Source organism: Cynocephalus volans, chromosome 9 (genome assembly GCF_027409185.1).
Source record: "Cynocephalus volans isolate mCynVol1 chromosome 9, mCynVol1.pri, whole genome shotgun sequence".
Lineage (NCBI taxonomy): Eukaryota > Metazoa > Chordata > Mammalia > Dermoptera > Cynocephalidae > Cynocephalus > Cynocephalus volans.
The window spans coordinates 73,285,125-74,438,557 of record NC_084468.1 but is presented as its reverse complement, the minus strand read 5'-3'; the positions used below and the strand labels follow the sequence as shown (position 1 = coordinate 74,438,557).

Here is a 1,153,433-nt window from a genome sequence, read left to right as displayed (position 1 = left end):
ATCTTTCCCCTAGAAACCCTATGTTTTATTTGCCATCTCTATTGATCCCTGTGAGTCAGGCCATCTGACCTTTCTGCCCGTTATGGTAATTATACCTATATTTCCTCTGAGGGTTCAGTGCTACCCCCTGGCTTTGCTAGTCTGGGATCCTCTTATCCTAGTGAATGCAGTTCTGTAACAGTACCTTGTATCCTTGGTTCCAGACCTTAAAGGGTGATTACTTCACAATAAGCTTCCTGCATGCAACTCTCCATTTTAAAGTCTGTTTTTGGAGACTCAACCTGCAACATTGGGTTAAGCCAAATTAAATAATATTTCTTTACAGCAGCATTTAAAAAATGTCTTTTATGAGAGAATACAATGTGAGTATCTATGAACAGAATATAAAATATGGGGTAGAAACTCTATTTAACTATTTTGTCAGGTGACACCTAAACTACCAAACTAGGATTTAGTTGAGTCCTCAATGTTGCCAATATTTTAGGTGAAAAATATCTCAATGTCATTTAATTTTTAATTCTCTTATTAAAAATATCTTTTAATATGTTTATGACATTTGTATTTCTTTTTTATGAATCATGTATCATTTTTCCATTTAAAAAATTGAGTTGTCTTTTTCTTATTGATTTGTAGAAGTTCATTACATATTGAACAGATTAGCTCTTTGCCAAGCATGAGTAGAAAATATTTTTTCTTAATTGTCATTTGACTTTTGAAATTGTTTAAGGGCTTTCTTTACTTTCCTTTATTCTTTTCTTTCTCTTTCTTTCCTCCTTTCCTTGTTCCCTCCTTCTCTCTTTTAATTGCTCCTTTCTTTTTTTCCCTACCATCTTTTCTAGCCTAAGCCATTGCATTAGCCTTCTAACAGTAATAGCTTGGCTTTCATTCCTGCATCTGTCAGTTTTTTTTTCCCCCATGCAAACAGCCAGAATGATTTTTAAAGAGCACATATACGAATATTTCACACAAGCACTTCAAATGCGGTTTTTCCTTGCTCTTAGGGCAAAGGTCTGTATTGGTTTACAAGACAAGCCTTCTCTGATCTATGCCCCCCCGCCCCCAATCTACTTCTGTAGTCTCATTCAGCCACTTCCTGTATCATGACCTTTTTAAAATTTTCCTCTAATGTGCCAGGTCCTTTTTTCCTTGAGCCTTCATATATATTGTCACCTGTCCCTCTTCATTACCCTGAAAATTTGCCTGGACAATTACTTTTTCTTCAGGTCTTAGCTTAAATGGCACTTATGTAAGGACAAATTTTTTACCCCTCAGATTAGCTTCTCTGTTTTGTGCCCTTATTGCAACCTGTGATAACCTTTGGAGCCCTTGACCCACCTATACAGTATACACAATTAACCATTTGTTTAGTTAAATATCTGTATCTATTTTTAGAGTCTAAACTCTATGCTATCAGGAATTCTCTCTCTCTCTTTTATATTCCTAGCACTTAACAAAGGGCATGGCACATAGTAGATACTCAGTAAATAATTGTTTAAAAACTATTGGTTGAAGGAAAGAATGAAGTTTGAGAGTGAGGCAATAGACAAATGAGTCTTTAGTACTATGTCAATGAATTTATACCTTATGTAGAAAACGGAGAGTCATTCAAATATTTAATAACAGTGACCACTTTTATATTTGTTCTGTTCTTCTCTCTCTTCTTACAGAATGTTTGATTTTTAACCAATAATTTTTTTTTGAGTATTCTTTTTTTTTTTTATTTTTTTTATTTTTTATTTTTTATTTTTTTATTTTTATTTATTTATTTTTTTAAATTTTATTTTGTCGATATACATTGTAGCTGATTAATGCTCCCCATCACCAAAACCTCCCTCCCTTCTCCCTCCCCCCCCCCAACAATGTCCTTTCTGTTTGTTTGTTGTATCAACTTCAAATAATTGTGGTTGTTATATCTTCTTCCTCCCCGCCCCCCGGTTTGTGTGTGTATGTGTGTATGTGTGTGTGTGAATTTATATATTAATTTTTAGCTCCCTCCAATAAGTGAGAACATGTGGTATTTCTCTTTCTGTGCCTGACTTGTTTCACTTAATATAATTCTCTCAAGGTCCATCCATGTTGTTGCAAATGGCAGTATTTCATTCGTTTTTATAGCTGAGTAGTATTCCATTGTGTAGATGTACCACATTTTCCGTATCCACTCATCTGATGATGGGCATTTGGGCTGGTTCCAACTCTTGGCTATTGTAAAGAGTGCTGCGATGAACATTGGGGAACAGGTATACCTTCGACTTGATGATTTCCATTCCTCTGGGTATATTCCCAACAGTGGGATGGCTGGGTCGTATGGTAGATCTATTTGCAATTGTTTAAGGAACCTCCATACCATTTTCCATAGAGGCTGCACCATTTTGCAGTCCCACCAACAATGTATGAGAGTTCCTTTTTCTCCGCAGCCTCGCCAGCATTTATCGTTCAGAGTCTTTTGGATTTTAGCCATCCTAACTGGGGTTAGATGGTATCTCAATGTGGTTTTGATTTGCATTTCCCGGATGCTGAGTGATGTTGAGCATTTTTTCATATGTCTGTTGGCCATTTGTATATCTTCCTTAGAGAAATGCCTACTTAGCTCATTTGCCCATTTTTTAATTGGGTTGCTTGTTTTCTTCTTGTAAAGTTGTTTGAGTTCCTTATATATTCTGGATATTAATCCTTTGTCAGATGTATATTTTGCAAATATTTTCTCCCACTCTGTTGGTTGTCTTTTAACTCTTTTAATTGTTTCTTTTGCTGTGCAGAAGCTTTTTAGTTTGATATAATCCCATTTGTTTATTTTTCCTTTGGTTGCCCGTGCTTTTGGGGTCGTATTCATGAAGTCTGTGCCCAGTCCTATTTCCTGAAGTGTTTCCCCTATGTTTTCTTTAAGAAGTTTTATTGTCTCAGGGTGTATATTTAAATCCTTAATCCATTTTGAGTTGATTTTAGTATACGGTGAGAGGTATGGATCTAGTTTCATTCTCCTGCATATCGATATCCAGTTATCCCAGCACCACTTGCTGAAGAGGCAGTCCCTTCCCCAGTGAATAGGCTTGGTGCCTTTGTCAAAGATCAGATGGCAGTAAGTGTGTGGGTTGATTTCTGGATTCTCTATTCTATTCCATTGGTCAGTGTGTCTGTTTTTATGCCAGTACCATACTGTTTTGGTTATTATAGCTTTGTAGTATAGCTTAAAGTCAGGTAGTGTTATGCCTCCAGCTTTATTTTTTTTGCTGAGCATTGCTTTGGCTATTCGTGGTCTTTTATTGTTCCATATAAATGTCTGAATAGTTTTTTCCATTTCTGAGAAAAATGTCTTTGGAATTTTGATGGGGATTGCATTGAATTTGTATATCACTTTGGGTAGTATGGACATTTTCACTATGTTGATTCTTCCAATCCAAGAGCATGGAATATCTTTCCATCTTCTTGTATCCTCTCTAATTTCTCTCAGCAGTGGTTTGTAGTTCTCATCATAAAGATTTTTCACCTCCTTGGTTAACTCAATTCCTAAGTATTTTATTTTTTTGGTGGCTATTGTAAATGGGCAGGCTTTCTTGATTTCTCCTTCTGCATGTTCACTATTGGAGAAAAGAAATGCTACTGATTTTTGTGTGTTGATTTTGTATCCTGCTACTGTGCTGAAATCATTTATCAATTCCAAGAGTTTGTTTGTAGAGGTTTTAGGCTGTTCGATATATAGGATCATGTCATCTGCAAACAGGGACAGTTTGACTTCATCTTTTCCAATCTGGATGCCCTTTATTTCCTTCTCTTCTCTGATTGCTCTGGCTAGTACTTCCAACACTATGTTGAATAGGAGTGGTGAGAGTGGGCATCCTTGTCTAGTGCCTGTTCTTAAAGGAAAAGCTTTCAGCTTTTCCCCATTCAGGATGATATTGGCAGTGGGTTTGTCATATATGGCTTTAATTATGTTGAGATACTTTCCCTCTATACCTAACTTATAGAGGGTCTTTGTCATGAATGAGTGCTGAACTTTATCAAATGCTTTTTCAGCATCTATAGAGATGATCATATGGTCCTTGTGTTTGAGTTTATTAATATGGTGTATCACATTTATTGATTTGCGTATGTTGAACCAACCTTGCATCCCTGGGATGAATCCCACTTGATCGTGATGAATAATTTTTCGTATGTGTTGCTGTATTCTGTTTGCTAGTATTTTAGTGAGGATTTTTGCATCTATATTCATCAAGGATATCGGCCTGTAGTTTTCTTTTTTGGTTATATCTTTACCTGGTTTTGGTATCAGGATGATGTTTGCTTCATAGAATGAGTTTGGGAGATTTGCGTCCGTTTCAATCTTTTGGAATAGTTTGTAAAGAATCGGTGTCAATTCCTCTTTGAATGTTTGGTAAAATTCTGCTGTGAATCCATCTGGTCCTGGGCTTTTCTTTGTTGGGAGCCTTCTGATAACAGCTTCAATCTCCTTTATTGTTATTGGTCTGTTCAGATTTTCTACGTCTTCACGGTTCAGTTTTGGGAGCTTGTGTGTGTCCAGAAATTTATCCATTTCCTCCAGATTTTCAAATTTGTTGGCGTACAGTTGTTTATAGTAGTCTTGAATGATTCCTTGTATTTCAGATGAATCAGTTGTAATTTCGCCTTTTTCATTTCTAATTTTTGTTATTTGAGTCTTCTCTCTTCTTTTTTTTGTTAGCCATGCTAATGGTTTGTCAATTTTATTTATCTTTTCAAAAAACCAACTTTTTGATTCGTTGATCTTTTGAATTGTTTTTTGGTTTTCAATTTCATTCAGTTCTGCTCTGATCTTAATGATTTCTTTCCGTCTGCTAACTTTAGGATTGGATTGTTCTTGTTTTTCTAGTTCTTTAAGGTGAAGTGTTAGGTTGTTCACTTGCCATCTTTCCATTCTTCTGAAGTGAGCATTTAATGCAATAAATTTTCCCCTCAATACTGCTTTTGCAGTATCCCACAGGTTTTGGTATGATGTATCATTGTTTTCATTAGTTTCAATAAACTTTTTGATTTCCTGCTTGATTTCTTCTTGGACCCATATGTCATTAAGTAGAATGCTGTTTAATTTCCATGTGTTTGTATAGTTTCCAGAGTTTTGTTTGTTATTAATTTCTAGTTTTAATCCATTGTGGTCTGAGAAGATACATGGGATAATTCCAATTTTTTTGAATTTACTGAGACTTGATTTGTGACCTAATATGTGATCTATCCTGGAGAATGATCCATGTGCTGATGAGAAGAATGAATATTCTGAGGTTGTTGGGTGGAATGTTCTGTAGATATCTGCCAATTCCAATTGGTCTAGAGTCTTGTTTAGATCTTGTGTTTCTCTACTGATTCTTTGCCTAGATGATCTGTCTAATATTGACAGTGGAGTGTTCAGGTCCCCTGCTATTATGGTATTAGTGTCTGAGTATTCTTTTATGTGACCAGGAATCTGCATGGGTACATAGTAGCGCATCTTTGAATCCTTAATTAAAATGGAGTGTGTCCTTTCTTCACTGGTCTTGGGACTTGATTTTAAAGATATATCTATATCTACATGTGTATATATCTGACTTTTATGTTAAGCAAATAATTCTTAAAAGAGACTTGCCATTTCTGCTTAACACTTTCCCAACCAAAAGTAATTTCAGTGCTCTGAGCCATATCAGTATTTTATAAAATAGGTCAACATTGCAGAATTAGGGAATCACAGATTTCAAGGGTAACAGTATACTGAAGCTACTTTTGTAAAGGAAGAAAAATACATATGTATGTATCAGGTCTTGGGGAAAAAGTCTGCTTGTTGTTTTACTTTTTTAAAATAAACACGATTTTAATAATAACAGAATAGTAATAAACAGAAAAGATATCCCCGTGCCTTTTTGCAGAATGGCTCAGCCATTTCTGTTTTAATAATATTAGGACTTACCTTCATTTATGTAATGCTTTTCATGTTCAAATTGTTTAACTAAAATTAAGTAATTAATCCTGCTAAACCTTGCAAGGCAGATAAGAATTATCTTCATTTTACAGATTAAGTCAAATGTACCATATTCCAAATGATTAACGCTTCAAAATCTCCAATACCAAATGGTCTATGTTCCTCTGGAAGCATGTGGAAACCCAAATTTACATAATAATTATGTGTTCAATTGTGCTGAGGAAGCAAGTGGCAGGCTTAGATAATCTTCCAAAAGAAAAAAGAAAAGAAAAGAAAAGTACTGGTAATATACCAAAAAGAATGGAAACAGTTTTCTTAATCCTGGTTGAGTGATAATATTATTATTCATATATAGTGATTCTCTCCTCTCCTGTTTGTTTCATGCTAGCAGCAAAACCAAAAAAGACTGCCAAACCCTTGGTAAATGCTGTTTCATGCACAGACTAAATCCAATGGCATGGTCGGATTTGCATTTTGACAAATGAAAAAGAAGCTACAGTCTATCTGGAGATAACGATGATGTACAGCTATTCCCTTATCATTTAGCATATAAATTCTAGTATTGGGCTGCATTCTGCTTGCTACTAACATGCCTTCTATGTGAAGAAAATTTGTGTGAGGAGAATTTGCATTAAAAAAAGACAATGTGAAATGTTAATAAGAATGAAATTCATTAGCCTTACATTATGGAAGGACTCTGATAAATATGCTATATCCAGTTTGGGAAAAATATGACACTTGCCTCTTTTTTCATGGCAGAGGGACAAGTCATAATTGTCAATGAAAAAATGAGGAAATTTCTGTATCTCTCTATATATCTCTCTAATCTATAACCTCGTCAATGTACACTGTGTTCCACTGTGTTCTGAAGAAAGGCCATCTCCATACATAAATAAAAAATGGGGTTGATGGGGTTTTATTTCAGTGAGAACAGCTCCTTCAGCACTGCTTGACATTGTGCAGAGTGGCAGAAATATCATTATTTAGAGATTCAGGGTCTTTTATTTTTCATAATATGGTGGACTAGATATATGGAGTAACTTTCTTGTAAAGAATATCTAAAAATACTGAATAAAGTTTTAAAAAATGTTTAGATGAGCTATTAGGAAAATAAGGGAAATTATTGGAGAAATAACTAGAAGGCATGAATTAGAAGGGCAAAGGACAGTCACTTAAATTGCAAAAGAGGTATGAGAGATGAATCTTGGGACTTGTGCAAGGTGAAAGTTTGGACCATAAAGCTGGATCCTCCACATCCTTGGTGGGTGGACCAGAAAAATCCCTGCCTCCTGGAGGGTGATAAAGGGATTTTTCTTGCCTGTCTCATCTTGGCTCTGGGTGGCCCACTGTCACATAGATTTTGGGGGACAAGATCCATACTATAATGGATTGAAAAACCTTAAGCTGAAGACTAAAGTGCTCCCAGGCTTCTGGTGTTCCTAGGCCACTAGCAAAAATCAAAGGCAACTCTCTCTGGAAGAATTCACTATAAACTCAGGCCTCAAAGAAATCCCACAGATATAATTCCTATGCATATGAGCATACAGTAAAAAAATGATAAAATATAAGCAGAACCATGAGCAAGAGTCAATAACAACATCACACTACAGAATCAGACCAGCAAAGACTGTGGATATTATAATTTATTAGGTGCCAAATGTAAGTGTAAATATTTAATATTTTTATAGGGGATGCAGGATACTATAAAAAATACCATAAAGGGCAGCAGTCTACCCAAAATAACCAACTTAGATTTTAAAAAAGAACATGAAGGGGTTCTGAAAATGAAATATATAATACTTTGTGAGAAACCCAAAGGACTGTTTACACAGCACATTTACGTAATAGGGAAAGAATTAATGAGCTGTCACATGCCCTGAAGAATAGAAACATACAGTTTGAAAATATGAAAGAAGAGGCAATATTTGGAAAAAGTAATGGTGGGAACTATTCTAAGATGATGAAGGGTGTGAAACTCAAATTCTATAGGCCCAGTAAATCCCTAAAAGAATCTTTAAAGATAAATCCACACTGAGACATATCCTAGTAAAACTGCAGAGCCCAAAGACAAGTGAATATCTTAAAAGCTTCATGATTATTACTTACAGTTAATTTCTACATAGCCACAATAGGAGCCAGAAGACACTGTAATAACACTTTTAAAGGGCTGAGATAAAATGACTGTTAAACTAGAATTCTATGCCATGTAAAACTCTCTTCCAAGAACCATTGTATAAGAGATACTCATTAGAGGAAATTCTAGAAGATTTACTTCAAGAAGAAGCAAAACAATCTTGGAAGGAAGATCTGAGAAGAATGTGAGCAAAGAAAATGGTACATATGTAGGTAAATCTAAAAAGCTATTGAGCATGTTATAAACATCAGTAACGATATCTAATTTGTGGGGTGTGAAATGAAATTTATGGGAAGCCATTGTTTTGGACTAGTCTCCCTCACCAGGCCACAGTAGACCAGACTCAACCAGAATGGAGTCACTCATGCAATCAAACAGGAGATTCCAGTCAACCTGAGTCAGCATAATAAGTAAGTTTCTTCTGTTTTAATCCTATAAAGAAGGTAACTTTGAAATGACCAATCCGCTTTTTGTTCCCTATTTCTCCTTACTTCAGCACTTTGCTGTCCATAAAGCTGTTGCTTTGTGTTGCTTCGCTCCCCATAGATTTGTCACCTCTCTTCCCCTGGGTGATGGAGATGCAGAGGATTACTCAAAGCCCATCTCTTCTGAGCAGTGAGAGACCCCAAAGCAGTTAACTTCCCTGGAACCCTTGAGAGAGGGATCCCTTCCTCGGGAAATTAACCCCTAATTCGGGTTCTCTTCCTGCATTTATTTTCCAGACCAGGAAGTTACAGGAAGAGAACATAGGTGGGGTTATAGTTTAACAGTATAGGCTGGTAACTTTCAGCGAAACAAGCCAGATGACATTCCAGTAGAGCTATCAACAAAAGCTTGATCTTAGCAAGCATTCCTTCTTACAGCAATTTCCCAGTATCTTTACATAACAATCAGTAACTAGTCTGTCCTTGAGCCAGCAACCTTGCTGTGTCACAAATCTTTATCTTACACCAGAGGCTTATAGCCTGAGGAAAATTTCCAGTCCTCCACAAGGTCAATATTTGAAACTTCAAGACTTTGCAAAACCAGGCCCTGTGAAGTACATATGCTTTATAGTATATTCCACACAAAGCCAACCTTTACTGATCAGCTCATCGGAACATTCATTCTGTTTTATAGAATGAGTTGCTGCTGATTCTGAAATAGAGCTCCCTACACCCTCATAACATATGCTATCTGCTTCTGTAGAATTGCTTGTTTAACCTAGGTAACGCCATTTTACCCCGTCTGACCTGCAGACTACCCCCCCTTCTGCATGAGAACCATTGACCTTCTCATAGAAACAAAAACCATTGCATAGAAACAGGAGCCATACACAGTGAACTATTACATGGGAACACACACAATGAAAAGTTGTACGCTTGATTGCTCTAACGGCTCATTCTTGGCATTTGTGACCTAGCCCCCTAGCTTGCTTTGTGCACCTGGACAAACCCGTGTGCCAATGGGCTGTAGTTTTTGCCTTTAAAAACCCTACAAGACCAAGGCCTGAGGCTGCTCTTCCTCTGTTGCTCCTTGGGAGATGGACACTGGCCAGCTGGAGTGAATAAATCGCCCTTTTCTGCATGAGTGGCATGTAAGTGCATTTCTTGTGGGAGGGTGCCTCACAAGAATTCTAGAATTGCAAATAAAAGCCAGTTAGATCTTTGTTGTAATTTTGTCTTTTAAAAAAAAAATTATTTGTTATTATTATTGTTTTACATTCTAAGATGTTGTTGTGGAGCATTTGATGGGGAGAGGAGGAGGGGAAAGGAAATAGGGTGGGAGAAGTGGGGGGGCTTGATCATGGCCCATGGCACCCCATTCATTCTGGCAGAGGAGCCTGGTGGGCTTCCTGTGGTAGCTAGATGGTTGTCCCTGGGCTGGTTGTGGTTGTTGGAGGGGTGTGGCTCAGTCCCTTGGCCCCCCACTGCTGCAGCTTGGGAGCCTGGGGTGCTTCCTGCAGTGACTCAGTGGCTGTTGCTGGGCTGGCTGCAGGTATCAGGAGTGTGTGGCCAAGGCTCTTGGTCCCCCACCACCTGAGCTCAGGAGCCTGGGGCACTTCCTGTGGTGGCTTGGTGGTTGTTCCTGGGCTGGTTGTGGGTGTCGGTGGGGATAGCTGAGGCCCCCCACCCTTCCCCCTCCCTGGCTTGGGAGTCCAGGGGGCTTCTGGTCCTTCTAGTTTTTATAGGTGTTCTTTGGTGATGTGAGACCTTTACTAGTTAGTATAAAACTTTGTCTCTGGTCTGTGGGTATTTTGTTTTTTCTTTCAGCTCTGTGTTGGATTGTTTGCTGTTCCTACTACTTAAATTCTGCACTGGAACTAATTTTTTGTCCTTTGCTTACTTCTAAAATGGAGGAACTTCCCATGGGGACCAGCACTTAAGCTCTGTAGTTGAGCTAAATTGTTGCTTTGCTGCTGATTCCCTGGGGAAGGCTTTTTGGGCAGCTCAGGTTTTAATGGTTGACCTTGTATGTACTTCTGGGTCTCGTGAGGTCTGGTACAGCTGGGTTGTGTGGAAACTCTGGTCTGGGCCTGAGTCTTTTCAGCAAACCGCACCCCCTGCAATTCAAGCCAGGGCTTGAAATGGTGGGAATGGTCCTTTCTTTCTCTCATTGTGGCTTTTCCTGCCTTCGTGCACTCTGTAGGTCTCTCCTCCTCTTTCCCTGAGCTTTAGCCACCCCAGCTCTCATTGCCTTTTAATAGCTGTAAATTGGTTAATTTGTGGGAGACAGTGATGCTGGGGACTTTCTATTCTGCCATCTTGACTGGAAAGTCATAATTTTGTCTTTTGATAGAGGTAAAAAAAAGATCAGGGTAAATTAAAATACTGAAAAACAGTAGCTTCCAAGAGGAGAAGGTGTGCCCTGGGTTAAAGTATTCAAAGTCCTTATAATAATTGAGAGAAGGCAAAAATGATATCTTCTGATATTAAGATAACAATACATTTAATATTTTAGGGAAATCACTAAAAGAAGAGAAATAGAGTACAAAATTTCCAACATATTTGAGGGAGAAATAATAAATAAGTGATTTATTTATCTAAATTAGTTGAGCTCTTTTAAGCTGTCAATGTACAGTAGAATGCTTCGCGCAATCTGTTCTTCATGTCTTGGGGTGAAACATTTTAACCCTCTTCTTCCATCTTTTCCTTTCCCCTTTCCTTAAACATTCACTGGGCACCTGATATGGGATAGGACTTATATGCTGTGTATTCAAAGATAAACAAGACTGTTCATAAGCAGTTCATGGACTATCAATTCTCTTGCAGCTCTAAAGGAAGATTCTGGTGCAGACAAAGAAAAGATATTGACCCACAGGGATATGAGTGGAGTTTCAAAGGGGCAACTATGGGCAGCCAGAGAAGATTAGGAGGGCACTAGACCCTGAGTTACTGAAGGTGACAGTTGCATCTTTGAGAGGTGACACAGACAGTTTTCATTGACTTGGAAACCACGTTTGAAACTTTAATACACACTTAATATTTTCCTTGAAAAAAGTGATCAAGTTGAAAAAATAAAAAACTAGGCACTTACTTTCTGCAGATGTTTTTTCCTTTCCCTACATTTATAGAGTACGTATGTGCTAAATACTCCACATTCATTAAACCATTCCATCCTCTCAAATGACACATGAGGTAGGTACTAGCATTATCTCTATTTTAAAGATGGGGAACTGGGCAAAGTTACTTGCACAAGAGCTTTCTGATTCCAGAACACAGGTACAGAGAGGGGTTCATGCTCAAATAAGTTTGGGATATACAAGATTAAAGAAATTTAAGCATGCAACTCTCCTGATGTGTTTTTCAGATACTTTATGAATCCCTAAAAAGGATCTGCAGTTTTAACATCTTCCAAACTTGTAGAACTGGTATGTTTAACTAGCACAACCCAGGGGATGTGATCCAAATGCAAACTTATTTTTGTCTCCCACCATCCGTCTAAAATTTTTTCAGGGGAGATGTACTTCCTTACATCCTGGACAAAAATTTGACAAGGTCAGATTTTCTGGTCACTCAGTAATAAAATCTTTGATTTATTTTAAGTTGGAAACAGCATCTTAGGTGAATAATTGAATCTTCCCTCCCCCAGCGGGGAATAGCTGCAGGGTGGCATTTCTCTATTACAAGATCCTCTCTCAGTAGGAGCAGGAGGAAAAAGGAAGGGAAGAGGGGCAGGAAGTTCTTAATTTACCGTGCCATAGCATGGCTTTATGCTTTCTGGGTTTGGCAAATGTCAGATGCTGGGTTTTTCTCTCCTGGGTGCTTTGGAAGCTTCACTGCATCTTTTCTGACGCAGCCAGTGGTGCTTTATTTTTCTTACTGTAGCTTCCCTCTCAGCCTTGGTGCTCTGTTCCATGCAGACTCACTCTGTTGAGCCCTATTACTCCTCCAGATGGTCCTCATGCCAGGTTTAAATGGCTCCAGGGTACTTTCATTTTATTCTCTGACTTGTACTGTTATAGCCCCTTTCATAGATTTGAGATGAGGGGCAGCCATCTTCAGTGATGGCAGGGGTGGGGGGTTGGGCTCACAGTACTCTAAAGGGTCTCTTCAAGTAAATCCCTCAAGTCTAAGAGGCCATCTGTATTAGTTATCTATTATTGCATAACAAATTACCCCACAAATTAGCAGCTTAAAACAAACAACAAACATTTATAATCATACCCAGTTTCTGAAGGTCAGGAATCTTGGAGCAACATAAGGTTGTTTTGGCTCAGGGTCTTTCATAAGGTGGTGGTCAAGTTGTTGGCCAGGTTGCAGGCACCTGATGCGTTGATGGGGATCAGAAGGTCTCCTTCCAAGATGGCTTGCTCATGAAGCTGTTGAGAAGAGGCTTCAGGTTCTCTCCGGCTGTTAGCAAAAGACTTCAGTTCCTTTTTATGTGAGATATCCATAGGGTCATTCATGACATAGCAGCTGATTTCCACAAATGGAGTGTGTGGGGAGAGAGAGAGAGAGCAAGAAAAAAGCAGCAGTGTCTTTTACATCCTAATCTTGGAAGTGATGTACTATCACTTATGTTGTAGTCTATCGGTCACACAGACCAACCCTGGTACAATGTTGGAGACTACACAGGGTTGCAAATATTAGGAACTGGGGATCATCGGGAGGCATCTTGGATGCTGGCTACCGTACCCTCTATTGTAAAGGTGCCCCGTATTTTATGCACTAATAAGAAAGAAAAGCAAAATGTTGACAATTATGGTATGCCATCAAGGGTAAGACATTGAATTTCAGAGACTTTATTAAATGTGAATAAACTGAGTCTTAGAATTGATCAAATGCAATAAATCTACCTTGTGGTAAGGATATTTTAAAATTATAAAACTGATTCCTGAGTGTTTTTTTTTTTTTTTTTTTTTTTGGAAAATTGCATCTTGGTCTAGAATATTGCTTTGGAATTTTCTACCTATTGTATCTCTGGGACTTCAATTGAAGCCACCAATTTATCCCATCCTCCTCTCCCTCACCCTTGCCTTTTTTTCTTGAACCAATCTCATGAACTAATTTTCTGCTTAATGCTTTTTGGGAAACGTTGTAGTTTGAATGCTAGTAAGTTCTCTTTGCTTATTTTTGTGGTTGAAATTTCTTTATTATTAAATATTAACAGCGTGCCAACATCGAGCAGAACATCATGCAGATTACAGTAGGACACAGGTACTCCTTAAGCAATGGTGTAATCTCCATTTACAGAGAGTCTAAGTTATAGCAAACATAATGAAAATATCTACTCAACTGAACGGCACAGCAAGTTTTTGATTTTAAAGAAATAATTTGATAAACTAGTTCAAATATTTAAATTACATCTTAGAAGTTTTAATGAACTATACAACTTTAATACAACTATTTAGAAGTATTTACTTTGGTAGATTTAGGTTAATAATTGTTGTTTTAGTATCAGCTACCAATGTAATTTGGTACATTAAAATTACAGTAATATTTGAACATATTTACATTAGGTATTTATAATTATTTTTCAATTTTAGGATAATTTGTAGGGGAAGGAACGTATATAGCAGAGAGAACATGGGCTTTGAAGACAGGCCAAAGCTAGTTTGAATGTAGCTTTCATCAATTATTTGTGGTGTAAATGGGTACATTTTAAATCACTTTGAGTCTCAGCTACCTTTTGTGTAAAATAAGAATGATGTTACCTACTTTATTATGAAATTATGAAGATTAAGTAGAATAGCATATATAAATAAAGACCTGGTTTACTGCTTGGTATATAGTGACCACCAAAAAAAAAATGGTAGTTATTATTATTGTTTAGCAAGAGGAAGTGAAGAATTTGACTTACTGTTCTGGCTTTATGTGCGTCGGAGGCTATCAGAGCCTTTTAAACAGAAAGTGGGATTTGCATGTTGGGTCAAAGTTCACACTCTGCCTGCACTTTTACTGTGAAAAGCCCTTAAAAATTCAATACATAGTGGCAGAACAATGATCTTGAACATAATTAGCACTTTAAACATCATAATAAAAATTACATTTAAAGAAAATGGAAATTCTAGCATTGTATTTGATAAATATTACAGTTGGCATACTTGACAGTATGCACAGCATACCATTAATAGAAATAATAAAAACATAGGATATATAACCATAATCAACTTATTCCTTTAGATTAAACAATGAGAAGACAAATACTAAAAAGGAAAGAAATAGAGGGACTTTTGGAAACAAGAATTTGAAATGAGGTAATCCTGAGCATGGCATAGTTAGACTGAGTCTTGAAAAAAAGATCTCAATTTGTTTGTGACATATATTTAAAATATGGCTCTCTGTGACATTTCTGTGAGTTTAAGTGAAAAAGGGAACCCATAGGCTAAGCAAAGTGCTGAAGTCATAAAACTGGATGGTTTGAAGAAGGTATTAGAAAAATGGAAATTTCCAATAGACAAAATAGGTGTTTGTAGTAGCCTACTGAAAATACTGAAATCTAAATTTATTTTTATATGGAAAAGGAAAGATACCTGTAGTCACGTTTTATATTATATATATATATACACACATACATCATATATATATTATATGTGTTTTCAAATGTTGTAAAATAAGCTAAACTAACATATATAGCTTTAGGAGATGCACATTTCAAAATTAGAAATAATGTTGGAACTAATATTCCTTTTGTTTGAAGACTACCATTGTATTATATAATGCCAAACCAGCAAGCAATACTTTGGGAAATTAAACTCTATTAGGAAAAAAGGGGCTTTGTCAGTTCTTATTCTTGTTGGCCTCTTTGCTGTTGTCAGAGCCTCTAAGTGTTTATTTTTTCTTTCCTTGACTTTCATGACTCTAAATACATTCCTGCTTCTGTCATTTCTATATCTCCTTGCTGGTTGTGCTTCGTCCTCCTGATCTTGAACATGGGCTTAGTCCTTGACACTCTACTGTTTCTTCACAAGAATCTTTTCTTAGGCGGTTCATGTACCCAGGCCGTGACATTTTCCTCTGAGATTTATTTCCTTATCTCTATCTGCCAGCTGGATATATTTCTTAAGGTCAATTAAGCCAAATCATTGAGGTCTGCTTTAGCTTTTCTCTCTCCTTTGTCTTCATGTCAAATAAGTCACAATTCCTCTTTTCTAACTCATCCTCTCAGATTAGCAGGAGTCCAAATCTCTAGACCCAGGCTGATTTCCTAGACATGAAGGTAGGATGAGCTGCTGAGGGAGACCAAGCATGATTCAAGAGGCAGCTTCCTTGGGTGAAGCCCAATTTGAGAGCAGGCAGCCAGTCTAACCAGGACTCTTTCGCAAAGGGGCTAGACAGAGTGTGGGAACCTAAGTTGAGGCAAAGCGATGGAAACAGGGGGACATAAGATTTGAAGAAATGGGTCTGAAGTGGAGGGTGGGAAGTCAAGTGTGGTGGAATTCCATGAGCTGTCAGAACATCACCACAGTATTTGTATAATGCATATTTAGCTTTATTAAGGGAAAGATCTCTTTGAGGTGCTACCTTTAAGTGAATATTACAATAGACTCATACTTAGTTTGCGGATCTCTCAAGTCTACCTTTTCAGTACATCTTGTATACTACTTCTAGGTGACTTGCTTTAAAACAATTTCTTTATCCATGCCTCTTCCCTGCTCAAAATTATATTGCCTCTCTTTTCCCCATGGGATAAAATCCTTTGCCTGTCAATGAAAGCATCCCAAACTTATTACCCACTAATTCCTTGTATGGAGCCCTCCTCCTGGGTAAACCAGGCTACTTAGTACTCACAATACACAGTAGGTGAAGCCTCACGCCATTCCCACACTCTTCCTATAGTATGCCCCTTCGCAAAAAAACAGCATCCTCAACTTTCTTTGCAAGTGTAAGGCCTCCACATTTTCTAGGCCATGTTGAAAACTACACCTTCTTCAGTAACTTACCACATAACTGCCATAGCCATTAAGACAACCACAACAGCTACAATAGCCACTGCCACATTCGCTGAGCTTTATTAAATGCTAAGTATTTTACATACATTAACTGGTTTAATTTCTTATTTAATCCTTACTTATTATTAGTAAATTCTTTGTATCCTCAGAGTCCAAACGTAGTGTCATGTGCAAAACAGATGCTCAGTAATTATGTACTGCTGTTCACATTGATGCTCCAGCATTTCAAGAACGGGAAGGCCATTGAAGTTGACTATTTATTTATTTTTCCATCTAGTTATACCTGAATTTTTAAAATGAAAATGTTTATATAATAACAAAGAAAATTTTTAGGATAATACTTCCCAGAATGCCTTTTCTCTTTGTAATTGTTTCTGCAGGTAATACATGTTGTACGCTAAAGTATTTTGACTTCATGGTGATGCTAATGTGTAAGTAAGTATCATAAGCGGAATATAACTACCATGTTCATTTTAATTCTACGTATTTCTGAAGTGAGGGTCCAGGAAAGGAGAGAACTGATGTCTGCGAGTGGAAAAGAATGAAGCTAATGAGAAAATAAACTTTGGTTTTCAAACCTCAGAAAGTACATTAGATAATAACAACAAAGACTGTGGAAAGAATTAACATCCATTAAAAAAATCTTATTCTCTTTTTAATGTGTTTTGCTTCCTCATAAAATTCATGTTTACTAGGATTTTCCAATTTTCATTATCTTAACAGCCTGTTCTCATTTTGATAACACTCCCAGTTGAGTTTCATATGTCCTCCTGTGTATCATATACTCTTAACACTTTTCACCTTTTTGTTTGAGTGCCAGCCAGTCTGTGTTGAAACTTACTTTAGTGAGTGTTTAAAATATCCTACCTTACAGTACACTGAAGATAATCATGTCCTTGTTGGTTTATCAAGACTGCCAAGGATGTTAATATACGTAAGGTTTAAAATTGTGTAGTATTGACTTCGTACATGAGAAATAAGGTATTCTGATTTCCTATACTATTCTCATAGGCACAACAGAAAACATATATGTAGCCATTTTAAAAATTTCAATATTTAGATCCTTGGTTGGCATCAATGGAGTGAAAGGACGAGAAAGGTCCTGCTAGCCCAAAGCCCATTCCTTTTTCACAACTGTGCCTGCTAATTTAACACTAGAGAATCATTCCCATGTGTTAGGCATTGCCCTCTGCTTTTATTTCTTTAAAAACACAGGTACTCTTAGAGGTTTAATACAATCAGTATGGTCCCCAACACTTCATTTATTTGGTTAAAATTTATAAAACACCTGTACGTTGTAGGTTACCTTGCTGATAAGAACAGTATAGCTGTAAACTTGACAGATGAAGCTCTTGCCTTCAAGGGCTCATATTCTAATGTCAGAGACAGATGACTGATAAATATACAAATGATGTAAAAAAATAGTTAACTGATGGGATGGAGCTATAAGAGAAATAAATAGGGTGATGTGATAAATAATATAGTGGGGTTAGGGAGTGGGAGGACTAGTTTAGGAAGGAAAGTACCTCTCTGAGGAAGTAGTATTTGGGAAATCATGTGAAAGGCCTTCAAACTGGCCACAGAGGACAGAGTGATTCTGGAGTACAGTGAGCGTGTGGGAGGTGTGAGTGGAGGTGGTGGTGGTATGTGGCGGGGACAGAGAGGTGAACAAAAATTGATTTTGTAGGGCCTAGTAAACCATTGTAAGGAATTCAGACTTTATTCTGTGAGCAATGGGAAGCCACTGATGGGATTTCATCAGAGGAATGGCTGATCTCTTTTCTGATTTCAAAAGCTCACTCTGGCTCCAATATAGAGAATATCTGCAGTTGGTTAGTGGTGGGCTGAGATCTGCCCACAGGCATGCTGCTCCAGTGCCCAGGCCCTTACTTACTGCTCTGTACTCTATTTCCTGGCATTTTTGCTTTGTATTCCCTCTGCCTGAGCAAGCGGTCTCGTTCCTCCCTGAGCCACCCATTTTCCAGCTGGCAAACTCCTACTTCCTTTTTCAGATATCAGCTCAGATGTTACCTCCTCTATGAATAGGGTGAACCTGTACATTATCATCCTCACTGAGACATCTGTGAGTGTGCAAGTGAGTGTGCAGAGTTAAAAACTCTGCTAGATAAGTATGTGTGAAATAGACTGTCCCAACTAAGCAGGAAATGTGTGGCTACCTTTGCTCTCTAGTTGCTTTTACCTATTTTACTAATTTCTTTATTTTGTAGAGAACTTATAATTTATTGTAGTAAACATAAAAAGGTAAATGTGAATAGGAGCATGGTACCCACTAACTCAAAACATTATGAATCAGGTGCTTGGTATTGTTAGTATACCAAGAAACAAAAGAGAGAGAAATAGAACTTAATAAAATGACCCAAAAGGTTAGAATTCCTATTGCCCATTTTAATTAAACACACACATATACACACAATTTCATCCAAAAGTAGACTTTGTTACTTAAAAATTTAATTTTTTAAGACAGTTATCTTAACGTATTTTTCATTATTTCGGGCACCATCATTCCCTGGACTTGTGGGTTACTCACTCTTATATTACCTGTGGTTAATATAAGAGTTTTAACAACAGGTGATCTTGTTCCTTGGTCATCCAAAATAAACGCTTAATTGTGCACTTGGTTCATTTCTGAGTAAGCTGTTATTTGATAAGTATTGTATTCCCATATTTAGAGAAATAGACTACAGGTTGAGAGTTGGCCTTACATGTCAGTGATACAGGTCACCGCACTGGGCAGCTATTTGTTGCCACAAATTTACCTGACTCACTGCCTCTCAAGTGAAATGCAGCCCCTTGCCAAACATTTATGGTGTATTTATCATAATCCTCTTTTATGACACATATCCCTTGGTAGCCTCTAAGGTCCTTAGGAGAAGGAACCAGGGCTTATTCCTTGTTTATCTAAGTGGTTGGTGTAGCACTTGGTACGTATCCATGGATATTCAGAATATTAGTGGTTGAATGAGTGAGTGAATGAACCTCTATTGAGAACAGCATGTTAGGAGAAACAGAAGCCAGAAAAATGGCTGAGACATAGTTACAAGTTCTTCCTTCGGTCCTTATGTCTTTGTTTTTAAGACTTTAAAAAAAAAATTCAAATGCCTCTTGGAGAGGTATACCCTAATTTATTGTTATGCAGATTCCTAGGAAAGAGTATAAGAGAAAATAGACCAGAAAATGGAATGCCGAGAGGTGATTTGAAACTATATGGATTTTCCTCTTATGTCAGTGAATATGCCCATTATTTCATTTTCATTAAAAAGTCATCAGTATTGGTGAATTTGAAATTCAAGTCAAGAATATACAAAAACTACATATCAAGCAATTATTAAAGCAACTCAATTTTACTACTTATGAGTACATTAAATTTTATGGTAACAAGTGGATCTAAAATGCAAACTCCTCAAATCTGATGGTATAGTCCATTTGATTTGAGTCCCACAGTAAAATGAAGTAAGAACATGCTGTGTGATAAATTGTGTATGTAATTTTTGTGTACACAAATGTATATATACATACTGTGCTGTAGAGATAAATTGATAATTATGTATGCATAGTAATATTTTGCATATGGTATTTAATTTACAAAATTGATGTTTTAATTCTTTTACTACCCTCACAGGGAGAAGAAAAGCACAACCAAGAAAATTGATAAAAACACATAGAAATATGATAAGAAAATACTTTTTCATTTAGAAAATGACACATTTTTACAGTCGGGGCTATTCTTTTTTTTTATTTAAAAAATTTTTTAAAAATTGAAACATAGTTGCTTATATATATCTGCGGTGTTCAGAGCTGGATATCAATACCTGTGTGCAGCATGTGATGCTCAAATCGGGATAATTAGTATATTCAATATTATACAATGTAATTATTTTTTTGTGGCCCTTTACCAATCCCTCCCTTGGCCCTCACCCCCTCCCCCTTTCCCACCTCTGGTAACCTCAGTTCTGTTCTCTCCTTTTGAAAGTTCAATGTATTATTGTGGTTGTTGTATTTTTCTTTCCTTTGTTTCTTAAATTAATTTTTGTTTATTTTTTTGACTTCCACTTGTAGGTGAGGACATGCAGTATTTCTCTTTCTGTGCCTGGATTATTTCACTTAACATAATTTTTTCTAAGTTCATCCATATTGCTGTGAATGGCAGTATTTCATTCTGTTTTATGGCAGAGTAGTATTCCATTATATAAATATACCACATATTCCTCCTTATCCAGTCATCTGGTGATGGACATTTAGGTTGGTTCCAACTCTTGGCTATTGTAAATAGAGCTGTAATAAACATGAGAGTGCAGGTATCCCTTTGATATGTTGATTTCCACTCCTTTGGGTATATACCCAGCAGTGAGATTGCTGGATTACAAGGCAGTTCTTTCTGTAGTTGTTTCCATAATGGCTGCACCAATTTACAGTCCCACCAACAGGGTAGGAGGGTTCCCCTTTGTCCATATCCTCGCCAGCATTTGTTATTCTCTGTCTTTTTGATACTGGCCAGTCTAACTGGGGTAAGATAATATCTCAATGTGGTTTTGACTTGGATTTCTCTGATGCTTAGTGATGCTGAGCATTTTTTTCATGTGTTTGTTGACCATTTGTATATCTTCCTTTGAGAAATGCCCATTCAGCTCCTTTGCCCATTTTTTGACTGGGTTGTTTGTTTTTTTATTGTTAAGTTGCTTGAGTTCCTTGAGAATTCTGGATATTAACCCTTTGTGGCTGCCTGGTTTGTGAGTATTTTCTCCCACTCTGTACGTTGTCTTTTTGCTCTGTTAATTGTTTCTTTTGCTGTGCAGAAGCTTTTTAGTTTGATACAATCCCATTTGTTTATTTTTCCTTTTGTTGCCTATACTTTTGGGGTCATATTAATAAAATCTTTGCCTATTCCTACTTCTTGAAGTGTTTCCTCTATGTTTTCTTTTAGGAATTTTATAGTTTCAGGTCTTATATTTAAGTCTTTAATCCATTTTGAGTTGATTTTGGTATATGGTGAGAGATACAGGTCTAGTTTCATTCTTCTACATATAGATGTCCAGTTTTCCCAGCACCATTTATTGAAGAGGCTGTCTTTAGTTCAATGTATGTTCTTGGTGCCTTTATCAAAGATCAGTTAGCTGTAAGTATGTGGGTTGATTTCTGGGCTTTCTATTCTGTTCCATTGGTCTATGTGTCTGTTTTTATGCCAGTGCCATGATGTCTTGATTACTATGGTTTTGTAGTATAATTTGAAGTCAGGTAGTGTTATGTGTCTGGCTGTCTTTTCTTGCTCAGGATTGCTTTGGCTATTCAGGATCTTTTGCTGTTCCATATGAATGTTAGGATTGGTTTTTCCTATTTTAGTGAAAAAATTCATTAGTATTTTGATGGAGATTGCACTGGATCTGTAGATCTCTTTGGGTATTATGGAATCTTCACAATGTTAATTCTTCCAATCCAAAATCATGGAATGCCTTTCCATCTTTTTGTGTCCTCTCTAATTTCTTTCAGCAGTAATTTGTAGTTTTCATTGTAGAGATATTTCATCTCCCTGTTACTAGGTATTTTATTTTTTGGTGACTATTGTAAATGGACTAGCTTTCCTGATTTCTTTTTATGCTAGCTCATTGTTGGACCATAGAAAAGCTGCTGATTTTTGTGTGTTGATTTTGTATTCTGCAACTTTACTGATATCATTTATAAACTCTAAGAGATTTTTGTAAAGTCTTTAGGCTTTTCTATATATAAGATCAAGTCATCTACCAACCATGACAATTTGACTTTGTCTTTTCCAATCTGGAAGGCCTTAATTTCTTTCTCTGGGCTGATTACTCTGGCTAATACTTCTAATATTATGTTAAGTAGGAGTGGTGAGCGTGGGCATCCTTGTTTTCTCCCTGTTCTTAAGGGAAAAACTTTCATCTTTTTCCCATTCAGGATGATATTGGCAATGAGTTTGTTACATATGGCTTTTATTGTATTGAGATACTTTTCATCTATACCTAATTTGCTGAGAGTCTTTATCATAAAGGGATGTTGATTTTGTGAAATGCTTTTTCTGCATCTATTGAGATAATAGTATGGTTTTTGTCCTTGACCTTGTTGATGTGGTGTATCACATTTATTGACTTGTGTATGTTGAACTATCCTTGCATCCCTGGGATGAATCTCATTTGATCATTGCATATAATTTTTTTGATGTGTTTCTGTATTCTGTTTGCTAATATTTTGTTGAGGACTTTGCATCTATGTTCATCAGAGATATTGGCCTGTGGTTTTCTTTTTTTGTTGTATCTCTATCTGATTTTGGTATCAAGGTGATGCTTGCCACATGGAATGAGTCTGGAAGAATGGCCTCTGTTTCAATTTTTTGGAATAGTTTGAAAAGAATTGGTATTTATTCCTCTTTAGAGGTTTGGTGAAATTCAGCAGTAAAACCATCCAGTCCTGGGCTTTTATTATTGGGAGACTGCTGATTACTGTTTTAATATTGTTGCTTGATATTGGTCTGCTCTGGTTTTCCATGACGTTTTGATTCAGTCTGTTATTTTGTATGTGTCCAGAAAGTTATCAATATCCATGAGGTTTTTAAATTTGCTGATGTATACTTGTTTGTAATAGTCTCTAATGATTCTTTGTATTTCTGTGGTATCAGTTATAATGTCTCCTTTTTCATTTCTGATTTTTGTAATTTGGATCTTCTCTCTTCATTTTTTAGTTAGTCTAGCTAGTGGTTTGTCTATTTTTTTAATCTTCTCAGAAAAACAACTTTTTGTTTCATTGATCTTTTGTATCAGTTTTTTGTGTCTCTATTTCATTTAGTTCTGCTCTGATCTTAATTATTTCTTTCCATCTACTAATTTTGGGGTTATATTGTTCTTTTTTTTTTTTTTCTAGTTCTTTGAGGTTTAGCATTGGGTTACAAATGTTTATTTGAAAACTTTCTATTCTTTTGATGTAATAAACTTCCCTCTTCATACTGCTTTTGCAGTATCCCACAGGTTCTGGTATGATGAGTCTTCATTTTCATAAATTTCAAGACTTTTTTGATTTCTTGTTGAATTTCTCCTTAGACCCGTAGGTCTTTCAGGAGCATGATGTTTAATTTCCGTGTATTTGTAGTTTCCAGAGTTTCATATGTTATTGATTTCTAGTTTTAATACATTGTGATGAAAAGATACTTGAAATGATTTCAATTTTGAAACACTTTCTGAGACTTGATTTATGACCTAACATGTGGTTTATCTTGAAGCATGTTCCATGTACTGATGAGAAGAATGTATATTCTGCAGTTGGAAGAAATGTTCTGGAGGTATCTGGCAGGTCCTGTTGGTCTAAAGTGTAGTTTAAATCCTCTGTTTCTCTGTTGATTTGTTGCCTAGATGATCTGTCTAGTGCTGACAGAGGAGTGTTCAGGTCCCCAACTATTACCATATTGGGGTCTGTCTCCTTTTTATGTCTGACAGTTTTTGCTTTATGTATCTGGGTGCTCCAGTGTTGGGTACATATATATTTATGGTTGCTAGGTTTTCTTGTTGGATAGTACCTTTATCATTACATAATGGCCTTCATTGTCTCTTTTATGATTTTTGGTTAATGTCGGTTTTATCTGATATAAGAATAGCTACTCTTGCTTGTTTTTGGTTTCCATTTGCATGGTATATCTTTTTCAATCCCTTCATAATTAGTCTGTGTGTGTCTTTACATGTGAGTTTAGTCTCTTGAAGATAGCATATAGTTGGGTCTAGCTTTTTAGTCCAATCCATCAGTCTGTGTCTTTTGAATGGGGAATTTAATCCATTTGCATTTAGGGTTATTATCAAAAGGTATTGACTTACTCCTGGCATTTTATTGATTTTCATTTGGATGTTTTTAATATCTTTTTTTCCTTTCTTCCCCTTTTATTATTTGTTTTCCAAGTTTAATGGTTTCTTGAGGTGGTTAAATAGTTTCTTTCTCTTTCTTGTTTGTGTTTTTCTAGTGGATTTTTTTTTTCTTGTGTATTTATGGTAGTGATTATTGTATTTTGGACTCCAGATGCAGGACTCCCTTGAAGATTTCTTGTAGGGCTGGTCATGTGGTGGTGAACTCCCACAATTTTCGTCTGTCTGGGAGGTATACTAGTTCTCCAAGGATAGCCTTGCTGGGTACAGTATTCTTGGCTGGCAATTTTTTTCTTTGAGTAGTTTGAATATATCATCCCATTCTCTTCTGGCCTTTAGGATTTCTGTTGAGAAGTTTGCTGTTAGTCTGATGGGGACTCCCTTATAGGTGACATGACACTTTTCTCTTACTGTTTTTAGAATCCTCCTTTTGTCTTTGAGCTTTGCCTGTTTGATTGTAATATGTCTGAGAGAGGACCGTTTTGGATTGAATCTGTTTGGGGATCTTTGAGCTTCCTGGATCTGAAGGTATCTTTGAGCCTCTGGATCTGAAGGTCTGTGTCTCTTCCTATATTTGGGAAGTTTTCCACTATTATCTCATTGAGTAGGTTTTCAACTCCTTTCTTTTCTGCTCCCATTCTGAAACACCCATGATTTGGATGTTTGTGTGCTTCAGGTTTTCTGCTAGCTCTTGTAGATTTTCTTCATTTTTTAAAGTTCTTTTTTTTATCTGCCTGAGTTATTTCAAAAAGACCATCTTCAAAATTAAAAATTCTTTCTTCTGCTTGCTCTAACCTTATGCTTAAGTTCTCAGTTGTATTTTTTATTTAATTTAATGAATCCTTCAGCTCCAGGAGGTCTGCTACATTTTTTTAAAGGCATTAATCAATCTCTTTGTACATTTCCTCTTTCAGATCCTGGATACTTTTTCTTTTCATTGTGTTGTCTAACTGAGTCTTGTATATCATTGAGTTTCCTTAAAACTGTTGCTCAGAATTCCTTATAGGTCACTTCAAATGCTTCCTACTCTATGGGGTCTGGTACTTGAGAATTATTATATTCTTTTTGTGGTATCATTTTCTAGTTTTTTCACATTTGTATCTTTATGTTAATGTCTAGTCAGTTCATAGAGTAGTTGCTTCTTGTATTACTCTGGAGCGGGCTTTGAGGAGAGAGACTTCCTTCTACAGTGGTGTTTTAGTATTGGTTCCAGGTAAATGCAGTAGTGTAAACTCCATGTGAGTAGCTGTATTCAGTGTTGGAATTGTGTGTGCATGCCTCCATGGCCTAGTCACTGGGGCACTTAGTGATTCCTTGCTGAGGTTGATGACACTATGCTGGTTTGTCCAGGATATGGGTAAGCTCTTGAGTTCTTGGGAGAAGCACCTGGGTGACCTCTTGCTCTTTGGCCTGGGTGAGTGACCCTGGGCCAGCTGGTTGGCATCCTGGCTAGCTCCCCATGACCCTGATGGGTGCAGTGGGGTATACTAGTGCTCCTTAGTTTGAATGAATGACCCTGGGTGGGTTTTTTCTTTCCTCTTTCATATAGGCAGAGGCTCCTCCTGGGACTTTGCTTCTCCTGGTTGGGGGATGGGATGGTGACATTTGAGACTTTTCTTCCTTATGCTATTTGGATATCCTGGGTTTCTGTACTCTTGGGGTGTTCTATGTGTGTCTCTCCCTGGATCAGGGCAATCCCATGGACTGTGCACATAACTCTCACTCTGAAGTGTGCTACCATGTACAGCCGTGTAATTCCTCCTGTGGGTTGGGCCACTGGGTTGGGGATCTGCACTTGCTCACCTCTTTACCTGGGCTCCCCTGGTGACTCTCCTTCTGTGTATGCCAATGAGTGTTCAGCAGGAAGCATATAAGATGGTGGTGGCTACTAGTGTGGCAGTGAGCAGCCCTTGCAGCAGCAGTTGCTGTGGCAGTGGCTGTTGCAGACTACTTACACAGCACTGGTGTCTGCTGCCATCAGTTGGCTGGGTGGATAGGGTCACTTCCCAGCTCCAGAGAGGTTGCTGGGCCTCGATGGTGCCATCAGTTGGGTGGAATGGGGTCACTTCCTGGGGCCAGTGAGGTTGCCAGGACACACTGGTGCCATCAATCCAGTGGGGCAGGGTTGCTTTCTGGGGCCAGTAAGGTTGCTAGGGTGTGCTGGTGCTGTCAGTCGGGTTGGGTTTGTTGGTGCCATCCTTTCAGGGCCATTCTTTAAAGCTAGTGAAGAGGTATATTTTCAAATTTGTGAAGACTTCTTGAATAGGTCCTTGCAAATATTCTTCCATTACTGTTTTATGATAAATAGGTTTAATTGATCTAGCCTTTAAGAAAAACTGTTAAAAACAAAAGAAAGAGGAGCATTTTATAGTAAAATGTTTTGATTAGTCTGCAGTGGCTAATTTTTATAATTTATTAGGTCTTGTTGATAAATCTCAAGCTATTGCTTTGGTACATTTGCTAATACATGATTTTGCCAAAAGTCTTTAATAAACTTATTTTAATTCTAATTTCTCCATGATGCATAAAAGTAGAATACTTTCTATGACACTAGAAAAAATTACAAAAATTTGGGAAACATGTAAGGTTTAAAGAAAAGCAGCATTTCTGATGTGATTTAGAAATAGCGAACAAACACATAGAGGAAATAACTCCATATTTAAAAAAATACCCTCATTTGCTTTTTTCTTAGTTGTATACTCTCAATTTGCTGTTAAATCAAGTTATTCAGCAGGTGTTTATTGACTACCATGTGCCTTTAATGTTCATACTATGAATCATAATCTCCAAAAACATTTATTGAGTATGTACGGTGTATAGATTACTTACTAGAGGGAGTTATTCATTTGAGATGATTAACAGTTTATTTGCGGTAGTGACAGGTTCTGGTGTGTGTTTTGTGGCTTGATGGCATTCTTACATAGGCTGTGGAATATTCAAAGAAAAGGGTTAGTTCAGATTGTAGCAAGGTCATGTGAAGTAAGGGAATAGCTTTGAAATATTGAAAAATGTCTGCAATTTATTTTAAATAAAATTAAAAAATAAATAAAATAAAATTTTATTTTTAAAATTTCTACAAAGTTTTTCAAATTTTGGAAAAGCTATCTCATGTAGTTTTTCTAAAATTCTTTCCTCTGCCTCTTGAATGCCAACTATGTATCATATATAAACATATGCAAAGTACTATATGAGTAAAGAGATTAATAAAACATAGCATCTACATACAAAATGCATTTATTACTTACCTTCCATTAGGACAATTCATACCCTACAGTATGAATGACATTATCATTTCCCCAGGAAAGTGAAAAATTTACAGGATAAGACTCCCAAACAAGAAAAGCCTTGAAAGGAGAGAAGAGAGATTTGGGAAAGATCAATGATTAGAGGCCATTGGGGTAGAGCAGCAGACACTGCCTTAAGTGTGCTGGAAATCCAGTGGGATCTCATAAGGTATAAGTAAGTTCTCAAAGTGGATCTCCAGATTTATTTAAGTAATCTCAGAAATCACCTGTAAGTGCATATTAGATGTAATTCTTCATCAGACTACTCTCATTCAACTCCATCAGAATGCAGTTTCTGTGATTAAATGATTTGCACTGAATTAGCTAGACCTTGGGCTATAGCTTTTAACATGTTGTTCAAAGATTATCTTGAATTATAGGCAGAAAAAGAAACAAAATTTATTTCTTACAATTTTGGAGGCTGGGAAGTCCACAGTTCATGGGGTGATTCTGGTGAGGCCTTATTCTTGGTGGTAACTCTCTATAGCAATGCACAGTATCACATGGTGAGAATCGTAAGAGCTCTCTCTTGTGCTCCTTATAAAGCTATCAGTCCACATCCATGATAACTCATTATTTCAAAACAAGCCCATTTATAATAGCTACCAAAAACAAAACAAAACAAACAACACCTAGGAATAAATTAAATTAAATCAAGGAGGCATAAGATTTCTACAATGGGGAACTACAAGTTACTGTTGAAAGAAATTACAGAAGACACACAAAAATTGAAAGACTTCCTATCCTCATGGGTTGGGGGAATTAATGTTGTGAAAATGTCCATACTACCCAAGCAATCTACAGATTCAATGCAATCTCCATCAAAATACTATTGACATTCTTCACAGAAATAGAAAAAACAACCCTAACATTCATATGGAACAATAAAAGATCCCAAATAGACAAAGCAATCCTGATCTGAGCAAAAAAATTAAGCTGGAGACATTACTCTCTGTTTGAAAGGGTAACTATGCAAATTACCCCTTGACTGACTTCAAATTATACTACAAAGCTAAAGTAACCAAAACAGCATGGTACTGGCATAAAAACAGACACATGAACCAATGGAACAGAATCCAGAATCCAGAAATTAATCCACATTAAGATCATTATCCAGCTGATCTTAACAAAGGCATCAAGAACATATATGGGAGAAAAGACTACCTTTTCAATAAGTGTGCTGGGAAAAAACTGGACATCCATATGTAGATGAATGAAACTAGACCTCTACCTTTTGCCATACACTGGAATCAGCTCAAAATGGATTAAAGACTTAAATATAAGACCTGAAACTATAAAACTCCTGGAAGACAACATAGGGGAAACACTTCAGGCTGTAGGACTTGGCAAAGACTTTATGAATAAGACCTCAAAAGCACAGGCAACAAAAGAAAAAAACAAACGAACAAATGGTATTATCTGAAACTAAAATGCTTCTGCACAGCATAGGAAATGATCAACAGAATGAAAAGACAAGAATGGGAGAAAATATTTGCAAACTATATGTATTAGCCCATTTCTGTTGCTTGTAACAAAGTACCTAGAACTGGGTAATTTTTAAGAAAACAAAATTTGTTGCTTATAGTTTTGTAGGCTGGGAAGTCTAAAGTCCAAGGAACACATCTGGTGAAGGCCTCGTTGGTGGTGACAGTGATGCAGGGGTCTCACGTGGCATATGGTGGACCAGAGAGAGAGATAGTTTCTCATGCATTTCTCCTTTTAAAGCTCTTAGAACCATGCCCATTACCACCATTAAACTGTTTACCATGTCAGGGTCCTCACAATCTAATCACCTCTTTAAGGCTCCAAATTTCAATTATTGTAATAGGATTTCCTACCCTTTTAATGCTGTCACAGTGGGAATCAAGTCTTCAACACGTTAAGCTTTGGGGGGACACAAGTCAGTCACTGCACTATACATCTGACAAGGTATTAATATTTAGAATATACAAGGAACTCAAACAACTAAATAGTAAAAAGACAAGAAATCTCATTAAAAAATGGGCAGAGGAGCTGAATAGCCATTTCTCAAAGGAAGATATAAAAATGGCCAACAACAGATACATGATAAATGCTCAGTATCACTAAACATCAGGAAAATGCAAATCAAAACTACATTGAGATATCATATCACCCTGGTTAGACTGGCTATTATCAAAAAGACAGAGGATGTGAAGAAAGGGGAACTCTTCTACACTGTTGGTGGGATTATAAATTATGGAACAGTATGGAGGTTTCTCAAGCAACCATAGATAGACAGATAGAACTGCAATTTAATTCAGCAATCCTACTACTGGATATATACCCAAAGGAATGAAAATTGTCATGTTGAAAGGATACCTGCATTCCTGTGGTTATTGTAGCTCTATTTTCAATAGCCACGATATGGAACCAACCTAAATGTCCATTGATGGATGACTGGATAATGAAAATGTAGTATATATACGCAATGGAATACTACTCAGCCATAAAAAAGAATGAAATTCTGCCATTTGCAGCAACACAGTTGAGCTTGAAGAAAATTATGTTAAGTGAAATAAGCTAGGCACAGAAAGAGAAATACCATGTCTTCACTCATAAGTGGGAGCTAAAAATAATAAATAAAAAAGAAAGAAAGAAGAAAAAAGAAGGAAGAAAAAAGAAGAAACAACAATCACAATAATTCCTTGAACTTTCCAAAGGAGAGAACAGAACTGTGGTTAGTAGAGGTGGGAATGGGAGAGTGGTGCTTTGCAAGAAATTGGTTAAGTGTCACAAAGAATGATTACATTTTATAAAGATGACTATACTAATTATCTTGATTTGATCATCACATATTGTACATAAATTTTGATATTCAACTCTGTATCCCACAAATATGTATAATCAATTTTGTTTCAATAAAAAAAGAAAAAGGAGAGAAAAAAGAAAGAAAAAGAAGAAAAAGGATTTCTATGAGAAATCTTGAAACCAGAGATTTTCACCTCTCTGCTTACAGACTAGCTTTCTCTGAAATATTTTTGCTTCTTTTCTTTTTAAAAAGGGGCTTAAAAAATGGCAGGATTAGGTTGTCAGCACTAAACTTTAAAACTGAATTTCAATAGACCATAATAAGGGTTTTGAACAGATAAACTGCTTTCTCCATAGTACATAAAAATAAGAAAGCATCACACTTAATGGATGGTCGTAAATGGCATGAAACTATAGACACCAGTGAATACATTAGTATGAAAAGAATCAATGAATCAAGATTCAAGAGTAATGGATGTTTGGAGCTCAAGAAAACAGTCCTAGAATCTGAGCATTCAGCCTCATGGTATAATTTTCACAGGGAGAGTTAATTGTAAGAGGATATTTGAAAGTATTTACTAATACCAATTCCCTTGCTTTACTGCCTTAAATGTTGCACCATTATCTCCCACATCATTCAGATAAATATGTGTAGCTATTACACACCCACGTGTGAAGAACGTTTCACTAGAACAAAAAAATACTGTTCAGGCTCTGGACCTTGATTCCTAAACCTTGACTGGGAATTCAGGAGAGTCATAAAAAAATTAGTGAGTGTGGGTGCTGATTTGGGGAGCTTACAATAGATTACAACTGAAAATTACAAGTTTTAACCTGACATCATGACAACAAGACTACTACCTTTGTTTTTGGAATTAAATATGTCATAGTGATAAATTTTATCTTGGGAGGGCAAACAAACATGATCAAGAGGTTTGGAAGGGGGGAAGAAGGTGTTTGTTTAGGTTCTATCTTAAAAAGTTAGGCAAAGGCTCTAAGTTTCATAACCAATTGTCCCATACCAACCAGCACCAAGAAGTCATATGAAGCCATCCGTATCTCATTTGAATTTTCAGAAAAATAGACTTACTCAGTACCTGTCATTCTTCATCTAATTCAATATTAATCACTTGATATCATATTTTGCTGCTTGTTTAGCATTAATTGTATCTTCTGTGCTATAGGATCTTACTAGAGGTGTCTGCCACAACAATGTGGTTGAAAAATCTGCAACTACAGGAAGTTTAATTGACAGGGCCCCAGCTGCTGCACTCTGAAAACCAACAGTTGCCTTTGAGCCCAGGCCATGCTTTCCATGGGCTACTTCCAGCCCATGACTGATTGGAACAGGGATACAAAGGCAGGCCTGTTCCTGGGAGATCTGAACAAAGTTTGGGCTTGAGGCCTACCCAGTGGCCTTGCTGAACCTTTCTTAGACCACACAGCAGTCTAGGAGGCTTCCTTCCAGTCTTCCTTCCTGGTGGATCTTGGATGTGACTGGCGCCATCTTGGACATGACCAGCACCATTTTTACACACACTGAGCACAAAATGGCCACCAACCTTTCCCTTATGAGAAACTCATGGTTTCTGAGAAATAGAAACTCCTCTACTTTGCATGGGTGCAACCTTCCACCTGATCGCATCTGCCAGCCTTATCTTCCACTCCAACACCAAACCCCTCCCTGATTACGTCAGCCTTCCCTACAGTCTATATAAGCCCTCCCACCCCCAGGCCTGGTGCTGTCCTCCATTTCGCATGCAGCCCGGCAGACTTTTTTCCTTTAATAAAACTTGATTGGTACTCAGCATTTCGGCTCGCTTTCTTTCATTTTGGTGATGAAACCCAGGAAGGGTCCTGGCCAGGACCTTTGGATGGTCCCCTCTCTTGGATTGATTGGCCCCCCGGCCACCCTTCCTGGACCTGCCAAACTGGGTACCTCTGGGACTCTCTCCTTTTGCCATTTCAGACTAATGCATCCACTACTGGCCTCAATTCAGGGTGAGTAAGTGAGTCTGTCCTACTTCTAGGCGTTCCCCCAACTACTCTCTATGACTACTCTCTACTTGTTATGAAGCCCAGGCACCTGGCCAAGGGAACCCCTCTCATGCCTCCCATCTATTGGAGGACACTCTTCTAGCTGGCCGGTGGCTTCTCTCTTGAAAAGAAGGCACACACCAACAAGGACCCTTCTTCACTGGAACTGATCACCTCCTTTCTCACCCTCTAAATGGGATCCTCACAATCCAAACCTCCACGGTCTATGCCTCTGGGCTGTCTCTTGGCCAATTTACCTCTTGGATTCCAGGGAGACAGTAAACCTAAATGTCTCACTTTCTACTGTAATCTCCACACCCTCTGGGCTGTTTCCTGGTCAACCTCTTGGCCTCCAGGGAGATATTAAAACTGAACACCTCATTTTCTACTACAATCAGGTTTGTCTTAAGTACAAACTAGAAAATGGATCCCAGGGGCCAGAAGATGGCACTCTTGATTTGGATACTCTCAGAGACCTAGACAACTTTTGTCACTGAAGCAGCAAAGCTGGAGAGATTCCTTATGTTCAAGCCTTCTTCTGTCTCTTATCACATCCTTCTCTCTGTCAAAACTGTCCTATGTCTCAAATTCCCCTAGCTCATGCCTGACCTCCCCTTCCAGACTCGGATCAATCTTTTGATCTTCAGACCACTGTGCTCCCTGACCACTTCCTTATGCTCCAGATCCTTCACCAACCTCTCCACCTTTTCCTTCTCTTCCCCACACCTGGTCTCGAGATGCTCATCCTCAGTCACCCAACCCCCTCCTTCTCCTCTTTTGTCAGGTGACAACCCTGCCTCAGCTCCGGCTCCTCTATAGCCCCTCTGGGAAGTGGCTGGAATGGAGGGAATTGTCTGGGTCCATATCCCCTTTTCTCTTTCTGATCTCTCCCAAATCAAAAAATGACTGGGATCTTTCCATTCCAATCCAGACACATATCTTAAGGAATTTCAATATCTCACCCAGTCTTATGATCTCACCTGGCATGATAGTTTTGTGATTCTCACTACTACTCTGTCCCATAAGCTCTCCCACCCCCATGCCTGGTGCTGCCCTCCATTTTGAGTACAGCTCAGCAGACGTTTTTCCTTTAACAAAGCTTGATCGGTACCCAGTGTTTTGGCTCACTTTCTTTCACTTCCCTTTCTCTTTTACTCAGACTTAACATCACAGTCAAATGGCTAGCCTTGCCTGGCTCTCCATTTTCTCTCACACAGGAGTTTCTCCTAATGAAATCCTTAAATGTTTTATCTTGTCTTAGCATCTACTTCTTTTTTTTTTTTTTGTCCTTTTTGTGACCGGTAAGGGGATCGTAACCCTTGGCATGGTGTTGCCTGCACCGCGCTCAGCCAGTGAGCGCACCGGCCATCCCTATGTAGGATCCGAACCTGCGCGGCAGGAGCACCACTGCACTCCCAGCGCCGCACTCTCCCGAGTGTGCCATGTGGTCGGCCCAGTCTTAGCATCTACTTCTAAGAAAACCTGGATTAACATACTGTAGTTACAAGTGATTTTCTCTTTCAAAGCCCCAAACTTTTTGCTCATAAGTTTGGTAGCTGATTTTTAAAAATATCCTGGTCCATGAATTCTTTTATATTTTCTGTACTGATTGGACATATTTAAAAATAGTATTAGAGGATGATCAAGTAGGTTTTTGCTGTCCTGTAAATTTGCCTGAATTAAAATTGTGAATTAGAGAGGCAATGATGATAAATCATGTGATATTGTGTTTGGGATGATGACAGCTTCAGACATGGTTGAATTAAGGTACTCAGACACTGTTATCAGAATACCATTTCTGTCTCTCTCAATTCTGCTTTCCTTTGTGTTATTTTGGTTTCATTCTAAAGCATATTCTCCCTCTGAAGTGGAAAAAATTTCTCTTAGCAGCTCTAGACTTAGATCATCTCACTGTGGTCAATTTCAGTAAAATGAGAGCACCAGTTTCCCTTTTGCTCCAGTAAAATCTCAGGTATGATTTTCTTGTTCCAACTTGGGTCATGTGCCCAAATGAAATTAACCACTATGTCTGCGGGCATCAGATACTTTTTAAGCCAAGCCTTAATCATGTTTCTGCCCCTGGAGCTGACCAGTGAAGGAGGAGAAGGGATAGTTTCCCAAAAGAAAGTTTAAAGATACTTCAAAACAGTAGCAGATATCTAATACTGGGGTTACGAACCTAGTACAAATTTCAACGGTGCTCTCTTTGGGCAGGTAGTAAGCCCTGATATTTGCAAAACATTTTGAAAAACACTGTTATATAAATAATCTATTTTCAGTTTACAGCATCCTGTAAGTATTACCTTTATTTTACAAATGAGAAAATGGAAATTTAGAGAGTAAGGGACATGTTTATGTTATACCGATTAGAAATAATATGAGTATATTTATTTGTACCCCACTTTCAAGACAGGATAAAATAGCAACATATAAAAGAGTAAAAGTTAAAAAGTGAGACAGAAAAATATGTTAGACTAGAAGATGTAGAGTAGAACATGGAGAATGTAGTGTTCTGTGCAAAGAATTTGGGTCACACCTGAAGACCTTAGCTTCCAGGTAGCCAAATAAGACAAACATAACTAGAAAGAATAAAACATATCAGTTTCTACTGGAAAGTAAAGCTTTTCTAACTTTAAGACATGAAAGAAATTTATCATGTAGCACTTTGTATAGAGTTCTCAAGTGCCTAAAGGTCTCAACAACATCTTTCTAGCAACTGTAATTTTTAATGCCATTTCTTACATTGCCTTTCAAGTCAGCTATCAACAATATCCTGGTTTGGCTGCACTAATATGGGCTTTGGGACTAAAAGTTATTTTTTGTTGTGCTGTCATGTCTTTCTGGTAACTTACTATTCCCAGTATGTTAAACCTCTCCATTACATGAAGAGAGTGACAAAGAAGAGAAAAGAGAAAAAAGAAAAATTATTACTATCCCTTGCTTATTTTCCTTATACATTACTATAGTAATGTTCTCAGGGCTTGAAAGATGTCTGCTTTTTCTCAATGTGACATTTTGTCTTGAGAAATGATACCAAACACGGGTGTGAGAAAGAAATTTATTATTAGAAAAGCCATATAAATAATAATAAGTAAGAGGAAAAAAAAATCAGCAAATAATGTCAGAGAAGAAGTGAGGTTTTGTCAGAAACTTGTCTAACCCTGAGGCATATCTTAATAGTTCCAACACAATAGCAAAATAATAATAGTTTAGTGGTAACTTTGTATATGTGACTGTAAGATGTGGGGAATACAGTCATATATCTGTATGAATGAATGTATTATTTATACATGTATGTATTAGCAATGTATGCCACAAAAGTATGTTTAGCTGCATTATGTTTTCTAGGTTATGGTTCCCCATACTAATTTATATCTTATGTAAATGAATTTTTTTGTAGGAAGTGTATAATTTTGTATGTATTATGGAAAATTTAAAATAAATTTCTTTTTTAATCACTATCAGGTTTTTATTTTTTTCTAATGTTGCTAAACAGAATGAACTGTTTTCTCCTCTGTGTTCTCCTCGCACTAGGTTCATACCACTGGGACAGCATTTGTCATGTTAAATTACAGCTAAGGAGCCACTTCTAACTATAAGGATATTAAGGCCAGAGATTGTCCTGCTCACCTTACACTCCCCGGTGCCTAATGCATAGTGGGTGGTCAGTACTGAGCTTGAATGAACCAATTGATAAAACCACATTGGGTGAAGATTTCAGTTGCAATTCTTGCCTTCAAACTACTCATAATAGAAAAGTGGAGGTTGTGTATTATTTATTAAGAGCAAGGGACATTAATACTGTAAGAAAAAATATGTGCTAATTAAGAATTTTTGACATATTTGGATTCGTCCCTAAGGGAGTCAGAACAGTGCATGGACTCTGCACACATATTATTTGGATTCAGTCTCAGCTCTGCTATTTACAAGTAGCCTGACAATAGGTAAGTGGCTTAACTTTCTGAGTTTCAGTTTCATCATCTTAAAGGGGCACTGATAATACTATCTACCACACTGAGTTGTTACAAATTTAAGAGTTAGTCCCCTTAGAGTGGTGAGTACAGCATCTGGTATATAATAAATGCTCATTCATTATTAGCTGCAAGGTCTTTGGGCCTTTTTTCTTTCTTTTTCTTTTTTTTTGAGAAACTTTAGATATAATATACTATTGGCATTTTTTTTTCCAAAAATTGAGTTTCAGTGTTTCATCCTTACCTGAAGAACAACGTTTTTGTTGATCTGTCTGTTTTTCTCTCTCTCCCCACCCAGAACTGAATTAAAGACTAGTGTTAGGAGTGGGGATAGCTGGAAATATCAATAAAGAGGGGAAATCAGACAGTTAAAATGTTTCACAGAATCCCATTTTATCAGATCTCTATGCCTACTTCTTGAAAAAGAATTATATTCAGGACATGGTGGTTGATTGGAACAGGAAAAAGCTACAAATGTATTTATTTTGGCATAGCAGATTCAGAGATTACTTAATTATCTGAGAAATTCATTGGAAAACTGGAGCTGCAAACTAGTTCCATCTTTTCTTCGCTTACCATCGGATATCAGAATAAATTTGAATAGATTGTCATTGAGTGCAAGGCTAAAGATCAAATAAATGGTAATTGATAAAACAACTCTCTAAATGAAGAGGAAAAAATGCAGAAAGATAGGTGCAAGAATGAGGACATTGCTGAGAGAAGAAGTTGTAGGTGGAGTCCATCAGTGGAGAAAGAAGGTACCTCCCAGCCAGGACCCAGTGGGAGGTACACCAATGCTCCTGGACGTTCCTGGTATCTTGGGAAAGGGTGAAGATGCCAAAGACCGTTTCTCTCTTCTTCAGAATGTTTGACAATCTTTAAAGTAGAAGATTTAACCATCTGTCTTGAGTAATGAATTATTCACTTATCCTTAAAACAAAGAGTTGAAATAGTTGGCCTTGAAATACCTTCTATACCTTGGCAATTCCACATGAAATATATAGCTGTAATGTGGCCACCTTTCCTCACCATAATATTTTTACAATTGTCAGTTAAGCTCTATGGAGTAGAGCTCTCCATCTATCTGTAACAGTACTAGAAGGAGGAATTTATAAAGGTAACAACAAAAAGTTTCATTAAGAAGAACTAAATCCAATTTATAGACTATCAACCATACACAGTTAAGGTAGGCCAACCGCACAGGGTACTTCTTAATTTATAATTCCTTCTCATCGAGAAATTAATAAACATTTTAGGTATGCTTAATGGAAATGTCTCTTTTCTGATCTGTTTCCAGAGTATCTTCTCTTTCTACTACATGTTCATTTCATCTTTTTCTTCTCTCCCACACTGTTTATGCTCTAGGCTAGCACTGTCCAATTAAAATACAATGTGAGCCACATATGTAATTAAAAAATTTTTAATAGCTACATTAAGAAGTAAATAGGTGAAATTAATTTTAACAGTATATTTTACTTAACTCACAATATCCAGAATATTATAATTTTAATATGTAATCAATATAAAAATTGTTAATCAGCTACTTTATATATTTTTGGTATTAAGTCCTTAAAATACAGAATGTATTTTACACATATAGTTCATGTCAAGTTTGGTCTATTCACATTTCAAGTGCTGAATAGCCACCCACGTGGCTAGCGGCTGTGGTATTGGGTGAAAGAGCTCCAGATCTTCTATGTTGGAAACATTACTTACTTAGGTGACACTATAAAGGCCTACAATGCACAGATGTAATGGAGAATATGATGTATTCTGTGTTATGAACCAAATATTTGCATTCTCCTAAAATTTATATGTTGAAGCACTGACCCTCAAAATGATAATATTGGGAGGTGGGGTCTCTGGGATGTAATCAGGTTTAGATGAAGTCATAAGGGTAGAGCCTCCATGTTGGGACTAGTGCCCACTTAGGAAGAGGAAGAGACACCAGAGCTTCCTCTCTCCTCCATGTGACAACACAGTGAGAAGGCATTCATCTGCAAGCCAGGAAGAGAGCCCTCACCAGGACCCTTTATCTTTATCTGCTGGCATCTTTATCTTTAAGTTCCCAACCTCTAGAACTTTGAGAAATAAATGCCTTTTGTTTAAGACACCCAGTCTGTGGTATTTAGTTATGGCAGCCCAATTTAGACACTGTGTAACATCATCCCCACTCCCCTGACAACTTCCTTTCACTCTAGCCACACCTCTAAAACTGTTATTATTTGGTGATTTATTGTTCAACTATTTTATTTACAATGATTCAGTTACATCATGTATTTTTTTGTTCCTCCTTTTGGCATTTAAAAAAATATTAACACTTCTTAAATTCTTGGATGCTACATAAGAGCATGGTTTTAGAAAATGTTGACACATATTAGCTAATAATTACATTAGTCAAAATAACTAGCTAAAAAATAGGAATTACAAGGAGAAAGCATCTATTTCATAGCTAGAGATTAATTTTGGTTAATTGTCCAATGTGAGGCATTTGGATTTTTAAATACTTTGGATATTAGGCAATAAATATAGATTTTGACTTTAGCTATTATATTCATGGTACCTTTTTTTCCCTTGGTATGTTTATAAACAAAGGTAACAGCCTTTGTTTTTTGTATACAAGTCTGAATTTATAGTACCTTTTGGCCCCAAATAGCTTTTATAGAATAATGTTGCAATAACATAGTGGGTTTTTACTGACTTGTAAGTTGAATGGGTGCACTTTAAGCTGTTCTCCAAAAGTGGTGGAAGATTTACACACTATTCCATTTTGGAGAGAAAAGTTTCCTCACAGATTGTGCAAAATGGAGACAGTTTGATGGAGATACTGATCCTCTTAGGCACTAGAGACTGGGTTGTGTCTGGGGGTGGCCCAGAACCTTTGGCTGTCACTTCAGCTATGAGCAAGCTCATCCATTAAGCCAAATGGTGCAAATATCATTTTCTATGTGAGCCAAGGTTTGGTAAAGGTTGGGAAGCTCTTTAATAGTAGATTCAAACCTCATTTTTAAAATAAATGAGATCCTACTCAGTATCGAAAGCATGCTAAAATGTCAGTCAAATATAGTATTTTTCCCCAACATCCTTTTCCATAGGTAATTGTGTCTTCTTAGTTTTCAGGTTTCCAAATGAAGTTTGTTTAACTTCATCTCCTCCTTAAATCTATTAAATCAGTGTTTCCTAATTTAAAAAAATCCCAAACCATTGTTAATAATTAAAATCCTCTTTAATATTACTTCTAACAAAAAGCAAACAGTTTAGAACTTAAAAAATCCGTCTGAAAGGGTAAATAGTTATTTTACTTTCAAAGTATACTTGTCTTCTCAATTTTGATATATCCCCTGAAGATATATCCTGTCTTAAAAAAATCACTAACAAATGCTTTTGTTCTGAAATATTGATAAAGCAGGTTTGACATATTATTTGCTCAAAGAGGAATATGTTAGAATATTATCAATTCCTATTTCTTATCAGTCTTCTGATGGTTTCATTCTTTACTAACATAAGTGTTAAGCTCTTAATGTTGCAATAGTAGAGTGGGTCTTTAATACCCTTAAAGAGGTCTTTTACCTTATGTGATTTAGAGAGACATAAAAAAGGTAAGGAAGACATTCAAGGTCATGTAGAGAGTTACTGTGGAACTTATCTTTATTGTCATATCTCTATTGTTGTCCCTGGTGTCATGGAGAGCACTACAAATTTGCTTTCATTTTTCATCATTCTGCTAAAAGCCTTTGACCCACAGATTTAATGATAGTGCCTTACAGAGTTTAAGTAAAAGATACTCAGGTTAGCATCACGACATAAATTGATCCTTCTAAAAAAAGCTAAATATATCTCTTGATTCCTTAAGAAAAAAAATATGGTTTAATGGGTCAAAAACTATAGTGGCTGTATGTAAAATATTCAGCTTGTCAATGCTTGCCTGGTAGTGGTTCTGTTAGAAGCACTGCTTTATTTTTGATCACAAACACTGAGTTATAGGTAATCATGAATATTTTTCTAAATTTATAAAAGATGGTAGGACTGTCAAAGTCAATGTATATAATTATCAAGTTTCTTGATTCTTTAACAGACCTCTTTTTCTTTTTCTTTGAAAAGTTTAGTTTACTTTAAAAAAAGAAGCTAAATCATTGATTTGATATACAAGAGAAACCTGTAATAAATGAACTAAGATGGCCAAAAATTTTATTTGAATTTATTTAAGTAAATATCAACAGGCTATACTGGGAAAATAATTCAAATTATCTTGTGAAATGATCTTATGTTTCTAATCAAAGGTAGGCTTGAGGGAAAAAAGTTCCTTTTATTTTTTTCTTGATGAAAGGTCAAAATATCCTCATTTCTATCAACACATTTGAATTTGATTTCTACTTAAAGAATTTATTTATGTTTTTGTGGCTGGCTGGTATAGGGATCCAAACCTATGACCTTGGTGTTACAAGGTTGTGCTCTAACCAGCTGAGCTAACCAGACAGCCCCTACCTAAAGAATTTAGATGTATATGGGTAAGCCTCATTTAACTCAGCAAGCGTGCTCTGCCTCGGAGTCAGTCTCTGCAAGAAGTCACGTTCAAAGACATAAGTCTGACTCCAAAAGCCTTTGAAGAATAGTCTACAGAATTTCAGGTTATATTTTCTTTGTATAGGGAAATCTATATGTAACTTATCATAGAGCAAACTTCCTGACAGTTCTCTTTATATATCTCCATCTCCCCAAAGTTTCACACTCATAATAGCTGGTAGAAATCTCTCCTGGCCTCCTGTGCACTCTCCTCACCAGCCACTTCCTCCTCACACCCCTCTTCTTCTGAGGCAATCTGTGGCCCCTCCTGCTCCTTGCAGCATTAGCTCACTCATTTAGCAAGTATTTATTAAGTACCTACTATGTGTCTGACACCATCTTCAGTACTGGGGATAGGGTGGAGAACTATAATCTCATTTTACCTGCTAGTGCTCTTTTTTTCCCCTCTTTTTTCTTTTTTTTGGTGGGGGGAGAGGAGGAGGTTAGAAAAACATCCAACTCAAAATGGCTTTAACAAAAAGGACAGAAAAAAAAAAGACTTTAATGGCTTATATGTGTATAATTGAGCAGGTATGCCTTGGTTCAGAACTCAAATGACATCCGGAGTCCATTTTTCTATTTTGCATCCTCTTGATTGGCTCCGTTTTCTAACTCTGCCAGCTGGCTTTGCAGAAGCTCACAAAATGATAACACCCCATCCAGTGTAAGAGATACTCCACTTCCCTGACACTGCAGAGAGAATTCTAGAACTGAGCTTATTGGTTGTGACTGGCCTGCCTCATAGGTCTGACACTCAACCCTGAAATTGCCACTGTGGCCAGGGGATGGAATGTCCTTCTAGGCCTGTGGTGTGCTTTGATCCTGCATCCCAGAGGTGGCATTAGTTTTACTTGAAGCAATTGGCCTGAGAATGTGAAAGGGGTGATTGCCCTGGAAGGGCGTGAATGTGAATGAAGCTGGGTAGTCAAAAGACAATGTTGGGTCTTTTACTGCTTTTATTGCCTTTTCTCTACAGGACCCAACCTCCCCTCCCCATGTTAATAAATAATATCATCTATCTTGTTGGGTATGAGTTTTTAAGCTTCATCCAGTCTAATTTGACAGTCAATGCAGGAATTTCATCTTTTACATCCCCGAGAGATTCATGCCTTCAGTCATGTCATCAGAAATAGACAGCTCACTGCCTTCAGAGGTATACTGCTTGTTGTCTCTCTATGCCATAGAATGAGCCCTCTGTTCATTTTCCACTTTACACATGGCTTGATATGGATTGACAAAAAAGTTGTGAATGCTTACAGTAGATAGTTCTATTATTCTTTAGGCATAATACACTTTAAAAACTTGCATGTAGACACATGCATGATATGACTGAAGATTAAACTGCTTTGGCTTATATGACCAGAAGGTAAAAACTTTGAGTATTAATGGATTTTGCTTCTGTTTGCTCGTATCTTAAAGGATAACTTTTCAAGCAGAGCTTTTTACTATTATCAGAGTGGTAATCTATGATAATATTTATAGAGTATTGCATTCTGGTGACATGCAAATTTGAGAAATTCAAATATGATTTTATATGCTAAATCTGTGCTTAAGAAAAAAGCTGTTAAATATATAAATAGGATTGAATATAAATTATGTATCTCTAGTTTCATCTTTCTCAATTTCATGGCTGATTTGTGTGTAGCCTTTCCTATCTGAGAATGAATCCAGATGTAGAAAAAATAAAAAGATCTTTCCTAAACAATATTCTAATATTTTCAAACAATAATGCAAAAAGATAATACACTAATAATGCAAAAACATAAAATAATGAAACCTCTAAGATGGCAATTGTGTAGCATAGACTTTGACAGCCATGAGAAGACACCAGAGATAGTATCTACATGGACAGAAGATTAATAGCTTAATATTTTGTTCCTAAATGTTTTGGGAAGCACTAAATGGCAGACTGCTTGGGAGGAGCTAGAAGGGCCTGAACACATATATAAATAACACTTGCTGTTCACACACATCAAACAATGCTAGGTTGCCAGTACTCTTGGGTAATAAGGTTGGACTGTCAGAGTCACTAATTCCAGATGGTATGAAGAGAGTAGATGATTTGCCTAGGTGGAATCAAGAATAGGCTCAGGGCTAACTCCACAGGAAACAGGTTTGGTCCTTGCCTTTATACTGGAGGAAATTTATGTAAGGACACAGATAAGGTTGTTCCTGTTCATCCATAAAGCAGCTTCATGAAGGGTAGCTCACGGAAGCTGATTGTTGGAGAGAGGAAGCCTTTAAGGATATACACCTGCTTTTCTTATGATGAGCTGCTAAAGACATGCAAAAATGTATTAATTTTGTAGGATGTCAGATGAACCATTCATGCTTGTTACCGAACTCAGGTCCAGCTGACTGTCCCCCTGAGAAGGAAAGAAAAAAAGACTCAGAAGTCAAATGGTTGGTGTTAGAAAAGCAGATGTATTCAGCTGAAGGAGATGGTAGGCTATCCCATCTCAAAGACTTACATTTACTGAGGGGTTTTTAAAGGAGGGATGGGGGAATAGAATGTGGGAGGTGAAAAGCAGGAGAGCAGGAGATGTGAGTTACAAGGGGTCCGTGTCTGTGGGTCAGGCACAAGGCCTTGCCAAGGCCTCATCTGGTTTCTGTTCTCATCTTCACTGTTATCTCAGGACCCTGCAAGATTTTGATTTGAGCCGGTGTACTTGGCTGGTGCCCAAGGTCAACTTCCAGTCACTTGGCCTTGATCATTTTTCAAAACTCTACAAGTCTCAAAGAAAGAGCTGTTAGTTTTGCAAAGTACTAATTAGCTTCTCGGCCTTGTTTTCCTACTTAGTGAGCAAGATAAGAAAGAGTGGAGAGAAAACAACTGTCCTTTTTAAAATCTTCCCCTGCACCACAGCCCAGGCGGTTTTGGGTCCCAACCTGGTTCAGTCCTGCTCACTCCAACACTTCACTTTTCTGAATGGGAACCAATTGTATAAAGCAGATATGTAAAAGGGTATATTTCATTCTTGACTAACGAAGGGCACCTACTGTTTATAAAGATTCCTTCAGCTTTAAGCACCTGTCTAGGTGTTTCATGGTGAAAGCTAATGTTTGGAAATCTGGCCAGGGAAAATTTTAATATCTGAAAATCAATAGCACAGACATTATTAACACAGATATTTATCGTTTTTGGTCACTTTAAGTTGAAAAAATATTATAAAAGTATCATTTTATATTTCTTTTTTAAAAAATGCTTTTTCTCATTAACCTAATCATCACCTTCTATCCTTTCGAAAGTGTTTTAACAAAATTCAAGTATGAAATCTGGTATATGTTAAGTAAGGGGAAAATAATAAGGCATCTTGGTTTAGCCTTAAACTCCTGATGGTAGCATTTAGTCACAATGAACTAACTACAAAAAAATTGTGCCCTAGGTCAATTCTTTTCCTTATTTCCAAAGATTTTATACTTCCTTTTTCTCCCATCAGGATGTAACAGATATTACATTTAAGTTTTATCCTAGGCATCATGAGACAGTAGATTAGTAATTCTCAGTGGGAAGGGGCATGCTGCACTGACACAGGAGATGTTTTGGAATTTTTTTTGTCTTTATTGGATGTTACAATGATTGGGGTCCAACTGGCCTTTAAGAGGCTGGGACCAAGGGGGCAAGATGTTGTGCAACGTGTAGGACAGAACCATGTAATGAAGAATTGTTCTGTGCAACTTTCAAGTATCTCACAAAGTGATAAACCTTTATACTTTGTCATAGTTTTCATATACACTAAATTTTCTGGAAATACAACCATGATGTAAGTAGAGAAAACATTGTATACTACCTTCTTTTGTTTGCAGAGTTACTAGGAGTTAAGAAAGTCAAAATATGTTACTAAAGGTGGTATCACTTGTGGAAATTGAATTGCTAATATTTCAAATGGATGATTCTGCATTTATACCTTTTCAATCTATGTTGAAAAACCTCTCTCTCTCTCTCTTTCTCATCTATCCAAGTATGAATATATTTATTTAGCCCTTATTTAACAATGACAGATATTTAGAAGAAGAGTTAACAATATTCAATTGAATATTGCCTTTTCTTATATCTAAACTTATTCATTCCAAATAAGGGCAAGCATCTGGCTTCTTTTCTCTTTTAGTGGAGCCATGCCTGAGCATTTAAATACTAAAATGCATATTATTTTACTATATACATAAAATTTCTCTTTTTTCATAGTTTAGGCATGTATTGATTCTTTGAAGTTATATACGTAGGTAGTGGTATTATCTATGAATTTCACTCCCTGGTAGTAAAGGAAGGTGATAAAAAGATATTATTAAAAGAGTGTATTGAGTTGCACAGGGTTGAAAACGACTGCAATAGATCCTGCGTGTCACAGTGAGATGCCAAACAAAATGCAGAATTTTCAAAGAAAGAAAAAAATAATCTCAGCTATACTTTTGACACCTTAAGGATTTAAAAGAGATCAGAATGTGAAGATAGGAGAGAATTCATAAAAAACAAGGAAAAAAAAAAGATTTCTTTGATGAGAACTATAGTCTTTAGTTTCCTACCCCTTTTCCAAGGTGACTTGGGCAGGATGCCACACTTTGAGCCTGGGGTATGGGGCTTCCGTGAGACCAGTTTGTAAGCTTCAAATGTGTTCCCTTTGATTGAAGCCTTCAACACTTCTGAGAAAGCTAAAAGAGCTAGAGGAGACTATCAGTAGGACAGAGGAGCCTGTATATTGATTGATTTGCACTCTGAGATTTGGTGAGGATAATGTATGCATGCCCAGATACGTGCACAAGGGAGAGAGAGCCAACATGGCACTATTTTATGTCCTATTTAGCCTTCAGGATCACCAAGGAAGACAACAGGATTCCAATGCTGAGGGTCTGTGTGGAGTGGACCATAAATTCTGGTTAAGGGCTGTGGGGAGGATGGGGAGCTATGAGCCTAAAGCAATGCATTTGTCCCTGTCAAAGAAACTCCACAGAGACCACAACTGTGACCAAGAGAGAAAGCGCCAGCCTTAAAAAGATAGCAAGTGCAAGTGCATCTTAAAAAGATAGCAAGTGCAAGCTGTCCAATCAAACAGGCAATGTTCTGACCCCTCTACTTCTATATGTCCCCCCTTCTCTTCTGTAATTGGGGCTGAGAATGAGTGAGGAAGTAAGTGGGGACAGAGAAAAAAAAGCCAACCCACATTCCCTTTCCTGAAGACCAGTGACAGTCAACCACACACCTCCGTTGCAGGAGGAGGAAGAGAAATCTCACCTTGGAGTGAAGATTGAAGTGATGATAAATACATTGGGTTGGGCCCTCTAATTGTGAACTGAGACTGTCTTTGGTCGTTAAAAGTGACCATATGGACTATTTTGTAAGAGGGAGTCAATAAGCAATGAGGCCTATTGGAGACATAGATTTCACCTGGGGGCAAAGGAAAAATTCCCCCCTCTTAACCAAAAAAAGGGGACTGCCAAGGCAATGTTTAGTAACATCCCAAAGGGTGTGTAGTAAATCATGCTACACGTATAATTCTCCCCTTCACCCTTATTCTTCTGAAAGGGCTCATACTCATGTGCTATCTTTATCTCCTCTCAGAGGACGTCCTTATATTTGTCATTCTCATTACACCTTAGTAAAATTACATCAGCATATTTGTGCTTTCAGTCTCTGTAGCTGCAGAATAAAAGGCCTGCCTGTTTCTGAAGGACTTTTAGGCTCCTTTTCAGAAAGCAGAAGAGATGTTTGAAAATGTGTTTACTCCATCTGTACATAAGCAAGAGTTTAATGATGAAAATTTATCTATTCTGGATTACTAATGTATGTTTAGGATGTTTCAAAGCATTGGAAGGTAATACCTTTGAGAGATGATTCATAATGTGTTAATAATATGTCTCAGGTAATAAAGAGATCTGGCTAGCCAATGAATTTGAACTCCTATGATCTATTGAAGAGAGCACGGCCAAATACACCAGGGTCTAGGGTAATATAATTTCCATTTATAATAATTTAAAAGAATTTGCCCACAATTTAAAATTATTATCATCCACTTACTTAAGAAAGCATGCTTTTAAATAAAATTTTTAGTCTTTAAAGACACATAAGGTTAAGAGTTAAGCATCTTCTGCATGGCAGCCAGATTCATTAAAAAAGAAAGGAACTACTTTTTTCATATAAATGTATTAAATTTATATTTATAAAGATAGAGAATACCTTTATGAAAAAGAAGTTTAGAATTTGAGAGCTATAATTGTGTTGTTAAATGCAAATATATTTCTCCCATACTATTTACCTTATAAACAGTCATATGAGTGGTTTAGATTGAATTATGGTCTTCAGGTTCAGCATGGAATATTGAACACCATGTAAATGTCCACTAAACTGACCAAGAAGGATTAACGAATGACCCACAGGGATGAAGAATATATGAGAAGAGACATCAGCAGATAAGAGGTTGCAATAAGGTTTTAAAAGACGGAAAGGTGCAGGATAAGTAGTAGCTTCCTTACAGAGCAGACAAAACTGAAACCCAAGTGTCCACAGAAGGGAAAGCCAGCATGGAAGACACCAGTTATCAATGACCTCTTCTTTGAACAAAGTGCAAGCATCAGTAAATTGATTAATTAGTTATGTTTGGATTTTTGTTGTCCAGAGAACTTTGAGTGCCCACTATATGCCAGGTACACTGTTAGGAATTACATACATCAGATGGGCAAGTCACTTAATGCCTCTGGGTCTTTGGATTCTAAGCTATAAAATGAGTAAGTATGATTTGACAATTTTGGCCTTTGGACATTGTGATACATTTTGTTTCTGCCTGTTATAATTTGCTACTGTTTTCCACGGGGCCTAACAAAAGAGGGCTGCTACCCTGGTGTCTGACCTAAACTTTCTCCTCCAACCCTCTTCCTGTGAGAGGAGCACAGTTCTTGCCCACCGATGGCAGGCTTGGCCATGCGACCTACTCTGGCCATAAGAATATCAGCAGAAGTGATGTGTGTGACAGTAGTTTTAGAGATGCTGCACTCAGATCCCCTTTCAAAGATGGACTTGCTGCCCAAGTGGGGAGTGCAGTCACCACACAATCTTCAGCTGTTAGGTTCTTTAAGATCTGCTTCAGCTGCAAGGTGCCACCTCTCCTCAGGTCATGCCCTTCCCAGGACAGTCCACATCTCGTGACTGGGTAAGGAGGGAGTACAAAGACTGAGCAATTTTGGCCCCATGCTCTGATGGACAGTACTTACTCCAGAGTTCCCCTCTGGGTTGGCTGAGCCTTTGTCAAGCCTGCGTTATAGTTTTTCAACTTCTTGTTTTCACCAATCCCATTCCTCCCCCCTTACTTCATAGGCATCATATCTAATGAATATCTTGTCCGCCAAGCTCTGTTTCAGCATCTACTTCTGTGGAACACAGCGTGTGACTTATGCCGTGTTTAATCTGCAGTTTTCAAAGTTATCATGTCATTTCCCTATTGCTCTTGTCCCTCTGCCACTTAAAATGGCATGTCCTGGATAGGGGTTGCAAAGGCAGCACAGCCATAGCCAACCTGCAAAGGGCCTTTAACATGAGCGTAAAGCATAAAAACAACCTCTGTTGTTGTAAGCCATCAGGACTCTAGAGTGTTTAATCCTGTAGGATGACTTAAAGAAAGTTTGTTTTTTTGACTCCTAAATTTAATAGCAATATGCACACGTGTAAGTTTACTCACATGTCCAAATCCTATTAAAAAGAAAAATGAAGTGAGCAATATTTTAATATTTCTTTAAACATTATTTCCAGAATTAAAAACAACTCTACAGTATGGTTAGATTGATCTCTATGTTGTGTTGGATTTTAAGGAATTGGTTAATGTTTTGTCTTCTAGAACACTAAAGTCCTCATAGGCGGAAATAGGTAGCCGAAGTGTGTCCATATCCAGGTATATACAAGAATACAGGCAGTCCTTGACTTACAATGGTTTGACTTAACTTTTTGACTTTAAGATGGGTTTATTGTGGTATTAAATACATTTTTGACATGATATTTTAGACTTATGAAAATAAGTTCCTTCACTGTGAGTTGAGGAGCGTCTGTAGTGTTTACCTAAGTCTCTGCTGTTCTACCCATGATGTCTGACACATAATAAAAAACTTTAAGGCACACAAAAGTCAAGAAAACACAGTTCAGTGTCGAGAGACAAAAGACTCAACAGACTCAGACTCAGAAATGACCTGAAGGTTGAAGCTATAAGACATGAGTAAACTTTTCCTGGTGAGATAAACTGGTGAAAGAAACTTCTAAAGGTAATGATGGCATAAGTAGGCATTGGGTAACTTGAGATCATTATTAAAATTTTGTTGCTTACTTTGGCTGACATAATAAATAATATTATCTATGCCCTGGGGTCACAAAAATGTTTAAATTCCTGAGTTTTTGAAAATTGAAGGACCTTGGGGTTGTTTTGGGGGCAACTACAGAGGAATCTGAACCATTGTTAACATTTCATGTTATAGTATATTAACATTGCAGGTGAATTGAAACAATCCATATCTGTATTAGTTTTCTAAGGCTGCCATAAAAAAGTACCACAGACTGGATGGCTTAAACAACAGAAATTTTTTTCCTCATAATTCTGGAGGCTTCTAGAAGTCTGTGATCAAAGTGTTGACAGGATTGGTTTCTTCCGAGGCCTGTCTCCTTGGCTTGTAGATGGCTATCTCCTCCTCCCTGTGTCTTCATATGGTCTCCCTTCTGTGTATGCCTGTGTACTAGGACACCAATCATATTGGGATTGGGCCTACTTTAGTGATTTCAGTTTAACTTTACCACTTTACCTCTTTAAAGACCCTGTTTCCAAATACAGTCACATTCTTTTTTTTTTTTTAAAGATAATTTATTACACATATATGTGGAGTACAACATTGATTTTTCAGTAGTGGCGTACAATGTGTGATGGTGAGACCAGAATAGTTAGCCCATTCATCATTACAGTATACAATCACTTTTCGTGTCTGTTAACCAATTCCTCATTAGCACCCCCTCCCCCTGCCTCTTCCTTTCCCTTCCCTTTTCCACCTCTAGTAACCATGGTTCTTTTCTCTCTTTCTGAAAGTTCAATGTATTACTGTGATTGTTATTTCTTTCTCTCTCTCTCTCTCTGTCTCTCTTTATTGTTTATTTGTTTATTTATGGATTCAGCTCCTGGTTGAGTGAGAACATGTGGTATTTCTCTTTCTGTACCTGGTTTGTTTCACTTGGGATAATTTTCTCTAAGTTCATCCAAGTTGCTGCAAATGGTAGAATTTCATTCATCTTTATGGCTCAGTAGTATTTCATTGTGTATGTATACCACAATTTCCTTGTCCAGCCATCCACTGATGGACATTTAGGTTGGTTCCATCACCTGGCTATTATAAATAGAGCTGCAATAAACACGGAAGTGCAGGTACCCCTTTGACATGATGATTTTCAGTCCTCTGGATATATCCTCAGTAGTGGGATTGCTGGATCATATGGCAGTTCTATCTGTAGTTATTTGAGGAACCTCCGTACTGTTTTCCATAATGGCTGTGCTAATTTACAGTCCCACCAACAGTGCAGAAGGGTTCCTCTTTCTCTGCATCCTCACTAGCATTTTCTATTTTCTGTCATTTTTATAATGGCCAGTCTGATTGGGGTGAGGTGATATCTCAAAGTGGTTTTGATTTGCATTTCCCTGATGATTAGTGATGTTGTGCATTTTTTCATATACCTGTTGGACATTTGTATGTCTTCCTTTGAAAAATGTCTCTATTCAGCTCTTTTGCCCATTTTTTAATTGGATTATTATTATTACTATTATTATTGCTGTAAAGTTGTTGGAGCTTTTGTATATTCTGGATATTAATTCCTTGTCAGATGCATAGTTTGCAAATATTTTCTCCCATTCTGTAAATTGTCTTTTCACTCTGTTGATTGTTTCCTTTGTTGTGCAGAAGCTTTTTAGTTTGATATAATCCCAATTGTTTATTTATTTCTTTTTTTGCCTGTGCTTTTTGGGTCACATTCATGAAGTCTTTGCCCAGTCCTACATCCTGAAGTGCTTCCCCTACATTCTCTTCCTTGAGTTTTATAGTGTCAGGTCTTATACTTAAGTCTTTAATCCATTTTGAGTTGATTTTGGTATATGGCAAGATGTATGGATCTAGTTTCATTCTTCTACACATGGATATCCAGTTTTCCCATCACTATTTACTGAAGAGGATGTTTTCCCCCCAATGTATGTTCTTGGTGCCTTTGTCAAAGATCAGTTGGCTGTAAGTATGTGGGTTGATTTCTGGGTTCTCTATTCTGTTCCATTGGTCTATATGTCTGCTTTTATGCCAGTGCCATGCTGTTTTGGTTACTATAGCTTTGCAATATAGTTTGAAGTCAGGTTGTGTAATGCCGCTGGCTTTATTTTTTTTTGCTCAGTATTGATTTTGCTATTCAGAGTCTTTTCTTCCATATGAATGTTAGGATCATTTCTTCTATTTCTGTGAAGAAATTCATTGATATTTTGTTGGTGATTGCATTGAATCTGTAGACTGCTTTGGGCAGTATGGACATTTTTACAAACTTAATTCTTTCAATCCATGAACATGGAATGTCTTTCCATCTTTTGGTTTCCTCTTTAATTTCTTTCAGGAGGGTTTTGTAGTTCTTATTGTAGAGATCTCTCACCTCTTCAGCTAAATTTATTCCTACGTATTTTATTCTTTTGGTAGCTATTGTAAGTAGGCTTGCTTTCTTGATTTTGTTTTCTACTTGATCATTGTTGGTGCTTAAGAACACTACTGATTTTTGTGTATTAATTTCATATCCTGCAACTTTACTGAATTTATTTATCAGCTCTAGGAGTTTTTTGGTAGAAGTTACAGGTTTTTCCCTATATAGAATCATGCCATCTGTGAACAAGGACAATCTGACTTTGTTTTTTCTTATTTGTACTCCCTTTACTTTTTTCTCTTGCCTGATTATTCTGGCAAATATTTCCTATTCTATGTTGAATATGAGTGATGAGAGTAGGCATCCTTGTCTTGTTCCTGTTCTTAAAGGAAACATTTCAGCTTTTGCTCATTTGGGATGATGCTGGTGGTGAGTTTCTCACATATGGCTTTTGTTATGTTGAGATTCTTTCCTTCTTTACCTACGTTGTTTAGTCTTTATCATGAAGGGATGCTAAAAACCTATCAAATAATTTTTCTTCATCTATTGAGATAATCATGTGGTTTTTGTCCTTGATTTTGTTGATATAGTGTACCATATTTATTGATTTGCATATGTTTAACCATCCTTGCATCCCTGGGATGATTCCCACTTGATTATGGTGTATATCTTCTGATGTGCTTTGTATTCTGTATCTTTTTTTTAAGGATATGCACATTTTTGTATTCAAATAACAAATACATAAATTGATTAACAGATGAATGACAAAATACTCTGTAGAAAGCAGGGCTTCAACACACACAAGCTCCCAAAACTGAACCATGAAGATGTAGAAAATTTGAACAGACCAATAACAATAAAGGAGATTGAAGCTGTTATCAGAAGGCTCCCAACAAAGAAAAGCCCAGGACCAGATGGATTCACAGCAGAATTTTACCAAACATTCAAAGAGGAATTGACACCGATTCTTTACAAACTATTCCAAAAGATTGAAACAGATGCAAATCTCCCAAACTCATTCTATGAAGCAAACATCATCCTGATACCAAAACCAGGTAAAGATATAACCAAAAAAGAAAACTACAGGCTGATATCCTTGATGAATATAGATGCAAAAATACTCACTAAAATACTAGCAAACAAAATACAGCAACACATACGTAAAATTATTCACCACGATCAAGAGGGATTCATCCCAGGGATGGAAGGTTGGTTCAACATACACAAATCAATAAATGTGATACACCATATTAATAAAGTCAAACACAAGGACCATATGATCATCTCTATAGATGCTGAAAAAGCATTTGATAAAGTTCAGCACTCATTCATGACAAAGACTCTGTATAAGTTAGTTATAGAGGGAAAGTATCTCAACATAATTAAAGCCATATATGCCAAACCCACTGCCAATATCATCCTGAATGGGGAAAAGCTGAAAGCTTTTCCTTTAAGAACAGGAAGTAGACAAGGATGCCCACTCTCACCACTCCTATTCAACATAGTGTTGGAAGTACTAGCCAGAGCAATCAGAGAAGAGAAGGAAATAAAGGGCATTCAGATTGGAAAAGATGAAGTCAAACTGTCCCTGTTTGTGGACGACATGATCCTATATATCGAGCAGCCTAAAACCTCTACAAAAAAACTCTTGGAATTGATAAATGATTTCAGCACAGTAGCAGGATACAAAATCAACACACAAAAATCAGTAGCATTTCTTTTCTCCAATAGTGAACATGCAGAACGAGAAATCAAGAAAGCCTGCCCATTTACAATAGCCACCAAAAAAATAAAATACTTAGGAATTGAGTTAACCAAGGAGGTGAAAAATCTCTATAATGAGAACTACAAACCACTGCTGAGAGAAATTAGAGAGGATACAAGAAGAGGGAAAGATATCCCATGCTCTTGGATTGGAAGAATCAACATAGAGAAAATGTCCATACTACCCAAAGTGATATACAAATTCAATGCAATCCCCATCAAAATTATGAAGACATTTTTCTCAGAAATGGAAAGAACTATCCAGAAATTTATATGGAATAATAAAAGACCACGCATAGCCAAAGCAATGCTGAGCAAAAAAAATAAAGCTGGAGGTATAACACTACCTGACTTTAAGCTATAATAACCAAAACAGTATGGTACTGGCATAAAAACAGACACACTGATCAATGGAATAGAATAGAGAATCCAGAAATCAACCCACACACTTACTGCCATCTGATCTTTGACAAAGGCACCAAGCCTATTCACTGGGGAACGGACTGCCTCTTCAGCAAATGGTGCTGGGTATCCACATGCAGGAGAATGAAACTGGATATCCACATGCAGGAGAATGAAAGTAGACCCATACCTCTCACCATATACTAAAATCAACTCAAAATCGATTAAGGATTTAAATATACACCCTGAAACAATAAAACTTCTTAAAGAAAACAAAGGAGAAACACTTCAGGAAATAGGACTGGACACAGACTTCATGAATATGACCCCCAAAGCACGGGCAACCAAAGGAAAAATAAACAAATGGGATTATATCAAACTAAAAAGCTTCTGCACAGCAAAAGAAACAATTAACAGAGTTAAAAGACAACCAACAGAGTGGGAGAAAACATTTGCAAAATATACATCTGACAAAGGATTAATATCCAGAATATACAAGGAACTCAAACAACTTTACAAGAAAAAAACAAGCAATCCAATTAAAAAATGGGCAAAAGAGCTAAGTAGGCATTTCTCTAAGGAAGATATACAAATGGTCAACAGACATATGAAAAAATGCTCAACATCACTCAGCATCCGGGAAATGCAAATCAAAACCACACTGAGATATCATCTCACCCCAGTTAGGATGGCTAAAATCCAAAAGACTCTGAACGATAAATGCTGGCTAGGTTGCGGAGAAAAAGGAACTCTCATACATTGTTGGTGGGACTGCAAAATGGTGCAGCCTCTATGGAAAATGGTATGGAGGTTCCTCAAACAATTGCAGATAGATCTACCATATGACCCAGCTATCCCACTGCTGGGAATATACCCAGAGGAATGGAAATCATCAAGTCGAAGGTATACCTGTTCCCCAGTGTTCATCGCAGCACTCTTTACAATAGCCAAGAGTTGGAACCAGCCCAAATGTCCATCATCGGATGAGTGGATACGGAAAATGTGGTATATCTTCTACTCAGCTATAAAAACGAATGAAATACTGCCATTTGCAACAACATGGATGGACCTTGAGAGAATTATATGAAGTGAAACAAGTCAGGCACAGAAAGAGAAATACCACATGTTCTCACTTATTGGTGGGAGCTAAAAATTAATATATAAATTTACACACACACACACACACACACACACACACAAAAAAAAAAAAACCGGGGGGGGCGGTGGAAGAGGATATAACAACTACAATTACTTGAAGTTGATACGACAAGCAAACAGAAAGGACATTGTTGTGGGGGAGGGAGGAGAGGGAGGAGGGAGGGAGGTTTTGCTAAGGGGCAACAATAATCAACCACAATGTATATCAACAAAATAAAATTTAAAAAAGAGAAAAAAACAAAAGCATAGAAATATCAAATAATTTCAAAAGGGGAAAATGAATAAACTTTTCAATGGAAAATTAATTTTTAAGCATATCAAGAAGTCCACTTAATAAAATGAAATCAAGAACAGAAATTAAAATTGCTTCTTGGCCTTTTGGTTAAGATCAAGTGTATCTGTTCTTATCAGTTTACTATCTGATATGTCCTTTATCCAAGGACAATATTAAATGGATTTTTGGAGCAGGGATGTGGAACAGGAGCTTGCTCTGTCCAGTCCACACATTGGCCTGCTATTGCAGTACCTTCAGGCATGGTGCACCCCCTCGAGGACATGAGTGCTGGTCATACAAGGTCAGAAATGGTGGTGAGGGGAGGTTGCAGTTACTGCCTGGTAAGGGCTGGGCTGGGCTGGCCTCATGGTAAGAAAAAAAAAAAAAGAATGGAAATTAAATATTTAAGTTTAGGAAGATAAATTGCATTAAAAAATCAATAAAACAGATTATAAACACAAGGACACTTCAAAAAGTTCATGGAAAAATAGAATTGGAAAATAATATTTTTTATTGAACTTTCCATGAACTATTTTGTTTGTTTGTTTCCATGAACTATTTTGTTTGTTTGTTTGCTTAAATGTTAAGATCATATACTTTGTTTGTTGTTAAATTATAATTTTATTCCATTGTTGTCTGAAAATATATTTGATATGATTTCAATCTTTTAAAATTTGTTGAGACTTAATTTGTGGCCTAACGTATGAACTATCCTGAAGAATGATCCGTGTGCTGATGAGAAGAATGTATATTCTGTTGTTGGATGGAATGTTCTGTATATGTCTGTCAAGTCCATTTGGTCTAAGGTACTGTTTAAATTTAATATTTCTCTGTTAATTCTTTGTCTGGACGATCTATCCAGCGCTGAGAGCAGCGTGTTAAAATCCCCAGCTATTACTGTGTTGGGGTCTATCTACCCCCACTGATCCAGTAACAGTAGCGTTATATGTCTGGGTGCTCTGATGTAAGTATATATATACTTTGCCATCCTTATATCTTCTTGCTGCATTAATCTTTTTATCATTATATAGTGTCCTTCTTTGTCTCTTTTTGTAGTTCTTGGTTTGAAGTCTATTTTATGTGATATAAGTATGGCAACTCCTGCTCATTTTTGGTTTCCATTTGCATAGAATGTCTGTTCCATCCCTTCAGTATTAGCCTATGTTTGTCTTAATTGGTGAAGTCAGTTTCTTGTAGGCAGCATATAGTTGGGTCTAGTTTTTTAATCCCTTCAGCCATTCTATATCTTTAAAGAGGGGAATTTAATCCATTTACATTCTGGGTTGTTACTGAAAGGTATTACCTTATTCCTGCCATTTTATTAATTTTTTAATAATTGTTTTATATTTCTTTTGTTCCTTTCTTTCCCTTTTATTCTTTATCTTTGCTGTTGCTCTCATTTGCATATCTTTTCTATTAGTGGTTTTTATTCTTTCTCTTGTATTTACGGTGACATCTCTCTTTTGATTTCAGATGTAGGACTCCCTTGAGGATTTGTTGAAGGGCTGGTCTTGTGGTGGTGAATTCCTACAGTTTTTGTTTGTCTGGGAAAGGTACTATTTCACTTTCATTTCTGAAGGAAAGCTTTGCTGGACATAGTATTCTTGGTTGGCAGTTTTTTTCTTTTAGCACTTTGAATATGTCATCCCACTCTCTCCTGGCCTGTAGGGATTCTTTTGAGAAGTCTGCTGTTAGCCTGATGGGGATTTCCTTATAGGTTATTTGATGCTTTTCTCTTGCTGTTTTTAGAATTCTTTCTTTGTCTTTGACTTTTGATAATTTGACTATAATGTGTCTTGGGGAGGTCCTTTTCAGGTTGAATCTGTTTGGGGATCTTTGAGATTCTTGGATTTGTGAGACCATGTCTCTCCCAATATTTGGGAAGTTTTCAGATATTACTTCATTAAATAGGTTTTCAATGCCTTTTCCCTTTTCTTCCTCTTCTGGTACATGCATAATGTGGATGTTTGTATGCTTAATGTGATCAGAAAGATTTTTTTCATTTTTTAAAATTCTTTTTTCTTTTTGGTCCAACTCGGTTAATTCAAAAAGCCTGTCTTCTAGTTCGGAGATTCTTTCTTCCACTTGTTCTAGACTGCTGCTTATGCTCTCAGTTGTATTTTTTTATTTCATTGAATGACTTATTCAGTTCCAGGATTTCTGCTTAATTTTTTTTTAATGTTTCTATCTCTTTGTTGAATTCTCATATATGTTCTTGATTTTCTTTTTGACATCATTATGACCTCTATCTATATTTTTCATCCATCATTCCAGGTTTACTTAGTATTGCCTCTTGGGATTCCTCTTCAGGCAATTCATCAGTTTCCTGTTGTTTGGGGTCTGGTATTGGAGAGTTGTAGTCTTCTTTTGGGGTAGTCATATTTCCCTGTTTTTTCATGCTTCTCATATCTCTGCATTGATGTCTTGGCATCTGGTGGTATAGTCACTTCTTTTAATTTTAGGAGTGGATTTTGAAGGGAATGACTCTTTCCTGTAGAAGTATTCTATATTGACAATAGGGTTGGGTGTTTTAAGTTTGGATCTAGGTGAGTGTGATAGTGCAGACTTCTTGTGACTTCTTCAACTGTATTCTATTTTGGAGCTGTCTGTGGATGCCTTTGTGGCCTAGGCAGTGGGTCCCTCAGCATTTTCTTGTTGGGGTGGATGATCTGCTATCGGTCAATGAACAGATGTACACTGCTGCAGTAGGCCCTGGCAACTCTGTAGATGGCCACTGGCTCAGCTGTTGAGCCTGGAGCAAGCCTTTATGGATCCTGTAGGACCCAGTGGCTTTCAAGAGGTATGCTATAGGGAGAAACAGCTGCTGCTCAATCAGCTGTTGGTTTGGGAGTAGTTGTACAGAGCTGTCACAGGGCCTGGAAAATGTGAAGGTGGCTGCCTAATCAGCTGTTGAGCCTGATGCAAGCTTGCAAGGGTGCAGCTGAGGCCAGCAGCTTTATAGCAGCCTGCCTTGGGGTATCAGAGCCCCTACCTGGTCCGCTGTCTGGGGGCAGGTATACACTAGTGCAACAGGTCCTGGCAGCTCTGTAGAGGGCCACTGATTCAGCTTTTGTGCCTGGAGCAAGCCTTCATGGAAGCTGCAGAACCCAGCAGCTCTCTAGAACACTCTAGTGGTGTGCTATAGGGAGGAAAGGCTGCTATGCAATCAGCTGTTGGTCCAGGAGTGGGTATACACAGCTGTTGTAGGTCCTGGTAGCTCTGTAGGTGGTTGCCCGATCAGCCGTTGTGCCTGATGCAAGCCTGCAAGAGTATAGCCAAGCCCTGCAGTTCTGTAGAGGCCTGTATTGGGGTGTCAAAGCCCTTGCCCAGTCCACTGTTGGTCAGTGAGCAGGTGTATACTGTTGCAGCAGGTCCTGGAAGCTCTGCAGAAGTCCACTGGATTGGCTCTTGAATCTGGAGGAAGCCTGCAGAAATGCTGTAGGACCCAGCAGCTCCCAGGACTGTGGGGGGAAAAGAGACCACCACCAGGCTGGCTGTCAGCATGGCCACCCATGTACTCAAGCAGGACCAAGAGTTGTGCAGTGCTGGTACATGTGACATGGGAAATAACTGCTTACTAGTGGCTTCCCTACCCAGGGGGGAAGGTTACATGGACTCAGACACTGGGGTTGGGGTATCTGTCCCTCTGTCTGGTCTAAGCTGCTGGTAGGTAGGACTGTGGGCCTGCTGGCACCCAGGCAAATGTGTGTAGGGTCACAGGGGGAGGTGGGGCTACTATCATGCTGGCTGTGGGCTGTGCAGGAACTTGTCGGTTTGGGCCTTGCTGGCCATGCAGGGTGGGCTGTGAATGTGGGGAGCTGCTGTACCGTGGTGACTTTTTTGCCCAGCAAGACTGCCTGCTTGACTTTAGGGGAGGGAGTACTGTGTGTGTTCAGAAACTGGGGTCTTGGCCTTTCTGTCCATCCTAGGCTCCAGGCAGCCTGCGCGATGGTCCCGCTGATGCCTATGTGAGTGCAGTAGAATTCAGGAAGGGCCTCCAGACAAAGGGAGTTGGATTCTCTGGGTCCAGGGCAGAGTTCATACCTGCCATGGTTTCGACTCTCAGATAGTGCTGCATCTATCAGCTGCTCAGAACAGGAGGGGTTTTAATCTCTTTGAATTTCCACTATGATATTGTGCATCTACACTAACTCTTGGCTATTCCCCAGCTGAGCCTGGGTCCTGAAAAGATTGGGGGACTCTCTTGAGGCAGGGATCACTGGTGTTGTGGTGGCAGTGGGAACAGCTAGGGTCTTTTCTAGCATACCTTCTCTCTGCCTGATTCCAGGCCGGTCCCTGTGGCAGGAAAGAAGCTAGATGCCCTGCTCTGTTCTCTATGGTGCTGTTCTCTTCTTCTAACATTAATACATATATATTTTTTGTGACCGGTAAGGGGATCGCAACCCGTGGCTTGGTGTCGCCCACACCACGCTCAGCCAGTGAGTGCACCGGCCATCCCTATATAGGATCCGAACCTGTGGCCTTGGCGCTCCCAGCACCGCTGCGCTCCCAGTGCTGCACTCTCTCGAGTGAGCCACGGGTCCGGCCCCAACATTAATATTTCTAAAGTATAAGCCTAATACTTTTAATACTTGGGGGAATTGTGCTTGTGTGTGTGTGCGTGTGTTCATGGAAAAAATAGAATTAAAAGATAATATAAGCTTTCTATGAGCTTTTGGAAGTATTCTTATGTATGTATGTATGTGTGTGTATATATACACATGCACACATATATATATGGAAGTCAAACTTTCCCTCTGGTTTTGAGTCTGTCTCCTGAGATGAATTGACGATAGATTAACAAGAGAAAAGTCATACAAATTTATTAACATACACATGGACACAGGAGTCCCACGGATATGAGACTCAAAGAAGAATCAGATGGCTGAAGCCTTTATACCACAGGGAAAGAAATAGAGACTTAGAGCGTGGTGGCAGGTTATAGGAGGGAGAGGGAAGAAAAGGCATGGTGAGCAAAGGCTGTCTTTTATGTGGATGATGCCTCACAGGTAGCAGCCCTCAGAAAGAACAGATGGTTTAGCCTGTGGTAAAAGTTCCTGTGTCAGAACTTTAAAAGTGTTAGATTTAATCTCCTTTTAATTTTTCCTAGATCCGGATAAGGGAACCCCTGAGAAAAACTCTGCATCTGCTGTTTACTTCACTAATGTAGATTTTTTTCTATAGACGCAAACCTCCTCTGCTCCCCAAGAACAGCTTTTCAGAGATATTCCTCTGTTTTGCAGCCCCTCTGTATAGTGATCAAGAAATATGCCAAAGAAGTATATTTTGGGGTGGCATATTTTGTTTTCCTTCTCTCTCTCTATGTATACGTATGTATATATATATATATATGTATATACATATATATATGTATATATATATATTTCTATTTAAGTATGTGTGTGTGTGCGTATATATATATATATATATATATATATATATATATATATCATTGTCAATTTTGAAAATATTACCATTGAGGAGTAGCTTGTCCTCAGACTCCATTCATAGGGGAGCAAATATCTGTTTATGTAATGTATATTAATAACAATAACACATATAGGATTATTAATAGGTAGTTGGATGTTTATTACTAAGAGCTAGCACATTGAGTGCTATATGCCAATTTTTGCATAAAGAATGTTACATGTATTGTATCATTTTATTCACTTATTAATACTTTTGTTCATTTATTCATTTAATAAATGATAGAAATAAAATGAGCTGTTGTGTTGAGTAAATTTCATAATCAATGTTTCCTTTTAAAACAGTAATATGAATATAATTTATATTATTTATTAATATCTATGTTTATGCTTATATTAAGATTATATAATGAAAATAATTTTGGTATTGTCTTTTTTACATGGATTCAATTACCATCTTTATTAGCCCATTTCTGCTGCTTCTAACAAAATTACTTGGAACTAGGTGATTTATAAGGAAATGAAATTTATTGCTTACAGTTTTGGAGGCTGGGAAGTCCAAAGTCCAGGCAACACATTTAGTGAAGCCCTTGCTGGTGGTGACAGTGACCCAGGGGTCTCACATGGCAGAAAATGGCAGAGCAGAGAGAGAGAACTTCTCATGTGCTCTTCTTTTAAAGCCCTCAGAACTATGCCCTTGACTACCATTATTAATCCATTCACTATGGCATGGTCCTACAATCTAATCAGCCTCTCAAGGTCCTGCTTTTCAATTACCATAATAGGATTTCTCACCTTCTTTACACTGTCACAGTGGGGACTAAGTCTTGTCTCACTCAATTCTTTGTTTGAGACACCAAGAGCCTGGATTTATCCCGTGGAACCTGGAACTTTCTTTAACGCTTTGACTGGGAAAAGCTTGCTCAATTAGCGAGGATATCCTGAGAGCCAGTGTTGCCTGGGTCACATCTCAGAGGCACCACTGAAAGGCTAAAGGATTTGCCACTTGCTGGCTGCGTGGCCCAGAGTAAATACTCAACATTTCTTACGGAGCAGTTTATTGTAAAGAGTTTGTACTCTCTCAGTTTTGTAGCCAGAAAAGGAAAGGGAAATAACAGAACAAGATTTTGTGGGAAGAAAGTTTAATGTAGGCCTGAGACTACATGTATTTTATTTAACACACACTTACATAGGACTCATGCCATGCAAGATGAGTATCTTCTAAGCACTTAAAAATTATTTATTTTATTTTTAAACAGTTTGATGAGATATGTAGTATTATTATCCTTGCTTCCTTGAAGAGGAAAGTAAAATACAGAGAGGTTAAACAACTTGCTCAAGGTCACATGGCAGATCAGAAATAGAAAAAGCAAGTATTTGAGATTTGGAATTTGTTTCTGAATCCATGCCTTTGGCACTACTCTCCTCTGCCTCTCACGTTAACCTAAAACAGTGCTTCCGTAATGTTACTCAGCAGCAGAATCACCATGGTAGGAGTGTGACATGCATGGCAGGAATCAAATAGATCATACTCTCAAAGAAATGTATGCCTGGATGTTGTTTTGGTAATAACAAACCAAGGATTTTGTACTGCCACAGTTGCTGCAACTTAGCACTGTCATCCATAATTCCATCATTCACTGATATTTATTGAGCTCCAACCATATGCCAGGCTGTGGACTAGAAGCTAAGTGAACAACCTATCATGGCCCATATCCTCAAAAGGTTTTCAGTCCACAGAGGAGACAGATATTAAAGATAAACAGACACATGAAATATATAATTACAAATTGATGGATCTTGGATGTGACCGGTACCATTGTGCACACAATAAGCACAATATAGCCGCTGGCCTTGTCTTCCACTCCAGCACCAAACCCCTCCCCACTTCCCTTTACGGGAAGCCTCGTGTCTTAAACAGAAACCCTTTTGCTTCTGCAAGGGTGCAGTTCTCCACCCTGGCCACACAGTTTCCACATTAGCATAATGCTCCTCCTTGATGGTATCAGCCAGCCCTTGGTGCCCTATATAAGCTCTACCACCCCCAAACCCGGTGCTGTCCGCCATTTTGAGGGAAGCCCCAGGCTGCCCGTCACTTTGAGTGCGGCCTGGCAGATTCTTTTCCTTTAATAAAGCTTGAACAGTACCATGCGTCTTGGCTCACTTTCTTTTCACAAACTATGATAGTGTCTGAGGGTAAAGTACAGAGTACAGCATTAGAATAATAAATAAGAGCTTGATTTATCAAGAGGTGGGTGGCTGGCCAGGAAAGGGCTGTCTGAGAAGGTGCAATGTAAAACTGAGATCTGAAGAAAGCATGGGGTCAATGCCACATGTGGGAAAGCAAACTATTTCAGCCCCAAAATATATTTCTTTGACACATTTCAAGACGGCTAATTCAGAGAGACTGGAAAAATAAGATTAGCTAGAAGACTGTTTCTTTTTGAAAATAAATTTAAATCTGTAAATGCAAACAGCCAGGCTTCCTCTGAGGTGCCTCTCCTCTGGCTATTTATTTTTGAGGGCACCTGTGAGGCTACCTGAAGTATTTTCATTTGGATACTAGATGTCTCTACTTACCTTTAACTTCTGACTACCTTCTTTCACCTGTTCCCCCCAGAACTTCAGAGAAACCTGGTCTCAGGCCATTGTTCTGGGACTTCTACCTCCCCCACCTTCTCTATCATGAACACGGTATGTTAGCTTTGTTATGCCCCCTGGAATTTAGGACGTTGCTCTCTTACTATTCCTTCATGCTTTGCCTTCTTCCAGCATGTTAAATAATAATGCTTGTTATGCCTTTTCTTCCTATCGATCTAAATTTGTCAGTGATTTTTATTAATGAACCTTTAGGGGTGAAGTTTTCCTTTGGCTCCTACTGTCTGGTTCTGTGAGCAGGATACCAAAAGCTGCCCTGCCCTTCTGGAGCTGCAGACGGAGGAGACCAGAGCCTGAAATCTGGCCGAAAAGGGTAAGGCTTTCATACAAGTCAGACTTCTGCTTGCTCTCTTTCTGTGGAATCCAGTCTAGTGGGGGACAGTAAAGATCATTGTCTCTTTTTGATTGATGGCAGAAACAGATTTTCCTGACTAGTCTTTGTTGTAGTGACTCTGGTATCTGTTTTTCCTTTTCTCTGTCTTTCTGTGTCATTTGTCCTAAATTGGAGAACTATTGATGATTACTATTAGGCCTCATGGCCAGCTTAACATCAGCACAGTCATGTTAAGCAACTTGCCACCCTCTTTCTCCTCCCCTTCCCCTGTTTCTGCTCTGAAAAGGGAACTGGCCAGTGAAATTCTCTGAGGAATAGGCAAACATGACCATTATCATCAAAGGAACACCTTGCTCAAGCATGTGAGCTGCAGATAGCAGGCATTTGGGCTGTTCTGGGAGGAAAGCTTTGGGAAGAATGCTTTGTACTGATAAATATATACGGTGACAACACAAACCAGAAACCTATTTCCTAACTGACAAGATGTTATTGGACCACAAAGGCTGTGGCCTGTTGCATACCACCAATTTCAAAATTGCCCATTACTCTGCTAGAACCTTCCCTCGTGTTCTTATAAAACCCCTGCTTTCCTTCATTGGTTGGAGCTTATCTGGCTTGGTCCCCACTCCATGCTGGTGGCATAAAGCCTCTTGGCTGAAATAATGCCTGTCTCAGGTCTCTCTGTTTTCTCCATCTTGCTGAACCTAAGAGTTACCCTCTTATCTTATTTATGTCTGAAGCTTGACTTATAACCAAGTTGGAGCTCTTTCTCTCTTGGTCTCCACTATTTGGGAAACGTGGTTATAGGGTCATGTTTGGTGGCCAATTTAAACTAACTGAGAAGTTTTGAATGTGTCAAGCTCTTGGCGGGAGTTTGTCATAAAAAGCCCAGTATGTTAGGACTTTTGTCATCTCAACCTTATTGCTTTTCTGTGCTGGGAAACTCCCCAGTATTGCCTCTCCGTGGTCACAGATTAGTGGGTCTGTGAATAGAGGCTCCTCATGTTACTGAATTAATCTCTTGGGTCCCAAAGTCATAGAAATGAACAATGCAGTCAGCAGTAAAGCAGGCAATGCTTTATTAAAAGAGGAGATAGACTTATGAAAAAGGGAAGCTAGCCCCCTGCAGGGAGCTGTTCAGGGTACTTTAAAGGGAAAGGAGACAAAGGGTGCAGGCCAGCACCATCATTCTCTGCCTCTGAGGTGGTCTGTTCTGTTCTTCCTGCTTGCATCATGGGTGCATGCTCAGTTAGGGCTTTGCTCCTTGTGCCTGCTCAGTAGATCCAAGATGGTGGTGGTGTTCATTATCTCCATCCCAGGAGAATCATTGTCACCTTGAAGCTTTGGGCACATGTGGGAACTCCTAAAGAGATCTTAAGGTTAATCTGTAACTTATTTATAACAATTGTAGAGAAAAGAAAGAATGGGTAGATAACAACAGGTTTTAAGCAAAGCTAACAGTTATATTTTAACAAGCCTTGGGTAAGAGGTTTTGCAACAAAGTGAATTCATGTTTTCCTCTTATCTCAGTTTATCAGGGCAGTTACGCCCAAACTCCCAACTGGTCTCTTTCAGTTACTTTTATCAGGGCCGTGGGGTAATCATGCATCCTGGGGGTCTCATGACTGAGGAGTGGAAAAGTAACAAAATGTCCTCTGCAGGGAAAATGGAGTCAGTTTGGCTCACAGGCCTAGCCCTATCCTGTCTCATTCACATTCCTTGGGAGACCAAAGACTTTGTCTTAATCACCTTTTGCAACAAGAGTCTTTCTGCTATTTTTGCCTATCCTGGGAGTAAATTTTTGGGAATCATGGGGTCATCTCTTCTATGCCCTCTAAGCTTGAGAACTACCTCCTGGTCTTTGTTGGATTGAGTTGCTCCTGAATTTGGGTGCTCCATTAGGGAAGATGAAGAATTGTCTCTGGCCAGACAATGGATCCTTTGGCTTGGCAGTGTTCAAGAGAGAACTTTGTAGACAGCTCTGGTCTTAAACAGCTATTTTCTTGGTACCTATGAAAATATTAATATAACAACTGGCCTTGTAAACTCTTTTGCCTCTGTAGTCTAGTGTCTAGGATTCAGTGCTTTTACCATCACTGTCCAGGTCCTATTCCCAGTGAGAGAACTCTAATCCCCTGGAGATGTGAATTCCTTTGAAATATTGATATCCAGAAAACTAACTAACAACATTTGGATAGAGATTGGATTTGAAACAAATTTTAGACCCTTCACAAAATTTTAAATTGTTTGTCAGATTTGCTTGTGATTTAAAATTTTGGTTTATGATGTGTGAGGAGTTTTTTCTTCTGTTTAACTTCTCTCCAAGCTCAGTGAGTGGCTCATTAGTGGCTAGCATACTGATTGGATCTACATCCTAAGACGATTCCTTTGCATCTCGTCTTGTTAGCTTGTCTTTGGTTTTAAGCCACTGAATTCTGGGGTCTAGACAGGTGGTCATAGTGAGGCCTGGGGATATATGTGTCCATAGCACATAGGCCACTAGTTGCAGGACAAAACCCAGTGTGGTCTTGTCCCCTCTGTCTCAGCACTGCTTCCTGGTCATGCTGAGTCTATCCTTTAGACTTTATCTTGTAGCTTCTGTCTTGAGCTCTGCATGGCCACTCTGGATGCCACGTGGTGTTGGGAAAGTAGAATAATTTAATCAGGACCCCTTGCCTTAGGTACAGTTGGGGGTGGTGCGGCACATTCTTTGTAAGCAAGTTGTGTGTGGGTGGAGTTAGTGCGCATGTGTGGTACTGCGACCTGGCTGGCGTCTACCATCGTGCATGCAGCCATGCTCTTGAACCTACAGTTCCAAGGAACTTTTGGCCGGTTACCTAGCTCATAGACCTGTGTGTGAGGGGTTTGGTGACCCAGCCTGGCATGTGAGGGGTCTGGGGACCCAGCCTGGCATGTGAAGGGTTTGTGACCCAGTTGGTGAGTGGACTTGAGGGGTCTGTGAGGTCCAGACCCAGCCCTAGCTCAACAATTGGCATCATTGGCAGGATTACAGGCAGGTAAAAGAGCCTGACAACTGGCGTAGACTGTAGCAGGATTCTGAGCAGGTACAGGAGCCAAAAGCCCTTGGAAGAAGGAGGAAATGTGGCTACTTTTGAACATGCTTTGCCCTATGGCCACCTTCCTGTTGACTGGGATCTGGTTGCTGCACACTGTACTGCAAGGCAGCATAGACCAGGTACTACAATGCAAAACCCCTTGGGAGGGGAGGAAATGTGGCTTTCCTTGAGCATGTGGTGCCTGGTGGCCACCTCTCTGCTGACTGGAGCCTGGCTACTGTTAACTATGCTGCAAACTGTTTGAGATTTGCAGCAGAAAGCAGAGTTGTTGGAAGCAAGGATGATTGTCCTGGAGGATGACGTGCAGCAACTGGCCACTCCTGCCTCTCACACCAGGGAAGACGACCAACCCAGTGGTGAGTTGAGAGAAACCGTGCATCTCCAGGCACGACCTGTTGTGCACAAGAAAATGAAACACAAGCAGCCTATGGGACCAGATGGACAACCGGTGAGTGATCCACAGGTGACCCGGTTCACCACCTATGTCCCGTATACCCAGGTTGAACTGGTTGACTTGGGAAGACAGTTCAGGCAGAAACATGGGGAGCCCCGGCTACTTGGCTGTTGCAGTTATGGGACCTAGGGGTGGATAGTGTGATATGCTCTGGTGAGGAGGAGGAGAAATTGGCCTCCATTTCCATGCATCCGTCCCTGAGGCAGCAGCTGCAGAATAGCCACAGATATGCACCCAAGGGTGAGGTAATCACTCCTTGATGGACTGGGTGAATGCGGCTGCCTGAACCATGTGGGCAAATGCTGGAGAACTGCCCAAGATTGTTAGTAAATGGCAAACGTATGCTGAGCTGGTCCAAATCATTCAAGAGCTGGGGATGCGGCAGTCCGTGTTTAATCTGAACACCTGTGGCCGGGATGATGAAAATTTTACAGGCAGCATGAGAGACACTGTGCTGCAAAATGCCCCATCAACATCCTTTGGGTCACTGGTCGCCATACTGGCTCCATACATTGGTCGTCCTATACGTGAGATAATGACCACGATAGCCGGGTTGGGTGAAGTAGAGGATAGCAGAAAAGCAAAAGGGGTCCAAAAGGTGGCTCAGACCAAACCGCCAAGAAATGCTCGGGATTTTATCCCAAATGGACCAAACATGACTAGCCATAAGCAGATGTAGCTTGACTTGCTTGCAGCAGGGGTTGATAAAAAGAAAATTGACCTGAAGCCAAATGCAGTTCTGTTTGCCAGTTACCTAGCTCATAGACCTGCATGTGAGGGGTCTGGTCACCCAGCCTGGCATGTGAGGCATCTGGTGACCCAGCCTGGTGTGTGAAGGGTTTGTGACCCAGGCTGTGAATGGACTTGAGGGGTCTGTGAGCTTCAGGCCCAGCCCTAGCTCGACAATTGGCCCAGTTGGCAGGATTACGGGCAGGTAAAAGAGCTTGAAACGTGGGTACTTGGGACCCAGGATGGATCAGGAAAGTGTACCTATGTCCGTATCTCAAAGGCCTTGGTTAATACTGGTTGATAAAGGTTTAGATTGGTATGAGTAAATTAGATAAATACGAATAGGTTAAATGATCATAAATGAAATTGTCGTAGTTTCAAAAATTCTTTATGGTAATTTGGAATCTTAAAGTCATGTCATGTTATATTAAATTAAGTAACAGGTAACCATAAGTGTCTGAGTCTTTTCAGTGCAGAAACATTAGTTATTATACATAAGTTTAAGTTTATATACTTTGACATTTTGTTTTTATGTGATATAGAAAAAAGCCTGGATCTGTTAAAAAAGTTAAAAACATTTCTCTTCAGAAATTAGTAATGGTTTTTATCTACCAATATTAATATAAAACAGTTCAAATTTGCTTGCTTCCTAGGTTTTTCACTGGAAATTAGGGTTATTAAGGGTAAACTATAGTTAATATATTAGGCAAAACAAAATTTTATGTACAGAGTGTTAAGGAAAGAAGAATGTGAGGAAAGTAGAATATGTTTTTGGTAAAGCAGATTAAGGAAGGCATGAAGATGTGTGGTTTTTGTTAAAGGAAAAAATTTGTCTGATTTAAAGGGTATTTAAATCTTATTTCAAGTTAGAAGAATAGAAAGAAATGTTATAGGCATAACTGAATGAATATAATTGGGAAAATTTGTAAGAGATTATAAAAGAAATTTTATAGTCTTGTATAGAAATCTTGTTTTGTGTGGTCAAAACTGACGAGGTTGGATAGATTTGTTAATAAGTTTTTACTGAAATTAGCTCTAGTATTAATAGTACACTGGTACAAAAGTGAAATTTGTTTTTTTCTTTCAAATAAGATTTTTTTTGTTTATAATTCCTTGAAGTTGATATGACAAGGGAACAGATATGAGGTTGTTGGGAGGGAGGGGGAACAGGGGGGACGGAGGGACGTTTGGGTAATGGGCCACAATAATCAACCATATTGTATATTGATAAAAAGAAATTAAATTTAAAAAATAAGATTTTTTTTTTTTGTAATGTTGATATGAGATAATAAAAGAATTGTGTCCACCTTTTGAATAAACTGCAAAAAAATTTTAAAAAAAATTGGGGGGAGATAGTGAGAAACAGATTCTGTGCCTTTGCTAGATCTTTTGATCGCTTAGGAAAACTGTGTTGAAAATTAAGATTTTTTTTTTCAATATGTAACTTTATATTTGCATAAATGTGGTATTAATATGTGCTCCAAAACTGTATGAAATTCCTGAAATTCTGATAAGTCCTAGTTTGTTGTTAGTCAGTTATTGTGGGCCCCTACACAGGTCAATGTGGGGCAAAGAGTGGTGCCAACTATCTTCCATTCACCCCCCAAATCCACTCTCTACCTTTCTCCACTCTCCTCTGCTCTGAGAGCTGACCTGGATGTAGTTGTAACTCAGAGGTCCTTACCTAGGAGTGATTTTGCCTGCCAGGGGACATTTGACAGTATCTGGAGACATTTTGGTTGTCATAGCTGTGGGGCATCAAGTCGTAGAGGCCATAGACCTGCTAAACATCCTACAGTGCACAGCACAGCCCCTTCCCACCACAGAGAATGACTGGCCCAAAATGTCAACAGTGCCACGGTGGACAAACCCTGTAGAGGGAGGGAAGAAGTGTCAGAGATTTTATCCCCCTGGCTCCTTCCCTGTACAGTTACCGCCCAGTTGACCACATCCCTTGCCTGAAGGTGCCTGCTTCTTATGAAATGATGGCTCCACACGACTCTCTCCTTCTCATTGGGCCTAGGAGTGCCGAGCACTATCTCCTGTGGTTCCCTATACTCACATATTTGTAAATAGTCCCTGTGTAAATAAATGCACCTCGAATGATTCTTTTCAAATATGCCATCTGTTTCCTGTTAGGACCCAGAGTGAGAGACAGCCTGTGTGAAGACTTCAGGAGTTGGAGCCATGGGATAGACGCTGCTCCTGCCAGAGGTCCTGCATAAGGGAGAGAAGAGGGGACACAAATACTTTGTTTTCTCCCTTTCTCCTCCTTCAGATATCCTGTAGTGCCTCCCATAGGCTGAGCCCAGTTGAAAGATGGCTAACATGAGTGTCTGGGAAGTGCAGACTGCAGGAGTAAGTGAAGGGCAAGGAATGAATCTGAGAGCACATACTGCCAGGATCTGCACAGGGAAGGCAGCCATAGAATGAGAATATTTAGGAGGCTACTGCAGTCCACGAAGAGGCTGATGGTGGCTTGGAATAGGGTGACAGAGTAGAGATACAGAGAAGGGAATAGAGAGAAGGGAATAGAGCTTCTCTTCTGTGTTTGGACATATAGTCTGAGGAACACAAACTTAAATGCTACAGGGCCAAGGGGGCTATGAATGGAAGGGATGTGTGCTTGCATGTGTGTAAAGCATCTGGAAAGAGCAAATCATCTAAGGCATGTGCTAGGTTGTAAGGTGGCCCCAGTACTGCTGATCTTCAGATATTTCAAGAGAAGACAGAAATCCAGATTTTCAAATGAAATCTTTCAATGTTTAAACTATGAAAACTAATTTAAAAACATACACTGTGGACTAAACTGGATTTGGCTCTGACTCTAGAAACTAGAATGATAAGTTTGCAACCTCCAACCTGCTTAGACTTGTTGTAAATGAGCCATAAATTAGAAGTTTCTAGCTCTGCTTTGGTCTCTCACTCTCTCTTTTTCCTTTTTAAATTCAGGACCCATGGATTAGATCCAGGTTTTTTTTTTTTTTTTTTTTTTTTAGTGCTTTCTAACAAAAAATACAGAAACTAGTTTTATGCTGGAAATGACAGGACTACAACTGTCATCCATAAGTCAGCACCGAAAATGTCTGGCTCACCAAAATATACACATTGTGCTCAGTGATCACTTTTGCTGTGAACAAATGGTACAAATTTAAACATGCATAATGTACTTATCATTAAAGACTGCTTTCAGACTTTATACAGTGGACTCTGTGTGGGGTTTTGCTTAAGAAAAGGAAAAGAATTTCGCTAAAAAAAAAAAATTGAAGGGCTGGCTAGTTGGCTCAGTTGGTGAGAGCACAGCATTAATAGCACCAAGGTCAAGCAAGGGTTCAGATCCCTATACTGGCCAGCCACCAGAAAAAAAAAAAAAAAAAAACAGAAACAAAAACAAAAACATTGAAAACAAGTACACTAGATGAATGCACTAAAGGTTTGTGATTGAAAACTGATAACCAGAAGGCCTGAAGCTTAGGACTAAAATGGTCAGAAAAGCTGGTTTGTCAGTGGCAGTCCTTATCTATCATTGGCCTAATCTCTTTGTTAAGACTGATGGAAAGGCTGAATTACTCCAAGTAAAGTTAACAAATAATTGAGACCCTGTGTCTCCAGAGAAGAGTTGATGCCAGGGAAATCAGACCTATATAGAGGGATGGAAATTATAAAATTGGAGACTGTAGTCCAACTTATAACATACGTTGAGCAAACCACATTTTAATAGAAAACAAAACAAAACAAAAATCAACAACAACAAAACCTAAAAAGCTTTAATCCCCAACAAATCAAATTGTTTTCACATTTTTGTGTTCCCTTTGAGATATTTTTCACATTCAAAATGATTTTTACAGTACAGGGGGTCTTCAAAATGTTCATGGAGAATGTATAGGAAAAAACTGCATGGATTAAAAAATGTTTTGCATCGAAATAAACTCGTACCCACTTGTTGTAACATGTCTGAACAGGATCTAGTTTGAGACACTAAGAAGGGTAAGACATGAGTTTGAAAAGAGTCCCTATCAGAGCAACATGAATTCTGCTAAAATTGAAGCAAAAACAAATATCAAATTTATGGGGAAGGGGGTTTCAAGATGGCGGCGGCTGCGGCGGCTGGCGCGGAGTAGCTGAGGTGGAAAAGGTGGCCACTGGACCTCAGGCAGCCGGGAAACTTGTGGACCTTCCTCTGGCCATCTCTTAAGGGAGGACTGCTGCTGCTGGCCGGTTGTGGGGGCTCAACGCCACTTTGCCCCCGGCAGGAGAGGCTGCCTCATTTACAGGCAACAGCTTTGAAGTGTGGAGCAGGAAAAGAACTGATTCTTAGCTGCAAAAGTGAGTCTTGAAACAGGGAACACGGCGCCAGGGCTGCTGTGGATGCAGCCAGGATCCCGGAGGCTGGGGCCGCACTGAAGGCGGCCAGCTGCCCTATTCAGGATTCGAGGTTTCAGGCCGGCATTAAAGAAGATTCCTGGGAGCGCCCGAGCGGCGCCGCGACTGAACAGCCCGAGGCGGCAGCGCCGAGAACACGGAAGGCAACAAACCAGAGACAGAGCGAGCGCCCGACCTGGCACAGCACTGTGAGTGATCCCTGGCATAGCTCTGTTCGGGGGGTGAATGCCCACGCGGCTTCCGACTGCACCACCAGGCCACTCACTGCCCCCGGTGCTGCCTCCATTTTCCCAGGTGCGGGCAGCTCCGCCCTGCTCGGCCATCACTGAGCCCATTTGCTTGGCCTGGCGCGGGGCTTTCCGGACCCTGCGGGCCGACCTCCTCTCCCACTCCCTCCGCGGTTCTCTGGCAGGACTGGGGGTGTGGGGCGTCCCGACCAGTTTTGGGAGGGCTAGGAAGTACGGGCGGGCCGACTGTCACTCCACCACACCCTGGACTCCGGCCCCGGTAAACTTCCTGTTACTGGGAGGCAGATACCATCTCTGCGACCACCAGTTTGGAAAAAAGCCTAACGAATTTCTGGTTGGGAATAGTGCGGTAGGAGAGTTCCCAGGTCCGCTTGAACCTGCCGGAGAGCAGGCTGCAGGCGGGCACTAGACTCGGTTTATACCAGGGGGATACAAAGGTGAACAAGACCCGAGAAAGATCTACACAGTGCTACAAAGGCACCCAGAGAGACCGGTCGTCTGTGCCTAGCAGAAACCTGGTAGACTTCCTGGGCGAGGCGGTGCTGAGCAGGGTCTTGAAGGCCCAGCTGATAGACGAGGGGTGCAGAAGACACGCCCCAGCCCAGCACAGTGTGCACAGAGGGGGGAGACGTGCGGCCAGGGAGGCGGAGTCTCGACAGAAACCACACACCCGGTGGGGTCGCCACTGCACGATCTAACAGCCTGGGCCAGAGCACACGGAACGGGGAGAAGTCCTGTACAGAAAGTGAAAGCTCAACAGAGATCACACACCCTGTGGTACGTGATCCACCAGCCCAGCAGAGTACAAGCTGACCAGAAAGGTGGATCCCCGGAGAAGCCCAAGACCCGAGGCAACCACACACACAAGACACTAGAGGCCAACTGAGCAGTCACGGTGGGAGCCATACCAAATTGGCAACCACAGCAACATCCTATTAGTCATTAGTCTTAAACCGGTGGACTGTGAAACCCCCTGCAACAATGAATAAACACCAAAAAAAAGACACCAGAAATACAAAAAATCAAGAAATTACACCACCAAAAGTTAATAAATCTCATACTCTAGATCCTATAGAACAAGAAGCCCTTGAAATAACTGACAAGGAATTTCGAGTGATAATCCTAAGGAAACTGAATGAGATACAAGAAAACTCAGCTAGACATCATGATGAAATGAGGAAAAGTATACAGGATCTGAAAGAGGAAATATACAAGGAAATCAATGTCCTGAAAAAAAATGTAGCAGAACTTGCTGAACTGAAGAAGTTACTCAGGGAAATAAAAAACACAACGGAGAGTTTAACCAGCAGGCTTGTCGAAGTTGAAGAGAGAACCTCTGAACTTGAAGATGGGCTGTTTGAAATAACACAAGCAGACAAAAAGAAAGAAAAAAGAATCAAGGACATGGAAGAAAATCTGAGAGAGATATCAGACAACCTCAAGCGCTCAAATATCCGAGTCATGGGTATTCCAGAAGGGGAGGAAAATGGAGATTCCATTGAAAACATATTCAAAAAAATAGTGGCAGAAAACTTCCCAGGTATAGGAAAAATCACAGATCTTCAGATCCAGGAAGCTCAACGATCTCCAAACGTATTCAACCCAAAAAGGCCTTCTCCAAGACATGTCATAGTCAAATTGGCAAAACTCAGAGACAAAGAGAGAATCTTAAAAGCTGCAAGAGAGAAGCGTCAAATCACCTATAAGGGAGCCCCAATCAGGTTAACATCAGACTTTTCATCACAAACCCTAAAAGCTAGAAAGGAATGGGATGATATTTTCAAAATACTAAAAGACAAAGATTGCCAGCCAAGAATACTCTACCCTGCAAGGCTATCCTTCCGAAATGAGGGGCAAATAGTATATTTCTCAGACAAACAAAAACTGCGGGAGTTCACTACCACAAGACCACCCTTACAAGAAATCCTCAAGGGAGTACTGGGTTTGGTTCCTGAAAAATAACTAACACTGCCATAAAAACCTGAGAAAAATCTAAACCCGCTAGTACAATAAAAATGGCATTCATGAAGAGAAAACAAGCTAACAAAAACACTATCTACAACCTAAGGAACCAACAAACAAAGAAACCAAACAGTAAATCAGAAAGCAAGGAACAAAAGACACCTAAGACAACCAAACAACCAATAAAATGCTAGGAATAAATCAACACCTTTCAATAACAACTCTTAATGTTAAAGGCTTAAATTCCCCAATTAAAAGACACAGACTGACTGACTGGATCAAAAAGCAGGACCCAACTATATGCTGCCTACAAGAAACCCACCTCACCCATAAAGATTCACACAGACTAAGAGTGAAAGGATGGAAAAAGATTTACCATGCAAACAGAAAAGAAAAACGAGCGGGAGTGGCTATTCTTATATCTGACAAAATAGACTTTAAACTAAAAACCATAAAAAGAGACAATGAGGGACACTACTTAATGATAAAAGGACTGATCCATCAAGAATACATAACAATCATAAATATGTACGCACCCAATGTTGGAGCAGCCAGATTTATAAAACAAACTCTATTAGACCTAAAGAAGGAAATAGACACTAATACCATAAAGGCAGGGGACCTGAACACTCCACTGTCAATATTAGACAGATCATCTAGGCAAAGAATCAGTAGAGAAACACAAGATCTAAACAAGACTCTAGACCAATTGGAATTGGCAGATATCTACAGAACATTCCACCCAACAACCTCAGAATATTCATTCTTCTCATCAGCACATGGATCATTCTCCAGGATAGATCACATATTAGGTCACAAATCAAGTCTCAGTAAATTCAAAAAAATTGGAATTATCCCATGTATCTTCTCAGACCACAATGGATTAAAACTAGAAATTAATAACAAACAAAACTCTGGAAACTATACAAACACATGGAAATTAAACAGCATTCTACTTAATGACATATGGGTCCAAGAAGAAATCAAGCAGGAAATCAAAAAGTTTATTGAAACTAATGAAAACAATGATACATCATACCAAAACCTGTGGGATACTGCAAAAGCAGTATTGAGGGGAAAATTTATTGCATTAAATGCTCACTTCAGAAGAATAGAAAGATGGCAAGTGAACAACCTAACACTTCACCTTAAAGAACTAGAAAAACAAGAACAATCCAAACCTAAAGTTAGCAGACGGAAAGAAATCATTAAGATCAGAGCAGAACTGAATGAAATTGAAAACCAAAAAACAATTCAAAAGATCAACGAATCAAAAAGTTGGTTTTTTGAAAAGATAAATAAAATTGACAAACCATTAGCATGGCTAACAAAAAAAAGAAGAGAGAAGACTCAAATAACCAAAATTAGAAATGAAAAAGGCGATATTACAACTGATTCATCTGAAATACAAGGAATCATTCGAGACTACTATAAACAACTGTACGCCAACAAATTTGAAAATCTGGAGGAAATGGATAAATTTCTGGACACACACAAGCTCCCAAAACTGAACCGTGAAGACGTAGAAAATCTGAACAGACCAATAACAATAAAGGAGATTGAAGCTGTTATCAGAAGGCTCCCAACAAAGAAAAGCCCAGGACCAGATGGATTCACAGCAGAATTTTACCAAACATTCAAAGAGGAATTGACACCGATTCTTTACAAACTATTCCAAAAGATTGAAACGGACGCAAATCTCCCAAACTCATTCTATGAAGCAAACATCATCCTGATACCAAAACCAGGTAAAGATATAACCAAAAAAGAAAACTACAGGCCGATATCCTTGATGAATATAGATGCAAAAATCCTCACTAAAATACTAGCAAACAGAATACAGCAACACATACGAAAAATTATTCATCACGATCAAGTGGGATTCATCCCAGGGATGCAAGGTTGGTTCAACATACGTAAATCAATAAATGTGATACACCATATTAATAAACTCAAACACAAGGACCATATGATCATCTCTATAGATGCTGAAAAAGCATTTGATAAAGTTCAGCACTCATTCATGACAAAGACCCTCTATAAGTTAGGTATAGAGGGAAAGTATCTCAACATAATTAAAGCCATATATGCCAAACCCACTGCCAATATCATCCTGAATGGGGAAAAGCTGAAAGCTTTTCCTTTAAGAACAGGCACTAGACAAGGATGCCCACTCTCTCCACTCCTATTCAACATAGTGTTGGAAGTACTAGCCAGAGCAATCAGAGAAGAGAAGGAAATAAAGGGCATCCAGATTGGAAAAGATGAAGTCAAACTGTCCCTGTTTGCAGATGACATGATCCTATATATCGAACAGCCTAAAACCTCTACAAAAAAACTCTTGGAATTGATAAATGATTTCAGCACAGTAGCAGGATACAAAATCAACACACAAAAATCAGTAGCATTTCTTTTCTCCAATAGTGAACATGCAGAAGGAGAAATCAAGAAAGCCTGCCCATTTACAATAGCCACCAAAAAAATAAAATACTTAGGAATTGAGTTAACCAAGGAGGTGAAAAATCTCTATAATGAGAACTACAAACCACTGCTGAGAGAAATTAGAGAGGATACAAGAAGATGGAAAGATATTCCATGCTCTTGGATTGGAAGAATCAACATAGTGAAAATGTCCATACTACCCAAAGTGATATACAAATTCAATGCAATCCCCATCAAAATTCCAAAGACATTTTTCTCAGAAATGGAAAAAACTATTCAGACATTTATATGGAACAATAAAAGACCACGAATAGCCAAAGCAATGCTCAGCAAAAAAAATAAAGCTGGAGGCATAACACTACCTGACTTTAAGCTATACTACAAAGCTATAATAACCAAAACAGTATGGTACTGGCATAAAAACAGACACACTGACCAATGGAATAGAATAGAGAATCCAGAAATCAACCCACACACTTACTGCCATCTGATCTTTGACAAAGGCACCAAACCTATTCACTGGGGAAGGGACTGCCTCTTCAGCAAGTGGTGCTGGGATAACTGGATATCGATATGCAGGAGAATGAAACTAGATCCATACCTCTCACCGTATACTAAAATCAACTCAAAATGGATTAAGGATTTAAATATACACCCTGAGACAATAAAACTTCTTAAAGAAAACATAGGGGAAACACTTCAGGAAATTGGACTGGGCACAGACTTCATGAATACGACCCCAAAAGCACGGGCAACCAAAGGAAAAATAAACAAATGGGATTATATCAAACTAAAAAGCTTCTGCACAGCAAAAGAAACAATTAAAAGAGTTAAAAGACAACCAACAGAGTGGGAGAAAATATTTGCAAAATATACATCTGACAAAGGATTAATATCCAGAATATATAAGGAACTCAAACAACTTTACAAGAAGAAAACAAGCAACCCAATTAAAAAATGGGCAAAAGAGCTAAGTAGGCATTTCTCTAAGGAAGATATCCAAATGGCCAACAGACATATGAAAAAATGCTCAACATCACTCAGCATCCGGGAAATGCAAATCAAAACCACATTGAGATACCATCTAACCCCAGTTAGGATGGCTAAAATCCAAAAGACTATGAACGATAAATGCTGGCGAGGCTGCGGAGAAAAAGGAACTCTCATACATTGTTGGTGGGACTGCAAAATGGTGCAGCCTCTATGGAAAATGGTATGGAGGTTCCTTAAACAATTGCAAATAGATCTACCATACGACCCAGCCATCCCACTGTTGGGAATATACCCAGAGGAATGGAAATCATCAAGTCGAAGGTATACCTGTTCCCCAATGTTCATCGCAGCACTCTTTACAATAGCCAAGAGTTGGAACCAGCCCAAATGCCCATCATCAGATGAGTGGATACGGAAAATGTGGTACATCTACACAATGGAATACTACTCAGCTATAAAAACGAATGAAATACTGCCATTTGCAACAACATGGATGGACCTTGAGAGAATTATATTAAGTGAAACAAGTCAGGCACAGAAAGAGAAATACCACATGTTCTCACTTATTGGAGGGAGCTAAAAATTAATATATAAATTCACACACACACATACACACATACACACACAAACCGGGGGGGGGGGGGAAGAAGATATAACAACCACAATTATTTGAAGTTGATACAACAAACAAACAGAAAGGACATTGTTGGGGGGGAGGGGGGGAGGGAGAAGGGAGGGAGGTTTTGGTGATGGGGAGCATTAATCAGCTACAATGTATATCGACAAAATAAAATTAAAAAAAAAAAAAAAAAAAAAAAAAATTTATGGGGAAACTTGGGTAGAAGAATGATGAAGTCATTGATGCTTTATAAAAAGTTTATGGGGACAATGCCCCAAAGAAATCAGCAGTTTACAAATGAATAACTTATTTTAAGAAGGAATGAAACGATGTTGAACATGAAGCCCACAGCAGCAGACCATTCACATCAATTTGCCAGGAAAAAATTAATCTTGTTTGTGCTCTAGTTGAAGAGGACTGATGATTAACAGCAGAGACAATAGCCTCCACCGCAGACATCTCAATTGGTTCAGCTTACACTTCTGACTGAAAAATTACACTTGAGCAAACTTTCCACTCGACGGGATCAGCTGCAGACAAGAGCAGATATTTCAATGGAAATTTTAATCAAGTGGGATCAAGATCTTGAAACATTTCCTTGAGGAATTGTAACAGGAGACGACACATGGCTTTACCAGTACGATTCTGAAGACAAAGCACAATCAAAACAATGGCTGCCAGGAGGTGGAAGTGGTCACTTACCAAATGTTTATATGGTGTACCTACTATGTGTCAGGCATTGTTCTGGGTGCTGACAGTCCACCGATTAGCAAAACATTGTTCCCATCCTTGTATGTTTTAGAGGGGAATATAGAAAATGAACACATGAACACTTAACATGTCAGAAAGGGGTGGAGGCTGTAAAGAAAAACAGCCACTGAGTAAGGGATAGAGGAGACAGGCTTGTCAAAAAGTCCTCTCCAGAGACCTTTCAGTGAGTCCTGAATGAAGTGAGGTGTGAAAAATGCACACATTAAGGAAGAGAGTTCCAGACAGCAGGACGAGCGAGTGCAAAAGCCAGAAGGTGGAAGCATTCTTGACTTGTCTGAGAAACAGCAGAGGCCAGTGAAGGAGGAAGCGTAGGGAATGAGGTCAGAGAGGGAGCCAGGAGTCAGAGCATGTGGGCCACGATAAGAAACTTGCATTTTATTCACAGTGTGTTATAAGCCATTACAGGGTTTTGCATACAGAAGCAACATGATGTGATATAATTTATCACTATGGTTGCTCTGGAGAGAATAGCCAGCCTATAGGGGAGCAACAGCAGAAGCTGGGAGACTTAAAAATGTTTACTTCTTATATTCATACTTGTCTGTTTTAGTGATTCACTGATTCACTCATTATTCATTCATTCAACAAAAATGCATTGAATGTTTACTTAGAAACTCTTCCTGGTATGGTGGTTGTAGCCATAAATAGATAGAAAAGGTCCCTGCTGTCATGACACTTGCACTCTCCTGAGGGAATCCTCACCCCCCTTTAAGATTTTAGATTATCCAGTCCTTTAGGCTCACCGAGGCCTGCAGCTGGAATGGGAACCTCCTGACAACAGAGGCACAGTAAGGGGTGCTGCTGGTGGCTGCGGCTATTGTGCTATTCTCATTGCCAGGTCAGCTTCTCCTTTTTTTCTGGAAGCCCAGGTCTTCTGGCAATTGGGCAGTAGAGCTCTACTGGAAGCTGCTATAGCTGTGGCCACCTGTCCTCAGAGATCCCTGTAAGAATTGCCTTAAATCGCAGAGAATCTGGATATCCCTCTCATTAGAGTGCTAGTGCTAACCTAGTGCCAGTCTTAAGAAGTGGTGAGGCTTCATCAAAGACCTCTTTAATCTCTTTAAGACAGCCATCCCACAGGGAGTGACTGTAGAATTTGGATGAGTTCAAGGGCATTACTTATGACCGGCATGTTGCACACTCAGCCTTAAAAATGGATGCCTGCATATAAAGCCATTGTGTTTCTCTGTGATTCTGATGGGCTACTCTGGAGCAGAGACCCCTGCAAGCGCCTGGAGAGATCCGTGGGAAGATTTTCCCATGAGAGGTTTGTCTCCTGTGATTTCAAGCTTTAGAACAGAGTAATTTTCACTTTAGTTGTTCAGTTTAGAAATGGGTTATTTTGAACTTAAATTATTTTGTTTTCAAAAGACATGGCAGAATGTGTTCTTCTGCAATATATTTATTTGAGAGACTCTGAATTAGCCTTGGAAAAGTGAGTGGTTGGTTTTTATAATATTAAATGCTAGAAAATTGAAGCAACTATCTTAGAATGGGTATGATTAATGATGTCAGTCCTTAATAAATATGATTTCTTTCTATTTTTCTACCAAACACTATGCTAACTGTTCAAGATGATGGTTGCCTAAGACATGACTTGAACAAGCTCTCAGACTAGTTGAGGTTGTAAACTTTACTCAACAACTAATGTGCACATATCATTTTGACAAAAATTTTGAATTGTCTATAATTCACACTTTCTTTCTCATAAAGTCTTAATATGGTGAATTGGAGTCCCCAGATTTTAGGAAACTTTTTACGGGTTTTAAAGTGTTTATTTAGCTGTCATCTTTAATTTTATGAGGCGTACATATCCACCTATAAAAATCAGGGTACCAGTATGTCATTCAGTTAGCTAAAATAATGACTTGCTTAGGGTTGCTATGTTTTGTTTTTGATATTCTGGAATATATTTTGGTTAGATTTTAAGCTGGGAGAAAAAAAGGAAATATATTACTTAGTATTATCTGACTAGTCCCAAAGATAAGTCTCCAGGCTATCTAGTAAGAAAATAAAATGAAATAACTTCCTTCACTTAGGGAGCAAGTGATGTTTTTGAAAGATTACTGGAGTCTGAGTTGGCATGCCTGAATACTTCCTACAAACTGAGTGTGAATTATATTCAATCAGTAGAATGGGATAATACACAGAGCAGATGAATAAATGTTAAAGACCATAGCACTGTGCTTGGCACCCAGGAGGCACTCAATTATTTAGTGTTAAACTGTTGTGGAAATGAGGGAATTAATTTGTACTTGTACATCCATTTCATTTGAATGATGAGAGGTTCATTATAGAAAGTTGTGTTTCACACATAAAGCAAGAAGGTACTTACTTTATAGATTGAGAGAGTGTTTTCTATTTGATTGTTATATTTACTATAAACTGAATTTTGTTTCTATTTACTTTTATATGTTTTGGGAGCTGAACTTCACTTCCGATTTGTCTATCCCAAATTCATCACTGGAAGCTGTTGCAATTTCTTGGTATTTGTGGTAGTGAGTAACCTGGCTCATGTCTGTATTTGTCTTATAGATCTTTGGTCAATGGTCTCTTCATCACCCTAGGCTGGTTCATTCTATACATTCTTAGGAATTTCCTAAAAAATACATTGCTTACTATGCCATGCGTATATGTGTGTGTGTGCGTGCACATGTGTGCATCTCTAAGGCTTCCCTCAACACCCCAGCTAGAAATAATCTCTTTCCCCCCCCATCTTTCATTTCTTTATTCCCATTACTCTAATGATTAACTTAAAAAACCTTGTTTTATGGTTATTCATATCCATGTCTAAAAAACACTGAACTCCTTGAAGGAACAGAAGCAATATCTGAACAAGTTTTTGTCTTTGCTATGTATAGTAGATATTCAATTAATATTTGTTGACTGAATGAATACATGTTTTGTGCTAGTTTGTGTGTGTATACATGCATTCATAATACCATCACATTTCATTTCTGTAGATGATGTCTCCAATCAAAGTGTAGAGCTGTATTTGAAAAGACTACCACCAGTATCCTTTCTACATTGCATATGTGAAGAGGCTTTAGGTTTAGGGACTAGCTATTTGAAGAAACTAAGACTTTGTCTCTTAAATTCACAGTTAGCCTAAAGCCTTTGCTCAAAAAAGAGCAAAGTCACATTCCTTATAGCAGAACACCAGGTGTTCTATTAGCAGATGATGTTTCTCAGCATTTCTCAGCCATATCACATTTTAAAAAAGCTGTGTTATGCCACATCCTTAAAAGGTTTCTTCTGCTTTTCCTGTTGGGGGGTTTCTCTGCTTCAGCTCACAAGGTTGTAGCTGCCCTGACTGCTAATTTTCCATATATACCATACAAGACAACAATAATATTGGGACAATGATTCAGTTCCATCCTCAGTTTATGCAAAGTTCTTCTAATTGGGGCATACAACTTTTATAACTTAAGTTCATTAACATTTTTTCCCCTTAACCTCTCTGACTGTAGGAATTCCAATCAGATATTCATAGATTTTATGACTCATCTAGTGGTCATTTGTGATCCTGAACAAGTGACTTAAACTCTAAGTCTTAATTTTCTTGTATATAAAGTAGGGGTAACAATTCTACCTATGTTATGATGTAGTAGTGAGGATTGTAGTCATGTAGCATGGGCCCATCCTCATAGTGGATGATCAATAGATGTTAGCAAGTTAATGATCAAAACATTCTGTGAGATTAGAGCTGATGTCTGTAAATCTAACTTGGTGCTTGGAACAGAGTATGCTTTCAATAGATAGTAGCTAAAATAATAATACTGATGTTTATAATAATAGTATGATAATAATGATAAAAATGATAGCAACTATGACTTTATTATTGTAAGGTAATATTTATTAAGTGGCTCAAAAAGCCACAACTGACTTCAGCAGTGGGTCCCATTCTCACTGTCTTACATGTTCATTTATAGTGTAAATGTTTGGTTTGTGTATTTTGCCCAGAGGACACTCTGGTCAAAGGTTTTCTATTTCTCCCTCTACTATCCTACTCACTTCAACTAGGGAAATGTTTTCTCTTTACTATCATCCAAACATGGTATGTTTTCCCTCACTTTTAAGTCTATTCTTATTAAATCTCCATCTGTCCAAATTCTATTCATTGCTTAAGAATTAGCTTAAGACTCTCTCTTCCATTTTCTTGTAGAACCATAATTATCATGTTACCTAGACCCGACATATTGTAGATGAAGAAACTGAAATCTAGTGAGTTGCCACCTTCCCAACATCTCATGGGTAGTCACAGTGGAACTGAGACCTGGATTTCCATTTTTATTGGACTGTGCTCCTTCCCCAAATAAACATAATACGTGAAATCCATATTTTCAGCATGTATGTCCATGTTGAGGTCTTCCCTCATCACACTAGAGACTTCACTTTTTTTATCATGCATTTAGGGACTTATTTGTAGAATTTTCCCCCAGTGCACCAGTATCATAATAAGATCATGAACTGCTTTTGATGGGAACCCTGTCTCAGATTTCTTTTTTAAATCTGCAGTGCAGTGTTTTGTACTTATATGCTACTCAGTGATTTGCTGGTTGAATTAATTTTAATTAAATTATGAGTGTCACTCAGAGCTCCAACTGTACTATTTTTGCTTAGTTTTTTAAAAAAAATTTGGTTCTCTCTTTCTTGTGGAAGAATGTATCTGTGACTATCTGCTGACTCAGTGGTGGAATTTTCTCCAGGAAATTTCCAGTGGAAATTGCTGATGTCCTGAATAGTATCTCAAATGTAGACTGCGAGGTAGGCTCAGATTTCTTCAAGTTTGTTATTAGTTCTATAGTGCTGCTTCAACACTGCCAGGTAGCACATGCTAAACAACATCTCCTTTTGTGCATATACTTTAAGAACACTATCAAGCAACAGAAGATGAGTACTTCTGGTCATTGAACAACGTTCATAGCTTACAAAGTTATGTAGGGAAATTTACATTTAAGTGTGAGTTACATCTCTCTTACTGTAAATACATTCATTTGAATGTTCAGTATCTATTGAGTAACTATCATATGCCGAGGGTTGTGCCAGGCACTGTTACATATATTATCAAATTTTTTTCTCACAAAAAGTCTGTGAAGTGAATATTATCATCCCCATTATGTCAATGCCTAAATTGGGAAGTGGAGAGGCCGTGTGATCTGCTCAGGTCACTCAGACAGGAAGTAGCTTTGCTAAGATTTAAGTAAAACCTGCTGATGAATCCAATACCCTTTTCACTATGTATACCAATTTCCAGTAAGCTTTATAAGTATTTATACATTATTTAAAACTATTTTAAATATCTTGTATACATATAAGATATATGTTGGATTTAATTACTATCATCATTGTTCCATCTTTATGAATTTAGACAATTGTCAAAATTGGATTTCTATTTCCTTGTCTCCCTCTTGAATATAACATTGCAGTAAAGGTTAAATGGCATGCTTAGAATGCTCTCAGAATTTTTTAAAAAATTATTTGAAAATCTAGCAGATTTTCAGACCAGACATAAGCTGTACATACAAGTTCATGTTGATGAATATTTGGCTTAAAAATGTACGACTAAATAAACCAAATCCTATATTATATTATTAACTCTGATTATTACTCATTGGGGTGTTTGGATACTATCACCATGCATTACTATTGCTTATGCTATTGTTACATTGGACAAACACAGAATTCACTAATTAGGTGACTGCAAAAATCTTCTCATGTCAATGTTTAAAAATAAGCTATTTAGTATTAGGAAATTTCATTCAGTGATGGTGGATCTATAATTATAAAGTAAATAATACTAAATTTTTATTTTAAATTACACGATTTTGGGCTCATATTTTGGCTCATAGCCTGCCTCAGTGACTGTTTGCTCTTTGAGCATTACGATGGCAAATCAGCATCAGAGGTGAGAATAGTCCTTTTATTGATTTATTTATTTTGCAGCTGGCTGGTCTGGGGATTGGAACCCTTGACCTTGGTGTTACAAGGTGGTGCTCTAACCGACTAAACTAACCTGCCAGCCTGAGGAAAGGCTTTTAATGTAGCCTTGAGTTGCGGCAGAATAGTAAGAAGTAGAATTTCTAGACCAAATTCAAATGTAATCATGGTATCTTCATGCTTTTGTCATGCTTCTGGGACACTGCAGTAAAGCAAGGATAAAGAAAATTGGAATTGCTACAGATGTACATGGATTGAAGTAAGGATAAACTTGATGATGTCTGGCAGGAATAACTTTTTTATCTCATAAACCAGCTTCTGCTGGGATCTAAGAAAAGGCAGTTTTCTATTAAATGCATGTTATTCAAAAGACAGATAAACTAATTAGATTTTTAAAGCTGTTGCCACCTGAGGAGGCTTAAGCTTCTTTGATATTACTTTTAAATAGACCTTTTCCCAATTATCTTTTGTAAACTAGTTCCGGTTTCTCAAAAAAAGGCTATGATGAAAAGTGTGTTTAACTATTTTCATTACGGCAGATATTCTGCATTTAGAATCAAAGTACGTTTGACCACAAAGGGACATAATTTTGCTGGTTATGGGAGTTCCCAGTCCAAAAAAAATTAATGATTTTATAAGCTTAATAGAACTGGGTTTGAAGTACATTTTCTGCCATTGAATTCTAACAGTAGTGCCTCTGTCCACTAGGAAAAACTTTCAGGAGACTGATTTTATCTACTTTCTTTTGATGTGAACACAACTGTTTTATAAATGTAAAGTTGACTTCTAAGCAATAAGAAAATTGAAAGACAGTACAACTTGACATTGTATATTTCTGAAAACCCATAGGACTGCATAATACAAAGTAAACCCTAAGGTAAACTATGGACTTTAGTTAATAATAATTTATTAATATTGGTTTAGTTTTAATGCATGTACCACACTAATGCAAGATGTTAATAATAGGGGAAACTGGGGGGGAGGAGACAGGATATACGGGGATTCTCTGCACTTTTCTGCTCAATTTGTTTGTAAAAGTAAAACTGCCCTAAAAACCAAAGTTTGCTAAAAAGTGAAGTAAGAGCAGAGGTAGACCTCTTCTTTCATGTGGCATTGAATGGTCACAAAGTTTACTCTTATTAGGAACCATTAATATTTTAAATTTACTCCAATGAAGATCGTTATGCCCATGATAAGCTGCTGGCCCTGAGTTTCTCATTCCAGTGGAATGACAGAAGATGTTAATTGAAAACTACACTTGAGAAATAATTTTGAGAAATTTAAATAGCTTTCTTTACTTCAGGGTTTCTCAGCAACTTTAATTTACTAATGTGCAATATGTGGCTTTCCAAAAAGGAGATAATCATATGCAGCATTTCTGAAACTTTTAAACTATGGAATAGTTTTGCAAAGGATCTGTATAAATAATGTAAATATTACTGAAATGAGTAGATTGAGATTTAAAGCCCTATGTAGTAATATCTACCCCAAAATCTACCAACAAGGTTGGAATCTATCACTCTGTAACTAATGGCATCAATAATTAACACCTTTGAGAAATACTTTGAACAGAGTTTCAGTTAACTAAAGTTTTAGTTAAGAGGAGTATGTTTTGAGATCTATTGCACAGCAGGGTTACTATAGTCAGCAATGATATATATCTCAAAATAACTACAAGAGTAAATTTCAAATGTTTCACCATAAAATATGATAAGTGAGGTAATGGTTATATTAATTAGTTTAATTTAATCACTAAACATTGTAGACATATATTAAAACATCACAATTAAGATTTGTCAATTAAAAATAACATCAATAAAAAGATGAGGTTAAAAAAAAGAATTAATACCTAATGGATGAAAATGATTGGTTTTAACCTATTTATGGTCCTTTTCATTGCTGAGTAGCATTCTGTTATTTGAATACTGTATACCATAATTTGCTTAACTGTTCTCCTGTTGATATACTTTGTATTGTTTCCAGTTTTTGCCTATTACAAATAAAGCTTGCATAAACATTTATGTACACCTTTTTTTTGTGGATATATGTTTCTATTCTCTTGGATGAATGCTTAGAATCATTGAGTCATACTGTAGGTATATGCTTATTATTTTAAAAACTGCCAAAACATAAACAAGCTTTCTCATTTTATACTCCTACCAGTAATGTAGGAGAGTTCTGGTTTCTCCATATCTTTGCCAATATTTGGTGTTGTTAGTTTTTTAAATTCTAGCCATTTTTGTGAGTGTGAAATGATATTTTATTGAGGTTTTAATATGCATTTCTCTGGTGAATAATGATGATGTATACTTTTTCATGTACTATTGACCATTTCTAAATCTTCATTTATCAAGTACCTATTCAAGTCTTTGCCCATTAAACAAAATTATTTGTTTGCATTTATTATTGAATTGTAAGAGATTTTGATGTAGAATTTATGTGTATCAGGAACATTTTCAGGTATGTTTATAAAGAGTATTCAGATTTGTACGTCTTCTAGCCTGTGGCTTGTCTATTCATTTTCTTAATGGTGACTTTGGATAAATGGAAGCTTTTAATTTGGATGCAATCTATTTTTTTTTTCTATTATGGTGAGTGCTTTCTGTGTGCTAAGAAATCTTTGATGCTCCAAGGTCAGAAAACTATTTTTTTTAAAAGATGTATTTTAATATGTTTATATATTTTGACTTTTATGTTTAGGTGTAAAATTCATCTTGAACAAATATTTGTGTTTGCAATATAAAGTAAGAGTTGAAGCTCATTTTTCCCTCATTGATATTGAGTTATTAGAAATTGCCTTTAAAAATTTATTTTTAATTGACAAATAATAATTCTATATATTTATGGAATACAATGTGATGTTTCAATACATGTACACATTGTGGAATGATCAAATCAGGTTAATTAACATATCCATCACCTCAAATAGTTATTATTTCTTTGTGATGAGAACATTTAAAATCCTCTCTTTTAGCTATTTTCAAATATATATTACAATTACATTATTATTAATTATAGTCAGTATGCTGTGCAATAGAACACCAGAAGTTATTTCTGCTATCTAACTGTAACTTTGTACTCTTTCTCTGTCACACCCCCCTCCCCCACTCCCAGCCTCTGGTAACCACCATTCTTCCCTCTGCTTCTATGACTTTGACTTTTGAAAATTTCACGTATAAGTGAGATCATATGGTATTTGCCTCTCTATGCTTGGCTTATTTCAGTCAACATAATGTCCTCTAGGTTCATTCATGTTGTTGCAGGTGACAGAATTTCCTGCTTTTTTAAGGCTGAATAGTATTCCATTGTGTATATATCCCACATTTAAAAAATCTATTTATTCATTGATGGACATGTAGGTTGTTTTTATATCTTGGCTAATGCTGCAATAAACATGGGAGGTGTGCACATCTCTTTGACATACCAATTACAATTTCTTTGGGTATATACCCAGAAATGGGATTGGGGAATTGACTTTTGATTTCCAAACTTATAATACAATAATTAAAAAGCCAGAATGTCAATTATTTTGTGTTTTAAAGTTGTTTGGCTATCAATCAATATTTTTCCATGAGAAAATTGTCTTGTAGGTAGGCCCATTTTGAAGACTAAAAGTTAGTAATAAACTGATCATTGTTGAACTTGAAATTAGAGCAAAGGGACATCTGAAAATTTCTCCAATGTATTAGAATGGAAGAAACTCACCCAGACCTTTCTTTTTCTCATTTCCTTCCTGAATAAAACAATAGTAGCAGCAGCAACAAAACCTTATGTGGTCCTTTACAATTTTATGATTTGCTTCGGTGTCCACAATTACTGTTGAGTTTACATCTGTTGCATGTTATATCTCTTCTGTTACGGAAGAAGCTACTTATTCATATGTGTGCTAGTTCCAAAACATAATGTAGAATTGTATAAAACTCAGCACTGTTTGGTTGCAATAGACAGAAACCCACCTTAAAGGTGTTTAAGCAAAAAAAGAATTGAATTAGATTGTTGAACTTGAGAAGTCCAAGGGCTGGGGTTGGTTTAGATGAAATTTGTATTGAAATTTTCATTATGTAAAAAAAGGTGAAAAAACTGGGCAAACTTAATTTTTTTAGTAGTGGAAGTAGTCAACTCCTCTCATTCTGAGAAACTATTATTTGTAGATATTGAAACTCTATGGAGACTTAAAAAATACACTCATAACAGTCAAAGGCAGAGCAAATTCCTTATATAAAATTGAGATATTTGCCCCAAATAATAATAATGCAACTGCATCTGTTTTCAAGAGAATTATCTGCAATTAAAAACAACAACCACCACCCCCCGATTTATTACCTAAAATTATTTGTATTTTCTTTCTATATGCAAATTGCATTCTAAGTTGAGTTTGGTTTAGAGGATATTTATTCAGGATTTTTATGAGAACAAGATAACAGAGCAGAGGAATGGTTCCATGCAAATGACTCTGGGGTTCAGGGGAAACTCAAATGCTTGCTTCTCCTCCGAGGTTATTACCGTCTCTTTTGCTTGTTTTGACATTTAGAGATACTGCATGAGATAGTTGAAAAGCAGAGTTGACTGCATTTCCAGTGGTGTTTTGGTCTTCCGGTATTTGCTCCTAAGTGCTACTGTGCAAAGAACCAGAGCTGCATCGAGTGGATCAACTCATCAGGTTGTGCAGATTGGCTCCGCGATGTCATAGCTGCTGATATTGGCTGCTGAAGAACCCTATTTCTTTACATCTTGTCTGGTCCTCATTTCACCGGAAAACACAGTAGCTGTAAGCGGCACAGAAGACTTTTTCCTCCTCACACCCCTCCCTAGACCTCTCTGGGCTTTGACGTCATGTGTGCTCCTTTCAGTTGCCATAGCAACCCCATTCCCCAAGCCCTCTGTCCGTCTCCTTTGGTAGGTTCCACAATGGTACAGGCAGCATCACGCTGCACAATGGTTTCCAGGCAGTGAAAGAGGGTGATTCAGCAAGCCACTCTTCTTTTTTTAAAACCTTCCCTTCTCTTTTTTATTTTTATGGGGGTGGGTGGTGCTTGTTATATGCTTATCTTTTTCTTTTCTTTTTTCATTTTAACAAATTTTCTTTTTTCTCCTCACCCCTTGATTCCTAGGGGCTTGAGTGAGTTTAAGATTGGGGTTTCTTGGAAATCATTTACCCATCATTAATTTAAAAAAATTTCCCCATCTCCAAAGAAACTCTTCCTTATTATAGTTTGGAATGTGGTTAATGAAAAACAAGTAGGGAGGATTTCTGGGGCAGACACTGCCGGATCAGGATCGTAGTTCTCAGGCACGGAATGGTAGGTGGCTCTTTGCTCCTGGGTTCCTACTGGTTTTGGAGGGTGGGGTAAAATCTGTGGATTTCTCCTGATTGGGGGGGGGGGGGAGAGGGAGCATGGGAGGGCGGGGGGATGTGGGGTGAAAGCAGGTTAATCAAGTGAACTACTTCTGAGGCAAGAAGCCACCAGCTTTTCTCTCTGTGCAGAACATCTCTTCCCAGACGGGCGTGTTGAAATCTTTCTGTGTGGAGTGAGGGATGGCAGAGGGTGAGAGGGAGCATTCTTATTGTGGCAGGGATTTTTAGATCAATGCAGAGCCACAGAAGGGGAGAGAGAGAAACACAGAAGGAAAGGGAGGGAGGGTATGGGGGGGGAGAGAGAGAGAAAACAGCTGTGCTTGTTAGAAGTGCTGATCTCAGTTCCACATCTGAAAAATGCTATGGGTTCCATAAAACATTAAAAAATAATATCTTTTAGTATGCATTTATGTTTACTTCTTAAGAGGTATAACAAATAAATATTTTGGAACATATTTATGTATTTTAGTAAGGAGTGGTATTTATATATATTTTAGGTGCAAAACTAATGGCATCACTCTTGCGGAGTGACTCTAAATTTGGGTTGGGAAGAGGAACACAGAAAGGGATCAGGTTAGGTAAGAGGAAACATTGGCACTGCAGTCACATAGTTAAGGGGTCCCTTTAAGAAAGTGATCTCCTAGTCACAGCAGGCAGCATTTTTTTATGGCAGTGTTCCCAGGTATTCTGTGCTGGGATACTGTGTCCCCTAGAAATGTCAGAGCTCTTTTGAGGGGGGAGAAAGAAAAAAATAAGACATATCATCAGAAATGAGCATGACAATATATTTATCAGAATCTCTATATTCATGCCTTCAGCAAAATAAATGTGATTGGAAAATCTGCAAGTAAATCAGATTATAGATATTTCAAGAAAATTTTATGTATATCCATATTTTTTCTTTTTTCCCCTCCCACGTTTAAATTTAGAGACTGCAGCTCTGCTTTTACCTCCATAAACAGATAACTTCCCAGGGTACTGCAATTCAGCCACAGAAAAAGAATGGCTTATCCCATGGCAGCAGGCTCTGAAGACATCACAAGGTTGTTTACATGGGCTGCCTCTGCTGCAGAGCCTGACGGTGTCTGTACAGCAGCCCTGCCTGTGTCTGGTGTGTTGACGATAACTTTTATGAACGAACTGAAAAGAAGCAGGCTAAGCCCCATGGGACAGGCTGCGGTTCACACTGAAGGGAAATGGGGCAAGTGCACGAGGCATTGCCAGCGCAAGGTCCAATTTCTCCCTCTATCCCTAATTTGCTGGTTGTCGGACCCTGGAGGATCTCACAGAATGCTGGTCAACATATTTAAAATGGTTGCACTAATGACCAGTTCTTTCAGAGAGGCTTCTCTAAATGTGCTACCTTTACTAAGCATATATGCTGTAAATATAATAGTGATGCTCATGAATGTGCTTAAAAGCTCTGGCTTCACTCAGAGGCACTGGATTTTAGGGGCTGGACAGTTTGGATGTAGCAGTTTTGCGGCCTCTGTTATGCATTCCCTTCTCTACCTGGCTCTCCCTCTTAAAATTGACATGTAAAGAAAGTGTTGATTAGCTTACTTTATCACATGGAGCAAACTGGGTTTTCTCTCTCCCACAATGGGACTAGAAAATCAGATGACAAAGGTATATATCCTTAAATATTAAAGAGTCTTCATGCTTCCTCATTTGCATACCTCCTGCTGTTGTACAGTAGCTTTAATTTGAGGAGCTCCTGTTCTTACAAAATTTTCACAGTTCCTGATGATGAGGCAGTAAAAAATTATATGTAGAGTGGAAAAATCAGCTGCCTCCAGCTTCCTGCTTGCTCGCCCCAGAACAGCATCTGCTCCTGGGAGGAGTGTGTTTGCCATGCTGCAAGGGGATGTTTATGAAAAGATCCCAGAGGGACTGAGTGTGTTCTTCTGTCATTGTCTGGTACGTCTGCAGCTATTAGTATTTAATGGTTTCATAGTACATGATCAATATTTTTCAGGGTTAGAATGAACTGATAGTTGATCGTGGATGTTATAAAATATAAGTGTTTTAAATTTACAGAAAAATTGATAGAATTTCTCCTGTTAGTATACACTATAGGAATATCATAAGCAAAAGGAAGTTGTTAGCCTAAGTAATCTGAAAACGCATCCCTTGTTTAAAGGCGTGTGTGTGTGTGTGTGTGTGTGTGTGTGTGTGTATGAAAGTTTAATGTGGGTTTCATGTAAATGAATGTTTCCTTGGATGTAAGCTTAGTTACAAAGTCTTTTTTTTACGGATGATATAAAATAATGACAAATTGGGGGTTTTCTTGTTTGTTAAATACGGAATAGAGGTTCTCTCTTCTTGCTCTAGTTCTGGCCTCAGGTCACATTTGTAGCTAAATGACTTTGAGTAGAATTTGTGTGTTCAAAAGGAATGATTGCTTGGTTGCTTATCAGTATAAGGGACTCAAAGCAAGAGTGACTTCTTTCAATTAGAATAAGAAGCAAAGAAATTGACATTTAAAATTCTTTCTTTATTGCCCCTTCTATTTCCTCTTGCAGTCTTTTTTAAGCTTTTGGTTGGACATTGCAACAATCATGCAAAAAGAGTCACAAAAGTGTCCAGTAAAGACAAGCATGGATACAACGCTCTATTTGCTGCAGGCTTGCTGAGTGCGTCTTTCCTACCACTCGTGCATGTATTATTGCACCTTCTTCTGAGGACTAAGTTCTTATGGAAAAAGTTGTGCCTATAGACTACTGGGGGAGATGCTTATTGGTAAAGAAGAACATAATCCATTTGTTTCTTTAGGATATTTAATATATTTATTGCATTACATAAGTCTGAGATGAGACACTGTGCTGCTGATTCAGATAAAAGATCATGCTGCGTATTGATTGTTTGGAAAAGAAAATGTAATTTAGAATTGGAGCCTGTATTTTCAAAAATTCACCTACCTGTACATGTTTTCAGAGTGAACTTGTAAGGTTTTGATGGAAGATTTTTCAGTCAGAGTACACTTTATCCTTATGAACAAATCAAGGCACAGAAAGGAAAAATGAAAAATCTGTATGTTTTAGGTGCCACCTTTTTTTTTCTTCTTCTGTGTTTAATGGAGAGAAGCTTCATTTCTTATTGTGAATCTTGTTACAAACTTTAAGGGGAGGCAGTGATATTGAAAATTTCTAAATAGAAAGACACATTTTAGGTTTGAAAAGAGACCTCAAACTTATACTTATTTTTGGTAAAGGATTTTCTGGTTTAATTGAAGTTTTGGATCCATAAAATGCCACTATGCTTTTCTCACTGTTTTTACCCCTGGTGACTATGAGATGTAAAACTCATAGGCTATGGAAATAATGCTCCTAGGAATGGAAATCAAAGTTTTGAATGTAAAAAAGAAATGACTGAAGGCTCCCTAGAAGCATTCCTAACTACAGCTGCTCTAAAACTCTGTGTGGTATGCAGGTTTGAGACAAAGGTCCCCTACAGGGCAATCAGGCATTTGCAGAGTGGCCTGCACAATAAACAGGATTTTTTTTTTTTTGGTGGTAGGAAAACAAAAACAAAAACAAAACCAGCAGTGAATTAAATGTACTAGAATTCATCTTAATGACTTGCCTTCATAGAAATAAAACTGACTTTAGATTTGTGGATATTAACCTGCTGGGTGCTCTATGGTCTTCCTGAAAATGAGTTTCTTAAAGGAATTGTCCTCTTCTTGTACATTGGAAATAGAATCTGAAAGCACAGATAGTGAAGTGAAGCTCTTAGATCTGTTCATTTGGCAATGTCTATTCAATGACTGTAGGAGGAAGCTCCATCATAGCACTTATCACACAATACAGTAATTGCCTATTTCTGCATTACTTGCGTTCTCTACTAAATTGTTATCTCTGTCTGGGACCCCCTTTGTCTGTCTGGCACATAGGAGGGACACAATAAATATTTGTTGAGTGAATGCCTCCCATGTACAGAGTTTTCTGCTGAGTACTATGGGTGGAAGAGATTGGGAAACTGTAACAGAAAGTTTCTGCCATTTGAAGCTTATAGTCTTTGGTGAGATGAGGTTAAATAACAATAAAGATGGTGCATGATCAGGGGCCCATATTAGAGGTTTGACAATACATGCAATAGGAATTCAGAGGAGAAAGAAATTCACCTCATCTGAAATGATGGTAGGCGACAGTGGAGGCCACACTGAGATGTCGTAGGAGTTGGGGGTGGGGAGGGTTTGACTTCATTGCACATGCTTCAGAATCTTTCAAACTTCTCTTCATGCTTTTATTGATAACTACATATCCCACTGTTCCCATGAAATCTTATATGAAAAGCAGAATATATAAACATATAACAGCAGAGCTGTCCCTGTTGAGGCTGAACCAAGTGCCTTATATTACAAAAGAAAATTCGTATCATAAAACTAAACATAATATCAACCCAAATAACAATTACTGATTGGGTTTATGTTTGGATTTTAAAATATCCAGCTGTTCTGGTACTAATAACACAAAAGTTCTTGTGCTTGCGATAAGTTCTAAGCAGAGTTATCTATCCTGAGAGGTTTTTTTCCTCCCCCTGCACCTTGCCACCCAGTAACTGATCGTCTTTGATGTCACTCTTTTGGTTTTCTAAATGCAGGTGAAATTCCCATATAAACCTTAAAATCAAACTCATCTTTTTGCTTTGATTTTAGGCTAGCATGAGAAACACCAGCAGCAGGACCATCTCAGATCTTTGTTATGGCAACTCATGCAAGAAGCTATTGAATTAGACCCATTTCCTATAGATGAGAAATTATACAAGCAGTGGTGAGTTGCAAATTTAAAAATGTTTCTTAGCAGGAAACATATATTCTACCTAACCAATATAAATGTTGCATATGGTTCAGTGTATGGATCTGAAGAAACACTGGTCCAAATAATGTCAACAAAAGAAGTGAAAATCAATAGGACAGACTGTTTACTTGATGGTGTGGTACTACCATCACACATAGAAGTCCTGAGGAATGGGTGCATCGTATAACACCATGATATTTCCACCATGGACGATACCAGTCTATGTAAAATGGCTTCAGTGAACAATTTTATGTGGCAGAGTAAACAGTTGGATAACATTCATTACATTTAAGTGGTTTTTCTTATTTGCAACATAATACTGTATTTCACTGATTCATCTCTTTTAGTAAAAAAATTGGTTTTGAGCTAAATTATGATGCTCAATTCTTTTCAGGAACACCCACACACACACTCTCACACACACATGCTCACATACACACAACATTTAGATCTTCAGAAATAAAGGAAGAGATATCATATCACAGTTTTATAAAACAATTTATGGACATTTTAGCCTATAAATTCTTTCTCTTAATAAAAACAATATTGAAAATAGATCCAGTTGCTCTGCCTAGTTGCAATAATTTAAAAAGCTTATTATTTTATAAAAATATCAGCACACACAGGCAGAATATTTTTAAATAAAATACTTGATTCTTCTTAGTCACTGAAGTCAATAATCAATAGTCTCCAACAGAGATGAATGAGTTATAATCTGTCAAACAACATCTTTGAGAAATAGAGTATGACAATGGTGCTTGTAAGACTCCGTAAGAAGCTGTTTTGAGCTAGTGATCAATATCTCTCTTTCATTTGCCTTTTGGCTTATATAAATCTAGATAGGTAGGCTGCCCTGTGAATTAATGCATAGCCTATAACTACAGAAGACTGATAAAATCAGTCCTATAGCTATTTACATCATGATTTTTTAATAGTCTGCCTACAGTTATATTGAGAAAGGAGATCTAATAATCATCAATATGCTGTGCTTAACCTACATGCATTTGAAGAGTGTTTGTTATAAAGAAGGAATTGTACATAATGGCCAATAATCAACCATTTTTGACCTAAGAAAAGGCAATTTTACATGGTTGAACCTGATGTTACTCCCAGTGATATAGAAAACACACATTACTGCCATCCTAAATATTTATTCATTAAGTAAACATTTATTGAGAATCTGTGATGTAGGTATCATGCCTGGCTTTTGGGATAGAGGATAGACAGTTTCTATTTTAAAAGTGTTTTCAGTCTAAAGAGTGTGGTACTTAAAATGTGCTATTAATGGGGTAGATGTATACTGAAGAGTGGTGCTTATAAAGTGCTATTCCATGGATAAACACAGGATGCCAAGAGTAGTGCAGCAGAGGAGAATCTAGCACAGATGTGATGGGGATTAGTCAAGGAAGTCTTCCCACAGGAAGTGGTATTTTAGTGAACTATAAATAAAGCACAGTAAAAGGTTAGTCCGTGGCAGGGAAGAATCAATGCACAGTGGGAATGTTTTTCAATGGACCAGAAGCTTGAGAGAGCATAATTGTTTGGGAGCACTAGGTGTCATTTACTATGCTAGAACATAAATGGTGGTGGCAGAAATGAAGCTGAAAAGGGGTTCAAGAGACATATCATGAAGGATCTCATAGATGAACCAGAGGAGTTTGGATTTTATTCCAAAAGGAAGAGCTTTTGAAAGATTTTAAGTAGGAAATGCCATGACCAATTTATATTTTAATTATGAAATATATCATACACTCTATATATAGAAGAGTGTACTGAAACAAATAGAAGTTAAAAAAAAGGTTATAAACCATACATAATATAACTACTGCTCATATTAAGGAATAAACTTCCAGCAAGCCCCTATGTGCCCCTTTCGGATCACATACTTTTCCTTCCCCACCAGAGGTAACCACTAGCTACTATCCTACCTTTTGTCATGCTCATTCTCCTGCTTTTTTTTTTTGGTAGATTTTCCATCTTTGTGTGCATCTCCACACTATAAATCTTAGTTTTGTCTGTGTTTCAGCTCCATGCGTTTGCAATCATAGTATATATGTTCTTAATTATCTGATTATTTGGGTAAACGTTGTGAGATTCTTTCATGTTCATGCATGTAGCTTATTCATGTAAATTGCTGAATAGTATTCTACTCTGTGAATTTACCAAAATTTACTTATCGATTCTACTGCTGATGGACTTTTGGACCGTTCCTATGTTACTTATACACACTCATGTGTATATCTGTAAAATACATAATGTCACATTTTATGGTTTTGTATATTATTGCTCATAAATTCTATCATACATGTGCAAAAGTTTCTCTAGGATAAATATCAAGAAAGGAATTGCTGAGTTTTTGGGTATGTGCAAATAAATATTATTTATTAAATAATTCCAACATATTTTTTCCTGACCAGTTGCATCAATTTATGCTCCCAGGAGCACTATGTGAGAAGCTTTACATCCTTTCCAACACTTGATTTACAAGTTCTTAAATTTTGCTAAGCCGGTGGATACATAATTGTAATCATAGAAGGATTAATTTGCATTTTGCTGATTACTAATGAAGAACATCTTTCCATTTTTTATTGGCCATTTGATTTTACTTTTGTGAAGTGCGTACTCCAATCTTTTTGAGATTTGTCTTTCAAAATAATAACTAACATTTATTGAGTTCTGACTGTGTAATAGGTACTATGCTAAGCACCTTACAAACATTTAATCTTCATATCATACCTTTGATTTACAAATAAGGAAACTCAGGTGTAGAGAGGTTGAATAACTTGCTGACAATCACGCAGTTAAGAAACAGAGGACTTAGCATTCTGACTCCAGAGTTCTTCAGTTTCTCAGAGAGAGTTTGCAAGGGGAATAGACTGGAGTCAGAGAGAACACTTAAGGTGCTATTGCAGGAATCCAGTTAAAAAAGTAATAAGAGTATAAAAAAATAATTGCCAGTTGGGCATGTATACCAAGCAACTTGACTTGGTAATAGATGTAGTGGGTGAAGAAAAAGGATTTAAAGTCTCAAGTCTTAATACCTGTTGACTAGGTAGATCCCATATTAGTCATACAATATTTATTTATAGTCTAGGTATTGTGATAGGTTCTTGGAATACATTTTGTGATTCTGTGATTCAATAAGAGATGAATTTAGTTCATAGGTTTATAAATTTTGGGCTTTAAACAGACGACAGTGTTTATTTGGGTCAACTCTCCACTTTATAAAGATGTGGAACCAGCTGCTAAAAAGAGAGTAAGTTGTTTGTTCAAGATCACATGTTACTAAGTGTCAGGTTAAGAATAGACACCAGGCCTGCAAAAAATGCAAAGAAATAACAACTGCCTGATTTTTTAAATTAATAAGTAAAAATACAATCAACCTATTTTATTTCCTAAATATTTCTCAAGTCTGTCCTCTTTGATCTAAATCTATTGTCACTGCCATAATATAGGCCATTATCATCATTTTTAGCAGGTTTGTTTAAGTAGCGTGGCATGTTATCTTCTTGTTTATGATTCTATCAGTGAAGCCACCAGATTTTTACTTGATTTTCAGTTATTGCGAAATAACTGCCCTGTTTAAAGCCTCTTTGATGTACTCGATCACCCATGTAATAATTTTCTTTCCCCTTAAAATATACCATATTCCTGCTCACCCCTAGTTTAGAAACTCACGAGCTCTTAAATTGCCTGAGGACACCAACTTGCTTCAGTTTCATCACACGCACTCAGGTGTTTCTGACTTCTGTGACTGGAATCATACTGTCTATTTTGCCTGTATTCACCTTGACCATCCCTTGGTTAGTCCTTAGTCATCCCTGGTGACCTTTGTGACTCTAAGGTGGTCTGGGGACCAGCAACATGGGCATCTCCTGGCACTTGAGAGAAATGTAGCACCTCAGGTCCTACCCAGACTCACTGATTCAGAATTTGCATTTTAACAAAATTCTTTTACGCATTTTAACAAAATTTTAGCATTGAGAGGTACTGCTTAGACTCACTTTAGATTTCAGCAGATGCTATCTTCTCGTGGAAATCTTTCCTGATCTCTTCCATTGAGCATTCGTTCTTAGTGCTCTCACAGTAACCTGTGAATATCTATCTCACTATATTACCACAATGTTTTATTATCTGTTTATGTGTCTTCCTTGCCTCTCCACCTTAGCCAGTGAGTAATTTGAGCCATATTTATTTATTTTTGGATTTCCGATGTGTAGCATAGTGCCTGGAGGCACTGCATAAATATTTATCAAATGATTGTTTGATGAAAGAAAGAAGAATGAGAAAGAGGTAGATATATAGAAAGATAGAAACAGGCGTGACAAGGACAGATACAAGGAGAAGCAAACATAGCTCACGAGACTTCACAGTGAAACAACCAGACTACATAAAGGTACCAAAAAATTAATCTCTGGATACAATCTGGAAAGCAGCCTGTCAGAATCTACAACCTTATAGGTTAGATGACAACCTGTATTATTTGTCAAATCTCTTACTTTAATTTCTCACTTAGCAGCATTGTTTTTGGGTGGTTGTTAAGTACATTTTGCCACAAATTGTTTTACTTTCTGTTTGAAGGTGTTCCCCAAAGTTCATGTTTTGGAAACTTTGTCTTAATTCCTTTTGTGGTGCTACAACAGAATTCCACAGACTGGGTAATTTATAATGAACAGAAATTTATTTGGCTCGTGGTTCTGGAGATTGGGAAGTCCAAGAGCATGTTGCCAGAATCCTACCAGGGCCTTCTTGCTGTGTCATCCCGTGGTGGAGGGTGAGAGAGTGTGTGAGAGAGCAAGAGAGGGCTGAACTCATTTTTTTAATCAAACCCTCTCCCATGATAATGCACCCAGTGCCATGATAATGACATTAATCCACTCATGAGGGCACAGCCCTTGTGACCTAATCACCTCTTAAAGGTTCTGCTTCTCAACACCATTACACTGGGGGCTTAAGTTTCCAACACATGAACTTTGGGGGATACATTCAAACCATAGCACTTTCCTAAACAAAGTACCCTATGATCCTTTTACTGTTAGAGCCTGTCTGGATATTTTGTGTAGGTTTTAATGCCCTTTCTTAGGAGGGACATTAATAAAATGAAGTGGGTCCTGAAGATGGTGATAAGGATGGTGAAGATATAGAAAACATTTCTTGTGTGATGGATATTCAAGAGACATTACAGTGTTTTTCCTGCAGAAGAGAAATGGGGAGGACAGTGAGGGATAGAGAGAGAGAGAGACAGAGAGAGAGAGAGAGAGAGAGAGAGAGAGAGAGAGAGAGAGAGACTGAGACTGTGAGCACTTGCTTTAAAATATTTTAGGAGTTTTCATGTGAAAGAGGTTAGAGGATCCAGAATTGTTATTAAATTGTTCAAGGACAAAAGTAAAAGACCAGTGAGTATATAGTAGATACCATACATAAGAGAACTTTTGGATTATTATAACTGTTTGGAAGTCTGTGCTTTTTGAAAAGTAGTAAACCTTTCATCCCTGCAAGTGTTTAACATCTTTGTGGTTGACCAAATATAAAGAGCTTTTTAGAGATGCTACTACTTGTGTGGGACATTGAAATAAATGGTCTCTAAGATCTAAGGTTTTTATGACTTACAAATCTATAGTTTCAGAGAAGTATGGGAAGAATGAGGGTTATAATTAAGAATGACAGTAGTGCCTAACATTTATTGAGTGAGTGTCTACTTCACGCCAAATACTGTTCAAAGTGCTTTGCATGCACTAATTCATTTAATACTCATAGAAATCCTACTGAACATTTCTATCGTACAAGTGATAAAAATGAGGCATGGAAGATTTAGTAACTTGCCCCAGGTCATGTAGCTAGTGGCGGTAGAGCCCAGGGAATCTAACTTTGGAGCACATGCTTTCTTATTACTATGCCGAATCCTTTTCTGTATTAAAGGTGAAACTTGGACCTGAATGGAACTTAAACATTTATATGGTTTGAATTCCAGGTAAGTGTAAGGACAAGAATTCCAAGGAATGGTAACAGCACAATGAAAGTGAAAAGAGGTAGAAATTAGCATAATGGGTTTATGAAAACAAATATCTTACAAATGATAATAATAAGAGAATATTCAGAAATTTCATTCTAGAGTACTGTTCCGTCCTGCCTCTCAATGGCTGCAACAGTTACCAAGATGGGAAACTAAATCCTTAAGACTACTTAACCCTAGTGAAACTAGCATAAGTATCCCTAAACCGTGATCTGAATTTTGTTTCCTCCAAATTCACATGTTGAAGTCCTAACTATTAAGGTAATGGTATAGGAGATGGGGACTTTGGGACGTGATTATGTCGTGAGAGCTCTGATCGGGATTAGTGCCCTTATACAAGAGACCCCCAGACTGCTAGCTAGTCTGTTCCACCATGTGAGAACACAGCAATAGTGTGCTATCTATGAACCAGAACATGGCCCTCATCAGATACCACATCTACTTTGATCTTGGACTTCCCAGCCTCTAGAACTGTAAGAGATAAATTTCTGTTGTTTATAAGCTACTCAGTTTATGGTATTTTGTTATAGCAGTCCAAATTGACTAAGACACTCTAGTATTATATAAAATTTAAAGACTTTTCTTCACTGATTAGTCGAACCTCAGGTTATATCTCTTAGCAAGATGGATTTGGTGCTGTCACCGTGAGTTCCTGAGTAATTTGATGCCAGATTAGGAAAATATATTAAATGCTTTCCTTTAGAAGTTGGGGTTTTCCGGAGCTTATTTGAAGAGTGAGTCAGCATCTACAAAACGTTTTATCATCTCTCAGGTTCTTCATAAAGAATTCTCGGTATCTTGACAACCACTATCAAAGGAACTATTGTTAAAATCAAAGTATGATATTTTAATGAAAATTTGGTTAACATGAGAAACGTTTTCAGGTTAGAAGTTGGAAAATTTAGTCTACAGCTTAACAATATTCATTACATGTGATGATTTATTATTTATAGTGTAGATGCCAGAAATTATGTGTGCCAGATGTTTCAAAGTTTTCTTTCTATTTGTACTTTTGGAGGGCCTATGTGGTTTTTGAGTGCTTTAAATCTTAAGATCCACTTTTAAGCTCCTTCAAATTTGAATATGGACAGCTTTGACAGTAGTGCTTTTAGAATGTCACTTATAAATCTTAAGAATGAACATAATTTTGCTTTGGAGTTTAGTTTATTAAAAAATATATCTTTTATATATCTCATATATATCTTATGTATATATATCTCATATATATATATATATTTCTATAATAAGATGTTGTACTAATCCTCCTCCTCCCCAAAAAAGATGGAATAAAATGTATCAAGCAAAAACTATGTGAAATAGTAGATAGGAAACAATTTAAGCTATTTTTCATCTTTTGTGAGTTTCAGCCAAATGCATTATACCAAGTGTTTGTGGATTATCCTGTTGCCAACCAGGGCTCATGTTAACAATGTGGAGTGTCACAGGCAATAAGATCTAATTTACTGAATTTATTATAGTCTTGGTCCTGTGTATAGATGTCTTGCTCTGTGTTATTATTTAAGGAGCCAAAACATACCCTGATTCTCAACTGTCTCTGCTTCTGAATCTGATATAATGTGTAAAATTTCCACTTAACTTCTTTGGTTGAAGACTTCAACTGTTCCTATTAAATTAGAAATGTTATGAGGCAAATTGATTGGCTTGCTAACCTGATAAACTGACTTGAGTTAGGTGAGAATTGATGATAATGGATTTGGGATCATAGATCATTATCTGCACTTAGATAAAGGTCTATAATGCCTTAAAATAGCAGGATGCTGAAGGAATGAAAAAATATATAGAGAAGGTTTTTATATGGGGAGGGAATCAAGACTGGTCTGGAACATACTGCTTTGTAAGGGTTAGTAGATTATTTTAAAATTGTAATCATATAGTCTCTGGAAAAGGAAGAGACCTTGTGCTAGATTCCCTTCCCAGCTCTGTCATGAATTAGTATCCCCTTGGGCAAGTCTTAACCTTGCTAAGCTTCAACTGTGTATGAGAGAGTTGTGATAAATGATGTCTAAATTTCTTTCTAATTACAAAAATTATGTGGATTAAATTCCACAGATTAAATTAATGCATGGAATGATTCCTAAGAGGTCAGGCCCAAGTCAGGTACTTTAGTGAGTTTAGCCTTGGCTAGTTAAGGGACTCAGTGTAGATGATAAGCAGCTAAAATGGAAGGATAGGACAGACAGAGGTTTAAAAGGGTCTTGAAGATGGACTTGCTAATGCACAATTTTGCATTAACCCTCCTCCTTTGTTGTCTTCAGCTTAATTCTGCCCATTCTCATTTACTCTAAATCAAGAGGTAAGATATTTTAGTTATAGGAAGTCACTTCTAATTATTGAGGGTTTATTATCCATAAGGAAGATATAGTTTATGCATATCTAATCAAACTGGTTGCCTCCATTTCTCAATGTATATCTTTCTTTATCTTAAAATTACCCTCTGCTATTGGAGGACTAGTATGCACAGATGTTTGTTCATTGGTTTAGTTATGAGAAAAATCTTTTAAAATTTGCCTTTAGAAATCATGATTTCTAAACTGTACTGGGATTTACCAACATATCAGGTGAAACTATCGGTGTCTTGGTCACTTTAGTATGATATCAATATAACACATTTACATGAAGGTTAAGAGACATTCTCAATGGGTGGATTACTGTGGTCGAGTCTTTGAAGAACGATTGAGACATAGTTCCTCCCTCACTGCCTCAAATATTTCCTGGCTGCACACTGTGCTAGGTGCTGCAGAAACAAAGATAAATTTGACTTAGACTCTACCTTTAAACAGCTCCCTATCAAACTAGGGAGCTTTGGTGTAGGGAGGGAGGAAGGAAAACTTGTAAGTACATGCATCTAACACATAAGATAGTATTTTAAATAGTGGTTAAGTTGAAGGAACAGTGCAATTACAAATGACGATCAGGCTTCTCAATTACAACTTCTACCAGGCTTCTCAAATGGAATTTTGCAGAGGGACATGAGCCAGAGCTCCAAGGCAGAAATTCTCAAACTTTCTGGTCTCATGATCCCTTTACACTCTTGAAAATTATTGAGAAACATACAGTGCTTTCGTTATAGCCACTGGTATTTACCAGACTAGAAATTAAAATATGAATCTGAATGTTCTTATCTATATGTTCCTTTAAACAGTTGTGGCATCACACATCATGTAGCCTCTGGAAGCCTCTGCTGTATACTTGTGAGAGAATGAGAGTAACAATGATGAACAAATGGCTTTTTATTACTTGGAATTGGTTTTGACTAATTTGGGGACCCCTTAAAAGGGTCCTGGGGACTCTCAGTGGTTTGTGTACTATACTTTGAGAACCACTGCTAAAAACTGTCTATTGTGTGTAATGGATTAATGTCATTTTTATACATCTAGAATGGTGCTATTATGTACCACCCTTGGGAAAATTGAGAAAATAGTGTGTTTTGCTATTTAGATAAGGTTCTATAGATGAGAAAGTCGGCCAGACTAAAAGCCCCATGAAGACAGGGATCGGTTTCTCATTCTCACACATCACCTGTCATGGGAACTTACTCTATGGATGTCAATGGTAGAATCTTCTAATAAGACAGATGTACTTCTGTAAGTCACTGTAGCCCGAAGTAGAGTGTGGTGAGTGCTACAAACGAAGGTTAAACATGTGTTGCAGGAGCTGGAGGGACCAGCCTTTCCAGCTGAGGTGTCAGGAGGGATTCTTGAAGGAGGCAGCATCAAAGTGGACCTGTGAATATATTTTTGGTAGCTAATGTTGGAGTTGGAAAGGTAATTTCTGGAAGAAGGAACAGAATGAGCAGGGAGCAGAGTGGGGTTGGAGTTCAGGGATTAGGCTTGTGTGACCTATGAATAGAGGAGCTGGCAGTCAGAGACATGGCTGGAAAAATCCATTGCAGCTGATCCGAGGCAGGCTTGAATGGTCTGTGAAGGAAATTGGGTCTGTTTCCATAGACAGAGAACATCCTCTACTGTTTTCTGGACAGGTTTAATAAAGTGATTCTGGCAGCAATGTTGAGGGTGGTTCGGACAGGAGAGATAACGGAGGCGGGGTGAACAGTTAGAAAGAGGGTGTGAGAATCAAGCTTGAAGAAGAGGCAGTACAAACCCATGGAGAAGGATCCAGTAGCTATAGAAGGCCTCCATGTTTGAGGTAATCTGGAGTAAGAACCTGTTAAAGAGATAGGGCTTCACTCAAGGGAAGGGAAACACTGTGTTCTTCATGATTTCATTCTAGGCCCAGCCGCAATCTTGCCCAGCAGTTATGCTCGGGTCCTCGTGCTTTGGTTTCTCCATATGTAAAATGTAGAAATGGATTGCTTGCCTATTTGTGTCACAGGATTCTGTGTAAGGATTAATGAGCTCTTTGATAGAAAGGTGCTTTATTAATCTAAGCCATCAATAATAAAAATGAGAATGTTTGCCAGCTGCTTTTGCACCTATGTTGAAGGCCGTGTGTAAATATGAAACACTGCCTGAACTCTTGTCATTGTTAATAATAGTAAAGTCATTACCACAAAATGCCTACACAGCAAACTTGTTCTCAGTCAGTTCCAAAAAGGGAAGATGAAGTCAGGCATGGAAGTCCATTCCATTTTGTTTATTTTGAATCTTCCTTATTATAACTATTTTCCTGTTTGGTAGAGAAGTCATTTTAAGAGTATTTGAATTTCATTGTGTATCATTATTTCCATCACTCTATCCTGGTCAGATGTTCTGTCGCTGTCAGACACATCACATGTCCCATGCAGATGGAGGCGGGACATTTGATGCATCCAATACTGCATCTGTGTCATTTTTAGTTTTGGCTACTTCCATTAATTTAATCCTTACCCATATAGTATGATGGTCAAGTGTGTAAACTCCAGAGTTAGACTGCCTGGGTTTAAACCCAAGTTCTATTATTTTACATGAGATCCTGGTTAAATCACATAACCTCTTAAGTTTCAGTTTCTTCTGTAAAATGGTGCTAATAATGGTGCTGATCTCCTAAGGTTATTGTGAGGGTAACAAATGTAAAGCACATAGCATTAAGTGCCCAGTAACTGCCAGTTTTTTGGGGGGGGTTTGGGTCAATTTTTGTTTCCGTTATCACCAACATGTCTTCCTCTCCCTAATCAGGGTCCTTTTCCATTCTCTGTTAATTTATTATCCATGTGCCAATAGTTAATTCATGATCACACAATTAATCATCAACCCTTTCTGTACCTAGACTGACATTCTGAAGAATCCACAAAAATATTAAATTTTATTCATTGCCTCTTTATATGTTCCTATTGGGCTTTCTTTTGTCCCAGCAAGTCAAGTACTTAATTTTGCTGTGAATATAAGGGATTCAGTAACTTTGTCCTAACCATTGACCAGTATTTTTTCCCGTGACACATTGTTATTCTCCCACACAATCATCCTATAAAGAAAATTTGCATGCCATCTTCTCTTTTGACTCATGCACTTAATCTGTTCTCAAGATCTGTAACAATGTTTCTGTCATTGCCATTGCACATGTCTCTAGGCTTCCAAAAGTTCCTTCCCATATTATCTCAGATCCATCAAGATCTGTTTGGAACTCATACCAAGCCCTTGGTATATAGTGCTGAATCTCAGGAGGTGGTTGGGGCCACAACCAAGCACGTGTTCTGCTCATCAAACCAAGGCTCATTCTTCTAATTTGTACAAAGACTACCAGAGTCTATTGGGCTAGTGTGTGATCTGTTTAGCACCCTATCAGTAGTTATTCATTAGTATTGATGAGTAATGCTTATACATTCCTATCGGTTTTGGCCAAATATATCATTGGCAGATTCTCTTTGTCATGGGTGCATAGAATGAATATTCCGCCACTTTCTTTCCTATATTGTCTCTAACTTTTTTGCGTCAGGAGCAAAATCAAGGCAATGGTCTTGCTTCCTGTGAGAAGTTGATTCATATTTGTTAATAGTGAATTATATTCTATTCAAATTGTATAGGACAGATTGAAAATGACTGCTGAAAATAGCTGCTAGTAGAGGTGGGAGAATGATGGAACAGTAAGGCAAATCAGAAAACGTTTGTATTTAATCACTTCTTTCTTCTATGATTCCAGTGTTGAGTATTTCTCTTAATCATGCTGGCTTAGAAACTGTTTAGATGAGCATACCAGAAGAGAGTTTCCTTTTTGAAAATCGTGGTCCTCTATCCTGTATTAGGTCACGGAAGTGAAAATTTAGCACCTCTACTCTATCCACCTTTTAGTATGGGGTTCACTTATCTTAGCCACATGCTAGTTGAGTGATCTTGGCCAAGTTACCTAATGCCTGGTCCCTCCATTTATCATTTGTAAAATGGAAACAATAAAAGCATCTTTCTTATAAGGGGGTTGTGAGAATTAATTGAGGGAAGAGATAAAGTTATTAGAACAATGCCTCACACAGAGCAAAACTTTAATATCTGTTAGCAAGCATTATTACCCACTTGAAATAGCATGGTGGTAAAGAGCTTGGTTCTGGAGTTAGACTGCTGAGCTTGAGTCCTAACTCTATCACTTACCACCTGGGTAATTTTGGACTCTTTTGTGACTTCCCTGAGCCTCTGTTTCATGTAAAATTGGTACAGTAATAGTATCTACTTCACAGGGTTTATATGAGGAATAAATGGAAAGCAACTACCATAATTGCTCAGTAAATATTAGCTATCATTTTTGTAACCCTTATGGCACATGCATTACATAGGGTACATCAAAAAGTTCATGGAAAAGTGGAATTAAAAGATAACAAGAATCTTTCCATGAACTTTTTGAAGATCCCTCATATAATGATTATAATAGCAAATACCTATACAGAAATTATTTTGGGCCAGGAAACCTTCCAAGTCGGTCACATCTGTGATCTCATATGTTACATCTGTTATTCCTCCCAGTTCCTCCCAGTGAGGTAGGTGCCATTGTTATCCCTATTTTACAGGTGAGTAAATTGAAGCACAGAGAGGAGGTTAAGCAACCTCTCTGTCCAAGGTCCCACAGTGAATAGCACAACAGAATCTGTGCCCTACACTCTACTGCCTCTTCACTTATGAAAATAAAAAGTTGAATATAATGTCTGAAGAATGAAATTAGACCATTTTGCTAATCACTGAGGCTTTCACTGTGTCCTGCCTTCTTTCAAACCCTAAATCTATTCATATGGTTACATAAACCTGGTTAAAATGAAGATTACTATGTAGTACTAAAGAAGAAAAGGTGAGGCAGTGTCTTAAAAGGGACACCTTGATCCTCAGTGGTGTGTGTGGAAGTGATGCCTCCAGTCCCTTTCACCCAAGAAAGATCTTATTGTCCTGGGAATTAGGCGAGAGCATGGTTTACATGAACACTTCCGGTCTTATGTAGCTTCCGACTCTTCTCCCCTTTCCTGCGCTCCCTTAATCACTGCATGACTTTGCTTGAGGCCCTATGCAATTGCACACATTTGCTTTATACCCTGCATATCGCTGGTGATGTTTTGGATGACTTGGTGTTGAATTACAGCCCTGCTGTTACACTCTATAATAGAATAGCACATGACTGCAGAGCATGGTGCCCAAGGGCTTTGACTTCCAAGTCCTGCAGATGGGATTCAAATTCCCAATCTGCTTGTATTGAGCATATTAGTCAACACTTTTAAGATTTAGTTTCTATATCTATAAAATGGGCATGTAGCTTATACCTCACAGTTTTTGAAATAATTGGATACAAGACATTTTAACACAGTGTTTGGCTAGAGCAGGGAATTCAGTTTTGTTATTGTTACTGTAACAGTAAAAACTTTTAAAAAGATTGGTTTGCTTTGGATCATTACCAAGCAGTTTCATTATTGAAATAACAAAAGAAACTCAGCTGTTATCATGGCAAATGCTCTGGGGTGCTTTTCAATATAATAAAATAAACTAATTTTGTTTTCATTCTCATTAGCATGTGTAATCCTGAGTGACCTATATTAGGATTGGGCAGGGAAAGTTGTGGAAAGGGTATAGGGTTGGGAAGTACAGGAAAAAATGGGTCTATAAAACAGTGTTCTGCTGCTTATTTATATAAGTGAGATAAGGTATGTGAATGTGCTTTGCAGAGTCTCAACTTCTCTGCAGATCTATTATTTTCATAGTTTCCATAGGAAACCTGAGAAGGAGAGCAGTGCAGAATAAGTTTAGTCAAGGAAGGAAGAGAGAAGAGGAGGTCTTGGATTATATCCTCAGGAAAGTGTATGGGTTGGATTGGAGGGGATTATGATTTGAATAATTGGACAGCTAGAAAAAGGTAAATAAGTAGATATTGGAAAAATATGTATGATATGAATAAAATGACCAGTCTATTAGTATTGTAATATTTGACATCTATTTGGGCAAATCAAGGAGGCTTTAGGTGCCAGTAGAGGATTCTGAGTCATCTTCAGCTGGTCTAAGGCCATTTCCAGTATCAGTGCTTGGATCTCTGGGACATTGGAGAGCAGCATTTTCTTTCACTATGTGTGGAATGGCGATGGAAGATTATTTGGGTCCTCTACTCCAGCTCTTGATCCAGGCACTGATGCAATGACTATTTGCCGTTGTCCCTCCTAGGTTGCAAGCTTGCTCTGGATTATCTGGTCATGGTGGGTACATATGTCCACCCTCTTGAGGACCCCGGGTCTTCACTACTTTCCATTTCCTCATTCTTTTTGTGGGGTGAGGCAATTTGTCCTTTATGACTCTCAAACACAAAAGAACTTACTATACACACTCTTATGGACACCTACTCATGTAAATGTGGATAGAGACCTTGAGCAATTTCTGAGAAGTCCATCTGAAGTGACTCAGATGTGATTAGCACTTCTTGGGTGACCACAGTGATTATTAACCTCTTATCGCTAGTGCAGAAAACCATTTCTAAAATGAATCTATGGGAAGACTTCCAGCTGCATTAAAGTGAACCATGTGGAGGTAAAGGCAATCTGAATGCACCATCAGTTACCATATTGATTCCAAGGATTGATTTTATTTTAGTTATTCATTCAATAAACATTTATTGAGTATATCGTATGTGCCAAGCCCTGTTCTAGCTCTGGGAATACAGTAATGAATATAATAGATTAAAAAATTATTCCTGACTTCATAAGGCCTATGCCCTTGTAGAAGGACACAGACAATAAACTGGATGAATAAATAAAATGTTTTGTATATTAGATGGGAGAAATAGTCAAGGAGAATATTAAGGCAGGAAAACGGAATAGGGAGTGTGGTGAAGGGTTACAATTTTAGATAGGATGACCAAGGAAGACCTCCCTGGAGTGTCATTGAGCAAAGACCTTATTTGACGTGACTTCATGGGCTTGAGTTTCCCCTCTCTTGACCATTCCATGCTTATCCCTTCCAAAGCTATATAGTTAAAAGTGGAAGCCCTTCTTGGATAAGGTTATTCTCTGTTCAAGTGTCTGTGGGCAGCTCTAAGTGCTTGATAGAACTTTGGACAAGTTCTCAAGAATCACTTCTAGGAGAAGATGAAGCTGTCAAGCTTAAGTTAAAATATGTAATTCTGCTTAAGACCAGGTCTCAAACAGCTAAGACCAACTTCTAGAGTTAGTCATTAAGGGTTTAGCTTTCCCAAAATACACACACCACTAATTTAAAAGAAAACAATTTAAAACTTTTTTATTATCTCTCTTCCATAAAATTGATTCTACCCTTATTTAGAAATTATCTGACATTAATTTATAGAAGTAATTTCATGTTCTTGTTGTTTTCTAATGGTTATTGTATGACATTTCCTTGTTCATGCATTTATTATTTGATCTCTAACCGATTTCAGCACAGATTACATTTTTCTTTCCATATTATGAAATCTTTTGATTCTAGTTTGATTTACTTTGACTAATTTCCAATTTAGGGGATGTCCCAACATCTTATGAGCAATGTAGTATATTATCCGTTGCAGAGAGAGAGAGAAAAGAAGAGAGAGAAAAATAATAGAATAAGAGATGGAGGGAAAAGGAGGGGGTGAGAGGGAAGGAGAGTAAGAAGATGAAAAGCAAAAAGATTTTAAAAGAAACATTTTTATTCTGTCATTTCTATCTTTAGCAACATTACCTGGTTGTCGTTTATTACTTGACACTCTAAGGCAGGATCATTATAGACAGATTTAAAATTTTAAAAGTCATCGTTCAAACAGTGTTTGCGTACTGATGCCTTGTACATAATTCACATAAATGGCATTTACCTTTAGCTTCTAGGACCTTTGTGATCTTTCAGTTGGCATAGAGTTCAACGTCTACCACAGTGTAACATGGAAAACAAATTAATACTTGTTTGCCAAATCAAAACATATGTCAGGGATTATCTCAGTCATTTTATGGATTACCATTCATTTCATCAAAGCTATGGAGGTGACATTGGAGGTGCAGGGTTGGTGCGTGGAGATGGGTAGTTGAGGCTCTCAGAGAATGTAATAGGTGAGTTCTGACAGGAAGCTACTCTGTCTTCCTCTCTTTCTCTTCTCTTGTACTTCTTCCTGTTGGCACTGATGATATTTCTTTTTAGTCCTCTTTTTCTATGCATTTATATATATTCATGTACATATGTGTGTGTGTATATATGTGCATATATATTGTATAAATATATTTAAGTGCCTATTATTCTAGGCACTGTGCTCAGAAAAGGTCTTGTCCTTACAGAATTATAGTCTGACAGGGAAACAGACATTTTCTTTCATAGCATGTACCATAGTTTATACTTATATAATTTATTGTATGTTTTCTTTTGGTATTTGAATAAAGTATGAGAAATAGTATTATTGAGGGACTACAGTATCTTTTATGAGCATATGTCAAGGATCCTGAACATAGTTTAGGTGTTAGAGAAAGTCTCTTTGAGAAAAGATGATCGGGTAGGAATAGCCAGGTGAAGGGGGGAGGTTGGAGGAGTGGGAGAAAGTTCCAGGCTGAGGAGATAGCATATGTGAAGGTCCACAGGTGACAGACATTTGAAGAGCTGCAAGTTGTGCAAGAGGCAGAGGGATAATAAATGAGGCTTAAGAAGTATGCAGGGCCAGATTACATTATGAGGAGCTTTGTGGACTATGTTCATCATGACATGGAAGAATTTTAAGCAAAAGACCAGATTTGAGCATTCGAAGAATGCTCCCTTTGCTGTATGGAAAATGTTTAGAGAAGGTGAAGAGACACGGTGGTCCTGGAGAGACATAGTGGTGGCCTGGACTAAGCTGATACAGAGTTAGAAGAAAAGGGTATGTGCTCAAGGGACAGTCAGGAGGTAGGTAGAATCTGCAGGACTCGTTTGCATTTGGAAGATAAGGGGAATGACAGTCAGGCGTGATTCCTGGTTCCCGTCTTGGATGACTGTGTGGGTGGTGGTTGCAATTTTAGAGAAAGAGAACACTGGAGGAGGAATAGCTTGGAAAGAAGATGAATTCTGCTATGGACATGTTGAATTAGAGATATCCAGCAGGCAGCGCATATGTGTTTAAAGTTTAAGAAATAGGCATGGGCTTGAGCTTATGTAGAAGGATACTGAGGGGAAAAGCTTGAGGGAAGAGAAATTCTCGAAACAAACCTTGACAAGCACCAACAAAAAAGGTGTGACCAGAGAAGTAGGAGGAGAATAATAATAAAAATGGTAATAACTAAAACATGTATGACTCTTACTATGTGCCAGGCACTGTTTTATGTAGTTTTAAATATATTAAATAAATTTAATCCTCTTGAGAGGTTGCTGGTACTGTGATCCCTGATATTCCCCTTAAAAAATATGTGAGCCCTAGAAAGGTTAAGAGACTTACAGACTGCCACACAACCAATATATGGCAGAGCTGATTTAAATCCAGGTGTGCTGGCTTCAGAGTTTATGGTCTCTTTCTCTGTACTCTGGTGAAAGCCATGGAATGCACTGTCCAGAAACTCTGGGAAGAGAGGGGGTTGTCAGCAGTGTAGCTGCTTAAAGGTTGGGAAAGTTCAAGGCTGAAAGTTGTCCATTAGGTTAGTAACATTTTCCTTTAATGAAAATGTGTTTATCGTTCTGGTGGTCTGAGAAGACAGATTGCAGTAGGTTGAGGACCTACTGGGAGATAAGGAAAGGATGTCAGCAAGTGCAGATGATGCTGTCCAGGAGTTTGGATGGAAAGCTGAGGAGAAAGGACTTGGGGAATTCTTAACTCCTTGGCATAGGAAAAAATTCACTAAAAGAACTTGATAAGGGGATTGAGCAAAGAGGGATTCTTTATGAGAGGAATAAATTTGAGAAACATTTTTTTCCTAGAAGAAGGCAGGTATGACCTAAAATAATCATAAAATAATACTTGATTATAAATTATAGAATTTGTTGCTTTCTGAAAATCTCTTCAGCTGTACAACAATTAGTTGCATTAAATTTGGATGCAAAACATATGACCAGAAACATACTGATTTGTGACTTCTGTCTCGAGGACCCTGGGAACAAATGCATTATAAATTTTAACCAGACAAAAATGGAGTGCTTTCACTCAGGACAAATCATTTTTTACTACGTTTCACTCTATTTGCTCATTTCCTTCCATTATTAGTCTAAAATTACCAATGGCAAGCATTGCCTTGAGGAAGTTTCCTGAAAAATTACTTTTTCTTGTAACTTCAAATCAGGTGTAATTTTGACCCTAGGCTTTTGTCTAGGTTAGTTGCATCAACATCTCTGCTATAACCTCCAAATTATTATGAAGCTCTTCTGGAAGATTTTGTGGAAAGTTACAGCATGAACTGGCCTACTTGTCTGTGGAAAGGTAGGGCATGGGAAAATATCACAGACGTCACACTGGAACTATTCTGTATCAAACCACAAGTGGTACCTTCATACAAAGGTGGACTCAAATGTATCCTCTAAAATTCTTCTTAATTTGACAGGTGATGTTTTTTTCCTTTTTCTATTACAGAGAGCTGAGATTACTGAGAATACTTTTTTTACTGAATCTTAAAGGTGTGTTGGTTCCACAATTTTTTTTTCCTTCTCAATCTTAAATCCACAGCATGAGTTTGATAAGCTCATAAAACTTTTTAGAATAATTAAAAAATAAAAGATTCCCAATGAGGGAGAACAATTTATAAAATGATGCATCTAAGTTTAAAGCTACATTTAATGTAAAGTGTAATTTCAAATAAACAGTTTATTTAAAATTTTATTAAATTTATTTAAATGTAAAGTGCATCTCAATGTAAAGTTTTATTGTTTTAATACCTTAATTTTGTTGTACCTCTTGTTTGTGTTTTTTGAAACATTTGCAGTATATTTGCACATTATTTAAAAAAGAGACTTTGTGTACCATAAATAGAGCTTTGCTATTTGGGTTAAACATATATTTTTAGGGACAAAAAATGTGAGGTTATCAGGTAGTTTCTTCAGAATCCCATTTAGTCATTAAGGAGGAAAAGGGAAGGGGAAACAAAATTAATAACAGAAAGATACAGTCAACGATTAAGCGAATTTTAGTTACAAACCCAGCAAAAGCATAAGAAAATCCAGTTAAAGAATCAGTTTGGTACAGCTTTTCTTCCTTCTAAATAGGCCTTGTAGATAATTATGCTTGCTGAGTCATTTGTCATACTGTACGTTTCCTCATATTACCTGTAAAACATATATCATGAGGTTCATTTCGTGATTGATTTGTTGCTCTTAACAAAAAGTACTTGAGCCTTCCCCTGTGAAAAGAATTCGGTGACCATTTACTTGAGGAAATTCACAGTAGATGTTCTTTGTTGGGAGAACACTTTTCTTTTCAGTTCAGTGTCTGGTTGTGGGAGTGAAGGGACGTCCTGTGGCCTCATAGAGCTCCCCTCCCACCCTGAGCTCAGCGTTCTTTTCTGAGAGAGGTAAACAGAGATGTGGTTTTTTTTCAGCCTGGCCTTATTCTGATGAGACTCTTGAGTTTACAGGCTGATGATAGGGGGCAGAGGGGACTCTGTACCCGTACTTGAACATGCTGTATATCCTGTTCAAAAAATTTCCTATATTCCAAGAAAATAACCTAGTTTGCCTGATGCTCTGTGTCTTGCCCGGGTGCCGCTATGTGAGAGAATGCACATGTTCCTTCCCTTCTCAGGCTGTTGTCTGCGTTGTGTAGAATTTTCTGCCCCTTTGGAAATGGCTGTTTTCTAGCTCATGCTTTGGTGAGAGCCTGAGAAAGGCTTTGATTTTGAGAACTTTACTGGTGGTTTAAGTGCAACTTGAGAAAGGAAATCACTGTTCTTGCAGTATTTATATCCCCCTTTCTGACTTCTCCATAAAGTTGGGTAGCTATCTCAGGTGTTTACAACACATGTAGCGACTTGCACTCTGAGTTTATAAATTTATTATAAACCCACACAACATTGATAAACTGCTTGTCAATATTTATGTTTTCTCACTGGTAATTCTTTTTCAAGCCATTATTCATTCAACAAATATTTATTGAGAATCTGTTACATGCTAGGCATTGTGCTTATAATTCCAGGAGGCAGGTGAATAGGATACAGTCTCTTCACAAAATCTCTTGGTACCCAGACAGAACACCAACAAGTATATTTAACATATTTTAATGAGCTTAAGATTTTAAAGATAAATTCACAATACTAACCCGTCATTATGACTATGTTAAATTAACCAACAGAAATGAAAACAAGCTCCTAAGCAGTGGTCCCTATAGCTTACCTTAGTTTGTACCAGAGCTTCCCACAGGTGTGGGAGAGCAGAAAGGGAAAAGTAAAGACACAGATAAAATTTATTTTGAAAGCCTGCTGCTTGAATCTGCTTTTCATCCACTTTGTAAATCCTATTAGGATGAGGAGTTCATAAAGCCAGCAGGTTCCTGAACTATTCTTGAACTTCTTGAACACAAAGAAACTGAAAATAAGCACCATATTATTATAGACACTGATTATTCTGAACAGACACAACACAATACACCTTTAAGTGATTTCTCACACATGCAGAGGCTCGTTTGCGGGGATAAGGACACAGGTACACACACTCACACACAGCCAGGTGCACATACATCCTGTGTGTTTTCTTTGGTGGCCCACCAAACTAAACTTGCTTGAATTAGGAACATAAAATTCTACTAAATTAAAAGTCTAGAAGATAGATGACTCTGCTAGTCTTTATCCCAGTAAGAGTTAATTACTTTATTGATTTCATTGCTTGTAACATTTATACCTTGCGGTAAAACCGAATTTGAAAGTAATAGATAACATTCTTAAGATATGATGAATTTTCTCAAAAGGGTGATTTATTTATTGATTGATTTCATTTTGGGAAGGTAGAAATGAGGTTACCTGTGAAGACTAGAGTATGAGGTTATTCGGCAAAACTAGGGGAAGAAAAGGCGAGTTAGTGACTCCAGATCTCTGCATAGGGATATGGCACATAGTACAGTGGAGAACAAGGTGACAAGAAAAGGCAGAGAGAAAAGTCACTGTTGTAAGCCCCAAACTGGGATCTCTCATTGCTGCTGGCTCTCACCAAGCTCAGGACTTTGCTCTCAACCATAGTAGAAGGCTGCAGAAATTCCTATCTGTAAAGAACAGCTTCCTTTTTATAACACAACGATGGTTGCCTACTTAAATAAAATTGTAATATAACAATGCAATTTAATGTCTCTAGATTAAATGTGGTTTTTAATTTTTATAATGGTAATAATATGAACGAGGGTAGAACTGAGAGATCACTAAATTAAAAACCAGTTAATCAGCTGATTGAGTATGTTTAAATATGTTTACATTTGTGGGGCAAGTTTATAACACTTCATAAACTTTGAATCAATATTGAGATTTGACTTAGTCCATTTTGTGATGCTGTAACAGAATTACCTGGATAATTATAAAGAACAGAAATTTGTTTTCTCACAATTCTGGATGCTTGGAAGTCCAAGATCAAGGCACTGGCATTTGGTGTCTGGTGAGGGCTTTCTTGCTGCATCCTCACATGGCAGAAGGTGGATGGGAAAGTTAGCCAAACTCTGCATGAGGCCTCTTTTATAAGCCTCTTAATCCTATTCATGTGTGAGAAGCTTTCATGGCCTAATCACCTCTTACAGGCCCCACCTCTTATTACTGTCACATTGGCAACATCTAGATTTTGGAGGAGACCCATTCAAACCATAGCAAAATTTTAGAAGAAATAGTATTTAAAAATGTATAGTAGTATGCTACTTAATTAATTAAGCATTATGCAGGATATTGAGATGGTGTTGTTTTTCAAAGAACTGTATTTAATGCAAGAGTAAAACTTGTAACTATTTAAACATTTGCAAAAGACTCAGGAGAAAATGATTGATAGAATTCCATGAGGTTTTACTGTAGCATGTTGGCTCTGACTGAAGAAAAGAATTTGTATTTTTTTAAACCTCAGAGTAATATAATCTATGCTTAAAAAAAAAAAATTAAAGGTTTTCTACATTTGGTAAACTTAACTTGGAATATTTAAGGTTTCCAAGATTTGTAAAATTTAATGAAGAATTTAACTTTAAACCAGATGGATTACATACTATATGAAATTGAAAAAACTGAATCCTTGTTCGCTGTATTCACTTCTGCTACACAGATATAAAAAGGTTCTTAAAGTTGATTTAAGAATGCTGAAAGTAATATAATAAGGAACACGGTGATTAAATACTTACACAGTGCTGATTTAAAATCACATGTGTGTATGTTTCCTGTACTACCAGGCATATTTATACAATTGTTAGCATGAACAGTTTACTCCACTTTTCATTAGCAATTTTATCTCCCTACTGAATGTGGTAGACATTTAGTTCTGTTATTTGTTATTGCTTAATTTGCTTCCCAATAGTGAAAAGAGATATAGACTTGTGTTTGGTAGATTTTTGGCTATTTCATTGTATAACCTGACTATAGATGACTCCAGGGACATATTACTCTAAAGGGAATTTGGGCTATTACTCAGCAGTCTGTAAGACACACCTCCTTTTTCAACATTTAGGGGAGCTGAGAGAGGAAGGGAGAAGCTATGGAAAGCCATCTTGCCATTAAATCTCCTCTATACCACTACTGCCCTGGCTCAGACCCCTACCATTTCTAGGCTAAACCACTGCAATTAAGTAGTTCCCTATTGGTCGTGTGCCTCAGTTTTCTCCCCACAGTGTGAATGCATTAGATACAATGATATCAGAGTAAATTTTCTAAAATAGGTAGACCATATACCCTCCTTGCTTGCATGCATCCAGTGGGTTCTCCCATAAAGTCCAAATTCCTTAACACAGTAGTAAAGTCACATTATTATCTTGCCAGCCTCATTTTCTGCCCTTGTGAATCTAAGACTCTGTTTATTCCCTAAACAAGCTGTTTTCTTTTATGTTTTTCCTTCTGGCTGGAATGTTCTATGCCTACTAATTCCAATCTCTAAGTTGCATTCGTTTTGCAATTTTACTGCCTCTGTGAAGGCCTTTCTGGACTCTTCCCAAACCCAGCAAAATATTGCCCCACTTTCTTGGTCCCCTTAGCTCTACAACATACCTCTATTATAGCTCAACATTTATTGTTATTTTGAAATGTCTGCTTCCCTTTGACTGAGAAATCCTCAAGAATAGGGCTATTTTCTTCTTACCAGTCCTCTGGCATGCTTCATGAACATAGTAGACACTCAATTAATATTGGTTGACAAATGAATAAATTCTGCTGAGAGTTTAAATATTCTTTTCTTTGTGTATAATGTACCCCATTTGGTACCAGCTAGCAAATAGGTATTGGTAATGTAAGTCATTGTGTCATTGTTTAAGAAAATAATTTAGGTGAAATGAATTAGGGTGAAACATTCTATACCAAATTGTTTTTACTTAAGAACTCCTTTACAATGAAGCTATAACAAAAATAGATATGTACTAATATAATTTTTATTTTAAAATTCAGATATAGTCAAATCTTTTTGAAATCTATTTAAATTCCTAGATCTAAGCATATGCGTTTTTCATAGTAAACACACATAAACTGGGCTGTGTTTAGTAATATTATTTGTTGGTGATGTTAATTCAATAAATGAAATTTGAGAGGCAACACAGTATGGTGGTTAAGTGAGCTGACTTTAGAGCCAAACTATCTGTGTTTAAATATTGGCTCCACTAATTACTAGGTGAATAACTTTGGAAAGTTACTGTGCCTCAATTTCTTTTTTTTTTTAAATGAAGATAAGAGTGGTGACCTTCCTCAAAATATTGTTTTGTGACATAAATGAATTACTTTATCTAAAAGTGCCTGGGCACCCCATAAGGTCAATAAGTGTTAGCAATTATTATTATTACTACATTACTGCACTTTCTTTGCTTTCTCTCTGCTCTGTAAAACTCCTGCTTACTCAATTATTGATGTTGAGTGCTTTATCCTGTCTCCGAGTATTTTCTAGTTCAAGTTGAAACTTTAGTTGAAAGCTTAGATGTACAGAAGAAGGTTGAATTAAAATTACAATGGAGGGAGAGTTGGAAATTGGAAACTAAATTGAACTTTCTATTTCCTTTATGTGAAAATCCTTGTCCAAAACAGTACGCAAATTAGAAGTAAAGATATGCAAAGAGTGCAATGGCTAAAGTACAGAGCTTGTTCAGCCTATAAACTAAAAACAACTTTGAGATAAACAAGTTTTGTGATGAAGAGCAAATTTTGTAGAGACTGTGTGTGTGTGTGTGTGTGTGTGTTTGTGTGTGTGTGTACACATAAAAATATATATTTTAGAAGGTGCCTAGATTGTAAGTAAGTGAAAGTCGTTCATAGCGAAGAATTCCTGAGAGGACACTGATTAGGAAATGATGGAAAAACACTGCGTGATAGAATTTATGCAAGAGATTTTATGATAGTGTGAGTTTCTTATGTTTTAAGAAATGAAATATATTTAAGAGATGAAATATATTCTTCCATATATTGTAATTTATTTGGTTATTACATGAGTATTAGGCCTCATGGCCAGCATTCGCACAGCCATGTTAACCAACTTTCTACTCTCTTCCCTGTTGCCCCTCCCTATCTCATGTTAATCTACTTTCCAACCCTACCCCTTTGCTTTCAGAGAAAAACTGGAATTTGTGCAAAACAGATTCTTATGCAAAAACGACCACCCAATGCCATTCCTCTAATTCAAACCTTATAAAATTTTTTAAATCTGTACAGGGGTGGGAGCTGATCTGATTCAGTCTCCCCTCCATGCTGGTGGAACAAAGCTTTTTGGCTGAAATGGTGCGTGGCTCGGTTTGTTCTTTCTTCTCTGTCTTGCTGAACCTAACAATGAGCAAAATAAACAGAAAATAATTTCCTAGGGAAAAAAGAGATGAGATTAAATGAATAACACTGTTGATATCTTCCCAGTTCTAATTATACCTCTTTTATCTGTTGCCTTCTTTACTGGGCACTTCTTTCTAGTAACTATCAGAAGTTGAGTCCATATACTAAATATTATGAAGGTGATGTAGTGTAAGGGGTCTGAAAACAGACTACTATTTGATTTCAAATCTTTATATTGCTTCTTTTTTTTTTTTTTAAATTTTATTTTGTCGATATACATTGTAGCTGATTAATGCTTATATTGCTTCTTTTAAATGTTGATATTGTTTCTTCAAAACATTTGCTGGGAACTTGTCACCTGAAAGAGAAGCTGTACAATATTTTCACTTTTACCATTTAGAATTGGTCACTAATAATCCTGCATTTCGATAATGGCAAAGAAATACTCCAGTAGTATTTGAATTTCTTATAGGCCAATTATTTCTCTTTAAGATAAGCATTATTTTCACACAGATTTTCTCAATGTACATTTTCTTTTGTGGTTCAACTCTCTTAATTGTCCCCAAATCGACGTATGAGTTCTATACATAATAAATAATGTACTATTGAATAAAATAGAAAAATAATTTTTGGTGATTTTATTACTGTGTAGAGTCTTCTAACTGGGCAGCATAGCCACAGAGAATGGCGGGAAACTTGGTGTATCACTAGTTGAATTCTTTCCTAATTATGATGATCTTCTCTCAGGGATTTTCATGTTTGTTTGGACTACTATAGGAGAGATTATGATTTTAAAATCTGATAGACCTGGTTTAAACTCTGATTCTGACATTTCGTGTTGTAAGATCTTGGACAGATTAGTTCTCCAAGACAGTCAACATGATTTGGTGGTTTAAATGTGATCACATACATAAAACACTTAATGTCTGGCACAGAGTAGGCAAACACTATGAATATTTCTAATTTATTTCATATTTATGTCTTGCCTTGCCTACCCTGGATGTATAATAAAAATAAAATGTGAGACAATGTTTACAGATTTAGAGACTACACAGATCTTGTTTCTGATGGACTACAGAGAAGAGAGCAAAGAGGAAGTTTACCTTTCACCATGAGCATTTCCTTTCCAGCACGTGCGATGAACTTCTGCTTTATCTCCTGCCATGATAAATGCTATTTTTCAAAATGAACTCCTTTCTTCTCTGAGATCTAAAAAGTAACATTTTTCTATTTCCTGTCTGGAATATTTCAAATTTAGAATGACTTTGGTGGTGGACATATAAGCCACCATTACTGACTTTAAATTCCCCAGGGAAGAGCATGGGGCTTCTACGGGCCCAAGGGCAGGCCAGTAATAAGATGCTGTAGCAGCACAGGGGATAATCCTTACCTGATAAAGCTCCTGGAAACAAACAGCAAACTTCTACTACTGCTGCTGAGGTCTCAGAGCAGGTACTTAGTCGTAGGAACAAGTGTGGAATTCAGGTTGAATTGAGCCACAGCACTGCCTCCCAGTTAGTGCCTCTTCTTCCCTTTTAAGCTCTGCAGGGAGGTCAGACTTGAGTAGAAGCCTCTGAGACTTCTGTGTAGGCATTGGTCAGGTTGGTTCGCCTCCTCCCTGCCAATTAATTTATGTTAGACGTTCATAACTTTATGTCTCTTTTTTCGTGCTGCCTTATTCTCTGAGTTCTATAAATAGAATCTCTGCAAAATGTGTGCTAACTGACTAGATTATGTTCTAAAATATTTCACATATACAAGGGATGCAGTCTCCTGAGAACAGAGAACCTGGTGCTGAAAAGAAAACAAATTTCAAGGAAAAACAAATGCAAATTTTTCTGCTGTTTTTCTGATCTGTAAGCAAAATTGTCAAAAGCTGTTCCTTAAATAGTTTCTCATTACTCAAAACATGCTATTGTGCTGTTTAAATGTGTGAATTAGTTTGGGGCCTTATGTTAGTTATCATAGATGAAGACAGATGATTTTAGGGAATAATGAACATTTGATTTACAGTGGTATTTAAAATTAATCTGATGATTCTTTACAGAGCTCTAAAAAGAAAGGTATATTACAAAATGAGCACAGTGCACACCTGCCTTAGAGTCACGAAATGGGTTTACAATTCACTTAGAATGTTTAGTAAACCCACCCATGTAGATTCTTTGTTATCCAAAGCTTTGAGTCACCAATACCATTCTTTCTGGCAGTAAATGTTGATATTCTACTTGATTTTGTTATTAGAGTATTTGCAAACCTGGAATAGAAATATGTATCACTTCTGAAAATGTGAATCAAATTGTATCACTGCAGTCTCTCATTAAGGTTTTGAAATAGACTGCAGTTGGAATTACATTCTGACACTCAAGGGGTAGTGGAACCCTACCCTACCTGTTTGGTCTCATCATTTCCAAACTATGGACTGGGAAATATATTTTCAGATTAAAGACAATGTTAACTGGAATAACCTAAAATATCAAGTCTGATGCTTGAATTTTACATATGTGAAAACAACAGATTGGACAGGTTAACTGACTTCTCCAAGGTCATATGGCCACTTGGTGACAGAGCTAGACTCCAGGTCTCATGCCTCCCAATACCACTGTTGATTTTTACATTTGACTTCTTCTAATCACTTTCAAGAGCTTCCTCTAAAGAGACAAATTTTCGGTGCATCTGAGTCTGTAGCAGAGGCTGAGAAGGACTTCGGTGGAAGTAGTATTTTTGGAAGTCATTCCAGAGAGCAGGAGTGAGGGAGAGGGGAGAGTGAAATAGGGGCAGAGGTCTCCCCCATGGGCAGTCAGGGCTTGATGTGGACAAGACTTCCTGAAGGCAAACAGTGGGTATCCCAGGGCTGTCTGTTTAAGAACCTGAAACAGAAGCACTAGGGAATGGTGGCTGCCATCCCTGATTGATTGGAGGTCACCCCTGGAGGCATTAATCTTCCAGCACTTTTGTGCTGAGCTTGTTCAAGGACTGAGCAGGCTTTCCTGGAGGTGGAGAAGGCCCTGGCCATAAGGAAGAGAGAGGTGTGGTGTCTGTTAGAGGTGGGGTGCTGACAAAACAAGAGTTCCAGCTTGTTTGGAACTGTCCATGCATCTGTGGCTGAAAAAACAGAGATAAGTGAAAGGAGAGTCGTAAAGGGCCCTGTCGGGAGCTCTTCAGCTGGATCTGAGTTTCTGGTAATAGTGTGCGATTGTACTGCTTCAGATTTTTACCATGAGATGACTCAGGACTTTCCACCCTCTAGTTAAGAGTATTTATGCCAGTTATTTTGCATAAATTTCCTAAAATGGAGAACTTATATATGTCTCCATCCTCACTTGGTGAGAAGTGTTTTAAGTCTCTGAACCCTGAAGCTATTTTCAACAGTTTCTCTCTGTAATTCGCATTGCCTTCCTTTCACTTCTGCCCCTGCCCTGCTTCTCTTCTGCCCCTTTCAGTTAATTTGCCCTGGCTGCTTCCCACTCCCCTGCCCGCTCCACGCCCCATGTCTGCGTACCTGCTTTCATCCGCCTCTTTGTTCCCTAGTTCTCATCTCCCAGGTCCACCTCCCTGTCTCTGTCTATGAGTAAATTTCCCATTCTCTAACCCAAGTTATACCCACCCTCCCCTGGGAAGCGATGCACTGAACTGCAGTGCTAGTCTTTTGGAACTTTGCATTGAAGAGTGAGCGTTGATGGTTCTTTCTGCTATTTAGCTTCTGAGACGCCCTCTAACTCAGAGTTCCAATAAATGTAGGCACTCCCCCTTTCCACTTAGAGTTGGAAGGGGCTTTAGAGATCATCTAGGCTGTCCCACTTTAATTTTCAAGGGAAGAAGTACTATGTAGAGAGGTGAAGCAGCTGCTTAGGTCCCACAACGAGGAACGGCAGAGCTGTGATTAACACGCAGGGATCTCTCCCGTGTCTCCTACTGGCAGCCTTTTATCAATTATTGATTTATGCGAATGTCTGTAGATTGCAAGCTTCTGGTGGCTGGGGACTAGATCTGTTTACTTGATTTATACAACTTCTTCTACGATGAGCACAGTAATAGACAACTTAATAACCATTAGATGAGATCAGATGAAGCCCTTCAAATGAAGCAAGGCCTTTCTATCATCTCTTCTTACTCCCCGTTTATACTCTCTGATTATTTAGCTTTCTCAATGGGGCTTCCTATGGAAAACTGAAGTATTTAAATCTATAGAAACTTTGAAATACATGGAGCAAGACAGCCTAAAATCAGCCAATTTTTTTAGTTCTGAATTTTCTCTGATTTTTTAGTTTCTTATTAGTGTGTTTTTCCTATGTACCCCAAATTATGATGCTCCTTGAAAAAAATGTAGGCAATGTGGGAGCTCATTTTATTTATTTTGTAATCTTGTTTATTCTGCAGTGATTACTGATATTTCAGATTCTTCATAAAATTAAGTCTGAATAGATTAGCTGCTGTATAATGTATAATAGTGTTCCCTAAAGTTCATGTCCAATAGGAACCAGTGGATGTGATTTTATTTGGAAATAGGATCTTTGTAGATTTAACCGAGTTAACATGAGGTCCTACTGGATGTGGGTGGGCCCTAAATCCAATATGAGACTGGTCATTAAAAGAAGAAGGATTTTTAGACACAGAGACACAGGCACACAGGGGATAAGACTGTAGGAAGACAGAGGCAGAGATTGGAATGATGCATCTACAAGTCAAGGAATGCCAAGAATTGCTGACCACCTTTTATTTTTATAATTATTACTTTTTGTATGTGTTCTCTTTAAGAAGACTTTGCCTGCCCCAGGGACATTATTCCCCTTATTTATCTTCTGGATGCTTTTTTAACCCTTTACATTTAGGTCTGTATTCTATTAGGTATGGTGTCAAGGTAGAGAAAGCTTCATTTTTTCTGTTTTCCAAATACATACGTGATTAACCCAGAACTATCATTTCTCCCTCTGCATTGCAGTGACTTCATTGTCACAAATCAGTTGAATAAAAATATATGGGTGTGTGTGTGTGTGCGTGTGTATGTATGTGCACATGTATGAGTACATACTTTTAAAAAAGAATAAAGAATGTATGTTCATAACATGAGCCTAGAATATCAGACTAAATAATATGAAAGCAAAAAGTACACATAGCTTTGAGTTCCTTACATTAATGTCTGGAAATTGTTATGAAATTGAACATAGAGAATCCAATACTGTTTCTCTACTATAAAGTCTTAAGTGTAAGAATGATAAATCCAGTTTCTTGTCTGTTTGGGTCATTTGATGCCAGATTCTTCTGACTACAAAACATTTCTAGCGCAGTTCCCTGGAGTCCAGCTAAACCACAAGCCACTGTAACACCGATCTGAGAAACAATCTTTGTTAGATACCACTTAACATCGTGAAATTTCTCTTTACATTGTTTCCACCTACACCATTGACTCTGATAGAATTGTAGCAAATTAAACTATGCAAAAAATCTTAAATTTATTGTGAAAGAGTTTTAATTATTCTAATTTTAGGACACTATTCCAGATAAATGTAGTACACTTATTATTCACCTTTCAACCAGCAGTTTCTCAAGTTTCAAAAATAGTTCTAATAAGTTGCCTTGTGTATATGGTGGTTAAGCACTTGGAAGGACACTAGGTATATCTTCACATGTGAAAACTTAGTTATATATAATGAAAATTAGAATATGGTCTATATAATCCAAGAGGATGTAACTATTACCACTGAGTAGAATTAACAGTGATATCTATCTTAGGTCAATATGAGGAGCAGCATTTAAAACCATTAATTCTGTCCAAAAATAGAAGAAATTGTCTCATACGATCACAAACTCCATCTTTGGAAATATTTAAACTGAATAGCCAGTGTCAGGATGAAAAAAAGACTTCTCAATTAGATTGAACAATTGTCTCGAACTTTTCTATTGCATTCTCAGTACAGAATGCAATATGGTTTATTTACTCTTGAATTTATTAGTTCTGTCATTGTTAATTCAGAAGAAATGATGATTGGATAATATAAGGATCCATACAAAATAATATTTTTTGTGTCTGCCCCATTTAGAGATGCTTCCCCTATCTTAGCTAATTTGTATTTTGATTCTCTTGGAACACAATAGAATAGAAGTTGTAGAAAAAGAAGAGATATGGTCTGATCAAAGAGTTGACACTTCCTTTTTCCCCTATGAAATGTAGTGATCTTAAAGCGCAGATAGTATCTTCACTGTTCCTGTCTTTTGCCTGAAACTGGGATTCTTCAATAGTTCTAATGGTCCTGTATCCTGGGGCTGGTGTGTCTTTTTTTTAGAGAGTCATGTGACAGAGGGCTTGCCTTGGACATAGCCAAAACTTTGTAAACAGATGCAGGCAACCCATCTAGAAGTTAAAGATTCTCACCATTTCTGTTATCATGCTTGGGTTAGAAACTATGAAATATGTAGTCTATTTCTCCAAAGGGGGAGATAGAAGTTGGCATCATTTGCTGATGAAATGTAGTTATAGTCTTTTAAAGTCTCTTTTGCTCTCCACAATATAAAAAAATGTTTTTTCTTAATGGTGACATTGGGGATAGAGGTCCTTAAAGTCCAAGCAAGGGTTATCCTGAAGGTGTCCCATAACATAAGATCTGCACCATTTAAAAAATTTATGCAGTCATGATGGAAAAATTGAGAATCATAAAAAAGGTAAAGGTTCACCTTGGATTATCTATAAAATTAACAGCTAATAAGAAGACAGCCTAGGATTTCTGATTTATAACTTTCTCCTCAATATTTTATCTTTTATGCTTCTTTATTAATGTTAAGCCATTTTTGTTGATTTTAACATTTATACTATTTAAGCAATATAATGTGTGTCTTTTTAGTATATTAGCAGAGATGTTTGTTTTCGAGGACAAATATATGCACCCCTCTTCGTTGATTCTATGTATGAGTGTGTGTGTTTAACTTAAAAACATGTAATGATTTTACACGGAATTAGCTTGGAATTTTGGCTTCTACATATTGTGTATTTCTGGGTTTGTCCTTGACCTTGGGCTTTCACAGGAAACCTATATAACAGCACATCTTAAAAGTAATGTTCTGACCACAGTAGGAGACATGGAGTAAATAATTAAAGTTGCCTTCATGAAAAGCATTACACAGCAGGAAAGAAATAAAGAATCTTCCTTGAGAAGAAAAACCACTATATCACTCTAGTGAGAAATTAGGAAAAAAATAACAAAGGAGAGCAAGCCATCATAAATAGTGCCTTAAGGAAGTGAATGATATTTTAAAAACAGGACTCAAGCTTAGAAAGATGAAAACATTTCAGTGGATTTGCAGGCTGCCAGCAATTTTAGAATCAACTTTTCCCTTGACATTATATGCTGGTACTTTTACAAATATTGGTTTCATATTTATGTTGCCTGTAAGGAAGTTGCTAATGGTGAAGCCAGTGCACTATGCACATTGATCAGAAATCTTCACACTTCATCAAGTCGCTTAGTCATATATTACTTGGTAGATAAATGGATGACCCATGTTTAAGAAATATTTTCTCTGTACTTTTGAATAAAGACCAAAACAGAGGCGATTACAAATTTGCTGAGGATGTTACTGACATATGACTCTAACACTTCAAAGGAGAGTGGTGCAGTACCTAAACTTGAGGCCAACATGTGGCTTGGCACACACTGTTGCAAGATTAGGTTACATTTATTAAACACTTTCTGTATGCCAAGCACTGCTTTAACTTTCTCTCATGTCTTAACTCCTTGATTCTTCTTAACAGTCTAATGAAGAATGTTCTATCATTATTTCCATTTTATGATATCATCACTGAGGAGGAGAGAGGTTAGTAATTTGCCCAAGATCACACACCTGGAAGGTGGCAGTGCTGGGATAAACCAAGACCAACTGGCTCTGGAGGCATACTTTTAACCACTACAAATGATTTCTAGGTTATGACCAGGAATAAAAAAGTCCCAATTGTTTATGTTATGTTTACATCAGTATTGCTAGAGCATCTTCTTTATGCAATTACCACGTAGACTGTTGAATGCAGGTGGCAGGTGGTGAAGTCAATGGACTCTTTGGTCTTTATTTCCTGAGCATACGCCCCTTTCGCTCATTACCTGGATGCAATGCTTGTGCACAGAGGGGTCAAGGAGATCTATGTGTCAGGGTTCACCTCTTCTTGTACCAGACCATGATTTGTCTGTGGCAACAGTGGAGAGGTGTAGATGCATGTGTTGAACAGCATCAGTGGGGAACTTGGGACTGCATTTGAGCCTCAATTATTTTTTATTTTAGTTACAGAGTATGCAGTAGAATTTTTAAATGAGTTGCAAAATAATAATAATAATAATAAAAAAACTAAAATAGAGGTTAAATATTAGTGCCAGCAAAGAATACTCTCCCACAGGACTTTGAATTTTAAAAGTTTTTTTTCACCTTAGTACGAGGCCTGTAGAATATATACATATTTTTCAATATTATGAATGGAAGAAATTTCAATGTCTGATGTTTTCAGTTATTGATGGGTGCCATGATGATGATGATGATGATGATGATTATGATTACAGCAGTACCTAAATAGCACCTGACTATGTGTCAGGTACTATTCTAAGGACCTTATATATGTTAACTCATTCATCACCATATTGAGTGTTTTTAGTATTATGAAATGAAGTTCACTGAATACAATTTACATATTAGAAGAGATAGCTTTAATAACTACTTCAACTGAATGCCAGTTCATGTTAGCAAAATTAGCAGAAAAAGTAGGTGGTTTTTCATTTTTAAATGGTATGCTTTTTTTCCAATCCCAGATAGCTTTGAAAATCTCTTTTCTACTTGGTCAGCAGAGCAGATGCATTATTCCCCCAGTCTATTCTAAACTGAGCTAAAAGCCTGACGATTCATCAGGTGAGTAGCTTGTGGGTGTTATTCTTGGATAGATGCACCTAAATGGGCTATTTATAATTTAACTAAATCATGTCGTGAGACACATCCTCACTTGCAAAAGGGGGGATGGCCTACAGGAATTCATGTAAAAATAGAGGTATTATATCATCACATCCTCTTACAAGTTTATTTTCTTTCCCTTTTCTTTCTCTTTTCTCACTGTAATCTTTAAATCAAGATAGCAATTCAGTGAAGAAAGGTAGCAGCTTTTATGGAAGATCGTATTCATTTTAAACTCTATGCAGAAATATAGGATAATGTCAGATGTTTCAGTTTTTTGGAAGAAAATACAACAATAAAATCAATCTACTTTTTGAATGAGATAAGAAATTCTTTCTCTTTTCCTTCCTGGAGGTTTAAGGTTTTATGAGATGTCTGAAGACCACAACTAGACAAGCCTCAGACCCTATTCCCTAATTTCAAATGCCTACTTAACCTCATTCTGAAATTAAACGTGTTGAGCAACCATTTCTTTCCCCTAAACCAATTCTTTTTGTGTGTGTACTTCCTCATTAATATTAATAATATCATCATTTCCCTAGTGGACCAGGGTCAGAATCATTTTTCTTAGGTCTTTCTCTCTTAATTGTTATATTCACCTGTTGATATATTTTACAGTTTCGGCTTGGAAAATGTCTCTTTCTCCTATAATTCCCAGCTAGAGCTCCAGTTCAAGACTCACTCATTACTTCTTACCTTGACTGGAATAATGGCTACTTACTGGTGTCCTACTTCTCTTTTATTTCATCTACCTGATGCAAGACTTTTAGACTGCTTAAAATTTTTTAATGATTCCCTCTTGCCTCAGAATTAACTACATACTTCTCAGCCTGGAGTTCAAGGACCTCTACAATATGGCACCACTCTGCTATTCCTGTTTAACATCTCCTATTTGCCCAACGAGTCTACGTCCCAACCCATCTTGACTTTTCACTGTTTCCTGAATGTGAGTTATATGTTTCTGTTTTCTGTCTTTGTGCTCTTTTAAAGCTATTTATTTTCCCTGGGATATCCTTAGTTCCTACTCTATCTTCTGAAATCTATTTGCCTGTGTATGCCCGCATATCACCAACAACTCTTTCCCCTTATCCCAACCTGAAGCACTCTCTCCTCTCTATGAATCTCCATAGCCCTTTGCACTTAAAGTTCCTTGTGTTATAATTAGCGTTACATTCTATAGCACTTGTCCACACACTCTAGTCCCCACACTCATGCACACATGTATGATTTTCTTGTAAAATGTGTTAGGCCAGTTGAAGAAAATTGGCTTCATCACCCTAGGTACCTCTCAGGTACATATCAGAAAGGTTTAAAGATCTGTCTTTAGCATATTAAAAACACATCTGAAATTTTGTGCTATATGAACCCATGGACTTCCTCTATCACAAGGTAGACTATGTAAGGACATATTTATTTTCCAATTAATGGGCCTGAAAGGACCTTATCTGAAAATTTAGCTCAGAGAATCATAATCTCAATTTATTCCATTGTAAGTTAGCTGAAGATTTGGATTTTTTGATTTTTTTTTCCCCTTAGTAGGTCACCCTAGTTATGCTTCATTGTCTCTTCTGGCTCTCCTTATGATGTGTGATTTACAAGTTGAATAACTACACAGACTTAGAAGATCACTAGACCAGCTTGAATTATAGACTCTAAGTTTACCTCAGTCACTTAGAAATATGTAGAATTCAAAATAAGGTTTTTACCCCCACAAAGTCTACATATAAATGTGGGCACAGAGATACAGAAAAATTATTACTGCAACATTAATGCTCATGGCAAGATTTTCATCCAATAGGTAAATCTCAGAAAATGTTATAGTTAAATCTTTTTTTAATGCTAAAAGTTTTCCAAGAGTAGATAGCAAATATATGTCACTACTTCCCTTTGATTCTCCCACTAAGAAAATTTATTTGTTTATTTTGAAATATTGAAGGAGAAAATTCCAATGTATCGTAGTGCATATTTTGTTTTCCATAGTGATTATGGGCTTACCATATACTACAACAGATTTACAGTTTTAAGACAGAAGTAATACTATCTTTGGAATTCTTAAATTGATGTAACTAATTTGTTTATGGCAGATTGGAAAGTAGTTTTGAGTAGTCTCAAAGTGTGGTTTAGGGACTTCTGGAAGTTCCTGAGATCCTTGCAAGAAATCTGGAGGGCCAAAAATATTTTCGTAATAATGCAAATATACTATTTGCCTTTTTCATACTCATCCTTTCAGAAATGTACAGTAAAATTTTCTAGAGGCTACATGATATGTGATATCACAATAGGTTGAATGCAAAAACAAATATGAGAATCTAGCTGTCCTCTATTAAGCCAGATATTAAATAGATTAGCAAAAATATAAAACAGTGCCTCTCTTCAGTTTTTTTGAGAATATAGTTATTTTTTTATAAAAATGCATCAATTTTGTTAACAATTAATGGTTTGTTTTGGTTATTTAAGTTAATAAATATTTTTAAAAATTTCTTAGCTTAATTTCTTATATGGTAAATCTGATAGATACAAAGATTATAAAAAGAAGCTGTTTAGAGTCCTCAATTATTTTTAAGAGGGTCCAGAGAAAAAGTTTGATAATCACTGCACTGGTGTATATAAAATAGAGTTCCAGTATTATTGGTTCTGTTTATTGTGTAATAGTTGTATTATTTTAAATTGTAATAATATTAGGCATGACAATTGATTCCATACACTGTTGGTGGGAGTATAAATTAGTACAGCTATTACGGAAAACTGTATGGAGGTCACTCAAAAAACTAAAAATAGAACTACCATATGATCCATCAGTTGCACTGCTGGGTATTTATCCAAAGAAAAGGAAATCAGCATACCTCAGAGATATCTGCACTCTCATGTTTATTGTAGCACTGTTCACAATAGCCCAGATATGGAATCAACTTAGGTGCCTATTAACAGAGGAATGGGTGAAGAAAATGTGGTATATATGCACAATGAAATACAACTCAGCCGTGAAAAAGAATGAAATCCTGTCATTTGCAGCAACATGGATGAGTGTTCAGTGAAATAAGTCAGGTACAGAAATATAAATGCTGCATGTTCTTACTCTCATGTAGCAGCTAAAAAAAAAATTGAAATTTTACAAGTAGAGAGTAGAATCGTGGTTACTAGAGACTGGGAAGGGGGAAGGGTAGGACAGATAGTGAGAGGTTGGTTAATGGACACAAAATTACAGCTAGATAGGAAAATAAGTTCTAGTGGTGTACAGTAGTGCTAGGCATCTATAATTAACAATAATTTGTGGTGTGTTCTCAAGTGGTTAGAAGAAAGGAATTTAAATGTTCTTATCACAATGAAATGATAAATTTTTGCAATGATGAATTTGCTAACTACCTTGAGTTAATCACTACACATCGTAGACAGGTATTGAAATATAACTCTGTACTCCATAAATATATAAAATCAATATGTTTAAGTTTAAAAATAGTTTTTAAAAAATCACACATTTAGAGTAGACTCCTGCTTGTCTTAATAAGAAAGTGGTTGTCTATTTTGATTAATTTGTTTTTATCCAAACTTGAAATAGAGAACAGTAGAATGAAATATCATTTCCATTTTACCATTGTATTTCAGAATTACCTTTTCTTTGATTCTTAATAATTATAATTCCAGTATATAGTTATCATTTAGCTACTGAAAATGATTCTAATATTCTTACAAAACAGAAACATAAGCTTTCTCAGGGGAGTAATCTTGAAACAATCTAATGATAATTGCTTGAATTTTCCAGCATGTACATGACTTTTCTCTTAGCATTTATGGATGAAAGTCTTTTCTTGATATAAAACAAATAGGGATATTATAGAAGAAACATCTGTTATATATCACATTGCTACAAATAAAATATGCATTAATAATGGGTTAAATTTTTTAAAAAGATTTGGAAAAAAGCTCAGCAAAATAAATATTAATGTTCTTCAGGAATACTACTAAATAATCAAGGAGTACTACATATTTTTTATTTAGATAACACTGTTCCTAAAATATAGGTGGTCTTGAATAAAAACAAGGGCTATTAGATTTCCATTAACCAAGTGTACAATTTACACTTGAAAAAAGAATAGTAACAAAAATATTTCAGGGGATAACCAACAGGGCTAGAGAGGAATCAAGGGTTTTGAGTAAGTAAAAAAGATATATCAGAAATGAGACATTTTTAATGTTTAGAAAACAAAAACTAAGAAATTAAATATTGAATTAAGAAGTGCTCCAAAACAGGCCATAGGGTAGAGAATGCAGATTTGAATAGGTTAAGCATTAGGGGTGAATAAACAGCATCTTTTAGCTTGACACTTTAAAATTTTTCAGTGGCTTTCCACTGTTTTTGGACAAAGTCTAAACTCTTTTGCAATTTAGCCCCAAACCCCCATTCCAGTGTAATCTTTAATTCCTTTCATGACTTCATTGACTTCTCTCTCCTCCCATTGCGTCATTTTTAGTCATACCCAAGTGCTTACTTTTCTGTATCTTTTTGCTTTTAATATATTTTTCCCCAAATCTGGAATGCCTCTTTACTCTGTCAGGAAAAACTGTTCAAGACTTGGGAATGGACTGAAGAGATTCCTGGATATTACTTAGCGAACTCTGTGAGGATTGTTGGTTCTATAGGAGTGTGCGGAGTTGATTGACTTTCTATTGACTAATTATTTTACAGCTTAGTAGTCGTAGAAGTTAAGTTGTAGAAAATTGATAGCAAGGGAAATGATTCTTGTGCACAGCAATACAACTAATTCCTGTTCATAGCAATGCAAGTTAATTTTGTCTAACAGATGATATAAATCTCTGTAAGTCAAATAAAATATTTAACACATGTTCATTTTATATATGAATGAAAGCAATGTTAACTATTTGAAGATTATATTTTAGCACCTGCTTTTCCTACTACCATATATAAAACTCCTATTCTCTGATTAGGATATAGTGACAATACCATCTTCTTAATGTGACATTATTTCTCTAAGCAAAATTAGCTTTTCACCTCATAATGCTCCCATTGCACTTTTGATTTACCTTTACTACAATGTTTACTAAAGTGTTGTATATCTATTATTGTATATATGTAAAATTTCTGTTTTTTCCACTACACTAGCTCCTCAAAAGCAGAAAACCTGCTTTATTTATCTTTATATCACCCCCTCCTTTGCCAAGCATATAGCACAAGACATAAAGATATGGTTTGCTTGGTAAATGTTTATTGATGAATGAAAGTAGAAGTCTAAGAAGAAGGTGATGGGCATATTTTAGCCATTGTTAATAAGGGGGAATTGGCTGCTCAGAGCAAAAAACAAAATAACTTTTTCACCTGTAGACTTAATGGAAAAGTATAATTTAGCATGAAATTAAAAAGAGTTGAAAGAAGAATTATAATAAAACCAGAATGACCTAGAAGAGAGATGGATTAAGAGAGCTGAGACTTAGAAACTTGCACTGTGGCTTTTCCCCCTGATTGCTGTAGTCAAGACATTTCTCTTCTGTCATACTTTCTGAATTTGTAAATTAGGGGTAATAATTATTGTCATTATCAAGATAGTGGAGTTCCCGTAATGGGATATTTGAATCAAAAGTGGGCAGGAAGCAGCCTTACTTGTCTTATTTGGCTATGAGTGAGGATGGGAGAAATTTAAAATAAATGTGGCTTGAAATATAATTTAAAAGTGGCTTGAATCTTCACCGTAAATTTGTTGTCTTTTTCTTGGTGATTAGCATTACCCCCACATTCTTGCCATTTTTATTTTTATTTTTTTAGTTATGTATTTTTAGGAATTACTTTTTGCAAAATAAGCAACTGTTAGAATAAGGAGGTAGACTGGCTTTTGTCAGGTATTCTGCACAATTAAATTTAATTATGTTTAGATACCTTAAGATTCAGGTATTTTTGCAAATGTTTGGATGGTTTATTTTCTGAAGCAAAGAGTGATTTCTAGTATTTACTCCATAAATAGGTCACTTACAAATAGCAGACTTAAAAAGTCAACAGTAAATTTGGAATTTATGTCCCAGTAGGTGAGAGAACCCAAAACTATTTACTAACACAGTTCACTGCTGTTACCATGGGAACAGAGGCCCATTACTGTCAGTCTAGAGCTGCTTTGCCAGTTGACTTCAGCAGTGTACTCTGTGTGATGTTGCCAAATGTCTGGCTTCTGTGTTTCCTGTTCCAAGCAGTTGTTTCTTATTCTGAATACTAATGACTGGTCTGCAAAGGCTGGTTCAATACCACCAATGGGACTGTGAATCATATGTGGAAAGGTAGTGAGTGTTTTGCCTGTAGTGTATTAAAAATATATGTAACTGGATTGTACATTCCCTAGCAAGCTATGCCAGTAATTTATTAATAATGTTACCTTGCTATTATTAGGCAGCTGGGCCTAAATGAGAAATGACAGCACATCTGTCATCATTGAGTCAACTGCTTTTTCAGACAGGCTTGCTGACTTTGGCTGGTCACGTAAATCCGAATGATTGTGCACATGTATGCCAGCAGAAATATAAAATTGCAACCGAGATGCTTTTTTGCTTTTAAAATGTTCATATATTGATTGCTCCGAAATGGAGAAAAAGCAGCTGTCTGAAATGCCAGTTAAATGGCTGAGAAATTTTAAAGGAGTAAAAAAAAGATAAGCATTTGAATAGGGAAAAAAGCTAAGCAGTTTTTGCTTTTTAAAAATGAAGAGTAATGTGATTTTTTTTTTTTTTTTTGACCGGGAAGGGGATCGCAACCCTTGGCTTGGTGTTGTCTGCACCACACTCAGCCAGTGAGTGCACCAGCCATCCCTATATAGGAACTGAACCCACGGCCTCGGTGCTACCAGTGCCTCACTCTCCCGAGTGAGCCACGGGGCTGGCCCAAGAGTAATGTGATTTTTAAGGGTTAGTTGTGTAGTGGTTATCAGTGAGATCCTCTTTGCGTGGATCACACCCTATACCAGAAATCTGAGGACAAAACTTGTCATAATTATGTTTCTCTCTAGAGCATAAGTTCTTTGAGGGTAGACTTTTCGTCATTGTATTCCTGACAGCAAGCACAGGGCCTGACAACACAGAGTGCTCAGTAAATATTTAATGAATTAAATGCAACTCATGGATCCCCAACAAAGAGTTTCTGGTACGTAAGCCCATCAGATTTACTGGAAGAAGCCTATTAGACTCTTTCCTTCATTGCACAGCATCACAGCCCACTACTATGACCCTTGCTGCCAAGTGTGTGATTGGAGCCTCTATTGGCAGTTACCTATGGTGTGGCAGCTCCAAGTGTCTATTTCCAGAAGATACCACTCAAAGGTGGCTTTTCTTACCAGCTCTTTTTTTTGTTTCCCCAGCTAGTGGATCCAGTTAATAACAGCTTTTAGTGGCATCTTTCACCATTTGCAGCTCTGAGATTGGCCAATCCCTCCACCTCTCTACAGGGGAAGTTCTCAGTAATTGTTTTAGGCAGACACTTCCAAAGTTGTTCCTCTCCTCATGCCAAATTCTGTTCCAGGTTCTCAAATGGGAAAAATTTTGTCTGTCCCTGTCCCTCTCCCTGCACTGGGAGGTTTGGCAATAATATCTGGAGTCACTTTTGGTTGTTGTTGGTGGGGGTGCCACTGGCATCCAGTGGGTAAGGCTAGGGACATTGCTAAACATCCTACAGTGCACAGGACAGCCCCTACGACAAAGACTTTTTGGTGCAAAATGTTCAAGGATGAGAAACCCTGCTCTGGTGCTTTTTGCTTTTTTATGGAACTTGTTCAAAACCCTTCAGAATTATACTCTATGCCCCTTTATCTCCTTTTTGGAATTGCCCCCAACCCCCACCCCTTTAGGTTTAGCTTGTTTTCTTATTATTAAGTTAGAGGAATAATCAATCCTGAATATCCCACTGCTTTTAAGGGAGACATGTACAGAAAGCGCTACAAATATACCACATGGAGTGTGGAAGCTGCTCTATAAATAATAGGTACTTTGTGTTGTTCTAAACCTTTTTTTTTTAAATTGTGCAGGACTTTTAAGTTGGGTATTTATGTATTACATCAAATTCTAGGAAGCAAATGTGGCTCAGCGATCTTACAATTCCTAGGATGGACTTTTTTTTCTTTGAAAACCCCAAATCAATCTGAATGACATTATAGGTACTTAAAAACAAAAATTGAGCATTTTAATGCATGGATATGGGGCTCAAATTTTGAATTCTCACAAGAAAAAGTTAGAATTACAACAGAACTGGATAGTTAGGCCTTTTCAAGACATTAAGAAGGGAATACGGACTGTCACTTGTTTAATGATTTCAGTGACACTTAAAGAAAGGAAGGAAGACTTCAACTTTAAAACTCTTTACAAATATTAACTAATTAATTAATCCTCATAACCTCTTATAATAAGAAATGTATCATTATCTCTCTTGAAAGATGTGAATTCTGTTCATCATATAATATTCCAGATTAGCAAACTCATGAAGAATGATTAAGAATAGTGTTTCTGCTTTCAAATGCTATAATTAAAACCCCTTCCCAGATGCTTTCTTTGTAAATAGCTTAACAGTAATTTCTAATCTTTGACTGTAGGTGACTAGTCTCGATACTTTAAGAGAAAGGAAATCTAGATAATAAACTTACAATGTCTCAGTCCGTTTGGGCTGCTATAAAAAACTACCGTATCCTGTGTAGCTTATAAATAACAGAAATTTATTTCTCACAGGTTTAGAGGCTGGCAAGTCCAAAATCAAGGTACTGGCTTCCTAGATGGCTACCTTTTTATTGTAACCTCACATGGCGAAGGATCAAGAGATCTGTCTTCAGCTTCTTTTATAAGGGCATTAAACCCATTTATGGGGGCTTTGCTCTCATGACCTAATTACCTCCCAAAGTCCCCACCTCCTAACACCATCACCTTGAAGGTTAAGATTTCAACATACGAATTGTGGGGGGACACAAACATTCAGACCACAGCACAAAGTAATAAGATAAATTAGATATATGTTGCCAAAATCAAGTCTATAAGCTCCTTTTCTTTTAATTTATATTTAAAGTTTTTTAAAAAAAGTTTCCTTTTAAAAAAGAACATTCACATACCTAAAATTGCAAAACAAACAAGGTATTATTATTACTACTTTTATTCTGAAAAACAAATTTCCTTATTTTAGTCTAACTACTATTTATTGTACCACTAAATTGATTCAAATTTAGACACGTACCAGGAAGGTCATATTTCAAATATTCAAATAATTAGCAGGCCTTTCAGTCCTTATAAATAGGAATCCAGAGGTTCATTAGCATCAACTATTAGTGTTGACTTTATGCAGGAAAAAAAGAAACAGGATATTCTCTAACTTTTTCTATCCTATTTTCCCAAACCATTTTCCATCTTTTCTACCCAGTTCTCTACATAGAAATAAATAAAAACCATTCTGCCCATCATCTACTTTAAGTTTCTGGAAGCTGAGTTCAAGGGAGAAGGAGAACAAAAAATAAAAGAGGATGGTCATGAAATGGTAAGTTCTATCTGGACCGGTCACTGAGCGTTCAGGAACAGATATCCAGTGGATTGTCTCAGTTAACTCTGATCACACACAGATAAAAGACAGGCTTGTCTGTAATCATGACTAGGTTACAACAGGCAACCAATATTTCGCAAGCATCTACTATGTGCCTGGCACTGGGATACTGTGAGACACAGTCTCTGCCTTCATGGAGTTTCCAGGACAGGAGACAAGTGGAGCAGTTCATAGTTCAAGTGCTTGTGGCATTGTCTGCAAAGAGTGAAGGTGTCATCAGAGACTGGCTTCAGTGGTTTGCTATAGCTCAGCACCCCAGTCTTCCTGATGCCTAGAGGAGGCTCACAATGATGGTTAATCTGACAGCAGTTTGGTTTATTTAAAGATAGTAGAAAATTCAGACCTATTTATTCTATCATTGAGTGTCTTTCTTATATTTAAAGAAGTTTTGGTGTCTTTCGTATACCAGAATTTGGGAGGAATTCAATAATTAATATTGACACAGCACTTTCCACAAATTTCCATCAACCATTGGGGAACACAAACAAGAAAACAGGATATTATGATAGAGTATGATAAATGTTGTGTAGGTAATCTGGACTGCTGTGGGGATACACAGAAAGGATCTCAAGGGGTTAGTAAGGACTTAAAGAGGAACTGATATACAAGCTGAGTCTTTAAAAAAACCATGGGATTAAGCAGGTTGAATGAGATAAATGTAATAGCATTTCAGGCAGATGGACAAGCAGAGACAAAGGCTTTGATACAAAAGAGAACCGCAAGTGGTCCAAAGTGACTGCAGGATAAAGGGGTGGAGGTGAGCAGGTGACAGCCACGAGTCTGGAGAGATAAGCAGGGCCAGGTCATGAAGGTCCTTCTATGTCATTTTAGGAAATTTAGGGAATTTATCCAGACAAAAAGAGGGAGCCACTGAATAGTTCACCAGAGGGAAAGAATGTGATAAGATTTGTGTTTTACATCTATTACTCTGGCTGCAATGTAGGGGAAGGATTAGAGTAGAGGCAAGATTAGAGACAGGAAGAATAGGCAGGATAATGTTAACACTGAATAATGTATATGGAGCCAAGTATAGCAAAGATTCTCATCAGTAATCTTTTTTATTATAAAATTATTTACTGTGTACAGACATAAAACTTTTTGTAACATCTGTATGTTTATAGTTTTTTACAACTATAAAACCAACAGATTTACAAATCAAATACCAATCAAACTAAAAAATACTAAAGTTTAAATTAACAACACTAAATTATAGTGATAAATGGTGTGGTTTGGTTGAAAATACATCCCTGGTGTTAAGTTTTAGGGTAGAAAGATATTTTTGATTTTTTAAGATATTGCTTATTTACTCAATTCTTTCTGAGTATGATATATGATCACTGGAATCATCATTATTTTTGCTGATCTCTTTTTCCTTTTTAGAAGCAAATTAATTTTTAAATAACAATCTCTTATTTTAGTGACCCCAAAATATAATAGTGTACCTTAAAATATAATACTAAAAAGTTAAAAATACTATTTAATGAACCAGTATTCTACATTCCACATTCTGTTAAGCTATTGAAAAGAAACCTATACAGTACCTTGAAGAGTCAGGTGAAGATGATCTGTTTTAAAATGTGAGGTGATTATTTTAAGTAATGTTCTTATTGAGTCCAAGACTAGTTTTAAAGTTACCTGAAGCTCTTACTTTTCTCCCCCCTGAATTTAGTTTGGGGAAGATATTTTTAACATGGGATCATCAAAGTGAAGTGAGTAGAGCCCAGGGGTCATTTACCTTTGAATATAATATTGTCTAAATAGTGACAACCTCATGGGCATTGTTTTCTTCTTTGCTTTGTGTTTTGAGTGTGTTTTCTCTTGTCTTTAAAGTCTGATTTTAAGTTTTTCTGGACTGTAGAGATAGTTAGGTGGTCACTTCAGCATAAAATAGTTTGTTCATTGACTGTTCATTGAGGTAAAACTGGAGCAATTTGCTCCAAAAGTGTCATTCTGCCTCCTTTTCTACCTTCAGTAAATATGAGATAGAGCATGATTAATTCTCTGTTTTATCTTGGTTTTATAGGTAATTTTCCATCAGATAGAATTTTGTAGTTCTAGTACAAATACTCTCCTTTCAGCCTTTCATGTAAAGCTGAATTTTTGTTCAAGCAATGGAAAATTGCTTGTATCCTTCATATCCTTTTGAATATCATTAGAGGCAGAAGAAAAACACCTAGGCTGTGTCTGTATAACCTCAACAACAGTCAATAGGATGAAGAAAATTAAACCAGTTATGTGACTATCTCAACTCTTAACTAGTTCCCTCTGGCTACCTCTGAGTCTGAATCTCCCAAAGAACAAATTTCTAGGGAGCACTGGATTGAGGAAGAGCAGAGGACAACATTTGCTCAAAGATCTCATCGTATAACCATGCTCAGCTGCGAGCCATTAGATTCATTTTGAGAAATCTCCATTTTAAACAAACTTTTAAGATCTTTCTGCATTGTTATATGTATGCGACTTGAGTGATGTTATCAATGTTTTTGTAAATATTTACTATGTCTTTCTATTTAGCTTAATTCCAACAATTTTGTACTTTAATAAAATGTTCTAAACATCCCAAAAAAAAAAAAGTTGATACATACAGAAAAGTCATCTGTTTAAAACATGAACTTAAAACAAACATAGATGACCCAGTCTGGGTTCTTTTGTGTTCAGTATTTATTATATGACTGTGGGTAATGTGATGACTCCAATTACTCCTACTCCCCCCTCACTTATTTTTTTTTCTTTTAAACTACTGTGAAACTTGGGTTGGTACCTTGTAACTCAAACAGTGATGCCATGTAGCCTTTTGTTGTCTTGAATTAATCATTTATGTATTAAATTCAACGTTCTCATTAGCCCTGGATAAGTAAAAGAAACAGTGTTCTGACACCTACAGTTTTTATAATGTAAAATTAAAGTCTCAATTTATTAAATAACACAAGAAACTAAGCCTTATTCTATAAATGTCTCTTTCATTTACAAAATATTTTCTTAATATAGAAGTTTTGTCTTTATAACTGGTAAAAAATTCAGTATGGATTAAAATGATGTATGATTGCTTTAGTTTGACTATAGAAACAGACCTAATTCCTTTATTCCAAATATTTGTCAAGAGCCCATCCTGTGCCAGGGACTAGGGATACAAGTTGTATAATAAAGACAAAGCAGCTGATGGAAGCCAGAGGTGCTTATACCACTTTCAAAGTTAAATATTGTACTTTAGGTCAGTGGTTCTTAAAGTGTAGCACTAGCATCACCTGGGAATTTATTGGAAATGCAAATTTTCATGCTCCACCCCAGATCTAGAATCAGAACCTCTGAGGATGGGGCCCAGCTGTCCATCATGTAACAAGACCTCCAGGACATTCTGATGCACACTGAAGTGTGGTAACCACTGCTATAGCTGATTAACAATACTAGGAATAGAATTTACAAAAATTGTTTTAAGAAAACATCAGAAATGCACATTCAGGGTCATCAAATGTCTGAAATATAAGAAATTCTCATCATTAACTATGATTAAAGAAGAAATGATAGATAGAAACTATTAAGAATTCCAACTTCAATGAGAATTTACCATGCTTTTTTTCTTTCTTAGAGTGAATTAGTGGCCCTTGTCTTTTCTGGGTCTGTGCTAAGAGATTTCTCATGTCATCTAAATAGTTTAAAGGCAAAGGAAATTATATTTGCATTCCAGTTCTATGTTTGGCAGTGAATACTGCTTTATAATCTTTCACATATGTGTACATATGTATGGATGTACGTATATAATCTCATCTAAAAGGAAAATTCCTTTTTGGTTCTATTTGGTCCCATTTTATCAGACAGGTGAAGATTTCCTTCATGTTTTGCCATCACAAAATTGTCCATCTCTCTGTTCAGGAGTTGAAAGTCTCTAGTGAAGTGCCTCCCAGAATTGACTCCTCTTAGTTCCTTTGTGCCCCCTCAGATGGGAGGTCCTTTTCCTCCCTTCCACTTCTGAGGTCTCAACCCCTCTTTCTTTTTTAGTTAGTCACTGTTCTACTTTTTCCTCTTTCCCCAAACTCAGTCTTAATTAATCTCTAGGAGCAGGAAAACAACTACAACAACCAGTTTGCATTGCAATCAAATCTTTCTGTTTTGCATTTCTGGTAGATTTCTTGAGTCTTTGTTAACGCTGCGCTTCTGGCTTGTCCTGCATGCCCATTGTGCATGTTCCCTGTGGTCAGAGAAATGCCCTCAGGCAGAGATTCTCAGGTGTTTATAGTAAGCAGGCTTTGTAGTATAGAAGTGAAAGCCAAGGGGGATGTAAGTGGGGGTACCATGGTGTTATTGCACTAGACATAAGATGTGAGTTAAACTCATTCTGAAGAAGTGCTGTGTGCTCTGATTCAACCTGCCAGACTAAATAGACCTGACGAAATAGTAGGGGTCTTCAAAAAGTTCATGAAAAATGAGTATTATAAAAAAACTATGCATGGGTTGGAAATTTCTGTCACACCAAAATAAAGTCGCATTAACTCGTTACAACATGTCTGAACAGGACCCAGTTTGAGGCACTAATAAGGATAAGACATCAGTTTGAAAAGAGTCCCTGTAAGAGCAACATGAATTCTGCTCAAATTGAAGCCAGAATAAACATCAAATTTATGGGTATAAGAATGGCAAAATCATCGATGCTTCATGAAAAGTTTATGGGGACAATTTCCAAATAAATCAGCAGTTTACAAATAGAGAACTTGTTTTAAGAAGGGATGAGGTGATGTTGAAGATGGAACTCACAGTGGCAGACCACTCACATCAATTGAGGAGGAAAAAATTAATCTTGTTCATGCCCTAACTGAAGAGGACCAACAAGTAACAGCAGAAACCATAACCAGCACCACAGACATCTCAACTGATTCAGCTTACACAATTCTGAAAAATTATAGTTGAGCAAACTTTCCACTTGATAGGTGCCAAAACTGTTATGCCCAGATCAGCTGCAGACAAGAGCATAGCTTTCAACAGAAATTTTAAAGAAGTGAGATCAAGATCTCGAAGCATTTCTTCATTTAACAGGAGACAACACATGGCTTTACCAGTACAGTCCTGAAGACAAAGCACAATCAAAGCCATGGCTACCAAGAGGTAGAAGTGGTCCAGTCAAGTAAAAGCAGACCAGTCAAGAGCAAAGGTCATGGCAACAGTTTTTTGGGATGCTCAAGGCATTTTGCTTGTCAACTTTCTGGAAGACCAAAGAATGATAACATCTGCTTGTTATGAGAGTGTTCTGAGAATGTTAGCCAAAGCGTTAGCAGAAAAATGCCAGAAGGTGCTTCACCACACAACAGTGCTCCTGCTCATTCCTCTCATCAAACAAGGGCAATTCTGTGAGAGTTTCAATGGGAAATTATCAAGCATCCACCTTACAGTCCTGATTTGGCTCCTTCTGACTTTTTTTGTTTCCCAGTCTTAAAAAATCTTTAAAGGGCACCAATTTTTCCTCAATTAATAATGTAAAAAGGATTGCACTGGTGTGGTTAAATTTCCAGGACCCTCAGTTCATTAAGGATGAACTAAATGGCTGGTATTATCACTTCCAAAAATCTCTTGAATTTGGTGGGGCTTATGATGAGAAATAAAGTTTATATTTTTAATTTTTATCTTTTAATTCCATTTTTCCATGAAATTTTTGAAGTTTCCTCATAGATACAGGCTTATGTCAATCTTCTCTTCCTTTCATAATATTTAGAGAACATTTTCTAAGCTTTTATTTCTCAAAAGTACAGTGAACACCTAAGCTATTTAGAACTCACAAGGAATGAATAATCCTGCGTGTTTGATATTTCCCTGTATCTGAAAGTTTGACCCTCTAGGTAATGACATTTTGGCACATTAATTTTTTTTCTGAAATATATCTATACTTTTTATTGCTTTCTTAAATACAGGATGTAAAATAGATTTTAGATTTTGTTGAAGATTCATTGAATTTTATTTAATATGGTGTACTAAAACTATAGACACAGTTGCACTTGCAGGTGTGGAGAGAAAGAAATTTATAGTAGATGGGTACCTTGGTAGTGGCTTTCTTGACAAAACATCTCATGCCATCTTAGTTTTATACGTTTGTACCTTTCTTATAAGAGGAGGGGTGTAGCATCACAGCCTGGACAGGGAAGCAGTGATGAAGTTACACAAAAATAGTTAAGAGATCACAGACTACCTCAGTCCTTTCTGAAGTGGTTTCCTTGCCCCCTCAACACCCATATAAGCTCCTTTGCTGAAGCTGTCCCCACTGTTTGACTTGCTGACTTTGTTTCAAACACACCTATGATTTCTACACCACAAACACAGTTGATTCCTCCTTCACATACGCAAATGCTTTCTCCTCTCATATTTTATCGATAGAATAAAATGAGGATTAAACATTCTAAGAATTTGTGCTAGAGATGTGGAGGGCAGGATTATATTTTCCTAACAGTCACTGAAGTCAACATTCTATTATATTTTTCTGGACATCACTCAGTTGCACACATTTCTGCATGTTCCTCTTAACTTTTTATTAGAAACAGAATACCAGACTCTCTCTTTTTTTATAAAAGGTATTCTAACAGATATTGAAAACCTTGCAAGGTTCTTGATAAATTGGTCAACTTCCTTATAAATACTCTTCAGAATCAGCAACACTGTAAAATCTGAGAAGTAAGTATCTGTCTCCATGGGCTCAGTTAGTGAAATATCACTGTGGTTCAGGAAAATGTGAGAAAAGGTCCAATATAATGGTCTCTTTTTTCTTCAGGGAAACATTTTAATTTCCTGAAATTGCCTTCCACTGTAAGCACAAAAACTTATGAAGTTATTCAGAAATAGTTATATGATTATTCGTATATTGGTTTACATTTGACTTTCAAATATTTTATTTTATAGGAATTTATGGAGTTTACCTTGTAAAATGAGTCAATTTTTCCTTATCCTGCTTTAAGCCAAGGACATTTAGCTCCTTAGAATCCCTTCAGTTTGGAAGTTGGCAAATACCATTGCAATATAAAATCATCTAGGAGATAGACAGCACTTAGAAATGAATTGTCTGAAAAACTAAAAATTTATGCCGAAATGTTATGATTTACAATTTTTTTCATCAGCAACATCTAGCCTTCCACTGCCATGTCTCAGTTTGAAATGCCAAAGCTAAATGCACTTCTTTAAAAAAAAAAATGTGTATAGCTCAGTTGACTGCTTTGCTCAAATAAAACCTTGTATTTTTTTCTGTTAACTGCTGGGCCAGAGATGGGGTTTGCTTGGATATTCTTCCTAAGAACTATTCATCAGAACATCATATAGCTGCACAGGGTGGGCCGGTGTGATGTGCAGCACAGATAGCTAGAACTGGCTGATTCAGGACCTGTAAAGCATTTCAACATCTGCTTTTCTGAAATACGGATATTACAGAAGGTAGATTATAAATGCTGCTAGATTGAATTACATAAAGGTAGAGATTGTGTTTCTTTTGCTTCTTATATCCCCAGTGCCTAATATGGTGCCAAGAAATCAATATTCATTGAACAAATGACTTTGTTAAGTCCCAGACATTTTCTGATGTTTTCCTTGTCATGAACAGGTGCAGTTTGACCCAGTTCTCCACCTGTCTGGGCTCATACTCACTTTGATTAGTCCTCTAGTGGTCTTACCTACATTTGCACTTATCATATTATAATTTTCCTATTTACAAATAAGTCTTCATTCACCACCAGACTGAGTGTTCCTTGAGAGTGACAACCCTGCCTTATATATTCTTGCATCATCAAAGTCTAACACAATAGTTTACATAATGTCTGGTAGATTTTTAGCAAAATTATGTTTCAAAAATTTCAGGACATGCTTATTTTACACATTAGCTTTTCACTGGAGGAGTATGAGTCTATGTCCAAAAGTAAGCTTTAATTAAAAAAAGAAAAAAAGTCAAATTTGTAAGACTCCTACATTTAATATAGTGATTGATGGTTTCATTCATTCACTTATTCATTTGGTATTTATTGGATACTGAGTGCCAAGTAGGCACCAGGCACTGTTCTAGGTGCTGATGAAGCTACAATGAATAAAAACAGACCTAAATCCCTGTCTTAATGAATTTTATATTCTAATGAAGGGAATAGATGATAAGTAAGATAAAGAAGTAAAACATATGGTCTATTACATAGTGACAAAGAGCTAAGGAGAAGAAATACAGCAGAGAAAGGGGATACAAGTAATTGGGGGAGTGGTTGACATTCTAACAGGGTGGCCATTGCCAGCATTACCAAGAAAGTACGTTTTGAGTACAAACCTTTTGAGTAACTTTTGAGTGAAAACCAGCTATGTGAACATTTGATATAACATTCCAGGAAGAAGGAAAAGCATGTGAAATCCAATGGTCAGTTCTCAGTTCTCGTTTTACCTATCCTTGTCAGCAGCTTTTGATACGGAAGATCACTCTGCCACCACAATTACACTCTCCCAGGTTCCCTCTCATCTTTCTGATGGCTCCTTTGCTGGTTTCTCCTTCTCTGATTTTCACATGTTGGAGTACTCTAGAGCTCAGTCATTATTATTCTCTTCTTCTCTCTCTTCCCTCTACTCAGCTTATCCTATCCAGTGGCTAAACACACCTAAATTTATGTTTCCAACCCTGATTTTTCTGAAATCTAGACTTGTACATTCAGTTGCTTACTTAACATTTCTTCTACACTGTCAAATACTCATCCCAAATTTAATATGTCCAAAATCAAATTTCGATTCTCAGCCCCACTGCCAACACCTGCTTCACCTAAATCTCAGTAAATGGCATAATTATTCACATAGTGCCTCAAGCTAAAACTTGAGATTCCTCCATGAGCTCTCTTTTATTCTCACATCCCACAGAAAATCCATGGGCAAGTCCTGTTGAATCTAACTTCAAAACACTTCCCTCTATTGAGCACTTCCACTTCTACAGTTACCTCCCTACTCCAAGCCATCACCATCTTTTTCTAGAAATATAAAAATAAAGAACAATATAATAGACATAGCATGTATTACACATTATAATTATAAAATGTATTATAAGATACAAATATATTATTAAGTAATATTCTTGGAATATAAAAATATATATTATTATATAACAAAATATGGCATATATGTGATTTGCATAACTATTATGAATATAGCTATATAATTTATGTCTTATATATTAATACAGCCCATAATATAATGATATAACTGCACATATATAATGAAAAGCATAAATATAGGAACTATCTCCTAATTTTCTCCCTGCTTTAACTCTTGCTCTCTGCTTCTTTATTCTCCATGCAGTATCTAGAATGATCATTTTTTAAAAAAATCTGATCCTATCATTCTTCTGCTATAAACCTTTCACTGACTTTCCATCCTTCCAGGAGCAAACCCAACCTCCTTACCATGACCAAGAAGGCCACATGTGATCTAGCACCTATTTACCTTTCCCATCTTATCTCAAGGTATGATCTTCCCTGTCACTTTTCCATACCCACATCAAGCAGATGCCTGCCTCAGGGCTTTTTCAGTAAGTGTTCTCTCTGCATGGAACCCTCTATCCTTGGATATCCTCAGTGCTCCCTCACTTTAGTCATGCCTGAATGTCATGTCAACACAGAGGCAATCTCTGACCAGTCTATCTGAAACAGAATACTCCACCATTTTATATTCTCTTGACCTATTTTATCTTCCTTAAAAGCCTTCATCACTGTCTAAAATTATAGTGCATATTTACATTATTCTTTGCTTATTTTCTGTTGCCCATTTAGGGCAGGGTCTTTTTTTACTTTTATTTTTCCCTGTTGTATTCACAGTGTTTCTTAGAGTGGTACCTGGCGCATAGCAGGTATTTGATAACATCTGTAGAATGAATGATCCAAGATCTCTGTTTTGAGTCTCCGTAGTCCCCTGTTTACAGCCCTTATCATAGCACTTAAAAAACTGTGGCTTAATTGGAAATTATTTTTTTCATGCATTAGTCTGTGGGCCCCTGGAGGGAAAAGGCCATAACCAGTGCTCAGAAAAGGCTTGGGCACATAAGGGTGCTTCATAGAAGTGAATTTAATGAATTAATGATTACTTGGTCTCATCTTTCCCTAAAGAAGCAATTTAGGAAATCTCTGGTATTGGCCCAAAGCATTAGGCCAGTAGAGATAACTAGGCATTGTCATGAGCAATTCTCTTGTACTGGGTACAATACAGCCCATTTCTGGTTTAGAAAATGGTTGTATGATATTCAGAAACAATATGAGATTTTAGATTACAATTTTATAGCTAAAAAACATGCAACTTCCCATATGGCAAAAAAACGCACAGTGTTTAAGACAACATTAGAGCACCTTATATTTTGTACTGTTAGACATTAGTGAGAATCTAATCCAATGCCTTATTTTACAAATGATGAAGTTGAGGTCCAGAGAGGTGGTGCTGCTTTCTCAGATGGTGATTAGCCCTAGTTAGAATTAGGATACCTGGATGGCAGGTCAGTCCTTTCCCCACTGCACCATTCTTCCGTACATTACTCAGTTTCCTTGATCTTGCTCATCATCTCTCTAGTGGTAACCTCAGAAGACTGTATATATCCAACCTCTACATTCTATTCTGTTTTCTCATATTAGATTTTCTTTTCCATGTATTTAGAAGACTCAGTGATCCAATTTAGTGAGTCTTATTTTTATCACAAGAGTATAAACAATGCAGACACATTAGGTCAGATTTTTAGGCAAATTCTAAGCTATATCTTGACTTTAGATACTATGAACACTATTGAAGGTCATCCTTAACTTGAATTATTTCTGGTAGTGATTAGGTTTTCTGGTGGTGATTTAGGTAGATTTACGCAGTAGTGTGTAATTTATGGATAATTGGGAGTAATTTTAATGTAAGCATTTTAACAGTGAAAGTTGCAGTATGCCTAGAACATACAGGGACAGTTAAAATAACTCAACTCTCTTGCGCTTTTTAGAGTACATACCTGATTATTAGAAATGTAGTACAAAACATTGCTCATGACTCTTTCTTTCTTTCCTAAAAGGATGGCAGCTGTTTCCTACCCTGTGAGAAATATTCTTAAGATTATCACACAGAAAAGAGCAAGAATATATTTAATCACATGTAGAATTTATATGGCCAGTTTTTGGCCAAATAACAAAACAAAAAAACAAAGAACAAAATTTTGTGAATAGATATTTTGATAGAAACATTTTGTAGTAATATGTACTTAGAAAACAAAACTAGAGTCACCTTCAATAAAACTGTAGTGTTTCTATTTAACCATGACAAGCAGAGACAACACTTTTAAAAAGTTTTTTTGATGGCAAAGTGCTGAATTTATTGGCCTGTGATCCTTTGTTATTTTAAGCCTGTCTTGATAATCCTCTTTCCTCACCCAGCTGGGTAAATCTTCCTCCTTTGTTCTCTTTTAACACCTGGAGCAAATCATACTATTTTCCTCACTGAATTGAAATGATGTGTTTATACTCTGGGTTTTCCCGAATGCAGTTTAGGGTCCCTGAAGGCAAATATCTGATTCTCTATTCCTGTTAACAGTGCCAGCATTCTACCAAACAGGCTTTAACGTGCTCTCTATACATCAGTTTCCTGATCTTATTGGTTCATCCTTTAAATTTGTCTCCCATTAGAATTGTCTGACACTGAAAAACATCATCCACAAACCAACAGGGTTACTCTGTCTAAGGCCACTATTAGATGAGGAGCTGGATGTGTTCAGGCTCTAGAGATGATGCCAGTCTTCCTCCTCTTCTCATTCCCAGTGCACCTGAGGAATGCACACTGCCCATGTTTAGCACAACCTCGTGATTATGAGCAAGAACTCCAGAGTCAGGCTGCCTGGATCTGGATCTCTGCTATGCCATTTACTAGCTCTGCCACCTTGTCAGCGCTGTGACCTTGGGCAAGTTTCTTCACTTCTTTGCCTCACTTTCCTCATCTGTTAAATGGAGATAATAATAGAACCTATCTCATATGGTTGCTATGAGGATTAAATTAAATGAGTTAATAATATAAAGTGCTTAGAACAGTGCCTGACACAGAGCAAGTGATACAAGTGTTAATTGTAATTTTTATTATCATTACTATTCAGTAACACTTGTTCACTAGGTGGTGATGGGAGAGAGAAATAACAGAATCTCAATGGGAATAAGGTGGTAGTTTTAAAAGACTGCCTTTCCAAGGCCCTTGTGTAGGGACACTACTCTAGACTAGAAATTCAATGCTCCCCCAGGCTTCAGGTCCAAAGAGTGGGGGAAGCAATCTAGCGGTAGTCTACTGCTATACAGATCAAGGATTGCAAGCCCCGGTAATTTGATTTGTTGGTGTATTAGTCTGTTTTGGTTGCTATAATAGAAATACCTGAGACTGAGTAATTTATAAAGAACAGAGGTTTATTTCCACAATTCTGGAATGGCTGCATCTGGCATGGGCCTCAGGCTGCTGCTGCTCATGTTGGAACGTGCCAGGCAGCTGGCAGGTACAAGCAGATCTCATGGAGAGAGGAAGCAAGAGAGAGAAAGAGGGGAGGTGCCAGGGTCTTTAAGTAACTAGCAATCATGGGAACTAAAAGAGTGAGATTTCGCTCATTAATCCCCCCACTAGGAAGAGCATTAATCCTTTCATGAGGGATCTGCCCCCATGACTCAATCAGTTTCTAAGACTGCCACAGTGGGTTCAGATTTCCATGAGTTTGGTGGGGACAACACATCCAAACTCTATCAGTTGGTTCATATAGTTCTTTAAAAGTAGATCTAACTGTCATAGTTAATTTTATGTGTCAACTTGACTGGGCTAAGGGATGCCCAGATAGCTTGTAAAACATTATTTCTGTGTATGTCTGAGAAGGTGTTTCTGGAAGAAATTGGCATTTGAATTGGTAGATTGAGTAAAGAAGAGCACCCTTATTAATGTGGGTGGGCATCATACAATCTGTTGCAGGTCCGAATAGAACAAAAAGGCAGAGGAAGGGCAAATTGGTCTATGTTTGAGCTGGGACATCCATCTTCTCCTGCCCTTGGGCATTGGCACTTCTAGGTCTCTGGTCTTCAGATTTGGATTGGGATTTACAGTATTGGCTCCCCTGGTTCTCAGGCCTTTGAGCTCAGACTGAATTATATCACTGGCTTTCCTGGTTTTCCAGCTTGCAGATGGAATATCATGGGACTTTTTTTTGGCCTCTATCATCATGTTAGCCAATTCTTACAATAAATCTAATATATATATCCCATTGGTTCTGTTTCTCTGGAAAACACTGGCCAATATGGTAACTATACAGATGTTAGGCTTTTTTAAAATCTGTGAATGAGATGACACTAGACTCATAATTGCTTTAAGTAAGTAAATCTCTGTGATTTTTAAGTAAAAAACTGAAAAGAAATCTTAGAGGTATTTTTAGAATATGCAAATTTTGTTGAAGAATAGCTTTTAAAAGCAAGATTTCATGATATGGGTTTAAAATAGCACTTCACTGGCTTACCCTCATGCATTCATTCCCACTTTACAACTTAAATGTTTGTAAAAACAGAGGAAAACATAAAAAGTCACAACAGGAACAAAAACAAGGATGGCCTATTTACTTTTGCTAGATTCTGAGGACTTTCCACTTATTGCAGGCCATGGAAATAAGACTGAAAAAAGCAATGGATAGTCCTCATGAAAAGAAAGAAAGAAAAAGCCTGGTCTTCTGAGAGTAGTTATAAAACCTTTTGTTCCCCTGTCACTCCATGCTTTTGGCAGAAATAACGATGTATATCTACTTGAAAACAGGTTTGTAATCCCCCTACTGTATAGGTACTACATTTTTATGCAGTCAAATGCTATTATCCACCTCTTGCCGGTACATAGTTGTCTATATCCAGGAAAAGGCTGACTCTGTGTTGAGACAGAATCATCAGTGAAAACAGCAACAAAACTATGGACAATAATCACTGGCGTCATCATTAATATTTACTGGGCTCTTGTGCAAGCTAGTGTTCAAAGGAATTTTCATTTTAGAACTTACTTCATGTAAGCCTCACCATAACTTATGAGGCTGGTAGTGTTATTCCTATTACATGAGTCAGGACACTGGGGCACACAGCTTGTGGGAGACAAACCTGAGAAGCATTACCAACACTCAGGGAGAAAGGACAAAGAAATGATGGCAGCAAAGCTGATAAGCATGAAAATATGGGAACATAACGGCAAGCAACCATGGAATGGAAGTCATTCAGAGGAGTAAACGAGAACAACCGACGTGAAACAGTAACCTTCCTGAGGCAAGGATGGGCCGAGCATGCACAGCTCTACTGGAGAGGCGGCTGAGCAGCGTCTCTAAGGTCAGGTTTTCCAGATTCAGGTTCTTCCTATACCACAGCAGTGGGTCTTTGGGCAATTTACTGTTCTAGGCCTCAGTTTCTTCATTTGTAACATGGAGATGATAACGATAGTATGTTTCTCATGTGGGATTTGTGAAGATCGTGTATTACATGTAAAGGAGTACATAAAACTGTGTCTGACACATAGTAAGTGCCCGATAAGTGATAGTTATTATCATTGCTATCGTTATTGCATGGGTGAAAAGAAAAGGGAGAAGGTTCATGGTCAAATAATCTGAGAGATTCTGATTAATAGGGTTTGTTTATTATAGGTCTCCTCATAGCCTTTAATATGCTAATCTAGATCGTAAAACTTCAGGAGAGAGATTCCCAGATTTATTTGAGTAAAGAACCCAATTTTCTCCCCATGGAGTACAAGCAATGTCTCATGGGACACTGGTGTTCTACAGATCACAGTCTAGGAAATGTTCCTTATTTCACACACTTTGTATGAGAGAATAGAAAAATAGATATGTGAAATGTCTTTCATTAATAACCTACACTGCAAGCAACTAGCCATCAAAGGGCTTTTTAGCTTTACAAAACATCACTTCTCTCTCCATTGTATGAAACCATATATCTAGGCACTCAAACCATATGATCATTCACTCTAGTCAATGTCATCACCTTTAACACTGAAAGTTTTCCCTCAATACTTGTCCAGATTGCTGTAAAAAGTGAGTTATAATGGACATAGCTCCAACTTCTGGGAGATTTATTTGACCGGATTATAAATCCTTCAAAGTGTTTGTGGCTTATTGTCTATTATATGTCATAAAGACACCATTTTCTTGTGTGTTGGAATAGCATTTCTGTAGTGTGCCCTACTTTGGAATTGAAGTAATGCTGAATTAACATCAAAAGAACACACTATTTAGAAGTTTTGTTTTTTCCCCCAGCACTGCTGGTAAATTATATTGATAGGTTTTTGTTTTATTTAATCTTCCTGTGTCTAATGACATATTTTACATGGCTTTCCAGAATTGGGCAGGAGTTAATTCAAAGAGAAGTTAAATAGCTTTTGTAAGAATTATACTCATTATACCCCATTACTACTAAGCTGGGTTGAATAAATATGGTTGGAACTAAAATCTCCTGCCAAAACAGTGATTTTTCTCTACAAAAATGTGGAAAAGAACAAAACAGTTTTATTGTTGAATAAGTATTCAGTCAGACTACAATGTCCATCACAGGCAAACTGCTAAGAACATTACAAACAGAGAAAGAAATCGCACTCTTTTATATAGCCAAGCAGATATAATCTATTTCATACATGTTAATTGTTTTTATCAAAAAAACTCCCCAAATTCTTGTATCTTTATGACAAGCAGGAAATTACAGCACAGAGCCTAGTGCCTAAGCTTAAATTTTCCAGAGACAGGGAGACAAGGCGACCTCCATCTTCCTAGATGTTCACATTTCAAGGAAATGGCTCTATGGCCTCAAGAAATACATTCCTAGGTTGCAGAACTGGCAAGATGCTTAGTAAGCTTTTAGAAAGATTTATATACATCTCAAAGAGATAGAGAAAGCATTTAAAATTTCACGTTTTCTAAGAGAAATGCTAAAAGGCAGGGAAAATACCCTTTCCCTTTTTGGCACCAGGGAAAATTTTAAATTAAGTATTTTTTTTAGATTTGTTTTTACCCTTACCATTTCCCATTTTTGTTGCTTTTTATAGTTGCAGTATAGTTTTTTAATTATCTCCATTGCCGTTTCTACTTTTTCTGGACAGTGTGCAGTTGTTTAAATATCCAGCAAGTCCATAGTAAAATACAAAACCAAGCAATTATCAGAATTATCTGGATTTTTTTTTTTTTTGGAGGTTGGCCAGTATGGGGATCCAAACCCATGACCTTGGTGTTAGAAGGCTGTGCCCTAACCAACTGAGTTAATTGGTCAGCAAATTATCAGAATCATGATAGGATCAATTAACAAATTTAATACAAATTTGCCTTGGAGGAATAACATTTAATATCATACCAATGGTTTTATTCTCAGAATTCTTGATTCTTGATTAGCAATGCATAAACATTCTCTGTCAGACATTAAATTCACAAACTATTGTGGAGACTTGCTTGTACTTCCAAATGGTTAACTATTTGAGTATTATTTTGTAGCTTTTAACGAAATCTTACCCAATCCAAGCCTAACAAGTAGCTTAACTCTGTAATCTGATCATCTTAGTTTTTGAGTTTTTCTTGTCAGCCCAATAAATTCCTCCTTAGCTCTTACCAATCACATAAGTAATGTTGCATTTACATGTTGCACTGGGCCCTTTCATAATTATTCCATCTTCCCCAATTTCTCCCATATGTGAAACACAAAGATATCCATGGCCATTATGTGGTCTCAAAGTCTTATTATAAGGCACCCATTAAAAGGTACAGATTGAACTTTCAGTTTTTAATGTACAATGGGTTGTCTTGAGGACAAATCCAAACTATGAGCCATATTTTGCATCAGACCAGTCAATAGTTAATTAAATCTCCATGAATAATAGGCATCCACCTTTGTTTACTGTCTATACTGGGACAAGAGAGAATTTGCATTATGGGCAATTGGGACATGGCTAACGACTGTATGCTATTGCTCAAGGAGTCTACATTCTGGTGGGATTTCCTTTCCTTTTAGCTTATTGTCTCAAACATCAACTCAACAAACTTCATTACTGTTCAGTCAAAGTGTGGTCTGTGGGCCACATTTTCAGAAGCAAGGCCCAGCAACATGGTCCTCTCAGACTTTAGAACTGGGCCAGAGATAATGGTATTAGGATAAATACGGCATGGTTGTGGTTGACTGCAAATAACAGAAACCAACACTTATTAACTTGAGCAGTAGAGGGATTTGTTGGAAGGGCATATGATGGCTCACAGAGCTGCAGGAGCACTGGAGATTCAGAGTTGGAAGATGGGCAGGAAACAAAAAAGGTAGGCACAGCCTGATTTCTACTCCGGGAGAGACTGGCTAGAATGCTGGAGCGGAAAACACTCTGCTCCCTTGGTTCTGCTTAGGCAGTCTCTTCACACTTTATCTTTTCAGGAATCAAAATTCCAATCAGAAGCATCTGATTAGTTGAGCCACCCTCCAGTAATGTCAGCTTCATTGCAGCAAGAGAGTAAAGGGAAGGAAACAGCTGTCCCACTTTGTTTCTGAAGTGGGAAACATTACGTTGCCTCCAACTATTGTGATATTTCTGTGAAATGGTGCTCACTCTGGACATGTACTGTTCTAAGTGCTCTGTCTTTATTAACTAATTTATTCTTACAACAACTCTATGTGGCAGACATTATTCTTCCTGTTTGTACCATAAGGAAAATGGGCACAGTATGTTATTGCCCCAAACCACACAGTAAATAGTAGAAATAGAACCTGAAGCTAGGCACTCAGGCTGCAGAATGTGTGCTCTTCTCTGTCTGCTCAGTCTTGACAAAGACAAATGTTCAGATGCTTAGAAAAAAAAGGAAAGAAAAAAAGACAGAAAAAGAGAAAACAACCAATCAACAAACAAATCAATAATCAAATGTTTGATTTGTATGATGATAAAATATGCACATTTCTATTTTTCTCCATATTTTATGTATTGTAAATTTATGTATTTTTCAAACTTGTAATTTTGACATAATGTTAGACTTACAGAAGATTTACAAAGATATTAAGACAGGTTCCAGATATAGTTTATGCGGATTTCCCTAAGGTTAATACTTTCCAGAGCCATGGTACAAGGAGCAAAACAAAGAAGTTAACATTGATACGTTAGTATTAACAAACTACAGACTTTAATCATATTTCCCAGTTTTCCCACTAATGTCCGTTCTCTGTTCCAAGATTCAACCCCAAATCCCACATTGCATTTACTTACCGTGTCCTTAATCCCCTCCAATCTGTGACAGTTCCTTTGTCTTTGTCTCTTGCGACTTTGATACTTTGGACAATGGTCAGGTATTTTGTAAACTATACTAAAATTTGAACTTGTCTAATGTTTTCTTATGATTACATTGAGGTTATGAATTTTGGGGAAAATGCCTTTTCAGTGCATTCAGTCAGGGAGAAGATAATGTTGATATGTTATATTACTGGTGATGTTAATGTCAATTACTTGATTGAGGTAGCTATGAGATTATTTTTTAATCGTATCTTTCTTTACTTTTTAAAAGATTGTTCATTTTTTTGTTTGAAACGTTAGTTGGATTAGCATTTCCAATATTTGCAAATTTTATTTATTTTTTACTAGCAGGTTTTGCTATATTGCGAAACTTCCAACTCATATATATTCCTGCACTACACATAACTCCTTTTGCCTTTCAACATCTAAGTTTCTGTGATTTAAAACATAATTTGTTCCTTAACCACACATAACCAAATGTTCCATCTGATGTGTAATAAGCTAAGTGAAAGACGAGTGGTCTACTATGTTCATATTTTGGAGTAGACTCCATAGCCAAAGGCAATCTTTGTTTTGATGCAAAATGTACTACCACACTAGGGAGTTAGTGAATTATAGTCAATCTGTCTACTTAATGGGTATTAAGCCCATTTCTCTTGTTGTTTTTGAAAACTACATTTGTTAGTAAGGCCTTCAGGCCAATTTGGCTATTAGGCCAGGTTTTATGAAACTGCTCATTTGAAACAATCCTCTGTATGTACATCTGTCTCATGTAAAACAGGGACAAAATATTTTGTGCCAAAATAGAGATGTAGACAAACTATCATTAAAGAAAACCATTTAGCAATGGTCCCTGTGTAAACCCCATGATCTTTTATAATTTGTATGTTTTACTTATAACTGAAGTATTTATTTAAAAAACATCATGGTTTTATACTTTTTAAATATGTATCTGTAAGTTCTCCTTAACTTTTTACATCCTTATTATAGTATTTCATGTTTGTGTGTGTTTGTTTCTTCTTTAAAATAAATGGTAACATCTGCTCCAGGCCTCCAACAGATAGTGAAAATTCTTAGTGTTTGGTAAATAATCTGTTAACAAAATTAAATTTAGATGGGTGATAGTGGAGGTGTGACAAAGGGTAAAAAAATTACATACTCATAATAAGTCAGTGTTTAGTGTGTATTGTCTTGGCAGTGTTCTTAGGTTTATCAGCTTGGGACATGGTAATACTAGTTATCTAACATCCCATTCTTGTGTACCTTGCTCTTACAAAAGCAAAACAAAACAAAACATTTAAAAATGTTACTGCCTGTTTAGCCATCTAGTCACATAATTAGTTTTTATTTTAATGCTTAGGCACTTTTTAAAAAAAGCATTTTAGTAATCTTAGCATTAAATTTAAGTTTGTTATATTATTGCTTTTTTTTTTTTTTTCTTAAAAAGATGACCAGTAAGGGGATCTTAACCCTTGACTTGGTGTTGGGAGCACCACGCTCTCCGAAGTGAGCTAACCGGCCATCCCTGTATAGGAATTTGAACCCTTGGCCTTGGTGTTATCAGCACCACACGCTCCCAAGTGAGCCCCAGGCCGACCCTTATATTATTGCTTTTAAACAATTTTATTAGTTTGTCACTGCTAAGAGCTAATACAAAACCCTGGAGTCCTGGATTTTAATCTTAACATTAGCATGTGAGAAATCATAAAAATTAAAGAACAACTCAGTTTATTTCCCAGCATATGCCACAAATGATATGTGTACGAACCATTATTTCATTTTCCTTTTTTTTTTTTTTTAAGTCAGGTGGGTGATGGGGAAATGGGAAAAGCCATTTGGCAGCTGGGAGCAGGATGCAAAAAGAAATATTTCTACAGATACTTTTCGGTGTGTGGACAGATGAAAGAGCCCTTGCTCAGAGAAAGCATGCAGCAGTGGTGTGCCGGAGATGTCTTGTAACAGCTTGTGAGAACCAATTGTTAAATTCTAAGGAGTTTTGTCAACCAGTTATTAAACACAGCCTTTAATAAGCATTAAATTATATAAACTCACAATTAAATAAATACTATTAAAAACAAAGATAAGAAAAACTTGACTCATCACTTCCTGATGTTTTTATTACATTTTACTATTGTTATTACTTTATGCTCTTCAGGTTTTTTACGTCTGTTGTATCTGTATTATTGAAATACTGTGTAATGACATGCTATTCTGCTTCTCTTCCCAACTCTTTTTTTTTTTTTTTTTTTTTTTTTTTTTTTAAATTTTATTTTGTCGATATACATTGTAGCTGATTAATGCTCCCCATCACCAAAACCTCCCTCCCTTCTCCCTCCCCCCCTCCCCCCCAACCATGTCCTTTCTGTTTGTTTGTTGTATCAACTTCAAATAATTGTGGTTGTTATATCTTCTTACCCCCCCCCCCGTTTGTGTGTGTATGTGTGTATGTGTGTGTGTGAATTTATATATTAATTGTTAGCTCCCACCAATAAGTGAGAACATGTGGTATTTCTCTTTCTGTGCCTGACTTGTTTCACTTAATATAATTCTCTCGAGGTCCATCCATGTTGTTGCAAATGGCAGTATTTCATTCGTTTTTATAGCTGAGTAGTATTCCATTGTGTAGATGTACCACATTTTCCGTATCCACTCATCTGATGATGGGCATTTGGGCTGGTTCCAACTCTTGGCTATTGTAAAGAGTGCTGCGATGAACATTGGGGAACAGGTATACCTTCGACTTGATGATTTCCATTCCTCTGGGTATATTCCCAACAGTGGGATGGCTGGGTCGTATGGTAGATCTATTTGCAATTGTTTAAGGAACCTCCATACCATTTTCCATAGAGGCTGCACCATTTTGCAGTCCCACCAACAATGTATGAGAGTTCCTTTTTCTCCGCAGCCTCGCCAGCATTTATCGTTCATAGTCTTTTGGATTTTAGCCATCCTAACTGGGGTTAGATGGTATCTCAATGTGGTTTTGATTTGCATTTCCCGGATGCTGAGTGATGTTGAGCATTTTTTCATATGTCTGTTGGCCATTTGGATATCTTCCTTAGAGAAATGCCTACTTAGCTCTTTTGCCCATTTTTTAATTGGGTTGCTTGTTTTCTTCTTGTAAAGTTGTTTGAGTTCCTTATATATTCTGGATATTAATCCTTTGTCAGATGTATATTTTGCAAATATTTTCTCCCACTCTGTTGGTTGTCTTTTAACTCTTTTAATTGTTTCTTTTGCTGTGCAGAAGCTTTTTAGTTTGATATAATCCCATTTGTTTATTTTTCCTTTGGTTGCCCGTGCTTTTGGGGTCGTATTCATGAAGTCTGTGCCCAGTCCTATTTCCTGAAGTGTTTCCCCTATGTTTTCTTTAAGAAGTTTTATTGTCTCAGGGTGTATATTTAAATCCTTAATCCATTTTGAGTTGATTTTAGTATATGGTGAGAGGTATGGATCTAGTTTCATTCTCCTGCATAACGATATCCAGTTATCCCAGCACCACTTGCTGAAGAGGCAGTCCCTTCCCCAGTGAATAGGCTTGGTGCCTTTGTCAAAGATCAGATGGCAGTAAGTGTGAGGGTTGATTTCTGGATTCTCTATTCTATTCCATTGGTCAGTGTGTCTGTTTTTATGCCAGTACCATACTGTTTTGGTTATTATAGCTTTGTAGTATAGCTTAAAGTCAGGTAGTGTTATGCCTCCAGCTTTATTTTTTTTGCTGAGCATTGCTTTGGCTATTCGTGGTCTTTTATTGTTCCATATAAATGTCTGAATAGTTTTTTCCATTTCTGAGAGAAATGTCTTTGGAATTTTGATGGGGATTGCATTGAATTTGTATATCACTTTGGGTAGTATGGACATTTTCACTATGTTGATTCTTCCAATCCAAGAGCATGGGATATCTTTCCATCTTCTTGTATCCTCTCTAATTTCTCTCAGCAGTGGTTTGTAGTTCTCATTATAGAGATTTTTCACCTCCTTGGTTAACTCAATTCCTAAGTATTTTATTTTTTTGGTGGCTATTGTAAATGGGCAGGCTTTCTTGATTTCTCCTTCTGCATGTTCACTATTGGAGAAAAGAAATGCTACTGATTTTTGTGTGTTGATTTTGTATCCTGCTACTGTGCTGAAATCATTTATCAATTCCAACAGTTTTTTTGTAGAGGTTTTAGGCTGTTCGATATATAGGATCATGTCATCTGCAAACAGGGACAGTTTGACTTCATCTTTTCCAATCTGGATGCCCTTTATTTCCTTCTCTTCTCTGATTGCTCTGGCTAGTACTTCCAACACTATGTTGAATAGGAGTGGTGAGAGTGGGCATCCTTGTCTAGTTCCTGTTCTTAAAGGAAAAGCTTTCAGCTTTTCCCCATTCAGGATGATATTGGCAGTGGGTTTGGCATATATGGCTTTAATTATGTTGAGATACTTTCCCTCTATACCTAACTTATAGAGGGTCTTTGTCATGAATGAGTGCTGAACTTTATCAAATGCTTTTTCAGCATCTATAGAGATGATCATATGGTCCTGGTGTTTGAGTTTATTAATATGGTGTATCACATTTATTGATTTGCGTATGTTGAACCAACCTTGCATCCCTGGGATGAATCCCACTTGATCGTGATGAATAATTTTTCGTATGTGTTGCTGTATTCTGTTTGCTAGTATTTTAGTGAGGATTTTTGCATCTATATTCATCAAGGATATCGGCCTGTAGTTTTCTTTTTTGGTTATATCTTTACCTGGTTTTGGTATCAGGATGATGTTTGCTTCATAGAATGAGTTTGGGAGATTTGCGTCCGTTTCAATCTTTTGGAATAGTTTGTAAAGAATCGGTGTCAATTCCTCTTTGAATGTTTGGTAAAATTCTGCTGTGAATCCATCTGGTCCTGGGCTTTTCTTTGTTGGGAGCCTTGTGATAACAGCTTCAATCTCCTTTATTGTTATTGGTCTGTTCAAATTTTCTACGTCTTCACGGTTCAGTTTTGGGAGCTTGTGTGTGTCCAGAAATTTATCCATTTCCTCCAGATTTTCAAATTTGTTGGCGTATAGTTGTTTATAGTAGTCTCGAATGATTCCTTGTATTTCAGATGAATCAGTTGTAATATCGCCTTTTTCATTTCTAATTTTTGTTATTTGAGTCTTCTCTCTTCTTTTTTTTGTTAGCCATGCTAATGGTTTGTCAATTTTATTTATCTTTTCAAAAAACCAACTTTTTGATTCGTTGATCTTTTGAATTGTTTTTTGGTTTTCAATTTCATTCAGTTCTGCTCTGATCTTAATGATTTCTTTCCGTCTGCTAACTTTAGGATTGGATTGTTCTTGTTTTTCTAGTTCTTTAAGGTGAAGTGTTAGGTTGTTCACTTGCCATCTTTCCATTCTTCTGAAGTGAGCATTTAATGCAATAAATTTTCCCCTCAATACTGCTTTTGCAGTATCCCACAGGTTTTGGTATGATGTATCATTGTTTTCATTAGTTTCAATAAACTTTTTGATTTCCTGCTTGATTTCTTCTTGGACCCATATGTCATTAAGTAGAATGCTGTTTAATTTCCATGTGTTTGTATAGTTTCCAGAGTTTTGTTTGTTATTATTTTCTAGTTTTAATCCATTGTGGTCTGAGAAGATACATGGGATAATTCCAATTTTTTTGAATTTATTGAGACTTGATTTGTGACCTAATATGTGATCTATCTTGGAGAATGATCCATGTGCTGATGAGAAGAATGAATATTCTGAGGTTGTTGGGTGGAATGTTCTGTAGATATCTGCCAATTCCAATTGGTCTAGAGTCTTGTTTAGATCTTGTGTTTCTCTACTGATTCTTTGCCTAGATGATCTGTCTAATATTGACAGTGGAGTGTTCAGGTCCCCTGCTATTATGGTATTAGTGTCTATTTCCTTCTTTAGGTCTAATAGAGTTTGTTTTATAAATCTGGCTGCTCCAACATTGGGTGCGTACATATTTATGATTGTTATGTCTTCTTGATGGATCAGTCCTTTTATCATTAAGTAGTGTCCCTCATTGTCTCTTTTTATGGTTTTTAGTTTAAAGTCTATTTTGTCAGATATAAGAATAGCCACTCCAGCTCGTTTTTCTTTTCTGTTTGCATGGTAAATCTTTTTCCATCCTTTTACTCTTAGTCTGTGTGAATCTTTATGGGTGAGGTGGGTCTCTTGTAGGCAGCATATAGTTGGGTCCTGCTTTTTGATCCAGTCAGCCAGTCTGTGTCTTTTAATTGGGGAATTTAAGCCTTTAACATTAAGAGTTGTTATTGAAAGGTGTTGATTTATTCCTAGCATTTTATTGGTTGTTTGGTTGTCTTAGGTGTCTTTTGTTCCTTGCTTTCTGATTTACTGTTTGGTTTCTTTGATTGTTGGTTCCTTAGGTTGTAGATAGTGTTTTTGTTAGCTTGTTTTCTCTTCATGAATGCCGTTTTTATTGTACTAGCAGGTTTAGATTTTTCTTAGGTTTTTATGGCAGTGGTAGTTATTTTTCAGGAACCAAACCCAGTACTCCCTTGAGGATTTCTTGTAAGGGTGGTCTTGTGGTAGTGAACTCCCGCAGTTTTTGTTTGTCTGAGAAATATACTATTTGCCCCTCATTTCGGAAGGATAGCCTTGCAGGGTAGAGTATTCTTGGCTGGCAATCTTTGTCTTTTAGTATTTTGAAAATATCATCCCATTCCTTTCTAGCTTTTAGGGTTTGTGATGAAAAGTCTGATGTTAACCTGATTGGGGCTCCCTTATAGGTGATTTGACGCTTCTCTCTTGCAGCTTTTAAGATTCTCTCTTTGTCTCTGAGTTTTGCCAATTTGACTATGACATGTCTTGGAGAAGGCCTTTTTGGGTTGAATACGTTTGGAGATCGTTGAGCTTCCTGGATGTGAAGATCTGTGATTTTTCCTATACCTGGGAAGTTTTCTGCCACTATTTTGTTGAATATGTTTTCAATGGAATCTCCATTTTCCTCCCCTTCTGGAATACCCATGACTCGGATATTTGAGCGCTTGAGGTTGTCTGATATCTCTCTCAGATTTTCTTCCATGTCCTTGATTCTTTTTTCTTTCTTTTTGTCTGCTTGTGTTATTTCAAACAGCCCATCTTCAAGTTCAGAGGTTCTCTCTTCAACTTCGACAAGCCTGCTGGTTAAACTCTCTGTTGTGTTTTTTATTTCGCTGAATAACTTCTTCAGTTCAGCAAGTTCTGCTACATTTTTTTTCAGGACATTGATTTCCTTGTATATTTCCTCTTTCAGATCCTGTATACTTTTCTTCATTTCATCATGATGTCTAGCTGAGTTTTCTTGTATCTCATTCAGTTTCCTTAGAATTATCACTTGAAATTCCTTATCAGTTATTTCAAGGGCTTCTTGTTCTATAGGATCTAGAGTATGAGATTTATTAACTTTTGGTGGTGTACTTTCTTGATTTTTTGTATTTCTGGTGTCTTTTTTTTGGTGTTTATTCATTGTGGCAGGGGGTTTCACAGTCCACCGGTTTAAGACTAATGACTAACTAGGATGTTGCTGTGGTTGCCAATTTGGTATGGCTCCCGCCGTGGCTGCTCAGTTGGCCTCTAGTGTCTTGTGTGTGTGGTTGCCTCGGGTCTTGGGCTTCTCCGGGGATCCACCTTTCTGGTCAGCTTGTACTCTGCTGGGCTGGTGGATCACGTACCACAGGGTGTGTGATCTCTGTTGAGCTTTCACTTTCTGTACCGGACTTCTCCCCGTTCAGTGTGCTCTGGCCCAGGCTGTTAGATCGTGCAGTGGCGACCCCACCGGGTGTGTGGTTTCTGTCCAGTCTCCGCCTCCCTGGCCGCACGTCTCCCCCCTCTGTGCACACTGTGCTGGGTTGGGGCGTGTCTTCTGCACCCCTCCTCTATCAGCTGGGCCTTCAAGACCCTGCTCAGCACCGCCTCGCCCAGGAAGTCTACCAGGTTTCTGCTAGGCACAGACGACCAGTCTCTCTGGGTGCCTTTGTAGCACTGTGTAGATCTTTCTCGGGTCTTGTTCACCTTTGTATCCCCCCGGTATAAACCGGGTCTAGTGCCCGCCTGCAGCCTGCTCTCCGGCAGGTTCAAGCAGACCTGGGAACTCTCCTACCACACTATTCCCAACCAGAAATTCGTTAGGCTTTTTTCCAAACTGGTGGTCGCAGAGATGGTATCTGCCTCCCAGTAACAGGAAGTTTACCGGGGCCGGAGTCCAGGGTGTGGTGGAGTGACAGTCGGCCCGCCCGTACTTCCTAGCCCTCCCAAAACTGGTCGGGACGCCCCACACCCCCAGCCCTGCCAGAGAACCGTGGAGGGAGTGGGAGAGGAGGTCGGCCCGCAGGGTCCGGAAAGCCCCGCGCCAGGCCAAGCAAATGGGCTCAGTGATGGCCGAGCAGGGCGGAGCTGCCCGCACCTGGGAAAATGGAGGCAGCACCGGAGCAATGAGTGGCCTGGTGGTGCAGGCGGGGAGCCGCGTGGGCATCCACCCCCCGAACTGAGCTTTGCCAGGGATCACTCACAGTGCTGTGCCAGGTCGGGCGCTCGCTCTGTCTCTGGTTTGTTGCCTTCCGTGTTCTCGGCGCTGCCGCCTCGGGCTGTTCAGTCGCGGCGCCGCTCGGGCGCTCCCAGGAGTCTTCTTTAATGCCGGCCTGAAACCTCGAATCCTGGATAGGGCAGCTGGCCGCCTTCAGTGCGGCCCCAGCCTCCGGGATCCTGGCTGCATCCACAGCAGCCCTGGCGCCGTGTTCCCTGTTTCAAGACTCGCTTTTGCAGCTAAGAATCAGTTCTTTTCCTGCTCCACACTTCAAAGCTGTTGCCTGTAAATGAGGCAGCCTCTCCTGCCGGGGGCAAAGTGGCGTTGAGCCCCCACGACCGGCCAGCAGCAGCAGTCCTCCCTTAAGAGATGGCCAGAGAAAGGTCCATAAGTTTCCCGGCTGCCTGAGGCCCAGTGGCCACCTTTTCCACCTCAGCTACTCCGCGCCAGCCGCCGCAGCCGCCGCCATCTTGAAACTCCTTCTCTTCCCAACTCTACACACAGAGTTCACACTGGTAGCTTGATAAGCTTATGATTAAGGTTATGCCTATGTATTTTGTTAAATAAAATAAAATAAAATATGATGGGAGATGATGTAATTTAAAATCACTATTCTCCTTTCATTGCTGACTTTTTTTCAGTCAGTCAAACCTGCTGTGCTCCTGTCTATCTCAGGGTATTTGAGTTTGCTGTTCCCTCTGCCTAGAGTACTTTTCCCTTTACTATACACTTAGCTATCTTTTTTTCCCATCAGAATTTATATGTCATCCATTCAGATCAACTTTGTCTGGTTATCCTATCAAATCTAGCCCACTCTGTCCTGCCCGCTCTCTGAGCTGGCAGCCCTTGTGATTCCAGCACTATCTTTATTTTTGTTACAGCACTCGCTGCTATCTAAAAGGATGTAGTTTATTTCTACATGTTTACTGTCTTTCTCTCTCCCTAGAAGGTAAGCTCCCTGAGGGAGAAATCTTCTCTGACCTTTTTATTTCTGGTTTTCCAATGCTTTATATAAGGTCAGGTATTTAGTAGATGACCAGTATATTTTTGTATTAAAAAATGACTTAATATTTGTATAGACTATATCAGTGAAAGACATCTAAGTTAAAATAGGGATTGAGAAATAGTTTAAGTAATATGTGAATATGAGATAAAATGAAATTAAAGTACTGCCACTTAAGAAAAGAGGCCTTAGGTGGTGAGATAAGCTTTTCCAAACCAAACACTGTTTTTTTGTGTGTAATTTATATAAATACAAAGATACTAAACTTTTGTTACGTTTCTTGGGGGATGGAAAATTCTAGTTAGAGATGGAATTTGTGCATTGCATTATTTATGCTGTACTCATTTGTGGAAGTAATGCTTCTAAAGCAACACTCTGTGAATTAGGAAGAGGGTTTTATTTTAAGGAACAGTAGTATATTCAGATTTTTTTGTGGCATTTCTCCAGCTACAGAAGCTAGCTGTCATGACCTACTTTCTTTCCCAGAAGACTTTTGTAAGGTGGAAGCTGAGGCTGCGATCCTATTCCAAGACAAGCTTTGTACAAATATGAGCAAGTAAAATGCTAAAGAGCATTTTCAGTGACTTAAATGAGAATGACTTTAGTATTTAGGAGTAAGTCAACTTTATTGCTGACTTTTAAAAAGTGTGATCTGAGGATTCCAATAGATAATCCATAAAGTCCAGGAATGTATGTTTCATAAAATGAGAACTAAACAGCAATGAGGATATTGTGTAAGATGAGTAGTGTGAGGATTGGCAAGTATTGGGGGAAATCACTTGTATTTGTTATTTCATTCATTTATTCAACAAATATTTGTTAAGCACTGATTATGTATCAAGCATTGTTTTAGGTGCAAGGAATACAATGAAAGAAAAACTCTACATCCTCAAACAGTCTCACAGGGGAATAAAAACAAGTAAACAGTCTATTGCAAAGCAGTGTGATATGAAAAAAGAAGTTCGTGGGCTTCGAAAAGTACAACTAGAGACAACTAGCCCAGATATGTGAGTTTTGAAAAGTTTACTGCATGATCATAATTAGCCTTGTGGATTAAACAAATCTCTGATATATGAAGAATGAATTAGAGAGTGGTGTGGTAACAAATATTCAAGAATTGGCTCTTCAGGGGAAGAAGAAAACTCTAACTTGCGGTGTTTGCCCATTTCTGTGGTGTAAGTATTTCCACCATGCTGATTTGAAGCTACCAATATGATGTCGCTGAATGTGACGATGAAAAGAGATGGACTAGTTGGCTCCAGGGAGTTGATAGGAGCAGGTTCCAGCACTTCTCTGGTTGGAGAGGCCAGAGTAGAGGCTTAGGACTAGTAAGAGGCCACTTTATTAAACCAAGGAAGAGATGATGTGGTATAAACTGGGTTGGTGAGATTTGAGAAATTTGCAGAAATATTTATGAGATAAAGAGGAAGTTTAGAGTAGTGGTTAAGACCATAAACTCAGAGGCAGATTTTGAATCCAGACCCTGGTGCTGCTGCCACTTAACTAGCATGGTGATGCTTGGCTGTATTTTAGTCGCTCTGGGCTTCAGTGTCTCATTTACAAACTGGTGATAATTATAGTACCACTCAGGGTTGTTATGAGGAATATAGAAGTTGATATACATAAAGCACTTCAACCAGGGAAGAGCACAATAAATGCTACGTTTGACAGAGGAGATACAGGCAATTAATGATGAGTGTGCTGGTGGATAGGAAAGCAAGGAGAAAGAGAAGTCAACGTTGACTTGTGGTTTTTCTCAATAGTCCAAACGGGTGGACAGAGATGTAATTTTGACAGTCTTTCCGGTCATTGATTACCTATCTCCCATTGTACTGTCCTGTCAGAAGCAAGTAAACATGTATCATTTTTAAACACTGAGTTTTAGGGCCTCTTTACTATAGCAGCTTAGACTGTACCCTAACTAGTACAGACAGATTCTATTTTCTCTGTGAATGATGAGATAGAATTATTTTCTGAGCATTTAAAGTTAGTGAGGAAAGGCATAAGGTTTGTAAATCGTAAAATTAGTTTGAAATAGTGGGCGGGGGACAGGATAGTAAAGATAGATAATAGGAAAATATAGGAACATTGTGCGGTAATCTTGAGGAACTAGAAGACCACTTATTCATGGAGAAAGAAAACAGGATAAATATGAATTAACTCAATAAACTCAGCAAAATAGGGAAAAACCTAATGAACAGTTTTAATGTAGGTCACACAATTTCTACCAGAAATAATCACACTTTTCGGCTTAGAGTTAATAAACATTTTATGACAGAGAAGTCGAAAGGTATATTTTCAATGTTACAATACTTACTGAACAATCTTTGTGGATACTACTATAAGAATATACTAAGTTTAGCCAGACACAGCTTCTATACAAGTATAGCTTACAGGCTTGCTCAACACCGAAGAAGTCAAATGGGCAATGAGTGACTGCAGTATTTATCCACCAAATCAGATATGAATGTAGTGCTAAGAACATTGACATCAAATAAGATGGAATAATCATGGGAAGCTTCCTGAAGGAGATGGCTTTTTAATTAAAACTCAAAATTCATATATCTTTACACCTTGGCAACTAGAGCACATATCATTGGTTCTACACTTCTACTTTCACACATCTTTTCTAGTGGTAGTAAAAAAATTTGACTTTAGAATCTTTTAGGCCTGAGCAGATATAGTGCTATGGTCATCTTTCACAGGGTGGTAAAACTTTCTCTGGTATTTACTGTCCTTTTGGTCTTCCCTACTTGATAAAATGTGACGTTCCTGGTATGGACCTTGTAGAATTATGTACGTGGGGTCACTACCTAGAAGTGGACAATATCATTTACTTGTCATCAGTTTTACTTTTATCTGAAAATTATGTAGATTATTTAAGGTTGTAACCTTCTTTATATTCCAGCAGGGAAACACCCAGTGGCCCTGCATTTTACACAAAATTAGCTAAAATCTTATTCCCTAAGTAGGTATTGAGATAATGGTTTTCATGTCTTTGTTTATTTATCAGGCAGTATAATTGGAAGAGATTCTTTAAGAACCCATAATGGTCAGAACTGCATATACATACTGTGAAAAAACTGGTGCATGGTCACCCGGAGACTGCAAAAAATTATTAAGACAGGGTTAACTTTTCTTTGTTTTAATCCAGATCCTTTGTTTTGGTAAAGTGAAAAAAGTATATTAATGCCAGTGAAAGCAGTTTTGAAAATGAATAAGGTGTGTCTGTACATGTAAAGCCTTAGAGAAGCTTTGTGTTCCCTGGGAAAATGTTTTAATTTGAAAGACAGAGCCATAAGCAAAATTCCTTATTATCGTCAATTTAATTGAGAAAATTGCTTAACCTCAGTCTTTCTGTCAAGTTTGATGGACAGGTAACTACTAGCTGTGACATGCACTGGAAAGATGAGTACCTTAACATATCTTGAGACTTCTTCAAGAGAGGTGATATGTATAAAACAGGGACAGAAATGATTAATGTGTGAGGACACACGTTTGTCTGTGCTCCCCTGCCTAACTGATTCACCATGCAAATTGGCATAATCCTTAGAAGCTGAACAGTAGGATCAAGGATGGGTATTTGCATGAAGATATTGTCAAGAGAAGAATAGAGAATAACAGGAGATAAAAGGGAAGAGGGAAGGGGAAGGGAAACTCCCATAAGAAGATAGAGAGGCAGGCAAGGAGGTTTAGGGTAAAGAGTTGAAAGTGAGGGGTGAGAAAGCTGGGGATGGGGAAAACTGTCAATCAGTAAGAATGAGAAAGAAAAGATTTTAAAGAAGTGGGTTGTACATTGGATGTTGTTTAATATTTTTCAAGAGGTGCAACTAGGAATTAGAATTACTTTTAATTACTTCTGGTTGCTGGATTTTGTTTCTTTGGCTATAACACTTTATACCAAGTATTTAGATTTTATGAAAATATCACAAAAATTATAAATTAGCTTCCTATTATGAAATAATTCAGATTAGTGTTGTATCAAAGTCAAATATGTTAAAGGCAAATATTTTCATGTGATGTCAATATCTGATTGCCCCGAGAGTCTTTAATTTGCATGAAAGTCTTGGGAAATAAACACACACATACACACACACACACACACACACACACACACACACATACACACGATCTCCAGCTAAAATTCAGATTATTATAACAAACATTTTTAGCTTGAGACAAATTCAGATTTCTAAATACTAGCGTTTTCTCAGCCTTCTAACTTATAATTCCTGTAAAATATATCTCATCCTTTAATAGTTAAATCAATAAAATGTAAACAAGAATATTTTCAAAGTATTGACTCAAAACTGAAATAATGTATTTTGATAGATATCAATGGAACTAGTAGCTGTCCAAATACTGACTTTCTAACTTGGTACTCAGAGACTCACCATGCGTAGAATGCGAACGTTTTCTTTATACTCTCATCAAAATGTAAGACACAAAGCCTCTTGAACATAAATAGTACCACAGAACTGTAAGGAACAGCATTAAGACTTTACCACTTAAATTATTTTGATGAAAGGGAGTATGAGGGAGGGTGTATTAATTGAAAACAACAGCAGAGTAGCAAACCAAAAATTGTGCCTACGTCTGAATTCAACTGATAAGGCTGTTCGATAATGAGAGAAGCTCAATCTGAAAGCAGATCTAGATGCTACCAGGCAGTTTTTATGTATTGTGGTAAATTAGACTTGGTGACTCTTGGTGGTAAGTAAATTCTCTGGATATAATAGACACCACTGAAAAATTTTGTACTGATTTCTCCTAAAATATTTTATTGACTTCTGTGAGGCCATGAACCGGTTAATATCTGTGCTATAAATGTAAAAAATGAAACGTGTACGATTTTTCTCTGGTTGGTTTTCTTTACAAGATTTTAGAGAAGGATGAAATATGAACTGTTATTCTGAGGATTTTTGGATTTGGCTGATAGGGGTAGCTTTTGTCTTGGCTTTGTTAACTGCTCAGAACAATTGTCTTTCTTTTGTTAGGCTTCGGGCAAGATAAAATTTTTCACTCCGCAGCCTTTATTTTCTTTTTATTACATCAGAGCTTGTGGTTTCCCTAAAGCAAAAATGCTGCTGTATACCCTACATTAAAAAGAAATTACAAATTTAGAAAAAATTTAGTAAAATAATGAGATTCTGTATTTAAGTATGTTAAAGTTTAGTTTTTACTTATTTTATTTCGTAACATTTAAAATAGCCCTGCAAAATGGCATTGTGGTATATTTATTGAGAAGAGAGCTGGTATCTGTCCCATAGACCTGCTACCCAGGATGTGCAGCTGCATATTTTGCAGATGGCTGTTAATGTGGTTGTCTGGATTAAAGATAAATCATTTGCCAAACCTAGTGCATTTTGTAAGAGCAGCAGATGATGTAATTAGCTCATTATGCATGCAGACTCCAGGATCCTCCTAGGAAACTTCCTATGCTTGGGCCATCCAGAAAATATCTCCAGAAAAGAAGAAATTTGGTCAGAGGCAAATATCACATGTGGTTCACCCTCACTAGACCTATGAACCGTTTTGTGGCATAATTCTGTTTGAACTATTCTTGTATAGACAAGAGTTACATTAAACAACAACAGTAGCAACAACAGTAAAAAAGGCTAGCAAAGAATAACAGAAAAGAATTAATTTTTAAGTGCTGATCATAAATATGTTGCGTTTTTATGTTTCTCAGCAAAAATCTTTAATGTGTGAAAAAAATCTAAACCCCATTTTATACCATATAAAAATTAATTTGAGGTGAATATAGACTTAAACATATAAGCTAAAATCAGAAAACTTTTGGAAAAAATAAGAGTATCTTTTCTACCTTGAGATAGGCATAAAGTTCCTAATTATAAAAGAAAAAATATAGCAAATCAGTCTTTATCAAAATTTAAAGATTCTGCTTGTTAAAAGATAATACTGGAAAATGGAAAGTAAGCCACGTACTGGGAAGAGATATGAGTCATAGAAATCTGACAAAGGACTTGTTTCCAGAATACATTGAAAAGTATCCCTACAGATCAGTAATAAGACAAACAAACCAGTTGAAGAAATTGGGTAAAAGACTTGAACAGATGCTTTAAAAAGGATATAGAAATGGCCAATATGCACTTGAAAAGAGGTCAGCATTATTAGTCATCAAAGAAATGTGAATTAAGACTGCAGTGAAATACAATATCACACCCAAAAGAATGTCTAAAATTAAAAAACTGACCACACCAAATGTTCATGTTGATGTGGAGCAACTGGAGTTCTGATATATTGCCAATGGGAGGATAAAATTCTAACCACTTTGAAAAGCAGTTTGGCAGTTTATTATTAAATTAAAATATCCCTACCTCTGCCCCAGTAATTCCACTCCTAGGTATTTATTACCTGAGAAAAATGAAAGTATATTTCCACAAAAAAGATTTGTACATGAATGTTCATAGCAGCTTTATTTATAATTGTCCCAAACTGGAAACAACCCCAAATTTTAACAGGCAAATAGAAAAACAAACTGTGGTATATTTATTCAGAGGAAAACGACCCATGAACAAAGAAAGAATGAACAATTGGTGCATTCCACAACATGCATGACTCTCAAAAACATCGTTCTGAGAAAAATCAGCCAGGCATAAAGGAGTACTCATGGCGTGATCTCACTTTGTGACGTGTAGGAACAGGTAAAACTAATCTATGGTGATGGAGTTCAGAATGGTGGTTGCTTATGGAGTGTGAAGATGGTCTGGAAGGGGTGTGAGGAAACTTTCCAAGATAATAAAGATGTTCTCTATTCAATTGGGATGATAGTAACAGGATGTTTGTATGAATCAGAGACCATGACTTAAGGCTATGCATTTCACTTTATGTGAATTCTACCTGAATTAAGTTATTATTCTTAACTAATAGAGTGTACCCTAAATGGTACAAGAAAATGGGATTAAGTTTCCTTAATAGCTTTATCTTAAAGGAAGAGTTATGCAAAAGACATTTGACTTATTTTCTGTCTTATTAGGATGAACTGCTTATATAAGCCTTTGAGACTTCTTAGGACTTGGTTTTCTTCCTTAATTTTATGTTTTACATCTATCTGAGTAAAAGAACTCTTTTGTTAATGTTTTCATATTCTTTTGCACACAAAACTTCAGTTATACTAGATGATGATAGTACTTTGCCTTCCTAAACGTTTGATTGAGATTGCAAGTTTTACAGTGATATTCTCCACATTTAGCAATAGTACTCACTTTTGTTCATTTCTCACTTCATTATTTTCTGTTTTAGGCAAAGAGTAAATAAAAATTACCGCCTAAGAAATTCAGTAAAATGTTGGTTATTGTAAGTCATACTAATCTCTTTATTTCAGGCGTGAGAACAACTTTTGAACACTAAGATCTCAAGTTTCTAGTTTGAATTGGGACATATTAGAATTTTCCATTCAATTTTTGTGCCTATGTGAATGCTGTAATAAATTAAATTGTGTAATGCTTTTAATATACTTTAAATATTTTGGAAAAAAATTTTAGGATGTTATAATCCTTGTATTTTTCCTTTAAAATTTTCCTATTTGAAAACTTTCTATTATAGATATAATATCTTCAAATTACTTTACAGAATTTTTGAACTGCAGTATGCAATGAATAGGAAAATGGTCTTATACCTTACTGTAAAAAATAAATGACTGTTGAATTTTAATATTTAGGCCTATTCAGTATACAGATATCTTCTAATCAGAATTTTCTTATTAATTATCTTACTATTATACAGAAACCTTGCTATTATATTTCCTTAAAAACTGGTGACAAATATTGAATTTCATGTCATAGTGACTTATATTAGGATGAAGATTAATTGCTTTTTTATCTGTAATTTGTTAGGTAGGAATTTATTTGTTAAAAGGACTAAGTCTGGGTTTGGCTGAGCAGGGGGAGTAGAGAGATGTGGTATCTGAAGTGGAAGTGCTCTCCACATGGGAGCAGACACAGGGAGGGAATAAGAACATGAATTAATAAATGAAGGGGGTTGGATGAAGGTGAGAGAGTAGGTGTAAAGATGCAGGGCCTTGCGTGCTGAGACAAGATGTACAGACTATGTGCTTGTGGGCACTCAAGCACTTTCTGAATTGAATTATTAAGACCTAGGGAGTCAGAGGAAGAACTTAAGGAGTGTGGTGAGGTAGTCATGGTGATCAAAAGGGAAGATTTTAGAAGATGCAATTTAAATTAACTGGAAAAAGAGACTGGAAGCAGTGAGGCCAGTGGAGAGAAATTTGAATTTGTCAAAATGTCAGGAATGAAAAACATTAAGGAGTTTAGGCATATGTCATAATGACAGGGCAGTGTACTTACTATACGGCCTAATAGCTCACTCTAATAGACTAGTGGTTCTAAGAATTTATGTGCTTTGTGTTTAGGAAGTGTGCAGAGGAACACAGAGAGTATCACATTGCATGCAATCATTTGTTTATTCATCTTTAATCTCATAGTACAGGTATTTAATACTTGGGCCTTCATTTAGCCTCAATATTTTGAACACAGAAAGGTGCATTTGAGTCATTCAAAAGTGTTGGTAGATGTTATGAAGTAGCCACAAATCATTACTGTGTATATAATACCATGTACTAGGCACTATTCTAGACACTGGCGATACAATGGAGAACAACACAGAAGAAGTCATTTTCCTCAAGAAGTTTGTATTTTACTGCTGATGAGAGTGGAGGAGATAATTATATGTAATTCATTCTTTCACTTATTCATTTATTCACTTACTGATAACGTGCTATGAAGCATTTAAAAATGGGGTAATGTATTAGAAAGTGACAGGTCTGTGCCAGCAACTTGAGTTGGAATGGTCAGAGAGGGACTTTGGGAGGAAATGATAATTCAATTGAGACTTGAATGGGGAGAAGGTAGCCAGATGAAGATCTGGGGAAAGAGAATTTCAAGATGAAGAAGCATCAAATGCACATAAACAGAGGTGGACATGAGCTCTGCATGGTCAAGAGGGAGGAAGAAGCCGGCTAGTCCCAGCAGGACTGGGTGTAGGAACTAGAAGAGCATGGAGGGGCATGAGGCCTGAGAGCAGAGCCTGGGTTGCTGTGGTAAGGACTTGAGATTTTATTCCAGTTGTCAAGAGAAGCCAGGGAGACAGGGAATGCCCTGATTTATGCTTCAGGGTTGTCCTTCTGGCTGCTGTGCAGACATTAAGACTGGGAGAGAGAGAGCAACTAGGAGGCTCTTGCAAGAGTCCTGGTTAAAAATGATAGAAGTTGGGAAAGAGCTGGAGCAGCAACGATGGTGAGCAGGTGGCATGATCAGGATCTGTTTTGTGGTAGAGTGGGCACGACTTCCTGAAGAATCATATGTTGGATATGAGGCGAAGACAGGAGCCGAGGGTGACATGTCATTTTTCCACTTGAACAGCTTGGTGGGTAGTGGAGCTATTTAAAGAGATGGGAAAGTTAGTTGAAGAAAGCAGTTTATGTGTGTGTGTGTCTGCGTGTGCGCACATGCATATGTATGTGGCAGTAGTTCCATGTTGGCCACGTCATTGTTCCAATGAATGAATTTCAGTAAAAATTTCCTGAGTACATCCTGTGTTCCAGCCACTGGTCTAGATGCTGAAAAACACAAAAAAGAAAATAGAAAGACTCACCTCCACAGAGTCTTTGTTGTAATAGAGAGAGACAATAAATAAATAAATATGGACTTTGGTTTGTTAGATGTTGATAATGTCTATGGATAAATATAAACAGAAGGGGGATGGAGAGTGTTGAAGGTGGAGGTAGGTTTGCTATTTTTTTTAGCATGGTCATGGATGGCTATTTTAATGAAGTGGTATTTGACCAGAGGTTTGTAGAAAGTGGGGCGCCAGCCATGTGGGTGTATAGGAAAAAGAGTTCCAGACAGAGAGAAAAGCAAGTGCAAAGGCCGTGAAGGAGGTGTGTGCTTGGTTTGCTGGAGGAACAGCGAGGGGCTCAGTGTGGAATGATGTGGGGATGGAGAGAATGGCAGCAGATGAGGCCCGGAGAGGCAGGGGACCAGATGATCGAGGATGTTGTAGACCATTGCAGGGAATTCACCTTTTACTCTGGGTGAGAAGCCAATGGAGGATTTTGAGCTGAAGAATGCATTATCTGATTTAATTTTTTAAAAGCTTCTCTTTGTTTGTTGTGTTGGGAATAAACTCTAGGGAGGCAAAAACTGAAGAAGAGAGATGAATATTTTGATAATTTAGGCCTGAAATATGGGTGTTTTTAATCAGTCTGGTAATCGGGTGATGAAAGGTGGTTGGATTCTGGATTTATAATAAAGTAGACCTGAGAGGATTTGCTGACAGCTTGGATTTGGGGTATGAAAGAAGGAGAGGAGAATCAATGGCTCCAAGATTTTGGACAGATGGAGTTGCTACTTAGTAAAATGGGAAAGACTTCAGGAGGGGTAGATTGTTTGGAGAAAAACAAGTATCATGTTTTTGACATTTTAATTTTCAGATATGTATTAGGCATTCAGGTGGCAAGATGGATTTAATATACATATCTGGAGTTCTGTGGAGAAATTCTGGCTATAGATATAAATTTGGGAGTGGTCAGCATTAGATCACTTTAAGCTAAGAGACAAAATGAGATAACTTGGAAAGGAAAGAAGTAGAGAAAAGGTGTAAGGATGGAGATCTGGGCACTTCAATGTTTGGAGGTTGGGGGATGAGAAGACCGAGAAGGACAGACCAGTTAGACAGAGAACCAAAAAACCAAGTGAAGAAATTCTTTCTAGAAGGAGGAAATAGTTACTTGTGTCAAATGCTACTGATAGGTCAAGTATGTTTGGGGACTGAAAATTTACCATTGGATTTGGGAACATGGAAGTTACTAAAGTTTGACAAGAGCTATTTCAGTGAGGGTGGTAAGGGAAAAAGCCAAATTGGAATGGATTCAAGAGAGAAGGGGGAAAGGGGGAAAAGAATTCGAAGACAACGTATGTAGACTTTCAAGGAGTTTTGCTGTGAAAGGATACAGCGAAATGGGATGATTGGTAGAAGGGGACAGGGTTCAAGAGCAGCTTTTTCTTTTGTTCTGTTTTTAAGATGAGTGCTTTAATGCACATCTGTATGCTGGTGAAAATAATTCAGCAAAGTATGAGCACTTGCTATAGGAAATGTCCGTGAGAAAATGAGAGTCTTAGAGCCCAAGAGAAAGGATTGGCAAGGATCTGAGCAGCACTGCTATTTGCAGTATAGCAGAAGGAAAGACGGAGTGGGCAAGATTGATGACCAAAAGGTGAGTAGCTCTTCGATTGCATCTAGTTTTTTGAATTATGAGGCAAGTTTATCAGGTAAGAGTGGATCAGATGGGGGTTTTTGGAGATTTGAGAAGAGTAAGGAGAAGGAATGAAATAATCTTTAGGGAAAGTGGGAATGTAAGTTTCTGAGGAAAGAGTCATAAAATAGTTCTGGCAATGCTGATCAGTGTGGACTTAAATTTAAGTGAGACTTATCAGTACAATTAGGATTTTCTTCAGCAGTGTTCATTTCTGGTTCTGGTGAGAATAATCGGACAGTTGTTTTTAACAAGGGTCGGGTTTCTCCAGGCAGATAAAGTGAAAGAAGAGTCACTCCATTTCAGTGAATAGCAACTCTGTCCTTTTAAAACTTTGGACCCATCATTGATTCTCCTCTCTTCTGCTCTCCAGATCCAATTTGTCAGCAAGTCCTATCAGAGAATGATTATAGTTCTGGGCCACAGATGAGATGCTGAATTAAGAGGGAAGCAAACTCACAGGGTGGGAGTGAGGTTTTAATAGGAAAAAGTGGGAGGGGGACTGGAGGTCCTTTGTGAGGGTAGAAAAATACTGATAAAGATTACCAGATGAGTAATTGGTATGTAAAAGAGTAATTTTGAAATTGAGATTTTGGAGATGCTTTAATTATTAATGATGGTTAGATCTTGAGGGTAGAACCAAATAAGACTGGTGGAGAAGAAGTCATTGGAACTAAGGTGGTCAAGGAACTGAGAGGCCAGCATATTTGTTGATGGATGTTGATGCCATGGAGAATAATAGGGGACAGTGAAAAAAAAAAAAGACAAGTTAGATGCTATAGTGACCAGTAAATGAAGGAGAGTGACTGAGAGGTAATCTCATGACATCAGAAAGGAATGGACAGTAAAGTCTAATGAAACAGGCTTGAAATTATTTAGGATTTTAGAAAGATAAAGGGAGGAGAAACTATTTGAAAATGGCATTGGAGAAAAAGGAGGGAACTAACTTTACTCATGCTGTGAGAAACATGATGTGTGAGAGAGACAGAAAAACCAAAACCCCAAAAACTACAAAAAACACTGCTGTTTGAGAGCACTGTAAGGAAAAGCCAGATGTCAGAGCAAGAAGGTGATGAACTGTCTGAGAATATAAGTGGGGGTGGGGGTGGGGGGTTGCTGATGAAAGACTTGGAATTCCAGGGAGCAAGGTTAAAAGATTTTGGAGAGTGGGGACAGGTTAAGGGATGTCCAGAGCAGTAAGAGGACCTCTCTGATAGAACAGATAATTTGGAAGGTTAGAACTTCTGATAGTGACTGAGGGGAACGGGCAGGTGCTGGCCTCATGAGATTGGTCCTGCAAGTATCAAAGCATGTAGTATTTTAAGACCTCCCATGATTAATCTCTTCCCTCAGGGGAAAAAGTAGCTCAGAGGAGTAAAAAGGGAAGAAAGACCTTGGGACAGCTGGAGGTACTGGTTAGGAGGAAAAGAATGAGACAAGAATAACTATATTTCTGTGGCTTTTGATCCACAGGCTTCATTAGAATTTTTCTTTTGTCTATCTAAAAACTGAAGGAGGGCAATTTTATTTTTCCAGAAGCAAACTGAAACATTTGTGGGCAATCTATTCTAAAATAGTAATTTCTATGAGCTTTTCTGTCCAGGATAGTATTTATTTTGTAGCTATTAATTCATTTTCAAATGATTGTGTATCGTTTACATTTGAATTACACACCTGTTAATTAGTTTCATCTAATCTGTCAGCATAGAAATTTAGGACAGAGACCAAAACGGTCCAAACATCTTGGCTCCTCAAAGAAATCTAAACTTTGATTTAAAAGAAAAAATATAAATACATACCCCTACTACCAAAGATGAATTTGATCAGGGTTGAAATAAAAAAATATTATATTCTTGGCAGATAAATTTTATATAATATTAATACTGTATAACACACTATTTTTGTTAAAATACATTGTGCTGTTTTAAATATTTTACGCTGTCTAGGCCTGGTTGTATAGATGTAAGTTTAGTAATCAATTAAAAACTCAAGAGGGTTAAGTGAATTTCAGAGTTATAAACAGAATGAAGCTTCTCAAAATCCTGGTTCATTTGTGATTAGGCAAGATATTACTAATACACACTAGTCAATCAGGGATCAAATAAATTTTAAGTAAGTTTCTTCTGTTATTTATTTATTTTTACCTGATTAGAATGGATATTTGTGTGATGTGTACCAACTCACAACCTATCAGCTATTCTGACTACAAGGCTGATTTGGTTAGTAGGGATATTTAAAGATTTTTAAATGTAGGCCGAGAAGCTAACCAGAAGTATCATGTCTTCTCTTGTTCTTGTGTGGTGTGAAACCCACTTGCCTTGGGGTTTAATAGGGACACTGAATTCATATACTTTATAACAGCATTTTTAAAAGCTGCTGGGCAAAGCAATGTTTGTAAACAGGCTCAGAATACCCACATAAATTCCAGGGTCATCAAAAACCAAAGAAAGGGACATATTTTAGCAGGAAGAAGCATATTAGTGAATTATATTCAAATCTTGAAGACCTGGTGCAATGCCAGACTTAGGCACAGATGTGAATTAGATGATGTTTGTCTTCAGAGTCCCTAGTCTCCTCCTTTTCAGCGACTCAATTCCTTCCTTGGTGTAATCCTTAATCAGAATCAGGAAAAAATAAAAGCAAGTCTAACTATAAATTTGAGTTCAATGAGTTTATGTATTTAAACTTATTTCTAGTTACGAGATGACGGGCTTCTTTCTTTATCGAAAAAGTTTCAGACATCTTTGTGGAGGATTAGAAAGGAAGAGGACTTAAAAAGTCTTAAAATCACAACTCACCACCTACCAGCTATTCTGACTACAAGGCTGATTTGGTTAGTAGGGATATTTAAAGATTTTTAAATGTAGGCCAAGAAGCTAAACAGAAGTATCATGTCTCCTCTTGTTCTTGTGTGGTGTGAAACTCACTTGCCTTGGAAAGTTTCTTTTTACCTTGTGAATGTTTGCACTTTGAAAGACCATATTCTTAATTTGAGTTGGCAACTGTGACAGATATCTTGGCAACTGTACAAGAAAATAGCTTTAATATTAAGGGGAAATTATACACTATGAAGGCTGTCATAATATGTTGCACTGATAGGGGACAGAATGAAATTAATATGGCATTTTCTTGTTAACCTCAAATTTTAAAATTAAAGTACCTTTACTACAAGCAAGAAATAAAAGTCTTGAGCAAATAACTTTTCTGTTTTTTTATATCTGCAGCAACGAGGAACATTAAAGTATTTACTTTTTTTTTGAGCAACAATCATAATGAATGATTGTGATCATTTGATATTGTGAGCTCATATGAGAGAATTAAGCAGTGGAAGACTTCTGAAGCTAAACAGAATTTTAATAACTCTCTATATAGCTGAACGGACTTTGGGAAATGATCCCCTAGTTGGAATGTGTTTTTTTTTTTTCTGTCTTTTTTGTGACCTGCCACACTGCGCTCAGCCAGTGAGCGCACCCGGCCATCCCTATATAGGATCCGAACCCGCAGCGAGAGCGCTGCTGCACTCCCAGCGCGGCACTCTCCTGAGTGCGCCCCGGGGTCGGCCCGGAATGTGTTTTATAATAGCTCTTGAATTACAACTGTGTTATCAATAATAATGTAATCTGCCACTATTTTTCCAGCACATAGTATAAACCAAACATCAATATACAGCATCTTTAGTATTTATCAAGACCTCACAAAATAGGTTTTATTCCTCCTGATTTGCAGAAGAAATGAAAGCTGTTTTGTTGACTCACTTAGGCACCAGTGAAGTGCTAGAATTAAAAATCTAACCCTCACCTAGCCAGACCTCAGGCTTTGCTCTTTCAACTATATCTTTCTATTTCTCTGAAACAAAAATGAATCCCTGACTTTTTGTCATGCCAGTACATAAGTGGCAGTGGCTGTAAGGGTGTGGACAGTTAGTCTGGACCAAGGAAAGAATAGCAAGGTCTTGGGTGTTGGGGTAACTGAACATCAAGGGTTAGAGGTGATTCCAGCTGGATTAGACCAAGTTTGGAAAAATAGGAGCACTGAACGTGGGTCATGGCTGGTGGCTGAACCAAGCAGACTCACCAGGAGGAGCAAAATATGTTCCAAGAGATTGAGAAATAGCAGAAGCAACAGTGTTTCAATCAGAGCCCTGCAAGAAACAGTGTACTCACATTTGCTAATTTGAGAAATATTTAATGAAGGGACTAATTTAAACATGTGGACTGGATGTAGGGAAATAACAAGAAATAGTGTGATTTTCTGGGGAAAGTAACAACAGGAAGCTATTACCACTCATTAGCCCAAAGGGGAGAGAGGACTGTGGTTCCTGAAACCTGGATGTGATATTGTGGAGAGAGCCAGATTATGGTAGCTGTGACCTTTGCAGCCACTCTGATTCACCCCACAGGGAGGGAACTGGAGGAACAAATACTCCAAGCCCCTGCCCTCCACCCAATCTTTTAAGGTCGCCCTTGTTGTCTCAACAGGAAGATGGAGGGCAAGTCAGTTGTTGATAAGTTCCATGCTGGTCAGCTTCCTGGACACAGAGCAAATTGGAGAAAATTGGAGAGGAGATCTGGAGGTGCAAGTGGAAGTTAACCAGTACAAGATGTTAGGCAGAGGATCTATAAACTCGATTCAAAATCAAGGAGAGGAAAGAGCTGTGGCAACTGAAAAGCTGGGCTGGGATAAAATGGGACTTGGGAGCTAAGGCTCTAGTTGCTTTCATCCACTGTACTGGTGAGAATCATTAACTCATTTACTCATTTATTCATTTACTTATTCATCCATTCAACAAAACATTCTTCAGTTTCTACTATATGCCAAGCATATGGTTATTATGTTAGGTGCAGTACACAGTGTGAACTCAGTTATGAGATGTGTTAAAAAAGGCAACCAGAAACCTTCCTGGCATGTTTACCAATTATATATATATATCAATTATTTATATATATATATATATATATACTGCTCTACTATCTAATATTACTCTATTCTAAACTCTGAAGGCAGGGCTGGGGCATCTATTTAGGTTCTATTAATTAATCAGCCTCACAAGATTACCATAAGTCACATGGGACATCAAATTTAGTTAGAAAGACATGGGACAAGAACCCCAGTTGGCCAGCAGGACATCAGGTATTGATCTTCTATGGAAATCTATACAGCAGTCTAAAACCTTTGGTTTTCTAGGTGTCATCTCAGGATGAAAGAATGATTCTCTGATGGAGTAGGTATGAAAGTTCCCCTGGCCTCATATTCCACTGGAGCCAATATGTCTTGCAACAACTCTATAGGTTGGGCTTTTGTGGTCTCTGTAGAAGTCCTGTCCATTTACAAGGGTCTAAAGCTATGATATCTCCATCAGGTATTTATTGTTCATTTATATTTTCTCCCACTCCTGATGCAATTAACCAACCAGAGATTACTTTTACCATAAGCAATGCTGCCTAGTAACGTGACTGACATACCTTCTTTATCAGGTTGCCAAGAGAACAGATCTAGAAAGTAAATTGGACTTGAAATTCTAAGGAAGAAAGGGAAAAGATTTTGTTTACTTTTTATCCACACATATTATACTTTTAATTAGTGATTAGTTGAATCATGTAGAATTGAAGAAAGGCATAAAAAGGGTATGAGACAGTTAAAGTTTCTAACTGAGCTATGGTTTGACAAATTCAGCTCCTCTTACAAAAAAGAAAATCCACATTCCATTTTGCACCAGCAAATGATTTTATATTATAAGAGAGACCCAACAGGATCTTCCAAAGCACTGGTCCACCATAATGTGATGAATTATTATTGAAAATGTTATTATAATGAAGGGCAATGAGTTAGATCTAGTTCTGTATTCAGGTAAATCTGGGAATTAGCTGATATGTTAATATCTAGTTTGCAAGGTACAAAAACATTAAAAAGATGGTGTGTTTTCTGTGTTATGAAGAATGCATTAGCAGGCCATTCAAATATATGTGAAATATCTTGGAGATTCACTGCCTCTCTTATGTCCTCCTATGGTACACTCTTACATTGTATTGTACTTCTTTTGTCCAAAAAGATTTTCCCCACTGGACAGTAGACCTTATGAGGACAATAATCATGTCTCTCTTATAATTGCATCTGCAACCTATTATGCAATGTCTTGCATCGTAAATACTAAAGTTTGTTGAATGGATAAAAGAATGAAACTACAATTCATATTATAGTGGATTCTAACTTTGGACAAAATTTTTCTTATGGGACTAAGTGTCTTTGTTAATTGACATTAAAATCTGACTTCCCTAAAATTGTATTTTTTATAGAAAACCAATCACATGTTTCCTTTTAAGGATAATATATGAAGATTGATGCATAAGTTGGTGAAGAAGGCAGACAGTTTTTGAGCTGTATATTTCTCTACAGTGAACTACTAATATGGACGATATTTGCAAGGATGCCTAAGAGGTCTCCCCTGCATTTCAGTGGACTTACAATGTTATCTTCAAGGTCCCTGCAGAGCAGTTCTTAAGATTCAAAGAGGAAATTTAATTCAGAGTATCCACTACATCAAGGAAATAGCTTCTCAAATACATTTAGGGAGTGATACAGTATAAACCCTAAAGAAACCATACTTGGAGTCAATTTACTAGACTAATAATTCTATATCTTACATTTGATAGTGATTTAAAATTTACAAAACAATATTTTCATGTGCTATTTTAATTGAAACCCTATTTTAGAAATGAAACCCCTGTTTTATCAAAAGCAAAGCCTCAAAACACAATGTGACATTTAGCACATGGGCTCTGGACTCAAAGACCTGGTTTTGAAATGAGACTGTGTGATCTCGAGTAAATGTACTTTCCTTCTAGGCTCCTCGGTGTCTTCATCTGAAAACTGGGGAACATGACAGTGCTTGTTTTACAGGGTTGTTGTGAGAATTGTGAAATGTAAAACTCTTAGAAGAGTGACTGGCAGGTGGTAAGTGCTTGATATACGTTTACTGTTATTAACTTGCTTGAAGCCAAACAACCGATGATTTAGTAGAAGTAACATCTGAACCCGGGTTGTTGGTTTTCAACTTCAGTGTTCTTTTTACTGTACCCGACTGTATGAGTGGTATTATCAAACCTACTTAGAATGGTGCACACTTTGTCCATGTCACACTTTCTCTGGCATTTGGAGATAGCACTGCTTCATTATAAATGTGTGGTTTATCTCTGAATTGTGATCATCCTGGTTAATTTATTAGATAATTGCTGCTAGTAGATGTTTTTCATTTGTAGATGTAAATGGCTTGGAGGATAATGTTTTTTTTTTTCTTTCTCTATATATGTATTACAGAGAATTCAATATGCCATGTCATTAATTACCTAGTAATTATTCAAAGTCATAGAAAAAATATCACTAAGGGATGAAAGCTAAGTCTTCCTTGATCTACTCATAAATATCTCACTTTCACACTAGTAGAATGAAAACTTTCTTGATGTGGTTTGAATGCATCCTGGTTACATAAAACATAGATTCATTTTCACATCCATAGTATTGTTTTCACCTGTCCTTGGAGGTGTTAGGTAAAATACTGCATTTAAGTTAGAAACAGTACTCTACAGAAGACGTATAAAATGCAGATCTAGGTTATTACCATGTGAGTGAATGGCTATGGTAGGTTGGAGAACAAGGTCACTGGGAAAGAGTTTGGATATGTTGTGTTGTGTTCTTTGTGGGACTTCCAAATGTAGATGTTTAGGAAGAAGTTAGATATATGGGTTTAGAATTCAAGAAAAAGACTCAGACTGGAAATGTAGATATTTCAATAGCTACGAGCAAGATAGTTCAAACCATGACAGTGGCTGAGAAGATCTCTCAGGGAAAATTGAAAGAAAGAGTCTACAGAGGGAAACTTGGGGAACACTAAAAGTTATGGGATGTGTAGGGGAAGCTGCAAAGGAGACTAAGAAAGAAAAATCCAAGAGTCAAGAGGAAAACAAGAGATACATTTTTTGACAAGTATTTTTTGAACTATTACTTCATGCAAGATGTTGTAATACATCAGTGAAAACAGCTACTGGAGTGAGACAGACAAAAATACAATAAATAAGTAAATTTTGTACTTTGATAAAAGATAATAAGTTCAATAAAATATAATAAAACAGTGTAAGAGAGACTGAGATTGCAGGGGTCAGTGTTACAATTTAAAATTGGGTAGTCTGGGTAATTAAGGTGTCATTTTAGCAAAGACTTGAAGGAAGTGAAAGGAGAGATATAAATCATTTTTAAAAGGATGTAGTAGTCCATATGTTTCAGAATAGTTAGGTAAAATATGGATCAAAAGTTTCCATTTGATTTGTAAAATTTGGAGTCAATGTTGACCTAGACAAAAGCAGATTTGGTGACCTGGGGTGGGGATAGAAAGCAGTTGCATTGGATAGAGGAGAAAATGTAGGGTGAGGAAGGAAAGACAGCAAGCATGGACTACTCTCTTTACCAGTATACCATGAAGAAAAAGGAAAAAATGATGTGGTATCCAGAGGGGACATGGATTAATAAAAATTTTGCCCCATTTTATTATTAGTTGGAAGAGATTTGAACATAATTATAGACAAAGAGGGGAAAGCCAGCATAGAAGGGGTTAAAAACCCAGGAGTTAACAGGAGGTTGTTAATTAATAGGAGGAGGCACCTGAGCACAAGGGAAGTGGGGAAGAGAGAATGGTGCATAAATGGAGAAATAGCTCCTCTGCTAGGGAAAAAATTAATAAAGAAAGATAAAGTTGTTTATAAATAACTTAGACTTGGAAGAGGCAAATGGTGGCTTTTGTTTTGTCTATGAAGTTCAGGAGTTGAGGCTGTTTGTTAAAAATTATAAGGTAGGTAATGAACGATTACCTACCTGGGACAATTTCACATAGCTATTGTGGGACAGAGAATAAGGAGATGACTGGGACTATAGAACAATTCTGAGGCCAAAATCCTTTTTCATAAATTGTTTATACCATTCAGCTTTGTGATTGTGCATCATGTCTTTTTTCTGGTGGGCCTTATCAGTTCAGGCGTAGAAGAGGAATGAACAGACAGCTGAATTGATCCAGGCCTGAATTTTGCCTGGTGCGTGTGATGAATTAGCCAGGAGAATGGGAGTCGAGGGATTCGGCAAGAATGTATTTGGAATAATAATAATAATAATAATTCTGTACATTTGTAGAGAAAAGAGAGAATAAATAGGAATGAACTGATAAATTGGGACCAAATGGAGAGATTAAAAGGCAGAGGAGAAGATGCAATGGGTTTGGAGGAACTGATGATGTAAGGTGATGTGGATCAACAAATTTGACATTGAAACTTAAGAGTTCGAAAATGGGGCAGTTCTGGGTGATATGAAGCGAGCAATGTGGGTGCCCAAAGTGAAGTGGAGGTGGGTAGTAAATGGGCCCGAGAAGGACCAAGAACTGCGAGGCCAGGCTGTTGCACTGGTCGGCCACATGAGAACTGAATTCACCGAGCACGATGGCAGGATTGAGAGGGAGACTGAAGCAGCAGTGAGGTTGTTGTTGAATCAGTGGAAGAGAGTAAATGAGGAAGAAAAGAGGGGGGTGGTAAATGGATCACATGAAACTCCAAGGAAGATTTCATGATGTTGAAGTCATTCTGTTAGACTCAAGAAGACTGCCTAGGAAATTCACTGTCAGTGCATATGGTACGTAGATTCAGTATTTGTCCTTTTTAAAGGCAAATCAGGCTTTGATATATCCTCTTTACCAATTTATCATAATCCACCAAACCTAACCTGATACCTTAATTAACTGGGCTTTTGCTCTCTTTAGATGAGAGAAAATCGCAACAAAAGTTAATATTAGGGATTAATATAAATGCCAACTTCTTGGTCATATACGGTTGAGAATTTATTTATGCCAGTGTCCTATGTCTTCTTTCTTCTTTTAAATGGCACAGTAAGAAATGATGTTTGGAATAAAGGTGGAGAAATTGAAATAGCATGGCCAGTCACCTGTTATAAAAGACCTAGTGCAACCACTAAAAACGCAATGTAATATATAGTGTTTCATATATATTATATACCTGATAATATATATTTGAACAGAAGTGTGATTTTAGTTTAACTATGGTGTGGTTATTTGCTCAGAAGAAAAAAATCTAGGTACTTAATCAAAAATTGAAGTATTTGTTCTTTTTGAAATATATATCTTATTTCTATGAAGGTCTGAACATGTTTTTAATAGAACTCTCAGTTCTCAGAATAAAGCAAAACAGAAACATAATGTTGGTAATTTTGTCCAATTTCAAAACAGAAGCATTTATGGAATAGAAATTTTTATGGAACAACATCATATCTAAAATTTTCTCATTGTAGCTGTAACTATGTAGGTTTTGATTGTGGGCAATTAAAATAAGGAGGCTGAGTTTTGTTAAAGGTGTATTTCCACTTTTCTCTGGAGAGGGTGTGCGAGCTGCTGACACGTTCATGGACTGTGGTGAAGGCACTGGTTCAGTCAAATTTGAGATTAGTTAATTGCAGAGACAAAAGCCATTAACAGTGTTGTTATATACAAAATATAATAAAAAATGGTCATGTGGGAGAATGGGGAAATATCTCTAATCTAGTGTGCTTGCTGTAAACAAGGTTCCTAAATATAGACACTTTTGTTCGGTGCCTGTAAACGCTTCATTTGGTAATACTGTACCTGTATTAATCCATTTTGTGTTGCTGGGTAATTTATAAAGAACAGAAGTTTATTTGGCTTGTGATTCTGGGACAGCTGCATCTGGCTTGGGCCTCAGGCGGCTTCTACTCAGGGCAGAAAGCAGCAGGCAGCCGGTGAGTACAAGCAGATCACAAGGTGAGAGGAAAAGACAGAGGGAGAGAATTGGGGATCAGATTTCCACATGAGGTTGTGGGGGACAACACATCCAAACTCTACCAGTACCTGACACTTTCCCTCCTTCCTTTCCATTTGTTGTCTTCATTCTCTTTCTCTCCTTTTTGCATTCTCTCATACATTTTTCACTGAATAGTTACATATTAAATACTATAGGCATGCCAGGGACCACTTTATGCTGTGAATAAATAAGTGAAATATATTCTCCATCCCTAAAGAGCCTACATTCTATTGGGGAGAAAATTAAGACAAAGACAAAGAGATATCTAAGATGACACAAGTACCATTTCTAAATCTCAAGTCAGTGCTGGATTGCTCAAGAGACAGATTTTAGTTTATGTTTGGGGACTTAGCAAACCAGGTGGAACCCTCCTCCCCCCCCCCAAAAAAGAAAATTCAGTTTTGACAAACTTTTATAAAATTTTGCAATTAGAAGAAAATTAAAGAGCATCTCTTGATTTTTAAAATATTCAGCATAGATATAAAATTTGACATTCAAATTAAGATTGCAGTTTGAATTGGCTGTACGGGACAGTCTCCCATGTCTCTTGCCTGGCACTGCATAAGAGCAGACTGAATGGAAAATGTATTATCAGGACAGCATATATGCCTTGAGAAAGGAATGAAGCTTTTCCACTTGAGAATGTCTTCCTTTGACTTGGTACCCTACCTTCAAGGATCATGGTGCATTGAGGAAGAAGTCAGATGGAGTGAGAGATGTCACAGACAGATAACCTTTATACCAAATTTCATTCATGCTCTTCATACATTGACACCAGGAAATATATTGTATAGAACTATATACGTTAAAAAACAGGTGAGTTTATTTTGGAACCCAAAGTGTAGTGCTGTCAGAAAGCTGGAAGAGTAGCAATAATCCTAGGCAAAACTGAAGCCAGAGGCCATCTCCATTTCTCCACTCTTTACCAACTTCACCCTCTGTCCTGTCCAAGCCTCAATTTTAGTCTTTTCTTTCCTTCTTTTTTAACGAGAGTCATCATTTTCTTCAGAAAATAGAATTTCAAGAATATGTTACTCTGATTAAGCACATTAGTGACCTTGGTGATGTCACTCATATATTCTCATATATTACACCTTTGCAAAGGAAGTATATTTGGATGTTAGTTTATCTTCTGTTGAAAATAAATGTGATCATAGCAAGTGTTTTGGTACTTTCTGAGAATGTTTACAAGATGAGGCTGCTTATTTTAAGCCAGTTTTAAAAGGTGTTTCATTTAACATTGAGAATATAAATTGCAGCCCTCCTTCAATGATTTTAAAATTCAGCATCTTTTTTAGACTTCTAATGTAGGAACAACTATCTTTTGCGATGGGCAATTCCTTCACTTCTATGGGCTGCTCCCTGAAGTTTTGTTTCAGTGAGAAAATTATTGGCCAACTGGTTCAAAACAACTCTTTAACTACATGACTGAGCTTACTTCTTCCCAGCTATGATTTCAACAGTTACATTGGCCACTGAGGAAAAATAATAGTTTTCTCCTACAGTCAATCTGTCATGTCCCCTGGCTGTGTTGTGGCTCATGACCATTGGTGAAATTAATCAGTTCGGCTTTTTGAGAACATTTCCTTGACTCTGGTACATTGTTAAGGCCCCAGGAAGTATTGTCCATGGCTTGTTTACAGCAATGTCTAGGTTTCCAGAAACTGTGTGATTTACTTTTTCTTCTTTCTTTGCCACTTTCTCTATTCAATAATAAAGAAATGTAAAGACAGAAAGGGAATGCTAGGTGACTCTTCTACGTAATTTAGCACAATTGAATTAAATTTTCAGAGATAACTTGATTTCTCACTTCAAAATTGGGTAAATGTTGCCTCTTTCAAAGTTTTTTTCACTACAAAATTGTCTAGACTTTCAGTCAATATTAATAGAGGAAGAATAGTTTAATGGCAAGAAGAGTTATTTTTATGATGTACTTAACTTGAGGATGTAGAATTTTCTTCTGTTAATGTTGTTTAAAATAGAATATACTAATATGTCGGGAGTATTTTAAGACCTTGGAATGGGTATTTAGGATGAACATAAATACAGTTCAAGGATCACCTTGAAATCAGCCACCTGTCTCTGTGATTACTAGAGAGAAGAATTCACTTCAGAACATTTTACAGCCCAAGACAGATTTATCTAATCAATGAGCACAGCTCCTCAAGTGTGTTAAACTCCTGCAAAAAATCGTAAAGATTAATATTCCTGTGAGTTTAGTTGGACTGTTGACTATGAAAAGACCTTAAAACTATTTAGTCTGTCTTCCAGCTTCTGGACTAAAGCAAATTATAAGACATAGTTATCAAATATTATTTCTAGATAGTCTATTTTTTTTAAGGGAAAATTTAGTTTAATTGACTTAAATGAAACACACGAAAGTGTACCGTTTATCTACTTGCTGAAAATCAAATTTTAAATGCATACATGAAAACTCATTGATTAGAAGCATTAAATAAAGAATTTAGAAACACCAGTGTAAATCTTATGTGAAAGACAATGATACAACATTCCTAGTTCAAATTTAGTTTAATTCACTGAAATGATGCACCTGAAAGTGCATCTCTCAACTATGTTGCTGAAATTCTGATTTTAAATGCATGTGTGAAAACATATTGAAGACCAGCATTGGAGAAAATGTCAAGAAACATTAGTATACTTCTTACGTAAACAACAATGATAGGTCATTTCTAGTTTAGAATACAGTGTAATTCACTCAAATAAAGCAGCTTAAATTGCATTGCTCACCGACATTGCAGAAATTTTTATTTTAAATGAGTATCAAAAAACCCATTGAAAACCATCATGAGCCAAAGTGTCCAGAAACATTCATAAAAACCTTACATAAAAGAAAATGATATTATCATTCCTAGGTCAGGATTTAGTTTAAATCACTCATATGAAGAAGTTGAAAGTGCATTTTTTATCTACCTTGCTGAAGTTCAAATTTTAAATTTGTATATGAAAACTCATTGATTAACAACATTAAAGAAGTAATTCAGAAACATCAGTATAAATATTATGTTAAAGACAATAATATAATATTCTGAGTTCAGTGTTTTGTTTAATTCACTGAAATGAAACAGCTAAAAATGCATCTCTCATCTATCTTTCAAAAATTTTTATTTTGTTTTAAATTAATTATTCTTTATAAAACATAGTTGATCGTGCATATCCGTGGGGTATAGAGTTGAATATTAATACTTGTGTGAAACATGTGATGCTCAAATCAGGGTAATTATTACATTCAACATTATACACTGTAATTGTTTTTCATGGTCCTTTAACAATTCCTCCCTTTCCCTCTCTCCCTCCCCCTCCTCCACTTCTGGTAAACACAGTTCCGTTCTCTCCTTTTGAAAATTCAATGTATCTTTGTGATTGTTGTATCTTTCTTTTTAAAATTTATTTGTTTATTTTTTTTTTTAACTCCCATTTATAAGTGAGAACATGCAGTATTTCTGTTTCTGTGCCTGGCTTATTTCACTTAACATAATTTTCTCTAAGTTCATGCATGTTGCTGCAAATGGTAGTATTTCATTCTTCTTATGGCAGAGTACTATTCCATCATGTAAGTATACCACATTTTCCTTATCCAGTCATCCGATGTGTTGGTTCCAACTCTTGGCCATTGTAAATAGAGCTACGATAAACATGGGAGTGCAGGTCTCCATTCAGCATGTTGGTTTCTATTCTTTTTGGTGTACATCCAGCAGTGGGATTGCTGAATCATACAGCAGTTCTATCTGCAGTTGTTTTAGGAACCTCCATACCATTTTCCATAATGGCTGCACCAATTTACACTCTGACTAACAGTGCAGGAGGGGTCCCCTTTCTCCACATCCTCGCCAGCATTTGAGGGTTGTTCTCTACCTTTTTGATAATAGCCAGTCTAGCTGGAGTGAGATGATATCTCAATGTGGTTTTGATTTGGATTTCCCTGATAATAGGTGATGTTGAACATTTTTTTATGTGTCTGTTGGCCATTTGTATATCTTCCTTTGAGAAAGGCCTATTCAGCTCCTTTGCCCATTTTTAAATCAGGTTATTCATATTTTTACTGTTAAGTTGTTTGAGTTCCTTGTATATTGTGGATATTAATCTGTTATTGGATACATAGTTTGCAAATACTTTCTACCACTCTGTAGGTTGTCTTTTCTCTCTGTTAATTGTTTCCTTTGCTGTGCAGAAGCTTTTTAGTTTGATATAATCCCATTTGTTTATTTTTCCTTTTGTTGCCTGTGTTTTTGGGGTCTTATTCATAAAGTCTTTGTCCATTCCTACTTCCCGAATGGTTTCCTGTATGTTTTCTTTTAGGAGATTTATAGTTTCATGTCTTATAGTTAAGTCTTTAATCCATTTTGAGTTGATTCCAGTATAGGGTGAATGGTAGGGTTCTAGTTTCCTTTTTCTACATACAGATGTACAGTTTTCCTTTCACATTTATTGAAGAGGCAATCTTTTCCCCAATGTATGTTTTTGGTGCCTTTATTGAAGATACGTTTGCTGTAAGTATGTGGGTTGATTTCTGTGTTCTCTAGTCTGTTCCATTGGTCTGTCTGCTTTTATGCCAGTACTATGCTGTTTGGGTTACTGTAACTTTGTAGTATAATTTGAAGTCAGGTATTGTTATGCCTCTGGCTTTATTTTTTTGCTCAAGGCTGATTTGGCTATTCAGGTTCTTTTGTTGTTCCATATTAATATTAGGATTATTTTTTCTATTTCTGTGAAGAAATTCATTGGTATTCTAATGGGGAATACATTGAATCTATAGATCACTTTGGGTAGTATGGACATTTTCACAATATTGTTCTTCCAATCCATCTTTTTGTGTCCTCTAGTTTCTTTTAACAGTGATATGTAGTTCTCACTGTGGAGATCTTTCACCTCTTTGGTTGAATTGATTCCCAGGTATTTTATTTTTTTGGTGGCTATTGTAAATGCACTAGCTTTCTTGATTTCTTTTTTTGCTAATTTGTTGTTGGAGTATAAAAATGCTCTTGATTTTTGTACATTGTTTTTGTGTCCTGCAACATTACTGAACTTGTTTATCCACTCTTAGAGTTTTTTTGTAGAGTCTTTAGGCTTTTCTGTATGGAGGATCATGTCATCTAAAAACAGGGACAATTTAACTTTGTCTTTTCCAATCTGGATGCCCTTTATTTCATTCTCTTGCTTGATTGCTCTGGCTAGGACTTCCAATACTATGTAAAACAGGAGTGGTGTGAGTGGGCATCCTTGTCTTGTTCCCATTCAGGATGATATTGGTGGTGGGTTTGTCACATATGGCTTTTATTTTGTTGAGATACTTTTCCTTTTATACGTAATTTGCTGAGAGCCTTTATCCTGAAGGGATGTTGAAATTGTTGAATGCTTTTTCTGCATCTGTTGAGACAATCATATCATTTTTTCCCTTGACTTTGTTGATGTGGTGTATCACATTTATTGACTTGAATGTGGTGAACCTCCTTGCATCCTTGGGATGAATCAAACTTGATTGTGGTGTATAATTTTTTTGATGTGTTGCTGTATTCTGATTGCTAGTATTTTATTGAGGATTTTTCTGTCTATGTTCATCAGAGATATTGGCCTATAGTTTTCTTTTTTGTATCTTTGTCTGGTTTTGGTATCAGGGTGATGCTTGCCTTATAGAATGGGTTTGGGAGAGTGGCCTCTGCTTCAACTTTTTGGAATAGTTTGAAGAGAATTGTTATTAATTCTTCTTTAAAAGTTTGGTAAATTCACTACTAAAGCCATCCAGTCCTGGGCTTTTCTTTGTTGGGAGAGAGCTGATTACTGCTTCAATCTCATTGCTTGTTATTGGTCTGTTTAGGTTTTCTCTTTCTTCTTGATTCAGTCTTGGTAATTTGCATGTGTCCAGAAATTTATCTATTTCCTCCACATTTTCAAATTTGTTGGCATACAGTTGTTTATAGTACTCTCTAAGTGTTCTTTGTATTTCTGTGAATTGGTTGTAATGTCTCCTTTTTCATTTCTGATTTTTGTTATTTGGGTCTTCTCACTTCTTGTTTTAGGTAGTTTAGCTAATGGTTTGTCTATTTTGCTTATCTTCTCAAAAAATCAACTTTTTGTTTCACTGATCATTTGTATCATTTTAGGGGGGTTCTGTTTCATTAGTTCTGCTCTGATCTTAATTATTTCCCTACATCTACTAATTTTGGGATTGGATTGTTCTTGTTTTTCTAGTTCTTTGGGGTATAGCATTATGTTGTTTACTTGAAATCATTTTATTCTTTTGATGCAAGCATTTATTGCAGTGAAATTCCCTTCTACTACTGCTTTTGCAGTATCACACATATTTTGGTATGATGTGTCTTCATTTTCATTAATTTCAAGAATTTTTTGATTTCCTATGTAATTTCTTCTTGGACACATAGGTCATTCAGGAGCATGTTGTTTAGTTTCCATGTGTTTGTATAGGTTCCAGAGTTTCACTTGCTATTTCTAGTTTTAATCCATTGTGGTGTGAAAAGATACTTGAAATGACTTCAATTTTTAATAATTTGTTGAGATTTGATTTGTGACCTAATATGTGGTCTATCCTGGAGAATGTTTCATTTGTTGATGAGAAGACTATACAGTCATTAGTTGACGGAAGAAATGTTCTGTAGATATCTGCCAAGTTCAATTGTTCTGAAGTGTGGTTTAAATCCTGTGTTTCTCTGTTGAGTTCTTGCCTAGATGATCTGTCCAGTGTCGAGAAAGAGGTGTTCAGGTCCCCAGCTATAAAGTGTTTGGGTCTATCTCCTTCCTTAGTTCTAATATTGTTTGTTTTATATATCTGGGTGCTCTGGTGTTGGGTGCATATATATTTGTGATTGTTATATATTCTTGCTGAATAGATTTCTTTATCATTACATAGTGGCTTTCCTTGTCTATTTTTATGGTTTTTGATTTAAAGTCTATTTCATCCAATAAGAATAGCTACTCCTGCTCATTTTTGGTTTCCATTTGCATTGTATATCTTTTTCCATCTCTTCACTATTAGTCTGTGTGTGTTTACAGGTTAATTGAGTCTCTTGTAGGCAGCATGTAGTTGTGTCTAGCTTTTTCATCCAATTAGACAGTGTGTGGTTTTTGAGTGGGGAATTTAATCCATTTATATTTAGGGTTGTTACTGAAAGGTATTGTCTTACTCCTGGCATTTTATCAATTTTCATTTTATTGTTTTAAACGTTTTTTGTTTATTTCTTTCCTCTTTATTGCTGGTCTTTGGTGTTTGTTTGTTTTTGGAAGTGGTAAATTACAGATTCTTCCTCTTTCTCCTTTGCATTATTGTTCTATCAGTGGGTTTTTTTCTTTCTCGTGTATTCCTGGTAGTGATTATTGTTTTTTGGATTCTAGATTCAAGACTCCCTTGAGGATTTCTTGTAGGGCTGGTTGTGTGGTGGTAAACTCACACAGTTTTTGTTTGTCTGAGAAATACACTATTTCTCCCTCATTTGTGAAGGGTATCCTTGCTGGGTATAGTATTCTTGGCTGGCAGTTTTTTTCATTTAGTATTTTGAATATATCATCCCATTCTCTTCTGGCCTGTAGAATTTCTATTAAGAAGTCTGCTCTTAGTCTAATGGGGATTTTTTTCTAAGTGACTTGACACTTTTCTCTTGCTGTTTTTAGGATTCTCTCTGTCTTTGAGTTTTGTCAGTTTGACTATAAAATATTTTGGAGAGGATCTTTTTGGACTGAATCTGTTTAGGGATCTTTCAGCCTCCTGAATCTGAGGGTTCATGTCTCTCCCTGTACCTGGGATATTTTCAATGCCTTTTCCTTTCTCTTCCCTTTCAGGAACACCCACAATTTGGATGTTTGTGCCCTTAAGATTGTCCAATATCTTTCTTAGATTTTCTTCATTTTTAAAAATTCTTTTTTCCTTTTTTTGTCTGTCTGAGTTATTTTGAAAAGACTGTCTTCAAGATTAGAAATTCTTTCTTTTGCTTGCTTTATCTTACTGCTTAAGCTCTCAGTTGTGTTTTGTATTTTGTTGAATGACTCCTTCAGTTCCATAAGTTTTGCTACATTCTTTTTTAAGGTATCGTCCCTTTGTAAATGTCCTCCTTCATATTGTGGATAGTTTTCCTCAGTTCATTGTGTTGTCTAACTGTATCTTTTATATCTCCTTGAGTTTCCCTAAGATTTTAAATCTGAATTCCTTTTCAGTTATTTCAAGGGTTTTCCTGCCCTATGGGGTCTTGTACTTGAGAGTTATTGTATTCCTTTGGTGGATTGATATTTTCTTGTTTTTTATTGTATTTGTAGTATCTCAACATTGATGTCTGATCATCTTGTAGAGCAGTTGCTTCTTCTATTACTCTCCTTCCCTGGACTCCACTGGTGACTCTCCTTGAGTCAATGCAGTCTAGCGGTTGGCGGTTTGCCTGCACAATGGCAGTGGCTCCTGTGGTTGCAGCTGTGGTAGTAAGCCACTCTTGTGGTGGTGGTGGCTGTGCCAGTGGCTTCGTTGGACTGCCCGTGTGGCAGTGATGGCTCCAGTGGCAGGGGGCTGCTTGTATGACAATTGTGGTTGCCTGGCAGCACTGGTGGTGGTGACTACTGCAGCAGTAGCATTTGTAGCAGCCAACTGCTTGGCTATGGTCACACAGGCATGGTTTGAGCAGCTATGGTGTCCACAGTAGCAGCGGGGTTACCTTGTGGTAGCAGCAGTGGCATGAGTGGCTGCAACTGTCTCCATGGTGTCTGTGGTATCTTTGGTGGCAGCAGGGTTACCTCATGGAGTTGGCAGCAGCACTGGTGGCTGCAACTGCCTCCCTCACTCCTGCAGTATTCTTTGCAGCAGTGGGATTAACTTGAGGTGGCGGCCTTGAGAGCAGTGGTTGCAGCTACCTCCATTGTAGCAGCAGAGTGTCTGGCTGCAGCGATGGGCCACCAGCAGTACTGTGGCTCTGTGGAGAGCTACTCTGTGATGAGTGATGGTTCTGGGACTGGATAATGGCTCTAGCAACTGTGGTGGCAGTGGCAATGGGCCCTTTTTGGTCTTCTGCAGGAGGAATGTGTCCTGGGATCCTCTTGTCCACCATGTTCCTGGGAGTCCTCCAGATGCTGTGTTCTTGTGCGCTTGTGTCCATCCTCACTTCATGTGATTTTTCCCCCTTTTTGACATGAGGCTTTTTGTAGTTCAGTCTCTTAACATTTTAATTTAACTTTCTCATTATGGTTCTATTAAATGCAGGCTACACAGTCAGGAACGAGGTTTGTTTAGACATCATTGTATAATCATGAGGTTTTGTTGGTTAGCTCCTTCAGGTATAAACATCTTGATAACAGTTGCCATTATGGTGCCCACATGGCCTGGAGATCTATTTTCAAAATATTTGAAAAGACTGTTTTGTATAAGATTCAAAACAATAGCAATTTGTTCACTATTTGTGGGCAATGGTCAAATGCACTATAGGGACCAAAAAGCTATATCCCACGTACTGATCAGTTACTGCAACCTGCATATAGAGACACAGCTGATTCTGTCCAACCCCAGTCTCTTCCAAACCCTCTTCTCCCTGCCTTTTTCCATGTAGAGACTGGAAAACATTTTTGAAAGTTCTCTTTCTAGCCTCTTTTACTGAAAACGGGTGACATGGTTTGGCCAAAGTGGAAGTCAGCTGAGATAGTGTCTGAAAAATTTTGCTTTTTACATTAACAGGGACCAATCCAGTGGGCACAGGTTTAGCAGCTAATGAGGATGTGGCACCTTGAGTTTCAAGAACCATCTTGTGATGATGGAGGAGCCTGAACAGCAGAATCACAGGGACATTGGCCTTGCTTAACTGAGCCACTCAATCAGCATCTTCTGAGGTGATAAAAATAAACTCCTCTTTATTTTAGTCACTGTTAGTTTCTGTTATATGTATCTGAAAGCATATGGTGTGTGTGTGTGTGTGTGTGTGTGTGTGTGTGTGTGTGTGTGTGTGTGTGTGTGTGTGTAATAAAATTCTGGTTTTAGCCATCAGTTTCTCCTCACTTGGGAGCTGTGAGGAGCCAGAGGTTGAAATGGCCAAGGGGGTTTTCTTGGGTCTATTCAGATTTCTTCTCCTTTGTAATTTTGGCTTGCTAATTCAGATTGGTTTCACATTCATCTGTGCTAACTTCTACTTTTTAAAACCATTTCAGAACCTTCTAAGTCTTTCTGAATTTGTTGAAAATTTAAATTTTCAATGCTCTCTTTACTGATAGCATTTTTATGTTCTCACCATTACAATGCTAAAATTCATGACTTGCTCTCCTTTGAACTATTTAATATGATTGCAATTCAGCTGCTCTTTGTTCTTGAAATAATGGAATCACTGCTCTTTGGGGGTTTCCAATCTGTTTCTTTATGCCTCTCTCTACAGAGTTGAATCTTTCTTGTTGGCCCTGCATTATAGTAGGAGATTTTATGTCCCAGTTCTCAATGTAGGTGGGTAAGAAGTTTCTTGGCAGAGTGTGACCTAAGAAAGGTCTTCTCTGATGAAGTCATGAGCTCTATGAAACTTCCTCTGTGGTATCACAAAAAACCTTTTCTGGCTGTAGCCATTTGAAATTTTGTTATTTAATCATTTCATTTCCACTTAGTTCTCACATGTTTTATACAAAATTCTCAGTACTTATACATGCATATAGTAGATGCTCAGTAAAGGTATGTTGTTTAAGTGTCAAATGATGAGTTGAGATTTAAAAAAATCTTTATTGAATTCTCTTGTTAAGTTTTCTGTACTGTCTGGGTTAGAATATAGCTTGTGTCTAATACAAGGTCATGAACTGGCTTTACAGGAAGATGTTAACAAGTTAACATTTTAATTTAAATAATCAGCAATTTTCAAATGATAATTCAAAACTGATTGTGAAAGACAAACAGAAAAATTAGTGAAACAGTAATGAAACACTGAGAAATTATGATTGTCATGAAAGTAACCATAGGGTTTCACAAATATCAGGATCTCATAAACACTACATGGTGATTAAGTATATCTCTTGAGCTTTTTGCTTTTGGCCTTAGGTGAAGAAAGAGAAAAGCCAAAGAAACACAACTTTGACTTTTTATTTAGCCCTGTTAACCCAACAGAAGATAATGGTTGCTGAGATAAAGACAAGTGTTAAGCTACTTGATCCATGAAAACAAAAAACTAGAAGGACCTTTGGCATTGGCCAGACCTAGTGTCCTAGGACTTGTCTCTTCTTAATTTTTTGAAGCATATCATTACTTGGAACTTTTGCTATTCTCAAACATTCCCAACTCTCATAGTTCTATGCTTCTTACCATGTTTTTTTCCCCCCAAAAAGCTTAGAATGCTTTTTCTCTATTGTAAAACTCATAGGTATACTTCAAGCCCAAATGAAATGTTACTTGAAGCATTCATAGAGTTCTCCGAAACATCTTAGAGATTCCATTCTCTGTACTCTCAGAGCACCTACACACACACACACACACACACACACACACACACACACACACACACACACGCACACACAGTGTTTATATATTATAGCAGTATCACATATTATGGAAATTTGTTGATTTACAGGTCTTTCTTCCTTTCCCACTGTGGAGTGAACATTCTTACCTTTAGTATGATTGGTCTAACTTAGGTTGTGCACTACCCTGAATCATCATGTAGTGGGAGTGGTGACAGTACTGACCTCATAAGGTTACTGTGAGGTTATTAGTAGTTTATATCTAAATAAGAACATGTGGTAAGCACTATTGAAGTGTTAGCTTCTACTTTTGAATTACTTAACCAAAGTTGGTGTTGTGATAAAAAGGCAAAAGCAGGAAATAGATTCTATGTAGGCAAGCAAGCCTGTTCTTTACATTTTTGTTTTCTTTAACAACTTGACTTTTAGGATTATTCAGTTTATTTTTAATGTTCTTTGCTATGTGATGATGAGTTTCAGGTTTTAAATGGAAAGATAATTGAGTAGAAAAGTATGTAATTCATTGTCTATTAATCATGTCTGGAAAGTAAGAAAGAATATCTGCCTGTTTATTCTGAGTGTATGTTCTGCCAAACTGATGTCCATATAAACCAATTAGAGACAAAATACACAGAAAATAATTTAGACTAACGTATTTTAGGTTTTAATTAGATTCTTAAACATCGTGTACTTTACTCTTTCATTTTGCATGTGAGAAAATTAGACCACAAGGAATTAAATGAACTTGTCCAAAATTATATAATTGGTGTCAGAATGGGTTTTAGGGGCAGTGATTTTAAACTTCACTCAAGCGTTGTTTTACTGTTCCATATAATATCCCTCTTGACTTCTAGACCCACCCACCTAAATAAAGATAGAGATATGTTCCCCCTATTAAGAACATTTGTGCTAGTATATGTTCTGTAATTTGTAGTATAAAACCATGTACACACTTGGACTCAGCAAGTCACTATCTTCAAAGCATTTGGATATACTTCTAAGCTGTATAAAGAGCTCTTACAGTTAGTATCATGGCATGTGAGAGGTTACTTTAAAAAGTTTGTGGAAAAATAGAATTAAAAGATAATATGAATCTTTCCATGACCTTTTTGAAAACCACTCGTATACATAGGATTAAAAAAGACAGGCTGCTGAGACTACTGAATATGACTTATTTAAGTTATATTTTTCAGGAACTTGGCTGCAAATACTGTCTCAAATTTTTAGATATATGAAATGGACTTACGATATCAAGTAGATTTCCTGGGGACAGCTATATTAATGCTTATAAAGAGGAGTAAAATGCCCATCTAGACCACATACTGGGTGAGTTTCCTAAATATTAGATATTGCAAACTGTTACATAGAAAATATTGTGTCAGTGTTGAAGGATGAGGGAGCAACTGAAAGCTTTCCAAATTTCACAGTACAGATCTAAAAAGAAACCTTCTTAGAGAGTTATCACATGATACAACAGAAGAGGCAAGGACACTTAATAAGAAGCTCAGTCCTTTGATCACTCCTTCTAAAGCTGCTTTTAAAATTGGTTGCTAACACTTTATTGCTTTGCCAACATGTCTTCCAGGAATCACAAAATGCACATATACACTTTGTGAGATATTTTATAGTCCCTCTCTGATGTTCACTGGAAGCATCATAAGCCACTTTACAATTCCCACAGGACCCTGTTTTTACTAGGGCGGCTTCTCAGCTGGCAGTTCACTTGTTCATGCTAAGGATGCTATTAAGAACTATTGTGAATTGAAAGACTATGGCTGGCCCTTTGTTTGGTGCATAATTAAATAGAGACATGAGTTCAAGTGAGTGTTAATGAGCCGTAATATATCTTAAAATCTATTTTAGAAATTGCAGGTATCTTAAATGCAAAAAACTTTACGTTTCGAATATTTCCTATTGCATAAGTTTTGCACACTTCACTGTATTCTCTGGTTTCATCTGTTTATTAATTAAAAATGATCTTGTTTGAATATGTTATAATTTCACAAATTATTAAGAGATACAAAGTGGTTGACATTGTTTTCCTAAGTGTTTCTTTACATACCTAAACACTTTTCTTTTTTATGTTTTTGATGATCCATTCAGGGCAATCAGCATATTCATCCTTGCAAAACCCAATTGTTTCTTTGTGATGTGCACATTTCATGTCTCTTCTAGTCGTTTGGTAACATGCAGTAAATCATTGTTAATTATAGATTCCTGGGTCAACTGTACACCAATAGGACTTATTTTTCCTGTCGAACTATAATTTTGTGTCCATTAACCAGACTCTCAAAATCATCCCACCTCCCTTCCCCTCCTCTAGCAACCGCAGTTTGTTCCTCTTCATTTAACAGTTCAACTTATTATTTATGTATTTATTTATTTTTGGTCACTCTTTTATGAGTGAGAATATGCAGTATTTTCTCTTTCTGTGCCTGGCTTATTTCACTTAACGTAATTGCTTCTCTTTTTCATACAGACTTTCTCTCTCCTTCCATTTTATGTTTCATTAGTTGTAACCTAAGATCTATAAAAACATGTAGAAAAGTATATATACCTGTGTAGCACTGTGTGAGTGCTAATGCCCACCTCCACTTCTGTGACTCTTGAATCAATACTTCCATTTGGGCTTCCCTCCTCCACTTCTTCAGCCTTAATCATGAAAAAATATTGGGTGGCTACTATGTGCTAGGTCGTGTTTTAAGTGTCCCACATGTAGCAGTGAATCAAAAGTCAATATGTCTTGCAATTGTGGAATTTACATTCTAGTGGTTGAGGGAGGAACTTGGAGAGTTAGGGGAACACAAGGAATAAACAAACAAACAAATAAATAAATGGTGAATTTACAGATAACAGTGCTATGAACAATCTAAAGCAGGAAAGAGGGATTCAACGTATGGAGGTTAGAGGAGAGGGTGGGTAGCAATTTTAAATAGGGTGGTCAGGGAAGACAACACTGAAAATGAGATTTGAGAAAAGAATTGCAGTAAGCCAGGGCAGGAGATGAATGGGTATCTGAAAAAAGAGTGTTTCAGCTGAGGGAAGAGCATGTGCAAAGGCCCTGGGGTGAGGGTGTGCCTGGGACAGCAGAGGAGCTGCCGAGCCAGTGTGGCTGGAGCGGAGGGAGTGAGGCAGGGAAGAGTAGAGAACAGGTTCAGAGAGGTTGGATGCTAGACTGTGGAACCTAGTAGGCCAGTGTGACAGTTTTAGGTTTTACTCTGAATGAAATTGGAGCCATTTGTGGTTTTGACTAGTAGAGACATTTAAACAAGTTTCCTCTGGTGGTCATGAGTAGAATAGACTGATACGAATGATAAACAACTAAATATCTCTACACTATCTCTTCCAGGCACCTCAAACTCAACATGCGTAAATGGAGCCTTTAGTCTTCACCCTCTTGCTCCCTCCTTTCCTGGAGTCCTATTTTAGCTAACAGTGCCACCATTCAGCATTTGCTTTCTTCTGCACTTTCCCTCACATCCTAATCTCACCAATTTCTGTTACTTTACTAAGGATCTCTTCGACCGGACTAACTTTCCATCTCCCCACTATTTGCTTAGCTCAGACTCCGCTTGACCCAGCACAATAGCCATTTGCCTTCTTCCCTCTTTTACTCTTCTGAATCCCTCCAACTCTAGCTCATGCATTACTGTCAAAACGTGACTTCTAAAGTATGCAGCAGATCATACCACTCTTCAGCTTAAAATCCTTCTGTGGTTTACTTTGGAACATGAACTTCTTAGATTGGCATTATTAATGACTTTATAATCTGACCGCCATTTCTATCCAGATTTATCAAAGTGCACAACTCAGAAGTCAGTTTTCCGCTCCCAGTCATATCCTTTTCTTTTGTCTAATTAGCTAATGTCTGCTCATTTTTCAGGACATGTGGTAGATTGAATATTTCCCCCACCCTCCTCCAAATAGTCACCTCCTAATTCCCAGAACCTGTGAATATGTTACCTTACATGGTAAAAAGAGACTTTGCAGATGAGATTAAGTTAATCATCTTGAGATGGCTATTATCCTGGTTTATCTGGGTGGGCCCAATATAATTACAGGAGTCCATATAAGAGGGAGGTTGGAGGGTCAGGGTCAGTAGAAGAAGGTGTGATGACCAAAGCAGAGGTCAGAGACAGAGTTGAAGATGCGACACTATTAGTTTTGAAGACAAAGGGCCACAATCCAAGGAATGGAGGAGGCCTCTAGAATCTGGAAGAGACAAGGAAACAGATACTTCCTTAGAGCCTCCAGAGGAAATATCCCTACTAATACGTTGACTTTAGGCCTGTGAGAGTGATTTTATTTTATTTTTTATTTTTATTGATTATACATATTCATGGGGCACAGAGCTGACCATCAGCACCTGTGCCAAAGATATGGTGATCAAATCAATACTATCAGCATGCCCACCACCACCTCAAGTTGCAATTATTCCCCATGTCCCCCACCCAATCTCTTTCCGACTGCCCCTCACCCTCCCCACTCCATCTCCATCCTGGCAACCTTAGGTCTGTTCTCTCCCCTGCAAGTCCAACAAATCACTGTGGTCTTTTTTTTCCCCCTCCTTCTTTCTCTCTTAGCTCCCACTTATGAGTGAGGACATGCAGTATTTTTCCCTCTGTGCCTGGCTTATTTCACTCAAAATAATTTTCTCTAAGCTCATGCATGTTGTTGTGAATGGCAGAATTTCATTCTTTATGGCTGAGTAGTATTCCATTGTGTATATACACCACATTTTCCTTAGCCAGTCATCCATCAATAGACATTTAGGTTGGTTCCATATCTTGGCTATTGTAAATAGAGCAGCAATAAACATGGGAGTGAAGGTATCCCTTCAACATGATGATTTACATTCCTTGGGTATATACTAAGAAGTAGGATGCTGGATTGTATGGTAGATCTATATGTAGTTGTTAGATAAACCTGCATATTGTTTCCATAGTGGCTGCACTAATTTACAGTCCCACCAACAGTGGAGAAGAGCACCCCTTTCTCCGCATCCTCACCAGCATTGTTATTCTCAGTCTTTTTGATTACAGCAAGTCTGACTGGGGTGAGATGATATCCTAATGTGGTTTTAATTTGCATTTCCCTAATGATTAGTGATTTTGAGCCTTTTTTCATGTGTCTGTTGGCCATTTGTATATCATCCTTTGAGAAATGTCTATTCAGCTCCTTTGCCTATTTTTTAATTGTGTTATTTGTTTTTTTTACTGTGTAGTTGTTTGAGTTCCCTGTACATTCTGGATATTAATCCTTTGTTGAATGAATAGTTTGCAAATATATTTGCCCATTCTGTAGGTTGTTCACTCTGTTGATTGTTTCCTTTGCTGTTTTACTTTGATATAATCCCATTTATTTATTTTTTCTTTTGTTGCCTGTGGTTTGGGGGTCTTATTCATAAAGTCATTGCCCATTCCTACTTCCTGAAGTGTTTCCCCTATGTTTTCCTTTAGGAGTTTTATAATTTCAGGTCTTATACTTAAGTCTTTAATTCATTTTGAATCGATTTTGGTATATGGGGAGAGAAACAGGTCAAATTTCATTCTTCTGCATTTGGATTTCCAATTTTTCCAGCACCACCACTTATTGAAGAGGCAGTCTTTTCCCCAACTGATGTTCTTGTTGCCTTTGTCAAAGATCAGGTGGCTGTAAGTATGTGGATTGATTTCTAGATTCTCTATTCTGTTCCATTGGTCTGACTGTCTGTTTTTATGCCAGTACCATGCTGCTTTGGTTACTATAGCTTTGTAGTATAATTTGAGGCAGGTAGTGATATGCCTCTGGCTTTATGTTTTTTTGCTCAGGATTGCTTTGGCTATTCAGGGTCTTTTGTTATTCCATATGAACATTAGGATTGTTTTTTCTATTTCTTTGAAGAATGTCATTGGTACTGTGATGGGGATTGCATTGAATCTATAGATTGCTTTGGTCAGAATGGACATTTTCACAATATTGATTCTTCCAATCCAGGAGCATGGAAAGTCTTTCCACCTTTTTGTGTCCTCTTTAATTTCTTTCAGCAGTGATTTGCAGTTCTCATTGTAGAGATATTTCACCTCCTTGGCTAAATCGATTCCTAGGTTTTAATTTTTTTGTGATTATTGCAAATGGGTTTAATTTCTTGATTTCTTTTTCTGCTAGTACATTGTTGGAGAATAAAACTCTGATTTTGGGGTGTTGAATTTGTATCCTGCAACATTACTGAAATTGTTAATCAGCTGTAAGACTTTTTTGGTAGAGTCTAAGTTATTCTATATATAGGATCATGTCATCTGCAAACAGGGATGGTTTGACTTCATCTTTTCCAATCTGGGTGCCCTTTATTTCTTTCTCTTGCTTGATTGCTGTGGCTAGAACTTCCAATATTATGTTAAATATGAGTGGTGATGGTGTGTATCATTATCTTGTTCTTGTTCTTAAGGCAAAAACTTTCAGCTTTCCTGCAGTCAGAATAATATTGGTGGTGGGTTTGTCACATATGATTTTTATTGTGTTCAGATACTTTTCCTTCTATACCTAATTTGCTAAGAGCCTTTATTCTGAAAGGATGTTGAAATTGTTGAATGCTTTTTCTGCATCTATTGAGACAATCATATGTTTTTTCCCTTGAATTTGTTGATATGTTGTATCACATTTATTGACTTTGTCTGGTTTTGGTATTAGGGTGATGCTGGCCTTATAGAATGAGTTTGGGAGAATGGCCTCCTCTTCAACTTTTTGGAATAGTTTGAAGGGAATTGTTATTAATTCTTCTTTAAAAGTTTTATAAATTCACCAGTAAAGCCATCCAGTCCTGGGCTTTTCTTTGTTGGGAGACTGCTGATTACTGCTTCAATCTCATTGCTTGTTATTGGTCTGTTTATGTTTTCTGTTTCTTCTTGATTCAGTCTTGGTAGTTTATATGTGTCCAGAAATTTATCTGTTTCCTCCACATTTTCAAATTTGTTGGCACATAGTTATTTGTAATAGTCTCTGAGGATTTTTTGCTTCAGTTGTAATGTCTGCTTTTTCATTTCTGATTTTTATTTGGGTGTTCTCTCTTCTTTTTCTTGTTAACATAGCTAATGGCTTGTCTATTTTGTTTGTCTTCTCAAAAAACAACATTTTTGTTTCATTGATTTTTTTGTATCATTGGTATGGTTCTCTATGTCATTGAATTCTGCTCTGTTATTTATTTATTTATTTATTTATTTATTTATTTATTTATTTTTGTCTACTAACTTTGGGATTGGATGGTTCTTGTTTTTCTCATTCTTTGAGGTGTAGCTTTGTTTATTTGAAATCTTTTTTTAAATGTAAGCTTTAATCGAAATAAACTTCCCTCTTTGTACCATTTTTTGCAGTATCCCACACGTTTTGATATGATGTATCTTTATTTTCATTGGTTTCAAGAAATTCTTTGATTTCCTGTTAACATCTACTTGGACCCATAGGTCACTAGGGAGCCTGTTGTTTAATTTCCATGTACTTATAGTGTTCTGAATGTCACTCGTTATTAATTTATAGTATTAATCTATTATGTTCTGAAAAGATAGTTGCAATGATTTCAATTTTTTAAAACATTTGTTGAGACTTGATTTGTGACCTAACATCTAGTTTATCCTGGAGAACATTCCATGTGCTGATGAGAAAAATGTATATTCTGTAGTTGTTGGATGAAATATTCTGTAGATATCTGCCACGTCCAGCTTGCCTAATGTATAGTTTAAATCCTGTTTCTCTGTTGATTTGTTGTCTGAATGATGTGTCCAATGCTGACAGAGGTGTGTTCAGGTACCCCACTATTATTGTATTGAGGTCTATCTCTATCTTTAGGTCTAATAGTGTTTGATTTATATATTGGGTGCTTTTGTTGGGTGCATATATATTTATAATTGTTATGTCTTCTTGCTGGATAGATCTCTTTATTATTACATAGTAGCCTTCTTTGTCTCTTTTTATGATTTTTGGTTTAAAGTCTATTTTATACAATGTAAGAATAGCTACTCCTGCTCCTTTTTGGTTTTCATTTACATGGTATATCTTTTTCTATCTCTTCACTATTTGTCTGTGTTTGTCTTTATAGGTAAACTGAGTCTCTTGAAGATGGCATATAGTTGGGTCTAGCTTTTTAATCTAATCCATCAGTCTGTGTGTTTATAGTGGGGAATTTAATCCATTTACATTTAGGGTTGTTATTGAGAGTTATTGTCTTACTCCTGCCACTTTATCATTTTTTGTCAGATGTTGTATATATCTTCTGTCTCTTTCTTCCTCTTTTATTATTCATCTTCAATGTTTGTTGGGGTTTTTTTTGAGGTGGTAAAATTTAGTTTCTTTTCTCTTTCTCATTTGCATTTGTGTTTTACCAGTGTGTTTTGTTCTTTCTTGTGTATTTGTGGTGGTGATTGTTGTTTTTGTATTCTAGATGCAGGACTCCCTTGAGAATTTCTTGCAGGGCTGGTTGGGTGGTGATGAATTCCCACAGTTTTTGTTTGTCTGGGAAATACACTGCCTTGCCCTCATTTGTGTAGAATAGCCTTGTTGGGTATAGTATTGTTTGGCTGGCAGTTTTTTTCTTTTAGTATTTTGAATATATTATCCCATTTTATTCCCACCTGTTCAGTTTCAGTTGAGTAGTCTGCTGTTAGTCTGAAGGGGGCTTTCTTATAAGTTAATTAATGCTTTTGCTGCTTTTAAGATTCTCTCTTTGTCTTGGAGCTTTTCCAGTTGACTAAAATGTGTCTCTGAATGGATCTTTTTGGATTGAATCTATTTGGGGATCTTTGAACCTCCTAGCTCTGAAGGTCTGTGTCTCTCCCTATACCTGGGAAGTTTTCTATTATTATTTCATTGAATAGATTTTCAATGCCTTTACCTTTTTCCTCTCTTTCTGCAACTCCCATGATTTGGAAGTTTGCATGCTTAAGGCTGTATGCTATGTCTCTTAGACTTTCTTTATTTTTTAAAATTCTTTTTTTCCTTTTTTTTGCCCACCTGGTTTATGTCATAAGGACCATCTTTGAGATCAGAAATTCTTTATTCTGCTTGTTCTAATCTGCTGATTAAGCTCTTGGTTGTGGTTTTTATTTAGTTGAATGACTCCTTCAGTTCCAGGAGTTCTGCTGTATTTTTTTTTAAGGTATTGATATCTTTGTAAATTTCTTCCTTCATATCCTGGATATTTTTTCTAATTTCATTGTGTTGTCTGAGATTTATCTCACTGAGTTTTCTTAAGATCATTCCTCAGAATTTCTTTTCAATCATTTAAAGCATTTCTTGTTTTGTAGGTTTTGGTACTAGAGAATGATTATATTCCTTTGGTGGTATTATATTTTCTTATTTTTTAATATTTCTAGTATCTTTTCATTGATTTTTGGTCATCTTGTGTGTCAGTTGCTTCTTCTATTACTCTGGAGTGGACTTTGAGGAGAAAGACTTCTTCCTCTTTTTCCATGCTCTTCTGGTGACCCTCCTTGTATCAATGCAGTCATATATGTGGGTCACCTACATGCTGGTTGTGGATGCTACTATGACAGCAAGCCATCCTTACAGCAGTAGATGATGTGTTGATGGCTGTTGTGGACTACCTTTGTGGAAGTGGTGTAGGACCTGCCAGCTCTGGTGGCATTCACTCCCAGTTAGAGTGATTTTTGACATCTGATCTTTGGAACTGTAAGATAATAAACTTATGTTGTTTTAAGCAACTACATTTGTGGTAATTTGTTACAGCAGCAATACAAAGGTAATACAGGATAGGAATCAACTATCTTCTCTTTTTGAAGCTCTTCACCTCCACCCAAGCTGACTCCGATGCTTGGTTCCCATAGCTCTTTTTCTATTCAGCTGTCATCAGTTTGTTCACAGCATTGTAACTATTTATTTGTCTGTGAGATGCTTGAGGGCATAGATTTTTACCTCATTTATCTTTCCCTTATCAGTACAAATAACAATGTTCTGCAAGTAATAGGTGTTCAATAAAAGATGAGGAACTGTCCACTGTTTTTTGATATATGTCAGTTTCCACTGAGCAGAAAGTATGAAAGTATCTTATCACATTTTATTGAAGTATAATGTGTATACAGAAAAGTGCACAAAGCATAAACATGCAGCTTGATGGATTTTCATGAAGTGAACACATCTGTGTAACCAGCACTCAAATCAGGGAACAGACATTATAGACACCCCACAAGCCCCTCTTGTGCAACCTCCCTTCTAAAGAAATCTTAACATCTCACACCAGCAATTATGTACAAACAAAGCATACTTTTCAGTAAGAATTAGGAATTCTGAATTTCGAAATGAATCTCCTCTTTTATTGGGTAAGAATGATTAATAGGAATGTGTAGGTGAATTAGTCTGTTTTTGTGTTCCTTATATCAGAATACCTGGTACTGGGTAATGTATAAAGAACAGAGGTTTATTTGGCTTACGATTCTAGGACAGCTGCATCTGGCACGGGCCTCACACTGCTCTTACTCATGTAGGAAAGCGGCAGGCAGCCAGCAGGTACCAGCAGATCACATGGTGAGAGGACGCAAGAGAGAGAGAGAGGGGCGGGGTCAGGCACTTTTTAAACAACCAGCTCTTGCAAGAACTAATAAAGTGAGAACCCTCAGTTCATCTCAGTGTATGAGTCCAGGATCTGGTTTTATGATACCTGAGGGTATTTCAAAAAGTTCATGGAAAGATTTGTATTATCTTTTAATTCTGTTTTTCCACAAACTTTTTGAAGTAACTTTGTATGGGTTAATTTGTGCAGGAAACAGATTTGATGATTGAAGCTTCGATATTATTAATTTAAGTTATAGGGAAAATATGATTAATCTAATAGTTTAGAAAATAAATGTAGCACCAGGGTAGAGGAGAGATGATCTGGTATGATATTTTTTTTCTTGACTTCACTTTCCTTCTAATCTGTTATTGCATGGATATCAGAAAATGGGTGAGAATGTCTGTCTACTTGATCAGGATAATGAAATCACTGAAGACTTTCCTTACAAAAGTATGTATTTCCTGAAAGGGTCTTAGAGATCGTCAATTTAACTCTAATGTTGTAAGTTTCTCCTCAATTTACATGATAGTATTTCTATACTATTATAAGCTTTGAGAACTAGAGGATTAACTCTGGGATCTTTTAAGTAAAAATTTGTATTAATATGGAAACTGATGATGGTGATTTTAAATGGAAAAAGTTGATTTATTGTTCAATTGCTTGAAAAAGAAAACAAATGCTTCTACTTGTTACTACATTTGTCTTTTGTTGGAAGATAAGCCAATTATATTATTATTTTACTTTTTAAATTTGACAGGTAACATTTTATGTATTTATTGTGTATCTCATGATGTTTTGAAGCAGATATACACTGTGGAATAGCTAAATCTAGCTAATTAATAATTGTATTACCTAACACAGTTATTATTTCTGTAGTGAGATCACTTAACACCCATTCTCTTTGCATTTTTCAAGAATACAATAAATTGTTATTAACTATAGTCATTTTGCTGTACTGTAGATCTATTGAATTTATTCCTCCTACCTAACTGTAGTTATGTATCTTTTGAACAACCTCTCCCTACCTGCCCCCACACCCCTCTCCCCATCAGCCCTGGTAACTACCTTTATACTCTCTACTTCTGTGAGATCAATTTTTTAGATTCCACACATAAGTGAGATCATGCAGTGTTTGTCTTTCTGTGTCTGGTTTGTTTCACTTAGCATGATGTCCTCCAGGTTCATCCATGTTGTCACAAATGACAGGATTTAATTCCTTTTAGTGGCTGAATAGTATTCCATTGTATTCCTAGATATTCCTGGATTAGATAAAGGTACCTGAGATATCATAATAAAGGAAATTAAAGTGAAAACCAGATACCTAATAAGGAAATGAAACAGAAACTTTTTTGTATGTAGCATTATGATTTTGATTACATCAGACCTCATTCAGAATTTTGTATATAATCTATTCTGAATTTTTGCATACATTTTTATAAGAGACAAAGGATAAGTGTTGTTTATTACTCAAAAGATCATAACAAATAGTGCTACATGTAATTATTACAAACATATAATTAAACATATAATTAAAATAAACATATAATACATATCAGAATCTTTATATTTATTTTTTTGTCTCTATGACTCCATACTTCAGCCCTAAAATGAAGATGTTGTTTTTTGTATTTTACATATAAGGGAATGGAAGCTCAGAGATATTAAGTTCAAGATCACATACGTAATACATTGTGACGTCTGTATTTAAACTGTCTGGATACTCTGACCCCAAAGTTTAATTTTCTTTTCATCACACCAGGCCTCTTCCTCTGATACATATTATGGTTGAGAGGACAGTCATTTTACATATTCTTCTTGCTCTTAAAGGAAAGGCCTTGGCCAATAATCCTTTAATTTTTTTCTTTTCTCTCACTGCAAGTCATATCTAAAATCAATGTCAGGTTAGAATGCACAACTCAGAAAGAAGGCACCCACCTCGGGAGATGCAATACCAAATCGTGGGATTCTCAGTATCTCTTTCTGATTCCTGCAATGACTGACCCAAAGATTGGTGAGTTCAGAAATTCAGACCAAAGGAAAATTGTCAGAAAAATCTGTTCCTCTGGAAGGTGCCTAGTGCAGATAGGTGGTAAATCAACTGGGCGAGAAATACCTTTTCCTAGGCTGCTCTCCTATGGGTATCTTTCCACTTCTGTTCAGACTCAGAGGGTAAGGATTACGTTGAAAATGCACCACCAAAATGTTTGTCAGAAGAAATCTGGCCCGCTCAGAAAATCCCATGCTCTTTTAAAGAAAGAAAGATTGCCAAGTACTTGCTTGGCACCCCCGGGTTTACTCTTGAAGGGTGCTCTCTGGGAGAAATAATGATTCCTGAGAAGAAGCAAAATAGCTGAGATATATCCATTCAGCTGAGTCTTTGTGGCAGTCAGTCAGACAGTTTATATTTTTTACTAGGATGTTTTAAAACCAGCTTTTCCCCATACTATGACATCCGATTATTCCTGTAAGTAGGCCTTATGTTGCCATCATTTATTCTGACTTCACTGATTACTTAGATTATGTATATCGATCTCTGTATAATCCAAACTAGATAAGCGTATGTTCCTTGGTCTTTGTGTTTGGTTCTTTGTCCATGTTTGACTGTAAGCAAAGGCAGGGGCCATGGCTTTACTTTCTGAACTTTCTGTGATATCAAGGGCTCAAAAGACTGGAACACAAGCCTGGCTTTTCCATTGTTGATATATGTCCCTGGGCAAGATACTTAACCTCTTTGGATCTCAGTTTCCTCATCTTTAAAATGAAGATAATAACAACTGTTTTTCCTGTTTATTATGTGAAAACTCTTGGAACGAGAGGTGTTTGAGGCTTGTAGACACACACAGTCTCCTCCTTGACGCTGATGGCCTGTTATGCAGGCTTCACTGCAATGAGGAAAGACCACGACAGCCATATCTTCATGCCTTTCTGCAAACTCTTGCCTTTGAATCTCAAGTTTTATTACCAAAGACAAAGCATATGAAGTTAATAAAAGTTAAACAAAAGAGGAAGAGAAAGGGAACATATATTACTTACATGTCTCAGGTATTCCCCGATAAATACGAGTGTTTTTAATGGGCTTAAAAGAGTGGAGCATTGGTTTGATTGAGCTAAATGTTTGTGTTTAGTTTAATGATCCATGCATCAAGAATAGATTGGACTATGTATTTTTACAAAAATGTTTTGATGTCCCAGGGAAACAATTTTAATCCCTTAGCTAAATTTCTACTGTAGTGGCTGTATCTGCATAGAATGTAAACAAACCTAACTGGTAACTTTGCTTATGTTTGTAGTGTACACCAGAGGTCAGCAAAGTATAGACCATGGGTCAGATTTGGTCTACCAGCTGTTTTTGTGAAAAAAGTTTTATTGGAAGACATCTCATGCTCATTTGTTTATGATCGATTATGACTGTTTTCAGGCTAAAGTAACAGAGTTGAAGCATATTAGAAACTGTATGGTTCTTAAAGCCTAAAATATTCACTATGTGACCCTTTATAGACAAAGTTGATGACCCCTGATAGAGACCAATCCCAGTTAGAATGAACCCATCTATGTCTCTCTCTGTAATGTAAGGGCACTTGATTTATATATATCCTAATGCTTGGACTTCTAAATTTCTAAGAATAGGACTGGCTTCATGGGCACTTGGCTTTATGCTTTACCGTTGCCATCTTAAAATAATAATTTTTGAAAAAGGGCTCTACAATTTTATTTTACAAGAGGTCCCACATGTTATGTAGCTGGCCCTGTCCAAAGACATATTTTTGCAACATTTAGAGATGTTTTCTTTAATCAAAATATGAGGGTAAAATAAATTAGTATCCTTAAAATTATAGACTTAGGGAATAAAAATACAGAATGCCCAATTAAATGTGAATTTCAAATAAACACAAATAATTTTTTCACATAAGTATGTCCCAAATATTGCATGTATTTTGTCTGGTAACTCTACTTCTACACAACTGATAAAAGCTGTTTAGGGGTAAATAATAGAAATATGCATCTAAAACATGTATAGTGCAATTATAGGACATACCATAGAAGTCATTTCAATAACCAGGATAATTCAATAGACTATTACAAATCCTCTCCTTGAATTTTGACTTCCTTGTTAGAATTAGTTTTGCTGAAGATAATAAAATGTATCAATTCATATTTTCTTATGTAAAGTTCAAGTGGAGCTAAAATAGTAGTATTCCTCTAGTATGACTTTTCTAGTTATCTCAGGTCTAGATTTTTAGACCACATTTCACAGAGCTGTTAAACTGCCATTCCTATGTGAGCAGATAAAAAAGGTCATTAATAAAACAGAAAGCAGACTGAGCAAGTATTTAAGAGTGCAAAGATTTTATAATTGCCAATAAAACTAGGTGATAAAAATTTTGCCTAGATGTTGTCATACATTACTTTGAGACTAAAAGCACTGAAGTAATATTTTTCTGAATCTTAAATTGCATAAAAATAAAGTGAGTAAATCAAGGGTGGTTTTAAAGAAATAATTTATAAATTAGTTCAAAACTAAGGAAATAAATAAAGTGAACTTGTGCAACCATAATTTCCGCAGTACAGAGGTAACATTAATTTTGATATATTTAGGTAAGTGTTAGGCTGATGAAGATACAGATCAATAATTCCAACAACTTATCCTCATGGTTTCTCACATGCAAACAGAATATTCACAAAAATATTTTTCTGAGATAAAATTAGTACAGTCTACTTTTTAAAACTAGTGGCAAATAATAGGTTATCAGGATATGTATAGGTACCTCACATTCTCTTGAACATTCCCTTGGAGAGGGGTATGACAAACCTCTATATGTTGTGTGCTATTTTTTTAAGTGGTACAATTTAAAGTCATATGGTAATTTGTATACTGACAGGTCATGTGCTTCATATCATATTTAAAAATGAAATTATTAACCTTCAAAAATTAAACAGTACTCAATGGAAAATATATTTTGTAATCAACAAAATTGTATAAATTTAGTTTTTCTGTAATCACTTCAATATAAAAACTGGGAAGTGCTTTTATCTAAACCATGACTAATTATTTTCAGTTCTGACAGTTCAGAAGTATTCTATAAATATGTCATTTTAATTGGAATTTGAAAAGCATATTCTGCATGTAATTTTTCATAAAATAAAGTTATAAATAGTTGCATTTCTTATCTTACAGAGTACAAAATAAGAGAGTTCCTACATATTTAATATTTCTTATCTTACAGAGTACAAAATAAGAGAGTTCCTACATATTTAATATTTCTAATCATGCTCACAATTAAAAGCCAGTTGTTTTCCTGCATTTTTAGTGAACCATAAAGACTGTTAATGTTCTTCATAACACAGATTACATCTCTTTATCCCACTACAGCTTTTAGACAGAGATGGATATTAGAGAGTCTGGATTTCTGTAGGATTTGTAATAATTACTTACAACTTAATATTAATTTAATTAGCAATTATAATAATTACATTTTAATATTAATTTAATTAATAATTAAATAATTCCTGTAGGATTATTTCCATATGATTGAAATTTGATAAACATTTATTAATGTAATAGGGCTTCCTTTTTCAGGTGCAGGCATAATGTAGATTCATCTTAATGACCCCACACATGTACTGCTGCCATTTGATCTTTTCCCTATGGTTACTTTATTATTTTATAATAACCAAATTTCAGGTCATTGAAAACATTTTGATGGTGTATAATTGATGTATTGGGGAGTGTGGGCAGTAAGATACTTTAATGATACCTGACTGTTGTATTTGAGAGCATGGGAGTGTGAAGAAATCAAACCTCACATGGATCCTAGAATGTGACTTTGCTCTTCCTGTTGGGATTTAATTAGAATCTTCACATTTAAACTTACCAAATGTTCAATAGGGTGTTGAAAGGCAACCTTTAGTTGCTTTATAAACTCAGAACGGAGGCTGAAAATTTCAACATGTGAAATTTTGTTTAAATTTTTGATTCTTGCTTTCTATCACAGAGAGTAAATTTAGAGACCTTGTAGAACTATAATTAAATGTCGCTATGTTTTTAACTATGCATAGTCTTACTACTTAGTGAAATCAGTATAGTTGAAATATGGACTTAAACTATATTCTGTAGTCTTGTTGCTCATGAAAGACTCACACCAAAACATAAAGCTGGGTTTACAGAAACCATACCTTTCTTGGGAGTCCGTTTTCATTTCTTCAACAAATATTTAGTGAATGCCTACCATGTGCCTAGTATTGTGTAGGGTGTTGAGGATACAAACATGAATAAGAGATATTCCCTTCTTCAAGACGTTGGTTGTACAGTGGGTAACAGACATTTATAATGGTAAGGTAAAAAAGGGTGATAGTAATATGCCTAAGGCATCTTGGGATCACCCTGAAGTGGTAGTTCCCAGTCTACATCTAGCAGGAGGGATCTGACAAGGCTTCTAAGATGAATTTATATCTTAACTGAGTCTTAAAATGTAAAAACGAGTTAAAAAGTGGAAGTATATGAGAGAAAGATTTCAAGTAGAGGAAATTACATGAGGAAAGGGGAAGGAAGAAAGACCATGATATTATGGGATACTCTATTTACTGTACTTTCTATGTTCTTAATTCTCTAGCATCTGGGGCCTTGATCCTGGGGAGACAGCTCCTCCCGGGGCTAGCTAATTTCCAGAGATAGCAAAAGACACCCCTGTGAGTACACTTTTCATGTACAAAACAACAAGTCCAGAGCTCATGCTCCCAGCCATTTAATTTATCAAACTCTTACACACTAAGGCAATATTCTCCCTGCCCTGAATCACCCCAGGACCAGGTACTGGATAACTAGGGATAGTCCCTATAGCCCAGAGCCCTACAAAATGATTCAAACTATCTAATCATAAACTTAGTCAGCATACATACCCTGCCTGACCATTCCCTCCAAATAAAATGCCAATAAAGGCTCTGGGCCATGCTCTCGGTCTCTCACCTTCTTCACGGGTCCTTGTCTACGTGGCCCTGCAGGGTATGTTGTGTCTCTTGTTTCTCGGGATCTGTGAGTATGAACTTCTTCCTTCATCACAATCATTTGTGCATCTTTCATACTTGATTAAAACAGACCTGGGTGCATTTTTAGAACAGACACCAAACGTAATTTTGTATTATTAAAACAACATATGAGGTAAGGGTGGGAAAGAGAGGCAGGCAGGAGTCAGGTCAGGATAGAGAAACTTGATTTTATGTTAGTAGGCAGATCCATATCCACATTGTTTTATGCTTTGTTTTTGTCCCTGTGTGAGTAATGCCATCCTTTGAGAACCTCTGAAGATTTTTAGTTTGGCCATACATAATCCCCAAGGCTGGTCTAAATGTCTTTTAGGACCCTATCGTGTAAATGATGTTGCTGAGAGATGGGAAAATAATTCTGGAGATCCGAGAATAATACCATCTATATGTCTTTTCAAATTGTTTTTATAGTCTGCAAAGTAGATTATTTACATTTTTGTCACCCCAGAAGAATAAATACATGGGGAGCAGTGTGAGAGAGCCCCTTCTTATTTCTGGTTCATTGGGGGCTCTATGTTACCATTACCAGCAAGACAAATTATGACATTATTATTGGACATAAAAACCATGGTTTTTCAAAAATCAGGGAAAGCCATCCATCAAATCCAATGAAAATACCAAGTGAAGCCAGGTAAATTGGATTTGCAATGCCTCGGGAGTATACATTTCTCATATGCAGGACCTATAATCATTTCAAATGATATTGGTGAATGTTTAGGGACAGCTATGCCATATTCTTCAGGAATTCATTCTCACTGTGGAAATGGCCTACAGACCTACTTGTAATATAGAACATAGAATTCTTCTGTATATTGTCCTAACATGGAATAGAAATTAAATTGTAGGCACATCTCTTATTTCTTATTTTCTGAAAAAATTTTCAGTTTTTGAAATTCTTGAGGAGAAATTAAGGTGATGACTTCCTCCTAGAATGTTACATTCATTCTTAAACTGATTAAAGTAATATGCGATTCAAAGTTTTGAGCTAAAATCTCTTACAGGAAAAACATATTCAAGGTTTGATGCTCTTTACCATGCTAGCTTATGTCCTATAAAGGAATTTCAGAATATCTTAAAACTCTGGTGTAATATGCCATGAAATTGGCCACTGAATGTAATGATCTTTTAGCCTTTCACTAATAATATACTGTTTTTCTTCTATTTTTCATGTGCTCTATTGTATTTGGCATCATCTAAGGGTTTTAAAATGCACTATGATCTTGAAATACAACTTTCCACTGAAAGTCTTGTAAATTTTAGCTTTGAATGGAGAGCAAGTATAGGATATTTAGACACCCAAGTGATAGTTCAGAAGCTTGCTTCTTGGGTCGTCATGTGAAGCTCTCGCAGACTTAGATTTCTTTTCTATAAAATCATGGCTGCCAGGCTCACCTCAATACGGGCCAAGTGTATGAGCATATGCCAAAGGCCAGAAGTCCCTATGTAATGAAAAATATTTTAACTTTAAAAAAAATGAAATTCAATATTTGATTAGTGTGATACAAGAATCACTTGCATTACCTTATATGCTGTCATAATCGAAAGGTTTTTTTGATCTATTCTTAGAGAACTCTGTTAGACATTTATATCTGTATTCTTTCTCTTTCTAATGTATATGTATATGTATGTCTGTGTCCATGTCTATATCTATATCTATATCTATATTTATAGTTGTATGTCTACCAGGGAATATATCCTTGGAAACATTTACAGAGAATATATAGTAGAGAAACTTAAAAATAAAGCTTATGTCAGTGAGTACCAAGAATATACTGCCTTCTGGAAATACCCCCTACTAATTTTAAATGTGACTAGGTAAATAATTTGTATTAAATTTTATTAATAACTGTTAAGTATAAACTTTTAAAAACAGGAATAAATGATATATTCACTCTCTACTATTGCTTTATTAATAAAATATGGAAAATGTTTTGGGGACCCCCCAGACCATCACCTGGTTTGGTGATTCAGTAGGACTCACAGGACTCAAAATATAGTCATACTCACAGCCATGGTTTATTACAGTGAAAGGATACAGAGCAAATTAGTAAAAGGAGAAGGCCCATGGGGTGAAACTTGAAGGAAACCAAACGTGGCTTCTGAGTCCTCTCCTGACAGAGTCACACAGGACGTGTCTAACTCCTCCAGCAACAAGGTGTGATGATGTGTCTACCAGGGCCGCTCACTACAGACTCAGCACCCAAGGTATTTATTGGGGGCTAGTCATGTAGGCACCCTCTACTTGGCAAGTACCAAAATTTGAGACTCTCAAAAGGAAAGCAAGTATTCAGCATAAACCACATTGTTTATACAAACAGTTTCTGCTCTCTTATCGGTTCACCAAATCTAGGTTCCTATGCTCTAGTACAAGGCCAGACTTTCAAGCAGACCTTCCTACGGGTAGCAGTCTCAGGCCTGCTATTAACTCTTTTTTTGCACAGAAAGCAAATATATTGAACTATTTAAATTCTTGCATGGATACTAAAATTATTTTTTCCCTGTAGGATATTAATGTACTTTAGCAGTTGAATTTACACACTAATTGGGAGTAGTTAACTTCTAGGTTTCTTTAGGCCAAGTAAACATCTGCTGTCTATAAATTTTATATTACTGAAAAATAAATGAGATTTAATTTTTATTGCAGTAGAGAATTGTATTTAAGGTGTTATTTCTGTAAGTGGATAATAAGGCTAATCTTATTCATTTTGGGTAATTTTTTTTAACTTTCATTTCAGAAGATGAAAGTCTCTCACCTTATTTCCAAAATTTGGGAGAAACACAAACTAAAGTATACCCAGTCTTATGTAGTGATTATGTTCTCCTAAATTAAGGGGACAAAGAAAGGGAAGAAATGCATATGTTTGTAATTTAAATCAATAGTATTGGTATTGGGTTATTGGTATCTAGTCTTAAACTGCTCTGCCTTCTTCAATTCATTCTTCATAGTGATCCAGAGTGATCCTTTTAAAGCACTGGGGAAGGGGGGTGACCTTGGGCAGGGAAGCTCCTTTTAGCAGAGGGCCATTCCAGGGAAAAGGCTTAGCCATGCTGTCAGCAGGCAAAACTCCCAGCAACTGGAGCAGTGAGTGCCTCAGTCCCGAGGGGGAGATCTGGGCATCATACCATAGTATCTTCTATAAGTGCGGAACACACCTGTCTTATTATCTATGAATATTCTTGGTTACTGCAATTTTTACATTGCCTTGTTGGCTGCATAGGATAAATTAGCAGAGTAGCCATGCAATGTGGCTTTTTCCTCCCACAATTTTGAATTACTCCCATCAAGCTACTGACCTGTAACAGCTAGTGACAGCTGGATGACATTTTTCTGAGTCAGTTGCTCAGAATTTACACCTCCACACTCCTCCTGTTTAGTTTGATCCCAACCTGTTATCACTTCTCGATTTTGCTTCTCTAGCTTCAAGCTAGATTTTCTACATTTCTAGATTTCTTGGGAGTTTGGACCCTGACTGTCCCAAACGACTGGCATTTCCCAGTCCCCTTCTACTCAGTAGACTGTGGGCTAGGTCAGTGGGTTAGCCTAAGTCTGCTTTCAAGTTGGGGAAAGGGAGAACTTCCCCAAATATGTTCATTGGAGAGGAAAATAATATGGAAAATAAAAATGATAATCCTCCGGCATACTCAAAGTGTTCCTTCAAAAACCTCTTATGCTGTCAGACAATTAAGTCTCAACTGAATCCACTTTAAAGATTACAGGTAGCCTAGAGATTTGGACAGAAATAAATGAGATAAAATAAACAAAAAGAGAGATATTTGCCTTGATCCAAATGCTGGATAGAAATGCCATAACAAATATAAGTATATTAGGCTAGATATGTCATTAAAAGAAACCTAAAGTATCATTATTGTGTTCACTGTTAAAAAAATACTTGTAAAATTTTGAAGTTGCTTTTCTAACTTTAAACACACGTAAAATTCAATATAAATTATATTTATTTCCTTATAAACTCCAACCAGTTAATTATATGATATATGCGTGCAAAGGAGGAAAAGAGTATATTCCTGTCTCTTTTTACAGGTTAATACTACAGCCCTTAAGGAAGAAGAGCGTCTCATGACATCATTGCCTCCTCTTTCCTTCCTCCATCCAATCCACTTGACAAGATGTAAAGGCTTTGTTATTATTTTTAAAAAGAGATGGACATGATTCATGATGCTTTTATTCTTTGGAAATCATATTACTCCTATAACGGTCTTCTATCTTTCAACATTACAGATTATTCAATTCTCAAAATGCAGAGACCAAAAAAATTTAGTGTATTGTCAACCCCCCCCCCTTTTTTTTAAGTGCGTATAAAGCATTTAGCAGGAGTACCTCTTATAAGTGATGGCTAAACACAGGCTAGCCAGCTAATGCTTCATTTGATTTTTATTTTTCCTGTTATGATATTTCATCTAAGAAATGTCAAGATGAAACCAAACTATGCTTATATAGCATAACATTTTATTTTGTTTTGGGCCATATTAAATGCCTTTTATTTGTTTACACAATTTTTTTTACAAGTAGTTTTATAATTGACATTTATGTAGGGCACATTTTAAAACAGATTTTTAAATGCAACTCAGTATATCATAACTTACTTTGAATGTGGATAAAATTTCTAAACATAAGCATTGCAAAAGCCTGTGCAGCTTTGTTATATGATCAGGTAATATAGTGTAATTTACTATACACATTTCTAGAAAAGAAAATATTAAAGCAATTAATATTATACAAAACACTTAGAGAGAGATGGTCTGTAAATGATTTTCAACAGGTGGTTGTTCTCTTTTCCTTACACCAGCCCATAATCTATAACTTGCTTTGGTTTGTGCTAGCAAGTAATTAAAACCATGTAAATACAAGAATATTGATATTCTGCTTGAAGGCTATGAAAGACTTAATTACCTAAAAAAATCTTCAAATATATAAAAAAATAATAGTGCGTATTTCCATCTTTCCTGAAATAATAAACATATTATTCTTATAAGGAATATTCTTATAAAGAATTCTTTTAAAATGTTCACTGCAAGTAGGCTAAAAGAATAAATTAAGAAAACATTGACCTTATGAGAATTTATGACTTACTCCGCTTGAAGCATTGGATTATGTTATCAGTTGGCATGGGTAATATCCCAAATATCCTCCTTTTCTTTCTTCATTCTATGTAGTATTGGCTAATAAAAATAAAACCATTTATGCTGCTAAGTGAAATGAGTGTCTGCACTGGTGATTCTGCTTTGTAGTAACATGCTTTACTTTACAATTGAAAGGATTTGGTTGTACAAGAGAGGATGTGTACTAATTATGCCTGAACAACTAAATCTGCCTCCAAAACCAAGAAGTGGAAGTAACTGTCAAGGAGAACTTAAGGAGAGTTTCAAGATGGCGGCGGCTGCAGCGGCTGGCGCGGAGTAGCTGAGGTGGAAAAGGTGGCCACTGGGCCTCAGGCAGCCGGGAAGCTTGTGGACCTTCCTCTGGCCATCTCTTAAGGGAGGACTGCTGCTGCTGGCCAGTCGTGGGGGCTCAACGCCACTTTGCCCCCGGCAGGAGAGGCTGCCTCATTTACAGGCAACAGCTTTGAAGTGTGGAGCAGGAAAAGAACTGATTCTTAGCTGCAAAAGCGAGTCTTGAAACAGGGAACACGGCGCCAGGGCTGCTGTGGATGCAGCCAGGATCCCGGAGGCTGGGGCCGCACTGAAGGCGGCCAGCTGCCCTATTCAGGATTTGAGGTTTCAGGCCGGCATTAAAGAAGATTCCTGGGAGCGCCCGAGCGGCGCCGCGACTGAACAGCCCGAGGCGGCAGCGCCGAGAACACGGAAGGCAACAAACCAGAGACAGAGCCAGCAACCGACCTGGCACAGCACTGTGAGTGATCCCTGGCACAGCTCTGTTCGGGGGGTGGATGCCCACGCAGCTCCTGCCTGCACCACCAGGCCACTCACTGCCCCGGTGCTGCCTCCATTTTCCCAGGTGCGGGCAGCTCCGCCCTGCTCGGCCATCACTGAGCCCATTTGCTTGGCCTGGCGCGGGGCTTTCCGGACCCTGCGGGCCGGCCTCCTCTCCCACTCCCTCCGCGGTTCTCTGGCGGGGCTGGGGGTGTGGGGCATCCCGACCAGTGTTGGGAGGGTTAGGAAGTATGGGCGGGCCGACTGTCACTCCACCACACCCTGGACTCCGGCCCCGGTAAACTTCCTGTTACTGGGAGGCAGATACCATCTCTGCGACCACCAGTTTGGAAAAAAGCCTAACGAATTTCTGGTTGGGAATAGTGTGGTAGGAGAGTTCCCAGGTCCGCTTGAACCTGCTGGAGAGCAGGCTGCAGGCAGGCACTAGACTCGGTTTATACTGGGGGGATACAAAGGTGAACAAGACCCGAGAAAGATCTACACAGTGCTACAAAGGCACCCAGAGAGACCGGTCGTCTGTGCCTAGCAGAAACCTGGTAGACTTCGTGGGCGAGGCGGTGCTGAGCAGGGTCTTGAAGGCCCAGCTGATAGACGAGGGGTGCAGAAGACACACCCCAGCCCAGCACAGTGTGCACAGAGGGGGGAGACGTGCGGCCAGGGAGGCGGAGACTCGACAGAAACCACACACCCGGTGGGGTCGCCACTGCACGATCTAACAGCCTGGGCCAGAGCACACGGAACGGGGAGAAGTCCTGTACAGAAAGTGAAAGCTCAACAGAGATCACACACCCTGTGGTACGTGATCCACCAGCCCAGCAGAGTACAAGCTGACCAGAAAGGTGGATCCCCGGAGAAGCCCAAGACCCGAGGCAACCACAGACACAAGACACTAGAGGCCAACTGAGCCGTCACGGCGGGAGCCATACCAAATTGGCAACCACAGCAACATCCTAGTTAGTCATTAGTCTCAAACCGGTGGACTGTGAAACCCCCTGCCACAATGAATAAACACCAAAAAAAAGACACCAGAAATACAAAAAATCAAGAAAGTACACCACCAAAAGTTAATAAATCTCATACTCTAGATCCTATAGAACAAGAAGCCCTGGAAATAACTGACAAGGAATTTCGAGTGATAATTCTAAGGAAACTGAATGAGATACAAGAAAACTCAGCTAGACATCATGATGAAATGAGGAAAAGTATACAGGATCTGAAAGAGGAAATATACAAGGAAATCAATGTCCTGAAAAAAAATGTAGCAGAACTTGCTGAACTGAAGAACTTATTCAGCGAAATAAAAAACACAACGGAGAGTTTAACCAGCAGGCTTGTCGAAGTTGAAGAGAGAACCTCTGAACTTGAAGATGGGCTGTTTGAAATAACACAAGCAGACAAAAAGAAAGAAAAAAGAATCAAGGACATGGAAGAAAATCTGAGAGAGATATCAGACAACCTCAAGCGCTCAAATATCCGAGTCATGGGTATTCCAGAAGGGGAGGAAAATGGAGATTCCATTGAAAACATATTCAACAAAATAGTGGCAGAAAACTTCCCAGGTATAGGAAAAATCACAGATCTTCAGATCCAGGAAGCTCAACGATCTCCAAACGTATTCAACCCAAAAAGGCCTTCTCCAAGACATGTCATAGTCAAATTGGCAAAACTCAGAGACAAAGAGAGAATCTTAAAAGCTGCAAGAGAGAAGCGTCAAATAACCTATAAGGGAGCCCCAATCAGGCTAACATCAGACTTTTCATCACAAACCCTAAAAGCTAGAAAGGAATGGGATGATATTTTCAAAATACTAAAAGACAAAGGTTGCCAGCCAAGAATACTCTACACTGCAAGGCTATCCTTCCGAAATGAGGGGCAAATAGTATATTTCTCAGACAAACAAAAACTGCGGGAGTTCACTACCACAAGACCACCCTTACAAGAAATCCTCAAGGGAGTACTGGGTTTGGTTCCTGAAAAATAACTACCACTGCCATAAAAACCTAAGAAAAATCTAAACCCGCTAGTACAATAAAAATGGCATTCATGAAGAGAAAACAAGCTAACAAAAACACTATCTACAACCTAAGGAACCAACAAACAAAGAAACCAAACAGTAAATCAGAAAGCAAGGAACAAAAGACACCTAAGACAACCAAACAACCAATAAAATGCTAGGAATAAATCAACACCTTTCAATAACAACTCTTAATGTTAAAGGCTTAAATTCCCCAATTAAAAGACACAGACTGGCTGACTGGATCAAAGAGCAGGACCCAACTATATGCTGCCTACAAGAGACCCACCTCACCCATAAAGATTCACACAGACTAAGAGTGAAAGGATGGAAAAAGATTTACCATGCAAACAGAAAAGAAAAACGAGCTGGAGTGGCTATTCTTATATCTGACAAAATAGACTTTAAACTAAAAACCATAAAAAGAGACAATGAGGGACACTACTTAATGATAAAAGGACTGATCCATCAAGAAGACATAACAATCATAAATATGTACGCACCCAATGTTGGAGCAGCCAGCTTTATAAAACAAACTCTATTAGACCTAAAGAAGGAAATAGACACTAATACCATAATAGCAGGGGACCTGAACACTCCACTGTCAATATTAGACAGATCATCTAGGCAAAGAATCAGTAGAGAAACACAAGATCTAAACAAGACTCTAGACCAATTGGAATTGGCAGATATCTACAGAACATTCCACCCAACAACCTCAGAATATTCATTCTTCTCATCAGCACATGGATCATTCTCCAGGATAGATCACATATTAGGTCACAAATCAAGTCTCAATAAATTCAAAAAAATTGGAATGATCCCATGTATCTTCTCAGACCACAATGGATTAAAACTAGAAATTAATAACAAACAAAACTCTGGAAACTATACAAACACATGGAAATTAAACAGCATTCTACTTAATGACATATGGGTCCAAGAAGAAATCAAGCAGGAAATCAAAAAGTTTATTGAAACTAATGAAAACAATGATACATCATACCAAAACCTGTGGGATACTGCAAAAGCAGTATTGAGGGGAAAATTTATTGCATTAAATGCTCACTTCAGAAGAATGGAAAGATGGCAAGTGAACAACCTAACACTTCACCTTAAAGAACTAGAAAAACAAGAACAATCCAATCCTAAAGTTAGCAGACGGAAAGAAATCATTAAGATCAGAGCAGAACTGAATGAAATTGAAAACCAAAAAACAATTCAAAAGATCAACGAATCAAAAAGTTGGTTTTTTGAAAAGATAAATAAAATTGACAAACCATTAGCATGGCTAACAAAAAAAAGAAGAGAGAAGACTCAAATAACAAAAATTAGAAATGAAAAAGGCGATATTACAACTGATTCATCTGAAACACAAGGAATCATTCGAGACTACTATAAACAACTATACGCCAACAAATTTGAAAATCTGGAGGAAATGGATAAATTTCTGGACACACACAAGCTCCCAAAACTGAACCGTGAAGACGTAGAAAATTTGAACAGACCAATAACAATAAAGGAGATTGAAGCTGTTATCAGAAGGCTCCCAACACAGAAAAGCCCAGGACCAGATGGATTCACAGCAGAATTTTACCAAACATTCAAACAGGAATTGACACCGATTCTTTACAAACTATTCCTAAATATTGAAACGGACGCAAATCTCCCAAACTCATTCTATGAAGCAAACATCATCCTGATACCAAAACTAGGTAAAGATATAACCAAAAAAGAAAACTACAGGCCGATATCCTTGATGAATATAGATGCAAAAATCCTCACTAAAATACTAGCAAACAGAATACAGCAACACATACGAAAAATTATTCATCACGATCAAGTGGGATTCATCCCAGGGATGCAAGGTTGGTTCAACATACGCAAATCAATAAATGTGATACACCATATTAATAAACTCAAACACAAGGACCATATGATCATCTCTATAGATGCTGAAAAAGCATTTGATAAAGTTCAGCACTCATTCATGACAAAGACCCTCTATAAGTTAGGTATAGAGGGAAAGTATCTCAACATAATTAAAGCCATATATGACAAACCCACTGCCAATATCATCCTGAATGGGGAAAAGCTGAAAGCTTTTCCTTTAAGAACAGGCACTAGACAAGGATGCCCACTCTCACCACTCCTATTCAACATAGTGTTGGAAGTACTAGCCAGAGCAATCAGAGAAGAGAAGGAAATAAAGGGCATCCAGATTGGAAAAGATGAAGTCAAACTGTCCCTGTTTGCAGATGACATGATCCTATATATCGAACAGCCTAAAACCTCTACAAAAAAACTGTTGGAATTGATAAATGATTTCAGCACAGTAGCAGGATACAAAATCAACACACAAAAATCAGTAGCATTTCTTTTCTCCAATAGTGAACATGCAGAAGGAGAAATCAAGAAGCCTGCCCATTTACAATAGCCACCAAAAAAATAAAATACTTAGGAATTGAGTTAACCAAGGAGGTGAAAAATCTCTATAATGAGAACTACAAACCACTGCTGAGAGAAATTAGAGAGGATACAAGAAGATGGAAAGATATTCCATGCTCTTGGATTGGAAGAATCAACATAGTGAAAATGTCCATACTACCCAAAGTGATATACAAATTCAACGCAATCCCCATCAAAATTCCAAAGACATTTTTCTCAGAAATGGAAAAAACTATTCAGACATTTATATGGAACAATAAAAGACCACGAATAGCCAAAGCAATGCTCAGCAAAAAAAATAAAGCTGGAGGCATAACACTACCTGACTTTAAGCTATACTACAAAGCTATAATAACCAAGACAGTATGGTACTGGCATAAAAACAGACACACTGACCAATGGAATAGAATAGAGAATCCAGAAATCAACCCACACACTTACTGCCATCTGATCTTTGACAAAGGCACCAAGCCTATTCACTGGGGAAGGGACTGCCTCTTCAGCAAGTGGTGCTGGGATAACTGGATATCGATATGCAGGAGAATGAAACTAGATCCATACCTCTCACCGTATACTAAAATCAACTCAAAATGGATTAAGGATTTAAATATACACCCTGAGACAATAAAACTTCTTAAAGAAAACATAGGAGAAACACTTCAGGAAATAGGACTGGGCACAGACTTCATGAATACGACTCCAAAAGCACGGGCAACCAAAGGAAAAATAAACAAATGGGATTATATCAAACTAAAAAGCTTCTGCACAGCAAAAGAAACAATTAAAAGAGTTAAAAGACAACCAACAGAGTGGGAGAAAATATTTGCAAAATATACATCTGACAAAGGATTAATATCCAGAATATATAAGGAACTCAAACAACTTTACAAGAAGAAAACAAGCAACCCAATTAAAAAATGGGCAAAAGAGCTAAGTAGGCATTTCTCTAAGGAAGATATCCAAATGGCCAACAGACATATGAAAAAATGCTCAACATCACTCAGCATCCGGGAAATGCAAATCAAAACCACATTGAGATACCATCTAACCCCAGTTAGGATGGCTAAAATCCAAAAGACTATGAACGATAAATGCTGGCGAGGCTGCGGAGAAAAAGGAACTCTCATACATTGTTGGTGGGACTGCAAAATGGTGCAGCCTCTATGGAAAATGGTATGGAGGTTCCTTAAACAATTGCAAATAGATCTACCATACGACCCAGCCATCCCACTGTTGGGAATATACCCAGAGGAATGGAAATCATCAAGTCGAAGGTATACCTGTTCCCCAATGTTCATCGCAGCACTCTTTACAATAGCCAAGAGTTGGAACCAGCCCAAATGCCCATCATCAGATGAGTGGATACGGAAAATGTTGTACATCTACACAATGGAATACTACTCAGCTATAAAAACGAATGAAATACTGCCATTTGCAACAACATGGATGGACCTTGAGAGAATTATATTAAGTGAAACAAGTCAGGCACAGAAAGAGAAATACCACATGTTCTCACTTATTGGAGGGAGCTAAAAATTAATATATAAATTCACACACACACACACACACACACACACACACACACACACACACACACACACACACAAAACCGGGGGGGGGGGGAAGAAGATATAACAACCACAATTATTTGAAGTTGATACAACAAGCAAACAGAAAGGACATTGTTGGGGGGGAGGGGGGGAGGGAGAAGGGAGGGAGGTTTTGGTGATGGGGAGCAATAATCAGCTACAATGTATATCGACAAAATAAAATTAAAAAAAAAAAAAAAAAAAAAAAAAGGAGAACTTAAGAGGGGTGCTAGGTTTACACGTATGTTTTTCCAAAGAAAGAGAAAAGTAAATGGGACAGAGAGATGTATGGTTACAAAGTAAGAGATGTAAACCTTGTACCTGGGGCCTTGTGGAGTCGCCTCCCTGCAAAGAGTTGACCCAAAGCCCTGGATAAAGCTGCTTCCATTTCCAGCCTCTTTTCCATTTATCTCCGCTACAGACTTTATTGTTAATTATTCTTACAATTCGCTTCCTTTTTGCCCTCTTCACTATAATTCAGTTGCTAAGTGACTGAAAGATAAAGTGACCTATGAATTTATTCTTCCCATTACACTGTTCAATTTTTCCACCTCACTTAAAGGGATGGATTTGTTCATGTAAGTTCAGCACCTTTCCAGGATTCAAGTTGACATTTCACCTAATTAATAGCCCCTATTGGCCTAGTTATTCTGAGGATGCATAATTAAAGCAATAATACTACTTGTTCAGTGGAATTAAGATTTCACTTTGCCTTTCAAATTAATTGCTTGAAGGTGTATTGCTATTTCTTGCTAAAGGTTTATTATTATGCCTATCTGTGTTATAACGAACATATTTTTAAACGTACATTCTTAGAAAAATTAAAAATTACTTAATAGAAAATTTTGAACTTTTAGGATTTAAAAGTAAACATGTAGCCATGTATAATATTTTAATTTAATCTGAATTCCTTAAAGGCACTGTTTTGGCTTTTTATCTTTGACTTGTTCATTTTTGTCCACGGACCCTGGCATAGTGCCTAACACAGAATAGATACTGACAAATACTTATAGAATGAATATATGTTCTTCACTGAATCAATGTGATGGGAATTTGAATAAATTTCCTTTTTAAAATGAGGTTAATATTAAAAACGATTATATATATTATAAATAATTCTGAATAAAAATCAAAATGATGTTGTGGACAACATTCCGTTGCTATTTTTATTCTTTGGGACCTGCAGTCAATATGTATTTACCATTTATGGTGTGAAATGTTGTTTACTTATCTATCAAACTGTATTATATATAAAAACATACATATTGTACTTACTACATACAAGGCACTGTACTCCATGCTTCATAAATATTATCTTATTATTGGAGAATCACTAAGGAAAAAAATGCCATCTTTTCTCTCCAGTAACTATTTAGATAAAAAGACCAGGTATAATTCACACAAACACAAAACACACAAGCCCATAAACGATTATAGACGTGTGGAGTGTAAGGATGTTATATGCTGAGAATTCTGTGTGTAGGATGTTGGCTGTGGCCAGTGGTTTATAGGGTTTACTGTGGTAACTGAGGAGCTCGATAGGTATAATGACAAAATCTATTGAGAAATGTTAAACAAAAAGATGTAAGTAGACAACGAATAGTGGTTTAGATAACTTCACCTGAGCAAATGGTTTTTATGACTGATGATGTGATCTGAACTGGTGGTATCTGTTGAACTAATTATAATCAATTCAAGAAATACTAATTTAACAAATTATAAGGATTTAAAAATCTTGTTTCTCTATTTTAATATAATTCTGTACAGGATATTTTAGAAAAATAAGTAAAATACTTGTATCTAAGTTCGGGCCCCAGATACGTGAATTGGAGGAGTAATTGTGGGGGAAAGAATCTCTAAGAGGTCATTTCTATGTATTTAAAACTTTTGCTGCTGGCCAAATTCCAGTGGGAAATTTAACGTGTGTTTAATGCACAGTATTTGGGACATTTGGATCTGAGTCCTTATTGCCTTGCCAATGACAGGTATGAATTGAAGTTTTCCTAATCATTTACCATTTAGACCTCTGGTTTCTCATCTATGAAATGAAGTTGTTTAGGTATTTACTAAGTTTTCTTTCAGTTCAAAAGAGCTGAATCTGTTATTCTTTCATATGCTGTAATTACATTTTTTCTTACTAAAAGTATGCATTCTTCATTGTGAAAGTGAAAAATACTTAAAAGCACAAAATAAATGTGCATATTTCTATCTGTATCATCTAAAACTGTATTCATATCTGTTTTGTTTTTAAATATTTGGGTCATATTGTAATATTCTTTTGTTACCCACTTCTTTTCTACTTTACAATGTATTATGAATGTTTATTCATATCATAATTTACAAATAGCTAAATAGAATTATGTTTTATTTTCTGTAATAATTATATTATTAATCCCTTTTTACTGAACATTTAGCTTTTCTATTATTTTATTACAAATAATGCTGTGGTAAGCATTCTTATACATTATTTCCAGATATTTGATTATTTCCTCAGTATAAGTTCTTAGTCACGGACCTGCTATTTAAATCTTAAATGCATTTTTTTTTCAGTTTTTTCTATTGTGACAAAATACATATAACATAAAATTTACCATCCTAACCATTTATAAGTGTATAATTCAGTGGTATTTAGCACATTTATAATGTGAAAACATCATTACCATCTAGCTCCAGAATTCTTTTCATCTTGCAAAACTGAACTGAGAATTGGTGTTAGTTCTTCTTTAAGTGTTTGGTAAAATTCACCCGTGAAGTCATCAAGTCCAGAGCTTTTTCTTTCTCAAGAGATTTTTGATGACTGATTTAATCTTGCTAGTTACATGTCCATTCAGATTTTCTATTCCTTATTGATTCAGTCTCAGTAGATTCTGTGTTTCTAGGAGTTTGTCCATTTCACATAATTTATTAAATTTTGGTGTATAATTGTTCATAGTAATCTCATAAAGCCCTTTTCATTTCTGTAAAATTGGTGGTAATGTCCCTACTTTCATTTTTGCTTTTAGTAACTGAGGCTTTTCTCTTAGTAAATCCATCTAAAGATTTGTCAATTTTGTTGAGTTTTTAGAAGAACCAGCTTTGGGTTTAGTCAGTTTTCTCTATTGCTTTTCTATTCTCTATTTTGTTTATCTCTCCTGAAATCTTTATTGTTTCCTTCCATCTCCTAGCTTTGAGTTTAGTTTGTTTTTCTTCTTCTAGTTTCCTAAGTGTAAAGTTGGGTTGTTACTTAAGATCTTTCTTATTTAGTATCATAAGCATTTATAGTTCTAAATTTACCCCTTAGCACTGCTTTTGCTGTGTTCCATAAGTTTCGATATGTTGTATTTTCTTTTTCATTCATCTCTAAGTATTTATTAATCCATTGGTTGTTTGAGAGTGTTTTATTTAATTTTTGCAAATTTGTGAATTTTCCAGTTTTCCTTCTGTTGTTGATTTCTGATTTCATCTTATTGTGATTAGGAAAGATAGTACGTATGATATCTTGGATTAACATATGGTCCATCTTGGAATATGTTTCATATGCACTTGAGAAGAGTATGTATTCTCTTGTTGTTGGGTAGACTATTCTGTATATGTCTGTTAGATATAGTTGGTTTATTGTGTTCTATTTTCTTAGTTGTCTTCTGTCTAGCTGTTCTATCCATTATCGAGAATAGGGTACTAAAGTCTCCAACTATTATTATTGTAGAACTGTCTATTCTCCCTTCAATTTTGTCAATATTTGCATATTTTGATGGTCTGTTATTAGGTACATAAATGTTTATAATTGTTATATCTTCTCATGTATTGAATCTTCTGTTTATATATACCATCCTTTTCTGTCTCTTGTAAGCTTTTTTGATTTAAAGTCTATTTTGTCTGATATTAGATTAGCCACCCCTGTTCTCTTTTGATTACTATTTTGCATATAATATCTTTTTTCATTCCCTTACTTTCAACCTATGTGTGTCTTTGGATCTAAAATGAATCTGTTCCATATGTTATATCCAACATCATATAGTTGGATTATGTTTTTGTTATCCATTCTGCCAATCTCTGTCTTTTGATTGGTAATTTAATCCATTTACAGTTAAAGTAATTACTAATAAGGAGGAGCTTCTGGTTTGTTTTCTCTATGCCTTATAACTCTTTTGTTCCTTATCTCCTACATTACTGTCTTCTTTTGTGTTCAGTTGATTTTTTTTTGCAGTGAAATATTTTAATTTGCTTCTCATTTTCTTTTGTATATATTCTATAACTATATTCTTTGTGTTTGCCATTACATTTAACATCTTGAAGTTGTAACACTTTAATATAAATTTGTAGCAGTATAACTTCAATAACATACAAAATTCTGCTCCTTTCCAGTTTTGTCCCTACCCCTTTCAGTTGTTGGTCATAAAATTACATCTTTATGCATTGTACATGTCAAAAAACAAACTAATAATTTTTTTTTGTGCATTAACCTCTTAAATTATGTAGAAAGCATAATGTGGAGTTACAAACCAAAGTAACAATAGCACTAGCTTTTAGACTAATAATTTATATATTTAAAAAAATAAACAACTGTTGTATTCATCTCTTAAGTCATATAGAAAGCAAAAAATGGAGTAACAATCTATTGTTATAATAATACTAACTTTTAAAATTACTTATTTTTTTTATTGAGTTCTTTATTTTTTCATGTAGCTTTGAGTTACTGTATAGTGGCCTCTTATTTCAACCTGTAGGATTCCATTTAGCATTTTTTGCAGGGCAGGTCTATTGATAATGAACTCCTTCAGCTTTTGTTTATTTGGGAATGTCTTAATATTTTCCTCAATTTTGAAGGACAGTTTTGCTGGATATTGAATTCTTGGTTAACAGCTTTTTAAAAATTTTTTTTATTTTAACACTTTGAATATGAGAGTTCTTCAAAAAGTTCATGGAAAGATTCATGTCATCTTTTAATTCCATTTTTCCACAAAATTTTTGAAGTACCCTTATGTATCAGTTCACTACCTTCTGACCTCCAAAATTTCTGATTAGAAATCTGTTGGTAATCTTATTGAGGATCCCTTATGTTTATGAGTCACTTCTTGCTTGCTGCTTTCAAGATTTTCTTTTGTCTTTGGCTTTCAACAGTTTGATTTTAATAGGTCTATTTGATTCATCCTCCTTGAAGTTTGTTGGGCTTCTTGGATGTTTATAGTCTTGTCTTTCACCAAACATGAAAATTTTTTGGCCATTGTTTCTCAAATAATCTCTCTGCCCCTTTCTGTCTTTCTTCTTCTTGTGGAGCTCCACAATACATGTTAGCTCACTTGAAGGTGTTTCACAGGCTCTGTTCATGTTTCTTAAGTCTTTTTCTTTCTGTTCCTCAGGACAATTTCCATTGTCCTGTCTTCAAGTTCAGATTCTTTCCCTTTCCTGCTCAAATCTTTTTGAATCTGTCTAGTGAATTTTTCATTTCACTTGTACTTTTCAGCTTTAGAATTTCCCTTTTTAAAAATTTTAGTGTTATCTCTTTGTTAATATTTCCATTTTGTTTATACATTGTTTTCTTGACTTTCACCATATTTTCCTTTAGTCCTTGAGCATCTTTGAGATAGTTGTTTTAAAGTTTTTGTCTAATAGTTTTGCTATGTGGCCTTTCTCAGGCAGTTTCTGTTTTTTCTTTTTCTTCTCTGTCTTTCTTTGAGTGGACCATAATTTCCTGTTTTTTTGTATGCCTTGTGATTTTTGTTGAAAACTGGACATTTGAATCTAATAATGTGGTAAATCTGGGAATCAGATTATCCTCCTTCCCCTTCATTAGTGTTTTAAAAAAATTGTTTTGTTTTGTTTTGTTTTTGATAGCTGTAGGCTGTCTTCATGCCAAAAATCAGCCTGGAAGTTGTAAGCCTTCAATAATCTCCTAAGTCCCAAACTAGTTACATCAGATAGATTCTGTCAGTGTAATTGTTGTCTAGATGGGGAGACAGATTCCTGGTGCTTCTTACTCCACCATTTATCCATTCACAATATGTTCTATTGTTTTATGTTTTTAATTATATATAAATGCACACATCAGTACTGTCATTTTTTCCCCCCCATTTTTGTGACCAGTAAGGGGATCGCAACCCTTGGCTTGGTGTCGCCTGCACCGCGCTCAGCCAGTGAGCACACCGACCATCCCTATATAGGATCTGAACCCGCGGCAGGAGTGCTGCTGCACTCCCAGCGCCTCACTCTCCTGAGTGAGCCACGCCAGCCCAGTACTGTCATTTTTAATGTGCTTTTTTTATTTTACATTGTTTTTGAAATTTATCCATGTTGTTACTTTTAGATCCAATATATTTACTTCAAATCCTGTATTTCTCTTCATAAATAAATTTCTCTCATGGTTGCCTGTTAGGTTTTATTGACTTTTTCACTATCAAAAACTAAGGGATAATGCTTATTATCCTTTCATATTGTGTGAGGTTTATGAGTGTAGATACATAGAAGTGGAATTGTTGGGTTGTATAGTTTACATAGCTTCAACTTTACCAACTATTGTCAATTGGTCTTTAATATTGTTGGGTAGGAACCAGCAATTATATTATTATATATAAATATAGTATTAGGCTTCTTGTTTCTCCACATCTTTAACACTAGGTATTATCAGAAACTATTGATTTGTATCCAGGAATCCTGTTTAATTCTTTTATTGGTTGAAATAATTTGTGGTCTTTATTGTAACATCTGTCTAAGCAATCACATTGTATTTAGTGGAGAACACTTTGTTTTCTTCCTTTACAATTCTTATGCCCATTTTTTTTCTTATTTTATTTTATTTCTAGGACACTATCGAATAGAAACAATGGTAGCAGATATCATTTTTTTAAAAATTTGAGAGGAAATGCCTCCTTTTCATTTTTCATCATTAAATATGATGCTTATTGTGTATTTTTGATAAATAACTCTTACCCAACTATGAAAATTCCCTTTTTTTCCTAGTTGGCTAAATGTGTTTGTGTACTTCAACCATGAATAGACTTAGAATGGTATAATTTTTTTGTGTGTATCTATTGAATTGATCACAAGGATTTTTCTCAATTAATTAATATGTTGAATTATATTACTAAATTTTTCTCAAGTTACAACATCTTTTTGTACTTGGGATGAACCCTGCTTGGTTTTGTGTGTTTTTTTTCTTAACATTTAATTTTGATTGATAAGATCTTTATGGATTTTTCACTGGTATGTTCATAAGAATATACTATAATTTTCTTGTCTTATATTGTCTTTGTATAATAGTTTACCAATTTCAAAAAATGAATAGGAGAATTTCTCACCATTTTGTAATTTTGTAACAGTTTGTATAAAAAGAAAGGGATATTTAATTTCTATATTCTTAAGACTGTCTTATGCTTGATTTATCAATTAGTGAGGGAGGTATGTTAAAATCTTCCACTCCAATGATGAATTTTTCAATTTCCTCCTGTAATCTTATAATTCAGGTAATAGTTGCTTTTTACAGTTTGAGGCAATGCTGTCAGAGGCACATAAGTCCAAAATTGTTAAATTTTCCTGGTGAATTTCCTTTTTATCATTTTGTAATGACTATTGTTATCCCTAATAATACTTATTGCTTTAAAGGCTATTTTGTCAATATTAGTATACAATATTAGCTTTCTCTAGCATAAATTTGCCTGATATTTATCCCCACCACTTAAAAAAATACTTTCTTTCTTTTTTTGTCTTTTTGTGACCGGCCGCACCGCGCTCAGCCAGTGAGCGCACCGGCCATCCTTATATAGGATCCAAACCCGTGGCGGGAGCACTGTTGCGCTCCCAGCGCTGCACTCTCCCGAGTGCGCCATGGGGTCGGCCCTAAAAAAATATACTTTCAACTTCTCTGTGTTATGATTTAGTTATGACAGCTCACACCTGGATTTATTCTTTTATTCTATTTAATGTGATATTCACTGGCTTTAGACTGTTATTGCTTTTAACTGCCTTCTGACTTTTACTGTTGTTGTAGGGTAGTTTATGTTGACATCCTTTTTTGCATTCCATCCCAGCAGTCTTGACCTTCCAAAGTAATGTCAAGAACAGAGAAAAAAATCTGAGAGGACTGCAATCTCAGGGCAACTACAGAGACTCCAACTGTGTGACCCTCTGCCTTTTTCCAGTTCACATTTTAAGTCAGGCATACTGTCTACTGTTTAGTAGAAAGATGAACTGTGAAATTACTCCAATATAATTTCTTAACTATCGTAATGTCATTAGAGTTGAGAGGAGGAAAACAACAGCAACAGCCCATCTGCAGTGCCCCTGCAGTTCTCAAATGAACATGGCTGGATTTACAAAACTGAAACCTTCTCCTTTCTGAGGTCACTCTTTTGTTTCCATTCAGATCTCTATGTATTACCTTTCATGTTTGTCTACCTATGTCTATGCTCACTGTATTACTGAGCTATTATACTATTGGAAATATTTTGTTGTACTAACATCTTATTTAGTGTTTTTATTTCTCCTTGGTGATAACTCTAATGTTAATCAATTTTCTTCCAACTGATTGTAAATAGTATTTTTTTTGACATCAAAATTAGAATTCTTTTCATTAAAATTAGAGAATTTTACTTCTATCTTGTCACATAAGCAATATTTTAAGAGATATCTAAGTTTTAGATGTAAAACTGTGAAGGCGATATTATTTATTAAATATTATTTTTAGAAAGTATTTTCTGTATTTATATACTTATGGATGAAGACATATTAAATTATTTTGGCCTTTATTTAAGGTTAATGATGTCCTTCTGGATCTTTATCAGTTAGAGGTTGGTAAACTTTTTCTATAAAGGGCCAGATAGTAAATATCTTAGGTTTTGTGGGCAATATAGTCCCTGTAGAAATTACTCAACTCTGCATTGTAGAGTGAAAGCAACCACAATTTGTAAACTAATGGATGCCTTTGTTTAATAAAGTTTTATTTACAAAAACAGGGTGAGCTGAATTTGACTGATGGACCATAGTTTGCTTAAATGATAACATATCATTTAAGATATGCTTTAAATGATAGTATATCTACCTAAAGATTCAATAATATCTTATTGTGAGCATATGCACAGTTCTTAATAGAAAATTAAATTTGATTCTGTTAAAAAATTTTTAATTGACACAATAATTGTATATATTTATAGGGCAGAGTATAATGTTTCAATACATTTAATTGGCAGAATTTTCAAAATTCTCTCCTCTTGCTATTAGGAAATGTGCAGTACATTATTGTTAATTATAGTCACCCCCTGCGTATTGGAACACTGGAGCTAATTATTTCTATCTACCTGTAACTTTGTACCCACTGACTAACCTCTGCTCATCCTTGCCCTCTCCCTACCCTTCCCAGCCTCTGACAACCACGAGTCTACTCTTCTATGAAGTCAACTTTTTTTAGATTCCACAAATGAATTATATCATGTGGTATTTGCCTTTCCGTGCCTGGCTCACTTCACTTAACATGATTACTTCTAGTTCCATCCATGTTGCTACAATAATTCCATTTTCTATATCAGCCCTTGAAAAGATAATTACTAGTTTCAAGACATACCCACTTTTCATTTGGCCTTTGGCATATTGTTGGGAGAATCCTTTTGAGCATGGAAGAGACAGAGTGGGGTTGTTTTTGTAATTAACAATGACTTTGTATTCTTTATATGTTATATCATACATATGCTTGCAGGCTGTTAGGAGAGTCATTTATAATAAAACTGATATGTAATAAATATAAAAATTAGTTTTAGATAATGACTTTGTTGTACACCAATTCAAATTGGAAACTGCTGAAACTTAAAATGTTTTTTATAATCAATAGTTCATTTGGTTTTCTTTTGCATATGTGTCATTTCAGTGACAAACCATGGGAACTACCCAGAACAATTTGAGTTTTGCATTTGTGAAGATTCTTAAACCTCCAGTGGTTTAGTTGGCACTTCTCACATACAAAAAATTTACGTATTGATCTAAGCTTTTAAAACACATCATAGCTGCATTCTTTCACAGCAGCTGCTGTGCACCAGTGCAACCTAATAAATTCATAAGTGTATTACATTCATACAACTCAGCCTATTGCTTTGCTCAGAGTAATCATTAACTCATATAGGCACATAATAAGGAGAAACACAATATAGTACGTAGCAAGCAATGCACATATGGGGCTTTTCCCAGAAGAACAACCAGTAATTGAAAGCTCTAAACTCCCCAAATTACCATCTCCTTCCTTTTTATGCTACTCACAGGTCCTATATTTCACCAAGATATTGTCACTAATTTTACTTTAGAATGATATCATGATAATGCCCTGAGCATTTATGTTGTTTCTATGCTATGGTGCCAAATGCTGTTTGCCATGGTGTCAGGAAATGTAATTAGCAAACAAGTTCTCTGTAATTCACTTGGATTATAGCATTCTTTTTCTTTTAATGTCCATCTATGGAACAAGGAGGTTATGCGGCGACTTAGTGACTTATTCAGCTACAGTGCTACATTTGAAGTCTTTGTAATGCAAATTAGGAAAGGCTGGGACACTTGCTTTCCACAGCAAGATTATTCATTCATTAAAAATTAAAACGTATTGTTCATTTCAGGTGGTGGGCTAGATGTTATTATTTCCCACATGCCCACTTCAGCAGTACAGAACTAAAATAGCCCTGCTGGGTAGCATTTCTGAGGTCATTTGTGCTTGGACTCTTTCTTGCATACTTTCACTGCTGCAAACTCCTCATTCCTAATTTGTTTGCATCAAATTTATTTAAAATTTACAGGTTTCAAGATGAGGAGATAATGAAAAAACTTAGATTTGTGCTTTTTAAATTTGGTTCTCCTTTCATTCAATAAACATATACTCAACATTATATTAACTATATGCTAAGAATAGTGCTAGTTGCTGGGTGTGTGAACACGAATAAAGCATAGTAATTTTCCTTGAGAAGTTCATAATATAGTATGGAACAGACATATGAACAAACAGTTACAATATTATATGATATTCATAACAGAAGTATAAACAGGGAAAGATCAAAGAATGACTGGCAGAGGACTTCCCCAGTCCGTAAGACAAGGGAACAACATGGAGCAACATACTTCAAGTACTGGATATGAGCATTTGAAAATAGAAATAAAAATATCATTTATAATACCATCGAAAACAACAAGTTTTTTTTTTTTTTTTTTGACCGGTAAGAGGATTGCAACCCTCAGCACGGTGTGATCTGCACCGCACTCAGCCAGTGAGCGCACCGGCCATCCCTATATAGGATCCGAACCCGTGGCCTTGGCGCTACCAGCACCGCACTCTCCCAAGTGAGCCATGGGGCTGGCCCAAAAACCACAAGTTCTTAAGAGTAAACTTTTTAAAAGGTATATAAGAATTACACATAGAAAATAAGTAAATATAAAAATTTTTTTGTAATTTCCATTTATTTATTTATTTTGTTTTGACATTTACTTGCACATATTTGTGGGGTACAGTGTGTTGTTTCAATGCATGCATATACTGCACAATGATTCACTTAGGGTAGATGGCATAATTTTGTACCCGTTAGTCCACCACTTCTCCTTCCTCCCTCTCTCTCCCCTCCCAGCCTCTGGCAATCATTATTTTAGTCTCTGCGTCTTGAGAACCAATTTTTTATTTTTAGATTCAACATGTGAGGTCATGCAGTATTTTTCTTTCTGTGTCTGACTTACTTCACTTAACATGATGGTTTCTATTTTCATCCAAGTTGCTGCAAATGATAGTATATCATTTCTTTTTATAGCTGAATAGTATTCCATTGTGTATAACAACACAATTTTTTATCCATGCATCCGTTGATGGGTATTTAGGTAGACTCCATCTCTTGGCTATTGTGAATAGCATTGCTATAAACATGGGAGTGCAGGTGTCTTTTTGATATATTAATTTCATTTCCTTTGGGTACATACCCAGTAGTGGGATAGCTGGGTCATAAGGTAGATCTACTTTTACTACGCTGAGGAACCTCCATACTATTTTCCACAATGGCTGTACTGATTTACATTCCCACCAACAGTGTAGGAGGGTTCCCTTTTCTCTTCATTTTCACCAGCATTTGTTATTTTCTGACTTGTTGATAATAGCCATTCTAAATGGAGTGAGATGATATCTTATAGCACTTTTAATTTGTATTTGTCCAATGATTTGTGATTTTGAGACTTTTTCATGTGCTTTTAGACATTTGTTTGTCTTCTTTTGAGAAATGTCTACCAGATCTTTTGCCCATGTTTTAATTGGGTTGTTCTTTTGCTGTTAAGTTGTTTGAGTTCCCTATATACTCTGGGTATTAACCCCTTATCTGATATGTAGTTTGCTAAAACTTTCTCTCATTCTGTAGGTTATTCTTCACTTTGTTGGCAGTTTCCCTTGCTGAGCAGAAGCTTTTCAGTTTGATGTAGTCCCACTGTGTATTTTTGCTTTATTGCCTGTGCCTTTGTAGTCTCACTCAAAAAAGTGCTGCCTACTCCCATTTCGTGCAACATCTCCCCTATGTTTTCTTCTAGAAGTTTCAGTTCTGGGTCTTAAATTTAGATTTTTCATTCATTTTGAGTTGACTTTTGTGTATGGTGAGAGATAGGGGTCTGGTTTCAATCGTCTGCATGTGGATATCCAGTTTTACCAGCATCATTTATCGAAGAGGCTGTCCTTTCCCCACTATATATTCTTGCACCTTTGTCAAAAATCACTTGACTATAAGTGCGAGGGTTTATTTCTGGTTTCTCTATTCTGTTCCATTGGTCTATTTGTTTACTTTGGCAGTACAATGCTGTTTTGGTTGCTATAGCTTTATAGAATATTTTGAAGTCAGGAAGTGTGATATCTCCAACTTTGTTCTTTTTGTTCAAGATTTCTTTAGCTATATGTAGTCTTTTGTGGTTCCATACTGATAGAGTTTGGATGTATTGTCCTCCCAAATTCATGTGGAAATCTGATCCCTGATGTGGCAGTGCTGGGAGCTGTTGGAGTCACAGGGGCGGATCCCTCATGAATGGATTAATGCTCTCCCTGTATGGGGGTAGTGAGTGAGTTCTCGCTCTATTAGTTCCTGAGAGAGCTGATTGTGTATAGGACCCTGGCATCTCTCTCTCTCTCTCTCTCTCTCTCTCTCCTCCTTCTCCCTCTCTCCATCTCCCTCTTTCCCTCCTCTCTTCCTCTCACCATCTGCTTGTACCCACCGGCTGCCTGCCACTTTCCACCATGAGAAGAACCAGCCTGAGGCCCATGTCAGTTGCAGCTGTCCCAGAATCATGAGCCAAATAAACCTCTGTTCTTTATAAATTACCCAGTCTCAGGTATTTCTGTTACAGCAACACAAAACGAACTAACATACATATAGATTTTAAGACTGTTTTTTCTATTTCTGTGAAGAATGTTATTGGCATTTTGACAGGGATTGTGTTGAATATATATATTGCTTTGGGTAATATGGACATTTTGATCATGTTAAATCTCCAACCCAAGAACATGGGAAATCTTTCTATTTATTTGCATACTTCTCAATTTTTTTCATCAATGTTTTATAGTTTTCATTACAGAGGTCTTTCACCTCCTTGGTTAAATTTATTCCTAGGTATTTCAATTTGGGGGTAGCTATTGTGAATGGGATTACTTTCTTGATTTCTTCTTCAGCTATTTCATTATTGGAGTATAGGAAGGCTATTGATTTTGTGTGTGTTGATTTTGTATCTTGCCATTATACTGAATTCATTTATTAGTTCTAGTAATTTTTTGGTGGAGTCTTTAGGGTTTTCTATGTATAGGATCATGTCATCTGCAAATAATGATAGTTTGACTTTTGCCTTTATAATTTGGATGCCCTTTATTATATTCTCTTGCCTTACTGTGCTGGCTAGAACTTCCAGTACTATGTTGAATAAGAGTGGGAAAAGTGGGCATCCTTGTGTTGTTGCAGATCTTAGAGGAAAATCCTCCAATTCTTGTCCATTCTGTAAGATATTAGCTGTGGGTTTGTTGTATACGGTCTTTATTGTGTTGAGCTATGTTCCTTCTATACCTAATTTGTTGAGTGTTTTTATCACAGAGGGGTATTGGTTCTATTAACTGCTTTTTCTGCATCTATTGAAATGATCATATTTTTTTTCCTTCATTCTGTTGATGTGATGTATCACGTTTATTGATTTGCATATGTGGAGTTATCCTTGCATTCCTGGGATGAATCTCATTTGATCATAGTGAATGATCTTTTCAATATGTTGTTGGATTCTGTTTGCTAGTATTTTATTGAGGTTCTTTGCATTGTGTTCCTTAGGAGTATAGGTCTGTAGTTTTTTGTTGTTGTTGTGTCTTTTTCTGGTTTTGATATGAGGTTAATGTTGGCCTCCTAGAATGAGTTTGGAAGAATTCTCTTCAATTTTTTGGAACAGTCTGAGAAGAATTGGTATTAGTTCTTCTTTAAATGTTTGGTAGAATTTAGCAGTGCAGCCATCTAGTTTTGGGGTTTCCTTTGCTGGGATACTTTTTATTACCACTTCAATCTCCTTATTTGTTATTGGTTCGATTAGGTTTTTTAGTTCTTCATGACTCAAACTTGGTAAGTTGTATGTGTCCAGAAATTTATCCATTTCTTCTAGGTTTTCTACTTTGTTTGCATATAGTTCTTTATATTAGTCTCTTATGATCCCTTGTGTTTCTGTTTTATCAGTTGTAATGTCTCTTTTTTCATTTCTGCTGTAATTTATTTGAGTCTTTTCTCTCTTTTCTTTGTTAGTCTAGCTAAAGGTTTATTGATTTTGTTTATCTTTTTGAGAAACTAACTCTGTTTCATTGATCTCTTGTACATTTAAAAAAAAACTCTAATTCATATATTTCTGCTCTGATCTTTGTTATTTCTTTAGCTATGAAAAAAAAAATGATTTGGGGTTTGGTTTGTTCTTGTTTTCCCAGGTCTTTGAGGTGTAATGTTAGATTGTTTATTTGAAGTCTTTTTTCTTTTTTGATGTAGGCATTTCTTGCTATAAACTTCCCTCTTAGAACTGTTCTTGCTTTATCCCATAGGTTCTGGCATATTACGTTTTCATTTTAATTTGTCCCCAGGAATTTTTAAATTTCCTTTTGATTTCTTTTTTGACCCATTCATTGTTTAGGAGCATGTTGTTTAATTTTCATGTATTTGTACAGTTTCTAGCGTACCCTTTGTTGTTGATTTCTACTTTTATTCCATTGTGGCTGGACAAAGTATTTGATGTAATTCAATTTTTCAAAATTTGAAGCTTGTTTTGTGTCCTAACATATGGTCTATTCTAGCAAATATTGCATGTGCTGCTGAGAAGAATGTGTTTTCTGCAGCTGTTTGATGAAATGTTCTATATGTGTCTGTTAGGTCCAGTCATCCTAGAATAGAAATTAATTCTGATATTTCCTGGTTAATTTTCTGTCTGAATAATCTGTCCTTTGCTGAAAGTGGGGTGTTAAAGTCCCCTAATTTCTTAAAAATATAATTGCCTATTTAAAGCAAAAATAATGGCAATGTATTATGGGGTTTATAACATATTTATAAGTAAAACATATGACACCAATAGCTCAAAAGACTGGAGAGGACATAGAAGTATATTATTATAATTTTCTTAAATTATATGTGAAATAGAATAATATTACTCAAAACTAAATATTGTAAATTTAAAATTCAGATTACAAACTCTAGAACAACCACTTAAAAAAAAAAGAAAAAGAAAAAGAAGCATAACTCACAGCCATTAGGTAAAATAAAATGGAAACAAAAGATAGCCAATTCTTCCAAAAGAGTCTGGAAAGGAGGACAAATGGAATAAAGAACTTATGGGAACAATACAAAACAAGAACATGATGCTAAACTTAAACTCAACAACATCCATAACTACTTTAAAAGTAAATATACTAAATACATCTGTTAAAAGGGTAGAGATAATGAGCATCTCATCACTTCTATTCAACACTCTCTTGGAGAGCCTGGGCAAGGCAAGAAAAAGCAGTTTTGAAAGAAAAAAGTAAAAACTATCTTTACTTGCAGACAACCTTTCTATGTATAAATAAAGTCCTAAATAATCCACAAAATATTTCCTAGATCTAATAAGTTAATTTAGTAGTGTTGTAGACTATAAGGCCATTAACAAAAATCAACTTTATTTTTTAGCAATGAGCATTTGGTAAATGTAAATAAAAACATACTGTTTACAATAGCATTAAAACCCTAAGAGCTCAAAAGGTAACTTAAAGGAAAATGTCTAAAGTCTATACAATGTAAACTACAAAACATTCTTGAGAGAGATTAAAATAAACAAAAATAAATTGACAAATATACTATTATTATGGGTAAAAACAATCAATATTAAGATATCTATTCTTCCCCATGTGATCTATAGTGCCAATTCAGACCCAATCAAAATTCCAGAAGGTATTATTTTTTTTAAAAATGTCAAGCTGATTTAAAAATTTATGTGAAAATACAAAGATCTAGAATAGTCCCTCAAATAAAAAAGAAGTACAAATCTGGAGGGCTTACCTAATTTCAAGGCTTCTTATTACAGTAATCAAAACAGTGTGATATTGGGGTAAAGACAGACAACAGATCAATGGAAGAGAGCCCAGAAACAGACCCACACTTATACAGTCAGTGGGTTTTTTGATCAAGGCAGCAAGGCAACTCCATATGGAAAGAAAAGTCTTTTCATCAAGGATACTTGAACAACTGGCTATCCATAAGGAGGAAAACGAACCTCAACATATACCTCGCACCATGTAGTAAAGTTAATTGGAGGTGGATCATAGACCTAAAAGTAAAATCAACAATATTTAACTAGAAAGTACTAATCATAAAATGAAAATAAATGATAAAGTAAATTTTCATTAAAAAATACTGCAAATTTAATGACAGTATTAATAAGCTGGATATACTAGCCACAGACCAAAAGAAAGCATTCGTAATACATGTACCTGACAAAGCACTTTTATCTGGAATAGATGAAGTATTTCTACAATTTGTAATAAAAAGAAAACTCCCCCCAACCCACAGTCCACCATCCAATAGGCAAAAGACTTGAATAGGCACTTCACCAAGGAAGATAAGTAAATGGCCAATAAACACATGAAAAAAAAAATTAATATCATTAGTCATCAAGGAAAAACAATTATAACCATAACGAAGATTTATTAAATACCCACTAGAATGATTAAAATTTAGAAAACTGATGACACTAAATGTTGTCAAGGATGTGAAACAACTGAATTTTCATTCATTGCTGCAGGGGGTTGAAAATGGATCTGGCAGCTTTTCATTAAGTTGAACATATGCCTATCCCATGATCCAACAATTCCTTCTCTAGGTATTTTTCCCCAAAGAAAGGAAAACATATTTGTACAAGAATACATGTACATAAATGCTCATAGCAGCATTATCAATAGTATCCCCCAAATAGAAACACCCAACTGTTCAAAAGCACAATGAATAAACAAACTGTGATATATTTTCCTCAGTAATAAAAAGGGGCAACTCCATCATCAGGGATACATACATCAGCACGGGTTAATAACTAAAAATCTGCCGAGCCAGAGAAGCCCAACAAAAAAGAGTACATACTGTATGATTTCATTTTTATGAGTTCTAGGACAAAGACTAATCTATAGTGAAAGAAATTAGAATGCTGCTTGTCTGGAGGGTGAGGAGTATTGTCCAGAAATGTGCAGACAGAGTTTTCAGACTATTCTTTATTTTCATTGGAATGTGTGTTACATTGGAATATGTTACATTGTCAAAACTCATCAACCTCTACACATTTAAGAATGATTTCTTTTGTGGTGTCTAAATTATACTTGAATCAAAACTAAAGTTAAAAAAAACTTAAAAAGTAGAGGTAACTGTCATTTAAGAATGATTTCTTTTGTGGTGTCTAAATTATACTTGAATCAAAACTAAAGTTAAAAAAAACTTAAGAAGTAGAGGTAACTGTCTATAAAAATAAAATAAAATAAAATAAATAAAATAAAATGATAAAATAAAATAAAATAAATAAAATAAATAAAATAAAATAAATAAAATCTACCAGAAATGCAATAAGATTAAAATTTGAGGAGTAAATTACTGTTTTTGTTGTTGTTTTGTTTTTTACTTGCTGATTATATTTTAGGCTTTTTTTTTCGTATAAGTGGTTTATTTTCTCATATAACAGAAAACATAAAAGTCGAAGAGTTTCAGAATTTACTAAGTCAGTAGTTTAATAACACCATCAAGTAGCTGGTTCCTTCTATCTTCCTGCTTTACACTCAACATTTCTCCTCAAAAGCATTTGCCTGTTAGTGGCTATTATGAATGTTTTGGTTCCAGGCACCGTTAATACTCAATGCCCAGCAGAAAACTGAAGAACTACTGGTTCTTTGCATTACTCGAACTTTTTTCTATGAAATATTTTAGACATACCAAATAGTATATATTTCATATGTGTAGGGTGCAAATGATGTTACAAACATGTCTGACCCCACCACTCAGATTAAAGAAATAGACATAATACCTTTGAAAATCCCTATATGTTGGCATTCCACATCTCCCTAGGAGAGTTATCTAATCTCTTGAATTTTGCAGTTTTTTCTTTTGCTTTTCTTTATAGTTTTATTATGGTAAAGCAGTACTCAATATATTGTTTAGCTGTGCATATTTTCATACACATAAATGAAAATAACCATAACTTCTTTTTGTTTGTTTAGCATGTTTATGATATTTTATCATGTTGATATTGTTACTCTGTTCAACTATTTCATTGCTGTATGGTATTTTTTACTTGTTTTTCTATTGAGTTCTTTGTCTTTTTTTCCTTGATTTTTAAGGAGCTCTTTATAGATTCTGGATAAACTTTATACTGGTTATATGTATTTCAAATATCTCTTCCAAATTTGTGGACTACTTTTTAAACTCTATCACATCTGTTCATAGATAGAAGTTATTACTTTTAATATAGTTTATTTTATTAATAATTTTGTTTAAAGCTTAGCATATTTATATATTATTTATGATGAATTTCTCAGACATTCAGCTATATTTCCTTCTACAATATTTAATGTTTGGCCTTTCTTGAGGATTTTAATCTACCTGGAATTATTTTTTGTGTGTATGACAAAGTAGAAGTTGTCGAGAACTCTGGAGAGTCTGAGATGTTACCGTATTTGCAATCTCACAAGCTAGTCTGCTGGTTTCATGCGTACTGGCAGAAAACAGAGAATTTCTGGATCAGAAACAAGGGTCTTTATTAATCACAGTAACAGCAGCAGCTGTAGTACCAGCATTCATGCCAGTTCCTCAGGCCCCAGTTCCCACAGGGTGATGCACAGGAGGTCGATGACTACTGCACACACAGTGGGTTGCATTATTAAATAGGGTCCTTGAGCTAGGGAACCCTAATCTTTTATAATGAGCAGTAAGCATGCCTGACTTTTGCCACAGAGAGACACTTTATTTTTATTATACTGGAAAGTAATCAAATCTACTTTTTTCTCCAGAGGAAGATACTATCTCTATCTTTCAAGGCTGTTTCTTCTACAATAATCCTTGGGAAGAGAATCTTGAACAAAGGCAGTCAGTGATTCTGTTTGCAAAATATGCAGAAATGCAAGAAACCCATAGAGAATTGTGTCCCGACAGGAATCTGCTTTTCTCCCCACATGAATGACCAATTGTCTCAGCACAATTTAATGCATACAGTAGTCCCCCTTTATCAGTGATTTTGCTTTCCATGGTTTCAGTCAATGGTGGTCTGAAAATATTAAATGGAAAATTCCAGAAATAAACAATTCATATGTTTTAAATTGCATGCTGTTTTTAGTAGCATGCAAAAAATCTCACACCTTCCTGTACCATTCAGCCTGGGGTATGAATCATCTCTTTTTCCAGCATAACCACACTGTATATGCTATCCTTAGTAGTCATCTTGGCTATCAGATCAACTGTCATGGTACTGCAGTGCTTCTGTTCAAGTAACCCTTATTTTACTTATTGATGGTCCCAAAGTGCAAGAGTAGTGATGCCAACAATTTGGATGTGACAAAGAGAAGCTGTAAAGTGCTTCCTTTAAGTGAAGAGGTGAAAGTTCTCAATTTAATAAGGAAACAAACAAAAAAATCATATGCTGAGGTTGCTAAGATCTATGGTAAGAATGAATCTTCTGTCCATGAAATTGTGAAGAAGAAAAAAGAAATTTGTGCGTATTACATATAAGATGCAGTACTATCTGCAGTTTCTGGCATCTACCAGGGGTCTTGGAATATATCATCCACAGATAAGGGGAAACCAGTGTAGTTTCTTCTTTCCCCAGGTGTCTGCAGTGAAGACCTTGACATGTTTGGGTTTCCATGTACTCATATGTATGTGTTTCTGGGCTCTGTATTTTATTAATTGATAGTCTACCTGCATCAGTCCTGCGTATCTTTACTTACTGCAGCTTTATAATAAATCTTGACCTCTGGTAGAGTAATTTCTTCCCTCACCCCAGACAAACACCCACCTTGTTCTTCTTCAAGAATATCATATATTCTTGTCCTTTCATTCTTTCTTAAAATTTAAAAATCCGCACGTCAAGTTTCAGTGCAGAACACTTTTTCTTGCAATTCAGACCCTTTTCCTGGCATTATTTGGCTTCCTTTCGAAGTTTCTTTAAAATTTCCTCTCGTAAGCTTTATATAGGTGTCTGCAATGCAACTTTTTATAATAGGTTGATCTAAGCCTTGTTTCCTGTACTCTGCATGCTGTCTTTTAAAAACTAAAGTTCTAACCACGTGACATCAGCAGATGGCCTGCGATGAGCTGTTGCTTCAGCTCATTTACTTCTCTGCATGTATCCTTTCACATTTTCAGCTTCTTAGAACTTTTCTTGCCTTTTTGGGGGCAGCTCAGCTATGCATATTAAAAAATGTGCTGTATATTTCATCCAGCTTTTTTCGGATTTGTGCATTGAGAATGGTTTTCAGGATATCTAAGCAATCATATTGCCAGAAACAGAAATCTTCCATCAACAGTGGTTTTAAAATGGTTTAATCTCAGAGAGAGTGTCTGCACACAATAAACATTCAACAATGTGTGATTAATTGAACTAAGGAAGATTTCAGTTGGGTTTCTCTGATGCTGCTGTGTTATCCCCACGTAACCCAATACCTAATTTGGCATTACCACCATTAGATGACTTTTTCCTCTTCAAACTTTGCAAAATTATAAAATATTTGAAACATACATAAGATAATTTATTTGAAATCTTTGTACTTTCCACTAAATGGATGTTAACATAGTGCTCAATTTTCTTTACTCTATGGTTATATGTACTTGAAAGCAATGTATATTATTATTTCTGTATATTTAAAATTTTTGCACTATATAGTGGTCTTTGTACTGTAGCGGGGAAGAGGGAAATCTTCCCCCTTTACCCTCTGAAGGTTTGCTGAAAATGAACTGACAAAGATAAATTAATAGGTGAAAAAGGCATATTTTAATATGTATAGCATGGGGGAATCACAGGAGAATGATTACCCAATAATCCAACAGGGTACACATCCTTATACACCCATCTTCATAGGGGAAAGGGAGATGAGGAAATGTGGATGTTTTAGGGTGGGATAGTAAATGATTTTTAAGGGGATTCAACGGTCTGGACAGTCTGTTGGGCCTGGAACAGAGAATGGGCTGGTGAATGATTCTCTTTGAAATACTGAATGGGACTGAGATAGAAGATGATGATTTGTGACTAAAGTCTGTCTAGATGTGTTGACAGACTTCAGTCTTTCCTCCTGTGATGTGATTTAAGTTAATGAAAGCTCTGGGAAGGAACCAGAGATAATTGTTTTTTTTCTTTGGTAGGTCCAGACTTTAGTCGGATAAGGGAGCTTTGGGAGAGACAGAGAATTGAGAGATAGAGGATGGGAGCAAAGTGAGAGAGAACTTGAGGCTGTTTCCTTAGCATGTCAAAGCCTCATATATGGGGGTATCATTTTCAGAGCCCCAGTGATACCCTTTAAAAACTTGCTTTTTTTCCCATTCAACATCATATTTGAAAAATTTATCTATAATGATAGACTAAGCTCTCGTCCAATTATTCTAAGTCCTGCATAGAATTCTATTCTAACTTACATTTTATTTAATAGTACCTTTATTCTACAATAAACATCTTTATATATACTTGAACATATGTTTGAATTGTTTTTTTTAAATTAGATGCCTAGAACTGAAAGTGCTGTATGATAGTGTGTACTTCACTTATTAGCTATGTCCAATTCCTTATATCTAAATTTTATGATTGTGATGATGTTGATTATTATGGAAGATAGGACATTTTTTACCTTATTTTATTATTTAATATTTACAATTTGTGAAAAGTACCTAATACTGATCTGGATAAGGATTATGCTGAATATATGTTGTGCATGACACCTTGTGTATAATTCAAATTATGTTAAAATCTGTACTATTAAATAATTAAAAATTAGTGATTTGGAAATTCATGCCCTATTTTTTTTCAATAGGTATTTATGAGCCTCCATTTCTTATACTACTGCAGTGAACCAACCTTGGATGTGAAAATTGCCTTTTGTCAGGTGTGTGTTCCTTACAGGTAAAACAAGGTACAGTATATTCCCTTGTATTTCCATTTTGCCATTTCGTTTTGTGTATACTCCACACCAAAGTTAGTATTTATGTAATATTAAAAGTAGCTTAGGAAGTAGAAGTGGATACTCATATATTTTTTTTCTTTTCCAGTTCATTTAAGTTAGAATATAAATGCAGAAATTTTTTGAAAGATTGTAAATATACTATTTAATAACTGTTTAAAGTGATTTATTAAATTTCATTTATACTTGAAATTTTCACTATTTCTTTTCAAATCCTTAACAAGGCTTTAATTATCAAAATAGCTGAAGTTTGTAGTATTATTTATCATTCTAAGGACTGAAGAGCCCGAAATAAAGTATCTCCAGTGCCCACCTACAGTAACATACAGGTGGTACTCAGTTGTTTTTCTGCTGCCTAGTTCTAATGAGTAGTTAGTTAAAGGGCTAAACAACAATAATGACAAATAAAGTTATATTTAACCTACAAGGAATAGTAAGAAGGAGGCAACAATCATTGGTAATGTGTGAGGATCAGGTAAGAGTCTGTTCCCTGGTGTTCATACAAATTCTATTCTTAATAACAAGGTTACCTAGGGCACCTATATACACCGTAGGTATATTTAGAGTAGTATACTTAAACCTGTTGTCATGGTGTAATTGCTAGTGCTTCCTTTTACAATCAACAACTGTTCTAATTTAGGCAATAAATTATATGCTAACCCTATTCATACTACAAAAAAAGAGCTTTGCTTCAGTTTTTCTGTGTTGATTGTCACGGTACCTTCTCATTGACCTGTGTTGTAAACAGGGAATAACATTCATCCATTGAAACAAGGTTTAAAAGGAGCTCTGCTGCTTCTATTATTTTAACAATCTTTGCTGATTCTATACTTAATATGTGCTTATTGTAAAAAATATAGAAAAGAATAAAGGGAAACAAAACGTTTTTGTATCTACTCTCTGTATCTACTATCCTACTCTCCTTGAGCATAGTTTTTGTGTTTTCTTTTTTCTTATTAATATTTTTTTTACATTCTATGATGTTGTTGCAGAGCAATTGGGAAGGAGAGGAGAGAGGAAAGGGGAAGGAAATAGGATGGAAGAAGGAGGAAGGAGGGGGGCGGGATTGAGGCCTGTGGCATCCTCCTCATTCCCACAGGGCAGATCAAGGGGCTTCCAGAGGTGGCTTGGTCATGTTGGACTAGAAGCAGATGTCAGGGGGTGTGGATAAAGCCCTCGCCCCACTCCCTCTCAGCTCAGGAACCCAGGGCCCTTCTTGCTGCAGCTCGGTGGTTGCCACTGGGCTGGTTGAGCACATCGGGGGGCGTGCCCAAAGCCCAAGGCCCCCCACCACCCTGGGGCACTCCCAATGGTGGCTTGGTGGTTGTCACTTGGTGGTTGTCACTTGGCTGGTTGTGGGTGTGGCTGAGGCCCAATGCCCCCCCATCCTTGAGCATAGTTTCTCTATGGGAAACTAAAATGTGTTATCAGCTATGAATAAGATTCAACGATCTGCTTCATTTCCCTAACCTCTAAATCTTATTGCATCAGGCCTTTAGACAACTTCTCTTCCCTAGTAAGAGCTCTGGATCTGAACAGCCTTGGTTAGAAATTCCAGACCTACCACTATTAGCCATTTATGTGACCTTGGGCCAGTTACTTAACCTCTCTGTGCTTCAGTTTATTTTTAAAAGGTAAAGATAATAGTACCTACCTCCTAGTGTTGTTATGAGAATTAAATGAGTTTAAAGTTGCAAAGCATTGAGAACAATGCTGGGATATGTGTTTGTTAAAGAGGTAACTAAATTTTAAATAAATTTATATTCACTCTCCTGGGGCTCCCATTAGGTCCCAGTGCTTTAATTATTGTCAATGTCTTGAGTATCACACAGTTTTATCTCCAACCCAAACCTCTCCCTGAAACACGACTTCTATACCCAACTGCCTGTTCTACATCTCCACTTAGACATCAAATAGGTATGTTGAGCTATACACATTCCAATCCCTGATCTTTCCTTGAGGTTGCTCTTCTTATTGTCTTCTCTAAATCAATAAATGCTAACTCCATCCTTCCTGTTAGAACAAAATCCTTGGAATCATCTTTTGAGTCACATGTCACATCCAGCCTGTCAGCCAATTCTGTTGACTTTACATTGAAAATATATCTGGACTCTCAGCACTTCTCACCACCCTCTCTGCACTACCACCCTGATCCAAGCTACCCTTAACTTTTGCCTGGATTATTGCAAGACCTTTCACCTTTGCCAACCCCAAATGGTTTATTCTAAAAATATCAGCAAGAGTGATATTTGAAAAATATGTGAAATCATGTCACTCCTTGACTAAACACAACAAAACAGAAAAACCTTTCAATATCGTCCCATCTCACTTGGTACCAAATCCTTATAAGTACCCAAGCCTTTATTATCTAGTCTCCTAGAAATCCTTGAACTGAAATGCTCTTCCTCTATTGCTCCCATTTGGCTTTGCTCAAATGTCATTTATTTTTTTATAGGAGTCATTGCTGACTATCTAAATTGTCCCTACCCCACATTACCTACCCAACTTCCCTGCCTTTCTTTTTTGCTTTTCCTCCATAATCTTATCAGTGTCTGACATACTTTTGTTGGTGGTTTGGTGTGTTGCTTCTCTCTCTCTCTACTAGAATGCATTTTGCACTTGGACAGGAATTTTTTTCAGTGTATTGCTAGAGCCAGCTCACACAGGTTCACAAGAGTTGAATATGCACATGTCTTCCCAACTCAAAGTTCAATGATGTTAGGTTGGTAGCTTGAAATTTGTCATGATAGGAGCACATATATTATGGAACTCAGCAAATACTACAAATAAGTCCCCTTGCCACCCTCTCCCTTCCCCAGCCAGTTGCTGAACATTTACCAGCACACCACCGGAATTTTGTCCCTCATTCACTGCTGGTATTGTAGCACTCACAATAGTATCTAACATAGGATAGGCTCTCACTGAACATTTGTTTAATGAATGAATCAATGAATGATACATATTTTGCTTTTGTAATCAGTTGCAACTGTGCTCCTGCTCTGGTGGAAAATGAGCAGACCTGAATTTCTGGGCCCTACCACTTGCAAGTTGTATGACTGAGAACTATTTCCTTAGCCTCTATAATCCTAGCCATTTACTATGTGTGTTAACACTTGAACAAAAAACGAAAAACCAACAAACAGAAAACGTGTAATACATATTTCAAGATTAAATCTGGACCTCAAAATTATTAATGAAAAAAATGTTAAAATTTTGCCATTTTGTTAAATCCAGAAAGGCTTTGTGTATGTTTAGGTTATTTTTCAAATCGGCTTCCATCATTTAGGTATATATGTAGAATGTCTCTTTCTAGTGAGAGTTCTTTTAAAGCAAAGGAATAAAGAGAAGTAGAGCATGGACTTCTTAAATGACTGGATTTTCTTGCTTACTATGAGCTTTTGATACATTGAAAATATACATGAATATTCTATAACATTAAAAAAATCTAGAAATGTCATGGCAAGCAGAATATTTCCAGTTGTGACTCAGAGCATTTTATTTACTTCACATGTAGAATTTTTATTTGATAATAACATTTCTTTTTCTTTTTCTTGAAGCTCTTTGGCTCATTTACTTCTCTAGCAATTTAAAGAAAATAGTGTCTTTATTTTTAGATGTAGAATTATCTATTGGGGTTTACTTTTAAACTGTGTTTCTTGGAAGCTTCTCATTTCACTGGGCATCTCACAGATCCTTTATATGCTATGTTGTTTAAGCTGACCACCAGCAGGGCTAGAATGCTCCCAACTTTTCACCCCAAGACAATACTCAAAGACCTTAAGTAACTTAACAGCAATTAATTAGTAATCAAGTGTGTCCAGAATTCAGGTCTCTTGAGTCCTAGTCTGTGGCTTTTTTCTTTTTTTTTTAAATTAATATTATTATTATTTTTACATTCTGTGATGTTGTAGAGCAGTTGGGAGGGAGGGGGGAGGGGAAAGGAGAAGGAAATGGGATGGAAGAAGGAGGAAGGAGGAGGGGTGGGATTGAGGCATGTGGCACCCCCCTCATTTCCACAAGGGAGACCAGGGTCTTCCAGTGGTGGCTTGGTCATTGCCAGGCTGTGCACAAATGTCACAGGAGTGTGGCAAAAGCCCTCGCCCCCAACCACCCCAGCTTGGGAACCCAGGACCCTTCTTGTTGCAGCTCAGTGGTCATTGCTGGGCTGGTTGCAGGTGTTGGGGGACCAGGGGCAAGGCCCTTGGTCCCCCACCACCCTGGCTCAGGAAAGCCTGGGGTGCTTCCTGTGGCAGCTTTTGGCTGTCACTGGGCTAGTTGCAGGTGTTGGGGGTGTGTGGGAAGGCCCTTGGCCCTCCACGGCCCCTGTTTGGGAAAGCCCGGGGTATTCTCTGTGGCAGCTTGGTGGTTGTCTCTGGGCTGGTTGCAGGTGTCAGGGGGCATGGCCAAGGCCCTCGGCCCCCCACTGCCCTAGCTTGAGAGAACCTGGGGTGCTTCCTGCAGCAGCTTGGTGGTTGTTGTTAGGTTGGTTGTGCATGTTGGGGGGCATGGCCGAGACCCTCAGCCCCCACCCTCGGGACTAGTTGCATGTGTCGGGGGGCATGGCTGAGGCTCCCAGCCCTCCCCCCTTTCTGGCTTGGTAGCCTAGGGGACTTCGGTCCTTCTAGGTGCTATAGATGTTCTTTGGTGAAATGAGACCTTTACTACCTAATATCAAACTTTATCTCTGGTTGTGGGCATTTTGTTTTTTCTTTCAGTTCTGTGTTGGATTATTTCCTGTCCCACCACTTAAACTCTGCACCGGAACACATTTGTTGTCATTTGCTTACTTCTAAAATGCGGGAACTTCTTGTAGGGATCAGTTCTTGAGCTCTGTGGTTAGCTAAATTGCTGCTTTGCTGCTGGTTCCCTAGGGAAGGCTTTTGTGCAGCTCAGGTTTTAATGGTTGACTTTTTAGGTACTTCCAGCTCTTGTGAGATCCAGAACACCTGGTTTGTGTAGAAACTTTGGTCTGGACCTTAGTCTTTTCATCAAACTGCACCCCCTGCAGTTCTGTATTCCTGACCAGCCTCCTCTAAGTGGTCCTATGCTGATTGCGGGGCAGATCAGCTGTCCTTGCTGTGCCCCAATGTTCCCCCAGGGGGCCTGTCTCCCCAATTGCCCATACTCCAAACACTTCCCGTGGGATGAGCCATGTGCTGGTCCCTTGTGATGACTCACTGACCTCTGTGTGGATCCTTTTCTTCAGTTGTTGTGGCTCCTCAGTCCTATGTGGGTCCACAGGAACTCTCTTAGTGGTCTTGCTGTCCTGGGGGCCACCAAGGCCCTTTATTCCCCTGCTGTCTCCAAGCAAATCTATCTGAAGGGCATAGCTACAGCTTTTACCAGCTCCTGCTCCATGTGCTTAGCAGCTCCAGCCTTTAAGTGGCCAGGATTCAAAACAGTTGAAGTTTTTTCTTCCTTTCATCATGGCTTCTTCCACCTTCATGCGCTCTGTAGGTCTCTCCTCCTCTTCCCCTGAGCTCTAGCAGCACCAGCTTGGCCATTGTTGCTTTTTTATAGTTGTAAATTGGTTGATTTGTGAGAGAGAGTGAGGCTGGGGGACTGTCTATTCTGCCATCTTGACTGGAAGTCTGTGGCTTTTTCCATTATGTCATATTTTCAATTTTTTCATGGTTGTCCATAAGAAATCACAGAAAATAAAATTGCCTGGATAGTGTCTATCCACAGAAAATAGGTACATTATCTATCATAGTCTTAACCTTAATTCTTAAATGAATTATTTGAACATGGCATTCACTGACTTTTTTAGCTACTCATCAATTTTAATGTTTTGTGTTTTTCTTAAAACCCAACCAGGCAGCTTCTTCAGGCAAGAGGTTTTTTTTGTTATATTGTGGGAAGAAATTTTTCTTTGTGATGTGACAGCAAAAGAATAATATTTGGTTTGTCCTGATATAAATCCTTTACAAAAATATAGAACTATAAGGAATTCAAGTACAGAAATTATTGATTCTCCTGAGAAATAGGTAAGCTGTCTTAGTCTTCTTTTCTCAATTGCACAAAGAAGTACAGAGCTGTTACATTTCACTCTATGAATAAAAAAGTCTGTGAAAAGTGTTATTTTTGGAATTCTGCTGTACTGAACAGATGAATCAGGGAATATATTCACAGAAAGATAAAACCTCATGCATACCTACTGGTGTCTACAGCATTTGTCACATCCTGTGTGTGTGACCATTAAGTTTACAGGTTTATGTTTTTCCCACTCAATGGTACTACCTTGGGGACAGGACCAGAATATCCTCCTCCTTGACTCCCAAGCCCCAAAGTTTACCTTAATCTAGTAAATGTTCAATAAATACTTTTTGAATAAAAGAGGAGAAATAAAAAGTTAGTAGAAAAACACCACATCTCATACACAAATTTGTTTGCTTGCCTTTCAGAATCAAATCAATTTCTCAACATTCTCACATATTACAAGTATGTCTTAATAGATTTAATTATGTTTTGGTTATTTGGCTAATCAGAAATCAGTGTTAACCTAACATTAATCTAACAGTTATTATTGTCCTCTCTAAACATTTACTGATGCTTGAGTTAGTTATAAATGATTTTAAATGATGTCTTGATTTTGAGAAAGCCTAAGATGCAGAAGTTCAAATTGATCAAAAAATCATAAGTTTAAGTAGTACTAGAAATAAAAGGGACTGAACCAAGACTAGTCTTCCTTTTAGCTATGACACAGATGCTCTTTGTGGCTTCTTATATTTTTTTATGCCAAGGAGATATTTATTCATTGGCTGATTATTGATTTCACCCTTTATTGATTCAACACATCTTCACTGAATACCTGTAATATGTTCTTATAGCTTGTAGAAACTATTGATGCAGAATGAATGATGTGGTTACCCCCTTAAAAAACACTCTGCTTAGTCCAAGACACATTAAGAAAACCTACTTTCCTCTGAGCTCAAGTACTCTCAGAGATAAGCAAGGAGTCAGAAAACAAAACAAAACAAAAAACCCCCCCAAAACCCCAAAACAAAAATAACCTCCCTCTCCCCAGTACTTACTGAGAGCTTACTATGTGTGAAAAATTATTAAGGTTTTATCTCATTTAATCTTCACAACACCTTTTATAAAAAGAAGGCAGGATCCAGTTATGTTTTATTCTGGTGTCAGAAGTCTTAACCATTATACTAGTCACATTAAGAATTTTTAATATCTTTTATTGGTGTTTTGACTGAACTGAGTAGCGAGTAAATTTAACTAAGAGTCAAAAACCGTGATTAAACGCAAAGAAGTCTCAGATGCTATTGCTTACCAGTAGAGGGGAAAAAAAGGCTTTTACGTAAATTCCTGAAGATGATTGTGATAGTTAAGATCCAAAATATCCCTAGATATATGAAAAAAATAGCAATAGCAGTTTTATTGTGGAGTTGTTATTGTCAAAACTGTTCTTCAATTTTTAAAAAATTCTGACTGCTTTTTGGCATTGCATTTTGTAAGATATGATAGACAAGATTAAGTATGTTAATTTTTTTCTAGTTAAAGCAATGTGTTTCTTAATAGATATTAAATATCACTGCGTGACTTGACTAGTTAATTAAATTTTATTTTATTAGTCTAATGTCTGGATAATAAAAGTGCTATGTGTGTACAGGTAATAATTTTCCTAAGTGCAGTTTGCAACTTACTCTTCAGCAAAATTACTGATCGCTTCGGATTCATTATTAGCTTTTGGTACAGTGTTTTTCATTTCAATCTGTGGAAATTTCAGGATAATTTCTGAATGTTTTATGGGCTATATCAGCTTTTAAGAGACTTTTATAAGCCTGGAAACTAGCAAACCAGGGAATTCATGAAAAGAGGTGTCTGGAGTGTCCATGGAATGATTTTAAGTGATATATTCAGATTACTAGTATCTAGGATATTTTTAAAATATCATTAAACCTGATTCCAGACTTATGCATATACATACATTAAAGTTCTCTTGCTTTTAAGGCATTTTTAATTTAAAGTAGTTTGATTTGTTCAACTTATTTCATTTTATGAGTCTATAATGTCTCTATTTCAAAGATTCTGAAAATATCTAATTAAAAATTTTACATTTCATTGGATGGCCACCCTAGATGAAATAAGGACTTTCATATCAATCTGGGGAATAGAACATAAAAGAAAAAGTTGCTTTGGCAGTGCAGGGTAAAGGAAAATCCTGTATAATATAACAGATAAACTGGAAATCACTTTTGTTGGTCTATGAAATAAATGGTATGGTTTGTACGGTTTAGGTTTTTAAAGAGATTGCCTGCCACTCTCCCCAAAAACTCAGTTTATGCTCTTCATATAAATATGGTTTAAGGGGATTGGTGGGTTGACCATGGATATATTTGAAGGCATTGGTGTTTTGTAAATGAACAGCTGTGGTTTTGAGATATAAACCTATAAACCCTTTCTTTACTATTTTAGTTTTTCATGTAATGGGGAAAGAAAAATTTTTACTGTAACTTTTCTTTTTAATGGGTTTTCTCTCCTGTGTATTATTTAAGGAAATTCAATTTTGACTTTCTTCTATGTGTGCTTTGATGTATAGCATTTAATTTTGCATTAATTTCCTAAAATCACACAATATATGTTTTTATTTGCATGACTGGGGGTAAAATATTAAACAAAGACAGGGTAAACATTATCTTAAAAACATGGCACATCTTGTATGATAAAACAAGTCACTGAGATTTCTATACAATCATGATAACTGTCTACCTGTTTTTATTGGTGATTCATGTCTCTTGACAATAGTTTTTTTATGAGTGTCCACATGTGAAGATGACTATAGCAAATTTCAAAGGAGTAAATTTAGTGCTATGTTTCTGCTTCATATCCTGAGCAGTTTTTTCTAAAGACTTATTAAGTAGTTATTTCAGTTAATGAATAGATTTAGCTATGCTGCTCAAGATTAATTAACAGAAAATTTGAAAGTCCTAAGGTTCAGTCTGTAATGATGAGCTCTTCTCTACTGGTTCATTGAAATTGTGTGCTTTGGTTTGCCTGAAGCACAAAGTAGACTTTGACTACGTGTTAAATGGGTTTAATCTGAATGTAAATGTAACTTGATATTACTAGTCTCATTATGGTCACGGTATTAATAAGATTAAATGAAGTTATTAATTACATTTTAAAAAATAATTGTACTATAAAATATCCCAGAATTATCTGTGGTTTTCAGCATATGGTTAATTGTCAATCATGCTCTACAAGAGAAGCATCAATTTGTGGATTCCATTTTGGTCTCCATTGTATTTTTAGGTAATTAATACTTTAAATGCACTAGTTTAATTCTACTATCCCTCTGATAGATGGTTTTGGAAATACATATTAGTGATAATTTTGCTTTTCTGCACAGGTATTATCAGAGGGTGGAGGGCATGATAAGCACAGGCTACATTTCTCAGTAGGTTAAGAAAAACTTTGGTTTTGAGATCTAAAACCAGTTCCAATCTGGTGTGTGTCATTCAGCTCTTGTTTTGTTCATCTTCTCTAAAAGTGAATGTTTATCTGGCTATATACCATGCTAACTCATTCCACAAAGGCCAAGGCAGCTACAAAAGTACATATTCAAAGAGATGAAAAACAAGATCTTGGAGAAAGTGGTGCTACTTAAAATTGGGTACCAATTAGATCTTTTATAATTGTGCAGACGAAGGACTGATTATAATATAGATCAATAGGTTTTAAGAATAATGTTCTTTATTGTGTGAATGAAAACAGGGCTTTAGTGTTTCCAATTTTTAAATGTAGCATCTGATAAACTCTAATTTTCCTTTCTAAAAATATGAGGATGTATTTTAGAGATCAGTCAGTAAAATCCAGATAACTCACTTTAAACATTTTGATTCCTAAATGACTTTTTATTTTCCTTATGAAGAAACATAACCTTTTCTTCCCACCCTGAGAACTTTTAAAAAAAATTTTAAAAATTATTTATTAGCCTGGAAATTTGTCCTTTTTTGATTATATAATACCACTTATTTCCTATTTTATACTTCCGTTATACTCCTATTTTCTTTGCTGTAGACAAATTGAGAACGCATAGACCAAAAGTTGTAGAATTCATTGAGATTAGTTTAGTAGATTAGATCATTGTGATAATGAAGTCAGCATCCCAAGTTTGATCCTCTAAGGGACAAGTTAATGTTAAGCTCCATGAGGTCAGGAGCTTTGTATTCTTAGTTCCTAGAACAGTGTTTGGCACATTGTAAGACCAAGATAAATGTTTGTTGAACAAAAAACACATGCAGAAATAATAGATAGACTCTAAATCTCAGTGACTTTTCAGAACAGAACTTTACTTCATGTCATGCACATTCCAGTTCAAGTGAGCAAGGGCTCTGCTCTATCTCATGACTTAGGAATTAAGGCTCTTGCCATCCTGTGATGTGCTGGCTGAGACCCCAGAGTGTGGAAAGAGATGAATTGTGGAAGTGCATCACTTTTTAACTACCGTTTATTTAGATGACACCTGACATTTCTGCTTGTAGCTCACAGGTCAGTAATAGTCACATGTCCCCAACACAACTGCAGGAGAGCTGGGAAATGTAGTGGAGCACACGGATATTCATGGAGCACTGTTTCTACCACAAATAAAACACAGAAAAAATATTTTTTACCTGACCATTCTGAACCCTGTTGGTTACATTTGCATTTTGTAATAGTATCATAGTGCCTCAGAATGGACTACGGCTTAGGAGTTAGGCCAACTTCTGTTAACAGCACTCTAAAACTGCTAATGAGCTATGTGTCTTTAAATGTTATCTAACTTCTCAACAATAATGGTAAAAATTATAGTAATAATAATAATATACCATGCTAAGAGCTTTACAAGGATGATCTTATTTAATCTTTCCACTAATCAAAAGTAGATTATTATCCTTATTCCATAAACAAGGAAGCCAAGGCTAAGGTTATAGAGAACTTGCCCAAGGCCTCATGATCAGGATTCTAAGCCAGACAGTTAAATGAAAAGATGAATTTTTATCCTTCACTAAAGTTCTCTCTAGAATTTCTCGTTTGCAAAATGAGAATACTAATTCTTACATGAAGTGATTTATTAGACACCTAGAACAGTGCCTGATAGTAATACTAGCTCACTGCCTAGTACGTATTAAAGCAGTACTAGTTTTCTTCCCTCATACACAAAGAACAGGCAGGCAGAAGCCATCCCTGCTCTGCTATTGATTACTGTTCTATGCCTTTTCACATAATTGAAAATAATAATTAAACATAAGTTAAGTCTTAAAATTTTTGCTGCATTATTGATTTGTTATAAGCCATTGATTTCACAGAGTAACCATCTCTGGGCCAACTAATATAAAAGTGAAATAGGTGCAGGATGTGATCCTTCTTAGACAGTAACACTTCAAGAAACAGAGTAGGGAGATGTGCTCTTGACAGAACAGAATCTAACCCAAATGTCTTATTGTCTCAAATCTCCCCCTTCACGACTCATATGTAAATAATCTGATTCAGATTTAAAATGGATTGAGCACATGGCTTTTTGCTACAACAAAAGAATGGCAGACATTGTTTCTGCTGACTTAATACAACAATCTTGGAGTGGCATCATAAAACAACTCAATCTGTTGGTCATAAATATGAGAATGAATAGCTCGATATCATTTGTCCCAAAAGCAGAGTCAGGATTTTTGGCACATAGTTTTCAGCATTCAAATGACAATATTAAATAAAACCCAACAGATTGGCTAATTTTCTGGAGGTGCATTTTATAGCTAATTCATTTTGGCTATCCTATTTAGATAGATCAATTTTATATCTATAGAACCTTCAATAGCACCTGACATACAATAGGTTCTCAATAAATACTTCACAGTGAATGGAATCCAAGCCCTTTAAATTTCATGGCAGTTCTGAAAATCCAGCTTTCTATCACCACACAATAATGTCTACTTCAACCTTGAATTGTTTAATGTTCAGTTAAGTTCAAACTTTAGGCTGAGGCAATTGATAAATGAGTGTGTAGAGGAGGACATGTTCATTTATTTCTTTTGATTTTCTAAGCTGCATTTCTGTAGCTCACCTTATCATATGAAAACTGTATCATGGTTCTAAATTATTTTAGCTGAACTAGTACATGGTTTAGTAAAAAAAGAGCACATTTTGGAGTTAGACAAACTTTGATTCATATTAATTGGTGACACTAATTAATAGTTCTAAGACTTTGAGCCAATTAATTAACAGCTCTGTATGACACTTTTCTCATCTGTTGTGTAAATTTAAAGTGTTTAACAGTGTAGAGTATACCTACAGCAAATACTAAAGTAGTTAAGCAACAAGTACTGATTCACCTTTTTCCTCTTGCTTTATTAAGAGTTGGTAGCATATAAGTCATATAAAATATATTTCTGTGTCTTTGATTAAAAAATATTGTATCTACTGCCTGTTTGATTCCATGTTTATTATATAAAGAACCATTGAATATATTCTTCCTAAAGTTAGAGAAATCTTGTCTTTCCTCTGAATTGGATTTTATATGATTAATGAATCAAAACTTGCCACTCACTGTGGTTTTGGTTTTTTTTGACACTATTTTTTTCCTTTGACTTTCTGGGAGCATGACACAAAATTTTGTGCTCAAGGCAGTAAGTAGATATTCATAACTTAAGTCTTGTGGTAAAACTGACATCTCCCCGCCTGTATTTAGAACCATACAGGATATAAATAATAAATGAATGAAAGAATAAAATGGCTTGCTTAAGGTTTTACAGCTATTAAGTGCAGAACTGATCCAGGCTTAGTGCTATTTTCAGCTATAGCATTCCAAAGAACTAAGAAAACTCAACCTCTAAAAATTCTTAAACCTTGATGTTTCTGGCTCAGGAATTGACTAGCAGTAACATGGGACAGTAATCTATATGACTCAGGATGAAAATGAAGAGAGAGTGACTCCTGGAATATAGGTTATTATATTTGAGAAAAGTGCATTTAAGGCTTTGGATACCTGCAGGGTAAGATCAGTAATGTGTAGCATTTTCTTTGCAAAATTCCATGGCCATAGGCTAGCAACTGATTAGAAGACAGGGACTCATTGTGTAATGCCCCTTCTTACAGGTCTGTACAAAATGCAGTCTTTTCACGGAACAGATTATATTTAGATTTCCTCTGTGCCTACCGAAATGTCAGCAGCTATAGTCTTCTTTTAATTTAGCTTTACATTTTTTGGTGGATGAAGGGTGGAGAGAAAATTAGTTGACTCTGAATTTTTGTAAGAAAAATTTGATTACGTCCAGCTAGAAATAATTGTTGAGTCATTTAAATATAAGCTTAATATTAAATGGAAGAATGAATTTTTAAAAACAATTTAAATCAACAGAATAGACTGTTCTAAACCTATAGTTATTTTGAACCATTTTGATCTCCAAAAGTTACCACTGTAGTGAATTATTATTTTTGAAAATATAATATTTCTTCTTTTTAATGAACTCAACGAACATGTTAATTTCTTTTCTGAAAAGATACTTCCCATTTTGATGAATATTTATAAATACCTGCGTTTCACAATTCTTCCCATATATTTTAGTATGAATGTTTTAGTAAAAATTTGATATAAATAGATGATGGCGTGCTTATTTTCATGAGCTAATTGAGAGAACATTGGTCAGGCACTGTATTGTACCTATGCAATGGGAAAACACATCCCTGGGACTCTGGCATCTGGGCCTGCTAAAGAGGTGCTGATGCTGAAGAGAGTCATTCATGACATTATTTGTAACTTCCACATCCTTTTCTACTTGTTGATCTGCATTGCTTCCAGTTTTTGCCTCTTCAATTAGCTCTCTTTGAGCAGTGACATCTCTTATATCTACTATTTCCTAAAACAGTGGTTCCCAAAGTGTGGAACTTGTTAGAAACACAAATTCTTTGTCTTTACCCTTGTCCCATGGAATCAGAAACTTTGTTGTGGGGCTCAGAAATTTGTGTTTTACAAGCCCCCCAGATAGCTCTAATTCCTGTTAAAATTTCAGAATCTCTGCCTTAAACTAACTATTGGTTAATCATGCCCTCCAAACATGAATTTTTGGTTCTTCTCTTCTTAGGTTCAAATCCTCAGCTATCTTAGCCTACGACCTAAACTCAGGAAATACTAAAACAGAGAAACTAGAGAAAAATCACTTTTAGCATTGAAAATATTTTTTCCACAGTGTGAATAATGGCATATTTTATAGACACAGTTTATAGAGAAAATTTTATGTTTGAACTTTATAGTCATAACAAGGAAGACTGCATGGAAGCTGAAGGCTAAAATATACTGTATTAAATGTGTTCTGAACTTTTCAAAACTCAATTTGGATTTGTAGGCTTCGAACACAGATGGAATCTGGGGGAAGCTCTTCAGCACGATATATTTGTGATCAAATTTTTGGTTATGACATCAATATAAGAAAATTTCCAGTGCTGTTATCTCCATGTCTTACCACTTAACTAATAATTAAAATAGACTTTTACCAACTATTTGTGATACCTTTTTAAGAACGTATTCTCTAACTTCTAGATTTTACTTAAAGTTTAATTTAAAACTAGGTATAAAGAAGATACTTGCAAGGAAATTGTGTGTGTTGTGTGTTTGTGTGTGAAAGAGAGAGAGAAAATTCACAAATCTTATAATGATGAGTTTTAATCTTATTGTGAGAAATTATATGCTCTGGAAGGGAGATAAGAGATCACTGAGTAACTTTTATTTTAGAAAATATGTCAGGGTTAGTCTTTTCATCTGAGTACCTTTTACTGCCTTCTTTTGACTGGGAATTCTCTTATGGGTGGATAAGCTCGATGATTGTTCTAATCACTATACTAAAATCACCGAGTCCATATACAGCATCCCCATTATATAAAAAATTTTGTTGTAGGTACTCACTGACAAAAATTGCTGGGTACTTCTCAGGACTGTGAACAATTGCTGAGATAAAATGGTTTACTTCTTCATCCCACTTGACTAACTGTTGACCTGTCTGAATACAGAAATTTTGTCAGTCCTCGAGTCTGGGGTGGTGGGCTCTTTAAAATACTTGAATCTGAGGTATATTCCTTGTCCTAACATGGGCTCTGGTTTCCAGTTTGTGCGTGTCATGAGCAAAGGAATTTAGCAGTTCATATAGCCACAAAGTATGTTTCCTGGTACAGATGCAGAAATATTAGTGTTTTGCTCTCTAAATATCTCAGGCAGGGCTGTATCATCTGTTTCACAGTCTTCAGGTCATCTTTCTACTCCAATGGTTGGCTCTCAACATGCATCAGAATACTTAGAGGGCTTATTAAAACATAAATTGTTGGCCTCCATGCCCAGAGTTCCTGTTCAATAGATGTGGGGTGAGGGTGAGTATTTGCATGTCTAACAAGTTTCCAGATGATGGTGATACTGATGCTCCAGGGAGCACACTATGAGAATGATTGTTCTAGTGCAGCCTTTCTCACAGCCAGATACTCAGATCCTCAGATCAGAATCACCTGGATTGCCTAGTAGTTTGCAAATACTCAGGACCTATGCTGATGCTTGAATGCAAATCTCCAAGTGGTTCAGATGCACACTTGTATCTGGGAAACAGTGAGGAGGGAGGCCCGGGGATACTGTTCATCATGAAAAACACAGATCAAGTCTCCTCTCAAACATTACCAATTTTACGTGGCTTCTAGTAGTTGCTTTATACACAGTAGTTGAATGAATTAATGATACATGTGAGCAGTTAGTTGCTACTTGCTGTTTGCTCCCAGCACCTTCTCTTTATTTTACTATAGAATACATTACCTGTACTTTAACAGCTTGCTTTCTTGACTCTCTCCATTCTAGGCAGGGACCTTACCTTTTCTTTGTTGTATCTCCACTGCCATATCTAGTATCTGGCACATAATATGTATATCATCGGTGTTAAATAGAATATCTCTTGGAGTAAGCCCGAAAGTGCAGTGACATGAATTGTTTAATTCCCTTGGTTTCTTTGAATATATATTGAAATGTTGGAAAAGGAGGGCCAGCAGGTTGGTTCAAGTGTAATATGAAGACTGAGATCATAGCTAGAAAAGCCACAACCAAGTGCAAAGGAATAGGGCAGTGCCAAGATACAGCCTTAAGTCAGGGGTCTGGAGCATAAAGGTCATTTCATATGATGAGTACACACATGCAGTACAGTTGGGAAAGATGCACTTCAAAAGAGAAAGGAATAAGTGAGGGAAAGGGAAATATCCAGTTTGATGAGGCTAGAGTGTGCTAAGGAATTTGTGGGTGGTCAGAAATATCAAAGACTGTAAAAAAGGGTCAGAACATGACAAATGGCAAGTTAGGCACTTCATTCACCACAAATTAAACTTGTTGGATGAATTCATTTGATATTCCAACTCCAGTTGTTTTTCTACTTTTCTAAGCCAGAAAAGAAGCAGGACTTTAATCATGCTGGTCTACTCATGTGCTGAAAAGTCTAGAGTAGAAATGGACCATGGTATGGAGAGCAGTTCCTGGTACTGTGGTTGAAATCAAGCATTGTTTAAATACTAATGTTCTTATTTCTGCTGTTGTCCACACCCATTGTCTAAATTCTAAACCTTGTTGTTGTCTCCTTGAACAGGTTTGCAATGCCCTGATTTTGAAGTCTTGATTTATTTCCTGCTCAATGCTGCACAATTGCTTCCCAGATTACAGACCTTTTGTTATTGCACCCACAAATTATTGCATTTTCAGTTTCCTGTCCAAACAACATAGGTTCCTAATCTAGAGTCCACTTTATTCTTTGAGGTCTGTGTGCATCTGTACTGAATGCTGCCTTCATGTCTGGTCCAATCACAGGCTGGTCTACTCTCAGGTCTGTCTCAGCCATCTGGGTCTCAAGATCCTTGCACTGGATTCACAGGTTTTGCCACGCATGTTCATATGGTCCCTACTATATTCTCCTCATTTACATTACTGATGCTATCCAGACCCCTTTCCAAGAGCATACAGGGTAAAATTAGATTGTCTTCTATTTCAATGATATATTTAGAGATGAAATGCCAAACTTTCCAAGGAAAGTGGTTTTATGACCAACTCAGAGGTTCAGAACCTAAGGAAATTTAAATCTTCTTTCAAATTATATGAGAATTAGGTTTTCAGAAAACATAGTGTATGTTAAAATCATTCAAAAATGCTTTGGTTTAGATTCTGGGCTCAAAACATTATAGGCAGGTTTTTTGCTAAAGCTTTGGCAGGACATTCAAAAGTAGTGCAGTATGTGGGAAATTATTCATTGCGTGGGAATGTCCCACTCACTGCAGAGCAACCAGCATTCTTTGACAAGCTAAAGAAATAATAGCCACATCTCTCATCATTGTGGCATCCAAAACATGCCCACAAATCTCCCAAATGTCCCCAATGGGTTAATGGCACTTCTAATGAGAACCACTGGCTTATTCAACTTTCAATTGCTGGGGTTGGAGAGGAACCCGCAGAAAGTGTGGGTTTTCACAGCCTGAAAAAAAATCAGCAAGAAGAGTAGGGGATGACTATTGGGTAGGCGTCCACCAATGTGTGCCACAGCGAATGGGCCAGATGAGATTCTGTAGGGTCCCTTCCAGCTATAGAATCCATACTATATATGTCATAAAGTATAATATAAGAGCATTTATGGATAAATAACAATGATAGGTAATGGATATTTATATTATACATATTTATTATGATTCAAAATTTCAAGAACACTCTTCAATTATTAGATATAATTGATAAATGAACTTCTCTTAAAGATAAACAAAAAATGCAACAGTTGAGATATTTAAAATCTAAGCTCCCCAAAAAATTAAGTGTCATGTAGCATTTAGATTAATGTTAATCTGGACTAAAATTTTTCATTGCTTAATTCAGGATAATGGCATTTTGGGTATTAATGAGAACAATAAAGTTAACAATGTTTAATTCAAATTTACCTAATTAAAATAATTAAAACTACATGTTATTTCGTATCTATTTTTTTCTGAGGAAGGGTTTTAGATACAATCTTTATCCTTCTTCATATGACTATAATAATGGATAATCAGTGATCACCTCTGTCTTACTTACTTGAATCCTGAAGTATCCAGTGTAGTCTCTGAGACCAGTATATGTTCAGTAGATGTTTGCTCCATAAATGAATGGTTTTAATAACACACTTTGGAAAACATCATGTGAATCAAATCTGATTATTATTCTATTATGAATAATTTTATGTTGAAAAAAATACCTTTGTATTTTTTTTCTAAGCTCTTTTACTCCAGGTAATCTTGCATGGCCTAATACATATTTTTTCCTATGTGGACTACATGAACTAGATGATAGATAGCTTAGTATGAGCAATCATTAAAAGAATAAGCTTCTCTGTCTCATCAGTCTTCTTGTTCATGTCTCATGTTTTTGTTGTTCTTTTTGACAGGGATTCGATAAACAAGTGGATGTGTCATATATTGCCAAACATTACAACATGAGCAAAAGCAAAGTTGACAACCAATTCTACAGTGTGGAAGTGGGAGATTCAACCTTCACAGTTCTCAAGCGCTACCAGAATCTAAAGCCTATTGGCTCTGGGGCTCAGGGAATAGTTTGGTAAGTAGAATGGATTTAAGTCATATTTTTAAAGAGAACATGTTTTGTGCATCTACTAGACACAAATATACAAATAAAAAAACCCTAAATAAATAAATAACAAATAGTCTTGGGAGGAGAAAATACGTTCTACTGAAGAAATAAAATTATATACATTATCTATTATTCATTACCCACTTGCTAAAAATAACTACATCTTGCATTGTGACACATTTTGCTGGTCACCAGAGAAAAACAATTCATTACACAAGAACCGTAAAGAAATCAAGAGAACCAGTTTTCTAGTCGTTGCTAATGTATTTAGAAAATTTTATTTTTATGTTTCATATCAAGAAATTAGGGGCCACATCTTAAAATAACAGCAAATAAAACCCCTTACATATTAAAGAGGGATTGATATCTTAAATGTTCCTCTGACTTTCAAAGTTCAATTATTAAAATTGAGATACTATACAGAAAAAGTAGTATTTTAAAAATGTTTGCCTAATGTTTCCAAAATGAGGAGATTCTGGGCTTTTTAGCTACCTTTTATGACTTTTTTGAGTGGCTAATTGAAATCATAACAAATAAATCTGATTTAACTGTTATTTAAACTCTTGCAAAAGTAATGATATCAGTTTAATTGATAAGCATTTCCTTTAGACAGTTTTAATTTGTAATGTAGCAACCAAATGTATATAATATAAACTTATTAGAATAATAATTTTCAATATGAACTTATTAGTATAATAATTTTCAATCTTTTTGATGGCTCACACCAATAAGAGAAAATTTAGGACATGCACCCTGAATATGTATAGTTATATTGATGTATGTATATTTATTTATTTATTTATACAATGTATCATTTGTTATATAAATTACTGCTATATTAATAATGTCCGTTTAAAAACACAAACCCTTTCAAGGGATAAGATGAAGATGAAATAAATATTTAATTAAAAAAAATTTTAGGCTCCTTTTTTACTCATTTGAAATATTAGCAATATTATTTTAGTGATAGCAATGGATATTGGATAACGGATAGTCATTATTTTTCAAGACTTCATTTTATATTTCATAAAACTATTTGAAAATATGGTTCACTCCATTCTGAGGACTGGTTTAAGTTCAGGCTCGATGCTTAGTCAATGCAAGTGCAGAAGTGCACTGCTGGTGCACTACTGGATCGTAATGCTGGACTTAAACCTCACTTACCAAATACACCAAGGCTTTGGTTAAATTCACCTAGCTAATTCCCATTTTTCTTAATGTCAATCAAGAGTTGCTTTTGCAATTTGAAAGACAGAACATTTTTATATAGTTCGCAATGGGCAGACCTTTCATTTAGAAACAAAAGAAATTTTTTATTTTCAGTTTTTATTTTTTATGGTGCAGGTATGAAGTGAACCTCTTTGTGGCACAAAATAGTTTCATGGTATGGTGGGCAGAATAATGGTCCCCCACAGATGCTCAGGGCCTGGTCCCCAGAATCATTGAATATGTTTCCTGGTAAGGCAAAAGGGACTTAGCAGATATGATTGAGATTAAGAACCTTAACATGGGGAGATTACCCTGGAATATCCAGTTGGTACCAATCTAATCGTAAGTCCTTAGAAGTGAAAAAGGAAGGCAGAAGAATGTGTCAGAGAGATGCAATAGGAGAAAATGGAGAAGAGATTTGAAATATGACAGACTTGCCTTGTTGCTGGCTTTGAAGATGGGGGAAGTGGGACCATAAACCGAGAATGTGGCTGGCTTCTAAAAGCTGGGAATGGCTGTCAGCTGACAATAGCCATCAGCAAGAAAATGGAGACCTCGGTCCTACAACTGCAAGGAATTGAAATGTGACAATAATCTGAAAGAGCAAGAAAACAGATTCTCATCTGTCACCTCCAGAAAGGAACTCAGCCTGCCAACATCTTGGATTTAGCCCAGCTAAACCTGTGTAGGACTTCTGACCTACAGACTTGTAAGATAATAAATTTGTGTTGTTTAAGCAGCTAAGTTTGTGGTGATTTGTTGAGGTAGTAATACTATTACACTTGGTAAAGATTCTAATATTAAGATAATTGCTGTAAATCTCCTAAATTTACCAGAGGAGGGAGAAAAAGGAATGATTCTTGGCTACTTTTCTTTGGTCGAAAAGTGTAGAATATTAACATAAGAAAGTTTTCCTCACTAACATTCTCAGTTCAGATGCTCAAATACTCCTTGGGATAGTTTCATTTTCCTCGGAATAAAACCACCACAGAAAATGAGGACTGCCAGTGAGAGGAAACTGATATACCTTTAATGATTCCAAATAGATTCACAGCAGCATTTTGCTTAAGAAGTGAAAAGATTGTCTCAGAAACATTTGAAAATTTTCTACTAAGAATTTTGTAGTATGTTTTATAGGACATTTTGGACCTCTATTCCTCCTATGGGATGGAAATCATACTTGGCCTTAGGTATAATAAATGAAAATAGATTTCAATAAATAAAACATCCCAGAGTAAAGTATTAATTGAGTTTTAGGGCAAATTAGTCAGTAGATTTGTCAGTAAAGGGACACCTGAATTCCATCATGTTAGCCATGGAGTTTTCTGAGAAATGGAGTTAGCTGAGGGAAATAAAGTGCAATTCAGGCTAGCAAACAGCAGGAGGGAAGGGCAGAAATGGGATGGCATATTCCTATCCCTCAGATTCCAGTTCCCACTCTACCATGTGCACAGACACCACCATGACAGCACACTCTTCCCACACACAAAATACAATTGTCCCTTCCTTATCCCTCTTCCTCAATGTAGGCTTTGAGAGATCTTTGTTTACCTGTCATAACTTAGGTCTGTAACGTACTATTTCTCTTCTGGGTCTTTTCTTGTATTGATTTATCCTCTCTGTCCATCTGGGCTTCATTTAATTCCCTTTCTATTGCCTTTATCAATGATGAGCCCATCCACCTCTTTCACACATCCATTGCCAAATGTGCTCCTGAAATCCACAGACCTTTTCCTATATTCATGACAGCTATCAGATTTGCATAATATCTTGAATGTTTCATACAGTTCTGAGTATAGTGAGTGGTTTAAATTGGAAATTGGGAATGTCTGGGATCTCTGGGGGACAGACAAACTGAAAGGTAGCATTTATTTATTTTACTTTATTTTCTCTGAAGCAGGAATAAAATGTGGAGGAATCAATTTCAAAAGAGATGTCATTTTTTTTTTGGCATATGTCACCATAAAATTTTATGTGTGTGTGCAGAGAGATCCTGCTTTTCAAGTATAAATGTTGGCGTGTTGATACTTATGTCACAGAATCTCCATCCTCCTAACTTGTTTGAAATGAGTCTTATTTCTATTGTTCCAGTTACCTTATACTTGTTATTGGGTTCTTACACTTTCTTTCTCCTCTTCGGACTGTTCTATTACTTATCATCAGGACGAAAAAGGCAATACTAAAATATCTTCAAACTACTTCAAATTAACTACTTGTATGATTATACTATTTTTTCATTTGCCGTGCATGATAGACCAAAAACGTCATTATTAAGAACCATTAAATAAAAGCTAATATGAAATCTTTTGGAATAAATGAACACTTTTTCATTTTTTTTTCTACCTTTGAGGGAAAAAAAATGATTATCTGTTGAAGCAGAAACAATGAGAATAATTCTGCTTCCCCACATGGACTAAGAAGTTCTCTCTAGCCTCATAGGTGGGGAATTGTAAGATGATTTTTTCACAATAGTGGTCAGGAGCCAGATGAACAAATCATTTCAGAGCATTTTTTCCGATCATCTGGAGAGGGTCTCGCTAGTGTTTCTCTACTAGCAGCTCCAGAGTGAACAGCAGCGTAGGAAGAAACCCCCCGGCAGGGACTGCACTGTCTCCCCTAAATTTCATCCCGCTGTTCCCTGCCAAACCAAGAACATTTTCTACTTTCTCAGTTCTTTCTCCGAAGATGACTCAAACTGACAGCAAAAGCGGTGGCAAGAGTCAACAACTAAATTTAGCAGAGAAGACTTGCCAAGGGTGGTCTGCACTGTAATTGAAAAGAGCTGATTGTTTAGTTGTAAATGATGGGAAGTAAAACCATGTTGTTTTCTTCTTGGTGATGTTACACACGATCAGCTTGTAAGTGGGTGCAACCCAATCTTGCAAGGTGACGTTCTCCGTGACATTTACGGCAAAGACGTAAGCTTAATATAGCACAGAAGCATAGAATTATTGTTTAAAAAGTGCCCTAAAAATTAAATATTTAGAAATAAGATGATATATTTTATGTTTACTGAACTTTTATAAAATCCCGCTTAGGGCTAGAGGATGCCATTTAATCAAAGTTAAAATAATTATAGTTGTAAGATGCCATGGTAATAATTCGGTGGATTGGCTTATCGTAAATGGACTATGTATTTATATATGTATATATAATGAATGTATAACTGATATATGATTATTATATATGTCTATATAGACTAGTACAGCATTTTATCCAGTGGGTCCTTCACTGGCCCAGTATCTGATACTGCAGCTATATTATCTTGGCACATATGTGTCAACATGTATGTTTAAACCTTGCTTACTTCCAAATAGGATTTAAATTGATGAAAAAAATAGATGTGACTTACTGCACATTTAACACATAAGGGACTTTGGGGAGTGATGGTTAACATATCCCTCTGCGTGGGGTTGCTTGAAGTGTTATAAGGCAGAACAAGCAAAACTACTCTCCAGGGAGTCTAAATTGTTAACTGAAAAGCTACCCCCATGCCTCAGATACTAAGGATGTAGAAGGAAAAGGTTTTTTGCATGGTTTGTTTTGTTTTAGTTTTTCTGGAATGTGAACACAGTTTGCACCTTTGCCTTCCCACTTCCACGTAGTACTAGTAGGTCGAATTATTATGGGCAGGGCACAGCACTTGTCCAAATACAAACCAAACCAACCAACAAAGCTAGAACCAAACAACAACAACAAAAACTCTGAGTTTGTCTAAATGCTCAAAAGTATTGCTGTAATAAAAAAAAAAATTCCAAGTCAGATTAGTAGTCATTGTCCACGGAATCATCTTGAAATAATGATAGCCCCTATGTGCTTTTAAAAAATGGCTTATTGAAAGTCCCCTTATTAATTGTGCTCATTTTTGTTAAAAAAATAAAGACACTATTGAGTCACTGATGCTTTTAGCAGCTTTTCCCATCAGCTACTCCATCTCTTCTCTGATTTAATCACCCTTAACCTAATAACATACATTTACAAAATGACTAGAAAAGGTTAGGGAAAATTTTTAAATGTATACCAGAACAAAAGAGATTGAAACTTGGCCATGTTAGGGTACGTGATAGAAAGGTAGTCAATATATATTTCTTGCTGATCAAGATTAGGAGGGAAATTGATTAAGTATGTTCTCAGAATCCTGTAAAATATTTGCATATTCATATATTACAGATTTAATTGTAGATACTTTAAGATACCTTATATCATCATCTTCAGTCATCATTTTAGTTACAGATATATCCAACAAATAATTGAGTTCTTATTGTGCTTTATCAGTGTGATAGTATTTAACTTTCATTCTCTTAGAACCTAGGTTTACTCATCTGTAAAATGAAGATATTTTTTCATAGGACCCAAGAGTGTACAAAACATGTCAGATCTATGAAATTGCCTTATAAACCTGAAATTGTCATAACCTTTAGCAGATTCAAGGAAGGTAGATTTATGTTACTCTTTCCTAACAACGGAAAATTGCAAAAGGTCAGCATATATATCCCAGGATGATGCCTGGTTGTAACAGTCGCTTTATCCTCAGACTGTGTAGATCACATACATATTACAGTTTAGAATATGGGATTTAATAAAGTGACTTTACTAATAATCCATCAATGAGTCTGGCAAAGAAGCATTTGAACTGTGTTTTTCCTAACTTTCAACCTGGGCTTCAGTTAGCCAATATTATTTACAATATATAAGTATTAAACATGAGTTTTAAAATTTGCAACATGGCTACACAGACCCAACTAACCATCACTAAGCACAGAATTTGGAGTGTTTTATGGTTACGAGGTTGATGATATGAAGAGAGACGGGTGAAATCATCCAGACGGTTTTCCAAAGCATCAGTCTTCTTGAATAACACAAAAGAGACTTGATCAATGGGCCCCAAATGATTTTATTTTGTTTCTGGAAACATCACGTAAGCTCCTGTGTCACATTTCTCTTCTTGCAATTTCTAATGAGCCATTATACTAAATGACGCAGCTTTAGTCACACATTTCCCTTTAGCCCCTGACCAGTGGACATGATTAGCCTTTGATCTACATCTGGATATCGGCACTTTCTGCATCCCCTTTATTTTCCATTAATGTTACAGTTTAGACCCTTAATTGCAACCTTCTTGAGATAAGGAGCATTGAGCTTCAAATATTGTAAGAGGTTTGAAGTAGTGATGGCCCAGTGGACTAGGCCAGAGTAAGGCAGTGGTATTCTTCTTCCACATTTTGCTTTTTTTCTTAGTCCCTTTGTATAGCACAGACCCCAAGTACTTATTTACCATAATTCTCAATTGATGAGTAAGCCTTGTAAATATTGCTTTTTCATTCACAGAAAAAATATGATACTTTGAAAAACGCGGGTAGGAGTTTGATGACAGTATGCTTACAGAAAACAAATTATACATACATATAATATTCTTATTTCTGTGTATTAACCATAAACTATGGATGTGTTCATATGTGTAAATACTCATATATAATTGTCAGTGTGATAACTGATGCTGAAGGGGTTGGTAGTACATAATTTTAAAAATTATATTTGGCTTTTGAATGTATTACAGACATTTGTTCTGAATTCTGTCATTCTTCCATTACTTTGTAATTAATTTACATCCCTGTAGTAAAAACTGGCAGCAAGTTTGTGGCTAGAAGCATTTTTCTTGGCAGAGGTGAAAAATAGTCATTTAAATTTCTGTAGATAATTATTTACTTACACATGATTTAGTCTTCTCTATAAATCATTTATTGATATAAATGCTAATGCTCCTATCAGAAGAAATGATTAGTAAATACATTATTTTTCAGTTTCTATGTCAATCCCAAAGATTAAATGGTTAGGAGCACTGGTTCTTATTTCTTTTAGGACCTGTCTTCTAGGGCATCAATAGATATTTTTATTTCCAAAATAAATTCAATTTATGGTCCATGTACTATTTTGCATAAATCTTGATTGATTGTTGGGATTAAAGTGATTATATTAAAAAATAACTCATAGCCCAAATATAAATATCTGAAGGCTTAACCCTGTACTCTCTACTGAATCTTGGAAAAGCCAAAATTCCTCACAGAAAGGAGGCAGTTTCATCAGTTAAATTAAATTATGCTAAATAACAGATGGCAATTTCTGTTCCTCAGATTCTGGGAATCATTCTCATTTATGGCTCTAATAGACCTGTCCATTCTATCTGTAGATAAGGTGGCTTTAAAAAAAAAAAAAGAGAGAGAGAGAGCAGGTATGTGTTATAAATATTGTAACTAAAAATACTAAAGCTTAGGAGGAGCTTTTTATAAAGTTCAGAGAGCAGGTACTTGGTCCTCTCTCTCCACAGAGTCATGCTTCTGGCCCGTTACAGCATCACGCTCTGTTTATAGAGTCTTGAACTATCTTGCTAATCACAGATTTGAATGTGCACAGACTTGAATGTGGGAGCAGAGGACAAAGGAAGACATCTTTTAGCTCGGAAGATTGGATGACAGACCTATCAGTCCTTTTGTCTGCTCTCCCATCCCAGATTCACGCTCTCCCCTGAGATGGGATTTAAATTTAACATATTTGACCTTGTCAAGTGAATTTCACTTTACATGTCCAAAGTTATGGATCCAGCATTGAACCACTGCATTCAACTTCTGTGTATGAGGGGGCAGTCTAAATCACCATCAGGGAGGGTGCTTGGCCACTTCATTAAACATGGAGTTTCTTTTATTTAAAGACATGTACCTTAGGCTTCTCATAGCAATGTTCTTCCTCATTTACATTTTTCTTTATTTTTATCATTAAAATGTTTTTCACAGATTTTAATATATCCATTCATAAAACTAAGATTTTACTCCCAGTTCAGGGTGATACAACCCAAATATATTTTTTTGAATGTTTCTTTGGGTTCACCCAGGACAGCAGAATATGGTTGAGGAGTGTGTGCCCTACACAAGAGGGTACAGATGAGGGGCTTGTCGGGGCTGAACTCCAGCCTACTCTGCACCCACCCAACCACCTTTTCTAATTCCCACACCCACACCAGATGGGCTCACACCTGATTTGAATGAATGAACTTTAGATTTTTGGTGACGGGTAAGAGAAACTCAATTTAACTAGCAAAAATATAAGTTGGAGGATAACGAGGGTAGAGAAAGCCTAAGAAATCTAGGATGTTAAATAATTTACCAGCATGGTGGTTTAAAACACTTGAGAAAATGGGAAGAATCAGGGAGCAAAGGAAAATTATAAGCCAAATTGTTATGTTAACATTATCCCTTCTCTGCAGCGACACTTCTACCCACTTTCTCTCCCTACATCTCCTAGGGACATCAGTCTTTCAAGTTCTCCCTGTTCTCTGAGCCCACCACTCACCTGCCAGATTAGCCTTTTTCCTGTCTAGCCAGGAACCGTGAGGAATGATTTCAGACACTGTATTCTCACACCCTCTTGTCCTCCGCAGCTCTGTTTTCCAAACCTTCATCCAGATCAGCTCCACTGGCCGTTTTCTCTGCTCCTGCTGGAAGGCTGAGCCCAGCTGGAGAAGTCGTATAATCATGATGATTTCCTCCGTTAGATGTTTATGAGCTTCGTCCTCAGCTGGTCCTTGTTCCTGCTTAGCAACCATTTTACTTAAAAGTCTCAGCAGCCTCCTATCCTATTGCCCATGAGGGCTGTTACAATCCTTTTACAACTTTCAGGCAAGCTCCCAATTTCACTTTGCCAGCCCCTGTTCTTTGCAGAAGGCCTTACCTCCTACTTTCCGGAGAAAACAGATGGCCTTAGGCGTGTAAGCGCTCAATTTCCCCTTCCACCTCCTAACTTGTTATCTACCGTCTTCCCTGCCCAGTTAGTTCCTCCATCAGGAGCACCCTCAGGCTGGCCACCCACCTGTGTTCGTGATCCCATCCCCTGCCTCGGGGGCCTATCAGTTGTTTTGTCTCCTGCTGATAGAAGACCTCCCACCAAATTCTCATTAAAAAAAAATTATTTAGGATTTGCCTACCCCTCAAACTACCCCTCTTTTTCCTTACTTCATCATCAGACTTCTTGGTAGAGTAGTCTGAATTTAGTGCCTCCACATACTCAGTTCTCACTTCATACATAGTCCCAATTCTATCACCATTCCCCCTGGGATGGAGTAGGATGCTATGCGAAGGATACCACTGACCTCCTAAGTGGCTAATCCACTGGCTTCTTTTCCAACCTCCATTTTTGATGTCTCTACAATGTTTGGAAATTTTAAGTATCCAGTGCTTCTTGAATTCTATCATCCATTGAATTTCAAGCTGAGAATTTTCAAAATCTGCACCTTGGTTGCAATTGAATGGACTGACCAGCACATGGAGGGGCAGCATAGCGCAGTGGTTAAGAGCGCAGCCTCTGGAGCTAGACCGCCTGTCTGGGATCCTGGCACACTCTTCCCTGCATGTGATCTCAGTTTCTTTATCTGAGAAGGTGGGGCTAGTAGAAATACATGGAGAATTGTTGTTAAAGAAAACTAAAGTAGTTAATACAGTGCCTGGCCTTAGTGTGAGAAATACCCTCACCCATCCAATGCCAAAGAGTGGACATGGAGACACGAGGTACAATGAAGTGAGACTTTAATAATGGTCTTGCAAGATTGGGTGTCTGATGGGTAGGCACACAGGAAACTGTTACAGCAAGCAATTTATTCCCTAGTGCACAAGTCCCTCCCCTAGTTCCTCACTGGCTGAGTACCACGGAAAGCACAGTTTTCGTGGATGGTGCCTAAGATTTATTATCCACTTATAAGGCATTCCTTTGTCTGATGGCTCAGGACAAGCCCATGAAAAAGGCCCACCAAAGCCCTGAGAAGGGAGAAGAACCAGGAAATGAAGAGAACAAAGGGCTAGCACTAACCACCATCTTGAGAAGTCATTTCTCAAGAGTGACATGCTGCTTCTGAGCTCTGTCCGTTCAGGGATTCTCTGGGAATGGGTGGAGCCAATTAAACAGCTTGTGGGTTGAGCCAGTTGAACACCCTTCGGGTAGAGCCAGTTAATCACCCTTTCCTAAGCTATTCCTGAAAATGAATCATCTAGGCTATTTCCTTACAGTTAGTTGTCAATACAGCTTACTTTTCATTATTGATAGCTGGCCTGGGTCATGTCCAAGTTCTAAGGGGTTGGCTAGATAGGGTATTGTGTTTTATAGTTTAGTGTTCAGAAATCCAATAAAGAATCCAATCTAAAGCTGCTGAGACCAAGATTTGAATCAGGAGCAGAGCAAAAGAGCCAAAAGGCAGGTGCTAGTTCTAAATCCTGATAAGAGTGAGATTCTAAATTAAAAATGGAAGAAAATGCCAAGAACCAGGCCAGAACTGGATCAAAGTGGGAGGAATTTGGGAACAATGGAATGAATCTAGAGCAAGTTTTGTGAATATTACTGGCTGGTGGGTGAGTGGCAGTGATATTAGACCAGGTTAAAACCAACTGTTTCCTAGTTCCCTCCTATCTCTATGACCAAGCTTGATCTGTCTCTTTTATTGATCATTTTTCTCTACCCTTCAAATGTGATTATATTTTTAAAATGTTCTTCCTTCTTTGGCTTTTCATCTCCTTTCACAGTTCAGTGGCTGTTGTCTGCCACGTCTATACCGTTCTGGCTACACTTCTAAGCTCTTGGTTCATATATTCACTTCTGTCCTCTTATATCCATCACATTACTCCACAGGTATCTCAAATTCAACATACCCAATAAAATTTTATGATCATCTACCCAAACTTGCTCTTCACTTCGTATTTCTTATTTGGAGATCATTATTGCCTTAGTTGTCTCAATTAGAAATTATGTAGTCATAGTTGCCTCCTTTCTCTTTCAGCATTGAGTCCAATTATTTCTACCTTTAAAATAATCCTTCTTTCCATTCCTATTGACCTTTTCCAGGTCTTCATCACACCTCATCTGGAATGTCAAGGGTAGTTGACTGATGTTCCTTTCCCCCTCATCTCTTCCTCCTCTAATCCATCTTCCATACTGCTTATGGAATAAAGCTGCTTACAGGATAAAATTCAAATATTTTAGAATGGTATGCTAGTCATTATTCCCAAATGAACGGGTCACTTTTATGCTTCTGGTATTTTCCACTTACTTCCACCTGAATGCTGTTGGCATGCTGGCCATTTTCCCTGGGAAACTGCTGCTCATCTTTGAGTTTCAGCTCTAGGGCTACCTCTTCAGTGAAACTTCAACTCATCCTCCCTACTACTCAGCAAAAGTAATTGCTTTCTCATCTGTATTGACATGACATGTTATACTTACATTGCTTTTGATGTTCTTCATATTTTTATTGCTATTTAAGTATATGTCTGCTGCCACATGATGATCTGCTTGGGACAAGGACCCTGACTTACTTATCCTTAAAGTCTCAAGACTCTAAAGGTGCCTGGTGCATAATAGAAACACCTAAAATGCTGAATTCTTTCCTAAGTCCATCCATGCTATAATGTGTATATTTGCATAAGGACATACTATGTGTTAAATCAATAGTATGACCCACTAATTTCAGAAATAATATAGCAAATATGAAAACATACTTAAAATCTAGCATCAGCTCTATGAAATAGCTACTGTTGTATGTCAATGTTAATGCAATAATTAGAATAATTTAAACTTTAAAAAATAATTATGCCTTTGGCTAATCTAAAGAATGAGCTAGTAATACCATAATTGATTTTTCCAGTCATTTATTGAATACTATGCCAATTTAAATTTGATCTGATAATATTAAGTAGCACAAATACACAGCAAATTCTAAAAGAATTATCAAAGAGTACAATCCAAGGATACAAATAAATTTGATACAAATTTCCGAAAAAATATTTTTCCATATTTTTGGTGTCTAAATGTAAGAGAACTAACATAGTCACTATAAATTAATATTCATGGCTTCCTCAAAGAATGCATACCATTAGTGTCATGTGGTTGGAAAATCAGACATGAATGCCACCGATACAGCTAAAGTCAGTAGTGGGGTATATTTATCAGTGCTGTGCATGTGAGGAGCATTATGGATTTAGTGGAGAATGACTGGGCTTAACGAAATGAAGAAAATGCAAATAATGGGGTTGTCTAGATCCATTGTTCATAAGCCCAAAATAAAGAAAAAATATAAAACAAAATAAAAATTTAATCTCATCCCTGAGGTAGCTCATTGGTTCATTTCCATTCAATGAATATTTATTGTGTTACTGATTCATATTAGGCACTGTGCTTTGTCCGAGGGATATAAAGGTAAATAGATAGGGTCAAAGATCCTGCCATTTAGTCAAGAGATGGGCATGATACCATTGCTTTTCTTGGGCTGATTTCTTCACATCCTGTAGTTCATATTCATTAGTAGGATACTTCAGGCTGCTGCAATAAATTAACCAATAGGAAATGACAGAAGCTCAAACACAATAGAAGTTTATTTCTTATTTATTATGGGGAGCTGGGAGTAAATAAGGGAAAGGTCTCAGTTCTATTCAGTGATCTGAGGAGCCAGGCTGATGAAAGCTCTGGCATACTCACCTGTGGCATCTAAGGTCTCCAAACAATTCGCCAGAAGTAGATAAACCCACAGAAGAACTTTTATGAGGCAGGCCCGGCAGTGGTGCATTTCCTTTCTGCTCACATTCCACTGGCTGGAACTCACTTACGTAGCCACAACCCAGCTGGTTAGGAGGCTGGAAATGTCTCTTGCTTTGCGCCCAAGAGAAGGAGGAACAGTAGGATTTTGCAGTCTTTGCTCTACCTAAAATGTCTATCATCCCCCTAAATCCAGCACTAGTGCCCCTCTACCCTGTTTCTACATACACACCCCTGTATTGTCTTTGTCATAGCACAGTCACATTACATTGTCTCATTTCCCGCTTGACTGTAAGCTCCTTAAGGCACACACGTGAAGCTTGCTTCCAAGGTATTTCTAAGGCTTCACTCAGTCCCTAGCACAGAGGAGGCACTTAGTAAATATTGCTGTTCAACTCTTGGTTTTCTCTTCTTCTCTTACCCACTCCCAACTCATTGGAATCCATTTTTGTGCACCTCATTCTGTTGGAACTGCTCTTCTTTCACCAGAGAAACAGAATATCAAATATAGCAAGCACTCTCTGGTCTCTGTCTTACTTGATTTGGCAATTTGGCACTGACTTCTTCATATTCCATTTTCTCTCCTCTTCAAAGTTGACCTTGGAGATTTTCAACTTTATCTTCCCAGTTCTTTGGTGGACTCCTTTTCTGTGAAGTTAGCAGTGTGAAGGCGAGCTCTTGGGTGTTAAGAGCTTGCAACCTCAAAAATAAAGAAAGGTCTAGTTTTTAGTGACAGGAAAGACTGTTTACCCTCTCAGTGAGGGAATGCTGGATGTTGGAGGTGGGGTGTGTGGAAAGAGAAAAAGAGGTTGAGAGAATTTTTTTTCATGTGAAACAATAAATATTTGAAGAATTGGAAAAATGTGCATTAATGAGATATTGAAAAAGGAAGCCATCTTTACTTTTGTTTCATGCCTGTTCCTTCATACTGTAATAATTTTCCTTGAAGTCAGAAACTGCATCTATTTTATAGCATTCCATTCAATTTAACAAATCTTTATTTAGTGCCTAATATGTTTCAGGTGCTGTACTTGATGCTAGAGCTACTGTCATGAGTAAAAGCAGACATTATCCTCACTCTGTTTCAAAATTTTGGCCTTGTAGATGGGATCCAGTTATGGATATCTGTATTTGGTGGGGTATACCCTAAGATTGTCTAACAGAGACACAAATTATGGTGGTTTGAACACTTCCCTCTTCCTTTAAAGTCTGAGCTGCTGCCTAGTTCCAGGGGATAGGGCAACTTTGTTTCACAGAGACATGATAGTGTCTTGATAGTGTTGTTTTTGCCTACACAGCCATACCCACTAGGATCACATTCTAGTTTGTGGGAGGAGGAAAACTAAGAGGAAAGCAAGTAGTCTCTCTACAAGAATATGACCTAGAAGTTGAATATTTCATTTCTGCCTCATCCATTGTCTGGAACCTGGGAAATATATTGTCTGCTAAATGCCATGTGCACATCTAACATTAGGGAGGTTCTTGTAACTGAGGAGGAAGGGATGGAACTTGGGAGACCATTAGTCTATGAAATAGGAAGTCTTCAGTTTTTAGATCTGATGACTGATATCCAGTCCTTTTTCTTTATCTGATTTTGACTTATGGGACCTCCTTCAAATCAGTGTGGGTTTTAATTCTTGATTCCTCTGAATTGGTTCCCAGACAGCTGCATTATATGGATTAGGGCCAATTGATTCTCAAGAAATAACACAATGTAACATAAATTATATGATAAATGAATGGATTCTCATCTTGCTAGACTGATGAAATCACCCTGTCTGTCTCCTTCATCATGTTTTCCCAAAGCCTATCCCAGGTCTCGCTCATGCTTTTTTTTCCCCCGCTTGTTCTACTTTTGTTCAACTCTGTAAATCATTTACTAGGGACATAAAGAGAAACAGGCATAGGGCTTTTTACCTGGCTCTGAATATTTTCAGAATAAGAGTTATTGTCTGCCTTTCTCTTATCTTCTGTCTTATAATAACTATCCAAGGTATTTGAGGACAAATCTTATCCTTAAAAATATGTAAAATTATAAAATTGTAGAAAAGGACACAAAGGTGATCGAACTGTGTAGTTTACAGAGAAGAAAATTGGGGCCCACATAGAGAAATGTTTGTTGCTGTTATTCATATTAGAGCCTTTAACTTTCAATTCATTGTTCTTTTTAGTACAGCCTTGTTCCATTGATTCTGCACAGTTAGGTGCCTTGTACCTGGTAAAGTTTGAGGTTCATATGCAGATTGGTTGCTTCTAAATCAAGTGCATATTTGTCTTTCTTAGGAATTCTCAAAGCATCGTCCCTTGACCAGCAACATCAGCATTAAACTCACCTGGAAAGTTGTCTGAAATGCAAATTTTAGGTTCCACCCAGATGCAGAAACTCATGTCAGAGCTCATGTCAGAAATGTGACATGTTTACATTTATATTTGCTGTAAACTTTTAATGGTGAACTTTAAAAAATTACTCAGAAACTGGGGGCCAAGCCTAGCAATCTGTGTTTTAATAAACAAACCCTCTCAGTGATTCTGATGCCCACTAAAGTTTAAGGTTGACTGTGCTGCATTAACAAGACAGTTTACAGCATATATTAAGGCATTATTTTATGTGGTATAAATCTCCATAACCAAAAGTACTGATTACTGAATGCCTACAACATGCCATTCTCTGTGCTAGATACTGTATGTATCAAGTCTCACTGAATTGTCACATAGTCTGGAAAAATGGTTATTATCTGTATTTTATAAAGGAGGAAACTAAGGTTTAGAAAAGTTTAGTTGCCCCTCATCCACCCACCAGGATCACATAATTTGGTATTGGCAGGGATGAGATTTTTAACTCATGTCGTTTTACTTCAATGCCTATGTGCTTTCTAGAGCACCATGCTTAAAAAGTACACTGTGTTATATTTACTCAGAGAGGTATGGAATATAAGAGATTGCGATATTTGAAATGCAAAATTTTTAGTGACTATGAAGTGCTTCCAAATATTCTGTAATTTTAATTTTCCTCTAATTATATAAATTTCCTCTAACATAAGGTGAATACCTTATGTTAAAATGCTTCTCTGAATTTTGCCAGCCTTCTTTGGTATTGTTAGTATATCTAAAACAATATTTTATCGGGACAAAAATGATCAATTCTCTTCAAGTAATTTGTCTCCTCTGTTTTCTCTGTGGCACTTTGTAAGTGGTTTTGCAGAGACAGGTGTATAACAGTTGATGTTTCTTCTTAAAGGCCCTACTTGCGAATTGCTGCATGGCCCTTGAGGGATGGGCTTCATCTTGTGTATATCAGAGAGTCTACATAGCCAGACATATTCTAGTCCCTTCAAATGAAGGGATACTTGACCCTGGGATAAATTAAATACTCTGTATCTCATAGTTCATCATTCCCAGGTCACTGGGAGACCAGTTGACTTGTCTCCCATTCGCAAACATCTTTTGATGCATAAGCACACATAGAAGTGTAGAGTGTAGATGGTAAAACCTTAAAATACACATTCTTGTTTGAACTTTTATTTCTTTTTACCTGTGGAGAGAGTGAGTGTTAAGTAAATACTGCCTCTTACTAACTTGCCTAAAGTGGATAGCCCTCTTTATTGCTAAGAGGAAACACTGGATACTGTGTTGTCACATCTTCAGATTTTTCTAGAGAAGCAGAATATATGAATGTGTGCTATATGGATATAGGTGTGTATGCTGTACATGTAGATGTATATTTATATATGTGTATATATACACACACATATATTTATGTGTGTGAAATCTCATAATATTGAACTAATTCAATTATTTTAACACAGTGTAGGCCAAAATCTTCACCTGTACATCAGTTGTATTTGTGACATGTTTACATTTATATTTGCTGTAAACTTTATTGATGAACTTTACAAAATTACTCCCTTCCAATTCACATATTTCTTTAGCATCATAACTTTAGTTAATTCTATCACCCACTTGAAGTTCCTTGTTTTTGAGTGATAGCTTATATTTTAAAACAAACAAATCTGGATTCAAAATCTGCCTGGGTTGACACCATGCCATATGTACTAACAGAGTGACCTCAGGGAGATAATTTATAATCTCTGATCCTCATTTTCAATGTCAATAAAAGGAGCATAAAAAGAGCCCAGCACAATCTTTGGGCATATATATCACTTAATTCTGATACTTTCTCCTCTTTAACTATGAGAAAAAATTGTGAAAAAACAAAATGGATATTCTCCAAAAATCTAAAGAAGCCAGCATTTTTTTTCCTCCCAGGAAAATAAAAATTTTACTAATAATTTTGAGGAAGCAATGCTATTCAAGGAAATAACTTACAAAATAATAACAAATATATGTCATTTATCATGTTAATTGATCATTGATTTTTTTTTTGTTGAAAACTCTTACATTTTTGTTAACTGAAATGGAAGGAGAAAAGAAGCATCCAGTAGTTCCGTTTTAGGATTGATCTATTCTTGGGCTCCAAAAGGGCAGGATTGAATACTGAGCATCTCTGGATGCTGCTAAATTGCCAACTCTAGGCAGTTTGTATCTATGTCTGGGTCTATCTGTTGGTGATTTTCAGTAATAATTTAAATTGAAGTCCTAAAGGAGCAAAGAAGATAAGTTTGCAGTATTACATTGATAATCAAAATGATGAAATTTATATTATTTTCTTGGTGGTTTGCCTATGATTCCTCCATAATTTTTTTTCATTTTGTTTCTTTGGATAGTTTCCCTTTGTCCTTGTTCCACATCAGAAATTGCAATTGATTTAGAATGAGGTAAAAACTCATTGATGAGCAAGGAAAACTTGATGACTAAATTCACTATGAAAACTTTCTGACTTGAGGTCTATGGCAGACATACCATGAGGTGACCTCAATGAGTCAAATCTTTCTATAACATTCTCCCATTGGGTGCAGATGGAAACTATGCAGATGGAACTTGCTTTCATTTGATAAAATATGGCTAAAATATGGATAATAGGATAGTTTCTTTCTTGACTAAATTAAGATTTCATCTTATCATGCTAAGTGAGATTCTTCTGCTGTCTTTGAAAAAGTATGTCCCCTGGTTATGTTCTTCCTTTAACAATTCAGGAGGTTTTACTCAACGACTTGAAGGCATTTTGATGTAAGCCTGTGACCTGGAGTTACCTATAGGAGTTGATATCAGCCTGTGGCTGACAGCCAGCAAAGAAGCAGAGACCTCAGTCCTACAACCACAAGGAACTGAATTCTGCCAACAACTATGTGAACTTGGAAGAGAATCTTGAGCTCCAGAAAGTTCCTTCAGCTTGCCAGCATCTTTCTTGCAGCCTTGTGAGACCCTGAGCAAAGGATCCAGCTAGGTCAGGCATGGACTCCTGACCCACCAAAACTCTAAGATAACAAACGTTTGCTATTCCAGGCCATTAAGTTTGTGGTAATTTGTTATGCAGCATGAAAAACTAATACAAGGTCATCTCATTTTCCTTCCTCAGGATTCAGTTATTCTTTAAAAGTAGATGAGATTCTTAGAAGGATGATGTCTTGGAAATGTATCAGGCACACCTATATTCCCATGTCTAGAGGATTTTAGAAAAGTTTAGGTCTAATGGCTACTGAGTCATTAACATATTAGTAGTAGATGTATATTTTGCATTGTTAATCTTTACTGTAATCAGGAAATTTAACACATATTTTACTTCAGAATACATCTTATAGGTTGGAGGTGAGTGGTGGTTTTCTTAACATACAGCATGATGAGACAGGAATAAGCCTTGATCAATCAGAGTTTCTCAAAGGGGGTTGCATACCTGGTTATGTCCTTCCTCTAACAATTACCGAGGTTTTACTCAGTGAAGGTATTTTTTTGTTTTAATATTGGATGGTTTGATGGGCTGTCTGATGACTATAAATAACTAAATAAGAATGACTGAATTTATACTGTGAAAAAATAAAAAGATAAATACTTCTATATGTAATTAATATAGGTAACAAATCATAAAGAATATATAGTCAAATTTTATGCAAACATTGTTTCTCCTCATCAATTGAATGATTGTGGACTCTAACATTCAACATAATGTAGATTTCAGCCTAGCCTCTGGCACTTATTAGAGGTGTGATCAGAAGTCCCCAGACCTTCTCTTTCTTTATTTGCAAAATGAGGCTAATGGAGGCTAGTAGTACCTACACTTAGGATATGTGTGACTTTGTGAAGATCAAATTTTATACTATAAGTGAAATGCAAAATACAGTGCATGACACATGTTAGATTCTCAGTGAATTCTGGTTCTCTCTCTTACACACACATACACATGTGTATATACACACAGGCACATAAAGGAACTAGTGAAAACACTTTGATCTGGACAAAAGGTAATTCTCTATTATTATCTGGTCTTGATATTTCTTTTTTCTTTCTAAATGTGAATTATACTTATCTGATTTTCACTGTATCAGAATTATATCAAAAGATTTCTTTTTAGATTTGGCCTGTAAGATTGTTTAATGTTCACTTTAGAAGGTATAATCTCTACTAGTAAATTCTACAGAGCTTTGTTTCCTCCCCTGAACTCTACAAAATATCTGGGCCTATACTCTAGTTACCTAAGAACAGCTTCTCTTTCTGTTTGTGATGTGCTGTAGCTTGATGTCAGTTTCTCTTTCTTACATGCCATGACTAGTATTTGCTGTAACAAGAGCAGAATGGTGTTTTAAACTTCTTTTGGCTATAAAGAGTAACTGCGAATGATGTTGAAGCTGAAGACAAAATTTTTTCTCCTCAATGGACAAAGCTGTGGGCTTCAAGATAATTTCCTCAGGTTACAGCAGCTTATGGGATTATCTTGAGTCACTATATCTGAGGCATGAGCTGTTATCTCTTCGTATCTTGTTCAGTGGTCAAGTATCTCATATTCACCACGGGACTATCATTTTCGAAGTTTTTTGTAAGACACCAGTATCATTTTTTGGTAAACAATATTTTTTTTATAAGATTATTTCTTGATCCCTTCCAGTAAATTTAGGTAATTACCGTACTAAGCTTGACTTGTTTGTTTTGGTGTAGCTGAACTCTTTAGAACATGCAACAAGGCCTTGTAGAACACAGCTCACAAATAAGCTCTGTGACTTTGGACAAGTTAATTGTCTTCCTTAGTCCTCAATTTCCTCATGTCTAAGTAAAATGAGGGTATTAGTTCAATGATTAAAGGTCTTTCTAGCTAAAAATTCAGTCTTGATATGTAGACTATTTGCTATTTACAGAAATGCACAATATGCTTTTTCTTCTTTTTTGAAAATTGCGGCTGACAAGCACAGTGCTTTTAGTACTTTGCAAAAGTATTTATTATGAATCTGGCAGGAAGAAGAGCTTGGGAGCCCAGGAAGTAATTACCAAGTCTCCAGCAGCCAATAGTTTGTGTGTGTGTGTGTGTGTGTGTGTGTGTGTGTGTGTGTGTGTGTGTGTGTGTGTGTGTGTACATGCGCATATGTGCATGCATATACCGGGTATGTATGCATGTGTGTGTGTGAATTGCAGCCAGTTGGAATTGAAATGTCTACATAAATTTACTTTTATTTGAATGATGAGAAGAATGTAGAATTATTATCACCAAAGATAATATTTTTCCCTTTTCCTGACTTCTGTTCCTTTGGAAAATCTAAAACCCCTGGATGTTATTAGCTTACAGATCAAGAAATGCACAGTATGCTTTTTCATTCTTTTTGAAAATACACAGAAGTAACAGGAAAAAGTTTGTGTGTATGTGTGTTATGGCAATATGGCAATGGGGTAGAGGGAAAGGTGTGTAGACTCTACTGCAGTTTTGCAAGTTTGAGTTAGACATTTTTTTTTAACATTGGTAGTATACTGTTATTTAATATGCATTACAAATTCATATTTCTTCAATCACCCAACAATAATAGTGTCCTTTATGTAAGTTAGACATTTTCAATCTAAAATTTACCTGATAACCTTTTCCATTTGGTGACATGAGTATATGTTTCTAGCTGGTTAAATTAGTGGTCTATGAATTCATAATTTAGTTATTACACTTTCATATTCCTCAAAAATATTCATAGAAAGGGAATGGTTAATGAAACTGCAGCTGGGCCTACCTAATTTGGAGAGAGGTTGGCTCTTCAGGGAATTGAAAGATATCTTCAAATATCTGAAGTCACAAATGTCAATAACTGAGTAAACTTATACAGTTTGACCCCAGAGAATATACACAGGATAACAGGAGTTAGATTTTAGTTCAATGTAAGTAAGAACTTGATCAGAGTCAGAGCTATTCATGAATGGGCTGTCTTCTTTGTGGAAGTGTAAGCAATTGGTTACTAATAAGATTCAAGTAAAAGCTTGCTGGGTGAACATTTTACAGAAGATTTCTTCATTTAGTGGAAGGTTAGATTAATTGAATTTTTAAGTTTTCTTCCCATTCTAAGCTTATGTAGCTTTTAAAAAATTTTTAACCTCAGAGCCATTATTTATAAGCTGTCAGTGCTTTTTAGCAGAGAATCTTCTGCTAGAAGGTGTCGAGAGTAGTCTTATGGTTAGATTTGGAATGGATGTCTCCTCAGTGTCTTTATCACATTGTCAATAAGGACTGGATCTCAGATGGAGCTGCAAGCAAGCAAGTCTGAACCCAAAATTCTGGGCAGGAATGCTGGATTCATATACATTAATGCCCACAAAAGGAGTCCCTTACAGTTCAAACTCTCCTCTAAACATTAAACTGTAGATGCGTTTCTTTGAAAATGGTCAAATAGTTTTATTCTAGCTATTGTTTGTACCCTGTAGACTGTTTTAGCTGCAGGTGTGTGAAAACTCTCGTGTTCTTTATAAACAGGAAAGTTTATATTACGATTTGGCCTTAAGCTTATATAATTTTGGAGGTCCCCCTTTAAGAAAAATGACAAATATAAAATTAAGAATAAAAGTGAATTATTTATTTAGAATAAAAAATTACTCTAAATCACAGATTGGAAAAAAGCTTATAAATACCACAGAATCATCAAATCCAGAAAAATAATGTTTTTATTAATTAACTGTGATATAATACCCCTTTTGTTACATTTTTGGCTATATATTCTTTGAACATGTCCCCATACGGAAATGATTTTGTAATATTATTATCTATAGAGCAAAGAAAAAGAAAACTTAGTTTCTTCCCAATCATGATTGGTCAAAACTTATCTTTCATTACTGATAGTTTAGAAAATAATTTTTTAGCTTCACAATTTATTAATAATAATGTCATATAAATGTTTAAATTGTTACCAAATTTGGGAAAAACATTTTCTAGTTTTTTTTATATACAGATTGTCATATTTTAAAAAGTTGGCCCCAAATGACCTTCTGGCTTCATATATTTCAAGCTTTATTTCTCCACCACCACCTACATGTTTACATATTATCAGTGTCAGGCACTGTTCACACTGTGATATAAGGTCTGGCTCTGCCCTGTTCTGTCATAAGATTAGGCACCAGGTAGGTAGGTCCAGTGGTACCAGTATTCATGGAAATCATACTTACGCTGGGAAAAGTGGCAATAATTTAAATACATAAGTGACTATGAAGCATATAATAACCCACTTAACCAAAATAAATGTATTCCCAACTTAATTTCCCCTTAGTCAGATGCCATGGATTGAATGTCCCTCCAACTTCATTGAAGCTTAACCCCCACTGTAACTGCTGAGGGTGGGAGATCCTATTATAGTAATTGAAAGGTGGGTCCTTGAAGAGGTAATTAGATTGTGAGGACCATTCCCTAGTGAATGGATTAATCCATTGATGGTTTAATGGTGGTCATGGGCATGGTTCTGAGGGCTTTAAAAGGAGAGTAGGTGAGAAGCTCTCTCTCTGCTGCTGCCATTTTCCCATGTGATACTCTGGGTCCCTGTAATCACCAGAAAAAAGCCCTCGCCAGATGTATTCCCTGGACTTTGGACTTCCCAGCCTCTGAAACTGTAAGCAATAAATATTATTTCTTTACGTATTACCCAGTGTCAGGTATTTCTATTATAAACAACAGAAATGGACTAAAGATCAGATCTTAAAACATCTGCAGCCGCTCCAATTCTGCCTCATGCAAGAGAATGCTAAATGAGAAGCTGGAGTGTTGAGTCTGTGGCCTTAACCCTAAAAAATTTGAGTGTAAACAGCATATGATCTGCTCTTTTAAACCTTATATTATTTATAAGTTGAAGGAACTGGAGGTGAAATTAAGATCAGAAAATATTAGTGGCAAATTTTTGTTGAACTTCATCACAAAACCAATCGATTTGAGTTACATAGTCTTTAGAATGTGTTTTTAGGGCTGGCCGGTTAGCTCAGTTGGTTAGAGCATGGTGTTATAACACCAAGGTCAAGGGTTCAGATCCCCATACTGACCAGCCACCAAAAAAAAAAAAAGGGCATTTTTGGTGACTATCACAGTCAATGTACAACTTCAAAGTCATGTTAGCTGTTATTCTTCAATAAAATAAATACATTTGGTTAGATGCATTTCCTAATACAAAAATTTTGTTTGGGTTTTCTTTTCAACAGTCAATAAAGGACAATAAAAAATCATTAGGAAAATAGCTATTCTACTACTTAATATTTTAACTTACCATGCATGAATAATAATGCTATAGAAGAATTATATCTGAGTTTTATACATGTATGAAGGATTACATAAATTGGTTATTAACTCATTTGAGATCCTTACAGACTATTGTAGTATCTCATCTACCAACCAGAGGCAGAATAGAGACAAGGTGATTCTTGGAGTTAAATTTCAGATTGGTATTCGGTTGAGTTAATATTTGACAATCTCTTTCTGGTTTCATAGATTTCAACTTATTCCATTGCCCTTATCAAGTATTGTTGGCTTCAAATATAGTGTTTTCCAAGTTAGTATTTCAAAGTCTTATTTCATAATTTATATGTGGTATTTTGACAGTCCATGTCAACATTCATGTAAAATGCTATTTGCATTGTCTCATAAATAATGTCATTTAAAAGTATTTAGTGTCAAGTAGAACACTTTTTAACATTAACATTTTACATTGCTTACTGACCTATAAACAGGATTTATGTTGAAACAATTGACTAATTGCATTTTTGGCACAACGTGCTGACAGTAATTTGATCATAAACTCATGGGGCCTCTATTTTTTTTTATATTTTCTACCTTGAAACTGCAGTAAAGTTGTAGTTTATGATAGCAACTGGGCGAAATTATAGTTCTTGTTGTAAAAATACAACAACTATTACAGATGCTTGATAAATCCCTAGCTAGGTAGATTTTCCCCTAACTGTGCTTTTCAAAACAGATATATTAGTCTTGAAATGCAGTTTGGGTTTTATTAAATCCTCGAATTCAATCCCACATTTGGCAGTGACAATTCTTCATGTTTATTATTTTCTATACTTCTTGACTCTTAAACTTTCTGTATGCCTGTTAGCTAGATAATAAAAACAGAACAAGCAAAAACACCCACCAGATCTTGTTTATACATGTTTTTTAACTATCAAAATGAGGCTAAATTAACTACCTCAATAGCTTGAAATTTATGTTTCTAGAAGGAGTCTTGCATTTGATTTGATATTAGTACCTTACTTAAAAAATTTTTTCAACCTCACCAGGACCTACAATCCACAGTCTGCCAACATTTCTCTGTTCCTGACCACCCTGACTTACTACTCATTTTCCTCCTTAAGCAGCTTAGATGTTGTGCCTTGTTTTATAATCTATCCCATACATAACCTTTTACTATCTTCCCCTGTTCTTTCCTGGCAAAACGCAAACACTGATTAAATCCAACTCCTCAGTACTAGAATAGCTGAATGAAGATAGAGAAAAACATTCATGTTGACTGGTCTTTCCTAAATTCGAGACAAACAAGATGAAGTGAGCCTTTATCGCTGCCCAGGATCTCTAGTGCATTTGCATTCCTACTGTCTTAGGTGACAAAACTCCAACACCTTCTCTCCCATCCTCTGTCTCACCTGATGATTTTGCTTTCTACCTCATTGTAAAACTAAAAGCCATCAGAAATGAATATCCATAAGCTCCCCATCACCACTGCATTTACCTATGTACTGGCATCTAAGCCCATTTAATCTACTTTTCCTTGTGATACCATGCACAAAGAATTTTATCCTATATAAGCCAATCTTACTCTTGTGAATAGATCCCACTTCATCACCTCAAGAACATTTCTCCAGTAATTATTCTCTTCCCCATCTTCCATATTTTCTTCAAACTAGACCTTTCCATCAGCGTCTAGTATTTTCTCCCTTCCTCTTTGACCTAATATTTTGTTTGTATTTTCTTCATCTATCCTTATTCCTCAATATGTTACAGTTCTTTGAGTACAAGAAATTAACTTGTACTTTTTTGTATCATAATATATATTAAGTTTTTGCTTGACTCTGTAACATATGACGTTATCTATTAGCATTTAAATTTAACCTTCTGTGAAGTCTTTTATTTGGTCCAAGTAAAAATATCCAATAACTAAAAAAGGAGACATGGTAGAAGATCATCACATTTTTGTTAAATGAATGAAGAGATAACTCACAACAATTTTGAATGAACTTCATTTTCAAAAGTCAGTATTAGTTTATAGTAAGAAGAAATGCTGCAATAGAATTCCATTTCCTTATAGTTCTTAGTTAAAAGACAAAAAGAGGTATTATTTTTATAATCCCAGAGCACACAGAATTTAAGTGTTCAGATGGTTTTACCTATGTAGCAGTTATGGTGTTCCAAATAAGAAGATTAATAAAAATACATGTGCACATGCACACATGCACATACACACACACACACAAATTTCAGTTTTGCCAATGGCACAGAAAGAACATTGGTGAGAAGAGGATTTTTGCTATTGTTAAAGTTAGTTTTGTACATTCTGACCTTTCTCTAAACTCAGACTGCATCACAGAGAGCATATAAATAAATCTCTTTTCCATTTTGGTGCTTATTAGTGTTTGCTGCCTTGTGTTCCTAAACTGAGAACACTCAAAACCATGAAAGCAGGAAGCAATGGGAGCGCTGGTAAAGCCAGCTGTCCAGGAAAACCACTTGGGGTCAGTCAACTGGTTGTTAATAACACCAACCAACAGGAAGAAGATGGAGAGTGCAAGAGGAGAGCATGAGCTTATGAGTAAAATCAATACTCGTATTTGATCGGTGTGGTGCCTTTTAGATACTTGTGCAAAAAAATCTCAAAGTGTAATTTCTAAGTGCCAATTTTCAATATTGGTTTAAAATAATAGGGAAATAGCTTATGTGAGAATACTGTGTAGACCAAACCTTGGCTGAACAATACTCACGTTTATTTAAAACAAACAGAAACCAACTAAAAATGGCAGAATTTAATAGCCATTTACCTGGTTTTACCACGTTTTTCAAAGAGATTGGTCTTATCAAAAACAATTCTGTGATTTTTCTAAGCTTTTGGCTTTTAGTATTTCCAAGAAGCTCACTTGTTATTTCTTTTACAAGCACAAGGAAAACTTGTGTAAAGCTTCAACAGGTGAGAATTCTATACATGCACTAATTGTTTCATGAGCATATTATTTAACTATTCTCTGCCTGTTTCCTTTTCTCTACTAGCTTGCCAAATTTCTGTATAAATACAGCAAATTAATGTTAACATCTGTCCAGAAGATACATGCAAATTCTAGTTATTATCATAAAGTGGTTGTTAAATTATTAACTATCTCAATTATCTAAATAAATATTACTTAATTATATGTAGGCCAAATGTATAAATGAATGGAAGAATGGCTTAAATATAAAATTAGAATCAGAAAGGCACATAGGAACTTTCCTGTTTGAGAATAATTCTGTCATCTTAGTGGAATGGCTTTCAAATATTCATAGTTTTTGCTTTGATATTAGGAATAGTAAAGAAAATGTAGAAAATTATATGTCCCAGAAAAACAAAGGAAAATTAAGAGATCTCACAATGTGACACTCATATGATATCAGATACATTTTAATTTTTCTAATGTGTTATGCTCCCATTTATTTATAATAAAAATATTTATCTTTTATTTCAAAATAACTTCAAACTTATAGAAAAGTTGCAAAAATAGTAAAAGAAACTATAACAAAGGAACTATAACAAGATTATAATAATACTTATTTCATATGATTTTAGTGAGAATCAAATTAACAAGTACATGTAAAGTATTAAGAACTTCAGAGACAAATAAGTTGGGAGAAAAAATGCTTAGAACTAATAAATATTGGTCATTATTATTAACACTTGATTTCATCACTTGAACATCAGGGATGATTTCATCACTTGAACCTATGGGTGCATAAAATTTTATGCGTGCATAAAATTTAGAATGACAGCCTGTGCTATATAAATAATAAAACTTCTTACTGGAAGAAACCCACTCCCAGTTTCTAGGATTACTTGAGTAATCGTACAAGAAAATCAAAATTGCCTATGTGTAGTTCTTTTTTGAGCTAGGGTCAGCAATGAGTCCTAGCATTTTGAACTAATCTAAGCTTCATTTCCATAGCTATCATTGGATGAATTTAGTTGATCTCTGCCAAAATAAATCTGGTGAATTATTTGATATTTGGAAAACATTTACTAATGGAAGAAAATACAGTCACATTTTTGTATAGAATATGTTAATACAATTTTGGTAAAAAGAATACAGTCTATTTGTTAATCTCCCATTTTTCAAACTGGAGTCTTTGTGTCTCAGGGTGGGGCCAGGCAGAGGGCTGCAAGTTCAGTGTGTCAGGGGTCCTCAAAGCCACAGGATAAACATGGCAAGTCTTTCTGGAACCCAGATTTCATAAGAATATGGAGTGTCAATGGGGAAATGAGATTTTATATTAGAACAAGCATGGGTATAACATATGGGATTAAAAGATAAATTTTATATGAATTTTAAGAATGAAGCATATAACTCAAAATATTTAAAGGCTATTTAAGTCATGTTCATAGAAATCTAAGAACTGTAAATTTGCTTTCCTTTACTGTAAGGAGTACTTCAAATACCACTAGTTTACTTGTTTAACAATTATTTATTTAGAACAAACTATATGCCAGACACTGTCCTATGCTCTCGATGAGAAACTGAGCAAGACCAATGTAGCACCTGCCTTTATGGGACTTACCATCAAATAGTGGGACAAGCAGTTTTTAATGTAAAGCTAATTTAATTCTGCTAACAACTTTATGAGGTACACTCTTTTAGTTATTTTATTCATGTGGTGTTACTCAAGACTTTTTAAAACAAGTACTATAAATAGAACAAGCAGAATTCTCAGACACAACGTAATTCGCAGGGATAGTCTAACTTAAATGAGACTCGATGAGGATGGTGAAATATGAATTAGAAGAAGCAAGAATGAATGTAAGGAGACCATTTAAGGGTCAGTCTCTGTAGTGACACATAGTGAGAAACAGAGTTAAAGTGGATCAATTTGGAAATATACTTTGGAGGTAAAAACAGTCCTTCATTGAGTTGAATATGGGGAGGAGAAGAGATAAGGACAATCAAGATGACTCCTACCTTTGAAAAAATGAGTATTTAAGACAAATACTGGAAGAAGGCATTTTAGGTTAAAAGACAAATCAAAGGTTTGTTCAGTTTGTGGCATATTAATTTTGAGATATTTCTAAGACATACAATTAGAGGCGTTCAGTAGACATATATGTGAGTCAGGATCTTTGGGGAAGAGATCTTAGCTAGAGATAAAATCTTGGCGTCTTGAGTAACATCAATAATTTAATACATGCTTCTTACATTATTTAAACATTTGTCCTTTAGCTTATGCAATGCCCTTTTTTCTAACATATTTAAAGCTCAGAAAATAGACATTTAGCAACAGCAAATATAATTTCTTGCAACATATGTGTAGGGGATACAGAGCTAAATCCTTCAGAATTTCAGCAGTTAGGGGGTGCAACTTGGAGGACAGAAAAAATTGCAATAAGAGGCAGTATATGATAAGTATATCATAATGATGGTACAAATAAACTGCTGCAAAGATAGGATTCAATTTCAGAAATATCAGCCTAACTAGTGACTGAGTAGGGGAAGTAAATAAAGGAAAGATAAATAGTAGACAAAGATGGACAGAGCAGTAACAAAGAAAAGAAGTCTAGGGGCATAAATGGTAGTTAGTACACATTATTCAGAGGCAAGAGGTGTTCAGAGTCATTCACGGTTAGTAGTGCTGCATCAGTTGTCAGATGAGGGAAGGGCAATCAGAAAGGAAGAAACACTGTGCTGGGGCAGGCTTAGAGGAAGAAAAAGTAGCCCAGGGGCTGGGCACTGAAGTTTATTCCTATCATAATTATACGTCCTGTGTGCAAGGAACCATTTACAATCCCTGTGGTTCACCTAATGGATCTCATCAATTTTACAGGTCTCAAGAAATCGTACCAACCTGTGAGCCAAAGGAACATCTTAACATCTTTAGTTCATTATTTTAAACACAGCACATTCCCACTACAAGGCTCCTTTGAAAGTCACTGTTTCACTGTTGAGTTTCTTGCACAAATAAAGTTTTTTGCACTCAATAAACTCTTCTGCTCCTTAGCTAACTCTGCCGTGATCCAGGTGCTGATGCTCACCTGTGTTGTCATGTAGATTTATAAGAAGAATCTTGTTAGGATAAAACAATTAAATATTAATCATACTTTGAATTGTATTGCCAGGAAATGGCCAAAGGTGGGAATGCAGCAGTAACCTTGGTAGAGCAGTTCCTCAGTTCTGCCTCTCTGTCTTGTGGAAGCCATGTGTAAAGCCTCCTCACCAGAAGCACAGTGCCCACGAGCAGCAGGGGACCACATCATTTATCTCTAAGCTGGGAAAATTTGGCAGTGAAAGGAACCCTAAAGTATATTATATAGGTGGATGTAAAAATAGTGCTATTGAAATTTGTTTTAAATTAACTTATTCTTAAAAAATAAAATACAGGGCCGGCCCCGTGGCTCACTTGGGAGAGCACGGCGCTGGGAGTGCCGAGGCCGCAGGTTCGGATCCTATATGGGGATAGCCAGTGCTCTCACTGGCTGAGCATGGTGTGGACAATACCATGCCGAGGGCTGTGATCCCCTTACTGGTCAAAAAAATAAAATAAAATAAAATACAAATACAAATACAAATTTGAATCTTATTTGTATTGATTACCTAAATACTAAAAAAGAAATGAGAAGAATAATTATTCTTGATATATCCTCATATATTTTAATCAACTGAAACTTCTTAGTTCTATCTGTCTGAAATATGGTTTCACTGGTATTTTTCTGAAGAAGTCAGTTTTTCAACATGATTTTATTATTTTCAACTTTTTATGAAGTTTTTGGGAATCTTCAAAATTGCATGTTTTGGTTAATGAAAGAGAAATTGACACATTCGGTATAGATGATTTAGCCCAAGTTTTAGCCCAGTCACTGACTTTTCTCCCTTCATTTAGAGTTCCTTTATTCAAGAAATAGTTTTATGGCAGAACTTGACAAATAGATTGCCTATTCTTATGGTCTTTTGCATGGATTGCCAAATTTAGATGCTGAAAAATTATAGGCCTTTACAATCATATTTCAATACTGTACAGAACATAAGTCTTCTGAAATTAGAAACCATTAAGTTCTATACAGAATATAATTATATCTTAAAGTTAAGAACTCTTACCAGAAGATGATTCTCACAAATTACGATAATCTAGAGCATAATCATAGAATTTCAAAATTAAATCTTGTCCTCCCTTTGAGAATGCATTGTTTTATTTGTTCAGTTCCTTTCTTGTTTCACTTTCTTCCAGCACATTTCAGTGTGCTTCTATCTGCACGTTTTGTTTATAATAACAGCTATTCCCTAAAAATTTCAAGATCTGAAGTATTGGGGTGCTTTATTAAATACTATGATTAAACATTTCCAAGTGATTTTGCAAGAAAAATACATCCAAAATTTAGAGGACTTACTTGTAAAAAGGTGTTCTTCAATCAGAATTACAAGGCGTGCCAAGAAAATGTCAATTGCTATGCTGAAGTATCTTTATTTTTTTTGATTCGATATCAGCTTTGTCTCCAAAATTTTATAATAAAGTTATTCTAACCACGTATGTATGAAAATATTGATAAATCTTGGCACCTACAACTTCTATTTTGATTTGTAGAATACTGAAATTTGTTTGGACCCAATGTGAATTACACTGTACCACAACCAGCTCAAAGTCCATTTCTACACTATAGATTTCCTAGTTTTTAGCATTATTATGTTCTCAAAATTTTTGTATTTGTGTTATCATTGACAAAACAAGTAATCGATCTTCAATGTTAACATTTTTAACTAAAACTATGACAGTTTTTACACTGTTGTCAGATTTTCACCTTTGATAGAATGAACTTCCATATACTTTACTTTGAGTCATTGAATTGGATAAAAAATCAAACTAGTATCACAATGTGTTAATTTTATATTTGAATCATTTGATAAAATGATATAAAGCAGACATAATTTAAATGATTACAATTTTTTTTCTGCTCATGAAGGCAGCACATTAACAGCTGTTGCTTATCCCTTCTCTTCAGCTTTATAGCATCATAAAACTGGATTAAATGACAGGAGCATAGGCCATATCTTTCTTTCAGGAATAGACCTTGTCGAAGTGGAGGTGTGTTAGTACTGTCATGTCAAGAAGTTGGCCAAAGGAACTTCAGCAAAATTCCTGGGAAGTTACTGGAAGTTGCTGGAAAATCCTCTTAAAGATTTATCTCGTTTTTTACTTACATGAATGTAAAAGAGAAAACTGCTGAAAGAACAAAGTAGGATTCCATGGATCAAGAATTAAAAAACAACAACAAAATGACTCAAATAACAGAAAAACTTTCAGGCATCAATTTGTGACAGTATAGCATCAATGTTGCCAATCTGCCCAGGTATTAGCTAAACTTTTGCCACTAACCACAGTGGAATTACAGAAAATGAGAAAGTATTGTCAGCCAGGGTTCATGGCGGGAGACAGAAACACTTTAAGCAGGCAGAGATTTAATATGGAAGGCCTGCAGAAGGGTGCTCAGTCTGACCCCCTGGAGTGACTCCCAGATTCTAGACAGCTGAGTCAACAAAGGAGCTCCTACATCTGAGAGTATCCTAGAACCACTGAGTTTCCAGAACATGCAGTCATACCTGAGATTAGGTAATCATAGAACTGGAACTATACGCTTGTCGCTGCCGCCATCAGTACTCCATTACGCTGGGGACTGGGGACTGGAACCTGGGACCACTACTGCCCCTGCTCCAGCTCCTCCTCTCACCCAGGAATCCAGAGAATGACTCGAATCATTGCTTCAGAAGAAAACCTCACATAACAAGACCTTGCTTGCCAACCAAGTAATGTCAGAAGATCACCACCGTCCTCACTTCTGCCTTACAGATCTTTCAGAGGTGCATCTGCAGGACCTCACTGGAATCAAGAGTGTTACCGGCAAAGGCCTCTGGGAATTGTACATTCAACTCTGAAGTCTATTTAGTACAGGAAGGTACAACACAAGTGAGTCCAGTGGAAGTTTAGTGAGCCCCAAACCACAGTATACCACAGAACTGCAGACAGGCAAAAGTTCTTACTGCTTTAGAGAGAAGAAAGGGGTTCCAAGAGACACCTCCTGAACTTGACATCGGTCCTTGTATTGGTTAGAAAAGATACCTAGTAAGCCATTAAGAAAGAATGCAGTGACCACTGAGAACAGGGGGTTTATTAAAAACAAACCATACCAGATGGCTTATTACAGTTGTAAGTCAGCTAACTGTATGGCTATAACGTACCTAGATTTTATCAAAGGTTTTGCCTTTGCTTGATATCTTTTATGACATAGCACAAACGAGAAATGTGGTCGAGATGTTAGTAGAGCTGAATGGATTTGTAATTAGTAGAAAGACTAAAAACTGCTTATTAGTAGATATGTGTCCAATTGTTGCATGTGCTGTAGAAATTTATACTTTGTGCTACCCTACATTACATAATAAATCTGGCAAGGATTTGATTTTAAAAATAGCAATAGCCATCCTTTACAGAGTGCTCGCTTTGGGTGAGGCTCTGTAGATATACCGTTAACTCTTTTACTCCTTACAACAATCTTGTCAGGTTGGTGTTATCCCCACTGTATATATGAGGAAACCGATGCCAGAAAGTGTAAAGAATTACGTGTAGCTACACATCTAGTGCGCAGCAGAGCTGAGATTCAGACCTAGAATTGCTTCAAGGAAGAGGTACAAGAGGGAGGGAGAATACCACAGTGTTTCTAGGAGAAACCAGCTGGTGGTTTGCCTGCCAAGACACACAGAGGGTGGCATTTTCTCATTATTTCACACAAGGTGGGGAACCGGCCCACTGTCTTGCACAATCTGGTCAGTATCTTAGGGACTCAAACTCACACTGACAAGCCTCACTAACATCTCACATATAAAACCAAATGCCAGTTTATTAAATTATGAGGGATGTAACAGGCTGACCATGCAGCATTCTAAAAGAGAGCCTGGTTAGTGGAATGTTGACTGCAGAGGATAGAATCAGCCTACGGAGACTCTGATCAGAATGCTAATTGGCTGTAGTCTCTGACAGTTGCAATTCAGACGTATGTGTCTGCCTGGCTGACTGGATCTCTGGACCTACCTAGGAGGGCATTTTCTTATTTTGCCAGACAGTGCTAGAATTTTCCTCTCTGACTCCTTTATACACCTTCCTGACTGATTGCTATTCTTTTGATAGTCTAATGATTTCAGCTAATTTGACTTTGGCTTAAGATTCAGTCCTTCTCTTTAAAGTGACTGATCAATTTTCTGCTGATACAATTACTTAGCTTTCAGAAAGTAAGTTTAGTTCTCAAATTTCCAGATCCACTGTTGTCCTTGTGCATTCCCTATAAGATGCATGCCCATTCAACTCTTTCTTTTGATAGGTTAAAAAAACAAACATAAGAACAAAAGTACCAGTGCTGACCTATGTAATATAATAGCAGCACAAGTTTGTTGTTGTTTCTCTCTCTCTCTCTCTTTTTAATTTTTTTTATTGTAACATAGTTGATTGCACATATCTGTGGGATACAGAGCTGAATATCAATACTTGTGCAACATGTGATGCTCAAATCATCGTAATTAGTACATTCAACATTATACAATGTAGCCATTTTTTTTGTGTCTCTTTAGCACAAATTTTTAAAAACATAGTTTTTTTAATTAACATGGTTCACTGTGAGTCAATAGTGTCTGATGTCATTATCAAAGAAGCCAGGACAGACTTAGCTATATAAATTCTGTCAGAAGAGGATTATTGAATGAGTGAGTGACCGAATGAATGAGGGAGTTAGTAGCCCTACCTTAATCTTCAGTGCCACTACATGCCTGGAGTGGCAAGGTTTATTTAGTTCAGAGTCCATATTTCAGAGAATATTGACAGACTGGAGTATATTTAGAGGAAAATGACCAGATGGTGATGGGACTTGAAACCACATTCTGACAAATGGTGATAGGATACTGGTGATATTTAGTTTAAGAAAGAAAAGACTTAGGGGGAAAATAATAAAAGCTTAGAGTTACTGAGTGCTTACTCTAGGCCAGGTATTGTGCTAAGTCTTTTCATAGATTTATAACATTATGGTCTATCATAATGAAAAGGGAACACTTTATTTTGGGTTGCCCTAGAAGGCAGGGCTTACAGTAGTCAATAAACCACAGAGAGACAACTCTGCTTATTAAAATGGTGGCATTTCTACTTGCAAAGCTGTCCAAAACAGAATGGCATTTCTACTTGTCAAGCTGCCTTGACATCCATGAGTTCCATGTTTTTGGAGGTGCACATGCAGAGACTGGTCAAACTTTTGGTGAGGATATTTTGCAGAGGAATGAGTATTAAATGGAGGGCTGGACTAGATGAACTCTAAGACTTTGCCCAACTTTATTTTGAGAGTCTATCATTATCTTAAAATCTTTTAGTTCAGTGGCATGAGCCCTAAATGGTCAATGTCACTTCCAGTTCAATAGATCAGTTGTAGGGGATCCCAGTTTCTGCATTCCCTACAAGTAACTAAAACAAAACCCAGCAGAACGCAAAGTTGCAGAGATGGGATACAAACATTTTGTGAGTGCATCATTATGCTTAAGGGGCACAAAAAATTATTACAATATATAATGTCGAATGCACTAATTATTTTGACTTGAGCATCACATATTGTATACAGATATTGATATTCAATGCTGTAACCCACAGATATGTACAATGAATTATGTTTCAATAAAAAACATTATGTATAATAATAGTAATTAATCAAATTTTAAAAATCATTCTGCATACTAGCAAAAAGAACTTCTCTCACTTTCTCATTTGCTCTCTAGACCCATGTGTTCTGAGAGAAAGAGTACCATATATTTAGATTGTTTTTTTAAAAGCATGATAAATTCTTCTTAAAGAGTTTGAAAGCTTCACATGTCAGTAGCATTTATTTCTGTACTCGTATTTAAATGCAGTTATGTATGTTTCTGAAGTCCCCTCTGATTGCATTCCTTATTTTGAGCTTTGTTTCTGTTAATGAGTGTTCTTTGATCATCAACCAACCTGTGCTTTCATGGCAATTAACCACACCTTAAAAACTGGTTCCTGTGAATGGGGCAAGAATGAATGTCCACTTAGATCAGTGGAATTTTATAGCTACAGAAAACCTAAATATCATGTGCAGATAGTCCCCGATTTACAATGGTTCAATTTGTAACTTTTTGACTTTGCAGTGGGTTATCAGGGTATTATATGCGTTTTTGACTTATGGGTATTTTTGCTTTACGATGTGTTGATTGGGACATAACCCCATTGTAAGTTGAGGAGCATCTGTATTAATAGGTTAGAAATTCAGGCCCAGGGAGGTTAAATGACTTGCCACGGTCACATGGCTAATAGGAAATTTGAGCACTTTTCTTTCTTCTTTTTTCTCCCCACTCAATTTTATGCTGTGTTCTTGGCAAGATACTCTTCTTCTTCTTTTTTTTCCCTTTTCCTAACAAGTGGAATGTTTTTATACCAGTCACTTGTATCTTTACTTACAGCCTGATTGGCATGTCACCTGAGTAGGGCCCCACATAGTATTTTCTTTGCTCACCCTTAGTTAGGTAGGCGGGAGTTGTAATATATCCTTTTCTCTTAATTCTGGGTTGCTCTTGGATCTCTGCAGTGCTGCGTATGATGCTGTCCTTGACAGAAATGTGGCCATTAAGAAGCTTAGCAGACCCTTTCAGAACCAAACCCATGCCAAGAGAGCGTACCGGGAGCTGGTCCTCATGAAGTGCGTGAACCATAAAAATGTGAGTTTTCTTGTTATTTTTAAACCTCTGGCGGTAGGAGGTTGCAAGATTGGGGAAAGAAAATAAGTGCTCCAAGTTGAGTAGGAAAGGCTTTCCTTACTCTGTGACTGCTGCCTCTTAAAAGATTGTTTATCCTACCCATATGCTACATTGATTTCAGTGTCCTCGTGGTAGCTTTCTGCTTAAAAATCACCTAAAACCTATATGACATGGAGGGGATGAGCTTTATAGATATTTCCCTGTTCAGAAATCCACTATATCTGGTTATCTTGCCCCGAATTAATCAGAGAGCTTCATGTTTTGCAAAAAAGAAGCAAAACTAACAAACAAAAACAAAAAACAAAGAAAACCCCTACAAAATAATATGCTGGGTTTTTTTTTATAATTGATATTTAATTATTAACAGATGAAGATTTTTATTCAACATGTTACCTCCTTTTTGTTTAGCTGTGGTCTGGCTGTGACCTCTGATTGTTCAGTGTACACACTGCGAGTCAGCATCCTGTTTTTTGTAGGGCTGGGCAAAGTTGAAAGTACATATTAGCAAATCATTTCAGAACAGGATCATCAAGAGCATTTTCTCCTTAGAACTCAGCTGGGTAGACCGTTGCAGGATATATTTCACATCGAGTCTAAGCTTCTTCACTCACAATCAAAGGCCTCTAGAATTCCTTCTATGCTCCAGTACTTGTCAGTAAGGATAGACATGGAAGAGTTTATAATTTTAATAATGACAATTATTAATAAATAAATTATAATAAATGCATTAAACATATTTTGTTACATATAAATACATAATAAAATATACTATAAATTATTATAAATAAAACTATTATAATACTAGATATCATAACTCTCTATAAAATTTTTCTTAAGTATGAAAACCACACAGAATATATGAAATTGTCAGTGCAGTTTTATAAACAAATGATCTTTTCCTAAGGCTACTCATCTATCAGTAGCATTGAGAAGAAGCAAATGTATTCGTGTTTAGCTGAAAGATATTTGAAATATAAATATGTGGATTCGGGCCCAATGACAGTGTTTCTGTTTTCCCCTATTACTCTACTCTGATGATTTTTTAATTCAATCATTAGACATGTAATTGTTGAATGAATGAAATATGCCAGGCACAGAGCTAGATGCACTAGATGCTGAGGATACAGCAGTGAAGAAAGTCGAGACACATCTCTGCCCGTGTGGAACTTATGCTCTACCCATGATGGAAAGGCAATCCACAAAACAGATAGGTCAATGTGTAGAATGTCAGCTGTGATACGTGCTAAATAAAACAAAGCAAGCAAGGAAGACAGAAAATGCTGGTCAGTGTGTTGTAGGTTAGGGTTACCCTTTGAGCAGGTTGAGCAGTGAAAGCCTCACTAAGAAATGGAAATTTTATGAACTATGTACCCATTTCTAATATGGCAAAGCAACGAACATGAGACTTCTGGAGAAGAATGTAGAAATGATAGAAAGAATGATTTCTAAGAAGAGTCATTATACTAATTTGTTCTTTCAGTATGTTAAATAAGGGCAGGAGCAAGATTAGCCACATGACCAATGCAATATATTTTTATGATAGGAAACAGGATGAAACATACCATAGGCAATAAAAAAAAATAGATGAATACAAGCAATCAAGCAACTGTATGGAAACTTTTCCATACATGTATTTATATTTCCTTAATCCTTCTTCCAGACCCTGTAATGCAATACATTATAGAGAAATACTCACTTACTTGGCCAATTTGAGGGAATCATACTTCCCCTTCTTGACTGAAATGTCATGGACTCATATTTATGATACCTAAAAAGGAGTTCCAAATTGCAATGATAATTTATAATAGAATCCCACCTGCTACCTTTCTTTTATGTGTGTACGTATGTATGCGTATAAGTCTACTCAGAAATAAATTTCTGGAATGTGTTAACAGAGAGGTAGTTCACATACACCAAATGTAAATTCTGCATCAGTACTTGTAATAATAAGTAAAAGGCAGTCAGAACATAGACCTCCGTTAAATTTGTGGAAAGTAAGGAAAAACAATGAAGTAATCTCATGAAATCTTTAATAGTAGTGAAGAAAATTCATTTATAAAATGAATACTCAATTCAAGGAAGTGGTAAGTGGGGTGACTGTGGGGCCATGACAAACACTGATTCACATCCGTGCAGCTGGAGATACTGCAATAAAAGAACTGAGTTAGACCCCTGCCTGGAAACTGTTGAACTAAAATGGAAATACCTGTGATGATCTCTTCTAAAGACAAGTCTTTAAATTGGTTATTAGTAGGAATTAGAATTTATGAGGGAGCAAAGAAAGAACAGAGGAGAAACTTTCAAAGGGAAATCAGAGAAAGTAAACGTGATAAAACAAGGGCACAGGAAAAGGGAAAATAAAAACATACAGTAAAGAATAGATCTAGACAAGTTAGCTTTAAAAATAATCTTCGTTTATTTAAACTTGTAATGCTATTTTCTAGATTAGTTTAGATTACCTAGATTATTTGTTCACCAGGTGATGTTAGTATTTTTCCATCTTTAAAGGATGTTTGTGTGAGTGTGTATGTTTGTGTGTGTATGTGTGTGCCTTACATAGCCTGTGATGTTTTTATTTGAACAAATATTAAAATGAAATAAATTACTTGCTGGCAACGACTGTGAGCAAATTCCCCAGCCCCAGACCAGCCTTCTCCCATAACCAGTGACTGTTTAATGAGCTGTGCATTCCCCCCCAAAACAGGAGTGCCCCTCTGTGTGGTCTCTAACCTCAGCACAGCCCCTTCCAGGTGCTCCTCTCCAGGTTTCTGAGCTAAGTGGGAGGCCATCCTGACAACCACTGCCTATTCCACTTGCCTCTCACTGTGCCTGCCCCAGAACCTGGGCCTGGGCCACAGGGGCAGGGAGAAGAGAAGATATTAGCAGGAAAAAAAAAAAAATAGAAAAAAATACAAATGGTCTCAACTTTGGGATGTTCAACCACAAAAGAAATTACATATAAATACATGTAAATATATCTCTACCATATGTGATGGAAAAACTTTTTGTTTTCCTTTCCCAAAGAAATAAAATGGAGAAAGCCTAAAAAAAAAAAAAAAAAAAGAAATTTCTTAATAAGATTGATAAAGTACTAAAGAAACAGACGCACAGTAAATGTTCTAATTAAAGATGTACCACATAGACATTTTTCACCACTCATTACAACTAATTGTATAGAGGAATAACAAGGCATTTAAATCACAAGTTTTAAAGTTATTTTGAAACACTTTTATCTCTATATGCATATTTCTTACTGCAAGGTTGATTTAGAAGCGATGATCTTGGGTATTTTTGATATGTTACAACCATTGCCATATATATGTATACTAGAAAATATTGTGATTTTCAATAATTTCTCAACAATGAAAGTGACTTGAAGCATAAAACATTCCATAGAATTGACTCCATTTCTCAGGTGTTTAAAATTATTTTATTTTGTTTTTGTTACTCCATGTGTTTCTGTACCACTTACCATGTTTACTAAAATTGCTTGATTCATGCTTTAAAGCTGTTTAAATCTTGAACTTGTACTTACCCAGTTTTTGTGAAATGGTTGCAACTATCTTGTGAATTGAAGATTTTTTTATCTATCTGTAATCTATGTATATTTGTTTTTAATTAATGCATAATAATGGTACTGTTACCCATATATTTTTATTTTTATTTCTCACTGGCACATTAGTACAGAATATTTAGCTGGAAGAACATTCTGAGTTATTAATGTATGCAATTTATTTGGAAGTGTGACAAAAAACTTTTTACATAATTTACTCATGCTAGAAGGTAGTTTTCTTCACTGCATGATATATAAGGTAATAAAAGAAGGAAACAAAATGTTTAGGACTGAATTTAGATAACTTTTTTATACATTTTCTGCTAAATTCATCATTGATATTATCCAAGGTGCACTTTCCCCCTTACATACGAGGGGAGCACGAGTTTAAGTAATATTTGAGTGTGAGATAGAAATTAAAAGAAAAAAAAAAAAAACTAAAGTAACAATGCAAAAAACTCTTGAATAGAATATCTTTGTACATTTGGGGGAAAAATATCACCTTGCTAAGTCCTGTTGAGCAGTTTACTGCTGTCTCTTCTCACATGGCTTTTCCTCCTTTTTTGTTTAATCACACTTAAAGGCATATCTTCTCTGACTCTCCTTCTGCCTAACAATTTGAGCTTTTAAAACTGCATTGTTAACCTGAAGACAGATCATATGTCCTTTCTGAATACACCTTTCTATGTTCTGTGAGACCGTTCTACAAAATTTTCCAGACTTTATTTCCGTCATAGCACTAGTGAGTGGTTTTGAGCTGCAATACACACGTTTAAACATACTTTTTACATAATTCGTTCTCTTTTCCCCCCCCTCTTTCTTCTACTCTCTCTCTTTTTCAGATTATTAGTTTATTAAATGTCTTCACACCCCAGAAAACACTGGAGGAGTTCCAAGATGTGTAAGTAACAAAACTTGTGAAGAAAGGGAGAGCACAGCATTCAAGTAACTCAGGGGAAAATTCCCCCCAAATAGATGAAATCTCTTGTAGAGACCAAAGGGAGGTAAGAGCTGGGATCACATGGAAGGGATCCATTGATAGGTAGAGACGATTCTGTCAGTGATGTTACTTCCAAGAAGGCACTTTTGCTTCTTTCTGGCCTTATGGCTCTATGTGCTTCAGTGTTCCACGCTCTTGGTTCAATCAGGAAGGCTTGTTTATTTATCTATTTATTGTTAATTGATTCCATGAGCTGTCTAGAATGAGTCAATTTACTTTGAGAAATATTCATAAAAGAGACACTGTAAAATTATCTTTATTCTTTATTTCTCTTTTTGTGGTGCCTTTGATTTTGTGCAAAAAGAGTTTATCTGTAAATATACTGACAAAAAGCAAGGGAGAGGAAGTGCTCCCCAGCACATTGTCTTCTTTAACTCAGCATTACATTTAATGAAAGGAGCTATTCTGAATTTTTTTCTTATTTGAAATCATAATGCATGGGAAAGAGTTGAAGGAGTGCTAGGAAAAGTGAGAGCAAGACGAAGGCAGAAATATATGGGCATGAACAACATCCTAACAAATGCTACTTCTGTTAGCAGCTTTGTGGTAGAGTCACTATAGCAAACACACGTGCAAAACTGTACCTGGAAGTTTGATTCAGTCAAAGGCAGAGCTGAGAAGTTCAGAAGACTTACAGATTTAGGAGAGAATTCTGACTTGATCAAAAGACTTCTTAGGTCTTGTGGTCTGGAACTAACATTGTGGGTTTACTTTCTAGTTACTTAGTAATGGAGCTGATGGATGCCAACTTGTGCCAGGTGATTCAGATGGAATTAGACCATGAGCGAATGTCTTACCTGCTATACCAAATGTTGTGTGGTATCAAGCACCTCCACTCTGCTGGAATTATTCACAGGGTAAGAATACCTACTTGAGAATTATAATGAAGATGCTCTCAGAGATGAGAAAGAGCAACTGTAGATTATTTTCTTTATGTAGGGCAGCTTTGCCAAACATAATGTGCTTCCTCATTTCTTTGATAACAAAAATAGCACATAGTTCACTAAAGTGTAGAAGGAAATTCTAGCTATACAGTAGTTGATTTTATTTAAAGTTATGTTTCAGCTCATTGAAAGTCAGCTTCTGAGAAGCCTCATGCTTTCTAGCTCCTTGATTGGCAGAGGTCATATGTGCAGCTTAAATAAGACAGTTCATTTCCATACTTCCTTTCTGGCAGCATAAAGACAGCTAATCTGCTCTTCTGTCAGGCTTAGAAATGAAATATAAGCTAAATATGCTTATGTTGTCCTAAGAAGAAACCTAACAGATGACAATCAATGATAGGTTGTTTTTTCTAAAACCTCTTCCTGAGATAAGCCTAAGTTGTAAAAATGATAATATAACTGTCTTTTGGGGAAAAAAACCCCAAACAATCCTCTCTGGGGATATTTAAAAAAAAAAATAAAAAACTAATTGCAAACATCTTTGTGGCAGTAATCATATGCCTTACATAGGCTCTGCAGGCAAGAGACCCATCAATGGCATTACAAGACTGACATATTGATTGAAGGGATGGAAATCACAGGTTCCATTTGACGCTGGCTTTTAATTTCTTCCCTTGCTCTTATTGTCAGGATTTAAAACCAAGTAACATTGTAGTCAAGTCTGACTGCACATTGAAAATCCTCGACTTTGGACTGGCCAGGACAGCAGGCACAAGCTTCATGATGACCCCGTATGTGGTGACACGTTATTACAGAGCCCCTGAGGTCATCCTGGGAATGGGCTACAAGGAGAACGGTAGGGATACTTCTGAGTAGCAGCATCAAAAACCATGAAGAAAATGGGTCCATGTTTTAGATAGCCAAGAGGAATGGTCTGTTTCATAGATTTATAGATAGATGATAGATAGATAGATAGATAGATAGATAGATAGATAGATAGATAGATAGATAGATCTGCCAGCTTTTATATTCAGAGTTTTCCTACTTAAATACTACCGGGAAGGAGGGTGATCACTCATTAGAAATGTGAAGGATGTTTCTGAGAAGTAAGCTTTGCTGGAAGAGCACTGAAGTGTTATAACTATAAAGAATTGTAAATGGAGTGTGAGTAAACAGTCAGGTGGATACCGATTAGCACACGTGCTGTAGATATTGAGAAAAATTGCTATTTGGGTTGCAGCTCAGCTCAGAGTGAATGTGAAAACAGGAAGAAATCTATCGTGTTTAACTATTTGGCTTTTATGTCATATGAGGACACTCAAAAAGTTCATGGAAGGATATGTATTATCTTTTAATTCTATTTTTCCACAAACTTTTTGAAGTACCCTTGTATCTTAGATTGATGGCTTTAGTCCTGGGGAAACACAAAGAAAAAGATGCCATAAATCCTTGAAGTGAGACTCTTCACAACACTAAATGAATATTCAATTTGGATAAAAATTGTTTTAATACTTTAAGCTGCTCTGTAAGGAATATTTGGAGTAGCAGTTGTCAATTAAATCTTCATAAATTCCAAAAACCATAAAAAGAAAAATATTAAATTTTACACTACTGCTTTCATAAAGAAAATCTAATATTCATGAGCACTTTAAAAGAAAAGGTATAGAAAGAACTTAAAAATGTTTTCCAATTGGATTTTATTGATTAAAATAGAGGATTTATAAAATACCTGTTAGAAAGCATTGCAATATGTTATTCTGATGAGAATATTTCTTACAAGTAATGTACCATATTTTAAAAATATCAAATATACTTGGGAATTAAAATAGTTTTAAATTAGTATTGTGTATGTGTACTCAATGTCCCATTTATAGTTACTTTTATGTTCTAGTCTACCTAGTTCCCAGCAGTCTATTTTTATAAGTTGTATAAAAGTAATTATCAGTATTTTTTATGTGCAGGTACTATGGGGTGCTCTTACAAAAATTCCCTGGCATCTGAAGTTTAAAAAAACTTCTTTGTGTGCTTTCAGATCAGAAGACAACCAATACTTTTGTGCATTTGCACAGAGGAAGGGAAGAAGATCAGCTCATAAGAGGAGCAGGTGCCCCTTGATGGGCAATGTCAGTTCTGTTACCTTTTGACTCAGAGAGGTCAATCTATCCCTCCCCGCAAGGCAATACCACATCTAATTTATTCAGAAAAAAATATATATTTATACATTCTCCACAAATTATTTGTAAAAAATCAAAGGGGAACCAATAAAGAAAAGTCAAGAATTAAGGATTTACAGGGAACTTGGGGCTCTGAATTTGCCTATTCTGGCTTTTCAGATCTTTGCCACGCACAGGGCAGGCATTCAGATCCCTTTTTCTTCACTCACTAATCAGGGTTGCAAGTTGCTGCCTTAGCTTTTTTGGCTTCTTTAAATCCATGGCGAAGGCATGCCTGGCACCCTTGTGCTGCCCCTGCTGACCGGAGGAAAGTTATCATGCAGAAGAACCTGCTTGCTCTCACCTCAGGCATGCCCGCTGTCCTGCACCTGACCTGCCTTTCTTCCCACGGAGCCATCCAGCCTAATGTTTTTGCCTAAAAGATCCCTTTGTCCTTAACAACAAGTGAGCTAGAAGGGGATAAATGTTGTAAGAGAAGGTAAAGCATGTTTAACTAGTATGACAATTTGGAAATAAATGGATACAGAACAATTTAATCCTTTTTTAAAAAAACTTTACTTCTAGACGACTCCTTTATACATGTGCTAATTCATCGTACATCTTTTTTTCTTTACTTCGAACATTTCGAATAGAAACTAAAACCGATGTTTGTTTACAAAGATAACTTCTGAAGGAAAAACTAAGTCCAGAACACTAGGGATTCCAATTCTTCTGCCTGCAAACCATGATGACAGCCATTTCCTAGTTTCTTGGATTTGGCTCAGTACCTTATTCTGAACAGACAAAAACAAAACAGTGTCTCTTGTTGCCCTATCCAGGTAACTAAATAGAATAGAAAACGGAAATAGCCACCTCTACAGGTTGATTAGCTTATTTTCTCTACATTCAGCCAGTGACATAGAAAATCCCACACTGGCTTTTAGCCATTGCCTTCCATGGAGACACTTTTGGTTTAACTACTGCTTTTCCATGTCACTGATGTCACCACTTTGTGGCACTGAATAGGCAATCTATAAGGCACTCATGAAGTAATGGGTTTTTGAGCATTGGTTTGAGTTCTGATGCTGGACGCTGTGTATGTATAGTGTAGTGCTGGTTTTTGTTCCTTTTGGCCAACTCTTGATGGGAGGCGAAAATTGTACCTTCTAACTAAACTGTTCTTTTTCCTCCGCCTTCAGAGGTCAATCATCTTAGTTAACTTCACTTTCCTCCCTTTTCTTCACTTCCCTCTCTCTCCTGTTCTAGTGGATATATGGTCTGTGGGATGCATTATGGGAGAAATGGTTCGCCACAAAATCCTCTTTCCAGGAAGGGACTGTATCCTTATACCTTTTGCTACAGCTTTACCTGTTTTGTTCTCTCTCCCTTTAAACACTTAATGATTTTACCAGGAGAGTAAAGATAGAAGCAAAAAGTTGGGTAAGTGGTGTAATTGTAATAAAAAAGTAATGATTTCTATATTATGACCAGTACTGAAAACTACCTACCACAGTGATTTCTTTTCATTAAATTTCCAGTGGACTTTTTTCTTTTTAAATTACTTTCTTGCCTGTAACTCAAAATAGCAATGCTATCTTTTTCATAAATAACAGAGGCTACCAGACCCCAAATGATTAAAATATATTTAGCTTTGTAAGCAGACAAAGTCAGTATTTGCAAATCATTTTCCACTTCCTTTCTAAAACTGTTTTGTGCTTCTACAACATTTAGGCATAATAATTTCTTTCCTTGCTGACATCCTAAGCTCTGTCTATAGCTTCATTGATTTAAATTACTTTTGACACTATATCCACTCTTTAATAGGTCAAAATAGAATATCTTCCCCAAAACGTGAACTTCCACATTTAAAAACTGCAGTTATTATTCAAATTGCTGGAAGTCAGGTGAGTTTAAAATAGGCTTTCTTCATTTGACTTGGAGATATGACATGAACATATATACTTGATTTCCCGAACAAATTTAGAATTTTACAAAGCAGTGTTGATTTCAGTTCTACCACTGAGTCCTGCAATAGATTCCATCAGAAATTTACTGGAGAGCTATCTATGATTTGGAATTATTAAATGAGCTGGTGTATTTCTTAAATGGCCAAAAGTTCACTTTCTGATACAGGTACATATTTGGGTTTATAATATATAGACAATAAAGTCTGCATATTAATAGGAGAACATACATTTATAAGTACAGAAATACCTTGCTAAAAAATACTAGGGCAAATCTTAGTAGAACAACAATTGACAACTTTAACAATGCTAATGCAGGGCTGAGTTTAGTATATTTATTACATATGAATTTTTTGGAAATTAGTAATAAACATGTGGTCCATAACTCTACTAACCATTTTATTTGATTAATAAGAAAGCTCAATCAAGAAGCCCTTTTATGTAGAAAGATTATGATTTTTAAGTAGGAAAAAAAGGCCAATGGTACAAAAAAGTCTGACTCAATAAGAAGTTGATACCATCGTGTTCATGCATTTATGTTGGCATTTATTGCTTCTGCTGGATATTAATGAGATATTCTCTGAATTCCACTAGTAATGTAAGTGTAATGACATCTTCTAGAACTGCAATGTCCAGTAAGTAGCCATTAGCCACATGTGGCTAGTCAGCACTTGAAATTATACTAGTTTGAATTGAGATGTGTTATATGTGTAAAATGCATACCAGATTTTGAACATATTAAAAAAGTATGTAAAAATACCGTTAATAATTTTATGTTAAAATTACTATATTTTGAATATGTTGGGTAAAATAACATATTATTAAAGTTAATCTCACCTGTTCCTTTTTCTTTTTAATGTGGATTTTAGTAAACTTAAAATCATATATATGAGTATGATTTGTATTTGTGGCTGTCACTTTTCTATTAGACAGTTTTAATCTAGAACCTGAGAGAACCACATGGCAGCCTTTTATATACAATCAGTCTTAAAGTCTTAAATTACCAATTGCTCCATGTTCCTTTGCTATCTATAGAGTGAAGTATTATTTTCGTCATCAAATTTCATGTGACTGCTTAGGAAAATTTATTTTGCTTTAAATTACTTATTTATAGTTTGCGTATCAATTCTATAGCTAATGTAGTTTATTTAAACAGTATTACAAGTCATAGTCATATTTAAAGGTACTGATTTCACTCAAAAGTAGAAATTATTTTCTTTGTGCTTTTGCCTTTGGTGTATACACATTTCAGACAAAAATAAAAAAGAAACCTCTCAATCAGTACTCAAAGTTGCACAGCCACATCTCTATCACGTGCTTGTTAGCAGAAAACAAAAAGCTGTAGGATTACTCACTTCCATGTGACATTCTTATCACATGGCACTTGATTTCTACATAGCAAGCTTGTTCTTCAAGATCTAATTTAGCTCTTCAGGTATTTATCAGGATTGCTTTTCTCCTATATTAACAGGATTAAATTTAAGAGCCAATAAAATTAGAAAACAAAACAAACAGTTTTTAACCTAAACTAACCCTTCAGGAAAACAAAGATAATGGCACCATATTAATAATTCTGTATTCTCCCCAAAATTGTTCTCTTGGCAGTCCCTTTTTTCCCTTTTATTCTGGTTTGCTTTAGAAAACTGTTTGGAACTGAAATTAAATTGTACAAAAATCAATACATAAAATTTATATCCCTAATAAGTGTGAAAGAAATTAAATAATCTTTAATACCAAAAATGTAGATTGTGATAAGGGTTTGCATTCTGTATTCCTTTATCTCAAGGGGTGATTATGCAGATAGACTATAGGTCTTTGATAGCTAGTGCCATATGCGATAGTGACCCTGCATGGGGACCTAATAGTAAAACAGGAAATTACATAAAGACACTTAGAGTGGAAAACTTTTTGCATAAGTTAAATTTTACTTAAATATGGGTAAATAATTTCCAATGAAATTAGTTAGAAGAAATGCTGTCTCTTTAAAAATGTTTCCATTTGGGCTTAAGTTTTTAGTTCATTTTACCTATAATTAAAATTATAACTTAATCTTTTAAGTCATGGCCAAATTTTAAAAATAAACTAAATAGTAGAAATAAATCCCTATTAAGCAATGGGCTACATGTGTTTTGTGAATTTTGAGTGGAATTGTTTCATTAATCTTTAAGTGAAATTATTATCATTTTATGAGTAGGGCTTCCTACCAACAAAGAGAGATGAGGCGATGAACTAACTTCACTAAACGATGATAATCAGGCACAGGGCTGGGGGCAGAAGGAGGTTATTTATAAGGATAATTAGACCAATATTTTAGTATATTGAAATGATTCCAACATTTACTAGAAGTATCATCAGAGTTTAGTATATGCTAATTGATATTGTGACTACTTCCAAGATTCTGCAGAGACAAAAAAAATCAGAGGTTATCTTGACTTTAACTTAGAATTACTCCAAATAATTTATATCAAATTGCTCTCAGTCTGAAAAATGATGTGATCCACTCTATCATCATAATCAACACTATTCCTCTCTCTTCACAGAACTTGTTAATCTGAACTCTAAGCAAAAATAGTAAAGTGCCTCAAAAAATCAGGAAACCTTATGAAATTGTCATTGATGACTGAAGTTTTAATTACTTCCCTACATGAAAACTATCTTTGCATTTTGAGAAACATTGTGGGGGTTTCTTTGCGATTGATATGATCCAGATGATATCACAGGATACTCTCCTGATTACTAAGTTAGAGTGCTGGCAAAATAAAGTTTTAAAACAATACATATTTGCCTTTTCATTCATTTAGTTTGCTAATTACTTTAATATCCAAAGGAACATTTCTGAAATACTTATTTTTATTGTGTAAGGAATTTCTTAATTATATATACGCTATTATACACTCAATTTTCACTATAGTTTTATGATTAAAACATATTTCACAGCATATATGTTGATATAACATGGCATGTAGAATTACAAAAAACTCTTAGACCCATAATGACTTGCAAGTTAGAGAGCAGTAAATGCGCCAGGTCCATTGCTTTCTCTGCACAGATCAAAGGGCAGATAAGACTTATCTACCTTTCACTAAGATTTTGTTCCTTTCAATACTAATTTTCAGTAAAGCAGTTCTATGATACTTTCTCAGAAGTTTTTTCTAAGGATTATTCAGTCACTCCCTCCCTCCACCCACCCCAAACCCCAACCAGGGCATGCCGTCTTCTTGATTTCCGAAGTAGACCAGTGTACTTTTCGTGAGCTCATTCCTTAAGTCCGCTTCTTTTAGATACAATTTTTCTACCTTATTTTTCTATTCTACTTCAAATGGAAGCACCTTTTCTGAGCAAGCTTTCTGATTCCTTTATCTAAAGTTTTTGGCCAGAGTTCTCTGAACCTGGGTAACGTTAAAGACAGTTGCACGGTACTCATTCGAATTCCAGACCACAAGTTTATTATCTCTGGATTCAAGCTGGCAGTTTGACTGCTAAAACACCCCCTCTTGCCTTTCTCTGCAGACACAAGAAATTTCAATTAGAATAAAAAAGATATACTACCTTGCCAGGGAGCCAAGGCATTAAGGAACAGGTAAATGGTTTGCCAAAGATAGATATGAAGAACTAAAGAAAACATCCCCAAATTGACAAAATGCTATATCTTTTTAAATACTGAATATAAAAATTGGGAATGAGAAAAGCAAAATGAACAAAAATTGGAGGTTCTGGATTGTTATATTCATCCAATGCAGAGTTATTTCTTAATTCTTCTTACCTCTTTGAAATAAAAGTGCTTACTTCCCAATAAACATTTGGAACTAATACATTACTATATATTGTCTAAGTCTATTCCTTAGTATTAAGGTAATACACAGTTGTCACAAATTTTATAAAATTTATGACTTTAATAAAATTGAGATATAAAAACTCAGTAGCCCTTCTTTCACATCTACAAGCAAATTGCAGGTAATTATGAACATATTTTTAAAAATAAGATTATTCATTTATTATTTCTTTGAATTTGTTTGAAAGAATATCTCTTCAGCATTAGTTTTCTCACTGCTCTTTTCTTTTATTACTATTTTGTGAAAATATGAGGGAAACAGGATTCATTAGAATGGGAACTGGAAATTCTGAGTTTATAAGAACAAAAGTCAAGTTTAATAGGTAAACTCTAGGAGAAAATCTTCCTCTGATTTCCTGGCATTAGAATATTTAGCATTGTGTTTTATGAATGTTTTCTCTCTCTTACTTAGGTTTACATGTGCAAAATATGTACATTCTCAGTGTATGCATATTGGTAGTCTTTTATAATTCCATCTTTTAACTGAAGTTTAAAACAATGTGCTTTTGCTAAGTAATTAAATTTATAGCTATTAAAACAAAATAATTTTAAAGAAATGTTCTGATTTTAGCAAACAATGTTAAATCATGTTGCTGTTGTACTTTGAAGTACTCATTGAAAGGAAATTGATGAAAACGTATTGTCTGAATCCTACACTAAATGAAAATATAATTAGGTGCGTTAAGGAGAAAAGCAGTGTAGTATCAGAAATTGTGTTATAAGAGACACATAATCTCTTAGATAGGAGATATTTTCCAGGTTGTTGCATAGAAGCTCATGCAGCCCCCAAATTATTTAATCATGTATCATGGTTCAAGCCATTAGACAGAGAGTAGAAGTAGCAATATAGTAGCAATCTATTTATTTAGATTTAACTGTCAGGACCTACATTATGTCATTTTTATCTCTTGGCTACACGTAGAAAAAAAATAATTTAGCATAAGCTAATTCCTGAGAAATAATATGACACTTGAGGTTTTCAGAAGTTCTCACTCAGAAAATTAATTACCATATTTTAGTAACACCAAAATTTAATTAACATTTCTTCTAGGGAAAGTGACTCAGTATCTGAGTGTCACAATTGCAAATGAATCTGCTCTCTGCCTATGGGAATACTGATGATGGAAGGGAGATGTGATGAATCAGAATCATAAAAGCAGCCAGATTTCTACCTGGGCAGCACTCGCGTAAGAGTTCTTATGGAAACCCTCACACTGTATCAGATTGTCTGAGAGAGCATAACAATCCAGTGTCCAACAGTGATTGAATTTGTTAATTTCTTCTAAGGTCTATGTACAGTCAGTATTTACTGTAATATCTTAAAAATTTCATAAAATAATCTGGTCTCACCTTGATGAGCAAATATATATAATGGAAAAAAATATATATGTAAAGGAAAGGCATAATAACTATCTTCATTTCCCTGACCAACAAGACTTAGTATCAAATTATTTTATTACCTATTTCTTGTTGCTTCTGATGACTCATTCATAAGCTTTGGCACAATGGCTTTAATCCTATCTTAAGCAATAATCCTATCTTGAGTACATAAAAATCCATATAATTTCATGTGCACATATTTCACTCTTGTAATTAAAAATAGCAGAGCTTACCATTTCCAGGCAGGCACAAGGCTTAGCATGGGAGAGGCATGAGCATGGATAGTCTCAAGGAATAGTGAATGGTGAGTCAAGTGAAAGTGGAAATTGGAAAGGTTTCCAGGGTATTATTACCCAGAAATACATAAAGAAAATGGAATTGACTACGGACATTAGAAGTTCAGATGTAGAGTTATATCTCTGTATTATTTTTACACAAAAGCTTTGTGATCTATTAAGTCTATTTTGAGTTCTGACCAGGGATAAACTTCAAAAAATGTTCCCCTTTTACTTTGGAATCTCAGTATCCACAAAAAAGAGAACTGGGAGATATAATTGTTATTAATACCAGTTGTTAAACCAACAACTAGAACTGCCTAGAACCAGTTGAGACTAACACAACACGAGGACTAGGATTCCATTCAGGCCATCTCTTGTTATTGTTGCTGCTGTTGTTTAAAGGCACATGTGAGGGGCAATAAAAAAAATCAAGAGATTTTAGTCTGAAAGACAAAATTGGCTAGTTTTAGGAGGGGAGTGGTTAGGGATTACAAGTTGTCTTCACATGTTCTAAGGTTATTATTTGATGAGGAAACAGGGTAATTTGTGTTTAGATAGCAGATGCAAGTTCCATGGAGTCAACCGTGATTTGACATGTAGGATGTCTTTCTAAGTAGTTTCAGCAATGAAAAGGATTGCCTAGGGAGTGGTGAGCTTCCCTCATTGTATATATTTCTTTATTATATATGTAAATATACAATGTAATACAGTACTATATAAATAAAAATAAATAAACCTTTTCTATATATATTTACTATGTATAATCCCAGTACATATATATTTAATATATATTTACTATGTATATTTACTATGTATAATTCCAGTACATATATATTTAATACACGGTGATACATAGCAAATGTTTATTGAGGACCTACTTTGTACCAGCCAATGTGAAAGGATCTTTACCAGGCATAAAGCTTTCAAGTCTTTTTAAAAATTCTACATATAAAAACTATTTATCATTTACATTTTAGGGGATAAAATTGAGGTTCAGAGAGGTGAAGTAACTTGGTCAAGCTTACACAGTTAGAAAGCAGTGGAATTGGTTCTGCAGCAGAAAAAAAATTAGTGTCTGCCAGAGATAGTATAAAAAACATTTTTTTTTGTATTAAATAAGAAATAGAAATAGATGTTTCCTAAGTCCCAGACAGGTTCATGGTAGAAACGGTTTTTCTCTACATGTTTGAATGGAGACAGACAAAACACTGCTTTTTGAGTTTTAACTCTCCACATTTTTGTCTCCCTCTTCCACAATATCTACGAAAAAATAGATACAGTATAAATAGCAACTTAGTCAGACTGGTCACTTTGGACAGTATGATAAGAATACTTGCAATTTACAAATAAATACATATACACAGATTTTTTTTTTCTTTAATAGAAGATTCTCACAATTCCAACCTCTTGTGAGACAGGTATTATCTGAAATTACAAATGCTTTAATAATAAAGGGATGCACAACTGTTTGCTCTATCTTTCCCTGATATTTTTGCATGTTACTTTCTTTCCTAAAATGGAAGCAAAACAAATTTGCTTCTCTGGGTAAGCTTATCACCTTCAAGGTTATAACATTTCTTTGCAGTGATCATTCTTTTTACATGTTAAATCAAACACTGGAAACTTTGGGTTTAACCTGAGTGAGATTTTCACATTAGAAAAAATCTCATGAAGAATTCTTTAAGGTCACTGCCAAATTACTAAATGTAATTTGAAAAGTAAGTGGAGCAAAATTATATTGTGCTGCTTAATGCTTTTTCCTAATTGCTCCCCCTCAAAGCCCTTATTCTTTTAGTTTATTTTCCCCCATAAGAATGACCAATTTCTCTTTCTGACTTCTCAGGAAGAACAAGGGAGTAACCAAGTAAAGTTCAAGTGAGAGATTTCACTTTCCTGTTTCTCCCATCCCCATCTTGCTCCTGCCTATGTGCCCTCTGCCTGGCTTCCTGGTTTTAAGTTCTGGATGATAACTGGCATTAGCAGAGACCATTGTAATTTCATCCTGAATTCCAGGTTTCTTTTGACTGACAGTCTCAGAAATGTGTCAGCTCTTTAGTCATGTCGTTTCTTTCGTGTTGAACCACCCCATTTTGAAAGCCTGCATTTCTTACCATTATAAAGCAACCACGTTTATAAGAATAAGACAAGGCTTCTTGTTTAGAGACATGCTCCTTTGATGGACGTCAATGAAACTGATGCAGCATATTCCAAAACATTCATTCCTGAACTGGTATTTTGCTTCCAGAAACTTATTCATATTTATAAATAAGAGTAAATGTGTTTTATAAAAGAAACTCTTTCTTTTGAAGTTGCTGGCAGCTCAGCTTTTCTTTTTTCTTTTTCCACATATGGTGTACAAAAGAATACTAAAGAAACTGATTTGCATGTTTCCCATATTAACACAATCTAGAATAATTTACAATACAAATCAGTAGGAATCTGGTAGATAAATGCAAATTAGACCTTTTTAATCAGAAACTAAATTAATCATCGAGTTATAATTGCAAAGTAATATTATCATACATTATAGATAGCATTGGGTAGCATTGTGAGTTCAGTTATATGGCAAAAAAGACCTGACATTGTGTGTCCTCCCCTTTTACTGTTTTAAAACGCTATCATGAGACTGGCCACATCCAGTCAGTGAAAAGTTGGGCTATTGCTCTATGGCTTGGGTATCTCAGTGTTTTCATTTATTTGTTGTTCTACTCCTGTGTTCTTGTTTATCTTCATTTATTTTTGTTTTCAGTTGACATGTGGTCAGTAGGGTGCATCATGGGAGAAATGATAAAAGGTGCAGTGCTGTTTCCTGGCACTGATCGTATCCTTCTTAGCAGCCAGTGGTCCCTTTCTGTCATTCTCAATTAATTCCCTTTTGTCTCAGATGCAGTACTGCTGATGGTAGACATTCACTGCCCTTAGAGGGTTTCTGAGAGACTCCAGTGTCCAATATTTACAAGCTGCCATCATGGTACAGTAACCTTGTCTCCTAGCAAGACCTTAGGTGGGTAATACAGTTTTAAATCAAAAGGTTAAGGCCTTAATTCAGTCCTACCTAACTAATAGCAGTGATGTGCTCTTCTTTGTTTTTTTTGTTGTAGATGTTTCAAAATTAAGATATATTCATAGATAGATAATAAATGTCAAAATCTTTCAGTTTTAAGACCGAAGATTTATACTTTTATATTATAAGACATATTCACTTCATATGGAAATCGTTCTATAATCAGTTAGATTTATGCTCACCTACAAATACAATTGGTTTATTTTAGTATGTATTCAGAGAGTACATATATGAAGTTCATTTTAAAACTGATCAATCTCTTCTGAAATTATTTTTCTTATTCACTTTATTTATAAGAGTAATATCTCTAAGTCCTGCTCATGTTTTCACCATATTATCAAGTGCAATAATTAAGACCTCAATCAATAATGATTATATAAAATCTGAAGAAATACATTTTAACCACTTAGATAACTAAAAGCGATCCTCTCTTAAGCAGTAAATAATTAACAAGTAAAGATTCACACACACACATACACACACACACACACAAACGGGGGGGGGAAGAAGATATAACAACCACAATTATTTGAAGTTGATACAACAAGCAAACAGAAAGGACATTGTTGGGGGGGAGGGGGGGAGGGAGAAGGGAGGGAAGTTTTGGTGATGGGGAGCAATAATCAGCTACAATGTATATCAACAAAATAAAATTAAAAAAAATAAAAATTAAAATTAAAAAAACAAACAAACAAAAAAAACAAGTAAAAATTCCAGAGGCTCTGCAGTGTTAAATAGATATGGATAGTGTATAATTAGCATATGGATATGTAATGAATTACCCTGTAACTTACTCCCTTAAATTAGTTAAATATCTCTCTACGCTCAGTCACTTATGAAACTGTTATATCTTCATCATGCTAAAGATAAAGTTTATGATTAAATGATCATAATTCAAAAATAAAATTGAGCCTATAATAGGTTTTAATGTCTAATTTTAAAAAATCTAATTACTAATATAAGTATATCTATGATTAGCCATTTGCTTTAAGTTCTTAGTACCTATATCCCAGTTCTTATTGTCTACAATACAATGTACAAACTTGAGGATTAATATATGTTATATGTATGGTTTCACATAGGTATCACAAAAATATATATAATTTCATACATATATTCTCTGTACATATTAAAAGGAACCATTCTGGAAATGATTGAATTAGGTACTCAGTTTTTGTTGAATGAAAGAACTTAACTTAAAATGTTTAAAATAAAGCTATGCTTTTTAAAATTAAATAAAAATAAAATTTTTATTTAAAAATAAAGCTACACTAATTATTTCTGACTATTCTTACTAAAACCTTTTTCCAAGTCTTATAAACAGTACATATTTATTTTTTAATAATTAAAAAGTATTTTAATTATTAAATTAAATTAATCCTGTCTAGATTGCTACTTTGTCATCTCTATAAAATTTCATTAAATGACATCTATAAATTTAACACATCCATGTTAAAGCTCTTTGAAGGTAGTTAGCTTGATAAAAACTAAATTCCTTCAGATTTCTAAAAAAATGGGATTTCTTTTATTCCCAACGCATAAATTTGTGTTTGGCCTTTGTGTATGATATGAAATAGTTTGGCTAATTTTAATGAATTTGGTGAAAATAGACTCAATCTGTTAACTTTGAACTTTTGGCTTTTCTAGAAGTTTATTGTGGTTGAATAATTGATGACTGAAATGAATATTTGCCTTCTGTCGATTAAAATAATTGTTTTTCATTACTGTTTTTTAAACATTTTCTACCAAAGGAAATCAAAACAAATTCCCAAAAACTGAGTTATGAAATTCAGTTTTAACATTTCTTAGCATCATTTCTTGGGAGAAGTTGCTTGAGTATCATTTTTAACTTGAATAACAAAATCCCTTAAAAATAGCGCTGTAGGCTGCAGGTAATGTTGCAAGGTCGTGTTGGATGTCCTTGATATTTTGACATTGAGTACTTTCTTGAGCTCTAGTATGAAGACACATAATTTCTTGGAGGGAAAATGGGAATTGTTTTCTAATGTGCATCTTCTGAGTATAGGGCATGGCCTTTTAATGACTTCAAACATGTTGATTAAAGTTTTAAATTAGTTATTTAAAGCAAACAAATTATAAGCACTGAATATTATAAAGGTATCATCTTAAAATGTAGGACAAATTATTTATTTAAAAAAATTCTCTGTTATTAGAAATGACTTATCTAGAGAGACAATAAATTATATCTAAATCTACTAACGACTTTATATGGAGCTGGAGATATACAATATGTATAATGTACATCTGTACAATACATTATAAGGAGACACTATTTTTAATCAGCACATCCTCATTTATATGAAGGTATTATCAAAATAAATTACTTCAAAAAGGCCTTGCGCTATAAACTATGCATATCTTCTTAATATATAAACTCAACAGGAAAACTTAAAATATTAATAAGGTGTTATATTCTTAATCTTTTATGCCAAAAAAAATTCAACACATTATTTTTAGTCATGAGAAATTTAGATATCCAAATAGTTCTTAAAATTTTATATATTTATGTGCTACTTTATTGGAAGATGTATTTTTAAGTATAAATTAATTGAATTTTATTCATTAAATATATGTTTAACTCTCTACAGAAGAATCAGAATTCATCTGTGGAGATAATTTCTTTTGGGAGATCTAATGAATTTCATCATAGCTGACTTTTTTCTTGAAAAATTATAAAACATTTTGTATTATGCAAGTGAATTAATATTAAATATGTAGCTTTTGAAGAAGACTAATAAAATGAACACACATATATTGCCACTCAGGTTAGAAAGTAGAACATTACCATCACCTTAGACTCTTTTGCATGCAGCCACATCCTCCCTTCTCCACAAAGTAGTAACCACAGTCGTAAATATTTGTTTTGACCATCTTCTTGATTTTCCTTATATTTTTACCACATGAAATTTCTTCTTAAGCAATATATGCTTTAGTTTTATATATTTTATCACACTGTTATTATTATCTTGTGACTTGATTTTTAAAAACACTTAACATTATATTTTTTAGATTTATTCATGTTGATGGATTGGAAAGAGTTAACTCATTTTTATTGCAGTTTATTATTCTGGTCTATAAACATTCTGCAACTAATTCATTCTCCTATAAATAGACTTTGGGATACATCCAATTTTGTTTTTGTTTTGCTTTCATAAACAATGATGCTATGAATATATGTTTCCAGGAGCATATGTGCAAGGTTTTATTAATAAATGCCTGGGGTCCTAGGTGTACACATTTTTAACATTGCTATGAAACATCAAATTGATTTCCAAGGTAACAGTTTATATATGTAGGTGTCTACTCCACATCCTCACCATCTTTTGATATTGTCATGCTTGTTTTTAAATTTGTTGCCAATCTTTTGGACATAAAATATTTCACTGGAGCTGTAATTTACATTTCCTTTACTACAAGGTTAGCTGAGCGTCTTTTCCTATGTTTATTGGCCATTATTATTTTCCCCTTGGTAAAATGTGGGTTTTTTTAATAACAATTTTTTTCTATTGTATTTTTGTTCTATTACTTAGTAGGCGTTCTTTATGCAATCTGGCACCTAATCTTTGTCAGTTTTATGAGTTGCAAATATCTTCTCCTTGTATGGGGATTATATTCCCATTTCATTTTATAGTGATTTTGGAATTTGTCAATATGTCTTTTTCTATGGTTCATGTATTTTTATATTTTAAGAATCCTTTGATACCTTTATATTCACCTGTAATTTTAGTGTGAATGTTTTAAAGTTTAGTCTTTTACATTTTAGCCTTTAGTCCACTTGGAATTGATTTCTTGTGTGTGTGTGAGAGGGATCCACTTTATTTTATTTCAATTACATTTACTGACTAGCTTATTCTTTTTCCGTTGATCTATAATGCTGTCTCTTTTATACATTTCCATATATTGGGGGGAGGGATGTTAAATTCTGGGCTCTATATTTTGTTCCACTAGTCTGTCTATCTCTGTTCCACTAATACCCTCTTTTAATGAATACAAATGTATACTATGTACTTATATCAGGCAAGGTAAATATTCCTCCTTTTTGTCCTCTTCAGAAGTATTTGGGCTATTAATGCACCGTTGTTCTTCTACAAACATTTTTAAATTGTCTTGTTAACTTCTACAAAAAGATCCCTATTGATATTTATATTGGAATTGTATTGAATCTAAAGTTCAATTTGTAGAAATGCTATTTTAATTGACCATTTTTATCTTTCTCTTAAAAAGACGAGGATCTTAGCACATGTCAATTTAGATCATTGCCATCCCAATTTAAATATGCTATTGATGTCCAGTATTTTTGTTCTCTTCTTTAGACTAATAAATTGACAATATTATAATTTTATTGCTTACATGTAGATATTGTTTAGATTCACCCTTATGATGACTGTTTTCTTGGCTTACCACTACTTCTTGCAATTTGAGATTATTTTCTTTCTTCCTGAAGTTCATCTTTTAGAAGTTCTCTGGTGGAGTCTTTGATAAGAAAACTCTGTTTTTTGATCGAGGTTTCCTTGTGTGAAAGATAGTTAAGTTAGATATAGAATTTTATACTGAAAGGTGTTTTCTTCCAGCATTTTAAAGGTATTATTCTACTTGCTTTTAGTTTTCAATATTGTTGGTGAATAATCAGCTGTCAGTGTAATACTCATTCCTTTATTTAGGATTTTTTCTTGGTCTTTGGTTATCTGCTGGTTCTCTACCGTGTAGCTAGGTGAGGATTTTTTTTGTTAATCTACCTTGAAATTCACTGTTTCTTGGATTCCAACATTTCTTTGATTGCTGGAATTATTTAGTTTTTGTTTCTTTAAATATTTTTTACTCCCTCATTCTTTACATTGCCTCCATACAAAACTTTGAATGGACATAAATTAGACATTCATTTATTCAACAAATATTTTTTGATCACCTTTTTGTCTTCAGAGACGTATCAGTAAACAAAACTGATAAAGATACTCATCATCATGAAATTTATTATAAAAGGCACTGTATTAGGAGGCGATGATAGCTGCAGGCTAAGAGGGATCAAAGTGCTAGGATGGGGGGGAGGATAGGGATTGCTTCCTTCTTCCTTTGTAAGTTTAAACATCAAAAGTTTTATAAACTTTTGCCTCTCAAATTTTGCCTCCTATGGCTTGTTTCTTCACCTCATATAAGCTTGATTATCCCTTCTTAACCTCCATTGTAAATAGTGTTACACCCAGAAATGAATGTAATTTTCCAGAGATGATTTCACAGAACAGAGTTCAGTGTTCATACAACTCCTCTTAAATAGATTCCATATTTCTGTGAGTGTAGGCTTTTTGTATTAATGCCTTTGTTTAAAGTAACTTTTACCAATTTGAAAGAGACTTCTGTATTTTTTACAGATGAGAAATTATATGATCTCCAAGACCTCTTCCTAGTTTCAAAATACTATCACATGCAGGTAGGGTAGGATCCAGCCTTTGTGAGGTCAGAATATCATACAATTGGAAGAGGGTGTTACTTCCAAAAAAAGAAATTTATATTACAAACAAAATTGCATACACAGTCCTGTAAGGATCCTCTGCAAATAAGAGGCCCCAAAGATTAAACTTTTATAGCTTAATAAAAATTCTGCCACTGTGACACATATTAATATATGTTAGATTTGCTTATATATGAACCTTCTCTTCATTTTTTGATTCATAAGTAAAGATAGATTACAATAGTAAATAAATTATAAGATACTAAGATCCATGTACATCATACTTCAAATATCAGCCTTTGGTTATTCTATATCCTATAGAATCCCACTAGCAATCTGCTACCAGTGAAAAAATAGCCTATTCAGTTTGTTTCTTTGAGGTTTTGATGTGTTTTGGCTTATAATATTTTCTCTTCCTGTGTTCATTTACAGTTAAAACAGATGTTAGTCACAATTGTGAATTACTCATTCATATCTCATGTTACCAGAATTTGAGGGGAACTTTTGAGAGGAAAAAAAATTTTCAAATGAAAACAAAAAGCCCTAAAAACATTTTTAAAGGAACAAAACAACTCAAAATATAGCCATGAAAATCTAGATACAGTACTCTGTCATACGCATATATTTGTATCATGAGCTTTACAATCATCTTCAGAAGTAAGTTCTTTTAAGAGCAAATTTTATCATGAAGAAATATAATTAGTAAAATAAATTGTCAAGTATTTTTACCTTTATTTAGTTCTGCTTTTTTTTTGGCAGCTGTGTAAAGGGATCAAACCCCAGACTTTGGGACTTTGGTCTTATCGGCCCCATAGTGTAACGAACTGAGCTAAATGGCCAGCCCTATTTTTAACTTTATTTTGAATAGTTTTTATACTTTCTGTGGGTAGTATCCAAGAGTTGATAGCAACATATAATTTTAATTCTCCCCTAGATGATAATGGGCAGAATCCCTCTCCCTCTACTGGGAGTCTATGTGTGCGACTTATTATTTTTCCCATGTTCTTTGCAGGAAAGTGACACGGGGAAAAGAAATAAAGATTGGGATTTTTCTTTTTCTGAAGTATTTTTCTTTTTCTGAATGACCCCTAAGAAAATAGGTGTGGAATGATCTTTTAGTGAATTTTAACATATTCTAATTTGTATTATAAAACTGAAGCATGTTAGTGCTTTATTCTTACATTTGGACTTAGTAAATCACAAGAGACTATTATCCATTCTATATTAGTATTTCTCAAAATATAGTCTAAGGACTATCTGGATTATGATTACCATTGGTGTTTTATATAATATCAGCCCAGACCCATGGACTCAGAATCTTGTAGGTCATTGAGGAGGGGGAGGGACCTTTGTTTTTGTAAGTTTCCCGTGTTATGAATACTCAAGTTTGGGAACCACAGTTTTATATTATGATGCCTAACACATGGCTTTTCCTTATTGCAAATTCATTGCAGACATTAGTAACTGATTCCAGCATTCTTTCCTACAGCACTAATGTAAAGTGACACAATTATGCTCAACACCATGCCTAGGCAGCTGGTTGGCTTTCAAGATAAACAGCTTCTCCTGGACCTATTCTATACAGACATTGCTATTAAGCAATATCATCTTTAGGAACATAGCTAAGAATTTGGAGACAAACACTGATATTCTTTAGTTACAAATAAAGATCAGGAAATTTTTGCACACGAGATTGGATGTAAGGCCTAGAGCAGAGTCTACGACAAGTCAGAAAACATGAGGGTGTCAATTCTGGAAACCATACTCATGATAACAAAAAGTAATCCATGATAGAAGAAAACATAAAAAGAATATATAGTAATTCAAAGAGCACAGTACGACAAGGTCATTAACCATCTTTTTATGATTCCACTTAGTATGTTCTGAGGACTTTAATTTTCGTAGCATAAATTATGCTAATAATTATGACCTAAAATACCCCGAAAAGGATAAGGTATTTTTCATGCATTATGTTCAAAGCATTATGTGATATATTTTGTAAAATCCCCCAACCAAGGAAGCAAGAGTAAAAGAAGGGCTTGAAATGTAAGTTCTTAGCTAACTGAAAATATGAACTAGAATAGTTCTCAGTCTTAGGATTTCAGATATTCATTTTAACTCTCCATATTTATTTGTTTCATTCTCCTATTACAATGCTATTTATTTAAAGATCTTAGTAATAATCAATCACATTTGCACACTATCTTGTCATCACATTCTACTCATAAAGTTAAAGTGTTTGCAATGTAGCTATTTTTTATGAAGTGAATTTAGAATTAGATGATGAAATTTGCTGTCAAATAATTTTATTAAATGTCATTTTCCATTTTTATTCAATGCCTTTGATAATTTATGTTAAGGCTGATAGTTTCTGAAACAGTAGATCAGAAATCTAAAAATAAATACATTTATTAATTCTTTACAAAAAAATTTTGGCCATTTAAAAAAAATACATACCATGTTAACATTTAACACATAATCATAAAACCTAGTTAATATTTTTTAAAAATGGAACCAATGTAGGAATCTTATTATTTTTTTTAAATCAACCCTTATTTTCTATTTAAAGTAGTATTAAAAGTAATTGTTTTATATGAATATGTTGACCTGATAGACCAGAGGAGGAGTTTCAGAGACATTCTTTAAAGTAATTGCCTGTGGCAATTTTATGGCAAACTGAAGGTAATTTTTTACCATATCAATTCCAAATTTGCTCTTTTGTTTACTGGAATACTTGAAACAAGCACTTGGCTTGGAACCAAGAAATACGACTTCTAGTCTTGGCTTATCTTTGGTTAGTTATGATCATAAAGAAAAATCATGTGCTCAACTAAGTTGAACATACTTATTCACATTTTGGTCCTACGAAAATCTGGAAAACAAGTACTTAACACTTACATACATGTTTATGGGAAGAAAAAACTTGAAATACATTGGTTAAAATAAAGGCAAAGACTTAAAGATAACTATACTTACAATACAAACATTTAACTATTTTACTGACAATAATAAAGATTCTTTCCTCCCTTCTTTTGGTAAACCATTGCTTCAAGGACCAAAATACTGTTTTATTTAAAAGCGATCTAAGGTAGGAACGTACACTAAGTGCTTCTATAGACTATAATTATGACTTATAACAAATTCAAAAATACCCTACTCTCCTTAAACTTTCCTGTGAAAATACCGTAGAATTGTTTGGGGAAAGTTATTTTAAAAGCAATTCTATTTTTTTCTTTTCTGTTTTTTTATTAGCATATTCATTGTTACAAATCATACTTATTCTTTACACCCCTTGTCAAATCTCTTCCCTTCCCCCTCCCCTCCCCCACCACTTCTCCCCCTTCCCCCTCCCCCCTCTAATAACCATAGATTTGTTCTCTCCATCTGTTAGATTAACTGTTCCTCTGTTAGTTTGTTGCCTGCATGATCTGTCCAGTACTGAGACAGGTGTGATCAAGTCCTCCCCTATTATCATAAATCAGATGCTTCTTCTATTACTCTGGAGTGTGTAAAAGCGATTAATTTTTTACTGAATAATTTTATAATTCTATCTAAATGTAACTAGAATATAATAGTATATTGGAAATATTTTGCCAACTTTGTTAAACGACTACAGAAATCTGACAGCTTCTTTGCCTCTATTTAAAGTTTGACATCAAGTCTTTAGAATTCTGAGCAACTTTGACCCGTGATTAATGATGGCTTCAAGGGCATGATAACCTAACTGTCTTAGAGAATAGGCCTCTTTTCATAATTTACAATGACAAGCACTTGAGTTTTATTTAACTACACTAATGCTTTCTGTTTAAATATGTCTAATTAGATATGGCTTATCTATATCCATAGTATTAACATGGGTTTTTATCTATGAGTAACTAATAATTCTAACTTTATATAATGTTTTCGTTTCTTTATTTCTAACAATTCTGACTTAACTGATGTATTTTCACGCACATGGTAACTCAGATGAACTTGTACTGAAGCATGTTCTTGTTTATTATTGCTACTGTTTTGTAAAGGAGCATTCTTCAGTTTTTTCCCATCCTCATTTTATTTCTTCATAGTCCATAGTCATATATTTTTTAATCCAATAGCTGAGCAGATATGCAGTAATTTAAGTTTTATTCAGCCAGAATATAAAGCAGGTAGAAGAGGATTTGCATATTAACTGGATTTTATCTCGGTTCAATCTCCTATCTACTGTGTTTGCATTTTATGTTTATTTTTGTTGAACATAGTTAATTTTGTCTTTTATCAGGACTGGCCAATCTTTGTTAGTCCAACCCTCTTAAATAGCTAGGAGTAAAGACTTTACAAACATCAGTTAGGGACTGCTATGCTAAGGGTCGCTGAGACATCAAACATTACATTATTAGGGATGAATTAATTAACTTACCACTAAAGCATAGAGTTATAGAAGAATAAACAATATAGGAGAAAACACTGTTTGTGATATTGGATGTAAGAAGAATTTCCAAGGCTTCTATAGTTCACCAACACATGGCAAGGGAATCTGTTTATCATTCTCAAGGCTCTGATACATAAATGTTAATGATAGATGAAAAGAGAATCTCGATGAGTGGTATGTCTGTCAAAAGAGCTAGTTTCAGTTGTTGAGGGTATTAATTTTCACAGAGAGGTAATATTTTTCCTGTAGAAGTCCCCATGTACTTTCTGACTTGTATATACTTGGATGGAAATCTGTTGTCTTAAATTGAACACCCCATTGTTCTCCCCTCCCTCCTGTCTCATTGAAAATAATATTCAGGGATGTCAGAAGTAAGAACAATAGATATGAAATAGTGAATACTTTGTTTAATAAGTATACATTTTAAAAGTTTTTGGTGAAGAATTAATGTTATTGTACTATCAAAAATTACATTGATCGCATGCGTAATGAATATGAGCAGGAAACATTAAGAAATGATGAAATTTCCTAATTTTCAGAAAAGGAAAAAAATCTTATAAGTAATTTAGGAACAATGTAAATAAATATTATTTAAAACATTTGTGTCCTTATTTAAAAAATATAAATGATTAAGGTTACATCAGGATAAAAATGTCACTGTGAGGTGTCATTATATTTTCTTCTTCTAAATCACATTATATAGAAGTTTTTCTCGATATGAGATTCTTCTTTTGTTATTTAAATAATTTTTATCTTTACAATCCAAAGACTATTTAATGATATCTATTTTGTTAAATAACGCTAGTTCCCCCAAAGTGTGTAAGTTCCAAAAGTGAATTTAAAATTCCAAAAGGATTCATTGCCCGACGATTCTGAGATGTTTGTAAAAGCTCCAGTCGTGCTGATGACTGCTCAGGATTCTGAGAAGTGTTGGGAAGGGCGAGTGGCCTGTGCTTCTTTTTTCCCTTAACTATGCAATTCTCAGATATTGACCAATGGAATAAGGTGATTGAGCAACTAGGAACACCGTGTCCAGAATTCATGAAGAAACTGCAACCCACAGTAAGAAACTATGTGGAGAATCGGCCCAAGTACGCGGGACTCACCTTCCCCAAGCTCTTTCCAGATTCCCTCTTCCCTGCGGACTCCGAGCACAATAAACTCAAAGGTAGGCCGGTCAGGGACGACTGGGCCGTGGGTGACCGGCTAAAAAAACACACGGTAGATTGACATCTCTTAAACTTGAACTTCCTCAAGTTAAGGAGAGGTATTTCTTAAAACAGCTTTTTTACAAAGGGGAATGGACAAGGATTTTGGGATTTTCTGGATATTCAGAAAGAAGGATAGGAATAAAGTGTGTGACAATGGTGTGGGTTAACTTTTTCATGGGGGTTTATTTAGAATCTTAAAATTATTTTTTGAAGTGTAACTCTAAAAGTCCAATGTAATATACATTGAAATCATTGTTTGAATTTTTTTTTTATTACCTGGAAAATATTTTCAACATGTGTTTAGTTGTAAAATCTTGGAGATGCAGGTGTCTGAGTTTCTTTTATTTGTATTTTATGGAGTGCCTCACCATTTTTTCGTTTTAGAGTAGTAAATGAGATTTCGCCTACGTGTTTTTTTATTCAATATAAACACTTCCATTAATAAGTGATTCTACTACTATGTCTGTAATTATACACTTGAGTAACAAATCACAATCAATATTTTCACCCATAAAATTGAGGTATTAATGACTCAGTCTTATTTAGAGAGAAGTAATAAATTTGGAAATGCGTAAAGTATAATATAAATATTAATATTCTAATTTTATTATAATTTAGGACACTCCTTAGAATTTGATTTTGAAACATAACTGATTTTCCCCCCAGACTGGGTTTAAATTCTGTCTCTGTGCCTTAAAATCTCTGTGACCCTGGGCGAGTTACCTAGTCTTTTTTTCACCTCTTCTAACAAATGAAGGTAGAGAGGACCTAAATTATAGAGTTGATGGAGGATTAACTGATTTAATCATTTGTGAAGCAATCGGAATAGTGCCTGGCTCATAGTAAGTGCTCAATAACTGTTAAATATAATAACTAGAAATAATAATATTTTTAAATGTACCTATAAATTATCAAAAAACAAAATGTTAGGACACATGCTTTTGAAATTTAACTCCAAATATTTAGTGTTCAAATTGTAGAAAACTAATTGTCCATAGACTTAACTTACAAATTTAATTTAAATATGAGTAGCTAAGGCGGACTTGAATGAGACAGAGAAATGAAAATGTGGTGCTACTATTGTCTAGGATCTTTCCATCTCCTCCAGACTTTTCTTTTATTTAATGGGCTTTAATTGTGTAAGATTGATTCTGTTTCTTGACATTTACATTGCAAAGCTGGATTTTTTTTTTTTTTACTTCAGCTGCCTCAATGGACTCTCTGAAAGGAAACACCCTAAATTATTGCTAAATCTACTACTTCTAAGATTGACGTTACTTATACATAGATTGGAAAAGAGCTAGTACTCCAAGTAGAGATCTTGCAGAATTTACACCTTCATCATGCTAATGGAGATATCAGGCAAAAGTAACCCCTTTTTATGAACGTAATTGTAATATAATAATATAGAGACAGCAAAGCCCTCACTAAACTAGTGGATGATAATGACAACATTTGTAGAAAAACTACTAAGTAAAATATTATGCTTCATAATGTGATTCCAGCTTTCTTGAGTTTACTTTTTAATTCAATTTGAACCTCTACAATTATATTATTTTTGCAAATGATAAACTAATTTACATATTTTTGATTAGTTAATTTTAATTTTTAATATAAAATTGAAAAATTATAAAGAATCATAATATACAAATAGCCAAAGGAAATAATTTATTCTACTGTATTTGGAAAAAAGTGTAACAGATTTGCTTGCAAATAAAAGAATGAAAGATAAGCATTGAAACATTTTCCCCATTTTGTTTCTTCAAATGGTATTGATCATCATTTCTTAGTGAGATAATTTGGTATTGATCAAGTTCATGCCCCTATTGATGAGGAGCCCATTTCAGCCCCACCCCACTTTCTAAGAGTAGAAACATGGATGGGTTTGATGGGAGAATCTGTGGGAGTGGGATACATGAGTCTGGGTGTAAAATCAGTTATTTATCAAAGAGATCTTTGAACCAGTAAGACAAATAAACAGACCTGTTAAGCCATTAGGAGGCCATTGGCAATGAGAAATATTAAATGTTGAATTAATATATAAGTATTTCTGTAGATTAGTTATTCTTGTGAGCTTCAGAGTTTTAGTTTGGAAGTAATTGAAATCAATTTCTAGTATTGAGTTTCCCAGAAAAATTGTTAATAGAAATAAAAAGTCCTCAAGTCTGATTTAACTAGTGATTTTTCATATTAGTACATATTAGAAGATATATTTATTAAAATGTAATAATACAAGAAAATACTTATAGGATAGGTGAAAAATAGATTGCTAAATTTTGACAGTAGTATGGTCAAAATTATGTAAAAATACATGAACATCATTAGAAAAAAATGTACCAATAATCACAGTGATTGCCTCTAACTAATGGAAATAGCTAGTATTTCCTGATTTTTATATTTTATGTAATTTTTAAATTTGTACAATTAACCCAGTTGCCTTAATCTAAAAAAAGTGATAAAATGTAAATTGATACACGTCATGGATTCAAACATATTGACTTTTTCTTAAATCAGTGTAAGTCTTTAATTTGAAGTTTTACCATATATTTGGGATAAACTGAATATTTTCCCTGTTAAACTTTTAAATCATTTGGGTAACAACACTGGTTTAAGACATTTCTTGTTTCTGTGAAAACTATATGTTACTTAAATTTTATATATCTTTAGAGATTAAAAACTAATGTGTCTTTTAACAGTTTTATTAAATATGGTTACTGATTGTCACCACATAATTTTAAAACTGTTATTGCCCACAATTGTAAAATTAATTATGATAACATGTACATAATATAGAGTTTTTAATTACTGGCTAGTGCAGCATTAGACTGGCTTCAGTCACTTGCTACTTGATTTCATCAAATCCTGATTTATTGATTAAAAATGCCTAATGATTACAAAATGTTAACATGAAATCCAGTAGTTGAATGATAATATTTAGATCACATCTACCCTTCAGATTGTCTTTGTCAGTGTGAGAAGTTTGTACTACATGATCTCTTAAGTCAATTTGAATACTCAAATTCTGATCATTCCATTGTGTGAATGAGAATATAAAAATACACACACTGATTGACCTCAAACAGCCATTTGTGCATTTGTCAAAGATCACGTGTTTGGTTTCCCATGCTCTTTCTCCTGTTTATCCTGTGTTCACTCAGGTTACCCAAGCAGATTTATACAAACTTGCTGGGTTGATAAATTTTAGAAATCTGAGAGAACAACTTTACTCATGTACTCACAGCATTAAAACTCTTAAAGAGCCCCAGATGAAGACCTAGGCTTAGGGACACACAGAAGGAGGTGCAAAATACCTTTCCTTTTCTAGCACATCAAGAAATTTACCTGATGTTTAGGAGGAAGGTACTATTTGATTCTTTGTTTTTTCAGTCTCTTCTTTTTCCAAAAAATTTTCTCACTGAAATAAAATCTTACTAATGGTTTTTCTCATTCATTGTTTCAGCCAGCCAAGCCAGGGACCTGTTGTCAAAGATGCTAGTGATTGACCCAGCAAAAAGGATATCAGTGGACGATGCTTTACAGCACCCATACATCAACGTCTGGTACGACCCTGCTGAAGTGGAGGCGGTAAGGCGTGGGCTTATCTTACTCTCCTTCCACAGACAAATCATAACTCAGTGGTGAAAACTGAGCAGGACAAGAACCCAAAAGAGCATGCAAAAAACCATCATAAAATTCCAAAGTTAAAAGGCTGTTGTTACCTGCTCTTCTGAAAGTTATTTTCATCAACCTATATTTTAAATGCATTTCTTTTTTAGGATTTCCTAGGAGAGGGAGTGGTTTAGTCCAACAAAACTTAGATGTCCATGGCACAATACCGTATGTTTTTGTTAAATTGTTAACACTTATGTTTCCTGGTGTATATTTAATCATCAGCCTCTCCTGCTGCAGACTGAGTGGTAGAAAAAGTAACCGAGGACAAGTTGCTCTGCTTCTTTCCTTGATGAGATACCTGCCATTAGTAAAGTGTGGAACATGAGAACATTTCAATTAAAAGGCTTTTACCAGGCAATTGTTAATTTTGTGAAACATCGCGTGAACAAGATGAGAAACAGTGGGTATTTCAATAAAGACATTATTTTAGGTTGACTCTAAATTGAGTATCACAGTAAGATCTACCTCCATGTTTTAAATCCAGACAGACTTTAAGAATCTTTTTAGGAGCACAACTCTTTTTTCAAAAAAATATTTTTCAACCATTTAATATCTTCTCTCCAATCTATTCCTTATACTTTAGCTCCCACCTTTTCTCAGTGTGGATCCAGGGTTGATCAGGGCGAAGGGGTATTGCTGTTGCCCATGTGAGTCCTATATGCCTCTTGATGAGAATTTTCTTTCTGGCAGCCTTTAAGTGTTATTATCAGCTATGCTACCTTCTCTCATGTACATCAGAATCTCCCCCAATGCTTAGACCATGCTTTGCTAAATTATCTCATTTTCTTTTACATAATACCTTCAAATTCATTTGTTTGAATTTGTCCGTAATCTTCTATTTGAAATGTTGTTTACTTTTGTTGTTGTTGTTCTCTTGTACCCTTCCTTGTACCCCAGAGTATTCTTGCCTGAGGATATCTTTCTTTGCCTCAGTTTCCTCTCCTCTGCTTCGTGGTGTGCTTGCCCATGTCAAAGGTGCTAGAGTCAAATTTTACATAATTCTCATTCCTTCATTCTTCATTAGAGAAGTAAGATCTGAAAGATGGTAGTGAGGAACAGGCAGAATTGAACTTTACAGACACAATGTTCAACAAGCTCCTTTTCGTAATGTAATACATTTCTGAAACACTCAAAAACTTCAGAGAAAACACGTTAGTGATCAATGAGTCTTCCAAGTGTGGAAACGGAGGTATAACCAACCTACAAGACATTTTCTTAAGATCTGCTCTCTTTAGCAGTTTTACAATGAGGTTGATATTTCAGTTTGTTTCAAATTAATTTTTAGTCCCTTGACTTGATAATCACAAAATAAAATGCCTACAATTAAACATTTCTGGGTTTAATTATATGTTCTTGAAACTAATGTGTATTCTTACAACTAAAATATAGAACCTCTTCCAGTCTCTAATGCTTGAACAATACTTTCAAAGATGTTCTTGGAGTAGAATGAAGTAACGAAAGAGAAAATATGATGTACATGTATATGAAAATATGAAAGTATAAGAATTTTTTCTCTGATGAAATTTAAAAAATGTTTTAGATTATGTTGATGAAAATTTTGGATAAACATACATTATTTGAAATTGCTGCTCCTCATTTTGATAGATCAAATCATGTGGCATGTTTATTTTTCCTTACATCTAGTTTAATGTGTGTAATCTGTTTTTAATGGATTGTGGCCTAGAGTTTAATTAGAGTCATAAAGTCTGCATTTATAATTCACTTGTAATTATGTTGCCTATAAAAGAGACAGTTGCTTTGAATTTATAACAACATATTACAGTAGTATCAATGAGTTTTTAAATTGATTTTAACTTTTTATGATGAAAACCTTTGTAGGATAAAAAGATAGAGTTTAGTATACTAAAATGGCTAGAACCTTTTTCTCAACCATTTCAATAATTTCATGCGGGGGCATGGATAGCAAAAGACAGGACATATGAATTTTAGGGGAGGAATCTGATAGAGCCCAAAGGTCTGGAAAGCAGATCACTTAATACACAGAACAAGCAAGTACTTGACATCTAGACTAGGGTCATTGACTGTACTAGGGTAAACATGTCTTACGTCTAGACATGTTGCAGTGAGTAGGTATGAATCCTGATCCTAGGGCAAGAATAGTTTATTACTCTATGAAATATATTATAGAGGTCAGGAAGAGACAGATCCTGAAGGAGCTAGAAGCAGCAGTCAGCTATACTCTCTGCAATACCTTTATTTGTTATTGCATGTGAGCAGATATTTAAAATAAAATTACCTTTTACTACGGACACATGGCAAAGCTATAATGCAGTGATATGTCTTCTGCCAGGGCTGACAAGACTGTTCTGCAAAATAACAGTCTTCTTTTTTGTCTTTATAATCCAAATAAATGAAAGTATCAAATACTCAGAATTTGCATGATTAGAAGCCAAGGAGATCCAAGCTCAGGCATCTTTCAAGTAATTCACATGATGTTAGGGAGGGAAGGAAATGTAAAGATGAGAGGGGAGAAAATAAATTTAATTGGTGGGAAATAGGCAAATGCACAGGGGATAGAGGAGACACTGTGTGAGAATGTGATGCTTACACAAAAAGTGGAAAAGAGTAGAGCAATGCTACATGTACTAACCCAATAATCATACTACAAGCGGTCTTATATTTCCAAACTACCAAAGTACCAAAAACAAAAGAGAAGAACATATGAATGTTGTCATAATTCTGAGATGTAAAATTAATCATGTACCCATGAAGCTGAAAATTTTAAAAATTGAATGTCAAGCTTAATAATGATCTGTCTGTGTAAAAGTACATAAAGATTTTGAAGTTACAACTGCTCAAATTATTTGCAGGTTCTTATTCAAATAATGTTCAGCGTAACAAAGTATGTGTCTAAAATAGAGCGCACAGGTTACATTTAATATCTGATTTTTCATGAAATGATTGGAAGGTGATCTACTGGTTCAGTGTTCAAGAAGGTGAAGATATTACACACAAATGCAATCTGCTGAGTTGTTTGCATGTTCATAGGAATGAAAGATGGGTTAGGTTAACATTTCTGCTCTGCCTACTAGCTAGCCTTGGTCAAGTCTCTTTCTGCAATTCAGTTTTCTTTAACTAAGAAAGTTTTCCTTTCTTATATTTATAGCATAATATTGTGAGAATATAAAGAGTTAATGTGCATAAAGCACTTGGCACAGTGCTTGGCAGCCAGCGAGGGTCACCTAAATTATTATTCTCATTAATATTACTATTACTATTATGATGATATGCAAAGCTTTACTACCTTTTAATATTAGGAGAAGATATATGCATCTGGTGAGAAAGGCCAGCTGGCCAAGAAACTGCAGAAATATTCTACAACATTTTTTTGAATAAGCACTGAAAATGATCTAGTTCCCACATGATTTTAACATGTTGGTCCTTTTCGTTTTTTTCTTTGCTGATATATACTCACCTCTACTTTGCAAGTGGAAGAGAATCCAGTACTATTAGATTAAATCAAAGGAGAGAAGAATTATAGAGTCCACAAATCCTCATTCCAACTCTTTGCTTTAGGAAACTAAGAGATATTCAGGACTGTTTGGGGGACTTCATTTGATATCTTTCTTGTGCTCTGTTGGAAGGAAATACAGAAACAAGGAGGCTCTGTTGCCTCATTTCTTACCAGACTCTTGAGCTTAGACTCACTGCTAGAGTTGAGTGGCTTTCACTATGCAACCCCTGAGCGTAGGGCTACAGAGCACCTTAAGGAGCATTTGGGTGAACTCCAGGCTGAGGAAGTGTTGATTAACTATGTCTCAGGGAAATAAAGGGATTTAAGAAAAACATAAAGTGTAACCGTTTTTCAAACACACTTTATTTCTGTCAGAAACTCCAGAGCACCTTGAGAAAGCTCCTGAGTGAGTGCAGGATGTAGTTCTTGTGCATTGCAGGTGGAGGTGGTGGGGAGAAGGTGAGGGAGAGGAAGTGGAAGAAGTATGTTCAGACCCAAACCTAAGACAGGAAAAGTTAAAATAATCATCACAAGAAAGCCAGTTAAAAACGTGGGACCGGAGAAAGCTGTTTCTTGATTCCTCAATTTTTGACAAAAAGGAATGATCAAGACCTGACACTAAATCTGTCCCCTAAGGTGGGACTGGTGCTGGGGGCCAGGCTTTATGGCCAGCATTGATCAGCTGATAGGCCATTACATTGAAGGCTCTGTCTCAGAGAGGCCCAGATATAGTCCTTAATGGCTGAATCATCACTCTGGGAATATGGGCACAGGGGTAGCTTGAGCCATTCAGGCAGCTGGCATCTGGGAATTCTGCTCTCTAGTGAGTGAACCCCACGTATTTGAGAACCCAAGAAGTAGTGGCAGGCAACACAGACCCTTCTGTGTGGCAGCAGAGTGAGAGTGTAGAAGAGAATGCTGGAACAGGGCTTGGACATGGGCTATATCTATGATGTAGACTGAAGAGAGAGATTGGGTGTGTATTGACTGGAAATGTGAGGACACATGACATTCTTTAACAGACTGTGGGAAAAGGTTTGACTGATCCAACCAGTTTGGGTGGAGGGTGATTAGAGAAACTGGGCCAGTGCTGAGCCTGCTTATTCTCTCTCACCTAATTCAAGATCAATTTGGGAATTGGGACAGGGCTAGGTGGGAATTTAATCTACCTATACAGATCCTGAGTTAAACAACCTGGCCTTCTGATTCCCAGTGAGAGTATAACCTGGGAAATAGTGTAATGCTTACATGTATTATTATTATTAGTGCTATTATTATTATTATTATTATTGTTATTCAATTAAAATAAATTCTTAGAAAATGTAAGCCCAGAATAGCCAGCAGTGTTCCATATTTACTGTTTGTTTATAACATAAGGTAATTAAGAGGGTCTTAAATGTATATTGATATTATTATTTAGTACTTCGTTACTTTGACTTCAGTGAAAGAATTTATAGGAACAAGTTAGCCTGACTATATTAAGCTATTTATTACAAGGTCATCACAGATTTCATACCTTTGAGCAGAGTTACTGCCTAACATTATTTTTATCATCTTCTTGACTGTCATTGTATCTTATTGGATACAAGTATACTTCAAAAAGTTTATAGAAAGGTTCATATTTATTTTAATTATATTTTTCCATGATTTTTCTGAAGTACCCTCATATTACCAAAGACAATGCATGGAAAGGAATGACCAACTATGCAGGAAGTATGCATTATTTCCAATGTTCTTGTGACAAAAAAATAAAAATTTTAGTGTTACCTATGTCTGGAAATCTGTTCAAGTTAAATCTTAAGTGAAAACTTGGAGACCACTTTGTGCTGAAGTTCAGCAAATATCAACATTCAGAATGTCAACTCCACAGTTGTGAGCAGCTATAGAGAGCCAGGACCAGAAACCATGAAGAGGAGAATGGAATAAAGCTAGGCATGGGATCAGAAAGGACAGAGAAGGAAATTAGAAGCTTGTGGTCGAAATAGAGCAAGTCTGAGCTTGATCTGAGCATTCTGGAGCAAGAACTGATGCAGATATGTGGACAAGCAAGGTAGGGTAGGCAGGTAAGACCAGCTGGGCAGTCAGAGAGACATGTGATCTGAGATCGGGGGTCTGAACAGATGCAATGTTAAAGGGCATTTAAACAGTGGCAAAATGAAGGATGTTCTCAGACTGAAGTGCGAAAGTCAAGAGCAGATACTCTCGGACCAACCCAGAAATTAGCAATAATGCAGTTACTACCAACCCATGAGTGAGGAGATGGTTTACTGTAGCCTAGGGTTAGGTAGTGATGGCCTGTCCAGTGGGAGTTAGAGTCACAGTCACAGAGGAGATACAGCTGCTTCTGGAGGGAGGGATGGGGAGAAATAGTTTGGTTTCTCCCCCATTTTCTGATCGTGTCTCCCTCAGATTAGCTGAGACGAGCTCCAAGGCAGCTAACAGAAAAATCTGAGAAATGCAACCTCAAGGGGTCAGCCCCCTGAGATAGAGAGCAGATAAAGGAAGGGTGGGGACAGCATCTGTGGGCAAACATGCCCAGGACTGGTGTTCACCTAGTCATTCTTTCTTTGTTCCCAACTCTGAAATCCCCAGGAGTTGTAACCAAGGAACTGAGCACCCTCACCCTGGAGGGAAGACTTTGGAGGTTCAAAGAGGTGCTCAGGGGCCTTACTAGGTAAAATGAAGTGAACACTATCCCTCACAACTATTTGATTTATTCAAATATCGTATGATTTCTTGCCCAGGAATCACAAGTACTATAGCAACATGATAGTGTTGGCAGAAGAATACTTCTCATTGAGGTTTCCACTGAATGTGTATACTTCCTTTCTTTTATGTGTGATGTCACTGTTTTAGTTGTTTGCTGTAGGGCTGACGAAGAGCCTGCAAGCTTGTTGAACCAATGTTGGACCCGTACAACATGTACACGGGGGCGGTGAAAGGATTCAGCCATCTGTTTTCCTTCAGCTTGCTTTAATTCTACTCTTCTGCTGCCACATAGGTAAAATACACTAGAAAACACCTCCATTATTCTTTCTTCTCACTCACCTCTTTTTAAATTTCTTCCTTCCTTGTCTTTCCTTTACTTCTTATCCATTTCTTTTCATCCAGCTCCAATAGAGCTATTCACATAGCTTTGATCATTTGTTAACAGCTTAGTATTTATTTATTCATTCTTTAAATATTTATTGAGCCCAAACTTAGTGTTACATAAGGACCTAGATGATGGTGATTCTGCAGTGAATTTAAACACAAAAAACCATAAAACAAGTTCCCTGCTTTCATTGCTCTTAGTAGGTTTCTATTCAGTTAATAGCTAATGGACATTTTTATTGAATGGGAATCTTTGACAGCTCATCATCTCCTGAAGAAACAAAATAAACTTCAACAAATGTGGGTTATCTATCCCATTTGATTCTTTAACTTATTTAGTGTATGATTTCCTGAATGTAAGAAGGATCTGTATCAGTTCTCATTGCAATTCTCATTACAATTTAGTTATAAGACTGAATTGCAATGAGAATGTGCTAATCTTAAACCACATGTGCATCAACTGCTTTGAATTATTATTAACAAATTATTCTCATGTATCTCTAGCTACGATTTTTAAACAACTATTCAGCTCTGAATATAAAACAATGTCCTGACCAGGTTTTGGTAACTGAAAAACACAGATTATTACAGAATAATCAAAACCTCTTCAAGTTGTTATACTAGGTAATGGAAAGACAATTTATAGTTTAAAGAGTCACCTATAAATGTTTTGACTATTTTTTTTTTTTTTTTTTGTCTTTTTCGTGACCGGCACTCAGCCAGTGAGTGCATCGGCCATTCCTATATAGGATCCAAACCCGTGGCGTGAGCGTCGCCGCGCTCCCAGCGCCGCACTCTCCCGAGTGCGCCTCGGGCTCAGCCCAGACTATTAGGAGCCGCCAAACAAAATTCAAGTGTTGAGGATGGCAGTAGGGAATTATCCTCATTATTACCACTTAATTCTCTTGAATATATTTTCACAGTAAAAACTAATATCATTTGATTATGAATATTATGTGTTGTTTGCTTTATTAAACCTACTTCATGAATGAGTTATCTACCTTCATTAACTATGGCCTAGTGAGTTGTGTTCTACTGAATTCTCTTGAATCCAAAATAAATTCCTAAAACAACATGGTAAAGAATAGGCTTATAAATATATTTAATTATAAATGTATTTAATACATTCTGCTGGACTCAATGTATATATACATAGGAATGAAAAGGAAAAAATATGAGCTACAATAAATATGAATTTGATACATCTGACATTCAAACAGTTTATTTGTAGTTGTCCACTTTTTAAAGATAAACCACTGAATAAAATATACGTATGCTTGCTTCAAATATTTTATAATGTTTTTATTAAACCAGTGATGCTGAGTTTAGCACTGTGTGTTAAACATGAAGTATCTGGAAGAGATGATTTAAATGAGTTATAAATGAAAACAGCTCTGTGTACAGACTGTGTCTCCCATTGGGAGGACAGGGCATTAAAGTCTTTGTAACTGACATTTTCCTTTGGTGAGTAATATCAAAAGGTTAGAGCATGTCCTCAAGACAGTTTCTGAATAACTAATCTGTCTGAAATTATGTAACTACTGTTTTTGTTCCCTGATTTCTCCTGCAGGATCCAGATACATGCTTAAAACAGTTAAGAGACATTATTTTTGTTTGCTGCTAGTGTGTGTGAGAAGGAAGTCAGTTTTCATATGAAATTTATTATATAAAATTTAATAGCAACTCTTGAACTGTAGAAAACACCTATCAAATACTAAAATAAACTATGAAACTTGAGTTTTAAAAGAAATTTTGTAGAACTTTGAAAAATTTTGAGGAAAAACCCTATTTTACTAAAATAATAAGAAAACTAGTTTCTCTTAACATTTAATTTCTCTTAATAGAAAAGCCTCTGTTGCTTTTCATTAAGAGGAAAGAAGATACACCGTGCCTGTCTCTCCGAGTATGACCTTGGATTTTACTACTGGTTTGCTTTTAGATGTGTATATGTCCATCTTAGTAAGTAAAGACATTTTCCCCTTTATTTTTCTTCACATCCTTTGAATCATATTTATTACCCGGAATTTCAGCTTGGAAAGCTCATAAGGAGTTTCTTCTCTCATATTTGCAGCTAAGCATAACGCTGTATTTGATAAAGAACATCAATTGAGTTTTCTCAGGAAAGTCCCATTTGGAGCTTTCATAAAGGGAATTATTCTCAAAAGAACTCTCAATGTTGCTTGCATTTTAGGAATGTCAAACAAAAATTATATTTAAGTTGTCTTAAATATTTTCACAAGTAGGGTAAACTACCCCATTTCAGAGTGAGAAGAAGAATAATTAACAGTGCTACCCGAAATACTGAACACATTAGTGATTTTATTTCCATAGTATGTTACAGTATTTGTTATGTGCTTTAAATTTGATAATCAGTCAATATTTCCTGCATACCCCTCACTAGGTTCTATAATTTGTGTGTAGGTCACAGGTGACCTTTTGTTTTCAGGAGGTAGAAAGACAAAGAGATTACTGAGAGATGTAATGTGAAACGTCATTATTCTCGTCACTGCATCCTAAAAATGCCATCATTTAAATTCTGTTTTTTGGACTAAATATTCTTATGACTTCTTTCAAATATGATTTGTTCTACTCACATGGAATTAATAAACTGGCTGAATCCCCTTCTCAGCTGTTCTCTCCATCTGTGCTAACACAACGACTGCCTCTTTGAGTCTTATGGTTTCTTGTTATTGCAGCATGTGTCATGCTGTGAAAAAGCTAGGACGACACCTTGGCAGGCTTAGTTTGAGAAATAGTTTAGTGCCATCTATCTGTCATGGAAGACCCTTTTAGTGTGGAAGTGAAGTCTAAGTAGGTTTGGTAGACTCATTGTACATAAATGCAGAAATAAGTAGGAAGAAACATGAGCTACAATGGATGCGAATGTGATGCACTCTAATTATGTGCTTAATTATAGAAAGAGCAGTTCATATTTTGTGGTTCTCGTTTGCTCGGTGAAAATGAGAATGTCTCTAATCAATGTCTCTAATTCCTAATATCTGCCATTTGTGGAATTCTAAATTTCCATCTGTTCATGCCGATGTATTCTTGCAGCAGCAAAATGTGAGCAATTTACTAATTGCCTTCTAGGGAAAATATAACTTCATTCCATTTCATGTGCCCAGTGCCTCAGCTGTTAAAGTGAAGATATATTTTGAATCACATTTGAATTGTTTTGATGTCATGTATTATGTTGGTGGGAGCTTGTCAAAATGTTTGTTGTAGATAGATTTAGCCACCTGCTTTTAGGGGCCCCTCTCTCTACATGTAGCAGGAATGTGTATTTCACTAAACACTAATTCATTTGTCCCCACTTTTGGCAAATTCTTCTAGTGAAGAGAGAGATTCATCTTAATTCCAATTCATTGTGATATTCAGAATCCACTGAACGTATAAAGTTCTCGAATGTCAAAAGCTGACGTGATTGAACTGTTTATTCTTAGGAGATACCTGTTTTGTTGACTAGTGGAGTCTGTGCTCTGGTTTTTCTTTTCATGTATTATCTTGCCAACTTTAGACCACGAGCACTCTTAATTTCTTGACCACTGTAGGAGACCACTTTTAAAAAAGAGGGGAGGGAACAAAAATTATTTTTCCAGAACATTCACATATGGTGCTCTCTGAAAGGCTAAGTTATGGCTTCAGTGTTCTGTCAGGTTTTTCCAAACATATGATTTTATTTCTTCTCTCCTCTGAACTGAATTTTTAGATATTGTGAGATCCACTTATTTAACTCAAGGCAGTAATAGGCCTTTGTGAAAGTGTATTTTATTTTCTTAGTATGTTTTTTCCTGGAAAGAAGGAGATTATCCAATTGTGTCATCTGTGTAGGATGCCACAAAGCAGTGTACTTCAAAAACTGTGGGAGAAAAAAACAAGTAACCCTTTCCCTTTTAGAGTTGCTCCTAAGAGATAAGCAAAGAAGTCAGTGTTGAAACTTGTAAGGTGTTCTGTCGATTAAAATTTACCAAATTTTATACTCAGAAGAAGAATAAAAAGAGATGGAAAAGAATAGGCATAGGTCAGAAGAGAGAACTTCTGTCACACAGTATGGCCTTGAGACAAGCGGAGGTCACAAAATTGTCTAATCTCTAGGAAACGTAACTCCTTTGGTTGATTTGCATTCCTGCCTTGCTTGCCTGTCTGTAATGTTGCTAAATTAATCAAAGTAGACTGGAATTTATTGTCAGTCATAAAAGCTGCTCTAAACCCCCGCGTGTGTAAGTTCAAGGGCAGCTAGCTCTAAGGCACTCCTACCCATCCTTATGTCATTGTGAGTGTTTTCAACAAAACTTTTATTGATAAAGAAACTGATACTGCTTTGCAGAGGTGACATTGTTTTCTGCAAGGCCAACATGTTAATTATTGTATATAAACCCCGTAATTTAAAGGCCACATCAGTTCTGTTCCCAGCAGAATGCTTATTTAGCCGGTAGCTCTATATAAGTTCCTAAACAGGTTTTGCTACTTAAAACATTTTTTTTTTTTTTTGGCTGCCTTCCTTTCAGTTTAATTGCATGATGAACTTTTTAGTAGTATCCTCTTTTAAAAAAAAATAGCCAAGTGTACACTTACCCATCCTGCATGATTCAATGTAACAACTGCTTGCTGCACCCCTGTGCTATGCTGACGCTGTAAAAGAGCTAGAGACGCACGAATGAGGGAGACATTTCCCTGCCCTTAGAAGCTCCCGATCTAGCACTGAGCTTTTTTACCATCCCTAAGGCTTTCTTAGATAAACTTCTGAGGGCTTTTGAAAAATATCCTGAAATTGTATGACTATAATTATATGTGCACATCTTCCCAGGGGATACACTCATAGGTATAATCAGATTTTGAAGCTCTTTTACTCCAAATTTAATCTTAAAAATTTTTAAGTATTGTTCTAGTAGAAAAATTTTTCTAGTCGTAGTAGTAAAATTTTTTAAAGTATAGGAAAGTTTTTAGCTAGGGGCTCAAAAATGATAATAATTTACTGCTAGAGTTGACAATTGATTCTAAACATAACAAAAAGATTTAATGCACTTTTTAGAAAAATATCAGCTTATTCCCCTGGGAAAATTTTTTATTTATATTAAAAACCCCTTTCATCTGTAAAGGTTCTATATTTTTTAGGAAAGGGATGGAGGGTAAAGTAACTGATAAACATAAAATACTATGCTTTCCATTTTCATTATTGTGATTTTTAAAAGTTGTTGACATTTCAAAAATAGTTTCCTGTGGTCCCAGTCAATTTTAAAATGGAATTTCTTCAAAAAAATTGATGGCCACTGCTTGCTATTTACATAGCCAGCTCTTTGCTTTTGCTATGAGGCTTTGATGGGTTTGGCTGGCAGTTTGTTTATAGCTTTATAGTTTGCATTATTCTGCAGTGAAAAACATAGGTTTCACATGAGTGACAGATCCAACTTTCCCCATATCTTTGTTTCTCCCAGTAAAGAACATACTTCCTGTGCAATAGTCATTTTTCTCTGCCATGTTTGTCTACAAAGATTTTTGTTTGTTTCTTTATCCATTTTCTAAGAAGGTCAAATAAAAACAAAACACATAAAAAATCCTAATTTCTTCATTATACAGAAGAGATCATAGAGTTAAATTAACTAACCATCTTGTTTCAAAAGTCATGCTTAGAGTTGATTATGCTATCAAGATTAGGAGGTAAATTAAGAATTTTCACATTCTAGGAGAGAGGAGGAAAGTAAATAGAAAGTATAATCCTTAATGATGCTGAAAATGAATGTGTGATCATGTGAAAACAGGCAGTTAACCGTTGACTTTTTTAGCCCGAAATGAAAACTATAGGTATGAAGTCAGAATATTATCAGAACTTTACTAAGACCAAAAGTCTATAGACTGGAAGAGTAAAGAGCTACAAGAAAAATCAGAAAGAGGGTAGGCAGAAGGTATTCTCGAGTGCTAAATTGTGATAACCTTCAGATTCAGGGAAAAGCTGGATCTGAATATTTTCTTCCCAGGTGTAGACCATTGCTTAGGCCCTAGGGCATCTGTTATACTTGAGGAGAGGGCAGAATGGATTCATCCAATGATGACACAGAATATTGAAAAGGTTACACTCCCTTTTTACAAGTCTATTAAAAGTTTATGGTCTTTCACAGAGTATGTGCTATAATAAAATTATTATGTCCCTTTCTAATGGCAAGATGGTCATAAGACTGATAAAAACCACTTTCATAACTTGCTGCAGGTTTAATATGAGACTTACAGGGTCGTTTGTGGAATAGTGGCTCGTAATATCTTTTGAAAGAGAATGGACTTTATTGTTTATGAAAAATGCTTGTAATTGATAACCAAAAGAAACTCCCCACACTTTCTAATTCCAGGGAGAATCTGATTTCTCTCTTTATGTGCGTTTTGAAAACTGAGCTTCTTTCAAGCTCCTCTGTAAGAAGTGAGAGATAAAATAGCTACGCCTCAGGCACTTTTTTCTGAAAATTTCTTATCTAAGATGTGTATTGTTTTGGACTGCATTCAGTAGAAAGCACTTTCGGTGACTTTGTTTCATAACATACTGGCGGAATGCTTTCATATTACAGCAGTCTGTCACCACTTCTTTTTCTGAAGCAGGTTTGCTCATGTTTCTTGCTCCATTGCCTTGTGATTCCTGTTTAATCAAAAAGTAGATTTATTCCTTACTGGAATTCTTACATGCACACTCACAGAGAACTTCTTAAGTAATGGGTAGCTCCCCCAGGAATGGAAGATTTAACTAAAATCTAAGCAAAAATCTTGGCTTGCAATGAGTTAATTTAAAATGTGATCTCGGGTAATCTAGATTTCCCAAAAGGGAGAGGACCAAGAGCTACAGAAATCCACTTTTTGTAGATCAAGGTCATGATACAGAGAGACAGCAGAGAACAATGGAAACTACTCAGGGTCAATAATTAGAAGACCTGGACTCAAGGTCTCATCATACGTTGGGCAGGTCCACCTTACTCCTTCACCTAAACTTTTTATTGAACTTCAATTATGTGTTGCCATTTAGGATTCATTAATTCTAATAATAAAAAGAGATACTTCCTATTATTTAGTAGCTAATAGTATAGTGGAATTGATAGATAAGTAAATAAGAAATTATAACCAATCTGGTGAATTATATGAAAAAAGAAGTACAGGTGCTGCAGAAGCACAAACGAATAATGTACAACCCACTCTTTAGCAGACAGAGGAGGTTTTCAGAAGGTGGAAGAAAAGTCTCAACTGGGACCAAACATATGGGCAGGAGTTAGCCAAATGAAAGGGAGGCAGAAAAGTAGGATCTTCCAGGCAAAGAAAGCAGCTTGCTTGAAGGTCAGGAGAAAAAGTGAGACCCGGACACACCTGAGGAACTGTGAGTTAATTCTGTGTGACCAGGGAAGGGAGTGGTGAGAAATGCAGCCAGACTAGGGACCCGGTCAGGAAGCACCTTTAAGTCATTCCCAGGGAGTACCCAAACTGAAGGCCAGGGAGCAGCGGTAGGGACTTTAATCAGGGAGTAACATAATGAGGTTTGTGTTTTAGGCAGATCATTCTTTCTGACAGATGGGATAATGAGTATTAGCAGAAAGTCCAGTTAGGAAGCCAGAGAAGTAGTTGAGATAAGAGATGATGATGAAATGGACTTCAGTGGCAGTGGAGATGAAGAAAGGACAGGTTCAGAGATGTTTTGCTGGTATAATTGCCACGACTAATCTTCACCCATGAAATGTTGTTATCTAATAATGGGTTATGGAATAAAATATGTGCAAGTGCTTTATTAACTTTTAAAACATATGATATTATTAAAGAGGGGCTTTTTAGCTTATGGATGTTAAAAGTATAAATTTAGACAAAATAAATTGAGCAAAGTTTGAGCAAGAAAAAAAAGAAACAAAAAAAAAAAAGTGCAAATCTGGCAGCCCCTAGAGTCAGAGCAGATTCGGAGCGACCCTGCTGCTGTAACGAGGTCAGTTAAGATTTACAGACAGTAAAAGGGAAGTGACAATATAGAACAGCTGACTACCTGCAAGTGGCTGAGACTCAGCTATCCTTACAGAAGCACACTTCTAAGTTAGGTTTTCTTTATTATTATTATTATTTTTTTTGCAATGTAATCATTTTTTGTGGCCTTTTATCAATTTCTTGCTACCCTCACTCCAACCCTCCTTTTCCTACCTCTGGTGGCCTCAGTTCCGTTCTCTCCTTTTGGAAGTTCAACAAATTATTGTGATTGTTGTCTTTCTCTCATTTTTTCTTTCCGTATTTTTTAGCTTTTCAATGTTTACATACGAAGTCAGGTTGCAGTTTGTGCATAGAGCTGAAGTATGAAGGGACACTGGCTCTCTCGGGCCAAAGTTTGATTTAACATGGCTATAACTGAAACATTTAAAATCTAACAGTTTAAATCAATATAAGGAAAATGGAATATCACTTATTTCTATCATTTTAACAAAAAAGCTCAGCGTTGTTTTCTTTGTAAATTAGTCCTTAGAATATCTTATTACTAAATGAAAAGGCAGGCTCTGTTTTAAGAACATGCTTTATCACACTATATGAAGTGTTTGTTAAATGGAAAAGTAGGAGTAACGGTCATGCCTTCCATTCGTGCAAGTTCTCTATGACGGGTTTGCTTCTCTAACTTTTTCTTCTCCACTGCTCCTGAGAGACACAGTCATAAATTCATTGCAGTCGACAACTTACCAATGCTCATCAATGCGATGCTTCTGATGGATGTGTGGGATATGTCAGCTACTTGTGGACACGTTATGAATTGGAACTAATTCCTCACCTTCAGGTGATTCTATTCCCCACCTCACTCCCCTGAGAGCACCTTTCCCTACCACATACCTTAGAAATTATTGCTCTAGCAGCAACTTGAGGGTAAGTGTTTTGTCTCATTCATTTACATTATCTGTGTAACTATGTGTTCCTAGAACATAGTAGGTTCTCAGAAATATTAGTGGAGTTAAGGAAATGTTTGAACCATTCTCATATTGACTGCTTTATTTAAACTTTCAACCCATGCTCCTATTCTTTATTACCCAGCCAAAAGAACCCTTACCACTACCTTCTAGTTTCATTGCTCCCATTTTACAGAATTTTTAGATGATTTTACACAGACCCACCAAGGTTCTAAGCCAGTGCTCCTTTCATTATGTCACAATACTCTTTAAAAAGTATATTTTTCATCACAAAGAGATTTTTTAATAATTTATATACCTAGGAGATTTAGAATAGAAATGAATTTACAATAGTAATACTTGCCACTTTTTCCTGATAAGCGTCTGTGTATAAACATGGTATACAGATGCTTTCTTATGTAATGTGCCACGTGTATTGAATCCGTGTAGATAGAAAGGGCAGAATCCATGTAGATAGATAAACAGAAGTCTTTATACCTCATTGAAAGATTTCATTAATACATAACCTTTATGTCATGGTCTCAACTTTTTCAAAGAGGTCAGTGCTAAGAGGGGAAAAACAATAAAGATTTGTAGTGAAAAAATTGTAAATTTTGAAATTAATAAATGTGTTTTGGAATTCAAAAATCACTAAATTTTAAGTTAAAATATAGTAGTAGTCCTCAAAAGGTAGTAAAGTATAATCAAATCAGTGTTCCTTAATGAAGTTTCTAATTCTGTAAAGATGTTCCTGTATTCATTGTGGATTTGGTGTCCTGGGCCTACTCACGGTAGTAACTGGAGGAGGGTAGTTTTCTGTGGTTAATGTCTCTAGGATGACTTCTTATTGATTCATGTCACTGAGTTAGGAGAGCAGAGATCCTTTTTCCCTGGGTCATTCTGCTTCTGTTTTGTGACTCGAGGGCAGAGGTACAAATGATATGTGGCCTTAATAGGCTAATTCAGCAGCATCTATGTTTGATGTGTTGATTTTTCACCTAGAAGTTTTTCTAGTTCCTTTTCAGCTCATTTTTGTCCTATAACATATCATGGAGGCTAATGTGATCATTTGTGGAAAGAAAGCCTCTCAGGATCTTAAGTTAACTCTTTTTCTTTCGCACCTCCTGCATGCCCTTACCATATCATGTTATGCAGAAATGATCCATTTTTGTGTCTTTCTCTCCCAAGTCCACTGCTCTAAAGTTCCTTGGGAGCGGAAATTCGCCTTTATCCAGGGAGTGCAGAGAACAGTGAGGGTAGTGGCTGACGCGTCGTGTATGATCAATAAATGTTATTTGAATTGATCTCAACTGTACTGTGCTGAGCACTTCCCTAGTGTTTATAAAACCTTCTCTCATATACAATGCTATTTCAGCCTCATAAAAACTCTAGAAAATGATGATTATCCTCAATAAATCTTACAGAGCTTACCTTCTAAGTAAATCCTGACTCAGACCACTTCTCCTTCTTGGTCCTCACAAACCTCATCTCTACCCTGGGTCATGTCATAGTCTCTAACTAGTTTCACAACTTCACTCTTGTTCCTTATGGTCTACTCTCCTAAGTGCCTAGAGTTTTCCTTTTACAATGTGAAACAGGCCACATAATTCTTCAGCCAATACTCTGCAATGGCTTTTCATCATATTTATAATAAAACTCAAAAGTACTCATTATGGCTTACAAAGATCTACTTCAGTGTTGTTTCAAATTTTATATTATCACAGCACATAGTAAGAAAGGTGTTTTATATTGCAACTCAGAATGTATGTACATATGTACATACACACCCATGCACACACACAACCACACAAATGCATAAAAGCAAAACCATCATACTCTGATGTTTTCTATTTCATTCTTCTCTTGTTGCTTATACTAAAAGGTGCTGGTCATGACCCACCAATTTATTTTCATGACTGCAGCTTGGGAAATGTTCTACTTGATCTGGCCCCTGCCTACTTTTCTGATTTCATTTTCTATGTTTCCCCTTTTCCACTCTCCAGTGTACTGGTCTCCTTCTGGTTCCCTTACCATACCAGGCAAGCTCCCCCACTCAGGTCTTGGTAGTGCATTTCCTTCTGCCGGCAACATTCTTCCTCCAGATATCCACATGGCTCCCTCCATTACCTCATTCAAATCTCTGCTCAAATGTTAACTTCTCATAGATGCCTTCTGTGGCCATCCTATCTAGAATAGCACTATATTACACTCTAGCCTCTTAATGATTTTTCTCTATATTATTACTGTTTGGAATTATTTAGATATTATATATAATATATCAAAATTATATCTATGTATCTTTTTTATTGTCTGTCTCATCCACTAGAATTAAAGATTCATAAAGAGAGAGACATTGACTCTTTGGAGCGCTGCTCTATCCCAAGTACCTAGAACACTGTCTGGCCCTTAGTAGTCATAGAATCAATATTTGTTGAATGAATGAATGAATGAATGAACCTACAGTTATGATTAAAACACTAAGGCTCATGGATGTTAATGAATATTAAGTGCCTTGGCCATGATTACGGGACCAATATGTATCCATCTAGAGTTGGAATCTACTTGTTTGTTTTTTAAATACTTAAATAACTTTAAACAGATCATCATTTATTTCATCTCTTTAACTGAATTTTTTTCCAAGTTTATAGATAGCATATTTTGAACACAGTAATTGTTCTTCATTCATTTGTTCATACTTGGTGATTGTCTACTATGTACTACATGCAGTTCTAGAGGCTGGTGAACAATGACACAATCTTTGTCCTCAATTCTTTGTCCCCACAATCTAGTGAGAAGACAAACAAGTAAATTTTGAGTGATAAATGGTCCATTGTAAGCTTATTTTGCAGTGGAAGCACATGAAAAAAACTCAGTAATGTGGGTTGGAGAAGGCTCCTCGGAGGTACTACTGTCTAAACAGAAACATGAAGGATAAAGCAGGAATTATCCAAGTGAAGAAAGACAGGCAAAAGAAAGGATATATGCAAAAGTCCCAGAGCCTAGAGTGTTGGGAAAATTGTAAATCTTTGGGGGTGACTCAGTGAAAAGGGTGAGAAATTATTTTGGGCTAGTAAGCAGAGACCAGATAAGGAAGGAGTTTCTAAGAATTGTTATGAACTATGCATCTTATCTTAGGGCGAAGGAAAGCCATTCACTAGCAAGTGAAAGAAAAGCACTATCAGGTTTGAACTTCCAAAAGGTCACTGTTGGCAAAATGAGACTGGAGTAGAGAAAAAAAAGAAGGCAGGTGGGTAGATTTGTAGTGACAGGTTAGAACCAATGGTGGCCCGAGAGTAGCATGGGCAGAAGAATCAAGAGATGTTTAGGAGCTAATAAACATGAATTGCAAATAATTAGATTTGGGGTTTAGAGGGAGGTAGAATTCAGGGATGACTAAAAGCAAATAGTAGTTCATTAATAAATATGTGTTAAATGAGTGAATGAAAAAGATTTACGACCTGGACACTGGGTGATTGGTGGTGCAATTACCGAGTCTTTTCAGTTAAAGAACCCTAGAAAAATTTAATTTCCAAGGAGCAGTAAAGAGTTTCCATTTTCAAGACTTGATTAAAATTTTTGATGGTATAAAGCTAATAAATTTGCCAGCTAACATCTCAGAAAACTGCAGAACAGAATGAAAAGTAGGGAAATCTGAATTTAACTTCCTTGTCAAACCACTGAAGCATCATTTAATTAAGCTTTCTAATTACACTGAGTACACATTATAATTAAAATGTGCATTGCTAGATTTTGAAGTTTCCTCTGGTCACTTAGTGCTATGATGTCTTCAAGCAACATTAGTGTATATTATATATAACCCGTGTGTATATTCCATATATAACACAATACAATGATAATACAATGCTTTGCATATTGCAAGTTTTCAAGAGAGGTTTGCTGAATTACCTGCTATTGTGTTTGTTCTAAATTTGGAATTAGTTTTCTCTTGAATAAGCAGTATTATAACTCTTTCATTGCAAACCAAGTTGCTCACGTATCTTACTAGTGCCAGTGTCAAGGGTGCTCTGCGCCTAGCGCTCTTTCTATTGTTCCTTTCAGGAAACCTGTGACTTATTCAGGAGGCTCAGAGACTCTTTTCACTCACTGTGGCCTACAGACTGCATTTGGTTGTCAGATACAAATCTCGTGTCCACTTTGATTACAACTTCACTAATATCTTTGTCCTGTTTTTTAAAATCATAGTATGTGATGATTTCTATGTAGAAGTCATTTTATTCTACCAAGAAATAGATATCATTGGTTGAGAAAAAATCAGTTTCTTTTTCTAGAATGTTTTCTCTTGCATAGACAAATGACAAAAATTGCTTTTGTTACTGTACACACGGTTAGAGCAGAGGTCTTAATCTTGGCTGCACATTAGAATCACCTGGGGTGTTTAAAAATATCCTAATGCCCTGGCCTCACCTCAGAACAACTATATATCAGAATGTCTGGGGATGGGATCGAGGCATCAGTCTTTTTAAGGTTCCAGATGATTTCAATGTGCAGCCATAGTTGAGAACTCATGGGGTAGAGCAATTTGATGAAAATGATGAATTCAACCACGAGGTGGCAGCATCACAATACAGTGCAGATCCCAGCCCCTCTATTGAGTGGACACGAAAATTTGTATATCTAATACTAATCAATAGCATTTTAAGGGCCTTCCAGCTAGACACAGCATTGACTTTTTTCCTGCTGTTCTCTTTTTGCCCAAGAAAACTTTGAAATAGGTTTATTCCAACAGGTTAAATTAGCGAACTATATTATAAACTACAATTGGGTGGGAAAGTGCAAAGAACATAGATTTTGTATTCAGATAGATTTGGGTTTAAATATTGCCTCTACCACTTGCTGAGAGATTGTTTAATCCCTTTGTGCATTAGCTGCATGCTAGAAGAGGAGGGTTGTCATAGCACTAAATGAGATGATATATGAAAATCAGCTTTGAATGAATGGTGCTAAGATGAAGATGCTGAGGAGAAAAATGGTAAGGCTGTGATAGTCACACAAAGTCTAGGAAAACCCAGGACACCACAATTTTTTGTTTGTGGTCTTTCTTTTCTGCTTGTGGGTTTTTTCTTCCCTGTATGTCTTATATTTTGGTTTCCACTGGTGATTATTTCATACAAATAAACATGCTCTAGCCACTTTCATTTCAAAGAACAAAAAATCAAGCCAACATCTTTTACTACACCTCTACCTTGAGCAATGGAACTACCTTCCACGTTCATAGCCACATTTCTTTAAAATATTAGTCCTTATTCCCCACAGTTGTTACACACAGTCCTTGTTACCCACAGTTGTTACTTTTCAAACCTAGAAACTGCTTTCTCTAAAATCACCAGTGGCCTCCTAGGTGCCAAGTCCAAAGAAAATTGGCATTTTATGTATCTGTCCATTCAAGTAGGCTGACATTGCCTCTTCCTGCCGTCTCTCCCCCTTTGTTTCTCTGGTGACAGCACTTGAATTTCCTCCAGCCGCCATCGCTGCGTCTGAGTTGTTTTCTCTTCCTTTAGAATTACGTATCTCAGGAGTTCTCTCCTTATAGCCCTGATTTCTTTTCTCCCTGGGAATCTTATTTTCACCACAGCCTGAACTCTCCCATAAGTGGCTCAAATCTATACATTGTCCCACAGAGCTGTTCTGAGTTGCGGATCTGTAAATCTAAGTCACCGGAATTTAAAAGGGCATCTCAAAATTTACATGTCAAATATCAAACTGGGCATCTCTCTTATTAACACAAAATCACCTCCTCCCCCTCCTTTCAATTCATGGCACTACTTTCCACCCAGATGATTGAACCAGACCTCTAGAAGTCATTCTGTACTGTTCCCTTAGCCCCCTTCATATCAAAGTTGTCAAAGCTTGTCAATTCTTCACCACTACCACTTCCCCCTCCCTGTGCCGCTGAGGTTACCCTGGAGATGGGGTGGCCTGGAGACTGAATCTGCTGGGGTGGCCGGGAACTTGGAGCTGTGAGATCCTGCCTGGTACTAGGGTGGGCCTGGAGGCTCAGTCCGTGGATACTGGCCTTAAGCCTGGGGCATTGAGGGCTGGCCTGGTGCTTGACAGGCCTGCAGGCTGGGTCTGCAGGTGCCAGCCTGATGACTAGGGCTGCAGAAGACTGATGCTGGGGTGGGCCTGAAGCCTGGGGCTGTGGGAATCAGCCAGTGCTGGTGGTAGTCTGGAGCCTGGGACTGCTGAAGTCTGTCTGGTGGTTAGGCAGCCCAGAGACCAAGTCTGCCTTGAAAGCCTAGAGCCTGGGGCTGCAGGATCCTGCCTACAGTTGGGTTGGGTCTGGAGGCTCAGCTCATAGGTATTAACCTGGACTCTAGGGCCATGGGGGCTGCCCAGTGCTGGGTTTTACTGCGGCAGGCTCAGCGTTGGGGTGTGAGGTAGAGTCCAGGGCCCACTTCTCTCTCCTTCCCCTGCAGAGGGTCTCTCTCTTGTGAAGATATTTTGGTGTATGCATAGTCATTTGAATTGATGTTTCTGTTGGGGGACAAGGGCTGGAAAGTGCTATCCTACTATCTTACTGATGTCCTCTCAATTCATCAGACTTTTAAAAAGCATTTATTTCATTCGTAGTATTAGATTATTTAATTTCTATTCGAGAGCACAGACATAGTTCCTAAAATTTGCTTAAGCAATTTAAAAAAATCAACTGATAGTGTGTTACAAATTGCCATGTGTCTGCTTTTAGAAGGCCATGAGGTTTTTGGTAATTGGAATCCAGGTCATTGTTTAATGCATAGTCAAGTCCCATTGTTGAGAAACTATATAACTGCAGAAAATAATTGTATCAAGTTAATTCTTTTGTTAATTGTGCATATTGCTATACTTTCATTATTTTGGCAGGCATGAAGCAAATATTGAGCCCAATTTTGGGTAATGAACTGCTGTTGATGTTACAGGTTATATAAAGTTTCAGAAAAAAATAGAACATGCCAGACTTTGCCATTAGTAAAAAACAAAACCAAACATAAAAGTACAATACATTTAGTGCTACATAATAGTTATCCTATGCAAATTTTGACTTTTTAATCAAGAGGTGAAAATTTTAAGACATTCTATTCATTAAAAAATTTAAATATATATGTGATTATTCTGTATGCATAGATTCAAGGAAATATAAAATCAAAATTTTGCATATTTCGTTAAATGGATTTGCTAATATAACCAATTTTGCAGTAAAATATACTCTTCTTGGCTAAAACCTTTTGGTAAACCATGCATCTTTTGGCAGTCATGAAACTGCCACAGTTAATAAGAAAAAACAAAGCATGTTTCAAAAGACACCATATCATTTACTTTGATCCAGCTGCTGAATTAACAGAGAATGCACAGCCTGGAAGACAGTGCTATTTAAAGCTTTCATTGGCATCTGAAACAAGGCAGAACTCAGAAAGATGCTTAATAAGGAAAAAAGAAGCAGAAGACAAACACCAAAAACTTGATGACTGTCACATGGTTCAGAATATGACTGGTATGGAAAAAATGTCAATTCAGAGTTCAAATATGGATAAGAGGAACAACTTTGTACAACTTAGATTTCTCATATCTTATTCTAGTCTGTTTTGAGATTCGTACGTGCGAGGTCCTGATGACCAAGATATTTTCACAAACAGCCTGTAAGAATCGAAGTGTTGAGTGCTTATATGATCGTTGCCAGATCTAGCTACATGTGTAGACTAACAGAAAATTGGAACAGAGATCAGAGTGGTAGGCTCAAATTTGTCTTTAATGAAAATCTTTTGCAGGCATTGAATAAGCAAATTTAATGTTTCTTTAACCCATAAAAATTCTTTCATTTAATCTTTTCTCATGAGACCATAAATTTTATTTCTAACTTTGCCACTCATTAACTGTATGATCATGAACAAATTACTTATGCTCTCTGAGTTTCTGTATTCTCATTTGCAAATTGAATAAGGGTGGCACTAGATAATCTCTGAACTCTCTTCCATCACTAACATTCTATGGTGCTATTGAAAAATAATTACCTTGAAGATCCAGGAAAAAAATAAATTCATACATTTTACTCAGTGAAGAAGTATTATTTAAATATATGATATAAAATGAAGTCACAAGAAAGAGCAGCTTTTATCTTGGGAGAATCAATTAGGGATTGAATAGATACTGGTTAAGGAGATCTCTTCGGTAAGAAATTATTCCCAGCAGCAAGAACTCCATAGAATGCCAACAGAATCTGTATTCCTCAATTTCAGATTTAAAATGTAGAATTGTACACTTTTTTGTACTGTCTGCCAAGAGCTATACATTATAGCTCAGTTTTACATTCTTAAAAATGGAGAAAAATAGAAGGGAATATTGACATTGATGTCTTAGCAAAGCAAAGGGAGAAGCTGTAATTGTTGAAACCCCAGTGGTAGAAAAAGTTTGGAATTCAGTTGTTTTTCTCACTCTTTGTATTAGTCTGTTTCTGATGCTTATAACAAAATGCACAGAACTGAGTAATTTGTAAGAAAATGAAATTTATTGCTTACAGTTGCAGAGGCTAGGAAGTCCAAAGTCCAGGGAACACGTCTGGTGAGGGTCTTGGTGGTGGCAACAGTGACCCAGGAGTCTCACATGGCAGAAAATGGTGGAGCTGAGAGAGAAAAACTCTTCATGTGCTTTGCTTTTAAAGCCCTCAGAACTATGCCTCTGACCACCATTATTAATCCATTCACTACTGCATGGTCCTACAATCTAATCACCTCTTCAAGGCCCCACCTTTCAATGACCATAATAGGATTTCCCACCCTCAACAGTTACTGTGGGGATTAAACCTCCATAAAGTTGGGGGGGGCATTCACTCTACAGCACTCCTCAAGTTGCCATGTACCATATATCTTGCATATGCCATGTCACAACATTGCTATGTAGTGTGCCCTCATATTTATCCTCCAAACCACCACAGTGAAGAGAGTGAAGGACCACAACGTGGGACTGTTCTGCACAAAGTGGGAAATATGGTCACCCTGTTGGCTTGTGTTTCTATTTTTTGCTTTATAAAGATGTTCACTTTAAGTATTGTTTTATTATCCTATACTTTAGAGTCAACAATTCTATTACCATTTGCTCTGGATTCCTCTTTAATTTTGGTTTTAATAAAAATTCCATCATTAATTAGCCATGTGACTTCAAGATATATTTCAAAAAGCTTCTTTGAATATTAGATTTTTGACTCTGAGGGTTATTAGGATAAGGAGCCTAGAATACAGTAGCTTCTCAGGAAAAAGGTGTCTTCCCTTAACTAGATAGAGAGTAATGTTATTCATTTATCAAGCTTGCAAAGACAGTTGGGAGAGCATAGCTGAGAGCAGTATAACTGCATTTTTTTCCCAGGGTCATACCTGTTGTACAGTTCCTGTTTCTTTTAGTCATATATATATCCATGTTGGTGTTGAAGATATTTCTTCTATATTGTTCCAATTTTTTAGGTGCAGTCTCATATTAATATTATCCATCAAGGATCTCTCTGGACCTTTCTGGGGGTGACAGCAATTTTGAAGAGTGGAAATCTTTCATAGGGTTTGAAGACATGCCTTCTGTTACCATGAAAGCCACAATCTTCATTTGTTCCATTTTTCAGCAACTACCAACTACTTTGTTTTTTGAAACTCTCTGCTCTCTTGACTTTTAGAATATTGAAAACACTCTCATTTTCCATGTATTTTTATAAATGTTCCTTTTTTTCCTTCTTAGTGGACTTACCCTCCTCCATCCAGCCTTTCAACCTTCGTGTCCGATGGGAGTCCTCTTTGGTGCTTTAGTCTTTCTGCCTATATACCTTTTCCCTGGGTGACCCCGTCTACTGTCATGGTTTCAGCAAATACCTCTTGCTGATATTCTCAAATGTATGCTATGCTTCTAGCCAACAGCATACTCTGAACTTCAGATCGTATGTTTAATTTTCAAATAGATGTCTCTGCTTACATAGCACCTTGGCTTACCTCTCTACCGATCTCATTTCCTCCTTTCTATTCTCTGTTTCTTTAGATGGGTCCATTAACACCATCATCTTCCCAGCTACTCAGCTTAGAAATTGGGGAGCCATTCTTCTCTCCCATCACACACATTCAGTCAAAAGCTAAATTCCACCAATTTTATTTACCAATATTTATGAATTATTTTCGAATCTACATTTTTTATTCATCCTCACCTTCAGCCAGAACTTTTAAGATTTTTTCAGATCACACAATAGCTCCCTAAATCCTCTCTGCTTTCAGTTGTATTTCTTCAATTCAGCCAGAGATTTGGTCATGCCATTCTCTTACATTCTTCAGTGGTTTGTTCTATATCATGATACCCATGACAATCCTTGATCTAGCCTTTGCCTGACCCATCTGCTTCTCTAGGCACAGCTCTTACTTATTGGCACTTCTAACCATGTATGTTATATATATATATATTTTTTATCACAGATCTCCCTCCAGTTTTCTTTGCATGTGTGTGCACACAAACAGAGAAACACACACACACCACCATCCCCACCACTACCATCACCATCATCTGTGTTGCAGGCTCTGTGCTTTTGCTTATGATGTGCCTTTGGCTTGGAGTTATCTTTTTCTCCTTCTTTTATCTTAACCTCCCACACATATTTTGCTCATTGCATAGGTGTCATCTACTCCAGGAAGTTGTATCCAGATTTTGTTAGGGTTTCTCCACTCTGTTCCCACATACCATATACATATTTCTGCCATTTATTATGTTGTGTACTAATTATCTGTTTTGCATCAGTATTACCCCAGTAAATTGCGAGCTTCTTAAGGTCACAATTTCAATTTTGAAATCTCAATTTCTAATATAGTCTGCCACAAGTTAGGTGCCCAAGATATTTATTGAATGAATAAATTAATTTCAATATTTCCTAACTCACAGTGCCCATGCATTTGTTCATGTGTCTATTATCTCATTTAATTGAAACAATTTGGACATGTATATACAGAACCATCAATATAAAATACATGTAATTCGTATGAAGTTATTGTTTATGCAATTCATATGAATCCATGGTTTAATTTCTTTAAGAATTTCAGTCAAGGAAGTAAAGTCCAAATCTTCAAAAATAATACAAAAGGAATCTTCAGTCTTTGAAGAAATTTCAAAGTGACGAAGTTCACAAACCCTAATTGTTCTCCACATACTTTCCTTAATTTCCTCTCAGCCTTAATTTCTCACATCTCAAATTGTTCTTATCTGCTAAACTCTCTCAAAATACTCTCTCAAGAAACATCTCTGGAGCATCTCTTTATCCATACCTCTCATTTATTTTTTATTTAGATTGTTACATAGCAAAATAGAATTCTTCCTATTTAATAAGGTGGGGAAAGAGAACAAAGGGCAAACACCAACTTCTCTTTAGCCGGCGAAGGCAGAGAGTGTGTTATGGATTATTGGTCAGTTTTTATGCCAGAACCATGCTGTTTTGGTTACTATAGCTTTATAGTATAATTTAAAAAATTCATTTATTGCAACATAATTGTACATATCTGTGGAGTATAGCAGTAAATATCAATATCTATACTTGTGTGCAATATGTGATTCTCAAATCAGGATAATTGATATAGTCAACATTACACAATGTAATCATTTGTTGTGGACCTTTACCAATTTGTTACTCACTCTCTTCCCCTCCCCTTTCCTACCTCTGGTAACCTTAGTTTTCTTCTCTTCTTTTAAAGGTTCAACAAATTATTGTGATTGTTTAATCTTTCTTTTTTAAATTTACTTATTTTTTAGCTCCCATGTGTAAGTGAGGACATGTGGTATTTCTCTTTCTTTTTCTTTTCTTTTCTTTTTTTTTTTGTGGTATTTCTCTTTTGGTGCCTGGCTTATTTCACTTAACATAATTTTCTGTAAGTTCATTCTCCTGCAAATGGCAGAATTTCATTCTTTTTTATGGCTGAGTAGTATTCCATTGTGTATACGTACCACATTTTCCTTATCCAGTCATTCATTGTTGGACATTTAGGTTGGTTCCATCTCTTGGCTATTATAAATAGGGCTGCAAAAAATATGGGAGTTCAGGTATTCTTTTGACATGATGATTTCTATTCTTTGGGTGTACACCCAGCAGTGGGATTGTGGATCATTTGGCAGTTCTATCTGTAATTATTTGAGGAATCTCCATACTGTTTCCCATACTGGCTTCACTAATTTACAGTCCCACCAAAAGTGTAGGAGGGTACCCCTTTCTCCATATCCTCATCAGAGTTTATTTTGTCTTTTTGATAATCTAACCAATCTAACTGGGGTGAGATGATATCTCGATGTGGTTTTGATTTGCATTTCCCTGATGCTGAGTGCTGTTGAGCGTTTTTTCATGTGTCTGTTGGCCATTTGTATACCTTCCTCTGAGAAATGCCTATATAGCTCCTTTGCCCATTTTTTAATCTGGTTACTTGGGGTTTTTTTTGTTGTTGTTGTTTGAATTCCTTGTATATTCTGGATATTAATCCTTTGTCAGATGTATAGTTTGCAAATATTTTCTTCCATTCTGTAAGGTGTCTTTGCATTCTGTTAATTGTTTCTTTTGCTGTGCAGAACCTTTTTAGTTTGATATAATCTTATTTGTGTATTTTTTTCTTTTGTTGCTTGTGCTTTTGGGATTTTATTCATTTCCTCGAGGTTTTTTTTTTTTCTAAGAATTTTATATTTTCAGGTCTTATAGTTAAGTCTTTAATCCATTTTGAGTTGATTTTGGTATTTGACAAAAGGTGTAGGTCTAGTTTCATTCTGGTGCATACAGATGTCCAGTTTTCCCAGCACCATTTATTGAAGAGGCATTCCTTTCCCCAATGTATATTCCTGTTGCCAGTCTAACTGAGGTGAGATGATATCTCAGTGTGGTTTTGATTTGCATTCCCTGATGATTAGTGATGTTGAGCATTTTTTTCAAGTACCTGTTGACCATTTGTATGTTTTCCTTTGAAAAATGTCTATTCAGCTACTTCGCCTATGTTTTAATTGGATTGTTTGGATATTTTTTGCTTGCTTGTTACCATGAAATTGTTTGAGTTCCTTATATATTAATCCCTTGTCAGATGTATAGTTTGAAAATATTTTCTCCCATTCCATAGGTTTTCTTTCTACTCTGCTGATTGTTTTCTTTACTGTGCAGAAGCTTTTTAGTTTGTTATAATACCATTTGTTTATTTTTTCTTTTGTTGCTTGTGCTTTTGGGGTCTTAATTCATGAAGTCTTTGCCCAGTCCTACTTCCTGAAGTGTTTCTCCTATGTTTTATTTTAGTAATTTTTATGGTTTTGGGTCTTTTACTTAAGTCTTGAATTCATTTTAAGGTGACTTTGGTATACGGGGAGAAGTGCTGGTCCAGTTTCATTCTTCTGCATATGGATGTCCAATTTTCCCAGCACCATTTATTGAAAAGGCAGTCTGTTCCCCAATGTATATTCTTGTTTTCTTTGTCAAGGATCACTTGGCTATAAGCATGTGCGTTGATTTCTCGGTTCTCTATTCTGTTCCATTGGTCCAAATGTCTGTTTTGATGCCGGTACCATGCTGTTCTGGTTACAGTAGCTATGTAGAATAATTTGAAGTCAGGTAGTGATATGCCTATGGCTTTATTTATTTATTTTTTTGCTCAGGATTGCTTTGACTATTCATGGTCTTTTTTTGTTCCATATGAATTTTTGGATTTTTTTTTTTTTTTTGTGAATAATGTCATTGGTATTCTGATGGGGATTGCATTGATCTCTTTGGGTAGTATGGACATTTTCACAACATTATTTCTTCCAATCAAAGAGCATGGAATGTCTTTTCATCTTTTTGAATCTTCTTGATTTCTTTCATCAGCGTTTTGTAGTTTTTGTTGTGGAGATCTTTCAGCACCTTGGTTAAATTTATTCCTAGGTATTTTAGTTTTTAGTTTTTGGTAGCTACTGTAAATGGATATGCTTTCTGTTTTTTTTTTTTTTCCTGATAGTTTGTTGTTGTATAGATATGCTACTGATTTTTGTATCTTGATTTTTTTTATCCTGCAATTTTACTGAATTTGTTTATCAGCTCTGGGAGTTTTTTGGTGGAGTCTTTAGGTTTTTCTATGCATAGGATATTGTCATTGCAAACAGGGAATTACTTTTTTATATTGTCATGTAGAAAATCTGTATGTAAGTGACCCTTCCACTGTGGACAAAGTTTGCATCCTCTCTTCCCAAAAGAGTACAAAAAACAAAATCTGAACATATAACCCATTTGCAGAGATCTTTGAATGATAACTATAAATACAAGTGTGTTTAAAGCAACCGTCTTGGTTTATTGGAAGGAAAAATCTTGGATTCAGCAATTTGCTTTCTCTCTTTGTAGTTTGTTTGTGGTTAGAGTCTGTGCACTTCAGGCTTTACACATCAGCAGCAGCTGTTTGCAGAAGCTCCAAGGAAAACCTCCTCAAAAAAGCTTTGTTGAAAAGAGAAAAAGGCATTTACAAACTTTGGCAGGAACTGTACTCTTGAGCCATATTCAGTATTGAAACTTGAATGGAAAAATCCACTGCATGGAGAAGCCAGTCATGCAGGATCTCGAGCTGGGTCTATTGTTAGAAGAAGAAAGAGATGCCAACACACAGAACTCTGTGGGCTCTGAGAGCAGAGGCACACTGTGTCTTGCAGGGGTCCTGGATAAGGCCACCTGGGCAGGAACCTGACGTCAGCATTTTACATGCTCAGGAAGTGGCAAAGCAGGAAGCCTGCCACTTGGCAAAGCATCCATACCAAACCAGAGTTTGGCTTGCGTTAGCTTACTTAGATAACAGTTTCACAGATTTTCAAAAATAACTCTATTTTACTTATTCAGTCATCAAGTCATAATATTTCTATAATTTGGGAGTCCTTGACAGTTTGAGATGAAAGGTCCTGTTCAGTCAGATCTCATGTGTAGTTCCTGATCATCCCAGTCCCTTTATTTGGTTAGTGCTTTTGTGTTCTCACTAGCGTCATGAATTTGCGTGGAGGTCTCCTTTTGCTTAGTTGTCAGGGGTCTGACTGGTGCTGAGTAGAGTTACTCAGCCGGCCATGTCTGAATGGCAGCAGCTGGTTTAAAGCCTTCTGCTCTGGCAGCAACCAGGTGCTGAAGGAATGTCTGGCACCACTGCTGGTTATTTTTCCATACCTCAGTATCATGCTCAGCTGCCTCACCACAGCTGCACAAGATCTTCTATTTTCATATCCAGCTACTTCTGCCCCAATATGCCAAGTCCGGGATGCATATTCGTGTTTGTCACAATTCAGCTACCAGAGATTCTGAATGCGGTGAAGAAGTGCCACTGTGGCACCAGGTGCCGCTCATGAGTCAAAGAACCTCTCACAGAGGCTGGAGGCTATCTCTGAAAATCTTGTCTAAAGCCTTCCTTACAATAGCCATTTTTGAGGGACGCATGTCCTAAATGGCCTGAGTCACTGTTATTGATGACGCTAAGTTTCACACAAGAACTATTGCTTTGGGCGTGTTGGACAAGGGTGCAATGTAGAGTACCTCATCTCGCGGTACCAGAATTATATAGCTCTTCTTAACGCTCACTGTAGTGCCAGCCAATATCATGTTTCTCTACCTCATGGTAATTTATTTTTTCCAAGAGATTTTTTTTTTTTCCTTTCCATGTCTCCTTGCCTGAGTTGGAGCTCCCCTAGCCACCATGATAGATCTCCTCAAGTCTAAATATCAGGTAGAAAAGGTTGGGGGAGTTTATTTGAGCCCCTCTTTCCTGAAAGGCATGTAAGTTTTAAAAATATCTCCTTTTTTATATCTGAACTTCATGTAGGAAGAGGAGTGCTGACGCCGTAAGTTAAGCTGAAGGCCCCATCACATGATTTCTCCAGAGGACTAACCTAGAGGCCACTCAGATGTTCAAAATGATCCACTTCTATAGCCAACTGGCAGCTTCTTTTGCCTAAGAAGGAAAAAAACTTATTTAAATACAGGGCACACAGCTATATATAAAGGTGTTTTATGATGCTCCAAGAAAAATAAAAGGTTGATTTGATTTAAGTATTTATGTTGGGGACTAGTACTGTGGTCTATTGAGATATATAGACACATCTTCAGAGAGGCTCTAAAATGGAACAAAATCTTATCATTTTGGGATAGTTTAAGTACAGTTATGTTATAGAGTAAACAGACAGAGGAAATAACAGCTTCTGGGCCCTTGCCATCGAGTGTCTTGTTTGCTTTTTAAACAACCAGCCATTGGTTGCTTAAGGCATGCGTTCTGAATGAGAAGGTGTTGGGAAGTGAGCTATCAGGCTTTGGTTTTGCTGCCTTATTTAGTCAGCAGCAAATATTGTAACATAAGTGAATACTCCATAAGTTTGTGGGGAAAATTTAACTTCTCATCTACTGTAATTACCCCATTATTTATATAAGATTCTGATCATCACCAAAATCAATGATTAGTGAGGTATTCTTGTGCATTGTAAGAGCTTAGTTATGTTTAGATTATTACAAAATATTTATTGTTTGTTTTTATTCTGCAGCCTCCACCTCAGATATATGACAAACAGTTGGATGAAAGAGAACACACCATTGAAGAATGGAAAGGTGACTCTACTATTTAAAAAAAGTATACTTTTTGCTTATTGAAGCTAAGAAAGTATCCTCAAGGCCTTTCCTTATAAAACAATTTACTAAAACATGATTTTCTAATTGCTATCCTATTAGACCATTTTTGAAGCTCCTAGAACGTCATCTGTCTTTTCACACTAATCACAATATTGCATTTGCTCAAACATGAAAGGAATTAATTATTGGCACCTTTTAAAATAGTGCTGATTATTGCAGCATTTGTCATGGTGGGGGGCAAGCTTCAATTCAGAATTGCAGAATTAAACTTTTCATATTTGTACATAAAATTATCATATAAAACACATAAAATTAAAATTAAGTTTAAAGTGGTTTTAGACTTTAGAAAATAAATGATTGTTAACACATGATTTCATTCATCTGAGTGAATGACTCGAGAATTTAAATCAAAAATATGTGTGCCTAAGTGGCTTATTTGTTTTCAAAGCAGAAAAAGTATGAATGAATACATGAATTCACTTTTTCAGCAAAACTTTTCCAAACACGTACTGCATTTTCAAGATTATACTCAGGGTAAAACAAAGCAGAAAAACAAGTGGACTTATAAAGAATTGTTAAACTAATTTAAATAACCACAGAGTAGAATAATATGAAAAAAATGCAGATTGTAACAAATGATCTGATCAAGGTGGGGAGGAGCATAAAGGGAAGATCCGAATGGAAGAAACTGTTGAGCCACCTTGAAGGAATTAATAAATGTAATTTGGGAAAAGGAAACAAAACACAACAAAACAAAACACAAAGGAGAATACCAGATGGGCAACATAAGAGAAAAATAGTGAATAGGAGTAAGCAAAAAGTGTTATAAGGATAGTGAAGAGATTTCACTGATCAAGGGATCATGTTGGTGAATATGGAAAAATGAGCACATGCAAAAAGTAGATCAAGTAAAAGAAGATGCTGGATGGTAGATGGAAAAGACTTGCTTTGATATAAATAAGCACAGGAAGGCCCTCTTAGGGTTTCGTGAATTGGTAAGTGATAGGATTTCGCCATCATTTGAGGAGGACGTGGACTGAATTGTGAGAAATTGGAGAAGAAATATCTGTAAAGAATGATGATTATATAAATTTTAAGCCATTGCCAAGCAAGAATGAGTAGGGCCAAATTATTTTTAGATAAAGGGATCGAAATAAAAAGAACTGAAGACATTCAAGGTCAGCTCTAGCAATGAGAAAGCCCAAAATGGATGCCAGTTAGGGAATGAATAAAATGAATTTTTTAATGTGTTTAGTTTTAGGCAAGTTTATATTTATAAATCTAAGATATGAGTCTGGGAAAAAGATGAAGTAAGAGATGGAAAATTGTTAGGTTTGGTAATAATTTAAAGTCATGAGAATATCTGCATTTCATAAAAAATGAGTGTAAGAGGAAAATAGATTTTCAAATATAGAGCCATTAAAATCCTTAACAGATAAAGCTAGAATGCATCAGAAGTTCCCCAAAGAATTAGGAAAGCAGGTAAAATGTGTATTCTTCATACATGTATTTATTCAACTGCTTTATTAAGCACTGACTTCCCAGGCTCTAAACTAATTGCAGGGAAATAGAAATAGGGGAGTAAAGAAATCCTAATTGATTTTTAATTTACTCAACCCCATCAAAATGTTGTTATTTGTCATGAGCTAAGAAGTTTCTGTATGGATTAAGGAGAAATCTTTTTTTTTTTTTTATAATAACACAGAGAACTGTCTCTTACAGAACTTATCTACAAGGAAGTGATGAATTCAGAAGAAAAGACGAAAAATGGAGTAGTAAAAGGACAGCCTTCTCCTTCAGGTACTCACTCTCAGTGAATAACAAATAAATTAGTATTTGTATATTTTCTTGGTCTTTCAAGAGGGATTGCAACCAATAACATTGCTTAGAGAGCATATGAACAAGTATCACATGACTGTTTTCTATAATGATTTCAGTTTTATTCCATTTGATATTAAGTGTTGCATTAATTCTGATTATTCTGATTTTAATGACCAAGCACAAAATTCTTTCAGAACATATTTTAAGAGAGCAGTGAATCCTGAAGATATTTTAACATGGGCTGGTAAATGCTCCTCATCAAAATGCAGAGCCATAATGCCCTCTTGACTCCCAAATCAGTGTGAAGGTCAGGAATCCCACCAGCCAAAACCTCTTCCCTCATTCATCTATCAAGACAAGGGTAATTAAAGTCAGCTTGGGAAATCTTTAGTTTGCTATCTATAGACTCTAACACAGCACATACATATTTTGCTGATTCTAGTCATGTGCTTTAAGATTAATTGAGACAATGTACTTGTACTAACCTGTGTTCTGAATATAAAGAGTTTTAGAAAATGTGATAGTTTATTTTCAGCTTCGAATGACACCCAGCTCCTGCTGGCAAGAATGTAGACAGCCAATGAGTACTTTAGAGGAAAACTGAGTTAGGTGTCCTACCTTTTTAATAAACAAGTTTTCCCCATACACTTACAATTGTTTTAGGGGGAAAACATGTAAGATGAATTAGTTAATCAATTATTCATACTGATACTGTTCTTTGAGTAACTAATTTGCACCCACAAACACTGTGATGCCCAAACAGATGAGATTCATTTATGATATGCTTTTTTCACAAGTAGACTTGAAGAAGTATCCAATTTTGTCTGGTCTGTCCTTTCCTCAGTGAGAATACAGGGAATCAATGGAGTTGTCTTCCACCCTTCTCCTCTTACACATTTATCCTAGCATCCACATTGATACACGTCTGCAGAAATTGCTTCTAACTTATCTGCCTGTTCTGCCTGCTGCTGACTGAGGAATTCACAGAATCCAAGAGCCTCAGGATGCTGCCTGCTAAGCAGAAAGACTCCTTGTCTTAAGAATTCCTGTAATGGCCAGAGCATATTTTCCTATAATCATTCAGAAGCCAAAATACCAAGACAGTGAAGGGAGACCTAGCATCTCAGGCTGGGAATGGACAAATTTTAGTAGAACCTATTCTGTTCATCTTCAGTTCAAGTTATCATTACTTCCATACCAACTTTCCATAACATCTTGTCCCCAAAGACTTTTCATATCTTCCCAAAGAATAGGTCTTTCCTTCATATGAGTCCCACTAGTCCCTGCATTTTAAATATTGGACCTCTTGTCTTATTACTTCTTATTGGTGTATTGGTTATTGCAGTTTTATTGAGTGTGTTATGTGCGTTTATCTTTGTGTACCATGCAGTGCCTAAGTGCTGTGCTTTGCACATGTTAGTAGCTTGATAAATTTTTATTAATTTAAAATTTGCCATTCAGTTCCTCTCTCAGCATGTTTCTTGGTGCTATTCCAAAGACAGAATTCAACACAGGATAATAGCTTTAATACAATTTAGTGTGCAATTCAGTGTGTTTCTATACCACTGTTATAAATATTTATTCACCCTGTTAATCTCCGTGTATCAAGTATGTGAATGGTTGCTATGGGCATCTGTTTATGCTTCAGACAAAGGTTTTCTGCTTTCAGGTAGTTATTTGATTCATTCTTTTGGGGAAATGTATATTCATGAATTTTTTTTGGCAGGCCTGTTTAATGTGTTACTGATTAATTCTAAAACATGCCACTTAAGCTCTACTTGATTGAGAAGGCTAAGCCACTTTTTAACTGTTCCAGTTACCTATAAAAATGAGAAATTATCCTCCTAAACTGTAGTAGACTGGCCTAACCAATGTACAGTTAAAATGATTCAATCTTTCACTACATGATTTTAAAGGAAAAATATTCATGATTTAATTTTGAGAAATTATATCAATATTACATATTATAGAACATATTTATGTATGATATATTTGTATGCATCATATAGAGGCTATAGGATAGCTTTGTGTTGGAGCCAACTCTACCAGCTTATGAGGGCCAGTTATGCACTTCTCTTCCCAAATATGAGCTTTTTGACCACATGCTGGTAGCTTGAAATCAGCCACAGAGGATTCACAACATGGAAACTGGCAGACCCTACAGATCAGGGCATTTTTTTCCCCTGGAGGGCCAACTGTTAAGTTTTTATCTATGCACTGCTGTGCGTGTATGTGCACATGTGTGTGCAAACTATGCTGGAAAGAAAAAGCAATTACTGAAAAAATTTCTGGAAAGTCAGCTCTTTTACATTCTTCATTATATTCACCTTTTCGTACTAATGTTTGCATAGCATATTTTATTTTATAAATAGCTAGCATAAAGTAATTTTACAATAAAGACTCTCTTAATATTCAGTTATGGCAATACTGGGAATCCTACAGTCAGGGATTCAGTTAATGCAGTTTCTCAGGGACAAATTGGTTTTAATATTGAAACCCATGTTAAAGCGATGCTTTTAAAATGCAAATAGGAAGTTAAATGTGCATTTGCAGAATAACTTATAGGTTTGAAATTTATTGGTGGACTTATTGTATATTAATAAGAAATAAATCTAAACTTCGGATACATTTCTAAATAAATAATTGTGCTCCCTTCTGCTATCTGATTTCACTTCCATGGTGATTTATTCTCAAAGATAGTATAGCTGCTTGCTTCTTGAATTGATTTGTAAAGACTGCTGAGGGAATAGCAGTCCATGAACAGAAAATAATTTTCTTCTAAAAGCATTTGTTATAGAATGTTAGAGCTAGAACACATACAGGAGGTCATCTAATCCAACAGTTCTCAGTTTGTTCACCACCCCTGTCCTACCTGAGAAGTTAGGTTCCTATAAGTGACAATGACTTGCTAAGGTAAGAATGCTCAGCACCAGGATGGGCAGAACAGCCCACCTCCTCCTCAGTGTGGACCACATGCCCCACCATGGGAGTATGTCTTTTCCACTTAAGAGTCACTGATTTAATCCAATGATTTTGTTTATTTTTTATTAGAAAACCTCAAGCCCAAGTAAGGGTGGGACTCAAGATCGTGCAGGTAGAGAACGGAATATAATTAAGTGATTATTTTTGTTCTAATGTTTTTTCTAATTCTTTGTATCCATCTTTTTTGTTGTTGCTAGTGGTGTGTGGGGGGAGTGGATATCAGGAAAATAATTTATTTAAAAAAGCAGAACAACATTTTCCTCTGTTGGAAAATGTCTGAATACTTTTTGATTAGGTAATCAAACTTCTGAGAAGTTTTTATTAGCATAAGTTACTTCTTTCTATGAAACCATTTTTTTTTTTTTAGGTCATGTTGAAAGGAGCTAATATTCCTCATTTGCAAACCTGTTAGTATTTTTAATTCATTTTAATGCCATTTTTACTGGCAAAAATTTATAATACTTTATTGATGGCAAAACATTTTTGGAAATGAATATAACCCATACTGGTATCTCCTATGTTATATAGAATGAAGGGATATTTATCACATTGCCAGATATCCAAGGTGAAGTGGGTATTGTAATCAGATTCAATTCAGTTAAATTCTGTTACAGAGATTTTCACAAACTGCTTGGCGGTGAGTTAACAACTTCGAGCCAAGGTCTGTGTCTTGTCCCTTATATTTGTGTTTGGTTTTATGGTTTACAAAGCTTATTTATTACCTACATGAAAGTAGACTTGGATGGATCATCCAGTAAAGCCAGAAGTGGCTGCAGTCCAGGAGGCATTTATTATAGTGCAATAGGGAGTCATAGAGAAGCAAAGATTTTTTCATCTAACAGTGATGGGCCAGTTAATATTTAACAACCATTCTTAAAACAAAATGCTGATTAGTAGCATATGCCAATTTCTGTGGTGTGAATATTCTCACTGTGACCATTTTAAAACTACCAATGTGACATTCATGAATGCAGAGTTCAAAAGAGATGCTACTGATTGGATCTGGGTTTGGGAAACAAAAAAGAGATGGAGACTGAGATGGCTCACAAGATGATCCCAGGCATTGCTACCACCACAAGCAATCCACTAGCAGCAATTAAAGCACAAATCTGCCATCCTGAGGCCACTAGAATGCAGAGGAAGAGGAGGAGAGACCGGCTGAGTCCATGAAGGTGTGGAAAGCCACAGAGGGCAGGAGGAAGGATCACTTGGAACAATCCCAGCTGCTCCTGGGTGGCGTGGCATGGCACAGTGCAGCGCACAGAGCAGCTTCCTGGTATCAGCAGAGCCAATGTGGTGCTTTTCACCTGGAGCTACTTGGAGCCTGCAGGAGAGAAAAGTACTGCAATGCTGGGGAAAAAAACCCAAAAAGATCACTTTGGAACATTTCATCCCATTTCCCAAACCAGCATAGCTATTCATGAAGTTCCCCTGCACACACCTACAGTGGAGGGGCTGCAACCAGTGAGAGGAAAGGATTACTTTGGAGCCCTCTGTCCCCCACCAATAAGGCCAGCATAACATCATACATGGAGAGGCCACTGAACTTGCTGTCTTAGGGGTGAGAGGAGAGAGTAAGAGATGAGGATCTGATTTGTCCTTTGCTGGGAACTCATCGCAGCTGATCTGCAACCCCATCATCATGGGTGCCACACAGTGGAGACTGGTGGTGTGATAGTGCCCCAGGGGACACAGTACATGGGATAGAGTCCTGGACTGGCTTTTTCCCACTGCCCATTTGCCCTTGTGAAGTCTCCCCATGACCCAGGATTGACCAAAAGGCCAACAATTAAAATCTGGTTTTAGAAAATATTCCAAACCAGACTGATAACTGCTAGGCAGCAATTTAGCTCAAGCACAGCCTCCAAGTTCCAGTTCCCATAGTAAGTCATCCCAAACCCAGGAATTAATGGCAGAACAGCAAGTTAGTTCTAGTGCAGTGTTTAAGTGGTGGTGGTTCTAAACCAACCACAGAATGGGGAAAACAACAACAACAACAACAAAAGAAAAACTGTAGGCTAGTGATAAAGTTCTGATACTAAGCAGTAAAGGTTTAACACCACCAAAGAACACCTATAAAATCTGGAAAAGGTAGCTATCTCCTCAAATGCGTAGGCATCAATGTAAAGACAAAAAGATCAAGAAAGAACAGTGAAATATGACACCACCAAGAGAAATCAATAAAATTCTAGCAATGGGCTCAGAAGAACAGAAAATTTACGAAATGTCTGACAAAGAATTTAGATTAATTCTCTTAAAGATGGTCAAGGAGTCACAAGAAAATACTCATAGAAAATTAAATGGTATTTGGAAAACAATCCAGAAGCAGAACAAGAAACTTAGCAAAGGGATGGAATCAATTAAAAAATAGAAATTCTAAAAATAAAGAATACCTTATCTGAACTGAAAAACTTGTTAGAAAACTCTAATGGCAGACTTGATCACACAGAGGAAAGAATCAGTGAGCTTAAAGATAAAACACATGCAATTATCCAATCAGAGGAGCAAAAGAAAAAAGAATAAGAAAATATAAAATAGAATTGCAGCAATCATGAGACCTTGTCAAGTGAAACAACCTATGCATAACTGGAGTACCTGAAAAGGACAGAAAAGGAAAAGACCTAGAAAGCATATTTAAGGAAATAATGGCTGAAAAATTCCCATGTACAGAGAAAGATGATGGCACTCAGGTGCAGGAAGCTAAGAGATCACCATCAAATTCAGTCCGAAGAGGAATACCCCAAGGTACATCATAATGCAATTGTCAAAAACCAAAGACAAAGAAAGAATAATGAAAGCAGTAGGAGAAAAGAAACACATAACATTCAAAGAAACCTCAATGTGGCTTGTAGCAGGTTCTCAGAAGAAACCATACAGGCCAGGAGAGAGTGGGGTTATATATTCAAAGTACCAAAGGAAAAAGACTGTCAACCAAGAATTTTGTATCCATCAAAACTAAATCTCAAATATGAAGGACAAATACTTTCTAGACAAACAGAAGCTAAGGTAAATCGTTAACACTAGACCTGCCTTACAAGAAATGCTAAAGCGAGTTTTTCTCAATGAAGGTGACACTAAGTGTAACAAGAAAACATTTGAAGGTATAAAACTCACTAGTAAAGTAAGTACACAGTCAATTCAATATACTCCAATGTTGTAAGGGTAGTGAATAAACCACTTATGTCTTTTATATGAAGACTAAAAGAGAAACCTATTAATGATAATAAATGCAACAACTGTATAAGTGATAGGCCATATTAAAATAAGTAACTTGAAACAACAGAATGTCAAAAGTGGGAAGGGATGACAAAGTGTAGAGTCTGCTTTGGTTTTTCCTTTTTTTCTTAGTAAAGTTAAGTTGTTATTAAACATCTGTTATATAACTATGACTTGTTTTTCGTAAGCTTCGTAGTAACCGTAACACAAAAACCTGTAATAGATATACTAAAATAAATTGTGCAGAATCAAATATACTACCAGAGAAAATCACTTAATTACGAAGGAAGACAGAAAGAGAAAAAGGGAGGGAAAGGATCTACAAAATAATTAGAAAAAAAAGTAATGGAAGGGTTGAGACGAGGAGGAGGGGAAGAGATGGATTAGTGGGTACGAAGTTACTGGTAGATAGGAAGCCTAAGTTCTGGTGTTCTGGGCTGACTATAGCTGATAATATTATACTGTATATTTCTAAATAGCTAGCAAAAATGGCCTTGACTGTAATCATCACAAAAAAGGATAAATATTTAGATGGTGGATAAGCTACCTACCCTAAGTGAATCATTGTACAATATGTGCATGTATTTAAACAATACACTGTACCTCACAGACATACACAATTAAAATTTTCAAAAAGGAAAGAAAAAAAAAAAAGAGAGATGCTAATAATTGGCTCTAAGAAGCCTCTAAAAGCCAGCTGAAACACACCACTAGACAGTGCACATCATTCTCCCACCATAATACTCTATAAGGGGAAACCCTTCTCATAAAACAAGCAGATGTAATGGGAATTTTACAGAGGAAGCATTGGAAGAGAAGACCTCTCTTAATAAAAATGTGCTGTAAAAACTCAGAAACAATAGTCTATGGAACCCTAGAAAGACTGACAGATTATGAACTTTGAATAAATGAATGCTAATTGTAATTTGTATTTAATGTTGATGAAATAGAGGGCAGGATCATTCCAACATGGAAGATAAGGATTACAGGGTACCAGCAGATGAGCAAAAGGAGAAGACAGACAGCTATAATAAAATGATTTATTTTGGCCCAAATGGTTTAACAGTTTAACTAGCTTAATAGCAGAGAGAAACTTGTTTTCTCTCACAGAACCTACCCAGAGAATACACATAAAAGATACTCAATAACGTTTTGTTAAATTAAGTACTTATTCTGTGCTCAGCAATAGACATTGCAGAAGACAGGAGAAATGAAGTATAATGAAAAAAGCAAAAAGAAGCAGGGGAAACGTAAGTATGAAGTAATCAAATACCGATACTATATATTGTAAGGGGCTGACTGTATGGCATTGCACCCAGAATATTCCAAAAGTGTGCTTAAAATATGCTCATCATTAAATAAGTTTAGTAGGAGTGCTGTGTATTTTATAAGCGTGACCTGCAGCATGATTCCCTGTTTACAAAGAGCTTATTAAAAGCTACTCTGGCTTTTGCTGCCTTCATTCAGTACTATTTATAGATAGAAATTTGTGTTTTGTTGAGGACATTTCCTCAGTGTTGTGTATTTTCTCTAGCTGCTATTGTTGTGGGTTTGTGTTTATTTGTAAACATCAAATTGTGTTTCTATTAGTTATGGGAGCTTTATCTCAGCTTAGCCTTATTTTGCCTTTGTTTGAATCATTACTCAGGTTTATCTGTTACAATAAAAATATGTCCACGTAATCAATTCCAGCCAGGAAAGGAAGAAAAGTCTATCGCAAGAGAAGACCAACACTATTATGTAAAGATACTTTAAATACTTTTTGGCTTGCATTATGCCGAAACTTTTAAAACTTTTAAACTGGCTACTTTGTCATAATTTAAATAAAGCCTGCTAGCAGAAGTCTTCCTGGTTCCACTAAAATTTTAATTATAATATTTATGAAATTTATATAGAATTTGATCTATTTGGTTTCCAATACACTGACACTGAGACTTGCTTGAAGAAATCAGTTGTATTTCTATATACTAGTAATGAACAGAAAACAATTCCATTTATGATAGAATCACAAATAAAAATATTTAGGAATAAATTTAACAAAAGAAGGGCAAAGTTTGTACTCTGAAAACTATGAAACATTGTTGGGAGAAATTAAAGACTACCTAAATAAATGGAAAGATATTCAATTGTTCATAGGTTGGAATATTTAATATTTTAAGGTGACAATATTCTCTAAATTTATTTACAGATTAAACACCATGCTTATCAAAACCATAGCTGGGGTTTTTTTGCACAGTTTTTTTTTTTTTTTTTTTTGCAAAATTGACAAGCTGATCTTAAAATTTACATGCAAAATGTGAGGAACACAGAATAGCCAAAACAATCTTGAAAAAGAACACAATTGGAGGATTCACACTTTCTGATTTCAGAACTTACTAGAAGCTACAATATTTAAGACAGTGTGCTACTTGCATGAAGATATATAAATAGGTAAATGGAATGGAATTGAGAATCCAGAAATAAATCCTCACATTTATGATTAACTGATTTTTAAAAAAATTTATTGAAGCATAATTGATTATACATATTTTGGGGGTATAGCATTGACTACCATCACCTGTGTACAACATGTGATGATCAAATCAATATTATTAGTATATTCATTATTACAAATCATAATTATTCTTTATGTCCTTTACTCAATCTCTCCCCAACCCCCCTCTTCATCCCACTCTCCCCAACCTCTAGTAACCATAGATCTGTTCTCTCCTTCTGAAAGTTCAATGTATTATTGTGGTCTTTTCTTTCTTTCCTTCCTGCCTTCCTGCCTGCCTGCTATCCTTCCTTCCTTCCTCCTTTCCTTCCTTCCTTCCTTCTTTGCACCCACTTATGAGTGAAGACAAGCGGTATTTTTCTGTGTCTGGCTTTTATTTCACTTAACATAATTTTCTCCAGGCTCATCCATGTTGTTGCAAATAGCAGAATTTCTTCCATTTTTATGTCTGAGTATATTCTGCTGTGTCTACATACTACATTTTTCTTATCCAGTCATTTCTTGATGGACATTTAGGTTTGTTCCATATTTTGGCTATTGTAAACAGAGCCGCGATGAACATGGGAGTGCAGGTATCCCATCGTCATTATGGTTTCATTTCCTTTGGGTATATACCCAGTAGTGGGATTGCTGGATCATATGGCAGTTCTATCTACAGTTGTTTGAGAAACGGCCATACTGTTTTCCATGCTGGCTGTACTATTTTACAGTCCGAACGACAGAGTAGAAGAATTTCCCTTTCTCCAAATCCTTGCCAGTATTTGTTATTTTCAGTCTTTTTAACAATGGACAGACTAACTAGGGTAAGATGGTATCTCAGTGTGGTTTTGATTTGCATTTCCCTGTTGATTAGTGATGTTTAGCATTTTTTCAAGTACCTGTGGGGCATTTGTATACTTTTCATTGAAAAATGTCTATTCAGCTACTTTGCCTATTTTTTAATTGGATTATTTGAAAATATTTTCTCACATTCCATAGGTTTTCTTTTCACTCTGTTGATTGTTGCCTTTACAGTGAAGAAGCTTTTTAGTTTGGTATAATCCCATTTGTTTATTTCTTCTTTTGTTGCTGGTGCTTTTGGGGTCTTACTCATGAAGTCTTTGTCCAGTCCTACTTCCTGAAGTGTTTCCCCTATGTTTTCTTTTAGTAATTTTTATGGTTTGGGACCTTATACTTATGTCTTGGATCTATGAGGTGATTTTGGTATACGGGGAGAGGTAATGGTCTAGTTTCATTTTTCTGCATAAGGATGTCCAATTTTCCCAGCAACGTTTATTGAAGAGGCAGTCTTTCCCCGATGTATGTTCTTGTTGCCTTTGTCAAGGATCACTTGGCTGCAAGCATGTGGGTTGATTTCTGGGATCTCTATTCTGTTTCATTGGTCCAAATGTCTGCTTTTATGCCATACTATGCTGTTGCAGTACCTTTGTAGTATAATATGAAGTTAGGTAGTGTTATGCCTATAGCTTTATTATTTTTTTTGCTCAGGATTGCTTTGACTATTCATGCTCTTTTGTTGTTCCATATGTATTTTAGGATTTTTTTTTATATTTTTGTGAAGAATGTCATAGGTATTTTGATAGGTATTTTGATGGGATTTTTGATGGGTATTTTGATGGGGATTGCATTGAATCTGTAGACAGTTTTGGGTAGTATGGACATTTTCATGATGTTGAATCCAAGAGTATGGAATGTCTTTCTGCCTTTTTATGTCCTCCTTAGTTTCTTCAGTGGTGTTTTGTAGTTCTTGTTGTAGAGATCTTTTACCTCCTTAGTTAAATTGAGTCCTAAGTATTTTATTTTTTTGGTGACTATTGTAAATGCCTTACTCTCTTGATTTATTTTTCTGCTAGTTCATTGCTGGAGTATAAAAACACCACTGATTTTTTTATTTTGTATCCTGCAGCATTACCGAAATTGTTAACCAGTCATCTCTAAGAGTTTTTTAGTGGAATCTTTAGGATTTTCTATGTATAGGATTGTGTCATCTGCAAACAGGGACAATTTGACTTCATCTTTTCCGATCAGGATGCACTTTCTTTCTCTTGCCTGCTTACTCTGGCTGGTACTTCCAGTACTAGTTAAACAGGAGTGGAGAGAATGGGCATCTTTGTCTTATTCCTGTTCTTAAGGGAAAAGCTTTCAGCTTTTCCCCATTCAGGATGATATTGCCAGTGGGTTTGTCATATATGGCTCTTATTGTGCTTGGATACTTTCCTTCTAACCTAATCTGCTGAGAGTTTTTATCATGAAGGTATGTTGAATTTTGTCAAATGATTTTTCTGCATCTACTTTGATGATCTACTGAGATGATCATATGGTTTTTGTCCTTGATGTTGGTGATGTGGTGTGTCACATTTATTGACTTGCTTATGTTGAACCATCCTTGTGTCCCTGGGATGAATCCCACTTGATCATGGTGTATAGTTTTCTTGATGTATTGTTGTATTCTTTTTGCTAATGTTTCATTGAGGATTTTTGCATCTATATAGGTTCATCAGAGATTTGGCCTGTAATTTTCTTTTTTTCTTGTATCTTTTTCTGGCTTTGGTATCAAGTTGATGCTGGCCTCATAGAATGAGTATGGGAGAATTGCCTGTGTTTCAATATTTTTCAAATAGTTTGAAGAGAATTGGTATTAATTCCTCTTTAATGTTTTGATAGAATTGAGCAGTAAAGCCATCTGTTGCTGGGCTTTTCTTTGTTGGGAGACTGATTACTTCTTCAATCTCAACACTTGTTATTGGTCTGTTCAGGTTTTCTGTATCTTCTTGGTTCAGTCTTGGTAATTTGTATGTGCCCAGAAATTTATCCATTTTCTCCAGGTTTTCAAATTTGTTGGCATATAGTTGTTTATAATAGTCTTCCATGATTCTTTATATTTCTGTGGTATCAGTTGTAATGTCTCCTTTTTCATTTCTGATTTTTGTTATTTGGGTCTTCTCTCTTCTTTTTTTTTTTTTTTTTCTTTTTGTTAGCCTAGCTAATGGTTTATCTATTTTATTTATCTTATCAAAAAGTCAACTTTTTGTTTCATTGATCTTTTGTATCATTTTTGGATCTCTGTTTCATTTAGTTCTGCTCTGATCTTAATTATGTCTTTCTGTCTACTACTTTTAAGATTGGATTGTTGTTGTTTTTCTAGTTCTTTGAGGTGTAGCATTAGGTTGTTTATTTGAAGACTTTCTATTCTTTTGATGTAAGCATTAATTGCAATAAACTTCCCTCTTAGTACTTCTTTTGCAGTATCCCACAGGCTTTGGTATGATGTTTCTTTATTTTCATTAGTTTTAAGAAATTTTTGATTTCCTGTTTAATTTCTTCTTGTACCCATAGGTTGTTGAGGAGCCTGTTGTTTAGTTTCCATGTGTTTGTATAGTTTCCAGAGTTTCACTTGTTATTGATTTCCAGTCTAATCTGTTGTGGTCTGATAAGATACTTGAAATGATTTTAATTTTTAAAATTTGCTGAGACTTGATATGTAGCCTAACATGTGGTCTATCGTGGAGAATGTTCCACATGCTGATGAGAAGAATGTATATTCTGTAGTTGGATGAAATGTTCTGTCGATACCTGCCAGGTCCAGTTGGTCTCAGGTGTAGCTTAAATCCTCTGTTTCTTTCTTGATTTGTTGCCTAGAAGATCTGTCCAATACTGAGAGAGGGGTGTTCAGGTCCCCCTCTATTATTGTACTGAGGTGTATATCTTTCTTTAGGTCTAATAGTGTTTGCTTTATATATCTGGGTGTTCTGGTGTTAGGTGTATACATATTTATGATTGTTATGTCTTCTTGTTGGATAGAACCCTTTATCAATACATAGTGGCCTTCTTTGTCCTTTTTATGGTTTTTGGCTTAAAGTCTATTTTGTCTGATATCAGAATAGCGATTCCTGCTTGTATTTGGTTTCCATTTGCATGCTATATCTTTTTCTACCCTTTCACTTTTAGTCTGTGTGTTTTTTCACAGATGAAGTGAGTCTCTTGAATATAGCATAGAGTTGGGTCTAGCTTTTTAATCCGATCAGTCAGTCTGTGTTTTTTGGATGGGGAGCTTAATTCATTTACATTTAGGGTTGTTATCAACAGGAGTTGTTTTACTCCAGGCATGTTATTGCTTTTTGTTTAGCTGTTTTAAAAATCCTTTCTTCTCCTTTTATTATTCATCTTCAACGTTTGTTGGTTTTTTGAGGTGGTATGATTTAGTTTCTTTTTCTTTCTTATTTGCGTTTTTGTTTTAATGGTGGGATTTTTTTCTCTGTTGTGTATCCATGATAGTGATTATCATTTTTTAGGTTCCAGATGCAGGACTGTCTTGCAGGGGTGGTCATGTGGTGGTGAATTCCCACAGTTTTTGTTTGTCTGGGAAATACACTATTTCTCCCTCACTTCTGAGGGATAGCCTGGCTGAGTATAGAAATCTTGGCTGGCAATTTTTTCTGGCATTTAGAATATATCATTCCATTTTCTTCTGGCCTATAAAGTTTCAGTTGAGAAGTCTGCTGTTAGTCTGATTGCGGCTCCTTTGTAGGTGACTCGATGCTTTTCTCTTGCTGCTTTTAGAGTTCTGTCTTTGTCTTGATCTTTGTCAGTTTGACTATACAATGTGTCTCAGAGAGGATCTTTTTGGATTGAATCTATTTGGGGATCTTTGGGCTCTTGGATCTGAAGTTCCGTGTCCCTCCCTTTATCTATGAAGTTTTCTGTTATTATTTCCTTGAATAGGTTTTCAGTGCGTTTTCCTCTCTCCTCCCTTTCTGGAACACCAATTATTCGGATGTTTGTGTGCTTCAGGTTGTCTGCTAGTTCTCTTAGATGTTCTTCATTTTTAAAATTCTTTTCTCCTTTTTTTTTTTTTTTTTGGTCTGCCTGTGTTATTTCAAAAAGACTGTCTTCATGATCTGAAATTCTTTCTTCTGCTTGCTCTAATCTGCTGTTTAAGCTCTCAGTTGTGCTTTTATTTCATTGAATGAATCCTTCAGTTCCAGGACGTCTGCTACATTTCTTTTAAAGGTATTAATCTCTTTGTAAATTTCCTCCTTCATATCCTGAATGTTTTTTTATCATTTCATTATGTTCTCTAATTGAGTCTTCTCTTATCTCTTTGAGTTTTCTTAAGATTGTTGGTCAGAATTCCTTTTCAGACATCTTAAATGTTTCCTGCCCTGTGGAGATGGATACTTGAGAATTATTGTATCCTTTGGTGGTGACATATTTCTTGTTTACTTATATTTCTAGTATCTCTATATTGATGTCTGGTCATCTGGTACAGCAGTTGTTTCTTCTGTTACTCTGGGGCAGGCTTTGAGGAGAAAGACTTCCTCCTCTATTTGCAGGCTCTCCTAGTGACCCCTTGTGTCAATGCAGTTGAGTGTGCAGTGGGCTGCTTGGAGGGTGGTCCTGGCTGCTTCTTTGGCATTGAGCCATCCTTGCAGTGGCAGTAGCTGCTGTGGCAGTGGCTGTGTAGACCACCTGCATGGAAATGGTGTTTGTGGTGCTGCCTGAGGTTTCTGGTTGGGCTCCCATTCACATGGGACACTCCCTTGCCTGCTGCTTGGGCAGTGGAACTGGCCCTATGATCAACTGATTTTTGACAAGAATGTCAAGATGATTCCATGGGCCAAGAATAGTCTTTTCAATAAGTGGTGCTGGGACAACTGGATATCCACATGCAAAAGAATGAAGGTGAACCCCTACCTCATACCATATACAAAAATGAACTCAAATGGATTATAAACTTAAGTGAAAAGGTTAAAATTATAAAACTTAGACAAAAACATAAGAGTAAATCCTCATAATCTTGGGTCAGGAAATGGTTTCCTAGATATGACACAAAAAACAAAAGTGACAAGAGAAAAGATAGACAAATCTGACTTCATCAAAATTAAAACATTTATGCTTCAAAAGACACCCTCAAGAAAGTGAAAAGATAATCCATAGAACAGGAGAAAAATACTTGCAAATTATGTATCTGATATATACATCTGGACATGTATCCAGTTTATATAAAGAGCTCTCACAACTCAATAATTAAAAGAAAATAACCCAACTAAGAAATGGTCAAAGCACTGAGTAGAATTTCTTCAAAAAAGATATGCAAATGACCAACAAGCACTTGAAAAGATACTCAACATCAATAGACATAAGTCAAATGCAAGTCAAACCACAATGAGACAGCATATCACACACACTAGGATGGCTATAATCAAAAAGACTGATAATCAGAGGTGTTGGTGTGGATGTGGAGAAGTTGTAATCCTCATACACTACTGGTAGGAGCATAATTTGGTGCTCTCACTTTATAAAACAGTTTGGATAATAGCCAAAAAGTAGAGAATACCTAAATGCCCATCAAATGCCCATCAATTAATAAAGACATAAAATTCGATGTATCCATACAATGTAATATTATTGACCCATAAGAAGAAATAAAGTACTGACCCAAAGCATGGATAAACCTTGAAAACATTATACTGTGTGAAATTGGCCAGTATCAAATGATCACATGTTGTGTGCTTCCCTTTATTGTATGAAATGTTCAGAATAGGTAATTTTATAAGGACAAAAAGTAGATTAGTCATTGCCGAGGGCTGTGGGTGGGGAGGTGAGGAATGGTGTGCAGGGTTTCTCTTTGGGGTGATAAAATCGTGCAAAACTGATCATTGTGCTGGCTGCACAGTGCTGTGGATATACTAAAAAACACTGAATTGCACAAATTAAACTTGTAAGTTATATGACATATGAATTATATCTTAATAAAGCTGTCACAAAAAGATATATGAGCATCAGTTTATATCTCAAGTCAAAACTAAATCTAAACTGTAGTACCATGATTTGAAGCCATCATAGTGCAGGGCTATGTCATCCAGGAGACAAATGGACAATAAGGAAAAAGCAATCTCACTCTGTCAGGCCCACAATTGATCAGGCCTTTATTAGAATCCTGGACCCAGTTTTAATATCTATGCTTTAATAAGAATGTAGAAAATGAAAGAAGATCCTGAGAAGTTGATCATAGTGACACTAAATTATTAGAGACCAGAGCTTATAAGAGAATATGAAGGATGTTGGTATAATTTAATCCAGAATCAGAGGGAAAAACAGAGCACTTGGGCTATATAAGGGAATTATGGGTTGTCTGCTAGTATATGAAATCTTATTATGAGAGGAAATGAACTAGCACTGAACCATATCTATAAGGAATATAATTAAATAAAGTCAGACTAATTAAAGCCAGATAACTTTACACATTATTCTGATAGTGAGAGTAACTATTTATAGGAAGATAATAGGAGGACTTTAAAAATCTCTTCTAGAGACATTTGAGACTAGGATGTATTGGTACTTTTAGGAGTTTAAAGAGCACGAAAAATGCCTAAGCTTTTCTGTTTATGAAAATATTGGGATACAGAAGAATACATATTAAATGATCATGACCAGGGAAACTTCCTAGGAAAAAAGACTGGAAAAAATATATCAGAAGTTTAATAGTTCTTACCATTAATTTGAGAATTGGTGCACATTGTTATATTTTTTCCTGTATTTCTTCACATTTCCCATAGTTTACATAAATATATTTATAGTAAACAAATAAAATTTCAAAATGCATATTGGATACATATAATCTGATTTGTTTTTAGGTGTTTGGCTGCTCTCTGGATACTGTCAACATTTTCACCACATTTTTTCCATAGGCAAGAAATGTCTACCCCATGAGCAAAGAAGACTGTGTTAACCCCTCCACTTCCTTAATTTAGTTTAATTCTATTTTTCTGATTTATTAGATCTATGTGATAAAACTGTTGCAACTTATTTTGGGTTTCTTATTTTTCACCAAATAGATATTTCACACTATATCTACTCAATAAGATACAATTTTAGTAAGAATTCCTCATCTCTTATTTTATTAGGTGATTACGGATATTTTTAGTAGAAAACCATTTCACGTTCACCGAGCATGCACTTTACCATTCATATTGCTGAGTATGAAGAATATATAAACAGAAAAACCAAGTTGATTGTTTCCAGGGTGCTATGATCTAATTATATTTTACAATACCTTTGGCTCATCTTTATTGTTCTCGAAGCTATTGTAACTCAGCGAGTCTTTACTATGTGATTACCATGAACACGTTTTTTCTCAGAGCTTCAAAATCTTCATATCCCCACATAACAGATTAATGAAAGAATTTTTACAAATTAATCTAAATTAATAATTCAGAGTTCTTATTTGCAGCTCCCTGGTAAGAAATCCTGCTGGAAAGTAAACATAATCAAAAGGTGTTCTCTGCGTTGGACTTGCAGAGGGAGAGAACATACCTTGGGATACAAAGTAGAGTCAGGGGGGAAGAGGAGGGGGGCGTTGGGGATAATTGGGTGGGGGACACAGTACAAACGCAGTTTGTGGTCATGGGCATGCTGCCAGTATGAATCTGGCCTTCATGTCTTGAGCATGAAGGGTGACGATCAGCTCTGTCTATCATGAATGTTCATAACCAATAAAAAAAAGTGTTCTCCGGCTTCTCCTATTCCTTTTTGGTAACTTGAAAGTCCTACTTGGCTTTTCTGCATGGATTTTAAGTTTGATGTCATATTAGTAACTATGTAATAATATTTAGTATCCATACCTTCCTTTCTCTAGGGCTGTAGTCTCCAAGTAATTCAGATTTCTGGACTTCACTTCAGCCCATATTTCTTGGATAGGATTCTTCCACGTGTTTCTTTTAAAAACTCCCTACATTAAAAGCAGCCAGGCTCAGATCATTACATTAAAAGGTTTTTCTCATCTGTCTTCTTCATAAACCAGAGATTTTCAATCCTTGACCAACTACACAGTCTATGGGGAGCTTTTAAAAAATGCAAATGTGTTGGCTTCACCCAAGGCCAATTTTGCTCATATTACAATATGGGAGGTGTGAAGATGGTGGCAGTACTGCGACTTGATATGAGTGTCTTTTTAAGCATTACAGGTGATTTCTAATATAGAGTGAGATTTGATGACCACTGCACTAGTCTGTGAATAACTTGTGACCAGGGACTCTGCGTTTTGTCTTGATGTTCACAGTCTAAAATTGTTCCTTGTTTCAGCTGTTGTACAAAGGTTTGCTGAATGATCGATGGACTAGACATCCCCCATTGTATTTGCCCATCCCTGCTTCCTGAATGGCATTAAGATGGGTCTGGTTCCAGATTTAGTCATGTTGGTCTTCATTTTCTTAGCACAGGTGCAGCAGTGAACAGCAGTGAGAGTCTCCCTCCATCCTCGTCCGTCAATGACATCTCCTCCATGTCCACTGACCAGACCCTGGCATCTGACACTGACAGCAGCCTGGAAGCCTCGGCAGGACCCCTGGGTTGTTGCAGGTGACTAGCCGCCTGCCTGCGAAACCCAGCGTTCTTCAGGAGATGATGTGATGGAACACACACACACACGCAGACACTCATGCACACACACACACACACACACACGCAGACACTCACGCCCCCCCCCCCACACACACACGCAGACACGCAGCATCAAGAAAACGGCAAGGGAGAGAATCCAAACCTAAAATTTAAACAAATCTTTCAGCCTGCTTCTTCTCCAAAGTTCTGTATTGCAGCTAAGCTCAAATGTATATTTAACTTCTAGTTGCTCTTGCTTTGGTCTTCTTCCAATGATGCTTACTACAGAAAGCAAATCAAACACAATTAGAGAAGCCTTTTCCATAAAGAGTAATTTTAATGGCTGCAAAACCAACAATCTGTAATTGCCCTATCAAATGGCATGACAAGGTGTGCAGTGGCCCCATCCAGCATGTGTGTGTCTCTATCTTGCATCTACCTGCTCCTTTTGACCTAGTCGGATGGATGTAGATACAGATCCGCATGTGTCTGTATTGATACAGCACTACTTACTTAGCGATGCTACTGTCAGTGTCCTCAGGGCTCTACAAGACATCACGCACTGGGGTACCACAGGTCCATTTCATGTGATCTATTACTCTGACATAAACCCATCTGTAATATATTGCCAGTATATAAGCTGTCTAGTTTGTTAATTGATTAAGCTGTATGTCTTATAAGAAAACATGTAAGGGGGGACCATATGGGGGGAGTGAGTTCTCTCGGACCCTTGAAGATGTAGCTTCCAAATTTGAACTGATTAAATGGCACCTGTATACCAATTTGTAGAAAGAACATATGTGATGCTTATGTACAGTGTGGGGGGAGGGGGTTACAGTTTGCAGTTACTAATGGTTTAACCTGTAGAAGGAAGGTGTGAAGTGAAGCTGAGGGTCTTTTCTCGGACAGTGAGTAGTAGGAGAGACTAGAGAGTAGTGTCGCAGTGTGGACTGAGACTGAAAGGAGATTATTGCCCAGATACTAGGAGACACCAACATCCATATTTTAGAGAGTAGATCCCATTTGTCATTTCCAAATTATGTGTCACTACAGGAGGCTACTGGAGAGAGTGGCAGGTGATAAGGCAAGGTTATTGTATACGTACGTGATGGTAAGAATCCCTCCCTGGAACAGAGCGGAATTTCCCCCATAATTTCCTTAATAGTAAATGAGCCTACCCACACTTCTTTCAGATTGTGGGTTGTGTTTTCCATGTGTGGGCTTCCCAGGTTTATACCTACCAAGGTTTTATTTTGTGGAAAAAAAATTGCTTTCCTCTTCTGGAGTGAAAAATAATTAAAATAAAACCCCAAAGCACAGGCTCATCCTCAGGTTAGCATTTGTAAACATCACACAGACTTTATTATTCCTCAGGGGTTTTCCTAACTCCTTAATAATATGGCTGGTGTTTCATGTTTATTTATTTTCATAAATTTGAACAATCCGAGAAGGGCTGATCATCTGAATTTTGTACTGCAGTAGATGTGAGAGCAATAATTCTGCCCAGAGGTAACTGCTGCCAAATAGCTTTAGCAATATGAGTTTGTCTTAAAAGCCATGAAACATTAATGCCAATGTTTAGCCAAATCACCCGAATTTAGCTTAAGCAAAAGTGTTTTCTGAGCACTTAAGGAGGCACTGTGAAACATCTTGGTTATATACAAGGCAATACCAAGGTGACTTCTCAGCAATAATAGGTACCAGGTATAGGCTTCTCTTCTTATTCACTTTGGTGAAGTATCCATCACAGTTACTTGCACTCTGACCATTTTGGTGCTCACCAGTGTGGTGATATTTCACCTGAAGAAGAAGACGCAAAATGCACGAAATGTGTGGTTGATGAGTATGATATAACTGGTCAGTGGACACCCCTCAAAAACAGAGCAGACAAGAATGCCAGTGCTCTGGAAACTGCCTTAAATACAATAACAGGGAAGCTCCGTCTCTTTCAAGCAATAGAGTCAACAGGGAGTGTCACCCGCCCCACCATCACCACGCGAGCAATGCTGCCACTCATGGGATTGCTTCCCGCGGTAGGATGCATTACAAGAGGTAATTTGTGTAAACCGGGGAGAAAAACATTAGATTGTGCAGCTTGTCCCCTGGAATAAAAATGACCCAGTTTCTCTATCTTGTTACCATTCTTTTTGGTTAATATTGCAGACAACCTGATTTTTAAAAAATGCCTCCTCATTTATATGAGCTCTCTCACGTTTTCTTTCTGTCACATTCCTGTTTTATTTTTAATTTTTATATTTTTAACTTCTCTTCTCTGTATCCCTTATTCTTTACTTATCCCCTTTCTCTGTACTTTTCTCTTGATGTGTCTGTGGCCTCTCCCTCCCCTGCTTTCTACCACATGGGATTCAGTGCAGAGAGCAGCAGCTGCTTGAAAGTGAGTCACAAGGGGGATTTTAGTAGCCACAAGATGACATTAGAAGACAGAAGGAAATCTCTAGCCAGCATCTTAGAAGTGCTTGACAGTTACACTATCTGCAGAAGTGGTGATTTTTTTTCACTTAGGTGAAACCAGGCGAGACCTAGACAGTGCCCCACCCTGATATGACTAACCTTCCCTAAACTCAACTGGTCTTATATCTCCTGTTGTATAGCTCTTGGGAGCTGATTACATTTCACCAGCTCTCCCTTATGGTCAAGAAAAAAAAAAAAAAAAAAAGGAACAAATCTCTTGAATTTAAGTATCATTGACAAGTAGAGGCAAGGGTTTGGCCTCTGGACTTCTTGCAGGATTAATTTTATTAAGTGATCAAACGAGATAGGACCATGGGACAACAAAGCGAATTACCACTTTTTAAGCCCACCAGTCCCTCATGATCTTAGGTCCACTTTATTACCATATCTTCAGTTCGTATGTTATTATCAAATTCACAGAATATATTCTGTTCTTTGAAGGGACTTCTTTTCTTAAAACAAAACAAAACAGAACATTTCCTGTGTAGGCACCTGTTACTTCCAAAGGACATTCTTACTTTTCAGGCAAGAGACTCATCCCCTGGATTATATTCCTGAGAAAAGTGAAGGCTCTGCCTGTGGTTGGGGCTGATTTTGGAACATGAAGTTGGCACTCCGAGGAGCCTAACCTTTCACTTCCTATAGGGCAGTTAGCTTTGCAGTGATTCTTAATAAAATGTTTTGTAGTATTGTGTAGGAGGGATGGCTGCATAACCATGTGTAGGAAGAATTAAATAGCTGTGAGAGTTTGGCAACATCACCACCACTTTAGCTGTGTCTTTGCTATTTTTATATGAGTTTTGTGGGTCAGCATATTCATCTTAGAAAAAAGATACATTGGCTTTACAACAAAATTTCTTCTTGTGGAATATAAACTGATAATAATCTTTCATCTTCAAGAATCTGATGACCGAGCTTTGTAGGGCTTTACCCTGGGGTTGGACCAAGGCCTGGCCAGTTCCCACCATTTGGAGTAAGCTATTTAATTGAGGGCTGAGGAAATGGATCATTTCTCTCAATATGTTATCATTATCAGAAAAATAATATCTAAAGATACTGATAGCAGCTGAGTGGTAAATCAGAAAATTGGCCGTGGCAAATGAAATAGTACATAAGTCCTTTTATGACCCTCCGGGGAAAGATAAACAATAAGCAAAACTGAATTTTTAAATTTGAAATATTCATTGAAAAATCTAAATTATACAAAATCTATTTTTATTTAATTCTCGTAACATATGACAATCTACACCATAAAAGCAGTATGCTCTACAAAGAATGTTGTCACCCAGCTTTGCTGAAAAATATATCCTCTATAGCTCAGAGAGAGGAGTAAAATGGCTACAGGAATTTTTAACCCCAGACCTGTGGGGTCTGAAGAGGAACCCCACTCCCCACCCATAATCACTCCACCCTACATTCTAACTGTGAGAGTCCAACATTTCCCACAGATATCAAAAGAAGCAAGAAATCTCCTTTCTGTAAAAACAACAAAAATCTTACAATGTAAATAGTTATATTAGTATTTTCCTTGTGATTGAAATATAAGATTTTGTTATTTCTTTTGGCATTTAGATCTTTAACTGTCTTGAAATGGTTCACTTTGACCTATTTCTTTGGTCAGTCAAACTGAATGGAAGGCCTCTGTTTATGTGTGGACTCCTGTATATCTAACTTTTGATTATGTGGGACCAATGGCCAGTATATTCTAAAGAAAACAAATCTCCTAATCCCTATCTAGCATTATCTGTTCACCTTGCCATGTCCATCTCTCAATGAGACCTAACTTGCACCTGCCTGTTATTCTGCGTGATTGGACTCCAAAGACTATTCGCAGTGATGAAAATTGTGCTGTGTCAGTGTTCACAAAATGCACTTAAAGCACACACACATTCACACACACCCCTACAGTTCCAGATCAGCCCTGGAAGACAAAACCAAGTACGTCTAATTTCTTTGCAGGGCTTGGTGATGAGAACTAATGTCAGTCAGACATTTGGATAAAATGCAATCTCAGTGATGTTTCATAAGAATTTGGATTTATTCAAATCATTTCTATGTTTTTTCTCACATTCTTGCATTTCTATTTTTTTTTCTTTATTTTCAAAATGTCTGTGGAGTAAGAGGATGAACCGGGGGAGAACGTCGGCTTTTTTTTTGCCTCTTTGTAGGTGGATACTGAGTCAAAATATTGTGAATTCTGTTTCTTACAAATTATTAAAACCAGAGGAAATCTGCTTCCCTTAACATAAAACCAAATCCACACTCGGACTTTGTTGCCATTTGCCTGTTGACAGTGGTATTGTGTTGCTCATTGTCTTGGGTTTCAAACACGGACAATAGTACTGAAGGTTCTCATATGACTTCATTTTAATGCCTGGTGAAAGAAACTTGTCTTGTGGTCTGATTGTCCCAGGGAATAAATAAGAAAGAAGGAATGACCGACATTCTCACTATGGTCAAGAGTGTATAAAATGAATGTGACCATGAAGAAGGCTGTGTTTTCATTTCAGACTGGTTTCTTCTAAAAATGACTTCATTTCTGTCTTTGGATGCCAGTTGTATTTCTGCAGCTCAGTAAGTTTCTTTTAAGGCACAAGATGAATGATGAAAAAACCATTATTTTCTGGCAGCATTACTTAAGGAGAACAGGAACAGGGCTAAATTTCCAGGGTTAATTATCAGAATTCTTACTCATTTTAATTATTATCCAAGAGAAAAGGCAACATTTTGTCTACATGGTAGCCACCTTAATATCTCAGACTCATTGGTAAATTAAAAATATGCTTTTGTGGCTTGATGAGGAAGTCACTGAACTTGTTTTAGTCTACCTGGCAATGTCTGAGCAATGTTGAGGAGTGACCCTTCTATTTCTGTAAATAATATATTTTATTTAACCAATTAACTATTAGATATAATTTATTTAACCAATTAACTATTAGAAAGCCTGGAAGATGAGCATACCTATCCTTTTGAGTTATCCCATTTATTTATTTAAGGGAAATAGAAACCAACAGACTTTCGTTATCTCTGGCACAGCTTCTATTCTAATTTAAATCACAGATCATTTGACTCTATTAAAAAATAAGTTTTAAAATGGTCAAGCATAGGTACCTAAAAAATAGCCACAATAGTATGAGTGGAAATTGTGTTCCACAGGATGACTGGTCATGGAGGAAAAGAGTCAGAAAGAGATATTGGTGAATTATGGATATCGTAAAAGGTTACCAAACTTTTCGTCATTTTGACCAAGTTTGCAGTAAGAAGAAAGGGGTCTTGGACGTTACCTTTCTTAAAGCAACTTATGGAACAACCAACCTAGAAGGATGAATCAGCTTGCTCAATGACAGCACTGGGTTGTAGCCAAGGTAGAGATTTGTGACATTACAAATTCATCAGGATGGTGTTTTGTACTTATAACATGCCTTTTTGCCAAGGATTTTGAAAGGCATGCATGCTTGTAAGACATATGCAAGCAGTCAAACACAATGAAAGTCGCGCCATCTCAGATCACTTCCTGTCAGAGCCACTATATATGGCAAGTTCTAGACTGAATTCCACCTGCTCAACCATTTAGTATGTTCTGTTTATGTCACTGAAAGCATTTACATTTCTCAGACACATGAAATGTGATGACAAGTCAAACACCCCTTTGAAATTTCCCACCCTCTATGTGTCAAGTGTTTCTTGTTTTAAAGACATGGTGTCAAACCCAACATAAAATAAGTCTAAAATGCAATTTAGAGGACTCAAAATTTAACTCCATGGAGTGTGTGGTTTCACTTCCTCATCATTGAACTTTTGGTATGGTCTTTTACCTGATCTTGTCTGGAATCTTTCTATTTGCCCAATAGTTTGGATTGTTTGCAAGTAGAAAGCAGGTCCAAAATGTTATTCATCTTAAAAACCCTCCACACAATGCCTAGAAAATGTCTCACACATAATTTGCTTTCTATAACACTTTTAAGTCCATGTTGGTGAAAATATTGTCTGTGAACAATTTATACACAAAATCAATTTTTATAATGCAAATAATATTTTTTGCTTACCAAGGGAAATAATAATATTAAAGTATTTCTTTTACGAAAGGAAGTCTTTCAAAAAGAAATCACCTCTTCCTAATATTGCAAATTTGGATTTGGCGCGAATCAAGCTCTAAGAGATTGCTCTGAATTTCTAGTTTAATTTCTGATCTACATTCTAAAGCATTTCATTAATTCATTCCAAAAACATGTACTAATCACCTCTCTGTAGGAGACAGCTTCAAAAATTTAGAATTAATAAATCCTTTTTAAAAAAATAAGTTGTTAAAGCAAAATATTTTTTATCATATTTATTTACTTTCTTTTAAAATAATAATGTGCTTAAATTAGTGGTGTGACTTGAAGAGTCTATGTTTATTATTTGCTCAAAGCAATGAAACAAGAAATCTGCTTCTTTCAATGTTCTCATTTTGTCTAACTGTATGTAAGTACACTTAATGAATCAGCATTAGATAATTTTGGATATTTTCTATTACATTCTGGGAGATGAAACAATTTTTACAATTTATAAAAAAGCCCAGCATGGGTGTTCTTTACTGTATTACAGAAAGTTTTCTTTGACACATATTTCCTCTTAGAGCTGTTGGGCCTGGATGCTGAGCTCCAGGCTTATACTTCCAAGCATCACAATCTCCAAATCAGCAAATGACATCACAATGGGTACTTAGTCTCTCTGAAGTGACATTCTTATATGAAGCTAAATCTTTGAAATTTCTTTAGTCTGTGGGTGACTGTTGGAGCCCTAAAATAACTTAAGGTAAATTTAGTAATTTATTGTTTTCTTTTAAAAGATCCAACTCAGAACAACCCTGAACATCTGAACCAGAAATTTGACATTGAGTGCTAAGCATGCACTCATTGATTCACGTCGCAAATATTTATCGAGCACTTCAATCTTCCAAGGACCGTTGTAGATATGCATATTTGTGATGAATTCAGCAAACTTCCTGCTTTCATGTAGTCTACATTCTAGTGGAGGAGGAAGATAGTGGTCAGTACTAAGAACACAATGCAGGTTAAAAGGATGAGGCGTGGAAAGGAATGCATCTCACACAGATGGCCAGGGCAACCCTTTCAGCAGAGGTCACATGTGATCAGAGAGCTAAATAAAGTGAGCAAGAGGGCCATATAAGCATCTGTGGAAGAACATGTCAGACCTAGAAGGAAGCAAGTGCAAAGGCCTTGCAGTGAGAGCTTGCTTATGCCCACATATACAATGATTTGACAAAGAATCTTGTGGATGAAGCAGAGTAGACAAGAGAAAGTGTGATAATAAATGAAATTGGGGAAGTGGGAAAGGGTCAGAGCATGGCAAGATCTTGGGATTTTATTCTAAATATTAGAAGGTGATGGTTAGATTTGAGCAAGGAAATTATATTCTAAATTTTCTTTTTAAAAGGCTCCCTTTGGCTTTTGAGGAGAGAGAAATCTTAGAAAGGTAATAATAAAAACAAAGACTCCTTTGTAGCATGTAACATTAGTCCAGAAAGATGTGATGGGGCTTAGACTAGGAAGTGGAGGTGCTGAGAAGGGTTTGGATTCAGGATATAATTAAGGATCTATTGTGCAGGCAGGGATAACAAGATTTGCTGATGGATTGGTATGTGGTATGAAAGAAAGAGATCAGAATGACTCCAGGCTTTTTTTTTTTTTTTTTTTTTTTTTTAATCTAAATGCTGAGGTAAGTGATGGTGTGGTTGACTGAGATGGTGAATAGTGAGTTAGCATATGTGGGAAGAAATTCTATTTGTTTTTGGAATATCAGTTGGAGATATTTATTCGATATCCAAGTGAAATAGCAGGAATATCTACTAGTCTGGAATTAAAGGAAGAAGTTGGGCTGAAATATAAATCTGAGAGTAATCAGCTCATAGATGGTATTAAAAACCATAAGTTGGTATAAGACCCCCAAAGGGCTGAGTGTAGATAAAGAAGAAGAGAAAACCAAAGACGGAGATGCATCTCGCTCCAACATATACACGTCAGAAAACAGTGATGTCCAGTGGTAGAGGGGAAACCAGGAGAGTGTGCTGTCCTGAAAGCCAGACAAACAAGGTGTTTCAAAAATGAGGGAATGAGCAACTGGTGTGATGTTACTGCGAGGCTGATGGAGTAAGCTGGGGCCTAAAGAGTGACAATTAGACTTGGTGACCTTGATGAGAGCAGTTTCTGTGCAGCACTGAGCAAGGAGAGGGACTCCAGTGAGCTCAAGAGAACACGGGCAGTGAGGGGGTAGGAACAGGTGCAGAAAATTCAAAATCTTTTTTCTAAAAAGTGAAGCAGAAGAGTGATGCAGAACTTGGAAATCAAAGTGGGAACAAGAGAGGCTTTTACCAAAGCTGTCACGGCATGGGTGTACATTGATGGGAATAACAGAGAAAGAGTAAAATTGATCACGCAAGAGAGAAAGGGATATCTATTTGCTGGAGCAACATGCTTGAAATGTCTCATGGGATGGACTCCAGCATGTGAGCAGAAAGACTGGCCTGCTTGGAGCAGGCAGCACAGTCACTGCGGCAGGAGGTGCGGTGGGGGGCCCAGCACAGATGCACGTGGTTTGGTAAATATGGTGATGGGACCTATGGCCATATTCATCTGATAGTTTTTTCTCAGTGAAGACAGAGGTAAGGTCATCAGTTGAGAATGAGGAGGAGAAATTGACCTTGGGACGTGTGGAGATAAGTTACTGGACAATGATGAGAGCCCTGTGAGCCATTTTTATATGAATGAAGTGAGACAGATCAACATGGTGCTCTTTTGCTCTCCAGTCATGTATAGTTTCTTAGGTGAGGGTGAAAAGTAAGCAGAAATTGGATTGAGCCAGAGGGTTTTTTGGTTTGTTTTTGTTTTTTTCTTTTCGAATGATTAATACAGTGCTGGGAAAGAAAATGAAGGGATTTGAGAAGGGGGACAGAGAATAACGGTTACGGGGAACCACAGAAGCTAAGCCGGTCAAGGAGGAAAGCAACGGCATGAGGGGATGAGAGTGACAATTTAGCAAAGTCAGTGGTCTGGGACAGTTTGGGGGTGTCTGAGAGTTGTTGGAGTGATGGTGCTAAAGGAGTGACCTAGAAAGAGAAGAAGTGATGATCAGGGGGTGGGACTCTTGACGTGGACATTCTGGTGATGGTGCAGTCATTGGTAATGACATCGGAACAAGGTATAACCACGGCTGTGGGGGCTGCTGTTCAGGCAGGCGGAGAACGGGATTTTCAGAAGTGGTCAAGGACCGGGTGGGAGGTGCTGGGCGAGTATGAGTAGCAGTGGGGGAAAAACAGCTGGTTAGGTGCTAAAACATTCTGTGAATGATAAGGAGACAGATGCTTTGAGGCGGTCGTTAGGAAGAAGCAAAGCTCTGGAGGCAGCAGCAAAGAGCAATGCAAGGCTTACGTCCCCTCAGGCCAGTGGCGTGCAGGTTTGGGGAAAGGAAAACAGCCACTCCTCGAGAGGGCGGCAAGCGAGTGATGTCTTCAGGGGGTGACTGCGTTTCAGAGAAGAGGATCTGGGGGAGGATGATGGCGGCTGTAAGATCTGGGGGCATAGTGGACAGGTTTGAAGAGTGGAGAGGGGATCAGAGTTTGAAGCAAATGAGGGACTGCATTGAGCACCTTGGAGATAAGCATAGAGATGAAGGAAAATGACCTGGGAGTTTGGGCTGCTCTGGCAACAGGTAAGGTTGAGGACGTGGCAGAACCCTGGGGATCACTTTGACGTGGTGCACAATTACTCTCATGAGGCAGGATGGGTGCTGAGAAGAGAGGGCTGAAACGACGTGGTGTTTTCACTAGAACAGGCAGGGTGCTCAGGGCCCCCCTCTGAGGTAACAGACAGTTTCACTCGCAGAAAATGGTGCCAGTTTGGCTCCCCACTCAAACAATTTGGTATTCTCTTACCTTTACTCTGTACTTAAGGAAGGTAACCCTCCCATGAGGGCTGGTCTCACCGGGGCTTGGCCCTCATGAGGCCATACGGAGAGCAGCTATGCATAGCTCATAATGCCAGAATATCAGTCAGCCCTAGATCTGGTTTTTTAAATTGGTGCTTTAAAAAATACACTTTTTGTCAGCTAACCTTTCTACTCAAAGATCTACAGTAGGTTCAGTAGGTTTTGGCTGCCTGGGGAACTGTTAGTTTTCCAAGTCACTTCGCAGCAAAAGGCCCTTAAGCTGGGCGGTTCTGACTTTCAACTTGTTCCCCACGCATGCAATTAAGACGACTATAAAGAGAATAATGAAATAGACCTCTGGGAGCCACAGCTCCAGCACTCCTTTCCTGTGGTTTGTGAGTTCAAACAAGGCAGAATGTTTCTAGCTCTGGCTGCATTATTGAATAAGAGAGTAGAAGCCACCTGGGGCCTAAGTGTGTCTTCAGGTCTCATTGTGTGCTGGTAAGATATTGTGCACAATGCCACCTTCATGGCATAGACTTGATAGGTCATTTTTATTCCATTGACAAGGCTCCCTAGGGTCTGCACTGAGGGTACCTTTGCACATGCTGTTGCATGGGCTCGGGAGGCCCCTGCCCCAAACTGCCACCTTGTCTGATGACTTCCTACTCATCCTTCAGGACTCACATCACCGTCATGGCTCTGCAATGCGGTCCCCAGCATCACCACTGTAATCTCTTAACAATTACTTTTGTAATACCTCACATGATGTGGTAATTACTGTAGACTAGGTATCCAGGGCACCTAGTTCATAGCCTTCAGTGTACTGGTCCATGTGCTTAGACACTTTCATTATATTTTACCTATTACCTTACATGAATGGAGTTGGTGACAGACAGTTACAGGTAGTTTTTCAGTCATTATTCTCAGATTGTGGAAGCAACTGAATTACCTCAGAGTAGAAAGGGTGCTTTGGGTTGCCCCTTCCTTGCCACCAATCTCCAGTAGATTATCGAGGCACAGATAAAATTAGAGTCCCTGGGACAGAGACATAATCATACCCTGGGCTGGTGAGCACAATACTCTCCTACCACTTGCTAAATTCCTGAGGTTGGTACCCTGCTCTATTCTCTAGTAGCTGGAACACCCTTTCAATAGGGGTAAATTGAGGGCTGACAGCTACGAATTGTTAAGCATGTACTGTGTAACAGGCACTGTGCTAACCACTTATCTTACTCATTCCTCTATGATAAGGGAAGCACTATTATTATCCCTACCTTCAGAAAAAACACATTCAGGCTTGCAAACATTATATAACTTGTCTTAAGTTTGTACAGCTACAAAGTGGCAGAGCTGGGATTTGAACCCAGTCCTCGGATTCCAAAAACTCATGTATGTTCTTTCTTGTGATGCTACTCTAATCAGGGCCCAGCTCTGCAATGCAGGGAACACTGAGGGTTGTGGACAGCATCACATTCTTTAATATTCTCCTGAATTTTCAAGGCAATGTAATGTTGTCTGTGATATAAGCTTCCTACCTGGGAATGATCTAATTTTTTGAAGGAGGTTTTGGCTGGTGAATAAATAAATAGAAATGACTTTCCTTAAATTCCAGTTGGAGTTTTTAGTCATTTCATAATATGTAACATATTCATAAACAGAGCATATTTCAGTTGGCTTGATGTCATAGGCAATACTATTTAAAATTTTTTCCTAAAGATACCCAGCCATATGGTTTGATAAGTGAAACTAACAGGGTAGGCCCAACACCTGTAAGCAAATTCTTTTTCCTGAGCTTGTAATTTAAGAATATTTTAACTACCTAAATAGTTTTAAGGAAGTATATTGAGGATGTAAATGAACTGTTGATAGTACCTGCTTTGTATCCTTACTTATATCCAATTTATTCTTATGTCAGTATGCAGTTGATATTTCCTAGGCTTTTAGCTAAACTAATAGAAACCCAGATGGACATGCTGCTTATGGTATCCATTGAATGGAGGTCATCACCAATGAGATCAATAATTAAAATTAATAACAGATTCCCTCATAAATCAAAGGTTGAATAAGAAATATTATACATACATTTATATAATGCATGTGTGTGTATATGTGTGAGTGTGTGTATGTGTTCTCATTCAAAAAAACTGCTCTGTGCTGGCACACTATTTGGCATAAGGGGTGGAGGAGGAGGAATTTAAGATCAATAAGATACCATCCTGGTCCCTTAAGAAGCTTAATTTATTGATAGAGCTTTCAATGGAGCTAGTGGCAGGCCCTGGGGTGGACACATTACATATTACCTTTAAGCATTGCAATGTCCCTACTTTGCACGTGTGATTATTTCCACTTTACAGATGAGAAAGCAGGCTCAGAGAAGGTGAGTGACCGGTCATTGCCATACATCTTGAGTAAGGAATGGTAAGGTGCATATCTAGGTCTGAAGGCTTCTAAATTTTCTGCTATTTCTACTCCATCATGCTGTCTCCTAAAATGCTTCTTAAGTGGTGAAGAAAATAATCAGATGTGGGAAAGGCTAAAAGAGATTCATGCAGATTGGGGCACAAAAGGCAACTAACTCTGCTTTGAGATTCTAGAAGTTTCACTGGGGAGCTAATATTGATTTGTCTCTTAAATGTGAGAAGACAAGAAGGATAGAAGGAAGGCAGACAAGGACATAGCGATGGCAGGTGGAAAGTCGTAGAGGTGTGAAATGGCATGGCGGGTGTGGTGGGAAGTGGTAGGAGATGAGAATGAAACTGGAAGTCAGAGCCATCTACATTATGAGAAGGGCTTTCTCCTGGCAAGTGAGAGTCATCAAATGTTTAGCAAGGCCAAGACATGGTCGGATGGATGGTTTACAAAGGGCAGCCTGCAATGAAAGTAGGATAAAAGTAGGGGAGAGATCCTGGAACAAAAGTGTCTGGGTAGGATGTTTTTAGGTGAGGGGAAACTAATTAAAAAGAGCAGAATAAAAAGGCAAAGAGGAGTGGAATAGACTATGTGGTGAGTGAATTTAAGAGTGAAGAAAAGGGCAAAGTAGGCAAAACTGAGTTAACATTTATGGAGTCCTTCCTGTATAGTAGCTGCTGTGCTCAGCCTAACACAAGTCGTCCCACTAAAACCACATCACAGGTCAGTAGTGTTTTTATTATTCCAACTGCATGGAGGAAAAAAGTTATATATAATTTTTATGTTTGGTAACAGCTGGCAAATTGCAGACAACTTGAATCCCAGCAGTATGACAGCACAAGCTTTGTTTTTTACTATCAAGTAGCTGCATGGGTGAATCTGAGGCTTTCGTTAACTAAGACAGAAACTGGAAAAAGATGGAAAGGTATAGAAGGAGAATTAATTGAGATCAATTTTGCACATTTTGATTTTTAATTTCCTATAGGCTATTCAGGTGGAAGTATCTGATTAAATAATTAGAAAAAGAGAGAAAATGGAGCTTAAGATAAAGAAGTTATTGCTATATAGATACTGGTCAATAACAGGGACCACATAAGCTTGCTCAGTGGGAAGACATAAAAACAGGTCAGTGTCGAGAATGAATGCTCTGAAGACCACTCTGCCTCTTGGAATTAAATAAACACACACAAACATACAACCTTCAAACAACACAAATCCTATAAACACAGGTAGTCTTTATTTTTGTTTATGCCTTCTGTGACTTTTTGTTCTAGTGTGAGAAAGATTTATTTGTCTGGCTTCTCAAAATCATTATCTTATTGAAGTGCAAAGAATTACTCACCCAAAACTCTAGCTCCAGAGACCCCTGGGTTTTTCTAGAAAGTTACACCTTTAAGCATTCATGTTTTAAAAGTATTGTGAATGAACATGTTTTCAACAGGAAGAAAGACATTGTCAAAATTAGAAGAAAAATAGCTTCTTCCTTCCAAACTTTTCTCCTTCATCTCCTGGTCCCCTTCCCCCCATAGTTTTCCTCTTGTGCAAACTGCCTTTGCCAGCTGTGGTGCAGGCAGAATCCCAGATGACGCAGCCTGAGCAAGAGGAAAATACCACTATATGACACATACTCTAGCAGTTTCACTGAGAGGAATACAGGAAGACTGTTTCACTGCTGGCATACCAAAGTGCAAATGTTGGGAGGTGGGGGAGAGGTTTGGGTGTGGGACAGGTGCCCATATGGGCAAGGTTTAGCAAGCATTGTTTCTCAACTTCTAAACAGCAGTAAGAATTCCTCTAATAACCACCCAGCAGTTATAGAGATGCAGTCCAGAAGGACAGAGGAATTCAAGACGTGACTGATTAAAATGTCATTTTTTACCATTTTCCCCCACCTAAGGTGCATCCCACATGGGAGCTATATATCTGTGGATCTGGCAAGGTAGACAGGGGGGCTCGAGAAGGGGACTTTTTACACAGCCTCAAAATTCCTATGTCAAATCATCTCACAAAGCAAAACTGAGCAGTGCCAAGGGAAGAAATTAAGAGCAGTTCAAAGGTTCCTGGTGATTCTACTGTATTTTATAAAATGATTTACATTTCTCTTTTTGGTCATGGCAATGTCTATTGGCACAAACAGCACAGCCACAAAGTATTCTTTTGATTTTAATAACTCATCTTATATATTTTATATATATTTATATTTCTGTTTATCTTCATTTCCTCAGCAAAAGGGGAAATAAAAATATTGATCTATAAAATAAGCTGATGATAACACAATGCCAAAAATAGCTTATGTTAAGTGCAAGGGGTGAAGCTTGAAAGCAAGCTAAATTGCAACATATTGATTTAACACTTTAAATACAAGACTTGCAATAAAATAATTCTTGAGATATGCTTCTCTTTTTTAGTTTACTTTTTAAAAACTACTCTATATACACATATCCAGTTGTAACACTTGACAGTAGCATTATGGGGCATGATATATGACTTTGGTACACACTGCAGATATGGATGGTTTATGTCTGTATATGATATTCTTTCACCGGTTAGAGCTCTGTACAGCTAGGTGACCAGCCACCTGGTCCCAAATAATATTTCACCAGAACCACCAGAATCCTTCCCAGAGCCATCGTAGACAGCAGAAGAAAGCAGGCTCACTGGATCCATATTGTGTTTCCTCTCTCGGTTCTCCTGGGTTCCACTGTCAGCTCCCCAAATGTGGAAAAAAACTGCTCCATTTCTTTCTGTAGCATGTCATTTCTTTTCTCAGCATCTTCTTTTGCTCTCTCGGCATTTCGCATTTTGATTTCTATCATCGTGAACTTTTTCCTTTCTTGATCCAGTTCATCGTGGAGGCTCATCATTTCTGTTTCCAAAGTCAAGTTTCGCTGTTCTAAGCTACAAGGCATGGGAGGAAGGGAAGAAGAGACAAAGTGATTTTGTTCACTTGAAACACAAGAGGGATATGAATATTTTCTAAACTCTCTACAATGCTTAGGAAATTGAAATAAAGCTCTTTCAAATCAATGATGCAAGGCCTAATGGTTTTAAAAGTGCTATTCTACTGTATTATTTTACTATTTGCTGAGATAATTTATTATCATGTTAGTAATAAGGCCCTAAGATGTCTCTTGGGAGCACTTAGTTGTCATTTAATAGTGAATGAATGAATGCCAGCACAGAGAAGCCAGAGACCCATGTCATGCAGCACAGAGAAAGCAGAAGCAGGAAGCAGCCCAACCATCCGAACTTCCTGGACATTAAATGTAAACTAGACTTTACTAAATGGAAGGGGAAAAGTCCGATAAAGTTGGAAGAAAAAGAGGGCAATTGCCTTTTATTTCTATCAAAGGAAAACTATTGATAGCAAAAATGTCATTATTAAAGTCTACTGCTAAGAATAAACTTTCCTGGAGCATATAGTCTCATCTTATAAAAAAGTACCAAAAGTAGCCAGCTTACATTGACAAGAGAGGTAAAAATTACATGTGTTAAATAAGCACTCCACCTGATATGGAGCCCACCCAAGTAGCCTGCTATCCCCAATGCTCACTGCCTTCCAAGGTGTTGATATATCTTAGGATATAGGTACTTTATATCTCTGTAAATTGATAGCTGTATTCTTTTGGATAATTGTAGAATTTTAGGTAATTTCTTTAAAAACAGAGTCTGTTTTCTCCATAACCATTAAGATCCTATATATACATATATAGTGTTCAAAAGAGGAGTATTAAACACTTGTTTATTATGAGATGTATCTTGGTAATAGCTGACTTTTAAATTTCTCCTATTCTGAGCTAAAGTCCCAGGGGGCACATTCACATGTACCACACCACTGAAATTTGAAAAGGTTAATACACGTGTAGCTCTCAGAAATCTGATTATTTTAATAACAATTTAAAAATTAAAATCTCAATTACTTTTCTGTTTTGAAAAGTATGAGCCATGTGTTGTTTCATCCAGATAATAACACTTAAAAATGACTCTACCCTCCCTTTGCAATCAGAATTTTCTAAAAGCAATATTTTATATTCTGTAATCCTACATAGTTTAGAAGGCTATTTTAAATGCACGATCACATTCTGTATAAGAATCTGTGTGTTGGTTGCCACCCAGAAAATTATTCTACAATATATTTTCTTTGTTTTCTAAAGCTATTTTAGAGGTAAAAATGTCAGAGGAAACTGAAGCTTAAATACTAAAAAGACAGTTCTTATAAAACAATATATTGATATATTTATATGTTATCAGGCACTTGCATGACACTTTCAGGAATCTAAGAGACTGAGATGAATATAGAAGGAAATCCACCCAATGCAAACACATAAAAATTTTGAAAAAATATGCAAGAAAAATATTTGTTAAATACACAGTTAATGTTAAAATAAATAAAAGAACATCTTCAGGTATCAGAACCAAAGAAGAAACTCAAATATAGAACAGTAAATAGAAGTGCAGAAGAGATATTGGTGTTAGATAGAGGCCTTAGAGGCTGGGGCTAGGTTATTCTTTCCCACATAGGGACAAAAGATGAGGCTTACAGTATAAGAGAGGCAGAAAGCTACAAGTGACTCCACTGAGAGCTTGCAACATCAATTGTCTTTATGAAAAACGGACTATAAAAACTCTACTCATGGGCCTGGAGAAGTGGCAGAATTGAATCAGCAAAGAAGAGAAAAAGTAAGCCAGAACACAGGTCTCAGAGAAATTATACAGAACGATAAATACAGAAAGTTAATATAAGAGAAATTAGCAGAGATGGAGGATAGATTGAGAAGGATCAATGTTCCTGAATAGAATAGGGTTGCAGAAATAGAAACTTGAGAAAATAGGGGAGATTACATAGACAAAAAGTTGATGGATAAATATATCCCAGAATTGAAAAAAACATAAGTCCTCAGATCAGATGATGAAACATAAAGTTTGAAAGTTAAAGAATTGAAAAGATATATCAGGAAGTTACTCTTCAGAAGAAAGATGGTATAGCAACGTTAATATCAGGAAAAATAGACTTTCAGGAAAAAAGTATTATTACAATTAAAGATGACCATTATTTAATGATAAAAGGACCAATTCATCAGGGAGATTAAACAATCGTGAACTTTTATTCACCTAGTAGTACAGCCTCAAGTTATTAAGTATAAATATAACAGAATTGTAAGCAGAAATTGATAATTAAATGAAGTAAAATATTTTATCATCCATAGATAATATTATCTCTATCATCTATAGATAGTCCATCTATAATATCTATGATATTCTATCATCTTTCTGTCTGTCTGTCTATCTATCATCTATCTATCTATCTTCCATCTATCCACCCTCAATACTTGTGGGGTAGAGTTAAAAAAGAATTTAAAGAAAAATGTGTAACTCTAAACTGGAATGACAGAAAATTGGAAGAGTTGGCCTTATACTTCCATGGCTTGGGTATGTGGCAAGACCTCTGCAGACCTCTCTCTCCCCTGGCCTTTCATACTTTTTGTTTATGCTTTGTTTATGCTACAGTGGAATGGCCCATTGAGATGACACTCTGTTGGAAAGTTCTATTATTTTATCAAAGTCGCTGGAATGCACCATAGAACTCAGAACATACAGGTTATCACCAACATTCTCAGAAATGAATGTGTACATCTGCAGTTTCACAATAACTTTTTTCTTTTCCTAATACAAGTTTAAAGTATTATTCCTCACCTCAAAAGATAAGCTTCCCAGTGCTAAGTGTAAATTTATCATCATGCATTTGCAGCAATTCAGAATTCTGGTACCTAGCAGTTCCAAAAACTACATTCAGAAAGAAGAGTAACCTTATAAGATGAAGACGCTATTTTATTTCTTATTTAAACCTCCTGTCACTCGGCATTATATATAAAAATTCAAACCATGTTCCGTTCAATGAAGCTTACAAAAAATACTTTCCAAGAAAGTGATTTTTCAATCTCATTTATGAGTAGTATTTTGTTTATACTTACTTTGCCATAGCTTTTGAAAATATATTTTTTTGGTCTGTAATTGATAAATGAATGGGATACATATTAAGATGAACTAAAGTCGACTTTATGTGTAAAGGAAGAGGATGTGGAGTTTGGAGCCATGGAAGCAGTTGAAGCAGGATGAGCTGTTGAGGTCATAGTACCCTGCACAGGAAAAGGCCCCCCAGTCACAGCTCAAAACTGGGACCGAGACCACTAGAGGAGCTACTTTGTGCCAAACTGAGCCTCAGGCCCACTTCTCCTGACTTGATAATTCAGTATTCTTTCCCCTACACTGCACTGAAAGAACATAAAAATGATCAGTTTGTACGTTCTGAGACCACGGTGGAAACGCGGGTGTGGTCTCTAGCACAAGGCCATATCTGTCAGTCCTGGGCCATCCTCTGCTTTCCTAGTTCTCCAGCCAACAGGGCATCTGACTCCCAGGGGCACATGAACACAACGCATTCAGCCAGCGCCCCTTACCTTGCCCAGATTGCTTCCCCGAGGAAATTGCTAAGTGAATGCCTACTTTGGCCATCTTATGAGAAGTAAGTTGTTTTTAGCATAACTCCTTCCTTGTAGACCATATTCTTTGCTCCCCATTTAGGCTACAGTTTCCCTTGTTTGTATGAAAACACTTTGTCACCTCTCTTCTCAGTAACCTCCATGGATGCCTATCTCAGAGGAAAAATCAGACTGTAATTGACTCCCCATGTCACCTAGTGTCTGTTACCTCTCTGAACTCATCTAAATCCTCAGGGTCTGGAACTGAGCCTGGCAGATAGAAGACACTCAGCATTCAGTGATTAGAAGAATGAAAACTAAAGGTCTCTTTACTTCTACAATTTTTTTAGACTAATTTTATCGTTTTCTTGTTGGTGAAAACCAGCCCTCTCCTTATTCTCTGTTCCTTTCCTCAAACCCCTCTCCCTCCAGCCCTCCAGTATAAATCTACATGTTTAATAATAATAATAATCAAAGATGACTTTTTTGAGCTCATATTCTGTGTCAGGGCCAAAGCTCAGTGACTTCTTATGTGCTTTTGAGCTAGATCTACTAGGATTTAAATTTTTCACATTAGGGAACAGAGATTAAGCTAACTTCTCCAGAGTTCCACAGCTCACAAGTGGTGAAGTGAGGACTTGAACTCGGGTCTCTGACTTTGAAATCAGCGTACTTAGCCCCCTGTGTGATCCTGCCCCACAGCAGGGGGCTGTTACATGCTCTCTGGAGTTGTGACCTCCAGATTTTCCTCACCTCTTTATCCTGGACTCATACTCTATCTTCTGTTTGGTCATTTCCTGTTTCAGGCTGGAGACTAAACTGTGCAGAGCACTGTGGTTGCTGGAGTTGTTACCAACAAATGTCTCACTGTTGTCGCTGCTGCTGGTGGCACGACTACTTCGACCTCCCACACTCCTATGGTCACTTTTGTTTTCGTAGTCCCCGGGGTGGGAAAGGTCATCCTGCGGAGGCCCATCCAAAACAGGGTCCTCAAAGTTCCCCCCATAAAAGTCTTGTTCTGGACAGGTGGTGGTGGAGGAGCGACAGGAGTTGGAGTTCTCCGGAAGTGAGATTTCACAGGAAGAAGTGGACCAGGTGGCACTGTCGACACTCTGCTTGTCGTCAAGGTTCAGCATGGAGAACTGCTGATGGACGTTGTCGTAGGTGGAGAGCCTATTGTGCTGGCCTGACTCACCGGCTGGCTCTTTCTGTTTGTTGTCTCTCAGGGTCACATAGCCGTTGGGCAGCCAGCTCATGCTTCGACCATTCATGGGGTTTCCAAGCGTGTCGGGGTTCAAAATGCCCATGCGCACTGTTCCATTCTGTACACTGTGGGTACCCATTTTGGTACCAGACCCCTTCAACAAAGAGGTCCTTCTGGCCTGTAAGCTCCCATTGGGGGTGGTTTGGGTTTTCTCAAGACCTTCTGCATTACTGCTGCTGAAGGACCCATTGGTGACGATCCCACTACCCTTATTGAAGGCTGGGTTCTTTTTGACCATGAGAGGGGGGCTCCTAGAGACATCCAGCTTGTGAACACTGTTCCTTGGGCTATTGGTTTTGCTGCCTGGGAGAGCCGTGGGGGATCCGTTGTCCATGCTGCTTCTCTGGGGAGACTCGGACTGGTCCCAAGAGCAGCGCCTGCCAGGGCTATCCTTGGTATTATTATTCTCCTTGTTCTGTAACTGACCCATGGTGGCTTTCTTTGGAATTTCATTGTTGTTGTTGCTCACCCCATCTTGGGACTTGCTTTGTAGGTCTGTCTCTGTGGGGAAGAGGCGATCATGTTTGCTAATCATCATTGACATCAACTGCTGGACCACCACAGTGCCTGGAATTGCACAGAAAACAAAGTAGTGTGAGTGAGACAGTTTTGGTTTATTTCCTATTTTGAATGTGACTCTTAAAGAAACATATTAAGGTGAACATTCAGCATTATTATTAGTGGTGCCAAACTATAGTCTTAAGGATGATAGCAATAGAAGCTAAAATTTCTTGGGCTGGCTGGTTAGCTCAGTTGGTTAGAGTGCAGCCTTATTTCTTGAGCATTTACTCTGTGCCATGAATTGTGCAAAGCACTTTACTTTTAAAGTTGGATTTTAAAATAAATTATGAATACATATTGCTATTATCACTGTGTTGTAAAGGGTAAGTAACTTAACCAGGGTCACAGAGCTACTGAGGATCAGACTTAGGCTTGAGACCAGAGTTGTCTAGTTCCAAAGACTGCACTCTTAATCATTACACAACATTTCTTGCAAGTTTGACATTGAATTATGAGAAATCTTTCTTAGGAGGGGTCATTGTGACCTCTTGTGGAACAATTGCTTCAAACCACCAAGATACTTTAGAGGTATCTTCAAATAGAACCCTATACAATCTCTCGTAGACATATGGTCTGTCTTTCCAGTACAGCAAGGCAATGAAGTTTCACATGACTTTTGCTCACCATTCAAAAGCTTCAGGGCATTTTAAGTGTCATCAGCTAGACTGGTGTAGTAACGACCTCCAAAAATCCTCTCCATAAAAACATCTAGCAAAAATTTTCCGAATCAACATTTTCAGAACTCTGGAAATTAACTAATGGCTCGAAGCAATCTGGAGTGTGTTTATTCAAGAAAAATGGCTGAATCTTGGTAAGTGCAGCCAACTCTGTGTTGTTTTAACTTGCCCTATTCCCATTCTCCTCTCCCCAGCTTTGCAAAAACCATGAAAAACAACAGTCCACAATCACAGTAGAATCCAGTAGTCTGGCAGTTGCTGGAATGGGCAGAGCAGGGTTGGAACTTCTTCAAAGCTCCATTCCCAGAGAATTGTCAGTATTTGACCTATCTAGTGGTTCCCTGGAAGACCCTACTTGGAGGCTTGTCTTTATTTGATCTGACTAGGAACTTGACCAGTGTGAACAGCCTTTTCCCCCAGCAGTATTTGTTAAAAATAATAAGTAGCACTTATGTTTAACATCATGGCTACCTGAAGCAATGGACAACAGTTGGGACAAATGATAGGCTAGTTGAAAGCTTAGAAAGAAAATCTGGGGAATGAGATTTCTATAGGGGGTTTTGAAATGTTCTGATATATTCCTGGAAATCTAGAAGGCCACATGCACACTTAGAGTTATGTGCATGCCCAGGGCTTTGTGCATGTTCGAGAAAGAAGTGAGAAGTTCCTAAAACTCTCACCACTGGCTGACCTTGAGGCTCTGCACAAGCAGAAACTGAAGGTAAGGGCGGAGTCGTAAACTCCCTGGCTGAGCGTTGAAGGGTAGACACAAAATCCACACAAAACCCCTTGGTAAAGACTGAGAAACTCCCTGGCTGCAGGCATTTAAGGGAATTTCTATCTGGTTGTTAGTTGACAACTAAGCAAAACAAGCAGAGACTCTTCAATGGCTGCACATAACTAAAAGTATGGACTTTATGGAATACATAGAGACACTAAACAACAACAACACACAGCAACAACAACAAACCCTAAGGAGGGGGAGATTCTGATATCTAGAGTTCCCAAATATTATTAAAAATATCCAGTTTTCAATAAAAAAAATTATGACACACAAATAATAAAGTAAATATGGTTCATACTTGAAGGAAAAAAAAGACTGACTCTGAGGAAGCCCAGACATTGTACTCACTAGACAAAGGCTTTAAATTAGCTATTATAAATGTGTCCAAATAACTAAAGGAAACCATGTCTAAAGAAACCAAAGGAAAGTAAGAACAAATGTCTCACCAAATTAAGAATACTAATAAAGAGACAGAAAGTATAAAGTTAGAACCAAATAGATTTTCCAGAGTTGACAAGTACAATACTGAAAAAAATTAGTAGAGGGGATCAACAGATTTGAGCAAGCAGAAGAAAGAAACAGCACACCCGAGGATGCGTCAACTGAGGTTATTCAGTCTGAAGAATACAAAGAAGGAAGAATAAAGAAAAATGAACAGAAACTTCTAAACCTGTGGGACACCATTAAAGATTACCAGCTATGTGTAATGATAATCCCAAAAGGAGAGGAGAAAGAGAAGTGAACAGAAAGAAACAGGGACTGGAAACTTCCCAGTCTGATGAAAAATAATGAATGTACACATCCAAGAAGCTTGATAAATTCCTAGTAAGAAGACATCCATACCTAGACACATCATAGTCAGATTGTTGTAAGCTGAAGACAAAGAGAGAATCTTGAATGCATCAAGAGAAAGTGATTCATGTTTAAGGGACCGTCAACAAGATTAACAGCTGTTTCATCATCAGAAGCCATGGTGGTTAGAAGAAAATGCAATAAAAATTTCAATGCTAAACTAAAAATACTGTCAAGCAAGAATTTTATATCCAATAAAACAATCCTTCAAAAATGAAGTAGAAATTAATACATTGCCAGATACAAAAACTGAAAGAATATGTCACTAGCAAGCCTGCTCTACAAGAACTACAAAAGTTTCAGGGAATTCTAAACAGAGAGAAGACCTTCATGAAAGAAAACCATTCTCTCACACCGATGAAAATACTACAGTTCCCATTTTATACTCATATTTTTACTCTTCACTGAAAAGTATGAATTAGAAATCAATGCCTTATCTAGCTACAGACAGTAAAAATAACTCAAATAATAGTGGGTAGAAAAGTTGATCTATTATTAAACATATTATTTTAAAAAATCAATTGATAGATCATATTCTATGGCATATGAGCTGAAATCTCAAAATATACTTTTACATATTTCATTTGATGCATAAACTGAGATTTCATCCCCTAAAACTGGCTGCAACTAGACTTGTAGACTAATTTTTCAGCTTGGGACGCCCCAGTTCCCTAAGAATCTTATTCAGTGTTAATTTTATTTATGTATCTACAAGAAAGTAGTATGGGCTAATGCAAACATCACTCATCTTTGCTATGGCTTGAATCATATCAGTTTGGTATATTAGGTATGTTTGTAAAATGTTGATAAAAGCTCCTAAGAGTAGTCTCTGATAAATATATAGAGAGAAACAACTTATATTTTAGTAGTTAGTAAATGTAGTTTCTATATAAATACTTAAAACATGAAATTTGGAGAAGAAAATGATGACAAGAGATTTTGACAATTCAGACTTCCACTGAAACAGCTGCTGATTGAGAGGCTATCAGTAAGTAGAAGCCTGACCTGGGGCAAGGCTGCTCTTTAGCTGAAAGCAATACCTGGGCAATATAACTCAAAGTCAAATTTTGAATAGAAAAATATGTTATATCTATCTATATTCTGCACACTTTTTCCTGTGATGATTCAAAACTTATAATACCTTTAGATCGATTATCTGCAATGTGTCAGGTCTGCTACTAGACCAATGTTGCTCAAATTTTAACGTTCATACAAATTACCTGGAGATCCTATTGAAATGCAGATTCTAATTCAGTAGGCATTGCATGGGACATGATATTTTACATTTCCAACCAGCTTCCCGATGACACCCACAATAACAGAGTTTTGGCACTGGCATCATCTGAAAGCTTCAAAATTTCAGATCCCACTGCAGACCTTTTGAACCAGAATATGCATTTTAACAATATTCCCAGGTGATTGCTGTGTGTGTTAGAGTTTGAGAAGCACTGTGGTGGATGGAAATGTTTCACTTATATCTTCCAAATTAAGTTTTTCAAAAGTCTGTGAGATAGGGCTTAACATTTTTTTTTTCAGATGAGAAAATTGAGGGTCAGAAAGGTTAGGCTGCTTGCTTAAGGCCACACAGATGATAGGCAACTGTGATGGTTAATTCTACCAGCTTCCCTGGTTTTGAGGCCTTTGGACTTGGACTGAGCACGCTACCAGCACCCAGTTTATAGACGGCCTATTGTGGGACTTTTCTTCATAGTCACGTGAGCAAATTCCACTAATAAATCCCTCTCATATAATTATAACATATCCTATTGATTCTGTCTCTTTGGAGAACCCTAATACAGTGACAAAGGTGAAATTTAATACTCAGTCTTCTTATTCCAAATTTGTGCATTTGTCCTCCTATGTTTCGGCTTCTGGAATTTAGAAGGGTAGTAGTATTAAGTAAACGAGGTAGTTCTAAATAGGAAACTAAGTAAAAGACAACTATCTATTGAAATATCATCAATTATTACAGAGTTGTGGGAGAAAAAAGACCGAATTAAATTAATTGTGTTATATACCCATCTTTTCTCTTTTTTGTAACCTCTGAATTTGTCATTCTATTTACAATGCATGTGGTAATGAATCATGCAAAGATTTTAGAGCAGTTAAAGTAACACTGTCACCATTATGTGTATTTAATGCTATTTTACTATTTGTCCCTATGACAGACACACTGCTACATGAGATACACACTTTGAAAGGTTTGCAATTTCTATTATATATGACTCTGCTTAGTATTTTGGGAAAATGGACCTTTTTCCCATCACTGGAATATTAATATTCAAATATTAAAGCATCACTGCCTCCCATCACAGCTATGAACTATGTGGAACATTTAAATAATTAAAAAGTGACATCCCCAAGGTCTTCACAACGAGTTTATGAACACACGTACCAAAGTGTACCTGCCATAATTATAGAATGAGAGTCAGAGTCCTTGAGTTTTAGAACTCTCTTTCTTGTATCTTGGGAGGCTTTAATTTCATCTAGTCTCTGGTATAACAAATGGCAACAGTCTCTTGGAAAGCTACTTTCTTTGAATTTTTATAGCCATTTAGGACAGACCAGCTTGGTAGTAATGATGATGTGTGTGTCATTATATGCACTACCTTTTTTTTTTTTTTCCATTTTATTCCCCCCTCTCTGTCATTTTCTTCTTTAGAATACTATTGAGGAACATTAAGCCCAAATAATGAGGTCAGTGTGGTTATAATCACCAGTCCATTCTGAAAAGTCCAAGCAGATTCTGGGGTCCCACTGTGCCACACAATCCAGCAATTCCACCCCCCCCTTCCCAGCTCATATAATTTTATACAGGTTGAATTTAAATACCATATTATAGACACTTTTCTTCATAAGCCGTGGCTAAAAATTCAATTTTCCTTTAAAGATATGTAGGCATTTAAAATATAATATATAAATGTAAAAAATATATATAAATAGGCAGCATTCTACACAATGTAGTTTCAATTTCTATTTTTTGCAACGAATAACCTTGCACATGTGCTATTTTGCATGTCTGAAGATATTTGACGATTTTTGAGAAATGTAGACAGTCCTGGAAATACCACCTAATCATGGTAGAAAAGTTCTCTGTGCCCCTTTGGAGTCAATCCCCAAACTCCACCTCCTGCCCATGGCATCCACTGATGTGCTTTCTGTCGCTTTAGTTTTTGCCTTTTTTAGCATTTCATACAAATGGAATTATACAGTGTGTAGTCTTTTGTGTCTAGGCACTTTTTACTTAGTATTAGTACTTCTGACATATTTACACATGTTGCTACATGGATTAGTTATTCACTCTTTTTATTTTTTAGTGGTATTCTATTCTACAGATATGCCGTAATTTTTTCATCTACTCATTAGTTGATGGAGAATTGGTCTGTTTTTAGTTTGGGGCTATTATGAATAACGTTGATGTGAATATTTGACTACGAGTCTTGGAGGAACATAAATTCTCTTTATTCTTGGGTAAATGTTTAGCAAATTGCCCTGCTGGGTCTCATGATTAGCATATATTTAAGTTTATAAGAAATTGCTTAATTCTTTCACAAAATGGCTCTAACATTTTCTATTTCTTCTAGCCAAACAGTGTATTTTCAGTCTCAATTTTATACTTTGTAAGGGATGTCTAGTGTTATTGAAGTATGGTTTAAATTCTCATTTTTCTAATGACAACAGATGTTAACATCTTTCCATGTGCTATTTGCTATTTGTCTTCTTTGATGGTGTGTCTATTTCAGATCTTCTGCCCATTTTTTCATTGGGTTGACTCTTACATTGCATGAGTTCTTTATATATTCTTAAAACAAGTTCTTTAATCTGATATGTTATTTGCAAACATATTTCCCATGCCTGTGGCTTGCCTTTTCGTTTTCTTAAGAATATCTTTTGAATAGCAAAAAAATTTTAATTTAGTCCACCATATCAAAAATAATTATTTTATTGTTAGAGTTTTTATGTCCTAAGTCTTCGACTAATTCAAGGTCATGAGATTTTTTTCTATGTTTTCTTCCCTAAGTTTTATACTTCTAAATCTTACATTTAGGTCTATGATCTATTTCAAGTTAATTTTTTGTGTGATATGAGGTAAGAATTAAGGTTATTTGTTTAATGGATGTGCAATTGCTCTAGCATCATTTGCTGAAATGACCATCCCTTTCTCATTGAAATACCTTGGCATATTCATCCAAAATCAAATGACCACACATGTGTGGGTCTATTTCTGGACTCTTTATTCCACTGATCTATATGTCTATCTTTATACCAATACCTTGATTATTTGTGGCATTATATTGTCTCAAAATCAAGTAGCATACATTAAACTTTGTTTTTTCCTTTCAACTTATTTTGTCTATCTTAGATAATTTTTATTTTAATGTAAAGTTTATAATTAGATTGTCAATTTCTACAAATAAAAATCCTGGTGGAAGTCATTTTGAAACTACAGGTCAATTTTAAGAGAATTAATATCTAATTGATAGTGAGTATTCCACTATGAGTACATTAACATGGAATATTTTCTCATTTATGTAGTTTTTACTAATTTTTTTTTCTTAATTTTAGCACTTTTCAGGGTATATGTCTTACACATGTTTTCTTAAATTAACCATAAATATTTTATATTTGTAAATTTTCTAAATGATCATTTTTATTTCAATTTCTCATTGTTCAGTGTTAGTATATGGAAATACAATAAATTTTAATAAGTGACTTTCCATTGTGTGAACTTAATAAATTCACTTATTAGTTATATTACTTTAATTTGTAAATTCTTAAAATTTTCTACATAGATGACTATGTTGTCTGTGAATAAAGAGAGTTTTATATCTTCCTTTCCAATCTGTATGCCTTTTGCTTTTTTGCACTGGCTAGGGTTTCTGGTAAAATAGAAACGGCAGGAGTAGGTAATCATATTTTAAGTCCAATCTTTGGGGCAAAGCATTCAATCTTTTACCATAAAGTATGATATTATAACTGAATTTTTCATAGATGACCTTTGTTATTTTGAGAAAGTTTCCTTTTATTTCTAGTTTGCTAAGAGTTTTTATCATGAGTGGTGTCAGATTGTGTAAATGCTTTTTCTGTATCCATAAAGATGTCTTGTTTGTTTGTTTTGGTCTTTTAATGTGGTATGTTAATATTATGAGTTACACTGATTTTTAAATAGTTAACCAAACTTGTCTTCCTGGGGTAAAACCGACTGGTCTTGATTTATTATCCTTTTCATATGTTGAAGTTAATTTACCAAAGTTTTGTTTAGGATTTATATATCTGTATCCATGAGTGAAACTATTCTGTATTTCTCTTTTCTTATTATGTCTTTGTCCATTTCAATATCAGGGTAATGCTTGCCTCATAAAATTAGTTGGCAAGAATTCCTTTTATGTCTTCTTTTTTGAAAGAGTATGTACACACCTGATATTATTTCCTCCTTAAATAGTTGATACAATTTATAAGTAAATCTGGACCTCGAGGTGTTATGTTGTTTGTTTTGTTTTGTGGGAATGTTTTAAACTATGAATTCAATTGCTTTACCACCCACAGTTTATTTATTTCTTCTTGAGTGAGCTTTGATAGTTTGTGTCTTTCAAAAAATTTGAAATTTTATCTCCACTGCCCAATTTCTTGGCAAAAAGTTGTTCAAAATATTTCCTTATTTTAACATCTGTAGGATCTTTAGAAGGTCACTTCTGTCAAACATGATATAGGTAATGTAACTATATTTTTTCTTTTCTGATCAGTATGGTGAGAGGTTAATCAATTTTACTGATCTTTTCAAAGAACCAGCTCTTGGTTTCACCGATTTTCTACATCATATTGGTTCTCTATTTACTTGAATTCTGTTCTTATCTTTATTATTCCTTACCTCTGCTGCCTTTGGTTGAAATTAGCTCTTCTTATTGTAGTTTCCTGAAGTGGAAACTTAGATGATTAATTTTAGACTTTTTTTTTCTGATATAAGCATATAATTCTGTGAATTTCCCTCAAAATACTGCTTTAGCTGTGTCACACAAATTGTACATCTTTTTGCATTCTTTTTGGTTTTAAGCCTATCTATGTCTTCATATTTTAAATAGTATACCTACAGCACAGAGTTGTGTGTTGTTTTTTAATCCAATTTGACTATCTTTACCTTTTGACTGGAATATATAGGCCATTAACATTTAATGTGATTATTTAAATAGTTGGGTTTAATTCTATCATCATAGTACTTATTTTCTATTTCTCTTATCTGATCATTGTTCCTTTTTTCTTCTTTTCATGCCTTCTTTTCGATTTATTGAGTATTATATAATACTCCATTTTATCTTTACTGTTGGCTTATTACCTGATACTTAGTGGTTGTTCTATGGTTTAATTTATCACAATCTACCTTTTTTTTTTAAAAAAAATTTTTATTTATTTTTTTATTTATTTTTATTTTTCAAATTTTATTTTGTCGATATACATTGTGGCTGATTATTGCTCCCCATCACCAAAACCTCCCTCCCTTCTCCCTCCCCCCCGCCCCCCCCAACAATGTCCTTTCTCTTTGCTTGCCGTATCAACTTCAAATAATTGTGGTTGTTATATCTTCTTCCCCCCCCCCCGGTTTGTGTGTGTGTGTGTGTGTGTGTGTGTGTGAATTTATATATTAATTTTTAGCTCCCACCAATAAGTGAGAACATGTGGTATTTCTCTTTCTGTGCCTGACTCGTTTCACTTAATATAATTCTCTCAAGGTCCATCCATGTTGTTGCAAATGGCAGTATTTCATTCGTTTTTATAGCTGAGTAGTATTCCATTGTGTAGATGTACCACATTTTCCGTATCCACTCATCCAATGATGGGCATTTGGGCTGATTCCAACTCTTGGCTATTGTAAAGAGGGCTGCGATGAACATTGGGAAACAGGTATAACTTCGACTTGATGATTTCCATTCCTCTGGGTATATTCCCAAAAGTGGGATAGCTGGGTAGTATGGTAGATCTATCTGCAATTGTTTGAGGAACCTCCATACCATTTTCCATAGAGGCTGCACCATTTTGCAGTCCCACCAACAATGTATGAGAGTTCCTTTTTCTCCGCAGCCTTGCCAGCATTTATCGTTCATAGTCTTTTGGATTTTAGCCATCCTAACTGGGGTTAGATGGTATCTCAGTGTGGTTTTGATTTGCATTTCCCGGATGCTGAGTGAAGTTGAGCATTTTTTCATATGTCTGTTGGCCATTTGTATATCTTCCTTAGAGAAATGCCTACTTAGCTCTTTTGCCCATTTTTTAATTGGGTTGCTTGTTTTCTTCTTGTACAGTTGTTTGAGTTCCTTATATATTCTGGATATTAATCCTTTGTCAGATATATATTTTGCAAATATTTTCTCCCACTCTGTTGGTTGTCTTTTAACTCTTTTAATTGTTTCTTTTGCTGTGCAGAAGCTTTTTAGTTTGATATAATCCCATTTGTTTATTTTTCCTTTGGTTGCCTCTGCTTTTGGGGTCGTATTCATGAAGTCTGTGCCCAGTCCTATTTCCTGAAGTGTTTCTCCTATGTTTTCTTTAAGAAGTTTTATTGTTTCAGGGTGTATATTTAAATCCTTAATCCATTTTGAGTTGATTTTAGTATATGGCGAGAGGTATGGATCTAGTTTCATTCTCCTGCATATGGATATCCAGTTGTCCCAGCACCATTTGCTGAAGAGGCAGTCCCTTCGCCACTGAATAGGCTTGGTGCCTTTGTCAAAGATCAGCTGACAGTAAGTGTGTGGGTTGATTTCTGGATTCTCTATTCTATTCCATTGGTCAGTGTGTCTGTTTTTATGGCAGTACCATACTGTTTTGGTTATTATAGCTTTGTAGTATAGCTTAAAGTCAGGTAGTGTTATGCCTCCAGCTTTATTTTTTTTGCTCAGCATTGCTTTGGCTATGCGTGGTCTTTTATTGTTCCATATAAATGTCTGGATAGTTTTTTCCATTTCTGAGAAAAATGTCTTTGGGATTTTGATGGGGATTGCATTGAATTTGTATATCACTTTGGGTAGTATGGACATTTTCACTATGTTGATTCTTCCAATCCAAGAGCATGGAATATCTTTCCATCTTCTTGTATCCTCTCTAATTTCTCTCAGCAGTGGTTTGTAGTTCTCATTATAGAGATTTTTCACCTCCTTGGTTAACTCAATTCCTAAGTATTTTATTTTTTTGGTGGCTATTGTAAATGGGCAGGCTTTCTTGATTTCTCTTTCTGCATGTTCACTATTGGAGAAAAGAAATGCTACTGATTTTTGTGTGTTGATTTTGTATCCTGCTACTGTGCTGAAATCATTTATCAATTCCAGCAGTTTTTTTGTAGAGGTTTTAGGCTGTTCGATATATAGGATCATGTCATCTGCAAACAGGGACAGTTTGACTTCATCTTTTCCAATCTGAATGCCCTTTATTTCCTTCTCTTCTCTGATTGCTCTGGCTAGTACTTCCAACACTATGTTGAATAGGAGTGGTGAGAGTGGGCATCCTTGTCTAGTTCCTGTTCTTAAAGGAAAAGCTTTCAGCTTTTCCCCATTCAGGATGATATTGGCAGTGGGTTTGGCATATATGGCTTTAATTATGTTGAGATACTTTCCCTCTATACCTAACTTATAGAGGGTCTTTGTCATGAATGAGTGCTGAACTTTATCAAATGCTTTTTCAGCATCTATAGAGATGATCATATGGTCCTTGTGTTTGAGTTTATTAATATGGTGTATCACATTTATTGATTTGCGTATGTTGAACCAACCTTGCATCCCTGGGATAAATCCCACTTGATCGTGATGAATAATTTTACGTATGTGTTGCTGTATTCTGTTTGCTAGTATTTTAGTGAGGATTTTTGCATCTATATTCATCAAGGATATTGGCCTGTAGTTTTCTTTTTTGGTTATATCTTTACCTGGTTTTGGTATCAGGATGATGTTTGCTTCATAGAATGAGTTTGGGAGATTTGCGTCCGTTTCAATCTTTTGGAATAGTTTGTAAAAAATCGGTGTCAATTCCTCTTTGAATGTTTGGTAAAATTCTGCTGTGAATCCATCTGGTCCTGGGCTTTTCTTTGTTGGGAGCCTTCTGATAACAGCTTCAATCTCCTTTGTTGTTATTGGTCTGTTCAAATTTTCTACGTCTTCACGGTTCAGTTTTGGGAGCTTCTATGTGTCCAGAAATTTATCCATTTCCTCCAGATTTTCAAATTTGTTGGCGTATAGTTGTTTATAGTAGTCTCGAATGATTCCTTGTATTTCAGATGAATCAGTTGTAATATCGCCCTTTTCATTTCTAATTTTTGTTATTTGAGTCTTCTCTCTTCTTTTTTTTGTTAGTTATGCTAATGGTTTGTCAATTTTATTTATCTTTTCAAAAAACCAACTTTTTGATTCGTTGATCTTTTGAATTGTTTTTTCGGTTTCAATTTCATTCAGTTCTGCTCTGATCTTAATGATTTCTTTCTGTCTGCTAACTTTAGGTTTGGATTGTTCTTGTTTTTCTAGTTCTTTAAGGTGAAGTGTTAGGTTGTTCACTTGCCATCTTTCTATTCTTCTGAAGTGAGCGTTTAATGCAATAAATTTTCCCCTCAATACTGCTTTTGCAGTATCCCACAGGTTTTGGTATGAGGTATCATTGTTTTCATTAGTTTCAATAAATTTTTTGATTTCCTGCTTGATTTCTTCTTGGACCCATATGTCATTAAGTAGAATGCTGTTTAATTTCCATGTGTTTGTATAGTTTCCAGAGGTTCGTTTGTTATTAATTTCTAGTTTTAATCCATTGTGGTCTGAGAAGATACATGGGATAATTCCAATTTTTTTGAATTTATTGAGACTTGATTTGTGACCTAATATGTGATCTATCCTGGAGAATGATCCATGTGCTGATGAGAAGAATGAATATTCTGAGGTTGTTGGGTGGAATGTTCTGTAGATATCTGCCAATTCCAATTGGTCTAGAGTCTTGTTTAGATCTTGTGTTTCTCTACTGATTCTTTGCCTAGATGATCTGTCTAATATTGACAGTGGGGTGTTCAGGTCCCCTGCTATTATGGTATTAGTGTCTGTTTCCTTCTTTAGGTCTAATAGAGTTTGTTTTATAAATCTGGCTGCTCCAACATTGGGTGCATACATATTTCTCAGACAAACAAAAACTGCGGGAGTTCACTACCACAAGACCACCCTTACAAGAAATCCTCAAGGGAGTACTGGGTTTGGTTCCTGAAAAATAACTACCACTGCCATAAAGACCCAAGAAAAATCTAAACCCGCTAGTATAATAAAAATGGCATTCATGAAGAGAAAACAACCTAACAAAAACACTATCTACAACCTAAGGAACCAACAAACACAGAAAACAAACAGTAAATCAGAAAGTAAGGAACAAAAGACACCTAAGACAACCAAACAACCAATAAAATGCTAGGAATAAATCAACACCTTTCAATAACAACTCTTAATGTAAAAGGCTTAAATTCCCCAATTAAAAGACACAGACTGGCTGACTGGATCAAAAAGCAGGACCCAACTATATGCTGCCTACAAGAGACCCACCTCACCCATAAAGATTCACACAGACTAAGAGTGAAAGGATGGAAAAAGATTTACCATGCAAACAGAAAAGAAAAACGAGCTGGAGTAGCTATTCTTATATCTGACAAAATAGACTTTAAACTAAAAACCATAAAAAGAGACAATGAGGGACACTACTTAATGATAAAAGGACTGATCCATCAAGAAGACATATCACAATCTACCTTTAAACAATATTATAACACCTCATGTATAGATTAAAAACCTTGTAGCAATCTACTTGCATTTTCTCACTTCCGTTTTCTATACTTTATTCTATTGTTGTCATACATTTTATTTCCACATGGATTATACTTGCCACATTACATTATTTTTTTTTCTTCATACAGTAAGTTGTCTTTTAATGAGACTAAAAATAAGACAAAATTTCTTTCCTACTTATCCACACATTATTCATTTTCAGTACTCCATTACTTGTGTGCCTATGTTTCCATCTGGAACCATATTTCTTCTGCCTCAAGAACTCTCTCTACCTTGCTTTTGTAATGATGAATTCACTTGGCTTTTGGTTTTTTAAAAAATATTTTTAGCTCCTCTTTATTTTTAAAAGATATTAAGATATATTCATTGGACACACAAATCTAGGTAGATAATTTTTCAGTACTTTAAAGATTTTGAGCCATTTCTTTTGGCCTACTTCGTTTCTAATTAAATTTTCTGTAATTCTTCTCTTAGTTCCCCCGTAAGTAAGGTGTCCTTTGTTCTTAAGGGTGCTCCTAAGTTTCTCTCTTCATCATTGGTTCTCAGCACTTTTTATGATGATGGCTCTTATGTGGTTTTCTTTACATTTATTCTACTTGGTATTTTTGAGCTTCTGAGACCTCTGTGCTTTTAATTTTCATAATTTTGGGAAAAAATTGAGTATTTTTTTGTCTGTGCTTCATATTGGATAGTTTCTCTTGCTATTTCCTTATATGTCTTTATATGCCTATACTTATTCTTTATAAGTCTTCTCCAATATCGAATCTAATCCTATCCAGTGGGATATTTACTTTAGTTATTATAATTTTCAATTTTAGAAATTTTATTTGGGCTTTCAAAAACATCTTTTATTTCTCTCTTTATCACGTTTATGTGTGTTGGACTTGTCCTGGCAAATAGTTAAGCATCTGGAGATTAGTGGGATCATTTATATTTCACATTAATAGGCTTCATTTTTATTTATTTATTTATTTATTTATTTATTTTAAATTTTATTTTGTTGATATACATTTTGGCTGATTATTGCTCCCCATCACCAAAACCTCCCCCCCTTCTCCCTCCCCCCCTCCCCCCCAACAATGTCCTTTCTCTTTGCTTGTCGTATCAACTTCAAGTAATTGTGGTTGTTACATCTTCTCCCCCCCCCCAGGTTTTGTGTGTGTGTGTGTGTGAATTTATATATTAATTTTTAGCTCCCACCAATAAGTGAGAACATGTGGTATTTCTCTTTCTGTGCCTGACTTGTTTCATTTAATATAATTCTCTCGAGGTCCATCCAATAGGCTTCATTTTTTAAAGCAATTTCAGGTTTATAGAAAAATTGAGCAGGAAGTCAGAGGGTTCCCACATACCTCCTCACCACCCCACAGTTTCCCCTATTAATAACATCTTGAATTAATGTGGTATATTTGTTACAATTGATGAACCAATATAGATACATTATTATTAACTAAGGTACATAGTTTACGTTAGGGATCACTCTTTGTGTTGTGTATTCTATGGGCAGTGACAAATGCATAATGTCATGTTTGTTCCATTTCAATATCATAGAGAATATTTTTCACTTCCCTAAGAATCCCACGTGCTCCACCTATTCATCATTCCCTTCCTCCCAAATTCCCATTGGACAACTAGGCTTGCTTTAAAACTTTGTAAGGACTGGTCCACAGTGTTAACCTTATCACTATGGTGATACTCTTCTGAGTACTCTACACAATGCCTCATTTTCAGGACTTTACACTCTTTCTGTGGGAAACACAAATTATTTCAAGTTTGGTGTGAGGCACAGGCATTGTTCAGACTACTGATCTCTGGTACTTTGCCCCTGGTCTTTTGTAGTGTCCTCTCATGCAAGCAAAAAATCAACCTCATCTATCCGCTTCAGATCTCTGAACTCTCTCTATGTCTACTTCTCTCTTCTCTGCTTCCTATTGCCCTAAATTCTAGCTCCCTTGGGCTTCCTGTCCTCTAATCTTACTCTTTTTAGTTTAATACAACCTGGGCTCTGTTTGCATTTTTTCTCTCTGTGACACAATGTGGAGACTGCCTCCTAGCAGTAATCTGGGACAATCACAGTGTTCCTCTCCTATGTTTTCTTTCTTTTAGAATCATAGTCATCTACTGCCTGTTGTGCAATGTCTAAAAACTGCTGTTTCATATATTGTACTGGTTTTCTAGTTGTTTAATTTGAGAGGATAAATCCAGTCTCTGTTCCTTCATTATGACGAAGAGCAATACTGTTTGGTAGTACTTTAAAATAATGCTAAAAAGCTGTCTTCAAAGGATTTCTTATAATATAGTCCATTGTACTAAAACTTGGATAGCACAAGGAAGTCATGCTTTTAATGATTAATAAGATAGAAATTGGCTCAAAAAATGTTATAATTTTTCTTCACACAACCATTTGGTAGTTAGTCTAGAAGACAAGGATATAAAACATTCCATTTGATTTGACTTGTGTTTATATGGTAATTGTATCCTCTGTCAAAAAATAGGCTACATGGGTTAGCAACAGGCTAGAAAATTTGAAAATGTAACTGACTGGCCATCTTCCATCCAAACAATCCAACAAATAAACCTTGCTCCTTTAAGCATATCCCTCAGAGATTTGCAAGCCAGGCTATTACAGCTTGATAACATAAACCCATTAAGATCATTTAACTTTGATATAACCCTATGCTCACTTAGTGATCCTGATATTAATTTGGTTCCCCATGTAAATCTTGCACACAACAATTCCTTGCTCCTTATAAAATAAATGTTAACTAACCAAAACCAATATTTTTATTTTTCATTTTAAAATTAAAAATAATAATTTTGGTTTATTTTTGAAAGAAACACGTATTTAAAGTTTAAATATTTAAGCTTTTCTTCCTTCTCTACACACTCCTCCCAACCCCAACACACCTGCTGCTTTACACTTGTCTTACATTCTAAGGCAGTGGATCTCTGCTTGGACTTCACATTGGAATCACTTAGGAAGCTTAAAAAGTATGATGTTTGGATCCCATCATCAGAGATCTGACACAACTGGTCTGGGTGTGGTTTTCAAAAATCTGCATAGTAATGTTAACATGAAGCCTGGATAAAGAATCACTGCTCTAAGGTAGTTCTTGTTTTTCTATGTCATTCCCAAGCCACACAAATCAGGATAATGAGTAAAGAAAAGGGAGAAAATTATTTGTGGAAGTAAGAAAATGAGGAGATCCAGAGAATGACAGGTTGGGGGAGACAAGAGACTCTGTATGACATGTATTTGGGAGAGTTTGAAGGGGCTAGAGGAAGGGAAGAAAAAGAACGTAGTGCATTTTATACAGAGAAAGAGAGACAGAGAAATGGAGGGAGAGGGAGAACAAAACAACTTTCTGTGCATTAAGAATGCAATCAGATCTGGTGTTTTTTCTAGAGACCACGATAAACATCTGACTTATTTTCAATTATTTTTGGACACGAGAATGCTGTTTCTTTAAATACTGACTCATGCTGAGACTGGGCCAAGAAGTAGCTGAGAGGAAGATGGTTTATATGATCTGCAGGTCTCCTGAAAGTTCGGCTGCTGTGAGTGCTCCCCCAGGGGCCTGATCAACTCTGGGTTAAACAAAAAGATGGACTCCCATGAATTGAGAGCTTCCGTGACCCCAGCAAACATGACAGCAGATGGGATTGATTTGCTTCTTCAGTTTTCCCCTACTCTTTATTAGAACATATTGGTCTCTTATATATCTATCCCTTGCACTTATTATCACTGCATTTAGAGAAAGTTATTTTTTCTCATTGGGTATCAGGTTTCTCATGCACAAAGGGAGGCAGTGGATTTCTATGGAAATGGTGTTCTTCAGCACTTTAGGAAACTCAAGAGTTTAGGATTCTACTCTTTCCCAGAGCAACACTGCCTTCTGTTGACAGTATGGAAGGTGGCATCTATGTAAGATTTAAGGGATGTCTTTCAAAGCAGCAACAAGAGTTTAAGTAACAACAGCAAAAGATAAACAAAAACACTGACTTCTAGGAAGATGGTGGCAGCACAGTATTGAATCTCTCAAAATCCCCACATAAAAACAGCAACTAGATAGCAAACCACGGGCACCGTTTACAACTAGGTGACAAAGTACCTCCCCAAACCCCAAAATACATGTTGGTGGAGACAAATGCACATTGCCACAAGGCCTGCGTGGTGTCAGCATGTGTGTGGAAGGAGGCGGAGGAGCAACGAGGGCTGTGATGGGCCTGAAGACAGAACATCCCTAAACTACCTCACACGTGTTCACTGGAAAAGGTAAAGGGCTGATGTAAGAACAGCAGCTGAAATCGAGAGAGAATGCGCCTAATCCAGCAGAGGTGGCCTGTAGTAAGGTCTGAGGGTGTCAGAGTCTTCTAGCCCCTAGGAACTTGTAACACTGACCAGCCAGGACTTCCTTCCAGAAAGGGCTCCACATGGAGAGGAATCTACTGGTAGTGGAAGCAAAATCAAGCAGGACTAGGACAATAGAGATGAAAGACAGAGAAGGGCCCATTAAAATCAAAGCCAGGATGTCTCAGAGAGCAAGCTCGGTGGAGTCAGAAAAGCTAACGTGAATGGATGTTTTGCATACATGTGGCTTTGTGACAACAGGCCAGTTGGAAGAGTCACTGACTTATGCAAATATTCCAAATGTTGACACATTTAAATCTACGGTATCAAAGATATGTTTGTTAATATCAACATTAATCTCACCAGGAAAGTATTTCCTAAGTATTATGAAAGCTGCCAAGTGCAAGGTGTTAGATATAGGAGTTTTTTTTGCATGAAAATTTAAATTTTATCAATGGCAACAAATTCTGCTAGGTGTTTTTCTTGTAGTGAAAGGTTAACTTAGTTCATTTTTGAGAATATGTCTGCCAAATGCTCAGGTCTGAATAACCACAGTTAGTCAGTTGTTCTTTCGAGTAAAAATGGAGTTCTGTGAAAAAGCAGCTACCACTGCTTTCAGCTCAAATGATCACATCAATGCTTTCCTTGAGCCATTCATTGCATTACTTTGAAAACAGTATGTGGAAGAAGTGCTTTAGACATAGGGCTCAGAATATTAAAAAGATGTGTTCTCCAGGACAGGGATTTAATACATTTAATATTTTTACTGTTGAACATAGGCATTCTTCAATGAAATTGGCATTTTCTCCCCTGTCGTAAATGTGTGGTGGTAAAGAATATGGTGCTAATGGAGTTTGGCACCATAGCCTTGATTCATACTAAGGTGCCAGCTGTTTTACCCATCATTGCTTTTGCACCATCAGTGCAAATGTCAACACAGTGAAAGAGCAAAAAACATCCTGGTAGATTATGAAAGTATCCAAGGATCTCTGAATGTATCTCAGAGACCCCCAGCTATCTGTGGACCACATTTTGGGGACCACTTGGCTAGAAAAACGTCAATATGAGGACTGGAGGTAAATTTTCAGGAAAGGAACAGTAGCAGGGAGTAAAATTAACACAATTGAGGGAAATACTTTGTTCTAGACTAAATAAGCTCAGAGTACAACTTAAGATAATTATTTCTTCTCCTTCCCTCTTCCCTATTAAATTCTTAAATGTTCAATTAGGCTAGTTTGCCAAAACAATGGTGCTACTAATGGCACATGTAAGAAAGGAACCCAAGCACTGAGACCTGATGGAAATAAACAGAAGTAGTAGTTCACTGTAGAAAATAATTTCAGACACTTTGTCATTTGGAAAACATTAATTCCTTCATGTTTTAAACCACAAGTAAATAAGCAGAAATGACTTATAAAGGATCAAATTTCTTTACCTCTTGAAATCAGTGAAATAAAACCAAAATTAATAAATATATATTAAGTGAAACTAACAACTTTTTGAATTTTCTGAAAATTGCATTGAACTGACAAAATGAACTAGATGTATTCAGTTCTTGCATAATATTTTACAGATGATTTATGAAACTTCCATTATTCTTGCAAGGCTACTGGGGAATAATTTAGTACATTTTATGCTTAGTAAACTAAAAAAAAATTCCTGACTCCCAAAAAGAAAATTTTACATTTAAAGAACTTGAGTCAATAAATGGAGTTGCCATGGATTTACTTATTTCCTTAGTTTGTTCAGAGGCTGAATAGGTTCTGGCCAAACATGGAACAGTTGATTCTTCTTTCAATGAGGGTGTAAGATAATCATTTACTTACCCTCCATGATGGTCAAAGGATCTTCCACTTTAGGGCGCAGGATATTAGGACCAAAGACAGTTGCTAAGTTCTGCACACTCATTTTGTTAACTCCTGAATAGGACTGTACTTCATCCAAGAACCTATTGGGTATAAGAATATAATCAAAACACAATGGGATCAAATTTCTCAGTTCAAGTAAGGGATCACTGGGAAATTTATGAACTGGAGTATGTTCAAAGATGAGTATGGAGACAAAATTCTTAGGAAATTCAAACATGTCTCACTCAAATGTGGAAAAAATATACTGCAAATTATCAAATATCCATTCTGGCCTGGCCTGGCTTGGTTTTCTCTGTCAATCAAAGGAACAAGTGTGTTTGAACAATGCTAATATGGATTTGAGAATCAAGAACATGTATTCTTTTCCAATCCCTCAATAAAGCATTAAATTTATATAAATATCAAATTAGAGAACTATAGATAAGATCATCTGGTACAATCCCTTACTGTAGAGAAGAGAAATCAACACTCTTTGGGGAGTAATTTATGAGCTTCAAATTTATAGTCTATTAAAAAATAAAATCAAACATGGTTGAAATTAAAACGTCAGTTCTACTGATATGAAAAATTGCAAGTACAAATTGTTTCAATTTATTAGGTACTAAAGAATAAGAGGCATGAAATGGCCCTCTCCCAGATAATTTTAGTAGGAGAAATTGTTTTGATATCTTTCAGCTTTTTTTCATTTTCCATCCCCTCTTCATTTCTATAACAACTTCTATTACGGCTTGCTAATTGTACTGAAGAGATCAAGAGGAAATGATGAAAATTAAAAATAATGTATTTATATAGCACTATTATGTGTCAGTCATGGTGCTAATTTATTAATTTATGGAAGCATCTCTATGAGATATGCACTATTATTATCTCCATTTTACAGATAAGAGTCATAAGGCACAGAAGAGATTAAGAATCTTCAAGGACACAGAGTTAATAAGAGGCAGAGCTGAAATTTGAACCCAGGTAGTCTTACTCAATAGTCTGTGCTCTTAACTGCCACACCATGACTTTAAAAAAAGGTGCCTATTTCCACGTGTTCACTATGGTTGTATAGCCTAAACTACAGTAAAACTGAAGACAAAAAGTCAAACTATCATTTCTTATTTGAAATACCTGAAATTAAAACTCTGCTTGAATGTTTCTAGAGAAGTCAAATTTTTCTATTGTGCAGAAAAAGACTTACAATATAGGTTCTCAAACAAGCCTTTTTTTACTAGCAGAATTCAATTACAATTGGCTTTTCAATGACTTTTGAGGTGGGAAAGAAATGAAAAGAAAATAATATTTACTGAGCACTTACCATATATTAATCATTTAGAAATATATTTATATAATTAATATATAATATAATATATAAATATATTTATACAATTTTTAAAACAACTGCATAAAATGTGTTTTTAGTACCATATTTCACTATTTTTTCTAAGCATGCCACTCCCTACATAGTACAAACAACTTTTACAGAAGTTCAAAGTAACATATCTTTAATATGCAGAGGCAAGAGAAACTTCAGAAACATTTCAAATTACAAAATCTAGCAATTTTAGTGCTTGCCAACCCTCTTAATTTTACAGAGGCCAACGCTGGAGCTCAGGTCAGTTATGTGATTTTATTCATTGTCAAACATAAATTAGCGTCGGGTTAAATACAGTCTTGTTTTGTTTAGTTTAGTCTTTAGGACAGTTCTTACCTGCAAATATACTTGAGGAGGTTGTAATTGACCACTGGCAAACTCTTCACCTGCTTTGCTAATTCCTTAACACCCTGAGTACAAAGAAGAAGAGAATAAATGTAATCATTCTATGTGTTGGCCTTGGAATTAAAGCAAGTGGGAAATGGCCATATAGTTTTTTTTCCCCCCACTATCTCCACAAGTACTATTTGTGAAGAAATAGATTTAGTGAAGCCCTTTTAACATTTTTAGCATTTGTTCACAATCCACTGAAAAAGAAAGATAGCCTCATTTAGTATAAGGTTATTTGAAAAAAAAAATCATCTTTAATGTGTGAAGGTCCTTCCCATGTTTAGCATGCTTAGAACATAGACAAACACATGCCTACTGATAAATAAGTGTCCCAGGACTGCTCATGTCTAAAATGTATCATTTGGGGTGAGCGGAGAGGTGAAAAGCCTGATCTTCCTGGAAATTTCATGAGGGATTAATTTCTTTGGTTCTTCTCATTGTAAAACTTTCTCTAAAATGTAAATGGTCCCCCCAATAGCCAATGGATATTGCAATCTGATTTCTTCTCCTTGTGAAGGGCTGGATAGTAAATATTTTAGGATTTATGGGACGTATGATCTCTGTATCAACTACTCAACTCTTCTGTTCTAGCACAAAAGCAGCCACAGATAATATCATATAACAAATGGAATAAAAGTCCATTTGCAAAACATGGACTTTACCACAAAGGTGCTGAGACAATCCAAGAGGAGAAAGAATAGTCTTTTCAACGAAGGGTTTGGGGACTACTGGATATCCATAAGGAAAAAAATGAAGCTGGAACCTTTCTTCATACCATAGACAAAAATGAACTCAAAATGAACGATAAAGCTATAAAAGTCTTAGAAGGAAATATAGTAGTAAATCTTTGTGACCTGTGTGAACAAAGGCTTTTTAGATATGACACAAAAAACACAAGGGACAAAATAAATAAATAAATATAAAAGAAAATGGACTTCACTGAAATTTAAAACATTTGTGCTTCAAAGGAAACCATCAAGAAAATAAAGAGACAAACCCAGAGAACGGGAGAAAATATTTGCAAATCATATATCTGATAAGGAACTTGAATCTAAACTACACAAACTCTTGCAACTCAATAATAATAAGGCAAATAACACAATTCAAAATGCGGAAATGATCTGCCTAGATATTTCTCCAAAGAAAATACACAAATGGCCGATAAATACATGAAAGTTGTTCAACATCATTAGCCTTCAGGCAAAGGACATTGAAACCTCAGTGAGTTACTACTTCATGCATATTTGGATGGCTGTGATAAGAAAGACAGATAACAGCCAGTGATGGTAATGACTGGGGAAATAGGAACCTGCACACATTGTGCAAGTCTACCTTTCAGGTATATACCCAAGAGAAACGAAAACACACGTTCATGCAAAATTTTGTACATGGATGTTCATAGCAACATTTTTCTAAATAGCCAAACAATGGAAACAAATGCCTTTCAAATGATAAATAGATGAATAATGGAATATTACTTGGAAATAAAAAGAACAAAATACTGATACGTGGTAAAGTGTGAATGAGCCTTGAAAAGTCAAAGAAGCCAGTCACAAGAAACAGCATATTAAATGATTACACTTATACAAAATGTCCAGAATATGCAAATTTACAGGGACAGAAAATGAATTAGTAGTTGCCAAGAACTGGGAAAGAGGAGCATTGGGAGAGGATGTGGATTTGTCTTGGGGTAATGAAAATGTTGTAAATATTCTAAAATTAGATTTTGATGGTGGTTGCACAACTCTGAGAATTTACTAAAAAGCACAGAATTATACACTTTAAAAAGCCTGATGGTACAGTATATAAATTATATCAATACTTCTGTTTAAAAAAGCAGGAAGTAGGTAGGATTTGGTTCACAGAGGCCCTTGTTTGGGGTGGTTTGGAGGCATACTATGGAAAGGGGTTTCCAAAACAAGGTACCACTTCTTGATGGCATATGTGACCTGACGTGGCACCACAATCAGCCATTTAGGGGAGCACAGTGGCAAGGAGAGCTGATTTCATTTATTCAGCCGTATTCTGTATTCTTCTTTTTTTGAAAGATTAAATTAAATTATTTTTATTTTGTATTAGCATATTCATTGTTACAAATCATTCCCGTATTGTTTTTGATCAAAAAGAGAATCAGCAATGGCACATGACTGTGTGTAGCAAGTCTAAATGTGTTTTCCACTCTTCTGTCAATACGCAGAAGAGTGGAAAACAACTGAAGGACAGGGCAAAGGGAAATTTACAAATTACTGTAAATCTCCTCACTGAGCACACTGAGGAAAACCCCAAACGAAAGCCTATTTGGAAATCAATGCATCGACTCACTGCTTCCTCCTCCTTGCTGAGCAGTTTGGCGCAGGACAAAAAATCTTCATACTTCGCATAAGGAATAACTGGTTCTGGAAGTTCTCGGAGATACAGTTTAAGAAGAGATGCCACCGTGTGCACGTCTGTGTTGCTGTGGAGACAGAGATGTGAAGATAGGCTTTGGAGTGAACTTTACACCATTTATTTTTTCATCAAATCTACATCTAAGAGTCAGAATTCAATTCAAGTTGGCGATTGAATCAATCAATCCAGTTTTCAGGGGCACACACGAATGTATTGCCTATTAGGCCACCACAGGTGTGGAGCAGGAGGACACAGAAGGACACTTAGAACCCTCAGTGGAGTTTGAAGATATCTGAAAGTTCAAGCATTTTTCTTTTGTGTGCATTTGATGAAAATACACACAAAAAAGTGTTAACTTTAGAAAACAATGAGAACATATCAGACCTTAAATAAAATATAATGCAACCTAACAAAAAACATCAAATCTACATATGTGTGTATGTGCTTTCAATGTCAAAATTAGTTCCTTCTGAATCCTCACTTTGTCTCTTAAAATGTTAGATTCTTTTTTGAGAAGACATTGGTGAACGGTTATAGATACTTGAGGCATAGTATGACATGCTGCAGCTTTTTAAGCAGAGCTCATTTTGAAGATGTTTAACTCTCAGAATAATTGCTTATCTAATTTTCTAAGATAATTGGGAATCCTTAGAGTCTTCTAGAATGAGAAGAGAAATATTACAAAAATAAACAATGAAAACTTAATATGTTCTTCACATAACCTGCACAGTTTATTTTTATCCTCTGCTGAATAGCAGAGTGGCAGGATAATTTATTGAAATATTAATTTATGTTTTGTTCTCTCTATCCTCCTAGTGCCTGTTAATGAAGACGGATGACAGTAAAGACAGAAAGAAGGTTCTTTTTGTTTTGTTTTTTGTTTTTTATTTTAGGGGAGAAGTAGCAGGAGCATGAAAGGTTGATTGATTCCCTTGAATCAGCAAGAGTAGTAACGAACAAGTCTGGGGATTCTGTAAGTAGTGAGAACATACCCCTCACTCCCAGGCTATGATGCAGGGAGCAACACATTCCCAGAGGACTATGACTTGAGAAGATGGCATGCAGGCACTGGGATTTCCTGCCTCAGTGAACATTCTCTTATCCCAAAGGTTGTCTAGTCTAGAAGCAGAGTCGACTTCACAAAACTATATGAGCTGGGGTACTGGGCATTTTAGTCCTCAACTTTGAACTCACGGGTTGATTTCATCAGGTATTTCCTGCACACCTACTCTGTATTAGGTCATATAGAAAACACAGTGGCTAGGACCCCAGGGATTTTTAAAAAATGCATTATTCTAGCCTGCTCATAACTTGTAACCTAGTGGGGGCAGAAGATATTAAGCCAATGAAAATACAAGTATGTAATTACAAAGTGTGGTGCCTGTTAATAAGGAAAATTATTGTATGCCATCTGATAACAAGAGAGGACTAATCTAGTATTTGGTGGGGGTTCTCTGAGGAAATGATGCTTGGGCCAAGATCTGAAAGGTGTATAAGAATGAACTAACTCAGAGCAGAACGGAGGAAGGCATTCTGATAAAGCAAGGAAGGGAAAGAACCTAAAGTGGGAGGGAAGCTCATGTTCTTGAAGAACTGACAAAAAGCTGGAAAGACCAGCGCTCAGGGTCGGGCTCAATAAGGTTTGAGCAGGAGGCAGCATCCTCACGGACCACAGAACTTCACCTGCCTATGGCAGGGGCTGAGGCTTTCCATTTTGACTTTGAGATCTGTCAGAACAGGCCTATTGTTAACCATTTTGCAGATGTTAAAATGATAGAGGTGATTTGATAGGGGTTGTTTAAATTAATTAATTTTATTCTTTTCATAAATAAATAAATACATTTTTTCTTTTAAAATTCTGAACTGATAATATAGAAAAGGTCATCTTAAAGACTTGTAAAGAAAATAAAAATCATGTTTCCAGGACATTTTGAAAACTGTGACCAAGCTCATTAGTTCATAAAAGTAATTTCCAATTTTTTTAAAAAAAGATAGACCTAAAATAGTCTCAATGGTAAGACAAAGAAGACACTAAGGGTTTTTTTGTTTTGTATTTTTTCTAGCAAACCGCTTTATTTCATGTCTATTGAAGCCCTCTGTTTCTCTTGCCAAATAGCAAAGCATCTGACCCTTGAAGGTACAGTCACTAATAGTAAGAAAACCATAGCACAGGGCAGGATATGCAGTGACATTAAATACTCCATCAAACTATTTCCGCCTTTGGATACCACTCTAATCTGGTTCACCATCATCACTGGGTTGGGTTTGTTTGCCTTCAGAGTCAATGACAATTTTTTTAAAGCTATAGTAGGTTCAAAGAAGAACATAAAATAAAATATAAAATAAATAAGTACATATTTCAATATACAGAATATGTTACGTAAAATGCTGTGACTATATAAATAGAGCATATTAAATATTTATTAATAACTATAAACTCAGGAATAAGTGAGACAATAACGATAAACAAGAAAGATATATTTAACAAGGAATCTGTCCTGGCATTTCATTGATGATCTGTTCATTACACTGACTCCCCTCAAGCACACTGTTTTTAAGGTAACTTGCTTGTTACTTCCATATTATTTCACTTCTAATGAAGTAAGGCATTTTGTGAGCTACAGTATTGAGCACATTTGAACACTAGATGGCGGGATTGCAAAGTTAGACATTGGCATGGTGCGAAAATTGCAAAGGAAAAGAGGCTGCAGAATCATTCTTCCTCTGCCAGCAATTTTCCTAGCACCAAAGCTGCGGTAATGTTCCAAGAATAGAAATATTTGAGCAATGAATCAAGGTAAGAGAAGCAGAGTGGGATGATTACTTTATTTCTACCCCGAAGTGATATGTTACATTAGCTTTCTAGCATTACAGTATACCCGCACGAATTATGTGGAAATGATAAAGAAAAAAAATGACCAAATATATTTTCTTTTTTTTTTTTTCAATTAACACAGGTTATTACATTTTTGCTTAAAGGTTAAAACTTAAAAATGTATGACTCTCTTTATTCATGGGTTTTATTAAACTTAGGTTACATTGTAGAAATAGAGACTTCTGCATTTTTCTAGCATTCTCATTTTTGGTTTTGCCCTTACTCACTAAATGGAAGAAAACAATCACTTCTGGATAGTCTCCAACATGTTTTGCCAGTTTTGATTCACCTTCAGAGGCTCACAGTCAGTCTTCCCTAATTGTCAGTAGGCTAACCTCCTGCAATGGGGAAGTCTGGTGTTTCTCTGAAAAATCTCTTTGTATATTCATCCTATAAAATAGCAATCTTCTGTATCTAACTCTCCAGTTTGATATTGAACATCTGCTACTTTGCCTAATTAATATTTACTCTAATATGTGCAACCAATTAATTATATATCAGTATTATGTGTTAATTGCCCAATGTACCTAGAAGAACGTGCTATCTATGGCTCAGAAAAATGTATCTCAGTCTTCACCAAAGTGAAGTGATTGCATTGTAGGACAGCCTATGCACCATGGACAATAAAAGTGCCTCACCTGGTTAATAAGAGTGACAACACACCTGCACAGATCAGGCTCTCACTGCGGTCTAGTGAGTAGGTTCTGTTACTAACCCCATTTTGGATACTTGAACAGGAAACTGCACAGATAAAAATTATTTTTGGCTAATCACTGAGATATGAAGTGCTTTAGAGTCATGCTTATTTGGTATGAGTTCAAAACTACTTGCTAATGTAAAATCACTGTAGAGACTCAAGTCTCTTTCACTCACCTAGTGGTAGAATCTGTTTAGAAATTAAGATAAATAACCATGCACACTATATCCAGTAATAGCAGAAAGACAGAGAGATGCCCAAAGATCCTGAGTAAAAGAGCTATCAGATCAGGAGGAGCTCTGTAGCATATGTCCCTGAATTGATCAACAAATGGGTTTGGTTTTCACCTTATACTGTGGTTGGACTTTAGTTCTGCATCCTGTTTCCTTGTGTGTAGTGATTTTTTCCAAACTTAAAGGGAGAGTTCCACAAAGCTTTCTACGATTGACTGAATTTTATATTCTCACAGGTCTTCTGATTGTTCTGTGATCACTCATTTAGTCACCAAATAATCCCTGCACACCTGTAATGTGCACTGCCTCTTGTGACATGCTAGGTGAGACAGAAATGAATAACACAGACCCTTTTTATCCCCCTTGGGCTCACATCACTAACAGATCACCATCAACACTCTTCCATACTATGCCTCCTTTCTTCTACTTCATAACACTCTCTGTATATTCTAACTGCTAAGTCCCTGTCAGGTATATGATCGTAAAGATATTTTTTATACTTGCTGCAAATTATCTGCTCTATTTTTAGTCTGCATGTAATATAGGCCACTTACAAATCTGAACAGGGATAAAGGAGTCTGACAAGAATCCCTCTTTGCTTACCCTCTAGCCCCACTCTTCCTTCCCTAATAAACATACTTATACACACTGATAAACCCAAATGCCACTGTAATTACACAACACAGACAAACCCTTGCAACGTTTAAGCCTCAAAATTAGAAATGGGAATTTTTCACTCTGGATACTAGGCACAGAACAGAATACAATCCCTTGATTTAACTGAATAGAATAAATTTTCAGTACACACATACAGGAAGTTATTAAAGATATCGTGAACTTATCTGCAACAAGCACAATGGGATGCCCTAAAATTCACTTAGAATTAAAAAAATAATAATAATGTTATATCCATCAGATTTCAGGGAGAACACATATGAGACTGAAAACATTCAGCAGCACTACCAAGATTAATTCTGCCACCAAATTGTCTTGCATAAACAACACTCTACTTTGTCCACTGAGTTCACCAAGATAATAGAAAAGCAAATCCAAAGGTACTGAGCAGCTCCAAACTAAACTAAATATCTATTTAAAAAAAAGTCTGGTTCTGTTCAAAGTTATTCTGCTTTTTTTGTTGTTGTTGTTGTTTGCTTAGCACTTTTTGACAGTGAAACAAATCTGGTTAAATTGTCACAGCTTATTGTACAGTTACATAAATGTCACCACTGACATATATGAAACCAAAAGACAAAGTCCTGGACTACATTGAATTAACGCTTGTTCCAATATAATTCTCCTGGTTTAATGGTACTGACAGCAGAGAATTGCATAGTGACCCCTGCTAAGGACTGAATTCTGTTCCCACTCCCCAAATCCATACATTGAAGCCCTAACTCCTAATGTGAGGGTATTTGGAGAGGGGGCCTTTGGGAGGTAATTAGGGTTAGATGAGTTCATGTGGGTGGGGCCCTGGTCTGATAGAGTAAAAGCCCTTATAAAGAGACACTAGAAAGCCTGCTCTCCCTCTTCCGTTAGTGCATGCATTGAGGAAAAGCCATGTTAGGACACAATGAAAAGCAGCCGTCTGCAAACCAAACACCCAACCATGCTGGCACCCCGATCTTAGATTTCCAATCTCCTGTACTGAGAGAAAATTAATTTGAGTTGTTTAAGCCACCCAGCCTATAGGATTTTTAAATGCCTGCCTGGGCTAACACAACCCCCAAATCTGCATTTACTGAGCTTGCCTGTAAAATTGTTAAAAGTACTGCTCGAGTGCTTGGTAATGATATGTTAGCAGAAAAACAGAAACACACTTTTAGTTAATGTGGATTTATGGAAACGTTGTTGGACAGACCAATGTGATACAGAAAAAATGATTCTCGACCTTGGTTGCACACTGAAATCATCATATTTTGGAAAGTTTTTCAAAATATTCATGATTGTGTCCTATACATATTGATATAATTGATCTGGATTGAAGCCCGGGCATTGAGATTTTATTCTCATGTGCAGCCAAGCTTGAGAAACACTAATATAGAACATATGTTTGGAATAAAAGACTTCCAAGGAAAGGAGAGAGTTCCAGTGTGTAATGGTCACAAGTTTAAATCTGGCCACGTCTACCATCCATAGGAGCCTACTGGTTACATGCATGTTTCTCCAGAATTCCCTGATGGAAGAAGTGGTGGGAGGAATGTTGCTGGGGAGATGTTGCTCAAGCTTAACCAAACTGTCACACTGGTCTTTTCTTTCCTACTTCTAGAATTACTTAGGTATATAGAAGTATGTGTGCAGAGACTCCTCCCTTACAATGCCAGCTAATCATGTAAAAAGAATATGTAATAGTTGGATACACAATCATTTCAACACACCCATGTGTGAGCACATGCATGAGAGTACACACAGGCACATACACACAAACGTCCCTCCCTTTATGTTTGTAAGATGCTCAAAGTAACAAATAAAATACCTTGTTGTACAGCTGTGAGGGGGAAGTTACTTTGAACAATCTGAGTTTGGGGCTTCTGAACAATACACGTCTCAAACAGAAAATAGCTTCACTCCTAAACTGAAAAAAACCATCACGGATATTTGCCCATGTGCTACTTCTGACTCCTACCTCCCATGGGTAAGTCTCTATTTCATTGTTTCTTTGACACCCCCTCGCCTTTCCCTTTCACCTCCTTGCTTCTCCTCTGATCACCATTTTCACCGGTCAAGACCCAAGCTCCTCTTCCTCTGCTGACCTCTAAGTGTTGTTGTTTTCCTGGACTCGTTGCACACTCCCTGGATAAATCCATGAGTTCAACTATCACTTTTCTACAATGACTACGAAGTGCATGAGACCTCTTCACTGAATTCTTAGATGTTCCATACATGCTTTGAACTTCATTTGACCAAAAGGACCATCACCAACAAAAAAACTGCTGTTTTTGGGGGGCATAAAATTGTTCCTCCTAGAGGATTTTGTCATGATAAATGGCATCACTATTCACACAAATAAGCAAGAAACCTAGAAGTCAGCCTCTTCCTGACACCCTAAAATCTAACAGTGATTAGTGATTCTCAAACTGAGCTGTATGTTGGAGTCACCTGGGAAGTTTTAAAAAATATTAATGACTGGATCACATGCATTCTGACATAACATCTTATGCATCCATAGCCTCCTCAGCAGTCTCACTGACACTGCTCAAGTTCAGGTTTACATCCATCACCTCCATGAACACAACAGCATATTAACTGGTCTTCCTGCTACAAGCCTGTGCTCCTACCCCTAACCTCCTTAACAAACACATACAGGTGGTAATTATCAGTAACAAATACATATAAATAACAAGTAAAATGCTTTGTCGTACAGATTTTGAATACCATATTTGAATACAAAGAGAAATTGTTGAAGCATGTATAGATAAGTATATATCACATAGAAACCTACACACTTATTTTATAGACTAGTCATTAAAGTTGTCCTTTAGTTAGTTTGTTAGTATGTTCGAGGACATTAATTCACTTTAGAAATAGCCATATTCTAATTTGTCCAAGTAAATTAAAAATTTACACTAAAAAATAAAAATAAACTGACTTTCTATTATAGTATCAATGTGCTTTCATAATAAAGGAAAGACTAGCAGGATTGAGGCACTTACAATGCTTGATGTAGAATATTCAGAAGAATTCCTTAAAGCAATATTATATCAATAAAGCTCATTTTAAAACAGGTTACCTTGTACATGCATATGCATTCAATTCCAACAACAAAACCTAAGTAAACCTTTAGTGCTGTCAGTTACAAAATCAAAATGAGTCAATTATGTACATCTGAGTCTAGCAATTTTGGACCAAAGGTTCAATGTCATATCCAAATTTAACTTAGAGGTAATATTTAAATGCACATAACACATTCTTGTACTATAAATGACATTAATATTTTCCAAACTCTTAAGAACCAAGTTATAAAAAAACCCATAAGTTTCTGCCATAGAAATTAAATCTGGAGTCAATGAAGCCACCAAGCTTTTCCTATTAAACTAAAATCTTATTCACATCAATAATGTATATAATTATTTAGGGCTGGCTGGTTAGCTCAGTTGGTTAGAGTGTGATGCTGATAACACCAAGGTGAAGGGTTCAGATCTCTTTGCCAGCCAGCTGCCAAAACAAACAAACAAAAAATAATTTAGAAGAAAAAAGAATGTATATAATTATTTAGACTAAGTACTAACATAAGGCATTATTTAAAGTCAACAATGATAAAGAGATGATGGCATGTTTTCAAACCAGATATTCTATTGTAAGTGTGTGTATATACTTGTACTGTATATACACATATGCACATACTATACCCATACATATATGTACATACATACTCGTACATATATATTTTGCTCTTCGTAAAATTGTTTTAAACATATCTGGTCAGTTTTGTGGTATGAAGGAAATCAACTGTGGCTCTTCTAAAACCACATCCAGACTATATATGTTGGACTTTGTTCTCTTCTCAGTGCCAGCAGATCCTCACTGTATTTACATATTTATAATTGTCCCAAAAGAAAGCTGGAGTCTTTGAGGTCCCACAGATTATCTATAGTCGCCAATGGACAAAGTAGTTAGTTTGTTCAAGATTTTTAATAGACATAAGCATTTTGGATCTAGTTCAGGAGTCACATTGGTGTAATATTCACACACTAGTTCTTTTTCTGGCTGCTCTGAAGAATAAAACTTCCTAAATTCACAAAGTGTAACATATATACTGAGAAATGCAAGAATGGTTAAAAAGATTGGTAGGTTATTATCAGATGACCTATTTTCAGGTAGATATCAAGAAACTAATCACTACTCTTGTTGTCAGAGATACAACAAGAAAATTCATTTATAGCAATTTAAAAATCATACTTAACAAATAGCACCTACTGTTCCATGAATTACATGACTGTAGTTTGAGAGGTGGACTGAGGCACTGCTTGCTCACCTCACATTTCCCCCAGGAATGGCTCAGAAATAAAGACAACTGGAAGAAATAATATGCAATCTCTAAGTACACTATAATTATACGTTTATCTACTTAGATTATGTAAATAATGAGCTTTCATTTCTTGCTTAATTGGAGTATGCTGTTTTTCCTAACATCTGACTCCTGCCGAGACAATGAGAGTGTTCTTTCATAGAAAGTTGACATGACTCTTTCGGTTTTCATGTCTCAACGTTGGTAAATGTAATGTATGTGCCGGAAATGTCATCACATAGCCTTTTCTTGCTTCAATTGTACCCAGGACCGGAAGTGCAATGGATTGTAATTTCAATTTCATATGGTCTCCAAAATCTTGGCAGACAGTTAATGACCTTGGCTTAGTAAAAACAGAGAAGTTACAGCTATATTTAGTTATGTCACAATTTTATTTTGTCTGCCTACATGTTTTTTAACCTAAGCTCCGCAGATGGATTTTCAGGAGAAACAAAGGAAATGTAATCATCGTAATATATTTGACAACTTATCTTTTTCTGAGAGATTTCAGATTATGCAACCAAGAACTTCCCAGAGAAGTATTATTGATGTTCTGATGAAGAGAGGGTATATATATTTCCCTAACAGCATTTAAATCCCATATACATACTTTAATACTTCTATTTTAAAACAAAAAATAAAATAGAGCCACACATCACAAATAATTTTTGTAGCCAATGAAAACTAAATAGTAACTACGGTTACCTCAATATATATATATATTTTTTTTATTAATGTATTGCCCAAAATCACCCAATTGCATGTGACCCATTTCCTTCCATAATCATCACAGGTTTGGAGGAGTGTGATGATGTGATTCTGGGATGAATGATGAAGAACATAAACATTGATTTTCAGAAAAAAATTTTTTTCCTAATAAAGTCAATAAGGTAGAAAACAAACCTTTGTGCCTTATACAAGAGATGAGTGAAGAGAGGCCTAGTTTTACATTGACAACTCTCTTAACTCACAACATTAGAGGGAAATTAAAAGCATTTTCTGGTATATCCAGGTATGTCAACAAGTTAACACCAAAACCATTCAAGTACGTGTAAAAACTTCTTCCTTCTCTAAATGCTTCAAAAGTCTTCTATTACAACATGAACGTATGCTCGACCTATGAATTAGTTGATACCATTCTAGTTCATTAACGCACATGTATAAATCAGGGGACAGAATAAAAAGCTTTAAAATATTCCAATTATGTATTTATTGTGGCTCTCAAATTAAAATGCTCCTATACTCTTTGTCAGAGGGATACTTTATCACCACATTCATAGATATTTATTATATTAGTGTTTTCTACTTGGACCATATTTTAAAGAGAGGTCACTGTAAATGGAAGAAAGACAAACAAAATTGTACTGAGAGAAAACAAGTTTTTTTGTTTGGGTTTGGTTTGGGTTGATTTTTGTTTTGTTGTTTCTGTCATTTTGTTATAAATCAAATCTAGTTTACTTTGGGAGTATAACACCTCCACATTCATGAGAGCATCTCAGGAGTAGAAAACAAAGGTACTAGTCCTAATTTATAGCTGTGGCTTTAATGAAATCTTAAACCCATTCATAAGAGTATTACTTTGTACACTGACACAGGTAGTCATTTTGACTATGTTGACAAAAATGATTGTGAAGGTTAATTCTAGATGTCAACTTGGTTAGATGAAGGAATGCTGAGAAACCTGGTAAAGCAATCTTTTCAGGTGTGTCCATGAGGGTGTTTCCAGCAGAGATTAGTATGAGAGTCTGAGTGGCCTGGGTGGGAAAGACCCACCCTCAGTGTGGGTGGGAACCATCCAATCCACTGGGGGTCGGGAGAGAACAAAAGACAGAGGAAAGAGATGAAGCTGTCTCTTGATCTGCTGGAGCTGGGATACACTCTTCTCTCCTGTCCATGGACATCAGAGCTTGATACTCTTCAGCTTTTGGGTTCCAGGACTTACACCAAGGACACCATCAGCTTCCCTGATTCTGAGGCCTTTGGACGTGGACTGAGCCATGCTACTGGCATCCAGTTTATAGAAGGCCTATTGTGGGACTTTTCTTCATAGCCATGTGAGCTAATTCCCCTAATAAATCTCTCTCATATAATTATAACATATCCTGTTGATTCTGTCTCTCTGGAGAACCCTGACTAATACAATGATATTCTAACAAATTTAGAAGTTGTTTTGCAACAAGATAATTTTCATTTCCTAGATTCTAATCTATGAAAATAAGCACATGAGCTTTATACTTTTTCAGATATAAGAAATTTTGGTGTTCTTTCATTCAACAAATATACTAAAAATATATTCGTTTTATTCCTTTATTCAACAAAGATTCATTGAGTGCCTACATTGTGTCAGATATTGCTCTAGGTATTAGCGATAAAAATAGGTGACCGAAGTACACAAAATTCTCTACCTTTTTTGAATTCATATGCTAGTCCTATCTGTAAGTTTTACTTTATGAATATAGAGTTTTAAATGAATATCCACAGTGATATCCTCTTGGGTATGTAGATGCAAGTTCCCAGGATAACACAGATGTTTATCTCAATTCTAAACAGATATTCCAGAACATTATTATTGATTCTTTAGAGACTTGTTAACCATTCCCTTACTATGAATTATCAAGGTATAAGCATATGCCTTCAAAAGCACATGAAAAGAAATTCAACATCACTAGTCATTCAGGAATTGTATGTTAAGACTAAAATGAGAAACGATTTCATACTCACTAGAATGGCTAGAATAAAAACTTGAAACATTTGTACATTGCTGGTGGACATATGAAATGGTACAGCAACTTTGGAAAACAGTTTAGCAATTCCTCAAATGTTAAACCTAGACATGATCAAGCAATTCCACTTCTATTTATATACCCAAGAGAAATGAAAACATATGTCTACATAAAAACTTGTACACAAATGTTCCCAGAAGCATTATTCTTAACAAGCAAAAGGTGGAAACAATATAAATGTCTACCAACTGATGAATGGATAAAGAAAATGTAGCATATCCATAAGATAAAATTCTATTCATCAATAAAAAGGAATAAACTATATGTCATGATGTGGACAAAGCTCAAAAACATTATGCTAAGTGAGAGGAGCGGGATGCAGAGAATATTGAATGATTCCATTTACATGAAAAGTCCAGAAAAGGGGAAAATCTGTACAGACAGAAATTAGATTAGTGGTTGCCTGGGCAGAAAGAGGGGCTGAAGATAATGGTAAATGGGCATAAGGGATCTTACTGGGGTGATAAAAATGTTCTGAAACTGATTTATGGTAGTGGTTTTCTGACTCAGTAAATTTGTTAAAAATCATTGAATTGTACCCTTGAAATGGGTGAATTATACAGTACATAAAATATAACTCAAATCTATTTCAAAAAACATATGACTTTAAGTGATACACTTTCATGAAAGAAAATTTATAATCTGAATTATAAAACATATGAAAACAAACACTTTCAGAAAATAACACCTTATAGGTATCTTATTTTTTTCAGTAGGAATTGCCCATGGAGATTTCAAAACAGAAATGAAAACTTCCTGGATTAAAAACAATGAAGAGTCTGTAGTCAAGCAGTAGTCTCCATCTCAAATAGATTCGATCATATTACTCTTCCTCCATATCTAAAATATCAGTCAGAATTGTTATTATCATCATTATACTTCCAATGAAAATAAAAATTGCCTATTACACACCAGGGACTGTGCTAAGTGTTTTATTTATATTATACCCTTTATTCCTGGTGCTTTTGTTCCATTTTGTTTTATTTTTAAGGGAATGAATACAACAACCCCATGGGATTAGACATTATTTCCATTTTATTTGAGGAAACTAGAAGTTTTGAGAAGTTAAGTCACTAGTCCTAGTTCACTAACATGGGTAGTAAATTTTGGGCCTGGGATTTAGTCCCACACCTGCCTGTCAGTAAAGCCTGAACTCTTAACTTTTATATTGGGTCCTTACAAATAAGTAGACAAATACCAACTGACAGATATGCCAAATACTGAGAAGCTTCCTGATTAACTGGGTACTTTTATTTACAACCCGATTGGGTTTCAATGGAAGTGAGCCCAATTCAGCAAAGATGAATGGAAAGGAAAACAAAGTTCACGTTCCTGACTTCAGATGCACAGGCTTTTTAAATACATCACAAAGAGTAAAACACAATGAAACACGACAGATTTCTAGGTAACAACCTATCACACACAAAACATTTAGTAAGTATCCATTCATGTATTTTTCACATGTGAGATATTTTCCCTTTAAGCCCATTAATTTTTCAGACCTTGGTATGTTTATAAGGAGGTTTCATGGAAACCTTATGAGTTATATCCATTGTTCAAATTAGATATAAGCCAAGCCATTCAAGGCAGTTAGGCCTGCCAGTACTAGCAAAGAGTGATCGGATTGTATTTCCCAAAGTGTGGGCTATTCCAAGTAATTTAAGGTGCCCCCCAAATAGGATATTGACATTAAATTATACGGCAGGAACATTAGTCCTTTATTGATTCTTTCAATTCTGGTTACATCAAAGAGGAACCACCATTTGTGAATAAGAGACTGTTAACGTGGTACCAGCACTTACCAACATCCTATTTGATTAAATAAACAGAGGGTCTTAATGTCAGAGTCTTTGGTAAGCAACTGCTCAGGGGCATTTAACAACATGCTTCTGTTGTTATTGCATTTATGTTACACTGACCTTGTGTTTAAGCAGTGGTGCTGGTTTTCAAGTGACAATAATAACATAAATTTTCTTTAACAACAAAATATCAATAAACCTAGTACAGGTGTTATATGGATATGGCTAAAGTCATGATGGTAGCAGACGAATGACAGGCATTTGAGACATACTCAAAGACAATGGTTATCAAATCTTGTCACACCAGCATGTCTCTAAGAACTGCATCACAGAACAGGAACATTAAGAGGTAATCACACTTAAACAGCCATTAAGGACTTTGGAGGGCTGGTCCCTCTATAGACTTCAGAGAGTCATTTAGGGTGCTGAGAGTAGGAGCCAGTATATCATCCATACATTCAGAGCTTGCCTTAGGCCAACTCCTGGGAGTCTGTTCTTTGCTTTTCCAACTCTTTAGGGATGTAAATTCCTCCCTTTACCTATCCACATGCCCTCAAGCTACCACTTGCTTTCGCCTTAACTGTATAGTTTGCTACTGTACTGAACTCTCCAGTGTTTGAGTTTTCGCATGGATCGAAACATAAAAGTGCAGGAATGTAGCTTTAGGGCCGTCCTAAAATTTCAAGGCCTTTTCAGCAGATAGGAAATTATATGTTTTACACATCAGCTCTATACACCAGAAAATAATCTATCTTTCACAGTAGTGTAAGACCTGCCTTGCCTATTTAGAACTAATACGTTGCTCCCAATAATGTTTTGAGGTCGATTTTCCCATTTCACATACGAGAAAACTGAGGCATATCACTTGCGATGAATGATATCCCTTTATCCCACACTCCTGAAGCCAGCTAGTATTTCCCACGTTGTGGTTTTAGAATCATGCATATAAGAATTAACTGCGGATTTGTTGAAAATGCAGATTCCTAGGCATTCCCCAACATTTTAAATCAGAATGAGTGAGGTCTGGGCATCTGGATCTTAAAACAGTCCTCTAAGTCATTCTTATGCAAACTAATATTTGTGAATGTCTACTGTGTCTACAGTGCTCCCTACTCTCAAATCATTTTTCATAACTCAGATCAGTAATGCCCAGAGCCATATTGCTTCCCAGAGGATTAAATTAAAATATGTCTAGTTTTTCTCTTTTCTAAATTTTAGTCTTTTTTTTTCTTTTTTGCATTTTATCTCTGCAGACTTACAGTTTGTTTAGTCACTACCAAACAGAAAAAATAAATGAAAGGGGAGACTAGAAGGGAGGAGGAAAGCAGGAACTGAGTATGTGGTTGGGCAGCTGGGGTACCTCGGACAGCAGCTGCTTTAGGCATTCTTGGACAGAGCGTGTAAAATCTCTGACTTCATGCAGCCTTCTGTCCTTGCTCTTGAATGCTGTGCTGCAAGTGCATACTTATTTTGTTGCCAAGCAGTTAATGCAATGCTGGTGACACCCACACTGCTGTTCTTGACCCTACCTTCCAGCTCTTCTTAACTTTTAACAGCTGATACCATTTGGAAAGCTTTGGAAACAAAATAACACCCAGTTTGTAATTTGATTTTCTACATTTTATATTTCAGAAGTTTAATAGAAAATGCTATATTTTAATTTGTTTTCATTCTTAAATAGAAAGAATGAAGATAGGAATGGTTAGAAAATACATCTGTTGTTTTGTTTTGTTTTGCAGTTGACAGGAACTGATAAAATACAAATCCTTTCAGGTCAATGAGAATGCCCTTTCTCCCAAAATTCATTTTGGTCTAGGAGTCTGTGGGAATATGTCATAACTGTAGGAACAATAAGTCATGCATCCATAAAAGTCTCAAACTTGAACTTTCGAACTGGATAAATAGCATTTGATATAATTAAAGAAGAATGGAAAGTGCCTGGTTTAATAAAAGCTGGTGTGTGCACTTGCAACCACTAATTCAAATAACGTATGTTCCAAATGTCTTTTCTTCAAACCGTCTTTTCTTTTTTTCTCCCACAGGACAAAATATTTGTTCTCATTCAAATGTGATATATTTTCTTCCAAACCCCAAATAGATCCATAGCTTCAAAGGCACAGGAAGATTTATGAGCACAGATTCTCTTCAGCACAGGACTGATGTGTACAAAACATTAAAACAACAACATAGGCAGAATTAAATGAACCAAAGTCGTGACAGGATGAATTATTATACAGTCCTTGAGATCATGTTTGTAAAAACTACTTAGTGACATGAAGAAGTGTTCATGATATGATGTTAAGGAGAAAAGGCATGATATAAAACTGTATGATTCCAATACTTTGCATATATACCTATTTACTTTTTGATGTATCTATGTATAATTCTCTACATATCTAATTACTTATATGCTACCTATAACAAGAGCTCTCTGGGTTGCTGAATTTTGAAATATTTGTCTTTCCTTCTTATATATTTCTATCTTCTAAATAGTATACAAAATATAATTTAAAATATAATTTTAATATTTAAATTAAATTTTAGTAACACTTCATACTATTAACATTTTAAAATGTTATTAGAAAAAGTTCACTTTAAAAATCAAATTTCAGGGCTTAATATTAGAGCTATAATGTCAATGACTAGAGATTCTCTTTGCAAAATTCCTGTGGGAACTTCTTTGAAGATTTTAATAAATATATTTTAACAAGTAAAGATGAAAGCTAAATCATATCAGCTCTTTAGTGAGAAACAAGCATTAGAATAAACAGGGAAAAATATTGTTTCATTCTCACTCTTTAACCTGTTTCACAATGAACAGTTTCTGTACTTTGCTTTACATCCTAATATATTCAAAGCATTATGCACAATCTATATTTCTTAAACTTACATTCTTTATCATCTTACTGGTGAACATTGGTGAGACTACCTTTAGCTAAAGAATGTTCCCAGGAAGTTTGTCTCCACATCCTTAAGATTGAAACCTGAGCTGGGGCTTGATGTGAAATACCAAACTCAGCCAATTTACTAAAAAAGTGGATGGGATAGAAGAATCTACTTGCACAAGTTTCTGAAAATACCCTCACCATTTCTTGGGAAATTATGGATTTTTCTTTCCCTGACCAGTGGGAGCAATTACATTTTGCCACAAATATGTTACTATCTTCTTTTTACCCCACTGTTCATAGATTTAGGAGTCTCTTTTTTCTAATCAGCAGAATCCAGGAATTTGTATATCTGCCTGCCTGAGACTGAGAGACTCAAGCCTGACAATTTCTCAAAAGGAAATTGAAGGAATTCATGTTATCAGACTGACCTTTTTAAAATATATAAATAAAATTTTTTTCATTTACCTGCTAAAAATCTTTCAATGAATTTCCATTTCACTTAGAAACATAACTCAATTTTTTGTTATAATCTTCTGGGTCACACAGAAGCTATCTCTTCCACCTCACCTGTGTGAACATCGTTTGTCACTCACCGTATTCCTGTCACAATGGCCTTCTGAATGTTCTTCAAACAAACTAAGCCAGGCCTGTCGCTAGGCTTTGTGCTTGCTCTTCTTCCACATGGAAAGTGCCTCCACCGGACCTTAGGTGTGGCGGGCTTCTTGTCACACCAAGCCTAAACTCAAATGCTATGTCCTCAGGAAGGAGACGTGGATCTCCACATCACTCAGTAACATATCAGCATGTCACCCTCATCACTCTTTGAAATTATTTATATTCACTACATATCTTCCTACTGCTAATCATGCAAAACTCGGAAGAGAATGGACATGTCTCCTTTTCAGCTGGAGCAGTGTCTAAGACATAGTTAATACTCCAAAACTACTTGTTGAATGAATGAATGAGGTAGATTGTCTCTAAAGGTGGCTGTCAATAATTTCTCCCATCCCTGTACTTCTGCTAACTTTTTTCCAAGAAGTAGAGTCAATTTTCTATCCCTTTTGATCTGAGCTGGCCTTGTGATTTTCCTTTGGCCAAAAGAATTCAGTGGATGTGGCATTGTGCCAGTTCTGGGCCTAGCCCTTAATAAATCTTATGCTTCCACTTTTGCTATTTTTGAGTCCTGAGCCACAATGTAAAGGGTCCCAACAATCGGCTAAACGGAGAAGGCCTGAAAGATACAAGACTGTAAAAAGATATAGAGAGGCTCAAGCAGGCATCAGCCATTCTAGGCAGCTCAGCTCAGCCACCAGGCTTAGGGAGAAAGCTCTCTTGGATGCTGCAGCTGTTCTAAATCGCAGCAACCAATACCACGTAGAACAGAGACAAGCCAACTCTGCTGAACATTGCCCAAATGAAGAATCTGAAAAAGCTGTTGTTTTAAATCAAAAAAGTTTGGAGTGGTTTGTTATGCAGCAATAGATACCTAAAATAGTCATTGGTACCAGAAATTGGGTGCTGCTGCAACACTCATCTAAAATATGTGGCACTGGCATTGGAACCAGGCAGAGTCTGGACAGTCAGTGAGGAGACTATTAGTAAGAGCTGGAAGAGTAGTGAAAATATTGCTATCAGAGGCTAGAGAAAAGTAAATGCTTATTGAACAGTGCTGGAAACTTGGACTTGACTGCAGTAACTTGGAACACAGAAAACATTCCTGATAAACTTGTGGCCCTGGCTTAGGAGGTTTTTAGACCAAATGCTGAATGTACTCGTTGCCTACTTTTATTTGTGTATAGTAAGGTAATGCAAGAGAGAGATGAGCTACAAAAGGAACTGTTCCATTTTGAAGAAGAATTTGGAGAAACTACTATGGCCCTAGGACAATATCTTAGCTGGTAAAAGGTTCTCAGAGTAAGAAGAGGCCATAGAGAAAAGATAAAATCAAGGGTTCTGCCAGTAAAACATGACTTAAGGTAAAGTCCAAATGATGGGTGTTACTGGAAGACCCCTTGTTAAAACTTCTGAAAGTCTTAGCACCTCACAGATTGTCTCGGCAAAACAAACCTTTTGCTACATTTTTTTCAGTCTGTTTACACTCTGATGCATTTTACACGTAAAATACACACAAAGGTACTTCAAAAAGTTCATGAAAAAATAAAATTAAAAGATAATATGAATCTTTTCCATAAGTTTTTTGAATAACCCTCGTACATTTTACATAATTAGGATCATATTTTATGTAAAGATTGCACCATATTTCATGGTCATTGAGAACTGGATTTCAAGTGGTTATTGAGAACTGGACTTGGAGATAATTGCTTACAGCACACACCTGTTCATGCAGGGTTCCTAAAATGTATTAAATATATCTCCATTCCCACATATTAGCAAAGATCTGTTATAAGAACTAAATCATAAATGTCTATGGAAAAATAATTTTTAATAATTATGCTTTGCTATAATTTCATCTGCATATATTTAGGCCATATGTAAATATTTTAAAAAGGCATTGAAACTTATTATTGTCTCTTGAAGTTTATTATAGAGGATGTTGTTTATCCCATTTCATAATATTCTATTATAAAGATCCTATTGACAAATTTCTTTCTAATTTGGTACCAAAAATTTACCTGTCTCCTAGTAAGTCATTGTTTCTATGTAGTGGACAGGCCTGAACTATGTAACTACTAATCTGGTTTTCTTCTTCAAAGTATAGAGTAAGATAAGATTTTTACTCTGCTGCAAAAAATGTATTTGCAGTCTTGAAATTGGTTCTCTGACCCTATCTTTGAATTAATTTTTTTTGCCTCCACATTTAATTGTTTTCTCTCAGAGAGAATTTATCCTTATAAAGTATGTGTAATACTTTTTCATAAAAGGCAGGGTTTTAATGAATTAACCATTTGATTACTTTTCTGTCTTATTTTTCCATTTATCATGTAATTAGCATTTTTCCACAATTTTAAGAACTGTATAATATTTTGTTATTTTGTTATAGGATCATATTATAGATTTAGTAATTTTTTTTTTTTTTTTTGGCAGCTGGCCAGTACGGGGATTCAAACCCTTGACCTTGACATTACAAAGTGGCACTCTAACCAAGTGAGCTAACCAGACAGCCCTAATATTTTGTTATATGAATGCATCATTATTTAATTAACCATACTCACTGTTGGAGATAATAGACTGGTATTCATTTTATACTATTGTAAAAATTGTGATAAACAACTCTGCACTTAAGTTTTTTCTCCACATATCTGACTTTTTCTAGGACTGGAATTTCCTGCTTAAAGGCTCTTGAAATATATTAGTAAATTGCTTTAGAAAGACTGGAACAATTTGCAGCCTTGCATCAGGGTGCCTACCTCAACACACCTTGCCAGCACTGAGTATTATCATTTTTGAGGACTTTGTTAATGTGACCAGTAAAAGGGTATTAAATAATTTAATGCACATTTCTTGAATTATTAGTGAGAGCCTGTATTCTCAATGATGCTTCCTTTATTTAATATCATATTTTCAAGTATCATCTCACCTATCTATTCTATAGATCTGTGTCTATCCACGTGCTAATTCTACAATTTACAAAAGAAAAAAACACTTAATAGATGATATGGTCTAAATGTTTGTGTCCTCTCAAATTTGTATGCTGAAACCTTATCAATCTGATGGTATTAGGAGGTGGGGCCTTTGGGAGGTGTTCAGTCATGAGAATGGAGTCTTCATAAATGGGATTAGCACTCTTATAAAAGAGGTCTTGAGAGCTGCCTCGTCCCTTCACCATCTGAGGACACAGAGAGAAGGTGCCATCTATGAACCAGAGAGTGAACCCTCACCAGACATGGAATTTGCTAGTGCCTTGGTCTTGAACTTTCCAGCCTCCAGAAGTGAGAGAAATAAATTTCTGCTGTTTATAAGCTACCCAGTTTATGGTATTTTCTTATAGCAGCCCAAATGAATTAAGACAGTAGAAAATTTTCAATTTACAAGTATTAATATTATTATTATTCACAAAGTCCAATGCTGAGTATCTCTCCTAAGTAAATAATCCAAAAATATAAAAATATTTATGCAAATATTTATCCACTACAACAATATTTACAATAGCGAACAAGTCATAATATAAATACCCAACAATACTGAAATGGTTATGAATAATATACCTGTAGAGTAAAATATTACATATTAAAATGATATTTTTAGAAGTTGTTGCTAATGTTAAAATGTTAAGTTGAAATATATTGGAATTAAAGGACATTTTTCAATTGTCAGTATGAAAAAACTTCTGCTATACAATGATTAATAATATTAACAAAAGATTTTTTTCTACTACATTTTTAAAAAGTGAAATGAAGGAGATAATTCACAAAATAATAACAGTGATTAAATTTTAGCTAGTGGAGCTATGGGTACTTTATACTCTCTTCCCTGGAACTTCCATTGTTTTGGAATTTCACCATGCTATGCTTCTCTTTGTTTCCTTGTAAATCTACTCAGTGTTAAGGTGGAACTCTATGTTTAAAAATATAATGCTTTTGGGCCGAGCCCGTGGTGCACTTGGTAGAGTGCTGCGCTGGCAGCGCGGCGACGCTCCCGCCGCGGGTTCGGATCCTATATAGGACTGACCAGTGCACTCACTGGCTGAGTGCTGGTCACGAAAAAACGACAAAAAAAAAAAAAAAAAAATATATATATATAATGCTTTTATTATTAATAGAAATTGTTATTTTAATTACATTGCCAATATCCCAATCTCTACCTATCGATATTTTTAATATCCCTTAACTGAAAAAATTCAAAACATCATCAAAGAGGAGACTCTTATTTTACAAGTTTACCTTTTCTGATGCAAGTCTAGTATAGTTTTAATTTAGGACCAAAGGAAAAGAACAGATAATGTTTTAAGAGGGGAAAAAAATGTATGGAAGAGAAAGATATCAAATATGCCAAATTTTTGACCTTGTAACTTAATAAAAACAATCCACACTGGTGTGGTCAAATAATTCATCTTCTGAAGTGTTATCATATCAGTCAAGGTTATATGATCTCAGCTCACTGCATGCTTTCAGTTCAGTCTGAATTGCTCAATGAAGGACAGTTAGTAAAATCTTGACATGTACCTGTCAAACGATGGCTTCTCTCCACAGTCAAAGGCATCCTGGAGCTCCTTCACAAGATTAGCCTGGCCTGGCAGTCGAAAGAGACCCTCTTCTTTCAGCCCCCTTTGTCGGATAAAGTCCACGCACTGCTCCACCAACATTGGAGCCAGACGGTTCCCATATCTCTTCTCGTAACGAACAGTGTCTTCCAGTTTCTGTCCAAATATGCCTGGAAAAGAAAGGATCAGAGTGAATTTTAGAAATTTATCTCTTCCCACTTGGTTGTTTTCTTTTTAATCTCAATGTAAAGGAAAAACAAATATTAGGATGCTAGCAAGCGCTTAACATTAGGTATTTCATGTTATTATACAATTAAAATCATTGCATACAATTCTTCAAATGGGAAAGGTTTACCTTACGCTGCCCCTTTCCTCTGTCTTCTATGTTTAGCCCAAAACCAAAGTATAAATACTGAGTCTGAGATATCTACTTTGATATAAGAAACACCATAATAAATATAATTTGAGTTCAGGGTTTTCTTTTTTCTCCTTCTGGGAAAAAACATGTACTCAAAAGCTTAAATGAAGGAATATTTTGCAGACAGTAGTCAAATTCTACTTTTGTTACAGTTTTATCTTTATGCCCAATTTGCGTTTAGTTTAAATTCTGTTCTTTTCTCTTTTCCCCTTTTGTTTTCAATCAAGTTGTGTGCCTTGACTATAACCAAAGTGATAAAACCAGGAGAAAAGGGGGAAAAAACTGTCAAAACGAGTATGACTTCAGTGTTACTGAATGCAATGAATATCACTAAGTGGTTTAATGGTTTAATAAGTTTCACAAAAGGGGAAAAAAATAAGGGTTGCATGCTGAAATTATGTAGGAGTGCAGAAAGTTTGGGGAGTTATTTAACAGCCATTAGGTTAAGGATTTGATAATAACAACAGATGCTTTGTCTCGCCACCTGTAAAATAATTTATTTATGGATTTAGTAGTGCAAAACCATCTCATTCCAAACAAAAAAGACCTGCTACCAAAAAGAATGTTCTTAACCCAGGTAAGAAACAACAGCACCGTCAAATAAAACTATTCTACACCTGGTACAAAATCTAGCACTAATGGCATTCATATATTCCTTTTAGGAAATAAGGTTGAGTGACCTAATATCAATATTCAAGTACCTGTAAAGCGGAATTGGAAAATGGCATTTTCTAAGGGCAGTGAATATTAAAACAGGTACAACAGGTCTATTTAGCTTAGTCTGTAGACTTTAGAACAAGAAGTTCCTTGATAATGGTGTGTCTAACATTATTCACTAACTCAACAGACATTCACCGTCCTGTTTTCTTTTGGCATCTCCACTTTAGGAGCTGGAAAATTGAATACTTTCCACACTTCCCTTGCAGTGGGGTGGTTACATGGCATAGTTCTGGCCAAGAAATCTTCTGGAGCCTTTAGGAAGACTTGTTTTTCTTGAGCTGGAATTGCCAATCACTCCTTTTTTTTTTTTTTTGTCTTGAACTTGGACATGATATCATCGGTCCTTGTAACAGTCATCTTTTGACTATTAGGCAACAATCACAAGGGAAAGGCTAATAAGATTAATAGAGATGCTGGGGCTGAAATCACTGAACCCCTGACCCAATACCAGCAGCACCTTTGTTCAGACGGTTTTTTAAAAAAAATTGTTTGTTTTTGAAGTTTCTTTTTTTTAATTTTAATTTTTTAATTTTTAAAAATTTATTCAATGTAGTTGATTTTCGTGGCCCTTTACCAATTCCTTCCTTCCCCCCCTCCTCTCCCTTTTCCCCACCCCCATCAACATCATATCTATTCTCTTCTTTTAACAAGTTCAAGGAATTATTGTGATTCCTCTCATCATAGTAGGAGGGGTGATTTAAGCTGGGAAAATGCAAATTAGGGGGAAGGTCAGAAAAACAACAACAACAAAAAAGAAGGCAAAAATTCTGGCACTTCAGTGAACATGCTGCCCAAGGAAACAACTTCATTTACATAAAGCTGATGCCTGTTTAACAACATAAAATGTAAGAAAGTTAAAGAGTGTAGACAATATGTACATATGATTAGAAATTCCTAGGGAAAATGATAGTTTTTTGCTGTAGACCTGCTCTTGAAAGAATTAGTGAAGAGTTATAATAGATGTATCCTCCCCATTTTCTAGCATTGGAGGTAGAGTGTGCCAAACATCTCTGGCTTTCATTGGTAGGTGTGGGTTAGTTAGCCTCTTGTGTAAGAATGCTCTCTATGAGAAAAGTTACTGATGAGGAAAAAAATTAACTTTCCAAAAGAAGCCCAAAAACCAACAAACAGATTTATTTAAAATTTTGCTTGAGGGTGCAGTAAAACTTCAATTTCAAGAAAGCACAAAGGTCATGTGCTACCTGCACCTAGTAGCCTGGAGAAAGGACATATTGGTTAGTAGGTTACTAAGAAGAATACTTCCTGCAGTGTAGGTCATGAACACAGTCCCAGCTATGTCCATTTAAATTCCCAGAGAGTTTTCATACTCCCTGACAAAACTGTCCCAGGAATGGTATGTTCTGCTTATTTTCCTTGCATCACCCAGGATGTGACTTTTCACTGGACTGACAAAGTAAATCACACAGGTGAATTCATTATACCTGAGTGAGGCTGCTTCTTCTGGAGATAGAGAGACAGAGAGAGAGAGATTAGGCAGATAGAGAGATAGAGAGACAAGAGTTAAAGAGAGAGAGAGAGAAGTTGAAACATCCTTCATGGTTTGCCAGGGTCCTGCTTGACGTGTGATTTATACATCCAACAGCTAAGTTAGGGAGTGTGACCAGATAATGTATTCAAGTTCCATCCTTCCTAAAAATGAATAAACAAATACAAAGCCAAAGCTTTTTGGACTCTCAGTGCCCGATAACTACTTCACCTCTTTGCTCCTCAATACTAAGTTTAACTGGCTTCTTTTCATCACTTTCTACCCACTTGCTAACCTGTTGCAATTTGACCTCTGATTCCATCATTCCATTAAAATGGCCTTTTCTACAGTCACCAACAACTTCCTAGTTGTCAAATCACGGACAGCCAAATTTCTTTTTTGTATTACTTTGTGGCTGACTCCCTTTAAGACTACCAGCCTCACTCTTCCATGTTACACGATTCTTGCTTCTCAGAATGCCCTTCCCAGTCTCTTCCTTGACTGTGTTACCTGCTACACCCTTCCTATATTTGATAGTCATCTGGGTTCTGTCCTCAGCCCTATTTTCACTTTACTTGATACAATTTCTCTGCAGGACTCTATCTAATCTCACTGCATATCAATTATTCCCAGATTTATATCTCAATTTGGGCTGTTGTTGGTCTCTAGCATTGGATTTCTACATGCCTGTTAGACCACTCAACATGGATATAACAAAACATTCTCAAACTCAAAATTCCTAAAACTGGCTAAGTCATCTTTTTCTCAAGACCTGTTCCACTTGCTGTAATCCTGATTTTGGTTATCATTACCAGATCTCCCCCCAAATCATTGAAGTGCCATCTGAGAGTCAACCTAGATTCCTCCTTCCTTCATGCCACTCATTTAATCACCCTGTGGGTCCCCTCCAAACTCCCTGCCACTACATTAGATTAGATACTCAATATTTCTCATCTGACTTTTTGAAAGGCAGAATTCCCAAACTAGGTGAATGCTGCCATGGGAATCTTCATCATATTCCATTGGCTCACGCCACTCTTCTGCTTCACGTATCCCAGCAGTGCCCCCGGGCCTATCTTTGCAACCAAACTCCTTTCCATAAAATCAAGTGTCCACAATCTGACCTTTGCCTCTTTATCTGCCATTCAATTAACAAATGTGTAGGTAGCACCCACTGTGTGCCAGACACTGTGCTATCTACTCTCATTTCTGCTGCTTCCTCACAAACAACATTCTCTCGAACAGTACTAAAGCATTTGTTGTCTCCTAAATATAATGCGAATTACCATGTCTCCTTGCCTTCTTCTAGAAGGTAGGTTCTACCTTCATGAGTCAGCCTAGGAAACTTATCTTGTAAGATTCAACTTACATCATCTTCTGTATTGTCTTGACTGACGTTCCCTCAACCCTCACCCCAGACTCAAAGCTTGGTATGTTTCTTCTTTGATTCCCTAACACAATGCTTTGTAATTATTTACTTACATGGTCTAGTACTGGTCTAGTCTCTCACTAGTCAAAAGAGGATTGCACTTTTATAATTATGATAATAAAGTAATTATTTTATGTTTATTTATTATGATTGTTATATATTATATTGGAAAACAGCTATATACTATGTATCTATCCTATGAAATCCAGAGAGATTTAGGTAAATTTCCTAAGGTGCCATAGATACAAGAACTGAACTGGGATTGGTCCCAGGTCTAAAGGACTCCAAGGCTCACACCCTACCCCATCATAGGCAACCCTCTTGTTTATATCTCTGAAACTTCGTCTCAAGATGAGTGAGGCACGAGTGCTCTGTAAACGTTTGTGGAATAACAGCAAGCATGTAAACAAAACACTTAGCCTCCCTAATTAGAGAAAATGAATGGATAACTCCAATGTAAAATAAAACCCATAAATAGTTTTCAGGCTGTGACATTAATTTCTGTAAAAATCTAAAAGCAAAAAGTCCTTGGTTTGCTGATGAAAAGCCCGAAGTTAGAAAGCTTGGTTGAATAATAACTCAGTTATTATTCAGAGTTTCCTGTCCCTTCTGGTCTATAGATCACATGCTCAGCCACAGTGAGAATTTGTTTTTACTTTATCCTTCCGCTGACTATAAGTCTGCTAGCAGGATAAATCTTGGTACCACCAGGATTGCAAACATTTTCAATTAAAAATGAACATGAACCCATGGTGAATGGACAAATCAAAATAAAAGACATACATTTTAGTACAGCACTAACAAACAAAGCCAGCCAAAGCTTACTTCAGTCTGTCACCATTTTCTTAGTAGCCAGAAAATCTTACATAGAAATTAAACCTTTAATCCAAGCAGTTCTGAGTCTATAATAACCAGTAAATGATTGGCAAAACCTTCACTCTTTTCATAGAATGGGGAAGGAGGGAGAAACAATTGCCTGGAAAAATTAAGAAAGTGTAATAAAGTGGACATAGTGACCTAGAAGCCTAAGTCTCAGGCCAGCAGAGCAATTATAGACACCATTTACATCCAGGTAGCAAGCCAGGCAATTTATATGTATTTCCTTATTTGACATTCACAGACGTTCTGCAAGGTAGTCTCTCTTCTGCAAACAGCGAAAGAGCTTCCAAGATGCTAGGTGACCTGTATGAGGTCACACATCTAGAAAACGGCAGATCTGGGATACAAAATGCAGGTCCATATGATTCTAAAAAGTCTTCCTTTTTCCACTATGCTAATTCAATTCAGACACATTTTTTTTCTTAAGTATGCTGACGCCTCTCTTAGGGTCACATGGGAGAAAATCTTTTTGTAACATCTAAAGACTAAATCTGATATCATAAAGTCAGGCGAATCACTGTCTTTCCAGATGAGCCTGTGGTCAGTCTTTTGTTCATGGGCACATAGGACTTCATACATAACCTGGTGTGGTGCTTATCACAGAGTAAATAATTACTTATGTTTCCTTTTCCCCAAAGAGTCTGTGAATTCATAGATTTGAGGCAACCTGCTTTATTTACCTTCTCAACCCCAGCATCACTTGGTAGAGATTCCATAAGACTTTGATATATGAATTAATGAGCTACTCATTTATAGCACAGTTTAAAATTATGTGGATTTGACTGCTGAGAGAATTAAAGAGGACACAAGAAGATGGAAGGATATCTCATACTCTTGGATTGGAAGAATCAACATTGTAAAAATGTCCATACTGCCCAAAGTGATACACAAATTCAATGTGATCTCCATCAAAATTCCAATGATGTTTTTCTCAGAAATGGAAAAAAAACTATCCTAACATTTATATGGAATAACAAAAGACCATGCATAGCCAAAGCAATTCTGAGCAAAAAAATAAAGCTGGAGGCATAACACTACCTGACTTTAAACAATACTACAAAGCTAAAATAACCAAAACAGCATGGTACTGGCATAAAAACAGACACATGGGTCAATGGAATAGAATAGCGAATCCAGAAATCAACCCACACACCTACAGCCATCTGATCTTTGACAAAGGCACCAAGCCTATACAGTGGGGAAGAGACTGCCTCTTCAGCAAATGGTGCTGAGATAACTGGATATCCATATGCAGGAGAATGAAACTAGACCCATACCTCTCACCGTATACCAAAATCAACTCAAAATGGATTAAAAAATTAAATATACACCCTGAAACAATAAAACTTCTTAAAGAAAACATAGGGGAAACACTCCAGGAAGTGGGACTGGGCACAGACGTATGAATATGACCCCAAAAGCACGGGCAACCAAAGGAAAAATAAACAAATGGGATTATATCAAACTAAAAAGCTTCTGCACAGCAAAAGAAACAATTAACAGAGTTAAAAGACAACCAGCAGAGTGGGAGAAAATATTTGCAAAATATATATCTGACAAAGGATTAATATACAAGGAACTGAAACAACTTTAAAACAAACAAAAAAAACTAACCCAATTAAGAGAATGGAGAAAGGAGCCAAACAGGCATTTCTCAAAGGAAGATGTACGAATGGCCAACAGACACATGAAAAAATGCTCAACATCACTAAACATTTGGGAAATGCAAATCAAAACCATACTGAGATACCATCTCACTCCAGTTAGGATGGCTAATATCCAAAAGACTGTGAAGGATAAATGCTATCGAGGTTGCAGAGAAAAAGGAACTCATACACTGTTGGTGGGACTGCAAAATGGTGCAACTTCTATGGAAAATGGTATGGAAGTTCCTCAAACAATTGCAGATAGATCTACCATATGCCCCAGCAATGCCACTGCTGGGAATATACCCAGAGGAATGGAAATCATCAAGTCAAAGGGATACCTGTACTCCCATGTTTACTGCAGCACTATTTATAATAGCCAAGAGTTGGAACCAGCCAAAATGTCCATCATCAGACGAGTGGATACGGAAAATGTGGTATATCTACACAATGGAATACTACTCAGCTATAAAAATGCATGAAATACTGCCATTTGCAACAACATGGATGGACCTTGAGAGAATTATATTAAGTGAAACGAGTCAGGCACAGAAAGAGAAATACCACATGTTTTCACTTGTTTGTGGGAGCTAAAAATAAATAAATAAATAAATAAATACACAAATAAACTGGGTGGGGGAGGGAAGAAGATACAACAATCACAATCCCTTGAAGTTGTTAAGACAAGCAAACAGATATGAGGTTCCTGGGAGGGAGGGGGAGAGGGAGGGGGGAGGGAGGATTCAGTAATGGGGCACAAAAATCAACCACACTGTATATTGACAAAATAAAATAAAATTTTTAAAAAATGTAAAATTCCTGGCAAATACTTGGACCTCAATAAATGCTAGTTATTGAACAGTGTCACAAAAAAAAAGGTGCATTTGGATAGTAGCATTCTGTTGGACAAATAAATGTCCATAAATTCAATTACAACATATGCAACATATGATAAATTTTAAAGAGATTATTGGTCTTATGCACCACCACTATAAAGACATTCTATTTTAATTCATTATTGCCGATGGACTTGAAGGAAAAGATAAATAGCAACACTGTACTTCACCAGTTTGTGATCAATCTTGAATTCCTGCTTGAATAGGCCTACTACTATTCTTCACTTGGGGAAAAATTTTAAATACATATACATGTGTATGTGTATAGACAAATACATACAGATATGTATAAAGCACTTTACAGTGGCTATGAGGATATGGTGGCCAAGAGGCAGCAGGTATGAAACATAAGGGCTATAACGCAAGGAGCATAATTGGTGAACAGAGAAGGCTTGATGGAAGAATGCAAGCCCGCAATGCCTTGACAAAAGAGCAAAGCTTGAAGAGACAGCGGAGGAGACAGGGCATCACTGCAGAGGGAGACAAAGAGAACAAAAGCAGAGAGGTGGTGGAGGACATGTGTTTAGGGAGAAACAGTGGAACAGTCTGGCAGTTAGGGAGCTTATACTCTAGGGAATAATTGGAATTGATTGGAAGGCTTTGATAATTATGAGAAACAGGACTTCCTTCCTCTTGTGAGCAACAGGGGCTCATAAAAATTTTTTGAGCTGTGGAACTCTGCTTGAGAGCACTGTTTCGGGAATACAGATCGGGCAATGCTCTCCAAGATGGACTGTGTGTAGGAATTTGTGGAGAATGTTGGGGGTAGACAGAGGTAAGGATGAATGCTGTCTTGAAACAGTCACTATCTAAGTTAAAGTAAGTTGGATACATGAAGCAATAAAGGCACAGAGAACTAAGCTGATGGAAATAGAAATGGAGCTGAAAGTATATAAAGAAGGAAGAAGCTATGGGGCCTGACCACTAAGTGGTTACGGTGTAGAAAAAGCCAGTGAGGAACTGACGACGACTTATCTCTAAGAAAAGGGCAAATCAGGAAAAAAACAAGATTGAGTCAGAGTTAAAAATTTACTTTAGTATCCTGGAAACACAACAATCATGTAATGTGGCCTACTGTGACTAGACCTAAGTGTCCAAGACCTAAAGGGTTATGCATTCCCAGGTAATTAAAGGATCGGTTATGCTCCTGAGGATGTTAGTTGTATACATGGGGAAAAAAAGTGTAGTTTCAAAATTAACAGGGCAAAAAATACATTGTCATCTTTATCTCATGTGAACATAAACCCAAAGCACCACAATCCCCAGCTTCCTGCTTAATGGATGTTTCTTAGTTCCTGGATTTTTTAAACCACTGGGAAACATTTTCAGCAACCTTAATTAGTACCCAAACAAAGACAGAGAGATGAAAAGGGCAGGAAGGACAGAGAAGCGGGGGGGGGGGGGGGGGGGGGGGGGGGGGGGGGGGGGGGGAAGGCCTCTGGAAGGGAGCCTGGGCTTGCACAGCCCTCAGGCTCTGATGTCACCAGGCTTCTGGAAACTTTCACTGAACTCCGCACTCCATTCTGAAGGCACTGCTAAAGCCAGTTGCTGGAAATGCGGCGTTTCCTTTTCTGTCGGCTTAACCCCGACAATAGTAAAAGAAATATGTTTTAAATGCGGATCAGGAAAAGCAGCCATGTCAACACTTCTGGGCACCTTTCTTAGCTTCACACGCTCTTCTTATTGCTTTTTTTTTTTTAAATGACTTAAGCTGATGCTCTCCGGTCCGACAGGCTTGGGACAAGAAGGAAAGGCAGGTTGTTAAAACACTCGAGCACCCAGAAGATTAAATAAAGCACAAAAGAGCATGCTCTTCTTAAGGTGGCATGGTTTGGGGATCCAGGATTCCCACGCCAAACCTTCCATAAAGATGTAACCGCTTGCCTCGCGCTGCTGCCGATATGCATGGTGAGCGCTGCGCAGGGAAAGCAGGGCCCCAGCGGTGGCCGCCGCGGTGAGCACTTTGCTCTCAGGGCCACACTGCGGAGCTGCAGCCACAGCAGCCGGTGAATGCAGAGAAGGCCGGTATGCAGCGGGCTCCACCGGAGAAAGGGAATGGGAATTTAAAACAGCTACATACTTCCTGCACCTCCTCTCCTTTCTGGTTCTGACAGAAGGCAGAATACAGCTTCGTAAATGAAAAATCTCTTAATCTTGCCTCAAATGCGGAACATTCCCCAAACGTTGAAGAGGAAAGGGCAACATTTTAAAAATAGCCCCCAGGAGATGATAGATGAAAGCTGTTCCCTACCCCTGTGGATGCCCTTTGCCAGCCCATGGGAATTTTCTTGCCAGGCACTGCCTTCCTGTTTGATATTTAAGGGGAAAGGGAAAAGGGCATAGCCTGTTCATAGGGATTCTTGCAGACGGGCTATACTCCACTACTGGAGGAGGGAAGGTGGAAAAGGTAAAAAACACCTTGCTCTGTCCTTCCAAGATACATTAATTACCTCCAAAACCATCTCATGTTACAAATAAACAGCAATAACCCTGAAAAGTAGTGTTTGAACAGAGCCAATTTAGTTGTTGAGGAACAAAAAGAAGAGAGAAATGTCCTTTAAGCAATTAATCCCTAAGCCTTTTTCAATTTCTGTCATTGTCAATTTCTCTATCCATGATGCAATTTTATAGCATCTATATATCTTGATAGATCTATAAAATATTGGACAAGTATCTCTCATTTAATCATCCTTGTGGATGAGACAGGAATATAACTTGACCCCTGAATTTCTTGCTGATAATATATGACTGTGATCATATTCAGATCTTAACTGCACAAAGGGAAAGACTCAGCAGGCACAAGCATTTAGTTAGAAAAAGTTTCCATTACATTTTTAGTATTTGATTTTTCTTATTTTGTTTTCTTCTCATTTTTTGTCGCTTACTAAGTTGGGAAGGTTAATTAATAGGTGACAGATCAAAGAAAAAAAGAAGGGAACAATCCCAGATGTCACTCAGCTCAGCTCCTGACTAAATCATTAGCTACTGTACATGGCACTGAAATCATAATTACCTAGTTTCTATTTAAATAGCCCTTTCATTTATTTATTCTCATTTAAAGCAAAAAATAAAATTTTAAATATTTTGATACATAAACCTTTTCTGAAAACATTTCATTATAGCTATGCTGTACCTTTTAATTCTCCCCAAATAAATCAATTTAGAAATGTCTTAGTTTCCTTTATTGATCATAAATTGTTATATTTTCCTACCCCCTGTTTCTGATAGTTCATATCTTTGACCTCTTCCAATGCCATCTTATGATGTATTTGGAAAGTCAAGGTGACTGCTATTTCTAGCCATTGTTAATTAATATGGTTGAAAGCCTCCTGAAAAGGGGTCCACACTGATAGTCCAATTATCAAACTTTTCTCAACAGGGGAGGTGAGGCAAGCACAGGCAGCCAGAATCAAAACCCAAGTGATGGGAACACACAACAAGGATTTGCAAGGGACTCACTTCAAGAGGTCAGAGCATGCCTGCTTGATTTGGGTCTGGGAAGGGCCCAAGATAGCCCTGGCCCCTCCTCTCGGGATGGTCAGCCAGCTTGCTTAGGCCCCCTTCAGTCAAGGTGATCCTCCCGGACCACCATGCTTTAAGCCCCACCTACCCGGCCCATTCAGACACAGTAACAAACAGATCCATATGGACCCTGAAAAATAAGTATAGACAAGCGAGGACAGACACACATCACTCTTGTAAAGTTTTAAGCTCTTGTTCCAAACTCCCATTTTATTTTGAGCATAAACTCACATTAGAGCATCAGAGAATATATGTATGTTTATTAAAAGGACATTAACATATCATCTACCTACCTTTCCGAAAACTAAAGCACCGTTTGATTCTTCTGTATGTAGTTTTAGGGATGAAGGGAGTTGAGGCCAAGGCACCTGAGGGGCGTCCCCCAGAATTTCGGTCTTCGGGCATCATACAGGCCCGAAGTTGTGAGCCCGGTTCAGGCTTCCTTTAAAACCTGTCTCTGTGCGAAACCCCACAGCCACTCCTTCTCATGTTTGTTTATTGGTTAGGTTTGAAGTGCTGATTTCTAGAACTCGAAGGTTTTGATCATCCAGGTCCTGGGACAGGGATAAGTTACCACCTCTTATTTACTCCTTTTTGGAAAAAAAAAAAAAAAGAAAAAAGAAAAAAAAAACCCTCCCTTTTTCTCTTGCCTAATCCAGGGAATTTTTAAAGTTTTTTTTTTTTTTTTTTTTTTTTAATTTCTGCAGACATTCCAAAATGACACGGGAAAGAACGGCAGCAAGCAAGCTATACCTCCCATTCAAACAGCAGAAATTGTTTTGTTTTGTTTTGTTTTGTTTATTAAGAACTGTCTTCTCAGCTGGACTGAAATTCTTCTGTGCAAAGGGAAAGAGGAACAATGACAAAAAGGCCCCTGAGGAATAGTTCAGGACCGTCCTTGCTGGCTCCTTTCATCTGAGCAAAAGGGGAGGAAAATAATGGCACCTTCTCCAGAAAGCATTTCGGTGCATGACAGATTCCTTTCAAAGGACTCCCCTGTTCCTTTTATAGCACCCCTCATCCTTTGGTGCTCTTTGCGGGCTTCTCCCTTTTCCCTTCTGTCTTCCAACTCCGGAGGGAATCATCACGTCAGAATAGTGCAGTGCCCATTCCAGCAGGCTCCTTGAATTGTGGGGGAGGCAGCCTTGCAGAGAGCTTCTCCTCCCCCTCCTCCTGCTCTGTCTCCTCGTTTCTCAATGAGAGCTGGGCGGGAGCTGGCAGGACTGCGGCTGCCTCGTCACCAGGCTGTGACTGCGGCTGCGGCTGCCTTCAGTGCCTGCTGGTCACATGCAGCAGGTGTAGTCACAACAATATAAGAGGAGGAGAGAGAATGCCACACAGCACAGCGGTGTGAAGCCCTCTCTTCTTTTGACTTTGCATTGACTTCTAGGGCTGTTGTCTTATGCAGCACCAGAAATCCCACAGCACCAAACCACCCTCCCGGGGGGTAAACTTTTTACCCTCTCTTAACTGAATTTATTCTCTTCCTATACAAGATTTACTTTTCCCCGCAAATCTTTTGCAACTGAATCCATTTGTGAGTGCTGATTTAATGTGCGTATCATTACATGTGCATATGTATGGAAGTTCATGGAAAGATTTGTATTATCTTTTAATACTACTTTTCCATGAATTTTTTGAAGTACCCTTGTATGGGTGTGTGTCTGTAAAGTAGAAAATATTTTAAATCCAGTAGCAAAGAGTTTGCAGGTATAACTGTACAACAAATCAACTCATAAGTGTGTGTGCATTTATATACACATATATATTGCTCTGGTTATGGTTTGAAGACCAACTTTGTTTTCCACATTCCCCCATACTCTTGCATGCACCCTCTCCACCCCAGTCCCCATGTCCACCAACCCTCTCAGTCCCAGTCACTGAACAATTTACTCACTGGGTTAATCATTCATCCACCTGGCTGTTCCATGAACAGATTTGGAATGCTGGTGCTTTAACCCCAACTGACCCCCAAGCCCTCCACATTCTTTTCCAGTCATTCAGCAGGAGCTTTAGAAAACTGTGAGGAGTGATAAAGAAGTACTCCCATTATTCTCACTAGCGTGCCCAGATAGGTAAGATTTTGTCATTGAAAGTATCATTATTCGTTATGTCTGCTCTATAGCTCAAATGTTATTTTTACCTTCTGTGTCACAGCATGCTGCTAGGAAAATAAGGAACCATAAAGTATAACTCAGCACCATGAAGACAGAGGCAGTGCTGTACTTGGAAGCACTCAATCAAATGAAAAATCCACTGACCTGAGCATAGGTTATGGAGGGAACACTGGTAATCACAGGGTTTTGGAGCTGGGAAGCTGAAATAATTTTGTCCAGCTGTTTAATTTCACAAATAAGAAAACTAAAGGCGAGGAAAGTAAAACTGCATGTCCAAGATCATATACTTGGTCTGTGTCTATGGCAAGACCACATTGCCTCTCAACCCTTGTTTGCCTGCATGCCAATTATACATCATAAAGAGAAAAAATCTGATTTTCTTCACGGCTAAAGTTAGACTAAACACTTAGATCTAATGAACAATTAATGGATTCTCACTCTCAGAGCCTGGGCTAGGCACTTCCATAAACACTGCCTCAAAAACAATTAAAAAGAAACCCAGGAAAGAAAGAAAAGAGAGAGGGGGGGGAGGGAGGGAGGGAGGGAGCGAGAGAGAGAAGGAAAAAAGAAAGAAGGGAGGAAGGAAGGAGGGAAAGAAAACTAAACTTTTCCAAAGCTAAATAAATGTTTTGACATCCCAGTTTTTAGATTTGACTGTTAAGCAGAAACCACACCTCTTGCTTAGCAAACAAGCAAGCAACTGTTTATGGGTGGTTCTAAGCAAATAGCACAAAATCGAGGTATCTAGACACAATACTGAACTTTGTGATCAGGCTAGGTATTTAAACAGAAATGTCTACTTTTCCCATTTCCACTGGTTCCCTTCCCCTATCTGCATACACTATTTGTTATAGATTCCTTTATTTAATAAAAAGAAAAGGTCTATAATTCCAAAGCCCTGCATTTTACAATTTTCACTTAACAGTTTTTAATTTCTAAGTGATTGTAGAGCTAGGCAAGTTCTTCAGGCGTTTCCTATATTTTGATCAAATACTCATTATTGTAATGACAAAGAGGGACTAGTTCGCATGTATATGCAACATGAACAAAGGTAAGCTTAAGTGCCTCATGAAAACTTTAACTGTCTAAAAACACAGGTTATGAAACTGACACAATGAAATGCCCTCTCTGTAACAGATCCATTCAAAATGTATCCAAAGGTGGTATACTGTAATTGATAAGTGAGGGTAATATGTCACCTTCTCTTCCAAATGTCTGTAGAGAAGCCATCTAATCAATGACCATAGTAATCTTTGAGCAGTAGGAAGAAGGTTGAAAGCCAGGAGGTTTTTATTTAGGATTAAAAAGGTCTGGATTCCACAACTAATACAGTAAGGAAAAATGTGTTCTCTTATGAAAGGCAATTATGGCAATTCAGATATTTTTTAACAGCTTTATTGAGATATAATTCACATATCATAGAATTCAGTCATTTAAAGTGTACAATGTATTGGTTTTTAGTGTATTCACAGATATGTACAACCATCACCACAGTAAATCCTAGAACATTTTCATCTTCCAGAAAAGAAACCCTATACCTTTTGGCATTCACTCCCTATCCCCCATCCTTCTATCACACCCCTAAACAACCATTAGTCTACTTTGTGTCCCTATAGATTTCTCTGTTCTATACTTTCACATGAATGAAATCATAGCGTGTGTTCTTTTGGTACTGGCTTTTTTCACTTAGCACAATGTCTTCAAGCTACGTTCACTTTGTAGCATGTATCAGCACTTAATCTTTTTTTATGACCACATAATAATTCCTTCTATGGATATGCCACATTCTGTTTATTTATTCATACATTGATGGACATTTGGGTGTTTTCCACTTTTTCATCTTTCCTTGCTTGATGGTATCAATTCTGGTATTTTTTAAAGACTAAAAAAACTATATCAATTCTAATTATCATATGTTAAAGCACTTTAGTTTTTCATGTTCTGAGAATATACTACTGATAAGACATGGACTTGTACTTGTGGGTTTTTTATGACCACATTAAATGTATTGGATCACACTTTTGTGGTCTGAAACAGGAGGAAGACATGGGTTTCCTTCCTAGTTCTGTTACAGTGTGACACTTGGTAAGTTACTCATCCTCCCTGGGTTTTAATGACTTAATTCACAAAATGTGGGGCTGAACTAAAACAGTGGTTTTAAAATATTTTAAAACAGTAGAAAACTTACTTTCAATGAAATGTTAAGTGGAATCTTAATACATAAGATAAATAAGAGGGTTTTTCAGTCATAGAAATGTATTGTTTAAAACTCAAATTTATAATATTTCTTTAAAATTCATTGAGCACAGAGTTAAATAATAGGAACGTTTGAAATCCAAGATTACAGGTGACAGTTGCAATTTTCTATCAGTGTCAAAATTCAGTTTGGCTCTGTATTCTGTATTAACTTCAGAAACTCTGATATTCAGAGGGCTTACAAAAGATTTCTTGCAAATTAAAGGAGTACTTCAAAAGCTTGCCTTACAATGTCTTAACACTCTCCAATTAAACAAAGCGGGCAGGAGAAGATTTATTCTTCGGAGCCTTGTATCTATTATGAGTGCTACATGCTAAACTATATCTCTAAAAGTAAACTTGAATCAAGCATTTGTAAAATCCCTGGAGCATATTTCACAGGGTAAAGTATGTAAACCAATCAACTATAGTGTATCCCTTCCAGATTCGTAAATTTGAAGATTCACATATACAACTTGCCTAGCCTCACTGGGGTTATTTCTGAGATTTCTGAGTGCTGGGACTGCCTGTGGTCACTGATTTGGAGAAGCTAACTGGATCTCATTCATTTTTCCTGAGGAAATGACAGATGGGAGATGAAGGAAGTGAGAAAATAACACACTTGGTGGAAAGATCCCTCAGCAAAAATAACTCCATCAGCAGATGTTAAGGGTCATCCTGAACTCAGGAACCCCAGAAATCTGATGACAGAGAAGAAAAGAGAGTCTTTAGAAACAAAGGAACTTTAAAAAGACACATCCTTAGGTCCCCAACAAATCCTTGACCCTACAGGTGCCAGCAAATCTCTACCAATTGAGTATGTGTCTGTCATGTGTAACTGTGAGGAATCCTCTGCTCTGCCACTGGGGGTGGAGCTCTCAGACCATGTGCTTTTCACATGTTTTATATAGTCACTTACTAGCCAATTTAGGTTATAAATGGGTCTACCATATAAGCTGTCATACAAACTAGCACTCTGTGAGAGTGAAAGGTGGCATTATGAATAATTAGCCTGGGACAATTGTAAACCAGATTGTTACCAGGCACACTGGGATGAAAGGTCACACTGGTTAGGAAACTCCCTCTTCTCTAACAGAAGACAGTGCTAAAAAATAGACAATGTCCAGACATGTATCATTCATCTAGTAAATATCAACATGTCTTCAATCAATCTTTACTATTTTAACTTTAACTTTTCAAAACTAAGTTTTCAAAGTTATTCTAAAATTTAAAATGGTCAGTCAGCCTACATATGCTTAGAGAGAAAAAAAATTCACTTTCTGAATTCAGCGTGCTGACAAGATACAAAAGAGAATATAAAATAAATATGGGAATTATAATTGGTTTATTAAGTGAATTTGATTTAATACAATTTATTTTTAGCTACATTAAGATAATAGAATTAGGTTTTACATTTTTGGAAATACATGTGGGTTGTAGATATTTAAATATGTAGATATTTTAGTGTCCTGATTTCTTTTGGTTCCATTTACTGAATTTTTTATTTAAATATTTTTTCTGTTTATATCATTCTATTTTATATTTCTTGATAAACCAAGATCACATCTTTTATCTTCTCTTCCTTTTTTTAGTTCTGTTCATAGTACCTTTTACTTTATTTTTCATATGGCATATTCTCAATACTGTACTGAGATTTTTAAAAAAACTTATCATTAAATCTATAGACATGTGATCCAAACATTTTTTTGCATTTTAATAATGATCAGATTATCAAAAGTTTTGGCATTACCCTTTGATACCATCGAGCATCCAGGGACTGGGATCCCTTCCAAACCTACCAGTCAAAATTATTTCTTTTCATATTTAGATGTTTTCAACTAATCTACATTTATAGTATGCATCCCATAACTGTTTATTGTTAGTACAATGGAGAAATCCAAAACTAAAAGAAAAACATCACCCATTTTTATATTTCAATATATTCATGGAAGGAGTTTGGCTATTAATGATATGTGATATAAATTAAACCTGTAGGAGTTACTTAGATATGTGTCTAACAATAATGTTGAATAATATTTATGTTAACATTCACCAATTTGGATATAGGAACTGATATTGACATCATCTGGGGGAGAGGGATGAACAGGTTTGGTCTACCTTGCTGTTTTTCCATGATTTTAAAATATACTCACCTCCTCCAAAGGGTCCCCATATGACTCGGCGGATGGACTTCACCCAGTCTTCCATATCATTCTGGGTGCTCGCCATGAGGAGATAGCTCTCATGATTTGCTGTCATCCGATCTCGATCGCCTCCTGTAAAAACACAGTAACACATTCAGCCAAAGATTCCTCATCATCAGCCTCCTAGAGAATCCCTGCACCACACACTGTGACCAATGCAGCCAGCGCTAGGTTCTACCCAATGAATTGGAAATATTTACGACGGTTTTCAAATGAAAAAAAAAAAAAAAACTGCTTAAAAAGGAAAGGCTCTTATGTTTCCAGGAGAAAGCTGGAGAACAAATGTCATTCCCCAAACAAAGCCTGGGTTTTTTTGTCCTAGCAACAACCCATAGGCCTGCATTAACTCATAATCCAATCTATTCAGAGGGAGCTGCTGAATAGGGAGAAATAGCAAAAACAAAATGAAAGATGGAGAAGGTGGCAAAGTGGTCACAGAGCTTGTATTTCCATTTGAAGCAAGAGCTGAATAGTCTGAGCACTGCTGAGTGCATACACAGCGAGGTCCCCAGGACATGATGATGGAATATGGGATGGAATATGGGAGTTCTAGGAAAGAGTGAGTAGCCACATGCAACACTTTTGACCCAGAGGTCCTCCTCTATGCCTCTGCTGTGGAAGAGAAACCTCATCCCCTAGATCCCAACTTCAGGAGGGCAAACAAAAAGGAGGAGGAAAGAAGACACATGCCTGGCTGGCTACAAAGTGCAAATCAACGCCCCAGATGGCCGTCACTTGAGGGCAAGCTTTAGGAAACCCGCAGCAGGGCCTCCGTGCAAAGATTGCTTGTAAATTTTTCCCCAAAGAACAATCCATACACTTTAAACTCTTTATGATCCCTAATAGCAACTTTGAAGGGCTAGACTTCCAAAGCATGTAATTTAATTTCTTAGAAATCTTTTATAGCACAATTAAGTTTCCCAGGTGACTTAATTTTCCCATTTACAAAGCAGGGATAGCCATATCTAACCTTGACATGGGTCTTGAGGCATGGTTTTCCTTACACTTCCTTTTACGTTTAAAGGAGTATTTCTGAACACAAGTATTAGTGACTGCACTGCTTCTCTCTCTTTGAAAATAATGAGTATTGCTCACAGGAGGAATAATTAAGGAAATGGAATAGTAAGTATTTAACTGAATTCTGATAATATGTTAATATTACACTGACTTCTAAGGTGCTCAGATATCTACCAACATTTAATTTTCACTATGTGTTGTAAATTTGCCAACTTGGGTTGAATTAATTCATATCCAGGTGTTTTGTTTGGTTACGACATTGCTGTTTGTAGGTGGATCTGTGCACCTTTATGAGGGGCTCGCAGGATCCAATTTACAACAGGCACCATCACTCTCTATTCTTCCATACCCAGTCTGATTCACACATAGCTCTGAAAGCCATGGGCCTTTGAGTTGTGACCTCTGAATTCTATATAAATGCCCTAGTTTGGGAAGGACAACTATAGCATTGATTTAAAAGTATACAACAAGTGAAAGGCCAGAAAAATGTATTAACTTTAAGCCAACCAGCTGAGAAATTAGAATTGGTGTTTTACATTTTAATACAACTGGATGGGAATAGGGGGAGGGGCCAAGGAGCCACATTAAATAGGTTTCCTAATGTTGACAAATCTCTTAGATAAATAAGACTAGCCTTCTCGCATTATAGAGAACATCTCACTGTTAGGTAAACATCTTTTTATAGCTCTAGATACACCCTAGGCCAATCATGACTTTAAGCAACTTTTATATGAAAAAGCATAGATTCAGTAGTCAAACACCAGCTAGAATCACAATTCTGTCTTATACAAGGGTCCTTCAAAAAGCTGGTGGAAAGATGGAATTAAAAGATAATATAAATCCTTCCATGGATATTTTAAAGACCCTCATATTAGCTGTTTGACTTCTGGGGAATTATATATCTTAGGGAAACTCAGTTTCTCTAATCATACCTACATAACCAATTTTTGTGAGAATTAAATGAAATAAAGTACATAAAGATTCCAGCACTGTGTTAGGCTAAAATAGAAACTCTGTAAATATTAATTCCATCTCATTTAAGTGCCTCCCGCCCTTACCAACATAAAAAGGATATATTGACCTCAGAGATGTTATGTCTAATAAATGCTTGTGAACAACTAGTCAATAGTAACAGGAATTTTTAAAACATTATCTTTTTTTGGTACATATATAAAAAAATGAACATTAAAATTATATACTACACATGTATGTACATATAGCATACATTAATATGAATAGGCATGGCTGTATGACATCTAAGTGGCAGAAGTATTTAAATGGCAAAATAAAAAGATGTTTCATCTGATATGGCACAGTACTAAACATTTATTCTGCATGCTCCTCCACTTAAACCTCAGTACTGAGCCAAAAAATTACCATTTTGAAATCAGAATATTTTAATTATTGTCTTTGCCTGAAGGATGCTTAGCAATTCAGACAGCAATATCCTGCTGTGTCACTCCCAGCCCTAGTAACGAGAATGAGTGACAGCCGCTAGAGTGTGTTTCTGCCTGAAAGCAGAGGAAAAGAGAATGGTAAGCACAACTGGCCATTATCCCCTGACTTTTCATTTGATTCGTTATCTCTGCCAGTGGTGCTGTGTGTCTGACCCCGAGTCTCATTTAGACTGCCAATTACAGATATGAAACCCCATCTGCGAATTTCACAGATCGTGATTCCTCAGTGTATTAGCAAGGGAGATGGGAAAGATTTAGAAAAACTTTTCCAACAAGTCTTGGTGGAAACACAGACTCATTACTAAGAATATGTCTAAAACAATTATCTAGATTTATTACTTATAACTTAATATTCTATACTAAAAATATGTGACTTCTAACTGAAGATGCCATCTGTTTTAATGTATAACCCCTCAGTTCTTAGAGCCTGGTATTATGCCGTGCAATGGAAGGAGCTCAAAAACCACTTATCACATGTGTAATTTGCTAAATGAATAAACTCAAAATTTTTACTCTCAACCACATGGATTAAGTTTCATTCTCTTTGTTAGCCCTTTATGAGACTTAATACTCCATTTAACCATTTTCAAACCAAAATTTTTTTGAGGTGAAATTTTAAACAGCGATATTGAGATTTAATTGTCACTAGAGTGAAAGTTTCATAGTCATCTTCAACCCATATATAATATGTGTGTACATTATATCATATTACATAAACCAGTACAAATTTTCCATTCTTCAATTCTCCTTGAACATAAATTCCTATGCATTTTAACTTTTTTTTTTTTTTTTTTGTCGTTTTTTTTTTTTCGTGACCGGCACTCAGCCAGTGAGTGCACCGGTCAGTCCTATATAGGATCCGAACCCGCGGCGGGAGCGTCGCCGCGCTCCCAGCGCAGCACTCTACCAAGTGCGCCACGGGCTCGGCCCATTTTAACCTTTTTAAAACACTACTTTAAATGATGCTGGATTTGCACACATTTTAAAGGACGCAATGTACCCTTTAAGGTTGTAAACAAGTTTTAGAGGTTAACTCCTGTTGGTAGCAGTGCTTTAGTGTTAGTGTTAACACTTCAAGTATTTGTAATTTTAAGTTAATTAAGTCATTCAATTTTACTTGTTTACATATTATTGAAAGTATTTGTATATTTTGTTGAGATCCTCTGTATATTTGCATTTGATATAAATTTTTTTCCTAGAAGTAAAATAGATTCTCTGAAATAGAAAAAATACTTGATATAATTAACTTTTGCAAAAATTAAAAGTAAATTAAGAAAAGCTTAATGAGTTTAATAAACTATGAAATGCTTTATTGAAAATTAAAGGTCCATTAAAAGAAATCTGCATTAAAGAAAATGCACAGTTGATTCAAAAAAGAAATACAAATATTCATTAACCATATGAAAACTTCAACTCCTTCAATATTACAAAACAATAATTTAAAAGATCATATTTTAGATGGACAAATTTTTAAAGAATTTTTAAGCTTCCAAGAGAAATATTTTTGCCAAGATATACACACTCTTTGCTTATATATGGATAATATTTCTTATGATTCAGCCACTAAGTTAGGATTTCGAAGTTTATTAATATGACTTTTGTTCTGTGAACGTAAATATACAAATTTTATGTATAATATTATCTCATTAGAAAGTCAGAAAAATAAGATACTAGATTGAAATACATGGTAATTTTAACAATGTTTATCTCTGAATGGTGAAACTGGAATTTTTTTTTGCTTTCTTTTTGTATTTTTCTGTATTTTCCATATGTTCTACCACATATTATTTTATTATCAGAAAAAAATTATTACAAAGAACAAATAATTGTAATTGTAAGATCATGAAAGTACTACATAATAAAAAGCCAAGGTGAACGGGAAAGTAATTATCACTAATCTCATTCAGTGCTGCTTAAGATTGTTCACTTTGAATTCTCATAAATTTACCTAAAACCTCTTCTCCCTCATATCCCAGATACTAATCCCTGAGTGCATCCTCATAGGTGTATTTGGGACAGGAGACCAGCACTGCTCAAAGATCATATGACACCACGTAAGTAGGACTTCCATGGTGACAAAAGGAACTGCTATTGTTACGTGCATTACCTTTTTAAAAATTATAACATAAGAAACATTTTACTGAACTTATTGTGTGAAAAGTTCCATAAACAGCCACCAAAGAAGACTTTTGCTATTTTTCCCTGAAGAAAAATAATTTTAAGTTGTCAATAAAATTGTGAACTAAAAAGAAAAACCATTTCTCAGAAGTGATGTATTTATATGGGCAACATCTTCAGTAAATGAACTGTTAAAGATATACAGTGAGTTATTTGATTGTATTTAAATTTTAAAGTGAGATGCACAAAGGAAACTGTGATCACAGACAGTTCAGTTAGTCTCCAAGAGGAATTCAAGAAGTACACACCTGAGGACACTTCAGTGTATACCTCCAATGCTGTTAATTTCAAAGGTAAAATGCTTCCTCATTCCAATTGCAAACCAATCAAAACCAGACTATTGTACTATCCATTTTATTATAGCATACAAAAAAATATTTAATGTTGTAAGTAGAGTTCACAGTTGTCACTCATACAACTGCAAGCTCTTTTTTTTTTTTAAAGCATCACTTTCCTCAAAACTTAGTTTGGATCTTTATTGGTAGTTGAAGTCTAATAATAAATTGCAAGATTAAGTTCTGAAGCATATCAGTGGAAATTTACTAAAAGACATTCTTCCCCTTCATGGAGACTGATACAAGGAAAACAACCAGAGTTATGTGAAGTACAAACAACAAATTATAGGCCTCTATGGATACTATCACCTTTTAATAGATAACAGCAACAAAAATAATAAAACACATAATTTGCAAAATAAAGCCAGAGAACAAATTGGCCTCACATTCAATATTATTTTCTTCATATTAAACTGTGTGCCTTATAGAGATTTTTGTTTCCTGAAATTAAGAGTTTTGGTATGTTTTGCTAATTGAGTTTTTCCAAGAATTTCTTCTCCAAAGTTAATATCAGAAGGGCAAAACTTCAATGCATTTTGTCAACAGAAAAGTTGCATTATTCTACAACAAGGTTTTTGAATATTTTAAAACCCCTAAACCAGAAAATGAGAATTAATTAAGGGCAGTGTCCGTAACTATCATTGTGTTTGTAGTCAGTACCACGCAACTAACAAATAACTAAATGTTATCTTGCATTGTAATAAAATTAATTCTACATTTTAATCTCATGAGTACTTTATAATGCTGTTTTACATATTTCTTATAACCCCTGCTAGGTCATAATCTCTTTGTAAGAAGGAATTATCCTACTGTAAATAGCTAGCTTATGTTTAAGCTCAAAGTAGCTATAAATGAACACTTATTAACCAATTACACTTTGATTGGTGTTTATTAATTATAGTAGATTTCAAAGAATTAAAAATTTAGAAATGATTTGTTGGGAGTCTGTCTCCTTGGGTACAGATATATAAAGAATTGATCTAAAAAATTCTATACTATTTTGGTTATTATAGCTTTGTAGTATAGCTTAAAGTCAGGTAGTGTTATGCCTCCAGCTTTATTTTTTTTGCTGAGCATTGCTTTGGCTATTCGTGGTCTTTTATTGTTCCATATAAATGTCTGAATAGTTTTTTCCATTTCTGAGAAAAATGTCTTTGGAATTTTGATGGGGATTGCATTGAATTTGTATATCACTTTGGGTAGTATGGACATTTATGGTACTGGCATAAAAACAGACACACTGACCAATGGAATAGAATAGAGAATCCAGAAATCAACCCACACACTTACTGCCATCTGATCTTTGACAAAGGCACCAAGCCTATTCACTGGGGAAGGGACTGCCTCTTCAGCAAGTGGTGCTGGGATAACTGGATATCGATATGCAGGAGAATGAAACTAGATCCATACCTCTCACCGTATACTAAAATCAACTCAAAATGGATTAAGGATTTAAATATACACCCTGAGACAATAAAACTTCTTAAAGAAAACATAGGAGAAACACTTCAGGAAATAGGACTGGGCACAGACTTCATGAATACGACCCCAAAAGCACGGGCAACCAAAGGAAAAATAAACAAATGGGATTATATCAAACTAAAAAGCTTCTGCACAGCAAAAGAAACAATTAAAAGAGTTAAAAGACAACCAACAGAGTGGGAGAAAATATTTGCAAAATATACATCTGACAAAGGATTAATATCCAGAATATATAAGGAACTCAAACAACTTTACAAGAAGAAAACAAGCAACCCAATTAAAAAATGGGCAAAAGAGCTAAGTAGGCATTTCTCTAAGGAAGATATCCAAATGGCCAACAGACATATGAAAAAATGCTCAACATCACTCAGCATCTGGGAAATGCAAATCAAAACCACATTGAGATACCTCTAACCCCAGTTAGGATGGCTAAAATCCAAAAGACTATGAACAATAAATGCTGGCGAGGCTGCGGAGAAAAAGGAACTCTCATACATTGTTGGTGGGACTGCAAAATGGTGCAGCCTCTATGGAAAATGGTATGGAGGTTCCTTAAACAATTGCAAATAGATCTACCATACGACCCAGCCATCCCACTGTTGGGAATATACCCAGAGGAATGGAAATCATCAAGTCGAAGGTATACCTGTTCCCCAATGTTCATCGCAGCACTCTTTACAATAGCCAAGAGTTGGAACCAGCCCAAATGCCCATCATCAGATGAATGGATACGGAAAATGTGGTACATCTACACAATGGAATACTACTCAGCTATAAAAACGAATGAAATACTGCCATTTGCAACAACATGGATGGACCTTGAGAGAATTATATTAAGTGAAACAAGTCAGGCACAGAAAGAGAAATACCACATGTTCTCACTTATTGGAGGGAGCTAAAAATTAATATATAAATTCACACACACATACACACTCACACACACAAACCGGGGGGGGGGGGGAGAAGATATAACAACCACAATTATTTGAAGTTGATACAACAAGCAAACAGAAAGGACATTGTTGGGGGGGAGGGGGGAGGGAGAAGGGAGGGAGGTTTTGGTGATGGGGAGCAATAATCAGCTACAATGTATATCGACAAAATAAAATTAAAATAAATAAATAAATAAATAAATAAATAAATTTAAAAAAAAAAAATTCTATACTATACAAGTTATTTCTGACTTGCCTTTCCTCAAACTTCACTATAAAAATGTCTGAAAATGTGAACATTAAAGCAAAAGTGCTGCCGGGATCAAACTGCAAATAGAAATATGTGCTTATAAAGAAGAACTCAAAAGTGGTTACAATTTGGGACAAAGAGGCCAGACTCCCTGGGTTCAAATTAGTCTCTTACTAGCTGTGAGATCCATCATCTTTAACTGAGGTAATGATAGCACCTTCCTGGTAGCATTATTGTGAATTAATTGAATGAATAACACCACATAATACTTCAAATAGTGCTTGGGACATAGAAAGCCTTGCCATTATTATTATTGGCCCATATAATAATTGTGATCCTAAATTTTTCAATAAATGAAATATTTATATATTAAATCCTCTAAAATACAAGAAAGTAACTTACTTTCAGACAAATATTATTCTGAATATATTTGTAAAGAAAAGTTCTTTAATAAGAAAACTACTATTGATTGATTTTTAAGTGAACACTGATTTTCATATCGGCCATGTTTTTAAAAGTACAATTGTGATTGTGATATATTTACTTTATTTTTTGATACATTTACTTTTAAATGATTAATGAAACTTTTAAAACCTCAAATAGGATAAGTTTATATTTCCACTAATTTTCACAATTTCTTGGACTCATTCTTTCAAAAAGCATGGTATTTGTGATGAACACATCAATGTGAAGAATGACATAATTTATTATATTTTGGATATTTGATTCCCAGATTCTACTAGAAAGTCAATACTATCTCAATTTAAGTCCAACAATATATTTTGACCTTTACTTTTGGAGTTATATTAAACTTTATACTCCCTATAAACATGGTGATAAACTCTTTATTGCAGTGTTTCTCAAAGTGTGATGAAAACTTAAGTGTATATGTCCAAGAGGATAGGAAACAGTCTTAGTAGTACTGGGAACTTGTTGTAATGGGAATTCTTGGGCCCCACCTCAGAGCAACTGAATCGGAAACTGGCACTGGAACCCAGCAATCTGTGTTTTAAGTAAGACACCTGCCAGGTGATTCAGATACATCATAAAGTTTGAGAACAACTACTCCTAGAAAATAATTTGCTGTAGCAGGGAGAGGCTATAAATTTTCCAGTTCATGAATTTTAACTCATCTTATTAGCTTGTATCCATGTCTTATTCTTTCAGTGACAGCCATTGAGCCAGAAAGTATTCAGCTTTAAATCTATGGATCATATAACTTATCTAATTGCATATTTGCATTGTAAATGATTAACACTGCAACAAGTTTTGCAAGGACATGCCATTCAAGTTGGAATTAGTGAGTCTGGCAAATGTGTGAGCCTCATGCATTAAAGATACCATACTTTCATCAAAGCAAACATTAAGGCGCTTCTTTTTGCATTTGAATACAGATGCATTATACTTCTTTCCCTGATGCCCAGAGTTTGATGAGTTAAGTAGAACATTGAATTTGGAGAGACCTGCCACTTTTGAAGATCTAGATTAAAGTGTTGAAATCCATTTTTAAAGTTCTCTCATATTCCACTCCTTTTATTGTTTTTGAATATTACAGTTTTGCAAGACTAGCAGTGGTATCAGTTGGCAATTGCAGGGTTGTTTACAGTTTACGAATAAACTTTACATCCTTTGATTCACGTGGTTTTTATGGTAACCCTGGCAGGTCAGGCAGAGCATTCATTTCTTTATTCAACACGTATTCACTGAGCACCTGTACTGTGCCAGTCACTGTTCTAGTTTCTGAGGATATAGCAGTGAACAAAACAGAGGTTGGAGTTCAGGGGCGAGGTCTGGACTGAAAATATAGACTTGGAAGTCACCAGAATGATGATATTTAAAGACAGAGACCTGAATGTGGTCTCCAGGGAATACTGTAGCTAGAATGGAGAAAATTTAGTGAGGTAGGAAGAGAAATAGGAGAGGCTAAAGAAAGTGGTCAGGTGACTCAAATGCTGTTGAGAGGTCAAATAAGCTGAGGACCGAATGAGTACAGACCACCAAGTTAGGGAAATGGAAGTCACTGTGTTAGGCAACATGGAGGTTACAGACTACCTTGAAAGAGCTGTTTCAATCTACTGGACCAGCACAAACAAAATTCTGACTGAAATGTGTGCATAAGATAACGGAGAGGAAACAGAAACAGCCAGTACAAACAACTCTTCTACACATTTTAATGTATAAAGGGACACTAACAGGTGGGTTGGTGACTTGTGGTACAAGGGCGTTTAAAATGAGAAATTTACGGAATGCTTATATGCTTATGGAAACTATTCACTCTAGAGGGAAAAAATTGATGGTGCGGGGGTGGTGGTGGTTTCGAGACTCATCCATATGTCTTTAAAGCTATGCACAAAATTTCTCACTCTGTAAAGAATCTTTAACAAGGCTTGACAATTAGTATAGTCAATTTCTCCCTAAAGTCTGTTGCTTTTAAAATACATATAACATTCAGATGGGAATCACGGAAAGAAAAGAAAATAGCATTGAGCAGCTGTTTCTTCACAGCTTTGCCTGAGGGCAAAATAAGGAAGAAAAGGGGTTACATTCCTAAGTCATTTAAAACATTAAATTTTACTATTTTTATTTAAACGCAATTTTTAGTATTTACTCAATAAAAGATTTTTGGCAACTTAATTTGAGACCATTTTCTTGGTGCTAATCGCCACAGGTGCTTATTATCCAATTTTACATAGCGACTTTAGAGAATGTGTTTGAGTAGACACAAGAGAACTGATATTTTAAAATAAAATACTGTAACAGGTAGCTCAAAATTAATTTATTCTACTTGACAAATGACAAAATTAGCTTCACAATTAAAACAGCTTAGCTGTTCATTGTGCTTTGTCTCCTGCTGTTTATGTCTGGATTTTCTGGATTTCTTGAGCTCTAGCGTGTATGTTTTTGGGAAGGCAGGATATAAAATTTGTCTTGGGGTCTGGAATTTGAACTCAGCCACTTAGATAAAGGGGTACTGCTTTAGGGAGCACAGAACGTTTGCATAGGCATGTCAAAAATCTAACAAGGACATTGGTATTTCAGGACCATTATCACTTTCACTGGTAAGAATACTCAGAGATATTTTCCCAACTCACTTGATGTAAATATACTACAAACTGACTTTATGATTTCATCAAATATAAGCTGTTCCCTCAATGAATGTTGAAAACAATGTTCAATCTGTTAATTCCTCGATGTCTGTAGTGAAGGGTCTCACCTAATTGTCCCATTCTAATTACAAATAATTTCAAGAGCCTACAAGAAGAGTGGAGACCAGGTGACACATTGTTGCCAAAATGACTATAGACATAGAAGTTCCTATAAAGAATATTACTCTGTATCTGCTTCTGAATCCAAATGCTTGTACACCAATATTAGATAATATCAAGAAAGCAAATGGTTGAAAATCTGAAATCCTTCCTTTAAACTGTGACTCTCCCAATAACCATTTGCAAGTGGCTGGAAACATATTTGTAGAGTCTTATGTTCAAACTGCAGCAAATAAGAATCATTTAAAGAGAACAATCATAAAACAGAAAAATCTTAAAATATTTCAGGAATTCCTTTCCACCTCCCTGAACAGTCTGCAACTACATCCCAAACCTTAAAAAATAGTGATTGTCCTTCACAAAGTGAAGTATAGCATCTATACAGGACAAGAATGTCTTCAAAGTCCTCATAATTATCTATTTGTCAACAAATATCCTAAAATTTTTAAAAAGTCACCTGGATTATACATGAACTTTGGATAACTGAATTCAAATGAAAACTTGTTAAAATGAACGAAAAACAAAGAAAAAAGCCCTAGAAAATACTGCCAGACCTCTTACATTGCATTCATTTTTTTGCCATGTATTATCTTTCATATCTAGTACAAATAACTACTTTGAATTCCTAAAGCTCTACAATTTTCTAGACACCTGCAATAAATTAAAATTTGATCCTTCCTGATGATAGATTGATGCTATGTATCTCATCATTTTAAATTGAAGAGTAATCAGCCAGTCCCCAAGTCAATTCAGCCCAGCATACCATCACTAATTAACATTTAATAGACACCCATGGGTTTTATGCAGTAGTATTAAAAAGTTAGTAAACCAGCAGCTGTTTGAGGGCATCTTTTCTGATTCATATGTAATTGCCACCCTATAAATCTGGCTAATCTTGGAATACAGATAGGCAGATTGACAGACATTGTTAAACTAAAGGCAAGATTCCTAAAAATACCCAATGAGAAGGAGTATTTTTACGAATACAATGCAAGAAAGCCACAAAAGAGGCTATAGATAATGTGCTATCTTTCCTGATCTTATCTGGGGGGAAGGGTAAGTACACACAAGTACATACATGTACCCTAGATAGAAAAAGAAAAGCCACATAAAGCCAGTTATTTACTGAAGAAGGATGTTTTGTAGTGGAAAGCAAGATTAAATCAAGGTCACTGGGTTTCACTTCAGTAGACTTCATAGACCTCTCAAAGTTAGCACACTCAATATTTTAGATAATGGAGAAACCTGAGCTTATTCAGAAGATCTGAAGGAAGCAAGACTTTAACTTCAAAACTAGATCTGGAAAAACAGTCAATTATATTGATATATGTTCAAAATATTTCTTGAATAAATGAATAGAGAATTAGAAAATTATATGGCTCCATTTGTTAAAAGCTGTTACTCATTTTTCTTTAATAAGCCCATAATCTAGATCTAAAATATATTGAAACCTGTATAGGGAAGACCTCTTCATGGTTTACAACATACTAAGCATTAAAACTAATTTGTTTCTAATAAGGGTTGTTTTTTAAAAAATTACCCAAGGGGGCTTTTTGTTAGGTAAACACTTCTCAATATGACCTGCACCTATTTCCCTGGCTGGCTCCATATCTTGACCAAAACTCACTACTCCTCTTCAAAAGACATTTCTAAATGGCCCTCTTGTTCAAAGTTCTACTAAGAACTCCTTGTCATTGTCTCTTAGACTGGAAAAACTCCTTCACTATTTTTAGAACCAGTATTATTTCTCTCGTTTGTGATTTCCCTACACCCCACCCACATTTTACAAATCCCTTTGTATGAAAAGCCCTCCTCAAATTATCCTACTTTGAGTGTGTCTTCTTTTTCAGTTGAAACTCTGATACAGTTTGGATAAGTAATACAAATGCACCCTTTAAATCACAACAGTATCCTCATTCCTAAAAGCCTAGATATTTAGCAACTTCAGTGCAAAGGAAGAACTGATAAGCCTACAAACAGTTTAATGCTACCACTACTTACATTTTATATACTTGCAGGCAGGACCACAAAGGCAGTGTGATGAGTACAAAAAGAATTTATGATATTTCATATCCACCAGGACATTGTGATCTTATTAAGGAGACAGAGCATAAAATAAGGAAAATGATTTAAAAAAGCATGAACTGAACACAGTCAGGTGCAATCATTTATGATACAGAGAAAGAGCTATCATTTGTTAAGAAAGTAAGAAATAAATATTGACTTATGTTATCAGAGAGTATGTTCTGAAAGCAGGGGAACTTGGAAAGTGTATTGATAAATATTCTCAAAGTTGAGGTGGGGCTGTGGATGGGGAGAGGATTACAAGTGCATGTGGGGCTTAGTGTGCTTGAAGACCTGGCTCAGATGTTTCTTTTTCAGTGTAGCCATCTCAGGTTGAGTTGATTCCCACCTGCTAGGGACTTTCTCTAGTTTATGTCCAAGCTCTGAGAGGTCATCCCCACCCCCACCCCACCAAAATATTCTCTTTTGTCCTTTTTCTTGCAGCCTTCCTTTGCTCTTCCTGTACATTGCCACCTTTTCCCAGGCTTACTGTTCGCAAATAACTGCTCCATTATTAGAGGATCCCTAAGATAAGGAGAGTAGCTATAAGGCATCACTTTTGGAATGAGTTCATCTTGAGTAATACTCTATGGCAGGCACCAAACTAATTAAGAGCTACGGATACAAAGATGATTAAAACATAATTCTTGTCCATAAGTAGTCTGCCGTAAACTGGGAGAAATACAAAAATAAATATATGAATCTTCAGTTTCTAATCCCAACAAGAGCAAGGACATTCTGAGTAAGTACAATGCTACACACACATACACACACCAACACACACACACACACACACACCAACACACACACACACACACACACACACACCAACACACACACACACACACACACACACACACACACACCACATTGCTGGTAATTATGTATCAGACAGGAATTCACTTGCAGATGCAGTCATTGAAAAGAGAAAATGTATAATGTTGAAGCCATTCAAGAAATCAATTTTAAAAAGAGGATGAAGGGCATGATCCTTGATAAATATCAAGATAAGACTTCTTTTTGTCTGAATATATCTACTTAGGTTTCATAAAGTAATTCAGGTGAGAAAAATATATTGAAAATTCAAGTAAATGTAAATTTTTAAATTAAATCAACTATATCTGTTTGGCTATCCATTTTAAAGTTGGCAGCTACAGGAATACTGAATGATAAGTTGGCCAAAGGAGAGCTTTCCTTTTTCTTGGAACCTAGAAACACATTAACACTAGGAATATATTAACAACTACAAAGGAGGAAAGCAGCAGTTTGAAAATCCAATATGTAGGAATTCAGAGTTCAATCAGGCTGAGTCTTTATTTCATAGCTAGACATCTGAGCGAGCAAGATTTCATGCAAATCAGATTTAATTTTCTTTTCATTTTGCTTCTAATGAAAATGAAAAGAATTAGTCAGATCCTTGCATATTCAGTCTCTCCATTTTTTAACAATATGTGCCCTTCTGCCAGAACTTTAACCTTCTTCCTTTTTTAAAACAGAAGTAATAAAAATGTCTCTCTGATTTATAAAGAATAGGGAAAATTGGGGGTAAGGGGAAACTTCCCTGGATATGGGCTTCTGTTTAAATATAGAAGATGACAATATTTTTTGTCCTTCATCCCTCTCTTCATGAAAATTTGGCCATGAATCATCTATTATTGACTTTTAATGATGCTGATAACTGTAATGCCCAATCTTATGCACTAAAAATTCTCAAAAGCTAGTAAGGATGAAACTTGGAAACCTATTATTTACTTAACATGAAATATTGGGTCAATACGATGATTTTTGTTTCACTATAATTTTCACAGATCTTTTGGGTTTTCAGCTTACATCAGTTTAAAGCCAAGACTAAAATGGTATGCAATTTAAGGAGTTCCAAAATACCCAGTAATCATGATAAATAATATTTTAATAACATATTTAAAAACAAGTTAACATAGAAAATCCATAATAAACAAAATATCAAAATAAAGAAAGGGGTCATTACTACTGATTTTTCCTTTTGCCTTAAGCTCCAATAACACTGTTACTGATCCTAGCCCTGTTAGTTTGAATATTATGAACCCCAACTAGTATCCTCTTCTTTCCAACTTCATTTCTGCCAAGTGAGCTCATCACCTCCTTCCAGATGACACGGCTGTCACCATTTATCTGACTTTAAGAAACAACAGAGAGTGATATAAGCAGCTTCCTCATATGAGTGATGGGTGTAATTATGCTAGAAAAACCTATAATGTGTACTTTGCATGCTGTACTGGTTGCCATAATTCTAAAATATTTATGATAGGTTTTCACTTTTCTTTGTGAGAAGAGTGAAAATGAAAAACCAAAACAACAGCAAAAAACCAAACAATTCTGCATATTCTCTCTTTACTGTAAGTCTCCTGCATATGATACAGCTCCTCCCCTAAACAATGTCTTTGGCCTCTAGCACTAGGTTAAACACAGCTTAGCAGGGACCTTGGTGTCAAAATGAAATGAGCTGATGGCCTTATTTCTGCTCTTTCTTGGCAGATGTCCAGTGTACTAATTGGCACTCAGGTGACAGTGCCATGAAACCAACCAAGGTGAATCAAATGTGAACAGTAACCCAGTACACAATTTTAGATCATCTATATACTTGAAAGCAAGCATATGCAGTTCACCTCTGCTAAATATTGGGGGGAGGAGGGGAAGAGAGATCAAGTGCTTCTGACAGTACCGCTGTTATTGTAATTTATTATAATTTAAGGTAGAATGCTCCTTTGTATGTATTCTTGGTTAGGAATCCGGAACCCCTGAGCAGTCAAAAATCCACGTATAACATGTTTTAGGCAGAGGTCTTGGTATTTATTGATCCTTGTAGGATAGGTTGGACGCAGGGTGCCTAGGACTGAGGCAGGCTTGGGGAAGCATGGAGAGGGTGGGGAGGACGCTGGGGCTGCGAGGGGAGGATGATGGTGAGTTGCAGATTTAGGGGTGACACCCTCCAACCTCCAGCATCTCAACTCCGTGGGTCTATTGCGTGAGGTTCCGGCTGACCATCGGGAATAAGGCCACTGGCCTTTAGTCTCCTCCAAGTTATTACTCCATAGGGGCAGCTGTGCGGTCGGGGGTCAGTGGGCTGTCAGGGCACGGCTGTCGGGGTCCCTTGGTATGTTCCTGGGGTGCTGCACGCATGAAGGTCACAACTCTGGCTCAGAAAGTGTGGCAGTGGAGGTGGCAGGGAAGCGCGTCCCCACCCCGGGGCTTGCCTGGCAGCCCTGAGGGTCCAGGCAGTGGGCGGTCTCTGTGTATAACTTCAGACTTCCCCCTAAACACGTATTTAACTACTTAATTACTAATAGCCTACTGTCACTCGTTCATGACATACCTAACCAAAATTTTTCTAATATATTTATCGGAAAAAACCCCACAGAGAAGTGGCCCTGCGCGGTTGAAACCTATGTCGTTCAGGGTCAACCGTGCTTAGGAGTAAAGGGCAACAGTGAACGCATGCGCACCTAAGCCCGGGACAAGCCCAGGTTCGGTGGAAACCAAAGTCAGGAGACTGCTCTCGCCGCACTGCACACACGGAAGCACCGCTCTCCGCACACTTGGCGACGTTTCAGTCAGACTCACTGAAGGAACTGCACAGAGGAATTCTCCAAAAGGGAAAAGGGAATAGGATCGAGAGAGGAAGAGGCAGATGGAGGAAGAATGCGGAAAGGGAATACAAGGTGTGAAGATACATGCAATATGTAAAAGTTCATTATCACACTTGCTTTGTTTTCTTTTTTCCTTATCACTCCAGACAACAGATAATCTTTTCTGTAGGTATAAGCAGAATCGAAGAAAATTTCTTCTACTTAAATGAGATAATGTACATAATGTGTCTAGCTTAGTGTCTGGTCCGTATGATCTGGAAAAAAAATGCTGGATAGCAAGTCACCCCCTCACCCTCTTTCCTCTTTTTTTTCAATGAGGTAAAACTAATCACTCCGTTTTGATAACATTTTCTAATGCTATGGAAATGCATCCTTTCCTAGAATTGTGAGTCTATCTCTACCTCCATACTCAGAACTTCTCTCATGGAAGAAAAAAAGCAAATTAAATATAATTCAAGCTGCTTTGAGCATATTAAATGAAATAAAAAAAATCAAGTAACTGCTCTTGAAAAGTGTTCTGTCTCCTGAACATAATTTTAGGCTTGGTTTGAGAATTAAAGGTAACAATTAAGCATTTGTAATTTGTGGGATTTTTTCCACCAGTCTGTTTTTGAGTCTTGTGATGTTAAAAAAAAAAAAAAAAAAAAAATCACTCACCAGTAAAATGCATTATCTTGCTACTTTAATTCAGCAGATATTTAATAGTACCGTGACAAGAGCGCTTGCAGTAACGTAGCTTTGCAGAACCATTCCTTTCAGGGAATTGCCACCTAAACTACTGAAACAAATCACTTATTTTGAATATTTTTGCTTTCTTCCTGATTATTTCATGCAAAAAGAAAATAAGCCATGCAAAAATAGTGTAAATCTTAAGTATTTAATTTTTTTTTTTTTTTTGTCATTTTTTCGTGACCGGCACTCAGCCAGTGAGTGCACCGGTCATTCCCATATAGGATCCGAACCCGCGGCGGGAGCGTCGCCACGCTCCCAGCGCAGCACTCTACCGAGTGCGCCACGGGCTCGGCCCAAGTATTTAATTTTTAGATGCCATGTTAGGCAATGGAAATATTTCATTCATAGGTCTAAATGGAGGAAAAATAATTCTCAATAGTTTGAAAGTTGCACACCGTCAAAGGTATTATATTGCATTAAAAATCAGTACTGGTATAAATAACAATTTAAGTCTTGTCAAATTTCATTTATTAGCATTTCTCAAAGGACATTCTTGGTAAAATAGACTTCACGGTCTAGTTAGAGATGTCATGTGACAAAAGTTATCTAGAATCAAATAAATCTAAGAAACTACAGGTCAGAACAAGTTAAACTGTTACACCCCCATCCCTCCAGGACTTCTCAGAGTTTTAATATTTAAAAATATTCTATAAAACTCCAAGAAAGACTAAAACATAGAGGATCCTTTACATACTTGACTATGGAAACTTTGCAAATCATCTCAAGATTTGTGTTTTATGGAATATATTTTGGGAAATTCTGATATTCATGCCAGTTACGATACCGCAATGATGTGTAGAATGCACATAAAAATCACCTGGGGGAGGGTTTTAAACAATTGCAGAGCTTGGGTCCAATTGAGATAAGTGAATCAGGATCTCTAAGGATATAGACTAGACATTTGTGTTTTTTAAAAAGCTCCTAAGAAAAAAAAAATTAAAAAAATAAATAAATAAAAATAAAAAGCTCCTAAGGTAATTCTGGTGATTTAAACATTCTTACTTTTGTTTTTTTTGTTGTTGTTGTTGCTGTTTCTTTTTTTGTTTTGTTTTAGTTTGGTTTTTTAAAGAATGCTTTAAACTGTAAACAGTTTCAAGTCTTCAAGTTGCACATTGCAGCAGCTTCACATTACTAACAGTGGAAGTTTTAAAGTATCTCTCTTTATATAATTAATTTAGTATAATTTTATACCTATTAAACTAAGCCATTGGTGTTATTACATTTTAGGAAAAAACACACCAAAATATGACTCTTATTTAAAAGCCCTGGGGTGAACAAACTATAATATTTTTAATAAAAACAAGAAATTAAAAGCTCAGTTTTAAATTGCAACAGCCAAGCTGCCATGAAATCTAATCTAATACAAGCCAGTGCTCTTAGCATTACCACAGGTCTAGCACATATCAGAAGATTTTTAGATTTTAGATGTTTTTGACCAAAGATCAAAGTGTTCAATTAATTAGAAAAATTCCTTGACCTTGCTCCCCACCTAACATGAAGTACAGAAGTGTATAAAGTTTCTCATTTAAGAAAAAGTCAAACATAGTGTTTTTGGTATTTTCAAAAATTTAGAAGGAGAAATATTTTCCAATAAATCCTCAGTTCCATCCTCAGTTGATTATTAAAGCATACATGAAAATAACCTGTTGGAAAAAATACAGAAAGAAAAAAGGAATGGGGGACAGAACAATTAAATCCTTCTCTGAACCCCAAATAAGTTTCAACTAGAATGTTGTAAGTTTTCATCAAATTTCAAAACTCCGCCCCGGTCACATCTGATTGGCTTTGCTTGCATTTGGTTTCAGAAAGTACTTATAGGCTCTTTAAAAACAGATTTGTGACCCAGCCCAAGGGGGACACATTGCAAATAAGGACAAGCCATGACTACTGGACCATGGAGATTTTGTTTTCTTCTCTCAGCCAACCTTTAAAATGAGTGGCCAGTTAAAAGCTGTAAAGTTATTTGAGATAGGGAACTATGGCGTTTTATCAGTCTACACTGGAATATGGAAGTATGAAGGCATGGTCAACGTGACCATTCAGAAACAAAACTTCCTGGGAGAGAGAATGTAATTTCTCAATTAGACAGACCAGTCGGCTACAGTAGATAGCCCTGTGAACTGTCTGAGCTTTACAGAGATTTTTAAACATCTTCAGGGGTCTCTACCACAATGGAAGCATCACATACTAAATTAGCTCTGTAGAATAGGGTTTAGTCAATATAGCCCAAATGATATTTACAGTTTGGTAGATTGCCAACAGAATGAACCATCTCTATGGTTAGTAAAGCTACAATGCATAATTACTTTATGTCTGGCAAATAAATTACTCCTGGGCAGCAAGATGAACATTCCTGGAGGATTGAAGTGGTTGAAGCAATAGGTAAATAACTTAACTTAATAACTTCCCTATGTATGATCTCAAGTTCTTTGCTGATGTAGGCAAACTGTAGCCTACCATATATTATTGATCCTACTTAATATTTTACATATTGTTGTACTTAAGATTTTAAAATACCACATAAAAATCTGGTCACCCATCAAATGTCCTACTAGTCTCCTATGTGATGGGTGATTAGAATGCAAGGAAAAAGATTTCTCAGGGTTAACCTTGCCTTTAAGAATGTAGGCCACTATTGCAGCTGAGAGGGCAGAGTGTAAACTAAAGAGAAAAATAACATTTATTGTATGCTCACCATATGCCAAGCATTGTGCTTCTCATTTTACACATTTTATTTTATTTAATTCTCACAATAATACTGCAATGTAGGTTTTGTGATCTCCATTCCATAGATGAGACAACAAAAGTTCAGATATATTAAGTGATTCATTGGCATCAAAGAGTCACTTATTGCTGAGCAAGCCACTGATTATCACTGTGCTCCATTTTCTTCATGACGGAGGGTTAGACTATTCTTTTTCATGCTTGCATTGGTTTAAATAAGTGGCAAGTTTTATAAAGAGGTTCATATAATGGTGGGTTTCTTCATGGTAATGGTAATAATTAATAACAATGCATTTCAAGGAAGGTTGCAGCAACGTAATTTTGTTCAGACCCCATTTTATTTTGGCTTCTCCAACTCAGCCGCTCTGAGTACCATGCAGTCTCTCATTATAACTCTTGCCCTTTTCTTCCCTCTCAATCACAAAAGTATGACTTGCTACCAGTTAAGGTACTTGTATTCATCACTCCTCGCTAGCCAATTGTTTCTATGCTTTGATATTTTTCTTATTCCTAAAAATGTGAATAGATAATCTAAGAAAAAGGAGTTGGCAGATGAAGTAGATTTGGGAAATGTATAACGCTATTCCCATCTTGAGAGATACACAACGTATACCAGCATATTAAAAACCCTGAAAAGTTATTCAGTCAAGAATCTTGGATAACTTGGTACATACCAGTATTTCCTAAACTTGTTTGATCTGAAGCAATTAACTGCCCTTTAATACCTATGAACAAATGATCTGAGAAACTCAGTTTCCCAAAGACTAATATTTTGTAGTATATACTATATGAAGGGATCAAATATGGATGCAAAAACAAATAAATGTGTTTCTATGAAAACTAGAGTTTAACACTTTGCTATCCAGGACTGACATAAAATAAAATTACTATTAAATTAGGTGTGGGCAAGACAACAGTAATTAACGGTTTTAAAAAAATCATTCCTCTATAAACTCGACTTTAAAAGCAAATTGTAGCAAACTAGAAGGGTTCTGAACTCACATTACTTAACAAATGTTTCTGTAAAGAAACTGAGTCTGGAAATTACAGGTGATAAATTATGGAAGCAATTTATGTAAAAAAGACAAGGAGAAAATCATTCCACCTCTACTCAAAGAAAAGAGCTTGGTCTCACATCAAAATTGACCAATGTGTATATATTTAAATGTTTTAAATTGATATAAAATATTTATGTATCATTTCACAGCTCCCCACTTTAACTGAATTTTTAAGTGGACCAATTAATTCAACATCTACCAGTCCAAATGTGGCGATTAAGATGGCTTCAACTGTATGGCCATAAAGTTATATGAGCTTATCCTTCTAAAGAAACCTGCTTTTTTGCTATCACAAGAGAAAAATTAACAGTGTGCAGTTCACACATGAGTGGAATTTGGAAGATTGATTTTGTTCAATGCAAAGGCATCTGCTCTGGAAGCCCACTCAGCATTTCTGGTCCCAGAAGAATCCCTTGACCTCATGGTGCTAGAAACAGTCTTCTGCCAGAAGAAAGAACCAGCGTTAAAAATAATCTGCATGATAAGGCAACTTTAAATTTCACATGTTACTTAGTTTTCCATGTAAATGTGTGCTATTTGTGCTTGCTACATACTCTATTCCTTCCCAAATGTAAGTTAAAGTGATTGGTCAATGCTGCCAGATCCTTCCTGAATAGTTTAGAGGAGAAAATATACTTAAAGAATGGAAGGACATATTTGACGTTAAGAATATGTAAATACATTCAGTAGCAGGTGGACATCGTCAAACATCATTATAGACTTCTATATTGTTTTTATTCAATAATTTCTGTGATTTCTCCAATTTTATTTTGCACCACAAGTTGAAAGCCTAAGCATTTGATTACATATGCTAGTCTTATTCTTCTGGTTTCTTTGTTATTTTATCTATTTTAATGTGGTAAAACTTAGTAGATATTATTCCACTAATATCTTTATGACCTAATTATTCTGTGGCTATCTTTACTATTGAAGTTCATCATTTTTTATATTATCTTGATGAATATGGGCTAATTTTAAATAGTGTTATATATTACAAATGGAGATACTGAAGTTCAAGGATGTTTTGGGATTTTTAAACAGCATTAGAAAAAAGCCAGACATAAATTTACTGTTTCGTTTAGATTTAGTTTTACCTGGGAGTTGACACATCTCAAAGTATATTTTGTCTCCAGAGCTTATTATTTTTGATACAAAATAAAAGTCCAATTTCTTTATCACTGGATACTATCTTAATACCCTTTACCTGTTAAAAAATATCTCCATCTTCTTTGTCTGTGGTGATTCTGTTTCTACATAATGGAAATATTCATATAAAAAAGCAAAGAAAAGAAACAGCGACCTCGGGAAGTTTGTGGATGAAGCAAAGCCAGGGCCTGAAAGGCACTACTGACTATATTGCTGCAGCACAGCCAAAGTCACTTATTGATTAACTGACCTTGTCTCAAATGCAAGGAAGGTAAAAGTCTATTTTAGTTACTTACTTGGTTTTGTTTTTTTTAAATTTGCATTCTGTAAATATATTTCAAGCTTTCTGTCTAGTATAGATCTTTAATTTCCCCCAAAGATTTTTTTTATTTACAAAATAGGGATTTCCCAAAACTAAGCAAAAAGTAGTTTTGAGCTTAAACACATTACTGATAAGCTTGTGCTTTAAAACTTTCCAGAAAAGTTAACCTGATTAATTTTTTTTAATGCAGGATTCAACAGTTATACCATTCTTTAGCCATTAAAAAACTTATACACATATTAAATTTCTACAACTCTGATTGGAGTAGTTAACTTTAACTTATTTATGGATGTTTGTAATTTCTTAGGAGATGTGGTAAACCAGCAAGACTCCAGTGCTGCCAGCTGTTCAGTTATCCTGGTTCAATGTATTTTTGAAAGCGTGTTAGTCTTTATTCACGTTTACAGCCTGACATTCTTCTTCTTAAATGATTTACCAAATGGATTTTTTGATCTTAAAAGAAATGTATCCTAGACTAACTCTATTCAGAACGGGCATCTCATCAGTTCCAGCCTGAGGCAGTCATCTTGCTCTTTAATCAATGGGAAGAGTGCAGCCATGTGGATATAAATACATATCTAAGAGGGTGGGTGTAGCCACCTTTAGGCATGGAGCTGCTAGTGATCTGTGCAAAGGGCAGAGGAAGAAAATACTATTGTCAAGTCAAGCAAATCATGCTGAAGTTTTGTCAACTAGCATTGATTCCAGCAGTGATGTGCCGCAACCATGGAGAAGTTGCTGAAACTCCCTGAGCCTACCATCTCCATGTGTGAGATGGAGATTTTTCTTTTTTTTCTTTCTATTGGCTGTTCTTCAAACAAGAGTAAAAGAGTTGGCTTAATAATAGCAATAACAATAATAGTTAATAAAAAGGCATTTCAAGGGAGATATTAGCAATTTAATATTTTTATTTAGTTTCATTTAGAGACCTTGAGACCTTGGTTTTACAGGAGGTAAATAGGTTGTATTCCTGTCCCCTTCTTACCTCCCACTCAACCCACAATGGACACAGCCACACACACACACACACACACGTTTACCTTCCCCCCTTGAGCACTTCTCTTCTTCCATTGTTTGTCTCTGCTCTAAATTTGACCACTAATCAAATTGAAAATGAAAGGAGGAAAATTGGAAAAACTTCTGGATTCAGTGGTAAGATGGATTAATAGCCCTTCTGATTCCCTGTGGAATTTTTGTCTTCATTTCTTTGGATATTGGAATGCTTGTAAATTATCTGACTTGTATTGGAAAGTTAGTTAACCCTTAAAAAAAATATAATAATAATAATAATAATAATAATAATAGTACTGATAATAAATAATTCCTTAACATTGACCTATCAACAGGTGACTGAACCAGATAATCTCCTGGAGTCACATTTACCACTACAATTGATAATCTATATAGATGAAGAAAGTCTAGTATGCACTCTTTTTAAAAAGCAGATAAACAAATAAATAAGCAAAAGAAAATCTACTCATGTGCAGTATATGGAGTGATTTTCCTCATATTTGCCTTTTGAATTAGTATTTACTTGAAGTGTGTGGTGCTTCCGTTTGACAAGTGACCAGTGTTCACAGCAGAATTCAGGCTGAGAGCATGGCAGGGCTGGGATTGATCTGATGTGTCATCTTAAAGCCTTTCAAGACAGAACTCGTCCTGTGGGAGGAGAGCCTGAGACATCCAAGTGTGTTCATGGGAATGGGTGACTGAAGAGCAGAGAGGTGCATGAGGCCAGAGTGCATGATACTTTTATTCATCTTGTCCTCAATAAAGACAGGATAAAGTCTAAAAGAGATATTTTAACCAAACTCCATGAAAGTTTTTGAGAGTTCAAGACCTGTGTTGTATTGCCAGTACTCATGGGGTGTGAAGTCTTCACTGTACTGTTGGAATGGGATGAGTTGTGACAAGAACATAGTGTTGTGAGCAGCAATTCAGACCAATGTATATTCGAACAGAGACATGAGATAGGACACCACCCTTATGTGACATTCAACAGAGTTTCCCAGAGCAGAAGCAACAACAGTTGCAACACTGGGATCTGAGAGGGCAGTTGAAGAACAGGCACAAACCGCTGCTGGCACTTCTGAGCCTCAGCAGGAAAGGGAGGCAGTAAAAGGGGCCAAATGTCTTGGGATACAGAGATTTAGCCTCATCGCACCCAAATAAACAAGCAATTAAATGAACACACGGTATTTGCTACACAAATGGAAACTTCCAGAAGAGGAATTGGTATCCTTCATTAAGTACATTCTACTTGTAGAAGTGAGCCACTTTCACAAAGACATGCTATAGCAACATGGTAAGAGGAGACTTGGGGAGGCTGGAATTCCCAGCATGGGCTGGGGGAGGGTTCACAACAGGAGAAGTGGTGTTTTCTTGGTAGGAGATGGCCAAGAGAGGAATACATGGCTGTTTCTTCTAGACCGAGAGAGAATTTTAATTTTTGTTTCATTTTTTTGTGTGAAAAATGTATATTTATAATTTTATTATATTGTTATTATTTTTTATTTATCATTATTCAATATAGTTGATTTTCATGGCCCTTTACCAATTCCTCCCTTTCTCCGCTCCCTCTCCCCCTTTCCAACCCCCCTGAATTAAAAAAATAAAAACAATAATACAAAGGCAGTTAATAACTAATAGTAAATATGAAAAAGGTAATATTAATCTGACACATTGCCAGAAGATGTTGGTTATCTAAAATCAACAAAATAAACTACAGCAGATACTTTTGTTGCAACTGTATCATTTCATTAAAACTTAGAAATTTGGTTTAAATATCCCTCTTATTATTCTACTTGTTTAGCTATACCTCATATTGAGAAGTATGTGTTTAAAGAGGAGTGGGAGCTCTTTCTGTTCTTGTGTTCTTGTTTCAATAAAGTAATTTATTCTATGCATTTAGTCATGGAAAACACTAACTTTACATTGAAGTACTCTCTATTATAGAATTAATATAATTGATCTCTAAAGACTGTGGTATCTATAAACAGCCTCTGAAAGAGAGAAATGACCTATAAATATTTTAGGTAAGTTTTGAGAACTGGCATTAAATTTTCACATTATTAGGAAGGCAGCCTAGAAACAATACAAAATAATAAATAACATGTGAATGGTCTAGCACTAATCTTACTGAAGCTGCTTTGTTGCTTATTAGTCTTCCATATGCCAGTTAAATAGAATTCCCATAAAATGTCCTTCAACCATGCACTATACCATTTGTGTCTAGAATCACCTATGATTTCAAAAATGGCACAGAAAGAAGTCAGCCTGGATATATCTCAAGATATTCTAAATTAGAAGTATATTTCTGCCTTTAAACCTTATTGATGTAGACAATCACACATCATAGTTGCAAAAAAACACAACAAAACAAAACCCAGAGCCCTCCCCACAAAAAGAGCTTTTCTCAGGAAAACAAACAAACCTAAAAGATGGAAAATCCAGCTGGTCAGAGTTCATAGGATGAATTCTGTGGTCATTTATATTGTGTGCTTTGTATGAGTTTCCTGCTGGCTGAATCTCAGGTGATCTGCTCTAAGAGTCTTTAACATGAGAAACTGGTCATAGCCTAGATATGTTTCTACAGTTCTGGTTCTAAAATCTTTAGTGTAAAATTCTCCACAGTGAGCTACAGAAGCTGGCAGCAATACATAAGTAAGTTCTGTGCTATGTTTTGATTTTTTTTTTTTTTTTTTTTTTTTTTACCAATTTTCTGTTTTGTCTCCTATCTGCTAGATATTTTATTGAATAATGTAAGGTTTGGTCATCAGCCGTCACTAAATTCTGAAGTGATTCAACTTTACCTAGAGTTGACATAGGAAAATAAAATTTCCACTTTCAGTCATGTCTGATCTGAATGAACCTGTTGGGCCTTCTATGATCAATAAAAAAATATAAGTCATAGAGGAAAAGGAAAAGAGAGAATGAACTATATAACCTCTTCCTGGATCCCTCCTTACTTCTCTGCTGTTTCTTCATCCTTTCTTTCGGTACATCTTCCTCTACCTTCCCCCTAAATAGTGACCCTCTTCTTGTGAGAGCCTTTTTTGGAGAAGTCTTATCTGCTCCTGTAAGCTTGGCTATTAACCCCCATGTTGTGGTTCCTAATTTGACATCTCCATCTCTCATCCCTCTCACCATCCAGATGAATTATACTAACTTCAAACGTAGACTATCTCCAAATAAGTATCATCCTTTTTACCCCCAAACCTGCATTTTCTCTTACCTTTTTAAAAATCTTGTTTGGAAGTTATTCTAGTCCTATTGCAGAGATCTTTAATCTACCTCTTGGGTCCCAGACCTAATCAGTCACTGAGCCCTATCAATACTACTTCCAAAATCTCCCTCCAATTTATACCCCTCACCAAACTGATGTCAACTGCTTTAGATCAGGTTACAAGTATATCTCACCCAGATTACTACTACTGCCTCCTCATGGTGACCCCTATGTGTGATATCTTCCATTGGTTATTCCACTGCTCCATTGACCCTATGTGATCCTTAGAATATATACTTGTTAAATGATACTTACTGGTGCCTATTCTGTTACAAGGATTTAGAAGTAAACAAAACCAACTCCTGCCCTAATGGATTTTATGTGCTAATGTCATAGGTTAAATTTCTTAATTCCTGTGCTTAAAAATCTTTGATAGCAATTTATCATCAGAAAAAAGTCCCCACTTCTAGAAACACGCAAAGCCCTTAACAACCTAACTTCAAACACATTCCCAGTCCTGTTATCAATCCCAGCCTCACCTTCTCACCTTGATTTTCTAGACAGCGTGTTCTAACTGCCATTGCCCAAGCATGCTTTTACTTATATTCTTCCTCCTAAAGTCACTAATAAGTATCATTAAACAAACATATATTCTAAAGATCACATGGGGTCAATGGAACAGTGAAATTGCCGATGTAAGATATCAGAAATAGGTGGCACCATGAGGCGGTACTAGTAGTAACCTAGATGAGAGATAATGATAACCTGATTGAAAGCAATAAGATATCAGTTTGATGAGAGGTGTAAACCAACTGGAGGGAGATTTTGGAAGTAGTACTGAACCACCTGAACCTCTTTATTTCCTTGTAAAATTTCTATTCAACCTTTAAAACCCAGCTTGAAATTTTCACTGTCTGTGAAGTTTTCCTCACTATCCTAGCCAGACTTAATTGATCCTTCCTTTGTGGCTATGTTTGTTTATGCCTCTATCATCACCCATATTCACAGAATATTATAATTCTTTGCTTGTGTATCTGTCTCCCCTACAGGGCTGCCAGTTTCTTGACTGCAGGAAAAACGATGTAGTCATCTTTGTATCCTGAGCCCCCAGCAAAAATTCTGCCACGACAGGAACTCAGAAGAAAAAGAAAGACAAGAGTGAACAGAGAGTCAGGTGTAGGGAAGTCTCCAGGGATGAAAGTATTGGTAATAAAATAGTTAACAATCTTTATTCTATGCTCAGTAAAGGCTAAGGACTAGTTGTCATTGTCAACTGACAGCTACGAGGAAAGACACGGATTGTCCCCAACAGACCTTTCATCAGCCTAGTGATTCATTTGCTTAGGTTGGCTTTTCGTAGCAGGGAATCTTTACTTTCCCGCAACCCTGACAGCATGATGGGGAAGATACTATATATACATTGTTCACTAGAAAATGAAAATTGAAACTCGCCTTTTAGCTCATGGATTTAGGAATTAAAGGAAAAGGCAATAAAAAAGAACAAAATGGCAGTAAAAGTCTTGGAGGGTCAAAACAAAATTCTGCCAGGAATCAGATGAGTTATGTATATTGGGGGATTAAGAAATATTGTGCTGTGGCTGCTCTTGCTACTGTCAGCTGTAAATGATAGAAATATCAGAAAGCATGGCATTATTTATAAAAGAGGCCAGTTCCATTGCTGTGCAAACTTCAGGAGAATTAATGTGCAGTACTTTAACCATTGAGACACCTGGAGTTTTCTCTTGGCATTCCATCCATTTTGCTCTGTAAACACCAATAGACAAACGGCGAAATAGCCATGGAAAGAAGATGTGTGCTTATCAGCATCCTCTGACATTTCAAATATAAATACCATTATATTCTACTAAGCCTCACAGACTACGGAATGAAAGGTAGTTTACATTTACCTTAATTTCATGAGGTCCTATATTTAAAAGGAAATAGACACTTTGTGTTTATTGAGACTTCTAAGTATATTATTTCATCTATAATACTATTGTTAACTATAATTTCACTAATTAGGAAGGCTTATAAAGTTACATTTAACAAACAAATGATACAATCAGTAAACAAGAGAATTCTGCCTCTCTCTGAATCTTGCAGGTTACTATCAATAAATACTTTCACAGTAGAAATGGGAAGCTAAGCTCCTGTTACTGCACTACTCTACATCCACTAGAATTTACACTTTGTTTAGTTAAAAACTCTGGCATTTTTCCGGATGAATGATATGGATTATTGATGAGTTTAAAAGAAAAAGCTTTGATTTTTTTTTTTTTGACTGATGTAACAGTTGCTCTACTCAGAGCAATTAACTCAATGCAATAAAAATACATCTGAAGCTAAAAGCACTACTCTTGTACAGATAGAACTTTCTTAAATCAGGAATCACTGAAACATGACAAAGAAATTCCAATGAGGGCCTCAGAAGAAAAAGGCTACAAAAAGTAAGATTTATTTTATTACGTTAGAGAGAATAATTTATAAAACATTTTAAAAACCACTTCTAAAATTAAGAATGGAATGTATAATTTTTCAAAAAATATATGCAATTATAAAACTATCTTGTGCTTATATGAAGAAGAGTTGAAAAATAAAGGGGAAAATAGAAGAGCAAAGAGAGAGTATAACAGAACTGGTTTACGCGATGAAAGTTTAGGTAGGGATGGTGCTTCCTCTGGGCCTCAAATAAAATTGAACACTAAAAGACTAGAAAAAAAGAAACTATTTCTATAAGTAAAGCACCATTTAGATTTGTCAACCTATATTTGTGATCCAGGGAAAATGATTTATATATGACCCAGGATATTTTCTCTTTGCAAAATGACAGCTTTGATATTTGTCAATGACGTAAATGTAAGATATAGTTTCTTATCTACCTCTTTTTGGTAAAATGTAGCCAATTTTTAAAAATAATGGTAAACAATTACAATACATTTTGGAAAAAATTATCTTACATGTGACCTCACTTTTAAAAGAACAGACAGTCTTCATACCCTTTCTCTAATATTTCAGATCAAAATTCACCTAATCATCAGCTTTGGGAACTTGAAATAGCATAAGACAGAGAAAAAGGGAATAACTTCAATGGAGAAACATTTTTATATTATGAAAATTTAGCATCTTTTCCCATAAGGCTGTTAAAATAATGTTGTATTTTTACAACTATAAGCATGGAAGCATAGGTTACATTTCAATGTCCTGGTGTGTGTGGTGACAATCTCCTGGTCTATAATAGTATTAAGACATTTGTTGCACCTCTTTCTCAGTCTCTCACTCTTTTTCTTATTGTTTTAAGGATAGATTTGCATTTGATGTCATGAAAGTTTACCAAAATTTGGCATGCCTGTCCCTTGATTAATAATTCTTAATAAACATTTTTTAAACATAATTAATGAACCCTAAATCAGGGGAAATTTTTGTGAATTTTGGATTTTCTAATGGGCAAAGAATCTTTAGCTAAATATCAATGGCTTCCTTTTTAAATTATGAAACAATCCTGGTCTATAATGATAAGGCTTACTATTTTCAGGGCCATCTTCAGGTGCACTGAATGTTCATCTATAAAGCTCTCACCTTTAAATGCCATGAGAATGTTAATTTGGAGTCAGGATGAAAACAGAAAATAACAATATACTTAACCTGTTGAGTTAGTTCACTGTTGCACAAGAATCAGGTGAGCAACCCAAGAGACAATTTCTATTTCACTTTGTAAAAAATGTTATATGATTGTCCTGTAATATTTATCATGTAAGAGTAAATAAAATATGTTGACAGATAATGGATTGATAATCATTAAACCTTTGCTAAACGCATGGTTTGCTAAAGATTATCTTGGGCCCTTAGATAATGAGTTACTTCTGAGTTCAGCCATTACTATTAAAGATAACTCTGAACATAATGTCCTAAAGTTATTTTGAAATAACACAAGATAACTCAAAATTCACTGCAACACTAGCATAGTGATGTTGTGACTTTGATTCAAGATAAATATTAATATTTAATTTGCTGGACAAGTGAAACAATGAAATTGATGATGAAACTGCAATTCAAATTTCTCTGTGGGATTCTTATTCTAGGCAGCACAAAGTAATCCAGAATTTTGCTCTCTTAATCACAAAAGATAATCAATAAAATATCAACCAATGTAACCTACCCCCTCTAACTCGAGCTTTAAACAATTAAATTAAAAAGCTCAGATGTTAAGAGAAATGACCACTCTATTAGCCATGATAACACTAGTTTAATTTTTCACATGGATTCACACATTAGACATCAAATATCTGGAAGCATATGGAACCCCTAGAACAACTGTTTTCCCAACTTTCTAGAGATAACTCAAAAAGTATGAATGATTATAAAAATTCCTAATATTACAAATTATTTTACAATCTATGCCATATAGCTATGATAAAACAATGCTTTTGTTATATTCCAAATTCTTAAATTTCAGAGACAATGAATAACCTTTCAAAAAAATACATTATTGCCTTCTCTGAGAAACCTAATAAAATCCCCAAACTGGGTAATAGCTAATAGGTACTTACACATTTCCATAGAAAATGTACTATGAATTAGAATTTGTAAAAATGGTTCTTTATTGAAAAGCACAATTTAAAAAACAGTACACATAAAAACATATATTTAAAAGTCTATAAATAGACACCAAGTTTCCAGAAGCAAATATAAGCCTAAATTAGGCTGTCTATTTGGATTACAAAACTAAAAGGCTAGGGAAGTTACACAGCACTTAACTTAAAACACTATAATCAAGACCACATACACAAACATTAAACTCTACAAAAAGGAATCATAATTAATCTAATATGTACCACAAAATAGTCAAATTCTGAGATATTTTCCTAAAATGCATTGCTTAATTAGCTAATGAATAAATATTAATACTGAAGAAAGACTGTGTGCCTTAAATAGGTCAAGTACTCTCAAGACTCACCTTTTCCCCCTCTCTGCTTCTACATGGTGACTCCATACCTCTCTTGGAGTTTCTATGTATTTCCTGACAGACATATAGAATCCACATAATTAAAAAATTTCCAAACCCATTTTCACCATTATACCTGTGTAGAAAGTAGCAAATTTTAGAGATTATATTTATATTCTTAATGTATTCGTGGATGCAGCAGATAATAAATTGCAATGACTTTAAAATAAAATTTTTAGTTGATGCAATGGTTTCTTTCCATACTCAAACTCCCAACTCCAACACTAAAATTTCTTTATCAAAGCTTCCAAATATTTTTAGAAGAAAAAAGTATCAATGACTTTACCTTCTATGTTTTCTAGAAGAAAGCTGAACATTCTGCAACTTGTTAGTTTCAGATTCAATCTTCCTTTACTATAGGTGTGTTTGCGACAAGTGGGAAAGAGGCTGTGTGCAGGTTAGTTTACAGACCTTCAGAGGAAAGCTAACCCAGCCTGGAGGTCCGCTGCCTTCCCTCTCATCTCTCCTTTCATCAGCTAAGGGCGAGACACCAATGACCACACATAATACTTCTGTAACTCCCCCTTAACAAATGTTTAGAAAGCTAGTCTTGACAGAAACTGATTACAGGGATAAAAATCACACCCCCTTGTCCCCTCGCAACAAAGGGCTCAACAATGAGAAGATTAAAAGACAGGCTTTGAAGTAGTTTACTGTCCCAGTGGTCTTTAAAGTCAAAGGAGGCAAAAAGTTTTTTCCCTCATTGACCTTTCAGCATCTTCAGTTTAAATGGACTGAAATCTTCGAAGATCAGATAGTGCCTAAAAGGGATGTGTTTAAGAAAGTTTGAGCAAAACCTCTTTGAAAAATAGGTTATATAAAATAAATTGGAATTGCCAATTCACTAAGTAATGATTGGGGCAGTTGAAAGTGTTAATGAAATGAGCACTAACTAAGTTTTGTGTTACTACCAATCGCAATTTCATCTACATGTTCTTACACAAAATTTAAGTACTTTTTATTTTTTTGAAAACAGATGGTATAAATAGAGCTTGCCCTCCAAACACCATGGGAGTTTTAAGTGGACAAAGATTTTTTTTGGGAGGGGGGAGGTTAAATTTCTACTTTATAAATAAAGAAATTGAGGCATAGTATTTTTTTCACTAAACATACATAAAAAAACTGTAGGTTAACATGCAGGAAAACTCGAATAAGCAAACTTACTAAACTTAATAAGCATATAACATCAAAATGCAAGAAAAAATAAAGATTGCAAGGCTTCTCAATTTTTGTTACATTTCACTCACTTCTGACAATCTGTGTTTGAATTTTTCACTATGTGACCATAACATTTCTCCAGAGACTCTCACCATCCTTGGCTCCCAGACCTCATACTATCTCGGTTTCTTCATTTCTCCCATGTTAGCTAGTTTTTCAAGGCTTTGTCACTGTACCTTTTTGTTTGTGTGATGATGTATTGTTTTCCCTCCCCCCATGTAACACCCCAGCACACATACCCTAGCACCTGCATCAGTGAAACTAGATGACTCTCTGGCCCCTGAATAAGTCTGTTTGTTGTCTCTGGGTATTCCACTCATGGCATTCCCACTAGTTGGAAGAGTCTCCTATCACAGTGCCTTTTCAGCCTCACTTGCATATCAGAATCACCAAGAAAGGACAGGAACCATACCACAACATATTTTACAAGCAACCCAATAGATCCAGTTGATTCCAATATTCAGCCAGGGTTAAAAACCACAAAACTTACTCAAAATTTTCCTCATCTCTTCAAACCCTGTTCATGTACCCTTTCAGACAGATGTGTCCCTTCCATCTTTTGAATTTCCTCTTCTTGCATATTTCCAATGGTCCCTACCAAATTGTTCTTTGTATGCAGACTTCGCCTAGCACTTATCCTCAAATGGTAAGCTTGGAAAAGGATAGGTGACAATCCCTCTTGCTGCCCTGTCTTTAAATCCCTTTGTTTCCTGGGACTATCCTTGCTGATTTGTTTAACCATAGCACAGGGAGTATTTAAATGTCCTCAATGCCTTTCCTTTGGGTCTGTCCAGCAATCTCTTTCTCCCTCTCCCAGAGATACCTCTAGTGCAGTAAATTGTGTACTGGATATTACCAAGCTGTGTCTTACCCAACACTCTGGGTTCCAATATATTCTGAGCAACCCTGCTTTAGCTCCTATTTGGTTCTCATTAGAAACTCTAGTTTTACTATTTAGGACCTCAGTCCAATCACTAAGGTTTGGGTAGCCACGCACTGATGCCAGCACTGTCCCTTTATATTCTCTATTGCTACATGCCAGCCATCTATAATTAACTCCCTATATTCTCTTGAAAAACCTTTGCTAAATGCTCCCTGAATCTGTTGGCCACATGGACACTGCCCCTTGATGGACTCTTAGAGTTGGTGGTCAGCTGGACCTGCCTCCTGGCCTTTCTGTGATCCCAACTGTGCCAGGAATTATGCCAGGTCCCAGATCTGTCCTTCCTTACCTGATGTATTTTGGCTGCTAGAAACTGACAGGCATTCAATTTCAGTGCCAACATAGATAAAAACTGCATCTTACTTACCTTTGCTGTAACATGTCACAAAATGCCTGACACACTGTAAGTGCTCAAACCAGCTTGTGAACATTTTACTAAAGTATAAAGTATACAAGCTTAAAGGCTTTTTTAATTAAGTCTTTCTTTTTAAGCTTTTTCTTCTTCCCTCACCAGTTCATTTCATTCAAATCTTTCAATATTTAGAATTAAAAAAAAAATACAGTGGAATCACAAAGATTATTGTGTTCATGTTTCTCACTTTACAGTTCAAAAATTAGGGAACAAAAGGGCTTAGTGAACTGACCATGTCCTGCAACAGGTTAGTAGCAGAGATGGAAGTTAGAACTCCTAACTTCTAATGATGCTGTCTTAATTATTAGGAGGGTCTAGTTATAGAATGGAAAAAAGGCTACAGCTACTATTGATTAAGCACCAACTAGAGACTAAAACTTTGCACACTGTGTCATCTAATTTGCACGATGACCCTATGATACTGATAATACATATTTGTACATTTTAAAGAAGAGGAAACAGAGTTAACAAATGTAAATGTTTTTCCCAAACTCACACACCTAATAAATAATAGACACAGATTTGGAACCCAATTCTATCTAGCTGTAGAGTCTGTGGCTTTTCCATTACAAATCCAATCATAGGGTAGGGAACAAAAATAATTGCTGTACTGGAAGTCTATATTTTATTTTTACTATAGAAACTAGATATGAATTTCCCTAATTTGATCTGTGAAGTAACACTTTTTCTAGGTTAATATCACTTGTTGCATTTATATGAATATACATCAGCCCGAAAATAATCAGCAAATCTCTAGGACATATAAAGGTAGGCAATGTGCTCTACGGAAATAAACTGTATCTCATTGTACGTAATGCAGAAAAAAAATCCCTAAAGAGTAGTTTTTACAATTCACGTAATATAACTGATATTACGTTCATGGAACACAATTTTACTGACTATGCTGTCTTGGAAAAGATCATAATGTTGAAATTTTATGCCAAAAGACCCAAATACAATACTTTCCTCATTAATAGACATAGTACGTTCCTGTAAAATATATACAAATGTTCTATTTCTTAATGTTCTTTATCAAAATGAATATCAAATTCCTTCTTCGGCAGCCATTCTTTGTGATATTTCAACAAATGTTAAAACATTTGGTCATGTACTTGGTTGAATTGCTCAGTGGAGATTGACTGCCATGTCAATTTTTCATTCCGTGTTTTTACACAGTTCCTTCAATGCTTTCACAAGGGTGACATCTTAAATTGTAAAGCTTGGCCAAAGGAGAAAAATTCAAGGTTGTGGAGAAAACTGCCACACTGTGAGAGAAATATTATATTGGAGATATGGAAAAAAAACTTTAAAATTGCTGTTTTATTAACCTCTTGAGGGATATAACTGGAGAAGATTCAAGAATAATAAGATGCTCTGTGAAAACAAACACTCTGAACTTTCACAATAAAACAAATGGCTTATGCAAGATCAGAAATGACAAGGTCATAAAAAAAATCCCCATGAATATAGGAGATATATATATATATATATATACAGCTTAATATCACTTCAAGATTGGCTGAAAATGTGAAAATGTTATCTGAGCCTGGATTGACTTTCATCTATTAATAAACACTAATTACTATTTTTTAGCAATAAGAGTCTGACAAAAGAATTTTTCATTTCCATCTTGAAAGATTATGGAGGCAATAGCATTTGTATGTAAAAATAGCAATTGCATGTACAACTATTGTGACTACACTTTAAAAAATAATTGAATACATAGTCTCCCTGAAATCTTTATTAAGGAGTATTCACTCCATTCTATTACACACTATATTCCACTCTCAACTCCAAATGATTATACATATATATGCATAATTAAAAATTGAAGGAAATAAAATGAGCTTCTTTGTGTACCTGCAATGCAATCTCTTGAAATAACAGACCTGTTAGATACAGGAATAATTCGGATAGATACTACAAAGATACAGATATTTTATCTTTCATTATAAAAGTATTCCATGTTCCATTTTAAGTAGCTACAAAAAAAGGGTTATTTCTTAAACCATTTTTAACATCAAATAAAGAGTATAAAACCCTGAGGTATGCAATAAATTGATATTTAATAATGTAATTATCAATTCCTGAAACTGCACATTCTGTATATTATCTTGCTTTCACAATCATGGACCCAGACTTTTCTTTCAGTAGTAAATATAAATGAATTAAACTCCATATTGATTGGGCAAATTTAATAATTCTTGAACAGTTTATAAAACACTAGCATAGATCTTTTTTAAACATAAAACTTTTTGAATAGTTAGTCCCTACTTAATTTCATTATATTTTAGATAGGCTGAATGTATTAGATTCTTAAATTTTTACTTAAATTTAATGCTTCAAACTGAATAATGAGTATATTTATGATTCATTTTGAACTATACTCATTATTCATTTTTGCTTTTTCTATATTCCTCTGCACTAAAAAACAAATACACAATGGGAAAGAAAATTGATGTTATTTTTAAGAAACAAAAAAAACCCCAAAAAACTACCTCAGGCTAACAGACTACAAAATACAAAAAACATTTTTAAAGAGCCACACCTCTTTGTAACACAATTGAGAGAACAAAAAGATAGATGACAGATAGATATGAGGGTACTTCAAAAAGTTCATGGAAAAATGGAATTAAAAGGTAATACAAATCTTTCCATGAACTCTTTGAAGTACCTTGTACATAATAGAGATAGATATAGCTGGAATAGAGAAATAACATCTACAACTGAAGATTTACTTAAAAACTGAATCTCAAAATAATGTAGTAGTTGACAAAGTATGTCAGTCTCAAAAATAAGTCAGCCTCAATCTGTTACTTTTTGTAGATAAACAGAAAGGTGAACAATGAGCAATGGTAGAGTTAGACTAACTGCACACACACAGCTGTTTTCTTAAGTAGTGCCAGAAGAACTTCTGCAAACCATGCTTATTATACAGTGGTAAAACCGGGCAGTAATTGTGAGGCCCTACACGAGGGTTGATGGTCAAGTACCACTGACATTATATGTGCTCCATTATATTTAGAGCCCATGTCTCTAGAGAGGGTGTGCCCACGAGAGGGGTTGAATAACTTAACACACTGGGTGTTGGAAGGAAATATTACGGCTTGATGTTGTATTATTTTACAGAAGACAGAAAGAGATCCAATATTAGTAATGTTTCAAGAGTGACTGATTCTGGCACCTAAACTTTGCGCATACGTCAGATGGCCAGGTTTTGCTTACTGAGGATGGAGTCTCTTGAAGGAAGAAGGGGAGTTTCATAAGGCAAAGGAATTCAGATAGGTCTTACAATCGTATTTGAGCTTTGAGCTTATTAAGTAGATTGCAGCTTGTGGACAGCTGGTTGAGTAAAGTAATGGATTATAGCATTCAATTTTAAGATACTAGCACTCACAAAATAGACAGATGGCTTAATAAGATTCCTTCTAAGAAACTAAAGATTAAAGACAATGCTGATAATTCAAGCCCAAGTCAATTCCTTTCGGTAAACTTATTTTATAGTTCTTTTATTTTATAAAGATCTAATTAGGTCTGACAAGTAGGCCAAAACTGAAACTATAACAAGAGTATTTGAAACATATATGTATATCTGCTAGTTTTGTTGACAGACCTTGCCTTGAGTGTGTGCCAATTGTACAGTATGTATATTCAGCCTTTGTGAGATAACTTATCTCACTTTTAACAGTCACCAAAATAATCTTTTTAAAAGTTTTAAAGATTTTTTGAAATAATGCCATGCATTAAGTATATCTCTTTCATTTAAATTTTTAATATATTTTCTATTATTCACAAATAAAATTACTTTAAAAGTATGATTTTTTCTGCTACATGTTTCTTTGACATAAACATCTTCACATGTGGTTGTTAAATAGGGGAATGACATCAGCAAGATATACCAGTTGTTTTGGTTCATGTATGACTTTTCCCCAAAAGTTAATGTTTTGAAGCAGAGACAAACTCTCCCACAATGAAAGAGAAAGCCTTCGCAATATTTGAAAATCTTAAGAAGCTGAAATCTACAGAATTGCCTTCTTCCAGTAGTGGTTTACTTAGTAATTTTAAGAACTGCTCAACTTTTCAATAGGTTAATCTGCAAGTGCAGTTGTAGAAACAGAAAAGACATGCCTCCCTCACTTAAAACAGTGGATTAACAGGAAGTCGACACCTGGGATAAGATTTTTAATTTTGATGAAAACGGTGCCTATCAGAAGCAAGTACCCTTCCAGACTTCCATTTCAAAGGAGGACATAGCTCATAGCCCGCCACTGGAGGTTGCAAAGGACTGACTGATGATTATACTAGGTGCCAATGCTCATTGAGATTTAACAGTGCTAATTTTTGTATAGGTTTTTGTCATTCTTATTGGTGCTATTTTCAAACTGCTATAGCTTTTGAGTGATCTCTTCCCAATTCTATGGGAAAACTTAAGCCTTAATGTTTTAATTAAGCAATTTTGCAAGACAGAGTTTTCCAGGAACCCATATATTACATAACAACAGAAGTGACTAATTTGATCACTCAATCTTAAAAATTCATTTTTTCTGCATGTTTTATAATAAAAACTATAATAATAAAAACATATGAGCAAATAAATATATTTACATTGGACTGCATAGTCAACTTATTAATTTTTCCATTCAGAGGGAGCACAATCAAAAATGTCTTGAGGTCACTAGTCTGACCTATATTACCGTATGTGAAGAGGATTGAATAGAAGCAAGCAGCAGCTTCAGTATGGAAAATTGAATTGCGGACCTCTCAACAGGTCAAGTAACAGAAACACAAGATGGATATACTGAAATAGAAATGCATGAAATAATGTCTCCTGAAATGGGATGCTTAGAAATAAAAGCAAGACAGACCTTGGTCATGCAGCAGACAAGAATGGGGTCGCTCATTCCGAACATTCTGAACACTCTGCGGCAGCATTTATCACATTACACTCTAGTTAGTTTTTTCTGTCCTGCCCTCTTCTCCTGTAAGAGTTCCTGGGATGGGGTACCATGTCTTATTCAGCTCTGTCAATCCTCTGCACTTGGCAAAAGCCTTGGTACATGCTAGATGATCCCAAACATTTGCTGAATGAATAAAGTCATGGTATGATTAAAGATGTGTGCTCATGTGGAAAGAAGCAGGGAGAAAAGCAAGGAAAGAAAAGAGAGAAATAACATTTATCAAGTGGCCATAATGTGTCAGAAGGAGAGCCAGGTACTTTACTACTCTAAATTATTCTTACAGCTATCCTACAAGGCACATATCCCCATCTACAGAGAGGAGGCTGAAATTTGGAAGTTGATGTAAGCACCCCAAAGTGGCACAGCTAGCTAGTAGCTGGGCCAGAATTTGAAATCTGTTCTGTCTTGGGAGTCTATATTCTGGGCTCCCTCATTTTGCCAGTAAGGAGTAGGATTTCTGTTGAGGGTATCTACAATCATACACCATGGCCTTTTTGTGCATAACACTGATGCCAATCACAGGATTCTTTAACAGCCAATTCATCAGCATCATTATAGCGTACTATGACTTTCCAATCAGGGAAGAAAAATCGGCCATTAATAATTTACTCCTTTCTTTATAGTTCAATTCCAATGGATTCATTTTAGTTTGTTTAAGAAATGGTTTAAGACTTAGTGTGATTTGTGTATTAATGTGTTGATTGAGTCTGTCTCTCTATGTAAAATACAAGACATTCGAATGCACTTGGAGCTGTAACAAGTTTCCTACGTTCAAGATCACTAGTCTATAATCAAAACATAACCTGTGAGATAAAAATGAAACTCATTCAGCCTGTTTGAAGTATGTGAGTAAATAATTCATGAACACTTTCAGTTTTCCTGTGGGTACACTGGTAATTTAGACTTAATATGTGCTGCACACTAGACCTTGGTTAAATGTCTAGTTTAAAGAGCAAATAACCTTTAAAAAATATAGACCATCGTTATTTTTTAATGAAAACAATTTCTTCTTATACTACCTTAGTATATTAATGTCATCCAATAATTAGGAGTCTTTAAGAGAAAAACCCATGGATAATGTAATGTGTCTCTTTGTTGGGGAGAGGAAGGGCTAATGTTCCATCACCATTTTGTCCCTTAGCTGAGAATTAAATATGAAAAAAATGAAGCTTAAGCTTCAAGGCACTTGACCTGCATGGGCTTCTCCCAAAGTCCTGGAGAGGCTGTATCAGTGTGCTCACATGGTCATATATTTTAGCCACAGTCTATTAATTCCCCTCTTTCCAATCCAGTTTACCAACCATCATACTTTTCCCTGGGTTAGGTAAATTGGAGTGGCTGTTGATATTTTGGGATCCAGGTAAGGAAAAGTCATATTGAGGACATATTTAGCTTAGGTTTAGTGGAATATATATATGTAGTTTAAGAAAAGGGAGAATTATCTCTTTACTTTTATTTTACAAAGTGATATTACAAAATAGTTGTCAAAGAAAGAGATCAAAGAGTGTGAAGTGAATTAAAGTAGAAAAAATGTGCATCGAGAATTTTATAAATAACAACCTGTTATATTTCTAAATTTTGTGATATTTGTGGGTACTTGCCAGCTGTCATAAATTTTTAATTTGTTGTGAAATTCTTTTTCATTCTAAAGCAGTAGTTGACTTTTTTAATTCATAATTTGATATTCTTTCTCCTAAATCAGACTCCTAAGTTATTATAAGCTTAGGCCCCTCAAAAACCTAAAAACCTTCTACCGGTAGGTAGTAATGTGAAACATTTGTAGTCGTTAAAACCCTGATACTGTGTAACATATTTATACACATCCCTTAGAATTGATGGAGAAAATCAATACCCTTTCTCCCAACTAGGAATTTTTAAAGAGACTTTCATTCAAAGGCGAGAATAAATGGGAATAACAAATCTAATATCATATCTAGTTGATAATTCCTCCTCTTATTTCAGCATTACCCTGATCAGCAAACAGAAATACAAATGTACCATTTAGTAGGTACTATTCAGTACAAGGAAGCTTAAAGTAAACTCACGAAAGAGTAAACAATAAAACACAGTACGCTGCCACCTTTAAACAAAGGAAGTATTATTTCTTCCTTGCCGCTCCCCCCAATCTCCCTTTCTTGATAGGTCTGAAATTTTTTTCCTCTGCACACATGTAATATCAAAGGAAAGAAATCTAAAACCCTCATGAAATAATTAAATATTATTATACAGTTTAAATGGATTTTAAATGTACTCAGAACACTTGGTAAGACCTGGAGACATCTGTCTCCATGTACAAAATTCCTGCAATCTCCCAAGTACTCATATGTTCATATCACCCCAAAATAGGTGAGTTAATGGGGGAAAAAAAAGTTTCCACTAGTTAGTGAAGTTTAGTTTCTGAAAAGCTTAACCCGTAAGAGTTGAGGCCATACGCAAAATATGCTGCCATACACAGCCATACACAGGGATTTGTAAGCACAAATCCCTGCTTTCACAGATAAGTGACTAACGGTTAGCAGAGTACACTGAGCTTACAGTTGCTTCCTGGAAAGCAAAATCAACAACTGAGGCCAATCTGCTTCGTAGCCATAACTGACAAATGAGTTCTACCACTTAAATTTCATCTTTGAGGGCTGACCCCGTGGCGCACTCAGGAGAGTGGGAGCGCAGCAGTGCTCCCGCCGCGGGTTCGGGATGGCCGGTGCACTCACTGGCTGAGCGCGGTGCGGCCGGTCACAAAAATGACAAAAAGAAAAAAAAAAATTTCATCTTTGAAAGAAAATATAGACACACGCACATAAAAAAAATTAAAAATAAGATAGCAAGTGGTTTCGTATTTTTAGATATAATTGGTTGGCAACATTTAAGGTTAGGGAAAGAGAAAAAAGATAAAATCTATATACAGTATATGATAATATAAATAGTGAGGGCGCTTTTATTGCTGTCCTGTGATACCGACATTACCACTAATGATAATAACAGGTAATATCTATTAAGTGTTTTCTAAGTATCAGGAACTTTTGGAAAAGCCTTATATGCATTAACTCAATTAATCCACATAGCATCTTAAGTAGCTACTATTACTGTCATCCCCATTTTACAGATGATGAAATTAAGGCACAGAAACATTGAGACACTAGTCAAAGGCACAAAGCCACAGTACTAGTAGACCAGAAATTCAAATCCAGACAGTGTAGATGCATAGCCCAAATTCTTGACCATCAAGCTGTATATACAATAAGCTGACCTCCAGGTCTGTTCTGATGAATTCTAATTACAAACAGTCTACCTTGAATTCTTAATAAAATTTCCCTGTTTCTCTGATATATGCCTCGACTTCATCTCCAGAAAACAGTTCGCACAAACCTAATATAATTGGTGCCTTTAACAAAATGCATCTGTTAATGTATAAAAGAAAAACAAAATAATTATGGAGTTTCATGGGAAAATAAAAGCTTTTCCTTTTCTCCATGTCAATGCAAAAATGCGCTCTCTTATCCTGCTCATCAGATAGGTGTCAAATCTGTGAGGTTTACAGTGAAAGTTTCTCCACTTCACGGTTTCCTCCCACCCCCACACTCCCAGAACAGGGCTGTAGTCATTTAGAGAGAGTCAGATGATCCCAGAGGACACAAGTCAAATGTAACTGGAAGCAGCATCTTTATAACAATGTCTGAAGGTTAGAGCAAATTTGAGTCCTGGAAAATCAGTGTCCCATACAAAGAATGATAGAAATAGGCTAGGAGTATGATATCCTTAGAGCGACAGACACTGAGGACTGCATGTCCCAACAACCCTTCCCAATCCCCCACTTCCGTGCTGAGCTTCTCTAGAGACTGGAAAAGCAGGGCCTGTGCTGCTGAGTGACAGGGTTCTGGGCAACCAGAAATAGCAGAGGGCTACAGGGGGGAAGGTAGGGTAGAAAAAAGGGGAAAGGTGGTTGTTGCTCCCTTCTGTCCCCTTTTCCTGCTTTGAGGCTGTGGCAGCCTCTTTGTGCTCTCATGGGAAAGACTAGGAGAATCTCAGAGGCGTCAGCCTGAACATCACGAGCTGCTAAAGCACTATGGACCTACCTCTGGGCTTCTTGTTATGACAGAAATAGATACTCCTACTATTTTCAGCATTGTGGGCAAGTGCTCTCTTATTTGTTGACAAATGCAGTACTGACACTTGAGAGAAAGAAGAGGTTGGTAGGGGGTCAATTGGATGGTAAAGGACCATCCATAGGTAGCAGGCAGCAGTTGGTAATGAAACAAGAACATTTATCGGTCACTTAGAAAAGGTACCTTGGCAACATTTAGAAGAAAAATAGAAAGGAGAAGTTGCACTCTCTTTTATAGTGACAAGGTTATGGTTTATTTTTTTAAAAAGCTTATTTTAGAATAGTTTTATATGTACAGAAAAATTGCAATGATAGTTCAGAGACTTCCCACATAACTGCAGCCTGGGTCCCTTATTATTAACACCTTGCATGAGTATCACACTAATATGGTAGGGTGTTACAACTAGTGAACCCATAGCAATACATTATGATCAACTAAAGTCTGTACTTATTCAGATTTCCATAGTTTTTACCTAATCCTTTTCTGTTCCAGGCTCCCATCAAAGATACCACATTACATTTAGTGGATATGTCTCCTTTGGCTTTTCTTGGTTGTGACAATTTCTTAGACTTTCCTTGTTTTTGATAACCTTGATGGTTTTGAGGTGTACTGGTCAGGTGTTTTGTAGAATGTTCCTCAATTAGGATTTGTCTGATGATTAGACTGGAGTTATGGGTTGTTGGGAGGAAGATCACACAGGTGATGTGCCCTTCTCACCATATATTATAGGAAAGGTTCATACTATCAATATGACTTTTGTCACTGTTGATGTTAATTTTAGTCAATTGGTTAAGGCAGTATTTGTCAGGCTTCTGAACTGACTTTTTTTTTTTTCTTTTTTGCACCTTTCCTTCTGTACTCCTTGTAAGGAAGTTACTACAGGCATACCTTGGAGATACTGAATGTTCATTTCCAGAGTTCTAGGCCACTGCATTAAGACAAATATCACAATAAAGGGAGTCACACAAATTTATTGGTTTCCCAATACATATAAAAGTTATGTTTATATTATACCATAGTCTATTATGTTTATAATAGCTATGTCTAAAAAAACCAATATATATATTGGTTTTTACTTAAGGTATATATATATATACCTTAAGTAAAAAAAAATACTTTAATGCTAAAAAATGCTAATGATCATCTGAGCCATCAGGAAGTTGTAATCTTTTTGCTGGTGGAGGCTTTTGCCTTGATGTTGGTGGCTGCTGACTGAGCAGGGTGGTGGCTGCTGGAGGCTGGGGTGGCCATGGGAATTTCTTAAAATAAGACAACAATGAAGTTTGCCCCATCAATTGACTTTTCTGTTCATGAAAGCTTTCTGTGAAGCATGTAATGCTGCTTGATAGCATTTTACCCACCACAGAACTTCTTTCAAAATTGGAGTCAATACTCTCAAACTCTGCTGTTATAACAACTGTTCATGTAATATTCTAAATCCTTTGTTGCCATTTTAACAATGTTCATAGCATCTTTGCCAGGAGTAGCTTCCATCTCAAGAAACCACTTGCTTTATTCATCCATAAGAAGCAACTCTTTGTCTATTAAAGTTTTATCATGAGACTGCAGCAATTCAGTCGCATCTTCAGGCTCCACTTCTAATTCTAGTTTTCTTGCTACTTCCACCCCATCTGCAGTTACTTCCTCCACTGAAGTCTTGAACCCATCCAAGTCATCCATGAGGGTTGAAACCTGCTTCTTCCAAATTCCTGTTAATGTTGATATTTTTACCTCCTCCCGTGAATCATGAATGTTCCTAATGGCATCTAGAATAGTGAATTCTTTTCAGAAGGTTTTCAATTTACTTTGCCTAGATCCATCAGAGGAATCATTGTCTATGTCAGCTACAGCCTTATAAAATGGATTTCTTCAACAATAAGACTTTGAAATTGCTCCTTGATCCACGGGATGAAGAATGAATGTTGTGTTAGCAGGCATGAAAACAACATTAATCTCCATGTATATTTCCATCAGAGCTCTTGGGTGACCAGGTGCATTGTCAATAAGCAGCAAGGTTTGGAAAGGAATTTTTTTTTTTTTTCTGAGCAATAGGCTTCACCAGTGAGCTTGAAATATTCAGTAAACCATACTCTGAACAGAAGGGCTGTGGTCCAGGCTTTGTGGATAAGTTTACAGAGCACAGGCAGAGTATATTTAGCATCATTTTAAAGGGCCCTAGGATTTATGCAATGGTGAATGAGCACTGGCTTCAACTTAAAGTCACCAGCTGCTTTAACCCCTAGCAAGAGAGTCAGCCTGTCTTGTGAAGCATTGAAGCCAGGCATTGACTCCTCCGCTCTAGCTATCAAAGTCCCAGATGGCACCTTCTTTCAATATAAGGCACTTCTATTCTACACTGAAAATCTGTTGTTTAGTGTAGTCCCTTCATCAATTATCCTGGCCAGATGTTCTCGGGAATGTGCTGCAGCTTCTCCATCAGCACTCGCTGCCTCACCTTGCACTTTGATGTTATGAGACGACTTCTTTCCTTAAACCTCATGAACCAACCTCTTCTGGCTTCATACTTTCCTTCTGCAGCTTCCTCACCTCTCTCAGCCTTCACAGAATTGAAGAGAGTCAGGTCCTGGCAGTGGTGAGGCTTTGGCTTAGGGGAGTGTTGTGGCTGGTTCGATCTAACCAGACCACTAAAATCTTCTCCATATCATCAATAAGTCTCTCTTTCTTATATTCCTGAGTTCACTGGAGTAGCACTTTTAATTTTCTTCAAGAACTTTTGTGTGCATTCACAACTTGGCTATTTGGCAGAAGCCTAGCTCTCAGCCTTCTCAGCTTTCCACATGCCTTCCTCATTTAATCAAAAAGTGAGAGACGTGTGACTCATCCTTTCACATGAACACTTAGAGACCTCTGTGGGGTTATTAATTGGCCTAATCTCAATATTGCTGTGTCTCAGGGTATAAGGAAGGTTGAGGAGAGGGAGAAAGATGAGGGAACGGCTGGTCAGTGGAGCAGTCACAGCATTTATAGATTAACTTCACTGTCTTATATGGGCGCAGTCCATGTCACTCCAAAACAATTATAACAGTAACATCAAAGATCACTGATCACAGATCACCATAACAGATACAATAATAATGAGGAAGTTTGAAATACTGTGAGAATTACCAAAATGTGACACAGACATTCAAAGTGAGCACATGCTGTTGGGAACATGGCGCTGATAGACTTGCTCAATGCAGGGGTGCCACAGACCTTCAATCTGCAAAAAACGCAAAATCTTCAAAGCACAATAAAATGAAGCACAGCACAATGAGGTGTGTCTGTACTCATCGCCCACGTTTGAGGAGTGGGGAGTTACACTCCACCTGCTCTAGGTCAGAGTGTCTACATATATTATTTGGAATTCTTCAGATTTGTCTATTCTCCCTATCCATTTATGTATCGAATTATTTATATATATCAGCAATAATTCATAGATATTTATTTTATAGTTTAGATTATAATCCAATACTCCTTTTTTAAAAAATTGTTTTGCTCAAATCATTCCAGCTTCATCTATCAGGAACTCTGTCAGATGGCTCCTTTGTCCTTTTAACATGGTATCCCCATAATCATGTTCTTCTTAAAATAGCACTTCCTTACCTCTGGCACTGCAAAATGCTCCAGGATCATTTTTGTGTATTTCTCGCCCCAGACCTAGAATCAGACATTGCTCCAAGGTATCCTGCTCTGTTTTACTGGAGAATGGTATTAGAAGCAAAGATGTGGGTGCTTGGTGTATGGCTGACTTTTTTAAAAAAATGTTCTTTAGAGGTTTTCATTATCTTTCTTAAAATTAAATCTAAGTGCTGTTTCAGCTTTGCACAGCTCACATCCTTCCCCTGCAATTTATCCCCTAATTCTCCCTTAATATCCTGGTTTCACAATATCCTCAAATGGTCACGGTTTTCTTTTTTTCCCCAGTCAATGGAGGAAATGCAAATGCTCTGCAGTTCAGGTTTTCCAATTACAAGGAAAGCAAGATTAAAGCAAAATCACAACATAAAAGAACAGCTTCACCCAACTCATCTGAATTTTAACCACTATTTTCATGTCCAAGCCAGGCTGTACACATCCAGGTCAAATAAAACCTCTGGAGAGAGGTCATCTTTTGCTGCTGTATATCATAATACCAGTTATGTTTTGGGAGTGGTGTCTTCAATAAGTTCATAAACAGATTCATATACTCTTTTAATTCCACTTTTCCATTAACTTTTTAAAGTACCCTCATATATACGAATATAAACTCTAAAGAAATTAAATATAGGACTTTTAGATCATCTAGATCACTATTGCCTGATAATAGCACTGGGGACTGAGAGTTGATTATAAAAATAGGATTCTAAAAAAGAAGGGGAGCTAAAACTTCTAGGCACTATTATATTTCCATTTTTTTCCTCTAAAAAAAAATCTCTGACTAATATATTGAGCAAGCTAAATGATCTGTGCTATTTTGAGGAAAAGAGGATGTCCCCACAAAACATAAAAATAAAAAAAGAAAATCATGTGTTTATTATTGCTCATTCCCAAACGAACTCTAGTTCTGTCACCATCTTCCACCCCTGGCCAACTGGAAAACCAAATATTTTCAACATTAGTTCTTTGGCTAATAAACATACGTATGATGTTCTCTCAATCTGACATTGGGTGAAAATGCAATAAAATTCATGACAATGATGCCCAAATTTCCCTTACACGTGTTACAGATGGAGCAGAACGCATATAAATAACAACAGCATTTTAGAAGAAAATAGTGCTCTTCAATCAGCATTAAATTTTATTTTTTAAAAAGTGAAAATGACTGCTATGTGCCACATGCTTTAAATAAACATAAATTATTTCATTTAACTCTCCTGGTCAGTCCTGAGTCAAGTGCTTTAAAATCCATTTTAAAAATAAAGGTTAAGTGATTTGTTCAAACACCCATGACTAGCATGCAGGAGGGTCCAGATTTAAAGAAAATTTTTCTGACTATAATTCATACAGAGTACAGAATCATTTATGTGCTGTATATATCAGGATCACAGCTGGAAACAGCCCATGCAAATTAACCCATGAGAATCCATGGAGGGTTTGATAAAATGACTGTCCACGTAGGTATGGGCAGGCAGTTAAGAACCACAAGGGCACAGCTGCAGGCTGGGCACCGCAGGGTGGTAGCATTTACCAGGATGCAGCCAGCCAGAGGTGCTCCCCCTCTCCTCACCCCCAGGGGGCAAAAGATACAGAGCAAGTGTGTGGGTTTGGCCCTCAAAGATCTGCCTCCAGAGCAGAGAGCAGTATGGTGGTCGTGTGTCACGAGAGGCTGACAGAATAGCTCACCCAAGGCGGACATTTCTGAAGCATAGAAACAACATTTAAATATGCTAATCATTTATTTACTTGGAAACCGGCAACAAAAGACCTTTGCACTGAATCTTTCTAAATGTGTAAGAATCATGGGTGAGTTTGTTAATGTGGGGGGGGGGAACCATTAAAAAGTACCAACAGCTCAGGTGGAGCCTTAGCTTGCTGACAGGGTAAGCCAAGGCAGTGCCCTGTAGCCTTTAAAATGTTTTTTTTCTTAAACTCAGAAGTCTTCAGGCATAGCTTGCTGTGGGCTGGCAAAGCACTTTTGAATCATGAGAAGTTATTCCAGGTTTCTGAAGAATGGTAGCTCTGGCTCTGTCACTGAGGGGTTGAATGTGTGCACACAAGTGACTTTATAGCCTTGTGCCTTGCTTTTTCTGTCCGTACTACAATACTTTATACTTAATATTATATATGTATTTGTTTACCAAATTAATATTGCACCTGATTAATATAGAGTGAACCAGTGAATCAGGGCAATAAGGAGTCATCATGAGGATCACAGACACAATGAATGAGAAGAGATATTAGTATGCTCATAAAACGTTAAGCACGTCTTGCAAAATAGATGTTCCCAGCAACTAAATCCATTTCTCTTCTCATTTTAACTGATTTTTCCTCTGTTTTTCTTTTCATTGACTTGTTTGACAATGTAAATTGTCTAAAATCTTTAGAAATATTTAGGGAGTAAGTCATGGATTAATACAAATGATAAAGATTTAAGCTAACTTTAAAAAATTCAGTCATAGTTTGAGTATATTTCTGATGCCTTCTACAAAAGAATCTAATTGGAAGTCTTTTTGAATATAAATAATCCTAAACTAAAATGAAAAAAATTCCTCCTATTTTATATATCTTGATTTCAGTATTTCAGGCTAACAGTAAATTACACAATTAATTCCGAAAAGCAAATAAAATACACGTTCCCTAATCATACTTCATGATTTATTAAAAGTGAACAATTGATTTCACCTCATCTGCCAACTCACAAAATCTTATGATTTAATTTAGCCACAATAATGATTAACCTAGAAAATCAAGAATTAGCTAAAAAAGGTTTTTATTCATAAAATGAAACAATAATATTGCAAAGGGATAAACAGGCATTCTTCGGAAATCCATCCCAACAAGAAAGCCAGCAAGAGAAAATGTTCTCCAAAAGGAACCAGCAAACCCCATCAAGTCATTTCCACAGCTAATCAAGGGGAATCTGCAAGGGCCTCCTAGAGAGTGTTGGATGGTAATTAGGTCCATTTGCTCCCAGAGCCATGCTGCCACATGAAAGAGAGAGATGGAAGCGACATATGGAACTTATTCTCTCAGAGTGACAGAGTTTATTCATTTCAAATGTATTCACATTCTCAAGATGTTATAAGTTATTTATTTTTAAGATATTTCAGTAAAAAAACAAAACAAAAAAACCTCAGCCTGAGCTCCTCTATTCCTCTAACACATAAAGAGGAAAATCAAAGAAGAAAATTATATAAATCCCGCCTCCCTAACTGGTCTGCATTTCTGTATATGTCTTAACTGCTCTTATTGGTTGCAGACGAGCTGGCTCATGGAGACACCTCTGAAGTATATCTCCTTCCTTCTCATTCTGTCATTTATATTCCCTGCCTCCCCCCTTCCCTCCAAACTTATATTCTCTGTCTGTTCATCAGAAAAATCTAATTTTCCTTCAGTGTCAGATAATTGCCTGTCCATCATAATTTTGGCCTCAAGCTCTTTATATAGATGTCTTTGCCAAGCCAGAGGAGAGTAATTCTGTTTTTCTTAGAATATATTGAATTCTCGATAGATCTGTACCAAATTTTGCATGGTTAATTCAATCCTTTTACATGACAGTACTGTTTTCTTTGGCAGGGCTATACTAAGGTCTTACTCAAAGTTCCTGACCACCATTGAGATTTTTATTCAAGGAGTAATAAGCTGTTTTTTAATAAATGTACCTCCCTTTCCCCAAGCTTAGCCCATACACTCAGACTGACAATTCAAGGGTCCTATATTATTAATAATGGTAGTAAAATATTTATCAAAGTCCGAGTACATGTAGGGTACTTTTCTAAGCATTGGGACAGCAAAATATTATAAGACAAATCCACAACCAGTGGTAAGTAATAGTCCTAAGCAGTAGATAGTCTGCCCAAAAAGTAGTGCTCATTGATACACATAAGACTCAGTGAGCAGCTACGCAGATGCAATGCTAAGTGTAGAAATACAAAGATAAACAAGTAGACCTCATCTTTGACTTCATTTAGCTTACCTTCCAGTGTGTGTGACGAATCATTCCTAAAAAGAGGCTACAATATTAAGTAAATAAATGACCATATAACTAGAGATTATGGTAAGTGCTAGGAAGGAAATAAATAGGGTCAGTGATAGAAAATCATGGCATGGTAGCCTGCATTATTTAGGGTGGTTAATAAAGTCCTCTCTGAGGTTTAAGCTGAGAACTGAAAGAGAAGGAGCTAGCCAGCCAAGAATAATTAGGCTTATGGGGAGGAGAAGCGGCTCTAAGTGGAAGAGCCTAAATTTAAAAAATCCTGGTGATGGTGAGTCCAGGAAACACCAGAAGGCCTATACAGCTAGAACATAACATGTCACAGGGAGTGTGGCCCCATAGGAGGTGAGAGAGAGACCTTGTTATGCTGTGTCTACACATCTTGGTAAGGAGTGTGGACAGTTCCAAGCAGGGAAGGGACAAGATTTGACATATGTATATTTGTTTGTTTGTTTGTCTGCCTTAATGGCTGTTTTGTGGAGAATGTGTTTGAGTGAGAGGGATACAATTGAAGAGGCTAATGCAATACTCCAACTGTTGATGGCTTGTGCCATAGTGACAGCAATAAACATAAAGAAAAGTTGAAAAATGTGAGACATATTTTGGGAGTAGAACAGTACTTGTGAATGAACTGAATGTGAGAAATGAGGAAAATGTGGGACCCCATCAAATACTAGATGGATGGTGTTGCCACCTACTCTGATAAGAAAGTGTGCCAAAGGAGCTAGTGGTGACATAGGAGGGTGCACAGAGTTGCACTGTGTACAGGTAGCATTTGACAGGCATGTTGAGCATGAGCTGGATATCAAGGGACTGGGGCAGAAATTCAGAAAAGAAGGTGAGCCCTGATGGTAGAGCTGAAACTCTAGCTATTTAAGAAAGTGCAGGACCTAGAGAATTAGAGAGGAGGAGGATAGCACCTAATGCAGAACTGAGAAGCTTGGCTGCAACAGAAATATCTCATAGGGTTCTACTGAAAGAAAAAATGTTGGAGAAATAAGTAAGGACCAGATTGAGAGAACTTTTAAATTTAAGATTATGATAGGGGGGTGGGGTTAAAGTTAGGGAGCCATCAGGGGTAACTGAGTAGAGATGTGGAGTGGGAAGTGTTGTGGAATAGTCATGCATAAGTAAAACAACTACGACTGTACATGCTTAATGTCTGGAGGTAGGGAAAACCTTAGGCTGATGTGGGGATCTTTCAGGACATCATTTCAGTAATCATGGCATAAATGGATGAATGTTTGGGCTAAGACAGTGGTCACTGAAAGGAAAGGAATAAAGTAGCAGTATAAAAAGTAAACATCAAAAATATTTAGTGCCTGAGATGGGAAGGGGAGAAAGAAGAGGGAATAATTTTTTAAATGCCCTTTATACTTCTTTTCCTTAACTATACCCATTGGCAATGTGCCCAAGCAGGGCACACCACGTATGTCTTGCTTCATGCTTCGTTTCCTCTGGAATGACAGGCACTAATCTAAAGCAACAATGGTAGACACGAGGCCAAAACTGGAGATTGCTGGGCCAAAGAAGTTCCAGCACGGAAATAAGGAATGGTGAAGAATAAGACGAATATCTGCAAAGTGTATGCTTTGACCAAGGACACATGCACAACAGAAAGTGTTACGCAGCCTGCACAACATGGCATTTAATCTTTTACTGTGCTATCTACATTAGGCCTTCACTTAAGAGGGAAGAGGATGATTACTAAAATGTAAATACCATAAATGTACACAAAATAAATAAGTAATAGGAAAATATAATCACCAGCAAGAGCAAGCTGAATAAGAAGGTAGATTAACAGTCATTTTATGTTTAATTTTGGCATTTTGGTTCTTGTTCTGTTGTTAAAACAGTATCTTGCCTTAGGCAATCCTTTCCCTTTTTGTGTCCTGGTTTTACCATCTATAAAAGGAAATCATCTAATCTAGTGAAGTAGGAGAGAGTTGTGCTTGAATATGTGTGCATATGCATGTGTGTGCACAGAACAGAATAATGAGGTGAGGGACTGAAAATATAGAGGGATAACATAGGTACTGAATACTTATAAAAAAGGATCTGAGAAAGCCAGTATTAAGCATAATGCATTCCTCCCAAAGCATTTTATTCAAAATACCAGTAAGAAAAGATTGAGTAATATTAATGAACGACCTGCTCACAAAATATGATGAGCGGGAAAAGTGACTGTCATAATTCATTTTAATAAGTAATGAAAAGATAGGATGGATGCCAGCAATTGCCTTGCCTAATGCCCACCTTCATTTTACTGGTGACTGACAAATTATTCTGTGTTGCACCTAGGGTGCATTATTAAATCCACTCCTGTCATTCATCACTTTATAGTTGTTCTGTCCTCAGGAACTTCAGGTGTTTTTAATACCTACCTTCCTTTAGTAATTGGTGCTTCATTCTAAGTGAGATCATCTATTCGAAGCTAGCCTTGGGTTTCACAGAGACACATGCAGTAAAAACCTCTAGCCCTTTCAGACTGTTAGGTTGGTGATTCTACCATAGTGGATCCTACAATAAACAGCTGAAGGGCTGTCCCTGGCTCAGAGGGCTGACAGGTTTAATATTAAACCATAATGCAGAGATGTCACAAAAATATCATATGTACTTAATATTTAGTCTTTGCAGAGACTATCTCTGTAAATTGCAGTTCCTTCTTGGCATCTTCTGTGTCTTCTCTGGATAATCCATCAATGTGCCCTCATGGAGCACTATATTTCAACAAGCAACCCTGCTTCCCCCACCTCTCCACACACTTGATTTTTATATTCTCTATAAATAGAACCTTGCACTGTAATTCATCTTCCACGCCTCATTCATTCTAAATCTAAGCTTCTTGGCCCTGTTTCTGGATATTAAAACACTTCCCATGGCAAGCTCATGTTTAAAAAGAAAATCAATTGTTCTGATTCATTGGACATGAGCTTCTGGGTGTTTTTATAATTTATTGTTCACTCTCAGGTCAATACCTCTATGATACCAGCATTAAATATTAAAGGCTACTTAAGGCATGATCCTTATCAGAAAGCTTTGCCATGTTAATATCAAAGAGAATGCTTAAATTTTTTTAAAATTGCAAGCTCTAATGCTTGGGTTTGCCACTTTGAAATGATGAGGAAGAACATGCTGTACACGGGAGACTCAAAGACACCTCGGGGAGTTCCAAAGGAAAGGCTGTGTCCATCTCTTCCTGCCTGGTGCAAAAACTGCTTCCTTGGTAGGCTTAGGCCTTTAAATGAGATAGGAAGACTACAGCAAGCTGGAAGGATATGTCAGTGAGAGCAGTCCATGCACCTAAACAGATGATGGTGGTGATGGCACTGAAACTTCACTTGCCACCACAGCCTTAGCTATTAGCACAGGCCTGAAGAGAAGCTCAGAACTAAATCTCACATCTAAATCTAAAAGAGAAAAAAAAATGTGGTTTAGTTAGGAGAAAATATTTCACAGTTGTCTGCAAAGTTTATTGTGTATTTAAACAATTGATGCTTATTACTAAAATATGTTGGTGCTCATCGAAGGTTTTATTTTTATCTGCCAAGATTATTCTATCACCATTTTCTCTTTGCTACAAAAGTGAACATTATTTAAGTTGATACCTTTAAGGTTCTGATGTCAAAAATTTATGAAATAACTCCTATAAGGATGTCCAAAGGAATGTCTAATCCTCAATAGCTTATGGCCATGGAACTAATTGTATAGTGCCTGAAGACCAAGCTGTTCTCAAGAAGGACATAGAGCCCAAGCAAGTGTTGTGTGTGTGTGTGTGTGTGTGTGTGTGTGTGTGTGTGTGTGTGTGTGTGCGCGCATGCGTGCATGTGTGTATGTGTACATATGTGAGGTATATATGTGTGTGTAGGATATATGTGTGTGTGTATGTGTATATGTGTGTATGTGCATGTGTGTGTGTATGAGGCGGGGGTCAGACCTTTACCCCTCATGTTTTTTCCCGGTGTTATCAGGTCAAACTATGTTTTAATAACCATCAAAGGCCTGAAGCAATGTGTGAAAGCGGAAAAGGGTTTTTCCTAAGACCCCAAAGCAGGTAATGGTAGGAGGACATAGATGACATGAATTGTATTAATTGTTTATATGGTTTTTCCCCCAAGTACCAAATTAGCTTGGTGTGAAAGGTTCTTCAATATCTGGCATCTGCACACCTTTCTAGACTAATTTATTTTTTATTTTTATTTTCACCAAATGCACCCTTTCACTTTCTCCAGTTCAGATAAAATCTTCTAGGTCCTCCCAGATCCTACAGGCATCACGCTGGTTCTGTGTGTACACATCACCGTCCTTCTGCCTGGATGCCATCCATTCCCTTTCCTTTTCCTCCCAGCCTGGTTAATTTCTTCTCTTCCTTGACATTGCTTCTGAGAATCACCCTGTTCACAGAGATAAAGCCAATGTGAAGAGCCATGCACACCAGATAATGTTTCATTTTAATGTTTGCATGAATCGCTGTTTTAATTTATTGAACACCCTGTACATAAGTGCCTTTAATTGCAAAAACATTTATTGATTTTCAGGCAAATGCTACTGCTGTGAATGGAGAGAAGGAGAAAATGTAACACATTACCACTGGGCACCATTTACTGGTATCCCACTATTGAAAAAGTGAGAAATTCCAAAATGAAATGATGGCAAACATGACTACATACAACCAAATGGTTTAAATGTATAGTGACAGAAGACCAATCAGGTAAAATAACATATTCCTGCATTGGTCACCTAACATGAGTTCAGGGGCTCTCAGGACCTACTAAGGCACCCTATTGCTTTCTTGGCTTTTGTTTCACAAATGCTAGTTGTCTCTCTTGCTCCTCGAAGCTTAGGGAGTGCTTCATATACAACAGCATTTAATAAATGTTTCTTGAACGTTACGTGAATGAACAACTAACTGAAGAAAGGCATGTGTCCATTCTATTTATTGTCTATTTCTTTCTCACAACTCTACGTAAAGGAAGAACTTATTTTGTGGTAAGTTTTGAAGAAAAGTTTTTTTTTTGTTTTTTTTTTTTGTCTTTTTGTGACTGGTAAGGGGATCGCAACCCTTGGCTTGGTGTCGCCCGAACCGGACTCAGCCAGTGAGCTCACTGGCCATTCCTATATAGGATCCGAACCCGCGGCGGGAGCGCCGCTGCGCTCCCAAGTGCTGCACTCTCCCGAGTGCGCCACGGGGCCGGCCCTTGAAGAAAAGTTTAAAAGTATTTGTTCCACTTAAAGTCTCAGTTACAAGCAAAAGTGATAAAAAAAAAAAAAAAATGACCAACTTAAGCAAAAGGAGAATTATTAGAATATTTCATGGACTCAGAATCAATAGGAGGCTACAGACCAGGCTTCATAGGGACAGAAAAGTAATTAAATAAAAACAGAACACAGGAATCCAGAAGCACTGTAACCAGCCTTCCACAAGTAACCTGCGTGTCTTGCCTCCTCTGCAACCACTGTTGAATTGCGTAGCTTCCAAACATTTCTCCTTGTTCTTGTGTATCTTACAACTGGAAGAAAGCACCAAATTGATCAGAATAAACCCATGTGCTTATTTGCTCTCTCTGTTGGGCTGAGGATGTAAAGATTTAGTGTCTTTTGCTTCTTCTTAAGAAAAGGTATAACCTAGAATTTTCCTAGCACCAAAACTGTACTGAGATAATTCCTAAATAGAAAATCAAAGCATTATGTGGGGGAGTATATAGATTATGAGAAACCTAAAAATATACGTAATAATTGATCTCAACGATTAATTTGAATTTACAACCCGTATTTTCTAATTCTTAAATCAACTAGCAGTGAGAAATGGCATATAAGCTATGCATTCCAATTTTTTCAGAGAGCAGCCTATTTGGACACATTTTACCTGGGGATCGTACTTGTTACATTATGCATTTATTTTAACATGCATGACAAGTTTTTTTTTTCTTGTAGTTTGTAAGATATAAATAAATATTTATGAAAGCACCTTTGTTCTGCTTTCCTCATAGTCTTGAAACATGAAGGAAGTTTGTTCTTGCTAATAGTTTGGCTCATTACCTTGATTGGTAAGTTCCTCAAGAGCAGAGACTTTGCTTTGTTGACTCCTGGATTCTCATGTCTAGAACAAAGCCAGCCACAAATGCTCAATAAACATTTTTGAATGTAGGTTTCTTAAAGGTGTGCTTTCGAGGGAGCTTTCTGAGCCATTGGTTGTGACAGCAACAGCAACACAATGGGGCAACCTATGTGTTATTCATCAAGGAGGAAATAACAAATACATTTTTATGTATCTACATTTGTGAGATGTGTATGATATGTTAAGTAAAAAAAAAAGAACTGAGTTGCCAAGAAAAGTATAGTATAATCATATATTTGTTGAAATATTATATGTATACCTAAAAGTAGTGATAGAAAAATGTCCTGAAATGTGAAGAGAGTTTATCACTAAGGGTAAGTTTGAAAGGGAAAAACTAGAAATACACTTTCACTTATGATTTTAAATAATTTGCTTTTAAAAACTTTAATTAATACAAAAGCATAACATGTGCTTCGTAAAAAGTAAGACAGTGGTGACAAGCAAAATTAAAAAAGGGGTACCTTAGTAATGATGCAAATCTTTAGTGTGTGTCTTTTCAGATCTTTATCTCTATATAGCTATACATAAAGTTTTTTTTTCACCAAAATGAGATCATTCTATATGTGCAAATTTTCTAGTAAATAACACCTCAGCTTTATTTCAGTAAGTTTTCATCTTATCAGATACATAGACATATTGGTAAAATAGAACTCATCAGAATTAAACTTTTATTCTTAGAAAGATGTGGTTGAATAAACAAAAAGGCAAGTTCCAGATTGGGAGAAAATATTCACAATATATATAATTATCTGACAAAGGACTTCTATCCAAAAAATACAAAGTACTCTTAACAACACAATTGTAAGACTATAACATGCTCCTTAAAATAAATGGGCAAAATACTTGAACTGACAAAAGAAGATGTGGGAATGGCTTGAAAGTTCATAAACAGATACTCAACATCATTAGTCATCAGAGAAATGAAAATTAAAACCATAAGGAAATACCACTAAGCACCCATTAGAATAGCTAAAATTGAAAGGAAGACTGACAATGCCAAGTGGTGGCAAGGATGTGAAGCAACTGGAACTCTTATACATGCTAGTGGGAATTAAAAATGGTTCAAATAATTTGGAAAACAGTTGTCCCATGGCTCGTAAATTTAAACATACACTTAGCAAACTACTCAGCCTGTACACGAATATTCATAGTAGCTTTATTCCTTTTTTCTGTCTTTTTTTGTGACCAGTAAGGGGATCGCAACCCTTGGCTTGGCGTCGTCCGCACCGCGCTCAGCCAGTGAGTGCACCGGTCATCCCTATATAGGATCCGAACCTGCGGCCGGAGCGCTGCTACGCTCCCAGTGCTGCACTATCCCGAGTGAGCCACAGGGTCAGCCCGTAGCTTTATTCCTAATAGCCCAAACTCCATCAATTAAAATGATCAAAAATCAATTAAAACTTATTTTATATTTGGGGAACAATATCTCACAGTCAGAGGCCAACTCCAGAGCCTGGCTGAAGGAATGAGGAATTCTCAGCATCCCGCTTTTCTGAACAGAATGCAGACACCACGGGAGTACCAGAGTCTGCATTTACAGACTACTAAACTGCCTGTGAAATTAAGCCTTGACATGCTGGTCCTGTATTTGATCACTCTCACACTCCACTTTTTCCTTTGTAACCCACTTCTGTTCAGTTCCAAACAGTTCAGATTTAGACTTTGGTGGTTTGGGGAAGAAAATCTTGTACTTCAGAGTCTGAAGAATTTAGTTTCCCTTTTGACTCAGGGCCTCGCACTTTCTCGTGTACACAAATAATCTCTAAACATATTGGGCTAGTAATTTAATGCTAAGCAACTCACAGGGTTATTGCGAGTAGTAAATGAGATAATGCATAGAAAACACTTTTTCAAAGTGGAAAGCCCTCCACTAATACTAAGCATTAGCGGCAATCTTTAGGTGTAATGATAGTAGGCTTGACTGTAGGTCACACAAAGTTGATGACACCTGGTCACGTCTATAAGAACAAAACAAAATTAACACAAAGTGAGGACCTTAAAAAGCACAGAAGCCCTGTAAATAGTCCCTTGTTCTTAGGACTTTCAGAACTTTGAAGTTAATGGGTGTTGCTGTGGTTCCCTCTTGGAAATGCTGCCTGTTAGGTGCTGGCGTTAATGACAAGCATGGTTGAGTATCTATTTCCTATACTGTGAAGTCATCCCTGAAAATACCATTTCAAGTGGCAGTACTCCAGGGATGAAGAGCACACAAGATGTCTGAGCTCATGCACTAGCTCAGAACAAGCACCAGTTCTACTTTAGATCTGGCGTGATATAAGAAACATAGTCACTAAGCTAGAAGGCTTCTGGACTTCCCAGGCTACAGGAAAAGAGAACTGAAAGGAGCAAGAAAGGATGGATTTATGATTTTGGAACTTTCTAGAAAGAGCTTCAAGATTAAGAGATAAAGCTTTATAACACCTTCAATTTATAAATAAGGTGGGAAAGAATGAAAAAAGGGAAAGTACAGAAAAAGGAGGAATAACAAATTGCATAAAACAAGCTGACAATTTGCTAGTCTTAGAACTTTGCTCCTTATCATTTTCCTTCTGTGGATTTATGGTTGGTAACAATACAACAGCACTATTACCTACAAAAGCCCCTGAGCCTAAATATTGTCTATAAGTCTTTGGTCTAATGAAGAAAATTAATTTTCTGATTTTTCAATTCTATAAATTCAAAATGCTATTTGTCAAGTATCCTTAAAACGCCCATCATTATATCTTGTGTCTGAGATTTCTGTTCATATGACAGGATTTCTGTAGTAGTCACAATTTCATGTAATTGTTTTCCTTTTAATACATATAATTTAAAAACATGCATGTAAATATACAATTTGACTATTTTTGTGTCTCAGATGAACAAATTTACAAATGGGAGATATTTCGTTTGTTAGCCCATAAGTTTCCAAATCTGGGTACAGAAATAGACAGTAGATTTTGCCTCACTGTGGAGACAGTGCTGAAATGGGCACAAAAGATACAGTACACAGATGAGACAACTAGCTCTTCCACTTACTATGTAATCCTGCATAACACACAAGCCTAGACTCCCTTATTGTGATTTTCTTCATCTGGAAAATGGACATTATTTTTTTGCAGCATTGGGACACATTAAACTGCTAAACTTGCAACTTGAGGGTTGGGTGATTGTGTTCTTGGTGGTGTTACTCTCCAAATACCACCACATCCTGACCCCTAATCCCTAATGCTGTGAACTGATTATCGTGGATTTAACCAGTGAGGACTATATGTATGACCTAGCCAGCCCCCACCTCTTCCCCTCACTCACTCTGTTCCAGCCAAACTGGTCTCCTTGCAGTGCCTCAAACAGGCCAGGTAAATTCCCACACCTCAACCTTTACATTTCCAGTGTCCTCTGCCTGAAGAACTCATCACATGTCAGCCTCCCCTTGCTCAGAGAAGTCTCTCTTGACCATCCTGCACAAAATAGTAGTTTGTTCTACCATTCTGTTCTACCTCCTTTATTCTGCAATATCTTTTTTTATGGCCCTTATTGCCTGGCATATTTTACATTTACTTTATTAAGCATACTTATACATATAATACATTGTTCCAATCCATAATTCAGAAGTTACTATTAATTTAACTTACACAGTTGTGTTGATTACTTCTTCCTGAATGAAGAAGATGCTGATTAAATACCTTCAGTGTCTAGTATGTAAGCTTATTGAGGACAAGGGATGTACCCGTTTTGATTCACTGCTATGTTCCCAGCACTCAGAGTAGTACAACACATGGTACGAATCAACAAATATTTGTTAAATGAATGAAAAACATGGATCAAGCAAATATTCTAGTGGTTAAAAAATCAGGTAAAACTTTTAATCTTCTTATTAGAAAATCATTGCAGATTATCAGGTGAATAGATATTGGAGTATCTAGTATTCAAAATCTAGATATTGAAGTATTATATAGATAAAAAAATATTTACTGATTCAAATTTTTTGCCTGTGCTCCAGAAAGTTTTAGTAGAAATTTGATGTCCAGAAATTCCCAATATAGTCCATAAACAGGTCTTTGCCCTCAAAATTCTCCCCTTTTCTTTCTAGAACCATCTGAAACCCAAGGTCTTTCAGAAGATCATATAAATTTAGATTGCTTTGGCTGAATTATAGTCCAGATTTTGTAAGAGTTGCTATAAAAAAAAAATTTTTTTTAAAAAGGGGGGGTGCGCTCGCCGGCGGGGGGTGGGGGGGAGAGTTGCTATAAGCTGGCAGTAAAATTATTGTAACTCTTGCTACACTATCTCATCCTGGAACATAAATAGTGAATAGTTCTAAAGGTGGTCCCATGACTGAAGGGTAACATACTCTTTAACTGTATTTCAGAAAACAAGCTTGTGCAAATCTGTTTTCTTATTCCTTTTCCTAACGAAAAGACTATAAATCAATTTTTCTCAGATACCCATGGCATGGTGATGAAAACCATATTGGAATCCTGACAAATTATCTTTATCCAAGATAACTGGGTACAGTGAAAATTGGTTATAACCACTATGCAATGTCTGAGAATGACCCCATTACCATTAGCTGGGAATTAATTGATTGTTTTATAGTTATTACAATACGAAATTTAGTGTTGACTTCTGAAAAATCTTTGTTGATCCTAATGATGAGTAGTGGGTGATTTATGTTGTACTCTTTGAGTTATTTTACAGCAGTACCAATAGGTAAGATATTAAAGTAGTATCTCTCAACAGCCATTAATCAAAAACCCTGACATATGAGGGTGAAATGCTGAGTTTCCGAGTCCCTTGGGTCACTGAAAGCAGAGCAGAGGGTGAAGACAAGGTGTTTGGGAGAAGGCAGTTTTTTTGGGTTTTTTATTTTGTTTGTTTTGTTTTGTTTCGTTGCCTTAGTCTAGCCGTGTTAATAAGTAACAACCCAACAATCCCATAAAAAATAAAATAAACAGAAAAATAAAAAGATCATATTTTTTAATTTAAAAGGTAAAATCACCAATAAATCTTTACATCCTCTTAGTAGCTAAAAAAGCGTTTCTCTGGTTTTTCTAATGACTTTTACACTTTTTGCTATTTAGAAAAAAAATGAGTCCTGGTGTAACCTTCCTAGTACCCATCAATGGTAGTTCTACCCTTTTACTTCATCCTTGTTTATTATTTTTTCCTGAGTAAGGTAGGTGCTGATTAGGAACACTGCTATGTCTTAAATGTGTGTAAGCAAAACATTTTTCAAAAGGAAAAGAAATATAAAATCAGAGAAAAATCCTGAAGAAGCAAGCACACATACTATATTTAAATTCCAAAATATGTACACAATTATACACTAATGTGTTACATTAATGTAAATAGTAATGTATCTATAGTCTGCGAGTAAAACAGATGAGTTAGAGCAGAGCTCTGCTTCTCACTAGCTATGCGACTTTGAGCAATCTGCTTAATCTGCACTGGCCTCAGCTTTCTAATCTTTAAAATAGAACAATCTTGGGCATGAGGAGTGACAATCGGCTTTGTATCTCATGAATATTCATCACCAATAAATAAATACATAGAAAAATAAAAACAAAACCCAGGCTTTCAGCTGAGATGCTTAAAGGATTATGTCCCAAGAGTAAAGAAAAACTGAGGTGGACTAGCCATCACATAAGCTAAAACCTACTCTTGACAGTAATAAAGTCATATTCCTATTAAAAATAATAATAAAAAAATAAAATAGAACAATGGCAACTACCTCTCAGACTGTGGTGAATAAGATTCTGTAAGTAAAGACATGCCACTAGGTTAGTTTTCAACTTTGTGTGTATAACAGAATTCTTGTATGTACAATAAAATTCTTATACAGGTTGGGTAAAATCATAATTATGACTGAAAATTGTCATGAGTGATAAAGATCAATTCTCTAAGAAAATTAGAAGTGTATTCTTTATTTTCGGAACACTGTTCCACAATTTTGACTTGCAAAAGGAAGAAAAAACATATTGTCTGTAGTACATAGTAACAGGTACTTTTCTCTTGCTGCAAGGTTAAAGTTGAAGTGAAAAATCCTATAAAGTATAAGACAACCCAAGTAAAACTGATACTAGACTAGTAGTTTCCAACCTCTGGGTCAATGATACCTCTGTGAAACTGGTGCCATGCAAAAGGGTATTTGAGGGGATAAACTGGCAATTGGTTCCACAAACCCCACTCCAATCTCTAATACCCCATCTCCCTCATACCTATATCTGCAGTACCCCCATCTCCTCTAAGAGTCACCATGGCTATCATCAATCAGTTCCACACATTGCAACTGGACCAGAAAATAAAATAAAAAATACAACAGAATTCTGAGGTACACCAACAATATCATTACACTGATAAAAATTTCCTAGACTCTGACCAGAAATAAATTACCTAAAACACAAAGTACAACTGCCATTGCAATTTATGTGGATACATTCAAACCACTATTAAGGAAAGGCACAAAATATTCTTTTACCTACTCCTTTAGATAAATAAAAGACTTAACCACTTTTTTTGTTACTAAAATACTGGGTTTATGGTGTATGTGTGTGTATGGGTGAGTGTGTGTTTAAGTGTGAATTGTTTTTAACAACTACTAACACTGGAATAGAAAGATTAGGGATGTTTTTATTTAATTTTATAATCTCAGAAATCACCATAAAGTAGTCTAAATTAATACTTTGTAATTTAGAAAATAAGTTTTATACATTCATGCAATAAATATTTATTAATGTCTTACAATATTTTGGGTACAGAGCTGTGTGCTGGAGATGCTATAATAAACAGTTCAATCAGGGGTCTAGCCTTCCATTAGCAGATTCTATTGGAAAGTCTATCTCTTTAATATCTTGTGCTAATGTTTACCCATTAAGTTTTCTTCCTTTTAAATACCTAAATCTATTTTATAAAATTTCCCTATTATATCATGATGTATAAAAATTTATTAATAATACTAATACTATTAATAATAGCAATGTCAATAAAAAATGAATAATCTATTCTAGGGAGGAATTTATGTATTATGCATTATCTCATTTAATCTTTACATGAGGAAACTAAACAATTAAGACACATTGTTACATTTTTATAAGCAATAAAAAATTTAAAAATATGTGATCAAATTATTATGTTTTAGGGTTTTTTGTATTATGCATCCTATTTAATTATTCTGTACTGAATGAAAATATGTCTCACTGATAAAATGTTATACATTTAGCTATAAAAACATATAGTTCAATGTACATTTTGCATCAATGTCAACATTTATAATATATTATGAAAAGAATTAATAACATATAGTCAATGATTTTAAAAGATTATATTATGTTGTCAATGGTTTAAATTTCCAACAAGTTTTTCATTTTTCTTTATTTTTCTATAAGTAAATGGGTACATTAGATATTTTATAGTACTTTATATTTTGATGAAATTATATTTTCCCCATAGCAGGCTATAATTGTATCCTAAGTCAACTTTATCAACTTACTGCAATCCTCTCAACTTTATGCAACAATGTACTTTCACAGAAATCATTTAGAAGTGAAATCCAATTCCTACATCAGGCTTGAGTAAGAGTGAAAGTGATTTGAAGACCAAATTTATAGTAGAGTTATATACCTTTAATACAAATTAATCTCTCTATCTTTTAATGTGCTAAATTCAACATCGATGTACCCTATCAGCACACACATCCCCCTGCTCCACCTAGCCTCCTCCCCACCCCCCCCACCTCATTTCCACTCTAGGAACACAAAACAGTGTAGAAAAATTTTTACTCTGTAATTTCACTCTGTTGTGTATGTTTCAATCTAATAACCCTGAAATATCTTCCATGTCATATTCAATATCTAACTGTTAATTCCGCAAAACAAAACATTTTAAAGAAATTTTCCAGCTGGCTGCTTAGCTTGGTTGACTAGAGTGTGATGCTAATAACACCATGGTCTGTGGTTCAATCCCTGTACCTACCAGCAAAAACAATAAAATTAAAAAAAATTTTTCCTTCCTGTATTAATGAAAATTATGCAAAAAGTGTCAATTCTTGATTAAGCTTTAGTTTTGAATGAGCAAATTTTCCATAAAATATCTGTCCAAGAATATACACAAAATTTGTAAGAAATTATTTTAAAATATAAAGCTATTTATAAAGACTTTTTTCTTTTCTTATTTTTATTGTACATCAATTTCTGAATTCATATTAATTCCATCAGTTGGAATTAATGGCCAAGCAGTATTGGTATTCTTTGGTTTAAATCTGACTATTTTATTAGCTAAGGAAAATGAACATAATTCAGAGAACGATTAAAAACCAAAATCTGCCTTCTAAGTCAAAAAACGTAAAGTCCAAAATTATGAATTCATTATCAAATTTTTCTTATAATGAGTTCCCTTTCCTTCTCCTGTCATTTGCATTTTGAATTTGGATATTAGCCGTGCCACCTACTAGCTTCTTAACTTTTCTTTACTTGTAAATTACAGATACAAAAAGAACTTAGAGCTAGTGTGCAGGTCTCCTGACTCATGGTCCAATTTTAAATTCTGGTGATCTATTTTTATATTATTAGACATATAGAGACAATGAAAGAACTGACTAATGATGTAGCATTTTAATGCCAGTATTAACCTAAACAGAAAATATTACAATCTTTTAAAAGCTTAAAGGCAACCACAAAATTCTAATGGTAATAATTTGCATACTCTACAAATAATATGCAAATAATGACAAATTTATCACTTTACATGAGTTCAATTCTTACAGATACAAGAAAAAAGTCTAGTATACTTCTAATCCTATGCATTTAAAATTTTTTTATACAGTTAAAATTACTTAGTTACGTGATATTCTTCCATTCTATAGTTTTCCTCTCCACTGTTACCTTAGTAATAAGAAGAAATACTGAAAAATTATAAAGGGATAGAACACAAATAGAAATGAAAGACACAGAAGCTTTTGAGTAAATTATTGATAGGGAAAAGTTAGAGGCCACTTATAAACAAGTGTTTCTTGATTGTACAAATTTAAAATATCTTAATGTGAAATGTGATTATTTCTTAATATGAAATGTTTGGATTTTACTGCTAACTCCAACTGGCCAATGGTGAGTATCTGCAGCATAATCAGCAGCAGTCAGAGGTATGGCCTGACTGGTCTTGGAGTCAGAATTGCACTTACCACCTGTGGGTACTTGGCTTGGTTATGACCACACTAAGCCTCAGTCCCCCACATGTACATCAGGGGTATTGCTACCACCCATGATATTTGTTCAGGTTGGGAGGATCAAATGAGACAACTTATACCACCCACTTGGCACAGACTAGACGTTCAGTCAACATGAGCTCCCTTCCTCTTCCCCTCATGCCAGCTGGCTGGCAGACCACATTAAACAAAACAAGGAAGCTATGTTCTCCTTTTTCCAGACAGCTGGTAATCCAGACATCACAGGCATTCTACAAACAATGTTGACTAATTTGTGCCACAGCTGACGTGTATATAACATGCCCTGCCAGTTCTCCCAATGGGCTGAATGCATGACCACGGAATAACTGAGTTGTTTTCTTTATTGCTCCTCATTTTATGAGAACAGATTATGGTAAAGCGGCAGTTTTGTAATGCTTTGTACATATCATGGACCTGGAGGACTTCATTTATTGTCTTGCAATAATGACAATTAAAATGTTTTACATTTAGTCCTCATCACAGTCCTATGATGTATGTGATATTACTCCCTCCAATCTGTAGATGAGGCCACTAGGAAACACGGGTGACCTAACTTGCCCAGCGTCAGCTGGGCAGAAAGCGCCTGGGATTTGACTCTGGGCCTGCACTCTAAAGTCACAGAAGTGAAAGAGAGAGCTGGATTTGCACATGAAGTGAACACAGGCCTTACACTCCCGTCTACTTTCCACTACACTCAACTGGGGGGGTCAGAGTGGGGGCACGGAATACATCACTGAACACCTGGATTATACCAGTTACGCATTCATTTCAGGAGAGAAGCCCTGAAATATCTTCTTGAGGGGTACATTTGCATACCTTTTAAATCACTTAAGTACAGTTCATACGGGATACAAGTTCAACAGGCAATACCTTTGTATCATATCTAAAATATCCAACAGTTTGAGAGGCATATTCCTGCTCTATTTGGTCTCTTTTATCTGAGGGGAAAGAGCCAAGTAAGCAGGCTTGTGTGCAAATGCTTAGAATAGTGCCTCGTACAACTGTATTATTTATTATTGTTGTTGTTGTTTGTTTTCAAAACTTCTTGCTTGATCAACACTTCTCAGTTCAGTTTTACTACTACCAACGAGCACCCTGCTGATGCCTAGGCTGGTATACTGCTGCTGAATGAAACGTGTCCCCTGAATGTGTTTTGTACAGGTACACGCGGGGGAGGTGAGAGAAAGGTGCTCTCACCACAATTTCAACCAGGCAAAATGGGATTTTATCTGCTTTATGTATAACAGACCTCTTTGTTCAATTTTATTTGAAAAGACTGTACTAAAAACAAACAAAAATAAACAAGTAAATAACCAAAACTACTGCTGTAGTAAAAGACAATGATAATAATAATATCTAATACATACATGGGGCTTATATAAGCCAGGAACTATTCTAAGTAATTCTCACTATTACCTTATGAGGCAAGTTCTATTCTTCCCATTTAACAGATGAGGAAACTAAAGAAGCTAAATGACTTATCCCAGGGTCTCAATAAACAGAGGACCTGGAGCTGGAACCGAGACAGTCTGGCTCCTAAATCTGGGCCTTTGTACCATGCTATGCAGCTTCTGGATTGCAAAGAATGCTCCTTTTAACACATCATACAATTTTCAGTCACTATCCTTGAGATCTAAACTTGAGTCAGAAGCTTTCCCACCCAGCAGTATGGCCTGAAAGCCATATGCGCAATAAGTAAACAAAATATAAATATTAAAAAGACTCAGAAAAAGTATAAATGCAGCTGACAAAAACAAATAATTGTGACATGTTATGTAGCTTGATCCTGATCACTTCAATGAGCCCACCCATACTTTAAAAAAACACTAGCATCAGATCTACCCTCTCTCCTAGAAGCTATACTAATAGGAACTCAACCTAACCTACTCCAGGAATAAGGATTTATGAGTCGCAAGAGAGTACAATATACTTGAATTCTCTTTAGGAAATTATTAGAAATATCAATTATGGAAGAACACTCCTCCTTTATTTGGTCTCTGACCACAGATTGTCCACTAAAACGTATTAAAATATATAGACTTTCAAATGAAAGATACTTTCCCTATCTTACTTCTATAATCACAGTTTCATGAGGGTGCTTTTTTAAATCATGAGATATCATATGTTTTTAACAGGTGTACTCTACTGAACTTATGGGAATAAGTTTTACTGAATGGAAATAGTCTACTGAACAATTATTTTTAATTCCATTTAAAAAATAGTAATAAGTAGGTCTAAAATGGAACTAAGGTAAATAAAACAAAGCAATATCCTTTGTGGTTTCTCTACTAATACTACGGTAGCTACTTTAATGTTTCTATTTATATGGTAAATAACACCTTAGTTTTCAAATCCAAAAGATGAGACTAAAATCAAATAAACCTAAAATGACCAACAGCTTCATATTTGATAAACTAATAAATGCTGTCTAATTGCATAATTAATGTATCTCTTCATCTGCTTGTACCTTTCACCCATGGGAATTTGTAACACGGATGATCTCCTGCTGATCAGGTAACATGGTTGATGGCCCTAGGACAACTTAAGGGCCTTTGCCAACAAGCTGGGTCACAATACGAAATAAAACTAATTGAATTTTGATTTACAGAAACTGTATTTTAACAATGTTGGTCCCTCACAGGTAGGAACTTTGTTCACTCTTTGTGGGCTTCCTTTTAATACACAGAACCAAAGTCATCAGAGCTAATCCCACTAAATGTTCAAAACCTTGGATTCACAGCAGTTATGAGTGAGAAACAAGTCATATGAAACAAATAATATGGAATGAGACATGTCACCTGTGGGCTGGAACAGGCCATCTGCAATGCTGTGCACACAGGGCCACATGGTTCATTAGACCTTGAGTGGCTCCTGGGCCCAGTGTCTACTCTGAAGCTTATCTCTTCTTCGTAGTGTTTATTTACACAAGCTCAGTGCTTAAAGGCAGGATTTAAAACGCTATTCAGAAAAAAATGATTCCTTATATCCCTTGGGTAATTGTTAACTTGGCAGTAGTTTTCTTAAGTAGCTTTTTATCAAAGTTTACTTAAGTTTATTCTATCATGTGTTTTTTGTTTTGTTCTATTCTCTCCAACCAAATACAGGCCACTGAGTTTCTTAAGAGAGGCACTTTGTCACTTCTCGGTTAACTCCAATTAAAAGCATTTGTGTTGCACCTGCTTTTTCAACAGTGAAATTATTTTATTCTCAAGAATGTTAGAATTATGACCAGACATCTGCAAGTTTAATGCTTTATCTGCAGTGATAAAGTGTGAACATAATCACTGTTATCCAGGATTCAAGTTTAGATAGTGTTAATAAAAAGTATGAATATGGAGCATTATGAAGTCTCTGTCCTTTGATATCTAAATTCTAATCAACATGTATACATTTTCTTCTTTGCAAAAGGTACTTTGAAGTAAGGTCTATGTTAACCAATACACATTCACAAATAAATATTTTAATGTTTAACATAATGTGTGCAATTATTTTTATTTAGTATTTTCTGTTTTGTTATAATTCCCAAAAGCAATGGGAGTAGCTACCATTTTTAGTTCATCGTAATTGTGTGTCTCCTTCTCTCTAGAATTAAACAGGTATCAAACACTTATTAGCTGTCATCTAAGGTAATTGTTTGTTCTTGTTCATGAAAATGCCATGGCCAATGCTCAGAACAATACAAGTGACTTATGATTCTTTATTAGGACTGCACATAGACCAGAAAAAGAGCAACAAATAAAGGAGAGCAGCTCAGTGCAGCTGGAGACAGAAGCAAGGAGAGAAGGGCAGAAAACATCACGGCAGGTCGCCCATGTGGATAAAAAGAATAGCAGCTTGACAAAGCCAGGTGGAGAGGGTATGCAGTGAGTCGGAGAGTGAGGGTATGGAAGGCATTTCGTTTGGTTTATACCTGAAAGGAAATGTGCCTAAAATGAATCACTTAAGGAAGGACACAGTTCCAGAAAGAAGGGAAGGGGGGGCGGCACATCTGCAGTAATAATTGTCTGTGCAATAAAAGAGATTTTAAAAACACATTTTAAGTAGTTATTTTGGCCTTTTAGAGATATGTTCAGATTAATTACATGTCTCTCTTGAGAGGCCATATCCACAGTGCTTGTGCACACAGGCTTTGGAATCAGATTTGAATTCTCACTCTGCCACTACGTGACACTGCAGTTTATTTAACCTCCTTCTGAATCAACTTCCTCCTCTGTACAATTTTCTCATTTGTCATTTATAGCATTGATGTGAAAATTAAAAGTGTTTGAAAGTAAGTAAAGCCCTCCGAAGAGTGGCTGGCACATAGCAACAATACATGCTCACTATTCTTTCTAGATATTATTTGAATCCAACAAAGAGTATTGGAAGAAAGGATGATCAAGACATTTAAATGACGCTGCTAGTACATTTTCAAAGTATGTTTTTACTTCTTAATATATAGATAAAGCCAACAGATCAGAAATACAATGCTTATCTAGGAATCTAAACCAAGTCTATATCTTGAGAGAAGATGGTACAAATGTTATCAAGAGTTCTCTAATTTTCCGCTACAAAGGTTCATTCCCATGTAGGGAAATTTATCTACAATATTATCCACAGCATGACAGCTTTAATGGAATAAAAATACAGCCCCTGCTGTATTCTTGCTGATGCCCTGGATTTTAGGGGAGCAGACCCCTCCCAAGCATATTTCATTCTGTGAATAATCATGTGTCACTCCAAGTCCCCACCCCCATGAGAACTGTGACCTCAGGTTTCTTCTCGGGAAGCCGCATTTGTTCTCCTGCTGTTACGATTTTGGCCAAGATAATTCCAGGACAAAGTTTAATTCTGCCTCTTTTATTTTAAACTTTTTTCTTTCCGTTTGTCTTCACGTAATACAGAATATAACCACAACTTTTGGCTGAATTCATCTTTAGGGAGGCACAAAGACTGAGGGGCAGGAAAGGCAGAGCAAGTGAAGGAAGAGTTCACCACATGTTTTCAATCCCATAGAAGACGATGTTATAAACGCAAATGCCTTTTCCCCATTACCGGGGAACTCTTTTTCCTCGATGGGACTTATTTCAGGATTGCATTGCACAACTCAGCTAGCTACATCGACTCAAATTATAGGCCGGGTTGGCAGAAAAGAAATGGCTTACACAAGCAACACAAGGAAAAAGCATTTGAGCTATCTCCGCATATGATCTTCTCCTGTGTTCACTCTTGAAGGATGATCTGCAGTGAGGGGAATAAATGGTCATTGAAGCTTAACTCCTAAAACTACCTCCAGAGATGACTATTACTTTAACTGTGTATTGGCTATGCTGGAATAATGGCCCATACTTTCTGTGCACTTATTTATAGGGCCCCTGAACATAAATACAGTTTTTTTTTTTTTCTTCCCCTTCTTGGCATTTGAGAATGGGGCTTCTACTCTATGAGTTAGAGCAGCTCTTTCCAAACTTTAGTGTACAAATGAAACACTCAGGGATCTAGATAAAAGTGCATATTTTGATTCAGTAGGATGGAGCTTCAGATACTGCATTTCTAACCAGCACTGAGGTGATTCTGACGCTGCTGATCCACTGGCACACTTTGAACAGCATGGAGGTAATAAAGCAGGCAGTCCTCTACTCTGAATTTTCCTAGGTGCTTTCATTATTATCACTTCTCGTGAGCCAATGTCACAGGTTGATTGTGTCCCTCCAAAAAAGTATGTTGAAGTCTTAACCCTCAGCACCTCGGAATATGACCTTATTATGAAATGGGGTCTTTACAGAGGTAATTAAGGTAAAATGAAGTCAATAGGGTAGTCCCTAATCCAGTATGACTTGTGTCTTTATTAAAAGGGGAAATTTGGACACAGAGACAGACATGCAGAGGGAAGATGATGTTGAGACAAAAGGAGAGGAAAGCCATCTACAAGCTAAGGAACTCCTGAGTCTACCAGAAGCTAAAGAGAGCCCTGGAACAGGCTCTTCCTAGTGCCTTCAGAGGGAGCATCAACCCACCCTGATTTTAGATATCCAAGCTCCAGAAATGTGAGACAGAGAATTTCTATTGTTTAAACCACTCAGTTTGTGGAACCTTACTATGGCATCTTTAGAGAAGTAATACAGCTGCTGTATTAGGGACTTTCCCCTTATACCCCATCTCTCTTCTACTTTTTGACACAAACAAATTTTCAGTGCACCACTAAACTTAGCACAATGTGAAGAATGTGGGAAGAACACCCTGTACTCAGATAAGGCAGCAACACAAAGGTGTAGGTCATGTTTCTCAGGTTTGCCTAAGATTAAAGCTTGAGTTGATCCTGCTATTATTGCAGGTGTCAATAATGACATTTTGCCAAGAATGCCAATATTCTAAATTTAAATTCCATAGTTTATTCAAAACTGCTCTTGTCTACACATCCCCGTTTCGTTCTATCTCATCACATCCTTTGCACTTCATTAGCTGCCCACCAATTTCTGTTCTTTTCAGAGCCATTGTTCTTCTTTTTTCTTTCTTTTTTTTTTCTTGGTGTCTGGTCAGTACAGGGATTGAACCCTGGGCCTTGGTGTTATCAGCACCACCCGATAACTAACTGAGCTAACCAGCCGGCCTCTGATCCATTTTTTCTACAATGAAACAAAGCTTGTTTTATTTTTTTTGAAAATCCCATATGACAGTTATTAAGTCTGTAATGAATCCAAGTAGAGAAGAACAAACCCACGTAGATTTAGGTGTGAGGGCGAAGACAAGAAGGAGGTACATTAATCTCGCTCACTAGCTAAGTGATGTGTCCCTACAAATCAGACTCACAGCAAACACGATTCCAGCACACTCCTCAGAAAAGAGACAAATTATTTACAAGGTATTACAGATCTTTGCTTTCACTTTAAAAAAGTAAAAAGTATGCTTATGAAATCCATGGAAGTAAAGCTGTGAAGGTCTTGATTCTGGTACTTGGCCATCGCACTTCTTCTGAATGTAGTTCATCCTATTTTTTATACTCTCGATGGTTCCCAATGGGGGGTGGTAGCGCTCCTTTGGGGATGTTTGGAAAGTGTGGGAGCATTTGCGTTTTCACATAAATGGGGGAGTTTTCGGCATTTAGTGAGCAACTCCTGGGGAAACAAAATATTCTGCAAAGCAAAGGACAGTAAATATTTGTCCCTCACCAAATACCAAAAGCTCCCCTGTGCTGAAGCTTTCATCTCATCTTGATATTTCTTTAAGATTTCTTTAAGAAACCATGCTGACTTCACAGGTCTCCTTCTCTCTGGTCTGACAGGTGTGTCATTCCTCTGCGTGCTCAAAGGACATTGGTTTCTCACTCTCTTTATGGATTGTGACAAAGAATACATTGTGTAATCGACACACCTGCTCCTCAAGGCTTGTTGTCTCATTTTGGGGGGCGGGGGCTTGAGTATTATAGATAAATCTGAACAACACAGTGTACTTCAGATAGGACATCTGGAAGATGTGTAGATATTCTTTTATGCAATCTTCCATTTTCTTTCACCATTACTGTTACTATCTCATTCTTTCCTTTATCTGTTCATTTGTCAAACATAAATATGACCTGCTGTTAGCAAGATACTGTGCTAGGGCCCATGGAAGAAGGTCACATCCAATGGTAATGAGATCTCCATTCTGTGATAGTCAGATTTACCTTATTTTATCTGCCATCAGTTTTTTTCATATTCTCTCTGATAACTTTCCCTAACTTTATCCTTCCACCTGATCTAGAAAAAACTCACTCCTCCACACATCATGGTAATCCTATTTGTTAAAATAGCTTCATTCACAGATTATCTTTTTGATTACTTGTCCTGCTGCAGACAAATCTGTGTACATATTTTGTCATTTAAACTTCACAATATGTGATCTATGCTAATATTACAGATGTGAAAATTGAGGCTTGGAAAGGTTGAATAACTTTTGCATAGTCAAACAACTTGTTCATAGACTTCAAAACAGTTCTAGCCAAATATAGTGCCTGTGTTCTTAACTCATATAAATAAAATAAATATTCCTGACAGTTAACATCATGCTCCTGTGACTTATGGTGAACTATATAAAAGCTCTACTTAAAAAATTGTAGCATAGATACCTTTGGCCTTCATGCTCAGTGCCTTGACTAAATTCATTATGACTGTTTCAGAAAACTGGTTGTACCTTCCAAGTTTCTATTAAAAGTAAACAAATGTTTAAAAACTTTTCTGGGTTTTTTAGCTAATACAAATCCACAAAGCAGAAATGCCAAATATAACTAGGTAGTCCCCTGCAGTTTTTCAATGCCTGCAGGCTTTTGAAATTCTGTGGATTTGCCTTAATCTGTTGTTAGGAACATTACACATTGTCCTAAGCAGACTGCCAGTCTGAGAAACTTAGCGTGAATGACATAAGCATTTCTTTTATCCAGGTCAGAGGACGATGTGAGATAGTACAGGAGGTTATGAGAGGGCAGGAATTCCAGGATAAAGAAATGAACCAGAGGAATAGGAAGTGAAAAGAAGAAATGATCCACAGACCATAAAGAAAAAACCTTTCTTTCCAGCTGAAGCCCTTCTGCTCCCCAGCCGGCATACACCCCTTGATAGTTTTTGGAATTGGTGCAGTCTAGTCTGATAACAACTCAGGAGAGCCAGTGCACAGCTGACAGTGTCTCGCCCGATTGTCACACTGATGGGAATCACGTAACAGAAACCTGCGGATACCAGAAAGAGTGATGCCACTTTAGGGCCTCAGTCAAGTGTCAGATTTAGGAATCAGGAAAGTTATGAGCAAGAAATCAGTCTATAATTTTTTCCTAACACTTGTCTGGCCTCCGCGTAAAACATAGGCATCAGCTTTGGAATTAAAGAAATTAGTGATATACATTTCTATCTTCTTCACCTTCTTCCTCATAGGAGCTTGGGGGCCTGAAAGACACAGGGGATACTGGGGTAGCTGCTACAAAGAAAGGCTCACTTCTGATACCTCCCTTCTGTTTCCATAGGGTAACTTCCATGATTGTTACCGCCTGGTACCTCTTAACAGCAGGATGCCATTTCCACCCCTACTGTGGCTGCTTAGTGACATGGTGATATAGCATCTGCCCTGTGCAAGTAAGCACACCAAAGCCACCTTCTAGCATGCAATAATTTCATATTTTATTTTAAATCTAAATCTTGGACTCTTTTAGAATTTATTTTATTTTGGTATAAGTGATAAACCTTTTTTTTTTTTTTTTTTTTTTACTAAGTGGCTATCTAATTGTACTAATACCCAATACCTCTTACTGACTCACTCATCCTTCCTCCTCTGTTTGAAGTTCCACATTTATTACACCTTAAATTCCAGTAGGAAATTCCAATAACTGGAATAGAGAACTAAAGAGAACTAAAAAAATTGCATTTCCATTGAAAAACCACATGTATGCTATCTCCTTTCTTATATGTTTAAAAAATGAGAAGGGGAAATACAAGGAAAAAAACCATGTTTTTGAGGTCTTTTCTTCTTTGGTTATAGGCTATTTTCAACAGATGTTAACCTTTTCTAATTTTTAAATTAATTATCACATTCAACTGTTTAAAAGTTCTTTGATACCTGTGCACATTGTTGCATCAGAAGCAGAGACATTATGAATGACAGTTTTGCCAGTTCAGCTAAAAACTGAATTTATGTATGTCCCTTGCCACATTCTATGTTTGCTTATAAAAGCATGGCCAGTCACGGATTCTTTTAAGTGATAAGATATTTGTTTGAGTAAAATAATCAACACATTTTACTCTCTTTTTCTGAATTTCTTCATTATGAAAATAAAACTGTAAACGAGGTAAAAGGCTCTTAGGGAATCTGTAGAAAATTCTGCCAATAAGTTTGGTTGACTTACTCTTTATCTGTTAATTTAGCAATTATTTATTGAGTAACTAGTATGTGCCAGAAGATGATTCCAACCAAAGGTGAATGGTGAACCTGCAAAAATAATCCACTTAACAATTCCAGCCTAATTAAGGGTTTTACTAGGACCCTAATGTGGAAGCATTTATTGTCAGACTCTAAATCAAATAATACATAGGTGTATAAGGCAAGAAAATGCAACAAATTCATTCAGTTAAGAGGATTCATTTCTTTTCAATCCTTTTGTTGGCTTAAAGTATTGCATTAAAAAAAAAAAAAAAACCAAATGAAAAATCCTTTCTGGAGTTTACTAAGAAAAGTACCTGAATCGATGGGGTACATTTGGTGTCAAGAGATTGTTGTTCATAATGGACTAACCAGGTGAACGTCATAGTAGTCTATTCCTGTTTGGGTGTGCTAATCTGTATTAATCATGCCTTTTTATTTTCTGTATTTCTGATGCTTTGACATCTGGAACCTTGTGGCCCTGGAAAGAGGGCCCCTCACAGGGCTAGCCAACACCTATAGAGACTTGCCAAGGAGCTGGCCTTTCCTATGCAAAACAATCAATACAGATCCCAGACACCAACTATCTCTTCTATCAGGCTCTCTCTCTGTGGGCCACTAACCATCTGCTCTAATCACCCCAGGGCCAAACACCAGACAATTAGGGACAGCCCTTACACGCCAGAACACTGAAATTATACAAACTAGTTAATCCTGAGCCTGCTTACCCTGCCTTCTCTGTCCTTCTGGTGAAAACCATAAAACACTTTTACCCATGATTCCTGTTCTCCTTCTGCTTCCTGACTGACCCCAGTGCTATCCTGTGTGGCCTCTGCATGGTGTGGTGTGCCCCCATCTTCTTAGGAGCTTCGGAATGACAAATTCTGTTTTCAATGGCAATCATCTCCTGATTTGTTGGCCTTATCATGCCTGAATAACAATAAAACCTACATTTTAAAATATAATTCTTGCATGAACTTATGAAGAAAAGGAGACACTTCTTTATTGCAACAGAATAATCCCTCTTAACTCATTGATGTGTCCCAATGAGAGTGATCAAAAGAAACCCCATTCTAAAACAGAATAAAGAGTTGGAGAAGAAACAGCCTCCAGTTTGTGCTGTACTTTATCATTACAATATTCAAAGTATGCTGATTTTTAAAATATTCATCAGAAGACAGCATATAAAAGTGTCTTTCTTATTGATTTTAATATATTGGGGTAAAATTCTTAGAAACTCCTTAAGGTCCAGTTTGCCTACAACAGGAAACTTTGCAATAATTCCCTATTGATGGTTCCTTTGCCCATCAGAAATATTTGGAAGTTATAATTACATTGTCTTGAAGATTATTTGAATTATATATCAATGAGAATTTTTTGTCTATTAAAATGTAGAGTTTATATTCAATTGGTTACTAGTTTTTTAAAAAAATCATTTGTTGTTTATGGTGGGATGCACCTATTAAGGGGAATGTGGGTAGACATCGGGATCAAGTTTAAAGTCTTCTCTAGTAGAAATAACTTAAATGTCTAAAAACAGAAGTGTATTGGTTGTAATAATATGAATTTGAGATAATTACTTTCGCGCATATCTCCTATGGTGGCCAAAGACAACAGGAAGTCACTATCTAGGCCTATCTTCTAGCAAACAGACTCTATCCACTCTATTTCCTTAGAAGACACACTGGAATCAAGATAAATGAGGCAGACGTCTTGAGCAGACTTGCAGGAAATGTTTATAGTTCCTGTCTTCCATGGAGAACCACCTGCTTCCCCCTGCTCCTACTCCCACGACCAAGTCCTTGCAGCCCAAGGGGCCACTAAGGAGCCCACTGGCCTCAGGGAACATTTCCCAGAGGAACAGTCATATCACACACCCTACCTTTCATGTTTCGTCTCTCCAAACAACCTAGGCCTACTTTAAGGAATCTAGAAGTAATTGTTAAAAGTTGTGTTATCTGAATTTCTACTACTTTGGGAAGAGTATGTAGGCAGAATAGAACTTAGTGGCTAAGATAAAGAGACATAAAAACTACTCACAGTGCTTTTAGCACCCCCATATACTAGAAATCATATTTAATTTTAGTTTACCAAAAGTCTTTGTGAAAGTGTAACTATGTCAGTATGTGTAAACAATTACTGATGTAGGTTTTCAAGCTTAGCTACAGACTAGATGAATAAAAAAACATGACTAGCGGAAGTGCTAGCACAATAGACACCAGCCACTTATCCCATTCTTTCCCACTAACAACCCCATTTTCCTGTTCAAACAGTAGGCAGTGATGGCTTGATCTCAGGAGAGGTAGGGCTTTCCCCAATCCCAGGAGATAAATCGTAACTGCTTTTTTGTTCAAGGTATAGAGAAAGAAGGTTCAGTAAATTAAGGACTTAGTAAAAGTCTACAATAAATTTATAAAGCTGAAAGAAGGAAGAGAGGAAGCAAGAACAAAATGTGTTCAGAAGTTTAAGTATTTTAGAAAATTAGAGATACTTGTGAAATATATAAATAAAGGCTAGTCTTTTCCCTTAACTAGGAGAGTTTAATTGCACAGAAGTAAATGTGTTTGAACAGACTGGCATGTGCTTTGAGGTCAGTACCTATAATCCCTAAACCTTTTAAACCTCTGTGCATGGTGAAGTAAGCTAGTTATCTAAAGAATAAACACAGACACTATTCAAGGTTTTTCTTGGCTGTTTACACGGCTTGTGGCTCATCAGATAGCTGACTGACTTTCTAGTTTTCTCACATGGAAGATGACTAGGGGTACACATGGGTACCACATGTGAACACACTGAGCTATAATCATCATGGAGATATGGACACTCTTGTGTTTATAAAAGTGATAAGAGGCCCTCCTGCACATCTTTTCAATCATGGTGGTAAAGTCACATTAAACACTTTTAAAGAAGTAGCCAAATTTTAGATAATGGCAGTGGAAAATCCAGTGTAGTACAGATTCCAATATGGAAATGCCAATCATCAATTTTCTTTGTACACCTCAAGTTAAATGAAACTATCATTCTTAACTCTCATAGAAAGCATGACAGTCAGGTGTTTCTTGCTCGCCATTCCACAGCGTTCTCACACAGGCTGAAAGCAAGAAACCGTGAAGAGACTGTTCAGGAACTTAGCAGTCTGTGTGCATGCAGAAACAGGTGACATTCTTGACTATTAGAATCTTATTTCCAGACTGACGTACTTCAAAAGTGGGATGGATGATTTTGATATTGTATGTTATTTGTTAATTGTTTGAATAATTTTAATGTTCATTGCATTTTAGTAAAACTTATTTTACTTTATTAGTTTTCAAAGCCTACCGAAGTGGAGACTGATTTTAAGTAAAATTTTAAAATTTAATTTTTTTTCTTCTAATGTTATTAATCTTGGCAACAGAATTTAACTTAATTGAGACAGACAAGTACATTCCACAGGTTGACAACATGTTTCATTAAGAATTTTTGCTCTTGGCTTCATTTCTGCTGACTGTGAATTTCCTTAAGCATGCTATTATTCTTTCATTAGACATAGAAACTAGAGCAGTTGGAGTACTCTTTGGTATTCCCTCATAATTATTCGCCTTTTTAATGTTTTATGTTTTTCCTCATTTAAAAATTTGATAGCTTTTCTAACTTTTTCTTATCCTACTTTTGCAATATCGATACAACAAACCAATTTATCTTCGTTATATATTTTATAGGTTCACTTAAGCAGCTAACACTCAAAACTGAATCAGGATTAAGGCCCGTCGGTTCACCGAAGAGCATGATTTTGGTTCCTATTATACATACTAATAGAAAATACATATTCTATGTTCTGACATACTTTTACAAGCTCACACAGTAGTTGTAGTGTCCTTGTGTATGAAGAATGTGAAGTTACAAAATTCAAATATGCCGATAACAAAAGCTTTATAGATTGATTAAGTTCATTAGAAGTACATCAAAAGATAGCAAGTATTATTTGGTTTCTTTTGGTTCTCAAACAGTATTTTTAAAATCACACACACATGTAAATGGCCAAGTAGAAGTTTTCATTTTGATAAGCAAACCCAGCGAACTCCCACATTACTTTTATCATCAGATCAGACCCCAAGGCACTCTACTCTTTTGAAAGTTTCAACCACTAAAACGTGGGTGAAGCAAACACTCAAAAAATAGCAATTGAGATTTATATCTGAAGCAGTTTTCCTATGCCTCAAAATTAACACTGGAATTCTGTATATGAACAGCTATATAATTTGGCAGCAGCAAGTAATAAAAGAATCCAAGAAAACAGCACTATAACGATCACATTTCAGCATGGAAGAACAGCACTATGTCCAATCTGTTGCCATAGTTTAGACATTGTGGAGAGCTGAATGGATCGTGACAGAAAACAAGGGTATATAAATAAAACCACGCACACTCTAGGTCCTGAATTTGTGGTGATGTAAATATCCCCAAATTATCAAACACAATCAACAGCAATACCTGACAATTTGTCTCCAAATTAAGGATAAAGCACCCAGCTCTCACCTTGCACAAACACACACTTCAGTGGTCAGTGACAAACGCAGGCTGCACTTGCAGGCTGGGAGACAGAGCAGCTGCTCTGTCCTGAGCCGCTTAAAGCACATTCGAGCCTGACACAGGTCCTACTCTGCTCACTGCAGTTTCTCCCATGACTCCATCACCCAGGAATGGAAACTACCAACTCTCCCCCCGGCATTAGTGGGCTCCCCACTACTGAGTTCAGGTAAAAACGCTGAGTCCTGCAAGGTCACCACAAGGTGAACACAAGCAAAAGGAGCGTATGAGAAAGAGGAGAGGCTGTCGAGGAAAGACCCTGAACTCCAGACACCTTGTTTTTCAAGAGATTCTTAACTCCGTAAATCAGAACTGGAACAATAGGAGGTCAGAGAAGCAGTAAATCTGAGAATCCCAAAATGGCATGGAGCCAATCAGCTAACCCAGGGGCATTCTTCAAGCGATAATCCCTCTCTGTCTCCTCCCTCCCTCCTTCTCTCTCTCTCTCTCTCTCTCTCTCTCACACACACACACACACACACACACACACACACACACACACACACACACACACGCTGACTTCAGCACAGCTATCCAAAAAGTTTTTGCTTACCTTTTCCAGGTAACAAGCCCCAAAGAAGGGTCTTAGAAAATTAAAGTATTTGCCAAAATCAAAATAATTCTTTTAAGAGCAAAATAAATTCTGTTCCATAAAATAACTCATATTAAGAAGACTTATGCTTTGTGCATATACTGGAAATATGCAAACAACTCCCATATTTTAAAAAATAGTTAAGTATTTATTTCAGAGCTGATTGGCAGAATCAATTAAAATTTCTCATAAAAATTTCTACCATCCTGTTCAAGATTAGTCTTGACTTATGTACATTTGAATTTGGGGGTCTTCAAGAAAGCATTTCTTGCATAAAATATAATCACTCTGCATGTGTGTATTATAGACAGATCAAAACATGTTTATAAGTGTTTTCCTGTAGTGACTCTCTACGTTTTTATTTCTCATATTTTGATGTTCTTAGAAGTGGTGACAATTTTTCAGGTTGCAGGTACCTTACAAAACATTTTTCTTTGTTGTATATTTTTTCTTATAGGTAAATAATTATTTACTGAATTTTATTTTTTTTTCCAGTTTATTTTAAAATTTTAACAATTTACTTGTACATATTTGTGGGGTACAGTGTGTTGTTTCTATGCATGCATATACTGCACAATGATTCACTTAGGGTAGATGGCATAGTTTTGTACCCCTTAGTCCACCACTTCTCCTCCCCTCCCTTGCATGTTTACTGAATTTTAGATTGACTGCATGAACAAGAAGTTATTCTCACTCTTTAGCTACTTTTGTTTCCCTTCTTCTCCAGCCACCACCATTTATTTAACCCCTTAGGCATGAGTTCTGAAATCTATGAAACAGGGATTTGCTGCTAGCCCTGCTTTGTCTACTTCCTGGGCTGGTGGTGTGAGGGTGAAACGAACAATGTGTAGGACAAAGTGCTTTGTATATTGTAAAGCGCTGGAAAAAACATACTTACTGCATTTTTCCTCCCTCCAGTTGCCCTAGTTAGTGCTGAGACTAGTGAATTATTTTCTGTGTTCTCGAGGAGAATTCCTTGGGCTTCACAGGAAAGTGCTTGTTCCAAGTGGGCTATAAATAGAGTTGAAGATTTTATTGAACTGCTGTCCTCTTTGTGACAGATCTTGATGGCTGCCACCACATGGCCAGAGTCACTTAATTGTTAGCAACGTGAGCTCTGTCTAGTCTTTGAGGCAGAACCAGTCTGGTTGAAACTCTGGCAGAAAATGTTCACGTGCTGGTTGCTGGTTTCACAGTTTGCCTGGTGGCCTGCTGTACTCCTGTACTTGGGGCGGTAGGGTGGGGGTTGGAGAAGGAGATTAATGAAGGGGAAAGGTTGGGGATGGAATGCCAAGTTCACTGCTGAGTTAATTCAGTAACAAATGCATCTGCACATTCATGCTAATGTTCCTACAATTACTTATGCATTTTTTAGAGGTTAGGTTGTCAGGGAGGGGGGAACTGTGAGGAACTAACAATGTGACCACCTGTCTTATGAGACACACGGAGCTGGGAATGTTAGGACTATTATCTCAGTTAATTCTCATAATAATCCTATGAGATAGTTGTTATTTTCCCCATTTCATAGAAGAGAATAATTAGCTTGCACACTGTTAATGGGTGAGTGGTGAAGACAGAGTTATAATCAAGGTTTGTATGGCCTAGAGCCCCAATTCTGAATAAATTAGTTAACTTATAACTTTATTAGAAAGAGAAAGAAAATAAAGATTGGTTTTTACCTTGTGGGAATAGGGAAGGTAAGAAAACTACTTGAGGGTATTTACTAGGCAAGCAAACTTTTGTAAAGAATCCAGAGATTTTCAGAAAAATACATTTTGACTTTTTTTGACAATGAACTTGTTGCAGGATGCAGGGAAGAAAAACAATTTTTGTTAATTCACATCAATACTTGTTTTTTTTAATTGGGTCTTCCTGCCTGTCCTCAAATTGAATAAGCAAGTTCAGAGGTCTGTTTTCAACATTTGCCAAATGGGTTATTGCTATTATTTTTTAATTTGCTTAAATTATCAGATTCTTAGGAATGCTGACAAGGAAGCAAGGCAATCGTTTCATCTGAAACGTAGCAGAAGATGTTTTTTCAACTGTAGTTCGGAGTATAGAATAGGAGTCAAAATTTTCATTCCCTTGGGTCTGAGGATGTTAATAAAATACCAGGTTCTTTGTACCAATTTTATTGGAAAGCTAGAGGTAGAGTCTGAACTGAAGCCCGGTATAGTATATGTTTCTATTCTACTCTTTAAGACTCAGTCCCAGCTGTAAGAGTTAAAACCATGAAACTGAACACTTCCTGAGCAGTCACAATTTACTGTATTTTTAAACATAATTTTGATTTTTACTGGTTGGCCATTTTTTCTCTAGGTGCAAAACATGTATCTCAAAACACCTTCTCTACCCTAAGATATGAAGAACCACTGTCTTGGTTTTACTCAAAGCTTTTCTAAATATATGTAAGTCATTTTAGAAAAGAAAAACCTAGGAAAAGAAAGAAAAAAACCCTGAAGATTTCCCTTTGTGAACACAAGGGAAGGAATTCTTGGACATCTAAGGTGATTTTAAAATGTACAGTCAGGATCATTGGGCATATTTGAGATCTTTGTAAAGACACAGCCTTGTGGTATAATTGGTCCCCTCCCAGCATAAGACTTTATGGTTGGGCGGCTCACGGGAAGGGCTATGCAGCACCTGGGAGCCGGACTGGGTGATGACAGCGTCCTCTGCTGCTCCACCAGAGTGCTGCGTTCAGGACTCCCTTAGGAAGCCTGGGACACATGGGAACGTGGCCGCTCCTGTTTTCCACCAAGTGAATCCTTAAGGGGAAAACTTCCAAAAACACCAGTGTTGACACCCTTACTTCTTAAATGACTTAACATACATCCACATGTCATGGTACAATCGTGACTGAAATTAGAGGACTATGCTAGGGTTTTTTAAAGAAATTTTATGATACATTGCTGAGTAAAGCATATTAAAAAATAATGGGTGTGATGTGATCTGAATTTTGTAATAAATATTTAATAGAATAAAAAATTTGAAAAATATGCATTACAATGTTAATAGTTTTTATCTCTAGGTAGTGAGATTATAACAATTTTATTTTCTTCTTGATCTTTGTGTTTTCTAAATGTTCTGCAATGACCATTACTACAATGTGGTAAAAAGAAGGAAAGGAAGAAAAAATGGTAAGTCAGTTCATGATGTGGGTGTCATTTTTGAAAATGTATTTTTGACAAAGCTAACTGTCATGCTTCTAATCTCTGAAACTGGAAAAATTCAGCCTTCAGACATGTTATTACCATTATTCTTGCTATCTGCATTAAAAATATTCATGGGTACACATAACAAAATTCCAGATACTGCAGTATTATAATATAAGGAAAATACAGAGCAGTTTGGGCTTCACTGATTTTTAGAATATAAAAAAGAGATATAGAAAAAATGACAGATGTGTGTGTGTGCGTGTGTGAATGTGAAACCCAAATATAGAAAGAATGAATATGGTACAAATATAAATAGCATAATATATATTCATGAATACATAATTATAGTCTTGGGGTAACTGCTTATTTCAAAAAGGGGAATGGTGAACTAATAGTACCTTTATGACCAAGAAAGTCTACTGTCTTTTTAAAAATGATGTTGCTTTAGCACATATTTCAGAGAGCACTCCCTGTAATGCAACATAAATTTGTTTGGGTGTGAGGGGGGAGCATAGGAGAGAGATTACATTACTGTGTTTCCTGAGCCTTAGTGGCACTTTTGTTTGTGTTCCATATATCTTCCTGACATAGCCAGGAGCCAGCTGGTAGAGAACTCAGGATTACAAAAAAATAAACAAACATCAACCTATTAATTAAATGTCAGACTCAGGTCCTTAATGTATATATTTCCCGGGAACAGAAGTCTTGAGCCGAAAGTCTTGAGCCAAGTCAGAATATGTGAACTCCGCTGAAAAATTATTTGCCTGCTACTGGTTTGTTTGTTTGTTTGTTTGTTTGTTGAAATAACATCTGAGGGACTGGATAAGTAGCAAGACCAAACCCACACAAATTGGGCATTTGGCTTTTCAATAGTTAAGTTATAGCCATGTGTTTCTTTTTTGAACTGAAATAAAATTTTCTAACATACTTCTATGGAGAAAAAGCTCCATTAGCTGAGCAAGGCAATAAGAGGGGTCTTCAAAAAGTTCATGGAAAGATTCGTATTCTTTTAATTCCATTTCCATGAACTTTTTGAAGTACCCTTGTATTTCAAAGGGATGAGATTTGCTCTTTAAACAGAAAACCAACACAAATGAAATTGGGAGCTCACTATGCCCTTCAGATTTTATTGAGCTAGAGGTTCAAAAACATAAAAAGGTCATATTTTCAAAACAACAGACTCCAATAACCTCTCTTAAGAAAAACAGTAAATACTATTACTTATGTTATATCTTCGGTTGGGCCTGTAACTAAACAAATGTGTGTTTGCTTAATTCCTACTCTTTAATTGAGATTATATTATAATTCCAGTTATTTTTGGAAGTCGAATAAAGTTTGAATATACTTAAATTTTATTTTTATGGAGTGAGCTAACATTCCACTAAATTTCATCTTGATTGATAAAAAATAACTGTAAAACTCATAATTTGTGAACTCATATAAAAATAATACTAAAAGATTTGTTTTATGGATTATATTCTATCGTGAAAAAAGACAACAATATTTTTTAGTTTAATCTATTCAGAGGAATAATCACACCATGTCTCTTGTTCAAACTGTCAGAATTTACTATGAGGACAAATATTAAAGAAAATTGTATCTACAGCCTCATCACCTGTACAGTATGTATATCATCTATATATTTAACAGATCTGCAACATAACCAGTGCCATTTTAGACAAGCCCAAGTACAAAATGGCGTTGCCCACCTCCTCCCCTCCCCTGCCCTGTTCTCTTTTATAAGAAGCCTCGTGGCTTCGGGGAAAATGAAACTTTTGACATTTCCGCATGCGCAGAACTCTCCATTCCCATGACCTAACTCAATCCCCACCCCGGAATTACATCACCTAGCTCTTGGGCCAACATACCAATATAAGCTCCCACTGCCCTATGTGAGGTGCTGTCCCCCATTTTCAGGGCAGTCCCAGGCTGCTTTTTCTTCCTTTAATAAAGCTTGAACGGTACCTGGCACCTCAGCTCACTTTCCCTCAATATTTATATACATATATGTATGTATAAATGTATATGTAAGTATTTCAGTCTTTTTCCATGTGTAGTTTTATGTGGTTATGTCATAGTTCACACACACATTTTTGATTTACTATTTCCCTCAGAATATTTTATAAGCATTTTTTTCTCGTATCCATAATATTCAAATGAGATATGGTAAAATATTTTGTAGAATATAAGACAGAAAAATAAAATGATCATTATACTTGTAATTTTCAATGCCTACATAATATTTTTTTGAACTAATATGAAACAGTTTGTCTATATACTTCCCTATTTGGGGGCACAACTTTAATTGTTTCCAGTTTTTGCAGTAAAATTATACTATTATACTACTAAGAACATTTTTGTTCTTCTGTAAACTTCTTTTGCAAAATCTTTTAGAACAAGATTTCTAGAAAAAAGGATTATTGAGTCAAAAAGTCTATTCTTATTGAAAACATTGTTTTTAGGTGGAAAAAACTGGCCTACATTAGTTTTAAAACATCTCCTTATGGGATGAAGGGTGAGGGTATACTTATATTTTCAATTATTTGTAATAAATTCTGTTGGATGTTTTAATCCATATACCAACTTTCAGTGTGCTGTTGGTCCACATTTATGCAAATTTTGTAACCATGCTTATTTTTATTTCTAGAACAGGGACTAACATGTATCTCAATAAAACATTTAGATGCAATTTGATACTGATATTCTCATAAATGCCAGTTTCATTTATACAGGATAAGTTCTAAATGACATTCTAATTATTTACCAAAACATATGTGCCGTTTATCCAAAAAACCCATTGTAGTCTATTTGATAAACATCTTGCAATATAAAAAAAATCATTAAAAGTTAATAATAGAAGAGAACGGTCATTGCTTCCATGTTGCAATTCACAAATCACTTATTTGCTGTAAAGAGGCATGTTTATCATTATTCACGTTTTACATTTTATAGTTTTAGTAGTTTTTAAAAAATTCTTATTTGGATACTTGTTGCTCACTATATCCACATAATTTTCACATTATATAAACTAGAAAACAGTACATTATAGCAGTGAAAACAAGTTTGTAGTAATATGTAACCTTGTTTTCATAAGTTGAACTTCAACTATGTTGACAGAACACTTTTAAGGAACTATATTCAAACATAAGGCAGGATTTTAATTCTATAAGTCTATAATAAAACATATTGCATAAAAATAAGAATGTCAGTCTATTTTTTAAGGACACAAAATCTGCATATGCAGAACTTTCTTAACACTAGTATAAATTTGCACTAATATATATTTTTCTTATTCATTTTTCTGTTCTCTGCCATTGCAAATTTTGACATGAAGAATTGGAGAAATAAGGAAAACCTAAGTACCACCAAGAATCAGCAGCAAATGGTGGAAAAAGCCCTGGAATGGGAGTCAACTGGACTCTAGGACTCACCAACTGAGCAACCTTGGACAAATCACTTCTCTCTCTGTTTAGATTTCCTTACCTGTTAAATGATATTCCAATCAAATATTGGATGTGAAATAACATGTAAACCGAGGATCTGCAGAATTGCTGTTATATGATTATCTACCCTAAATTTTATGAATTTGGCATTACATTGATTTTTAAATGAATGCCATGGCTTTAACTGCTAGTCAAGTATGCCCATCAGCTCATACCAACATCTATTCGTAAAGCAAAGGATAGAGGAATGATGCATAAAAATTGAATTCATAAGCATTTATATACAGCGTTTACTGCTGCATAACCTTTAAAACTGGCTAAATCGTGGTTCTTACAATATATCTTCTGATAACTACCTTCCTCCACATGCCCCATGACATTTCCCATTAAAAAAAAAAAAAATCCATATAATGGTAAACAATCTGTTCTGAAGAGGCCTGTGTGACATCTTGTGAGAGCAGGGAAGACTAGGAATGAACAATTGGGCACAGGCAGTAGTGGAGGTAATAAACATCTCTACCCACAACAGGGAATCAATAAATGTTGTTAACTGGCTGCAGAGAAGAAAACAAAAAGAAGAGCAATTTTACTGGGGAGGAAGGGCCACGGTAGGGAAGAAAGCTAAACGTGGAGCCCTGTTTTTTTCTAATGAAAATATATATTACCCCAAACTAGTTTTCAGCCTCTTACCAAACTTCTAATTGTTGTGATCAACAATATTCTAAGCAGATGAATGCATGTAAAGGGATCAGCCGACAGCTAAATGAGGCTCTTTTGATGATAAAACCACTCACCGCCTGCTTTGGTCTCGAACATTTCTTTCCTGATTTACGTGGCCCCAAATTAGGCTAAAATGGACAAGAGAATGAAAAGAACCTATATGACATCAGAAGTTTATTACCTGCCTTCTTCATCACTTTTTTTGGAGAAAAATAAACTAATTATGGAGCAATGTCTTAGTGGGTAAAATTATTTTCAGTCCACAGATAAGGAAATAGAGGCTTAAAGAAATTTAGTATTACTGTATCACAGTATCAATATCATCCAGTAGGTGGCCAATATTCTATCATTTTCTTAGGTCAAGTCTAAAGAAGGATAGAAACTTGGGTTTTAAAAGCTAAGATGGTGGAAATACCACATACAAATTATGCTAACTTTAAGAGTTTTATCAAAACAAAGCAATAGCAAACTGGAACAGATTCTAACCCAGATCCTAGGACCTGGGATCTAGAGCCAAAATTTTTGTTTAATACCTCAGTAAAAGTCCTTACATTGAAAGGATTGCCTTTACATACTGTTTATATGTGGTTTTTGCAATACAATCAGATGTGAAATTCTTAATCCTGATAAAATAAATTATGTGAGAAAACCACTACTTTTCATCTATCATTTATCAATTAAACAATTTAATAAGTTTTCACATATCTTACAATGTCCTCTCCTAACCTGAATCCTGCACTAATTTCTCATTTAAAGATATGATGGACACAGAAAACTGGATGTCCACAGGCAGAAAATAAAATTAGACCCTTATTTCACAGTGTATACAAAAATCAACTCAAAATAGGTTAAAAACTTACATGTGAGACCTGAAACTGTAAAACTATTAGATAGGAACATAGGAAAAGAGCTTTCCAACACTGATCTGCACAATGGTTTTTTTGGAATATGAGCCCCAAAGCACAGGCAACAGAAGCAAAATAGACAAATGGGATCATATCAAACTAAAGAGTTTCTGCACAGCAAAAAACAAACAAACAAACAAAAATAAAACAAACAAACAAAAAATCAGTAGAGTAAAGAGACAAGCTATAAAATGAGAGAAAATATTTATAACTCGTACATTTGATAAGGGTTAATATCAAAAATATGTAAGGAACTCAGACAACTCAGTAAGAAGATAAATAATCCAATTGAAAAAACAGGCAAATGACCTGAATAAACATTTCTCAAAAGAAGACATACAAATCAGATATATGAAAAGGTACTCAATATCACTAATTATCAGGGCAGTGGAAATCAAAACCATAATTAGTTATCACTTCACACCTATTAGAATGGCTGTTATCAAAAAGACAAAAGACAACCCGTGTTGGCAAGGATGTGGAGAAAAGAGGGCCCTTGTATACTGTTGGATAGAATGTAAATTGCTGCAGTCATAGAAAACAGTATAGAGGTTCCTCAGAAAATTAAAAATAGAACTATCATATGATCCAGCAACCCCACCATATCCAAAGCAAATATCTCAGAGATATCTGCACTCCCATGTTTGTTGAAGAATTATTCATAACAGCCAAGGTATGGAATCAACCTGTGTTCATTGACAAATGAAATGATAAAGAAAATGTGGTATGTTGCATGTACATATGTATGTATACACACACAGATATATATATATATATATTACACACACAATGTATCTACACAACAGAATATTATTCAGCCTTAAGAAAGAAAAATAATTTGTCATTTGTGACAACATGGATGAAACTGGAGGACCTCATGCTACATGAAATAAGGCAGGCACAGAAAGGCAAGTACTGCATGATCTCTCATATATGGAATCTAAAAAGTCAAATTCACAGAAGCAGAGAGTAGAATGGTGGTTGCCAGAGGCTGGGGAGTGTGGGAAATGAGATGTTTCTAAAAGGGTACAAAATTTCAGTTGGGCAGAATAAATAAATTCTGGTGATATAATGCACAGCGTGATGACTATACTTAATGATACTGTATTGTATACTTGAAATTTGCTAAGAAAGTAGATCTTAAAAATAAATAAATACTCTTACCACACAAAATATATATAACTATCTGAGTTGATTGATAGGTTAATCAGCTTGGATTGTGGTAATTACTTCACAATGTCTCCATATGACAAAACAGCAGATTAGGCACCATAAACATATACAATTCTTATTTGTCAATTATGCCTCAGTAAAGGTGGAGGGAAAAAATAAAAAATAAATTAAATTATTCTTTCACAATTAACAAAAAAAGGGATATGATGGACCCCTATCAAGCAAAACTTGCAATTATTTAGGTATCTTTGACTTTGAAGAATTATGCCATAACTATAGATACGGAAAAAACTGCAGGAATTTTACAACTGAGGACACTGACATCCTAAGACAAAAGATGCCTCTCCTAAAGTCATGTAGATATTGAGCATCTGAGTCAGGCCTAGAAAACACAATGAGATTCTCCATTTGGTCGGCATTTTACTTTATTTTGTCTCATGATTCCTATCTGGGCAGCTGGGCAGTTAGTTTTTTTTTCTTTTTCTTTTCCCATTGCTATAGCTCCACTGATCCAGTTAAAGGAAGGCAGTTTATGGAGAAATCCAAATGAACTGCTTCCCTATTGCTCCTGTGAACTCTTCCTATGTGAATGCTGGGAGCATTGGAGAATACCGAGGTAGTTCTGTCCTGGTCTTTCATACTGGAATGAGACAGTTCCTTCATCCTGGAATGAGGTGTTAAAAAGAAAATAAACCCAGAAGAAGGTTCTCAAGAAGTGGAGAAAGAAACTATTTTCTGGCTCTCAGACTTGGATCTAAGCTTTCAGGAACGTGGAAGTCCTGCAAGAGTCTCCTAAGTTATAAGTCCTAAGACGGCACCAACCACATTGAGACAGAGAAAGGGCCATAATGTAACTGAGGCGGGTCACCTTAGAGAGCAGGTGGTAACTCATGACCAGATGATTTAGTTGCTTGCTGCTGTGTCCTTTGTTTTCCCTGGGTCTTTGTTAAGAATCCAGCCATGTAACAGGTGTTCTATTGGCTATAAACAGGAAGGCTGTATTTTATTGGCAAATCATGAAAGCAAGAGGCCCTGTGACATCATCGTGGCAATGACAGCAAACAGCTAATGTAACATATCTCCCAAAGGGAAGTAAACATGCCTCAAGGAAGTCAGGGAAGAATTAGATCTATGAGTCCCCAACTGAGACTCTCCATTCACTGACAACCTGGAGAATCGGGCCTTTATTATTAAGGATAGCAGTGGTTTCCTTAGCAAGAGAAGATATTTTTTGATGAGGAAAAAATCCAGTTTAGGGTTCCAAATGTTGTGTTAGATTTACCTAGATTCTGAAAGGAGTGCTTCTTTTTTTGGAAATTAATGGATGGTATAAAAATGTTTTAATTCAAGATATTTCTTTCATACTTACTAAAATCCCCATAAACCTATGTTTGAAATGTACCTTATAAACAATAAGACAATTAGCTATTATTATACAGTAATCATGTTATGAATAAGATATAAAAATGATTTTTTGGAAAGGTGACAAATTCTCACCTACTTGGAGCTCTGATACTTATTATTGGAAAACACATTTATTACAAAAGTAGAACATGCTAATTATGTCACCTGCTTTTATTTCTCTATACATATATATTCTGCACAAAAGAATGATGTGAGTACATTTGAAAAAGATGCTAAAATTAATTTTGCATGTAATATAGGCATTGATTTTTCTCTACATCTTCCTAATTATTGTGAACTTATCCACATAATAATACATTTAAAGATTTTCTCCAATCTGTAATTAGTTGCTCTTAATTGGAGTTGCATTTTTATCAAAATTTTCTACTTGTGTTCCATTATCAGAGGGATAAAATGATTAACAGTTAAGTAATGGAGTCAGAAAAACAAAATTTTAGAGTAGAACCTACCTAGAAATTTTGTCATGAAGATCAAGTGTCATGAATATAAGAGGCACTGAAGGTGGTGGGGAGCCCCCCTTGCACACCAAGTCTCCCCTGAGCTGGGCAGCTCACTGCCCTTGACTAGACTCTGTCTCCCTCTATATTCACTAGCAGCTGGATCCCAAGTGCCAGGGTGGACTCACCCCCAGGGTATGGAATAGCAGGGAAACATATGCTAAAGAGGAGGGAGGCTTTAACATTTACATGATTTTAAAATTTTATTAAAAATATTTTATAGCATTTACAATTCAACATCTTGAACCAAAGCCTTCTTGACCCACACTAGTTATATTGCTAGAGATCATTTCAAATGCTGCCATTTTCAGTAGCCAATAAACTTCTCAAGGAACATATAGAAATCATATGATCTCAGCATTAGAAAAGAAGGCAGTAGCCATGAAGTTCAAATTTCTATCTAATTATTAGGTTAAAAATACTGACTGAATGTTTTTTCCCCCTTCACATTGGGAGAGACCCTTAACATTGGAAGAGAAACCTTCCAAACCTTCCATGAAAACGGAAATCTTTGTATAGGTACTAGACTCGAATGTCATGAACCTTCAAGTTCACTCATGAAAAGTCAATGCTGAGGGTATTTTGATTAATGGACACATTGCCCTCATTCTATCTTCTCTGTGTTAATAATTTTAATAACATTTACAATGCCTCAAATTTTGACTGAACATTTGTTATAATAATTTATAGCTCTATAAATGAAAAAGAAATGACACTGTAGAAACATATTTTTTGTTTGACTGGGGTGAGAGAATGAAGTGTTGATATTTAGCTAGCTTGTGGTAAAACAATTTCATATTTTCGTTAAAACTATTCATTCCATTTGGAAAGTAGAGTACCAGTAGAATGGACGAAGCAATAGAAGTTCAAGGACAAAAGATTTTCTCTCTAATGCTGCTGGAAAATTAAATGATGCAAAGGAAGCCCAGAGAACCAAGAAACTGAGGCATAAAACAGCTAAATGACTTGCCCAGGGTCACTCAACATGTTAAGTGGAGGAATCAAGTAGTAATACAAATCGTCTGGCGCCAGAGTCCACGCTTCTGACGACTGCACTGCGCTGTATTATGAAGCATATTGATGCGTCTGCCTGTACTTTGCTGTAATTATGATCATGAACAAAATGAATAGCATCCTATTAGAGTCATGGCTTTGCAGGGCTCTACCGTAACTCAGGATATTATTCCTGTTATTTCACGTGTGAAGAAATGGAATCATATAAACGTTAAGGGCTTTTTCAAAGTCACACAGCACTTTTGAGCTGAAAATTAAAAATAAAGAAGACACTGTTTAACAAAGTTGGTAATTTATCCATACGAAAAGCAAGGCTGAAATTTTAAAAAAGAAACCTTCAGTAACATCTTCATCTATTGAGCATTGGATATGTGCTGAGGGCTTTAAATATATTTTTATTATCCTTTCAACAGCCCTGAAAGGTATATGCTCATTTCATGCCATTTTATGATTTTATAACATAATGTTACAAATAAGGAAATTGAGAGTCTCAAAATTTTAAGTGGCTTGCCCCAAATTATATGCCAAGCAGGTGATGAATCAAGATTTGACTCTAAAGACCACATATTTTCAAATACACCTTTGGGAAACCTTAGTTTATATTTCCATGCTAGGGGTAGAATATAGGGAAAGGACAGAAGGAGAAACTCCTAAATTAGGTGCACACATTCCCTGCTTTGTGCGGTCCACCCTTGACATCTGCCACCGCCCCCCACCACTACCCATCACGCCTCTGATCTGGAAAGCCCCATCCTGTCCAGCCACAAGGCTTCCTTTATGTTCTAAGTTTGCCTCACCAGAAGGTTCTGTGAGCCTGAAACTTTAGAAAACAATTAAGGGTGTTCGAACTAACACTGAAGGCCCTGAAGTAGATTCCATACCTGAAAAAAAAAACAGGGGTGGGTGCTAAAAAATGTTAAATAAAGTTTCACATGTATAAATATATTCAGTTGCATTACAACATTTGGAAGTGACTACACCTTGAAGGGAATAAGATAATTCCCTGTTGCACATAGAATACTTATTTAATTAATCACATGAATAATTATTCACTTACTGACTCTGCCATTAACACCTTGATATATAAATCTCTATATAACCAGATGGATATGTTCATTTCTTTTTTAAATTTTATACAATAATATCTCTATTATTACTTCTATTCAAATGGAAGTGTTCACTTGTTTTTAATTTAAACTTCTTTCAGTACCTAATATAGAAATCTCAAAAATGTTAATAATGCTAACAGTGGTGGCCAGATATGTGTCAGTAAATGTTTATAGTGATAACTAGAGAAACTGCCTTTGATCCTGTTTGTATTTGTATTATAGAATGCCCTTCTGTCCTGAACCAGTTGACCCTGAGGCTGCATCTCCATTGTTTACCAAAAACTTTATCAGGGTATGGGTAATGATTTTCTACCCAAGGCTTAAACAGCTACTTACCTTAAATCTGATGAAAGGTGGGCAGTTGTGTAAACAATTCTGCAACCGATGCTTTCTATGATTTCTAGGAAGGCACAGTCTCTAGTCCATATGTAACAGAGAGCTTGTTTTCTGCCCATAGATTAATGTTCTAAATCACCTAACTTCTCTCGTCAGAGAAAATCATTTTCATTGTTTTACTTAGTCCCGATTTGGGGGTGGGGGGTGTCTCTTTTATAATTAAAGCAGATAATTACTGCGATATGGACATTTAGATTGTAGGACAGGAATAAAAACTATCATTCAAAATTTCAAAATAGGACTGAGAAAAAGCTGTTTGTATCAGGGTCAACTTTTTAAAATTCTAGACTCATAGTTCACACTCTCTGGATGATTTCTCTTGATCGTCCGTCTCTCTGATGGCTTTTAGGAATATAATATTATAAACAGAGGAGAAGGGGAGATGGAGTATAGGCAATGCCTTATAATGCCTGGAAATCCAGCTTTCAGACCACCCTTCCTTGGGACTGGCTAAGGAATGCTGGCAACTGATAGCATAAGTCTCTCTTACCTAAAGAAACTTAAAAAAATACTTCTGCCTGCGATAACTAAAGGAGCACTGGAGAGAATAAGATGTAAATAACTGGAGGACTCACTCTGAACCAAAAAACTGACAGAGTGTTAGCAGCATTTGAAAGGAAGATAATTTACGAAGCAGTGCTGCTGTCAACACCTGCCTAGATACCTGGTTAGACTGGCAAGGTCTGAAGATGCCTATTTATAACCCCCAGGACTTAACATTGAGAATCTTGCTTTATATTGATGCCTGCTACATTATGTTATCATAAGGATCACAATGAAATAAAAAGCATATTTCTGTAGCTGAGAGAAAAATATAATAAGAAAGCTAGAACATCTGGTCTCTTTCATTACAAGAAGCAACAAAGAACTATGAAAAACTGTCAGAACAAATAAATAAAAACATGTCTTAGGGTGAGTTAGAAAGGAAAAACTCTTCTACTTCCAAGAAAGACAAGTCAATATTGTGTTTATAAAGGCTTCCAGAGGGGAAAATTACTAGAGGGCAGGGGTGGGTAGAGACAAAGAGAAGTACTTGGAGGGTTAGAAACCAAAGTGACTGACCTCAGGGTAAGAAAATATATTCCCCAATACTGGGATGTCATGGAAGCTTTGGCAGGTCCCAGAAGGAGAACAGTAGTGTGGGTACATCTCTACGGCCAGCCCCTAGGCCCAAAGCTCCTAGTGACTGGCACAATAGCAGCCAAATCACCCATCATCAGGACACTAGGCAGCTTGGGCATCTATCATTTCAGGCTGGTGTGAGGACACTTGCTGTGAAATTTTAACACAACTCCAGTTCCCAGAGTAGGAAAAATGAGGCAAGGAAGGACAATGATGGCTAAGATTAAGTTTTTATTTAGTCAACATCCTGGTGACTTGGATTTCAGGGTTTCATTTAAGATAATTAGAGAATCAAGAACTATTTGGCACTGCATCAACAGTGGTGCAAAAATTACACTGTCAGAAATACACAATTTTACAAATACAAATACAAAGGTTCTCTAACTTGGGGGCACTAGTATTAGCTGGAAATATCTTTCTTATATTGGATACCTTTGATTTGGTTCAAAAGGTAAATATAGTCACTTTAAAACAGTATCATGTAGGTCTTCTGTTAAGTTAAAAAGTATATCACACATATTTTTCTCTACCACCTGAAAAATGCACAGCTTTACTCAGATTGTTGCAAATATGATTAGAATTGGGGAAAAACATATGCATCAAAAGCTACATATTTTTGGACACTTGTGAGCTTTCTCTTAATTACCTAAATCCTGAATTATACTAGCATTCTCATTTTACAAATGGAAGATTAGAACTAGAGATTACCCAAGTGGATTATGAAAATAATTTAATTTAATGAGAGAGCTAGTGAAAAAAATCTTAATTTCTTAACTCCCATTTTTGTGTGTGTTTGATCAGATCACAGGAGGTTATGTGGCAACACTGTCCTCCTGAATTCCCAATTCAGCTGCCAATTAAAAAAAAAGTCACTGCCATAGAGAACAATTGTTACACACGTGAGTATGCTGAGGCCTTGGACTGTTTCCTAAACCTTCTCTCAAATGCCCTAAGAAGTAGAATGTGTAATTTTAGACCATGTAATTCATGATGGTCAAATACAACTGCCAAACAACGTATTTTCAACAATGACCCTGATGTACAAACTAAGCCGTAGTGAACTTTAAATTTATTGGTAGGAAGCACTGCTCACTTGCTAAGAGTCCTCTAGATTTACCTCCCCTTAGAATCTACTTCAAGCCCTGTCCCCACCCCCAACCCCAGACAGATCAGTGGAAGCCAAGACTGATGACTTGCAAATAATTTAATTTACTACTCCTTCAGGTCAGGAGTGAAAACATTCAATTGGGAACCACCAGACTCAACTAATTTGGAACAAGTTTAGTTTTCTAAATCCAAAGTTCATGTTGGCTGAGGAACTTTGAAACGGGTCAAATGAGGCAGTTTTATGGGGTACGCTGGGGAATGAAAGGGATTCAAGGCTGTATGTGGGTACAAGACTGTGTCTGAGGAAGAGGCAGTCTGGGATCCACAGCCTTCTGGGAATCTAGGAAGCCCTGGAACCACGTCCAAAATTTTGTGATTATGTGCACAGGTAAATTTTTCCCAGGAGACCATCCTGATTTTCTATCAAACTTTTAAATGTGTTTGTTAAAAACAACTGTCAAGGGTTTAGACTTTGCTAGGTTCTGGCTGACCTTTCTTCTTGAAGCTCAGAGTTGATCAACATGATTCTTGGTGGAGCAAGAAAAGTTAATGAGTGCTAATGGAGCATTAACAAAAGGTCAAAGCTCGAGAAATTTACATTTTGATGCTGTGGCACACCTGAGCAAAGTATTTGAAATAATAAAGCATTTGCTACTAATAAAGAACCCTACCGCAGCAGGGGAATCATTTGTGATTAAGACAAATCTTAATATAATCCCTAATCAGCACAGCTGAGGAGAAAATTTTACATCTCTCTATTCCAGATGGTGCCATTTTATCAGAGTTTCACTCCTTGGTATGTTAAGTTAATTAAAGTTCTTACTATTTGTTAATGGCAGATTTGTGCAGCAAAAATGACTCTGGAACAGATGTCGGTAAATTGATCAAAGCAGCTGGATCATCATTCTGACTGTACTCTGAAGTACTACCCCATTTCCACCCACACCGACTCTTACAGGACCTGCATAGCACCTTTACCCTTACTGTTTTTAGAAAGAGGAAGAGGAATGGGTGCTGGTGGGAAAGGGGAAGGAAAAAACACCAGGATTCTTGGTCAAAGTCATCTGCTTTGAAAGGAATAAGCAGTAATGAAGTCATTGCAGCAGACAGTTTCAAATGTAGAAGTATCAAGATGATATATTTTTATGAGACTGTCTTACCACAAGCTCTCTAATCAACTTGTGTTCATGTTTGCTATAAACTTACAGCTCAAATAAACTTTTATCTCATACCTTTGTTCTTGAAACTGTCAGTGTATATCTGCAACTAAAATGGCAGCCTATTTTAACCAGAGATTAAAGGAAAAAGAAACAGTGGGAAGCCATTGATTAACACAAAAAAACAACCAAAGCTATGGCTGGTACCTTGTCCCACCTCCAAAGCTCCAAGGATCTTTGAACTAAAAATTGTAGAGGGGGAGTTCTGTGAGCATTTGAATATCATTTGTTCTTTGGCAATTTCAGAACACTATATATAGCTAATAATGCCTGCAAGAGAAAAACCTATAAAAGGGTTAGAATAGAAAGCTTTCATTAGAATAAAATAAAATAAAATAAAATGTTTTGAAAATATCAACATCTTTTTTTTCTGATTAATTAATTGGGGTCTCTCAGAAATCCATCAATTTGTGATATGATGAACAATGATGAAAAAGTCTTTATCTGACCTAGTAATTTGATGTATATTTCTAAGCTGTCTGCTCCAAGTGTATTTTCTTTAAACAAGCCATATTCACTTAAACTCTTTGGTGGCATTACTTAAACTTATATCCGTTCAGTTAATAATGTGTTTTTTAGTGATTCATAAAAAAATTGTTTTATATAGAATTTTATATCTAAATTTTACATAGAATATTATATTTTAGCATATATTTATTTCACAACTGATATAAGTACAGGACCTGTTGTAAAGATGAGGAAGAGCTACTGCAAAGAGACATTCATTTGTCAAAGTTACTGGGGCCAAACAACAACCAGATGTCTAGCTGCTTCCATACCAAGTTTTTTCTTATTATAAAGCCCATCATAATAAACTCTACAAGACTTTAAAGACTTTCCTCAATTCAATAGTATATACAGTCTCATTCCATAAATTCCTATCTAAAGTTTACCTATAAAATAATTTCTTTTTAGGATTGGAAATAGAATGTTTCATACCTAATAGATCTGCAACATAACCAGTGCCACTTTAGACAAGCCCAAGTACAAAATGGCACCGCCCATCTCCTCCCCTCCCCTCTTCTCTTCCCTTTATGAGAAGCCTCCTGACTTAAACAGAAACCCCTTTTGCTTCTGCAAGGATGCAGTTCTCCACCCCGATCCACATTAGCATAATGACCCTCCTTGATGGTATCAGCCAGCCCTTGGCACACTATGTAAGCTCTACCACCCCCACATCTGGTGCTGTCCACCATTTTCAGGACAGCCCTGGGCTGCCTGCCACTTTGAGCACAGCCCGGCAGATTTCTTTCTTTAATAAAGCTTGAATGGTACCTGGCATCTAAGCTCACTTTCTTTCATTATGGTGCCAAAACCCAGGAAGGGCTTTGGCCGATGCTGTGGATAATCCCCTCTCGGAGTGATTGGCCCTTGGCCGCCCTTCCCGGACCTGCCAAAACCGGATGGCTACGGGATTCTCTACTTTTGCCATTTCAGACCAACACATCCAACACCGGCCTCAATTCAGGGTGAGTCAGTGGGTCTGTCCTGCCTACTTCTACAGTTGCCCAGACTACTCTCTATGACTTTAGTCTCTACGAAGCCCAGGCGCCTGGCTGAGGGAACTCTTCTCATGCCCCCAGCTATTGGAGGATGCTCCTCTAGCCAGTCGGTGGCTTATCTCTCAAAAAGAAAGTGGGCACCAAAGGGGACACTCTTTGCTGGCACTCTTCTTCTACCAGGACTGACTGCCCTTTCTCACCCTCTACACAGGATCCTCAAGATCTAAACCTCCATGCTCTATGCCCTTGGGCTGTCTCCTGGCCAATTTATTGGCCTCCAGGGAGACATTAAACCTAAATGTCCTGGCCCATTTTCCTTGTTACAATGGATTCCAGTGGCCACAAGATGGCACTTGATTTAGACACTCACTGAAATGGCAAAAGCTGTAGAGATTCCTTGTTCAGGCCTTTTCCTATCTCTGAACGTGTTCTTCTCTCTGTCAAAACTTTCCTATGTCTCAAATTCTCCTAGATCATGCTCGACCTCTCCTTCCAGACTCCGATCAATCTCCTGATCCGTCAGCCCTCCACATTTCTCTCTCTTCCCCACACCTGGCCTCCAGATGCTTGTCCTCAGCCCAACTCCTCCCCTCCTCCCCCTTCATCAGGTAACAACCCCATCACAGCTCTGGCTTTTTATAACCCTTCCTTGAAGTGGCTGGGATGGAAGGAATTGTCCAAGTCCATGTAGAGGGAGCAGGTCTGGATAGTGGCTCAGGTACATGCTCAAAATAATAGGCGGCCTGTGGGAGCTGTTGCTGTTCCTTGCATGGACTCAAATTGGAACTACCTGGCTGGCCACGGGGATTGAGATCTCTGGGATAACATGATCAAACACCTACTTCAGGGCCTCCAAAAGGCTACTCACGAGTCAGTCAATTATGACAAGCTTAGAGAAATCACAGAGATCCACTGAAAATCCCAGCGAGTCCCTAACCTGCCTCTACGAGGCTTTACATGTATAGATATATAGACAATACACATGTATAGATCCAAACTCCCCTGCAGGCATGGCCCTCTTACACTCTCATTTCATTACCCAATCAGCCCCTGATATTCAAAAAACTATAAAAGAGATCAGGCCAAATACCAGCTCCTGGCTAATGCCATCCATGGCTCACATACTCCAAAGGTGGCTGCCTCAAGAGGCAAGCCACCTGAGAACTGCTTCAAATGCAGTCAGCTGGGCCACTTGGCACGGGCCTGTCGTAACCCATCCTCACTACAAACGGCCAGGTCACTGGGTGATTGACTGTGCCACACGCCAGAGAGAGAGTGGCCCAGTCCCCAACCTACAGCCTTTGGCTTCACGGCCATCCCTACTGGAGCTTCTTGGCTTTGCCCAGGAGGAGGACTGAGGATGCCCAGGGCCTGAGGCCTCCACAGAGATCACCACATGTGAGCCCAATGTAACTCGCCTCCTAGCAGGTAAGCTGGTCTCTTTTATCATTGATACAGGGGCCATTTAGTTTACCCTTCCTAAGTATGCAGGACCAACAACCCTGTCCTCTATAACAATAGTAGGGATAACGGGATCAGAATACCACCTACGGATCACTCAAGCCCTTTCCTGCACCCTACATCACACCCAATTCACACACAAATTCTTAATAACGCCTCAATGCCCAGCCTCCTTACTGAGATGGGACATTCTTTTCAAATTCAAAGCTACTCTTACCCTAAACACTTTAACTCCAGGTACAATACTCCTGTTACAGGCCACACCCAGACCTGGCCCCTAATCCCTAATACGAGAAGCTTCTTCTCCCTCCATTGCTACGCACCATTCCCCTGTCCTTGTTAAATTAGTGAACCCCTCTTTGTTCCCTAATGTCCCACAGTACCCCAACACTAACAAACACCTAATACGCTTAAAACCCGTCGTACACAAACTCCTTTCTTATCTCTCACAGCCTACCCACTCGCCTTTCGATACAGCCTTCCTTCCGGTTATAAAGCCTAACAGCTCATACCATTTAGTACAGGACTGCTCCTGACACATGCCGTTCCAACAACTCACTTGGACAATACTGCCTCAGGGGTTTCGGGATAGCCCCCACTTTCCGGCCAGGCCTTAGCTCAAGACTTACCTGAACTTCCCCCAACCTCTAGCACTTTCATACAATATGTGGATGGCCTCCTCCTTTGTAGCCCCTCCTGTGAGGATTCACAGGCCCACACTGTTGCCTCCTTAATTTCCTGACCTCCATGGGATATCGAGTGTCCCCAGCAAGGCCCAAATTTCTTCTCCTTCAGTTCAGGAGTCTAATTTCTGAACTCCCTACTCCTACCACAAAGGGTGAAATCCTTTCTTTCTTGGGGCTGGCAGGGCATCTTCACCTATGGATTCCTAACTTTGGCTGCCAGCAAAAGCACTTTATGGGGCAGCCAAAGGGGATCCTGCCATTCCCTTAGATCCCACAAAGCCCATTCATTCTCCCTTCCAGTGATTAGAAGCCGCTCTCCTCGCTGCCCCAGCTCTATCTCTCCCAAACCTATCTCATCCTTTTATCTTATATGTCACTGAAACCCAAGGACAGGTGGTCGGGGTTTTGGGACAAAAGGCAGGAGATATTTTCTCCATGGTTACAAACCTCTCTAAACAATTAGACACCACAGCTTGAGAATGGGCCCCTGTTTATGGGCCTTGGTGGCAGCCGCCCTTTTACCATAAGAAAGCTTTAAACTAACTTTTAAACAACAAACAGTCAAGACCTTCTCAGCCATAAGGCCAAGTCAATTCTTTCCCCTTCCTGCCTACAACTAATTCACCTTACCTTTGTTAAAAACTCCCAGTTCTCCTTAAATCCCGCTCTCCCTTATATCCAGCTACTCTCATCCTAAAACACTCATGACCCTTAAAACACAACTGCATGGAGGCTTTATCGCTCTTTCCACACATCTCCCCGCATCCCATTACACGGTTCATAGATGGGAGCGCAACCTCCATGCCCGCCCCCCAGGCGGGTTATGCCGCAGTAAACCTAACGCAAGCTATTGAGGCTACAGAACTCCTAAAGGACATTGGGGTCATACACTGCAGAGGACACCAAACCTCCAATGACACCATAGCCCAGGGAAACAAACTGGTGGATCTAACCGCAAAACAGGCTGCTCAATCACCAGGCTCCCCCTCTTCCTCTCCTGCTCATGTCCTTCTTATGGCCCCTACGCCCTTATCCCAATACACACCCCAATAAATACAACACCTCCAATGGTTGGGAGCACAGAGAAAGGACAACTGGGATACTCTCTCTAGTCGCTACGTCCTCCCTACTACACAAGCTGAGCAAATCTTTTTAGATTTCCATAATTCAGTTCATATAGGCTATGAACGCCTACTACACTTTCCTCAGCCCTTATATATTACTCTCCCCACAAAAGGACACGCTATCTTCTAACCTTAGTAGATACCTTTTCAGAACGGTTTAAGGCTTTTCCCTGCACTTCAGAGGATGCTACAGTAGTAACGCATGCTCTCACCTCAGAAATCATCCCTCATTTTGGCCTACCTACCAGTCACTCACTCACCTCTGGGCTGCCCCCCGCAAGCCCACAGGCCTCAGCCCCCCTGAACTTACTTATGGTAGGCCTTTCACTCTCAACTCTCCCTTCCAGCTCATCGCCTTTAGGCCAGTATCTCCCTACTCTTTCGCTCATTAGGAATCTTCCTTGGGAACAGGCCAACCTTCTATTACCTCATCCTTTCCCCAACACCCTGTCAGACTGTAAACTGAGCCCGAGACAAGAAGTGTACATTAAAACCCAAATCCCAAAGCCCCTCTCACCAGGGTGGGAAGGGCCTTGTACAGTACTTCTCGCCACCCCCACGGCAGTAAAAGTACTAGGAAAGGTCCTTCGTATCACTTATCCTTGGTAAAACTAGCACTTGAGACTTTACTCAAAATATCTGTTAACACCAAGCCAGAGGGATGCCCCTGCTCAACCCCAACCCAACATCTCCTCATACTTCGTCCATTTTAGGACCCACAAAACTGAAAATCTCCAGGACCTCCGCTCTTCCCCCAGTCCCAGAAGAGGATGATTCCTTCCCCAGCAATTATCCTCTCACTCCTGCAGGCCCGCTTCATGTCCTTCGCATGGGAGCTACTATTATACTGTCTGTTCTGGTACTTGCTACAGGATTGGCAGCAGCTGCCCCAGAGCAGTGTAACATTGTGGGAAGATTTCTCCTGGCCCTCCTTTACCTCCTATCAGTAGGATGCTTCTTAGAATTTCATTTTGACAATGTCTTCTTTAAATTCTTCTGGCTCCCTAACCCTTCACATCCTTCCCATGTTTTTCCTCCTATCTCAGTGCTCCCCCTTACCTGGAACATGGAGGTTCCAGGTCCGCAGGGATGGTGCAGTCCTCAGCAAATCAGACTGGTCCCCGAGGGACTCATCTGTCTCCCACTTTGCAAGAAACTTTTTGTGGTCACCCCCTCCCTGTCGATGCAGCCTGCAATGTTTCCACAAATGTCTCTTCGCTTTCCTCCAATCTCACCTCAGTGGGGACTGTCAGCGTTGTGCGGGGCCTGCGCACACTCTGCCTCACTAACACCAAACGCTACCACTCACTTACCCCCTCCTCATGCATGCCCTAAAACCGGAATATATGTCCTTTGTAAAACTACATTATCCTATTGCCTGCCCCCCAATACTATTTCTTGCATATTCTTTTGGCTCATCCCTGACATCACCCTCCAGACAGATGGAGAGACGGAGATGGGACTGGGACTAACTTCATTCTCCCTCTCAGGAAGTGCCTCTGCTTCCGTAGGGCACTAATTGTACCTTTTGAATTGGGGCAGGGATCCTTCCTGCAACTAGAGCTGGCATAGTGGGCCCTGCTATTGCCTCTCAATTCTATTAAAAACTCTCAGAAGAACTAAGTATAGACAGCATCTCCTCCCTCCAGTGACAGGTCACCTCACTCATGCCAGTGGACAGTTGCTTTACAGAACCATCGGGCCCTTGACTTCCTTACAGCCGAGAAGGAAGGCACCTGCCTCTTCTTGGGGGAGAAATGCTGTTATTACATAAATGAGTCTGGGGTGATCCAAACAACTTAAACCATTTCACTAACTCTTGGATACCCTGGCTCATGCCCCTGCTAGGACACGTAACTGTGCCTCATCCTACTTTTTGGTCTCTGTCTCTTTCAGTTTTTCTCTAATTTCTTGCAGGAATGTATACAGGCTTTCACCAACCAAAAGGTTGCCAAATTGTTCCTGCAAGGAGGATATCAGCCCCTCAGAATCAGTGACCCTTCCCTGGAGGAATACAGCCTCCCCACATGAAACCAGTACCCCACCACCTAATTGTTTTACCTCCCAACATAAATCTTTCATTTTTTCCATATCTTCGCCCATCTCCAGCCCCCTTTTTCCTATACTTAAAAGCCAGGAATAATAGATCTGCAACATAAGCAGTGCCACTTTAGACAAGCCCAAGTACAAAATGGCGCTGCCCACCTCCTCCCCTCCCCTCTCTTCTTTCCTTTAGAGAAGCCTCCTGACTTAAACAGAAACCCCTTTTGCTTCTGCAAGGATGCAGTTCTCCACCCCGATCCACATTAGCATAATGACCCTCCTTGATGGCATCAGCCAGCCCTTGGCACACTACATAAGCTCTACCACCCCCACACCTGGTGCGGTCTACCATTTTCAGGACAGCCCTGGGCTGCCTGCCACTTTGAGCACAGCCCGGCAGATTTCTTTCTTTAATAAAGCTTGAACAGTACCCGGCATCTCGGCTCAGTTTCTTTCAATACCTACTGTGAATAAAAACATGTTCTAGAACCATAAGGAACCTCTGAGCTAATCAAAATATGCAAATAGCAATAGCACAGTGTTTTCAAAGACACTTTACGTGAATCTCACAGTAGGGTACACAGTAAATCACCCAGGAAAGAGGTGTGAGCTGCTTCTGAAATAACCAACCTGGGCAAATGGCAAAAGGGATGTGGTAGCTATAAATTCTAGAAACAGAAGAACCTGAGTATTTAAAAAGCTTTTAGGGCAAATTAAGCTTCAAGTCTATGAAACATAAGAAAATAGATGGAAATACAGAGAATTTAAAAAAAGAATAGCAGAAATGAGCAGTATAGCAAAGATATAAAAGTTGTTCTCAAGGTGTAGGGATGAAAGTGTTATCCTGCCCTTCCTTCTCTTCACCCCAGCAATGAGAAAGAGGCCCTGGAAAGGACCCATCTTAGCCAGCAAACAAATTAAGCTCTACTTTAGTTAAAGAAAATGTTACTAGCACTAAGCACACTTTTTCTATAGCAAAAGGATTTTCTAGTATTAAGAAAACTCTAAAACATTGAAAGCTCAACCAGCAGAAGAGGTGACATTAAGTATCTAGGCCTTACTCAAGCACAGAAGCAGACCTGGATGTATTACCTTGGTATTCTGAAGTTTACATGACTATAACTTCAAAGTATAGTGTTAAAAACTATATGTTAACGGCCTCACTCATAAGTGGATGCTAAGAAAGAAAGAAAGACCACATAAAATACTGAACTTTCAGAAGGAGTGAACAGACCTATCGTTACTAGAGGTGGGAAAGAGGGGTTAGGGAATAATTGGGTAAGGGACACAAAGAATAATTATGATTTTTAATGATGAACATGCTAATAATATTGATTTGATCATCACATACTGTACACAAAAACTGATAGTCAACTCTGTAACCTATAAATACGTATAATAAAAAATATAAAGTTTTTATAGAGAAAAAAAGAACTACATTTTGAACTCCTACTGTGTCAACAATTTATATACCATAAAACATTACTTGTTTTTACCTTCATCAATTATTTTTTATAATTATTATTTTTTGCAAATGTGAAAACAGAAATTCATGGATGTTAAGTGACTTCCTCAAGCTTTGTTACAAGGCTGGGAATTCCAAAGCAAGTCAACTCAGAACCTCCTCTTCATTCCAATATGCTGCCTACTGAAACTACCTTGACTTACCATACAAATTATTTTTATTATATTTATATTTATTTTATATACTTATATATATTTTATATATGTTGTATATTTTATTTGATATATTTATTTATACAAAGCATTTATATTTATTTTATATATTTTATCTTTATATTATTATATATTTTATATACTTCATTTTTATATTTATTTATATATTTATTATATTATTACTGGATATTAACTATATATAAATATATATATAATATTTGTAAACTATATATAAAATACTTATATATAAATAATGGATATTAACTATATATTAATATATTTACTTATATTTATTTTATATTTTTTATTTCATGTAGTATTTTATATATTTTATTTTTATGTTATTTATATTCATTATTTTTATTACTGGATATGAACTACTTTAAATCTGATTGTCTTGATTCCTTCCACGTAAAACTAAAGGATTGTTATTCTTTATCCACCATTTATAAGTCAACTGTTTCTCTGGACATGTGCTTATTCAGCTCAAGCTGAACTACTAAGCTCAACTCTTAAGGGTTCTGCTGCTTTCAGCATAGCACAGTTAGGTAGAGATGATTACCTAAAGAGTCATTTCTTAACTCAAAACTCTTTCTGGCTTTAAAACAGAAGTAGACAGTGAATGGGAATAGAACTACCTTTATTGAGAATCTTTTGCATAGGTGGTACACATAAATATTATCTTAATCGATCTTCACAACAGCCCTTAGAGTTGATATTATGAGGTTCTGAGAGGCTAAGGAATTTGGTTAGATCTAAGTAACAATTGGTGGTCACATTTGGAAACGAATAAGCCAGTGCTATCAATTCTCAACCAGATGTTGTTCTCAAAGAAGTCCTAGTTAACAAACATAATTTATTTCAATCTACCACCAAATTCACCTTATTATGAAATAGCTTAGTCTGATTATTAAATATTTATTACACCCAGTGCTCATTCTTCAGATTCCAGGTTTACCAAGTCACCTTCCAAATGTCATCTGGCTTTCCATGATCTTAATTTCATGGATAAAAGACAATGATTTTACTGATTAGAGTAATCAAGCCCAAGTAAAAGTGGTGCTGGAGTTCATCACTCTCTTGATCTTGGGTAATGTGAATACACCTATCCTATGTGGATGCATAAATAATGGGCTCATTAGTCTGACGTATTGTGAAGGTAAGACATACCTCCTTGAGATAGCTGGATCATTTCCCAAGGGGGAGACATGCAGTCCTTTTATTTGAGTGAGTAGTTGCTGCCTAGGCAAGCACATGGTTTGATCTACAGAGAACAATTATACAATTTTTAAACAATTTCTACAGTACAGAGAAATATAACATTCCCAAATATTTCTCTTAAGTTACTCTTAAGTTTCTCTTAAGTTACTTCTATTTTATTTAGAGACTCTCGCAAGTCTTTTCATATACTAGAAGGAAGACACTATAAATATATTTTAATTTTTACTTAGAAAGTTCCCATAGCAGAGCAACTTGTCTGCCACATAAAAGAGAATCCTTACATGATATTACAACTATACAGAAAATTTTATATGTTTAGTTAATTACAGTTAGACTTGATTACTTTTCGTAGGCTTTTACTTAATGTAAAATTAGACCACATCCAAAATATATTATTAATATTTTTTATTTCTTATTTTCTAATTACTCAAAATAAAACACAATTTGTGGGGCACAGACTCTTCCACTAATGAAGAGGGCACTATAATAGGAAGATTTGACTACAGAGAACATAGGTTTAGCAAATGTATCACCCAATTAGACTGCTATTATTTAATGCATTTTTAAATTGCTGTACTTGAAAAATAACAACAACAAAAACAAAGACAGGGAAGAAAAAATGAAAATCTATAAAACTAGGTAGTTTAAAATGATTGGCCATCAATGACTGAGACATAACCACCCACAGCTCACAGTTGAGGCTGTTATTTATAGTGTTCATCTGAGAGCTATATGTCCTTTGGAAGTTTTGTGTTATTTATGTATTTAACAAAGAAAAAGGATTCTTTAATTTAAATAATTTCTTAATGTAAATTGTCTTTTTCTCCTACTGGGAATCTTCAGCAGGAAACATTAAGCAAACTGAATATGAACTTATGAATATGAATATCTAGGAAATAATCTACTTGTGCTATAATGTTCTTGAATAATGTATAAAGCAAACATTAAAATTCCTTTAATTCCTAACATTGAAAGGAAGCAAATGGATCACATGGTTATAAGTATTGTTTCAGTGTAGCCTGTTTCACTTGTTATGCAGCAATAATTGTTTCAGCCTTTTAATGTTGTTTTATAAAATAAATAAGATTTATATTCTAATAGTTGAGTTTTATCATTCAAAGCAGTTTCTGTTTGAGCACGTTTCTCTTCTTCTCTTTCGTCTCCTTTCCTTCTTCCTTTTCCTCCTCTTTTCTTTTTCTTCCCCCTCCTTTTCCTCATCCCCTCCTCCTCTTCCTAAATCCTAGCCTGCATTATGCAATGATATGAGATGTTATTTTACCATTTGCACCCTATTTCATTCAGCCTGAGACCTATCTTCTGCTTGGCTCTACCTAAGCAATTCTACTCTTATACAAGAGTAAAGATCTGGTGGGAACTCTGTCATCCATCACTAGCACAGTGATTCTCAAACCTGATTCAATGTAATAATAACATTTGGGTTTTTTGGTTTTTGTTTTTGTTTTTAAGCTTTTTAAATTTTGAGAACATTTTAAACTTACAGTACAATTGGAAAAGTAGTACAACAGAGTTCCTGTATACTCTTCACCCACTTCCACCAGTGTGAATATCTTGTGTAATCTTGATAAAATTATCAAAACTAAGTGATTAATCTTGGTACAATATCATAAACTATACCACAGAAATTATTCAGCTTTTACCAACGTTTTACTTTCCATGTTCCAGGATCCAATTCAAGAGCTAATGCTGCATTTAATTTTTATGTCTTTTTAGGTCTTCTCCAATCTGTGAAAATTTCTGTTTTTCCTTGTCTTTTATGACTATGACACTTTTGAAGATTACTTATCTGTGATTTTGTAGAATGTTCATAAACTTAGGTTTGTCTGATGTCTTCCCATTATTAGATTGAGGTTATGCATTATTAGGTGTGCTGACACAGAGGGCATGTGCCCCTCTCAGTGGATCATGCAGGTACACGAAGTCAATATGTACTACTGGTAATGACAATATTAACTTTGATCACTTGGATAAGTGATGCTGCTAGGATTCTCCATAGTAAAGCCATTATTTTTCCCTTTATAGTTACTAAATATTTGAGAGAAGATACTTTGAAACTGCACAAACACACTGATTCTGCTTTAAATTATGCTCACCAATTTTACCATTCATAGATAGATTTTTCTGCAGCAATTATTACTATGGGGTTCTAAGGATGATTTCTGTATTTCTCATTCTTTGGATATTTGTTACTTGGAATTTTCTGTAAGGAAGAGTTGTCACTTCTTTATTTTTTTATAATCAGTTACTTATTTATATTAGTATGGACTCATGGAATTTTATTTTACTCTTTGGGTTATAATCCAATACCACCTACATTTATTTCATTGTTCAGGTTATTCCCATTTTGGTCATTGGGAGCTCTTTCAGGCTGGTACATGTACCCTTCAATAGGCCACTGTCTTTTTTTTTTTTTTTTTAAAGCAAATCCTTACAATCTGGCACACAAGATATTCCAGGCTCCCTGCTGTAGCCCTAGAATCGGTGAGCTCTCTAAAGAGCCCTAGTTATTATGCTTATTGAAAGATGATATTTAGAAACCAAGATCTGGGCATTAAGTGTGCTCATGGCTACTCGGGCCTCGCATTTTGCAGCTCCTTATAGTGTATACAGCTAGGACATATGTGTATGTATACTAATTTATGTATGCATATATATGCACACAGTTCTCAGTATATATTTAAAAAATTATTCTATATTAATATCTCTGATTCTAATTCAGTACCATAGGGTTCATTCTAATTTTCCTTTTTTCTTATTTGTATGTGTTTTTTTATAATTGTTTGTGCTGCTTTTTAAATCTAATATTAAAAGACCTTTGATTTTTAGAGTTAATATTATAAGCATCCATTTAATTTTTATTTCTTGTATATCCAAACTAATTATTAATTATTTTTGTTCACTGTGAAAAAATAAAAAATTAAAAAGAAACTGACTTTTAGTTTCCTGATTCTTTATTAGAAATCCACCATAAATTCACTACTATTTTTAATTATTATTTTTGCAACTTTATGTTGAAATAATTTTACTCTTGCACAGAAGTTGAAAAAATAGTACAGAGATTTACTTTGTACCCTTTACCTAGCTTTCACTAAAGATAACACCTTTGAAAACTATAGTAAAATGATCAAAACCAGGAAATTAACATTTGCACAATAACATTAACTAAGCTTATTGGAGTTTTACCAGTTTTTACGTGCACTCATTTTTTTGAGTGGGGGAAGTGTACAGTTCTATAAAATTTTATCTCATATATTGATTTATGGAACCACCGTAATAATTAGGATTCAGAACTATTCCATCACCCCAAAGAAACTCCCTCATGCTACCATTCTAACAAATGGTGATTACAGCTCAGTTCTCCATTGCTATAATTCTACCATGTCAAAAAATGTTATATAAAGTGGAACCACGCTATAGAAGTTGCCATTTGAGACATGCTTTTCATAATGCTTTTGGACTCGATCCAAATTTCAGCATGTATCAGTAGTTCATTCCTTTGTATTGCTGAGTTGTATTAGACGAATGACACAGGTGTACCACTATAAGGATGAATATACTGATTAACCTGATTTGAGCATTACATATTGCACACAGGTATTGATAATCAATGCTGTAGCCCACAGATATGTACAATCAATTATGTTTCAATAAAATAAAAAGATGCAGATTAGAGGGTACCAGAAACCCTCTGGGGAGAAGGAATAATGAGAACTTATTGCTTAATGGGCACAGAGTTTATGTTTGTGATGATGAAAAAATTTTGGAAATAGACAGAGGTAGCGGTTACACAGCATTGTAAATGTAATTAATTCCATGCAATTGTCTGTTTAAAAATGCTTCAAATGGCAATCCTTATGAAATATATATTTTACCACAATAAAAAAGAACATTATTTTTAAAAAGAGAAAAATGCTTAAATTTACTTAGATAAGTAAACAGAGCCTCTTATCATCATCATCAAAAAAAGTTATATTCTATAACTTTTTGACACTGCTTTAACAGAAATTCTGGGCTCAAAGCTTAATTCTGACACTGGATCTCTCTTATTTTTAGTAATAAAGACAAAGGATTTAATTTAACTAGACGGTCATTAATTTCACTTTAAGATCTAGAACCTCATAAAAATGATATTTAAAATAAAGCTCAAAAGAATGTGAAGTACATTTTTTACGGCATGCAATAAATTCTGTAGCTTTGCTCTTGCTTAGATATTGTACCCCTATTTATTCAACATTGTTTTTACCTACCCAGCAATAACCCCCTTTAGACTGGTAATAGCACTCTGATGGGGTGGGGATGTAATATCAAAAAAGGTCAAAAATGATATCACATCCCCCAGCTGCACTGATTGATTTGAACATGGCGTGTGACACAAACCAGGCTAATTAGAGTCGACAAGACTCAATTACAGGATTTTTGTTACAACTGCCAAGAAGAAAAATTTTCTTCTGCTGCTGAAGTCATCCTACCACAAAAAGGAGGCAGCCAGCCTAGAATGAAGCTACCCCAGAGGAAAGCAACACTGAGAAATACAGAAAATGTAAATACTGCTAACATCATTTTTATCTTTGGATCTGGCCACCTTTGCTCTAAATTAATCCTTTTTGTCTGCTGTGTCAAAATGGATACGATCCCTTTAAACCTTTTTTCTTTGCCAGCTGGCAGCATGCTAAACTCTGTCAGTAGAGGGCACAAGAAAGACATTGCAGAAGAAAATGGGATTTTGCTTCCTGGATCCTGTGTGTCTCTCTGTAGGCTACTGTAGCACATGTAGCTTCTCCAGCACCCAGCACCCCCTCTGCACCCCCAGCATACACATGGTTTCCTTAGTGCTCAGCTTCTGAGCATGCACACCTTTTTCAGCATCAGGCCTTTGCAGTGCACAGTGTCCAGAACATTCAGTGGCCAGCAGCTCCCTCTCATTCTGCCCACGGTACCTCCTAAGGCAGTTTCATAGCAGAGTTCCTCTAATGAGATACCTCCCCATGAATTTTCCTGGCCCTAAAGAGTTCATTTCAGGCAAGTTCCAGAGGGAGGACTTCCAGAAAGTTCTATGTGCACCATTACCCATTGAATTCTGGGCAATCCAGTGAGCCATGACCATATCTTCTCCAAGGAGATCTGGATCTCAGCCTGAGGGATGGGCTCTTCCTTGGGTGCTCAATCTCACCCGTAAGAGCAGCGGCTGCTCCTCACACTTGCTATTCCTAAATTCTTTAGAGTTCTTTTTATTTACTACTACTCAATCCCTTAATACTCTCATTCCCTTTTATAGTTAATAATTATTCATATTAAACATTCCCTGTTCAAATTACTATGTGGTGTCTCTCTCCTGATTGGATCCAGATTGATACACTATGCCTGACAGCTAAGCTTCCCTTGAACTCAGTTTTATGATCTAATAAATTCCAGTTTGTGATGATGTTGACTAGAGAAGGGTTTTTGTAACTGGAACTGGAAAAGTTCTGAGAAAACTAAGATTCATAAAATTAATAGCAAGCTACTACAAAGAAAATTATCTTAGAAAGCTCTATAAACATATTCTTTGAAAAACAAACTTGATATACAAACTCTATTAACACAAATTCAAATTCTAGCAAAGTTTTTCTCAGCTACATGGGGATGATATAGTGATAACTAGAGATTTGCTCTGAATTACATATACCAGCATACTTCAAAAAGTTCATGGAAAAATGGAATTAAAAGATCTGTCCATATTTCCATGAACTATTTGAAGACATCACTCAGCATCTGGGAAATGCAAATCAAAACCACTTTCAGATACCATCTCACTCCAGTCAGAATGGCTAATATCCAAAAGACTGAGAATGGTAAGTGCTGGAGAGGTTGCGGAGAAAAAGGAACTCTCATTTGTTGGTGGGATTGCAAAATGGTGCAGCCTTTATGGAAAATGGTATGGAGGTTCCTTAAACAATTACAGATAGATCTACCATATGACCCAGCTATTCCACTGCTGGGAATACACCCAAATGAATGGAAATCATCATGCCAAAGGGATACCTGTACGCCCATGTTTAATGCAGCTCTATTTACAATAGCCAAGAGTTGGAACCAGCCCAAATGTCCATCATCAGATGAGTGGATAAAGAAACTGTGGTATATCTACACAGTGGAATACTACCCTGCTATAAAAAATGATGAAATACTACCATTTGCAACAACATGGATGGACCTAGAGAAAATTATATTAAGTGAAACGAGTCAGGCATAGAAAGAAAAATACCACACGTTCTCACTTATTCGTGGGAGCTAAAAATAAGTAAATAAACACACAAACAAATAAGGGGGGGGGAAGAAGACACAACAATCAGAACAATTCCTTGAACTTTTTAAGACAAGTGAACAGACATGATGTGGAGGGGAGGGGAGAAAGGGAGGGGGAAGAAGAATGGGTAAAGGGTTAAGAAAATCAACTACAATGTATATTGAGAAGTTAATATTAAAAAAAAGCAAACTATGGGTAAATTTCACAACTTTGATTCAAGACTTTATGACACATTTCATGCAGCATACCTCGCTACATCCAGGGGAGAGCCTTTCTCCCTGGGAACTGACACTAATCACCCTCTGATGGTGAATGAATGTTATTAGGTAAATATTAAGCAGTTAGTACACTTATATCAATCCAGAGATTATTCAAGATATTAACATGTGTGAACGGAGGAAGGCAGATTTAATATGTGATGTAGATACAGAAAGCTGAGTGCCTGTAAGCAAAGAAACACCACAAGTTAGTTTTGGCTTTGTTTACATTATTATTTTATGTGTGCATAGAAGTTGGGTCTTAGCTGATTTTTTTTCCACTATGCTACATCAACTAAAAATATCTCCATTTTAGGGATAGATATAAATTGTGTAGTCAAATTAAAAATGCAAAATAACAAAATCTGCAAAGGCCTAAAAGATACTCTCCAAGTGAGAAAGCACCATACAAGTAAATAGCCTTGTCTCAGATTCTGACTGCCAGAAAACAGGAAGTACCACAATAATTTGGATATGATTATTTAATAATAGCTGCTTACCTATAAATTTACAATTAACTAAGTCGACAACAAGCAGAAAAATTCTTAGAATCTGCCACTTAAGTCAGATCAACACACACTTCAAAACTTAAAGAACTATTGACTGATACCCAAACAAGCAGGGTGTCAACTCTAAGTTGTTGGAATGTACAACCCATGATCTTTCTAATAACCCATGTTGACTTTCAGTGGCAAAAAAGAGAAGACCTTTTCACAAGTCTGCAGTTTTTGCTGTCAACAAAGGGTGGATAGGAAGGGTCACTAGACTTTAAGGGTCTCAAACCAAACCCTTTGTTTCTATAATTGCTATAAAAAAGACATGGTTAAGAGTTAATACCACACTTCTTTTTCTCAACTTGTCATCTTCTTCAAAAATGAATAACGGTTCAAGAGATTCCAAATTATTTGGATTAGAGGTCTTGCCACTGAATTTGGAGTAATGTAGGGGGTTAGAATATAACAGAAATTTGATGACTTTCTTTGCTAATGCGCTATGTCTAAGAAGTGACTTGAATGAATTCTGCCATTAATATTTCTGAATTTTATAGCCTTTTAGACGGAATCCATGTATACACTACAAATTATCTTTGATGTTTTCAAGGAAAGGTTAAATTGATATTTAAACTCAAGTTTTGAATGTTTAAATCTTGATCTTTATTAGTCATAAACAGAGCAATTGGACACAATTTTCTCCATTCAGTTTAGAATATATTAACTTAGTCTCATATCACTCTGTCTGGAAGAAGAATCTTGTTCCTGTTTCTGCCATCGTATTGCTTGTTTTTTAGTTGAAATTCACTTCATCTGACAATGAAATGAGTGTTAAATAAGGGGATATGGGAAAATAAAATAAAGAGGTCCAGCAGGAGGATCCAAGCTTTGTGGGCACCCAGAACAATGGGAAAGGGTCCCAAGTACCATTTACTGCACTCATGCTTTTTACTAGAAACTATACACATACTGTTTCATTCGGTTCCAAAATAGCTTTGAAGAGGTGGCATTATTGCTCCTCTATGAAGAAAAAAGCTGAAGTCTAAAATAGTCCACAGTTAGGACTCCATTCAAACTCAAAATTTGCTGGAATCTACAACTCATGGTCTTTCCAATAAACTATGCTGCCTTGGGGGAAAAAGAAAGGGAATAGAAAATAGAGCCAAGACACAGAGAATGATGAAGAAAAGGCCATTAGGTTAATACTACATTTTCTTGCCTCTGGGGTAACATTGATTTCTTTGTATAAACTTTGCATGAATTTCTAAATAAATGTACACATCAACTCTGAGACAAATGCCAATTTCAAAAGTGTTACAGTATGAAAAACTATAATTTGGAAGAGAGGAAATTGGGTGATGAGACACAACATTTCATCTGTTTATCTGGTGGGGCTTCCTTGACATTTGGAAATTATCTACCACCCTTAAAAAGGAGCTTTGGCTAATTAAGCACTGTTCCTTTCCCCCAGTCATTATACCTCTCAAGATGCTGATTGAGGGGATATCTCAAGAAATGCATGAGGGTGGACCTTTATTTTATTGCAGAGAAACATCACATTAAGCAACTGAGATGAAACAGAGGGCCCACAAGGGTACAGGCTCAGTGTCACTCATTCAAAAGATCACATAATTGGAGTTTTCTAAGAGAATCAAAGTCATGTTTAAATTAAAAAGTCTGCAACAATATGTTGAAGATGGGAGTATATTTTAAAAGCATCATATACTACAATTATATTTGGGGATTATTCTTTCTCCTTTTGTACTTTATTGATTATGCCACTGGCTTCATAACTTTACAAAAAGGATACTTAAAACATCAGCAAAATCATCGTCAGTGGCATATGACATCTCTTTTTCACTCCATCCCTTTATTATTTCAATAGAATTCAGCTACCTCTTGACAGATGTAAGCTGCATTATAATGGACATACAGCTACCTTCAGTAGTCTCAAAACAACTTTTAACAACAGCAGAAATGGTTGTAGAAAGTAGTTATGGTTTTATCCTCTTTATGATATACATTTAGATTGTCTGATTAAGCTATTGGACATGCTTTCCCCCTGAGCATGAGAAATACTGTTCTCTAAAGAAAATGGCAAGAGTCATATGATTACTCTTCCTAGTCATTATTTCATGCTGTTAAATAAATCACACAATTTTCTTCTCAAGTGAGGCCTCAATAAATTCTCTTCAAAATCATCTTATTTATACCCCTGTCATTTTTTATATTATACATGTTCACAATGAATCATAAATTCTCAAAAAGAAGGCACTGCTTCTTGCGTGTGTGTTTTGGGCAACACGTACTGTACCATGAATAGTGGGTTAATGTTGAAAAAATATATACTTAGGAACAATTCATATTTTCTTTTCAATATATACACATGAGCATTCTATTTTTGTGACAAAATACTCTAATCTCATTCCTTCACATATTTTATCTGAGAGAATATACAAATTGAGGATAATCATTTTAAAACTTTTAAGGCATGTTTAAAAATAAAATGTGATGAAAGTTTGCCAGATGCCATAAATGGAACTAAAAGAGGAGGTTTTATCATATTTTCTTAATATTCTGTGGGAAATAAGGTTTAAAATTTTTACTAACCCCATTTTTATTTTTCTGGGCTACGTTTTGGGGGCTTAGTAACATCCCAGCCCCAATATTTTAAAACCATGGCCAAAAATCAAAGTACACATTTCTAAGAAACTATTTTTTAAGATTTAGAGACACAAGACATATTGAACTGTGTTTCCTTAAGAATTCCTCATCATAGAAGCTGATTATAAATGAACGATTCAAATTATTCCTAGCAGTGTCTTGAAATATACATTTCAGAGATATTTCAGACTCAAACATGTGCATTCAACTTAATATTTAGATGCATTTAAAGCAAATAAATTCTATACAACTTCATGTTCCTACAAGTAGAGGGTCGTTAATGGTGTCTTCTGTAACATCTATACCTCCTGCTAAAATAAAACTTTGTTCTTTAAAAATTTATTGGTGTTATATCACTGGGAGCTAACTTTGCTTCTTTTATATCTGTCAACTCTATTTATCTTACAGTCCCTAATTCATGATGCCAGGAAAAATATTTCCCTGTTTCAACAAGAATTTCTTCGATACCAAAAAGAAAAAAAAAAAGGGTTTCCTGCATACAGTGACATTTTTGAGTCTAATTAAATAATAACAGGGAATTAAAACAACTCCAAATATCAGTTGATGGGTGCAATTTGTTGATGCACTTCAGTGGTTCATGACAATGCAGTTTGACAGAGCTTCAAACTGTCCTATCACAAATTAACTCGATGATCTTGGATTTCTTGGAAGTATAACAACTGTTTCGGATCAGCATTTCCTAAGAAATAAAGCCGAAATGAGAGAGTGTGGGGAAGAAAGAAGTGTTTCCTGAGTGAATAGCATTGCGGAACATTACCCATAAATTGTCTTAATATCCCTCAAATACCATTAAGGTGTGTTCTCCAAAGAGAGCTATGCCAGAGTATATGGCTAATTCTTTAATTTGTTCTACATAATTTCACAAGGAAAACATAATATTTATTTTTTTAAAAAGAGGCTTCTCTGAACAGTAGATGTAGTGGTGAAAGTGCTACAGCAGAAAGCAAAGGCTGGGTCCCTGAAAGCTCATCCTTCATAACTCTGCCAAACATTAAAAAGAAAAGGAAATTCTTATTTTAGTTTTTTTGATATATCTTATTTCCTCATCTTGATTGCTTTGACTCTTGGCATTTTTCACTTCAAGGAATATTCAGTCTGCCAGCTCCATTCTTGGCTTTGGTTTTATAGAATCTGTATAATGGACAGAGAAAGCTAAGACAAGGAGAGAAAATGCTTGAGGGAAAAAGAGTTTTTAAAAAGGAGTAAGAGGAAAAGAAGGGGCCATGGGTTGGACTTCAGAAAAAAAAAAAAAAAGGTTTTTTGAGGATTAGATAGGCTTCAGGGATAGTTGCAAGAAATGAGAGAATTTTAAGAGATATTGCAAAAATTAAAAATTGGAACACAGTCTAACATACTTCCAGAGACTTCACTGGATTTAATAAAATATTTACAGTTACTGGGCCATGTTTCTTTAAGAGCAGTCTATGCTATGAGAAGACCATGTATGGATTGGCTTTTATACAGATAACACATGACAGTCCATTTTCCTTCCATATCCTTTATTTTAGAATGTTCCTTCAGGACTAGCATATTCTGGATTCTCTTAATCCTGATAACTATGTTTTACCTGAAATATAGTTTTAAAAACTACGAAAACTTTAAAATTTTATTGGAGTATAGTGTTAAATATTCCCATATTTGTATTTTTAATAATAAAAGTGCTTCAAGTTCATTAAAACAATTTTTAATCGTTAAAAGGAAAATTAGAATCTCCATTTCATTCATTCCCATTCTCAATTTTCAAATGTCATTATTATTGACAGTTTCCTTGTATATTTCTGCTCCTCACTGTATAAAGATACATAATAAAGATATACATGAACATGAATTTTTCAGTATAATTTTTTGCTCCTTATAACTCAAACTTGACTCCACAATTGAACTAACAAGTCCAATTCTTTTTATCAGGCTGGCTCTTGAGCTCCATTAAGGGATATATAATATACAATCATACATTCTTGACAAGCTCTACCTTTACTTGGGAAATCCCCATTTTTTGTCAAAACAATTAAAATATTTTTTCCCTCCATGTCTGCTTGTGTACTCGTCAGGATAGGCTAAGTTATGCTGTACTAACAAAGAGTTCTGTAACAAAGATTATTTCTGACCTGCACTACCTGTCCAGTGTTGGTCAGCAAGAGCCTCATCAATCACTCAAGGACCCAATATGTGTTTCCACAATCCCAGAGCAGTGGCCAGGGCACATGATGACCCTAACAGTGGCACCTAAAACTTCTAGCTGGAAGTGAGACATATTACTTCTGTTCATTTTTCATTGGCCAAACAAGTTACATGGCCATGACTAACTTAAGAGGAGGGGAGAAGTATAATCCTCTTATGTGCCTAGAGAGCAGAGAGCTGAAAATATTTGGTGAACACAATTCATGACTATCTCAGTATTTTAACACACTTAATTTCTTTTCTGGGGTCACTTTTCAAATCCTAATCACTTAGTAAAGTGCAATATTTTACATTAGTGCCTCCTATTTTTATGCTTAAATATGTCTTCCTACTCTATCTGAATATAGCAGCAGAATTTATAGCACTGAAAATGCTTATGACAAGGCCATTATGAAACAAAAAAATTTTAAGAGGACTGCACAGATTCCAAAAATAAGGATATTTAGCTCTAATCCTACCTACTTTTTCAGGCAATTGGCCTTATATGTTATTTCATGGAATTCCTTTTTTTCTGTCATTTCTTATTCCTTTTTTGGGCTAAAAAGGATAAGCACAGAACAGAGTTTCAGCCAGCATTGGATTGTCAATATGCTACATAAGCCTGCCATTTGGTTCTTACAGACCTTAGTAATAAGAGATGTTTACTGATTATTGGTTAAATGCCTGATACACTTATTTGTAGACCAGGTTTTCATTTTTTCCAATGTAGTTCACGAAGAGCAAAATCATATGTGAAATAGTCACACTAAACTTGGCTGAAAACAAAAGGCTATGACTATGGTGCCTGGAAGAATGCTTATTCAATATTCCCTAGACTAACATATTTCTCAGTGGAGACTGCAGCATATACTGTAGCCATGGAAAATCTGGGGAACTGGAGCACTTGAAAATACCATTTATACTACATCAAACTTGAGTGCACTCAGGCGATATAAATCTTTCCCATATGTGATGATTGCTTGTTGCACAGCTTCCAATTTTAAAAGAGACACTGTAAATATCCCAAATACTCCTTTTTAAGTTCTACCAAGAGTCTGCAGCTGTCTTTACGCCCGCAGTTGAAAGAACAGTTCTCTCATAAACTAGAAGGAGAGATATTTCATTCTGGGAAGAGCAAAAAGATACAATCTTGTATTTTAGATATAAATTGAAACAACTTTCATTTCTCAGAATGGGTCTACATTTCAATAAAAATAAATTGCCCTTAAAATTGCAGATACAATAAAACTAAAGACAGCCAAAACACATCCTGTCTTGAATTCTGAATTGTATCCTAAAATTCTCAATGTTTGGCACAGGATATAGTTATGGGGACCATTTTCATAGCCTCAAATCAAGACATATGGTGTGAAAAAGAATGATTTGTGCTGCTACATGAAGAGCAAGAGCAGGAGGCAGCCTGAGCACTTTAGTATGGCCAGTGAATTGTCAAATTTCCTAAGGCATTTTTGGGTCACTTAAAGTTGTGCTTCTCAACGTCTGGCACATGGACACCTGCATCATAATCACCTGGAGTTTTTGTTAAAATGCATATTCTAGGGCCCCATACCAGTTCAACTGAATCTGACACTCTGCATAGGGTCCAGAAATCTGCATTTTAAGTTCTTCAGGTGATTTTTGCATCTACTAAAAAAATCTAATACACACAGTTTTATCAAAAGAGGGCAAGAGAAAAGGATATTTAAAATCAGGGCATATGAAGACAGGCCAGAAACTCAGGCAATGAATAATACAACATTCTCATTTACTTAGATATTAAAGCAAGGAGATGTAAGAATACAGTAGTCCTAGAAAGAACATAACCATACTGATGGTTGAACAGGACTTCTCAAAGGGATTCTATGTATCCTTAATGCTGCCTCTCAGGGAGGGGCAATCACAATCTCCAGCAACAGTTTCTATAGGGAATGCACTAGAACAGCTGGCACTAACTTTTTCATTCACCTAAGTCCTTCCAGTAGTCTTCCATGGATGTCAGAAGCCTAGAACTGGCATAGTCCTGCAGAATACCTGGCTTTCTCTGATTACTGATACCTATAATCTCAGCTTTGCCCCACACTCTGTGGGATCAGATTTTGGTTTCTCCTATTGTAAGCTGAATTTTAACTTCTTTGTTGTCTTAGTACCTATCTAGTAATTAATACTCAGTTGCTCAATGAGCCTGCATCTTGCTTACCATTTCACTCTTAAGAAGAGTCCTATCCCTGAACTCCAGCCAATCTGCTGACTGATTTCTCTGAAAAGAAAAAAAAAAAAAAAAAGCCTGCTTGACCTGTTTAGTATTGCCTGTTCTTTGATTCCCTGCAGAGTTTGCATGCCATCTCTGGGCATGCACCTCCCAGCACTTCCATGTGTTCACCAACACAGAAGCTCTCGAAACCCCATCTTTTGGGGTTTTTTTACTGAGGTTCCAATACATAGGTGTGATTGATTAGATCACTGGCCATTGGTGATTAACTCAACTTCTATCCCCTCTTCTTTCCCCAGAGGTTGAGAGGTGGGACAGAAAATTCCAAAGCTCTAATCATGCCTTGTTCTTCTTGGAGACCAGTCCCCATCCTGAACCTGTCTAAGGCCCCAGCCACCGGTCATCTCATTAGCACACAGAAGACACTCTTGTCACTCCAGAGACCTCAAGGGTTTTAGGAGCTGTGTTCCAGGAACAGAGAACAAATATTAAATATATATTTCTTATTATGCCACACACGCATGAAACCAGAAGTGATTTTTTCCTTTCTGTTTGTGGTCTCTATGGAGCCCATAGCATGGAACAGATGTTACTTTTGGAGCAGTTTAGCTGTGCTTTAAGAACGTGGGTAAAAATCACTCATTACCAGTATGCGCTCACTTTACATGGCATTTTTAGGCAAGCAACAATCCTTGAGCAACTTACCAAAATTTTAGCGTTTGCTTTGTGTCGCTTAAGATAACACTAGTAACGAGTAGAAAGATAAATATTTGTGGTCCTTAGAGATCAAAATTTGGATGAAATGGAAACTAAAATCTGAAGCTCTATTAAACTGTCTAGAGTGGAGATTCTCCTATAAGATTACTCTTTTCATTCCCTAATCCTCCCACCTCTAAGCTCAAGACCTAACCAAGTCAAATCCTACACTTTGTCTTTCCTTTTTAAAAAAAATGTATTGAAACATAACTGATTATACATATATGTGGGCTACAGTATCGAATATCCATAGTATGCATTGTCTTTCTAGCATTGAAATCCCTCCAATTTCAAGGAAAAACAAGTACATTTGAGACCTTTGCTAAGATTATAAACCTTTATTTCCACATAAGAATCTTGCAAGACGCACAGCTAAAATTAATTGATTTTAGTTAAAAATATGATTTATGTAGAAGGAATGGATGTTGGTCTACAAAATCAGGTATATAAGATATAATTTCCTTATTCTTTTATACTCCAAGTGACTGAAACTTTATCTTGGTTAATCTAGAGCCCCTGCTTTCCTGGGTATCATCTGATGTCAGGGACATACTTGGCTCCACATCCTGGGTGGGGGAATCTTGTTCATGGTCATCCCCCTCCGCACACATGGGCATCTCTGAGATACTGATTTCCTCATCCCTGCCTGCTCCTGGACATAAGTCTCAAGGCCCTGAGGCTAGATCCTACTTGTCCTGCTGCCTGGGCATCTTTGGGTTTGCCTCTCTCACTTCTCCTTCTGTTTCCCTCTTGGTAACATTTAGGGCATGGGGATGACCTGAGAGGCTGTTTTGGACATGTCTACTTCAAAACCCATTTCTCAGGACCTCGCACCATGCAGACCACTGAAAATTGATTAAAGTTTTGCATGCTCTGTGCACAATACACAGCAAGTGATTCCTAGGTTCCTCCACTCTTAGATTTTCCAAATCTATTTTGGGTTTCCAGTTCAGTCCCCATGTACCCAGCTCAGGGAGTGGGACAAGGGGTGGCAGAAAATGGAGCCCATACTCAGGATTCCACCATCCCCCAAGCACCTGCCATCCCTTTGCCTCCCCTTTGATTCTTCCCTATGGCCCCACTACCATGAGAATCATTCTCTCTCTCAGGAATGGGATACAGAGATCTGTTTTATTTTGTTGTTGCCATTGTTGCTATAACTTAAACTTTGAACCCCAAGGCCTTAATGGGTTAGCTTTTTGAAACTCAAAAGCTGTTGCAGACAAGAATCTCCAAAACACTTTTTTTTCTGAATTATCCCTTTTCTTAGGCAATATCTGTCCTAAAAGAAATGGGATTTGATCAAAGCCAAATGCAAGGGGGTAGACCATGAATTAATATCTCAAAATATTTCTTGAATGTGAGCATTAAATCTAAGTCTCCATCCTGTGAAGGGATTGCTGAAACTCCAACGAACAGTAAAGAATCTAATATGAACATATTTTAATGAAACACCTGAATGGTCATCTGCTTTATTATGATATCTGAGTAAATAAGAAATAAAATATATGTGGAGCAAAACCCTGGATTATTTTACCAAAAGGGAAGAAAGGCAAGCTCATGTCCTCTTGCCTGTATATTTTTACTGTCTAGTCATCTAGTGTGATAGGCTGGCCAATCCTTTAATATAACACTGTGTGAAAATACCTCCCACAGGATATATGCTCCTTTGTAACAACAAGACTAGAGCAATATTGGACCCCGAAATTTGGTATTCATGTGTCAGGTTCTGTGCCCGGTCATACAAAGATGTAAGACAAAGGCCCTGTCCTCAAAGAGCTTACAGTCTAGCTGAGCTAGGAAAATGGAGCAGTCAGTGAGAAGTTAAAATGCAGAGGTAGGAAAGTCACAGCAAAATGCTGTGGGAGCTAAGGGTAGGGATGGAGCAGGGACAGCACCTCAGAAGAGGTGATAACTTCCAGAAAGACAATACCTGGTTAACAGTCCTCTAGGCTGAGAAACCACCTGCCTGCACTGGCAAATCACACAAAGGGGAAATGATGGAGACATGCTGAAGCCAGGCATTTATATGAGAAAGTGGACAGAGGTGGTGACAAACCTGAGGAGAAGCAGTGAAAACACTAAACATTCACTCTTACCAAGTCAGTCTTTCCAAATCATTTCCCCCAGTATTTTTGTGTATGTGTGCGTTCACAGGAAGTACAGTGTTTCATATTATGAAACTGCCGTAACATGTTAATACCGTTTTTTTTTTGAAACATACAAGTATATCTCTGACACAAAGGTTTACTTTACTTTATAGAACACCGCAGGGCATAAGAAGCTATACTTCGGGGATAATTCATATACATTTCATTATGTTATTTGTTACGTATGCCACTAATTCCCATTTCAAGAACCAGAACCAAAGAAGTCCAAAGTAAAGAATGGAAGTCTCCCCCACCAAAAACAGTTCCTATGAATGAAAAAGAGGATGGGTCTCTAAGATGCATACTGGCTTCCAACTATTGCTGCTGACACTGAAAGATGAAAAGAGAAGGAAAGAGAAGGCTCAGGTTTATTTCTGTTGTGAAGTTGAGACCGGAAAATGTAATTGATATTCCAAGAAGTTGCCAGTGTGACTGCAAGATTCTCATAGAGGAAAACACATTCTAGACTTGCCGTATGAACACTGATCAGTCACTTAACCTAGTGTGGTCAGTTTTGATGATTTGAAATATGTGGGGACTTAGTTACAAAATCTTTAAGATCCCATCCAACTTCCCTATTGTATAATTTACATAACTTCCATTTTTAAATAATTAGCGAATTGATTAAGGAAGTGGAATAAGCCTCAGTACCCTTTTATGCTAAGAAAGCGCCTCAGTCCTTTGACAGAAATGTAGTAGTCCCCTCTTATCCGTGGGTGATACATTCCAAGACCCCCAGTGGGTGCCTGAAACTGTGGGTAGTTCTGAACCCTCTACACACTATACACAGATTTATTTTTCCTTCTTCACAATTTCATGGATAGAAGATTTGTTCTTACTGTAGATCCTAGCAACCTCAGCATATGATTTCTTTCCTTTCCTTATTAAGTGAAAAACTTTTACCTTTTCACTTAGAGGAACCACTCATGGCTTCTCTTTCAGCACATCCGAATTGCCCGTATCACTATGCTTGTGCTTTGGGGTTATTATGAAGTAAAATAAGGGTTACCGAACAAAAGCACTGTGATACTGTTACAATGAATCTAATAAGAGAGACCTCTATTATGTGACTAACAGCCAGATATAAAGGGATGATTCAAGTCTCAGAGCAGGACAGTGTGCAATTCTTACAAATTGTTCACTTCTGGAATTTTCCATTTAATATTTTTGGGCTGTGGTTACTGCAGGTAACTGAAACCATGGAAAGCAAAACCGCGGATGAGGGGGACTACTGTAACCACTGCAGTCTGGGAGAAAGCGCTAGAAGAGACACTAACAATGGCCTTCAAAAAACCCATATTGAGTGTAAGGACAAATGATCAGTTTATCTACTCAAAGTGACAGACATGTGTCACTTTGGAAAAATTAAATTTACTTATGACTCTAGGATAATGGTGTAGTGAAATAATATTCCTGGCATACGTCTGAAGATCCTCAGTCTTTGAATTTTGAAGTATTTCCACTTAAATTTGACTATGGCACTGACGGATTTTTAAGTTGAAAGAAAGGAAAGTACTCTGCAAATAAGAGAGCCTGGTGTCAAAAAACCTGGGATAGGTTTCTGGCTATTTCACTTGCTTGTTTTGTGACTCTAAGATTGAGTCATAAAGAATAAATTGAAAAAACACCTATGAACACTAAATAAAGAAAAGTGTTTATTTGCATCAAGTGGCCTGTAATTGTTAAAAAGAAGAAACAGTTTTATTTTTCTTGCTTTCCTCCCTTTCTAAAAAAAAAAAAAATGGAAAAGGAGTTGCCTTTGTCTCAAAATAAAATATGTACTCACTTACCTTTGTTTTACCACTGCCTGCAACTGGGCCAAAGTCATTGGTATTACCTGAATTTAACTTTAGTATAGACTCCTTCAAAAAATAAACTGAACTCATAAAGAATAAAGTAGCCAATTTAGAATTAATTGGATTCCAATTTTTAATAATGTCTAGTACCAATCTAATAAAATGTTCTCTTCTGAGGGCTGAAAGAACAAATGCCTGGGAAGTGCACAGAGCGCTGTGAGTGGCACGTGGAAGATTTTGATGCATGTTAGCCATTATTGATACCCTTATGTCATGGGAGTAAACTGAGGCTTAGAAAGATTAAGTAACTCACATAGGATGACACAATGAAAATGTACCAATGCTGGTACATTTATGTATCTCTCTCTCTCTCTCTCTCTCTCTCTCTCTCTCTATATATATATATATCTTTAAATTGTCAGACATGTAGAGAATGCATTGGAGTGGAAAAGGACCGGAGAGGAGACAGTAGGCTAAGGAGTGATAATTAAATTCTGAGCAAGATGGTGGCCATGGGAATAAAGAGGAAAAAATGCCAAGAATATAGTTTTTTTAATTTGATACTAATTGACACTTGGGTGTTTAGGAAGTAAGGGAGGAGATAAAAGACAAAGGGCTGGTTTGAGTGAGGGAAATGTACGGAGTCTGAAGCATTAGAAAACCTAAGACAGCATTGTCTGGGAGGCCCTGATTAGTGGGAAAACCGCCTGAGGTTGCACAGGCTGAGTGGGGCTGAAATCCAGTCCAGTTCCCTGCCATGGTGAAGATTCTAATATAAGCCTTGTGCATCCAGAGAAAGGGGACCTTTATTATAACTGGCAAAAAGGTTCGAAGAGGCCTTGCTGACCAGATATCTAGATTGGGTTCTAAGTAGAAGCCTTGGGACTAGATGAAATTTTTCTAGGAAGAAAAGACTAAAGGAATAAATAAAGCAAACAGACACTCAAATCAAGCAGGTGGGAAGAAGACACGGGTCCTCCAAAGAGAGTAAAGAATAAAAAACCCTAGAGAGGGGTTGAAACCATAGGCTAGTACAAGATTCCTAGCATCAAAAGATGCCATTATTTCAAAAAGGGCACGATAGTAAACGGTATGTATGGCAGAAAGAGCAGAAGGTGAGGACATGCACAAAAAGCTGTCATTAATTCAGCCATCATTACCAACCTCTGACAGGTAATTTCAGTATTATGGGAGAAATAACTGCCAAACTGCAAAGGGTGATGGAGTTAAAGGGAGGTGAGGAAGCAGAAACAGAAAATAGAAAATGTTCTTGGCACTGGGAATAGAGAGCATGGTTGAGAAAATTGAGTGTTTGTTTGTTTAACATAGCAGAGACCTGAACATCGGTTACGCTCAGAGAAGAAGCAAAGGTGCAAGTAAAAGGACATAATTTATGAAGCAAGTCCTGGTTCCATCTTCACAAATATTTTGTTTAAAAGTTCCATAAACACCAATGGCCCAGGAAATGCTTTAGCAAGTACTCATTAACAAAATGACAGCTATTTTGAAATGTTCCCATAGCTATTATATGTTTATCACTCCTTGTGTAATAAAGACTTCTGGCATGGAATCTTGACCTCTTTCTTTAGTATGAGAACTCTTCCATTCTCCGGGGACTTTCAGAGAATAGGGTACATGGTTGACCTCTTACTCAAACAGAAGGAAATTATGCTTTCACTTCCTGCCCCTGAGTGAATTTATCAGCCAGCCATTGTGGATGAATACAGAGATTGCAATGAAACACTGTGTAAAAAGAGAGATCAAAATTTGCTAATTCTAAGTCATATCAGCTCTAAAATAATCATATGAGCAAAAATCATATGTAAAAGACTGCTTATCCTAATTTTCCTCACAACAGAACACACTGAAACAATGTAGGTCCCCAACAATGGGAGACATGTTCTGTTACATACAGCATAGCCATAGGATGGAATAATACACAGCTGTGAACTGTTTTTGTTTTCAAAGTGATCTGAATGATACAGAAAAAGTTCCCACCATACCTACAGCAAAATAAACAAAACAGAAAAAAAAGGGTGTAAGAAAACAATTGATAACTTTCATGTCCTCCAACTCTACTATTTGAATTATAATTGATGATAGATACTTGATGCTTTTTCTTTATAGCAATTTACAGTTCCAAATTACTGTTTGCTAGTAACAATTTCAAAATTTATTAAATAGCATTGCTTAATAGTTTATGTTTTAGCAGGATCTAGCAGAAAACTAATAACAAATACCCCAATAATTAAATATGAAATAAAACATAGCCATTTTGGAAATATTTTGTTTTCAATTTAAAAGATCTGTGTTTTAATTGTAATATTATTTTATTTTAAAATGTCATGCCATTTAACTGACAAGAGTAGGGAGCAAAAATAAGCACAATTTCTAGACAATGTCTTAGACAAAGCTTCCAAACATATGCAAACTCAAATTCACTGTTGAAGACAAAAGGCAGTCCCTAATTCATTGTTTCAAACAGAAGAGTTTGTCATACACACCACAAGGTTCTTTAACACTCAGGAAGTATTTCTACAGTGACTATGTAAAACCACTAATTTAAAAAGGCCTCTAACACAAAAGACCGCACAATGTAAGTCTAAATAAAGTTGTATGATCAAGTAATTAGCAAAGAACTTTAATTAAACTTGGAATTTAGAATTACCCTGGATTCAGTTTATAACTCCATGTATCTATCTACTATTTACTGGTTTTTTTTTTTTTCTTGTGTAGAGCGGGACAAATAAAAGTGACTACTATCATTATCAAAATCATGGAGAAATCAGTGATTCACTGTTCTACAATACACAACATAAAAATATTGGAAAATAGGAAAACATATTGCCATATATTGTGCTATTAAATTCCATGTACATGGTTTATAAAATTGCTTATTAGTATTTTTCAGCTTAAAAGAACTTGAAAGTAAGTTAGAATACAGTTCAAGAAATCAAAAAATCATGAAAAAATTATTCTTTGTTTCTTCTTTTTTTTTTTATTTTGGCAGCTGTCCAGTATGGGGATCTGAACCCGTGACCTTGGTGTTACCAGCACCACACTCTCCCAAGTGAGCTAACTGGCTGGCCCCATTTTTTCCTAATGCATAATCTCCACACAGAAGAATTACATAAACCAGAAGATGAATACATTTTTCCTTTTTCTAACTCTTTCCTACAAAGCATTATTATGCCATTTCCCAGCTATGCATGCATGTGAACAGCATGTGTGTGAATGGGACTAAAATTAAACAGTGCTTGATTAATATTGGGTCTGCCCCTTGGGATTTGGTTAGTCACTGATTCTTTGACACATACCTCCAGTAACTTTATAAAAAAGAGAACAAACAGCACTTTTTGTATCAGATACAGCAATGTGTTACTTATTCCAGAACCACTTCCATGGCAACCTCTACTACAGAACACAACTGAGAACCTGGACACAAGCCAGAAGTCTCCTGAGCGCTCAAAATAGATGTCACTGTGTCTATGCCCTTTGGTACATGCACTTTTCTCATACGAGAATCTCCTGGACCCTCTGATAAAGTCATTGCCTCTTATTCCAACTATAAATCTCTGTAAACTTTTTTTCCCTATTTTTCTTGCTCACAGCACAAAATAAATAATTATAAAGGGATGGTTGAGATTGAAGGGTTTTGTTAGAGGTATGCAAACTGTCAACAGCAATAAGTAAAGAAGTCACTGTCCTTTAATATGGAGGGTGAATACAGGAGAAAAAATGTCCTATAAAAATAATACAAGAATTCAAAAAGCCTAATGATCACATGACCTTTTGACATAAGAAGTAATAGCTTTACACACCACAGGATAGACCCCAAAGATATCAAGGCATTACAGACTAATTCTATAATGTTTGTCCATGATGAAAATGCTGAGTAATTCAGATAACATGAAATTACTTTTAGTCCTCTCCAGAGAGTGATCAAAACATATAGTGGATCTCAGAAAGATAGCTATCCAGAAATAGCTAAATTCTTTCAAAAACTTTGGGGGTTTTCAGTGTAAACCTGTAAACTTCACTTTTTGGAAAGTCCACATATGTAGACACCCTTAATTGTCTCTATTGTTTGTTTAGTGACCAGTGGCAAATATTACATATTAGCTAGCCAGGTCCCTGGGGAAAAAGTGACACTTCAAATGATAGGGGTGGGCAGGGTCCTTTCTGTCCACTTCGCTGCTATTTCCCTTCTGCTCTGGAAGCCCTTCCATAACTCAGTGACTTGAAATGTTACTGCAAATGTCACTGTTAGAAATGTTGTTCCTTTAATGTGGATGAGCTTCAACTAAAACAAGCTTTTTTTTTTTAAAGCAGACTCATAATAATTTTTTAAAATAAATGAGAGTAAAGGGAAGGGAAGGTTAAAATGGATAATTAAATATAGAAGCAAACTGGAGGTAAAACCCCAATTCAACAAAGTATATTTTTCAGGGAAGATCTACCAAGCTGTGATGAGGTTCGTGAGCCTTAAGTGAATCTGTTTCAGTGCCTGGACTTGCCCTAGCCTGGTCCTCCTATCTGATTGGCCCTATATCAGTTCTATACTTCAAGCTGAGGATGCATTAACCTCCCCCCTCCCTCAGTTCAAGAAAGAACATTCTGTGCATTCTGTCATGTTAAAGCACATCCCTCTTTATCCAACGCAAACAATAAAATATAAAAACCACACACGCTAAGATGCAACAAAGAAAGAAAGCTAAACTCAGCTTTAACATAAAATAACAACAATAATCATTTGGTTCCTGAAAACAAAAAACAAAATCCTAGTAGCTTCAAAAATCAACAGCCATGAAACAGTACAGTTAAAAAGCTAAAATAGTTTAAAGAGTGTATTTTCTCTCAGAATAGAGGTGAGGTGGGAGAAAAAGAAGGTCAAATGACCACAAAGTACTTGTCCTTGAAACAAATAAAACCTGAAGATTTCAATTAGTAAAAAAACAGTACCTTATAAGTAACTGGTCTGGTCTACTCACAGCTGTTCCCAGTGTCGACGCGTTTAACTGTCTACTGCCTTCAGTTTAAAGTTAATTCTGCTGGCAAAAGACTACAGAGCTTGTCTGCAAAATGCTGTTTGGACATAAACCATTCCTTTCAAAGCGGTGGTAGCTATATTTAAGTTTCCTTGTAGAGGGGGATATAAACCCTTCCTGTAGCTAATTTTCTTCCTCCTCTTTCCCCTCAGACTTAGTCAGTATCCTCTTATCCCATATATTGAAGAAAGAGACAGACGGGGGAAAAACTACAAGGAAATATACCTTAAATAACGTAGTATTTGAGCATTTAGAAACAAAACAAAACAAAACAAAACAAAACAAAACAAAACACAAAGAAGGAACAAGAACCAGAGATAGAAAGCTCATCAGGACCTTAAATATAATTTAACTCAATGCCCACATTTTATAGATAGGAAACTAAAGCCCAGAGAAAATATGATTTGTACAAGGTCACTCATAGATACTTAGCGCCACAGTTAATAGGTAGGAGGTTTCAAAACTCCCAATTCAAAGATCTTTCTGCTACACTAGCATACCTGAGAGGAAATGGTTTACCTTTTTACTCTGTATCTTTGCATAATAATCAAAGGAGTTGGGCAGGAAGCAGTAACACAATTAAAATGTGAGAACCATCTGTGTCACAGAAAACATTTCCCTCAGCTTTAAAATCCTTGGTATTAAAAGTGTCACTATAATAATGCCTTATTATTTTGTATACTTAGGATATACTCTTTTCCTTTGCTGATTTTACAGAATATTTTTATGATTCAGGAGTTGCTATACTTCAGGTGATGTTAACATCTATTAGTTCTTACAAAGGACTACTTCAGTAAGGGATGATGCTGTGAGGGGTGGTAGAGCAAGTCTTCAATATTTCTACTCAGTATCAGTGATACGTTACATGTCTTTTGAACGAGAAACACCTCTACTGTTACCACAAATCCTACTTTCAATTTGTCAAGCGGTTTTTTTTCCCACACATACAAGTTTATTTTTGATTATTATTCGTTATATAATTTTGTTAAATAAAAGAGAAGCAATGTAATAATTTTATTTGATGTCTTTCACATAAAATTTCCTATTTATGCATAAATAAATTATTTCCCTGTAACTGAAGAAGTTATGTCCTTATTATAATAATTTTTAATTTTTTTCATTTCTGAAAGGTATTCATTCATTAATTCATTCACTTATTTAACAAATATTTATTGAATACTTATAAAACCTATCTCATCCTTCCAATGTGCAATAGAGTAACTGACAAGCAATAGCTTCTTTAGAAAAATGGGTAATTTTTAAATAAAATCAAAGAATCTGAATGGGAAGTAAGGCCAATTTTCTATAACTATTTTTGTATTCATTCTCACACATCAAGCACATGCCCTAAATTATTTACATCCTATTCACCGAATTGCTCCAATCTCAACAACATCCTGCATAGGTCAGATAAGTCAAAACATGAAGTGGTTCAGATTGAACTCACCCCAGTCACTATTAATCTTTCTTTTGGATCTGGCTCCTTAAATATTAAAGCAAAATCTACTTTACACCCTGCTGTTCAAAGATACAATGAGCAAATGCTCAGATTACTGAAGCCCCATTTTCAAACTGTTACCTATTTGTGCTCAGAAACTCACTGTTTGGTTTTGATATTTCTCATCTACTTTTAAGGTATCTACTCTTGCCCTGGTATTTGGCAGAAAGCAATGCATTTCATGACCAAATAGTCATAAAAGTGCAATATTTAAATGACAAGTAGGTTTTTTGGAACATATTTTCCAAAATGTTGAATAATTAATGGGTATGATATAAATTCTTTAATCCTGAGAGATAAACAACTGAGATGCAAAACTCATAATGCTGAGAACGAAATCTTGGAAAACTCTGCTTCATGCTTTTTGACACAACAGTAGCATCTTATTCTCCTTTCATTCTCAGTTGTGTCTCATTGAGCTCTATGCAAAGATAGGTCCCAAGGACATTAATGTACATTTACAGATAACTCTAATATGTTAAATATGACAAGAGTATGACAAACTGATACATATTACTTGACTTTACTAAAAATATTCTGCATTTTCCTTTTATTTCTTAACCTGTATTTCTGATGTTGACTATTTCAACTTTGTCTGTTAAAAGGAACAGGAAGGAAATATCAGTGAGACCTTGAAAAATAAGTAGGCTGTGAGGAGACACAGAGGCTTAGATGGAATGAGTCGAGAGGTGATTCAGGGTGGCTGAGTGGCTGCAGGAAGGAAGAAAGGTGTGAAAAGTCACGTACAAGTAAGTTGTTTAGAACAGGAGAGGGCTGAGCCATAGACAATAGATTGTAGATATCGAATTCAAGAACCAAAGTCTCTCAAAATAGGCTAAGCAATGAGGGAACTAGCAATTTTGGTAACCAGTGCAAGCAACAGGAAATTGGCCCTCAGACCTACTTTGTAATTCATGGTGTGGTTCATCTCTTCCCAATGAAAGTGAAGCATGCTCTGTCAATACATGAATTCAACACAATCTAAGCACGATACTTTACAACCATTTTAAAATATTTTTGTCTCTCTGTATTTAGGTCCCTTGGACATACTCCAGGTTGCTGTACTCTAGGAATGCTCTGGATTTCAGAATCTTAGAGTAGTTCAGAGAGTAGTCACTGTGTTTTGAAGGCTGGACCTGTGGTATTGAATTTCACTGATGTGGAGGAGCACTTACAGCAGAGGTGAACCCCAGGGCAGGCTATATTAACACAGGCCAGGCAGTCGGAATTCTCTACCTCTTGATCTCCTGCTCTCAGTTTTCAGGTTTACAGTAACACTAGAAGGCTTTTACTAAGGAATCCCAGAGAGCTCTTTGGTGAAAGCAGTGAAGGGTAGTGATTGCATGAATGGCCACTAGATCATAATATTCTATGCCTGAGAAGAGATTTCATGCATGGAAGTTTTTGACAGGTCCAAGGAACTGATACATATGAAAATCTCAAGCATCAGTTGTCTTAAATTAATTCAAGTACATGTTTGCGTGTTGCCCACCAATGCCCCTCCCCTGCCGAGTCCATTCTCCTCACACCAGCCAGAGGAATCATTCCCCTCCTCATACCCACGATGGCTTCTCACCTCTCCCTTCATCCCCTGCTCCATCATCACTCTCGTTCATACCGTCCAATGGTCTCCATTATTCTCGTGATTCATATTGTCCGGTGATTTCCCACCATGCCCCTGCTTCGTTCCTACAGTGGTCTCCCATTGCCCTCAGTATAAATCCAAGTGCCTAACCACCACCTCGCAGGTACTACGTGATTTAACTCCTTTTTATCTTTCTGACTACACTTCCTAACCTTCTGCCCCATTTGTCTAGATGTTCCTTCCTCACATTTTCACAAAACTATCTCCTTCTCTTCATTCAGGGCTCGTATCAAATGCCACTTCCTTAGAAGAAAGATTTCCTGACTATTCCATTTAACTATCCTCACACCCATATACACTTTCTATCTCATTTCCTGATTTTAATTTTTCTTTGTAACACCATATCCAAAATTATATTTTGACCTTCTTTACTTATTCATTCACTTGAGTAGTTAGCCAGTTGATATATATTTCCTCTCTCTCCTCAAGTTTTACAAGATCCAAAATATGTTGGAAGATATGAATAAGATCAGACACATAAGATTTAGGGTTTTAATACCATATTATTCCCAGTGTTCAGAACAGTATCTAGTATAACATAGGCATATGACAAATACTTCTTTAATGAATTAATTATATTTCCTGCATGGGCTACTACTCTTGCATCATCAAACATCTAACATAGATTCATAAGCACGAAGGCAAAGACTAATCTACTTCTGCGATTGACTTAACACTGCAAATCTCCCTGTGGCTCTGTAGCTAGCAATAACAGGAAATAAAGGAAGAGCCCCAGCTGGGCTATAGATAGTTGTGTCTACATAAGATACCTCTAAGCTCTTGAATTTTATTAACACAAAGGCCAGATAATATTCTTCACTTGCCAGAATATACTCTATGGATATATCCACCTAACTAGACATGTGATTACATTTGCTGGAAGGTCTTAAGAGCTTCTGGATATCTCCTTCATTTCCTGAACTCTACAGTAGTTTTCCTTATTGAAACAGCAGATATCCTAGAGCAAATTCCTTCCTTTCCAGATGGTTTTAAGAAGATGCCCTCACCTGCCACCTCTTCAGGAGCAAAAGCTAAATCCTTACACTTGCAACATATGTTTTCTAAATGAAAAAGACCAAATTATTTTGGAGAGGTGAGCTCACAGATAATTTATTCTCCCATCTCAGCTCTGCTCCACACTGATTCAGAGCTCTCCAGTGAGTTGTAAATTAGATTTCCTCTCCTGTTTCATGTCCTACTGCTTCCTAATTACCTGTTCTAGTGAGTCCACCTCTCTGGGTCCTGGGGCTCACACACATTGTGGGACAATGTGACTAGCTTAAAACATTCCGAGTCCAGCCACATCAAAAAGGTGGCTGTTAGAGAGACGGTGATTCTTTGTTAGAAAGAAAATGATTTTTCCCAAGCACCACAGCATCTGTCCTCCCAGGACACCCAGTTAGAAGAAATTTCTTGCCTGAGCACTGAACCCATCAAAGGCAAATAATCTGATTTAAAGTCATTTTTTAAAAAAGTGCCATTTCCTATGGAATTGATTGTACATTAATCTAAGTATATAAATAGCATTAATTTGCTCAGTGGATCAAAGCTACAAATATTTATTGATTGTCTCTTATGGGCAAGACCTTGTGCTAGGTTATAAAGGGTGTGTAATTAATTCTTGCTATCTCATGGATGCTAATATTTCTTTATCCAGAAAAGAGATTTCCCCAGGAAAATAAGGTAAAAGTTCCTTTCTTCCTTCCTTGAAGGTATTAAATCCCATATTTATTGAGCCCATGTAATGTGCCAAATGCTTGGGTACAAAGAAAAAGGCAAAATCCTGCCTCAGAAAGCTTACTTTTGGGAGGTAGAAGAGGTTTGCAGACTATTTGTGAGGTGAGCACTGGGTTATAGGGGAGCATCAAAGTAGCATGGAATCAAGATTGGAAATAACCAAAGAAGACTCAATTGAGGAGATGAAACTAGAACTAGAAGAAACCAGAAGAATGCAGAAGGGAAAGGAGAGATGTTTCCCTCTAGCATTTCAGTTGGGAAATACATACACTTGGGTTACTTCAAGTGGTTCTAGAGCTGGAACACAGAATGAAAGATAAAGACTAATAAATAAAATATGCAGAAGGTAAGATGAGCAAAAGCTGTGCTCAGGAGTTTGGTTTTTATCCTGAAGGCAATGGGTGGCCATTGAAGGGTTTTAAACAGGGGATATTTTGTTTTAGAACAAAGAAACAATTTAGGGACAGGTGGTCTAAAGGACTACTGAAGACATTTTTTTTCTATATCCAAGTAAAGCATTGTGACAGTCTGTAATTAGGCAGGAGGGACAGAGAGATAGAGTGGCCTTAAAAGATATTTTAAAATTTCCACAGGTAGGAACATGTGAAAAAGGCAAACTTACTTCCAAAATCTCTATAAAATCATTACAGAAAAAGGTATTCAGTATTAGAACTAGATGAAACTAGTAGTCAGTAAATCCTCATTGTATAAAAGATATTTTTTATAAGTTCTCTGTATTTACAGAAGAGGAAACCGAGGCACACAACTTGAAAGAGCAATAGGAGAATTTGAACTCATATTATTACAACACCCATATTTTTTACACTAAATTGCCTGTCTCTTCGAGGGCAACATAAACTATGGACACTTTTGTAAATTTGGGCACGGAGTGACTATTCTGGAAGACATTGTTTGGAATATAATTTGACAATATTTTAAGAGATTCTGTGGGCAGAACTGTTTAGGTTTCCAAGGCATCAGCATATTCACATTTGAGATTCAGCACACAAACAATTGTATTTACGTAGTTTCTATGGAACTACACGTTTAGCCACCCCACAAAGCACAAATCCCTCATCGAATTCCTCTTGATAATCTAATTATTTTTAAGCCTGTAAAATTTATTCACACACTATTCTAGGACAGCCAGTGGAAACCAGAATGAAAGTGGACTTGGCAGATACCCTAGTTCAATCAAGTCAAATATTGAGCTTTGAGTTACATGGAGTTTGAAGGAAAATTCAGTTTCAACAAATCTAGGAAGGCAAGAGGTTAAAAAAAAAAAAAAAAAAAAAAAACTCTAAGACATTGAAAATGGAAAGTGGCAAACATAGCTCAAACAGGAGAAAATGCTGAGATATGTCTTAAAGTTGGAGTAGAAAAAGATCCTTTAGCATATTCACTATGGGTAGGATAATCCTATACTTTACTGTCCAAATCTTGACTGTTTGAGAGTAAAAGGAGGCACTATTATTAATTACAAAGGAATTGCAGATGAAAACCAGGACTCTTATAGGCAAACTTGGACATACATATGTCACCCTACCTATGAGGGAGGCATTAACGCTGATCTTCAGATGATGATAGCTTAAGAATAAGGTCATAGGTCTTAGGCAACTAGCTCCTAACATGAGGTAAGATGAGAAAAGTCAAGAATTCTACCCAATTTAAATAATGTTCTCATCACTCAATGACAAAGGCCAGATCAGCTGAACTATCTGTGATATTATAATTATTTTAGTTCCATAGTTTATTTTATTAAAAAATTATACAGAACAATGCTTCTTCATTATGAGAGTAAGAGATAACAGGTTGTGATGGTTCATTTTATACATCAACTTACAGGGCTAAGGGATGCCCAGATAGCTGGTAAAGCATTGTGTCTGGGTGTGTCTATGACAGTGTTTCTAGAATAGATTAGACATTGATGCCAGATGAGGACTTACACCACTGGCTTCCCTGGTTCTAAGCCTTTGGGCTTGGATGGAACTACACCATTGGCTTTCTTGGACCTCCAACTTGCAGATTGCAGACTGTGAGAATTCTCAGCCCCCATAATCATGTGAACTAGTCCCTCATAAGAAATCTCCTTCTATGTCCTATTGGTTCTGTTTCTATGAAAAATGAATACACAGATATACAATGTCTAGTCCCATGTAAAATAATGTATTCATGCAAACATCTTGGCTAAAAAATATAAAGATATTGGTAGTAGATGGGTGCCCCCAACCTCATATTTTCATTATTTAAAAATAGATACAGGCTTTATTTATTCAATATATTAACCATCAGTGAGTCAATATTAATTTAAACACCAAAGTGAATGAAATCTCGATCTGCTTTCCCGTCCCACTCCTGAATTATTTTCTGAGGTGAGGACATTCCTGATGAGGCTAGACAAAGGGAAAGATGGGCACAGCATGGAAAATAAGCAACCCCAGGTACAGACAGGATATATCAGCCAGAATTAATTAGGTTTCCAACGTTTGTCCTGTCAGCAACTAGCTGTGTGACCTTGTACAAAACATTTCACTTCTCTGGGGCTTAGTTTTCTCCTATATAAAATAAGAGGATTTAGTAAGATTACCTTGAAGTTTCTTTCAGATGTGAAATCAGACTATTCTCTGAGATAATTATCTCCCATATGTTTTAAATTCATTTAAGGTTTATTTATCTTTGAGGATTGGGAGGATATCTGTTGTATCATAAAGAAATTAAAACCGATAGTTATTGACAAAACAATTCTAATGGTAACAATAATAATGACTTTTAAGACTCCCAAGAATACAAACATAGGCAATAGGGAGACATTTCATATTGCTAGGGTATAATAGGAGAACTATTAGAATTTTTTCTGGGGAAAATGAATCAGATATAAAATGCCAAACCAGATTGTGCTTAATAATTTTTAAATATTAAGCTTATTTGGGATCCCCAAACACATTGAGAATCAAGCTTCCTGAGCTTATACAGAAGAAAAAAGCTTTCTCCCAGAAGTGTAAAGTTCCTACCCTCTCGAACCTCACCAATGCTATTCTTAATGATTAGCCACTATCAACAATTTGCTGTATATCCACCCAATTATATGTCTCTCTGTCTCTCTTTCTTTCCTTCTATTTCTGTCCACATATATGTGCACACACATACATACAAACATATGTATATCCACAAATTGTTTTTGAAAGAGAAAATATTTTCTTCCTTTACCCCAATTTTTGGCACAGTTGTTAGATTTGTTGACCTTTAAAGACAAGAAAAGACGGCCCACATGCCCTGAGTCAGCCACGCCAGAACAGGCAGGCCCCATGGGACCCCAAGCCCAGGCCAGTACCTGCCGCCCAGAGAGGCCCAAGAGCCGCCAGGCCCACATGCCATGAGACAGCCTTGCTGGAACAGGCAGGCGCTCCATGCCACAGGACACCCAGCCCAGGCCAGTCCCTGCTACCCAGAGAGGCCCAAGAGCCTCAGGGTCCACATGCCCTGAGTCAGCTGCACCAGAACAGGCAGGCACCAGAGGACACCCAGCCCAGGCCAGTCCCTTCCACCCAGAGAGGCCCAAGAGCCACTGGGCCCACACAACCCAAGACAGCTGTGCCAGAACAGGCAGGCACTGCATGCTGTGGGACTCCCAGCCCAGGCCAGTCCCCACTGCCCAGAGAGGCCTGAGAGCTGCTAGGCCCACACAGACCAAGTCAGCAACACCAGAATAGGCAGGTGCCACAGGACCCCCAGCCCAGGGCAGTCCCCATCACCCAGAATTGGCAGTCTCTGAGGGATCCAGGCCAGACATCAGAGTGGAACAAGTGGATCATGATACCCCCTGCCACAATGATTAAACACCAAAGGAAAGATACCAGAAATACAAAAAAATCAAGAAAGTATGACACCACCAAAGGAAAATAATAACTCTCAAGCACTAGATCCTATAGAACAGGAAGTCTTTGAAATGACTGACAAGGAATTCAGAGCAACAATTTTAAGGAAACAAAATGAGATATAAGAAAAACTCAGTTAGACAGCACAATGAAATGAGAAAAAATATATAGGACCTGAAAGAAGAAATGTACAAAGAAACCAATGCCCTGAAAAAGAATGTAGCAGAGCTTGTGGAGCTGAAGGATTCATTCAACAAAATAAAAAACACAACTGAGAGTTTAACCAGCAGGCTAGAAGAAATAGAAGAGAGAATTTCTGACCTTGAAGTGAGGCTGTTTGAACTAACACAGGCGGACCAAAAAAAAAAAAAAAAAAGAAAAAAGAATTTAAAAATTGAAGAAAATCTAAGAGAGATAACAGACATCTTTAAGCACAAAAATACCCAGATCATGGGTATTCCAGAAGGGGAGGAAAAAGGAAATGCCATTGAAAACATATTCAATGAAATAATAGCAGAAAACTTCCCAGGTATAGGGAAAGTCACAGATCTTCAGATTCAGGAGGCCCAAAGACCCCCAAACATATTCAACCCAAAAAGGTCCTCTCCAAGACATATTATACTCAAATTGGCAAAACTCAAAGAAAAAGAGACAATCTTAAAAGCTGTAAGAGAGAAGAGTAAAGGCACCTATAAGGAAGCCCCATCAGACTAACATCAAACTTTTCATAAGAAGCCCTAAAAGCCAGAAAAGAATGGGATGATATATTCAAAAATACTAAAAGACAAAAATTTACAGCCAAGAATACTCTATCCAGCAAGGTTATCCTTCCAAAGTGAAGGACAAATAGTATATTTCTCAGACAAACAAAAACTGCAGGAGTTCACTACCACATGACCAGCCTAACAAGAAATTCTCAAGAGAGTACTGGGTTTGGTAACTCAAAAACAACCATCACTGCCATGAATACTCAAGAAAGAACAAAATCCACCAGTAAAACAAAAATTTTAACAATAAAGAGAAAAAATAGTTTATTTAGCACCCCAAGAAACCAACAAACACAGAAGATAAACAGAAAATCAGAAAGAAAGGAACAAAAGATACTTAAGACATCTAAACAAAAATCAATAAAATGCTAGGAGCAAATCAACACCTTTCAATAATAACTCTAAATGTAAAAGGATTAAATTCTCCACTCAAAAGACACAGACTGACAGACTGGATTAAAAAGATGAACCCAACAATATGCTGCCTTCAAGAGACTCACTTCACCTGTAAAGATACACATAGACTAAGAATTAAAGGATGGAAAAAGATATAACATGCAAATAGAAATGAAAAACGAGCTGGAGTAGCTATTCTTAGATCAGATAAAATACACTTTAAACCAAAAACCATAAAAAGAGATAAAGAAGGCCACTATATAATGATAAAAGTATCTATCCATCAAGAAGACATAACAATCATAACTATATATGCACTCAACTTTGGAGCAGCCAAATTTATAAAGCAAACACTTTTAGACATAAAGAATGAGATAGACACTAATACTGTAATAGCAGGAGGCCTGAACATCCCACTTTCAACACTGGACAGATCATCTAGGCAAAAATTCAATAGAGAAACACAAGATCTAAAAAACACTTTAGACCAACTGGACTTGGCAGATATCTACAGAAATTCAATACAACAATCTCAAAATATTCATTCTTCTCATCAGCACATGGAACATTCTCCAGGATAGAGCACATGTTAGGTCACAAATCAAGTCTCAACAAATTCAAAAAAATTGAAATTATCCCATGTATTTTTTCTGATCACAATGGATTAAAATTAGAAATCAATAACAAAGGAAACCCAGGAAACTATACAAGCACATGGAAATTAAACAACATTCTACTTAATGAACTACAAACCACTGTTGAGAGAAATTAAAGAGGACACAAGAAGATGGAAAGATATCCTACGCTTTTAGATTGGAAGAATCAACACTGTGAAAATGTCCATACTACCCAAAGTGATATACAAAATTCAACGCAATCCCCATCAAAATTCCAATGACATTTTTCTCAGAAATGGAAAAAACTATCCTAATATTTATATGGAATAACTAAAGACTATGCATAGCCAAAGCAATTCTGAGAAAAAATAAATAAATAAATAAAGCTGGAGGCATAACACTACCTGACTTTAAACTATACTACAAAGCTATAGTAACCCAAACAGCATGGTACTGGCATAAAAACAGACACAAAGAACAATGGAATAGAATAGAACATCCAGAAATCAACCTGTACACCTACAGCCATCTAATCTTTGACAAAGGCATTGGTTCTTGGAAAAGAGACTTCCTCTTCCATAAATGGTGCTGGGAAAACTGGATATTCATATGTAGGAGAATGAAACTAGATCCATACCTGTCACCATATACCAAAATCAACACAAAATGGATTAAAGGATTAAATATACACCCAGAATCAATAAAAACCCTTAAAGAAAACATAGGGGAAACACTGCAGGAAGTAGGATTGGGTACAGACTTCACAAATATGACCCCAAAGCACAGGCAACCAAAGGAAAAATAAACAAATGGTATTTTATCAAACTAAAAAGCTTTTGCAGAGCAAAAGAAACAATAGAGTGAAAAGACAACCTACAGAGTGGGAGAAAATATTTGCAAAATATACATCTGACAAAGGATTAATATCCAGAATATACAAGGAACGCAAACAACTTTACAGCAAAAAAACCAAATAACCCAATTAAAAAATGGGTAAAGGAGCTCAACAGGCATTTCTCAAAGGAAATGGCCAACAGACACATGAAAAAATGCTCAACATCACTCAGCATTTGGGAAATGCAAATCAAAACCTCTTTGAGATACAATCTCACTCCAGTTAGGATGGCTAATATCCAAAAGGATGAGAATGATAAATTCTGGCAAGGTTGCAAAGAAAATGGAATTCTCATATACTGTTGGTGGGAGTGCAAAATGGTTCAGCCTTTATGGAAAATGGTATGGAAGTTCCTCAAACAATTACAGATAGATCTACCATATGACCTAGCTATTCCACTGCTGAGAATATACCCAGAGGAATGGAAATCATCACACTGAAGGGAGACCTGTATTCACATGTTTATTGCAGCACTATTTACAATAGTAAAGAGTTTGAACCAGCCCAAATGTCCATCATCAGATGAGTGGATAAGGAAACTGTGGTATTCCATCTACACAATGGAATACTACTCAGCTATAAAAAAGAATGAAAAACTACCATTTGCAGCAACATGGATGGACTTCGGAAAAAATATATTAAGTGAAACAAGTCAGGCACAGAAAGAGAAATACCACATGTTCTCACTTATTTGTGGGAGCTAAAAATAAATAAACAAACACATGAACTAATAAACAGCAGTGGAGGGTAAGAAGACACAATAATCACAACAATTCCTTGAACTTGTTAAGACAAGTGAACAGATATGATGTAGATATGTGGGGAGGGGGGACGGAGGGAAGGGGAACGGATTTTCTACAATGTCGTTGTAGAAAATCTACTACATTGTATGTGGAGATGCTAAAGTAAAAAATAAATTTAAAAAGACAAGCAAACAAACAAAACAGTAAACATGTCTTCTTTTTCAATAATAAACTCTCTCTCCTCCATTCCTAAACACTTGGACTTATTTGTACACCTCACCACGTGGCTAAGAAAAATAAGATCAATAATATATTACTTGGAGTCAAGATGCTTAGCAAAACAAGTACATAATAAATGTTTACTCATTTGATTCAATGGATGAATCACCCCAATGACACTAATCCTACAAATTGGGAGAAGCTGCCAGGAAATAACCATGTGCAAAATGACTTTCCTCATATCCATTCCTCTTTTTATCAAGTGTTCAAGTATTGCTTCTTTGAATGTCCTTCAGTCATGGATTTTCCATAATATGTCTGTTTCAAACTCAAATACTGTATTTTTCATCATCTTTACATGACCAGTAAGCAATAAAAAGTCTGAATTCACCAGATCCCCCTCTGTAAAGCTACTGGACCACGCCAGTTGTCGGGCTCTTTTACCTGCTGGTAATCCTGCCGACTGGGCTGACTGTTGAGCTAGGGCTGGGTCTGGAGCCCACAGACCCCTGACGCCCGTTGTCCATACTGGTTCACAAACCCTTCACATGCCAGCCAGGCTGCGGCCCTAGACCCCTCACAGCCAGGCTGGGTCACCAGACCCCTTACATGTAGGTCTATGAGCTAGGTAACAGCCAAAAGGTCTTTAGAAGGTAGGTTTGTAAGGCATGGCCGCTCGTGGGGCGGTGCCGCTCAAGGCAGTAAAACGCCAATTAAAGCACGGCGCTGCGCAGGCGCACTCACTCAGCCCACACACAGCCTATTCACAGCAAATGCTCCGCAAGACTCTGAACATCTGAGGGGCCCTGACCATTTTCCTATATTTTTCCAACACCCTCCTTTATCATATATTGGGCTTTATGGTGTCTCCCTTATTTTAATCAATGCTTTGTAGGACCTATTAATTTCCATTAATTTGTTGAATTTACTGTATCTGGGATTAAGACATATGTTAATCTGTTTTATGTGAGTTTAATTCTTAGGCCTAGCTGGAGACCCTAAGAGGGAAGAGGATAATTTTTTCCTTCTGGACACCAGTGACTTCATTTTAATTGTGTCTTTCTATTTTTCTTGATTCTACTTTATTTGTTAGATTTATAAAGGTCTTTTTCAGTTTTCATTTTGCCTTCTCAACTCAGAAGCGTTTTTCTCTCTGCTGTTTTATCACTGTCTTTGAACTCATGTGTACTGAATACATGGTTTTCATAAGTTCTTATATAATGCATAGCTCTGGGTACTTGTGGAGGATTTTAGATTTCCACATCGTTTTTATCCAATCTTAGATTTTTTCAATCTATTTTTGCCATACTATTCTCATTTCTTCTCATATTTCTTTGTTTTTAATTATTTGATTTTTATTGTTATTATTTTGCTAGAGCAGGTTTGCCAGTTGTCGTGCCATTCATTCCACTTTGCTCAAGGTTAACACAGAAGCCACATCTAAACAGTCTATTTTCACAGAAACTGTGAGGTTGAATCTCTTTGACACCCTTCTCACTTTGTAAGAACGTTGTTTATCTCTTCTTCAGAGCAAAGATGGTTCTTCAGGAGTTAGCACATCCCTGGCTGTATGCTCAGAATATCTCAGGATTTTCAAGTTGAGAGCAACTCTTCTCCAGAGCTGTTTCCAAGGGCCAATTTATAAACAAAAGTTAATAATGTAAGCATTGTAGCACTATATAAACAAACATGTACTGTATTCTGCAGTTCACACCTCATCGGATCATTTGCTAGAGAAAACAAGGGTCATAGTTTAACTCTGATCAAGGACGTCATAGTTTGGTAAGAATCTCTCTCTCTACAATCATATCTGACAAACGTTAACATCAGCTAGAAAAGATTTACTACCTTCCCGACTAAAATATGCTATTGAAATTTTACAACATTTTTTCTTTTTTCTTTAAGAACTTGCCCGTGCGTGGTAATCTATGTTCCAAAGAATGGGTGTCTGTTTTCTTCCTCCTCCCTGCCAGGTACCCAAGGGTTGCTGTTGCTGTTGGGATGCTCGTTTTAAGTCTCCAGTGTTTTAGGTATGTACAGACATTCCTCCTTCCTCTTCCAGAGGAATCCCATAAACCACGCTGTAATCTTAGGGTATGTCAGAAAGGCGATGAAACATTCCCATGTGAATGTACATGTTTCTCTCTGTGTGTGTATGTGAGTGTGATCGTTACATAATACACACATAACAAACTGTGGATCCAAAAAAGACATTTCTATATAAAAGTGGCCAGTTGGGAGCAGTGAACCTGGAGAAACATTTAAGTTGATTCAAAACCAAAACATTAGAATATTATTACCTGAAGACCTGAGCTAGTAAGGATAAACACACACCACTTATAACTATCTGTCAAACATTCAAATTGCGAGAATGTTTTTGTTTGACTGTGAGAAGCTGAGAAAGGCAGAAGGAACCAGTGGAGTTCGCTCTTCTCAAGGCAGTGCTAATAAATGACCTTAGTGATTTATTTTTTAGTGGAAAGCACTTGGCATAACAGGAGAATTTTGTATTTCCTCTTATTTATACTTTCACCCCAGGAGATTTTTCTTCTGTTTTACACATACTATGTTTCATTGCTCACTGTTTTTGGTTTCCAAGAAACAAGTGCACATTCTGCCAGTAGACAAGTGGCCATAGTAGTCTTTAATATGTGTAAGAATCAGCTGGAGATCTACATAAAAATGCAGATTCTAATTCTGTCACTGAGTTGGGGACTACAGAGATCTGAGTTTAAATTCCTAACAAATTCCTAACAAGTTCCCAGGTGCTGCTGCTGGTCAAAGGGCTAAATGTTGAGTGGCAAGGATCTGGACACTACTGATCTAGAAATAACATCTCAATTTTAAGGACCTAGAAGTGATGCAATGGCTGAGGACCAAGCAGTTCTTTCAGTGTGTTACACCCCAGACCTCCATGTAAGTACAGAACATCCCAAAATGTTCTAACATTTTTATTATTCTCTCCTTCCTGATCTTTTCTTTTTCTGTGCCCACTTCTCTGCTTCCCAGTTCCCATCCCCCTCCTCTGCTTTCTCCTCTATACGAAAGAATGGTTAAATCACAACATTCAGGATTAGAAAATGAGGACGTTATTTTGATGACTTCTTCCCCCCTGCCAAGACTTTAAGTATTTTGATTTTACATTACCTTGTCGATGTTACTTTAAGCTGAAAACAGATTACGAAGTACAAGAAATTTGACTCAATAGTAAAGTGCAGCAGGTAAACATTTTAAAGGTTTGCACACCATAATTCATAAGGGTGGAAATAAATTCTTGCTGGCAAAAAATAAAAATTAAAAAAAAAACCCAAGACAAAAAGCAACTCTATGCAAATAGAGTGTAAATGTATTTCTGCTCTGCTCTCAGCTTCTCCTTACCAAAGGACTGTGCTGAATATGTGATTTTATGTTTTAAGAGAGTGGCTATCATAGATTGAAAAACAAAAATTATTTTCCATCTGAAAAGCATGTCTCTGTCTTCGAAACTTAGATTTTTATTTTCAGTTTTCATGATAAACACCCATATCTATTCTTACTATCTATCCTCACTACCTTCCATAGTTATTTTATTACATTTTCCCCCTTTGAAACTGCAAATAAGTAGTAATTTTTTACTTCATTATAGTCTTTCTTAACGTAGCAGAAGCTTGCTAATAAAAACTAGTATATGCCCACAGCTCTTTATTTAAACTACTATTGTGCTTGGAGACCTAAGAAAATAACTAAACACTTTTCACCCTTAAGAATTTTTCCACCCCTCCCCAAAAATCTTTTTATACATGTACTGTAGTAAATCTTTCAACCCAGTTTTTTAGCACTTACTTGCTAAATATTAATTATTCATTCTGAATCCATAGCTAACACTTATATGCCCTAAACGTAGTCCAGGAATCAATCAAAACAAAAAACTTTGTAATTCCACTCACAGGTGTGTTCTCATGCTTTACTCACTCCACAATCCAATTCACACATCATAAATGGAATTATTCTCGTTGTGCTCACCAAATTAAGTTAAAAAGCATAGTTTTAAGCAACAGCTACCTCTCACTAAACTCCTCTTTTTCTAGAATGTATAGTGAAAGTCAACTTGAGTTGACGTTCATTTAAACCTTAGCTTGAGAATAAAAATTTAAGGTTTGATTCATTCATTTAAAAAGCTAAACAAATGTGCCATTTTCTATTGGATGGAAGCAGAAACCGATAAACCTTCTCGAAGGTAATCAGTTATTTGGGCCAACAGGCAGAAATCTATAGGTCTTCTCTATGATAACATCTGCCTTTCACAGGGCAAAGAATAAGAGTATTGTTTGTTTAAAGATAAACACTTTTAAAAGTCATATAAGCTTTGTGAATTGAAAAACACTAACGAGGAGTTGTATGGGAGATCGTTGAGAATTACAATAACAGAAAATGAGATCTACTTATGCCATCCCGAATTACTAATATAAGATGTCTCCATCCTTTGCAGCATTCAGGAAGTACTCTCTCACCCCAGGAGCTTTTGCTCATAGAAACAAAGCAAAAGTAAGAAAATGTCCTTGGTTTCTCCTCTGTGTTCACTGCTTGTTAAAAAAAAAAAGAAAGAAAGAAAAAAGAAAGAAACCCAATTACTTTGGGGGCTGGAAAAAAGGGGAGAAATGTACCTTCTATATCTGTAAACAGCTTGACACTAACAAAATCTCAGATCTTGCTTCTCAATCAGTACCAAGCTCCGTGGTTAAAAGAGCTGCATCAAACCAGTGTTTCATCTGGTTAATGATATCAACAAACGTTATCTCTACAAATGAAAAGGTCAAAAGTCAAATTGCAGTGACTCCATCACATTATTATTTCTTGGGAATGCATTTCATCGATTGTTGAAGTATTCCTGTGTAGAATCTCCTCCCTTTTAGTGTATTGATTATAGCAAGGAGAGCAGCAATAAAACATTGCCACACAAGAGCCCTCACAGTATAGCAGATAGAAAAGCAGATTCCTTTAGCCTATCTCTTTACAATAATGGATTTAAAATGAAGTAAGAAGAGGTAAACATTAAAGAAAAATTGGATAAATGAAAATTTGGCTTAGAGAGTTTTGGGTAGTAAAAAGAAATGATCAGTGAATTTTTCAAGACACCCTCAGTGTTAGTAAACTCCTTAGCATTCAGCATGACATGTGATGCTGAATTCTACAATTTGTTTTTAAATTTGCAAATCTAATTCCTCACAGATATTAAAGTTTATTAGGAGAAACAGAAAATTAGCATTAAAAAATAAAGTGTGATATGTACACTAATATGAAAAATATAGAATGTTGACTTGGATTTTACATACAATGTTAATGTAAATATCAGTTCTATTTATTGCTAATTTTGCAATTTGTAAAGGCCTTTTGTGGGGAAGGCTCTAGCTCTCATGCCTAGGAAGAAAGCATAAACAGAAAAGGAGATCTATTTATGTCATACCAAAATTACTAATATAAAATTTCTCTATCCCTGTGAACATCTCTGTGATTGCTTAGATGGTACTTTATTAAGTACATTAAAGACTTCTGAAAATTCAAAGGCGGCTAATTCATCCGTAGTTAATACTTCAGGAGGGTAAAAGAGAAGTATTTAAAACATGCTCACTCTTCAAAATAAAGAAATAAATAAATAAACAGACAAACAAACCAAGAAATAAATGAATAAGCAGTTCTGGACACCTCCCTTTGCCTCTAAAAGGCTCTGGGCTCCCCTGTGCTCTTCCCAGTTAGTGGTTAGTGGTTAGATTCTGAACCTCCCATCCAGGCCATTTTCCTAAATCCACCCCATCCCTTGCCACTGTCTTCTTATGGTTGGTAAGTGTACCCTGCCCTAAGGGCCTCAATTATTCCAGTGGCACAGGGGTGGATCTAATGGCTTCTCTGTAAGTTGCCAAACTAATAGGTTTTATCACCTGGAAAATACAAGAAACAGCTGTTTATGTGAGTGCCCCAGGCACCCTAGTTAATCATTCTTGCAAATAATATTAAATAGGATACAATTCTGGTTTGCTGCATTTGGATTTTTCCATAAAAAAGAAAATAATGGCCTGGCCACTGTCACAATGTCAGTGATTTATCATAAATGACTGCTATATTGTGTGCTTTTTCAGAGTTAAACTACACCAAATCATTCCACTTGGAATATTAACTTCCTGCAACTATAAAGTACAAAAATCTGGCAGTGGTTATATATTTAAAATATTAATATAATGTTTGGAAGATGCAAAAATGGTACTTTAAAATATGTTTTATTTTAGATATTAATAGGAAAATCCCGGTCCAAAAGAAGATTTAAGCTATTACATCGTTATATTTTAAATATATATTTAAAAAACAAATCATAGATTCTCCAAGTTCTACACCCTGTCATCTTGTTTTTCTCTTCTTAAAAAAAAAAAATTAAAACTTGCTGATCTTCACAGTTACATTAGTTAAGCCAATAGTATACTGTAAATCTCTTTATTGTAGCCACATAAGAATTCTTAGCATAAGTATAGTAGGAGATTGCTTCTCTTTTGGTTGGCCTGCTGTGGGAGGAGCTTCTGGCCCTCAAGGAAGGCAGTAGTAGAACCTAGATGTTAAAGCATGGGCTTTGGAGTTAGACAGACCTGGAGGAATTCCAGCTCATTCAACTCATGGGCTACATGAACTTGGGCAATTTTTAAAAATCTTTAGTTCCCCTCATTTTCCTAATTTTAAAAATAGAACTATCTATTTCACAGATTTGGTATAAAGAATAATTCAGGTACGTATGCAAATTGCTTAGCACAGTCACCTTTTAAAAAAATATAGTTTTACTAATAATAGCATTTTTAAATTTATGTTAATTAGGTTTGGAACAAAGTGGGTTGAGAAAATTGGAAGGGTGGTCGTAGGACATACACATTTTCTCTCTCCTAGATCCTCCTTTTGACCACCTTTTTTCCTTTCCTTCTCATTCTCAAAAAAAAGTACCAAATGATTTTCTGGACATGTTACAAATGCTCAAACACAGAGTCAAATATTAATGTATAAATAATACAACATACTATAGTTTTTTGTTTTTGTTTTTAAATAAAAGTAGAATTAAGTTTCTTGATAATACTGATAATTGTCCTGTATAAAAAAGCTTAGTATTTAGTCACTATTTGGAGCAAATTACCCTTTCTTAAATAATGTTCCCTATTCACTCATAATCATATGACACTTCAAATGGAAAACTGAGCTTAAGCAGAATACTGGAAGATGTGTCCACTGATGGGATGTATTTATACTCACTAGTGCTGAAATTTTACCATGGCCACTGGCCAACTGGCTCAGTTATTGAAAAGACAATAGAAAGACTGTGAGACATAAACAGGAAATTTGGGGAAGAAACAAAATAGCACTGTTGATCATAACACAGACGTTACTATGGGCTCAGTCTTCCTTCTCTCTGCAAACACTTTAAAACCATTTGTTGGTTCACTGAAAGTTCTACTTTCTGCAAGAAAAGAATAGCCAGCATCCAGAAGGTTAAAACCTCTACGATGCTGAGGAGAGGAGAGGTGACCTTTGCTGCCTGCTCCTTGAGGTGTCCTCTGCTTCTGAAACTCCCATCTTCAGTACGTCTCACAGAGAGAAATGTAACATGTATTTTAGAATTTCTTTTGTTTTCTGTTTTTGGTGGCTGGCTGGTACCAGGACCCGAACACTTGACCTTGGTGTTATAACACCATGTTCAAAGCAATTGAGCTAACCAGCCAACCCTAATATTTTCTGATTAACCTGAAACTCCATCCTGTTTCTCGTACTGAATTCATTCTTCATTTGACCCATGCATCAGGACAACATTATTTTCTCTTTCTTTAAAAAATTCTTCATCAGTCTATTTGAGTTTCCAAATATATTTTCCAATGATTTCTCTTTAACCCTTCTTTCTTTCAGTTTTATCTTCCCTCTTCTCTTGGTTGCAACTTCTTGCTTGGAAGAATAAAATTGGAGTATTTACTCACATAAACAAAAGGCCAATAAAGATCTGCATGCTCCCCAGTGGGGCTCTTTGAGGTGGATCAAGTGAATACTGAGAGATGAGACTGGGAGAGAGCATTCTCAGCTGCCCAGAGGAGTCAATGCATAGTTAAAGAGAAGTCATCACAAGGCTTGGAGAAATATCTCTAGAAATGTCTTGGCTGCACTGATGAGATATGGGTACGTATTTCGTCAACTTTGATAAAACACAGAATAACAAGAGAGAAACAAATTAGTAAGAAATACAGCTACGCCCAAGCTATCTGGGGAGGTAATTGTGTCTTAACCACCACTACAAAAGAATGAGAACTTATCCCTCCTGTAATTATCAGGCTAACATTTTCTTCATTACCATGTCTTCATTTTTCCTGTCGACAGTGCAGTGCCTACAGAGGTCTCATTACTGTTTTCCATACTTTTGCTTTAAATTATTGATAAGCTCTAGTAAGGTTGATCCATGACTGAAAACAGGCAGAGGCAGGTAGCTAAGAAATCTTTTTCAGAGAGCAGTTGGAACATAACAGATATGCATCTGTCAAAATTGGAAAGCAGAAAATGTACATGAGACACAGTTTGGCTATGCAATTTGTGACCTACTTGGGGCAAGTCAAATGTCTTCTAAATACAATTTGTTAGAGTAGCTGATGTGATGGGACTTGAACTCTCCCAAGCTCTGTCCTTCTTGGTTCCAGGGCCTTATATTCCTCCTACATCTCATTATGATAGCCATTAAAGTCCAAACAACATCATATGGCAATGATTTGATTGGCTTCAAGTCTTGTCCAGAGGTAAGGGTCACAGACTTTTTGGTCCTATTCCCTGCTTTTCCTTCTTGGAAGCAGATTACTCAAATAGCAGAAATAAAATGTCATTGCTGTTTCCATACGGAAACAATGCTACAGTTAAAGAAAATCTCATGTAGACAATGCTAAGTTTCTCAAACCTGGCATGTAAAATTCCATTGCAGAAAAAAAAGGCATTTCATATGGTTGAAACATTTACCAAAAAGGAATATAAAAGCAAAATCCATAATTTGGTTAGTCACAAAATATTTTCAAAACTTTGATGTACAACACTATGGAGATCTCAGGTTAGTCAGCACATAGTGAGCATTAAATTTTAGAAGAATTACAGAATATTAAAATAATGTAATCCTGAACCAGTTAAATTTGACTTAATTTCAGTTAGTCCAAGTTTAAGTTTTGTTTTTTATTATTTGGGATTAAAATCAGATGTATCCTCACTGAAATAACCCTGTGATATTTAATTTAAAGAATAAATTGAATTAAACATGCTAACATGTAATTCAGTAAGTCCAAATTTTTTCAGGAGAAATAAGGAACCAATGTTTGTTTTAATTTTACCACATGAAGCCACAATCCCACAGCTATCCATGACACTTCGGAGCTCACAGTTAACAAGACGCATTCTCCTCTGTCTTTAACTCTTCTGTCTCCATCTGTGACTTGACTACTGAACCTTGAAAATGGAGATGGATTGTCTTTAGCCACCCTAAGAGATTGCAACACACACATGTTTTGAAGAGAAAACTTCTTAATTGCAAGAACTGACTTGAAGAGTTTCAAGTTAACCACCAGCTTCTTTTCTCTTTATCATCTGTTTCAAGTATCCCCCTTCTTTCCATTCCCACTGCCGTTGCCCCATTTCATGGATTCATTCCCTCCGACCTGGACAATTTCACCCACTTCCTGACACGTCTTTGCCTTCAGTCTCAGCACCAGCCCTGCAGAGAGAGGAAACTGACCTCAAGCGCAATTCTGATCACGCAGCTCTGGGCAGAGACCTGCCAAAGTGACCACAGAATGAATTTCAAACTTCCACACTCTGCGTAAAGCCTTTTCCAACCTGGGTTCAACCTCTCTGCCAATATCACGGCCATCAGTCCCTCTTTACTAGTCAACATGGTATTGATTAATCCTTCTGCTCCTTTTTGCTAGAATGCTATTCCCATAACTTTACTTGTAAAAATCCTACTTCTATTTTCAGAACTAGTTCAAATGCCATTTTTTTCCATTCAATCTTCCCTGCTTCTTCTGGCAGAAAGTAATTTTCACCTTCTTTATGCTCCCCTAACATTGGGTTATATCTTTCTCATACAGTCCTTATTAAATCCTTGCTCCTAAAGTTATTAGTGTACAACTTCACCGTTTGTGATTCTAACACAATGGGTCCCCAGGACACATAGAGAAAAACTGAGATTGAGATTAATATTTTTCCAGCAACATTTGGGTTAAACGCACAATTCTATAGTGGTATATTATATTTATCCTCATTGAACATCTGATAGTGAAGTTCGGGATTAATGTGCAAATGTTTCTGTTAATTGTAAGCCAAGTTATATAGTCCCTGCTGCCCTGTGGGATACACTCAAAGGAGTATGGTAAGAATAAAAAGGACAATAAAATGATTTTCATATTCCAGCCTCACCAGCAAAACTATGCAACTCCCGAACCCTCAGCCTCTCTTTCCTTAGGAGGGTCCTGGGTGACTCGGGCATCACTTTCCGTGGCGGCCTTGATGTTCTCCTCTTCCACAGACTAAGGCCTCTGTGCCTTTGATGCTCACTGTGTGGTGCGTGATGATCAAACCGCTGTTCCCTCTTGCCTCTACCTTGTCCTTGTCTGCTTCCACAAAGCTGTCCCTCCTCGTGGCGTCTCATAACGTCATTCCCCTCATCAATCTGCTCACTGTCCTTCCTCCAATGTGCCCCATGCAGGAGGTGCCAGGCTCCTCTCACAGCACAAAACTGCAAAACAAGGTACTCACAACCCCTTGCCCAAATGTCCTTAGGGACCCTATCAGAAGATAGCACAAGTGGTATTTCTTCCTGCAAACACACAACCTGGATGGCATCGGGGGACTTCAGCCCTTTACCCACTGGAGCTGAACACCTCCCCACCTGACTCACCTCACCCGACGTCCTGTCTCCAAGTCACTCCCGCTTATTAGAGGGGCCTAGTCATTGATCTTCATTTCTTGCTGCTGGCTTTTAGCCCTTCTCCTCAACACCCATTCAGAGCTGGCTCCATTCTGAGCCTGGGCACACAGTATAGCTCCCCTTTGACGTCCCTCATGCTCGTGGCTACACAGTTGTGTCCAGGAAGTATAACTGATGAATTCCTTGGCATTGACAGATGTCTTTCATTATACCAGTAAAGTTATATTTGTCTTTTTTCAAGTTTTTGTAAAACGTATATACTTGCATAGATTACTGATGCCACAGTATTTTTAACAGAAGTTGCAGTGAGTAAACGTTTTAAAACCATTATGTGCTTTTTTTCAAAGCACATAATACAGTCCAGCAAGTTCCTAAAGATTCCACTGGCCCCTTGCTGCCCTCTAGTGAGTGTCTAAGTGTATCCCCCAGGGTTCCAATCAGGATGAAAGTAGAGCTGGGGGAGAGAGAGAGGAAATTCAGCCCAAATGTGCAATGATTGGTTCATTCCAGGCTCAGAAAGGTCATCTGGCCTGCAGAGAAACGCTGGGTTCCAGAATCCTTCAGGCAACTGTGCTATTCTTGTCAGAAAACAGAAATAAAAACAAATACGAAAAAAAAATTACAACTTTGGAGCATAGTTGAGATTACTCAGGGCCCAGTAATATCCTAAAATGAATCTATTCCTTCACCATTGCTGTAGAACTAGAGCCAGTTCAGCCACCAAGGGCTTTCTTGTATTCCAGTCTTAACTCAGAGCCCCATGGTAGTCAACAGGGACTTTGGAATTGCACTGCAGTTCAGTGAACACTTCCTGGCCCTCGGGGTCATCAGAAGAGACCCAATCGTAGAAGTCAAAACAACAGATGGACAAAAGGTGGCAGAGGGTCTTATCTGTGATTTATGAGAACCTTTGTCTCTATACAGAGTGAAGACTTTCTTAACTCAAAAGGTATTGATGTCATTGAAAAGTTTCAAGTCATTGGGGAAAAAAAAGATACTAAGAAAAGAGCTTGTTCAGCACCTAGAAATATTTAAACCCTCTCTCTCTCTCTCTCTCTCTCTCTTTTTTACTTTGAAACTCTGATTCTAACAATTTTATAATTCTGGGAAATGAGGAAGTGGGTTCTGAAAGTTCTTTTCCAATGAATATAGTAGAATATTAGTTACTAATGCCCTAAAATTATAATGAAAAAGTTTTGAAATTAGGAATTTCAGCATTTTGAAGGCAGGGGTAAAATGTTAAAGCTCCAATTTTTAGAAGGTAAGTTGGGTGTGGATCCTATTGGCCAGTTCCTAAAAATGTATCTTTCTGAATTAACTGTTTAGAACATCCTACATACTTGTGATTATTTTGTATGTATACAGGAACTTTAGTTTAATCAGTTCATTTATTAACTATTAAGGAACAATTTAGTGAGTATGGATACATTGTATCATCTGTTGGCTATTGTAATCTCAAACATTATTACATTTCTTAGTCTTATCTTTTGCTAGAAGGGGCTATGACCAGTACTCAAATCAGTGTTACCAATCAGAACTGATATGAAATAACAGGAGCATCCCATAGGACTAGGTTTCCCTCCACGGGTCAGCAGCTGAAGCAGTGTCGACACATGAAGGAACGTTTTTACTTTCCAGTAAAATTAAGGAAGAAAACATGCTATTCAATCATGGAAGAATTCAGAGTTGTGAAACCAATGTGTTGCTGTATTATTTCGTGTGCTGTGACACTCAATACCATACAGGCTTTGACGTGTCTACGTGATGATGTTTAACATCACATACACGAAGAAATACATTTCACTAAGGTAAGGAATGGACATTTCCTCTACAGCAGATCGTCACTTACTAAGTTTAAAGGTTCTTACCAGGTAAGTGAGTAAGTTAGCATAAAGAGAGAATTGTCCCCATAAGTATGCTGAGATGGTAAACAAGAAAAGAGTTATACTTTATGGTTCTAGGAAAAGGGCAAAATAAACAACCTCCCAGAAAATGGCAGTGGGAGAATCACCTCCCAGTGTTTTTCTGTCCAAATTTATGCAATGTGTTCTTTCATTCATTGGTTCAAGACCTGTATACTGTTTGTGACTCAAAGACACAATCTTTGCCCTCAAAAAGCTAACAGAACTTAAAATAGAGGCATTCCATCCATACTAAGGCCTTACATCTGAATAGCTCTTTATAGCTAATGCTATGAAGATTCTTCACAATACATCATCTAATCTCATTCTCGTAACAACCATGGGAGGCAGACAGGACAGGAATAATCATCCCAATTTTACAGACTTGTAAACAGAGGAACCAAAAAATTAAGTGACTTACTCAGTGTCGCATGATTAACAAACGTTTTGGCCAGATCTAAATTCAGTTCTTCTGATCTCGGCTCATGCCCTTTTCAGTATTTCTGGCTGCCTTCAGTATTTGGCAGATTCCAAAGCCTTTTACCAATTGCTTTCACTCGTCTTTACAAATTCTCAAGATTCAAACCTAAACATTACGTGCTCACTGGAAGTTAAAATTCCATGTTTACCCAACTTCATGAATTCAAAGAATTCTAAGTGGAACTTTCAAGATTGTGTTGCTTGCCATATATATCTTTCTCTTTCCTCAAGGACTATTTCAATCTGTGCCTTTCTGTGGAAGAAGCTGAGAACCTAAATATCTCTGAAGTTCTTCTAATAAGGATAATTCATGAGAAAAATCTGCTGTGTACTGTCAATAAAATTTATAATTTCTAAGTTAAAATTAAGTGAAAGATATTGTTTAATAAGATATTGCTTAGTAAGCACGTTTCTTGAAAAAGTATTGCTTGTACAGAAGAATGATTGCTGATCTAAAAATAGGCCAGAAAAGGGAACATTCCTCTTTTTAAAACCAATTTAACAGTCAAGTATTCGAGGAATCCATCAGCTAGTGCATAAAGGCTTATGTGAGGGGCCTACAAATTGCTCTATTGAGATGTTGGCTTCCAAACACGATTCCGAAACATGTGCCAGTTCAAGGGCCAGGATGATACCCTGGCATTAAGAGAAAGTTTCTTAGCAACTGAAGCAAAGGTGGACCTTATTATAGTTTGATGAGTGCATGAGGCTTTGAAATGAAGGCCCACAAAATGACCACCTTACTATCTGAGAACTATAAATATATATTTTGAGTCTCCTCCCCTTCTCCCCTTTCCTGGTTTAAGTCCTATGGAAAGCAGTGACAGTGCTAATGGTACTAAGTCCACTATACCCACAATCCAGAATACGAAGAAAAATAGAAAGAAAAACAACAACAACGAAAAGCCCTACAATCATTAGTACAGGTTCCTACAACTGAAGCATCTCTATACAACTTAAATCTGTGTTTTTCATTCTTCAATGGGCTTTCTAATCAGTATAACAATAGATTTAAAAACATACATTCTTTTGCTTCTTCTACACCAGTGGCAAGGTGGTGTCAAAAGATACCTTATCTTTTCACTCTCATCCTCTTATATCCATTTAAAAACTTTTCCCCAAATTAAACATCAACCAGATAACTCAGAAAAGCCCAGTTTCTGTTCCTGAAAAGAATGTTTTAATCAACGCAGTACATACACTGCTTTAACCTTGGCAATGTAAATCCTCTAAGACCCTGAAATTCTGGTAGTGTTTAGTAGCAACTATCTCTGGTACCAGGTCACTATGGAGAACCATAAATCAAAGTTAACATTTATGTAGGGCCTCCTTTGTGCCAGGGCAAGGTGTCAGGCCCATTACATATATTTTCTCTTGTAACACACGTGAAACACAAGCCATGAGTTTTAATGAGCATTATTACCCTATTTTACAGAGAAGGAAACTGATGTGCAGTGAAGCAATCTGCTGACAGAAAGGAAAGTATGAAGTACAGTGTCAGGTATTAAACTCAAGCCCGTCTGTTTCCACCTCCTGGGGGGCTCCCTCACCCATTCCAAACACCTCGGCACAGTGTCTCTCTTCTCTCATCTTTGAAAATCATGTGCCTTAATATTTCATGCCAATTAATTAACATTTAATGGGAGTCAAGTCAGAATCTGGAACAGTATTTGAGTTTTTTGATTTAATAAGGGAATGATCACAAATGCAGTTCAACATATACAAACGACACTGATGCAAAAACATGCACTAAATGGAGCTGGGGATTCTCCGAGGTAATAAGTTCAGAGCAAAGATTCTGAAAAAGAGGAGTGATGCTTCCTGGTGGGCACAGAATGTTTTGCATGTGGTAGACACTAATACAGGGACAAGTTGTGCTAATACACCGGGCCCCAGTAACTGTACACACAAATTGAGCCTAAATTAGGACTTATCCAGATGTTCTGGGGCCAGACTTGGAGGGCCCTCCCTATACCATTGACCTGCAAGGTAGAAGTGAGCACCTGTTGGATGACTGAAGCAGCTCAGTGCCTGTCTCTGGGGCAGAAATGGCTTCCAGACGCATGTTAATGCTTGTATGGCTATGTGGCCCAGAGAGCACGCTCTTCCCTGCCATATCCCTGTAGTTTGAAGATTCAGAGCATAGAAGAGAAGAAGGAAGAAAGGGAGGGAGGGAGGTTTGATTTATTCAAGAATTTGGTGCCAAATGCTGTGTTAGGCAGTGCCATAGGCATTATCTCATTTATTTTTTTAAGGTAGATATTATATGTATTCACTATTTGGATCAAATTAGAGAGGTTAAATAATTTACCCAATGTTATTCTAGAACCAACCTGAAGTCCAGGCCCATATTTTCTCCTCTCTCCTCCCTATTCAACCACCTGACTCCTCTGATGGTGCTTTGGTGCTAGAGGGAATGAGATAGAAGTTTCCTGGGAAAATTCCTGAATGGATATGTGGGTCTAGTTAATAGGAAACCATGATTTTGTAAAGATAACAATCTACAGAGTGTTCTCATTTTGTCCAGCAGAGCTTAGCATCCAAGGTATTTCCTTGTCTGTTTCAACAGCTGTTAGAAATTAAAAACAAACAAAGTTGGGCTGAGATCCTTGGAGAGGAACTTGGCAATATCCATTAGGTTAAACCATATAAGATTGCCAATATTTGACCTGCTTCCTCCTCTAAACTGCAGAATTTCTTATGATTATCCTAACACATAAATTTAATACATACTCACACACACACAAAATATTTGAGCCAGCTAGTGCATCAACATATATTTATAAGAGACTATAGTTTTGTTTGCAACAGCAAAGACTGTCAACAACCTAAATATATATTAAAAATTTTAATTACTTTGCATCCATGCAATGAAATACCATACAGCTGTTAAAAGGAATAAAGTGAATCTATACATTCTGATATAAAAAGATATCTAAAATAAAGTGAAAAAACAAGATACAGAACAATGACAATATATCCAATAAACCCACAAGTGAATGTGTGTATATAAATCATATTTACTTGCAAATAAATACACAAATATGATTTACATACGTACCTACATGTATATAAATCTAGGCAAGGAGACTGAAGATTTGAAGTCTGTAACTCAGTAAAAAACTTATTTTTATGTGTATTCTTTTGTAGCATTTGCTTTTTGGGTTTTTTTTTTTTTTTTACTATTTGTGAAGCACTTTAAAAATGATTATAAAAAGTCAAAGAAATCTTACTTTGAAAGCCATAACAAAACTCAGAAGTCTCTGAGACTTCTGCCCTGCAGTGGAACAGGGAGGTGGAAGAAGCAAGGACTGAAGACAGAAAGGAATAGAAGAGGCCAAGGTAACCCACTGGGCTCTAGAAAGAGGGTGAACAGGAGCCATCCTGGGACTGAGCAGCATTTCTGATGGGCCACGAAGACAAGCCATTTTGACCCTCCATCTCCTGGGTCCCTAATGCTCCCTGCTAGAGCCCCTTGTCCTGGCTATAGAACTATAGCTGCTGGATAAAAATGTAGGAATCTCTGACCTTACTGCTTGACCAAAGAGACTCACTAGTGGCTCCATATCACAATCCTCTGAGTTATTTTACTTTTTTAGTAAAAACAGCACTTATCACTACCTAATTACATTATACAGTTATACATTAACTGATATTTGTTTACATGTTTGCTTATTTTTCATTTTTTCCTACCAAATACCAAGTTCCAGAAGAGTTGACACTTGTTTAAAGCTATCCCCCTAGAGTGTGGAACAGTGCCAGGCACAGGACCTGCGGGAGGGATGGACGGATGGACGGATGCGTGTCCGTACGCAGGCAGGGACGGACAGGACAGGGAGTTCTCGCCACCGCTGTTGCTGAGGCCACAGAGAGACAGCTCCGAACTCATCTCCCTTAAAACTAACACTATGCACTCTGGTTAAAACTATATTTGAGGGGACTATAGTTTTCAAATAATAAAAAGGAATGAATAATTGGACAATCTGACAAAATTATATGAAAATAGAGCAGTGCTGTAAAATCTTTGGTGTGTGGCTCCTTTGACTTTTATAGCAATTAGTAAGAAGTTTTCAGACACATAGTGAGCAATCAGTTTTGTGTTTGCAACTTTTTTTTCCTTTGGGGGGTCTGATGGAGTGGGACTCTGCTAAGGACATAACAATGGGTATAACATAGTTGGCAAAAAAAATGTTTTCTGAATTCCAAACGACAACTAACAAACAACTATTTGAATAGAAAGCTTGGTAAAATGGAGATGTTTAGAGAGCAAGAATTAAAGGAATCCCTAGAATCTACATCTACAAAATGACATAAAGACAACATACAAGGATACTTCAAAAAGTTCATGGAGAGATTCGTCTACCTTTCAGTTCTATTTTTGTTTTTCTGTGAGTCCCTGTCCTGATGCCATTGCTGGTTAGTACAATGGAGCATCTCATTCATGCTGGGCTGGAGTCCTGTTCCTGGGAGTTTGGGATAGAAGCTCAGAAAATGACATTCAGTATCTCTGCAGGACTAGAGGTACAATAGCATCTTTAGAGCTGTGAGAGGCCGTATTCTGCCATTTCAAAGGAGAGACAGCTTGACAAGAGAGAGGAATGATGAAGATGTGCCAGGATGTATGAGGACAAGGGCCAGGGAGAAACACTGTCTGGAAGACTGTCAGGTGAAGTATCCTTGCTTATCCTGAGATTTAATGGCAATTTTTCTTTGAGCTCTGAGAAATAGCCCCTGAATTCTGATATTACCCCATCCTTTTATTGAAACTAATGAGTTGCATTCTGCTACTTGTAACCAACATCCTTATGAAGGTTAACAGTTGACCCTCCATCTCCTCACAACCCACATAAACACATTAGCAAATTTATATAAATACTTACCACTTAAAATAGTAAAACAGCAAAAGCTTATATAGCGTGTAAGTAGTTACCATTTACTTTTCACAACAGAGGCATGGAGAGTTTTCGTACGGGCCAAAAGCTCACACAGTGTGGGACACCACTATTTGAACCCATTCTGATTTTGCCATTACGCACCAGGAACTACTGCCTTTCTGCACCAAATTTGGGAACTAAAACATATTTCTTTCTCTAAACATTTTTATTTTCATATAAGTCTTTTTGCAAAGCTTTCATATATTACATCATATGACTATTAGTTTCTTACTGTCTCACATGCGTCACAATTCAAAAATGCCCACATTTCATTTAAACACCCAAATATTTCGCAATTAATCTAGTCTGGATCATACATTCTTTCTGCTTTTTAGTTTTCATTATCAGGAACAACTGAATTTAATCTACTAATGCCTTCTCTACTACCAATAAAAGATATGACTATGAAGCAGCATACCTGCTTTCAATCTTAAAGACATTCCTCACATTTTATATATTCAGCTTCCTTTCTGGCATATCAGAATACTTTCTTAATTCTAGTGTGTCATGCGTATGAGAAAAGGAGTTATGTATTTCTTTTGAGCCACAGAATAAACATCTTTTAAAAACCGTTGATATCATACATAATTCACAGAAACAACAAGGATTGTGTAACTCATTTGGAGTATCTGGCTGCTATGGGCAGCATTCATGCATAGAAGCAGAGGGACGGCCCAAGTTGCTTTCTGGTATTACAGAAGTCAAAGCCAGATACACTCAAAATCTTCCACGTAAGTTCATTTAAAACCAACTAGCCATTTACACACTTGAAGACAAGTGACTGCCTTACTGGGAACCTGCAGAGGGCAGTATTGCTGTGTATTTTGTACATACTTAGAAACTATTTCCACACAGCCAAACAATCCAGGCATGAATAGAAATAGGGCTGCAAGGTTAAGACTCTAATTGGCTTTTTAAGGGTACCTGGTTTATTCTTATTTTAAAGTAAACCACAAGATTTTAAAGCAGTACCTCCCCCAAATCCTCTCAATTTATTCTAAAAAATTAAAAATTATTCTGTTTCAGACTCTAAATGTAAATGATATATGTTCAATGTTTGGCTATTTTAATATCACGTTGTAGCTGGGTCTTTTGTTTTTTTCACTTAGTGCTTTTTTTTACTCAATAGAAGTACAAAAAAGTCTGCCAACATTACCTCTCAAACAAGATTTTCCTTAAAGCCACACTAGACCCTTTCTACTATAAAAATATCGTAACATTGTGACATACTAAAACATAACTGAAACCCAAAGTGATGATAAGAGATAAGAAAAGCAAAAAATGAAAGAACTTGTATTTAAAAAGACTTGCTAGATATTTCTTTAAAAGTACAAAACAAATGTTTCTAATGCTAATCCTGATGGTTTTAAATGAAAGCAAGAAGAAGCTACTCTCACATACATTTGTACTGACTGGCAATGAAGTCCATGCCACGACATAAATAAAGGACCCTGAAGTCCTGTATTCATGATTTTTCATTAAAACAAGCCAATCAAACAACCTGAATGCCCCTCTTATCCAGGTATGTTGCTAAAGGATACAAAGAGACATAAAATACCTCTGCCCCAAGGAACTCACACAACCTGTTTGAGAGATTAGGGTATGAGATGAATGTAAAAAAACGAAAAGGAAATTATACAGAGGAAAAATAACAATCAAATAAAGGAGCCATCACAAGAGAAAAAAAAATGCATCTCTTGAAATCAAATGGTTCAGGGGTTAGGTATGCTGAGGTTTACTGGAGGAGGAGCTGGGTCTAAAGGATGGATAAGTTTGTAGAGAAATAGAAAATGAAGAGCACAACAATTTATGGAGAATCCATCATGTACTCAAAAGTGGTGGGACTTCATAGTGCAATTTTAATACATTTGTCACCAAATGAGAATTCTTAACAAAACAGCAGATTTCCAGCCTAGCCTCTCTATTCCTGGATATCAGGCATCATGTCACCAGGGAATGATTTAGCTCTCGATTCCCTAACTTACCCTCTTTTTCCCACCTAAGAAAAACCACATATTTACATTACTACTTCCACTACCTCTCCCTTCATCACTCCTAGGAAATTTCTAGAGTGGCAGAAGAACAAAACATACAAAGAGAAAACTACCCTTGACTTGACGTTAACATACATCAAAGTGACATTAAAGCAGTCTCTCGGACTGTCAGTCTCCAAGCGAAGGGACTGGATTTTGGAATCGTGGTACCTAGCATCATACTGCGGAACCCTGCAGAACCAGGCTAGGCATGATAATAACCTGTAAAACTGGAAAAAATAGAGATTCCAACCTCCAGTCCAGTCTCAATGATGGGAACTCCCCCTCCAATGGACTCCTCCTCCAGGACTTCATTTTGCATGGAGCATTTTTCTATGTTTTACACTTACTTTAGTACTCTGCAGCAAATAGATATTAGATTATTCATGAGTGCAAGAACTATGTTTTATTCCCTTTTGAAGTTTTCCATACTGTGTAGTGTGCAAGCAGGTACATGAGAAGTACTTGTTGAATTTATAAGCTTCTCCCTTTTTCACCTTTTCCTGGGTACCAATTTACCCATACCTGACAATAACAACCACTTTGAAGATAAAAGCACTTTGCTTTAACCTCTCATCCATATTTAAACATTGTTTAGAATTAATAATGGAGAGTATTAAGACTAGATTAAGGACCAGGAGGTTTCTGAAAATGGAGGGCGTATTTAGACTTGTCTAGCTGTGTAATGGAGCCTTGCATATGATGTTCTGTACCACCTGGCTAATTCCCTCTAATGACTGCAATACCTATTAAGAATTCTCTGAAATAAGAGCTTAACGAATGGCATGCAAGGGGAAAGATATATTTTTAAAAGTCTCAAGAACCATTAAAAAAAAAAAGCAGCACTACATAATGGAAAATATCTCTGAGCCAATATAAAAGATGATTCAACACACACATGTCCCTTTTTGTTACAGGTTGTTTGAGTCCTGTCAGTCAGGAATGTCAGCTGTAAGCAACTGGGTGGTTTGGAAGGTGGAGGGTGGAGGGTTTACAAGAAACCTCAGTCAATCTGCCTCTCAGCCTCAAGCAATCTCTCTCTCTCTCCACCCTTAAATTTTGGAGTAATATTCAATAACCAATATGCTAAAGACAAAGTCTCATTAAATTTTTTCACTAAGAGTACTAAGTTTTTGCTTTCATTTAGGAAATTCTATTAATTCATTTTGTGACTTGGGCCTTATACCTGTCTTACATGTATAGGGTAAGGACGTGACTGAGATTAAAAACAGAATTCTAAAAACTCATAGATTCAGGGGCCATGGGATTAGAAGTCAAGCAAATCACCATTCCAAGGAACATAAGCCAGACTCCCTGCCTCTCCAGGACTGAAGTTTAATGCCAAATATGCTTGAATTGCAGTATTACCAGAAAAGTACTCCAAGGTCTTACAAAATGAAAAGCATTTTTCAAGTGTAAAATGGGTTTTACTTTTTCTTATGAATATTTGGACAAATCTGAATTCATATATGGTAATCAAAACAAACACAACAGAACCACTGCGAAAAGATGCATCTACAAATGGACAGACTCCTTAAAAGAGATGCTTCATTTTTTTTTTTAATATTGAGGATGTGAATCATCTACTGGACATAATTCAATAGCTCTTAAGACCAACTGTAGGTAAATCTTGGAATTTGAGAGTTGAAAAGACCCTAGAAGTTAAATAATCAGTTAGTTTTCAGCGTTGATACCATAGTGCTGTTGCAACCTAGTAGTTGCTAATTAATGCTAATTAAAGCAATGACATTTGTAAGAGATTTGCTTATTTATAATTAAAGTTGATTTAAGGTTACTTTTGCTCAAGTTTTGGGGTGTTTCCTTGAACGGGGTAGCAGGGGGTGGAATTAGTCATTGTACTCTTGTGCTAACTTGTAGTCAGCCTCAGCTGGTCTGTGTGTCTTTGTGGCAAAAGGAAAAAAGACAGAACTGCTACTCCAATGTGACAGTAATGTTCGTCTTCCTGTCAATTTCACCTCCAAGGTCCCAGATTTCTTTTATTCTCCTAAGTACCTTCTTAATGGCAATGACATGTTCTAACTTCCATTTAAGTTCCATTTTTTTTTTTTTAAGGTAGGTGGCCATCTATATATGGTAATTTAACAACATTGTCCTCCTTTTGCTTGTCATTGCTTCCTCATGAATCTGAATTTCAAAAGCATCCATCATTGCTTAGAGATTCAGATTCTGTCATTTTTAACTGAGATCCAGGGTCTCTGGTCATGCGTTGAACATTTATATTAGCAGCAATTATTCAGGACTTCAGTCTCCAGGCCTCATGTAAACCATGAGGTTTACAACATTTTAAATAATTTAGGTGTCCCATGTGAAATGTCAAGTATACTTTCCCACAAAATATCTACATTTTAACAAGTTTAAACAGTATGCTAAAGGTCACAAAAGTGACTATTTGTTGTTTATAAACTATGTGCTAAATGCCACTGATAGATAACTAAAATGAATACATTGTTTTTGCCTCCTAGAAATGTACAGGCTAGATAGTGATATAAAAAATAATTTGGAAACAATCATAATAGAGAATATATAAGCACTAGATAACAGCACATACTTTGGAGTCACACAAAAAAAATCAGGGACTGAACTTTGTCACAAATCTCAGTTTCCACATCTGTAAACTAGGTCTAACCAAGAAACTACCCTAATGGCATTATTGTGAATATTTACCTGACACCTCTTTGCCTGATGTAGACATTCAATAAATTAATTCAATATGCTTTCATATCTATTATTCTATCTGCATCTATGTATCTACATACATATGTATACATACTTTTCATTCTCTTCTACACTTACAGTAATTTGGGGATTCTATTATTTATTCAATTCATTAGTGCATGTTGCCTGTTCCATTCAACTAGTGAGCAAAATCAATGTCAACCTTAGCTGAATCAGACAGGCTGAGTTAATCAGTATTCCATTTCTTTATTTTTTTTCACCTTCTATTCTCTTCTGCCCTCCCTCACTTTCTCCCAGTGTCCATGTTGCATGGTAAAAGAGAGACTTCATCAATATCTCAGTTCCATGACTGTCTATCTCTTCTAGGAGAAAGCAGACTTTTGGGTCAGCTGCCAGCTTCTGCCTCCAAGACTGAGGACAATCGCCCACTCTATGCCCTGGTGACCAAGTCCTGCCAAATGGTGGCAGATGGCGTCTTTGCCACAGACCTAAGAGTTACATGGCAACTGGCCTGAATGAATGTTCCAGCTCCTCCCTGGCTGGTCTATCCCAGACCACCTGACTTTCCCACTCCCTCCCCCACTTTGGCAAACAGGATGTAGACTTTTAATTACTGTCATTTTTTCCATAATCCCCTCATTGGGAAAAGTGAGTTTTTAAAGAGGAGATCTTTTTATTTGGTTTTGTTCTTTGAGCTACATAATCAGACCATGTGGAGTGGTGTTAGCTGCCTTGGTAACATGAGACTACAACATAAAACATGAAGTGCCTGCAAAACAAAAACAAAAACAAAAACAAACTGTGTGTGTGTGTGTGTGTTTCCATAGTAATCTTCCCTCTGCTATACTTATAGAATGGAGCTGTGATTTCACAACATTATGCACCAAAATATCACTAGAGCTGAAACAAATTCAGTTTCCCGCTCAGCTTTCAGCCAGTTTCAACACTGCTGCCCTTCCTCCAATTCCAAGGAAAGGAAATGGTCCACAACTGGGTAGCTGAGGCCCACCTCCAGGCAATTGAGGGGGTTCTGTCCATCATGCTTGCAACCATCTCCCAGCTACTTGGCATTCCTACTTGTCTCCAAGCCCTGCACATGCCCAAATAAGAAAGTCATCCTCAGAGAATAAGAAGTTTTACATATTTACTGATGTCACTCTCAAACAATTTGCATTCAGAGATACATCTTAAAATGAAAACAAAAAACCCTGTTGATCTTTTAAAATCTCTCCCTTTACTTTTGAGTCATTTAATAAGATATCACCATACATATTCTCTAAGATGTTCCTCTCTTTTTCCTAACAGCAAAAGCCATTCCAGCACTGTCTTCAGCGTGATCTTGATATTGTTTTCTGCAGTCGTTTTCTTTTTTCTTGGGCCTAGTGGGACACAAATTTCCACCTGTCTGGTGCTGAAGGGTGGAAAACCTCCTGTTAGTATCTTGGCTTCTCAGCTTTTTCTGAAACAATAGCAAAGTGGTTATGTGAAAGTGACCCTGCCTCTGCCACTTCACTAGCTGGTGACCTAGGGCAAGTTACTTTAGCTTGAAGCTTTAGCCACTTTGTAAAATGAAGATAGTAATAGCCCCTACCTCACAGCATTGTTAAATTGAATTAAAGAATCCAAAAATAATGGATAGAATAAATGCTCAAAAAGTTAGCTGTTACGATTACTCTTTTGTGCATAGGGAATCTGCGTTTGTGGGATAGTGTGGAGCTATTGAGAAGCACTTATAGGGTAGAATTATATTTTAAAGTGTTCTCTGAATTAAGGAAAATGGTAGGTGAGGTGGGGGCTTCACCCATGATAGACTAAGCCATGGATTAAAAAATAGGCAAAGAGTGACATCTTCCTCCACTCACATGAAGGAAAGAATGGTGAGAGGAGGGAAAGAAGACTGATAGTAAGAAGGTAGTCTTCATATTTGATTAATTTTTTACTGACTGCCAGCTTCGAGCTAGCACACAGATTATAATGGTGAATGAAACAAGCAAAAAGCAGTTAAGCAAGCTATTAGATTCAGAATACACAGTTCTGTGATAGACGTGAACATGATGATTAATAAAGAGTATCAGACTGGAGGTAGTTACTTTCAATAGGGGCCCTCCTCTGAGAAGAAGATAAGAAATAGCTGGGGGGTGGGGGAAACAGGACAAGAGCATTATAGAGATGAGGCCCCACATGCACAAAAGGCCTTCTATCCTAAAAATCTTGAGATGTTCATGAACTACAAGGCAAGCCGGTATTGCTGGAACATGGTGAGGTGGGGGTGATGGGGGTTCGTGGAGGGGTGGAGTGGAGGGGTGTCCTGCAGGGTGGTGAGGCTGGACTTGAAGTCTGGATGACACTTGGGGGCTTGGGGGCTGTTGAAGGCTTTACACAGCCAACAACTTGGTTTAGCTTATTTAAAAATGATCTTTCTGGAATTTTGGAGGAAAATGGATTCCAGAAGGGTCGGTGCAGAATTGCAGGGGAGAGATGACATGGCCTACATGTAAATGAAAAGACAAAAGATGGAGAGAAGAAAACAGAGTGGAGATGTATTTTGGAAACAGAATCAGCACCACTGGTTGATGGATGTGAAGTGTGAGGAATAGGGAGGCAGGATTCAAGAGTGATGTCATGAGTCACGGCAAGTTCTGAGCTTTTCATTCAATTAGATGCATATTGACCATGTGGAGAAGGAAACACATAGATGAGGTCTGGACAGACAAATGATCAAGGCCCAGGCGCTAGGGAAGCAGGAACGAGGGAGGCAAGCAAGCGAGAGCCAGGTGGGGAGGCTGAGCAGTTCTCCTGGCCCGAAGCTAGAAACGGGGCAGTAGCCACCTTAAGAAAATCAGTCAACAGAGCAAGTCAGGTGTGTCATGGTGTCTTAATGATCCTTTTATTTTCAAGGCGTTCATAACATCAAAAGGCAATCCATGGTCTTCCCAGGCTAGAGCTCGGGCATCCCCCCTAGGGCTAAAGTAGACAGCAGGCAGCAGGCAAGAGAATTATTGAAAATTAAAGAATGAGGCTTTTTAAGAAGCATGCCTGGTCTTGTGCTACCTGCAGCTGACTCAACCAGTGGGAGAAAACTTTATAACTTAAAAAATAAAAACGGTGCCAAGACAATTCAATGGGGAAATATACTGTGTTCAACACATGGTGCTGTAACAACTGGATATCCACATGTAGAAGAATGCAGTTGGACTCTTTTCTTACACCATACACAAAAACCCTCACTCAAAATGAATCATAGACGTAAGTGTAAGAGCTAAACTATAAAACTCTTAGAAGACGACATAGGAATAAACCTTTATGACCCTGAGTTAGGCAAAGTTTTCTCAGACATGACACAAAGTAGCCAAAGAAAAAAATAAATTGGATTTCATCAAAATTAAAAACTTGTGCTCAAGGACACTATCAATAAAGTAAAAGAACAAACCATGGGATGAGAGAAAATATTTGTAAGTTACGTATCTGATAAGAGGCTTGTATCCAGAATATACAAAGACCTCTTGTAACTTAACAATAAAAAACAAATAACCCAGTTGAAAAACAGTCTAAAGATTAGAAAAGATATATCTCCAGAGCAGATAGACAAATGGCCAAAAGCACATGAAAAGATACTCAATATCAGTTAGTGTTAGGGAAATGCAAATAAATCACAATGAGATACCACTTCACACCCACTAGAGTGGCTATCATCAAAAAGATAGATAAGAAGTGTTGGTGAGGATATGGAGAAATAGAAAACCTCAAATATTGCTGATGGGTATGTAAAATCATGCAGTCACATTGGAAACAGTTTGTCAGTGCCTCAGAATGTTAAACATGGAGTTACACGATGACATAGCAATTCTACTCCTAGTTATATCCCCAAAAGAATTGAAAACATACGTCCACAAAAAACTAATGTCTATGAATGTCTATTGCAGTACTATGCTAGCCAAAAAATAGAAAAAGCCAAATGTCCACCAATGGATGAATGAATAAATAAAAGTGGTATGTCAATACAATGGAATATTATTCATCAATAAAAAGGAATGAATGCATGATACATACCAGACCGTGGTTGAACCTAGAAAAAACATTATGTGAAGTGAAAGAAGCCCGTCATAAAGACCATACATTGTATGATTCCATTTACATAAAATTTCCTGAATAGGCAAATCTACGCAGATAGGAAGTAGATTAGTGCTTATCCAATGCTCAGGGCTTAGGCAAAACGGGGAGTGACTGCTAATGGGTATGAGGTTTCTTTTCGTGGGGTGACAAACATGTTCTACAACTGATGACGGTGATGGTGGCACAATACTGTGAATATACCAAAAACCACTGAATCATGCACTTTAAATGGGTTAATTATAAGACATATAACATATCTCAATAAAGTTGATAAAAAATAAAACCAAAATGATTTCTGATAAAACAGCAAAACAAGTTAATTAATGGTATGTTTATCCTCACTGAGGTTTATATAAAATAATATACTGCCTTTTAAACAAGCCCTCTATTTTGTTGCTGTACATTAATTTGCCCATTGACAAGGAAGATGTTCAAGAAACATTATCCTCCATACTGAAATTTTCCCAACAATAAGTAGTTGGCATAAGAAGGTGGCTCACATCATGCTGTTGGATAAATACTTGTCCTCATTTTTCCTTCTCCGTGATGTTTTAACTTCTTTTGATTCATTTCTTGAAGTGACATTCCATTACATTATTTACATTCTTATTTTTAATACATTTATTTATATAGCCCTAACAAACTACTAAAAAGACTATAAAGTTCTTTCTTTCTTAAAGAACTTTTTAAAATTTCTTTTTAAAATTTTTATTGAAATGTAATTAATGATACATATTTCTGGGATACAGAATTGAATATCCATACCTGTAAACAATGTGTGATGATCAAATTGGAACAATTAGCATATTCATCATAATAAAACTTAATCATTTCTTTGTGAGGAGGACATCCCATCTCTTCTCTTCCAGCTGTTCAATAATATGCAGTAAATTAATGTTAATTATGTATGCCCAGCTCAACTGTACACCAATAGAGCTTATTTTTCCTATCGAACTGTTTTGTGTCCATTAAACAATTTCTCTCTATCCCTCCTCCTCCTCCCCTTTCCCCCTGTATTTTTTCCTATCACTCCACACTCTGCCACATTGACAATGAACCTCATGACAATGACATATGTATACAGAGCAGTCAGGGGAGGGAAGGCTTTCTAACCTTCCACCTGCCTTGGGACGCAGCTACAACCACTACATCTGGGCCACTCCACAGGTGTGCAGGTGTGAGGCCTACATCTATGACAGTGTATGGATGAGACAAAAGAATAGACAAACTTAGTTAAATATTACTGTTTAGAGTAAGCGACTGCTCAAATTCTAGTATAAACATTGAACATTAATTCATAGGAAAACTTTCTGATGTCAAATATTAAAACAGTTTCCTATGAACACAACATGTAAAAATAACAGGAACTTTTCATCATTAAATTATATTGATAGCTAATTAGAGACACCGCATTCCAGAGATCTCTTAAGGTCTCATCAATATGTTTACCACTATGTGTTATAGTTTCTATATAATGTACTTGACAAGTATCAGTAAATGCCAAGAAGCTACTCTATTGTTATTTTTATAAAACAGAAAGTATTAACTCTAATTTGGAACATATTTTGAGTTCAGTCTTTTTGAAAGTAGAATATATTATTCATATTGTAAAGGAGATTTATTTCTTTTAAATCTTGTTAAAATGATCAGAAAAAAAATTATATTCACCCATTTGATTTTGTTATGTGCAATTTAAAGCAAAAATTTGATTTTATTAGGTGAACCTTAGGGTCCTATTTAGAAGTAACTTTCAATATTTATTTTGGCCAAAGAATACTAGAGATTTGTTTTGCTGAAAGGGTATGACTCTAATTGTTAATTGCTTCAGAGATGTATTGCGCTTGCTATAGCTCCAGCCCACCTTGGCAGACAGATTATTCACACAGGGATCAGTCTCCTATGTCATGGAAGCTGAGCTGCTATGTGTGAGCCCCTTTCCTTCCTTTCACTGTGGATCCTTTACACTGACAAATTTCAGTACAATTTCTTTACATTGGTGGTGGGTGCCAAGATCTATGCTCTTTCATATTTTCAAAGAAGAAACCTAAAGGTGAGTATGAATTTGCAAATGCCATGAAATTGAAAGCATGTAAAACTCCAATGTTCAAATAGATGAAAAAGTGAAATATTGTCATCTCCTTGCTGTTCCCAATTATTTTCAGCAGCAAGAAGATGGTAATATTGCACTTTGAAGGAGCTAGTCCTTTCAACCATGATTAACATACTGAGCCATTGTACCTGGCTCTTTCTGTGTAATGAAGTCAGTGACCATTAGACTGAGCACACAACCAGTTTGCTGCCTACAGTTTCTCATGCATAATTAGTTCCATCAGTAGTAGTCCCCTCAGTAGTATCAGTGATGCCCTTGAGGCTTAGTGTTCCAGACAACTAATGAAATGGCACCACTGGCTTCCAGGAATTGCAGGAGGAGACATTCATCTTTTAAAAAGCAGCAATCAAATCCACAAGGGTCCACAGGTTAATGATGGGCAGAAGGGATGAATTTATCATTTAGGTACCAGTTCACATTGACTGAGGAGAGGGGTCATTTAAGGCTCAGATCTGGACTTTCAGCAGGAAGGAACACAGTCACATGCAAACCAAATAAAAACTAATCAATTTTTTTGCACCGGCACACAGATCATCACATTCTTTCTCCAATTGAGTGTTTTCACACCAATTGATTTTCACACATCAACATGGGGAAAATGATGGAGAAGGATGCATAAAATTAATTTGCTTTTTTTTTAAACAAAAATGCTAATTTACTTACACCTGTAAGCATATAGGAATAACACAATATAGAAGTCAAGTCACATAACAAAATGGAAACAGTACAATCAACAGATTACAATTCCTGAAAAGGTGGGAGTGGATACAATTCAAAGGCAGACTAAGGACTGGATTCAGGAAGGAAAAGAGACAGTTTCTCTCTTGTAATAGAGGAAGAGAGGGCAAATAACAGATTTAAGTAGTTTTGTTACATGTGGTATCAGAAAAGTGGGGAATATCCATCAAATTAAGTTGGCGATATGGTTAAGTGGGAGGGAGAGGGTGATCAAAAGTAAAATACAAAATAAATCAACTATTCAAATAATAAGTGATTTGCCTCAGTTATATCCATAGTGAAACAAATTGTCTTTCAATCAAAGAAGCCATTATGACAAATCACAGCCCACAGATTACAGCCAAATAACCCCCAAGCACAGTTCTGTCATTATCTCCTCTGTGATTCCTGTAAGCAAGTGACACATCAGAAGTAATGAGTCATGAGAAAGGCGATGTGATTGGTACTGAAGAAATGAACCCTACATCATGTCATGCCCTTGCACTAATTGTTTTCCAGAAGTCTTAATTGCCTGTCTCGACACCCCTTGCGCCTCTACACCCTGAATAACAAGTTGGTAATTCACTACAGAAGGCCTGGACAATGGCATGAGATGTATCAAGAGCTTCCTTTGGCTTTGGCTTTCTGCCCCTGACTAGACACATCACAGTAGTATTTAATGCATTCGTGTACCTTCTGGAAAGGAGTTCGTCCCCAAATAAAGTTAGCCTTGACTTAAAAGGAAAAAAAATAAAATAAAATAACCAACCAAACAAAACCCAAGATCAATACTAAAGCTGGATGTCCAGTCTATTTCCTTAGGCATAGTGTTCAAAACAAAACAAAATGAAACAAAAACGTAGGAATAAAATTAAGGAGACTTCTAAATCCAAGGTCAATTTGCAGAATAGAGTGACTAGATACAAAATATTTTTTCTTTCCTTGGGCAGTCTCTATTTCTATTACATATGTCCTTGGTTAATACTTTGGTTGCTAAATCATTCAGCATTCTCAATATTTACGAAAGGAGTAGGTAGAGTTCTGCATGGTAACGTGATATACATATAACAAACTCTGAATTTTTGCTTCTTTCTTGGAGGAGTAGAATGGAGTTAAAGCAGTCAGTAACAAACACAAGAGAGAGTTTGCCCCTTAAAATAAGAAGCCTCTAGAAGAACAGTTAGGTCTCACATCCTCTTTTAATCTGTTATGGACTGAGTTGTGTTTCCCCAAAATACATATGTTGAAGTCCTAACCTCCAGTACCTCAGAAGGTGACCCCATCTGGAGATACGGTCTGTAAAGAGGTAATTAAGTTAAAATGAGGTTATTAGGGTGGGCCAATATAACTGGTGCCCTTATGAGAAGAATTTAGTACATGGAAGGGCACAGAGGAAAGACCATGTGAAAATACAGGGAGAAGGTGGCATCTACAAGCGAAGGAGAGAGGCCGCAGAAGAAACCAACCCTGCCCTCACCTTGAACTTGGACTTCTAGCTTCAGAATTGTGAGAAAATAAATTTCCTCTTAGTAAAAATGAAGTCTCTATTTTCAAGAGCTTCCAATCTAGTAGGAACGAAAGAGAAGACAGACAATTCAAGAAATATGAGTATTAAGAAGAGAGGAAGGAAATGCAGAATATACAGACTTTTAAACTCATAACCTTATTTTTTCTTGTCATCCTTATTTCTCTTCACTTTTGTATATTTAGCCTCTGTGGGGTCTAGATAATAAACCCATCCATATTCTCTTTGATATAAGTAGGCTGGACATGTGGCGGTTTTGTGGACACAGGTGGGTATGAAGACTGGTTTTAGCATTTATTAGAAATGTGAATCTGTATCACTGTTTCCCAATGAAGAGAATGATATACCTTGCAAGTATAGTCATATTAAATGAGTCATAAAGCCCAACATGCATCAGTTCAGGGCCTGACACATATTTCAGTAAACACTAAGTAGGAATATTAAGGGAGTGTTTCTCATACTGATGCTAAAGGAAAACTGGTGGGGGTAGGAGCTAGGAGATGTTAACAGATGAGTAGTGGGGGAAATAAACTACCCCTCTGAGAACATAATTTTTTTAGGTATAAAGTATTGTCATTTTCTGTGAGATACTTAGAGCTTTAAGATGCTAGTGTACATTGTAAAAAGGAGAGTTTAGAAGATACTTCAAGCTTACTTGATCTTGCAAGGGACGCTCCTATCTCAGAATACTCATGAATAGCTCCCTGAACTTGTGTGGACTGAACAAAGCATGGGAAATCTTTTTAATTCCTGGCACACTCAATCTCCTATTAATGATATTCATTACTTAAAAAGTCACATAAGAGATTTCAGTTCTGGTGAGAATCTAGAATTCTAAATGAGCTAAGACAGGGTTTAAAAGAGAGAATTTCAGTTTGATCACTAATGCTTTTTTAGGTTCATCATCATTTTTTTTTTTAAAGTATTATTCAGAGATGGAGCTTCTAAATAAAAATGTTGGCAAATAGTTCCTGAATACTGATTTTGAGGCAGTTGGTGGTGCCACGGCCTGGGGAGACAGACTGTCTCAGAGTTCTAATTCTGGCACTGGTGGCACCAGTGGGGATTAGTGATTTATATTAGTATCTTCAGCCTCCTTTTCATAGGTTTGCTTTTTTTATCTAGCACAGGGGTCAGCAAGATATTACCCAATGGCCAAATCTGGCCCACTGTCTATTTTTTACATTTTTAAGTGGTTGGAAAAAAATCAAAAGAAGAGTAATATTTTTTGACATTTGCAAATTATATAAAAACCACATTTCAGTGTCCATAAATAAAGTTTTATTGGCATACAGCCTCGGCAGAGCTGAGAGGAGACCTTATGACCCGAAAAGCCTAAAATATTTACTCTCTGGTCCTTTCCAGAAAACGTTTGCTGGCTTCTGATCTAGCATATAGTGATGGTGAACGGATCAACATGTTTACAAATACTGGAAGAGAATACTCCTCATGCAGGCACTTCTCATAGATGGATCATCTGACCACACTCCGTCGGTTCATAAATGCCCCAAATGCCTGTTGGTTGAAATGACAGTAGCCAGAATTTCTAAGGACTCAAAACATTTTTAAAATGCTCTTTGTATAATGTTAATAGCCTCTTTCAAGAGTATATTTTAAAGTATTTTAAGTAGGAAGGGAATTTTGAAACAGAAATCCTCAAAACTTTTTTTAAAATAAAAGAATACATAGCGGCTAAAACATGCTGATTCTTCACCAATGCATTTATTTAATTCATATTCAGAGCAACTTGTGTATATAGAATTATGTTTTTGTACCATAAACAACTCCTACTCACATTCTCTAAATGATTTGCACACATTAACACTAAGCAAAAAAAAAATCCCCCCAAAACCACGAACTTCAGGGCTGCCTAGGGACTTAGGCAGACAAAAGAAGAGATTGTCAGTAGCTTTTGGATAACAAACAGAATTGCATGTATTTTAACTTACAGTACTAACACAAAAGAAAAAAAAAGTTAAAGGGAGTGTTGTAAAATTAAATGCCTTAGCAACATATTCAACTAAAAACTCAAGAAAATGACCAAGCTTTATGCTAATACACTATTAAAATATTCCTACGTTTTCAAATAAAATAGATGCCAAATACTGGCTTACATTTTTAAGTGATAGCAAGTTAATATACCCAATGACATTAAATGTTCAACCCAGAAAGAATGTCACAAATACAGACATGAATGATAAATTTTCATTGCTGATGTTACATAATTATCTCAAAAACTCAAAATTGGCCAAGATTTTTTCTTTCCCAGAGACACCCATGAATATCTCTCAGAACTATTTATTTCTCAGTTGGCCTATTACATAACACAGCTGCACTGACCATCTAAGTAGGTTTGGGTTTTGGTAAATTAAAAATTTTACAGCCTCCAGACCCATGAAATGTTCTATCCAGAAAATGTTCTTTTGTAAAGGCATGAAATGTCTATGGGGTTACACAATCATAGAACCAGAAGAAAGAACTGAATCAGAGAGGTAAAAGTCTAAACCTGACTAGTATACCAGGTAATTACAAATACATGAAATAGAAATTTGTCGTGTTTGTGCATGCTTGTACATTGATGAAATATAGATGCCCAGGAACATAAAGAAAAATAATTAAATATAGTGATAAAGAGGAAGGCTGTGAAATAGAGATAATGAAGTTTCTGGTCCCAAATTTAAACTATTCTTTTTTTATTGAAATATAATTGATAGCACATATCTGTGGGGTACAGTGTTGAATATCAATACCTGTTTGCAATATGTGATACTCAGATCAGGATAATTAGTATATTCAGCATTACACAATGCAATCATTTTTTGTGACCTTTTATCAATTTCTTGCTAAACCTCCTCCCCTGTTCCCACCTCTGGTGGGCTCAGTTCTCTGTTCTCTCCTTTTGAAAGTTCAATAAATTATTGTGATTGTTCTTTCTTGCTATTCTTGTGATCGATCTTTCTATTTATTTGTTTTTAGCTTCCACTTATGAGTGAGGACATAAGGTATTTCTCTTTCTGTGTCTGGCTCATTTTACTTAACATAATTCTCTCTGAGCTCACCCATGTTGCTGTGAATAGCAGAACTTCATTCTTTTGTATGGCAGTGTAGTATTCTATTGTGTGCATATACCACATTTTAAACTATTATTCTTAACTTGCAGTCCATGACTGAGTTTCAGGGAAGCTCTGAAGCACTCAAAAGTGTGTGTAATTTTGGTAGATATATGAATTTTTCTGGCAAAAGGATCAATAATATATTTGTTACATTCTCTAAGCATCCATGTCCTCTAAATTTTCACTTAGCTCTTATGAAATCCTTCTAGAAAATGATTAAAATGGAAACATTTTTTATTGAAATTTACAGAAGTAACATGTACTTGTTTGAGGGTATTGAAAATAATTAGCATAGTCATAGCTAAAGGCAGAGAATAAATAACACCTTATCCTTTTTTGAAGGGCCTAATTTTATTTCCAGGCAGATGAAAATCACTTCAGATTACCCTTCAACATTCCTCTTAGTCTCTCTGTTTTTATATCTCTCATTCCTCATTCCCTTTTCTGCTATGTCCACCTCTTCTTTTCTTCCCCTGGGGGAAGGAAGAGGATAAAAAGAAACTCTCCTACTTCTACTTACTATTGATTTGGGGCACTGGGCCAAGATGGGGCTTTGAGGGTCTGGAATATTGACAATTGCCCTTGAAACCCACAATGAGCCTTTGCTTGGTTGGTGGACTGAGTCCCAGCACATGATTAATATCCGGTGTGTGTGATGGTGAGCGGCAGTGAGTGACAGCTTGACTAGTGTGTGGAGGGAGTTTGTGAAGAAGCTCAGAACAATTTCAGCCACGTGTGTACTGTAATGAAGAGAACTGAACCTCAGAGTATAATCGTTTTCTGTGCGAAAAACATTCCACAGGCAGAATCCTCCTCGGCTACAGTTATTCACGTAAAAGTAAGACCACTGTTGGCAAGTGTGTTTTCCTCCCCACTTTTTCATGATGGTATAGTTGTGGCTTTAGAACATGCTTTCAAAAGCACCTTTATCCAGTACCGATTTTTATTACATATTTTATTATAAATAGTTGCAAATAAATGAAACTGCCTATTCTCAGCCTCAAGTGTCAAAGCTCTCATGCCTAATGGATGAGCTGAGAAGGATACCAGTCTATCCATTTCAGTTCCAAAAAACCCTTCATATTCATATTGCAGAAAGTAGGCTCCAGTCAAATATTCTAATAGCTCATTTTTTTAAGTTGATATATATATACATATACACACACACACACACACACATATGTGTGTGTGTGTGTGTGTATATGTATGTGTGTATATATATATATATAAAATTTTGTTTTGACCTCCTGGAAACTTACCTGTAAATCAGTGATGCTTAATTTTATATATACACACACACACATATATATAAATCACACACACACAGACGCCCACACACACATCCAACATATATTTACATTACATTCACTACGTGGTGTTAGCTTTTTAACCTTGATCAAATTACTTTTCTGTGTCTCAGTTTCTTCATCTGTAGAATGGAGATGATAATAATGCCTGTCTCACAGAGTTGTAATGAGGATTAAATGAAGCAATACATGTAGAGAGCCTGGAACACTGCCTGGGATATAGAAATCTACATAATCACACAGCTGTAGATACTATAATGGATACTATGGTGCTGTCTAGATCTCCAAAGACTGGTAAATTGGCTGTGAAGGGGCACAGAGCTCCTCATGGGAATTGTTCACTACTGCAGCAGGAAACTGCTTCACCTGAGTTTATCTGTCTCCAACCCCTGCATCAGTGACTGACATAGGAAAGAAAGGCTGGCCCCTCAGGGTGAAGCAGTCTTGAAGGGCATCCCTGCCTCCGAGCACCCCACGGGGTCGCTGAGACTAGCCGCGGTGGCATCTGCTTCCCCTGCCCATCCTACCTTCCTCACTCCCTCACAGATGAAATATCTCCAGAGAGCGCTGCCCGATAAGCATTCCTTTTTTTAATATACATATTTATTTTAAATTTGTATTGAATCAAATTGATTATACATATTTTTGGGGTTCAACATTGAGATATGTTGATCAAATCAATATTACTAGCATATATATTGTTACAAATTGTAATTATTCTTTATGCCCCTTGTTTAATCTCACCCCATCCCCCATCTCTCCCCCCTCCCCACTCTAATCACCCTAGATTCCCTCTCTCCTTCTGAAAGAATAATGGTTACTTTGTTGATTTGCTGCCTAGATGATCTGTCCAATGCTGAAAGGCATGATCAGGTCCCCCAATACTGTCATAGAGCAGAAGTATCTTCCATCACTATGAAATGGGCTCTTTGGAGATAGACATCCTCCTCCTTTATCTCTGCTGGTGACTCTCCTTATGTCAACTAACTCCAGTGGCTGGCGGACCATCTGTGTGGTGGTTGTGGCATCTAGCCTCCTTCACGGCGGCCATGGTTATCGTGGTGGCTGTGGTGGGCCACCCACATGGAGGAGATGTTTTTGGCCTGCTCCATGGTGCTGGCAGTGTGCCTGGTTGTGGAGAGTGTCTGATCCCTGGTTCCATGCCCTGGGCCCCCAAGTGGGTCCTGAGGTGCTGGCACAATGTGCCTGGTTGTCGGAGGGGGGTCCAGTCCCCAGCTTCTTACCCTGGGTCCGAGGCACTGGCACAGTGTGCCTGGTTGTAGGAGGGGGGACTGGTCCCCTTCTCCATGCCCCAGGTGCCAGAGCAGGCCCCAACGTGCTGGCACGGGGTGCCTAGTTGTGGGAGGGGGATCTGTTCCCCTTCCCCATGCCCTGGTTCCCAGGGCGGGCCCTGAGGCACTGGCTTGGTGTGCCTGTTTGTGGGAGGGAGGTCCGGTCCCCTTCTCCATGCTCCAGGTCCCCAAGCAGGCCCCGAAGCACTGGTGCAGCATGCCTGGTTGTGGGAGGCAGGTTCAGTCCCCTTCTCCATGCCCCAGGTCCCAGCGTGGGCCCTGTGGGAACTTCCTGTGGTAACCAGTACTTGAGCTGTGTGGTTAAGCTAAATTGCTGCTTTGCTGCTGTTTCCCTAGGGAAGACTTTTAAGCTCAGGGTTTAATGGTTGACCTTATAGGTACGTCCGGCTCTCCAGATACTCAGTGCACCTGGGTTGTGTAGAAACTGATCTGGGCTTGAGTTTTTTAATCGAACTGCACCCTATGCAATTTTACATTACTGACCAGACTCCTCTGAGTGGTCCTATGCTGATTGGGGGGTGGATTGGCTGTCCTTGCTGTGTCCCAGTGTTCTCCCAGTGGGCCCGTCTCCCCCACCGCCTGTGCTGCAAACACTTCGCATGGGACGGGCCCTGTGCTGGTCCCTTGTGATGACTCACCAGCCTCTGAGTGGCTCCCCTTTTTCAGCCGTTCTGGCTCCTTGCTCCTGCGTGGGTCCACGGGAACCCTGTTAGTGGTCTGCTGTCCTGGGGGCCACCAAAGTCCTCTTCTCCCCTTCTGCCTCCAAGTAATTCCATCTAAAGGGCACAGCTGTGGCTTCTGCCAGCTCCTGCTCCATGTGTTCCAGCATTAAAGCAGCCACAGCCCGAAACACTGAGAGTAGTTTTTTCTTTCTCTCATCATGGTTTCTCCCACCTTCATGAACTCCGTAGGTCTCTCCTCCTCTTCCCCTGAGCTCCAGCAACCCCAGCTTGGCTGATGTTACATTTTTATAGTTATAAATTCATTGATTTGTGGGAGAGAGTGACGCTGGGACGGTCTATTCTGCCATCTTGATGGGAGTCCTCCTGATAAGCATTCTAACACTGCTGTCGCTCAGGGCGTGTTTCCTGGGAATTCCATCTAAGATTATAGCTAGACATCGGTAAAAAGTTTCCTCCCCATTGTCCCGGAATTGCTGCTAAGGCCCCTACCTGAAGAAACAAATGCTAAAAGCCCGTGTTCTAAGTTGAAAAGATAAATGGAAGTACAGCTGAGCCACTTCCCTGCAGGACTTACGGACAGAAAGAATTTCTGAGAAGAAACTCAAACTCCGATTCCCTGACTATTATAAGGGAAGACTGGAAAAAAGAAGTACCACATGGAGGAAGCAGTTTCAACATAAATGCTATTTTTTTGAGAGGGAGGATTAGGATTTCTCCTAACCGTCAGAAAAAGCAGAAGAGCGCTGCTCAAAAATTTTGTTGTGTGGTGGAACAGTCACGCACCTTTCTCTAAGTTGGGGACTCACGATGGCTTCTGAAGCTTGGCTAGCCATTGACCTTGCTGGGCACTGAAGGTGATGACCAAGGAGAAAGGAGCAAGATGGGGTGAAACAGCCTGTATTTCCCTTACGTGTAGGCCAGGGTTCTTGAGTTTCCAGCACAAAGAAAGGACCTGGCCTTTGAGCCCTTTTGGTATATCCCACCCAACAGGACCACCCCCATGGTGGGATACTCCTGTCATGTGAAGTGGATTTCCAATTCCAGGGACATTGAAAAACTAGAAATGCACCCCATGAAAGAGTCAGCAATTGCAGAAGAATGTAACGACCAGTAAATGTTAAGGGGCTATACCCCAGCAATAGTATCTGTGTAGGAGGATTTCCACCTTCCTCTGTCATTTTGTCAGTCTCATCACCAGAAAGGCAGGCGAAAAAGTAGGAAAGGGAAGCTTGTGGATAGTTTCACTCCATGTCATACACTAGAGCCACACAGTGGCCTTTGCTGAATCCCAGCCAAGTGGAGGGCAGTTTCATGTGATTGAGATTCCCCTGTAAACCTGGTAAATATGTTCATCTTGATGAATGTTCATTCAGCACCTTGTGTTATACTATGCTAGGTGTTAGGGACACACTAATGAGCAGGAAGGATGTGGTTCCTAACTATATGGAGTTAGAGTCCATTGTCTCTTTTTCCTGTCTCTGTTTCTGAGTTATTTTCTTTTTCTCTCTCTGAGAGTCTATTTTCCCAAGAAAGTTAAGGCATCATTATTCCATTAATTACTGTTTATTATTTTTTTACAAACTTCACAAGGAAAACAGCCAGAACACATTTTGAGAAGCAAAGAGTCCAAATTCCTTTTTTTTCTTCCAGTACCATACGTTATAGATCTGCCAACATTCCTTTCTCAGCCGCATTTTCCCAAAGCTTAACACTTGGCCATAAACATTCACTCCAGTCTAAAATTTGGCATGTCTGACAGCAAAGTCTTCAAATTTGCCAATTTGGCTGTCATCTTTTTGAATAAGAAGTAAATAGGAAATAGGAAAAAAATTGGAATGAACTACTATAAATCACGGCATCATTCAGAGAGAGAATTCATTTTATGGGATACAGAATCCATAAGAAATTAACCCTAAATTACATTTTTTTTCAGATAGGTTTTTACAAAGTCATCTAAAAACCTACATGAAAATATGACATATAAACAAATGTAAATAAGTAATATACAAAGACCTAAGATGCTCAATTCCGTTGAAAATTCTTGCTTTTTCTTATTTGTACATGATTATTCCTTAGTTTCATAGGATATTTCAGACTAAAGCAAAAACAAAAAATAAAACAAAACAAAAAAGTCCTACTTATATATATATGACTATATATGGATATTTTATAAAGACATGCAGAACATATATGTGTAAACTGTACACTTACACACACATATGTGTATGTATGCGTATAGAGCTGGAATATATGGCAAAGAACTTGCTGGACATTTTTGTCAGTTTTGTTGGAAATCATTATGGGCAGATGAGATTAAAGGACTTAAAACACACCTGTTCATTGATACACCTTAGGTAGTTAGGCTTGAGGTATTTAAAAAGACAGATATGTTGGGTTTATATGCACAGCTTTTAGAACAGGTTTTCAGAAGTGGCAGTCGAGAGAATTCCACAAAGAAAGCCAATGTAGAATAAGTACGTGTTAAAAGGATCTCCTGCCAGGTAAGCTTACAGAGGGTTCTGAATAAGGCACCAACCACATTTCTGCAATCTTTCCTTCCTCCAACATGGTCCAACAAATGAAAACACTATGTGCGACTTCCCAGATTCCTGTGCCAAACTATCACGCAATTTGGAAAAACTGTCAAATATCATCTTGTCATTACCATTTGCAAAGATAAACCAAGCATTATGCTATCCCCAAATAATCCTTATTTTGCAAAAATTGATAAAAATCCTGTGATACAGATCCCCACGTTCTCATACAAATACAGAAACATTTTCCTGCAAGTGCTGATCTGATGTGAGGGGCACACCAATAAAGACCTGGTGACTGAGATTAACGACACAGACATTGGGTTTTCAATGTAGCTATGTGTGTTACCAGCCATTCTTCAAAGAAGCATCTGGCACAATTCTCTTTACATTCCCTAAGATGATTCAGAATCACAGAATCTAACTTAGAAGCTATCATATATTGTCTTAATTCAGGAAGCATCTCTTCAAACAAGCTATGGGCATATCGTGTTTACTTCCATAATATCAACAGCAAACCTGAATTTCCTTCAGAATTTTTTTCTGAAAAGACAACCATGAGATTCTGTATTACACAGTCTTAAACTTCTCAAGCTTTGCCCATCAGAAGCCATTATATCATAGGCACTGCCTGTGAAACATATGCCCTTAACACAACAATGCTGGAGGGGAGATTTTATCCATGGGCTTAAAGATTTTATTCCTGGGCTTAAAGACACAGCGATCACCAAAGCAATCTTGAGAGTATCCATCTATATTACATCAGGTCTTCTTCACCAAAAGATGAAATCCCTATGCAATGAGCAGACTAAATGGGAAAGTCATCTGGTATCAGAGATAAAGAGTCAAAGCCATGAGTCTAATACCATGATGGTTTAAAAGCCAACAGGCACTAACATTTGAGAATAAATAGGGAAATAAATTTCCTCTACTGATACTTCAAAGAGGTTGCAACATCTGGAATCTGGTTCCATACAAGGTATTCCACTAAGAAGTAAGAATAAAAGGATTTTAATAGGGCAAACAAGATTCAGGTTTCTTACAAATGTTCTCCCTGGGGGGAAACAAATAACACAATGCATCTGACTAACCCTTCTGCACTTCAGCTGCATTAATTAACATTTAGTCATGGATCCCATCGCCAGCCAGATGAACTCAGTGTTACAGCTGTTTTCACTGAGGGGGAAAATATGCTTTCACATTTTAGATTCCCAGCATTTATAAATCTGGGAAAAGTGTTTTATTGACTGCCTTTGTGCTAGCCTTTTTACATGAATTACATATTACTCACCCAAATAAATTCACACCTACCCTAGACGATGATTAAATCAGTATCAGTATCACATACACTGGGTCAGCCAGAGCCAATACTATAAAAACCACATTCTTAACTTCCTTTTTCTTACATCAAGGGATAAGGAAAAGCTGAAGAACTGGTCAAAGAAGTAGATCATGGCCTTGGAGAAACTGTTGCTGTGTTAAACAAAGATATAAATGGCAAACAGGTAAACTAAGAGGAATGGGTGCAGATGAGTAGGAAAAACGAACAGATGTTGCAGAAATTTAACTGCAGGATCTGATGACTTGGCGGAGACATCCTCAACTCTGCAAGCCAAACATGTGGAAGTGGTTGGCTGGGAGGAAAGTTGAGGCCAAAAACTGAAATACTTGGTCAGTCATTGAAAAAGCGTTTTTGTTTTGTTTCGTTTTTACAGCAAAAGCTCCTTTCAGATGCAATTTTATAAGGAAATATGTTAGGGAATCAGCTGGCAAAGCAATCTACCTATAACACCTTGTCAAATTTCATGTCACAAGAGCACTGTAAAATCAAATTAGTTTTCAGTAGTCCCTTACAAGTGCTGTGCTGTGACTTTTGGTCAACTCTGGAGTCTTGACGACAAGTGGAAATCCAATACTCAATGTACCCATGAGTCTCCATGTGTGCGCACATTTATTGCTGCCAGCGTACAAACCTGAAGTCATTATCTGTATAAGCACTAATCAAATTTGATACTTGCCTCCTCAAGTTAATTTTCTCAGTCATGACTCAAGAAGAATAAAACCCGTCTGACTTGTCTCTGCCATGACCAACATGGGATGGCAATAATTTAATCAACCCAGAAAAATATCTTACCTGGAACTACTTCAAAAAGAAATTTTCCTGGGTTCTCTTCATTGCAGGGATGTTCAAGGACTTTATTTCCAGGTAGAAAAATAGTACCCTGTGAATACAAATGCCCAAAATATCAGCATCATCAGATAGCAAACATCACATCATTATCAGCATCATCATCAGTAAACATCCAAGGTGCACCTGTAACCCAGTATATGGTAATATGCACTGGACTCCTTTCTATTCCTGTGATATATGTATTTGGCCTTCTTCTGGCTTCCTGGCATACAACTCCTAAAATTCTTGGAATCCTTAAAGTGACAAGTATCTTTTTTGTATCCTACTGAGTTGACTGATGGCTGGCAGCCCTTAGGAAGCTTCAGGATGGGAGCTGGTCACAGGAAAGACCAAGGTAGGATTAGAGGGGTAGAACTGTTCAGCCCCACCTCCCAACTTCCAGGGAAGGTAGAGGGCTGAAGGTTAAGTTGATCACCAATGGCCAATGATTAATCAATAATGCTATGAGCTAAAGCCTCCATAAAAACCTAAAGGGTTGGGTTTGGAGAGCTTCTGGAGAGCAAATGTGGAGGTTTACACTCCCACGTGCGGGGGGGGGAGGGGCACCCCAACTCCACAGGGACAGAGGTCCTGTGCTAAGGAACCCTTCCAGACCTCATCCTGTGTATCTCTTCATCTGGCTGTTTATTTGCATCCTTTATAATATCTTTTTCAATAAACTGGTAAATGTAAGTAAATGTTTCCCCGAGTTTTGTGAGGCACTCTAGAAAATTAATCAAACCTGAGGTTGGGGCTGTGGAAACCCTGATTTATCACTGTTTGGTTGGAAGTTCCAGAGGCCTGGACTCGTGACTGGCATCAGAAGTGCGGGGGGTGCAAGTTTTGGGGACTGAGCCCTTATCCTGTGAGATCTAACACCACTTCCAGCTAGTGGCGGAATTGAATTAAAGGGCACCCAGCTGGTGTGTGCTACTGAATGAATTGCTTGATGTGGAGGAGGGGAACCCCACACACATTTGGTCTCAGTCTTCTGTGTTGATTGTGGTGTGAGAGCAAAGGAAAAACAGTTTTGGGGTTTGTTTTTTTTTTCCACTCAATTCCCAGTAATCAAAAATCATGTACCACCAGAATCATATTCATTCAACATTTAATAAATATTTGTTGAGCATCTAATATGTATAAGACACTGCATTAGCTGCTAGATTCATTAACACCAACTTATTAAACACATTCTGTGTGCTGGAAATTTTACTGAACATACTACTACAAGCATCATATTATTTGTTAGAATAATTTTATGAAGTAGGTATTATTTTCCCTATTTTATAGCTATGAAAACAAGACAGAGACATTAAATAACTTAGCCAAAGTTGTGATAAACCTTTTCTTTTTCTATCTGTTAGATTTATCTTTATTTAGTGGATCATTCCTATCAGTACTGAGACCTATTTAAAAGTCTGTCTCATTTTAAAAATTACTTTGACTCAACCCCCCTCCAGCTGTCTTATATTTTTTCTTGCCTAGAAAAGACTTGTCTACACTGGATCCATTTCCTCACATGTACCTGCTGCAGCCTGGTTTGTGTGTCGGTAATTCCAATTACATGACTCTCACAGCTACATGCATGACAATGTTCAATCCTCAATGAACTTGACTTTCCAGAAGTGTTTAGCACTATTATACCACTCTTTCTTGAAGTACCTTCTTTCCTTGATTTCTTGGTTTTCTTCTTACTTCTGTTGGCTGACTCTTTTGATGACTCTAATTGACCTTTAATTATTAGAGTTTATCAAAGATATAGCCAATGATTCCTTCTCTTCTCTCTATGCTTTTTCTACAAGCTATCTCATCCATGTTTATGATTTCAATAACCAATTAAAAGCCAACGAATATCAAAGTAACGTTTCTAACCCAATACTCTCTGAACTTGAGATCTTTACATCCAAGAGCTTATTTGACATTTCCATTTACATATCTCAAAGGCATCTTAAACTCAATTTAGTCAAATTAGAATGCATGTAAATCTGGTCCTCATTATGTCTTCTAGCTCAGTGGCTAGAACCATCTTCCATTCAGCTGCAGAAGCCAGAAATGTAGAAATCATGATTTCTATTCTACTGTATCTCTACCACCACCACTCCCTTGTTTCAGTGAGTATATCACTTGCCTGGAGTGTTTCAAATACCCCGTCACTGAATTCTCCAAAATACACTAACATTTTTCAATCCATTTTTTTCCTTACTGCAGTGATCATTAGAAACAGAGATTTGATCTTGCAACTATCCTGGTTAAAAATATACAATGTCTTTTATTTGTGCTAGGATAAAGGTCTGGGTGGTCTTGTTTCTGTGGCTTTCTATGATCAACTGCCCTTCTATAAATGGCACCATGCTCCTATCTACCTTAGGGCGACATCCTTGCTCTGGTTATTTTATACTGTTTTTAAGATTGACTACATCTAAAACATATTTGCATAAATTCCTGAATTCTTCCTGGACGGGTTTATCACTGCATGTAATTATGTTACTTGTAAGATTATTTGATTAATGTCTATCTCCCTCATTAAACTGTAAGGGAACAAATATATATTTTGCTACCTAATTTACCATGAATGCCTAGCATTTTGCCTGGCATGTAGTTAATGCTAAAGAAGTGCATTGTTGAGTAAATGAGTATTGTTAGTGTAGTAAAGCCAATATTCAAAACCAAGCATGTTGGACTCAAAAGCCCATGCTCTTGTCCACTATATTATATTGTCCACTTTTCCCAGCATGAAGCAATGTTCAGCTAACATAGTATTTCACTGAACTTTCATTTTACCTGGCTTGAAACAGAAAATTATAGTCACCAACTATTTCCCTCCTTCTGGGCTTACAGTGATAAAGCATAGCCCTCCCTAAATAAAACCCAAGGAATTGTAGGTTAGTAGTATCTCTCTCCCTCCACGCCTTACAAGGTGAGGTGCTAGAGGTACTGCCTTTGTTTTCCTACTCCAGGAAGTAAATTTTCCTACTTCTCATCATATGTAGTTTCCTCTGGCCTATGGATCCCATTTTGTTTACTAGTATCTTTCTAATAATTTTTTAAATTACTAAATACTTCAAAGATATGCATTGTAATTAAGACCTGTCATTACATAGGTTTAATCTATGAGCCTATGGTATCTATACGAGGTGGTAAAATCAATGATTTCACTTACGAATGTATTCTGATTTTTCAAATGTTTTTGCAAAGCAATTCAATTTGTGATTTCTCTTATTTTTAGAACATAGCATCTAACTTTCCAGATACAAATAGTATATTCATTTTATGTATACATGTATGATTGTATGTGCATGTGTGACTTCTATTTAATTTTTCACTTTCAGTCTCTACTTAGGATCTTAAATTGTGTATGTACCATATAAGCTGAATTCAAACCACTCCTTCATAAACAAAACACCTCCATGAAATCCCAACTACCTCACTAGGTAATTAAAAGACTCCAAGTAATGCTATTTTTTGTTGTTGTTTTTATTTTTTGTACATGTGAAATAGCAACTTCTGGCTGAAATTTTTATTTTCATTTTCCAATTTGACATCATAAACGTTTTATATTTTGCCAGTATTTTGTTTGTATTTTGTTTTTTCCAAACAAATTGTGATGTAAAAAAAATAGTTTAAATATCAATAGACAATGTTTAGGGCAAGATATACTGTGATTGACAAACATTTACTGTGCTTAACTTACTAAGTCATTCAATAAGTAAAATAAAGTCATTTAATTGAAACAGCTAACTTGATCACTTTGTATAGAAATCATGTAAAGTCCTTAACTAAGAAAAGCATCTTAATTGTGATAGTTACTTTCAAAGTATTTAGTAATGCTGACATTGACAGAAAATGCAAGTAAACAAACAGAAATCTCCAATTTACCCACCATAGGCAATATTAACACCTTACACCAATTTTTATGTATTTATGTATATGTGTATATAAACATAATTTTTACAAAAACAGTAATCAAAATAAAAAGACTTATGTATTGTCTGCTTTAAAACTTAAAAATAATATATTGTTATTATGCCAATTTAATAATCTACATTATTTTTGAAAGTTGAATTGTATAGTACTTGCTTGAATATATATACTTTCACATTGTCTACAACTGTAAAATGTTTATGGTTTTTTGGTAAGTGTTATAAAGAACATATTAATGGACATCCATGAAGCTAAATCTTTGAACTCCTTCATAATTTATTCCTTCAGGGCAAATACCTGAGACAAAGTAATTGTCAAAAAGTATGCACTGTTTGTTTTTGTGGGTTTGATTAATTCTTTCAGAGTTGCTCTAAATTAGCTAACCAAACAGGCAAACAACTAATAAGCAAGTGTAATTCAAGTGCCCAATCTAATTCAAAAGTAATTTATTGAAAAACTACCATATGTCAGATAGTACTTCTATAATTATCTCGGGTGATGTGAGGTGTGTAAAAGAAATAAATACTAGTTGGTTGTCCTCTATCTGAGACGCTTAGGACCAAAAGCATTTTGGATTTCAAATTGTTTTAGACTTTAGAATATTTGCATATATATGAGATATCTTGGGGATGGGACACAAGTCTAAACACAAAATTCATTTATGTGTCATGCACACCTTATACACGTAGCCTGAAGGTAATTTTATTCAATATTTTAAATAATTTGATGCATGAAACAAAGTTTGTGTCCACTGAACCGTCAGAAAGCAAAGGTGTCACTATCTCAACCACCCATGTGGACAATCTGTGGTTGACTGGCATCACCAGCATTGCTGACTCTGAGTTTATATGCTACCAATAAGCAATCATTATCTTACCCTTATTCAAACATCAGCACTTAACAGTAAAAAATATGACCAACCATTAATACAGTGAAAAAACAATGTGTCCAGGGTAACTAAGCAGCACAGTGGCACCACCAGAATACCAGTAGCATTCTTAGACAACAGCAACCACAAACAACAGCAGGCTGAATAAACTATGTTGTGCACCTATATTTTGACTGTGACCTGTCACATGGGGTCAGGTGTGGAATTTTCTATCTGTAGCATCATGTTGGTACTCAAAAAGTTCCAGACTTTGGAGCATTTCAGATTTTGGACTTTTGGATTAGGGATGCTCAACCCGTAGTAAACTCTTTACTTTCAACACAAGCATAACACAGTATGTAACAATAGAACAAATGGGTGTCAAAGCATGGAGAAAAGCAAGCAAGAACAATACAAGCAAAGAAGAGAGTGTCATAAGGACAGTCTGCTTAGCTAGGAAAGATAATACAAATGAAATGGCTTTTAAAGGAAGATAGGGTTTTAAGATTTAGTGAGCTGGGACAATATTCCAAAGGGAAGGAAATAGCACTAACAAAAGCAGGAATTAGAGCCATGTGTGCAGAGCACATTACACTAAGCAAAAGTTCTACGTGGAGGAACAATAGGAAGTAAAGACTGCTGGTTACATATGTAAAGGGTGTGCTGTCCCAAGTCTAACCCTAGGCCGTGGATGTTGCACTTGACGTCCATAGCAACTGAGAACCAGTGCAGGTTCAGAGCAAAGCAGATGGAGATTTAAGAACACTACACTTTTATCAGTTTGTTTTCATGAAGCAATTAGTTTGACATAAGATGACAAAGTCAAGACCTACACAAAGTGTTAGAAATGGCATATCTTCCCATTAGAGACCCATTATTAGAGACGTATTTTTAAGAAACATGTAAAAAAAAACCCCGAAAAACAAAAAAAAAAACCAAACTGGTCACAGCTTAAACAGGGAACAAAGAAGGAAATTTAAAAATGACTTCAATTTTTCTTTTGCATGTCTAGAAGAAAGGAGATGCCTCTTGTTAGAAAGAGAGAATAGGAAGACTGAAGCTCTATAAGGCCGATACACTTGAGCCAAAACTATATGATACTCTTTAATTTTCTGTTAGTGGCTATGCTGGACATTCTCTATTTGTCTCTTCAGTTCTTCTCTCCACTCTTTACTATATTTTGTATACCAAGAGATTAATTTCTATAAATTGTATAAACCAGGTTCTTTTAACCTTTGACTTCAGGTTGGGTTGGAGAGGTCACATCAGGAGGTCAGAGGACCACAGAGAGACAGGTCAAGATATTTATTGACCTGTCTCCCTCCATGCTAGGCAGCAATTTTGCCCTACTTGCACTGGGGCATATCTTCGCCCACATCTCCTAAAGTTGCAGGCTTCCCCAGGTTTCAGTAGAGCTCAGAGTGGTAATGTGTTCCTGTTTTTCACCCCAGCATGTCTTCCCTATCCACTGCTATTCATTAACTCTTCCAACACTTTGTAAATAGTTTCTTTACCACATACTCTTCAATTACCCCTTTTGGGTAATTGGGGTTCTGAAGTCACCAATTTCTTGTTGGAATCCTCTGTGACAAAATAGCCAAGGTGCAAGTGCCTGAGGTTTTTTAAGTAAGGGCACATTACTCCGTGATGTTTAATATGCCTCATTGCAAATTTGGAAGATCAGCGAGAAGAGGCTCTAGTATAAGAAGGGAGTGTAACCTTTTTGATAGGTGTTCAGCACATATGGTAATACCACATGATGGTAATGAATTAGCATATTCAGAATGGAATTACAGTTATTTTTGTCCCTGATAAGGAATATCTTTTTTATAAAGAATCTTTAAATTTTTTAAATGAAATATTTAAGGTCCAGTTTTGATCCTTGTACCAGCCAGCTGCTGGGGGGATCATAAAGAAAGAAATAATATGGTAAGCAAAATCTTTTTTATTTTGAGGGCTTAGAGTTGGCAAAAGCAACATAATTTGGAACCGTACTAGTAGTTCACTTTCAGGTAAAATTGCTCTTAAAAAGAAAGCTCATCTCTAGTTAATATCAGATCACTGAGCCAAAACCACAAGAGATTTGGGTAAGGCCAGATGTTGAAAACAGGCATGGAGATCCTATTTTCTGGAATTTGGATTGAAAAAAATGCATGCGTGTGCAGTAGCTTTTGAGATTTTTTTTTTTTCCAGCATGAACAATCATCATGAACATCAGAAGGAACTAGGCAGAGTCTTAGCTGGACAATATACGTGTATTTTTAATGAGATTAGATAGAAGTTTGAAAATGAGATCAAGGTGAAATAAATATTATTCAATAGTTTTTATTAGGTTAGTGTAAGTTGGTTCAATCTTTTTCTTTGTAGCAAGTTATTTCATTAATTCATTCAACAACTATTTATCAAATAACACCTAGCACGCGGCACGCCCTGTTCTAGGCACAGAGAATACAAGGGTACTTCAAAAAGTCTGCGAGAAAACAGAATTATAAGATAATCATATAATGGTGAGAAATGCCAATAAAGTCTTTGCATTTCTGTACTTAAGAGTTATTTAGGAAAGGCAGAAAATTGAAAAAAGTCTTTTATGTAAGGTCTTGTTATGAAATGGAAACAGGATAGTGGATGCTTATGAGAGACAGAATTGTATCCACAAGTGCTCTGGCCTATAACAATCTGTGATTATGTTGAAGTTTGTTGTTAAGTGAATCTATTCTGCAGTCAAAATGCCTAGTTGACATTCTCACTCTACCATCTATTAGCCATGTGACTAGGTAAAATTCTTCTCCCTAATCCTCTGCTTTTTCATTCCTAAAATGGGATTAAAATAGAACCTACTTCATAACATCATTATTAGCTAACATGTGAAATTCGCATAAAAGACTAAAAAACAGAACAAAACAAAACCTTCCAATGATCCCCTAGGGAGGAGCCTGTAAACAGTTGAGGTTTTAAAAGGAGTCCCCCCTAAATTCTCAAGTGCTAGTAAATGGTGCCTAACTTGTAATTAGCCAATTTGGGGTATAATCCACTGGGTGCAAGGCATTCAGAGAGGTGATAACCAAAGAAAATCCCCTCTCACCCAACCCTCTACTCTCAACAGGAGGAAACTATTAGACCAGTGTCACATTCATGTCTTTGGAACCGCAGGGCAGAATATCTGTGGCAAGGTTGAGTCCTTGGAGAGAACTGAGTTCAATTGCTAACCGTTCTCAACTAATTAACAGAACCTTGTATTTAGTGTCCAACAATTACATGCCATTTTATATTTATTATTTCTCAACTAGGAAAAAAACATCAGCTGCTCAGGGGGTGTTAAATGCTAAAGTTTTGAAACAAAGTCTATGGCATAGGAGAAAAAGAAAAAAATGTTTTAGAGTTTGCGTCTCATTATGAATCAGAAATGTGAAGAGCAAAAGAATCATAGCTATACAATATTTATTATGAGAAAATCTAGGACTCTAAAGAGAAGAGTCCAATAAACCATTATCAATGGACCAGAAAATTGATAGAACAGCCACATTAAAGCTCTTATTTTAATTAACTAATAAACCCTCTGTGTGTTTAAAAAATTAAATGGAAAATACCTAGAATTAATCTTGGAGGAAACTGTATGATAGCTAAATCTAGAGTATCAAAATAACCTGAAATGCTGAATACAATGATCTTGCTAATTTTTTGACAACGAAGTAAAATTATTTTATACAGTTAGTTTAATAACTTCTCATATTTGAATCTTAATATTAGAAAGTATAACTGGAAGAAAAAAAGGTCTTCAGCAGGAAGAAAGTAACTTAAGACTTAATCACAGAGCTGCTTTGGACACTGAATTGACATTAAAAAATCTATTCAATGTAAACTTTTAATATAGTTTTCATTTTGAAACTATGTGAATATTTTCTAGTCACAAATTTACATTAATAATGAAAATAATATGCAGAGAAAAAAAACAAATTTCACAAAAATGTTAATACTTTTTGCTAAACAGTTAATTTTTAAAATTTTCGTTATTTTTTTTCTTCAGAATTCCTACATGGCAAGAATATACTTTTTCAAATGTAAAAAGTAACCCTTTTGTGCAAAAGGCTGTTTTGAGTTAATTCATGTACGATTAAAGATATAGTTAGTGTGTTCTATATTTTCTAGATGTACAGAGGCACAGCTTGGGAACTAAAAACCTGCAGAGCCTAAGAGGCTAAGCACAATTTTTTAAAATATGTGTTTCATATCCAAGATTCTCTGAGAAAAGAAATTACATTGCACGCATGTGTGTGCGTGTGTGCACACGCATGTGCATAAAAATATTTTTCACTTTATTTTGGGCTTCCTTGGCAAACAACCATTCTTCTTGCTTGCTTAGCAAGATAATGTCTGGGGAAAATATTAGTGACTAAAGTTTTGGATTCAATTGTCTAATATTTTTAATCTCGGAAGTTCCATTGATTTTATAGTTGCTCTTACAAATATCATACAACATGTTTGTTCCTGGCTCCTGCCCTAAGCTACTCAAATGCCATTGATTTCTTCCTATACCTTAAAAATATTGTGCTGGCTGCTAGGATTAATAAGCAAAGTGCTTCAATTTCAAATATTTATTTCTTCTAGGCCACCTGTCAGATCAACTAGAAAGAATGTGGTAATCAAATTATAATCTAGTTTAATTTAGCAATAGTTATAATTAATATGAAAGTCTTCCCACTTCAAATACATTGAGTAGAAATTCTTTCCCACTGCTATTATGATGGCTGTTTTAACATGCATTGATTTTCTGCATTAATGTTTCAATCATAATGCAACATGCATTTTTATGGGTTCCTTTTCTAAGTCAGGCATGTCTTGAGTGCTGAAGACGTGGCAGCATAGAAAGTAGATGAGGTCTCTGCTCTCCTGATGCTTGCATTTTAATAAAGAAAGAAATACATGTATCTACCCATATATAAATAAAATTAAAATATAAAGGAATTATTAGATAATGAAAAGTGCTGTGCAGTTAATTAAAATAGAGTGATATGTTTGAAAGTGCCTGGGTGGCTACTTTGGAATGATTGGTCAAAAAAGGCCACTCTGAGCAGATGATATCTTAGCTGAGATTTAAATGCTGGATTCAATAGTCTAATATTTTTAATCTCAGAAGTTCCATTGATTTTACAGTTGCTCTCACAGTCTACATATTCTCCCTTAATTACCTCAATTAATTTTTTGGCTTTGAATACAAATTATAGTCTGATGACTCAAAATTAAATTTTCAGCCTAAATCTGTCTCTGGAGCTTGACACTCATATATCCAACTTCTACTTGACATTTTCCTGTATGTCTAATGGGCATTTCATACTGAATCTGACCTAAACTGAACTATTAATTTCCCCCCAAATGCTGTTTCCCCCTCGGATCTTCCCTATCATAGAACGTGGGACCACCAGTGCTCCAGGGCTTAGACACAATTCTAAGCATTATCCTTGCTTCCTTTCCTTAAGCCTCACACCCAACATATTACTGACTCCTGTTTACCTCTAAAACATGTTCCAAATAATTCTGCTTTTCTTCATCTGAATGGCTACCAATCTTCTTTATACCAACCTAGTCAGGGCTCCTGTTTTTGCTTTCACTCCTCTTATAAATTATATCCACTTTCTATTCAATAGCCAGAGTATTCTTTTAAAGATACCAATTTCATGATACCATGCTCAAAATCCTTTAATGGCTTCTCATTGTGCTTGGAATAAAATCCAAACCCTTAACCTTAGCTTATAAAGCTGAACATATACAAATTTGTATTTACATATATACTGTACATATATACACAATATATATTTGTATTAGAATATATTTTGACACACTTTTATCATTTGACGCTCTTTAAAATGGCACTTAAAATTTTTTTGAACTGTTTTCTGCTAGTGTATGAAAATGTATATTAATTTTGTACACAACAACCTATCCAAACTCTCTTATTTGTAAAATATTTTCTAGACATACATATTGTCTGTAAATAACAGTTGTGTACATTCCTCTCCAATCTTTAAACATTTTCTCTCTTGTATTTATCTATTATGTGCTGACAAGGACCCATCAATAAAATAGTGAATTGAAGAGACGATAGCAAATATTCTTAACCTGGTCCCAGTATTAAAGGGAATGCTTTCAATGTGTGATCATTAACTATGATGACAACTAGAGGTTTTTATAAGACACTCTTTATCATTGTCAGGGGGTTCCCTTCTATTCCTGCTTTATAAGAATTGTTTTGATTTTATTATCATGAATGAATATTACATCTTATTAAAAACCTGTTTTTGTTTCTATGGAGAAATCATATGATGTTTTCTCTTGTAACCTGTTATATTAATAATTAATTTTTAAATCTTAAGTGCAGCAGAGTCAAGACCATATTTATGCAACCATTTCACTTCCCTCATGGGCACACTGCAAGATTTCATTTTTCAGACACTTTTGTATCTAGATGAGATTATGTGACTAAGTTCTAACTGATAGTATGTAAGCAAAAGTGATGTACATCCGAAGTTGACTGTAAAACATCTTGTATGATGGTCCTTTCTCTCTGTCTATTCCCATTTGTATGGCTGAAAAAGGTGTCCTCAGATTACAAAGCTACAAACTGATAAGCAATCCCAGACGTAATTGGGTGTCCATGGGGGTACTTCAAAAGCTCATAGGAAGATTCATATTATCTTTCAATCATATTTTTCCATGAAATTGTTGAAGTACCTTCATTCATATATATGTGTATATGTATATATGTATGTGCGTGTGTGTGCGTGTGCATTTCATTCTCCAGAAATATTCTTCCTTCTTATGCTTGAAGAACACCATAATTTTATGGGAGCTTTGAAACCTTCAGGAAACCGTAATGTCACAATGAGTATTACTTGAATTTTTCTAGCAATGACAATTAATTACTAAGAAAGGGGAGAGGGTAGTGCTATTGAAGGTATTCGAGCCCCTAGTATGTCATGGTCTCCAAAGACCTCAAAAACAGAGCTTTATTTTATTAATTTCTCTACCCCTAATAGTTAACAAGGTACCAGCAACACAGATGCACAGATAACAGTTTATTGAATGGTTGAATGAATGAAGCCAACTAATGCTTTGGTGAGTTTTGTTATCCAGACAATAGGCATAATTATAATACAGTACATACTTGAACTAATACAGAGAATAATTTGGAGATTAAAATTAAATAAGGTACGTGGAATTTGTAAACTGTAAAACACTATTGAAAATCTAATTTTATTTTGTTCTTTCACTCTCCCAAGCAAATTCATTTTGTCTAATAATTATAGATATTGAAAACTAAAATTGGTTTCCTTTGGTGAATTGAGCTCCCTTTTATCAGAGGAATTTAAACATGACCTCTAAACTACTTGGTGTGTTGTCAGGAAGGAGATTCCAACAGAGCGCGACCTTGGATTTTCTGATCTTTAGCCTCCTTTCCAGCTTCAAGTCACCATGATGTAATAGAGCAGGAAGGTGAGTAAAATATATATTCATTAGGATTATTTTTAGTAGGGGAAGACAGTAAAGTGGGTAAGAGCACTGGCTTGAGATTCTGATGAATTCGTTTTAAATTCTGACTTCCACATCCTAGATATACGACTTTGGGAAAATTTTTATAAATATCTACCTCTGTTTCCTCATTGGTAAAGAAGACCTAAAACAAAACAAAACAAGAAAAAGAGTCTTTCACAGAGGAACAGATGATTAATTTGAGGTTTAAATAAAATAACTCATTGTAGTTTGTACCTGATACATGGTTAGGGACTAGCAAATAGCAGCAATTATTAATGTCGTTATTTTTCTAAGTCTAGTTTGGTAATTCATCGGGCACAGAACAGAGTTTTAGCACTCCATAAACATTATGTATTACTATTTATATTTATAGCCTAATATGACCATACATATTGAAGAGTGATCATAAATACACAAATACAGTGTAACTCAAAAATAACATATGCTGAAGAATAAATGAGGCCTGAGCAAGCTATTGTTTGATATGTCTGTGAATTCAGGTTCATCTTTCAGGGAGTTTTTCTCTGGCAAATGAGGAAATGAAAACCAGCAAGCCTCTGACCTAGTCAGAGTTCTGAATGACAATTTCCTCAGCTCAGTCAGATCATCATGCCACCTGCTAACAATAAGCAGGTGGAAATCAGAAAAAAAGGAAGTCTGTTATTTCCTTTCCTTTCTAAAAATGAAATATAAAATTAACAAGTAATTTATGACATAAAGCAGATGCTTTATGAGTGCAGTACTGAGAACTCAGGGCACAGCCGCCACACTGGTCTCCTTTTCATTCCAGCTTGAGATAATCAGTTTTCAATCTTGTGCCAGAGATGGCAGTGACCTAATTTTTGGATGTGATGATAAACTATCCAACTTTAATAATGTTCATTAGAGTTTCTTTTTTTCAAGGAAATAGCTTGTGTCTTGCACTTATGTCCAAAACGCAGAAACTATTTTCAACTATTTTTATTTCTAATGAAAAATTAAAAACTTGTAGAGGATCACTGTTCATTATTACTTATGTGTTTATCCATTACTTTCTTAGGATCTAAAATCTGAACTTAAAATCTAGTTGTATTTTATGGTATTATAACCATAGAAGTATTAATGAAGAATCTTATTGGAAATATTTCATTAGACATGGTAAAAATAAAAGTTAAATAGATAACAGTTCTTATCACTTAGTACAAATAAAATACTAATTCAAGAAGCACAAGGAAGAGCTCCAAATTTCTCTAGTGAAGAAAATTTTTAAAAAACCCCACAAATAGATCATCGATATTTCTGCTTCTCTTTACCACACACACTGGTAAAAAATATTTCCTTGCATGGGTATATAGTGGTGATATTAGGAAAGAAATTTGAATTAGAAATACTATAAGCAATATGAGGTGTTCATGTAATATATCTCAAAAAATACACCTTTTTGAATAGCATGTGAAATGTTGTTCATGTCTAGTAAAAATCCATCTTCACTAGATTCTCAAATTATATTACAGATTGTTAGTCAGAAAAATATCAATTTAAAAGTGGACTCTATACCCATATTAAAATTGGTTATCATGACAGGTGAATTTTAGTAAGCAAGATAAAGCTTTATGTTAGCAGTTGTTCTTAACTAGAAGTTTGCAAAGTATATTTGACATTTTTATTTAATAATCAAGCAAAATATGTTTTATTAAATTATCATTAAAAGATAACCAGTGATTCAATGGATGTCCTTCTTAAAATATTTGGTGTCCATTGAGAAAAGAATTTATCTAACGGAATTTTGAGAGAGATCTGACCCCTAAGCTAATTTTACAGCTACACAGCACAAAATCTTAAAGCTGGAAAGTACTGTAAAGTTACTCAGTTCATCCTCCTACAAAATGTCTCATCTCTATCTTCATGCTGCTTCTGTTGAACACTCTAGTGAAAAGGCATTTACTACCTCTCGAGGAAGTTCCATCTGTAAGGATAGCCTCTAATCCTTTCCAAGTTCTACCTCCTATCCAGCTGAAATCTGGCTCTTGAGAATCCCTGCACCCTCTCTCCTACAACCTTTGGCTGAAAACATCCTCTGACTCAGGCTATTAATGAAGCTGGGTGGGTTAGAATTTCAACACATGAATTTTGGGGGGACACAAACATTCAGACCATAGCAGAGGGCTTCCTACTTCTGCCAGCTCAGTCAACAGTACTCCATCTTTAACTGGGTTCTCAGGCTCATCTACCACCTCACTCAACATACCCTGAACACCTTGTCTCATGGTATCCTTTGTGCACATTACTCCAGCCAGACTGATCTACTTCATGCCCTGTGAACTCAACTTGTGCAATTCCTGTTTTACTCTTTATTTCCACTTAGGTAATATTCTCAAAGACAGGAGGTATGTTTATTATGCATTTTTATAAGCCTCTCCACAATATCTATCACACTCAATGCAGAGAAAATAGTAGTGTCTTTCACATGATAGTCACTCAAAAATATTTGTGTAATGAGTGGTTGAATAAATGAATTAAAAATGAATGAATTTCTCATATTGCTATGGCTCTCAGTGACCAGGCAGTTTTTATTTAAATGATTCTATTTCTACTGTCTTGACAGGATCTGTTTTAACCTAAATAAAAGATAAAATTTTCTTCTTTCCCAGCTTCATTTTTATCAATGACCCAACTGCCTCAGTCATAATCTTGGTACAATCTTTAGTTTCTTTTCATTCCTTTTTCTCCTTCACCCTCCCAATATGCAGGCTTCTCCTCTCTATTCTTTCCCACATGTAACCAGGGGCTGATGGTGAGACAGGGGATGACCATAAAGGGATGCAGGGCACTTTTTGCAGGGTGACGTAACTGTTCTGTACCTTCATTGTGGTGCTGGTTACATAACTCTATGTAAATTATATCTTAATTAATCTGACTAAAAAAATGCAGTGCTCTTGATGCTCTGGGGGGTTGGAGGGTGTCCTAGTCCGTTCATACTGCTATAACAACATACCACAGACCGACTGACTCATAAACAACATCCATTTAATTCTCACAGTTCTGGTGCTGGGAAGTCCAAGATCAAGGTGCCAAAAGATTCAGTGTCTGGTTAGGGCCCACTTCCTAGATGTTTCCTTGTAACCTCACATGGCTAAGGGGGCGAGGGATCTCTCTGGGGCCTTTTTTTTGTAAAAAATCTAATCCCATTTTTGAGGGTGCCGTGCTCATAACCTAATCGCCTCCCAAAGGCCCCACCTCTCCTTTCACATGGATCACTATGATGGTATCACTGCCAACTTCTGACCTACAGCTCTCTCCACTTACGTCCATCCACAACCACCCTTACGCAGGGCCAAGAAGTGTTTTCTCCATCACTGTTTTGAGCACATCCTGCAGTTTTCAGACCCAAAAGGGCCTTGAAGGATCACTTATGACAAGTTAAAATTTCTGTTTATGTTCTCACAGGCTGTTGATGAAGCTGGGTGGGTGTGGGACTGTAGATACTAGAATTTCAATAGACAAATACAAAAGCCAAAGTTACATCAAAATAAGCATCCTCTACATTTTAACAATAATGAAAGCCGAGATCAAATGTTCAAAACTAAGTACAAATGATGCCGTAAATTAAACATGATTTAATCTTGACAATCTAGTCATATATTATGCAAACAACATCAATTACAGTACATCAAAACTCACAAACTCCCAAGACAAACAAAACAAAACAGAATAGAATATTTATACTTTTAGTTCCAGTCAAGATGGCAGAATAGACAGTCCCCAGTGTCATACTCTGCCACAAATCAACCAATTTGCAACTATAAAAATGTAATGACAGCTAAGCTGGGGCTGCTGGAGCTCAAGGGAAGAGGAGGAGAGACTGTGGAGTTCATGAAGGCAGGAGAAGCCACGACGAGAGAAAGAAAAAACTACTCAGAGCATTTCGGGCCACAGCCACTTTAAGGCTGGAACTGCTGAGTGCATGGAGCAGGAGCTGGCAGAGGCTGCAGCTGTGCCCTTTGGGTGGAGTTGCTTGGAGGCGGAAGGGGAGAAGAGGGTCTTAGTGGCCCCCAGGACAGCAAGACCACTAATAGGGTTCACATGGACCCAGGCAGGAGCGAGGAGCCAGAACAGCTGAAAAAGGGGAGCCATTCAGAGGCTGGTGAGTAATTACAAGGGACTGGCACAGGGCCCATTCCATGGGAAGTGTTTGGAGCATGGGCAGTGGGGGAGATGGGCCCACTAGGAGAACACTGGGACACAGCAAGGACAGCTGATCCATCCCCCCAATCAGTGCAGGACCACTCAGAGGAGACTGGTCAGGAATGCAGAATTGCATGGAGTGCAGTTTGATGAAAAAACTCAGGCCCAGATCCGAGTTTCTACACAGCCCAGGAGTACCGGATCTCTCGAGAACTGGAAGTACTTATGAGGTGAACCATTAAAGCCTGAGCTGCACAAAATGTCTTCCCTAGGGAAACAGCAACAAAGCAGCAATTTAGCTCAACAACACAGCTCAAGTACTGGTTCCCACAGAAAGTTCCCCCATTTTAGAAGAAAGCAAAGGACAAAAAATTAGTTCCGGCCCAGACATACCACCAGCACCTCTGGGCCGCCAGGGGACAGGACCCACTCCCACATCAAGGCACACTGCCAGCGCCTGGAGGCCTCACCTGGGGGCTTGGGCCATGGAGCCAGGGACCAGACACCCGCCACAACCAGGCACTCCACTGGCTCCAAGAAGCATGCCAAAAACATCACATCCATGTGGGTGGCCCACCACAGCCACCACAGTAACCACGGCTGCCACGAAAGTGGCTAGATGTCACAACCACCACACAAATGGTCCACCAGCCACTGGAGTGCATTAATACAAGGAGAGTCACCAGTAGAGACCAAAGAAAAGAAGAGGATGTCTCTCTCCACAAAGCCCATTCCAGAGTGACAGAAGAAGCATCTGCTCTATGATAATATTGGGGGACCTGATCACCCCTCTCAGCATTGGACAGATCATCTAGGCAACAAATCAACAGAGTAACCATTACGCTTTCAGAGGGAGAGAAGAAATCTAGGGTTATTGGTGGTAGGAGGGGGGAGGGAGAGGGAGATAGGGAGAGACTGGACAAAGAGCATAAAGAATAAGTACAATGTATAACAATACACATACTAATAATATTAATTTGATCAACATACATCAACATTGAATCCCCAAAATATGTATAATCAATTATGATTCAATATATATATATATTTATTTATTTATACTTTGTTTTTTACATTATACTGAATAACTCATTGACAATTTGTGTAAAAAAATTATTAAATTGAACAGAACTTATTTTTTAGTCTTTTGAAAAATGTTTTATAATAATTTTAAATTTATAAAATACTAATATATGCTAATTGACATAAAAGAGATCAGTTAAAATACATTTTTAAATATATTTTATAAAGTAGATATCAATAAATTATTAATTATTAAGTAGGTTGATATCTGTTTATTACTGTGCTACAAAGTAACCTAAAACAATCATTTTAAGGGATGCATATTCTAATTTTAAGAAAACTGCATCTGTGTAAATATTATGTACATCTGTTTCCCTTAGCTAAAAAAAAGTAGATTTTTTAAAAACTTACTTCACTTCCCCGTTTCATTCTGCCTATTCACCAAAACTTAACAGTGTATACTTCCCTTTTTAAGCTCCTCCTCTCCCTTCATCTTATCTATATGCTCACATATACTAGAGTCATAAAGAGACTACCTTTATTACATATGGATGTGTATATTTTATATACATTTATGAGGGTACTTTAAAAAGTTCATGGAAAATTTGGTATTCTCTTTTAATTCTATTTCTCCACAAGCTTTTTGAAGTACCCTTGTGTGTTATAACCAAAGAAAGAGGAAAAAGAGATACACATCGACAGGTTGATGGGACTAGAGTAGAGATGAAATAAACTTTCAGAAGCAGAAATATGTATTATGGGTTTGATGGACTTATGGACAGTCTTCTTTACAGTGAGGAACTGGGTCCAAATCTCTGGTTATTTTGTTCTCTCAGACAAGTCATGAAGGAAGTGTGATCTGACCACACTGCAGATGGCTTGCATGATCAGCGTTCAAAAAAGAATTTTACTACATCAGTTTGCCATATGATTTTATTAAGCTGGAGCTTCTATTTTATTATACAAATACATATAGTACACACATGTTTATATAGGTATCTCGGTGTCACTAAGTCTACAGTTTGCGCTATTATGAGAGTTTACTAGGTTCCTGAACATCTGTCAGGACCACCCAAGCAGTTCTCAATCTTAAAAAGAGAAACTTGCAATCAACCCAAATCTCACCAAGATAAGACATAAAATATAAGGACACACTTTTACTTTTATGGCAATGGTTCCAAATTCTTGATTTGTTGAAGTTATTTATTTTACAGTAGAAATGTAAAAATTCATAAGGTATTTTTAGAAAGAGACAAACAACAAACACAACAAAAAAAGTTGCTAGAGATTATTAGGCAATGAACACAGTGGATAGATAATGTGGTCATGACAATAAAGAGTGTTTTAAGTCTAGTGTGGTGATATGCAAGAACATACATAAGTGGCTGATAGAGGCAGAGATAATAGGAAGTGGTTGCTGTCTTATGCTATTCTTTCTATAAAAATTTTCTTTAAAAATCCTGTAATTATAGTGACAGACAAACTAATGAAATACCCAAAAGTTAATCACTTTATTTCTTACAATGAAAGATTTCTTCCTATTCAAGATCAACTTAATTAATTTCTGGGGGCAGGGGAAGATCAAGGAGTAAACAGTACAAATTATGTCTACATCAAAAAAGTACAATAATATAAAATAATCAGAGTTTCTCTTACCTGCTGGAAAAGAGATTATAAAAAGGAAAGCACACCAGACACATTTCAAAAACGATTAACAGTGATTTTCCATTTTTTCCCGCACTAGTATCTTACACATGTAAGGTCCACTTTACATCAAACCCATAATAACAGAAGCTTTTCTAAATGGAATCAGTATAAATTTACATTTCCAGCCCAGATATCTATCTTCTATTTGTTATTCTTACATATGCTTATTCTATCTCCACCTGGATATCTGACTAATAGACATCCGTAAACCAAACAGACCTGGAAAGAACTAAGCTCCTCATCTGACCTTGACCACAGGCATCACCACCAACAAACTTGCTCTCCCTGTCATTCTTTTTATCTCAGTTGATGCCACTTTTGTCCTTCACTGTGTTTAGCCAAAGATCTTGAAGATTCCGTGACTTCCCTTCATTATACCATACCTAGTGCATGAGCAATTCCTGTTGGCTCTGTCTTCAAATAGATCACAGCTGGCTACTTATTATTATCTCTACTGCATGATTTCCTTAGGAAAGTAAAAATCATTGCTAGGTCTGAATTCCAAAATCTCAATTCAGTTCGTATAACACAGTGTTTCCTTAAAATGATCAATTTTCAATGAATAACTATGTCCTTTTTATCTAGCTAACTTAGCAGTTGTGCTTTTATTCATTCAATGATATATGTTAAGTGTCTACTATGGGCCAGGCACTGTTCTAGGTTCTTTGAATAGACCAGTGAACAAAATAAAGATTCCTGTTCTTCCTAGTGTATCTTACACTTGATTTCAGACAGACAATAAACAACACCCATAATAAGTACATTATATAGTATCATAGAAGATATAACGACTATGGAGAAAAGAAAAAATGGAGTAGAATTACTGAGATAAGGAGTTCTATGGCAGTGGGGAAGGTGTCAGACGAGAGTATTGAGTAGGGTGGTCAGGATATGTCTCCTTAAAAAGTCAGATTTGTAATAGACACTTGTCAGTTTGGTCCCTTTCTGCATATCTGCAAAGAGGATTAGCAAGGAAGTGCTCAGAATGAATCGACATATCTTGCCCTAGTCTCTGACTCAAATCTTTCTCCACACCAATCAATGGATCATGTTAGAAAGAGAAGACAAGAGATGGATGGGGTGAGGAGGCAACCAAGAAATAGCCACTTACTATGGACTGAATTGTGCTCCCACCCCCCATTGTTGAAGTCCTAACCCTCAATGTGATGGGATTTGGAGATGGGAGGTAGTTTTAAATGAGGTCATGAGGGTGGGGCCCTAATGTTGGGATCAATGCCGCTGTAAGAAAAGACACCCAGAGCTTTCTCACTATCTCTCTCTCTACCACGTGAGTACATAGCATGAAGGCAGCCTTCTGCAAGCCAAGAGGAGAGTCCTCACCAAAACCTGACCATGCTAGCACACTGACCTCAGACTTCCAGCCTCCAGAACCATAAGAAAATAATCATCTGGTGATTAAGCCATCCAGTCAATGGTATTTTGTTAAAACAGCAGGAGCAGCCTAAAACACCACCACAGTGTTGTGTTACAAACATTAAAAATGTGAGCTGATGAAGCCAGGAAGGATGTTACATAGAGAAGTGTCAGGTTCAAGTGCAATTCATAGCACCTCACAATTGCTGAGACATTTAACATTCAATTAATCCCACAAAATTTTGTTTATTGTGCCCCCCCAAAAAATCTGGAATCTACCTATTTCTCTATATCCCACAGATGTCTCCTACGGTACCCTCCTGCTTGGTTCCCCAGCTGTCCCTCTTGCCTCTTCAGGCAGCAAGTCACAGAAATCCTATCAAGCTTCTATGGGTCCATCAGTTCATCAAATGACTAAAAATGACACTTCTCTGGTAAAAATCCAAGTTCCAAATTCAATTTAGTTTTATCATAAACGACCACAATGGGCAGAACCATGACAAAGTTTTAGTGGGTAAAGTAGATACTGCTGGGGCTAGTTTCCCTTCCTCACTTACACTCGCCTCACACCTCTTGCTTAATCTTCCTTTATAAATAATAGTGTATGTTTGACTAAGAAAATACCCTAAGATTGAAAAATTAAAGTGAATATGGACTCAGCACTTCTATCAAGTTTTGTAGCTTTTTTCAAATTGGGCTCCCCCAACTTTAGTTTTAACTTCTCTCTGACATCTGCCATCACATCTGGTCAGGGTGCCCTTTCCTTTTCTCCAGTCACCCTCTCCTCCATCCCACACCGCATTTCCATGTCCACCTCCTCTGCTTTACTCAAGCTCTTCGCTCAACCTGGAATGCACATCCTATTGCCCTCTGTTTTCAACATTTGACCCATCCTTAAACTTCAGGCTCTACCTTCCTCACCATTTCTTTAATCAGAAACTAAGAAACCCAATGATTTCCATTTTTTAAAAAATTTGTTAACCTCTCGTCTAGAACATATTAACATATTTATATTATCTATTCCCTATCTACTACACAACTGAGCTCATTGCCATAGCAATGTGTTATGTTTTTCTAAATAATGTTCCCCGGTTTTATGCATGCATATTTTCCGTACACAAATAGATATTTAAGCTCTTTGAGTACAGTATCAGGATTACATTATTCTTTATAACTTCTTCAGAATGTAGTCCAGTGCCAAAGACAAAGTAGTTCTCTCTATATATAATAATTTAAATAAATGTTTGCTGATAGTATAAATGCATGCCGGTTAGTTAAATGAGTTGGGAAACAACACACAACTATGAGACTCTTTCCTCAGTAGCTGATCATTGATCCAATAATCCTCTATAACTCAGAGGGGATTTTTCCTATATTTTCAATTGTAGCACATTCACGATGCTCTCATGTTATTGTCCTCAATTATATCCCATTATCATTCAAAATACATCCTACTAGGAGAACACTCCTATCGTTACCCATCCCTTTCAATGACTCTTTTTCCATTGGCAAGACAGGGGGATCCTCAACAACTTGATAAATATTCCATTATCTCACCATTTCTGCATGGTGTCCTGCCATATAAGTCAATCCAGGGCTCTGGCAACTCCTCTTTCTACTCAACTAAAAGCGCTTCTCTGGCCTTGGCCATGAGGATGATTTGTTGGGTACTTTTATTCACAATGGGCACAATCCAGTTGTGAGTCAAGATGAAAGAATTTGAGAAAAAAAGTGCTCACACAAGTTATGTCAATGAGCCATTTTCAGCAAACTAAACTGCCATTTACCATAAAACTCAAAAATGTATAAAAGGGCACCCAATGTACCTTAAAACAACTCAAAAACATTACAGTCATTTAAAGTAGAAATGGAAATACGTTAACAAAAGGAAGGAAACAAACCATGAATCTGAAATGATTCAGATAAATCATCCCACTTATTGGGTTCTAAATAGATTGTTGTATATTTCTTGAACATACATCTTTTATTTATTCTGATGTTGAAAATACTGTATGAATATATTTATACGTTGGGTTACCAGTCTCAATGTTAGACTATAAAAGCTGATAGTAACACAGGGAAAAAAAACACAGGAATTTAAAAATAAGGTATTTTAGAACATATTTTAAATAAAAATAAAAAGCTGTTCATCCCTAAATGAGACCCAGAAATCCCAACCTAGTTTATATATTCTAAATAATTACAATCATCCTAATATCTGCAAAAGTTAGTCTATCTCCGAAATGCTACATTATCTTTTATCTGTGTATGGCTAAACATAGATGAAAAGGAAACTATCAATCCCTCTGGCTGCCTTAAACTATTTGTAACTTTATCAATATATATCGTGCAGGAAAATAAATTCAAGTTATACTGTATCAGTATTTTTCCTCTACAGATTGTATTTGCTTTTGGGAACCATATGTGTTGGGGATAGGAGGTAGGAACTAGCAAACACTGCATAATATACTAATTCATTTTTTCTCTTTCAATTCCGACTGATTAAGAAGTAGGAGTGATCTGGTTTTATACAAGGTATTAAAGATACTAACTAAATACAAATACAACAGTTAGCTCAGTTAGGACAACAACAGTGAAAATGAAGGCAAGATGATATGCATAATACTCCAAGCAATATTTTAGGCCAATCCTTCAGATTTTTATTTGAGATTTTAGTAGAAGAATTTAAACCCCTGGACTTCATCTCTACTGGAAGCTCTTAACATAGTGTTTGTGTATGTATGTTATAGATTATCTATTCTGGACTTCTCACTGTGAAAATAAAGCAAAAGAATGTTTTAGTTCCTCCGTTTATTCATCGCTACATAAAAAATTAAACGATATTGATACATGACTATGCGAGTTCTGTGCCACCTTCAGAAGACCATGGCCCATAATTGCTTAGGTTATGGGTGTGCCCAAGAAAAGCAGGGTTTGTTGTCACCTAAGACATTTGTTCATAACATGAGTATAGGGAAAGTTTAGCTACTTCTTGGCTATTTAATTCACTTGAGAGAGGTTAAAAACTGAAACTTACCTTAGCATAATCAAAATACCCAATCATACCATAAGAGGGGAAAAAATCAAATCCTTGGATGAGGTATCTCTTTATAAACTGGCAACCTTCTACTTTGAACTGAAACCTCATTGTCATAGCAGGTGTGATTACTAGTGAAGGATTGGTTCTCTATTTGATTGTCATTGACCCTGAAATATTGAAATTAATATGTTAAAATTCTAAAGCTAAGTAAATCACACCTAAGTTATTCGATGAATTATAACAGCTGGAAGTCAAATAAATTAGAGATGAATGTTTTCAAATTAACTACTATGAGTTAATATTCATTAGAGTAAATCCGTTTAATTTTTTCTTAATCAGTTGGATTTGAAAGGTGTCGTGGGTTAGAAATCTTGATTCTCCTTTGATCTTAGAATAGGATTTTTAGGTAATCCATGTATGGAGCTAAAAGGCTCTCAAGTAGGGGACAACAGACCACAGATAAGTTTGGCAAGAGCCATCTAATCAATTCTAATCACTGTTCAGGGATGGGATTGTGTACTTTGACTACTTTAGGTCGCTGATTTGATTCCAGCTTAAAGGACTATTGACTATTTAACCTACTGATTGTTCTTAAGATATGTTAAGGAAATTGCTTGAATGCTGATTAAATATGCTAAGGAAATTGCTGTAGGAAGTATGTGGAAAAGAAAATGTTTATGAAGGACAAGATGTTTGTTGGTGGATTGACTTAGCTTTTTTTACAAATTGCATTCTGGAATGTCACATTGCTAATCTACTGCTGTTACTAGTTTTACACTGTCTTTTTTTATGTCCTTCTTTGATGATTGAATCAACTGATTTTTCTTGTGAAACTTTCTTGTCTTATCAATAAAAAGAAAGGCAGATTTTGAATTGGGGCTGCTTCCCTGATGGGTGACAGTCCCTCCAGGCCTTATTCATGTTACCTTGAGTGAATTCTTTCTTTCTTTTTTTTTTTTTCATCTCGGTTCCACATAGGGAAGTGTAACAGAAAGGGAGCAAATTAATTAGTATAATATATTATGCAGTGTTTGCTAGTTCCTACCTCCAATTCCCAACACATATGGTTCTCAAAAGCAAATACAATTCCATAGTGGAAATATACTGATACAGTATAACTTGAATTTATTTTCCTGAAGGATATATATCGACAAAGTTACAAATAGTTTAAGGCAGCTAAAGGGATGGATAGTTTCCTTTTCATCTATGTTTTGCCATACACAGATAAAAGATAATATAGCATTTCGGAGATTGACTAACTTTTGCAGATATTAGGATTGACTAATACATTACAATAATTGTGGTTAAATGTCTTATGCTTTTCTTTTCAACTATTTCTTTTTCTCTAATGAAGCCTTTTAATTTATGATGCTAAGGAGTATAATTGTGTTAACATATCACAAGTATATTTGGATTTCACAAGTAATCCTTTTTTTTTTTCCCAATAAACAACTGAGTTTAGGAACTTATTTAATGTATGCAGGATATTTTTCGCAAAAAGAAGTGTGAGAGAGCATCTCTTTCATACACACGCAGTCCTATAGCATATAAATACAAGGGTACTTCAAGAGGTTCATAGAAAGACTCATATTACCTTTTAATTTTATTTTTCCACAACTTTTTGAACTACCGTCATATTGTTGCAAGGTGTTCTGAATAACATTTCCAATACTATACCTCCCTATACATTAATTTGGAAGATTTCATTAAAAGTCATATTAATAAAGCAGTCACTGGGGGCCTAATTTTCCTGATGAACACCTCTTCATCATAATGTACTCCGGGAAAAAAAATACAAGTAAAGTTCCTGATTTATGTATATTTGTTGCCTTGATAAGGTTTGGTTATAAAGCATACTCACTTCACACACTAAGTATAATAAGCTTTTAAATTATGACCTCATGATGCCATTTTCTCTAATAAATATTTACTCCATTGCTTTATTTCTTTACTTCTTTACTGACTCATTATTCCTTATAGTATTATGTAACATAGTAAATATGCAAGTTCTTTGGCACCTCTTCCATGAAAAGATGGGGTGTTTGACTTTGCCTTTAATTGTAGATGGGCTTTGTGAATGCTTTGAATCTGTGCCAGTTTCTGTTCCCAGGCCTATCTTTTGGACACTCTCTGGGAGCCCTGATCCTCCAGGAAAGACTACCAACTAACCAGAGACAGTCATGCTGGAGAGTCCATGTATAGGTGCTTTAATCAACACTTGAGATGGAGCCCAGCTGTCTGCACCAACATGTTAGACATGTGAGTGGAGTTGTTTTAGACCTTCCAAGACCAGTTCATCCACGAATGGATCCATCAATCCACCAACTTAGTGACCTCAGTTGATGCCAATTGGAGTAGAAGAATTGTCCTGTCCAACTCTGCCCAAATTTCTAACCCACAAAATTGTGAGATATAATAAAAGTTATTGTTTTAAGCCTCTAAGTTTTGGGATACTTTGCTATGCAGTGATACCTAACAGAAACATAAAGCAGTACCTGCTACTGTAACAAAAACCTAAAATATGTAGCACTGGCTTTGGAACCAGAGACAGACAGAAGCCAGAAGGTCCTCAAGGAGACATCTGTTGAGGGCATGAAGGACAGTGAGGAAATAAGAACAGTGAGAAAAGATAACTCCAGTTATGTAGTGGCAGTGTGTTTGGGAGCATTGCAACAGTAATAAGGTGGAAAAATATGCCTAATGAACTGATGGATTTGGCTAAGCTTTTCAGGCAGAACACTGAAAGTGGAAACTGGTTTATTTATAAAGTATGAAAAAGGTAAGCTTAATAGAAATCACTAGAAAGAAAAATTTAGATAAAATATAGAAAAGACAAGACTTACTGAGTCTAATAATGAAACTGTTTTCTTATCCCCAGTTTCTCCCAACAACAACAAGAACAACAACAACAACAACAACAACAACAACAACAACAACAACAACAACAAAGTCACAGAATATGAAATCACTTCAGGGCAAATAGCATATCCAGGACATTACCAGTCAAGCAGTACACATCTTAAATGTTTTGCTGTAAGACACTTTGCTGAGAACTCAGAAAGCTTTAAGGGTATGCCCAGTAGAGTATCTAAGAAACTTAAGGATACAATTCTTAGACCTTCTCTCGTAGCTAACTTGACAAAATGGCTTCTAAGAAGTTCAAAGCCATTGCCCCCTCAGCACCCTGACTCCAAGGTATAGAAGGTCCTATGTCAGAAAGAAATGTGGGTGTGGCTTTTGTTTAATAGAATAGATTATAATATGATACACTGGAAACCCACAAAGTTTTTTAAAAAATTATATCAGCTTGGACAGAAAGGGATAACAATAGCACAAAATGAAATGGGACCTATGATTCTGAAACTTCTATGGCATAGGCAGCAGGTTGAGAAAGCTAATCAGTTTCAAGCACAGGCCATTTCTCATTTCATAGAATGAATGACTAAGGAGCAGTGATATACAGATGTTACACTATATGGCATTTGTTCTCTGGATGTAATCAAAATTTTTAAAAATTAAAATGTAAAATTTTTTATTACTAATCATCAGGGAAATGCAAATCAAAAACCACAATGAGATATCACCTCACAACTGCTAGAGTGGCCATTATAAAAACAAAACAAAACAGAAAATAATAAGTGTTGACAAGGATGCAAAGAAATTGGAACGCTTACACACTGTTAGTAAGAATGTAAAACGGTGCAGCTGCAACAGAAAACAGCACGGAAATTCCTCAAAAAATTAAGAATAGTGTGGTGTTGATAACACCAAGGTCCAGGGTTCGATCCCTCTACCAGCCAGCCACCACCCCACAAAAAAAAAAAAAAAAATTAAGAATAGAACTACCACGTGATCCAGTGATCCCACTTCTGGGTCTTTATCCAAAATAACTGAAAGCACAATCTTGAGGAGATATTTGTGCTACCATGTTTATTACAGCACTATTCACAATTGCCAAAAAATGGAAACAACCTACATGTTCATTGACAGATGAATGAAGAAAGTAAATGTGGTACATAGATACAATGGAATATTTTTCAGCCTTAAAGAAGAAGACAATTCTGTCATATGCTACATGAAAGAACCTAAAGGACATTACGCTAAGTGAAATAAGTCAGTCATAGAAGACAAATACTGCATAACTCCACATATATAAGGTATCTAAATTAGCCAAGCTCAAAGAAGCAGAAAGTAGGAAGGTAGTTGCCAGGGGTTGGTAGGTGTGGGGTGAGAAAGGAATGGGAAGTTGTTGGTCAATGGGTGTAGAGTTTCAGTTATGCAAGATGAGGAAGTCATAGAGAGCTGCTGTACAACAACGTACATATATATAGTTAACAGTGCTACACTGTACATTTAAAAAGTTAAATGAGATCTTGTGTTATGCGTGTTTTTTTAAATCACAATAAAATAAATGATAAAAAATGTAATATGTTTTAAAACCACAAAATGTGACATCTTCAAAACACTTAAAAATAATCCAGGGTAGCTAATCTAACAGAAGCCATGTTTTTATCATAAATTAGTTCAAATACTTTTTTAGGTAAGTAGGTGAGTTAAGAGTTAAATGAGCAATCAAACAATTGAAAGATCAAGGTCTAAGTCTTTGCATAGGCCCATCTATAAAGTGGGGTTTTTAAGAGCAGTTTTTTTTCTATATCAAAAGTTGTGCTTGCCTTCATGGACAGGGATAGAATTTCATCATTCCACACCATTACAATGTGTGAGAGAATTTATATAAGCCTGTGCTGACAGATGGGAAGGTTGCTAATGGAAAGAATACATGTTCTTTTCTTGGCCATGCCCGTCAACATATCCTGAGTCATATCTATAAGAACTGCTGTTTTTATTATCATCAAGATCTATCAAATCTCATTGCCACCTGTTTATCTTCTCTCTCTCTCTCTCTCTCTCTCACACACACACACACACACACACACACAATTGAGAGAGCGAAGGCTGAGGGAGGTGAGAGGCAGAGGGTTTAGATCAGTTCAAGCTTTGAATTCTAATATAAGGATCAGCATAGGTATAAAAACCTATAATTTTCCCTCAGTTCTTGAAATGTACTAGGCAGAGAAGGGAGAAATTATTTCTGGCAATGGGAGACTAATGAGCAAATACACATTGTGTCACTGAAAGTGCATTATACACTAAACAAGCATAAGATGCACTGGTTATACTGGTGAGAGACAGGAGTAATACAAATCCTTCAAAGAAAGTTCTCTCTTCCCTGTCACCTTTACCCAAAATTCAATACTGTTAAGAAAATCAGTGCAGTTTTCATAGTGTCTGCTTCTGAAAGTCTGTCAAGAGGAGTTAAATGTGCTTTTCAAGCAAGGTTCAAAGAACCGCTTAAAATGGCAGCAATATTATTTTTTGCACTCCTTGGGGGTAGTTCCCTGAATTCTCTCTCTGGAGGCTAAACTGATGAATCTGCACTTCTGTGCCATCTCTCTTCTTGCCAGCTCCCCAAACAGTGCTGCTTGGTCTGCCTTGTGGCCATGTGAGAAGGCCATTGGAGTTGGAAGAGTCAGAGGACTGCCTTGATTTCCCTCAGGTAATACTACAAAGCTACTTGATGAAGCTTCATTGCCCCTGCTTCATAAAAATTCACAAGTCTGAGACAACCCAAATCACTGGCTATTCTCATTCGATTAAAATACTTTAAGTTTTTTCTGGTAATAAACTAGTATACTATTTTCAAATTAGAGCATTCTGTTGGGATAATTGTAAGGTCACACTGCATAAATAATCAAGAATTCTTATCTATCTGTGACTTATTTTAATTTCCACACATTTTCGTTTTTAATGTAGTGGCAGTGGACTGCTTGTACTGATACTTAGAGGAACTATGCTTGGTCAGTGCTTCCAGAAATATATCTGCTTTTAGGAGAGAGTGTAATACAGTGTTTAAGAACCCACACTTGAGTCAGAAAGATTGACTTGAATTAAGCTCTCTACTAGTTCTTGACTTTGGGCAAGTCTCTTAACTTTGCCCCAGTTACTTTATCTGTAAAATGAGGAGAATTGTCATTCCTACATTTCAGGGGCATTTTAATGGTTAAAATGTGTACTCCATAGAAATCATTTTGAACAGAACCCAACACATAGTAAGTGCTCAATAAATCTTAGCTGTGATGTGTATTTTATTTTTCCATACCCTTTCACTCTAGGGCGTTTTAAGGATTAAAATATATACTCCACAGAAGTCATTTTGAACAGAACCCAACATATCGGAAGTGCTCAATAAATCTTAGCTCTGATATGTATTTTCCCATACCTTTACAAGAAAGCATTGTGTTATTGAATTGAGTGTCATGAAAATCAAAATAAAAGGCATGAATGATAGACACACATTAACAGGGCTGATCTATAACTTCTCCCCAACTTGGACAGTTCAATTTCCTCCATGAAGATCCTGTAAGAACTGTTACATGTTGTTTTGCATACAGCATCTGAATACACAGATTCTTCTGAATCATTACATTTAAATTTTCATACATATAAATTCTTTGGCCTCTTTCCTAGAAAAATTAGGCACTCTCTTGGGGTGAGCTTGTGATTTCCAGATGCTTTCAGAGAGCTCAGTGCAGCTGTTATCTCCTACTGACCAGCCAGGACTGGCTCCAATGTCCTAAACAGGAAGGAGCCCTGTGAGGGAAGTGGGGACTAGAATGTCACATGAGTGAGCAAAGGCTTTCTTGAACTTACATCATGTTAAATTGTATCAAACACTGTTCATTATGTGGTTAGGTTTGTGGTGCTTCTTGGAGGAAGAAACAAGGAGATGAATTACTGGCATCCGAAACAAAACCAGAAATTTCTATTCATTTGGGACCTCAAATTAGACTTGAGTCACAGGACTGTCAAGTTGCTCATGCTGGAGTCAGCTGGGCTGGTTGGCTTCCTATAGCACAATACACACATTCTTACTTAATCTCATTATCTCATTAAAAAAAAAAAAAGAAATGAGGAAAAAACATCTCAGAAAGCAAGATTTGCTAAGAGTTAAAACATCATTTTAGTTTCAAGTCTTGAAATTACACTAGGAGTTTTTATGCATATTTGAAGGCTGTCTGTTGAGTTCAGAGAAAATTCTACAGTAATTCTTATATAAGAGCTCTTGTGTATTCACGCAAGACACACTCCTGAATGCCAACACCATTATTTGTACAAGATGTGTTCAGACCAAGAATATGTAGTAAAGTTTAATTGAGTAGAACTAATACATTTCCTCTTCTATATCCCTTATTTCCATTTTTGACTAGATTAAAAAGGAATATAAACTTTGAACTGTAATAGGGGAGGTCTGAAGCAGAGAAATGACAAATAGACACTGTTTAGACTCTCAGAGGAAAGCCCCTAAGTCCAGCCACCCTCGAGCTCAGTCCACTCAGGTTAGTTTGTCAGGAAAGCAAGTGGTAGAGTTTCCCACCCCCTCCTGACACAGTGCAGTAGCCATGGAGCATGGGTTCCATGGAGCACAGAGCCCATACTGCACGGTTATACCATGTATCCCAAAGGAGGGCACTGGAGTTAGGCAAGAGTACAGTGGGTTTGAAATGTGAATGCATAAGACATAAAATTAATGGACAGAGGGCAATAGACAGTAAAACCGGGGATATCACCTTAAAAGATACAAGTATACAGAGGTGATTTCTCTGAAGGAATGATTTCCATCGCAGTGGATACCAACATGGACTGGACACCTCTCCGGATGCTACGTGCCCTGTACTCTCTGGAATGTTATGCTATTCTGGAGACAAGGAAGGGAAAGGGAAGATCCTGTCCCAACTGACTGTAAATCTGAACATGACTGAGAATTAATTCTGAGTCATGTTTTGATGGTCAGTCAGAACAGGAATTTGCAGTTCAGATTAATATGAATTATATAAAAATGTACATTTAATTTTGCACTGAGTGTGTAGTATGAGAAATTGACATTGACTAACTTTAGAGTTCATTTCAACCCTGTCTAGAATTACAGCCTGCACAAGCATAATCTTCTTGGTATTAATTGTACTTCTCCCAATGCCTTTATTATTTGGCTCTTGTTTTAATGTTTTGTTTGTTTACCTGTGTTTTTCATTATATGCTCCTGTAAATTCTTTTTGAAAGTAGTGTAAATAAAATCAACTATGAGCACTGAATCCAGAACTCTTGCTGATTATGTTAAACTTTGATATTGCTTTTCACACGGCAATAGCCCTTTTAAAAAATAATTTAGTAAAAGAAAGCCTACAAAATTGAAAAGTAATGCATAATACCAACACACAATTGGCTCATGTTCATTTTTCTGACATTTGATGTTAAGTGCATCCCTGACTTAAACAGACTATGTGTACCTACGGCATCACTTATTGGTCAGAAAACATGGACTTTATTCTTTTTACAGGATCACTATTTTAAAAAATAAAAAGATCAAAAAGATTTTACTACTGAAATGTTATCAGAGGACTCATGACAGTTCATGGTTAAAAATTTACTTCAGCATCAACAGAAGCAGCAGCAGCAGCAGGAACGAGTACATCTTAGTTGCCTGCCAGGTCCAAAGGCTATCTGGAAATATATTCCGACTGTGAATAAGGCTAATTAAATCCATTGCTCCCCAGCTGTCACTCAAAGGGGCAGCATGGAAATACAGGCTGTGTGCCTAACTAGGTTGAATGGGATCCTTGAATCCAACCCTCCGCCTGAATGTGCATATAAAATGTGGACTGTCTGCCAAGGTCAGGACTACAAGATAAATCTCTGTATACAAACATGCTGACGTATAAATGGTGGATTAAAAACTCATTAAGATGTTGTGGGGAGGATCAAGGGAGAAGACCAGAGTGAAAGGGAAAGCAGTGACGTGTGCGTGTATCTGTTGCTAATGACCTTTATTTAATCAAAGCACCTCGATTCAAAGGATATCCATGCTGCCCAAGGGCAACGCTTCTTGTTGTACGAATGCCTGCACACAGTCACCATTTCCCCCAACATGAGAGCTCTGCTCTGCCCTGGAAGGGTCCCTCTAGGCTGTGTGGCCAAAACCTCCCCTGGTCCAGCCTCAGGGAGGTGGCGCTCTTTTGGTTTCTTTCATGTTGGCCACTTTTCAAGTCCTGCCGGTACCTGTGTCTTTTAATGACACTGGAATAGGAAATACGGGAATCCTTTCCTTAACATGCTATTGTACTTCAAAACAACTACTTCTTTTGACAGAATTAAAGGGCAGCATGTTTAGGGAATGAGATGACATTGCTCTATTTGCCTCCGCAAGACTTTCAGAAGAACAGTAGGCGCTGCTTGGCCCTCTGGCACGGCTGACCTTCCCTAACCCTTCCCTCGCTCTCCCCACTCCAGACCTAGAATGTGTACTGCGCGTTCCAACAGCGTGTCCTGGGAGCCAGAAAAGGCCACCAGAGAAGAGTAGGAGAGCCAAGGCTAACGTTTAGGTCGCTTGACTCCTGGTGCAGTGCTTCATTCCCCTTCCTTGATGTTCTTACTCCGCTTACCCAGCCCTCCCGATCCCACCCCCAAGCCCCCACCCCCAAGCCCCAACTGAGCTGTAGATGTCCATACGAATTCTGGGGGAGCTGCTCAACAGCTGTTGCCAAATTCTAGTGAAAAGATCAGAGTTGCCCCATTTAGAGGATTTTGTGAAATGATCTCTCAGAGTTCCTGGAGTATGCGCGGCAGCGGCAAAGCAAAATGTCAGCATTAATTTGATACGGCTTTTTGTTGAATACAGAACTGTTCATTAAAATCTTAAACAGGTGGCAGGTTTGGCAGCCCACTGTGTGTATGCTATGGACAGATTTATTATGTCTTTCACTTTAAAATATTTACGCAGAAACAGACTCAGTGAGATAAATTATCTTGTTCACAAGAGCATTCTGTTCAAGGCTGCTGCGATAACTGCTATATCAATCAAATTATGCAATGAAAACTTATCATCAATTTTATCATCGTCGTCAATTATTTATAACATAGGAAACTCTTTTCTTTACTTCTCCATTTTAATTTTGGTGCCTTCCAGGCACCTTTTACCTATCAGTGAGAGACAATGTCACAAAACAGGGACTGTATACAGGATGTCAATGCAGTTGCTGAGGTTCAAGGTAGGAGTCAGATATGCATTTCAAAGCAAATATAATTACATATGAATAGCATTGGTTCTAACCATACTGCCTGATGACTTTGGGTAGCTAGGAGCATGGAAACATCAGAGGCATGTTCCAACAGTGACACAGCTTTGCTTTGTCAAATGAGGTAACCCAGAACCCAACTGAAAGTCAATATAATGTCAAGTGAAGCAAAGCACACACTTCTGTCACCACTGAGTCCTTCTGTAATTACGATGACTCCATAGGCTCGATATCATTACCTTCCCGAGAGCTGAAACTCTCTATAGGGGGTACCTGTCATCTTAGGAAAGCTCGTCTCATCAACGTCAAATATTACAGAAATCTTTTGCTAGAAGGATATCCAGAAATGGCTACTCCATAATCCAGCCTCTCATGGAACTTTCCTGGTTCTTCCAGCCAATGCAGTATCCAGAGTTTTACACAATAATCAATGCAACATTCTGCCATTCTGCCAGCTATGTTCTAATCATTCTGACCTGCTAATGCTACTTCCTACAACCACAGGATACTTGCTGAATCTCCTTATAAGCACACTCATCTATAGAAAACATTGAGAGGACTAGAAAGGGTAGATGACACGTCTTGCATTTCTTATCTGAACTTTTGCCTGACTTCTTCCATTAGGGAAACCCCAATTATATTCACTATTGTGTTAGCTGAGTATTTCAGGGACATATGCATCTTGGTTTTTCGAACTGGCTTTTCACTTATATAATTGCCCTCATCATTCTGCTACATGCAGCCTTTTGGTTTTCACTCCTTCCAAAGAAGAAGGCTCCCCAACCTTTATTTCTTTTCATAAGAGGTTCTCTCTCCTCCTCTATTGTAAACCACATCACTTACCTTTCTTCAAAATACTGCTAAGAATAAACTCCATGAAGATTTTTTCCAGCCCAACTCTGATTACAAATTGTAACAGCTGCCCTCTTAGCATCTGTGAATAGATCTGTACAATGCTAATTGGCTAGATATACATTTATTAGTGGCTGTTTTTGGCTTTGTTTTTATCACCATCATCCGTAAGGAATTCTCAAACAGTAACAAAAGACTCACCTCAGGCAGATCCTTCAGGTCAAATCAAGATGGTTATAAGAATAACGGAAAGTGCATAATTAGGTCAAGGTTTATATCCAGCATGATAATCGTATGCATACTGGCACATCCTTATATGACATGAAATGTGCCATGAACTCTTTGATTTTCACTATTAGTCCTATGTCTGAAGATCACAGGTCTTGGAGTCAGAAAGACTGAGTTCTAATCCTTGCTGTCTTTCTGCTTACTACTTGTGTGATTGTAAGTCACTTGTGGTCTTAGAAGAGGTTCAGCTTATCTATAAAATGTACAAAATAACTGCAAAGGGAAGGTTGACTTAGATATGGTTTACATACATTTATTTAGTAAAGTAAAAGGCATAAAGGGTGATTTAATATTGTTGTTGCCACCGTATATTAAAGATGTGTTATTCTGGGATAGATGATAAAATGACAATATTCCTATCATCTCCTTAAAAAGATGAGGGTACTTTGATAGTGAGAGATAGTCAGAATTTAATAGTAAGAAGGATTGTTCAGCAAGACTGGTTGAATTTTTCTGCTTTTCTCCCTTTTAATTAGGCTGGCAGTAAGAGAAATTAAACACTTAACTTCTGCTACAGTAGCGGTTCTTAGAGTGTGGTCACTGGTCCTGTATCCATAGCATTGAGGAAAGCTGTTAGAAATGTGCTATTACTGGGTACCACTTCAGGCCTACTGAATCAGCCCTACAGGTGGTTCCAATGAATGCTAAAGACAGAACCACTGCCTGATTAGTACACTGGAGTTTAGTCCCAGATGCCACTAATTTGTTGGGTAAGCCTAGAGCCCAGGCTAGGGTAAGATATCATGTGATTCTGTGTGTTATTAACAACCCAAATTATCTCAGATTTTACATCAGTGTGGATTTCTTGTGCTGTTATTATTCCCATTAATTACGAGCCATGCAACAAAACGTGATTTTGTAAACCTTTGTAGGTCTTTTTTTAGATTGGTAAATTCACGTGTTTCAGAAAAAGTGCTTTACCAGACCAGGGAACTGGATTTGGGGATTCTAAAAATATGGCCCCTGCGGTTACAAGAGAAAAGACTCTGACTTTCAGTGACTAAGTGCACCAGCCAGGATTTAGCCATCAACTCTCAAGGTGACACAACGAAAGTCATCCTCTCAATGCTTAGATGCCCCTGCTGGTTAAGTGAGATGGTTGTATTAGCATTATTTCTAAGCTCTTTTCTAGCTCTCCAGGTCAAAAGTTGGGACTTTTTTCTTTTCTCCTTCTCTTTCACTCACATCTTGAAAACTGCATTCATAGAACAGAAGGCACAAAGGAAAGGCCAGAGAGAAACACTGACTGGGAAGCCGAGGAAGAAAGGCAAATACACAGACAAGTTTTATTTTCCACACCATGAAGTTACTGAAATAAAATCATAAAAAGTAACTGAAATTTAGCTATAAAGTGAGTATGTAAGAGTATCAAGTTTTAAGAATTACACAATGAACTGTTTATCTTTTATACGGAACCTGCATGTAGGTGAGTGGCGATGCCTTGAGGGCTTTCTGTGCCCTTATGAGGGAAGATGAAGAACTGTCCCAAATAAAGACAGCACAAGTGCAGAGCTGCAACAGGGAATCTTTGAATCCAGGCCTCTAAAGGGAGGCATGGCTTGAACAAAAGCAAGGTGAAGAGGATAGAACAGCTGCTATAGACTGAACATCTTCATGTAAGCTCATCCATATCCTGTTAAGGAAAAGCTTTTTCTCCAGCTTGATCTATCAAAACCATGCCACATCTGCTGGCTAGCTCTGTAAAGGTGAAACTCACCTTTACTCTGAGTCCAGAAAGGAAAACTGAGTTGAATACCTTCAAAAAATCCAGCACCCTCAGAGAAAGAATGACATAGATTTGGTGTATTATTAAAGATAGGCTGCAGAACATCTAACTAACAGACATACAGAAAATAAGTACTCAGTAGGGGAGATATTTAATTACAAATAGAAGGGCAGCCAGATCTTGAGAACGCAAGAATTCAGTATTTTCCATTTTCTCTTTCAAAATGTTTTAAAATAAAGTTTTCCCTCAATCCTCATCCTGACTAACATTTTGCATCAAATGTTTCCTCACCACGGAGAAATCCACACAGCCAGCTTCTTCCTGCACCCTAAGAGCCCAGCTGGAACCAGAAGTCTGCCTCTCATTTTTTTTGTCATCAGAATTTACTGCTTCAACAGATGGGCAGCCAAGTTTTGCCTGCTGATACAGAGGAATAATCAAGCTGGCAGTAGGGAAGATTCTGCCTTAACTCAACTGCCAAGACCAGCCTGTACAACTCCACCAAAGGTGGGATGGGTGGGGTGGGTGGGGGGAAGATACTCAAATATAGTCATTCCCCTTGGTGTCTCCATTTTGACTTCTATGTTTCTCCTATGCCTTGACTAGAATAAAGGTAGAAAGCCCCAGAGAGTTGAGAAACCATTTGCACACTCCCAAAGAAAGGCTGGACTCAAAGGAAGCACAGGTTCAAAGGAAATTCACAAACAAGAGAGACTTTTAGCCAGAAATTGAAAGACCTCATCTGGCCACAACATGGCTTAATTAAAGATTTCCTCTCCCTTCTCCACGAAGATTTTCTCTTGGTGTTCATTCTCCTTATGTACAAGGCTAAGCATTTTTAAGAGAAATTTAATCCACGTGCTTTCTGATTCATTGATAAAATACATCTGAATATTAGCAGAATGACTCCTGATGTGCAAAAACTTTTCTAAGCCTGTTTCCTTTTTAGGAACATAAAACCGTGCTGCTTTCATAATAAGCACATTCATCTTTTCATAGGTTAAGGTGTCATTGAAAAGTTTGGGGCCCAAAAGGATGAATACAATAAAGCTTGGTTAACTCAGTTCCAAAAATGGGGGGAAAGCACCTACTTACTTCAGACCCTGGGTCTTTTGAGATTTCCCAGTGCCTGTTCTTAGAGATTTTCAGCATTTGTTCAGTGGTGTATTTGCAGCACATTCTCCCTTTTAGTAGAGGCACCACCAGGTATCTGTTTTTATAAACAATTGTAGACTTCAACTATAAATTCCTAATCTCAGATGTCAGAGTAGAAAAAGTTCTTCAGAAAGCTCTTCTCTCGATCACTGGGAACATACAAAGTGTGTTTGAAAACTCCAGAAGAAAAAGAAGTGTGTCAATAGAAATGGAGGCCCTGTACTCACAGTTCTGCCATAAAGGCTGTAGCCAAAACGCCTCCTTACATACACTTCCCAGCTTGCTTGTCCGCAAGCTTTCTCAAATCACTGCTGTTCATTCACACGTTCTTTACTTTATTCGCATTTTCATTTGACAAATACTTGTTTCACTGCCTACTTTCACCCAAGTTACTGGAAGTTTAAATATTAGTTTTGATTTCTTGGAAGGAAAGATGCCAACAAACATAATATGATGATTTATTATAATAGACCTATAGACAAAATATAGTGAGAATATAGAGGAAAAAAGACGATGTAATTCTTGCTGGGAAGTGCAGAAAGGCTTAGAAAAAGCAAAGCTAGGAAGACAGGCTTTTTCCAGGTGGATGATTCAGCGTAAGGGTGGGCTAGTTGGAGATAACATCCAGTGCAAAGGCACCGAGGCATAAAAGAAAAATGTGTCTTCCAGGATAATTGGAGTTCAGTATTGATGAAGCAAAACCACAATGTGTTATGTGAGAATGTCTGAGGCAGGGGCCCAGTAATAAAGGGCTCTGAAGGTCAGAAAAAATATTTTCGATTTTATCTTGTAGGAAAGTTGATCTTAACTGGGTATGCCCATTTGAATAATCTAGAGATTCTTTTTTAAAATACACACCTAGTCCCCAACTCAAGACATCCCAATTGTGTAGGTCTTGGGTGGAGAATTTATCTGTATATTTTTAAACACCATGATGCATGTTCCTGTTTAAGAACTGCTTTGGGCTCATAGGGACCCCTGAAGGATTCTAAGCCATGATCAGCTGGACTGTAAGTAGGTCCCTTTGCAGGCAGTGTAAGGATACATTGTAAGTGATAAAAATGCAAGGAGTGGTTTAAGAGGCAATGAAAACTTTCAGGCAAGAACAAATGAGGTCCCAGTTCAGAGCATGGTATGAGGCAAGTCAAGTCAGTGCGAGAGGAAATGACAGTAATTAGGTCACAAAGAATTGGTCACCTAAAATTACACCCTTCCCTCCTTTCTGGTTTGGTGACACCATTCTCCAAGAAAAGAGACATGGGCAGGAGAGAGGAGACAAGAAAATGAGTACCAATTCTCATCTGCTTAGATGATTGGGTTCAGAATATAACCCAAAGAAATTAATATAAAGTATTAATTTAATATGCCCTAGAGGCTTCTCCTCTGTTTGCAATATTGGTGATTTGGGAGGGGTTTCATTTGAATTGGCTAACATGGCACTTCTTAAGATGTCTCAGTTCTAAACACCATGGACAAGTTGCAATTCTAACAATTTATGTCAAGTAAATGGCAGCAAGTAGAATCATTCTATCCTCCCCTAAAGGTTAGGAGGATACGAAGTAGGCAGCCTCAGAGAATCGTCCTCACCTTCCAATCTTCTTCCCTCTCTTCTCTGGCACCACAAGGCACTGTGGTCCCTGTTCAGCTTCTTTATGCAGCCAGACAAGCTTGGTAGTTGCATAGAAAAATGGCTGTTACATAATATTCAAGTAGGAAAAAGTGTTCTCAGGGTAGAATCGAAGTTTGCAGCCACCCCATCCAAACCCACACACAAATTCCTTTCTAGAGCTCACACCCCTTCTCTTCTCTCCCCACATTTCCTGGACTCATTCTGAGGGTCAGTGCTCTGGAGACATTTCCCCAGTAGAGGATGTCGACATATTTTCCTATACGAGTGGAAAATTTAGCTCACCAACATGCTCGGTTTATTTTCCCTGAATTGCTGCACATATCTACATCTTTTATTGTGGTTTTCTTTATAACATCCCTACATGGAGAAGTAGATGCATCAAATTATTTTTCAGTAACTATCTCCTGTGGTGAGTTCAGTCCAACAAAATGTATGATTAGATGGAAACGTCCCGTGCTTCACATAAAAGCCTGTGTTCTAGAAGGCTACTGAAAAAAGTTTGTGGAAAAAGTACAGGGCCGATACAGTCTGCTTTTCACATTTTACCCAGATTTTTAATATATACATGTATACGTGTGTTCGTACGTATGTGTGTATACACACACACACACATATACATACATACACAAACACACACAAAAGCGTACTTCAAAAAATTCATGAAAAAGATTTATATTATCATTCAATTCTATTTTTCCATGAGCTTTTTGAAGTACCCTAGTGTATATATTTTTTCTGCTGCTCATTTATTCTTCTTTTTCTTTTTAACAGCACTTCCTGCTATCAAACATTGTCTCTGTACTTCTCTTCCAAATTTCCTCTTTCTCATATGATATCTAGCAAAATATAACATGTGACTGCCCCAGAAAGATTAAAACAGGCCTGTTTACCTGCTGTCACCCCCCATTCTCCAAACAACACGTGCTGTGAATTTTTAACTAGATGTGTTGCCACAATGTGTTGAAAGTATGACTCTGAAGCCTAAATCAAGCCCACAGAGTTGTGCAAAGTCAGATTAGTGTCAGACTTCCTCAATTAAAAACAGTCATGTTGTTTCTCCTGACAATCTGCCTTGGTAGTGAGGATCGAATTTTGAGGCAATTTCTTCCTGGGCACCCGTATAACAGGTGGATTTTGAAAGCTCAGCATTCCTGAATTTTGTCCACCTAAACAATGAATTGAATAGGGAGCATGGTCACTGAGCTGTGACCCCCGAGCACCCTCAAGCAATTCCTGTCAGTGATGAGATGGCCCTTAGAGAATCACAAGAAGGGCACAAAATGGGAATGTTAGAAATTCTACTACTTAACCCAGAATCTAAATCTACCCACTTTCACCGTTCATCTCAGTTCATCTCACAGACGTCTCTCTCCTTGATTACTTCACCTGCCTCATAACCTGTCTTCTTTACTTTGGTCTCCTTCCACCCCCTTCTCTAAAGCTAGAGCCAGAGCAATCCCTCTAAAGTGCATATCCAACATTTTAGTTTACGGCTTAAAACCCTTCTGTGATCCCCCATTGTCCTCTGGATCCGGTTCCAAGTTTTCAGTGTAGACGGGATCACAAGGCGCATCATGAAGGACCATCTTCCTACACCTTTATCTCCTGAGCTTCCCCTTTCAAACTCAGACAAAGCACGATTTCTAGGCTCTGTGCAAGGACAGTCCCCTCTTCTCTCTTTCTAGCTAACTCCCTCCCATCTTTTCATCTCACGTTAGAGGTTATTTCTTCCATGAAGATGCCACTAGCCTCTCCCATGCACTGCTATGGTAACCTGTACTTGTCTGTGTTTATACAGCACTTTGCAAATGCACTGTAAATGTCTGTCAACTTTCCTCACTCTCTTTCACTTTCCCCACCATCTCCTGATGGGTGGAGTCTGTTTTATTTTCCTAGCAGCCCCTCTAACTAACTCATGCCTGCATACGGTAAGTTCTCAATTTCTAGTTGTTGAACAGATAAGTGAATACCTGATAAAACTGTTCACTATTTTCTTTAATGATCTTTAATCTGATTACAGAGAAGATTACAAATTACAAGTCTTGTGAAAGTTTATGAGCAAAATTTTAAGTTAAACCAACTAAAACACTGAGGAGAAGGTGGGTCAAACGTAGTTTAATAAGAAACTTATACTCCGACTCTGTCTCTTTTTACTATCAGGCTATCAAACAGTGTCACAAAACTGAAGGGGATCTCAAGAGATAATTCCAAACAGCACTTAAGTAAGCCTTGAGATGTGTAACTTTTCCATATTTCAAAGATCTTTAGGATTTATATTACTCAATCACTTAGGAGAAACTTTGTATTTGTTCATTTACCCTGCTACAGATAATTTTTAGGCGTTACCAGATTCTATAACCTCAACTTAAATGTATTTCCTCTTTTGTGTTTCTTGACACAGATAAGAGAAAACAGCAATTAAACAAATGCTGTAAACCTAGAGAGAATCAGACAAGACAATGGGTAATTTAACAAATTCCCTTCCTTCTAGTAGATTTCAATTTGACTTTCATAGTAACCTTTCAGTCTTCATGACACTGGATACAGAAAAGCACAAATATTTATTTAGCTTACTTAAAAATTATGAACAATAAAGGAAGGACAGAGAATAAATGATAAAGTTGGGCAGAACTTTATATATTTGATAAATGAAATCAAACTTTCATGTACCTCGTAGTTTTTCAAAATTTGCAAGTCCAGAGTCACAAAATACTGGAGGACCATACGAAGATGTAACGATAAACAAGCTGTCATAGATTTCAGTCTAGGGGCTATTTCCTTTTCACCATCCAGGGGAAAGATAAACCAGAAGAATACTAGCGATCGGGCTGCTCTGTTCTTTCCATGTTAGACAGATTCATTCTCCAATTATTCAATTTCAGTTAACTTAACTACTTTTCATCTTTGCTTATTATTAACCAGTCACAATCTGTATTTCGTATTTCTGATAGTATTCACTCCCTGCATTCAATTTCAGAAGGAAAAGCACCCTATACACAAATTTTAACACAAAACATGTTTTTACAACAAAATCCTAGTATGTAGCTTATGGCATTTGTAAGTTTCTAAAATGCATCAATCATTGTAATGTTTCTCATCAAATGTCTGAATTTAGATATCTTAGTAAGAAATAAGAAAATAGAAGCCACATGCGTAACAGCACTTGTCTACAGCTGTTTCTATTTCTGAAGTTTTAATAAAAGGGGTAAAAGTGAAGGCGAACTGAAACTCTCAAAATACCAAACGGACTAGAAATTGAAACTCTAAAAGTAACAGAAGGTTGTCTACCAGCAGCTCTCTAAAGAATCCCCATGTACAGATTTTCTTTTAAATTAATTCAGCTAAGTCCTCTCTCTTCCATGAGTCTTACCACTTGACCACTGCAGCCCTCAGCATTTGGGTTATTGAAACCAGTAGCTGTGAATTAATCTTTCTAACTGTTTTGTTATAGTTACATGGAAAACGCATTTTACAGATACTTTTAAAACAGTATTTCAAGAAAAAGTGTTAACTAAAGTGTGAGGATGAATTCAATCACTAGCAGACACATTTTCCTTGCTTCACGGCTGGTGAACAGGACGAAGGTATTTCCTGATTAGCTTCTTCCCAGAGAGGAGGGAATGACTGTACAGAGGGAACGTGAGGGACAGTCACAACTTAGAAGTTAATTAGGAAATTCAGTTTAACGCACTCAGCTGCAAAGTTAGAAGACTTTAAAATCTTAGGTTAAGCACCTTCCATTTTTTCCACATAACCCACCAAGCTTGGCTGAGAAGGAATAAGGCCACTTCTCCTAGCAACAAATCATACTGCCCATGGAGTTGCCTGCTCAGCTGCAAGCATTCTGGACTTAAAGGGAGCTATTTTAGAGAACTAATAGATGAAAAGAAACCTATTATTTTTAGGGATGGCCTCATAAGGATATTCTAAACCATCAGAGACGCTGCCTGGAGAAGTGTGTGGTACTAGTCCTGGGTCCGAAATAGGGAAAGACTCCTAGAAAAATCTCTCCTTTTTCAGTTTACTGAGTCCTTCTAGCATGAAAATGCCATTTTCAAAAAAATCAGATCAAGAGAATAAAAGAACTATTTTAGGAAACCCATTGATTATAACCCTTATTGTACTTAGTTATACAATGTGTTTATCAAAATGTGGAGGCACAATTTTCTGTTCCTAAGACTAGAATTATATCGTTTTAAATAAAATAATAGAACTGAAGTGGGTTTCTTATACATCTGAAATACCAGAACCCATGTTAAGACTGGCAGATGACACAGGAATATTTTATGACACTATTTATATTCTATAGAAATTTAATTTCTTTTTTTTTCTTTTTTATTATTTTTACTTTTACATTTTTATGGGGTACAGAGTTGACTATCGGCATCTATGTATGGTATGTGATGATCAAATCAACATTATCTTATCCATCATTATAAATCATAATTACTCAGAAATTTAATTTCTAAGGGAATCTTTTAAACCTTAATTTAAGAATGAATAAATTTTAATCTTATTATTACTTTATAATATTGTAATATTTGATATTGATTTCTTGAAAATTTAATAAGCACTTCAGAGAGACCCAACTCCTGTTCTCCTTGCCAAGCTACTGCGCTAGCAGCCTCTCATTCTGTCACTGTTGACATTTGGGGCCGGATAATTCTTTGTGGTAGAGAATTGTCCTGCGTGTGGTATGATCTTATCAGCATTCCTGGCCCCTACCCACGAGATATCTGTAGTATCCTGCCCAGCTGTGACAACACAGACATTGCCAAATGTTCCCTGGGTGAAAAATCACCCCAAGTTAAGAAACACTGTCTCAGAGTCATGACTGACTAGGCTTTCTGTCACATACCACACATATCTCTAAGCAAATCCTACTGGCTCTGCTTCAGAATATATTGAAAATACAAGCTCTTCTCACACCTCCACGGTTGCCACTGTGATCCCAGCTGCCATCATTCAAATCCTGGGTCCCTTCAAGGATCCCTAACCTGTCTGCTTGCCTCTAGCCTTGGCCACCTACATCTTATTCCCAACACAGCAGCCAGACATACTATTAAAACATTACAAACTTCTCCGCACAGAATCTTCCAATGGTTTTTGTCTCAGAAACAGTAAAAGCCAAAGTTCTTACAATGGCTTATGAAGGTATCTCTGATGTCATCTCATTTTATTCCAATCACACTGGCCTCCTGGCTCTTCCTGAAATACCTCAGGCAATCTCCTGCCTCATGTACTTTGTACCTACTGTTTTCTCTCCCTGGAAGGCTCACTCTCTGAAACCTTTGCTCCAATGTCACCCCCTCATGGAGGCCATTCCTGACAACCGTACTTAAAACAATAAGGACACTTCTCCACCCCCACTCTCTCTATCCATTTCCCTGGTTTATTTTTCTCCAAAGTACTTAACATGTCACTGTATCATTCATTCATTCATTTATTGTCTTATTCTTCCTACTAAGTTGTAAGTTTCATGAGGGCAGCACTTCCTATTTTTTTTACTAATTTGGCTTCGGAGCCAAAACAATTCCTGGCACATTACTGATAGATTCTCAGTAGAAGCATGTTAAATGAGTGACCTCCCTAGGATTGCCATTAGAGACTCAAAAAAGAACTTTTTTTGGTTTTTCAAAATGGTTTATTTCCATTTGCTTATTCAGTTTGGGGAATCAAAGTGTAAATATTTTGTTTGTGATTAGTGCATGCTCAAATTTTTGAATCTGTCCAGTTAGCTCAGTTGGTTAGAGCACGGCGCTGATAATACCAAGGTCCAGGGTTCAGTCCCTATACTGGCCAGCTTAAAAATATATATATTTTTTGAAACTATTTTGAAGTTTTGGAATAACTTTTTCTTAGAGTAGTCCCAAATTTAACAGCTGGTGATATGAACTATTGCCTTCACACTTACTAAACTACAAGAAAATTTTTTCAAATTTTCTTATGATTTTTAGTTAAAATTTAAAAAATATTTGACAAAAGCCATTTAATCCAAATTGAATCTTAAAATTTTTTGAACACAATCTGGAGCCATGAAATTATTCAACCTACATCAATTTTTAAACTCAACTATATGCAAAAGGGTAACACTTGATTTTGTCTAATAATTCCTCTCATAATTTGAGGAAATCCAACTTGGTTTCCTTTTGAAAAACTCCCCCCAACTTTTTTTTGCCTTAGATAAACTGCAGTCCTATTGATACTTACCTATCTTGGGGCCATTCTTCTGTTAATTCTTTTTCTAAGTCAAAATAACCACCAAGAAAATCTTTCAATTGCTTGAATGTTGAAAGGACTTGAGAATATGTAGTTTAATTTTTTATTTAGTCTGTTTATAAGGGAATATATTTATTTTTGATTAATTATGCTCTTTAGTTCCCTTCACGAGTGTTGAGTGTGAGAGGTGGGAGGGCTTGAATTTCTCTGCTTACCTCCTTGGTAGGGTGAGCCTGACTTTCCCACATATGCTTGCCAACACTGCACCACAGAGCCTGTTAAAAGGAACTCTAGGACTTGGCCAAAAAGAGAAAAAATGGCCTTAATAATTCCCACCACCCATATCTATGACTATTGTGTGAGAACATGCTAATATTACTATGAACATGGTCCCAGGAAAATTAGTCTAAATTTTATAGTGCTAGACCTCATCCAGTTTCACATAGAGATACTTTTACATTCACATGTCAATGTAAGGCAAGTATTTATTCAGAAGAATTTCACTATTAAAACTTGTTTGAATAATAATTATGAAAATTATTATAAAATAATATTAATGAAAATTTTCTACTTTGTCCCACAAACAACAGGTGAGAATAATTTTCGTGATAGCAATTTTCTAGCAAAAAGTTAATAAAAATCTTTCTAAGAAGTTCTTTTAATTGGTTTCTGTGGCAAAAACCCTGTGAGGACTGAACTTTGTGTCAGGGTCTTAAGTAATAAATTTCAAAGAAAAATCAGCTATATGTTCCTTTAGATTTAATAATTTTGCTTTGCTTACTGAGAATAAAAAAGGGTGTGCGGGGGTATGGTAGATCCCAGAGTCCCAATAGGGATGACTTTAGCTATTTTAATTATTGAAAATGTATTTTACAGACACTTTACACAAGAGCAGTGGAGAGAAAAAGGGTTTGTTCGTTTTCTTTTGTCAGATCAAAAAAAAAAAAAAACAAAAAACTTTTGACAAATTGACCAATGAACATGCAATTGTAAATGAACCAGAATTGGAGCTCTGGCATTTCATACAATTTCTATTTTGTAGTTATCATCTATCTCTGAAGCATTTGTACTCTGCCAACCACACAAGAATATTATTCACATGTGAAAGGGCCCGAAGGAAAACCCTGTCCCTGTGGAAGAGCAGGCTGATGAAGTTTTCTAAAGATGACTGTCTTGACCATTTTCTCCTCCATAATCCTTTAGAGACAAAGTGAAAATTCCATTGCTGATTAGACAGATATTAAAGATGTTCTGTTAATTTCAGCACACAAATTCTGAGAAGGGTTAAAAAAGAAAGAAGAGTTTTCTCCTTTCCTTGAAAAATTCTTCTTAACTTTATGAAACTAAAAAGAAAGAACAAAGTCGACCATTTAGAACACATTACCTTTTATCCAAAGGTTTCAGTGTGCTTGACAGATAGCGCATTATTAAAACATGATTATGAATAGGTTCCAAGAAATTCTTCTCCCAGCTGTAAAGCTATATAAGTTGAAACTTGGAAGGACGGAGAAATTTAGCCATAGTTCAGGAAAAAAATTAAAAAATAAAAGGACTAAAGAGAAAACAAAATCCAGCAATTCTCGTGTCTAAAAACAATGAGAATAAAATAAAAACAAGACAAAAATTCTTTCCTTGTTTTATTAAACAGAAAATCGTTCCAAAACACCATTGCAATATTACATTTGTATCATTTATATACTTTCTGATTTTGACTCTATTTTGCATTATTCTACATAAGTTGCTGTAAACTTTCTTACCAATCTACACTTTGGCCCAGAATAAGTCTCAATGAACTCTGAAAGGAGCAAGGTTTATTAAACACCAGTTGTCAGCAAAGCCACTATGGTGTGAAACTCATATGATAGCTGTGGTTAAATAAGGCCACAGGCCATTATTGTCATGCTTGCATTAAAAAAAAAAAAAAAAAAAAACCAACTTATTACTTAAAAGTAAATTTTATTAAATCACTCACATGATATAAACTACTTAATTATGAAATACTGTCCATCATATTAGAATTAAAAATATAAAAATATTTTACTTTCTCTTTATGCTCTTTTATGTGTTTTTAAGTATTTTATGTGTCTTTAAGTATTTTAAAGGTGAAACATTTCAGGCAAAAATAATTGTCACTTTCTTAAAATGTCATTTAAATTGTCAAATTTTAATTCCATATTCAGGGGTTGCACAGATTGTTTCTCATTCTTATTTTATAACAAGCAGTGTTTTAAAATATATTTTAGAGTTTCTTCTAAAGCATATTAAATAGTTCTGGGTTTACGGTTACCACCTTCTCTTATTAAAAGTAAAAAATTCACAAAATATGCTTTGACTAAGAATATAGCATTCTAATTGGCCATGCAGGTGGCCATAGCTGTTGGCAAATTTTAAAACTGCAATTTGTATCTTGAATTTATTTGTCAGTTAAGAAAATAGCATGATTATTCTATTGGGAAGCAACCTAATAAAAGGTGACTTATCAGATGCTAACTAAAACGTCTTTATTTTGTCTTGACAAAAAACTTCAAATATTTTCTTCAAGTGTAAGTACACTTACTCTCTCAAGGAACAGTCTAACCAAACTTCCATTTCAAAGCTTCAATGTCTGTGATCAAGAGTTATGCATAAGAATTTCCTTTGGCAGTTATTAAACCAAATAAGTTATTAAAATAAATAGGAATTAAAATGTCTTATTCAGCTCATTTCACATAAAAGTTATTTTGCAGTAGCAAGTCCCCAAAAAGTCCCTAAAGAAAGTTACACAGCAACAGTACTAAAATAATATGATTGCATAATCACATGGTTAAATGTTTATCAGATATAATAGTATGCATGGAAAACAGTTACCTACTTGTGAGGGCATTTATCACCCTATGGCCCAGAACACAGATAGCTCTTGCAATATGACTGTTAAGTAACTTAGCTTGAGCGCTGTGTTGTAGCAGTGAACATTCAGGTATGCACATGGGCCTAAAAACAGATGCCAAAAAAGTTATATTTTATCCTTAGTAAAAAACTTTCAAAATATAAGAAATATTTTGAGTGAGAATTTTAATTGTTGTACTTTTGTGCCAATAAATGAGAGAAGAAAATTAAAAACAGAATATCTTCTAAAACAACAGTTAATTTTGTATATATTTAATTTAATCACCATTTGCTCTTTATGAATTCTAGTTCATGCAAATTTTTCTAATATTCAAAACTTGTGTCCTTCATCCTCAGTTATTAATCCTAAGAAGCATATGAAGTACACACATATACATATACACATTTATATCATGTTAAATAACATCTATGTTGTCATGAATCTGACTATAAAATTATATATATATAATTTTTTTTTTTTTGCATCTGGCAGGATTGAACCCTGGACCTTCACAGGATTGAACCCTGGACCCTGGCGTTTATAACAATATACATTTTTAAAATGTCAGTAGCTAGGATAAGGATCTGTAGACAAGTGCCTCCCAACCCACTCCCATTTTGTAGGATATAGGCTTCCATCATAAAATATCAGGTTTTCCATTTTCAAAATGTAGACAAAAATATTTGTTTTTATTCATGAATCCGTTCATAATAAAAGCATGTATATGAGAAAGATCATGGTAATAGCATCAGAGAGGCCTGGATTTGAATCCCACCTCTAACAACTGCTAGCCTTTTCATCAAGGTCATGAGTATGTGTCATCAATTTTTTCCTTGAAATATAGCATGCAGCATGTTTTGCTATAACACTACAAACTTCTTGTTGAAGTTGAAGTGGGCAAGCAAAATAACAGACCAGTTTCATCAATATTTTAAAATTCTCAAAATAAAAGCTGTGCTAAGAAATAAGTTTTCTGAGAAAGACCTTAAATTGTTCACTATCAGAGCTTTTTGAATGATTTTTATATTTTTAAGCTCACCTGTTAATATCATATCTAATTTTGAAAGATCAAAACTATCCTTTAAAAAAATCAGATCCTGTTTAGTAAATGGTTTTATATTAATCTTACTGAAATATGGAATAATAGAAAATCATTAATTTTATTAAATTTCTGACTTTAAAGGAATATATATATGCCAGAAGTCATCAAATTATAAGGATACAAAATAATGTAAGACCACTTGGGACCTATTATTAAGTGAAAACAGGAAAAACTCAGCTACATGTTAGTTGCTATGTTCACCATTTGGATAAAGACTAGAAGTGGGTATTAAAAATTATAACACTGGAAATCATGAGGAATTTTTAAAATTACTTTTTAAATTATTATATGTCTTCATAATTATTAAAAAGTTAAACTGAAGTACAAATAGCATGACTTTTCCATTTAGATGGATACAGCAAAGGAAAAACTTGGGGAAAAGCTGGGAGTTTTCCTGATCCTTCTGTGTCCCTCCCATCTCATATCCAATACAACCCACCAGTAGGTCCTGCCATTTCTATCACAAAAAAAGGTTCACAAATCTGTCCACATTTCTGTCTCTGGACTGATGAATTAGTATTTCTGTTTACTGATCTTTTCCCCTCCACCACTGTCTTTCCCTATCCCCTAAATCTACTCTACATAACAGCAAGCCACTCCTTTGCTTAAAACCGTTTAATACCTTTCCATTATATTTAGCGAACACCCAAATTCCTTCCAGAGACTTTACAAGACCCTGTATGATCTCAGGCTTGTCTACCTCTCTGTCATCTTCTCTTGCCACTCTCCATCTGCTCACTAAGCTGCATCCTCACGAAGCTTTTTTTTCCCCTCAGGGCCTTTGCATATGCTATTCCTTCTAGCTGGAACATTCTCCCACATAGACTCTCCTGCAAGGCTTGCTTCTGCTTATCTTTCAGGTTGTCAATGGCCACCCTATTTAAAGACAGTCCAAAAAACTAAGTTATCCTAGGACCTCATGCATCTTACTTATATTCTCTAAAGGAATTCATAACTTCAAAGCTTACTGTTAATGCCCAATTTGCACTTGACTAAGGAGCCTGATCTAGGAATATGTTTGTTTATTAGGAGAAATGACCTCCTTAAGGATTAAGATTTTTGCAGGTTCCCTTATTGTTCTCAGTATTTATCTACTCACTTAGAATCCTGCTTTCTTCATATAGTCTTCTCTGACAGAGGGCTTTCCTCCTTAGCTAGCTCATAAATATATAGAGTGGAGGGACTTCTGCTTATTTGTTGTTATATTTCTGTAGTGCATTGTGCATAATATTAGCCATAATTATTATATCATAGTAATTTAATAATAGCAAGTGCTTATAAAATGCTTACTACAGGAGCCAGCCACTGTCCTAAATATTTGACATATATTAATCTATCATGTGATATGACTATTAGTCACATCAACACAACACAGTAGGCACTGTCATTATTCCCATTTCACAGACGAAAGAACTGGGAACTCAGAGAGATTGTTAGTTCATTCAACTAGTGCTGAAGCTAGGTCTCAAATCCAAGCAGCCTGCTGTTTGCAACAATGCTAAATACACTTTCAATATTCAAAGAATAAAATAATTGACAATTTTTTGAGGCAATAACCTTGTCTTCTGATAATTTTGTACAAAAATTATTGGACTGATTTTTCTAATGCTTTGCCTAAGACCTGGCTTCTTTTAAGGACACTAAATAGCACGTATATATTGTTTATTGTTCTACTAAATGGTTCACTTTTAAAATCTATCATAACTTTTTGCTCCACTGATAATAACATCTCTCATGGCACAACCTTTGAGAGGAAAATATAGATTCTTTTATCCCAAATCACTGCTGGATAGCATTTATGGAAAGACCATATACTTCTTATATTTACACCATATACCTAAAAAATATGTAGTTTGTGTGAGTTACCATAGTGGTAAGAATTCAAGATTTAAAGCCAGAAAGTCTGCTTTTTTTTGTTTTTTGTCCTTATTTCTCTATTGCTACCCACATGACCTTGATGACTGCCTTGATATCTTTAAGCCTTAATAATTTTCTTCCCTGTAAAAAGAGAAAAATCATACCCGACAATTAAAGATATTATGAAGCCTCATGTATATCAAAGAAATAAAAGAAAATTATTAAGTGACAACATTGAGGCGACTGAATATACACAGAACATGGCACAGTGCTGGAATGTAGTCCGCACTTACTTTATTGCTTCTCCAATGAATAATGAATGAAGGAAGGAAGGTGAACAGACTCCATCATGAAATTTGTTCTTGTTTCATTGAACTGACCTAGTTTCACAAATGGAAGACATCAAATTTTGAGCATAAGTCTCGACAACTAGCTCTATGGATCAGGCATGCAGAACGACCATTTAATGAGTCAATGACTTCCTAATGGTGAATAAAGTAATCTGTTTATCCAGTGGCAGGAAGAACACCAAGTCACTAAGAAAGGGGGCTGGGGTGTAGTGGAATGAATAGGAATCCTTGGGTTTGAGTTCTGGTTGTGCCACTTATAGCTGTAAGAATTTGTCTAAATACAGAACACCCCCTTACATTGTTTCCTTAGTGCTAAAATGGATACACAAATCCACACAGGACTGTTATAAATATTAAATATGATAGTGTATTTAAAAACACAATGCTTGGTTAATAAGCTAATTAAGACACAAAATGAGACAGCCAAGAACAGGGAATCAGCTACTGAACTGAAGCTATTCTGTGACCAGGAAATTGGATCGTTCTCATAATAGGTAGAATGCCAGTCATGGACTATGTGTTTAGTAAATACTGTGTAATTAAAATGCATCACACAGAGGGGCCCTTACAGGATATTGGCCAAGCAATTATATAATTCATTTGTAGCCATTTTTGGCATTTTGCTTTCAGAAATAGAATATAAATTATATATATACACACACATATATATACTATATATATATATATACACACACACACAACACACACAAAAAATACAATTTAACCCAGAGTTCTGAAAGCACATATGTGGCATAATTATAAACTCCTTTTAAAAAGGTTAATTTCTATTGGTAATTTTTTTTAAATACAAAATTTTAAATACATTCTATTTTAGGACACTTAGCTGGGAGTGCCATGCTTTATATAGGGAAATTGAATGGCAGACATTGGCAGGGCTCCCAAGGACATAATAATAAAGTTCCAAGAGGCAAGGGTGACACATTTCCAGAAAGAAAAAAACAAAGCTATTTTTTTGGACACAATTAAAATGTAATAGATAGCCAATATTTCACAAGATGAGACAGAATTTTTTATTTTCTTGTACATAAATCACAAGCTATCTCCTGATTGAAAAACTTCCTATTAAAAACTCAGAGGAAATAACAATTTTCACTTGTGTGACATATTTGGTTTTATGATTTATGATAATAAATAGCTATGTAACATCTTTGACCTTGATTGCTTTATAGCTGTCTGTTCTGTCATCAGTGTTGGGTGGGGTGAAACTATTGTATCTATTTGCAAAGCTCCAATGTATAAAATAGATATTTAAATATCCCTGTCATTTGTGTTCTCAAAGAACATGCACCACAATTCTTTTTATCTGTGTGAATCTTTACATTTTTTCCCAAAATGGTTTTAAGTAACTGATGTGCTTATGCACCACAAACTCAGAGCAAATATATTAAACTAATTTTTATAACTATAATTGAATACCTAACAATAATAGGCACTATTTAGTAAGATATCACAGTAACAGAAAGAAAAACGTGCCTCATCTCAGTAGTTCTTGGCACGAATCTGTAAGACATAACTGACAAAAATTACCTTGCCCCCTCCACATGGCATGGAATCAGGAGTTTGCACCTTTAGAATAATTGGGTCAAGGTTTTGTTTCTGAAGGTAATCTATAAATGCATACATATTGCCTACGACAGGTCTGAATAAGTCAGCATGAATCATATTTAGATGACTACATCAGCTGACTTACCTAGGGGCATTTATGCACTCCTTCAATCAAAAAATATTCAAACAATGGCAGTCACTTTTCTAAGAACTGTTGATGCAGCAAATGAACCAAATAGGAAAAAAGAAAAAAAAAAAAAAATCCCTCACAAAGCTTACATTCTAGTCAAGGAAAACATACATGAAATAAATTAGTAAAATATATAACAGATGGTAATAAGTTTCACAGACAAAAATAAAGCAAAAATGGACAGAGTGTGTGATTACAGGGATAGGGTTAAAATTCTTAAAAGCTTGGTCTAATAAGGTCCACTGAGAAGATGACATTTAAACAAGTACTGCTGCCATCTGACCTGTGAGCATTCAGTGCATCACCAGCACCAACACCTCTGGGGTGGCAGACAGCATCATTATCAACTTTTATGTAGTCATTGTGATTCAAACTCAATTTTACATTCATTATGCATTTTATTCTTTTAGGTGAATGTGATTTTCTATTAATTTTATATGTGAAAATAATGAGTTGATGAGGGTTTAAATAACTTGTTCAACACCACTTACTCGTGAGGGGTAAAGTTAGGACTCAAGTCCAGGTTGTTTGACTCCCAAACTTGCACACTTATTATTACAGCCTGGAGACCATGTGAGCCAAGTGTCTCAGAACGAGGGTTGTAGGTGCCAAACTAAGCTGAAGAACAACAAAAGGAAAGGCATTTTGCCCAATTTGCTATTTCAGTATAATTGGATCCTATTTGGTTTCACAACACATCTCAATAATTAAGTAGAGCATTATGCAAAGTAAACACACTTTATAAAATACGAGTATTAATTATAATAATTAAATCCAATTTTATAGTTATTTCTTAACCTGCAAACCAACCTGGGCCTTTGGACCTAACTCGATTGTCTGCCTCCCCACATCTACGAGAAAAATGTCCTTCAAATTGAAAGTTTTAGCTTTAATCCTACTATCACATCATTTCTTCCCAATTCCTCGATTCCTGTTAGAATTAACCTCTTCCATCCTTATACTTTCAACCCAACTGCTCGATTTATCAGATTTTCATGTATGTCTATCTCTCCTACTAAGCTATGAATATTTACATGGCAGAGTCAATGTCTTTTTCATGATTGCATGCCACATAAATCTGAATACAAGCCTTTATTAATGGTATAATCTTAACAAATGTTGGTTGAATTGAAATCAAATCACATATTAAGGAAAACTTTTTCAAAAATATAGCAAACGCTCTCATTTCCCAACTAGACTCTAAACTGCACTAAGGCCAGATCACAATTAGGTGCACTTAGAAGACAAATAAATCAGAGATTACAAAAAGTTCATGATATTTTTAAAATCATAAACTAGTCAAATAGTGGCATTTGGATATAGTTTATAAAATGAATATCTATGAATGCCTATTTATTTAATCCTAAAATGGTGCATCTATGAAAAATAACTTTTGAACTAAAGAAATATAGATTGTGGCTGTATATTGAACTAGTGTAGGAAATAATGGTAAAGACTTCAAAATTCATATTATTAAAAAGAATGGGAAATTAAACAAAAGGTGATTGCAGTATATCATTTTCTATACCTGAATGATTTTGCATAAACTACATGGAAACCCTTGGGCATTTGTTTCAAATGATGAACTCACCCTTTGTAATTAAACTGTCTGGAATTTTTATCTTAAGCTACAAACTGAAAGAAAACAAGCACTAAAGTATAAAAATAAACAGATGGTCACTGATCATAACCAGAATTTATCCAACAGACATCTGTTTAAATGTAATTTTATTATTTAGGCTGCTCTTTCACTTCTAAAGACTTTTTTTTTTTTTTTTTTAATAACAGAGCCCTTTCATGACTACCATTACGAGGCCCAAACTTAAAAGAAAGTGTAGGAAATGAGTTGCTCATTCTCTTGGAAGTACGTGAGTTCCTGTTTATCAAACCGAACTATGACAATTTAACGAGCTTTTGCCTGATCTTACAACATGCATATGTGGTTGTCATATGAATAAAATCAACCACCATATGATCCAGCAATCCTACTACTGGGTATATACCCAAAGAAATGGAAATCATGTCGAAGGGACACCTGCACTCCCATGTTTGTCACAGCTCTATTTACAATAGCCAAGAGTTGGAACCAACTTAAATGTCCATCAACAGACCACAGGATAAGGAAAATGTGGTAAATATACACAATGGAATACTACTCTGCCATAAAAAAGAATGAAATTTCACCATTTGCAGCAACATGGATAACCTTGGAGAAAATTATATTAAGTGAAATAAGCCAGTCACAGAAAGAGAAATACCATTATGTCCTCACTCACAAGTGGGAGCTAAGAAAGAAAGACCACAATAAAACATTAAACTTTCAGAAGGAGAGAACAGACCTATGGTTACCAGAGGTGGGAAAATGGGAGGGGAAGGGGTGTTAGGGAGTAATTGGGTAAGGGACACAAAGAGTAATCAGGATTTGTAATTATGATGCTAATAATATTGATTTGAGCATCACATACTGTACATAAATACTGATAGTCAATTCTGTATGTACCCAATAAATATGTATAATAATAATAATAATAATAACGATAGTAAAAAAAAAAATTCTATTGGGTGCAAAACTATGCTCTCCACCCTAAGTGAATCATTGGACAGTACATGCATGTATTGAAACAATACACTTTACCCCACAAATGTGTATAGGTAAATGTTAAAATAAAACAAAGTATATATCAATACTACACACAGGCCTGTAGTATTCCTTGAAGGAAAAGTTGACTAAAAAGAGCAAATATTTGTGTGTGCTATTAAAAAGTTTACATTGTTTATCTATCAGATGCTATGTATATACCTGAGTCATCAGCATTCATTATTATTTCTTGAAGGTTCGTTCTATCCTGTAACCCTGACAATTATTTTAATGTCAAATAGGGATTAACATAAACATAATTCTACTGGTCTAGTCATCTTTAATTTATCTAGAGAATACATTTCCTACAGAAATGAGTTATGTACTTGATAAACAGCCCTCTGAGGAAATATGCCATCATTATCATTACAAGAGAATTAAAGGCTAATAGAGCAAGAAGAGGTCTTAGATGTTACCTGGTACAACCCTTTTGCTTTCAAATACAAGCAGAGTCATTAAAAGACTTGCTCAACCCTCTGCAACTAGTCAGTGATGAAGTAACACTTAGAACTCAGTCTTAAACCTAATATGATGTTCTTTTCATTAAACAAAGCTACGCACTGTAGTGAATTCTTATAATTTTATGTTGTCTTGGCATCCATTTTGAATACAAGCTTAACTTTCTCATACTAGAGGCAGGCTTCTGTCCCCCTTGACACAGTTTCCAGTTGTACACCACACCCAAGTGGCTCAAGCCCATGGCCAGAGTACAAGAACTTAGAGGCATCATTCCCACCTCGCAGACTGGGCTCCCGGCTTTCCCACCGCTTCCTTTAAATGGCCCATACAGGCATGTAAACATAAGGTGACCCACACCCTGCTCCCTCACAGACACTGCTAGCTGTGCATACTCTCTCTGCCTGTCTCTTCATTCTTGCCTTGTGTGATCTGGGGACTGAGGACTGCTCTCTGAAGTCTTGCCCAGAATCTCTAAGTACAAATCTTTGAATTTGTTTTCTATAGAGGTGGTGTATTGAATTTGCACTTTCCATCTGAAGAACCAGGGGCTGCCCCAAGCTGGGTTTTTCCTGGGGAGAACACAAAGGCAAGATCCCAGTGCCAGAGCAATGGTCAAGTAGGCATAAACTGGACACAGGTCAGACAAGAGCCCCCAGGGTGTCTGCCAAGATTAACAAGTTTCCTTTACGAAGGATGCCTGGCTATGGGTCGGACAACTAGGCATTAGGCCATCAGCCAGGTAAAAGAAATATCCTGTTAAGGGCACACTGTAAAGGCACACCCATGTCCAGCTCCTGTCCACCTCCTGTTAAGGCAAGCTTATTAACTATTCTGGTACTGGAATGCCAGTTTAGCTGGGGGCTCTCAAAACACCCCCCAAGGTAATAAATCATACTAACACCTGGTCATTTTCAAGTGGTTCTTATATGTCAAGCCCTTATATGCTAAGTTCTTTACTCATTTCATCTCCATAATAACCTCTCCGGTAAGTACTTCCAGTCTTCCTGTTTTATGCATGAGGGTACCAAAACAGCAAAGTTCAAGTCAATTGCCCTTCACATAACTAGTAAGACACCGAGCAATTTTGGACCCAGGAGCAATGGAGCCACAGCCCTCGCTCTAAATCACACTCTACTACTGCAGGTACTCTACAAATAGACAATTTTCTCCTCATCAGCCAAGAGGAAGAGACAGAATTCTCCACCAAGAGTGAACTCAAAGGTGTCATCTTTGATAGAGACTAATTTCCAATCTAAGGTACTTAATAATAATGTAATGAAAGATAATTAAACCAGTCTTCAAGTAATCTTTCCTAGAATTACTTGGGAGACTCAAACCCACAGCTGTGAGTGACACTTGCATATACCCCTACAGATAGCAATGTGAGTTGGCACTGATTAATGCACTCACTTGTCTACTCCTTCAAGAAATATTTATCTAGAGCCTACTATCAAATGGACACTCTTCTGAAGAATAAAGCAAAGACTTTTGCTCTCCTAAATTTGCACTCTTGTGTGGGGAAATAACCAGCACAGAATAAGCATACTAAAAGTAAATTTTATAGCATGTTAGGAAGAGAAATTTTTTAAAAAGTAGAACCAGGTTAAAGGGTATTTGAAGCATAGTGGAGAGGCCAGTTCACAATTTTAAGCAGTGTTATTGAAATCAGTATCACTTTCCTTGAGAAAGTGACATTTGAGCAAAACCAGAATGAAGGAAAGAGAGTTAACCATGTAGCTATCTGCAGGAAAGGTATTTGAGGAAGAGAAAAGAGCTACTGCAAAGGCCACAAGGTGTGATCAAGACTGGGGATTTGATCCCAGGCTGGAAAGAGGGATTAAGGAACAGAGAAGTAGGAGATCCAGTCAGAGAGGGCCAGATGGTGGAGAGCCTTGAAGGCTATTGCAAGGACTTTGGCTTCTGTTCTAAGTACAATGGGAATACTGCAGAGCTGTGAGCAGAGGAGTGGCTCTTGCTGACTTAAGTTTTAGAAGAATCACTCTGGCTATTACATTAAAAATAGACTAGTGCAAAAAAACGGAAGTAGCGAGATGAGCAAGGTGGCTTTTGGAGCAATCTAGGTAAGAAATGATAGTGGCTCAGACAAGGGTGATAACACCAGAAGTGTAGAAAGTGGTTTAGTTTGGGGTATATTTTGAAAGTGGAGTGCACAGATTTTTCTCTTAACGAAATGAATGTGAGATATGAGAGAAAGAGAACAGTCAAGCATGACTCCAGAGCTTTTGGCCTGAGTAAACTAAGAAGGATGAAACTGTCACTAACAAAGGTGAGGAAGGCTGTGGATGAAACAGGAGCAGGGGCAAGAACAAGAGTTCACTATGGGGCATGTTGAGCTGGAGATGTCTTTTAGCCATGGAGTAGACTGTTGGAAGCAACTGAACAAAAAAGTCTGGAAGTCTCGGGGAAAGGGATAGATTGGAAGTCTATATTTGGGAGTCATCTGCATGTATATGGAATTAGAACCATATGCTTGGATCACAATAAATAGAGGGAGTAGATAGAAAGCAAAAGAATGCCAAAGACTGATTTGCAAGGCCCTCAAATATTATGTAACTAGGAGGTCAAGAGTTTGAGGATAAAAAGAGAATTAGCAAAGAAGAATGAGAAATGAACAGTGAGGCAGAAGAAAAATCAAGAGATTGTGTGACCTGAATATCAAGTACAGGAAATTTATCAAGGAGAGAAATTTATCAATTGTGTCAAATTTTGTGCAGAGCTCTAGCAAGATGAGGAATTAAAATTGACCGTTGGACTTAGCATCATGGAGGTGCTGGTACCTTGACCATCAGTGGAATGGTAACAAGTAGGGATGAGAAAAGCTGGATTCTAGCATTAAATACAGTAGTGCCCCTTATCTATGGGGGAGAGGGGACAAGACCCCCCCCCAGTGGATGCCCGAAACCGCAGATGGTACTGAACCCTGAATATACCTTGTGTTTTTTTTATACATACATACCTGTGATAAAGTTTAACTTATAGATTAGGTAAAGTAAGAGATTAACAACAACAACTATCAGTAAAATAGAACAATTATGACAATACACTGTAATAAAAGTTATGTGAATGTCATCTCTCTCTCTCAAAACATTGTACTGTACTCATATAATATGTTCAGACTGAGGCTGACTATGGGTAACTGAAACCGTGGACTGCAGAAATGTAGAGAAGAGGCGGACTACTGTATTATATTCTAGTTATTCTCATTATTAATTTCATTTCTATTTCTCCTCACCAGCTTTTTGGGTTTATAGAGGAAAAGGTCATACCTTATTTATCTTGATATTCTTCGAACTTGATAGTTTCTGATCTTTATCAAATGTTCAATTATTTTATTTTTTGTTCAGTGGATTAATAAAAATATTTATATGCAAGACATAGTTTTACCTTTGGTAGAACTTCAATATATAGGTGAAGAAATAAAATTCTTGTTAAGACCAAAACTATTACAGCTGTTCAGATGAAAGAAGGATCATTGAGGGCTGAGGAGCTATTAGAGAAGTAGCAGGATTTGATTTGGACTTTAGACAAATGTGTCACTGAACACACACGTTCTATTTACTCTCAAAGATTATGTGCACTGTTGCTTTACTTGATGACCATAACACTTTCTTTAAAAAGTAGTAGTAGAAGCAGTAATACAGTATTTGGTGTTTATCAGCATATTTTTAACAAGATTTTGATTTTTTAGCTCAATTGCAATGCAGTCTATGATGTAGCAGAAATAAAAAAGATTATGAGACTGAGGTTCACTTCTTAGTTTTAGCTCAACAACCAGGTATATGTAATATATTTTGGGATGAATTGTGTCTCCCCTAAAAACTTTCATATGAAAGTCCTAACCCCCAACTACCTCATAATGTGACCATATTTGGAGATAGGGTCTTTACAGATGTGTTTAAGTTAAAGCAAGGTCATTGGGATGGGCCCTAATCTGGTATTACTAGGATCCTTATAAGAAGAATAATTTTGAACACAGACACATACAGACAGAAGAGGATAGGGAAACCCAAGGAAAAGATGGCCATCTATAAGCCATGAAGAGAGGTATGGAACAGATTCTCCCTCACAGCTCCCAGATGAAACCAACCCTGACAATAGCATGAATCTTGGACTTCTAGCCTCCAGAACTGCAAGAAAATTAATTCATTATTAAAGCCACTCAGTCTATGGCATTTTGTTATGGCAGTCCTAGCAAGCTAATACAGAATATAAAGCTAAAATGTCCTATCTTTTCCATTTGTCTGCAAAAAAATGCTGTGCCAAAAATAAAAAGCCAAGATCATGGAGAGTCAACTAGGAAGTTATGAAACTTTTTCTGAGTTTAGATTTATCAAGTGACTTCTCGATTGGCTTGAGTGCTACATTCTTGATTTACCTTGTAGCCCAGTAAAAGAGAAAAAAGTGTTTCTGTAATTTACTCAATATAATAATTTGTGAATTATCCTTCAATTAATGTAAGCTACTGTATGGTCCTTTGTGCCAGATAATCAAATGCTGACTAAATGCATGACTAAAATGCCATGCAAATGCAAAGAGATAAAAGCATTTAAACATTTAAAGAGGTAGTGAATATAAAAGAAGGTGACAATTACATAGTAAATAATCATTACTCTTATTTAGTTGCAGAAATAATTGGTCCCAACTACATTATAAATTCTCTGAGGGCAAAGACTATGACCTATGGATCTTGAAAAGCAGTATGAAACGGAGGATAGCTTTAGACCTAATAAGGTCTCGATGAATGTTTGTTAAACATAAACGTGTATCATGAAAATTCTGATAGTCAACATTAAAATCTTAAGGGTAGAATGTTTTCAATCGTAGGTATTTTTGTTATTTAGGTATGCCAAGGCCAACAGATCAAGAGATGCCTGCACTGAAAAGATTGTTACACTCACAAATCCCCAGAGCAGGGAGCACACCATGCCACAAGGGAGTGGGATGAGGACAGCGGGTGGAAACGTGGGCAAGAGCCTTTATCACGATTTCCTCAGGAAGGAATGGGAGCGGCAGGGTAAGCAGCTTTAGAATTGGCTAGTTTGAATGATTTCAGTGTGTTCTGGGGCATTGGGCTATCAGCAGTTGTCTGGTACCTGGTCCTGGGTGATAAGACAGGTAAATAATGGCCTAGAAGTGTGATGAAGGTGGTTGAGGGTTTGGACTCTGGACTGGCTTGTTTGCATTTGACAGGCGTGCTCCTGGGCAAGCTCTTTTCTGTCTTTAGGAATTGGCTAACCCTGGGAGGGGCCTTTCCCATGTCAAAGCATCAGAATACGGAAAACAAAAAGACATGGTTAACACACAGGAATTGCTTTATTTTTCAGTAATTTGCCATTTTCTTACTAATTAACAAGCTGAACAATATTTCTGACTTCTCTTGGCCTCTTGTCATGGCATTTTAGTTTGTTCTCCCCTTTGGCATTGATGCTGATGCAGAATTGCACTACAGTCTGTAGGAATCTTTTTTTTTTTTTTTTTTTTTTTTTTTACCAGTAAGGGGATCATAACCCTCGGCACGGTGTGGTCTGCACCACACTCAGCCAGTGAGCGCACCGGCCATCCCTATGTAGGATCCAAACCTGTGGCCTTGGCGCTATCAGCGCTGCACTCTCCCGAGTGAGCCACGCAGCCGGCCACAGTCTTTAGTAATCTTAAAAAATATTTCGTAATTTTAGGATTGCTTAATAAAAACAATAGCCTTTTTTTTTTTTTATTTTTTGAAAATCTTTTACTCCAATAAATAGATACATGTATTTAATATGACTTATCTTTAAATAGAGAACTATTTTGTGCAAAAAAGAAAAAAAAAGAAATTACAGAAAGTCTTTTTAAAGTTATCAATTCTTCATTGACTCAGAGGACAAAACCACAATTGTTTTCCTGAATGTAATGTCTTGGAGTCAACTTTGAGAGTTCATAATCCATTTAGGCTCATTGAACACCGGGGACAGGGTATAAAGAGATCCAAATCCTATTCTTCTTCCTGTCTGCCTGAGATTTGGTCAGGTGCCTTTGCTTCCATAGCCCCTGGATGATTTTTTCTTTTCTTTCTTTTTTTTTTTTTAATGTAATACTCGGGATAACACTTGCTACATGAACACTGGCTAAAAAAAAAAAAAAAAAATGCATTGAGATTCTAGAATTTACTGAAATAGAAAATAGTAATGAAGTCTATCAGTAGTCTATCTGTACAAAAGCTGCTAAGTGAGAAATAGGTTATATACCGGACTGTGATTAAAGTGGTCATATCTGATTACCAATTCCATGGGCTAGATTCCCCTCTTCTGGGCAATTTGAGAAATAATCAAGAATAGAAATTCATGGTATTGAATCATAAAATAGACTTTAATTTCATCAGATACACATTAGAAGCAACTATCTAAAAAGTATTCTATCTCTTTTCTTCAGCTCCATGTCCACATAGAGTAATAGAAAGCCTGAGCAAGCAATGGTAATAAGATTCTGAAAGTCAGCACCATGTCAATGACTCAAGACAATTTGCAAAGAAGTGAACCAACAGCATTAGGTTCTTGTCTTTAATTCACCAGTGTTTTGATCACTGGTCTCTCCTTAAGGAAATTATTTACCTTCAAACTTTTATTTAAAGAAGAGGATTTTCAGCAGTAAATATTAAATGACCAGAGGATATCCCGTATCTGCCCATGATAGAATGCTCTACTACTTAAATGTAAACTGTAATTTAAGTTGCTTTTTTTCTAAACATTGTGGGAGTGCATGTACATGTGTGTACACATGCACACATACACACACACACATACAAACAAAGTTGATGTTAAGATTAGAGAGAAGGGGAAAGGAGCAAGAATATACAGTCCTCTATCATTGACTGTCATGGGGTTTTCTTAAGGTTTAAAATAAACTGCTACCACTTGTAGAATTTCTCTTCTCCTAACCATAAGAGGGTTTTGGAGAAGTCACATGTCAGCTGAAGAATGCATCCCTTTAGTTTTTTAAGTGATGCCAAAGGTGTTAAGAAAGAGGAATATTAAATTGCAATAGGCTCTTCTCTAAATTCATTGGAACAGCTGAACTAAAACCACTAAGTCTGGCAGAATCACATTCAGAAGAAGTTGTATCATATAACACATACAAGTCTAATAAGTATTATTAAATGTGGAATTCAGATCTAAAATAAAGTACCAGAAGACTAGTGCAAGATCATTTCTCCAGCTAAGTCACTACAGCAGTTCTTCTTACATCAGGGCTAAGCTAGGCATGAACATACAAGACCATCATGATAGGTGAGATGGGGGTGGAGGAGAGACAAGTTATTGCAAAGTTGTGCCACATTCCTGGGTGGCCCCAGTGTTGGCTACTAAGGATATAGACTTGGATGAGAATGTGGTGTGACTGAGATGGCACATGGTGCAGAAGAAGCTTCTGCTCAGGGAATGTGGCAAAGGGAGTGTAGATTTTGGATAAAGCCCAGGAATAGGAATGCAAACCACAGTCCTAGTGCTTAGCAATAGTCTCCTGTGTTAATACATGCTCTTTTATTAAAGAACAACCTCAAAAATCTCTTTGATCTAGATTAGCTCTGTCCAACAGAAATATTAATATGAACCAAATATTTAATGTAAAATTATCTAGTAGCCCCATCAATAAAAGGAAACTGGTGAAATTAATTTTAATAATACATTTAGTCCAATAAATCCAAAACATTCTCATTTCAACATTATATGTTGAAAACATTAATAAGATACTTGACTTTTTTTGTACAAAGTTTTTTAAATCACGTGTCTTTTACACATAGAACATATCTCAATTTAGACTAGTCACGTTTCAAGAGCTCAGTAGCCTTATGTGGCTAGTAGTTAAAACATGTGGCTACTGAGAACACATATCCAGATGCTGGGATCTATTATGCAGAAATGCTTAAAAGGCAAATATATATATATTTTTAAAAAGTGATGCTGAATGAATACATAGTGGTAGACCAATTAACCTAAAACTTCTATTCTTCATGATCTGTCTCCCTTATTTGTTGCCAAAATTTGCGGTTGTAAAGACAAAAAGTCAATATGAAAGATCTTGGACCATTACCTTAGCTCTAACCTTGGCTCACATCAGCTTCTTTGTTAGTGGATCTGAACTATGCTTTTAATTATGTCTACACTATACAGAGCCAGGGCAACTCATCCCAGTTTCAGACACCTTATGAATACGCACCGGTTAACAATTATACCCTTAGGACTAAACAAAAAATACATGAACTTCCAAGTATCACTGGCTATCTATGACACTTAAGCATTAAATTAATGTAGCTTGTACACTGTACTTGGCTCCAGGTTCAATATTGCTTACACTTCTAACTATTTTGGAAAGTGATTATATGACCATGAATGTGACATGTTAGGGGCCTTCTAAGTATATACACTCACTCTTTCCTTTAAAAAATTATTTACTAATTGCTTACCACGTCTGTAGATAGCAAAGCACTGAGGGCAAGACAAAAGGACCATAAATTCATGCTCCTAGAAGCTAACAGTTTGGTTTGGAGCCAGATATACATCAAATTAGTATATATAATTAATGCAAAAAGTGGCATTAAAAAAAGAGAGAAATTAATTGGCCTTGGATTTGTCAGGAGAGACTTCATGGAGAAACTCAAACTTGCAATGAGTCACAAGGATGATGGGTTTGGATTGGCAATTCCAGATAATGAAAATTGTGTCAATAGAAGCATGAAATTCAGCCTTTCCATTGCATTTTCAGTGGGTGAAGGTAACAACAGACAAATTTAATTAGCAATTTCATTTTGACACCATGCACTTTTAGCAGGTAAATTCTTCATATTCTCCATTTTTCCCAACAAAATTTTTAACCCAGAGGAGCAGAACGGGAAGAAGAAACTGGTGATTTAGAAATATGTTAGTTTAAAGGTAGTTTATATACTCACTGTGAGAAAACTCATGAAAGCAAAATCATATACTATTCTAGGTAGCAGAAATAAATAGCTGACAGCCAAAGATGATTTGAATACTACTTTAAAATTAAGTACAGATGGGGTTCTCCACCTGACCCAAAGGTATATACATCTAAGGATTCAAGCATGTCTGGCTAGACCTGAAGGATGAATAAGGTATGGGATATGTCTACTTGAAGGATAAAGAAAGAATGAGAAATGAGGAAGAACTAATAATGGGAAAAGAGAATATTCTTTTGAAGGAAAGCAGACAGGAGTCAAAGGGTAGTTATAATTCTGAGTATTTCCAGGGTCTGTTACTGAAAAGGTCTTTCGGCCCAAGTGCTCAAGCCTGAGACACAGGGCACAGGCAACAGTGAGAAAGAATAAAACTTAAAGTAACTGCATAAGCAGCAGTTTCATTGACAATGAGAGTATCGTAGGAACACAGTTAAAATCCAACATCACTGCTTATCAGACACTGCTCGATGTCGGAAATGATATTTTCCTTAAGCAAGAATGAACAATAGTGCCTTTTGTGCGTATCTGAGTGAATGAAACGTAGGAGATGAAACAAAAAGGAATGCAAGAGAGGAAGAAATTGGCAGATTCTACTTGGAAGCTAAAGGAAATAACTCACTGAGCACACAGTTGACATCTTCTGAGAATAACCACCAATATCTGGACATATTTGAAAATGCTTAAGTTCCTAAAAATTGAGAGAAAGTAGAACCAGAAAAAATCCTGTTTGCTGTTATCTTGATCTTAACTTGCCTCCAAGCTTAAATTAAAAATGAAGTAATTAAGGAATATTAGTGATAATTATCTATAATAAAAATGAAAGAAACATTTACTTGGGATAAGAAAATCATGTTGTTTCACAGACATTCATAACCAGAGGCATCTGGTTGCAGAGCCAATCTAAAACCCAGAGTTTAACTTTAGAGAGGAGAAAACAGGGCTCCCAAAATATTTTAGGAAGCACACAAGAACTACACCTATTCGAAAAGTATCTCTTTTAAATTATTAATTTGTAATTGTTAATTAAAAGCAAACAAAAACTAAAGATTTAATATAAAATTGTATTCTCATTTCCTGGATCTTGGTGGGTGAGAAAGGGCATAAGGTGAAAAGCTAAGATACCCAATGATTGTAAATATCACCCTGCTGGAAGAACTTCTTGGTAAGAAATTGTGTATTTTACATATGGCAAGATAAATGGAGAGGTCAGTTCAAGGAGCAATCTTCATTAATATTTAAGGACCTTGTAGATGCCTAGAGTTGTAAGAAATTGCCCAATTTAAACACATGGTAGCATAATTTAATTATAATTAGACTGACAGATAACCAAAAAGATACACATCAAGAGGAAAAGAGAGTCAGAAAGACAGCCAAAGAAATGCCAGTGAGAAAAGCAAAGGAAAACATAGCCATTGAGATGAACCATTATTAAGAAAGGTGCCAAGATTTCCATATGGCAGCCTGGTAACATTATACGTACACATATACTAAGCATTTTAATAGCCAGGTTTCTCTAGAAGCTGAAAACAGTAGGAAGCTAGGCAACAGTGTGTTCATTATTATTTTTCCCTTGAGCCAAACATAGATATAAAAGAAAAAAAAATGTTATCCATTAGAACAAAACTAAAAGGAAAAAAATTTTAATGAACCTAATATATTCTAAGTAAATGATACCATTCATAGGGTAATCAGCGTCCTAGAACATCTGTTATCTCACTAGAGAAAACAAAATCTAATTTTAACTCCTGATAGTCTAAAACATTTATAAACCTGGAAATGACACCCTCACACCATGAAGAAACATACAGCATGAGGTGATTGCAACTGCAAAGCTAAATGGAGCTTACAGAGACAAGTATTTTATCGGAACTGGTATTAGACATTAATTTGCATTAATTAATGCAGAATAGGCAGGTAGATAGCATACCTATTAACAGAAAATTGAATCCTGAATCCCCACTGTATATATGTGATACGAAAGGCTTAAAACACAATGACATTACAGGGAAGTTTTCCTTTTGTATTTCCTTTAACAATGTATGTAACCTAACTTAGGTTCTGTTATTTTGTAAAATCCAGTGAAACGGGGTGCTGAGGCCTTGCCCCAGGAAAATACTTCCTGCCTCAAGCATCTCACTTTATTTTTTTACTAACAAAGGTACAGTAGTTCTTCAGGCAACACATATTCTCAGTTCCCCAGTCAGGTGACACAGCTCAGGACAAGAAAAATTTTCTCTAAAGAAGGTCAGGCTTTATGCATAGCAGAAACTGCTAACTGTCAATCAACATATACTTTCTCATTCTTTTAAACAGTAATAAAAGCCAAACTTTTGTATGGGCACAGGCTATATAAGAGATCAGAGAACAGATGGTAAGAAAACAAAAATTGATGAATCACAAGCTGATTAAGTTCTAGAAAGGAATGGAAGAAAAATAATGAATATACCAGAGAAATAAAGACAAAATTAGAGAGAGTTGAGTGGGCTATAAAATGATAGATATGAAAATCAAAGGAACACACAAAATATTAAAATATAAGTTCAAGGAAATTTTCCAGAAATACAAAATACCAAAGATACACTAAATCTCAGGACCATTTCATACTGACATGTATCTTAATTACAATTTAGTACTTGTTTGTAAAGAAAAAATGTTGGGGGAAACCAGGCAAATCATTTTTAAGGGGCTAAAAATCAGTCTGAACTCAGTTTTCTCTATCACAATATTCAGCATTAGAAAATAGTAGAAAAATGGTGACCTAGACCTCAAAGACATAAAATATGATCCAAAAATCTTCCACTCACCCAAACTGTTGTTCAATAGATTAATACGTTTGAACAAACAAAACCAAGAAGTACTGCTATGAGCTCATCTTGAAGAAGAGACTTGAATAATAAATTCTGTCAAACAGGAAAGAATGGGAAAACTATAGCAAAATGATTAGAAGTGAACATCGAATTTATTTAATTAATACATATGTGGGCATTAAGGTTATAGAACTTTTTATAAATGTTATAGATCCAGACAAAATAATAATCCAAAAAAAATGGGCAAGTGGACAAAGAGAGAAGCTGAAAAATGCAAGCTTTTACAGCTAGTTTAAAAACTATATCTCTCAAAGCTGATAAATTAATGAAGTTTCCATCTATTTAACAACATACAGATATATATTAAGAAATCCAACATTATCAACTAAATTGGGTGTGGAAAAGAAAGGCTAGTGAGAGAAATATGCTAATGTAATTATTGCTCCTTTTAGAGTGAACAGATGTTGTGTAAAAAATAAAGAATTAAGGATTTTATATAAATTTCTAGTTTAAAGGTATGTCCTCAAGTAAAATTTTTCGTATTATCAGAAGAAACACATACAAAACAAACACAAGTATAAAGAGCAAAATATTGAAAAAAAACCTATACAAACTTACAGCATAATAAAAAAGTATATGACAGATTTACCACATCAACCATATCAACATATTGTAAATGGGCTAAACTCAACTATTAAATATAAATAAAACTAACAAGTTGGAAAACCAAGTGAAACTCAATTATAAGCTGAACCCACGATACAGATATTTTTAAAAAACCACAAAATACAACTATATGAAACCCTCAATATATTTCAAGAGTAGAGTGAGCAAAAAAAGCCAAGAAAGTAGAAATTGAAAAGAAATAAATTAACTTTCTCTTCAAAAATCCATGAGTCTAAGATGAAATCAAAACCAAAATTTTAGAATATGTAGAAAAATATCAATATTAAAATTATTACCTAGCAAAACTCATGGAAGATTCTGAACGAAGCATAGGAGAATATTCCTACCTTACATACTCAGATGAATCTAACAAAATTAAAATAAACAATTATATATAAAGAACTTTGAAAAAAAACAACACAAAAACCCAGGAAGGCCAAATTGAGGAGTTAATAAAAATATAAGTTGCAATAAATAAATTAGAAAAACAGAACAAAACCTATCAGAAATCCCTACTGGAAAAGGCAATGAAATAATAAACCATTAGCTAAAGAAAGTCAAAATTAAAAGAGTCTTAAAAAATTAGTTAGCTCAACTCTATGAAAATATGTTTTAAAACCTGCATTAAGTGATTAATATTCTAGATAAAATAATTTATTACATGTCATCAGAAAAGACAGAAAATATAAACCACTCAATTTACACAGAAAATTTAAAGAATGCTGTCAGAAAGTTGCCCTCAAACAGCACCTTGTGGTGATACAGGGAGTTCTTCCAAGCCTTCAGGGAACAGATGATTCCAACACTCCTTAAACTACTCTGGAGCAGTGGTTTTCAAACTTCAGTGTAAGCAAAAATCATCTAGAGCACTTGTTAAAACACAGATCCCAGCCCCAGAGATTCTGATTCAGTAGGTCTGGGATGAAGCCATAAGCAGTGGTTCTCATCTGGTGGAAATTTTGCCCACCAGGGGACATTTATCAATGTCTGGAGACATTTTTCATTGTAATGACTATGTGGGAGAGTGCTAATGGCATCTGATAGGAAGAGGCCAGAGACGCAGCTAAACATCCTACAACGCACAGGACAGTCAGTCCCCGCCAACCCACAACAAAGAATTATGTGGCCCAAACACTGACTCTGCTGGTCTCTAGAGCACAGATTGAGTAGCACTGAGTAGGAGCTGGCAAATTTTTCTCTAAAGAATTAGATACCAAATATTTCGAGTGCATGGGCCACATACAGTCTCTGTTGCACGTTCTTTATTTTTACAAATCTCTAAAAATATATGAACAGTTTTTAGCTCACGGCCTTACCAAAACAGACCTGCACTGACTAATAGGAATATACATACAAACAATACAAATTCTTCTACCACATGATAAAATGCATCTTTCTTAGTCTTAAAACTAATAATCAAAATTAATGACACATTCTAGAAGGTCATTATCATCAAGAACAATAAAAGGATGTTCACTAGCACCACTATTATGTAACACTTTCTGGTGGTGATAGCCAATATAATTACACAAAATAAAGAAATAAATCTTCTAAAGGTTATCAAGAAGGACAGTAGAATCTAGCTGGATAATCACCATATCTATTTTTTTTTCCTTTTCTTGGGTACATATTTAAACCAAATTTCCCAACAGGCAGGGCCATGTAACTGACTTCTACAACTAGAACGTGGGCAGAAGTGAGGTACATTAATTTGAAGTCTGTGTAATAAAAACATTCCAAGTGAGCCTGGCTCCTTTTTCTCATACCTGCCAGCTGGATACAGAAAATCTAGTGGAGAACTCTGAGGCCCTAGAACAGGAGTTGGCCAACTATGGTTCATGGGCCAAATCTGGCCCACCTCCGGTTGTTGTAAATTAGGTTTTACTGCATACAGCAATGCTTTTTCATTTACGTATTGTCTGTGACTACATTCAAGTTACAACAGTTGAGTAGATGCAGTAAGGACTGTATGGTTGGCAAACCTTAAAATATTCAGTGTCTGGCCTTGCACGGGAAAAAGTTTGACAATCTCTGCCCCAAAATGATAAAAAAAATAGAAGAAAGAAGAAGCCTATATCCCTGAATTACTCCCTGAGTAGAGGCATTCCACCCCATCATATTGCATTAAACTATATTGTAAAATAAAACTTAATTTTTTAAGCCACTGAAATTCAGTGTTATTTCAGCAGTTACCTAGTACTGACTACATTAGGAAGGTGAAATTACAATCAGATATGATCAATTACCTGTAAAATCCAAGGGAACCTACTGAAAATTTGGGAAAATGAATAAATATATTACCACAGCTGGGTACAAAATTAATTACAAGAATCAGTATCATTCACACATATAAACAATCACCAGTAATGGTGAAAAAAAACCATCCTTTTCCCATAAAATTGCAACAAAGTTGACAAATACCTATAGTAAATTTTAAATTAAATAAGGAAGACCTATTTGGAAGAAACTTTAAAACATTAATTGGAGATACCAAAAGGGATTGGGACATACCATATCTTGAATACTTAAATTATAAACATTAATTTTCACTATATTAATTCATAAGTTTAATTTCTTTCTAATAGAAAGAGTAATGAGATTTTTTCCAACTAGACAAGCTAATTTTAAATTTTATTCAGAAATATCAACATGCAAATGTAACCAAGATTTATACCTCACTTCTTACACCAAAATAAATGCCAGATGTATCAAAGAAATTAAACTAAAAAAAGGAAGCACAAAAGTACTAAGAGAAATTCGTTATAAGGTTTCAAAGTATGCAAAGCATGATGTTAAACTTGGAGTCCACTTAAAAAAATTTGAAAATTTCAACTTTATAAACTCCAGCAATAAATGTGGAGATATATATATACATGCACATATGTATGTATGTACATAAGTATATGTATATATAGATGTGTGTGTGTGTGGTGGTGGACAGCATAAGCAACGTCAAAGAAAAACAACAAATGGGAAAATATTAGCAATATGTACCATAGACAAAGGCTAATTTTCTAATACATTAAAAGCTCCTAGGAGTCAACAAGACTAATATTCTTTAAAAAATGAAATCCAACACACAAACATATGGAAAGATGCTTAATCTTATTATAATAAGAAAAACATATATAAAATATCTTAAAATATTTTTTCACCAGATGACCAAAAATCAAATAGTTTGAAAACGTACAACACTGGTTAGAGTGTTGAATAAAAAGGTACTCATATGATCAGCACTTATGGACCCAGGTTTCAGCCTGGCTCCTGGGACACAGTCTCCAGGCATCCCTCCACAGACTCAGGCTCCATGCCAGGCTACCTGATGACTCCAGCAGCAAGCCTGTTATGGACCCTAACAGTTGGCCTGCCTAGAATATCTGGATGGGTTTGACCAGTAAAGGGTTTATCCTGCCAAAGCCATTCTGCAAAGACTGGAAGACATACCTACTTCTTCAAATGTGCAGACACCACATAAAGACAAATACTGCATGATCTCACATTCATGTGAAATCTAAAGCCCAACTCAAGGAAGCAGCGAGTAGAATAGTGGTTTCCTGGGGCTGGGTACTGGGGGAAACTGGGAGATGTTTGTCAAAGGGTACAAAGTTTCACTTAGGATGAATGAGTTCTGGAGATCTAATGTAGAGTATGGTGACTACAGTTAATCATACTATATGTATACTTGAAATTTGCTAAGAGAGTAGATCTTAAATGTTCTCACCCCCCACATGCACACACACAAATAAGCAGTTGAGTGTTGCAGGGAACCCTAAGCATTTTCTAATTGTTAAGGTTTCCCTTTTCCACTTGAGAAACTGTTTTAGAAACTCTATGCTCCACTGTAGACTCTGGCCCCTGCCATTTACCCTCCTTGCTTCCTGGGCCCGCCCTCTAGGAGATAACAGCAGTCTCACCCCCCCCCCCAGGGGCCAAAGGTAAATTAGGCTCCTAAAGTGACCAATGGACTGTGTCCCACAATCAGCCAATCCAAATTAGCAGGACAGTATCCCTCATTTACATAAGAGGTCCTGAATGGGAACCTGGGAGGGAAAAAGGTGGGAATTTAGGCTATATAAGGAGGTCTTTTCCTTTGTTCTGGGAGACACTGGTTTAGGAGTTCTTGCTCCCCAGTGCTCTCCTTGCTTGCAAGCAAAAAGAGGCGCTGTAACAATGAACAAAGAGCGGCAACACTAAAATAAAGAGCTATAAAACTACAACACTGACGCCGCTCTCGGATTCCTCTGTGCGTTCGCCCCACAACAGTGAGCTCACAGATATGTAAATTAGCTTGATTGCAGTAATCATTCCACATTGTCCACCACAAATATACACAATTTGTATTTGTCAACTATACCTCAATGAAGCTGGAAAAAAAGATACTCTTGTGTATCATTAGTGGTGGGTGTGAACTGGTAAAATTCCCATAGGAACAATTCACAAATATCTACCATAATTAAAAATACTTTTCATTCTTAGGAATTTATCTTATTGATGTGTTATATACTTGCAAAATGTTGCAGAAGTATCACTTGTAATGGCAGAATATTGGAAATTTAAATGCCCATCAACAAAGGGCTGATTTTAAAACTTGGGCAACATCCACATAATAGAATAATACTATGTTGCAGTTATAAAAGTAATGAAAGTCTTTGTGTGTGGATATGGATATACACACACACAAATTCAAAGACATGTTTTTACTGGAAATAAAAACAAAGTCAAGAATAAAATCTATAGTGTGCTGCATCTTTATAAAAAATAGAAAAATGCATGTGCATATTTGCATGTGCATTGAACATCTCTGGAAGAACATAAGAAAGGACAGCAAGGATTATCTCTGGAAGGGCCACTGGTAGCTGAGGAACAGAAATAGAAAGACACATTTCATGTACGCTCTTTGAACATTTAAAATTTTACTTAAAAATGTTAAATAGGTCTATATATTCATGTAAATATATATATGGATAAACATATACATGGGTATATAGACATGTTAAATATATTTATATATTCATTTATAAATATATCTATATACAGATTGATGTATGAATATAGAGATATATTTAACATCTATAATCCATATATATGTTTATATACGGGTATATAGATATAGTTAAGATTTAGATATATTTAACATGCAGCTATAAAATAGATATACTTAACATAGATATATTTAACATAGATATATATAAATACATAGATACATGAAAACAATTATGCTTTCCTATTACTCACTGGTTATGTAAATAAGTGCAGAGGTTTATTTCTTATAATCTAGAATTTAGAGAACAAGATTTTCTTTCTAAAAGCAGGCAACATACAAATATGCAAAGGAGAGAGCCTTTGCAAACTGGGGAATAAAAGATAAAAATATATACGCAGAAAAATACACACAAAAAATGCCTCTACAGCATCTATTTTTCTAGGCCTTATAATTTACATGAAGTCATAATTAACAAGAAAATAAATCAATGATATTGAGAAGCTTCAAACATTAGAAATGTCTAAAATATTGTAAATAAGAGAGTCATAGTAAGGTCATCATAAATGTTAAAATTAATGTTTTCTTTCAAAGGTCAGATGTTGATAAAAAACAAAAAATTTCTGTAAAGCTAGAATCAACAAATTCTTTGCAATGACTTGACTTAACTGTCTGTCAATCACTCCAATCACAATATTAACTACTTGGAAATTCCAGGAAAGCTATTACTAAGATAATTTCAAATCCTTTATTTTATGTGTGCCTCTCAGCTGCTGTATTAATACAGTTTCATGCCTTTGGTTTTCAGGCCGGAAAATGAGAGAAACAAAGAAGCCAATGATGGAGAAAAGCCATAAAGGTCACGCTTCCTATCAAGGTACTAGTTTGTGGTTATTAAAATTCTAAGTTCTGCATGAGCCTGATCTGCTTTGAGGCACATAATTAAAATATGCACCCTTTCAGCATCAGAGAAATACAGATACACAAACAAGCTCGACTTTGTTCAAAACCAAAGATATCATCTTGGAATAGACACAAAATGATTATTTTTCCAGGATAAATAATATAAACAATACTCTCTCAATGATCACATAATTTTGCAGAGTTCACTCCTCTCCCACAATACTTACATGAGTTAAAACACTTATTGACTGATAAAATAGACTCCTTAAACTGATTTTCACTAATTAGTGATTTTCACTAATTCCTTCTGGGAAGAATTAGCAATTAATACTAGGAGTTGTATAATCACTGGTCTGCTCTCTGTGAGTTTATATTTGCTTAATAATTTCAAAATTACAACATAGTTAATTCAATAACTTAAATTTATATATTCTCAATTAATATTTTTATCAAAAATAACATTGAATAATTTTAAAGATATATATGAGCTATGACATATGTTTCAAGTCAACTGAGAACTGTGGAGAAGATTCTGGCACCAAGGATTTGTAGAATAGGCAAGCAGCAACCCTTATATAATGATGCTTTGGAGAGGTTTATTTATTTCTGCTCAAGTAAGCTGAATATTACACTATGTTCATCATAGCTGAATACCAAGGAAGTGTCTCAGTGACTTATTTCTTCCAGTAATCACTCATAAAATTAATTAACTTTATCTTTGTTTTAGGAAGGGTTTAAACTAAGACGTGATTTACAGATAAAGAATATAGCAAAGTAAAATAAATTAAAGTGATAAAGCTAAGGTTAAAGGAAAATAAGGGTAGAAGGACAAAATGGAATATGGAAGGAAGTTAGCAATCAAACTACATGCCCTAAAATCCTATGTGCTCAACCCAAATCAAGGAATAAAAGTTTAGAAAATTGACAGCATTTATAAAGCAAATAAACACCTGACATAGAGGAAAAACACAAGCCATTTTAATAATAAAATTGAAGAGAAATTTCTTCTGTGGATTATTTTGAGAAAATCTTTAATGTGATAAACATCATCTTTATACTAAATACAATGAAATAAAGTTGGTTTTCACAAGTCTTTTTCTTAATAATGTTTCTCAGTATAGGTGTATGAAACCAAATCAAATTACATTTCAATAAAAACAGTCTTGTGATAGGGAAGGAGGGCAATCCATTAATAAATATCTATGTGAATGTTTGATGGCCTAATTTAATCATAGGAGCTATGAACAATTTTTAATAATGGCAGGATTATATGGGATGATTAATCTCCTAATATACGATGTTACCAAAAGGAGATAATATTATATTTAAATGCTTTTAAGGCCTTGAAAATTCACCCAGGGACATTATATAACAAAGAACAATGGACCAGATGTGTACAATTGGCTCTGTGGTTGGTCCCTAAGCTCAGAATTAGTCCACGTGCATTCTGCCTCCTGGTTGACCCGGACTGGATGGCCCTGAGAAAATAAGAAATATTCTGAAAGCAATACAATGTAACACACTAGGATTGACCAGAATAAAGCTGGTCAACATCCATCAAGGTTTAAATGGGTATGGGTACAGATGGTTTGACGTTGGGACATTATCTGGCCTGAAAAGTCCCCCATGCTAGTTTGCCTGGTTATTTGTTGTCTTATACAAGGTCGTTCACCCCCACTTTTCTCTGAGATATAAAGTAGTATTATCAAGCTGCTTCACATCTCAGGCAATAAAATATCTCCACCTTTGCAAAATAAATTAATGAACTAAAGATAGAAATAGACTTTTTCCTAATCTTCTCCTACCTTCTCCTATTTCTCCTCTATCCCCATAAAATAGATTTTAAACTTTTCATCGATTTCTTTTTCTCTAATTCAGTGTATCACAGATAGCTTGCACTGCATTTTCTTGTTTTTTTCTCTCACTTTTTCTGTTTATCAAGAGAATATGAAAAGTATCTCTCATCTCTTCTAGAACTTAAGATTCTATGATTTTCTTGTGTACTTTTATGCTTCCTCATAAAAGAAAATATTTCATTAGAAGGATATATAATATATATATTGATTTCAAAATACACAGTGAAACAGTTTTTTAAATTTCCCAGTAGTTCTTATTCCCAGTAGCTGTACCATTTTAAAAGTACATAAAAATTTTAATATTGATTCTGACATTTTTATATTCAATGGTTGTCACAGGAACTAATCTTAAAGTCCAGTAGAGCTCAGGCCACCTGAATTTGAATCCCCTTTTTTCAAAGAAGTAATTCGTTTTGGTGTCTATTTAGTAGTCTTTAGATTATATAGGATTCACACTGTTCAGTTCTGCAGCACATAAAATCAACCTCAAAAACCTTTACGTATTATGTTATTTTAAATAGCTTTCTCCACCAGAACGAGTGCAACTACATGCAGCCAACAAGGTATATTTAGTCAACCTAAATATATCTCCTATTAATTGTCCACAAATATTTAATGCTCCAGTTCCATAAGTATGCCTGTGCTTTCCTGTTTATAACATAAATTCCATCCCCCAGAATGACTACTCATTGTCTTTCCTATAAAAATTCTATTATCTCCCCAACATGAAATCTTGTGATCAAAACATTTGAAGTGGGGCCGAGCCCATGGCGCACTTGGTAGAGTGCTGCGCTGGTAGCGCGGCGACGCTCCCGCCCCGGGTTCGGATCCTATATAGGACTGACCGGTGCACTCACTGGCTGAGTGCCGGTCACGAAAAAACGACAAAAAAAAAAAAAAAAAAAACATTTGAAGTGATCACGTTCTTTGGAACTACAGAATTATATTGATAATTCTTTCATAAGAAATCACATATGGCCATCTATGCATTTTAATTGTTATTTTATTTCATTTATCAGATTGTAATCCTTTTGAGGAAGAGATCACATATTATTAATCTCTGTATTCCCTAAGAATGCTTAACTTAACATCATGTCTTTAATATAAAATAGCTCAATTCCTGGTGAATGAGTGAAAATTTTCAGCATCCACAAAAATCATGTAATAATTCCCACTGACCTTTAATTATGATTGCTAAAACTTACTGGGCTGGGTTCACCTGAGTCATTTAGACCCAACCTAATCAATGATAGGAAATACAGTCAATAATTTAAAATACTGCATTTCAGTAGCTTCCTTTATGACTCTAAATTCTATAAACAAATATTCATAAAAACTTTTAAGAGCAAACAAACATAAAGCTTATATTAGTCATTACATAGGAAATTTTGTTGTTTTCTGTATGTAAGACACGTGTATATCCAAGGCAATTCCTCCAGAAGTGATCCCTGACCTCTTCCCCTGCTAAGCACTGAATATTATTAAATATTTATGACAATACAATTCTCACAACTACTTTACGAGGTAGGTATCCTTACCCCCATTGTACAGATAAAGAAATTGAGCCCAGAGAGTTACATGGATGCCCAAAATCACACAGCCAGTGAGTGGTAGAGGTGAGATGCCACCTCTGCAGCTTCCATCACTTTACTTCAGTGGAAAAAGAAGGAATGTGTGGGCATATAAAGTAGAAAAAGAAGACATATTAGAGCATAAGATTCATTTCTGTTATCTTCCTGGAGACTGTTCTGTGAACAGCAATGACAAAGTCTTTATCAACTGATTTGCTGCAGTTTCATTACTACAGTCTGATTATATCTTTTGCCAATGGAGTTTTCTAAAGAAGAGGGTTGCATACTTAAACACATAATAAGAAGAAAATGAAAACCGAGGCTTCTTGTTCTAACTGTAAGCTTGGTCAATTGGTCTTTCCTGTCTTCATTTTCTTTTGCTCCAAATGGATAATGACACTTGCCTCCTCTGTTTCTCACAAGAAAAGCAGTTAGGATAAACTGGTTCTGAGGGACACACATAAGACATGCCGATTAGTACTGTTCTTTGTTTAAAATCCTATGGCTATATGTGTCTAATTTTTTACATTAAAATTTGGGGAAATTATAATTGAATTACTATGGTTTTTAGAAGAAAGCCCATATATCTGGAGACTTAAAGATCTGGATTCAATTCCTGGCTTTTCTACATTTTAAGCTACCTGGTTAACTCTGCTAAGTCTTAGCTTTCTCATTTGTAAAATGGAGATAATGGTATTGTTTCACAATGGAGATACGAGAATTACGTGAAAGATCATGTACATAAAACAACTATCTAAGTGTTGGGGATATGGAAGGCAATCAATAAAAATAAGATATTTTTCTTTCTTGTGGGTGATTGCATTATTTTTCTTAACTCTTTACTCTCTCTATGTTCACTCTTAGCCATGAGATTTTGAGTACACTTTCATGTCTCTTAACCTTTAAGCATTAACTGATGGGATGTCAGCAGACATAATCTAAACAGAGTTTTGACATGTTTGTATTACTGAGTTTTCCTTCTTGGTTTTCTGTAATTACCATGAAAAGATTAAGCCACAAGTAGCCCACTTTCCAAGGAAGAGAAAAGGTATGTGGAGCAGACGTGGGCTCAAGCTGCAGCTGTGGTCAAGCCTAGCAAAACCCAGCCTAGAGCAGCCAATCTCCAGTTGTGAAAATCCAATGTGAAAGCAAGAATGTTTGATAATTGTTATCACACTGAGTATTGTGGTGGTTTGTTATGTATTATTGTGGCAATAGGTAAGTGATAAAGATATTGATAACAAGAATTGAGGTACTATTGTGCCCCAAACCTAATATATGTAGCACTGGCTTTGGGGTCAGGTGGTAAGTGACAATGAAACTGTTATAGGAGGCTAGAAAAATGGGGATTCGTTTTATATAATGGTAAAATATTTTGTAAAAAATTTTGCCTGTGATAATTTGGGGACAGAAAATATGCATAAGGAACTCATGAATATAAGTGAGCAGATTTCCGGTTAGAACACTAAGACTAAGTATTTGCTAAGGTTCTACAAGAAAAAGACAAGCTCTGACTCATTTGCAGACAGAATTAAGAAGACATATAGTGAGCCCAGAAATGCTGGGCTTTGCTGGGCTTTGCTGGGCAGGAAAACAAAATTGTTTCTCATTTCTAGTCTTGCCAGTTGGTAAAATATCAACAGATTAAGGTATAACCTGGGGCAAAAAATGAAACCATGTAGGTACGTATCTGTCATCATACCTGACAATTATGAGGCATTTAATAAATTTAAGATCTTCCCTTACAACAGGACTGGTTTCATGAAGTAAAATATTATACAGAGTTAGAATTAATTAACTATATACTAAATGTATCAGCATGGATAAAATTCAAAAATACAATGCTGAGAGATAAAAGCAAACTACAAAAGGAGTTATAAACTATGATGATATTTATTAAACTTTAAAAACATAAACTTAGTGTATGTTGTTTATGGATCCACATGTATGTGTAGATGTGCAGACATACATGGACATTAAACTCACCAACTTCAGGTTGAAGTTGAAAAGGAAGGAAAAGGATAAGGCTTTAGCTGTATCTGTAACATTTTATTCTTCTACAAAAATGCTGTCTGAAAAAATATGGCAAAAAGTTAATTCTGTTAAACATAGGTGGTAGGTAGTTAGCTTTTCAATTTAATTTTCTGAGTTTTTGAAATATTTTATAATTAAAACTAAAAATAATATTAAATAGAAAGGAATAAAAAACATTTCTTTCAGTACACAGTTTCAGACTAGTTATTAATAAATGAAAAATAATACTATAATATTTAAATATTGAGTTATACATTTTGCTGCTTGGACCACCTGCCATACATTGGTCTTTAACGTGTGTGTGCGCGCATGCGTGTGTGTGAAACGTAATGAAAAAGAACCCAGTTTATCCATATTTTTACCTGACTAGCGACCAAAGAAGAAATATAACCCTAATTATTTGAACAGTTATTTTTTAAAGGGTTCCTTGCCAGTGCCTGCAATCAATTACAGCATACACTGGGTTCTATAACAGAGCTTGGAGAAAAGTACAGGTCAAGTAGGGGATTATAATTAAATATCTGAATGAAGAAAGAAACGTGCCTACCACATAAAGCCAAGAGAGTTGAAAATAAGCAAGATCTTCCTGCTTGTTCCATCAAGTTTCTACAAGTGGGCAATACGTATTTTCATCAGGCAGTTGCCATCAACTCTTAGGATCATCTTAATTTCCAATTGTACTCTGCATTTTCTGAGAGAGGCTCATGTACCCGAATTGCTTTCCTTAGGAGAACGCATTGTGAAAGGAGCAGAAATGGGTCATGGACGCAGTGGGCGGGGTTGGGGATGGAGACTATCCACAAACAGAGCAGGTAAGATGTTACTGATTTTTGTAGTACCAACCTATAAACCCAAACTTTTCCATAAACTAAAATTTTTTATAGAGGAAGAGCTAAACACAATTTCTAAAATCCTTAAAATGCAGACACTTTTTAGAGCTGTCATTTTCCTTAAGTGGCTATTTGTCTTGGGATCCAGTGGAAATGCATGCTTTATTATCAAGCAGTGACTATCATTTATCCAACAGTCTCACAAATGTATTCTACGCATATTAGTTTATCCACACAATTACTTTAGGTTGGCCTTTTTTATCTGAAAATTGATTATCCAAGTCCCTACACTTACAAGGTCACATTGGGAAGCAAAGCTTATTATAATACAAAATATTTTCACTTAAACACTGAACTATACGATTAGTCCTCCTTCAAATATTCTTCCCAACTTCACATATAGCAGTGGCACATAGTTGTAATTATAACTAGTTTCATATTAGATGAAATACACTTATTTGTATAATGATATTTTCAAGATAAAATCCTAATAAAACTTATGTTTCATTATTTATTTGAAATTAGGTCCTTTTCCAAAATGGGTTTACTTTTTGCTATTTCTAATCCTAATTGTCTTTAAGAATGAAAATCTTCTGTTCTATTATCATGATTTTTAGATAAATAAATTGATGCCAAATGGCAATATCTCTCTGTTTCTCTCATACCTATAGAAAACTACAGCAAGAGCCTAGACAAATCTAGGTTTAATTTACTTCAAAATTCAGGCTTTAAGTATTATGCAGCCTAATTCTCCAAGAGAAAATATAAGAGCCACCAAAATTCAGACACTGCTGTAGTGACTCCTAGAAAGACAATGAAAGACACTTGGTGAATGTGAATGAAAACCTTGCAAGCTACTAGCAAACACAAGACCTTTTAAACTGGGACATCTGTTTGTGGTAGCAAGAATCACCAAAAGTGAAAAATAAATATGCCACTTTTTCCCCAAGAGTTTGGAAACCACTTTGAGAGAATGACTTCTGATAACATTCCAACTCAGGTGCACCCATCTCAGAGCCTTTGCACCTTGTCTATTTCTGTTGGTGATACTGAGCCAAGTTCATTAAAATGTATTAATTTGGCTCGATAACCCGTGGGTGCTTTCTAAGGAATACACGCCTCACAGCATGGTATTCTTTATTACCCCTTTAATTCAATTCAACACACCAGTGCCAAACACTCTGCTAGACCTGAGCAATAATGAGTTGCTTCAGACTTGGTCTATGCCCTCAGGGTGCTCACACAGATAAACAATATTTATTAAACTGTCTTATGCCCCATTCATTACATAGTCATGAAATATCAGTTGTGCAGTAGTTAAAAATAAGGTAAGCTACTGCTAATAAGGTGCAGCTTGACGGCATTTAAACTGAAAGTGCCATAGTGCCAAGCAATGAAGGGTTTCATTTTCAGGTCATCAACAACTGTGCCATTTTCCACAAAGGGGACGCATTGGGTCACCTTCTCCATTGTTGTAATGGAAGCAGCAGAGAAGGCACAAAAAAAAAAAAAAAAAAAAAAGGAAGAAGCAGCAGCACTCATGGCAAGAAGTGAAAGCATTCCCAGACTAATTCAAAAAAAAGAAAAAGTACGAGCAGGTATGAATTTTGCAGAATATATTAAAGGAAAATAAAGTTGTCATAGAAATTGATAAATATTCAACTGACAATGAACTTGGAGCATTTACTGAAACAGCGACAAAAACTCAGTCCTGTAACAAAATAACACTCCTGTTCCAGAACAGTGTGGGGCACAGAGAGGAGGGTGAATTGGACTAGAATGAATTAAATGGAGGCATACCATCCAGACTCAAACAGAAATAACAACTTCGTTCCTCCTCGCTAATGATTGTTCACTAATTCCTCGATAAAGAGGAAACTCAGTTGATAGCAACATCCAGTACCTACTATATATATTGTTCAATCTATGTTTAACAAAATAGGTATTGTATAGGATTCTCATTTTAGAGTACAGACTTATTCAATCCTAACTCAATAATAGAAACTATCATTCAAGCACTTACAAATGCTAAGGATTTTAGATACATAATTTAACCTTCACAATAATCCTTTGCTATAGGTCATATTATTATTATTCCCAGTTTGGAGATAGGGAATCTGAGCCACAGACAGTTGAAGGTCACACAGGCAGTAGGTGAAGAGCCAGGGTTCAAACCCAGGCAGTCTGCTCCTGAGCCCATCTCCTAACACTGCACTACCTCCCTAACTAAAGAAAAGCCTCAGATTTGATTATATTAATTGATTCATATTAAAGAACATTTATTCAGTACTGTCTATCAACCTGGTACTATACTAAGTATAGGGCCATAGAGATGAGCACTGCTGTTTACATGTTTATATGTAAATAATAAACAGAGTAAAGTCTTACGGAGACCAGGCTGTATACATAACAGCAGTGTGGGGCACACAGGAAGCAGAGGTCAGCACACAAACTGCCTGGCTACTTGCCCTGACTGTAACACTCAACTTTTTTTCTCCACTGACAAAAATGACGAACCATAGATAATTATCATCCTTTAAAAAATTTGATATTAACATATCTTAATTTGTCCTAAAGAGCTACATATTTCAACAGCCTCCTTCCCTTTCTCCTTTGTTCTCTCCCTCCCTTCCTCTCTCCTTTCTTCCTTCTTTAATTCAATTTATAATTATGAGCATTCGCTTGAACAAGACACTTTCTGCTCATTCATTATAAACACCACCATAGAATCTATGTTATAGACCAACAAAGAGTCTTAAATAAAAGAAATCTTTAAAGGGTTTAGAAATTTTCATTTCATCCTTAACTGCCCCTCTGGCAGATTTTGTAGCTTCCTTTTTATAACTGGAGACCCCCGGACAGTAAGAGGCACACCTGTGTAAACACCCAGCCCCAGAGATCCTGGCTGGCCTGCAGCCAGCACAGGCATCACGTGCTCTCATACTCCATCTCACCTGTGCCCTTCAGCACCTGAGCAAAAGCACAAGGAGCCTGAGACTGAGGAACTAAACCCTGAGAAACTTGGCACACACAGTGTGGCTGCAGTTCCAACAGCTCAGCTAAATGAGGGAGTATCAAAATGAATGTCTGACACTTCTCGGAAACTCTTCTGTTCTTTCCTTCTGATTTAAAATTCATCCCACAGTGGCTGTGATATATGTGAATATAGACAAATCCACAGAGAAATATCTGGGAGAGATTAAAAGGAACCAAATTTTTTAATGATAATAGGGAAGGGGTACGGAGACAATTGCTGCATGATATGTTTTAGTGACATTTGGTGGCCTGATCCCAGTGAACTTTTTAGATTGTGTTCTTTTTTGCCAATTCTTAGTTTTTTGGAGAATTTTTATGGCCAAAACAAAAGAGACTTAAAGGGGCTTTGATGCAGAACATGTAGCTCTCTCTAGGGAATGTTGTAATCTATATTTCATTAGTTCTATTAGACAGAATGGAAATTATCTGACCATTCTGGCCCTGAGAGAGACTATTATTCTCACTCTATCTATTTGTAATGTCTCCAAAGGGTGAGTGCCCTTACATACAGGAAAGTGAACTCAGGCCATCTTTCACCAAAGACAAATAGAACTTCACAGAATTACACTTACCCTTCCATGTTTGCAAAGTTTTTTCATAAAGTTCTTCAAGAACCCAGTAAAGGAAGTAAAGTATGTAATTGTCTCCCATATTCTCCAAGTCTTTTCTCAAATGTCACCTTGTCAGTCTTTCTCTGGCAATTCTTCATAAAACATCAGTCATCTTCCACCCTGCCCTGCAGCCCTTATCCCCTTGCTGGTTTAAGTTTTCACTATAGCACTTAACTCTATCTGGCATATTATGCATTTAGACATTTATATAATGTCAGTCTCACTCGAGTAGAGTGTTTTGTTCACTGGTCTATCCCTGGGATTTGGAAAAATGACTGTACTTTGTCAATATTTGTTGAATGAATGAATAATGAATCAATGAGTGAATGTAGGGGCTCAGAAGAAAGTAACTTGTTCAAGTTATAAAGCTAATTGGCGACAGATTCTAGAGTCAAACTTTGGTCTTAGAAATCTTTATCTTGCCATCTTTCTACAGAATTCCTAAATGCCTCTTTGAGGCTTGATGCCCCAAAGAGTGAAGACATTTCAAAAGGTGTTTGGCAAATAGTAGGTCATCAATACATTTTGTTGTATCTGAGTCTGAATAACTGAGAATACTACCCACTACATACATGTCTTGATTTTTCCACATGCCTGAAAGCCTTTCAAAGAACTCCAGTGGCAGGAGGCAAGGTGCAGATGGTTCCTGAGGATGTCCCAGGAAGAATTAGCAAAGGAAGTCAGCTACTGTAAATGAAGTATGATTCTGCAAGGAACCCATTGCAATCCCCATAAACGCTTTGATTACTGTGCACACCTCCAACCTTATCCTCCCCCTCACTTTTCAGGGTGAGGTGTACTTTTTGTTGTGCTGAACTTAGTATGTGCTCTTTTAAAAAATTTAGAAATGCATAGAAAAACACCCAGAAGAAAAATTAAATCTCCTGCATGTAATCTCACTAATCAGAAAAAAAACTATAAATATGCTTCTGTATATCTTTTCACCTCCTCCATGTGCATGCTTACATATTTTAAATAGTTCATATTTTGTGTATATATGTTTCATACCTGTTTTTAAAAAATGTAACTATGACTCATAAGCATTTTCCATTTCACTGAGTATTTTTACAAAACAAGTTTAAATGACTACATAATTCTTTTTGTGTACACAATGCAATTTTTTTAGCTATTCCCATAGTTGTAGATATTTTATTGTTCTTAATTATTTACTATTATAAACAAAGCAATGGAAACACTATATAAGTAAATATTTATAAATATCTCTGATTATTTCCTTAGAATAAATACCCTTTTGTGGACTTGCTAGGTCAAAGAGTATAGACACTTACAGGTTTTGAGGTACATTGCAGACCTTCCATCTGGAAAGATTATATTAGATTAAACTCTAACAATATACTTCCCTAAAGCTATGCCAATATATTAAGATTGAAAAAAGTTTTACTTTGACAAAATTAAAACAAAATAAGCAAAAATAATCTCTCATTTTACATAATTTTCTTTTATGACAAAAATAATATGTGTTCATTACAAAAAATATAGACATGAAAAAGAATAAAATAAAAACCACTCATATCCCAATACACACAAACAAGCACTGTTAACACTTTGGAGTGAATACTTTCACCTTCAGTCATTCATGTATATGTATAAACGCCCATAGCCATATCTAACTACATTTAAAATTTTAAAGAGGGACAACACATATATCTTTTTAACTAACATCATCATGAACATTTTCTCCTTATTAGTTATTTATGTACAAGAACATTTTAATAGCTCCTTAGTGTTCCAACATGCAAACAGAATTTATCTTGCCAAGTCCTCTATTGCTTGTTATCAAGGTTAAATCCAATCACGTCATTTCAAGTACATTTCGTATTCATTAAAGGATTTTTCCCATTCATTGACCACAGGTAATTCTTTAGTGATCTGAATCATCTAGATATTTTTTTCAAAAGATGTAGACATAGTTTTCTTCCATGTATTGGACAACTGGAGATTTCTGAGGCAGGCAGGACAAGCAACAGGCCGAGGAGGACTTCTCACTTCCACATGCAGAGGGGGACATCATCGCAGTCCCCCCAGGTCACAGCATCTCATTCAAGCCTAATGAGTCATCTAAGCCTGTTACTGGAAAAACAGGAAATCTCATGTTCCGGTCAAGTTTTGACATCATTGGCTTTTGTAGACGGGGGAAGCATCTTGTTTAACAGACTATATTCTGTGCCAGTGGACACAATTATTTACTGACCTGCATTACCTGGATTTGCAAATATGTGCACCACATTTTAGCAGTTCTAAAAATACTGGGAAAGGTGAAGGAGTATCTTTTTTGCTCAGGGTATTATTGGGCAGCAACTTAGACAACAGTAAGATATGCTGTTGTACTAATGAAAGCTTAGACTTTGAAGATAAAAATTATATGGATACTTAATGGACTCAGAGATCCTAGTCCATCATCCTCCAGTAACCTAACTGATGACCTGACTTTGCAAAACAGAAAAGCTGGTCCTTTTGCAATGTTCTCTTTCTCAGAGTATAGGACCACAAGTCATCTGTCCACATTGGCTACAAACCTCCCTCTTGTAACCTGCTACCTAATTCTGCTGACTTCTGCTCTTTGCATGGTCCGAAGCTAACCCACTTGTTTTCATCTCAATTGTCACCTCTTGGCTTAATCCACATTCCACATTTCCAGGCTTCTGAAATCTTCATGAATCTTCTCTTGGCTTCCTTGTAAGTCCTTCTCCTTCTGCAGATAGTGTGAACTTTCAAACATGCAAATCCTTTACTTTGTCATGAGAGTTTCTCATTGTTATAGTAAAGTCCAACTTTTTTTTTTTTACTTGGTCATGTGTACATAGTTCTCTGAACTCATCTCACATGATATTGCCCATCATCCTGCCCCTGCTATACCAGCCTGCTTTTTTAGTAACTCCCACCACAGAGTCTTCTCACACACTGTTGCCTCTGTTTGAACAGTCCACCACCACTACTGCCATCATCTTGCTGCCCATCTCCTCAAATTTACATCCTAATCATTACCTGAACTCAAACACCATTTCCTCAATGGACACATCCCTGATTCCCAGTTTAGATCAGATTTCCCTATTAAGTGTTCTCACAGCTTCAGGAACATCTCTTTCCTAGCATACCTACAAGGAACATCTCTTTCTGAGCACAGCTATAATCTTACATGAATTTACTGATATCTTTCCCCAACACCAAATTATGAGCCCTATTAGTGCAGGCACATCGATGAAGCATTAGTATAACCTCACAAATGCATCACCAGAACCTAGCACAGTGCCAGGAACATATAAGGAAACTGAAAATTAAACATGAAATGAATGAATGAATAAGTAAATCTTCTCTTTACTTACACCCAGTTCTCTACCATATGTCACCTACACTGTACTACTTTCAGTAGTACTATTTTGTACTATTCTATACTATTTTGCTTTCAGTTTGACCATCAGCTAAGAAGCAAGAAGACTACAGCATTCTGATGATCTTAAAGGCCTTAACTGGTGTCCTTTTTGCTATTCAGAGACATACATAATATTTATGAATTAAAAATAAAGACATTCAGTATTTAAATTACATGTATAAGGATGTTTTGAAAACATTAGGAATATTTTTTATACCTAAAATATTACTAAAGGACAAAGTTAACATACTATTATATAGGGGAAGATATCATGGATCAAACAGGAGCTGAACCTACGCTGCAACTATCAGCAGCAGACAGGAGCCCAAAGGAAGAACAGTCCCTACCCAGATGAATTTCCATGGTGGTCAGCCACTTCTATATGCTCTTAAATATTCAGCACTTCAACTAAACGACCTTTATCAAAGACAATATTTAACATGATTTCCTTATCTCCTAATTAATAGAGGACAAAAGGCTATGTTAATTAAGAAAAAAGTTAACTTTAGTTTCTTCTGAAAATGGAAAATATTAGTTTTCTTACAATGGTTAAGCAGTTTATTTCCTCACAGTACCAAGAAGTGGAACAAAATAAATGGGCTGACACATTTAAGTAAACAGCATCTTTGCTCATAATGTCACTGAAGGTGGGTTTTTATTAGCTTGAAATATATAATATAATCCCTAACATGTTAGACATTAAAATAGAGTGGGTGGATGCAATGAGGTGATAATGATTAATCAATTTTCTCAGTGTCATCTCAAAACACATTGCAAGATTTTTCTCTAAAATCCAATAGTGTGAGACCTAACATGAAAGCCCCTTTCTTCAAGGACTAAGGAATTTAGAGTAGGACACCAAGAGAAAAACATTCAGAACTTGCCACGGCAGGAAGAGAGAGGCCACTGTGTGTGCCCTAACTCAGCTGAATTAAAATCACTGAGAATTTAGTATAAGACAATGCATTACATAATTTTGGACTTACTTATGTATTGCCATTCTATTTGCTTTCATTCTTAATCTCTTAATTTGGAATCGGATTAATAAAATAGTTTGAATACAGATTATTATGTGAACTGACTAAGTTAAAAATACGTTGAACTTTGAAAAGGAGAGAACAGTACTGAGGTTACCAGAGGTGGGAAAGAGGGAGATAGGGTAAGGAAGGAATTGGTAAAGGGCCATGAAAAATGATTACATTGTATACGGTTGAATATACTAATTATCCTGATTTGAGCATCACATATTGCACACAGGTATTGATATTCAACTCTGTACCCCACAGATATGTACAATCAACTACTTTACAATAAAAAATACATACGGTATTGTGATGAGCAGAGGGGAGGAGGTAGCAAAATCACTACAGTTTTGCATGAAAATGGGTCTATTGACAACCAATGACATATCTACTCCTTCCTCCCAAAATAGGATTATGCTCTATTGATTCACCCAATTAGCACACTTGTCTCAGTAAAACAAAATAGTTGACGGAGGAATGATTAATCACTCTGTGAGTTTTGAAGTCACTTTCTCTCTACTGCCACACAAATCTTCCCTTAAACTTTGTGTTTTCTTCAGAAAAACTGAGCCTCCTTACAAACTGTTTGTGTGATCTTTTGCTTTGATTATCACATCTTGCCAGGGAAATTATGTGAGATACATATTTTTTTCCTTTAAATGCCACTTCGTTTTTCATGTTCCATGTAGTTTTATCTGTACCATAGCTCACTTTGATCAATTTTGAAAAGATAAATTTCTGGAAATAGCAATGTAAACATCCCACTAAAAGCTCTGTCACATAAAAAGATTCTGGCTGTCTCTTCAAACTCTTAGAAAACCCCTGAGTCTTCATGGGTTGTTAACTGAAACCTGCTCTCTCTCCCCTTCTTCCTATGTAAGTAATAGTTCTGTCTAATGACTACAGTTGAACTAATTGTGCCTCCTAGAAATTTTTATGTTCTCATCTTGGGAAATGGGATTCATATGCTAATATTTTGTTAACAGCAAAGGAAAGTCTTATTGAAATTTATTTAGCAAATATTTAATGTTTTTTTCTTTGTTGATGTCTATGAATTAACAGCATTAGAGGATCTGCAAACTCTCAAAACAGCTTTTTTAAATGGACAAATGTGGCAAGGTAAAGGTTATTTCCATTTCTGTTTACCTTCTTGATAAAATATACTAAAATGTTTGAATTAATTAATTAAAAATACTTAAATGAAACATTCCACATAGAAAATGCCAAAATTCAGTATTCAATGGCTGAGAACCTAGGTATTTTCAACATCATTAATTGCATATGGTGAAAACTTTTTAATATGGTGGTTCTAAACTAGAGGAATTTAGCAATGTGTGAGATAATTTTTGGTTGTCATAACTGGAAGTTTACTTAAGCATCTACTGGGCAGAGGCCAGGGCTGCTGCCACACATCCTACAATGCACAGGACAAACATACAGCAGAGAACTACCCAGATTCCAATGTCAATAATGCCGAAGTTGAAAAACCCTGCCTTAATATAAAGTGAGTTAAAGGGGATGTTTAAATAGGAGAGGTCAGAATATAACACCAGACAAATGGTTTTCTACTAAATAGATTTTGATACATTAGAAATACCAAAGTTTACCTTCAAGTGTCCATTCACCCATTCAATTATTTAGCAAATATTTATTGAGCATCTATTATGTGCCAAGAGCTATAAGTTTCTAGGTATTCGATCTTGCACAGAGCAGATATAATTTCACTTTCATGGTAATTACATTTCAGTTGGAGAATAGAAAACAATATAATAAACTTAAAATATAGATGGGTGGATGACATAAAGGAAAGAAACAAAAGGTTCTTTAGAATGTTGAGAAAAATGAATCAAAAATGAATAAAATAAAAAATGCTCAACATGTCATAATATCACTGCAGCATTTGGACAAAATGAATACATTCTTTTGTACTGTAAGGGCCACCCTAAGAGCATATTCAAATTTTGTCCATCAATTACTAATGATTTTGCTGAGGAAGAAAGTCTGATTTGAGAAACCATCTCTTAAATTCTTTCAGCAAAAGATGACCAGAATGCAAAACTAAAAAGGTTTTCTAAGGCATGCATCAATTTGAATACATTGCCCTGAGAATGTTTTTTTTAAAAAGCTTTTGTGAAAGTTGCTAACAGCATCGAATAAGTGTTGCATATTACATGTCTTGCATGAAAAGTGTACAGATGGGAGCCACATCATTCAGAAGCACCACAGATTCTTCAGGGGAGTAGCTTAGAGCAGAAATGCTTGAACTATGAAAATACTTCATCATGTGTGATCTAAAATATCCCGTGGGCTTTTAGCCTTCCAAAGGAAGATAAGTGATTTCTCTAAGACATTTTAATACAAAGCTCATTCTATAGCAAAATTTGAATGTGCTGTGTGCCTTCTAGATCTTTTTCTTTGACAGATGACGGCCCCATCTCCGCTCTCCTCACCTGGAGTGTACAATGGCCTTCCTATCTCGGATCCCTGCTTCTTTCCTGCTCTCCTAAAACTCATTCTCTACACAGTAACCACAGTGAGTTTTTTAAACATAAATTGGACCATATAATTCCCTTTCTTTAAATTCTTCAATAAATTTTTCCATTACATTCTAGGGGGGAAAATGTCCTTAACAAGAGCCTGGAGCTCCAACTCTTCTGCCCCTCTCACTACACTGAATCTGCTTCAGCCACACTGACCTCCTTTCTGTGTCTGTAACTCTTTTCCACCCCAGGGTCCTCGCTCCTGCTATTCCCTTCTTTTACCCTGGACCACTGCCACCTCATCCTCTAATTCTCTTCTCTAGTTCACTGATTTTTTTTTTCTGTTTACAACACTTAACATGATTTATACCTATATATTTACTATGTATTTATTGTCAGTTATTGTTTGTGTTCCCAAATGAAATGTTAGCTCTATGAGGCTGAAACCATGCTACCTTATCATCAGTTTTAGTCCCAGCATCTAACAGGTTGTTTGGTGTACAGTAAGGGCTAAATACAGATTAACTAAATAAACAAATAAAATGAATTCTTTTTGTTTAAAAAAGTGCTACCTTTTCAGGCCATAATATGTAAAATAGCTACAATTTCTACAATTACAGGGCTTATTAACGGCACCTTATAAAATACTGAATATAAATAGTAGAGTCATTTACACTTATACTTTATTTTTATACTTAGGAATTGTGCTACATATAATACAAAAGTAAAATTTAACAAATCAATTTAATAGTTATTCATGTGGGTCTCTTAGGGGGAAGTGTTTCCTTTCAATAAAATCTTCAGGTGCCGTGCCATTACATTAATGTCATCAAAGTGTGGTTATTAACAGAACACATTAAGAGGGGTGTCACCTGGATAAACAAATCAAATAGAAGTTTTCCTTCCAATAGTCATGGATTTTCCCATAAAGCAAGGAGGCTTCTTCTCCATGGACCTTTTATGTACAAGGATGATTTTCCTGGAATTATTTACTGGTTTCCTTTGTCTCCAGAAGACGTACAATATATTGGGAAAAGGACTGAAAGTACAAGTTGAACTGAGCTGTTTCCAGCTCGACCACTTCTACAGTTCTGGCCTCTTAGATGCTCAATACACCTAGGCCCCAATATCCTCATCTGTGAAATGAAATGTTAGCCTTCCATATGTTTTAATATCATATGCCAACTCCCTCTTGTAAATATCTTCTAAATAAGATTGCTAATCACCTCCCCTCTACAGTCCCTCCTCTTCCTCAAGGCTGGAGGCATGGTAGACTGTTTACACCTGTGTTATCCAATGTGACAGCCACTAGCCACGAGTGGCTATTGAGCACTTGAAATGTGGCTCATTGAATCTCGTTGTGCTTTAAGTATTAAATGCACATAAATTTTGAAGACAATACAAAAAGAAAATGTAAAATACCTTATTAATAATTTTCCTATTGATTACATATTGAAATTATAATATTTTGGGTATATTGGGTTAAGTCAAATATATAAATAAAATGAATTTCACCTATTCATTTTTTTCTTTTTAATTAGACTCCTGGAAAATTTATAATTACTTATGTGGCTTGCAATTGTGATGTGCATTATATTTTTATTGGGCAGCTTTATTTAGATAGTTTTTCGGTCTGTACTTACTTATTTGCCTTGGGAAATACTGTAAAAAATGATTCCTAAAATTCCTTTGAACTTTAATATCAAAGTTCCTATAATTCTAGGGTCATATAACCAAACATGATTATTATTGTGGGTCATCATTAATACTCTGTGAGATCCAACACTACTATTCAACCTCTTGATTGATCCCATTTATCTAACTCTTTTCAAATAGGTTTTGAGTGTCAGAAATCTCAAGGAATCATCATAAATTAGTTTGAATATAATAATGAGTTTCTGAGAAAGAGTAAACTATAGTTTGGCAGGAAGATAAAACACACACCGTCCCAGCTCTGCCACTAAACACCCATGTGATTTGAGACAAGAAATTAACTCTCAGAACCTCAGTTTCCTTATAAATGAAATTAAAGAGGGGTATTAGGAGGAATGAACATTAGCCACCATAAATCTGATATGTCCAAATATCATATAAGTAATTAGAATGGTCTATAACTGTGGAATGTGAGAAGAGCTCCATATTTGGGCTTAATAACTTCAGAATCTTTTGATCTCTCTAGACCTTGGATCCATTTATTAATTGTTCAGAACATAGCTAAAATTTTAACTCTTTTTTAAAAAAGAAAAAAATGAGTTTCTAAACTAAAAATATAAACTAATATCAAGTTAATCTTCTGAGAAGTTATGATGTTTCCATATTTTTTGCTTTACGGTGTGGCTACATAATATATAAGGATTCTCGTGATGTACTAAACTTTAACATATCCATCCCTTAGGATAGTTTGAAATCACTCTCCAAGTTAAAATGAAGGATAAAAGGTGCATTTGGTAATCTCCCAAGTGTCATCTGAGTTGTCACAGTACCATTGCCTGTCATAATTATGAATTTGCAAGTCTTCAGACGTCTTCACTGATATTTGAACTGTGAAATTTGCTTGTTTTATTTGTTACATCCAATTTATTGTAGGCTCAACTGAGAGAATATTCTGTATGATAACGTCACATATTTTTTAAGATTCTCTACTTTTTTAACCTGTTGAAGCAACCATTCCAAATAAATTTACTGAGGTATTTATGATAATGGCTATAGCAAAAATACCACCTCTTTACATATATAATACTCTCATTAAGCAAACATTTACTTATTGTCTCCCATGCACCAGTGTCTACACATAGAAAGAAAGAGTCACTGCATTAAGGAACATAAAGTTTATATTTTCAAGGAGAGTCTATTTAAAATAGTTTGTAAGATCTTTCTGGTAGCAGCATAACTGAGAATAAAGGGCCAAAACACAGACAAAATTGGGGGATAGATAATGTCTTTCTTTGCACCTCCCTTTTGCCCCTTTCAGCAACCCCTAACTCCTCTTCCCCATTTACTTCCTCTAGGCACCCCTTCACTCTCCTCCCAGAAGGGCGTGGTCTTCTCAAATAGCATGGTAATCCTAAATAAGTATTTGGTTGTCGGCTTTCAGGCACAGTGGAAAGGTATTGGGTGATAACTGATGAAAAAGATGTGGATTTAAATTTATCTTTTATATTTCTGATTACCAATTCATACCAATAAAAGCATACATCTTAAGATTGGTAAAAGAATATTTCTTATACATGATTTCTAATATACAATTTGTACACGAAAGTAAACATCTCTACAGAAAACATATGTTCAAATACTAAAGGTGGCAATGAAAAGTAAAATCCTTGCTTAAAAAACACAACAAAAACAGCATTTATTCTTCAGGGACAGGCTGAGTACACTGCAAAAATCCACCAGCCATTGTCCCTTTAATATGGACATCTTTTTTTTTTTTTTTAACAAATGATGGTTTTACATATTTTAAAAGTAATTTTATTTCAAAAGATATTCGGACTTAAACTATTATGACACCTAGTTAAAGAGAACAAAAGATGATCATTTTGAATACTACTGAAAAACAGCAATGGTAAACTTGAAATTGGATCCCATACTCCTGACTGTAGGAAAAACGGTGTAGCTATTAAACCATATAACCTCTATCTTTTTTTTATGTAGAAAACCTAGGGCAGAAGGAGATGGAAATGGGCCCACTGTCACCACCACCACAGTCACTAGAGCCATCATCTGGTCCCAGAACCATCACCCATAACAGAGCAACTCCCCGTGGAGCAGCAGACCTGCAGATGGCCCGTCACTTCAGCCACAGACTCTGCAGATATGAGGGATATGTCTGCAACCACCACCACTGACACTGCCACGAGTTAATCCCACTGCCTCCAAAGACACTGCAGATACTAGTGAGGCAGTTGCGGCCACCAACACTGCTGCCACTTCCACACATTAATCTTGCTGTCACTGCAGACACTGCATGCAAGGGAGGCAGCTGTAGTCACCAACAGCCACCATTGCCATGTGAGCAGCCCGCCATTGCTGTAGCCACTACTGCCATGTGGGCAGCCCATCAAAGCCACCTCCACAACCACTGCTGCCACAATTGTGGCCTGCTACCACAGCAGCGGCCATAGCAGCCACTGTCACTGTAAAGGCAGATCACTGACCACTTGACTGCATTGACACAAGGAAGGGCACCAGTGGAATACAGGGAAAGAGAGTAACAGAATAAACAATTGCTCTACCAGATGACCAGTCATCAACATAAAGATACCAGAAATACAAAAACACAAGAAAACATGAGTCCACCAAATAAATACAATAACTCTCGAGTACCAGACCCCACAGAGCAGGAAACCCTTGAAATGACTCAAAAGGATTTCCTAGTAAAAATCTTAAGAAAACTCAATGAGATACAAGAAGATGCAGTTAGACAACACAATGAACTGAACAAAACTATCCAGGATATGAAGGAAGAAATTTACAAAGATATTAATACTTTTAAAAAGAATGTATCAGAACTCATGGAACTGAAGGAATTATTCAACAAAATAAAAAACACAACTGAGAGCTTAAGCAGCAAGCTAGAGCAAACAGAACAAACAACGTCAGATCTTAAAGACAGTCTCTTCAAAATAACTCAGGTAAAAAAAAAAAAAAAGAAGAAGAAAGAATTTGAAAAAATGAAGAAAATCTAAGAGAGATAGCAGACAATATTAAGAACACAAATATCTGAATCATGGATATTCCTGAAGGGGAGAAGAAAGGAAAAGGCATTGAGAACATATTTAATGAAGTAATAGCAGAAAACTTCCCAGGTATAGGGAGAGACACAGATGTACAGATTCAGGAGGCTAAAAGATCCTTAAACAGATTCAATACAAAAAAGATCCTCTCTGAGGCACATTATAGTCAAACTGACAAAACTCAAAGACAAAGAGAGAATCCTAAAACAGCAAGAGAAAAGCATCAAGTCACCTATAAGGGAGTTTGCATCAGATTAACAGCAGAGTTCTCAACAGAAACTCTACTGGCCAGAAGGCATAAGGCTCCCTTACTTCAAATTATACTAAAAAGCTATAGTAACCAAAATAGCATGGTACTGGCATAAAAATAGACTCACGGACCAATAGAACAAAATAGAGAACCCAGAAATCCATAAACTTATAGCCAACTGATCTTCAGCAAAGGCACCAAGAACATACATTGAGGAAAAGACTGCCTCTTCAATAAATGGTGCTGGGAAAATTGGATACCCATATGTAGAAGAAAGAAACTAGACCCATACCTCTCACAATATGCCAAAATCAACTCAAAATGAATTAAAGACATATATATAAGACCTGAAACTATAAAACTCCTAAAAGAAAACTAAGGGCAACACTTCAGGAAGTAAGGCTGGACAAAGAATTTATGAATATGACCCCAAAGCACAGGCAACAAAAGGAAAAATAAACAAATGGGATTATATCAAACTAAAAATCTTCTGCACAGCAAAAGAAAACAATTAACAAAGTGAAAAGACAACCTACAGAGTATGAAAAAGTATTTATAAACTATGCATCCAACAAAGGATTAATATCCAGAATATACAAGGAACTCAAGCAACTTAGCAGTACAAAAACAAATAACCCAATTAAAAAATGGGCAAAGGATCTCAACAGGCCTTTCTCAAAGGAAAATACACAAATGGCCAACAGAAATGTGAAAAATGCTCAACATTACTCAGCATCAGGCAAATGCAAATCAAAACCACATTGAGCTATCATTGCACCCCAGTTAGACAGGCTGTTATCAGAGAGACAGAGGATAACAAATGCTGGTGAGGATGGGGAGAAAGAGGAACCCTCCTACACTGTTGGTGGGACTGTAAAATGGTGCAGCCATTATGAAAAATAGCATGGGGTTTCCTCAAACAACTACAAATGGAACTGCCATACAACCCAGCAATCCCACTGCTGAGTATATACCCAAAGGAATGGAAATCAATATGTTGATGGGATACCTGCATCCCCATGTTTATCACAGCTCTGTTTACAATAGCCAAGAGTTGGAACCAACCTAAATGTCCATCATTGTACAACTAGATAAGAAAAATGTGGCAAATATACACAATGGAATACTACTCTGCCATAAAAAAGAATGAAATACTGCTATTCACAGCAACATGAATGAACTTAGAGAAAATCATGATAAGGGAGAGAGAGAAAAATACCAAGTGTCCTCACTTATATGTGGGAGGTAAAAAATACACAAATTAAAAAAAAGAAGGATACAATAATCACATACAACAATCACAATAATACTTTGAACTTTCAAAAGGAGAGAACAGAACTGAGGCTACCAGAGGTGGGAAAGGGGGAGGTGGAGTGAGGTAAGGGAGGAATTGGCAAAGAGACACGAAAAACGGTTATGGTGTATAATGTTCAATATACTAAGTATCCTGATTTGAGCATCACATATTGTACACAAGCATTGATATTCAACTCTATCCCACAGATTATGTACAAACAACTATGTTCAATAAAAAAACCTATATATATATATAATATATATAATACCTAGAGCAAATGCTTGATATTATACCAAACTGTTTTAAGTACAAATTTCCTTCCATTTGTATTTCTGAAGACTATTCATAATTTGAGCCACTTGGATTTGCCATTTTCTATTTCAGAAAAGCTGTTCTTAAAACTGGTGGACAAGTAAGATTACGGGAAGAAAACACATGCAGGATTTTAACTGCCTTCCTCATAACCACGGGCATCTCAGGCTAAATCAGAAAGGAATTCCTTGAACCCCTGAAAAGGCTCCATCTCCTTTCTTTCTCTTACCTCATCCAGCACTTATCCAAACATCACTGGGACAACAATATTTTATGCAGAAGACAAAGGAAAACCTGGACAATGCTCACACCTGAGTTATTTCTAGACAACGGCTATATTATAAGGCTTGGGACCTGTACAGTTGATCTCTTTGACTATCCACTGTCTGCTTGATGTTTGACCTTCAAAGCTAGCACCATTCTGGCTCCACTCCCAAAAGTGCAAAAGACTGCAAGGCATGTAAGATAAAACTGGACTCATAAAAAGAGCATCTCAGTTTTTTTCAAAAAAATTAAAGAACATTTCCAGGCATTATTTGGTTTCTACTAGTCATATTCCATTCTTTCTATACCAGAAACATTTCCATGGTCACCAGTGATGACATTGGATAGGCTTCCATGTACAAAATGATAATTTACTTTTAACTTAAAGGAAACTGCAGTCAGCTCCCTGATGAGAGTAGTTACATACATGCTAGGCGATGGCACAGGAGATTGGGATGAGTCAGTTCTCAGTGATCGACCAGATCAAGGCATCTTTTGTGCTATCTTTCAGGTCATCATTACTAGGCCAACCCTAGCATTTGGCTGGTTATTTTAGTATAACCAGTCAATGTGAGCCAGTCACATGGTGATACATATACCTAGCATAAGTTATCAGACCCCCTGGGAAGTAAATATAGTTTATATAACTCATATAATTCACATGCTATACCTGTCTTTAGAATGTTTCTTTCTTTATTACTTCAGTCTCTCTGAAACCATCTTCTGAGGCTTGTTTTTCTTTCCTCCTCTCTTGTTTTATACTTTTTTCATAACCCTTATTTGTATCTATCTATCAATCCTGGTTATTTAAATGCAATTTTCCATTATTCTCTCCAAATTCTTCTTATATAATCCACAGAGGAAAAGAAGGAACTGATTTTCTAATTCAGCAGAGATATTTTGCATTTAGGAGCAAATGCTACACACAAAAATTCAGTGAGAAAATGAAACCATGAATCCCAACCTAAGTAAGCTTGACTTGGTTCTTTAAAGGAAATTTGCCAGTTTGCCTCATGCCTACCAGTATTTATAACTACAGATATCACCTGATTTGCTTACAGTTGAGTGCTTTTTGTTATCCCTTTCTAGGTACAAAATGAACTGGGCACAAAACAAACAGAAAGTACCGTTGGTCTGCCAAGAGAAACTCATTTCTAGTAGAACCTTCTTCTGTTAGGTCTCTGAATGAAAAGGAGCTTTCCAATGTCTGATATGCTTCATTAATCTGAGAATGAGATTATTCTCTTGTCATGTTAGGTTATTAGTTCAATATATATTGAGTTATTTGATTAGAGAGAAGTTTTCATGTTCTGAAAAGTCTGTTCAATTCAAAGACTGTTCAATTCATAATTTGTCCAAGCCTGGGAGAAAAAGAGAGTGAGCTGTGGTGAGCACGGATGTAGATGGTGGATTATGATGAAGAAAAGGAAAGTAACTAGTATTGCAATGATGGCTGAGTCTCTTCTACTTAAATCGGCTTTTCTAAATAGACTACATTACTTTCTTTCATGTGGATGAATTGAAAAATAAATTTTGAGTTCCACCTAGTCCCTTTTTTGTGTCTCATATGTAATTAGGTGAATTTTAAACAATATTTTTGTTTTTTCATTTAGGGACATTGGTGAATGAGCTGGCAAAGAAGTACGGGTGACTCATGTGGGGCTACACAAGACTCCTTCTGCCACATACTACAGAGAGAAAGAGCCCCTTACTTTCTGATGAGCTCTTGGTGTTTTTATTCTTGCATTCAGAAAAGAAGGAAGCTAAATGAGATTCCTTTCCTGATGTGCTGATTTGAGGGTCAATTCAAAAGCTATTAAATCTAAGGTTGGGCTAGCAGATAGGAATCATCTCTCTGCTAACTCTGACACATTTTTATAGTTTCCTGGAATGCTATGTTGAGAAGGATTTAAAAGACTTTTGCCAGGCTAGTGGGGAAGGGGTGCTGAGAAGGAGCAGGCAAGTCTGCCTTGGGAGGGAAAACAGTGGAAACCACATCTGACAAACCTAGCCTAAAATCACGGGTTAGATTCTGTGTTAGGCCAGAGGCTTTCAAACTTGCATTTGCTTCTGTTATGATACACATAATTGGTAGTAAAGTTAGTAATACCCAACACGTTGTTGTTGTTGATGGTGGTGGTGGTAGGTGCTTGGTTGTAGTATGGTAAAACGATTACCAAACATTTACTGAGTATTGTCTATATTCCAGGTATCACACTAAGTACCTTATATATAGCGGCTCATTTATTGCTCACAGGCATCCTTTGTCGTAGTTATGTTTTGACTTATGGACAATTCTAGAGCTCTAGCTGCAATTCCATCCCTGCCTTTTCCAAAGAAAAAAATGTTAGACTGCAAGTGCAAGTGAGTTTTATAGGAATAATCTTAAATCCACTGCAATTTATAAAAAGTAAACTTTTCTCAAGCTTTAATATTTTAACTAATGAGGTGAATTTATGCATGTTGTGACTAATGACTTGTGACTTTTAGCTCATAACTAATTATGACACATGAGTGTGTTGACACTAAAGTTGAGTGTTCCAGTGTTACACTTTGCCACTCTTGTTTCCTAGACTTACTTCCTAATTCCTAGCTGAATGTCATGGGCGTGTGTGTTTTTGATAAAAGTTGGAAAACAGATGAGAATTGGTAGATGTGATTACCAATCCCCCACCACTGCTGGAAAATCAGTTAAAAAGGCAAAGCTTACAAGTTAGTGGTGCTGCATAGAAAGAGCATTACAAACCGTTTTTGTCAATCCTTTCATTTTGCAAATGTAAAAACTGAGACCAATGTTATTCATGATTACTAGACTACTCTTTAATTTTTTCCCACAGACATTTTGAAGAATTGTGAAAAATTTGTTGGAAAAAAGTGAGGGTATTTATGTTAAATTTAAATAAACATATCTTTCAGTCTACTTAAAAGTACGCTCATAATTTTGACAAAAGTTGTAGGGAGTTTCAGCAGTAAAGTTGGGTTTACTACAAAATGTGTTCTTTTACAAGCATGGCAGGACATGCATGGCAGATGGCAGGTACTCAAGGAGTGTTACTTTTAATTGAAGAAGAAAGGAAAAATGGAAGGAAGAGGAGGAAGGGAGGGAGGAAGAAAGAAAGTTTTCCCATTCCAAGCAAATTAAAATCTCATTTACATTAAATAGACATTTTCTAAACATTAGCACCTTTGTGCTACCAATTAACTGTCTTGCAATTACCCATTAAGCATTAATTTAAGAATGAATTTTTCTTCTCTTCTAAAGAAAGGTCATAATCTAAATTAACATGCAAAACGTACATTATAGTAATTGGTCAAACAAAAATGTGACATATATGAAAATTTGCAGCAATAGCTTTGAAAAATATCAGATCCAACTTCCAGACTTACAAGCAAGAGGAAAACACTTGTAAAATGAAAATCCACACTCTATATTTTTAATCTTGAGTCTACTTTGAAAGTGTTCTTTAATGTACAGGATTACCATGTGCTATATATGTTCATCAAAGTCTTTTGATGGTAGAGATCTCAAAACTAATAACCTCAAAAAAAAAAAAAACCACAGAAAATGCAAACTACAAAATGTCATCTGAAAATTCACACACTGTCCTTTACTTTTATCATAAGGGGTAAATTTCCTTCATGGTAAATTTAACAAAGAAAATTTATTGAGTTGCCTTTCCTGAAGAACACCCAGCCACCACTCTAACCATCTTGATGCTCTAGCCAATATCTCTCTAGCTATATCCCAAGAGGAATTATTAGTCTCAAAAGAGAGGATCAAAGGATAGCTTGATATTGGGAAGCAAAGGAAATGAAAGGTTTATATATCTCTGGCCAGAGGTACAGAAGATATTAACAGGAACCAGATTCATTATATAGTAAGTTTTCAGACATGCTCCCAAAATGGTTATTATGATTACATGATAAAAAGAACTTGCTCAAGTATTAAATATATAAAAAAAATCCCTTTCCCTAGTCAAGCTTACTAGGGCCATCATGTCCTTTCCTCTGACATTTTTCTTTGTGTTTGTTTTTTGCATTAGGAGGCTAAAAGAATGCATGGATTATTAATAAAAGGTGTTTTTCAAGAGTTATCAAATTTCAGGCTAGAAGAAACATTAGCTGTAGTCCAATGCAATCTTGTATTTCTTTAAGATGAAAATATGAGGCTCCAGGCTCCATTAACTGTACAGGTTTTAGGCTTCGAAGTTAGGACTAAAATCCACTGCTAGGACTCTGACCCCTGCTACAGCACAATTCCATTGTTACATAACATAATTCACATACATGCAAATGTTCACAGAAGCTTCATTTTGCAGAGCTAAGAAGAGGTGGTGGAGTTTACAGGATCACTATTCATTATATGCTGATGTCTCTGAGGCCCAACGCAATTACTTTTACAAAGTCGTCTTCCCCAGCAAGTTTCACCTTGCTGCTGATTTACATCTAAGAATATCACCTGACGGCCTTTAAATGAGAATATTCTCATTTTTCTCCATTTTAAATCACTTCAACATTAAATGAGAGAGTTTATAGGTCAGAAAGAGCGGTTAAGTATTCCAGGTCTAAAGTCTTTAGCAATCACTGCTTTTACCCTCCTTCCCATGCATGTTAGAAACTTTGCATTGATAATAAAATATGTGAAGCTTTAGAAATAAAATAAAGAATTAGTTTATTTCAGGCCCTTAATTACTCATTTAAAACTACATCAGAAGCAAAAGTAGAAAGGCATGATCTTGAACAATGCATACTCCTCCATAATGAATTTATCATCATTCTTGAACTTCAAAGGATCGGATCTTCATGCTGAACATGAGTTTATGATACTTCATTAGTCAACAGACCTGAATTGAGTACACACTGCGTGGCAGACACTGTGCTATATAAGAGGGTCCCTAAACTCCAGGGGTCACAGTAAAATAGGAGACATAATAGCAATCCTACATAAGTGCTACCAAACAGATATTCACAGGGATGTATGGAAATTCACAAGAGAAAGCCACTAATGTCCACCCGCATCCCCCAGACTGGGCACAATATGAAAAAGGGAATTGAAGAAGGGCAAAGAGACGTGAAACACGCTTTTATCTTCTCTTAAAACAAACAAACAAACAAAAGCTATTACAGTAAAAGGCAATACAAGGCATTTAGCAAGCAGGGGGCACTGTCAATACAGGATTAAAAAAGTAACCAGTGGCTTTCATGGAGAGTCTAATCATGCGCATTAAGTGACTGGCTGATGTCACCTGCCTGTTAGTTAGGCTCAAAGTGTGTCCAAGACAAAGGCAGGAATGACCGAGAAATCGCTTGCTAATAAAGTTCCCTGCACACAGGCCTGTTATCCCTGTGCATGTCACTCCCTTGGTCCAGAACGTCCTTCCTTCTTCTCTTTGCATGACCTAATGTTCTTCACTCTTCAGGTCTCGGTTTCAATGTGACTTTCCCTTTCTTTTTATCCAAATAGGCTCCACCACCACTGTAGCATTGTCTGTCTAGGTACCCATTTATTTTCTTCATGTACTTCACCTGTTAAATGGCTGTCTCCCTCATTATCACTGTACTCCACTGGATCGGTGACTTGTGTTATATCAAGCACAATGCCTGCCATATGTCGGCGTGCATAAATCTATCCATGAATACATACAGAAGGAAGAAAGACTAGAAAGAAAGAAGGGAAAAGGAAGCCAAGAGTCCTGTTCTATTGAGTCTGAGGGATGGATGCAACTGCACTGATTTTATCTGTTAAAAGCCTGCTTGTTTAGATCACTATTTGTCAAATTTGACTAATGTGTGTACTTCTAAAGAAAAAAAGTTCGCACTGTCTCTGAAAGTAAATGTAAAATAGTTTTATAGTAATAAAATATCAACATAAAACCCAAACAAATTTACAAGCTATACTGAACAAACTAAACGCTAACAAAATTTAAATTATCAACATTCACGTGATCTGCTAGATGATGTTATTTTTAAAACTTGATTATCACTCACAGTATGAGTTAGCTACTGATTGCTATAGCACAGGGATACCTGATGATGCAATTTGCCCATCACTTATCTCTGTTCCAACTACTGGGAAATCTTTGTTTAGACAGTACTGTATGGTGACATTATTTGGCATTCACTTTAAGGAAACGCAACATTTTCTGTATTAAACATACCTCTGTTCTATTGGGTCAATTAAGGGATAATACTGGGGGCCAATGTGATTATTAAGACAAACGAAAGAGAACCATTAAAAACATGAAGCAGTCCTTGATTATATAATAAGTATATAGATATTTTTAAAAATTACTATGAGTACTTCTTAAAATTCTAATACACAATTCGTCAATCTTTCATTTTTAGAAATCGAACCAGCCTAGATTACGGCTCATTCTCTGGCTTCAGAGCTTACAGCAGAAGACCAAGAGTTTGTTTGAAATCCTGCTCAAAAACATGAGCTACCTTTAGCTATTATGTGAATCTAAGTAATTCTCAACTTTATTAAGTATGAGAATCCCTCTATGCAAATCTGTAGCCTCCTCTTTCTCTAGTTTCCTCTTCTCTCAAATGATAGACTTGGAACAGTTGATATCCAAGCTCCATTCTGTTTGAGATATAGAGATTGGCATACTACTAAAATGGTATTATGATGGCATTTGGCAGAAACTGTAGGAATAGCTGAGACTTTCAGTCAACCAGTCACCTGTCACCATGGGTCAGTATACAAAGGTAGTAAAACAAGGCCCCAAACACTTTATTACTGGTTCAGACCTTGGCCCCAAACTCCTGCATAGATCTCTGGTAAGACAGTATTGACAAAGAAAGACTCTTCTCCTATGAAAGGTAAGTAGAAGTGGCCTTGAACCACAGCACCTTTCTTCCTCTATTTCTACCCAAAACCCAAATCAGAGTCTCAGTTCTTACCACTCCACTGGGATGCCTTGTCCTAGCAACTGAACTAAAAGAGTGTAAGCAAGAATGAGGCAAAGAGAGAGAAGATAAGATAATGCCCCAATATAAAGAACCTGCAATCAGTTGCTGAGAGAGAGAATGGAGAGAGTAAAAACAAGAGAGATGCAGATATACAAAAAGAGACATGAAAATCGGAGGCATTCAGAGGGTCAGAAAGTGTTTTTCCAATGAGGGATCAGGACCCTTTTATATGTTGGGCCAAGAACAAACTAGATGTAAAAGGTAAAGAGGTAATTGGCACTTTTTCTTTCTGGATAGTAGTTCTTGGGGAACCAAAGGAAGAAAAGAGACTAATGTCTGGGCATGGACCAGACTGAACTTTTAATCCATCACTGTGAACCGTCACTAGCACAGTGGCCAGTGAAAAAGCTCTCAAGCCCAACCTACCAAAGCAGAACCTCCTTTCCTCGAGGACGGAATAAGGGAATATCTTTCATCTATTCAATTCCATCAAATTACAAAAATTAATTTTATTCCTTGCCAGAAATGTCCAAATCTATTCTCCAACATCACATTAGCAGGTGTTCGAGTCCCATAGCCTTTCTGTCTTCTAAGTCATAACCCCGTAATGGAAATACAGTTAAAAAGAGTACCTTGGCCATGGATTCTTTCTGGTTCCTTCCTAGGACTTCAACTACCAGAAGTACCTCTGTAGGAATCCACAAAAGTGAGTAGCTGAGGTGGGTTTGATGGACATGCCCTTCTCAGTTCTCTGCCACATGCCCAGAAAGACAGTCCCTCTCACATTTCCTGCTCAGCCATTTCCATTTTATATACAGTAATTTAGTGACCATCCTCAGCCACTGCTCTGTATCACTTCGGTGATACAGAGTGACATATGTAGGTAGATGGGTTTCAGCAGGCTCTGCACCCCATCATGGATACACACTTTTTGAGCATAGTTCCTAAATAGCCAAGTGTGGTCTGCAGAAAGCCAACACCCCCTCTCCTAGGACCTCTCAGCAAAAATTATGAGTTATTAACATAATTCCTAGAACCCCCAGGATGTCTCTAAATTGTCATCATTATTTTGAAGAGGATAGGGTTCTTTAGCAAGGCTCTATGCAAGCAAGTGTATTCCTATTTATTAAACTAGGTATCATATTCCTTCTTTTTTATCTTTTATTTGATAAATAAACCTACTCAAAAACCTTTCAATGCTAGTTTGGATCTTGCCTATTTCCACAGAACACTTATTTTTTTCCTTCCTGGACTCTTTCTTATATTATTTTTTTAACTGTTCTTCCTAGTTTTGCCAATTGCTAATCTTGGGACACAGTTTAACCCTTCTGAAGTTCACTCCCTGATCTATAAAAAGATCTGTGCATAAAGTATGTGTGAGAATTAATGAAGTAATGATGTAAATAGAGTACTGAGCATAAAACATAAGACATACCAGTTCATAATAACTGTTTTCTCCCTTTCACCTTCCTGGAAAGCTATAGTAGAGTGAGGGATTACTTCTTAATATGTATCTTCAATTTTTATTAGCTAGAACTATTTTCAGTTGCCACTCCAATATTTGAAAATGAGGAACGGCTTGAGTTACACTCTAAAATAAGAAAGTTTATTGTTGTTTTAGTTTTTGAGACCTCAATAACATTGCTAATATATTTTACAACAGAAAATCTGAAATTTTCAGAAAGACATCAAAACAGAAATGTTAGAAAAGTATCAACTGCGTGGAATGCCACATAATGAAAGTCCTCAGGGGCAGCATTGCACACCTGTTTCTCAATTTAGAACATAAAAGGAAAGAACAGGTCAGAAACAAAAATGCAAATTCTGTTGAAGTGACTGATCAGAGACAAACATGGAAAGACAGCAAATATCGCTTCTACAAATTATTATTTATAAGATTAAATCGAATTATATGATTTAAAATATCTTAGTTAAAAAATGCTGAAACTTTTCAATTTAGACTATTACCTGAGATCCATAAATATTTTGAAGGTTTTTTTTATTCACTCAGTAATACTAGATGTGTAATATCAAGAGTTGAAAGATTAATAACTCATATTTAAATTGACTCCATTGTAAACTTCTTGGAGAGTGACACAAAGAATGTCTCAATCTCTGCAGCCATTCCTTTGTACCTATAATTCTTTGAAAAATGAATTAACTGATTGATAGAATTTCAAGCCATAAACAACAATCTAGTGTTTTAAATACTCAGCCAAGTTTTCTATCCCATAAGTTTTATATCTCATAATTTTGGATGGAAAGGGCTTTCAGAGGGGGCAACCTCACTGTTTGTATCTTTAAAATATTCTCAAGCAGCTTTGAAGAGTCAAAAAGAGAGACAAGATTTTAAATAAACACTGTCTTTTGTCACAAATACATGTGACATGATACTTTAAAGAGGGCACATACCAAAATCAACTCGAAATGGATTAAAGAATTAAATATATGTACTGAAACAATAAAACTCCTTAAAGAAAACACAGGGGAAACACTTCAGGAAGTAGGATTGGGTACAAACTTTATGAATACGAACACAAAAGAACAGGCAACCAAAGGAAAAATAAACATATGCGATTATATCCAACTAAAAAGCTTCTGCACAGCAAAAGAAACAATTAACAGAGTGAAAAGACAACCAACAGAGTGGGAGAAGATATTTGCAAAATATTTATCTGAAAGGGTTAATATCCAGCATATACAAGGAATTCAAACAACTTAACAGCAAAAAAACAAGTAACCCAATTAAAAATGAACAAAGGAGCTGAATAGGCATTTCTCAAAGGAAGACATACGAAAGGCCAACAGACACATGAAAAAATGCTCAACATCACTCAGCATTTGGGAAATGCAAATCAGAACCACACTGAGATACCATCTCACTCTGGTTAGGATGGCTAATATCCAAAACACTGAGAATGATAAATGCTGGTGAGGTTGTGGAGAAAAAGGAACCCTCTTACACTGTTGATGGGACTGCAAAATGGTACAGCCTTTATGGGAAATGATATGGAGGTTCCTCAAACAATTACAGATAGATCTACCATATGACCCAGCTATTCCACTGCTGGGTATTTACCCAGAGGAATGGAAATCATCATGCAAAAGGAATACCTGTACTCCAATGTTTATTGCAGTTCTATTTACAATAGCCAAGAGTTGGAACCAGCCCAAATGTCCATCATCTGATGAGTGGATAAATACAGTGTGGTATATCTACACAGTGGAATACTACTCTGCTATAAAAAATGATGAAATACTACCATTCGCAGCAACATGGATGGGCTTAGAGAAAACTATATTAAGTGAAATAAGCCAGGCACAGAAAGAGAAATACCACATGTTCTCACTTATTTGTGGGAGTTAATAAAAATAAATAAATAGATATACAAACAAATAAACGGGGGTGGGTGAAGACACAACAATCGCAACAATTCTTTGAACTTGTTAAGACAAATTAACAGATATGTTGATTGGGGGAGAAGGGGGAGAGGGAGGGAGAAAAAGGAGGAATTGGCAAAGGGACAGGAAAATCAACTACACTGTATATTGATAAATTATTTTTTAAAAAGAGGGCATTTTGAAAACATTAAGTACTTGAGATAAGCAATCATGTCACTATTTGTGATAATGACTAAAACTGTATTCACCACAGATTTTTGCTTAAATATTCAAAATGCAGGCTGACATAGAAAACTCAGCCCATTTATGAAGTCTTTGTGTAGGTTGAAAATGGAATTACTGTTCATTTCCCCCAACACACTGTAAAGGTAAACTGTCTCATTTCCAAATATCCGTAGCTATTGCAATGAAACTTTTATAGGCAAACGCAATGATTTGGGAAGTAATTAAAAGTACCAGCTTACTGGAAGAATCATGATAGTTCAATTTTTAAAAAGCAGGCACATTTGTGGGGCTAAGCAAAACTTCTAGAAACCTGCGATTGAAAAGCAACTCTGAAGCTGTTGGCTTCAGCTTTTCGTTTAACAGAAGAGGTATGGGGAGAAGTGACTAACACAAGGTGACATACCTCACTAATGAAAGAATAAAGGCCATAACCCAGGAGTGTATTAGGCTCCTGTACCACCACATGTATTATTAAAAGAAAAAACAAAACAAAAACAGAAATTGACATGTAGATAGTCTTCTTCAATATCTAGAGAAAATATAAGTGTTAAATCTTGGCATTAAAAAACAACTAGGAAAAAACTTCAAAATAAACACGGGAATTTGGGCACTGCCAAGCTATCTGGAAAATGTATTACAATCTTACTGCTGGTGTTTCCTGCCTTCTCTGGAGGAGGTTATGAATGTTAAAGAACACAATTAAGTTAGGGGCTATGTTGGTTTATTCAAATAATCAGTGCGTGCTTCAAGCAAGGCCGGGACTATAGCATATTCAACCCACATCTAGATCAGTGAGCTCACATCTACAGACTCACTTCTTTATCCTGGTCATCCATCTTACAATTTCTCAAGATTGGCCACAAGATAGACCAAGTAGGAGATATACATCTATTTATCCTCAGTAATTTTTTTAAATGTTAGTGAGGAATGACATATTATTTAAACATGTGTGATCTCATATCTAGAAAAATGTGTTCAAGTAGGAATCCAAGTTCACAAATATGAGCTAAGGTTTCCACTAATAAATGGAGTTGATTTTGAAATCTCTTTTAAGGACTATGACACAAACAGGAACAGAAAAAAAAATAATTTATCATCAGTTAAAACATGTGCAGTGCTTACCATATTTGTGTATATGGCAAGGTATTTGGCTCATAATTGGAGGAGAATATTGTTTCAAGTTACTAAGTCACATACCTGAAGGATTTTGACAATCTCTAGAATAGTTAATGAGAATGTATTTATCTGGGAGAATAAAAAGTACGTATATTTGATTTATGAGTTATAATTTTAAAAACATAAAAGTATGACATAAGTTTTTGTAATAGAAAGTTAAGTAGGAATTACCCTTTTGTCCCAGACTGGTTTCTGGAAGCTAAAAGCAGAAGTAAATATCTAAGAGATAACAGACTAGAATCCGACCCAGCCAGATACTGCCACTGAGACCAGCACCACTACCTGGCCTCCCCTTCCTGCTGAGGGCAGAAAGTCTGGGGGAGGAGCCATAACCTCCTCCAGTCAAGGGAGACAGAACTCCAGGAGAGTCACTGACAACTGGGGAGACTTGAAGCTCACTCCTCAGTTCATCATGTGCTTAGATTGCTCTGCACCTGTCCCTGAGTAATAGACAAATGAACTGGAGAAAGATTGTGGGGCAGAGAAAATTCTGTGGGAGTGTGGAGGAGCCAAACCATCCCACATTTCCATGGCAACCATGTATGGATTTCCAGTAAGTTCAAGTGAAACCCTCAGAAGCGGGTCCCCTGCTCCCCTGGTGACGAGATTCCCGCAGCAAGAAGCTGTGGGGTGTACTGCCCATTCTGATGGCTGAAAGGTAGAAAAAGAGGACAAGATACAGCCTTATGTCCAACACCAGAGACCCGGGCCATCGAGATGGTCATCAACAGCCACAAATTAGCCAGAAAGGCAGGAGCATCCAACATGGACATGTGGTAGCTACTCCAATGGGCTCCTAGGCAGAGATGCTTTTGTGCTTGTGCTGCTCTTCCCCCTGCGAGCCCTCAGTTCCAGAGACTTCAAAGAGAAGACAAGATCATTCCGCCCATGGCGTGCGCTCTTTCATGCGCACTCTCTCTCTCACACACACACGCACACACACACACACGCATGCACGCACACACACACACACGCATGCACACACACACGCATGCACACACACGCATGCACACACACACACACACACTCGCAGAGAGAAAGGAGCACAACAAGTGCACATGGTGCTTCCTCTCTACTTGAATGACCCCTGTGGAAACTGGCAAGTGTTGGGGTAGGGTGTGGAGGGACACAGATAAGACTTAAGCCAAGTGTAAGGCTTGAGTTTTAAATTAGATTTAAATTTAGTAACTAAAAACGAGTGTCACAGTTCCTCACAAGCTTAAACATGGAGTTACTGTACGACCCAGCTATTTCACTCCAAAGTATATACCCAGGAGAAATGAAAACCTATGTCCACACAAAAACTTGTATGTAAATATTCATAGCAGCATTATTTATCATAACCAAAAAATGTAAACAACCCAAATGGACATTAACTGACAAATGGATAAACAAAACGTGGTATATTAATACAATATTGAATTGAATTATACAATAATGGAATATTATTCAACAATAACAAGAAATGAAGTACTGATACATGCTACAACATGGATGACCCTTGAAAACATTATCCTAAGGAAAAGAATACAAAATTCAGAAAGTAAGAATAACTATTTTTGCATCTGGGGTTGCTTCCTTGTACATAAAAAGTGATTAAAATTTTTTTAATTAAAATTTATGTAGTTTAAAATTGATAAATAGTCACTAAATAAATGAACATATGGTAACAGCTCTAGGAAAATAGAGAGCAGCTGGATTTAGGCAAGATAAAGCTAATGAGAAGACAGGAAGATCGAATATCCAAAAGAAATTTAGAAGAAAGTAAGTGATAAATGGCTGTGAAATGTTTCATATATCCATATACTGAATGGCATCACAAATACAAAAGCCCTCAGTCAATATGAGTAAATGTCAGAAGCAAAACTCAAGGGATTCAACTCCAGTAGTTCTCCCTCCAAACTGGGGTTGAGCAACAGGTTCTGTACATGAGACCAGAAAACCAGTGCTGCCTCTCTCTGGGGTGGCCCAGTTTTGCAAACAGAATCCTTACAGTCTCTGTCGCTGTCATCATAACCATTTTGATAAGCTCTAATGGAGCCCCCAAAAGTAATTAAACAAAGAGAAAAGGCATACTACAAAGGTGAGCATTGTTTTCTTTGAGAATCTTTCCATGTGTGTTCAATGTTTGACAGCACAGGTCACAAGTGAAAACAAGTTATCTTCTGCTCTGAAGTTGGCATGACTAGCAAAAAGAACTTCCTTTTAAATCTTGCATGAGCTGGTCACCTATTATTTCCTTCATTAAGCAATTGATGAGGCATATACAAGAAATCCTAACTCTAAATTGCTTTGTCAGTATATCCTGATGGTCAAAAATGGGAGAAATGGTCACAATAGTGATGGTGATGATGAAGACAGTAATGATGGTGATGATAGTAACAACAATAACTAACATTTATTAGTTGCTTGATATGTGGCCAGATACTACATAACCATTCTAGAAACATTACTTCCCATAATGCTAACAACTAAGCTATGAGATAGGTATTATAATTACTAACATTTTATAGATGAGCGTAATGAAGTTTAGTAACTTAGCCAAAGCCTATTGCTAGTGGTAGAGTCTAGACAGAACCCAGACAGTCTGATTCTAGAAACTGTACAGAAAATAACTGGGCTCAATTGTTTCCCAGGGAAATGACCATACTAGACAAAATTAATTCTAGAGAAAATCATGAGCATGAAAATTTTCTCACACACTGTCACCCCTCTGCCCATCAATCTCTATTTTTGTCTAAGACATCCTCTGCTGCTTTTCCATCCCAGCGCCCTCTCCAGCTGCAACAGACTTTCTCAGCTCTTGCTCCTACAGTTGACAGTTACCTGAGGAGCATCCCCATAATCTCCACTTATGCAGTGACAGATGATAGAAGGCCGAGGGCTTATGGGTGCTCAGTTGCTTTTCAAGAATTTTTCCAGAGATTATATCATAACATGAAACAGTCTACTGTAGGACTTGCAGGACTGCTGGAGAGTTGCAGGGCTGTCATCGGAGGGCTTTCTGGATAGGTAGGCATTTTGTATTTCTTCACAATGAGCTGTACATAGAATGAGCCCTCTATAAAGTATTTAGCTTTAAATACAATAAACCAAGGAGAATAGGCACATAAGCAGGCAAAATGTAAGGTCTCAAGATAAAATCTAAAATCATTAACACTGCTTTTTACTGGATTTTTAACATACTTGTCCAGTTTACTTCTCCAAATCCATCTCTTATCACTGCTTATCTTCTTTTTTAGGTACAGAAATACTTGAGCATTATCAATTCAATTCCCCAACTATCTACCAAAGGACCATGGCTTATGCCTGTCCTTCGCCATATATACCACCCCAACAACTGTCAAAATCAACTTTCAATTCTCAGATTAAATCCTTGGAGAAACTCTCCCTGAACCTTGAAGTAGTAATAGGTGTTCCTCCTATAACCTCTAATGGTTCCTGGTATTTATCTTATTAAAATATTTATCATATTACACAGTAAATGCAATTGTCTATGATACCCACTGGAATTGAACACCTTCTTCATGAATGGCTTGCTATTATTTTAATCATCTGTGACAGAGACCTTTCACTCTTTTTAATACCTATGTTCTCCTCTGCTCCTAGGATAAACCTAGGCTACATGTCCAGCCTCTTTTGCAATTAGGTATGGTCATGTGACCCAGTTCTATCTAGCTAATGAAACGCGGACAGAAGTGGCAAGGGCCACTGCCACACCTGGTCCCACTAATTCTTCTACACAATACTCCACTTTATATCCCCATGGTCCACTTGGAAGCCAAAAGTTAAAATGGCAAAATCACTCGTATCTCCATTTCTAAGCAGTTGTTTGAAGCAGACCCCCTTTACTTACCTGGAATCACTTTGGATTTTCACTGAGAAAGAAATAAGCTTCTTCTTTTTAAATCCTAGTTTGGGAGGATCTTCTTTTACATATATATATATCACTGCTATATAGTTTAAAACCTGTAGGTGCATTAGAAATCTATAAATATGTGTTGAATGAAAAATATAACCAAGTGAATGAGTAGTATGAATATCTTAAAAAAACAAATTTTTATTATGCTAATATTATAAAAATAGCTAACATTTATTTTATGCTTACTATGTGCCATTGCTTTCTATAATCATTTACATATATTATCGCATTTAATCCCCATAATAATGCTATGAGGTATGTACTATTATGATCTCATTGTACAGATTAGTAAATTGAAGGTTAAACCAGCTAACTCTTTTGTTGAGTGTATGATAATTAGTAACTAGATGAGTCAAGATTCAATCCAAACAATTTTACTCAAAAGCCTGTGTCTTTACCTACTCTGAAAAAAATAAATGTTATGCCTACATTGCTGTATAAAGGTAAGCAATAAAAAAAAGTATTCAACTAACAGTGCAATTGTTGGAATGAACAGGACTAAAGCCATGTTGGAACCTAAAACTGCCTATGCTATGGGAAAAACTTTCAAAGGGACACAGTTTTTTCCTCCTCTCTTTCTTCCCATCCCCTGACTTTTTTTATCTTGCTTGCTAAATAGAAAAATGAGGCAGTTAAAAAGCTAATCAGTACCTTGCAAAAGTAACAGTTCTTTTTTTGAGACTTGCAGAATTCTGAGAAGTAATTAAAGTCAAATATCTGGGAGCTGACACTGGACACCAGCAAAGCCAGCCAGAGCCCTGCAAAACTACATGGAGACTTTGCAAAGAAGTTGACTCCACCCTGAAGGAAAAAAAGTCCTGCAGGACCCTAAGAAAATGACAAGGGAAAGAACAGAAACCAGACTTTTCTTAGCAGGACTTTGCACCTGGCTCCTTGCACGGAGTCCCCATAGCTCACAACTGACCCTTCTCTCCTGTTTTTCCGTTCCCTCAATCCCCTCTTTAAGCACCCCTCAGTGAAACTGAACTTTGAGGGGTTAGGCTACCATCTCCTTCAAATTACCCTCCTTAATAAAGCGGGTCCTGAATAAAGGCTGGCTTCCCTTATCACCAACATTTGATTTTGGAGTCTTTTGTTTGTCTGGGTGGTAGGCAGCCAGTCTTGGGTTTGGTAAAAGAATAAAACAATATTTTATATTAATAATACTTTCTATATCTTGATATAATCATTTCTAGGAAAGTGCTAAGAGTTCCCCAAAACTTACAAGAACTCATAACACCATCTTATGTGTCTTTTTAAAGACCAAAAGACTCAGATGCCACATAAAATGTCAGTTTTAAATTTGAAAATAAAATCCAAGTTTCAGTGTTTCTAGTATTATTTTAAACACTTCATTGGGGCTTTGGCTTCTTCTGGCTCATTTGTTTTAAGAGAGGACAGCAATTGCTTTAGGGATTTCTAGATTTCATTAACTCATGAGTTTCATTAAATATATAAAATTACAGCTTACTCTTAAATCAACAATTGATTCTTGCACATTTAGGGGTTAGGCCTTAGGTTATAATTCACTCAAGATCACTCTGTACTCTAAGTTAAGAAAATCCATTGCGATCTAATATAGTGTCATCTTCATCATGTCCAGAAAAAAACCCTCCCCACACAATTGGATCAATATCTATTGTAGAAGTCTAGGCTAGATGAATTATGTTGGTGCCTGTTTGAATTTTTGTCATTTTATCAAGCATCTCAGGCTGGCTTCTAAAAATCGATGCTCACTAGTGTCAAGTTCTAGCATGATCGTACATCAGAATCATTCACCAGTACGGCCAAACTCAAGAACTAGCTTTTATTTAAGCAATAATGTACTTTATGACAGAACAGATACATCCAAAAAAGCATGAAGTATTTATCACTGGATTCATCTCTTAAAAACCTACAGATTGCCTTATTTTTAGGGAAAATATAATATTCATACTTTATCTCTGTCTCAGCTGCTCTCCCCATATTATGATACCAATAGTTAAGGTCAGAGTCATTTGTCATGATAATTAATGGAAGATGCCAAACAGACATTGTTGCAAACTCCAGGTTAAGTCTGTTTTAAAACCTTTTAAAATAAATATCCAAAAGACCTAGGAGTGTAGAGTGCAGAATGTAGAAGGAAAATCTGTTTTTATAGATTCTTCTACACAGTATGATTTTTAACTTTTCCCTCCACATGTAAATATGCTTTTATTTGAAAGAAAAAAAATTGAAACAGGAAAAATACTATCCAAAAAAACTGGAAAACTACAGCATTATAACATGTTTACAGTAGTGGCCTGTGACAGAAATTATGAACAAGGGCTGGCCGGTTAGCTAAGTTGGTTAGAGCATGGTGTTGTAACACCAAGGTCAAGGGTTTGGATCCCCGCACTAGCCAGCAGCCAAAAAAAAAAAAAAAAAAAGAAATCATGAATATATTAATGTGCTTTTAAAAATCAGCTCACATATCACTTTTCTGTTTGTTGTTCTCAGAAACAACCAAAATCAACTTTATTTTTAAAATCAGTTCTGTATAAAATCTGTATCTATGTAAGTGCAAAACAAACACTTGTAGACAATAATTTCTAAAGAAAGTTTCATCCTAAATAAAATAGTGGTTTTTCTATTTTTAAAAAAGTATAGGATGCTAACGATATTTAGTTTGATTTGTTTTAAATATTTATTAGCTATATTTTAAGATAGGCCTCAAATATATTGCCAAGGGAGTCTTGGCTAAGGGCTGGAAACTCACTATTTACAAATCAGTTACTATCTTCAGAGACAGGAGAACCTAGAGGCACTTTTGCCTATTGCTCGAATAAAAAAAGGAATAAAGAAAGAAAGTTGTCAGTAAAACTTGCCAGGTCCTCAAATGTGAGCAGGCTATTGAATATTTGGAAGGCAGGTGTTCCCACTGCCTGCTAGAGAACCCAGTCTGTGTCCAGTGTGCAAATCCCTTCTTTGCCTCACTATCTCTGTAACCACGGTCCTGACATTTTGCTACGCTCACAATATGGAGCTGTCTATCAATGTCTATTTTACAACTCTACATCTTTCCTCTGCTCTGAATTCTTTTCCCCAATTTATCTACCTGGAAAACTCCCACCAACCTTCAAAACCCCAGGTGAGGGCCACCTCTTGCCTTGCACAGCCCTTCCCATCCCCTCTAAATGTAATCACTCGCTCCTTGGTACTACTTCTGGAAAACTCCCACCAACCTTCAAAACCCCAGGTGAGGGCCACCTCTTGCCTTGCACAGCCCTTCCCATCCCCTCTAAATGTAATCACTCGCTCCTTGGTACTACTTGTATCTGGGTTTTCAGAGTATGCAGCATGTATATGGTAGTCTGTCACAGTTGTAATTTTGCTTATATGAGTATATTTACCCCAGCAGATGAGCAGTTTTCCATAACAAGGATAATAATGGAGTTTGACTTTCTTTATTGAGTTAAGGATAACCTCAGCGGAAGTTTTACTAAAATACATTGAGAACCTTATTCTAGGACAGGAAGGACATGAATTTCAAGGGTTTTATACAACCATTTTAGAAGTTCCTTCTTAGAAAGTGGAAAACAAAATCAGATTCCATGTATTGAGTGTATTTAGCAGCTGGTTAGGAATACTTAAAAGGGTGAACTTTTTTTTTCTTTAGTGATGTTTCCTCCAGTATTAGCCCTTATCAAAAAACTATGAAGATCAAGGATATTTTTACGCTGGAAGCAGCAAGGTTGAAAATGAACAAACAAGAAATACTTCTGACTAAAATCAAATCTAAAGAAAAGTTGAGGATTCACAGGGCAGGTGGGGGCAGAGAGAGGGGACAAAATGCAAAGCTGAAAGAGCTCTGGATCAGGAGGAAAGAATTATGATTCCCAGTTCCTCATCTGCCACTCACCAGCAATGTCCCGTTGGCTGCTACACATGGATATACACGCAATTACATACATGCACCCATAAACACACATGCACTAGTCAAGTACAAAATGAAGGGTTTTATGACAAGTCTTTCCTTGTTTTCACATTTTTCAAGATGTTCTTCATTTAGGTGTTCAATTCTTTAAAAGTTATTCTATATCACTGCAGGATTTATTTAATGTGGCTTAAACTTCATTGTTTAAGAATTATGATTTTGATATACGAAGTTCAGAATAGGCAGTACTCCTCACAGTGCCTGGGCTTGGCCTTGCCATGGCATGGCTATTGATAGTTTTCATCAGCTCACTCACTGACTCATTCTAAAATACACTGTTACCACCTATGAGGTGCAAGGCATCTACCCGCACTTAAATAATACACTTTAAAGTAAGGAATTAGTTCATTCATAGGACAATACAGGATCTTTTAAAATTACTAAGTGCCTTCTGAAATAAAAATTGCTGGTTTTTAATCTGATTTTGTGTGCATATATTTAAACACCAGTGTAAAAAATTAAAATTAAAAAGCACAATATCAAAATTCCTAGTGCTTGAAGAGCCTTGAAAGATGATTAAAAAAAAATTCAAAGTTATTTACCCCAAATTTTGACAGCTTTATTAATAATAAGTCCTTAACAAATAATATGTAGAATGATATATTAAGAAACCTTTTGGGGAGGGATGGCCTATATTCAATTTGTGAAAGAATTACTACTTTTTTGTCAATACAACTCTATTTTGTTCATTTTAGTTATTATAAGTCTAAATACAAATACTAGTAACATACTAATATCAAACACTATTTACCTTAGAAATATTACAAATTAAAGTACTTTTCACTTTGAGGCAGACTTTCGTTTGAATTAATCAGAAGTTTTTGCATTTTCTTATTTATATTTCCAATTTTTTATCATAATAACCGCATTGTACTGAATTCTCTCTGTGAGCAATTACATAGAGTAGCATAACCCACACAAATGATAATATCCTCTTGGAACAGTTTAGGGCAGAGTTCCTCAAACTTGGGTTCATGTTCATATTCCCTGACATGTGCAAGTTCTCAAATTTGAGAACTGACCTCAGGCTTGATCCACCAAATCCTACCTTCATTACTAGAAGATACTCTGGGCTCACCAAAAAGCCACAACATTTGCTCTGCTTTCAATTCTTCACTCAGCTCCTGAAGCCTCTGTTTGCCCCCCAAATGCCCTGGTTAGGTCCTGGATCATGCTGAAGTAGTTACTTAATTTGTACCCATTCATGTTAACAACCCAGTCCACCCCACACCACGCCAGAATAAGCATTCATGGGATCAAACATTAAATCTCATTTATTCTTCTATTTTATTCAGTGTACTCCTTCATATCAAAGTCCCCACACTGGATTCCCTATGTACTATGTTTTTTTTACATTAACCATATCCTTTTCTCTGAGTTTGGTAAAAAGGATTTTAGCTTCAACATAATACCTTAATCTTAGTATCACATAGTATAAAACAAGATGCAGTGAGAAAGAATCCTAGAGGGTGAGATAAGACACGAAAGACTCCTTTAGCTCTGTTCTCTATACAATCTTGGTCACATTGCTTCATATCTCTAAGTTGAAATTTCTTCATCTATAATAATAATCCCATGTTCCCCACTGATTTGCTATGACAAATGAAATAACAGATGCGGAAATGCCCTACAACTGTCACAATACCAATATGGAACATTCTTATTAATTCATGTATGAGGTCTTAGGCTGAAGCCTTATGAACTGGGACTTACCTAGGGTCATGTCATGGTACCACCATCTGTTTAACTTTGGGTAATCTGCATTACACCTAAACCTTGCTTTCTTCATGCATAAATAGGGAAAATAATACCTACCTCCATAGGATTATTTTAAGTATTTTGTAAGATAATACATGTAAAATCTTAACCTGATGTCTGGCCTTGATAAATGCTCACAAGGTAGCCGCAATTTCAAAAAATGACTGGGGTTTATAGTATGTACTTACTTTGCTATTTTTATGTAATTCAATTAGAGGAATGAGAACCTTGTGAAATTATAATGCCTCAGGAATTTAAAATACTAAGACCCAGCCCCGATCCAAATTACTAATTAAGTTCTTAAACTTTAACACAAGAGGAAATAGCCTCAAGAACATACTGTTATGGATGTTTATATAAACTAATCTGAAATGGTTCTCCTCTTATTTCTTTACCTTATAGATGTAGATGAAGGAAAACACAGAGGTGCTGCCTCAGTTCTAGTCTCCTTTCATCCACTGATAAGCAATGACCACAACTAAGAAAGCTTGTTGCAGCTACAAAAATGCAGATGGAGATTTTTCTCCTCCCCATTGCAGTCTTGAAATTTGTGGCTGAGAAAATAAGTAAGCAAATAAAGGAATGCTAAAGAGCCACAAGGAAACACAGAGACTGTTCCCAGAGTATATTATGTATGCTGGTTGAATGTATCAACATTGTTGGGTTTAGCACCATATCCATATGTTATATGCATTCAGGTGGAGGGAAGCCTCAGAGAATTAACACTAAAGATGTTTCAGAAATTACTGAAAGTTGCGTTAGTCTTCCTTCAAATCTGTGCTTTCAACTTATTCCTGAGAAAAACAAAGATGTTTTGACTACAATATATACCTTCTAGCAGAATATGGATTAAATTTTTCTCATGAAGTAAATGTGCCTGAGAAACTTAGACATTCTGTTCTAGCTTAGTAAAAGTTAAAAGTAATTTTAGACAAGTATAATTTTCCTTTTTGCCTCAATTAGCAAGTTCCTCATCTCCAAATTAAAGCAAACAATGGGAAAAAGTGTGAAAGATGCCTGTGAACTGAAGGGAGATTGGGTTGACCTCAGTCTCCACCAATTTCTAGCAAATCCCTCTATAGAACCTCTTGGATTCCTCAGGTTCACAGTGCTTTTTATGCTCTACTTACCAAGGGCTTGGTTTCATCTTCATCTTTGAAATAATGGAGCTGATCTCCCTTGAGCACAAACCAGCGGGTGTGCCAAGTCTTGACAAAGCCTCCCTGCTTCCTCAGCCACCCACACTTCATGGCATTTTGCCTCCCATGGCCTTGTTGGGGGTTCTCCGTGGGGTCACTGTTCTCCTCCATTATCAAGCTGATGCACTTTCCTATTTAACGGACGAAAAGAAAGGGAAATAATAAGGTGCTTTGTTATATTCCATTCCCTCTTAAACCACCCTTAAAAAAAATAAGTGGGGAGAAGGGGGAAAAATGTTTATCAACTCACTGGCCAAATTTCTAGAAGCAAACCACAGACCTGACAACAATATGCCCAGAGGAAACTTGGAGAGGGCTTGTGGTGCCTTCCTGCCTCCTTAAATAAGCGCGTCAGCTGGGTGACACTAACTCTTTTTTTTTTCCTAAGGAGAACTAAACAGTGGAAAGTTCTAGAGGTACTGTGTTAAGAAGCACTTTTTGAAAACAAACTAAAACAATCCACAGAAACACAGTTCTCAAGATAACGGCCTCTATGTCTGGTGTGCACTGCTTGGGGGCTGCCTGTTCGGGCCTATGGTTACCTGAGCAAGCACCAGGCAGGCACGTGTTAAAGTTCAAAGGACTATTTGAGAAACCTCAGTGGAAGACATTTGTTTTACATATGTGAAAATTTCTCAAGCTGCATCTACCTTTTGAGGGTTTCTTTGGCTGGTCAGGAACTAGTGCAGCTGAAAAAGTTTAGGAAAAAAACAGATAACAAAAACCTGCTTGGCCAGTTGAGTTTCCTGTTCGCTACATTCAACTTCAGACTTCAGGAATGACTGGCATGCCCCAGTCAATGACTTGATGAAGGATATTTTAAGGTCATATGTGAAGGAGTACGAGGCCATACACTCTGCACATGGCAAGAAAATGGGTTCATCATAAGGAAAATATTAATCAACAGGTGAGACGCCACACTGCCACAGCAGAACAGAGGAGAAGACAGGCTTTCTTGCAGAGCCAGGGGCAAGTGGTTATGAATTAAAAGAGATTTTCTAAAGGCTTCCTCCAAATTATTGCTAATGTTTATTTCTAAGCATTTATTCAGGAAGTGAGAAGCCCACTCTTACTCTTGTGTCTTTGATGAGGATGTGAAGATAAAGATCAACTAATAAAACAAAGAATATTCCTGTTCAGGCACATTCACACACAAACCCCCTATTTTATTATTTCTGATTGATTCCAGTAGACAAACTGTCTGGTCTTCTTTTCACCACCAATTTTTCAATCAATTTGTATGTATACAATCCTAGTTCTAAATTTTGTGAAGTTTCTATTGTCAGCCCTTGATTATTTATGTTTCTCCCTTGAAGGTACAGGGTCAAACCTTCTATTATTGGACACAGAGTTCTTTGAATTTACTCCTGCCATCCCATTGTAGGGATGACACAGAAACTTCATTCTACTTAATTTTTATTTTGATCGTTTCAACCATCTTCTCAGTAGTTTTGCCTCTTGCACTGGCATGTGTTCCAGTCTATCTCCATCCTCGCTTTAATCTTCATCTCTTTAAACTACTTTTAAGCTTCAAGTACATCACTTTACTATTACCTGTCTCATTCAATATCCACTTTTTTCCTTTTTTATACTGAAATGCCCTTCTAATTAATAGGCCCCCCATCTCTACAAAATGTCTTGAAATTTCCTTTGCTCCATGGGGCATTCCCATGCAAATAACCACTTACTGCAGGAAACATTCTCCCGTCCTGTGTGTGCAGATTGGATCATGCCTGATGCTTCAAGTTTGTTATGCCCTTAAGGCAGGAACTTTCATCTCTTTTCTTGACCTAGTATAAAGAGCCACGTAAACCCCACTCTAAATGAACAATAAATGCTGTAATATAATTTAGATAATAAGTATGCCAATTTATACTATGCTAAGTAATCTTTTTTTTTTTTTTTTTTGACTCCTGGTATTTAAATTGTTCAGATCTACACATCTTACCATTTCATCACCACTTACTTATTCTTGGACCAAACATTTTAACTTATAAAATTAAATGAAACCTTAAAACAAACATACCAACATACACACACACAGATCTAGAATATACTGCGTAACAGCAAATTCTTTCTTTTAGGCCCTTCTCTTTTTTCTTTCCTCTCAAATTCATGCTTTCTATTCAATTTGAAAAATTTCTACTAAAATGCTTCAAAGTAATTAGCAAACTATCATCAATGATATAAAAAATACAAGTGACCAATTCCCTCTTTGTCTACCCTCAGTCCCTTAGTGAAAAACATGTGTACATTAGAACATGGTTCATGTTTCTTTTTGTACGTGTTGTTTATGAGTCTGGCTGAAGCCAAGGACAGTGTTGCCCACTGAACTCCTGCCTATAATGCCTATATTTCATGACTTCAGAATGCATCAGCAAGTGTTTTAATAATACTAATTGTAACAACTCACTAAAACAAATGAAAACAGATTCATCATATGGCTAAGGGAAAAATAATGTCATAACTATTGCTGGATGAGTAAAATTAAGTTTTCCTAAAATAATCAAGATTTTTATAGAGGAGTCTTGATATTTCTGGAGAAATTAAATGGCTCAAATTCTGCCCCTCATCTTTAAAAAGAGGATACCGGACTGGATCATTTCCAACTCTGGTCCTTTTCTAGCCGTCTGAAATCTATCACCTCTGTAATTCCACAAGTGTAGAGACATCAGATAACCTCAATACTTATTACGATGTCTGGCATGTATGATGAAGCTCAATCAATGTTTGACGAATGAATCAATTTTGCAATAGGTTTCATACAAGGCACCTAAATGTGAACATGATCTCACCCTGAAACCTGATCCTCCCCAAAACCTGACCTTAGTAAATGATACCATGATATACCCAATTGCAAAAAAAAAAAGAAAAAGAAAATGAAAAAAAAAAGAAAAGTAATATTTTGATTCCCAACTCTCCCTCACCCTAAATATCAATTCAGTCAGTAAATCCGGATAATACCTTCAAAGACTATTTCAAATCTGACCATCTTGCTTCATATCTTCACTGCCACCCTATGGTCCAGGCCACCATTATCTTTTGAGCAGACAATTCTAATAGTCTTCCAACTCGTCTCACTGCTTCCATTTTAACCCCAAACACAAACACATGGGCACATACTCACACATATTTCATTCTCCAAAAAGCAGCCAGAGTGAGCTTTTAAAAACTCAAATGAGATAATGACTCTCTATACTTAAAAATTTTACTGGCTTCCCATCACATCTATTTCAAAATCCAGAGTCTTACCATGGCCTCTGGTCTGAATCACCTGGCACCTGTCTACCTCTCTAATCTAATCACATGCCACCTTTTCCCCATCCCTCCTCCCACTACATACATACATACTTAACCACACCAGTCTCCTTTCAGTTCTGGAAACACCCACACTACTTTATGCCTTGCGTCTTGATACTTGTTAATCCCTGCCTACAATATTTTGCCTCAGGCTCTTTGCATGGTCAACCCCTTTTCATCTAAATCTCAGTTTAAAATCTGCCTCCTCAACAAGCCTCCTCTAATCACCCTGTGAATTAGTTCACCTCTTGTTACTCTCTATCCGAACTCCATCTTTGTTCTCCCTGACACTTTTCTAAATTGCTATTTCTTTAGCTGTTTTTTTTTTGTCTTTACCCCACCAGAAAACCTGTTTCATGAGATCAAGGACATGGTGTTTCTCACTACAGTGCCCTAATAATGCTTATTTGGTACTCAGCAAACATATTCTGAATCACCAAATGAAGCTAAGTAACAACCACAGTAGAGTTCCTGTGAAGAATATTTTGGAGGGCTCTTTATAATTGCATTTAATACCTTAAAGAAGATTGTGTACTTTAATAACCTGGCTTTTTTCCTTTGACAGAGGAGATTTCAATTAGCATGAAAATTGTTCTTAAACACAGGGTCAAAATCATCACACTTGAATGAACCCACAACTGCCCCTTATGAAAAACCATATTCAAAATTTACTTTTCAACTTCGGCAGGAAATACAAGTAACCAAGTGTGTTTTAGCACTAAGAAAAGTACAGTTTATTCACCCAAATTCTCAGAGAATGATTTCACTGACTCTCCACCAGAAAAATACTTGCACTATGGTCAAGCCATGGCAGCTGGGTGGTACAAGAGATTACAAAAGAGAACTATCAACTTCATTAGCAAATCAACATAACAATGAACAACATAACACTAATGTAAGTAAATGGTTGCTCCAAACTAAAATGAAAACAGAATTGAGAAATTAACTTGTGTTTTTAAATCAATCCTTAAAAAATGCCTTAATAATGGCTACTATACCATGCCAGGGCTTACAAAGTGCCCATCATCGATGGGCTCATAGCTTTGAATTGCTTTCCAGTAGTGGAAACTGGTTTCTACAACTACTTGTATGGTTGCAATATATTTGTATTTACCTTACACAGATTCAACTACACATGTTCAGCAAATACAACAGAATGAGTTAGAGGGAGGGAGCTAGAGCAAAAGAGAAGGGGAAAAGAGAGCAGCTTAATCTGATGGATATTAGCCATCCTAACTGGAGTGAGATGGTATCTCAAAGTGGTTTTGATTTGCATTTCCCAAATGCTGAGTGATGTCGAGCATTTGCAGAGAAAAAGGAACCCTCATACACTGTTGGTAGGACTGCAAAATGGGGCAGCCTTTATGGAAAATGGTATGGAGGTTCCTCAAGCAATTACAGATAGATCTACCATATGACCCAGCTATTCCGCTACTGGGTATGTACCCAGAGGAATGGAAGTCATCATGCCAAAGGGATACCTGTACTCCAGTGTTTATTGCAGCACTATTTACAATAGCCAAGAGTTGGAACCAGCCCAAATGTCCATCATCAGACGAGTGGATAAAGAAAATGTGGTATATCTACACAATGGAATACTACTATGCTATAAAAAAGAATGAAATACTACCATTTGCAGCCACATGGATGGACTTAGAGAAAGTTATATTAAGTGAAATAAGCCAGGCACAGAAAGAGAAATACCACATGTTCTCACTTATTTGGGGGAGCTAAAAATAAATAAATAAATAAATAAATAAACAAACAAATAAATGGGGGTGTGGGGGAAGAAGACACAACAATCAGAACAATTCCTTGAACTTGTTAAGACAAGTGAACAGATATGATGTTGATGGGGGGGGGGAGAGGGCAAATGGAACAGGGAAAGAGAAATTGGTAAAGGGATATGAAAATCAACTACATTATTGATAAATTAAAGAAGAAAAAGAGAGAGTAGCTTAAAACAGCATGAGCAGTTCCACCACATGCCTTCATACCACTCAGAGAACATGCCTGCGCCAAGTGTCAGTCCCTCAGTCTCTGCTGGGGTGAATATCTCACTGTGCAAACCTGATCTCTGAGGCTGAGTACACATGGCTTCATAACTTGTGGCCCCCCAATGCAAACACACTACTCCAGTTTTTTAGTCCAAGAAACAGTAATCAGTTCATTGCTGAGGATGAAAAGAAAAACAAAACTGGCAATTTATGAGAGATTTATAGGGACTTCAAGAGTAATTTTGATCACACCAAATTGTCACCTTTTGTGTTGACATTAAAACTTAACTCCTTTGTAAGATGTGATTCCACAATACAAAGTATATAATTCTACTTTTTCTTATTTAAAAAAAAAAAAAAAAAAAAAAAGTGTTTCGTAGCTGTTGCTAACATGTTGGTTTGGCAAGCCATATGTAAGACATTTTATTGAGCCGTATGTCTAAATGACAGCATATAGCCTTTCTATATAAAAAGTTCACACTACAAAAACTTACACAAGGAATGAGACAACGTATGCATGTGTATATGTGTGTACATGCATGTGCATACATGTGTGTATGGGTGTGCATGCATATATGTGGGTGTATTGAGGGTGTAGGAATCTGTGCATTGTGTGTGTTCTCCCTAGAAAAGAAAATTCTCTTTCTCTTTTTTAAATTTTAAGTGCCATTGCACTGCAAGACATGTAGGTATATGCCTGCAGATCTGACATTCTTGATCTGACGTTCTTTGATGAAGCAAAGAACATAAATGAGCTTTGGCATATAGTAGTCACTAAAAACCAGACTGTACTATTATTACAGTCAATCTGTGACATTATAGATTAACTTTTTATTACTTCCCACAACATTTCTTCAGTAGCCGTAGCTGTGTACCTGATTTCGAACTTAACACTCTTTTAATATTCTTAATATTGAAATAATTTTGAGATAAAATAACATGACAAGTATTTATTTTTTTGTGCAATTCAGTCACTCCCTATTCAGCCCTCTACTTTAGCTCAGCTGTGAACATCGAATGTGAATGTTGAATCCCAGTAAATCTCTTCTTTCTCCATCCTCCAACTCTATCTGGATTTTCCCTGGGTACTGTCAATGCCAAGGCCATCCCTCCTGACTCTCGCTATCTGCAGCAAAAATTGGTACCCCACATGGAACCCTTTAAACTGCTGTTATGAACCGAAGGTTTCTGTCCTCCCTCCCCAAATTCATATGTTAAAGCTATCCCCCAATATGAAGGTATTTGGAGACAGGGCCTTTGGGAGGTGATTGGGATTAGACGAGGTTATGAGGGTGGTGCTCTGGTCTGATGGGATTAGTGCCCTCATAAGAAGAGACACCAGAGAACTTGCTCTCTCTCTTTCTGTGCCTACACAAGGAGGTCATATGAGCAGACAGTGAGATGGTTAAGCCAAGAAAAGAGGCTTCAGAATGAAACGTACCTTGCCAGCACCTTGATCTTAGACTTCCCAACCTCCAAACTGTAAGAAATGAATTTCTGTTGTTTAAGCCACCCAGCCTATTGCATTTTGTTATGACAGCCTGGGCAGAATAAGACACCTAGTACTCACCCCACCACAAGGTGTGACTGTTGGCTGGTCACAACACACAGCCTCTTCCTTCCCTGGAGAACTGCCCTCACTAAAGGAGAATCTTCTAGGAGACTCTCACTTCCCTAACTCCTCCCACAGGCTTTAGGCAATGACTCCCTGGAAAGGGGGTACAAAAGGCAGCCTCCCTGCCCGATGCAGGACTAAAACCTTGGCTACAATTTGTGCTCCAGAGCTTTCCCATTAGATTAGGCCATAGCTACTTTATAATTAATTTTATTCCCCCATCCTATCATGCTTCCCTCACTCCCCTTCTCCTGAGAGCACTCACCCCTGTGATATTATGAAAATATATATTTGGTCTTTGTCCCAGTCTCCTGGCACACAACTCCTAACATCCTTAGAATCTCCAAAGTGCTGTCTTCACATGCTAAAGAGTTGACTGATGGCTGGCAGCCCTTAGGTAACTTCTGGGTGGGGAAAATTCACAGAGAAGATCAAAGTGGGACTTTTAGTCCCACCCCCCCAGGCTCCAGGAAGGGGAGAGGGACAGAAGACCGGTGGTTAGGTTGATCACTAATGGCCAATCAACCATGCCTATGTTGTGAAACTTCTATAAACCCCAAGAGCAGAGTAGCTTCCAGATAGCTGGATACGTGGAGGTTGCTGGATGGCTGCACGTGGGGAGGGATGGAAGCTCTGAGCCCCTTCTCCCATATCTTGCCCTATGTGTCTTTTCATCTGTATCCTTTGTAATATCCTTTATAATAACCGGTAAATGTGTTCCCTGAGTTCTGTGAGCCACACAGAAAATTAATCAAACCCAAGGAGGGGTTGCGAGAACCCTAATTTATAGCCAGTCGGTCAGAAGCACAGGTGAAAAAATCCTGTAACTTGCGAATGGCATCAGAATTCCTTGCTTATGTGGGGAGAAACCCCCACACATTTGGTCACTGAAGTCACAAGTGGGTCTTCTGCATCGATGATTGTGCTGTGAGAGTGTAGGAAAGACAGTGTGTTTTTCCCACACCCTCAACTCACTAATAAATTACTTGAACAACAATTCTTACCCCAAGCTCTGCTCTAGGGACTCTGGCCTTAGACTACTCCAAGTGGCAGTTTCTTCAGCGTTTGTCACTCTCACCTCCCTTCCCCACCTCACCTGTGGTAACGACAGTTCAGCTATGAACTTGTGCCACCCTCTGTCGCCACACTCTGCAAGGTCTACTGCTGCCTTCAAGTTTCTGCCCACTCCCCATGTCCCACTCGGGCCATTCCTGATACTCAGCTTCTCGGGTGGAGGAAAGCCAGGGACACGGGGAGAATATATTTGTCAGTACAATCACCTAGTTTTTGGCTGCTGAAAGCAAACGTGTGGCAGGAGGGCACAATGAGGGAGTGCAGATGTGAACGGGAGGGACGCAAGTGGAAGACAGGCACTTAGGTGGTAGAGAGAGTGGGTAAGAGTAAGGAGAAAAGCATTTCCATCAGGAAAGTCTAAACGTCCATGTTCTACCCCGTATCAGACATTGAACTATGTGGTTATGTGGTTCAACCCTAAATAAAATCATATCTCACACACACACACATGCGTGCGCACGCACGCACACACACACACACACACACACACACACACACACACACACACACACTTCCATATGAAGGCAAGTATAATGAGGGTAATAAATTCTACTTTCAGCATTTATTAAGTGTCTACTTGTACAGACACTGCACAAGTCCAGAGCCCTCACGTCCCCTTCGTTGATTACTCTCACAGCCTTCTATTTACTCGTTGATTCCATTCCTACCACAGTGGACGATACATTCATTCCACAGCAGCAGCATTTTCTTTTAGGAAGCAGATCAGGTCACATTACTACCATGCTTAGAACTCCCCAACCATTACCCATTTACACTCAGAGTTAAATCCAAGTTATTTGTCTTGGCCTGTAAGGCCCAGTATGATCTCTGCCTACCTTTCCCAGAATGCTGCCCTCCCATCCCTAAATGGCCAACTCCTCAACATTCAATCTCCAATTCAAGGGTCACCTTATCACAGAAGCTCCCCTGCACCACTTTTGCTGGTACCACCCTCATCCCTCTACACACTCTATCATATTACTTTATTTTATTTTCTCCACGGCATATAAGAATCTTTTCTTTTTTTTTTTTTTTTTTTGTCTTTTTGTGACCAGTAAGGGGATCATAACCCTTGGCTTGGTATCGCCCGCACCGCGCTCAACCAGTGAGCACACCGGCCATCCCTATATAGGATCCGAACCCGTGGCCTCGGCGCTCCCAGCGCTGCTGCGCTCTCAGTGCCACACTCTCCCGAGTGAGCCACGGGGTCGGCCCTAAGAATCTTTTTTGTTTCCTTTTTATTTTTCTTTGCCTGTCTCTCTCTCCCTTTGGCATGTGAACACCTAGAAGATGGTGACCTTTTAACCAGTGTACAGAGCAGAGGTGGCATTGAATGGCTGTGAAATACATGGTTATGTGTTGAATGCATGAACACCACCTAAGGCATAGAACTGTCAAAAAGCATAAAACTATAAAATGGTAAATATAGATCACAAGGCTAAAGATTTCTACAAGAGCTTGGATGCATAAAAGGATGTATAGTAGACTTCACAAATATGTACATCTACAAAAATATATGCAACAGGAAAATATTTGAAGTATTAGATCTTAGTAGCTTACTGTAAGGAGCAAAAAAAAAAAAAAATGAACTGCTAACTAAAGAAAACAATTCACTTTCCATCCCTCACTCTCTACCACACCACCTCTTCACTTGGAGAATGAATCAAACAAACTGTGGTGCCTGTAAGGGAATCAGCACTCTAGGTCCAATATTATGAAGGATCTAATGGAGATTGTTTCAGCACTGATATAAATTGCAGAAGCCTAAATCTATTTTCAGGGAGCAACTGAATCTCTTAAAGTACCTTGAAAAGGCCTTGGGTTTTCACACACGATGTTCCCATTCATCCTTCAGGTTTTCTACAAAGGCGTCCCTGGAACCACTGCCACCTCCAATCTGGAAGGTTCCCTTCCATGTGCTCCCATAACATCTTGGACATGACCTCTATCACATGTGGGCCATATGTTTATTACCTTCCAGTCTTCTACACCATCACTCCTTGAGAGTAGGGGCTCCCTGGAAAGCACCAGACTAACCAGCCTATAATGAATACTCAGAGATTTGTTGAATAAATGGTAGGTGAAAGAATAAATGAGGGAATGCTTCAGTCAGTCTTTGGGGTTCATTAGAATTGACCCCAGAGGGCCCAAGGATCCCCAGAGTACTGTGCAAAAGTCCTAAAATATTTACAATTACTAGATTCCAATTCAAGGACATTGTGCCAAATTCTCCTTCTAAATCTAACCCAAATTTAGTGCATTAAAGCTAAACTGAACTTCAGAAAATACTGAGCAAAGTAGATTGCCATTTGTCTCACTGGATGTGAGTTAAAAATAAACAAACATTTCTTCTTAAAAATAAAGAGTATAAGCATGAAGAAAATGAGGAGAATTGAATGAAGTACAACAGTCATAAAGACATAAAGACAAAGTTAAAATAGTTACCAGAAGGACAGACCTGTGGGGAACTTTAACTGTAATAATTTTGTAAATGTGTAGCTATTTTCCTGAGGAAACACGAAAAAATCCTGTTGCTGATTCATTTGAAATTAGATTGTCCAAAATATCGGAGAACAGACAATAATAGAAAATTATGTATATTTTGGGATGGATGAGGAACGACGACCTACATTTTATATTTTAAGCTTCAATATTTCCATATTCATTTAGTAAGAAATCTAACTGACTTAATAGGATGAACCATAAAAAAAGAAACTTCTAGGGCTGGCCTGTGGCTCACTTGGGAGAGTGTGGCACTGACAACACCAAGTCAAGGGTTAAGATCCCCTTACCCATCATCTTAAAAAAAAAAAAAGAAAAAGAAAAAAGAAACTTCTCAATTATTTACTTTGTTTTTGTTGTATATTTAATGCCTCATACTTTGTACAGAGAATCTTCTCTCTCTTAAAGGGTCTTAATTCAAGTAGGGAGAAAAGTATTTTAATATATCCTTAGAAGTGTTCCCCACCACCACATCACTATCTGAGGGGAAAGTAAAAAAGACAACGATTGGAATTTCCAGTGCCCATAAACTGAGTAGAAACAAAAATTAAACCAAAACACATACTTTGCCATTGATAGGATTAAGAAAGAATTGACTGATACATGGCAGGCGCGCTGCTGCTCTTCAAGCTCATGGCTGACATTGTTAATCGATCACCTGGATACACCACCAGATGCCCCCTCAGCACAGCACTCCAGGCAGTCAAAACCAATCAATCATAATGAAAAGGAGAGACAATTCGTTAATTCAATGATGTCAACAAACCAAGAACTGAAGCTATACCTCAAATATCAAACAGAAACCCAGGTCCTTCCCCAAAAGGAAAGCCATTTGAAATGGGAAGAGAAGAGAAAGTCAATTTCTCTTCCTGGAAGGAACTAATGGTTTTACGAAAGCTTAAAGATGGCAACATCGCTGCATCATATGGCCTCAAGGAAACAAAGAAAACAAACCTGAAGCAGGGAAAAGGAAATAGAAGTTGGATGTCCTGTATTTTACATTAATTAATCCAGTCTACGACTAAATCCTTCAAAATAGGACCAGAGACTGGATTTTATAAACATCTTAATTTTAAGCTTTTGTGTGTGCCTCACCTCTCCCACCCAAAGTTTATTAGTAAAATTTTGTTTTGAAAAGCTATCTCAAAGAAAAGACTTTTCCATACCTAAATCTGAAAGTAATGGGATTATAACACCCGAAGGATGGGGGAGCATTGGCCACAATGAAGGAGAGCTTTTGCACATGGTGGAGCAAAGCGAGAGAGAAAGCCGAGCATGTGCGATACCCAGAAGGAGAGGCAGGCTCAGCTGGGGAGAGCCAGGCTCAGTGGGGGACAGCCAGGCTCAGTGAGGGACAGCCAGGCTCAGCAGGGTCCTCGTCTCATGAGAGGGAAATAACCTCTGTGTCCATCATTTATACAGTCCCTCCAGCCCTATATCCCCTCATGACCATATTTTTAAGCTTAGATAAAAGTTTTTCTGAAACACTATTTTTAATATCAGTTTCCTTTAGTGAGTCCAACCCAGGAAAACCGAGTGTTGTCGATTACATTATCATTTCAGGCTTCTCTGTAGGGCTGGCTTTCTTTCAACCACACTTCAAAGAAAATACATTACAAGTGGGTAACTCTGACTGAGATGGTCATTTGTCTACAATGAACTCTCAGGTTTTCTCCTTCAAACGAAAGCCCTGAGGTACTTAATGATTTCCAATAAGGACCGCTTCTTCTTTGTCAATTAATCCTGTGGGCTGAACATCATCAGGCTGCTTTACAAGTCCAGGAAAATTACTAGGTTTCCTAAGTAAATAAATCTTGTCCTAATCACTGAACCACAGTTGCTCTCCCAGTGGTGTATTATATTGAGGTATTGACAGTACAACTTTTTCATTAGAATTTGACGTAGGTGGGGAGAAGATGTCAAAGTGGAAAAAAAAAATTGACTGCTATTCCACTTTATTTAGAATAAGTCATATTATGGTGGACTTTGATGGGTTAAACTCTAATCTTGGATCAGGTATCATTCTTCTCATATAATTTGAACACATTTTAGTCCTTCAAAATATCTAATTAATTCACACTTTAGCTTTAGATAAGATGAATAAAAACCTAGCTTTACTACACCTGAATACATTTAATTAGCAGTTCAGTGAAAGATAAATCTTACACATAAAAACACATTTTTTAAAAAGTAGGAAGTTTGGTGGGACTTATTTATTTGGAACGTCCAGGAGCCTGTCTTTGGGGGACCCCCTCTCCCTCATGCCATGTCGTTCTAGTTGGTACCACCATCCACTGCTACTGGGTTAGGCCCAGATGTGGTTACTCATAGGACCGGAGCTCCCTTGCAACAGCGACCAGCAATGGGTTTGTGGTGTAAGCAGTGCCAAGTGGAGTCTTTCCTTAGGATGGAGATAGAAACACTGGAAGGATGAGCATCTGAGGTTGACAGGCTTCCCTGCCCCCCAAAAGCAAAGCTTTCTGCAAAATGAAGTTTATACAGAGACAAGCAGATGTGAGATAGAAATGGAGAGAGATCCCTGGAATATCCACCCTAGTTCTAATCCCTGAAGTCCTGGTCCTTGTGTATCTTCCTTTGATCTTGTGAGATATGTTTTATTCTTCCCAGGAAGGTTAGCAAATAAATTTCCTTCTGCTTATACAGTTTCAGTTGGTTTCAATTACTTGCTACACAAAAGAGTCTTTATTAATACTAAGGAAAAACACTTAATGAAAATATTTCTTAGAAAATTTTCTTTAAAATAGCAATAATCTAGGTTTAAAACATATAGCTTTGCCTACGTTGTATCATACACAAAAATTACTTCAAAATGGATCTTAAACCTAAATTTAAAAGCACAGCTTTCTAGAATAAAACACAGGAGAATAAATTTACAACTTAGAGGAAAGAAGTGATTTTTTAAGAAGGATAGAGAAAGTAATAATGTAAAATTTTACAAATGTAGACATTGTCAAAAGTAAAAATTTCTTCTCATCGAAAGACATCATTAAGAAAATATGTAGACCAGAGACTGTGAAAAAATATTTGCAAAGCACACATCTGCCAAAAGACTTATATCCATAATATATAAAGAACTCTAACAACTTAATAATAAAAAGATAAAAATTCCTATTTAAAAAATGGGAAAAGTCCTTCAATAGGCACTTCACGTAAGAAGACATTCAAATGCCCAATAACTTCACAAATAAGTCCCGGCATCATTAGGTATTATAGAAATGTATATTAAAACTATAATGAGATACTATTACACATATGTGAATGGTAAAAATTTAAAAAGACTGACTAAACTAAATGGTGAGTATATGAAATAAATAGAATTTTCATACATTGCTGTTAAGATAAAACAAACCGTACAATCACTTTGGTAAAACATTTGGCAATTTCTTATAAAATTAAACCAACCCCTACCTATGACTTAGCAATTCCAATCCTAGATGTTTAACGCAGAGAAATGGGATCCCTATGTTCACAAGATTTGTATAAAAATATTAATCTTAGTTTTATTTCTATTAGCCCCAAACTGGAAATAACCCAAATGATACCCATCAATAGGTGAACAGATAAACAAATTGTGGTATAACCATCTAGTAGAATACTCCTTAGCAATAAAAAGATATAAACCGTAGATATATATAACAACATGGGTGAATTCCACAGTCATTATAATGAGTGAAAGAAGCAAGATACAAAAGAGTCAGTGCATGATTTCATTCACATAAAGTTCTAGAATAGGTAAAACTAGACTACAGTGATAGAAATCAGAAAACTGGCTACTCTTGGGGTGGGGTGAACGTTCACTGGAAAGGGGCACAAGGGAACTTTCTAAGGTAATGGAAATACCTTATATCTTGATGGGATAAGAGTTACATGGGTGTACACATTTGTTCAAATTCATGAATTGCACACTTGAGATCTGTGCATAATTCATGTTGCTCTAGTGAGTTTAATTCCCAAAAATACTGTTAAAGATTTAAATTCTAGTTAGCAGGTTTGCTTTTTTGTGGTGGTGTGGGTTAGCAAATCTGAAATTACCTTCTATGTATTTCAAGTTGAGCAAATAAACATATACACACATGCACACACGTATGAACATAATGGGAGGCCGAGTTTCTCACTGTTGGAAAAGAGAGTTACAAATGAGGAAATGAGGAAACTAGAATGCAACTTGTGGCTTAAGATTAGAACTGGAGGTATTGGTATGAACTCATGGTTTTTAATAGACAGATATATAGATGTCAAAATTAAAATAGAGGTATCTTTACTAATGCTTCTCACTGAGAAGGCCTAAGAGTAATGACACACCACTAGCAATGAGTATGTCCACATCTTGACTTCTAAATGCCATTTACTTTTAAATGGAATCAGGGCTAGCTGAATGAAAGGCTGATTCCAGAGCTTGGGCAGGGAAATGATTCTAGAACAATGTGTGCCAGAAAATAAAGAAATACTCAAGAATTATGGGAAAATATCAAAAGGACATCAAAAGGACATAGGAGCTAGCATAAAGTGGCTTTCACTGGCTAAATCTGGGATAATTTGAATATCTGAATAAATGATAGCAATGGATTATATTCATAGAATAAAACAAGAATACATGAGTCTTACTGATATAATAAATAAATAAATAGGAGACATAGTAAAGCTCTTCCTTTCGGTGGAATGTCAACTAATAAACATGGAAGGAATAACGGTGTTACAAATTAGCAATGGATACAAAAACTAGTGGGTAAAAATTTGATGGGGAAATGATATTTACATAATTTCAAAGTGTCTCACCACAATTTAATCTTTATTTAGTAAGTGTAAAAGAGTAACTTTACTGTGGAGAAACATGGCAGTCACAATGTGATCGAAGTTTACATTTCCAGTACTGGAATAAACTGACATGTGCCTCCTGATGTGAAGTGCTGAGAACACAACCTCACTTCTGTAGTATTCCTGCCAAAAACACATAACCTGAATCTAATGAGGGAGAAACATGAGACAAACCCAAATTGAGGAACATTCTACAAAATAACTGTCTGCACTGTTCAAAACTCTCAGGGTCAAGAAAGACAAAGAAAAGTGAGGAATATTCCAGATGAAAGTATATGCATGTATTGCTACAACACACTGTACCCCACAAATGTGCAAATAAATGTGAGAATAAAAAGAAGGAAAGTACACGAAAGAGGCAGGACAACTAAACTCAGTGCTTGATCCTGCCATGGATTGTGAGCCAGGAAAAAAACAGAGAAAGGGTACATTAGTGGGAAAATTAATAAATTTGAATATAAACTGTGGATTAGATAATGTTATTATATCAATGTTAATTTTAAAAAATAATTTGATAGAGTTACAATTATGCCAGAGAGTGTACTTAATTTTAGGAAATACATGCACAAGTTATTTATGGGTAAAGGGACAAGATTTTTCAACTTACTTTCAAACACTTCAGGAAAAATTCGTAAAAAGACAAAAACATAGAATGATAAAGCAAATGAAACAGAATGTGAACAACTGATGTGTCTTGGTAAAGGGTGTTCAGGAGTTCCTAGCACTGTTCTTGTAGCTTTCCTATATATACAAATGTATATCAAAATAAAAAGTTAAAATAAACAACACACGTCTTCCTGTAAGAAGATACAAAGGAAATGCAAATTATGCTCTTCCCTGGATCACCACCACCAGGTTTCAAGCAACGCTATTGTAACTAAAAGAGTACTACACGAGAAGTCAGGAAACGTGCCTTTGGAACTCACTAGAATTAACCTGACCTTAAGAAGGTCTTAATGTTCTTGGCCTTGGTCCTCTGAATTTCCAAATAAAAAGGATGAATAAACTATTTGACACCTAAGATTTCCATTAATTCTAAAACGTTGTGATTCTTAGAAATGATCTTTTCTAATAACAACATTGTGCTTTTAGAGATAATATGATTAGTAGGATAAATTTTCTAGTTCAGTTATAGTTAAGACTTCTAGAAGTAAAAGGACAGTGAGTACAGGTCTTATTCTATTCTCAGTCCTCTTTATCGAATTGCTATGCCATTTTAGCATCGTATCACTTTAATTTTTGAAAATGTTGTGCTTTGATTTAGAAGACTATAAAAACACTAACTGCCATTAGATATCTGCATACGCTGCTCTCTGTGCTTTTAGTCAAAAATATGATTTTTACTTGTTTAATAAATAATATATGATGTTTACTATATACTCGCTGTTCCAAGTGGTATATGGGGGGGTGGTATGCTTGTGTGTGTGTATACACTCATATAATTCTCACAACTCTACGAAGTATATACTATTATTATTTCTACTTTGCAAATGAGGAAACTAAGGTATAGAAAGGTACCTACAGTCCTAGTGCTAGTGAGTGGCTGTTTCAGAACAACCAGACATTCAAGCTTAGGTAATGCGACTGCAGAGATTGTGTTCTTAACCACTACTCTACATGGCCTCTCAAATATTAAGTAAAAATAAGCTCTAGTGGAGAATATCCCAATAGCCCATTGAAAAACTCCATGAGAAAAAGTGAGCTGGGTCATAAAACTATTTATTCTTATGCCCAAATCTGATACCTGGATTTTGACTCCTATATACATATACATGTTGTGTACACACAGCTTCATGTCCTTGATCTATCACTAATATTTTCTTATCTTGATACTTATGACATATTTTGAGTGTTTACTTTTTACAGTTCTGAGACTTGGCAGCCCTTCCATGGGAACCTTGTGCCACACTGACTCTGCTCTTTTCCCTTCGGCAGCTTAGAAGCAGTCAGGCAAAGGAGCGCCCAAGCAACTTTTCGTCCGTCCTTTGCAGGAACCAGAAGATAAAGTGCAGTCGTGCTGTGGCACACCTGATATTGTCAGTCCAGGGAAAAAGAATGAGGCTCGTGCACCTGGTCCTACTGAAGAGAAAATTAGTAGCCAAAGTGAAAAAATCCTTTTTGCCTTAAAAAAAAAATAATAAACTATAGAGCACTGTGTCATTTCAGTTGGAAAAGTACAAAGATATACGTGTTAAAAAAAGTCATTATAGCATAACTAACACAGGATCATTCACACCGGGTACCAATATCGGTAGTCACCTGTTTAGCTCAGTTAGCCCTCCTAGATGTTAGGGTATTATTCATGCAAACCCCAAGCTCAACTATCATGAGACGTGGACTGACGGGGGAAAAACAAGCTGAACAACTGTGAAGCAAGGGTGCTTTTAAATAGCAATGGAATTATCTGAGAAAGATGAAAGACTGGAAGTCATAACAACAGTAAGAATTGGAATCCATCATATCTTAGCATGTCTCACACATTGCCTTGCAAATAATAATAATAATAATAATTGCATATATATTCTTTTTCATAAATTCCATATACTCCTGACAAGACCCTTAAAGGTTAGGGCTGACGTCCCTGCTGTATATAAGATCCAAGAGACTAAAGTGACTTGCTCGAGGCATAAACCTAGCAGGTATCTGAGAAGAGATGTGAATGCACATTTTTGACTCTGGATCCTAAAGGTTTTGTTCCTTTTTCTCTTATTGAACTGCACTGCTTCACAGTGACACCATCACCTTATACAGACCACTACCTTATACTTACGAGAATTTCCAAAAAATAAAGAAAAGAATAAAGGAATAATGGAACAGAGAATCGGCACTTGAATATTTATTATATCATAGCTTAACATAGTTGTAAAAATGTATAGGACAAAATTAACAGACTATTTAGGAAATACTCTAATAGTATTTATTTTTCAGAGCTGCTTTAGAATTTCAAGAATTTAAACATAGAATGGAAACATTAAATGAAAGGTCACTTATAAAAATTCAACTATTAGCACAATTTAAATTACAACCTTAGAATGAAAAGAAAATCAAACATGTTTTAAGGATTGTAGAAAAAATGGTTATAAAATGTGACACTTGGATCAGTTAAATACGAAGTCTAGCAATGTTGTCTTATATAACAGGTAGCCGATATTCAATTAATTAGAAAAAATAATACCAGCAAATCAATTTAGGCTTGCTCTGAGATTCAGAAGCCCTACTCAGAATTTTGTAATGGTATGAAGTCAGATATCTGTGGTTTTATCATTAACAGACTAAATAACCCAGATTCAGTCATCATTTTCCCTTTCCCAGCTGTGCCAACAGTTGGTCATTCCTCCTGCTCCCACAACCGGAACATTCCTTTATTCTGTCCTCCCATTCCCTGTACCCTAATCAGCTACGCTCTCCTCTCACCATAAGTCCTTTGCCTCACATTTAAATGATGACTTCATGCTACTTCCCAGCTCCAGAGCTTCTAAGGGCCCCCTTCCAGTACTACTGCCAGACTGGTAATTCTCAAGCATATATTTTATATAGCCCAGAACCTTCAATAGCTGCCAACTACATAGCATATTACGTTTAAACTTAGCCTCATTTTCAAGGTGTCATAATCTAGCCCAATCTAACCGTCCAATTTACTGTTCATTACTCCCCCAACACTTTATGAAGCAGTCATCCAAATCTGTCTACTCCTTTTAACTCAAACATGCACTGCTCATTCTTACTGCTTCCTTCTTGGAACTTACTACAACTAAAATCAGCAGCAGCAGCATCAAGAGCAAACAATTCACTACGTACGAGGCAATGTCATAAGTGTTTTACACATTTTAACTCACATAATCCTCACAATAACCTTGTGAAATGATGTTTTTATTATCATCTCATTTTACAGAAGGTCCAACGCAGTCAAGCAACACATGCAAGTTCACACATCTAGGAAATAATAGAAGCAGAATTCAAACCAAACACTTTGGCTCCAGATTCTATTCTCAACCACTATCAATATGCCTCTCACTTACCAATTAATACAACATATTAATTGTCAGTAGCATAATTAGTAATTAACTATTTCATATAGGCTACCTTTATCTCTTTAATAAAATTATAAAGTTACACAAGGTATTTTATTTCTTTGAGGAGTCTCTTCACATTGAACATATAGTTAGCCCCAAGCACAAATGTCTCTAAAGGAGATCATTCTATTTAAAGATTTCTTCTGAAAAAGAATAAATATGAAAGGACAAGACTCAAGATTATGACTAGATTGTGACAGACTTCCTATCACCAACAAAGTCATCTGAAATAAGGCTGTTCTGTAGCTAGACAAGTGAGAGGATAAAGACTGGAGCATACACTGGGTGGTAGATGCTTAAGAATTTCTACACTGAAGGTGCTCAAAGACAGCTTTCTGCTTGGGAGGAAGACCAGAGATTCAAAAACATGCTTTGAAGCTACAGTTGCCAAACAAGTACACTTACTTAGATTAAAGGTTGTGGATCAATTAAAAAAATAGCAGTATTTCCTAAAGATGTACTTATTTACACTGTACATGTGATTGGAAAATGCTAAATGACCCACATTAATTAAATTATTATTCATTAAATTAAGTATGGGGAGGGTGGACAGCACCCTACTAACCCCTCAAAACCTTAAAGAGCCACTGGTGACTGACTCATGCTAACAGATCTGAAGAAAGAGTTAAAAGTTTTAGATGCTTAGATACAGAAGGGTCATCTCTTCACTTTCAAATGAAGCATAGCTGCCTTAAACTTTTTGAAAGAAAAGAGATATTTTAGCATTCTTATGCATAGAAGTACATATATAAAACTCCAAATCCAGAAATTTGAATAGAACTCTGATTTCTTTCTAATAGGACATTTGGCCTTCTATACTCTCATAAAGAGTAAAGTCTGATTCTTCAAGGTCATACTAAAATGTCAACCCATCTGTGAAGTTTTCTTTTGCATAACAAATCACTCCTTTTTATGTATTGTAATAGCATTTTATAAATATCTCTACTGAATCAGTGATTATATGGTCCGATAACTACTACTTACAAAATGTGCATATCTTGACCTTTAGACTGTTACCAAACCAAATGTCTATCAAGTGAATGGATAAACCAATTGTGATATACTCTTGGAATCAGCACAATCCAGCATTGAAAAAGAACTAATTATTAATTTGTGAAACAACACGGATGATTCTCAAAAACACTATGTTAAGCTAAAGAAGTCAGATGCAAAAGAATATATATTGTCAAGAATTGTAAAGGATCTGAGACTTTACTCAATGTGCAAGCTAATAAAGACCATGGATGCTGGCAGAAGACACAAAACTCCTGGGTCAGAAACAAAGGATTTTATTGCTCACAGCAATAGGATTAGCTAGAGTATCACACTTGCACAAACACTGGATTGTGTTACAAGAGAGACACCTGGTGCTTTGGAAACCTAAATCTATTATAAAGGAGAGTAAGCATCCCTGACCTTTGCCCCAGAGAGACACATTGCCTTTAGCAAACTGCACAATACAAACCTGTCTTTTTCTCGGAAGTAAAACATTATCTCTAGCTTCCAAGGCTGTTCACCATACAAACACCTGTGGGAAAATAGTTCTGAACAAAAGCAGTCAGTGCCTCTGTTCACAAGACATGCAGAATTGTGTAAGACTCATGGAGAACTGTTTCCTAATACCTAAATGTTTTCATTAATATGATGTTCTGAAATAGGCAAAATTAGCCTACAGTGGGAAAAAAATCAGAACAGTCATTGTATGAAGCTAGAGATGACTATAAAGAGTCATAAGGGAAGTTTCTGGGGTGAAGAAAATATTCCATATTTTGCATGGGATGATGGTTATAATAGTATACACATTTGTCAAAACTCATCACACTGTACACTTAAAAGTGTACAAAAATTATATATAAATTATATGTACATGATATATAATAAAATCAACTTTCCATTATAAATATATATCAATAAAGTTGATATAAAAAATATGCTGATCATAACTTCTAGATTATTACCATCTCAAGGGCAGGGATTTTGTCTTATTCATCTATCTTACTGATTACTAAGAAGCAATGAGGCAATTAAGTATTCTTATAAGTGTTCATAAAGGTTGGTTATACTAAGTTTATTAATAATGCTTAAAATGGAGCTCTGAGTATTTGTCCTATGTTTAGTATGTTGTCCTATGTTTATTTGAAATGCCTTAGGTTTTTTTAAATTTTATTTGTGTTTGTTTATAAATATTGATGCATGTATATACCAAGAAGCCATAACAAATCTATATTTTAAAAAATAAATTTTCTAAATACTAAATTATTTTATTGCAGATTAATTTTAATAATGTGGTGAGTAGTTTAGAAAATGAAAATTCATGCTAGTCATTATAAGGTTATTTGAAAAGTCATTTCTTTCCATATCATAAGCCTAGTTAAATCACATCTTTAGAAATGCAATACTTTTCAAATCTTCAGAATGGAGATTGCAGAAAAATACTTCAAATTTGAAAGTTGCAAAGACTTTTTCCAATTGTCCTTTCATTTAACCAGTTAAAATTTACTGAAACTATGTGGTATCTATTCAGTGTTATTTAGGCTAGCAAAGCTCACAGAGCAAATTTCACAAGTTTAGTTTTCATTTATAATAGAGTTGCAAATACTTTCTTCTTAAAATATACTTTGGTATGACTTTTCTGATTTACTTTATAGATGATGGCTATTTATTTTTTTCAAACAACACTTTAATGTGAATTAAGTAATTCCCGTATCTTACATTAAAACTTTGTTTGAGGGCCGACCCAGTGGCGCACTCGGGAGAGTGCGGCGCTGGGAGCGCAGCAACGCTCCCACCGCGGGTTTGGATCCTATATAGGAATGGCCGGTGCACTCACTGGCTGACTACCGGTCACGAAAAAGACAAAAAAAAACAAAAAAAAAAACTTTGTTTGAAAAAGTAAGCCAGTGGGTTTAAATGAAGCTGTAAAATGGTTTGTCGGCTTAATACAATTAAATTGTAAGTTAAAAAATTTGTCTTACTCTTACATTATGTTATCTTTTATTTTTCTAATGAAGATTTGGAAAGAAGGGAAGTAATTCTCATATTTGTAAATGGAACATATAGAAAACCATATTATCTTTATTACTAACAAAAATATTGTCTTGTCCTTGTAGCTTTGCTATACAGATAAACCAAATATTTTTTGTTCAGAACTTAAAGATTATGCCAAGCTCTATATTAAAGGGCAGATATTTTCTCATGTTGTAAGTAAACTCTCATATTCCATGATATATTTACCATTTATACATTTTCATAATTGCCCACAAATTTGATGATTATAGAGGTTAAATATTTACTAGCAGTAATTTGGGAAAAGTGGAAGCAGAATTCTCTGCAAAAGCCATCAGGACCCAAAGGTTATTAATAATAAACTGGAGTTCCAATATTTACAATACTAGTCCTTTATCACTGTATAATAAAATCAACTTTCCATTATAAATTCAGAAGCTATTGATGACTGATATAAAACATTTGATGAATGCGAATATTTGCAATAACTGAATGCGTACATACATTTCTGTACTGATACCTTGCTCTCAAAATCCTTTGTTAAGTCATGGTGGCTACACACTTAAATATAAAATCATAACACTGAAAAGAGTTTTAAAATTTTAGCTAGTTTGCTCCTTTTTTGGTAGGATTTCTAAAGTCAATAAGTTATGGTAACAGAGTCCAAAATATTTTTAGGTTGGTAAAAATATTTAGGTTCAATTAGGCGCATTGAGACACAATTCTACCAGTAGAAGAGCCAGAGCTCAACAGATGGGGCTTTATTGACCATCTTCTGTTTTAGAGATGGTCACCTAGAGGCCATCACTTGCCATAGTAGAATTGCCCCCCACTCCAGCCTCCTGATTAGGTTAAACCATACCAAATCACCGACATTGGATAAATTTTTGTCTTGTAAAAATGGCAATACCGTATGATTGAACCAGATATAAAGTCAAAATGGTAAAATAAAAGTAGTTTACATAAAACTACACTATATCGGCCAGCCACAAAAAACCAAAAAAACCAAAACTACAATGTACTCAAAACGCATTGTTCCTTGCCTTTTATAGACAGCTTTACTTTCATGAAAGAGATAGCAAGTCTCTATTTCCTTTCTTGAGTCCTGATAATAAAATTATTGAGGAAATATTTCGGATCTGAGTGTTTTAATTACCTTGTTCCATAGCTTACTTTATATCTCAATGTCCTAGAAAGGAAAACCTATGAGAACGTTATTAGGTTCCCCCCTCTCAATTATTAGCAATTTGTAGAGTAAAACATGAATTGCTTTTTTCCATCATGGCACAGATGATTGGTTTTTGCTTAGATTGCTAAATTAATTCCCCAAGTGTATATCTTCCCTAAATTATCAAGTCATCTTCAGGCTTGGTACACATATCCATACCTTTAAAGAAATACCTTTCCATCAGACGTCAATAGGGAAAACCCTGACAACAAAATACGAGTGAAAGATTGGGAGTTTATTAACCAACTTGTACACATCAAATCTGGGCTTTCTTTGAATTCATTTGAATGACTATTTTTAAATTTCCCATTCCTAAAATGTAAATCAGCCTTTAGGGGCAAAACTTCAGTTTCAAGAAAAGCATATTTAGTGATGCCAAGAGTTCATTAAATCCTTAAGAAAGTTTTCTGCAATTGTAGATGCCAACAGGTAAACATCTGCTGGCAAAAGAAGGGCTTAAAAATTCAAATAAACAATACATCTTCTAGATATCAGAACCCAACTTACCCTAGAGAATACTTCCAAATTTTAGTGGGAAGCATATTATTTTTTCCCTACAGGAAATTCTGGGCTCTGTGTGGATTTTTACAGTTGAAATGTTTTTTGCTATTTTCCTTCATATTAAAGTCCTGTATTTCTACTGCTCAAAATAGGGACCTTCTGACCTGGACCAGAGTCAATAATAAAAAGAAGGAAAAAAAGAAGGTTGGAGTATAAACGGTTGGGCACAAGAGAGTCAATAGTCACATCAATAGTCAATGTGTTTTTCTTTAATTGTGTTTTAGGCCAGGGCTTTATCTTACCAACCATATGGAAAACTTCTGAAGGTCAAGGATTTTGTCTTATAATCCTCTCATGCATAGCCCATAATTGAACATAAAGTAGGAGTCCAATATGTGCTTGTCCATTGATTGAAATGTGAATGATAAGGAGACTGTAAAAAAGCAACAGTAGAATATAGAGCATCTAACACTGCGCACACTACTCAGTAAAGATGGTTTTCCTTTTCCAGATTAATTTTTTCTTGAGTAAATTGGGGAAATTAAAGAATATATTTGTCACATAATGTGCATGGGATACCAAGGTCTCCCATAGTGTCTGTAGTAAAAATGCAATAAATTCTTGTGGCTTAGAATATTGATTTTTAGTAAAGCACTGTATAAAATTAGCTGTGACCTAAAATGTTGATGAGATATATTTTTATTACTACATATTTATAAATATTTGTGTGAGTGTGTGTTTTAAGTTACAAAGACACACGATTCTTCAAATCACCTATATTACCTAATGGATACTTATCATTATATCAGTTTATCAAAAAGCAATTCTTTCTTACTCTTCCTCATCTTTCTTTAAGATCTATAGTTAATTTAATTCACAAAATTTACCTATTATAAAGAAATATTGCTTGTCACAGATGGTATTACTTAGCAAAATAGCTGTAATTTTTGCCATCTGAACACTAAATTTCCTTTCTGATCAAAATCCTCTACACCTTTTGTTTACCAGTTAAATCACTCAAACAGCCATTTATTATTACTGGGTAGATGTATCGATTAGAGTTTAAAGGAATAGTAAAAAGAGAGACAACCCTTTTGGAACAGACTTAAAAACAAAATATAAAAGACTATTCAAGGTAAGTGGTAAAGAGGGTAAAAATAGTACATTTTAATCACTATTCTAGTATATTTTCAGTGTTACATAATAATACTTGATCTAAAAAAAGTATTCACCAATAAATAACATGTTATCTACTGTATACCTGACATGTATGTATCAACTGGGGAAGCTAAAATGAGCTCTCACGTTCTGTACTTTCGAGAGGCAAGGGGAACATGCATGGAAGAAATGGCTAAGGAACTGTCAGAGCAGCCAGCATTTTGGACAGGGCTGTGAGGAGGTCAAGGAGAAAAAAACTTTAAGAGTCAGTGGCATGCAGAGTGAAGCTCCACGGTTAAGTAGGCTGGGAACTGAGCAGAGGCTGCTAAATATAGAGAGACCAGAGGTAAGTCAGTGGGTTTAAACAGAATGAGTTTCAGAATGACAGAAACTGAATTGAATGGGAAGCGAAAAAAAATGGGGAGTTATGAATGAGCAAGTTTACTCTTCCAGGAAAACTGGAAGTGAAGAAAATAGATAAAGCCATAACTTAGAGACACAGGTTTCCAAAACTGCATGAGAGAAATGGAGACATATTCATGTATGTATGTATGTATGTATGCACAACAAAACCGTGTTGTAGAAGCTTTGTGTAAACTATCTCAGTCTGTTTTGGGGGGGTGGAAGGGAGAAAAGAGGTTATGAAGAATTTGATGAACAGCAGAAAGGGCTGTGTGATTCAGATGTGACATTTTGCTTGGGAACTGATTATCCACCATAACCAGATGAAATCTCTTCTTCTGAGCTTTTGATAGGTCCTTTGTTTTAACTGTCACTAGGATTGACAAATTAGGGGACCCAGAGCCTTATTTCTGTCTCTAAATCTCCTGGAGCTCTTCCTAACTTTCATTCAATTTGTGTGCTACCAATAGCATGGTAATTGCCAACTTCTACATTCTTAAATATTATAAATATATTATATATATGATTCCCACATTTCAATTAGTAGTGTTATATTTATGGAATTGAATGTGTGCTCTTAATATGAGTTCTAAGACTTCACTCATTTTTCCTTATCATCCTTCTTTTGATCCATATATATTTCCATCCTTCTTAATCTTCTCCAACTGCCTTCTCTCTCAGATAACAGGCCGACAACCTCTACTGTAACCAGGCAAACCTGTCACCACATAGACTCCTTTTGGTACCCCCAGCCACATTCCTTCTGCTGGAGGAGGTGGCAAGAGAACAGACTTCGGTATTCTACCAGCCCAGCCACCTGTTACCCTCTTCCTGCCGTCTTAAGGAAGTTATTGACAACCCTTCAGTCAGTAAAATGAAACGTACCAGCTACTGTGAGATTTACAGATGTATTGAGGGCCAAATGAGTAGAAGGCTCCCAATAATCCTCACATTTCTCCTTTTCCCTGATATCTTTTTCAAGTCACACAAAATGTACTTTTTCTTACTGGTAATGCTTTTCACTTTTATATCTAACTATATTTCTATAAATAGATATGTATATAGATATCTCCTCTGCTATAACCTCCCTCTAGTGTTTGCTGCTTCACAAACCTCCCTAAACTAGTTCCAGCTACATCAGGTCATTCCACTCACTCACCCTTCATCCAGAGCTTGCAGATTTCTCATTCCCTTATTACTGAGCTCTCATGTATGTGTTCTGCTAAGCTCAATGCTGTACTGGGACAAAATGTCTAAACTAAAGTTATAATGTTCCTGTAAGTCCTCCGTCTCTTTGGAAGAGAACAACTTAACATAGGTTAGTTATTTAGTTAAAATCTAAGAGTTTTAAATTAGTGATAATGATAATGTATTCTAATGTACTCAGCAGGGTCTTATGGCATTTGAATTACACTCATTTGATATTCACAATATTTACAATCATATAATAATCATCTCTACAATAACACAAAATTTGATAATGACTTTTTTTTTGTATTTGATAACTGAGACAGTGTCTGATATATTTCAGATTATATAAACAGTGAGGGAGGATACCCTTTACTTTATGTTGTAAATCATACTGAATGCTTAGCCTGTAAAGCTAATTAGGCATTGAAAACTACATTCTTAAAGGTGTGAGACATGAGAAAGTTCATTTTAAAGAACATTTTTACGTAATTTTGATTACTGAATGCATGTCAAATAAAATAGACTATTAAAACACTACAACTTTACTGACAGAAAAATGTAATTTAAGGTCAAAAGTAATAATAATTACAAGGAAAATGTGAAAAAAGCATTAGATGCATTTCACTAAAATATACTTAGCTTGAAAACTAGAAAAAAATTTTATGGATAAATTTAACAGCAATAATGAAAGAATAAAACTGTCCCATCATTCAAGATGGTGTTCCAAAGTCTATATAGAGGTTTTTGGATTAATAGGAAACATTGCACTTGAGGATTAATACTATAAGCCTGCACACTTACATAATGAGTAGCCACTTGTCTTTTTTAACTCTCCACTAAACATTCCCACTGCATATTTTATCTCAGAGTGTCTCCTAGAACAATTTATTTAGGCTTTTATAACGTCTCATATGTTGAAAGCAAAACACACTGCCATGTCCTTGAAGGTGACTGTGTCCCGGGTGTCACCCTATGGTCTTAGCAAAGAGGTTTCCTCTCCCAAGTCAGCACAGTTTGTTGACAGAATTGGCTTTTGCCTATTGAGAGCTGCTACTGATCAGTGAATAGAACGAACTCAAGAACTCAGAAGCTTTCCATCACTGACAAAAGGCAGTGGGCGATATAAATATAGCATTATACACTAAGGATTTGTTGAGGCTTCCTAGCAGTGACCGGATTAGAATGCTCATAGCACAGTTTGTTTTCATGCAGCGAGATCATCAAATGCCAGAACGCTCCCGAGAAATAATAACCTGATAGGAATAACTGCTGTCAGAGGTTTGCGTATGATCACAGTATTTGTATTTTCTTCTTTCAAAGATCACCAAACATATTACAGTTGTAATTAAATATTATACAGTCTTACATGGAGAGACTAAATTCTGCAGGGTCAAATTGTAGATAAGGAATAATGGTTTTATAAAAGCAAGTTTACTCTACAATTGTACCATATACTCTTTACCTGAAGAGAATTACATAGACAGAGACATAATTATGGATACAGATAATGTTCAGAAATTAATTATACAATCCTCAGTATGAGCATTTATGTCAATTATTCTTCATTCACCATCTGCATTCCTTATGCCTGTAGGATCATTCTCTGCTTTTCTCCGTCCTGGTAAAGAATTCATTCCTTAAAGTCTCTTCATTTGAGCCATCTTGGGTGAATTCTATTTTTCCACCAGGACCCTAAGTGAAACAATCACTTAGAAAGAGACAAAATAGGAACCAATGAAATGTTCTCCCACATACTTCTAAATGTTTAGAGCACAGTTCATTTCACATTATGACTTTAAAACTGATTCTTGAAACAACAGCATCTATTATGTTTATTATCACTGTACACAACTGAATTGCTGCTATAAATTGATAAGTATTTGTGCTTTATTTTATATTTTATCACTTTCTATTACTCATAAGTTTTATCTGGTCTTCAATTTTACTATAGACAGTATTCTCTAATGAGCCCTATAAGAGTTAGGACTCTACAGTTAATAAGTGCTAAATACAGAAAGAACCAAGGGAACTGGCCACTGATATAGCATGCTGTGGAAAGGGGATGGACTTTGAAATAAGAAGCCTGGAGATGAAGTCCCAGGACTGGTACTTTTTAGTTTGCATAAGTGATCTTGTATAATTCCATTAACTTAGGTTTTGTTTCTTCACATGGTAAAGGGAGGAAATAAAAACCTATTTTATAGAGTGGTTGTGATAACAAAAATAAGCCATGAATATTGTGTATTTTACAAAAATACAAAGTGATATACTTTGTGTCATTCTTATTTTATATTTATAGCAAATATCACTAAAATAGCAATATTGAGGATTTAATAAAACTTAAACAAGTTTCAAGGCCAGTAATAAAACCCTAATATTGAGATACTTCTGTTTTCCTACGGTGATCAGCTTAAAATCAAAATGGTTTGAAGAACCTGAAAATTAAGGTTATCCCTGGAAGGCCACTTATGCATAGGAATATAGTCCTCATCCCTTCAACACACTCAATGTGTCAAAGTCTTATGCTTAGAGAACTCATGATCTTCTATATTGCTCATCTATTCATTCACTAAGAAAATATTCATTGAGGGTTTCCTATGCTCCAGACACTTTTCTAAGTGTTGAGGACAGAATAATGAACAAAATATACCATCAACATATCTTGGCAACAAAATGTCCTCTCCCACAATTTGGTGTGCATTTCTTATATTGAAATATTCGTTTTATCTTTCTCTCTTGGTCTTAGATTGTTGAGCCTCTAGGTCAGGCCAGCTGTTGAACTGATGGGCCATGCTTAAAGACACACAAAATCCCATATATATTCTTAACACACATGCCCTAAGAAAGGAAAGACATCATCTTACACAGAAAGGAAAACCAACCATCTGGCCCATGTAACTTGTGTTTCTCGAAAACTACTGAATAAAACCAAACTGCCTAAGAGCATTCTTAAAACCCCATGTCACCCTTGACTATGGAAAATAGTGCCTGCACATTATGCAAATGAAAAGCCTAAGGCTTTACATTCATTTACTCGTTAATTCTGTTAATTCTTTGGATAAAATGTGTTAAGTGCCTTCTCTCTGTCTCAGATTTTAGAATGTTTCCTGGAGGTCCTTGCATAACTAAATGTATAAAATAATATGATTCAGAAAGAGAATCTAGGTCTCCTGAGTGATTACTAACTCTACATTTTCACTAAGGAATATTTTTAAATGCAAGACATGATTTCTAGTTATAGAGAGCTTACAATCTATTTGGGGACTGAGATATTACATATGGTACTAGTATTAAATATGTATCAGTATTATATTTTCACAATTAAGTGTTATTTTGGTGCTTTCTGAAAAATCACAGTCTATAAATGCATTCCAAGTACCTTTTCCCTGCAAAGTGAGGGTATTAAAAATATACAGTAGAGAGAAGTGACACGTTGTGTTCCTGGAGACCTCACAAGGATAAGCCCTTTGAACTAGTAGGAGTGATGAAAATATTCTTATGATAGCTAAACATCACAGTAAAACAGTCAAGACAAAAAAATATCACATAGGGAGAGGTCTGATAATAAGGTAATACCATTCTGTGAAAATTGAATGAACATTTTATCACAATTCTCATTTGTTTTGGAAAATGAAATATACAATTGTGAACTTCACAGGCTTCATAGTTAATGCTGTTTTACTATTTTTAGATCCATTAGTCTCCTTTTTCTTAATATAAAAATAAAAAGTAGCTTGAAAATGTTCACTTGTTGACTATGCCTGGAGGAATCTATGGCACTTTTTAAGAAATTAGAAGCAGATTCCTTTTGTAAAGGAATTAAAAGGTAATACTTTCACCGTAGATATAACTGAAAGTGCGGTACATTTTTTCCATACATTCATTTATTCAACAAATATTAATTGAATGCCACTCTCGCATTTGCCATGTGAATATAGTAAGAATGTACTTAAATTTACTAACTCTCAAAAGAAACAAAATAAAATAGAGATTTTTTTTTTTTAAACAGCACAACACTCATACAGTTGAATACAGAAATGAAGAAATTAGCCTCATAGTCAACCAGGTGGTAAATCAGGTTTTGCTTGGCAGAAAACTTCCAAATGGGATACCTAAAATATTAATAAGCCAGTAAAATGATTTGAAAGAAAATACCTTTAGCATACTATCCCCAAGAGATAAAATCACTGCCTGAGAAGGTTAGTAAAAAGCTGAAATTGTTGAGATGAATCATGAGCAAATTGGTATTTTGAATACACAATTCAGAAAAATTACAGCTTTTTGGTGTATGTTAATTATCATTTAGAACACTGGTTCTCAGTTAGGGTTGATTTTGCCCTACCCCCCCCCCCCCCCACCACCACCTGGGGACATTCAGTAATATCTGGAGATATTTTTGGTTGTCACACTGGGGAGGGTGATTCTAGTGGCATCTAGTGAATAGAGGCCAGGGATGCTGCTAAACATCCTACAGTACACAGGTCAGCCTCCCACTGCAAAGAATTATCTGACCAAAGCTGTCAGTAACGCTGAGATTGAGAAGCCCTAATTTAGAATACCTAAATGGTAATGAAAAGTCGAAGAAAGACTGGACAAAGAATTTCAGGCCAATTGAACTTCAGTAGGTCCTCTGACAGGTTTCACCAATATTTTATTCTTAATCAGCAATAATCTTATACTTAAAATAAGAATATTAGACCATTTTAAGCAAGTCTTTTCATAGACCAAAATTAAACAAAATTCAATCATAAAGAAACAGGTGCTTTATTTAATCAGACTTAGGAGCAGCATGTCACAAAATTATGCATCACAATGTACATGCCAAAAGCTACAATTTGACTTATGACTGAGCATTTAAAAGAGTGTGGCTCACGGTCTCTTTTTGGGAACAAATTTTAGTTCCAGTAGAATCCTTGATGAAAACACCAAAATAATTTTATATTATACATGTACTTAACTTTTAAATATTTGTGCCTCTGATATAAACATCGACTACTACATGATATGCACAAAAGGGATTTCATCACCACTGAACATAATCACCTGAAGAGCAGTCAAGATATAATTACGTATTTGACTCAGAGATCAAGACCTGTTTCTATTTTTGATAATATTGAACAGACAAGTATCAATTAAATTTTATTGTAATTATAACCAACCAAAATGAATAGCTCTTTGTTACTGCTTATGCAGAGAATAATATGACATAGATATAGTTCTATAGTTCGTGTCCAATTACAACAATCTAGGACTCATGCATATGTAAAAGACAGACAAGCAATATTCATTTGAATTTTATTTAACAAACACATAGTGCCTACTAGTGCAAAAAACTTTAAGAACTTTAAAAATATGAACTCATTTAATCCTCATGTCAATCTGATGAATTCAACGCTTTTATAACCCCAATATTTACATATGAAGAAACTGAGATACAGAAAGGTTAATTCTCAGGTGCAGGCCATCAGGACCGAATTACATCTTGCCTACATTATTGTTACAATTACCACCTGATCTACTCTCCCAATCTTTCTCCCTCCAATTCATATTCTAAAGTGATGCCAGAGTCATTTTCCTGTAGCATATCTACTCATTAATTTCTCTTCTTAAAAAACTTTAATGGCTCCTGATTTCTTTCGATGTCTCCTGATGTCATTATGGTTAAAAATAAGCAATAGTATTTTTAGCAATAATAGCTAATATTTTTTCTTGCCTCTGTGTATAAAGCCCTGCATTTAAGCATTTAACATGTATTATCTTTTTTAAATCCAACTATGAAATACAGGGGTCTGCCACAATCTGACCCAAATCCACGTCTCTTGCCATACTTCTGTGTCTTTGTATGGACTGGTCTCTTCCTTTAGTGACTTTCTCTCTCTTCTCCTCACGCAGTACCCTTCAGCTCCCCCAATCTAGGTGTTCTGTTCATCGTCTTCACAATTCCCCTCCAACGTCACACTGCTATTATAGCACTCATCATGTCATACTGTAATCTATCGTTTGCATGCCTGTCTCTTCTACCAGTGCTTGAGAAACGCAATCCAGATTCATTTATGTTCCTGGCATGTAAAAGGCACTAAACAAACTTACTGAATATATGTCTCAGGAAATTAGGGGAAGAAATTGGGTATTTGTTGTCAGTGTTGAGTAGCAGAAAAATTCATACCTATTTCTTTGGTCATATCAGAAGATTTTGTGCGTGAGGTATAATTTTAAGTCATTTAAAATAGGGAAGGAAAAAAATACTTGGCAGATTTGAGAGAGAGTATTTCTATGTTCAAAGTGATGCTTTGGAAACAGGACAGGAATGAGTACACAAAAAAAAGCATTACACTGTTTTCCCTTGGGCAAGTAGAAGAAGACTAAGGTATAAAAGGAGAGATGAGTAAAACAGTTCACACTCAGATAAAATTTTCCATATGCAAAATAAAGCTCTCTGAGTGAATGAGACAGACAATGGGGGAGGTATTAAGGAGAAAAATGGCTTTCCCAAGTTGAAAATTACCTTGCAGTATCTGTATTTCTATGACTCTTTTTATAGAATTCTTATGGCTCAAAACTTTCAATTTTGCCTTTTAATTCTTAATATGCATGCTTTCTCTTCTAAACAGAAAATACGCCATTTATCATAATATGCTCTACTCTGCCTACATCTTTGACACATAATTGATGTTGAAAGCAGGTTTAATGATCAAATAAAATTATAAATTAAGCTAATGAAGAGGTAGTAAAAATATACTGAGCTATACTGAATGTAAGAAATGGAAAATTACTTTTTATTCTAAATTATAATAAATTATTAATAAGACATTGCCTCAGAAAAGGTAGCATTGTCCCCTGAACTATTTCTGCTTCAGCTTTTCCTAAATAATGTAACTTGATGTTTCTATTACACCTTTCCCTGGAGGTCAAAGTACCTACTGACATTATTGATCTATTCCACATATTTGAGAGAATCAAGCGTGTGGGATATTGTTAACCCATAATAGACAGAGCAACAAGTGAACTTTAATTAAGATCGCAGAAAAAAAAATTACTGTTGGAACTCCTAAGAAATAAGTCACATAACAGATGTACAGTTCAAATGTAATATCCCTAAAAGGAAAATATTCATACAACATGATAGGAATGCTCTGTAAGTATATATCTAATATAAAAAAGCTGAGCACTATTTATCTTTAGAGATGATTGGATATTTTTTCTCATGTATATATTCTCTATAAGAGACTCATACATTTATTAATGGCTCAGCTATTCAATAATTAAAGTAGTATTTGCTTTCGGCATTTCAGTAGGTATCCAAAGCAATCTTCAATAGAATTCTATTCCCAAGAAAGAGGTAGGACAAAAGTGAGTTTGATAACTAGTAATTATTTGTCATTATATAAATAGGGAAAACGTTCTTATGAATTGTCCTTCTCTCTTAATACAGGCAGAACCCATGAGGTATTGAACAGTGTCTTCAAGATTGGCCCCATACTAATAGTATATAACACCTAATATCATTAAGCTTTCCTCAGGCAACTACTTTTTATCTTATGATTTTTTTATTATGCTTTTTTATGGGGTACAGTTTGTTGTTTCAATACATACGTATATTGTATAATGTCCAATCAGAATTTTTAGCGTATCTATCACCTAAACATTTATCATTTCTTTGTGGTTATAACTTTCAATATCCACTTTTCTGGCTATCTTGCAATATACAATACAATATTATTAGCCATAGTCACCCTACAGCACCAGAATTTATTCTTCCTTGTAACTTTGTAAAAAAATTTCTATCGAGATGTGAAAAAAAAAACCTTTAAAATGTATTTCATGCTCTGTCCAGTCAAGTTAATGTTTATCAATACAGGTATCTGGACAAATTCTGAATTCATTAGTTCCATAACCTCTACTTCAAAGGAGGGAAATGGAACAAAAGTATTAGAGGCATATAGCTCTGAGAGCAGGCCCCTGGAGAGTATAAAGGCCACTACAAGAACCTGACTCTATTTTTCTAACATAAAGAATAAAGACAAAATAAAAGGGTGACCTTCTAAGAAAATAGCAAAACAGGGAACATGCACTACCACTTTCTAAGAACTCTAGGTGGTGGCTCATTGTGTAGGCAAAGTCCACAGCCAACACACTAACAATAAAATATTTACCAGGGTGCTCTTTTGTAGGAATGATGACAGGTCTGTAAAAAGGCACACACGCTATATCACCTATTTGCCTGGAACACAGTCTCCAAATGACTCATTACAGGGATTAAATGTATTGAGCTAAAACATACAAAGAACCTAGGACAGTAGGTGACACACAGTCGGTGCTCAATAATTAGCATGTCTTATTTATATAATGTCTTTGACTCGAATAGCTGCACACTCTGAAGATTTAGTCCTAGTTTTTGTCTGAGAAATTAATGACTTTCCATGCTGACTTTTTAATGTTTTTCAGGGAATTTATTAGAATTGTATAAACTAATTTTTTAAAATGAAATCCTTGAAAACTCTTCTGATTTTCTGAGATTGGCCCAGGTGGAGAGGGTAAAGAAGGCAAAAAGAAAGCTTGCATCAAATACAGTAAGATTTGAAAAGGTGAGCTAGATGAGGTGTGGAAAGGATGTAAATGCATAACAGGAGCCACAAACACGAGCTATAGCAAAAAAATTTTTAAAATGTGGATAACTCATGGCCATGTGAGGCTATTAACAAAAATATAGCTATAGAAAAAAAGTCCAATTAGTTTTTGAATATTTTATAAATATTACTGCAGTTTGATATCAAAGATGTAATTTAGATATTAATAGAATAGTGGATACAACATAGATGTAGATGAAATCAAGTCAAACTTTGCTGGACTCCAGCTAAAAGGTTAAGAGCTCATATAGGTATCTTCCATCACAAAATAGGCAATGCAAAGCTACTCCATCTTGCAAGGACCCCAAAGGCAGCCAAATGAATGAAGAGTTGGAAATCCGTGAGCTATGTCCCAGCTCTTCGCTCACTTACTCCCTGTGACATTGACTGGACTTTTGGTCTGCTGCCTAACATATTTTATATGTTTGTAAGATACTACGTCTATATTATAGAGCCTTAGAATCTGCACATTAAAAGCCACGACCTATAGTAATTCAGACCTGATGAAGAGAGAAAGGAAAAGTGAAATCTGCCCCACGCTTTGCTCATGCCCCCAGCATGAGCTTCATCTTTCTGAAGGATGAAGAGACTGTTTCTACTTTATATAAAGGTGCCACATAAACTAGTAGTGGGCCTGAGCATTGCCATGGATTTGTAAGTTAACTAATGGTCACTCTTCCATAGTGATTCCAACGTAGGCTTTGGGGTAAACAGATTTGTATTTAAAGCCTAACTCAATCTTGTACTATATGTGTGATCTTATGCAAGTTACTTATCCACTCTAACCTGTGTCCCCAAATGCAAAATGGGAATAATATCACCTACCATGAAGGGCTGTTGTGAGAATTAGAGATCTTGAATGGCCATGATACATCAATATGTCAATATGTAATAGCTAATATTAACTCTACAGTTCTGTGATAGGAACTTTATTTAACTAAATTTCTATCCATTGAATGATAAATTTTACACAGTGTATATTCAATGTTTACTAATTGTAGACTAATAAAAGAACCAACATTAAATAATAATTCTGCCAAGAATATGGTTATTAAATACTGAATGCTTTAGAGCACCTAAGGAAATTGATAAAAATTTAGCCCCATCCTAAGACTGTGATTACTGAATGGTGGGTCCAGAACAGGGGGGTCAGAATTCTGTAGCAGAATTCTCAAGTAATTCTGACACAGGTGAACTACACATTGCAAAACTCTGCTACGTGTACAGAATATTGCTACCTGTAAATGAGCCTGAGTGATAGATGATAAATTATCCAAAAAACTGGCTGAATATGCACATGTAAACCACGGACACAAAATTGGGTTGTCTACCATCACTTCTACATGAAAATGACCAACCCATATAAGGATCAATCTCATCACAGTATAATCATGTCAAGAGCACAGGTTTTAAAGTCAGCAAGAAATGTATTTATTGATATGTCTGTTTCCTATAAAATTTTAATTCTGTGGTAAAGAAGTCAATAGAATCAATTCTTTTAATACTTTGTCTTGTTTTCTTACCAAGAAACTTTCCTCCATGGGGGAGAGAAATAACCTTTCTTCCTGCTAACTTATCTACAAGGTATTTATTTGTAAGTTGAGTGAGCCTGCTGCTAACTATGATCCCACATAGAATTTAACATGCCCCTTTAAACATGTTAAAATCCACTAAAATAACATTTTCAATTTTATGCTTCAAATTTTTCCCAAATTACACAATTATCTTTGGCTGACTAAATACAAAATTATGGTAATTATGGCTTTTTTTCAATTTACCCTTAAGGTAAAGAAAAAGTGTTTCTGAGTTGTTTTGCATTTTGTGTTTTTGCAGCCACTTTGGAATCCTGAAAGATAGAGTAGACTATCAGACTAGATAGCCAGCAAATGATAATCTAATTTCGGCTCGGTTTGAAAATGTGCCTGCTTCAAAAGGCAAATTATGCCATTAGCTTGTCCCTGCTTCAAAAGGCAAATTATGCCAGTAGCATTTACCCACAGTCCTCACCTAAGTTCCGAATCTGAATATTATTGTGATAGTGGCCAAGATAATGGGTCTTTGGAAGTACCATTCCTTATTTCCAATCTCCACTTTCCTACTGCATTGTATCACAATGAGAGAAGCATCATGTATGAACTCAGTGAATGCCAGAAAGGCTATTTATTGAGAACCCAAGTCCCCAGCACATTACACAATCAGAGTGATTTACAGATCTCCGGCTTCCAGTAGTGCACATGATCTGAAGAGACCTTCAGTACCCCCATGCAACAGCTACAGAGCAATTAGTGACTCAACTAAGTAGTCCTGACCATATTAGCATGACAGTTAAGGAAAGGAAAGGAATAACTGAAGTTTAAAGTCATTAGGAAAAGTCTCATTTATGCTAATGAGGCTGTCAATGGTACAAATAATAAACATTTATATTTGTTTAAGGAGTGTTTATGCTTCTCTCCTGCAGAGCTTCGACCTAATCATACTTCGATTAAATTATGTCTAAAATGGATTTATGTTCTTTGAAACTTACCAGCAAATGACAATGTGGAGGTAGGTGCCTGGGGCATAGATGGTGGCAGGCTATACCGGCAAGTTGCTTTTTAAGATGGGAAATCTAGCAGTTGCATCCTGTACTCAATTAAGTACTCAAAAACAAAAAAAATTAAGTGACTTCATATATTATTTTCACTTTAGTGTTATGGTGAAATTAGATGGCACAGGGGAAAGCGCTAGATGTGTAGTAAACATCTTTAAATAGCAGAGGCCTTCCTTACTATCTGAGAAAAGAATGTGGTCTCCATTTCTGTAAGGGCCTTTGTTCTCAGCAGTGACTAACTAACATTATCTGAATACATCGGATACCATTCTGCCACGTCAAAGACTGGCAGAGCCACCTGGAAGTGTGTCAGCGTCGCCGAAGGGCCAAATGAGCAGCCCATCTGGCATGTGGTCATGTGACTAGCAGGCTTTTTACATACACACATCAGAAAGGGTGTTAAAACAGCCAATTGTCTGAATAAGCAGGGGAAAGGGCAGGACAAGACAAAATGCGGAACTACAGCTCTACACATCTCTAAGCTGGCCTCAAAGGGGAATAAAACCATGTTACGGAAAAATTCACTTACTTCATATCATATGTATAAACTGAGACAGGGTAATATGGCAGCATAATATAGAAAAACAGGCAGGAGTTTTGGCCTGAGTTCAAATCCTGGCTGTATTTGTCTGCTTCTGTCGCTTATAATAAAATACACAGAACTGGGTGATTTATAAAAAAAAAAAAATTATTGCTTACAGTTTCTGAGGCTGAGACGTCCAAAGTCCATCTGGTGGTGGCAACAGTGACCCAGGGAGAACAGAAGAGATTGAAAGGCTGAAGGTGTCACAAAGAAGACCGTGCAGTGCGGGGATTATGTGTGATGACAGTGGGAGGTGGTGGTATGAGGTTTCCAGATGGAAGGCTGCCTGTGTAGCCTTGGGAACGAGGGTGGGAAGATGTGAACCAGTGGCTGGAAGTGTGTGAATGTAGGTATATCTGCATGGAGGTGGTTAAAAAAAAGGGGTGGGCATTATATAATGCAATATATTACTATTACAAGTTGTTCTTATGATCACCTGGCAGCACCTGGCCCTCCATCCACCATACCAATTCTCAATCACTATGTAACTCTCAATGCCTTGTCTCAGCAATATCAGAAGCCTTCACATGTTAGCACTGAGGTGAGAGATTGATTAGCAGAGCATCAGCCCAGAAAATGGAATAACAGTGTCATTGCCTTCAGTGAAACAGCATGCCACTTTAAGAGTACATATATTGAGGCCATTGTTAAAAGGGCTTGGGGAAAAGACCATTTAAGTGATCATGTTATACATTCACTGTCTAATGAGGCTCACCCCTCCAATCTATCCTGTGATCTACCATGAGCTACTTTTCTGAAACAAAGCTCTGGTCATGTTACTGCCCTTCCCAAAAACTTTAGTTGTTTCCCTGATGCATATAAAATAATACCTAAATTATAAATGTGGCACATTTTTTCTAGTCATTTTCTCTGTCCTCACATCCCCCTCTAATCTCCTTCCCACATATCCAATATACTCTCTGTGTGAGTGATTTTTATCAACCTCAGTGTTTCCTAAGTACTCTACACACTCTCCAACTTCATTGATCATATCATTCACTTTTCATAAATAATTCTCTTTTCCATATATTCCCCCGTTAAAGTCCAATCAGTGCTAATTCTTGTGTGCATCCTCCAGATTTCCCACACCAATCATTAGACATGTTCAACTGAATATCCTCTGAATCAACACTGGTAGAATTGGGCACTACAGAATAGCAGCTGAATAAAGGTTTGAGATAGGAGGTGCTCAGTTTCCCTGGATTCAAGTTTTAGGACATGCCTCTGGGTTTCAAGCCACTCCCCAAGTTCTCAGACTGTCCTCCAGGACTTACCCCAGAGAAGAGTTACTGGTGCTTGTTTGGACCTATTTTTGGCACCAACATGGGGAAATTGAGACCTCAAGGGGCTGGCTTATGCAAATCCAGTGGCTCGACATGCTCAGTAGAGAGGGGCTATGTAACCCTAGTAGCCAAGCATGCTCAATAAAGTGGAGTTCATCCTTTGAATGACCTTCCACTAGAAGTGCTAAAGAACACAGAATAATCTTGATTATGTCTGGTGCATGTGATAGAATTTGACTAATGAACATGCCCTAAAAGGAGACCAACTAAGCATGTGCAATACTATGTTACATAACAGGGAAAACCCCTTTCACTGAATATTCATTAGATACCATGAATATGTATTAGATAGCAAAACTATAAAAGCTGAATCCCAACAGAAGGCAGGGCTATTGCTCACTCTCTTGAGCCAGCCTGCACTCAGTACTAAATTTTAAGTGTGTATTTCCTTACTTTTGTATTAGACTTGATGTGGGCCCTGCTCAGTCGGGAGTTAGGTCACACTTTCTCTGTGAAGTCTATATCTCTTATTCATTACATTAAACCTGTTCTCACTTTCTACTGTGACTCTGCTCTTGAATTCTTTCCTGTGGCAGAGTCAAGAACCTGGTAAGATGACGGGGTGGGTTGAGGCCAGACATGGGCCTCCCAGATCCTCTCCTCCAGCATCAGGTTCTGAACATTATAGGTAAAATGAAAGACAAGGGCTATTGGAGCATGAATTAGAAGGTGAAATGTGGACAGATAGTTAGGAAATTTCCTTCCCCCATCATCACTCACATTTGCAAATATTTATAATTGATTGAGTACCTACGGAGTTCTTGGCACTACATTAGGCATTACCTAGGGCTATGCTACTGGACTGGCATTATCAGAAGGAACATTTCCTATGCCCGTTCTCTTCATTAAGGGTCTCCTACATTAAATGAAATCAAGAGATAGTAATATAGCTCAGTCTTTGCATGTGCTGTATTCCCTGAGACAATTGTATTGCACTGTACAAAGTCCACCAGTATCTCTCGTGACTTACCTGCATCTCTCCTCCACCATCTAAGCACTCAGATTTATGGACGATTTGAGAAGTCCCCAATGACCTTTTCACCTTTTGCATCACAGAACTGCATAAATCTTACGTGCTTTCCTACGCTGAATAAGGATATGTAAACCTCTTTTATACGCACTATTTGTTTTGCACAGCTAGTTTATAGTTAGAAAGGGGGCCAAAGATGTTTTTGAAGCAACAATTCATCAAGTATAAAAAAAAGTTGTGCAATCGGTTTCATTTTACTATCTAAGTATGTTTTAAAATCTCCACCAAAGTTAAAAAAAATGGGTGCAGTAATAATTAAGCAGATAAGTACAAAAGTGATTTGTAAAAACTATCACCTTCACAAAAATATTTTTGCAGGATGGAGTGTAGAAAATGATGTAGAGAACATAAGAGAACCAAACCACAGACAGGGAGAGCTTTAAAGACAAAGCTTTTTCTCCTGTTTCTTTTTTATAATCAATAAGACTAAGACATAGTCAGTCTCAGTGGGAGGAGAGGTGAAAGACCACCTAATACATAGTGCCTTAACCTTACAGTAAGCTGACACAAATTACATTCCCTCCAGAAACAAATACACTGAGATTCTAGAAGAGTCTAACTGCTGCTTTGTAAGGGCTTCTTGGCCAACTCTCTTGATCTGAGAAAAGCAGCTAAGATTATGGATTTTATGTGTGTATAAAGCTTGTCTCTCCAACAAAACTTTAAACTATCTCACCCTCTCCCAAACCCTCATTAATAATAATTAAGAATAGGTTATTTATTTGCTGATTTACTTGGCAAACAGTGAACTGAGTCTATGCATGACACTGGGACAGGTATCTGAGAAATGAACTAAATGTGGGCAGAGCCAGAAAGTCCTAGGTTCAACATCAACCTTGGGTAAGGAGCTTCACCTCTCAGAGCCTTTGTTTCCTTCCTTGGAAAGTGGGCTACTGAGTGGGTTAAAAGTAAATATATAGAGCAATGGCACCCAGCTGGCATCCAGTGCCTATTATCATGTGACACTAAAGAGGAGTTTAGGAATAAATCATGATCATCATTCCCAAGGACTTTAAATCTAGGAAACCATATAAAACAGGTAAGAAATAATTTTAATAAAGTGCCATCTAACTGGAAAACCCCTGTAAACAAATCATTCTTCACAATTTTTCCAGTTAGCTGAGGATTTTATGCCTCTAAAGCACCAATTATTTTTCATGTTTAATTATTTGAGTTTATAATGTCTCTAAAAACATATTATACATTTCTTTGCTGCTTTCCCATGATATCCTGAACATTTAAAGTTTTCATGATAACTCTGTAATCATTTTATGGGTATTAGTTTAGAGCATGTTGAGTTTGTTTGTCTTACCTACAATGGCCTTAGATTGCTATAATTTTGAAGATTTTTGTGTGATATTTTTAGAAAGTCTCTTTTCCTTTCATGAGATGTCACTTCTAAAGCTGTTAGTGTGCCTGCTTGTGACATCCCCAGAACCTTCTAATTTCAAACTCTTCAAACCTATATTAGACCAGAGAAGAAAATCACTAGGCACGTTAGAATTGTTCTTATATTTATGTATTCATTTAAAATTATAAATGTATATCAACCCTATGAATGAGAAATAATTTTAGAAATAACTAAATAATAAAAGCAGAGTCAAAATTTTTCAACCTAAACATTTAAAATAGCCTGACAAAAATAAAAAATAAAAACATTAAAAATTTAATAAACTCGGTAAACTGTAGTAAGCACGGCTGATGAAGGATTAATGTCTTTAAATGCAAGTTCATATATATTAATAAGAAACACTAAAATGAAAGGTGACATGAAAAGCAAGGCACAAAAAGAGAAATGATGATTAGTGAATAAACACATAAAATGTTTAACCTTTTTAACAATTGAAGAAATGCAAACTGGTTAGCTTTTTGGCTATTAACATAATGATTTTTTTAATTAAAAATTTGTTTTTAATTCTTAAATTTTATGACAGCTGCTGAATCACTTATTCCATTTTTGGAAACAATTTAGCAATCAGTATAAAGAGTTATAAATATGCCCACAATTATATGGTATTTTAGAAAAGTGATATGAGGTAACATGCCAATGATATTTGGTATTAAAATTGGGGGGAAAACCCTAATGTTCAAAAATAAGGGACAGGTAAAGGAAATTATATTTTATTACCCCAAATATAGTTGTGTGATGGCAGATGAGCTAAACATGCTACATATACAGGTTCGGATATACTATTAAACTTCTGTGTTTAAAATAGTGAGCTATTAACACAGGCATAGGCAGATAGACAAACAAAACAGAGCAGAAAATCCAGAAATGGACCCAGTACCATGGAAACTCGTTATGTTATAAAAGTGTCATCTCAAACCACTGGAGGGAAAAGATAAACTTTAAAAACTGAGGCTGGAGAAACTGAATAGCTATTTGGAAAAACACAAAAGTGTATCTATACCTCACACCACATACCCAAATAAACTCCAAATGAATGAAATATTTAAATTTTTAAAAATAAAACAAAATTATACAAGTATTAGAAGAAAACATAAAGAAAAGCCTTTATAATTATAATTTATAATCTAGATCCAATAAAAGATTGATAAATTAAATACCATAAAATTAAGGGGATAAGGGCCTTCTGCATGGCTAAATCAAAAAAAAAAAAAAAGAAATAACAAAAAGGCGAATGAGAGAAAATATGTGTGACATGTATCACAAACATGACTACATTTTTAATTTATCACTTTAATTATATGAAAGCTCTTATAAATTGAGAAATGAAGAAACCAAAATTTCAATAGGAAAAAGTGGACAAAAATATGAAGTTTACAAAAAAAAAGATATACAAATTTCCTGGTCTGTAAACATAAGGAAAGATGGAATTCTCAAAACAAGAGAAATTAAAATTATAACTTCACACATTAGGCAAAAATGTTCAAGTCTGACAACATACTCTGTCAGCAGGGCTGAGCAAAAACACTTTTACATATTGATATGGGGATGCAATATTGTATAACCCTATGGTTAAGAATATGGTAATATTGAATAAAAAATATGCATTTACCCTTTGACAAAGCAATGCCACTTTCTGAATTTTACCTTGAAGAGATTTGCCTCTAAAATTACAATGTACACCCATGGTTACTTCTGACATTGTTTTGTAACAGCTCTATATGGAAATAACCTAAATGCCCATCCATGGGAGACTGGCATAAAAAAGTATGATACACCACACAATGAAATCACATGCAGCTATAAAAAAAAAATACAAGGAAGAGTTCTGGGAACTGCTAATGGAGCAATTTACAGAACACATTGTCCAGTGAAAAAAGAGAGAAAGAGACAAAAGAATGTATATACCATACTACCTTTTGTGTAATAAAGGAGGAATAAGAATACATATATACACATCTTAGTTTATTTTGCAAAACCCAAAATTTAAAAAAAAATGATAACTTATGTAGAGTGGATATAGGTTGGAGAGATTACAGATGGAAAGGAGACTTCTGTAAGTATACCCTTTTTACATAGTTTTTTCTTTTAAGCCATGTAAATTATTTATCATTCAGAAAATTAGATTCAAAAGAATGAAAAAAAAAAGTATTCCTCTGCCTAGAGGAGTTCTCAAATCATAGGAGCATGCTTGGCCCATGCAAGCAGAGTGGCTGAAAGTTCTGGGGATAAAGCCCCAGGCTCCAGCTTCTTATTCCCTAGACAAATTAAATCTGAACAATATTCTGCATCATCTCTCAGAGGATCCCCAGCAGGCTAGTGCCTCAGGCTGCCCAGAGCATTCACCTGCTCCATAAGCACCCTTCATTAGCGTTTATTCTTTCCCTGTCTAGCCTCTCCACTCCTGCCCCGTGGGTCCTTGGATTACCTTTCCCCAAACTACTTTCTCTCAGATCCTTGTCTCAGGATCTGCTCTTGGGAGTATCTAAACCAAGACAGATGATATCACTTTTATTTACAAATTTAGAATAATTTCTATATTTTTGGTTAATGCAAAGACAACACATGATCCAGTTGGGCCAGTGGGACCGATGTAAGTCTGTGGTGAAAAAACAAGTGTAATTAAGGGCTTTCTGGGAAAGTGCAAACAAATGTGCCTCTCTTTGCTTCCACTACTAACCCTTTTCTCTCTGCCACTCCTGATTCAAACAGTTACCGTGGCTGCAAGAGGCTGGGACATGAGGAGAAAGCCCTGTGGGACCTTTTCTCCTGTGGAAGATGGATTATGTACAATAGAACTGCTGGGGATATGATTGTTTACTGAATGAAAAGGTGAGCAATGTGACAAGGAACTAATACCTGAAAAGGAAAAGCAAAACGCTATGTGTATAGTATTATGCTGAAAGGAAGAAATTTGCTTCCTCGCAGAATGAAAGTTTCAGAAATTACATTTAAATGGGTCATTTCACACAGACTTTCAATTGACGAGGAGGTAAGCTCCAGGGACAGAAAACAATCACGCAGACCTTTTATAAGAGAACAAAATGCAGGTAAAGGCAACATGTGAGATACTTCAAAAAGTTCATGGAAAAATAGAACTGAAAGAAAATGAACTTTTTGAAGACCCCACATATATGTATCAAGACTCCTGTCATGACAGGTCTCAAGAAGAGCAAATGAAGACATTGCAACTGAGACTTATTTCGAACATCAGAGACACACACCAGAATTACAGACAAACCAGAATCAGGCAATCTGAAGAGTGGAGAACAGAATTTATCACAAGGGGAAAAAAAATCACAGGAAAAAAAAAACACAAAAAACCCCACACCTAGGCAGTAGATAAGAAAACTTTTCACAGTATCAGATATGTTGGGCATTGATTAGCACCCCAAATGTCACCTACTCTTCTGAGCAATTCTCCTTTAGACACGTGCCTCTGGAACTAGCTACGGCATTATGATAGCGTCCCATTCTATGGCTAAAGCACAGGCGTTCTAGGGAGCTGAGCTAATCAGACCCGCTTGACGAGATGGATCAAACTTGTGCTAGGAGAAGAGAACTCTTATTTTCTGGTTCTTAGGCTGTGGGAATTTGAACGAGGTCTTCTTACAGAAAGGTTCCCTTGATAGTGGAGAATACAGTCTTAAAGAAAAAAGCTCTCACATTGCGAGAAAAAGATTAACGTAGAGAATCTTGATAGTGGCCAATCCCCAGCTGTAGTCCTCCCTAAAAAGTTAGCTACACGCCAGTCCTTCCCATAGTTTGCTCATATGAACCAGAAAGTTTCTTTTTCTGTTAAAACTATTTCTAATTTGTTTTCTATCTTTAGTAGTCAAAGAATCCTAAGAGACAAGATATTCATGTACAATCAAGTCATGGAAAAAAAAAATAAACAACTTAACCAAGGAAAAGAAAAAAATCTAAATGGGGAGTGTTTAGGCAGCTAGACACAGGAGAAGTGAAAATCACACCAAAAGAAAACATTTCTTTGTAAATGTGCAGTGCAATGATTTCCTACTGTTTTCATAAGTGGGATAAAAATTATGGTTATCAGACAGGTAATGGAGTATTAGTGCCCCCAGGGGCCAAAAAAAGCACTGGAGTAGGATTCCACACGTCCTCGAACATGGCAGCGAAGGGAAAGGATTTATACTTCCTCCACCGCCTGAAATTGTGCTCAGGCACAATTGTTCCTTTTCTCTTCAGGTGTCTGTTGAAGGTTTGGCAGCTACTTGTGAACAGACAGTACGAAATAAACTTCTTTCCCAACTCCCTTGAGGAATTAGACGGCAAATTCCTGTGGAGTCACCTCTTGATTGAGATATTCCCGTGGATAAGGGAAGGTCCAGTAGCTAGGACCGCTATCCTTCTCTGTGTAAAGCTCGGGTCATGACAGTTGTGTCACAAAAGGGGGCACCAAGACCCACAAAGCAGAGACAAATTCCAATTAATGGAAGGGGCAGGACATGCCTCCCAGGGACAAGCACATTTGTCAAAACGGACCACACACCTAACCAGGAGAACACATTCACAGCTTTTTGGGATTCTGACCTGTGGAGTATGAACAACTGATGGGAATATGAATTTTAATTAGCCTCTAATTCACTTGAACTTCCTTGATCTTCTTTGTGATGATGGAAAATAACAATCTCTCTCTGCCTCCATTTCTTATATATCAAAGAATGGCATATCATTATCATATAATAGCTAATATTCGTAGTTTTGTATTTGTCACATGCAAATTAAATAAGCTCTTTTTAAATTTTTTGTGACAAGTTACAGAGAAATTTGACCATGACTCAGGATCCCCAAACTTCAATCTCATTCATTAGCCATGACCCACAGTGCTAAATTATCCTAGGGACTTCCTGAACTTCTAAACAATCCCAGAGGCATGGTAAATTAAACTTTTTAGCATACAGCTGATAAAACTTTAGTAAAACATTGTCAAATACCATTTTCAACCTCTACGGTATACAAATTATAATTGCCTTGAGTGACTAAAATTTGGACCAAGTACTAGGCCTGGATGTCTAACTACAGCAGCAACAAAAGTAACAACCTAAATAATAATAACTAACCAAATGGTTAATATTTACATAATGCCTATGTGCCAGGCATTTTGCTAAACATATTTCATTTAATTCTCACAGCCCTATGAGGTGGGAACTGTAATTAATTATCTACGCATTACAGTTGAGGCTCAGTTAACCTCAGTTGAGGCTCAGTGAGGTCAAGTAATTTGCCAAAGGTCACACAATGACTTGGTGGAGGAAATGAAACCTGAACCCAGACTGTCTGTTATGAATTAAATTGTGTCCCCTCAAAAAAGATATACTGAAGTCCTACCCCCACTACCTCAGAATGTGGCCTTATTTGGAAATAGGGTTGTTGCAGATATAGTTAGTTAAGATGAGGCCATACTGGAGGAGGCCTCTAATCCAATATGACTGATGTCCGTATAAGAAGATGGCCATGTGAGGACAGGGAGACACAAAGGGAGAACGGCATGTGACACCAAAGGCAGAGATTGGAGTTATGCAGCCACAAACCAAGGAATGCCAACAACTGCCAGCAAACCACCAGAAAGGAGGAAAAGGCAAGCAAGGATTCCCCTCGAGTTTTCAAAGGGAACATGGCCTTGCTGACACCTTGATTTTGGACTCTGAACTGCCAGAACGGTGAGACAATAAATTTCTGTTGTTTTAAACCACTCAGGTGGTGGTACTTTGTTACAGTAGCCCTAGAAAACCATTACAGTGCCTAACTGCAAAGCCTTCAGAGTGTGATGTTTTAATCCCACATCAGCTTGAAATCTTTCCTACATGATTAAAAAAAATTTAATTACAGCTAAAATAGATATAATTTTTCAATCTTATTAAATTCCAGTTACATGAAGATCTACATGACAGATATTTTTTTTTTTTTTTTGTCTTTTTGTGACCGGTAAGGGGATCGCAACCCTTGGCTTGGTGTCGTCCGCACTGCGCTCAGCCAGTGAGCGCACAGGCCATTCCTATATAGGATCCGAACCCACGGTGGGAGCGCCGCTGTGCTCCCAAGCGTTGCACTCTCCCGAGTGCGCCACGGGGCCGGCCCATGACAGATTTTTTTTAAAAAAATCAGGATTCCTATTATCTGCCTCAGCTGTGCTAAAAACAATTTTTGTAATTATTTTTCAATATTACATAAAAGAATGTAACTCTATCCCTTTAAATTATTGGAATGCCAAAATTTATCCTGAAGAAACTGTCATCTTCCAACAGGATTCTTTTTATTTTCTGGGTGGCTGTTAGACTGTTTTATTTGAATTACCACATTATAAGGATTCATCTAGAAAAAACATGCTAACACTAAGGCAGGCAAGCAAGACAAGTTTACACAATACACAGTTGCTTTGCAGCTGGCATTTTACTAGGACACAGACATGGATTTTTCCTTTCAAGAGAAAGAAATGATAGAAAAGAGACTCAGAGGACAGCGAGAGGAAGGATATAGAGTATTGAAGATGTATTATCATGGGGGTGATAAAGGAAGAAATAGCCACCAGAGGAAAGGCAGGGTAAGCAGATGGCAGAGCAGAGGAAGGAAAATGAGCCTGGAAAGAGGCGGGCAGGCTGTGGAGAACCTGAGAAGGACAAGGGGGGGTGGGGGGGCAGGTGGGGGCAGCGAGGGGGAGAGGGAGAGGGAGAGGAGAGGTGGGTGGGAGAGGAGGAGGGCAACTATGCTGAATATGTGCGAAGGTGTGAAATTTTATCTTTCTGTTCACTGATATGCATAGCAGATATTTCCTTCAGGGTCTTAGTGCCAGCTTAAACAGAATGAAATAAGACACATTCCATGGCACTTTCTCATAACGACAAGTATCCAGTCAAAAACCCAAAGGAGGAAAATACTCTTATAAAACTGCCATTTGTTTTTCATCTTGGCAAAGTCTTTTCTCCGAAACAAAAGAGCAGTGTATATTCCTATCACTTTATTTTGAAGAGTTCCTTTTAAGAGCCGCCACATCACATGCAATACTTGATCACCATCAAAGCCCAAGTTTTCTAGTGCCAAGAGCCAAGTGTGCTGTGGTTTGATCTTTGGGAAATATTTCGGGATAGTAAAGATCAAGGGCCATACACATGGAGGAACATCTTGTCACCACTCTATCTTTGTGCTGTTAGAATATCATATGTGTTAGGGGCAGGGCTTTCCAGTAATACACACAATTATAGCTATTATAGCTACGCATGATACAGAAATACCATTTTTAAATGTGATATACTTAATTTCTAAATATATATAATTACAATATATATTTATAACATGTGCTGTAAATATATACATAATCAAACACCATATGAAAAGCTTCAGGGTTCAAACAAAATAAAATCACCATTTAATGTAATCAAACCAGAAAAAAAAATCAAGAAGAAGCAAAATGGAAGTTGGCAGCAGTAAAGGAACAGATCCCAAACCAGATCTTCACTGTGCTTTAAGAATCAGCATGATACCAGCTTAGTGCAGATGTGCCTTTCAAAACACAAAGGGTAAAAAAGAGTCCTTCAGAGAGAAAGTGTTCTTCAGGTATTGCTTCGACTTTCAGTGCTAGGGAATGTTTATATATTTAATATACTGAGAATTTTGTCCTTTTTCTGTAACATGTTGCATATACTCATATTTTTAAGCATGTGTATTTTCTTTTATAATCCAGATTTCCCTTTTCCTTGTATTTTAGTTCTTTTTCAATTCAATTAGTAAATTTCTGTTAGGGCATATACATGAAAGATAATGCTAGAAAGTAGAATTTTATGTGGTAAATCCATTGCATAGCTAGAAAGTTCTCTAAAACTTCAGGAAGTGGTGTGAAGGCCTATGCAGGGACAGGCTGTAGGAAGGCTTCGTGGAAGGCAGGACAGGAGCCGGCCTGAGGAGACTCAGACAAGGAGAGAGGAGGGAATGCCATGCAAGGAAAGGCCTAGAGATGGAGGAACCTTGGAATGGGGAAGGAGGACAGTGGAAAGGCAGCCTACGGTGAAGAACATACAAAGAAATAAGGCTGAGTATGGCTGTCAAGTCACAGCAAGGGGACGCCAAAGTTGATTCATGGAGAGGGGAGAATGATGAAAGCGGTGGTTTACTAAGACTGAACTGGCACCAAGATGTAGAGGGATTTGATTGCAGCAAAGACCAGATGTGGCTAGGTTACACTGCTGCAAAACACTAATAACCCAGGCATCAAATGGCCAGGGACTGGGGAAGGGTGACAGCAGTGGGAATGGAAGGAAGGAATACTGCACAAGTATGACCAGAGCTCGGAGACACTGGAGACAGTGCTGGAGCTTTATCCTTTGGATCTGCATTATAGTTTTCTTTTGGCTGGCGGTGACAAAACTTTTCCAAGTCTTTTAGCCTTAGGTCAAAACCTTAGGCATCAGGCAGAGAAACACTTTTGAAAGCTATAATTTAGGAATGGAAGATCACTTCTGTAACCTTCAAAGTAAACCACTTAATTCTGCAAATTTTTTTGTCAAGGTGGTGTCTCTCTTTTTAAAAGGTAGAATTTCTAATGCACTATCTTCTCTAATAATAATCTTGCTCTTATTTCCCCAAAATTATTTTCTTAGGGTATTTTCGAATCAGGATTGCAGAAAATGTTTTTATGTTTTCTCTGTCTGCTTCACATTGCAGAAAACACATGAGAAATGGCAAGGTATATTTTAATTGAGATTTGTTTTCTAATGGTGGAAAAATGTCCATCCTAAGGCCATATATCTGGAAACTTCAAAAATTTGAGTCAATGTTAATACCTAAAACTAAACAACAATATTTTTTTAAATGGTGCCAAAAAGGCAAAAGAAACATAAAAACGTACACGGACTAAAACACACCAACTTCGATAAAGAAAGATATCAAGCTTCCCCTCAAAATTTATTTAATAAGATTTCAGACCATTTTCTAATAAGAATGGCTGTCTGCATTTTCAGGCAGATGAAAAAATAGAAATAAAGTAGCAAGAGCAGGGAACTCTCATTCACTTGTTGATTCACTTATTAAACAACTATTTATTGAATATCTATTTATATGCAAGGTGACAATTACAGACATGATTAAGAACCTGTTCCCAGACAATTAATAGTGAAATCTTGGATTTACATAGTCCATTATAGTATATCGAGTCCTTTCACTTGCCATGTAAACATCTCCTGCAACCCTGTGAAGTCATTTTCACAATTTTTAGATCAGAAAACAGAACTGTAGAGTCAAAGAAGGCCTGTTGCTACGACATCCCCTCATAATGTTTATGCTCATCACCATTTCATTAGTTACTCTCTTCTTCTGATGAGGGTCCTGCCAGTTATTCATTTGGATATTGATGACATCCATAACTACACACTGAACACCTACAAGTCAGGCACCAAAGTCTTTGGAATGGGTAAGATGAAATAACAGAATCACTGTTCTCAACAAGTCCACATCCAAGTGAGTAAATAGCCCAATAAACAGAGGAAAATGATCAGTGTCCCAACAGAAGGCCCCATGTGTCAGTGTGCAGATCTCTGGGAGCACCCGTCCCCCTGCCCCATCTATGCAGACCAGACCATCCAGTCTCAAGCCCCACCTCCACTCTGCAGCTTTTTACACGACCTCAGTTCACGTTTATTTGGCTTTCCCCTAAATTCCCAAACAATGAGACTCTACTAAATTAAGTCCTTTATTATAAATGTTGTTTTGTATTTCCAGTTTTTAAAATGTACCAGATTTCTAAATTCCACATGGGCAGGCAAGAAGGCTTATGGGCTCCTGTATCCCATTCTGAGGCCGTGAGCAGTTCACATCTGAGCAGATGAGATGTAAATAGTATTGCTTTGTTTATATGCATCATGTGATATAATAAAAACAATATATTTTGCTTAGCTCATCTTGACTAAGATAAAATTCTTTAAGAGTCATAGTAAAGAAACCTGGAACAAGAAAAATATTTTGGTAAACATTTATTCAGCTTCAGCCGTCACTCTATTTCTAGTTGTTTTGATGAGTTAATATGGTGTAATAATCTATTCTCAGTCACAGAGTAGTCAAATTATTTTCTAAGGTCATTAAATTATTTATTGCCATTGTCCAATAATATATATTTAGTCCCTATTGGAGCCATGATATTAAAATAATTACCATGGATCACTAGACTTCTCAGTATCCAACACTACAGAAATCTGAGGCTGTCATAAACATCTGGGTCAGTGCTGTCCCACAGGAATATAATTAAAGCCACATTTAAAATTTTCTAGTAGCTACATTGAAAAAGTAAAATATAATAGGTAAAATTAATTTTAATAATGTATTTTGGGCCCAATATATCAAAAATATATCATTTTACCATGTAAACAATATTTTTTAAAAAGTAATGAGATATTTTATACTCTTTCCTTTCATACTAAGTCTTAAAAATCCAGTGTCTATTTTACACTTACAGTATATCTCAATACGGATGCTAAATTTTTATCAGAAATACTTGATTGGTATTAGTTTTCATAAAACTTACACTTTAAAAAGTAGATTTCCAGAATCAAGTTGTTCCAAAAAATGCTTAAATTTTTTCCAATAATTATAAAACATATACATTTTAAAATTTAAATATAAATTAATTAAAATTAAATACAATTAGAAACTCAAATTAAAAATTCAATTCCTCAGGGGTAGTAGCCCCACTGCAAATATTCAATCTGTTGCTATCACACTAAACAGCACAGACCTAGATCAATATCCATCCACATTTCTTCTTCAGCAATAACCTTTAAACTAAATGTTTCTTTGTCATACTCTGATTTACACTTTTTTGTTTAATGGGTCCCTCCTTTAAGAGGTGATAATGGGAGTTAGTTACAGCAGGTAATACTCTGGAAGGGCCAATCCTAGCTCCAGCCAAGAGTGCAAGCTAGGTGGGAGCTCACTTCTATTGGACCCCTTGAGAATGCTCTTAATTTTTCATGACTTCAAATATTCAGACCTTGAGTCAGCACCATAGACAGTAGGAAAAGAGGAAATACAGGGGTGAAAAAGGCTTTCTAGTCTTCCAGGTGTTTCTGTCCCACTTAAAGCCATGTGAGTGCTTGTTAATGATAGTATATGCTGTCTTCTGAATGATTCTAAAACAGAGCATTTCATTAATATTGAATTCGAATATGAGCCTTGAGTATAAAACTATAGGCTTGAAATTCTAATAGGTACACTGAACTTAACCTACCCTTGAAATTCTAATAGGCACACTGAACTTAACCTATCATTGATGGCCCTTTTAAACTAGTCAAGTTATAAGACTAAACATTGATTTTAGCAATGCTGCCATTACCAAAATATATATTGATATATTCTTTCAAATATTGGTACATGTTCTTACTCTAAAACAGTAAGTCTGATTTTAGAAGTCATTCTGAACAAGGGCAAGTTAGTAAGAAATAACATTAGTGAGAATACCCAGACAAACAACAGGCTGATTAAAAATAAGAATAAGCTATGGAATAAGTGTGAGGTACTTAATTGTAATGTTTCTTCTCTGATTTCATGAATGATACTAGTTAATGCAGTGGAGTTCCAAGTTGTCTGAAGCAAATGAAAAAATATATATATGAGACAATATTTAAAAATAATATGTGCTTAATGATTTGCTCCTTTGCTCTTAGAGATATCTTTCATTTTCTTAGAAATGTGGATAAGTGCTTATTGGCTATTAATAGGTACATTTCATTATTTTATAAACGGACCATAGAAGGTGGTGAAATTTTTAGTACATATTCTTGAGCTTTAGTGTATCGAAGTCTCACTTGAGAAATTTACTAGAATGTAGATTCCAGAGACCTATTCCCAAAGATTCTAGTTCTTCTCCAGGCTTTAGGGGAGAAAAGCTCTCTTTCCCTCTTCAATCTGTTGTGGCCAAGATAGTATAAGAGGCCCGAGGATTTTCCCACTTGGGGTAGCGGGTTCTTACCCTGTAAAAGCTGTTTAGCATGAGATTGAGCCCAGAAATGAGGTAGAATCACTCTGTTCTAGGGCTCTCTTCCTTTTCCCATTAATATAACTGAAAAATTTAGGACATCAAAGTTAGCAGATCACTGAAAAAATAACAGGACCAAGGGGTGTTTGCAAAACTGAGCGTGGCCTGGCTCAGGGCACTAGGATACAAGCCACATCGTGATTTGGTGGTAAGGGCCAACCCAGGTATTAAAGATGGCCTTTATTTTACTGTGTCCTTAGTTCCCCTATCATAGGTATGTGGAGGGGATTCAAGATATCAGTCACCTTTGACACATTAACACTGATTCTTTGCAAACGAGTATTTTGTTTTCTCACAAAAAATTTCCTTGTTCCTGTCACCAAAGAAAAGAAAATAAAGTATTAGCCTGCTTCATGGCTTGTGCTTTTATTTTACTTGGATAAAGGACTGCATGCTTTTCATTAAACAACTTAAGAGAAAAAGGAACTCAACCATAACTATCTCTTGTTTCATTTACACTAGAAATTTAAAAGATGGAGAAGGGAATCGAATGCTGAGGGAGACCCCAAGTTGACAAAACTGTGGTGTGTCTGGAGACTGCTACAACAGTGTAACTAAAAAGTTAGGGCCACTGTGTTGCATTTCTTAATTTGGCAAAGGAGAACTGACTTTGCAGACATACATTTTTAAAGTTGACAATTAGTAACAGTGGACAAGATAATACAATTTGCACATTTACAATTATTTCAAAGTCACTTCTCTCCTACAATTAATCTTCACAGAATCTCTGAGAAATAAGTATTCTTTTCCACAGGCTGTAATTAAAACACACAAAAGTTATTTCCTAAAAGTTACACACATGACTTTGACAGAGGTGAGATGTAAAACCACATTTTTAGGCTTTACAAAAGCACATGGTTTAATACTCTGGGCTTGTCAGGAATGGATGCGGCATAGTGGGACTTAGTCACCAACATCTGTGACTAATAAGCTCAGTTGGCTAGGGTCTTCCAACCTTACCTCCTTCTGTTGTTAGTCACCACGTTTAGTCATTTTAAGCCTTTCATATTTCTTGACTCAATTCCTTCCTCTTCATCAGCAGTGTACAGATTCACAATAAATGACTGGACATTTACCAAAAGTCTCATAATATTCTCATCCTAACACTGTTTCTTTGCACGTGGGTTCCCTCTGTGTGAAATGACTTCCTTCATCCTCATGCACCTGTAAGCTTTACAAAATGACTGACCTCCTTCTTTGTACATCCATAAATTTTATACTCATTTCTCAATATTTTGTTGGTAAGACCTTTCCCGGGAAGGATAGATGTTCACCAAATGACATTTGAGTAATACCAATTTTCCAGAAGGTATCTGTCCTGTCACCAAAGTATGGATACTAGTATCGATAGCTAGGAATCTGCAAAACTCTCATGAAAATGTGGCACAGACCATGAACCATGGAGCACCTAAGGTTGTGCATTTTTAACACACCTGGGAGCTTGTTGTATGTTAGTCTTTGCATTATTACATGGCCATCTTTATTAATATGTTGTTGAACTTTGTTTTTGTGATTAAAACCTGTCCAATATGACATGACATACACTTGTGGTCAAAAGATAATCAGTAAATCACGCAAAAGATTAAAGTCCTCTCAAAAGCCACAGGATAAATATACTTCTTTAAGGGAGGAGTTCTTTGCTGTTGGTTATGAAAAGTAAACAAATAAACATTCCCACCATACCAAAGATTCCTGTGCACAAATCAACAGTAACCAAGATGGACCTATTTCTGCTGCTGAGGGCCCTGCCACATGGCAGTACTCACAAGCTGTCACTGTTGTATAGCTGCTAAGCCAGAAAGGACCATGCAACCAAAAGCTTTCCTAGGATTCTGCAGGTAAAGGATGACAATGCCACATCAATGACTCTTGTTAAACCTCAGTAAATAAATACCTGTGGTATCTTCCTTTTCATGGTCCTTCCTTAGCCAAGAAGTTACAAAAATGTTGGCACTTATATCCAAAAACAAAAACAAAAAACAGAGCTTTGCAACCACTGAATGCTACTAATAGTGGAAAATGCATTCACAAAAGTACAGTTCACTATACTATTTAAGATAAAAGATCAAAATCTCACAAAAAGAGTGACAGTAGTTTAACTACTTCATACATTTCCCAGGAAACGTATGCTTTTGGAAGCTACTAAAAATAGTAGTAAAAGCTACCATTTAGTAGCTTTTACTAAATAGTAAAAAGCTATTATTAGTAGCTTTATAGTAAAAAATACTATAAATAGTAAAAGCTACTATTTAGTAGCTTTTGGAAGCTACTAGATCAAAATGAGACAAAAATATTTATACAATAAGTGGTATCATTGAAAAGTTAAAATTTTTCTTTCACTATCCAATAGAAATAAAGCTGGCACTCATGAATTACAGCTACGGAGAGACACCTGAGCACTGAATCATTCTCCTACCTCTATCTTCCTCTATCTAGGTGTCAGAAAATGCTTTCAACACCTATCATGCATAGGGTATTAAATTCTGATACATTATTAAAAACAGACATACTAATAGAAGTCAACTTCCCCTCAAATACAATAATGCCTGATTAAAAACAATAATTATTTTTTATGCTTAACTGTTATTTGACAGTAACTCGTCCCCTCTTGGGCTTTTCCTGTCCTCTCCCTTCCAGCCCCCTCCTCTCCTCACTGATACCCAGAAACCAAGCAGGGAAAGAAGGAAGTGTTAGGAGACTGTTTATAGTCTGTAGTTTACAGGTCATGTCTTTCAGAAAGGCAGAATTGTTTGACAGGTTGGAGGGATATTTTTGGCTTAGGTTACTCCTTATATTCAGACTTTTCTTAAAGTTTTATCTTGTACTCATTTACAGATATTTAAAAGAAGGCTGTTTTCTGTTCTTTTACTTCACAGATGACAGACTTAAGTCAACATTAAAGATATTGTGCGAAACATGGAATAAATTTGTATCATTTACTCCTTAAGAGTCATCTCCTCTTTTACTTCATGCTCACCTAAAGGGTTGAAGGCATCTAGTCTTACCTCTTTGTAATGCAGGAGTAACTATTCTTACCCTTTATTGAGCATATATATCTTGAATACTCATGTATCTGGTAGAAAATTCTGTCTGCTAATCTAGTAGTAAATTATATCCAGTATTTAGTGGGAAATTCTATTTCATGGTAACTTGTATCTTGTGGAAAATGTGTGTATAATGATGACATTCAAAGTAACGCAGGTTACACAAATGATAACTACAACAACATTTTGTAAGTGCTTTCTTACTATGTGCTGGGCACGTTTCTAAGCACTGTACATCGGCCATCTCATTTAAACTTTACAACTACCACATACAGGCATTCAATTTTTTTGTTCTCAATTTTTCATAAGAAGAAACTGAGGCCAAGAGAGATTAAGTAGTTTGATCAAGAACCACATAGCTGAGAGAGTAAGGACTGGAACTCAAGTAATCACCCCAGAGCCTATATACTCTGAGCTGCTATAATGTGCAGTTTCCCAGAGAAGGGAGAAAATTTAAAGTGTGGATGACAGAAGTTCTACTCTAATGGAGGGAATGAAAAAGTACCACTTTCCCAAAGAAAATGGAATAAAATTTATAGGAGCACCAGAAAAAGAACGTTATTTGTGCTGTCAATTTCATCTAAGGTTCAATGGTTTTTAAAAGTGGACGGGGGGGGGGGGCGTCATGGTGGGGGGAGAATACCAGGTGTTAACTGGCATTCACCGGTATCTCAGCCATTAAGTTTTGCCTAACTAACAAATGACCTAATGCTCTGGACATCTGTTGTTTGTTTCTTTGGGCTTTTATTCTGTTTTGTTGTTTTTTCCTTTTCTATCAAATGAAAGCTGTAAAACATATCTACAATGACAAAAGGTATGTGTGATGGAAAAATGTTCCCCCTGTCTTTTGGAATGTTTCTTATCCAGAATTGGCTACGACAAACATGATATTTTTTGTGATGTCAGAAATGAGGAGTAAGGCTGTAAAATTGTACATAATTTCCACCTTTACAACCTGAGGCCAATTTAGTCCTCAGTGTACACATAAAAGGAAAAGAATCGGAGAATGTAAAGTTGAAAAAGTTGGGAAAGACCTAGAACAGTAAGAGTGAGAGTTAAAGAAGGAAGCTTGAAAAAATACTACAAATAAACTATTGGTTATACTAGTTCCTAAGCAAACTCTATCAAATGCTTTAAAAAAAATCAGTTAAAATTTTCAAGTAGGATGATACGCAGCTTCCATGGAGTTTTACATTTTCCTAAGTGTAGGCAGCATTCTTGCCCAAATTCCATAACAGCCTGAAAACATATTAGAAATACGAGGCTTCATTGTCACGTTGGTAACAAAGCAGGTACAGAAATCAGTCTATTCAAAAAACACAGGGCTGACTTAGCTCAGCTCAGTTGGTTAGAGCGGTGTTATAACACCAAGGTCAAGGGTTTGGATTCCCATACCAGCCAGCCACCAAAAATAAATAAATAAATAAATAAAATACAACCTTGATTTGTAGGTGACTCACTTAAGTATGCAAATATTCAGGTCAAGATGATATTTCCATAGTTTTCCTTGTAGGCCAAAGCATAAAACTTTTCCATAGTAGGGAGGGGAAGAAGAGTAACATTGGATACAAAGTATTTTGACTGTGTAGACGAAGGCTAAATATTGTACTCTAGCTACTAAATGTTTTTTACACAGATATGGATTAGCCATTCTGAAAGTACTGTGTGCATATTGAAGATTTAAGCAAATAAGCAAATATATTAGGAGAAAGGAAATACATTATTTTGTGAATGAGTACATCTAATACCCAGAGCTTGGTTTCTAAATAGTATCCTTCAATAAAAGAAATCTGGGCTCCTTGGAGTAAGGTTGATCCAAGGACTGGATCAAAGGAAGTATAAGAGGAGCATGGAACACCCTGCATAGGAAGTGTCCTAAAAATGATGGTCATATGCAGAAAGGACACAGGGGCCAAGTTGAAGAGGCTCCCAGTGGTCAAATGAGGACAATTTGAGTAACAAAATAAATACCAGTTGTAATGGATTATAACTCATAGAATAAGATAAATACCCATGAGTTCATAATTAAATAGGAAAATAAGTGGGGAGAAGGAAAAGCTCTTCCTTACAGAAGAATTTTAACTAACAAATGCAGAAGGAATGATGAAAATAGAAAATCACCACTTGGCAAACACCACAGTGACAACTCTTTCAGGCAAGAATGATCAATGAATGATAAAATCTGTGGCTGAAAGTATGATGAAAAACTGGTCATTTACATAGTCTCAAAGTATCTCTCCACATGATGCTTACTAATTTCCAAATGGAAGGTAGCAACTTTACCTAGAGAAACCTGGAAGACCTCAGTTGAGGAGCAGAAGTTAATTATCACTAGCAATTAGACAAACTGGCATCATGTGCTTCCTGACATGATGCACCAAGAAGGGCACAGCATCGCTCCTATGGTACTCTTGCCAAAAATGCACAACTTGATTTTAATCATGAAAAAACATCTGAAAACTCAAAGTGAGATACATTCTCCAAAATAACTGGTCACTACTCTTCAAAAGTGTCAAGGTCTCGTAAAACAAAAAAAAAGCTGAGGAACTACCCCAGATTTGAGGAGACTAAGTCATGACAAGTGATGGAGTTTGGATGTGTTGTCCCCTCCAAAACTCATGTGGAAATTTGATCTCCAATGTGGCAGTGTTAGAAACTGATTGAGTCATGGGGGCGGATCCCTCATGAATGGATTAATGCTCTCCCTGGGGGAGGAGGGGTAGTGAGTGAGTTCTCGCTCTATTAGTTCCCGCGAGAGCTTGTTGTTTAAAATACCCTGGCACCTCCTCTTCCTCTCTCTTGCTTCCTCTGGCCATGTGATCTGCTTGTACCCACCGGGTGCCTGCCACTTTCCCACCATGAATAGAAACAGCCTGAGGCCCGTGCCAGATGCAGCTGCCCCAGAATCGTAAGCCAAATAAACCTCTCTTCTTTATAAATCACCCAGTCTCAGGTATTTCTGTTATAGAAACACAAAACAGACTAAAACAACAACCAAACGTACTGTGTGATTCCTGTTTGTATGCTGGTCCAGAAAAAGGACATTAATGGGACAACTGATAAAATATGAATAATTCTAGATTAGTTAATAGTACTACATCAAAGTTAATTTCCTGGTTTTGGTAACTTTAAGATGCTAACATTTAGAAAGGGTTGTATGAGAATGAGTTTTACAAATTTTTATATGCCTCAAATTATTTCAAAATAAAAAGTAAAAAAATAAAATAAATTTTAAAATGTCCTATGATATTGAGTGGTGACCCTGTTCAGTAGTAAATCTCAGTAACAGTAACTATTTGCACTATGAAATGTTTTCAGCTACATTATCTCATTCGACCATTATCTACATTTCACAAATTTTTTTTCATGATTTTTTTATTGAAACATAATGTTATACATACTTCTGGGATAAGGAGCTGACTATCAGTATTTGTGTACAATATGTGATGATCAAATCAGGATAGTTGGCACATTCATCATTACAAAAGATACTCATTCTTTGGTTCCATTAACCAGTTTCTCCCTAACCTCTCTCCCTTCCTCCTGTCCTCCCTCTAGGAACCACAGTTCTGTTCTCTCCTTCTGAAAGGTCAACATGTTACTGTGTTTGTTGTTTGCTTGCTTCCTTTTCTTTATTATTTGGCTCTCACTTATGAGTGAGACATACAGTATTTCTCTTTCCGTGTCTGGCTTACTTCACTTAACATAATTTTCTCCAAGTTCATCCATGTTGCTGTGAACGGCAGAATTTCATTCTTTTTTATGGCAGAGTCGAATTCCATTGTGTATATATACCACAGTTTCCTTATCCATTTAGGTTGGTTCCATATCTTGGCTATTGTAAATACAGCTTTGATAAAACATGGGGGGGTGCATGTTTTATCTTGACATGACGATAACCACTAGTGGGTTTGCTAGATTATATACTGGTTGTATAGTAGCTCTATCTGTAGTTGTTTGAGAAACCTCCATACTATTTTCCATAAAGCCTGTACCAATTTATAGTCCCACCAAAAATGTAGAAGAGTTCCCCATTTTACTAAATATTTTAAATCACTTGCCCCTGCTAGTAAATGTCAGAACAGAACTGACTCTCAAAAACAGGGTTTTATGAACTTTCAGAAGTACCCTCATAGTTACCTGGTTTTACAATTCTACAAAAGCTTTATAGGGTCGTAGCGGAAAGGAGAAATTAATGATAATATTTATACAACAGATCATTCTAGCAGTTTTGGACAATTAAAGTGTAATGTTTAGTCCATGGCATTGGAGGTTCCAAAAGGAATAAAAATAATGACCAATGCAGTTCATACCGAAAATGTGTAACTGAAGGAGAAAAAGGATCAGATAAACACCTTGACCAATAACAGTGAGAAGGAACACGGGAAGAAAAAGATCATAAGAAAATTTGGTTCTTACAGGAAACTTATATGACAAGGCTGTAAGGTCATAAAGAGATAAAGCAAAGAAAGAAAATAAAAGAAACCAGCATGGAGAAAAAAAAAATGGTTAGAGAGAGGACAGAAGCAAGACATTTAACTTGACAGAGGAGAGGGCCTATCACTTCGAATTAGAACAGAAGTAAATGAGCTACTGATGTGGTCCCTGACTCACAGCTGTCACCTGCACAGTACAGCTTCAAATTCTTTAGAATTCAGAACATGTAGCAGTTGAAACTTCTAAGGGCACTTGAGGCTAATTCTATGAGATGGCATTGCAAACACCCTGAAGCGCTGGAGGTTCTCATCACAGGACAAAGTTGACAGTGTGCTCTGGCCAGAGCCTTTCTTGGACCAAGAAACAAGTGTAGATTCAGGGCAAAAGCCAAGGTGAAAAACACCAATTCCAAGACCCCAGCAAGTACCTAGTCCACACTGAACCTCTCTCAGGACCCCTGCCCAACATCATTGTTCCCTTCAGCCTGGTTTCTACAGAGCCAGGTGGGTGTGAACAGACCCTAGGAATCCTGGTGATTTCTCCATAACATCCGAGCTGAAATAGAACTTTGCCTATTTATTAATATAAATGAATCAAAGAACAGAAAGTGGCAATCAGTGCAGAAGGGGCTAGTTTCCATTGCTTATTTTTGTAATCATAATTTCTAAATTTGATATTTAAAGTCAAACAGAAAAATTAGCAGAGGCAATGAGAGAAAACAAACTTATTTTCTTAAGGGCTCACTTTAAATGGAAGACTATACCACACAAGCCATCAGTGAGCTAAAAAGCAATTACAATCTAAAGCCGGTCATTAATCATATAAAAGTTATCAACTTAAAATTAGTCTAAGAAAGCATTACTTTAGTGTGATAAATTGCAAGACATTTAATATCATGCCTGATTTAGTCAAAACTTTCAAGAGGATAAAGCAAGATAATAAGATAATTGATCAACCTAGAGTACCAACTTTGTACTAACCCTTATAAATACATCATGGGTGAAAAAAGAGTCAATTTTGCTTGAATAACAGGAGACTGTTAAACTAAACAAACCTATTAATAAAAGGCAAATTGGAGTTTGCAGAAAGAAACACTTGTGTTGTGTTGGACTAAAAACATATAAACTTAAAAATCTGAGATTCTTAAGATTATATTGGGTGATCTCTATAGAGAAAAAATTCATCAATAAGTTATACAATTACCAAAGCTTTTATAACATCATGCCACAGAGGTTCTGTTTTGAGGGGGGTGGGGAATAGAAAACTTTTTCAAATATGCTATCAAATACTAGTTAGCAGCCCTTTTAACCACAAGCAAAAAGTGCTACATTCATTCTAACAGGAGCTGGGGCTGCCAGATTAATAACTTCCCCAAAGTTGCCAAACAAGGTTCTATGGCTGGATTGTCTAACTACAGTTGTTAATACTCAGAAAACAATGGTGCTTCCCTGCCTCTTATTAAAATCAATTACAGCACAAAATTCAGTTTCCAGAAAGGAAACAGGTAGACTAGTTCATGTGTGAACATATTCTAAAGAGAATTCTCTGGAATTTAACAACAGAATAGGAGGAAATTACAAAGTAAAGGAACTACCAACTAGGAAAAAGCATCTAATACCTTTATTTCAAATCAAGATCTAGGTAAAAATTTAATCTGGTCCCTCGGGACCAGGTTACCAGAGGCCTTCACTGCCTGCCCCAAGTCCGTAAACACAGTCTTAATTATTCTGATTACAATTTATAGGTCAACATTGGCACCAAGAATCAATCTCCAGTCTCTTAAGCAGTCACTGGACTTGTTCCCTGACAACCTTGTCAAACAGCATCACCAATTGTAATTCAGCATATCCCAGACAATATGAAATACCAGCAGTAATTTCATCACCTTCCATCTTAACATGATATGCACATACATTTATTTATCCTCCTTTTCCTTCTCTCTCTCCCTCTCCCTTTCCCTCTCTCTCTATTCCTGCCTCCTCCAGACCCACGGTAATATGACCTTTACCTTATCATTTACTCTTTCTAAATTATTTTAGCATTTCACGTTCATAATACAGCTCATAAATGTTATCATACACTAATTGCTTGGCATTTCCACAAAATACTTCAATATAATTTTATTTTACTTAATGGCTATCACTATGAGATTAAGAAAATATTATATCAAAGTAACAGAAAACAGCAGTAAAAAATATGCCACTACTATTACTGCTATACATTTGGTCAGAGTGCTGTTTTCTAAACAAACAAGTACTAATTAATCCTCAGGAGCCGCTATTGTCCAATTCTTACTGCAAATTTTATATCAGAAGCAGCGTCCCAGATGTGACACCACTGAGCCATGTGCAAATGCTTGAAGGAAGTCTAAGCATTTAGTATTCGCTCTTTTGAGATACAGAAGTGAGCCCGTGTTTCCGAGATGACATCCTATACTTTCCAAAGCTTCCTGCAAAGGTCTGTGGAGCAGCACGCCCCCGCGTCCCGCAGTTCAGCTGCACAAAGGGCTCACCTTGCTCTGGATGCTAAGAGCCGGTCTCACCCAGCTGAGCCATGGGCTGCACGGCCAACTCGCTCTATTTGTCCTCTTCTGTTTCAGAAAGGAGTCCCTCCGAGTCTGCAAGCCCCAGACCCAAGCATATGTCGGGGAAGCTAAGGATACCCCCCGGAATGTTCCACAAATTATACAGCCAAGGATGGGCTGCAAACAGACAGATAATAAAAGCCCTGCACAGAAAGAACTCTCCCTGTTTCCCGTGTTTACACAGCAGTTACTATGAGCCGAATCCTTTTCCCCTGCCTCTCCCATTCTCTCACGCACCTTCTACGATTATTTCACTGGCCAAGGCAGTGCTTAAAGAGGTTAACCAGTTATTTTTTGTTTTTTGTTTTCTGCATGAAATGTCTTGAGGCTTACTTATTTCTTTGTTGTTCAGGAATAAGAAGAGCAGAAAATAAGACGATGTATAATTATGGTGTGGCTTGAAGACTAAATTAAATGAAAATCTAGTGTATTGAGAACATTCAATTTATATTAAATGGGTTAAACAATATTATTACAAGGAATATTGAACGAATTAGCTTACAAACGCAACTAAAAACAGAAAATATTACAAGTTACATCTTTATATTAATACGGTATTTGGGGGCTGCCTTTAGGATGAATCTATGCTTGGTAAAAATCTTTTTAAACATATTAGTTACAGATTCACTTGTTTTTTTCTCAGCCAAAGTTCCTCGTCTAAATGATAGAACTGTAGAACATCATATTAATGATTCTCTTCTCAGTTTTGCCAGAGATGCTGCTTAAGTAGTACCCTTCTAGTTGCACAACAGAGGAGGTAATTCATTATATGTACTGGGTGTCTTAGGAGAGCATTTAGGTTTAATTCTGTCAGGGAATCCCAGGTGAGAAAGGTTCCTGAGGAACAGGTCAGTCACCAAAAATCAAGAGCCTGGTCTGCTTGTTCCTGACTGCGGTCCTGGGGCAAATCACCTAAATCATTTTGGACTCTTTTTCCATATTGAAAGATTTGAGGTGAGATGATAGTAGCTGTTTTCTAAGAAGGTTTTTGTTCTTAAGTCTGATAAATTCATTCTAAGAGGAATGTAGCATGGAACTTTTCATTTGTTATAGGGCTATCGTGCAGGCCTAGCATAGATGATGAACATAAAAGATTATCCAAAAGACTTTTTATTTTCAATTGTGTAATTTTAACCTTCTCTTATAATCTAAATTTTCACCAGATTTATAGCCAAAGAGAGTTTAAATATTTCAATCACACCTCCCTTTACCCTCTCTCCTGCAGAGGGGTTAACACCCAGATTCACCAAAAAAAGAGAGAGGCAGAGGTTCCCTTTCATTCCCAGAAAATATCAAGATGGCTTAGGTTTGCTAGGCAACAATTTTAACCATACAACATGTTTTATACCAGCAGTTATCTGAGAGCTGAATAGAAGCAGTAGCTCGAAAATCCACACATTAAGAAACCACAGACTTGACAAATGCAATAAGGAAGACGGAAGAAAGAAAAGAATTTTAAGAAACTATCCTATGACTTAAGTGCTCCCAAAGCAAAGTTCACCTCAAATTTGAAAACATTACAGAGGTTCTTGAAAAGCCCAGGACGAATGATGAAAGGACCCTATCCTTAGTCTGACCCAGAATGTAAGAGGCCAACACAAGTGCTGGAGGCCAGAGGAGGGACACGAGGTACCCATGTCACTCATCATCATGTATAGAACTGTTAAGTAAGTGGTATTTCTTATCACAGGTAATCAAGCATTTATGTGAACACAAGAAATGTCTAGTTACACTGAGCAGAGACCTCTGTAAGCCATTTCATTAAAAATATGACTGTCATTGAGAAACTAGTAACTTCTACTCAAAGGAACTATTCCCAGTATGTCAAGTTATATTTGCTCATCATACTAACAGAGGCAAGATTTTCAGGGCTTTTCTTACTGCACAGTCAATACAGAATGCAGAGAGCTCGAGGCTGTTCTCTCCTGTGCATCATAAATACCAGTTGTCACCTAAGAATAGATATGGTTTGCATTTGTGTCACTGAAATGGCAGAAAGTGTACGACTTCATTTCCAATTTCCCAGATGATTATCTTAAAATATGGAGTTAAAACTCCATCTTTTAAGTTCTTTAGCCAGTTTCTCAATGGGGATGTTCTTGGCATTTGGGGAGGGAAAATTCTTTGTGATGAGGGAACATTGCACACACGTCTCAAGACATATGATATTCTTGACCCCTGGGCACTAAATGCCAGTAGCTTCATCCACTCATTGAGATGACCAAAAACACCCTCACACATTTTCTCGTTTCTCTTGTGAGTGGTATCACCCATCCCCCCAAACTCATAGCTGATGAAAACTAGCCCATTGGCACATGAAACTTGTCAAGGAAAGGTCACACTAAACTTTATCATGTTATGTATACGCCCTCCAGATCTTCACTGCTCTATAAAATCAAACATCCATTTTTCAGATCCCTACCAAATGCATACACATAGTCACACTCTTATCAGAATTGCTCAAAAAAACCACACTACCATTTGGCAACACGGACTTTTTCAATGCTGGAACAACCTTAGAGAGTATTTATTCCAACCTCCTTATTTTACAGATAAGGAGACTAAAGTCCAGAAAAACTAAATGATTTGCCTGAGTTCACAGAGGCTAATTAATACCAGCATTAGGCTTAGAGTCCACATCCTCTCAGTTATTTTCCAATGCCCCACTCACTCTTCTCCAAACACAGGATAAAAAATAAAGGAGAGACTTTCAAAACATCTCTTAAGCTACTGTTTAAACTTGAAATTTTACCCCTGGTGAGCCAGCAGGTAGACTCTCTTACCCCTGAAACTCACTTTTGTCCTTAAAAATATTCTCACATACCACTAAGAACTAGCTTTTAGAATATTTAACATATACCTATTGAAAAGCTGCTTTTTAAAAATCCAAGATTATATTCTTTTTTCTTTTTTAACAGAAAAGAAAGGCTTCAAGTCTTCTCTAGTGAGTTCCAATGCTGTGTTTTCAAACAGCATACTTGTAAGTCATAAAGTAAACACACCCACCAATCACAAACCAACATACAACAGTAAATGACACTACACACAAGGAATAAAGGATAAATATCTTAAACACATCCATTGGTTGTTTTTTTTGAGTGGAAAAAAATTTCTCTGTATACAAATTTATATCACTTCCATTTTTACCAAAATGATTTTTTTTTTTTTTTTGGTTTATCACCAGTATTATTACCACATTACCTGGATTGCCAATCTCCTGTCTGCATGTGCTTTTCAAAACAAATATCTCAATTAAAAAATTATTGAGTGCAGTCTTTTATGAGTTCTTAATTTAATTTCTAATTTTACAGCTGTTCAGGCATCTGGACTATTACTAAAATGTTTCAAATTGAATACAATTTAGATATTCAGGGCTACACACAAAGAGTGTTAAGGTTTTACCTTATAGTTCTAGAAGAAAGTACATCATCTAACTATTCAATGTCCTTCTACATATAAACTAACTGACTTCTGTGGGACTTACCCACCTACACTATGAGTAGGTTGGCTTAGAAAAATAACAATTACACAAAATCAAAGGCATACAAACACTGGGCAGTATTCTGCAGAGAATTAAAATCGTCAGTCAATACCATATCAGAGTGACTTTTAACCACCCTTAAGTATTTAGATGTACCCTTAGCTAGCTAGCTTTTTCATGATTTCCAAATGCTGCCTTTGAATGATAGCTGGTCCTCAAACTTTAGTGTGCATCAGAATCACCTAAAGGCCTTGTTAACACGCAAATGGCTGGTCCCAGAAGGAGCTCAGTAATGCACATTTTTCTGCTAAAACTGTTGCTGCTAGTCCTGGCACCACACTTGAGACTGCTATCTTAAAGTACTTTTTTTAAAAAATACTTTTTTTGACAGTTACCAATAATCATTTTTCATTTCTACCCAGTGTGTGAGATGCACATGCATGCCCACAATCGAAGTGAAAACGTATGAAACAATTTTTACTTTTACTACATACAATGAACCCTGATTTTTTTCTATTCCATTTCATTCCATCTTATTCCATTCCTTTTCAATCAAAAAAGAAATGTTGGTCATGAACCACTAATTTGATTTTATGACTGTTGATACATCAAGCCCTACAGTTTGAAAAATACTGGTTAGGACTTCCCCGTTTATCATGTAATTTCATGATAACTATTGACTTGCACTGATACTTACCAGGTGCCAGACGCCCTTCTAGCCCCTTTCCATGCATTGCTCACTTCGTACATTAAAAATGCATAATAACACTGCAATAGTAGGTATTATTAAAAGCCCGTATTCACAGAGAGGAAAACTGTAGTAGACGCTGGTGAATGTAACTTGCCAAGGTCACAAGGCTTAAGCATAGCAGAGCCAGGTTGGAACACAGGTCTCATTCCAGAGCATAACAGCAAAGGTTGCTCCCTTGGAGTGAGATATTTTAGTTTGAATCCCAGATCTACCACTTAGTGGCTGTATGATTTTGGCAAGTTACTAAGTTTCAGTCTTCGCATTTATAAGAGCTAATAATAGGGACTATCTGGGAGCTGTGAGGATTAAATGAGCTAAGCCATGACAAGTGCTGCCCATAACTAGCACACAGTAAGGCTTCAATAATTGTTATCTATTATTAGACAGAGACTGAATTCTTAATTGTCAACATCATACATTGTCTTTCTTCCCTTGCGTTTTAGTTTCCGGTACTGTCCCTGGATTTACTTTTTCACCTGATTTCTTGGCTTCTGACACTTGTTATCCTGTGACCTTGCTCCTGCCCTTCCCCCATCCATCCTCCCTAGGCAGCTTGACCTGTTCTGCAGGGGTTCTCAGAGCTCCTCACCTGACAATTCCTGGGGCCTCCACCTGTCTCCAGGCACCACAGATACTGAAAACTTACCTCATGATGAAAGTGTCACCAAAAAATGAAGTCTCTAACCAGCAAATCAGAAATGTGAGAAGGCAAAAGCCATCGTATACCCCATAGATGACTTTATAAAAAAAAAGTCAACATTTCACTTGACCGTTTCACAATAACAAGCCACAATGAGATGTTGAAAACAAAATGGATCATGGAGGTGGAATTCATGTGGCTAAATCCTAGGTTTATGCAATCAGGTTGCAACAAAATAACATCAGGCTCTTTTGACCCTGGATCATCCTTTCTTGCTGTAAATTCCCTCATATAAGAAGTTTTAAACCAGATACTCCCAACAAAACAAAGCAATTGAAGGTGATTCCTGAAGGAGGCTGTAGAATTCTCATCTTCAGGTATCTTTAAAAACAGGAGTGTGATGCACTCCAACAATTCCTCTGACCAATGTTCCTTCCCTGAGAAAGTGAGACTGCGAAATCACATTTCCTATTGCTCATTTCATTTCTGGGTGCCCAGTCAGTACTGCCATCACTAACTCAACTAACTTTTCTTCCCTTCTCAGTTGCTATCCCAAAAGAAATCACCCTTTTCATGTCTGCTATATTTCAACTTTCCCAAGTTGGGTCTCTACTCCTAAAGCTGGGGACCTCTTGCCTACTTCTCTTTACTGCCAGTCATTGCTCACAGTGCCCCTGGGGCATGTGTTTTAGGATGAATTAAGTAATGGATATAGATCATTGGATCTTCATTTACCAATTACCTCTAAACAGAAAATAAAGTCTGGTCTATAGATTTATTCAGTTACCGGCCTGTGGCGGATGGAGCCTCTTTCTCACAGGAGAACCTTGATAGTGGTAACCCATCCCAAGGGACCCAATCCATCAGCACAAGAATGCTGTCATCAAAAGACCTGCAAGGGAGCTCCAAGGCCAGTTCAGGGAGATCATGTTGAGACCAAAGTCTGTAGTGCATGCCAAACCCATAAAACACACAAATTATGATTCTAAAATTCATAATTGAAAAGCACCAAGAGGAAGAAGTCATAGTAAAGATGACAGGGTACTGGATGTGGTTCTCAAGTCTGTATTACTTACTAACTACATTACCTTTGGTCACTTTTCTTACCTCTCTGAGCCTAGACATCCCCATACAATGGGCATAATAAAATATAAATTAGATATAATATAAACCAATTAAGTACTTCTATAATTAAGTACTTAAATCATTAGAGTGATTATCATTATCAGCATCTGTGAGACTCAAAGAGAGAGAAAGAACTCAAGACAGAATGAAAGCTACCTTCCCTCTTTTGGGAATTTGAAAAATTACTTTGTTTTCTGAAGGCTCAATTTGATGGTCAGCAAAAGCCCTAATTACAGCTCCATAAGTCTCAATTTATTGACAAATTCCATTTTCAAGGAAAAGCACGTTTTCTCTTCCATTTATCAGATGCATCCCCAAGGGAATTCTATACATTCATGATACACATATTGGAAAGAACTCACATGTTTGTCCTTAAATATCTACTTTCAAAGTTACTAAGACATGATTTTCCTTCTAAGGTTTCTAAGAAATGTAACATTTGGGATCAAGGACATTTCATGTCTCAGGGAGTATGAAAACAATACCTAGGATGTCTCAAGGAACTACATAAAATTACTGGAAAGAATTACTGGCTCGAAAATACTAAACTAAAGCCACACAATAGAAGTTTATAAATATTTAACTAAATGTGTCAAAAGGAAAAAAAAGTGAGGTAATTCACCCTCTTTCCATAATGGATTTAACTAATCTAACTCAGAGAGCTAACTAAGTTAGCTTAGTTAAAAGGCAAAGGTCTCATAGGTACATTAAAACTAGGTTAAAAAGATGCAAACCATGTCATAAGAAAACCTTGACTAGGGTACTACTGAGCATCAAACTTAGTTCTGAGCTTCCTGAGTGACAAGCCAAAATGAGAAACATGGTGATTTCTAGCTTTTCTTCTTCTAACAAAAGAAACAAGTCTAGTTAATCAAAAGAGACACACTTAAAAATCTGTAGCAGTTAAGGCACAGATGAATTTATCATGGAGAGCCTTATATAAAAATATTAAAATACATAACATAAAGTACCAAGATATTTTTCATGAAACCCATCTCTTTTATATTGATTCTCAGTTTAAAAAAAAAAAGTATCATATTAAAGCATAGTGTAATGAAGACATTTTAACAAAAAAGGGGTTGTAATGTGATTAGAATAGGCAAATTTCCAGTATATGATTTCATAAAGATAGAGAGCTTGGGAAATTTAGAGAAATTAGTGGTTGGACTATTACTCTTAAATTTCAATGCTTGTCCTTCCAAGCTTCTCAGAGATACTGAATAAGGAGTAATTTGAGCTTGAGTCCCTGGTTAGTACCTAAAACACAAGTATTACGCATTCTTATTTGAAATACTATCTATGTGCTAAATGGCACAGTACCAAGTTAACGTTGCTCTGAAATGCAAGTACCAAGTTAACGTTGCTCTGAAAATGAAATGATCCAATTGGTATTTTGGTCTAAATTGTGTATAACCCCCTTTTCACATGTTAGGGCAGCAGAAATAACTGTAGACAAAGACAGGTTATTTTCGGAAGAAACTTTGGATTTACTCAAATGAGATGAAAGGATAATTGATATACTAGAAAATCAGAAACATGAAAGAAGGTGTCCCTCCAAATTTCCTCCTCTCCATCCACCTCCACACTCTCTTTTCATTAAATCTGATTTCACTTAAGCACTAACACTCAAGATAATTGCTAAATAGCCAAAATTAGTATCTCTATTTTGTTTGATTAATTAAGACTATTGCTCATTCCACAGGCAGTATCTCTAAATTTAACTTTATTATTAGTTCTCACAGACAAATCCAGGACTCAGATTTGATAGATTACAAATTTTATAGTATAACAGATAAAACAATTGTGGAAAATACATATCTATTATAATTGTTTCTATTACTTTTAAGCTCAAGTGTATTTCGTGATTTCAAAAAAAAAAAAGAAAGAAAAGAAAAATTCCATAGTAGCTTTTGTTTTGGTTTGCTTTCGCTTTGGAATTGCAAAAGCACAATATTTCATCTACTGTAGGGATTAAATGGGCATGTGTGGGCTGGTCTGGAGAGTGAATTATGTTTTGTAACACTGTTATATTTACAAAATGAACTGAGTCTAAATAGACCTTTTACAAATGGACTTTTGGGACATAACTATCTGCATAACTTGGAGTCCACCAGTACTTTATGCATTCATGACTTTGATTACTCATTTATTAAGAAAACATTACCAGGTATCTACTATGTTTCAGACACTGGGCTGGGCACTTGGATACACGTGGCTCCCCCACCACCAATACAGCCATAAGGAACTCACTGTATTTGCTTGGTGGGGGGGGGGGGGGATGTGTAAAAATTGTTAAGGTAATTATCCAAAGAATTTTCAGAATGCTATGAAAGCAGACAAGATAAAATGATTAAGTCTTCCTGCATGGAATTGGGTAAGTTTTCCCAAAGGAGTTTTCACTTGAAGTCAGCCACCAAGAATCAAGAGGGACTTTCCAGGCAGGGGGCATTCCAGGAGAATGAATCCATGAACTGGAGATCAGAAGTGTGAAGACTGAGGAACCCTTGTACAGGAAGAGGAAGCTAAAAAGAAAGGGCTTGGAAGAGCTCTTAGACTCTGAAGAGTTTGGAGTTAATGTTGTAGGTCACTGGGATCCAACAAATGTTTTAGAAGAAGGACTTCACAGGACCTAATCTGTAATTTACAAAGATTAATTGTAGCAGTGCCCCAGTAGAGTGTAGAGGCTGCTTTAAAGCACACATGTATACAATAACCTCTGAAAGCAGAATATTCTTTGACCCTTCCACTTCCAAGTGTGCTTTTACTTAGCTGCTAAACCCATTTAGAACCTGTAAAGTTTCAGTTCATACATCAAAGGCAGATGGGTTACCACTGTGAGACTCAACGTGAGGCTCTGACTCTTCACATGAAGAGTATTCACTTCATGGCTAAGTTGACAATTTACAGTTTTATTTTTAAATATTTTCCTCCATCTGGGAAAAATGTTAATCTTTTAGCCATACCTTTAAGAGCAGGCAACTTTTCATTTTTAATCCCTTCTGCTTTTTTCACTTAGTGAAATGTGATCAGTGTAGAGTGGGTGCCTCAGGTTTTTATCATTAACCTCCTCCACACCCACATGTGACCAGTTGGGTGGCTGCCCCTTCTTACTGGGCTCCAGGCTGAGCATCTACCCACCTCTGCTGTCTTGTTCTTCCAAAGCACTCACCTTTACCAAAAAATCAAAACATGACAGAAAGAAGGAAACAACAGTATATAAGCTTAGCCTACGGCAAAAGAACTCTTCCCTGGTGGGCAGAAAATACCCCTGGAAAATAACTATAGGTAACTAAGATGGTGCTACAGCACTGCACAAACTAAGAACAAGAAACAAATACACAGTCTGAACTTTGCAGTAGCACCTCCTGCTTTCAGCCCTGAGAAGCCAATCCTGACACTAATAGAGCCAGAAAGAAAACACTCTTCAACGGGCCAGTAGGTCACAGTGAAACTATTACAGGCACTGTTGGTAAACACCAACTAGGCTTTGGCTAAGACAGCAAAGTAATCAGTCGCAAACTACTATTACCACCTGCTGCACATTCCTCACCCTTCCTGCCCCACCCCCACCCTTCACCCTTGAGAGTCCAAGACCACACAGTAAATAAAACCATGATCCATGACGCTCTTGGGGCTTTGGCCATTACTGTCCTGAGCAAGAGCTGAAAGGATTTCACTGGGGATTTCAGCCAAGAACATTTTACACTTAAATCTATGTTCTTGTATGGAAGGGTGTATTATTATTTCTTCTGCGGTGGATTTTTTTTTTCTTGAGAACTTAATTTTTCATTACTTATTATCAAGTTTGTATTTTCAAAATAGATCAGATCCAAAGTATGTAGAGCCCAGAAGAATATTATAAAGAAACTATCCTCATCGCAAATCTAGTCTCCTGAGATGAAGTAATAAAACTAAGTAACGTAGTTGAAAGCCAAGGACAATCTGAGTTTCAACAGCCTTTCACAGGCAGAAAAAATTACAGATTCTCCTATTCTCCTTCTGCCATCAAATTGTATATTCCTTCCATATACCTGAAACTAAATTCCAGATCTGAAAAACTCAGTTTATCCCTTATTCCCATCTAAAGGTCTACCACCAAAAACATACCTCCTGTGAGTGGTAGGAGGATGTTATTTACTTTAGAGTTTTGTCAATATCTCTGTCCTCTAAGATATCTAAGGTGAAATCTCTGACAGCTCAGGAATGGCTCTAGAGAGAACAGATTTCTTGACTTGTTACCTGAAGGTCAGGAACTCAGGGAAGATTAAAAGGGGGGTTTTATTATTGGGCTCTCTTAGAAGTTGAAATATCCCCAGAGAAGAGGAAGTATTAAGAAATTTAAAAGGGGGAGTGAGATCTTAACATGTCTGATGTGGTTTTATACTTGTTTTCTGGCTTTTTCTAATATATTAATTCTGTGTGTTTCATGTTTTACGATGCCCAGTTCAATGTAAACATCCATCTGGCCCTTAAGGATTGGTTTTGAGTTCTAATTAGAGTCAGAGGACAGACCGTTTGCATTTAATTTGTTTGTCCATCTTCTTCTCAATAACTGAGTAAGGATCTTAAAGCCTACTGCAAATCCCTGGATTTCAATTAATTGGTCTTACTAGACACAGCAAAACATACTGTTTTACTTGTGGATAAGCTAACCCTTTACAACTTTTATATTTCAAAAACCCAGCATGATTTATTTATTTACTCTTTTCAGAAAGAGATGAAACAATGATGTCTTGGAAGGTTAAAAAAAAAAAGAGCAACATAAAATAAAATATGATGGAAATAGAAATTGCTTGGAGATGATATTTAATTTAAATGAATTAAAATAGATACAGACTACAAGGGAGTCTGGACTCCCTATTACTAATTGATAATGAGAACCTAACATCTCTAAGGAATTCACAGTAACATTATCTCCTTTCTATTTGGGAACTTAGAAAGGAAATGCAGTCTAAAGTATTTTAAGTGAGAACATATTACATGTTTATTCTTAAAAGAGGATGGATACTTCCTCAAAATGTTACACTTTTTTTAAAAAATGCAGACAAAAACCTTTTGAGTGGCTTAAAACTCACCAACGATTCCCTAACGCTTTGTGTTTACAAAAAAAAAAAAAAACAATGTTCATTATTAAACATACCTCTGTATGTCTGTTATCTGGGAAATTCTCATAAGATACTAGTGGAAACAGAAACAGGGGGAAGGGCAAGATGGATAGTAAAAGAAGGAACTGAATTGCAGAGTTTTTATTAATTCCATCTCTTTTTCAAGCCAGAAACCTACCACCAGCTGCGGGGTTTCCCAGCGCGCGCGCGCACACACACACACGCACACACACACACACACGCACACACACGCACACACACGCACACACACGCACACACACTCACCGGCACCGGACTCTCGTGATCCCTTCTCACCCCCAGCAGCCCCGTCCCCTGTCGCAGGCAGCTGCGTCCCACCCTCCCGCGGTGGCTCCGCGCACCTCCCCCCTCCCCCGGCCGCGTCACCTACCCTGCCGGGAGCGCACGACAGACGCGGGACGGCGGCTGCTCGGAAGGAGAAGGCTCCCAGGATCAGCCAAAGGAAAAGGGAAGGGGGTAGTGAGGCTCCTTCACTGCCCACAACAAGGGGAAGTGTCGAGCCCCATTCACTCGGTGGCCCCGCGGCGCTGGTTTCGGAGGAAACACGCGGCGGGCGAGCGAGCCGTGGCTGCGGTGGAAAGCTGGGGGGGTTCCCCAGCCGCCCGCTCCTCTCCTGTCCCCGCCGCAGCCCTGACAGCTGACCTGGCCTCCGAGACCCTGCGGAGCCCCGCTGGTTTCCACCCGGAGCTGGACCAAGTTGCCGCATGCACTTGAGAAATGCCAGCAGTTGCGCAAAGAGTCCCAGAAGTTAGAAAGAGTGACTGTGTGAATGTGTAAATATACAGTACAAGAGGCTGGAACAACTGAGTGGGGCCAACCCTCAGACGCAGCCCAGGGTTTCGGATTTCATTTGGCAACTGGCAGCTTCAGAAGGCTCGCGCCGCACCGCCGGAGAGGCCGGCCCGGGCCCCGCCCCCGCCCCGCGCCCGCCCCGCCCCCGCCCCGCGCCCGGAGCCCGCCGCGGCTGCATCGCTAGTTTCATTTCACGTGCACCGTAGATAACGTGCTGGTCACAGATGTGGGGCTGTGGGTGCGACAAGATGCGGAATACGGGTCTCCTGCCCTCAAGGAGCTCTGCACTTCTTTGGCCAAACCCCACACATCGGTTTTACTTGCTTCCACCGACTGTCTGTGGAAAATCTTATTCCTCCATTCAGAATGACCTGGATCATTAAACTCTTATTCCTAGAAATGCATCGTTGAGTGGATGCCCTCTCGTTAGCTCCTTACAGAAATTCAAAGTGTAATCACTTTCTTATCACGGTTTAAGAGCTCTCAGAATTGCAGTGTGAGAGGAAGAGGACAAAGCAGTAAACATGTCGCTGATGCGGGCCCCCTCTTCCCACCATCTCCAAAAAGGTCCATTCCAAATCGAGATCTTACAGTTCTGGTTACCTGACATGCCAAGCCAAATTATTTCAAAAAGTTTTATAAAGATCTCTGTTTTAGACTATTTAGAAATCATCACCAAGTTTCTTTACTACATAAAACAAGAGTGTCCTCATTAGGGATCTCCAGTGACAGGGAAGGAGAGCACACATTCAGATTTAGAAACACCAAAAATGAAAGTCTGCGTAGACACTGGTATGTTTTTCCTGTTTATCTTCTTCTTCCCATTTCTTGGAGAAACCAATCTGACCCATCTCAGGCTGAGGTCCTACTAGAAAATTGATTTTGTGGCTGCAGAATTCTCAGTCCTTTCATGAATCAAATTAAGTTCTGTAGGAAAATACACACACACACACACACACACTTTTTTTTTTTTTTGGCATTTCCTTTTTAAAACTGTGTTTGGCATTCCTAGCCAGAAGCAATGTAGCTTATTTTCTAATTGGTGGAAATAAATGACCTTCATCAACTCCAATGGCATTATGGTCTTACGTGTTCTAGCAGCACCCTGGCAGCTGAATGTTGATGGGCAGTTCTAGATGAAAGCTGAAAAACAATGAAATTAACCAAAATTAAATCTGAACACACTTGATGGACTCACAAGCCTCAGGAAGATAAGTGTCAGTAGGTATGATTCAAGATTGTGACATTTAAAAAAGACAAGTAACCATCGTGTTAGTAACGTATTCCAGGATCTAACAAATATCACCACAGCAATTTAGACTCAAGGTGGTACAAAAGTGAACTCAGGGTGGTTACTGGATAGCCCCTAGTCCAAAAGACTAAAACATGCCTCCAAAGCACATGCCACTCTTGTGTCCCAGGCCTTTTCCCTGCACATCTTCTGGCTGTCTCTACCCTTTCCCCTTGACATCACTTCATTGATGTGTGTGATGTATGTGATTCTCTTAAATTAGAAAGTACAACAGAATGAGAGGAAGATTGGATTAGGCAGCTGAAGGGGTGAGGCAGGAATTATATCCACCAATGCAAAGAAAGCTTCCTCTCTCCCTTCCCCTTCTCTACAGCATTGCATTTCTTTCCTAGAAGCCCCCTTAAGGGATTTAGCAAAGAATCAGTTTCAGGAGACTCTAACCTGAGCTAGAAAATGCTTCCTATGTTCATTGGACTCCCCTATTTGTGTAGTTTTTGTGACTGGGAGACATCCTTATATGTACTGTAGCAACTTTAAAGGATATAATAAACTCTTGAACAATAGGCTTAAAGTCTGATTCCAACCAGAGAAGGATGTTAACGTGACTAATACAGACCTAGGGAAGGTGGCATCTGTCACTCAGCCTCCAGGGTCTCTGCTAAGAACTTGCCCAGGTGATCACTCAAAGCTGAATTGTTCCAATCAACCTCAATTCTGAGTTAAAGACATGCTTCCTACAAACTCTCCAAAACCCAGAAATGATTCAAGGGCAAGGGTTAATTTTCCAGGCAGAGTTTGAGTGGCCTCAGTATTTACAGGGGGAATGTGTAGGGTGTGAGGGACCTCAGTATTTACAGGAGGAATGTGTAGTACCTCTAGGAGCAGAGAGATTCTAGAGACCTGGAAATAACATAGGAGGAGGAGAGAAAGAAGATAATGGACTCACTACACTTAAACACGTTGTTTGAGTGTCAATATTGCCAGAGTCAAGGACAGGAAAACCATCTATAGACAATGACTCCTGGACACTATTTCTTTCAGGCTATTTTTTAATTGTAATTTAGTTAAGGAAACCTCAGCAGGAGTTTGTACAACCACTTTGTCTAATATTTCCAGTACATAGGTCAAATGCTGCTATTAAACAACTATGATTAAAACTGTGTTTTAACATACTCTACTGTCTTAAAAATTGCAAAGTTTTCCACCAGATTTCTTGCCAGATTCTTTGAAGACCTTAGCATAGAGTAATTCATTGTCATATCACCCAATTGTCTATTAATGTCAGATACTGGAACTTTTTAATTATGTTTTCTTTTAGGAAAACATAAATTCCTAAGAGGGCAAAAAACATAGTAACAAAACTGAGTAGTCAAGAATTGCCAAAATCCTAACATTTCCTGCAGCACTCACCAACAATGCAGAATTTGTGTGGGTACTGGGATATGCCAAGATTTGATTTCAGGATTAAGAGAGAAGGCTATGTTTTAAAGCATGTCTGTGTCTAAACATCTGCTTTTGTTTTTCTTTTTATTTCCTGTTGAAAGTTCCTTTTTGACAAAGTTCAGCTTTGTCTTAGCTAAACAAGGTGGAAAGAGATTGAGCGAGTTTCATGCCCACCCTTCTCTGATGCTTTGGATCACATGATGCAGGGAAAGGGGATGGTCTGCTGTTAAAATGGTAAGACAAAATCAGTGCAGCTAAATGATAAAGGAGAAAAAGAGCAAAAAAGAACATACTAGAAGAATCTACTACGGCTGTGAATTCCTTCCTGCCTCTATAACTCCATCACAGGCTAGCTATCAGCCAATAGCATTAAAAATGAAGCACATTATGTGCCTGTTTAGATCCTGAAAGGAGCATGGTATAGACCATCACCATACGCTTATTGAATTGACATATTTTTGGTGACAGCCCAAGTCATACTCTGTTGTTTCTGAGACCCCAGAAGAAATGGCATGAAAAAAAAATCTATTATTAAATTTATTTTCAAGATAGTGTTTGTTGGTTTTTGTCTAATTACAAAATTGGTTAGCTCAACTCATGATGTGTGGAAGCTTCAGAGAAGCATAAAAAGAGAAATTAAAAATTTCCCATGATCTCAGGGCTTTATTGGATCAAGACTGGACTGTACCCATGCAATACATTAGTCTCTATTCCACAGATGCAGAATTCTGATTTTTTATTAGATGTTGGCTTGACCACCTGAGACATTGTGGCAGTAATTGGGAAATTCAAATGGGGGCCATGTTATAGAACCCATGTCTATTTTTAAACATGCATTTTAAAGTATAAAAAAAATCATATCTCTATTTTGTTTTAAATGTGTTATGAAAAAGGATCCAATCAAAATGGTGGACTAGACGATCTGCAGCGTCACTTTCTCCCACAAATCAACCAAATTTACAACTATAAAAATGTAACATCAGCCAAGCCATGGCTGCTGTAGCTCAGGGGAAGAGTAGGAGAGACCAATGGAGTTCATGAAGGTGGGAGAAACTACGATGAGAGAAAGAAAAAGCTGCTCTGAGCATTTTGGGCTGCAGCTGCTTTAAGGCTGGAGCTGCTGAGCACATGGAGCAGGAGCCGACAGAAGCGGCAGCTGTGCCCTTCAGATGGAGTTACTTGGAGGCAGCAGGAGAGAAGAGGGCCTGGGAGGCCCCCAGAACAGCAAGACCACTAATAGGGTTCACATGGACCCACACAGGAGCAAGGAGCCAGAACAGCTGTAAAAAGGGAGCCAGTCAGAGGCCGGTGAGTCATCGCAAGGAACCGACACAAGGCCCATCCCATGGGAAGTGTTTGCAGCACAGGCAGTGAGGGAGACGTGCCCACCAGGGGAACACTGGGACACAGAAAGGACAACTGATCTGCCCCCCCAATCAGCACAGGAATGCAGAATTGCATGGGGTGATGTTTGATGAAAAAACTCAGGCCCAGATCAGATACTACAGAACACAGATCCACCAGGTCTCTGGAGAGCCAGAAGTACTTATAAGGTCAACCATTAAACCCTGAGCTGCACAAAAAGCCTTCCCTAGGGAAACAGAAGCAAAGTAGCAATTTAAACAACCACACAGCTCAAGTACTGGTTCCCACAGGAAGTTCCCCCATGTTAGAAGCAAAGGACAAAAAATTAGTTCCAGCCCAGGCACACCGCCAGCACCTTGGGGCCTTCCTGGGAACTGGAGGCTTGGATCTGGGGACCAGACCCCACTCCCACTTCCAGGCAAACTGCACCAGTTCCTCGGGGCCAGCTTGGGGACCTGAAGCATGGAGAAGGGGACTGGACCCCCCCTCCCACAACCAGGCACACCACACCAGCCCTTTAGGGCCTGCCCAGGGACCTGAGGCAAGGAGAAGGGGACCGGAACTCTCTCCCAGGGGTATGGAGTCGGGGACTGAACCCCCCTCCCACAACCAGGCACAACATGCCAGCACCTCAGAGCCCACCCAGGGCACGGAGAAGGGGACTGGACCTCCCTCCCACAACCAGGCACAACATGCCAGCACCTCAGGGCCCACCCAGGGACCCAGGACATAGAGAAGGAGACTGGACCCCTCTCCCACAACCAGGCACATGGCATCAGCGCCTTGGGGCCTGCCCAGGGACCAGAGGCATGGAGAAGGGGACCAAACACACCCCACAACCAGGCATACTGCCAGTGCCAAGGAGCATGCCAAAAAGAGCACCTCCACATGGGTGGCCCACCACAGCCACCACAATAACCATGGCTGCTACAAAAGTGGCTAGACGCCACAGCCACCACGCCGATTGTCCGCCAACCACTGGAGTGCATTCACATAAGAAGAGTCACCAGCAGAGGCAAAGAAAAGAAGAGGAGGTCTCTTTCCACAAAACCCATTTCAGAGTGACAGAAGAAGCATCTGCTCTATGATAATATTGGGGGACCTGATCACATCTCTCAGCATTGGACAGATCATCTAGGCAACAAGTTAACAGAGTAACCATTATTCTTTCAGAAGGAGAGAAGAAATCTAGGGTAATTAGAGGGGGAGAGGGAGGGAATGGGAGAAGGTGAGAGGTTGGACAAGGGGCATAAAGAATAATTACGATTTGTAACAAAATATATGCTAGTAATATTGATTTAATCAACATATCTCAATGTTCAACCCCCAAAATATGTATAATTGATTTTGATTCAGTAAATAAAATAAATTTAAATAAATAAATGTGTTATGAAAAAAATGTTCCCATAATCTCACCATTTAAATATAATTATTGTTAGCATTTTGAATATGTCTAATTGCTTTTCACCCCTATGTATGTGCCCATTGTGTGTAATGGTTTGTATCATATTACTAACCAAAGCAAGGTCATTTTTGCCTGGGCCCCAAATTCAAACCGCAGTTTTCAATTAAAATGGTTTTCTTTGATGCTGTTCAAACCAAGATTCAGGAGTTTACTGGATTCTTTTAAAGGACTAAACCCTCCCTTCCAAGATAAGCAGATTTTCCCCAGTCAGCTCCCAGAGAAATTCATTGCTTTATACCTGCAGTGGCCATTTCTAAATCTCTCACTGTTCTAGAGTTTCCTTGTGCTTACTGACTCATAATTTCTCTAAGACACCCTTTATTTTTCTGTCACTCACATCTTAGTTTGCCACAGCTTCTCATCCTTCTCTACTCATCCAGGGGAACAGGCATGCACACACAAACACACACACACACATACACCATGAACATTTGTATCACACACGCACACCCAGAAAGTGAAATACTTCTCCAGATATGCACCTGTCCACTTGTGGACTCTGCTCTTAATATAAAACTGGCATGAAACTTAAAATATTTAGAAATCTAATTTCATTTGAGTACCCAAGCAACAGTAGGATGGGCATACTCTCAAAACACAAACTTTTTGAACATTTCAAGCTCATTCTCAGATTGGAATCTTCTCATTTAGTTTAAGTTTTGTAGAAAATTAAATACTTACATGGAAATAATACCATTCTTCTCCCAGAAAGTATTTATTTACAGTCTACCTAAGTTACATATAAGCTTTTAAAATACTTTCCTATTGCTTTATACTCAAACAGATAGAAAGTAAGTTATCAATAAGTTCTTCACATTTATAATTCATGTGTCTAATTGCAGTGTCATGTATATTCCAAGCTGTATCATCTGTCTGGGAAATCCTCATTTTATCCTATTTTCATCATATTTCAAGCTCTTTAAATAATGAATGTACTTTTTTTCCTCAATACTATTCTCTTCCCCTCTGCATTGCCTGCTTTACCTTGCCTCAGATAGTTTGAAAATTAAAGAGAAGGAAGAACCTTTACCTTATTGCGGATTCTTACCCTAGAGATACAAAATATACATTCAAGATATAAATCTAAGCTGTTAAGACTGCTAGCAGACCCGGATACTAGGTATAAGTGATCTCATGTTTGACCTAATATTATTCTCCTCATTTAGGTTATATCTCAGTTAACTAGAAACTTAGGTCTGAGGTCATTGCTTTTAGTTATCTGAAACCAAGTACCTCCAGCCTTCCATATCAGTGGGTTCTGCATCCATGCATTCAACCAACCATGGATGGAAAATATTTGAAAAACATAAATAACAGTACAACAATAAAAAATAATACAGATTAAAAGGCAATATGATATAACAACTATTTACATAGCATTTACATAGTATGAGGGGTCTTCAAAAAATTCATGAAAAGATTTGTGTTATCTTTTAATTCTATTTCTCCATGAACTTTTTGAAGTACCTCTTATTAGGTATTTTAAGTAATCTAGAGATGATTTAAAGTGCATAGCAGAACATGTGTAAGTTACATGCACTTACTACACCATTTTATGTCAGGGACTTGAGCATCCCCGGATTCTGGTGGGGGTGGGTGGGTGGGAATCTTAGAACCAATCCCCAGCAGATAGTGATACTAGATAAAAGTCATCCCATGCTTGATCTACAGAGGAATGACTGCATATTATCAAGGGGACTAACATGTATTATTGTTTCTGAATGCAGTCATAACCATCAACTTAATAAACTTTCTTTCATGAAAACTAAATAAGAAAGTGTAAATGAATCAACAACTCATTCAAACACATTAATAATGATAATAATAAAATAATAGGAATATACTTTACAGTTTTTTAAGTGCCTTCCTATATGTGATGTCTCTTCATTGCAACAACCCAATGAAAAAAAATCTATCACTGTTTACATTTTACAGAAGAGAGAACAAATGGAAACTTTTTCCAATCATGTATTCATAATCATATAAGCTAATAAATGATGGAGATAAGATTTAATTCAGGCTATTCGAGTACAAATTCTGAATTTCTTTCACTGATGTGTCAGCAACAACATCTCTCTATGCAAAAGACAGCACTACTACATATATCTCTTATACTGGCCAAGTGCTTGAGAATAATTGTTATTGAGTTCTTTTGTGAAGAAGGAGATTGTCATCCTCCTACAAACCAATTTTAAATCCCATTTAAGATATTAATTTTAATGTCCTATCCTACCAAATCTTTTATACATTTCCAGCAAAATATCAAAATTAACTACTCGCCTTCTTTTTCTCTGTGCTCACCATCTGTTAGAGGTGCTAATGAACAGCGAATTTGTCAAAAAGCGGGCAGAAGTATGAGAAAGAAAAGTAAGCAATTTAGATCATTCATAAACTTGAAAATTAGTCCCTAAAAAGTGAGTATTGTATTCAGGATCTTAAAGCTAAGATCTTGAAGTGAAACTAAAGAAAAGTTGAAATTACAAGCTTGCTTTTTAAGACATAGTAAATGTAGGCAGAGGCTGATTACGTGAAGAATAGAGTTGGGAGTAACAATTTCCTCAATATCAAAAAAAATTACCAAATATAAACTTCCTAAGAAATCAATAAAAATAATGAGATTTTTGAAATATTTTCAAAATAAACTAAGAGGATATTACAAGGAAACAATAACCAAAGGGCAGTTCAAGATGTGTGTTATTAAGCAGACACACACACACACACAAAATAGAACTACAAAGTTATTATCCTCTCAATTTCTTTTCTTTTCTCAAGTTCATGTTTGAAAATGGCAGCAAGCAAGCTTTGTGAAGGCTTACTTTGCAAGGATGGAGAGGTTAGGCTGGAAAGTAAGAGGAGAATAAACTGGGTTCAGACTGAGGACAAACGGTAGGGTTTCTAAATATTGAGCAATCTACTCTAGATTTCTTCAGTGGAAGACTTTCTGCCCTGTGTGCTTTATTCAAAAATAAACTAGTAAAAGAGGCTTCTAAATGATGACAATGGGGAAATAGTCCCAAGAGATGGAAATTGAGGCACCAGGACTTTAGCCTGAGACACTGATGTACTTTCAAGAAGAAGGATGCTTTTGGATGGGACTCTAGATGACTTCATTTAAATGTCCTCTGGTTGAAACTTGGGGAAAATGATTCCAAGTTCATCAATAAAGGGGACTGCAAAAATAACAACAGACAGAAAATGAAAGCACCCTTTGGGGAACCCAATAAAATGATCATAAGATGAATGTAGAGAAAGCCTGTCCAGCCCGGGCTGGGGTGTGGTGGTGCTCAGCGTCTGTAGAAGTAGTCAGCAGCAACAGCAAGATGAAGCCCAGCTGTTTCTTCCACATTCAACCCCCTGGGCAGGCAAAAACCACCAGGTAAGAGAGAGGACAGTAGCACTGCAGTCTATGGTGGGAAAATACGGTAACTTCCAGAGAGAAGACATAAGGTGCTCAGTACTGTGTCAGGGGTGGGTGAGAGGCTTCGTGGGTGGGATGGGAATTTAAATCCTTCCTGCTAGTTGGTGACACTGAGCCTGGAGTCTAAAGCCTAGATTTTAACCAATACATAATCATTCATTATTAATGTAAATTTTACCCATATCCCTGCCTAAATTCCTTTAAACTGCTGTGGATACTCAAGTACTACCACAAGGAATTAAAAGAACAGAGGGGAAGTAGTTAAGCCTAATAATCATTTTATGCAGAATAACACTGGGAGAAACAAGCAAATTCAAGAAGGTATCTAGTTGCCATGTTTATGGATGCTTTCTTTATACAAGCAAAATGTATTTAACACCTCTCAAATGCAGTGCCCTGCGCAGAATGTGAAGTCAATTCAGATGTGTCTATGTCTTTAAGAAATTTATATACAGTCAGTAAGAATAAGTGAACCAAAAAAGTTTAAAGTAAATTTTTTTCATTTTCTTCTAAGATAATGAGGAGATGATGCTACAATACAGACATTTATTCTTGGCTAATAGCTAGTCTCTGAAAGTTACTGGTATCATCTTCACAGGCAAACATAAGAGTTCCTTTTCATATGATAATGTTCGATCATTATTTTAGACAGACCCTAGCCTAGACTTTAACCAGTATGTAAAGATATTTTGACATATTTTACATTTTTGCTAATTTGTTCTTTAAATCTCGACACATTGCTATATAGACCAGAAGAAAATAGGCATATTTAATGTGAAAATTTCCCATGGTTTTTCTTAGCATCCATTCAACAGAATCTCTGGTTTTGAACTGTGCAATAACAGAAAAAACACTATTTATAAATAATGACAGAAATTTAATGATAGTATCAATTCTTTTGAAAATCAGTTTACAAATAGTAAAATATTTTTGCTTTGAACATTACAGTAGGAAAGCCTAACACAATAGCAACAAAACCTTTCATTTTAATCTCAAGCTTTGCTTAGGAAATTCTAAAACCATTTACAGTTGGGTTAAAATTTTTCATACTTACTTAAGCCAAAAGGTGACAAAGTTTAGAGAAATGTAATTTGTAGCCTTGAAAGTATTCAAAAGTTACTTTTTTTTTTCTAGCTTCCTTCTGTTTGGAGGATATCACTATATAAATGTTACTTCCATTAGGCCTTTATAAAATTAATTTTATAAAACAAATATTTCAGATTAAACTCCTCGCAATGTATAAAATAACATTAACTTTTTATGATGGGCCCCTTTGGATTTTTAAAAAAATGTTTGGTATCAAATGGTTACTTAATAAATTTTGCACACAAAGGTTATATTAATTTAGAATTTTTGAGAGTAAGAATTTATGCAAATATTTAAATGTAAAGAAGAAAAGATTAGGGTAAAGTTGTTCTTTAATTTTTTTTAATGAAAAATGCCAACTGTAGAACTAACATGATTGTCTAAAGTTAGCTTTGTCTACATACAGTTTCTTTTAAAAGGTTATTATATTCAGAAGTTATTTTGCAAGCAAAATATTTCTAAGTATAAAGTCCAATAGGCCAAAAATCTAGTACTCTTAATATGGATATGTTATTAATTGACCAATGTTATATTCATGTTCACTTTGTAAGTACTGGTTATGTTGCTAAAATATGCAGTTATGAATAATCTGTAAAAATAAATCCTTTCATAGTAAAAAATTTTCATTTGTATTTTATTGAGGTAGATTACTGGCCTATGATTGCATTTTTTATTTATCAGCACCGCACTCTACCGAGTGAGCCACGGGCCGGCCCTGCATTTTTTATTTAATAACTACAGGAATCTACCACTGAAAATAGCTCTTTCCAGGGTGAAGCACACTGGGTCAAATGTAAACTAATAGTCCATGAACACACAGTTTTGTAACAACCTATGGCACTATGACAAATTTACATAATAACTCCTTATTATACTCCTAACGAGCTTTTATTAGTCAAAGTATAGATATTTATCAAATATTTGTATTGTTCCTTACTAGTTGTGAGACTTTAAAATTTAAAAAAATGAATTATTTATTTAAAAGACTACAATAAAAAGATTAATACATATACATTGAGTGATGTTTTTTAACATCATTGGTCATTCTGGAGCTCAATAAAGTCAAGATATACTTACCATATGAAGTGTCTTTGAATTATTCATTATATAAAATCTTAATATTCAGAATTCAGGGAAAAAAATAAATATTCAGCTTCATTCTTCCTTTATTTTTATTGTGTTTCAATTACAAATGCAAATATGTAAAGTAGAAGTTTGTGATAAATTCTAAAATAGATTCTCATAGAAAAGGCATTTAGATGCTAGAGGTGTTATCTGCACCATTGTAACCCACTCTCCTGTCTTTCAACTACCTGCCCAGATAGACATCCCAAGGAGAGGTTGTGCATGGGGACCTCTCATTCCCCCTCCAGATTTCCGATACCAGTGGCCCTATCCTGGGGAGACAAGGAAAGGGAAGGAAAACAACACAGCAGCTTTATCTGAAAACTAAAACATCACAGGCTCAAAGAAAAATTCACTAATATTGCCCCTATGTGTGTAGAAGCTGTGACTAATAAAATGCAATACTTCTGAATTCACAGAGCTTTTGGGTCATTATGCCTTTATTAATCAATCAAAAGGATACTAAAAATGTACTACTTACGGGTGAAGGAACGTTTAAATATTTTGACATGGAAAGGGTTTCCAAGAGTTGGGAAAAGACTGTGGACCTCTGCCTCAGACCTTTCCCTCTCCTTTAGTGTTACCATTGTGCTTTGAAGGTGAAGGAGTGCTACAGGGAGGGCTGGCGTGCATTGATTGTAATTACTCTTCCCCAGTAGCATGCACAGCACTAATTCATTACAAAATTCCCTGCAGAACAGTCAGGGTGGCAGCAATTTCTAGAGTCCACAGTCTAAATATCCTGCTACTACAGTTTTACCAACAGGGACATGACAGAAATGTGCACCATTGATTCCTTATAAAAACTATTGAGCTTGTTTTAAAGTAGCTTAATTATTATTGCTATCTTTAATGGAACTCATTAAAATGGCCATCATGAGTCTATCTAGATGGTTTCACTATAATTCAATTTTAATTAACTTGATCATTATTTTTAACAATGCTAATAAACAAACTATACTGCAACCTTATCCTTATCTTGGTTCTTTCATCACAGAATTTAGAGATTTAAACCATTTTTTTTCTCTTTTTAAAATTGCTATAGTGATACTGAACAAATTACATTATTAAAATTATGGTATTCCTGTTTTCACTGATTAGTCTTTCATCAGAAATCTTCAATATTTTTATGATCCAAGAGGATTTCAACTGCCCTCCTGCTTGACCTCTAGCTTCATATCACAGCACACAAGGGCTATGGCATGAACAGTTCATACATTGATGTTTGCATATTATAATTACAGAGGTTCAAATATTTTATAATATGTTCATGGACCTGTCAGGCATATGAAATCCTTTTGGAAATCATGAGGATTATTTAAAAACAGAAGTGTTCAAATCTCATAGTTCAATGTACAATACAATCTGGATATTGCTATTAGTATTACGATTTCATGAGACCTAGAAAACTATACACACTAGAGTCTGCATAGCTGCTTCACCCAATGAAGTTGTAAAGGGTTGGGCCAAGAGGTTGATATAAAACACTGTAAAAGGTGTTGTAGTGGATTGAATTATGTCCCCACAAAACTCATTGAAGCCTGAATTGTATCCCCCATGTTTTATGTATTAGAAACTTAGTCCCCACTGTGACTATTAAGAGGGTGGAAATCCTATTATGGTAATTGAAAGGTGGAGCCTTGAAGAGGTGATTGGATTGTAGGACCCTGTAGTAGTGAATGGATTAAAAATGGTGGTCAGGAGTGTGGTTCTGAGGACTTTAAAAGAAGAGGAGAGTCTATCTCTCTCTCTCTTGCTTTCTCTGCTCTCTCTGCTTCCACCATCATGCAATGTGAGACCTCTGGATCACTGTCACCACCATCAGATGGACTTTAGACTTCTCAGCCTCAGAAACTGTAAGCAATAAATGTCATTTTCTTTATAATCACCCAGTTCCAAGTATTTTGTTATAAGCAACACAAAATGGACTAATACAGATGTCATCACTGTTAAGTGACTTCCTAAAAACTCCCAACAGGAAACTTACCCAACTATCCTACAACAACTATAGATTTGCCCTGGTGATTTGCCTTTTGCCCTTATTTTTTGTTAGCTTTTGGCACCAGTTTCAATATACCTCACTTGCTGGCTGATCTTCTTCATATATGCATATACATATATATAATATATACATTCTGTATATATTCTAATAATGGATTCATTCTTATTTGGTCTTATTAATCAATGGTCTCCATACCAGAGATTTCCTTGTTAGATGTCAGACCCTGTGTCCTCTTTCATCTCACAAGTGTCCTTTGTAGCTGAGAGTCACTAGTGTCAAGATGGGACCTCACAGGATTATTTTGAACATAAAATAAATTACTTCATGTGAACTGAGAAGCTAATGACTGATATATTGGAACACATGTAATAAATAGGAGCTGTTATTATTCCAAGCATTCAGTCCTAGGACATCTTCTATAAAGTCTCTGCTATCTTACCCCATAAAAAACACCCATCTCATTCACTCCCTAAATGCTCCTTGAGACCTGATCTTCATGAATCTCCAGAAAAGACATTACAGAACCAAAATAGCATTGATCATACAAAGACCAAGGTGGTCAATACAGTCAATAAGAACATTTGTGGCAAATACTAGAAAAGACAGAGATTTCAAACACAAAAATCAGGAAGACGTTCTTTGGAAACCTCACAAATTTGTTCAGGTGTTTATTCTTTCTAATTCAAGAAAGCAAAATGCTGTCCAGCCTTCCAGGTAGTTATTAGTATATATACACCTGACTTACGCACAGCTGTTTAAGTGGCTGTTCTAACAACATAGCTGATTGAATTCTCCATTCTATCCCTGGAATCCCTCTACTTTCCTCTTTTATCTTTTTTCCACTACTCATCTCAGTTCAAAAATAGGCCAGGGTAAGTTTCACAGAGCTTAGAAAGGGTTGTGAGGATACAGAGGGGAGGGATGGCAGGTCTCTCTCAAGCCTTGTCCCGTCTCCTCTTTTCCTCCTGCACCTCTCTCACAGGCTCCTGCCTTCATGTCGGAAAGCCTGCTCTGAAGGCTTCCATTGCCTCCGCTGGCTCCAGATTCTCTCAGGCCCAGCTTGGAGCTGGAAGCATCCTCAGCTCCATGACTTCACAGTTGTGTGAATGGGATGATGGGAAGCAATCTCCAGTGGCATGCGACAGCCACAGGCGATACATTCCTAATGACTTCGACTGAAATTATAAATCCTTTTTCTCATATGAATACTGTTCGCATGGTGGATAGGTCCTAGAACACTTCTGTGTGATGGAATTCTATTTATGTGATGGGATACTGTCCTTGAAATATTAACCAATGGATTTTTATTTTTAGAATTCCCCTATCCCCTGTGCCTTTAATCTGAGTTTATTTGCCTCAGGCCGTGGATGGTACACGGAAAACAAAAAAACCACCACCACCAAAAATTAGATTTAAAAGCCTGTGACTCAGGGTAATAGAAAGACTTGTACAAATACACAATAGACTTGGGGAGAATCACCATGATTTAGAGAAAGCTTTTAACTCTGATCTAGAAAGCATTCCCCAATGTGAAGAAATACAGCAGATGGAGGGGATGTGGTGAGAAAGAGGAAGAGAGAAGAAGGCATGAGATACACAGCCACACATAGCCTTGGGCAAAGTCATTCTCCTGAGATGGCCAAGCCTGCACTAAGTGAGCATGTCCCCACTCCCACCCAGGAGCTGACGGGAACTGAGACCATTGACAGTCCAGTCTCCACCCCAGTAAGCAATGAATATTGTGCACACAGAGAGGTTATTCTAGTCCATCCCTTTGAGGTCCAGTAAAGACCTTCCTTTGAAAGCCTCTCGTCCTTTATCCATCTGGCAGAGAAACTGGTCAACTGTTTAAGACTTTGCTCAGATCTCATGTGACCTTATGTTACCTTCCACACGGACAACCCTCTTTCAACCCTAAACTTGTAAATAGGCAATTGAGCCAACCCTAAAAGGCAAAAGTGTTGTTCTGGAAGATTAAATGTGCGTGGTGGGTAGGAGGGTATGCTCTCCTCAACATGTACACCACAATGTTTTAGGTACCTTAGTGGGCAAAATCAGATATCGTGGACATGTGTAAAGAATAGAGGGTCTGATTAGAGATGACATGAGTTACTAACATTTCTAACAACCTACTTTGGTCTCAGTAGTATGCTGCACCATATTTTGTCTCACTTGCATATTTTGTCTCACTTGATTCTTTTACCAACAGTATGAAGTCAGAAAGAAACTGAAATTCAGTGATGTTAAGTGACATGTCCGAGTTTCCTAAGGACTGAGCAACAGTTCTGGGATGAGAACCTCACTCTGTCTAATGCTCACTGCAGTGGTTTTTCCTCTAGTCCATGTTCTCTTCCAGCTTCTCCAAATCTCATTTAGAAACAGACATTAACATCACAAGCTTTTCACAAATTGGGATCTGGCTGTCATGGACACGAATCACACGATACTTTGCTTCTAGTTTCTTCAGAAACCCCTTGAGCCCTTTTCCTGATTACCAATAATGATTCAGTCCGTAAAGAGTTTTGAATGGCAATCAGCCTTATCATAGTGAAATAAAGCACACCTCATTTCAAGATTTTTGAAATAGGCATATGAAGACTGAAATTCACATGGTGAATCTGATGAAGCACCGTAAAGAAAACTGAAGCAAGGCAGCTACTACCACAGGGAGAGACTGGACTTTACAAGGATACTCTCTGAGAAGATGCAATAATTGCAGATAAACAATTCTGACATTTAATCACCTGCAAAGCAACTTGCTCCCTGTACTTACGAGTGACAGTAGACCAAGGACTAGGACTTTAGGACCAATCTGTATGGGAACTAGAACTAGGACTTTAGGAAGCAATCTGTATGGGAACAAGAACTAGGACTTTAGGAAGCAATCTGTATGGGAACAAGAAACGTGGGTAGCAGGTGAGTCCAAATTCAAATAAACAAGCATCCAAGAGCAGAAAGTAGCAAGAAGCTCAAAGTCCATGCAAACAATGAACACCCATGAGATCCTTACAAGCTTACTTAGCAGCCAGGTGCATGTGGTCAAAGGGCCAAGAAAGGGTCAACCATCAAGGGGTCTGAGGCAATGTAGGACTGAGGAACAAGAAGGCAAAACAGATGTCCAGCTCCTGCCCCAGGGAAAATGCCCTGAGAAAGGGACTGTTTGCTCTTTCACCTTTATTCTGAAACTCTCAGCGTGAGCCTAGAAGGAGTTATGTAGAGACTGATTCCTTCAAAGTAGAAGACCACTATGGAAGAGGTATTTTCTGAACAGAATGGGACCAAAATCATGCAGCTGATAAGGAAAATTGGTTCAGGAGCTACTGGTCTTGTGAACAGCTTATAAAAGCATTGTCCATAAGAACTACACTTCCTGCCACAATATTCCAGTGTCATTATCTGCTTATGCTAACTTTCAATAAACAGACATTCACATTGTATATTGCATATTTTTGTGGTGAATTTTGGACCCATCCAAAAATCTTACTTTTTGTGTGTGTGTGTTATTTGGATAGGCAAGACTGATGACTTAATCACTTTGTATAAATCAGTCAAGAACATAGGCAAGACCTTCTGAACGGAAATTAGAAATGGATTTCCCTTTGTGTTTGGGACATGCTGAGAAAGCCTAAAATAAAAGAGGGCTTGATTTTACCACCTGTCCTTTCTTCAGTGAAGAATGTTGTTTACAACGATGGTTCTAGACAACTGGAAATCAGATGGACTACAGGGCAGGTAGAAAGTGAGAGGGGAAGAGACTAGTAAAGGTGGCTGCAAAAGGGATCCAGCCTGAAGAAGGTTCTGTGATAAAGGTTACTCTGGGATGTAAAGATTTTAACTTGGAGTGTGTCTTTTTTCCTTTTCCGTTTTCTGGAATTGGATAATTTTGCTTTTTTGCTGAGGACCATAAGAGCAGAGAAAAGAATTAGCCTTGAGCTATGTATGGTGTGTCATTCATGACTTAACGACCCTCTTGACATATACATATTCTGCAAAACTCTTTGCCCTCTCCTCCTATCATAAACACCACCACTGGCAAACCATGCAGTGAGATGGTAGGATTTGTTGTTGCTGCTTATTAACATTTTATTTTACCTACTATTTAATAACACGTTTGAGAATGAAAATCTACCTCTACTATGCTAAAGTGAATATGGAAAGAGATTTTTGTTATATGCTTGGCCTGGAGAAAATGGGGGCATGACACAGAATGAAGTCACAGAAGCGATATACAGGAAAACAACTTCAACTAAGAAAATATCAAAGTCTAATTGAATTGTCATCCTCTCTGTGGGAGCTTCTTCTCCCGAGAGCTTTTCTCTACTCATGTGATGGAATGGAACACTGAGTTTTGTACAGAAGGCCAGTCCTTTCACATGGATTTAACTTTTGTCTCAACAAGACTAAAATAAGTTCCTTAAAACCAGTAACACCAACATATTTGTCCTGTAAGCCCCCAAATTCCTATCACGATTATGGGTACACACAGTTATGTGGGCATAATTGCCTCTCTAATAGTAATTTGTTGGCTGATTAATGTATGCATTAATACATTAGAGCCTATAAATAATAGAGAGTAGTATATATTTCTTGTGACACTCAATGAAATACATGGAACCTAAAAAGTTAACCATAGTAGTAGTAGGCAGTGTGACCAAAAATTGGTAGCCCAGAAATGCAGGTAGGAGTAGGTCACTAAGTGTTGTAGTTAGGTGACACTTAGAAGAGAAGAAATCAGGAGGGAAAGACCAGAGCTAAACACTTATTTTCTCCTGGGGAATTAAAAAGATTTCCTTCCTTCTTAAAAAAGGAGGCCATTTGGAACAGTACAAGGTTCAGAGTTCAGGAATCCTGGGCCAAGAAGTCAGTGGGTGCAGATGCCAGGGATTGGTGAACCAACAACACAGAATCACACAGGACAGCCAGGGCAGGCTTGAGGTCACACAGGAACCAGACAGACTGCTGGGAATTTGGCAAAGCCAGAGCACCAAAGTTGACTAATGAGAAGCAAGGATAGAGCCAAAAGCCAACAGGGAGTAAACAATGTCATACGGCAGACTGAAGTAATTACTTTTGTGAGACCTTGACTATGAACATGAAGTTGTTGGTGTCTAATATGTTTTGAAATGACAATATAGTCATTTTCATATTTTCTAAGGAAGTCATAATTTCCTAGAGACTAGCCCCAGGTTAGGTTTTGAAATTTCCCTAAGAACTTCTCCAACTAATGGTAGAAAATTTTTTGTCTACTGCCTGATCTCCACTTCCTTTGTGTTTATTCTCACTATGTCTCTGCTCTTACTCCTGACATCAACATTACTCTTAATGAGCCCAACCTAGGGGGAAAAAAGTATGTATACATGCAATTCTTTTGGGTTCTGTGTCAGAAACATAGAATCATAATCTCTTTAAAGTCCTAAGATTATTTTTTCCTAAAATGATGGCTTTCAAAGTCTCTGTTATTAGTCTATGCCATGACTAGGGATATAAATAACCTGATTACTTTAAAGATCATTACCTGACATACATAGCATATATTTAAAAATTTTTAATATAGATAAAGTCACTCTCATTCTAAAACAGAATCTGTGGGAATACAAAAAATAGTATACAAAGTCGGATGGTAAAGGATCATGGTTTATAATATGTTTTTAATTAATCGAGCAGTGGATATTATTTATAAGTGAAACAGGTTGAAAATATCACGGTAACTCCCTCTCTTCTCTATCAATCATACTGATGAGCATGCAGGGCCTGAGCTGTGCCTTCAGCTGCCTGTAAGGAGCAGTGTCAATGTAGGTTCTTCGTCCAGCTTATGATCATTCAGGCATCAAAGACAGTAAGTGATCACATTAAAACAAAAAACAACCAAGTTACTAGATTCATTAATGACAAAATATATCAGCACAGATATATAAGAGCTAATAAATTAAAAACCAAACAGATAAAAAAATACCTCGGGAAATTACTAAAATGAGGAATTCTAGGCAATTACTGAGCTTCATAGCATTCAATGTCAGTTAATAACATAAAAGTTATTATATAAGGAAGAAAGACTATTAAAAACAACGATTCTCTTTTATAAAAACTAAGATCAAAAACAATGTGACACTCCATTTTGAAATCAACATTTTAATATCTGAGTAAACAGGGGAATATTTGTACATACTGATTCATAAAGATTGGCGGGAAAAGAAATAGGTTTCCTAGAATCAGTTCCCTGTGGTGGTTGTGGTGGTTGGAATTCACTGTTGCTATTTGAACTTTTGGAATTTCTGCTGCTAGTTGTCAGTCACGCCTGGATCCACTGCAATTCACATCCTCCTCCTTTTGACTTTCCTTAACAATCACTGTCTAGGAATATGCGTGTGTGTGTGTGTGTGTGTGTGTGTGTGTGTGTGTGTGTGTGCATGAGCGCACGCACGCGTGTGATATATACATACACACACACATATATATAAATAAAGTTTTTTCCTAAGGTGAGAAGCCACTATGTGAAAAAGGATCATAGAAAGCATTCAGTCTGATTCATGCTATTTGGGGAACCCTGACATTTAGAAAGAATAGTGCTTCATTACTCACAAAGAATGACCTGCCCATGGCATTTCTGTTCTGTCAGCCATTCTCTAATATTTCCATTTACCTGCTCAGCAAAGGGAAGGCCTGGGAAGCCAGCATCCCTGACAAATGCTTCTTTCATCTCCTAGATCAGGGGCATAGAAGCTTTGAACACACCTTACACCATGGCTCTCAAATGACTATACCCTGTTCATCCTTCCTAAATGGAGCAGTTTACTGGACTGAAGAACATAGGAGGTAGCTCAAAATTAAAAATTAAAATACGTTTAAAAGATTGGGATTTCAGTTTTATCTAAGGCCTATACGTTGGAATACTAATATTTTGGGGATTCATTCAAAATGCATGGATAGGAGATCCTCTTTAACCAAGTGTTATAGGTAAGTACTAAATATCTTCTTGACAAGTTTAGGTGAGAGAAATGCCCTAATCTCCACTTTCTTTGAGATCTTAAGATCATCACTCAGATTTCAAAAATAAACAGTGAAGAGCCCACTTCAGCATGAAAGCTTATATTATATTCCCGATCATTCACTAAGCACTTTAATAAATATCATTTAAAATAGAATATGTACCTCAAGAGTTCTCTACCTAAAGGAGATTAGAAGTGGCAACTTAAAAGGTGTGAGGAAAAGAGAAGGAAAAAGATATAAGTGAATTAGAGAAAGTTTGAGAAAAGCTATTGAGGAAGACCAAAGGCAAAAGAAATAACAGCTGAGGGCCTTATTTTATTGCTGTAACTAAAAATATAGAAATTATACTTAATATTATTACAGCTCCAGATAATGTATGTTTGTAATGTTATTAACACAGGCATCAAAGGAAAAAAAAATCCAGTATTTTCCTGTAAGAAGTCAGAAAGCTTTCCTCAAAATGGATAAAATGGGCAGGGGGTGAGGGAGAAATAAGCCCCAAGTAGTTGAAAAATGATCTAGTGTTAAGCATATGAATATTAAGTAAATGTGATGTCAGACAACCTCATGGTGCTATGCCCTGCTTGTTTTTTGTAAGCCTGGACAGCAAACCCTCTGCACCTTAATTTCCTCATCCTAAAATTATGCAATTAGAACACTCATGTTCCTTTTGGTTCTAAAACTTTTCAATGGCATGATTTCATTTCTGATAGTCAATTTCACTATAAAGCAAAATATACTGCAACATTGATCACAAACATAATCTAGAACAAAACCCCATCTGAGTCCTAGTCTGATGCTGCATTTCTATAGAATCCTGATTAATTGTTTTAAGTGAAATTTCTAGTCAAATAGTTCTTTATCTGTCACCAAATATATGTAGACAGACTGAATACAGCCCCCAAAGACATTTGAAACATTATTGAAAAAAAAAAAAAAGAAAAAGGAGGTAAAAAAAAAGATATCTTTTATATAAAGCTTAAAAATATTAATGACTGAGAGAGCAGAAAGTGACAGCCATTTCAGTAGAGGAAGAAAGAGATGAAGACACTGTGTGTCTGAGACGCTGCGGCACAATTATGGTGTTAAGTTAGTCCTCGGGATCCTGCTGGTTCTTTTTTCTCAGGCAAGAAAAAGGCTGTGTTTGCCTGATAACTGAAGTTGGGATCAGTTAGTTATGTGATATTAGCAATAACAAAGTTCCATGGCAGACCCAGCTGTTCATGTGAGTTACTGTGACCCCTAAATATTACAGAAGGTTCTTTGTAAGAATGAGGGATTGCCTCCCTATAGAAGGTGCTGTAGGTTGATAGAATTGTGTCCCCAAAGTTTATATATTTGAAACTTAATTCCCACTGTAACTGTTGAGTGTGGGGAATCCTATTATGAAAACTAAAAGGAGCGCCTTGAAGAGGTGATTAGATTGTAGGACCATGCCATTGTGAATGGATTAAAAATGTTGGCCATGGGTGTGGTTCTGAGGGCTTTCAAAGGAGAGTCCATGAGAAACTCTCTCTCTCTGCTGCTCCATTTCTGCCATGTGAGACCCCTGGCTCACTGTCACCACCATCAAGACTCTCACCAGATCTGTTCCCTGGACTTTGGACTTCCCAGCCTCCAAAACTATAAGCAATAAATTTCATTTTCTTATAAATCACCCAGTTCCAGGTATTTTGTTATAAGCAACAGAAATGGACTAATACAGAAGGCTAGAACTTAAAACTTTAAAACAGTCAGGAAAAAGTTGCCCAGAAATAACTTAAATTTCCAGTAGAGAACATAACAAGGTGAGTTAAATTGAGACTGATTGGTTGAAATGATAAAATTTCAAAAAGGTGAAGGATGCAGGTTGGGTCTGAATGACAAACATGTAGTATTTTCTCTCCAAAGTTACTGAAGAGTTGGAACTTGAATAATAAAGGGAATTTACTTGACAAGGAAAACTGAACAAAGCCAAGGAATTTTTTACCAGGTTCAAATGACTGGGTTCTGGAGATAGTCAAGAAGGTAGAAGGAAAATTACACAATTGACAAAACCCAGAATCCCAATTCAACAATGGAGAATTGATGTAGGTATCAGGTGTTAACAAAGATATTTGTGATAGGTGCATTTAAAGACAAAAGAGGCGTGAGAAGAAAATAAGATCTGAGAATCTAAAATTATCATAGATGGAAGAGAAGGACAGACATACGGAAATCTGTCAAGACTATTGATAGAGCTCATTTTTAAAAATGTTAAGATGGGTGTCTTGCTTGGGAAGACAAGTACGAAGAGATGTTATGAAAAGAAGTTAGCTTGTAATGAGGAATAGGAAAAGGGGGAGAAAAGCCCTCCGTCTGACTAATACTGAATGTCTATTATGAGTGCTTGAATGACAAAAAGTGGGTCTGGAAGACATTATGGTTTTACAGCTCTGTTCCCAACTCCTTCTGAAAACAATTTTCTGTCTATACAGCTATTAACCCATCTCCTCTCTTTAGGAATAGAAATGAGACATAGTGCAGATGTGCGGGATATTAGGTCCTTCCAGAAACATGTAGGAGAGGAAGTCTGGGACTTCTCCCTGAAGGATACCTATCAGGGTATCACAAGAGCAGCACACCTGGAAGTGTGTCATTTGCTTATAAAACCAGGTTAACACACTCCTGTGATTTTATGGCAAAATCTTTTCCTATTGAGACCAGGAAAGCCCCGACAGTCAACTGTTAGAGCATCAGAATCTGTATGCTGGCCGTCACAGCTCACAGCCTGCAGAGGCTCCCAATTGTACTCAATGGTTGTGTCACCATAAGAAACACTAATCCATTGATAGTAAACATTCAAGCTAGAGGTTATGCCAGCTTTTATCATGATGGATGATAAAATAAAAACAACCATCTAGTGCAATAGCAATATATTTGAGACTGGGAAAAATTGTAACCTGGAGTGATTTTGACTGCAGGAATAAACATTTCAGGCACGATAAAATTTTAATATGGTAATGTTGACAGATAAAAGAATGTTAGAGAACTCAAGATAATTAAGTTATAAGAATGTCATCTGATCTGTATTTCAGAGTTCCCAGGCCCTTTGCTCAGCTATCTGCATTCACTGTCCAAAGGGCAGTCATTCAACTATCTGTCAGGATTCATACTGAAGACACTGGGGAAAATAAAAACCTGAGCAGAGGACTTGTGCAGCACTCTGTTTTTTCAGGTAGATTAGTGAGAAAAAGAGGTTGCTAATTTAGGATTCTCTGGGATTCTAACAATATCCCCTTGGTCTTGGAGGTCCCATTAGTTGGTTTTGAAATTTACATAATAAAAAAGCAAATTTTCTTTTCTGAAATACTTTGGACCAGCAGGCCCGTAGACTCATCCATCCATGAACACTGTTGCTTCAGGGAGAGTCCTTAGATTCTTGTTAACTTTCCAAATACGACTCTTTATTTTCCCCTAATGCCAGCTCTTGACCATACTGCCTTGAATCATACTGCCATGGTCAGTGGGACACTCTACTCACCTTGCCAAAGTATAATAAACACACCACAAAATCAGCCTTCTCCGGCAAACCTGCTCATTGCTTTGTATTCAAACTGGGGTGTGTTCACTGTATTCCCCTGCATTTTTTCTCCAAAAGAATACTCATTCTCTCAGGCAAATATTCATAAGAGATAGCCTTTACTGGTCTCCTGGACATGCTGAGACATAACCTAAATCCCAGGGTAAACAAAACAGTTTAGTCTCCAGCTGGAGCTTCTGAACTTTTATGTATTAATTATAGAGCATCAAATACATCACTACTTGAAGTCTTGGCCTCAGTAAAAATAGGCTAAAGTCCAGCTTTGGTTGGCTATACCTCCCAGTAGCTGCAATTATCTTCCAGAATGATGGTAATCTCTCAAAGAATTTAAACATTAATTTTAATTTGACTTTTTGTACAGCAATTAAAGAGAACATAGAACTTATTTTAAAATAAAGTTCCCTTTTCTCCCGGTGACTTACGTTTATTTAATGCATACAATAGACAAGTCACTAAGTTGATAGTTTCACAAAATTTTGTCATCCAACCCTCATAACAACACTATGAGGTAGGTTCCTTTATTATTCACAGTTTGAAGATGAGCAAACTGAGCCGCAACGTAGTTAAGCAACTTTCCCAAGGTCACAGTTATGCACTGTAGAAGGTTTAGAAACTCTCAAAGGGAAGAAAAAAAAATAGAATTCACTCCAAATACTACCTCCCAAACTCAACCAATGTGAGCACTTCGATGTATTTATATGTGTACAAATGTCCATTTATAAGATGAACTTGTTTTATTATCTGCCTTTCACTCAACAATATATTTGAATGATCTACATCATTTTTAATTACTGGTATTGCATTCTATAGCAATACTTTAATATATTTACAGTAGCCTGTTCTTATACTTAAGATATTCATAGCATTTTTAACACTTAAATGAGGAGTCTGTATCCAGTCCTAGATCTGCCATAACGTGTGATGCACTTGAAAACATGTGCTTTGACAGATGGGTTCTTGTCCAGTACTCGATGTGGGACTCTGGTCAAGACACTTAATCTTTTAAAATTGGTTTCCCTCTCCTGTAAAGTGAGATTATTATTTGCCCTTCCCAATTATTGAAAGGATTAGAGATAATCCTACAAAACCCCTGACTGGGTGTCTGACCTAGAGCCTGTGTTCACCAAGTAATCCTGTGCATTTTCACTGACCTCACCTTTCTGGGCCTATGCTTTTTTTTTTTTAAAGATAATTTATTATATATATATGTGAAGTACCAAGTTCACTATCAATAGCTGTGTACAATGTGTGACAGTCAGATCTGGATAGTTAGTTCATTCATCATTGCAATATGTAATCATTCTTTGTATCCCTTAACCAATTTCTCAGTAACCCCCATCCTTCTCTGCCCCCACTCCCCTTTTCCACCTCTAGTAACCATAGCTCTTTTTTCTCCTTCTAAAACTTCAATGTATACTACAGACAGAACTACCATATGATCGAGCAATCCCACTACTGGAGGTATATCCGGAGGACTGGAAATCATCACGTCTAAGAGATACCTGCCCTCCCATGTTCATCGCAGCTCTCTTTACAATAGCCAGGCTATGGAACCAACCCAAATGTCCATCGATGGATGACTAAATAAAGAATGTTGGCATATATACACCATGGAATACTACTCAGCTATAAAAAAGAATGAAATTCTGCCATTCACAGCAACATGGATGATCCTGGAGAAAATTACGCCAAGTGAAACAACCCAGCTGCAGAAAGAGAAATACTGCTTGTCCTCACTAAGCAGGAACTGAATCCATAAACAAACAAATAAGCAATAAAGACAGAGAGAGAGAAAGCAAGAAATAACTGGGCCTATGCTTTTTATGTAAGTAAAGAGGGTTTTATTAGATGACCACCAAAGAATAATTAGTTGGTTGTTCTAGATTTAAGACTGTGATTTTAAGATTCGGTTCAGAGACTTGAGAAATCTTCTCATCCAGTCTCATGCTGCTGAAGTAAACCTTGGAAAGATTTGTTCACAGCTGCACAGGAAGAACCAGTTCTAACTCTCTCTAGTCATGTCTCCAGTGGTGCTCCACCACCTCTCGTGGCTGTGTTCAGGAATCAGTGGTGAAGTGCTGACCACTTCTTGTAAGTGGCCTCTTGTATTGGTCTGAGCTTCTGCAGAGCTGTGATGTGTTGGAGTATATGTCACCGGTCATGTGGAGCTTGTAGTAGTTAAAGAAGCAGTATTTTTGAATGAATTATAAGTAGTAACACAGTGGATTCAAGATTATCCCTCTCAGTAAGATTTCCAACTATGTTCCATTTCATTGTGATATGTTTCTTTAGTAAAAAAGAAAGGGGTGGAGTTCCACTGTGTACTGGAGGCATAGCTGCTCTGCAGAACTTTACATCACCGCAGATACCCCACTTATGGGACAGTGTTTGGCATGTCAAATTGATTTTTCACCTGGGTCTGCAAAGGGAAAAGGTGAGAGCACAGTATTTAGGCAAGCTATGTGTTTAATACCAAATAGCTTTATTCTGTACCATGACTAGAGACTTCACCTATCCAAGCAGTTCCAGCTTCCTCAGGAGAGCCCCAAAGCAGCTACAAAGCAACTGTAAACAGATCATCATAAATCTGTCTCCCATAAAGGAGAAATTCCCAGGAACCCTGGCTTATCACAGTGCTTCATTTCTAGATGAAGGCCAGCATATTTATATCCGTGTTTCTGAACTCAGTATGTATTTAGCTGCTTGGCGTCTTACTAAATTTTAATAAAATGCTTGCACATGTGCTAACATTTTGAATGGAAAATAGTGCAAACCTCAAATGGTTGAGTGGGCCACAGAAGATTGTGGCTTTCAGACAGCTGCAGGATGGTAGAGAAGAGGAAGTGAAATAAGTGGGTGTGTTTATTCTTGCAAATTTGTGCTCTTTCTGGTACTGAGGTTCGAGGATAAAAATGATCTAAATACCAGTATTCCCAGATGCAGACCAACCATCTTTACTGGTACAGGGACTTGATGACAAGGAAAAGGTGGGCTCTCTGACTGCCTCTGATTAGGCAGCAGCTGATGGGAGTTTTTAGTGCCAGCAGTCTGCAGAAGAAGGGAGTGCACAGACCCTGACTCGCACCTGCAGTTTGTTTTGTGTGACCCCGGAAGAAAGTTCCAGCACAATTTAATAAAATCATGTTCCATGCCAGAAGAATGTGTTTGCAAGGCTGATGAAAATCTGATGGGCATTCTGCCTGGAGTGATTGTAAGGAAATGAACAAATGTTTTCCTCTATGATTAACAAATCAACAAAGCTCTAACTTTGGTTAACATAGAAGGAATCCACAGAATATTGACATAATTGGTAATACATAGGATATTGCACTAAATCAATCATCTTGCAAGATAAATGTCTCAGAATAACACCAGACTCAATTTCAATGGGGAAAAAAAAGTTATCATGGAGGAGAGATACTGTCCTTGTGTAGTACCAGTATCTTTTTTTATATAGGTTTCTGTGTCTAAGTCTAAATTTAATCCTTGCCTTTTCGGTGTTCCTTCTTTAAAATTTTTCCTTAGCAGGTTTGATTCTAAGAAACCTTGAGAATAGACCAAATTCTTTTCATAGCTCTTCTTTGTCACTATTCTGTTTCCAGTGTCATTTATTTGTGTGTTTAGCATAGATTTCCAGAATTTTTATATTGCACTGGGGATACACAAAGATATTAACATTTGTTGCATGTCCTTAAAGAGATTATAGTATTATCTCCTTTGAAGTTACTCCTTTTCTTCAAATACCCACCTTAGGCATATTTTGCTCTCAGACTATCAAATGTTTCTCACTAAAGCATCCCTGGAACTACATGAGAAAATATTGATGAATGACGATGACACATCATCATGTCACAGTCCAAGTGACTATTGAGCACTAGTAGGTACTCAATAAATATTTGTTTCATCTCCCTGGATAGCGAAGATGTCAACCTAAGATGTAACCCATTCAGTGGTTATTTTTATCCTATCCACAGGAATGAACATGAAATGAAATGAAAGCCATTAACATGAAATGGGAAATGGTGAGAATAACAATTTGGGCAAGGCGCGACCACTTGAATTAAATGCTGTTGGTGCTTTCCCAAGGTTCCCTTTACCAGCCAGTGCACCCATTTTCCAGTGGCGGTGAGTCTATCTACTATGGCTCACAGTTGCCTGTCTTTTCCTCATCAAAAATCTGACTGTCACAGGGCTACAAAAGCCCAGCCTTTTGCCTCAAAGTGGGAGAAATTCTGTGGTTCATGTGTTCATGTCCCCAAGCTTCCTATGGGATCAGGCTGAAGCTAGTTCTCCTGAGGACACATCCTTGCTTAGCTTCTTCCCCTGCCCACATGGATTTCCCTCCCTCCCTTTCTCCTGCGAGCACTCCCTCAATAAATCTCATGCATCTGAGTCCTCTCTTGGGTTCTGCTTCTAGGGATCCATCCCAAAGTACCTCCTCAAATAATCACATGGATCCAGTAGCCTACAGGGTATGTATGCTCTTCTTCCTTAAAGATTAATAAAAGTAAACAAAAATAATAGCAGGTAATTTTTGAGTAAGATTATCAAATTGTTTAGCAAATCTAAGATATTCATTGTAAAAATATTTACATGGTGATAAAAATTCCAATTTCCTAAGGGTAAAGCATTGTCTAATTTACTGTCTAAATAAATAACAAAAGAAAAACTTTTCTAAATTAGTATTATTACAAATTTATTTTTATCACTTATCTTGGGAAAAATAAATAAGCCAGGACTTATTTGACAAATAAATGAAGAAAACAATAACACTCATAATAATAAAAAACCTTTGCTCTTTAGATATTTGGAAATGGTGTTACTCATTTTATACATGAAACTGAAATAAATATAGGCAATGCTTACCAAGGGATACAGAGGTCATATTGTCTCATCATCAATAAGTTTATAGTGTTTTAAAATTTTTAAATGTCAAAATGCATATTTGCATTGATTCACACATTAACCCCACACAAAAAATTTGACTGTTTTTTTTTTTTTTTAACAGATGGGGTTATGAAAAACCACTCAAATTCTATCAACTCTGGTTGCCCATTAAAATCATGAAAGAAAACTTTTAAAAAATGAAGGCCTAGATCCCATGCCAAACTATTTAAACCCAAGCCTGGCGGGAGGAGAAAGGTGGGTAATCATATTTTAAAGTTTCTAGATGTTTCTAATGTGTCACCAGGTTGAGAAACACCAGATTAAGTAATATGGCCAAGTCTCTCCAGCTGCCGAGTCCTAGAGCTGCATCTGAATCCAGGCTTGTTCAGCCACACTGGGCTTTCATCCACTTCACCAGAAGCTCTGAATTTTAACTGGTATTTAGAGAAAAAAAAATGTGAAAGCAGACTCTCTGCATTCTACTGGAAGGCAAAAGATATGAAAAGAATATATATATATATATATATATATATATATATATATATATATATATATATATATATATATATATATATATATATAAACAGTTTTAGCTTTAAGTGAGTTTTCACCAAACAGTTTTTGGATGGGTAAACCATTTAGTACCATGTAAATGAAATTGCTTTTTCAAATGTAAATGAGTTGAAAAGTGACAAACTGCTCGGCAAAGGATAAACAAAGTTTAGCTGTTCTTCAAGTGTTTATAAAACATAATAGTTGAATTTATTTAGCATAAAATATGTCCCCATCAACACAACCCATGTAGTAGCATTAAAGTCTCAGAAGACAACAGGACATTGGAGGAGAATGTTGAGTCATTGACAAAGATTTATATCATTTGTAGGGTCAACAATTAGATATTTGATATTTTTTTCCTGTGAAATATTTTCTTGAATTTATATTTATATCAAGCTTAGTTTATAGAGACATATTCATAGGTCACTTAGAAATCAATGGTGAAAAATTCAGTGTTAAAAACAGTGCTTTTAAAGCTAGGTGTGGAGTTGAGTGTGGTCTACCAGCCACAGTGAATGTGCATGTTGATTAGAAAAAGAGAGGATGAGAGGATGTCAAATTGAACTCTGGGGCCTGAGAGAACACTGAATTTTAGCATCCCAATTACATTCTACAGTGCTAGTTTCTTATTGGAAGTAGAATCCAGCTCTAGGCTCATACCTGGTTGAATGGAGTGCTGAGCCCCAGCCAACACCTATTAGTCCCCAGTGCTTAAGATCAGGGTTTCTTATGCTTTTTTGTGCAGTGGGCTCCTTGCAGTCTAGGAAAGCCGGCAGACTCCTTCTCTGATCCTTTAGGATTATAAAGAAAAATAGTTATACTGAAAATCAGTTCTAACAGAAGGTTCTCACTATGAAAAATCACCCATGAAATATAACCATGGTGTTCATTGCATTGGAAGCCACTGCAATCTAGAAGTCCTTTCTCAGGTTTATGATGCTCTCAGCTCATAATTTGAACAGCTGTGGCCTCAAAGAGGGAAGGCAGCCCTTTGTTGGCTCAGATATTTCTCCTTCCCTGCTTCCTGGTTTTGGCAGCATTTCTTTTACTGTACCAGAGAACTGCAGACTCCAAGCCTATCTCAAGGGCTGGGGCCCTGTGGCTTAGGACATGGCTGGCCACATGGAGGCAGGATTGGGTCATACTGTGATTTGCACACCAATGAACCGATCAAGTTAGATTTGTTTTCTTCAAAGGTGCTGACTGTGTGAAGAACTCTTAAGAGGAAGCCTAAGGTGGCTCCTTGATAAAAAGCATTATACTACAGACAGAACTTAATACTTCATGTTTCCTTTTCCTTATGGATTATAGATGTTATTGTTTTGGTGACTTCTGTCACTATTAAAGACATCACACAATTGACTTAGGCAAGAAAGCAAACACTGTTTGTTGATTAGACTGCTAGGCACCCATGATTTAGATACTTATTTGGGACTGTGGGTTTATACCAGATTGTGTATTTGTCTATTTCATGATATATTTTGTACCAAAATTATTCCCAACTAGTCTTAAAAACTATGAAGCAGATTTCTTGAATCATTTTGGGAAATGGTGGCAAAAGAGGAAAGTGTTTATCATTTTTTAGGACAGAAAATGTGATTTTGAGTTCTGGTCAAGATGGCAGAATAGATGGTTCCTAGCGTCACTCTACCACAAATCAACCAATTTATGACTATAAAAATGTAACATCAGCCAACCTGGGGCCGCTGGAGCTCAGGGGAAGAAGAGAAGAGACCTACAGAGCTCACAAAAGTGGGAGAAACCATGATGAGAGAAAGAAAAAACTGCTCAACGTGTTTCGGGCCGTGGCTGCTTTAAGGCTGGAGCTGCTGAGCACATGGAGCAGGAGCTGGCAGAAGCCACAGCTGTGCCCTTCAGATGTAGTTACTTGGACACAGCAGGGGAGAAGAGGGCCTTGGCAGCCCCCAGGACAGCAAGACCACTAATAGGGTTCCCATGGACCCACACAGGCACAAGGAGCCAGAACAACTGAAAAAAGGGAGCCATTCAGAGGCTGGTGAGTCATTGCAAGGGACCAGTGCAGAGCCCATTCCATGGGAAGTGTTTGGAGCTTGGGTGGTGGGGGAGATGGGCCCACCGGGAGAACACTGGGACATAGAAAGGACAGCTGACCTGCCCCCAAATCAGCACAGGACCACTCAGAGGAGACTGGTCAGAAATGCAGAATTGCATGGGGTGCGGTTTGATGAAAAAACTCAGGCCCAGATCAGAGTTTCTACAAAACCCAGATCCACCAGGTCTCTGGAGAGCCAGAAGTACCTATAAGGTCAACCATTAAACACTGAGCTGCACAAAAAGCCTTCCCTAGGGAAACAGCAGCAAAACAGCAATTTAGCTCAACCACACAGCTCAAGTACTGGTTCCCAAAGGAAGTTTCCCCATTTTAGAAGTAAGCAAAGGACAAAAAATTAGTTCTGGCCCAGGCACACCACCAGCTCCTTGGCGCCTGCCGGGGAACCGGAGACTTGGAGCCGGGGACCAGACCCCACTCCCACATCCACGCACACCATGCCAGCACCTTGGGCCCACCCAGAGATCCAAGGCGTGGAGAAGGGGACTGGACCCCCCTCCCATAACTATGCACACTGTGCCAGCACCTTGGGGCCTGCCTGGGGACCCAATGTATGGAGTTGGGGTCCAGACAAACCCCATAACCAGGCACACCACCAGTGCCAAGAAGCATGCCAAAAACATCACCTCCATGTGGGTGGCCCACCACAGCCACCACAATAACCATGGCTGCTGTGAATGCAGCTAGATGCCACAACCACCATGCAGATGGTCTGCCAACCACTGGAGTGCACTGACACAAGAAAAGTCACCAGCAGAGATAAAGGAAAGAAGAGGAAGTCTCTCCACAAAGCCCATTTCAGAGTCACAGAAGAAGCATCTGCTCTATGATAATATTGGGGGACCTGATCACACCTCTCAGCATTGGACAGATCATCTAGGCAACAAATCAACAGAGTAACCATTATTCTTTCAGAAGGAGAGAAGAAATCTAGGGTAATTAGAGGGGGGAGGGGGGAGGAAAGGGGGATGGGGAGAGATTGGACAAAGGGCATAAAGAATAATTATAATTTGTAACAATATATATGCTAGTAATATTGATTTGATCAACATATCTCAATGTCGAACCCCCAAAATATGCATAATCAATTTTGATTAAATTAAAAAATTAATTATATAAAAAAAAGAAAATGTGATTTTATCTTCTCATTGAAGTTCACTGAGTATGTAACAGTTGTGTTGATAACATTTCTGCATCATTTATTCAATTATTCTTTCTCAAAACATTTTTTGAGCAAATTCTTTTTTCCCCAGGGTTGAAATAGCCATGATCTTTTAAAAGAAAAGCTTCAAATCTGTAAAACATTTAAGGAAGCAACTTCTCAAACTATTTGCCTATTAGTCACTGCCTGTAAGTTCTTCCCAGCCAATGTAAGGTCAAAATTACCAGAATAATGCTATTAAAACCTTCCATAGACTAGATAATATAAGATGAAAGTAACATTTTCCATAATTGGAAGGCCATGTGTTTTTGAAATTACCATTTCTTGTTTAACAGCAATTTTTGGATCTTTGTGCTCAAAAGAAAAAATTTTAGGCTGTTAAACAATTATATAAAAGCCTTTATTTTACCTTTGTTAATGTAAATTAAACTTATCTTCAGTGTGCTATTTCTATACAATTTCTTCTGCTTTGTAAGTTTTTCTTTGATGGGAGTCATGCTTCTCAGAGAAAGAAAATGGAGTCGCTGGCCAAAGTTGCTGCTCATATTTTTACTTTAAGCATGTATCAGTTAGGATCAAGTTTGAGTTGCTGTAACAAAGAAATTCCAAATGCCACAGCTTAAATAACAATGATGTTTGGTCTCTCCCATGGAACAGTCTATTCATCTGATCCAGAAATGTGACAGCTCCACTCCAAAAAGCTCTCCAGGAACCCAGACTGGCAACTGTGCTTTCTTTAACATATAGCTTCCAAGTTTGGTGTGGTGGTCACCATGATCCAGAGGGGAAGGAGAAAGTACTAGGAGTGCCAGGCTTTAAGGACAAGATCTGAAAGGGACACGCTTACTTGTGCTCATATCTTGTTGGCAGGCACATGTCACATGGTCATGCCAATCTACCAGGGAGGATGAGGAACATAAATTCTAGCTGGGCAGCTGTGTATCCAGCCAAAACTCAGCTAACAAGGAAAACAGGGGGAATGGATTTGGAGACAACTCTCAGTCTACCACCAGCTCGACCTACATTTCTGTTTCAATTTACAGAAAGATGCACATGTAGCCTTTATCAAATATAGTAGCTCATCCTGGCAATAAGTCACAACCTTTCCAATTATTGGTTGAAGTGAAGTAGGTATTGTTTTTTGGCATTTAGACTCTTTGAAAAGAAGTCTCTAGTTATGACAATTTATATACAAAACACACGAAGAATTTTAGGCTTTGATTTTTGCCCTGTGTTCAGAAATGCCCCCGCATTTTCAAATTTACATTTTCAATAATTATGCATAGTTATGAGAAAATTGGCACCCCAGAATTACATGTATAACATGTTTTAGATTATAATTACATATTAACCACCACCATCAATGAAGAGCTTGTGTTCTAGTGTTTGGGTTAGGTTTGTTACATATATTATTGTCTCTATACCATAAAAATCAGGCTCAATCTTTCCAATTTTGCAGATCAGAACACTTAGGTACAGAGTTATGTAAACTCTGGCCAAGTTCCTAAGTGGCAGAGTAGGGATTTGAAACTAGATCTGTCTGATTCTGAAGAATTTTCTATTCATCATCTCGCTTAATCCTCATAACAATTCTTTAAAGTGGGCAGCTGGTCTTTGCCTCATTTAATAGAGTATAAAAGCAAAGATCAGAAAGGTTAGATGACTTGCCAAAGAAGCATAATTAGTAAGTAACTAAGTGAGAGTTACTGATTCTAAAAATCTATGCTCTTTGAAGATAACTGTTGTTGAATTAAATAAAGTTGCACTGTATTTACAATCAACAGACCTGGTTCAATCAGGCATCGTCTTCTATTTGAGTGATTTTGGGGAAGCTGCTTATTTTCTCAATGTTCCAAGAATAATAATAGGCATCTCCAGGTGCCGTCGTAGTTATTAAATAAAATTATTTTATGTAAAGTGCATGTAAGGAACTTGATTGTAGTAGTTGCTCACTCTACAATTTTCAGCCCTTTCTCTGAATCTGAATTTTGATGTAGCTTCAGAGAGCCACATTTATATTCGTAATTAGAAACATTTAGAAATAAAAATAGAGAATAGAAAATGGAGCTCTCCGAAATAATAATATTAATTGGTAGGACTGCTAAATTATAAAGATTAGAGTATTAGGAAAGTCAGGTATTGATTTGAAGTCAGGTATAAGAAGGTATTTTTTTACATATTTAATTTTCTAGGTGCAAAATGTAATTGTTATTTACTTGTACCTCAGGGAGTAAGTCAGGGATAAATAAGTGTGTTTGTCTCTCCCAAGTAGCCATCTAACTACGCCTGCTCACTTAATTGGTCTTTGGCCACTTTGTGATTAAATTTTACTTTCAATAAAACTCAAAGATTTAGGGCATTTCCTCTATATATACTCCTTATTCATTTCTGATATTAATATACTAGATTTCTTTCTTTTGTCTCTGAATTGATTTTCTTTATACTATTGAGTCCTGTGATTTCAAGAGAATAGTCACTCTTGTGTCCTACACCTGAGTGATAAAGCTAATAATGATTAGTAGTCTTAGTAGAAATTTATTTATTTAGCAGGTTTCTAGGTACATTTTGTCTAGTTCTTTCCATTTGTTTAATAACAACCCCATTTTAGTACCTATAGATAGGAACTATTATTATCTCCATTTGCATATGGAAAAAATGGATACATAAGAGATTAAAAAACTTGTCCATGCTCCCGCTGTAGGTAAGAAGTAAAACGAGGTTTCAAACCCTGCAATATAGCAGCAACCTAGCCTGATATGGCTACACTGGCATGCCTCTGCATAAGCTAAAGGAGTCTTGCTTGTTAAAAGGCTTCAGTGAGTTCAAGGAACTCTTTTTAATATGTTCCTTTCTGGTAGAGGATTAATATAGCTATATTCCTCTTTAAAATTCTTACATTGGAGAATCAAATTGATTCATTTGTAAAATTCTTAAGTTGTCAAAAAATCTGACTTAAATATTTATGTCTGTTTTGCTTAACTCTCCCTCTCTCTTTTTTATTATGCAGCACAGTTAAAATTAAACTTTGTTTGTCTTTGCTGTTGCCAAATTGTGACCGTAGAGAGTGGCACCTCCCATTTGTTATAAGAAGCAGGCCTGGCCCGACAATGCTGAGTCTATGAATTCTGACAGTTTTAGAAAGTAAATATTAATGATTACACATGCAGTTTCCTATCAGTATTTGCTATAGGATAATTTCGCTTTAATAATGCATAAGTATAGAGAGTAAAAAAAATAAAGAAAACAGCAACTCCAAGTGTTTTTCTTGCTCTATCTCCTTTTCTATCAAGGACATGGCTGTAGAAATAATCTCAGAACCAGTTTTTTAGTTGTCTGTTGATTTGCCTTAGGCCTTATGGCCATTCCATCTTCTCTGTCCTGGGCAGCACACTGAGATCCCAATCCCTGCGTGATTCAAAAGACTGGTGTGGGATTCTGCAGGGAGTACTGAGATGGCTTTCCAAGTGACTGGTCTTCACAGCTGAGATGAAGGTGCCCTTTCTTTCCCTATCAGTTTGCTAAGCTTAGTCATTGCCACTCTCCTGCAACCCCAAGCTCCCAAACCCAGATAAACAACCCTGCTTTGAGTTTTGCCCAAGTAGTTTCCTCCAGTCATTTCCCCCTTTATAGAAAGGAGAGTGAGAGAATTGTATCAAAAAACTCAACAGACACACTAACACATTTTTGGTCTCTGTGTCACTTGGACTTGCAAAATAGTATCTTAGAGAATATGTTTGCTTGTTACCCATAAATTCTGTGCATCGCATTGTAGCAAATGTCAGTCTGAAGCAAGTTAAGTTTTCAGGTGCTGTAAGACTGTCTCTCATCAGAGTCTAATGCCTTTACTGATTGTAACTGCGTGAGAAAACTCATTGATACCATCAAGTTCAGTGTGTGTATTGGCTTGAGAGTCAGGAGAAGGCCAAAATAATTGTTTCAGGATATCAATGTACATGTCTACCCCCTTACTTTGCCTTTTTTCTCACTGCACTTATTACCTGAAATTATGCTAATTAGCACCTTACTTGGTTTGTTGTCTATCTCACCTTCTAGAAGGTAAGCTCAGTGAGGGCAAGAATTTTATCTGCTTTGTTCCCTGCTGCATTTCCAGGGCCTGTAATAGTGTTTGGTGTGTGGGAGACCCCTGGTAGGAAGGATTGCATGTGTATAATGTCCACGTATGAATGTGTGCCACACAGTGGTTATTCAACACTTGGGCTCGGGGGAGTGAGTTGCAAAAACAAAGCAGCAGTAGCCAAAAGAGGTGGAGGCCATAAACCCACTGGGACATTGAAAGTTGCCATCATCACCAACAGTGTGAATGGTAATAGCTTTGGCTGTGGTGAGAGCACCTTCAGACCCCTCGTTATTAAACATCAGGAACTAGGAGGGAATATTGGTTCCCTTGGCCTTGGGCAACCTCCAGAAGAACAGTAGCACCGTCAATTGGCATCAATGGCATATTTGCCACTTTTGGTATCAGTAGTTAGCAGGCATTAACAGGACGGGTCAGAGCACGTGAGAGGAAAGAGAAAGGCAGTGATTCTCGACTTCCAGCTCTCACCATCCTATGTTTCTCCTAGATTTATCTGAAAGGAATGTGAGAAAACATAGAGTTCCTCCAGAGTGTGTGGGTCAGGGCCATAGAAATACTATTTTGCTTTTTTGTGATTATTATTTTTAACCCTACTCATAACTAAACTCCCTTAATAATATGGTATTTAAAAGAGGGGAGAGACAAATTAACGTACAGAGTTGGCAGAAATTACTCTGGGGAAAAGAGGACTAAGTGGGGCTAAGGAGTGATTTGGGGCCAGGGTGGGGGGATGGCGTGGATGGGGGCGGGCACGACCCAACAAAAGTGAAAAAAAGAAGAGGAAATATGGTAACTTTCAGTACATTGGCACCATGACACCACAGCCTTGAGAGTCTGTTAGAGAACAGCTCCAAAATGGCCCATGACGTATTCTCAAGAGGGTACCCAATGCAAAATTTGGCTGCTGTCTCTGAAACCACTGACACCAAGAGGAGGCAAAAGGAGTTTCCTGCCAAAATAGAGTAAGCAAAATAGAAATGAAAGATGAAAGCAGAGAGAGGCTGGTGCTAGGGGATGCAGATGACATAGGGCCAGCAGTGTTCAGGCCATAATAAAAATTTGGGATTTTATTTTGTGTGAATGGAAAGCCTCTGGGAAGTTTCAAGCAGAGAAGTGACATTTTAAAAGAATCACTAACATTACCACTGAGACTGCCAAGGAAAGTTAAGAGTGAAAGCAGACAGCCTGTAGTAACCCAGGTAAGCAGCAGTGGCTTTGACTAGAGCAGTAGTCGTGAGCAGTGAGAGTTAGACTTGGGAAGTATTTTAAAGTTGGAGAGAACTTTGCCAATTGTTAGACGCAGAGTGCAAAAGAAACAGTAGAAAGGATGACACCAAGAGTTTCGGCCTGAGTAACTGAGAGCAGGACTTGCCATTTGCTGCGATTGGGAAAGACACAAAAAGAGCAAATTCAGGCCTGACATCCACTGTTTATCTTTGGCATGCCTACTAGACCTCCAAGCAGAAGTGCCTCGCAGTGCTTGTACACACCACCGGACATGTGAGTCCCAAGTTCAAGGGAATGGTCCTAGCTAGAGTTATCACCATAAAGGTGGGGTTTAAAGCCACAGGACTGAATGAAATCACCTTGGAAGTGAGTGTAGATGAAGAAGATGTGACGTCAGACCCTCAAGGACACCAATATCTAGAGGTCAGAAAGATGAGGAAGATCCCTGGGAGGGAAGGAAGGAGGGAAAGACAGAAGGAAGGAAGGAAGGAAGGAAGGAAGGAAGGAAGGAAGGAAGGAAGGAAGGAAGGAAGGAAGGAAAGAAGGAAGGAAGGAAGGAAGGAAGGAAGGAAATACACCAAGGTAGCAGTAGCTCTGGGTCATGGGACTGTACACATTTTCAGTTCTTCTTTGTGCTTTTCTGAGTTGTTTCTTTGTTTTGTTTTTTAAGTTTCCTGTACAGGAAATGTTTTGATTTTGTGAGTGGAAAGAATTTTTATTATAAAATCAAAGAATACATTGGTTTTAATTATTTTAAATGCTGTAACAGATGAAAATTGGGACTTCTCAGGGCTAGATGGTGATTGTCTTCAACATGTTAAAATACACAGTACATTCCTGAACAATATGTGAGTGAAGAGACCATGGGCCCAGCTGCTGGGAGAGGGGCTCTTGGCTGTGCTGCACGAGAGGATGAGGCAGCCAGATGCCAGAAAGAAAAGGAAATAGGGAGAGGGAACGTAAAGTGATCTCTAGAATAGAAGAGGCTCAGAGAGAGAAGAACCATCAAAAGCATTTAGAGTGAAGGATAAGTTGCAGATGCAGCATAGGACCGCGGTGCACATTTCCCAGGAATGGCCACTTTTGGGGCTCGTCCCCACCTGTGACCAGTTTGATGCTCTGATCAGGGCTCCTTCTGTAAGCACGATGCTATGGGGGCCCATAGACAGGGTTCACAGAGTGGAGGGGAAGAAGGAAAGGAAGCAACACTTATTGAGCATCTACTGTATTTCCACTAAATTGAGACTGGGAATAAGAGCCTGAAAGATCCATGGGGACTGAGAATAAAGCCTATCCAGCAGAACACAGAGTCAGCCTCCCAGGAAAACCCATATTCTGAGTGACAGCTTCTAATTTCTCAGTCTTTAGTTTATCCTCAGCATAATAAAGCCTCCAGATCATGTAACATTATATTCAAAACAATAAATTTTAACCTCCAAGCAACTTAGCTGTCTTCTTAAAACATTCAATGTCATTTAAATTTTAGTAAAATGGGGAGAAATAAAAAAGCACCCAATGTTTCACCCATTCCAACCAGACTGCAGTATAAATTCAAATCATCACATGAAGGAATTTTCCTTTCTGATTTCTCAAAACCATTTGCTCTCAAGCTGACACCAAAAATGGAATGTTTCTTCTAGTTTATAATGGAAAAATTATAGAAGACATGCTTCTTCCTGTCACAAATGGTTTTATGAAAATCCTAAGGCAGAAACCATGGTTCCTTGTGGAAGCACCAGAAGAATTCTCCAGATACACAAGGATCCTCCCATCTAAATCCATTTTCATGTCTCAGCATGCTTAAAAAACTGAATTCAGCACTTCAACATTCAACAAAATTATATAAAACTTTGTTTGGCTCTTTAAAATATTTCACCAGAGACTCCGCAAGGTCGATATGATGGAGGCGTTCAGCTTGAACTAGAGCTCATGGTCAATTAAAGTCAGTGTGTGTTTATTAGCCTGGCTGAAAATGGCTTTTGTGTTTATGAGTTTATTTTGCAAAGGCTCAGAAATTATACCCTTTGCTTTAAGTTGCCTCAGGGCACAGATACACATAAAACTTCATTAATTAATATGGTAAACTACTTAGGTCATAAATAAAGACCTGGTTGTTATACTGAATATAAAATATAGGCGGCTAAGAAATCAAGGTCTCCAAGCTGAGCTGCATTGGTCAGAAGGGAAGATCAATTTAAAAATATTTTTTTACTACAGCTTCCCAAAGAAAATTGAAAAATTTTGGAGGTATGAAAAGGTAGGGAGAAATAGGAGCACATTATATAACCAGAAGTCCAAGACATTTCCACACTGAAATCTGTAGACTTGGATTCTATTGGCAATAGACACAGTTAGTGTTTCTTGGAGCTTGAACCTGCAAATCCCTGAACTGATGAAGCTGCTGGATAATATGTGACATTTAGGTCCGAGGCTTGGTGGAGGGGTCTGGACTGAATATAGAAATTTGAGAGTCATCAGCATATAGATGGAATGTGGAACTGGATAAGGTCACCCACAAAACCCTGGCGCTAGACAGCAATGGAATGATCAGAACCAAGATTCAGATGGTGTCTGCTCATTAAATAAATTATTCAAATTCTCTAAAGCAACCTACTTATTTTCAGATTGAGAGTACTGGGCTTAACAGCAGCTTTCTAAGATAATTTGCAGTTGAATTGAATGTAGCTATTCTTCAAGTCAGTTTGAATGCCTTGACCGTGCTGGTGCTCACAGCAAGCAAAAGCCCTGGAAAGTTCAAGAAATATCTTCTGTTCATGTTCCAAATAAACACACTAATTGCTTAATTTATTTGCCTCATAGACTGGTCCTATAATACAGCAGAGTTAGTGTTAATTATGTATATTTTTTCCATTTAACAAATGAGCTTGAATCCTATCAGCTCTATTTTTCACTCCAGAGATCCAACCTCAGTCACCGCTACCATTTGAGTTTAATAACTAACATTTCATCCTTTGAATTAAAGTACAAAGAGAAAAATAAGAAATGAATCCTTAGATGCCTTTTATTTTTACTGTCTCATTAAGTCATCAGTCAACATTTCGTGTCTTATTTTCAAAGTGTTGATAAAACCGAAATCTGTGTCTAATAACCATAGTGGTTGATTTTATTTTTTTAACGCAGTTTGGATGGAAATTTATTTCCCCCTCTGTTTCTCTTTTTTTCTCTTTATTCTTCCTTTGGCATTCAATGGCTCACAAGTTATTCTCAATTTTAGATTCCAGATATTTCTTGCTCTATTTCCTCCTTTTTATCTGCACTGCTACTACCCTATTTCAATGAACTTTTATTTTAATTAATGTATAATCCAAAAACAATAAAATGCTCAAGTTCTAAATGTACAGTTTGGCTAGTTTTGATGTATGTGAACCTCTGAGTAATCTCTAACCCAATCAAGCTAGAGGACGTTTCTGTCATCCCAGGAGATTCCCTCGTGCCCCTTTCTGGATAATCTCACCCTCAGCCTCATTTTTGAGGCAATCACTATTCAAATTTTTCTCACCATAGATTAGCTTCACCTGTCCTAGAACTTCAAACAAGTAGAACCACATTGTATTTATTTCTCCCGATTTCTTTCATTTGGCATAATCCTTTCAAGGTTCATCCACATTCTATAATATTAGTTATAATATTGCTAAATAGTGTTCCATTGTACGTAAATACCACAATATGTTTATCCATTTATCTGTTGATGAACACATACATTGTTTTTAATTTATTTTTAATAAGTAAATCTACGTGAGCATTTTTGGACAAGTCTTTTTGTGGACACACGTTTTTATTTCTGTTGGAGTCCTCATCATTGCTGACCTGGATTAGAGAAACAATCTCCTAAGTGCTATCAATATTTCATTCATTTCCTCCTACCCTGTGGTGGACAGAACACTGTTCCCCTGAAGATGTCCATGTCCTAATCTCTGGAACTTATGAATGCATTACCTTACCTGGCAAAAGGAACTTTGCAAATGTGATAGTTAAGGATCTTAATTCTTACTCTGGATTATCCAGACGGGTCCAATGTAATCACAAGGGTCCTTATGCAAAGGAAACATGAGGGTCAGAGAGAAAGTATGAGAAGTTTGAAGATGCTGAACTGCTGGCTTTAAAGGTGAAGGAAGGAGCCATGTGTCAAGAAATGCTGGCAACCTCTAGAAGCTGGAAGAGGTAAGGAAGCAATTCTGCCTTAGAGCCTCTAGATGGAACATAGTTCTAACAATACTGATTTAAGGGCTTCCAATCTCCAGAACTACATGGTAAGAAATTGCGTGTTTTTAAAACACTAACTTTGTAGTCATTTGTTACAGCAGCAATAGGAAACTAATTCACACTCCTCAAACCCTTCCAATTCATTCTTCCTGCTGTCAGAAAGATCATTTTGACTTGAAAATTGGATTTTTTTCTCACTATCTTGCTTAAATGTTTTCTCCAGTTAAATCAAAACTCTGCCATATTACATAAAGCTCCTTACTCTTAGCTCCTATTTGTCTGTCCAGACTCGTCGGCCACCACCCTCCATAAGAGTCCTCTGCTCCCCATTCAGCACTCTATTCTTGATTCCCCAACATTCCATACTCTTTCCAGAATCTGTGACATCTGTCCCAAAGGCACCTTCTCCAGTTATTTAGTGGGCAAATGTCTGTTTATTTTTAAAGATTTAGATCTATCTTTACTTCCTCTACAAAGCCTTCCCTGAACTTTTCACTCACAGTAGACCTTCTCTTTGAAGAGCCCATAAGACTTCTATTGTGACATTTGTCATAATATATGAGGATACTTCAAAAAGTTCATGGAAAGATTTGTATTGTCTTTTAATCTCACTTTTCCATGGACTTTTTGAAGTACCCTCATATTGCAATTTTTTCCCTCATAATTCTGACGCCAACTAGGGTGTAAGCTTCTTGAGCCCAAGGACCATGTCTTTCCATTGGTAGGTTCCCATTACCTAGTTATAGTCAGTACTCAGTAAAAGTTATTGAATGAATTAATGAATATATAAATTCATATCCTTGCAATCACAATGCAAATATAATTTTTCCAATTAGTACTTATTTCATTGTTATCATTTTAAATCTTGCCAATAATTTCATTTTTTATGTTGTGCTCCTTTAAGGTAGTCTCACACATTTAAATGCAATTATTATTGTTTTAATAATCAATAAAATGCTAACAAAAGAAATATCTCTCTTTCTGAAAAAAAAAAAATGTATTCTTAAAGTGCTTTGGACCATAGTGTTAAAATAAAAATCTCTCTCTCAAATGAAAAATACACGAATATATAATTGTTTTCACAGAACTCTTACACACAACTGTTGCCATGTCCCACAAGCTTCTGTGATTTACTCTACAATCATAGATGATCATTTAACATCTCTTGAGAGGTTGCATTGAACGAAGGGCACTTCCAGTTCTAATGATAATTTTGATGCCATTAATGATGGCTTACTGGAGTCAGTAAAATCTACATGTTCTCAAAGTTGACATGATGAAGCCCTTCTCTAGGATGGACCTTCAGAGCCAAGCCCTCCCCTTGAGGCTGAGTTAAGAAGTGCTATCAGTGAGGGGTGGGCCCGGGGATCACTGTTCACTGTACACATAGCCTGAAACTCACATATCTGTTGATTTAATAAATGAAAAAAATTCTATCAGATGCCTTGACACAAGACTAGAGAGAGTTCCAAGGATGTTACTGAGATAGAATTCACAGTGGGCACAGTAACTAAAATGATTGTTTTTAGGTCTTTACTACCCTATAAACTTTTCTAAGGAGAATTTCCTCCTTGGCAATCATGACTAACCTTCTATTATTTTTCTGTTTCTTCCATTGTATGAAAATCCCAATGAAGTTCATTATTTTTAACCACATTAAACTGTCTCTTTCCATCTTTGCCTCTAAGTACTACTGAGATGGTAACTTCCTGCTTATTTCAAAGTAAGCATTACGGAAAATATTGAAAGAGTGAGAAACGGATCAAGGAGAGTAAAGAAGGACAAGATGTGCTCATTTACTGCCAATCCCAGCCCAACTGGGATCTCGATTGTCAGTTGAGCCAAACATTCTAAGCTTCATTTGGCCCTTCCATCTCCATTCATATTTTCTAATCCCCCACAGGCCTGGGCCGTGTAAAGAGGCTTGAGTTGTTCCAAAGTTCTCTTCCCTCCATCTACAGATCTCAGCTGTGTGCTGTATAAAAGCTCTCAACAATTTCTCCTAAAGCAGTTCCTACTCACTCTGGTGTGCATGTTGCCTGCGGTTACCAATGGTTTGTTCCCTCTGCACAAGAGTCCTGACATTTCTCTGTGTGCAGCTGGGCTTCCACTGAGAATGCTTGAGCAACTGGAGAGAAGCTGGGAGGACACGAAGCAAGTGGACCCCCTAACTCCTCTGTCACACAGAACAGAGTCCTACTGGTGGCAATTGAAGACAGAGACATTCAGAGAGTGGGTAGAACTGCAGATTCTCATGCTGATGAGCCATCTGAACCTCTCAACACCAAACATCTGAAAAGTCCATGCACTAAATTTTGTTTTGTTTTGTTTTTAATAATCCCATGCTGGATATCTCAGTGCTGGACACCTGCCTATATTGTGACTGTCTTTTTGGCACATACAAAGCAATGCATTCCTTTTAAGACTGAAAGTTCTCTTTAAAGAGTTTTCATATTTGTGGGAGCTAAAAATAAATAAATAAATACACAAAAAAACAGGGGAGGGGGAGGGAAGAAGGCACAACAATTACAATTCCTTGAAGTTGATACAAGAGAACAGAAAGGAGGTTGTTGGGAGGGAGAGGGGAGACGGAGGAGGGAGGGAGGTTTCAGTAATGGGCCACAATAATCAACCACATTGTATATTGACAAAATTAAAAAATTAAAAATAAATAAATTAATAAATAAATAAAATGTTTAGATATGTCAAAAAAAAAAAAGAGTTTTCATCAGTTACTAATGAATGTACTTGGAAGATATTTAACAAACAACTTATCAAAATGTGTAACCAAAGAAGTGGCACAAGATTTATAAATTTTAATCAGCATCCAAATGAGCATCTGTTTGCAGCTGAGACTCCGCCAAGTCACCTGTTCCCAGCCACACTTGGCATGGTGAACAGGTTTGGATATCTTAATAGCAGGAATATTGGTGGCATTATTTTATTCTGTCTCAACAGTAATTCCTGCACATCACAACACAGCACAGAGCACCATATGTACTCCCTTACTGATAAAGTGCTTTACCTGCAGGCATGTTAATAAATAATACAGGATGAAGATGATGATGATTTGAATTTATTAAATAAATACAGATGCCATCTAGAGCTCCAGCAGTGACTCAGTACCCCTACTGAGTAGCTCAGAGCACACCAGAGGTACTGCTCCCAGTTCTCTGAGATTTCTTCCTATAATGGAAACAATGACAAGTGTCCCTTTACCTTCTCCACATGGCCAGGCTTTCCTAGATATGAAAAAACAAAAAACTGAGGCTGCTTCTCTCTGTGTTAAAAAAAAATAGTCTTAAAATAGAATTTTCTAGGTCTACTTTCCCATTTAAACTCCCAATCTATAAAGCCTTTGAGCAATAAATAGACTTTAAAAGTTATGTACTTGCCAAATTTGGCTACCTCTAGGTGACCACAACTTTATCAGTTTCTCTGATCCTGAATGTTCTCCACTCTCAGGACCCAATTTCTCATTTACTTTCTTTGGAATCTATAACCCAAAACCAGACATAGAACTAGGTCCTGTTATCAGGACCTTCTCAGTTTGCTTAAAGATCTAGAAAAGACTCACCTGTGAAGGTGTTCTCAGAAGAAACGACTTCCCCCTGCTCAGGCCTTTTCCACACCTCCCCTCCCCCACTTCCCACCTTGTGCCAACCTTCATCTCCCCTGACCAGATCTGTGACTGACCGGGGGAATGAGCCCCAGACTCTCCCAAACGTATTTCTCAGTCCTCCAAGTCCATAACCTGCTCTCAGCTCTTCTCCCTCATAACCCCCAGCTGCCACACTTCTAGCTTCCTGTAGTTAAAAAAAAAAAAAAAATCTGCCTTGTGGATCTAATCCATCCCTTTTCTTACAACTTCTTCCAGGAATTACCCTCTTAAAATAGAAATCAGACCATTCTCTTGCTTAAAACCAACTGCTTATAAGTGTACTTAGAATAAAATTCAGATTCCTTCCCATGGTCTACAATACAAAACTCTCTCCTCTGCCTATTGTTCCAACCACTGCCTCCATCCTAGCTTCTGTGCACATGTGTGCACATGAGTGCATACACACACACACACACACACACACACACACACACACACACACATACACTTGACATGGCTGCCTTCTTCCACCTTTCAGGCCTTAGCTTCTTAACATCACTACTCAGAGGAAACTGTAGTAGGAAGAATAATGGCCTTCTAAAAATATCTACATCCTAATCTCGGGAATCTGAATATGTTTAGTTACATGGCAAAGGAGAATTATGGCCACAGAAAGCTCAGGTGGCTAATCAGTTGACTTTGAGTAAGGAGATTATACTGTATTATCCTGCTGTTCCTAATGTAATCACAAGAGTCCTTAAAAGTGGAAGAGGAAAATATGACTACCGAAGAGAGAAGCAGAGAGATGGCAGCCTGAGAAGGACTCAAAATCTTTGAAGATGGAGGAAAAGTCCCAGGAGCCAGGAATGTGGTTGCCTGGAAGCTGGAAAGGGTAAGGAAATGGATCCTCCCTTAGAGTCTCCAGAAGAAAGGCAGCCCTGCTGGCACCTTGATTTTTGCCGAATGAGACCCATTTTGTAATTCTGAACTGCAGAAATGTAAAACACTAAGTTTGTGTTCTTTTAATTAAGCCACTAAGTTTGTGGTAATTTGCTACAGCAGTGATAAGCAACCGATACATAGACCTTCTCACTAATAAGGACCCCTCCTGATATTTGCCAGATTTATTCCACAAATCTTTACTGAGCAGCTTCCCTGTGCCAGATGCTGTTCTTGCCTCTGTAGATACACCCAATGAAGAACATATCAGAAATCCCTTTCCTCATTTTACTTTCAAGCTAACAAATGATCCTCTTATTTGGTTTCTTCACCACAATTTGGGGGTTTTATATACTATTTTGCTTACTGTTTGGGGATTTTGTTTTTGTTTTGTTATTTTACTTGACACTCTTATGAGAGATACCAAGTCTATCTAGTTCATCACCATGTAATCCAATATAGTGTCAGTCACATAATGTGCTCAAATAATAAAGGGTCTTCTGACAATGCATATTCCCTCGAAATTCCTTTTCTTGGTATTTATTCTCTCTGGATCCCTTTGTTTTTGTGCATTTATTAATCATAAACCCATCTATCTGCATGTGTAAAGGAACTATGGCCCCAAAGAATCCTAGCAGTCAAGATATAATCAATTTCATGTGTTTAATCCCAAAATGGCTGTGACATATGCTATTTCTTTCCTTGATCATGTCTAAGATCTCCCTAGATTTTTGGCTCCCAGAGGAATGAAACCATGTCTTATTCCTTAACTGTCTTTCTGACCCTAGCATTTGTTACTGTGCCTGGAACACTCAATGTCTGATTGTTGAATGAAGGAATGAACGACAAATATATTGATACTTCAGATTACAAATGTTTATAAATTGAGGCTAGGCTTTATATGAAAAATTTTTGGTTTCCCCCTGTTCGGAGGATATATAACAGCACTTTGATTTGCAGAATTAGTTAGCAGGCTTATCCAAGAAAGCAAATGAATATTTGTCCAATACTGTCTAGCTTTTTATTTAGGAGGCAGGGTTGATGAGTACATGGAGTGATTTTCCATATTTATGTATGGGAACAGTAATTTGAATCAAATATTTATTGAGCAGTTAATTAAAGTTCAGCCCTCTTCAGGGTGACAATATACAATCATCAATTTTATATGTTAAGTTGATGATCTGAGAAAATGTTCAGCCTAGCCTGTAGAATATCTCTCAACCCTGATGCCAGAGACACAGAGGCAGAAAAGGGTGCTTAGGACGGTCATAGGAGAAGGTGGGGGGTGGAGGGCCATGATCAAGGACACAGAGAAGTCATTAGGAACTGACAGAGAGGATACAAAGATGTCTATTAGTTTAAAAATCCTTCAACGTGATTAAAAATGGATTCCTTTTGATAAGCCCATATCATACGTGGATATATTCAAGAAAGATTGCTTTAAAATGCAAATCAGTTGTTTTGCATATGGAAAATATATTTTTAGTCTCTTATAACCCTTCAAATATTTAGTTTTCATTTTAAAGGCTGGAATAATATAAACATAATGGTAAAGGAAATTGAGTATTTAGTGGGTTATTGTTTCCCTTTATTAAACTACCTCAGTTTATTCCTAGCCTGTTTTGAGAATGCTATGTCTTTAAGTTCGTCTCCGTTCGAGTTCAAAAAAAGTCTTCAACTTGTAATAAATTTTCTGTTCTCCTTTAGAAAGTATTTAAGACTCCAACATTAACATGGGCATACTAACTATAACAAAAATCTCAAATTTGAAATTTCCTCCAGACTCAATTATCCCAGCACTCAAATTTTCATATTACAATTTTGATGACTACCCTGGGATTGCAATCTGTTGGGGTAAAGATACAACACTTCAAAATTTGTAACAAATTTTGAACCAAATCAAATAAAAATCAAGGTGCAAAGTAAACCTAATTTTTCAAGAATGAAGAAGATGCTTAAACCCTTGACATCATGAATTGTGTACTGTATTCAAGAAGCATGGCTTTTATTTAGCAGACTTAGTGGTGCTTTGTGTCAATGTCATTTAAGAGATACTGGTTGATATTTGAAGATACTTATTTTCCAAGATGCTGAACTATAAGAAGGATACCCATTCTTTCTCTTAATTCACACCACCTCATTTAAGCTCTTGATTTTCAACACACTTTGGGCAATAGTTTGGGGATAAATTTAGCTTCAGGCTCCTCTATTAAGAAAAATATGTTATTGCTAAATTGTATGGCAGTGAATAGTGATGATTGCAGGAAACAAAAGGAATGATTGCTCAGTACAGCAGGTCCTGTTAGCACTCACGTCACTGAGTGATAAAGAGAGACTTTGACAAAGGAGGATGTTAAAGATCCTGCATAATCTAGTCACAGATGCCTCAGGTCCTTGCTGCCCATAGAATGAACTAATACAAAGCTTTTCTTGTGTAAGAAAGTCCTTCTTCTTAACTGCAAAATCACGTTTCTAAAAATGTTATTGCTCTGCTGACTAAATATGCTTCTACAAGAGTATGTGTATAAAAATATTAAATATACATAATATTTAACTTAATATGTGTATGATAATATTAAAATATATCTTTTTGGTCATTTGAATTTTCAGAATCTAATTCTTAGTGGGAAGGATTACTAAAGTCTGGAAGCTGATGGCTGTACAAATCAAAAAGATGCTGTATGGAATAATGAGTTTATGATGTACTGGAGCTCAGTTGACTAAAGCATGGCACTAATGCTGCCAAGGTCATCGGCCCCACCCTCATAGTGCTATTTAGTGTCACACAGAGGTAGAGGTTGCTAATTAAGGGACCCTTGGCCTTGACATCAAAATGTGTGCTGTTGGTCACAAATAAGACTGCGTGAACATCTTAATGAGTCTCATAATCCCAACAGGAAAAACAATTCTAATGCATTGTGGAAAATCAATAGCATTATCTTTCTAATGGTATGCAAAGATGGGGAGCTGCTTTGCATAGAAAACATAAACAAGCCAAGCAAGCTCACCATGAGAGCCAGTAATGAATTTGAACACAAGATTCTTAAAGAGTGTGGCTTTGAATCCAAGTTTTGAGACCTGTTAGCTAGGTATCATTGGACAAGCTACTTAAAATTTTCTCACTTTTAATCTCTCTGTATCGTACCTCTCCTCCCCTAACTTCCCCATACACACGGGGTTGTTATGAGGTATCAATGTGTTATGTGTGAAAGTATTTAGCATACAGTAGATACTCAGAGGGTATACATTGCTGTCACGTGTTGCTTACTTTACACCAATAATTATTGCCCAACTAGGTAGAGTTCCCTGGGCATGGGGACCTTTTAATTACCCCTTGTTTACTAGAACCAGATAACCCAATCTAGTTTAACTCAACACATGTTGATTACGTCCTTACTCTGAGGCAAGTGCAGTGTTACATACTGACAATGAAAAGACAGATACAGCAAAAGAAAAGGAGTTCCTTCAGGAGTTCAAACTAGTGAAAGATTCAAGGCGAACAATCATTCATAGTGAATATTCTGTAAATGCAGGTGGAATTAACAGATGAATAATGGTAAATGGACCATGAATAGCTACTCTTACATCATTTCTGCCTATCTAATGATGCTTCTATGCTCCTGTGGTGAAACACAAAACCACAACATATTTATGATCCTTGTCATTGATACTTATAGCCATCATTGCAAAATTAATCAGCCAGCAAATGCTACTAATGATTTGAGATGCGATATGAGCAGGTTATCTTTGCTGTGTTTCATTCGTTCCAAAATGACTGTCATGAGGAGTTCATAAACTAAGTACGGGAAAATGAAGGCAGTTTTTTTCATTTTCACTGAAGGGAGTTAAACTTGCTCAAAGACTATTGAATAGTTTTTCTTACCCTTTTGTTTTCAGCAGCAAGCTAAAGAAAGAGCAAACATTGTACTCTGAATTATTGATCTCAAAAATGCCTGAGTAAAGTTATTTTCTGTAATAGAAACTATCCTAAGGCCTGGATGTGGATTTAATTTTTAATATGTCACTTCATGATGAAAACAAACAGTGGAAGTATTTTGTAAAATATAGAAAAGTAAAAAATAAAACAATTGCTAAAATGCTTTGCTACGGTTATTTTTGTTCTTTTGGTCCATATTAAGTTATTTTGTATAGTTCTAGTCAAATTATATTTAAAATATTGATCTTGCTTTTTTTTAACTTCATAGTTGTTCTAGATGCAATATTTTCTTCTGATCACGTACCATTCATCCCACCCTGTTTGGCCCTCCTGCATGGTCACCACAGGAAGCTGTGGCCTTCTCTCGACCCTGCTTCGATGGCATGGTTGACTGGTCCAGAGGAGGGCCCAGAGCTAGGTCAGTGGAGATCTTCCTAGGAATCTGGATTTGGTACCAAAAGAGAAAATCAGGCCAGTTTTTTTCCATTGACTAAAGCTGCAGATTGTTAAAAAACAATCTGAAAAGAATCTATTATATATATTTGTGTGTGTATACATACATATGTAAGTATAGATTGATTGATAGATAAAAATATACATTAGCTACTTTCACAATCAAGATGAGATGTCCTGAGATAAATTCCTCTTGTTCCCAAGGTTCACCCTTGCTCCTGTCTCCAGACTCCATCACTGTACTCTTAGAGTAGTTAAAAGATTTGCTTAAATTAGTACATTTTGGGTTTCTGTCACTTTCAATCAAATGAGTTCTAATACAACATTATAACAGTGCTTTTCCAGTTAGAACATATGAGGACCAGAATTAAATGAGAAAAAAAAAAAAAAAAGATTCAGTCATCAAGCAGAAGAAAGACTAAATTAATTGAAAGATAATTGTCAAAGCATACAAGATGTCTCTCAATAGATGAATGGATAAAAAAACTGTGGTACATACACATAATAGAATATTATTCAGCAATTTAAAAAAAGTGAGCTATCAGGCCATGAAAAGCCATAGAAGAACCTTTAATTCATATTGTTAAGTGAAAGAAACCAATCTGAAAAGGCTACATATCGTATGATTCTAAGCATATGACATTTTGAAAAAGGCAAAACTATGGAGACAGTAAAAAGATCAGTCATTGCCAGGGGTAAGGAGGAAAGAGGGGTGAACAGGCAGAGAACAGAGGATTTTTAGGGTAGTGATACTACTCTGTATGATACTATGATAGTGCATAAGTCATTATAAATTTGTCCAAACTTGTAGACTGTGTCGGCCAATGTAAAGTATGGGCTTTATTTAATAATAATGTATCAATATTGGCTGATCAGTTGTAAAAACTGTACTGTATTAATGCAAGATGTTAATAATGGGGAAATTGGGAATTGGGTGAAGGTGGTTGTGAAAAGTATGTATTATTCACTCAAATTTTTCTGTAAGCCTAAAACTGTTTTAAAATAATGACAATTTTCACCTATAAATCTGTCTCTGTTCCTCCAGAAGCAAATTTTCAAAGACCGCTTAATATGTCACCAATAACAAAAATTTTTGTATTATATGTATCCGCCCCCTGGTCCTGGTTTAGTGTCTCTCAAAGCTTCATAATTCACTCGGAATCTAAGACAGAGTGTTTACATGTGGGAGATAACCAATAGATCTTGATAAATAGCAGATGGATGAATGAATATATATTGTCAACAAGCTGGTGTGTAACATTCCAAGATTAAAAATTGGAATAACTTGTGTTTCAATTACCTCTTGATTTCTCTTCTTTTCATCTATAAACCATTCACATGGCAAGTATAATGTCTCTCGTGTGCTTAAAAATAAAATTAAATTTAAATTGAATTACAAGCCACAATTTTTGCTCAGGAATAAAAAAGCAAACAAAGAAACATAATGTTTCCAATTTGAGATAACTCCGTTTCCTTTAAATTTATAATGTAGTCTCCTGGGGCAAATACTCAGTTAAACTCAGCCCCTCTCCCCTTTCTTCCCTCTTGAGGTAATGTAAGGTGCTGAAGGGCTCACATGTCCTCCTGGCAATAAGAAGGGGAGTGTGGCCAGGTGCTGGCCTTTGCCCTCCCAGAACCACACTGAGGCTCAGCTGCCCTCACTCTGGTTGTGGCAGCCAGACTCTGTCTTCTCTGCATCTGCATCACCAGCCCGGCCCAGGCTTCTAGTTGACGAGTGTTTGCTGCTGGGGTCCCTGTCCAATCCCAAGTGCTCTGCTTGCTCATCTGTACACTGTCACCTTACCTTGTACCCTCCTGCGGTATGTGGGGGCTTCAGATGCTTCTCTGTGCTCCTGTGACCCTGTCTGCAGTTTTGTTTTCAACCCCAAGGCCTTAGGCCTGTGACACTTGGACTGGCTCTTCCCTCTGTCTGGAATGCTCGTGTTCTTCTCCACCACAGTCCAGTGGCTCATATCACTGTTCACTAAAATAATTCCTGTCTCAATAAGCCAGTCCTGATCACCCTTTAAATTTCAACATAGTTCTGTACTCTTGATTCCCCTTACAATTTTTTATGCTATTTTTTCCATCTTACCATTTTTTTTCCATAGCAGTGATCTTACTTTTAATATATTTTTTACTTTTTTATTATGTTGTTTATGGTCTGTCCTCATCCCTATCCCCAATGTAAATTTTATAATAATAATAATAAATTTTATAATGATAACAATATTACTTTATTAAAAATAATAAAACAATTTATAATATTTTTCTTTCTTTTACTGCCATTTCCCAAGTTCCTATAACAGAGCATAGAATATAGTAAATGCTTAATAAATATGTTTTGGATAAATAAATCCCTGGCCTTTTAAATAAACCTGGCCCTTCTTGCAATACAGAACAAGTCTATAAATACCCACCATATGCAAAATGCCTATCCCTGTCATTCATGCACATTCCGTATCCTCAGTCCATCCCATTTTCCTGCTTGCCTGTTCTCTCTCTTCTCATTTATCCTTACCTGTCTGATTTCAGGTTCTGTTCTCATTTGTTCAAGATCTGCCTTTGGTCTTCCTCTTTCTTTGGATGGCCCCTTTGTACCTGCTCCTCCAGCTTCTCCATCTAGCCTTCCCCTTAAATTATGTAAACTGTCTTAGATAAGGCATAGTTTTTCCACCAGTCCTCATAACTTAACCTCCCCTGTACTTCATACTCTCAGCCTCTCTGCTTCAGACAGTGGAGCTGGCAACTGGCTCCATGGCAGGGACTACGACTGCTTGGAGAGGCAGGATCGAGACAAGGTCTGAGTATGGAACCCTGGGAAGTAGAAGAATTTAAAAGATGGAAAAAGTAGAATAAGTAAAAGGAAACTAAAAAAATAATACTAGAGTAGTAAAGAACCCTTGGAAGCCAATGAGGAAAAATGTGTTTCAAGAAGATAGTCACCATCATTAGTTCCAAATGCTGATGTACAGCCAAGTAAGACTAGATCTGAAAATCCTCCATTGGTTTTAGCAATTAAGTAGGTCACTGTGCTGTTAGTAGGATCAGTTTCTGTGAAATGGGTGGAGAGTAGGACCTAGACCAGATGTAATGAGTTGAAGCAAAACGGATGAGGATGTAGACTCGCCAGCCCATCACCAGAGCTTGAAGAGTGAGCCCACCTGACGCCAGAGCCACTCGGCTGAACCCAGCTGAATCACCCCCACCCACAGACTCATAACTTAAATGAATGGTTTTGTTTTAAAAACAAAACTGCTGAATTTTGGGTGGATTTTTTTATGGGGCAAGATCAATATATGATCATGTATAATAAAAATGGATGGGGAGGAATTCACCAAGAGAAAGAGTCTGAGAATTTGGAAAAGAGGGCATAATAAAGCAAGGTACACAAGGAAATGTTAAAGATTGAGATTCCAAGAAAATGTGGAGGACTAGATGAAGAAAGAAGAGATTTCTGGGTGAGGGCTGGGAGACCAAGGGAGGGAATTCACGGCCTGAAGACTCACCATTCACATCTGGAGATGAGTCGGGAGCTGAAGAGAGTACGAAGCTCTGATCAATTCCCTCTTAATAATGCTGCTGCTGAGAGACTGTGTCCAGTCACACCATTTCTCACCACACTCTTCCCTCTCCATCTAGTTCTGAATTATCTAGCAATGAAAACTATACATAACTGAAATCACTACTTACTAGGTAATCTTGCCTACCTATTGCCATGTAATGATAATCCAATTGTAACAATTCTGTAAATTCTTCTTAATAAGTAATAGGGAGACTACATCCATTGGTGGGAATTTAGACAATTAGAGTCCCTCTCTTGTTCAGCAACACAGAATCAAAGATTTTAAGCTACGTGCCACATGGTTATTATTTGAAGTTCAAGTAAAAGCTTTCAAAATAAATCTGATTCAATCAAATACTGAGAAATATTTGAAAAAATGAGATGTTATGGACTGAATAGTGTTACTGTAAAATTCATATGTTCACATTCTAAACCCTAGTATCTCAAAATGTGACTGTCATTAGAGTGGACCCTAATTCAGTAAGACTTGTGTCCTTATTAAAAAAGATTAGGACATAGACAGCAAATGCAGAGGGACAACCATGCAAGGATACAGTTAGAAGTCGGCCATCTGCAAACCAAGAAGAGAGGCCTCAGAAGAAATTAACCCTGCAGACACCTTGATCTTGAACTTCTAGCCTCCAGAGTTGTGAGAAAATAAATTTGTTGCTTAAGCCACACAGTCTGTGGTATTTTGTAATGTCAGCCTTAGCAAACTAACACATGAGGGGATTTTCTATTAAAAGTAGATCAAGGAAACAAAAGTCATAATTTACCAACATACATCAGGAGGAAGGTCAGCAATTTGGATTGGTGAGTAAGGGAAGGAAGCCACGAACTGAAAGAGACAGACTGGGGAGGTGCTGGTGGTAACCAGTCCTGGTGAAGGACTGACATCCAAATGTGCGGCCAACAGACTTACGCTAGGTATCAGGAGTCCAGTCTGAACCACAGGGAACTTTACCATATGCACAGGCACAATCATGGGATGCTGCGAAGTTTCAGGTGGATGGGGTCCTCTTTGTGATGCTAACTTTATGCAGAGAGGACCATATCTATCTGCAGTTATGGAGAAAAGAGTCTGGTTCCCTGACAGAAGAGAATTTGAAAGCTAGGGAGGCTAATAGACTTCCAATCAGGCTAATCAATGTCAGGGTTGTAGTCAAATCCTATATGGAAACAAGAAGGCTCAGCCACACACACAGTTTCATCACTGGGCCAGCAGAGGTGGGCCAGCTGAAAGGTGGTTATGGGAAGACAGCCATTGGAAAGGAAGTGGGGGCTGATTGACCCTGCTAGAGCGTGACTAACACTACAGCCCCACCTGCTGATAGAGGCGACAGGTTGTTAACACACTGCATTTGTCAGAGCTGTCCCAGGATCTGGACGGAGCTGAATCTGCCAGTGGCACGAGACATTGATGTCCATGGTTAAAAAGATTGTCCATGGCTAACAGTGTCTGCTGGGGGGACACAGACATGACATAGAAATAGCAAGGTGTTCAAGGGATGAGAGGTTGCATTAGACTCTCCAAATAGTCCTTTTTACGTCCTGAAAAGGAATTTAAAATGTTACTCTACATTTCTGTGTTCTTAGTACTCAGCTATCTAAAGCACCGGAACTTAGAATGTATTTCCAAATCCATATGTCAGGCATTATGTTAGGAGTGAGTATGACACTAAAAGTTTTGTGTGTAAGAGGAAAAAGAAGTAGTTCAAATAAGCTTTTTTGCTTTTTCTTTAAAGCTCATCTAAGTATAAAAATGCTTCCAAAAGATACACAAATCCTACTTCAGGAAACCTTGATGTTTCTTGAGATGTGGCAGAGGTAACCTCTCCACATCTCTTTAAATGTGTTCAGTATTGAAAAGATTGGAGAATTTATAAACCTCACTGAAAACCGAATTCAGAAAGAAAAATGTTCTGATATATTAGCCAGAATTCTGCTATGATACTATGACTAATACACAACCCCAAAATCTCAGTTGCCTACAACAGACATCTATTTCTTTCTCATGAGTCTGCATGTTGGCCAGGATGGGTCTGCTTCAGGCTACGGGTCAAGTTCAGACTCAGGCCTGCTCCACCTGCCTCTTGTCATGGAACTAGTGCCTTCCCAGAGTATGGTCTTTTCATCTGGATGGCAGAAGGACAAGAAACCACGCCTGACCGTGCTAACACTTTTGGAACCTCAGTTCACATAACATCTGCTAACATTTCATCAGCCAGATCGTTGCGTCACCAAATCTGAAGCCAGTGGGGTGGAGATGTGTACCCCACCTACTCTACTGGGAGGTAATGCAAAGGCTGTAAATGTATAGTCTAGTTACAAGGTGACAGTGAGGTTGGGGACAATAATACAATTTATCAGAATAGTTTGCCAGATGAATGAATACAGCACATTTACATCTAACATAAATTAACCTCAGAAACACACTTTTGAATTGTGATTCTAGATTTTAAGGATTACCAATTCTATAACTTTATTTTGTACAGTTAAAAGTCAGGAAACATTAAATTCTAGTGTAAGTTGTCAGAATATTTAGTAATTTGGGAAGAGGAAAAGGATAATATCTGGGGAAGAGAACAGGAAGAGACATTTGTGGTGGTGGAAATATTTTATTCCTTGATCTGAGTAGTGGCTGCATATGTGTGTTCTACTTTGTGATATTCATTGGGCTGTATATTTATGACTTCTGTAATTTTCTAAATATCTCATTGTTCAGATAAAATGTATATATACTAAAAAAAAAAAAAAAAAAAAGGAATAATTTGCCAGTAGTTGTAGCTATGGAATCTTCAAGAGTACTGGGGATTGGTAGTGAATTTCCTGCCTTGCCGCTGCAGCTTCTAGGAACTTTGGCAATACGTGACTTCTACAAACATGGATTTGTGTCTGCTAGCCAATTCTGTCTCTATAATGGGGTATATAATTCGTCAAAGGGAATGTGTCTAAATTCTTTGTCTTTTAGATGTTTGAACTATAATATAAAATTATTCTTCTGCCTTTTAAGAGTTTTTAATTGAGTTAATAACAGCCAATGTAACACATAAAAATTCACAAAACTATCTCTAAGGGCCATTACCATATGCTAGGCCATGGTGAAATTTGTTTTGATCAGTGATTAGTAAGACAGAGATCACAGACACAGAAGTAATGGTACAACAGAGAATCTAAGGCTTAAAGCCCCTGGGTACTGATAAGGTGCTGTGTTAAAAACCAAGCTCTGAGCTCCTTCAGAATAAGAGCCTCCCACTAGCATAGGCAGCACTGACCACTGAAATTTGGACACTCCTTTGTGAAGAAGTAGGAGGCATCAGAGCATTCTGTCCACTCACCTTCTATCTTCTCTCATAGATATCCTGTGCTTAACTAGGCTGGTTTAGTAGTTAACAGGAAAGCAACCTTGAACCAAGTCTGGGTAGTCATTCTCATTGTCAGTCTTCACACCTGGACCAATTCCCTAACACATGCCATTTGCAACAAGGCTGCATTTCATCAATAGATTAATGAAAATTAATGTATCAGAATATATTAGAAAAATAAAAAGTAAAATAAAAATGAAAAATACTGAAAACTGCTTAAGATTCTAGAAGTTAGGGCATTTGTAATTTGTACATTTAATGATAAGCATCAGTAACAGGGCAGGAATACAGATGCCTGCACTTCACAGGAACACAAGTTTTTCAGTAGCCCAGTTTCTGATACGGTGTAAATGTCAGTGCAATATCAGTGATCTCATTTCTTCTGAGAACCTGTTACCATCCTCATTTCTTTGTAGCTGTTGTCATTGCATAATGTAGAGACTTTGGCTGAAGTATTTCATAGAGTTTTTTGGAACAATAAAACCCCTTATTGAAAGCCCTTTAATTAACAGATTTATCCATTAGGATGCACATTCAGACATAAATAAGGAATTCAAAATATGCATCTTTCATATTCTTCCTGAGAATCCTGAGTTAAAAGCAGCCTAGACAAGACTGTAGTTGAAATGTGAATTGATAAACTAGGAAATTGACTTCTGGGAACAGACTCCAGTGGGATGAACAACATTCTGAAGACTTACTACATTCAGAGTTGAGAACGTTCATTTTTTTCTGGAAACTGCGTATAGCAGGTGGCACAGAGGGCCCCTGAGCCAAGCTGTGCAGGAGAGATGGGACGCCTCACCCTCACTCTTGGTTGCTTTTCCCATTTCTTTGGAGGCCCTGTCTTCACCCCCAACCTCCCTCTGCCCTTCCTCCAGCAATCTCCTAGTATCCACTGACATTTTCTCATTTCTTTCACTTTTCCTCTAACAGCCAGCATCTGATTTGCTAACTGAGATTTGCACAGCCTTGAAGGGAAAGTAATTTGTGGCACAGTCTTTCCCTTTCTTCTTAAATCACTTCTTCCGCTGACCAACAAAATAGCTATAGTGCTTGTTCACATCTCTCCCCACTGTTTGCCTGTTTCACCATGTGTTTTCTTTCCTCTTGCTGATCTGCTCCTGCCTTTGCTTGCTTGCTGCTTCTTTCCTGTCTCCAGACCTTCCTTTATTTTCAGATTCTCTCGTTCTCTTTCTTTTCCTTATTTTCATTCTACCTTCCCATGTGCCTATACACTGATTCCTTTTATTCCAGTCATCAGTTGTGGCTGTGAAGGTATCTTGAAGGCCATGTAATCAGAAGCATTCATTTTACAGATGAGGAAGCTGAGGTCCAGATAGATTGTGACTCTCCTAACATCATGCATCTTGTTCATAGACCCAGAACCAGAAGGCAGAACTCCAGACACAAAGCTCATTCTTTGCCCACAATAGCTAACAGAATCATCAGCCCCTGAGTGACAGCTTCCTTTCATTATTCTACTGAAAGCACCTATTTATTGGCAACTGAATGTGATATTGCTCAGCTTTTAACATGATGCGAGTCCAGGATATTTCCACCAGCTCCAAATCAGAATCAAATAATATTATAGATCATCCAAAATTCATCCCCAGTGACTACACTTCTCCCACCACTCCCATGTGTTGCTGTCTCTAGTCTCAGAGACATTGTCCATACATTTTTCTAGGTGCTAGGACCACTCCTGCCCTGAGTGTGCTAAAATGCAAGGAATGAAATCATGGTGTGAACGTGGGTTAGGCAGAGAGGGACAACCCCAGAACCATACATTTCAGGAGTATAGGATGTCCAGCAGTGGGAAAAGTCCCCCACTATTACAGAGCTTAGCTCATAGCTGGATGGACTGTACCCTGTCTAGTCTTTAAGCTTTTAAATTACTGTTGTTGCTGTTCCTGCTGGTTTTTTGTTTGTTTGTTTGCTTGCATGCTTGTTCTTTAAGCTTAGAGATTGATTAGTGCAGGTTTTCTGAAATAAAATTAGAGCCAAAAATATTTCCTGAGTTTTTCTCCATTGCATGGGTTTCATTTTTCATATTTCGTATTTTTAATAATCAAAAGGAAGAATAATGATAGCTCAACATTTACTGAGAGCTCACTGAAGCACTGTGCTGAGTCTTTGCATGGACTGCCTTATTCCACCCTCTCAGAAATTCCATAAACTAGGCTCCATTATAGCCATGCATTCCAGACCAAGTAATTAGCCACCAGGGTTGGTGGAGGCAGCCAGCAGACTTGGGAGCTGGCATTCTTAGGCACTTCCGCAAGGGAATACATACAGCCACTGTAGCCCTTTCCAATTTGGTTCACCCCTTGCTGCTGGGAATTCATATTCTGCAGCACTTTGAATCCTGGGGCTGTGGGGAAACAGTGGCTCCCTTTTCTACCATCCTGTTACCCACATTTAAGCTATACTTAAACCTTAACAAGGCCTTATCAGTTAAAAAACAAAAACAAAAAAAAGGTTTATTCTTTTAACTGTTAGCATTATTAATCTGATCATGAATTGGCCCAGAAAGAGTACTCAGAATCTGCTTAGCCATTTCTTCTATTGGCAAAGAAGAGAGGACTTAGTGCTGCACTAGTCATCTTCTAATTTGCATTTCATTTTACACAGTTGATCGATTAAACAAGTCATTTGCAACTTATCCTTGTCAAACAGATTAAATTTAGCTGGTCTCAGACAAATGCATAAATTACTTCAAATTTTCCAAATTTCAACAACCAACAAAAATTGCATTTTTGGGCAATGCAACATGTTCTTATCTAATAAAGAAACTGAGAGCCATTACCTAGATGTTTTATTATTATGCACAGAATTTAAAAACCTAAAACATAAATTCACAAGCCAGCTATTGCTTTTTAGACTACACACCATTTCCTTTTGCAAATTAGGTCTGTGTCCTATCCAAAAGGAAATCTGTAATTTAGGAATAGAACCTTTGAAAACAGTGCCAGGTAAAAAAAAATCTAAGACAAATAGCAGGTGTCGATGGCTGATGCTGAATGGTTCTTAATTGCAAGAGGCACATGCAGGAGAGTAAATCAGCGTACCTCACGCCATCCCAAGCTCAAGCACATAAGCAAAATAGAGGAATTTATGCTACATTTCTTATAGAATCTCATTTATTTGCAGAATATTTTGCTTTATCCCACTGATAATTTTTATTCTGAAAGGGAAAGGAAATGGACAGAGAAAATATCTTTGTAAAGATAACCCTTCCAACTGGGAACTTTATACCACTCTACCAATTTTCTTTGGGACAGGACTCCTGCAAGGACTCCAGTATCTTCTATATCTACATCTCCCTCTCCACTGGTTCCTATTTTTTCAATTAATTTGAACATACCCAGATCTCCTCTTTTGTTAAAAAAAATATATATTTTTTCAACAATGCTTTTCATTCCATTATTTAGAAAAGCAGTCTCTTTTTTGTGTCTCCACTTCTCCTACTCATTCTTTAATCTATTTATTCATTCATTCATCCATCCATCCATCCATTCATTAATTTAACAAATACTATAGTATGTTCTACACATAAAGCATTGTATTAAGTGCTTTGTGAAAAAACATATACATGTGACCATGTTGCATTTTATTCTATCATCCACTTGCCCCCAAAATGGTACAGTAAAACTAAATCATTACAATTTTAATAACTACTAACATGTAATTTCTTCCAGAGATCTGCATGTTTTAAGGCTTTTCTAGGCTATGCTTTAATTTCTAATGGTGGAATTTCAGGGACCAGGAAAGAAGGTATTTTGAAAGGGACCACTGCTTCTCTCTGTGACAGGAGTTAAATGGGAGGCTAGCTGAGAGGCTAAACATAGACAGGAAGTAAGATACAAATGAATAAAAAGGGGGAGACAGATGAGATAGAACAGATAAAAGCAGGGTTTCAACCAGAGGTGACTTTGCTCCCCAGGACACATTTTTGTCACACAGGGCAAGAGGTACTACTGGCATCTACTGGGTAAAGGGCAGGAGTTATCCAGCCCAAATGTCCATACTGTTGAAATTGAGAAACCCTGGATTAGAGGAATGATTATAACTTCTTTCTTCTTTCTTGCATATCATAGCAGTGATGATCAGATAGCAACTCGTAAATGACTGGGGTGGGCCTGCATGAGTGTAGACGAGGATCAGTGCTGATAACTTTCTGTCAGTGTTCAGGAAACACTGCAACTCTTTCCGTAAAAAGGAGGTGACATTAGAACTGGAGAGTAGGGGAGAGAGCAGCTGTGTTTGGAGAGGGCACTGGGCTGCTTGCTTCTCAGACAAGGCTCACATTTACAAGACCTTATGATTTGGGCAAATCACTAAAATGTCACTATCTTAGTTTCCTTATCTATGAAAATAATCTGATGAGTTAGTCAAAGGACTAAAGCAGACAACATCCAAGAATGTGTCTAGTATATACCAATAATTGCATGGCTTGAATTTAAGGAACTCTTACCATTTGGTATTGTTCTAAGCACTTTGTATGTATTAACCCACTTAGTCCTCATAATAAAATGTGGGGCAGGTAGCAGTAGCATCATCTCCACCTTATCAGATAAGCAAATTTAGGCACAGAAATGTTAAGCAACTCACTCAAGGATGGATAACTGATAAATGACGGAGGCAGCCAGCCTACAGAGGCCACGCACTCTCACTAAGCTTTTCGGAAGTGTTGGTTGATCAGTTGCCTCTGACATTGAAGATAATGAAGTGGGAGGTAAGCTATTCAGTCAACAATTAATTCTTAGGTGTCTGCTATGTGCTAGTCATTAGAGATGAAGTGATGAGTGTCTTAGTCTGTTCGTGCTGCCACAACAAAATATCTGAGACTGGGTAATTTATAGAGAAGAGAAATTAATTTTCTCATAGTTCTAGAGACTGGTAAGTCCAAAATCAAAGTGCTGTTAAGTATGGTTAACTAATGAGGGCTGCTCTCTGCTTCCAGGATGGTGTTTTTTTGCTACATCCTTCAGAGGGGAGGAATGCTGTGTCCTCACATGGCAGAAGGTAGAGCAAGATAGGCCAACACTGTGTGAAGCCTCTTTTATAAGGACCTTAATCCCCTCATGACCTAATCACCTCTTAAAGATCCTACCACTTATTACCATCACATTGATCATTAGGTTTTAATACCTGAATTTTGGAAACCACAGCAATGAGCAAAACAGATATGGTGTCTGTGCACAAGGAACTCACAACATCAGCCAGCGTGCATGAAAGAAAAGCTTGTGAAAGATGGGAGTTCCCAGGCTCATCCCTGAGAGTCCAGTTTGGTTGATCCGTAGCAGTGCTCACATTCTGCCTTTTTAATATGTACAACAAGTACCTGATACTAATGGCCGGATGGCAACACTTTGCAGAATAATTGGTCAGCCATTGGTTTTGTAATATGTGCCACTGGGTTGAAATGGGACCTCGTGACTTCATTATAATTCAATACCACCCACTGAGAAGGCAATTCAAAATATATGCTATGTGCTAGACAGTTGACTCATTGAGGGGAAGGAGTATGTCAGAGCAGCATTCATGCAAGAGAGGTTACCTGATGGGCACCAACTCCTAACAAGAGATCAGTCAAGAATACTCAAAGCTCCCTTCCAAATGAAATCCTTTTGGTACTGACATAAAAGATGTTCCCTAATTAGTTTCTATCAAGGCCACACAGGGCCTTGACTCACTGTGGAGTGGTCTCTTGGAGAATCAAGGAAGTCTGACCTCAATGGGGGACAAGAAACCCAAAATTCTAGTAGCTTCCAATTTTATTCCTCACATTATTGTGCTTCTGCTTGCTGCCCATGTGCATGCACACTGAGTGAGATTATGTACATGCATACTAAAGATTTTGCTTGTATTATTATCTAAACAACAGAATTTTAATGTCCACTCATATTCAAAGTACAATATAATTACAATCCTTATGCAGTCCAACACATACACTATCCAGAATGTCCTGAAACAGTAAAAACTAATGCCCCAGACCACTGAGTGTACACTGGTGTTGAGAAGGGAGCATAGCCAGAAGAAGCAGAAGACCTGGATTCGAGGCCAAACTAGCCATAGAGCTTGTTAAATTCACTCAATTGCTAGGGTTACTCAATTCCTCTGCAAAATAAAAGGCTGCTCAAGGTGATCTAGAATAGTACTTTCCAATTTCTGTCCACAGCCATACATGGAATACAAAATTAATTTTGTGAGTCAAGAATCGAATAGAGAATAAGAACATGCTTCCCTATAGTAACTGTAAATATTATTATTATTTTTACGTGTATGTGTGTGGAACTTTTGTTTCAGATATGCCAGTGTAGATACTGAGTCACAATGAAAAATATTTATTATAGGTTTTAGTCAACACAGAAAGCCACTGATTTAGAAGATCCCTTCCAGCTCCAAGATTCTCCAGTTATGTAATTTCACCTCACCTGTTATTGACCTTGTGACTCACAACATGATGCTAACTAATCCAAATTTTTTCATGCTCTGCTAGAGGCTTAAGTACAAGATGCGTCCATTATCAGCATATCTCAAGAATATTTATGCTTCAAGAAGGTCACTGCCCAATCTCCTGTGGCTTCTTCTCTTGTGAGCCAATTTCGGTATTTTCCACTGACCAGTATAGCTAAGGTAAAACTGGACTATACAGCTACAGCTATATTCTCTTAAATGATAGAAAAGATTTTTTGAAGACAGTCCAGAAAAGAGAAAATATAATCACATCAATCACTGCTGTAGAATGAAACATTATAAAAGCCCACCTGAGACATGATCTCAGAAAATTGGCAGGTGTATAATTAAACCATGATGTTTGGAGGAGCCAGGATAGAAAAACACAATAAAACTAGGATAAACTAAAACCCTGGAGAAACTATAAGCAGAGGTCTGCCAGGCTCTTCAAATCTTTCACACCCATTCTGAGAATTCTGTTGTGCCTACTTTAATCTCTAAGAGTAATTAAGTCAGGCACATTATTTTACAACTGGAGATTTATAATACATTCTTTTAGTGACAGTGATTTTTTGGTATACGGGAGGTGGAGTACACACCCCTCCCCTTTACTTAGGTATTCTCTCCCTTCACAGAAAAGTATGCCAAAATTACATGAGGGGACTTTTCAGTTACTCCTCTCCACCCAGATAGTCTAAGAATCATGGAGTATATGCACTCATCTTTTTACTTCTAATGGCCATCCCAGATAAGCAGTCTGCTATGAGTTAAGCGTGTCCCCACAATGATCACGTATTGGAAACTCAACCTCCACTGTAATAATGTTAAGAGGGTGAGAAATCCTATTACACTAATTGAAAGGTGGGGCCTTTGAGAGGTGGTTGGATCCTAAGGACCATGCCCACGTGAATAGATTAATTCACTGATGGTTTAATGAGTGGTAATGGATGTGGTTCTGATGGCTTTCAAAGGAGAATAAGTGAGGTGGTTAGCTCTCTCTTGCTTTGGCCATTCGCACGTGACACCCTGTGTCACTGGTGAGTCACCACCAAGAAAAAGGCCTTCACCAGAGGTGTTCCCTTGGACTTTGGATTCCCCAACCTCTGACACTGTAAGAAATAAATTTTATTTCTTCACAAACTACCCAGTTTCGGGTATTCTGTTATAAGCAACAGAAATGCAGTAATACACAGTATATAATTACAACTGGAATTTTTGAGTTATATGAAGTCTTTGCAAAACACCCTCCCTTGACATATCTAATTAATTTACACAGGTGCTGAGGAGCTCTTACAGTATGACCACACACACACACACACACACACACACACACACACACACACACACACACACACAGAGAGAGAGAGAGAGAGAGAGAGAGAGCTATTAGTGAAAATTTTGATTCAACTGTTATCAGGACATTACCACAAACTGGTGAGGCCTGTAAATATCAGTATTGCATACAAAAGGGAGTAACTTCATTTTTTACAATCCCAAACAGAAATCACTAGAACCATTTCTGGAACAAGAGTATTAAGCATGCATGATTCATTTTTGCCAGCAGAGTAATTGCAAAGAAAGATCACCCTTATTCACAGGCGCAAACAATTTTTAAGAACAATACCAATAGGATGGCCCATCAGGTAGGTGATATTTATCAGTCATTGACAGAGTACACTGTGCTTGTTGGGAGAGGAGCAGAAATTCACCAGTTACCTGAGATGCTCACTAATACCTCCTGGTCTATCTGACTCATTCCTCTAAAAGAGCACAGTAGTTTATAGTGAATTCAGAAAGAATTGAAATTTTCTCTATACTTAATAGAGGTGGAAAAAAATCAGCTTTTCTGGGTGCTTTCAAAAAAATTTAAGCAAAATTAGCATTGATTAATCTTGAAACACATTTACCTTGGGAACCTCAAAATGAATTTAATTTCCTAGTTCTTGTAAAATATCAATTCCAGACTTAGGCTTTCACTTAATGAGAATCCAGAGCTGCCTCAGGCACTTAGGGCGTTGCACTAAGCATTGTTGTGGATACAAACAGGACCAAAAAGGCACCACCTGATTCTTCAAGAATCTTAAATTTGGCTCAGAAGGTAAATTAGACAAAATGAAACAAATCAAGATTATAATTTCCAGAATTCTTGAAAGAATTGTTTGATGGACACAGGAACATAAAAAAGATAAATAGATGATATATATAAACAGTGTCTGATGGAGGAAGAACTTTTTTGAATAAGTACTTCAACATTTTCTGATTTTTGTAGTTCAAAATTAATAATGTGGCCATGATCTTGTTGAAGACCATATATCATTAAAAAAATAAAGATAGTAAAATTTATTCATGGAAAAGACAATCAGAAAGAGGAAGTGAAAAATTTAGTAATGTTTATTAAAATCAGTTAAATTTTCAAAATAAAATAAACTTTTCCCAAATAATTGGTTTTCTCCTCAAGAAATCATAAACTATCAAAACTTCTAGAATAAAGAAGTCTTTTAAGTTACCTACTTTGGACATCCACCCAAAAATCAGTTTCTGTCTACCACTTTTTGCAAATGTTTCTCTCTCCAGGCTCTAGCTGGATCCTGCTATGATGGAGAATTCATTGCTCCAAGGCTGTCTCCCTCCTTCTTTATTATTGTCAGTGGCCACTTATATGGCCACTGACAATAAAAATACCTCTTGTAGACACTTCATCACCCTCAATTCACTGTTCTATTTCACTTAAATGAAGAAGAATCACCCACTATTTCAGCCACTCTCATTTAGAACAGCATATATTGTCATAAAGACTATATGTTATTATTCCATTGCCGCTACTAGAAGTACTCCTTACAAACATAGACAGGCTAGTTTCCCCTCCTGTCACACTTTATATTTGACTTTAACAGAATTCTAGGCATGGAAGGTGTTACTTAAAATACAGACTAAGTATTACTGTGATATTAAAAGTATTACATGATTTTTAGATTTGAGCAGGAGGCTGAGGCCCCAGGTGACAGTAGAGGCACTTCAGTGACTCATGGTGAGAGAAGCTCAAGTAGACCAAGTGCAACAATCTCTGGGACATGGGACTGCAGCCGGATGCTGGGAACCCAGAAGCACAGGCCAAAGCCTTGCTGCTTTGATAGAAAAACACACTAGTATCAGGATAGCTGAGGTCAGACTGAGAAGTAGAAAATTAGAATGAACACAGACTGGGTATGTAAGCAGAAATAAAAGCCTTGTGTTCAACAGAGCTTAAGATAAGGAAAAAACTCAAAAATGGCTCCAACTGTAAGCTCTGTGAGTGTAAGGACTATGTCTAGGTCATATATATATACATACACACAGAGACACATACATACACCCATCTGGGGGGTCATTCAATTAATGTTTGACCAAGAATCAATGATTTGCACCAATAGTTTACTTGAGAACCCAGACCTCAACCTGAAATCTTCTTCCACTTGATTTTTTTACTTTTATTCAATTTTAATTTTTAAATTGATATATAATTTACACATGGTTCTAAGGATTCAGTTCCATGACCTGACAAATGCAGGCACTGTGTGACCAGGACCAGATTGATGGGTGTGTGATCTTTGCAAGTGCACAGGGACCTGCACTTAGTAGGACACTGCACTTGGTTTAATGCTTTTCTATTGCCATTTTGAAATTCTTAATAACTTTTGAACAATGCCACCACATTTTCATTGTGCACAGGGCCCTGCAAATTAATTACATGACAGGTCCTTAGTGTAACCCACAACTCTATCTTATACATAAAACATTTAATCACCCCAGAAGGTTCCTTTGTGCTTTTTCCTCATAGATTACTTTCACCTCTTCTAGAACTTTTAGAATAAACAGTATGTTTTCTTTCTGTAAGGGGCCTCACCTACAAAGAATCCAGCAGCATGGATGGAAATCACATGTAGGAAATCAACCTAGGCTCATTTGCTTAATTCCGGAGAACTTTATTTGCCCATTATTTCTAAAGTAGAGGGTGACAAGTAATATTAACAATAATAGTGACAATAAATCATTTCAGTGGCTAATATTTATGTAGCACTTGTTATTACCAGTCAATGTGCCAAGGGCTTGTACATGTCAACAGTGTGACCTGGGCAAGTGACTCAGCATCTTCATTTGAAAATTAGAAAAATTACTGTCACTTCACTAGGTTTATGGTGAAGGTTATTGGGATAATGCACATAAAGTCCTTAGCACAGTGTCTGGCATAAAATCAGTGCTTGGCAAACATTAGCCCTTATTGTCATTACATTGTAATTTAACCAAAACAACAATGCGCATTTTAACAATGAAAGAATCACAGCTTGCAGAAATTGATGAACTTGCCAGGTGGGTGCTGCCACATAAGTGAGGGAGCCAGGACTACCCCAAGTCTTTCTGACTCTTAAGTTCTTGTGATCAACCATTCTAAAATACTGCCTCCCCAGAATGACAAAATATGTACTTTACATTTCAAAACATAAACTGTAATGAGGCATTATTTCTCTAAATAGATCAATGAATTGTTCTTTATTTAAATATTTGCCTCTAGCATCAAGTTTGCTTGTTGTATTTTTATCTTCTTGTGCCACGATTTATCGTGCAAGTCCAGCCGAGTGACTTTTTGCATACTTTGCAGCAAGCAGTGAACCGAGTGAACATTTTCCGATCTTTTTGCTGAGCAGTCCTTATATGAAACACACCTTGAGTCTCTAATGTAGCTGTATGCATGAACAAAGTTAGTCAACAGCTTTATTTGATTCAAAGTCTGCTGGGAGCTGTCCTTTCTGAGTTGTATTACATAGCAAGGACGAGCAACATTGCACTGGCCCATCAAAATGTTCCTGTTCTTTGAGTCTGGGAGAGATCTCTATGCTGTCTTTTTAAATATAACACAACTTTCACAGATTTGCCTTTAACTTAGGAAGTTTTGACTTGATCATATAGGATGCTGTGCTCGATATCTTCTCTTTGCCTCTCATGGCCACCCTATCCTTGTCCACCCTGGGACGCTCACCTGCATGAACTGTGCTGGGAGCTACCTCATCCTCTGGCTTATGGCAGGGTAGCTGCTGGCATGGAGTGGGGGCAACAGCAGGATTAGAGGGAGGGAAGAGAGTAAGGTCAGGCATTATTCTCTTCTCCTTCCTGCTGGGTCACCTCAGGTTAGCTGCATTTTTCTCCTAGAGGCTACCTCTCTCCATAGAGCTCTCTCTCTTTCTCTGCAGTTTTAGTAGCCTGGGAGCAGTAATGATGTCCTACTAAAACTGCCCAGGTCCTTCACTCTCCTTTGTTCCTTTACCTAAGTTGAGCCTACACCTTTACAAATGCTCCTTTTATTAAACTCTCTTTACATTACTCAACTGTTATTGGTACAGGTGACTCCATGATAGACCCGTGTCTGCTCTGAAGCAACCACAGCAGCATTTCCCAAAGGCTGTTGCTGAGATAGAAAGAAAAAGATTCTAAGGTTAAATTAGTTTCACAGACTGGGCTGAACAAAATTAAATGGGTTTCTTAATTTCGAATCTCACACATTTTGGAGATGTAAATAAAATGTTCACTGAGAGTCTCCAGGAGGAGAAAAGTGTGAGCAGCATTTCCTAAATTGTACTTTTTCCTGCAGAGCAGCTTCTAAGACTACAATGGCAGAATCAAGGCAGGACTTTAGCAGATAAAGAAAATAAAGACGACGGTGATGCAGAAGGCAGTAGAAGCTGCTGGTGACCTCAGGCTCCCATCCTGTGCTGGTTGAAACACCTCAAACAGACCACTGGGAATGTGTCAGGGGAGACGGAGCTGTGCTTGCCGACACAGTGATGATCTCTGGCTGCTGGACTCAGCTAACTGGTATTTCCCCTGCCTCTTCCCTAGTGGGGATTTCTGTTACTGGCTGTCACTTCTCATCACAGTCTCTCACTCCTATTCATTACTTTCTTCTCTCTTCTGGCCACATTGCATTTGCAATGAGGCCAGACTGTTATCTTTCTAAGATAAACAAGTATACAGACATTTCAAAAATATTCTTTCATCAATCTTTTCACTCTTTACCCTGTTATTTCTCCCGGGTTTCTGGGCTTTGTTGCCAATGAGAACTAAGTTTTATTTCAGTTATACACCAATGAGATAGTGCTTTCTCTTTTAGCCATTAAATGACCTCAAATATGTTACGGGCTATTTTTACTGTTTTGAATTATTAGCCTTTTTGCTTATTTTCATGTTCACTGCTGTTTTGGAAAGTTAACAGTGCCAAACATCTGAAAGCCAGACAACCACCCAATTTACATGCTATTTTTATCTTGCTTATTCTGTTTGACTGAATTCAGTTCATTTTGCTAATACACAGCTCTCTTTCAAAATATATGGACACTCTAATTAGTTTTGAATAGCACTAAATACTCTCAGCACTCAATGGTTTCATTTTCCATTCTTAGATGGACATATCTGTTTACAAAGGAAATACAAGTTTATAGCTTGAAACCTAGACATAGCAATGACCACCTGACCCCTTGCCCCCATGTCCCTTAATTCCCATAGCTAGGGAATCTTAACCTCAAAACATTGATTTAATTTAGCCCTATATGTAGGCCATTCCTAGACTAAAATAGTGTGGGAGCCACTTAACTCTAATTCCACACTAATCCTGAACACCAGTTGTTACCGTCTAACTCTTGCTTTATTCCTCCTGAGAGTCTACCTGCTTCCTCCTCTGGTTGCAATGACTAAGCCTCTGTCTTACAAAGGAGTAAATAATAGAGCATCATCTTAGAGACATGTCTTGTAGTGTAGTGGTAAGGGCGAAGGCTTTAGAATCCAACTGTTTGGGTCTCAGTTTCTGCTCTGCAAATTGTTAGATTTCTGTGTCCCAGTTTTCTCCTTTGTCTAATGGAGCTAGTAATGGCTTCTACCTCATAGGTGGATGTGAGGCTTAAAATGACACAGAGTAATAACTCAAAAAGTGTTTATTATTATCTTAGGTCCTTTGAGACTAGGGTTCTTTTTTCTCTAGCTATATCAGTAGAAGTGAAACTATAACTCAAAAGGTTCAAGAGACTTGAAAGATTCAAGAAACTTATAGAGGTACGGGAAGCATTATGAGGAATTTTGAACTACCTGGATACTAACAACAGTGGAAAGTTATTACGACTGTAGTCTCAAACCCCTCAAATCCATTGAGAACTGGAGCCATAACAGAGGGGCTGTCTAATAGGAGCTGGAGCTACTCCTAAGGGGAGACTGGGTCACTGCCAGGAACATGGCGCAAGGAGGGCACGGGAAAAACTCCCTACCTTTCTCTCCTCCCATCCTTCCATTATTACTGGTGCCTCTCAATGGAAACCACCTGGCAAGGGGTTCTGGGCGATCAAGTTCATCTGGATAGATCTCTCTGGGAAAAAAGAAATGCCAAAAATGATGGAAAATGGATCTAGGAGCAAGGCAAATCAGAAAATAACCAAGAAGGCAGTCCTTATGGCGTTTTTTTCTCGAATGTAGCTCCTTAGAGTAGAGTTACAGCTGCCATACTTGCAGATGCTCAGCTGCCTCTCTGCCTCCTACTCTGCCCTCCTGGAACTGAGCCCTGAGCTCTCCAAAACCTGACTATCCTAGCTAGGCTTCGCCCAAGTCAAGCTTTACTATTTGACCCTCAAATCCCAGTTCTAATGGAAAATGTTTTCCAGTAGACTGTTTTTTACATGACTGTTATTCCTGACAGCCTTAAAGGCTGATTTCTGCACAAATGACCAGATTCGAAATGAAGCTGATCCAGACTGACCACTAAGGCTATTAAAGTAAAAGATTGGACATTTTCCTCTCTGTTGGTTTTGGTCATAAGTGCAAGGTGATGGTGTGGCAGGAGTATTGGAAAAGGGAAAATATATATATCGACAAAGAGAAAATAGGAAAATATACTGAGAGCTAATTCCCCATGAGTGTCTTGCATTTCTGCATGTCTTAAAAGAGAAAGCACTGTTTTTCTTTTGTTCCAGACTATATTTTCCAGACTGTTTGTAGAGTGAGCAGCCTTGGAAGATACAATGTTTTCCTCCAAAGTAGAGAGTAGGTTTGCTTACTTCCCATTATAAAAGGGTCCCGTTCCCATTCCTCTCCTATAACTCAACCCACTCTGTGCGTGGGTGTCCTCTGGCCCTCTTCACATCACCCTGTGGGAATTGGGACTCTGAGAATGGCACAAAAATGCTGATCATTTGGCTAAAATATTGGCTGTAATAAACTGTGTAATAAACTAAGTAATAAATTGTGCTTTGTCTCTAACCCAAGAGATGTGTTTTCTACCAACACACTATGGCTTCAATGCTTGTATTTCCCAAAAATTCATATGTTGAAGCCCTAATAATCAATGTGATGGTATTTGGAGGTGGGGTCTTTGGAAAATTATTAAATTTAAATGAGATCATAAAGGTGGAGTCTCCATGGCAGGACTGGTATCTGCTATGGTTTGAATATGTCCCTCAAAAAGCATATGTTACAAAGTTAATCTCCACTGCAACAGTGTTGGAAGGTGGGGCCCAGTGGGAGGTGTTTAGATCATGAGGGCTCCACTCTCGTGAATGGATTAATACCAATTATAAAAGGACCAGAGGCTAGGAGTTCAATCTCTTGCTCTCTCTTGCCTTGTCTTTGCCCTTCTGCCATACGATGACATGGCAAGAAGGCTCTAACAAGATACTGCCCCTTGATCTTGGGCTTCCCAGACATCATAACAGTGAGCCAATAAATTTCTGTTTATTATAAATTACCCAGTCCACGGTATTCTCTTACAGCAGCAAAAAATGGAATACAGAAAATTGGTACCAGGAGTAGGGTGTTAATATAACAAATACCTGAAAATGTGAAAGTGGCTTTGGAACTGGGTAATGGGCAGAGGCTGGAAGAATTTGAAGGAACAGGCTAGAAATACCCTTCTTGGCCATGAATGGAGCATTAGGATAATTTTGGTGAGGGCTCAGGAGAAGAACTGTAGGGGAAGAATGGAGCTCCTTAGAGATTACTTAAGTGGTCATGATCAGAATGTTGGTAGAAATATGGACATTAAAGGTCATTCTGATGCAATCTCAGACAGAAATGAGAAGATCTTATTGGAAACTGGAGTAAAGGCCATCTTTGTTACAAACCAGGGAAGAATTTGGTTGAATTGTGCCCATGCCCAAAGGCTTTGCAGAAGGTAGAATTTAAGAGCAAAGAACTAAGGTATCTGGTGGAAGAAATTTATAAGCAAAATATTAAAGGAGATGTGTGGCTTCTTTTAACTGCATATCATAAAATGAGAAAAGGAAAATTACGAAAAAATGAACTATATAATTAAAAGGGAAATGGAACATAAAAATTTGGATAATTCACAGCCTGGCCATGTAAGAACAAAAAAGCATGGCAGGCTGCATCCAAGTGACACTTTGATAAAGGGATTAGCATGGATAGAAGGAAGGCAGGTACTATTCATCAAGACAATGGGAGAATGACCTTGAAGGCATTTCAGAGATCTTCAAGGTTGTGCCTCCCCAAACTGTCCCAGAGCTGTAGGAGGCAGAATGATTTCAGGGGAAGCCTGAGACACCTCCATGGCTTGCTGCCCAGGGCTGCTTCAGGACTCTGCCCTCTGCATTCTGGCATAGTGTTCCTTGGCTGCCCCAGCCGTGGCTCATGCAGGTCCAGGTGCACCTCAGGCCACTACTCTGGAGGGCACAAGCAGTAAACTTTGGCAGCATCTGTGTGCTGCTAATTCTGTGGGCGCACAGATTGTACAAGCTATGCCGCCGTCTAAATTTCAAAGGATTTCACGAACATCCTAGGGGCCTAGAAAAAGGCTTGTTACAGGGGCAAAGCCACCACAGAGAGCCCCTACTAGGGCAATTCCCAGTGGAACTGTGGGATTAGAGCTGCCAGCATGCAACTGTAGAGGTACCAGCATGCAATGCTAGCTTGAGAGAGTTGCAGGCATGAGACTCCAGCCGATAAGAGCTGCTGCATGGGTTGAGTCCAGAAAAGCTGTGGCAGCAGGGCTGATCGAGGCTTTGGGGGCCCAACCCCCACCCCAGTGTTCTCTGAAAGTGAGACATGGAGTCAAGGAAGATTATTCTGGAAGCTTAAGATTTAATTTGTTCATCCTGCTAGGTTTTGGAGTTAGCTGGAACCAGTTACCCTTTTTATCTTGACTTTCGGAATCGGAATGCCTATCTATGCCTGCCCAACCATTGTGTTTTGGAAATAGATAACTTGGTTTGGTTTCACAGGCTCATAGCTGGATGGAATTTGCCTTGGGATGAATCATGCCTGAATCTCACCCATATTTGATTTAGATGAGACTCTAGACATTGGATTTCTGAGTTGGTACAGGAATGGAGTTAAGACTTTGGGGTTATTGGGATGGAACGAAGGTATTTTGCATGTGAGAAAGACATCAATTTTGGGGGCCTGGAGCAGAATGGTATGGTTTGAGTGTGTCCCCCAAAAAGCATGTGTTAGAAAGTTAACCCCAGCACAACAGTGTTGGAAGGTGGGGCCTAATGGGAGGTGTTTAGGTCATGAGGGCTCCACTGTAATGAATGGATTAATGCTGACTACAAACATACTTCAGGAAGTTCATGGGAAGATTCAGATTATCTTTTAACTATTTTTTCATGACCTTTTTGAAGTACCTTCATGTAAAAGGGTTTGGGGCTGTGAGTTTTGATCTCTTGCTTTTTCTCACCCTATTTGCTTTTCCACCACGGGATGATGTAGCAAGAAGGCCCCAGATGCTGACTCCTCAGTCTTGAACTTCCCAGCCTCCAAAACAATGGGCCAATAAATTTCTGTTCTTTATAAATTACTCAGTCTGTGGCTTTCTGTTATGGCAGCATAAATGGACTAAGTTGGTGACCTTATAAGGGGATGAAGAGACCAGAGCTCTTTCTCTTTCTCTCTCTCCCATGTAAGGGTATAGTATAAAGTTGTCTGCCTACAAACCAAGGAGAAGGCCCTCATCAGGAACTGAATCTGCTGGCACCTTGATCATGGACTTCTCAGCCTGCAGAACTGGAGAAATAAATTTCTGTTGTTTAAGCCACCAGTCTGTGGTATTCTTGTTATAGCAGCCATGAGCTAAGTCATAGCATCAATGAAACTGTAGCAGGCTAATTTGTCAGTTTGCAAGTAGTGTAAAATCTCAAACTCTTCATAGTTCTTCACCTGCACTTCTACTTAGTTTAACTCCTGTGGATGATAACTTGTGTGGGAGCCATGCCAATGGGTAGGAGGTGGGGGGGGATTGGCACTGTCTATTGTAAGAGATTTGTTGGCTATTTCCACTCTGACAAAAATTTACATAAATCATATGAAAGCCCATATGAAATCTGGAGATTGTTTCACCATTGACAAATAACACATCAGCTTTACACACTGCAATATTTCTGATAGGCTGTGGAAGATCCACATCCTTGAAAACACAAAACATGCACGTACACACACACACGTGCACATACATGTATATACATAAACACATGTACACACACCACACAAACACATATGCATACACGCACATAGTCTATAAGACTAGATTATGTTCTGAAATTAGTTATACAAGAATACAGGAAGCACAGCCACAAAGAGTTAGGCCCCCCCACTGGTTAATTCAGGTTAACACTGCAAGATGTTTGGGATCAGAAGCACCGAGCAATTCCAGACACTCCATCACCCTCAGTAATAAAATACAGCAAATCAAAAAACAACAAAACAAAACAAACAAAAGAAGGCAGCTTTGAAGTGTAGCAGCAGATGTGGCACATCTCTCAGCAAAATTTATCTAGTTGTGAGAAGCCCTAATAGAAACACAGGCTGCAAGTGTCAGATTCATGCAAGGAATAGTCTCATTGGACCCAGAACACTTAATTCTTACAGTGCTACCACACTTTTATTTTTCTGACTCACATCGCCATTCTAGAAGCACTTGCAACAAAAACCAATGTTCTGTACTATAAGGAAATGTTTACAAGCATAGGGCTTTCTGGATGTAGAACCACGATCAGATTGAGAAAAGTTTCAACCTGATATTGGGGTAGTGGGTTGTGTGGGTGTGCTGAGGAATGACAGCTTCAGCTTTACAGGTAAAGCCATTCCCTCCTTGTCACCCTTGTGCGAATGAAATTTGTCAAGAGGCAAGATTTAGAGTGTTTCAGGCAAATCGCCAGTTCCCCCAAAACCTAACCAACAGTGGAAATTCTGCAATTTATGACTCATTCATTTGTGTAAGGGTCGCCCACTCCCTATATTCTTTATATAAATTGTCACATATGTTTCCACCTCTCAAGAAAAATAGCTTAATAACTTTATACGTGGGAGGGCCCATGATAGAATGAGAGAACTAGATACCTGTGGTAAAAGGGAGGGAGATTTAAAGTATACGAATGTACAAGTGAAGGAAAAAAAAATGTACTGAAGACTTTAACCGTCTTTCAAGTCAAAATACTACATTCCTCCTCATCATGCCTGGGAAGGTCCTAGCTAAGAAAAAAAGCATAACGTAATGAAAACAACAAAGACTTTGGATTTGGAGTGATGCAAAGCAGGCTTCCAATCCTAGCTCCCCTCTTATTAGCTGTGTGACCTTAAGCAGGATAATCTATCTGGGCTCTAGTTTCCTGATCCATAAAAAAAAAGAGATAGTTTCTAAAAAATACCTGCTAGAAAGGCTTACTGAAAACATAAAATGGCATAATCCCTAATTGCCTGGAACTAGTTAGCATTCTTTTTCAGCTGATGTGAGTATTATTGTTATTTTATTATGATTATCATTAACCAGTATACCATATTATCCAGAAAACAATCAGTAGATATCCATTTTACCAAATGAAATCAGATTTAAGTGATGTGTCTAACGACATAAACAGATCCTTTACCTTTGGATATTGATTCTTAAACAGTCAGAGCAAAGCAGCAGTGAAGGAAGCTCCAACACGTGTGTATATAAATATTAGAGAGGGGAAAGGAACGTGCAGTTTGCAAAAGTATGTTTATTGTGCTTGTTATTTTTGCAACACAAACATAGAAATTAAAGCATGACAAAATTACCTAGGAGGCCGAGCATCTGCAGAAGATAAAGGAACTGTAGAAACAGCATGAGTTAAAAATGGCAACTTAGAGGACACATATGAGTCTGAGAACAATAAACCAGAAGTCCTTCATTTCCATCATCTTGATAAAGATGTGTAAATCACCTGTTTTTCTGTGCTAAGTTTCATCCTTTAACACAGATGACTGGTTCAGGTTAACCACTCATCTAATTTAAAGGGGCGTACACATTTATTAGGTTCATGGCCATGTACAATTTCCAGGTGGGGAGGTCAACTACAGGCCTTACGCTCTTGGAAGATTCTGACAATGCCCCCCATATGGACCCATTTCCCAGTCTACTTTATGTAAATTGTCCAGGCCTGACAAAAGGGATTGCAATTTCTCTCGTGCCACAGATAACCTTGAGCGACTCTATAGGTTGGTGGAAGACTGTCACTACAGATGTGAGAAATGGTGCTAGATTTCTAAGTTAGGTTCTTCCAGCTGATTCTCAAGTTGGAGGCCACTTAATGTCTCAGGATATGCTTCTTGGGAGAGAAGTTTATGTTTGTTCTCCTTTATATGGTCTAAATGTTAACATACATAAAACAAACATCTTCAAAGCAGTGCCTGTGAGCTTAAATACAAATATGAAATTAGTCATTTGTAAAGCAGATTCTCACATTTCTCTGGTGGGCTGCAGGACTCTGATTCTGAGTACTAACTCATGTTTTAATACATTTCTAGTGGCTCTCAAATTAGCTTTCCAGCCAACCACTGGGGACTATTTTTGGTTCATTGGACTATTAATTCCAAGTACAAAACAAAATCCTATGAGAGAATGGATAAAAAATTTGTCCTTTACGTTGCACAAAGAAGCAAAAATTCCCTCCAGGAAATTAATACTCTAATAATAAACTTTCTGGTTGGAAAAGTCTTAAAAAGCTTTGTCCCTTCTATGAAGTCAAAGTCTTTGGTTTGGCTTCATTTAATTGTTCCCATTCAGAGCATATGGGAATATTCCCAAAACATCAGAGCAGCTGGTCCTTCCGAAATCAGAAAAAAATTTTTCTGATGCTACTAACACTATAGAAAAAGGAATCTACACTGCTGGCAAAACAGCTGTTCTAATTTCTGAAGGACATGGCAATGTCTAAGGCAACATGTTTTCCTGCTTAAATTACAGTTTTGGAAAAGAGAAAGATCAATCATTGTTTATAAATTGGGTTGTAATAATATGAGTTCCCTTCTTTCAACTTAGTCCATTTAGAATGTCTCCAAATATTTGAGAGGATTATCATACAGCCCAAATGTTCACATTTTCACTAACTTTCTCAGTGTACATTTATATAGTTCACATCTTATAACAGGCACAGCTTTTCTAGAAATTACTACACCACACTGCATTTTCTCCCAATATTTCCAGTTGTACATAGCAAGACACCAACAAATGTTAATGATGAAGGAAAAAAAAGGCAACTTAACAAATTTTAAAAGTATGTTCAGAGTTTAAACAATATCTTAAATCATATACGCTCTCAGGGGTAAAATGAAATTTAATGCCCTGGTCTAAGTTCTCTTGGTCTAGTGGACACAGGACCGTATCAAATCTCAAATGTACTCTCAACAACTCTTAGCTTTCCTGCACAAAGGTGACAAACTTTCCTATGCACAAAGTCCACAATTCAAAATTGGATCTGTAAAAGTATTATTTTACATTTTTTGATAGAAATATATACTTCTTAGCACAGATGGGTAAATGTTGAAAGGAAAATTGCTTCCCAAGATTCAAAAGAGGAATTATAACAAAAACTTGATAAATATTTGATTAAGAAAATATTTAAATATTCAAGAATAAAGAATCTATGTATTCAGTCTCCACCCCTAGCAAGACCAGGGTAACATGACAGCTCAATATTGTCATCTAATTGATACAATCTGTAGGACACCAAAATCTTTGCTACTAATCTATAAATTTCTGCATCGGTTTACTGGATATTGGATTGGTAACAAAAAGGACGGTATTTTCTTTATTGAGTCACTTAATTCATGTCACCTTGCAGTGGAAATAACTATTTTTAAGGTTCTACTATGTGCCACAAATGGAACTCAATGTTTTACAAACATGATTTACTTTAATGCTGGTGTTATGCACATGGCACTGGTAAAATTATTCCATTTTACAGACAGGAGAATGAACTTAGAGAATTTTATATGTCATTTATCTTAAAATTCTTCAGCATGGACACTGTGCTATGTAGCTTTGATATTTAGTTTTATTTTATTCCGTAAAGGTACCTTAAGTACCTAATTGGGAAAACACACACCAGGGTGGGTCAGCATTTTGAAAGACTAATCAAAATCCACCATCCAGAAGCTATTACTCTAAATTCTTCATTATCTTTATTTCTCAACAATACCAAAGCTTTTGTTAATTAGCATACTGGAGGATATTAACATTAACCAAAGAATTGCAAGTGACCGCATTGTTTGGGGTCAGTTCACAAGACCGGTTACATAACTTGCCAAAAATAACATTGCTGGGATTTAAACATAGATTTTTCTGACTGAAAGACCCTTGCATTGAACTACTATGTATAACGCCTTCTGCCCTTATCTTCCACCAACATAGAACTGTGTATTATTTTAGTTGAACTCTGTGTCCTCGTCCATTTTGTGTTGCTATAACAGAATATCTGAGACTGGGTCATTTATGAACAATAGAAGTTTCTTTGGCTCACAGTTCTGCAGGCTGGGGAGTCTAAGAACGTGGCACTGGCATATGGTGAGAGTCTGTGCTGTGTCATCCCATGGAAGAAGGCAGAAGGGCAAGAGAGCACCAGAGCAGGAGACAGAGAGGCCGAACTGGCTTTTATAACAACCTGTTTCCACAATAACGACATGAACCCATTCATGAGGGCAGGGCCCTCATTGCTTGATCACTTCTTAACTGTCCCACCTCTTACTACTGTCACAATGGGAACTACATTTCAACATGAGTTTTGGATGGGACATTCAAACCACAGCATCTTGATTAAATGAATGATATACAGATGTGTCACTAAGGGATGGGAATACGTTCTGAGGATAGTATTGTTAGGCAATTTTATCGCTGTCTGAATATCATAGAGTGTACTTACATAGACCTAGATGTTATAGCCAGCTACACACCTCCAGCTCCATTATAATCTTTTGAGACCACCATCATTGTATGTGTGGTCCATCATTAACCAAAATGTTATGTGGCACATGACTGTACAAGAAAGTACAAAGAGAAGGGGAAAGGCAAGAATCTTCCTCACAAGACTGTCACACATCTGATGCCACCACACATTCTTATCTTGGTGAATCATGGTCCTAGCCATTTCTCCATTCTCCTACACACTGCATCCATATTAATTTGCTAGGACTACCATAAAATACCACAGACTGGGTGACTTAGACAACAGAAATTTATTTTCTCACAGTTGTGAAGACTGGAAGTCCAAAATCAAGGTGTCAGCAGCCATACTTTCTCCTGAAGCCTCTCTCCTGGCTCACAGACGCCACCTTTCACTGTGTCCTCATGTGGTCTTTCCTCTGTACACATGCACCCCTGGTGTCTCTCCTGTGTCCTAATCTCCTCTTCTCCTAAGAATGCAGTCAGATCGGATTAAGGCCCACCCTATTGGTATCAATCTTACTTAATTACCTCTTTAAAGGCCCCATTTCCAAATATAGTCACATTTTGAGGTACTGGGTGTTAGGGCTTCAACATGAATTTAGGAGGGGACACAATTCATTCCATAACAGCGTCTATTCAGTCTCCAAGTTCATTACATTTTGTTGTCCTGTCCTCTTCATTGGCATTTTTGATCCATTGGTTTAGGTCTTTCACATACCCACTATAATAGTCTCCCACCCATCAAAAGTGTTCTTTATGCCAGTTCCCTGATGACAATTTTGGGTCAAGCCTCTTTTTGGAGAATGTAGCCCCAATACATATAGATATGTTTATATAAATAAATATGTTTAGGATTTTTATCAATGTACTAAATATTTCTACATTCTAATTTAATTCTTGATTTAACAGGATGATAAATGTGATTTCCTTATTTCTTCTCAGCTCCAAAGACTGAGAACCACTGCAAAAGGAAACCCATGTCTAGATCCCACAGAAAGCTGCTAAGAAATGGTAGAACCTATTCTTCAAGAATTAGACATCACTCACCTCCAGTTCCAGGAAGGCTGGAATTCATCTGGAGTTTGGAGAGTGCTGTGGAGCCCCTGAACCCCTTCTAGGGGAAGGTTTTTTCCCATCTCCCAAGCCAATTGGGAGGTGCTTTAAGGATACCAATGAGATAGCTTAACAGGTGCTCTTGGAATTGGAGGAGCTTAAGGACTAGTATGAGATGCTGAAGTTAGATCAGCCCCAAGCACTAGAGGAGAGAGGCAGAACAAGAGAGACAAAGAGAGAGACAGGGACAAAGACAGAGAGTTACTGTGGCCAGAGTGAAGAGACTGCCCTGGGAGTGTCCTGCATTTCCAGTTAAGATGGGGAGGAAAGTGAATACACACATGGACCAGTGGGAGGAAGCTGACCAGGAGACTTCTTGAAAGGCTCTCCACTTAAAAGGTCTGAAATACCCCTGCGCAGGGGTGGATTTCTGGGAATCTAAATGGCTAAGGAAGGAGTGGCTGGCTGAGACAGGAAAGGAGCTGTCGCTCACGTCATTCTTGTGGGGTAGGAGTTGCAGTTGGGGGTCTGAGAGGATGAATCTCCAAGAAAATGTTGAGAGCAGCTCACGACACCAAGAGACTTTACAAGGATTTCTTCTTTCATCTTTGTTACAATTATTATTATTATTTTTTAGCTCCTGAGTGAAAAAAATTAAGCTCCTTTGTCACTGAATTGTCGTGCACTTTAAGACTAACTGGACCCAGCAAGATAGCACTGAGGACAAAGGCTTATTTTGAGACATGCTGTCTGTGGGATGGTTTTTAAGCCATGATGTTTTGATATTAGCAGCCTGTTATTCAGAGGCATTGATTAATCTGTGTTTGCTCCTGGCAGACTCATGTCTCCCTCTTTCACCTGGGAAGTCCCAACACATGAGTATTACAAAAACCTAACTCAGGGTTATTTCAGCCTCTGGAAGGTGTTTTGATCACAGGCTTTTGTTGCTCAGTGAATGGAAGATGTGCTGCTTTAAAATATTTGTAGATTGTTTTAGCAATCTATCTATAATAAGAAGCTCTGGGGGCTATCAGTGATAAAATTGAAAAGAAAAGTGAATTTTATTAGCAAAGAGTTGATAAAGACCAACATCTCACAAGGAAAAAGAACAGGTTGGAGTAAAGAGCTTCAAAGATCTGTGATTTCTCCTCTCTAAAGACAGCTCTGGTGTGTTTCCCATGATAATCTGTTTTCTTTTTCATCAACCAAACACATATCACTTAACTATCAGCATTCAAAAATTTATAGATTTTGTTCAATCTTACTACCATTCTAAATAAGGAAGCAAAGTATAATAAATCATTCTGTGAAATGAGCAAAAATTTTAGTTAATTGTAAAATTTAATGATGTCAAGGTACAATAAGGAGAGTCCCTTTAAAATATAGAATAGAAGTTTTTTATTTTTATTTTTTATTTATCTTTTTTTTTTTTTTTTTTTTTGTGACCGGTAAGGGGATCGGAACCCTTGGCTTGGTGTCGCCCGCACTGCGCTCAGCCAGTGAGCGCACCGGCCATCCCGAACCTGTAGCCTCGACACTCCCAGTGCCACACTCTCCTGAGTGAGCCACAGGTTCGGCCCTAGAATAGAAATTTTTAAGCACATGACATCAACAGACTCAAAAATACTAATATTCTTAGTATTCTTAGGAATCTTGCCTAATAGAAAAAAATATTTATTTACAACTGTGTTAATTACAGTAGTATTTACAATATTTTTTTAATGGAGAATGATTAATAAGTTAAGGTACATGCATCAGATATGATATCCAGTTATTAATGTTTTCAAGGACTAATAAACAAAACGACTCAATAGCCACTATATGCCAAACACTACTTTAACTGCTTTGCATTTATGGACTCACTTAATCCTTATAACAAACTTTCTAGGTCCAAACCATTGTTGTTCCACATTTTAGTGGAACAACACTGAGGCACAGAAAGGTTAATATGCCCAAGATGACATAGTGTGGTAGAAGAAGAGCTGAGGTTTGACCCAGACCTCCCGGCTCTATTATTCACGCACCTCACTACACCAGATCTACCGGTTTGCTAGTGCTACCATAACAAAGTACCACAAACTGGATGGTTTAAACAAGAAGTTATTGTCTCAGCATGCTAAAATCTAAAGGTTTGAAAGCAGAGTATGGTTTTGACAGAGTTGGCTCCTTCTGAAGACTGGGCGAGAGAATCTGTTTTATGCCTTTCCCCTAGTTTCTGGTTTTCTGGCAATCTTTGGCAGTCTTTAGGTAGAAGCAACATCCATGATCTCTGTCTTCGTCTTTATGTGGCATTCTCCCCGTGTGCATGTCTGTGTCCAAATTTCCCCTGTTTATAAGGACACCAGTCATACTGGATTAGGGGCTGATACAGTTTGGATGAGTTGTCCCCAAAAATCTCATGTGGAAATCTGATCCCCAATTCTGATCCCCAATGTGGAAGTGTTGGAAGTGTTGGAAGATATTTGAGTCATAGGAGTGGATCCCTCATGAATGGATTAATGCTCTGGGTGGGGGAGGATGGTGAGCTCTCACTCTATTAGTTCCTGCAAGAGCTGGTTGTTTAAAGGACCCTGGCACCTCCTCTCTCTGCTCTCTCTGCTTCCACCATCTTGTAATGTGAGACCCCTGGGTCATTGCTGCCACCATCAGATGGACTTTGGGCTTCTAAGCCTCAGAAACTGGAAGCAATAAATTTCATTTTTCTTATAAATCACCCAGTTCTGTGTATTTTGTTATAAGCAACAGAAAAAGACTGATACAGGAGCCTGACCTACTCCAGTATAACCTCATCTTCACTAATGACCTCTTCAAGGACCATATTTCCAAAGAAGGTCACAGTTTGAGGTACTGAGGGCTAGAACTTCAACATTTTGAATTTTGGTGTGATACTAATCAATCCATAACACCACAGTTTTCAACCATATTAATAGTTGCACACTAAAATGATAAGTGAACAAAAGCAGGAAATAAAAATCTGTATATACTGTGATCTCAATTTAAAAATACACACATTGGGAGGTGGAAGGAAAATATACCAAATAATAGAATCAAATGTCTTACATTTTTCTTCACCAATTATATTTTACAATAAGCACTTGATACTATTGCAATAATTTAAAATGCAATACTATCATAATGGCATCTGAAAAGAAGTAGAAATATATTTCCATATTTATTAAATTTATTTGCATTGTGTGACCTTGAAAGGCTATGTTAGCTATTTGTATATGCAGGCCATGGCCACATCCTGGGCTAGGGTTTTAACTTTCCATCTTCCCTGCTGTACATCCTCCAAACACCATGTTTTAGTCCCATGTCCTCCTCACATCCTATGTTCTCAGCTCTTCACAGGATAACAAGGTGCTGCTGTGTGGCCTCAGTATATTATCTGATGGGGCTCTTGAGGAAAGGCGTTTGATTGTTTGAAATCAAAGAGATACATCTTGAAATATAAAAATGTTTCCCCAGTGGTCTCCAAAGAGGGGTACACGCACCCCAGGTGTTGGGCAGGATGATAGACTTAGGGTGCGAGGACATGGACACTGATGTTTTATGCACGGGTTGGCACTCTTACCTCACTCAGATTACACATCAGTTGTGCCTGAGTCAGGTATAGTATTTAAGGGTCCTCTGGGAGAAGTGAGATAGTCACAGAACAGAGGAGGGGACAATGGGGTCTCTATTAGTTTTCCAGGGCTGTCATAACAAATTGTCACAAATTTAGTGGCTTAAAACAACAGAAATATATTCTTTCACAACTCTGGAGGCTAGAAGTCCAAAACTGAAACATCAGCAGAGCCACGCTCCTTCTGAAAGCTCTGAGGGAGAATCCTCCCTTGCCTCTGTCAGCTTTTGGTGGCTCCTGGCAATGTCTGATGCTCCTTAGTTTGTAGACACATCACTCCAGTCTCTGCCTCTGTCTTCCCATGTTTTTTTCTCTGTGTCTCTCTCTGTGTCTTCTTTTCTGTCTCTTATAAGACATCTGTTATTACATCTAGGGCTCACCTAATTCCAAGATGACCTCATCTCGAGATCCTTACAATTACATCTACGAAGACTCTTATGCCAAATAAGGTCACATTCTGAGGTTCTGGGTGGACACATCTTTTAGGGGGCTGCTATTCATCCTGCTACAGATCCCCGAACTGTTAGCTTGCTTTCAGAATACTGAAACATGTTTCAGTATGCATGCATATAGCGAGGTTCATTTATAGATGATATCATCTAGTTTTAACAAAATTATTCTTTCCAAAAGGGACAAGTGGTTCAAAACTTTTCAGACAAAACAAAAAACCAAAAAATGAACAGATTAAAGAAGAATCATGGAAGCCCAAGTAAACAACACAAAAATGGAAAGGCTGACACTTCTTCCATTCTTTGTATGAGCTCTTCATCAGCCACAGAAAACTTAAGTAGCAGGGTAATTATACCTAACAAGAAGCAGACTAAAATCTTTAAAATTATCAAGAAGTTTTGAAATATGGACTTACATTGACTACTGTTAATAATAAATCTTATATAAATAATGTGCCTTGAGATTTTTCTTAACGATAGTATGAAGTCATCACAATTAGTAAGACATATTAAAAGTAAGCACTCAGAACATGAAGAGACAGCTCCATAATTTTTCACCATATTTAAAAGTCACTTTAATTTCACATAATTAACTAAATTTTATGACAGACATAAAGTGCCCTTTTGAAGGTTCCTCACTGTAAGAAAAAATTTAAAAACCACATATCATCTAGGAAACTCTTATCCTTCTTTTACTTGGTAAAAATTAGCCAAAACAAAAACACAGTATAGAGAAAAAAATGCCTTCCCTATGGGTAAATAAGAAGATGATTACTTTAGAAAAAAACTTGTAAACACAATTTTCAAGCCTGTTTATAAATCTTCCAAATAAAGGGTTGCAGTGGGTTTTGGACTCATATAAAGTCATCCCTCAGTATCCATGGGGGATTGATTCCAGTACCCCCACAAATACCGAAATCCACAGCTGATCAAACTCCTGGCATAGAATGATGTATTATTTGCATATAACCTATGCACACCCTGCCATATACTTTAAATCATCTCTAGATTACTTATAATACCTAATTCAATGAAATGACATGTAAATAGACGTTATACTCTATTATTAAGGGGATAATGACAAGAAAAAAATCTGTACATGCTCAGTACAGAAACAACCATGCATTTTTTTTTTTCTGAATATTTTTAATCCCAGGTTGGTTGAATCTACAACTGTTGTAGGGATACGGAGGGCCAGCTATATTAAATATATAAAAATGTAGCATCTTCCAGTAATTTGAAAGAAAATGTAATAATGAATATCAGAGAACTGACTAGCCAAATTTTAATTAATAAAAATATTTGCATGAAAAGAGCTAAGTAGGCATTTCTCTAAGGAAGATATACAAATGGCCAACAGACATATGAAAAAATGCTCAACATCACTCAGCATCCGGGAAATGCAAATCAAAACCACATTGAGATACCATCTAACCCCAGTTAGGATGGCTAAAATCCAAAAGACTATGAACGATAAATGCTGGCGAGGCTGCGGAGAAAAAGGAACTCTCATACATTGTTGGTGGGACTGCAAAATGGTGCAGCCTCTATGGAAAATGGTATGGAGGTTCCTTAAACAATTGCAAATAGATCTACCATACGACCCAGCCATCCCACTGTTGGGAATATACCCAGAGGAATGGAAATCATCAAGTCGAAGGTATACCTGTTCCCCAATGTTCATCGCAGCACTCTTTACAATAGCCAAGAGTTGGAACCAGCCCAAATGCCCATCATCAGATGAGTGGATACGGAAAATGTGGTACATCTACACAATGGAATACTACTCAGCTATAAAAACGAATGAAATACTGCCATTTGCAACAACATGGATGGACCTTGAGAGAATTATATTAAGTGAAACAAGTCAGGCACAGAAAGAGAAATACCACATGTTCTCACTTATTGGAGGGAGCTAAAAATTAATATATAAATTCACACACACAAACCGGGGGGCAGGGAGGAAGAAGATATAACAACCACAATTATTTGAAGTTGATACAACAAACAAACAGAAAGGACATTGTTGGGGGGGAGGGGGGGGAGGGAGAAGGGAGGGAGGTTTTGGTGATGGGGAGCATTAATCAGCTACAATGTATATCGACAAAATAAAATTTAAAAAAAAAAAAAAATATTTGCATGATTAGTATCTGAGATGAAAATGAAAGTCACAACTTGGTAAGCACAACCAACACTGCACTCTTTCCACTTGCATTTGTTGTCTTCCTGAGGTATCTCTTTAACCTATGACAAAGTGAAAACAAGTATCCAAATAAAGTGGACCGGGCCAGCCTGTGGCTCACTCGGGAGAGTGCGGTGCTGATAACACCAGGGCCCCGGGTTCGGATCCCATATAGGGATGGCCGGTTCGCTCACTGGCCTGAGTGTGGTGCTGACAAATAAAGTGGACCACATCTTTGAATCTCTGCATGAAAAAGTATAAGCCAAGAGTTTAAAAATAATGGGATATTCAAAAACATTGCTTACACTAAACTACTATATTAGTGAGAGGAAAGGGCTTTTTATAATCATCCCATTAATAAATTACAGATAAAAAGTAGTTTATGATCATTATATTTGATATTCATTATATCCATTTTCATTTCTATCTCTGTATATGTTTTAGAATACATATGCATTACTTGAAAATATTGGTGGCTCAGGATCAAAATTTTTCACATGCAGGGCATGCAATCACAAAATCTGTAGGCCATAGATCTGTCTTATGGACAACTAGCTGATGACATCTCACTTTGCTACAGTGCCATCTACATCATTGGGATGAGGTTCATCTCTTGTTCTCACCTGGCCCCTTGCTGACTTGGAGCTCCTCCAAAAGCACACATGCACAAAAAGCAGAAATGTTTTTTGCATGCAAAGATTGTATAGTCAGTCTTAATTACCAATATTTTAACAAAAATAATAACTAAGGCAAAGCACAAGTGGAAAGGCAAATTTACTCTAAAAGGACTCCAGAATAAAACTTAATCATTGTTGGGAGGTATCAGACTCTGAGCTCTCACCTCCCACAGTGTCCCTTCTACACATCCATAACCATCTCCTCCTGTATGACCTATGAGAAGGGGGACCACATAAGATCTCATCCAAACCAAAACATTTTGGGAGTGAAAGTGGATTCTATTAATAATTATGTCCGGACGACAGGTGTAAACTGAGATTGTCTCAAACAAATCTCATTATGAGCTGATAGAGTATAATAGTCATATGCAAAGCTCTGAGACCAGCCCTGCCAGGGTTCAAGTTAAAGCTGTATGCTTTACTAATTGTATAACCTTGGTCCACTTAGTTAACTCTTATGTGCTTCAGTTCTATAAAATGGGGATAATAATAGGCACTATAATATATATATTATATATAATAATAATAATAATAATAGGCATACCTTGTAGATATTTTGTAAGAATTTTATGACAATACAGATAAAACATATAGACTAATGGCTGGCCTAGTGAAGACTCAGTAAACATTCTCTAATCAGCTGTGCAGAGACATCTCCCATCTCACTTCAGGCACATTGAGTGCACCAGGCTCAGAACATTCCAGAGGTGCTGCACTTTGCACAGTACTGATATATGTGATATACTTATGTGTCTGCTTCTCCCATGAGTGTCTGAAACCCCACAGGGCTGACACCTTGTCTGCCTTGCTGCCTCTTGTATCTTACAACCATCCCAGTGCCTCGTGTACAAGGTTTTTGAAGGGATAGACTTACACTTTTAATTTTTAACAATCTTGGTAAACATTTTATACTGACAAATGACAAAATATCCCCTGACTAGTCTGTAAATTACTTGAGGAACATTTAGACATGTCTTATTTTTGGGCTTCATGGAACTTCCACACACCTTGAAAAACACTCAGTAAATATTTGTTAAATTGAATTAATAGAAGTATACCTCATTAAATAAAATATTTATTGAGCACATTCTAGGCACTAAAGATAGAGCAAAAGCAACAACAAAAAATTATCTTCATGGAATTTATATTCTAGAGGAGAGACAGACAATAAAAAAAGATATGGAAGTAAAAAACTTGAGATACTGACTTCCAGTCAAGATGGCAGAAGAGATGGTCCCCAGAGTCATTCTCTCCCACAAATCAACTAATTTACAACTATAGAAAAGCAATGACAGCCAAGCTAGGGACACTAGAGCTCAGGGGAAGAGGAGGAGAGTGCATGAAGGCAGGAGAAGCCACAATGAGAGAAAGAAAAAAACACTCTGACCATTTTGAGCCCTGGCCGCTTCCAAGCTGGAGCTGCTGAGAGCATGGAGCAGGAGCTGGCAAAAGCCACAGCTTTGCCATTCAGATGAAGTTTCTCAGAGGTGGCAGGGGAGAAGAGGGCCTTGGTGGCCCCCAGGCCAGCAAGACCACTAATAGGGTTCCCGTGGACCCACACAGGAGCAAGGAGTCACAACAACTGAAAAAAAGGAGCCACTCAGGGGCCAGTGAGTCATTGCAAGGGACCAGAGCACAGCCCACCCCATGCGAAGTGTTTGCAGCACAGGCAGTGGGGGAGATGGGTCCACTGGGGGAACGCTGTGGCACAGCAAGGACAGTTGATCTGCCCCTCAATCCGCATAGGACCACTCAGAGGAGACTGGTCAGGAATATAGAACTGCATGGGGTGCAGTTTGATGAAAAGACTCAGGCCCAGACCAGTGTTTCTACACAACCCAGATGCACCAGATTGCATGAGAGCCGGAAGTACCTATAAAGTCAACCATTAAACCCTGAGCTGCACAAAAGCCTTCCCTAGGGAATCAGCAGCAAAGCAGCAATTTAGCTCAACCCCAGAGCTCAAGTGCTGGTCCCCACAGGAAGTTCCCCCATTTTAGAAGTAAGCAAAGGACAACAAATTAGTTCCAATGCAGAGTTTAAGTGGTGGGAACAGCAATCCAACACAGAACTGATAGAAAAAACAAAGTACCCGCAACTAGAGACAAAGTTTGATATTAACTAGTAAAGGTCTCATTTCATCAAAGAACACCTATAATACCTAGAAGGACCAGAAGTCTCCTGGGCTATGAAGCAATAAACGGGGCCTCAGCAATGCCCCCAGACACCCACAACCAGTCCCGAGGGTGGGGGACGAGGGCCTCTGCCAGGCCCCCCTGACACATGCAGAGAGCCCAGTGATGACCACTGAGCCACCACAGGAAGTGCCCTGGGTTCTCCCAAGCTGCGGCAGTGGGGGGCTATGGGCCTTGGCCATGCCCCCCCAACACCCACAACCAGCCCAGCAGTGACCATTGAGCTGCTGCTGTAAGCATCCCAGGCTCTCCTGAGCCAGGGCAGCTGGGGGCCTTGGGCCTTGGCCACACCCCCCGATACCTGCAGGCAGCCCAGTGATGACCATGAGCCTCAGCAAGAAAGGCCCCAGGTTCCCGAGCTGGAGTGGTGGGGGGGCAAGGGCTTTTGCCACACCCCCTTGACATCTGCACCCAGCCTGGCAATGACTAAGCCGTCGCTAGAGCCCCCAGTCTCCCCTGTGGGAATGAGGGGGTGCCACAGGCCTCAATCCCACCCCTCCTCCTTCCTCCTTCTTCCATCATATTTTCTTCCCCTTTCCCCTCTCCCTCTCCCTACCAACTGCACAATTGCTCTGCAACAACATCCTAGCATGTAAAAAAAAAATAATAAAACTACATTTTCTTTAAAAAAAAAAAAACCTGAGATACTGAGGTAAATACGGTGGAGAAAAAAATGAGGGGCCGTTACTGTAGAGACTTATTGGTAGGGTGACCATACATCCCAGTTTCCCAAAGAAAATGCCAGGTTATGCCTGTTGTCCCAGCATAATTATTATTAGTTCCTCTTTCACTCTCAAAAGTGTCCAAGTGTAAAAAATAAGTGTTTACGGTCATTCTTATAGTCGTTGCAATGACTTTCCTTTTACCCTGAAATGAGAAGACATTCTTATTTCTCTAATGAAAATAGATGGAAGGGAACAAGTTCAGATACAGGAAGACTAGGCAGGATGCTATAGCAATAATCCTTGAGAGGCAAGGGTGGCTTGCATTTTGGCGGTAAGAGTGAAATTGGTGGGAAGCAGTCAAATATTTTACATATGTTGAAGGCAGAGCTACCAGAATTTGCTAATGGATCACATAGACATTTAGAGGGAAAGAATAAGAGCATGAACAATAGCTACAATGTTTTTGGTTCAGACACATGGACAAATAGAATTTCCACTAACTGAGATGGAGAAGACAACGAAAGGAGCAGGTTTGGGAGAGGTCTGAGATGGTTTTAAGACACATTGCATCAGAAATGCCTAACTGAAACCCAATTGGTGATGTAAAGTAGGCATGGGACCTGTAAGTGTGGTACTCATAGGAGAAGTGCAAGCTTAAGTTATAAACGTGAGAGACAGCAGCAAGTAGAATTTGCTTAAAATCAAAAGATCCAATGAGCTTACCAAGGGAGAGAGTGTAGACAGAGAGAGGGGGAAAAAAGCCCATTACTGCTTCCTGAAGCACTCCAAGATGAACAAGTCGGAAAGACTGGGAGGAAACCACAGAAAGACACAGAAGGGGTAGTCATAGAGGTAAAATGAAAAGCAAATTTGGCAGTGTCCCGAATGCCAAGTGGAGAAATTATTTCCATGCTGCTGATAGGTCAAGGAAGATGAGGGCTGAAAACTGACTATTGGCTTCAATAAAATAAAGGTTATTGAGGCTTTCATAAGGGCAGTGTGTTCAGGAGAGATGGGAGGAGAGAGCTTAATGACAGCATACATAAACAGCTCTTTCAAAGATGAGAAAGGTAAATAGACAAGTATCATGAGGGGAAATGAGGTCAGAAATTATTTGTTTTGCTTTTTAAGATTGGAAAAATAACATCATATTGGCATACTGATGGAGATGATCCAGTACAGAATAGAAATTGACAACACAGAAGTGAGAAAAGACTTCAAGGGCTTCAAGGAGGTGAGAGGCAATATAATTTAGTAGACAAATGAAGGGGCCAGCCCTCAGTAGGAGTATGGAAAGTTAATCCAAGGGGAAGGTAGCATTTTGGGCCACAAGTGCAGGTAGGTGGGTAGGTAGGAGCTTGTGGAATTTCTCTTTGGATTGTTTTGGTTTTTTTCCTTGAAATGGGAAACAAGGTCATCAACAGAGAATAAGGAGGGAAGAGGAGGTATCAAAGGTTTGAGGGAGTGGAGAAAGCATTAAATAAGCATTGGTGAGAATGGAAGAGGGATTGGGTGAGAAATCGTAGTACTAGACAGGGTGGTAGGTTGTATTAATATAAAAGCATTCCCCGACCTGTCCTACAAGCTCCTCCTTACCATGCTTGTCCCTGCAGGAAGATTACATTTCCCACCCCACTGATGTTAGGCTTGATCAAGTGACTTTGGCCACTGCAGTATAAGTGGAAGTGGCACTTATCACATTGGAAGAAAAGCTTTAAGCAACATCATGTGGTTCTACCATCTTTTCTTTCCCTTGCCATAAGAACAGCCACACCTCCAGGAAGAAGCTGCTCTATTAGCCTGGGTCCCGAGTAAGGAATCAAAGTCGTCCTTCAGAGTCCATACAAGCATAAAGTGAATAAGAAACAAACATGTATTGCATTTGCTACTGAAACTTTGGGGTTGTCTGGTATTGTAGCACAACTAGACACCTTGGCTGCTATAGGCAGAATTAAGGGCCCACTTGAAGTTACCATCATGAATATAGAGTAAGACTGCTTGGCATGACTGTGGATTTTTTCCCAGCCACATTCTTCTGCATGAAGACAGGCATGGCATGAGTGTAGATGTTAATTTAAACAGGGTTATAAGTAATAGTAAGTATAAGTGTGGATAAATGAAAAATGGGCAAGAGATTTGAGAGTGTTACAAAGAAGTAAGTATAATTGATCATGAAATTTAAGGGAGAAATAAGAAATTGAGGGCACTGAGGAAAAGTTAAATGATGTTAGGGAAACAGATTGAAGGTCTTGGTAGGAATCAAAGGGTTTTTGGAATTGAGGGACCAGAGGGAGTGAACTGAGAAGACAAGAGGTGGTCAGAGCATGGTATGTTGCTTCTATGGAAGAGCGGCCGTTACTGGCAAAGGCAAGGTCTAGTGAAGTGTTACCCAAAGCACCACCAGGGAACAGAGACAATCTGTTCAGCTTAATAAAAATCAGGAAAACTAGTTAGTTCAACTCTTTACAGAGCATTAAATATGATAATACCAATAGAGTTCTAGGGATTGAAATGCTTTTGATACTCTCCTTGGTGTAATTTCTGCTCATTTATATTTAATGGGTAGTAATTAATTGCAATGACTTTATTACTAGCAGATCTAGATATTGCTAGCTAGCCATAGTTTTCATTTTTTTGACACTCTATAAATCCCCTATATGGTGCAACAGACCAGTAAAATAGGCATTACATTCCTTCAAGAAACAGTCAACAGTTTATAAAATCTAGACAGTGATTGACGTGTCTAGTTTTATTCTCTGCCAGCTATTAGTAGCAAAGGCCAAAAAAGAACTATAAGTCAACTGAAACTTCAAATAGGCTTACATCTCTCTTTTAAAGACAAATGAGACCCCATGCTCCCAGGAATGTGCAGATCAGAAATCAAAGCAACATCTTTGGCTGAGCTACAGAGACAGAATTAGGAATTTCAAGTATACTTAAATGCCATACTTAAGAAGGTTTTAAAGTAAATCACATCTAAACCCCAGACCTAAATTAAAAGGCAATTACCCTTGTTCAGTTTTGGTAATTCTAAAAAGATCTTAGATCTTAGGCCAGAAGGAGGAGGACCAGGACAAGAGAACACAGTCCAGGGACACCTTGGTTTGATCGATGAAAACATTATTTAACAGAATAATAATGATTTGTCAAGCCAACACTCATATTCCCAGAGTAATTAATATTCATTCCTATCATTGACCATGAAGAATTAGAAAGTGCAGGAAGCAGAGAATTATAAATGTCCCCAGGTGAAAAATAAGAAGCACTTGACATATTGGTATTATTTAGCACCCACTGACCACCAGAAATGGGCAGAGTGCCATCCAGAACAACACAGTAATATGCCACAAAATCATGTCAACTGCTGTGGTGAGCAGGAACCCTTATATTTCATCAGTAATACTACCTGCCAATCTGGATTAAATAGCAATTTAAATTCTGGTGATTGTTTGGAAAAGCTTTGTTACACAATTTCAGCAACTACACTACTGCCATAAAACAAACTCAGCAATTGCTTGACTATGTGCCTATAAAGGATATCTTCACTTTGATTCACAATACACACATTCTCTGTACTGGAAGAGGAAGCGCTCAAGTCACAATTTACAAATTTACAAGGCAGTTTACTGTCTTCTTTTCCCCACACCACCCAACTCAAACTGCAGTATTTGGAAGGAGTGTAAAACGGGGGATATTTCTTTTATTAAAGGAGGAGGCAGAAAAGAAAGCAGATGGATAAATGTTTGTGGATGAGAAAATCAAAGAATATTTGCCCTTATCAAATTCTCATTCCTTACACACTCATCTGTACCCCAGCAGGCCATGCAACGTTGGCCCTTCTTCCCTGGCAAAGTCAAGAATAGTAAGTAGCACAAGGCATTTGTGCTTCTTGTTTCTATGCAACAGGGCTCGGCAAACGTGTGAATGGTAAAGCCCAATATAAAGAGCTTAGCACAAAGATCAAATGATGGAGCACTAAAAATAAAGGAAATAGTGCATTTAAACATAACCATGGTTAATATGCACAATCTTAACCAAGGAAAAAAGAGAGTAATGGTATATGTTTAAGATTCCTTTCTAGAATTCCAGAGAAACACAGAGAATTATAGGTGTTACATTTCTGTGTGATCATGGAATCATCAAGTGGGAGGTGGGGGATTTTTTTTTTCACTTGTGCTACCAGAACTAACATGTTTCAGACAAAATATATCTATACGATACCCTGACACAAACCAGGCAGGTAATACCCCTTTTAAACAGTGCGTCAAAAGAAAACTAAAAGCCTTTCACCCATTTACACCCTTCTCTGTCTGTCATACATTATTTCTGATGTGTAAACCAAATAGCATTTTCCAGCTGATTCCTTTCAATTCTTAAGATGAAGTTCTGCAATTGGATTGCTAACTGAGGAGTAACTTTAGGAAGGTAACGTATTGTTTTGGTAAGCGGTCAACCACTGAAAATAAGCTCACTGTGAACCCCATTCATATGATCTTAAGCACCCCTTTGGTAGAGGTCTAACTGTGAAAATATTTGCGAATATACATAGATATTTGTATAATGTTTAACCCCGTTTAATGTGTGTTTGGGTAAAATGATTTAATGATTGTGCATGCCCAAGTTCAATTTGTGTATTTCATGTATATCGAGTTCAAAATTACATAAATTTAGTTTAGACTCTGATCATAGTTAAATGATGGAATTTTAGATGGTGTTAGTAATTCATAAATTAGCCCAAGTTTGAATTAACTTTTTTTTTCAGGGATGTAGGTAACATACTATGTCAACATGGACAAAAAAAAAAAAAAAAAAAAAAACAATTACAAGGGAAATAATAGAGTGTAAGAAAAGATGAATACCAAAGACAATCGCTTCATGCAAATTCTCTCATCTACATAACTTATCTTATGTTTAAACAAGTGACGTATTTCTAAAACAGATGGTTTAATGCTATACTTAAGCAAGAGGATAAAGCAGAGAGGAAGGCAGCCACAGTCAGCTAGAATGCTTTTCTAGTCCTCTGGAAAGCTCTCAATATGACATAAATAATGAGTTTTATAGACTTAAAAATTTTTTTTTCAAAGCACATTATAACTATTTTCCTATTTTAGTCTTACTACCACCCTATAAATTCAGTACAACAGATACTTTCATCACATTTGATGGAATAAATTGAAGCAGAGATTTGTCAAGAGCCATCACTTAGTGAAAAGTCAAAAGTGAGAATTTAGCTCTTCTGGTCCTTGATGTGAGAGACTGAGGTAAGGTCATTTTCTGATGTGCTAGAAGTGTGAGGACCAAAGTGCTCAGTACTTTAAGGCAGAATTTCTCAACCTTGGTGCTACTGACATTTTGGGCCACATAATTTCTTGCTTTGGGAGGCTGTCCTGTGCATTATAGGATGTTTAGCAGCATACATGTCCTCTTCTCTCTTGATGGGAATAGCACCTGCCTCCCAGTTATGACAACCAAAAATGTCTCCCGAAGTTGCCAAATGTCCCATGAAAGACAAAACTGTCCCTGGTCAAAAACCACTGATACAGGGACAACTTTAAGGAGGTTTCATGATTCCCCTGCTCTCAGTCGCCAGAGAAGCCAACTGGTTTGTAGACTTTTACCATCTGAGTGTAAGAGATGGCCTGCAGGAGGTTGCCTTTAGGCATAATGCAAAGTTTTTGGAGCAGCAATCTTTCCTTCACTCTTTTCCTCTCATGTCAGGAGCAAGGAGTTCAACATTCCTCACTATGAGGTTATTGGTGCCAAACAGTTCTCATCCAATGTGGCATTGTTGGTGAGAAGAATCATCTTGTACCTGAGAGTGCTGAGCCACTGGTCCAGGAGGCTGAGCAGCCAAACACGGGACTACCATGTATGATTGTCGAGGTTGTGCCCTGCACAAGAGCACCTAGCAGAGGTTAAAAATGAGGACTGAAATATAACCAATGCTCCAAAGTCAAGGTGTAAGACATGGCACAGTGCTACATCCCTCAAGGAAAGGAATAGCTTTCCCAATTCACTCAAAGCCACCATTTTGGCAAGTAGTACTACTGGGACATAGTTAAAGAATGAGAAAAGAAATAAAGGGAATGAGAAATGGGGATTCCTGGGAGATGTCAACACTACCTCCATTTGGCACGGGTAACACCATGGATCCAACAGTCACCTTGCCAAAGTCAACTTTAGGTACAGCCACCTATGTGTGGGTCACCTGCTGGGCATTAGGATTCCTTCAGCAAGAGGCTGTGTGGTGACCTGACTGGAGTAAGTGGGGGTTGAATGAGAGGAGTCTGGTATTAGGTAGAGAGAATTATGAGGGGTGAACTTCTCCCACAGGAACTACTTGAAGAACTAAGAAACTGTTAGATAGGGATGCATCAATAACAGACAAAAAATGGGATAGAAACTTGACCATCACTGACAGCCAACTCACTATACACAGTCTCACAAGGAAATGTCTTCTTTTTCTATCCCCTTCCTGCCCCCACACTAAAGATTACACATGCAGAGGACAAGGAGACACGTGTGAGAAGGCCCTTCCTCTCCAAGGTACTAGAACCATAAGTCCACCTGTGCACTTTGAATTAAATATAAGATACGAAGTTTTTAATAAGTGGACTACATTTTGAAACTAGGATAAGACTGTTTAAACAGTTGGAGTACCTAAAAATGGTAGTTAGAACAAGATGCCATTAGGGAGCCCCCCACCCAGGGGAAAAGGGGCTTTTGGCAGAACACTGTTCATCATTTTGGAGAAAATAAAACCATTTCATGTTTACATTTCATGAATTGAGTTGCTGAAACTGACTAGTTATACCGATAAACATTCTTAAACATAAATGTATGTATTTCTTCATAAGAAATTGATCTTTCTGTTCTCACTTTTATCCTCAAAGACAACTAGTCAAAAATCACCTAAATAGATACAGGCCTTTTATTTGTCACCAGAAGATTGTGCATTCTCTCCAGAGCTTTGAAGTGGTCATTATTTACTCCTATTTAAGAATGTGGGGGGTTGAGGGTGGCAATATTTCATTGTTAGGGTAAGGTAACCAGCTCTTTAAAAATAATTATTATTCAAACTAAAATTATTAAAATAAAAGCTTAATTTAGGGATAATGACAATTACATGTTCTTTTAAAATCATCTTCACATTCTAGGTCTATTGTGTTTTATTGAATGCTGTAGAAACCCAGATTTAAACATTTCTTTCCAAAGGGCTCTTCCATAGGAAACAACAACAAAAAAATAAAACTAGCTCCCATAGACACATATTTTCTATTCTTTAATGCAGCAAGGCCTTAGTAACCACCTGACACAGAAGCTCATTCCTTAAGCAACTCCAGCTGCTCTCTAATTCCTTCTAATTCTACCAGAGAAAGTGACCCTAACAACCCACGCATTGTAGTCCTCAGCATTTGATTCAGCCTGCCTCTCCCTACTAGCCCTACGATTAATGGCAAGTATTTGCCATACAGGGGGAAAGGGTCTGCTAATTGCAGGAAAATTCTTGACACCTTCTTAAAAATTTATAGGAAGATAGAAATCAATAATAATAATAATAATAATAATATTATTATTATTATTATTGCCTCTCGGCCATTTAATTATTCCTAAAGGACCAGAGACAAAGGTTTTTACTACTGGGAATAAAAACAAAAGACAGGAGCTTAGGGGTTCAATTAAAGGCTTTGGGGTATAAACAAAAGGGTAGTGTCTATCTTAATCCCCCGAAACATAATAGTCTACAAATGTTTCTCTTCTCATCCAGAGCTCCCAGATGGCTGTTTTTCTGTTTCTTCACTCATTCTCCAAATTTCCCCAAACCATTTACTTATCTACCCATTTATTCTTACCTGGTTGAAGCAGATTCTGTTAATTGCCCATGCAATGTTTCTTCCCAACTTCTTTCTTAGAAAGAGAATCCCAATTTTGTTTGGTGGGCTAGAAGTTCAGCTGAAAGACTACATTTCCCAGCATTCCTTGTAGTCAGTAGGATTGTGTGACTAGGTTCTGGCCAGAGAGATATAATCATGAGTTGTTGGGTAGGACTTCCAGAAAAGCCCTTAAAGATAGGACAGGGAGCTACTTCCTCCTTCCTGTTTCTCAAAGCTCCAATAGCAATCTTGGGCTATATGTGAGAACAGAAGACAGAGTTAAGGGTGAAAAGGCAGACACAGAGTAAAAGACTGGGTTTCTGAAAACCACAGAATCATACTAATTCTCAACTGCTAAATTTTTACACATGTTTACATAACTGTTATTATAGATTTTCTGTTGTATTTGACTGAACCTAGTCATAATTGATACCAAGATAACAGGAAGGAAAGAAGGCATGGGCAATCATAAATTGCAGTTAAAATACAACTACAACTCTTCAGCGGTGTCAAGGGTAAGAAAAACAAGATGAGACAGAAAGTATCACACTTTGAGTAGACTAAGGAGATACGACAACTAACGTAATGTGATATCCTGGCTTGGCTTGGATCTTGGAACACAAAAAGGCAGACATTAGTGGCAAGACTGGTGAAATCCCAATAAAATGTACAGTTTAGTTAATATATTGTACCAATATTATTGTCTTGGTTTTGACAAATATACCACAGTTATATAAGATGTTAACCTTGGGGCAGCTGGATTAAGTGTATATGGGACCTCTCTTTACTATATGCTACTTTTCCATAAATCTAAAATTATTCAAAAATAAAAAAACTACACAATCATAGTGAACTCTCAACTATAAAAGGCAAGTCAACAGATTAATAGGTCAAACAGTTAGGAAGAGCAATGACAGTGTTGGGAAGGTAGAAGCTGATGGCTCTAGTTGAAAGGTTAGAGGGTAAGGGCAGGAGCTCTACCTGCTCAGGCTCCTTCTCTATGGTCCTCTCTCCCCCTAATCCAGCCACAAAATTTGTCTCCTCTTCTCCAAAACCAAAAGAGGTGGGCATTAGCTCCCTGATCAATGTGCTTAAATATATGTCTCCTTTCAGTGATTGTAAACCTTTTGAGAGAATAATAACTTCTTATTCATTTTGTTGTCTCCAGGTCCTAAATCTTATCCTAACACATAATCAGCACTTAACTAATGTTTATTGAAAAAATAAATTGAAGAATGGCTTGTTTTTCTATTAGGTGAAGGAAGTAGTGAAAGGAAGAATTCATGAATTTACAGGTTCTGAGTTTCTTCCCTTCTCTATCTGGCCTAAATCTTCTGATTTTATCATTCCCCCTGAGTCTCTCTATACGCATTTTTCTTCCATTGTTCTTTCCCTCGAAAACCCCTAGTTCTGGACAAATCTAAGGATTTAACTTCTCTACTTCATATCCATGTTTTTAAGCACAAGTTAGATTATAATTCTATGATGATAAGTGAAATATGAATTAACCTCTGAAGCAGTTGTCTATTTCCAGTGGCAGCAAAACAGTTCATAAAATATTAAGTCAAGGCATTCCAGCTCTAGGCAATCTTGAATTTATTTGATGTCTTTGCCTGGTTGCTCTTGCACACACAATCTTCATCTGGTCTTCTTGGCCTTAGGTGTCAGTGCAGTGCCCCCATGTCCAACAACTTCAGCTTGACATCTCCACCCAGGTTAGGTGCCTTGTCTCTCAGTTCACATGGCAGACTATGAATACCTTTACAGTAACACTTTCCCTATTGTTCTGAAATTGATGATTTACATTTCTGAATTTCTTAATAGAATGTAAGCCCCTTAAAGGCAATGATTTTATATTGCTAACACCTGCCACAGCATCTGGCACATAAATACCTAATAAAGATTATAAAAGAATGGAGGGATGAAAGGAAGGAAGGAAGGAAGAGAGGGAGGAAGAAAGGAAGGAAACGGGGGATTATGAAAGCAGCTGAAAATTTTCTCTGAAGACAAATTCAGGCATATCTTTTTCTGACCCTGTCCCAAACACCATCCCCTACCTCTCAACTTGCTGCCAATCCTCCTATCCATACATGCCCTTCCCGTCACATGTCATTGCTATAGTCCCAGTTTCTCTGCTATGTTCCAAAGAACAACTTTCTGAAGGATGTGTACATGGAAGAAATACACAAAATCGTGAAACCTAGAAGCCTTGTGTGCTCTGTTTCTGATGTGCCTATATACCATTTTAATTAAGCTCTACTAGTTTGCCTCATACTACCTTTCTCCATGAATCTGGTACTAATTCCCTGGGACTGAGCCAGAGGTTAATTTGAGTGACACTTTATTGCTATACCTAAAATTATCTCTCCTTATTGATACCCAATTAGAATCTCTCTAAAAGCTTGAGTGACTTGACTCTCTTTTCTGTCAATCTATTGATGTTAAGAAGTGGCTGCTATTATTTGGTTGCATAGGGGTCTTAGTATAGGGTCAGTGGAGGTACACTGTCAAGCTCCAGTGTATCCAGTCTTTCTCTTTTACACAACCTTCTAGAATTCACGTGCAAATAGAACTCCTGGTAACTAGGTCATCAGCTCATCCCCAAAGCTAGGACATACTTGTTTTCAATCTTAGACTCTTGCTGTTGTGTCCTTGTTCTATAAAATCTTTGAAAGAGGTTTAGGTCAGCGAACACTTTTATAAAGGTCTCCTTGATGAAGAGGTGCTTGAAGTTTTCATGTCAAAATAAAAGGTGAAGGTTAAAAGCCTTTAAATTGCTGTAGCTATAACTCTTCTTAGAGTATATAGGAGTTCATTTTTCGTTTATTTATGTGAAACAGACACATAGACAAATTCATTTAAACTAAAACTCAGCATGTATTCTATATGTCCTTTTAGGAAAAAAATTATTAATAGAAACAATATAGTCTAGTGACAAGGCAATTAGTTTAGTGGTTGTTCAATTAATAACTGTTTTGCTGTAGAAAATTTAATCGCAATTTAAACTTCTTTCTGTTATGCTGTTATTCATAACTCTATACTGCCTCCAGGTTGAAATGGTGATAGACACTGAAGTGAAGATATCCTACAAATAATTGCGAATAAAAAATTAGACATAGTTAAGAGGTCATGACCAAAGAAACGGATTTTCGAAGTCATTCATAGCAGTGATAATTCAGCAAAAGGATTGATTATAGAGAACAAGAAGGCAGGGCCTTGGAAAACATTTGCTGTTGACAGGCAAAAAAAGAATGAAAAGCCAAGAAAAGACAAATTTGCCTATAGAAGATTTTTGGAGAACAAGGCAGTTGTCTTAGTTCGTTTTTGCTGTTGTGACAGAATTGAGACTGGGGATTTTTAACAAGAGGTTTATTATGGATGATGGTTGGGAGGCTGGGAAGTCCAAGAAGCATGGTACCAGCATCTGCCCAGCTTCTGGTGAGGGTGTCAGGCTGCATTATCACTTGGTAAAAAGCAGAAGTGGAAGCAGAAGTGGGCACATGCAAAGAGACCAAACACAAGGAGCAGCCTCGCTTTATAATTACCTGCTCTCAGGAGAACTAAACCATTCCCACAAGAACTAGTCCACTCCCAGAAGAACTAACCCAGTCTCAAGAGAAAGACATCAATCCATCTTAACAACCTAATCACCTCTTAAAAGCACCAACTCCCAACACCATTACACTGGCAATTACATTTCAACATGAGTTTTGGCAGGGATGACCCACCTCCAAACCATAGCAGCAGTGCACTGTCACTGAGGCCAAAAAGCACATCTTTTTTCCCATGTATCCTCAGTGCCTGGCACAGTAAGTTCTCTGTAAATGTTATTTATGTGTGAGTGGAGTGGGAGTTGGGGGGGGGGGTGTCAATTCCCTGTAAATATTTGATGACTGAATGAGTAATAGGACATTAAATTGTATCTTTCAGCTAAAGCACATTCCAAATGTAGGTGTTAACTAAAGAGAAAAATTAAGTTAAAAAGCTATAATGTTCAAACACAATAGAAGTTTACTTCTTCCTCATGTAAAATCCAAAATGTGTATTTCTGATCAGTTTTTCTCTGCTAAGCTTTCATTCAGGAACTCAGACTCTTCATTTTATGGCTCTGCCACCATCAAGACCTGGCTTCCAGAACCGTGGAACACCTGGCTGTGCTCATCTGCATCAGGCTACCAAAATGGGAAAGTGGCAGGTTTTCATTCCTTCTTACATTCCATTGGCGAGAAACAATCTCTCTTGGATCCACCTAGATGCAAGAGGAGCTGGGAAAGTTAGCCCCTAGCTGGGCATTTCTCTCAGATACTACAGCATAAGAGAGAGCACAGATTTTTTTGCTGGATGATTAACCATCTCTGAAATGAGTTAGGAATTTGTTTTGTCTTATTTGTACAATAATTCGGGTTAGAAAAATTAGCTTGGTTTAATGTGTTGTCAAAAGAGATGAAAGAAGAGATGCTATAGTTTCAAATGAAGATTTGAATGAGAACTACATTCTGGGACAAGCCACACTAATTAAGGCATAATATCAAACAATTCCCTCACCTTATTGAGTTAATGAAGTAAGAAATTCTCTATTTCTTGATCCTGACCATTAATGAAAGTGAAATAAATTGTCCGTCTTTTGGAGTAGTTAACACTTTCAGTTCTTTATGGCTATTAAGTTGCTAAAAGTAGTTATTCTCTAGCAATTGAGGAGGAATGTTTACCCAGGGGGATAATTACAGGCCTGTAATTAAAACATGTTAATGTTCAGACAGAATGAAGTTCCAAGAAATGGAGCTCTATAAGGACAGAGCACCAAACTACTTTAAAAAGTCTTCTAATAGTAAAGCAAAGCTTATCTGATTTTTTTTCCTTTTTTGCATTAAATTTACCTATAACATTCATTAGAGATTACTAGTCAATCCAAAAAAAAAAAAATAGTGTAATAATTACATATTAATAGGCTGCTGTCACAAAATCAAGGGAAAAAAATCCCTGGACCATAGGGCGCTGTATTCTAGGGGCCAATAAAGATGAACTAAAGGGCCGAGCCCGTGGCGCACTCGGTAGAGTGCTGCGCTGGGAGCGCGGCGGATCCTATATAGGAATGACCGGTGCACTCACTGGCTGAGTGCCGGTCACGAAAAAACGACAAAAAAAAAAAAAAAGATGAACTAAGGAAAAATAAAAATGACTGGACTCCAGAGACCATTCTTCAACAGAACACCACAGAGAAAGAAAGATGTTTGAATTTTTAAAATAAAATGGGAGGCAAGGTGCTTTAATGATGGAAGCATTTTCTCCAAACTTTTAATTATTTTATTGAAATCAAATTTTAATAAAATTTAGTGAAACTTCAATAAAATTTAGAAATTTTAGAAATCATTAGTTAAATTAAAAAATTTAGAATTGAACTTAGAAAAATTTAATGAAATTTAGAGGTAATGACAAGTAATATATTTCCATTTAAAAGAGAATTTGACGAAATTGGATATATAAGAAGCCAGAAGTAGTCATTCATAAATAACAGACATTTATTCTGGGGAGAAAATTCTCCCTGTGGTCATCAAAACTGTGGGATGATGATGATGATTTTATAACAGAAGAACTACACACATGCTTTTTCAGTAGCTCATTTCTATAATGCATAAGTTTTGTTTCTTCAAGTCTACTGTTTTCTCACCAAGTTAGGTCCTTCCCAAAATCTCCATGAAAAGTCTACATTTATTGTAATGTTCTTCAGTAAGTCATACAGGGATTTAAGTAGAGACAAAAAACAATTGAAATAACAAGCAAATAATAAACAACATTTCTTATCCTTTGTTCTAATGTAGCTCAGAAATGTAATAATAGCCACAATCTACCTTTCTATGTGGAGGTTGCACTACTACTGTCAACCACGAAGGCAACAGCTTCAGTATTCGCACTCTGCAAACAACTGGGCTCCGCCACTCACTGACTCTTTGGACAATTACTTAACTTTTTATGCCTCAGTTTCCACATCTGTGAAATGAGGGTAATAATAACAGCTACCTCATAGGGTCTTTAAAAGATTTATACAAAGTACAACATATTATGCACTGAGTAACTAGCAAATACAACAGTACACAGTAAACAGAGTACAGTTATTGTTCTTGTTGCTACATCTGTTGAGATCTAGGCACTGTGCTTTGTGAACCTCCAGCTACCTAAGAGGACCTCCTGATATTAGTCATTACAAAGACAGAAAATATCAACCCAAGTAATTGCTGAAGACATAGCTCTGGAGGGCATTTCCTGTCTGGAATGCCACTTTGTCTATGATACCATTATTAAAGTCACCCAACTCAGGATACTTAACTGAGCAATATATTGATAAATGATATATCAGAAGATCATGAAACTAGGCAATAAGAGGTCGTTGCCGGGACATGTGTGATACTCTAAAAAAAAAAAGAAAATCAAGTAAGAGAACTTTCACTTGGGACTTTGAAATTCAAAATTATAGGCCTGTGTCAAATAGAAAATCATAGATACTCTGGCTGTTAGTCATGTCCAGTAGGCATGTCTGGGTCTGTCACACTGGAGAAATATCGAGTAATAGCCATGCACAGGTTATGTGGAACGAAGTGAATCAAAAGCAATATAAAAGCAGACAGAATTCTGGGTAAATGTTATACGTGTTGATTGATGGTCCAGTGATGCCAGAGACACTATCTGCATCTACCAATTAATTACCGTTGTAAAACCCTCCCCGGAGTTCACTCCCACTAGGAAAACTTTGTAAGTGAATTCTGAAAATTCATGGTTTATCTTTATTTTTACATAAGCAAAGTCTGAAATATTATCTAATTTACATTCTATCATATATTCTAGCTCACAGTGGCCAATGTTCCTGCCCAATATTTAAAATCTTAACACTTAAAGAATATCTTGCTTGCTCTGTGCTAAGACTAGAGAGTAGCTGCTGGTTCTAGAACTTCCCCACTTGCCTCCAGGCTACTGTAAAAAGTTAAAATGTTGTTGGATCTTTTTTGTCCTTTTGTTCATTTGTCCTAGTATAATATAGGGCAACGATTTCCTGACTTTAAGATTTCATTGACCCCTAAAATTTTGCTCCTATAACTTTGAGAGATCAATGATTTCCCATTTTTTCCTTAAACCACTAAAACCCTTATTAGTAACAGTCACTTTATACCAGCACTTGGAAACCACTGTTCCAGGGATTGATGTTAAAATCACAACCATCCTGAGCACATTAGAAACTTGAAAACACCCCAGAAATAAGGCCCTTTCACTGATAAGCAAGAGAAAAAGTCCAAAACTTCATGTAAGCCCAGAAACCAGAAACATCTGAAAGTACATTTCTAGCCTTTAATCTCAAAGGCTTACCAGTTGACAAACTCTTAACCAACTGACAAACTATAAATTCTTAGTGGTTCTTGTAATATTGCACCACCTCTCAGCAACACACTTTCACCTTTCCATTCCAGGAGGCTCCAGACATGTTGATAAAAAAGAAAAGTGCGATTTTAGTGTCTAGGAGTGGTTAGAGGAGGCACATATTCTGGGACATTTGGAAACCACATGCAGAGATATTTTTTAGAGACATTCAGGCACTGTCTCCATTTTTTACACCAGTTAGCATTGCTAGTTCTAAGTTTGGTTCATGAGCCAGGAGAGCCTGATATACTTAAACAGCCTGATATATTTTAAACAATTCTTTAAACAGAAACATATAAATTATTCATATTAATTTTAAGCTTAACTAGAAAGGAGCAGGTAAGTAGCAATAATTCAGCATCTTTCCCAACCCTAGCTGGATTCTAACTGTCCAGGAATGATACAAGCATAAAGAATCCAAGGCAAGAGAAAGATCTTATAAAAAATACTCCACCTATTTCTGTTCTATGTCCAGCTATTTCACTTCCTTTACGTTCTGTATTCCTGGAAAGGAGGAGAGAGAGAGGCAGGAAGAAAGAAGAGAGAGAAAGAGAGAGAGAGAGAGATGTGTGTGTGTGTGTGTGTGTGTGTGTGTGTGTATTCATCTTTCGATTCATAACCCAACCTGCTACACTGCATGTAACACTATTTGGCTATAAACTGACTGTTCTGACTGTTAACAGTTGTTGGTAAGTCCACAGGTCCTGTGGACATTCTGCAAAACTTTGAGGAAATATGATTTTATCATTTATGGATTAACATACAGGGTTCAGAATGCAGGTGGATTCTTATTTCCAGCAAAAACTTGATTATGGGAAGTTACATCATCAAATTAATTATAACCTGAACTCAGCAAATTCATTACTTCCATGTGTGCATAACTCCTCACCTCCACCTTAGCCTGAGAGCTAGGAAAAAGTAAAGCAAATACTGGACCAGCCAGGCTCAGGTTTCTCTGACCTGACAGTGTTATGACAAGAGCCACAAGACTGAATTACTCTGTGGCTAAATCCCTCATACAATGTGCAGTTTAAAAAACAGAAAATAGCCAACAAAATGTAATAACCACATTCACAGATGACAGGAAAATGTAATGCCTGTAAAACAAAGTATTACGTGCAATCGTTTTAACTACTGTACTGATGAGAAATAGCATATTGTAGTTTGGGTTTAAGGTAGAGCTTTATGAAAAGTGTGAATGTTACATTTATTTAAAACCATAGCAGTGGAATTAAGTATTCTTCGTTTTGTGGTTCTTTTTTAGAAGGCTTTATTTAAAATGACCTTTTCTGAATTTTTAACATAAGAGGAATTGGAAAGGTTTGATGAAAGTAATAGTGGAAAGGGAAGACTATACATGTAACAAAATCTTCTATAAGAGAAAATCGCTGAGCCAAAGGAGATGAAAGACAATAGTGAGCAGAAAGGAAATAGAGTTAGATTACAATGGTGAGCTATGCCCCAGGCACTGAATTTATTGGTGCCTTCTCAGTTACTTCATTTAACCCTGAAAAATACTGTGATTTGGGTATGATGGTTTGCATTTTTACAGGTGAAGAAATTTGTTTCAAAGAGCTGAGGTCACTTGTCCAAGTTTACACAGTAAGTGAAAGAGTGGGGTTTTTTTTACAATGCATGCTTGACTTAGTCTAGTGTACTTGAGAATTTGAGGGCCACTCATGATATCAATTTCCTCCTGTATTCTCTCCATCTTTCCAAATGTCTTTCATGGTGTACCTGAAGAACAACATCTTTTTTTTGAATTTTATTTATATTCATTTTGTGGGGTATGGTGTGTTGTTTCAACACATGCATATACGGCACAATGATTCACTTAGGGTAGAGAGCACAGTTTTGTTCCCATTCCACATCTTTTTAAAAAAATTTATTTTTTTTATTGAATCAAAATTGATTATGCATATTTTTGGAGTTCAACGTTGAGATATGTTGATCAAATCAATATTACCTGCATATATATTGTTACAAATCATACTTATTCTTTATGACCCTTGTCCAATCTCACTCCACCCCTCCCCCACCCCCTCCCCCCTCTAATTACCCTAGATTTCTTCTCTCCTTCTGAAAGAATAATGGTTACTCTGTTGCTTTGTTGCATAGATGATCTGTCCAATGCTGAGAGGTGTGATCAGGTCCCCCAATACTATCATAGAGCAGATGCTCCTTCTGTCACTCTGAAATGGGCTTTGAGGAGATAAACATCCTCTTCTTTATCTCAGCTGGTGACTCTCCTGTGTCAATGCACTCCAGTGGTTGGTGGACCATCTGCATGGTGGTTGTTGCATCAAGCCACTTTTGTGGCAGCCATGGTTATTGTAGAGGCTGTGGTGGGCCCCTCACATGGAGGTGATGTTTTTGGCATGCTCCTTGGTGCTGGTGGTATGCCTGGTTGTGGGAGGGGGATCCAGTCCCCTTCTCCATGCCTTGGGTCCCTGGGCAGGCCCTGAGGTGCTGGCACAGTGTGCCTAGTTGTGGGAGAGGGGTCTGGTACCCGTCTCCAAGCCTGCGATTCCCAGGCAGGCCCTAAGGCGCTGGTGGTATGCCTGGGCTGGAACTAATTTGTTGTCCTTTGCTTACTTCTAAAATGGGGGAACTTCCTGTGGGAACCAGTACTTGAGCTGTGTGGTTGAGCTAAATTGCTGTTTTGCTGCTGTTTCCCTAGGGAAGGCTTTTTGTGCAGCTCAGTGTTTAATGGTTGACCTTATAGGTACTTCTGGCTCTCCAGAGACCTGGTGGATCTGGGTTGTGTAGAAACTCTGATCTGGGCCTGAATCTTTTCATCAAACTGCACCCCATGCAATTCTGCATTCCTAACCAGACTCCTCTGAGTGGTCCTGTGCTGATTAGGTGGGGGGTCAGCTATCCTTGCTGTGTCCCAGTGTTCTCCCTGTGGGCCTGTCTCCCCCCTTGCCTGTGCTACAAACACTTCCCATGGGATGGGCCCTGTGCTGGTCCCTTGTGATGACTCACCAGCCTCTGAATGGCTCCCCTTTTTCAGCTGTTCTGGCTCCTTGCTCCTGCGTGGGTCCATGGGAACCCTATTAGTGGTCTTGCTGTCCTGGGGGCTGACAAGGTCCTCTTCTCCCCTGCCTCCTCCAAGTAACTTCATCTGAAGGGCACAGCTGCGTCTTCTGCTGGCTCCTGCTCCATGTGCTCAGCAGCTCCAGCCTTAAAGCAGCCACAGCCCGAAACCCTCAGAACAGTTTTTTCTTCCTCTCATTGTGGTTATTCCCATCTTCATGAACTCCATGCATCTCTCTTCTTCCCCTGAGCTCCAGTGGCCCCAGCGTGGCTGATGCTACATTTTCATAGTTGCAAATTGGTTGATTTGAGGGACAGAGTGACACTGGGAACTGTCTATTCTGCCATCTTGACCAGAACTCCATTCCACATCTTTAATGAACATTTTCTTAATACTCCTAGGCTCATTTTCTCTTCCTTCCGTGAAATCCTGCAGCATTTACTTACTCCACCATTTACACATCCATGTGTCATATGGTACCTGGTTTACTAGTCAACCTCTATATGTAACTTATCTTCTTGATTAAAATATGCATTTGAAGGCACAGACCATATCTTAAAGATCTTTGGGTTCCTCATTATATGGCAAAATCAATTTCTTTTCCCCTACCAACTTGATTACTGCCTAGAGTGCTATGCTGAAAGATTTGCAAAGCCTGTTTTCCTGTCTGAGAAAAACCCAACCTTCCCAGTGATCAGTGATGATGTTGTAAGTGTGATGGGGGTGGGAAGAACAGAGGGCAGATGGTGGCAGAACAGGACGGCACTCGTGCATGCATTTTCTGAGTCATGCATGCACTGCCATAGTACTTCAAACAGTACTCTGTACATTTTAGATTTATGTTTTCAATGAAACTAACTCAAATAAAGAATTTGCCTGAAATTTACATTAAAATTGTAAATGATTAATTAAGTAATTTCTTTTGATTCAGGTTAAACATGCAGAGGAAATTACATTTTTTCATTTTTGTCCTGACAAACTCCTGTCCACAAATAATCCCTGTGTTTGACCCTCTAGTAAGTGAGGGGAAAAATTAACTAACTATCCAGTCCAAATTAAAGCTTAGTCAAATCTGTATAGTCAAATCTTCATTTTCTCTGGATAAAAATGCTGTGTCTCTAATATTCTCCTCCTCCCTGTAACTTTCTCTGTAAGGAATCTGCATGAGTAGAGAAGCGTAGAGTGAATAGCACAGATGTCTCTGTGGGCTTTGCTGTCCTCATATCATTGGTGGAAATGACTTCATGCTAACCCTCATATTTGTGCACACTGTTGTTCAGCGTTCCACAAGATAATGGCTTTTCTTGACTGGTCACTATGGACTCTGCTAGCCTCTTTTGTTACAGTTTAGAGCTGGTAATTCATGAGTCAGCCTTTTTGCTCTAGAAGCACACATAGGGAACATCAGCCATCTTACTGTTACCAACTCAGCCTGCTTTCAGCTCTTGCTGGCTGCAGACTCCTAAGTCTACAACTCTTCTCCTATCTGTCCCCTGATTGAGCTGTCCACCTCAGCATGTGCTGTTGAGATTTTTTGCCCTTTGCAATGCTCCCTGACTGTCAGTTCAGGAAATGTAAACTTCAAAGTTTCCATCTGATCAATGGTGCACCACTAACATTAATGTGGGTAGTATCCTCCCAGAAGCTCATATAAATGCTAGATCAAGAGCCTCAATTTGAGTGATCCCCCTAAATTCACGAGTCCCAACCCACCCGAGTTTAACCCTCACCAGGATCCCAAAAGGAAACTGGGACACATGCATCTAAATGTTTTAGTATCTTCTTTTCTCTTCAGCTTTCTTCATTCAAATCCCTGGACCAGCCATGATGGGGAGAGGCTTTCTTTTATTTTCCTTAATCATATCCTCCTCCAATTGGAGAAGGCCAGTCATAGAAGGAAGGAGTGTCTTCTTTACACTGTTGGGGAAAACTATGAACAGAGTATTTCAAACCTAGCTTTAATATACTAAAGAAGGGAATAAAGACATTTTGACAAACCTCTTTCAAGGCTGTGGTAAGATGTGTAGAATTAACACATAGCATAATTTTATTTTAATGTCAGAAGCTGAATATTAACTAAGTCTTGCTCTTTGTGTTCTACACTATCAGTTCTAAACATAGTCCCAGGCAATGCCTACCTTTGGGAAACTAGGGCAAAGGTCTTATACTCAAAAAGGCAAAAGAGAAAAGCACATTAATTATTTTTATAGTATATTTCCATTACATTTCAATGTCAGGAATACACTGAATGACTAATGATTGGTGTATTGTGTTGATCAGCAGCCAAAGTCAACATTCTAACTCCTTAAAAGACCAGTTTGCTTTAGTAACTTATATTTACAGGATAAACTCTAATAACTTCAAGCAATCATTCTATAATTGCTTATTATAGTCATGAAAGAAAATAGACAAAACAGAGGGGGCAAGTAATACAAATTCTCATTATGATTCGAAATTATGGTTGTGAAATACAAGCCCTTATGATGTTGATCATCAGTGTCATCTTTATAACATTTGATTGGATCAATTTAAATGTTGTTATTCTGAGCCCATAAAATAAAATGTCAGTACTCCTATTTGAGGGCATACTGAACTTAGTTCTCCTTTTCAATCCTAAATTAGGCCTACTGCTAAAATTGTTCTTCATATATCCAAATAAATTAGGAGGTTCTTTGGGTTTTATTCATGTTCTATTTCTGAAGTTGGAAAAAAAAGTGGTTTAATAAGCCTAACTAGACTTCAAAAAAATAATAGCCGAAACACTGTCGTCAATTTGTAAATAATGTTTGAATCTTTAGGTAAACAAATTGCCAACTCATAAGGGATCCCTGTCATGTTTCTAAGCCTTGTCATTTAACCAAACTGGTTTTGGATTCAGTGACTGTCCAATTGATGAATGGATGTCTCTTTATGGCTTCTTTCAAAGAAGATGGCACATACTGGCCCTTGATTAGAAAAATACCCAGCGTTTATTCATTCATGCAGTGTCTCATTCACTCCATTCAAAGAGTACAGGATCAGATGCTGTGCTTAACTCAATTGATTTTAAACAACAACAAAAAGTAGGACACTGGAATTCTGCCTCTGACGGCAACAGAGTAAAAAAAAGAAGACAACAGAGTAAAAAAAAGACTACTACCCTCTCGTAGTCAATGACAACAAAATTGGATAAAATACATTTAAAAACTGAGTTCAGACATTAAACAACAGGCAACGTAGGATGCTGAAAAGAGAAACAAACAGGTGGTCCCTACAACCTTCCCAACTTTCTACTCAAGGCACTACTCAAGGAGAGGGTTCGGAAGCAGAGCATAGATGTCTCGCTATGCTGAGAAGGCAGCAATCTGAGTGCAAGGAGGCCGGGTAGCTGTAATTCAAAGGGCAGAGTTCTAGTAAGCAAAGCACTGCAAAGAGGAGAGCTCTGGAAATACACATGGGGGCCTCTCACATTCTTGCTGAATTTAGGCCATGATGCAGAGGATAGAATGCCATGAGCCTGGGCAAACAACCTGGGAGGTTAAATCTGAACAAGAGTTCACATGGGGCAAGGAGACATTTGAGTTTGACTAGCCAGACAGTGGAATCCTCATTGAACACCTGGGCATTCTTCAAAAACTTCAGAAGGGATATGTCTTAATAGTAGGTCTAAACTAGGCATAGAATAAAGGCTACTCTAAGCTTAAAAGCCAGAATGAATGCAATAACAAAACCAGAAAAAGACATTATAAGAAAATTAAGCTCCAGATTATTGTATCTTATGAACATATATAAAAATATCTTTAAAAATAAATGCAAATAAAATGATAATAATAAAAAGAATAAATTCATGTGTAAATGGGGTTAACTCAGAAATGTGATTAATGTAATTTGGTATATTAGCAAAAGTGTGTGTATATATGTGTGTATGTATATACACACAAGAATACAAGAATAAACATATATATGTATATGTCTTGTATTCTTGCATGTGTGTGTATATATATCCATATGTATGAATACAAGAATAAAACAATCTAATTGAAAAACAGGCAAACATGAACGACCAATAAGCATCTGAAAATATGCTCAATATTATTTGCCATCAGATCTTTCATCTCCTTGGTTAGAGTGAGTCCTAGGTATTTTATTTTTTTGATGACTATGGCAAATGGGCTTATGTTCTTGATTTCTTTTTCTGCTAGTTTGTTACTGGAGAATAAAAATGCTACTGGCTTTTGGGTGTTGATTTTGTATCCTGCAACATTACTGAAATTGTTAATCAGCTCTAAGAGTTTTTGATAGTCTTTAGGTTTTTCTGTATATAGGATCATGTCATCTGCAAACAGGGAAGTCTGTCTTCATCTTTTCCAGTCTTTTCGATCTAATTTCTTTCTCTTGCCTGATTGCTTTAGCTAGTACTTCTAATACTACGTTAAATAGAAGTGGTGAGAGGGCATCCTTGTCTTGTTCCCATTCTTAAACTAGACCTATCAATCAATGCCTGGAAAGGCTACACATTGATTTAATAATGCTGATAATGAATCTTGTGATCCTTACTCATAAATCTGTACATAGAATGTAACCGAGACGCAATCATTAGCCTATATGATACTACATAACCAATGAAAAACCTAATGTACTGACTCACTTCCCCTCTGTTCCCCCTTTCTCTCCGATTGTAAAAACATTGAAAACTAACCTGCAAATCAAAGCCCATTCCAAAGCAACTTGGCTGTGTCTTCCAGGCTGCAGTCACACATATTGGCTCAAATAAACTCCCTGATACTTTATCAGTGCCTCAGGTTCTTTTTCAGGACAACAGTTAGTTGCTCAAAGACTTGCATCTAATAAGTGACTGAACCAGGAGTTGAATACAAGCTGTCTGACTCCATGGTCCATGGCTCTAATTTCTTTTCAACACTGTCTCTTCCATAGTTCCCAGAGTTCTAGGGACAGGGCAAAGATATCTTGAGCACCCCCTCCACTGTTTCCATGAGCAAGGAGAATTAGCTTACCACTAAGAACCATATATCCGGGAAATCACCACTGATGCTACAAGGTTGCTAAATCTTTAGGTGTCTTTTTTAAAAAAAACTGCATACATTATTTAGCCCTGCAATTTTCTGTATATAACGAGTAACTTGTTAGATTACAATCACATAAAAAATGACCCAAACACAATTTATTCTCTAAGTTCTATTTCTAAGAATGCAGATGTGTCTTTTCTCAGTAATTTCCTAATCATTTAAAAATTTACAGGTGTTTGAGCTATTACTGACCTCTACTTCTGACTTCAAACCACCTCTTCTTTTTGAATATCACCACATAAATTATTTAAAAACAATCCCTGGGCCTTACATGTATTATTTAACTTCAAAGAACTGTTCGGAGATAAAATTTCCTTTAAATGTTATCTTTTCTAAAAATCTGCATCAGCTGCAGCCTGAGGAAGTCCAGAGATTTGTGAAAATTTTAAATGGGTTTAGTAAAACAAAATGGGAGCCGTGGGCAAATGAGAGAAGAGCTGAGTTCATTTGACAGGGCTTCACACAAATAACCAGTAGTTTGTGTCTGAGTCTCTGGAAACTGAAATGTCCACATTGGTAAGAGGATCTGTGAAAAAGTGTGCCTTGCAACTTATCTCTAAACCGGGTATTCAGGCATTTGTAAATATAGACAAACAAGTTAGGTAATAATAGTGTTGGGCACTGTTAGTCTTCAAATTTCAAAAGAGGATTTTAGTGAGCCAGTAAGTCTCTGAGGACTGGAGTGAGGGTGGGGGAGTAAGAGTTTGGTTCCTGGGGGGCCATCAGAAAAGAAGGGCCTTGGAGAATATCTATTCGTGACTCCTTGGCTCACAGAAATGGGTGAAAACATATATAAACACATCTATGTTCTCTCAATTATTAAGAAGGACTATAAAGGAAGATTTGATTGAGGCGTAAAAATTATTTCCAAGAATGATTATCTAAAATAATATCATTTGTCTAATAGCATAAAGTACTGAAAATGCATATGAATATACATGACAAATTTTATAGGTATCTGTACATGGTATATGAAAGAAATACTTTAAACAAATATGAATGCTTTCTGGGAATAACGATGGCTGTTCTCAAGTAGATGAAGGGATATTATTGGGAAAAGAAAGAGGCCTATTCCATATAGCTCCAAAGAGCAGAGGTAGGATAAAAAAGTAGAAATTAAAGGGAAACAAATCCTGTGAACAGAAGAAACTTCTAAAACATTAAGGATAATTCTCTTACCTATAATTTTTCTCTGAGAACTTTCCATCATCTCTGCTATAGTTTTCCTTTTTATGACACATCTATCAACCTCCTTGTTATTTCCTAATGCTTGAACTTCCTAGAAACTAATTTGGCAATAAAAATTTTTTTTTTTAATTTAAAAAAAAGACTTTTCAGTTTCTATTGCTAATGCAAATGTATTATAAATAAGTAAGAAGTGCTGAAGTGTTTCTGATTAAAACAAAGGTCTGATTAATTTTATGATAGTTTTTATAATGAGTGTTATATTGAATTATTTAATGAATGGTCTTCTTTTCCTTTGAGGAACTATAAAACAATATGCATCACAAGTAAGTTTTCTTGATAAATAATAATGCCCTTCATTTCTTGGCAGCCACCATCAATATAAGATTTTTGTATGTAACCAAAAACTATTCCTCCAGCTAGTTCCCTGTGGAAAGAAGCAAGAATATCATTGCTGCCACCTTTTCAAACCATTTTACAGTAATAGAGACATAGATGTGCTTACACCAAAGTATACAGAAATGCACCATTCCAAAATATCATAAAGAAGTAAAAATATTACCAAATAAGAAGAAACATCTCTAAATAGCAGAAAACATCCTTGATCTTTCATCTGCTTAGGATGCAAATCCTTCTACTATGCGGGAAAATATAACAGTTAACTAGTTGATTAATATCTGCTTTTCCTTAGGTGGAATTATGGTTCTCTCCAACTTAATATGTGAACAGGAGTATGAAGAAGACACACTGACAGTCTATGCATCTCAGTACAGTCCCTTGAGACTTGATCCAATTAATCTCAGTGGGCCCCTCTTTGAACTGAAAGACATAGCAGCCTTCAAACATGCCTATCTTCATCTCATACCTGTCCATGCAAGATCAGTCAGAGAGCATCAAAATTTTCTTTGCTGTCCAACTTCCCACAGGCTCTGAAAAGCATTCCCCATTTGAAAGAGCAGTATTTCACGTTGCCAGCCCCAAGGCACAGTTGCTTGAGGTACTAAACCTGAAGCTATTTCAGCTCCATACAATAAACTGGTGCTCTTTTGGGGCTGGTAATAGCCATGGATGAGTAGTTCAGTGAGGCAAATGTAACAGCATTTACGGCACTGTTCTCTATATTTATTTGAATGTAAACCATTTTTGCCCCTCAGCACATGCTTTGACACATCACAGAACTAATGTTTCATGAAAAACAGTTTGACAAACACTGGTTTAGTCCTTACACATACATACGTCCATCCACACGTGCATGCACACACACATCTCTAAATGGTACAAATGAACTGCCTGATGTACGGAAATCTAATGACATTTCAGGGATACACAAGTCCTTCCAATAACAAATCCTAAGTCATAAGGACAAGTTAGAAAGTTGGAATAAATGTGTGTCAATAAATATTTCCCAGAATGGTTTAATATATTTATATTCCTTGAGTAAGGCAGAAATCTTCCTTAACAAGGGGTGGCCCTGTGGTTCACTCGGGAGAGTGCGATGCTGGTGGTGGCGCCGAGGCCGCGGGTTCGGATCCTATATAGGGATGGCCGGTGTGCTCACTGGTTGAGCGTGGTGCAAAAAAAAAAAAAGAAATCTTCCTTAAAGAAAAAAAAATCAAATTTTAGGCAAATATTTATGACCCACAAATTTTTTATTGCAATGTTATTTATAATAGCAAAAAAAAGGAGACACAACATAAATATGCAACAATAGGGGAATCAAATAAATTATTAGATATACACTTATGTTATTACTCAGTAATTAAAAATTATGTTTCCTAAGAACATAGAATATGGGAATACGTTTATGACGCTCAGTGAAAAAGCCAGCCCAATCAAGAATTGCACAGACAAAATAATCTTGATGTATAAGACATGCACATAAGAGAAAGGCTAAGCAGAAACATACCAAAATGTTAAAGTATTTATTTCCAAAGAGTGAGATAAAGATGAATGTTATTTTTTTTTTATACATTCTGGTATTGATAAAATTTTCCACAGTTGACACACATTTCTTTTATTAGCAGGAAAGAATTGTAAATTTCTCTTCCTTATAGAGCTGTCAGTAACTGTTTCCTAGAGAAGCCACTCTCTAGGCTTTTGATCCATAATATATTGCTTCTCTAATGAATAGAGAAATGTTTGCAAAATTTAATTGGTAATTGTGGAAATGAGTAAAAACAAAGTTAAAGAGAGGAATGTGACCTCCCCAAACACCTTTTTTTTAAGGGAGTTTTGATGTCATGACAACTCTAGGGCACTTGACCATTTAGGAGGAGAAACTTTCTCTCCAGAACAGTGAAAAGCAATCCCAGACTTTCCCTCTTGGGATCTGTGGCTTCCTCTCACCCCCTTTAAGATGTCAATCAAGTTCCAAATAAGCCTGGTAAAACTGAACCTAAAGCAGACCATTATTAGTTTGTGTTGTCAGCTCTGGCAATGTTAGGCTCTCTGGGAATTAAAACCAATGTGTTGCTAGGCACTGCCGCTCTCAGATGTGTGACTTCATTAACTGTAAGTTACACAAAGCTAGAAATCAAGCTCTGGAAAGGAGGAAGAGGCATCCAAATCATAAACACTTTTCAGTCAACCTCCATACAGCAATTTGGATAAAAATGAATTTATAAATTTTAAAGCAGTTAGAAAATAGGTTGAGCTGTCCCCAACTGCCACTATTTCTTCCATCCAACGTCTTTGAACTGTAATATAATTGTTGTGTGATTGTGTGCATATCTTTGAAATTAAGGGTTAAGAGCAACTTGTGTAAAATCTCATTTTCTTTGCCTTTACCTATTCCAAAAAATGTTCATTTCAAAATCTATTTCAGGGTCTACTACGTAGACTGCATGCTAGGTGAGACAGAGGAGGCACAAAAGGCATAAACGAACCCTGTGTCTCCCACTGTGTGGTTCACACTCACACAGTGGGAGACACAACCAAATTCCTCTTTTGGTCAAAAGAACAACACAAAAGTCTCACTTCTAAATGCACGCGTCTCTTCAGCACCCCTTCCTTCACACCTTCCTTTATCTATTGTTCAGCAGATAACTAGTCTCATCAAAAATTAGTAGAAAACAGAAAATAATCATTCTAGGTCTTAAGCATAAAAGCTTCAAGAATGACTGAGGGGGCTAAAGAAGGGAAGGAGATGAAAAACCTATCCAGAGATGAAGAATTTAGACCAATCATTCACTATTATTTTTTTTTTTTAATTCAAACAGCATAATATATCTTTTAACATGAGAACAGCAGAGCTCAAAAGCTCAAAAGAAAAAGAAAAACAAAGTTAAGGATGGAAAACTAAGCATAAAAATGTCACACAAAATAAAGTAATTATTAAAAGGATAATAGGTATGAAAGAGAGACAAAGTGGTCTAATATATAACTGGTGATCATGATGCAGAGAACAAAACATTTGGAACAGGGGAAAAATTCAGAAAAATAGAAGAAAAGATGACTGAAATAAAATGTGAACTTGAGGACTGAAATGGCTCACTATATCCCAAGAACAAAAAGTAAACATCCAAATAGGATGGGTTCCTGGGAAATTTGCTATAAAAACTTGATACAAAATGAGCAACTCCAAGATACATTTAGGGAAAGTTACAAAACTGTGAGGAGTTTTAAAAAATATCATAAGGGATTCAGACAGAAAAGACAAGTTATAAGCCCAAGCAAGCAAGCAGGAGAAAGTGTGAACATGCCAGTTAATATCATTACCTTTTACAGCACTGTGTAAAGTGGAAGCATGTAATTAAGTATAAACAAAGAAAAAATTGAGTACTCTAACCTTTGTTTTTCTTTAGCTTTAGGGAGATATTTAAAGATAATTTTTAAAAAGTAATTAGAGACAATTACTTTTAAAAACTTATCTGTACATATGGATAGAAAGATTTGTGAAATGATGTTATCAAACTTTGGTTATTTCTTTAATACGAAATTTAAGTATTTTTAAAAATTATTTTTATTTTCTTTATATTTTTATACTTTTCTGCATTGTTTGACTGTTTACATAGAAGGTCTTAATAAAAATTGTGATTTTGTATTAACAAAAAAATAATAATTGGCTTGGGTATTTTATCTTAATCCCTGGCTCCCTGTTTTAATGGCTGAAATGGCATTTGAAATGCTTTCCCTGGGAAAAATAAATAATTTGCATGTATTTAACGTGTCCAGTATAAGGGTCCCATCAATGTCTGCTGACTGGTGTTATGATCATAGGCAATAACTAAACTGAGGGTTCTATACAACATAATGGCACTCTAAGGATCACTTCAGATGAAAAACTACACAGGCAACCCAAGTATCGACTCTCTACAACTATCAAAGCAAGGATTAAAAATATTTGCTACATTAATGTGTTTTATGATGACCTTTTTTAGTTACTCATTTATACTATACTCTGAGGTAATCTGAATACTTTTTCTTTAACTATTTCTATTCAGAGAACTGAAGCTGCCCGCAAAGAGTCATATGTTGACATTAAGCTATATTTATAGCAAAAGACTCAGAGCATAGGTTGAAAAACCAGTGAATTGTGTGAGTAGATTTTTGATGATTGCCATGATTCTATAGTTACATTACAGATGCCCAAATAGAAATACTATTCTTAATCTTCTAGCAATTATCTTAGTTGAGTCTCACAATTCTAAGATTTGGGGGGTGGGGGGAGAGGGAATCTCTTTTTTTTTTTTACTCACTGTTCTCTTTTCCAAACCCCATCCCCACTGATCCTCTACAGTGGATGTCATTCCAGAATGATCTTTCTAAAAGTCAAATCTGTTTCTCTTACCTCTGTTCTTAAAATTCTTTATAGATACCCATGGCCTTTTCTATAAAATCTGCATGCTATCATAGAAGGTTCATTATGATCTGGCCACTGCCTTTCTTTATAAATCAATTTTAGAGGGGAATATTGTTTTCCCACTCAAAGTTTACACGAGGAGGATTATTCCTCAGGATAGGCTTGGCCCCTTTCCACCCTTTACTACATCCCTGGAAAGGTAGAGATCTGACTGGTAGATCTGGGAAGAATCAACTGGAATATGAATGGTGAGCGTAATATCTTCCTCTCAGGAGTGGGCTGCTGGGGGCAGCATCATTTCTGCTCTTCCTACAGGTCTTTGTCTGCCTTGGTCTTTTCTGTCTTTCACTGGGCCAGGAAATGTAATCCGTTCTGGGCTTCAGAATTATTGAGCTCATTTGGCTACCAAACCTAAAACCACATGCTCGATCTGGCCTCTATTAGTAAAATAGAAATATCTTGCCACCATCTGCTATTTTTTATTTTATCCCTCAACTACTTCTTTAGAATCCAGGTGGAGGAGAAGGGTGCCATTCACTGAATGCCTCCTCAGAAGCCCCAATTAAAGCTCGCATTCTGTTGAGGGACTGCACTTTGCCAATGCTGTGTCACTGACTGCTATGGCATGGGTTGGGCCAGTTAGTTGTCTCAACCTCTGCAGCCTCCTCCACTGGGTCCCTGCCTCCATGGGCTTCCTCAAGCCCCCTCACCACCCCATGTCCTCAACCTCCAAGTCACCTCTGGGCTACAAAGGGAAGGGGAGATGCAATACTGTTGAGAGACTAGAATAATTTAATCAGGTTCCCTCACCTTGGGTCTGGTTGGGGGTGGTGCAGCACATTCTTTGTAAATAAGTTGTGTGGGGGTGGAATTAGTGTGCATGCATGGTGCCATAATCTGGCTGGCATTTACTGCCTGAGGCATCCACCCCACACAGCCATGCTCTACAACCTACGGCTCCAAGGACCTTTTTGCCGGTTACCTAGCTCATAGAACTGCATGTGAGGGGTCTGGTGACCCAGCCTGATGTGTGAGGGGTCTGGGGACCCAGCCTGGCATGTGAAGGTTTTATGACCCAGTCTGGACAATGGGCTTGAGAGGTCTTTAAGCTCCAGACCCAGCCTGAGCTCTACAATTGGTATAGTCATTGCAGGATTATGGGCAGGTAAAAGAGCATGACAATTGGTGTATTCGTAGCAGGATTCTGAACAGGTACAGGAGCCAAAAGCCTTTGGAAGAAGGAGGAAATGTGGCTACTTTTGAATATGCTCTGCCCTATGGCCACCTTCCTGTTGACTGGGATCTGGTTGCTGTTCACTGTACTGCAAGGCAGCATAGGCCAGGCACTATGGCAGAAAACCCCTTGGGAGGGGGAGGAAATGTGGCTGTCCTTGAGCTTGTGGCACCTGGTGGCCACCTCTCTGCAGACTGGAGAATGGCTGCTGCTCACTATGCTGCAAACTGTTTGAGATTTGCAGCAGAAAGCAGAGTTGTTGGAAACAAGGATGATTATCCTGGAGGATGATGTGCAGCAACTGACCACTCCTGCCTCTCACACAAGGGAAGACCAACCCAGTGGTGAGGGGGGGAAAACCGCATTTCCAGGCATGACCTGTTGTGTATCAGAAAATGAAGCACGAGCAGCCTATGGGACCAGATGGACAACCAGTTGGTGATCCACAGGTTACCCAGTTCACCACCTATGTCCCGTATACCCAGGTTGAACTGGTTGACTTGGGGAGACAGTTCAGGCAGAAACATGGGGAGAGCCTGGCTACTTGGCTGTTGCAGTTATGGGACCTAGGGGTGGATAGTGTGATGTGCTCTGGTGAGGAGGAGGAGAAATTGGCCTCCATTTCCATGCACCCGTCCCTGAGGCAGTGGATGCAGAATAGCCACAGATATGCACCCAAGGGTGAGGTAATCACTCCTTAATGGAATGGGTGAATGCAGCTGCCCAAACCATGTGGGCAAATGTTGGAGAACTGCCCAAGATTGTTAGTAAATGGCAAACGTATGCTGAGCTGGTCCAAATCATTCGAGAGCTGGGGATGCGGCAGTCCACGTTTAATCTGAACACCTGTGGCCTGGACGATGAGAACTTTACAGGCAGCATGAGAGACATAGTGCTGCAAAATGCCCCGTCAACATCCTTTAGGTCACTGATGGCCATACTGGCCCCATACATTGCTTGTCCTATACATGAGGTAATGACCACAATAGCCAGCTTGGGTGAAGTAGAGTATAGCAGACAAGCAGTGAAAGGTGGCTAAGACCAAACCCCCAAGAAATGCTCAGGATTTTGTCCCAAAGGGATGAAGCAAGACTAGCCGTAAGTAGATGTGGCTTGCCTTACTTGCAGCAGGGGTTGATAAAAAGAAAATTGACTGGCAGCCAAATGTGGTCCTGTTTGCCTTGTGGTAGCAATTGCACCCTGAACAGCCTTTTACCAGACGTTTAGAAACAGGTAGCAAGGTACGCTCAGTGGATTTAAGGGACTTTTTGGTTGCTCCTGAGAAGGCAGATGAACTGTTCCATTTTGACTAGGGAGCAGGCCAAGGTACTCAACTTTTGGGGGCAGGCACGGACAGGAGGCCTCATGTTGAATTGGCAATAAATTGGTTGAGGACAAATGTGCAGTGTGATTTGGCATTGGTGGATACAGGTACAGAATGTAGCCTGATATATGGCAATCCAGATAAATTTCCAGGGGCCACAGTTCATTTAGATGGCTATGAAGGACATACTACTGAGGTCAAAGCTGTGTCATTGCCATAGGGCACAGGAAGATTATTTCCTCATGTATATACTGTATATATACCCTCGTAGCTGAATACATCTTGGGTGTGGATGTACTTTATGGCTTGCACCTGCAAACAACAGCTGGAGAGTTTCGGCTGTGAATACAGACAGTAAAGCCTGTGTTATGAGGATATGCTAAACATGACCCACAGGTGTTACCCAAGCCAAGACGTGTAGTTAATGTAAAGCAGTATCGCCTACCAGGAGGACATGCACTATAGATAAGTGTCACTATATTGGAATTAGAGAAAGTTGGCATTATTCGTCCGGCTCATAGCTCATTTAATGCTCTGGTATGGACAGTGAGAAAGCCTGATGGCACCTGGAGAATGACGGTAGATTATGGAAAACTGAACAAAGTAGTGCCTCCTTTACATGCAGCCATGCCTTCAGTTCACAACTTGATGGATCAGCTGCTCAGCTGGGGACTTATCATTATGTATTGGATCTTGCAAATGCTTTCTTCTCTATTCCAATCTCAGCTGATAGCCAAGATCAGTTCGCCTTGACCTGGGAAGGAAAAGAGTGGACCTTTTGAGTATTGCCCCAAGGTTATCTGCATAGCCCAACCATCTGCCATAGTTTGGTGGCTGGGGACCTAGCTAAGTGGACTCGGCCCAGCATGGTTATGATGTTTCACTACATTGATGACATGTTACTGACCTCTGATTTTCTTGCAGATTTAACCCAGGCACATCCAATGCTGCTAAGTCATTTGGAACAATGTGGGTGGGCTGTGAACATAGCCAAAGTGCAAGGACCTGGGCTGTCAGTCAAATTCCTAGGAATGGTCTGGTCAGGTAAGATGAGGGCATCCCAGAAGCTATTCAGGTAATCTATTGGTACCAATAACCCTTCTTTCTTTTTGCCCATAGTGTTCTGGCTGCAGGCACTACACCAGAGTCTCATGATCAATGTGTTGGTCTACTGAATGTGCATTGAACTTCCCATCAGTATGACTGCAGGATTCCCATGGAGGATCACACCAATGGTGACTACTAACTGGACATGTGTGGCTAAAGGACAGAACTATAAGCCTTAAGGCATATTGAACAGACAATAGGTTATGTAAATATAAGGGTCATTTATCCTCGCTAAGGGAACATCACCAGAAGATTCTGAATGTGTAGATTGTATGGTGAGGGACCCTGAAGGGGTGGATTGTTGGGAGAATAGAATAATTTAATCAGGCCCCCTCGCCTTGGGTCTGGTTGGGGGTGCCATGCATGTGCACTAACTCCACCCACACACATTATGTGTGGGTGGAGTTAGTGCACATGCATGGCACCACAATCTGGATGGCATTTACTGCCTCAGGCATCCACCTCACATGGCCATGCTCTACAACCTATGGCTCCAAGGACCTTTTTCCCAGTTATCTAGCTCATAGACCTGTGTGTGAGGGGTCTGGGGACCCAGCCTGGCATGTGAAGGGTTTGTGGCCCTGTCTGGACAATGGGCTTAAGGGGTCTGTGAGCTCCAGACCCAGCCCTAGCTCAACACACACTTTAATTTGCAAAATATTAATCAGATGAGAACTTCAAGATAAATCAAGAAACAGAACTGGTGAAGTGTTTCACGTAGGCTGAATTTCCCATGAGATATAAACTTCGAGCAATATTTGGTTTTTATACACACCCTTTAGAACTTTCTGCCCAAGGATGGGAAAATTCCATGATGTAAGTGGTTCTGGGCCCAGAAGCTGATATCTCTGGTCATGAGAACTGGATGACAGAAAGTGGAGTTCCTGACAATAGCTGAGCTACTCTGGGGAATTTTTAATCCAGAGTTCCTGCTTAACAACAAAAGAGCACATCCAATCTTTAGCTACCCCCCACACCCCAACTTCACAATCCCCCCCATGATTTTAGACCCTTGGTGAAAATGAATTATATCCTCCATCATGGTAAAACCCAATTAGAACTTGACCCCCAGCAAGATAGTATTATATGTTTCTTTTGAATTGTTTTTGCAAACAAAGGTCCTAATCTCTCTCTGAAGAAATCAGAGATACATACTTATCAAAAGAGTAAATCAGTGGGATTTCTTTATTAAAAAAAAGAGCTTCATAAAAGGTTTTACTAATTATTTGTTATCCCTTAATGTATATTTGCAAACATGGGAAAGAGAGGAGTTATGTTGATCTACCTTGCATAAGAATAATGATCCTATTTTATTATTATCCTTTGCTCCCATAAAAGAAAATGTCATTGCATCACGATGTGATCCATGCCTGAAGATTCAGTCCAACGTAGTTCTCCAGAATCTCATGTAAACCATATGGCCCCCTTTTCTGATTCTTAGCCCTATTTTTTTTTTTTCTGTTCTATTTCTGATATAGGATTTGTGGGAAAAAAATGAATTCTCCTATTATCTCTGGGGGAAAATGCCATTGATGATTATATTTACAGAGCAATAAACATAAACTCAAATGAGAATAAAGTTAAAGAATTAGGTTTTTTGCATCTTTCACATTTTGAAGCAATATTGAAGATTAAGACATAATGTAATAAATAAATAAGAAAAGTTAAGAGAAAAACTACACATGTGAATTATTAACAATAAAACATTAAATGTATTATATTAATATTTTAAGATTTTTAGATGTCAGGTTTTTATTTTATTTCTTTCGTAGTAAATACCCCAAATAAAAGACCTATATTTAATGACTCTGTAAAAGTGTATCACAAACTTGAAACTTATTAATTCTGTTTAAAACATTTAGAGAGGAAATGTATAGGTGTAGCAGCCAGCCAAATAACTTCTAATCTGTAATAAATGAGACAAACCTCTTCCAAGGAAATACAGTTTGAAAATCAAATCAATATCCCATTTTAGTTAAATTTTTTCCATTAAAAATGAAATTAGTAGCAGTCGTTAGCCAGCATGCCAATATTTCAACTTAATCTGAAAGTGCCAATTTCTGAAAGTAGAATGTCAGGTAGTAGTAGGAACTTTCTATTAAGTTAGTCATCAAGTCCAGGATTGAAGAGATCATTTATTTCTTCCCGAATAAATGATACCTCTCTAGTGAGAATACATTTTATTAATTAGCATCTAATAAAAATAGTCAGATACATCATTCTTGACCTTAGTCAAATTATTGAGAAGTTAAATATAAAACCAAAACTTAATGTTTAAACATGTGCACATACTTTTGCTTTCACAGAAATGTACTTCTATGCCAGACAGAAATAATAGGTCTGAAATGTGACCAAACCCATTATTTAAGTCATCTCAGCAGATGGTCAGGACTGCAGAGGCAAAGGGAAGCAGGCAATTGCAGAGCTATTAGTCTTTCAACATGGTTTGGTAAACATCAAATAGACTACATTCCAAGCTAAAGCAAATCCATGGCATGGAGATCAGTGCTATTCTCAATGGCTGTTCAAAAAAGTGTTTGAGGGTGATCGTGCCAAATTTTAACTTATTTGGTATGAACTATAATTTGCATAAAATAATATGTGGTGCTGTATTGAAAACAACACATCTACGTGGTGCATCTAAATTTCTGAGGTTGGACTGAAAAGCTTGATATTTGTTTTCATTTCTATTATTGATCTAATGTCAGTCTCTCTGAGTTTCAGGTTTATTTTCTGCCAATATGTTGCCAAGTATCAGGCAGGTTAGGAAGATGATATTTTTCCAACAACGAGCTTCATAGAGAAAAGATTCTGTAAAAATCCCAAATAATAGTATTATAATTTATAATATACCATTTACACAGAAGAAACAGTATCCCCTGAAATTAAAAGAGCCTGTCTAAATTTGATAACAAAAACTGTTTTCAGCGGAGCGTCTAATAAACCCTTGACTGTTTCTGAGTATATTGTAGCTCCATAAACAACACCAAAAGTTAAAAGAGAATTATTTGCTTTTACAAGTAACAATTTATTTTGTTTTATTTGACTTTATAGACAATGGACTTATGTTCAGCCTTGTATTTTCATGAATTTGGAAAGAAAGGAACTTCTGATGTCCTTTTCTTGCCCTTAACTCTTTCTGCCTCCATTTTCTAGTTTCAATAAGAACCTCTTCTGCTTGAGTGCTAGATACAGGTGTTTGTATTTTTATGATATGCTCTTGGAACATTTTAATTCATCAACAATTTGTTCACTCAGAAAACAATGTTTGGGGCTGGCCAGTTAGCTCACTTGGTTAGAGTGTGGTGCCGGTAACACCAAGGTCAAGGGTTCAGATCCCCTTACTGGTCAGGTGCCAAATAAATAAATAAATAAATAAATAACAACGTTTGTTAATGGGCACCTGTTCAGTGCCAGGCAAACCCCTGCTTATCTGTAAGGTCTATTTTAGAAGATGTCACAGGTCAGGGCTGGCTACATAATTTACAGGACTGCAAATTGAAAATTTGGAATATTCTTAAAACAAAGAGTTTTAAGAATTTTAAGAGCATTAATCAAGGGTAGAGCATCTATGCAGATTGCATGCCCATGAAGCTGGCCCTGCAGGTGATTATAGCACTGAGTCTTCTTCACTTTTTTCAGTGTGGAAAAACCCTCATGATTAATACGCATTTAGAATATTTTAAGAACTATGAAATAATAGGATGAGGCAACTATGCCCTTCACTGACAATGTGAATGTTTGTTTATTAACACTTTTCTTTATTTATTGAATTCAGGAGCCCAAGTTGTCAGGAAGGGCCAATAGGGCATTTGTATAATGCTGTTACCCAAATACTTTATTTGCTTACAGAATAAAATTCTTCAGAGATTAAGAAGCCAAGTGGTAGTCTCTGTAATTTGATTGCAGGGCCCATTCCACATTAAGAATAACACTTTTTTCTGATGTGGATAAATAGCTAATTAAACACGAACAGCCCAGTAACAAGACCTGTGGTGTTGAGTACAGAAGTTCTGTCAACTACAAACATGGCAGAGGAAGACCTTTGCCTCTAGAAAACAAATGAAAGACAAAATAAAGTTTACATAAACCTCATTTGATTGATTCAACCAATATTTAATTGAGCACTTCCAATGCAGCAGGCTCTATTCTAGGGGTAGGGAGTACAGCAGGGACCAAAACAAAGATTTCTGTCTGCATGGAGCTCACCTTCTCATAATTGACAGCACAAAAAATAATCACAAAGCCATGTGTGAACGTGCAATCTTTCTTCCCAACTTATTTTAAAAGAATTTTCTCTTAACAATAGGCAAATACTGGTAATCTCTATTTATTCATTTATTCATTTGACAAAAATTTACCAAATATCTTTTAAGACCCAAGCACTGTGCTGGAATTTAGGATTGAATCTATAATTATACTATTGCAGTCGTAAATTATATTGTTACCGTAAGAAAAGTAACTCTGACTGCAACCTGGACTTATTTCAAAATTCTCCCTTATCCGTGCCTTCAAAAGGCTTAATTGTCCTCCCCAGGGATTTCACATATGTGGCAGCTATACCATTATTCCTCTCTCCTTTGCCCATGACAAACATCACTAATGGACTTGGGCTCCTTTCCCAGAGAACTTAAAGATAGCCTCAAAAGTCTGCTAAGGGTAACCCTTCAGCCTTCCACAAACAATCCTTTAATTGGCTAGTGAGATTACACCTATTTGCCATTTTTCACTGAGCCTGAACTTGATTTCTAAATGGTAGGCATCATAGTTAGGAAGAATGGTAAACCTTCAAACAAGCTGTATTGCTCAAGGTAAGCTAACTACTACAAGTAATAGCTCCAAAATCTCCTTGACTGAACACCATAAAGATCAATTTTTCATTCACTTCCCACTCCCAGACACTTCCAAAGAGCTGGGGCTGAGATCCAGGCTCGACTCCACGCAGTTACTCAGAGAACCGGATACTTTCATTCTAGTGTCTCCATCGTTCCCTGTGGCCTTGAAAACTTCCACTGAATCCTCCTTCAAGAGCCATATGAATGGAGAAAGAGCGTAAAGGATGGTGAGAGGGCTTTGTATGTTAGGCCTGTAAGTGGCATCATTTATTTTTGCCCACATCCCATTGGTCAGAACTCAGTCACATGCCCATGCTCTCCAGCTGCAAAGGAGGCTGGGAAATGTAGCCTATGTGCCAAGAAAAAAATGCAATGAGGTTTGAGGAATACGTAGTATATCTCTACCATGTCAGCCTCAAGCAGGGGTTGGATGGTGATATATTTTGTAAATGTGAACTTAATTTACTATTAAGAAGTAAATTATCAGCTTATAGCACCCAATTACTTAATAATAATTTGGCGTTAACGACCAGTATGTCTAAATATTGCTAAATCTGTGTAAGACCGTTTTTTTTTTTCTTTTACTCTTAACATTTTCTTGTATTTCCTTCTGATTATTCTTCAGTGATTTTTCAAAATTATGGTAAAATACGCATAACATAAAATGTACCATCTTAACATTTTTAAGTGTAATGGTATTAAACCATACACTTAAAAACACACTCACATTGTCGTGCTACCATCACTACCATGCATCCACAGAACTCTGCATCTCGCAAAATTGAGACTCTCTAGCCACTAAACTGTAACTTCCCATTTCCTCCTCCCAGCCCCTGGCAACCACCATTCTACTTTCCGTGTCTGTGAATTTAACTACTCTACGTACCTCATCTAAGTGGAATCATGCAGCATTTGTCCTTTCACGACTGGCTTCCTTCACTTAACATAATGTCCTCAAGTTTCATCCATGGTATAGCATGTGTCAGAATTTCCTTCCTTTTCAAAGCTGAATAGTTTTCCATTGTCTGTGTGTGTGTGGACACACACATATGTTTATGTCTATGTCTATATATACACCAATTTTGTTTATCCATTCATCCATCAATGGATGGTGGGTTGCTTCCAGCTTCTGGCTATTGTGAACAATGCTGTTATGAACATGGGTATACAAATCTCTTTTTTTTTCTTTAATTTATTTTTAATTGCACATATTTGTAGGATACAGTGCATTGTCTCAATACATGCTGAAATTGTACAGTGATTCACTTAGGGTAGATAGCATATCCATCACATAAATATTTACGTTTTCTTTGTGGTAATCACATTCAAGATCCTCTTTTCTAGATATTTATTCCTCTCTGCCTGTAATTTTGTACCCATTAATCCACCTCTTCCCTTATTCCTGCTAACACTTTTCCCTTCCCAGCCTCTGCTAACCATTTTTTACTCTACTTCTATGATCATCACTTTTTTTTAATCCCATATATGAGTGAGATCATGCAGTATTTGCCATCTGTGCCTGGCTTACGTCACTCAAGATGATGGTCTCCAGTTCCATCCATGTTGCTGCAAATGACAGGATTTCACTCTTTTTATGGCTGAATAGTATTCCATTGTGTGTACATATACCACATTTTTAAATCCATTCATTTGTTGATGGACATTTAGGTTAATTTCATCTCTTGGCTATTGTGAATAATGCTGCAAAGACCATGAGAATGCAGGTGTTTCTTTGATATATTGATTTAATTTCCTTTGGATATATGCCCAGTAGTGGAATTGCTAGTAGTGGTCACAAAGTAGCTCTATTTTTAGTTGTTTGAGAAACCTCCATACTGTTTACCATAACGGCTGTACTAATTTACATTCCCACCAGCAATGCATGAGTTCCCCTTTCTCTGCATCCCTACCAACGTTTTTCATTTTCTGTCTTTTTGAGAGCAGCTGTTCTGAGTGAGATAATATCTCATTGTGGTTTTAATTTGCATTTCTTTGATGTTTGGTGATGTTAAGCATTTTTTTTCATGTGCCCGTTGGCCATTTGTATGTTATCTTCTGAGAAATGTCTATTCAGTTCCTCTGCCCATTAAAAAAATTTTTTTTGATATTAGCATATTCATTCTTACAAATCATGATATTTCTCTGTGCCGTTTACCTGACATATCACTTTCCAAACCACCTCCCTCCCTCCACCCCCATCTCTGGTATCCTTAGGTTCGTTCTCCCCTACTGAAAGTTCAACATATTGTTGTGGTCTTTTCTTTCTTTCTTTCCTTCATTCTTTCCTTTTTCTCTTTCTTTGCCCATTTTTTAATCACTATTTTTTTGCTGTTGAGTTCTTTGAGTTCCTCATATATTCTAGATATCAGCTTCTTGTCAGATGCATAATTTGTAGATAATTTCTCTCATTCTGAAGGTTGTCTCTTCACTTTGTTGCTTGTATCTTTTGCTTTGCAGAAGCTTTTTAATTTGATGTAATCCCATTTGTGAGTAAGACTATTCTTTGTCATACAAATACCATTATTATTTGCACAAATAATTACTATTAGAAAATTTTCATTTGCAGTTTTATTATAGTTATGATATTTATGGTATTGATATATGTCTATTTTTGTTGTATTTTCCTATATGAGCCCTTTGAAATTTGTAGTTCTATACAAACCTAGGTCTAAGCTCTAAGGAAGCTATATAGTTTCTAGATCAAGTTCAAATTCAGTTAGGACGGGAAATCTGGTTTGATATTTTATTTCTAGGGCTTCTTAGCCTTGTCAATCAGTAATCAGACTGCCAGATACTTCAAAATATTGTTTCCTAAAAATCACCTAGAATTTTTCAGAACTACCAAGATGGTAACCAATGAGAGTGAATTCTAGGATCAGGTGATTCCCACAGGTTTATTTCACAGAATCTCTGGTGGAAATAAATGGTCTACATCTAAAAAATAAACAATAACAAATATCTGCTTTTGAAATTTGTTGGGACTCAGAGATCAATACCCCAAAATATGGCACTTGGATTCTGGAATAAAGAAGCAGCTTCAGGCTCTCTCTGACCCTCCCCTCCCTTCCTGTCTCTCAATCCTCTGTCTCTCCAAAGCACAGGATGAAGCTGTTCCCTTCTGCCTAAAATATGGATCTACCTAACAAGAAAACAATTAGTACCTCTGGTTCTTTCCCTGAGTTTTTATTAACTTAACTCATATCTCAGGAAGAAATACTGAAATCTGTCAATGCACCTAGACAGACTTTTGTCACAAATTATTGTCTTCTATTTTGGTCCCATTCAGTATTTCAAAGAGAATCATTTACCAGTCATTGTTTGCTCTGCCTGCCCAACAGTCTTTATCCCAGGCCATTGTATGTTCTCCAAGCCCATTGAACCCCCCTAAAAATCATTTACTTTTATATACTTATCTCCTCTTCTCCTATGAAGAAGGGTGTATAAGCATCCATACCCCACTAAATAATAGGGCAATCATTGTGCATTCCCCCCATGCTGTGTACGTAAAAATAAATTTGTCATGCCTTTCTCCTGTGATCTGTGTTTTGTCAGCTGATGTTCAGTGAACCTTCAGGGGTGAAGGGGCAGTTTCCCTTGGCCCCTACATATTCTATGATGAAATAAACTATCTGCAAGCTGAAATAAATCCTAGTGATGATAAACTGTATTGATGTGCATCCTGGAATCCATAGACCACATTTGGCCCTTCTGACACTTTGGTGTGGCTCACAATCTAATATCAGGAATGAGGCCTAGAAAGGACCAAATTCTGCTGACTGTTTGTCTAGCCCTTAGAAATCACTTGCTGATCAATGTTTTGCCACTCTACTTGTTGGGTCTGGCAATTAGGGAAGAATAAATGTGTTGAAATTGCTGAGAAAGGTGAAAAATGATTGGTTCAGTGTGGGATATAGGAGGAAAAGACCAGCAGGAGGTAGTGTATGTGAAACAGGCTGTTTTCTAAATAAAATGTGAAGCACTTCTATCACTACCACGATGAGAAAAGTAGCTGATAAAAGTCATGCATCCCTCCATACCATTTTCCATAGAGGCTGCACCATTTTGCAGCTATCCCACTGCTGGGAATATACCCAGAGGAATGGAAATCATCAAGTCGAAGGTATACCTGTTCCCCAATGTTCATCGCAGCACTCTTTACAATAGCCAAGAGTTGGAACCAGCCCAAATGTCCATCATCGGATGAGTGGATATGGAAAATGTGGTACATCTACACAATGGAATACTACTCAGCTATAAAAACGAATGAAATACTGCCATTTGCAACAACATGGATGGACCTTGAGAGAATTATATTAAGTGAAACGAGTCAGACACAGAAAGAGAAATACCACATGTTCTCACTTATTGGTGGGAGCTAAAAATTAATATATAAATTCACACACACACACACACACAAAAACGGGGGGGGGGGAAGAAGATATAACAACCACAATTACTTGAAGTTGATACGACAAGCAAACAGAAAGGACATTGTTGGGGGGGAGGGAGGAGAGGGAGGAGGGAGGGAGGTTTTGGTGATGGGGAACAATAATCAACCACAATGTATATCGACAAAATAAAAGTTAAAAAAATAAAATAAAATAAAATAAAATAAAATTTTAAAAAGTGATGGTTTGATTTTCCGAAAAAAAAAAAAGTCATGCATCCCAACACAAGGGGCCCGGGGAGTAATATGTTTTAGAACAAAAATATTGCTGATATTTTTCCATTTACAGTGGGAAAATATTGTTTTTTTTTTTTTTTTTTTTTTTTTGTCGTTTTTTCGTGACCGGCACTCAGCCAGTGAGTGCACCGGTCAGTCCTATATAGGATCCGAACCCGCGGCGGGAGCGTCGCCGCGCTGCCAGCGCAGCACTCTACCAAGTGTGCCACGGGCTCGGCCCGAAAATATTGTTTTAAAGAATACAATGTGAAGAAGTCCTATGTGACAAACCACATTTTCAATTAAGTGGTTCAGAAGGCTAGTAGGGAGGCAAAATATACCAATTTTAAAAACAAATTTTATTCAGTCTCAACATTTTATCATGATAGAACTTTATTGCACATTCTATGATTCAATTAAAAAAATCTTTATTCACAGAGAAATCTTAAATATACTTTCAAATATTGCATTTCCTGATAAAATACATAATTAATAAAATTTCTGGGGTTTTTTGTTTGTTTGTTTTGAAGGATGGTTTTTCCTGAATTGACATTCATGCAAAGTAGCAAGCTCACAACTGATCCAATCCAATCCCCTCATCAAAAAGACAAGAAACAGATACCTAGAGAAGTTAAATATTTTCTCAAAACAACAACATGAAGTAACACAACTGAAACTAGAATGTAAGTCTCCAGAATATGAATCCACAGTTCTTACTACTGAATATAATAAACTCAAATGAAATTTTCTTTAAGTGTTGCTTTGTGTCTGTAGCCAGCAGGTGATGGCTACTAATTATAATATTACATATTATAATTTACATATTATTTACATTAAATTACATTTTAGATATGAATTGTAAATCCAAGCAACCAACATAAAATGAATACATTCATTAAATCTTCTCCACTACTGCTTTAAATATAATTGCCTAGATATCTCTAAAACTAAGCAATAGATTATTTTAACACAAGAAAGTTGTGACAATTTAATAGCAAAGAACAAGGCTCTTTCACCCACTCCTCAGAATTAATAGATAGGATTCTAAGAGGCTTAAATAGTGGAACTTAATACAAATAATTATAATCAGGGTAGAAGGGGAAAATAAATGCAACAGTTCCTAAAATTAGGGAAAATAATATTAGTCATAAAATAAATTGCCTCTGTACCACGGAAGTGAATTTTCAGTCAAGTACAGAACACATTTCTGAGAACAAAACCATGTAAAATCTAATAGCAGAACAGAACTTCCTCTGAAGTAGTAGCACTAATGAGAAATGCAAAGCATTAACAATTCAGCCTGTGCAAACCTGTATTGTATTCTAATTTATTTCTTTTCTTTATAACAACATGCTCCTTACCCTTAAGGAGTTCCAGCTTTCTGAGTCTCTACTCCATTTGTGCAATAATCTGATCTTGTAACATATAAGCCACTAGGAAGATTTATTACTGTAGAGAATATAAATGTTTCCAAGTTTCAAAAGCATAGCCTCTGAGGGAACTCAGGGCAAAGAAGAAACCCAATGAATAAGAGCTAAATTCCCTGCCTCCAAGACAGAATAAAAATTCCCCAGAGTTCGAGCAGGAGAAATTGAGTAGACAGGAAGAAAGGGAGCAGTTGGTGTTGGCAGAGATGAGAGATTTGCAGAACCTGGCATGGGATAAACAGACCTCCCTGATCCTGCTGGGAGGAGAAGAATTAGCCACTTTGCTCAGCTGAGCTCCAATTTAGATCACCTTAGTGAAACACCCACCTGGTAGCCTCATGGGGCAGCTGCACGCCGTTGGGAGGGTTGTGGATCACAATTCTTGGGGGTTACTATCCATATAAATTACAAAATGAATGGCACCCTCTGGGGTTGTGCCACCATACGCAACAACCCTAGAGGTCTCATGAGAGCCACTGTAACCCTTGAAGACTGCCCAGTCTCTTTCTTTATATGGTATTCTGCCTGTGCTCAGAAGGCATGTTATCTGTCTTTGCAGTTGGCATCTGATGAGCTACTTCTTTGGCAGCAACAAGCAATATTTCAATCATTGACTATCCAGAAGGTTGTCTGTGCCCTAAAACTTCACTTGACCCACCATCCAATTTACCTTCCATTCAAAATTCAAAGATACACAGTTACACAGTTCTGTAATGCTGTTATAGAAGAACAAGATGGATAGAAATGCATAGGAGGAAGCTTAATCTTGTATTGGTGATAAGAGATTGGAGAAATTTTTAAGGAAAATTGTGGAAGGATCAGGGAAATTTTCAAGAATTATCATCTAGGTTGAGTTTTTAATCTTGAGGAAATATTGAAGCTTACCAACATTTTACGGAAACAACAATTGTCATGTCCTTTTCATTTGTCAAACATCGTTCTGAATGTTTTGGAAAAGAATAGCATTGATTAGTAATACACCATTAAAGATAAGAACACAAGTAGTAATTAAAAGTGAAGTCTCTGGGGTTGGGCTGCCTGGATTTGTATTCTGGTATCTACTTCTAGTGGCTATAAAATCTTAGGCGATTTATCTTTTATGTGTCTAAGTTTTCTCACCTGTAAAAGGTAGTTCCATAAGAGGTACAAAAAAGACACAAACCAAAGTTCTAACAATAAAAACTACTATGTTTGAGATGAAAAATACACCCAGTGGAACAAACAATGAATTGGACATTGCAGAAAAAAAGATTAGTGAGCATGAAGACACAGTGATAGAAACTATAGAATTAAATCAGAATCAGAGAGGGAAAAAAGACTGAAAAAAATAGACAGACCATCAGTGAGCTGCAAGAAAACTTCAAACAGGCTAATGTATTTGTAATTAGAGTTCTTGAAGGAAAAGGATAGGGAAATGAAAAAAAATTGTAGAAATAATAACAAATTTTTTTCAAATGTGATGAAAATCATAAACCCATAGACTTAAGGAGCTGTACTAATCCCAAACACACAAAAAGAAAAGAAATAGAAAGAAACTACACTGAGGCACATCACACTCAAATTTCTTAAAACAATGATAAAAAACAAAATATTGGTAGTCAGAGAAAAAAGGACAATATATACAGAAGAATGGCTATAGGTTTTTTATTAAAAACATTGTAAGCAAGAAGATAGTGGGATGACATCTTTAAAGTATTGTCAAACTAGAATGATAATGCTTTTAAATAATTAAATAATGAAGGTAAACATTGTTTTAAATGCTTTCATAGAATAAACAGGTAAAAAATAAACCTTTTCATTTGTGTTCAAATGATTTTCAACAAAGGTGCCAAGACCATTCAATGAGGAAAAGACCCTCTCTTCACTACATGGTGCTGGGGAAACTGGATTTCCCTTGCATGAGAATGAAGTTAAGACCTTACCTTATAACATACAAAAAAAAAAAACCCTCAAAATGGACCAAAAAAACAAAAGGTAGGAACTAAAACTACAAAAGTCCTAGAAGAAATTATTAGGAAAAACTTCATGGCATTAGATTTAACAGCCATTTCTTGGATATGACACCAAAAGCACAGGCAACAAAAGTAAAAATAGATAAATTGGACTACATCAAAACTATAAGCTTCTGTGCATCAAAGGACACAACAACCAAGTGAAAAGGCAACCTACAGAATGATAGAAAATAGTTTTGAGTCATGTATTTGATAAGTGGTTAACATACACAATATATAAAGAACTCCTACAACTCAACAACAACAAAAACATGAATTACCTGATTAGGAAATGGGCAAAGAACTTGAATAGATATTTCAAATAAGATATACATATGCCAACAATCACATAAAAAGATGCTCCACATCACTAAACATTAGGAAAATGCAAATCAAAACACCAATGAGATACCACTTCATACCAATTAGGATGATTGCTATTAAAAATGAAAAGAAAAGAAAAAGAAAATTGCAAGTGTTGGTGAGGATGTTGAGAATTTTAAACTCTTGCTCACAGTCCATGGAAATATAAAATGGGGCAGTTGCTATGGAACACAGTATGGCAGTTCCTCAAAAAACTGAAAATAAAATTATCATATGATCCAGCAATTCCACTTCTGGGTATATATTCAAAAGAATTCAAAGCAAGGTCTCAAAGATGTTTGCACACCCGTGTGCATAGTGGCATTATTCACAATAGACAAAAGGTGAAAACAACCCAAGTGTTCATGGCAGATGAATGGATTAACAAAATATTATATATACATACAATGGAATATTACTTAAGGACATTATGTTAAATAAAATAAGCCAGTCAGAAAAAAAAAAAAAAAAAATTGTATAATTTCACTTATATGAGGAACCTATAGTACTCAAATTTATAAAAACAGAAAGGAGAATAATGATTGCCAGGAGCTAAAGAGTGGAATGGAGAGTTAGTATGTCATAATACGGAGTCTCAGTTCTGTAAAAGGTTCTGTAGATGAACGGTGGTGATGGTTGCAAAACAATGTGACTGAGATTAGTGCCACAGAACCATACACTTAAAAATAGTCAATTTTATGTTATGTGTATTTTACCACAATTAAGTCAGGAATAAGGCAAGAATGATCACTCTTACCATTTATATTTACATTTGTATTGAAGCTTCTAGGCTATGCAGTAAGGCAAAAAGAATAAATAAATAAAAGGCATCCAGAATAGAAAGGAGGAAGTAAACTACCCTTATTTGTAGATGATATAATGTCTACATACAAAATCCTATGGAATCTAAAGAAAGCTAATAGAACTAATTAGTGAGTTTAGCAAGATTAAAGAATACAAAGAAAATCATTCTGTATAATAGCAAAGAACAATAAGACATTGAAATTATTTAAATGCTACTCACAATAACATCAAAATCTAAGAAATGGTTAGGAATAAATCTGCCAAAAGATATGTAAGCCTTGTACACTGAATACTAGAAAACATTGCTGAGAGAAATTAAATAAGAGCTAAACAAATGGGGGAAATTTACCATGTTCATGGAATAGAAGACTTGATATTGATAAAATGTCAATTCTCTCCAAATTTGTTTATAGTTTTAATGCAATCCCAATCAAAACCATGGCATGCCCCTTCGAAGAGATTGATAGCTAATTCTAAAGTTCATGTGCAAATGCAAAAGACCTAAAATAGCTAAAACAACTTTAAAAAAGAAATAAGAAGTTAGCAGACTTAGACTTTGAAATTTCAGTAATTATTGTAAAGCCATAGTAATCAGGATATGGTAGTACTGGAGCAAAACAATAAACTTTGATGAATATCTCACTCAGAATGTATCATAAACATAAATGTAAAACCTGAAGTTATAAAACTCCTGTTAGAAAACATAAGAGATAATATTTGTGACCTTGAATTAGGCAAAGAGTTCTTAGATATGATAGAAGTAGCACAATTCATAAACTTAAAAAATAATTTTAAAAATTGGACTTTATCAAAATTAAGAATATCTGCTCTTCAAAATACACTATAAAGAAAATTAAAAGACAAACTACAGACTGGAGAAAAAATTGCTAATTACATATCTTATCAAATACATATCTGGAATATATAAAGAACTCATAAAACTCAATAAGAAAACAATAAAAAAAAGCAAGTTTGATCAGACACTTCACCAAGAAAGAGATACAAATGACAAATAAACACATGAAAGAATAATCAACTTAGTTATTCATTAGAGAAATGCAAATTAAAAACACAATGAAATATCACTATACACCTATTAAAGTGGTTAAAATTAAAAATACTGACCACATCAAAGGCCAGAAAGATGTTACACTACTAGAATCCTCATATGCTGTTGGTCAGAATGTCAAATGGTACAACCACTTTGGAAAACAATGTGGCAGTCTCTTAAAAAATCAAACATACATCTACCATATGTTTCACTCATCCTACTCCTTGGTATTTACCCAAGAGAATAAAAGCACACATCGACATAAAACCTTAAACACCAATGCACACAGAAGCTTTATTTGTAGGAGCCCTAAACTGGAACTAATCCAAACGTCCTTAGGGACAAGTGAATGAATACACAAACTGTAGTACATTTACTCAATGGACGACTACTCAGCAATAACAAGGTATGAACTACTGATACACGCAACAACGTGGATGAACCTCAAAGTAATTACACTGAGTGAAAGAAGCCAGATGAAAAAGAATACATACTGAACGATTGTATTTATATAAAATTCTACAAAATGCCAACTAATTTATAGTGACAGAAAACATTTTATTGATTGAATGGGGACAAGCTGGGGAAGGTAGGAGGGAGGGATGACAAAGGGGCACAAGAAAACTGGGAGGTAAAATACATGTTCATTGTACTGATCATGGTGATGCTGTCACAGTGTACGGAAGTCCCCTCTTATCCTTGGGAGACATATTTCAAGACCCCCAGTGGATGCCTGAAACCTCAGATAGTAATGAACTCTATATATATTATATTTTTTCCTGTACATATCTTTGATAAAGTTTAACTTAGGCATAGTAAGAGATTAACAACAATAACTAATAATAAAATAGAACAATTATAAAAATATACTGTAAAAAAGAGTTATGTGAATGTGGTCTCCCCCCCCACCTTTCTCTCTTTCTCAAAATATTTTATTGTACTATACTGTACTCATCTATTTTTGGAACATGATTGACTGCAGGTAACTGAAACCCAGAAACTGAAACTGCAGATAAGGGGGGACTACTGCATACCTGTGTCAAAACATATCAAAGGACGCACTTTAAATATGTGTAGTTTATAGCATGTTAATTATACCTCAATAAAGCTTTTTTTTAACAAATAATTTACAACAGCTCCGACATCATTCTTATCAAACTGTATAATTATAACCTCATCATGATGGCTTAGAAAGGTAGGGTAAAGATAGACTTCTGCTTCCCACGGAACCTAAATACAAGAATTTTTCTCCATTCATGTGATACAGGTCCTCCATCATTCTACATACATGACAACTATGGAAGGAGACACAACGAATATACAAAATTTTCCTTTTGAATCACTTAGTTGTAGAAAGGTAATATGATGCTGGGATAAACATATTAAGTCTTCATTAAATACAAAGATTTATTCTTTTTCTCATGTTAGCTCACTGAAAATTAAACACATGCTGCTGGATCTGGCCTGTCATTCATTCTGCTGCCATTACGGTAGTTCTCGGGGTGCTGGGGCTGTACAGAGGGTAAAAATGCCAACACTTTACATATCATATTAAGCATGTGATGACAGAATTGCCAGGCAACTTTAACTTTTCATTCCACATGTACTCAAAAGGTGCAGGATAAAAAAGGAAAATACACTTAACATGTTCCAGGGGGAAATATACATTACAGAGCATTCAGGAAATATCCTTTTTAAAAGTAAATACATAATTTGGGAAGAGACTCAAAAAACTGAAATGGTGTTCCCTCTGGGGACTGGAACTAAGAGAGGGGGGATGAAGAGGAGATGAAAGATTTACTTTGTGTTATGGTTTTTTACATACTCTCAAAAATTGTCATGTGTGCAAGTTAAATTTTTAAGAGAAAACTAAATAATAAAAATTTTAAATGCAGCTCTGTCACTAGGATTCCTTGTCCTGGGTCATTCCTGAGGAATGAATTCCTAGTGACTAGGGTTCCCCTCTTCAGATCGAAATAATTTTACCTTTTTTCTTCTTACTACTGTGTCTACAAATTTTATTTGACATAAATTGGTATAGCATTTGCAGAGATAATTGGGGAATGTTGGCCGGCAACCCTGTAATTACAAATGCTGGTAAGATGTAAATTATTAATTATAATATGATACACACCCCCCAGGCTATAATAGCTCGGGGAAACATGGGTTGATCCAATATATCATTTTTTTAATCTATAATTTGAGAACTATCCGTATCCTTTTATATAATGTGGCTAATTTACATTCATTTGGCATCTTTTAAAAATATTCATTATATACAGCATTAATGTTAGCTGCCCTCCATAGAGAAACAAAATGTGCACTGTTATCCATCCTCAGATGTGTCATTAAAGGATTTTTCCTTTGCCATTTAGAAACTTTGCATCCTATTAAAACAGCCTCCAAAATATTAGTAGGCATTCATTATCAGATCAAATGCTTCTTACTTTCAATTATTTAGTCATACTGACTGAAGAATGGTATAAATGTTCTTTGTATATCTCCCAAAGAATTTTACTGGAGGGAAAAATCTGCTTATATTTAAGAAAATCTAATTAGACTTTTCAGTTTACCCTTGTGCAAGCACCACAGGAAAAGCAGAATCGGTGCTTAAGTAATTTTATTTAAAAAAAAAAAAAAAAAAAAAACAGGGAAAGAATGTAAAAGAAATATGTGTAAATTTTTCTTTACAAACTGCATACATCAGGATTTATGTATAATAATGATATAATCTTCTTTACAGTACATGTGAACTCTTTTTAGTAGTAATGTATTACTTTTCTTTACAAGATCATCAAAAAGGGCTTTAGTACACTAATTTAAGTCATCAGTGGCTGAAGTCCTGAGAATCATTATTGTACCAAATCTCTGAGGGTACTTTGACTAGTTCATGGAAAAATGGAATTGAAAGATAATGTGCATCTTTCCATGAGGTTTTTGAAAACTCGTGTTACCAATTATTCTGACATACCTGGTTTCAAATCCAGTCTTTACCACTGACTAACTCTGCAACATTGACTTAGAAATGTAATCTCTATGATGCTTAATTTTATAGATGAGACATCTATAAAATGGGGACAGCAATTCATGCAAATAGGCTTATTGTAAGCTTAAATTACATGATATATGTAAGGTGCCTGGTATATGATAGCTATTCAACTAATGCTTTTATCTTACCCTTCAGAATAATTAAAGGACAGAACTACCTCAGACAGTAGTTTTTTAGAATGAAAGAGTTGATACTTCTCTTTCTTACCCAATGTTACCAAATTAGTTTGATTTAATGGATCGTGACCAGATCTAGAATATATATATATATATATATATATATATATAATACATATAGTTTTGCATTTAATAATTTGGGTCTTATACATTCCATTATTAGAAACAAATAATTTCAGAACAGCAACCTCAGAAACATATGTACAATTTCCTGAGGAGTCACTGCTCCATATGAGCTACATAATGTAGCTGTATATGTTTAAAAACACAGCTTTTAAATTGTAAGTTATCACTTCTGCATGATAAAGTTTCTAAGACCCAGAAAACCATTCAAGAACATTTGAGCACACTGAGACACTACAGGAATAATTTTACAGAGTTAGCACTGAGAAGTGGCACCCTGATCATTCAGAGATTTTAGTATCTTCATGAAAAAAGACCCTAAGTTATTAACTGGAAGTCAGAAAAACTCTTTTATGAAGGTTTTCTGTCAACCAATTCTGCTAAAACATTCCCAATAATCAAAAACATACTTTATAGATATTGAAAAGAAAAAGGCATAGATTTCACTAACCTTAAAAAATTGTAAAACCATGTGATTCTTCATTCAACAAACTTCTATTAAGTGCTTACCAGTACTGTTTCAGGGACCATAGATTAGAAAGACATACCACTGTTCCCAAAAAATTCACTTTCTAGTGGCTAAAGCTGTCAGGCATGGAAAGATAATTATGGTAGAGGGTAACACATGACGTGATGAGGAAGACACTGTACAACGGTGTAGGAGGTACACAGGCCCTGAGCATAGCGGTGAGCAAGTCTTGAGGGACAAGATAATGCCTGAACTCAGTCCTGAAGGATGAGCAGGAGTTAGCTAAGCCCAGATGCAAGTCAAGAGCCATGTAGGCAGATACTTCCAGGACCCTGATTAAATAAAGACCTGGCTTCTGTGTGAAATGCTCATTAGCATTTGTTGATATTAGCAGGGAAGACTTAAAATGAAGCATGATTTCTTTGGAGCCTGACTATTCCCTTACCATTGTAAAATTGTAAATATGAGCTGCTAGAGCACTGACTGAAAATGTCACCGCGTACAAGTCAATCCTTATTACTTCAAAATTGTCACGTAGCATATTTCAAGAAGCTGTATCAGCAATCACCAGCAACCAATACATGCTAACAAAATTAGGAGATTTGCTTCACTGAGAGTAACGTTTGGAGTGTGATGGAGTTTGGATGTGTTGTCCCCTCCAAAACTCATGTGGAAATTTGATCTCCAATGTGGCAGTGTTGGAAACTGATTGAGTCATGGGGGCGGATCCCTCATGAATGGATTAATGCTCTCCCTGGGGGAGGGGGGAAGTAATGAATGAGTTCTCACTCTATTAGTTCCTGCAAGAGTTCTTTGCTCAAAAAGACCCTGGCACCTCCCCTCTCTCTCTGGCTTCCTCTCACCATGTGATCTGCTTGTACCCACCGGCCGCCTGCCACCTTCCACCATGAGTAGAAGCAGCCTGAGGCCTGTGCCAGATGCAGATGTCCCAGAATTGTAAGCCTAATAAACCTCTCTGTTCCTTATAAATTACCCAGTCTCAGGTATTCTGTTATAGCAACACAAAATGGACTAAAACAGAGTGTGTTAACTAAAGAAAGAGCATGTATCCAAATGAACTTATTAGCAGGAACCTAGCAGCTGCCAGATTACTACTAAGAAATGAAGAGCCTATTGAAATATAAACCACAAGAGAAGAAAACTGGACAAGTGGTAAAAGCATAAGAGAATTCCCAAAAAAGATTCCAAAAGTACATCAACTGGCATTGCCTAATTTAAAAGAATATTGCTTCCCTCAATATGGAAAGTTCTGATGTTAAAATAGATATCCAGTTTTTATTTACTGATTTTTTATGTTCAGTAACTTAGGCTTTATATACTTTGTATATTTTATATACTAGATGCATTTTAGACTCAGAGCATCAGGCTTCAAAAAAACAAATCAATACAATCAATCCAGATGTTTTAACATCCCATAGGCATAGACATTGTATTTATTAGATAAAGAATCATGTTATGAGGGTAAAATATGAGATTTTCCCACATCTTTGAGAAATCACGATTGGCACTTACTAACAAACTTCAGTCTCAAAGAAAAAAAAAATGTATGTTGATGTGTGATACTCCCAAGTCTCGTATTGATAGAATCCCTTTCATCTACAAATCACATCCATTAAAATGTCAATCTGCTTTTAGACTTAAATCAACGAAGAGATCCTGCAGTCACCTCATCATATTTTCTAATGCATGTTCTGAGCATGTTTTGCCATGTCAGATTTGTATATTTATCTTCAATATACAAGTGTGCATTATTTGCCGCCTTGCAAGAAAAAAAATTTTACCACAGAATCTAATATTGCTCTAAGTTTGTTCCCCAAATATGCTTTCATATTAATACCTCAAGCATTATAAAAATAATTTATGTTCACATTGGCCTGAGTCAAAGAGCACATTATAAATGAAAATCTGTTATGGAAAGGCTAGGTACATTATAAAAAATTAGCCTTCGAGCTCAGTTCTGTCTACAAGTTTAAGAGAGAGGAGTATGTCCATTATATCTTGATATTCTATGGGGCTCAAAATTCACTATCCAAAGATCTCTACAAGTAATGTTTTGGGCCCCTATTGTGTCTAGGAACAAAATCGTTAATGATATATTCATTGTATGAGAAGGACAGAAGTGTTTCTGATTATTATAGAACAGCTAAATTATTTCCATCCATGCTATTTATGTGTATTTACTTTGCTGCATTATATCTTCATATGGATATGTCCTGACTCTAGAGATGTATGTTGAGACAAGACCATGATTTCTCTTTTCTTTGTAATGCTCCATAGCACCTATTCAATGTTCTGCAATTAGCAAATGATCTGTAATCATAAGTAGTCTGTTGGCTAAATTTTTCTAATTTAAAATCAAACCCATAATTAGTCGCTTGAAGTATCTAATGGTTGGTAGGATCCAATGTGCTTAAGGAAGAGTTGTTCAGAAGTTATCCTAGTCATTCTTCTAGAACTTAATCTTGACACTCCTATTATCTCTTCTAAATAAAAAATAGAATGGAAATATTTGTGGATTTAACTGTCTTATACAGCATTACAGGAGAGTTATCCTGAAGGTTCTCAATACACTGATTTGTAATTTTTCTAAGGTAAAAATTTAATTTCTTTGAAACTATTGTAGATCTTCTGACTGCTAAGCTCTGAATTGAAGCTATTTTGTTTTCATCTAGTCATCCTTGAATTAATTCCTGTGGAAATATTTGTGAGTTAGGGATTTTAGATAAGTCTTAGGATGCATCCCTCACACACATCTTTTTCACATTTCTTGTCAGCCTCTTCCAAGACCCTTCCACCAACTACTATAACGCATACACATAGCCTGTCCTGTCATACATTACAAATTAGAGACCTTCATCCTTCCTCCACCCTCTCATGTCTACATTCCTCTATAATGGGGAGTCATTTGAAAGGTTTAAATAAATAGCCTGAATAGATTTATGTTTCATAAAGTTCTCTTTGAAAGGTTGGTTTCTAATTAGGTTTAATGAAGTTCCTCTTTTCTGTGCTCTCATTGTTCCATGAGCATATTTGCCAAAGATTTCAGGGACAACAAAAATCAGATCCTCAAAATCTGGATCTTCTCCCTCCAGATCTTGAGCTCTTTTTACTACTTAGTGTCTCCAAGATGCCTTACCCAAAAGTACATGATTCCAGAATTTTCAGTAATATCAGAAGAAATTTCTTCTTCTAGGAAAAATGGAGTAATGGGATGGACTTACCATCCTTGCTGGAAAAAAACATAACCTTTTAAATAGACAAAATATGTGAAATGGCAGTTTTCAAGATATTGGACAGGAGACAGTGAAAGACAGTAATTGCTAGGAGTCAGGAAATAAAGTAAGCCCTACAATGCTCCAGCCGAGTGCCTAACGAGAGTTTTACAGGCCACGAGTCAGGGAGAAAGAACCTATGCCTGGTAGATTCACAGGTAAGATGATGCTAGGAGACCAGGAAGACCAAGGCAGCTGGGGCTCACAGAGAGGGAAAGACAGGAGAGAGCTGCAAAAGGACAGAGGGCACCAAGGTCTGAGGAGAGGTGCCCTCACGTCTTCAGCTGAGTACCGATCAGAGCATGAGTGTGAGGAATCTACCCAAGGCCAAGAAAAGAAATGTTCAAAAAGATTAGAGGGAAAAAAAATGCCTGAGTTCACACAGAACGACAAATAGTTCCAGGTCCCACCAGCCACAGTAGGAAACTTCATAATTCACAGGACATTGAGCATAGTACTCAGAAGGGTTTTGCATCATTAGCAGGGTTAAAATTAGCCCTAGAATAATTGGAGTTCTAAATCTATTTAACAAATCTTAAGGGTAAGACTCCAAAGGATCGAACTATTTCCAAGTAACCTAATTATATCCTATAATAAAACTCAACAGTAATTTTAGGAATATAAACATATCCAGCACCCAACTGGTAAAACTCACAATATATAGCATCCAATCAAAAATAAGCAAGCATATATAAAGAAGCAAATAAATTTCACATATAATGAGTCAGAAAAAAGTCAATCAGTTGAAATTGACCTAAAAATTACATAGATGATAGAATTAGTAGACAAGGACAATAAAACCGTTGTTATAACTACATTCCATATGTTCAAGAATCTGGAAAGAGAACTGAGCATGTTAGAGACACAAAAGATATAAAAATCCACGACAATCAAACATCTAGACATAAAAACTACTATTCATTATATTAAATACAGAAACCACTGTACATATAAAGACACATATATATTAAAAGTAAAAGGACGAACGACAATGAGATGTCACCTCACACCTAATAGACTGGCTATTATTAGAAGACAAAAGACAGCAAGCGTTGGTGAGGATGTGGAGAAAAGAGAACCCTTATATACTGTTGTTGGGAATGTAAATTTGTACTACATTTTGGAAAACAGTATGAAGGTTCCTCAAAGAACTGAAAATAGAATTACCATATGATCCAGAAATCCCACTACTGGGTATATACCCAAAGAAACTGAAATCAGTATGTCCAAGAGACATTTGCACTTCCATATTCATTGCAACATTATTCATACTAATAGAGATATTAAAACAACCTAAGTGTCCATCAATGGACAAATGAACTTTTAAAATGTGATCTACATACACAGTGGAATACTATTCATCCTTAAAAAAAAAAGACAAAAACAAGAAATTATGTCATTTGCAACAACATAGATGAACGTAGAGGACATTATGTTAAGGGAAGTAAGCCAGGTACAGAGAGACAAATACCCTATGATCTCACTTATATGTGGGATCTAAAAAAGTTGAACTCATTGGAGTAGGGAACAGAATGGTAGTTACCAAAGGCTAGGGTTGGTGGGATGGAGGGCAGGCAGAGGGCGAAGGGGGAAAGGGTCAATGGGTACAAGTTTCAGTTAGATAGGAGGAATAAGTTCTCGTATTCTATTACACAGCACAGTGACTATAGTTAACACTAACATATTGAATATTTCAAAATAGCTAAAAGAGAGGATTTCAAATGTTCTTACCAAAAAGAAATGATAAATATTTGAGGCAATAGATATGCTAATTACCCTGATTTGATTATTCCACAATTTATACATGTATTGAAACATCACATTGCACTTCCTAAATATATGCAATTAAAAATAAAATAAGTAAAAGGACCAATAATCTTAGATGACATTAAGACATCTATCATGTTTTATAACTTTTAAATTCCCTTGATCAAGAAATAATTTCTTCAAAAGTATATAATTCTTCAAAATTTCATAAACTACTATGTTTTGCTTCTACTATTTCTTGTTAATTTTCAGTGTTTTGAAAGCAATGAAACCATAGAGGCAAATTCATCACCTCATAATCCTAGTTTTCTTTTCATTGTGTTAGATGAGCAAATTAGGCATCTGTTAGCATCCTATAAAAACTTTTGACAAGAGAATTCAGTGGAACCAGAAAGCCTAATATCTATTCAGAAGTACACTTACTGCAACATTGTGGCAGATGCTTTACAAACTGAATGTACACAAGTGAATCAATTTTCCTTCATCATTCATAAACATTGTGTAAAACCAGATATTTCATTGTTTATCAATCTTGATTTGTAATTTTTATGCAAATTATACTGATATACATAATCCTAAACTACTCAGTTACAAATTATTAGGTAGGCAAAGATACTAAATGTCATTGTAAGGAAAAGTAAAATTAACATTAATCTCTCCAACAAGAAATATTCAAGCTTATCACAAAGATAGTGTAAGAAAAGAGTACTCTCTGATCAAATATTGATTTCTATAGATCTAGGATGACAGATGAGCACAGCACTATAATTTAGAAATGTTGATATAATTTTTACAGTATATGTAACTTGGTTTTTTAGAAGGTTTTTAGCTATAAACAGGATGTTTTCCACTTGATCTTAGCCAAAAGGCCGAGAAGCGATTAAACAGGATGTTTTCCAAAAAAGAACTTAAATAATATTTTTTCACTCTAATCACAATTTTGAGGTGTTTACATACTTTTTAAGATAGAGAACCTAAGGTAACAATACAATAGATACTTTGTTCAAAGTCTCATGAAGAATGAGTTAGTTTATTCACTCATTCAAGCATTCAGTCATTTAAACATGTATTAAAGACTACTGAACTCAAGAAACTCTGCTAAGAACTAGAAAAACAATTGAATAAAACACAGTTGACTTCCCAGTGGTTAAATTAGAGATAAATAAAAATTCAACCACCTCAGAGACTTTTATATATTAGGCTTTTGTTTATTATTTTCATCCTACTTTATATTGCCTTCACCAAAAAACAAACAAACAAAAAAACCACATAATTTCATTATCTCTACTGTTAATCGAAGCCAACTGTTATAATTTTTAATCAAAGCTTTTATTTTTAATGTTTAAGTTTCAATGAAAGTTTTTTTATTCTCCATCTATCATGAGGTATAATTGACAACTAAAAATTATACATATGAACAAAGAAACATTAGATTAAACTGCACTGTAGACCCAATAAACATGAGAAATTTACAAAACATTTTATCCAGCAACTTCAGAATACACATTCATCTCATTGGCACATGGATCATTTTCCAAGATAGATCACATGTTAGGCCAGAAATCAAGTCTCAACAAATTTTAAAAAATTAAAATGATGTCAAGTATTTTTGATATCATGATGGAATAAAACTAGAAATGAGTAACAAGCAAAACTTTGGAAACTGTACAAATACATGGTATTAAACAACATGCTCCTGAACAACCAATGGGTAAAGAGGAAATTAAGCAGTAAATCAAAAAAATTCATGAAACCAATGAAAATAGAAACATGACATACCAAAACCTATGGGATACTGCAAAAGCAGTGCTAAGAAAGAAATTTATTACAATAAGTTCTTACATCAAAAAAGTAGAAAGAGGGCCAACCCCGTGGCTCACTCGGGAACGTGCGGCACTGCGGCGCTGGGAGCGCCCAGGCCACGGGTTCAGATCCTATATAGGGATGGCCGGTGCGCTCACTGGCTGGGCGTGGTGCGGACGACACCAGGCCAAGGGTTGCTATCCCCTTACTGGTCACAAAAAAGGAAAAAAAAAAAAGTAGAAAGATTACAAATAAATAACTTAATGTTGAACCTCAAAGAACTAGAAAAACAAGAACAATCCAATCCTAAAATTAGTAGACAGAAATAATAAAGATCACCGCAGAACTAAATGAAATAGAGGCAAAAAAAGATACAAAAGACAATGAAATGAGAAGTTGGTTTTTTGAAAAGATAAACAAAATTGAGAAACCATTAGCTAGACTAAGAAAAAAAGAGAAAAGAGCCCAAAACCAAAAATGATAAATGAGAAAGGAGACATTACAACTGATGCCACAGAAATACAAAGAATTGTTGGAGATCATTAATGACTATATGCGAACTAGCTGGGAAAACTAGAGGAAATGGATTAATTTCTGGACACATACAACCTACCAAGATTGAACCAAGAAGAAATACAAAACCTAAACAGACAAATAACAAGTAACAAGAACGAATCAGTAATCAGCAGACTCTCAACAACAACAACAAAAGTCCAGGACCTGAGGTTTCACTGATGAATTCTACCAAAATTTCTAAAAGAATGAATACCAATTTTTCTCAAACTCTTCCAGAAAATGGAGAAGAGGTAATTCTTGCAAACTCATTCAATGAGGCCAGCATCACCCTGATACCAAAATCAGACAAGGACACAATAAAAAAAGAAAACTATATGTCAATATCCCTGATAAACGTAAGTGCCAAAAGTCTCAACAAAATAGCAGCAAACCAAATTCAACAGCACATCAAAAAGATTATACACCATGATCAAGCAGAATGTATCTCAGGGATGCAAGGATGGTACAACATATGCAAATCAATAAATATGATACAGCACATCAACACAATTGAGGAAGAACACCATAGGATCACCTCAATAGATGGAGACAAAGCATTTGACAAAACTCAACATCATTTTATAATAAAAACTCTCAACATATTAGACATAGAAAGAAAGTATCTCAACACAATAAAGGCCATATATGAAAAATCTACAGATAACATCCTACCAAACAGGGAGAAGCTGAAAGCTTTTCCTCTAAGAACAGGAACAAGACAAGGATGCCCACTCTCACCACTATTATTTAATATAGTATTGGAAGTTCTAACCAGAGCAATTCAGCAAAGAAAGAAAGAAAGGTCATCTAAATTGGAAAAGAGCAAGTAAAATTGTATGTTTGCAGATGGCATGATCTTAATATTAGAAAAACCTAAAAACTCCATCAAAAAACTCTTAGAGGTGATAAACAAATTCAGTAGATTTGCAGGATACAAAATCAACATATGAAAATCAGTGGCATTTCTGTACACCAACAATGAACTAGCTGAAAAAACAAACAAACAATAATAAAAAAACAAGAAATCAGTCCGATTTACAATAGCCACCAAAAAAATAAAATACCTAGGAATAAATTTAACCAAGGAAATGAAAGATCTCTACAATGAAAACTACAAAACACTGATGAAAGAAATTAAAGAGGGCACAAAAAATGAAAAGACATTCCATGTTCATGGGTTGGAAGTATTAATAATGCCAAAATGACCATAGTACTCAAAGCATTCTACAGATTGAATGTAATCCCCATCAAAATACCAATTACATACTTCACAGAAATAGAAAAAACAATTTTAAAATTCATTTGGAACCACAGAAGACCCCAAATAGCCAAAGCAATTCTGAACAAAAAGTGCAAAGCTGGAGGGATTACACTGCCTAACTTCAAAATATATTACATATTACAGTAATCAAAACAGCATGGTACTGGCATAAAAACAGACACATGAACCAGTGGAACAGGATAGAGAACACAGAAATACAGCCAACTGATTATTGACAAAGGGGCCAAGAACATACACAGGGAAAGAATAGCCTCTTCAGTAAATGGTGCTGGGAAAACCAGATATCCATGTGCAGAAGAAAAAACTTAGACCCCTATTTTTCACCTTATACAAAAATCAACTCAAAATGGACTAAAGATTTAAATGTAAGACCTGAAACTATAAAACTACCAGAAGGAAACATAGGAGTAACACTCCAAGACATTGATTTGGGCAAAAATTTTATGGAGAAGACTTCCAAAGCATGGGTAAAAAAACCAAAAGTAGATATATGGGATTACATCAAACTTAAAAGCTTCTGCACAGCAAAGGACACAATCAATAAAGTGAAGAGACACCCAGCAGAATGGGAGAAAACTTTTTCAAATTATTCATTCAACAATGGATTAATATCTAGAATATACAAGTAACTTTAATGACTCAACAGCATAAAAACAAATAATTTGATTTAAAAATAGGCAAATGACCTGAATATACATTTTTCAGTAGAAGAAGGCATACAAATAGCTAATAAATATTTGAAAAATTCTCAGCATCCCTAATCAGAGAAATGGAAATCAAAACCACCCCAGTGGGAATGGCCATTATCAAAAAGACAGAAAATAACAAATGCTGGCTAGGATGTGGAGAAAAGGGAACTCATGAGGTGTTGGCAGGAATGTAAATTAATACAGCCATTATGGAAAATAGAATGGAAGTTCCTCAAAGAACTGTTGGGTATTTAGCGAAAGGAAAGGAAATCAGCATATGGAAGAGATATCTGCACTCCATATATACCCATATATACCCAGCAAAGGGATTGCTGGATCATATGGTAGTCTATTTTTAATATTTAAAAAAATTTTCATACTATTTTTTGGTTTTACCAATTTACATTCACACTAACATTGCACAAGAGTGCCCTTTCCCCATGAACAGGTATGAGGTGACATCTCATTATGATTTTGATTTGCATTTCCATGATAATTGGTGATGCTGAGCAGCTTTTCACACACCTGTTAGCCATTTACATGTCTTCTTTGCAAAATTGTCTATGCAGGTCCCTTACCCATTGTTTAATTGGGTTATTTGATTTCTTTTATATTGAGTTATGTGAGTTCCTTATATATTTTGGTTGTTAACCCCTTAAGGTTTGCAAATATTTTCTTCTGTTCCATAGACTGCCTTTTTATTTCATTGATTATTTCCTTTACCGTGCAGGAGCGTTTTAGTTTGATTAGTTCCACCTGTTTATTTTTGCTTTGTTGCCTAAATTTTTGGTGTGATATCCAAGATAATCACTGCTAAGGTCAATATCAAGGAGCTTTCTTTCCTATGTTTTCCTCTAGGAGTTTTACAGTTTCATGTCGTATGTTCAAATCTTTAATGTATTTGAGTTGATTTTTGTATATGGTATAAGATACGGATCCAGTTTCATTTTTGTGTATGTGGATATTCAGTTTTCCTAACACCATTTATTGAAGAGAATAACAATACCTTATGATATTTTTTTTTTATTTCTGAGACATTTGTTGTAATGTTTCCTCTTTCATTTCAGATTTTATTTATTTGAGACCTCTCTTTTTTTCTTAGTCTAACTAAGGGTTTGTTCATTTTGTTTATTGTTTCAAAAAACTAACAAATTTTTTTTTTCTATTTATATTTTCTTGAGGTATAATATTAAGTTGTTTGAAATCTTTCTTATTTAATATAGGCATTTATCACTATAAATTTCCTTCTTAGTATTACTTTTGCTGCATCCCATAAGTTGTGCCATATTGTGTTTTCATTTTCATTTTTGTCTCTAGATTTTTTTAAATTCTGTTTTTATTTCCTCTTTAACCCAATGGTTGTTCAAGAGAGCTTTGTTTAGTTTCCACATATTTATAAATTTTTCTGATTTTTTAGAGGGGTTAGGTTTTGTTGTTGTTGTTGTTGTTGTTGTTATTGATTTCTAATTTCATCCCATTGGGGGTGAAAAAAAATACCTGGCATAATTTCAATCTTCTTAAATTTGTAAAGACTTGTTTTGTACAAGGAAATAATTTTTGTGACAATAAACCTGCTAATTACTCTGATTTGATCATCACACATTAAATATATATGTATTGAAACATAACTCTGTACCCCATAAATATGTATAATTAATACTTGTCAATTAAAAAATAAATAAGTTTAAAAAAGACATGTTTTGTGATCTATCATGTGGTCTATCCTATAAAACATTTTGTGTGTGCTTGAGAAGAATGTGTATTCTGCTGTTTGATGGAATGGTCTCTACATGTCTGTTAGGTCTATTTGGTCTGTAGTGTTGTTAAACTTTGTTGTTACTTGGAGCCTGAGTCTGCAGAGGCCAGCCTGGCACTGGTGTAGGCTCAGAGCCTGAGTCCACAGAGACTGGCTGAGAGCCTGGATCCACAAGTGCCAGTCTGGAGCTTGGGGCCATGGAGGCTGGTCTGGTGCCATGATTCACTGGTGCAGGAGTCCATGGCAAAGTCACTTCACTCTCTTTATTCCGCAAGGAGGGTATTTCTTGCCAGGCTGTCCTGCACAGGCTTGGGGAAGCAATGATATGCCTAATGTGAAACTGTCTTTCCCAGCTTCTTCAATGTGTCTTTTTTTATTTCTTGCTCCACTCAGGAGCTGTGATTCTTACATGGATTCCTTAGCTCTTTTGAAGGTATTGTCATGCATAATAGTTGTTCAAATTAATGTTTTCCTGAGGGTACAAGTGCTTGAAATTCCTATTCCAATATCTTGCTGATTTCCCAACCCTTATCACTCTAAGTGATTATAAGTAGAACACAGGATATAATCTAATAAAGGATAGAATACTAACAATTATTATTGGCGTTATTATAACAACTATATTAGAATAGGCTAACTCCTATTCAGAAAAGAACACAAATTTATACTGGTTCAAACAAAATAGAAGTGAATTTCTTGACAATAACAGGTGGGTAAACAACTAGATAGGACATCCTTATTCTGTAGTCATTTAAGGACTCATGGTAAAAGAGCTTATGCCATCTTTATGGCTTCCAGTGTAGTATTGGATATCATCTCTATTATGACAACTGAAGGGAAAAAGAGATGGAAGGCATTTATGGGAGGATTTTAGACGTCAGACAAATGCACATTATTTTTTACAATCCATTGGCTAGAATTCAATCACATTATAACTTCTAATCACTAAGACGCTCAGAAGTATAGTCCAGCTGTGCATTCAGGAATAAGAGAACATGTATTTGGGTGAGTATCTGAGATCCTCTGCCACAATAACAAAGAGATTTAATTCCTTAAAATTAAATAGTAAATTAGATTTGCCTTGACTAAAGTCAATTTCATTAATTAATTATTTTCCTTTACTTCTGAAAATAAACTAGAATATTTTATAATAATCATTCCACATACAAATAGAATTTTTAATGACATGCTGTTAGCTTGTATCTGTACATATTATAATAAATATATTAATTTTACATTTCATAATAAATTTTTTTCTCTTTTCTATGAAATAACAGAAGGAATTTTACTCAGACCAATGTAGATTTAAATTCCATCTTTTTCACTACCCTGCACTGTCTTTGGGAAAATATTTAACTTTTTAAGCCTTGATTTATTTATCTTTTTACTTTGATAGAGTTGTTGAATTGACTAAATGAATCATATATATGTAGTCAGTCCAGGGACATTCATAATATGTTCTAGAAATAATGGCTCTTAATATAGATCCCTCATCATTTCATCTCTTTTGTTTTTTATTTTTAATTGTGATAAAATGTATATAATAAAATTCACAATTTTAACCATTTTAAGTGTACAACTCAACGGCATTAAGAACATTCACATTGTTGTTCAAACATCACCACTATTCATCTTCAGAACTTTTTCATCATCTCAAACTGAAACTCTGTACCTATTAAACAATAATACCCCATTGCTCCTTCCTCCCAGCCCCTGGTAATTACTATTCTACTTTCCATCTTTATAAATTTGACTATTCTAGGTTCCTCATATAAGCAGAATCATAACAAGTTTTGATTTCCCTTTAATTTACTTTTGTATATTCTGTAGACATTTTCTTTGTGGTTACCAAGGAGATTACACACAATATCCCAAAGTTAAAACAATCTAATTTTAATTGTACCAACTTAACTTCAATTGCATGCAAAAACTCCACATCTATACAACTCCATCTCTCTCACTTTAGATTACTGATGTGACAAATTACATCGTTAAATATTGTGTACATACTAGCACATATTTATAATTATTTTTATGCATTTTTTAAAAATTATGTAGAAGATAAAAAGAGGAATTATAAACTAAAATTATAATGACACTGGTTTTTATATTTGCACATATATTGCCTTTACTGGAGATCTTTGTATCTTCATATGGCTTCAAGTTACTGTCTAGCATCCTTTCATTTCAATCTAAATGACTTTCTCAACAAGACTAAGAATTGTTTTTTTAAAAAAAGATAAACAAAATGAACAAACATTTAGTTAGACTAAGAAAAAAAAAAGAGAATAGACTCAAGTAAATAAAAATGGAAGTGAAAAAGGAGACATAACTGTGATACCACAGAAATACAAAGGGTCATTAGACTATTATGAACAATTATACTGCAACAAATTGAATAATCTAGAAGAAATGGATAAATTCCTAGAAACATACAACATACCAAGAATCAATCATGAAAACAGAAAATCCAAATAGACCAATAATGAATAAGGAGATTGAAACAGTAGTAAAATATTTTCCATTGATCTGAAGGACTTTAATATTTCTTGTTGAACCAGTCTAGTGGTAATGAACTTCCTCAGCTTTTGTTTGTCTTAGAATGGCTTAACTTCTCCTTCATTTCTGAAGGGCAGCTTTGTCAGCTATAGAATTCTCAGTTTATAGGTTGCTTTCTTTTCACATTTTAAATATATTATGCCATTGTTTTCTGGCTTGCAGGGTTTATGCTGAGAAATCCACTGACAATCTTATTAAGGCTCCCTTATACTTGGTAAGTCACTTCTCTCTTACTGCTTTCAACATTTTTCTCTTTTCCTTTGGCTTTTGACAGTTTGATTTTAATGTGTTTCAGTGTGGGTCTCTTCGCATATATCTCACTTGGAATTCTTTGAGTTTCTTGGATTCATGTCTTTTGTCATATTTAGGAAGTTTTCATCCATTATTTTTTCAAATGGTATTTCTTCCATTTTCTCTTTCTCTTCCCATTCTGTCACTCTCATAATGTATACATTGGTTGGCTTTGATGGTGTTCCATAAGTCTCTTAGACTGTTCACTTTTCTTTAATTATTTTTTTCTTCAGACTCAATCATTTCAATTGTTCTTTCTTCAAGTTCACTGATCTCTCTGCTCAAATCTGCTGTTGAACTCCTCTAGTGAATTTTTCAATTGAGTTGTTTTTAAGCTTCAGAATTTCCTTTTTATAATTTCTGTCTCTGTGTTAATATTCTCATTTTGTTGATATATCATTTTCTTGGCTTCTTTTAGTTCTTTGTCTGTATTTTTCTTTATGTCTTTGAGCATATGGAAGGCATTTGTTTTAAAGTTTTTGTCAAATAAGTTCAATGTCTTACTCATGAACAATTTCTGCCAATTAATTTTGTTCCTTTGAGTGGGCCACATTTTCCTGTTCCTTTACGTGTGTTGTGATTGTTCTTGTTGTTGAGAACAGGACATTTGAGAAAACAGCCATCACACTCTGACCTTGCAGACTAACTCTGTACCAGGGCAGTCCTTTACTGATTATCTAGGCTTGCTCTCAGCCTAGGTATCAGCCCCAGATGAAAGCCTAAGGTCTCAGGTCTTTTCTGAGCATGTGTTCTTGCCTGGGCTTACATAGTTTTCTCAATTTCCCATACACATGGCTGATTTTGAACGTCTTCATTCCTTAAAGAGTCTCATCACAGTTTCTCCTCAGGGACTTGGATGATCTATTGTCTGTATCTAATGGTAGTCTCCTGCCCCAGGTGTCTGTAGGTCTGTATTACCCCTGCAGCTTTCACAAGCACTGCCTGCTGCTTTTCCTCACTTGTGATCTGAGTTAGGTGAGACAGTGACTAGTCATTGAGGTAGTCCCCGGACAGGTTAGAACTTTACAAATAAGGTCAGCTCTGCTCCTTCCAGTTCTAGGCAGGAGTCTGGGAACTAGGCTGCCTCCTCCTCCAGATCAAGACCACACTGAATTAGGGAGGATATGGAGCAGGGACAAGAAAAAAACACCATAAAATTTTCTATCATTTCGAAGGTAGCTTTCTTTTATTGGGTATACAGTTTGTTGCTGTAGACCTGTTTTCCAGAGCTCCTAAAAGGTTAATTCAGCCAGTTTCTAGGTGTTTTCTGATGTTTCATGAAAAAACTGTGCTTAGAGATTCCTAATTTCCCATTTAGCTAAAGTCCAGCCTCATGTCGTTTTGAATATAACTATTATCACTGTTACTTTATGTAAACTAACCAATAGATAGTCTCTAACTAAAAATTTATAGTGAGCAAGATATACTGTTTTGTTTCTAATCCCTTGTCAGGATTTGGAAGCTATTAATTGCATCATCTCACTCTTCTGGAAGAAAGACATTTACTATCCTTTTCTTAGATTAAACTCTTACGAATAAAGTTTGTAATTTTATAGTTAGTTATTAATAAGTCTAATTATAAAATCACCTAAGAGTGGCATGCCCAACAAATATAAACAATCTACAACTACTAATGTTCTTACTTCTTTCTCTTTATTCTATTGCCTAGAGATGCTTTCTGGTTGTTCTCAAAGGTTCATAATTAGCCTTTGCTAACAGGGTCCCTCTGCTTATTATGTTGCTTTATATGTCACCCACTGGCATTGAAATTTAAACTTTATTTTACCTAAATAGTCTATGTTTTCTAAGTTAAGAAGTAATTCACCTTGAAAGATGGGATTGTTACCTAAAATCATTTAAAATATTTATACTGACCATGGCCCTAGAGATCATACAGTTCAATCCCTTCATGATCCAGACAGACCAGATTGATGTTACTGAGCTAGTCAGTCATAAAATCACAACATAACAAGCCCCTTTATTCATAAACTAATGCTCTTTTTATTATTTCATACTTTCTTTTATCTGTCCTCCAAACAACTAGATTGAACTATACGGCATAGTCATTTCCAGGGGTGATATTAAATATGTTTAACAACCAGAATTGCTGGAGCAGAGTCCTGAAGGTGAGTCCTATCATTCCAGATCTTAACCCTTTGAATGTAGAGGGTATGGGTGAGGTTAGTGGAGAGAATGAGAAGGCTGGGATAACACCCACCTGAATCAGAACAGTGGCTATTTACAAATAAATATGGAAATATTCTCATATTTCAATAGCAGAATGATAGCAAACTGGCATAATGTAATATTGGATCATTTCCTTATTTTCTTTGTCTCCCTGATGCTTCCAGGATAATTTTTCAAACCCTAGCATGTATTTGTATAAGTACAATCTTTTCAGAAAAAAAATGTTAGAGATTTACCTAGCAACCTCTCCTGCTTAGGAAGCTGATGGGCAACTGGTTGCCAGGCAACCACTAATTTCCTTCTAGCAACAACAAAAATGAACAGGTCATTCTTCTCCACAAAAAAAAAAAAAAAAAAAAAAAGCCTTAGATATGTAGAAAACTGACCAAAAACCAGGTCCAGAGGCTCTCACTGGGGTCTCTTATGAATACTGCCTATAATCAGATAACTAAGACTTTCATTCTTATTCAAGGATACAAAGGGGAAACTATAGGAGAGCTCATCACATCACAAATGATGAGAGAAAGAGCATGCAAGCAAAACTAGGAGGGATGGACATTTAGTTAAAATGGCCTTCTTTTCCAATACTTTGCTTTTCAATAGCTATGTGTTAGAAACATTTTATATTCAAACTGAGGTACACAGTGGTATGCCAAGGGATATGCTTCCCTGGGATAAATAAAATATATCTTCCTTGGGCATTTGGTGGTAGGAAAATTTTAAAATATATTTCTGTATCAAAATAAACATTTTAAGAAACACGAGACAAAGAAATTTTACAGTTATAGAGTAGCGAGCACTTGGGATTCTATCTTCACATCGGACTCCCTGAAGGTGATCACTGGTGAACAGCCATACTCCTTGACTGTTCTCTACCTTGGAATTGTTACAGCTACTTATTGCTATATTTAGCCATTTAAAATAACAATGATTTATTACTCCTCATAATCCTGTAAATTGTCAATTTGACCAGTTCTTCTAGTCTTACTTGGGATCACTCAGGTACCCATGGTCATCTGATGGCACAACCAGGATAACTGGTTCTCCTCCATTTGGCATCTCGTCCTCCAATGGGCTACACTGGGTTCTTCACAGGATGGTGGTTTCAAGGCTCCATCCAGTAAGTTAGGAATAGATGCTACAAGGTCTCTTAAGGCCTAAGCTCCAGTACCTATACTATGTCACTTCTGCCACATTGTATTAATCAAAGCAAGTCACAAAGCCAGCCCAGTTACAAAGAATGTAGAAATAGATCCTCCCTCTTGGTTAGAGAAGCAGCAAAGTAACAACGCAAGGGATGGGGGTACAAAGCGGTGGATTCATTGCAGTCATCATTGTAACAATCTACCACACGGGTATCCAGTGAAATTAAGCAGATTCTGGTGAGCTGATCTCATCACTTTACAAGTCCTCAGGAATTAAAATCGTTCACTTAAGTGAGAAGAACATCAATTATTTGGCCTGGAGTATACTCCATACCTGATTGTGTTATCAGTTTGGGGTGAGGCCAACAGGAAAGATTTGTTTTAGCAAAGATAGTGCATTTACTTAAGGCAAGATCAGAAAGAATGTGGGCACTTACTAAACTGCTCCCTGAAGAGAATATTAGCAGCAGGCAAAAGCTCCCATTGAATGAATACCAAATCAGAGGAAAACATGCCATGACCACTAGAAATTTCAGATTATGAAACATGTTAAACGTCCAATGTATGCTATTTTTTATCCTTTTTTTCTCCAAATTGATTAGAAGAAAAATTATCTTTTTTTTTTTTTTTTTTTTTTTGTTTGTTTTTTTTTTTTGTGACCTGCGCTCAGCCAGGGAGTGCACCGGTCATTCCTATATAGGATCCGAACCCGCGGCGGGAGCGTCGCCGCGCTGCTAGCGCAGCACGCTACCGAGTGCGCCACGGGCTCAGCCCAGAAAAATTATCTTTGGTGTATTTTTGTGGGAAGAGAAGGAAAAGTGTGGGTAGCAGATCATTATCATTACTCAATCAGATGTAGGAGAGAGAAGATTGATAAGATACAGAGTGGACCAGGGGAGCTGTGAAAGTAAGGAGAAGAGCATGGAGAGCCGGTCTGCGCCTTAGAAGGCAACTTGGGAAACAGCCTTCAGTAAGGAGTCTGTGTAACCAAATCTTACCAACACCAGTTTTCATGCCCTTTCTCACCAACCCTTCTGTCCTGCCCGCTCAGCTGCAGCTACATCACCAATAAAACCCTGATTTTAAGCATTTCAAGGACTAGGTAAGTAACTTCTAGAACTTCATTACTGGCTGATTGAATTCAAATTATATTGGCTTTTAAAAAACACACACAGAATAAGCTATGCAAAATGGAAAGGAGCAAAAATAATTTTAAAACAAGAAAATACATTAAGAAGATAAATATAGTACTATAAGTGTCAGTGAGCACATTAATGCAAAAAAATGACACATTTTCCTAACCCCAAGGCCTCACAAGGCTTCATCCCATATACAGTTTACAGCTTTTCACATTACAGCATTGGGATGTGTAGATCAAAACCAATGGAAGCTATCTGCCCTCGCTATTACTCTAGGCAGTTTGGGGTGTGACTGTGCCAGTTTGATTCTTTCTTCATTTTGGGGAAACTGCATTTCCCTATTATTCTTCCCATGTAATGTGATAAAAGGAGACACAACAAGAAAAGCTAATTTCCTTTAAAATAAATCACATTGGAAATTTCTTTTTTGACATTGTAGCTTTCTTTATTAATTTTTTAAAAACTTGCATAAATATTTTATTATGATAGCCATCAGAATAATATGTGAGAATTGACACACCTAAGTTACACATTGATCATGAAATCTTTGTGATAAAGTCAGCTGCATAGAATAGAGTGTTTTACTCTCACTGTGTATTGTTAAAAAGCCTGAGTCTGCTTTTATGGAAAAATGTAAGCCTGGAAGATACATCTTAGGAGGGGGATACATGAAAAGAAGTGAGCACCTGCAGAAATACTATGCAGAATATCTTGGTATTGAGGTAAGAACTGTCAGGAAAGAAACAAGATGGGAGGTTTTGGTACTTCTTAAATAACACCGGTTTATGAGTTGCAAAATAGAAAGCCATTTAACATGGGAACTTGTCTGTATACATTTAGAAAATTAAAGATAAGAAATCCTTTTTTTGTTTTTTGGTTTTTGGCAGCTGGACAGCAACAGTGATCAAACCCTGGACTTCGGAGTTGTCATCACCACACTGTAACTAACTGAGCTAATCGGCCAGCCCATAAGAAACTCTTGACAGCCCTAAGTAGCAGCCAAAATCAAACCAGTTCCTGGCCTCCCACCCATTCTCCTCTTCCCCTGTGGATTTCTTAACTCCATCCCCAGTGTCTAAAACCAGTTCAAGTCAGAGTCATAGTTTTATGGTTTGGGATTGAGCATCATATCATTCTTGAAAAACACTGGGGTCGCCATAAGAATGCACTTCTTAGTCCTCTATCTACAGAGAGAGTAATTGACCGAGAGTCCCAACTGCTGTGCTTTGAAATCCATTGCCACGTTGGCATCAGGGCCTCGCTTCCCACAGCTGCCCCGAACCAATGACTGAGTGTTGAAGGCCTACCTGGGCAGGCTCCCTCCTGTGAGAATCGTGAGGCCTCTGATGGTTGGCACTGGCTTGAGGATTCCCAAACAGCTTTGCTGAACCTTGACTAGGTTGCACGGTGGACTAATGTCCTTCCTCTCAGCATTCCCTCCCGTTCCCCTTCAGGGTTTGATTTGCATCCAGTCTGATCTCAGACCTTTTTTCAGTTCCCTACCCATCTTCTCTCATATGGCCATTTCTTCTAACAAAATTCTTGAACTTTTAATCCTGACATCATCCTTTTGGAGGTCCTGAGCCAGCATATGCTCCAGAGATGTGAAAAATGGATTCTACCTTCTCCTCAATCCCTAATTTCCCCTCATTTGTGTCTCATAAACTTCAGTTCTTATACTTGCGCTGCTTCTGCCTCAGTCCTTTGTTGTGAGTTCTCAGCTGATAAACTACTACTCAGTGTGCCAATAACAACTGGGGCCTTTCCATCCAAGTACAGACTATCAGATACAACTGTCTGTTAAATTAATCTTCAGTATAAGCACAGCTCTCTTTCCACAAAATTCCGTGATTGAACTGGATCCTCTTGTTATAACAATACACTACTCTTCATGTAATTCCCCCACTGCCAATTGGATTGTGACCAGAGTTTCCTGAAACCCTTGGACATTCTCCCTGCTCACCAGATTGATCCCCTAATGACTGACCTGTGTAGGTTACCAACTACCCCCCCCCCCAGTGCTTGTCCAACTTCAGTGAATAGAGTCAGTAGTTAGTTCTAAATCCTGCTCTACCTATATGTCTTACCAAATCCCAGAAAATGATAGTGGGTATTCAGTTAAAATTCTTAAACAGGATATTTATTGGCTAAATACAAAACCCTTATCTAAGAATGACTGAGGAATAGCACAGAGACAAGAGAATATCCCTCCTTGGTAGGAAACTTGCGTGAAGAGGAAATCAAAGTTACTGAATATATGTGCTCACTGATTTGAAAACAAAATGGTTTAAGGGCCCTGAAATATACTGTATCTGAAGACATGATTTCTTAGGTTTCTTTCTATCAATTTGTTTTTGCAAATGTAAAGTTCAGATTTACCCATCATAAAACAGTTATTAAGGTAAAATGAAATATGAGTTTACTTATTATAAAATATGGGGCAGTGTTACACTCCTTTTCTTAACTAATTTTAAATTGAATTGAATCTGACTCTGGATCACATGTAAACAAAGCATGACTTATTAACTGATTCTGACCCAGCACTTTATTTTATCCAGTCCTTTGTCACATTAAGAAAATCAATGGGGGGAAATGCTGCGCTATCACCAACAGCGTTTCTTAATCAATGACTGGTTTTCATTTTAGTCATGACGATGCCCATCTGCCACTGAGTGGGGCAAGGGAAGGAAACTCATTGCTTGCTGTTCAATTTCATGAAAAATGACATATTTTTGGAGACCATAGTTTACAAAATAGTGATGATGATAGTCTTAAAAACTTAGCTATCCTCAAAGGTTTATTAAAGATGTCTTCCTGAAAGAAAGAGAATCTCTGGCTGACAATCCCCCTCTAGCATATCACGTGTGGGCCATGATAAATGGACTATCCTCATGAACAGATTTTAGCAACTTCCAGCAAACAAATGACCTTCTAACTAAGAAAAAACTGAAAGAAGTTGTTAAAAAAGAAGAAGTCTATATTAAAATACAATATGCCAAACTCAAACAATGACACAAAGGAGTCTGTTGGAGCCCTCATGAAAACACAGTAGTTCTATGCATAAACATCACCACATATCCCCTTAATATTATACTATCTGGGGTCAGGGAATGTCTGGGCAGATCTCTGGATGATTTCAAACTATTTAACGCCAGCCTTTAATTGGGATCAGGAATTCATCTCCACACTCAATTTCTTTCTTTTTTAAAAATATTAATTATTATAAGCATATTATTATTACAAATTTTTGACAGCATTCTACAATACTTTTTGTTCACTATTTTCCAGGGGTAGTCTTTAGCAACTGTCAAATAATTTTTATTTTTTTCATAATTTGTTGAACTTTCAAAAGGAGAGAAAGGACTGAGGTTACCAGAGGTAGGAAAGGGTAATACAAAAACAACAACAACAACAACAACAAGAACAAAACTGCATTTATCTTAGTGATTGCAAAGGTATTTGGATCCATATAAGGAGAAAGAAATTTAAAAATCAAAAACGAAGTAAAAAATCTTCTTTAAATATTTGGACCAGAAGCCACTGTCTATAGCCAGGTGGGAGCAATGTGAGAATTTTGGGCCTTGCTGCCCGGGGATCTGAGGTATGGAGTCGGACCAGACCCCGTCCCACAACCAGGCACACCAGCAGCGCCAAGGAGCATGCCAAAAACATCACCTCCATGTGGATGGCCCACCACAGCCACCACAATAGCCAAGGCTACCGCGAAAGCAGCTAGATGCCACACCCACCACGCAGATGGTCTGCCAGCCACTGGACTGCATTGACACAGGGAGAGTCACCAACAGAGACCAAAGAAAAGAAGAGGATGTCTTTCTCCACAAAGTGCATTCCAGAGTGACAGAAGAAGCATCTGCTCTATGATAACATTGGGGGACCTGAGCACACCTGTCAGCATTGGACAGATCATCTAGGCAACAAATCAACAGAGTAACCATTACTCTTTCAGAAAGAAAGAAGAAATCTAGGGTTATCAGAGCGAGGAGGGGGTACAGGGAGAGATTGGACAAGGGGCATAAAGAATAATTACGATTGTAACAAAACATATGCTAGTAATATTGATTTGATCAACATATGTCAATGTTGAACTCACAAAATATGTTAATCAACTATGATTCAATTAAAATTTTTTAAAAACTTAAATGAATAAATAAATATTTGGTACATAAAATGTTTCTAGATCAACTAAACAATATACATGATAAATTTCATTAGAGATTCTTAAAGATCTTAGTTTTTCCCATCAGTTCTTATCTCTTTAAACTACTTAGCTGGTGACAAGATTTTATTCAAAAAAAAAAATTCTAGTATATGTCAGGGAATACTCAAAATTGCCTCATTTTTTAGTGACGGAATTCAAATTTTCTGACTTGTATCCCAGCATTTCATCTATCATCTTATACCTGCTATAGATCGTCCACTAAGTTGTTTTTGTTTGGATGTGAAATTTTTCTATCTGAAATCATTGATGTGTGGAATTTAGAACATCATGTAGAGAACATTGCAGAATCTTAAATACCTGATTGAATACTATACCCTTAAAATGACAATGATTTTTGTTTGCTTAAAAAAAAAATAAAGTTTAAGTATTCTGCGAAACTGTCAAGGTCATGAAAAACAAGACTAGAAAACTGTCACAGATGACAGGATGCAAAGGAAACATAACAACTAACTGCAGTGTGGTGTCTGAGAATAGATCCTGGAAAAGGGAAAGGACATTAGCGGAAAAACCGAGAAAATTTAAATAAATTCTGCAGTTTGGTTAATATTAATGTAATGGCATTAATCTCTTAATCTTGACAAATGTACCATAGCTATGTAAAATACTAACATTAGAGGAAACTGGTAAGGGATATAGAACCCTCTGAACTATCTTTGCAGCTTCTCTGTAAATACAAAATTATGCCAAAATAAAAAGCTTATAAACAAAAACATAAGACTACCAACATTTTTATTTTCACACAGGAAACGGAGGACACTGAAATCTTAAGTTAGGGGATGTATAGGTGATAACTGTGTGCTTAGGAATTGCAATTCAATTATTTTGAGGCTGATCTTTTGTTTTCATTATTACTTTCTTTTTAAGCAGTATTTCCTAATTTTTAAAATGAGCTTAGAGCTAAGTTTGATTAATTAAACAGCCACTGTTTCAAAGAGCCTCGAAGAATGGAGATAGGTATACAAAGAGATTCAGCTTTGGCATTATATAAAGAAATGTCATTTTTCCCCCAAAATGTTTGTTTTACATTAATAGGCCATTCCTCTTTATTAGTGAAAAAGAAGACAGAATGGAAGTGTCTTAGCAAGAGTATATAAAGACTATGTAAAGATATAAGAAACTCACTGAACAAAGGGTAGTCTTTCATATTTTCACGTTGAGCTCCTATTCCAAAATAAAGTGAGAGCAGAGCCTTCCATCCATAACTGTGTAGCTCTCAACAAGGGGCTTTGGTCTCTTCAGTCAATGTCTAATGGACCATGATTCTACTTTATCTGAAACAGGCTTCTATGACAGGATAGCTTTTCTTCAAAATAATAAATTATTTATCATCATTATACTTTTTTTTACATTCATCTACATTTTCTAAATGGAATTGACCACAGAGATTTTGAGAAATACTTTTTCACAAAAATATTTGCCCATGATCATTTCAGTAAGGAACGTGTTAAGAGAAAACAGCCCACACCCAAAGGCACTGCTTCTATGTGTGGGAGCAAACTACAAATAAGAGCTTTCTAGAATATTGGTTTTCAATGTTCTGTGGTCTCCGAATACTCTCTTTAGTCAGTCGTCATACAGAAGCTAATCCTATAAGGTATTCACAAAGTCTGGGAACATAGATGAATACAATGTCACCAAACATTTTAGACACCCTGTGTACGTAACTGATACATTTCGAGTTGCCTTGGTTGAAATAGGATGAAATATTCCACAGATTTCTGATTAGTATCCCCCACTTTGCTCCACAGAACAATGTTTGAAAAGTAAAATTTAATAATAATTTAACCACATTTTTACTTTTTATTATACTCCTCATATCAAATTCCAGGTTTTAAAACACAGTATGTATCAAAGCAAACAATACTAAGTAATAATTAATGCATTTTTCCAATTTTATTATGCAAAGGCATAATCAATGAAATATGCAGTAAGAATATACTCCCCAAATCCATATGAGCAGAGCTTTTGACCATTTGAGATCATATGTGTTATCTCAGTGAATTAATTTATCCCTAGTCAAAAACAAATTGTGCTGTAGTTAGCCTTCACAATCTTAAGTAGAAAAGTGTGCTGTTTGAGATAAACACTCTGTATTATAGATAGCTGTTCAATGAACAGTTAGTTTTATGGTTACCTATGAACACAGGACTCAAGTTTGAGAATCAGTGCTTTAGGGGCAAGCACTAATATATATATACAGCAGTTGCTCAATTAATATGAATTGATTAATTAGTTGATGTCAAGAAAATATTGTTGACTTTAGTTCTGGGTACTCCCAACATGAACAAAGCAAGACAGGCTTACGGTATGGCAATAAAGAAGGTGAAAAAGATAAGGAAAGAAAAAAGAGAAGGATTGGTGGGTGAGAGAGAAATTCAGTGTATCAAAAAAGTTGGGGCCCTGTAGCGGGAATGACAGTCTCAGATGTCATGTGTGAAAAGAAAGGCATGGTTAACGGGGTGAGAGGAGGCTAAGGAGTGGGATGCCAAAGAACCGCTCTAGTGCCAAGGAGAAACTTTGGTGTCCAAATAGATATACTGAGCAAAATTTCACAATAACTTACTCTATCATTTCTTAAATATGATTTTTTTCCCAACAAGTGAAAGCAACAAGAAACTGAATAGTGATTTGTAGTTCACGAATTCTCAAAGGACCTTGCATTCAGAATGAATTTTGATTAGATCACGTGACCATCCTACCTCAAACAGATATATCACCATGAAGTAAAATCAATGTAACTATGTTAGCCTATTCAAACAGCCTTCTTTTTTCTATTAAGTTTTACCTCGTCCTTTAAAATAAGATAGGGCACAAAAATTTAGCTAAGGGAATGGAAGGCATTGTCAGAAGAAATTTGGGAGTACAATATTGATATCTGAAGGAAATAGCACCATGGACTGCAATATGGCACATACAAAATTGTTGGCTGTGTTCAGGAAGGCTATTTAATGCTATACCTTTGTAGTCAAAATTCATCTTTTATTTCATGTATTTGTAATGACCTTTTCACCCCAAATCTCATAGCCTTTTATAAGAAATTCAATAGCATCCTGGAGAATGGTTTTGAGCACAGCTGGGGTTCACTAACACCTGACTTTCTGGGATCATGGCTAATGGAATGGTGTCTGGATGCGAGAAAACTAGATGGTGTCTGCAGTGCCCCCAAAGGATTATACATGTGAGAGCCAGAAGATGAGGTGATGCAGGCTTAGGGCAGGCAGAGTCAGGGGGACAAGATAAGGTAACAATAAATCCCTCTCATGTGCTACTTGGCATGTTCCAGACCGGCAAGTCCTGGGGTCTAAGATAACAGACAACCATTGCTTTATAGGACTTGGATACAATATGACTTAATAGGAGGAGCAACTTACTCAAAATTAGTCTCCAGGGGCAGAATAGTCCATTTACTTAGGAGAAATGAACAATCAACTCCTCCGGAGGAGTTTTTTTTGCTCAGACTTGCTAAAGAATCCAATCATGTATACGCCTTACAAGTTCAAGTTCCTAGGGCTGGAGTCACTGGGATTTCCCTGGGGTTTTGTTTGTTTGTTTTTACTGAAATCGATTGTGTGATTCATTATCATCTAAAATGGGGTGAGAGGTCCCCAGATACTTGCAATTTGCATACTCTGTTTACTGGATTTTATGGCTTGATGCAGGTAGTACCAGGAATCCATCACTTGAAGACTTCTAGGTTCACAAAGGAGTTAGTTGCCCCAGCTTTTCCACAACCTCTGGGAGGTCAGACACAACCATTCTGGACTTGACTACAAAAGTATCACATGAGAAGTATGTATATCAACAGTCCACTGCTCAATTTTATTTGAGCAGTGCTCAACTCTATTTCCATTACTGCATCCTAGTCAAATGCTTACTGATGTATTTATTGCTAACTCATGTTTTCCCTGATAGTTTCACACTGACATTCTGTTCAAATCTGCCATAGAATTGCGCTAAACATGATGCAAAGCACTTAATGACACAGAAAAAAACACCCCCAAATCTTGGGTTCAACTCTCTTGCCACAGTCCAGCCCCATATAACCACTGCATTGTAGCACTTATATATAATGTGGTTAATAAAAGAAGCAGCTTTTCAAAATCACTCTCTATCTTCAGAACAGTCAATTTGCTTAGGAGAAATGAACACCTTTAGAGAGGTTTACTTGTTCAGTCTTGTTAGAACATTTAATCATGTATGTGCTTTTTAAACTCAAGTTCACTACTTTGAATTGTGAATTGTGAATTTTTCTCAATTTCACAATGAATATGCTTTTATGAAATTACAAATTCAGAATTCAAATAACTTAAATTTCATGTAATAGTTTTTATTAAAATCTTGAAAGAAATTATTTCAAAAAACTTAGGAATAAAACTCATAATTTAAAAAATATATTTCTTTAGGCTTGGTATTTTATTTTTATGAAGTAACGCATGCACAAAATAAAGAAAAAATCATAAAAGAACAGAAGTCTAGTCACTTCTCACCCCAAATTCTGAGAAAAAAATATGCAATCTAGTCCATAATTTTGATTTAAACTGAGAACAATATTAAAAAAGTACTTCCTTTCTGGAATGAAAAAAGTAAAATGTTTAGTCACTTTGTAAGTTTTCATTATTGTTATTATCACCATTTGACTATAATCTTCTCTCCATTCCACTTAATTTACCAGTTATTGTAGATAGCACTGTTGATCTAGAAAGCTGGCTAACATCACCATAAGTTTCAAGCATTTTTATTCTGAAAACTGACAAACTGACACTGTCAGTCCCTCCAGAGAAGCACTCAGTGTTACTAAAATTGCTTGACCAAAGGAGCAGCCAAGACAAGCAATATCTGCACCATGCATGGGCCTGCAGTCGGACTCCTTTGAAGAGGACTCAGTAAGCCACCTACATTTTCCTTATGTCATTGTCTTATAATCCCTCATGAACTTCCAGGGCAGCTTGTCACCACCTGCCTCAGTGTGAGCACATACGGTTTAGAAGGGAAATGACTATTCCAGGCATGGATCTTTTCCTCTCTGGTGCTTGCAGAATGAGGCATAGAGCAATTCCTCTCAGCCCTAAAAATCTGTGTGTCTATATTAAAAAGGTCTGGTTTAAAACCAAGGGTTTAACTGGAAAAAAAAAAAAGTAAAGAACAAAACAGCAACAAGTGAAACAATTCCAAGTCATACACAATGAACATCTTCAACTCCAAGTCATAATTCTAATCAATTCTATTCATTCATTACACATTTATTTAATGCCTTTTATTTGAAAGGCACTAAAGAAGGCACTGTGGGAAATGTAAAGGAGATTAATATACTGTCCCTATTCTCAAAGAGTTCATAATAAATAGGAGTTATAAAATAAAGCCATTACCACCCATAAATAGGGACCAAATGTGATGAATGTCAGGTACATGAGAAATGCGATGTATTAGGATGGTTATTCTCAAACGTTTGGTACAGATTTCCCAGGTGAGTGGGTATAATGGGAGTGAAGGAGAAGCGGGGCCTAGAGACAAGAAAAGTCTAGTTCTAATTAAAGAAAATTTATAAAAGCAGAGGAAGGGCAAACTCGTGGGATAGAATTAGGTAGCCCAAAGACAAGAAAAAATAACTAATAGTATTAGAGTCAGCTAAATTCTGGGGGTTAAGCACAGTATTTGCTTAGTTGGAAATGCTAACTGATAAAGTCAAGCAGAGGTGCAAAAGCAGGAGGCATTACTATAATTAATTACCATCCCCATAATATGGTCAAATGGAAACAGGAAGAGCAGGGAAGAAATGCAGGTAGCTTAAGGATTGCGAACCAAAAGAAACCTAAGGAGTTACTGAAAGAGGACTTGATACAAGAGGGTACCAAAGAGCAACAGATGAAACTGCATGAAAAGAGAAAGCTCTAGACAACAGGCTGGCTTCTACATCTGGTATTGGGGAGAGGGGAAGGGCAGTCATCACAGAATCATGTCTTAGAAGCGCATGGCCTCTCCACCTTTAAGCAAAGGGGGACATCCACTTCTTCAGTGATTTGGATCTCAGGATAAAGGCTCTAAATGCACTCCTCTCTTATCTAATCTGCTGGGAGAAGAAAAAGGAGGCTGCAGACAACTCAGGGGACATGTGGGATAGCTGAGATAGGAAGAGGCTAGGACAAGCACAAGGACTGGCTCTGGAAAAGTGAAGAGAAGGGAGAACTTGCTTCCAATTGTTAGGATCAGTGAAAGTTGTGGGTTTAGGGAGCATGAGCTGGATCTTAAACCTTGGGTTGGATTTTGGCAGGTAGAGAGGGAAATGGTAGCAGGTAAACATAGGGCATGTTGGAGAAATAATGAGGAGTCTGGTTGACTCCAACAGAGACTATATTTGAGAAAGAGGAAGGAGATGAAGTTGGAAAGACATAACGTATTATGGAGAACATTTTCTTCTCCCACTTATTGAGAACTTATTTAGTGCTAGACATTTACATGTATTAGCTCATTTAATCTTCACAACAAATGGAAGAAACTGCTATTATTGTTCCCATTTTGCAAAAGTACAAACTGAACCTCAAAAGTATAAACTGAGCCACTAAGTAATTTGCCCCAGATTACTCACCTGGTAAGGACTAAATTCAGATACAAATTCAAGAAAAGAAACAAATTAAGGAAAAGGGTTTGAAATCTGTTGCAATCATCCAAGAAGCATGTAACCTGAGAGGACTTGAATTAATAATACAGAGATGCAAATGTGAAAGGTTTGTCTAGGAAACCTGGCAAAGGTAGAATACATAGTGGTTAGTTAGATGAAGGAAAGTGAAAGAAGATAAAGAATTAATAGCCAAATGAGGTTGAGATCATATACACAGACAGATACATGATTTTGCAAATACAGAGTGTTATTTAATAAGGAGGAAATGGAACTAAGTCACTACAGAACAAGAATCTTTATTCCATGGATTCAGCTCTACCATGTATCAAATCATGTCTTTAAGAAATAAATGCATATAATAAAAGCCCATTACACTCTTCGTCTATAACATAGATGGAAGTTCTTCCCTCATCGCTAACAATATTGTAAACCAAATTCCCACCAACCTTAGCAGTATAATATATAATGACAAATAGCAAATGGTTTCTTAAAGAAATCTACAGGTTAGCTGTTTTCTTCTGTGATTTTATTTGTGCTTGCTTCCATAAAATCGATTGTAAGTAAAATGAACTGTTGCATCTTCTTGGACTCTGAACCTTACCAGGCCTCCCACTGTGACCCGACACTTCAGGACTATGCTGAATTACTTATGGTCAACTCAGCACCATCACCCTCTTCTAAATTTTTCTCTGCATTGCCAGAGGGAAAGCTAGAAACCAGATTCCTCAGAATCCTCTTCCCTCTATATTCCCAAGTAGACCTGTCACTCACTGAGACTTGAGAAAGAAGAGGCCATTATTCTTCAGAGGCTGGTTCAGCCAGTTGCTGTGAGATTTGCAAGCAGGTCTCTGGTAAGACCTTGCAATGTGCTCACTTCCACGCTTCATGCTAAGATCGTCAGTGGCAGCTTTCTGACTTTGTCCCCACCCCCCAGCTCTTCCAACCGTTGTTTGAGCCTCAAGTTCCTTATCCTAAAACTCCTAATTTATATTAAAACCCTTCAAACCTGGACTATAGAGAATGATATTTGCTTTTGGTATTAGGAAAAAGCCTCAAAAGACAGGATCTGGAATTGGTTCTGTGAACTAACCAGATTTGAAGGCAGTAACAATTTCAATGCCAGTATAAAATAGAGGAATGCTAATTCATGGCATGTATGTTTAAAATATAAAGTCGTATTGCCTAGAATCTAGGGCTTAGTTTGATCTGGATGCCCTGAACAAAAGATCTGGATTCAATGTGTTAGCTTGAAGGGCTAGAACATATTTCTACCAGTTCACTTATTTAGTTCACCAAAACATGGACTTAACATTGGCCTACATTAATGCAATTAAGATGTGAGAACTTTGTCATATAGTACAGAGGAAAGAATCCAATGGTTTAGGGGATTTTAGGGGGAGTTATTGCCTGTGACCTCACCACCCTCTAAATATGTCACAGTGAGGATTCAAGGGACATTTTCTTCAGTCAGGCATTTACACAAACCATCCCTTTATTCTCAAACTCCCTTGATCACTATGATACTATATTCTCCTGACTGTTCCTTCCAAGTATTCCTTGCTTATTTCTCTTCATCCACCGAGCCATAATACTGGAGTTCTCCAGGGTCTATTCTTGATTCTTTTTTTCCCATTCTATACTCTCTCTCTAGATATTATCCATACCCAGTCTTCTCTACAAACCATGTGCTATTGACTTCTAAGTGATGTCTCTGCCTTATATCTCTCTTCTGAGATCCAGCCACATATTTCTGCTGCTATTAAATGTATTTATCATAGTGGTTCTCGAATATCTTCATCCCAGAAACCCTTTATACTCTTAAAAATTATCGAGAATCCCAAAGAGTTGTTGTTTATGTGGGTTGTATCTACAGATATTTACCATATTAGAGAATTAAAATGAGAAAAAATTTTAAATATTTACTATTATAAACTATTAACTTATTTTATTAAATATTTAATAATATTAATTCATTAGAAAATAATAATGAATTCTTTGTATGCCAGCATAAATGTTTTTATTTTTTAAAACTATATTTTCCAGAATACAAATAGTGAGAAGAACAGAATTGTTTTCCTTTTTTGCAAATGGTTTTGATGTCTAACTTAATAGAAGACAGCTGGATTATCAAACCTACTTAATTCAATTTGTTGTGATATGTTGTTTTGGATGAAGTACATAAAGAAAATTCAGCCTCAGACAGATAAGTAGTTGGAAAAGGGAGGAGTATTTGAACATCCTTTTCAGTTAATTGTGAATACTCTTCTTTAACACTACATCAAAATTCAACAACTGGTAGGTTCTTAAAAGTAAGATACAATGTGAAATCTAAAATCATATCAATAACTTTCCATACTGTTACATTAAAATTCACTGGTCTCAGAATGTAGACAACTGGAGAGAAAGTTACTTCCAATTTAACAATGTGAAAAAGATAAATTACAAAATACCTTTAAAATCCTATTAGATAGGTAAGCTCACAAAGCAACCAAGTAAATTGATTTGCAAATAGACACCAGTCTCTCCAAGACCAAATATATACAGGGTCTTACCTGGGGCTGAGGATGGAAAGAAGAGGTGGCCACTAACCAAATGGGTAAGAAGAAAGCAACTGATTGTTTAAACATGAAATGCCAAGTGTGGGAGTGTGGGCTAGCACCTCAGTCTAGAACAGCGGGAGGAGGGGGGTTGCACTCACTTCTGAACACTTTCCCTTGGACTTCCTCTGGGTGCTCACAGGAAAGAATGCAGCAAGGCAAGAGACCAGAAAGAACCAACCTCAATGGTGCAGGACTACATGGTGTGGGCAGATATGCTGGGCAGAAATACATAAATTCCTTTCATGCTTCCCTAGGCCCTTTTTTTCTAACAAACAAAAGCTGCTGGGGTGGGGCAGCAATCACCTGTAGCTCTCAGAGCTACAAAGGCCCATTGCATCTGGGGGAAGGGTGAAAGGCAAAGCCCTCTCTGCTGGGAAGGGCAGGAAATCATCCTGGTTTCAGAAATCTGTATGGATACCAAGTGGAGGTCTGCTACTGCTCAGGTTGGGGAAGGAAACTCCTAGCCAATATGAATTACAGATTCAAGACTGTGGTTAGCTGTTACTGAGAGGAGGGGCAAGAATGCTGGGAATGCCCCATCTCTACGATCCAGGTATGCAAGCCCTGCATAAGACATGGACTAGAACAACAGAAAACCCCAGCATCACCACACACGCCTAATTTGTGTAACCAGCAAGAGCGTGGAAGAAACCCTTCCGTGGTACAGACAAGCAGGGACATCTGAAAACTGCAGGTGGAGCACAAACACTAAGAAAAATCCACTAGCATTCCAACCCCCACACTAAGTTGAAGGTGAAAGCAGCCAAATACTAGAGAAATTTGCAGCCTGTGGTGTACTGAAGATGACAATAGTAATGACAAACACCAAACCCAGCTGAGATCTTTGTTATACATAATTGCTATACATAAGGTAGTCGTTTTTTACCAATATCATGTACAATTCTTTTTAATACGACTCACTATAATACAGGGCTGCTCAACAGAGTGCCCTAATTTTTAAAGTAGTTATTAGATTACTAACCATCATAATATACTTATTGGACTTTTTATAAAAGTTCATTCTAAAAAAAACAAGAGATTTTAAGAAATGTCCGCTTCCTGACCAGAGTTAAACCACATATACCACTAAAGTAAAATTTAAACAAAAAAGAAATTTCTGTGAAATTCAACAGAAAAAGGAATCTTCCTCTAGAGAAAAAGAATATCTGTTTAAAAACTGCCAAAACGTCCTCCTTAGTCTGTGCTGTCTTCTCTCTTAAGGGCAGCGGGATACGCCTGCATTTCTTTAAGCAAATTCTGCTGTTCTTTTGTCTATAGTTAATGGATGTGTCAGAGAATCTGACTGTCAGGTAGCTTTTTTTTTTAATTTGATAAACTACAAATTCCTCATTATCTAATTATGCTAAATAACAGAGTTTACTGATATAGGGCATTCAGGAAGATGTTTAGCGTACTCACTAATAATTCACTCTAAAGGAAACAGACTCAATCAAACCAAAATTAATTCATCTAGAAACTGACAAGTAAATTGAATGTGAAGGATGAAGACGGCTGACTTCACAGTTACCACCCAGCTCACCTGCAGACCATAACAGCCTCAGATCATGGTCCACAACAGGTAATGAGTAAGAAAGGGACTCTACAGCCCTACAAAACAATTCCCTCATTTTACAGAATAATAATCTGAACTCTCTTTTTCCGATACTTAAAATAATTACCCTTTTAGAAAAAGAAACTGGCAACATACGAGTGCTGGACATTTTAACTATGTCTTCCTCTTCTGCTCTCCAAAAAGGTTTAAGAACACTTTTCTTTTATAATTTTGTAAGTTGTAGCATATAAGATAACCAAAGAGAAGCATTTAACACTGCTCCCCATCCCCAAATCATCTCCTTCCACACATATCTTAGCTTTTTTATTTTTCAAGGTCATTGTCTGAGTTAAGGTGAAAGAAACTCATGTGGCAATAAGGAGTTTAAAGGCAGTGGAAGAAAACAGGCATTTTTTTAGGAGAAGAAACTTTTAATTTGCATTTCAGAGTCCACATGCAAAGCAAGTCCCCAAAACATAAAGATAAGAAATGCAGCCCTCCTGCACCCATTCCCCTTCCCAGCCTCTTCCTCTTTTTTTTTTTTCTTGAATGTTTTAGCCTTTCCAGGGGCTTTTAGATGGGGCAGAGCAACATAGATACCTGCATTAGTCAGGGTTCTCCAGAGACAGAACCAATGAGATATGTACGTAGACACATGGAGGAGATTTTTTAGGGGAATTGGCTCACGCGATTATGAAGGCTGAGAAGTCCTACGATAGGCCATCTGCAAACTGGATGCCAGTAATGTGGCTCAGTCCAAGTCCGGAAGCTGGTGGTGAAATTGTCAGTCCCAGCCCAGGGCCTGAGAGCCTGGAGGTGCCTCTGGGGTAAGTCCTAGAATCCAAAGGCTGAAGAGTCTTGAGTTCTGATGTTCACAGACTGGAGAGAAGAGTGTATCCCAGCTCCAGCAGACAGAGAGATTCACCTTTTCCTCTGTTTTTGTTCTCTCCAGGCGACCCGCAGATTGAATTGTGCCCGCCCACATTGGGGGTGGATCTTTTCCACCCACTGCACTCAGACCCACATGCTAATCTACTCTGGAAAAACCCTCACAGACATACCCAAAATTAATGCTTTACCAGGTTTCTGGGTATTTCTTAACTTAGACAAGTTGATACCTAAAATTAAAAATCACAATACTTATGCAGAGGAGAGCCTTGGTGTAGGGTGTCAGTCCCAAACTCTGTGGTTAACTGAGTGTTCTGTCTACTGATCATGAAAATAGAAAGTCTGTAGTCATCTGATCCTGTGAATGCTTTTTGAGGGGAAAGGGAAGGTGGACACACCCATAGGTACTTGGCTTACAAGGTAAGATATTGAGGGCCTTGACTTTGGTACAAAAGCTCAGAACTTCAGAGAAAGAGAAAAGCTGCTTTGTTTAAAAAAATAAAAAAGAAAGAAGAAAATTTGTTTTTTGATGAGTTGTTTTTCTTTCTTGCTTGCTTGCTTCTGAAAGACAGATGCAGAGAAATGAGAGAAAGGAAGAGAAAAAAGGAGAAGCCAGAAGGTGAGAAAGGCTGAAATGGTAGAATTTCACAGTGACAAAGCAAAAGATGAAAAATTTTTTTATTTTTTAATTAATTAATTTATTATTATTATTATTATTACTACATTCTAAGATGTTGTGGAGCAGTTGGGGGGAGGGGGAGGTGAAAAGGGGGGAGAGGGTGGGAGGAAGAGGAAGGAGGAGTGGAATGTGGTTGAGGCCCATGGCACCCCCCTCATTCCAGCAGAGGAGCCCAGGGGGCCTCTGGCAGTGGCTTGGTCATGGCTTGGCTGGATGTGGACTTTGGAGGGGCATGGCTGAGGCCCTCAGCACCACCCCAACCTGGGATCCTGTGGCTCTTCTGGCAGTGACCTCGTGGTTACTGGGCTGGATGTGGATATCCAGAGGGTGTAGCTGGGGCCCTCAGTCCCCCACTGTCTCAGTTCAGATGCCTGGAGTGATTCTAATGGTGGCCTGGTGGTCATGACTGGGCTGGATGCAGACATGCGGGGGGATGGCTGAGGCACTCAACACCCCATTGCCTTGGCTCAGGAGCCTGGGGCACTTCCATCAGTGGCCTGATGATCATCCCTGAGCTGGATGCAGATGTCAGGGGTTATTGCTGAAGCCTTCAGCCCCTCATGGCCCCAGCTTGGGAGCCTGAGACACTTTCAACAGTGGCCTGGTGGTCATCACTGGGCTGGATGCAGACATTGGGAGGGTGTGATTGAGGTCCTAGGCCCTCTACTGCCCTGGTTCAGGGACTGGGGCGATTCCAGCCACACCTCAGTGGTCATCACTGGGCTTGATGCAGATGGTGGGAGTAGCTGAGGACCTCAACATCCCCTGACCCTGGCTTGGGAGCCCAGGGCATTTCCCTGGACAGGCTGGGGGTTGTCACTGGGTCTTCGGCCCTCTCCCCACCCCAGCTTGGCAGCCCAAGGGGCTTCCAGTCCTTCTAGTTTTTATAGGTGTTCTTTACTGGTGTTAGACCTTTACTGGTTAATATCAGAACCTTGTCTCTGATCTGTGAGTTTTTTGTTTTTTCTTTAGGTTCTGTGTTGGATCATTCACTGTTTCCACCACTAAAACTCTGCACTGGAACTAATTTGCTGTCCTTTGCTTACTTCTAAAATGAGGGAACTTCCTGTGGGGACCAGCACTTGAGCCCTGTGGTTGAGCTAAACTGCTGCTTTGCTGCTGATTCTCTGGGGAAGGCTTTTTGTGCATCTCAGGTTTTAATTGTTGACCTTGTAAGGACTTCCAGGTCTTGAGGTCTGGTACACCTGGGTTGTATGGAAACTCTGGTCTAGGCCTGAGTCTTTTCAGCGAACTGCACCCGCTGCAGTTCTATATTCCTGGCCAGTCTCCACTGAGTGGGCCTGTGCTGACTGGAGGGCAGATCAGCTGTCCATGCTGTGCCCCAGTGTTCTCCTGGTGGGCCCGTCTCCCCACCACCCACACTCCAAACACTTTTCATGGGGCAGACCATGTGCTAGTCCCTTGTGGTGACTCACCGGCTTCTGAGTGGCTCCTGTTTTCTGTTGTCTGTGGCCTCTCTGCTCCCATGTGGGTTCATGGGAACCCTGTTAGTGGTCCTGCTGGCCTGGGGGGCCACCAAGGCCCTCTTCTCCCTTGCAGCCTCCAAGCACCTTCATAAGAAGGACACAGCAGTGGCTTTTGCCAGCTCCTGCTCCGTGTGCTCACCAGGGTCAGCCTTGAAATGGCTGGGGCTTGAAACAGTCAAAGCAGTCCATTCTTCCTCTCATTGTGACTTCTCCTGCCTTCATGAACTCTGTAGGTCTTCCCACCTCTTCCCCTGAGCTCTAGCAGCCCCAGCTTAGCTGTCATTACTTTTTAATAGTTGTAAATTGGCTCACCCCATAAACTCTTAAAGGATCCTTTAACTCCCTGCCACCAAATCTGCACAACTACCTGCTTCTGCACCCATTCTCTTCTACTTACCTCCTATTATCCACAAAGGTTGAATATTTTTTAAATGGTAACACCTTTGTTGACAATTGAAGTCATTTGTGTAACAGTAATGTAAACCCTTCTTCTGAGTCCTCTGTGAAATCTTCACTAAATTCTATTTATTAGTCAATGCTTTCTGAGGGCGATTTTTGGTAAAACTAAAAAGATATGAATTTCATATTTCTATCAACATGAGATATCATGTTATAGGAATTCAGAAGGAGATAAAAAGCCATTGAAAATGTAAGACCCTTGAAAATTAGCATAAATCAGGGTGAGATTTTTGTATTTTTACAAGCCATGGTTTTAGCGAGCTTTGGCTCCAGGTATACATATTCTGGCTTGAAATGCAGGTCAACCACTTCTTAGCTATATTACTTTGGGTGAGCTAGCTAATTTTTCAGAGTCTCGATTTTCTTATCTATAACATAAACACAGTGACAGTGCCCCACTGTGTGCCTAGTGCTTAGTAAGCACCCATTAATTTTAGTTACATAAACTTTAAATTGTTTAGCAAATTGGTTTGCTAAGAGCTAGAGCTCTTAAAGAGCTAGGGCTACAAATTGAAAAATACAAATACTTTATCAAAGAAGCATTCTTTAAACCAACATAAATTTCCCTCGAAAATCAAGTCTCCGTTGTGTTTTAATGCAGCCCCACTGCGAATCTCAGTACCACATGGAAGGGACTGTGGTGTTCCAAATATTTCTTCTTCTCACACCCTGGGGTACAGTTGCTTGGGTACTTATAGAGAATGCAGAAGGGGGCATAACAGGGAAGGATTAATTTGTCCGAGACTGATTGCTATAGGCCAGCTGCTCAGAGAGAAAGTTGTAGAGCAACAAGAAACAGCTGGAGCTGAGTGCTAAATGCAATCAATCCCGAGAAAATGCTGAGGTGGTGGATCAGGTCACTGGGCCACCAGTGCACAGAGCTGCCACCACCACTAGGCTGGAGTTCCAGCTCCTGATCAGACCTATGGCAAGACTGGTGCTCTTCCAATCTGGTGCTCAGGTAGCAAAGCAGGGCCAGGGGTCTAATATCTACCACCCAATCCTTTATGGTGCCATTGACTGTGACAAGGCAGGTGCTGATTTTCCCTAAGCAGGCAATTTATTAACCTCACAACTAGGGTCCCACTCCTGGAATTAGACACTTGGTGATACTAGATCTCTGTTTGTTGCCCCAAAGTGCAAGGGGTACTGGAGTGCTCACTCTTGGAACTTCTCCTATATCTTTGAGTTTCTATTAATAAACACTATTCCATAGAACTTGGGATGTGTATGCTCCCTGGACATTCATCATTACTTTCTTATTAGGGCTCAAGGGAGTCTTCTACACTTTGGACAATTTTTTTTCTGTAATATTAGCCCCACCGTTAATTGAGAATTCTATCTGCTAATCATAAAAAGAAGGCAAGCCTAACCCCAGTGACAGCGAAAGTATGACATTGGTAGCTGACAGTTTACTGTACAGTTTCGCACAGGAGATTTTCTGATAGGGTTAAATTCAGAAGCAAAAGTAAATGTCAATTTCCAATTACCAGCCTGGAGTTTTTGCTTTTACTGAACCATCTCCACCTCCTGTATATCTTCTCTAAAGATACGACCATTACTTTAATTTGCTCCTTTTTTTTTTTTTTTTTGGTATTTCTTCTTATTAAGGCAGTCCATTTTAGCAGTGCATGACTAATCGTTCCTTCTCTTTATTTTGCTAAGAGAAAGAACTGAAGTTTTACCAATTTATTTATAAATGCTACCAATAGCAACAAAAAACCTGAAGAGAAAAGGCTCTATGCAGCATTTGGAAGGGGTCTAGAAATGCCCAATGTAGCTCGATTTATAAACACGATAAGAAGTGCCCACCCGCAAGAAAGTAACAATTACAGACAGGTTGTACATCTTTACATAAATAAAAGAGTAATCATAAGAAAGATGTACAAGCAAAGTTAAGAGAGGGTTGGCTGAGAGCTGAGGGTTGGCTGAGAGCTGTCTATGTAAATTAAAAGGCTGGGGAAAGGCAGGAAAAATGGGCTATCTGAGCTAAATTCACAAATTCATATTTTTGTTTTACAAGAAGATTGCTTCTCTTGTCCACTGAATGATAAGTGTTATATCCTGAAACTGGTAGTATAAAGTTCTTAAATAAAGATTCTTACATGTCTTGAAGTTGACTTTTTCCATGTTTTCTTCCTTAATACTCAAAGCCCTGGATGAATCACCATGGAGACCTGGTAGTGTCACTATGAATATTGTGGCACTAATGTCATCCTGTTCTTTGCCTCTTTAGGATTATGCTCACTTCCTGGTCAATAATAAGCTTACAAGTTTATACCTAATAGAACCAATAGGCAGATAATTCTGAAAGTTTAGTATGATTTCCAAAGGCTCTGAGCACCTGGACATTTTCAGGTATTCCTCAGGGATATAGGTCTGCCCCAGCATAGGCCAAAAGCCTACCCTAAAATGGAACTTTATGGAAATTCTAGAAACAAATTATGTTCAAAATATACAATAATAATTATTTTTAATACCTTTGGATGTTCCTAAAGTAAATCAGATTTGATCCCAAGATTTACTGAAAAAGGACCCAGCATGTTATCCTATGTTCTCTATGGTACCATAGCTTTACAAAGTATTCAATTCCAAAAATACTAGTCTTCACCCAACTTTCTTCCTTCTACCCTCCCTCACTACCTCCTCCTCCTGCTTTCTTCCTCAAAACTCTTTTGATCCACAAAACCCTGTTAGAACTAATAAATGAATTCAGCAAAATAGCAAGATACAAAGTCTATACACAAAATCAGTTGCATTTCTATACACTAACAAAGAAAAATCTGAAAAGAAAATTACTAAAACAATTTCATTCTCAATAACATCAAAAAGAATAAAATACTTAAGAATCAACTTATCTAACAAGGTGAAACACTTTTACAATGAAAATTACAAATGATTCTGAAAAAAATTAAATACGACATAAATAAACACACCCATGATCATGAATTGGAAGATTTAATATTGTTAAAATGTCCACACTATTCAAAGCAATCTACAGAATCAATGCAGTTCTTATAAAAATTCCAGTGATATTTTCTGCAGAGATGGAAGAATGCATCCTAAAATTCATATGGCATCTCAAGATACCCCAAATAAGCAAAACAATCTTTAAAAAGAACAAAGCTGGAGGACTCATGCTTCCTGATTTCAAAACATACTACAAAGGTATATTAATCAAAATTGCAGTATGGGCATAAAGACAGACATATAGACCAATGGAATAGAATAGAGATCCCAGAAATAAAGCCTTCCACATATGGCCAAATTATTTTTAAAAAGGGAGCTAAGACCATTCAATGGGAAAAGGACAGTCTTTTCTACAAATGTGCTGGGAAAACAGTATACACACATGCAAAAGAAAGAAGTTGGCCTCTTACCTAACACCATGCACAAAAATTAACTCAAAATGGATCAAAGAACTAAATGTAAGACCTAAATAATAAAACTCTTAGAAGAAAACATAAGACAAAAGTGTCACAACATTGGAGTGAGCAATAATTTCTTGGATATGACACCAAAAGCACAAGAAACAAAAGAAATAAACAAATTAAACTTCATGAAAAAAATTTTAAATTTGTGCATCAAAATTTACTATCAACAGAGTCAAAAAGGCAATTCACAAAATTAGAGAAAATATTTGTGAATTATATAGCTGGTAAGGGGTCAGTCTCCAGAGTATATAAAAACTCCTAAAATTGAACAACAAAAAAATGAAAAACTGATTCAAAAATTGGCAAAAACTCAAATAGACATTTCTTCAAAGTTATACAAATGTCCAATAAGCACATGAAAAGATGCTCAACATCACTAATTATCAGGGAAATGTAAATCAAATCTACAATGAGGTGCCACTTCACACCCATTAGGATGGCTACTACAAAAGACAAACAAACAAACAAACCCCCCAAAATAGCAAGTGCTGCAAGGATGTGTAGAAATTGGAATGCTTGTGTGCTGCTGGTGGGAATATAAAATGGTGCAGCCACTTGGAAAACAGGATGGTGGTTCCTCGAAAAATTAAAAATACAATTACCATATGATCTAGCAATTCCATTTCTGGGTATATACCCAAAAGAATTGGAGGCAGGGTATCAAAGAGATTTGTACACCCATGTGCAGCACTATTCACAATAGTAAAATCATTGACAGATGAATGAATAAACAAAATGTCACACATACACATATAAACACATATCATGGAATATTACTCAGCCTTAAAAAGGAAGGAAATTCTGTAATACGTTACAACATGGATGAACTTTGAAGACATTATGCTAAGTGAAATAAGCCAATCACACAAACACACAGAAAAATTATGAATCTGTTTCTATGAGATACTTAGAATAGTCAAAATTGTAGAGATAGGAAACAGAATCGTGGTTGCCAGGGGCTGGGGAAGAGGGGAATGGGAAATTACTGTTTAGTGGGCATAAAGTTTCAGTTTTACAAGACAGAGAGTTGCAGAGATGGACGGTGGTGACGGTTGCACAACACGAATGTATTTAACGCCACTGAACTGTACACTTAAAAATGGTTGAGATGATAAATTTCATGTTATGTGCATTTTACCACAGTAAAAAAAATTGAAAAAAACCATTTACAGTTTGTGATTTTTGCAATAAGTGTATAAAGATAATGTGGATGGCAGAAATATGTGCTGAGGACCATTTGTTTTTAATGTCATGCATGAGTTTATCTTCCACACATCTCAACAATGTTAAGATTTCCCAAAGTTCTTGCTTCCTCATTGACACCAACAGCTTCAGTGGACTGATGACTCCCAAATCCATACCTTTAGCTCAGAACCTTCTGTTGGCTTCAGATATGTATATTCAGTGGTGGATATGCCACTGTCACTTTTTTCTGAACTCAAAAAACATTATCTTTCCCCCAAAACCTATTTTTCCCTGCATTTCCTATCTTGTGGACTAGCACCACCAACCTACTCGTTCACCTAGGAATGTTTACCTTCATGTATCTTTAATCTGTCCCTTCTCCTCTATTCCCACCTTTACTGCATTAAGTTAAAGTCTGCATCTCTTTTCCCCTGGATATTGCAGTAGCATCATAATTAGATGGCTTTCTCTCAGTCTGGCCTGCTTCCAACTCTTCCTACTAATTACTGCCGAAATGATGTTCCTAAAATGTAAATATCATTTCTCTTCTCTGCTTAAAAATCCTTTTGTATATCCCTATTATTTTCAAATTAGAGTTCCAAATCTTTTACTCACACACAAAGCCTTTTATGAACAGGCATTTACCTACTCAAAGTTCTCCCATCACTCCTCCACATGCTTTTCCCCTTTGTCCCACATCAACAGGGTTTATAATTCTTTAAACATGTATACTTCAGAGTCCCTTCCATTTAAGTGCCTTTTTGCTTCCTGTTTTCAACCTATTTACCCTTTGAAAACGCAACTCTAAGGCAGTCTACTTCTGGAACAATTCCAGAATCCTTCTTGCTCCCATCAGATTTGTGTTCTTATTGAGCATACCTCTATCAGAACTTTTATTCCACAGGACAATTGCTGATTCACACATCTGCCTCCCCATCAGACTGTAAACTCCTTCAGGCCTTGACCATATGTGCCTCACTTCATCTTACCAGTACAGTACCTAGAGCAGTGCCCAGCAAACTCATTAGTCAATACAGAGCTTGTGGGGCCTTAAAAACTAACGCCACCTTAAGTGACATTACAAGCGGCGCCATCATGGGCCCACAAGGGCGTATTAATGTGGCATCCTAAGATGGCGCTGCAGGGAGGAAGTAGGGTGGGGGTGTCTGCGGGAACCTTGCCTTAGCCCTTATTGGCCAAATACGCGCTTCCGCGCTCGTGAACACTGCCTAGTTGCAATAACTATGCATTGAGATAGGATGCACAACCTTTAAGCTGATTGGAGGATGTAAAAACCTCCCTTCCCAATTTGCCTTTAAAAGCAAGTGCTTGTGTGATAATAAATGGAACTTCTTTCTGGACAGAACCCCCGCTGCGTCTGAGTGTCCTTTAACCGGGCTGGTTGGGGCCAGCAGCTGTGCGCACCTCTCTTCATGGCTCTCTTCCCCCGTCTCCTCCCAACGGGGACAGGAGGGAAAGAGGAATCTGGGCCATTCGCTCGCCCACCAAAAGGAACGAGGCTAGGGCTGTTCGGTCGGCCGGCGGCGGACCCGACAAGAGCTGGTGAATAAACTATTGAAAGAAGGGATAGAAAGCTTGTGTCTACCACATTCAGCAAAATTCTTAGACTGCAAATCTTTCTCCACTCCAGGCAAATATTTATGAAAAACTTATCTGACAGTTTAAGCCAGGTTTATTTCTCCTAAAAAGATACCAACATTCAAGGAACATGAGAAGAATCCTTATCAAAATTTTAGAAAGGGTATAGAAAGACAGGAACATTTCAATTCATATATATATCAAGCCCAGAATTTTTAATATAATAGCCCAAAGGGAAAAAATGAACACACACAAAAAAGTCATGCAGAACATTTTTAGAAATAATTTTTATGTATATTCCTCCTTTCAGCCATACAAACACACATATAACAATCATGAGAATTAGAATCTTTGAGAAGGAAAATATGAAAAATGCAAGTTGCTACCATATTGGATTGAAAATGTTCCCTAAAGAGAACTCGTCAACCCACACATGACAAAATGGTGAAATGGAACTTTCTTTTTTTTTGTCTTTTTTTTGTCTTTTTGTGACCAGCCGTACTGCACTCAGCCAGTGAGCACACCGGCCATCCTTATATAGGATCCGAACCTGCAGTGGGAGCACTGCTGCGCTCCCAGCGCTGCACTCTCCCGAGTGCGCCACGGGGCCAGCCCAAACTTTCTAAGCTCTTAGTGCAAACTTTGAAACTCCCTAAGAAGCACTTGCACTAACATTGACTTCCTGTGATAAATAAAACCTTTAGGACATCTAAAAAATCATCAGCATAAGTACATTTTACAGTGGCAGAGCAGGTAGCCTTTATTTAGGTAAATAAAGAAACACCAGGATTATAGTTACTACTTCCAGAGTAACCCAGGAAATAGGTGACTTTCACAATAGCAGAGTCATAATATTCCCATTCGTTGCATGCCCAGCTATTTAAATTGACACATGATTCACAAATAATTATTTTTACTTTATTCACTTATCAAATAGATAAAGGGAGTGCATTTGAACAAAGCCATTTTCATGCGTATTATCAGTGGTGCATTGTTTTCAACCCCAAAACAGCATGACAGGGCTGGCCGGTTGGCTCAGTTGGTTAGAGCACAGTCTTGTAACACCAAGGTCAAGGATTTGGATCGCTATACAGGCTAGCCACCAAAAAACAAAAAGAAAAGGAAAAGCAAACAGCATGATGTGTTAGCAAATAATATACAATGTTGGGAAAGAGAATACTGTTATGTTTAAGTCATTCTGTGTCCTAGAAGTTAATGATTGTCCCCAGTGGTCACCAGGTTAATCTAAAAAGTACTAAATTCCAATAGTAAAGTGAATTTTATTATAATTTGGTGGCAGGAGCAGGAATTACTATTTCACTTTAAAAGTTAACCATACAGGGAGTATATGGGAACTGCACACTCTCCACTCAATTTTGCTATGAACTTTAAACTGCTCTAAAAAAAAGAGCTTTTATTTTAAAAAAAGAAAAGGTAACCATACAGTAAGTTTTTCTCTTTGCTACAATGTTACTTTGTGGTGTGAATAAAATGGTTTTTAACAATGCAAACAAATCCACAAGATAGCAAAACTATAATTCAGTCCTAACTCTCCCATTTAGGATCTTTAGATGCTTTCTAAGTGGTAAAGAAAACAAAATCACTTCTTTCAGGAGTAATCAAGTTTTCTTATGTCCAGATCAGTACCCCCTCACTTCCAAACAAGTTTTCAATAAAATTAACAGAAGAAACAAATGGCTGAACGCAGGCATATACACATTTCTTCCAGTGCTGCTCACTATTGAAACACACAGCAGCCCAGTATGCAGTGGATTGAATGCCCCACCCCCCCAAGTCACTCAAGCTTCATCCCTACTGTAACTGTTGAGGTGGGAACTCCTATTATGATAATTGAAAGGTGGGGCATTGAAGAAGTGATTTGATTGTAAAGATCATACCCTAGTTCATGGGTGTGGTTCCAAGGGCTTTAAACGGAGAGCATGTGAGAGCCTCTCTCTTTCTGCTCCACCATTTTCTGACATGTGAGTCCTCTGCACCACTGTAAAGCCACCACCGAAGAAGACTCCCACCATATGTGTTCCCTGGACTTTGAACTTCCCAGCCTCCAAAACTGTAAGCAATAAATTTTGTTTTCTTACAAATTACCAGTTCCAGATATTTTTTTTTTAAGCAACAGAAATGGACTAATACAGAAAATCAGTACCAGAGAAGTGGGGTATTGCTTACAACAAATACTTGAAAATGTGGAAATGGCTTTGGAACAGGGTGTTGAGGACAGGCTAGAAGAATTTGAAGGAACGGGCTAGAAAAAGCCTTCCTGCTGGTGGGGGTTTAGAAGAAAAGAAAACCGGAGAAAGTTTGGAACTTCTTAGAGATTGGTTAAATGTTATGAGCAGAATGCTGACAGAAATATGGACAGTAAAGGCCATTCTGAGATGATCTCAGATGTAAATAAGAAGAGACTTACTGGAAACTGGGGCAAAGATCACCCTTGCTTTGAACTGAGAAGGAACTTGGCTATGTTCTATTCATGCTGAAAACTTTTATGGAATGTGGAACTTCAAGGTGCTGACACAGGGTATTTGGTGAAAGAAATTTCTAAGCAGCTAAACATTCAGGAAACTGCATGGCTACTTGTAACAACCTATGCTGAGTTATGGTGGCAAAGGCATAAGATAAAGCCAGAATTTAAAATTAAAACGGAAACAGAGTGTAAAGGTTTAGAAAATTTGCAGCCTGACCATGTGGTAGAGAAGCAAAGAGCATTTTCAGGAGAAAAATTCAATGGTGTAGCCCAGGGATCCTTTGCTAAGGAAATAAGTACAGAAGAAAGGGATTATCAAGAAAAGGGAAAAAAGGCCTTGAAGGCATCTCAGAGACCTTGGAGACTGAGTCTTCCTTTACAGGCCCAGAGGCCTAGGGAGAGAGAAAGTCCTGGGAAACAGGCCCGAGGCACCCTTCATAGGCTCACTGCCTGGGGCCACCTCTGGATGCTGCTCTCCACACGAGCACCCCAGCTGCTTCAGCTGCTTTAGCTAAATTGGCCCCAGGTGTGGCAGGACGTGCAACTTTGGAAGATACAAGCTAGAAGTTTTGGTGGCATCCATGTGGTGTTAGGTCTTCAGGCTTGCAGAATGCCAGAGCTGTGGAGGCTTGGGAGCTTCCACCCCAATTTCAAAGGATGTTTTAATAGCCTGGGGACCCAGAAAGAGAACTATTGCAGGGGCAGTCACTGCATACAGCCTTTGCTAGAGCAATACCAAACAGGTACATGCAGTAAGAGTTGGAGCAGGGAAATCCCACCACAGCCATGCCTAGTGGAGCTGTAGGAACAGGACCACCATGGAGATACCAGACTTGCAGAGCTACCGGCATACAACACCAGCCTGAGAGAGCTAAAGTATCACCCGAGACCAGGAAAGCCATAGAAGCAGAGCTGACTGAGGACTTGGGGACCCAACCCCCACACCAGCATGCAGAGGATATCAAATATGGAATCAAGGTACATTATTCTTCAGCTTTAAGATTTGATGCCTGCCCTGCTGAGTTTCAGACTTGTTTAGGACCTACTACCCCTTCTTTTGGCCTATTTCTCCCTTTCTGAATGGGAATATGTACCCTATGCTTGTCCCACCATTGTACCTTGGAAGTAGATGACTTGTTTTGATTTCATAGATAGGACTTTGAACTTTGGACTTTTGAGTTGAAACAAGTCAAGACATTGGGGATGAAATGAATGTATTTGTATGTGAAAAGGACACGAGTTTGGAGGGCCCAGGGGCAGAATATAGTGGATTGAATGGCTTCCCAGATTCACTAAAGCTTAATTTCCATTGTAACTCTTGAAGGTGGGAAATCCTGTTATGATAATTGAAAGGTGGGGCCTTGAAGAGGTGATTAGATTGTCAAGACCATACTCTAGTTCGTGGTTGTGGTTCTGAGGGTTTTAAAAGGAGAGCATGTGAGAGCCTTTCTCTCTCTGCTCCACCATTTTCTGCCATGTGAGACCCCTGCATTGCTGTAAAGCCACCACCAAAGACCCTTCCCAGATGTGTTCCCTGGACTTTGGACTTCCCAGCCTCCAAAACTGTAAGCAATAAACTTTGTTTTCTTACAAATTACCCAGTTCCAGATATTTTGTTATAAGTAACAGAAACAGAAATACACCATATCAGAATGAAAAATTGGAATCTGTCCCACAATGGTAAAGTTCTCTAAAGCCTTCTTCAGTGAAACTTGTCAGAGCATGAAAGTCTCAAGTAGTTTGCTTACCATTTTATGGTAGATAGACTCATACTATTCGTCTTTGGTAGAGGGGTGTGTGTGTGTACACACATGCACACGTGCATATGTATAGAAGAGACATATAGTTATCTTATAGGCAGTCAACAGAATAAATTCACACTGGTGGAGAAACTTAGAATATCTACCATGGATCTTTCTGTGGAACTTGGCATGTCATGGGTAAGTATGAACTCTCTTGAGTGTTGTCTTACTTCAAGTAACTCAGACATGGAGAAATAGACTGCTGGGGGAATCAGGATGAAAATAGGTTCTGGTGTAAAACTAGTACCTATGGTTAGAGAAGGAGGTTTCTTCAGAATTGTTCAGAGAAAAGTTATCCTCACATAGAAAGAATTTAATATATAGGAGCAACAGAGAAGGACACCCTCTGAAAGACTGACAGTCTCAAATGGTCTTCCCTTGACCATGGAAAAGTTCTGTCCTTCACATAGTCCATTGTCCCCCGTCTACATTGTAATTCAATATATTTACCCACATCTTTGAGTAAAGTCCTATAAATTCATAAAGCTGTATGTGATATTAGTGTGGACCATCAAGAACTTGCCTTTCTAGCAGTTTCTTCACGGAGGCAACAGCAACTACTGAAGGGATTGTGCCTGGAAGTGCCAGAAGGGACCAGCAGAGAAGGAAGAGGTGGCCCGCCTAGGAACGGAAGCAGCAAGGCAGAGCACTCAGTACTGATGAGCCTCCGCCCACCCATTCTTTGGCCAGGAAATATCAAAACGCTGCAAACCTGTGTTTGGTTTTCAGTTCATATTCTGACAAAAAGGTGATTATTTTAACTGAAAGGGAGCAAAATAACGTCCTGTCCTTTGCCTCAGTCCTCTGTGGAGAACGCAGCTGGCTGTGAGAACACAGACACAGGACAGAGCCTTCAGGTTAGGAGAGAAGCAAGCCCCAGCAAGCAACAAAGCTAGTGTTCCTCTGTGCACACACAAAGCCACCAGCCAGGACTGTCAGGGCAGACTGGAGAGAAGTGTGGCTTTTTGTGGAAATCCATAGGTAAAGATTTTGTATTTAAGGGGAATATGTAGTAAAATAAGGGACAAAGTCGTAAACAGAAACCCTGACACAAAAATACAGCCATGGCAGAGATGATGTAGACCCAAGTGTAGCTAAAAGGCAGGCTTTCCCAGCCTCTGTCAGAGCAGGCAGTTGCATGTGGCTGAGTTCTGGCCAGTGAGATGCAAGCAAAAGAGCTGAGTGGGACTCCTCCTGGGAAGGCTGAGCCAAGGTAGCTGCCTCCCTTAGAAGGAATGTGCCTGTGTCCTGCCTTTTCTTCTTCCTCTGGTCTGTAACCTGAACACGGGGGCTGGAAGATCAAAAACCTTCTCAGGCTATGAAGTGAACTTGAAGATGGTGACACATACTAGAACTGAAGAAACAGAAATTGAGAAAAAGCCTGGGTCCCTAGCAACTGTGGAGCCACTAAATACACCCTGTATTATCTATCTCTGGATTGCTTTTGCAATAGAGAAAAATAAACATCTATGTTATTTAAGTAACTGTTATTTTTGGTTTTCTGTAATGTTCACCTATACCTAGTCCTAAATGATACAACCACCCAAGGCAGAAACTGTAGGACAGTAATGCCAGAAGACACATATGAGGACATCAACACAAGTCAAGGAAAAGAAGAGTACAGACCAGAAAAGAAGGTACTACTTTGAGTATATATTGCTGTTACTGAGAAATATCTAAATACAGGATTCAGCGCCATTGTACATTCACACTTAAGATCAATTTATAGTAAACTGCATACGGTTTTCATTCCAGTCATTCTCATATAAGTTCAGTCATTCTCAACAAATTCTCCTGTCATCTTCATAAAGTTTAGAGATAAAGAAACTCACCAGTATTTGTAGGGACTGGTCAGAAGCCTGTCTAACACTATCAGGGGTCTGGTACACATAGTGAGCAAAACCCCCGCAGCAGCACTCCTTATACAACAATGACACACACTCATTCCTAGATGTGGCACATGTTACCCAGTGGCATGGGAAACAATGCAAAGTAAAAAGCATGGTCTTTGCCCTTAATCTGCTTGCTTACATTTAATTATTTATGCATGGGTTCTGTACTAGACACTAGAGACAGAGAGGTTGACAGATTTCCTGCAACTCAAGGAACTTCGAGTTTAGAAAGGGACAAAGAACAACAAAACAGTGTCATGAAAAGAAGGGCCTAAAGAAATGTCCCCACAAAATGGCAAACTAGGAAAATCACGTTAGCTCTTCAGGCAACTACAGGTAGAGGGAATGTGGGGAACACCCAGGCAGGGAAAATCATGTGTAAGTGCAGGAAAATCAGAGAGAGCAGGGTACATTGAGGGTACGACTGGTTTGCTGAATGAGCTGCTTTTGATGAGACACAGAAAACATGCCGTTTTTCTCCAATCACTGAGTTTAACTTGTTTCATTGGATCCTCTCCACCCCCAGCCCTTTAATGCTATTCTGGGCCAATCCCATTGGTTTTTGGTTATTTTCAGCTCTAAAAATTGTTTCATTTTCAAATATTACAAATTCCAGGCCATATAAACCAAAATTTTAGTTTCATCCAATCTCATGGCTTTAAATGACATCCACTCACTGACCATTTCCACATTTCCAACCTTCCCCTGGAGCTCCAGCTGCCCGCATGATAGCTACACTTGGATGTCTAATAGATATCTCAGAATTAACCTGTCCACAACCTGCTCCTCCATTAACAGGAGTTTCATCATTCCAATTGCTCAGGCCAAAAATCATGCTGGTCTCCCATGTCTCTCATGCCTCACATCCAAATCCATCAGCAAATCTGGTTGTCTTTACTGGTTGGCAAACATTTCTCATCTTGCGCACTTTCAACATCTTACCCCTCTGAATACATCCCCTCCCCTTTCCCATTTAATTTTTTTCCATAACACACACCACCTTCTACATATTTATTTTTACTATTTTACTTTGTTCATTTTTCCTCTCCTATTAGATAAGGTCCATAAAGGCAACAATCTTTGTATGTTTCATTCACTGCTATGTTTCCTGTACCTAGAACACTACCAGGCATAGAATAAATGCTCAATAAATGCTCACCGAGGGAATGAGTTAGTCATATCCCGTTTGCAATGTCCCTCCCCAGCTGAAGCCTCCCAGGACTGCAATGAAACTTGGTCCATCTTTTCCCTCCTTCTGCTCTATCTTCTCCCTATCCCTCCAAGCTTCCCTGAGTTAGCGAATAAGAGGAGGAAGGATGAGAAGATGGGGACAGAGATTTTCTTTTTGGCAGGTGTGCTGGCAGTTCTCTCTTGGCCTACTTTGGGTGGTCACGATGCTCTTCATTACGGAGAACGTTCAAACGCTGGTTGTTTCATGAGATGCTTGGGTGTTCTTTAGAGATCCTCCCTGACCTCTGCAGAGATCTCTGCACTGCAATTGTTCCAAGGAGACAACATACTCCCTACACTGGTCTTTAGCAAACCCCCTGTAGCTCCCACCCCTGGGCGTACACCCTCATGCAGAGCACACAGCCAGACGCCCCTCACCTCTGCAGGAGGTGCTGCTCACGCCATAGCAGCCACTTGGTCCACAGGCAACTCTCACATCCTTGCCCTGACAAATGCTGCTTCTACCAACTGCTGCAATATCTCCTACACGTTAGTACTTCAGTCAGTCCGCTGCCCTTCAAATTCACCAGGAGGATGAAACTTACCAGACTCCATGTTCACATACGTTTCCAACTTTCAGGGAAGATTTCCCCCAGGAATTCTCTCAACTCTCTGCTTCAACATGTTCCAGAACCCAACCTAACAATTCCACAGTGCAGTGAACACCCAGCAAGGCTGTGAGATGTGGGGTGACACCTCCAATCTCTATGAGTCCTACTCTTGATGACTCCTCACGCAGCCTGGAGAAGAGGATACAACCCCTCTGATTACCGTAGAGAGAGAAAGGGAAATACCACAGCACCGCCTACTGCTAGTAATTATCCTACTTTCCAATGAACTGTCTTTTGACTTTCTAATTTTCTCTTATGTAGGCTGGAGGTGGGTTATGGAAAATAATAGTCCAAACTCATTTTGCAATGTTTTAGAAAATCCTGTACAAATATCTAGCAGCTCTCTTTAGAAGCTGTAGATACCTATTGCCTACCACTCTTAACTTTGAGGCTTTAGCAGAAATTCTAAGACAACAGGAAAAGTCCCATTCCACATTTATTATAATAGGCGGTATCTGTTCTGTTCAGTATATCAGGAGCTTAAAGTAGAAAGTGGAGAGTTCCCAGACATAAAGCTGGATAGCTAAGTAGGGGCTAGATCATAAAGGATTTTGTATGCCATGCTAGGAAACTTGGACTTTATTTTAAAAGCATATCAAAGCCATTAAAAAGTTTTAAGCAAGAAAGTAAAAAGGTCACATTTGCATTTTAGCAAATATCATTCTGGCTGCTTGAGGGAGAACAGATTAAATGTGAGCAATACTGGAATCCAACCAGTTGTAGAAAGCCATACCAGTAATCCAGACAAGAGATGGCCACACCAAGGAATTGAAGATGTCAGGAAGTGGTAGAAGACAGAGATACTGAGATGGCACAAGACTTCATGTTTACATATTGAGGGGGCAGTTGGTGAGGAAGGTGGAGGAGTCACAGACAACTCCCTCCTGTGTGCCTGAACACAGGTGTTGGTGGAAGGGGCACTCACATGATAGAAACTTTGGAAGACCACAGATCTGGTGTGGAAGATAAATTCATACTATGAGAAGACCACTAGCAATGCAAGGTAGAAATGGCATGTGTCAAAGAAGTGGCACAATTCCATGGCCCTAGTGGTTCAAAGAAAGGTGGGTTCCCTGGGTCCTTTGTGGGCAGAAATGTCCTCAGGAGGGTCATGTATTTGTCTCAGACCTCTAAGATCAGGAAGGAGGTCAAAAGACAGAGAGATAGAATGAGGGCATTAAAGGCACGGGGACAACATGAGTTAAGTCATAGCAGTTGGAGAACCTGCATGTAGCGGAACTGCTACCACACAAATGGATGACAAAACTATAGTACTTTGCAAACTAGTGGAAATTAGCTAAAATCAGAATTTTGATAGCAGGTGTATTCAGAACACACAAAACTCTGAGGGAAAGCAATAAAAAACTACCTCTCTCCTCTGGGTTATTACATTCAACACAAGTAGCACAGGGCTAAGTTCACTACATTTTGCCTAACTCCTTAAAATAAGGCTAGTCTCTCCTATCTGGCAGGTTGATGTCGTCCACCACAAGGAAGGACATTAGTGGACACTTAAGCAGATACAACCTACTAATTAGGAAAGGCCATAAGGCTTTTAGAAAGAATGTTCATGCCCAACTAATCTGCCATTATTCTTTCAAGGAAGGAAGAAGGAGAAAATAAATAAGCATGTGAAAAACAATGGACTTTGTAGATTTAACTTATTTGAATTATTTACAAGTCTTTGACAGCATAACAATGAAGACTACCTTGAGAATTTACATTAACATAGATTTGTGGTGCAAAAGATGCTTCATCATGAATGGAAAACTGGTTCAATGTCAGGGGAAAAGGGACAGCAATAAATGGGCACATCTTTTCTTTTAAGTATTGAGGTCATTAATATACATTCATTTAATTTAGTCCATTCAAGAACCCTACAGGAGAGATGTTATTATTGCCACTAGTGTGATGAGAACTCTGCATGCTGAAGACCGAGATAAAACCTCTAAGTCTGAGGAGAATCACATTAACTTTATAAATCAAATAGAACTTTTATGGGAGGGTAATATATACAATATATAAATGTGTAAAATCATCTTCAAATGTATTTACCTGATAATGGCACATAGAAGACAATGCTATTTCTTCTCCTAATTCAATCTGGTTCTTTTTGACTTCTGTATAAAGAACTGACTTTTAAAGAATCCAAGCAATATAAGAATCCAAATATGGCACTAAGCGCAGAAATATTTTATTCACTATTTTCCCTGTAAACTTTTCATTAATTCAGCTGATAATAAAATCAAAAAAGAATCCCATTGGCTGTATCCAGTGCTTTATAATGGTTTTGCACATTGCCAAACTGTTTTCAATGGAAATCCAGATTATTCTATTAAGATGGAAAGGTGAAGTTGGCAGTGGAAGTCTGGTACACATAGCTGAAGAGAAAGAAGCAAAGTTCTGATATGATATTGATATAGTAACCCCAGTAAATCCAATTACTTGAGACAATCAATTTCTAAATTGGCTACCAGGTCCAGCTAGGACTTAGAGTTTGTTGACAGTCTAGGTTTTTAATGTTTTGGAGCTAAATTTCCCTGCAGGGCATTTCTGCTAATGGAGCTAATCAAACTTGTTAGGCCATGGTGACAACTACATTTAGACAACAGCACTGTGATTTTGCCTGTAGCCTCCATTTTATCTGAGCTCAGTGAAAATAGAAATACAACCAGTTGGACAAATACTACAATATATTCAGTATATCTGAAATTTCAAGTTTTTATATATTGATTTTCTTGGTAAATAAACTTACTCAACCCACTCACTTAACCACACTGGACCACACCATTCCAAAGTGAAAAATATAGATAATGAATGATAGTATGTGATGTTTCACAAGAATTGAAAATTCTTTTAAAAATTCTGAAGCATCTTAAAGGAATCTTTATCAAGATAGCATATACCAATAGAAAAAAAGAGGGCCACCTGTCCTGCAATTGCTCTTAAAGAACAGGTCTTAGGGACTTAGGGAGGGAAGAACCATGGGAAGGAAGGGCCGTGGGCAGAAGGCAGAAGGCTGCCAGAGCGCTGGCTGCTGCAGGGGAAGGGGCCCCCAGGCATCCGTCCACCATGGATGGCTCTGTCACCTGCGTGGAATTTGGAAGCACAGGGGCCATGGTCATGCTCCCCTGAGGTGGAGGCTGTGGTGACACCACCACGTGCCTCGTGCTGCAGCCCAGTCAGCAGAAGCTGGCAGAGAAGCTCACCATCCTCAGCGACCACGCTCACCCACGTCTACAGCATCAAGAAGGCATGCAGAGACACCAAAGCAAAACCATCCTACCTTACTGACAAAAACCTGGAATCTGCTGTGAAATTCATAGTCAGAAGATTCCCTGCTGTAGAAACCCACAGCAACAACCAACCTCTTGTACAACGACTAAAAGAAAAACTGGAGATTCTGAAAAATCTGGCATATTACTTCACATTTGTAGATGTTATGGAATTTAAGGACCCTGTTTGTGAATTGCTGAATATTCTTGACGTTTGCCAAGTCTCTTTGATACTGTAAACTTTAACAAAGAACTACTTCGATTTGATCATAACCTGTGTAACACGAATGATACCATTGTTTAGAACTGAAGAAAGGACGGCAATCATCGGATTATGCAATGACCCATGAAATGATCCATGGAGCAAAGGATGAATCCCCATGCCTTGGCCAGATGATTGTGAATTGTGAAAACACTTTAAAGAAGATGATGAAAGAATTTGTACACCATAGCAAGTCTCTTTCAGATGCACTAATTTCTGTTTAGATGGTGTACACTTAAAGGAATCTTTCAGCTGACCAGTGGAGAAATGCCCAAGTATTGAGTCTCATCAGTGCATGTAGTACAATGCTTAATCCTGCACAGTCTGACACCATGCTTTGTAAATATCTCACCTTGGATACAATGAAAAAATGGATTACCTTTGGCTTTACTTTGTGCCATGGAATGAATCCTAAATACTGACGCTACAGCATTAAGCCTTTGTAAACTAGCTCTTCAAAGTAACTCTTGCTTTACAAAGCTGCAGAAGACTTATTTGTAAACATACAAGGCTATAATAAATGTATAAATGGCATAGGAGAGTGCAAGGAGACAGTTGTGTTGCATGCTGGTTCAATACTCAGAGAAAGATGCAAATTTTTAATGTTTGCACCTAAAGAATTGACTACTGTCATCTCTGATCAACCTGGCTTGCTAGGTCCTGAGGCACTTTTGTTTTTATGGAATATCCTTTGACCATGATAAAAATATCTGGCTACTTCATCATGCAGATTATGTGTCAAAGAAGAGTGCAGATGACTTTATAGATAAGCACATTGCTGAATTAATATTTTACATGGAGGAGCTTATAGCACATGTAAGGAAATATGGACCTGTAACACAGAGGTATTACATGCAGTACTTTTCTGGCTTGGATGCTGTTGCTCTCAATAAACTTGCGCAGAATCAGTTTGCCCTGAAGATAAAACAGTCGTCATGTCCTCTTTTGTTAACACTATGACTTTCCTACATGTAAACAAGTTGAAGATGAGGAAGTATTTTATTTCAGAGAAATGAGATTAGATTGGTTTAGGTTACAGGCATATAGTAGTATCACTAAGGCTTCACTGAGCCTTGCACAAAGAACTTGGAAAGATGATGAACACAATAATTTCACATACAAAAATAGTAGATTTCTTGGTGAAAATGTTGGTGGAAACATCAAATCTCTCCATATTTTATTTTTATAGTCATGCTTTTGAGAAGATGTTTCAAAAACATTTGGGGTTACCCTCACAGTCAAGATACTCAATGGCATTTCCACTACTTTGCATTCATTTTATGAGTTACATACATGAACTGTGTTCTGAAGAGTGAAATTATATTGGAGACTGCAGTTTTTCCTTATGTAATATGTTCCTGGATGGAAAGGCCAAACAAGCTCAAAATCTCATCACTGATATCTGTACAAAACAGTGTACTCTTAGTAAACACTTGCTGCCTGATATGGATTGAATTGTGTCCCCCATGTTTTATGCATTAGAAGCTTAATCCCCATTGACAGTGTTAAGAAAGTGAGAAATCCTATTATGGTAATTGAAAGATGGGGCCTTAAAGAGGTGATTAGATTGTGAGGACTGTGTCCTCATGAATGAATTAACCCGTCGATGGGTGGTCATGTGTATGGTTCTGATGGCTTTAAAAGGAGAGTGTATGAGAAGCTCTTTCTTTCTCTCTCTCTCTCTGTTTCTCTCTCTCTCTCTCTGCTCCTGCCATCTGCCATATGACACCCTGCTTTGCTGTGAAGAGTCACTACCCACCAACAAGATTCTCACCAGATGTGTACCTTGGACTTTGGACTTCCCAGCCTCCAGAACTGTAAGCAATAAATGCTGCTTCTTTATAAATTATCCAGTTTCAGGTATTTCTGTTATAAGCAACAGAAACAGACTAATATGCCCAAGCATTATGGCAAAACCATCAGTCAAGCAGTGAATAAGAAGTCTAAAAAATCAGACTGGTAAGAAAGGGGAACCTGAAAGAGAAAACCCAGCTGTTGAGAAGATGAGGAAAAACAGGCTGATAGTGACCAACCTTACAAATTATAAATTATTTCGCAAATATGGTGGTATGGTAACATACCTTTACCCCACAAGAACATTTGACCTCTCATCTGAAAATCCTCTTTATTAAGTGAATTCTTGGGAAGACTATGTATAATCAAGCCACACAGGAAACTGCAAAATCATCAGACCTTCTAACAACTGAAAGAGCATACATGACTGTACTTTAGAATAGAAATGTGTGAATAGAAAACTATGTGAAAATTGATATTACAAGAGTATTTAATTATGTTCTTCAACAGACAACATTTAGACAGTCATGGAGGGCCAACCATTATAAGTCTATACACAAATTGGTGTTTGAAAACTTTGTTAAGTCAAGTCAGCAATGGCCTTATAATTTATGACCCCTCAATGGAAGCATTTGTGAATGTACTATAGAAAATGAATTAACATTCAATGCAAAGAAATACTCTGACATATCAGAAATGAGGTCATTATCAGAACTACTAGGCTCATGTGGTATAAAGCTCATAAGTGAAAGCCTTTTGTGGTGTATTTTATCACAAGTTGTTGAACTTAAGAAACTTGTGGTAAAGAATGCTGATGCGCTAACACAAATGAGGACCTGCTTTGACAGATAAGACCAAATGGCTGCATTCTTTTTATTTAAATACATATTTACGGGGTACAGAGTTGACTATCAGTATTTGTGTACAGTATGTGATGATCAATTCAATATTATCAACATGTTCATCATTACAAATTGTAATTACTTTTTGTGTCCCTTACCCAATTACTTCCTATCCCCTCTCTCCCTCCACATTTCCCACCCCTTGTAATTATAGGTTCATTCTCTCCTTCTGGAAGTTCAATGTTTTACTATGGTCTTTCTTTCTTTCTTAGCTCCCATTTATGAGTGAGGACATGTGGTATTTCTCTTTCTGTGCCTGGCTTATTCTACTTAACATAATTTTCTCCAAGCTCATCCATGTTGCTGTTAATGGTAGAATTTCAATCCTTTTTATGGCTGGGTAGTATTTTTTTTAACAGATTATCATGTGTTGATAGTGTCTTGAAGACAATGACAATAACTGGTGTAATTTTATCCTCACCATCACTGCCATAAGAAGTTCTTAGAGATGTCTTGCCCTACCACATTCCTTCTCTTGTAAGTTCAATTGAAGTTTTTAAGGATCACATTCCAAGGGAAACTGAAATGAAGGTTGCAATAAATGTCTATGAGTTATCATCAGCTGCTGGATTACTTTGTGAGATCAATCTTGTCTTGGTGGTAGCTCTTTCCTCACAAAAATCAGAGAACCTTAGTCTGGAAGAAGAATATAAAATTGCCTGCCACCTCATGGCCTTTGTGGCCGTTTCTTTGCCAATGCTGGCCAGTAATGTGATATCTCAGTACAGCCCTGCTGTAGAAGGATACTGCAACAACATACATTGCTTGGCCAAAGCCATCAACCAGACCTACAGCTCTGTTTACAATTCACAAAGGAAGCATTGAAGACCATCTTAAAGAATTTCTGGCTCTTACATCCTCCAGTCTGCTGAAAATTGGCCAAGAGACAGATAAAACTACAAGAAATAGAGAATCTGTTTATTTACTGCTAGGTGTGATTATACAGGAATCCCCTTTCCTGACAATGGGTCTTTTGGGATCTTGTTTTCTTTACGTTTTGCTTAGAAATACATACCATACTGTCCATAAGCAAAATGTTACATGTTCTACATGAAATATCTACTTATCCAAGACAAGTGTGCATTTTTATTGCCTCAGTTTTAGCCATAACCCATAAAACTATTTTACCTTAAGCCTGAAAAACAGTTCTCCGGATTATAAATTTCTTTCATATGGTTGTATTTTCTGAAAATTGGTTTCTAAATATGATTGTACTACCATATACATGGTTGATTGAGGTTGCACATTCACTAAATTTACTGAAATTATTCTGATAATTTTATAGTATTATTTGTTTGAAAAACATGCATTATCTACATGTTTTTGAAATTTGCTAGTGAAAAAAACCTTGCTCATTTATTTCTGAAAAAGAATTGTATTTAGTAATTATTTTAGATAGTTATATTACAGTGTTTAGTGTAAATTGTTTCATATAGGAAAGAGATCTAATCTGCATAGTTTTTATTTAAAATAAAATTAGATGTGCATTTCTGTGATGTTACGAATACATTTCTACAGTATTTCAAAACATTTGTCAAACTAAATACTATAACACTGTATAACATTAAAAATGTTATATGCTGCCAGAAAGCAGAAGGGGAGCCAGCATGTTTAAAAATCACTGGTGAGAGAGGAAGCAAGAGAGAGAAACCAAGGAAGGCAGATTCTTTTTAACAACCCACTCTTACAACATATCCATTCCTACAAGAGCTCACTCACTCTCCATGGAAGGCTTAATCTAGTCATGAGGGATCCACCCCCATGATCCCAACACCTCCCACTATGCCCCACCTCCAAAAACTGCCACATTGGAAATCAAATTTCAACATGAATTTTGGAATGGCACACATTCAAACTACAGCACCCTGAAAAGAGAACTTTTTATACTAGTTGAGTGTCAAAAAAATAATAATAATAATAATGTTGTTTATATCCAATTTCTCTGTTTCCTACTTCTCTCTGAGCCAATGTCTGACTCTTACATCTCTGCATACATGTGCAGTCATATATGCTCCTTATTTTAACTTTTCTGATGTTATAAACCATTTTAATGGGTTTAGCCGTTTTACTGTTTTAAATGAGGTCATGCATTATGTTCTTTCTTTATCCTCTATACTTAATCCCCCTTTCCCTTGTAAAATTCCTCCACTGTGGTAGTGAATCTCAATTCCTGATGGAAGACAGAAGGCACAAGGCAATTCATGGTTGCACAGGAACACCCAGCTCTGATCACCACTGCCCCTCTGGCTTGCAGTGAGCATAGCCACAGGTGAGTGTAAGTGAAGACACAAATTGTACGGACTCATAGAAAGTACTTTCACATTTGTATTAGTCTATTTCTGTTGCTTATAACAGAAATACCTAAAACTGGATAATTCATAAAGAAACAATATTTATTGTTTAGTTTCGCAGGCTGGAAAGTCCAAAGTCCAGGGAATACATCTGGTGACAACCTTGCTGGTGGGTAGTGACTCTTTACAACAAAGCAGTATGTCACATGGAGGATGGCAGAAGCAGAGAAAGAGAGATAGATCCTATGCACTCTTCTTTTAAAGCTCTCAGAACCACACCCATGACCACCATTAAATCATCAATGGATTAATCCATTTACTTGGGCATGGTCCTCACTATCCTATCACCTCTTTAAGGCCTCACCTTTCAATTACCATAATAGGATTTCCCACTCTCTTAACACTGTCACAGTGTAAGTTAAGTTTCTACATGGACTTTAGAGGACACAATTCAAACCACAGTAACATTCATTACCTTGTTTCAGCCTAAAAGCAACTCTGCAAACTTGGTAGGATATATACAACATCCCTATTCTATACATTTAAAAAGTGAGGTTTAGAGTAGTGAATTCAGGCGTTCCCATACCAATTTAGTGTTCTTTTAGTAAATTACAACGTATCTCTAAACCATGTTACAAAAGAAAGGATCTCAGCCTAGGATATCAGGAAGTAGGCTTAGAGACTGACTCTACATGGAGGGCGAGGGAAGGAGAAGTAACAAGAATAATACCAAGTGCTTTACCTGAGCAAGTTCTCCCGAACTGAAATGGGGAAAGTCAAGGGAGGAAGAGTTTAGTTGGTAATGTAATAAACATATTATATCTTATTGACAGATTTATATTAGTTTAAATGTCCACTGTTCATGACAATATGTAATTAACATGTATACATAAATATATATTATATGTACATATATGTGGGGTTTTCTGGTTAGATAGAATAAATTTCTATAAATAAATTATAAGCTCACAGTGTATGAGGAACATATTAAGGCTTTCGAGTCATAATGCCACATTGACCCCTAGAAATAATAAAATCACAATTCTACCAGCAATGTATGAGAATGTCCATTTTCCAAAATCATTACATATTGTTATTTTAAATATTTATCAATTTTTGGATAGAAGGTGAAATTTAATTTGGTGTTTTTTATTACTATTGAAATTGGATATTTTTTACTTATGTTTTCAACTAAATTGTAATTTTTTATGTTGTATGTATGAAGTCCTTGTTCATATCTTTAGCATTTTTATACTTCTAGGGTATTACTCCTTGTTAAATTATAAGTTCCCTTTATATACTTACAATAATAATGCTTTTCTCAACCTTCCCCCCAAAAACAATGAGAGATGATTATGTATGGGTATTCTCAAGTCTGAAAAAATTTAATAATCACAGTTTTTCCATCCATATATTTATCTTTTATGTAAGTATCTTCTTTGTTACTTTTAATCAATAGAAATGTTGTTTAGGGAACAAATTTCACGTACAGAATTCCTTATACAAGATGGTGGAGTAGGAAGCCCCAAACCCTCTTTTCCACCTTAAACACACTAATTCAGCAACAATTCACAGACAAGTTCTATTTATGAGAAATCCAGAAACTAATCTTGCACCCTATGTGAATGTGAAACCAGACTCAACAAAGCCATAAGGGAGATTTGGAACTCTCTCATCAGAATCCCTACCCCCAAAACAGTATCATATGATCATGAAGAGACCCCTTGGCTCTCAGGTTCTCTGAGTGGGGAGAAGGGATTTGTCCACATGTTCAGTGCCCCAGCTTTTCTGAGGAGGCTCCCCAGAGGACCGGCTTCCGTGTTGCCAGTCTTGGAGCTCTGTCAGATTCGGCATGGTCTAACCACCTGGGGGAGAATGGAGAAGAAGGCTTGGGCTGGTAGACACCATGTATCCTCCCATTTGCTTAATACAGAGTGAGCAGATGAAAATCCCACATCTCAGCTATCACCTAGTGAGGAAAATAGTTGATCTGTGCATCTGGCATTCCAACTTCTAAGGAAAGCATGAAGAATTAGCATCTGTCTTACCAGTCTTGGAACTCTGACAGGTGCGGTAAAATCTTGATACCAAAGGGAAAAAGGAGATGGTGCTTTGGACTCACAGATGCCATAGCTCCTTCTCTGGATCAGTACACAATGAGCAGAGAAAACTACACCTGTCTGCTTCTCCCTGGGGAAGGAAAGAATTAGTAGAGGCCACAAGAATCTCTGGCAAAGCTGATTGGTGAGGGTCTTCTGTATGAGACCAATCACTGGAGACTTGAAGAAGTGCTTGCTTTGCCTAATGCAAAGAACAAACACCGGCACAGAGAGTAAAGAAAAATTAAGAATCAGGCAAAGATGTTCCAAACAAAGGAACAAGTTAAATCTCCAGAAACAGACCCTAATGAAATAGAATTATATTATTTACTTGTCAGAGAATTCAAAATAACTGTCACAAAGATATTCACCAAAGTCAAGAGAACAATACACGAACAAAGTGAGAATTTCAACAAAGAGATAGAAAATATTTAAAAGTACCAAGCAGTAATCATGGAGCTGAAAAACACAACAACTGAACTGAAAAATTCACTAAAGGGGTTCAACGGCAGACTATTCAAGCAGGAGAAAAGATCAGAAAACTCAAAGACAGGTTACTGGAAATAATTCAGTCAGAGGAGTAAAAAGAAAATAGAATGATAAAGAGTGAAGAAAGCATAAGGGACTTATGGGACATAATCAAGCAGACCAATATATGCATTATGGAAGTACAAGAAGGGAGAGAGAGACCAGAAAGCTTTTACAAAGAAATAATGGCTAAAAACTTCGTAAATCTGGGAATGGAAATAGAAATCCAGATCCAAGAAGCCCAAAGGACAACAAATGATGTACCCAAAGAAATCCACACAGATATACATTACAATCAAATTGACAAAAGTCAAATGAGAATTTTGAAAGCAGCAAGAGAAAGGGACTTGTCACATGCTAGGGAACTATAAGACTCTCATCAGATTTTCAGCATAAAACTTGCAGGAGGGAAGGGAGTGCAATAATATATTCATAGTACTGAAAGAAAAGAACTGTCAACCAGCATAGATTGTACCATACCATGAGTGAACAATAATGTAAACTACGGACTTTGGGTGATAATGACGTATTAATGTAGGTTCAAATTCTAACAAATGTACATTGCTGTGGGGAAAGCTATACATGTGTGGGGCCAGGATTATATGAGAAATCTCTGTACTTTTTGCTCAATTTTGCTGTGAACTTAAAACTTCCCTAAAAATTAAGGTCTATTTTTTTTAAGAAACAATACTAAATCTGGCAAAATGGCTTTCAAAAATTGAGGAGAGATAAACTTTTCCAGACAAACAAAACCTGATGGAGTCATTACCACAAGACCTGCCTTACAAGAAATGCTAAAAAGTTAAAAAAAGAGGACACCAAAGAGCAACCTGATAGCATAAGAAAATATAAAACTTGTTGGTAAAGGTAAATATATAGATGAATACATAATACTGTATTACTGTGATAGTGGTGGGTAAATTACTTTTAATTCAGTATAACAGTAAAAGACAAAAGTATTAAAAATAACTATAACAAAAATAATATGCTACAAGATACACAATATGAATAGATATGTAAATTGTGACAATAAAGTTAACAAAAGGAAGAAGGTAGGTATAGTTTTTATATGGGATTGAACTTAAGTTATCAGCTTAAAATAGACTTCTATAATTATTAAGATATTTTATGCACACCTCCAAAAAACTACTATGGTCTGAAAGCATCCCCCCAAATTTGTGTGTTGGAAATCTGATCCCCAGTATGGTGGTGTTGGGAGGTGGGGCCTTTTAGGAAGTGTATGGGTTATGAGTGCTTTGCCCTGAGGAATGGATTAATGCCATTATAAAAAGGGCTTTCTGTATTGGCTTCCCACTCTTCTGCTCTTCTCTCCTTACCCTTCCACCTTCCGTCATGTGAGGATACAGCAAGAAGGCTATCACTAGATGTCAGCACCCCGATCTTGGACTTCACAGCCCCCAGAATTGTAAGAAATAAATTTCTTTTGTTTATAAATTACCCAATCTGTGGTGTTTTGTTATAGCAGCACAAAACAGACTAACACAGTAACAACAACAAAAACCTATAGAAGTTACACAAAAGGAAAAGACAAATAAATCAATGATTATCATTACAAAAAAAAATCAATCAAACAGAAAGGAAGACAGTAAGAGAGGAAAATATGGACAAACGAACTACAAGCCTAACAGAAAACAATGAACAAAATGGCAATAGTAATTCCTTCCCATAAATAATTACTTTAAATGTAATGACTTAAACTTGCCAATCAAAAAATGTAAAGTGGCTAAATAGATAAAAAATAAGACTCAACTATATGCCATCTACAAAATACTCACTTTAGATTTAAGGAGACACGTAGGTTGAAAGTGAAGGAATGTGAAAAGATATTCCATGCAAATGGTAACCAAAAGAAAGCAGGGGTAGCTATACTTATATCAAACAAAACAGACTTTAAGTCAAATATAAGAAACACAGAAGGTCATTATAAAATAATAATAGAGTCAATCCATCAGGGAGATATAACAACTATAAATATATATGCACTTAGCATATATATTTATAGGAACACCTAAGTATATGAAGTAAATACTGACATATCAGAAAGGAGATATTGACAGTAATACAATAATAGTGGAAGACTTCAGTGTCCCACTTTCAATAATAAACAGAAGGTCAAAAAGAAAACAGAGGGCTTGAACAACACTATAGACTAGTTTAGACTAGATTGACCTAGCAGACATATACAGAACATTCTACTCAACAACAGCAGAATATACATTTTTCTTAAATGCGTGCAGAACTTTCTCCAGGATAAATCACATGCTAGGTCACCAAACAAGTCTTAACAAATTTAAGAAGACTGAAATCATATTAAGTATTTTAATTGACCACAATAGAGCTAAAATAGAAACCAGTAGCAAAAAGAAAGCTGGAAAATTCACAAATATCTGGAAATTAAACAACAACACAACCTTGAACACCATTGGGTCAAAGAAGAAATCAAAAAAAAAATTTAAAGTCCCTGGAGACAAACAAAAATAAAAACACCACATACCAAAACTTTTGGGATATAACAAAAGCAGTACTGTTATTACTCCTCTCAGGCTGCTATAATAAAATTCCATAAACTGCATGGCTTATAAACAAAAGAAATTTATTTCCTATAGTTCTGAAGACTGGGAAGTACAATATCAAGGCACTAGCAGATTCAGTGTCTGGGGAGGACCTGTTTTCCAGTTCATAGATGGCATTTTCTCCCTGTGTTCTCATATGGTGAAAGGGAAGAACTCTGATTTCTCCAGCCCTTTATGTACTTACGTTCATAAAGCTTCCACCTACATGACCTAATTATCTACCAAATGCCCCACTTCCTAATACCATTACAGTGGATATTAGGTTTCAGCCTATCAATTTTGGGGAGACATAAACATTCAGATCATAGAAAGTACTAAAAAAGAAGCTGACTGTAATAAATATCTACATTAAACAAAGAAATATCTCAAATAAACAATCTAAATATATACTTCAAGGAAATAGAGAAAAAAAAAGACCAACTAAGCCCAAAGTTAACAAGAGGAAGAAAATAAAGATTTGAGCAGAAATAAACAAAACAGAAAAGAGAAAGCAATGAAAATAAGAAATGAAAGAGGAAACACTGTAACTGATACCACAGAAATAAAAAAGATCAAAAGAGACTACTATAAACAATTATACGTCAACAAACCAGATAAGCTAAAAGAAAGGATTAAATTCCTAGAAACACACAAACTACCATGACTAAATAATGAAGAAACAGAAAGTCTGAGTAGACCTATGACAAGGATGGAGATTGATTCAGTGATCAAAAATCTTCCAACAAATAAAGCCCACAACCAGATGGCTTCACAAGTGAATTCCACCAAACATTTAAAGAGTAAATGTCAATCCTTCTAAACTCTCCCAAAATATTGAAAGGAGGAAACACTTCCAAACTCATTTTATGAGGCCAGCATTGCCCTGATTCTGAAGCCAGAGAAAGACACCACAAGAAAAAAAAATTACAGGCCAATATCCATAGTGAATATAGATGTAAAAAACCTGAACAAAATACTAGCAAACCAAATTCAACAGCATGTTAAAAGGATCATACACCATGATAAAGTGGGATTTATCCCTGAAAGGCAAGGATGGCTCAACATAAAAAGAATCAATTAATGTGATACACCACATTAGCAGAATAAAGGATTAAAATTGTGTGATCATCACAATAGATGCAAGGAAAGCATTTGACAAAATTTAACATACTCTCATGATAAAACTTTCACCAAACTAGGAATAGAAGGAAATTACTTCCACATAACAGAGGCCATATATGAAAAACCCACAGCTAACATCATACTCAACAGTGAAAAGCTGAAAGCTAAGATCAGGAACAAGACAAGTGTCCTCACTCTCTCCACTTTTATTCAACATATTACTTGAAGTCTTAGCCAAAGCAATCAGGTAAGAAAAAAATGACATCCAAATTGTAAAAGAAAAATTGTCCTTGTTTGCAAACAACATAATATTATGTGTAGACAGCCCTAAATATTCCATTAAAAGAAAAACTGTAGGAAGTAATAAATGAATTTAGTAAACTTGCGGAATACAAAATCGGCATACAAAAATTAATTATGTTTATATACATTAACAATGAACTGTCTAAAAAGAAAATTAGGAAAACAATTACATTTACAATAGCACCAAAAAGAATAAAATACTTAGGAATAAACTTAATCAAGGAAGTGAAAGACTTGTGTACTGGAAATTACAAAACATGAATGAAAGAAATTAAATAAGAGACAAACAAATGAAAAGACATCCCATGTTCATGAATTGGAAGACTTAATATTGTTAAAATGTCCATACTATCCAAAGCAATCTATAGATTCAATGCAATCCCTATCAAAATCCCAGTGGCATATTTTACAAAAACAGAAAAAACAATTCTACAATTCATATGGAACCTAAAAGAACCATCAATTGAAAAAACAATCTTGAGAAGGAAGAACAAAGGTGGAGGCATCACACTTCCTGATTTCAAAATATATCATGAAGCTACAGTAATCAAAACAGTACAGTACTGGCATAAATATAGACATACATTCCAAAGAAACAGAATAGAGAGCTCAGAAATAAACCCACACATATGTGGTCAACTGATCTTTGACAAGACTGCCAAGAATACACAATGAGGAAAGGAGAGTTTCTTCAAAAAACAGTCTTGGGAAAACTGGATCTCCATATGCAAAAGAATGAAATTGAACCCTTATCTTACACCATACACAGAAAATTAACTCAAAATGGATCAAAGGCTTAAACATAAGACCCAAAACTGTACAACTGCTAAAAGAATAGAGAGGAAAAGCTTCTTGACATTGGTCTTGGCAATGATTTTATAATATAACACCAAAAGCATGGGTAATAAAAACAAAAATAAACAAGTGCAACTACATCAAACTAGTAAGCTTCTGCACAGCAAAGTTTCAACAGAGAAAAAAAGGCAACCTATAGAATAGAAGAAAGTATTTGCAAAACATATAGCTGATAAGAGGTTAATCTCCAAGAAATATAAGGAATTCCTACAACTCAATAGCAAAATAATAATGATAATGATAATAATAATAATAATAACAACAACAACAATACCTAATTAGAAAAAGAGCTAAGGGCTTGAATAGATATCTCTTCAAAGAAGACATGCAGAGAGAGGCCTGAGAGCCACCATGACCATGCACCCCAAGGAGACCATACACCAGAGCAGGCAGCCACCACTGCCCTGGGACCCTTTCCAGCCCAGGTGAGAGTATATGGCCTGGAGAGGCCCCCCCAGAGAGGCACAAGAGCCACCATGATGATGCATCCCCAGGTGACCATGCACCGAAGCAGGCAGCTGCTGCCGCCGCAGGACCACTACCAGCCCAGGTGAGTGTGCATGGCCTGGTGAGCCCCCCCCAGAGAGGCCCACAGCTGCCATGACCACACACCCCTAGCCACCTGCATGGGAACAGGTAGGCACTGCTGCTGGACTCCCAGCCGAGTTCAGTCCCAATCACCCAGAGAGACCAGAGCCTCCTGCCCACAGGCACCAAGGTGGCTGTGCCAAATTGGCAGTCCCGACAGGATGCTAGCCAGACAGTAGGGTCAAATGTGTGGACCATGAAATCCCCCACCACAATGACTAAACACCAAAGGAAAGATACCAGAAATATGAAAAATCAAGAAAGTACACCACAATAGGATAATAATAACTCTAAAGCTCTAGATCCTATAGAACAAGAAGCCCTTGAAATGACTGACAAGGAATATGCAGAAATAATTCTAAGGAAACTAAATGAGATACAAGAAAATTCAGCTAGACAACATGATGAAATGAGGAAAAATATAAAGGACCTGAAAGAAGAAATGTACAAGGAAATCAATGCTCTGAAAAAGAATGTAGCAGAGTTTGTGGGGCTGAAGAATTCATACAACGAAATAAAAAACACAACAAAGAGTTTAGCTAGCATGCTAGAACAAGCAGAAGAGAGAATTTCTGACCTTGAAGATGGGTTGTTTGAAATAACACAGGTGGACAAAAAAAAAAGAAAGAAAAAAGAATTAAAAACATTGAAGATAATTTAAGAGAGATAACAGACAACCTTAAGTGCTCAAATATCCGAATCATTGGTATTCCAGAAGGGGAGGGAAAAGGAGATTGCATTGAAAATATATCCAACAAAATAGTAGCAGAAAACTTTCCAGGTATAGGGAAAGACACAGATGTTCAGATTCAGGAAACTCAAAGATTCCCAAATGTCTTCAACCCAAAAAGGTCCTCTCCAAGACACGTTATAGTAAAATTGGAAAAACTCAAAGACAGAGAGAATCTTATAAGCTGCTAGAGAGAAGCATCAAGTCACCTATAAGGGAGCCCCAATCAGACTAACATCAGACTTTTCATCACAAACCCTAAAAGCCAGAAAGGAAAGGGATGATATAATCAAATTTCTAAATGACAGAGATCGCCAACCAAGAATACTTTACCCAGCAAGGCTATCCTTCCAAAATGAAGGGCAAATAGTATATTTCTTAGACAAAAACTGTAGGAGTTCACTACCACATGACCAGACTTACAAGAAATTCTCAAGGGATTACTAGGTTTGGTAACTGAAAAACAACCACCACTGCCATAAAAACTCAAGAAAAATCAAAACCCACTAGTAAAATAAAAATGCTAATAAAGAAGAGAAAAAAAAAGTTTATCTACCATCCCCAGAAACTAACAAATGCAGAAGACAAACAGGAAATCAGAAAGAAAGGAACAAAGGCACTTAAGACATCCAAACAAAAATCAATAAAATGCTAGGAGTAAATCAACACTTTTCAATAAAAACTCTTAATGTAAAAGCATTAAATTCCCCACTCTAAAGATACAGACTGACTGACTGTGGAAGACCCAACCATATGCTGCCTTCAAGACTCACTTCACCTGTAAAGACAAACATAGAGTAAGAGTGAAAGGATGGCAAAAGATATACCATGCAAATAGAAATGAAAAACGGGCCAGAGTAGCTATTCTTATATCTAATAAAATAGACTTTAAACCAAAAACCATAATAAGAGATAATGAAGGCCACTACATAATAATAAAAGGATTCTCCCATCAAGAAGACATAACAATCATAAATATATATGCACCCAACATCAGAGCAGCCAGATTTATAAAGCAAACACTATCAGACCTAAAGAATGAGATAGACACTAACACCATAATAGCAGGGGACCTGAACACCCCACTCTCAATATTGGACAGATCATCTAGGCAAAGAATCAGCAGAGAAACCCAAGATCTAAACAACACTGTAGACCAATTGGACTTGGTAGATATCTACAAAACATTCCATCCAACAACCTCAGAATATTCATTCTTCTCATCAGCACATGGAACATTCTCCAGGATAGATCACATGTTAGGTCACAAATCAAGTCTCAGCTAAATCAAAAAAATTGTAATTGTCCCATGTATTTTTTCAGATCACAATGGATTAAAATTATAAATCAATAGCAAACAAAATTCTGGAATCTATACAAACACATGGAAATTGTAACGACATTCGACTTAATGACATATGGGTCCAAGAAGAAATTAAACAGGAAGCCAAAAAATTTATTGAAACTAATGAAAATGATACATCATACCAAAACCTGTGGGATACTACAAAAGCAGTACTAAGGGGGGAAATTTATCACATTAAATGCTTACTTCAGAAGAATGGAAAGATGGAAAGTAAACAACCTAATGCATCACCTTAAAGAACTAGAAAAACAAGAACAATCCAAATCCAAAGTTAGCAGGCAGAAAGAAATCATTAAGATCAGAACAGAACTTAATGAAATACAAACCCAAAAAATGATACAAAAGATCAATGAAACAAAAAGTTGGTTTTTTGAAAAGATGAATAAAATTGACAATCCATTAGCAAGGCTAACTAAAAAAAGAAGAGCGAAGACCCAAATAAAAAAAATTAGAAATAAAAAAGGTGATATTACAACTGATACCTCAGAAATACAAGAAATCATTAGTGACTACTATAAACAACTATATGCCAACAAATTTGAAAATCTGCAGGAAATGGATGAATTTCTGGATGCATGCAAACTACCAAAACTGAGCCAAGAGGATGCAGAAAATCTGAATAGACCAATAACAATAAAAGAGATCAAAGCTGTTATCAGAAGGCTCCCAACAAAGAAAAACCTAGGACCAGATGGGTTCACTGCAGAATTCTACCAAACCTTTAAAGAGGAATTGACACCAATTCTCTACAAACTATTCCAGAAGATTGAAACAGAGGCCATTCTTCCAACCTCATTCTATGAAGCAAATATCACCCTGATACCAAAACCAGACAAAGGTACAACAAAAAAAGAACTACAGGCCAATATCCTTGTGAATATAGATGCAAAAATCCTCAATAAAATATTAGCTAACAGAATAGGGCAACACATACACAAAATTGTACACCATGATCAAGTGGGGTTCATCTCAGGGATGCAAGGTTGGTTCGACACATGCAAATCAATAAATGTGATACACCACATCAATAAAATCAAACACAAAGACGATATGATCATCTCTATAGATGCTGAAAAAACATGTGACAAAATTCAACATTTGTTCATGATAAAGACTCTCTACAAGTTAGGTACAGAAGGAAAGTATCTCAACATAATTAAAGCCATACATGATAAGCCAATATCATCCTGAATGGGGAAAAGCTGAAAGCTTTTCCCTTAAGAACAGGAACTAGACAAGGATGCCCACTCTCACTACTCCTATTCAACATAGTGTTGGAAGTACTAGCCAGAGCAATCAGAGAAGAGAAGGAAACAAAGGGCATCCAGATTGGAAAAGATGAAGTCAAACTGTCCCTGTTTGCAGATGACATGATCCTACATATCAAACAGCCTCAAGCCTCTACAAAAAAACTCTTAGAGTTGATAAATGATTTCAGCAAAGTTGTGGGATACAAAATCAACACACAAAAATCAGTAGCATTTCTGTACTCCAATTGTGAACATGCAGAAAGAGAAATCAGGAAAGCTGGCCCACTTACAATAGCCACCAAAAAAATAAAATACTTAGGAATTGAGTTAACCAAGGATGTGAAAAATCTCTACAATGAGTGTTACAAACCACTGTTGAGAGAAATTAAAGAGGACACAAGAAGATGTAAAGATATCCCATGCTCTTGGATTAGAAGAATCAACATAGTGAAAATGTCCATACTACCCAAAGTGATATACAAATTCAACACAATCCCCATCAAAATTCCAATGACATTTTTCTCAGAAATGGAAAAAACTATCCTAACATTTATATGGAATAACAAAAGACACACATAGCCAAAGCAATTCTGAGCAAAAAAATAAAATAAAGCTGTAGGCATAATACTACCTGACTTTAAACTATACTACAAAGCTATAATAACCATAACAGCATGGTACTGGCATAAAAACAGAAACACAGATCAATGGAATAGAATAGAGAATTCAGAAATCAACCCACACACCTACAGCCATCTGATCTTTGACAAAGGCACCAAGCCTATACACTGGGGAAGAGACTGCCTCTTCAGCAAATGGTGCTGGGATAGTTGGATATCCACATGCAGGAGAATGATACTAGATCCATACCTCTCATCATATACCAAAATCAACTCAAAGTGGATTAAAGAGTTAAATATACACCCTGAAACAATAAAACTTCTTAAAGAAAACATAGGGGAAACACTCCAGGAAGTAGGACTAGGCACAGACTTCATGAATATGACCCCCAAAGCACGGGCAACCAAAGGAATAATAAACTAATGGGATTATACCAAACTAAAAAGCTTGCACACAGCAAAAGAAACAATTAACAGAGTTAAAAGACAATCAACGGAGTGGGAGAAAATATTTGCAAAATATATATCTGACAAAGGATTAATATCCAGAATATACAAGGAACTCAAACAACTTTACAGCAAAAAAACAAGAAACCCAATTAAAAAATGGGCAAGGAGCTAAATAGGCATTTCTGAAAGGAAGATACATGAATGGCCAACAGAAACATTAAAAAATGCTCAACATCACTCAGCATTCAGAAAATGCAAATCAAAACCACACTGAGATACCATCTCACTCCAGTTAGGATGGCTAATATCCAAAAAACTGTGAATGATAAATGCTGGTGAGGCTGCAGAGAAAAAGGAACTCTCATACACTGTTGGTGGGACTGCAAAATGGTGCAGCCTCTATGGAAAATGGTATGGAGCTTCCTCAAACAACTGCAGATAAATCTACCATATGACCCAGCTATCCCACTGCTGGGAATATACCCAGAGGAATGGAAATCATCAGTTGAACATAGACCTGTACTCCAATGTTTACTGCAGCACTATATATAATTTCCAAGAGTTGGATCCAGCCCAAATGTCCTTCATCAAATGAGTGGCTATGGAAAATGTGGTACATCTACACAATATAATACTACTGTTCTATAAAAACGAATGAAATACTGCCATTCGCAAAAACATGGATGGACTTAGAGAAAATTATATTTAGTGAAACAAGTCAGGCACAGAAAGAGAAATACCACATTCTCACTTATTTGTGGGAGCTAAAAATGAATAAATAAATAAATACACAAACAAATGGGGAGGCACAGGAAGAAGACACAACAATCACAATTCCTTGAAGTTGTTAAGAGAAATGAACAGATATGAAGTTGATGGGAGGGAGGGGGGAGAAGGAGGGGGGAGGGAGGATTCGGTAAAGGGACACAAAAATCAACCACAGTATATACAGATAAAATAAAACTAAATTAAAAAAAACAAATTTATAATTCAAAAACAAACAAAAAACAAAGAAGACATACAAATTGCCAACAGGTATATGAAAAAGTGCTTAACATCATTAACCATCAGGAATATCATAACCACAAGAAGATATCACCTCACACCTGTCATAATGGCTATAATCAAAAAAAGAAAATAGTACTGTTGATGAGGATGTGGAGAAATTGGCACCCTTGCATACTGTTGATGGGAATGCAAAACTGTGCAACCACTATAGAAAACTGTATGGAGGTTCCTCAAAACATTAACAATAAAACTTTCACATGATCCAGCAATCCCACATTTGGATATTTATCCAAAATAATTAAAATTAGGATTCCAACAATATATTAATACCCTCATGTTCAATGCAGCATGATTCACAATAGCCAATATGTGGAAACAATCTAAATATCCATCAACAGATGAATAGACAAATAAATGTGGTTTATGCATACAATGGAATACTATTCAGCCTTTAAAAAAATGGAAATTCTAAAATATGCAACCATGTGGATAAACCTTGAGGACACTATGCCAAGTGAAATAAGCCAGGCACAGAAAGACAAGTGATACATGATTCCACTTATATGAGTGTAGAGGATTTAATTACGTGCCCCCAAACTCATTGCAGCTTGAATTGTGTCCCCCAAATTTTATGTATTAGAAACTTGGCCCCCACTGTGACTGTTAAGAGGGTGGGAAATCCTATTATGGTAATTGAAAGGTGGAGCCTTAAAGAGGTGATTAGATTGTAGGACCATGCAGTAGTGAATGGATTAAAAATGGTGGTCAGGGGCATGGTTCTGAGGGCTTTAAAAGAAGAGGAGAGTCTGTCTTTCTCTCTTGCTCTCTCTGCTTCCACCATCTTGCAATGTGAGGGGACACTGTCACCACCACCAGATGTGTTCCTTGGACTTTGGACTTCCCAGCCTCCAAAACTGTAAGCAATAAATTTCATTTTCTTACAAAGTGCCCAGTTCCATGTATTTTGTTATAAGCAACAGAAATGGACTAATACAATGAGGTATCTAAAATAGTCAAATTCATAGAATCAGAAAGTGGAATGGTGGTTGGCAGAGGCTGGGATAGTGAGAAATAGAGAATTACTAGTCAATAGTCATACAGTTTCAGTTAAGCTCAGTGAAAAAGCTCTAGAGATCTGCAGTATGACATTGTACCTACAGGTAAGAATAATATATTGTACACTTAAAATTTTGTTAAGAGGGTAGATCTCATGGTAAATGTTGTTACCACCATAAAATAAAATAAAAAGAATTCTTTATAGGACTGAAGAAAAACCTGATAGGTATAAGTTATTTACAAATAAGGAAAACAATGTTTCAAGCTATCAAATACCTTGTCTATGATATACTGTAACTTATCTAAAGACAGTGAACATTCACAGTCTTCTCACAAAACTGGATAACTTTTTATTCACTCTAATACCTCATCCAGAAAAGTTCACATTGTTTAAATCTTACATTCAAGCAGCTTAAAAATAGTCATAAAAGATGTCTTCATTTCTGAGTTTTTAGAACAAGACGCTGCATGTGTAAATGACTTAAATATGACAATCTCTTTTAATCTGGGATCTATTTTTGAAATTACAGTAAAAAGAGGGTTATGTGCCAACTGTCTCTGTTAAAATGGGAGAACATAAAATGGGAAAATATCTTTTAAATGCTGAGAAATCTGGCAAAGATTCCTAGTGAGTCATAACAATTGGGTGTGAAAATTGCCAATGATTCATAAATGGTAAAGGCTTGGGAGTATAATGCCAGATGGACAAATAAGTGGAAAGAAGCGAAACTGGCAAGACCATAAATGATTATAGCTTTGTCCAGGAGGTAGAATCTTGTCCCAGGATTATGGACTGGTGTGTAGCACTTGAAACATTTTGGAGGAATCATCTCTTGAGATATGTAACACAGGAGAAATCACATCATTTAAAACGGGAGTAGGCACTAAAGCACATGGAATAACTAAAAATTAAAAAGGAAATCCTCTTGAAAGGAAAACTGTGTAAAAATATTTCTCAAGAAAACAGTTTCCACCATACAAGTCAAATTTTCCAAGGACTTTTTTTTTTTTTTTTTAAGGATTCATAGCTACTGCTGTTTTAGTAGCACAACATAAATCCCAAGAGAATTGGATTTATTGCAATGAGCTACTTTCATGTACTGGGAAATTGAGTAAAATGGATATCTGTAGAAAAACTAAAGACTGAGGGCTCAAATTTCAGCGTCACTTGTAGTGGTTCTAAGTAAGACCAAATATAACTTAGTAAAAGAAGCCAAGCCATTCAAGAGGTTTTTCAAAGACAATATCCAACACCCATAGAGGGTTTTCAGACAAGCTAAAGAAAATGTCAATCACCAGCTAGCAACTCAATTCCATTGTTTAATGTATCAGAGAGAAGGTGAGGAAATAAGCCATTTTTTAAAATTTTCAAAAGAAATTCAGAAACAAAATAAAGCTATGGAGTAATAAACTTTCTTATTTCTTCATGTACTATCACAAACTGTTAGATTTAAGGGAGCTTTACTATCAAAATAAATGCCCAGTTAAAAAAATTATATGATATCACTTCTTTACACTGAAGATCAGTTTCTTGAAGTCAGAGGTTGTTTTTCACCTCTGCATTCTTAAGTATCCCAGATACGGAATGGGTGACATGTCACCCAAACTTTATATCTAACTCAGAACTTTATTTCTAAACATCCTGTACAGACTGCCTTGTTTCAATCACTCTTGTAGGTTCCAGAAAAACAGAACAAAAAACTTAGAAAGGATTTAGGTAGTTCCTGCCTCCAGATCTGATATTCCAGTGTGGAAGACAACCATAATAATAAGAAGAAAAGGAAGGAAAAGGAAAATAAGATGAATGAGTAAAAAGAGAGGAAGGGAGAGGAAGAGAGGGAGGGAAAGAAGCACTATGCCAAGCACTGTTCCCAAAGTAGTAACTAATTTAATCCTGGCAATAATCCCATGAGATAGATTACCATGACAATCCCATTTTACAGATCAACAAACTGAGGTACAAAGAGTATAAGAAATGTGCCCAAGAGTTGGTAATAGTCAAATTAAATCCAAAGGTATCTACTTCTAGAGACCAGGTGCTTAAGCATTCTGCTACACTGCTTTTCTAACACCCAGATGAATAATAGAGAATGGTAAGTATAATGGGAGAGTCACTGGAGGCCTGAAAGCATAAAAAAGACACACTAACCTAAGCTGAGGAAGGTCTTCTGGAGGAGACGATACCCGCACTTAGCCTTGAAAAGTGCATTATGGGCCGAGCCCGTGGCGCACTTGGTAGAGTGCTGCGCTGGCAGCGCGGCGACGCTCCCGCCGCGGGTTCGGATCCTATATAGGACTGACCGGTGCACTCACTGGCTGAGTGCCGGTCACGAAAAAACGACAAAAAAAAAAAAAAAAAGAAAAAAGAAAAGTGCATTATGTTTGCCGGACAAAGAGAAGATGAGGAAAGAAGGACGAAACTTGTGACACATAATAGAAAAGGCAAGGCTTATTCAGTTAGTTCACAAAGAGAAAAGGAAAGCAACTGTTGTAGCCCGTTTTGTGTTGCTATAACAGAAATACCTGAGACTGGTGATGTATAAAGAACAGAGGTTTATCTGGCTTACGATTCTGGGACAGCTGCATCTGGCACGGGCCTCAGGCTGCTTCTACTCATGGTGGAAAGTGGCAGGGGAGAGAGAGAGGGGGGAGGGAAACAGGGAGAGGGGAGAGGAGAGGCGGAAGGGGAGGGGGAGAGGGGGAGAGGACACTGTCTTTTTAAGCAACGAGCTCTGGCGGGAACTAATAGAGAGAGAAGGGAGAGCATTAATCCATTCATGAGGGATCCGCCCCCATGACTCGATCAGTTTCCAACACTGCCACATTGGGGATCAGATTTCCACATGAGTTTTGGAGGGGAAAACACATCCAAACTCAATCAGCAACCTCTCTCTTTTTTCTTACCATTCACAAACACATGTAAACATCACATTTTCTCTATCTAAGACACTACCAATTGTAAAATGCAACTAGACTTCTCACTATAAAATGTGGGGGGAAATGTGCATTTTTGAATTAATGGCATGCAATATGCAGGCCTCTGTTAACAATAAAACTTCACAGAAGAATGGGAGCCTCCCACCCTTGCAATCTAGCTGTTAGCTTCCAGCTTCATGAACATAGGAAAAATTTTAAGGGAAAGCTTACTGTGTTTCATTAAAATTTCTCTCATTCTACTTATTTTGAGTTTACTTTGAACTTTTATTATTAGCTTCTTAAGATGGATTCTTATACAGTCCTAATGAATCTAGAAAAATAAAAAGCTACTAAAACTAATAGATGGATTATCAAGTATGCAGGATGTAAAGTCAGTATGTAAAACTCAATTACATTTCTATAAATCATTAATGAACAATTGAAAAACAAAAATGTAAATATACTGTTTACATAAACTACTTAGGGATACATTTAATAAAAGATGTGTAACATCTCTATGTTCAAAACAACAAAACATTCCAAAGAGAAATTAAAGACAACCTAAATAACTGGAGAAATATAATATATTCATGCATTAGGACACTCAAAATTGTTAGAACGTTAGTTCTCCATAAATATAGATCCAACATAGTTTCAGCCAAAATCCTAGAAGAATTTGTTCGTAAAATTGGTGAGCTGATTCTAAAATGTATATTAAAATGCAAAAAACAGAGAAGAGCCAAAAAATTTTGGCAAAGTACTAATCTGAAGGATTTACAGTACAAATTTTAAGAGGTGAGAACCACAATTCAATCTCACACTGTACACAAAACTTACTTTGAGACAGGTCAAGATCAAAAGGTAAAAGATGTCAGCAGTGGCTCACCTGACTGCTCTACCTCCATGCACGGAGAGCCATCACTGCCTCTTGTCCTTCAGGCTGCCTTTCTCCATACTGAGCATGAAATCATGGATAACAATTCCTCTCCCTAACTGCAATCTCATTTCCATTTTTTCTCCTATAAATGATTCTGTCCAGTTCACCTTTATTGATGTTTTAATTGTTTCCTTATTCTTAGCCAAATATTTGCTCTTATAGATAATCACATCTATTGTATTTGGATTTACTAGTTTAACCATCAGAAGATGATCTAAATTTCTAAGTTCACAGAAGATATACCATGGCACCTAAATCCTGGCACCAATAACAAAGGTCAGTTTTCTACACTCTATAAATTAACCATGTATTTGTATTTTACTTCGTCATTATCTTTATAAACCTGGACATGTGTTAGACTACAGATTCCATTTTTTAAAAAAATCAAGGACTCTCTTTTCAGGAATTAAACTACATACCTCCTGCCACAGTCTGGTTACAAAAGCACTTTCATTCTTGGGTGACGGCTGGGTTCTGAATCCTTTCTCTGTGTGCCTGAAAGGTCACAGCAAGGGGCTAAATATCAATGAATCTGAAAACAGTTTCCATGTTGCAGTGGATTGAATGTCCCACTCCCCAAAGTCATTGAAGCTCAGTCCCCACTGTAACCGCTGAGGGTGGGAAATCCTACTATGATAATTGAAAGATAGGGCCTTGAAGAGATGATAGATTGTGGGGACTATACCGTCGTGAATGGACTGATTCATTCTTGGAATAACAGGAGTGGTTCTCGTGGCTTTACTCTGTCTCTCTGCTCTGCCATTCTGCTGTGTGAGATCCCTGCATCACTGCCAAGGAAGGCCCTCACCAGATGTGTTCCCTGGACTTTGAACTTCCCAGCCTCCAAAACTGTAAGCAATTAATTTTGTTTTCTTACAAATTACCCAGTTTCAGGTATTTATGTTATAAGCAACAGGAACGGGCTAATACACATGTTATGGAGATTATAGTGGGCATGGGGAGTCTTGAAATAATCTCTTCTTGAATAATATTACTTGCTTATGGCTGGAAACTTTCATGCACTATGTACCAAATTGTGTTCATATGGGCAGGCATTTATGATGGCTCAGCAGCCAGAGGTAATACTCCTATAATCACAGCCTGACTGCGCTACCTCTCGCTGCCATCACTGCAGCTCTCTGCACCAATCTATCATTTCCCTTTCAAAAGAGAGTCTTTGTTTTGATATGATTTTGAAAGTCTGGCATTTTCCACCAGATCAAGAGTATAGATTTGAATTATGCTTTTCAAAGTAAATGACAGGACCAGTCTTTAAAATAGAGAGATTTTCTGTTGAAAGGAATTGTGCTCCCTCTCCATATTTGAAAAATGGATTTTTCTTACTGCAAATTTAGTTCTTACAGTATATATTAAAGGAAAGAACACTGGAAAGTAAGATGGCATGGGACAGTTGTTTTCAACTGTGCTCAGAAATGCCTTGGGGGCTTCTAAGGATCTTCCCAGGAAAGGGAAGGGAGGAATTAGTGGATTTCTCTGGGCCTGACTCCAGCCCCCAATCCCACCCATCTCCCTCTTCAATGAGGGCAGCTTTACATCAGTCACAGATTTACCTTAAATGAATAAAGCTGAGCTTTAGGAATTTATTTTCACAGACCCTTTCAAGTCCCCTAGTAATGCTGTCACACTGTCATAGTTTTGTAAAATTTTCAAAAGTAAAAAAAATTAACTGCAGTTAGTTAAAGCCACTGCCTGATTTGACTATAACTTCCCCTCTATCACACTTCCCTTAATGTCAGGTGGCACTGGGGGGGTTATGGGCTGCTTAGGGAGATAAAGATAAGGAAATATCTGGGGATAGATTTTGTTTAGGTTTAGTGGGACATATGTATGAGCTTCCCAATCATGTCTAGCTGTTGTTGCTAGCTATCCCATTGCAGGGATTGCTTCCAGGAATTTTCCCATCATTCACTGTGCCAACTCACCTAGCATCATGACACCAAGGTGTAGGAGCAGAGATGGTATAGTGACATGAACATGTCCTATGGAAAGCACTAGCGTACAGAGCCAGAAGTTAGTTTTCTTTCATTGTTCTGAATTTTTAAAATTCAAATATTTCTTCTATTTCAAGTAATTGTATTACTCTCTGGGATTCTGATATTTTTGTCTATATTTACCTTTCTCATTAGGTAATCTGGCTTTAGCTTTTTATATGAAGGCGTTCTGGAGTTAATCCAGCAAAAAAACAGTACATATTCTAAAGAAAACAAAACATTAAACTGTCCCTTGACTTATTCTTCCACTCTTTTTTAAAATTGTGAACCTATGTTGGCTATGTAATTACTAGGAAATATAAGGAATAATCAGCACTCCATTCCACTTTTCTTTATACCCCTGAAAAATACAAAATGAAAACTATTAAATTAAAACCAGTGTCCTAAAGAGTTATAGAAACCTTCCATCACATTACAAAACAAAAGACCTTATTATGACCTCTTACAAATAGCCAAACACAGCTCCCTAGCAGAGCTTACTTCAGGGACAGACATGTAATTCCATAAAGAATGAAAGAAATTTTCCCTTATAAACTTTGAGTTTATTTTTTAAATTCAAAAATTATTCTTTACCTTTCTATAGAGGTATAGATATGGATATGACTTGGTCAAAACATTAAGAAATTTATACAGTATCCAAACACTTAAAATTATTACAGTTTTATGAATTCATGCATCTCTTTAGTCCCCAAGAAGATGTATGAGAGGCTGGGACTTTTAGATAGCTCAGAGGTGGTCCCCAGGGAAAATGTTATGACAACCCTAAGAAGGAACAGATCCTCCTAATCCAAGGTGCATCTCTGTTTGCAATGCAGTGTGGAGTTTACAATGAGGAAGAAATATAATAGCCAGAAACAACAATAACTGAGACCTTATTGTGTTTCAGAAAAATGTGCCACATGCTTTACATGACTGTATATTTTAATCTAATCATTACCCTCATTTTACAGCTGTGGTGACTGAAGTTTAAATAAATCAAGTCAATGATTTCTTAATCTGGGATGCCTGAGATCAGCTGAAATTGTGTGGGAGTTCAAAATTTATTTTTTCAATAATTTGAGATATAATTAGTCATTTTCTTTCACTCTTATTCTCTCATGGGGGTACAATGGAGTTTTCCAAAGGCAATGTGACATCTGAAATTGTAACAGATTGATGCAGGAGGAAATACACGAATCTAATCATCTCGTAAGATAGACTATAATTTTATACAAATGTAAAAGAAAAAAATTAAGAAATTTATGAGACATACTAAAAGGTTTTAAAAACATTTAATAGCATATTACAATATATTTTAATTGCCTACTTTCTTGTCTGTATCCCTTAAGTTTCAAGTTTCTTTACCATTGTCATGAATTGAATGTTTGTGTCTCCCTCCCCAAATTCATACATTGAAGTCCTGACCCCCAATGTGATCGTATTTGGAGGTGAGGCCTTTGGGAGGTGATTAGGTTTAGATGAGGTCATAAGGGTGGTGCCCTCAGGATGGAATTAGTGCCCTTATAAGAAAAAGAAACATGACAGTTCTCTATCTCTCCTTGCACACACACTGAGGAAAGGCCACGTGAGCACACAGCTAGACAACTACTGCCTGCAAGCCAGACGGAGGGCCCTCACCAGAACTTGACCATTCTGGCACCCTGATTTCGGACTTCAGCCCCCAGAACTATGAGAAAATAAATACCTATTGTTTAAGTCATCCAGTCTCTGGTATTTTGTTATAGCAGCCCAGACTAATAAAACCATTATATCTCAAAGACTTAGCACAATGTCTGGCATATAGATGTTGAGTGAAATAATTAATTGCATATGCTAGACATAGTCCAGCAGTGGCTTAAAATTTGGTGAAGAGATTCATTTCTGCATTTAAGTCATGAGCTTAAAACTTTGATTGTGCTCTTTCTCTTGCTTCTTTTTGCCATATGATCTGCTTGCACTCGCTGGCTGCTCTGACATTTTTGGCCATGAGTAGAAGCAGCCTGGGGCCTCCACTAGATGCAGCTGTCCCAGAATCGACTCAGTGGCCTTTGAGGATGTGGCTGTTAACTTCGCCTTAAAGGAGTAGGCTATGCTGGATCATTCCCAGAAGAAACTCTACAGAGATGTTGTATTAGTCCGTTTTTGTGTTGCTACAACAGAATACCTGAGACTGGGTAATTTATAAAGAACAGGGGTTTATTTGGCTTACGGTTCTGGAATAGCTGCATCTGGTGCAAGCTTCAGGCTGCTTCTACTCATGGCAGAAAGTGGCATGTTCTGGCAGGTACAAGCAGATCACGTGGAAAGAGGAAGCAAGAGAGAGAGAGAGAGAGAGAGAGACAGCAGATGCCAGGGTCTTTAAACAACCAACTCTCTTGGGAACTAATAGAGATCTCACTCACTACACCCCCTACCCCAAGGGAAAGCATTAATCCATTCATGAGGGATCTGCCCCCCCGACTCAAGCAGTTCCGAACACTGCCACATTGGGGATCAGATTTCCACATGAGTTCTGGGAGGACAATACATCCAAACTTCATCAGATGTCATGAGAAATCTTTACAAATTTGTCTTTAATAGCAAAAAAATGGGAAGATGAGAATGTTGAGCATTGGTACCAAAATCACAGCAGAAATCTAAGCAGTCATAATGTAGAGAAAGTCAGTGAAATTAAAGAAAGCCCTCACTGTGGAGAAACCTTCAGCCAGATTCCAATCTTCATCTGAATAAGAAAAATCCTACTGGAGCAAAAGCATGTGAATGTAGTTTGTGTGAAAAAGTCTGCATGTGTCATTCATCCCTTAATAGGCACATCCCATCTCACAGTGGACACAAATCATATGAGAATCAGGAATGTGAAGAGAAGCAACAGGAACATAAGCAGTGTGGGAAAGCCTTCAGTTACCTCCACTCCTTTTGCATTCATGAAAGGACTCACACTGGAGAGAAACCCTATGAGTGCAAGGAATGTGGGAAAGTCTTCATTTCTCTCACAGGTGTTCAAAGTCACGTGGTAGTGCACACTAGAGATGGACCTTATAAAGGTAAGGTGTGTGGGAATGCTTTTGGCTGTCTCAGTTCATTTCAAAGTCATGAAAGGGCTCACACTAGGGAGAAATCCTGTGATTGTAAACAATGTGGTAAAGTTTTTAGTTGTTCCAGTTATGTTTAAAAACTTGAAAGGACTCACATTGGAGAGAAACCGTATGAATGTAAGGAATGTAGAAAAGTCTTCATTTCTCTCATACATGCTATCACACACTGGAGATGGACCTTATAAACGTAAGGTATGTGGGAAAGCCTTTGTTTCTCTCATAGGTGTTTGAAGATACATGATAACTCATATGGGGGATGGACCTTATAAATGCAAGATATGTGGGAAGGACTTTGACTGTCCTAGTTCATTTCAAATGCATGAAAGGGCCCACAAAGGAGAAAACATATAAACAATGTCAACAATGTGTTAAAGCTTTCAGTTGGTCCAGATCCTTTTGAAGGCATTAAAAAATTAATTCTAGATAAAAATCATAAATGTGAAGAACGTGGAGAAGTCTTCAGTTAGCCCATATACTGACAAAAACATGTACAAATGCACACTGGATTGAAACTTCATCAGTTTTCAAAACACAGGAAAGTTTACAATTTTAACAAATACTTTAAAAGTCAAGTGAAAACACATCACAGTGAAATCTACAAATGTCAGTAATATGGGAAGCCTAATAAAAATTCATGTATAATGTTCTAAAAATTTTGCAACATGAAAGAAATCTCGTAAAAGTAATAAATATGTTTATCAGTGGCTTATTTCCTAAAGTGGACCTTTGGACTATTATTTTCTACTTATTTTACAAAGAAACATTGAGGTGAGATAGATCTGTAATTAGTCTTTAAGCAATAGTACATGAGTTTAATAGATAGTTTTATTTTTAGGTGAGTTAATAAAATTTTTCCTAAACAAACAAACAAACAAGACTTTGATTGGAAAATATTATAACTCAATAAACCTTTGTAGGAACAACAAAAAACAACCAAACATTAAACAAACATGTTTTAATGTGTTGAGAAATAATGAAGAAAGCTGTCTAAAACTTGGCAAGTATGAAGTACTAGTCCTATTAAAAGCAATTGACTATTCCATTCTGTTAGAAATAATCAACAATATAAAATAACGATAACAATTTAAATGAAGTAGTACAGTGAGTATCTGCTAAGAATAAAGGGAACCCTATGACTACTAGCAGACGCTGGTGAAGAATCTGCAAAATATTTTTTATTCATATTTCCATGAAAAATGACTATTCAGCCCAAATATTCATGCAAAATTTTGTATTTAAATGGTTTAATTATCTCAATTGATTAGTATTTTCCTTAAAATTTTATTATTCAGATGTCAAATTATATGTCATATAAGTAGAAGAAAATGTCACAAACCCAGAAATCCAATCTGTGAAATATACAGGCTTATTCTATTTTTTCCAAAATCTGACTGTAAATAAAGGTGAATACATACATCAGATTCGTCATTTATAACTTTGTTTCAGTCCATTAGATTCAAAATTCACAATTCGTCTCTATTGCAATAGAAATAAATTACTTACAATTCTATAAAGTCAGAAGAGAACTTTCCTCTTATATGGTTGTGCTATTTTTCATATTATATTACATGTCTTGAGTATATTTAATTATAAAAGAAATTCATAGCCAAATAAAACTGGGGGAAAAGTAATGATTAAGTCTAGAAGTGTCAACTATACACAAGAAAACAGACTAGCAGTAAATATGATTAGATTTCACCTGAGTTTTCTTACTGGAAGAAGTTTATATTCATAAAATATTTATGAAACACCCAATCTATCAAAATATTCATCTATCAAAATATTTATTTATAATTAAATTATATTATCATGATAAAATTTCGATCAAAATTATCTAAGAGTACTTCAAAAGTTATTAAAGAAAAACTGTAAAGGTAAAATTATCATGAATTTATTTCAAATAGATTATATATTCAATCATAAAGTATGTGTATTAGAATTGGTGGTGAATAGACTTAGGGTACTACATTATAGCAATCCATGGCCCACCACCACTGCATTTTAAAAATGTTGTCATTGATTAAATAATTATTTTCTCTTATAATCACAGAAATATATACTAGAGATTAAACTATAATACAAAAGCAAGTCACTTACCTTTGCTTTTCTCTAACCCCAAGATGAGTTTCTCAACTCTCAAAATGTTAGGAAGGCTTCTCTAAAGTTCAGTAATCTCTCTGTGTCCAGTGATGTCTTATTTGCTGTATTTTTTCCTAAGCAGCCTAGCAAGATCTCATGCAAACACAACTCTTGTGGTTGATTGATGTATGTGTGTGTGTGCATGTGTCTGTGTCTGTGTTTATCCAGACATTCCCAGAGTGGATGTGCTAAGCTTTTTTCACATTAAACTTGCAATAAAATAACAAACTTAAGCAAACATTAATTATAGACCAAAGGGTACAATATTGATCAGAATTTCCTTTAAAAATTGAAAAGCATTCAGCAAATGATGTTGGAAAAACTGGATATCCAGATACAAAAAGATTAAGTTGGACCATTACCTTACCTTATATCATATACAAAAATTAACTCAAAATGAATCAAGACCTAAACGTAAGAACTGAAACTATAAAACTTTTAGAATTGAAAACAGGGAAAAATCTTCATGTCATTGTATTTGGCAGTGATATCTTGAGACACCAAAAGCATAGGCAACAAAAGAAAAAATAGATAAATGAACATCAAAGTTAACTTTTGTGCATCAACTGACACTATCAACAGAGTGAAAAAGCCCACAGAATGGGAGAAAATATTTGTAAATCATATATCTGATAAGGGATCGATATCCAGAATATACAAAGAATTCCTACAACTCAACAACAAAAAACAACCCAATTTAGAAATGGACAATGGACTTGAATAGACATTTTGCCAAAAGATATGGCCAATAAGGACATGAAAAGATGTTCAGTATCACTAGTCATTAGGGAAATGCAAATCAAGACCACTTAACACCCAGAAAATGCCTATTATCCAAGGGCAGAAAATAACAGTTGTTGGTGAGGATGTGCAGAAATTAGAACCCTTGTGCATTACTGGTAGAAATGTAAAATGGTGCAGCCTGTATGGAAAATGGTATGATTGCTCCCTGAAAAATTTAAAGTAGATTTACCATATGACCTGAAAATTCCACTTCTAAGTATATACCCAAAAGAATTGAAGCAGGGACTTCAACAGATATTTGACACTCGTGTTCACAGCAGCATTATTCACAGTAGCCAAAAGGTAGAAACAACCCAAGTGTCCATTGATGGATGAATGGATAAGCAAAATGTGGTCTATACATACATTAGAATATCATTCAGCCTTAAAAACGTAAAACTTCTGGCACATGCAACAACACAGATGAACCTTGAAAACATTATGCCAAGTGAAATAAGCCACTCATAAAAGAACACTGTATGATTCCAGTTGTATGAGAAACACCTGGAGCAGCCAAAATTCACAGAGACAGAAAGTAGAATGGTGGTTGCCAGGGACTGAAGGAAGGAGCAATGGGAGGTAGTGTACATAAGCACAGATTTTCAGCTGGGGAAGATGAAAAATTTCTGGAGATGGGTGGTGGTAATGATTGCACAATAATGTGAATGTACTTATTGCCACAGAACTGTACACTTAAAGATGGTTAAAATGGTTAGTTTTATGTTATGTGTACTTAACCACAATTTTTAAAGTGAAAAACAAAATTTTAATGCACACCGAAAACATAACTGCAGCATCATCAGGATTTAAGTCCTGGATGTTTATTTTTGCCCTCATGTGAGGGTACTTCAAAAAGTTTGTGGAAAAATAGAATTAAAAAATAATACAAATACTTCCATGAACTTTTTGAAAACCCCTTGTATATGATATCACCAGGGATATGACAATAAATAAATATTTTATTCTTCTATCCCCCTACACATAAACTCTGCTAACTATGAAGTAATCCTCATCTGAAAAGCTGTTTGAAATAAGGGAGGCTTAAATTTGCAATCCCAGGATGCACTTACTCAACGAAAGTTAGAATTGGTTCTTCAGAGCTTTAACATCTTGCATACTCTTTGCCATCTCATTATATACACTCTAGTGGCATCTTTTCCCAAAAATAGATCAATTTTATCTTTATTGGGTGAAGAATTCTTCTAAGAATTATGTTACAGCACTTGTAGCTTCTCTCTTCACCTGGATGTTTATTCAAACAGGCCTGGAACCTACAGAACTAGCTGTAACTTGCAGCAATTATCTCATCAACTTCATTTGGCCATGCTTGGCTTTTAATTCCTCCAGCAGACTCCTGGCTGCCTTCTGAATGTACATTAAGTTATTGAACTTTCAACCTTGATGCTGATCCTCTAGGCTCACAAAGATTTGCACTTTTGTCACTTTTCCTGTTATCAATTGCATAGGCCCAGCACCTTCCACAAAGAATAGATGATCATTTCTTGCTGTTCCCAGTTGTTTCTTCTGTGAAGTGATCCATCCCATAAGCTATATATACATGCAACACTTACCATTTTTCTTTTTGCCACCTTCAATTTTTACTACTTACCTCTCTTCTTATGAGCACTTAGTCAACCAAGTGACAAACTTAAATGCCAGCCAGAAATACGCATTTAAAACAAATAGGCTGTATATAAAAGTGATTTGGGGGGGTTACAGCAAAATTAAAGAGCACATGTTCACCTGAAAGCACACAAATTGAATTAAAAATAAAATCAAAAACAGTGAGTTGGCAAAATAAAACAGTTTACAGTCCAAGGGGCACCAATTTATGACTAATGCCTTGTAGTAACCAATAACACACAGACCAACACTAAAATGACTATAAAATTCTGTATGTTGATGGTGCGCAGAACTGAAACAATTTGCTCTGGAACATAGCTCTGTTCATATCTATGAAAATTCTAAACTGACCATAAATAAATGATCATTGGAATAGCATTATTAACACAAAGAAAAATTTAAACAAAAACTATTGGTAACGACAGGATGATGGTGAAAATGTTGTAGACAAGTAATATTTTTTTTATATTTCGTAGCCTAATTTTATTCTAAATTGCATGATATATTTGTCTGGTCATTTATATTTTCATGCTGTTTGATTTTAATTTTAATTAGAGAAGAAAGCAAATGTGACATTTAAGGACTTGGACTCCGTGGAGACTGACAATAATTATACAGAGTACATGGAAAACAAGAAATTTATATATTGCAGTTGCAGGCATCCAGTAAGTTGAAATCCTTCACAATGTTCAGAGTTTAACTATTTAAATGTAGTTTAAAACAACAGAATCTACTTTCTAAATGGGGAACATAAATAAAACTGGGTTAACACCTCATTGTAGTTAGGAGGCATTCCACACTGTCTCACTCATAACACAAAACCATTGACTTGACATCAAAAACAAACAAACAAACAAACAAATGCTTTCCAGAGTGTGGTTAAATGCAAATTTGCCATCTGTACAGGGCTGGTGAGCAAGAGGATGGGCAGACTGAGGAAACCTTGTGTTAAAGGTGCATAAGGTGCTCTTGTAAATGAGGAAGCAGTGCAGCAAAGGCGGGCATCGTTAGGAGGACCAGCCCGGGATTTGGAGTTTGGAAAGCTGATGTACTCTAGGTTAAAATTCTGCTGATGCTTGTTTTGTTGCGTGTGTGCGCGCGCGCGTGCACTTGTTTTTTTCCCTTCTTTTATTTCAGTAATTTTTATGTGTAGTTGGGTAAGAATTCTATAATAACTAGTTAACCACTGATAAGTCCCAAATGGTCCATTTGTTTTTTCTCTTCAAGAAAGTTTCCACGCTCCCTATACTAAGAGCCCGCAAAGCAATAGGATTCAAGGAATATGTCTGACTTTATAAACAGATACATGTTCAAAAATTCATGAACACATAGCACACTGAACTGTTCCAAATTTTAAAAATGACTACATTAAAAAATATTGCCAGTATACTATGAATATGCCACAAAACTGAGGGTCTAATTATAAAGCATAATTTATCATTCATGAATTTCTACTTGTAATATTATTTACCTCACTTATATTACGAGTGAAAAAAAAGAATGAAATGAATGTCATAGATTTAACACTTTTCATTATTTTTAATTTCAAGATTGCAATCTTAACTTTTGCAATAAAAATCAAGTAGGACAAACATGTTCATTTGTCATATATAGATTGAAAATGCAGACAGTTATGCACACTGTATAATGTCGACAAGCCATACAGAATCACCAGCCTACATATCTTCCACAGCATCTGAAATTCCTATGTTGCCATCACTCCCATGGGTTTAAGTTTTCTCCTTAAGGGAAACTTGAAAAGTACATATAATGCAGAAGGATAGGAAGACTGGTATATACACCCCTTTTGATCAGCGTAGCTGGCTACCATTTTGGATAATGAGGAAAGCACCCTGCTGAAACAGGACACATAGCTGTTAAATGTAAACCTTCAATTGTTTTTTCTGACAGTGGTGACATATTTGTGCAGATTTATCTATGCACTCTCAGTTGGACTCTCCTTCAGCTAATAGTCTATATTTATACTACCAGCCAAGTAATTTAGGATAAGAGGAGCAATTTGTGATTATGCACCCCGGGGACATAGAAGCCATTTATTTATTAGTGTCCGTCAGTACTCAGAGAAGCTATGGCTATTTGAGTGACCCTCTCAAACTGCAATAGCTGAAACAAATAATACTATTTATAAGAGATGAACAACAAAAAGAAGCTTAGGCTCTAAACTTACAAAGAAAAAATGAATTAATAAATAAAATTAATAAAAGGGTAATCAGGCTGCTTTTGAAGGTCCCCTTTTTAACTCAAATGTATTGCTTTCTATTAAAGGCATAAAACAGAGTGTATTGTTAGATTTGTTTCTCTTTCAATATGGCAGCAGACATATTTTTCTTCTTGTCAGGTTGAAAAGTAAAAGGAACTTAGAGACAAATGACAGCACCATCTATCTGTCTGTCTGTCTATCTAGAGAGAGAGGGAAGGAGGAAGCGAAAGTTAAACCACACAATTCCTGTTCCTTCCATGCAGCATTTACTACAAGGGAAAATAGCAAAGAAATCTCTGGTCACGGGTTATAACACACTAGCAAACATTAAAAGTCAGGGCATGAAATCCCTTGGCTAAAAGGTTTGGGTTATTTAATTGGTAGATAACAAAGATAAAAATGAATCCCTTGGGAACTTTTATAATGCCATTTATCAATTTAGTCCAAACACATTTTCTATCATGCCTATTTACAAAATGGCTTAGCTCCTCTAAAGAAAAAGATTTGAAAATAGCTTTTCAACAAAACTGGCTCAAGAAAATATTGACTTATTTTTAACTCCGGGAAGAGAAAAGAATCATTCTTTGGGAATGAGAGGAAGAACTCTGGGTTGAAGGTAGGGCTTCAGGATGCCTTCACACATCGAGTGTTACTTTTTGCACATCTGTTGAATGTACTTCAGATAATGCTTCTGCTGAAAAATGTGTGTTGAGCGTCCCAGGGAAATTGCAGGCCTCCCAGCTTTAGATAGGGGCGGGTGTAGAGGGTGAAATATTTCTACTGTTTCTCTTTTTCCTTAGAGGTCCTGAGGATTTAACTATTCTAACCCATCAGAGGGCTTTCTAGGAAGAGACTGTCATACGACCAACATTCACAGCTTATTGCAGAACTGGTATTCTGTATTAAACAGGGAGTGCAGGATCTCCTCTACCTATTTACAAGGTGTTTTACATGGGACTTGACAAGGGGAACACTATACAGTGCAGAGAAAATAAATTCCCCATCCTCTTCAAATGTAGATATTTTCATTGATAATCCTTTGTATTTATCTTTATAGCCATTACTATCTGTGAGAGGTTAATTTAATTCCAGGGTTGTGAGTATAAGAAACAGCCAGAAGAGGGCTGAGGGTCAAAGTACAGAGACCCAGAAATAAATATACACAAATATGCCCAATTGATCAGTGCGAGGCAGACTGCCATTGTAAGAAATGGTGCTGGAGCATTGGGATGTCCATAGACAAAAAGTAAATAAATAAAACTCGACCTAAGTCTCACACCTTATACAAAAATTATCTCAAAGTAGATCGTGGACTTAAATGGAAAATGTAAAACTATAAAACTTTTAGAAAAATCATAGGAGAAAACCTTTGGGCCTTGGCTATACAGAGTTCTCAGCACCAAAAAACACAATCCATAAAAGAAAAAATTGGTAAGTTGGATCTTATCAAAATTTAAAACTTTTCCTCTGTAATAGCCTATGTGAAGAGGATGAAAAGACAAGCTACGGACTGGGAGAAAATATTTGCAAACCACCTATTTGATAAAAGACTAGTATCTAAAGCATGTAAAAAACAATTCAAAAACTCAAAAGAAACAAAAATCCAATTAGAAAATGAACAAAAGACCTGAAGAGACACTTCAATTTAGAGGATAGTCAGATGGGAAATAAGCGCATGAAAAGATGTTCAACATTATTAGTCATTAAGGAAATGCAGATAAAAACTACAATGAATATCACTACATGTCTCCTAAAATGTTACCAATAACAGGTGAGGTTGTGGAGAAATTGAATCACTTGTGTATTGCAGGTGGATGCATACAGCCACTCTGGAAAACAGTTTGGCAGCATCTTATATGAACTAAACAAGCCACGAAAATACAACCCAGCAACTGAACTCCTAGGCATTTGTTCTATAGAAATGAATGTTTATATCAACACAAGAAACCTGTACACGAATGTTCATAGCAGCTTTTTTGTAATAGCCAAAAACTGGAAACAACTCAGATGCCCTTCATTGGGTGAGTGGGTAAACAAGCTGTGGTACATCGTGCTATGGGATACTACTCAGAGATAAAAAGATACAAACTATTGATGAACACCACCCGGATGAATCTCCAGAGAATTATGCTGAGCAAAAAGAAAATTCCGAAAGGTTACATACTATATGTTTCCATTAATACAACACTGATTTAGTTGTGTCTCACGAATTTTGATATGTTGTATTTTAATTTTCACTCAGTTTAATGTATTTTTTAATTTCCTTGAGACTTCCTCTTTGACCCATGGATTATATAGAAGTATGTTGTTTAGTTTCCAAGTGTTTTGTGATTTTTCCTATCATCTTTCTGTATTGATTTCTAGTTTGTTTCATTGTGGTTAGAGAGCTTTTTATTTCAGTTATTACATTTCTCAGTTCTAAAATTTCCATTTGGTTCTTTATATTTTCTATTTCTTTGCTGAGGGTTTCTGTTTTACCATTTGTTCCACATGTGTTCATAATTGCTCTTTGAAACATTCTCCTCATAGAAGCTTTGTCAGATAATTCCAATATCACTGTCATCCCAGTGTTAGTACCTTCTGGTTGCCTTCTTTCATTCAGTTTGAGATCTTCTTGGTTCTTAGTATCATGTGTGATTTATAGAAACTTGAATATTTTCATAGTGTATTAGAAAACTCTGGATCTTATTTAAACCTTCTGTTTTAGTGCTCTTTCTATGACACCACTCTACCGGGTGGGAAGGGCACTGCCTTTTCACTGCAGGTGAAGGTGGAAGTCCAGGTCTACACTCAGCCTTAGTGACACCAAGCGGGTGGGGAGAGACAGCGCCTCATTACTACTGGATAGGGTGGGAGTTCCAGCTCCCCATGTGGTCTATGCTGACACTGGTGGCGGTGACCTCATTACCACTGGGTGATGGTGAAAATCCTGGCTCTTTGCTAGGCCTTCTCTGATACTACCACAGAGGGGAAGAAGAGGGACCCTAGTGGCTGTCAGATGGAGGTGGAAGTCCAGCCTCCTCACGTGGGATCCATATTATTTTAAAAACCAATGTTGCATTCATTGTCACTCAAGTTCACCACTGGTTTTTTTTATGGGTAATATTTATTGTTTGTAAATTGAAGCATAGAATGGAAAGAATCAAGTCAGGATAGTATCACAAGTTCCAAAAAGCATATAAATCGATTGTGTTAGTTTCCTTCATAAAGTCATATAAATCTATCATGTCATTTTCCTTTATAAAACCCTTTAATAGCTTCCCATTTCTTATGGGATGCATAATTTCAGCAGTAGAGTACAACCTTCCTGATGATCTGGTCCTGTCTACCACTCTGATCTCATATTCTGCCATTTCTCTATATAGTCTTTGCATAGTCTCGAGGGCATTATCAGAATATTCTCAGAAAATGTTATAAATAGTTTTTCTCACTGTATTTCATTAGCTCTAAGAAACCTTTACTCATAAGGCCCTGCAACTAAGAAAGAAAACAATTAAGAAAGAAAAACACTGTTCATTATACTTGTATAATACCGTTAGTTTTAAGATACATCTCAATTTCAAGAAGTCTTAAAATATTTTTTAAAAGTGGCTTAAAAATTATGAAATGTGGTAACTGTTGAGTAGATACAAAAGATTATTTATAAAATATGTGTAACGTATAAAGAATAACACAGTGAATTAAACATTACTGTGATATCTACCTATACATTCCTACCATATTTCATTCCCCTGTCCTCCCTTTAGAGGAAACACGATTTGACATTTAAGAAAAAAATTATTCCCCTGCTTTTCTTTCTCATTTACCATATCTGTTTGTATATCTAGGCAATGTGCTGTTTAATTTTAGCATATTTTGAACTTTACACAAATGTGTTAAGTATTCTACAATTTACTCTTTTTGTTCAGTATAATCTTCCTGAGATCTATCTATGTTGTTTCTGTAACTCATTCACTTTTATTGCTGTAGTATTTTGTTACGTACATACAAGGGTACTTTAAAAGGTTAGTAGAAAGATAGAACTAAAAGATCACAAATCCTTCCATGAACTTTTTGAAGTATCCTCACATAAGTCGTGCCTCAGTATCTACAGGGGAATGGTTCCAGGACCCCTTGGATTCCAAAATCCACAGATGCTCAAATCCCTGATATAAAATGGTGTAGTATTTATATATAACCCACACATATCCTCCTCCTGTACACTTTATCTCTAGATTACTTACAATACCTAATACAATGTCAGTGCTATGCAAATACTTGTTATACTATATTGGTTTATTTTATTTGTATTATTTTTATTGTTGTGTTGTTATTTTCATTGTTTTGGTTTTTGGGGTTTTTAAAATATTTTTGATCTGTGGTTGGTTTCTGTTGTGGAACCTGAGGATTTGGAGGGCTGACTGTGCCACAATGCTTTTACCTATTTACTGTTACTGCTGATGTGCTGATGATGAACACTGGATGTTTGCTTTTTGTATGCGTGCTATTATGAACACTGCTGTGAACATCCTCACACTTGTCTCCTGGAGCAGGTGCGCGAGTTTCTCCAGGTACTATATCCAGAAATACAATCGTGTGTCTAAATTAGGATTGAACCTCTTTAATTTTACAACATAATAGGAAACTGTTTTCAGAAGTGTTTGTAACAATTTGTCCTCCCAGCAGCAGCATGTAAATATTACAGCTATGTCCCTGGGTCCCACTTTCACTTAGTTGAAAGGTATATAATTTCCCACACAGCCAAAAACAGTAGTCAATCAATTCTCAAGCCTCCTCTTCAAGAAAACATACAACATAAAAGAGGTTAAGATTTTGCAACCAGACTTCTTCAAATTGCTGTGAAGATTAGATTTGCTAATACTTCCATGCTTAGACAGGTACCTTAGACATAACAAGCAGGAAACAATTTTAGGTGTTGTTGTTGCTGCTGCTGTCATTTTGAATTACAGAACCCCCAAAACACTTAGATTTTAGTGTATCGTATCTTGGTATGTTTATACTTATACTGATATAGCCTTCCCTCCCTTTTCCATTTGAATTTCATTCTCCAAGAGGAATTCTGTAAATCTCCCTCGGACCCATGCAGGGCTGATTGTCCTTACCTATGGCTAGCACTGCCTCTAATATATCATTCATCACATTGCATTCCAATCATTGGCTTACTTCCTGTCTCCCTTACCACGATTTCAGTTATTTTGCATACATTTTGTTTTTATTCCTTGTTTCCAGTCTTTAGTAGCCTTTTAACAAATGTTTGATGAATAAATGGATGAATAGATGATTGAATAATTATGAATAATTACCAACATCAGAGGTACCCACTCACAATTATTTATTTAGTTTTCCAAATTCAACTGGACGACATAGAGTTAAAATGTATATGCCATCAAGTTTTCTAACAGACAAATCTTATTAAAGGAATTCTACTTTTTTTAACATACTAAGATAGAAGAATCTTTAAATGTGACCTTTTTATCTGTGTGCAATCATAATAACCTTTTGTCCAACCAACCTTGTAAATTAATATTCTCTTTATTTTCTTCTTCTATGAGAATGTCACCCTGCAGCACAACTTATTCAAAGAATGCCCAGAACTTTGGAGTACAAACTCATTTCACGGATCTCCTGCCTCCTGTTTAGTCTCTAAATTGGTTAAAAAAATAGATTGAACTCTTTGTTCCCTTCTTTTTCCTTTAGATTTAGAATGAAGAGATGATTGGCTGCTAGAATGTTAATACCTGCAAACCTTACGCAAGTGGTAACTAAAGTCCACCGACTGTTAACAGGAGCTCTTTCTGCTACTTCCCATCATTTAGCCATTGTGAGAACAGCTCTCATTCACAGAGAATAACTTCAGTAATTGAACTTTTACATCTTATATTGTATCAAATCTTCCTCCCTAATATTTCTACCAAAATGCAGTCAATTCTGACATTGGCATTGGGCAGTGAGGTCAACCACTTTAACGCAATTTTTCTCCTAAATGTGTCTAGTTTCTTTAGCGCTCCTTCACATGACATAGAATTAAGAACATTTGGTTGACTTTGACTCATGCTAAAAATGTAGCACCTAGAACTGAACACAATACCCTAGATGTGATCTAAAAAGTTTACAATGGATTATTATTTATGCGTTTATTTATTTACAAACATGTTCTATATCCCTTGTTTCACTGTATAATTGTATTAATACAGCCTAAGCATATATTTGATTGGAGATGGTGGCAGCTGTAACGTACTATCAAACTACTTAACAGACACCAAGTTTTTTCAGAAAAATTTATTTTTATTAAATTTCATCTCTTTAATTTTGTAGCAGCATTGCCTGTTCAATAATACAAATTTTAAATTCATATTATTTTGTCTAACAGAATCATTATTCCACTTGTATTTGAGTTACCTGAAAATTTGATGTTAAGGCGATGTCTGACAGACAATACCATTTGTGTGCTTATAGCTTACTACAATGTCTGGTAAGAACAGGTGTTCAATATAAATTGAATAAATTAATTCTTGAATAAATGGGTATTCTTTAATATTAAAATAAAAAACCAAGCTAATCTACTCTCCTTACACATATTTCTTTTTTCCTATTTCCTTGTCTCATGAAATGACATTACATCCTTTCCTAACATCCAAACTCTAAACCTTGGAGTCATTTTGGATCGCAGCTTTTTTCTCAGCCCCAACATCCATCCAACCATTCAACGACTCTCCATCCACGGTACTGATTACATCACTCTTGCCCTTTCTAGTCTAATGAGGGATGCTATTTCAATCCTTCATTAAGAAGAGTGACGTTAATAGCTTTTACTGCTAATGAGACACTTTTCTCATGATATTACAGACTCCCCATTATGAATTATGTCTTGAATTACTGGAAGTATGCTATTTGCAGAATATTCCCTTTTCCAGACAAACTATCACATCAGCGAGTACATTTGCTCAAACAGCTTCACTCAACAGCAGGAATCACACATGCCATCACAACAGTGAACTGCCAACAACGTACTGATAGTTTTCTATATTCAGGGAAGAAATCAAGGGAATTGCATATAAATACCCAAAATGTTTATGCCTGTTTATGTATACATACATCAAGTGTCAGATATATTCTCCATTCATTAATTGACAGCCAACTGGGCCAGACACTGTGCTGTTTGCCAATATGAATGAGACACAATTCCTTCTCCCAAGTTCACAGTCATGAGAGAAAGACAGATAAGGAAAAACAAATCCAACATGAGTCATCTATAGTGATATAAATAAGTACAAAGCATAGGAAAGGTTGTCCAAGTACTGGGACTTTGGTAATAACATTTTAGGAAAAGGTACAGGAACATTGTATTCCTCTTCTATGTCCGACTTTCTAAGAGTTTGTTTATATTGTTTTATATGTAATAGGAAAGATGTGAATAATAATGCTAAATATTTCTTGATGAATATAAAAATTATGCTGATGTTTTCAGCAAGTAAACAATTGCAAAGATAGAATCAATTACTTCCAGTCAAGATGGAACAGTAATACATACCACCTCTATTCCAAACAGATAGCAATGATAAAATGTGGAAAGATAAAGCCAAAAAGACAGAGCAGGAACAAGATAAATATCTGTTTTAACCTGGCCTCCCAAGTATGGCCAGGGCAAAGGCTTACCACTCCATTAGGTAGTACAACTCCATTGAGCAGGTGTAAAGGAAAAGAAGAATGAAACAGAGGAAGAAAAACCAGTTCAAGGTATTATAAACCCTGAAAGAGATAATTCCTCCAGACAGGTCCTGAGCAGCCATGTAGGTCTACGAATAGCCATTTGCTGACTAGAGATTACACATGTACCCTGTCTGAGGATTTTTCCACGGGCTGCCTGCCTCCTGCCTGTGCCTCCAGTAACTACTGCAAGAGAGCTTTACTCCGTCACCCATACTTAATCGACAGACTGCAACCTGTCAAATGTTAAATGGCAAGAACACAGCAAGCCAGAATCCCTCTTTTGCACAATGGTCCAAAGCATTCAGAACTGAATAAACTCAGATCCTCCTGTAGCATAGGAGGACCAAAACAGGCCTGAGCGGGAACTTTTGCTATATAAGACAATTCTTCTCAAAACTAAGCACACTTTTCATTTTGTGCTAAAGGCTGGGTCTTCTGTCTGCAAACTGTTTGCCAAAGGAAGTCTCTCTTTATCTCCAAATTCTTTTTCAGTGAAACTTTATTGACAGTATTATGCATGACTGGTCATCTCGTAAGACTCTCTTCAGAGAAGCTGTAGAAATGACTTCCTAATCCATGGAGGTGAGAAAAAGAATTTATTTGAAAATATGATTGGTTACTACACAGCTTTGCTCTTCCCCTACCCACTCCCTCACACACACTTCTGGGCTGTACATGCTTGGGACCATAGCTCACCGGTCTGCCTTCAACAGGAACTGCATGGCAGGAGGTGAGTGCTATCTGGTTGCACTTGTGTGAAGGTTGTTGGCTTCCTCACAGAGAGCTGGTCAAGGCAGCAGTGACTCTGGCTAAAATGCGTGGCCAAAGATCCCAAAGATAAGTTATGATGAGAGGATCTGAAGAGTCTGAAATGCCTAAGAGGTGTCTCATCTAATTTCTATGGACTTGATATGCAAAGTAGTGAGCAGAGCTAAAGCCACAGTCTACTGGGCTTCAATTTGAAGCAGCCAGTGACCTCCAACATACATGAAAATGACAATCATGAAATGCAAGATGATATTTACCTCTAGGGAAAAAGAGAGGGAAGGAAACAATGAAGAAGCAGTAAGCAGGGATTTGACAGTGACCACCATGTTTTATTTTGTCAAAAGAACTCTGAGGCAAAAATGGCAAAATATTACAGTTGTGTAAAATTGAGCATTGGGTACATGGGCATTTGTTATATTATTCTTTTTAACTTTTTGGTGTTTGAAGAATAGCTGAATAAATAGATTTCAAGAAATTAAATATGTGTGATTATTAAATGTTACTGATCATTTTAATAGTACTATTTCCATTTGGAATGAGTTGTAAGTTTTTGAGTCCTAAAGTCATATGTTTTAGTTGATGATATTCTCCTACAGTTTATTTTTGTGAAAAATAGGTATGATTTCAGGAATTATTCCTTGTTGACAAAGGCACTAAAGGAAACAGGAAACTTTTTTGTAATATATTTCCAACTCAAGTAAATCTTTAAGATACCATTAAAAGTAGTTTAAAGGGTGGTGTATATTAATCCTATTGCCTGGTCCCTCTTTTTTACCTAGATGGTGTTTGCCCTGTTCATACAATTGTTTAGTACAATGTCATTAGGAATGAATTGAGAATTCAGAACACCAATTCCAACTCATTTCATTAATATGTTCTGCCTTCATATTCCTCTAGCAGTGCTTTGAAGTCATTCATTTGCAAGCAGGAGTACAGGAAGCAGAAATGACTCCTTCAGTCTTTACTTCTCCCACTTTCATGCTTTCATATCCTAAATCTATGAAATCTAATTTTCCCTTTCTCCCTAAACTGTGCACCCTCCAAAAGAATTTGTCATCTTTGCTTACCAATTTAAGAGCAATTGAAAGCTTGAACATTTCTGCTGAGCAGAACTCACAGCTGCTCATATACTAACCATTTGATCAGACCAATCTCCTTCTGACAGCACAAGTCAGATTACCTTTCTCAGTAGCACACTCATTGCACTTCCTTTAGTGGTGGACAAATCAATCTCACTGATTTCTTCAGGCTTTCACAGCTAATCCTTGACCAAGTCTGAGGCAGGATTACTTTAAGCCTCTTTGACAAAACAGAAAAACAAGAATTGTAAATATAATTACTGACTTGTTTCTACATTTTCTAGGAAACATTTCCTGCCCTGGGAGATTGGGTGCCAGGAGCAAGCAAAGGAAAAGGGAGAAATGGGAAATAGGAGAAAACCAACACAATGAAGGAAAAAGTATAAGCCTGTTAACAGCAACTTTCAAGCTCCTCGTGAAAGCAGCTGAGCACTGGCATACCTGTAATATTTGACATTGAAAGCAGATAGTTTTCCAACATTTTCCTACCCACACGACAAAATTATTTTCAGTAATATTCATGAAATGGAACGAGTAATAGCCAGAAAAGATATGAAGACAGTGAGTTTTCTCTTTCATTAAATTTTTTGTACTTTATAATAGAGCCAGTTTCTTTAAAGAAACCAAAATCTCTAAGCCTCCTAAAGCATACTGATGCAATGTTTTATTTCCTTGATGAGTTCTTTAGTGTTAAAGGAATTACAAAATATAAAAAGAAGAGTAAATTTCAACTTTAAAGACATTATTTAAATTCAATAGAATATTTCATATAAGATGTTGGGAAAATAGAATAATTTAATCAGGCTCCCCTCGCCTCAGGGCCGGTTGGGGGTGGTTCAGTAAACATTGTGTGGGGGCGTGGGGGTGGAGTAAGTGCGCCTGTGTGGCTCCACCACCTTGGTTGGCATTTACTGCCTGGGGCAGCCGCCATCAGCATAGCCATGCTTTCCAACCTGCGGCTTCCAAGGACCTTTTCGCCTGTTACCTAGCTTATAGACCTGCGTGTGAGGGGTCTGGTGACCCAGCCTGGTGTGTGAGGAGTCTGGGGATCCAGCGTGGAATGTGAAAGGTTTGTGACCCAGTCTGTGAACAGGCTTGAGGGATCTGTGGGCTCCAGACCCAGATTTAGCTCGACAATTGGCCCAGTCAGTGCAGGTTTACCAGCAGGTCAAAGAGTGCAACAACTGGCATTGTCCTGTAGCTAGACAATTGGCGTCACGAACAGGATTAAGAGTGCTACAATTGGCGAAGTTGACAGGATTCCAGATGTTAGCAGTGGTGCCACATAAGGACTAACATTTGCACTTACAAAACAAAAATATTACAACTCACAGCCTGAACTCTGTTTCACTGTTTACACTGTAGACACAAAAGTCTTCATATAGTATGACAAAATTGAAATAACTCAAGTCAAGTCCTAGTTCATCATCTTTACACTTGCTGTGCCACCACTGTTTATTTCTAATCTATTGTTTAAATGCAGGAACATGTATTATCACAGGGGTTGGAAACAAACTATGCCCTAAGCAAGCAAAAAGGATGCTGAGCCTTTACAAACAAACTCTGGAAACAAGATGGGCAGCTGATTTCATGAACATCAGAGGCCAACAGTCTAAACAGGAATCATCTATGGAGAATACAATGCAGAATGCAATCCTTATTAAAGGATAAGTTAAAAACGTGATCATTTGAAGTTTAGAAGTTAGACCAAGGAAAGATTCTTTTAGGGAGAAGCATTTTATCACCGACTTCATTTAGAATTGCCAATGCATGATGATCATTTAAAAAAATAAACTTTCAGTTATTTTTATTATTGTTTGTAACTTTTCTACAGACCATGCACCCGTTACTGCCTATTTCTGGTAGTTTCCACTGTACCACCTCCAGTCATGGTCCGCCACTGCAGGTGATTAACTATTTTGGTTTTTGTCATTGTTTTTTCTTGATAACAGAGAAAAATTAATACTGTAATGGAGATCAGGTTATGAATAGCTATTGATCAATCCATCTAAATTGAACAAATTTAAGGCACACTGGAGGCAAATGTACTAACCAGCTTGGATTTCTGAACAAATAACTAATATTAATATTAAATATACTAGTTTCCATCTGTGTACATTGTCTTGTTTTCCTAAGTTTTACAATAAACATGTCTTACTTACTGATATTAATTTGAGATAAAAACATGATTATAAATAAAACACACCCAATCTGAACTCTTTATTCAGTTCAATCCATACTCTCTCTTCCTAACTGTTTTTCTTTCAAATTTTGAAGAAATATGGCAATGTCCCTTCCCACATGAAGATAGAAGGGCTTCTCTTTATCTCTACATCCAGAATTCCCTAGGCTTCTGCACATTTCCAAAAGCCACATCGCTAACTATAGCCAGAAGACTAAGACTCCTTCTCCGTTATAATTCGTATCATGATTTTTGTTTTATTTTTTAAAAGCATACAAATGTATTCAAACTAAAGTATACTGAAAACAGAAATGTGAATGCAAAGGTAAATTTGGTATAGGAAAATTTTATATAGGATTCCTGTCACAAAAAGATAATTTTTAAGCTTGGTGGCCTCTGGGAAAATTCCTAAATTAATTAAGTATATGAGTGGGACTGGTAGAGAGATTGGATACTTAGAAGAATATTCAAAGATGTAGCTACTCTTTTATTTCAGACAGATATCCTTTACAACAGTAATTCTCAACCTGAGACAAGCATTGAAATCACCTTAGAATCTTTAAAAAATACTGATGCCTACACTGTCCCCGCAAAGATTCTGATTTCATTGGTCCAGAGTGCAGACTGGCCATAGAAAATTTAAACTATCTCCTCACTCTGACTCTAATATACTGCCAGGGTTAAGAACCATTGCTTTAGAAAATTGCTTCTCTACCCTTGCTATGATGTGACAACTACAAAATTTCTCTTTATTGGAGATTTAGATGAGGCAAGCTGTGTCTGCGTATCAAACCCACACATTTTACTTAGATTGTAGTATTTGGTGGTCATTAAGGGAGTTATTTTGATTGGCAGGGAACCACCCTGCCACCACCCTGTACTTTGCCTGTGTAGAGAACTTTGGACTGAGGCAGTCCTTGTCATAAATTATAACAGTGGCAGCCACCATGGTGCACTGCTTGGATCTCCATTCAACAAAACCTGTTCACAAGATCACAGTTGATGGGAAGCCTCCTGCTCTCCATACCTTTGGATTCACCTTGGAGCTCACAGGGGCTTTTCTTCCCCAGGTCTACTCCCAACCAGTGAGTGAGCATGGCAGGGGCACTGGCACTGGGCCATTCCTACTGCAGTGGATTGAATTATGTCCCCCCAACATTTAATGTGTTGGAAGCTTCGTCCCCACTGTGACAGTGTTAAGAAGGTGGGAAATTCTATTATGATCATTGAAAAGTGGGGCTTGGAAGAGGTAATTAGATTGTGAGGACCCTTCCACAGTGGATGGTTTAATGGTGGTTATTTCGCTCGGCTCCACCATTTTCTACCATGTGAGCCACCTGCATTGCTGTAAAGCCACAACCAAAGAAGGCCCTCACCATAACCATTCCCTGGACTTTGGACTTCCCAGCCTCTGAAACTGTAAGCAATAAATTTTGTTTTCTTACAAATTACCCAGGTCTGTATATTTTGTTTTAAGCAACAGAAAGGGACTAATACAGAAAATTGTTACCAGAGAAGTGGGGTGATGCTTATAACAAATACTTGAAAATGTGGAAGCAGCTTTGGAACTGGGTGTTGAGGAGAAGCTGGAAGAATTTGAAGGAGCAAGCGAGAAAAAACCTTAGGAGTTCAGAAGATGAGAAAAACAGGGAAAGTTTGGAACTTTGTAGAGACTAGTTAAAGGTTGGCGAGCAGAATGCTGATAGAAATATGAACAATAAAGGCCATTCTGAGATGATCTCAGATGTAAGTGAGAAGAGACTTATTGGAAACTGGGGCAAAGATCACCCTTGCTTTGAACTGGAAAGGAATTTGGCTGCATTCTGTTCATGCCCAAAAGTTTTATGGAATGCAGAACTTCAAGGTGCTGACCCAGGGTACTTGGTGGAAGAAATTTCTAACCAGCAAAACATTCAGGAAACTGCATAGCTACTTGCAACAGCGTATGCTGAGTTATGGTAGAAAAGTCATGTGGTAAAGCCAGAATTTATAATTCAAAAGAAAGCAGAGGGCAAAAACTTGGAAAACATTTAGCCTGGCCACAAAAGCAAGGGTATAGTCCCAGGGCCCTTTGCTAAGGAGATGAGTACAGAAGAAAAAGATTATTAAGAGAAGGGAAAAAAGACCTTGAAGGCATTTCAGAGATCTTGGAGGTTGTGTCTTTTGTTATAGGCCCAACGGCCCAGGGAGAAAGAATGGTCTTAAACAGGCCTGAGGCACCCTCCACAGGCTCGCTGCCCAGGGCCACTTCAGGAAGCTGCTTGCAGCACCAGGACCTACCCAGTTCAGGACTCGTCCGATGGGCTTCTCTTGCTCAGGGATTTCCAAGACACCGGCCTGGCTGAGACTTTCTCAGAACTTCATGCAGACTGAGGCTCTTCCTACCAAGTCCTCCTTACTTTTCTCTCCTTTCCCAGATAGCAGACCTGCATCATGATCCAAAGACTCTCCTGTTCCCTCCCCATTTATCTTTCAGAGGCATTTCCCCCAATCTCTTGCAGATCTGATCCCATCTTGGTGTTCACTTATCAGAAGACCCAAAGTGACACAAGGCTCTAACACTACTGTTAAAATGGAGACAGTAAAAATTATAAAGGACATTGTGAAGATTGAATGAAATATGTCAGTAGTGAACAGAGTGACCAACTTCCTAGCACATAGAAAGAAGTTAGTTAATAAACGTTAATATAAGCTTCCATGAACAAGTAAAGTTCCCTCACATCATCGAACATTTTGTTCTATAATGTAGGTTTTATGTACTGTGGCTGTGCATAGGATTGGACACATGATTAATGAGACAGGGGTTTCTAAAGACAAATGCAACAGTAAAGATCAGAATAGAAGCATATTACCATATATGTGATATTCACCTGGCCTGAGACAGATGCATAAAATAAAAATAATATCCTTGGGGAAAATGTTTTTTCCTTCTGTACATTTCATACACATGTTTATTAAGTATCACATACGGAAGTTTTTGACTGCTAAACTTCCTCTCAAATTCAGAGCATGGAAAAACAAGGATGCATGACTGCCACCAGTTAATCTCTCTGAGCCTAAAGAAAGGCCCCTGCAAGTTTCTGCCCAGCTTTGAAAGTGTATATCTTCACGAAATTATACACAGTCCACGCAAATCCAGACAGGCTTGCTGCTCGGAGAAACATGCAAGCAGACACTTTGCAAATAAGCTAATAGCACTATCAAAAAAGGTTGGAGGGAAAGAAGAGGAAAAATGGAAAATTGAATTACTTCTTGTTTCAAAATATAAATAAAAACAAAAAACTGAATTTAAAAATCCAGTTCTGCTATCACACAATATCTACATTCCTTAAAATTACTATTCTATGCAAAATCACACAATAAAATACAGGGCTTATGAGAAAAATGGGATTAGGGTTACTACACCCAGAAACTTCATCAGTGACACATTTAAAAAATAGGAACCTAATAAAAATGGTGACATCATTTTATAGACATGAAATGGTTTTGAAATACATAAATACTACACAAATATAGTACTTTATCTTGAAAAGGACCTGAAGTTTCAAAAGGGTTGCAGCTTATAGGTTATTATGAAATGGTAGAAGAAGGGCTATGAGAAATGGGTCTGAAAGTTCTAACACCAGATGTGAGTGGGTGTGGCTCATAATACACATGGTAAAATGAGGTAATAGGCAGATACTGTATTTGAGGTGTGTTTGTGTGTACATGTTTTGTGAATTCCTATGTGGCTGGATTCAGCCAGCTGTGGTTTACTGCATTCACCTAGAGTTTTCCACAAACAAAACTGTGCAGAAGCAAAGGCAAAATTTGTATCATGCTCAAATTGTTCCCTAACATGTATGTTGCATTAGAACAATTTCACATTCTTCACTATAGCAGAACTTACTGTACATCGTAAGTTCCATAAGAAAATTTTCTTTCACTGAAATTGAGTATTTCATTAAGACTTAAGAGAATGTATACGTTGTAGTGCTGACAACACCAAGGTCAGGTGTTCAGATCCCTACTAGCCGGCCAGCACCAAAAAAGAAAGAGAGAGAGAAAGAATGCATCATTGAACTAGCCATTTAAACAAAATGGCAAAATTAAAAGTTATTAATTAATCCTCTAGATAAAATTACACCATGGAATACTACTCTGCCATAAAAAAGAATGAAATACTTGCATTTGCAACAACATGGATGAACCTGGAGAAACTTAATGTTGAGTGAAATGAGCAAAGCACAGAGGGATAAATACCACATGTGCTCACTCATATGTGGGAGCTAAGAGAGAAAGAAAGGAAGGAAAGAAAGACCACAGCAGTGCCATGATCCAACAGAGGGAGGGAACATTCCTAGGGCTACAAATTGGAGTGGTGGGGAGAGGGGGAGGGAGAGGGAGGTTGGGGGATAATTGGGTGAGAATAAGGGGTACAAAAGTAATTTCTGGTAATGGGTATGCCCCAGTATGAATCTGGCCCTCACATCATGGGCAGGAGGGGTGACAATTAGCTTTGTATCTGATGAATATTCTTAATAAACAAACAAATTTTTAAAAAATTTATGTACAATGAATGTATATAGAGTAGAAGGACAGAGACAGATTGGAACATTTTTGTGATATTGTTTCCTTTCTTTAGAAGCTATCACTGATCAAATAATTTTCTAATGTTATAGGCAGAGAAAACAAAAGTGGCGTTAGTTTCTCTTTGGTTCCAAAATATACGTATCTCTTTTCTTTCTTATCTAGGGTTGATGTTGCTAACATTTTTCTATGGTCAAATTTTGACCTTTCTCAGAGTCTCATGCCCCAGTGGCTTGCATTTCACATGAAGCTAGGCACTCACCAGCTTCTGACACCGATCATTAAGAGCACCAAACTGACTTCTGGTCCCACCTACACATCAAATTGGTGACTGTGGACTCTAAGACTTAGAGAGATCATTTACTACTCCTCTAATAAAGGGAGAAACTAGTTTTTTAAGTTCCTACCAAAATCCTTATGATAGAAACTGTGGGCTTCAAATTGCAATCCATTTGCTCAGAGTGCAACAGCCAAAACTTTACCTTCACAAGGTATTTTACAAGTTTGCCAAACATTTTCACAACTATTACCTCATTTAATTTAATGTAATTACATCTGTCTGTATCAATGTGCACTGTGAATCATTTCCCTATTCATTTAATATTTTTTTCATTCATGTTATTTGAAATCTTTCCAGCCGGCTTTTGGAAAACAGGACATAACCAAGCATTTCCTGAAAAAGTGTTACATTGACTATTTGAAGAGATCAGTTACAGCTAACATACGTAAAGCACCTGGAGAAAACATCAGCAGAATTGAAATTGATGGTGCATGAGTTGAGCCATTCAGCTAGTGAGCTTCTAATTTACTTAGAACACATAAATCTTTTGTGTTTGTTTGGTTTGGTTTGGTTTGGTTTGGTTTTTTCATTCTGGAGAGTAAAACTGGTTTCAAGAACAGGCAATCAAAGAAGGCCACAGGGGAAAATCTAATCAGGTTCTTGCTAAGGGGAACTAGAACTTCATTCTGCTTTCCATGAGAAGGGATTTGTCCTAAATACTTCCAACTTCTTGTGCACAAAGATGGAGTGAGTTGCCTGATTGGTGAGTTTCAGAAAAGAATTGGACGTGAGTATCCAGCTCCTTCTGCCCACCTGCTTTTGTGATCCAGCTAAACAGAGGGTGCAGACATTCAGTTCTATTACTCCAAGCCCTGCATTTTAAAGGGCAGACTCTGTCTCTGCCCTTGCCCCTGCCTCTGCCTACAGTTTGGAAATTTGATTCAAGGGGGTGTTAAAATGTGTGCCTTGCTCCAGAAACACTGAGGAATAGGTGCGCAGTGCAATTTGGGTAGCAGAAATAACACTGACTCTTGAGAGACTGGGTGAGATCAGGCTGTGTCTGCTGACTTTGGTGGTTTGCAAGGGCTTGTACTGAACCACACAACTGCTTTTCACAGTTGTGTGGTATGCTTATAACCAGTGCAGCCTAAGCAGTAGCTTTAGATCTTGGGCTTTAAAGGATAGGTCACTAGGGGAATTTGGATTTGGTGGGGAGCTGCAGCTTATGGTGGCTTGTCCACAGGTGTGTGGCTATTTTTATACAGTGAGAGGCTGCTTTTCCACAAGCATGGCTTCCCAGGCCTTAAATAAAGCCACATGGGTCACAGATACCTTCAGAAGCCAGCTGCTTCAGCATGACCTTGAATTACCCATTGTGTGTGGACAATAGGTGAAACAAATTTTGTTGATTTTACCGTGTTTCTAAACTATGTATGCAGGCATTGTTTTAAAGTGTACAAGCATGTAAGTTCTATGAGTTCTTCAGAGCACATGTGTGAGGTCCTAGCTTTAAATTTTTTTGTGCCAGATACATTGTCTTGAAGAACATAGAGAGACACCCATTCTCACTAAACCTCCCTAAGGCTACAAGCTTCCAGAAATGTCAAAGGCAGTGTGGGTTCAGAAATCTGCTGAGGGTGTTTCTACAGCTAGACTGCATATAGGTAGGAGAAAGAGTTCTTAGGGCTCAGCAATTTCATAGCAAGGGCAGTGGATCCACTACCATGGCACCCAATAGAGTGGGGAACATGTCACTAGACAGAATCGCACTAAATCATCATCAGGATGACTGAAACACACAGCCCAAAGGCAAGCCAAAATAAGAATGTATAAACTCTGGAGCATTCCTAAACTTGTCCAGCATGTCTAAAATGCCCCTTTGTAGGAGAAGAGACAATGTGCATAGACGGATTTTCCCTCCAGATCTGGTAATTCCCTAGTGCCAAAGGGAATATCTTTATAGGTGACTTCTCCCAATTGGATTCAGATCCTCAAGTCATAGATTCTGCAACTCAAATCCTCAAGTCATAGAAACTGGCACAGATGGAGTGCCATCCTAATTGGACTAAAATCAAGACTGTCCACTCTGTTCTTGGATTGCATTGAATCTCTTCCAGAATCTTTGGCATCACTAAATACTGAAGGGTTGGGGGAACACAGTTTTCCCTGGAAAAACTGTTGTAGGGGCAAGGGATTAATTGCCAAATTTAGAATTGCTTTTCTAAATTTGGTGGGAGTGCAGCCAGTGCCATATAATCTTGTGAACTTTAAAAAATTAGGCACATTAGAAACTTGGCATTGAATAAATGCAATTACTGAAGCTGTGAAGGAACTACACCCATTCCATGAGCCCAGGCTGCAGCTGCTGAAGGAAAGTCATCTTCAGCCATCAAGAATTCTCTGCTGACACAGATCAGAATAAGAAATTGGAGGGAATAATTTGCTTTCCACTAATTTCTTTGAAATCACAAAGATGAAATAATTTGAGTCTGGGTTTTAATTCACTTGGACTGTAACATTCAAGTGAGTTTAAATTTACACTTTAATTGTCATTGAGGAATTTAATAATGGGCAGAGATTTATATTTAAATTTAGGACAACTGGTTTTGGCATGCTATTATTGGAATAGCTTCTTGTGGTCATTTCATATTATTGTGAAACCTTTAATAAGCTTGGACAATGAAGCTGGATATTATTTGGGTTGAGAATAGAAAGGGGAGAAAATTTTCAGCTCTACTATAGACTGATCTTTTTGGATATTTCTAGAAGAAAAAGATGTCTCTCTCACCAATGGTCCCAGGTAGATCCACCAAAAGTCAAACATTGGTAGTAGAACAATAGCCTCATGATGTTGGAGTGAGGCTGTCTTGATAGACAACAGATTTTCCCTCTAAAACATTAGCAACAATCTGCTTTCCATAGACTTGATGGTTAAGCTCCATAATGTAAGATAATAAACACCTGGAGAATATTTTGGAGGCCGGGGTAGGGGCAGTTTTTACCTACCCTCAGTTTTCTGTGATGCATTTTTCCAAGGTTTCTCACCATAGAAAGGTGGAGTCAGTTACCTGATTGATGAATTTGGGAGACGAACTGGGCAGGCGTAGCTCAGCCCCTTCCCCCCACATTCCTGAGGGAGCCAGTTGCCCTGGGAGGGCACACAAGCTCCACCACACCTTTAGGTTTAACTGGGGCAGACTCCCACCCAGAGGTTCCGAGTTGCCTCTGGCTGAGCCTATAATTTGGTATTAGGATGCCCTTTATTGCCATATTCCTAAGTCACATTCCACAACATTAGTTTTATCAGTCATAAAGGATAAAGGTAATATTTTGATCTCTTTGATCATCATCTATCTTATCTCATACATACATATGGATAAGATTGAAGTACGGTGTACAGTGTGTGTATGTGCGCGTGTGTGTGTGTGTGTGTTATTAATTTAGGCAGAGAAACCAGGGCTGTCATTTACTGAGCTTGCTTAAGGATGCACAAGTCAACAGAAGAGGACTTCCTAGTAACATTCAGTCCAGTGAAGCAGTAAAACGAAGCCTAGATCCAGGGTTCGAGAGCCATGAAGCTATTCCACAGGGAGCTACTGAAAAATGTTGCTCCCCTCAAGTTTCCAAATGCGAAAATATGGCCCAAAATTAAGAGTTTCAAGTCCAGTATTTCCAATTTCACATCTACTCAGGCTTCAAGTCTGAAAAGGGGAACCTCTGGGGCTTATTTGAGCATTTATGCTTAAGAGGTTTCTTAAAGCAGGATTTGGATCTAAAAGTTATGAAGAAATCAAGAGCAAAAGCACAGCTGTGGAGTGTTGGCAGTGACAATCTGTACACTACATGGTAAGAGGAACTACCTTTTCCTACCTCCCTCATCATCATACCATTCACATCTGTTGCCAGGCTGGAATATTCAATACGGTCATTTGCATATAGCCATGTATAGACTAAGTTAGAATGCTGAAGAAAATCCGGGAATGGAAAACAAGCAGGGTAGTTTCCCAATCATGTTCAATTAATCTCGTAAGGCCCATTTTGATGACCACATTGACCAGACCATGACAGCAGTTCTATTGACCTTTTTCATTTAGGGCACATTTTGGATATTACTCTCAACAATTCTCTGATGCAAACAAAATAGACACTATTGTTTCTCACAAAACAAAAACAAACAAAAAACTAAAACTTAGGCACATCCACGGTTTATCCAAAGTAAAGCCATTACCCACAACTAGGAGTGGTGGATCACAACTGGAGTTTCAATTAAAATAGAGGTATTTTTTCAGTAAAAACTTGGCCCAGGCTTGACAATTCCTTTTCTAATCAACTGTATGGACTATTCAGCCAGCTATTCTGTGCCAGAGACTTTTCTTACCCACTAACATGGCCATGGAGATACCCCATTCCATTTATTCCTGTCCTCAAATGGACTTAAGTAAGAAGAAAGACATGATCTACATTAATGAAAAAGATGAATGGAAAATATTTTTTCATATTTTAGTGCCATTCAAATGTTGCCAGTCTTAAATTCTCTGATCAGGATTTGAAGTACGGAATTAAAAAGCATCCCAACAGTGAAAATAAGCAGAACAGCCTGACCCCTCCCCCTCTCCCACCACCAGTCACTACCTAACTTACAAAAACAGTCCAAAAGATAAGCATACAATCAAGCTAAAGCAGTTAGATGAACACTAAAACTTAAAGTAGGGTAAGGTGGAGAATAAAAAGGTGTTCTCTGACTAACATAACCTCTTAGAGTTGTAATCAAGCATATGTGAGTGTGTGGAGTGCGTACACACACACACACACACACACACACACACACACACACACACACACACACACACACACACACACACACACACACACACACACACACACACACACACACACACACACACACACACACACACACACACACACACACACACACACACACACGCCAGTCTCAAGACCATATTCTTGCTTAATCATCAAGTTTAACCCAGACTATTGATTAGTTACCTTCGGTACAGGGAACTCAAAGGACTTGAGGAATTAGACTCTTCCAGATAATTTTGTCTGAAACTTTTTAGTTGTTCCTTTCACTACGGCAAGACAAATCAAAAACCCCGACCCCAAATCTTTTTTATCTTGGAAGAAATATATGGTAGGGAAAAATCCCTCAGGAAGCTAAGTCTTCTATCAGGGATCAAAAATGAGAACCCCCAGTTTTTGTATAGTTCACTTCTGTTGGGGACCTAGGATCCTTCTCACCCAACTGCTGATGATCTTCTACGATCTCTAGCATGACCTCATGTTTGGCTGAAAAGACAATAATTAATCTGCAGAAATCTTTTGACTAAACCCATGCTGACTGTGTCTCATCCTCAGGTAACTGGCTCCACAAAGATGCACTTGCCATTGAATATGAGCTATAGACTAAAGGCTGTTATTCATAATCCATGCTGACACTCAATACAACCTCTTACCAACATAACATTCACTTTAAACCCAGAGTAACAAAAACAGAGGTCGCATGCTTAGTTTATCTGCACTCACCCACCTGAATGTATTTGTGACCTTTGGATCATTGAAATATTATTTTTCGGAGAACAAAAATAATACAAGATCTTTGTTTTCACCAACCCTTATAATATAAACTACCAAAGACAGAATAAAATCATTATACCAAACTTAAAACTACAGGCACCTAGTAAAAACATAGCACATATATTAAAGCCAGCTTATCTCTCATAAGAAAGTCACATAGCCTCACAATTTTGTTTGGTAGGAAATATTCACAGCTTTTCCCTATCAGAACTGGTATAAACCTTTACTGAAAGAAAAGACTAGGATTTTATTTGAATCAACTTTTGTGGTTTACCTAAACTATTGCTATTTACTTCCGACATAAACGATAAATGAATAAATTGTATCCGGATACTCACAGCAGAGATCTCAGCGCTAGCCCCTAACATCAGACGTCGCGGCTGCAGACTGAATGCTACTGTAGGGAGGTGCTTTTATTTTCCTAACAAAGTAGCACCCTCTAGTGGCTTTTCAAAAATTATTAAGAGGTATATACACGCCAAGCATGTGACATAATTTGTTTACTATCAAATTACGCAGTGTCAAAACACTCAGGTGAGAACAAAAGCTTGCTCTGGGGATTACAAGAAGCATATTGCAAACTTGTTCTATGTTGCTCTAAGGAGTGATGACTTGTAAAGGAAAAGGAGTTTACATACAGTTCCTATTTCATATCTATGACGTGCCTCTAAGACAAAGGTACCCTTTCCTGGTAATAGTTTATTATGTTCCTATTAACATTATTATTATGCTATTCCTAACATCATCATTGCTATAACGTTAATGGAAAAGTTACCATTTACTGAGAATTTACTATATACCCTAAAATCTTTCATTGTTTTACATGCTTTACCCTATTTAAAACTCACTATGAGTATATAACCTAAGCTTTATCCTCATCCTGTTGTATGGATAAAATAGTTGGGACCCATATATGTAATGTAAGTTGCCCAAGGTCAACTACCTAACAAGAAGCAAAGAAAAATTAAGATTTAAACCTATCTTTATATGTTTGCAAGGACTCTCACAAATGTGATCTTGACAAGCAGAAATTGTTAGCAGCTCTCACATGTATCCAGCCTCATCAAAGTGTAAATACAAAGGAATAATAATAACCATCAAAATAAAATTTTAAATTTTAGTTTAAATTTAAGTAGTTGTAGAAATACAACCACTTTCCATAGTAAATAAAAGCCAAATACCAATTCTTGGATGACAAAACAATAGTCTGTAGAAAGCCAGTTTGGTTCCTTATAAATGCTTACAAAAGGGTGCAACACTGGCTTGGCCATGATATTTTGTTAAAATAGAGAAGTGTAATTATTCAGTTAGGCATCCAACAAGCATTTATTGAATGCCTCTAGCTTTTACCTCTAGTTCTGATTGTCAATGAACCAAGATCTTTTCACTAAGCACATTGCTATATGAATGTCAAGAATTATCAAGCAAGGAAGACCCCCGAGCTAAAAAAAACATTTTTTACGTAACATGTAAAATTTATATATTCCATTTTAAATGTCATGTCGCTGATCTCCATCAGATAAAACTCTTTTTGATATTTACATAAGACTTAAAGGAACTTAGTGAAACAAACTGGAAAGAATATTTATAAATCATCTACTAGTCTAGTTAGTAGTCTATGCCCTTGACATATATCACTGTGGCAGAGACTGCCAACTGTTCACCAAACTTATTTCCTCTTCTTCTTAAGTACATGGCTAGACTACATGTCCAGCCTACATTGTACTTGGATACAACCATGCTATTGGATTCTAATTATTAGAGTGTGAAAGTAGTACTGTGTACCACTTCCATGCTTAGCCCATGAAAAACATCCCCTTTGAGATCTTCCATGTTGTTCCCTTGCCCTCTGGATGCCTGGAATGCAGATAGCCCACAGGCAACCTTGGAAGCCATGTATTGCAGATAGCAGAGCCACAAGATGGAAGGAAGGAACTTGGGTCCCTGAATAATGGTTTGGAAGAAATACACCTGACAATCAGGAACATCTGTTCTGTAGTTTAGGTTGATTAAGAAATAAACTTCTATAGATGTTGAGTCATTATACAGTTTTGCATTTGATTGTTGGTTACAGCAGCAAGAATTACATTAATTCAGTTATCTTCTTTAATCTTTACAGCAAATTTAATATGTTTATAGTAGGTTTATCCCCATTTCGCAGATAAAAAAAATAACTGAGGTTCAGGTAGTTTAATAATTAGCCCAAGTATTCGCAACCGGTAAAATTCAAACCTGGGTCAAACCCCGATCTCTCTAACTCCAAAACCTGTGTTCTTTCCTCTTTGTTACACTAAGTTTGTCCCACTGCCTATTAGGTGATGAAACTAGCAGGTTGCTTTGTATTAATCAGCTAAGCAATGCTGCACTAACAAATGGCCTCCAAAATCTGAGCTTTTACAATAATAAACACCTGCTGGTTCTTAAAGCTTCTATCAGGACGTAGTTCATGTTACTTCTGCTCACATTCCGTTGGCCTCACAAGTCATTTGACCAAATCTGATAACACTGGGATCATGAAGTACAAGGGTATTTCAAAAGTTCATAAAAAGATTCACATTATCTTTTAATTCTATTTTTCCACAAACTTTGAGTACCCTCATATAATCCTCTTACAGAAAAAGAGGAAAAATAATAGAGAAAAAAAATACATTCAACCACCTCCTCACTCTTGGAAACTACAAGTTAAATGTTATAAGAAAGTTACGACACAGTTCAGAGAAAAAAGTTGTAATCAAATTATCAAAGAGTAATAGAACCAAAATAACAGTGAGATGATATGCTCTCCTTGGCCCCACCAAAAAAAGGTAATAAAGCTGAACAGTAAATTAAAAGATATTACCTGAATCCAACTTGCACACTTGAACAGAAATTAGATTTCTGAATCATCTCAATGGGTATCTTAAATACATACACACACTTAGATATTTTAATCCATAGGTGGTAGAATAACTCAGTGTAGCACAGAGAATATATTACTGAATGCACAGAGCAAGGAAGCCAAAGAAGTGTTGGACAATTAAGAAACAGAAGTGAGGACGGGGACAATGATTGAGAAAAAATACACAACTTTGCTTATAAAGCCAATAAGGAAGTCGTGCTTCCGTTCTGGCAGACGACAGCCCCTATTCATTTCCTTACCTCATAGTCTTACCTGCATGTTTAAAGGAAAGAACTTATTAAAAGTATAATCAATCTGTCTCACATTGTTAGTGACTTTATTAAATCAGACATATTGATCCAAATCTTTCATCTCAAATATCTGATCTAATTTGCAGGGAATAATGGCCAACCAAACACAGAAGAGGCATTGTCTAATTCTGATTAACTTGTCTCTGTTGCTTTATAAAACAAATTGGTCCGAGCATCTCTATCCTCTCTGAAATCATCTTGCATATACTATTTGCATTGAATATTTCATAAATTGATGAATGAATGAGTGAAATAAAAATTCTCTGCTTCCCAGAATTATTTTACTTATATATTTAATACTTAGGAAGGTCTACAGGGAGACTCAGTATCATACTGTTCTTCAGAACCTGGTAAAGGGAACAAAGATGACACATGTACAGGGAAAGCAGCAGTGAGTCAGAACTAAACATCGACTTCTAGTAAGTGGGTAGAAATAAAAAACAAATCTACCATAGAATAGTCAAATTGCTGAATAGTTAAATTCCACAATCATTTGTGAAACATCTATGGATTAAATGCAATTATATTTTTAATGTTGGTATTCACCATCATACCGAAGCTGCATGAGAGCAAAGCCCCATGTCTGTTTTAGTTGGCATATCCTTAGGTCTTAGCACAGAAGCCACCACAAAAGAGTTCAGTAAGTACTCACCAGGATGAAATGTCTCTATGACTGATGATTTCACATAAATTATCTTTGTTAGTCTTCAGAACACCCTTGGAGTAGGGTTTATTGATCCTAATTTTACTAATGAGGGAACTGAGGCTAGATAGGTAGGATAACTAATCATAACTAATAAAAAGCAGAATCAAAGTGAAAAAAATTAGTGGGTAAGTATATAATTTATTCTGCCAGGAATAAGTGCTTAATGACTCAGTAAAAGCAGTTTTGCTCAGTTAGTTAAGTTGGAAGGCAAAATAATGGACACAAAATAACAAATTTATTTATATAAAATGGAGCCATATATTCAGTGAATTTTTCAATGATAAACAGCAGAAGCTGACAGTAAAAGGAATGAGCAGCAAGTGGGATTACAAATGTATTTTTCAGAACTAAGAATGTATGTATGACTAAAGGCAGCAGACAAGAGGTCCTGATAATGCCAAAAATTATGTGAATAAGAGAATTTGATTTCTTTGTAAAAATAAGACTTTTATAATTAGAGATGTTTCTTTAGCCTACAGAGGAATTGCATGTATCAGAAATGTCATATGTACAAATCAGTTGCAACACAACATGCCATGGGAAGATTGGGTACCTTAGTTCCCCTGTGTCTAGATCTCTGATTTTCCCATTGTATTATGTCACTTCCCTGATTTGTGTCTTCTTGTGATATTAGAGTAGGGGCCTAATAATTGCCTCAAATGATAAAAAATTAAATAAAGTGAAAAAAATCAAATAGTTGCCTTGCCTTTACTATGCAAACTGCTTTTCAGATTATCTAAATAGTTCATAAGAGACAGTTCTTTATGGATAAATTCTAGCTGTGAAATATAGATGGAATGATAGAATTAGAATATAACACTTCTGCAATCTAATAAAATAATCAATCTAGGGAATAACCATAAATGGCTGCTAAAACCATTATGTGAAGGACTGATGGAGAAGTTATAATGGATGGATCAGCTGACGGCATCTAAACCCACTGATCAATCTTAACCTCACCAAAAGAGACAACCAGGCATTATGAGCCTTCTGATGCAATTCAGTAAGAAATACATAGCACCACTGATGAAGTGTTCTTGCCAAAAAAGCAAACATGAATCTGATCAATCCTCTAGACCTAACTACTCTCTTATGGAAAATCCAGAGGATGAGAGGAACATACTAAATGACACCTCCTCAAACGCAATCAGCTAAAACCAGGATGTAGGAAATTCTAAAAACAAGCAACCTATTTTCTTCAACAAGTGAATGACAAGGGAAAAAAAATAAACAAGAGAGAAAAACTGTTAGTGAAAAGTATTGATGTGCTCTTTAAGCATATGAAGAGACATACCCAACAATGTGGACCTTGTTTGGATCTCATTCAAAATGATACTAACTGTAAACAAACATTTATGAGATAATCAGGGAAATCTGGGTACTGAATGAATATCTGGTAATGTCAGGAAATGATTAACTTGGGGGTGTACTGATGTTAAAAATAGTTTTTATTTTTCATAATATGTACTGAATTGTAACAGATGAAATAATATGCTATCTGAGGATGTTGATCTGCCATGGGAGGGAAGTATATAAGGAATATAGTTGAAATAAAATTGGTCACATATTGATAATTGTTCAAACTTGGTGATCAGTTCTTTATACCATTCACTCTTCTTCTCTTCCAGTCAAGAAGGTGGAATAGACAGTCCCCAGCATCACTCTCTCCCACAAATCAACCAATTTACAACTATTAGAAAGCAACAACAGCCAAGCTGGGGCCACTAGAGCTCAGAGGAAGAGGAGGAGAGACCTATGGAGTTCATGAAGGCCTGAGAAGCCATGATGAGAGAAAGAAAGGATCGCTCACAGCATTTTGAGCCCCAGCTGCTTCAAGGCTGGAGCTGGCAAGAGCTGCAGCTGTGCCCTTTGGATGAAGTTGCTTGGAGGTGGCAGGGGAGAAGGGGACCTTGGTGGCCCTCGGGCCAACAAGACCACTAACAGGGTTCCTGTGGGCCTACAGAGGAGCAAGCAGCCACAACAACTGAAAAAAGAAGTCACTCAGAGGCTGGTGAGTCATCACAAGGTATATGTGCACAGCCCATCCCATGGGAAGTGTTTGGAGTGTTGGTGGTGGGGGAGACAGGCCCACCAGGGGAACACTGGGGCACAGCATGGACAGCTGATCTGTCTCCCAATCAACACAGGACCACTCAGTGGAGACTGGTCAGGAATATAAAACTGCAAGGGTGCAGTTTGCTGAAAAGACTCAGACCCAGGACAGAGTTTCCACAGAACCCAGATGTATCGGATCTCACAAGACCTGGAAGTACATACAAGGTCAACAATTAAAAGTTGAGCTGCACAAAAAGCCTTCCCCAGGGAATCAGCAGCAAAGCAGCAATTTAACTCAAGTACAGGGCTCAAGTGCTGGTCCCCACAGGAAGTTCCCCCATTTTAGAAGTAAGCCAATGACAACAAATTACTTCCAGTGCAGAGTTTAAGTGGTAGGAACAGCAAATAATCCAACACAGCACTGAAAGAAAAAACAAAATGCCCACACCAGAGACAAAGTTTGATATTAACTTGTAAAGCTCTCACATCATCAAAGAACACCTATAAAACCTAGAAGGACCAGAAGCCCCCTGGGCTCCCAAGTCAGGGAGGTGGGAGGGTCGGGGCCTAAGCCATGCCTCGTGACATCCATAACCAGCCCAGCGATGACCACTGAGCTGCCCCAGGAAGCGCAACAAGCTCCTAAGCCAGGGTGGTGGGGGGCCAAGGGTCTCGGCCTCACCCCCCTGACACCCACAACTAGCCCAGCAATGACCATCGAGCCACTGCAGGAAGCACCTCAGGCTCCCAAGTTGGGGTGATGGGGGACTGAGGGCCTTGGCATCACCCCCCAACACCAGCAACCAGCCCAGAGACAACCAACAAGCCACCGCTGGAAGCCCTTTGGTCTCCCGAGTGAGGGCAGTGGGGGACATAGGGCTTCAGCCACACCCCCCTGGCATCTGCATTCAGGCCAGCAATGACAAAGCCATCACTGGAAGCCACCTGGTCTCCCCTACAGGAATAAGGGGGGTGCCACGGGCCTCAACCATGCCCCCCCTCCTTCCTCCTTCTTCCACCCTATTTCCTTTCTTCTTCCCCTTTCCCCTTCCCCCCCAACTTCTCTGCAACAACATCTTAGAATGCAAAAAATAAAATAAAAAATCAATCAATATCTAATAAATAAATATACTATTCTCTGTTCTGTTTTTATTTCAGATTTTCTATACTGAATGATAGAGAGATCACCTAATAAAGTTTATACAGAACCCAATATCTCCATATCATAAACTGAACTTCTTTCAATGTTGTGTGAGGAATGAATTGTAGCACTGTAGTAACCAGTTAAATCCCCATCCCTAGAAATCTAGACTTATATTCATACATGATATAGTTAGGAGAGTAAAGAGATTACTTTCTGGGCTAATGTTTTACTACTAAGTTCCTCTTGTCTCTGATGCACTGGCTGATTCTGGTCTTGTGAAAACCTTCCTGACTTTCATTTTTAGTCTCACTTTGATCTCACTCTTTCATATACCTCTATCTCTTGGCTGTCATACTGGTTTCCCTTTTGACAAGAATACTTGTAGTACCTGTGTCATGGGATCTGTGCCCCAGGAGCAGGGCAGCATTGCCATATTTGGATGTCCTTGCCTTGTCCTGCCTAACATGCCTAAATATTGCTGACCTCTGACACTCTCCAAATTTAACCTGCTGCCTACCTAAAGTCAGGATTGCTTGCATTTTTTTTTTTTTTTTTTCTGATTTCTGCTATCTGATTTAGCAATCTTGCCTGCCAGTCTTTATTCCTAATGATCTTTAGAGGTCAATATTTTTCTCCGATCTACTAATTGTACATCCTCAAACCTAAATGACCTAAATTCAGAAACAGCAAGCAGAAGCTCAGATAGGTTTTACCTTTTGAAACAGTGAGCAAATAAAAAGGCAAGACTTTATGATCTTTCTTACATGTGTCACAGCTGAAAAACTGCCATTTGTGCTGGGTTGGGGATAGGGAATGGTTATTCCCCCTGCCACAAACCTGTGACCTGTTGCCCTCCATAACCCTGCACAACTGTCTGAAGCTAAACACTGTAAATCCATAGCAACTACTTTGGTGCCATCCAGGCTTGTGGGAAGCTCTAGGGAACATTTGGTGGTGGTGGTTATGATGATTCACTACAAACCTAGCAGTGTGTCGCCACTGCTACTCTCACCTAATTCTTCTGCACTAGTTTCTATTAACTTCAGGGGATCGATATGAAGAAAAGACACCCCCAAGAATTCGGCCCCCCCCTTTTTTTCCCAAGAATGCTTAGTTTAGCGTGACTGACGATGTAGTTTAGTGGAAAAGCCCTTTTTGCTCTAGGAAAGGCCACAGCACACCTTCATATTCTTCATCTGTGGTAGAGAATTTCAAGGAGAAATTGCTCAGCCAGTGTGGCAGCTACATTTAGACAGGACTTCTTCTTGTGCAACACTCAGACTTGAAAGACATTTTTTATTTGGCAAACACATTAATGCTATACAGAGCTGCAAACAGCACTTGGGAGACCAGTAATCCAGGTGTCAAGAGATAGATAATATGGTATGCCATACCATAACAAAAGAAGTCATAGTTCCAATTTCATAGGAAATTGGTTGTTCAAATCCAGTATTATGAAAATCTGGAGAACGCCTGCCAGATTTCAAGAATTCTTAGGCTGAGAGTCAAATGAGACTAAGTTGAATAGATCACAAAGAAAAAAGCTGAAATTTATACCACTGATTATATATCAACTAGTGTTTTTTCTGGGTAGGAATATTTACAAAATAGGATTGATGAGTTATTCTGGAAGAAATACTGTGTGACATTCTATATAATTTATAGACATATATCACATTTAGGTTTTTCAAAGTCAAAGTCACATTAATATGGGGGCAGATCACTACTAAATAGAAAAATATAATTAGAAATCTAAATATATTTCTACTTGCTCCTAATATATACACCTTTCAAAAGGAACTGCCTTTAAAAATAAATTAATTTCAAAGATCTATTTGGATTTCAGGATTTGCTGTCAAACCTTAGAATCTGCAATTTGTCCAATTCTGGAAGAATAACAACTCATGAAAATTCAGCAAGAAAGTTAGAAAGTAAAGTGGGATGAGTTCTATACTGTGAGTCAAGAGACTGGGTCTCTAGCCCTGGTTCAACTATAAATTAGCACAGCACTAGACCAGCCAATTAGCATTTCTAAGCCTCAATTCCATTACATATAAGATGAGGTATTTGTACTTTCTGCTTTCAAAATGACTCGCATGACTTTATAAATTAAGAGCATTATAAAACTAAAGAATTCTTTTCCAAAAAATTCAAAGGAGGAGAATGATCATGGTAAATGAGATTAGCTGTTACAAGATTTCTGAACAAAATTAATTGCTAAATTGGGACGCTCTTTGATTTTACATTTCCTGGGAAGAATAATTTTTTAAAAAAAGAAAGAAAAAACTCATCAGCAAAAACAACCTGTTCCTGGAAATAAGTTTAAATAGGAATTAATTCATCTCCCAAGTATAATAGAGAATCTAACATTGTAAAAATGTGGTATTTAACCAATTACGGTTTTGTAAATGGCAAAATGTCACTGTAATTCAGAATTCTATTATAAACTTTCTTAGTAAAGACAGAGCAAAATATAAAAGGATGCTAGGATGAAGAGTAAGATGAGACACTATGGCCTAGAAATGCCATAGACCCAATGACTTCACCAACGACATGGAAAGAACTCTTTCTCAAATACCAGATGTCTTAGAACTTAATGCAAAGCAGCACTGTAGTCAGCATGCATGTGTTTTCCCTAACTGCATTTGTATAGCATATAGTCTGTGATGTTGCTGAGGTTCAAAACATATGCTTTAGATATCAGAGATAATAAGGCAAACTTTTTTTTATTGTGAAAAATGTACCAGCCTGACTGATACATTCTCCCTAGATGTTTTGCATGTGCAGAGGTCAAGACTCTAAGTTCAGCTAATTAAACAAAGACTCAAAAACTTTCCAATTACTTGCACATGCTAATTGTATACTGCAGACAAGCACTTGTACATTCTACAACCTATAGGAATTGGCTTATAATAGAAATATAATCTCTGATCTGTGATTTCAGTTATTACTCTATCATCTATGTTTTGACTTCACTTGTAGTGTCATTTTTTATATGAATTTATTTTTATTTTTATATGATGACTATATCTGCCTTTTTCTTTATGCTCAGTTTTCTGCCATGTTTACTGTTTTCTTTAATATTTCTTTCTAAAGAATCTAGATCTTTCATTCAGCAGGAATTTAATACCTAATATGAGGAATGGATCTAACTTTTCTTCCAGATAGATTGCTAATTAGGACAACATCTTTATTAAAGAATCCTGGGTCAGGATTTTGATCTAAATATAAAAGAAAATATAAACTACTAGAATTTTTTTTTTATGTGAGTGATGGTAAGTTGCTCCTTAAGAGAATTACTAGCCAGGAGATCTAGGTGCTTCTTGAAACTTATTCTACTTAGACAATAAAATTATGTTACAGGTCTAAATAATGATGATGATATTTATTATAGTCTAAGATCCTTAAAGACAGAAATTATATCTTATTCATCTATATCTCACCACAATTTATAGATTATTTTGTGTATATTAGGTATCCAATAATACTTTTTAAATTAACACTGTGCTAGTAGAGCACATATTCAATTTATCCAAGAGAATTGAAAATATTTTGGAGAAGAGGCTTAAATACAACTATGTCACTGTTGAAGACCCATTTTGCATGTTGTGATACTATGTCTACCAATTGCAATTAAAGAATTCCCGTAGGTTTAGTGTGATTACAGTAGTTGAGAAAGGAAGCCACACAACAATAGGGCGTAATTAAAAGTTAAGAGATAGCAAATTGTTGCAAATGTCGTTGATTATATACCCAACAGGCAGTTCCTTTCTTCCTTGAGGGCAAAGGAGACTTTTATTTGGGTTTTCAGCCTCTTGTGTGCGAATAGAGGGTTATAATTAACAAAGGGTGAATTACGACTGGTGTCAGCCAATCATGGTGTCTCATTCCCTTTGACAGTGATTGGTTCAGGCATGAATATGTGACCCAATTCTAGCTGATGAGGACTATAAATACATCTGCTGGAGCATTTCTTACAAAAGTTTTCTCTAATGATAACAGAATGCAAGAGAAAACAGGACCTCTTCTTTCTCGCTGGTGGTTGTTGAGATATCTTGTAATCACAAGAAGCTAAAAGATTAAAAGGTCCTGGATCCTTAAGGACATTGTTGAGCCACTAAACCAGCCAACCCTGGTAGGGGAACCTAAATCCAGATTTGCCATTATCCAGGGAGTTAAAACCTTTACTCTAAGTGGGTTTAAGTGGGACACTTGTAGTTGAGTTTTCTTTACCTAAAGTTGAAAGCATCATAACTGCTATGCATGCTACAGTGAATAAGAGCACAGATTTTGGATCTAATCCTAGCTTAGCCACTTTACCACTTCTTGATATTTAGATAGAGATAAACTTCCATCTAGTTTCTTCTATCTGGTTTTGTTCTATACAGCTAAAACTAATCCCAATTGAATACTTCATCAATAAAACATAATTACATGCAATAAAAGGATACATAGATACAGTAAACATATTTTTATTTATAAATAAAATTGTGCAATTTTTTACCAATCTGTAAAATGAGGGCCAGGAACTTTATTTATGGAATTACTGATTGGAGGGCTACATCTATATTGTGGATAATCATATATCACCTGAGCTAGGACTTTTGAGAGTGAAAGAGGTCACTAAAATAAAGTTACATAATTTTTTGAAATACTTATTGGCTGACAAATGACTATTTTAAAACTATTTTTACGATTAAAATTCTTGCTAAAAAAAGAAAATATATATTCATGTATATTTAAATGAATGTTTAAAAATCTTGATATCAATTAAATATTTAAAAATAAAATAAGCAGAATAATTAAGTAGTATTGGTATACATTTACATACTTGAATCAGTTTCTTAGCCATATCTGTCAAATACTGAGTCACTGGTATTTTTCTTATGTAGCTTTTCTAAAATGCTATTATTGGTTTTTAGGTTTGTTTTCCTTTTCTTCCCCCCACAGAATTGCCTGCAGTCATCTTTAATGCTACACGTTACAGTTGATAATTTTGTAAATGTTGACACCTTCAATAAACTTTTCTCTGTAGGCATAATATTTTTTAATTGAAAAAATATTCTCTCTACAGAGTGTAATTTTTTTTTCACTTAGAAATTTGTAAATATTTCAACCCAATATTTTCAGAGTATTGCATTTTTGCCTACATTTCTTCAATAAATACATTTTCAAGAGAAAACTCATCCAATAAGTCATCTCTGTTCACTGCACATGAATCTTACACACTAGCAAAGAGGCCATGGCAGAAGTTCACAGTACAAAAGAGAGGGTTAACCCATCCTGGCTTACTTTAATGCAAATACTAATGAAAATACTTTGTTTCGGGAAAAATAGTAAGTTAGATGGGACACTAGGTCGCCAACCATAAAGCAGAACAGTTCAAGGCCATCCAGGATGTGTAATCACCCTACCTATAAGATGATGCCCATGACCTCCAGTTTGAGCGGTTCTTTTGTTTTGTTTTATTTTTAAGTTGAGTAAAAAGCTAAATACTTGCTAAGTAATCTGTGTGCATAAACTTTCTACCTTTTTACAATTTTTATCTCAATTTTTTACTCATTTTAATTTTTTACCTAATTTAGCAAATTATACGTAACAAGTCTTTCCACAGTATTAAGTTCAGTTTTCATAGAAACAGCTATTGTCTTATTCCACTCACGTAAGTTTACATGATATTTAAGTAAAATAATGTAATTTTAAAAAGCAAACATAACTGGCATAAACAGGTTTGGGAACAAACCCAATTACCCTTGGTCATCATTGTGGGATCAGAATAGCACCAGCCCCCTCTTTGAGAGAGAAAATACAAAATCAAAACTGTAAGTTTCCCGTTAAAAAGATAACTTTAAAGTGAAATTATGACTAATTCCTGGCTTTTTTTTATCAGGAGTAGTGAAGCAAATTGCCCCTTCTTTGGAATATTTACTGTACCTTGTGATGTACAAAACTTCTTACTGGCCTTGTTAGGACCAAAGACTTTTTATTTTTTAATTGAATCATAATTGATTGTACATATCTATGCTACAGCATTGAATATCAATACCTGCATGCAATATGTGATGCTCAAATCAGGATAATTAGTACATACAGTGTTACACAGCATAATCATTTTTTTGTGGCCCTTTACCAATTTCTCACTAATCCCCTCTCCTCCCCCTTTCCCACCTCTGGTGGTCTCAGTTCAGCTTCTCTCTTTTGAAAGTTCCACGAATTACTGTGATCATTGTATCTTTTTTTCTTTTATTATTATTTTTTTACTTTTTTACCTCCCACTTACAAATGAGGACATGCAGTATTTTTCTTTCTGTGCCTGGATTATTTCACCTAACCTAATTTTCGCTAAGTTTATCCCTGTTGCTGCAAATAGCAGAATTTCACTCTTTTTATGGCAGGGTGGTATTCCATTACACGTATATACCACATTTTCCTTATCCAGTTGTCCATCGATGGACATTTAGGTTGATTCCAACTCCTGGTTAAGATCAAAGATTCTGATTCAGATTATGTTTTGCTATATTCTGGTGAGCATCATACCCCCTGTATTTCCTGACATCGAATGTCTAGAAAAGAAGAACCCTCAGATATGCGTATTTAATTTTAAAATATAACTCCTATTCTTATGTATTTTAAGTTTTGAAAAATCGTGAAAATTGCATAAACACATCAGCATGGCTAGTAGGGAAAAAAGGGAGTAATTCTAAAGTGTTGCTCACTACTCCTTACAATGAGAATAAACTTGCATTATTTTTTTCTTTTCTGTTTTACTCTGGGTCTTTTATTTCCCAATCATATAAAAACATCCATGAGTTTATATTGATATAAATAAATAAGTGAATAAGTAAATAAATAGGCAAATCTCCCACACATAACTCCAAGTAATTTATGTAGATACTCTGTCCTCTAGGAGGTAAGCATAACTCCCACTTTTTAGGTGTGGACTACACATAGTAACTTTCTCCAAACAGTAAAGTATGGAAAGACAGAGGGGAGAGTAATTTCACAGGGGAGAAACCTGAGAAACACTATGTCAGCCACAGGATCAAGGTCGACATCAACAGTGATAAGTCAGGTTGATAGTAGATGCCCTTGATATGATGTGATGAGAATGACATTTTACCTCTGTGGTAGAAAGATATAAAGTGGATTGGCAGTCCAACCTGGTGGTAGTAGTATTAGTGCCCAGTGTTTATTAGAAAAGTAATATATGCTCTTGGTAAAAAAAAAAAAAAAATATATATATATATATATATATATATATATATAATATTCAAATATTTTCAAAGTATATGAAAGAAAAAAAAAGTATATGGAAAAAAAGCCCTTCTCTCTAACCATTCAACATTTCCTGTAGTAGTCCGTTTCTGTTGCTTATAACAAAATACCTGGAACTGGGTGATTTATAAAGAAAATGAAATTTATTGCTTATAGTTTCAGAGGCTGGGAAGTCCAAAGTCCAGGGAACACAGCTGGCAAAGGCCATAGTGATGGTGACAGTGATGGGAGAGTCTCACATTGTGAAAATGGTGGAGCAGAGAGAGTGAGAGAGACTAACCTCCTCATTCACTCTCTTTTTAAAGAGAGACCCATGCCAATGGCCACCATGTTTAATCCATTCATTATGGTATGGTCCTGCAATCTGATCACCTCTTCTAGGCCCCTCCTTTCAGTTACCATAATAGGATTTCTCACTCTCTTAGCAGTCACAGTGGGGGCCAAGTTTCTAATATATAAAACTTGGGTGACACAATTCAAGCTTCAATGAGTTTGGGGGTGACATTTGCTCCACTACACTTCCCCTTGACACTCTCCATAGAAAACCACTGGCAATCAATTTTTTTGTGTATCCTGCCAGTTTTGTATACAAGTATATACAGCTTTATATTTATTTTTACATAAATGAGATTAGACCATAAGTACTCTTTGCAACCCTTTCTGTATAAAGTAAAACGTGTCTGGCTTTCCGTCTTTCTGGCTCTAAGTCAGAACAACTAAGATAACATTGTGGTTTAGAATTACACATATTCAGAGACTTATTAAGTCATGTCTCCCTACAATTGAAATCTCATATTAACAATTGAGTTCAGGACTCGTCACTCTTACTCCTTTCTCCTATAATGTTGCTAGCCCATGTTTCCTCCACTTTTTATTTCAGCTAATTAAATTTCTTTTTTATTGTTTTTTGTGTGTTTTTTGGGGTTTTTTTTGGTGGCTGATGAGTACTGGAATACAAACTCTTGACCTTGGTATTCTTAGCACCACGCTTTCCCATGTGAGTTAATCAGCCAGCCCTAATAAATTTTCTGAACACCAGTTGCAACCTTAAAACTAACCCAATTAAATTTAATTTTGTTTGATTTGGCTCATTCTTTGGAATGCTGGTCTGCCATCCAACTGAGCATTCTCCCCCTAAGTCTTGGACCATCAATAGGCATGCTGTGCATATTCTGACATGGTACATTTTACTTATGCACTAAAACTGGGTTCCTTGGAACACTAGAAACAGAATGCAGATATCATAAAAATAGAACCTTCCAAAGTATGACTCTAAAATAATGTGCTGGATATTGCCAATGTAATTAGAATACCCATCTAGCCTCTCGAGATTTATGCTTTTGAATGAATTTATTCTTACAGTTTTGGTTTAAAGTTATTCAAATTAACTTAACATGTATGCCCATTTACTGAGATTCCAGTCAACCAATATGTCATCATTAAGAAACACTCAGGACTATACTAGTAACTGTGAAGTCTAATACTAGGCAAGTAAAAAATTAATAACTAAAAGACTGGATCCTTGTTAAAGCCTATCCAAGGTGGGAATAATGGCTATTAATGTTTGGATTGAATTCAAGAGGTGAAATCAGACCATGGGTTATGAATTCAAAGCCATCAGGCATGTGACGTTGCACATTAAACGGGGAGGTGAGGTTGAGGGACACAGCTCATGCAAGAGAAGGCCATTACAAAAAAGTCTCAATTAAGGAGATGAAAGCAGAAATGTGAAGTTAGACAGGAACCAGAACTGAAGACTGAGCAGGATGACCAAAGAAAGAACCAGAAAAAAATGTGTGAGCCATCCCGAATTCCTGTGATGTGAACGACCAGGGAAATGAATACATCACATCTAATTAAGGAAAACAGGAGAGCATTTTCAGGCAGCAAGCATTTCAGTATTCCACATGTTTCAGTAAGTTACCTGAAATAGGTAGACTTGGTCTTACTCAGGATATGACCTTACAAGAGCATGAGCCCTGAGTAGATGGGGAATTCTGTAGGCCCTAAAAGACCCAGCTTGTGTCAGCTGGAAGTATGTGGCAGGGTAACTCAGCACAAACATGCCCACCTAAAGTCATACCTTCAGGAGAGTGGCTCCTTACACATATGTATGTAATTTAAATGAAACAGGTGAAATTAATTTTAATAATATTTTTAATTTAACTTTATATAACCAAAAATTGTCATTTAAATGTGCAATCAATATTAAAAAAGAATGAGACAGCTTACATTTTTTTCATACTAAGGCCTAAAATGTGGCTTATATTTACAGTTACAACGTATCAATTTGGACTAGCTCAATAGCCACGTGGCAAGTAGCTACAATATGGGACAGAGCAGAGCTGAACAGTCATTCAAATATATCTACTATAGCCTCAAATATGTCTACTATAGCCTTTATTGACCTAAAAATGAAACTGAGGCCAAATACATACAGCAAGAATTTATTGAGCCAACATGACAATTGCATCTGGGGAAAAACATAGATCAGGTAGCCCAAAAATGTGTTCCAAAGAGGGCCAGCAGAGCTTAGCATTTTATAATCACAAGAAGGGGGAAGGGTCAAAGGAGAGAGAAAGATAGCCCCACCTAATTACTTCATCAGGTTTTCTATTGGTTGTACGTGACATATAGATTTGGGATTGTTACTATGTTACATCCTATATGCAGGGATCTAGGGTAAGGCTAATAAGAAGTATTCTAGGTTATTTTATGGCTTTTTGGTGTCATTATAGCTTCTTTTAAGTAAAATGGTCTTATGATAACATTTCCAGGACCGGTGGACACTGTTAATGACTTATCCCAGATCTCCCAGGGCACTATAACTAAGCTGAGCTGGTCAGAGCAGATTCTTTCTGTTATCACCTTCAACTGATATGTGAGGAAACAATAATAATGACAGCTAACATTTGTAAATCATCTTACAATCTAAGGAATGTTTTCTATTTTAACTCCTAGGATTCAAAAGAATTATCTATGGGGTTGGTATGACAAATATTATATTAGAGAACCTAATAATTTAAATTCTTCATAACTTAAGATAATACTTCTAGTAATAAACTTGAACCCAAGTCTTCTGTTCTCAACTTAGGGTGCCTCAGGGAGGTTAAATGAATTGCCAGACTAGCCAGAGAGTCAGCTTCAGAATATGAATTAACAATCCTGATTTGACCATCACACATTTTACACAACTATTGATAGTCAACTTTGTACCCCAACATATATGTATAATCAATTATGCTTCAATAAAAAATAAATTGGAGAAAACAAAAAAATATGAGCTAAAACCTGGGCGAATTTACTCCCAAGCCGGCACTCTTACCACCACTACATCAGCACTACAGAGAGCCTCCTACTAACACACAAAATCTCTTAAGCCTCCTCTTCCTTGCAATTGGTCTGAAAGTCAATACTAACTTCACTACTAAACTTTGGGTTGTTCTTAGCTGAACTACTGGCAAAGGCCTAGTCAAAAGAGTGATATAGCCAGAAGACCCCTTTCTTCTCATTTATATGACACAATTGTCACAGCACTGTTTTAATACCTTTCCATGGGTTTTTTTAAATAGCAAGAATTAGTGCCTACAATTTCTGGAGGTGTCATTAGAGACAAATTGCTAAGCATATTCTTTTAAATAGTAAAATGCACACTACTAAGCATGATGTGATATCACTTTTGCAAAACAATGACAAAATGTCCTTCTATAATTACGTATTTGAATGAATATATATGCATATATATATTTATAATTATAATAGCATGCAAAACACAACAGATTGTTATTTTGGGGTTGGGAGAACTATGTGGTAGAGGCTGAGGAACAAGTAGAGAAAGAAGAGGCAAAAAAAAGGGGGGGGGGGAAGAATCCCCAAAACTGCACGGATAACATGACTGCATTTTTGTAAAACAGTATGTTTGCATTTATATACAAATATATGTATGTGTTTATAGATGTATACATATATCATATACATACCTATACATACACATGTACTTTTTTTAATGATTTCTTTAGAATCATGTCATATAAACAGTTTATAGCTAAGAGCTAGGTACTAGCATGGTTGATTAGCTTTTTAAAATTTGAAGAGGGGGAGAGAGGGAGGAAATGGCGGAATTGGTAAAGGGACACGAAAATCAACTATAATGTATATCGATAAATTAAAACAATAAAAAAATTTTTTTTAAAGAATAGACCAGGAAAAAAAAAAATAAGATTTGAAGCACTGGGACTTAACAATTTGGTTATTGGGTTTTCAGGAATGTAAAATTTTAACATGTGCCATATGTTCAGTGCTTACTCTGACAGATTCCACTGAAGTATCTATCTGGCAAAAATACTTATTGATCCCTTACTATGTGCTAGTATTGGCTAGGGACAGGACAGTGAATGAGACAAACTCCCTGCCCTTGAAGAGTCTACATTCTAATGTGGTGAATCAGACACTAAACATTAAAAAATAATAATAATTATGGTAATTTCAGGAACTTCCAAGTGTGCTGAGTAAAACAAATTGGTGGCAAATTATTCTAAGTCTGTAGCACTGGAAATGATGAGATGTAGTCAAATCTGGAATATAATTTAGAAATACAGGCAATTGCACTTGCTGGTGGATTCGATGTGAGCAGTGAAAAAAGAGAGGAAACAATAACTTCTATGTTTTAGGCCTGAACAAACACTGAGTGGATGATGATACTATTTACTGATATGTAGACAAATTGAGAGTGAATAAAAAAAAATTTTTTTGACAAAATTAAGAGAAACCATGTTGGGTTAGAGACACCAAGTGTTGACGTAGAGTAAGCAGTCAGATTGTGATTCTGATGCTCAGGAGAGCATTCAAGGGTGCAGATAAAAATTTGGGAGCCACCAGCACATTGATGGTATTTAAAGTCATAGAACTAAGTAGAATCTCCTACAGAAAGTGTAACCAGAGAAGCGTAGAAGACTAAAGAAATAAACTCTAGGCACTCCAACATTTAGAGACGTGTTAAAGAAATGGAGCTGGCAAATATAAGAACAATTTGAGAAAATAAGTTGATCCAGACACAGCCAAGAGCAATAAAAGAAGAAAGGCAGAGTATGTGGCTATAGTTATAAGCAGGAGGTAGAAAAATGACATGTTTCTTGTTGATTGCACTTATTTTCCTCTATGAAATATAAGACCAAGCCATCAACTGAGAGTAGGAGGGAATAAGCAATGTTTGATATCAGAGAAGAGAAGAGAAGGTGCGAAATGGTCGTCTAGAAAGGATGAAAGTGAATTTGCCAGAAAACCAGATAGGAGTTTCTGCCAGTGTTCAGTGCTTTTGAGATCTGGGGTCATAAGTTTGAAGCAAGGTCATCAGCATCATAGTAAGATTGTAATCCAGCAATGTTCAGCTGCCCTGGTATAGACCTCAGATACACAGATAATTGGGCTTAAGCAGAGCTAAAATTTGGTCAGGTGCATACAGTGGAGGGGGAGGGGGTCAAGACAGTCAAGGATGTTAGCAAGGAAATGGATATAGTGCAAAACATCAAATCTAAGTTGGGTGAAAAGGGGAATGCGGACTTTAGGAGTTGTGAATAGCAAAAAGGTGGCAGGGTCCTTAAGAGGTAGAATTACCAAAGTGAGAGTACCAGAGTCAGGAGTTAGCAGGCTGGGAGGTGAAGTCAGGGGGGATAATAAGACGTGGGAGATGCAGCTACTAGTAATACCAGGTCCGAATATAACTATATACACGAGTCAGGAAGGCAGGGCAAGGTGCACAGAAGAAAGAAATTCTGGGGGCTACAAATGTCAAGCACCTGAGAGTTCAGCATAGCGACAAGGTGGGTGGAAGAGAGGAAGAAGTGAACCACCATGGTAGGCATCCAGGAGTGGAAGGAGCGCCTGGGAGGGAACCTGGCACCAGGAGGTGGGGGGATGGTAAAATCTGGAGTCATGAGCCAAAGAAGAACTAGGGATATAAAAGAAGGAGAGGGAGGTTTGGAGGCAGCAAAGAAGAATAAGAGGCCATGTATTCACCTCCAGACCCCGAGGTTCACATGGACTGCAGAGGAAGTGCTGGCAGAAAAAAGCTAGTGCCACTTGAGGATGGAGGACGTGAGCAGAGTGCTGACAGCCCTTGGGTTCCGAGGGCAGAATGGAGAGGATGGACGGACAAGGAGAAGCAAGAGGTGGGATAAAATCAGGTTCTGTCCTGAGAAATAGGAGAACTGTCTTTGAAATGATGAATAATCTGGGAGGCCTGTTTTTTAAACAGCAAAACTTAAGGTAAAAAGAGATATAAAGTGTCTTAGTGTTGGTCCTGGGAATCTTGGTGCCCTCAACTCTCGCCCATGGGAAGAGACGTCGGCCTTCTGGAATACTCAGTGGTTTAAGACCTGCCCACAGCTGGGGAGGTCGAAGTAATGGTTTCAGCTGTACTGGCGGTCCTTTTGTGTATTAATGCTTTTTTCTCTCTTCAAAAGGACCAAGGACTATGCTGAAAACTAAACAAGGCAATAGGGCCTGAGAGGCTGAAATAGAAGAAAAGAAATACTTAGGGAAATTTCCTGGGTACTATTGCTTTATAAATATAGGAATTGATGTAGTTTGCATTTTAAAGAGAAGGAATGTCAAAGGAATACCTGCAGCCCTATGTTCATCTCAGCTCTATTTACACTAGCCAAGAGTTGGAACCCACCGAAATGTCCATGCACAGATGAATGGATAAGGAAAATGTGGTTTATCTACACAATGGAATACTACTCTGCCAAACAAAAAGAATAAAATTCTGCCAATTCACAGCAACGTGGATGAACTTAGAGAAAATTATGTTATGTGAAATAATCCAGGCACAGAAAGAGAAACACCACACGTCCTCACTCATAAGTGGGAGCTAAGAAAAAAAAAAAGAAAGATACAATAATCACAGTAATTCATTGAACTTTCAAAAGGAGGGGACAGAACTGACGCCACCAGCAGAGGGAAAGTGGGGGAAAGGGGAGGGAGGGCAGCGAGAAATTGGTAAAGGGCCACAAAAAAAGATCACATTGTGTAATGTTGAATATACTAATTATCCTGATTTGAGCATCACACATTGCACACAGGTATGAATATTCAATGCTGTACCCCACAGATATGTACAATCAATATGGCTTCAATAAAAATAAATAAATAAAAAAAAATAATTTTACTTTAATAAAAAAAAAAGAGGAGGAGGAAGAGGGAGCAGAGGAGAAGGAGGAAGGAACAAGATGTCCTAAAAGCACAAGGCTGTTCTTCTCCACTAGTAAGTCTGGGACAACCCTGGGTTGGAAGGTGAATAGATCATGTATTTTCTCCAGCCTGTATCTGTTGTGACCTATTTGCTGTTAATTTCCTGGACATTGATTACTGCTCATATCTAAAATCTTTAAGTTCTCATATGCAAAAAATAAGTATTAAAAACTTACCAAATACCCAAAGAAAAGGAAATCAATATGTCAAAGGGATACCTGCACTCCCATGTTTATCTCAGCTCTATTCATAATAGCCAAGAGTTGGAACCAACCTAAATGTCCATTGTTGGATAATTGGATAAAGAAAATGTGGTATGTACACACAATGGAATAATACTCAGCCATAAAAAAAAAATTAAATTCTGCCATTTGCAGCAGCATGGATGAGCTTGGAGAAAATTATATTACATGAAATAAGTCAGGCACAAAAAGAGAAATACCACATGTCCTCACATGTGGAAGCTAAACATAATAATAATAATATACAAGTCAAACGATTAGAAGTAGAGAGTAGAACTGGGGTCACTAGAGATGGGAGAGGGGAAGGGTGGTGGTAGTGAGAAGTTGGTTAGTGGACACAAAATTACAGATAGACAGGAAAAATAAGTTCTATTGGTGTACAGTAATGCTAGGCATCTAAAATTAACAATAATTTATTGTATGTTGCCAAATGGCTAAAAGAGAGGAGCTTAAATGTTCTCATCATAGAGAAACGATAAATATTTGCAATGACGAATTTGCTAACTACCCTGATTTCATCACTACACATTGTATACACGTGTTGAAATACACTTCTCTACTCGATAAATATGTACAATGAATATGTTTCAATTAAATAAACATTTTTTAAACTTGTTAAATTTGGGAGGGAAGAGGCAAAAAAAAATCAGTGACATAAAGAAAAAGAACTGAACAAAGAGAAAGATAAGGTATTAAAAACTTTGATTAAGAAAATAATTTCTTGAGGGGAGAAATACCAGGCAGGCAAAAAAAAAAAAAAAGGAAAATGATTTCTTGTATTAAAAAATTAAATTGACTATTTGTTCTATGTGTTTTAAGTGACATAATGAGAGCACCTATATTTAGGTTGAGCAAATTAGTTTTCCAAATATAAAGGTCACTCATTTCAGTAGTTGAATTTTCTTACTTTTTCCAATTATCAGAGCAATGCATGTGGAAAATAAGAAATAGTAAAGTCCCATTATGGTAATGTTATAACATGTTACAGGAAAAGTGAGAAAGAAGTCTCTTGGGAAAGTCAATAAATAGACAGCTTAATGAAATTAATATTGCACTTGTGTTACAGTCTAAGCAATATTTTTCTTTTAGGAAATGAAAAAAATTAGCTGTAAAGCCAGTTTATTTTGTAGAGCTGACTTTACTCAACAATTGCCAAATAATTAAATTTACAGTGCTGCGTGCCCATCCAAATGTTCTTAAAGCTGAAGAAGCCCACTATCTGCCCCGCACACCATTTGGAACAGAATGGCTGTTTTGAAATCAGAATGAACAAAGTTTTCCTCCACACACTGCCAGCCTCACCTCTCACTCCTGGAGCTGAGAGACGGGCTCATAACCCTTGAGCTAATTCCTTCATGAGTTGCAAAGAACTTGATCACCTTAACACAGGCAATAGGTTGGGTCAGAAGATGCTCACATTGTAACACACAGAACTAATTTTTCAGTTAAGAACTTTAAAGGGAAATTTTGAAAACATGTGACAATAATTAATGCTAGAAATATTGTTCTCTCAGGGCATTAAGCCAAGCATGTCTCTGACAAGCCAAATCTACGACAGCTCAGTCAATCCCCAATTTCAGCAAGCAATTTGCCACTTACTATGTGAAATGAACTGGGGTAGATTCCTTGTTTAAAAAGTTGGGGACACACACACACACACACACACACACTAAACCGGGGGGGGGGGAGAAGATATAACAACCACAATTACTTGAAGTTGATACGACAAGCAAACAGAAAGGACATTGTTGGGGGGGAGGGGGGAGGGAGAAGGGAGGGAGGTTTTGGTGATGGGGAGCAATAATCAGCCACAATGTATATCGACAAAATAAAATTTAAAAAAAAAAATTAAAATTAAAATTAAAATTAAAAAAAAAATCTTGACTTATTAATTCTAAGATGATGTTATTAAACTTTGCTGTTAGAAATAAAACCATCATAAACATTAAAAAAAAAAAGTTGGGGAATTCACAATTTTTTAAAGGAAACAGGTAAAATCCAAGTAATTCACACATATGAAACTGTGTGATTGCAAGGGATTGAAGGCATTCCATAGTCATCTATTATTTTAACTGGTCAACAGGTGAGTCAGTCTTGCTCCTGGGTTAGAAAAAAATGAATAGAATAATGAATGTGAATTGACTGCCATAAGGGCAGAATCCCACTCAAGCTGTGGGAAGTGGAGGGTATTTTAAGTTCATGTCCTCAAACTATCTAAGTAAAGCCAGGCCTCCTATCAAAGGGAACTGGACTTGAAATGCCAGTCACTATCACACTCTCCATCACATGGTAGTCAGATAAGCACTAGCTTAGTCTTTTTTCCTCTGTTCCCTCTCTCTCCATGACTGTATGTGGCCAACAAGGCCACACTCCTAAGTTTGTATGAGTTCATGGGTCCAGTGTCTACCACTGTTTGTTTGAATTAAGTTCTCAAATTTAACTACAAATTCCAGGCTTAGCATGGGTCAAACATCCATCCATGGTCCAATTAGCCATGGTGTGGATAATGAAGTCATGTGACAATAGGGCTACCCCTTCCAGGGATTAGAGGAAGGTAGACTTCCTAAGGCTGTGTGTAAGAAAGGGATTACTGGTATCTCTACCACAAAGGCATTCATCCTTCATGATCCCACATGTACCAGCCTTTGCATTGGACAGCTCCCAATACACCATGACATTTGTCAATGATTAGCCCAGAGCGAGCATACAGTGGTAGCAATCAGCCTTGGCATTGCCTTTGGGAGCATAAGTAATAAAAGCCCGCATCAACTGCATGTTAACCATTTGGAATCTTGCTAGTGGTATATATTCTTTCCACATACTCTCTCGTTATCCCAATGGGAAGTCAAATACCCCAACACTCCGAAGTCAGTTCTCAAGGCAAAAGAGAGAAAATAAATAGTTTTGCTACAAGTGGAAGAAATTACACACAGTTACTGTTACATGTATGCAGAATAAAAACAAATAGGTGTGTGTTGGCTAGGCAGTGATTTCCTATATTCTTTGATTTTGACTACGTCTGTTCAAGTCCTGAGGTCAGTTTTTATTCCTAATGTTCTGAAGTTCACATTCTCTTTCAAGTACCAAAATACTTCTACATCTGATCCAAGCTGACTTTTGCCTTTCTGTCCGTCTGGCTCTCTGCTGTTCTTGACAATTCTGGATCAAAGTATTTTCTGATTTCCAGATCTTCACACAGGTCCCTGAGTTCTCCTTCAGCCATTATTCATAGAGTCTGGAGCTCCCTTCCTCCAGGGTCAATCAAGCAGCTTGTTCCCTTATTCATTACAGCTCCTATTCACTTATGGCAGCAGACACTTTACTACTAACAGTGATGCTGGGAATAATTAAGCACCCTATTACTGGTCTGGGTAGTAATTATAACAGGGGAAAATTTAAATTTTGTCTTTAATTTATTGGCACTTGGTGTTACCAGGTCAACACTATCGAAAATGGCTCTGAAAATATTTCGTTATAACAAATGTGAGCAAATATTCTACTGTTCTTCCTAAATATTTAAGCAATAAAATCCTTTAGACTATTGGATCAAATAGAGAATAACAAGATAAAAGATCTTTTTTTCTAAATGAACACAGATCATGGGGAAAAATCTGAGAATAAATAATAGATATGGTGTCAAGAAATGTCAACTAAGGAAATAAGTACTTTCATATGTCAAAGCAACACTATTACATTCAGCACTTCAAATAACCATAATTTAAAGTAGAGCAGAGTACATTTCTTCATAAACATCATTCATAAATGCCTACTTTATACACACACTATGCAGGACAATTAAAAATTAAAATTGTGTCCCTTGAGATCTGTAGAGTCTAACTGAGAATGGAATGCATAATAAAGAGACATGATCACTCACAATTTTTAGGTGTTCTGAATACATCCTGAAGATATTTTAACCAGCATTATGCCTTTTCTACCCACTTGATTGATAGCTTAGGTGAGCTTAGAATTCCAGGTTGAAAATCGTTTCAGTGAGATTTTTGAACATGCCACTCCATTATCTTCAAATGTCCAGTGTTATTCATGAGAGGATGTGTGCAATTTTGAATCCTAGTCCTTTTTTTCCCTCCTAGGGAGCTTTTGGGGGTTTGATTTCTCTTTGTCCTCAGGGTTTTGAAATTTCGTGATGATGTACCGTAACGTGGATTCTTTTCTCATTCTTTGTTCTGTGGTCTTTCAGAGGTTCCTATCAGTCTGGTAATTCATATCCCTCAGGCCTGGAATACTTTTCTGATTTCTCTCTCTGATTGTTTATTCCCTTCTGTTTTCTTTGATCTCTCTCTACATTTAACCTATTATCTAGATGGTGGACTTTCTGTACTTACTTTCTAATTTTCTTATAATTTCTCTACTATTTTTCATCACTTTGACCATTTTAGCTATAAAATTTCCTCAAACTTATCTTTCAAAAATTCTATTAAATTTTAAATTTCTGATCCCATAGTTTTCATTTCCAAGAATTCTAGTTTGTTTACTCAATGTGATCCCATAGTTGTATTTCCAAAAATGTTTATTAGAGCATCCTTTTCTGTTTCATTTATGGAATATATTTTCTCACCTATTTGGGTATATTAATTATAATTTTCTTATTTTACTTTGTTCTTTACATTTTCTACCTATCCAGTGTTCTTCATTTCCAGTTTGGTTTGGCCTCTGCATGTTAAGAAGCTTCCTCAAGTATCCATTGATCCTTGATTGTCTGCTCGCTTTAAGGGTGAGGCACTAAAAGGCTAAGCAGATGCCATGTGCAGATGGGAATTGTTGACAGATTTATCGATGGTGGATTTGATGGTGTCATTTCAATGGCCTGCCCCCCACTGACTATCAGCATCTGCAGACACTTTCTCTTGTAATAGTAAATTTCACCCAAAAAGAAACCCCCAGTTCTTACCTAAAAGTCTGCCAGCATCATAAGAGCTGATTTAAGAAACAAGGGGAAGGAAATTTCCCAGCACAATAGGTAGATTTTTATTTAATATCTCTTTTCTGCATATTACCCCTGCTTTCAGTTGTGCCCAAGTTCAAAGTCTGTCTGGTTCAACCTCTCCAGAAATTAAACCTCTATTCTCCTATCAGTATGGACAAGAGGCTCAGGAAATTGTGAGAAGGGATCAGTTGATTTGACTGATTTTATACAGACTTTCAACAAATCCTTATGTTTTCAGCCCTTCCTATACACCCCTCTTCCTCCTTTAAGAAGTATGTGAAATTCCTAAGCCTTTCTAGGACTGTGTGGCAGGACTCAGCTGATCTCTGTGTCTCTGTCACTGCTGGCTTGAGTTTCAGATTCCTCTGGTCTTCTAAGTCTGTTACTACTCGTGTCTCTGGGTATAGATTAAAGATGGCCATAAATTTTTGCTCCATTTGTTTAATTGAGACTACTACTTGACTAATAAAATATGGCAGAAATAGAGCTGTGCCAGCTCTCAGATCCAGGCCTCAACAGAGTGAGAGCCTCCATATCCTGTTTCTTGAACACTCATTCTAGGAGCCCTGAGCTTCCGGTTAAGTCATCCAACCACCCTGCAGGAGAGGCAGCATAGTGAAGCCCTGAGACTATAGGGAGAGGAAAAGAGATCCAGCTGAGCCCAGACCTCCAGTTGCCCCTGCTAAGGTGTGTGAGCGAAGCCATCTTGGAAAATCCAGATCAGCCCAGCTGCCAGATGAATACCACTGAGCAACCATAGTCAATGCCATTTGAAATGAAATAATTACCCAGCTGAGCCCTGCCCGGGTTTTTGAAAACAAAAATTGTGAGGTATAATAAAATAGTTGTTTTGATCCATTAACTTTAGGGATAGTTAATTTCACAGCAACAGATAACCAGAATAATCTGATTTTCTCCTGCCAAATTAGGCTGTGTTTTTTTCCTCTCTCCTGGTATTTTTGTTCTTGGGGCTATGGCCCTTTTTTTTTAGTCTTTGTATTATCATTTTAGGGAGATTTCAGTGGAGGTAGTAGTGAATGCATGTATGCTATTCACCACGCTTAATGAGATGTTTCCTCATTTATTCTATAGTATTTTATATTCTGAACTATCATTTATTTTTGTTATATCTCATTGTTAGTTTTTTGTTAGACTTCCAAAACCTAAATAAAAAATTTTGATCGCATAAAAGCTATCTCTTCTATTAATTATACTTCCCAGAAACAGAAGTCATTCTGATAAAACAATTACATTCTTTCTGGTCTACCAACCCATATGCAACATTAAGATTGAGCCATATTTCTAATAAAGTTTAGCATTCATTATTCTTCCCAGAAAAGCCTATGACAGATAACAGCAATGAATTTAATGCCACATGTCAACTCATTTACAGAACAAAGGATACTGTCCTTTTTAAAATCTAGTTAAGAGAATGTCTAATCTCATCTTCTAGACCTGCTCCTGACAGGATCCGTCAGTACTTGCTAAAAATTGGATCAAATTAATGCTTTCTGGCATGTGTTAGCAGTCAGCAAGGCCATTCATTAGTGCATGAAATACACCAGCATTACAAAGAGATAGAGGCACCATCACACTGGTGCTCCATTGCAGTCACTCTTGCACCTGCCCCAAATTGTAATGCATCGTCCTATCCAGGAGTGTGACATTAGGGGGGAATACAACCAATAATAGGCACTTTAACCGATATTTCCCTGGGAGTCAGCATTGCTACAGACATACGGCTAAACAGCAAATACAGTGATTTAGAAATTTATGAGTCAGTAACGCCTGTTACCATGAGCCTGATTATAACAGAGAATTCAGCAGTGGAGGAAGAGGGAGGAGAGATAATTCTGGTCTATCTATATTTCAAGCTAGGTGGTCAATAGACATCAGTTTCCTGACTCTTTCTTTTGTCCCCTGTGGAACTCTCTGAACACTGTGTATGAAGCCAGATCAGAAGGAGGGAAAGAAGAACAATTTTGGAGGGTGTGCCATAGTCCAGTGCTTCTCAGACTTTACTGTACACACAAATCACCTGAGACCTTGCTAAAATGCAGATTCTGATTCAGTAGGTCTCATTGGTGGCTGAGATTCTGCATTTCTAACACTATCCCAATGATACTGAGGCTGCTGGTCCATAGAACACACTTTGAGAAGTAAGACTATATAGTCAGATGTTTATATAGCTCTCTTCCCTCATTAAATTCTGAACTTATCCACCGCTCCCCCACTGCCATCACATGTAACAGTGCCTTAAAAACTGAATTCTCAATAATGTTCATGAAATAAATTAGCATGAGTAGTTATCCATGAAAGGGAAAATAATCTGAGTGCATACAACTGGCTCCTTAGTAAATGATAAATATTTAGAAACTCCATTTTCTATTTTTTTTAAAAAATATGCCTATATAACTGAAACAACTCAATAAAATGTTTATTGAGAACAACATTAGCACCTTTGAGCAATACAAAAAGGAAATCATAATCCCTGTTCTCTGAAGTTTTTTAATTCAGTTAGGGAGAAAAGATATTAGCTGTGCAATACAGAATCTAAATATCAATTTAAAAACAACACATTACAAAATCAATTACCAAAAGATTGTTGTAGACATTAGGGAATATAGGTTCAGATAAGGAAGTGGTAAATTATGGCTGGATAATTCTGAAAAAGTTTGAAAAGAGAGAGATAATAGATTGATAGATCTATAGATCGATAGCTGGATAGATAGGTCTATAGCTGAATGACAGACTCTTTTCTCCAAGAAGCACAAGGCATTCTCGTGATGTATAGAAGACTGCAAATAGACAGAATTTTTACATATTTTTACTTTATTAGCTTGACTTCTGCTGCAATAGGCCCATTTATCTTATTGCATGGCTCCTCACATAGTTTATGCTCCAGTTAAAATAAGATACTATAATGTTCTACTGTAACTACTATGCTTCCATTTTATACTAAAAATCCCCTTGGTAATAGAAAAACAGACAGGTTCATTTATCCCCCAGGGCTTCTAAATTCAGTAGACAACAACCCATACTGCCCTGAAAATTAGTCACATCCCAAAGTGCCTCAAAATGAACTTTAGCAAATAATGCAACTGTAATAAAAATCACATATGAAATTTACAGTATATCCAAGGCTTCTATTTCCCACATGTCAACACTTCTTTCCAAAATGGAATTGTACACACCTGGTATGAGCATAGGTGAGGTGTGCTTCAAGGAATGTCAGCCTTACTAAAAAGAAGCAGATATGTGACTTTTTGTCTTCTGGGGAAGTTAGATTTGCAATTGTGGTTAGGGACTGGACGCAAAGGTTATTTAGCAAGATCAGATTTTCTCTTACTGGCAGTTCATAGCGGGAAGATGGAGCTATTTAAAATTATTAAGGGGAAACGTTATGGCTCATATTAATCAAAATCACTGCTGCCCAAAATTCTAAGACACTTAACTTCTCCATTTAAAGTATCTCAATCTTCCCTTTAAGATTAACTCAGCCTCTTTCAGATGACTCTTTGGGGGTGTAACCAAAGGGATCATTTAATTAGATCGTCCCTTTTCTGCTTGATCTAAATTCTTGGGGGGCTTACTTGTCACCCTGGCACCAGTGTAAGGGATGTGTGATGTACTCTTGTCCCTGCTCTTTGGATCTTCATCACCTCCTTGAAAATGTCCCTCATTTCACATGATCCTCTATGTCTCCTACACTGGTATCTGCTAATATACGGCTGGATTTTTATAGTATTCCTGGCATCTCTGGACCCCACACTCTGCATCCTCCTTGTCCCAACACCAGATTTCTTCCGGGCTACAGTGGACTTCCTGATGATGTCAGGCTGCTTTCTCAGCATCGTACTTCATGTGCTTCAATCTTTAGGACTAGACACCTTCCTCAACCAGGTCTAACCTCCGACCATGACAGTGCCATGTTGTTTTGGTACAATGCAGAATAAAAGACAGGCTTGAAATTTTCCTGGGATACATCCAAGGAAGAAACAAGACACTCTTATTTTCCCCTTTGCTCTCTTTCCCTCTCCCTTTCAACCTAGTAACAAAGGGAGAGAGGGGTTCCATTAACTATTATCCTTTAGCTTCTGTGATAGGTTACGTCCAGGTCTGCTATAGCCACAAGACATAAAAACTAGAACATAGACGTATGTGACTGTGGCACGGGTAGGAATGCCTTTACTGGCAGTACGTGAACCGCTGATGTCCCCACCCCCAGACTAATTATTTGAAGGGCAGAGAGAGGGCCCGAGGTTTCTTGTCTCCTCTGAACTGGTTTTCAAGTTTGCCACAGGCAGCATTGATTGCAGATCGTAGGTGGCAGCTCCTTGAGGAACAAGAGGGGCATCAGGCAACTGCACACATTCATTTGCATAATTTTCTGTGGACATAATTTACATAGTGGTTCGCTCTGCGACCAAAGTGGAAGGAACCTTGAACCACGTCCAGTCCATCATTCTGGCCGGTCTTTAACTGAGACCAGCCCTTACAGCCCTGCCTCGCTTCTCCTATTACTAACCCTTTGCTACTCCTCTGTTTTTCTACTTCAACCTCACCTTGCCTTTTAGCTGTCTTTTTTCTTTAAAACTTTGACTTCTCCAATAAGAATTCTTCCCCTGAACTGTATCTTTACATGTCCTTCCTCGCTGTCCTGACCCCTCCCATGCCTTCATCTTCTCCCTTGACTTCGTCCCCCAGGCTCCCCTCTGCCCCAGATTCCCTGGCCTCAATGGTAGAACAAGCCACCTTTTTAAACACAGCTGTATCAAAAGAGAAACTATTGTTCAATCAACTGCTTTAAATTAAATTTCAAGAATTTCTGGCCTCAACATGTTTCAAATCAGACTATGCTTGCAATATTCCATTATTTTACCTGTGGATAAGACTGCTGCAACCATACACTTGATGACTTAAAACAACATACATTTATTCTCTCACAGAGGCCAGAAGTCTGAAGCCAGTTTCACGAAGCTAAAGTCAAGGTACTGGCAGAGCTGGTTCCTTCCGGACACTCTGGGGAGAATCCCTGTCCTAGCCCTTCCTAGCTTCTAGAGGCAGTCTTCACTCCTTGGCTCCTTACATCTCTTCAACTTCTTGCTTCCATCCTCACCTCTCCTCCTTCAGTTGTCAAATCTCTCTCTACCTTACTTTTATGAGGACTCTTGTCTACCCAGAAAATGCAGAATACTCTTCCCATCTCCAGATATTTATTTTAATCACATCTGCAGAGTTGCTTTTGCCGAGTAAGGTAACATTCATAGGTTCCAGGAATTAGGACATGGATATCTTTGATGGAGCCATTATTCAGCCTACCACAATTACTAATATATAATAAAATTATATATTAAATAAAAATATAATGTTGCTGAATGTTACTACCACCATGAAAGTGAAGGAAAATACTAAAGTAATAATAAGAAAATAAACTTCTATAATTAAAAAAATCACTAAAACAATGATTAAAAAAATAATAGTTTCATAATATCAGCAAGGCTTTAGACTGAACACGTTTACAGAGCTTCATAAAGCTCATTTAGTATGTCAAAACACCCAAGTAAGGAAGACTTCATGGAAAAGTCATTTTTCTTTTCACTGTTAGAAAAAACCTAAGCTCACTTATAATAGGATTAATGCAACAATTTCTATGTATGCAAGGTGTAACTTAAGCAAAACCATGAAGAAATAACAGTAGGTCAATATACATTGTCTAAGGTCCTAAAGAAAATAACCTTTCTCTCTTTTGTCTTTTGATTATAATTAATACAAAACTCAAGTGCATAATATCAAAGTAAAGGTCATCAAGTAGGAAGGGAAAGTAAGGAAAATATTTTGAATGTCATTCAAAGATGCCTTTCAGGAAATTCTGTGCACCTTTAAGTAGTCACATTTTGCTCTTTAAATTACATCATTACTCTTATAATGGGTCAACTTGTCAGCGAAATGTAAGAATAAACTTGCATGCAATATTACCCAGGCTCCTTCTGTAAGAACTTCTCTAGCATTTTGAATAACAGTCCTGTCTCTAGAGTCATAGTGCAAATCTTGACTCGTTCTCTGTGCATCAGTTTTTTAATAAAATAAAGACAGTACCTACCTCTTAGGGTTGTTATGCAAATTAAATAATACAAAAGAAAGTACTTAGAATAGTGTCTGGTTAATAATAAGCTCCCAATAACTGTTAGTTATTTTTATTATCTCAGCTTTTGGATTCACCCAGTTTAGTTTTTAAAAACTAGAAAACTGGAATGAGCATAAACTATTGATCTTAAAATAAGTCACAGGGAATTTATTTAAAGTACATGCTCTCATCAAATTTAATGGCAAAAACAAACTACCTTAGTAAAAGACACATAGATCAATGAAATAGAATAGAGGACACAAATATGCTTAACTGACTTTTGACAAAGATACAAAAGCAATTCAATGAAGAAGGAATAGCCTTTTCAACAAATGGTGCTGCAGCAACTGGACATCCATAGGCAAAAAAAATAAATAAACCATTATCTAAATCTTATACTCTATACAAAAATTTACTCAAAGTGGATCATAGACTTAAATATAAAATCTGAAACTATAAAATTTTTTAGGAAAAATACCACACCATAGAAATTCCTTGGGATTTAGAGCTAGCCAGAGTTCTTAGAATCAATGCCAAAAGCATACTCCATCAAAAGAAAATCTAAGTTGGGCCTCATCAAAATTAAAAATTTTTCTCTGTGAAAGCCCATGTGAAAAGAATGAGAAAACAAGCTAAGAACTGGGAGGAAATATTTGCAAATCACATATGCAACAAAGGACTGTTGTCTAGAATATATAAAGAATGTGCAAACCTCAACAGCAAAAAAGCAAATGATACAATTAGAAAATGGCAAAAGGTATAAAGGGACAAATCACCAAAGAGACCATACAGATGGCAAATAAGCACATGAGAAGATGTCCAACATCCATATCCATCAGGGAAGTGAAATTAAAATCACAATGTGATTTCACTACACTGCTATCAAAATGCTTAAAATAAAAAAGTGACAACACCAAAGGCTGACAAGGCTGTGGAAAAACTTGATCACTCATACATTGCTTGTGGGACTATAAGATGATATAACTACTCTGGAAAGTGATTTGGCAGTTTCTTATAAAACTAAAGACTCAACTGCTATACAACCCAACAATTTTACTCTTGGGCATTTATGCCAAAGAAATGGAAATTTGTATACACACAAAATCCTGTTCATGAATGTTCTTAACACCTTTATTCATAATAGCCAAAAACTGGCATCAGTTCAGATGTCCTTCAACAGGTGAAATGGTTAAACAAATTGTTTACATCCCTATCATGGTATACTACTCAGCAATAAAAAGGAACCAACTATTAATACACACAACAACCTGGATGAATGTCCAGAAATTATACTGTGTGAAAAAAGCCAATTCCAAAAGGTTACATATTTATAATTTCACCTATATAATATTCTGGAAAAGGTAAAACTATGGCGGCAGTAAAAAGATCAGTGGTTGCTGGGGCTGTTAAGGCAAAGGAGGGATAGCAGGGTACAAGAGATTTTTAGGACATTGAAACTATTTTGTGTAATACTATAATGGTGGATACAAGTCATTATATATTTGTCAAAATCCATAGGATATAGAACATCAAAAGTGAACACTAAAGTAAACTATAGACTTTGGATAATAATGATGTACTAATGTAGGTTCATAGGTTTACAGACTGCAACAAATGTACCATTGTGGTGCTGGATGTTGATAGTGGAGGAGACTGTGCATGGAAAATGGGGTGAGGGTTAAAGGGTATATGGGAACTCTCTGTATGTTCTGCTCAATTTTTATATGAACTCAAACCACTCTAAAAAATAAAGTCTATTTTAAAAGATTACACAGTGTATGATCCAATTTATATGATTATTGAAATGACAAAATTATAGAAGTGAGGAACATATTATTGGTTGTTTAAGAAGGGTGTTGGGGCAGGAGGGAGATAGGTGTGGATATAAAAGGGTTAATGGGAGACTCTTGCAGTATTGGAACTGTTTAGTATCTTGACTGTTGTGGTGAATACATAAACCTACAAAATGAAAAAAATGAAAATATACATGCACATACCTGAGTACAAGTAAAACTGGGGAAATCTGAATAAGATTGGAAGATTGAATTAATATCAATATCCTGGTTGTTAATACATTATAGCTGTTACCATTGGGGGAAACTGGGCAAAGGGTGCAAGAGATTATTCTGTACTATTACAACTGTATATGAATCTATAATTATCTCAGTTTTTAAAAATGGACTACCTGAAATTCTCCAGCAGGTTTCAATCCATTTTGAGTTGATTTTTGTAAATGGTGTAAGATAAGGTTCCAATTTCATTCTTCTTCATGTGGGTATCCAGTTTTCCTAACACTGTTTATTGAAGAGACTGTCCTTTCCCCATCATGTGTTCTCAGCATCTTTGTCAAAGATCAATTGGCCATAAATGAATGTATTTATTTCTGGGATCTCTATTCATTTCCATTGGTCTATATGCCTGTTTTTATGATAGTATCATACTATTTATTTGTTCATTTGGTTGTTTTTCTCTAATATAGGCAATTATTATTCATTTATTTATTTTCGTACCATATTGTTTTGATTACTATAGCTTTGTAGGATATTTTGAAATCAAGTAGTGTGATGCCTCCAGTTTTGTTCTTGCTCAAGACTGCTTTGGCTATTTGGAGTCTTTTGTGGTTTCACACAAATGTTAGGATTGTTTTTTCTGTTTCTGTGAAAAGTGCCATTGGAGTTTTGATAGGGATTGCATTGAACCTGTAGATGGGCTTTGTACAGCAGGTTTTAATGATGACAAGAGATATTTGCCATAGCCTTCTTAATTTTATTATTTACATCCAGTGTTGACCTTGCAGCTAAGGTCCTCAGCATATGAAAATGAGATGCTTCTACTCTTGAGAAAAGAAAGCTATTTTAGCCTTGGAAAACTGCTTGGTGTCCAGGGGTTTGGGAATTGCCTCATCTTGCCCTGTGAGGTTGTACAGCCCTGCTTTCTGGAGATCAAAAGAACCTAAGTCCACAGTCAGGCCCTGCCAGTGTTCAGTGGCTCATAGCTTTGTTGATGTCACTGAAAGATCTGTGAAAACAATCTGCTTAACTATGTTGAAATGGCAACTTACATTCCAGGGAAAAAGAATTTATGTTACAGAAAATTATGTTATAAAGAAGTAATCAGCCACCAATAAAAATGTAATGACATAAAGCAGGGTGTAAAGAGAATTGAAAAGTGCTATAAAGAGAATTTTTTTTCTCTTCAGAAAGCAAGGGGGTGCACTTCTGGCATAGTCTCAGAAACAAAATAAAATTAAAAGAATCAGGCTGAATACCTACAAAGTAGTTACTGTGTCCTGCTACTGTGCTGAAATCATTTATCAACTCCAAGAGTTTTATTGTAGAGGCATTAGGTTGTTCGATATATAGGATCATGTTATCTGCAAACAGTGACAGTTTGACTTCATCTTTTCCAATCTGGATGCCCTTTATTTCCTTCTCTTCTCTGATTACTCTGGCTAGTACTTCCAAAACTATGTTGAATAGGAGTGGTGAGAGTGGGCATCCTTGTCTAGTTCCTGTTCTTAAAGGAAAACCTTTCAGCTTTTTCCCATTCAGGATGATATTGGCAGTGGGTTTATCATATACGGCTTTAATTATGTTGAGATACTTTCCCTCTATACCTAACTTATAGAGGGTCTTTGTCATGAATGAGTGTTGAATTTTATCAAATGCTTTTTCAGCATCTATAGAGATGATCATATGGTCCTTGTGTTTGAGTTTATTAATATGGTGTATCACATTTATTGATTTGTGTATGTTGAACCAACCTTGCATCCCTGGGATGAATCCCACTTGATCATGGTGAATAATTTTACGTATGTGTTGCTGTATTCTGTTTGCTAGTATTTTAGTGAGGATTTTTGCATCTATATTCATCAAGGATATCGGCCTGTAGTTTTCTTTTTTGGTTATATCTTTACCTGGTTTTGGTATCAGGATGATGTTTGCTTCATAGAATGAGTTTGGGAGATTTGCGTCCATTTCAATCTTTTGGAATAGCTTGTAAAGAATCGGTTTCAATTCCTGTTTGAATGTTTGGTAAAATTCTGCTGTGAATCCATCTGGTCCTGGGCTTTTCTTTGTTGGAGCCTTCTGATAACAGCTTCAATCTCCTTTATTGTTATTGGTCTGTTCAGATTTTCTACGTCTTCATGGCTCACAAAAATCAGTAGCATTTCTATTCTCCATTAGTGAACATGCGGAAAGAGAAATCAAGAAAGCCTGCCCATATTCAATAGCCACCAAAAAAATAAAATACTTAGGAATTGAGTTAAACAAGGATGTGAAAAATCTCTATAATGAAAACTACAAACCACTGCTGAGAGAAATTAGAGAGGATACAAGAAGA

The 1,153,433-nt window shown here is 36.9% G+C and overlaps 2 protein-coding genes, 2 non-coding genes and 1 pseudogene across 11 annotated transcripts; 4 read left to right on the top strand and 1 right to left on the bottom strand.

Moving 5' to 3' along the window:
- The first annotated feature begins 55,239 nt into the window (after positions 1–55,239).
- On the top strand, positions 55,240–55,425 carry LOC134386735 (U2 spliceosomal RNA). Its single transcript, XR_010024552.1, has one exon. It is a non-coding gene; the product is annotated as a U2 spliceosomal RNA (small nuclear RNA).
- Positions 55,426–252,465: 197,040 nt separating this feature from the next.
- On the top strand, positions 252,466–392,102 carry MAPK10 (mitogen-activated protein kinase 10). Of its 4 annotated transcripts, none has more exons than XM_063107617.1 (12): positions 252,466–252,531; positions 271,011–271,180; positions 307,162–307,291; positions 311,726–311,784; positions 312,602–312,740; positions 313,458–313,623; positions 325,124–325,195; positions 336,299–336,481; positions 339,985–340,109; positions 372,141–372,204; positions 373,948–374,025; positions 391,960–392,102. In XM_063107617.1, the coding sequence occupies exons 1-12, from the start codon at positions 252,466–252,468 to the stop codon at positions 392,100–392,102; spliced, it is 1,395 nt and encodes a 464-aa protein (XP_062963687.1). The 4 variants fall into 4 exon arrangements, with proteins under 4 accessions (XP_062963687.1, XP_062963688.1, XP_062963689.1 ...); XM_063107618.1 differs by lacking the exon at positions 325,124–325,195 and adding an exon at positions 316,187–316,258; XM_063107619.1 differs by lacking the exon at positions 325,124–325,195.
- Positions 392,103–406,144: 14,042 nt separating this feature from the next.
- On the bottom strand, positions 406,145–1,116,516 carry ARHGAP24 (Rho GTPase activating protein 24). Of its 5 annotated transcripts, XM_063107673.1 has the most exons (11): positions 1,116,491–1,116,508; positions 861,745–861,798; positions 784,085–784,284; positions 662,902–662,989; positions 475,636–475,758; positions 458,097–458,304; positions 436,628–436,760; positions 434,252–434,325; positions 432,517–432,638; positions 412,162–413,239; positions 406,145–407,827 (listed from the first exon to the last, which is right to left on the bottom strand). In XM_063107673.1, exons 3-11 carry the CDS (start codon positions 784,262–784,264, stop codon positions 407,584–407,586), a joined length of 2,250 nt encoding a protein of 749 aa, XP_062963743.1. In that variant the 5' UTR covers positions 784,265–784,284; positions 861,745–861,798; positions 1,116,491–1,116,508; the 3' UTR covers positions 406,145–407,583. The 5 variants fall into 5 exon arrangements, with proteins under 5 accessions (XP_062963743.1, XP_062963745.1, XP_062963744.1 ...); XM_063107675.1 differs by lacking the exon at positions 861,745–861,798 and having other exon boundaries at positions 1,116,491–1,116,516; XM_063107674.1 differs by lacking the exons at positions 861,745–861,798; positions 1,116,491–1,116,508 and adding an exon at positions 860,234–860,303.
- Positions 988,293–988,367, top strand: TRNAT-GGU (transfer RNA threonine (anticodon GGU)). Its single transcript has one exon. It is a non-coding gene; the product is annotated as a tRNA-Thr (tRNA).
- On the top strand, positions 1,057,104–1,062,479 carry LOC134385746 (nck-associated protein 1-like; annotated as a pseudogene).
- Positions 1,116,517–1,153,433: the final 36,917 nt, after the last annotated feature.

Excerpts from the sequence above, each read along its gene's own strand:
- MAPK10 (XM_063107617.1), top strand. The coding sequence starts at position 252,466 with ATGAGCCTCCATTTCTTATACTACTGCAGTGAACCAACCTTGGATGTG. Across the intron at positions 307,292-311,725 it reads AGTGCGTGAACCATAAAAAT|ATTATTAGTTTATTAAATGT; the intron begins GTGAGTTTTCTT and ends TCTCTTTTTCAG. Across the intron at positions 372,205-373,947 it reads CACCATTGAAGAATGGAAAG|AACTTATCTACAAGGAAGTG; the intron begins GTGACTCTACTA and ends TGTCTCTTACAG.
- ARHGAP24 (XM_063107675.1), bottom strand. The coding sequence starts at position 784,264 with ATGGAGGAGAACAGTGACCCCACGGAGAACCCCCAACAAGGCCATGGG. Across the intron at positions 436,761-458,096 it reads GAGAAGCCATCGTTTGACAG|CAACACAGACGTGCACACGG; the intron begins GTACATGTCAAG and ends CTGTCTCCACAG. Across the intron at positions 432,639-434,251 it reads CTCCTCAAGTATATTTGCAG|GTTCTTGGATGAAGTACAGT; the intron begins GTAAGAACTGTC and ends TATACCCAATAG.